Genomic DNA, 1153433 nt, shown 5'->3' on the forward strand with positions numbered 1-1153433 from the left:
TATAGTATAATATACTCCATTTAGTCCTTCATATAATAAAATACACTCCTCGGTCCTTCATATAGTATTATATACTACCCATAATCCTCCATATAGTATAATACACTCCTCATAGTCCTCCATATATTAAAATACACTCAGTCCTCCATATAGTGTAATACACTACTCAGTCCTCCATATAGTATAATACACTCCTCATTACCCCCATATATTAGAATACATTGCTCAGTTCTCCATAAAGTGTAATACAATCTTCAGTCATCCATATAGTATAATACACTCCTCATGGTCATCCATATATTAAAATTTACTCAGTCCTCCATATAGTATAATACACTACCCCGTCTCTATATAGTATAATACACTACTCATAGTCCTCCATATATTAGAATACATTGCTCAGTCCTCCATATAGTGCAATACACTCCTCAGTCCTCCATATAGCATAGTACACTCCTCATAGTCTTCCACATATTAAAATACACTGTTCAGTTCTTCATATAGTATAATACACTCCTCATTGTGCTCCATATAGTATAATGCACCTCCAAGGTCATCCACGTAGTACAATTCACTTCCCATAGTATAATGCACCCCATAGTTCTTCATATAGAATAATGTATTCCTAATAGTCCTCGATACAGTATAATGCAGCCCACATATAGTATAATGCTGCCACCCCACAGAGTATAATGCAGCCACCCCACAGATTATAATGTAGCCCCCTGAGTGTAATGCAGCTCCACCATACAATATAATGTAACCCCCTTAGAATATAATTCAACCCCCTCATATAGCATAATGCAGCCCCTCCACAGAATATATGGTAGCCCCATCATAGAGTATAATGCAGCCCCCCATAGAATATAATGCAGCCCCCATAGAATATAGTGTAGCCCCTCCATAGAATACAATGTAGCCCTCCTCATATAGTATAATGCAGCCCCCCATAGAATATAATGCAGCCCCCTCACAGAGTATGAAGCCCCCATACAATATAATCTAGACACCCATAGAATATAATGCAGCCCCAATAGAATAAAATGTATCCCCCTTATAGAGTATGATGCAATCACCCCTCATATAATATAATAAATTTAATGCATAGAATAAATTTAATACATAGAATATAATGTAGCCCCCCCTCCCCCCATAGAATATACACTATGATTCCAAAGTTTAGGGTCACCCAGATAATTTTGTGTTTTCCAAAACTCATACGTTTATTAATCAAATGAATAGCCAAATGAATTGAAAATCTAGTCCAGACATTGACAAGTTTTGAAGAAAAAAAAAGATTTTTATTTGAAATAATAATTTTCTCCTTCAAACTTCGCTTTAGTCAAACAATGCTCTCTTTGCAGCACTTACAGCATTGCAGACCTTTGGCATTCTAGCAGTTAATTTGCTGAGCTAATCTGGAGAAATTGCACCCCATGCTTCCAGAAGCCTCTCCCATATGTTGGTTTGGCTTTTCAACTTTTTCACACATATCATGCTTCAACCATAAAGATACCAAATGTAAATTTTGGTGAAGAATCAACAACAAGTGGAACACAATTGTGAAGTTGAACGAAATGTATTATTTATTTTACATTTTTGTGGAAACTTAAAAACTGAAAACTGGGGCGTGCAATATTATTGGGCCCCCTTACTTCCAGTGCAGCAAACTCATTCAAGAAGTTCATTGTGGATCTCTGAATGATCCAATGTTGTCCTAAATACCTAATGATGATAAATATAATCCACCTGTGCGTAATCAAGTCTCCGTATAAATGCACCTGCTCTCTCATAGTCTCAGGGTTCTGTTTGCAGCTCAGAGAGCATCATGAAGACCAAGGAACACAACAGGCAGGTCAGTGATACTGTTGTGGAGAAGTTTAAAGCCTGATTTGGATACAAAATGATCTGCAAAACTTTAAACATCCCAAGGGGCACTGTGCAAGCAATCACATTGAAATGGAAGGAGTATCATACCACTGCAAATCTACCAAGACCCTGCTGTCCCTCTAAACTTTCATCTCAAACAAGGAGAAGACTGATCAGAGATGCAGGCAAGAAGCCTATGATCACTCTGGATGAACTGCGGAGATCTACAGCTGAGGTGGGACAGTATGTCCATAGGAAAACAATCAGTCGTACACTGCACAAATCTGGCCTTTATTGAAGAGTGCAAGAAGAAATCCATTTCTCAAAGATATCCATAAAAAGTGTTGTTTAAAGTATGCAACAAGCCACCTGGGAGACACACCAAACATGTGGAAGAAGGTGCTCTGGTCAGATGAAACCAAAATTTAACTTTTTGGCAACAATGCCAAACGATATGTTTGGCATAAAGGCAACACAGCTCATCACCCTGAACACACCATCCCCACTGTCAAACATGGTAGTGGAAGAATCATGGTTTGGGCCTGCTTTTCTTCAGTAGGGACAGGGAAGATGGTTAAAATTGATAGGAAGATGGATGGCGCCAAATACAGGACCATTCTTGAAGAAAACCTGTTGGAGTCTGCAAAAGACCTGAGACTGGGACGGAGATGTATCCTCCAACAAGACAATGATCCCAAACATAAAGCAAAATCTACACTGGAATGGTTCACAAATAAACGTATCCAGGTGTTAAAATGGCCAAGTCAAAGTCCAGACATCAATCCAATCAAGAATCTGTGGAAAGAGCTGAAAACTGCTGTTCACAAACGATCTCCATCAAACATCACTGAGCTCGAGCTGTTTGTCAAGGAAGAATGGGCAAGAATTTCAGTCTCTCGATGTACAAAATTGATAGACATACCCCAAGCGACTTGCAGCTGTAGTCAGCTTCACAACTGTGTTCCAGTTGTTGTTTATTCTTCCCCAAAAATTTACATTTGGTATCGTTATGTTTGAAGCATGATATGTGGGAAAAGGTTGAAAAGTTCCATGGATCTGAATACTTTCGCAAGGCACTGTAGAATACCAGCTGCCTGCTTCTTCCCTTAATAGTTCTTGCATATTTTGGAGGTATGCTTTGGGTCATTGTCCTGTTGTAGGATGAAATTGGCTCCAATCAAGCGCTGTCCACAGGGTATGGCATGGAGGTGCAAAATGTAGTGATAGCCTTCCTTATTCAAAATCCCTTTTACCTTGTACAAATCTCCCACTTTACCAGCACCAAAGCAACCCCAGACCATCACATTACTTCCACTCCCACTTCCAAGATTATGATGCAATCCTCCCTCATAGAATATAATACAGCCCCTCATAGAATATAATGTAGCCCCCAGAGAATATAATATAGCCCATCTCCCCATAGAATATAATGTAGCCCCATGAAAGAGTATGATGCAATCACCCCCATAGACTATAATACAGCCCCGCCAAAAAGAATATAATGTAGGCCCCCATAGAATATAACACAGCCCACCTCCCCATAGAATATAATGTAGAACCATCAAAGAGCCCAAGCAATTTAAACAAAAATTAATAATCAGCAGAGGGAAAGCCGATGGCTGAGGGAAGATGTTAATATTCTGGGAAGGATGTGCCAATTCTGGAACTTAGCCTCTCTCTTCCCACTTGCCCTGTAGTGGTGGCAAGTGGGGTTCATATTTATGGGGTTGATCTCACCTTTGTATTGTCCGGTGACATCAAACCCACAGGTTAGTAATGGAGAGGCGTCTATAAGACACCTATCCATTACTACCCTATAGTAACATGGTAAATAATGACACGGCCAGAATAAAGTCCTTTATATGAAATAATCACACAGACTCCTTTATTGAATCTTAATTTACTATACTTACTGAATGCCTAGTCCTTGATGCCTTTGTCTCCTGCAACAAAAATAAAATATTAAATCCACATATAATACTCCCTGTCTGATGTAGTCCATTACTTAGTGACCCACGACGATCTCATGTGTAGAACAGTCACATCGGGAGATCTGAATGTGCTACCTGACCTCCGGCAACACATTGACAGGAGGTAATTGCTCCCGCAGTGTATCGCTGAGAGTTCACCGGAGTTCATCAGCTCCAGTGCTCTCACTTATGGCACCGGTTTGCGAGGATTTTCTCATGCCGCAGTGCCACAAGTGAGAGCACTGGAGATGATCAGCTGATGAAATCCGGTGAACACCGCAGGAGCAATTACCTACTGTCAGTATATCACCGGAGGCCGGGAAGGGCGATCACATCTCCTGATAAGACTGTTCTACATGTGAGATCATCGTGGCATAATCGGTATTAAAAGGACTATGGCAGACAGGGAGTATATGTTGATTTATTATTTTTGATTTCATGCAGGAGATGCGGGCATAAGGGATTAGGTGTTTGGTGAGTATGTATTGTGTATGTAAATATGTAAATGTTTTTTTTTTTTTTACAATTGAATACAGGTGCCAGATGATGGGACTACTGTCCCATCATTGGCTCATGCTGTCACTGTTATATGTGACAGCAGATATAGCCGGATGGGCGTAGTAGTCCCATCAGATGACGCCTGGGTGCACACACACACAGGCACCCACAGATAGATGCACAAACAGACACCCACAGACATGCACACACAAACATAACCGCAGATGCAGACACCCGTAGACAGATGCACACATAGACACCTGCAGACAGACACCAGACACACACACCCGCAGATGCACCCGCAGACAGACACACACACCCACAGACAGACGCAGACACCCACAGACACGCACATATTCTCCGCTCACACATATTCTCTGCCCACACACATATTCTCCGCCCACACAATCTTCCTCCTCCTGACATCCTTTCCTTTCTGCAGCGTTTTTGGCATGCAAATCTGCCGCAAATCCGCAAACCTTTTTTTTACACCTGCAGTTTGGCTGCAAATTTGACTGACTCAATGCAAGTCAAGGGGTGTAGAAACACTGCAGATCCACAAAAAGAATTGACAGAATTTTATGCAGCATGTGCACATCAATTCTGGTTTCCCATTGATTAACCTTGCTTGAGCAATCCTTTGCGGATTTGGTGCAATTCCGAGCTGAAAAAACACTGTGCATCTGCAACAATTCCGCAATGTGTGCCCATAGCCTTAGGAAGCTTAATTGCAGTTAAATGGGCCCCAGTGCAAAAGCTAAGTGCAGCCTCCACCATACCCTCCACCAGCATGTTGTTCAAATGCATGGATCCCTGTAGCATTCTATATTGTATACAGACATTGGGTTTTGCCTTCCCAAATTAAAAAAGAATGAAGATAAAATACATAATTTTCAAAGAAAACACAGCAATGAGATTATTTTGGTAAAACTTCTAAATAATAATCAAATAGCTACCACATAACAAATATTATACATAAAATTAATATTAAACCAAAAATAGCACATAAAAGCATGAATACCACTTTACAATAGCCATATATTATTACCACATAGTGTCTCAGTATAACTACCGTCGTGTTAATGAACGAAATTCAATACACTAAAACCAATATACCATATTTTTGGACTACTAGAAGCAACTTTTTACCTCCCAAATTTGGGAGGAAAATGGGGGGTGCTTCGATAACGCCATCCCTGCACGGGTGCTCCCCATACAGCCATACAGACCATTACCCTGCTTCTTTACTGAAACTACCTATCGTCTGCCCACACGGGCACATTTCTTCTAAAAACTCTGCATAAGCACGTGACTGATGAAGGTCCAGTTTTTGGGACCGAAACGTTTCGTTGCTGACAATAAAATATATCTCCAGACATAAAAGTTGAGTGCCAGGTTTTATTATATATGGTTATGGTGTTGGAACCTACCTGAGCACCACTAATTCACAGGCAGTGCACAAGTTTAAAAATCAACCAATTTTTACAATTCTGACCACTGTCAATTTATGAGGTTATAACTCTGGAACGCTTCAACGGATCCCGCTGATTCTGAGATTGTTTTTTCGTGACATATTGTACTTCATGATAGTGGTAATATTTCTTCGATATTGCAATTATTTATGAAAAAAACGGAAATATGGCGAAAATTTTTAAAATTTTGCAATTTTCAAACTTTGTATTTTTATGCCCTTAAATCAGAGAGATATGTCACGAAAAAAAGTTTTTCCCACATGTCTACTTTACATGAGCACAATTTTGGAAACAACATTTTTTTTTTGTTAGGGAGTTATAAGGGTTAAAAATTGACCAGCAATTTCTCATTTTTACAACACCATTTTTTTAGGGACCACATCACATTTGAAGTCATTTTGAGGGGTCTATATGATAGAAAATAACGAAGTGTGACACCATTCTAAAAACTACACCCCTCATGGTTCTCAAAACCACATTCAACAAGTTTATTAACCCTTTACGTGCTTCACAGGAACTGAAACAATGTGGAAGGAAAAAATGAACATTTAACTTTTTTTTGCAAACATCTTAATTCAGAACCATTTTTTTAATTTTCACATGTGTAAAAACAGAAATGTAACCATAAATTTTGTTATGCAATTTCTCCTGAATACGCCAATACCCCATATGTGGGGGTAAACCACTTTTTGGGCGCACCACAGAACTTGGAAGTGAAGGAGCGCTGTTTGACTTTTTCAATGCAGAATTGGCTGGAATTGAGATCGGACACCATGTCACGTTTAGAGAGCCCCTGATGTACCTAAACAGTGGAAACTCCCCACAAGTGACACCATTTTGGAAACTAGACCCCTTAGGGAACTTATCTAGATGTGTGGTGAGCACTTTGAACCCCCAAGTGCTTCACGGAAGTTTATAACGTAGAGCCGTGAAAATAAAAAATCGCTTTTGTTTACACAAAAATGATCTTTTCGCCCACAAATTCTTATTTTCGCAAGGGTAACAGGAGAAATTAGACCACAAAAGTTGTTGTGCGATTTCTCCTGAATACGTCGATACCCCATATGTGAGGGTAAACCACTGTTTGGGCACACCGCAGAGCTTGGAAGGGAAGGAGTGCCGTTTTACTTTTTCAATGTAGAATTGTCTGGAATTGAGATCGGACGCCATGTTGCGTTTCAAGAGCCCCTGGTGTGCCTAAACAGTGGAAACCCCCCACAAGTGACACTATTTTGGAAACTAGACCCCATAAGGAACTTATCTAGATGTGTAGTGAGCACTTTGAACCCCCATGTGCTTCACAGACATTTATAACAAAGAGCCGTGAAAAAAAAATCGCATTTTTTCTACAAAAATGATTTTTTGCCCCCAAATATTTATTTTCAGAAGGGTAACAGGAGAAATTAGACCACAAAAGTTGATGTGCGATTTCTCCTGTGTACGACGATACCCAATATGTGGGGGTAAACCACTGTTTGGGCGCACCGCAGAGCTTGGAAGAGAAGGAGTGCCGTTTTACTTTTTCAATGTAGAATCATCTAGAATTGAGATCGGACGCCATGTCGCGTTTGGAGAGCCCCTGATGTGCCTAAACAGTAGAAATCCCCCACAAGTGACCCCATTTTGGAAACTAGACCCCCCATGGAACTTATCTAGATGTGTGGTGAGAACTTTGAATGCCCAAGTGCTTCACAGAAGTTTAGAATGCAGAGTCGTGAAAATAAAAAATATTTTTTATTCCACAAAAAAGATATTGTAGCCCCCAAGTTTTTATTTTCACAAGGGTAACAGGAGAAATTGGACCCCTAACGTTGTTGTTCAATTTATCCTGAGTACGCTGATGCCCCATATGTGGGGGAAACCCACTGTTTGGGCGCACGGCAGAGCTCGGAAGGGAGGGAGCACCATTTGACTTTTTGAGCGCAAAATTGGCTGTCGTGTTTGGAGACCCCCTGATGTACCTAAACAGTGGAAACCCCCCAATTCTAGCTCCAACCCTAACCCTAACACACCCCTAACCCTAATCCCAACCTGATCCATAATCCTAATCACTAACCCTAACGATAATCACAACCCTTACCCCAAAACAACCCTAATGTCAACCCTAACCATAACCCTAATCAAAACCCTAAATCCAACACACCCCTAATCCTAATCTCAACCCTAACCTCAAACCTAACCCTAATCCCAATACACCCCTAATCACAACCCTAACCTTAACCCTAATCCCAAGCGTAACCCTAATGCCAACCCTAACCCTAATACCAACCCTAATCCAAACCCTAACCCTAATTTTAGCCCCAACCCTAGCCCTAACATTAGCCCCAACCCTAACCCTAGCCCTAAAGCTACTTTCACACTTGCGTCGTTTGGCATCCGTCGCAATCCGTCATTTTGGACAAGAAACGGATCCTGCACATGTGCCCGCAGGATGTGTTTTTTGCCCATAGACTTGTATTGCCGATGGATCGTGACGGATGGCTACACGTCGCGTCCGTCGTGCACTGGATCAGTGTTTTGGCGGACCGTCAGCACAAAAAAATGTTCAATGTAACGTTTTTTTTGTACGTCGCATCTGCCATTTCTGACCAAGCATGCGTGGCCGTAACTCCGCCCCCTCCTCCCCAGGACATAGATTGGGCATAGGATGCATTGAAAAACTACATCTGCTGCCCACGTTGTGCACAATTTTCACAACGTGCGTCGGTATGTCGGGCCGATGCATTGCGACGGCCCCGTACCGATGTAAGTGTGAAAGAAGCCTAACCCTAAATTTAGCGCCAACCCTAACCCTAAATTTAGCCCCAACCCTAACCCTAAATTTAGCCCCAACCCTAACCCTAAATTTAGCCTTAACCCTAACCCTAGCCCTAACCCTAGCCCTAACCCTAGCCCTAACCCTAACCCTAGCCCTAACCCTAACCCTAGCCCTAACCCTAACCCTAGCCCTAACCCTAGCCCTAACCCTAACCCTAGCCCTAACCCTAGGCCTAACCCTAGGCCTAACCCTAGGCCTAACCCTAGCCCTAACCCTAACCGTAGCCCTAACCCTAGCCCTAACCCTAACCCTAGCCCTAATCCTAGCCCTAACCCTAGCCCTAGCCCTAGCCCTAACCCTAGCCCTAACCCTAGCCCTAACCCTAACCCTAATTTTAGCCCCAACTGCTCTTCTCCTGCTGGCTGGCAGATGGAGACAGATGGCGGGCGCACTGCGCATGCACCCGCCATTTTCTTTTCCCCAGAAGACACCGGCGGCCAGGAGGAGCAGCAGGAGGACCCAGAGACACCGGTAAGTATAATAGGGTCCCCGAATCCCCCTATTTCTCTGTCCTCTGATGTGCGATCACATCAGAGGACAGAGAATTACACTTTGCTTTTTTTTTTTTTTGCGGTCGCCGGTAAACAGTTAATTACCGGTGATCGCAAAACCGGGGTCGGTAAAACCAACCCCGATCATGCTCTTTGGGGTCTCGGCTACCCCCGGTAGCCGAGACCCCAAAGATTCTCCCGGGGCCAGCCGGCGGGCGCACTGCGCATGCGCCCGCCATTTTGAAGATAGCGGCACCCATCGGGAGCCACGAGGAGCACCGGGGGAGACAGGTGAGTATCGGGGGGCGATCGGGGACCCCTTTTCTCTGTCCTCTGATGTGCAATCACATCGGAGGACAGAAAAATTAAAAAGAAATTGCGTTTTTTTTTTGCGATCGCCGGTAATTAACCGTTTACCGGCGATCGCAAAAAAAAAACGCGATCGCAAAAGCGGGTCGGTAAAAATACCCCCGAATCATGTTCTCTGGGTAGCCGAGACCCCGGAGAAAATCCGATTCTGGGGGGCGCTATTTACTTTTTCCACAGCGCCGTTAATTAACGGCGCTGTGGTTTAAGTACCCTTAGCGGCCACCGTTAAAAGGCGTATCGGCGGTCGCTAAGGGGTTAAAACATGAACAAGCTCTCAAGAGACATTAAAATCTGACACGTTTCTGGTGAAACCGCCCTGAGTTATAGAATGAGACTAAGGGCGGTTTATCCAGAAATGCAACAAATTTTGATTTTAATGTCTCTAAAAATATAGCTCAGTAGTGATGTCTCCCTTTGTAACCCCCTCACAATAGCAATGTCACAAGCTTTTACCCCCTCACAGTTTTAATGTATGTGTTCACTTTTGTGACCCCTGTTTAATTACATTTTTTACTGAGGAAAGAGCAACTTGAAAATGCTTTGCTATTTTTTATAGCCTTCTCCTGCTTTGTGGACTTCTATCATTTTTATTTTCAGAGTTCTAGGAAGTTGCTTAGAAGAACACATGGCGGCTATTTTTTAGCACAAGGTTAGAGGAGGCTGGGTTTTTAGAAATCTGGGAAATTTGCATCATCTAGCCTTTCCTAACAATGATAGTGAACAAGTCACATCCCTAAGGGCTAATTAAAGTCTGAAACTTTGGTCAAAGTTATCTGAGCACACAAATCTCTAAGGGTGCCCAAACTTTTGCATCAACCTATTTTCAGTTTTGTAATTTTTAAAATGTAAAAACTTACAATATTTTTTTTGCCTTAAATACTGAGGAAATGTGTCATCTTTAAATTCAGCCCATTTATAAATAATGTAATCATCAACATGCTTAACTGTTCACAATAAAAGTAATTTTGACTAGTGGTGCGCAAACTTTTAAATGCCACTGTACAAACTCCTTTCATAAATTGTCCTTGGTGGCATTGAAATCTAGGACCCCAAAATTTCAAAGCAAGAGTGCTAACCTCTAAGCCAATGTATTGCAATTCACTGTAAATCTAATTTTGGGGAAAATTTGGATGAAGCTGATGAATTTGAATTTCAAAAAATGTCCTCATCCTTCTTTATTTCACTTTAAAAAAAAAAAAAAGCAGCTAAATTGTGAGCCACTAAAGCATACAGTGCAGGAAACAAATATTTGATCCCTTTGCTGATTTTGGAAGTTTGCCCACTAACAAAGACATGAACAGTCTATAATTATAAGCATAGGTTAATTTTAACATTGAAAGATAGAATATCAAAAATAAAATCCAGAAAATCACATTGTATAAATTATATAAATTTATTTCCATTTTCCAGTGAGAAATAAGTCTTTGATCATTCTGGAAAACAAGACGTAATACTTGGTGGCAAAACCCTTGTTGGCAAGCACAGCAGTCAGATTTTTTTTGTAGTTGATGATGAGGTTTGTGCACATGTCAGGAGGAATTTTGGTCCACTCCTCTTTGCAAATCATCTCTAAATCACTAAGAATTTAAGGCTTGGCAACTCAGAGCTTCAACTCCCTCCATACGTTTTCTATAGTATTAGGCTGCGTGTCCACGTTCAGGATGGCTGGCGGTATCGTCAGAGCGGCAAACCCGCTCTGCGGTAAGCCCCGCCCCCTTTCTGGGACGCGATGATGCCTGTTGGGAATTCTGCTCTTGGGCTCCCTCCAGTGGTTGTAGGTGGGAATGCAGTTGTCTCTGAGTCGCAGTCCTGGCCAGGTGTATCTGCTGATTGCAATGCTGACTGGGATATTTAGGTGTGCAGGATTCATTAGCCCTGGCCAGTTGCCAATGTTCCTTGTGAAGTGTTGGATCACTTTCTGGCTTCTCCTGCTTAGCTGCCAAATTCAGCAAAGATAAGTGTTTGGTTTTTTGTGTCTGTGGCACACTGCTGTGTGCTTGTTTTTGTTTGTATTCCTGCTCTGATTGTAGGATTCGCTGGAGTTGCAGATATACGCTCCTACATCTTTAGTTAAATGTAGGAAGTTTTTGTATATTCTGCTGTGGATATTTTTGAAGGGTTTTAATACTGACCGCACAGAACTCTGTCCTTTCCTGTCCTATCTAGCTAGAGTGGCCTCCTGTGCTAAATCCTGTTTTTCTGCCTGTGTATGTTTTTTCCTCTCCGACTCACCGCCAATATTTGTGGGGGGCTGTCTATCCTTTGGGGATCTGCTCTGAGGCAAGATAGTATTCCTATTTCCATCTTTAGGGGTATTTAGTCCTCCAGCTGTGACGAGCCTGTCTAGGATTCAGCCGTTTAGCAGACTCGAGGTAAATCAAATTCTTATGATCGGTCAAGACCACAATACGGTGCTTAGCTCCCTCAAGCCAATGTCGCCACTACTCAAACGCCCACTTCATAGCCAACAACTCCCGATTGCCGACATCATAATTGCGTTCAGCAGGCAAAAACTTACGGGAAAAGAAGGCACACGGTTTCATTAAGGAACCAACAGGATCCCTCTGAGACAAAACGGCCCCTGCCCCAATCTCAGAAGCGTCAACCTCAACCTGAAACGGAAGAGAAACATCCAGTTGGTGCAACACCGGAGCAGAAGTAAATCGACGTTTAAGCTCCCGAAAGGCAGAGACAGCCACAGAGGACCAATTCGCCACATCAGTGCCTTTCTTCATCAAATCGGTTAAGGGTTTAACCACACTGGAAAAATTAGCAATGAAACGGCGATAAAAATTTGCAAAACCCCAAAATTTCTGAAGGCTCTTCACGGATGTGGGCTGAATCCAATCATGAATGGCCTGAACCTTAACCGGATCCATCTCTATAGACGAGAGAGAAAAAAAAAAAGCCCAAAAAAGAAACCTTCTGCACCCCAAAGAGACACTTAGACCCTTTCACAAACAAAGCATTGTCACGAAGGATCTGAAATAAAATCCTGACCTGTTGCACATGAGACTCCCAATCATCGGAAAAAATCAAAATATCGTCCAAATATACAATCAAGAATTTATCAAGATAAGTCCGGAAGATATCATGCATGAAGAACTGAAAAACAGATGGAGCATTAGAGAGTCCGAATGGCATCACAAGGTATTCAAAATGGCCTTCGGGCGTGTTAAACGCAGTTTTCCATTCATCACCCTGCTTAATACGAACAAGATTATATGCCCCTCGAAGGTCAATCTTAGTAAACCAACTAGTTCCCTTAATCCTAGCAAACAAATCGGAAAGCAAAGGTAAAGGGTATTGAAACTTGACCGTGATTTTATTCAAGAGGCGATAATCTATACAGGGTCTCAAGGAACCATCTTTTTTAGCAACAAAAAAGAACCCCGCTGCCAACGGTGAAGAAGATGGTTGAATATGCCCTTTCTCCAAAGACTCCTTAATATAGCTCCGCATGGCGGTATGTTCAGGCACAGACAGGTTGAAAAGTCGACCCTTAGGAAACTTACAGCCTGGAATCAAGTCAATAACACAATCGCAGTCCCTGTGCGGTGGAAGGAAACTGGACTTGGGCTCATCGAATACATCCTGAAAATCAGACAAAAACTCTGGAATTTCAGAAGAGGAAGAAAAGGAGATTGACATCAAATGAACATCATTATGAACCCCCTGACAACCCCAACTAGTCACAGACATGGACTTCCAATCCAACACAGGATTATGTACCTGCAACCACGGAAAACCCAGCATGATAGCATCATGCAAGTTATGCAACACCAGAAATCGACAATCTTCCTGATGGGCTGGCGCCATGCGCATGGTCACCTGTGTCCAAAACTGGGGCTTATTTTTAGCCAAGGGTGTAGCATCAATGCCCCTTAAAGGAATAAGGTTCTGCAAAGGCTGCAAGGGAAAACCACAACGCTTGGCAAACTCAAAGGCCATTAAATTCAAGGCGGCGCCTGAATCCACAAACGCCATGACAGAAAATGATGACAATGAGCAGATCAAGGACACAGATAACATAAATTTAGGTTGTACAGTACTGATGGTAAGTAATTGAACTGGCGATCCTCTTTGTCCTCTTCGGGCAGACAGAAATGACATGAGAAGCGTCGCCACAATAAAAACACAACCTATTTTGACATCTGAAACCGTGTCGTTCCATTCTAGACAGAATCCTATCACACTGCATAGGCTCAGGAATTTGCTCTGAGGACAGACAGTTCTGCGCTCCCGCAAGCGCCGGTCAATCTGAATGGCCAGAGACATAGAATCACTCAGACCGGAAGGCGTGGGAAACCCCACCATAACATCCTTAACGGATTCAGAAAGACCCTTTCTGAAAATTGCCGCCAAAGCATCATTATTCCATTTAGTCAACACAGACCATTTTCTGAATTTCTGACAATATAATTCTGCCGCCTCTTGACCCTGAGACAGGGCCAACAAGGTCTTCTCAGCTTGATCCACAGAATTAGGTTCATCATATAATAATCCCAAAGCCTGAAAAAAGGAGTCTACATTTAGCAAAGCCGGATTCCCAGATTCCAGGGAAAATGCCCAATCCTGCGGGTCGCCACGCAGCATGGAAATGATGATTTTAACCTGCTGAGTGAAATCACCGGAGAATTGAGGTCTCAAAGCAAAAAACAGTTTACAGTTGTTTTTTTTTGAAAACTCAAAAATTTGGACCTGTCACCAAAAAACAAATCAGGAGTAGGAATCTTCGGTTCTAAAACAGGAGTCTGAACAATATAATCAGAAATACCCTGTACCCTAGCAGCAAGCAGGTCTACACGAGAAGCTCATTCCTGAACATTCATGCTTGCACAATGCTTCTCAGCCACCCAGATATTAAGAGGGAAGAGAACACAAAACAGACTGGAGAAAAAAATGGCTCAAGACCTTTCTTCCCTTCTTCTGAGATGCATTTAACTCATTATTGGCCAGTTGCACTGTTATGATCCGGTGACCTTGGAGCAGCATGAGAACTTTCAGCGTCGCCGCAAGATATACGGACATGCTGCAATCTGAAAAGACGCGCAGCATGTCCGGAGTCGCAGGGCCGCCACGTGCGTGTTACCACGCATAGTGGAGACGGTATTTCATTAAATCCCCTCCATTGTGCTGTAACATCTAGACGCTGCGTGTTTGACGCTGCGTCCCTATGCAGCGTCAAACATGCAGCGTTTAATGCACGTGGACACATACCCTTAAGGTCTGGAGACTGGCTAGTCCACTCAATGACCTTAATGTGCTTCTTTTTGAGCAGCTCCTTTGTTGCCTTGGCTGTATGTTTTAGGTCATTGTCTTGCAGGAAGACCAAGCAACGACCCATTTTTAATGTCCTGGCAAAGGGAAGCAGGTTGTCACTCAGGATTTAACAGTATATCGCGCCACCCATTCTCCCATTGATGCGTTGAAGTAGTCCTGTTCCCTAAGCAGAGAAACATCCCCAAAACATGTTTCCACCTCCATGCTTGACAGTGGGGATAGTGTTCTTTGGGTCATAGGCAGGATTTCTTGTCCTCCAAACACGGCGAATTGAGAATACAAAAGAGCTCAATTTTTGTTTGTCTCTCTGACCACAGCACCTTCTCCCAATCACTCACAGAATCATCACTCACCAAATCATCCTGGTGTTCATTGGCAAACTTCAAACAGGCCTGAACATGTGCCTTCTTGAGCAGGGGGACTTTGCGGGCACTAAAAGATTTTAAATCTTTACGGCGTACTGTGTCACCAATGGTTTTCTGCCTTGAGATCATTAATAAGTTCCCCCTGTGCTGTTTTAGGCCAGTTTCACACATCTGTATATTTACGGTACCGGGGATGTCCGTGTGTGTACTACTTATGGCACACATATGGCATACATGTGGCAACCATGTGCTACCCATGTGCTGCATCAGTACCATATGGATACCTGCTGGGGAAGAAGCGCTACAGTAAGCGTTGTTCGCCTACGGCTGTTGCTGAAGCTGGCTGTCGTCATTCTCCCCTGCTCTGCTGGCGAGCAGAGGAGAATGATGAGCATTATCTTAAAGTCCAAATGACAGCAGGTGGTGGCTTTTGGAACTGTTACCCCCATCATCCGAGATCTGCTTTCATTAATAACAGTGATAGTAGGTGCAAAGGATGGGGGTATTCCACAGCCGCCAGCTGCGATTGTTCAGAAATAAAAGAATGAATAACCCGACGTTGGTTCCCCCCTATTTTATTGAACTAACAAGACAAAACTCACAGCTGGGGGCTGCAACACCCAGCTGTCAGCTTCTGCAACGTTGGTTATCAAGAATAGAGGGGTCCCCACACTATTTTTTTCAATTATTTAAATAAATAATTAAAAATTTTTGACAACCAGCCTGGCTAATGCTCACAGCTGGGGACTGGTATTCTCGGATTGGTAAGGGGCCATTGATATAGGCCCCCAAGCCTAAAAACAACAGCTCACAGCTACCCAGAAAAGGGACATCTATTAGATGAACCTTTTCTGGCACTTTGCCTGGCTCTTCTCATTTGCCCTGTAGCAGTGGCAAGTGGGGTAATATTTGTGGGGTTGATGTCACCTTTCAGATTATCTCCTTGCCTGTCACGAGATCCCGATCAAGCAGAGAGAGCACCAGTTGTTCCTGAAATGCTCTCCTCCATAGCTCTCGATTATGACAAGGAGGAATTCTCCGACATGTTACCCATCAAACCAGAGGAGGACCAGGAACTCGAAGCTCCCAAACTGGCTGCCCCATTGAACCTAGACGCATCCCCAACCTCGCCCGCTCAACCTGACTCGACTACTCAGCCTGACTCCACTACCTCACCTGTCCCCACTACTCAACCTGATTTACACAACACAGAACAGACAACAGCAGGAATACTACTCAACTGATATAAACAAGACCAATTTGTTTGGCATCGAATCATCCAGGAGATGGAAGAATGTCAACATTTGCAGCAGGAACTCTCGCCTGTGGAATGGCAAGCGAAAGGCGAGGGGGTGTAAGAAGAAGGACTGTGCCATGGATACCTGTTCTGTGTCACTTCCGGAACTGTCGGGGCTGTCTCCTCTGTAGTCCGGGGGAAAGCTTAAGGGACCAGACCAATCCTTGCAGCTGGAAGCAGGGGGTGTGTCTAAGGGTACACAGCCTCAATGCACACGGAAGTGGGCAAATTTGGCAGGAACAGGAAGCACGCAGCATGGAGAAGTGAGTGCTCCAGCCCATGAGTATTAGAGCAGTGCAGGCCCGAACAAGAGTATCGCCATCACCGCTGACAGAGACTGTGAGGAGGCATGCAGTATGCCCATTGGTCACAACGAAGCAAAGTGCCAAATGCTCCGGGCCCATGATTACTGTGCATGCGCTGACTAAGAGAGACCAGGTGCAGGACCGCCATCTGCACCCCGATTCCCAAGTGTATATCTGCCGGACCACAGTGAGCTCAGACAGTGCAGTGGCCCTCGCTCCCCTGGCTACATCAGTATATTAACTAGGGGCTCAGCGGAAGGTACCGGAGACGAACCGCTGCCGCCAGAAGATGGTTCATCATTGCCTTCAGGACCCCATCGGACAAGTGCCATTGCCGCTGTTGTGGGCGCCATCACATGCTCTGTGATCCACCACATCTTAAGAAACGACTGACAGGATAAGATAACCCAACAAAAACTGTTAATACCCTTTCTACTGTTCTTTAACATAATATTTACATTTTGAACTGTCTACCCCCCTGTTAACCATTTATCTCCCTGCGAGAAGTATTCCAGTGTTAACTAAAATTGCTAACCCTTGCTCTTCCTCCTGTCCGTCACTGCATCCCACAACCTGCTCACAAGTGTACCACTTTGTGATACAGCTATTACTTTTCATTCTATTTTTTGCAAGGTAAGATTTTAAAAATAGTAATTCTGGCATTGAGTTTTTAGCTTTTTATTATGGAGTGCACGGTGTGGAATATATACAGAATAAATACAGATGTGCTCACACTTATTGACTCCAATTTCTTACGCATCAAATTTATAACATTATTTCACCATGTAAAACTTTAAACAAAAATTTAATTAAATAAAGCTCCTCTAGCTGTAGTGATTGTGAGCAGTGTCATGTTTAGTAATAATTTCTACAGTTTTTTCAATTCCCTTCCAAAATGATAATGCCCTATGGACTAAAAAAATGACAAGTTCTACGGATGTCATTGTTTGCTGTCCATAGAGGTTGTGACTTCCCGTCTGTTACCAAGAATGAATGTGGAAGGAAGAGTTTTCTGAATTTGGCACAATAACAATTAAATTGCTGTTTTAGTCTAGTAGAATTAGTTTATTTGATGTGACTTTTCTAATTTCATACTTCCATTATTGAAATGTTTTTATTCTTTTCTATAACATTGAAGCCAAGATTAATAGTCAATCTCATTCTATCAATAAGAAATGCATATGCGTCTTATGATCTTTGATGCTATATGATTATTGCACGTTAAAAATAATAGTATAAGATATCATAAACACCATTCATGCGTCACATCTTTGGAGGAAAATTTTCACACATATATATTTACTTTATTTAGTTAACTGTAAGTACCTATTGCTCATTCGTATGTACCCTGCACCTGCTAAAATAGTAAATCAATTCAACATGCAATTATCAGTATAATAAGGTATTTTATTTTCTCTGCTTAGGTTTATGGTGCACATTAAAATCCAGCAGAATGCAGTTTAGTGTAGTATGAAGTAGTCCATTCCTTATAAATATAAACATACACAATGAGGCAAATACCACTGAGTGCTAAAACTCAATTTATGGACATACCTGATTTATATGGATATATACGGTGAAGGAAATAATTACGGTATTTGATCCCTTGCTGATTTTGTAAGTTTGCACACTGACAAATACATGAACAGTCTATAATTTTAAGGGCAAAAATCCCAAAAAATAAAATCCAGAAAATCACATTGTATAAATTATATAAATTTATTTGCATTTTGCATTGAGAAATAAGTATTTGATACCCTACCAACCATTAAGAATTCTGGCCCCTACAGACCAGTTAGATGCTCCCTAATCCAACTCTAACACAAATATATAAATGAAAAAGAAAATTAAGGCTTTGGGAATGCAAGGATGAATAACAATGTAAATGTATGTTGTCAGATTATTTGACAATAAATAGAAGGATCCTTAATAGGTTAATAAGATCTTATAGGGGGTCATTCCATGAGTGGCTGCTCTATGTGGTTGGTAATCATGCCCATCTCTGGTGATGAATGTGAACCGATGGCCGGGGGACCACCACGGTGCAGGAAGACTACTGTACACAAGATGAGGTGCAGACAACAAAGGGTAGATTTATTGGAGGGAAAGGAATGAAGGGAATGAGGAAGATGCAAACAGGGGTATACAATGGCAACAGACAATTTACAAGTGTTATGAATTTTAACTTTTCCGTAAAACAGCACAGTGCTACAACTGTTGCAGACTCAAAATATGTCTAACAAGCAAATGTAAACAATAAACAAGTGATGATGCTACTCTATGTATAACCTCCCTGGCCTTTACTAAGCAGGCCACACGGCTCCCGTGTACTGACTATTGAAGCGTACACTAGGCCCTAACAGGTGCAACAAACAGGAACAAACTCATGGTGATGTTGGAGAATCAGGTCCAGTCCCAGGGGGGCACCCAGCAGTCTAATACGGTGGTGCGCACGGCTTTCAGCTCTGTGAAACGTGGTCTTCTCCTTGCTTCTGGATCCTAGGGATGCTCCTGGAAACTGTAAATCCCTTTCTCTGTATCTTCGTGGCTCTCTTGCAGCTATATCAGGACACAGTTCTTCTCTCTTTCAGCTATCAGCACAAAAGTCCTCTCTGCAGCAGCCTCAGCTCACACACGCTGCTCAAGTTCCACACCTGCCCTCTGCACAGACTAGTTCATTATATCGATTATTGCAGGGGAGAAGCAAAACATTCCATCACGCCAGACAAGGGGGTGCAGCCTCTTAAAGTTACAGCATGTTCCTTACTGTCCATAACAGCACCACCCTCTTACAAATGAGTACATGAGGTTTTACCTTCAATCTTATGAGTTTATCAACCCTGTAGGTGGCCATGTCTTGCCGTCACAAGCAGTATCATAGTAGCCTTAGGACTCATTCAGATGCTAGTTTTTTTGACACATGAGAAAAGCACACCAAGTTTAATCACTGATTGTCATGAGATATTCATCACTTTAGTCTGAGTTTTACCATTTTTTTCACTGTTCTTCGTGTGTGATCATACCTTTGAACCTTGGGCAGCGCGGACTCTGAACCACCATGTTCCTCATTTATTAAATGACAGCAGCAGAGGTCAAGAACACAGTAAGAGATTTATACAGAAAAAACTTCTCATTATACAATGAATTTGCTTTATTAACGATGTTACACCTTTGGGTCCTGCTGAAATTCTCTCATAAGTAACTGATATCCCTTGTATCTCAGAGAAGAATTTGGGATCATAATGATTTGATCATCACACAGGAAAAGTCTAAATTAATAATAAGGAAAACTGCTGATCTTCAAAACAAATGACTCCTATAATTTGAGCTTTAACACAAACATTTACATTTTCTGTTAAACTGTTAAAATTAGCAGTAAATTTTTTTTGTAGCGCCATAGATAGCAAGTATCTATAAACATAATAGAATTTAGGCATTGAACTAATTTTTGGCTTGTTTTGTTAATTAGAAGATACTCATTAGGATTTTGGCAAAGCATGTGCACACGGCGACTTCTTCAGATGGATTTCTCTTAGAACTCACTTGAAAAAGTGCTAAAAACATGAAAAGCAAATAACATATGTACTGCAATGTCAAAAAGACTTCATGTGCATATATTCTGTCTTTTGTCATTTATTTTGACCACTTTAGGCATTGAACGCCTTGAAGAGGCTAAAAGAAGTGACCTGGGTGTACATACTATTAAACAGAAAATGTATCTCTCATACATCAGTAACTAGGGATACAGAACAGAGCTATCTAAAATAATTGCATTCCTACTAATTACAGGAATTAGTTATCTCAATATATTTAAATTAGTAATATCTGATCCAACGTGTTCTTCAAATAGAGAAAGCTGCATGTTAAATTTCTCAGTGAGAGATCATCTGACAGTAAAGTGTAGCCTGGGATTGCACTAATGAAATATGGTGGAGAAATAGTTGACTTTGTAGGTGGTATATGAAATTTGCCTGCAGCAAATTTAGACAAGCATTTCCCCATGGTATTAAATTCTTGACTAACTCATTAGAAATGTTTGCTATGTAACATGTAGTAACTTAACTTTACGTAGCCTGTGATTATGTTCCACCTCCTTAGACATATGTCCTTAAAAACTAGTCTTTAAATACAGAGGAGAAACTCTTACCTTCATTTCATTGTCTTGTATTCAGATGAAGATTTAATTATAACTTGTTTCTGTAATAGCAGGTAAACAACAGAAACCACTAGTATAAATACATTCATCTTGTTCAATGTTCATTTATATATCTCTTATGATACAGATATATAGTAAATAAATCTAAAAAAGGAGGCAGTTCATCCAAAATAGTGAAAAAGTGAGGATCTTTTACGCATTAACACTAGCTAATTTTCAGTTCTCTCTATGGAGCCTTTATCAAATAGTATTTCTGGATTTTCATGCAGCTATATATACAGCTATATATTTATACATCATTTTATATATATATATAATATATATATATATATATATATATATACTAGCTGAAGAGCCCGGCGTTCCTTGGGCATAGTAAATATCTGTGGTTAGTTATAGCACCTCACTTCTCTTATTTTCCCATCACACCATTCATTTTCCCCCTCACATCTCTCATTTTCTCCCTTACACCTCTCATTTTCCCCCTCACTCCTTTCATTCCCCCCTAACACTTGTCATTTCAACCTCACATCTGTCATTTTCCGATCACTCCACTATTTTCCCTCACTCTTCTCATTTTGCACTCACACCTTTTCATTTTCACCTCACACCCCTCATTTTCACCTCACACCTCTCATTTTCCCCTCAGTATATACATGTTTGTCATCTCCCTTATATATAGTATACACCTGTATGTCATCTCCTGTATATAGTATATACCTATATGTCATAACCCCTGTAAATAGTATGCACCTGCTGTATGTCATCTCCTCCTGTATATTGTATATATCTATGTGTCATCTCCTCCTGTATATAGTATATACAGTACCTGTATGTCATCTCTTCTGTATATACTATATACCTGTATGTCATCTCCTGTATATAGTATATACCTGTATGTCATCTCCCCTGTATATAGTATATACCTTCTGTATGTCATCTCCTCCTCTATATATCTATGTGTCACCTCTTCTTTTATATAGTATATACTTGTATGTCATCTTTTCCTGTATATAGTGTATACGTGTGTCATCTCCTCCTGTACATAGTATATACCTGTAAGTCATCTCCTCCTGTATATAGTATGTACCTGTGTGTCATCTGCTCCTGTATATAGTATATACCTGTGTGTCATCTCCTCCTGTATATAGTATGTATCTGTATGTCATCTCCTCCTGTATATAGTATATACCTGTGTGTCATCTCATCCTGTATATAGTATATACCTGTGTGTCATCTGCTCCTGTATATAGTATATATCTGTGTGCTATCTCCTTCTGTATATAGTATACAAGTGTGTCATCTCCCCTGTATATAGTATATACCTGTGTATCATCTCCTCCTGTATATAGTTTATACCTGTGTGTTATCTCCCCTGTATATAGTATGTGTTAGGGGTCATCTCCGCTGCGGTCTCCCATTCTTCTCCTGCTGCAGTGGAGCCTGCTCAGTGGAGACATCAGTCCCAGCATCTTGCTCAGTCTGACTCTGTACAAAGAGTTACTGCTGCTTTTCCTGCTTCTGCCATTGAAGCCAGTGTTGGGCAGCGGCGAGCAGATGCTTCTAGGACTAAGTCCTGCTTTTCTCGTTCTGAGCATGCCCAGAGTAAGATCTCTCAGTGGAGATCGAGGGTCACATGTTCAGATACTGCAGCTAAATCCATTAGTCCTTCAGGAAGGTCCTGTAGGTGCTCAGGCTCTATGGCAGCCTCTCATTGGTCCTTCTAGGAAGGTCTTGTACTTGCTGCCGCACGGCCATGCGCTAGTATCAATCCAAATATGTGCTTTGCACCAGTATGGTTATGCATGAATGTGTTCAGGGACCCGGCTCAAATAAGCTCCTAGAATACCGGCACCTCCGGTGAGGAGCTTACGAGTGTGCATAGCCACTGACTGCTATCAGTTCGGCAGTAAGCTTGTGCTCCTGTGAGGCTAACAGGGCGTAGTGCTTTCCTCTCACGGCTGCTCTGTGAGGTAACAGAGCTAGTCTATACCGCCAAACAGTGCCACCATTCACTAGCAGCAGGTTCCTCCTGCACGGTGGACCCCGGGCTGCGAACGCACCATTTATAATAAACATCTATTTTTCCTCGGTGCGTTCCGCTAGCCCTAACACCAAGAAAAGTGGTATTATCTTCCTTTATGCTCAAGGTGGAACAGGAAAATCATTTGTAATCAACTTGCTCCTGGAAAAATTTTGACAACAAAAAAAGATTGCACTTGGAGTTGCATCTTCTGGAATTGCAACTACGCTTTTAAAAGGTGGCAAGACAGCACATTCGACATTCAAACTACCACTTAACCTGTCTCAAAGTGACAGCCCCGTGTGTAATATTGCCAAGGGATCAGGACTGGACAAATTGCTTCAAAAATGCATTGCCATCATTTGGGATGAATGCACCATGTCACACAAAAGGGCTCTGGAAGCAGTGGACAGACTGCTGCAAGACCTGCGTAGCAACAAATATATCATGGGAGGAGTAGTTGTTGTTTTGGCAGGTGACTTCCGCCAAACACTACCTGTTATTCCAAGATCAACCCCTGCAGATGAGATTAATGCTTGTCTCAAAGCATCATACCTTTGGAGAAAAGTGAAGAAAATGTCACTGAACACAAACATGAGGGTCTACATGACAGGCGATTTTTCTTATGGACTGTGTTCGAGCCAGCTGTTGACTATTGGGGATGGCAAGGTACCAGTAAACTCAACCACTGGACAGATCTCCTTCCCAAGCAACTTTTGTTGCCTTGTGACTTCCATTGAGAAGTTGAAAGCAAAGGTTTTTCCAAACATTCAACTCCACTTCAAAAATTCTGTCTGGCTGTGTGAAAGGGCTATTCTAGCTCCCAAAAATGACAGCGTCAACAAGATCAATCTTCAAATTCTAAATCTCTTTCCAGGTGTGTGTACAACCTACAAGTCAGTGGATACAGTAATAGACCCTGCTCAAGCATTATTTTATCCAACTGAGTTCCTCAATTCCTTGGAGCCACAAGGACTGCCTCCTCACATTCTCTTTCTAAAACCTGGAGCACCTATTCTGCTATTGAGAAATTTGGATCCACCAAAGCTGTGTAATGGAACAAGACTCTTGATTAAGAACCTCTTTCCACATGTAATTGAGGCAACCATTTTGACAGGATGCGCCACAGGAGAAGATGTTTTCATTCCAGCAATTACTCTCATTCCATCTGATTTGCCTTTTGATTTTAAATGCCTACAGTTTCCTGTTCGACTGGCATTTGCTTGTTGTGAATTCTGTGGCTGAATTCACTCCTGTGGTCACAAGTGGTACTGCAGCTTCTGGGCTTCCTCCCTCAGGTGTTCTGGTGAGCTCGTTGGCTGCCTTGTTATTTAACTCCACCTGATTCTGTCTTCCTTGCTCCTTGTCAATGTTCCAGTGTTGGATCTGAGCTTCTGGATCTTTCCTGTGGCCTGCTGCTCTGCTTAGATAAGTGCTTCTTTGCTTTTGTTGCTGTTTTTTCTGTCCAGCTTATCTATTCGTTTTTGCTGGAAGCTCTGAGACGCAAAGGGTGTACCGCCGTGCCGTTAGTTCGGCACGGTGGGTCTTTTTGCCCCCTTTGCGTGGTTTTTTGTTTTAGGGTTTTTTGTAGACTGCAAAGTTCTCTTTGCTATCCTCGCTCTATCTAGAATATCGGGCCTCACTTTGCTGAATCTATTTCATCCCTACGTTTTGTCTTTTCATCTTGCTAACAGTCATTATATGTGGGGGGCTGCCTTTTCCTTTGGGGTATTTCTCTGAGGCAAGTCAGGCTTGTATTTCTATCTTCAGGCTAGTCAGTTCCTCAGGCTGTGCCGAGTTGCATAGGTAGTGTCAGGCGCAATCCACAGCTGCCTTTAGTTGTGTTTAGGATAGGTTCAGGTATTGCAGTCTACAGAGATTCCACGTCTCAGAGCTCGTTCTATTGTTTTTGGGTTATTGTCAGATCACTGTATGTGCTCTGATTACTGGCACACTGTGTTACTGGATTGCCTTCATAATAGTACAAGGAGCCCAAACTAATGATTCTCAATAGAGGGAAAAAAGAAGTTCTGACATCATTTTTTTTCCTCAGCTCTGTGTTCAGTCTTTTTTTTTCCCCTAGACATTAGGGTGCTTCAGGACACAGCTGTGGACATGGATATTCAGGCTCTGTGCTCTTCAATGGATAATCTCGTTATAAATGTACAAAAGATTCAAGATACTATTGATCAGAAATCTATGCTAGAACCAAGAATTCCTATTCCTGATTTGTTTTTTGGTGATAGAACTAAGTTTCTGAGCTTCAAAAATAATTGTAAGCTATTTCTGGCCTTGAAACCTTCTGGTAATTCAGTTCAACAGGTTTTGATTATTATTTCTTTTTTGCGCAGCGACCCTCAGGACTGGGCATTTTCTCTTGCGCCAGGAGACCCTGCATTGAGTGGTGTCGATGCGTTTTTCCTGGCGCTCGGATTGCTGTACGATGAGCCTAATTCAGTGGATCAGGCTGAGAAAAATTTGCTGGCTTTGTGCCAGGGTCAGGATGATATAGAAGTATATTGTCAGAAATTTAGGACGTGGTCAGTACTCACTCTGTGGAATGAATCTGCGCTGGCAGCTTTGTTCAGAAAGGGTCTCTCTGAGGCTCTTAAGGATGTCATGGTGGGTTTTCCTATGACTGCTGGTTTGAATGAGTCTATGTCTTTGGCCATTCAGATCGGTCGTCGCTTGCACGAGCGTAAATCTGTGCACCATCTGGCGGTATTGTCTGAGATTAAACCTGAGCCTATGCAGTGCGATAGGACTATGACCAGAGTTGAACGGCAAGAACACAGACGTCTGAATGGGCTGTGTTTCTACTGTGGTGATTCCACTCATGCTATTTCTGATTGTCCTAAGCGCACTAAGCGATTCGATAGGTCTGCCGTCATTGTACTGTACATTACCTTGATATGCTCTTTGTCATCGTATTCTGTCATGGCGTTTGTGGATTCAGGCGCTGCCCTGAATCTGATGGATTTGGATTATGCTAAACGTTGTGGGTTTTTCTTGGAGCCTTTGCGGTGTCCTATTCCGTTGAGAGGAATTGATGCTACACCTTTGGCCAAGAATAAACCTCAGTACTGGGCCCAGCTGACCATGTGCATGGCTCCTGCGCATCAGGAAGTTATTCGCTTTCTGGTGCTACATAATCTGCATGATGTGGTCGTGTTGGGGTTGCCATGGCTACAAACCCATAATCCAGTATTGGATTGGAACTCTATGTCGGTATCCAGCTGGGGTTGTCAGGGGGTACATGGTGATGTTCCATTTTTGTCTATTTCGTCATCCACTCCTTCTGAGGTCCCAGAGTTCTTGTCTGATTATCAGGATGTATTTGAAGAGCCCAAGTCCGATGCCCTACCTCCGCATAGGGATTGTGATTGTGCTATCAATTTGATTCCTGGTAGTAAATTCCCTAAAGGTTGTTTATTTAATTTATCCGTGCCTGAGCACACCGCTATGCGCAGTTATGTGAAGGAATCCCTGGAGAAGGGACATATTCGCCCATCGTCATCACCTCTGGGAGCAGGGTTCTTTTTTGTAGCCAAGAAGGATGGTTCGCTGAGACCGTGTATTGATTACCGCCTTCTTAATAAGATCACTGTTAAGTTTCAGTATCCCTTGCCATTGTTATCTGACTTGTTTGCTCGGATTAAGGGGGCTAGTTGGTTCACTAAGATAGATCTTCGTGGTGCGTATAATCTGGTGAGAATCAGGCAAGGAGATGAATGGAAAATGGCATTTAATACGCCCGAGGGTCATTTTGAGTATCTAGTGATGCCGTTCGGACTTGCCAATGCTCCATCTGTTTTTCAGTCTTTTATGCATGACATCTTCCGTGAGTATCTGGATAAATTCCTGATTGTTTACTTGGATGACATTTTGATCTTCTCAGATGATTGGGAGTCTCATGTGAAGCAGGTCAGAATGGTTTTCCAGGTCCTGCGTGCTAATTCTTTGTTTGTGAAGGGATCAAAGTGTCTCTTCGGTGTGCAGAAAGTTTAATTTTTGGGGTTCATCTTTTCCCCTTCTACTATCGAGATGGATCCGGTTAAGGTCCAAGCCATCCAGGATTGGACTCAGCCGACATCTCTGAAAAGTCTGCAAAAGTTCCTGGGCTTTGCTAATTTTTATCGTCGCTTCATCTGTAATTTTTCTAGCATTGCCAAACCATTGACCTATCTTTTTCCTCGGCTTTCCATCCTCAGACTAATGGCCAGACCGAACGAACCAATCAGACCTTGGAAACATATCTGAGATGTTTTGTTTCTGCAGACCAGGATGATTGGGTGTCCTTTTTGTCGTTGGCTGAGTTCGCCCTTAATAATCGGGCCAGCTCGGCTACCTTGGTCTCTCCATTTTTCTGCAATTCTGGGTTCCATCCTCGTTTCTCTTCAGGACAGGTTGAGTCTTCAGACTGTCCTGGTGTGGATTCTGTGGTGGACAGGTTGCAGCAGATCTGGACTCAGGTAGTGGACAATTTGACCTTGTCCCAGGAGAAGGCTCAACTTTTCGCTAATCGCAGACGCCGTGTGGGTCCCCGACTTCGTGTTGGGGATCTGGTTTGGTTATCTTCTCGTCATATTCCTATGAAGGTTTCCTCTCCTAAATTTAAACCTCGTTTTATTGATCCGTATAGGATTTTTGAGATTCTCAATCCTGTGTCCTTTCGTCTGACCCTCCCGGACTCCTTTTCCATACATAATGTATTCCATAGGTCGTTGTTGCGGAGATACGTGGCACCTATGGTTCCATCTGTTGAGCCTCCTGCCCCTGTTTTGGTGGAGGGGGAATTGGAGTATATTGTGGAAAAAATTTTGGATTCTCGTGTCTCTAGATGGAAACTCCAGTATCTGGTTAAATGGAAGGGTTATGCTCAGGAAGATAATTCCTGGGTTTTTGCCTCTGATGTCCATGCTCCAGATCTTGTTCGTGCCTTTCATGTGGCTCATCCTGGTCGGCCTGGGGGCTCTGGTGAGGGTTCGGTGACCCCTCCTCAAGGGGGGGGGGTACTGTTGTGAATTCTGTGGCTGAATTCACTCCTGTGGTCACAAGTGGTACTGCAGCTTCTGGGCTTCCTCCCTCAGGTGTTCTGGTGAGATCGTTGGCTGCCTTGTTATTTAACTCCACCTGATTCTGTCTTCCTTGCTCCTTGTCAATGTTCCAGTGTTGGATCTGAGCTTCTGGATCTTTCCTGTGGCCTGCTGCTCTGCTTAGATAAGTGCTTCTTTGCTTTTGTTGCTGTTTTTTCTGTCCAGCTTATCTATTCGTTTTTGCTGGAAGCTCTGAGACGCAAAGGGTGTACCGCCGTGCCGTTAGTTCGGCACGGTGGGTCTTTTTGCCCCCTTTGCATGGTTTTTTGTTTTAGGGTTTTTTGTAGACTGCAAAGTTCTCTTTGCTATCCTCGCTCTATCTAGAATATCGGGCCTCACTTTGCTGAATCTATTTCATCCCTACGTTTTGTCTTTTCATCTTGCTAACAGTCATTATATGTGGGGGGCTGCCTTTTCCTTTGGGGTATTTCTCTGAGGCAAGTCAGGCTTGTATTTCTATCTTCAGGCTAGTCAGTTCCTCAGGCTGTGCCGAGTTGCATAGGTAGTGTCAGGCGCAATCCACAGCTGCCTTTAGTTGTGTTTAGGATAGGTTCAGGTATTGCGGTCTACAGAGATTCCACGTCTCAGAGCTCGTTCTATTGTTTTTGGGTAATTGTCAGATCACTGTATGTGCTCTGATTACTGGCACACTGTGTTACTGGATTGCCTTCATAACATTTGCTATGTCCATCAACAAGGCTCAGGGACAGTCCATGAATGTAGGTGGAATCAATTTACAATCTCCATGCTTTTCTCATGGTCAACTTTATGTGGCCTGTTCAAGAGTTGGAACAGCCAAAAATCTGTTTGTCATTGCACCTGAAGGAAAAACTAAGAATGTTGTTTATCAAAAGGCTCTCGAATAAGTAGTAGACGATTACTTCACATTACTTGGCCAATTTAATAGTTAAATCTGTGTGGAATATCTCTGGTGTTGAAATATATGTTGTGAAATGCTTCTATTAGCTTAGTTTCTGCCTTTTAATAATTATATTTCTATCTATTTGTTTTGTGTTTTTGTGTGCAGAATAAATTTTTGTTAACACAAAATGGATAAATAGATAATAGATAGATATGGGATGGATAGATAGATACGGTAGATATATAGATATAGTAGATAGATAGATAGATAGATTGGTAGATAATAGATTAATAAATAATAGATAGATTGATCGATAGATAGATAGATAGATGATAGATAGATAATACAGATAGATATGGTAGATATGGGAAAGATAGACATATCTATATATTTGTGTGTGTACAGTATTTGTATATCTGGATGCTCACTGTCCACAATACATTTGGTAATATACACTGCTCAAAAAAATAAAGGGAACACTAAAATACCACATCCCAGACATCACTGAATGAAATATTTCTGTTGCAAATCTTTATTCATTGCATAGTGGAATGTGTTTTGAACAATACAACATTAAAATGATCAATGTAAATCAAAATGAGTATCACATGGAGGTCTGGATTTGGATTGATACTAAAAATCAAAGGGGAAAATCAAATTACAGGCTGATTCAACTTCAGTGGAAATGCCTCAAGACAAGGAAATGATGTTCAGTTCTGTGTGTGTTGCCTCACCGTGCCTGTATGATCTCCCTAAAATGCCTGGGCATGCTCCTGATGAGGCGGCAGAGGGTCTCCTGACGGATCTCCTTCCAGACCTGGACTAAAGCATCCGCCAACTCCTGGACAGTCAGTGATGCAACATGACGTTGGTGGATGGTATGAGACATAATATCCAAGATATGTTCCATCTGATTCAGGTCTTTGGAACGAGCGGGCCAGTCCATAGCTTCAATGCCTTCATCTTGCAGGAACTGCTGGCACACTCCAGCCACACGAGGTCTGGCATTCTCCTGCATTAGGAGGAACCCAGGGCCAACTGCACAGCATATGGTTTCACAAGGGGTCTGAGGATCTCATCTCTGTACCTAATGGCAGTCAGACTACCTCTGGTGACCACATGGAGGGCTGTGCGGCCCTCCAAAGAAATGCCACACCATTACAAACTGCCAAACTGGTCATGCTGAAAGATGTTACAGGCAGCGCATCACTCTCCACGGCATCTCTAGACTCTGTTACGTCTGTCACATGTGCTCAGTGTGAACCTGCTTTCATCTGTGAAAAGCACAGGGTGCCAGTGGCGAATTTGTTAATCCTTTTGTTCTGTGGCAAATGCCAATCGTCCTGCACAGTGTTGGGCTGTGAGCACAACCCCATCTGTGGACTTCGGACACTTAGACCATCCTCATGGAGTTGGTTTCTAACCTTTTGTGCAGACACATTGCACATTTGTGTCCTGCTGGAGGTCATTTTGCAGGGCTCTGGCAGTACTCCTCCTGTTCCTCCTTGCACAAAGACTGAGGTAGCAGTCCTGCTGCTGGGTTGTTGCCCTCCTACAACCCACTCCACATCTCCTGGTGTACTGGCCTGTCTCCTGGTAGCGCCTCCAGCCTCTTGACACTATGCTGACAGACACAGCTAACCTTCTTGCCACAGCTCGCATTGATGTGCCATCCTGGATGAGCTGCACTACATGAGCCACTTGCTTGGGTTGTAGAGTCCGTCTCATGCTACCATGAGTGTGAAAGCACAACCAACATTCAAAAGTGACCAAAACATCAGCCAGAAAGCATTGGTACTGAGATGTGGTCTGTGGTCCCCACCTGCAGAACCTCTCCTTTATTGAGTGTGTCTTGATAATTGCCAATAATTTCCATCTGTTGTCTATTCCATTTGCACAACAGCATGTGAAATTGATTGTCAAACAGTGTTACTTCCTAAGTGGACAGTTTGATTTCACTGAAGTTTGATTTACTTGGAGTTATATTCTGTTGTTTAAGTGTTCCCTTTATTTTTTGAGCAGTGTATATTGCTGACAGAGGAGAGCTTATATAGATATGGAATGAATAGAGATAGATAGATAGATAGATAATAGATAGAAATGGGATAGATAGATAATACATACATATGTAGTATATAGATAGATAGATAGATAGATAGATATGGGATAGATAGATATGGGATAGATAGATAGATAATAGATATGGGATAGATAGATAGATTGATAGACAGATAAATAAATATGGGATAGACATCTATTATATAATCATCTAAGGGTCACTTCCGTCTGTTTGTCTGTTTGTCTGTCATGGAAATCCCGCGTCGCTGATTGGTCGCACAGTCCGGCCGTGAATTCACCCTTCCCTACTCCCTACTCCCCTCCAGTCAGTGCCCACTCCCTACTCCCCTCCAGTCAGTGACACCATTGCGGTTTAGCGGCATAGCACGGTGTAATGCAGTCTGTTAATGCTGCTATTAACCCTGAGTGGCCAACTTTTTACTATTGATGCTGCCTATGCAGCTATGGGAGGCATGAGATCCAAGATAAAGCCTACAATGAATAGTCATTTAGCCACCACCAATTACCAGAATGTGTTTCATGAAGATTGGATAACAGATGCGCGTGTGAGACTCGGCCTAAAAAATGCCCGTCAAAAATATGGTGCAAAAGACACACGTGTGTGTCTAAAGGGCAAAGTGCAACATGTTCGTGAGATGCTGAATTAGAGAAAGCACATCAGTGTTGGAGGAAAACCTAACAAACTGATGGATGCTTGTGAAAAACTAAGTTTAACCCCTTAAGCCCCGAGGGTGGTTTGCACGTTAATGACCGGGCCAATTCTCACCACTGTCCCTTTATGAGGTTACAACTCTGGAATTCTTCAACGGATCCCGGTCATTCTGACATGGTTTTCTTGAGACATTTTGTACTTCATGATAGTGGTAAAATTTCTTTGATATTACCTGCGTTTATTTGTGAAAATGGAAATTTGGCGAACATTTTGAAAATTTTGCAATTTTCCAAATTTGAATTTTTATGCCCTTAAATCACAGAGATATGTCACACAAAATACTTAATAAGTAACATTTCCCACATGTCTACTTTACATCAGCACAATTTTGGAAACAAAATTTTTTTTTGTTTGGGAGTTATAAGGGTTAAAATTTGACCAGCAATTTCTCATTTTTACAACACCATTTTTTTGGGGACCACATCACATTTGAAGTCATTTTGCGGGGTTTATATGATAGAAAATAACCAAGTGTGACACCATTCTAAAAACTGCACCCCTCAAGGTGCTCAAAACCACATTCAAGAAGTTTATTAACCCTTCTGGTGCATCACAGGAATTTTTGGAATGTTTAAAAAAAAAATGAACATTTAATTTTTTTGACAAAAAATTTACTTCAGCTCCAATTTGTTTTATTTCCAAAGGGTAACAGGAGAAAATGGACCCCAAAAGTTGTACAATTTGTCCTGAGTACCCCGATACCCCATATGTGGGGGTAAACCACTGTTTGGATGCATGACATAGCTCGGAAGGGAAGGAGCACCGTTTGACTTTTCAATGCAAAATTGGCTGGAATTAAGATGGGATGCCATGTTGTGTTGGTGAGCCCCTGATGTGCCTAAACATTGAAACCCCCCACAAGTGACACCATTTTGGAAAGTAGACTGCCTAAGGAACTTATCTAGATGGTGGTGAGCACTTTGACCAACCAAGTGCTTCACAGAAGTTTATAATGTAAAGCCGTGAAAATAAAATATAATATTTTTTCACAAAAATGAACATTTCGCCCCCAATGTTTTATCTTTCCAAGGGTACCAGAAGAAATTGTACCCAAAAAGTTGTTGAGCAATTTGCCCTGAGTACGCTGATACCCCATATATGGGGGTAAACCACTGTTTGGGTAAATGGCAGAGCTCGGAAGGGAAGGAGCACCGTTTGACTTTTCAATGCAAAATTGGCTGGAATTAAGATGGGATGCCATGCTGCATTTGGAGGGCCCTTTATGCGCCTAAACATTGAAACCCACCACAAATGACACCATTTTGGAAAGTAGACCCCCTACGGATCTTATCTAGATGTGTTGTGAGAGCTTTGAACCCCCAAGTGTTTCACTAGAGTTTATGACGCAGAGCCGTGAAAATAAAAATTCTTTTTTTTTCCACAAAAATTCTTTTTTAGCCCCCAGTTTTGTATTTTCCCAAGGGTAACAGGAGAAATTAGACCCCAAACTTTGTTGTGCAATTTGTCTTGAGTACGCTGATACCCCATATGTGAGGGGGAACCACTGTTTGGGCGCATGGCAGAGCTCGGAATGGAAGGAGTGCCATTTGAAATGCAGACTTAGATGAATTGGTCTGCAGGCGTCACGCTGCATTTGCAGAGCCCCTGATGTACCTAAGCAGTAGAAACCCCCACAAGTGACCCCATATTGGAACCTAGACCCCCAAGGAACTTATCTAGATGTGTTGCGAGAACTTTGAACCCCCAAGTATTTCACTACAGTTTATAACACAGAGCCGTGAAAATAAAAAAATATTATTAATATTTTCCAGGGGTAACAAGAGAAATTGGACCCCAGAAGTTGTTGTCCTATTTGTCCTGAGTACGCTGATACCTCATATGTTGGGGTAAACCCCTGTGTGGGCACACGGGAAAGATCAGAAGGGAGGAGCACTGTTTTACTTTTTCAACGCAGAATTGACTGGAATTGAGATCCGACGCCATGTCGCATTTGGAGAGCCCCTGATGTGCCTAAACAATGGAAACCCCCAATTCTAACTGAAACCCTAACCCAAACACACCCCTAATCCCAACCACACCCCTAACCCCAACCCTAACCACACCCCTAACCCTGACACATCCCTAACCCTAATCTCAACCATAAATGTAATCCAAACCCTAACCCTAGCCCTAACCCTAACCTTAGCCCTAACCCTAGCCCTAAACCTAACCCTAGCCCTAACCCTAATGGGAAAATGGAAATAAATAAATTTTTTACATTTTTTTCATTTTTCCCTAATGGGGTGATGAAGGGGGGTTTGATTTACTTTTATAGCATTTTTTTAGCGGATTTTTATGATTGGCAGCTGTAACACACTAAAAGACGCTTTTTATTGCAAAAAATATTTTTTTGCATTACCACAATTTGAGAGCTATAATTTTTCCATATTTTGGTCCACAGAGTCTTGTGAGGTCTTGTTTTTTGTGGGACGAGTTGACATTTTTATTGGTAACATTTTCGGGCGCGTGACATTTTTTGATCGCTTTTTATTCCGATTTTTGTGAGGCAGTATGAATAAAAACCAGCTATTCATGAATTTCTTTTGGGGGGGGCGTTTATACTGTTCCGCGTTTGGTAAAATGGATAAAGCAGTTTTATTCTTCGGGTCAGTACGATTACAGCAATACCTCATTTAGATTTTCTTTATGTTTTAGCGCTTTTATACGATAAAAACTATTTTAGATAAAAAATAATTATTTTTGCATCGCTTTATTCTGAGAACTATAACTTTTTTATATTTTCACTGATGATGCTGTATGACAGCTCGGTTTTTGCGGGACAAGATGACATTTTCAGCAGTACCATGGTTATTTATATCTGTCTTTTTGATCACGTGCTATTCCACTTTTTGTTCGGCGGTATGATAAAAAAGGGTTGTTTTTTGCCTCTTTTTTAATTTTTTTTTACGGTGTTCATAGAAGGGGTTAACTAGTGGGACAGTTTTATAGGACGGGTTGTTACAGACGCGGCGATACTAAATATGTGCACTTTTATTGTTTTGTTTTTTTTATTTAGATAATGGAATGTATTTATTGGAACAATATTATTTTTATTTATTTAGGATTTTTTTTTCATTTTCTTTACACACGTATAAATTTTTTTTTTTACTGTGCCCCGGGGGGGGGGGGGGGGAGGGGGGGGTGGCTGGAAGGGGGGCATCATGTTATAGTGACAGATCACTGATCTGACACTTTGCTGTGCACTGTGTCAGATCAGCGATCACACAGGCACAGCAGGGAGGCTTGCCGGCGCCTGCTCTGAGCAGGTGCTGGTAAGCCACCTACCTGCAGGACCCGAATGCAGCTCCGTGGCCATTTTGGATCTGGGCCTGCAGGGAGGAGGAGGTAAGAGACCCTCAGAGCAACGCGATCACAACGCGTTGCTCCGAGGGTCTCAGGGAAGCACGCAGGGAGCCCCCTCCCTGCGCAATGCTTCCCTATACCGCCGGAACACTGCGATCTTGTTTGATCACAGTGTGGTGGGGGTTAATGTGTCCGTGACCACTCCTGGCACATAGTGCCAGATGTCAGCTGCGATAGTCAGCTGACACCCGACCGCGATCGGCCGCGCTCCCCCCGTGAGCGTGGCTGATCTCACTGGACGTACTATGCCGTCACTGGGAATTAAGTCCCAGGTCACCTTGACGGGATAGTACGTCTAATGGGATTAAGGGGTTAAAGAGGAGTACACTGTCATTTACTATAAACACACCTGTGGCACAAGCTTCTTCATCTTCGCTCATACATATTACCAGTAATATATCCAAATGTCATAGTCGAAAATTATTTGTTCTAGTGTAACAAAAACTGTTAAAGGAATGCCACTAAACATAGATAACCACGACCCTGGGAAACAACAGATTTACTCTTTACAAGATATGGATGATGATGGTATTAATGACGACTTTGAAATTTACCACATCCACACCGAGAAGATGAAGATCACAGCTGAAAAACATGTGCAAAACAGGCCGTGAATGTCTAGAAAATCATTTTCTCTTGGGCAAACATTCCTTCTTACTAAAGTGGTACTAAATGATGCATCCACAGCTCTCATGTCTATTTATCATGAGATGGTTGAAAGATGATGTATTCTGTTTTGTCCATGTCCACTTTTTGAAAGAGAGCAGAAAAAAAGTTTGAAATAGCAGGAAGATGTGTGATTATGGTCAGTAAGGAGGTGATGTCAGGTACAGATAGGTAGATCTGCGTGTTATCGGTGTACTGATGATATTGCAACTGTGCCATTACATCAGCTGTCCCAGGCCATAGGTATAGATGGAGAAGAGTAGGGGTCCTAGAACTGAGCCTTGCAGAACAACGAAAGACAGGGGTCGAGGTGAGGAGGTGGAGTGGGAGAGGGAGACACTGAATGTCCTCGCAACAGCCTGGTTGTTTTACAAAAAGACTCTGCCGATAAACCCAAAAAGGCCATTTGCACCACCAGCCATGCCCACATCAGCAGGGGTAGCAAAACTACCAGCCTAACCACCACCAGCATGATCAGGCACATGGCAGCAAAGCACCCGGCTTTCTTGGTTGAAAACAAGGCCCCATGAACAGTGTCAGCGGGTGTACCACTGCTTCTTCCGATGTTGTGCATGCAAGCCAATCCCCTGTTCATGGTGCATGCAAAGATGCCTCATGCCGTGCCTCTGTAGTTGCACACAAACTCATCTAGCACCATCAACAAGCACGCCCATGTCCTTGTCCCAGCACAGCGTTCAGTTGTCCATACCCCAGTCCTTGGTATGCAAGCGGAAATACACAGCCAGCGCCACAGTACTAAATTCATTCGTGAGAGACGGAAGCTTTCCCCAACCTGATGGTGGTGACCGTCACAGGGTACTCGTTCCCCAGCCACCAAAATTTCTCCCAGTCTGCCATCATGACCTTACACAAGCAAGCACTTGTCCCACAACATTACCAGGGCCCTCAGCAATGCTGTTACAGGGAAAGTGCACCTAAGCACGGACACGTGCTTGTGGGCATTGATGGTATATCTCGCTGACGGCATGCTGGGTTAGCGTATAGGAAGCCATGACCCAATCAGATATTGGGAGACCATGTCACAGATGTATGGAGACAGATTGTGGAAGGCTTTGAATGTCATAGATCGAGTTTCGAACTGTAGCCTCTGGGCAATTGGAAGGCAGTGAAGGGCCTGACCAAGAAGAGAGGCTGGGGAATAACAGAGGGACAGTTGGATTACTCGGGCAGCAGAGTTTAGGATAGATTGGAGTGGTGCAAGAGTGCTAGAGGTGAGGCCCGAGAGAAGAAGGTTGCAATTGTCGAGGCGGGAGATCATGAGGGCATGCACAAATATTTTGTCAGTTTCTTGGCATGTACCGATTCTGGAAATGTTTTTGAATTGTAGTGGGCAGGAGGCGGAAAGGGCTTGGATATGTAGCTTAAAAGAGAGGGCAGAATCGAGGATCACCCCGAGGCCCTGAACATGGACTATTTGTCCCGGTGTACCATCCCTGCATTACACAGGCACGTGTCCCACAACATTACCCGTGCCCTCCACAATGCTGTTACTGGGAAAGTCCACCTAACCACAGACACGTGGACAAGTGCTTGTGGTCAGGGACGGTACATCTCACTGACGGCACACTGGGTTAACATAGTGGAAGCCGGGACAGTTATGATCTGGTGACCTTGGAGCAACATGAAAACTTTCACTGGAGTAGGTGGTCACTATACTGACCGCAAATCCTGATCTTAACACCGCCACTAGAAGTAGCCGTGGAGTGTACCTAACCAATCCTAGACACCTCGTCACAGCCGGAGGACTAAATACCCCTAAAGATGGAAATAGGAATACTATCTTGCCTCAGAGCAGAACCCCAAAGGATAGACAGCCCCCCACAAATATTGGCGGTGAGTCGGAGAGGAAAAAACATACACAGGCAGAAAAACAGGATTCAGCAAAAGAGGCCACTCTAGCTAAATAGGACAGGATAGGACAGAGTTCTGTGTGGTCAGTATTAAAACCCTTCAAAAATATCCACAGCAGAATATACAAAAACTTCCTACATCTAACTAAAGTCGTAGGAGCGTAAATCTGCAACTCCAGCGAATCCTACATTCAGAGCAGGAATACAATCAAAAACAAGCACACAGCCTGTGTGCCACAGAAAAAGAAACAAACACTTATCTTTGCTGAAATGGCAACCAAGCAGGAGAAGCCAGAAAGAGATCCATCATATCCCAAAGAACATTGACAACTGGAAAGGACTAATGAGTCCTGCAAGCCTAAATACCCCAGTCAGAACTGCAATTAGCAGATACACCTGTCCAAGACTGCAGCCCAGGAACAACTGCATTACCATCTGCTACCACCAGAGGGAGCTCAAAAGCAGAATTCACAACCGTACCCCTTCCTTGAGGAGGAGTCACCGAACCCTCACCAGAGCCCCCAGGACGATCAGGATGAGCCAGATGAAAGGCACAAACCAAATCAACAGCATGGACATCAGAGGCAAAAACCCAAGAATTATCCTCCTGGCCATAACCCTTCCATTTGACCAGGTACTGAAGCTTCCGCCTCGAAAAATGGGAATCCAAAATCTTCTCAACAACATATTCCAACTCCCCATCAACCAACACAGGGGCCGGAGGATCAACAGAGGGAACAACGGGCTCCACATATTTCCGCAATAAAGATCTATGAAAGACATTATGGATAGCAAAAGAGGCCGGAAGCACCAGTCGAAAAGACACCGGATTAATAATCTCAGAAATCCTATAAGGACCAATAAACCGAGGCTTAAACTTAGGAGAAGAAACCTTCATAGGAACATGACGGGAAGACAACCAGACCAAATCCCCAACCCGAAGCCGGGAACCAACACACCGACGACGATTAGCAAAACGTTGAGCCTCCTCTTGAGACAACACCAAATTGTCCACCACATGAGCCCAAATCTGCTGCAACCTGTCCACCACAGAATCCACACCAGGACAGTCAGAAGGCTCAACCTGCCCAGAAGAAAAACGAGGATGAAAACCAAAACTACAAAAGAAAGGTGAAACCAAGGTAGCCGAACTAGCCCGATTATTAAGGGCAAACTCGGCCAATGGCAAGAAAGCCACCCAATCATCCTGATCAGCAGACACAAAGCATCTCAAATACGTCTCCAAAGTCTGATTAGTTCGCTTGGTCTGACCATTTGTCTGAGGATGGAACGCAGAAGAAAAAGACAAATCAATGCCCAGCCTAGCACAAAAGGCCCGCCAAAACCTAGAAACAAACTGGGAACCTCTGTCGGACACAATATTCTCCGGAATACCATGCAAACGGACCACATGCTGAAAAAACAGCGGAACCAAATCCGAAGAGGAAGGCAATTTAGGCAAAGGCACCAAATGAACCATCTTAGAGAACCGGTCACAAACAGCCCAGATAACCGACATCCTCTGGGAAAATGGAAGATCGGAAATAAAATCCATATTAATATGCGTCCAGGGCCTGTCAGGGACCGGCAATGGCAAAAGCAACCCACTAGCATGGGAACAACAAGGCTTAACCCGCGCACAAGTCCCACAGGACTGCAAAAAGAACGCACGTCACGTGACAAAGAAGGCCACCAAAAGGACCTGCCAACCAAGTCTCTGGTACCAAAAATGCCAGAATGACCAGCCAACACGGAACAGTGAACCTCAGAAATCACTCTACTAGTCCATCTGTCAGGAACAAACAATTTCCCCACAGGACAGCGATCAGGTTTATCAGCCTGAAATTCCTGAAGAACCCGTCGTAAATCAGGGGAAATGGCAGAAAGAACCACCCCTTCTTTGAAAATACCGACCGGTTCCAAGACCTCAGGAGAATCAGGCAAAAAACTCCTAGAGAGGGCATCAGCCTTAATGTTCTTAGAACCCGGAAGGTACGAGACCACAAAATCAAAACGGGAAAAAAACAAGAACCATCGAGCCTGTCTAGGATTCAGCCGTTTAGCAGACTCGAGGTAAATTAAATTCTTATGATCAGTCAAGACCACAATACGGTGCTTAGCTCCCTCAAGCCAATGTCGCCACTCCTAAAACACCCACTTCATAGCCACCAACTCCCGATTGCCGACATCATAATTGCGTTCAGCAGGCGAAAACTTACGGGAAAAGAAGGCACACGGTTTAATTAAGGAACCAACAGGATCCCTCTGAGACAAAACGGCCCCTCCCCAATCTCAGAAGCGTCAACCTCAACCTGAAACGGAAGAGAAACATCCGGTTGGCGCAACACTGGAGCAGAAGTAAATCGACGTTTAAGCTCCTGAAAGGCAGAGACAGCCGCAGAGGACCAATTCGCCACATCTGCGCCTTTCTTCATCAAATCGGTCAAGGGTTTAACCACGCTGGAAAAATTAGCAATGAAACGGCGATAAAAATTTGCAAAACCCCAAAATTTCTGAAGGCTCTTCACAGATGTGGGCTGAATCCAATCATGAATAGCCTGAACCTTAACCGGATCCATCTCTGTAGATGAGGGAGAAAAAATAAAGCCCAAAAAAGAGACCTTCTGCACCCCAAAGAGACACTTAGACCCTTTCACAAACAGGGCATTGTCACGAAGGATCTGAAATACCATCCTGACCTGCTCCACATGAGACTCCCAATCATCGGAAAAAATCAAAATATCGTCCAAATATACAATCAAGAACTTATCAATATAAGTCCGGAAGATATCATGCATGAAGGACTGAAAAACAGATGGAGCATTAGTGAGCCCGAATGGCATCATAAGGTATTCAAAATGGCCTTCGGGCGTATTAAACGCAGTTTTCCATTCATCACCCTGCTTAATACGAACAAGATTATGTGCCCCCCGAAGGTCAATCTTAGTAAACCAACTAGCTCCCTTAATCCTAGCAAACAAATCGGTAAGCAAAGGCAAAGGATATTGAAACTTGACCATGAGTTTATTCAAGAGGCGATAATCAATACAGGGTCTCAAGGAACCATCTTTTTTAGCAACAAAAAAGAACCCCGCTCCCAACGGTGAAGAAGATGGCTGAATATGCCCTTTCTCCAAAGACTCCTTAATATAGCTCCGCATGGCGGTATGTTCAGGCACAGACAGGTTGAAAAGTCGACCCTTAGGAAACTTACAGCCTGGAATCAAGTCAATAGCACAATCACAGTCCCTGTGCGTTGGAAGGAAACTGGACTTGGGCTCATCGAATACATCCTGAAAATCAGACAAAAACTCTGGAATTTCAGAAGAGGAAGAAGAGGAGATTGACATCAAAGGAACATCATTATGAACCCCCTGACAACCCCAACTAGTCACAGACATGGACTTCCAATCCAACACAGGATTATGTACCTGCAACCACGGAAAACCCAGCATGATAGCATCATGCAAATTATGCAACACCAGAAATCGACAATCTTCCTGATGAGCTGGCGCCATGCGCATGGTCACCTGTGTCCAAAACTGGGACTTATTTTTAGCCAAGGGTGTAGCATCAATGCCCCTTAAAGGAATAGGGTTCTGCAAAGGCTGCAAGGAAAAACCACAGCGCCTGGCAAACCCAAAGTCCATTAAGTTCAAGGCGGCGCCTGAATCCACAAACGCCATGACAGAAAATGATGACAATGAGCAGATCAAGGACACAGATAACAGAAGTTTAGGTTGTACAGTACTGATTGTAAATGAACTAGCGATCCTCTTTGTCCGCTTAGGACAGACTAAAATGACATGAGAAGCATCGCCACAATAATAACACAACCCGTTTTGACGTCTGAATCCTTGTCGTTCTGTTCTAGACAGAATCCTATCACACTGCATTGGCTCAGGAATCTGCTCTGAGGACAATGCCACAGCGCGCACAGTTCTGCGCTCTCGCAAGCGCCGGTCAATCTGAATGGCCAGAGACATAGAATCACTCAGACCAGAAGGCGTGGGAAACCCCACCATGACATCCTTAACGGATTCAGAAAGACCCCTTCTGAAAATTGCCGCCAAATCATCATCATTCCATTTAGTCAACACAGACCATTTTCTGAATTTCTGACAATACAATTCTGCCGCCTCTTGACCCTGAGACAGGGCCAACAAGGTCTTCTCAGCTTGATCCACAGAATTAGGTTCATCATATAATAATCCCAAAGCCTGAAAAAAGGAGTCTATAATAAGCAAAGCCGGATTCCCAGATTCCAGGGAAAACGCCCAATCCTGCGGGTCACCACGCAGCAGGGAGATTACAATTTTTACCTGCTGAATGGAATCACGGGAGGATCGAGGTCTCAGAGCAAAAAACAGTTTACAGTTGTTTTTAAAACTCAAAAATTTGGACCTGTCACCAGAAAACAAATCAGGAGTAGGAATCTTCGGTTCTAAAGCAGGAGTCTGAACAATATCATCTGAAATACCCTGTACCCTAGTAGCAAGCTGGTCTACACGAGAAGCTATTTCCTGAACATTCATGCTAGCACAAAGCTCCTCAGTCACCCAGAGATAAAGAGGGAAGAGAACAGAAAGCAGACTGAAAAAAATGGCTCAACACCTTTCTTCCCTTCTTCTGAGAGGCATTTAACTCATTATGGGCCAGTTGTACTGTTATGATCTGGTGACCTTGGAGCAACATGAAAACTTTCACTGGAGTAGGTGGTCATTATACTGACCGCAAATCCTGATCTTAACACCGCAACTAGAAGTAGCTGTGGAGTGTACCTAACCAATCCTAGACACCTCGTCACAGCCGGAGGACTAAATACCCCTAAAGATGGAAATAGGAATACTATCTTGCCTCAGAGCAGAACCCCAAAGGATAGACAGCCCCCACAAATATTGGCGGTGAGTCGGAGAGGAAAAAAAATACACAGGCAGAAAAACAGGATTTAGCACAAGAGGCCACTCTAGCTAAATAGGACAGGATAGGACAGAGTTCTGTGCGGTCAGTATCAAAAAACCCTTCAAAAATATCCACAGCAGAATATACAAAAACTTCCTACATCTAACTAAAGACGTAGGAGCGTAAATCTGCAACTCCAGCGAATCCTACATTCAGAGCAGGAATACAATCAAAAACAAGCACACAGCCTGTGTGCCACAGAAAAAGAAACAAACACTTATCTTTGCTGAAATGGCAACCAAGCAGGAGAAGCCAGAAAGAGATCCATCATATCCCAAAAAACATTGACAACTGGCAAGGACTAATGAGTCCTGCAAGCCTAAGTACCCCAGTTAGAAGGGCAATTAGCAGATACACCTGTCCAAGACTGCAGCCCAGGAACAACTGCATTACCATCTGCTACCACCAGAGGGAGCTCAAAAGCAGAATTCACAACACGGGACCCAGTCCGACCTTGGGATGCGCCCACAGTCTACAGCTCCTGCACCTCCTCTTCCATCAGGTCCTCTTCAGCCTCCATCTCCGAAAGTAGCACATGAGTCACAAGCTGGAAGCACTGCAGCACTGCCTCAGCCAAGCGTCAACAGGCTGTGCTGAAGCTAATATGCTTAGGTGATGAACCACACAATGATGAAGAGTTGTGGACAGCTCTGAAAGAGCAGGTAGATCTGTGGCTGACACCACTGAACCTACAGCCAGGCATGGTCGTGTGATACAGTGGCTGGAACCTGGTAGCTGCTCTGTGGCGAGGCAAGCTCACACATGTGGCCAAGCGGCCCATGTGCTTAACCTCATTGTTCAACATTTTCTGAAAAATGACATGGAGGTGCCATATCTGCTAGGAAAAGTACGAGGCTCTATGTACCCATTTTAAAATGTCAGCTAGAGCTTCATCCCCCTTGCTGTGCTTCAGCAGCGCTTGCAGCTTCTGGCTCACCGACTGGCGTGTGATGTCCCCAGGCATTGGTACTCTTCACTGCAGATGTTGGAAAGGATTTGTGAGCAGAAGAAGGCTTTTGGTGACTACCAGCATCAACAAGGTCGTCGGTATTCAGTTCTGACTTCCCACATAAGATCTCAGGAGTAGACATGGAAGTCAGACATATGTACATCCTCCAAAACTTTGAGGAATCCACCAAGATGGTGAGCGGCAATGACGCCATAATTAATGTCTCCATCCTGCTTCTCTGTGTTCTAATATTAATATTTATAGTTATTTATAGAGCGCCAACATATTTACAGTTTAACAGTTTAACAGTTTCATACACAACAGTCCTAAGTAACAATGATAACAATAATACAGAAATAAAACTACCCTGCTCATGACAGCTTAAAATCTACACTAAGTAACAATGATAACAATAATTAAACCCCAAAAATGATCCTGCTTCTGACAACTTACAATCTACAATGAGGTGGGGGAGATAAACACTACAGGGGTGTATTTACAATAATGTATTTACAATAATGTATTTACAATGATATTACTGAGGTTTGTCAAAAGCCGTGGAGGCATGAGGACAAGGAGGAGGAAGAGACCATCGTCAGTCATCCTATTGGTGAGGACAAGTAAGTATTAACTGTTAGCAGTCTTGCACACATGGCTGAGTGTATGTAAAGTTGCCTTTCCCATCACCTTCGCGTTCTAATAATTTCGGGTGACAGGCAATACTGATTAGTGACACTTCTAGACCCACGCTACAAGGAGAACTGTTATGATGAGGTAATTCAGTATCACAATGGACATAGAAGTCAGAGCACATACAGTGATCTGACAATAACCCAAAAACAAAGAGCGAGCTCTGAGACGTGGGAACTCTGCTGACCGCAATCCCTAATCCTCTCCAACCACACTAGAGGCAGCCGTGGATTGCGCCTAACGCTCCCTATGCAACTCGGCACAGCCTGAGAAACTAGCTAGCCTGAAGATAGAAAATAAGCCTACCTTGCCTCAGAGAAATACCCCAAAGGAAAAGGCAGCCCCCACATATAATGACTGTGAGTTAAGATGAAAAGACAAACGTAGAGATGAAATAGATTTAGCAAAGTGAGGCCCGACTTACTAAACAGAGCGAGGATAGGAAAGGTAACTTTGCGGTCAACACAAAACCCTACAAACAACCACGCAAAGGGGGCAAAAAGACCCTCCGTACCGAACTAACGGCACGGAGGTACACCCTCTGCGTCCCAGAGCTTCCAGCAAGCAAGAAAAAACAAATAGACAAGCTGGACAAAAAAAACAGCAAACAAAATAGCAAAGCGGAACTTAGCTATGCAGAGCAGCAGGCCAATACTAGAACATTGACTGGAGGCCTGGATCAAAGCACTAGGTGGAGTTAAATAGGGCAGCACCTAACGACTTCACCACATCACCTGAGGAAGGAAACTCAGAAGCCGCAGTACCACTCTCCTCCACTAACGGAAGCTCACAAAGAGAATCAGCCGAAGTACCACTTGTGAACACAGGAGGGAGCTCTGCCACAGAATTCACAACAGTACCCCCCCCTTGAGGAGGGGTCACCGAACCCTCACCAGAGCCCCCACGACGACCAGGATGAGCCATATGAAAGGCACGAACAAGATCGGGAGCATGGACATCAGAGGCAAAGACCCAGGAATTATCTTCCTGAGCATAACCCTTCCATTTAACCAGATACTGGAGTTTCCGTCTTGAAAGACGAGAATCCAAAATCTTCTCCACAATATACTCCAACTCCCCCTCCACCAAAACCGGGGCAGGAGGATCAACAGATGGAACCATAGGTGCCACGTATCTCCGCAACAATGACCTATGGAATACGTTATGTATGGAAAAAGAATCTGGAAGGGTCAGACGAAAAGACACAGGATTAAGAACCTCAGAAATATTATACGGACCAATGAAACGAGGTTTAAACTTAGGAGAGGAAACCTTCATAGGAATATGACGAGAAGATAACCAAACCAAATCCCCAACACGAAGTCGGGGACCCACACAGCGTCTGCGATTAGCGAAACGTTGAGCCTTCTCCTGGGACAAGGTCAAATTGTCCACTACATGAGTCCAAATCTGCTGCAACCTGTCCACCACAGTATCCACACCAGGACAGTCCGAAGACTCAACCTGCCCTGAAGAGAAACGAGGATGGAACCCAGAGTTGCAGAAAAACGGCGAAACCAAGGTAGCCGAGCTGGCCCGATTATTAAGGGCGAACTCAGCCAAAGGCAAAAAGGACACCCAGTCATCCTGATCAGCAGAAACAAAGCATCTCAGATATGTTTCCAAGGTCTGATTGGTTCGTTCGGTCTGGCCATTAGTCTGAGGATGGAAAGCCGAGGAAAAAGACAAGTCAATGCCCATGCTACCACAAAAGGCTCGCCAAAACCTCGAAACAAACTGGGAACCTCTGTCAGAAACGATATTCTCTGGAATGCCATGTAAATAAACCACATGCTGGAAGAACAATGGCACCAAATCAGAGGAGGAAGGTAATTTAGACAAGGGTACCAAATGGACCATCTTAGAGAAGCGATCACAGACCACCCAAATGACTGACATCTTTTGAGAGACGGGAAGATCTGAAATAAAATCCATAGAGATATGTGTCCAAGGCCTCTTCGGGACCGGCAAGGGCAAAAGCAACCCACTGGCACGAGAACAGCAGGGCTTAGCCCGAGCACAAATCCCACAGGACTGCACAAAAGAACGCACATCCCGCGACAGAGATGGCCACCAAAAGGATCTAGCCACCAACTCTCTGGTACCAAAGATTCCAGGATGACCAGCCAACACCGAACAATGAACCTCAGAGATAACTTTATTCGTCCACCTATCAGGGACAAACAGTTTCTCCGCTGGGCAACGATCAGGTTTATTAGCCTGAAATTTTTGCAGCACCCGCCGCAAATCAGGGGAGATGGCAGACACAATTACTTCCTCTTTGAGGATACCCGCCGGCTCAGATAAACCCGGAGAGTCGGGCACAAAACTCCTAGACAGAGCATCCGCCTTCACATTTTTAGAGCCCGGAAGGTACGAAATCACAAAGTCAAAACGGGCAAAAAACAGCGACCAACGAGCCTGTCTAGGATTCAACCGCTTGGCAGACTCGAGATAAGTCAAGTTCTTATGATCAGTCAAGACCACCACGCGATGCTTAGCTCCTTCAAGCCAATGACGCCACTCCTCGAATGCCCACTTCATGGCCAGCAACTCTCGATTGCCCACATCATAATTTCGCTCAGCAGGCGAAAACTTCCTGGAAAAGAAGGCGCATGGTTTCATCACCGAGCAATCAGAACTTCTCTGTGACAAAACAGCCCCTGCTCCAATCTCAGAAGCATCAACCTCGACCTGGAATGGAAGCGAAACATCTGGTTGACACAACACAGGGGCAGAAGAAAAACGACGCTTTAACTCTTGAAAAGCTTCCACAGCAGCAGAAGACCAATTGACCACATCAGCACCCTTCTTGGTCAAATCGGTCAATGGTTTAGCAATACTAGAAAAATTGCAGATGAAGCGACGATAAAAATTAGCAAAGCCCAGGAACTTTTCCAGACTTTTCAGAGATGTCGGCTGAGTCCAATCATGGATGGCTTGGACCTTAACAGGATCCATCTCAATAGTAGAAGGGGAAAAGATAAACCCCAAAAATGAAACCTTCTGAACACCAAAGAGACACTTTGATCCCTTCACAAACAAAGAATTAGCACGCAGGACCTGAAACACCGTTCTGACCTGCTTCACATGAGACTCCCAAAAGGAACTCAGAAGCCGCAGTACCACTCTCCTCCACTAACAGAAGCTCACAGAGAGAATCAGCCGAAGTACCACTTGTGACCACAGGAGGGAGCTCTGCCACAGAATTCACAACAGAGAACTTTATATCTCTTTTTCAAGAGGCATAAAGGTGTACTAAAATGTTGGCGGACCAGAGGGCCCTTCATGTGGAATTATTTAAAAAATTCCCATCTGAGAACGCTGACAGCAGAGGTCACAATTGGTTGGCCAACCAAGCAGTACAGGTGAGAGAAAGACACAACTCCAATCCAGCAGAGGCAGTGGAACACTGGCAAAGTTCAGTGAGAGTTTTCTCAGACTCTCCCATTGCCCTGGCCCTGAGGCGCAGGGGACTCTCACAAGGAGTGCAAAGTTTGAGCAAAAGGTTGAGGGAGTACCTTGCTGACCGTACCAATGTCCTCTGTCATTCCTCTGTGCTTTTTAAGTAATGGTTAGCAAAGCTGAACACATAGCATGAACTGGCCCTCTCTACTGCGCACATGCGCTGTACTCACGGTCATGGAGAGCACGACGCCTTGCTCTCTCATGGTCACTGGGCACACAGTGCTTCACTCTCTGGCAGTACCATTTTTAGTGTCGGGAGCCAATGGGAACAGTCCTTTGCGGCGCCATTGCTCTAAGGATGGAACACGTTGCTCAGCCTCCTATGCGCTGCTTGTCCACACCAAACTCTCTGCTGTCATGCCTGCTTTCTCTTAAGATGGCCCTCCTGCCTCTAGGTCACTGGGTCTGTCTGCTGCAGTTGGTCACAGTGCCGATGCATAGTGCACTGCCCCCCTTGCTGCTCACACGCTGACAGCTGAGGACGCACTCCTGCTTTGCGTTTTTTTCCATCAGCTTACGGCCAGGTTCCCTGTCTAAACACGCCCTGTTCCTTGGTAATGGGGCCTGTCCATTCCCCTATTCTTTCCCTCGGGAAACAGGGGAAACAGCCTTGACAGTTCTGGACCTGGCGTAGCACAGGTTCCTGCAGCCCGTTCATCCTGAGTCTGTACATATCTGGCCAATCAGTTCTTTAATGCAAGCATCTTAGAAGGCATGCTCTTCTAATTTTCAAGATAAAATTGTACATTACATCCAGAACAGTTTCACCTTGAAGGACTTTGTGGCTCATATCTATCCACAAGATGACACTATTCTCATACTTCAAAATTTCGGTGGTAAACAATTTCCCCACAGATAGGTTGTGTATGTTCTAACTTATGTTACATCATTTGGGTGATAATTATTCATACATATTTGCTTCACAATATATTCATCTTTTTCTTGAAGGCTTCAGAATATAATGTTGTAGAAGTGAAAGCAAGTTGGTGAAGTGTGTTTTAACTCAAATGTGAAAGTAATTGTCATCTTTACAAGTAGGTGATAGATTGTCAGAATCCGGCACAGAAACACCAGGCTTCAGTAGCTGCGAGGCCACATGCTGTTCCACGTGCTTTTGCTCTAGCTCTTCCAGTCATGATTTTATCTAGAAGATTTTGCCTTCGTAATCCAGAGACACAGCACAACACTGCCCTCTGCTCACCCACTGTTCCTCAGACTTTCTATGTGCACAGTGACTGCCTCTACGCAGAAGATGTTGATGGTGGTAGCAGTTGGAGGATTTAAGACAGTCATGAAGCAGCCATAAAAACTTGAAACGGAAGTATTTTTAGAGATACCACACTGTTCAATAATTGGCCTATGTTTTTAATTTTTTAAGCCAAAATAGTGGACCAAACTAAAGTAACAGACAGCAAATACAGTGAAATGTATGCCTGAAAAGCAAGTATGTGTACACCTCAGATAGACCAGGCATCAGATGGAGATAACAGACTGTTTAAATATGTGGTCTGGGTTTTTTTTTAATTTTAACCACAAAATACTGTATAATCTAAGGGTAGAAGACAGACAAAAAAGTGGAATGTATGCCTGAAAAGTAAGTATTTGGAGACCACAGATAGACTAGGCGTCGGACAGAGATAACAGACTGTTTCAATATGTGGCCCGGAGGTTTTTAAATTTTTTTAACCACAAAATACTGTATAGACCAAGGGTAGTAGACAGACAAAAAAGTGAAATGTATGTCTGAAAAGCAAGTATTTGCAGACCAAAGATAGACCGGGCGTCTAACTGAGATAACAGACTGTTTTAATATGTGGCCTGAAGCTTTTTAACCACAAAATATTGTATAGGCAAGGGTAGCAGACAGACAGAAAAGTGGAATGTATGCCTGCAAAGCAAGTATTTGTAGACCACAGATAGACCGGGCATTGGAATGAGAGAACAGACTGTTTCAATATGTGGCCTGGAGGTTTAAAAAATTTTTTATCCACAAAATACTGTGCAGACAGACAAAAAGTTGAATGTATGCCTGAAAAGCAAGTATTTGGAGATCACTGATAGACCAGGCATCTGACGGAGATAACAGACTAATCAAAATGTGGCCTTGATTTTTTTGGCCCACCAAAATTGTGTCAATAAGTAGGCTATGACACTAAAAAAAAATTGGAGTACTAAAATTGTTAAATATTTAGCGCAATTATATGCGATGCGTGTGGGGAACAAATCACAGTGATAAATATAAGAACTGTAGCTAAATATTTTTGGGCCAACTAAAGATTTTTTGGGTCAGAAAAATGGTGTCCAAAAATGTTGTAAACACTGGACTAGCTGTGGATACTGCGTCCGTCACCCACAAACTCCTATGATGTTGTGTCATACACGGAATATCTGGAGACCTTTTTCTCTTTTACTGTTGGGAATCTCAATCCTTATAATATGACCCTAATACTCATAAGTATCTAAGTGAGGCACATTCATGAAGGTCTAAACAGACCGAAACGTGTACTGAATGTACTTTACCTCATTAAATCTTTACTGCATTTACGTTATGTGTGTGCCAAGTTTATCGATAACCCTGTACGGCTTGGGCACCTACTTGAGCACCACATATTTAGTAGTGCCTACGATATTTGATTCCAAAAATGTTATAAGACACTCCAAAAAATACTATAGTACTAAAAAAGGCCAGAGTTTTCTGTGCACTCACATCTGATGCCTGGGACAAAAAAAAAAAAACGTTTTAAATTGTTAGATTTTTACTCTCTTGTATTGAAATGACCTGGCTGTAATCTGCAGTGTGGCCAAGCAATAAATGTAGATAAAAGGGGGATATGGATTGCTTTGCAATAAAATTAGCAGGTATAAGCTGCCCCCCAAAAAATTATAGCCACAAATACCTGCAGCTGCGTATACATAAAATATGCAGCAGCAGACAGTTATGGAGCCTTTTGATGTATGCAGTGAGATCTATATACTCACATACAGTGCCTGCATACCTTGCACTGTTATGGATATGCGCACATAGACTCCCCTGCCTACCTAGTACTGCAATCTATGTACCCCCGAATTAGCCTTAGTAGACCACTACTAGACCCACACTAACTAACAAAAGAACGAATCTGACCCTATCTCAGCAGCAGCTCTCCCGACACTAGCTGAGTCCGGAGCAAAATGCACCGAGCAGGGCGGTGCCAGGTCTCTTATAGACCTGATGATGCTGGGCGGCCAGCCAATCACTGTAATACCACAAAAAGATGACTGCGATTACAGTGCATGGCAGACAATCCCTGCATGTTCATTGGCACGCTAAAAAGCGCCAAAATTAAAAGGAGGAGACCCGAGCTCCCGCTGAATAATCCCGGGTATGCTCGGCGCTCTCCGAGTACACCGAGCACAGTGATACTTGGGCGAGTACCAAGTAGTGGCAAGCACGTTCGCTCATCACTAACACTCACAAATGATTTTTCCACTGAATTGGATCACAAATAGCTGACTAGGTATGGTAAATAACATACATATTACAAATTATGTTCTTGGACTTAGTTTTGGGATGTTTGTGCAAGAAATTCTGACTTATTGTAGTAATAAAAGAGCACTACCACTGTATAATGATTAACGTAATAGGAAATGTTGCTTGAAAAGTATAGTATGCAACGTGGAAGCAAAACAGACTCTCAAAGGTGACTGGCACTGCAATAATGACTCAAATTCCGCTGCTCTACCTGTGCTGTTATTACTATAACATTCTGTTCCGAATACTATCAGTCCACAAGTTACACACAGTACAAATGGGATTTGCCCCTTACTGAGATTAACTTATAACAAGACAAAATAATAATTGTATTAGATTTACTATCATAAAAATTATATGATAACAAACACACAGAGGTGAAACACTCACATGCAGAAAACAGTGGGCAGTGAGGTTGGATTGTATGGAACACAGAGCTTTCACCAACAAATATGAAATGCCAACCCAACAGGAACTCTGCACTTCTATGTATGTTTTACTTCTGTCTTTTTCAAGGGAATTGTCACTTGCACTTCAGCAGGTTCTCTGCATCCAGACAAACATTTCGCCTGTGCTTCTTCTAAAGGTACCTTCACACTGACCAGCTTCACAACGATATCGCTAGCGATCCGTGACGTTGCAGCGTCCTGGATAGCGATATCGTTGTGTTTGACACGCAGCAGCGATCTGGATCCTGCTGTGACATCGTTGGTCGGAGCAGAAAGTCCAGAACTTTATTTAGTCGCTGGACCTCCCGCAGACATCACTGAATCGGCGTGTGTGACGCCAATCCAGCGATGTCTTCACTGGTAACCAGGGTAAACATCGGGTTACTAAGCGCAGGGCCGCACTTAGTAACCCGATGTTTACCCTGGTTACCAGTGTAAATGTAAAAAAAAAAAAACACTACATACTTACATTCCGGTGTCTGTCGCGTCCCTCGGCGTTCTGCTTCCCTGCACTGTCAGTGCCGGCCAGCCGTAAAGCAGATTACAGCAGTTACGTCACCGCTGTGCTTTACGGCCAGCCGGCGCTCACAGTCAGTGCAGGAAAGCACAGCGCCGGGGGACAGACACCGGAATGTAAGTATGTAGTGTTTTTTTTTTTACATTAGCACTGGTAACCAGGGTAGACATCAGGTTACTAAGCGCGGCCCTGCGCTTAGTAACCCGATGTTTACCCTGGATACCAGGGGACTTCGCATAGTTGGTCGCTGGAGAGCTGTCTGTGTGACAGCTCTCCAGCGACCATACAGCGGCGCTGCAGCAATCGGCATCATTGTCTAGATCGCTGTAGCGTCGCTAAATGTGACGGTACCTTAAGGAGACTGACCCCTTGGAAAAAGCACAAGCGAAATGTATGTCGGGAGTCACAAAGTCTGTGTTGGAACTTCATATTTATTGGCATATTATGCGCTTGGAGGCTTGTTGTTTAGTACTTTGTTGGTTCTATACTTTACGCTTTATGAATTTAGCCAATGTGTAATTATAACCAATATACGAGGTAATAGGCTAACATTTCGTTGCATGTGTTTTCTGTCTGACTTGTTCCTTCTTTTTATTTGTTTTATACCATTGTTTATGATATGTTGTGCTATAGAAATAAAATTATTATTATTATGGTATGTCTGATAAACTACTTTTTTCCTGATGTATTGTACGGTACCGTTTTTTCGTGAATTAGTTTGGATTCCTTTAACCATTTACTGTGAGTGGCCCATTTTCTTCTTTGTAACTTATAAGTTACAATCAATGACATACCAATGATGATGTGACCATACAATATACAGTGTTAAATACTAACGTTACCGAAGCATAAATGACTTATACAATATAGCTCTGACAAGACAACCATGAATCATTCCAATGAGGAATCAGCTACTGTCTTCTTATATAACAAATCTCACTTTACGTGTAATGAATGTGAATGGCTGAATAAACTCATCTTTCTCTATGAGACATGCACAGCTACATGATGACTATTACACATTAACACTTTGGTTACGCAGAAAGATTAGGAAAGAATTTGTTGTTGGCCAAAACAAGTTAGTGTAGCTAATGGACGTCACAAGTTTATGATCTATTTGTGCCTATTCAAATACACCCTCTCTGGAAAAAAAATCTTTCTCTCGAAATCGGTGCCCTTTCTTATCTCAAGCAAATCTGCCTTTTCATTGCCTGAAAAAAGGTGACTTTGTCTATAAGGGGCTAAGGTTGATGGAATGTCATTTCCTTGTTATGCAGGAAGTTGTAAATCAAAGTTTGTTACATTTTTTCTCAGCCTTTGTTTTGACAACTAAACTTGCTGTGTGCAGATTTGGGCAGTTAGGCGTCACTGTTAGGCAATAGAATATAAAGAGAAGGTTACAGGGGGCGTTGTGACCACCCAACGCAAAGACATTGCAGTAACAATCACACTGTGTTTTCCAAATAATTCCTCAGGGCTAATGATTAATCTGAGGTAACACATTAATGCCCCCGCAATGCATCCTATATATGAAGAGGAGAGCTGACACGCAGCTATTTAAGCAGCCTTCTAGTCAGACAGAGACATAGTCTCCTAACCACTGAGTTGTCTCTCATCACACATAGACACAGCATATTACACACATTACTTCAGCAAACATCATTCATTATGGCTAAAGAAATCAGCTTTTACCCATGGCTGCTACCAGCCTGTCTCCTCCTTCTAGCAACAGTTACAGCAGCCACAGAACCACTGCACTGTGCCCAGTGCACTGAGGAGAAGCTAGCCCTCTGCCCACAGGTCCCTGCTGACTGCCCTGAGCTGGCCAGAGAGCCAGGCTGTGGGTGCTGCTTGACTTGTGCACTGAAGCGAGGAGAAGCCTGTGGGGTGTACACTGCCAGGTGTGGAAAAGCACTAACCTGTCATGTCAAACCAGGAGAGCCCAGACCCCTATTTGCATTAACAAGAGGGCAAGGAATCTGCATGGACGCAGACGACCTGGACAAGCTGAGGACAAGTGATACCACAGGTGAGTCTGCTCCTCCAGGTGCCTACATGGTATTATCTTTCAGCAGAATATTTGACACTGTTGAGTTTTGCTTTGGTGAGACATCTGCTTGTACTGAGATTGTTGTTAGTTGTAGATCACTGTGTCACATAGAAGCCCACACTGTGCAATGGAGAATCCACCGCATGGCTCTTAGAAAAATACTCAGTGCTCTACTTTTATCGTTTAATAATTGCCATATTATTCTTTTTGTAATCTCATCAGTCAGTTCAAGTTCGCAGTTACTGTATCTTTTAAGATAATTCACCTTTATTAAAATAACCTTATTAGAATTTCAGCCTCACCATAGAAATGTGTCTGTAGAATCAATTCTCCACAATGTGCTGTCAGCTTATATGATATGTGTCCATCAAAATAATTCTTCAGTTCCATGCAACATGTCCACATAGGTCTTACCTAGAAGCTGTACCCTATCGCTACCATCACCTGAGCACTGTGTACATACCTTTCTTGCATCAGTAAGGTGAAGGATCAAAGTGTCCTGGAAAGTCAGTTTTTAATATACATTAGGAAGAAATATATTGAATGAAACACAATCATTTGGTCTAGTTTCTGTCTAGTCTACTGCTGTGAGACAAGCTAAAACAGAACTGGAAACAGTCATAGCACATTCTCAGAACATTAGCAGTGGGAGGTTTATACATTTATACTATGTCCGCTTACTCTTCCAGAAATAAAGGACTACTCAGAACAGGAGAACACTGCCCCTGAAAACTTTGATGTTTCACAAGACCAGCTTCCACCATTCTTACGGTTATTTCCTGATGGCTTTGACAAGTTTGATGCCTGGAATGCAATCACTGTGTATGAGCGCATTAAGGCTAAAAAGCTGCTTGACAGAAAGAAACTGAAGGAACAATATCAGGTGAGTAATAATACACTAAAGGAAACTGCAAAATATTATGTAGGAAAAAAGTGATAAAACTATTAATGGTATACAGCAGGTACCTCTTCATCTGTGAAGGCACTACCAGTCCCAGTATGCATTGTCAGTCTGTGGATTTAGGGCATGTTGGGGCTTGTAGTTGCACTACTGGTATTTTGGAGACCTATGTTATATAGAATATTATATTATAAGAACACCTTATGACACTCTAAATTATAATCACATTTGTATCAATAAAATGCATATTATTATTATATCAATAGTATAAACAATCAAGAACATACTAAACATATGTATCAATAGTATGGACATTCAGTAATATATTACATATATGTATCGTAGTATGGACATTCAGTAATATATTACATATATGTATCATATCATGGACATTAAGTAATATATTACATATATGTATCAATAGTATGGACATTCAGTAATATATTACATATATGTATCGTAGTATGGACATTCAGTAATATATTACATATATGTATCAATAGTATGGACATTCAGTAATATATTACATATATGTATCAATAGTATGGACATTCAGTAATATATTACATATTTGTATCGTAGTATGGACATTCAGTAATATATTACATATATGCATCATAGTATGGACATTCAGTAATATATTACATATATGCATCATATCATGGACATTCAGTAATATATTACATATATGTATCATATCATGGACATTCAGTAATATATTACATATATGTATCATAGTATGGACATTCAGTAACATATTACATATATGTATCATAGTATGGACATTCAGTAATATATTACATATATGTATCATAGTATGGACATTCAGTAATACATTACATATATGTATCGTAGTATGGACATTCAGTAATATATTACATATATATATCGTAGTATGGACATTCAGTAATATATTACATATATGCATCATAGTATGGACATTCAGTAATATATTACATATATGTATCGTAGTATGGATATTCAGTAATATATTACATATATGCATCATATCATGGACATTCAGTAATATATTACATATATGTATCATATCATGGACATTCAGTAATATATTACATATCTGTATCATAGTATGGACATTCAGTAATATATTACATATATGTATCATAGTATGGACATTCAGTAATATATTACATATATGTATCATAGTATGGACATTCAGTAATATATTACATATATGTATCATAGTATGGACATTCAGTAATATATTACATATATGTATCATAGTATGGACATTCAGTAATACATTACATATATGTATCGTAGTATGGACATTCAGTAATATATTACATATATGCATCATATCATGGACATTCAGTAATATATTACATATATGCATCATATCATGGACATTCAGTAATATATTACATATATGCATCATATCATGGACATTCAGTAATATATTACATATATGTATCATAGTATGGACATTCAGTAATATATTACATATATGTATCGTAGTATGGACATTCAGTAATACATTACATATATGTATCGTAGTATGGACATTCAGTAATATATTACATATATGCATCATATCATGGACATTCAGTAATATATTACATATATGTATCAATAGTATGGACATTCAGTAATATATTACATATATGCATCATATCATGGACATTCAGTAATATATTACATATATGTATCATAGTATGGACATTCAGTAATATATTACATATATGTATCATAGTATGGACATTCAGTAATATATTACATATATGCATCATATCATGGACATTCAGTAATATATTACATATATGCATCATATCATGGACATTCAGTAATATATTACATATATGTATCATATCATGGACATTCAGTAATATATTACATATCTGTATCATAGTATGGACATTCAGTAATATATTACATATATGTATCATAGTATGGACATTCAGTAATATATTACATATATGTATCATAGTATGGACATTCAGTAATACATTACATATATGTATCGTAGTATGGACATTCAGTAATATATTACATATATGCATCATATCATGGACATTCAGTAATATATTACATATATGCATCATATCATGGACATTCAGTAATATATTACATATATGCATCATATCATGGACATTCAGTAATATATTACATATATGTATCATAGTATGGACATTCAGTAATATATTACATATATGTATCGTAGTATGGACATTCAGTAATACATTACATATATGTATCGTAGTATGGACATTCAGTAATATATTACATATATGTATCATATCATGGACATTCAGTAATATATTACATATCTGTATCATAGTATGGACATTCAGTAATATATTACATATATGTATCATAGTATGGACATTCAGTAATATATTACATATATGTATCATAGTATGGACATTCAGTAATATATTACATATATGTATCATAGTATGGACATTCAGTAATATATTACATATATGTATCATAGTATGGACATTCAGTAATACATTACATATATGTATCGTAGTATGGACATTCAGTAATATATTACATATATGCATCATATCATGGACATTCAGTAATATATTACATATATGCATCATATCATGGACATTCAGTAATATATTACATATATGCATCATATCATGGACATTCAGTAATATATTACATATATGTATCATAGTATGGACATTCAGTAATATATTACATATATGTATCGTAGTATGGACATTCAGTAATACATTACATATATGTATCGTAGTATGGACATTCAGTAATATATTACATATATGCATCATATCATGGACATTCAGTAATATATTACATATATGTATCATAGTATGGACATTCAGTAATATATTACATATATGTATCATAGTATGGACATTCAGTAATATATTACATATATGTATCATAGTATGGACATTCAGTAATATATTACATATATGTATCATAGTATGGACATTCAGTAATACATTACATATATGTATCGTAGTATGGACATTCAGTAATATATTACATATATGCATCATATCATGGACATTCAGTAATATATTACATATATGCATCATATCATGGACATTCAGTAATATATTACATATATGCATCATAGTATGGACATTCAGTAATATATTACATATATGCATCATATCATGGACATTCAGTAATATATTACATATATGTATCATATCATGGACATTCAGTAATATATTACATATATGTATCATAGTATGGACATTCAGTAACATATTACATATATGTATCATAGTATGGACATTCAGTAATATATTACATATATGTATCATAGTATGGACATTCAGTAATACATTACATATATGTATCGTAGTATGGACATTCAGTAATATATTACATATATATATCGTAGTATGGACATTCAGTAATATATTACATATATGCATCATAGTATGGACATTCAGTAATATATTACATATATGTATCGTAGTATGGATATTCAGTAATATATTACATATATGCATCATATCATGGACATTCAGTAATATATTACATATATGTATCATATCATGGACATTCAGTAATATATTACATATCTGTATCATAGTATGGACATTCAGTAATATATTACATATATGTATCATAGTATGGACATTCAGTAATATATTACATATATGTATCATAGTATGGACATTCAGTAATATATTACATATATGTATCATAGTATGGACATTCAGTAATATATTACATATATGTATCATAGTATGGACATTCAGTAATACATTACATATATGTATCGTAGTATGGACATTCAGTAATATATTACATATATGCATCATATCATGGACATTCAGTAATATATTACATATATGCATCATATCATGGACATTCAGTAATATATTACATATATGCATCATATCATGGACATTCAGTAATATATTACATATATGTATCATAGTATGGACATTCAGTAATATATTACATATATGTATCGTAGTATGGACATTCAGTAATACATTACATATATGTATCGTAGTATGGACATTCAGTAATATATTACATATATGCATCATATCATGGACATTCAGTAATATATTACATATATGTATCAATAGTATGGACATTCAGTAATATATTACATATATGCATCATATCATGGACATTCAGTAATATATTACATATATGTATCATAGTATGGACATTCAGTAATATATTACATATATGTATCATAGTATGGACATTCAGTAATATATTACATATATGCATCATATCATGGACATTCAGTAATATATTACATATATGCATCATATCATGGACATTCAGTAATATATTACATATATGTATCATATCATGGACATTCAGTAATATATTACATATCTGTATCATAGTATGGACATTCAGTAATATATTACATATATGTATCATAGTATGGACATTCAGTAATATATTACATATATGTATCATAGTATGGACATTCAGTAATATATTACATATATGTATCATAGTATGGACATTCAGTAATATATTACATATATGTATCATAGTATGGACATTCAGTAATACATTACATATATGTATCGTAGTATGGACATTCAGTAATATATTACATATATGCATCATATCATGGACATTCAGTAATATATTACATATATGCATCATATCATGGACATTCAGTAATATATTACATATATGCATCATATCATGGACATTCAGTAATATATTACATATATGTATCATAGTATGGACATTCAGTAATATTTTACATATATGTATCGTAGTATGGACATTCAGTAATACATTACATATATGTATCGTAGTATGGACATTCAGTAATATATTACATATATGCATCATATCATGGACATTCAGTAATATATTACATATATGTATCAATAGTATGGACATTCAGTAATATATTACATATATGCATCATATCATGGACATTCAGTAATATATTACATATATGTATCATAGTATGGACATTCAGTAATATATTACATATATGTATCATAGTATGGACATTCAGTAATATATTACATATATGCATCATATCATGGACCTTCAGTAATATATTACATATATGTATCATAGTATGGACATTCAGTAATACATTACATATATGTATCATATCATGGACATTCAGTAATATATTACATATATGTATCATATCATGGACCTTCAGTAATACATTACATATATGTATCATATCATGGACATTCAGTAATATATTACATATATGTATCATAGTATGGACATTCAGTAGTATATTACATATATGCATCATATCATGGACATTCAGTAATATATTACATATATGTATCAATAGTATGGACATTCAGTAATATATTACATATATGCATCATATCATGGACATTCAGTAATATATTACATATATGTATCATAGTATGGACATTCAGTAATATATTACATATATGTATCATATCATGGACATTCAGTAATATATTACATATATGTATCAATAGTATGGACATTCAGTAATATATTACATATATGTATCATAGTATGGACATTCAGTAATACATTACATATATGTATCGTAGTATGGACATTCAGTAATATATTACATATATGCATCATATCATGGACATTCAGTAAAATATTACATATATGCATCATATCATGGACATTCAGTAATATATTACATATATGCATCATATCATGGACATTCAGTAATATATTACATATATGCATCATATCATGAACATTCAGTAATATATTACATATATGTATCAATAGTATGGACATTCAGTAATATATTACATACAGTGGGGCAAAAAAGTATTTAGTCAGTCAGCAATAGTGCAAGATCCACCACTTAAAAAGATGAGAGGCGTCTGTAATTTACATCATAGGTAGACCTCAACTATGGGAGACAAACTGAGAAAAAAAAATCCAGAAAATCACATTGTCTGTTTTTTTAACATTTTATTTGCATATTATGGTGGAAAATAAGTATTTGGTCAGAAACAAAATTTCATCTCAATACTTTGTAATATATCCTTTGTTGGCAATGACAGAGGTCAAACGTTTTCTGTAAGTCTTCACAAGGTTGCCACACACTGTTGTTGGTATGTTGGCCCATTCCTCCATGCAGATCTCCTCTAGAGCAGTGATGTTTTTGGCTTTTCGCTTGGCAACACGGACTTTCAACTCCCTCCAAAGGTTTTCTATAGGGTTGAGATCTGGAGACTGGCTAGGCCACTCCAGGATCTTGAAATGCTTCTTACGAAGCCACTCCTTCATTGCCCTGGCGCTGTGCTTTGGATCATTGTCATGTTGAAAGACCCAGCCACGTTTCATCTTCAATGCCCTTGCTGATGGAAGGAAGTTTGCACTCAAAATCTCACGATACATGACCCCATTCATTCTTTAATGTACCCGGATCAGTCGTCCTGGCCCCTTTGCAGAGAAACAGCCCCAAAGCATGATGTTTCCACCACCATGCTTTATAATAGGTATGGTGTTTGATGGATGCAACTCAGTATTCTTTTTCCTCCAAACACGACAAGTTGTGTTTCTACCAAACAGTTCCAGTTTGGTTTCATCAGACCATAGGACATTCTCCCCAAACTCCTCTGGACCATCCAAATGCTCTCTAGCAAACCTCAGACGGGCCCGGACATGTACTGGCTTAAGCAGTGGGACACGTCTGGCACTGCAGGATCTGAGTCCATGGTGGCGTAGTGTGTTACTTATGGTAGGCCTTGTTACATTGGTCCCAGCTCTCTGCAGTTCATTCACTAGGTCCCCCCGCGTGGTTCTGGGATTTTTGCTCACCGTTCTTGTGATCATTCTGACCCCACGGGGTGGGATTTTGCATGGAGCCCCAGATCGAGGGAGATTATCAGTGGTCTTGTATGTCTTCCATTTTCTAATTATTGCTCCCACTGTTGATTTTTTCACTCCAAACTGGTTGGCTATTGCAGATTCAGTCTTCCCAGCCTGGTGCAGGGCTACAATTTTGTTTCTGGTGTCCTTTGACAGCTCTTTGGTCTTCACCATAGTGGAGTTTGGAGTCAGACTGTTTGAGGGTGTGCACAGGTCTCTTTTTATACTGATAACAAGTTTAAACAGGTGCCATTACTACAGGTAATGAGTGGAGGAAAGAGGAGACTCTTAAAGAAGAAGTTACAGGTCTGTGAGAGCCTGAAATCTTGACTGTTTGTTTCTGACCAAATACTTATTTTCCACCATAATATGCAAATAAAATGTTAAAAAAAACAGACAATGTGATTTTCTGGATTTTTTTTTCTCAGTTTGTCTCCCATAGTTGAGGTCTACCTATGATGTAAATTACAGACGCCTCTCATCTTTTTAAGTGGTGGAACTTGCACTATTGCTGACTGACTAAATACTTTTTTGCCCCACTGTATATGCATCATATCATGGACCTTCAGTAATATATTACATATATGTATCATAGTATGGACATTCAGTAATATATTACATATATGTATCATAGTATGGACATTCAGTAATATATTACATATATGCATCATAGTATGGACCTTCAGTAATATATTACATATATGTATCATAGTATGGACATTCAGTAATATATTACATATATGCATCATAGTATGGACATTCAGTAATACATTACATATATGCATCATATCATGGACATTCAGTAATATATTACATATATGTATCATATCATGGACCTTCAGTAATACATTACATATACCGCATGTACCAAAGTATGGACATTCAATAACATGTTAAACATACATAATAATAGTATTGATATTTTAATGACCTTTATCTTATTTTTAAGAAATGTTCATGTTTTATCTCTTTAGGGACCATGTCAGAAAGACCTTTACAGAGCAATGGACAGATTGACAAGGTTTCAGCAACGGACTGGAGAAGATCTATACAGATTTCACATTCCCAACTGTAACAGAAATGGCTTCTATCACAGCAAACAGGTACCGTCTACTTACATGTCAGTATAAGAAGTAAGAAAAATGTCATAACCAGAATGAAAGCTACTGGCTTGACTTTCTTTTACCTGGGCCGATATTTAGAATGCTACCATAGACGCCTACCTATATACCCAGGCTAATGCAGAGGGGCTTGTTGGCTCCCTACTATGCTAGTGGGGCCTCACCATTTCCCCATCCACTTATGCCCCTGATCACGTGAAAAAGTTGAGATTCTAACATAAGTGTTCTCAAAATATTCATGTGACACTTTCTTTTTTTCTTAGTGTGAAACTTCACTTGATGGAGAACGGGGAAAGTGCTGGTGCGTCTTTCCATTAACTGGCAAGAAAATCCCGGGTTCTCCTGAAAACAGAGGTGATCTCAACTGCCAAGAGTACTTGAATGCACAAGAGTAGATTCCAATATTCCATCCGGATAAATGTGTATTCTGTATTGTTTGTGTGCAGCTTCTCAACTATTTATTCAGAAAAATATTTTCATTTTTTTCTCACTTTTTATGTATTTTTCATGACTATTTATAAGTTCTTTATTTACTCTATTTTTAGAAGAAAATGTAAATCAAAACACTTATTTAACTCATAAATTATATTTTACTACTGTATATATTGTGGTTTTGCTATGAAATCAGTTTCATATTTGATGACTTAAATACAATATTAAGCATACATTGTTTTCTTTTATGCACACACACTTAATTTTGTATTTTTGTCACTACCCTCATGTGTAATATTGGAGGCAATTATATAATTGTTTTAATATTGTATTTATTTCATTGAATTAATATTTAAGCTCCACATAATATCCAAAGACTAAGTATGCTGTTTTCTTCAAAATCGTAAATTGCCTTCAAGTTATACCCTCAGGGTGAGTAGTGTTATTAACTTAACACGTTGCAAACGCTTTCACAATTGTGATGACATTTTTTTTTTCTTGTGCAATGGAGTCAACAATGGACAAAGGACATTTTTATTTTCTTAAAGGAAATATGTCAGCAAGTTTTTGCTATGTAATCTGAGGACTGCATGAGGTAGGGGTTAAAACACCGATTTCACTGATGTGTCACATGTCCAGCTGTGTGCTGTTGTTTACTTATTCTGAAAATCATGTGATTATCATTGTCTGGTCTACAGCAGCGCATGCATACTAGTCCAACTCCGCCCCCTTCTGTGATAAGTAGCTTACCGTCTATAGACTATGTGCATAGAGAGCCTTTTGTAAATGGAATAGGTTTGCCAGTTCTGCTGCATTGCTAAAACTAAGATCTCTGATTTTGTCAAAATGGCTGCACTTAGTAAATTAAGTGATACATCATTGGTTTGAGGGTCTCTTTGCCATGCTGCTCTCAGATGAGGTAGCAAAAACTTGCTGACCAATTCCCTTTAACACTATAACTACAGAATAGAAGAAACATAGTGATTTGAAATTTAGTTCATTCTATAGTCAGGTGTCAGTAACAGTTGAGCAAAGAAGATCCATAACGCTGCTGTTCAGCATCCAGTCCAATTCTCCATGCAGCTAAGCCAACATGTGTCTTCAGTTCTGAGCTTTACATCCTCGGCTCAGCATTCTGGGAGTGTTTTGCACTTTCCAGTCCCTGTGACATTATGACATGTGATTTCATGACATTGTGGAGCCTAGTAAGTGTGAAAGAACTCCAAGATGCTGGTCACAGATGTGAAGACCATGGTCATTGAATCCAGGACAAGGATCAGGCCATTCTTATCATTCTCCATCAGCTCAGAAGAACTGGTTAATGACAGCTGGCTATACATATTCAAATTTATAGGCTGAAAATGGGCACGTTTATTTCAATCAGAAAATATGACAAGTATTGACATAAGCAATGCTGAAATGAATATGGACGTAAGCTACTTTTACAGCTGATTCAATAATAACTAATGTAGCTGCACGATTCTATCAATGTATCTATTTTCTGTTAGATAACTACCGTACATATTATACTCTTTGAACTCCCTTAACTGAAGATATACACTCCCAGACACAAAGCATTCAAATCTATGTACATTCTATATTGTGTAATGGGCTAGGACATGGATTGTTCTTTCTTAGGCCGAGTGCCCACAATGTGGAAGTGCAATGGCTTTGGATGCAGAGCATGTTCGCTGTGTCCAATGCGCTGCCGTCTATTGAACGCAGGTGAATCCGCGTGTTTTCACTGAACTGTGCGTATTCATCGCATTCAATACATTGTACTGGTGACATTTATCTTGTGGACACTAGAGTCTCTGCAAGATAAACTGACATGCTGTGGTCTGGAGATAAACTGACATGCTGCGGTCTGGAGATAAACTGACATGCTGTGGTCTGGAGATAAACTGACATGCTGCGGTCTGGAGATAAACTGACATGCTGCTGTCTCATGTCGGTGAGCCGTGGGTGTCTGTGGACACATAGTGGACATGGGATTTCTTGAAAGCCCATCCACTATGCTGTAACATCTGGACGCTGTAGGTTGGACGCTGCACAGGTACACAGCATCCAACCCGCAGCGTTTACTGACTGTGCGCACCTACCCTTATAATCTCATACAATGACCTCACTGTGTGCATGAGTCCCTGCTGATCTCTAACATACCACCTCCAAGTTGTAAGGAGTCATAATACAGCATCTGCAAACTTATAGGAGACGCTACTTTATCTCCTAAGGTTTTTGTCTTCGTAGATCAGAAGCGCACAGAGGTGCACTCGATCTGCACGTACAGGTTGCATATGTCCCTGTGGGTACATGACGCCATATGATGACTGTGGCAATAATGAGCTTAAAATGCTCAAAAAGTTTCATTATCCTCTGACCTTTAATGCATCGGCAGGAAATTGTGTATATCATTCTTATTATCTGTGTTATTCTACAATACCTCTTCACCACACCATGTTTACAGAGCCGCAAATTGCGACAAAGGGCTGGCACAATTCTGCCATACATACTATCAGAAAAATACTGGGTCACACTAATAGGAGGACTTTCTTATTCTATGTACCTTGCACAGATATAAAAACTTTTGAAATCAATAAAATGTTTTCATTAATTCATTAACTTAAAGGTACTTCATGAAATGGGGGCAAGATGAAGGTTTATTTAGGATTTCTCAGTATAACATTATTAGCTTATACATTTTATCCTAGAACATTTCATTTAAAGAGAACCTGTCACTTCTCCTATGATGTCTGCTGCAGTCAATACTTCCCATGAATTATAAATTCTGCAGCACGTTCTGTGATATCTCTGCATTTTTCTATCCCTCTGTAATCACTCCTGAATGTTATGACTAAACTGATAACGTGGTGTTTCCAATTTGGATGTATTCCTGTCAGTCCTGTCGATCAGTACTGTTAATGCCAGCGCGGTCAATTGCATACTATGCAGAAAAAACACCTCTTGGACAAGAGGAATGGTCAAACTCAGTTGCCAACTTATATTGAAATATTCAGGAGGAATAACAGAGGAACAGCACAATGCCGAGTTATGAGAAGTGTTCCAATACTGTTATTTCATGGGGAACGCAATTATTTTCGGAAACAGACATGTCATGTTTGGTAACAAGCCCTATTTAAGAAATATTCTTCATTTTCTGGCTACACAGCACATTTTATGCTAAAAGACGTTTTCTATAGAGAAGTACTTTTAACCATAAACATTCAGGAGGACCAGGGCATATACATGATACCAACATTGTTGAAGTTCTCCATAATCTTTAAATAAAAAAATATTTTTCAAACAAATTAAAAAAACATGACCAAAGTTGTAAACTTATTAGTTATCTGGCTTTAAAGTCAGATTATAACGTTGCTGCTACTTTTACTACTTTTATATATTTATCCATTATTTTTATATATTATCTATTTGACATTTTGCTGCTAATAATCTATTTTTTTCTTCTTGTGATGAATTATTTTTACCTGTATTGATTATTGTGTATTATTTTGTTAAATGTTGAAAAATCAAATATTATTTGTTTTTTTTTTTTTAAAAATGTAAATTGCTAAAACTGAATAAATATAAATTTGTAAATAAATATTTTTTTCTTGTTTTGTTTAACCCCTTAAGCCCCAAGGGTGGTTTGCACGTTAATGACCGGGCCAATTTTTACAATTCTGACCACTGTCCATGTATGAGGTTAAAACTCTGGAACGCTTCAACGGATCTTGGCGATTCCAACACTGTTTTCTCATGACATATCGTACTTCATGACAGTGGTAAAATTTCTTTGATGCAACTTGTGTTTATATGTGAAAAAAACGGAAATTTGGCGAAAATTTTGAAAATTTCGCAATTTTCCAACTTTGAATTTTTATGCCCTTAAATCACAGAGATATGTCATGTAAAATAATTAATAAGTAACATTTCCCACATGTCTACTTTACATCAGCACAAATTTGGAACCAAAAATTTTTTGGGTTAGGGAGTTACAAGGGTTAAAAGTTGACCAGCAATTTCTAATTTTTACAACACCAATATTTTTTAGGGACCACATCACATTTGAAGTCATTTTGAGGGGTCTATATTATGGAAAATACCCAAGTCTGACACCATTCTAAAAACAGCTCTCCTCAAGGTGCTCAAAACCACATTCAAGAAGTTTGTTAACCCTTAAGGTGTTTCACAGGAATTTTTGGAATGTTTTTTAAAAAATTAACATTTAACTTTTTTTTCACAAAACATTTACTTCAGCTCCAATTTGTTTTATTTTCCCAAGGGTAAGAGAAGAAATTGGATGGCAAAAGTTCTTGTGCCATTTGTTCTGAGTACGCCGATACCCCACATGTGGGGGTAAACCACTGTTTGGGCGCATGGCAGAGCTCGGAAGGGAAGGAGCGCCGTTTGACTTTTCAATGCAAAATTGACAGGAATTGAAATGGGATGCCATGTTGCGTTTGGAGAGCCCCTGATGTGCCTAAACATTGAAACCCCCGACAAGTGACACCATTTTGGAAAGTAGACCCCCTAAGGAACTTATCTAGATGTGTGGTGATCACTTTAACCCACCAAGTGCTTCACAAAAGTTTATAATGCAGAGCCGTAAAAATAAAAAATCATATTTTTTCACAAATATTATCTTTTCACCCCCAATTTTTTATTTTCCCAAGGGTAAGAGAAGAAATTGGACGCCAAAAGTCGTTGAGCCATTTGTTCTGAGTACGCCAAAACCCCAAATGTGGGGGTAAACCACTGTTTGGGCCCATGGCAGAGCTCGGAAAGGAAGGAGCGCCATTTGACTTTTCAATGCAAAATTGACTGGAATTGAGATGGGACACCATGTCACGTTTGGAGAGCCCCTGATGGGCCTAAACATTGAAACCCCCCACAAGTGACACCATTTTGGAAAATAGACCACCTAAGGAACTTATCTAGCTGTGTTTTGACAGCTTTGAATCCCCAAGTGTTTCACTACAGTTTATAATGCAGAGCCGTGAAAAAAAAAATTATTTTTTTTTCACAAAAATTATTCTTTAGCCCCCAGTTTTGTATTTTTCCAAGGGTAACAGGAGAAATTTGACCCCAAAAGTTGTTATCTAATTTGTCCTGAGTATGATGATACCCCATATGTGGGGGGGGGGGAAACCACCGTTTGTGCACATGGCAGTTCTCGGAAGTGATAGAGCGCCATTTGGAATGCAGACTTAGATGGATTGGTCTGCAGGTGTCACGTTGCATTTGCAAAGCCCCTGAGGCACCTAAGCAGTAGATACCGCCAGAAGTGACACCATTTTGGAAAGTAGACCCCCTAAGGAACTTATCTAGCTGTGTTTTGACAGCTTTGAACCCCAAAGTGATTCTCTACAGTTTATAATGCAGAACCGTGAAAATAAAAATTATTTTTTTTCCCACAAAAATGTTTTTTTAGACCCCCAAATTTTTATTTTCCCAAGGGTAACAAGAGAAATTGGACCCCAATAGTTGTTGTCCAATTTGTCCTGAGTATGCTGATACCCCACATGTTGGGGTAAACCCCTGTTTGGGTGCACGGGAGAGCAAAGAAGGGAAGGACCACTGTTTTACTTTTTCAACGCAGAATTGGCTGGAATTGAGATCGGACACCAAGTCGCATTTGGAGAGCCCTGATGTGCCTAAACAGTAGAAACCCCCAATTCTAACTGAAACCCTAACCCCAACACACCCCCTAACCCTAATCTCAACCATAACCCTAACCCTAATCCAAACCGTAAATGTAGCCCCAACTCTAACTTTAGCCCCAACCCTAACCCTACCTTTAGCCCCAACTCTAACTCTAACTTTAGCCCCAAACCCTATCTTTAGCCCCAACCCTAACCCTAGCCCCAACCCTAGCCCTAACCCTAGCCCCAACCCTAACCCCAACCCTAGCCCCAACCCTAACCCCAACCCTAAACCTAGCCCTAACCCTAGCCCTAACCCTAACCCTAGCCCTAGCCCTAACCCTAGCCCTAACCCTAGCCCTAACCCTAATGGGAAAATGGAAATAAATACATTTTTTTATGTTTCTCTAACTAAGGGGGTGATGAAGGGGGGTTTGATTTACTTTTATAGTGGGTTTTTTAGATGATTTTTATGATTAGCAGCCATCACACACTAAAAGACGCTTTTTATTGCAAAAAATATTTTTTGCGTTACCACATTTTGAGACCTATAATTTTTCCATATTTTGGTCCACAGAGTCATGTGAGGTCTTGTATTTTGCGGGATGAGTTGACATTTTTATTGGTAACATTTTCAGGCATGTGACATTTTTTGATCGCTTTTTATTCCGATTTTTGTGAGGCAGAATGACCAAAAACCAGATATTCATGAAATTCTTTTGGGGGGGCGTTTATACCGTTCTGCATTTGGTAAAATGGATAAAGCAGTTTTATTCTTCGGGTCAGTACGTTTACAGCAATACCTCATTTATATCATTTTTTATGTTTTGGTGCTTTTTATACGATAAAAACTATTTTATAAAAAAAATAATTATTTTTGCATCACTTTATTCTGAGGACTGTAACTTTTTTATTTTTTCGCAAATGATGCTGTATGGCAGCTCGTTTTTTGCGGGACAAGATGACGTTTTCAGTGGTACCATGGTTATTTATATGTTTTTTTGATCGCGTATTATTCCACTTTTTGTTCGGCGGTATGATAATAAAGCGTTGTTTTTTGCCTCGATTTTTTTTACGGTGTTCACTGAAGGGGTTAACTAGTGGGAAAGTTTTATAGGTCGGGTCGTTACGGATGCGGCGATACTAAATATGTGTACTTTTATTGTTTTTTTTAAATTATTTAGATAAAGAAATGTATTTATGGGAACAACATATTTTTTTTTCCTTATTTAGGATTTTTTTTTTTTTACACATCTAAAAAAAATTTTTTTAAACTTTTTTACTTTGTCCCGGGGGGGACATCACTGTATAGTGACAGATTGCTGATCTGACACTTTGCAGAGCACTGTGTCAGATCAGCGATCTGGCGTGCCCTGCTCCAGGCTTACAGGCATATGCTCTGGACTCGGAAATACTCCCTGCAAGACCCGAAGTAGCCCCGCAGCCATTTTGGATCCAGAGCCTGCAGGGATGAGACGCTCGGTACAAGGTGAGCACATCGCCTTGTACCGATCGTCTCAGGGAAGCCTGCAGGGAGCTCCCTCCTTGCGCGATGCTTCCCTGTACCGCCGGTACACTGCGATCATGTTTGATCGCGGTGTGCCGGGGGTTAATGTGCCCGGGTGGTCCGTGACAGTTCCTGGCACATAGTGCCGGATGTCAGCTGCGATAGTCAGCTGACACCCAGCTCAATTAAGTCCCAAGTCACCTTGACGGGATAGTACGTCATATGGGATTAAGGGGTTAAAAGGAATTTGTCTATAGATTTTCACTACCTAATCAATGAGCAACATAGTGTAGGGGCAGAGACCCTGATTCCAGTGTTGTCACTTACTTTACTGCTTGCTGTAGTTTCAATAAAATCACTGCTTTATCCTCAGGAGATTATCTCTAGTGGACTAGTGAACATGCTGCTATGCAGTACTCCATATTCATGAGCTGTGTATAACCCCTCCCCTACCACTGATTGGCAGATTTCTGTGTACCCTTTGCAAAGGCAGAAAGCTGCTAATCAATGGTATGGTTGGGGTTATACCGAGCTCCACATTCAGAGAATTGGTAGATCTGCAGCAGATAAACAGTGATTTTATCAAAACTGCAGCAAACAGCCCACATAACTGGAATCAGGGTATTTGCCCCGATAGCATGCTGCTCTTAGATAGGGTAGAAAAAAACCTAGTGACAGACTATGTTTAAGGTCTAAGGGGTATCGTTTCCCCCTATGGAGAGTGACATACCATCTCTGGCTTGTCAAGGTAAGGAGGCTTATTCGCCGTGCAATGCTCCTCTGGGAAATATAATATGCAAATTGCCTCTTCTGAAAAAAAGAGGAATTAAACTCTATAGTGCCACCTGTTGGAAGTAGCGATCCTACAAGTCACAATAAACTCTTTAACGAGTCGTGCAATATGACTTAGGATAAAAACCAAATCAGTATCTCAATTGACGAGGGCCAACAGCCCAAAACACCGTGTCTGCAAATTGAGATACTCATGGTTAGTGGTTGGGTGAAGCCATTTATTGTCAATCTACTGTGTTTTCTCTTTTCAAATCAAAATGACAACCCAAAACATCCAAATGACCTTGATCAAAAGTTCACATACCCCATTTCTTAATATCGTGTATTGCCCCCTGTAACATCAATGACAGCTTGAAGTCTTTTGTGCTGGTTGTGGATGAGGTTCTTTATTTTCTCAGATGGTAAAGCTGCCCACTCTTCTTGGCAAAAAGCCTCCAGTTCCTGTAAATTCATGGGCTGTCTAGCATGAACTGTGCGCTTGAAATCTCCCCAGAGTGGCTCAATGATATTGAGATGAGGAGACTGAGATGGCCGTTACAGAACCATCACTTTTTTCTGCTGTATTTTTCTGTTGCTAAATGTTGTACAGTAGGGGACCTGACTTTGAATTAGTTTGTAGCATTTAGTGTGTTATAGAGATCTGATCCAGATGCCACAAAAAATTCTTCATTTCCTAATGTCATACAGTAGGGGACCTGACTTTAAAATACTTTGCAGCATCTAGTGTGTTACAGAGGCCTGATCCAGAGGCCACACAAAAATCTTAGTTGTTCCTAGTGCCATACAGTATGGGCCCTGAACTTTAAAATAGTTTGTAGAATCTAAAATGTTATAGAGGCCTGATCCAAAGGTCATAAAAAAATTATTGTGTTCCTAACGTCATACAGTAGGGGTGTAACAATTATAGTGGAACACTCAGGAACTTGTTGGCTTGAGACAAATGGGTAAATTGTAGAATGTAAGCCCTGTCATTGTTAGTTTTGTTTACTGTAAGTGATATTTGTATTTTGATGTAACCCCTTCTCATGTACAGCACCATGGAATTAATGGTGCTATATAAATAAATAATAATAATAATAATAATAAAAAATTGAAGAAGAGTACGATTCACAAGTCTGTATTACACAAATAAATGTAGGTGCAGCAAGTGAGCAACAGTTCAAGGAAACACTACAAACAGGGAGATACTAAGGATATGTGCACACATTGCGGATTCTCTGCGGAACTGCAGCGTTTTTTGTGTTGGCATATGCAACAGATTGGGACTTATTATAAGTGAAAGGAGGACTTTATACTAACCAGACAGCAGATGGCGATAGTGTGTAAAGTCATATACTTGCTGTAATGTGGGGAGGGAAGCTCTCAGTGGTTGGTTGTTTTCTTACTTTCGGTTTTGCTTTTCTTCATGAATGTGTTGTGTTCAGTGCACGGACTGTGTGACACTGAATTGTATCTCATGTTTATCCAGTATGAAGTAAATACTGTTTACTCAAGATATCTTGCTGATTGAAGCTTTCCTAAGTACAGCGGTGACTGCAAGAAGACGCACTCTGCAACAGGTTATGGGCCCAGATCAACCCAGATAACCCCAGATAACCCCAGGCACCCCAGATAACTCCAGCCAACCCAGGCACCCCAGACACTACAGGTCTGCACTACAAGCTCAGGCAGAAGGATCCTGGTTTATAGCCCAGATAACGGAGCACACAGATAAGCTCTGTAAACAGAAGGAACTAAAGGCCCCTTCACATTAAGCGACGCTGCAGTGATACCGACAACGATCCGGATCGCTGCAGCGTCGCTGTTTGGTCGCTGGAGAGCTGTCACACAGACCGCTCTCCAGCGACCAACGATGCCGGTAACCAGGGTAAACATCGGGTAACGAAGCGCAGGGCCGCGCTTAGTAACCCGATGTTTACCCTGGTTACCATCCTAAAAGTAAAAAAAACATACAGTACATACTTACCTAACGCTGTCTGTCCTCCAGCGCTGTGCTCTGCACTCCTCCTGTACTGGCTGTGAGCACAGCGGCCAGAAAGCAGAGCGGTGATGTCACCGCTCTGCTTTCCGGCTGACCGACGCTCACAGCCAGTACAGGAGGAGAGCAGAGCACAGCGCTGGAGGACAGACAGCGTTAGGTAAGTATGTAGTGTTTGTTTTTTTTACTTTTAGGATGGTAACCAGGGTAAACATCGGGTTACTAAGCGCGGCCCTGCGCTTAGTTACCCGATGTTTACCCTGGTTACCAGTGAAGACATCGCTGGATTGGTGTCACACACGCCGTTCCAGCGATGTCCACGGGAGATCCAGCGACGAAATAAAGTTCTGGACTTTCTTCAGCGACCAACGATCTCCCAGCAGGGGCCTGATCGTTGGTCGCTGTCACACATAACGAATTTATTAACGATATCGTTGCTACGTCACAAAAAGCAACGATATCGTTAACAATATCGTTATGTGTGAAGGTACCTTTAATCCAGATAAAGAGTGACAGAGGAATTCAGCATCCCAGGAGCTGGATATAATTGCAGAGAATTCACAGGACATACTGGAGAATATCTTCAGTACAACTCTCTAAACAAGTAAGACTATATAAAGATGATGAGTAACACAGAACTGAAATTTACAGTAGCTAAACTGAATAGTGAAAATTATCAGTTATGGAAATTCAAAGTAGAGATGTTGTTATCTAAGGATGATCTATGGGAAGTAATTGTTACAGCGAGACCAGATCAAGATAATCAGACATGGGATAAGAAGGATATAAAAGCTAGAGCCACCATTAGCTTATTAGTGGATGATGCTCAATTAATACATATAAGAAATGAAGAAACAGCTAAGGGAATGTGGGAAGCATTAAGAAAACTGTATGAAAGACCTAGCTTGAATCACAAGTTATTTTTATTAAGAAAGCTGTACAGTATGAGTTTGAGTGCAAATGACGATATGCAGAAGCACATATTCTCAATGATGAAAGTGATATCACAGCTAAGATCTATTGGTGAAGATATTAAAGAAAGTCATGTAGCAGCTATATTGTTGTGCAGTTTACCAGATTCATATACAGCCTTGATAAATGCCCTTGAGACGAGACCAGAAACTGACATTACATTAGATTTTGTGAAAACAAGACTAATAGATGAATATCAGAGAAGAAAAGAACAAAGAAATGATTCTTCTACTGAAAAGGACAGTGAAAACGCTCTTAAAGCTACAGAATTCAAAAAACCCTATAATAAAGAGACAAGAGAATGCTTCAGATGTAAGAAAAAAGGTCATTTAAAGAAAGACTGTACCATATGGAAAGCAGAACAACAAAAATTACAACATAAAAAGCATACAGAGAAAGTAAAAAACACAATTTCCGATTCATGTGAGAATAATTGGAATGGCACATTTAAAGTAACAGACAAGAAATCATCACTTGGTTGGTTTATTGATTCAGGAGCAACGAGTCATATGACAAGTGACAAGAATTTCTTTACTGATCTTGATTTAGATAAGAAAGAAGCCATTTATCTCGCAGATGGAAGCAAAATAACCGCAGAAGGTATCGGACAAGGTATGCTAAATTGTTCAAACAAGTTCGGACAAGATTCAAAGATACTTGTACAAGATGTGTTGTATGTTCCAAAATTGGAAGGCGGATTATTAGCTGTGAAACGTTTAACAGCAAAAGGACTTACAGTGAAATTCAAAGACAATGAGTGTGCAATTATTGCAGGAAACAAGGTGATAACCAAAGTCAAGGCAGATGAACAATTATATCATTTTGACACACCAAAGGAACAGATGAAGGTATGTACACATGATCACAAAAACTGTATTCACATGTGGCATAGACGTCTAGGACATAGACACCCTGACAGTATAAGGGAACTACAGAGAAAAGAATTGACAAAAGATTTAAAGATATCAGATTGCTCAATTACCATAAGATGTGATTGTTGTATAAAATCCAAAGCCACAAGGATATCTATTCCAAAAGAAAGTGAGATGAAAAGCGAAAGACCACTTGATTTGGTGCATACTGACGTATGTGGACCCATGAAAGTGACTACATCAGGAGGCAATAGATACATGTTGACTTTTATAGATGATTATTCAAGATACACAGTCACATACTTAATTAAAAACAAAAGTGAAGTTTTTGATAAACTTGTAGACTATGTAACATGATCAAGTAACAAATTTCAAAGGAAGCCAATTGTCATCAGAAGTGATAATGGAGGTGAATTTACAAGTCACAGAATAGAAGACTACTTAAGACAAAATGGAATAGAACACCAGAAAACTGTTCCATACACACCTGAACAAAATGGAGTAGCAGAAAGGAAAAACAGAACTCTAACAGAGATGATAAGATGTATGCTGACGGATTCCAAACTACCAGAGAAATATTGGGGTGAGGCAGCAATGACAGCCACTTATCTACAGAACCGACTTTTTTCCAGAAAACTGACGAAAACTCCATATGAACTGTGGCAAGGTATGAAACCAAGTGTCAATCATTTAAAAGTTTTTGGATGTAAAGTTTTTATATTCATTCCAACAGAAAAACATTCCAAACTTCAAAACAGATCCATGGAAGGAATATTTGTTGGATATAGTGAAAATTGCAAAGGATACAGAATTCTAGATCCCAAAACAGACAGAGTTGCGGTGAGTAACAGTGTGACATTCATTGAAGATTTAAATGAAGATATTATGATTTCAGTTGAAACAAAAAATGAGAAAAACAATAATGACACAACTGAAGAAATATCTGATGAGAAAGAAGCAGAAGTTAATGAAGAACAAAATACTGAAAGTGAAGAATCACAACTACAAACAGACACAGAACCAAGACGTTCAATGAGAGAGAACAAAGGAAAACCACCAAAACGTCTCTCATACAAGACAAGCACAAGAAAAATCTATGAGCCTACTTCTTGTGAAGAAATATCTAAACTGCCTGTAGAAGAAGCTAATAAATGGATAGAAGCAACAGAAACAGAAATTAAATCCATGCAAGATTCAAATACATGGACACTGACAGATTTACCAGAAGGAAGAAAAACCATAGGATGTAAATGGATTTTTAAAGTTAAATACCAAACAGATGGCACAGCTGAAAGATACCGAGCAAGACTCGTAGCTAAAGGGTATTCTCAAAAATATGGAGAAGACTATGATGAAACATTTGCTCCAGTTGTCAAACACACTACAATAAGAACTTTACTTACAGTTGCAGCAATGAAACAAATGCAACTGAGACATCTGGATGTAAAGACAGCTTTTCTGAATGGAGATTTAACAGAAGACATTTATATGGAACAACCTCCAGGATTCAAAGATGAAAGAAATCCAAACAAAGTTTGTAAACTACAGAAAAGCATATATGGTTTAAAGCAAGCAGCTAAAGCGTGGAATGACAAAATCACGGAAATACTTACAAATGAAAAATTTCAAAGAAGCAAAGCTGATCCATGCTTATACACAAAAAGGCTGATTGATAGATGGATTTACATACTCATATATGTAGACGACATTTTGATTTGTTTTGAACAAGAAAGGGATAACGAAAACATTCTAAAAATCCTGAAGCAACATTTCAAAATCAAAGACTTGGGAAACATAAAACAATACCTAGGAATACAAGTAGAAAGAGAAGAAGATGGAAGTTTCCTACTGAATCAAAATCATATGATTCAAGACATAACAAAAATTTGGATTAAAGGATGCAAAAACAGTAAAGTCTCCAATGGAAACTAATTATCTCAAAGAGATGAACAGTGAACAAAATATGCTACCAAATAATGAAGAATACAGAACAGCAATAGGAAAACTACTGTATCTAGCGACCGTTACAAGACCAGACATCGCAGCAGCAGTAGGAATCCTGAGTAGAAAGGTATCAAAACCAAATAAAGCTGATTGGAATGCCGTGAAGAGAGTAATACGTTATTTGAAAGGAACTAGCAATGTTAAGCTGAAATTACCCACAAGCGATGATTGCATTTTAACAGGATATGTTGATGCAGATTGGGCTGGAGATCCAACTGACAGAAGATCTACCAGTGGACATATTTTTTTCCTCTCAGGTGGACCAATAAGTTGGACAAGTAAGAAACAGTCAATTGTGACACTATCTTCAACAGAAGCAGAATATGTTGCCGCAGCACATGCGAGTCAAGAAGTACTGTGGTTAAGACAATTGTTGACAGAATTAGGACAACCACAGTTGGCACCAACAAAACTAAAAGAGGACAATCAAGGATGTCTTGTTCTTGCTCAGATGGAAAGAGTCAATCCAAGAACCAAGCATATTGATGTGAAATATCATTTCTTGAGAGATCATCAGGAACAAGGAGTCTTGAAGTTAGAGTACTGTCCTACTGAAGAAATGACAGCAGACATTTTCACAAAGGCGTTGAATGCTGATAAACATCAGAGACTAATAAAAAAGTTGGGTTTGATTGAATAAGTCCTTACTGTTGAGAAAGGGTGTTGGCATATGCAACAGATTGGGACTTATTATAAGTGAAAGGAGGACTTTATACTAACCAGACAGCAGATGGCGAAAGTGTGTAAAGTCATATACTTGCTGTAATGTGGGGAGGGAAGCTCTCAGTGGTTGGTTGTTTTCTTACTTTCGGTTTTGCTTTTCTTCATGAATGTGTTGTGTTCAGTGCACGGACTGTGTGACACTGAATTGTATCTCATGTTTATCCAGTATGAAGTAAATACTGTTTACTCAAGATATCTTGCTGATTGAAGCTTTCCTAAGTACAGCGGTGACTGCAAGAAGACGCACTCTGCAACATTTTGCAGTGCAGAAACGCTGCAGATCCGCAATTGATTTACAGTACAATGTAAATCAATGAGAAAAAAAAAAGGTGTGCACACTTTGCAGAAAATCCGCTGCGGAAATGCTGCGATTTAAAAGAAGTAGCATGTCACTTCTTTTTTGTGAATCTGCAGCATTTTTGTACCCATTCCATTATAGAAAACCGCAGGGGTAAAAAACGCAGCATATCCGCAAGAGAACCGCAGCAAAAACGCACAAAAAACACTGCGGATCCGTACAAAAAACGCGACATATCCGCAGGTGCGTTTTCTGCCAGGAGAGGCAGAATCCGCATCAAAAATTCCTAAGCCTAATCCGCAACGTGTGCACATAGCCTAAAAGTAGTTCATATGCAGTACTGCTGCAATCAGAGTCTCTTGGGAGAGGCACACGCTGGGGAATGCTGATCAGAAAACACAGTTCACAACAGGGCTGGCAGTCTCTGAATAAGGCTGGAGTCACACTAGCGTATTGCATCAGATGCGAGAGCATCGGATGCAATATGCTAATGACTCTCTGCTCCTGCTATACTGAGAGCAGGAGCCAAGTGTCATGCATCTGTGCCCGGAGCCTCTCGCACTGTGCGGATCGGAGCACAGCTGCGGAGGAGGTGGAGAAACTAATTTCTCCATCTCCTCCATTACTGGGGTCAGCGTATAATGGATGATATCCGAGTGATGAGCATTTTCTCACTCGAACCCATAGGATGATGGGAGCTGCCCCATAGAGGAATACTGGTCCAAGTGCTATGTGATTTTTTATCGCATAGCACTCATCCGTATTATACGGTAGTGTGACTCCGGCCTAAGAGTCCCAAAAGCAGTGCAGAGCTGTGAGTCTCTTAGGAATTCCAGAACAGTGAAATATACTGCCACTGCCCACAAAAAAGATTAGCTGAAGCAGGCCGAGCTTACGTGTCCTAAGCAGGCAGGCTGAGACAGATGCAGAGAAACACAGACACACAGCTTGTAGCACTAGCACCATTACGAGCTGGGAATGTTTGCTGGAAAAGCTGAACTAGATTCTCTGGAGAGGATCAGTCACTTGCAACACAGAGCCAGGAATTCAAGCAGAATACACAAGCATGGACTGGAAGGCAAACTAGGGTTATAAAGAGAGAGAAAGTGGATCACATGAGCAGAAGCGAGGCAGCAGACATCATCTTGAAAAGGGCTATAAAGCACAAAAGATGAACAGGGAATCCAGAGTACTGACATTGAGACATCAGACTTTCAAATTGTTTGTAGCATATCTTTTTTTCATACAGGCCTCATCCACATTCAATTCTTTCTTCTGTGACTGCCGCGATACAGCACGCCATATTTCACCTTGGAATTTACTGCCGCTGAAATTCAGCTGTTTGCAGAGGTGGTGCAGAGTTTAAAATCTATTTTTTGCTGCTAATACTGTGCTCATACGACACTATCTGAGCACCATACCTGGTAAAAAGCAAGGCCGTGGTGGAAGGGGAATTAAGCTTGGTGTTCAAGGTGATAAGGTTAGTGAAAGCACTACTAAACGAATAACGTCACATCCTGTGCAAAGACATCTGACAACTTGTGTTACTGGAAAGGGTACTCTGCTACCTTTCTTTGGAAGACTCACACCATTATGTCTTGTTGATGAGGCCCAGAAAGAGCATGTGCTTAAGTGGACGGCAAGTACAGATTCAAGTGGCCTCTCCTCATATTCCTCCACCTCAACATTACACCCAGTACAGTCTACAGAGGTAGCACTCAAATACCCTTTGTTTCCCCCCTTGTCCCAACTCTCCAACCATACAGTGGACTGCATGGAACCAAAAATGGGTGAGTCTGAAGAGTTGTTCAGATACCTGAGGCACACGCGGAATTACTGTACTGTCAGGACAGGAAGAGGAGGAGGGTGACTCCAAGAGCGAGGAATTTGATAACACAGAGGAAAATGGTTTGGAGAAAACTGAGGAGGTTATGTTGCCCCATTCGTCACAGACACGTAGTGATGCAGCCAAAATGAGGAATGCAAGGTGGCAAGTGTTGCCTAGCCTAGGCCTTTTTTGATGCTGCAAAGGATGAGCCATCTCACGCAATCTGACAACTTTGCAAAAAAAAAAACTGAGTAGACGTAAACAATGCAATAATTTGACTACTACATGTATGAACTTTTCCATGCACAATCAACATGCTTTACTGTGGGAATCCCACTGCACAAAAATGCAGACCAGCACCCCTTAACAACCATCAGCCACCACATCAATGGCATCTGCTGCATCTGCCTCCTCCTCTGTTAACATGCCAACTATTGAGATGCAGGTCTTTGACTGCAGAACCTTATGTTCTTTAAACATTCCAGTCACACTGACTGAGAGCCCCTGTCAGCTGTAATGGAAACGGACATTCCTGCTCTTTTTGACCGATCTCAGAGAACGAGCACACCACAACTTTCTCAATCCACTGTAACATCTCTGCCTGCACCTCTCTCACGGTCCAGCACTTTGTCCAGTTCACAATATTACACCCTCTCTCAGCACTGCAGCCAGCCCATGGTACTGCAATTGTGCTCACGTAAAAGATTATTATCTCCTATGCATGACAAAGATAAGAGGTTGAACTCCACCATCTCCAATCTGTTGGCATCGGAAATGCTGCCTTTCCACCTGGTACATAGATGGTTTCCAAAAGCCGATGGCAATCGGAGTCCCCCAGTACCAATTTGCCCAATCACAATTACTTTTCTAAGAAAGCTGTGCCTGCGCTGCACCAGCATATCGCAGACAACATCACCCGTTCATTAACTAAATTTATGTCTGCCAGGCTACAGTTTACCACAGACACACTTGGATGAGTGTTATGATCTGGTGGCCTAGGAGCAGCATGTGACGTACTCTGGAGAAGGTGGTACCTGTACTGACCGCAGACCCTGAACTTAGCACCGCAACTAGAAGTAGCCGTGGGATGTACCTAACACTCCCTAGACACCTCGACACAGCCTAAGGACTAACTTCCCCTAAAGATAGAAACGGGAAAACTATCTTGCCTCAGAGAAAATCCCCAAAGGATAGACAGCCCCCCACAAATATTGACTGTGAGAGGAGAGGGAAATGACATATGCAGACTGAATTCAGGATTTAGTAAAGGAGGCCTTGCTAGCTACAAAGAAAGAATAGGACAGAGAACTATGCGGTCAGTATTAAAACACTAGAAAATATCCACCACAGAAAATAGAAAACTCCACCTCTGACTAAAGACATGGAGGGTATATCTGCATCTCCAGAGATACAGCTTGGCTGCAAAAAATCCTAACACAGACAAAGCTGGACAAGACAAAACATGAAAATGCACAGAACTATAAGGCCCACAGCATGTGGACAGCAAAAACAAAGCCAGAACTTATCTTTGTTGAAAAGAACAGCAAACAGGAGAGACCAGTCTGGGATGAGAATCCTCCAAAAACAACGGACAACTGGCACTGACTAAAGGATCAAGCAAGACTAAATAGCCCAGTCCAAATTGCAATTTGTCCAAGTGGACACACCTGATAAATGCTGCGATCCAAAGACAGCAGCACTACCACTCATAACCACCGGAGGGAGCCCAAGAGCAGAATTCACAACAGTACCCCCCCTTGAGGAGGGGTCACCGAACCCTCACCAGAGCCCCCAGGCCGATCAGGACGAGCCAAATGAAAGGCACGAACCAAATCGTCAGCATGAACATCGGAGGCAACAACCCAAGAATTATCCTCCTGGCCATAACCCTTCCATTTGACAAGATACTGAAGCTTCCGCCTTGAAAAACGAGAATCCAAAATCTTCTCAACCACATACTCCAACTCCCCATCAATCAACACCGGAGCCGGAGGATCAACAGAGGGAACAACGGGCACCACATACTTCCGCAACAAAGATCTATGGAAAACATTATAGATGGAAAAAGAGGCTGGAAGGGCCAAACGAAAAGACACTGGATTGATAATCTCAGAAATACTATAAGGACCAATGAACCGAGGCTTGAACTTAGGGGAAGAAACCTTCATAGGAACATGACGGGAAGACAACCAGACCAAATCCCCAACCCTAAGCCGGGAACAAACACACCGACGACGGTTAGCAAAACGCTGAGCCTCCTCCTGAGACAACACCAAATTGTCCACCACATGAGCCCAAATTTGCTGCACCCTGTCAACCACAGAATCCACACCAGGACAATCAGAAGGCTCAACCTGCCCTGAAGAAAAACGAGGATGAAAACCAAAATTACAAAAAAAGGCGAAACCAAGGTAGCAGAACTAGCCCGATTAATAAGGGCAAACTCAGCCAATGGCAAGAAAGCCACCCAATCATCCTGATCAGCAGACACAAAGCATCTCAAATAAGTTTCCAAAGTCTGATTAGCTCGCTCGGTTTGGCCATTTGTCTGAGGATGAAATGCGGAAGAAAAAGACAAATCAATGCCCAGCCTAGCACAAAAGGTCCGCCAAAACCTAGAAACAAACTGGGAACCTCTATCAGACACAATATTCTCCGGAATGCCATGCAAATGAACCACATGCTGAAAAAACAACGGAACCAAATCAGAAGAGGAAGGCAATTTAGGCAAAGGTACCAAATGAACCATCTTAGAAAACCGATCACAAACCACCCAGATAACCGACATCCTCTGGGAAACCGGAAGATCTGAAATAAAATCCATAGAAATATGCGTCCAAGGCCTCTCAGTGACCGGCAAAGGCAGAAGCAACCCACTAGCACGGGAAAAACAAGGCTTGGCCCGCGCACAAGTCCCACAGGACTGCACAAAAGAACGCACATCCCGCGACAAAGAAGGCCACCAAAAGGACCTACCAACCAAATCTCTGGTACCAAAAATCCCAGGATGGCCAGCCAACACAGAACAATGAACCTCAGAAATCACTTTACTAGTCCATCTATCAGGAACAAACAGTTTCCCCACTGGACAGCGGTCAGGTTTATCAGACAGAAATTCCTGAAGAACCCGTCGTAAATCAGGGGAGATGGCAGAAAGAATCACCCCTTCCTTCAGAATGCCGACCGGCTCAAGGACCCCAGGAGAATCATGCAAAAAACTCCTAGAGAGGGCATCAGCCTTAACATTCTTAGAACCCGGAAGATACGAGACCACAAAATCAAAATGGGAGAAAAACAGGGACCATCGAGCCTGTCTAGGGTTCAGTCGTTTGGCAGACTCAAGGTAAATCAGATTTTTATGATCGGTCAGGACCACAATACGGTGCTTGGCCCCCTCAAGCCAATGTCACCACTCCTCAAATGCCCACTTTATAGCCAACAACTCCCGATTGCCGGCATCATAATTGTGTTCCGCAGGCGAAAACTTCCGAGAAAAGAAGGCGCACAGTTTCATCAAGGAACCATCAGAATTCCTCTGAGACAAAACGGCCCCTGCCCCAATCTCAGACGCGTCAACCTCAACCTGAAATGGAAGAGAAACATCTGGCTGACGCAACACTGGAGCAGAAGTAAATCAGCATTTAAGCTCCTGAAAGGCAGAAACAGCCGCGGAGGACCAATTAGTCACATCAGCGCCTTTCTTCGTTAAATCGGTCAGAGGTTTAACCACACTGGAGAAGTTGGCAATGAAACGACGATAAAAATTAGCAAAGCCCAAGAATTTCTGAAGGCTCTTCACAGATGTGGGCTGAATCCAATCATGAATGGCCTAAACCTTAACCGGATCCATTTCTATAGATGAGGGAGAAAATGAAGCCCAAAAAAGAAACCTTCTGCACTCCAAAGAGGCACTTAGACCCCTTCCCAAATAAAGCATTCTCACGGAGGATCTGAAATACCATCCTGACCTGTTTCACATGAGACTCCCAATCATCGGAAAAAATCAAAATATCATCCAAATATACAATCATGAATTTATCAAGATAACTCCGAAAGATGTCATGCATGAAGGACTGGAACACAGATGGGGCATTAGAGAGTCCGAATGGCATCACAAGGTATTCAAAATGGCCTTCAGGCGTATTAAATGCAGTTTTCCATTCGTCACCCTGCTTAATACGAACAAGATTATATGCCCCTCGAAGGTCAATCTTAGTAAACCAACTAGCCCCCTTAATCCTAGCAAACAAATCAGTAAGCAAAGGCAAAGGATATTGAAATTTGACCGTGATCTTATTCAAGAGGTGATAATCAATACAGGGTCTCAAGGAGCCATCCTTCTTGGCAACAAAAAAAAAACCTGCTCCCAGTGGTGAAGAAGATGGCCGAATATGCCCCTTCTCCAAAGACTCCTTAATATAGCTCCGCATGGCGGCATGTTCTGGCACCGACAGGTTGAAAAGTCGGCCCTTAGAGAACTTACAACCTGGAATCAAGTCAATAGCACAATCACAGTCCCTATGCGGTGGAAGGGAACTGGATTTGGGCTCATCGAATACATCCTGGAAATCTGACAAAAACTCAAAAATTTCAGAAGAGGGGGAAGAGGAAATTGACATCAAAGGAACGTGACCATGAACCCCCTGACAACCCCAACCCAATCTAACACCGGATTATGTACCTGTAACCATGGAAAACCTAGCACAATAGCATCATGCAAATTATGCAACACCAGAAAACGACAATCTTCCTGATGGGCTGGCGCCATGCACATGGTCAGCTGTGTCGAAAACTGAGGTTTATTTTTAGCCAACGGTGTAGCATCAATGGCCCTTAAAGGAATAGGGTTCTGCAAAGGCTGCAAGGGGAAACCACAATGTCTGGCAAATTCTAAGTCCATTAAGTTCAGAGCGGCGCCTGAATCCACAAATGCCATGACAGAAAATGACGATAATGAGCAGATCAAGGTCACAGATAACAGAAATTTAGGTTGTACGGTACCGATGGTAACAGAAGTAGCGATTCTCTTTGTACGCTTAGGGCAATCAGAAATAACATGAGCAGAATCGCCGCAGTAAAAACACAACCTATTCTGACTAGGGTTGAGCGAAACGGGTCGTTCATTTTCAAAAGTCGCCGACTTTTGGCAAAGTCGGGTTTCATGAAACCCGATCCGACCCCTGTGCGGGGTCGGCCATGCGGTACGCGACTTTCGCGCCAAAGTCGCGTTTCAATGACGCGAAAAGCGCCATTTCTCAGCCAATGAAGGTAAACGCAGAGTGTGGGCAGCGTGATGACATAGGTCCTGGTCCCCACCATCTTAGAGAAGGGCATTGCAGTGATTGGCTTGCTGTCTGCGGCGTCACAGGGGCTATAAAAGGGCGTTCCCGCCGACCGCCATGTTACTGCTGCTGATCTGAGCTTAGGGAGAGGTTGCTGCCGCTTCGTCAGAAGCAGGGATAGCGTTAGGCAGGGTCCATTAACCACCAAACCGCTTGTGCTGTAGCGATTTCCACTGCCCAACACCACCTTCGGTGTGCAGGGACAGTGGAAGCTACATTTTTTTTTTTCCCCTCAGCGCTGTAGCTCATTGGGCTGCCCTAGAAGGCTCCCTGATAGCTGCATTGCTGTGTGTACGCCGCTGTGCAAACCAACTGCTTTTTTCAAAGCACAAATCCTCTTGTTCCTTCCTTTCTGCACAGCTATCTTTTTTGTTTGTCCACACTTTTTATTTAATTTGTGCATCAGTCCACTCCTTAATGCTGCCTGCCATACCTGGCTGAGATTACTGCAGGGAGATAGTAATTGTTGGACACTCCCTGTTTTTTTTTTTTTTGTGGGAGATTAAGATTGACATTTCTGCTAGAGTGCCATCCCTGTGTGTGCCATCTCTCACTCAGTGGGCCATAGAAAGCCTATTTATTTTTTTGCTTGATTTGGGTTATAAAATCTACCTGAAAAAATCACTACATCAATCAGTGGGAGAAAAATATTGGCCTCAGGGCTTGTGTGCCACTCTTGACTCTTGTGTGTGCCATCTCTCAGTCAGTGGGCCATAGAAAGCCTATTTATTTTTTTGCTTGATTTGGGTTCTAAAATCTACCTGGAAAAAATCACTACATCAATCAGTGGGAGAAAAATATTGGCCTCAGGGCTTGTGTGCCACTCCTGACTCCTGTGTGCATCATCACTCACTCAGTGGGCCATAGAAAGCCCATTTTTTTTTTTTTTTTGCTTTATTTGGGTTCTAAATTCAACCTGAAAAAATGAATAAATCAATCAGTGGGAGATTAATATTGGCCTTTGGGCTTGTGTGCCAGTCCTAAGCGTGCCATCTCTCTCTCTCAGATAGTGGGCCATAGAAAGCCTATTTGTTATTTTTTTTATTGGGTTTATAAATTTTCCCTGGAACAAAAAAAAAAAAAGTGGGAGATTAATATTGGCCTCTGGGCTTGTGTGCCAGTCCTGAGCGTGCCATCTCTCTCACAAATAGTGGGCCATAGAAAGCCTATTTATTTTTTTGCTTGATTTGGGTTCTAAAATCTACCTGAAAAAATCACTACATCAATCAGTGGGAGAAAAATATTGGCCTCAGGGCTTGTGTGCCACTCCTGACTCCTGTGTGCATCATCACTCACTCAGTGGGCCATAGAAAGCCCATTTTTTTTTTTTTTTGCTTTATTTGGGTTCTAAATTCAACCTGAAAAAATCAATAAATCAATCAGTGGGAGATTAATATTGGCCTTTGGGCTTGTGTGCCAGTCCTAAGCGTGCCATCTCTCTCTCTCAGATAGTGGGCCATAGAAAGCCTATTGATTATTTTTTTTATTGGGTTTATAAATTTTCCCTGGAACAAAAAAAAAAAAGTGGGAGATTAATATTGGCCTCTGGGCTTGTGTGCCAGTCCTGAGCGTGCCATCTCTCTCACAAATAGTGGGCCATAGAAAGCCTATTTATTTTTTTGCTTGATTTGGGTTCTAAAATCTACCTGAAAAAATCACTACATCAATCAGTGGGAGAAAAATATTGGCCTCAGGGCTTGTGTGCCACTCCTGACTCCTGTGTGCATCATCACTCACTCAGTGGGCCATAGAAAGCCCATTTTTTTTTTTTTTTGCTTTATTTGGGTTCTAAATTCTACCTGAAAAAATCAATAAATCAATCAGTGGGAGATTAATATTGGCCTTTGGGCTTGTGTGCCAGTCCTAAGCGTGCCATCTCTCTCTCTCAGATAGTGGGCCATAGAAAGCCTATTTATTATTTTTTTTATTGGGTTTATAAATTTTCCCTGGAACAAAAAAAAAAAAAGTGGGAGATTAATATTGGCCTCTGGGCTTCTGTGCCAGTCCTGAGCGTGCCATCTCTCTCACAAATAGTGGGCCATAGAAAGCCTATTTTTTTTTTTTTTGGTTTTATAAATTCTCCCTGAAAAAAAAAAGGGAGATTAATATTGGCCTTTGGGCTTGTGTGCCAGTCCTAAGCGTGCCATCTCTCTCTCTCAGATAGTGGGCCATAGAAAGCCTATTTATTATTTTTTTATTGGGTTTATAAATTTTCCCTGAAAAAAAATAAAAAGTGGGAGATTAATATTGGCCTCTGGGCTTGTGTGCCAGTCCTGAGCGTGCCATCTCTCTCACAAATAGTGGGCCATAGAAAGCCTATTTATGTTTTTGGTTGATTTGGGTTCTAAATTCTACCTGAAAAAATCAATAAATCAATCAGTGGGAGATAAATATTGGCCTCTGGGCTTGTGTGCCACTCCTGACTCCTGTGTGCGTCATCTCTCACTCAGTAGGCCATAGAAAGCCTTTTTTTGTTTTATTTGTTTTCTAAATTCTCCCTGAAAAAATCATTTTATTTTATTTGGTTTCTAAATTCTTCCTGAAAAAATCATTTTATTCTATTATTTTTTTTCCCTAAAGTCTCCCTGAAAAAAAAAAACAACAAATCAGTGGGAGATTAATATTGCCCTTTCTGCTTGTGTGCCAGTCTTGACTCCTGGGTGTGCCATCTCTCTCTCTCTCTCCAATTGTGGGCCATAGAAAGCCTATTATTTTTTTAGCTTGATTTGGGTTCCAAAATCTACCTGAAAAAATCACTACATCAATCAGTGGGAGATAAATATTGGCCTCTGGGCTTGTGTGCCACTCCTGATTCCTGTGTGCGTCATCTCTCACTCAGTGGGCCATAGAAAGCCTTTTTTTGTTTTATTTGTTTTCTAAATTCTCCCTGAAAAAATCATTTTATTTTATTTGGTTTCTAAATTCTTCCTGAAAAAATCATTTTATTCTATTATTTTTTTTTCCTAAAGTCTCCCTGAAAAAAAAAAAAAAAACAAATCAGTGGGAGATTAATATATTGCCCTTTCTGCTTGTGTGCCAGTCTTGACTCCTGGGTGTGCCATCTCTCTCTCTCTCTCCAATTGTGGGCCATAGAAAGCCTATTATTTTTTTAGCTTGATTTGGGTTCCAAAATCTACCTGAAAAAATCACTACATCAATCAGTGGGAGATAAATATTGGCCTCTGGGCTTGTGTGCCACTCCTGACTCCTGTGTGCGTCATCTCTCACTCAGTGGGCCATAGAAAGCCTTATTTTGTTTTATTTGTTTTCTAAATTCTCCCTGAAAAAATCATTTTATTTTATTTGGTTTCTAAATTCTTCCTGAAAAAATCATTTTATTCTATTATTTTTTTTTCCTAAAGTCTCCCTGAAAAAAAAAAAATCAAATCAGTGGGAGATTAATATTTACATTTGTGCTTCAGTGACAGTCCTGCGTGTGTGGCATCTCTCTCATTTGTTGCCACCAACAACAGAGTGTGTAACATTGTGCCTGATTTTCGTTGTGGTCTCACTCACCTGTAAAGGGGTAGCTAAATCATACTGAAGTTATAGCTCACCGTGTAAGTTGTGTGACAGCAACAAATACCGTTAGTTTGTTTACGTTTTTAAAACAATGAGGAAGTCTGGTGGAAGAGGTCGTGGCAGGGGGCGTTCATTGTCAGCTGGTAATGAGGGTAGTGGTAGTGGTGGAGCATCAGCTGGTCGTGGGAAAAAAAATATTGCACCTAAGTCTGGAGCTGTGGAGCCAGGTTCGTCGTCTGGCTACACAAGGCCTCGAACGCTCCCTTTTCTGGTAGTAGGAAAACCGCTTTTAAAGCCGGAGCAGCAAGAGCAAGTTTTGGCTTATCTTGCTGACTCAGCCTCTAGCTCTTTTGCCTCCTCTCGTGAAACTGGTAAATGTCAAAGCAGCGCGTCGTTAGTGGATGTTCACGGTCAGGGACAAGTCGCTTCCTTGTCCTCTTCAGCAAAAACAACAACAGAGAAGAATGCAGCAGGCGACACAATGGGTTACTCCATGGAGCTCTTTACACATACCGTCCCTGGCTTAGAAAGTGAAGCAGTTAACAGTCCATGCCCATTACAAGTTGAATCTGACATGGAGTGCACTGATGCACAGCCACAGCCAGACTACTATGCTGGTCCTTTGACTCAGACCACAACATTGCCCTCGCAGGGTAATGATCAAGAATCTGACCCTGATGAGACTATGTTGCCCCATCACGAACGCTATACCACCGACCGACACGGTGACACAGACGAAGTTGCACACGAGCTACAAGAAGAGGTAATAGATGACCCAGTTCTTGACCCCGATTGGCAGCCATTGGGGGAACAGGGTGCAGGCGGCAGCAGTTCTGAAGCGGAGGAGGAGGGGCCGCAGCAGGCATCAACATCGCAACAGGTTCCATCTGCCGGGCCCGTATCTTGCCCAAAACGCGTGGCAAAGCCAAAACCTGTTGGAGGACAGCGTGGCCATCCGGTTAAAGCTCAGTCTGCAATGCCTGAAAAGGTATCCGATGCTAGAAAGTGTGCAGTATGGCATTTTTTTAAACAACATCCAATTGATCAGCGCAAAGTCATCTGTCAAAAATGTTCAACTACCTTAAGCAGAGGTCAGAATCTGAAAAGTCTCAATACAAGTTGCATGCATAGACATTTAACCACCATGCATTTGCAAGCCTGGACTAACTACCAAACGTCCCTTAAGGTTGTAGCACCCTCGGCCAATGAAGCTAGTCAGCAACGCAACATCCCTTCCGGCAGTGTAGGGCCACCATTTTCCGCACCACCTGCAGTATCTGTGCAGGTTTCTTTGCCAGGCCAAAGCAGTCAGGGTCAGGGAATCACTAGTTTCGTAGTAGGAAACACTGCATCTAGGGCACCGGCGGCAACAATACCATCTCCCACCGTCTCTCAGTCTGCCATGTCCACCGGCACCCCCGCTAGTTCCACGATCTCCAGCTCTCCAGTACAGCTCACCCTACATGAGACTATGGTTAGAAAAAGGAAGTACTTAGCCTCGCATCCGCGTACACAGGGTTTGAACGCCCACATAGCTAGACTAATCTCGTTAGAGATGATGCCCTACCGGTTAGTTGAAAGCGAAGCTTTCAAAGCCCTGATGGACTACGCTGTACCACGCTACGAGCTACCCAGTCGACACTTTTTTTCCAGAAAAGCCATCCCAGCCCTCCACCAGCATGTTAAAGAGCGCATCGTCCATGCACTCAGGCAATCTGTGAGCACAAAGGTGCACCTGACAACAGATGCATGGACCAGTAGGCATGGCCAGGGACGTTACGTGTCCATCACGGCACACTGGGTGAATGTTGTGGATGCAGGGTCCACAGGGGACAGCAAGTTTGGGACAGTTCTGCCTAGCCCACGGTCTAGGAAACAGTTGGCTGTAGCCGTTCGCACCCCCTCCTCCTCCTCTTCGTCCTCCTGCAGAAGCGAGAGCTCGTCCACAGACCGCAGTCGCACAACCACTCCATCCGCAGCTGCCACTGTTGCACACCAGGTCTCCCATTATGGGGCAGCTACTGGCAAACGTCAGCAGGCTGTATTGGCTATGAAGTGTTTGGGTGACAACAGACACACCGCGGAAGTTCTGTCCGAGTTCTTGCAGAAAGAAACGCAGTCGTGGCTGGGCACTGTAGATCTTGAGGCAGGCAAGGTAGTGAGTGATAACGGAAAGAATTTCATGGCTGCCATCTCCCTTTCCCAACTGAAACACATTCCTTGCCTGGCTCACACCTTAAACCTGGTGGTGCAGTGCTTCCTGAAAAGTTATCCGGGGTTATCCGACCTGCTCCTCAAAGTGCGTGGACTTTGCTCACATATCCGCCGTTCGCCCGTACACTCCAGCCATATGCAGACCTATCAGCGTTCTTTGAACCTTCCCCAGCATCGCCTAATCATAGACGTTGCAACAAGGTGGAACTCAACACTGCACATGCTTCAGAGACTGTGCGAACAGAGGCTGGCTGTTATGTTTTTGTGGGAGGATACACATACACGGGCAGGCAGTAGGATGGCAGACATGGAGTTGTCAGGTGTGCAGTGGTCGAAGATTCAAGACATGTGTCAAGTCCTTCAGTGTTTTGAGGAATGCACACGGCTGGTTAGTGCAGACAACGCCATAATAAGCATGAGCATCCCCCTAATGCGTCTGCTGATGCAAAGTTTGACGCACATAAAGGATCAGGCGTCTGCAGCTGAGGAAGAGGAAAGCCTTGATGACAGTCAGCCATTGTCTGGCCAGGGCAGTGTACAGGATGAGTTAGCGAGCGAAGAGGAGGAGGAGGACGAGGAGGATGATGGGGATGATTATATTTTTAATGAGGAAGCTTTTCCGGGGCCACTGGAAATTGGTGGCGCGGCAAGGCCGGGTTCTGGCTTTTGGAGGGACACAAGTGACGTGGATTTGCCTGAAACTGCCCCTCAACCAAGCACAACCGCAGATTTGAGAACTGGAACTTTGGCCCACATGGCGGATTATGCCTTACGTATCCTCAAAAGGGACACACGCATAACTAAAATGATGAACGATGACGATTACTGGTTGGCCTGCCTCCTTGATCCTCGCTATAAAGGCAAATTGCAAAATATTATGCCACATGAGAACTTGGAACTAATATTAGCAACCAAACAATCAACTCTTGTTGACCGTTTGCTTCTGGCATTCCCTGCACACAGCGCCCGTGATCGTTCTCACACGAGCTGCAGGGGCCAGCAGACCAGAGGAGTTAGAGAGGCAGAAATCAGATGTGGCGTTGGCCAGAGGGGTTTTCTGACCAGGTTGTGGAGTGATTTTGCTATGACCGCAGACAGGACAGGTACTGCAGCATCAATTCAAAGTGACAGGAGACAACATTTGTCCAGTATGGTTACAAACTATTTTTCATCCCTTATCGATGTTCTCCCTCAACCGTCATTCCCATTTGATTACTGGGCATCAAAATTAGACACCTGGCCAGAATTGGCAGAATATGCATTGCAGGAGCTTGCTTGCCCGGCAGCTAGTGTCCTATCAGAAAGAGTATTCAGTGCTTCAGGTTCAATACTAACAGAAAAAAGGACTCGTCTGGCTACCCAAAATGTAGATGATCTAACCTTCATTAAAATGAACCACAACTGGATTTCGAAATCTTTTGCCCCACCTTGCCCGGCTGACACCTAGCTTTCCTATGAAAAGGTCTTGCCTGTGGACTATTCTGAATGCCTTTTCCAATCTCGTAATTTTCTGCACCTGATTGTCCAGCATACGACATGTTTACACCTCACTAAATGGCCAAACTCCCCACACGGGGCCGTGGTATTGACACTTGGCGACAGCATCCGTGAGAGTGCTGTTTGTCTGAAGAGGTGGGTGTGCCCGCTTTTGGTTGACGGCACTGCCACTGGGTCCCTCCTAGTACAATAAAGTGTCTCTGGCGGTGGTGGTGCGCACCCAACGTCAGACACACCGTTGTAATATGAGGGGCCCTGGGCCTGTACCGCCGGCCACAAGACAGTCCCCCCCCCAGCTCAAACAGTGCTCTACCACTTGCAAAATTATCTCACAGCTCCACCAATGTTTAGTCTATGCGCTGACATCCTTCAATGCCTGCCACTGACAATACCATTGTATTGACATTTTTGTTATGTTAGGCCTTCGAAGCCTGTCTGCGGTCACTCCTTACAATATGCCTCCACTGACCACACCACTGCTGCCCGTGTACCCCTGGAACCAATTTAAAATTGCCTACAGCCAGCCCAATTTTTTTACTTTAGGCCTTCGATGCCTGTCTGCGGTCACTCCTTCCTCTAGGCCTCCACTGACCACACCACTGCTGCCCGTGTACCCCTGGAACCAATTTAAAATTGCCTACAGCCATGTGTTATTATTTTAGGCCTTCGATGCCTGTCTGCGGTCACTCCTTACAATATGCCTCCACTGACCACACCACTGCTGCCCGTGTACCCCTGGAACCAATTTAAAATTGCCTACAGCCAGCCCAATTTTTTTATTTTAGGCCTTCGATGCCTGTCTGCGGTCCGTTCTTTCTACTACTACTACACTGACCAGGCCACTGCTGCCCGTGTTCCCCTGGAACCAATTTAAAATTGCCAACAGCAATGTGTTATTATGTTAGGCCTTCGATGCCTGTTTGCGGTCACTCCTTCCAATAGTTCTCCACTGACCAGACCAATGCTGGCCGTGTACCCCTGGAACCCAGCTGAAAGTGCATGTAGCCTCCTTTTTTTCTTTGTTTTATATTTAGAAAGCCCAGATGAACTACGCTGTGCAACGGTTCAAGCTACCCAGTCGACATTTCTTTTGCGAGAAAAGCCATCCCAGCCCTCCACCGGCATGAAAAAGTCTGCATTGTCATAGCACTCAGGCAATCAAACAGTAGAAAGGTGCACCTGACAAGAGACGCATGGACCAGTAGGCATGTCCACAAAAGGTTACGTGTCCATTACGGCGCACTTGGTTAATGTGTTGGATGCATGGTCCACAGGGGACAGCCTACAAAGTCTGTCTGCAGTCCCTAATTCCAATTTTCCTCCGCTGACCACACCACTGCTGCCCGTGTACCCCTGGAACCAATTTTACAGTGTCTACAGCCTAATTTTGTTATGTTAGGCCTACTACGCCTGTCTGCGGTCCCTCCTTCCAATACTCGTCCACTGACCACACCACTGCTGCCCGTGGACCCATGGAACCTATTTTTAATTGCATAGAGCATCCTTTTTTTAATAGTAGGCGTACAAAGTCTGTCTGCGGTTCACTATTGAAATTGTCCTCCACTGCCCAGAGCACTGCTGCTTGTGTACCCCTGTAACTTTTTTAAGCTGCAGTGAGCCACATTTTTGGGTTAAGTCCTACTACCTGTGTCTGTCTGCGCCACTCAATTCAGCTGTGTTCCTCTGAAAAAAGCTGAGCGTCAATAGTCTTGTTTTCAGCCTCTAGGAATTTTAAAACTGCATTGGGGTACAACTTTGGTAGGGCCTACTAACGGTGTCTGCCTCCCCAAGGTGTGCCCCAGGTTTCCTCGCCATTGCTTCGATCTTAATGCTCTCGTTTAGTAGTTGTTGGAAACTACACTGCATTAGGCCTACAAATTGGGTATGGGGTGTAGAGAGATGGTGTGTTCCACTCCAATGTGTTCTCCAGGTTACCTTTCCTGAGCTCCGATCTTCCGGCTCTCGTTTAGTAGTTCTTGGAAACTACACTGCATTAGGCCTACAAATTGGGTATGGGGTGTAGAGAGATGGTGTGTTCCACTCCAAGGTGTTCTCCAGGTTGCCTTTCCTGAGCTTCGATCTTCCGGCTCTCGTTTAGTAGTTCTTGGAAACTACACTGCATTAGGCCTACAAATTGGGTATGGGGTGTAGAGAGATGGTGTGTTCCACTCCAAGGTGTTCTCCAGGTTGCCTTTCCTGAGCTTCGATCTTCCGGCTCTCGTTTAGTAGTTGTTGGAAACTACGCTGCATTAGGCCTACAAATTGGGTATGGGGTGTAGAGAGATGGTGTGTTCCACTCCAAGGTGTTCCCCAGGTTTCCTCTCCATTGCTTCAATCTTCATGCTCTCGTTTAGTAGTTGTTGGAAACTACGCTGCATTAGGCCTACAAATTGGGTATGGGGTGTAGAGAGATGGCGTGTTCCACTCCAAGGTGTTCTCCAGGTTGCCTTTCCTGAGCTTCAATCTTCATGCTCTCGTTTAGTAGTTGTTGGAAACTACGCTGCATTAGGCCTACAAATTGGGTATGGGGTGTAGAGAGATGGTGTGTTACACTCCAAGGTGTTCTCCAGGTTGCCTTTCCTGAACTTCTATCTTCAGGCTCTCATTAAATTGTGGTTAAACGGAACAACTGCATTTGGCGTACTAGTTGGTTTGGGGCCTACTATCGGTGTCTGCCACTCCTTGCTGTTCTCCTGGTTTTCTGTCCTGAAATTCCATTTTCAGGCTCTCGTTAAGTAGTTGTTAATGTTAGACTGCATTTGGCCTACTAGTTGGGTTGGGGCCTACTATCGGTGTCTGCCACTCCTTGCTGTTCTCCTCCACTGAACAAAGCTGTGCCGCCTGTTTACTACGGTTGCCAATTTTGAACTGCATTTCGACTACTTACTGATTTGGGCCTACTCTCTGTGTCAGCCTCTCATTCCAGTTGTCCTCCACTGCAATGCCCCCTGGTTAGTCCTGTGTTACCAATTTTGAACTGCATTTAGCCAACTTTATTCTTTGGGCCTATATCTGTGTTTCCTCCTCATCCTGCCCATTGCCCAGCCAGTGATAGATGAGTCTGCTGGTACATTGACCCATAACGCAAAATTCCCCGTGCACGCTACACAGCAAGATTGTGACCCTGCTGAAAGTCAGGTTCCTCTTCCCGCATACCATACCACCTTACACGGGGACAAAGAGGAAGGTGCAGATGAAAGTGCAGGTTCCTTCATCAGGTGGGGGGAGGAATACTAGTTGGCGACGTCACTGGCACAGGGCCTCTCATAGTACGCAAAAGTGTTGCTGCCGGTGGGAGGCGCCCCCACCATGCAAACACACCGCTGTACTTTGAGGGGCCCTGTGCCAGTGCCAATGCCAACGAGCGGGCCCCCCCTGCTTGCTCAGGATCACAGCACTTGCAAAGTTGAAATACTTACCTCTCCCTGCTCCACTGCCGTGACGTGGTCCAGATTTACTGGGCCCACTAATTACTTGAACCAGCCCTACCCCCCACAACTTTAGCCAAATGACCCCCAATTTCAAATGCCTTCCAATTATTATAAGGTAAATTACGATTGACAAGCTTCTTTAACAAGAATGGATGTTTTTGCCATTAAAATGGGCAGTGTAGGTGTTTTCCTGGCCTCCACTCACTGCCGACTATGCTCCCCCATTGACTTGCATTGGGTTTCGTGTTTCGGGCGATACCCGACTTTTCGCGATAATCGGCCGATTCCACTCGACTCGACTTCTAAGATAGTCGGGTTTCGCGAAACACGGCTCGACTCTAAAAAGGTCAAGGTCGCTCAACCCTAATTCTGACGCCTGAATCTTTGTCGTTCAGCTCTAGACAAAATCCTATCACACTGCATAGGCTCAGGGCTCCGCTCGGAGGACAATGCCACAGTGTGCACAACTCTGCGCTCGTGCAAGCGCAGATCAATCTGAATGGCCAGAGACATAGAATCACTCAGACCAGCAGGCGTGGGGAACCCCACCATAACATCTTTAACGGATTCAGAAAGACCCTTTCTGAAAATTGCCGCCAAGGCATCCTCATTCCATTTAGTCAATACAGACCATATTCTAAATTTCTGGCAATACGATTCTGCCACTTCTTGACCCTGACACAGGGTCAACAAGGTCTTCTCTGCATGATCCACTGAATTAGGTTCATCATACAATAACCCTAGTGCCTGAAAAAAGGTGTCTACATTAAGCAAAGCAGGATTCCCAGATTCCAGGGAAAATGCCCAATCCTGAGGATCACCATGCAGCAGGGAAATAACAATTTTAACCTGCTGAATGGGATCACCAGAAGAACGGGGTTTCAGAGCAAAAAACAGTTTACAGTTATTTTTAAAGCTCAAAAATTTGGACCTGTCCCCAAAAAACAAATCAGGAGTAGGAATTCTAGGCTCTAAAACCAGAGTCTGAACGATGTAATCGGAAATACGCTGTACTCTAGCAGCAAGTTGGTCCACACGAGAAACCAATTCCTGAACCTCCATGCTAGCGCCTAACTCCTGAGCCACCCAGAGGAAAAGAGGGAAGGAAAGACACAACAGACTACAGAAAAAAAAATGGCTCAGCACTTTCCTTCCCTTCTTCTGAGATGCGTTTAACTCATTGTTGGCCAGTTGTACTGTTATGATCTAGTGGCCTAGGAGCAGCATGTGACGTACTCTGGAGAAGGTGGTACCTGTACTGACCGCAGACCCTGAACTTAGCACTGCAACTAGAAGTAGCCGTGGGATGTATCTAACACTCCCTAGACACCTCGACACAGCCTAAGGACTAACTTCCCCTAAAGATAGAAATGGGAAAACTATCTTGCCTCAGAGAAAATCCCCAAAGGATAGACAGCCCCCAACAAATATTGACTGTGAGAGGAGAGGGAAATGACATATGCAGACTGAAATCAGGATTTAGTAAAGGAGGCCTTGCTAGCTAAAAAGAAAGAATAGGACAGAGAACTATGCGGTCAGTATTAAAACACTAGAAAATATCCACCACAGAAAATAGAAAACTCCACCTCTGACTAAAGACATGGAGGGTATATCTGCATCTCCAGAGATACAGCTTGGCTGCAAAAAATCCTAACACAGACAAAGCTGGACAAGACAAAACATGAAAATGCACAGAACTATAAGGCCCACAGCATGTGGACAGCAAAAACAAAGCCAGAACTTATCTTTGTTGAAAAGAACAGCAAACAGGAGAGACCAGTCTGGGATGAGAATCCTCCAAAAACAATGGACAACTGGCACTGACTAAAGGATCAAGCAAGACTAAATAGCCCAGTCCAAATTGCAATTTGTCCAAGTGGACACACCTGATAAATGCTGCGATCCAAAGACAGCAGCACTATGACTCATAACCACCGGAGGGAGCCCAAGAGCAGAATTCACAACAGACGAGTAAGCATGGCCGAGGGCATTACATCTCTCTGACTGGGCACTGGGTGACTCTGGTGGCTGCGGTGGCAGTCTTGCGAAAGAAACTCTGTATCTAACAGTTCCACCACTTCTTCAGGCTCCTCCACCTCCTCTAGGGCTTCCACCTGTGCCCTCAACATCTCCCTTAATTAGACATGCATTCCATCAGTGCAAATAGAATCCCTCTGTTATGGACTGACCTGGGTTAGAGTAGTGGTATTGCAAACACTATGGGCAGCATCGGCAGGTAGGGCAGTGAGGAATAGCCAGGGGACAGTACACAGGAGCAGCAATGTAGTTGACAGGATCAGCAGCTGAAAGGAAGCTTGACTAAAGGCTGGAAGCTTAATAATCTCGCAAGGAAAGAAGGAAGTACAATGCCAGGTTTAAATAGAGTGTTCAATCAGGGTGGAGACAATCAGGAACTCAGGTGGAGACAATCCGAAACTGCACAGGTACTTGTATCTGTGTTAGTAAGGAAATGTCCATCGAGCTGAATAGCTTAGAGGGAAGAGCTGCTCCCTGGTGCACAAGAGCCGCAGGTTTCAAATCCCCTCCAGTACAGTACTTCCCAGACAGTACTCCCCTCCTTCCCGGTAGCCTCTGGACATCTCAGGCGCTGGCTTCTCTGGATGTCTCTGATGAAGAGCTCTTTTAAGCCTTGGTGCATGAACATTGCCCGCCGGCTAGAGTTGATGTACCTGTTACATGACCGAAAGAATCTCTTGGACCGGAAAATAGTTTATCTTAAGAATTGCCGCTGTCTTGAGCATCCCTAAAAGGCATAGATGAACTAAGCAAGCTGCTGTTTTTGTCAATACCTCAGGTTTGTTCAAATCTAACCTTCTCTGCTTCCATGCAGTCAGATTTCTGCTCTTTTTTACAGTATTCATCAAACATACTCAGCTCTGGTTCCGAGGGATTTCTAAGAGAACCGACCATGCATTCTTCTTCAGTATCATATATGGAAGTCGGTGGAAAGCACAGAGACTCTGCTACCTTCTGCTTGTAAAGAACAGTATATTTTGAATTTTCTGGCTCAAGGCTAGAAATAGGGCTAAACTGGGTTAAAGTTGGCAAAAGTTCTGCATTGTGCAATTGTAATTTGTCTGCGTAGCTCCGCGAGTTGTCCCCTTTGATGATTCCTGGTTAAAATTTTCCATAGCCTGGTCCAACAGCATGGGGATCAGGGCCCACTTCAAGGCAACAAAAACCATTCAGCAGCACAATTGGATCATTGACAATTTCGTCCTTTTCAGATGCCTCAAATGACTCCTGTCGGATGGTGTTTTTCACAATAAAGCTAACTGCTGGAACATCAGGGACAGACACAGACTGGGCCAAAGACAGATTCTCATCCAAACACATTCCTGATGGTTTAAGATTGCTTTCTTATTCATCACTTGTTGTTTGGATAGCTTCCTTGTCATCCCATCTTGAAGCATCAGGGATATCAAAAGCAGCAAGAAGATTGTCAAAGTCTAGAGTCTTCAAGTCCTCCATGACTGGAAAGGTAATGGTATCTGGTAGCGCTAATGCCTGGCTCCACTTAATGTTGATGCCGCACTCAAAACCCCACCCTGTGTAGTCCGATCACAGCTACAGCCACCAGGGATCTAGCCAAGTCTGCAACCACACGATCATATCGGGAAGTGACCAGATCAATAGACTGGGACCTGGAGAAACTAACATGGTGGAGACTGACTGGACCTAGGAAAGAGAAGGGGACTAACTAGTGAAGGGAGGGGAGATGAGGCCTACTAATGGTGGAGGGAACTTCAGCTGTATCACAGCGGGAACCAGGAGCTACTGAACTCCCTCCTGTGGTCGTGAATGGTACTTCGGCGAGTTCTGTCCATGGACTCCCTCTGGTGGCTCTGAGTGGAGCTGCTGCTTCTGAGGTTCCTTACACAGGTGACGTGGTTTATCCTTTGGTTGGCTGCTCTATTTAACTCCACTCAGATCGTTACTCCATGCCAGCTGTCAATGTTCCTGCATTGGTTCAGTTTGCTCTTGGATCTTTCTGGTGACCTGTCTTCTCCAGCAGAAGCTAAGTTCCTGATAGTTATTATTTGTTCATTGTTTCCTTGTCCAGCTGGTTATCATGATTTTGTCTTGCTAGCTGGAAGCTCTGGGATGCAGAGTGGCATCTCCGCACCGTTAGTCGGTGCGGAGGTCTTTTTGCACACTCTGCGTGGTCTTTTGTAGTTTTTTGTGCTGACCGCAAAGATACCTTTCCTATCCTCTGTCTGTTTAGTAAGTCTGGCCTCCCTTTGCTGAAACCTGTTTCTTTTCTGCGTTTGTGACTTTCATCTTTACTCACAGTCAATATATGTGGGGGGCTGCCTTTTCCTTTGGGGAATTTCTCTGAGGCAAGGTAGGCTTTATTTTCTATCTCTAGGGCTAGCTAGCTCTTAGGCTGTGAAGAGGCGTCTAGGGAGAGTCAGGAACGCTCCACGGCTATTTCTAGCTGTTGTGATGGGATTTGGGCCTGCGGTCAGCAGAGCTCCCACATCCCAGAGCTTGTCCTGTGTGAGTTTAACTATCAGGTCGTGTCGGGTGCTCCTAACCACCAGGTCATAACAGTACAGCTGGCCCAAAGTATTAATGCATCTCAATAGAGGGATAAGAGATGTTCTGAGACCATTTTTTTTTCTTTGCACTGTGTTTTGTCTTTCTTTTCCCCTAAACCTTTGGGTGGTTCAGGACACAGGTGTAGAGATGGACATTCAAGGTCTGTCCTCTTGTGTGGATCATCTCACTGCAAGGGTACAAAACATTCAAGATTTTGTGGTTCAGAATCCTATGTTAGAGCCTATAATTCCTATTCCTGATTTATTTTCTGGGGATAGATCTAAGTTTCTGAATTTCAAGAATAATTGTAAACTGTTTCTAGCTTTGAAACCCCGCTCCTCTGGTGACCCCGTTCAAGTAAAAATCATTATTTCTTTGTTGCGTGGTGACCCTCAAAACTGGGCATTTTCCCTTGCGTCAGGAGATCCTGCATTGCGTGATGTTGATGCGTTTTTTCTGGCACTTGGATTACTTTATGATGAACCAAATTCAGTGGATCAGGCAGAGAAAATCTTGCTGGCTTTGTGTCAGGGTCAGGATGAAGCGGAGGTGTACTGTCAGAAGTTTAGAAAGTGGTCTGTGCTTACTCAGTGGAATGAGTGTGCCCTGGCGGCAATTTTCAGAAAGGGTCTTTCTGAAGCCCTTAAGGATGTCATGGTGGGATTTCCCACGCCTGCTGGTCTGAATGAGTCTATGTCCTTGGCCATTCAGATCGATCGGCGCTTGCGTGAGCGCAAAGCTGTGCACCATCTGGCGGTATTCTCTGAGCATAGGCCTGAGCCTATGCAGTGTGATAGGACTTTGACCAGAGCTGAACGGCAAGAACACAGACGTCGGAATGGGCTGTGTTTTTACTGTGGTTAATCCACTCATGCTATCTCCGATTGTCCTAAGCGCACTAAGCGGTTCGCTAGGTTTGCCACCATTGGTACGGTACAGTCTAAATTTCTTTTGTCCGTCACTCTGATTTGCTCTCTGTCGTCCTATTCTGTTATGGCATTTGTGGATTCAGGCGCTGCCCTGAATTTGATGGACTTGGAGTTTGCCAGGCGCTGTGGTTTTTTCTTGGAGCCCTTGCAGTATCCTATTCCATTGAGAGGAATTGATGCTACGCCTTTGGCCAAGAATAAGCCTCAGTACTGGACTCAATTGACCATGTGCATGGCTCCTGCACATCAGGAGGATATTCGCTTTTTGGTGTTGCATAATCTGCATGATGTGGTCGTTTTGGGGTTGCCATGGCTACAGGTCCATAATCCAGTGTTAGATTGGAAATCTATGTCTGTGTCCGGCTGGGGTTGTCAGGGGGTACATGGTGATGTTCCATTGTTGTCAATTTCGCCTTCCACTGCTTCTGAAGTCCCTGAGTTTTTATCAGATTACCGGGATGTATTTGAAGAGCCCAAATCCGGTGCCCTACCTCCTCATTGGGATTGCGATTGTGCTATTAATTTGATTCCTGGTAGTAAGTTTCCTAAGGGCCGTCTGTTTAATTTATCTGTGCCAGAGCACGCCGCTATGCGGAGTTATATAAAGGAATCTTTGGAGAAGGGTCATATTCGCCCGTCGCCGTCACCATTGGGAGCAGGGTTCTTTTTTGTGGCCAAGAAGGATGGCTCTTTGAGACCTTGTATTGATTACCGCCTTCTTAATAAGATCACAGTCAAATTTCAGTATCCTTTGCCGCTGCTGTCTGATTTGTTTGCTCGGATTAAGGGGGCTAGTTGGTTCACCAAGATAGATCTTCGAGGGGCGTACAATCTTGTGCGAGTTAAACAGGGCGATGAATGGAAAACAGCATTTAATACGCCCGAGGGCCATTTTGAGTACCTGGTTATGCCATTCGGGCTTTCTAATGCTCCATCTGTGTTTCAGTCCTTTATGCATGACATCTTTCGAGAGTACCTGGATAGATTCATGATTGTATATTTGGATGACATTTTGGTCTTTTCGGATGATTGGGAGTCTCATGTGAAGCAGGTCAGAATGGTGTTCCAGGTCCTGCGTGCTAATTCCTTGTTTGTGAAGGGGTCAAAGTGTCTCTTTGGAGTTCAGAAGGTTTCATTTTTGGGTTTCATTTTTTCCCCTTCTACTATCGAGATGGACCCTGTTAAAGTTCAGGCCATTTATGATTGGACTCAGCTGACATCTGTGAAGAGCCTGCAGAAGTTCCTGGGCTTTGCTAATTTTTACCGTCGCTTCATCGCTAATTTTTCTAGTATTGCTAAACCGTTGACTGATTTGACCAAGAAAGGTGCTGATGTGGTCAATTGGTCCTCTGCGGCTGTAGAGGCTTTTCAGGAGTTGAAGCGTCGTTTTTCTTCTGCCCCTGTGTTGTGCCAGCCAGATGTTTCGGTCCCGTTTCAGGTCGAGGTTGATGCTTCTGAGATTGGAGTAGGGGCTGTTTTGTCAAAAAGAAGTTCTGATGGTTCGGTGATGAAACCATGTGCCTTCTTTTCTAGAAAATTCTCGCCTGCTGAGCGCAATTATGATGTTGGCAATCGAGAGTTGTTGGCCATGAAGTTGGCATTCGAGGAGTGGCGACATTGGCTTGAAGGAGCTAAACATCGCGTGGTGGTCTTGACGGATCACAAGAATTTGACTTATCTCGAGTCTGCCAAATGGTTGAATCCTAGACAGGCTCGATGGTCGCTCTTTTTCTCCCGTTTTGATTTTGTGGTTTCATACCTCACGGGATCTAAGAATGTGAAGGCTGATGCCCTGTCAAGGAGTTTTGTGCCTGACTCTCCGGGTGTTCCGGAGCCGGCGGGTATTCTTAGAGAGGGGGTAATTTTGTCTGCCATCTCCCCTGATTTGCGGCGCGTGCTGCAGAAGTTTCAGGCTGATAGACCTGACCGTTGTCCTATGGAGAAACTGTTTGTCCCTGATAGATGGACTAGTAGAGTTATCTCTGAGGTTCATTGTTCGGTGTTGGCTGTTCATCCTGGAATCTTTGGTACCAGAGATTTGGTGGCTAGATCCTTTTGGTGGCCTTCTTTGTCACGGGATGTGCGTTCTTTTGTGCAGTCCTGTGGGACTTGTGCTCGGGCTAAGCCCTGCTGTTCTCGTGCCAGTGGGTTGCTTTTGCCCTTGCCGGTCCCGAAGAGGCCCTGGACGCATATTTCCATGGATTTTATTTCTGATCTCCCTGTTTCTCAAAGGATGTCGGTCATTTGGGTGGTTTGTGATCGCTTTTCTAAGATGGTCCATTTGTTACCCTTGTCTAAATTGCCTTCCTCCTCTGATTTGGTGCCATTGTTTTTCCAGCATGTGGTTCGTTTGCATGGCATTCCAGAGAACTTCGTCTCGGACAGAGGTTCCCAGTTTGTTTCGAGGTTTTGGCGGTCCTTTTGTGCTAAGATGGGCATTGATTTGTCTTTTTCTTCGGCTTTCCATCCTCAGACTAATGGCCAAACCGAACGAACTAATCAGACTTTGGAAACATATCTGAGATGCTTTGTTTCTGCTGATCAGGATGATTGGGTGTCCTTCTTGCCTTTGGCTGAGTTCGCCCTTAATAATCGGGCCAGCTTGGCTACTTTAGTTTCTTCTTTTTTCTGTAATTCTGGTTTCCATCCTCGTTTCTCTTCAGGGCAGGTTGAGCCTTCGGACTGTCCTGGTGTGGATACGGTGGTGGACAGGTTGCAGCAGATTTGGACTCGTGGTGGACAATTTGACATTGTCCCAGGAGAAGGCTCAACGTTTCGCTAACCGCCGGTGCTGTGTTGGTCCCCGACTTCGTGTTGGGGATTTGGTTTGGTTGTCATCTCGTCATGTTCCTATGAAGGTTTCCTCTCCTAAGTTTAAGCCTCGTTTCATTGGGCCATATAAGATTTCTGAAGTTCTTAATCCTGTGTCATTTTGTTTGGACCTTCCAGCTTCTTTTGCCATCCATAATGTGTTCCATTGGTCGTTGTTGTGGAGATACGTGGCGCCTATGGTTCCCTCCGTTGATCCTCCTGCCCCGGTATTGGTCGAGGGGGAGTTGGAGTATGTGGTGGAGAAGATTTTGGATTCTCGTGGTTCGAGACGGAAACTCCAGTACCTGGTCAAGTGGAAGGGTTATGGTCAGGAAGATAATTCCTGGGTTTTTGCCTCTGATGTTCATGCTGCCGATCTAGTTTGTGCCTTTCATTTGGCTCATCCTGATCGGCCTGGGGGCTCTGGTGAGGGTTCGGTGACCCCTCCTCAAGGGGGGGGTACTGTTGTGAATTCTGTTGTCGAACTCCCTCCTGTGGTCGTGAATGGTACTTCGGCGAGTTATGTCCATGGACTCCCTCTGGTGGCTGTGAGTGGAGCTGCTGCTTCTGAGGTTCCTTACACAGGTGACGTGGTTTATCCTTTGGTTGGCTGCTCTATTTAACTCCACTCAGATCGTTACTCCATGCCAGCTGTCAATGTTCCTGCATTGGTTCAGTTTGCTCTTGGATCTTTCTGGTGACCTGTCTTCTCCAGCAGAAGCTAAGTTCCTGATAGTTATTATTTGTTCATTGTTTCCTTGTCCAGCTGGTTATCATGATTTTGTCTTGCTAGCTGGAAGCTCTAGGATGCAGAGTGGCATCTCCGCACCGTTAGTCGGTGCGGAGGTCTTTTTGCACACTCTGCGTGGTCTTTTGTAGTTTTTTGTGCTGACCGCAAAGATACCTTTCCTATCCTCTGTCTGTTTAGTAAGTCTGGCCTCCCTTTGCTGAAACCTGTTTCTTTTCTGCGTTTGTGACTTTCATCTTTACTCACAGTCAATATATGTGGGGGGCTGCCTTTTCCTTTGGGGAATTTCTCTGAGGCAAGGTAGGCTTATTTTTCTATCTTCAGGGCTAGTTAGTTTCTCAGGCTGTGCCGAGTTGCATAGGGAGCGTTAGGCGCAATCCACGGCTACCTCTAGTGTGGTGTGATAGGATTAGGGATTGCGGTCAGCAGAGTTTCCACGTCTCAGAGCTCGTCATATGTTTTTGGTAAATGTCAGGTCACTTTGTATGCTCTGAACTTCAAGGTCCATTGTGGTTCTGAATTACCTGTTCATAACACCCAGGCCAGGATAGTGGCGAAGAAATTGCTGTACCACCAGGATGAGGATGTGAGCCATGCAAGGCACATGTGTGTGGTTTCCCCAGTATAGGGCCGACACCAGGTTTGCACCGTTATCACACACAGCCTTCCATTGCTCCATGTTCAGTGGAGAAAGCCACTGCTCTAACTCGACCTGGATAGTGTTCCACAACTCTTGAGCTGTGTGACTGCGATCTCCAAATCATATTAATTTGAACGCTGTTGATTATGTTCAGCCAAGGATGCGCAATACGGAGGTGGGGGGGTATCAGGATTCGAACCCAGCGGCTCTTGTGCACAAGGTGTCAGCTCTTCTCTCAGCGCTATTCAGCTTGCTGGACATTTCCTTCCTAACCCAGACACAAGTACAAGTGTTTCTAATTGTCTCCACCCTGAGTTATTGATTGGCTCCACTCCGATTGAACACTGAACTTAAACCTGGCATCGCACTTCCTTTATTGCGAAATTATTGAGCTACCAGCCTTTAGTCAAGCTTCCTTTCACCTGCTGATCCTGTAAACTACATTGCTGCTCCTGTGTACTGATTCCTGGCTATTCTTGACTACTCTCCCTGCCCCTGGGCTGCACACACGCATGTGTTATTACCTGGTGGTTAGGAGCACCCGACACAACCTGATAGTTAAACTCACACAGGACAAGCTCTGGGATGTGGGAGCTCTGCTGACCGCAGGCCCTAATCCTATCACAACAACTAGAAATAGCCGTGGAGCGTTCCTGACTCTCCCTAGACGCCTCTTCACAGCCTAAGAGCTAGCTAGCCCTAGAGATAGAAAATAAAGCCTACCTTGCCTCAGAGAAATTCCCCAAAGGAAAAGGCAGCCCCCCACATATATTGACTGTGAGTAAAGATGAAAGTCACAAACGCAGAAAAGAAACAGGTTTCAGCAAAGGGAGGCCAGACTTACTAAACAGACAGAGGATAGGAAAGGTATCTTTGCGGTCAGCACAAAAAACTACAAAAGACCACGCAGAGTGTGCAAAAAGACCTCCGCACCGACTAACGGTGCGGAGATGCCACTCTGCATCCCAGAGCTTCCAGCTAGCAAGACAAAATCATGATAACCAGCTGGACAAGGAAACAATGAACAAATAATAACTATCAGGAACTTAGCTTCTGCTGGAGAAGACAGGTCACCAGAAAGATCCAAGAGCAAACTGAACCAATGCAGGAACATTGACAGCTGGCATGGAGTAACGATCTGAGTGGAGTTAAATAGAGCAGCCAACCAAAGGATAAACCACGTCACCTGTGTAAGGAACCTCAGAAGGAAGCTTGTCTAAAGGCTGGTAGCTCAATAATTTCGCAATAAAGGAAGTGCGATGCCAGGTTTAAGTTCAGTGTTCAATCGGAGTGGAGCCAATCAATAACTCAGGGTGGAGACAATTAGAAACACTTGTACTTGTGTCTGGGTTAGGAAGGAAATGTCCAGCAAGCTGAATAGCGCTGAGAGAAGAGCTGACACCTTGTGCACAAGAGCCGCTGGGTTCGAATCCTGACACCCCCCCACCTCCGTATTGCGCATCCTTGGCTCAACATAATCAACAGCGTTCAAATTAATATGATTTGGAGATCGCAGTCACACAGCTCAAGAGTTGTGGAACACTATCCAGGTCGAGTTAGAGCAGTGGCTTTCTCCACTGAACATGGAGCAATGGAAGGCTGTGTGTGATAACGGTGCAAACCTGGTGTCGGCCCTATACTGGGGAAACCACACACATGTGCCTTGCATGGCTCACATCCTCATCCTGGTGGTACAGCAATTTCTTCGCCACTATCCTGGCCTGGGTGTTATGAACAGGTAATTCAGAACCACAATGGACCTTGAAGTTCAGAGCATACAAAGTGACCTGACATTTACCAAAAACATATGACGAGCTCTGAGACGTGGAAACTCTGCTGACCGCAATCCCTAATCCTATCACACCACACTAGAGGTAGCCGTGGATTGCGCCTAACGCTCCCTATGCAACTCGGCACAGCCTGAGAAACTAACTAGCCCTGAAGATAGAAAAATAAGCCTACCTTGCCTCAGAGAAATTCCCCAAAGGAAAAGGCAGCCCCCCACATATAATGACTGTGAGTAAAGATGAAATACAAACACAGAGATGAAATAGATTTAGCAAAGTGAGGCCTGACTTACTGAATAGACCGAGGATAGGAAAGATAGCTTTGCGGTCAACACAAAAACCTACAAACAACCACGCAGAGGGGCAAAAAGACCCTCCGCTCCGACTAACGGTACGGAGGGGCTCCCTCTGCATCTCAGAGCTTCCAGCAAGCAAGAAAAACCAATATAGCAAGCTGGACAGGAAATATAGCAAACAAAAATAACATAAGCAGAACTTAGCTTATGCAGGAAAGACAGGCCACAGGAACGATCCAGGAGGAAGCAAGACCAATACTAGAACATTGACTGGAGGCCAGGATCAAAGCACCAGGTGGAGTTAAATAGAGCAGCACCTAACGACTTAACCTCATCACCTGAGGAAGGAAACTCAGAAGCCGCAGTACCACTCTCATCCACCAAAGGAAGCTCATAGACAGAACCAGCTGAAGTACCACTCTCGACCACAGGAGGGAGCTTGGCCACAGAATTCACAACAGTACCCCCCCCTTGAGGAGGAGTCACCGAACCCTCACCAGAGCCCCCAGGCCGACCAGGATGAGCCTAATGAAAGGCACGAACCAGATCGGCAGCATGGACATCAGAGGCGAAGACCCAGGAATTATCTTCCTGACCATAACCTTTCCACTTAACCAGATACTGGAGTTTCCGTCTCGAAACACGAGAATCCAAAATCTTCTCCACTATATATTCCAATTCCCCTTCAACCAAAACCGGAGCAGGAGGATCAATAGATGGAACCACAGGTGCCACGTTTCTCCGCAACAATGACCTATGGAACACGTTATGGATGGAAAAAGAAGCTGGAAGAGTCAAACGAAAAGACACAGGATTAAGAACCTCAGAAATCCTATATGGACCAATGAAACGAGGCTTAAATTTAGGAGAGGAAACCTTCATAGGAATATAACGAGATGACAACCAAACCAAATCCCCAACACGAAGTCGGGGACCCACACAGCGCCTGCGGTTAGCGAAACGTTGAGCCTTCTCCTGGGACAAAGTCAGATTGTCCACTACTTGAGTCCAGATCTGCTGCAACCTATCCACCACAGTATCCACACCAGGACAGTCCGAAGACTCAACCTGCCCTGAAGAGAAACGAGGGTGGAACCCAGAATTGCAGAAAAACGGCGAAACCAAAGTAGCCGAGCTGGCCCGATTATTAAGGGCGAACTCAGCCAAAGGCAAAAAGGACACCCAATCATCCTGATCAGCAGAAACAAAACATCTCAGATATGTTTCCAAGGTCTGATTGGTTCGTTCAGTCTGGCCATTTGTCTGAGGATGGAAAGCCGAGGAAAAAGACAAATCAATGCCCATCCTAGCACAAAAGGCTCGCCAAAACCTCGAAACAAACTGGGAACCTCTGTCTGAAACGATGTTCTCCGGAATGCCATGTAAACGAACCACATGCTGGAAGAACAATGGCACCAAATCAGAGGAGGAAGGCAATTTAGACAAGGGCACCAAATGGACCATCTTAGAGAAGCGATCACAAACCACCCAAATGACCGACATTCTTTGAGAGACGGGGAGATCTGAAATAAAGTCCATAGAGATATGTGTCCAAGGCCTCTTCGGGACCGGCAAGGGCAAAAGCAACCCACTGGCACGAGAACAGCAGGGCTTAGCCCGAGCACAAATCCCACAGGACTGCACAAAAGAACGCACATCCCGCCACAGAGACGGCCACCAAAAGGATCTAGCCACCAAATCTCTGGTACCAAAGATTCCAGGATGACCAGCCAACACCGAACAATGAACCTCAGAGATAACTTTATTCGTCCACGTATCAGGGACAAACAGTTTCTCCGCTGGGCAACGGTCAGGTCTATTAGCCTGAAATTTTTGCAGCACCCGCCGCAAATCAGGGGAGATGGCAGACAAAATTACCCCCTCTTTGAGAATACCCGCCGGCTCAGACAAACCCGGAGAATCGGGCACAAAACTCCTAGACAGGGAATCCGCCTTCACATTTTTAGAGCCGGAAGGTACGAAACCACAAAGTCAAAACGGGAGAAAAACAGCGACCAACGAGCCTGTCTAGGATTCAACTGTTTGGCAGACTCGAGATAAGTCAAGTTTTTGTGATCAGTCAAGACCACCACGCAATGCTTAGCTCCTTCAAGCCAATGACGCCACTCCTCAAATGCACACTTCATGGCTAGCAACTCTCGATTGCCAACATCATAATTTCGCTCAGCAGGCGAAAATTTCCTGGAATAGAAGGCGCACGGTTTCATCACCGAGCAATCAGAACTTCTCTGCGACAAAACAGCCCCTGCTCCAATTTCGGAAGCATCAACCTCGACCTGGAACGGAAGCGAAACATCTGGTTGGCACAACACAGGGGCAGAAGAAAAACGACGCTTCAACTCCTGAAAAGCTTCCACAGCAGCAGAAGACCAATTGACCACATCAGCACCCTTCTTGGTTAAATCAGTCAATGGTTTAGCAATGGTAGAAAAATTAGCGATGAAGCGACGATAAAAATTAGCAAAGCCCAGGAACTTCTGCAGACTCTTCAGAGATGTTGGCTGAGTCCAATCATAAATGGCCTGAACTTTAACAGGGTCCATCTCGATAGTAGAAGGAGAAAAAATGAACCCCAAAAATGAAATCTTCTGAACACCAAAGAGACACTTTGACCCCTTCACAAACAAAGAATTAGCACGCAGGACCTGGAACACCATTCTGACCTGCTTCACATGAGACTCCCAATCATCCGAGAAGACCAAAATATCATCCAAGTATACAATCAGGAATTTATCCAGGTACTCTCGGAAGATGTCATGCATAAAGGACTGAAACACTGATGGAGCATTAGAAAGTCCGAATGGCATAACCAGGTACTCAAAATGGCCTTTGGGCGTATTAAATGCTATTTTCCATTCATCGCCCCGTTTAATACGCACAAGATTATATGCACCACGAAGATCTATCTTGGTGAACCAACTAGCCCCCTTAATCCGAGCAAACAAATCAGACAGCAGCGGCAAGGGGTACTGAAATTTGACCGTAATTTTATTTAGAAGGCGGTAATCAATACAAGGTCTCAGCGAACCATCCTTCTTGGCCACAAAAAAGAACCCTGCTCCCAATGGTGACGATGACGGACGAATATGACCCTTCTCCAAAGACTCCTTCACGTAACTCCACATAGCGGCGTGCTCAGGTACAGATAAATTAAACAGTTGACCCTTAGGAAACTTACTACCAGGAATCAAATCGATAGCACAATCACAATCCCTATGCGGAGGTAGGGCATTGGACTTGGGCTCATCGAATACATCCCGGTAATCAGACAAGAACTCTGGGACATCAGAAGGGGTGGATGATGAGATAGACAGAGATGGAACATCACCATGTACCCCCTGACAACCCCAGCTGGACACAGACATTGATTTCCAATCTAATACTGGGTTATGGACTTGTAGCCATGGCAACCCCAACACGACCACTTCATGCAGATTATGCAACACCAGAAAGCGAATATCCTCCTGGTGCGCAGGAGCCATGCACATGGTCAGCTGGGTCCAATACTGAGGCTTATTCTTGGCCAAAGGCGTAGCATCAATTCCTCTCAATGGAATAGGACACTACAAGGGCTCCAAGACAAACCCACAGCGCCTAGCAAACTCCAAGTCCATCAAATTCAGGGCAGCGCCTGAATCCACAAATGCCATGACAGAATAGGAAGACAAAGAGCAGATCAAAGTAACGGACAAAAGAAATTTTGACTGTACCGTACCAATGGTGGCAGACCTAGCGAACCGCTTAGTGCGCTTAGGACATTCGGAGATAGCATGAGTGGAATCACCACAGTAGAAACACAGCCCATTCTGACGTCTGTGTTCTTGCCTTTCAGCTCTGGTTAAAGTCCTATCGCACTGCATAGGCTCAGGTTTATGCTCAGATAATACCGCCAAATGGTGCACAGATTTACGCTCGCGCAAGCGTCGACCGATCTGAATGGCCAAAGACATAGACTCATTCAGACCAGCAGGCATAGGAAATCCCACCATGACATCCTTAAGGGCTTCAGAGAGACCCTTTCTGAAAATAGCTGCCAGCGCACATTCATTCCATTGAGTGAGCACGGACCACTTTCTAAACTTCTGACAATAAATTTCTATCTCATCCTGACCCTGACACAGAGCCAGCAAATTTTTCTCTACCTGATCCACTGAATTAGGTTCGTCGTACAGCAATCCGAGCACCAGAAAAAAACGCATCAATATTACATAATGCAGGATCTCCTGGCACAAGGGAAAATGCCCAGTCTTGAGGGTCGAAACGTAATAAAGAAATATTGATCTTAACTTGTTGTACTGGGTCACCAGAGGAGCGGGGTTTCAAAGCCAGAAATAGTTTACAATTATTTTTAAAATTCAAAAACTTAGCTCTATCTCCAAAAAATAACTCAGGAATAGGAATTTTAGGTTCTAACATAGGATTCTGAACCACTAAATCTTGAATGTTCTGTACTCTTATAGTGAGATTATCCATCAAAGAGGACAGACCCTGAATGTCCATGTCCACACCTGTGTTCTGAACCACCCTGATGTATAGGGGAAAAGAAAGACAGAACACAGTGCAAAGAAAAACAAATGGTCTCAGAACTTCTCTTTTCCCTCTATTGAGAAGCATTAGTACTTTGGGCCTCCAGTACTGTTATGAACAGGTAATTCAGAACCACAATGGACCTTGAAGTTCAGAGCATACAAAGTGACCTGACATTTACCAAAAACATATGACGAGCTCTTAGACGTGGAAACTCTGCTGACCGCAATCCCTAATCCTATCACACCACACTAGAGGTAGCCGTGGATTGCGCCTAACGCTCCCTATGCAACTCGGCACAGTCTGAGAAACTAACTAGCCCTGAAGATAGAAAAATAAGCCTACCTTGCCTCAGAGAAATTCCCCAAAGGAAAATGCAGCCCCCCACATATAATGACTGTGAGTAAAGATGAAATACAAACACAGAAATGAAATAGATTTAGCAAAGTGAGGCCCGACTTACTGAATAGACCAAGGATAGGAAAGATAGCTTTGCGGTCAACACAAAAACCTACAAACAACCACGCAGAGGGGCAAAAAGACCCTCCGCACCGACTAACGGTACGGAGGTACTCCCTCTGCGTCTCAGAGCTTCCAGCAAGCAAGAAAAACCAATATAGCAAGCTGGACAGAAAATATAGCAAACAAAAATAACATAAGCAGAACTTAGCTTATGCAGGAAAGACAGGCCACAGGAACGATCCAGGAGGAAGCAAGACCAATACTAGAACATTGACTGGAGGCCAGGATCAAAGCACCAGGTGGAGTTAAATAGAGCAGCACCTAACGACTTAACCTCATCACCTGAGGAAGGAAACTCAGAAGCCGCAGTACCACACTCATCCACCAAAGGAAGCTCATAGACAGAACCAGCCGAAGTACCACTCTCGACCACAGGAGGGAGCTTGGCCACAGAATTCACAACACCTGGGTGAGCTGCCCAGAAAGCACGGAAGCTGTGTGCTCATTTCCACAGTTCGCACCCCTCATCGACTTGCATTGATACAGAGGTCTTTGTCCATGCCAGTTAACAAGTTGATATGCAATGTGCCAACATGATGGAATTCCACTTTGCACATGTTGAAGTGACTGTGTCAGCAGCAACGAGACCTGATGCGGTATGTCATGCCGTATAGCCTGGCCCAATGTGTGTCACATTTACGGAGTAGGCACAGATTAAGGACCTCTTCTACACAGTTTTGAAATGGCTACTAAGATGGTTAGTGCTGACGAAGCCATTATCAGCATCACTATTCAGGTCATCTATGTGCTGGAGCAGACTTTGAATAGCCTGAGGGAGGAGATGGTGGTCCCAGAAAAAAAGGAGGAAACAGAGGTGGATGCAGAAGGGATAACATTGTCTCTGTGTTCTAGAGTGTCATCACACAGGCCATTGCCAAGGGAGGGTGGATTACTGTGATGCAGAGGGCTGGTGATAATAGATAAACTGTTATCGAAAGTGCAAGATCCGAGGGACAAATGGAGAAGGAAGAGGTGATGGGCAAGCACCTGTCAGGTGAAGAGGATAATCCTCCCCTCTTTGTTGTTCGTGGTTGGCAGGAGGGAACAGAGGAAATAAGCATCATTGTTACTCAACCACCAACAGCATGGGTTTGGACCTCATGGTAGAGCATGACATATGAGGGCCTTCTTGCTGCACTATCTGCAACATGATCCCCGTATAGTTATGATTATGAATACTGCTGACTACTGAGTTCCAAGCAATACATTTTGTATTTATTTTCTGAAAATGAGAAATGGTCAAAATAATAAAAAAAATGCATTGCTTGCAGACCTCAAATAATGCATAAAAAGCAAGTTCACAATCATTTAGAAACAACAATGCAATGTTTTAACTCAGGAAGCGTTCAGAAATCAATATTTTGCGTAATAACCATGAAAATGGGAAAAATTAGAAAAACACACTATATAATGTATATCTGAAATATTAATCTGCAAAAATTGCTATAAAAAAGGAAGGTACTTAGTGTATAGATTGGCCAATATATGTGAGCCCAATTGCCACATCAAAGCATCCAATTCTCCCCATTCTCTGTGGCAGCAATGCAGTTTCAATGTTGTAGAGTAGTCATTCTTGGCAAATTATGGTGTAACCTTTCTGTTTTTTACTGATATGCTTTCTTTGGTTGGCACCTATTCATACTAGCTTAGATGAGCTGGTCCTTTTTCTCTATTTGTATTAAAGCCTTTGGACATGTGCACTCCCACTCCCAATAGCTACAGGTAATTTTAAGCAGATTAGCTAGTCCATTCCTGCCCTATAAATTGTAGGCTTTTTTGCCCAGGAGAGGTGACACATAAGGACAGAGACCCAATTTCCAAAGGACGCCATGACTGGCAATTTGGCTCACTTACAGTAGGTACAGAAAGTATTCATACCCCTTTAAATTTTTCCCTCTTTGTTTCATAGCAGGCATTTGGTAAATTCATAAAAGAAAAATTGAAATATCACATGGTCATAAGAATTCAGACCCTTTGCTCAGTATTGAGTAGAAGCACCCTTTTGAGCTGGTACAGCCATGAGTCTTCTTGGGAATGATGCAACAAGTTTTTCACACCTGGATTTTGGGATACCTCTGCCATTCTTCCTTGCAGATCCTCTCCAGTTCCGTCAGGTTGGATGGTGAACATTGATGCAGAGCAGGCCTTGCATTCAATGCATAAGCTTGGATTGTCTGTCTAACCACTGTTCCTCCAGACTCTGGGACCTTGATTTCCAAGGTCTAGTGCAAAGTATCCACAATCAATTATGGTTTTGGGAGCCTTTTCATCTGCTGGTGTAGGTCCACTGTGTTTTTTCAAGATAAAAGTCAGCTCAGCCATCTACCAGGAAATTTTAGAGCACTTGATGCTTCCCTCTGCCGACAAGCTTTTTGGAGATGGAAATTTAATTCTCCAGCAGGACTTGGCACCTGTCCACATTACCCAAAGTACCAGTACCTGGTTTAAAAACAATAGTATCACTGGGCTTGATTGGCCAACAAACTCGTCTGACCTTAACCCCATAGAGAATCTATAGCTATTGTCAAGAGGAAAATGAGAGACACCAGACCCAAGAATGCAGATGAGCTGAAGGCCGCTATCAAAGCAACCTTGGCTTTCATAACACCTCAGCAGTGCCACAGGCTGATCGCCTCCATGCCACGCCGCGTTGATGCAGTAATTGATGCAAAAGGAGCCCTGAAAAGTATTAAGTGCATTTACTGAACATACATTTCAGTAGGTGAACATTTCGGATGTTGAAATCATTTTTTCAAGCTATTGTTATAACGTATTCTAATTTACTGAGATAATGACTTTTGGGTTTTCGTTGGCTGTAATCCATAAGCATCAACATTAACAGAAATGAACACTTGAATAATATCACTTTATTTGTAATGACTCTAATATATGAGTTTTACTTTTTGTATTGAACTGAAATAAATTAACTTTTTGATGATATTCTAGTTTTGTGAAGTGCATCAGTATATTGGCCAATCTATGCCTTCCTTTAACCATAGCAACTTTTGCAGATGAATATATCATATATACATTATATAGCATTTTTTCCAATATTTCCCATTTTATATGGCAGCAATGTCGTTCTTGGTAAATTATGGTGCAACCTTACTGTTTTTTTTACATATATGCTTTCTTTGGATGGCACTAGTGATAGGCGAGCACTAAAATGTTCGAGTGTTCGTTGCCCGGGTCGAGTAAATTGGAATACATGGGTACTCAACATTAGCAATGAACCCAATATAAGTCTATGGGAAACCCGAGCATTTTTGCCGTGAGCTCCCCGGGGGTCCTTTTAGGTTCTAAAAATGGCTGAAATTGATGGGAACAGTGCTTAACTGACACGGTAACATTATGGGGAAGACCCCGGAAGCATTTCTGACTCCTAGGTCACTGCTGGACTAAAACTGGATACAAAAACTAAACCAAAATGGATTTTTCATGGAAATATGTTAAGGAATATCCTTTCCAGGGTAATAATTTGTATGTAAGGCAAAATAAAGAACCCCCATTGGGAAATGTCATTTTAACATTTAAAGGGAACCTGTCACCCCCAAAATCAAAGGTGAGCTAAGCCCACCGGCATCAGGGGCTTATCTACAGCATTCTGTAGATAAGCCCCCGATGTATCCTAAAAGATGAGAAAAAGAGGTTAGATTATACTCACCCAGGGGCAGTCCCAGTACGATGGGCGTCACGGTCCGATCCGGGGCCTCCCATCTTCTTGCAATGACATCCTCTTCTTGTCTTCATGCTCCAGCGCAGGCGTACTTTGTCTGCCCTGTTGAGGGCAGAGCAAAGTACTGCAGTGCGCAGGCACCATAAAAGGTCACTGCAGTACTTTGCTCTGCCCTCAACAGGGCAGACAAAGTACTCCTGTGCCGGAGCTGGAGTGTGAAGACAAGAAGAGGACATCATCTGATGAAGATAGGAGGCGCCAGACCGGGACCGCCCCTGGGTGAGTATAATCTAACCTCTTTTTCTCATCTTTTAGGATACATTTGGGGCTTATCTACAGCATTCCAGAATGCTGTAGATAAGTCCTGATGCTGGTGGGCTTAGCTAACCTACGATTTTGGGGGTGACAGGTTCCCTTTAACAAACCAAGCTGGCCATGTGGTGTGTGACACATCATCAGACATATCTTATTTCATTTATGAAGGAGGAACTCTTAAAGTCACAAAGCCTAGTTTTATAGGGGCATCAGGCAGCATTAATATTCTTAAATGGTCCATTTTAAACAGCGGATCTCCTATACTGTTATTGCCCATGCAGTGAGTGGCTTTGCTGCCAAAAATTAGGACGCACCCCAATAGCCCTTTCACGAGATGTACAGGAGGATTGTTTCCTGAAAAAATGTTCCCATTATAAGAAAGTGGGTCTCCCATAGTGTTTGCCTATGAATTGAATGCAAGGCCTGCCCTGCCCCAAAATTACACGCACCCCAATGAGCCTTTAAACCCACATACTGGATGGCAACAGGAAAACCAAGTTTACATTATTCATTTGGTACTGCCATATTGTTTGCTTATTCATTGAATGCAAGGCCTTCCCTGCATCAAGTAATGCAAACCAATAACCCTGGGAACAGATGTCCTGGATGGCCACATGAAACCAAAGTTCCCATTATTTTTCATTTGGCACTGCCATACTGTTAGCCTATGTATTGAATGCAAGGCTTGCCCTGCCACAAAGTTACATGCACCCCAATAAGCCCTTGAGCCCACATACTGGATGGCCACAGGAAAACCAAGTTCACATTATTCATTTCGTACTGCCATACTGTTTGATTATGCATTGAATGCAAGGCCTGCCCTGCCCAAAGGCTACATGCACCCCAGTAAGCCTTTGAACCCATGTATTGGATGGCCACAGGAAAACCAAGTTTAAATTATTCATTTGGTACTGCCATACTGTTAGCCTATGCATTGAATGCAAGGCCTGCACTGTCGCAAAGTTACACGCACCCCAATAACTATTGGAAAAGATGTCCTGTATGGCCACATGAAACCTAAGCTCCCATTATTTTTCATTTGGTACTGCCATATTGTTAGCCTATACATTGAATGCAAGGCCTGCCTTGCCCCAAAGTTACACGCACCCCAATAAGCCTTTGAACCCATGTACTGGATGGCCACATGAAACTAAAGTTCCCAATATCACAATTTTTTTAAGTCACATAAAGTTTGCCCTTGAAGTAAAGACAAGGCCTGTCCCAAATTTGCATGCACTCCAATCACCCAAGGAAAAAATGTGGAGGATGGCCTCTGAAAAATGTTTTCCCAGTTTAAATGAGCGAGTCTCCTCTACTTGTAATGCCCATACATTAAATGTATGGGCTGACAAACATTTCCCCCTGAGGGTACGCATCAACCTACTGTGTAAACATTTTTTTATGGCATTATAAACATCCTTCCCAACTGTAACGTGGCTGTTTCATCACGGAATACATTCACCTTGGTGATCTAGTGGTGGTGTAGGAAGAGACGTGGAGGACAGCCTCCAAAAAATGTTTTCCCAGCTTAACCCCTTCCCGACATGCGCCATACTAGTACTACTCTGCGAGAACTGCATTCCCACAAACAGCAGTACTAGTAAAGCAGCACAATCGCGCGCTCACACATTAAGCGCTGCGGCGATCACGTGCAGGTGTCAGCTGTATGTGACAGCAGACACTCTGAAGTAATGCCCACGATTGGTCCTAGCACTGATAGAGGGCATTTAACCCCTCTGATTCCACTGTCAATAGTAACAGCGGCATAGAGAACAATCGCTCAGGGAGGGGGCTTCCTGCGCTCTCCCACCGGAACAACGCGATGGCCGCGGGGTCCTTCCGGGTCCTCCAGTGAGGTGGCAGGTGCCGGCCAGCCTCCTACACTGTCTGTCATATTGCTGATCTGATACTGTGCTATGCATGAATTTGTAAAAATATATTTTTTTTAAAAATCCCCAAATAAAGAAAAAAAATATTTTTCCAATAAATCCATTATTTATGTAAATAATGAAAAAAACAAAATAAAAGTACACATATTTGGTATCGCCGCATCCGTAACGAACTGCTCTATACAGCTTTCTCACTAGTTAACCCCTTCAGTGAAATAAATACATTAAAAACACGGCAAAAAACAATGCTTTATCATCATATCGCTGAACAAAAAGTGCAAAAAAAGACGGACTCGAATAAAGATGGTACTGCTGAAAACAATATCTTGTCATGCAAGAAACAAGCCACCATACAGCTCCATCAGCAGAAAAATAAAAAGTTATAGCTCTCAGAATAAAGTAATGCAAAAATAAATATTTTTTTCTATAAAATAGTTTTCATTGTGTAAAATCCTCAAAATATGAAAAAAAGAGTGAGGTATGTGCCGAAAATGGAACCAATAAAACGTCAACTCGTCCCACAAAAAATAAGACCTCACATGAATCAGTGGGCCAAAATATGGATAAATTATAGCTCTCAAAATGTGGTGATGCAAAAATAATTTTTTGCAATAAAAAGCGTCGTTTGGTGTGTGACAGCAGACAATTATATAAATAAAACCCGCTAGAAAAAACCATTAAAAATAGTAAATCAAACCCCCCCTTTATTACCCTCTTAGTTACGGAAAAATAATAAAATAAAAAAATGTATTTATTTCCATTTTCCCATTAGGGTTAGGGCTAAAGTTAGGGTTAGGGTTGAGGCTAAATTTAGGGTTAGGGTTGGGGCTAAACCTAGTGTTAGGGTTGGGGCTACAGTTGGTGATAGGATTTGGATTATGTTTACGGTTGGGATTAGGGTTGGGATTAGGGTTAGGGGTGTGTCAGGGTTAATGGTGTGGTTAGGGTTATGGTTAGGGTTGTGATTAGGGTTAGGGGTGTGTCGGGGTTAAGGGTGTGTTGGGATTAGGGGTGTGGTTAGGGTTGGGATTATGGTTAGGGGTGTGTTCAGGTTAAAGGTGTGGTTAGGGTTATGGTTAGGGTTGGGATTAGATTTAGGTACATCAGGGGCTCTCCCAATACAACATGGCTTCCAATCTCAATTCCAGCCAATTCTGCATTGAAAAAGAAAAATGGTGCTCCTTTCCTTCCGTGCTCTGCCTTGCGCCCAAAAAGTGGTTTACCCCCACATATGGGGTATCAGCATACTCAGGACAAATTGGACAACAACTTTTGCAGTCCAATTTCTCCTGTTACTCTTGAGAAAATAAAAATTGGGGGCTATAAACTTTAGTGAAACACTTTAGGGTTCAAAGTTTTCCCAACACATCTAGATAAGTTCCTTAGGAGTTCTATTTTCCAATATAGGCTCACTTGTGGGGAGTTTCTACTGTTTAGTTACATCAGGGGCTCTGCAAACACAACATGACACCTGCAGACCATTCCATCAAAGTCTGTATTCCAAAACGGTGCTCCTTCCCTTCCGAGCTCTGCCATGTGCCCAAACGGGAAAAATTGCACAACTTTTGGTGCCCAATTTCTCTGGATAACCCTTGGGAAAATAAAAAATTGTGGGCTAAAAGATCATTTCTGTGGAAGAAAAATGATTTTTTTAATTTTCATGGCTCTACATTATAATCTTTAGTGAAACAATTGCGGTTCAAAGTGCTCACCACACATCTAGATAGATTCCTTGGGTGGTCTAGTTTCCAAAATGTGGTCACTTGTGGGGGTTTACACTGTTTAGGCACATCAGGGGCTCTCTCTCCAAACGCGACATGGCGTCTGATATCAACTCCAGCCAATTCTGTGTTGAAAACGTCAAACGGTGCTCCTTCCCTTCCGGGCTCTGCCATGTGCCCAAACAGTGGTTTACCCCCACATATGGGGTATCAGCATACTCAAGACAAATTGGACAACAACTTTTGCAGTCTACTTTTGACTGTTACTCTTGTGAAAATAAATATTTGCGGGCTATAAGATCATTTTTGTGGAAAAAAAAGATTTTTTAATTTTCACGGCTCTACATTATAGAATTTAGTGAAACAATTGGGGGTTCAAAGTGCTCACCACACATCTAGATAAGTTCCTTGGGCGATCTACTTTCCAACATGGTTTCACTTTTGGGGGCTTACACTGTTTAGGCACATCAGGGGCTCTCCAAACGCGACATGGCGTCGTATCTCAATTCCAGCCAATTCTCCGTTGAAAAAGTCAAATGGTACTCCTTCCCTTCCGAGCTCTGCCATTCGCCCAAACAGTGATTTACCCCCACATATTGGGTATTAGCGTGCTCAGGACAAATTGCACAACAAGATTTGTGGCCCAATTTCTCCTGTTACCTTTGGGAAAATAGAAAATTGGGGGTAAAGTATAATTTTTGTGAAAAAAATATGATTTCTTATTTTTACGGCTCTACATTATAAACGTCTGTGAAGCACTTGGGGGTTTGAAGTGCTCACCACACCTCTAGATAAGTTCCTTAGGGAGTCTACTTTCCAAAATAGTGTCATTTATGGGGGGTTTCCACTGTTTAGGCACATCAGGGGCTCTCCAAATGCGACATGGTGTCTGATCTCAATTCCAGTCAATTTTGCATTGAAAAGTCAAACAGCGCTCCTTCCATTCTGAGCTCTGCCATGCGCCCAAACAGTGGTTTACCCCCACATATGGGGTATCAGCATACTCAGGACAAATTAAAAAAACAACTTTTGTAGGCAAATTTTTCCTGTTACCCTTGGTAAAATAAAACAAATTAGATCTGAATTAAATTTGTTGTGAAAAAAAGTTACATGTTCATTTTTTTAAACATTCCAAAATTCCTGTGAAACCCCTGAAAGGTTAATAAACTTCTTGAATGTGGTTTTGAGTACCTTGAGCGGTGAAGTTTTTAGAGTGGTGTCACTTTTGGGCATTTTCCATCATATAGGCTCCTCAACGTCACTTCAAGTGTGAGGTGGTCCCTAAAAAAATGGTTTTGCAAATTTTGTTGTGAAAATGAGAAATTGCTTGTCAATTTTAACAGTTATAACTTCCTAACCAAAAAATGTTTTTCCAAAATTGTGCTAATGTAAAGCAGACACATGGGAAACATTATTTTTTAACTATTTTGTGTGATATGGCTCTCTAATTTAAGGGCATAAAAACTAAATTTGAAAATTGCAAAACTTTCAAAATTTTTGCCAAATTTCTGTTTATTTCACAAATAAACGCAAGTCATATAGAAGAAATGTTACCACTATCATAAAGTACAATATGTCTCAAGTAAACAGTCTCAGAATCACCAGGATCCATTGAAGTGTTTCAGAGTTAGGACCATATAAAATGACAGTGATCAGAATTGAAAAAAATGACCTGTTCAGGAATTTGAAAGCAGGCTTCGGGGTGAATGGGTTAAAGGAGCGGGTCCCCTATACTTATAATGCCCAAACACTAAGTGTATGGGCTGACAAACATTTCAACCTGGGGGGGTATACATAAACCTACTATGTCAAACACCCTTGCCAACAATTACATGGCTGTTGCATCATGGAACACATTCACCCTGGTGATCTAGTGGTGGTGTTGGAAGAGACGTGGATGACAGCCTCTGAAAAATATTTTCCCTGTTTAAAGGAGTGGGTCTCCTATACTTGTAATGCCCATACACTAAGTGTATGTGCTGACAAACTTTTCACCCTGGGGGTACGCATCAACCAACTGTGTAAAAATTATTTGTAGTGGCATCATAAACACCCTTGCCAACAGTAATGTGGCTATTGCAGCATGGATTACGTTCACCATGGTGATCTAGTGGTGGTGTCTTAGCAGACATCGAGGAAGGCCTCCGAAAAATGTTTTCACAGTTTAAAGGAGTGGGTCTCTTATACTTGTAATGCCCACACACTTACAAACATTTCACCTAGGGGGGTACGCATCAATCAACTGGGTAAAAATTATTTATATTGGCATCATAAACACTCTTGTCAACATGTTCACCCTGGTGATCTAGTGGTGGTGGATGATGAGGATGAGGAGAAGGAGGAAAATAACAGCAAATAGCCAAAATAAGGGAGCATATACCCATGTGTGGGTGTGAAGAGGTGCATGGGAATATACCTCCCCCCAAAAAATCTGGATTTGAGGTTAGGTTTCACTGTTATCATGAGGTGGTGTAAAGAAGTCTGGCCCAATCCAGCCCTAGTTCATTTTTAGTAAAAAAGCCCAATCACCCTGATCATAGACACACCAGAGACTAGCACCAAACCAGGAATTATATTTTAAAATCTGCTTTTATTACATAATTATAGTAGCAACAATTAACTCATAAGAAATGTATCATATAAAATCAAATAATCTAGTACCCTGTGGTAACGACCCCCTGACGAAGGAAATTGTCTGAAACGCGCGTCGGGGTGCGTTACCACAGGACTAGGCTACTCAAAAGGTATTGTCCGACATTAATATTTCTTAGGTCCCTCCTTGCACTTTGTACACTTAGCACTTTTTCGGGCTCAGGACTGTTGGAGCATATAGCACTTTTTGGCGCATATAGCACTTTTTGGCGCATATGTAATTATTTATTTTAGCACATAGCACTTTTTTCAGCCGGGTTTATGAAAGCTGGCAGCATAGAGCACCTTTTGGAATATATGTAATCAATTTCTTCTAACACGTAGCACTTTATATTGAGTTAATTGTGAAATACATTTTGCATTTATATTGCACAATTGAAGGAATTGTTTTTAATTACATAGTTTTTTACTTAAGCTGGAATCTATAAATGCAATATTGGGTTTGCTGTAATTGTACCATTCTTATATGTCCTGTGGTGCATACTAGATTATTTGATTTTATATGATACATTTCTTATGAGTTAATTGTTGCTACTATAATTATGTAATAAAAGCAGATTTTAAAATATAATTCCTGGTTTGGTGCTAGTCTCTGGTGTGTCTATGATCAGGGTGATTGGGCTTTTTTACTCCACATGGTGGTGGTAATCACACAATTGCACAGAGTACCGGAATTGGTGTATATTCTAATTTTGGTCTATACAGGTGTATAACATGTCTCCTGATATTGTGTGGTACTTCTGTGTTTTAATATTATACACTAGTTCATTTTTAGAAGAGTCAGCCTGTCAGCATTTTCAGTTGACAGACAGATGCGCTTATCAGTTATAATTCCACCAGCAGCAATAAAAACGTGCTCTGACAAAACGCTAGCGGCAGGACAGGCCAGAACCTCCAAGGTACTCCCTCGGCATCTTCCAAAACTTTGCACTCTTTATGACAGTACCCCACTCCTCAGGGACACTGCGATGGAAGGGTGTGTGAAAACTCTCCCAGAACTTTGCTAGTGTTCCCCTGCCTCTGCTGGATTGGAGTTGTGTCTCTCTCGCCTGTACTCCTTGGTTGTCCAATGAACTGAGACCTCTGACGCCAGAGTTTACAGTTGAGAATTTTTGTAATAATTCCGCAACAAGGGCTTTCTGGTTCTGCACCATTTCAGCACACTTGTCTGCCTCTGGAAGAAGAGATAGAAAGTTCTCTTGCAGCGTGGGTCTAAAAGTGTCACTAACCAGTAATGACTGTCACCCAAAATTTTGAGAATACGAGGGCCATGGGAATGGCAACATAAAGTCAGCCATGCATGCCAGACTGCTAACAGACAAGACATCTTTATCCTCATCAAGAGGACGACTGACCATGCTATCCTCCTCCTACCTGTCCTGAGGCCATCCACGCTGAACAGATGGAATGACAGTAGTGCTTGTAGCACCATCTAAAGCGCATGAAAGTAGCTCCTGTTCTTCCTCCTCCTCATTGTCACCCAAACCACATTGGGATGAGATGAGGCTGGACTGTGCGTAACTACTCTGTATGGTTCCTTGCTCCATCTCATTGTGCTCCACCTGCAATGCATCCTCTTAGGTTGTGAGCAGAGAGCATTTCAGAACACAGAGAAATGGGATGGTGATGCTAATTATGGCGTCATCACCGCTCACTTGGTAGAGTCATCAAAGTTTTGGAGGATGGAACATATGTCTGACATCCATGTCCAATCTGAGGTCTTATGTGTGGAGTCTGAACTGAATACCGACGGCCTTGTTGATGCTGATAGTCAACAACTGCCCTCTTCTGCTCACAAATCCTTTCCAACATCTGCAGGGTAGAGTTCCAATGCATGGAGACATCACACAACAGTCGGTGAGCTGAAAGCTGCAAATGCTGCTGAAGCACGGCAAGGGCGGCTGAAGCTGTAGCTGACTTTCTAAAATGGGCACACAGGTGGCATATTTTAAACAAGCAGATCCGGCAGCACCGGGCAGCTTTTGAGAAACCGTTGAACAATGAGGTTAAGCACATGGGCCAGGCATGGTACGTGTTTCAGCTTGTCTCACCTCAGAGCTGCCACCCGGTTTTGGCCATTGAAACACATAACTATGCTGGGCTGTAGGTTCAGCAGTGTCATCCACAGATCTGCCTGCTCATTCAGAGCTGTTCACAACTCTTCAGCATTGTGCGGTTTGTCACCTAAGCATATTAGCTTTAGCACAGCCTGTTGCTGCTTGGCTGAGGCAGTGCTGCAGTGCTTCCAGCTCTTGACTGATGTGGTCATTTTGTAGATGCAGGGTGAGGAAGAGGCGGTGCAGGAGCTGTACACTGTGGGGGCCACCTTGATTGACATAGGGCCCACAATCCTCGGCGTCAGGAGAATATGTTCCATCCCAAGGTCAGAATGGGTCCCGGCTTCCACTAATTTAACCCAGTGTGCCATCAGCGAGATGTGCCATCCCTGCCCACATGAACTTGTCCACGTGTCCGTGGTTAGGTGGACTTTCCCAGTAACAGCATTGTTGAGGGCACGGGTAATGTTGTGGGACACGTGCTTTTGTAATGCCGGGACAGCACACCGGGAGAAATAGTGGCGGCTGGGGACTGAGTACCTTTGGATGGCCGCCGCTATCAGGATGCGGAAAGCTTCCACCTCCACCAGCCTAAAAGGCAACATTTCAAGCGTAAGCAGATGAGAAATGTGTGAAATTAGTACTGTGACCTGTGGGTGTTGGCTGCGTATTTGAACTTTCATTCCAATGACTGTGGTATGGACAACTGAAGGCTGTGCTGGGACAAGAGTCTTAAAAAAACAGACTCGGGAAGACCTAACAGTTAGGCTGGCAACTTCCGTCATGTTGGTGTTACAAGGAACGGTTGCCCGCCTTCTGTCTGCAGTCACCACGCTGCTTCTTCCTGCCTGTTGGGGTGCTATGACTCCCTTCCCCTGTGTGCGGCTGTCCTCGCTCTGCATGTCCTCCTGCCAGGTTGTGTCAGTTTCTATAGCATCCACCACCTCATCTTCCACCTCTGCACCCTGGTCCTCCTCCTGAGTTTCTAGCAATTGTGTCTCATCATCGTCCACCTCTTGTGACATGTTCCCACCATAGCCTTCGTGTGACCGTGGGTGCTCAAATATTTGGGCATCACTACATGCAATCTCATCTTGCCCCCGTTTCAAGTGGATCAGGCGAAAGGCCAGAATCTATAAATGGAAAAGTGAACAGCTCTTCAGAGTGTCCAAGTGTGGGATCAGTTGTCTCCGGGCACTCAGCATGGTGGGAGGAAGTAGGATCAGAGTGAGGAATATGCGGTCTAGACTCATGGTTTCTCAGACTTGACCGTGTGGAAGACAGGGTGCTGGTGGTTGTGGAAAAATGACTGGAAGTATTATCCACCATCCAACCAACAACCTTTTCACACTGCTGTGGCTTCAATACTACTTTCCTGCTGCAGTCCCTTACTAATTGGGACAGGAAGGTAGAGCCAGCAGATGTGGTGTTTGTTGTGGCCCACTTTCAGTTTGCCCATGGCCTTGACCTCTGCATGCACCATCACCATCATGTCCAGTTCCACACACCTTGCCCATTTTAAATGGACTACAATATTTTCCACGTTCCCTACAAATGGCTGAATTTGGAGAGAACTTATCTGTGATCCGTGTGTGGGAAATCAAAAGTTTAAAATATCTGCCCTGTAAGTAACAATCTTTTTTAGCAAAGTGGTGTCAATAACTAGGGTACCACACAAGAGAAGCAGTTTAATGGAGCCCTCCAATGCCACAATTTGTAGTCCACAGATAGATGAGGCGTGTCACGGAAATACCACACTGTAAAATATGTGGCCTGTGTTTTTATTTTTTTTACAGCAAAATAATGTATAGAACTAGGGAAACACAAAGCAAAAAAAAGGTGAATGAAAGCCTTAAATGCCACAATTTGTAGTCCACAGATAGATGAGGTGTGTCTCGGAAATACCACGCTGTAAAATATGTGGCCTGTATATTTTTTACAGCAAAATAGTGTATAGAATTAGGGAAACACACAGCAAAAAAAGATGAATGGAAGCTTCAAATGCCACAATTTGCAGCCTACAGATAGATGAGGTGTGTCACGGAAATACCACACTGCAAAATATGTGGCCTGTATTTTTTTTTACAGCAAAATAGTGTATAGAACTAGGGTAACACACAGCAAAAAAAGGTGAATGGAAGCCTCAAATGCCACAATTTGTTGTCTACAGATAGATGAGGCGTGTCACGGAAATACCACACTGCAAAATATGTGGCCTGTAATTTTATTTTTTACAGCAAAATAGTGTATAGAACTAGGGAAACACAAAGCAAAAAAATGTGAATGGAAGCCTCAAATGCCACAATTTGTATCCCACGGATAAATCAGGTCTGTCACGGAAATACCACACTGTAAAATATGTGGCCTGTATTTTTTTTTTTGCCCAGCAAAATTGTGTCAATAAGTAGGCAATGACACAACAAAAAAAATTCTATGGGGCCCTGAAATGGCACAATTTTGAGCACAATGATATGCGATCCGTGTGGCGTACAAAACCCAGTTTAAAATATCTGCCCTGTTGCTAAATATTTTTTTGGCAGCTAAATATTTTTTGGGCAGCAAAGTGGTGTCAAGAAATTGTATGAGACACTCCAAAAAAATTCTACGATAACAAAAAAAATGGCAGAATTTTCTGCTCAGTGAGATTTGATGGCTGGGAGGTGCAAACTCATTTAAAATAGTTGGATTTTCACGCTGTACTATGAAAAGGATCTGGCAGTAGTCTGCAGTGTCAACAAGCAAATGAAGAAAAAAAGGAGGCTCTGGATTGATTTGGAATAAATTAATCAGGATTAAGATGCAAAAAAATTCTTCCTAGCCACTAATACCTGGGGCTAGGTATATGTGTAATAGCCAGTACACAGTAATGCAATGGACCCTCTTGATGTATACAATGTTATCTATATACCCACATACAGTGCCTGGATACCTGGCTCTAACATGTATATAGCCACATATACTCCCCTGCCTACCTAGCACTGTAATCTTTATACTCCTTAATTAGTCCTTAGAAAGACTGTTAGGAAAATTCCAATGACCACCAATCCAAAAACAAATTATCAAAGCATGGTGTGATTATTACTTAAAAATTAACTTTTAATATCTAATTCTTGAAATAGTGTAAATATCCAAAACGAAAAAAAAAAACAAATACAATAGAGGACTCACAGAAATTCACATTCATAGGAATGTTACATAACCACAATATTCCCGAGACTTTAAAGGGACACTGTCACCTGAATTTGGAGGTAGCCGTGGATTGCGCCTAACGCTCCCTATGCAACTCGGCACAGCCTGAGAAACTAGCTAGCCCTGAAGATAGAAAAATAAGCCTACCTTGCCTCAGAGAAATTTCCCAAAGGAAAAGGCAGCCCCCCACATATAATGACTGTGAGTTAAGATGAAATACAAACACAGAGATGAAATAGATTTTAGCAAAGTGAGGCCCGACTTACTGAATAGACCGAGGATAGGAAAGATAGCTTTGCGGTCAGCACAAAAACCTACAAACAACCATGCAGAGGGGGCAAAAAGACCCTCCGCACCGACTAACGGTACGGAGGTACTCCCTCTGCGTCTCAGAGCTTCCAGCAAGCAAGAAAAACCAATATAGCAAGCTGGACAGAAAATATAGCAAGCAAAAGTAACACAAGCAAAACTTAGCTTTTGCAGGGCAGACAGGCCACAAGAACGATCCAGGAGAAAGCAAGACCAATACTGGAACATTGACTGGAGGCCAGGAACAAAGAACTAGGTGGAGTTAAATAGAGCAGCACCTAACGACTTAACCTCGTCACCTGAGGAAGGAAACTCAGAAGCCGCAGCCCCACTCATATCCACCAGAGGAAGCTCATAGACAGAACCAGCCGAAGTACCACTCATGACCACAGGAGGGAGCTTGACCACAGAATTCACAACAGTACCCCCCCTTGAGGAGGGGTCACCGAACCCTCACCAGAGCCCCCAGGCCGACCAGGATGAGCCTAATGAAAGGCACGAACCAGATCGGCAGCATGAACATCAGAGGCAAAGACCCAGGAATTATCTTCCTGACCATAACCCTTCCACTTAACCAGGTACTGGAGTTTCCGTCTCGAAATACGAGAATCCAAAATCTTCTCCACTATATACTCCAACTCCCCCTCAACCAAAACCGGGGCAGGAGGATCAACAGATGGAACCACAGGTGCCACGTATCTCCGCAACAATGACCTATGGATGGAAAAAGAAGCTGGAAGGGTCAAACGAAAAGACACAGGATTAAGAACCTCAGAAATCCTATACGGACCAATGAAACGAGGTTTAAACTTAGGAGAGGAAACTTTCATAGGAATATAACGAGATGACAACCAAACCAAATCCCCAACACGAAGTCGGGGACCCACACAGCGCCTGCGGTTAGCGAAACGTTGAGCCTTCTCCTGAGACAATGTCAAATTGTCCACCACATGAGTCCAAATCTGCTGCAACCTATCCACCATAGTATCCACACCAGGACGGTCAGAAGACTCAACCTGCCCTGAAGAGAAACGAGGATGGAAACCAGAATTGCAGAAAAACGGCGAAACCAAAGTAGCCGAGCTGGCCCGATTATTAAGGGCGAACTCAGCCAAAGGCAAAAAGGACACCCAATCATCCTGATCGGCAGAAACAAAACATCTCAGATATGTTTCCAAGGTCTGATTGGTTCGTTCAGTCTGGCCATTTGTCTGAGGATGGAAAGCCGAGGAAAAAGACAAATCAATGCCCATCCTAGCACAAAAGGCTCGCCAAAACCTCGAAACAAACTGGGAACCTCTGTCAGAAACGATGTTCTCCGGAATGCCATGTAAACGAACCACATGCTGGAAGAACAATGGCACCAAATCAGAGGAGGAAGGCAATTTAGACAAGGGTACCAAATGGACCATCTTAGAGAAGCGATCACAAACAACCCAAATGACCGACATTTTTTGAGAGACGGGGAGATCCGAAATAAAATCCATAGAGATATGTGTCCATGGCCTCTTCGGGACTGGCAAGGGCAAAACCAACCCACTGGCACGAGAACAGCAGGGCTTAGCCCGAGCACAAATCCCACAGGACTGCACAAACGAACGCGCATCCCGTGACAGAGACGGCCACCAAAAGGATCTAGCCACCAAATCTCTGGTACCAAAGATTCCAGGATGACCAGCCAACACCGAACAATGAACCTCAGAGACAACTCTACTCGTCCATTTATCAGGGACAAACAGTTTCTCCGCTGGGCAACGGTCAGGTCAATTAGCCTGAAATTTTTGCAGCACCCGCCGCAAATCAGGGGAGATGGCAGACAAAATTACCCCCTCTTTGAGAATACCCGCCGGCTCAGACAAACCCGGAGAGTCGGGCACAAAACTCCTAGACAGGGCATCCGCCTTCACATTTTTAGAGCCCGGAAGGTACGAAACCACAAAGTCAAAACGGGAGAAAAACAGCGACCAACGAGCCTGTCTAGGATTCAACCGTTTGGCAGACTCGAGATAAGTCAAGTTCTTGTGATTAGTCAAGACCACCATGCGATGCTTAGCTCCCTCAAGCAAATGACGCCACTCCTCGAATGCCCACTTCATGGCCAGCAACTCTCGGTTGCCAACTTCATAATTACGCTCAGCAGGCGAAAACTTCCTGGAAAAGAAAGCGCATGGTTTCATCACCGAGCCATCAGAATTTCTTTGCGACAAAACAGCCCCTGCTCCAATCTCAGAAGCATCAACCTCGACCTGGAACGGGAGCGAAACATCTGGTTGGCACAACACAGGGGTAGAAGAAAAACGACGCTTCAACTCTTGAAAAGCTTCCACAGCAGCAGAAGACCAACTGACCACATCAGCACCCCTCTTGGTTAAATCAGTCAACGGTTTAGCAATACCAGAAAAATTATTGATGAAGCGACGATAAAAATTAGCAAAGCCCAGGAACATTTGCAGACTCTTCAGAGATGTCGGCTGAGTCCAATCATAAATGGCCTGAACTTTAACAGGGTCCATCTCGATAGTAGAAGGGGAAAAAATGAAACCCAAAAATGAAACCTTCTGAACACCAAAGAGACACTTTGACCCCTTCACAAACAAAGAATTCGCACGCAGGACCTGGAACACCATTCTGACCTGCTTCACGTGAGACTCCCAATCATCCGAGAAGACCAAAATATTATCCAAGTATACAGTCAGGAATTTATCCAGGTACTCTCGAAAGATGTCATGCATAAAGGACTGAAACACTGATGGAGCATTAGAAAGCCCGAATGGCATAACCAGGTACTCAAAATCGCCCTCGGGCGTATTAAATGCTGTTTTCCATTCATCGCCCTGTTTAATACGCACAAGATTATACGCACCACGAAGATCTATCTTGGTGAACCAACTAGCCCCCTTAATCCGAGCAAACAAATCAGACAGCATCGGCAAGGGGTACTGAAATTTGACTGTGATTTTATTTAGAAGGTGGTAATCAATACAAGGTCTCAGCGAACCATCCTTCTTGGCCACAAAAAAGAACCCTGCTCCCAATGGCGACGACGACGGGCGAATATGACCCTTCTCCAAGGATTCCTTTACGTAACTCCGCATAGCGGCGTGCTCAGGCACAGACAAATTAAACAGTCGACCTTTAGGAAACTTACTACCAGGAATCAAATCGATAGCACAATCACAATCCCTATGCGGAGGTAGGGCACTGGACTTGGGCTCATCAAATACATCCCGGTAATCCGACAAGAACTCTGGGACCTCAGAAGGGGTGGATGATGAAATAGACAGAAATGGAACATCACCATGTACCCCCTGATAACCCCAGCTGGACACAGACATTGATTTCCAATCCAATACTGGGTTATGGACTTGTAGCCATGGCAACCCCAACACGACCACATCATGCAGATTATGCAACACCAAAAAGCGAATATCCTCCTGATGCGCAGGAGTTATGCACATGGTCAGCTGGGTCCAGTACTGAGGCTTATTCTTGGCCAAAGGCGTAGCATCAATTCCTCTCAATGGAATAGGATACTGCAAGGGCTCCAAGAAAAACCCTCAGCGCCTAGCACACTCCAAGTCCATCAAATTCAGGGCAGCGCCTGAATCCACAAATGCCATGACAGAATAGGATGACAAAGAGCAGATCAAAGTAATGGACAAAAAAAATTTCAACTGTACCGTACCAATGGTGGCAGACCTAGCGAACCGCTTAGTGCGCTTAGGACAATCGGAGATAGCATGAGTGGAATCACCACAGTAAAAACACAGCCCATTCTGACGTCTGTGTTCTTGCCGTTCAGCTCTGGTCAAAGTCCTATCGCACTGCATAGGTTCAGGTCCATGCTCAGATAATACCGCCAAATGGTGCACAGTTTTACGCTCACGCAAGCGTCGACCGATCTGAATGGCCAAAGACATAGACTCATTCAGACCAGCAGGCATAGGAAATCCCACCATGACATCCTTAAGGTCTTCAGAGAGACCTTTTCTGAAAATTGCTGCCAGCGCACATTCATTCCATTGAGTGAGCACAGACCACTTCCTAAACTTCTGACAATATATCTCTACCTCATCCTGACCCTGACACAGAGCCAGCAAATTTTTCTCTGCCTGATCCACTGAATTAGGTTCATCATACAGCAATCCGAGCGCCAGAAAAAACGCATCAATATTACATAATGCAGGATCTCCTGGCGCAAGGGAAAATGCCCAGTCTTGAGGGTCGCCACGTAATAAAGAAATAATGATCTTAACTTGTTGAACTGGGTCACCAGAGGAGCGGGGTTTCAACTTTTTTAATTTAAGGCCTAGTAAGTCTGTCTGCGGTCCCTCTTGACAATTGTCCTCCGCTGACCACACCAATGCTGCCCGTGTACCCCTGTAACCTTTTTTAAACCTGCATCCAGCCAACTTTGTGGTGTAAGGCCTACTACCAGTGTCTGTCTGCGCCACTCAATACAGCTGTCCTCCTCTTAAAAAAGCTGAGCTGCAATTGTCAGGTTTTCAGCCTATCGGAATTTGAAAACTGCATTGGGGCTACAAGTTTGGTTGGATTCTACAAACGGTGTCTGCCGCTCCAAGGTGTTCTCCAGGCTTACTTTCCCGAGCTTCAATCTTCAGGCTCTCATTAAGTATTTGTTAATATAACACTGCATTTGGCCTACTAGTTTGGTTGGGGCCTACTAACGGTGTCTGCCGCTCCAAGGTGTTCTCCAGGTTTACTTTCATGTGCTTCAATCTTCAGGCTCTCATTAACTAGTTGTTAATATAACACTGCATTTGGCCTACTAGTTTGGTTGGGGCCTACTAACGGTGTCTGCCGATCCAAGGTGTTCTCCAGGTTTACTTGCCTTAGCTTCAATCTTCAGGCTCTCATTAAGTAGTTGTTAATATAACACTGCATTTGGCCTACTAGTTTTGTTGGGCCTACTAACGGTGTCTGCCGCTCCAAGGTGTTCTCCAGGTTTACTTTCCCGAGCTTCAATCTTCAGGCTCTCATTAAGTAGTTGTTAATATAACACTGCATTTGGCCTACTAGTTTGGTTGGGGCCTACTAACGGTGTCTGCCGCTCCAAGGTGTTCTCCAGGTTTACTTTCCCGAGCTTCAATCTTCAGGCTCTCATTAAGTAGTTGTTAATATAACACTGCATTTGGCCTACTAGTGTGGTTGGGGCCTACTAACGGTGTCTGCCGCTCCAAGGTATTCTCCAGGTTTACTTGGCTTAGCTTCAATCTTCAGGCTCTCATTAAGTAGTTGTTAATATAACACTGCAGTTGGCCTACTAGTTTGGTTGGGGCCTACTAATGGTGTCTGCCGCTCCAAGGTGTTCTCCTGGTTTACTTTCCCGAGCTTCAATCTTCAGGCTCTCATTAAGTAGTTGTTAATATAACACTGCATTTGGCCTACTAGTTTGGTTGGGGCCTACTAACGGTGTCTGCCGCTCCAAGGTGTTCTCCAGGTTTACTTGCCTTAGCTTCAATCTTCAGGCTCTCATTAAGTAGTTGTTAATATAACACTGCAGTTGGCCTACTAGTTTGGTTGGGGCCTAATAACAGTGTCTGCCGCTCTAAGGTGTTCTCCTGGTTGCCTTTCCTGAGCTTCTATCTTCAGGCTGTTGCTAAATAGTTGTTAAATGGAACAACTGCAGTGGGGCTATTAGTTTGGTTGGGGCCTACTAACAGTGTCTGCCGCTCCAATGTGTTCTCCTGGTTACCTTTCCTGAGCTTCTATCTTCAGGCTCTTGTTAAATAGTTGTTAAATGGAACAACTGCGGTGGGGCTACTAGTTTGGTTGGGGCCTACTAACGGTGTCTACCGCTCCTTGCTGTTCTCCTGGTTTCCTGTCCTGAACTTCCATTTTCAGGCTCTCATTAAGTAGTTGTTAATATAACACTGCATTTGGCCTACTAGTGTGGTTGGGGCCTACTAACGGTGTCTGCCGCTCCAAGGTATTCTCCAGGTTTACTTGGCTTAGCTTCAATCTTCAGGCTCTCATTAAGTAGTTGTTAATATAACACTGCAGTTGGCCTACTAGTTTGGTTGGGGCCTACTAATGGTGTCTGCCGCTCCAAGGTGTTCTCCTGGTTTACTTTCCCGAGCTTCAATCTTCAGGCTCTCATTAAGTAGTTGTTAATATAACACTGCATTTGGCCTACTAGTTTGGTTGGGGCCTACTAACGGTGTCTGCCGCTCCAAGGTGTTCTCCAGGTTTACTTGCCTTAGCTTCAATCTTCAGGCTCTCATTAAGTAGTTGTTAATATAACACTGCAGTTGGCCTACTAGTTTGGTTGGGGCCTAATAACAGTGTCTGCCGCTCTAAGGTGTTCTCCTGGTTGCCTTTCCTGAGCTTCTATCTTCAGGCTGTTGCTAAATAGTTGTTAAATGGAACAACTGCAGTGGGGCTATTAGTTTGGTTGGGGCCTACTAACAGTGTCTGCCGCTCCAATGTGTTCTCCTGGTTACCTTTCCTGAGCTTCTATCTTCAGGCTCTTGTTAAATAGTTGTTAAATGGAACAACTGCGGTGGGGCTACTAGTTTGGTTGGGGCCTACTAACGGTGTCTACCGCTCCTTGCTGTTCTCCTGGTTTCCTGTCCTGAACTTCCATTTTCAGGCTCTCATTAAGTAGTTGTTAATATAACACTGCAGTTGGCCTACTAGTTTGGTTGGGGCCTACTAACGGTGTCTGCCGCTCCAAGGTATTCTCCAGGTTTACTTGGCTTAGCTTCAATCTTCAGGCTCTCATTAAGTAGTTGTTAATATAACACTGCATTTGGCCTACTAGTTTGGTTGGGGCCTATTAACAGTGTCTGCCGCTCCAAGGTGTTCTCCAGGTTTACTTTCCCGAGCTTCAATCTTCAGGCTCTCATTAAGTAGTTGTTAATATAACACTGCATTTGGCCTACTAGTTTGGTTGGGGCCTACTAACGGTGTCTGCCGCTCCAAGGTGTTCTCCAGGTTTACTTGCCTTAGCTTCAATCTTCAGGCTCTCATTAAGTAGTTGTTAATATAACACTGCATTTGGCCTACTAGTTTGGTTGGGGCCGACTAACGGTGTCTGCCACTCCAAGGTGTTCTCCAGGTTTACTTGCCTTAGCTTCTATCTTCAGGCTTGCATTCAGTAGTTTTTAAATTACACTGCATTTGGCCTACTAGTTTTGCTTGCCCTACTAACGGTGTCTGCCGCTCCTTGCTGTTCTCCTCCACTGAAGAAAGCAGTGCCACCTGTTTACTACTGTTACCAATTTTGAACTGCATTTAGCCTACTTACTGATTTGGGCCTACTCACTGTGTCAGCCTCTCATTACAGTTGTCCTCCACTGAACAAAGCAATGCTGCCTGGTTAGTCCTGTTACCAATTTTGAACTGCATTTAGCCCACTTTATTCTTTGGGCTTATATATGTGTTTCCACCTCATCCTGCCCATTGCACAGCCAGTGCTAGATGAGTCTGCTGGTACATTGACCCAGACCGCTACATTCCCCTTGCACGCTACACAGCCAGAACCTGACCCTGCTGAAAGTCAGGTTTCCCTTCCCGCATACTATACCACCTTACACGGGGACAAAGAGGAAGGTGTAGATGAAAGTGCAGGTTCCCTCATCAGGTGGGGGGGCATACTCGTTGGCGACATCACTGGCAAAGGGCCCCTCATAGTACGCAAAAGTGTCGCTGCCGGTGGGAGGAGCCCCCGCCGTGCAAACACACCGCCATACTTTGAGGGGCCCTGTGCCAGTGCCAATGCGAACGAGTGCCCCCCCCCCCCCCCGCTTGCTCAAGATCACAGCACTTGCAAAGTTGAAATACTTACCTCTCCCTGCTCCACTGCCGTGACGTGGTCCACGTTTCCTGGGCCCACTAAATACTTGAACCAGTCATTCCCCCCACAACTTTAGCCAAATGACCCCCAATTTCCAATGCCTTACTATTATTATAAGGTAAATTAAGATTGACAAGCTTCAGTAACAAGAATGGATGTTTTTGCCATTAAAATGGGCACTGTAGGTGTTTTCCTGGCCTCCACTCACTGCCGACTATGCTTCCCCATTGACTTGCATTGGGTTTCGTGTTTTGTTCGATCCCCGACTTTTCGCGATAATCAGCTGATTTCACTCGACTCGACCTTTTGAGATAGTCGGGTTTCGCAAAACCCGACTCGACCCTAAAAAAGTAAAAGTCGCTCAACTCTACTCGCAAGGAGTTCAACGTTTGGGAAGATGCTGAGGAAATACCTTGCTGACCGTACCAACATCCTCCGTGATTCTTCTGTGCCTTATAATTATTGAGTATCCAAGCTGGACACGTGCCATGAACTGGCTCTCTACGCTTTGGACGTACTGGCCTGCCTTACTGTTAGCATTTTGCCAGAGTGGGTTTTTAGTGTCACTGGTGGAATTATAACTGATAAGTGCATCCGCCTGACAACTGGAAATGCTGACAGGCTGATTCTTATGAAAATGAACAAGGGCTGGATGGGGCTAGACTTCTCTACACCACCGAATGATAGCAGCGTAACATAAACTGAAATCCAGTGTCTTTTCTTGGGAGTTCTATTCCCATGCACATCTTCACACCCACACATGGGTATACCCTTCCTGATTTTGGCTATTTGCTGTTAGCCTCCTCCTTCCCCTCATCCTCATCCTACACCACAAGATCATCAGGGTGACCGTGGTCCGTGATGCAACACCCAAATAATTTTTTTAAATGATGTTTATGATGACCGTTCCCCCCCAATAAATGGGTATAAACTGTGTGCAGAATTATTAAGAAAGTTGTATTTTGATCACATGATACTTTTTATACATGTTGTCCTACTCCAAGCTGTTCAGGCTTGAGAGCCAACTACCAATTAAGTAAATCAGGTGATGTGCATCTCTGTAATGAGGAGGGGTGTTGTCTAATGACATCAAAACCCTATATAAGCTGAGCTTAATTATTAGGCAACTTCCTTTTCTTTGGAAAAAATGGGTCAGAAGACAGATTTGATGGGCTCTGAAAAGTCCAAAATTGTGAGATGTATTGCAGAGGGATGCAGCAGTCTTGAAATTGCCAAACTTTTGAAGCATGATCACCGAACAATCAAGCGTTTTACGGCAAACAGCCAACAAGGTCGCAAGAAGCGTTTTTGCCAAAAAAGGCGCAAAATAACTACCCATGAATTGAGGAAAATCAAGCGTGAAGCTGACAAGCAGTTTTGCTATATTTCAGATCTGCAGCGTTACTGGAGTAACAAAAAGCACAAAGTGTGCGATACTCAGGGACATGGCCAAGGTGAGGAAGGCTGAAAAACGACCACTTTTGAACAAGAAACATAAGATAAAGCGTCAAGACTGGGCCAAGAAATATCTTAGACTGACTTTTCAAAGGTTTTATGGACTGATGAAATGAGAGTGACTCTTGATGGGCCAGATGGATGGGCCAGAGGCTGGATCAGTAAAGGGCAAGGTGGAGGTGGGGTACTGGTATGGGCTGGTATCATCAAAGATGAACTTGTCGGACCTTTCTGGGTTGAAGATGGAGTGAAGCTCAACTCCCAGACCTACTGCCAGTTTCTGGAAGAAAACTTCTAGCAGTGGAACAGGAAGAAGTCGGTATCATTCAAGAAAAACATGATCTTTATGCAGGATAATGCTCCATCACATGCCTCCAACTACTCTACAGCGTGGCTGGCCAGTATGGGTCTCAAAGAAGAAAAAATAATGACATGGCCCCCTTGTTCACCTGATCTGAACCCCATAGAGAACCTGTGGTCCCTCATAAAATGTGAGATCTACAGGGAGGGAAAACAGTCCACCTCACAGGACAGTGTCTGGGAGGCGGTGGTGGCTGCTGCACGCAATGGTGATCGTAAACAGATCAAGCAACTGACAGAATCTATGGATGGAAGGCTGGTGAGTGTCATCATAAAGAAAGGTGGCTATATTGGTCACTAATTTTTTGGGTTTTGTTTTTGCATGTCAGAAATGTTTATTTCTACATTTTGTGCAGTTATATTGGTTTACCTGGTGAAAATAAAAAAGTGAGATGGGAATATATTTGTTTTTTATTAAGTTGCCTAAAAATTCTGCACAGTAATAGTTACCTGCACAAACAGATCCTCCTAAAATAGCCTAATCTAAAAAAAAACCACTCCAACTTCCAAAAATATTAAGCTTTGATATTTATGAGTCTTTTGGGTTGATAGAGAACATAGTTATTAATCAATAATAAAAATAATCCACTAAAATACAACTTGCCAAAAGGTATGTTTTCATGGTCAGGATTGCATCAGGATTTGCTCAGGATTTGACGCAGGTAAAATCTGCACCAAATCTGCACCTGAGGTCACTGGCAGGTCACCTGCATTTTTGATGCGTTTTCACATGCGTTTTTGAAGTCTTTTTCATGCGTTTTTTAATGCGGATTTGTGTGTGTTTTTGTAAGCTCAATAAAGATATACAAAAAAAGAATGGCGATGTAATTTCTTGTCCAACCTTGTCATTTACATACTCCATTGAAGAATAATTTTTACACACACAGACAGATAGATGATAGATAACAGATAGATGATAGATAGATGATAGATAGATATGGGATAGATACTGTAGATAACAGATCTATCGTATCTATCGTATCTATCTATCGTATCTATCGTATCTATTATCTATCTATAAATATATCTATCGATAGATATATCTATTGTTAGCTAGATATATATATATATATCGATAGATAGATAATAGATATGATAGGTAGATGATAGATACTATAAATAGATACGATAGATAGATAGATAGATAGATAAATAGATAGATAGATAGATACGATAGGTAGATAACAGATAGAAGCCGGCCAAATCCTATGTATTCATTGCATTATTCTGAAATCTTCACCGTTCAATAAATTACCCTGCACTAAGACACTTGCCAGGGCATTTGTGAAAGAGATTGTCAGAGTCCATGGTGTTCCCACGGACATTGTCTACGATAGGGGACCACAGTTTGTGACTCACTTTTGGCATGCTTTTTGTGACAGACTTAAGGTTCATTTGTCATTTTCGTCGGGTTATCATCCAGAGTCCAATGGACAGACCGAGAGGAAGAACCAGGACATTGAGCTATTTTTGAGAAGTTTTGTAGCGGACAATCAGGAGATGCGGTCGGAATATCTACCATTTGCTGAGTTTGCTCTCAATAATCATACATCTTCTTCGGCTGGGTGTTCTCCTTTCTTTTGTTATACTAGGAGGCATCCATCTTTTGGTCCTTTTTCTAGGATTGGGGTGGCGATGCTTGAGGAGAGTTTTTCTGAAATTTGGAAAAGGTTTGGACCAGTGTGCGCCATAATCTGAAACAGGCTAATAAGAGGTCTAAGAAATATTTTGACAAGAGAAGAAGGGAGGTGAGGTTTGTTATTGGGGACATGGATTGGTGGTCTTCTAGGAATCTGCTTTTGAAGATTCCTTCTGAAAAGTTGGGACATAGGTTTGTAGGACCCTTCAAAGTGGTTCAGATTGTCAACTCGGCAATGGTGAGATTAGACATTCCTTCATCCTGGAAAATTAATTCAGTTTTTCATGTATCTTTGCTGAAGAAAGTTGACATGCCATATAAGGTGGCTATGCCATCTGCTTCTCCAATTGATGAGGATGCGAGTTTGAGATTTCATGCATTCTTGATTCTAGGTGGCACAAAGGAGGGTTACAGTATCTTGTGTCCTGGAAGGGTTTCGGTCCCTGGGTGAAAGCTGTAGACGTCTCAGCCTCAAAGTTAATTCTGGCTTTTCACAGGAGATTTCCGAATTAGACCCAGCCTAGAGGATCCAGGGGATCCTTGTTAAAGGGGAGGTACTGTTAGAATCTGTTTAGTTTGTGACTATCCGCCATTTTCTTGTGGTGTTCTGGTTGCTTGTCTTTTCCCTCTGGTGCTGGGTTTGTCTTAGGTCAGGTGATTGTATCACTCTTTATTAACCAGCAGCTGCCTCCCAGTTCTCGCTGGACAACAGGGTTAATCTGCTTTAGTTCTGGCTTGGTGCTTTGCTTTGTCATCTGTGTGTGTAATTTGCGCAGCACTGGGAGCTCTGGCTCTGCTAGTCTTAGTTACTGTTTTTTGTTTGTATCTGCAGCCTTCTATGTGTTTTCTATTAGGAGGCGACCTGTTTTTATATCCAGTCCTTAGATCTTTTAGGGAACCCCATCCCCGATCTGTAGGTCTTCGCTTGAGATTAACCTAGGATCGTCGGTGGGTCTATTTGCAAGGAATGGGTCACCCACTCCATCTTATGGTATCAGCCTAGTCATAGTGCAGGGTCAGTTTTCCCCTTCTACCCTAGTCCTTAGTTGCAGTTCCGTAACAGCTTTCAGGTGGCCATTCTGTACGTCTGTTCAAAGGGTTATTGGGGTGCGTCCACATTTGAGACAGGCCTTGCATTCACTTAATGGGCAAACAGTATGGGAGTACCAACTTTGTAATAATGGGAACATTACTTTCAGGTGACCATCCTCTACGTCTGTTCAAAGGGTTATTGGGGTACGTCCAAATTTTTGGCAGCCCTGCCAAACACTGCATAGACAATAACAGTATAGGAGACCCACAGTTTAATAATGAGAACAACAAAGCATAGCTGACTGATGGATGAATAGTAAAGGCCGCATGATGGCCCTATAAAAACAGGCTTTGTGACTTTCAGAGTCCCTCCTTCATAAATGAAACAGGATGTGTCAGATGATGTGTCACACACCACATAGCCAGATAAGGTTGAAAATATTAAAATTACATTTACCAGTGAATGCATTTATCTTGGTTGAAAGCAATGCTAAAGTTCAAAAACACATCAAAAACGCTACGTGTGAACATAGCCCAAGTGGTGGAGGAGCATTTTTGTTTTGGGCTATTTATTTTGCCTTATATACAAATCATTACTATGGAAAGGATGTTCCTTAACATAATTCCTAGGGAAATCCATTTTGGTTTAGGTTTTGTATGTTTTATTGTGAGTCGGTAAAAGTGGCGTAAGACTCTGACAACATTGTTCACAACAGTGACCTGGGAGTCAGAAATGCTTCCAAGGGTCTTTCCCATGATGTTCCCATGTCATTTGAACACTGTTCCCATGGATTTCTGCAGTATATAGGGCCAACAGCCTGAAACACCGTGTCTGCGAATTGAGATACTTTTATCCTAAGTCATATTGCATGACTCGTTAAAGAGTAGATTGTGACTTGTAGGATCGCTTCTTCCAACAGGTGGCGCTATAGCGTTTAAGTCCTCTTTTTCTCAGAAGAGGCAATTTGCAGTATATAGACCCTTTAAAGACCCCCCGGTTGGGCCATGGCAAGAATGCTCGAGTTTCCCATAGACTTACAGTATATTAATAAAAAACATAATTCTTATTAAGCTAGAATCTTTTTGTGTTTTTGTTAGGCAGCTATACAGGGTATACAGCTGTTTACAAAAAAAGATATTGGATTTTATCTGTGTAGGGAGACCAAATATGGCCATCGTATTTACTTCCTGGTTGGTGTGGGGGAATGCCAAAGGTGGGGGCTGAGTTTGGAGCAAGCATTCTTAGGTCAAACTGTATCTGATAGGAATTCCATCAGATATCAAAATGATATTAATTGCATATCATTTTACCATATCTCACAAAATGAATAACACTTTGAGGTCTCCTAGGAGTACCCCTTTCAAGCTCTTTACCACTAACGCTGATATACTAATGTCAAAGTGACCTACAAATATATAGCCATTGGTAATCGGATGGTAACCTCTCTTCACTGCTGTTGTGTCCCACCCATACTATCTGTACAGTGTATTCAGAGTTTTGGGGATTTTTCTTCCAGCGTTTATTAGTAAGTTGCGAATTGTGACATCTTCTCTCTAAAATGACTAACTTGAAAATGGTAGCTGCACTGCATTCCCTTTTTAGTTTTATACAGGCAATGACAGTCTGTGCTAAATTATGTTAAGTGCTTTACCACATAATGGTTGTTCTAGACTATGTTATGTGATAAAAAAGGCATTGTTGAGAAGCACACGCAGTCATGCCCAAGGTCATGTGAGCATTTATCTGTCTGATGAAATGTTCTTCATTTTCAAAGTTAGCAGCTGGATTTTTTAGAAATTAGTGCTAATAGAATTGCAATCTATTCAAGTACACCAGGATCAGCGAATTTCCGAAAATTCAATACAAACTTCATTTGCATCATTTCACTCATTTATACTTTCATCCATTCATAATGCTTTACAAGTCAGGGTGTGTCTCCTCATGGCTGCTCCAGCTTCTTCTCCACTTGTCTCCTCCCTGCATCTGACTCCACCTTAGTGGTGGATCCCAAGGTGTGTTGGGATTTGTCTACACTGTTTAAATTTGAATCTCAACAATTCTTGTCTGCTCTAAAGCCTTCTGTATTGAATGCCTCCTCTCTAAAGAAGCTGTATTTGGGCCTTTCTTTGTAAATTAAGGGAACCTATAATGCTAGACCTCTCAAACTTCTTGGAAGCCTACAGGAAAGCATTGACCAACCTAGACATGTACACGTACAGCCATTTCAAGAATCTACTACAGCAAGCGTGAATGACATGCTTCTGGATAATAGCATTAAAACTAGCTCTTGCTGATATTTTTTTTAAAGGGCTATCTAGAAAGAATAAGGATGAGATCGCTAGAAATATTTTGCCTAACTAATTAAATGCCCTATATATAAATATCAAAGACTAACCATTACTTCTGAACAGAAAAAAGGTTTAAAGAGGTGCAAGCTAAGAGTAGCCACTTTTATATATAACTAACAAATAAAGCTGCACTCTGTAATGCTATAACATGTTAGCATGAAATATATGAAATTGGAACCGCATTACTGCTCTAGAAAATAGATTAAAATTAAGATACTTTATGGATAAATTGGCCAATTTATGTCTGGCCAGCAGCCAACAACAAGGTGATCCTCTTTGCTGGGAACCTAAGCTACTGATAGCTCTCCTGGGCTGAGTAGCACATAATTATATGGATAGGTAACATCCTGCTGTGTTTAAAGCCACCAAATACAGTGACATGACTGCATAACTAATCATATGCAAAATAGTTGCAAGTTAAATTTATGTATGATATAGCCAATACAACGGTCTATAAAATGATGATAGTCTCACATTCGAAGCAGTACTGGATGGTGAGATATGGAGTCTGAAAATGAAAAGCTCAAAACATTGTTACCCTTTTACTTGTCAGTGTATTTCATGTTTGCATGTAATGGCATTACAGACTGCAGCTTTATTTGTTAACTGGATACCCTAGATGGCTTCAGGACTGTTCTTTGGGGTGTCCAACAGTACAACAGTACATTGAAAAATGCGATAATTAGAAGTATTTTGACAGAAAAGTGTATTTTCCCTTCAATTTCTGTTTAAAGAACCAATAAAAGGGCTAGGCTGGTGGTTCTGCTACATCAATTAGAGGGAGTTTAGAAATTGGGCTGTAATTGAGCCTCATTATGTGCCAGATGAGCGGGATTCTTTAGAAAAGAATAGTTGACCCACAGAGTACTCCCAGTCTGTGGAGGAGTAGATATGATATAGTCAACATATGATAACCATTATATTGACAATGTGTTTTGAGGTGCTGGACTAGTACCTGATAGCCTTGGAATGTTCAATTTATAGTTACTGGCCAGATGGCCTAGGATTTATTGATTTATACGCATGTGGTTACCTTTTTGGTATGGGAAGAATACAACTGCTTGTGGCCAGTTTGAAACAAAAATCCTTTGTGTTGAAGTTAAACTTCTAATGATGCCTACCTGTCTAACCTCAGACTAAACAACTCCATTGGTTAATTCCCCCTAAGTTGATATTTATGGTGGTAGTATGCTATGGCAAACAGTGGCAGAAGTAGGAAGTAGAATTTAATGGCCCAGAAGCTTGACTTGTCTCAGGCACACTGTATTAAGTAAAATTGTTTAAAAATTAGCTTAAAATTAGAGGAGATATGAAACCCCTGTCATAGCAGATCTGAACTGTCTAGTTAAACCCCTTCCTGACATTTTCCATGTTTGTGTTTTCATTTTTTATCTTCTTCCAAGAGCCATGACTTTTGATTTTTGTGTCAATATAGCCATGTTAGTGCTTGTTTTTTCCAGGACAAGTCGTACTCTGAATGACGCCATTCATTTTATCATTTGATGAACTTGAAAGCATGGAAAAAATTCTAAATGTGCCGAAATTCCACAAATGTTTTTTTTTCTAATGACCATGTTCAATATATGGTAAAAATAAACTAGCAATATGATTCTACAGGTTTGTACAATTATGTAGATACCAAACATGGGTGAAACCAAAAACATAAATAGGTTGGAACCCTAGAGCAATAGAAGACCAAACCAGAAAAAACAAGGATCCCTAAAAAATAACTTTTAATCACAACAATTAAAAAGACTCTATTTTTTCAAATACAATAAAAAAGTATATAATGTACCTAGAGAACCCTATAACGGACTACCATGAATCCTGCCTATCAGTGGACAAGGACACAATGGTCTTGACCATATAGACAATCAAAAAAATGCCACCGCTATACTCATCTATTTGCTGAGGTGACCACCCCTTCACCCCTACAGCTCCTGTATCTTTTGTGTGGCTGCCTAACTCCTGATGAACCCTTGTTATCCCCAATGAACCCCTGATGAACCCTTGTTATCCCCAATGGGGGGGAAACGCGTCGGGCATTACCTGGGGATTTACTGACAGGCTATGGTCAAGATGACATCCATTCTACTACATGGACTTCTGGGTTCACTTGGAAATGTCGTGAAACACCTCAGCAAATAGATGAGTATAGCGGTGGCATTTTTTTGATTGTCTATATGGTCAAGACCATTGTGTCCTTGTACCCTGGAAACTGCTAAAGAGGTGTATTCATGTTAAAATCATCTTTCTATCTTGGATAGTTCTGCATTACCTGGTAGATCCATGTTTTTACATCTTCAATTCTTTGTCTTGTAACTACGGGATGTTCGAGTGCCATGTTGCCGTTTGCTGGAGTATTAGTAATGCACATTGTTTGTCTTTCCAGTGACATTTGAGAGGCTATTTGTTGACATAGAGCACTCACATGCTATTAGATATTCTGCTATAAAACAAGACGGCACGTCTTTCTGGCAGAGGGAGGAGTGTGTTTAAAATACATTTGTCATCATACAATATCTGTTCATTATTACACTCTGGTGCTGTTCAGGAAAATCCGATTTGGACAAAACGTATCTTTCGCGAAAAAAGCAAATCTAAATAAATCTAATTGGAAAATATCCAACAAATCCCACCAATATTAGAAGAACATAGCTGTAGTAGGAATTAAAACATAACCTTTAATGTGTACAAGGTAAAAATATTAACAACGACAAAAAACAAATAATGTCACCCCAAAGAAATAAACTGGTACTAAATGGTGTAGCCTGTATGATAAAACACCATTTATGGGTGATACCAAAATAGAGTGTTCATGAGAACAGCCATAACACATACGATGTGCTGTCCCACGCTACCAAGATACCTCTAGTTATTAACATAAGCACACATGGGTGCAAAAAATGTTTAGGCAGGTAAACTTGTTTGTACAGGTATTGGCAGGTATCAAAAACAGATTATAAAACAGGCGGGAGGGGATAAGGCAACAAAAAGTGGACATCATGCAACAACAAAAGTATTTAAAACAGGAATGATCTCACCAATTGCCATAGATGAAGTAGGTGAAGCCCACAATTCACTGGAGTGGAAAAGTCCATGTATCAGCGATGTCGGGAGACAATGCCCTGTCAATCCCTGAGGGGCTATTCATAAACCTACAATCCTCAGGGATTGACAGGGCATTGTCTCCCGACATCGCTGATACATGGACTTTTCCACTCCAGTGAATTGTGGGCTTCACCTCCTTCATCTATGGCAATTGGTGAGATCATTCCTGTTTGAAATACTTTTGTTGTTGCATGATGTCCACTTTTTGTTGCCTTATCCCCTCCCGCCTGTTTTATAATCTGTTTTTGATACCTGCCAATACCTGTACAAACAAGTTTACCTGGCTAAAAAATTTTTGCACCCATGTGTGCTTATGTTAATAACTAGAGGTATCTTGGTAGCGTGGGACAGCACATCGTATGTGTTATGGCTGTTCTCATGAACACTTTATTTTGGTATCACCCATAAATGGTGTTTTATCACACAGGCTACACCATTTAGTACCAGTTTATTTCTTTGGGGTGACATTATTTGTTTTTTGTCGTAGTTAATATTTTTACCTTGTACACATTAAAGGTTATGTTTTAATTCCTTCCACAAAACGTATCTTTGCACTCTGTTTTACTCCGGTATTTTTTAGGGTATATCTATGGTATTATACATTATTACGCTGCACTCTACATTGCCATATAGAGCTGCACTCAGAATCAATTTCTTTTTTTCTTTTTACTAATTTTTTATATTTATTTTTTCATTTTTTTGTGTTTTTTTCACGGGTATCTGAGGTGTATTTGGGACATTATCTTCTGTCTATCCTTACTGTAGGGATTGTAAGGGACCCTAGGGTCAGCCGCCGAGGAGTGGGGGCGCCTACTGCAGTAAATTAGGGTGTCTACCTCCACTGTCAGGCAGTTATCAGTATAGGATTGAGCTTTAGGGCTCACCAGTTTTCCTGTATTGCAGGTTCAGCTAGGGATTGAATAGGGTGAGCCGTCGAGGAGTGGGGGCGCCTACCACGGTAAATTAGGGTGCCAACCTCCACTGATAGGCAGGATTCATGGTAGTCCGTTATAGGGTTCTCTAGGTACATTATATACTTTTTTATTGTATTTGAAAAAATAGAGTCTTTTTAATTGTTGTGATTAAAAGTTATTTTTTAGGGATCCTTGTTTTTTCTGGTTTGGTCTTCTAAATACCAAACATGCATAGTTTTCTGCTATTTAACCCCTTCCCGACCTTTGACGCATACGCTGCGTCATGAAAGTCGGTGCCAATCCGACCCATGACGCAGCATATGCATCATGGAAAGATCGCGTCCCTGCAGATCGGGTGAAAGGGTTAACTCCCATTTCACCCGATCTGCAGGGACAGGGGGAGTGGTAGTTTAGCCCAGGGGGGGTGGCTTCACCCCCCCCCCCCGTGGCTACGATCGCTCTGATTGGCTGTTGAAAGTGAAACTGCCAAACAGAGCGATTTGTAATATTTCACCTAAAAAACTGGTGAAATATTACAATCCAGCCATGTCCGATGCTGCAATATCATCGGCCATGGCTGGAAACACTAATGTGCCCCCACCCCACCGATCGCCCCCCCAGCCCCCCGGTCTGTGGTCTGCTCCCCTCCGTCCTGTGCTCCGCTCCCCCGTCCTCCTGTCCGCTCCCCCCGTGCTCCAATCACACCCCCCGTGCTCCAATCAAACCCCCCCGCACTCCGATCCCCCCCGCACAGCGATCCCCCCCATGCTCCGATCCACCCCCCCGCACAGCGATCCCCGACTCCGTGCTCCAATCCACCCCCCCGTGTTCCGATCCACCCCCCATGCTCCGATCCACCCCCCGTGCTCCGACGCCCCCCCCGTGCCCTGATCCCCCCCCTTATACTTACCTAGCCTTCCGGGGTCCGTCTGTCTTCTTTCCTGGGCGCCGCCATCTTCCAAAATGGCGGGCGCATGTGCAGTGCGCCCGCCGAATCTGCCTGCCGCAGATTTGTTCCAGAGTGCATTTTGATCACTGAGATATAACCTATCTCAGTGATCAAAATAAAAAAAATAGTAAATGACCCCCCCCCCTTTGTCACCCCCATAGGTAGGGACAATAAAAAAAATAAAGAATTTTTTTTTTCCACTAAGGTTGGGGTAAGAACTAGGGTTAGGGTTAGGGGTAAGGTTAGGGTTAGGGGTAGGGTTAGGGGTAGGGTTAGGGGTAGGGTTAGGGTTAGGGTTAGGGGTAGGGTTAGGGGTAGGGTTAGGGGTAGGGTTAGGGGTAGGGTTAGGGTTCGGGATGTGCACACGTATTCTGGTCCTCTGCGGATTTTTCCGCAGAGGATTTGATAAATCCGCAGTACTAAACCGCTGCGGATTTATCGCGGATTTACCGCGGTTTTTCTGTGCATTTCACTGCGGTTTTACAACTGCGATTTTCTATTGGAGCAGTTGTAAAACCGCTGCGGAATCCGCAGAAAGAAGTGACATGCTGCGGAATGTAAACCGCTGCGTTTCCGTGCAGTTTTTCCGCAGCATGTGTACAGCGATTTTTGTTTCCCATAGGTTTACATTGAACTGTAAACTCATGGGAAACTGCTGCGGATCCGCAGCGTTTTCCACAGCGTGTGCACATACCTTTACAATTAGGCTATGTGCACACGGTGCGGATTTGGCTGCGGATCCGCAGCAGTGTTCCATCAGGGTTACAGTACCATGTAAACATATGGAAAACCAAATCCGCTGTGCCCATGGTGCGGAAAATACCGCGCGGGAACGCTGCGTTGTATTTTCCGCAGCATGTCAATTCTTTGTGCGGATTCCGCAGCGTTTTACACCTGTTCCTCAATAGGAATCCGCAGGTGAAATCCGCACAAAAAACACTGGCAATCCGCGGTAAATCCGCAGGTAAAACGCAGTGCCTTTTACCCGCGATTTTTCAAAAATGGTGCTGAAAAATCTCATACGAATCCGCAACGTTGGCACATAGCCTTACGGTTAGGGTTGGGTTGGAATTGGGGTTGTGGTTAGGGTTAGGGGTGTGTTGGGGTTAGGGGTGTGGTTAGGGTTACGGCTACAGTTGGGATAAGGTTTAGGGGTGTGTTGGAGTTAGAATTGAGGGGTTTCCACTGTTTAGGCACATCAAGGGGTCTCCAAACGCAACATGGCGCCACCATTGATTCCAGCCAGTCTTGTATTCAAAAAGTCAAATGGTGCTCCCTCACTTCCGAGCCCCGACGTGTGCCCAAACAGTGGTTTACCCCCACATATGGGGTACCAGCATACTCAGGACAAACTGCGCAACAATTACTGTGGTCCAATTTCTCCTGTTACCCTTAAGAAAATAAAAAATTGCTTGCTAAAACATCATTTTTGAGGAAAGAAAAATGATTTTTTATTTTCACGGCTCTGCGTTGTAAACGTCTGTGAAGCACTTGGGGGTTCAAAGTGCTCACCACATATCTAGATAAGTTCCTTGGGGGGTCTAGTTTCCAAAATGGGGTCACTTGTGGGGGGTTTCTACTGTTTAGGCACACCAGGGGCTCTGCAAACGCAACGTGACGTCCGCAGACCATTCCATCAAAGTCTGCATTTCAAAAGTCACTACTTCCCTTCTGAGCCCCGACGTATGCCCAAACAGTGGTTTACCCCCACACATGGGGTATCAGCGTACTCAGGAGAAACTGGACAACAACTTTGGGGGTCCAATTTCTCCTGTAACCCTTGGGAAAATAAAAAATTCTGGGCTAAAAAATTATTTTTGAGGAAAGAAAACGTATTTATTATTTTCACCGCTCTGCGTTATAAACTTCTGTAAAGCACTTGGGGATTGAAAGTGCTCACCACATATCTAGATAAGTTCCTTTGGGGGTCTAGTTTCCAAAATCCAAAATGGGGTCACTTGTGGGGGGTTTCTACTGTTTAGGCACACCAGGGGCTCTGCAAACGCAACGTGACGCCCGCAGACCATTCCATCAAAGTCTGCATTTCAAAAGCAAATACTTCCCTTCTGAGCCCCCACGTGTGCCCAAACAGTGGTTTACCCCCACACATGGGGTATCAGCTTACTCAGGAGAAACTGGACAACAACTTTTGTGGTCTAATTTCTCCAGTAACCCTTGGGAAAATAAAAAATTCTGGGCTAAAAAATAATTTTTGAGGAAAGAAAACGTATTTATTATTTTCACGGCTCTGCGTTATAAACTTCTGTGAAGCACTTGGGGGTTGAAAGTGCTCACCACATATCTAGATAATTTCATGTCGGGGTCTAGTTTCCGAAATGGGGTCACTTGTGGGGGGTTTCTACTGTTTAGTCACATCAGGGGCTCTGCAAACGCAACGTGACGCCCGTAGAGCATTCCATCAAAGTCTGTATTTCAAAACGTCACTACTTCACTTCCGAGCCCCGGCAAGTGCCCAAATAATAGTTTACCCCCACATATGGGGTATCACCGTACTCAGGAGAAACTGGACAACAAATATTGGGGTCAAATTTCTCCTGTTACCCTTGGGAAAATTAAAAAATTCTGGGCTAAAAAATTATTTTTGAGGAAAGAAAACGTATTTATTATTTTCACTGCTCTGTGTTTATGGGGTCACTTGTGGGGGGTTTCTACTGTTTAGCCACATCAGGGGCTCTGCAAATGCAACGTGACGCCCGCAGAGCATTCCATCAAAGTCTGCATTTCAAAACGTCACTACTTCACTTCCGAGCCCCAGCATGTGCCTAAACAGTGGTTTACCCCCACATATGGGGTATCAGCGTACTCAGGAGAAACTGGACAACAACTTTTGGGGTCAAATTTCTCCAGTTACCCTTGGGAGAATAAAAAATTGCGAGCTAAAAAATCATTTTTGAGAAAATAATTTTTTTTTTTATTTTAATGGCTCTGCGTTATAAACTTCTGTGAAGCACTTGAGGGTTCAAAGTGCTCACCACACATCTAGATTAGTTCCTTTGGGGGTCTAGTTTCCAAAATGGGGTCATTTGTGGGGGATCTCCAATGTTTAGGCACACAGGGGCTCTCCAAACGCGACATGTTGTCCGCTAATGATTGGAGCTAATTTTCCATTTAAAAAGCCGAATGGCGTGCCTTCCCTTCTGAGCCCTGCCGTGCGCCCAAACAGTGGTTTACCCCCACATATGGGGTATCTGCGTACTCAGGACAAACTGGACAACAACAGTTGTGGTCCAATTTCTCCTATTACCATTGGCAAAATAGGAAATTCCAGGCTAAAAAATCATTTTTGAGAAAACAAAAATTATTTTTTATTTTCATGGCTCTGCATTATAAACTTCTGTGAAGCACCTGGGGGTTTAAAGTGCTCAGTATGCATCTAGATAAGTTCCTTGGGGGGTCTAGTTTCCAAAATGGGGTCACTTGTGGGGGAGCTCCATTGCATAGGCACACAGGGGCGCTCCAAATGCGACATGGTGTCCGCTAACAATTGGAGCTAATTTTCTATTCAAAAAGTCAAAAGGCGCGCCTTCCCTTCCGAGCCCTGCCGTGTGCCCAAACAGTGGTTTACCCCCACATATGAGGTATCAGCGTACTCAGGAGAAATTGCTCAACAAATTTTAGGATCCATTTTATCCTATTGCCCATGTGAAAATGAAAAAATTGAGGCGAAAAGAAGTTTTTTGTGAAAAAAAAGTACTTTTTCATTTTTACGGATCAATTTGTGAAGCACCTGAGGGTTTAAAGTGCTCACTAGGCATCTAGATAAGTTCCTTGGGGGGTCCAGTTTCCAAAATGGGGTCACTTGTGGGGGAGCTCCAATGTTTAGGCACACAGGGTCTCTCCAAATGCGACATGGTGTCCGCTAACGATGGAGATAATTTTTCATTCAAAAAGTCAAATGGCGCTCCTTCCCTTCCGAGCCTTACCATGTGCCCAAACAGTGGTTTACCCCCACATGTGAGGTATCGGTGTACTCAGGAGAAATTGCCAAACAAATTTTAGGATCCATTTTATCCTGTTGTCCATGTGAAAATGAAAAAATTGAGGCTAAAAGAATGTTTTTGTGAAAAAAAAGTACTTTTTCATTTTTACGGATCAATTTGTGAAGCACCTGGGGGTTTAAAGGGCTCACTATGCATCTAGATAAGTTCCTTGGGGCGTCTAGTTTCCAAAATGGGGTCACTTGTGGGGGAGCTCCAATTTTTAGGCACACGGGGGCTCTCCAAACGTGCCATGGTGTCCGCTAAAGAGTGGAGCCAATTTTTCATTCAAAAAGTCAAATGGCGCTCCTTCCCTTCCAAGCCCTGCCGTGCGCCCAAACAGTGGTTTACCCCCACATATGAGGTATCAGCGTACTCAGGACAAATTGGACAACAACTTTCGTGGTTCAGTTTCTCCTTTTACCATTGAGAAAATAAAAAAATTGTTGCTAAAAGATAATTTTTGTGACTAAAAAGTTAAATGTTCATTTTTTCCTTCCATGTTGCTTCTGCTGCTGTGAAGCACCTGAAGGGTTAATAAACTTCTGGAATGTGGTTTTGAGTACCTTGAGGGGTGCATTTTTTAGAATGGGGTCACTTTTGGGTATTTTCAGCCATATAGACCCCTCAAACTGACTTCAAATGTGAGGTGGTCCCTAAAAAAAATGGTTTTGTAAATTTCGTTGTAAAAATGAGAAATCGCTGGTCAAATTTTAACCCTTATAACTTCCTAGCAAAAAAAAATTTTGTTTCCAAAATTGTGCTGATGTAAAGTATACATGTGGGAAATGTTATTTATTAACTATTTTGTGTCACATTTCTCTCTGGTTTAACAGAATAAAAATTCAAAATGTGAAAATTGCGAAATTTTCAAAATTTTCGCCAAATTTCCGTTTTTATCACAAATAAACGCAGAATTTATTGACCTAAATTTACCACTAACATGAAGCCCAATATGTCACGAAAAAACAATCTCAGAACCGCTAGGATCCGTTGAAGCGTTCCTGAGTTATTACCTCATGAAGGGACACTGGTCAGAATTGCAAAAAACGGCAAGGTCTTTAAGGTCAAAATAGGCTGGGTCATGAAGGGGTTAAGTGGGGAAAAAATTGGAATTTTGTCATTTTTTTAATTTTGTAATTGATACCATTTTAGGGTAGGTATAATGTTTTGATCACCTCTTATTGCATATTTATGCAGTGTTGCGGCAGAGGAAAAAAAAAGTGATTCTGGGGTTCAGATTTTTTTCTCATTATGCCATTTAACGATGGGGTTAATTAATTTTATATTGTGATAGACTGAATTTATACAAACATATGTGCATATGTTTATGATTTTTTTTATTATTAATAGAACAAGAGTGGGTTGATTTGAACTTTAATTTTTTAATATTTATTTTTACATTTCACTGCAACTGTTAGTCCCCTTAGGGGACTTGAACCTGAGATAACCTGATTGCTTGTGCCATGTACAGCAATACTACAGCACTGCTGTATAAGTAGCACAAATCACATTATTCTATGAATACCAGCTAGAAGCTGGCATTTACAGGAGTCTCGTCATGACAGGTGAAGGGGTCCCGGGCCAGGGATCTGCAGAGCGTGTTATATGAGAGGTCACATAGACTGAATGCGGACTTGTACCTTTAGAACAAGCAACTCTGACTCTTCTCATAACATTGCCACCTCTGTATCCAATTTTCAGAGGGGGCTTGATAAAATCCCACTCATGCATGGATATCATTTTAAAATAAATGTAAAAGAAACATTTTAAACATTTAGTTTGATAGATTTAACATCATTTTATTTTTCACAAGGAAATCAAAACAGAACACCAGTTTATGTTACACCCAACTATTGCATCAGGCACCAAAACTGGATTTCAGAACCTTTTGCAGTAACAATGTGCATGAATTTAAAAATAGTTATCAATAGTTAATATGAAAACATTTTTTCTGTGCATTTTTAAATGACATAAATAACATGTTGAAATACATATAAAAAAAACAATTTATTTTACCTATGGGTGTCCTAAGAATAACAAAATTATCACAACTTTATATTTATACTAATTCCACTCATGCCTGTGTCACATATTATTGCTCTTGAGAAGAAATGACTGTCTTTAAGCAAAATGCACATGCTAGCAACACTGCGATGCAGAGGAGATGTTCCATAATTAATGTTCCTATGAATGATTTTGCTTAGTATACATGTAGTGCATAGGAATGCACAGTAAAAGTGTGTCTGCAAATAGAAGTGACACCAGATAAGACACCAGGCAGGAGTGGCATGCTGAATACCTACAAAAAGTATTGTAAAATACAAGGTTTTATATATGTCATATTCATGCACATGTAAAACTTTCATTACAAAAAGTATTTCATTCTATTAAAAGTGCTTGTTATCTGTACAAGTTTACATGCGGCAGCCTCTCAAAGCTAAACCAAAATATTACTTTTTTTTACAAAAATCTCCATTGCAAGAATTAACCATTTAAAGAGACATATGTCCAAGGCCAATACAATTAACAATTTACAAAATTGAAAATAAGGCAATTTAATGATTCATTACATTTTTTCATATTTCAAAATTGTGAGATAATTGAATTAGGAAAATGATATAAAATATTAATGGGATATGGCTAACGGGAGCTGTCTAATGATGGATATATGAACAATGTACTGAAAATGTACTTCATAGACCAACATATGAACTTTGTGTAGTGCTTTAAAGAGAATCAGTCAGTAGGATTTCCCATTCTAAACTATTCATATGTGCATGTAGCTCTTTAAAAGACAAGTCCAGCAATATCTTTACTTGGCCGATCATCTGTTACTGAGAAGTCAGTGTTCGAATTGAAATTCAGATGGATATGGTAGATCTGAAGCTTCCAAGTCTATTCCCCATCAAGCACCACCTCCTCCTGCTTGACTGACAGTTCATTTGACTGAATCACAGCAGAGAGGCCTTAAGTAAAAAAGGAGGAGGCGGCTCTGGTAGGGGAATCGACCTGGAGTGACAGAGGCTTCAGATCTACCATAACCATTGGAATACCAATTCAAATGGTGACTTCTCAGAAGGAGGAATAGACTGGCCTTGGAAAGGTATTGCTGGACTTGTCTGTGAAAGAGCTACATGCATACATAAGTAGTTTGGGGTGTAAACATATGCTGATGGATTCCTTTTAAGAATCACAATTTATTTAGACTGTAAAACATTGTGACATTTATTTATATTAAATATCTGCAGTCTATAATGAATCGTTTCTATGAACAATTGCTTGGACCATGCATCATGCAGGAATCCCAAGAAATTGCAGTGTATATAAGCAGTATATATATCCTTCATCAGTGTGTTCGCTAATAACTAAGATGTAACTGGACTAAATTTTAATGGAATATGCTAAAGATAAAATATATCTTCACAATTCTATTGCATTTCACAGCGAGTGTTTACATTTCATTTAAAAAAGGATTTATATTTGTAAATATATTTGTCCACACGTAACACTTTTATCATAAGTGAATGTGCAAATCTGTATCAAACATTGTGCTTTATAATAAAAGTCAATGACAATCGGTGCAACTCACACAGCAGTTCCGACAAATGTATAGATGACTGTATGTCACATCAATATGAACATAGTGAAACAATGAATATTAGAATATAGAAAACAAGTGATTTGGGAAAGTCTAAATAGAATTCTGGCAGCATTAATGTAGCTAGAAAATTAGATCATTTAGTGCAGCTCAAAGACATCAGAAGTAAATACATGAGAATGAGAAAATAAATAGATCCAGTCGTAGATTTCAGCAATCTAGGAGTTATGCTTCACATGGTTATAATAGAATTATATGATCATAGTATGATTGTCAAAGGAAGATCCATGTTCATTTCATAATGTATAATTCTAAGTCATATTCTGCATTTGTTTTTATTATGTAGACCCCTTTTCACAAGTAAAGCGCCATTGAATAAATTGTGCTATAATAATAAATAATAATAATAAGTTATCTGGCAAGACTTCTACTTCAAACCCATATTTATTCTATTGCATGGCATTTGCATGCATGTAAAAGGAGGAGGAAATCCTGCATATATGAGCAGAAATTCTGCTAGAGATTATTACAACTTAATTATTTAACAAGTAACTGCTGCCATGATTTGATTTCCTAAAGACTAAGGTTTTGACAGACATTATCTCGGCAGATGAGATTTCGATGCGGAGATTTCAATTTTGCACATGCGCCACCTCCGGTGCCATGTACGTAGAGTCCACCACACAGAAGAGTATGGAAAGCGCGGTACTGTGGGTTTTCATAAAATACTGGTGGAGCACCTGCATGACCAAATACCTCATTGTACCAGCCTGGGGCCCGAAGCCACCACCCAACTTCTGCCACTGCTGCCGCCAGAAACTTCCGGTAGCAGCGACCCCTAGAACCTCGCTCTACCGCAGCCGGTAAGATCCACCTGAGCTACAATTCGGATTATAAGATACATCCTCATTTTCCCCAAAAAATTTTGGGGAAAAAAGGGCATCTTATAATCTGAAAAGTATAGTAAATGGTAAAATTTCTAAAAAATAAAAAAAAGTACATTATTTGCGTCATCATTTTCTGAGGGCCATAAAGTTATCAATTTTTGAGACATGGAGCTGTGTGAGGGCTGTTTTTTGCACCCCAACTTGTTCTTTTTATATCATTTTGATGCTTTGATCGCCTGTTATTAAATGTTTCCTGTTATTGTAGAGGAAACACTGCAATTCTGGTGTTTTGATTTTTGTTCTCATTACACTGTTTACCGATCAGTTTAATTTATTTCATAATTTGACAGATTGAACTTTTACTAAAGCAGCAACACCAAATATTTCTTAACTTTTAATGAGGGAGTTGATTTTGAACTTTTATATTTTGCATAAGATATTTTTTACTAATCACTGTATTTGTTAGTCCCCTTAGGGGACTTGTACCTGTGATAATCTGATCACTTCTGCTATAACAATGCCACAACATTGCTGTATATAGCGGGGACCACAGTCATGCCAGCATGGACTTCACAAGGAGTATAGTAATGACAGACACAGGAGTATCCTAGCTGTCAGGGCAATACATCGCCGTCCAGCAATCACATTCCCTTGCCGATGATCATTAAATGCTGCTGTCACAGAGTGACTACACTGGCTGTTAGAGGCAGATCATGGCGGATTAACACAGATACAAGCCCACATCAAAGGCATGGAGCCGACTTCTGACGGACATAGTCCCTGATAATTTGTTTAGGCGTTAATCCATATTGCATCAGCATTTTATCAGCATTGCATCTGCTTTTCAAAGTGGCTGTCTCATAGACTTCAATTTTATCACTACAGCACAGCCCCTTCATAATAATGACAATGAACTAATCCAGTATGATTGGTAACTTCTGCATTGTGGATCCTTATTAGGTATGTTCACCAATACACTTATGGTATGTGAAAGAAGCTGGACACTGCCTTCATGTTAGTATTGCATTGATAAATGTAAGCATAAATTAGGAGCGAAAACTGAGCAGAGAAAAAATATCAGGCCACAATCACACTGCACTGTACTTGTCAGTATTTTTCTATTCATACTTTGAAAGCAAAAGTAGTTTTGGGTCTAAAGCCTAGAGAAGGTACAGATCTTCTCATTCTACTTTTTCTTGTGTTTTTGGCTTATGACAATAGCCTCTCCATGGCAGAAGAGACCGGGGTCTCTAGGGCCACAGATCCTCTAAGCCAACTTGGAGCCGCCCACAATGGTTTTGGCAAGATAAAACTGATATAAAATACTGACTACAATCCTGTCAATGACAATGGCCTTTCCCAGATTTGTAGTTATAAATAAAGGATCATTTCTTTAAATATATTTTACTACCGAACATAGATGGGAGCAGAAGAGTATTAATTCCAATTATCATTTACTCATGGACTGACTAAACACATTGATATTTTTTTATGGAAATAGTGCAAAGAAAGATTAACAGGTTATCATGCGAAGTTAACAATCTCACCCTTTATCTTACCATACAAGGTACTCAATATGGAAACAGACATCTAATTTTGGGGAAACTGAAAAAAATAGCAATTATGCCTTTGTTTTGGGGTTTTGTTTTTATATTATTCACTTGGTGCATTGTAATGTTGTTTGATGTCTCAGTATTGTTATGTTGATACCAAATATTTTTTTTTTTTTTTTTTATTTGTTTCAGTTGACAGAGGATTTGTTTTTATGTGGGACATGATTTTGGTTTATTAGTTTTCCTTTTGGTTCATTAGACTTTCCAATCTATTTAATGCATTTGTTTGGGAGGAGAAACTACTATCAAACACTGATTCTGCAATATTGAGCTTTTTGCAGTGAATTTATATTATTAGTTCCCACAATGCACAATACCAAATATGTTAATTGTTTAATTAATCACATTTTATTATTTACAAAAAAGTGAATTGAAAAAAAAGAGAAATTAAATCGATTCTACAGTATATAACCCCATTTTTATTAATTGCACTTAACATTGGCTTAAAAAACGACATCAAAGTTATAAACATGAAAGCCTAATAAGTGTCATTGGTTTTGATTTATTTAGACTAACTAAGCAAATTAACTCTCAGTAATTATCTAAAGGGGCTTCTATAAAAGAGGCAGATTAAAGATAAGTATCTATTTGCTAGGGGTCACACCATTCATGAGAACAGTGATCTTGCGTCCCCTGCTTTAATGGGGTGGTGCTCCACAATTCTATTCAAGTCTATAGGCCTGTTCTCACCCCTACAATTTATTAATTTTTAGGGATAAAACCGAATTTAATTTATACATTTCTTTTGACACAGGTTTTGGACTTGTAGGACAATATCCCCTACAAATGCAAAATTATTTTATTGTTAATGCAGAGGAGACACTCGACATAACACACTAAAATTTTTGTAAAGTTATATGCAACAGTAGCCTCCTTGAGACAAACCAAAAACCCATCTGTAGATTCAATAAGTCTCCGAACTTAGATCTCTTAAATGAGAGCCAGTATCTCTGATTTGTGTATGTGGCAATTCATTCAGCCAAACAGTAACCGTCTTTGCACTGATGAGGGGTAAGAACCCCAAAACAGTGCTGTCTACAGATGGGTGTCTGGTTTAGCCGGTATCAGCTACTTTGCATATATTTTCTCACAGACTCTAAAAAAAAGTCTCCATAATGAGATGAGTCTTTTTAATAAGAGTCAGTCTTCCCCTTAGTAAAATTGGAAACATTTTGTGAGAATTAAAATGATTTGTTTATGTGCATACTGTATATGTTCTGTTTATTTATATTACTATACCACGATGTTTATGACTTCCATTTAATTTATGTACTAACATGTGAGTATCTAAAGGTGCAATCTTCTAGTACATTTAGTACTCTACTGGCGCCTGCAGCATAGAGTTGGTGGACAACGCAAGATAGTACCAGCCATCCTGCCTTTGTGAGCAAAGATAAGTGTGAGTCATGTAGAAATGTATTTAGAATAGACTTTACCACATGTGAATAATAACTGTTTTGCTTGATGCAGAAAATTCTCATTCCAGAAACAAATCCCCAAATAAAACTTTCCTGCACCGCTTTTTTGCAATAATTATATTGGTGATCACATCAGTTTTTCAATTCTCAATATAGAGCAGTAGTCTAGTAATAACTGTTCATGCATATCTACTGCATATGAATGATCAAAACCACCACATTTATCTCCATCAATGATATTTTCATGACATGTTTCTTATTGCTACGTCAGCAAGTCTTATCTGGGACAACCCTTTAATATAAGCTGTGTGACAAAAGATGCAAATGTTTCAAAGATGTTTAAATACATGTAAAAACAGTAATAATTGCAAAATAAATATCATATTTAAAGAAGTTAGGATCAATACTTCCTTGGTAATACACATTTAAATGGATACAAATCGTATACAAGATTGTAAGAGAAAATCTGAAAAAAAAGTTTATTTGCCTTTTCTAACATGAGTTAAATTAAAAAAATATCTAAACTGCATATTTGTAGTAAAATTTGGTCACGTTTGTCTTATGGATTGCATGGACAAGAGGTTAAAAATCAGATCTCGCTTATAAGTGCCACTTCCTCTGTATACTTTTCTATACGGTACAATGGAAAGGTATGATTGTCAGACTATAAAGTGCTATCTTAGTACATAGCGCTGTACTGTACCCTAAAACATTTCCATGGTGCTATTCATAGAAGGCTGTAAGAGGTATTTTTTTTTCAACCTCTTTGGAAGCTCAATATTAAATGACAGGAAGATCTGAAAGGTTAAATATTAGTTACAAAAGATATATCACATTTATTTATTGCTGAGCATGGAAAGCTCCTTGCAGTGATATAAACATTTTCCTTTATCTGTGCTCTTCTATTCTAGATTATATTTTTCATTCTTTACAAATTTTTGTTAAAAAAACTAAAAATTTTACAATAAAGTGTTGTGAGCTCTAGTTACAAAATAGTGACAGAGGAATTACTTCTTCGCCTACTGCCCATACACAGTAAATATCACATGTAAGGCTGGTTTCACACTTGCGTTTCAAAACGCATGCATTTTAAAAAAAAAACGCATGGTGAAAAAACGCGTGCAAACGCTGCGTTTTTTTTTACGCATGCGTTTTTGCATGTGGTGAAAAAAGCGCAGCGTTTTGACGCGTTTACATGCATGTTTTCATGCGTTTGCGTTTTTTAAACGCACTATAAACAGAAATAGTTAGGGTTAGGGGTAGGGGTAGGGTTAGGGGTAGGGATCATAACCCTATCCCTACAGGGATCCTAACCCTAAGCCTAAAGGGATCCTAACCCTAACCCTAAGGGGATTAGGGTTAGGGTTAGGATCCCTTTAGGTTTAGGGTTGGGGTTAGGGGTAGGGTTAGGATCCCTTTAGGGTTAGGGTTAGGGGTAGGGTTAGGGTTAGGGATAGGGTTACGATCCCTTTAGGGTTAGGGTTAGGATCCCTTTATCACCTTTATGGTGGGGGGTGGCATATCAGTGTGTTTTCTGTTTTTTTTTATAAAAACGCATGCGTTTTTAACGCAAACAAACGCATGTGCTTAAAAACGCATGCGTTTACATAGACATCAATAGGTTTTTTTGCCGCAAAAAAAGCGGCGCAAAAATTACTACATGTTGCATTTCTGCAACACAACGCATGCAGAGAAAAAAAAGCATGCATTGCAAAAACGGGTCAAAACGCATGCAAAAAAACGCATGCGTTTTTAATGTTAAATATAGGGAAAAAACGCATTCTTTTTTTGCGTTTTTTACCGCAAAAACGCAAAAAAAAACTGCAAATGTGAAACCAGCCTAATCTGGTTTCATATACCGTTTTTAAATGACATGTTTTTAATGCCTTGTTATTCCATTTTTTTTGGGGGGGTCACAAATGTTACTTTCAGTCTACCTTGAAATATAAAATGCACTACATACAAAAAGCATCGTCTATCAAAACTGTCCAAAAGAAAAACGACTTTTATACCTATAGCTAAACAAAGAGAGCACAACTTTCATTTTTATATACAGCTCCGGCAAATTAAAAGCTGTGATTGGTTGCTAAAGTTTAATAAATCTGACCCATATGTGGTTTTTAGTGTTTGCACTAAAAAAACTCAAGTAAAAGCACTTGTCAAAAAAATTAACAAATTAAAAAAATGCTTCTAATAAAAAAACTATTAGTTTTTATAGCATCTCTAACAAGTGTGTTAAAATGCTAACAATAACTGTGTGTCAATCAGAGGCTTAAATGAATGCAATCTAAAACTGCAATTGCTGTATTTTTAAGGGTTAATATTTGCATTTTCAAATAACTACACAGGTTTCTGGTTATTAGTTAAAGGAAAACATCAGTTCCAGTCACAGAGATGTCAAGCAGAGACTGAAGTATCTGTCCATAAGACCATTAAAAACAGTATACTCCATAGAGATGGCCTTTATGGAAGAGTGGGTAGAAAAAAAGCCTTTACTTACACAAAATTGCAAGACTCATTTTGGGTTTGCCAAAAGACATGTGGGAGACTCCACAAATATATGGAGGAAGGTGCTGTGGGTCAGATGAGACCAAAATTTTTGGCCACCAAGGTAAACGCTATGTTAAGTGCCAAACTGACACAGCTCCTCACACCAAGAACACAATCCCCACAGTGAAGCATCATGCTGTGTGGATGTTTTTTTGGTAGCAAGGACGAGGAAAATGGTCTGAGTGGAGGGGAAGATGGATTATGCGAAATACAGGGATATCATTGAGCAATACCTGTGCCAATCTATCAGTGATTTGAGACTAGGATGGAGGTTCACCTTCGAACAAGACAATGGCCAAAGCATACTGCTAAAGCAACACTTGAGTGGTTTAAGCGGAAACGTGTAAATGTTTTGGAGTGACTTAATTAAAGCACAGGTCTTAATCCAATTGAGAATCTGTGGTCATTCTTGAAGATTGCTGTTCACAAGAGAAAACCATCTAACTTAAAGGGGCTGGAGCAGTTTTGTCCTGCTGAATGGACAACAAGTGGCAAGATGTGAAAATCTCAGAGATTTATTGAAAGTGACTTGCAGCTGTAATGTACTGACTTTAGGGTGGTGAATAGCTATGCATGCTGAAGTTTTCATTTGTTTTGTCCTATTTATTGTTTTCTTCACAATAAAAAGAAAATCAAATGTTCACAGTTGTAGGCATGTACTTCACATGAACTAATGCAAACCCTATAAAAAAGTGAAATTTCAGGTTGTGAGGTAGCAAAACACGAAAAATGAAGAGGGTGAATCATTCGCAAGCAACTCTACATCAGTCTTTTGAGCAAAAATCAGCAGATGTGAAGAGAAAAAGTAAAAATCTTTTCACTGTATTTGAAAAAAAAATTAAAATGTTACTGACCCCAAAAATTACACAATCCAAAATGGCTTGCATGAAGTGCATTTTATATTTTTAATATAGCCTAAAAACCTACAAGTAAAATCTTACCAAAAAGTGCCTTTTTTTTACTAAGATGCAGCCTAAAATGTGCATTTGAGGGCATCACTAACTATGTAAATATAAGAGATTAAAACAGATTCACTATAATAGGACATTGCGTGAATTTCAATGTGCCAAAATATTATTAGGGATTGGGTGGATATTATAATTTGCCGATTGCTTTTTGTTACACGTAATCTCTCCACTAGTTTACAGTAGAATTGTTACAATGCTGCATTCTTAAGACTAATCAATTTGTGAAGGCAAAAGGTCCTACTTTGGGTTAAGCAACTTAGAAAAGAAAGATGGATATGTATATTGTAAACATTTTTCTGTAAGATCTTATTACTGCAATACAACTAGGTTTCCAGTGATTAGCAAACATGTCAAGAATAAATGGAGGACTGTAACCCTCTTGCATAATCTGCATTTTTTATCACTAGTTTTTGTAGTGACACAAGTGCCACAGTTATCGTGGACATTTAAAAACACTCTCAACGTTGTCTTACACAGACCGTGTATCAGTATCTAAGTAATAGCATTCGCCTTTACGCATTTCTCAGTTCTGTCTAACCCTGAGTCCAAATCATTGTTTTCCTCATTTTGCTGCTGTGCATTTATCAAAGTATCATGCAAAGATGCGAACTACATGCAAAAGCATGGTAAGATGTGTTTTGTGTGATATCAATATTACAAGCGACTTATCTTTCAAATATTAGCACCTTCATAATGTCAACTCAAAGCGACTCAAAAGTGGAAGTCCTAGGGGAGTATCCTCAAAGAAACCCGCTGATTGCGTTGGTGCTTCAGCAAACACACTGGGACTACATTCAAATAAGAAAATTAGTTCTCTTTTGTAAAACAACATAACCATTAATGTTTGTTTTGCAATAATTTTCCATTACCTCTCTGCAATTAAAGAAGCAACTTTGATGAATGTATCCCGTGTATATGTTTTGAAAGTATACACATACACTTCTTCAATATCATTATGCAATGATTGCTTGAGTTTGGTTTTCTTAAATCCTGTTAAATCAGTCACCCGCTATTAGAAACCGAAGCATGACTCTTTTTCCCTGAAGACCTAACACAATTGTTAGCCCTTGATTTTTTCCATTCTTTCAGTCTCCATTATTCTCTTTGGTTGGATAATTTATCCTTGGTTTTGTGACATCTCTTGAACCCTAATTTATTACTAGAACAGGCAATTGCATTAAGCTCTTTGTAGATGGCGCAAACAAGTATTTGTTTTATGCCTCTTCAACTGCAGGCACCGAGGGAAGGTATTGTAGAGTCTGATTTGCATGAGATGTTGTAGCTTGAAGGGATCCCATTGTAGGACTCACTGCAAAACCTGCTGTAGATGATACTGTTGGACAACTAGTACCCAGCTTTGTTTGAATGTTTGTTCTACCGTAAGGATACATTTTCCTTTCCAAGTTTAAAGATCGAGTTTGTGCATTTGAGCCATCAACTTTTCCTTCAAGGAAATACGTTAACATTTCTCCTTTGCCTTTAACGCTGACTTTACCCCGGCAAACAAATTCATAACTGCATCTTTTTAAAAGACGATGAACATCTTCAGTTACCTAAGAAAAAAAATAATTTGGGTTGTAATTTAGAGTATAGATAATTATTATCACTTAATTTTCTATATTTCCTACAGTTAATACTTCTTTACTTGTGTCGCTGTAGCTATAGTTGCCATTTAAGGGAAAGTTACAGGCTATTTTATTTCTGTTATATTGCCAACAATTCTAATTAAAAAGCAACTATAAATAGACCCCGCATGGTGCAAATATAAAAAGTCAATACACACCTACTGGACTGACAATGAATCTTCATACTTCCCTGTTATGAGCTGGTGGTTTAGGAGCAACATGGGACGAGCTCTGAAGGAGGTGGTACCTGTACTGACCGCAGTCCCTAAGCTCAACACAACACTAGAAGTAGCCGTGGGATGCTCCTGTCACTCCCTAGGCACCTCGTCACAGCCTGAGAACTAACTACCCCTAAAGATTGAAACAGGAAAACTATCTTGCCTTAGAGAAAATCCCCAAAGGATAGATAGCCCCCCACAAGTAATGACTGTGAGTGGAGAGGGAAAAGACATACACAGAATGAAACCAAGATGTAGCACAGGAGGCCAGTCTAGCTAGATAGATCAGACAGGATAGAATACTGTGCGGTCAGTATAAAAACTACAAAAATCCACACAGAGTTTACAAAAATCTCCACACCTTACTAAAGGTGTGGAGGGTAAATCTGCTTCCCAGAGCTTCCACCTTAACTGAATTAATCCATACTAACAAGCTGGACAAAACATAGAATGCACAGAACGAATAAGTCCACAACATGTGGACAGAAAAGAGCAAAGCAAGGACTTAACTTTGCTGGACTGGTCAGGATATCAGGGAAATCCAAGAGAGATGTGAATCCAACCAGGAACCATAGACAAGTGGCACTGCTGAAGGGAAGAGCCAGGCATAAATAGCCGAGCAGAAAGACAATCAGTGGAAGCAGCTGCAGACTGCTAAATCCAAGGAGCAGCCATACCACTTAAAACCACCGGAGGGAGCCCAAGAGCAGAACTCACAAAAGTGCCACTTACAACCACCGGAGGGAGCCCAAGAGCGGAATTCACAACAGTACCCCCCCTTGAGGAGGGGTCACCGAACCCTCACCAGAGCCCCCAGGCCGATCAGGACGAACCAAGTGAAAAGCACGAACCAAATCGGCGGCATGGACATCGGAGGCAACAACCCAAGAATTATCCTCCTGGCCATAACCCTTCCACTTGACAAGATACTGAAGCCTCAGCCTCGAAAAACGAGAATCCAAAATTTTCTCAACCTCATATTCCAACTCTCCCTCAACCAACACCGGGGCAGGAGGATTAACCGAGGGAACAACAGGCACCACATATCTCCGCAACAAAGATCTATGGAAAACATTATGAATGGCAAAAGAGGCTGGAAGAGCCAAATGAAAAGACATCGGATTGATAATTTCAGAAATCTTATAAGGACCAATAAACCGAGGCTTAAACTTAGGGGAAGAAACCTTCATAGGAACATGATGAGAAGACAACCAAACCAAATCCCCCACACGAAGCCGGGGACCAACACACCAACGGCGGTAGGCAAAACTTTGAGCCTTTTCCTGAGACAACGTCAAATTGTCCACCACATGAGTCCAAACCTGCTGCAGCCTGTCCACCACAGAATCCACACCAGGACAATCAGAAGGCTCAACCTGCCCCGAAGAAAAACGAGGATGAAAACCAAAATTACAAAAGAAAGGTGAAACCAAAGTAGCCGAACTAGCCCTATTATTAAGGGCAAACTCGGCCAACGGCAAGAAAGCCACCCAATCATCCTGATCAGCAGACACAAAGCATCTCAAATAGGTTTCCAAGGTCTGATTAGTTCGCTCAGTTTGGCCATTAGTCTGAGGATGAAACGCCGAAGAAAAAGACAAATCAATGCCCATCCTAGCACAAAAGGCCCGCCAAAACCTAGAGACAAACTGAGAACCTCTGTCAGACACAATATTCTCCGGAATGCCATGCAAACGAACCACATGCTGAAAAAACAATGGAACCAAATCTGAGGAGAAAGGCAACTTAGGCAAAGGTACCAGATGGACCATTTTAGAGAACCAGTCACAAACAACCCAGATAACAGACATCTTCTGGGAAACAGGAAGATCCAAAATAAAATCCATGGAAATATGCGTCCAGGGCCTCTCAGGGACTGGCAAAGGCAAAAGCAACCCACTAGCGCGGGAACAGCAAGGCTTGGCCCGGGCGCAAATCCCACAGGACTGCACAAAAGCACGCACATCGCGCGACAAAGAAGGCCACCAAAAGGACCTAGCAACCAAATCTCTGGTACCAAAAATCCCAGGATGACCAGCCAACACCAAACAATGAACCTCAGAAATTACCTTACTTGTCCATCTATCAGGAACAAACAGCTTCCCCACTGGACAGCGGTCCGGCTTATCAGCCTGAAATTCCCGAAGCACCCGCCGCAAATCAGGGGAGAGGGCAGAAAGAATCACCCCTTCCTTAAGAATGCCAACCAGCTCAAGGACTCCAGGAGAATCAGGCAAAAAAACTCCTAGAGATGGCATCAGCCTTAACATTCTTAGATCCCGGAAGATACGAGACCACAAAATCAAAACGGGAGAAAAACAGGGACCATCGAGCCTGTCTAGGATTCAGCCGCTTGGCCGACTCGAGGTAAATCAGATTCTTATGATCAGTCAAGACCACAACACTAGAAGTAGCTGTAGGATGCTCCTGTCAATCCCTAGGCATCTCGTCACAGCCTGAGAACTAACTACCCCTAAAGATAGAAACAGGAAAACTATCTTGCCTCAGAGAAAATCCCCAAAGGATAGATAGCCCCCCACAAGTAATGACTGTGAGGGGAGAGGGAAAAGACATACACAGAATGAACCCAGGATGTAGCACAGGAGGCCAGTCTAGCTAGATAGATAAGACAGGATAGAATACTGTGCGGTCAGTATAAAAACTACAAAAATCCACACAGAGTTTGCAAAAATCTCCACACCTGACTATAGGTGTGGAGGGTAAATCTGCTTCCCAGAGCTTCCAGCTTAACTGAATTAATCCATACTAACAAGCTGGACAAAACATAGAATGCACAGAACGAATAAGTCCACAACATGTGGACAGAAAAGAGCAAAGCAAGGACTTAACTTTGCTGAACTGGTCAGGATATCAGGGAAATCCAAGAGAGATGTGAATCCAACCAGGAACCATAGACAAGTGGCACTGCTGAAGGGAAGAGCCAGGCATAAATAGCTGAGCAGAAAGACAATCAGTGGAAGCAGCTGCTGACTACTAAATCCAAGGAGCAGCCATACCACTTAAAACCACCGGAGGGAGCCCAAGAGCAGAACTCACAAAAGTGCCACTTACAACCACCGGAGGGAGCCCAAGAGCGGAATTCACAACACTTCCCCTTCTGGTACTAGGTATCAGGTGACTGCTGTAACCAACCAGGGCCTGTTGATCAGCTGTAGAGGTCACGCTTCACCCAAAGTAGAAGCATCAGTAACATCATAGCTTTTTTCAACTCCGATGAATCTTGACATCAGCAGCCAATCAGTGGGCATGGAAAACAGGAGATCGGCAGAGGACACAATGAAGGGTATGGAAGAACCGCTCAGTTCGAACAGTGAATATGATGTCTGTGTTTTTTTATGCATCGCACTTGTCCCAATGTGTTATAAAGTAGCAGGCAACCCTTTTAAAATGAATCTGTAACCAGGTAAATGCTGCTCTACCTAACAGTAGCAGTATGTAGAAAGACACGCTGATATCAGTTCAATGAACTTCTTCAATGTTCTCCAAAATGGTGAGCGGACTTCAAACTATGTCCTACGAGGAACAGTTAAAGGATCTGAGAATGTTTAGCTTGCAAAAAAGAAGGCTAAAAGGAGACTTAATAGCTGTCTACAAATATCTGAAGGGATGTCACAGTCAAATATAGATCTCAAGGCAGGGTATACATCACAACATAGATCAGAATAAATCAAAATATCCAACTGTATGCATTATCTACTTGTGCCTGATCTGTAACCCATATGGACAAGAATTGTGGACAATTCGGAGATATATAAGCAAGAAGAAAAAAAGAAAACAAACCGAACTCAAGCCCAAATCAAGTTAATAGATGTTTATTAAAGGGTAGAGTACACCATATAGTAGGGGGGGGGAAAGAGACCAAAAGAAAAGCACTAAAACCAGGAGACGAAAAAATGTATTCAAATGACAGCACAAAATGAGCATGGCCAAAAAATAAAGAAAAAATAAAGAAAAAAAAGAAAAAATAGTGGAATATTGCTACATGTGTGTAAAAATAAATAAATAACTATACATACAACGAATGTGTACACGCAGTATGAAAATTATATGTATATAAATCATATATGTACAAGTTGTCTCATAAATAAAAGTGCATGTGCATGAGTAATGTATACTATATTGAGAGATATTTAGGAGACCACTTTATACAATAAAGTGCATATAGTGCATGCGTGTTTTAAACATGTGCATATGCGTGGTACAAAAGAGAGATGGGCGGCCACTAGAGCAAAAAGTAACCAGATCCAGGTGAATGCGCTAAGGTATCGGTAAGTATAGGAAGAAAATACATTCAAAAATATTCCAGTAATATGGATATTAATACAATGACCAGAGCTGCAAATACCTGAATGAGTGAGAAATCGTCTCCTGGATGTGCCTATCCCCGACGCGCGTTTCGGCATCAGCCTTCGTCAGGGGGTCAGGGACAGGGACCCCCTGACGAAGGCTGACGCCGAAACGCGCATCGGGGATAGGCACATCCAGGAGACGATTTCTCACTCATTCAGGTATTTGCAGCTCTGGTCATTGTATTAATATCCATATTACTGGAATATTTTTGAATGTATTTTCTTCCTATACTTACCGATACCTTAGCGCATTCACCTGGATCTGGTTACTTTTTGCTCTAGTGGCCGCCCATCTCTCTTTTGTACCACGCATATGCACATGTTTAAAACACGCATGCACTATATGCACTTTATTGTATAAAGTGGTCTCCTAAATATCTCTCAATATAGTATACATTACTCATGCACATGCACTTTTATTTATGAGACAACTTGTACATATATGATTTATATACATATAATTTTCATACTGCGTGTACACATTCGTTGTATGTATAGTTATTTATTTATTTTTACACACATGTAGCAATATTCCACTATTTTTTCTTTTTTTTTTTTTTTTCTTTTTTTTTTCTTTATTTTTTGGCCATGCTCATTTTGTGCTGTCATTTGAATACATTTTTTCGTCTCCTGGTTTTAGTGCTTTTCTTTTGGTCTCTTTCCCCCCCCTACTATATGGTGTACTCTACCCTTTAATAAACATCTATTAACTTGATTAGGGATGTCACAGTGTAGAGGGATCATCCTTATTCTTATTTGTACATGGAAACATGAGAAGCAATGGAATGAAACTGAAAGGGAGAAGATACAGATTACACATGTGGCCAAAATTGTTGGTACCCCAGAAAAACCCACAATAGTCACAGAAATAACTTGAATCTGACAAAAGTACTAATAAATAAAAAATCTATGAAAATGAATAAATGAAAGTCAGACATTGCTTTTTAACCAAGCTTCCACAGAATTAAAAAAAACAAAAAAACTCATGAAATAGGCCTGGACAGAAATGATGGTACCCCTGAAAATAATGTGACAAAAGGGACATGTTAAATCAAGGTGTATCCACAACTAGCATCACAGGTGTCTACAATCTTGGAATCAGTGAGTAGGCCTGTATATAGGGCTACAGATACTCACTGTAGTGTAAATTTTATTTATTATTACTTTTGTCAGACCTAAATCCTATTGAGCATCTTTGGAAAGTGCTGAAACATGCCATCTGGAAAAGGCAACTTTCAAACAAGAGATAACTAGAGCAGTTTGCTCTTGGGAAGTAGGCCAAAATACCTGTCGAGAGGTGCAAAAGTCTATTTGACAGTTACAGGAATCGTTTGATTGCAGTGATTGCCTCAAAAGGTTGAGCAACAAAATATTAAGTTAAAGGGAACCTGTCACCCCGGTTTTTCAGTACCAGATAAAAATACTGTTAAATAGGGCCAGAGCTGTGCGTTACTACAGTGTATTTTGTGTACCCTGATTCCACCCCTAAGCTGCAGAAATAACTTACCAAAGTCGCCGTTTTTGCCTGTCAATCAGGCTGGTCAGGTCAGATGGGCATGGCGACATCGCTGTATCTTCCCCCAGATCTTGCATGTATTTCCATTGGTGGCGTAGTGGTTTGCGCATGTCCATCTTCTGAATCCACTGGGCAGGAGAAGAAAAAACGCGCGATCGGTGCTATTTCCCTGGTGATCTGTGGGGGCGGCCATCTTCCTGAGGCCGCGCATGCGCATATGGAGTCCGCTGCTGCCCGGGGCTTCAGGAAAATGGCCGCAGGATGCCGCGCGTGCGCAGATGGAGATCGCGGCGGCCATTTTCCTGAAGTTGAGATGCGAACTCGGCAGCTCAGGCCCTATTTAACAGTATTTTTATCTCGTACTGAAAAACCGGGGTGACAGGTTCCCTTTAAGGGTACCATCATTTCTGTCCAGGCCTATTTTCTGAGTTTTATTTTTTTTTACATTCCATGGAAGCATGGTTGAAAAGCAATGTCTGACTTTCATTTGTTCATTTTCATAGATCTTTTATTTATTATTACTGTATTTTTTAGACTATAAGATGCACCAGACCATAAGATGCACCCCAAATTTTCAGAAGGAAAATAGGGAAAAAAATATGTGTCAAATGGGGGTCCGTCTTACAGTCTGAATTCAGCTTTCCGAGGAGGGGTTTTGGCACAGGTGGAGAAGTGGTCACAGGGGTTGTTTGATGGTCCAGGCTGCCGAGATCTGAATCTGAGCATGCGCCGCCCCCCGGCAGCCATTTTCCCAGAGGCCAGCACATTGCAGGAATGGATATGCCCAGGCATTAATGAAATGCCGGCTGAGCCCCATCACCCCACAGACCACTGCCACCCCCGTCCCACAGAGCACCGCCACCACAGCCCAACAGGCCACCGCTGGTCCCATTCCACAGAGGATCACCACCGCCACCGCCGCAAAAGAGAGCCACACCAGCCTCGGAAGGGAGACTGCAGCGTCGGACCAGGACCAATGCCACGGTATTTGTAAGTTTATTCCGACTATAAGATGCACCTCCATTTCCCAAAAAAAATTTTGTGAAAAAAGTGCATCTTATAGTCTGAATAATATGGTACTTTTGTCAGATTCAAGTGACCATTGTGTTTTTTCTGTCATTAAATTAGGGGTACCAACAATTTTGTAGTAGATATTAGAAAAAACTTTTTGACAGCAAGGGTGATTAATGAGTTGAACAGCCTGCCAGGAGAGGTGGTGAGTGCTCCTTCAATGGAAGTCTTCTAATAGAGGCTGGACAAACATCTGTCTGAGATGGTTAAGGCTGGGTTCACACTGCATCTGTGGTGTCCGTTAGACAGACTACGTTACACCGCAGCATAACACGGTGTGACGCAGTCCGTTAACGCCGCCATTATGTCCTATGTCGGATGCATCGCTAGCACATGCCCACAATGGGCGTGCGCTAGCGATGTGCCATCATTGAGTGACGGACCCTAGGACGCGAGCTGCAGCATTTCCGGGTCCGTCACCGCTAGCGCAGATAGAGCATCTACTAGCTCTATCTGCGCTAGCGTGATGACACATCGGCACTTGCTTTAACAGCAGCCCATTAATGTAAGTATTGAACGGGCTGCTGTTAACGCAATGTGAACTCGGCCTTAGTGAATCATGCACAGAGCAGGGGGTTGGACACGATGACCCTGGAGGTCCCTTACAACTCTAACATTCTACGATTCTACTGGAATTAGGGTATCTGGCACTGCTTCATGCTGCCCACAGAGTCGCATGAACTTTGTGCCACATTTCTTTTACAAACAACAAATATTAAAAAGCAACAAAAATAAATACAAATAAAGTTTACCTGGATTTTCCCTTGAACACCTGTACTGTCCATTCTGCTAGCAACATTTACTGTATTACCCCAAATATCATATTGAGGTCGTCGGGCACCAATGACCCCTGCAACTACAGGGCCAACATTTATACCTGAAAAATAAGTTTTTTAACACAATGTTACATGGCATAAATGTAAAATATTTTATATGCATTGATAAAATGTGGGAAATTTAACTGTGATTGCTCAAGTTTAGCTTATAATTTTAACCCTTATTGCCTAACACAAAGCATAACAAATAACACATGTGCTATTTTCTTTACTGGTACTTGATCCACAGCAACAGTCACCACTCTGATCAGCAGCCTTACTCATAGGAATAAGGAGAGGTGGGAAAAAAAAACACTCATGTTTCTGGAATCAAACAGAATCTTTAGAACTGAATGGGTACAGCACTGACCACAAGGCATCGGACCTGTAGTGTAATGCAGATGAGAAATACATCATCTTTGCGCAGCAAGCCACAAGACATCACTGTCATTTATGTCACATTTATGTCAATCTTGGACTAAGAATTTAATGGGCATGTGAATGCACAGTTTCATAAGTCAAAAAAACACAGGACAACAAGTCCACCCTATAATCCTAAGAAGTTGATCTGGAGGAAAGCAAATACCCAAGGAGCAGATTATAATTGCACCACATTAAACAGCCCACTCACAACCCCAAATATAGTAGTCAGAATAAATATCTGCACCCGGTCTCTAGAAATTTTGCACCCATAACCTGTAAAATTATATTAAATTTCTTCTTGAACTTGTTCAATTTAGCAACCATCGCAACATCATGTGGTAGAGAGTTCAATTATCTCACTGCTCCTCCAGTAAATGTTTTCCATCTGTAATGAGTATTAACAGTTTTTCCTTTAGGTATAGCGTGTGCACATTTGTCATAGTTACAGGCCTAGGTGTAAAACATTATTACAAAATATCTAGAGATGGTCGACTACTAATAAACTTCAAGTAGAATTTTATTAAATTCACAGCTATTATATCACATGGGCTAGAACAGGCTATCGGGTTGGACTATCATAGCCCCTATAAAATATGAGGTATGCAAAGCAATGGCCATTCTACAGTTTTGCAGCCTAGTGAAAGGAGATCATAAAGCACAGGACATCAATAGGATAGGAATATAAAGGCCACAAAATCACAGTTCTTTTCCAACAGCTGAACCATACTAAACAGCAAGGCATCCATCACATCAGCCGCACAGTTCACACAGGGCAACGTATCCTGTAATTTCTCTTCCTCTGCCATCCAGGCAGACTCTAGTATCTCTGTCATTTCTCTCTCTTTACTCTCGGTGTTCACGGCCGTACCTCTAGCCAGACTCTGTCCTGTCTTTCCTTTCCTTTAACATCCGGGCAGCATCTTGGGACAGTTCGTGTCCCATCTGTACCTTCAGCATCACCAGCTCCCTGTCAGCCCCTCGTCCGGTTCCAATTGGGAAAGGTGCTGGGAACGCCATCTCAGCTGATCCCTCCCCTGTCGTAGACCCTGGATCCTCCTTGGGGATGGTCCTGTTGAGCTGGTGCCCGACTGCACTATTCTCCAGCCTGGAGTCCTTTACAGCTTTATCCCCACGACCAGTAACTGTCTTACTGTATGCATTCTGCACTTGGGCAGACTGCCCGGGTATCTGATTCTAAACAGGAAGTGCCTTTCCTATATCTCCCTGCTCTGTGCTGCTCAACTCTGTGCTCCTCCCATCTACTTAATTCCTTGCTGCCTGTGCCTAAGCTAACACAATTTTCTATCCCTAATCCTAAACATATGCACAGTACAAGGCGGATACAAGATATCACAGAACATAAACATCACACTACACATTAATAACAATGAGGTGCCACAGGTAATTGTGTGAACAGTGTCCAGGGGTGAGGGGGCACGTGAGGTTCTCTGCCACCTCCTTACACTACCACGCCACTACACTTTAAAAATTCCAATATTACACTCATACACACCATGCGATTACTAAGGCCTGCTGCAGGCGCTGTCTTTTATAGTGTGTGCATACTTAGCTTTTCTTGTCACATCCTTTTTTGGTATTTTTATTTTTTAATCATTAAACCTTTCTCCCCGAAGCCTGTTTTCACTTTTCTGAACAGGCCAATTTTTACAATTCTGACTACTGTCACTTTATGAGGTCATAACTCTAGAACACTTCATTGGATCACACTGATTCTGAGAATGTTTTCTTGAGACATATTGCACTTCATGACATTCATAACATTTATTTGATATGACTTGTGTTTATTGATAAAAATACAGAAATTTGGCTAAAATTTTGAAAATGTTGCAATTTTTAAGCCCTTAAATCAGAGAGTCACTTTGCACAAAATAATTAATAAATAACATTTCCCACATGTCTACTTTATATCAGCACAATTTTTGAAACATATACTTTTTTTTGTTAGGACGTTATAAGGGTTAAAAGTTGACCAGCAATTTCCATTTTCACAACAAAATTTGCAAAACTACATTTTTTAGGGACCACCTCACATTTGAAGTGATTTTGAGGGGCCTATATGACAGAAAATACCCAAAAAGTACACCATTCTAAAGACTGCACCACTCAAGGTACTCAAAACCACATTCAAGAAGTTTATTAACCCATCAGGTGCTTCACAGGAATTTTTAGAATTTGGAAGGAAAACATAAACATTTAGTTTTCTTTCACAAATATTTTCCTTTACACCTAATTTGTTTTACTTTCGCAAGGGTAACAGTAGAAAATGGACTATGCAATTTGCTGTGCAATTTCTCCTGAGCATGCCAATACCCCATATATGGGTGATATCTGCTGTTCTGGCACACGGCCGGGCTCGGAAGGGAAGGGGCGCCATGTGACTTTTTGAATGTAAAATTTGCTGGAATAATTAGAGGATGCCATGTCATGTTTGGAGAGCCCCTGATGTGCCTGAACAGTGGAATACCCAACAAGTTACAGCATTTTGGAAACTAGACCCCTTAGGAAACTTATCTAGATGTGTATTGAACACCTTGAATCCCCAGGTGATTCACAGAAGTTTATAAAGTTAACCCGTGAAGGTAAAAAAAATCACATTTTTCCCAGATAAATCTATTTTTAGGTCCAAATATTGCATTTTCAAAAAGGTAACAGGAGAAATTACTGCATATAATTTGTTGTGCAATTTCTACTGAGTGCGCAGATACCCAACAAGTGTAGGAAAACAACTGTTCGCGCACACGGCAGGGCTTGGAAGGGAAGGAATGCCATTGGACTTTTCGAATGTAAAATTTGCTGGAAAAATTAGCGGATGCCATGTTGCGGTTGGAGAGTCTCTGATGTGCCTAAACAATGGAAACTTCTCACAAGTGACACCACTTTGGAAACTAGACACCTTAGGGAACTTATCTGGATGTGTATTGAACACCTTGAATTCCCAGATGCTTCACAGAAGTTTATAATGTTAAGCCGTGATAATAAAAAAAAAAATCACATTTTTCCCAGATAAATCTTTTTTAGCTCCAAATTTTACATTTTCTTAAGGGTAACAGGATAAATTCCTACATAGAATTTGTTGTGCAATTTCTCCTGAGTGCACAGATACCCAATATGTGGAGGAAAACAATTGTTTAGGTACACGGCAGGGCTTGGAAGGGAAGGAGCGCCATTGGAGTTTTTGAATGCAAAATTTGATGGAATAATTAGCGGATGCCATGTCACGTTTAGAGAGCCCCTGATGTGCCTAAACAGTAGAAACCCCCCACAAGTGACAACATTTTGGAAACTAGACCCCTTAGGGCACTTAACTAGATCTGTATTGCGCATCTTGAACCCTAAGGTGATTCACAAAAGTTTATAACATCAAGCCGTGAAAATAAAAAAATTACAAATTTCCAGCAGAAATCTTTTTTAGCTCCAAATTTTTTATTGTCACAAAGGTAACAGGAAAAATGGACCCCAAAATTTGTGGTGTAATTTGTCCTCAGTTCACCGATAGCCCACATGTCATCAAAAATGACTTTTGAAGCACAGTGCAAAGCTCAGAAGGGAAGAAACTCCATATTACAGCTCAGATTTGGCTGCACTTGTTTGAGGGTGCCATGTTACATTGTCAGAGCCCATGACATGCTAACACAGCAGAAGCCCCCATATGTGACCCTATTTTACAAACTAAACCTCTTAATGAATTCATCTAGGGGTGCAGTGATTATAATGAAACTGCAGGTGTGTCACAGAATTTTATGCCATTGATCAGTGAAGATAAAATAATTAACATTTTTACCACCAAGATTGTGTGTTTGCCACAAGTTTTACATTTTCATACCAGGAAATGGGTAAAAATGGCACAAAAATTGGTCCCACAATTTCTACAGAACGTGGCAATATCCATACGTGGCTATGCAGTACTACTTAGCCACATGGAGAGACTATGGAGCTGCGGAACACTATTTACCTCTTGGAATATAGATTTTCCTAGAATAGTTTGCGGATTCCATATAAAGATCCTCTAAGTGCCAGAAAAGCAGAATCCCTCCTCAAGTGACCCCATTTTGAAAATTATAGCCCTTTAGGAATTTTTCTACAGATGTAGTGATGATTTTGACTCCTTGGGCGTTTTTCAGAAACAAGCTGCAGTGGATGTTGCTGAATTAAAATTACAAACTGCCGTTATAGTGACAAGTACATTATGCCCAGCTCATGCTTCTGGAGACACGCACTTTTAAATTAGGTGGGCTCTCATCACTACAGAAATTACAAACATGTGGGCGCTTAACTGGGGCTCAAAAAGGAGGGGGGCATTTGGATTTCAGAGCAGAGAATATTCTGAATTTCTTTTGTGGGTCGATGAGCCATTTAGCTTTTCCAGAACCTTTGTGCTAACAGTAATGTGGAAGCCCATATATATCCATTAAAGGGAACCTGTCACCCCCCAGGCATTTTTTACTAAAAGAGCCACCTTGTGCAGCACTAATGCTGCATTCTGTCAAGGTGGCTCTTTTAGTTGGGCTCCCTGTCAACTCTGAACTATTCGTTTTTAGAATTTGCCTTTCCTACCTGTAGTTTGTCAGGGGGGCATGTCTTTTTCCCCCTTACACAAACGCCTGCCAGCCATCACTCAGGGCCTCCATGCACCGGGTGCCGCCTCCACTTCCTTCATTAACGTCCCCGGCGCCTGCGCTGTAAGTTCCCATCATGTGATGGGAGTCGAAGGGCAGCACAAACTGCGCATGCCCGAAAAAAAAACTTACAGCGCAGGCGCCGGGGACGTTAATGAAGGAAGTGGAGGCATCACCCAGTGCACTGAGGCCCTGAGTGATGGCTGGGAGGCGTTTGTGTCAGGGGGTAAAAGACATGCCCTCTGACAAACTACAGGTATGAGGGGCAAATTATAAAAACAAATAGTTCAGGGTTGGCAGGGACCCCAACTAAAAGAGTCACCTTGACAGAATGCAGCATTAGTGCTGCACAAGGTGGCTCTTTTAGTTAAAACCGCCTGGGGGGGGGGTGACAGGTTCCCTTTAACAAATGACGGACCAGAGTAGGAACTTGCTTTTTTTGTGGACTGAGTTGAAGCTTTTATTGAGAACATTTTACATAGCATTTATGATCACATTTATCCGGCGCTCTATGCTGAGAACGTACATCGGGGTTTCCATCTAAATCTCCAAGTGATGTAACAGATGAAACCCAGATGGATTCATTCACTATAATGAGGCAGCAGCATTACTCTGGACTCCATTTGTCCTCCATCTGTTCAGAGGTGTCATTTTCAGAAGTGCAGAAAACTGTAGCCGACAGCACTTTTATGCAATCCTAAAAAGACTGACACCACCGGATCACAGGTCCCATGGAGCCCACAGTGTCTCCATCTGCCTCATTATAAGTAATCTTATGCCAGAGCTCCCATCTGAATCATGTATTTCAGAGATTTACACAGAAACCCTGGTGTGAGGGCTCAGCGCAGAGCGCAGGATAAATGTGTGCCAAGACTTACTGCGATCTTTGGGAGGCAGAATGAAAAAATCAACAGCATTTGAAGAATTGTTTTTATGGTTTTTTTTACGCCGTTACTCGTGTGGTATAAGTGATTAAGCGACTTTATTCTTCGGGTCAGTGCGATTACAGCTATACCAGCTTTATATTGGTTTTTGTGTTGGTTGCTGCTTTATGTTTTACACACTAAAAGATGCTTTTTATTGCAAAAATAGTTTTTGCATCATCATATTTTGAGAGCTATAATTTTTGCATATTTTGTCCGACTTATTCTTTGCGGGATGAGCTGATGTTTTTATTGGTACCATTTTCGGGCGCATGACATTTTTGGTCGCTTACTATTCCAATTTTTGGGAGATAGAAAAAATAAAAACTAGCAGTTCAGGAATTGCTTTTTGGGGTTTCTTTTTATACCGTTCTGCCTGTGGTAAAAATGATAAGTCAGCTTTATTCTTCGGGTCAGTACGATTACAGCGATTCCCAATTTATATAGTTTTTTATGTTTTGATGCTTTTACACAATAATAACTACTTTATAGAAAAATAATTATTTTTGCATCACTTTTTTCTGAGAACTATAACTCGATGTCACCCCCGGAAACACTAACATCCGCAAAGACCCATTCACTTGAATAGGCAAATAACTTTCCATTCCTCCCGAGTCTCTCCATATGGGTAAGTAGCACTAAACAGCGACGTATGGGGTATTGCCATGTTCAGTAGAAATTGTGGGACATATTTTGCTGTCATTTTTACCCACTTCTTGTGTGAAAATGTAAAATTTTTGGCTAAAACTAAATTTTGGTGGTAAAAATGTATTTTGTCTTCACTGCCCAATGGAATAAAATTCTGTGACACACCCATGGTGTCAATATGATCACTGCACCCCTAGATGAATTCATTGAGAAGTGTAGTTCATAAAATAGTGTCCCTTATGGGGGGTTCTGCTGTTCTGGCACTTCATGGGCTCTCCCAGTGGTTCATGGCACCTGCAAATCATAACAGTAAAATCTGGCGCTCCTTGCCTTTACACTGTGCCTGGAAAATATTTCCCGATTACATGTAGGGTATTGGCACATTCAGGAAAAAATGGACCTCAGTTTGTTGTAAAAAATATCCTATTAGAGCTTAGAAAACACATTTTAGTGGTAAAAATGTAATTTATTCTTCACCGCTCAGTGGTATAAAATTCTGTGAGACACATTTGGTGTTAATATGATCATTGCACCCCTAGATGAATTCATTGGGGAGTGTAGTTTGTAAAATGAGATCACATATAGGGGATTTGTGTTGTTCTGGCACCTCTGGGGCTCTGCCAATGTGGCATAGCACCCTCAAACTATTCAAGCAAATTCTGAACTCCAATATGGCGCCTCTGCCCATCTGAGCTTTCCACTGTGCCTCAAAAGTAGTATTCCCCTACATATGGGGTATTGGCGTACTCAACAAAAATTGCAAAAGATCTTTTGGGGTACAATTTTTCCTGTTACCCTTGGTAAAATAAAAAAATGGGGGCAAAAAGATTATTTTTGTGGAAAAAATATGATTCTTTATTTTCACGGCTCTATATTATAAACTTCTGTGAAACATTTGGGGGTTCAAAGAGCTCACCACACATCTAGATAAGTTCATTTGGGGTCTAGATTCCAAAATGGTGTCACTTGTGGGGGTTTCCACTGTTTAGGCACATCAGGGGCTCTCCAAACGCGACATGGCATCCGATCTCAATTCCAGCCAATTTTGCATTGAAAAAGTCAAATGGCGCTCCTTCTCTTCCAAGCTCCGCCATGCGCCCAAACAGTGGTTTAGCCCCACATATGGGGTATCAGCGTACTCAGGACAAACTGCACAACAACTTTTGAAGCCTAATTTCTTCTGTTACCCTTGGTAAAATAAATCTGAAGACATTTTTTTGTTAAAAAAAAGTTAAATGTTCATATTTTTTTAAAATATTTCAAAAATTCCTGTGAAGCACCTGAAGGGTTAATAAACTTCTTGAACTTGGTTTTGAGCACCTTGAGGGGTGCAGTTTTTAGGATGGTGTCACTTTGGGGTATTTTCTATCATATAGACCCCTCAAAGTGACTTCAAATGTGATGTGGTCCCTAATAAAAATGGTGTTGTAAAAGTGAGAAAACGCTGTTTGACTTTTAACCCTTTTAACAGGTCAATAATGTGAAAACCACCCTCGGTTTAAAGGGGTTAATGTACTAAAGCAATTACATCATAGACAAAACAAATATGATTTACAAAACACATATTCACTAAAATATATTTTCTACTTGAGTTATTAATAAAAAAATATATAGAAATGAATTAGATTTTATCTATGTTTCAATTAAGATCCCTTTAAGCCTCATTCAGATTCCTGTGATTTTTCATGTATGAAAAAACACAGAGACTGTTAATCCTTTTTTAATCAGTGTTTGGTTAGTGTAAGTTTTTACCATCAGAGATTCATCAGTGATTTTCATGTATGAAAAATTATATGAATTCATTAGAAAGCTTCTCCTATAGATTGCAATGGTAAGTGGCTGTAGCGGTAACACGTTGGCTGCATCATCTCCCTGCTGCAGCCAATCATTAGCTGCAGTTGTAATCATCATGTGTAGTGGCTGTAGCGGTAACACGTTGGCTGCATCATCTCCCTGCTGCAGCCAATCATTAGCTGCAGTGGTAATCATCATGCTACCACTACAGCCATTGATTGGTTGCAGCAGTGAGATGATGACTGAGCAGGAAGAGAAGGAGAAAAGACTATCGGGAAACCCAGCCTGCAGGACAGAAGAGTGGCGGGTGGGGGTCCATAGGTATGTGCCATTTTTTATTTTAATAACATTCTGGAGTCATATATAAATTAAATAAAGTTTCATAGCAACGGTATAGTAATCATAAATCATAAAATCATATATAAACATAATTTTGAAGTTTAATAAATTGTGTAGGAAAACACTCCCTTACATTTAGAAGTATATTTATATGCTTTTTGCTGTTTCCATACTAATCAGCAGAAGTGAAAATACAAGCTATAACTCAGTAATACTAGTACAATTTCAAAACAAAGGCCAGTATTTCTGAATAAACTACAAAATATGTTGTAAAGAAAAAAATACATGTTGGTGCAATATTTTAAGAATGAATTTAATGAACTATAGTCTTACCCACTCTCAGAACAAACTCATTGTAAGACTGATAGTTGATCTCATCAAGGACATCAAACATCTCAATAGAAAAATCTGCAAGTGTGCTTAGATGAGCATAAATCGATTTCTTTGCCTGTAAGGAGAAAAAACAAAATTTGGAGTACATAATACACCTAAAACTAAGCAGTTCCAAACATTTAAGTATGATTGTGAAGACGACATCTTTAACTGATTCCTGTGTTTCACAGGTGTGTCAGAGTCTGCAGACAGTCGCACTGCATCCAGCTGCAGAAGATCTCAGCAGTTGGCTATGCAGACTCCTTCCTAGTCTTTCTGACTTTAGGAACCAGTGGCAACCTACCCCGGCTTTAGTTGACACACCTGGAAAAGGGGTGTTTATAACTCCCAGTTTGCTGCTGGGAGTTTCCGGTGATTTTTCCATTTCCATTTCCCTGTCCCTGTTGAGGCTTTGAACTATAGCAGTCGGCTATCTCCTCTTTGGTGTATGGAGGACTTCTGTGTTTCTCTCTGAGTGTACTCAAGCTATGTGTTCCCCTTGTTTGTGTATCCCTTCTGTCTTTAGTGGTAGTGGGGATTGACTAGTGCACATCAGTCCTTCCCTATGCAAGGCTTATTGCCAGTGTCAGGCAGGGGTTAAGTATCCTGCTCGGTGATAGGTGCGGAACCTACAAGTGCTTCTTACAAAATTAGGATATCATCAAAAAGTGAATTCATTTCAGTTCTTCACTACAAAAAGTGAAACTCATCTATTATATAGAATTCATTACAAACAGAGTGATCTATTTCAGGTGTTTATCTATTTTTATGTTGATGATTATGGCTTAAAGCCAATGAAAACCCAAAAGTCATCTCAGTAAATTAGAATACTTTATAACACCAGCTTGAAAAATGATTTAAAAAAACAAAATGTTGGCCTACTGAAATGTATGTTCAGTAAATGCATTCAATACTTGGTCGGGACTCCTTTTGCATCAAATACTGCATCAATGCGGTGTGGCATGGAGGCAATCAGCATGCGGCACTGATGAGGTGCTATGGAAGCCCAGGTTGCTTCAGGTCGTCTGCATTGTTGGGTCTGGTGTCTCTCATCTTCCTCTTGAGAATACCCCATAGATTTTCTATGGGTTAATATGAGGCAAGTTTGCTGGCCAATCAAGCACAGTGATACTGCTGTTTTTAAACCAGGTATTGGTACTTTTGCCAGTGTGGGCAAATGCCAAGTCCTGCTGGAGAATTAAATTTCCATCTCCAAAATGCTTGGCGGCAGATGGAAGCATGAATAGCTCTAAAATCTCCTGGTTGACGGCTGCGCTGACTTTGGTCTTGACAAAACACAGTAGACCTACATCAGCAGATGACATGGCTCCCCAAACCATCACTGATTGTGGAAACTTCACACTAGACCTCAAGCAGCTTGGGTTGTGTGCCTCTCCACTCTTCCTCCAGATTCTGGGGCCTTGATTTCCAAATGAAAAGGAAAATTTTGTTTCATCTGAAAATAACACCTTGGCCCACTGTCCAGTTCTTCTTCTCCTTGGCCCAGGTAAGACTCTTCTGACATTGTCTATTGGTCATGAGTGGCTTGACACAAGGAATGCGACACTTGTAGCTGATGTCCTGGATACGTCTGTGTGTGGTGGCTCTTGAAGCAATGACTCCAGCAGCAGTCCACTTCTTGTGAATCTCCCTAAAATTTTTGAATGGACTTTTTTTAACAATCATTTCAAGGCTGAGGTTATCCAGATTGCTTGTGCACCTTTTTCTACCACACTTTTTCCTTCCACTCAACTTTCCATTAATATGCTTGGGTACAGCACTCTGTGACCAGCCAGCTTCTTTAGCAATGACTTTTGTGGCGTACCCTCCTTATGGAGTATGTCAATGACTGCCTTCTGGACATTTGTCAAGATACCAGTCTTCCAACAGATTGTGGAGCCTACTGAAACAGACAAAGGGACTAGTGTTCGGGTTCGGTTCGTCGAACAGGAAGGTGTTCGCCGAACTGTTCGTCGAACATTCGACAAACACCGTCGAACGCCATTGAAAACCAAAGGCAGGCAAACAAAACACATACAAACACATGGAAAACACATAGAAAACACCTTAAAAGGTGTCCAAAAGCTGACAAACAGCTCAGAAGACACAACAAACACATGGAAAAGTCACAACTACATATAGTCATGCTAAAAGAAAAGAGGTGGAGGAGTAAAAGGAGGAGGAGACACAGATATAGGCATGTCATGCCCTTCTAAAATCAAGAAAGGCTGGAGTAAAAATCTAAAATCACTCTACCAACACCCAGACGTATTGACAAAAAAAATAAGAAAATAAATATCTTTAGGTAGAATGGCGGCGGGTCCATTCAGAACACTTTCCTTAGAAGACGTAGTGGTACCCCCGTTGGGAGTTGTGCCAAAAAATGAACCCAATACATTCAGACTAATCCACCATTTGTCATATCCAAGGGGCAGGTCAGTAAACGACAACATTGACGCGGAACCAAGTACAGTACTATGTACTGTACCTCCTTTGACGAAGCAATCAGGCGGGTCAGGAAGTTGGTAAGGGGCACCCTAATGGCAAAAAAACAGACATTAAGGGGGTGTTCTGGTTACTACCTGTGCCTCCGGATAGTGTCCTCCCATTGGGCTGCTTCTGTGAAGGAGCATACTACATAGATCGCTGTTTGCCCATGGGGTGCTCCATATCCTGCTCACTATTTGAGGCGTTAAGTTGCTTCCTCGAATGTGTCGTCATGGACGTTTGTAAGGCGGCACATATTATCCATTACCTTGACAAATTCTTATGCCTGGGCCCAAAAGATTTGCCACAGTGTGAAAATACTCAGTAGTCGACCTGTGAGAAGGAGAGAGCTGGAGGGAGAGTGGACACCCCAGAGCCGAGGGGTTAGATTGAGAAAGGAAGAAGGTGGTGTAGCTTGCTTCATGGGTGGGGTACTCTGCTGAGTAGCACCAAATTCTACTAGGCCCAAAAGGATTTCCTGGGCTAGATGCCGTTAAAAAATAGTACTTAGGTAAATAGGCGGTGTAGCTTGCTTCATGGGTGGGGTACGCTGCTGAGTAGCACTAAATTCTACTAAGCCCAAAAGGATTTCCTGGGCCAGATGCTGTTAAAAATAGTACTTAGGTAAACAGGTGGTGGGTGGCTGGGCTACTCTGCTGACTAGCAGACACTGAAGCTTTGGAGCAGACCTCTGAATCCCAGGCCATAGTATGAGTAAAGAACTCTGCAGACGACCCCACCCTCCTGGAATTGACAATGGCAACATCATGTAAAACTTAGCAAGGGGACTAGATAAAGAGTCTCCATTTTTTCCAAAAAATCGGCCACAGACACCACTTAAGTGGCATCAATTTCGCCAGAGTTTTTTAAAACAGTTGGGAGGTGATTTTCAAAAATCATCAAGCTTCTAGTCTCCCAAAAAGATAACACAGGGGTAGAAAAATTCTTGCGGATCCAGGATTTGTTCATCTTATGAACGTTAGTCTGTCTACATTGTCACTGGACAGCCGCGTGCGCTTATCTGTCAGCACACCACCAGCAGCACTGAACACACGTTCAGAGAGAACGCTGGCTGCGGGGCACGACAAGATCTCCAAGGTGTGAGTGGCGAGCTCAGGCCATTTTTCAAGATTGGAAGCCCAAAATGAGCAAGGGTACAGTTCCGCAGTCATGGCATTGATGTTAATTTGGAAATACTCTTGTACCATCCTCTCTAGGCATTGGCTGTGCGTCAGACTTCTTGTCTCCTGTTGCCTTGCAAAGGATGGTCTAAAAAAATCTTGAAACGATTGGAAAAAATTGCTGTTACCATCACATACGATGTTACTGTTACGGTTTGAGTGATGACTCGATAGTCCCATGGTTGGCAAGTTAGAACTCAGAGATTCACTACGTGCACCACTGGTGTTTTGTGGAAAAGCAGATGTTAGATTCTGTAACAGTCTCTGCTGATACTCCTGCATGCGTGAATGTGTGAATCCCTTTCTATGGCAGGAATTATTTCACCAAATTTGCTTTTGTACCGGGGATCTAAGAGTGTGGCAACTCAGTAGTCGGCATTACTTCGGATTCTGACAATCCCAGGGTCATGTTGCAGGTAGTGCAGCAAGAAGGCATTCATGTGTCTTGCGCATCCAGGAGGACCAAGTCCTTGTTGTCTTGGTGGTGGGGAGGTGAGAATCATGCTTCCTTCGCCTGCCCTCTCCCCCCAACCTCGCACAACAGAAATTTGATCAAGATCTCGCTCATCTGATGAGTCTTCCATGCCCAGCGCCAGTTCATCCTCCACTTCTTCCTTGCCTCCTGCACCTTCCTCAACAGTTTGGCTGCTACCATGCACCCTCAGTAATCCCTCTCCCCCAGCCTCCAATGCCAGCCGCCTTGGTGCTGCCAACCTTCTTGACCTTGGAGATATGATCCCTTCCACATACGACTCCTCCTGTTCCTCCTCCTCCTCCTCTTGTTACACCTGACTCCGAACACTGTGTAAGGTGTGCTCCAGCATGTAAATCACCGGAATGGTCATGCTGATAATGGCATCGTCAGCACTAAACATCTTCGTCGCTATTTCAAAACTGTGCAGAAGGGTGCATAGGTCCCTGATCTGAGACCACTCCTGCAGCGTGATTTGCCCCACCTTTTGATCTCGTTGGCCCAGGTTATATGTCATAATGTATTGCACCAGGGCTCGTCGGTGCTGCTACAGTCGCTACAACATGTGCAGAGTTGAATTCCACCGTGTGGGCACATCGCATTTCAGCCGGTGAACTGGCAGGCCCAATGACTTCTGTAGAGATGCAAGTCGTCGAGCTGCAGGATGCGAATGGCGGAAGTGAGCTCACAGCGACCGTGCCCTCTGAAGAAGCCCATCTAGTTCGGGATAGTGGGATAAAAATTGCTGGACAACCAGGTTCAAAACGTGAGCCATACAAGGCACGTGTGTTGTTGTGAGTTCTGCTTTTGGGCTCCCTCTGGTGGTTACTGATGGTACTGGGTGACTTGTGTTCTCTGCGGTCTCTGGTGTCCACCTGTTCCATCAGGTTATGGGAGTTTCCTATTTAACCTGGCCTTTTTGTCATTTCCTCGCCGGCTATCAATGTAATCAGCGTGTCTTTTTACCTCTGCTCCCTGCATCTGTTATCTTCAGGACAAGCTAAGTTTTGATTTTCCTGTTCCACGTTTTGCTTTATTTTTGTCTTAGTCCAGCTTGCTGATATGTGATTCCTTGCGGCTGGTTGCTCTAGTGGGCTGAAATTACTCCTCATGTTCCATGAGTTGGCACATGAGTTCAAGTAATTTCAGGATGGTTTTTTGAAGGGTTTTTTGCTGACCGCGCAGTTCACTTTTGTATCCTCTGCTATCTAGCTTTAGCGGGCCTCATTTTTGCTGATTCTATTTTCATAACTACGTATGTGCTTTCCTCTCATTTCACCGTTATTACATGTGGGGGGCTGCTATTTCTGTGGGGTGTTTCTCTGGAGGCAAGTGAGGTCTGTGTTTCTTCTAATAGGGGAAGTTAATCCTTCGGCTGGCGCGAGACGTCTAGGAATCATCGTAGGCACGTTCCCCGGCTACTGCTAGTTGTGTGTTTAGGTTCAGGATCGCGGTCAGCTCAGGTTCCATCACCCTAGAGCTTGTTTTGTTTTTGTGCTTGTCCTTTTGTGATCCCCTGCCATTGGGATCATGACAGTATAGCCGGCCCGAAAAAATTGGTCATCGTTTTGGCTGAAGTAGGAGGAAAAGTAGTCTGAGGAAGTTTTTTTTTTTTTTTTTTTGTTTTCCCCTCCTCAGTGTTTGCTGCCTAGCCTTAATTGCAGCTTGGCTGTTTTTTTTTTCCTCCTCTTAATCCTTGAATGGCTCTGACCTCAGCTGTTTATCATGGACGTCCAGAGTTTGGCTTCCAGCCTGAATAATCTTGCTGCTAAGGTTCAAAATATACAAGATTTTGTTGTACATACGCCTATGTCTGAACCTAGAATTCCTATCCCAGAGTTTTTTTCTGGAGATAGATCTAGTTTTCTGAATTTTAGGAACAATTGCAAGTTGTTTCTTTCTTTGAAATCTCGCTCCTCTGGAGACCCTGCTCAGCAGGTCAAGATTGTTATATCTTTCCTGCGGGGTGACCCTCAGAATTGGGCATTTGCATTGGCACCAGGGGATCCTGCGTTGCTCAATGTGGATGCGTTTTTTCTGGCATTGGGTTTGCTCTATGAGGAACCTAACCTAGAGATTCAGGCTGAAAAAGCTTTATTGGCTCTCTCTCAGGGGCAAGATGAAGCAGAAATATATTGTCAGAAATTTCGGAAATGGTCGGTGCTTACTCAGTGGAATGAGTGCGCTCTGGCTGCAAAATTTAGAGATGGCCTTTCTGAGGCCATTAAAGATGTTATGGTGGGGTTCCCGGCGCCTACAGGTCTGAATGAGTCCATGACTATGGCTATTCAGATTGATCGGCGTTTACAGGAGCGCAAACCTGTGCACCATTTGGCGGTGTCTTCTGAACAGGCACCTGAGATAATGCAATGTGATAGAATTCAGTCCAGAAGTGAACGGCAAAATTATAGGCGGAAAAATGGATTGTGTTTTTATAGTGGTGATTCAGCTCATGTTATATCAGCATGCTCTAAACGAACAAAAAAGGTTGATAAGTCTGTTGCCATTGGTACTTTACAGTCTAAGTTCATTCTGTCTGTGACTCTGATTTGTTCATTATCATCCATTTCCGTCGATGCCTATGTGGATTCAGGCGCTGCACTGAGTCTTATGGATTGGTCATTTGCCAATCGCTGTGGGTTTAGTCTGGAACCTCTGGATGTTCCTATTCCTTTGAAAGGAATTGACTCTACACCTTTGGCTATGAATAAACCTCAGTACTGGACACAAGTGACCATGCGTATGACTCCCGTTCATCAGGAGGTGATTCGCTTCCTGGTACTGTATAATTTACATGATGTCTTAGTGCTTGGTCTGCCATGGTTACAAACTCATAACCCAGTCCTAGACTGGAAAACAATGTCTGTGTTAAGCTGGGGATGTCAGGGGGTTCATGATGATGCATCTCCGATTTCTATCGCTTCATCTACTCCTTCTGAGGTTCCGGTATTTTTGTCTGATTATCGGGAGGTTTTTGAGGAGCCTAAGCTCAGTTCGCTTCCTCCTCACAGGGATTGCGATTGTGCTATAGATTTGATTCCTGGCAGTAAATTCCCTAAAGGTCGTTTGTTCAATCTGTCAGTGCCAGAGCATACTGCTATGCGGAATTATGTTAAGGAGTCCTTGGAAAAGGGACATATCCGTCCATCTTCGTCCCCTTTGGGAGCAGGTTTTTTTTTCGTGGCCAAAAAAGATGGTTCCTTGAGGCCTTGCATAGATTATCGTCTTTTGAATAAGATTACAGTCAAATATCAGTATCCTTTGCCATTGTTGACTGATTTGTTCGCTCGCATTAAGGGGGCTAAATGGTTCACTAAGATTGATCTTCGGGGTGCGTATAATCTTGTGCGGATAAGGCAGGGTGATGAGTGGAAAACCGCATTTAATACGCCTGAGGGCCATTTCGAGTATTTGGTGATGCCTTTTGGACTTTCTAATGCTCCTTCTGTCTTCCAGTCTTTTATGCACGATATTTTCCGTGAATATCTGGATAAATTTATTATCGTGTATTTGGATGATGTTTTGGTTTTTTCTGATGACTGGGAGTCTCATGTTCAGCAGGTCAGGAAGGTGTTTCAGGTCCTGCGGGCCAATTCTTTGTTTGTAAAGGGTTCTAAATGTCTCTTTGGAGTCCAGAAGATTTCCTTTTTGGGGTATATTTTTTCCCCTTCTACTATTGAGATGGATCCCGTCAAGGTTCAGGCTATTTGTGACTGGACGCAGCCTACATCTCTTAAGAGTCTACAGAAGTTCTTGGGCTTTGCTAATTTTTATCGTCGCTTCATAACTAATTTTTCTAGTGTTGTTAAGCCTTTGACGGATTTGACTAAGAAGGGTGCTGATGTTACTGATTGGTCTCCTGCGGCTGTGGAGGCCTTTCAGGAACTTAAGCGCCGGTTTTCTTCTGCTCCTGTGTTGCGTCAGCCAGATACGTCGCTTCCTTTTCAGGTTGAGGTTGATGCTTCCGAGATCGGAGCGGGGGCGGTTTTGTCACAGAGTAGCTCCGATGGCTCAGTGATGAAGCCATGTGCGTTCTTTTCTAGAAAATTTTCGCCCGCTGAACGGAATTATGATGTTGGTAATTGGGAGCTTTTGGCCATGAAGTGGGCATTTGAGGAGTGGCGTCATTGGCTTGAGGGTGCTAGACATCGTGTGCTGGTCTTGACTGATCACAAAAATTTGATGTACCTTGAGTCTGCCAAGCGTCTGAATCCTAGACAGGCTCGTGGTCACTGTTTTTCTCCCGTTTCAATTTTGTGGTTTCATACCTGCCAGGTTCAAAGAATGTGAAGGCGGATGCTCTTTCTAGGAGTTTTGTGCCTGACTCCCCTGGAAATTCTGAGCCCACTGGTATCCTTAGGGATGGGGTGATTTTGTTGGCTGTCTCCCCAGACTTGCGACGTGCTTTGCAGGAGTTTCAGGCGGATAAACCTGATCGTTGTCCGCCGGAAAGACTGTTTGTTCCGGATAATTGGACCAGTAGAGTCATCTCCGAGGTCCATTCTTCTGTGTTGGCAGGTCATCCTGGAATATTTGGTACTAGAGACTTGGTGGCCAGGTCTTTTTGGTGGCCTTCCTTGTCGAGGGATGTGCGTTCTTTTGTGCAGTCTTGTGGAGTTTGCGCTCGGGCTAAGCCTTGCTGTTCTCGGGCCAGTGGATTGTTGTCACCTTTGCCTATCCCGAAGAGGCCTTGGACGCACATTTCCATGGACTTTATTTCGGATCTCCCTGTCTCTCAAAAAATGTCCGTCATATGGGTTGTGTGTGAACGCTTTTCTAAGATGGTTCATCTGGTACCCTTGCCTAAGTTACCTTCCTCCTCTGAGTTGGTCCCTCTGTTTTTTCAAAACGTGGTCCGTTTGCATGGCATTCCGGAGAACATCGTTTCTGACAGGGGATCCCAGTTTGTGTCTAGATTTTGGCGGACGTTCTGTGCTAAGATGGGCATTGATTTGTCCTTTTCGTCTGCATTTCATCCCCAGACGAATGGCCAGACGGAACGAACTAATCAGACTTTAGAAACTTATTTAAGGTGTTTTGTTTCTGCTGATCAAGATGACTGGGTTTCCTTTTTGCCGCTTGCCGAGTTTGCCCTTAATAATCGGGCTAGTTCTGCTACCTTGGTTTCTCCTTTCTTTTGTAATTCGGGGTTTCATCCTCGTTTTTCCTCTGGTCAGGTGGAGCCTTCTGATTGTCCTGGAGTGGACATGGTGGTGGACAGGTTGCATCGGATTTGGAGTCATGTGGTGGACAATTTGAAGTTGTCCCAGGAGAGGGCTCAGCAGTTTGCTAATCGCCGTCGCCGCGTGGGTCCTCGACTTCTTGTTGGGGACTTGGTGTGGTTGTCTTCTCGTTTTGTTCCTATGAAGGTCTCTTCTCCTAAGTTCAAGCCTCGGTTCATCGGTCCCTATAGGATCTTGGAAATTCTTAACCCTGTGTCGTTTCGTTTGGATCTCCCGGCATCGTTTGCTATTCATAATGTGTTCCATCGGTCGTTGTTGCGGAAGTATGAGGTACCTGTTGTTCCTTCGCTTGAGCCTCCTGCTCCGGTGCTGGTGGAGGGTGAATTGGAGTATGTTGTGGAGAAGATCTTGGATTCTCGTGTTTCCAGACGGAAACTCCAGTATTTGGTCAAGTGGAAGGGTTATGGTCAGGAGGATAATTCTTGGGTGATTGCCTCTGATGTTCATGCTGCCGATTTGGTCCGTGCTTTTCATAGGGCTCATCCTGGTCGCCCTGGTGGTTCTCGTGAGGGTTCGGTGACCCCTCCTCAAGGGGGGGGTACTGTTGTGAGTTCTGTTTTTGGGCTCCCTCTGGTGGTTACTGATGGTACTGGGTGACTTGTGTTCTCTGCGGTCTCTGGTGTCCACCTGTTCCATCAGTTTATGGGAGTTTCCTATTTAACCTGGCCTTTTTGTCATTTCCTCGCCGGCTATCAATGTAATCAGCGTGTCTTTTTACCTCTGCTCCCTGCGTCTGTTATCTTCAGGACAAGCTAAGTTTTGATTTTCCTGTTCCACGTTTTGCTTTATTTTTGTCTTAGTCCAGCTTGCTGATATGTGATTCCTTGCGGCTGGTTGCTCTAGTGGGCTGAAATTACTCCTCATGTTCCATGAGTTGGCACATGAGTTCAAGTAATTTCAGGATGGTTTTTTGAAGGGTTTTTCGCTGACCGCGCAGTTCACTTTTGTATCCTCTGCCATCTAGCTTTAGCGGGCCTCATTTTTGCTGATTCTATTTTCATAACTACGTATGTGCTTTCCTCTCATTTCACCGTTATTACATGTGGGGGGCTGCTATTTCTGTGGGGTGTTTCTCTGGAGGCAAGTGAGGTCTGTGTTTCTTCTAATAGGGGAAGTTAATCCTTCGGCTGGCGCGAGACGTCTAGGAATCAGCGTAGGCACGTTCCCCGGCTACTGCTAGTTGTGTGTTTAGGTTCAGGATCGCGGTCAGCTCAGGTTCCATCACCCTAGAGCTTGTTTTGTTTTTGTGCTTGTCCTTTTGTGATCCCCTGCCATTGGGATCATGACAGTGTGTGACATTGCCCCGGCAAAGGGCCGCACCCAGGTTTGCCGCATTGTCGCACACAGCCTTCCCTGGCTGCAGGTTGAGTGGAGACAACCATTGATGGAACTCGGTCTCCAGAGCTGACCACAACTCCTCAGCTGTGTGACTCACATTTCCCAGACATTTCAATGTAAACACTGTCTGATGCCGTTGAGCCCTGGTGACAGCACAGTGAGGTGTGCAGGATTCCTTCGGCCCAGTTACAACGCGGGTGGCATTATCAGACAGGCTTTGGGTGCAGGTGGAGGACCGAGAGGAGGTTGAGGAGGCAGAAGCAGTGGGGGAACTATTAGATACAGAGGATCGACAAGCAACTCGTGGGGACGGCAAGACTCGGACAGCAGCCCCTTCTCCTGATGTTGCCGTAGTTACCCAGTGCCCAGTCACCGACATGTAACACCCCTGTCCATGTCTACTCGTCCAAGTGTCTGTGCTGAAATGCACCCTGTTACACACAGAGTTTCTCAAGGAAGTGGTGATGTTGTGTGCGACATGCTGGTGTAGCACAAGCACAGCTTTTTTTAAGAAGTAGTGGCGACTGGGCATCTGGTACTGGGGCACTGCGATGGACATAAGGTCTCGAAAATCCTCTGTGTCCACCAGGCGGAAAGGCAGCATTTCGGTAGCCAACAGTTTGCAAATGGAGAAATTCAACCTCTTAGCTTTGTCATGGCTAGGAGGAAATGGTCTTATACTTGTCCACATCTGAGGGACTGAGGGCTGGCTGCAGTGCTTAGACGGAGTTGAGTAGGGTGTCCTCGGCAAACTGCTGGTCTGTGAGGAAGGCGCAGGCGGAGATGTTATGTTGCCTTGATCAAAATGTGGTGTCGATGTCGGAGAACCCTCAACACCAGCAGGTGTTTCCACGTGCAAATGTCCTGACGACCTGCCAATCACACTGGCTGTTGCGGGTAAAGAGGTGGAAGGTCTGCATCCAAAACCATGTGTGACTGCTGTCCCCACAGTCACAGAGGATGAAGAGGACACGGATGCACTTGATGGGGCAGACGGTTGTTGTCCCAGCCCACTAGGCCGCATTGTAGCACACTGAGCTTCCCACTGCAACTTATGCCTCATATCCATGTGACGGTTCATGCATGAAGTACTCAAGCTACTGATTTTTTGGCCTCTACTGAGATTTTGTTGACAAATCTTACATACAACATGAGTTGGGTCATCCTTTGCGATATCAAAAAATGCCCAGGCTATGCAAGGCTTAGAGCCCGTACGACCTGAAGAGCCCCCACGACTTCTTGTCTGAGGCACAGTTGGGGTTGAGGATGCAGTTGTTGACGTGCTTCCAGTACTCTGTCTCTGTCCAGGAAGGCGCACTGTTACCTCGTCGTCAGACTCGTCACTAGCATCCTCCTTCACCTCCTCTGCTGACCTCATGGACTGGCGGACTGGGGGTTGACAGTAAATGCGGTCTACAAACTCGTCATCATCATCCTGTGTGTTCTCACGCCCGTCATCCTCAGAGCCAACCTCTTCCTGCCCTGACCGAAAAGTCAAGTTTTAGTTCCAATCAGGTATCTCAGTCTCATCATCATCTTCCTCATTGTCTCCACCAACAGGAGTTACAGTTTGGGAACGAGGGTCTACATTATGCTCAGAACCTTTTTCATCTGGGCCTGGATCCGACTCACAAAGATTCTCGGCATCAGTGCAGATCATTTCCTCATCTGGATTCACAGAAGCTCTGGAGCAGACCTCTGATTCCCAGGCTATAGTATGCGTAAACAGCTCTAAAGACTCAACCATGTGTGTTACCCCATGCTCAGACGGGCAGCTGGAGACTTGGGAGCTGTGAGGAAGCAAGTGCGATTGGGGTGACAACTCTGAGGTCTGGAGTAGTTGTGAGGTTGAAGTTGACATGGAGTAGAGCCCACTTGAACGAGCACTTGATATCCGTTCAAGCACCTGCTGTTTTTGTGCCTCATCTGGAATTTTTGGCGATGCTTGTAGCAATGGTCGTAAGAAAGGTATCATATCAGATTGTCCACGAAAAGAAGTAGACATCTTACTTTGGCTGGAAGATGGTCTTTCTTCTGCAGATGTTACTGTTGCTTGACCACCTACCCCACGGACACAACCTTTTTTTCCCTTTCCAACACACCTATTCCCCTCTCCACCAGCAGCAGGCCTTTTGCCACTCATTTTAGTGCTTAACTAATTGGCAACTCTGTATCTGTAGTTGTTGGCACAACAACTGATGGATGAAAACCGAGCAGAACTGAGTGGCCAAACTGTGCTCCTAGGCCCTAAACTATCAACTGGATTAGATGCAGTGAAAATTGAGATATACAGCCGGTATAGTTTGTTTCACAGGCAAGCTACTCTGCTGACGTGCAGACACTGCTCCTAGGCCCTAAACTATCAACTGGATTAGATGCAGTGAAAATTGAGATACACAGCCGGTGTAATTTGTTTCACAGGCAGGCTACTCTGCAGACGTGCAGACACTGCTACTAGGCCCTTACTATCAACTGGATTAGATGCACTGAAAATTGAGATACACAGGCGGTATAGTTTGTTTCACAGGCAGGCTACTCTGCTGACGTGCAGACACTGCTCCTAGGCCCTTAACTATCAACTGGATTAGATGCAGTGAAAATTGAGATACACAGGCGGTATAGTTTGTTTCACAGGCAGGCTACTCTGCTGACGTGCAGACACTGCTCCTAGGCCCTAAACTATCAACTGGATTAGATGAAGTGAAAATTGAGATACACCGGCGGTATAGTTTGTTTCACAGGCAGGCTACTCTGCTGACGTGCAGACACTGCCCCTAGGCCCTAAACTATCAACTGGATTAGATGCAGTGAAAATTGAGATACACAGGCAGTGTAGCTAGCTTCACAGGCGGACTACTCAGATGACTTTCAGACAATGGTACTAGCCCAAAAGGATTGGCTGAGCTAGATTACACCAAATGTTGTGACAAACACTTGCACAGCACTGGCACAGACCTGCTTGGCAATCAGTGCTATGAACTGCTGTAACCTACCCTGAAAAGGGCTGATTTTACAACGAGTCCCGACTCTTCCCGACTCCCTAAACCTATCTCTCTGACAATTCGCTCCAAAAAAACACTATTAGTCTGTATAGCGCCCACAGCAGCAGCGGTGCCGTCTAACACTATTATTGCTATTGTAAGGTGACATTAAGCTTGGTTAATAATGGAGAGTGTCAAGAATACACCTATCCATTATTAATCCAATACTATGAAATGGTTAAAAATGCACACACACATTAATAATAAAGTCTGTAAATTTTAGTGTTCCCTTTATTTTAAGATACGCCTATTCCGGCGCTTAGCCTCTCTCTTCCCACTGCCCTGTAGCACTGGCATATGGGGTAATAAAGGGTTAATGTCACCTTGCTATTGTAAGGTGACATTAAGCCTGGTTAATAATGGAGAGTGTCAATAATACACCTATCCATTATTAATCCAATAGTATGAAATGGTTAAAAACACACAGTTTAGGAATAAAGTCTTTTAATGAAATAATGAAACACACAGGTTTAACATCTTTATTGCACTCTCAATCCAAGCAAAACCCTCATTCTCCTGTAAAAAATTCCAAAAGAAAAAAACAACAATAACCGTTACATGCAAAAACCAAAAGAAAAACAAATAGCAGCACCATCAGCTGGTTAAATCACCCACACCTGCTCACTTAATGTCCTCTTTAGTGCAGTACTGCCCTTTGTCGATGTCTGGTGCTCTAGCTTGGGAAAACTCCAATCATGCATGCAAAAAAGGTCATAAGAACAGCGAGCACTCACCATCCTCTAATGTCCAATCTTTATTATGGTATAATTTCAATAGCAGGCATGATCCAGGGAGAAATGTGATTGCAAGACGACGGCCGTTTCGCTCTCCTGCGCTTCCACAGGTCTTGATGTACACTGGAGGAAGGTGGAATCCTCATAGCGTATACCGCCAGAAGGTTACCTCCCCTCCAACGTCATCATCACACAGCCTACTTTCCATTTAAAACAATGTCAAATATATAAAAAATTAAAATCAGAAAGAAAATGGCAACGTCAAAATATGTACAACACACAATAAATAATGTGACACAAGAAATTACGTTACAAGAATATCGACATCTCTAGTGTCTCATTTAACCCTAGGGGTCCGATGGCATTTACTCGCATTATCCACTTTCCCTCCTTTCTCAACAGTATCTTATTATGGTCTCCTCCCTGCTCTGGCAGAGAGACCTTTTCCAAACCAATGAAACACAACAGAGTGGCATCACCTCCATGCTGTGTCTGCATGTGGGTTATTAACCGGGAAACACCCCGGGCTGATTGATCTAAAGTGCTCCCTGAATCTCACAAATAAGGGCCTAATCGTTTTCCCAACATAGTAAAATCTACAGGGACAAATCAATGCATAAACTGTGTCCATATTGGATAAGAAGGTAGACAACAGAATGATAGCACTCCAAGCAGAGATAAAACAACGCAAACGTGACAAGTTTATTCGAGATAAGACTGACTTTGATTCGGGCAATGTGTTTTCCTGGAATAAAAACAAAAATCTGCAGAGTTTTCGTAAATTTCCGAAAACTAAATTCAATAAGAACAGGAGCCCGAAAAGACATTATAAAAAAGATTACCTTACCACAGATTCAGATTGAAGTAACAATGATGAGCCAATAGGATTGACAAGTACGCCATCCCTAGAACTTCCAATGTCATCTGCGGCCCCTTTAAGCGTGGGACACGCCGAGGAGGCAGGAGGTTCAGATCCTGGCAATCCAAGGTCAGATCCTGGCAATCCAAGTCTCATGGAAACAGCATGTCCGGCATAAATCTGTCCTCTCATGAACTCAGCACAGCACATCTGTCATTGTTGTCAAAAGGTCTTAATTTCGGCCTTCCAGAAAACTTTGATATGGTTACGTTCAGAATTGATTTATTTAAAGCAGTCAGAAAAATACACTTATTCAAATTATTTTCTTCTCATCCAGGGGGAGATTCACCTAATTACCCAGGGGAAATGCCTTGTTCAGTGGGCTCGTTGGGGTTTATGGTAGATGGTGACACGGAGGATAGCACTAAAAAAGATGTGCAATTACTTTTAAGCCTCACTAATCTAGAGTCTTTAGAAGGTAAAACCATGCCCATTCACATAACTCCTTTTACTGGTGGTGTGCCATCGACTTATATGCCCCCTGTTAATCCTGGGAGTCTGATAGAGGTATTTGAGAGACAGGTCTTACAAGACGTAGAAGCTTTGATATATCAAAAAGCAACCCCTAATTTAACCCCAGCAGAACGTCATGCGCTTCATGAGATAAAAAGTTGGTCAGACGTAGTAATACGATCAGCAGATAAAGGGGGTCACACAGTCCTTTTATCTAAAGAGCTGTACCTGTTGGAAGCTAACAGACAATTATCTAAATCTGAAATTTATCTACAATTAAAATCTGACCCTACTACTAAGTATAAGAATGAGTTACGCACGCTATTAAGGACCGAAGTGGAACTTGGTGTTTTATCAAGGAAACAGGCAGAAAAAATACTTCCAGACTATCCCAAGAAACCATACTTGTATCATGTACCAAAGGTACATAAATCTCTAACAGATCCACCGGGCCCGCCCCATTGTGTCAGGGGTAGGGACATTATCAGAACCCCTGTCACGTTATCTGGATTGTCTGCTGCACCCACTCCTCCCTAATATTCCATCATATATCAGGGATACAAAACATTTCTTGGAAGTTTTGAGGGCTTTTGTATGGCAGTAAAGTTTTGTATTAACATCCATAGATGTGGAAAGTTTATATACTCGCATACCACAACAGCAGGCAGTGGAAGCGGTAAAAGAAATCCTGTCTTACACAGAAACAGATGGTAAAACTATTGGATTCATAAGTAGTGGGTTGCAGTTTGTTTTGACGCATAACGCTTTCCGTTTTGACTCCAAATGGTCCTTCCAAGTAGAAGGTACTGCAATGTGTATGCCCGTTGCATGTACATTAGCCAATTTATTTTTGGCGGTTTTTGAAACAAGGTACATTTATGCTGATGACAACCCTTACTTAAAGGAAACCTGTCAACCCGAAAATCGCGGGTGAGGTAAGCCCACCGGCATCAGGGGCTTATCTACAGCATTCTGTAATGCTGTAGATAAGCCCCCGATGTTACCTGAAAAAGGAGAAAAAGACGTTATATTATACTCACCCAGGGGCGGTCCCCCTGCTGGTCAGGTCGGATGGGCGTCTCCGGTCCGCTGCGGCGCCTCCTATCTTCTTTCCATGACGTCCTCTTCTGATCTTCAGCCACGGCTCCGGCGCAGGTGTACTTTGCTCTGCCCTCTTGAGGGCAGAGGATAGTACTGCAGTGCGCAGGCGCCGGAAAGGTCAGAGGCCCGGCGCCTGCGCACTGCAGTACTTTGTCTGCCCTCAACAGGGCAGAGCAAAGTACGCCTGCGCCGGAGCCGTGGCTGAAGATCAGAAGAGGACGTCATGGAAAGAAGATAGGAGGCGCCGCAGCGGACCGGAGACGCCCATCCGACCTGACCAGCAGCGGGACCGCCCCTGGGTGAGTATAATATAACGTCTTTTCCTCCTTTTTCAGGTAACATCGGGGGCTTATCTACAGCATTACAGAATGCTGCAGATAAGCCCCTGATGCCGGTGGGCTTACCTCACCCGCGATTTTCGGGGTGACAGGTTCCCTTTAAAACACATAAAGTTGTACCTCAGATTTGTGGACGATGTGTTCATAATCTGGGATGGGGATATAGTTACCTTCCTGCAGTTTGTCGAGTATTTAGACAGAATTAATGCAATGAACATGAAATTTACGTCAGCATATGGAGGGTTAACCTTGGAGTTTTTAGATGTCAAAATAAGTGTCAGCAATGGTTCTTTACATACAGAGATTTTTCGAAAAGCCTCAGCCACGAATTCCCTACTACATTATAGGAGTGCACACCCGCATTATACAAAAAATTCCTTGCCATTCAGCTAATTTCTCAGGGTTAAGCGAGTGAACAGCACAGCAGCCATGAAGGATTCCAAAGACAATCCCGTGATTTATACAATAGGTTTAGGGATAGGGGTAATCCTCGCTCTACATTAGATAAAGCTTTAGAGAGGGTGGAAGGCCCGAGGGAACAGGTGCAAAAGGTGATGAAGAATGACAGGGATAGAGCACAAAAGAGATTCACCTTTAGTTTCACTTTCAGTCCTATGGACTCTATAATAAGATCCGCTGTCAGGAAGAGCTGGCACATACTGGAAAAAGATCCTGATTTACTACAAATGGCCAGCAGGGGTCCTTTGTTTGTGTGTCGCCGAGGGAGAAACATAACCCCTTAGTGACAGAGCCAATTTGGTACTTAATGACCGAGCCAATTTTTACAATTCTGACCACTGTCACTTTATGAGATTGTAACTCTGGAACACTTCAACAGATCCCGCTGATTCTGAGATTGTTTTTTTCGTGACATATTGTACTTCATGATAGTGGTATCATTTCTTTGATATTACTTGCGATTATTTATGAAAAAAACGGAAATATGGCGAAAATTTTTTAAATTTTGCAATTTTCAAACTTTGTATTTTTATGCCCTTAAATCAGAGAGATATGTCACAAAAAAATAGTTAATAAATAACATTTCCCACATGTCTACTTTACATCAGCACAATTTTGGAAACAATTTTTTTTGTTTTGTTAGGGAGTTATAAGGGGTTAAAAATTGACCAGCAATTTCTCATTTTTACAACACCATTTTTTTTAGGGACCACATCACATTTGAAGTCATTTTGAGGGGTCTGTATGATAGAAAATAACGAAGTGTGACACCATTCTAAAAACTACACCCCTCAAGGTTCTCAAAACCACATTCAAGAAGTTTATTAACCCTTTACGTGCTTCACAGGAACTAAAACAATGTGGAAGGAAAAAATGAACATTTAACTTTTTTTTTGCAAACATTTTAATTTTATTTCCACATGTGTAAAAACAGAAATGTAACCATAAATTTTGTTATGCAATTTCTCCTGAATATGCCAATACCCCATATGTGGGGGTAAACCACTTTTTGGGCACACCACAGAACTTGGAAGTGAAGGAGCGCCGTTTTATTTTTTCAATGTAGAATTGGCTGGAATTGAGATCGGATGCCATGTCGCGTTTGGAGAGCCCCTGATGTGCCTAAACAGTGGAATCCCCCCACAAGTGACACCATTTTGGAAACTAGACCCCTTAAGGAACTTGTTTAGATTTGTGGTGAGCACTTTAAACCCCCAAGTGCTTCACAGAAGTTTATAACGTAGAGCCGTGAAAATAAAAAAAATCGCATTTTTTCTACAAAAAATTTTTTTTTTCACAAGGGTAACAGGAGAAATTAGACCACAAAATTTGTTGTGCAATTTCTCCTGAGTACGTCAATACCACTTATGTGGGGGTAAACCACTGTTTGGGCGCACCGCAGAGCTTGGAAGAGAAGGAGTGCCGTTTTACTTTTTCAATGTAGAATTGGCTGGAATTGAGATCGGACGCCATGTCACGTTTGGAGAGCCCCTGATGTGCCTAAACAGTAGAAACCCCCCACAAGTGACCCCATTTTGGAAACTAGACCCCCTATGGAACTTATCTAGATGTGTGGTGAGAACTTTGAATGCCCAAGTGCTTCACAGAAGTATATAATGCAGAGTCGTGAAAATAAAAAATATTTTTTTTTCCACAAAAAAGATTATTTAGCCCCCAAGTTTTTATTTTCACAAGGGTAGCAGGAGAAAATGGACCCCAAAAGTTGTTGTCCAATTTGTCCTGAGTATGTTGATACCCCATATGTGGGGGTAAACCACTGTTTGGGCGCACGGCAGAGCTCGGAAGGAAGGAGCGCCGTTTTGGAATGCAGACTTTGATAGAATGGTCTGCGGGCATTATGTTGCGTTTCCAGAGCCCCTGATGTACCTAAACAGTAGAAACCCTCCACAAGTGACCCCATTTTGGAAACTAGACCCCCCAAGGAACTTATCTAGATGTGTGGTGAGATTTTTGAATGCCCAAGTGCTTCACAGAAGTTTAGAATGCAGAGTCGTGAAAATAAAAAATATTTTTTTTCCACAAAAAAGATATTGTAGCCCCCAAGTTTTTATTTTCAGAAGGGTAACAGGAGAAATTGGACCCCAAAAGTTGTTGTCCAATTTATCCCAAGTACGATGATGCCCCATATGTGGGGGTAACCCACTGTTTGGGCGCACGGCAGAGCTCAGAAGGGAGGGAGCACAATTTGACTTTTTGAGCGCAAAATTGGCTGTCGTGTTTGGAGACCCCCTGATGTACCTAAACAGTGGAAACCCCCCAATTCTAGCTCCAACCCTAACCCCAACACACCCCTAACCCTAATCCCAACCCGATCCATAATCCTAATCACTAACCCTAATGATAATCACAACCCTTACCCCAAAACAACCCTAATGTCAACCCTAACCATAACCCTAATCAAAACCCTAAATCCAACACACCACTAATCCTAATCTCAACCCTAACCTCAAACCTAACCATAATCCCAATACACCCCTAATCACAACCCTAACCTTAACCCTAATCCCAAACCTAGCCCTAATCCCAAGCATAACCCTAATGCCAACCCTAACCCTAATACCAACCCTAATCCAAACCCTAACCCTAATCCCAACTCTAACCCTAACTTTAGCCGCAACCCTAGCCCTAACTTTAGCCCCAACCCTAACCCTAAGGCTACTTTCACACTTGCGTCGCTTGGCATCCGTCGCAATCCGTTGTTTTGGACAAAAAACGGATCCTGCAAATGTGCTCGCAGGATGCGTTTTTTGCCCATAGACTTGTATTGCTGACGGATCGCGACGGATAGCCACACGTTGCGTCCGTCGTGCAATGGATCAGTTGTGTTTTGGCGGACCGTCAGCACAAAAAAAGTTCACTGTAACGTTTTTTTGTACGTCGCGTCCGCCATTTCTGACCACGCATGCATGGCCGTAACTCCGCCCCCTCCTCCCCAGGACATAGATTGGGCAGTGGATGCATTGAAAAACTACATCCGCTGCCCACGTTGTGCACAATTTTCACAACGTGCGTCGGTATGTCGGGCCGATGCATTGCGATGGCCCCGTACCAACGTAAATGTGAAAGAAGCCTAAACCTAAATTTAGCCCCAACCCTAACCCTAAATTTAGCCCCAACCCTAACCCTAAATTTACCCCCGGCAGCCGAGACCCCAAAAATCCTCCCGGTGCCGGCCGGCGGGCGCACTGCGCATGCGCCTGCCATTTTTTTGCCGGAAAAAGATGGCGGCGCCCATCGGGAGCCACGAGGAGCACCGGGGGAGACAGGTGAGTATCGGGGGGCTATCTGGGACCCCTTTTCTCTATCGGTGGTCGTTAAGGGGTTAAAAGACGTGCTGGTTCGCAACCAAATAGATATGAAGCAGGGTCAGTGGTTACAAAAGGAGGCACCATATGGCAACTTTAAGTGTGGTCACTGCAAATATTGTAAGTACCACATAACGGACAAAGTAATTAAGATTGGCTCTTGGGTTCATAGAGTTCGGGATTTTATATCGTGTAGAACAACACACACAGTTTATGCATTGTTTTGTCCCTGTGGATTTTACTACATTGGGAAAATGATTAGGCCCTTATTTGTGAGATTGAGGGAGCACTTTAGATCAATCAGCATGGGAAAGGGTGTTCCCCGGTTAATAACCCACATGCAGACACAGCATGGAGGTGATGCCACTCTGTTGCGTTTCATTGGTTTGGAAAATGTCTCTCTGCCAGAGCAGGGAAGAGACCATAATAAGATACTGTTGAGAAAGGAGGGAAAGTGGATAATGCGAGTAAATGCCATCGGACCCCTAGGGTTAAATGAGAGACTAGAGATGTCGATATTCTTGTAACGTAATTTCTTGTGTCACGTTATTTATTGTGTATTGTACATATTTTGACGTTGCCAATTTCTTTCTGATTTAAATTTTTTATATATTTGACATTGTTTTAAGTGGAAAGTAGGTTGTATGATGATGACGTTGGAGGGGAGGTAACCTTGTGGCGGTATACGCTATAAGGATTCCACATTCCTTCAGTTTACATCAAGACTCATGGAAGTGCAGGAGCGCGAAACGGCTGTCGTCTTGAAATCACATTTCTCCCTGATCATACCTGCTATTGAAATTATGCCATAATAAAGACTGGACATTAGAGGATGGTGAGTGCTTGCTGTTCTTATGACCTGTTTTACAGTCAACAGGTGTGGGATTTTATTGGTTTCTCATTTTTTAATTTTTTTTTTTGAAATTTGTACAGGAAAATGAGGGCTTCACTTGGATTGAGAGTGCAATAAAGATGTTAAACATGTGTGTTTCATTATTTCATTTAAAGACTTTATTCTTAAAGTGTGTGTGTTTTTAACCATTTCATATTGGATTAATAATGGATAGGTGTATTATTGACACTTTCCATTATTAACCAGGCTTAATGTCACCTTACAATAGCAAGGTGGCATTAACCCCTTATTACCCCATATTCCAATGCTACAGGGCAGTGGGAAGTGGGAAGAGAGAGGCTAAGTGCTGGAATAGGCACATCTTAAAATAAAGGGAACACTAAAATCCCACATCCTAGATTTCACTGAATGAAATATTTCAGTTGTAAATCTTTATTCATTACATAGTGGAATGTGTTGTGAATAATAAAACCTAAAAATTATCAATGTAAATCACAACTAATATCCCATGGAGGTCTGGAGTTGGAATGATGCTCAAAATGAAGGTGGAAAATGAAGTTACAGGCTGATCCAACTTCAGTGGAAATGCCTCAAGACAAGGAAATGATGCTCAGTAGTGTGTGTGGCCTCCACATGCCTGTTTGACCTCCCTACAACACCTGGACATGTCCCTGATGAGGCAGCAGATGGTCTTCTGAGGGATATCTTCCCAGACCTGGACTAAAGCATCCCCCAGCTCCTGGACAGTCTGTGGTGCAATGTGACGTTGGTGGATGGTGCGAGACATGATGTCCCAGATGTGTTCAATCAGATTCAGGTCTGGGGAACAGGTGGGCCAGTCCATAGATTCAATGCCTTCATCTTGCAGGAACTGCTGACACACTCCAGCCACATGAGGTCATGAATTAGGTGGAACCCAGGGCCATCCGCACCAGCATATGGTCACACAAGGGGTCTGAGGATCTAATCTTGATACCTAATGGCAGTCAGGCTACCTCTGGCGAGCACATGGAGGGCTGTGCGGCCCTCCAAAGAAATACCACCCCACACCAATACTGACCCTCTGCCAAACAGGTTATGCTGAGGGATGTTGCAGGCAGCAGATCACTCTCCACGGCGTCTCCAGACTCTGTCACGTCTGTCACATGTGCTCTGTGTGAACCTACTTTCATCTGTGAAGAGCACAGGGTGCCAGTGACGAATTTTTCAAATTCTGTTGTTCTGTGGCAAATGCCAAGCATCCTGTGCTGTGAGCACAAACCCATTCTGTGGACGTTGGAGTCAGTTTCTAACTGTTTGTGCAGACACATGCACATTTGTGGCCCGCTGGAGGTCATTTTGCAGGGCTCTGGCAGTGCTCCTCCTGTTCCTCCTTGCACAAAAGCTGAGGTAGCAGTCCTGCTGCTGGGTTGTTGCCCTCCTACGCCCCCCCCACATCTCCTGGTTTACTGGCCTGTGTCCTGGTAGCGCCTCCAGCCTCTGGCCACAGCTCGTATTGATGTCCCATCCTGGATGAGCTGCACTACATGAGCAACCTGTGTGGGTTGCAGAGTCCATCTCATGCTACCACTAGGGTGAAAGTACAACCAACATTCAAAAGTGACCAAAACATCAGCCAGAAAACATTGGTACTGAGATGTGGTCTGTGGTCGCCACCTGCAGAACCACTCCTTTATTGAGTGTGTCTTGATAATTGCCAATAATTTCCATCTGTTGTCTATTCCATTTGCACAACAGCATGTGAAATTGATTGTCAAATAATGCTACTTCCTAAGTGGACAGTTTGATTTCACAGCTGTTTGATTTACTTGGAGATATATTCTGTTGTTTAAGTCTTCCCTTTATTTTTTTGAGCAGTGTGTATATGTATATGTATATATATATATATATATATATATATATATATATATATATATATATATGTCCCCCTGACACACACACACACACACACACACATATATATATATATATATATATAATATATAAAGCTGAATGTGTGTATGTGTGTATGTATGTATGTATGTATGTGTGTATGTCCGGGATTGGCATCTGCACCGTTGCAGCTACAGCCACAAAATTTTGCACAGTCACACGTCTGGACCCCGAGAGCGTCATAGGCTATGTTGTGAGGTCAAATTTTAACCCCGCGCGTTCCAATTCACCAAACAATTTTGCCCCTATCTACATATTGGGGAAAAAGTGAAAGGAAAAGTGTTGGAGGTGTCGCAGCTACAGCCACAAAATTTTGCACAGTCACACGTCTGGACCCCGAGAGCGTCATAGGCTATGTTGTGAGGCGAAATTTTAACCCCGTGCGTTCCAATTCACCAAACAATTTTTCCCCTATCTACATAATGGGGAAAAAGTGAAAGGAAAAGTGTTGGAGGTGTCGCAGCTACAGCCACAAAATTTTGCACAGTCACACGTCTGGACCCTGAGAGCGTCATAGGCTCTGTTGTGAGGTGAAATTTTAACCCTGCGCCTTCCAATTCACCAAACAATTTTGCCCCTATCTGCATAATGGGGAAAAAGTGAAAGGAAAAGTGTTGGAGGCAAATTGACAGCTGCCAGATGTGAACAAGGGGGACTTAAAGAGTGAGAGCGATGGCGCCAAAGAGTATATACCGTACAGTTGCTAAGGTGGGGCCCCGACATGGGATACTCACCACACACGGGGATATGAACACACACACAAAAGGCGCCACACACTACCACGTGCTTGAACACATATACCACCCTCAGCACACATTTCACCACACATACACCAACCTCGCCACATAAAAGTTGAAACACAAAAGTTGCCGCTCAAAACTTGTCACGCGCAAAACTCGCCACATGCAAAACTAGGCTCACACAAAACTCGCCACACATGCAAAACTCACCTCATGGAAAACTCGCCACATGCAAAAGTTGCACATGCGGAAAAATTGCCACATGCAAAAGTTGCCTCACACAAAACTTGCACATACTCAAAACGCACCACACATAAAACTCACCACGCGCAAAACTCGCCATGCGCAAAACTTGCGGCACACAACTTGCTACACTAACCTGTCACATGCAACTCGACACACAAAAAGTTGCTACACGCATGTCGCCACACAAAACTCATCTCACAAAAGTCGCTACATGCATGTCGCCACATGCAACTCAACACACACAACTTGACACATGAAACGCCCTAAAACACACACAAGTCTGGTATTATCCTTCAAAAATAAAAATCTGATTAATAAGCAGACAAACTACAAGAGCAACAAATGTACCATATAGGAAATATGGCAGCTGTCAGTCACATGACCTGTCTATTATGTGTATGCGTGAGCTAATATATACTGCCAGGGGGAGGGTTTCCTGTTGGCGGGGGATTTATCAGGCTGCCAATTTATCTTACAAATACTGAGGTAAAAATACTGACCAAATAACGTGTGAACGCGGTCTAATACAGGAGGAGATGACACACAGATATATACTACTAGATTGTGGCCCGATTCTAACGCATCGGGTATTCTAGAATATGCATGTCCCCGTAGTATATGGACAATGATGATTCCAGAAATCGCGGCAGACTGTGCCCGTCGCTGATTGGTTGAGGCAACCTTTATGACATCATCGTCGCCATGGCAACCATTATGACATCTACGCCGATACTGTGCCCGTAGCTGAATCAGAAACGCGGGATTTCTACGTCCTTTATGACATCATCGTTGCCATGGCAACCATTATGACATCTACGTCGGTACTGTGCCCGTCGCTGATTGGTCGAGGCCTGGCGGCCTCGACCAATCAGAGATGCGGGATTTCCAGGACAGACAGACAGACAGAAAAACCCTTAGACAATTATATATATAGATATACAGGAGGAGATGACACACAGGTATATACTATATACAGGAGAGATGACACACAGGTATATACTATATACAGGAGGAGATGACACACAGGTATATACTATATACAGGAGGAGATGACACACAGGTATATACTATATACAGTGGAGATGACACACAGGTATATAGTATATACAGGAGGAGATGACTTACAGGTATATACTATATACAGGAGGAGATGACACACGTATATACTATATACAGGAGGAGATGACATATGGGTATATACTATATACAGGAGGAGATGACACACAGGTATATACTATATACAGGAGGAGATGACACACAGGTATATACTATATACAGGGGAGATGACACACAGGTATATACTATATACAGGAGGAGATGACATACAGGTATATACTATATACAGGAGGACATGACACAGGTATATACTATATACAGGAGGAGATGACATACAGGTATATACTATATACAGGAGGAGATGACAACCTGGTATATACTATAAAAGGCAATCTTTATTAATAAACTATTAAAATTAGGACATCAGTACTAGTCACATAGTATACCACAGCATAGCATAGATAGGGGGAAAAAAGACAGTAAACACCCCACATCTCACCACCCCTACAAAATGTAAAGAGTGATTAAAACTGCAGCTATAAATGGAAAAACACCGTATAGCAGCAAGTAACTGCATGGGAAGGAGCAATCACAAATATGCCAGGACCTAGCAAAGGGTATAAGGCAAGTGCGCACTAACATCTAAAGTAACCTCTGTGCCAGCGGTGAAACCTGGGCTAAATGCTTACCCATGCAGAGCGGGGAGAGAGGTGAAGGGGTCCCGCCTGGTGGGTACGCCCCGACGCGCGTTTCGCAGCGTGAACATGCCGCTTCCTCAAAGGGGGGTGTTTTTCCCTTTATAGCTGCAGTTTTAATCACTCTTTACATTTTGTAGGGGTGGTGAGATGTGGGGTGTTTACTATCTTTTTTCCCCCTGTCTATGCTATGCTGTGGTATACTATGTGACTAGTACTGATGTCCTAATTTTAATAGTTTATTAATAAAGATTGCCTTTTATATCTTTACTATATGCTCCTGGTCCTCCTCTTTTTTGCATTTAGTGTTTTGAGCGATTATATATACTATCTGGGTCATTACTATATGCACTAGCATTTATTCCCAGACTTTGTTGATATGCATTCGGAATCCTGGTCTGTACTGGAATATACTATATACAGGAGAGATGACATACAAGTACATACTATATACAAGGGTGATGACACACAGGTATATACTATATACAGTGGAGATGACACACAGGTATATACTATATACAGGAGGAGATGACATAGTATACTATATACTGGAGGAGATGACACACAGGTATATACTATATACAGGAGCAGATGATACACAGGTATATACTATATACAGGAGGAGATGACTTACAGGTACATACTATATACAGGAGGAGATGACACACATATATACAGGAGGAGATGACATACAGGTATATACTATATAAAAGAGGAGATGACACATAGGTATATAGAGGAGGAGATGACATACAGCAGGTATATACTATATACAGGGGAGATGACATACATGTATATACTATATACAGGAGATGACATACAGGTATATACTATATATAGGAGGAGATGACATACAGGTATATAGTATATACAGAAGAGATGACACATTGGTATATACAATATACAGGAGGAGATGACATACAGCAGGTATATACTATTTACAGGGGAGGTGACATACAGGTATATACTATATACAAGAGAAGACATACAGGTGTATACTATATATAAGGGAGATGACAAACATGTATATACTGAGGTGAAAATGAGGGGTGTGAGGTGAAAATGAAAAGGTGGGAGTGAAAAATGAGAGGAGTGAGGGAAAATAGTGGAGTGATCGGAAAATGACAGATATGAGGTCGAAATGACAAGTGTTAGGGGGCAATGAGAGGAGTGAGGGGGAAAATAAGAGGAGTGAGGGGGAAAATGAGAGGTGTAAAGGAGAAAATGAGAGGTATAAGGGAGAAAATGAGAGGCATGATGGGAAAATAAGAGACGTGAGGTGCTATAACTAACCACAGATATTTACTATGCCCAGGCAATTCCGGGCTCTTCAGCTAGAATATCTATATATATAATTGCCTAAGGGTTTTTCCGTCTGTCTGTCTGTCTGTCTGTCTGTCTGTCCTGGAAATCCCGGCTCTCTGATTGGTCGAGGCCGCCAGGCCTCGACCAATCAGAGAGCGGCACAGCATCGACGTAGAAATCCAGCGTCTCTGATTGGTCGAGGCCGCCAGGCCTCGACCAATCAGCAACGGGCAAAGCGACGATGATGTCATAAAGGACGTAGACATCCTGCGTCTCCGATTGGTCGAGGCCGCCAGGCCTCGACCAATCAGCAACGGGCACAGCGACGATGATGTCATAATGGTTGCCATGGCGACGATAATGTCATAAAGGTTGCCTCGACCAATCAGCGACGGGCACAGTCTGCCGCGAATTCTGGAATCATCATTGTCCATATACTACGGGGACATGCATATTCTAGAATACCCGATGCGTTAGAATCGGGCCACAATCTAGTATATATATATATATATATATATATATAAAATTGTCTAAGGGTTTTTCCGTCTGTCTGTCTGTCTGTCCTGGAAATCCCGAGTCTCTGATTGGTTGAGGCCGCCAGGCCTCGACCAATCAGCGACGGGCACAGCGACGATGATGTCATAACGGACGTAGAAATCCCACATTTCTGATTCAGCGACGGGCACAGTATCGACGTAGATGTCATAATGGTTGCCATGGCGACGATGATGTCATAAAGGTTGCCTCGACCAATCAGCGACGGGCACAGTCTGCCGCGAATTCTGGAATCATCATTGTCCATATACTACGGGGACATGCATATTCTAGAATACCCGATGCGTTAGAATCGGGCCACAATGTGCCGAAAGGCACAGCATGGCGACGATGATGTCATAAAGGTTGCCTCGACCAATCAGCAACGGGCACAGTCTGCGGCGAATTCGCCTCGATCAATCAGCGACGATTGTCCATATACTACGGGGACATGCATATTCTAGAATACCCGATGCGTTAGAATCTAGTCTATATATATAATTGCCTAAGGGTTTTTCCGTCTGTCTGTCTGTCTGTCTGTCCTGGAAATCCCGTGTCTCTGATTGGTCGAGGCCGCGACCAATCAGCAACGGGCACAGCATGGCGACGATGATGTCATAAAGGTTGCCTCGACCAATCAGCGACGGGAACAGTCTGCCGCGAATTCGCCTCGACCAATCAGCGACGGGCACAGTATCGACGTAGATGTCATAATGGTTGCCATGGCAACGATGATGTCATAAAGGACGTAGAAATCCCACGTTTCTGATTCAGCGACGGGCACAGTATCGACGTAGATGTCATAATGGTTGCCATGGCGACGATGATGTCATAAAGGACGGGCACAGTATCGACGTAGATGCCATAATGGTTGCCATGGCGACGATGATTTCATAAAGGTTGCCTCGACCAATCAGCGACGGGCACAGTCTGCCGCGAATTCTGGAATCATCATTGTCCATATACTACGGGGACATGCATATTCTAGAATACCCGATGCGTTAGAATCGGGCCACAATCTAGTATATATATATATATATACATATATATATATATATATATATATATATGTTTTCATGATTATTTGAGCCAATGAATCCATTATATGTCCATTTTGACAGCACATTGCACACAGATGACATACGGATCACTGTTCGGGAACATTTCTGCCTATCTCGGCCGTAAAAAACAGACCGCATTTTTATACGTTAGGTGTGACGTCGGCCTAACTATAATTTCAGGAGAACATGCAGCAGACTATGCCTCTGCCTTTAGCATATCCCTCCTCTCCTCCCCATAAAATCTTATAAGCACCAACTGCAATCTCCTATCTCAGCAATGTAAATGCTGTCTTTGCTGAATACAGAAGTGATAGATTTTACTTCTAAATTGAGTTAAAGAAGAATCCTGGAGCAAAAATAAGCAGATTTCACTGATAAGATATATTATAAAGTTGCTTATTCTCATTTACTATTGATTTATGAGCTAAAAATTAAAATGACTGCAACTCTTTAAAGGACTAATTCCATTTTTCAAAAAAATATCCACAATTTCGATTATGGGGTTAAAATGATGAAATGATGCATATTCACTGACTCAAAGCTTTTGTATATATAGTACTGAACACTCCATTGGTCTTGGATGAGATAGGAAATGATGGCATCCTGTTCTTTGGTCGCCTAGTAGCAAAGGCCTATCGTAGACCATTGGAACTTCAAAAGCTAAATTCGTAGGGCTGATGAGCCAGTGAATACGTCTCATTTTATTGTTTAGAAATCATTTTTTGGAGAAGTCAGACAAACTCATTAAAGGGATTATCCAGGCTTGTGATACTGATGACCTATCCTCAAAATAGTTTACCTCACCGATCAGCTATATTCAGCTCAGGAGGCATCCAGATGTAAACAGTGAACAGAACCAGAATAGCACAGCTCTGATTCAGAACAATAAGGGCTGAGTTGCAGTTCTCAGCATCAATCATTACCCATTGAACAGATCTGTGCCATTTCAGCCCCATTCACTGTTTAAATATGGACTGTGCCAGAGCTGAAAACATCTGATCGGTGGGAGTAAAGAGCACTAGACAGAAACCAATGTGAATTTTGATATGATATACTGTATATCTTTCAGTGTCACTGACAGCCTTGACCTGACCACCCATTTGCCTCATCCACAGGTATGTTTCCTGCTTTCTACTGAATAAAATGTTCCTCACAATCCATTGATCTAAATTCACAATTGTTTATCTGTCTATCTTAGTATTTCTCCTGCTTCCATTCCCTACTGTGCAACTAGCACATTTTTCTTATCTCTGGTATCTTAATTTATCCTTTTCCTTTATTTGTCTGATCTGTCTTCCTCTGGTTCACCCTTCTGTTCTCACTTGGCGTCTTTCATGTGCAGTAAAAGGTATATAAATTTTGAGTATTAGGTCTTTGCTGATCCTTGTCTTTGCATACCTCTTCTCAGGTGCCTCTTTTAAATGCACATCCAAAATATACCAGAATTTTTTCCTGAAGAGAGCAGAAGGTAAGAGCTTCAACTGTTTACTAACTGTCCTCAACTTTTGATCTTCTCATACTTTTCATTCTTTCACCATGTTTACCCATGCCTTTACAGTTTTTTACCAACTAATTCTTATTCTGCTTCATTATCCCCAAACTCAGATGCTCTCCAAGCAATTAATTATCTCACTTTCCTCTTACCCTCTCACCTTACCTACTATGCAGGCCTGCTCTTCAACCTCATATCTCTCCTACTAAAACACAAAACAAGCCAGCACTGTCCATCTCTCAGCTCCTTTCTGTCTTCATGCTTCTCCTCACTGCTAGTGATATATTTCCCAGTTCTGGACCTTAACAGTTGATACCCCCACTAAACATTCCTCCTATCACTCATCACCTACTAAAAACACCACAATCCCTGCAACATAAAATCCATTCGTTTGACTCTCAATCCACCCAGCCTTTCTGTGGAGTGCTTTGGAATGCCTGTTCTGTCCACAATAAGCTCTATGTCATCCATGACATCTTTACCTCTCACAATTTACCCTTCCTGGGTCTCAAAGAAACATGCTTACATCCTCATACATGGCATCCCTTGCTCCACTGTGTTACGATGGCTTTCACTTCTCCCACACTCCTTGCATTGGCAACAGACAAGGTGGAGGAGTGGGTCTTCTTCTTTCTAACAAATGCATCGTCAACCCAATACCACCTCTACCCTCCCTCATCCTTCCTTATTTTTAAGTACATTCTGTCCATTTCTACGCTTCCTCCAACCTACAAGTGGCTTTCATATGCCAGCCACCACCTTAATTGATAATTTCTCCACCTGGCTTCTACACATAATCTGTATTGACATTCCCACCAACATCATGGGTAAATTCAACATTGCCATCTGTCAGTCTGCAGCCTCCAAACCCCTGTCGCTTGCTTCATGTTTTGATCTTACTCACTGGTCCTCCACAGTCAACCATACAGATAGACATACAATTAGACCTTATCATCATCATTCACCATCTCAAAACCTCACCTTCCCCCATCTGACCACCATCTCCTCACTTTTGCATCCCTGTCCTCCTCATCTGCCCCACATGTTCAGCAACTAATGCACCCTGATAAAAACCTCACACACCTAGACATCCAAATGCTCTCTGACTCTATTCTACCACTATCCTCCATATCTTTAATCTATGACATAGAAAGTACCACCATTTTCTACAATGCTACACTTGCAGCAGCTATTGACTTGGTCACCCCTCTCGTGCATAGCAGAGTGCAACAAATCAATAGACTATCCTAGCACAACAACCTCACAAAATAACTTTGGCAAGTGTCCAGGGTTATGAAGTGGTGCTGGAAAAATGCACTCACAGGAAGACTTCACCACATTTAAACAAGCAACTTTCAGATTCAAGTCAGCTCTCACCTCTACTAAACAAGATTACCTCACCACCCTTGTACCTTCTTTATCTCACAACCCCAAACAGCTATTCAACACCTTCAACTCCCTCGTCTGCCTTCCACTGCCCCCTTTGACTCCACTCATCTCTGCAAAACACTTTGCTGTACATTTCAAAATTAAGATCGACCAAACAAGGCAAATATTTTCTGCCCATCTACCACATCCTCTACGTATAACTGGCCACTGACCATGCCCCATAACCTTCCTCTCCATCATCACTGAAGGAGAGCTTACTCATCTCCTCTCAAAATCACACCTCACCACTTGTGCACTCAACCCCATCCTATCCTATCCCACCTCCTCACAAACCTGAGCACCATGCTTATCCTGGTCCTAACCAACCTCTGCAATCTATCATTAACTTCTGGAACCTTACCCTCTGCTTTCAAACATGCAACAATCACACTAATCCTGAAGAAACGATCCCTTGACTTGGCAAATGCATCCAGCCATCAGTCCATATCACTGCTCCTGTTCGCATCCAAAATATGCTGACTTACAATCGGGCTTCCATCCCCACCATTCCTGTTGTGAATTCCGCTCTTGGGCTCCCTCCGGTGGTTGTAAGTGGCACTTTTGTGAGTTCTGCTCTTGGGCTCCCTCCGGTAGTTTTAAGTGGAATGGCTGCTCCTTGGATTTAGCAGTCTGCAGCTGCTTCCACTGATTGTCTTTCTGCTCGGCTATTTATGCCTGGCTCTTCCCTTCAGCCAGTGCCACTTGTCAATGGTTCCTGGTTGGATTCACAACATTGACCAGTTCAGCAAAGATAAGTCCTTGCTTTGCTCTTTTCTGTCCACATGTTGTGGATTTATTCGTTCTGTGCATTCTATGTTTTGTCCAGCTTGTCAGTATGGATTAATTCAGTTAAGCTGGAAGCTCTGGGAAGCAGATTTACCCTCCACACCTTTAGTCAGGTGTGGAGATTTTTGTAAACTCTGTGTGGATTTTTGTAGTTTTTAATACTGACCGCACAGTATTCTATCCTGTCCTATCTATCTAGCTAGACTGGACTCCTGTGCTACATCCTGGTTTCATTCTGTGTATGTCTTTTCCCTCTCCACTCACAGTCATTACTTGTGGGGGGCTATCTATCCTTTGGGGATTTTCTCTGAGGCAAGATAGTTTTCCTGTTTCTATCTTTAGGGGTAGTTAATTCTCAGGCTGTGACGAGGTGCCTAGGGAGTGACAGGAGCATCCCACGGCTACTTCTAGTGTTGTGTTGAGCTTAGGGACTGCGGTCAGTACAGGTACCACCTCCTTCAGAGCTCGTCCCATGTTGCTCCTAAACCACCAGTTCATAACAGTACAAGTGGCCAAAAATGAATTAAGTGCATCTCAAAAGAAGGAAAAAAAAATTCTGAGCCATTTTTTTTTCTGTTTTGTCTTTTTTTTTCCTCTTGATCTCTGGGTGGTTCAGGATTTATGATCTGGCATGGATGTTCAGGGTTTGTTTTCTCGTGTGGATCAACTTGCTGCAAGAGTACAGAGTATCCAAGATTACGTTGTCCAGACTCCGGCTTTGGAGCCTAAACTTCCTACTCCTGATTTGTTTTTTGGGGACAGATCCAAGTTTTTGAACTTTAAAAATAATTGCAAATTGATTTTTGCTTTGAAACCCCTTCTTCTGGTGATCCCATTCAGCAAGTTAAAATCATGATATCCTTGCTGCGTGGTGACCCTCAGGACTGGGCATTCATCCTTGAATCAGGGGATCCGGCATTGCTGAATGTAGATGCATTTTTTCAAGCGCTCGGATTATTGTATGACGAACCTAATTCTGTGGATCATGCAGAAAAATGCCTGTTGGCCTTGTGTCAAGGTCAGGAAGCGGCAGAATTATACTGCCAGAAATTTAGGAAATGGTCTGTGCTCACTAAATGGAATGAGGATTCTCTGGCTGCAATTTTCAGAAAAGGTCTTTCTGAAGCCCTTAAAAATGTTATGGTGGGCTTCCCTACGCCTGCTGGTTTAAGCGAATCTATGTCTCTAGCCATTCAGATTGATCGGCGTCTGCGCGAGCGCAAAGCTGTGCACCATATGGCAGTGTCCTCTGAGCAGAGTCCTGAGCCTATGCAATGTGATAGGATTTTGACTAGAACAGAACGGCAGGAATTCAGACGTCAGAATAGGCTGTGTTTTTACTGTGGTGATTCTGCTCATGTTATTTCTGATTGCCCTAAGCTGTTGTGAATTCTGTTGTCGAACTCCCTGCTGTGGTCGTGAATGGTACTTCGGCGAGTTCTGTCTATGGGCTCCCTCTGGTGGCTATGAGTGAAGCTGCTGCTTCTGAGGTTCCTTACACAGGTGACGTGGTTTATCCTTTGGTTGGCTTCTCTATTTAACTCCACTCAGATCGTTACTCCATGCCAGCTGTCAATGTTTTAGCATTGGTTCAGTTCGCTCCTGGATCTGCCTGGTGACCTGTCTACTCCTGCAGAAGCTAAGTTCCTTATTGTTATTTTTGCTCATTGTTTCTTTGTCCAGCTGGTTATCCTGATTTTGTCTTGCTAGCTGGAAGCTCTGGGATGCAGAGTGGCACCCCGCACCGTGAGTCGGTGCGGAGGACCCTTTTGCATACTCTGCGTGGTCTTTTGAAGGTTTTTGTGCTGACCGCAAAGATTCCTTTCCTATCCTCTGTCTATTTAGTAAGTCTGGTCTCCCTTTGCTGAAACCTATTTCATTTCTGCGTTTGTGACTTTCATCTTTACTCACAGTCATTATATGTGGGGGGCTGCCTATTCCTTTGGGGAATTTCTCTGAGGCAAGGTAGGCTTTATTTTCTATCTCTAGGGCTAGCTAGCTCTGAGGCTGTGACGAGGCGCCTAGGGAGCGTCAGGAGCGCTCCACGGCTATTTTTAGTGTGTGCGATAGGATTAGGGCTTGCGGTCAGCAGAGCTCCCACATCCCAGAGCTCGTCCTGTATGAGTTTAACTATCAGGTCGGGTGCTCCTAACCACCAGGTCATAACAGTACAGCTGGCTAAAAGTATTAATGCATCTCAATAGAGGGATAATAGAACTTCTGAGACCATTTTTTTTTCTTTGCACTGTGTTTTGTCTTTCTTTTCCCCTAGACCTTTGGGTGGTTCAGGACACAGGTGTAGAGATGGACATTCAGGGTCTATCCTCTTGTGTGGATCATCTCACTGCAAGGGTACAAAACATTCAAGATTTTGTGGTTCAGAATCCTATGTTAGAGCCTAGAATTCCTTTTCCTGATTTATTTTCTGGGGATAGATCTAGATTCTTGAATTTCAAAAATAATTGTAAACTGTTTCTAGCTTTGAAACCCCGCTCCTCTGGTGACCCCATTCAACAAGTAAAAATCATAATTTCTTTGTTGCGTGGTGACCCTCAAGACTGGGCATTGTCCCTTGCGCCAGGAAATCCTGCATTGCGAGATGTAGATGTGTTTTTTCTGGTGCTTGGATTGCTTTATGATGAACCAAATTCAGTGGATCAGGCAGAGAAAATCTTGCTGGCTTTGTGTCAGGGTCAGGATGAAGCGGAGGTGTACTGTCAGAAGTTTAGAAAGTGGTCTGTGCTTACTCAGTGGAATGAATGTGCCCTGGCGGCAATTTTCAGAAAGGGTCTTTCTGAAGCCCTTAAGGATGTCATGGTGGGATTTCCCACGCCTGCTGGTCTGAATGAGTCTATGTCCTTGGCCATTCAGATCGATCGGCGCATGCGTGAGCGCAAAGCTGTGCACCAACTGGCGGTATTCTCTGAGCATAGGCCTGAGACTATGCAATGTGATAGGACTTTGACTAGAGCTGAACGGCAAGAACACAGACGTCGGAATGGGCTGTGTTTTTACTGTGGTGAATCCACTCATGCTATCTCCGATTGTCCTAAGCGCACTAAGCGGTTCGCTAGGTCTGCCACCATTGGTACGGTACAGTCTAAATTTCTTTTGTCCATTACTCTGATTTGCTCTCTGTCGTCCTATTCTGTAATGGCATTTGTGGATTCAGGCGCTGCCCTGAATTTGATGGACTTGGAGTTTGCCAGGCGCTATGGTTTTTTCTTGGAGCCCTTGCAGTATCCTATTCCATTGAGAGGAATTGATGCTACGCCTTTGGCCAAGAATAAGCCTCGGTACTGGACTCAATTGACCATGTGCATGGCTCCTGCACATCAGGAGGATGTTCGCTTTTTGGTGTTGCATAATCTGCATGATGTGGTCGTTTTGGGGTTGCCATGGCTACAGGTCCATAATCCAGTGTTGGATTGGAAATCTATGTCTGTGTCCAGCTGGGGTTGTCAGGGGGTACATGGTGATGTTCCATTGCTGTCAATTTCGCCTTCCACTCCTTCTGAAGTCCCTGAGTTTTTATCAGATTACCGGGATGTATTTGAAGAGCCCAAATCTGGTGCCCTACCTCCTCATAGGGATTGCGACTGTGCTATTAATTTGATTCCTGGTAGTAAGTTTCCTAAGGGCCGTCTGTTTAATTTATCTGTGCCAGAGCATGCCGCTATGCGGAGTTATATTAAGGAATCCTTGGAGAAGGGTCATATTCGTCCGTCGTCGTCACCATTGGGAGCAGGGTTCTTTTTTGTGGCCAAGAAGGATGGTTCTTTGAGACCTTGTATTGATTACCGCCTTCTTAATAAGATCACAGTCAAATTTCAGTATCCTTTGCCGCTGCTGTCTGATTTATTTGCTCGGATTAAGAGGGCTAGTTGGTTCACCAAGATAGATCTTTGAGGGGCGTATAATCTTGTGCGAATTAAACAGGGTGATGAATGGAAAACAGCATTTAATACGCCCGAGGGCCATTTTGAGTACCTGGTTATGCCATTCGGGCTATCTAATGCTCCATCTGTGTTTCAGTCCTTTATGCATGACATCTTCCGAGAGTACCTGGATAGATTTATGATTGTATATTTGGATGACATTTTGGTCTTTTCGGATGATTGGGAGTCTCATGTGAAGCAGGTCAGAATGGTGTTCCAGGTCCTTCGTGCGAATTCCTTGTTTGTGAAGGGGTCAAAGTGTCTCTTTGGAGTTCAGAAGGTTTCATTTTTGGGTTTCATTTTTTCCCCTTCTACTATCGAGATGGACCCTGTTAAAGTTCAGGCCATTTACGATTGGACTCAGCCGACATCTGTGAAGAGCTTGCAGAAGTTCCTGGGCATTGCTAATTTTTATCGTCGCTTCATCGCTAACTTTTCCAGTATTGCTAAACCGTTGACTGATTTGACCAAGAAAGGTGCTGATGTGGTCAATTGGTCCTCTGCGGCTGTAGCGGCTTTTCAGGAGTTGAAGCGTCGTTTTGCTTCTGCCCCTGTGTTGTGCCAGCCAGATGTTTCGCTCCCTTTTCAGGTTGAGGTTGATGCTTCTGAAATTGGAGCAGGGGCTGTGTTGTCGCAAAGAAGTTCTGATGGCTCGGTGATGAAACCCTGTGCCTTCTTTTCTAGAAAATTCTCGCCTGCTGAGCGCAATTATGATGTGGGCAATCGGGAGTTGTTGGCCATGAAGTGGGCATTCGAGGAGTGGCGACATTGGCTTGAAGGAGCTAAACATCGCGTGGTGGTCTTGACGGATCACAAGAATTTGACTTATCTCGAGTCTGCCAAACGGTTGAATCCTAGACAGGCTCGATGGTCGCTCTTTTTCTCCCGTTTTGATTTTGTGGTTTCATACCTTCCGGGATCTAAGAATGTGAAGGCTGATGCCCTGTCAAGGAGTTTTGTGCCTGACTCTCTGGGTGTTCCGGAGCCGGCGGGTATTCTTAAAGAAGGGGTAATTTTGTCTGCCATCTCCCCTGATTTGCGTCGTGTGCTGAAAAAGTTTCAGGCTGATAGACCTGACCGTTGTCCTACGGAGAAACTGTTTGTCCCTGATAGATGGACTGGTAGAGTTATCTCGGAGATTCATTGTTCAGTATTGGCTGGTCATCCTGGAATCTTTGGTACCAGAGATTTGGTGGCTAAATCTTTTTGGTGGCCTTCTTTGTCACGAGATGTGCGTTCTTTTGTGCAGTCCTGTGGGATTTGTGCTCGGGCTAAGCCCTGCTGTTCTCGTGCCAGTGGGTTGCTTTTGCCCTTGCCGATTCCGAAGAGGCCCTGGACGCATATTTCCATGGATTTTATTTCTGATCTCCCTGTTTCTCAAGATGTCGGTCATTTGGGTGGTTTGTGATCGCTTCTCTAAGATGGTCCATTTGGTACCCTTATCTAAACTGCCTTCCTCCTCTGATTTGGTGCCATTGTTTTTCCAGCATGTGGTTCGTTTGCATGGCATTCCGGAGAACATCGTCTCGGACAGAGGTTCCCAGTTTGTTTCGAGGTTTTGGTGGTCCTTTTGCGCTAAGATGGGCATTGATTTGTCTTTTTCTTCGGCTTTCCATCCACAGACTAATGGCCAAACCGAACGAACTAATCAGACTTTGGAGACATATCTGAGATGCTTTGTTTCTGCTGATCAGGATGATTGGGTGTCCTTCTTGCCTTTGGCTGAGTTCGCCCTTAATAATCGGGCCAGCTCGGCTACTTTAGTTTCTCCTTTTTTCTGCAATTCTGGTTTCCATCCTCGTTTCTCTTCAGGGCAGGTTGAGCCTTCGGACTGTCCTGGTGTGGATGCGGTGGTGGACAGGTTGCAGCAGATTTGGACTCATGTGGTGGACAATTTGACATTGTCCCAGGAGAAGGCTCAACGTTTCGCTAACCGCCGGTGTTGTGTTGGTCCCCGACTTCGTGTTGGGGATTTGGTTTGGTTGTCATCTCGTCACGTTCCTATGAAGGTTTCCTCTCCTAAGTTTAAGCCTCGTTTCATTGGACCATATAAGATTTCTGAGGTTCTTAATCCTGTGTCATTTCGTTTGGACCTTCCAGCTTCTTTTGCCATCCATAATGTGTTCCATAGGTCGTTGTTGCGGAGATACGTGGCGCCTATGGTTCCCTCTGTTGATCCTCCTGCCCCGGTGTTGGTCGAGGGGGAGTTGGAGTATGTGGTGGAAAAGATTTTGGATTCTCATGTTTCGAGACGGAAACTCCAGTACCTGGTCAAGTGGAAGGGTTATGGTCAAGAAGATAATTCCTGGGTTTCTGCCTCTGATGTTCATGCTGCCGATCTTGTTCGTGCCTTTCATTTGGCTCATCCTGATTGGCCTGGGGGCTCTGGTGAGGGTTCGGTGACCCCTCCTCAAGGGGGGGGTACTGTTGTGAATTCTGTTGTCAAACTCCCTCCTGTGGTCGTGAATGGTACTTCGGCTAGTTCTGTCTATGGGCTCCCTCTGGTGGCTATGAGTGAAGCTGCTGCTTCTGAGGTTCCTTACACAGGTGACGTGGTTTATCCTTTGGTTGGCTTCTCTATTTAACTCCACTCAGATCGTTACTCCATGCCAGCTGTCAATGTTTTAGCATTGGTTCAGTTCGCTCCTGGATCTGCCTGGTGACCTGTCTACTCCTGCAGAAGCTAAGTTCCTTATTGTTATTTTTGCTCATTGTTTCTTTGTCCAGCTGGTTATCCTGATTTTGTCTTGCTAGCTGGAAGCTCTGGGATGCAGAGTGGCACCCCGCACCGTGAGTCGGTGCGGAGGACCCTTTTGCACACTCTGCGTGGTCTTTTGTAGGTTTTTGTGCTGACCGCAAAGATTCCTTTCCTATCCTCTGTCTATTTAGTAAGTCTGGCCTCCCTTTGCTGAAACCTATTTCATTTCTGCGTTTGTGACTTTCATCTTTACTCACAGTCATTATATGTGGGGGGCTGCCTATTCCTTTGGGGAATTTCTCTGAGGCAAGGTAGGTTTTATTTTCTATCTCTAGGGCTAGCTAGCTCTGAGGCTGTGACGAGGCGGCTAGGGAGCGTCAGGAGCGCTCCACGGCTATTTTTAGTGTGTGCGATAGGATTAGGGCTTGCGGTCAGCAGAGCTCCCACATCCCAGAGCTCGTCCTGTATGAGTTTAACTATCAGGTCGGGTGCTCCTAACCACCAGGACATAACACTAAGCGTACTAGGAGGGTCGCTAGGTCTGTTACCATCAGTACTGTACAGCCTAAATTTCTTTTATCTGTGACCCTGATTTGCTCATTGTTGTCCTTTTCTGTCATGGCATTTGTGGATTCAGGCGCTGCCCTGAATTTAATGGACTTACAATTCGCCAGGTGCTGTGGTTTTTCCTTGCAGCCTTTGCAGAGCCCTGTTCCTTTGAGGGGCATTGATGCTACACCATTGGCGAAGGATAAACCTCTGTTCTGGACGCAGATGACCATGTACATGACTCCAGCACATCAGGAAGATTGCCGTTTTCTGGTGTTGCATAACCTGCATGATGTTGTTGTACTGGGTTTTCCATGGTTACAGGAACATAATCCGGTGCTGGATTGGAAAACTATGTCTGTGACTAGTTGGGGTTGTCAAGGGGTACATAGTGACGTTCCTTTGATGTCAATTTCCTCTTCCCCCTCTTCTGAGGTCCCTGAGTTTTTGTCGTATTTCCAGGATGTATTTGATGAGCCCAAGTCCAGTTCCCTTCCTCCACATAGGGACTGTGATTGTGCTATTAACTTGATTCCAGGTTGTAAGTTCCCTAAGGGCCGACTTTTCAATCTGTCTGTGCCAGAGCATGCCGCCATGCGGAGTTATGTTAAGGAATCTTTGGAGAAGGGGCATATTTGGCCGTCTTCATCACCATTGGGAGCGGGTTTCTTTTTTGTTGCTAAGAAGGATGGCTCCTTGAGACCCTGTATAGATTATCGTCTTCTTAATAAGATCACGGTCAAATTCCAATACCACTTGTCGTTGCTTTCTGATTTGTTTGCTCAGATTAAGGGGGCTAGTTGGTTTACTAAGATTGACCTTCGAGGGGCATATAATCTTGTTCGTATTAAACAGGGTGACGAATGGAAAACTGCATTTAATACGCCCGAAGGCCATTTTGAATACCTCGTGATGCCATTCGGGCTCTCTAATGCTCCATCTGTGTTCCAATCTTTCATGCATGATATTTTCCACAATTATCTTGATAAATTCATGGTTGTATATTTGGATGATATTTTGATTTTTTCCGATGCCTATTCGGAGTTCAGAAGGTCTCTTTTTGGGTTTTATTTTTTCTCCCTCGTCTATGGAAATAGATCCTGTTAAGGTCCAAGCTATTCATGACTGGATTCAACCCACATCTGTGAAGAGCCTTCAAAAATTTTTGGGCTTTGCTAATTTCTATCGCTGTTTCATTGCCAACTTTTCCAGTGTGGTTAAGCCCCTTACTGATTTGACGAAGAAAGGCGCTGATGTTACAAATTGGTCCTCTGCGGCTGTTGAGGCCTTTCGGGAGCTTAAACGCCGATTTACTTCTGCCCCTGTGTTGCGTCAGCCGGATGTTTCTCTTCCTTTTCAGGTTGAGGTTGAAGCTTCTGAGATTGGGGCAGGGGCCGTTTTGTCTGATGGATTCTGATGGTTCTTTGATGAAACCGTGTGCTTTTTTTTCCAGAAAGTTTTCGCCTGCGGAACGCAAGTATGATGTCGGCAATCGGGAGTTGTTGGCTATGAAGTGGGCGTTTGAGGAGTGGCGACATTGGCTTGAGGGAGCTAAGCACCGCGTTGTGGTCTTGACTGATCATAAGAATCTTATTTATCTCGAGTCGGCCAAGCGGCTGAATCCTAGACAGGCTCGATGGTCCCTGTTTTTCTCCCGTTTTGATTTTGTGGTCTCGTATCTTCCGGGATCTAAGAATGTTAAGGCTGATGCCCTCTCTAGGAGTTTTTTGCCTGATTCTCCTGGAGTCCTTGAGCCGGTTGGCATTCTTACGGAAGGGGTGATTCTTTCTGCCATCTCCCCTGATTTGCGGCGGGTGCTTCGGGAATTTCAGGCTGATAAGCCTGACCGCTGACCAGTGGGGAAGCTGTTTGTTCCTGATAGATGGACAAGTAAGGTAATTTCTGAGGTTCATTGTTCAGTGTTGGCTGGTCATCCTGGGATTTTTGGTACCAGAGATTTGGTTGCTAGGTCCTTTTGGTGGCCTTCCTTGTCTCGCGATGTGCGTGCTTTTGTGCAGTCCTGTGGGACTTGCGCCCAGGCCAAGCCTTGCTGTTCCCGCGCTAGTGGGTTACTTTTGCCTTTGCCGGTCCCTGAGATGCCCTGGACGCATATTTCCATGGATTTTATTTAGGACCTTCCTGTTTCCCAGAAGATGTCTGTTATCTGGGTTGTTTGTGACCGGTTCTCTAAAATGGTCCTTCTGGTACCTTTGCCTAAGTTGCTTTCCTCCTCAGATTTGGTTCCATTGTTTTTTCAGCATGTGCTTCGTTTGCATGGCATTCCAGAGAATATTGTGTCTGACAAAGATTCTCAGTTTGTCTCTAGGTTTTGGCGGGCCTTTTGTGCTAGGATGGGCATTTATTTGTCTTTTTCTTCGGCGTTTCATCATCAGACTAATGGCCAAACTGAGCGAACTAATCAGACCTTGGAAACCTATTTGAGATGCTTTGTGTCTGCTGATCAGGATAATTGGGTGGCTTTCTTGCCGTTGGCCGAGTTTGCCCTTAATAATAGGGCTAGTTCGGCTACTTTGGTTTCACCTTTCTTTTGTAATTTTGGTTTTCATCCTCGTTTTTCTTCGGGGCAGGTTGAGCCTTCTGATTGTCCTGGTGTGGATTCTGTGGTGGACAGGCTGCAGCAGATTTGGACTCATGTGGTGGACAATTTGACGTTGTCTCAGGAAAAGGCTCAATGTTTTGCTAACCACCGTCGGTGTGTTGGTCCCCGGCTTCGTGTGGGGGATTTGGTTTGGTTGTCTTCTCGTCATGTTCCTATGAAGGTTTCTTCCCCTAAGTTTAAGCCTCGGATTATTGGTCCTTATAAGATTTCTGAAATTATCAATCCGGTGTCTTTTCGTTTGGCTCTTCCAGCCTCTTTTGCCATTCATAATGTGTTCCATAGATCTTTGTTGCGGAGATATGTGGTGCCTGTTGTTCCCTCGGTTGATCCTCCTGCCCCAGTGTTGGTTGAGGGAGAGTTGGAATATGAGGTTGAGAACATTTTGGATTCTCGTTTTTCGAGGCGAGGCTTCAGTATCTTGTCAAGTGGAAGGGTTATGGCCAGGAGGATAATTCTTGGTTTGTTGCTTCCGATGTCCATGCCGCCGATTTGGTTCGTGCTTTTCACTTGGCTCGTCCTGATCGGCCTGGGGGCTCTGGTGAGGGTTCGGTGACCCCTCCTCAAGGGGGGGTACTGTTGTGAATTCCGCTCTTGGGCTCCCTCCGGTGGTTGTAAGTGGCACTTTTGTGAGTTCTGCTCTTGGGCTCCCTCCAGTGGTTTTAAGTGGAATGGCTGCTCCTTGGATTTAGCAGTCTGCAGCTGCTTCCACTGATTGTCTTTCTGCTCGGCTATTTATGCCTGGCTCTTCCATTCAGCCAGTGCCACTTGTCAATGGTTCCTGGTTGGATTCACATCTTTGCTTGGATTTCCCTGATATCCTGACCAGTTCAGCAAAGATAAGTCCTTGCTTTGCTCTTTTCTGCCCACATGTTGTGGACTTATTCGTTCTGTGCATTCTATGTTTTGTCCAGCTTGTCAGTATAGATTAATGCAGTTAAGCTGGAAGCTCTGGGAATCAGATTTACCCTCCACACCTTTAGTCAGGTGTGGAGATTTTTGTAAACTCTGTGTGGATTTTTGTAGTTTTTAATACTGACCGCACAGTATTCTATCCTGTCTTATCTATCTAGCTAGACTGGCCTCCTGTGCTACATCCTGGTTTCATTCTGTGTATGTCTTTTCCCTCTCCACTCACAGTCATTACTTGTGGGGGGGGCTATCTATCCTTTGGGGATTTTCTCTGAGGCAAGATAGTTTTCCTGTTTCTATCTTTAGGGGTAGTTAATTCTCAGGCTGTGACGAGGTGCCTAGGGAGTGACAGGAGCATCCCACGGCTACTTCTAGTGTTGTGTTGAGCTTAGGGACTGCGGTAAGTACAGGTACCACCTCCTTTACAGCTCGTACCATGTTGCTCCTAAACCACCAGTTCATAACACATTCCCCCAAAACTGCATTGGCCAAAATTACTAAAAACATATTAAAAAAGCTAACAGACAATTCTCTGTAATTCTCCTTCTACAAAGACCTTGCTCTCTTGGACCTCCTCAAACCTCTGCATCCGCACATTTAGCGTCCCCCACTCCCACACTACCTCCTCATCCTGCCCTCTCTTTGTCTGTGTCCATGAAGGCTCTGTCCTGGGACCCCTACACTTCTCAAACTATACCTTTGGACTGGAACAACTCAAAGCCCCATGGCTTTTATTACCACCTATACACTAATGATTAGGGTTGAGCGACTTTTCTTTTTATAGGATCGGGTCGGGTTTCACGAAACCCGACTTTTTCAAAAGTCGGGTCGAGTGAAATCGGCCGATCCTATAGAAAAGTCGGGGTCGGGGTCGGCTGAAATACGAAACCCAATGTAGTGCATTGGGTTTCTAATGGTTCCCAGGGTCTGAAGGAGAGGAAACTCTCCTTCAGGCCCTGGGATCCATATTTAAGTGTAAAATAAAGACTCAAAATAAAAAATATTGATATACTTACCCTTAGACGCGCCCTGGTTCTCACCGGCAGCCTTCAATGAGCGCCTGAAGGACCTTCGATGACGTCGCGGCTTGTGATTGGCCGCGTGAGCGGTCACATGGGCGTCACGCGACCAATCACAAGCCACGACGTCATCTAAGGTCCTTCAGGCGCTGATTCTTAGGAAGGAAGGCTGCGGGTTAGAACCAGGGCGCGTCCGAGGGTGAGTATATACCTATCAGGAATATACTCACCCTCGGACGCGCCCTTGGACGCTTCCTTCCTAAGAATTAGCGCCTGAAGGACCTTAGATGACGTCGCGGCTTGTGATTGGTCGCATGACCGCCCATGTGACCGCTCACACGACCAATCACAAGCCGCTACGTCATCGAAGACCCTTCAGGCGCTCATTCTTAGGAAGGAAGGATGCCGGTGAGAACCAGGGTGCGTCCGAGGGTGAGTATATCAATATTTTTTTTTTTTATTCTTTATTTTACACTTAAATATGAATTCCGATACCGATTCCCGATATCTTAAACATATCGGAACTCGGTATCGGTATTCTGATTCCAGATCAGAAGATCGCCGACCTCATAGCCGACCCCACACAGGGGTCGGGTCGGGTTTCATGAAACCCGACTTTGCCAAAAGTCGGCGATTTCTGAATCTGGCCGACCCGTTTCGCTCAACCCTACTAATGATACTTAGATTTACCTCTCCGGCACAAATGTCACCTCTGCTGTTCCAGAATCCCAGAGTGTCTACCAGCCATATCCCCTTCTTCTCATTACGCTTCCTAAAGCTCAATGAGTTCAGTTTTGCACTGAACTCATCATTTTTCTCCATCTCTCCTACCACCCCCCACCTGATCTATCATAATAAATGGAAATATGTACCTCAACACATCCGAATATTTGCCAAATTCAGAACTTTCAGATGGAACTTGAAAACCCATATCATCAAGACAGCTTACAACCTGCACTGACCCTGCTGCCACCTCATCACCACCAGAACTGCTGCAGAGATCCCCCAACCTATTTTCTCCTTCCCAATTATCCTGTAGACTGTAAGCCTGCAAGGGCAGGGCACCAGTCTGTCATTTTTAGTTTGTTCCCTGTAATTTAAATTTTAATTTTGTATCCAACACTTTCTCATGTTCAACACCATGGAATCAATGGTGCTCTAAAAAATAATAATATCCTAAGGAGGTATTCAATATCATAAGCATGTATAACCACTTTGTTAATTATTTCAATTAGCAATGGACACTTTTGGCAATTATGATTTTTCTTAAAATTTGTATAAGAGGACTACCTAAATGTAAAGCATTAATAAGGTATAAACTTTGACTACAGAAAAAATTTGATTGGATTGTTATATTTCAGTGATACATATACAGACAAGTATTAAAGGGGGTTACCAGCCATTTAAAATTGAATTTTTAAAAATTAAGTAAATTGGGTATTCAAACCAAAAATTGGCTTAGTCTCATACACTTTCACCATAGGTAGGGGAAGGATCTTTCCCCTGCAAATACTCTGAAAAAACAGTCAGAGGTACTTGAAAGCACAAGGGAGAGATTGTGGAGAGTGAAATACCTTAAAATATCCAATCCTGCTTTGCTGTGATCAGTCATACCTTAAAAAACATTCTGTATACTGCCTCTATGATGTCAAACTAATCTGACAATGTTGGCTCCTTCCACAGGTCCTCCTTCCATTTAGTCATATATAATAGCTTCTTGAATGGAGAAACCATATCATTTAGAGATGCTCCCAGTTCCTTCCAGGTATTTTGCACACATTTACTCAGCCACAGACATATTTATTAAGCACTAATGACTGCTAGTGATTGATAACCCACAGGGGGAGATTCATTAAATCTTTTCCAGGGAAGCTTGAGTAGAGCAAGTGTGGGAGAGGGGCGTGACCACATCTCTCCCTCCACATGAAATTCATAAAAAATGACAGCTTTTTGAATGCCAGTACAGCTCCACCAGTAACATTTGTGGTGTGATGCATGACCAGTACAGCTGCAGAATTCAGAAAGTGGCATGCACCTCATAATTAATTTGGCGCCTCCTGTACTCGTTCCACAACTGGCCTAGTGTGAGTGTGCGCTACGCCACTTTTGATGAATCGGCCCCACAATGTTTGAGCTGTTGAAAGTGAAATGCTGTTGAATCAAGGAGAGAGTGAACCACATTTTCAATTGATCTAAAATCCAATTAAACATTTAGAATGATTCTGTGGTTTAGACAACCTTCCCGGTTGAAGTTGTGACATCAGGTAGTGACCGCTACATTAAAAGTGGAAGAATGGTAGAAATTAAAATATCCATATGAATTGTAAATGATATTTTACCTTAGTTCCTGTTGTTGGAACCAGTCCCACAGCTCCCATATATGTACTTCCAATTGTCTTGATTTTTTCAATGTCTCTGTAGCATTCCTTTTCCATAAGCTGCAGAAAAACAAATATAGCAAAACATTACTAAATGGTTAACAGACATAATTCATTCTACATTATCCCTGTATCTATTTATCTCTATATCTATGGAGAAACCTTTCCAAAAGACAACCTTTTGATGAGACAACACGACACTCATTAAAGATCACATATCCCTTGACAAATTTAAAGTTTCATCATATTCTGTGTACAACTTCATCTTCTTTGTGAGACTCACTTCTCTAAAATACATTTTTAATGTTATTTTTGGGTCATCTCAAAAATGTTTCCATTTACAATGGATATAAAAGTCTACACACCACTGATACATTGCCAGGTTTTTGTCAAGTAAAAAAAATCATCCAAGATGAATCATTGCAGAACTTTTTTCACCTTTACTCTCATCCATAATCTGTTCAAGTTCATTGAGGAAAAACTGAAATTTTTTTTTTGCAGGGAAAAATAAAGAATTAAAAAAATGTGGTTGTATAAATATGCACACCATTAAACTAATAATTTGTTGAAGTCCCCTTTGAATTTATATCAGCAATCTTTTGGGTAGGAGTCTACCAGTATTGCAGATCTATAATTGGCACTCTTTGCCCACTTTTCCTTGGAGTAGCACTCCAAATCTGACAGATTGCGAGGCTATCTCCTGTGTACAGCCCTCTTCAGGAAGTTGATATCACCAACCATTCCCATTTTATTTAGGTGTATCCATATACACGACCCACCCTGTATATAATTCTCTTGTGGGACTATAGAAACCTATTTATTTATGTGATAACGGTCTGTGGGTCTATGGGTATTTAACTCTTGATTATGGATCTTCCTTCTTTGTGCAATACCCCTAGTGGAATTTTTTAAGTGTTTTTAAATTAAATATATCTTGTATCTCAATAAAATTTGTATTTTTTATGGTGATCCCTTGCTATCTGCATATACTTTATCTTTATTTATGGTTTACTTATAAATATATGCAGTAGGTGATCCCAGGATATTTATTTGATTGATGGTGCCCGCATTTAAATTTGGTAAAACTTTGATCTTTTTCTGTTTATTTGGAGTTATGCTTAGGTTTGTTGTCGCTATGAAAGTTGATATTCCTCTTCATCTTCAACTTTTTAGTAAAAGCCTAAAGGCTTGATGCAAAATTGACTGATATTTGTAACTGTTTATAGTTCCCACCACGTTCATTAAAACCCAAGTTCCAGCTGCCAAAAATCATCCCCAAAGCATAGAGCTGCCTCCTCCATGCTTTAATGTAGGTATCATATTTTTTGTGTTGACCTTGGGCCAAAAATAAATTTTGCAGTTATGGCTAAAAAGTTCAACCTTGGTCTCATCAGACCAAAACACATTTTCCCACATGGTTTTAGCAGACTTGCTGTAGGTTTGGTAAAACATTGCCAGGTTTGGATGGTTTTCTTTTAAAGAATTGGCTTTCGTTTTAACATCCTACTCTACAGACTCCATTTCCTTGTTCCATTTCTTGGCTGTCTTACTAGAAAAAGTTCTGAAATAATTATTTTGGTATATATTTTTTACAAGTCAAAACCTGACATTTTAACAGGGGTCTGTTGACTTTTTATATCCACTAACTATCTGCAGTCTTATATTTTCAGAGGAAATTCTTTGTTAAGAGCCACTTCCTAAGAAATCAATCAGATCAGCTTTTATGTAAGGTGAGTTCTAAAGTTGGTAAAGATAAATATGTGGATATTATACAGCAGGGACGGGCAAATCATTTTCCTGATGGACCACATGTGAGTTTATGACTAATGTGGCGGATCGAACCAAAAGACTGAAATTCTGCTCAATATTAATATTAACATATTAATTATAATTACTGTGTTATATTAATATTAATTGTGTAACTTAATATTAAGCAGAATTAAGTTTGCTAACATTCTACTATATACCGTGTGAGCCTGCACATAGCTCCCCTATATACTGTATGAGCCCACACATAGCTCCCCTATATACTGTATGTGCCTACAAATAGCCCCTCTAAGCACAATATGAGCCCCTGCATAGCACCCTATATGCAAGGTGAGCACCCATATAGCCTCTCTTTATATAGTATGATGCCCCACATACAACCCTATAAACAGCCTGAGCCCCTACATAGCCCCCTATATACAGTATGAGTTCCCACATATCCTCTCTAAATATAAAGCGTGAGCCCACACATAGCCACCAATATACAGTATGAGCCCCCAAATAGCCTTTTATATACAATATGAGCCCCCATATAGCCCCCTATGTACAGTAAAGTTCTCTTATAGCCCCTATACACAACATGATTCCCTACATAGCCTCCTATATATAATGAGCTCCCACACAGCCCCCTATATACAGTTTAAGCCACCACATACTCTCCTTATAACCAGTATGAGCCCCCAAATAGCCTTTTATATACAATATGAGCCCCCATATAGCCCCCTATGTACAGTAGAGTTCCCTTATAGCCCCTATATACAATACGATTCCCTATATAGCCTCCTATATATAGTGAGCTCCCACACAGCCCCCTATATACAGTTTAAGCCACCACATACTCTCCTTATACACAGTATGAGCCCCCACATAGCCTCTCTGTATACAATATGATCCCTTGCATAGAACATTGAACAGCTAGAGGACCAGATGGGGCCTATGAGCAGAACTTTGCCCAGCTCTGTTATACAGTATTTTACGAAAAGCATTATTTCTCCCCCTTAGCTTAAAACATAACTATTGTTTTAATTTTTATATTTTATAAATCAATAGTACTTGTCAAAATAAGCAACTTTGTAATATATGGTATCTTATAAGAGAAATCTGCTTGTTTCTCTGCCAAGACTGAACTTATATTTTCAAAATTCTCAATTGTCGGGTAAAATGTGAGATAGGAGATGGCAGTTGCTACTGATAAGACTGTAGATAGGAAGATGAGGAAGAGGAGCTCTGTCTCTAGCTGTTCTCCCCTTCTCCCACCTTCTCTCTCCATTAAATGTCATTAGTAGCACTGCCATCTCTTATCTCAGTAATGTAAAAACTGGTCTTCCTCAAATAAGGATATTATCTGTCAAATGAGACTTAAGAATGAATGATCAGTCTTGACAGAGAAAGAAGCAGTTTTCTCTGATAATATATATTATAAAGTTTGTTATTTCCATGTGTATAAAATGAAAATTATGAAATAAAAATTAAAATAACAATTACGCTTTAAAGGGTGTCTTTCACTCACAAATTGCATATTTAACTAGCAGCTCATTGATTTATGGCACTTACACCTATTAAAATCCTAAGAAAAATTACTGTTAATTAAAATGTGTTGGCCAATAGCTAAGTGCGCCGATATGCCCCCTCACTTAGCATTTTGGAATGTTACTGGACAAGCAATCAATGATGATACACCAAAAGTGAGAGGCTTCAGAGTGAAACTAGGGAGGAAAAAGTCACTGCCCACTCTGTCTGTGTGACTGTATCCAGCAACGAGGCTCAGGCAGTGTCAGTGTGCACATGTCAACATGCACACTAAGTTCAGGCAACGCTCGATCTGTCAATATGAAAAGGGGAAAGTTGTCCAAATTCTAAGTACCTGACCATATCTCATCTGCATTTGAATTAAAAGTATTTTTTTCATCTAATTAGTGCTCATAAAGGTCTATGGAGAACTGTAACTGTTGTTCCAGGAGAAATTTCACTAGAATGTCTGTGCCTGCCTCTAGCTTCCAATTCCCCCTCCATAGAATTTTAAAAGTACCAACAATCATCTCCTATCTCAGTAATGGAAAAATCTATCTTTACTGACTACAGACTTTACTCATAAATGGAAAGTGAAAGATCAAATTATGATGTGAAAGAAGCAGATTTCACTGAAAAAATATATTACACAGTTGCTTATTTTCATGTGTATTATTGATTTATGAACTAAAAAAAAAATAAAATTATGGTTGCTTGATAAATTAAAATTATTCGATATTTTATTTGAGGAGTTTAAATATACTACTTACCTCATCAAAATCAGCAATTATTTCATTTAAAAGTCGTAAACATTCCACTCCCATATTATTGCCATCAAGTTCAATGTAAAAATCATTAAAATTAGGAATGGAGGCAAACATAACACCAACTTGTGAGTAAGACTGGTAATACAAATCCTAGGGGGGAAAAGATGATTTAAGGCAGAACCAATAATTTTGACAATATAGGTAACATACTGTAAAACTATTAAAGATAAATTTGGGAAAAAAATGTTAACAAATCCTATGAAATTGCAAGAGATGCATGTTCACAAGGCTAGTAAGTACCAATAGTGCCAATGTTCAAAGTTAAGTACTCCTACTCATGAATATGTTATACTAATGATAGTTATACTAATTTATAGCCAAAGGTTATAGATGATGAGAGAGGAATTCTCTCAACAATCTGTCTGAACATTATGGTACAGTATTTTGAGTTATGCCATTGCATATCCTCAGATGGAGCCACAGCATAATATAAAAACATTTATTTGGATACTGACATTTATATTTTTAGCTGGTTAGGTCTCTTTCACAATTGTGTCGTTTGGCATCCGTCGCAATCCGTCCTTTTGGGAAAAAACAGATCCTGCAAATGTGCTTGCAACGGAAGGCCACACGTCGCGTCCGTCGTGCAATGGATCTGTCGTATTTTGCAGACCGTGGGCATGAAAAAAACGTTTCAAGTGAACGTTTTTTTGTCGGTCGTGTCTGCCATTTTCTACCGCACATGCGTGGCTGAAACTCCGCCCCCTCCTCCCCGGACCTCAGAATGGGCAGCGGATGCATTGAAAAACTGCATCCACTGCCCACGTCGTGCACAAACTTCACAACGTGCGTCGGTATGTCGGCCCGACGCATAGCGACGGACCCATACCGACGCAAGTGTGAAAGTAGCCTTAGACCTTGTAGTTTTTGTATAAACGTTTTTACTTTGAATTTGTGAGAATACCTTTTGAAGAATACAAATCCTTCAATAATTAATTTTTCACATTTATGAATTTGTTTTACACTAATATTCTCTTTTATCAAATTCATGTTTTTTTTTAAAGTATTAGTTTTTTTCTGCAGATTGTTTTCAGTTTCTTTCACATCATTCACATCCCATTTACTAATCACACACAAAGGAATTACAATGACACACATTTTCATTAGCATATTTTTTCCATATTGTTCGATTTTAACTTCATTGATTTGTTATTTATATCTTTCATGTATTTCTTATTCACAATCTTATTAGCACATCACACTTTCAATTCATTATTAATTTGTGTAATTTACATTGTCCTTCAACTCCTTTCCGACTTCAAGTGTATAAATAATTTTTTTTCACCACTTAAATAAAAAAGGACCTCGAGATGTTTGGTGTCTGTGAACTCGTAATGGCCTGGAAAATCATAATGGCAGGTCAGTTGCAGCATTTAGTGAACATGGCTTTTTCTGCAATTTCACCGCAATTGGAATTTTTTTCCCACTTTCCAGTACAGGATATGTTAAAACCAATGGTGTCCTCACATGGCCATTTTGACCGAAAAATAAAAAAGTTATGGCTCTGGGAAGAAGGGGAGCAAAAAATGAAAATGCAAAAAAGAAAATACCTCTAGTCATGAATGGGTTAAACTGTCATGGTTTTTAAACGTATTACTATCGGCGTTTTAGTGGAGTAGAGTACCATTGTGCACATTAGTACGTGTCCGAACATGCGGTAGTCCTCCGTCTGGTAAGATATGTAGTAAAAACTCCTGATTTATGCATAAAAGGATAACCTTCTCAGTATGAACAAATATATTGACAGCTTAGAAGATACTCTGAAAATTAACTTTTATTGTACCAATTTAAAACTACTGTATCCAGCAACATGGCAATGATCCAGAAAAAAAATCTTATAGTGTCAGGATATAACTAACCATATAACTTACTGCATTGATGGAGAGCATACTATCTATACGATACACATTACATTCATTGATACCTGACCATAAATGATAGGACTGATTAGCAAATAAAGTGCCCTAGTGCCATAACTGTAAAGCCGTAACTGTAAAAACAAAAGGAAGAAAGTGTGTAGATCTTACCCAATTCATATGCAGGCTGGCATCCAGGTCACATCCATATGTGTAGAAGAATGACTCAACCTACCCTGTCGTGCCCCCTGCATTAGCACTGGCCCTGATAAGGGCAATACCAAAGTACGGCTTTTCCCACTGAAAATATCCAACATGTTTCTTTCTCCGTTAGGAGAAATCATCAGGGGAATGTACATGCTATTGGGGAAGACACCAGCTAGGAAAGACCAGAATTGCTCCAAAATAGAATAGAGAAGAAAGTGTCTCTATGCGTATAAAGTGCCAATTTATCAAACATATCATAGGAATCTTACAATGGTGGGCAATACCTGAAGGGTACAGAGCGCTGTCACCCTTTTAGTCAAACGTTGAGGAAATAGCCCACACAAACCCCTTTCTTTGGTCTAAGAAGACTAAATTTCCTTCTCTCTGAGGGTATCCTACCTCACTTCTGGGGGGGGGCAGCATTGTCCGCAAAGAATATGATGTTATAATAGCCCCCAATTATATCTATTAACAATTCCCAGCATTTCCATTCATCCACAATGAAAATCATTAAGAAACCATGTTTTCTTTATTTTACAGCCCCATACTGCATCTCGCTCTGAAGAAGCAAATTGCAAAATGCTTGCTAGAGTGCAATGATGAGTAGCAGGAATTGTGTCACTGATCGGTCAGTTTTGTATTCAAAATGCTCCATTTGTATGCAATTATATTTATTATGGACATTTATACACCATGTATTGATGTACCTTTACTGTTATTATGCTCATATTGGAAACTATACATACAGTATACATGTACTCATGATTAGCGATTGGCGAACCCCTGGTTGTTCGGGTCCAGCCGAACATTTAAAAAAAGATCGGGTACCAAAACAATACCCTAATCCAAACCCTGACCCCATTTAAATGAATGGGATGCCCGAACATCCGTTGTTTGCCACTCTATCACCTGCAATAAGATTATTACTGCAGGTCAGAGAGCTGTGGTTTCCACGCTGTCAGATGACAGTGTGAGCCCGCAGCTGTAACCAGTGGTAAAAAAATGTTTACCACCTTCACAGAGGCGTTGGCTGATGTGAGCATTATTCCCATCAGCCTGCACCTGCTGTCGCTGATAACAGTGAGAGAAGGCGCCGCTAATTGGAGTAATCATCAGCCGGTGCCTGCACTATAAACACATTTAAAAAAAAATGATGTGGGGTCTGTTGTATTTTTGATAACCTCGGCAAGCAAAACTGACCGCTGTCAGCTTTATTATGGCTGGTTATCAAGACTAAAGGGGTCCCCACACCATTTAAAAAAATATAAAAAAAAAAAAAAGTAAAAAAACAGTGTGGGTTCCCCCCATTTTTGACAACCAACCAAGTTAAAGCAGACAGCAGGGGGCTGGTATTGGATCATGGATATTGGCCCCCCAACCTAAAAATAGCAGCCCACGGCCACCCCAGAAAGGCGCATCTATTCTGGCACTTTGCCCAGCTCTTCCGATTTGCCTTGTGGTGGTGGCAAGTGGGGTAATATTTGTGAGGTTGATGTAATCTTTGTATTGTCAGGTGAAATCAATCCCAAAGGTTAGTAATGGAGAGCTGTTGTCTATAGCCACATTGTAAATAAAAAACACCCACAATAAAGTATTTTATTTGAAATAAAAATCCACACTCACCTTACCCCCATTCCATTGAAATTCTTGTTCCCTGTAAAAAAATAAAAATAATAAACAACCATATCCCTCACCTCTCCGAAGTGAAGATGTCCCATGCCGTAACCCATGTCTGCGAAATGTGGCTAAGAATATGGATAGTGCCATGAAGTGAATGTCCAGGCTCAAAACTATGGGAGAATGAGGTGCTGCGAGTGCAGCCTCAGTCACTAGCGGTGACATAATCGAGATTACCGCAGGTCACCGAGGCTGTATTCCCATCGTCACTTCTCTGTGACGATGAACAGCAGTGACTTCAATGAGACTTACGGTGGTTGTGGGGAGTGTCGTAAAGATGGTAACCTTCAGAGGGAGTCCTGCTAATCTTGTACAGGCAAACAGGGGCTTGTTAGAAAATATAAAGATGCATCAGCATATTATTTATTAAAGACCATACGATGCAAATAGATCACATCTTGACAATCCTCTGCCAATAGGTTGAAGGTTAGATCTTTTCAACTTGCCTGGCAAAAGACATTAACCAAGCTTGGACAACAAAACATTAGAATAAAAAGTAGTAAACACCAGTGATGAGTGAACGTGCTCGCCACTACTCTTTACTTGCCCGAGTATCAGTATACTCGGTGTACTCGCCGAGCACCGAGCATTTCCGGGATTATTCGGCGGTAACTGGTGTCTCCACCCAGCATTTTTGGTGGACTTTAGAGACCCAATCACGCTGCAGGGATTGTCTGCCAGGCCATGAAACGCTGCAGCCATCTTTGTTGTGGTCGTGCAGTAATTGGCTTGGCAGCACAGCATCATCCCGAGTATAAGAGACCTGACGCCGCCTTGCTCGCCGCATTCAGCTCCGGATTCAGCGAGAGTAGGGAGAGCTGCTGCCGAGATAGGGTCAGAATCATGGTTTTTATAGTTAGTGTAGGTCTGCAACTGTTAAATCCACAACTCCTGAGAAACCAACAGTCCTTTCTAGGGCTAATTCGTTGGTCCTGATATTGCAGCACTAGGTAGGCAGGGCACAGCATATCCACATCAGTGCAAGACCTGCAGGCAGTGTATGTGTGTACATTGTTCCCACTTTATCCCTCCCAAAGCTCCATAACTGTCTGCTGCTGCTGCTGCAGCTTCTTTACTATATACCTAGTTGCATTTTTTTCCCATGATGTACAATAACAAATTGTATTGTGTTGTACAGTGTTAGCCAGAAAAATCGATGTGAATACTTTTCTGCCCAATGATGACAGAAGTATTCTAGGAGTGATACCTTTATTGGCTAACCAGAAAATAATATGTTTGCAAGCTTTCAGAGCACAGTGGCTTCTTCTTCAGGCAAGAGAGGATACTTCTGACAAGGAGATTCCTTAAGTTAGGGGGCTGTTTGTAGGAGAGAAGTGGTAGTTCTGGGAATATGTCTTTCAATTTGTGATCTCTATGGAATACGGGTTGGAGATCAGCACCAATTTTCCTTAGGATGCTCATGTGGGGGTTGTATGTGACCATAAGAGGTACCCCGTTGTTATCCTCTCTCAGTTTGTAATCCAGGAGGCTGTTTCTTGGGATCCTTGTAGCCCTGTGGATCTGTTCATCTATTACCAGTGGATGGTATCCTTGTTGTAGGAATGTATTCCTCAGTGATCCCAGCTGTAGTTCCCTGTCTTTGCTGTCTGAACAGATCCGAATATACCTCAGAGCTTGACTGTAGATGATGGATTTTTTTGTGTGTCTTGGATGAAAGCTGTTCCATCTAATATAAGCCGGACGTCCGGTGCGCTTATGGTAAATTGATATTTGTATGGCATTGTCCTTGATGTATATGGTCATGTCCCGAAAATGTATTTGGGTCTTTAAAAAGTTGAGGGTGAGCTTATGCAAACATATTATTTTCTGGTTACCCAATAAAGGTATCACTCCTAGAATACTTCTGTCATCATTGGGCAGAAAAGTATTCACATCGTTTTTTTTAACAAAAAATTCACCAGCCCCCCCCCAAAAAAAAATATATAGTGTGTTATGTCAGACTGAGGCCTGTTTAAAAATCATAGTCTGGCATATGTAGCATAGTTGTGAGTGCTAGCTTTGTGCCACTGTTTTTTTTTGTGTTTTAAATTCACCAAAACAGGCCTCATATATCTGCGTGCTCCAAGTTTGGGCATTTTAGGCCCATTGTTTTGCCAATGTTTTTGCTGTCTGTTACTCTACTTATATACAGCACTATTTTGCATTTTACAAAAAACCAGGCCACATATTTGGCAGTGTGGTATTTCCGTGACAGGCCTCATATATCTGCGTGCTACAAGTTTGGGCATTGTAGGCCGGGTTCCCACTTTTTTTCCTGTCTGTTCCTCTAATTATATACAGCACTATTTGGAATTCAGAAAATACAGGCCACATATTTGGCAGTGTGGTATTTCCGTGACAGGCCTCATATATCTGCGTGCTCCAAGTTTGGGCATTGTAGGCTGGTTTACCTCTTTTTTCCTGTTTGTTACTCTAATTATATACAGCACTATTTTGCATTTAAAAAAAACAGGCCACATATTTGGCAGTGTGGTATTTCCATGACAGGCCTCATATATCTGCGTGCTCCAAGTTTGGGCATTTTAGGCTGTTTTGCCACTGTTTTTGCTGTCTGTTACTCTAATTATATACAGCACTATTTTGCATTTGAAAAAAAAACAGGCCACATATTAGGAAGTGTGATATTTCCATGACAGGCCTCATATATCTGCGTGCTCCAAGTTTGACCATTGTAGGGCGGTTTCCCACTTTTTTTTCCTGTCTGTCACTCTAATTATATACAGCACTATTTTGCATTTTAAAAAATACAGGCCACATATTTGGCAGTGTGGTATTTCCGTGACAGGCATCATATATCTGCGTGCTCAAAGTTTGGGCATTGTAGGCCGTTTTGCCACTATTTTTGCTGTCTGTTACTTTACTTATATACAGCAATATTTTGCATAAATTCAATTTACAAAAAAGCCCAAAAAATAGAATACAGTCTGTTATTTCAGGCTGAGGCCTGCCTGGTGTCTGTGTTTAAAAAATCGCAGATTTGCAGACATACTGATCAGGTATTATTTCGCTCCTAATAAATACATTTGTGTTGAGCTTTTAAAATAGTGCAGTAGTCCATTTAAAATGGGCAGTGCAAGGGGCAAGTGATGGGGAAGTGGACATGATGGTGCAAGCAGAGGACGAGGCCATGGCCAAGGTGAAAGTGGGCCACAACAAAGACCCACATCTTCTCGCTTGACCTTCCTGTCCCAGTTTCTAGGAAACTGCAGCACACCACTATTGAAGCCAGAGCAGTGTGAAACAGTTGTTGGTTGTAATGCTTCCAGTCACTTAGCCACCACTACCACCATGTCTTCCATACAGTCAAATCTGAGTAGCCGTGAATGTGGCCTTCATATTACTCACCCTTCCTCCCACTTTGCCGAGTGCCCTGAGACAACTGACCCCACACTTGGACACTCTGAAGAGCTTTTCAGTTTTCCATTTCAATATTCTGGACTCTCGGCCGGTCAGCTTGAAGTGGTGACAGCTGAGATCGCATGTAGAGATGCCCACGGCTTCAACCAGCCCAGGTCACACGAAAGTGATGGTGGGAAAGTGTCAGAAGAGGTGGACTATGATGAGACACAATTGCCAGAAAGTCAGGAGGAGGAGCAGGGTGCGGATGTGGAAGATGTGGTGGATGACTATGTGACTGACCCAACTTGGAAGGATGACATGCAGAGCGAGGGCAGCAGCACACATGGGGAAAGAGGCATATCACCCCAACAGGCAGGAAGAAGCAGTGTGGTGGCCACAGACAGAAGGCGTGCATCCATTCCCCGTAACACCAACATGAGGGAAGTTGCCATTCCAACTGTTAGATCTTCTGGTTATTTTTTAAAGACACAGCCAATAACCCCAAACAGGCCATTTTCAGCACCTGCCATGCTTGCATGAGCAGGGGTAGCAAAACAACCAGCCTGAACAAAACCAGCATGATCTGGCACAAGGCAGCAAAGCATCCGACTTTGTGGGCTGAACCACAGACTCCAGGACCACTGTCTGCAGGTCACATCACTGCTTCTTCCACTGTTTTGCGTAGAAGCCAATCCCCAGTACACCGTGCATGTGAAGATGCCTCTATCCCTGCACCTGTTGTTGCCCACAGTCAAGCAGCACCATCATCAAGACCATCCACATCCTTGTCCCAGCACAGCCTTCAGTTGTCTATACCCCAATCTTTGGAACGCAAGCGGAAATACACAGCCGACACCCCACAGGCCACAGTACTAAATTCTAACATTTCTCTTCTGCTTGTGCTCGAAACGTTGCCTTTTAGGCTAGTTGAGACAAAAGCTTTAAGCAACCAGATGGCAGCAGCCATCCCAAGGTACTAGGTCCCCAGTTGCCACTATTTCTCCCAGTGTGCCGTACGGCATTATACCTGCATGTGTCCCACAACATTACCCGTGCCCTCAGCCATGCTGTTACAGGGAAAGTCCACCTAACCACAGACACATGGACAAGTGCTTGTGGGCAGGGACAGTACATCTCACTGACGGCACACTGGGTTAACATAGTGGAAGCCAGGACCCAGTCGGAGCTAGAGATGGAACACATCCTCCCCACGCTGAGGATTGCTGGCCATACGTCAATCAGGGCTGCCCCCACAGTCTACAGCTCCTGCACCTCCTCCTCCTCTTCATCCTCCATCTCTTAAATCAACACATCAGTCAGAGGCTGGAAGCACTGCAGCACTGACCCAGCCAAGCGGCAACAGTCTGTGCTGAAGCTAATCTGCATAGGTGACAAACCGCACAATGCAGAAGAGTTGTGGACAGTGCTGAAAGAGCAGTCAGATATTTGGATGACACCGCTGAACCTACAGCAAGGCATGGTCATGTGTGACAATGGCCGTAACCTGGTGGCGGCTCTGAGGCAAGGTGAGCTCACACACGTACCTTGCTTGGCCCATGTACTTAATCTCGTTGTTCAACATTTTCTCAAAAGCTACCCGGAGCTGCCGGATCTGCTAGTGAAAGTACGCCATCTGTCTGCCCATTTTGGAAAGTCAGCTACAGCTTCAGCCACCCTTGCCGTACTTCAGCAGCATTTGTAGCTTCCAGCTCAACAACTGGTGTGATGTCCCCATGCGCTGGAACTCTACACTGCACATGTTGGAAAGGATTTTTGAGCAGAAGAGGGCAGTTGTTGACCACCAACATCAACAAGGCCGTTGATATTCAGCTCAGACTCCACACATAAGAACTCAGGAGTGGAGATGGATGTCAGACACATGTACAATCCTCCAAAACTTTGAGGACTGTACCAAGATAGTGAGCGGCGATGACGCTATAATTAGAGTCACCATCCCGCTTCTCAGCATTCTGAAAACGTCTCTGCTCACAATTAAAGAGGATGCTTTGCAGGCAGAGCACGAGGACATGGAGCAAGGAACCATACAGGGGGGATTACACTCAGCCCAGCCTCATGTATTCTCAACATGGATTGGTAGGCAATGAGGAGGAGAAAGAACAGGAGCTACTTTCATGTGCTATAGACGATACTACATAGATAATAAGTGACTGGCACACTCCGGACGTGTTGTGATGCAAAATTGGGGTTTATTATACATACAGTAACACAAACGTTTCGGTCATAACTGGACCTTCATCAGTGTGCTAAAGAAAAATACATACAAAGGGAGTGATATCCAAAACATAAAGGATCAAAAATATACAAAATAAACATAAACAAAATGAACAAAAGTATATACAACACAAAAGGTCATGTTTCCAGAAAGAATTGATAATAACATCCTAGGAGGACCGTCAAAACAAAATTTGCCGAGAAAGAAGCGAACAATTGTGTGCAGGTCTGGTGACATGGAAGAGGGAGCAAGAGGAAGGAAGTATGGAAAGTAGGTGATGAAAGACACACTGTGCCGTGAGGTAAGGCTGAAAAGGTAAACCTACCTAGATAACTAGTATGTTGAAGGAGCCCCAATAATTGAAACTACATTGTATCTGAGGGGAAATAAAGTGCATATATACATGAACCTGTGCGTCCCTAAATGGGCCAAAGCGTAACACTATAAGGCTTTATGTGTCATATAAGATGGTTACATACCAGAAAAAAGCCTGGAGCTATATGAAATTCAGGTGATAGTATCTGTCCATGGACACAGGGGAATATGGCCCAGATGGTGCTATCTGCAGGGGAGATTGGTAAAATGTAGATTGTGCCTGTGAGCCACTGGGTCATGTAGGTATATGGTACCTACCAGAAAAGAAACCTGAAGGTATATAGATCCCAGCAGGTGAGAACAATCTGCAGATGCAGGGTGGTGTATCACAGGTAACGCTATCTGTAGGAAGGATAGGTAAGGTATATAATGGCACTAGTGAGCAATTAGATAATGAGCGTATGTAGTACACAGGACTTACCCCCCAGTAGATATGAAACCATGCGGAGTCACCGCTGCTGTGAGCTAAGAGGGAGGTATGCGCTGTCTGTACAGGGAGAGTATAAGCAGACATTGTATAAGGGGGATGTCGCTCTGTATTGCTAGGACAGAGAGCGTGCACTGTGTAGAACTTACCAGCCTGATGAGTGGAGGGAGCACGCGGTGTCCACCGCAAGTGCAGGCTGGGGAACGGAGCACCAGGGACCTCCTTATATAGTGGGGAGGTGAAATAGTGTGTGCATAGTAGTTGCCGGAGAAGAGAGGCCGGAGGGGGCGGGGCCGGGTGACGTGAGTGTCACATGACCGCTGGGGGCAGTGTTATTTGTGTTCCACTGTAAAGGAGAAGAGGTGGAAGTGCGTTCCAAGGTAGTGGATTGGCTGATATCGAGGTGTGCTACGGTGGCCCCAGAGTGTCACAGAAGGGGAAGTTTCAAAGTGGTCGATTCTGTAAAGGAGAGGCAGAGAATTAGCAAACAGAAAACCAACATTGTAAATCATGTATAGACAATGATCTTTATATATACACTATGCGCGCTGGTGCTGAAAAGGAGGTGAATATCAAAATGCATTAAATGTAATTTGAAGAGAAAGTAGCTTATCGGACATGATCGGCTACGGTCACAAAAAAGGTTGCTGTATAAGCAACTAAAGCAAATGGGCAGACGTGCCCGGTTGTGCACAAATGTAATACATAAAGAACACCTGGCTGTTAGGCATCACACAAGGGCAGCAATGATACATTAGATCAGGGAGGTTTCAAGCTGAAATGTGATAAACAGTCATGAAAATACTGTAACAATAACCGCAAACACATATAAAATTACATCATAAAAAGGCGGTGTGGCGAGGCTCAGCCCAAGGGTGTAAGGTAAATAACGTCTTTATGGCAGGGACTTAAATAAATGCTAATAGTTCGTAGTCCCTGTTGAGTCCCCTAGGGTGCAGTGTATTGAGCTCGTGTATCCAGTAAGCCTCTCTACGTTTGAGAATGGAGATGCGGTCTCCGCCGCGGCGAGGTGGTGTGATTTGCTCTATTATCTGAAATTTGAGCTGGGATACATTGTGGCCTTTTTCAATGAAATGGGATGGTATAGGAAGTAAGAGATTTTTGCACCTTATTGTCGATTTATGTTTGGATATCCTAGATTTGACTGATTGGGTGGTCTCACCGATATACAAAAGACCGCAGGGGCATTTGATGAGATATACCACGAAATTGGTGTTGCAGGTGAAAAAACCATCAATAGGGTATCTCTTGCCTGTGTGTGGGTGGTGAATGATATTACCCTTAAGGACGTTATTACATTGGTTGCAACTGAGACAGGGGAAGGTTCCTGTTTTGGGGTTACTTAAAAACCGTTGAGTAATCTGGGGTTGCGTAGGGCCTATATCCGCACGGACTAAGCAGTCTTTGATGTTACGGGGCCTTTTGAAACACGGTAAGAAAGGTTGTTGAAATTCCCTGACTGATGGATATGCTGTTCGGAGGATATGCCAATGTTGGCGGATAGACTTGTGTAGTCTGTAAGCAGCAGGGTGATATTGGTGGACAAAAGGGATACGTGATGTGGCAGGAATTTTATCCCTACGTGTGAGGTCTGTAGTGGAGGACTCTAGAATTCTCGGTGGCTAGCCCCTCTCACAAAATTTGGATTTCATCTCGGATAGACGATGGTCTTTCAGGTCAGGATCAGAGACTATTCTAGTTACCCTATTGAGTTGGGACTTAGGGATTGACTTTTTCATATTTAGCGGATGGAAGCTATCAAAATGCAACAAACTGTTGCGATCAGTGGGTTTTGAGTAGAGATCAGTGGTCAAATTACCATTGATGTCCTTCTTGACCAATGTGTCAAGGAAACTAATCTGGTAGAGATCGTGTGTGACAGTAAAATCAGGACCAGGCCAGGTAGTTTTTAAAAATTGAAAAAAGGTCTGTAGAGAAGCGACATGTCCTGCCACATCACGTATCCCTTTTGTCCACCAATATCACCCTGCTGCTTACAGACTACACAAGTCTATCCGCCAACATTGGCATATCCTCCGAACAGCATATCCATCAGTCAGGGAATTTCAACAACCTTTCTTACCGTGTTTCAAAAGGCCCCGTAACATCAAAGACTGCTTAGTCCGTGCGGATATAGGCCCTACGCAACCCCAGATTACTCAACGGTTTTTAAGTAACCCCAAAACAGGAACCTTCCCCTGTCTCAGTTGCAACCAATGTAATAACGTCCTTAAGGGTAATATCATTCACCACCCACACACAGGCAAGAGATACCCTATTGATGGTTTTTTCACCTGCAACACCAATTTCGTGGTATATCTCATCAAATGCCCCTGCGGTCTTTTGTATATCGGTGAGACCACCCAATCAGTCAAATCTAGGATATCCAAACATAAATCGACAATAAGGTGCAAAAATCTCTTACTTCCTATACCATCCCATTTCATTGAAAAAGGCCACAATGTATCCCAGCTCAAATTTCAGATAATAGAGCAAATCACACCACCTCGCCGCGGCGGAGACCGCATCTCCATTCTCAAACGTAGAGAGGCTTACTGGATACACGAGCTCAATACACTGCACCCTAGGGGACTCAACAGGGACTACGAACTATTAGCATTTATTTAAGTCCCTGCCATAAAGACGTTATTTACCTTACACCCTTGGGCTGAGCCTCGCCACACCGCCTTTTTATGATGTAATTTTATATGTGTTTGCGGTTATTGTTACAGTATTTTCATGACTGTTTATCACATTTCAGCTTGAAACCTCCCTGACCTAATGTATCATTGCTGCCCTTGTGTGATGCCTAACAGCCAGGTGTTCTTTATGTATTACGTTTGTGCACAACCGGGCACGTCTGCCCATTTGCTTTAGTTGCTTATACAGCAACCTTTTTTGTGACCGTAGCCGATCATGTCCGATAAGCTACTTTCTCTTCAAATTACATTTAATGCATTTTGATATTCACCTCCTTTTCAGCACCAGCGCGCATAGTGTATATATAAAGATCATTGTCTATACATGATTTACAATGTTGGTTTTCTGTTTGCTAATTCTCTGCCTCTCCTTTACAGAATCGACCACTTTGAAACTTCCCCTTCTGTGACACTCTGGGGCCACCGTAGCACACCTCGATATCAGCCAATCCACTACCTTGGAACGCACTTCCACCTCTTCTCCTTTACAGTGGAACACAAATAACACTGCCCCCAGCGGTCATGTGACACTCACGTCACCCGGCCCCGCCCCCTCCGGCCTCTCTTCTCCGGCAACTACTATGCACACACTATTTCACCTCCCCACTATATAAGGAGGTCCCTGGTGCTCCGTTCCCCAGCCTGCACTTGCGGTGGACACCGCGTGCTCCCTCCACTCATCAGGCTGGTAAGTTCTACACAGTGCACGCTCTCTGTCCTAGCAATACAGAGCGACATCCCCCTTATACAATGTCTGCTTATACTCTCCCTGTACAGACAGCGCATACCTCCCTCTTAGCTCACAGCAGCGGTGACTCCGCATGGTTTCATATCTACTGGGGGGTAAGTCCTGTGTACTACATACGCTCATTATCTAATTGCTCACTAGTGCCATTATATACCTTACCTATCCTTCCTACAGATAGCGTTACCTGTGATACACCACCCTGCATCTGCAGATTGTTCTCACCTGCTGGGATCTATATACCTTCAGGTTTCTTTTCTGGTAGGTACCATATACCTACATGACCCAGTGGCTCACAGGCACAATCTACATTTTACCAATCTCCCCTGCAGATAGCACCATCTGGGCCATATTCCCCTGTGTCCATGGACAGATACTATCACCTGAATTTCATATAGCTCCAGGCTTTTTTCTGGTATGTAACCATCTTATATGACACATAAAGCCTTATAGTGTTACGCTTTGGCCCATTTAGGGACGCACAGGTTCATGTATATATGCACTTTATTTCCCCTCAGATGCAATGTAGTTTCAATTATTGGGGCTCCTTCAACATACTAGTTATCTAGGTAGGTTTACCTTTTCAGCCTTACCTCACGGCACAGTGTGTCTTTCATCACCTACTTTCCATACTTCCTTCCTCTTGCTCCCTCTTCCATGTCACCAGACCTGCACACAATTGTTCGCTTCTTTCTCGGCAAATTTTGTTTTGACGGTCCTCCTAGGATGTTATTATCAATTCTTTCTGGAAACATGACCTTTTGTGTTGTATATACTTTTGTTCATTTTGTTTATGTTTATTTTGTATATTTTTGATCCTTTATGTTTTGGATATCACTCCCTTTGTATGTATTTTTCTTTAGCACACTGATGAAGGTCCAGTTATGACCGAAACGTTTGTGTTACTGTATGTATAAGAAACCCCAATTTTGCATCACAACACGTCCGGAGTGTGCCAGTCACTTATTATCTATGTAGTATCGTCTATAGCACATGAAAGTAGCTCCTGTTCTTTCTCCTCCTCATTGCCTACCAATCCATGTTGAGAATACATGAGGCTGGGCTGAGTGTAATCCCCCTGTATGGTTCCTTGCTCCATGTCCTCGTGCTCTGCCTGCAAAGCATCCTCTTTAATTGTGAGCAGAGACGTTTTCAGAATGCTGAGAAGCGGGATGGTGACTCTAATTATAGCGTCATCGCCGCTCACTATCTTGGTACAGTCCTCAAAGTTTTGGAGGATTGTACATGTGTCTGACATCCATCTCCACTCCTGAGTTCTTATGTGTGGAGTCTGAGCTGAATATCAACGGCCTTGTTGATGTTGGTGGTCAACAACTGCCCTCTTCTGCTCAAAAATCCTTTCCAACATGTGCAGTGTAGAGTTCCAGCGCATGGGGACATCACACCAGTTGTTGAGCTGGAAGCTACAAATGCTGCTGAGGGTACGGCAAGGGTGGCTGAAGCTGTAGCTGACTTTCCAAAATGGGCAGACAGATGGCGTACTTTCACTAGCAGATCCGGCAGCTCCGGGTAGCTTTTGAGAAAATGTTGAACAACGAGATTAAGTACATGGGCCAAGCAAGGTACGTGTGTGAGCTCACCTTGCCTCAGAGCCGCCACCAGGTTACGGCCATTGTCACACATGACCATGCCTGGCTGTAGGTTCAGCACTGATGAAGGTCCAGTTATGACCGAAACCTTTGTGTTACTGTATGTATAATAAACCCCAATTTTGCATCACAACACGTCCGGAGTGTGCCAGTCACTTATCTATATATTGAGGCTTGGGAACCTATGACCGTGCACCTCCTTCCTTCGGCTGTGCTGAACATTCTCTATATTACATAGACGATACTACAAGCACAGCTGTCCTACCGTATGTTCAGCGTGGATGGCCTGAGGATAGGGAGGAGGAGGATGTGGAGGACAGCATATTCAGCCATCCTGTTGGTAAGGACACGGAAGTCTTGCCTGTTAGCAGTCTGGCACGCATGGCTGACTTTATGTTGCGCTGTGTTCCATGTGACCCTCACATTATAAAAATTTGGGGTGACACTTATTACTGGTTGGTGACACTTCTACACTGACGCTACAAGGAGAATTTTCAATCTCTTCTGTCAGAGGCAGAGAGGTGTACTGAAATGTTGCAAGACCAGAGGGCCCTTGTAGCGGAATTACTTAGAAAATTTCCATGTGAGAATGCTGGCAGCAGATGTCAGAGTTTGTTGTACAACCAAGGAGTCCAAGCGAGAGAGACAGAAGTACAATCCAGCTCAGGCAGGGGAACAATGACAAAGTTCTAGGACAGTTTTCTCAGACTCTCCCATCGTGACGGCACAGAGGCAAGGGGCGCTGTCACAAGAAGTGCAATGTTTGGGAAGATGGTGAGGGAGTACCTTGCAGATCATACAAATGTCCTCCGTGATTCCTCTGTGCATATTAAATATTGGGTATCCAAGCTGGACACGTGGCATAAATTGGCTCTCTATGCCTTGGAGTTCCTGGCCTGCCCTGCTGATAGCGTTCTGTCAGAGCGGGTTTTTAGTGCCGCTGGTGGAATTATAACAGATAAGTGCATCTGCCTGTCAACTGAAAATGCTGACAGGATGACTCTTATAAAAATGAACAAGGGCTGGATTGGGAAAGACTTCTGTCCACCACCAAGTGAAAACAGCGAAACATAACCTCAAATACATTCTCTGTTTTGGGGAGGTGTATTCTCATGCACCTCTTCACAACCACACATGGGCATACGCTTCCAGATTTGGTCTGTTTGTTCTTATCCTCCTCCTTATCCTCATTCTCCAGTACCACTAGAACACCAGGGTGAACGTGCTCTGTACTGTTATAGGCCAGTGAATTTTGGGCAAGGGGACTGTGATGGCACTATTTTATTTATTAAAAAAGGACCCCACATCGGGGAATTGGGCATTACATTACATTGGGCCTTCTTCTTAACTCTGTCTCCTGCAATGTGTCATTTAACTGCCTCTAGATGACCAGGGTCAACGTGCTCTGCACAGTGAATTTTGGGCAAAGAGGCTGTGATGGCAGTATTTTATTTTTTAAAAAAAGGACCCCACATTGGGGAATTGGGCATTACATTACATTGGGCCTACTTCTTAACTCTGTCTCCTGCAATGTGTCCTTTAACTGCCTCTAGATGACCAGGGTGAACGTGCTCTATACAGTGAATTTTGGGCAAGGGGGCTGTGATGGCACTATTTTATTTAGTAAAAAAAGGACTCCACATTGGGGAATTGGGCATTATATTACATTGGGCCTACTTCTTGACTCTGTCTCCTGCAATGTGTTCTTTAACTGCCAAAAGATCACCAGGGTGAACGTGCTCTGTGCGGTGAATTTTGGGCAAGAGGGCTGTGATGGCATTATTTTGTTTAGTAAAAAAAGGACCCCACATTGGGGAATTCGGCATTATATTACAATGGGCTTACTTCTTAACTCTGTCTCCTGCAATGTGTCCTTTAACTGCCACTAGATCACCAGGGTGTACGTGCACTGTACAGTGAATTTTGGGCAAAGTGGCTGTGATGGCACTATTTTATTTAGTAAAAAAAGGACCCCACATCGGGAATTGGTTGTCAGCTCATGCCCTCCATTACAAGTCTCAGAGACCCACACCCCTACATTGGGCCTACTTCTTAACTCTGTTTTCTGCAATGTCTCTTCCTTATCTCTGACGATATAACCTGGGTGAACGTGTTCTGTACTTTTATAGGCCCCAGAATTTTGAGCAAGGGGGGCTGTGATGGCAATAGTATATTTTTAAAAAAGGTACACCCCATTGGTGAAACCACATTTTTGTTGGCAAAGATTTCATAACATTTGTGTACCTTAAAGAGCTCACTTGAAAAGCTCTTTTTTGTGTTGCCTCGTTGCACAAATAGGACACAATACACTTCATATAAATTTGATAAAGCAATGCTGTTAGTTTGGCTCAGTAGTTCATTAGAAATATTTCTTTGTTGACTATATTAGTTTCTGTCCTTGAGAGTCATAACTTTGGCTGCCTCAAATGTACAAATGGCGAATAGAATGCATTCAGACAATCACATAGCTGCATTTCTTGTAAAACATTTACAGATGTGACAGACAATGCTCATAGTGACACAATCTTGAGAAATGTTTGTTGATTCACTTCACAAACAGTTCTAAGCCTCTATATGTTTGCTGTTTGTCATTGTAAAACATTAAGGTTTACTGAAACTCTGCCTGTGGTGGTTTGATCTAAATCCTTGTGGCTTTTATTTTCTAGAGGTTTATGGCCCCTCGTCTGATGACTCCATGATTTCTCAGTTTCATACAACCTTGAAAAGCTGGCCACTTGAAGGTCTGGGTGAAACTAGAGTTACTACATAGTGTAAATCACTATATAAGACCAGATAAACATGACTAAGACAGATGCCAAAACTGGGGTACCTGTACATGTACAGTGTGCTGATACCTGCATAATTGGGGATGCCATGCAGTGTAGGTAATCTCCCAGGGATTCTCTGTCTTGGTGTTGCTTCTCTGATATTCCAGATGGATGATGTTTAAAAGCCTCTTGTGGATGATGTAAGTATACTGTATGTAGTTAATCTTTATATATACATAATCATTATATGTATTTAATCCTTATATGTACTTATTAACCTTTGTATGTTAACATATACAAAAGTGTACGCACTCACACTATTCAATCACACTATTCCTTGAATTTTGTAGTTTGCAACAAAATTGCATTGTACTGCAAGTATTAACCTTATTTAGAGCCGCATCTGAACCTTAGTGTTAAAAACATAGCAAAAAAAATTGCCAAATTCTCCTGTAAATAATTTTGCAAAGAGGGAAAAATCATACCATTAAAAAATACAAGTGGATTTTGATGGGCCCATCCAGTATGTGGGTTCCAAGGCATAATGGTGTGCATATGACTATGCAGCAGGGCTGGCCTTGCTACCAATGTGTAAAACAAAGGAGTACGGGAGTACAAAATGAATATTGTGAAGTGGATTTTCATGAGATCTTCCAGTATGTGGGTTCCAAGGCGTAATGGGTGCATATGACTATGCAGCAGGGCTGGACTTGCTGCCATTGTGTAAAACAAAGGAGTATGGGAGTACAAAATGCATATTGTGAAGTGGATTTGCATGGACCCATCCAGTATGTGAGTTCAAAGGCTTATTGGGGTGCATATGAACTGGTAGCAGGGCAGGTCATGCATTCAATGCAACATTTTTTCAGGAGGCCCTCCTGGACATGTTATGAAAGGGGTATTGTGGTGCGCCGTAATTCTTGGCAGCCAATCCACTCACAGCATAGGCTACAACAGTTTAGGAGACCCACTGTTTAATAATGGCCCTTTAAGAAGATTAATGCCGCCTGATGCACCAGTAAAAATAGGCTCTGTGACTTTAAGAGTCCCTCCTTCATAAATGAAACAAGATGGATCTGATTATGTGTCACACACCACATGGCCAGCTAGGGTTGGTAAATGTTACAATGACATTTCCCAGTGAATGCATTTGTAGTGGTTAAAAGCATTGTAAAAGTTGAAAAACGCTTCAGAAACGCGGCATCTGAACTAAGCCTAAGTGGGGGAGGAAATTTTTAGTCTGGGGTTAATTATTTAGCCTTACAGGCAAGTAATTAACCTGCAAAGGATGTACCTTAACATATTTCCCAGCAAAATCTGTTTTGGTTTCGTTTTAGTGTGTTTTTTGTTGCACCTGGAAAAATGGCATGAATCTCGGAAAAACATGTTTACAGCTGTGAGCAAGGAGTCTAGAATGCTTCCAGGGACGATCCCCATGATGTCCCTGTGTCATTTGAGCAGTGTTTCCATCATTTTCAGATGTTTTTAGACCTTAAAAGGACCCCCGGGGAGATCACGGTAAAAATACTTGGGTCTCCCATAGACTTACATTGGGCTCGTTGTTCTGGCCGAGTACCCAAGTATACCAATCTGCTTGACTTGAGCAACGAGCACCTGAGCATTTTAGTGCTTGCTCATCACTAGAAAACACCACTTTAGGTACCTGGCATCTAAGAATGCCAATAAGGAGGTAGGAGGAGATAAGGGTAGTAGGTGTAGTAAACTGTGCATTTAACACGTGTCTCAGCTTAGAGTACAAGTACGAGTAAGTGCTACGAAAGAGGAATACCAAAGGGTTCCTTAAGACAGGGGTCCCCAACTCCAGTCCTCAAGGCCCACCAACATGTCATGTTTTCAGGATTTTCTTAGTCTTGCCCAGGTAATAATTGCATCACCTGTGCAATGCAAAGGAAATCCTGAAAACATGACCTGTTGGTGGGCCTTGAGGACTGGAGTTGGGGACCCGTGCCTTAAGATATGTAAAGGAGAGAAGAACATTTTTATCAAATATATAGCTTAGACACTAGAGTTGGGCAGAAAATTTGAAATCTGAATTTGCCAGCTTTCGAATCTCAACACTGAAAAGTTTCTAACTGTCCAGAAAGTATGTGTGTAATTCTCTAAGTTTCTCTAGGAGTGTGGTGAACTCATATTAGACCTTTATTGCAAACACAGCCTTATTACTGCCCAAGTGACCTCAATTTATCTAGCTATGAAAATACAGATGGTAAGCTGTGGTTACCAACAATGGTATTTTGGGTGGGGTGTACGGGTCTAAAATTCAACTCATCCTTCGTCAGGATCCTTCGTCAATCCCCTGACGAAGGATTTCACATCCGAAACGCGCGTCGGGGTGCGCATTGTTGGGACCTGGTGACTCCATAAAGGTACAGGCACTCCTAGATATTCCCTTGTTATTGTACTTTCTCTTTCCTTAGCACATGGCACTTTATCTTGGCTTCATTTTTGCACTTTGCACATTGCACTGATTGCACAGGCATCCATCCTATGGCCTGCATTTTGGGTAATATTTGTTACACACTTCATATATTTTTATCACTTGTGATACACAGTAGTTTATACTTTATCTATAGGAGTCCTGAGATTAACCCTTCCCTAAATAGTACACCTTATGCCTATTTTGGCTTTTATATATTGGTAGTTTTTTTTTATATATATATACAGTATATATATATATATATATATATATATATATATATATATATATATATATATATGTCACCCACTATATTGTTTTTATGTTTTTCCAACTTGTGCACATAAATATAAAATATGTTGTTACCATTGCAAATAAAGTAATATTTTTTAAAACATATACCCTCTGCCACTAATTTCTTGGTAATTGGTCTATAACTCTGGTGATTGGTATCTGCTAATACAATTCCCTGTATAGAATATGGACTTTGGAGGCGAATTGCTAAATAGTAATTGCGAAAAGGAAAGGCTATTGAGTGCAGCACCCGTGGGTCTCCTTAAGCAGCGGGAAATTGGCAGATGGAATGCCATTAACACCATTGCCTCGTGAATTTTAAATTATGCCTTTGTGGTTGTATTTAATTATATCCCTCTAAGAAAATATAATTAGTTTTAATCACTGGTTTAGTAGATATAGTTCTAACTCTAAGGTATAAAATAAGGGACATGCCTTCATTGGGGGAAAATTAGTCAGAAACAGGAAAAAAAAATCACCTTTTTTTTTTTTACAGTTTTTTAAGTTTGTTCAAATAATTATATTTACCACAAAGATTATTATGATAATTCTCCCATTCACAGCAAAGCCAAATATATTTACATTGTGTAAAGTATGAAGTCACTATAATCACAAGAACAAAGGCCCCATGTTACTTTTTCATATTTCTTCCTCTCCAATTATCTAGGTATTTATCATTTTTAGCGATGGTGGTTTGTGACATGCATTCTGTCTGAAATAAACATATTGTATATCAAGTTTACCATATTTCTTGGATTAGACATGAGAAAATGCTGTGCAACATGCGCTGGCAGGAGATTGAAGAGAATTCTCTTGTTATCTAATTTGACTCTCTCCATGTCATCTCTCTCTTCTTCTGCCTGTAACAGAAATCAATGACACACTTTATTGCAGATCAGCTACAATGTTATTACACTGTTAAATATTTGTATTTAGACTGGAAATGTTTTGTTCAAGCAGGAGATCGCTCACCAGATTTCACAATACAAACTGCATACGGACTGCTGGTAGAGGAATGGAAGAAGAGGGCTAGCACTCAACTGAGGGGGTTGGACGGTGCTAGTAAGAAGGGACTGATAATCCCAATAGTCAGTAGTTCAAAGAGATACTGCACTCGTCAAAATGAAGTTTTATGCTCAGTAGTGTAATTTTATTTGCAACAAGTGATTTGTGGCGACAAGTAAAAACGTTTCCACTCATTTAGTGGCCTTGATCACAGTCGCACTGTGCAGGGAACCTGTGCTGGTATGTCCCCTAGTGATGCATAAGGAGTGTGGCCAGTCTGTAAGGCATAAGGCAACCGCCAATCAGTGATGGTGCAGCTGCCTGGTGCTGACACTGCCGTGTCTGAGCATTTCTTACAGACTGCCCACACTCCTTACGCATGACTAGGGGACATATTAGCACAGGTTCCCTTCACAGTGCGACTATGTGATCAAGGCCACTAAATGGGCCGAAATGTTTTTACTTGTCGCCACAAATCAATTGTTGCAAATAAAATTACACTATTGAGCATAAAACTTCATTTTGACGAGTGCAGTATCTCTTTGAACTACTGCTGGTAGAGGAAGTCCTCCCTGCCCTGGTCCGACTGCCACACAATACTCAATAAGAGGTCAGACCAAATCTTTTTTGCTCATCTCTATCCAGCAAAGTTAATGCAGTAAAAAAAGACCCAAAAAACAAAAACATGCCAGGTCTATATCATCTTCTCCTTTTTTATCAGTATATTACATGAATCCCACAACAGTACCATTAAACTGACAACTGACTCAGAAATACAAACACTCATATGGCTCTGTTGGAAGGCTATGGCTCTCAGATTGAAATGATGAATTGCAAAGAAAATCAGTGTGGCCTTAAGGGCCAAATTAGATAAATCCTCAAAGGGTGAAAGAAGCATACATGTGATATTAGATGTGTGCGGTATATGAGAAGATGACATACCTTAACCTCTTCAGGAAAAAAACTAGGAGTTTTTACAACATATCTCACCAAACGGAGGACTACAGCATCCTCGGAGCACAATGGTACTCTACTCCACTAAAAAGCCGATAGTAATATGTTTAAAAACCATGACAGTTCAACCCCTTCATGACAAGAAATATTTTTGCTTTTGTTTTTTGCTCCCCTTTTCCCAGAGCCATAACTTTTTTTATTTTTCGGTCAATATGGCCATGTGAGGGCTTGCATTTTGCGGGACAAGTTGTAATTTTGAACAACACTATTGGTTTTAATATATCGTGTACTGGAAATTAGGAAAAAAATTCCAAGCGCGGTGAAATTGCAAAAAAGTGCAATCCCACAGTTGTTTTATTTTATCATGTTCACTAAATGCTGCAACTGACCTGTCACTATGATTCTCCAGGTCATTACGAGATCACAGGTATGAAACATGTATAGGTTCTTTTTTATTTTAAGTGGCGAAAAAAAATCCAAAGTTTGGTTAAAAAAGGCACCATTTTCTGAGATCTATAGGGTCTCTATTTTTTGTAATCTGAGGCTGGATGAGAGCTTCTTTTTTTGTGCATTAAACTGACATTTTTATTGATACCATTTTGGTGCAGATACGATCTTTTGAGCGCCTGTTATAGTATTTTATTGCATGTAGCGGCGAGCAAAAAAACATAATTCTGCCATTTTTTACATTTTTTCTCGTTACCCCATTTATTTAGCGATCGGGTTAATTCTTTTTTTTATATTGATAGATTGGGTGATTCTGAACGCGACGGTACCAAATATTTGTACAGTGGGGAATAAAAGTATTTAGTCAGCCACCAATTGTGCAAGTTCTCCCACTTAAAAAGATGAGAGAGGCACGTAATTGACATCATAGGTAGACCACAACTATGAGAGTCAAAATGAGAAATCAAATCCTGAAAATCACCTTGTCTGATTTGGCAAGATTTATTTAGCAAATTATGGTGGAAAATAAGTATTTGGTCACCTAAAAACATGCAGGATTTCTGGCTTTCACAGACCTGTAAATTCTTCTTTAAGAGGCTCCTCTGTCCTCCACTCATTACCTGTAGTAATGGCACCTGTTTGAACTTGTTATCAGTGTAAAAGACACCTGTCCACAACCTTAAACAGTTACACTTCAAACTCCACTAAGGGAGAAGACCAAAGAGTTGTCAAAGGACAACAGAAACAAAATTACAGCCCTGCACCAGGCTGGGAAGACTAAATTTGAAATAGGTAAGCAGAGTGGTGTAATGAAATCAACTGTGGGAGCAATAATAAGAAAATGGAAGACATACAATACCCTCGATCTGGGGGTCCATGCAAGATATCACGCCGTGGGGTCAAAATGATCACAGGAACAGTGAGTAAAAATCCCAGAACCACACGGGGGGACCTAGTGAATGACCTGCATAGAGCTGGGACTACTGTAACAAAGGGTACCTTCAGTAACACACTACGACACCAGGGATTCCGATCATGCAGTGCCAGACGTGTCCCCTTGCTTAAGCCAGTACTTGTCCCGGCCGGTCTGAAGTTTGCAAGAGAGGATTTGGATTATCCAGAAGAGTATTGGGAGGATGTCATATGGTCTGATGAAACCAAAGTAGAACTGTTTGGTAGAAACAAAACTCGTAGTGTTTGGAGCAGACAGAATGCTGAGTTGCATCCAAAGAACACCATACCTACTGTGAAGCATGGGGGTGGCAATATAATGCATTGGGGTTGCTTATCTGCAAAGGGACCAGGACGACTGCTCCGTGTGCATTAAAGAATGAATGGGGCCATGTATCGTGAGATTTTGAGTGCAAACCTCCTTTCATCAACAAGGGCATTGAAGATGAAACATGGGTGGGTCTTTCAGCATGATAATAATCCCAAGCACACTGCCAGGGCAACGAAGGAGTGGCTTCGTAAGAAGCATATGAAGGTTTTGGAGTGTCCTAGCCAGTCTCCAGATCTCAACCCCATAGAAAACCTTTGTAGGGAGTTGAAAGTCTGTGTTGCCCAGCAACAGGCCCAAAACATTACTGCTCTAGAGGAGAGCTGCATGGGGAAATGAGCCAACATACCACCAACAGTGTGTGTCAACCTTGTGAAGACTTACAGAAAACGTTTGATCTCTGTCATTACCAACAAAGGATATATAACAAAATATTGAGATGAACTTTTGTTAATGGCCAAATACTTATTTTCCACCATAATTTGCAAAATAAATCTTGTCAAATCAGACAACGTAATTTTCAGGATTTGTTTTCTCATTGTGAATCTCATAGTTGTGGTCTACCTATGATGCAAATTACAGGCCTCTCTCATTTTTTCTAAGTGGGAGAACATGCACATTTGGTGGCTGACTAAATACTTTACCCCATTGTAATTGAGAAAAATGTAAATAACTGCATTGAGAGGTGTTCTAGTTTTTTGTTAAAAAAAATGTGGTGAGAAGTGGAAAGCCACCATCTTGGAGTGAAAAAGTGAAGAAAGATCTAGTGAATAAAAAGTTTTTCCCATAAAACAATATGAAATAGAAAGATGGAGAGGTCAGAAGTGGTGAGATGGAGCAAAAATGCTGAAAAACTGTGTTGAAGTGTAGTTTTGTGAGTCTTATACCTTTTGGAAAATTGATGAATAAGTATGATAGAATCCAAAAGAGAAGGGCAGAACGTTTTGAATTAATGTTTTTTACCTGGAAAAAATATATAAAGGAGATGATATGAGGCATATCTTCCCATATCTTCTGCTTTATATAAAAATTGTTCATTCATTACTCCATTTCATTTGACGCTTAGCAGTGGGTCAGTCAGAAACAGTTGGAAAATGGATGTCTTCTGTTTTTCATTCATTTTTGAGAGCTCTCTTACAGTTCAGTGGCTGAGTCTGATTTTCAAAATTAGGGCTCATATCCATATGTGAGAAAAAAAACGGTCCGATTTCCGGACCGAAAAAAGGACGAGTGCTATGCAAGTGCCATGCGAGTACAATGCGATTTTCACACCTAGCATCCGATTTACATCCGAGTGCATTGCGATTACTATCCGATTGCAATGCAATTTTAACATGAGCTTTTACATGCAGCAGTTCTCTGTATGTAAAAGCTCATGTTAAAATCGCATTGTAATACACAACTGTACAAATCCTATTAAAACCAAATATTCTTCAAAACGGAAAAAACAATGCAGTAGTCGACAGGATAGAAGAGATGGTTTACATACAGTAAATAGAAGCAGAATAGGGACAGATATATATGTCAGTGACAAATACAATTAGTATAGTGTGTGTGCAAATTAGGGGACATGTATGTAATTAATAAAATTTATAATTTATAGCCAGCAATAGCTATGCAGACAACTGAGAGCTGATATTTGTAGCCTAGGAAGGGGCCATGGATAGTGCCCACCCCCCAGCCATAAACAACAGCTCTCAGCAGCCCCAGAAAAGGCGCATCTGTAAGATGCACTTTCCCACTGCCCTGTAGCGGTGGCATATGGGGTAATAGTTGGGGTGTTGATGTCACCTTTGTGACATCAAGCCCCGAGGTTAGTAATGAAGATGTGTCAATTTGACACCCCCATTACTAACCCCATATAGTGAAATAGTAAAATAGTAAATAAAACACAGACACCCATTAAAAAATCCTTTAATTGAAATAAACACACAAACACATTTATTGTTCTTAATTAAACCATACTTACAACATCTGCTAATTCCAGGAAGCCCTCGTTCTCCTGTAATAAACATAAAATAATAAACCAACAATATACCCATACCTGTCCGTCGTTGTGTCCCATGCCATAATCCATATCTGGGGGATACACAGTTTGCAACCAGGACGAGCTAAGATGCGACCATCCCAGCTGTAAACTACTAGGGAATTAATAAGATGCTGCCGGCGCTTGCTTCAGAGACAGGTGCTGACGTGACTGAGTCTGCGCTTCCTCACAGCCTGAACTCAGATGAACTCTTGAGCATGGGAAAATGCCAGCTGATTTTCCCACGCTCAAGAGTTCAGTGTGGGTCAGGCTGTGAGGGAGAACAGCATCAGTGGCATCACCTCTATTCACTAAAGCTGTTCTCGCAGCCGGCATGGACTGCTGTGACCTCATCCCTGGCATTTTTCCACGGTCCTGAATTCACAGCAGTTTTGGCCGGATGTGAGAACAGCTTCAATGAATATAGGTGATGTCACTGATGCTGCGCTCCCTCTCAGCCTGACTTGACTGAACTCTTGAGCGTGGGAAAATCAGCTGGCATTTTCCCACGCCCAAGAGTTCATCTAAGTTCAGGCTGTTAGGGAGCGCAGACTCAGTGACATTAGCGCTTGTCTCTGAAGCAAGCGCCGGCAGTATCTCATTCATTCCTCAGTAGTTTACAGTCGGGGCGGTTGCATTAGCAACGCTCCTGGTATATCCCTTAGATATGGATTATGGCGTAGGACTGGTATGGTAAATTTTTGGTTTGATATTTTTTCATTTATTACAAGAGATCAAGGGTGTCGCATGGATTAACAGTAACCATGAAATGGTCAAACCGTGTTTAGTGTTTTATTTATTTAAAGTACTGTATTCTGGCTGTGTCTTTATTTAACCCTTTATCAACTATAGGATTGGTACTTTTTACGTCACGTTAGGTCCTGTCTGGCATCTGCAGCACCACAGGTTTTCAGCGTGCATCAGTCCTTGTTGCGCACCACTAGTGAGGACGCTTAGGGGGTGTATGTCACCGGCCAGGACTACACTCCTGAAGAGACACACATTTTTTCCTTCCTCTTTTCCTTACTTCGGACTCTGTCTGGATTTTCACCAGGAACGTAACCCTTGGAAGACTGTCATCATCGGGTAATAAGGCTTTTTGCCGACACTATACATTCTAATGACATTGAACTATTCATCTATTTGCGTACCTGAACTAATGCATTTTTATATATATCCTTTAATATGTGTGCAGCCATTGCACTGAAAGACTGATTGTATTCATTGTTGTGTGCTAATTTTATTATTAAATAGCTAGTATATCTTATGGGTTATAGGCAGCCTCTTTTCTACTAAGGATACAATATATGCACAGCGCGAAATATATGTAGGTTTTACAATTGTTATTTTCGTTGCCAATATTGGTGGTTTTTGTCCTATTTCGCAGCTGCATTTTTTTTTTCTTCCTTCCGTTAGGTACTGTTGCCTTTGCGCCAACCCCTCCATATAAGCAAGTGAGATCCGCCTCTTGATCCTGGATGGCGGGAAAAAGAAGAAGCTCTAACTACGAAGGAGCGAGCGGGAACCGGACCTGGGGACAGGAAAGAACCTGGACGACAAGATGGCGAGTGGCAAAGACTCAGATCATGGGGTGGAAGCTGAGGGCTCCCCCAGCCAACAGGATGGAAGCCACAGCAAGCCGTCAACAGAGGTCCCAGAGTTCCAGGGAGCTGAAGTGGAAGAGCTCAGCAACCAACTCCTGCGGATGCTGTTAACCACTGTGTCCAGATGGAAAACAGTCTTGAAGGTGAAGCTGGTGGAGCAGCATTCCATCCGGCGGCCCCTGATTCCAGCGGATGAGACGACCGACAGCGGGACACAGCCGCAAGCAGGTACTGTCACTGACCCTGCCCCGGTAGCCGAGGAATTCCTAGTGGGCCTGTTAGCTGCACCGCCAAGCTGCGAAACTGGCCGAGTCTGTACCCTTTGGGACTGGGACCAGTCATCGGGCATAGAGGGCCATCTGGGGGCTCCGCTTCAACCCACCTTTCCGCTGGGGGAAGTATACGCCGAGAGAATGGAATACAGCTGGGTAAACCCTGGAAAAGACTTACTTGGGTTCCCAGGGGCAGAACGAAAAGAAGGTGAGAAAATAGAAGTCCTTAGCTGGGGGGAATACCAGCATCAGATAGCCCTTAAATGGGAGGTGGAGGATAAAGAACGCCAAGCATAAGGCATTTGATGAAAGAGATCTGCAAGCCAAAGCTCAGACTCATAGAGACAGACAAACAAACTGGGGTCTGCTGAGGCAGGGCATTGTAGTTGCTCTCAGACTAAATGGAGGCTGGGGGTTCATAAAGGAGACCTGTTGTCAGAGGTGTTCGTCAATAGAAGGGATGTAGACTCTCACCCCCTGGAAGGAAACCCGGATAGGGACTTGTATCCAGGGGACAGTGTAACCTACACCTGGCATTTTGGCAACAAGGAATGGTACGCTTTGAATGTCAGGGAGTGCAAAGACCCTGCTCCAGATTCAAAAGTTACTAGGCCTAAGAAACCAGCAGCGCCAATTCCATCTAGTGCCAAAGTGGTTGCAGCTACCACTTCAACTGCAGCACCAACCCCTAAAGCCTACACCAAAATGACAGTCTGCACACTGACTACTACCAATGTTGACTTTGTTGCACTTTGCTAGAGAAAAGTTTACCCGTAAAGGGAATTGTATTTTCTATTGCAGACAGTTCAATATATGCTATTTTTCACAGTGTATCATAGTTATATGTAATGTTCAAGAAAGTAAGCTCCCATAAAGGGAAGAAAAGTTATTTTGTTGTAATGCATTTTAAAAATTTTGCATGTCTTAACCTATTTATTGTTTATGTTTTCCCAGTCCGGGAGTACTGGATTTAATGGGGGGAAATGTAACACCCCAGGAATTCGGTTGTTACATTGGTATTGCCTTCCTCACGGGGAAGGTGATGCCATGCCTGGAAGCTACAATGATCCCTTTAACAGGTAACATGTACACACAACACTGTTCTGACTCAAGACCAGAAGGGAGAGCTCTAGACCCGGTTTCAGGGTAGCTTCCCTATATATATTCTGGCTGGACGAGAAGTTAGGGAGTCTGAGTGCAGAATTTCACGGTAGCTTCCCTATATATATATATATTATGGGTGGAGGAAGAGTTAGGTAGTCTGAGTGAGGAGTGAAGAGTGGGAAGTCTGTGAGGAGAGCTGGAGCTGAGCAGACATGCAGTTCTGCAGCTCCTGAGAGGATAGCCAGACAGTCTGTAAAAGACAGTGAGGGGAGAAGGAGCAAAGGAGAAAAGAGAGAGAAACTATAGGGGAGCTGCAACTGGGCTCCCTCCAGGATCAAATGCAGGAAACAGGAGGCTGGAATTCCGAGGTTGTAGGGGTAACTGTATGCCCACAGCAGAAACCAGTGGGCAGGAGATTCCAAGACTCCGGGCCACCATTACACCCAAAGGCACAGCAGTAGATTAGAGCCCGGAGTCACCACGAGAAGGGACACCTGTAAAAAGGCTCGAGTTGCCTGCCATGCGAGTAATGTCCACCTAAAAGGACAGAGTGAGAGAGGACCTTAGTTACATAGTTGAAGGAAGACTATAAGTCCATCTAGTTCAACCCTTAGCCTAACCTAACATGCCCTAACACATTGATCCAGAGGAAGGCAAAAAAAACCCATGTGGCAAAGAGTAAGCTCCACCTTGGGGAAAAAAATTCATTCCCGACTCCACATACGGCAATCATACTAGTTCCCTGGATCAACGCCCTATCAAGGAATCTAGTGTATATACCCTGTAACATTATACTTTTCCAGAAATGTATCCAGTCCCCTCTTAAATTTAATATACAAAAAAACCCTGTTTGGGAGAGAAGAACAGACAAATCGCGGCGCCCTAAGTGCGTAAACACAATATTATAGTCTTTAAAGGGTGCACAATTTTATGCACTCACCTGATAAAAGACTAAAATGGCTTTAGATCGTGTATCCTCCAAATTCCCTCTGAGATACTTTTCAATATACAGGGCTTGCAGCTTGCCTCGGGTGGATCCAAGTGAGAGAGCCAGAGTAAGGCTCACACAGGATGAGTAGTTCAAGAAAAGCACATCCAGCCCATGAATGGCAGCGCTTCCCAGGACTCACATTCAAAGATGATATTTCATATTTTTTTATTTCATAACTTAAAATAGAAGAGATACCAGGTGTTATTATTGAGCTCCTTTATGAATTGTGCCGCTTCCTCCTCTGTCCCCTTCCATATGATAATCAGATCATCTATGAAGCGCTTATAAAGCCTTATTTTGTCATAGAAAACAGGCTTAGAAAGTGACGATGAGGACTCGAATCGCCCCATGAATAAGTTTGCGAAACTTGGCGCGACCCGAGTCCCCATCGCGGTGCCGAGCAACTGTAAGTACAGTACGCCTTCAAAAATGAACACATTGTGTTCAAGAATGAATTTCAGACCCTTTAACAGAAAATCTCTTTGTTCGGGGAGCATCTCTGTCTTTGCTAAATAAAAACCCACTGCATTTACCCCCATTTCGTGATCTATGTTGGAATATAATGAATTAACATCCAATGAGATAAAGGAATAATTATCTTCCCATTCAATATCCCTCAGCTCCTCGATTAATTGTGTGGAATCTCTCAAATATGAAGGAAGAGACTTTACTAGATCTTGTAGAAACAGGTCAATATAATGAGAAAGATGACAAGTTAAAGACCCTATTCCTGATATAATTGGTCTACCAGGTGGTTTTTCACAGTTCTTATGCACTTTTGGTAGATGATAAAATAACGCCATGGTTGGCGCAGGATTTGATAAAAACCTTTTTTCTGTTTTATTGAGAATGTTCCTCTCATAGGCTTCCTTAATCATATGGTGATAGTCCCGAACAAAGGATTGTGTAGGATCTTCTTTTAGAATTTTGTAATATCTCATATCAGACAATATGTTCAAAGCTTCCTCAATATAGTCAGATCTGTTTTGCACAACTACTCCCCCTCCTTTATCAGCTTGCCTTATTACTATATCTGTATTTTGTCTCAAATCCTCCAATGCCATTTTCTCTCTTTTAGAGATATTGTTCTCCTTTTTTATCTTGTTTTTTCCAGTTCCATGCTTTTGGATTTTATGTTTATTATTATTATTTTCCCATTTCCTAAATTCTTCAGATACTAATGAAAAAAAGGTATCTATATTTGGTCCTCGGTGTTGATGAGGATTAAATAGAGATTTTGGGTGTACCTCCTTATGGATATATTCCCTTTCTTTATTTGTCTCTATTGGGATCAGTATTTTTGGGGGATCCCCAATGTCCCCATTTTTTTCGTTCAACAAGAAATGCCTTTTAAGAGTGAGTTTACGAGTGTATGCATTTAAATCGAGAAAAAGATCGAATGCATTCATATCTTGAGCAGGGCAGAAATTTAGTCCCCTACTTAAAATTTCCATTTCTGAGGAGGATAAAATATGGGACGACAAATTAAATATTTTAACCAGAGGCGGATTTAGTTGTTTATAAGTTTCAGGGTTTCTTGTTTTTTTACATATTCTCAGATTTCTATTAGATCCCTTTCCTCTTTTTCCTCTTGCTCTACTTTTCTTTTTTTGGATCTTGATATTACAGTTGGTGCGAAGTAATTTGTAATATGATTCTTTTGTATTGGACTGAAAATTTGAGCTGTTTGTGAAGAACTGATTAGTGGTGGTAAAATTATTTCTGAAACACTTGGACGTGTGGGACCTATCTCTAAAAAAGAGATGTTGGATACTACTGAAGATGGTGATGGAGTGGGCGCTTGTAATACTGTGGTGAATTCTCAGATTTCTATTAGATCCCTTTCCTCTTTTTCCTCTTGCTCTACTTTTCTTTTTTTGGATCTTGATATTACAGTTGGTAAAGCCTTATTTTGTCATAGAAAACAGGCTTAGAAAGTGACGATGAGGACTCGAATCGCCCCATGAATAAGTTTGCGAAACTTGGCGCGACCCGAGTCCCCATCGCGGTGCCGAGCAACTGTAAGTACAGTACGCCTTCAAAAATGAACACATTGTGTTCAAGAATGAATTTCAGACCCTTTAACAGAAAATCTCTTTGTTCGGGGAGCATCTCTGTCTTTGCTAAATAAAAACCCACTGCATTTACCCCCATTTCGTGATCTATGTTGGAATATGATATTGAAACAACTATATCTCAAATTAAATTACCTCTAAATACATCTACCCCAGAGAACATTCACACCATATTGAATAAAAATGCAAAAAAGAAAAAACCTCCACCCATTGAAAAAAACATTCCATTAGAGCCCAGGATCATTATAATGAAAAATGCTCCAACATTACCTCTCCCTAATCCTGGACTTCCCCCATTGGAAATTCCTACTGCTTCCCACAGGTTGGAAATTTCCAATGTTGAATTTGATATAAATGAACTAACTATCCATGATCATACAGAATCCCCATCTACATTCACCACAGTATTACAAGCGCCCACTCCATCACCATCTTCAGTAGTATCCAACATCTCTTTTTTAGAGATAGGTCCCACACGTCCAAGTGTTTCAGAAATAATTTTACCACCACTAATCAGTTCTTCACAAACAGCTCAAATTTTCAGTCCAATACAAAAGAATCATATTACAAATTACTTCGCACCAACTGTAATATCAAGATCCAAAAAAAGAAAAGTAGAGCAAGAGGAAAAAGAGGAAAGGGATCTAATAGAAATCTGAGAATATGTAAAAAAACAAGAAACCCTGAAACTTATAAACAACTAAATCCGCCTCTGGTTAAAATATTTAATTTGTCGTCCCATATTTTATCCTCCTCAGAAATGGAAATTTTAAGTAGGGGACTAAATTTCTGCCCTGCTCAAGATATGAATGCATTCGATCTTTTTCTCGATTTAAATGCATACACTCGTAAACTCACTCTTAAAAGGCATTTCTTGTTGAACGAAAAAAATGGGGACATTGGGGATCCCCCAAAAATACTGATCCCAATAGAGACAAATAAAGAAAGGGAATATATCCATAAGGAGGTACACCCAAAATCTCTATTTAATCCTCATCAACACCGAGGACCAAATATAGATACCTTTTTTTCATTAGTATCTGAAGAATTTAGGAAATGGGAAAATAATAATAATAAACATAAAATCCAAAAGCATGGAACTGGAAAAAACAAGATAAAAAAGGAGAACAATATCTCTAAAAGAGAGAAAATGGCATTGGAGGATTTGAGACAAAATACAGATATAGTAATAAGGCAAGCTGATAAAGGAGGGGGAGTAGTTGTGCAAAACAGATCTGACTATATTGAGGAAGCTTTGAACATATTGTCTGATATGAGATATTACAAAATTCTAAAAGAAGATCCTACACAATCCTTTGTTCGGGACTATCACCATATGATTAAGGAAGCCTATGAGAGGAACATTCTCAATAAAACAGAAAAAAGGATTTTATCAAATCCTGCGCCAACCATGGCGTTATTTTATCATCTACCAAAAGTGCATAAGAACTGTGAAAAACCACCTGGTAGACCAATTATATCAGGAATAGGGTCTTTAACTTGTCATCTTTCTCATTATATTGACCTGTTTCTACAAGATCTAGTAAAGTCTCTTCCTTCATATTTGAGAGATTCCACACAATTAATCGAGGAGCTGAGGGATATTGAATGGGAAGATAATTATTCCTTTATCTCATTGGATGTTAATTCATTATATTCCAACATAGATCACGAAATGGGGGTAAATGCAGTGGGTTTTTATTTAGCAAAGACAGAGATGCTCCCCGAACAAAGAGATTTTCTGTTAAAGGGTCTGAAATTCATTCTTGAACACAATGTGTTCATTTTTGAAGGCGTACTGTACTTACAGTTGCTCGGCACCGCGATGGGGACTCGGGTCGCGCCAAGTTTCGCAAACTTATTCATGGGGCGATTCGAGTCCTCATCGTCACTTTCTAAGCCTGTTTTCTATGACAAAATAAGGCTTTATAAGCGCTTCATAGATGATCTGATTATCATATGGAAGGGGACAGAGGAGGAAGCGGCACAATTCATAAAGGAGCTCAATAATAACACCTGGTATCTCTTCTATTTTAAGTTATGAAATAAAAAAATATGAAATATCATCTTTGAATGTGAGTCCTGGGAAGCGCTGCCATTCATGGGCTGGATGTGCTTTTCTTGAACTACTCATCCTGTGTGAGCCTTACTCTGGCTCTCTCACTTGGATCCACCCGAGGCAAGCTGCAAGCCCTGTATATTGAAAAGTATCTCAGAGGGAATTTGGAGGATACACGATCTAAAGCCATTTTAGTCTTTTATCAGGTGAGTGCATAAAATTGTGCACCCTTTAAAGACTATAATATTGTGTTTACGCACTTAGGGCGCCGCGATTTGTCTGTTCTTCTCTCCCAAACAGGGTTTTTTTGTATATTGTTACCGAAAGGAGTTCTTCCTAATCGGTTGAAGATCGACACCCCAGACAGCAAAGGGGAGCGAGCAGCCTAGAGTGAAAATGGAGTATTATAACAACAGAATTGAGAGGAGAAAGGAGCTGTTATCATCCATTAAGAACATGACTAATACAAGGTTGGATAATTCTTGTACTGAACCTGTGATTGATATTGAGACAAAAAGGACCATCACTGGTCTTTTTTTGGACTTTGAAAAACATATGAAGATGGAAATAAGACATCAGATTGATGCAGAATTTCTAGGTATTTGTATTCATCAAAAAATTGTTCCAAATGGTTTGAAGATACATTTTAATAGTACTTTTTCAGATGACAGTAATTTTACCAATAATTGGAATAATATTTTAAATGATTGTTCTTATAGTCTTATGAGTTTGTTAGTGGAAAAGCGTTCTGAGCTAGCCAGTAAAGCCACAATGATTTGTGAAAAGAAATTACTTGAACTTGAAAAGTTTAAAAGTTTACATTTTTTTAATTTGGTGAATGATGACATTACCAGGAAACTCAAAGTATTTGAAAATGATCTAGTAGATGTAAAAATAAAAAAATTTCATAGGGATACTGTTAAAACTAAACCAATGTCAAAGGAACCAATCAGGAATAAAAACCTGATAGGTATCAATGGACCAACAAAGAAAAAACCTACTAATTTAAGAACAGAAGTCCTGGTCCCACAGGAATTAGGTTTAAAACAAACAAGGACTATAATCAATTCAAATATAAAAAATATACATGATATTGAAACAACTATATCTCAAATTAAATTACCTCTAAATACATCTACCCCAGAGAACATTCACACCATATTGAATAAAAATGCAAAAAAGAAAAAACCTCCACCCATTGAAAAAAACATTCCATTAGAGCCCAGGATCATTATAATGAAAAATGCTCCAACATTACCTCTCCCTAATCCTGGACTTCCCCCATTGGAAATTCCTACTGCTTCCCACAGGTTGGAAATTTCCAATGTTGAATTTGATATAAATGAACTAACTATCCATGATCATACAGAATCCCCATCTACATTCACCACAGTATTACAAGCGCCCACTCCATCACCATCTTCAGTAGTATCCAACATCTCTTTTTTAGAGATAGGTCCCACACGTCCAAGTGTTTCAGAAATAATTTTACCACCACTAATCAGTTCTTCACAAACAGCTCAAATTTTCAGTCCAATACAAAAGAATCATATTACAAATTACTTCGCACCAACTGTAATATCAAGATCCAAAAAAAGAAAAGTAGAGCAAGAGGAAAAAGAGGAAAGGGATCTAATAGAAATCTGAGAATATGTAAAAAAACAAGAAACCCTGAAACTTATAAACAACTAAATCCGCCTCTGGTTAAAATATTTAATTTGTCGTCCCATATTTTATCCTCCTCAGAAATGGAAATTTTAAGTAGGGGACTAAATTTCTGCCCTGCTCAAGATATGAATGCATTCGATCTTTTTCTCGATTTAAATGCATACACTCGTAAACTCACTCTTAAAAGGCATTTCTTGTTGAACGAAAAAAATGGGGACATTGGGGATCCCCCAAAAATACTGATCCCAATAGAGACAAATAAAGAAAGGGAATATATCCATAAGGAGGTACACCCAAAATCTCTATTTAATCCTCATCAACACCGAGGACCAAATATAGATACCTTTTTTTCATTAGTATCTGAAGAATTTAGGAAATGGGAAAATAATAATAATAAACATAAAATCCAAAAGCATGGAACTGGAAAAAACAAGATAAAAAAGGAGAACAATATCTCTAAAAGAGAGAAAATGGCATTGGAGGATTTGAGACAAAATACAGATATAGTAATAAGGCAAGCTGATAAAGGAGGGGGAGTAGTTGTGCAAAACAGATCTGACTATATTGAGGAAGCTTTGAACATATTGTCTGATATGAGATATTACAAAATTCTAAAAGAAGATCCTACACAATCCTTTGTTCGGGACTATCACCATATGATTAAGGAAGCCTATGAGAGGAACATTCTCAATAAAACAGAAAAAAGGTTTTTATCAAATCCTGCGCCAACCATGGCGTTATTTTATCATCTACCAAAAGTGCATAAGAACTGTGAAAAACCACCTGGTAGACCAATTATATCAGGAATAGGGTCTTTAACTTGTCATCTTTCTCATTATATTGACCTGTTTCTACAAGATCTAGTAAAGTCTCTTCCTTCATATTTGAGAGATTCCACACAATTAATCGAGGAGCTGAGGGATATTGAATGGGAAGATAATTATTCCTTTATCTCATTGGATGTTAATTCATTATATTCCAACATAGATCACGAAATGGGGGTAAATGCAGTGGGTTTTTATTTAGCAAAGACAGAGATGCTCCCCGAACAAAGAGATTTTCTGTTAAAGGGTCTGAAATTCATTCTTGAACACAATGTGTTCATTTTTGAAGGCGTACTGTACTTACAGTTGCTCGGCACCGCGATGGGGACTCTGGTCGCGCCAAGGGTCGCGCCAAGTTTCGCAAACTTATTCATGGGGCGATTCGAGTCCTCATCGTCACTTTCTAAGCCTGTTTTCTATGACAAAATAAGGCTTTATAAGCGCTTCATAGATGATCTGATTATCATATGGAAGGGGACAGAGGAGGAAGCGGCACAATTCATAAAGGAGCTCAATAATAACACCTGGTATCTCTTCTATTTTAAGTTATGAAATAAAAAAATATGAAATATCATCTTTGAATGTGAGTCCTGGGAAGCGCTGCCATTCATGGGCTGGATGTGCTTTTCTTGAACCTCTTAAATTTAAGTAATGAATCACTCATTACAACATCAAACGGCAGAGAGTTCCATAGTCTCACTGCTCTTACAGTAAAGAATCCGCGTCTGTTATTATGCTTAAACCTTTTTTCCTCCAAACGTAGAGGACATACCTTGTATGAAGCTTAGGGCAGCAAGGTACTTAGAACACAGCGCAGAAAGGAAGGCTTCCAACCCCACCTGGCTAGGGGGATTCCGAATCTTTTACAGGCTGCCCAGATTCCAAAAAACACCTGTAACCTGAGCTGCCACAGTAAAAAGTAAAGGTGCTGCAACCTTGTGTCCTCCAAGTCTTTCCTGCACTTCATCATTTATCATCATTTCTAATTACATCGGGTGCCCTGGGGACTAATCTCTATCTGTGGGGAGTTGTACCATCTAAGCTGCAATATCATCATCTCCAGTGGACCCCTTTAATCAGCATCAGCCTTCCCTGGCCGAGTACCACAGGTGGCATCACGAACATTCTTTAGACTTTATTCCCAATTCCAAAACTTTCCCTTTTATTGAACGCCCAGGGCCACGGATCGGATCACTGCCACATTACCACCCCTTTAACTACCACCGAGTACCCCACTGCCCTAGCTGGTGCTCCACATACATTGTTCCCTCATCCCTATCATGGTATGCATGGCTTCCCTGTCCCTGTCATTGTATGCATGGCTCCCCCATCCCTGTCATTGTATGCATGGCTCCACAGTCTGTTATGTTTGCTAATGACAGGTGTTATGAAGGCAATCCAGAGACACAGTGTGCTTAGCGATCAGAGCGCACACAGTGATCTGACAAATACCCAAAAATACAAGAACGAGCTCTGAGACGTGGAAACTCTGTAGACTGCACACCTGATCCTATCCTAAACACAACTAAAAGCGGCTGTGGATTGCGCCTAACAACTACCTAGGCAACTCGGCACAGCCTAAGAAACTAGCTAGCCTGAAGATAGAAAAATAGGCCTGACTTGCCCCAGAGAAATTCCCCAAAGGAAAAGGCAGCCCCCCACATATAATGACTGTGAGTAAGATGAAAAGACAAAACGTAGGGATGAAATAGATTCAGCAAAGTGGGGCCCGATATTCTAGGACAGAGCGAGGACAGTAAAGCGAACTTTGCAGTCTACAAAAAACCCTAAAGCAAAACCACGCAAAGGGGGCAAAAAAAACCCACCGTGCCGAACTAACGGCACGGCGGTACACCCTTTGCGTCTCAGAGCTTCCAGCAAAACAAAAGACAAGCTGGACAGAAAAAAAGCAACAAAAAAACAAAAAGCACTTAGCTATACAGAGCAGCAAGTCACAGGAACAATCAGGAGAAGCTCAGATCCAACACTGAAACATTGACAAGGAGCAAGGATAGCAGCATCAGGCGGAGTTAAGTAATGAAGCAGTTAACGAGCTCACCAGAACACCTGAGGGAGGAAGCTCAGAAGCTGCAGTACCACTTGTGACCACAGGAGTGAATTCAGCCACAGAATTCACAACAGTACCCCCCCCCTTGAGGAGGGGTCACCGAACCCTCACCAGAGCCCCCAGGCCGACCAGGATGAGCCGCATGAAAGGCACGAACAAGATCGGAAGCATGAACATCAGAGGCAAAAACCCAGGAATTATCTTCCTGAGCATAACCCTTCCATTTAACCAGATACTGGAGTTTCCGTCTAGAAACACGAGAATCCAAAATCTTCTCCACAATATACTCCAATTCCCCCTCCACCAAAACCGGGGCAGGAGGCTCAACAGATGGAACCATAGGTGCCACGTATCTCCGCAACAACGACCTATGGAATACATTATGTATGGAAAAGGAGTCTGGGAGGGTCAAACGAAAAGACACAGGATTGAGAACCTCAGAAATCCTATACGGACCAATAAAACGAGGTTTAAATTTAGGAGAAGAAACCTTCATAGGAATATGACGAGAAGATAACCAAACCAGATCCCCAACACGAAGTCGGGGACCCACACGGCGTCTGCGATTAGCGAAAAGTTGAGCTTTCTCCTGGGACAAGATCAAATTGTCCACTACCTGAGTCCAGATCTGCTGCAACCTATCCACCACAGAATCCACACCAGGACAGTCCGAAGACTCAACCTGTCCTGAAGAGAAACGAGGATGGAACCCAGAATTGCAAAAAAATGGAGAAACCAAGGTAGCCGAGCTGGCCCGATTATTAAGGGCGAACTCAGCCAGCGGCAAAAAGGACACCCAATCATCCTGGTCTGCAGAAACAAAACATCTCAGATATGTTTCCAAGGTCTGATTGGTTCGTTCGGTCTGGCCATTAGTCTGAGGATGGAAAGCCGAGGAAAAGGATAGGTCAATGCCCATCCTACCACAAAAGGCTCGCCAAAACCTTGAAACAAACTGGGAACCTCTGTCAGAAACAATATTCTCAGGAATGCCATGCAACCGAACCACATGCTGAAAGAACAAAGGTACCAAATCAGAGGAGGAAGGCAATTTAGCCAAGGGCACCAGATGGATCATTTTAGAAAAGCGATCACAGACCACCCAAATGACTGACATCTTTTGAGAAACGGGAAGGTCAGAAATGAAATCCATCGAAATATGTGTCCAAGGCCTCTTTGGGACCGGCAAGGGCAAAAGCAACCCACTGGCACGAGAACAGCAGGGCTTAGCCCTAGCACAAATCCCACAGGACTGCACAAAAGTACGTACATCCCGTGACAGAGATGGCCACCAGAAGGATCTAGCCACTAACTCTCTGGTACCAAAGATTCCAGGATGACCAGCCAACACCGAACAATGAAGTTCAGAGATAAGTTTATTACTCCACCTATCAGGGATGAACAGTTTCTCTGCTGGACAACGATCAGGTTTATTCGCCTGAAATTTTTGCAGCACCCGCCGCAAATCAGGGGAGATGGCAGACACAATGACTCCTTCCTTGAGGATACCCGCTGGCTCAGATAAACCCGGAGAGTCGGGCACAAAACTCCTAGACAGAGCATCCGCCTTCACATTTTTAGAGCCCGGAAGGTACGAAATCACAAAGTCGAAGCGGGCAAAAAATAACGACCAACGGGCCTGTCTAGGATTCAAGCGCTTGGCAGACTCGAGATAAGTCAAGTTCTTATGATCAGTCAATACCACCACGCGATGCTTAGCTCCTTCAAGCCAATGACGCCACTCCTCGAATGCCCACTTCATGGCCAGCAACTCTCGATTGCCCACATCATAATTACGCTCAACGGGCGAAAACTTCCTGGAAAAGAAAGCACATGGTTTCATCACTGAGCAATCAGAACCTCTCTGTGACAAAACCGCCCCTGCTCCAATCTAAGAAGCATCAACCTCGACCTGGAACGGAAGAGAAACATCTGGCTGACACAACACAGGGGCAGAACAAAAACGACGCTTCAACTCCTGAAAAGCTTCCACAGCAGCAGAAGACCAATTAACCAAATCAGCACCCTTCTTGGTCAAATCGGTCAATGGTTTGGCAATGCTAGAAAAATTACAGATGAAGCGACGATAAAAATTAGCAAAGCCCAGGAACTTTTGCAGACTTTTCAGAGATGTCGGCTGAATCCAATCCTGGATGGCTTGGACCTTAACTGGATCCATCTCGATAGTAGAAGGGGTAAAGATGAACCCCAAAAATGAAACTTTCTGCACACCGAAGAGACACTTTGATCCCTTCACAAACAAAGAGTTAGCACGCAGGACCTGAAAAACCATTCTGACCTGCTTCACATGAGACTCCCAATCATCTGAGAAGATCAAAATGTCATCCAAGTAAACAATCAGGAATTTATCCAGATACTCACGGAAGATGTCATGCATAAAAGACTGAAACACAGATGGAGCATTGGCAAGTCCGAACGGCATCACTAGATACTCAAAATGACCCTCGGGCGTATTGAATGCAGTTTTCCATTCATCTCCTTGCCTGATTCTCACCAGATTATACGCACCACGAAGATCTATCTTAGTGAACCAACTAGCCCCCTTAATCCGAGCAAACAAGTCAGATAACAATGGCAAGGGATACTGAAATATAACAGTGATCTTATTAAGAAGGCGGTAATCAATACACGGTCTCAGCGAACCATCCTTCTTGGCTACAAAGAAGAACCCTGCTCCCAGTGGTGATGACGATGGGCGAATATGTCCCTTCTCCAGGGATTCCTTCACATAACTGCGCATAGCGGCGTGTTCGGGCACGGATAAATTAAATAATCGACCTTTAGGGAATTTACTACCAGGAATCAAATTGATAGCACAATCACAATCCCTATGCGGAGGTAGAGCATCGGACTTGGGCTCTTCAAATACATCCTGATAATCAGACAAGAACTCTGGGACCTCAGAAGGGGTGGATGACGAAATCGACAAAAATGGAACATCACCATGTACCCCCTGACAACCCCAGCTGGATACCGACATGGAATTCCAATCCAATACTGGATTATGGGTTTGTAGCCATGGCAACCCCAACACGACCACATCATGCAGATTATGCAACACCAGAAAGCGAATAACTTCCTGATGTGCAGGAGCCATGCACATGGACAGCTGGGCCCAGTATTGAGGTTTATTCTTGGCCAAAGGTGTAGCATCAATTCCTCTCAATGGAATAGGACACCGCAAAGGCTCCAAGAAAAACCCACAACGTTTAGCATAATCCAAATCCATCAGATTCAGGGCAGCGCCCGAATCCACAAACGCCATGACAGAAAACGACGACAAAGAGCATATCAAGGTAATGGACAGAAGGAATTTGGACTGTACAGTACCAATGACGGCAGACCTAGCGGACCGCTTAGTGCGCTTAGGACAATCAGAAATAGCATGAGTGGAATCACCACAGTAGAAACACAGACCATTCAGACGTCTGTATTCCTGCCGTTCAACTCTAGTCATAGTCCTATCGCACTGCATAGGCTCAGGTTTAACCTCAGGCAGTACCGCCAAATGGTGCACAGATTTACGCCCGCGCAAGCGTCGACCGATCTGAATGGCCAAAGACAAAGACTCATTCAAACCAGCAGGCATAGGAAATCCCACCATGACATCCTTAAGAGCCTCAGAGAGACCCTTTCTGAACAAAGCTGCCAGCGCAGATTCATTCCACTGAGTGAGTACTGACCATTTCCTAAATTTCTGACAATATACTTCTATATCATCCTGACCCTGGCACAAAGCCAGCAAATTTTTCTCAGCCTGATCCACTGAATTAGGCTCATCGTACAGCAATCCGAGCGCCAGGAAAAACGCATCGACACTACTCAATGCAGGGTCTCCTGGCGCAAGAGAAAATGCCCAGTCTTGAGGGTCGCCGCGCAAAAAAGAAATAATAATCAAAACCTGTTGAATAGGATTACCAGAAGAATGAGGTTTCAAGGCCAGAAATAGCTTACAATTATTTTTGAAACTTAGAAACTTAGTTCTATCTCCAAAAAACAAATCAGGAATAGGAATTCTTGGTTCTAACATAGATTTCTGATCAATAGTATCTTGAATTTTTTGTACATTTATAACGAGATTATCCATTGAAGAGCACAGACCCTGAATATCCATGTCCACACCTGTGTCCAGAATCACCCAAATGTCTAGGGGAAAAAAAAAAGTGAACACAGAGCAGAAAAAAAAAAAAAAAAATGATGTCAGAACTTTTTCTTTCCCTCTATTGAGAATCATTAGTTGGCTCCTTGTACTGTTATGTTTGCTAATGACAGGTGTTATGAAGGCAATCCAGAGACACAGTGTGCTTAGCGATCAGAGCGCACACAGTGATCTGACAAATACCCAAAAATACAAGAACGAGCTCTGAGACGTGGAAACTCTGTAGACTGCACACCTGATCCTATCCTAAACACAACTAAAAGCGGCTGTGGATTGCGCCTAACAACTACCTAGGCAACTCGGCACAGCCTAAGAAACTAGCTAGCCTGAAGATAGAAAAATAGGCCTGACTTGCCCCAGAGAAATTCCCCAAAGGAAAAGGCAGCCCCCCACATATAATGACTGTGAGTAAGATGAAAAGACAAAACGTAGGGATGAAATAGATTCAGCAAAGTGGGGCCCGATATTCTAGGACAGAGCGAGGACAGTAAAGCGAACTTTGCAGTCTACAAAAAACCCTAAAGCAAAACCACGCAAAGGGGGCAAAAAAAACCCACCGTGCCGAACTAACGGCACGGCGGTACACCCTTTGCGTCTCAGAGCTTCCAGCAAAACAAAAGACAAGCTGAACAGAAAAAAAGCAACAAAAAAACAAAAAGCACTTAGCTATACAGAGCAGCAAGTCACAGGAACAATCAGGAGAAGCTCAGATCCAACACTGAAACATTGACAAGGAGCAAGGATAGCAGCATCAGGCGGAGTTAAGTAATGAAGCAGTTAACGAGCTCACCAGAACACCTGAGGGAGGAAGCTCAGAAGCTGCAGTACCACTTGTGACCACAGGAGTGAATTCAGCCACAGAATTCACAACAACAGTCCCTGTCATTGTATGCATGGCTCCACAGTCCCTGTCATTTTATGCATGGTTCCCTAGTCCCTGTCAGTGTATGCATGACTCTCTCATCCCTGTCCTGGTATGAATGGCTCCCCAGTCCCTGTCCTGGTGTACATGGCTCTCCAGTCCCTGTCTTGGTGTACATGGCTCTCCAGTTCCTGTCCTGGTGTGCATGGCTCCCCAGTCCCTGTCCTGGTGTGCATGGCTCCCCATTTCCTGTCCTGGTGTGCATGGCTCCCCAGTCCCTTTCCTGGTGTACATGGCTCTCCAGTACCTGTCCTGGTGTGCATTGCTCCCCAGTCCCTGTCCTGGTGTGCATGGCTCCCCAGTTCCTATCCTGGTGTGCATGGCTCCCCAGTCCCTGTCCTGATGTGCATGGCTCCCCAGTCCCTGTCCTGGTATGCATAGCTCCCCAGTCCCTGTCCTGGTGTGCATTGCTCCTTATCCCCTTATCCCTACGTATGAATCATGTTTAAAAAAAACATCTTATTTACCTGCCTGCGCTCCCTCAATGGCACTGCATCTTGTTGCGGCTTCTAGTAGCTCTTCCTGCTGAGCAATCACATGGCCCCGCTCATTAAGGTAACGAATATGCACGCCAAGCCTATTGGAGTGGAGAGGCACGCATATTCATTACCTTAATGAGCACTGTCACATGACCGCTCGGCTGGAAGATCTGCAGGCGCCGGTGGCCGGAACGAGGCACAGTGCCAGCACCGAGGGTACGTCGGTAGGTGAGTATAATAAGTGCTGGAAGCCATGGCTGCAGCTGGCACTGTGCGCTATTACAGCAGCAGCACAGGCTTTAGACACAGCCGCCGGCTCTGGCCTCTGTGACCAGCTGCTTCGCCACTCCCCCTTCCTGCTGGCTTTCTGGGACCGTGACTCGTGTATAAGCCAAGGGGGCGTTTTCAGCACAAAAAACATGCTAAAAAACTCATCTTATACACAAGTATATACGGTACCTATTCTACATGTATTTACTGTATGTAATCTATCTGTTCTATCCAGTCGGCTCCTGCAGTGATTTTACAGAAGCCGACAAATGAATTACCGGCTTTTCTTCTATCTATCTCTCTATCCATGTAATATATATATATATATATATATATATATATACAGGGAATGGACAAAATAATGGAAATACCTAACGTTTTGGCATCATAATCTTCGAACATGTTATAAACATGCAAACCGTGACATATGGTAATGTTTTGTAGTTGATTATTTGTGTTATGTAATATGTGTATGTAAATTAACTGTTTGTTTTGTAGAATTGTAAGAACATTGATGAGAACCTGATACCAATGGCAGACCTCTTGGATTTTCAAAGAGGCCAAATTGTTGGTGCTCGTATGGCAGGCGCTCGTGTAACAGAAAGTGCCCGAATGCTTGGCATGTCAAGAGGTACTGTCTCCAAAGTAATGACTGAGTTTGAAAGAGAATGAGAAACGTCTGCAGCAAAGCACAAGTCCGGCCGAAAGTCAAAGTCGACTGCTGATCTCAATGAACACCTACAGAACCCAGTTTCCATGAAAACTGTTAGTCGGGAGCAGCACAAATCTGGATTCCACGGAAGAGCTGCAATTAGAAAACCGCTGCTCTCCATGACAAATGTTGCCAAGGGTTTAGAGTGGTGTAGAAACCTCCAGAATTGGTCCCTCGAGCAGTGGAAACATGTGATGTTCTCAGACGAATCATCGTTTACCCTATTTCCTACCTCCGGCCGAGTGTACGTTTGGAGACAGCCGAAAGAAGCATTCCATCCAGACTGCCTTCTCCCAACCGTAAAACATGGCGGAGGGGAACGCCATCTTTCAGGATGACAATGCACCAATTCCTACAGCTAGAATCGTTAAAGCATGGCACGAGGAACATTCTAATGAAGTTGAGCATCTCATCTGGCCCACACAATCCCCAGACCTCAACATTATTTAGCATTTATGGTCGATTTTAGAGATTCAAGTTAGACTGGAGCGTGTTTTAACTGCAGAATTGGCTAAAATTACTTTGGAAACAATTTACACCTTGTATGAATCCATACCTTGGAGAATTGAGGCTGTAATCACCGCAAAAGGCGGACGTACACCATATTAAACTAACTTCTGTTGATGTTTCCAGGTGTTTCCATTATTTTGTCCAACCCCTGTATATATATGTGTGTTTGTCACTGACATGTATATAGACTGCTCAAAAAATAAAGGGAACACTTAAACAACAGAATATAACTCCAAGTAAATTAAACTTCTGTAAAATAAAACTGTCCACTTCGGAAGCAACACTATTTGACAATCAATTTCACATGTTGTTGTGCACATGGAATAGACAACAGATGAAAGTAATTGCAATCACAGGGGAACAATTTGAAAAAAAATTTCTGTTGAGTTAGGTTTTTGAGCTGATTTATACTAAAATTGGCATGCTGATTCCAAAAATGTAGTCAGTTTTTTTCTAGCACGTCAAGTTTTTCCTACACAACTTACCTGCCAGAGAAGCACAATTGCACTGATATCTGTAATAAGACTTGTTATCTAATTACAATTCGACTCATATAGAGCTACGTGGCAACTTGTAAGAGTAGTCACAACTTTGTAATGCCTATTTCTTATATATTTCATTTTTTGTTCATATTTGTACTATTTAAAAAAACAACACATTTTAGGTACAGTAGTTTACATAGTTTTGAGAAGACAAAAATCCTATAGTTCAAAAACTTGACGTGATAGAGAAAAACTGAGATCATTTCTGGATTCAGCATCCAAAAATTAATTAAGAACAGTTGTCTGACCTAACTCTTAAAAAATTGTGTTCAAGACGCACTCATTAAAAGAGTGGTTCTGCAGGTGGGACCACAGACGACATCTCAGTACCAATGCTTTCTGGCTGGTGTTTTGGTCACTTTTGAATGTTGGTTGTTCTTTCACACTCGTGGTAGCATGAGACGGACACTACAACCCGCACAAGTTGCTCAGGTAGTGCAGCTTATCTAGGATGGCACATCAATGCGAGCTGTAGCAAGAAGGTTTGCTGTGTCTGTCAGCGTAGTGTCCAGAGGCTGGAGGCGCTACCAGGAGACAGGCCAGTACGCCAGGAGACATGGAAGGGGCCATGGGAGGGCAACAACCCAGCAGCAGGACTGCTACCTCAGCCTTTGTGTAAGGAGGAACAGGAGGAACACTGCCAGAGCCCTGCAAAATGACCTCCAGCAGGCTACAAATGTGCATGTGCAGCGCCCCAGAGTCCTGGTCGTTGCAGTAATGTCGTTCTTCCACCAGGGGGAGCGATGTTACGTCTGATGGCACCAAAGGAGTTCACCCTGCCAGGTATCACAGCCACATACACACTTCACACGCCGGCCACCAGGGGAGCAAAAGGTTCTATCTATTAGGCCACTCCTCACACTTGGGTAAAACTGGGGGTTTGGTTAGGAAACAGAGAGAAGCTGACTGGAGGGAGAAGGAGATAGTCAGTAGGACAGGAGAGGAGCAGACTGGGCTCGTCCCAGGAAAAGAAAAGAAGGATACGGAGCTGCGCCTGCAACCCATGCGGCAGCCTCCTAAGAAAGGACAAGAAAGGAAGTGTGCCCTAGTGAGTGAGCACAGAAGTCGTAGCAACAGGAGTAAAACACCAGTGGGAGACCAGCTAGGAGCAGGCTGCCTCCCACTGAGCGCAGATCCGGTAGCCGGAACACCGAGGGAGTAATAGACTACGCTTTACTTCAGAGACCGGCAGGACAGTCGATTCCAAGTTGGCAGCCCAACCTAAGAACCTAAGCAGACAAGGTGGCAACGTGGAGGAGGGGCGACGCTAGGGTCCCTATAAAATAGGCTCAGGCCACCAGCGTCATACGGGTTTGTCCTATCCATCTGGGGGACAGAGAGAAGAGTAACAAGAGTGAGGACCCTATGGGAGCTAATGCATGTAGGGACTTACTACGTCACTGTGTGCAAGGGGAAGGCTACTGATTTCCACCTGGATAGGGGGACTCTGGAATTGCCATCAGACTGGCCAGACTCTGCCTACCCTGTCATCCGGCACTCTGGACTGTGGATGTTGAAGCCTTCAGTAAAAGTAAAGAGACTGCACCCATTGTGTCCTTGTTATTCACCGCACATTGCACCATCCACCATCACCATTTACACTTTTGGGAAGCCCTGGGGATATACTTCACCTGTGGGAAGGTATACCATCTAGCTGCCATTCCATCACCCCAGCGGACCCCAAAGCAGCGTCGGTCATCCTGACCGAATACCACAGGTGGCGTCACGAACACTACCGTTATCTACAAACTCTACCCCTTTTATTGGGTGCCCCTCATAGGGCCACCGTCTGGGTCGGGCCACCGTGACATCCCAGCTGAGGGAACTGAAGGACACGGTACCGAGTACTCCATTGCTCTTACGTGGGGGCGATCCACATGTGTCTGCACAAACTGTTACAAACCGACTCCATGAGGATGGCCTGAGTGCTCAATGTCCACAGATGGGGGCTGTGCTCACAGCCCAACACGTTGCAGGATGCTCGGCATTTGCCACAGAACACCAGGATTGGCAAATTCGCCACTGGAGCCCTGTGCTCTTCACAGATGAAAGCAGGTTAACACTGAGCACATGTGACAGACGTGACAGAGTCGGTTGGCCCTGGGTTCCACCTAAAGCAGGACAATGCTAGACCTCATGTGGCTGGGGTGTGTCAGCAGTTCCTGCAAGATGAACGCATTGAAGCTATGGACTGGCCCACCCATTCCCCAGACCTGAATCCGATTGAACACATCTGGGACATCATGTCTTGCACCATCCACCAACATCACGTTGCACCACAGAATGTCCAGGAGTTGGAGGATGCTATAGTCCACGTCTAGGAGGAGCGTCCTCAGGAGACCATCCACCGCCTCATTAGGAGCATGCACAGGCATTGTAGGGAGGTCATACAGGTATGTGGAGGCAACACACACTACTGAGCATCATTTCCTTGTCTTGAGGCATTTCCACTGAAGTTGGATCAGCCTGTACCTTTATTTTTCACTTTGACTTTGAGCATCATTCCAACTCCTAACCTCCGTGGGATATTAGTTGTGATTTACTCTAATAATTTTTTAGGTTTTATTGTTCTCAACATATTCCACTATATAATGAATAAAGATTTACAACTGGAATATTTCATTCAGTGATATCTAGGATGTGGGATTTTAGTGTTCCCTTTTTTTGAGCAGTGTATATATGTATTCTATGTGTATATATCTATTCTATCTTTTCTATTATAACCTGTCAGTGTGATTTTTACAGTAGCGGCATATGAATTACCGGCTTTTCAAAGGACAGCGGTACGTAAAAAACGGATAGCATGGTGCGAATGCTGTGCGTTTTTTTCTCGCATTTATTGACTTGCATCTCATCTGAGATATACAGCAAATCGCAGCATGATGCGATTTTTTTCTCAGTCCGATTTCAGCTGAGAAAAAAACTGTAGATGAGATGTCACACATTGAATAACATTGATCCGAGTTATCGGATTGCACTCATCCATTTTTCTCGCAAGTGAGTATGAGCCCTTAGACAGTATAGGACATACACTGAACTTGAAGAAAAGGAAGCAAGAAATCCACTGAAAAAGAGCACAGAGGTGAAAAGAACGGAAGTACAAATGTATCCAAAGAAGTAAAACATACATGGTGCATATGTTTTTACAGAAAATATGATTAAAATTACTGATCCGTTATGATTAATTTTGTAAATAATGGAGTTATAATAGATCTTGAACATATTCAGGAGAAGGCCTATTTTAGTCATCAGGATTAACACACTCGCTAAGCACAGTTTTGGGTTTTATTGTAAAAACACTTTTAATGGTTCTGAAAAAATGCTTGTTTCCATGTTAAAATAATGTTTCCTCTTTTTCACAGTAGGCAGGGATTTATTTTTATGTCAATTTTGAGGGTTTTTTGGCTGACATCAGGACAAAAAGTGAAGAAAAATAAGATATCCTTGTTAACTTTTCACATTTTTTAATATTACCACCACAAAGGGTCACTAAACACCCTTTTACACTTTGATCCCCATTCTGAAGAAATTATTTTTATATATTAGACATATATATTTTGATATGGTTGGGGGTAGAAACAGCAATTCGGACAGGCGGTGTTTTTTTCTATTTAATTATTTTTCTTTGTGTTTTTGTATTTCTGCATTTTTTCATTTATTTCACACACTTGCCCCTCATAAGGAAGTATATAACTTATTAAAGAGATTCAGTCACCAGGTTTTTGTTAACCCATAGAAGTAATGGGGCAAAAACTCTGATTCTAGTGATGTATCACTTTCTGGGCTGTTTGCTATAGTTTTCATAAATGCATTGTTTTATCTCCTGCCAATTTATCAGTTCTCTGGATGTTGAGCTCTGTATAACCACAAGCCCACACCACAGCTTTTTGTATACTTTGCATAGGCAGAAAACTGTCAATCAGTTTCTGGGGTGGGGTTATATAGAGCTAATAGATAGGTTTGGTAGTCCTCTAGTGATAATTTTCTGCTGATAAAAATGAGGTTCTGTATGACGCCTCTCAGTGTAACAGCTTGTAGGGCTACGATTGCTAACAAAAAAGAGAATTTTTAATGCTGTCAAAGAATTGTCAGTCTGCTTTACAGGAAATTTATCAGGAAGTGAACACCAAACATCTTTTATTTTAAATCATTTCAAGTAAAAGTGTAATAAAAAGTTACCTGCACAGCCCAGAGGTAGTCCAAGCGTAATTTTAAGTCCACTTGTCTAGAATGAAGTGCTAAAGCACAGGAAAACAGCAAAATGGCTAGAATCGGTTCATAACCACGCATATAAAATGATCCTCGCCTTTAAAACAAAAAGAAGACAGGATATTGTGAAGAATATAAAACATTTGATTCATTCATGTAAAATGCTAATTTTTCATAGGATTTGATATGTATTTCAATCTCTGCATTGATTTAAAAAAATACTGTAATCTCCTATAGATTCAGCAAAAATAACCTGGCAATATAAAAATTGACTTAATTAAATCAGATTTGATAATTCATAAAGCATAGACGTTCACATGTCTCATAGAAAGGATAAAAGAAGTTTCAGATTTCGCCTAAAATTATGCTGTGAACATCTGAAGAAACAGTTAACATAAAGCACATTAAAAATTTGTGCCAAATGTCGATTTTGATGGAGATTTTTTTTTCTACAGCTCCTGGTTAAGATTTGTTAAAATCTTACCTACTTTCTTGTACGGTAATTTACTGCTGATTTACGCCCATGAAGCCAGACAAAAAATCTGCAACATACCGTATCTGCTTTATGTGACCAAGACCAACTAGATGCAACTCTCCTTGTGACCTGACCCATTTGGGCCTTTGGATCAAGGTATTTTGCTTTATTTTTTTACCTTTTACATTCCAAAAGCCATAACAGTTATTTTTATATATACGGTAAATTGTAGCTGTATAAGGCTTAAATTCTTTTGCCACTGTTTTTGGTTTTTTTTTGTTTGTTTTTTTTCAGTTTATCAATAATAAAAAAGTTATATAAATTTTCTGGGTCAGCAGTAATGTGGTGGCACCAAATATGATTTTTTTTTAGCATTTTTGCACCTTAATCAATCATATAAAAATATAAATTCTATAGCCACAAGAGGGCTTGTTCCATTTTATACCATGCACTATGTGGTAGAAATAGGGCACAAGTTATTTTACAGATTGTTGTGAATGTAGGGCTATCAAATATGTACCGTATCTTTTTATGGTGAACAATTACAAAATTATGTGTTTTTAAAAAAAGGAATGTATCCATTTTTGGAGAGGCTTTTTTTTAGTAAAACTTTTGTTATACATTTGTGCAATTCCACTAAAATGCTGTGTACCACCTTGTAACACTATTGACCGGCAGCTTATTAGATCTGAAGCTGTGGTCATTTACCCATTTCCTCTTGCACAGATTTTATGAAGCTCTCTATTATGTTTTTGCATTATAGATGAGACTATATGCCAGTTTTGATGAACAGTGCGCTGCAGAAAGAAGCACTAAATTCATTAATTTTAAAGGAATTTGCAGCATCTTTCAGGTGCCACATGCCAGTGTGGGAAATGTCCAGAAGACAGAGAGAACACTTTTAGGTGTGAATTATAATGAACAAAATAATTACAGGAAGCAAAATCTAGAATTATTTACCTAATAAAAAGGCGATAAGCAAAACTGTTACTGATAAAAGACTTGAAGATATTGATGGATAATAAACTCACTTTTATACCACATTCACACATTCAGTATTTGGTCAGTATTTTACATCAGTATTTTTTAAGCCAAAACCAGGAGTGGAGCAATCAGAGGAAAAGTATAAGGGTATGTGCACACGTTGTGGATTTTGCTGCGGATCCGCTGCGGATTGGCCGCTGCGGATTCACAGCAGTTTTCCATGAGTTTACAGTACCATGTAAACCTATGAAAAACAAAATCTGCAGTGCACATGCTGCGGAAAAAACGCGCGGAAAAGTAGCATTGTTTTTTCCGCAGCATGTCAATTGTTTGTGCGGGTTCCGCAGCGGTTTACACCTGCTCCATAATAGGAATCCGCAGGTGTAAAACCGCAGGTGGAATCCGCACAAAATCCGCAAAAAATCATGGTAAATCCATGGGAAATCCGCAGTGCGGTTTACCTGCGGATTTACCAAAATCAGTCCACAAAAATCTGCAGAGTAATCTGCAGCGTGTGCACATAGCCTAATAGAAACCCGTCACCACTTCTGTATTATCACCCACTCCTGGTTTTGCCTTACAAATACTGAGATAAAATACTGACCAAATACCAAATGTGTTAACGTGGACTTAGAGTGACCAGTGCCAGGCAGCTGCTGCCAAGGCAAATACAATTACAGAATTCATTAACCCCGTCACATTGCAGTAATTTTCTTTTTTTTATTATTTTGCTTCTCCCTTTCTTCTAAGGCCGCCGTCACACATGCGAGTTTTACGGACGTAAGAGCGCAGAATCTACGTCCGTAAAACTCGCAAAAAATACGGCACAATTATTCTCTATGCCCCTGCTCCTATTTGCCGTATTTTACTGATCAGTATTATACGGCTTTCTACGGCCGTACAAAATCGCAGCATGCTGCGTTTGTCACCGTACTGCGCAAGAAATACGCCAATGAAAGTCTATGGAAGCGTGAAAAATACGGATTACACACGGACAAGCAGCGTGACTTGCGAGAAATACGCAGCGCTGTTAGAGATGAAAGCCGGTAATTCAGTGCGGTGTACAGTAAAATCACACTGACAGCTTACAGTAGAATAGGTAGAATAAATGTGTACACATAGAATAGGTATATATATATATATATGTCAGTGAGACACATATATGTATATATATTAATATTTATTCCAGCGCTAGACAGCTTGAAAGCCGGTAATTCAATTACCGGCTTTTTCCTTCTCCTTCCTAAAACCCGACATGATTTGAGACATGGTTTACATACAGTAAACCATGTCTTCTCTCCATTTTTTTTGCAGATTCCACACTACTAATGTCATTAGTAGTGTGGAATCTGCAAAAAAAATGGAGAGAAGACATGGTTTACTGTATGTAAACCATGTCTCAAATCATGTCGGGTTTTAGGAAGGAGAAGGAAAAAGCCGGTAATTGAATTACCGGCTTTCAAGCTGTCTAGCGCTGGAATAAATATTAATATATATACATATATGTGTCTCACTGACATATATATATATATATATATATATACCTATTCTATGTGTACACATCTATTCTACCTATTCTACTGTAAGCTGTCAGTGTGATTTTACTGTACACCGCACTGAATTACCGGCTTTTCTCTCTAATATATGTGTCTACTGACATATATATATATATATATATATATATATATATATATATATGTATATATATATATATAGACAGTATATATATATTTTCTTTTCTTTTTGGGACACATGGATCACTTCTATAGCGGTATGTTGGTTTTGCTAGCCTGCGAGAAAACCACGCAGTACGGATGCCATACGGATTACATACGGAGGATGCCATGCGCAAAAAACGCTGACACACCCTGCCTACGGAGGAGCTACGGACCACTTTTTTCGGGACTTTTCAGCGTATTACGGCCGTAATATACGGACCGTATTGTTTTACGCTGTGTGTGACGCCGGCCTAAGAGTCATACTGTAAGTTTTTTTTTATTTGTCCAGCTATATAACCGTATAAGCACTTGTTTTTTGAAGGATGAGTTGTACTTTTGAATGACCAATTTCATTTTATCAAGTGATGCACTGTGAAGCGGAAAAAAAAGTGCAATTTCACAATAGTTTTTTGGGTTTCTTATTTACCATGTTCACTATACAGTGAAAATGACTGGGAAATATCAATAATTATCCAGGTCAGTAGAATTACGCAGATACCAAATATGTATACATTTTTCAAATTTTAGTGGTGACTGGTGAATAAACATTCAGAAATTTGTAAAAAACAAAAAACAAACAACTTTGCTTAGGTCACCATTTTCAGAGACACGTAACACTTTCAATTTTCAGGATCTCGGGCTGTGTGACTTTTTGTGGGTAGATATGATGTTTTGATTTCCTTTGTTGCATTTTTTTGTAAATTTTGTAATGTTGCTGTAATGCTGTAGATAAGCCCCCGATGTATCCTGAAACATTGCAGTTCTGGTCCGATGGGCGTCGCGGTCCGGCGCCTCCCATCTTCTTACGATGACGTCCTCTTCTTGTCCTAACACTGCAGCTCCAGCGGAGGCGTACTTTGCCGGGAAAGGTCAGAGAGGCCCGGCGCCTGCGCCCAGAGCCACAGCATGAAGACAAGAAGAGGACGTCATCCTATGAAGATGTGAGCCCTGGACTGGACCGTGACGCCCATCGGACTGGACCGCCGGCCCAGGTGAGTATAATGTAACCTATTTTTCTCATCTTTCAGGATACATCGGGGGCTTATCTACAGCATTCCAGAATGCTGTACATAAGCCCCTGATGCCGGTGGGCTTAGCTCACCTTCGATTTTGAGGGTGACAGGTTCCCTTTAATGGAGCAAAAGGGGGGTAATTTGAACTTTTTTTTGTCCTCTTATTCTGTAAAACATTTTTTTTACTATCTACTGTATTTAATAGTCAGGAAACTTGAAGCTGAGATAATCGGTTTGCTTGCACTATACATAGTAGGGCTTCAGCACAGGAAAATCACAATCTCATATGAACAACAGCTACAGGCTGGCTTTCCTAAGAATATCATAATTACAGGCACAGGGGTCTTCAGCAGACCCCCGACTGTCATGGCAATCCATCGACATACCGCGATCACATCAAAAGCACACCGATGGGCATGTGCAATGATGCGCCCTCCTCCTGGCAAGCGTTAGGCTGGGTTCACATTTAGTTTTGGCAGTCCGTTAGATGGACTACATTACACTGCGGCATAACGCGGTGTAACGTAGTCCATTAAAGCCGCCATTAAGTTCTATGTCGGATGCATTGCTAGCGCACGCCCACAATGGGCGTGCGCTAGCCATGTGCCGTCATTGAGTGACGGACCCTGGAACGCGGGTTGCAGCGCTTCTGGGTCTGTCATTGCTAGTGCATGTAGAGCTAGCAGATGCTCTATCTGCGCTAGCGATGTGACAAGTTGGCACTTGCATTAAACAGCAGCCCGTTACATATGTGTTAAACGGGCTGCTGTTAACACAGTGTGAACCTAGCCTTAAATGCCGCTGTCAGAGATTGACAGCAAGATTTACCAGGTTAACAGCTGTATGAAGAACTCCGCTAAAGGCACATGATGGCTGATTAAGTCAGCTATCATCTGCTGGGAAAGGTGCGAGCTCGGCGTGCACGCCCACATCAAAGGCAGCAACATGACATATAACGTAGATGTATGTCATATGTCATGAAGGGGTTATTGCACGCATCGATGCTCATGACAAGAACACAGTTTTAGCCTCTATACAATTCACTGGTCAGGTCACAGTTAGAATACTGTTTAATTTTAAGCTTCAGTGTATAAGAAGGACATAGCTTAACTTGAGTGGGTGCAGAGAACTACGACAAAAGTTATTAAGGGAATGGGTAGACTGAAATATCAAGACAGGTTATAGGGGTGATCATATTCCAATGCTCAAACATATATATACATATAAACACTGCGTTCTACATTAAGTACTTGTCTTTTAGAACTATGTGGATTTACTGCATCTAAAGACAAGACAGCACTTTACATGATTAGTCTCGGAAATCCGCACCACAAGTCAGTTAACACCGGGTTAAAAAGAAGGACAGTGGGCATGGGATTTCTATAATGTATAACACAGTCATCAGATACAATCGTATATTTTCCAACCCCATGGATAGGGATAAACACCTTAGTGGCCTAAGAAAGACCTTTTTGAATCAGGGCTACCATCCAAGAACAATTCAAAACCAAATTACAAGAGCCACTAGAATATTAAGGAATCACCTGCTACATTACAAAGCTTAAGAAGAAAATAACCGGGTACCTCTAGTGGTCACCTACAATCCAAATCTCGAGGTGCTAAAGGGAGCTGCACGGAAATTACAACCTTTACTACAAAAAGATGCCCGACTACAATCCATATTTCCAAATCCCTCACTACTGTGTTTTAGGCACCACCCCAATTCTAAGAAGCATCATTGTTAGAACTCCCTGTTCATTCCAACAGCTGCAGGAACCTTTCCTTGCAACAAGAAAAAATGTAAAACCTGTCCATTTATAATGACTACAGACAAGATAAAGATCCACAAATCACATCAGGACTACAAGATCCCAGGTACTTTGGGCTGCATCACATCTAAATGTCCAGCGGGTGTTCTGTATGTAGGGAAGACAGGGCAAAAGCTTAGAACAAGGATGAATTCTTGCCGCCACACAATAAGAGAAAAAAGAATGGATCTACCTGTTGCAAAACATTTTTGTATCCCAGATCACAGCACCATGGACATGAGATTACTTGTATTAAAAGGTAACTTCAAATCTCAGAGAGACAGAAGAGACTGGGAGTATAAAATCATGACAACTTTGACACACAGTGCAGGAATAAATGTGTCGCATGGATTTATGTCTTTTTACATCAAATAAGGAAGTTGCTCCTCAGACCTTGTGGAGGCATCAGAACACAGAACCAGACCCCAATCAGAGGACAATAAAACATTCACACTCCTTATCTATGAACAGTTCCAATATTTATGGACACAACTGTTTATCACTCTCCCATAATGATATTTCTGCTTCATGTCACTTGTCTTATCTATGGAATTATTTCTTTCTGTACTGCAGTTGTGTATAAATATGTGATTCTTCAGTTTTTGCATTATTCTATGCCTGACGAAGAGACCTGAGTAGTCTCGAAAGCTTACACATTTGTTACTTGTGCCACCAATTGAAAGTAGCTATCCTAAAAGTCAATACTGACCCTGTAACGAGCCTTGAAACATGACTTAGGATAAAAGTCAAATGAGAATCTCAATTTGCACACACAAAGTTTTGGGGTGTTTACCCTCATCAGTGCAAAGTATGAGATTGGATTTAGCTGCAGGAGGGGCTTAAGACTGGAATCTAAGAAATAATTTTTCTCCTTGTGGACAGTGACATGCCTGGAAAGTTAGTGTAAGGAGACTTATACATCATTCAATGCTCCTCTGGGAAATTAAATATGCATGTTGCCTCTTCAGAGAGGAAGAGGACTTGAACTCTAGTGCCACCTATTGGAAGTAGAGGTCAATATCGATGCTCTAAAAAGCCTTGACATATGACTTAGGATAAAAACCAAACCAGAATATAGAGTTCAAGTCATTTTCCTGTCTAAAAATACAATTTGTACTGTACATATAATTTCCCAGAGGCACATTGCATGGCATATTAGTTTCTTTACTCTGACATGGCAAGAATGTCACTCTCCACAAGAAGAAACATTACCCCTTAGATCTCAGCAGGGATTTATGAAAGCCATTTCAAATCCTAAAGGCAGAACTGTAAGAAATTGTGATATAAAAGCCATGGGATTTAACATTTAAATGATTTCATATGAACTCAAATGAGAATATGGCACTTATTGTGTAATGTTTTTAATGAACAACCACACCTTGGAAAACAGGCCCACAAGTCATTTTTGCACCCACAGAGACCTAGTATCTATACTGAGTATGTTTCAGATTCTCTTTAACGTGGTTTGCACATTAATAAGCGGGCCAATTTTTACAATTCGGACCACTGTCCCTTTATAAGGTGATAACTCTGGAACGCTTGAACAGATCTCAGTGATTTTCACATTGTTTTCTCATGACAAACTGTACTTCATGATAATGGTAACATTTCTTTGATATGACTTGCGTTTACCTGTGAAAAATATGAAAATTTTGCCAACATTTTGAAAAGTTAGCCATTTTCCAAATTTGAATTTTCATGCCCTTAAATCAGAGATATGTTACACAACATACTTAATAAGTAACATTTCCCACATGTCTACTTTACATCACCACAATTTTGGAACCAAAATTTTTTTTTGTTAGGGAGTTATAAGGGTTAAAAGTTGACCAGCGATTTCTCATTTTTGCAACACCATTTTTTTTTTAGGGACCACATCACATTTGAAGTCAATTTGTGGGGTCTATATGATAGAAAATACCAAAAAGTGACACCATTCTAAAGAGAGACGCTGATGTGCCTAAACAGTGGAAATCCCCCACAAGTGTTAGGTGTCAAGTTCCCACCGCTGCACAGAGGGAATCTCAAACCATGTCTGCTGCAGTCTCCCATTATCCTTCCGCCGCAGTGGAGCCTGCTCAGCAGAGACATCGGTATCAGCGTCTGCCTCAAGCAGATACTGTGCGTTTGGTTACAGCTACCATTCCAGGCTCAGCCTTTGTAACCAGCATTGATCAGAGATGAGCAGACGTTCCAGGGACTAAGTCCTGCTTTTCTTCTACTGAGCATGCCCACAGGATGACCTCTCATTGGTGGTCGGGGGTCACAAGCTTAGGTCCTGTAGCGGCTCTGATTGAAGCACTGGGAAGGTCCTGAAAGGCTACAGATATAAAAGGTTTGCATGGCCGCTTGGCCATGCGATAGTATAAATCAGTTATTGTATGTGTGTGGATGTGTGCCTGTTCTGGTAAAAGCTCTGAATCATTTCCATCACTAGTGTTGATGAATGCTCACGAATGTTGTAGCTGTCTAGGGCCAGTTAGTGCCATCCAGCACCAGGCACAATCTATAGCGTCTAACGGCAGCGTTAGCAGTGCGGCACCTTGCACAACCAATGCGCTTATCTGTCTCTAGTTAGGGCGGTTAGTGGTGTTCGCCAGAGCGGCTCTGCACGCACTCAGTGCAGTAAATCATTATTTAGGTTTTTCCCTGGCATCACAGTTGCGGCGCTGAGGGCTAGTGGTCTAGAGGGACTCTAACCCCGTGTCCTTGGGGCAGAGTCCTGTGACCCAATACTAGCATTCACTCTAGGGTATTGCGGCCCTGTGATGAAACAGGGTTCGCTTCCTTACATACTGGGTGAAGCTAACCCATGTGTGTTCACATTATACCACCATATACTGTCCACCATTACTGAGCCGCAGGTCTCATCTCTGCACGGTGGACCCCAGGCTGCGAACGCACCTTATACCATTCATGTCAAAGACCGCATTGTCCATGCACTGAGGCAATCAGTCAGTAGAAAGGTGCACCTCACAACAGATGCATGGACCAGTAGGCATAGCCAGGGACGTTACGTGTCCATCACGGCACACTGGGTTAATGTGGTGGATGCAGGGTCCACAGGGGACAGCCATAGTGGGACAGTTCTGCCTAGCCCATGGTCTAGGAAACAGCTGTAGGCGTTCGCAACCCCTCCTCCAAAAGCGAAGGCTCGTCCACAGAGCGCAGTCACATGACCACTCCATCCGCAGCTGCCAGTGTTGCACACGAGGTGTCCCATTATCGAACAGCTAGTGGTAAGCGTCAGCAAGCTGTGTTAGAAATGAAGTGTTTGGGTGACAACAGACACACCGAGAAGTACTGACCGAGTACTTGCAGCAACAAACTCAGTCAAGGCTGGGCAGCGTACATCTTGAGGCAGGCAAGGTAGTCAGTGATAACGGAATTTTATGGCTGCCATAGCCCTTTCAGAACTTAAACACATACCTTGCCTGGCTCACACCTTGAACTTGGTGGTGCAGTGCTTCCTCAAAAATTATCCAGAGTTACCAGCCCTGCTCCTGAAGGTGCGAAGACTTTGCTCACACATCCGCCGGTCGCCCGTACACTCCAGCCGTATGCTGAACCATCAGCGATCACTGAATCTTCCCCAGCACCGCCTAATAATCGACGTTGCAACAAGGTGGAACTCCACCTTGGTTCAGAGGCTGTGCGAACAGAGGCATACTGTGATTAATTTGTGGGAGGATACACATACACGGGCAGGCAGTTGGATGGCAGACATGGAGTTGTCTGGTGTGCAGTGGTCGAAGCTCCAAGACCTCTGTCAAGTCCTTCAGTGTTTTGAGGAATGCACACGGCTGGTAAATGTAGACAACGCCATCATAAGCATGAGCATCCCGCTAATGCATCTGCTAATGCAAAGTTTGACGCACATTAAGGAGCTGGCGTTTGCAGCCGAGGAGGGAAGCCTTGATGACAGTCAGCCATTGTCTGCTCAGGGAACTCTCTTGGACGAGGTGGCGGATGAAGAGGAGGAGGAGGATGATGGGGATGAATATTTATGGGAGGAGGATGCTTCTCAGGGGGCAATAGAAACTGGTGGCGCTGCAAGGTCAGGTACAGGGTTTTTACGGGACACAAGTGATGTTGATTTGCAAAAAAGTGCTCCCCAACCCAGCACAAGCAGTGAATTGACAACTGGAACATTGGCCCACATTGCTGAGTATCCTAAAAAGGGACCCCCGCATTATCAAAATGATGAGCGATGACAATTACTGGTTGGCCTGCCTCCTGGATCCACGATATAAAGGAAAATTACAAAATATCATGCTACACGAGAACCTTGAGCAAATATCGGCTACCAAACAAGCAACTCTTGTAAAACGTTTGGTTCAGGCATTCCCAACACACAGCGGCGGTGATGGTTCTCACACGAGCTGTAGGGGGCAACATGGCAGAGGTGTTAGAGGTGCACAAATCCAAAGTGGCATTGGACAGAGGGGTTTTATGACCAGGTTGTGGAGTGATTTTGCAATGACCGCTGACACTACAGGTAGTGCTACATCGATTCAAAGTGACAGGAGACAGCATTTGTCCAGTATGGTTACAAACTACTTTTCCTCCCTTATCAATGTTCTCCCTCACAGGTCATTCCCCTTTGATTACTGGGCATCTAAAATAGACACCTGGCCTGAATTGACAGAATATGCATTGCAGGAGCTTGCTTGCCCAGCAGCTAGTGTGCTATCAGAAAGAGTATTCAGTGCTGCTGGTTCAATACTGACCGAAAAAAGGACACGTCTGGCTACCCAGAATGTTGATGATTGGTTCATTTTACGTTCATTAAAATGAACCAATCATGGATTTCAAATTATCTTGCCCCACCTTCTCCTGCTGACATGTAGCTTGCCTAAAAAATGTCTTGCTTTTGGCCTCCTCTTACTGACTTCTCCAATTCCTCCATTTGCGCTGCTGAATGTCCACCATAGGCCATATTTATACCTCCCTAAATGGGCTGACCCCCCCCACAGGGCCGTGGTCACCACGCAGCGCTTTACAGTTTTGCACACATTATCATCACTGTCCCCGATGGGGCTCACAATCTAGAATCCCTATCAGTATGTCTTTGGAATGTGGGAGGAAACCGGAGTGCCCGGAGAAAATCCACGCAAACACGGAGAGAACATACAAACTCCTTGCAGATGTTGTCCTGGGTGGGATTAGAACCCAGGACCCCAGCGCTGCAAGGCTGCAGTGCTAACCTCTGCGCCACCGTGCTTCCCTGAGCTTTGTCGTCTACTCAGTATCGAGCTGTATCTCTCTTCAGTATACCATCCCAAGACGAATGGGTTGGTAGAGAGGGCCAACCAGACTCTGGTCACATACCTGCAACATTTTGTTTCATCCAGGCAGGATGACTGGGCATCCTTGCTACCATGGGCAGAGTTTGCACTGAACAACGGCGTAGCCAACTCCACTGAGCAGATCCCTTTCCTCCTTAACTACTGCCAGCATCCGCGGGTTCCTTTGCCCATGTCTGTGTCTTCTGCTGACTACAGGGTGGCAGACTGGACTGTGGAGGCACGTGACATTTGGTACCACACACAGGATGCTATCCGGGCCTCCAAGGAGAGAATGAGGGTCTCCGCCAATGCACATCGGCGCCCCGCTCCGACCTTTGCTCCTGGTGACTTTGTGTGGCTCAGCCCATAATATCAGGCTGCGAGTTGAGTCCACTAAGTTTGTGCCTTACTACTTGGGTCCCTTCAAGGTCCAGGAACAGTTCTCCTCTCCTAGGTATCATTAACACTAGGGTTGAGCGAAACGGATCGGTCATTTTCATAAGTCGCCGACTTTTGGCAAAGTCGGGTTTCATGAAACCTGACCCGATCCCTGTGTGGGGTCGGCCACGCGGTTGGCGACCTTTGCACCAAAGTCGCGTTTCATATGACGTGGTCAGCGCCATTTCTCAGCCAATGAAGGTGGATGCAGAGTATGGGCAGCGTGATGACATAGTTCTCGGTCCCCACCATCTTAGAGAAGGGCATGGCAGTGATTGGATTGCTTTCTGCGGCGTGACAGGGGCTATAAAGGGGCGTGCACTGCTGCTGATCTGAGCATAGGGAGAGGTTGCTGCCGCTTCGTCAGAAGCAGGGATAGCGTTAGGCAGGGAATATTAACCCCCAAACCGCTTGTGCTGTAGCGATTTCCACTGTCCAACACCACCTTTTCTTTGCAGGGACAATGGAGTTTTTTTTTTTGGTGCATCAGCTCTGTACCTTAGGCTGCCCTATAAGGCTTCCTGATAGCTGCAAACCAACTGCTTTTTTCAAAGCACAAATCCTGTTGTTCCTTCCTCTCTGCACAGCTATCTTGTTTGTTTGTCCACCCTTTTGTGTGCAGCAGGCCTTTTTATTGCTGCCTGCCACACTTTTCTGAGATTACTGTAGGGAGATAGTAATTGTAGTGCAGTCCCTTTTTTTTTTTTTTTTTTTTATATATCTTCAAGCCACTTTCTGCCCCTGAAACTGTGTAGTGTGAAACAGTGGGCCTGTATTTTTTCTGCACTGTCCCACACCTAAAAGGGAGATTTACAGTTATATGAAAATGTTTGGGCACACCTATTAATCTTAAGCTTAATGTTTTATAAAAAAATGTTTTTTTTGCAACAGCTATTTCAGTTTCATATATCTAATAACTGTTGGACACAGTAATGTTTCTGCCTTGAAATGAGGTTTATTGCACTAACAGAAAATGTGCAATCTGCATTTAAACAAAATTTGACAGGTGCATAAGTATGGGCACCCCACCAGAAAAGTAACATTAATATTTAGCAGATCCTCCTTTTGCAAAAATATCAGCCTCTAGTCACTTCCTGTAGCTTTTAATGAGTTCCTGGATCCTGGATGAAGGTATTTTTGACCATTCCTCTTTACAAAACAATTCCAGTTCAGTTAAGTTTGATGGTCACCGAGCATGGACAGCCCTCTTCAAATGATCCCACAGATGTTCAATGATATTCAGGTCTGGGGACTGGGATGGCCATTCCAGAAAAGTGTAATTGTTCCTCTGCATGAATGCCTGAGTAGATTTGGAGCGGTGTTTTGGATCATTGACTTGCTGAAAGATCCATTCCCTGCATAACTTCAACTTTGTCACTAATTCATGAACATTATTGTCAAGAATCTGCTGATACTGAGAGGAATCCATGCGTCCCTCAACTTTAACAAGATTCCTGGTGCCGCCATTGGCCACACAGCCCCAAAGCATGATGGAACCTCCACCAAATTTTACTGTTGGTAGCAACTGTTTTTCTTGGAATGCTGTGTTTTTTGGCCGCCATGTATAACGCCTTTTTGTATGACCAAACAACTCAATCTTAGTTTCATCAGTCCACAGGACCTTCTTCCAAAAAGAAATTGGCTTCTCCAAATGTGCTTTTGCATACCTAAGCGGACTCTGTTTATGGCATGCTTGCAGAAACAGGCTTCTTTCGCATCACTCTCCCATAGAGCTTCTTCTTGTGCAAAGTGCATTGTATATTTGACCAATGCACAGTGACACCATCTGCAGCAAGTTAATGCTGCAGCTCTCTGGAGGTGGTCTGAGGATTGTCCTTGACTGATTGCACCATTCTTCTTCTCTGCCTTTCTGATGTTTTTCTTGGCCTGCCACTTCTGGCCTTAACAAGAACTGTACCTGTGTTCTTCCATTTCCTTACTATGTTCCTCACAGTGGAAATTGACAGGTTAAATCTCTGAGACAGCTTTTTGTATCCTTCCCCTGAACAACTATGTTGAATAATCTTTGTTTTCGGATCATTAGACAGTTGTTTTGAGGAGACCATGATGCCACTCTTCAGAGAAGATTCAAAAAGGAGAACAACTTGCAAGTGGCCACTTTAAGTAGCTTTTCTCATGATTGCATACACCTGGCTATGAAGTTCAAAGCTCAATGAGGTTAGAAAACAAAAAAAAGTGCTTTAGTAAGTCAGTAAAAAGTAGGTAGGAGTATTTAAAACAAGAAAATGATAAGGGTGCCCATACTTATGCACCTGTCAAATTTTGTTTGAATGCAGATTGCACATTTTCTGTTAGTACAATAAACCTCATTTCAAGGCAGAAACATTACTGTGTCCAACAGTTATTAGATATATGAAACTGACATAGCTGTTGAAAAAAAAACTATTTTTATAAAACATTAAGCTTAAGATTAGTAGGGTTGCCCAAACTTTTTCATATAACTGTATATTGCCAATCAGTGCATCAGTGCCAGTCCAGTCTGTGGTATCTGTCTGTCATTTTCTGCCACAGAAAATATACTGTAAAACAGTGGGCCCGATTTATTCACTAGTCTTCCATATAAAAAAAAAGAAGGGGAGATTTTTATTTCCAGTGTGTGCATCTGCGTCAGTCCTGTTAGTGGCATATCTGTCAGCCACTGTCTGCCACTGAAACTATGTACTGTAATACAGTGGGCCTGATTTTCCCTGCACTCTCACACACCTATAAAGGGAGATTTAAATTCACAACAATTTTGCGTCCACCTTGTAACTGGTTTTACAGTACCAAATACAGTTTGCTAGTTTGGTTACATATTTCCAAGAATGAGGAAGTCTGGTGGAAGAGATCGTGGCCGTGGGCGGTCATTGCCAGCTGGTAATGATGGTAGTGGTGGTGGAGCATCCGGTGGTCGTGGGAAAAGCAATATAGCACTTAAGTCTCGAGTTGTTCAGCCACCGTCATCTTCTGGCTACACAAAGCCTCGAACGCTCCCTTTTCTGGGAGTAGGAAAACCGCTTTTAAAGCCGTAGCAGCAGGAACAGTTTTGGCTTTCCTTGCTGACTCTGCCTTTAGCTCTTTTGCCTCCTCTTCGGAAAGTGCAAAATGTAAAAGCAGCGCGTCGTCAGTGGATGTTCCCGGTCAGGAACAAGACACTTCCTTGCGTTCTTCACCCAGAACAACAGAGAAGGATGCGTCAGGCGACACAACGGGTTACTCCATGGAGCTCTTTACACATACTGTTCCTGGGTTAGAAAGGGAAATTGTTAACAGGCCATGCCCATTACAAGATGAATCGGACATGGAGTGCACAGTTGCACAGCCACAGCCAGATTATTATGCTGTTCCTTTGACTCAGATCATAACATTGCCATCGCAGTGTACTGATCCAGAATCTGACCATGATGAGACTATGGAGCCCCGTCACGAATGCTATAGCACCGGCTTACACGGTGACACAGAGGAAGGTGCACAGGACATTGAAGAGGAAGTCATAGATGACCCAGTTGTTGACCCCGATTGGCAGCCATTGGGGAACAGGGTGCAGCCGGCAGTAGCTCTGAAGCGGGGGAGGAGAAGCCGCAGCAGGCATCAACATCACAACAGGTTCCGTCTGGCAGGCCCGCATCTGGCCAAAAACGTGTGGCAAAACCAAAAACAGTTGTAGGACAGCGTGGCCATCCGGTTAAAGTAGCTCAGTGTGCAATGCCTGAAAAGGTATCCAATAGTAGGAAGAGTGCAGTCTGGCATTTTTTTAACCAAGATCCAAATGATCAGTGCAAAGTCATCTGTAAGAAATGCTCAAGGACCTTCAGCAGAGGTCAGAATGTTAAAGTCTAAATACAAGTTGCATGCGTAGACATTTAACTACCATGCACTTGCAAGCCTGGACTAACTACCAAACGACCCTTAACGTTGTTGCACCCTCTCACAATGAAGGTAGTCAGCAATGCTACATCCCTTCCCTCACTGTAAGCCCACCGTTTACCACACCACCTGCAGCAAATGTGGAGGTTTCGTCGCAAGGCCAAAGCAGTCAGGGAATCACCAGGTTCTTGGTAGGAAACACTGTATGTAGGCCAGCAGCAAGAATACCATCACCAACCCTCTCTCAGTCTGCCATGTCCACCGGCACCCCCGCTAGTTCCACCATATGCAGCTCTCCAGTCCAGCTCACCCTACAAGAGACTCTCGTTAGGAAAAGGAAGTACTCATCCTCTCATCCGCGTACACAGGGTTTGAACGCCCACATTGCTAGACTAATCTCGTTAGAGATGATGCCCTACCGGTTAGTTGAAAGCGAAGCTTTCAAAGCCCAGATGGACTACGCTGTACCACGCTACAAGCTACCCAGTCGACACTTCTTTTCGAGAAAAGCCATCCCAGCCCTCCACCAGCATGTAAAAGACCGCATTCTCCATGCACTCAGGCAATCTGTGAGTAGAAAGGTGCACCTGACAACAGATGAATGGACCAGTAGGCATGGCCAGGGGCGTTACATGTCCATCACGGCACACTGGGTTAATGTGGTGGATGCAGGGTCCACAGGTGACAGCAATATTGGGACAGTTCTGCCTAGCCCACGGTCTAGGAAACAGTTGGCTGTAGGCATTCGCCCCCCTCCTCCTCCTCCTCGTCCTCCAGCAGAAGCGAGAGCTCGTCCACAGACCGCAGTCGCACGACCACTCCATCTGCAGCTGCCACTGTTGCACACGAGGTGTCCCATAATGGAACAGCTAGTGGCAAGTGTCAGCAGGCTGTATTGGCAATGAAGTGTTTGGGCGACAGCAAACACACTGCGGAAGTTCTGTCTGAGTTTTTCCATCAAGAAACTCAGTCATGGCTGGGCAGTGTACATCTTGAGGCAGGCAAGGTAGTGAGTGATAACGGAAGGAATTTTATGGCTGCCATAGCCCTTTCACAACTGAAACACATTCCTTGCCTAGCTCACACCTTAAACCTGGTGGTGCAGTGCTTCCTGAAAAGTTATCCGGGGTTACCCGACCTGCTCCTGAAGGTGCGCAGACTTTACTCGCACATCCGCTGTTCGCCCGTACACTCCAGCCGTATGCAGAAACATCAGCGATCTTTGAACCTTCCCCAGCATTGCCTAATCATCGACGTTGCAACAAGGTGGAACTCCACACTGCACATGCTTCAGAGACTGTGCGAACAGAGGCGTGCTCTTATGTATTTGTGGGAGGATACACATACATGGGCAGGCAGTTGGATGGCAGACATGGAGTTGTCAGGTGTGCAGTGGTCGAAGCTACAAGACCTCTACCAAGTCCTTCAGTATTTTGAGGAATGCACATGGCTGGTTAGTGCAGACAATGCCATAATAAGCATGAGCATCCCCCTAATGCGTCTACTGATGCAAATTTTGACGCACATAAAGGAGCAGGCGTCTTCAGCCGAGGACGAGGGAAGCCATGATGACAGTCAGCCATTGTCTGGTCAGGGAAGCCTACTGGACGAGGTGGCGGGCGAAGAGGAGGAGGATGAGGAGGGCGATGGGGATGAGTATTTTTTGGATGAGGAAGCTTCTCAGGGGCAATAGAAACTGGTGGCGTTGCAAGGCCAGGTTCAGGGTTTTTGAGGGAGGCAAGTGACGTTGATTTGCCTGAAAGTGCTCCTCAACCCAGCACAAGCAGTGGATTGACAACTGGAACATTGGCCCACATGGCGGATTATGCCTTGCGAATCCTAAAAAGGGACCCCCGCATTATAAAAATGATGACCGATGACAATTACTGGTTGGCCTGCCTCCTGGATCCACGCTATAAAGGGAAACTGCAAAACATCATGCCACATGACAACCTTGAACAAATATTGGCAACCAAACCAGCAACTCTTGTTGACCGTTTGATTCAGGCATTCCCAGCACACAGCGCTGGTGATGGTTCTCACATGAGCTGCAGGGGGCAACAGGGCAGAGGTGTTAGAGGTGCACAAATCAGAAGTGGTGTTGGACAGAGGGGTTTTCTGACCAGGTTGTGGAGTGATTTCGCAATGACCGCAGACAGGACAGGTACTGCAGCATCAATTCAAAGTCACAGGAGACAACATTTGTCCATTATGGTTACTAACTATTTTTCCTCCTTTATCGATGTTCTCCCTCACCTGTCATTCCCATTTGATTACTGGGCATCCAAAATAGACACCTGGCCTGAATTGTCCGAATATGCATTGCAAGAGCTTGCTTGCCCAGCAGCTAGTCTGCTGAAATCTATGGCCTAACCATTGTTTTCGATGGGATCCTCATCTTTGAGGATTCACATGGATTTCCATGACGTATCTAATATGCATTTGCATTCTTAGGGGTTTATCCTTTATTGTATCTACGTCTCACCGTATACTATCCGCTATTGCCGCAGTATGCTTATATATCCTCTCTAGGTGCCCTGAGCTTGTTGGTCCATTATGTATAACCTTTTATCTTGGAAAATAGACATTTTGGAATATGTATACCATGCCGGGTGCCCAATATATCTCTGAGTACGAGGCTCAGGATTGAATGGGTGGGCTCTCTGTGGCCTTTGACCTATTACATACTGTATTTCGGCCCTTTTTGAATACACCTGTAATTATGCTGTGCTCTGTTATCCATAAATCTTGAGAGATGATGACAGCCGATGTATCTATACAAACATGGTGTAAATCATACTATGTATGTCTAAATAGGGATGAGAGTAAGAGTGACAATTTTTGTGTAATCTCTCATCCTAAAAAATACATAACCCGCAAGATGTGTATTATGCCCTATGCCCAAGATGTACATCAGGATTAAGCTCTGCAATGGGCATCATGTGGTGGTGGCATAGTGCGGATGTTACACTTATTCTGTTATACATTTTGGGATGCTGTGCCCGGTGATGTTTTCTATTAATTTTGAAGTATAGCGGAGGTTATTATGCAATCAAGGTGGAATCTTTGACCGCGTACTTCTAATAGTGCAATTATATTTGCATAGGAGTAGAGGAGCATGCTCTTATTAAAAAAGATATGTCCCTGTGCGGTTTATGCTGCTTTATAAATTTGGGAGGCGGTGTGTCCGCTGTATTCATCCAGAGGGTCAGCGGTAATATGATTCTGACATGCGCAGTACTGTTTTTAAATCCTCTTGCTTCAGACACATACCGTTCTTAGTGCGGCTGATGCGGGCTGACGAATCTGAGAGGCGGGGCTTCCGCTATGTCTATGCAGTTGAGCAGCGGTACTACGCGACTTGGCATGGACATGCACAGTGGTAGGCCTCGTTCCCCCGCCTAAGATACATGCAGGGACACCTGCGCAGCAGGCGGCAGTTTGTGCCCTCTATCCGCAGATCGGTTCGGACATGCGCAGTCCAACGGGGGGCACACCACAGGAAGTGGTCAGATGGCACCGCGAGTGAGCATGGCTGGCGGCAGCTATATAAGTAGTTCAGGTGAGACTGGGCGCTTCAGCTATCCATCATCTTATGTGACACTACCTATCACTGTATCTGGCCTCCTGAAGAGCCGTGGCAGGCGAAACGCGTAGAGGCGTTCATTATAGATGGCGGTGGTGCGGATATGCCGACAGATGAGTACTGACAGCCTATATACATAGTAATGCTCTGAGTATGATATAGAAACTGGTGGCATATCAGGGGTGCTTAGTGAGGTTGCTCCAGTCGATGTGAATCAGATAGTTCGGCTTGGTAGTAATATATCCTATCTCCTTTAGCTACCCGCTTTGTCCACTCAGTACCGGAGTACTATCTGTTGTTCTGATATAGGCACTTTCACCTACCGCCATAGGTGTCTATTATTTTCCTTGTTCGTTTTGGGGGTATAGGCTTTCCCTAGCATAGTAGATCTCTGTATAGTACTAGAGGATCCTTTAGATGCTGGGTAGAGGTGGTCATTAGTCGATATAGGGTACACTAGGGCCCCCAGGGACAGTCATCGTGGAGCGGGGGCGCCAGTACGTTCCCCCTAGGGTGTCTACCTCCGCAGCCAGGTAGGAAAGCATCTAGCTTACCTGACTAGGGTTATATAGCCATCCCCATTAGTTCAATGGTGTTTTTATAGCACATGTTGTTTTTGGTTTGTTTTTGTTTATTGGTCACTATGGGTTGGGTTCGTCGCCTTGATTTTAATAATAAATAGTGGTTTTATAATGTTTCTGAGGTCTACTTTATGATTTAAACCGTATGTACCTCGTGTTTATATTATTTTTGAGAGTACCCAGCAGCTAGTCTGCTATCAGAAAGAGTATTCAGTGCTGCTGGTTCAATACTGACCGAAAAAAGGACTCGTCTGGCCACCCAAAATGTTGATGATCTAACCTTCCTTAAAATGAACCACTCATGGATTTCGAATTATTTTGCCCCACCTTTCCCGGCTGACACCTAGCTTTCCTTTAAAAAGGTCTTGCTTTTGGACTGCTCTTATTGAGTATTCCAATTTCTCCATTTGCAGCTGCTGTATGTCCAGCATACGACATGTTTACACTTTCCTAAATGGGCTGACTCCCCCCACGTGGCCGTGGTCTCGCCACTTGGCGAAAGCACCCGTGAGAGTGCCGTTTGTCTGAAGAGGTGGGTGTGCCCACTTTTGGTCGACGGCACTGGCACCGGGTCCCTCATAGTACAATGAAGTGTCTCTGGTGGTGGTGGCGCGCACCCAACATCAGACACACCATTGTAACATGAGGGGCCTTGGGCTAGTACCGCTGGGCACGAGAGAGTGGCCCCCACCCCCCAGCTCAAACTGTGCTCTACCACTTGCAAAATTATCTGTCACTGCTCCACCGCTGTTTAGTCTATGCAGTGAAATCCTTCAATGCCTGGCACTGACAATACCAATTTGTTGACATGTATGATGCTACTTAAAATATTCAGTGGCCCTGTCCTACATTTACACCAGTAAATACTTTGCGCCAAATAACAATGTCTGAAAGTCAGCAGAGGAGCCCACCCCTGTACCTAAGTATGCCACCCTTTTTTTTGTTTGTTTTGTTTTCTTGCGAGACATTAACATCTATGTATTATTTTGGAGTACTAACTGTGTCAGACACTCCTTCCAATTGTCCTCCGCTGACCACACCAACGCTGCCTGTGTACCCCTGCAAGATAATTGAAACTGCATTGAGCCTACTTTTTTTATGTTAGGCCTACTAAGTCTGTCTGCGATCCCTCCTTCCAATAGTCCTCCACTGACCACACCAATGCTGCCTATGTACCCCTGCAAGATAATTGAAACTGCATTGAGCCTCCTTTTTTTATGTTAGGCCTACTAAGTCTGTCTGCGGTCCCTCCTTCCAATAGTCCTCCACTGACCACACCAATGCTGCCTGTGTACCCCTGGAACCAATTTAAAAGTGCATAGAGCCTATTTTTTTTTATTTTAGGCCTACTAAGTCTGTCTGCAGTCCCTCCTTCCAATAGTCCTCCGCTGACCACACCAATGCTGCCTGTGTACCCCTGCAAGATAATTGAAACTGCATTGAGCCACCTTTTTTATGTTAGGCCTAGTAAGTCTGTCTGCGGTCCCTCCTTCCAATAGTCCTCCACTGACCACACCAATGCTGCCTGTGTACCCCTGGAACCTATTTAAAAGTGCATAGAGCCTACTTTTTTATTTTAGGTCTACTAAGTCTGTCTGCGGTCCCTCCTTCCAATAGTCCTCCACTGACCACACCACTGCTGCCTGTGTACCCCTGGAACCTATTTAAAAGTGCATAGAGCCACCTTTTTTATGTTAGGCCTACTAAGTCTGTCTGCGGTCCCTCCTTCCAATTGTCCTCCACTGACCACACCAATGCTGACCGTGTACCCATGTAACCTTTTTTAAACCTGCATCGAGCCAACTTTGTGGTGTAAGGCCTACTAGCAGTGTCTGGCTGCGCCACTCAATACAGCTGTCCTCTTAAAAAATGACCTGCAATTATCAGGTTTTCAGCCTATCAGAATTTTAAAACTGCAGTGGGGCTACTAGTTGGGTTGGGGCCTACTAACAGTGTCTGCCGCTCCAAGGTGTTCTCCTGGTTGCCTTTCCTGAGCTTCCATCTTCAGGCTCTTGTTAAATAGTTGTTAAATGGAACAACTATAGTGGGGCTACTAGTTTGATTGGGGCCTACTAACAGTGTCTGCCGCTCCAAGGTGTTCTCCTGGTTGCCTTTCCTGAGCTTTTATCCTCAGGCTCTTGTTAAATAGTTGTTAAATGGAACAACTGCAGTGGGGCTACTAGTTTGGTTGGGGCCTACTAACAGTGTCTGCCGCTCCAAGGTGTTCTCCTGGTTGCCTTTCCTGAGCTTCTATCTTCAGGCTCTTGTTAAATAGTTGTTAAATGGAACAAATGCAGGGGGGCTACTACTTTGTTTGGGGCCTACTAACAGTGTCTGCCGCTCCAAGGTGTTCTCCTGGTTGCCTTTCCTGAGCTTCTATCTTCAGGCTCTTGTTAAATAGTTGTTAAATGGAACAAATGCAGTGGGGCTACTAGTTTGGTTGGGGTCTACTAACGGTGTCTGCTGCTCCTTGCTGTTCTCCTGGTTTCCTGTCCTGAACTTCCATTTTCAGGCTCTCATTAAGTAGTTGTTAATAGGGTTGAGCGAAACGGATCGTTCATTTTCAAAAGTCGCCGACTTTTGGCAAAGTCGGGTTTCATAAAACCCGACCTGACCCCTGTGTGTGGTCGGCCATGCGGTACGCGACTTTCGCGCCAAAGTCGCGTTTCAATTACGCGAAAAGCGCCATTTCTCAGCCAATGAAGGTGGACGCAGAGTGTGGGCAGCGTGATGACATAGGTCCTGGTCCCCACCATCTTAGAGAAGGGCATTGCAGTGATTGGCTTGCTGTCTGTGGCGTCACAGGGGCTATAAAGAGGTGTTCCCGCCGACCGCCATCTTACCCCTGCTGATCTGAGCCTAGGGAGAGGTTGCTGCCGCTTCGTCAGAAGCAGGGATAGCGTTAGGCAGGGTCCATTAACCACCAAACCGCTTGTGCTGTAGCGATTTCCACTGTCCAACACCACCTTTTGTTTGCAGGGACAGTGGAAGCTACATTTTTTTTTCCTCAGCGCTGTAGCTCATTGGGCTGCCCTAGAAGGCTCCCTGATAGCTGCATTGCTGTGTGTACGCCGCTGTGCAAACCAACTGCATTTTTCAAAGCACAAATCCTGTTGTTCCTTCCTTTCTGCACAGCTATCTTTTTTGTTTGTCCACACTTTTTATTTAATTTGTGCATCAGTCCACTCCTTATTGCTGCCTGCCATACCTGGCTGAGATTACTGCAGGGAGATAAATATTTAGAATTGAGAGTCCTCAGTGGTTGATACCTTTTAATGGCTAACTGAAAATATGGTAACAAATTGCAAGCTTTCGAGACTACACAGGTCTCTTCATCAGGCAAAGACTAAAACAAATTCTGAAGAATCACATATTTATGCACAACATAGTAAAGGAAAAAAAAAAAAAGAGGGGAAAGAAAAACCACGGATAAGCCAGGTGACATGAAGCAGAATTACCAGGCCAAAGCAGTCAGGGTCAGGGAATCACCAGTTTCGTAGTAGGAAACACTGCATCTAGGGCATCTAGGGCACCGGCGGAAACAATACCGTCTCCAACCGTCTCTCAGTCTGCCATGTCCACCGGCACACACGCTAGTTCCACGATCTCCAGCTCTCCAGTCCAGCTCACCCTACATGAGACTCTGGTTAGAAAAAGGAAGTACTTATCCTCGCATCCGCATACACGGGCAGGCAGTAGGATGGCAGACATGGAGTTGTCAGGTGTGCAGTGGTCGAAGATACAAGACATGTGTCAAGTCCTTCAGTGTTTTGAGGAATGCACACGGCTGGTTAGTGCAGACAACGCCATAAGCAGCATGAGCATCCCCCTAATGCGTCTGCTGATGCAAAGTTTGACGCACATAAAGGATCAGGTGTCTGCAGCAGAGGAAGAGGAAAGCCTTGATGACAGTCAGCCATTGTCTGGTCAGGGCAGTGTACAGGACGAGGTAGCGGGCGAAGAGGAGGTGGAGGACGAAGAGGATGATGGGGATGAGTATATTTTTAATGAGGAAGCTTTCCCGGGGCCACTGGAAATTGGTGGCGTGGCAAGGCCGCGTTCTGGTTTTTTGAGGGACACAAGTGACGTAGATTTGCCTGAAACTGCCCCTCAACCAAGCACAACCGCAGATTTGACAACTGGAACTTTGGCTCACATGGCGGATTATGCCTTACGTATCCTCAAAAGGGACACACGCATTACTAAAATGATGAACGATGACGATTACTGGTTGGCCTGCCTCCTTGATCCTCGCTATAAAGGCAAATTGCAAAATATTATGCCACATGAGAACTTGGAACTAATATTAGCAACCAAACAATCAACTCTTGTTGACCGTTTGCTTCAGGCATTCCCAGCACACAGTGCCCGTGATCGTTCTCACACGAGCTGCAGGGGGCAGCAGACCAGAAGTGTTAGAGGTGCAGAAATCAGAAGTGGCGTTGGACAGAGGGGTTTTCTGACCAGGTTGTGGAGTGATTTTGCTATGACCGCAGACAGGACAGGTACTGCTGCATCAATTCAAAGTGACAGGAGACAACATTTGTCCAGTATGGTTACTAACTATTTTTCATCCCTTATCGATGTTCTCCCTCAACCGTCATTCCCATTTGATTACTGGGCATCCAAATTAGACACCTGGCCAGAATTGGCAGAATATGCATTGCAGGAGCTTGCTTGCCCGGCAGCTAGTGTCCTATCAGAAAGAGTATTCAGTGCTGCAGGTTCAATATTAACCGAACTCGTCTGGCTACCCAAAATGTTGATGATCTAACCTTCATTAAAATGAACCACAACTGGATTTCGAATTCTTTTGCCCCACCTTGTCCGGCCGACACCTAGCTTTCCTATGAAAAGGTCTTGCCTGTGGACTACTCTGAATGACTTTACCAATCTCGTAATTTGCAGCAGCTGATTGTCCATCATACGACATGTTTACACCTCCCTAAATGGCCAAACTCCCCACACGGGGCCGTGGTATCGCCACTTGGCGCAAGCACCCGTGAGAGTGCTGTTTGTCTGAAGAGGTGGGTGTGCCCGCTTTTGGTCGACGGCACTGCCACTGGGTCCCTCATAGTACAATAAAGTGTCTCTGGCGGTGGTGGTGCGCACCCAACGTCAGACACACTGTTGTAACATGAGGGGCCCTGGGCCTGTACCGCCGGCCACAAGAGAGTTCCCCCACCCCCAGCTCAAACATTGCTCTACCACTTGCACAATTATCTCTCACAGTTCCACCAATGTTTAGTCTATGCGCTGACATCCTTAAATTCCTGCCACTGACAATACCATTGTGTTGACATGTATGATGGTACTTAACATAGTCAGGGGCAGTGTCCTATATTTACCCAAGTAAATACTTTGCGCCAAATTACTAGGTCTGAAACTACGCAGAGGAGCCCACCCCTGTACCTAATGATTGCACCCTTTTGTGTTTTCGCTTTGTTGTAATGCGAGACATTAACATGTATTTATTTTTTGGGAGTACTAACTGTCAGACACTCATTACAATCGGCCTCCGCTGACAACACAAATAGTAACATAGTAACATAGTAACATAGTTAGTAAGGCCGAAAAAAGACATTTGTCCATCCAGTTCAGCCTATATTCCATCATAATAAATCCCCAGATCTACGTCCTTCTACAGAACCTAATTGTATTATACAATATTGTTCTGCTCCAGGAAGACATCCAGGCCTCTCTTGAACCCCTCGACTGAGTTCGCCATCACCACCTCCTCAGGCAAGCAATTCCAGATTCTCACTGCCCTAACAGTAAAGAATCCTCTTCTATGTTGGTGGAAAAACCTTCTCTCCTCCAGACGCAAAGAATGCCCCCTTGTGCCCGTCACCTTCCTTGGTATAAACAGATCCTCAGCGAGATATTTGTATTGTCCCCTTATATACTTATACATGGTTATTAGATCGCCCCTCAGTCGTCTTTTTTCTAGACTAAATAATCCTAATTTCGCTAATCTATCTGGGTATTGTAGTTCTCCCATCCCCTTTATTAATTTTGTTGCCCTCCTTTGTACTCTCTCTAGTTCCATTATATCCTTCCTGAGCACCGGTGCCCAAAACTGGACACAGTACTCCATGTGCGGTCTAACTAGGGATTTGTACAGAGGCAGTATAATGCTCTCATCATGTGTATCCAGACCTCTTTTAATGCACCCCATGATCCTGTTTGCCTTGGCAGCTGCTGCCTGGCACTGGCTGCTCCAGGTAAGTTTATCATTAACTAGGATCCCCAAGTCCTTCTCCCTGTCAGATTTACCCAGTGGTTTCCCATTCAGTGTGTAATGGTGACATTGATTCCTTCTTCCCATGTGTATAACCTTACATTTATCATTGTTAAACCTCATCTGCCACCTTTCAGCCCAAGTTTCCAACTTATCCAGATCCATCTGTAGCAGAATACTATCTTCTCTTGTATTAACTGCTTTACATAGTTTTGTATCATCTGCAAATATCGATATTTTACTGTGTAAACCTTCTACCAGATCATTAATGAATATGTTGAAGAGAACAGGTCCCAATACTGACCCCTGCGGTACCCCACTGGTCACAGCGACCCAGTTAGAGACTATACCATTTATAACCACCCTCTGCTTTCTATCACTAAGCCAGTTACTAACCCATTTACACACAATTTCCCCCAGACCAAGCATTCTCATTTTGTGTACCAACCTCTTGTGCGGCACGGTATCAAACGCTTTGGAAAAATCGAGATATACCACGTCCAATGACTCACCGTGGTCCAGCCTATAGCTTACCTCTTCATAAAAACTGATTAGATTGGTTTGACAGGAGCGATTTCTCATAAACCCATGCTGATATGGAGTTAAACAGTTATTCTCATTGAGATAATCCAGAATAACATCCCTCAGAAACCCTTCAAATATTTTACCAACAATAGAGGTTAGACTTACTGGCCTATAATTTCCAGGTTCACTTTTAGAGCCCTTTTTGAATATTGGCACCACATTTGCTATGCGCCAATCCTGTGGAACAGACCCTGTCGCTATAGAGTCCCTAAAAATAAGAAATAATGGTTTATCTATTACATTACTTAGTTCTCTTAGTACTCGTGGGTGTATGCCATCCGGACCCGGAGATTTATCTATTTTAATCTTATTTAGCCGGTTTCGCACCTCTTCTTGGGTTAGATTGGTGGCCCTTAATATAGGGTTTTCATTGTTTCTTGGGATTTCACCTAGCATTTCATTTTCCACCGTGAATACCGTGGAGAAGAAGGTGTTTAATATGTTAGCTTTTTCCTCGTCATCTACAACCATTCTTTCCTCACTATTTTTTAAGGGGCCTACATTTTCAGTTTTTATTCTTTTACTATTGATATAGTTGAAGAACAGTTTGGGATTAGTTTTACTCTCCTTAGCAATGTGCTTCTCTGTTTCCTTTTTGGCAGCTTTAATTAGTTTTTTAGATAAAGTATTTTTCTCCCTATAGTTTTTTAGAGCTTCAATGGTGCCATCCTGCTTTAGTAGTGCAAATGCTTTCTTTTTACTGTTAATTGCCTGTCTTACTTCTTTGTTTAGCCACATTGGGTTTTTCCTATTTCTAGTCTTTTTATTCCCACAAGGTATAAACCGCTTACACTGCCTATTTAGGATGTTCTTAAACATTTCCCATTTATTATCTGTATTCTTATTTCTGAGGATATTGTCCCAGTCTACCAGATTAAGGGCATCTCTAAGCTGGTCAAACTTTGCCTTCCTAAAGTTCAGTGTTTTTGTGACTCCCTGACAAGTCCCCCTAGTGAAAGACAGGTGAAACTGTACAATATTGTGGTCGCTATTTCCGAGATGCCCGACCACCTGCAGATTTGTTATTCTGTCAGGTCTATTAGATAGTATTAGGTCTAAAAGTGCTGCTCCTCTGGTTGGATTCTGCACCAATTGTGAAAGATAATTTTTCTTGGTTATTAGCAGAAACCTGTTGCCTTTATGGGTTTCACAGGTTTCTGTTTCCCAGTTAATATCCGGGTAGTTAAAGTCCCCCATAACCAGGACCTCATTATGGGTTGCAGCTTCATCTATCTGCTTTAGAAGTAGACTTTCCATGGTTTCTGTTATATTTGGGGGTTTGTAACAGACCCCAATGAGAATTTTGTTACCATTTTTCCCTCCATGAATTTCGACCCATATGGACTCGACATCCTCATTTCCTTCGCTAATATCCTCCCTTAAAGTGGACTTTAGACAAGACTTTACATAGAGACAAACCCCTCCTCCTCTCCGATTTTTACGATCCTTTCTAAACAGACTGTAACCCTGTAAGTTAACTGCCCAGTCATAGCTTTCATCTAACCATGTCTCGGTTATTCCCACTATGTCAAAGTTACCTGTCGATATTTCTGCTTCTAGTTCTTCCATCTTGTTTGTCATGCTTCTGGCGTTTGCGAGCATGCAGTTTAGAGGATTTTGTTTTGTTCCAATCTCCTCGCTGTGGATTGTTTTAGAAATGTTCTTACCTCCCTTCTGAGTATGTTTTCCTGGATCTTCTTTGTTCAAGTCTAATGTTTTTCTTCCCGTCCCCTCTTCTTCTAGTTTAACGCCCTCCTGATGAGTGTAGCGAGTCTTCTGGCGAATGTGTGTTTCCCAGGTTTGTTGAGGTGTAGTCCGTCTCTGGCGAGGAGTCCATCGTACAAGTAATTCACACCGTGGTCCAGGAATCCGAATCCTTGTTGTCTGCACCATCGTCTTAGCCAGTTGTTTGCATCAAGGATCCTGTTCCATCTCCTGGTGCCATGCCCGTCTACTGGAAGGATAGAAGAAAAAACTACCTGTGCATCTAGTTCCTTTACTTTCTTCCCCAACTCTTCAAAGTCTTTGCAGATTGTCGGTAGGTCCTTCCTTGCCGTGTCATTGGTGCCAACATGTATCAGAAGAAATGGGTGGACGTCCTTGGAGTTGAAGAGCTTTGGTATTCTATCGGTCACATCCTTGATCATCGCACCTGGAAGGCAGCATACTTCTCTTGCAGTTATGTCCGGTCTGCAGATGGCTGCTTCTGTGCCTCTCAGTAGTGAGTCTCCCACCACCACCACTCTTCGTTGCTTCTTGGCTGTACTTTTTGCTGTCACTTGTTGCTGTGTGCCCTTTTCTTTTTTGCTTGCTGGTATTGCTTCATCCTTAGGTGTGCCATCTTCATCCTCTACAAAGATTTGATATCGGTTCTTCAGTTGTGTGGTTGGCGATTTCTCCATGGTCTTCTTGCTTCTTTTGGTCACATGCTTCCACTCATCTGCTTTTGGAGGTTCTCTGACACTTTTTTCACCTTCTGTGACCAGTAGAGATGCTTCTGTTCTGTCTAGAAAGTCTTCATTCTCTTTGATGAGTTTCAAAGTTGCTATTCTTTCTTCCAGACCCCGCACCTTTTCTTCTAAAAGGGCCACTAGTCTACACTTCTGACAGGTGAAATTTAATTCTTCTTCTGGTCGATCTGTGAACATGTAGCACATGCTGCAGCTCACCATGTAGGTTGTCACATCTGCCATGTTGCTCCTAGATCCTGCTGACTTGCTGTGTGTTTTCCTTCTTGTGTAATCTACTCAGCGAAGCTCTCTTGCATTAATGTCCTACAGGCAAAAATTCGGTTTGGTGATTCTTTCCAAGCAGCTGGTCCCGGCTGTACCCAACGATCTTCTAGCTTAGGGAGACTCTTCGCTTTTCCCAGAAGGCACCTGGAATATGCAAATTAGCCTCCTCAAGCTTGAATCCCTGGTTTGGTGATTCTTTCCAAGCAGCTGGTCCCGGCTGTACCCAACGATCTTCTAGCTTAGGGAGACTCTTCGCTTTTCCCAGAAGGCACCTGGAATATGCAAATTAGCCTCCTCAAGCTTGAATCCCTGGTTTGGTGATTCTTTCCAAGCAGCTGGTCCCGGCTGTAACCAACGATCTTCTAGCTTAGGGAGACTCTGCGCTTTTCCCAGAAGGCACCTGGAATATGCAAATTAGCCTCCTCAAGCTTGAATCCCTGGTTTGGTGATTCTTTCCAAGCAGCTGGTCCCGGCTGTACCCAACGATCTTCTAGCTTAGGGAGACTCTTCGCCTTTCCCAGAAGGCAACTGGAATATGCAAATTAGCCTCCTCAAGCTTGAATCCCTGGTTTGGTGATTCTTTCCAAGCAGCTGGTCCCGGCTGTACCCAACGATCTTCTAGCTTAGGGAGACTCTGCGCTTTTCCCAGAAGGCACCTGGAATATGCAAATTAGCCTCCTCAAGCTTGAATCCCTGGTTTGGTGATTCTTTCCAAGCAGCTGGTCCCGGCTGTACCCAACGATCTTCTAGCTTAGGGACACTCTTCGCTTTTCCCAGAAGGCACCTGGAATATGCAAATAAACCTCCTCAAGCTTGAATCCCTGGTTTGGTGATTCTTTCCAAGCAGCTGGTCCCGGCTGTACCCAACGATCTTCTAGCTTAGGGACACTCTTCGCTTTTCCCAGAAGGCACCTGGAATATGCAAATTAGCCTCCTCAAGCTTGAATCCCTGGTTTGGTTATTCTTTCCAAGCAGCTGGTCCCGGCTGTACCCAACGATCTTCTAGCTTAGGGAGACTCTGCGCTTTTCCCAGAAGGCACCTGGAATATGCAAATTAGCCTCCTCAAGCTTGAATCCCTGGTTTGCTGCCTGTGTACCCCTGCAAGAGAATTCCAAGTGTCTACAGCCAAATTTTATTATGTTAGGCGTACTACGCCTGTCTGCGGTCCCTCCTTCCACTAGTCCTCCAGTGACCTGTCTACTGCTGCCCGTGTACCCCTGGAACCAATTTTAAAGTGCCTACAGCCATATTTTACTATGTTAGGCCTACTACGCCTGTCTGCGGTCCCTCCTTACACTTGTCCTCCACTGACCAGACCACTGCTGCCCGTGTACCCCTGGAACCAATTTTAAAGTGCCTACAGCCATATTTTATTATGTTAGGCCTACTACGCCTGTCTGCGGTCCCTCCTTCCACTAGGCCTCCACTGACCAGACCACTGCTGCCCGTGTACCCCTGGAACCAATTTTAAAGTGCCTACAGCCATATTTTATTATGTTAGGCCTACTACGCCTGTCTGCGGCCCCTCCTTCCACTAGTCCTCCAGTGACCTGTCTACTGCTGCCCGTGTACCCCTGGAACCAATTTTAAAGTGCCTACAGCCCAATTTTATTATGTTAGGCCTTCGAAGCCTGTCTGCGGTCCCTCCTTCCACTAGTCCTCCACTGACCAGACCACTGCTGCCCGTGTACCCCTGGAACCAATTTTAAAGTGCCTACAGCCATATTTTATTATGTTAGGCCTACTACGCCTGTCTGCGGTCCCTCCTTACACTTATCCTCCACTGACCAGACCACTGCTGCCCGTGTACCCCTGGAACCAATTTTAAAGTGCCTACAGCCATATTTTATTATGTTAGGCCTACTACGCCTGTCTGCGGTCCTCCTTACACTTGTCCTCCACTGACCAGACCACTGCTGCCCGTGTACCCCTGGAACCAATTTTAAAGTGCCTACAGCCATATTTTATTATGTTAGGCCTACTACGCCTGTCTGCAGTCCCTCCTTCCACTAGACCTCCACTGACCAGACCACTGCTGCCCGTGTACCCCTGGAACCAATTTTAAAGTGCCTACAGCCATATTTTATTATGCTAGGCCTACTACGCCTGTCTGCCGTCCCTCCTTACACTTGTCCCCCACTGACCAGACCACTGTTGCCCGTGTACCCCTGGAACTAATTTTAAAGTGCCTACAGCCATATTTTATTATGTTAGGCCTTCGAAGCCTGTCTGCGGACCCATCTTCCACTAGTCCTCCACTGACCAGACCACTGCTGCCCGTGTACCCCTGGATCCAATTTTAAAGTGCCTACAGCCATATTTTATTATGTTAGGCCTACTACGCCTGTCTGCGGTCCCTCCTTCCACTAGGCCTCCACTGACCAGACCACTGCTGCCCGTGTACTCCTGGAACCAATTTTAAAGTGCCTACAGCCATATTTTGTTATGTTAGGCCTACTACGCCTGTCTGCGGTCCCTCCTTACACTTGTCCTCCACTGACCAGACCACTGCTGCCCGTGTACCCCTGGAACCAATTTTAAAGTGCCTACAGCCAAATTTTATTATGTTAGGCCTTCGAAGCCTGTCTGCGGTCCCTCCTTCCACTAGTCCTCCACTGACCAGACCACTGCTGCCCGTGTACCCCTGGAACCAATTTTAAAGTGCCTACAGCCATATTTTATTATGTTAGGCCTACTACGCCTGTCTGCGGTCCCTCCTTACACTTGTCCTCCACTGACCAGACCACTGCTGCCCGTGTACCCCTGGAACCAATTTTAAAGTGCCTACAGCCATATTTTATTATGTTAGGCCTACTACGCCTGTCTGCAGTCCCTCCTTCCACTAGACCTCCACTGACCAGACCACTGCTGCCCGTGTACCCCTGGAACCAATTTTAAAGTGCCTACAGCCATATTTTATTATGCTAGGCCTACTACGCCTGTCTGCCGTCCCTCCTTACACTTGTCCCCCACTGACCAGACCACTGTTGCCCGTGTACCCCTGGAACCAATTTTAAAGTGCCTACAGCCATATTTTATTATGTTAGGCCTTCGAAGCCTGTCTGCGGACCCTTCTTCCACTAGTCCTCCACTGACCAGACCACTGCTGCCCGTGTACCCCTGGATCCAATTTTAAAGTGCCTACAGCCATATTTTATTATGTTAGGCCTACTACGCCTGTCTGCGGTCCCTCCTTCCACTAGGCCTCCACTGACCAGACCACTGCTGCCCGTGTACTCCTGGAACCAATTTTAAAGTGCCTACAGCCATATTTTGTTATGTTAGGCCTACTACGCCTGTCTGCGGTCCCTCCTTACACTTGTCCTCCACTGACCAGACCACTGCTGCCCGTGTACCCCTGGAACCAATTTTAAAGTGCCTACAGCCAAATTTTATTATGTTAGGCCTTCGAAGCCTGTCTGCGGTCCCTCCTTCCACTAGTCCTCCACTGACCAGACCACTGCTGCCCGTGTACCCCTGGAACCAATTTTAAAGTGCCTACAGCCATATTTTATTATGTTAGGCCTACTACGCCTGTCTGCGGTCCCTCCTTACACTTGTCCTCCACAGACCAGACCACTGCTGCCCGTGTACCCCTGGAACCAATTTTAAAGTGCCTACAGCCATATTTTATTATGTTAGGCCTACTACGCCTGTCTGCGGTCTCTCCTTCCACTAGTCCTCCAGTGACCTGTCTACTGCTGCCCGTGTACCCCTGGAACCAATTTTAAAGTGCCTACAGCCCAATTTTATTATGTTAGGCCTTCGAAGCCTGTCTGCGGTCCCTCCTTCCACTAGTCCTCAACTGACCAGACCACTGCTGCCCGTGTACCCCTGGAACCAGTTTTAAAGAGCCTACAGCCAAATTTTATTATGTTAGGCCTATTACGCCTATCTGCGGTCCCTCCTTCCACTAGGCCTCCACTGACCAGACCACTGCTGCCCGTGTACCCATGGAACCAATTATAAAGTGCCTACAGACCAATTTTATTATGTTAGGCCTTCTAAGCCTGTCTGCGGTTCCTCCTTCCAATAGTTCTCCACTGACCAGACCAATGCTGGCCGTGTACCCCTGGAACCCAGCTGAAAGTGCATGGAGCCTACTTTTTTTCTTTGTTTTTTATTTATAAAGCCCAGATGAACTACGCTGTACCACGGTTCAAGCTACCCAGTCGACACTTCTTTTGCGAGAAAAGCCATCCCAGCCCTCCACAAGCATGAAAAAGTATGCATTGTCATAGCACTCAGGCAATCAAACAGTAGAAAGGTGCACCTGACAAGAGACGCATGGACCAGTAGGCATGTCCACAAAAAGTTACGTGTCCATTACGGCGCACTGGGTTAATGTGTTGGATGCATGGTCCACAGGGGACAGCCTACAAAGTCTGTCTGCAGTCCCTAATTCAAATTGTCCTCCGCTGACCACACCACTGCTGCCCGTGTATCCCTGGAACCAATTTTAAAGTGCCTACAGCCTAATTTTGTTATGTTAGGCCTACTACGCCTGTCTGCGGTCCCTCCTTCCAATACTCCTCCACTGACCACACCACTGCTGCCCGTGGACCCCTGGAACCTATTTTTAATTGCATAGAGCATCCTTTTTTTAATAGTAGGCGTACAAAGTCTGTCTGCGGTCCATCATTGAAATTGTCCTCCACTGACGAGACCAATGCTGCCTGTGTAACCCTGTAACCTTTTTTAAACTGCATTGAGCCACATTTTTGGTTTAAGGCCTACTACCTGTGTCTGTCTGCGCCACTCAATACAGCTGTCCTCCTTTGAAAAAAGCTAAGCGTCAATAGTCTTGTTTTCAGCCTCTAGGAATTTGAAAACTGCATTGGGGCTACTACTTCGGTAGGGCCTACTAACGGTGTCTGCCGCTCCAAGGTGTTCCCCAGGTTTCCTCGCCATTGCTTTGATCTTCTGACTCTCGTTTAGTAGTTGTTGAAAACTACACTGCATTAGGCCTACAAATTGGGTATGGGGTGTAGAGACGGTGTGTTCCACTCCAAGGTGTTCCCCAGGTTTCGTCTACATTGCTTCGATCTTCTGACTCTCATTTAGTAGTTGTTGAAAAGCTACACTGCATTAGGCCTACAAATTGGGTATGGGGTGTAGAGACGGTGTGCTCCACTCCAAGGTGTTCCCCAGGTTTCCTCTCCATTGCTTCGGTCTTCCGACTCTCGTTTAGTAGTTGTTGAAAACTACACTGCATTAGGCCTACAAATTGGGTATGGGGTGTAGAGACGGTGTGTTCCACTCCAAGGTGTTCCCCAGGTTTCCTCTCCATTGCTTCGGTCTTCCGACTCTCGTTTAGTAGTTGTTGAAAACTACACTGCATTAGGCCTACAAATTGGGTATGGGGTGTAGAGACGGTGTGTTCCACTCCAAGGTGTTCCCCAGGTTTTCTCTCCATTGCTTCGATCTTCCGACTCTCGTTTAGTAGTTGTTGAAAACTACACTGCATTAGGCCTACAAAATGGGTATGGGGTGTAGAGACGGTGTGTTCCACTCCAAGGTGTTCCCCAGGTTTCGTCTACATTGCTTCGATCTTCTGACTCTCGTTTAGTAGTTGTTGAAAACTACACTGCATTAGGCCTACAAATTGGGTATGGGGTGTAGAGATGGTGTGTTCCACTCCAAGGTGTTCCCCAGGTTTCCTCTCCATTGCTTCGGTCTTCCGACTCTCGTTTAGTAGTTGTTGAAAACTACACTGCATTAGGCCTACAAATTGGGTATGGGGTGTAGAGAAGGTGTGTTACACTCCAAGGTGTTCCCCAGGTTTCCTCTCCATTGCTTCGATCTTCCGACTCTCGTTTAGTAGTTGTTGAAAACTACACTGCATTAGGCCTACAAATTGGGTATGGGGTGTAGAGACGGTGTGTTCCACTCCAAGGTGTTCCCCAGGTTTCGTCTACATTGCTTCGATCTTCTGACTCTCATTTAGTAGTTGTTGAAAACTACACTGCATTAGGCCTACAAATTGGGTATGGGGTGTAGAGACGGTGTGTTCCACTCCAAGGTGTTCCCCAGGTTTCCTCTCTATTGCTTCGGTCTTCCGACTCTCGTTTAGTAGTTGTTGAAAACTACACTGCATTAGGCCTACAAATTGGGTATGGGGTGTAGAGACGGTGTGTTCCACTCCAAGGTGTTCCCCAGGTTTCCTCTCCATTGCTTCGATCTTCCGACTCTCGTTTAGTAGTTGTTGAAAACTACACTGCATTAGGCCTACAAATTGGGTATGGGGTGTAGAGACGGTGTGTTCCACTCCAAGGTGTTCCCCGGGTTTCGTCTACATTGCTTCGATCTTCTGACTCTCATTTAGTAGTTGTTGAAAACTACACTGCATTAGGCCTACAAATTGGGTATGGGGTGTAGAGACGGTGTGTTCCACTCCAAGGTGTTCCCCAGGTTTCGTCTCCATTGCTTCGATCTTCTGGCTCTTCTTAAGTAGTTGTTGAAAACAACACTGCATTAGGCCTACTAGTTGGGTTGGGGCCTTCTATCTGTGTCTGCCGCTCCTTGCTGTTCTCCTACAGTGAACAAAGCTGTGCCGCCGGTTTACTACTGTTGCCAATTTTGAACTGCATTTAGAATACTTACTGATTTGGGCCTACTCTCTGTGTCAGCCTCTCATTCCAGTTGTCCTCCACGAAACAAAGCAATGCCCCCTGGTTAGTCCTGTTACCAATTTTGAACTGCATTTAGCCCACTTTATTCTTTGGGCCCATATCTGTTTCCCACTCATCCTGCCCATTGCCCAGTCAGTGATAGATGAGTCTGCTGGTACATTGACCCATAACGCAACATTCCCCATGCACGCTACACTGCAAGATTGTGACCCTGCTGAAAGACAGGTCCCCCTTCCCGCATACCATACCACATTACACGGGGACAAAGAGGAAGGTGCAGATGAAGGTGCAGGTTCCTTCATCAGGTGGGTGGAGGAATACTCGTTGGCGACGTCACTGGCACAGGGCCTCTCATAGTACGCAAAAGTGTTGCTGCCGGTGGGAGGCGCCCCCGCCGTGCAAACACACCGCTGTTCTTTGAGGGGCCCTGTGCCAGTGCCAATGCCAACGAGTGGGCCCCCCCTGCTTGCTCAGGATCACAGCACTTGCAAAGTTGAAATACTTACCTCTCCCTGCTCCACTGCCGTGACGTGGTCCAGATGTCCTTGGCCCACTAATTGCTTGAACCAGCCCTACCCCCCACAACTTTAGCCAAATGACCCCCAATTTCAAATGCCTTACAATTATTATAAGCTAAATTACGATTGACAAGCTTCAGTAGCAAGAAAAGATGTTTTTGCCAATACAATGGGCTCTGTACATGTTTTCCTGGCCTCTACTCACTGCCGACTATGCTCCCCCATTGACTTGCATTGGGTTTCGTGTTTCGGTCGATCCCTGACTTTTCGCGATAATCGGCCGATTCCACTCGACTCGACTTTTGAGATAGTCGGGTTTCGCGAAACCCGGCTCGACTCTAAAAAGGTCAAGGTCGCTCAACTCTAGTTGTTAATATTACACTGCATTTGGCCTGCTAGTTGGGTTGGGGCCTACTAACGGTGTCTGCCGCTCCTTGCTGTTCTCCTGGTTTCCTGTCCTGAACTTCCATTTTCAGGCTCTCGTTAAGTAGTTGTTAATATTACACTGCATTTTGCCTACTAGTTGGGTTGGGGCCTACTAACGGTGTCTGCCGCTCCTTGCTGTTCTCCTGGTTTCCTGTCCTGAACTTCCTTTTTCAGGCTCTCGTTAAGTAGTTGTTAATATTACCCTGCAATTGGCCTACTAGTTGGGTTGGGGCCTACTAACGGTGTCTGCCGCTCCTTGCTGTTCTCCTCCACTGAACAAAGCAGTGCCGCCTGTTTAATACTGTTACCAATTTTGAACTGCATTTAGACTACTTACTGATTTGGGCCTACTCACTGTGTCAGCCTCTCATTACAGTTGTCCTCCACTGAACAAAGCAATACCGCCTGTTTAGTCCTGTTACCAATTTTGAACTGCTTTTAACCTACTTTTGTATTTGGGCCTATATCTGTGTTTCCTCCTCATCCTGCCCATTGCCCAGCCAGTGCTAGATGACTCTGCTGGTACATTGACCCAGACCGCTACATTCCCCTTGCACACTACACAGCCAGATTCTGACCCTGCTGAAAGTGAGGTTCCCCTTCCCGCATACTATACCACCTTACACGGGGACAAAGAGGAAGGTGCAGATGAAAGTGCAGGTTCCTTCATCAGGTGGGGGGCATACTCGTTGGCGACGTCACTGGCACAGGGCCCCTCATAGTACGCAAAAGTGTTGCTGCCGGTGGGAGGCGCCCCCGCCATGCAAACACACCGCCGTACTTTGAGGGGCCCTGTGCCAGTGCCAATGCGAACGAGTGGGCCCCCCCCCCTGCTTGCTCAGGATCACAGCACTTGCAAAGTTGAAATACTTACCTCTCCCTGCTCCACTGCCGTGACGTGGTCCACGTTTCCAGGGCCCACTAAATACTTGACCCAGCCATACCCCCCACAACTTTAGCCAAATGACCCCCAATGTCCAATGCCTAACTATTATTATAAGGTAAATTAAGATTGACAAGCTTCAGTACCAAGAATGGATGTTTTTGCCATTAAAATAGGCACTGTAGGTGTTTTCCTGGCCTCCACTCACTGCCGACTGTGCTCCCCCATTGACTTGCATTGGGTTTCGTGTTTCGGTCGATCCCCGACATTCAGGCTCCACAGCTCATTGCTGCCTTCGAGCGTAGCAAGGCCAAAGGAAGGGGACCCTAGGAGGGGGGTAATGATAGGTGTCAAGTTCCCACCGCTGCACAGGGGGAATCTCAGCCGCAGTGGAGCCTGCTCAGCAGAGACATCGGTCTCAAGGTCTGGCGCAAGCAGATATTGTGCATTTGGTTACAGCTACAATTCCAGGCTCAGTCTTGGTAACCAGCATTGATCAGAGGCGAGCAGATATTCCAGGGACTAAGTCCTGCTTTTCTTCTACTGAGCATGCCCTCAGGACGACCTCTCATTGGTGGTCGGGGGTCACATGCTCAGGTCGTCCTTTAACGGCTCAGATTGGAGCACTAGGAAGGTCCTGGAAGGCTACAGATATAAAAGGCTTGAATGGCCGCTCGGCCATGCGATAGTATAAATCAGTTATTGTGTGTGTGTGTGGATGTATGCCTGTTGTGGTGAAAGCTTCGAATCATTCCCATCCCTAGTGTTGATGACTGCTCGTGAATGTTGTAGCTGTCTAGCGCCAGTTAGTGCCATCCAGCACCAGGCACAATCTATAGCATCTAACAGTAGCGTTAGCCAGTGCGGCACCGTGCACAACCAGTGCGCTTACCTGTCCCTAGTTAGGGCGGTTAGTGGTGTTCAACAGAGCGGCGCTGCATGCACACAGTGCGGTAAATCATTATTTAGGTCTTTCCCTGCCACTGCAGTTGCGTCACCGAGCGGTAGTGGTCTAGAGGGACTCTAATCCCGTATCCTTGGGGCAGAGTCCTGTGACCCAATACTCGTGTTCACTCTGCAGTATTGCAGCCCTGTGACCCAACAGGGTTCGGTTCCTTACATACCGGGTGAAGCTTACCCGTGTGTGTTCACATTATACCGCCATATACTGTCCGCCATTACTGAGAATCATGTCTCATCTCTGCACGGTGGACCCTGGGCTGTGAACGCACCTTATACCATCCTTAAAATTATTTGGTGTATTCTGCCAGCCCTAACAATAAGTGACACCATTTTAGATAGTACACCACCTAAGGAACTTATCTTGATGTGTGGTGTGCACTTTGAACCCCCAATTGTTTCACTAAAGTTTATAATGTAGAGCAGTGAAAATTAAAAAATCATTTTATTTTCCACAAAAATGATTTTTTAGCCCCAAATTTTGTATTTTCCCAAGGGTATCCAGAGAAATTGGACCCCAAAAGTTGTTGTGCAATTTGTCCCGAGTACGCGGATAGCCCATATGTGTAGGGGCACCACCGTTTGGGTGCATGGCAGAGCTCAGAAGGGAAGGAGTGCCTTTTTGGAATTCAGACTTTGATGGAATGGTCTGTGGGCGTCATGTTGTGTTTGCAGAGCCCCTGATATACCTAAACAGTAGAAACCCCCCACAAGTGTCCCCCAAAGGAACTTATCTAGATGTGTTGTGAGAACTTTGAACCCCAAAGTGTTTTACTAAAGTTTATAACGCAGAACCATGAAAATAAAAAATATTTTTTTTTTACACAAAAATGTTTTTTTAGCCCCCAGTTTTGTATTTTCTCAAGGGTAACAGGCGAAATTGGACCCTAAACATTGTTGTGCAGTTTGTCCTGAGTATCCTGATATCCCATATATGGGGTTAAACCACTGTTTGGATGCATGGCAGAGCTCGGAAGGGAAGGAGCACCGTTTTACATTTTCAATGCAGAATTGGATGGAATTGAGATCGGACGTCATGTTGCATTTACAGAGCCCCAATGTGCCTAAACAGTGGAAACCCCCCAATTCTAACTCCAATCCTAACCCCAACACACCCCTAACCCTAACTCCAACACAACCCTAACCCCAACACGCCCCTAACCCTAATCCCAACCCTAATCATAACCCTAATCCCAACACACCCCTAACCCTAATCACAACCCTAACCATAACTAACCAAACCCCTAACCCTGACACACCCGTAACCCAACCGTGAACATAATCCAAACGATAACCCCAACTTTAGCCCCAATCCTAACTTTAGCTCTACCCCTAACTTTAGCCCCAACCCTAACCCTATCTTTAGCCCCAACCCTAACCCTAACTTTTTCCCCAACCCTAATCCGATCTTTAGACCCAACCCTAATCCTAATGGGAAAATGGAAATAAATACATTTTTTTATTTTATTGTTTTTCCCTAACTAAGGCGGTGATAAAGGGGGGTTTGATTTATTATTTACAGTGGGTTTTTACAGCGGGTTTTTATGTACAGCTGTCACAGACTTTTTATTGCAAAAAATCATTTTTGCATCGCCGCATTTTGAGAGCTATAATTTTTCCATATTTTGGTCCACAGAGTCATGTGAGGTCTTGATTTTTGCCAAATGAGTTGACGTTTCTATTGGTACCATTTTCAGGCACATGACATTTTTGGTCGCTTTTCATTAAGATGTTTTGGGGGCAGAATGAACAAAAACCAGCAATTCATGAATTTCTTTTGGGGGACTTTTATACCGTTCCGCGTTTCTTAAAATTGATAAAGCAGTTTTATTCTTCGGGTCAGTACGATTACAGCGATACCTCATTTATATCATTTTTTCATGCTTTGGCGCTTTTATACAATAAAAACTATTTTATATAAAAATAACTATTTTTGCATCGCTTTATTCGGAGGGCTACAACTTTTTTATTTTTTTGCTGATGATGCTGTGTGGCAGCTCGTTTTTTGCGGGACAAGATAATGTTTTCAGCAGTGCCATGCTTATTTATATCCGTCTTTTTGATTGCGTGTTATTCCACTTTTTGTTCAGCGGTATGATGATCAAGCATTTTTTTTTGCGGTGTCCACTGAAGGCGTTATCTAGTGGAACAGTTTTATAAGTCGGGTCCTTACAGACTCAGCGATACTAACTATGTGTACTTTTATTGTTTTTTTATTTATATAAAGAAATGTATTTATTGGAACAATATTTATTATTATTATTTCTTTATTTAGGAATTTTTGTAAAGACATTTTTACACAAGTTAACTTTTTTTTTTTTTACTTTTTTATTTTGTCCCAGGGTGGGACATCACTATATAGTGTCAGATCGCTGATCTGACACTTTGCACAGCACTGTGTCAGATCAGCGATCTGACAAGCAGTGCAGAAGACTTGCCAGCGCCTGCTCTTAGCAGGCACTGACAAGCCACCTCCCTGCAGGACCCAGAAGGACCCCGCGGCCATCTTGGATCCGGGGGCCTGCAGGGAGGAGGCCCTCAGATTAATGCGATCACATCGCATTGTTCTGAGGGTCTCAAGGAATCATGTAGGGAGCCCCCTTCCTGTGTGATCCTTCCCTCTGCCACAGGAACAGTGCAATCTTGTTTGATTGCAGTGTTTCGGGTGTTAAAGTACCGGGAGCAGTCCATGACCATTCCTGGCACATAGTGCCAGATGTCAGCTGTGATAATCAGCTGACAACTGGCAGCGATCGGCCGCGCACCTCCCGGGAGCGCGGCTGGTCGCATGTGACATGCTATTCCATCCATGGGAATTAGGGCCAGGGCCACATGGATGGAATAGTACGTCCAATGGTAGAAAGGGATTAATAATGGTGCAAAAGGCTTTCCAAAATGTTGAAATAAGCTGATTAAAAGATTTCAATATAATATTTTCTGAAACACATTGCAAATGCAATCTTATAACATTTTCAATAAAAGCTTTAATAAAATCATGTGATTGTGTAGTTTTTAAAATAAAGTGAGACTGATGAACCTATCATATACATCCAGGTTCAGACTGGAGCAAAAGGACAGGTCCAAGGTGGGCCTGAGCAGGTCATAGAGGGGTCCCTCTGGTTTCAACTGAATGTGCATCCAAGGACGGACATTCAGTTGAAATGTGTTGTGGTGCAGAAAGTCTGCACTGCAATAGTTAACATGTCCACCTACCTATCAGGCGGTGGCCATTAGTGCACCCGTCGCAGGCAGCGCATGAAAGTGACCTCAATGGGTGCACTGACATTAACCATCAGCCTCTGATAGGTTGGCGGCCATTTTAACATGATCGCACCAGATTTGAAGGGAGAGGATTCCATGTGGTGCCAGGAACCCAGGCAGGTAAGAATAATCTTTTTCTTCTCTTCTTTTGCCGGTGCAGCATGATGTGGGGCCAGGACCAGGAACATGGGATCAGAGGCATGCAGCCAGTACATTGGGCCAGCACAAGGAAAGGGTCATGGGGCCAGGACAATAGACATGAAGCTATGGACATGGAGCCAGCACGAGGGACATGCTATTCAGTGCCAGGAGTGCAGGCAGGTAAGAAGAATGGGACATGGTACCAGGGACTTGGGACCAGGGGCATGGGGACAGGACATGGGGCCTGCACAAGGAAAGGGACATGGGACCAGCACAAGAGACATGGGGCCAGGAATATGGTGCCAGCACAAGGGACATGGGAAGAGCACCAGGGACACGGGGCCAGCAACAGGAACATGGGGCTAAGACCAGGGAAATGAGTCCAGGACTATGGAAATGGTGCGAGCACAAGATACATAGGGGCCAGCACAATGGATAAGTGGTCAGGACTAAAGATATAAGGGCCAGCCCAAGGGACATTGTGGCTACCACAAGGGACACTGGACCAGCACAAGAGACATGGGAACAGCACAAGGAACATAGGGGCCAGCCAAACGGACACAGGGACCCAAGATGGGGACATTATTAATTAAAGGGGTCAGGTTGAGGGACTTAATTACTGTATAGAGGACAAAATGATGAACCTACATTATTAGTTTATGGTGGCAAGTGGATGGAAATAATAACTTTAGGAGCCAATGAGAGAACATTACTGCTGTAATATAACTTTTTAGAATAATGTTTTCCATGGGGGTAACAAAAGCGGGGTCCTGTAACTGTGCGCGGCGGAACGATGTTTCCTTTTTTCTTCATTTGGCAAATTATATTGGTCGGGGAATAAGTGGGGAATGTGCTCTAGAAGCAATCAGCTGTTGATAACTGTGTGTTATTTTCTGCAGAGTTGAGTCCTGACTGGAAGAATATATGGCAGTCAGTGCCAGATGAAGAAGTAAAGCGAAGATGAAGGATTTCAAATAGCGATGTCACTGGTAAGTCAGTGTGTTATCTGTACGCTTACACTATATACTGTATACAGAGCTTCTGTGTATAATGTAATTGGTGATCCCTGTCTTACCTGTACAGAATATACAGGTACACACTTTGTCCCAGTGTATAATGTCACTGGCAGTCACTGTATTACCTCTACATTATAGGCTACATGCATTGCTCCTGCATAATGTCACTGGTGATCACTGTATTACTTGTACACTATACACCATGTAAAGAGCTCCTGTGTATAATGTCACTGATGATCACTGAATTACTTGTACACTGATACTATATACAGAGCCCATAGTTTGTAAGCTTGCGAGCAGGGCCCTCACTCCTCCTGGTATCTGTTTTGAACTGTATTTCTGTTATGCTGTAATGTTTATTGTCTGTACAAGTCCCCTCTATAATTTGTAAAGCGCTGCGGAATATGTTGGCGCTATATAAATAAAATTATTATTATTATTATTGTGTATAATGTCACTGGTGATCATTGTATTAACTGTACACTGTATACAGAGCTCCTGTGTATATTTTCATTGGTGACACACTGTATTACTTGTACACTTACACTATACATTGTATATTATATACAGAACTCCTCTGTATAATGTAACCAGTGGTAATAATAGTGATTTTTGTTAATGATCAGTTTTGAAATATTCAGTCACTTTGTTGTAATATGTGGTCCATTCATGGTACGGCGGTATTTATCACAGTATGTAGTATTATTCAGTCACTATGTGCCACCATTTGCTGCTATTACAGATGCAAGTCGCTTGTGGTATGTCTGTATCAGTTTTGTACATTGATAGACTGAAATTCTTGCCCATTCTTCCTTGTCAAACAGCTCGAGCTCAGTGAGGTTTGATGGAGATCATTTGTGAACAGCAGTTTTCAGCTCTTTCCACAGATTCTCAACTGGATTGAGGTCTGGACTTTGACTTGATCATTCTAACACCTGGATATGTTTATTTGTGAACCATTCAATTGTAGATTTTGCTTTATGTTTGGGATCATTGTCTTGTTGGAAGACAAATCTCCCCAGTCTCAGGTCTTTTGCGAAAACCAACAGGTTTTCTTCAAGAATGGTCCTGTATTTGGCTCCATCCATCTTCCCATCAATTTTATCCATCTTCCCTGTCCCTGCTGAAGAAAAGCAGGCCCAAACCATGATGCTGCCACCACCATGTTTGACAGTGGGGATGGTGTGTTCAGGATGATGAGCTGTGTTGCCTTTCCGCCAAACATATTGTTTGGTATTGTTGCCAAAAAGTTAGATTTTGGTTTCATCTAACCAGAGCACCTTCTTCCACATGCTTGGTGTGTCTCCCAGGTGATTGTTGTCCTATGGACAGACTGTCCCACCTCAGTTGTAGATCTCTGCAGTTCATCCAGAGTGATCATGGGCCTCTTGGCTGCATCTCTTATTAGTCTTCTCCTTGTTTGAGATGAAAGTTTAGAGGGACGGCCGGGTCTTGGTAGATTTGCAGCGGTATTATACTCCTTCCATTTCAATATGATAGCTTGCACAGTGTTCCTTGAGATGTTTAAAGTTTGGAAATCATTTTGTTTCCATATCCAGCTTTAAACTTCTTCACAACACTATGACGTACCTGCCTGTAGTGTTCCTTGGGATTCATGATTCTTTCTGTGCTTCAAACAGAACCCTGAGACTATCACAGAGCAGGTGTATTTATACGGAGACTTGATTACACACAGGTGGATTATATTTATCATCATTAGGCATTTAGGACAACATTGGATAATTCAGAGATCCACAATGAACTTCTGGAGTGAGTTTGCTGTACTGAAAGTAAAGGGGGTGAATAATATTGCACGCCCCACTTTTCAGTTTTTGAATTTCCAATTGTGTTGCACTTATTGATTCTTCACCAAAAATTTGAATTTGGTATCTTTATGTTTGAAGCATGATATGTGGGAAAAGGTTGAAAAGTTCCAGGGAGCCGAATACTTTCACAAGGCACTGTATCTATCTATCTATCTATCTATCTATCTATCTATCTATCTATATATATACAGTACACACCAAAAGTTTGGATACACTTTCTTATTTAAAGATTTTTCTGTATTTTCATGACTATGAAAATTGTACATTCCCACTGAACACATCGAAACTGGAGGTGTGTTTGGGGTCCTTGTCCTGTTGAAAAATAAATGATGGTCCAACTAAATGCAAACAGGATGGAATAGCATGCCGCTGCAAGATGCTGTGGTAGCCCTGCTGGTTCAGTATGCCTTCAATTTTGAATAAATAGGCAAAAATATATATAACTGACATGAAGTTCTTAGTTTAACATTCTGCTCAGACTGCATGAAGCCCACTGCCACGTCACGGCAAACCTAGTAGTGGGTCCCTACCGCCCTAACGGAATGGTGCACCGCCCACACCACAGTGACAATTCACAGGCAGGGCAGACGGCCTGGTATCTTCTGACCGAGACACCCCACCAGCACAAAACCACAGCAACAATGGCTGCCACACAGCACCAACCCCAAATGAAAGGAGTCCCCATCGCCCCCATGGAGCGGATCCAAGCGTTGACCACTGCCACAGCTGCAATGCAGTGGCAGGGCAGATGGCCTGGTTTCTCACAGCACCCATGCTGCAAGACAGAGTCCCCATGACTCCAGACTGAGCTGCCCCACCAGCACAAAGCCACAGCAAGAATGGCTGCCACACAGCACCAACACCAAATGTAAGGCACAATAAAACTCACCTCCATCAAGCTCTTCAGTGAGAGCAGAAACTAGAGCTAGACCCCTTACTTTGCAGTCTCCTACTAATTAAAAGCACCTGTGCCAAATGGGAGAGGTGCACATCCGAAGAAAAAAAAAAAGGACAGATCATGCAATTTTCTGAAAAAGAGAATGTGGACAGCACCTCCAAAACTTATACATTGATCTAACGCCGCTTGGCAGAAATATATATAACTGAACATGAGGTTCTTAGTTTAACATTCTGATCAGACTGTATGAAGCCCACTGCAACGTTATACCTCGTAGTGGGTCACTACCACCCTAACGGAGCGGAGCATCGTGCCGACCACCGTCACAACAGCAATACACAAGCAGGGCAGATGGCCCAGTGTCTTCAGACCACACCGACCCACAAGTACAAAATCACAGCAACAATGGCCGCCACACAGCACCAACAGGTGGGGTGGCGTGAGATGCTGCCCATTCTCTTTTTAGCATATCGCATGATCTGTCCTTTTTTCTTTGGAGGTGGATCGCTGATGTTTTGGGGATGTGTGAGCTACAAGGGCACAGGAAACTTGGTCAAGGTTGAAGGAAAGATGAATGCAGCATGTTATCAACAAATACTGAAGGCAAATTTGCACTCATCTGCCCGGAAGCTGCGCATGGGATGTACTTGGACATTCCTACATGACAAAGATCCAAAGCACAAGGCCAAGTCGACCTGTCATTGGCTACAGCAGAACAATGTGAAGGTTCTGGAATTGCCATCTCAGGCTCCTGACCTCAATATCATTGAGCCACTCACGCACGCAGTTCATGCTAGACAGCCCAAGAATTTACAGGAACTGGAGGCTTTTTGCCATGAAGAGTGGGCAGCTTTACTATCTGAGAAAATGAAGAACCTTATCCACAACTACCACAAAATACTTCTACCTGTCATTGATGTTAGAGGGGGAAATACACAGTAATAAGAAATGGGGTATGTGAACTTTTGATCAGGGTGATTTGGATGTTTTGGGTTGTCATTATGATTTAAAAAGAGAAAACACAGTAGTTTGACAATAAATGGCTTCACCCAACCATTAACCATGAGTGGAGAAAAAGTTTTTGGTGTTATCATTCATATTCTCTTAAAAAAGGCCAAGAAAGCAAAAAGTCTGCCGGGCTATGTAAACTTCTGAGCACAACTATATATGTACCATCCAGGAATGTATATTTCCAATAATCATATAGTATGATGGTAGCATCATATAATGCAACAGCTTTTTATTCTGACTTCCTAGCCACAAGAGAGATACCAAGTGTGTTCTGTTACGTAAAACTACAAATTAATCAGTGAAAAGGTGGAGGGTGTTTCCGGGTGATGTACCGGAGACGGCCCCCTCCTCGTGGTAGGTGGTTTAGGTTTTATTGTTCGGAGCCCCTTTTAGTTAGCGGGTGGATGGGCTCTTCATGGCGATACTTTGAGAACGGCCCCCCTGTATGGGAGTGGTGGAAAGATGAAGGCACCTCTGTGTGATGTGCCGGAGACCGCCCCTTACATTTAATTGGACAATGAGTGGTGTGTGTCCCGGGATGACGTGCTGGGGATATCCCCCTGCGAGCAATCTGATAGGTTGATTTCGATTTTAAATATCCCAAGTTGCCTGGCCTTAGACACGCCCCCCTGGAGGAAGCAGATGCGAAACGCGCGTTGGGGTAATCAAGGTGCAGCGTGCCACGAGGCAGGACTATAGCGATACAGGTAATATGTACCGGGCAGTGTGCCCATAAATTTTGGAGGGTATGTGTTCATTAGATATACTACTATTATGGCTTACATCATGAATAGCGGTTCCTGTCTAGATATTTTTTGTTGTTGGTAGGAGTTCCTTTTGCCTGGATCTTTTTAAGTATGATATAGAATCATGGGACACGGATCTTGTGCAATATATAATGGCTTCTACTGTGCTTGATTGCTTGTGCAGAGATACTGGTTCTGAGTCTCAGCTATACCCTGCTTGTGCAGATTAACCCACTGATGAAGGAGTGGATATTTTGTGCACTAAGTTATATATGGTCTCTGAACAGCTACCGTTGATAGATGTGGTAATAATTCTGTAAGGCCACAGCCTGACTGTGATATTGACTACAAGGAAATGTTCATCTGATGATTATTAAGAAATTATAAAACAAATTTAAAGCTACATACCTGTGATTTCCGCTGCTCACTTTGATATAGTATTTTATCTGATTTTGAGGCACTGTTTTAATATTTATATTCTGTCATGTGTATGTTAATAAAGGTTTTGGTTTTAAAATTATACACTTCGTGACTGAGGTTAATTAACCTTACGCTCAATATGTTTAAGTTAATCAGTGGTATATAAAGTATGAGGCAATAAACCTGGCTTCTGTGTGATGCCTGGAGTGGATCATGGGTCTCATATCACACGACTTTCAATCTCTGAATTAACGGGTAAGAATTACCTCAAGGTTTCCCTCCATCCTGAAAGTGTGAGTTAAAATCACTTGATAGGCCTTACATGTCATAAGCAGCTTTACTTTTATATAAGCCAGGGAGTGGAATCTAAGCGATTGCAAGTGCTGCAACTTAACCACAAAAGAGAATCAATAAGCTACTTCCTCCAACAAAAGAGTCTCCGTTAGCTGATGCATGGATAGGCTGAAAACATGTTTAACAAGGAAGAAAACAGAACATGGTTTGACAAATATGGGTCAGGGCTTCTCGTATTCATTTGAAGATGTCAAATAATCCAGCTGGGTTAATAACAATCAGAAACAAAACATCTTCACAGACTACAGTAACCAAATAAACCTATCGCTCAGGTACCGAGTGAGAAGCCTGAGGGGAATGGACATTGGTTGCATGTTAGCAGCTTACATTGGCACAACCAGTGCTTACACACAAACCACTGATCAGATAGTGGGATGTAAAAGGAGAGCAATTGTATTGGGGGGACCCATTACTTTGTTTACGGTATATTAAAAACAACCTGAAACATTTCATGAGCTCCCTTGCTGAGACTTTAAATCGGGCCAATCCGAGGGTCTTGAAAGCCCTAATTCTCCATCTGAAAGCCCCTTTCAACTATCTGGGACCACCGGAGTCACTTGCTGGCGATCTGGCCCGTCTAAATTCATTCCGGACCTCAGAAGAGGCTTGAGGCCTAAGACGGGCAGGCCTGAGGCCTAACAGCAGAGACCTAGACCCCGGCGGGTGGCTCACCCTCCCAATAGTGGGAGATAAAACATGCAGCGCTGAGGTGAAAACAACAACTCTGCCTAAAAAGCCCCAGTGAGCCCCGGAATCCCTGGCGCATACGGGAGGTGAAAGAGACATCGCCGACCGGCTGAAGATTTCCCGCCCTCCCTCCCCGCCGCCTCCATTGCGGCACCAAGCCCGAGCTCCCGGCTCATCTGCGGAGGAGACGGCGCGCCAACTTAACAGTGAGCACCTACCTACCTGCGGAGCGTCTAATAGAATCCTCCAACCGAGGCGAAGGAAAGTTCCCTTCCTGCTGCAGCTCCAGCCGGAGCAATCGAGGTGCGGCGCCGACCGACTGGCTCGTGTGGAGGAGCAGAGCCGCTTGCTGTGAGAGGTGAGGAGACTGACGTGATCGGGCGGGCCGAGCCGGTGCTGGCGGCGCTCCCCGCTCTCCTGGCCCTCCGTCCTCGTGGCGAAGCAGAGCTTAATTGGTGGTGGCAGCGCCTGAGGGGAGAGAGACTCGCGGCGCTTACCTGGCGCTGAATGCTCCGGAACTGCCTCTGGTGAAACGACTCCCTTCCGGCGGCACCTCATAGAATCGGATCCCCGCGGCGCTCACTGGGGGAGAGCGAGGTACGGGGGAACGACCGACTGTCGGGGGTGTGCAGTGACTGTAGTGTGCCGTCGGCTGGGGCTCTGAGCACAAGGACTGAGGAGATTGAGCCTGTGCTAGGTGGTGCTGGGGGCTTCAGGGCAGATCCCACACTATTGCCCATAAAACGCAATTAATCCCCCTAAGGAGGAGCACCCGAAACTGGGACTAAATACAACAGTCCCCCTAGCCCAAGAAGGGGCGCAAGCTGAACTATCAGAGGCTACCATCTTCCTTGGGGCACGGAAGGAAAGGTGAAGCTGGGGCATTAACAACACAAACTTTTATTGCCCTTCCCCGAGACCCTGTAGGGACATAGTGAAAACTACTATAAGAGACATTAGATTGCTTATCTGAGCTTAAGTAGACCTGTACTGACACCTACTGGTCACTTAGGGGAATTTCCAGCTGCAATATCCCCTCAGAACAGCAAACCTTCTATGTACTACCGCCTTGATTGTAGAGATAAAACTGACGAACTACAAGACTGTTGGGGTCCAAATAAGATGAAATAATAATAATAAACTCCACAGGCAGCTAAAGGAGGTATTAGAAGCACCCGTTTATAACCTAAAACAGTGCACAATGGTTAAATCCAGTACTAAAACACCGAAATCAACAAAAGCCAATACTCTTACTTCACAATCAGACATGGACAAATATCTAAAAAAACGCCTAACCGCCGCCAGTATTGCCAAAACAAACTACCCTTCTGACCCAGCTCCAGAGGGAGAGACAGATACAGATATGGAAAGTGACTCTGATATTGGCTCAGGAGGCAGTGAACAGCCGGTAACACGATCCTTTATAAAGCGAATCTTATCCAAAGTATTGGAACCCATTGGTAGAGAGCTGATTGACATTAAGCAAGAGATATCCCAACAAGGCCACAGACTGGAGTCTTTGGAGAATGCCCAAAGCAACTATGTGGAATACTCCAATGCCATCTTGACCTGTATTAAAGCACAAGAGGAGCAGATACAAATTGTACACACTACATTAGAGGATCACGAAAATAGGGAGCGCAGGAACAACATCAGGATCAAAGGCCTGCCGGAATCTGTGGCTGCTGAACCTCTAACCAAGGCTGCAACAGAGATATTCCGCTCCCTCCTAATGGACCAAGATCCACAAGATATGGAAATCGTAAGAATCCATAGAGCACTCCGTCCCAAGCCTAAGCAAGGGGAACCTCCTAGGGATGTTTTGTGTAGGTTTCTTGATTTCCGCACTAAAGACTTAATATTAAGACGCGCGAGAGAGGCACGAGAAGTCAAGTTTGAAGGCTCGCTGCTCAAATTATTCCAAGACCTATCAACAATAACACTACGGAAACGCTACTTACTTAAGCCATTTACAGAGGCTCTCATCCAGAAAAAATTGCAGTACCGCTGGCTCTACCCATTTGGGATACAAGTCATTACGGAGGACAAAAGACTCAAAGCCAGAACATCGGTAGACATCAAGAAAATTTGCAAAGAGCTGAACATCACCCTGGTCCAGTACCCGGACATTGAGTCCTTTCATGCAGCCTCCTCACTGCAACCCCTCCCTACTCCGGCACCATGGCAATCTGTTTCCACACCCAAATCTCAGAAGACGAGGCGCAAAGGACTCAAAACGACTCCCACTAAAGACCAGGACACTTGAGGAGAACTCCAAGTTACATGGATAACTTTAATAGTCCTGATTCCAAATGGTTTTCCTTGCCTGAGATTGGGTTCTTGCTTCCTTACCAATTGTGCACCTATTGCGCACTAGTTAAGGCACTGTTTTAAAACAATGTTTTAGTTATGGTTATTAAACATAGTTATGTTTTGTTAGCTTACCTCCAATCTAGCTGTCAGTATGTCGCTACTTTCAAACAAATACTCTAAAAGGTTGCACTCAAACGAGTGCGTGGTTGTCTTAAATTTCTATATGTTGTCTCAACCTTTCTTCTTTTCTGCACTTTTCCCCTCCCCCCCCCCCCCCCTGTCCCTCTCCCCTCTTCATTTCCCCAGGCACCTTGGGATGATCTCCTTCGATTAATGAAACAACCAGATGGCTGATAACCAGAAAATATTCAAACTGCTCACGTTCAACACCAAAGGGTTCAACTCTCCGGTACCAAGAGGTCAAACTCTCTCGCACTTCAAGAAGAAAGGTATCGATTTACTCCTTTTACAAGAAACTCACTTTACTGACAATAAAGTCCCTTCATTTAGTAAAGCACACTACGATAGATGGTACCATGCCACCTCGCCACAAAAAAAAGTCTGGAGGGGTATCAGTGGCCATAGCCAAGGATGTTCCTTTTCAACTCCACGATCAGATGATAGATACAAATGGCCGCTACTTATTCGTGAAGGGGATTCTGGCGGGAGTGGTTGTAACCATATGCAATGTTTATGCCCCATCAAGAAACAGCTGAAATGGCTGTTAGCCATATTCAAAAAAATAAGAGACTTTAGAGAAGGCATACTCATACTAGGAGGCGACTTTAATCTAGCTCTAGAACCAAGTATAGATACTACAAAAAAAAAAAGTGCGATCTCCCTAAGAGACCTAGCCAGATTGAAGCAGTCCTTGCACTCTTTGAATCTACTAGACATTTGGAGCTACATGCACCCATCAACACGAGACTATACCTTTTATTCACACCCGCACGGCTCATATCACCGTATTGATTATATATTCACACCAAGATCCCTAGTACCCAAAATTAAGCATGTGGAGATAGTCCCTTCCCTATTTTCTGACCACTCCTATGTAATGACTGAACTAGTGCTGTCCAAGCAATTTTCCCCCTGCAGAACTTGGCAACTAAATGATTCCTTACTTGAAAATGCTGCAAACAAAAAACGTATCCAAAAAGCCATAACAACATATTTTGAGATAAATAATAATGCGGAAACATCACCACTAATAATTTGGGAGGCACATAAGTCGGTGGTTAGAGGAGAATTTATATCAATAGCATCCTATTTGAATAAAATGAAAGGCAGGGAGATTGATTCTCTTTATGAAGAAATAAAACACTTAGAATCACAACATAAGAAAGCCTTACTGCCACAAACCCTAGCAGAACTCACAGCCAGGAGGCAAAGATTAAAAGACATTCTAAGGGAGCAATCAGCTAAGTTCTTTGCTTCTTGGAAAAACCGTATATTTGTACATGGTGATAAGGCCTCAAAACTAACCATGTCACTAATAAAAAAAAGACAGGCCCGTACATTCATCCATCTTATTAAAACAAAATCAGGTTTAAAGACCCAGAACTACTCCGAGATAGAGAAGGAATTCTTGTCCTACTATAAATCACTATACCAATTACGCCCGGAAGAAGGAGAAAAAGAAAAAACCCAAAAGAAACAACATATCCAATCCTTTTTAAAACGCTTAAAGCTCCCGACCCTATCTAAACCCCAACAAACACAATTAGTAAAACCATTCACACTTGCGGAACTCCGGTCGGCCCTGTCGAAGTGTCCTAAAGGGAAAGCACCATGTCCAGACGGCTTCTCGGCTTATTACTACAGCACCAACTCCGAGATCTTACTCCCCCATTTGCTCAACATGTGTAATGGTCTTCGGGAGGGGGGAGTAGCACCACGGCAGCTGCTTGAAGCCAGAATCTCACTGATCTATAAAGAAGGGAAAGATCCGGAACAATGTGGTAGTTATAGACCCAAATCATTGCTAAATACGGATCTGAAGATATATGCGAGAATGATGGCAGATAGGGTTGCGGCGGTGCTCCCTCAATTAATCTCCCTGAACCAATCTGGATTCGTCAAAGGAAGAGAGGGGAAAGACAATACTTACAAAATCTTACATCTGATACAATTTGCTAAACTAAAAAAGCTACCGATTGCACTGATGAGTATTGATGCCGAGAAGGCATTTGATAGGGTCGACTGGATTTTCCTGCAAGAAACATTATCACAATTTGGCTTTCCCTCATCAGCAATATCTGCCATCATGGGAATGTACTCTTGCCCCTCAGCTAGAATTAAACTTAATGGATCATTGACAGACTCATTTCAGATTCGCAACGGCACGAGACAGGGCTGCTCCCTATCCCCGTTATTATTTGTATTATCAATCGAACCACTCTTACAAGCCATCCAACAATGCACTTAAATAACAGGCCTGCAGGTTCAGGGAACCCACTACAAAACTGCGGCGTTTGCGGACGATCTTTTATTGGTAATCTCTAGACCACTGAGGAGTATCCCAGCCATACTAGCTATCCTGGAAAGGTTCAGTGAATTATCAAATTTCAAAATAAATGAAACAAAATCGGAATTTTTAAATTTAGGTCTGCCAACACACGTAGAAAATAAGCTTAAACTAACATATTCGTTCCCTTGGCAACCGAAAAGCCTTAAATACTTGGGTATACAGTTGTGCGCGTCAGACAAAGACTTATTCGAACTAAATCTTAAACAGCTATTGAGAAACACAACCGAAACCCTCCACTCTTGGAAGGACACACATTTGTCGTGGATAGGTAGAAAAAATATATTAAAAAGCATAATCCTACCAAAGTTTCTTTACGTATTTAACATGCTTCCAATCCAAATCCCTTCCTCCTACCTCTCTAAAGTGCATTCCCTTTCTTTTAGTTATATCTGGCGGAAAAGTAAACCGCGGATTAATTCAAAAACCCTAACATTACCAAAAGAGATGGGAGGAATGGGCGCTCCGGACATAATAAAATACTATCATGTAGCACACATTTCGAGAACAATTAACTGGATCAGAAAAACTGAAAGCAAACAATGGCTAAATATAGAAGAAGAAATGTCACCTCTCCCTCTGCGCTCTATACTACTCGGACAAAATGAAGACCTCGCCCCACCAAAAATAAAAAACATTCACACCTTAGCTACAATTAAAGTATGGGAAAAATACTGCCATAATTTGGCTCCACCTTTATTCCCCTTAACAAAAATCGCAGACTTGCTGGATTCCCTTCCAAAACAAGCCACACAAATTTCATTAGAGCACATACTGGAGGACGGTGCCCTTATATCAATAGAAAAATTACACAAAATCCCAGGTCTCTCAGGCCTGACATTCCTGCAGCACAGAAAACTCTCTCATATAACAAACCAATATAGCCGCCAGGCTGATCTTAACAGACCATTAACCGACTACGAAAGATTATGTGCCGGACTGAGACCTCCTACTAAGGTTCTGTCAATTATATATCAATCCTTAATCAAAATAGACACAACATTGAAGCGCGCCTACCTGGCTAGATGGGAAAAGGACTTGGGTTGTACCTTTACTGACACGCAAATTAAACAAATATACAGGAACTCACACGGTCACTCAAAATGTGTGAGAATCCAAGAAAATTCTTTTAAACTGGTCACTAGATGGTATATTACGCCCATGCAGATCAAGAGATGGCATCATGCTACATCTGTTGACTGCTGGAGATGCGGCATAGAAGAAGGTAGCTACTTACACATATGGTGGTCATGCCAGTCTATAACCCCCCTCTGGAAAGAAGTTAATTCAATAATATATAAACTACTAAATAAACACATTACATGTAGGCCCGAAAATATATTCCTGCACATTCCAGTTTGGACAAACGACAGAGCAGCTGACAAATTAGCTCAATTCATCATAGCAGCAGGGAAATCATTGATCCCACTACACTGGAACACCAAGACAATACCCACAGCCACCCAGCTACATCTTAAAATAGAACAACTATATCATATCGAAGAATTGGCTGCCAGAGTCAATCATAATTTAGAAAACTTTAATCATATCTGGAAACCTTGGACCCTCTATAGGACACAACCAGCTTTCCTTTCAAAGATAGCATAAACAACGTCTTAAGCCATTATACTAACATCCCAAGTGTCAACCCCCCCCCCACCCACCCCTACTCTTCCACCCTAACTTTCATTCCCTTTCCTCTTCTATCTTTTCTTCTTCTCCTCAAATGTACATGCTGATTTGTTTTCTTCTTACCAGATTTATCAATCAAACTTTGACTAAGAAGAGAGTTCACTCGATTTGGCAAAAAGATACTATGTATTTATGAATGTATATGTATTCCGGCCAAATGACACTTAAAGAATTAGTAACAAGAGACATTCTGGTATTATACTCTATATTCTAAAATTGATTTATGTTATCGTTAACTTACTGATAATGATTGTATGAACATGTTTTCAATAAAAAGAACATTGAAAGAAAAAAGAAAAGAAAAACAACCTGAAAATGTATTGTATCTAATTTTTATTCCATATACTATATATATCCCATATATCATATCGGAGATACAGATCCTATGGGGATTTTTGGCATGACAACCAAAACAGGACAGTCAGCTATAAAGGTGTGTTTTTAACACAATTCAATGTTATTGTGACATCAGCTCCCTTAGTTTTCCATAAATAATTGTTATAAGGTTCTCACATTGTAGGCCTCATTCAGATGTCCATTTTTCACATACATGGTTTTTACGGTTACATACCCATTATAATCTATGGAGCTGTTCACACGTCCATGTCTTTTTTGAAACATATCTATTTTGAGTGGAGTCATGGAACAAAAACTACTCGTATTACCTTACTAAACTGTGCAAATCATGGGCAGCGCAAAGATGCGTGTAATCCATGTGGTGTCTGTGATTGACACTGCAATCCATAGGAGAACCTTTGTAATTTAGTTATTTATTATGTCAAAAGTAAAAATCACTGCGAAAATCTCATGGTAAAAACTGAAACACTGACCATACACTTGAAACTCAGACGCCAAATACTGAAAAATCATGAGCATGTGATTGAGGCTTTGCACAGCATCACTTAGACTATTATCTTATATTTATTTTTAGGTTTTTCATATTTTTGTGTACTAGATAATAAAAGTTTAGTTAACAACGCTACAAAGTAACATAGTAACATAGTAACATAGTTAGTAAGGCCGAAAAAAGACATTTGTCCATCCAGTTCAGCCTATATTCCATTATAATAAATCCCCAGATCTACGTCCTTCTACAGAACCTAATAATTGTATGATACAATATTGTTCTGCTCCAGGAAGACATCCAGGCCTCTCTTGAACCCCTCGACTGAGTTCGCCATCACCATCTCCTCAGGCAAGCAATTCCAGATTCTCACTGCCCTAACAGTAAAGAATCCTCTTCTATGTTGGTGGAAAAACCTTCTCTCCTCCAGACGCAAAGAATGCCCCCTTGTGCCCGTCACCTTCCTTGGTATAAACAGATCCTCAGCGAGATATTTGTATTGTCCCCTTATATACTTATACATGGTTATTAGATCGCCCCTCAGTCGTCTTTTTTCTAGACTAAATAATCCTAATTTCGCTAATCTATCTGGGTATTGTAGTTCTCCCATCCCCTTTATTAATTTTGTTGCCCTCCTTTGTACTCTCTATAGTTCCATTATATCCTTCCTGAGCACCGGTGCCCAAAACTGGACACAGTACTCCATGTGCGGTCTAACTAGGGATTTGTACAGAGGCAGTATAATGCTCTCATCATGTGTATCCAGACCTCTTTTAATGCACCCCATGATCCTGTTTGCCTTGGCAGCTGCTGCCTGGCACTGGCTGCTCCAGGTAAGTTTATCATTAATTAATTATCAATAAGTACCTTAAATTGGTGTAATAAATCATATAAATCGTTTAACATTTAAAATAGAAAGGTTAAAATGGTGGTCCAAAACTAACATTGATTTTAATCCTAAATGTCTGTCTATTTAATTTTCTAACCCTGTAAATTGTTAAGTGGGTTCTAGGCTCAGATGGAAGGAAGAGCCATTTGGCTTTTTAACCCCTTCATGACCCAGCCTATTTTGACCTTAAAGACCTTGCCGTTTTTTGCAATTCTGACCAGTGTCCCTTTATGAGGTAATAACTCAGGAACGCTTCAACAGATCCTAGCGGTTCTGAGATTGTTTTTTCGTGACATATTGGGCTTCATGTTAGTGGTAAATTTAGGTCAATAAATTCTGCGTTTATTTGTGATAAAAACGGAAATTTGGCGAAAATTTTGAAAATTTCGCAATTTTCACATTTTGAATTTTTATTCTGTTAAACCAGAGAGATATCTGACACAAAATAGTTAATAAATAACATTTCCCACATGTTTACTTTACATCAGCACAATTTTGGAAACAAAATTTTTTTTTGTTAGGAAGTTATAAGGGTTAAAATTTGACCAGCGATTTGTCATTTTTACAACGAAATTTACAAAACCATTTTTTTTAGGGACCACCTCACATTTGAAGTCAGTTTGAGGGGTCTATATGGCTGAAAATACCCAAAAGTGACACCATTCTAAAAACTGCACCCCTCAAGGTACTCAAAACCACATTCAAGAAGTTTATTAACCCTTCAGGTGCTTCACAGCAGCAGAAGCAACATGGAAAGAAAAAATGAACATTTAACTTTTTAGTCACAAAAATTATCTTTTAGCAACAATTTTTTTATTTTCCCAATGGTAAAAGGAGAAACTGAACCACGAAAGTTGTTGTGCAATTTGTCCTGAGTACGCTGATACCTCATATGTGGGGGTAAACCACTGTTTGGGCGCACGGCAGGGCTTGGAAGGGAAGGAGCGCCATTTGACTTTTTGAATCAAAAATTGGCTCCACTCTTTAGCGGACACCATGTCACGTTTGGAGAGCCCCCGTGTGCCTAAAAATTGGAGCTCCCCCACAAGTGACCCCATTTTGGAAACTAGATGCCCCAAGGAACTTATCTAGATGCATAGTGAGCACTTTGAACCACCAGGTGCTTCACAAATTGATCCGTAAAAATGAAAAAGTACTTTTTTTTCACAAAAAAATTCTTTTAGCCTCAATTTTTTCATTTTCACATGGGCAACAGGATAAAATGGATCCTAAAATGTGTTGGGCAATTTCTCCTGAGTACACCAATACCTCACATGTGGGAGTAAACCACTGTTTGGGCACATGGTAAGGCTCGGAAGGGAAGGAGCGCCATTTGACTTTTTGAATGAAAAATTATTTCCATCGTTAGCGGACACCATGTCGCGTTTGGATAGCTCCTGTGTGCCTAAACATTGGCGCTCCCCCACAAGTGACCCCATTTTGGAAACTAGACCCCCGAAGGAACTTATTTAGATGCCTAGTGAGCACTTTAAACCCTCAGGTGCTTCACAAATTGATCTGTAAAAATGAAAAAGTACTTTTTTTTCACAAAAAAATTCTTTTCGCCTCAATTTTTTCATTTTCACATGGGCAGTAGGATAAAATGGATCATAAAATTTGTTGGGCAATTTCTCCCGAGTACGTCGATACCTCATATGTGGGGGTAAACCACTGTTTGGGCACTCGGCAGGGCTCGGAAGGGAAGGCGCGCCATTTGACTTTTTGAATGGAAAATTAGATCCAATTAATAGCGGACACCATGTCGTGTTTGGAGAGCCCCTGTGTGCCTAAACATTGGAGCTCCCCCACAAGTGACCCCATTTTGGAAACTAGACCCCCCAAGGAACTTATCTAGATGCATATTGAGCACTTTAAACCCCCAGGTGCTTCACAGAAGTTTATAACGCAGAGCCATGAAAATAAAAAATAATTTTTCAATAAGCCTGGAATTTCCTATTTTGCCAAGGATAATAGGAGAAATTGGACCCCAAATATTGTTGTCCAGTTTGTCCTGAGTACGCTGATACCCCATATGTGGGGGTAAACCACTGTTTGGGCGCACGGCAGGGCTCGGAAGGGATGGCACGCCATTTGGCTTTTTAAATGGAAAATTAGCTCCAATCATTAGCGGACACCATGTCACGTTTGGAGAGCCCCTGTGTGCCTAAACATTGGAGATCCCCCAGAAATGACACCATTTTGGAAACTAGACCCCCAAAGGAACTAATCTAGATGTGTGGTGAGGACTTTGAACCCCCAAGTGCTTCACAGAAGTTTATAACGCAGAGCCATGAAAATAAAAAAAAAAAAATTATTTTCTCAAAAATGATTTTTCAGCCTGCAATTTTTTATTTTCCCAAGGGTAACAGGAGAAATTTGACCCCAAAAGTTGTTGTCCAGTTTCTCCTGAGTACGCTGATACCCCATATGTGGGGGTAGATCACTGTTTGGGCACATGCCGGGGCTCGGAAGTGAAGTAGTGACGTTTTGAAATGCAGACTTTGATGGAATGCTCTGTGGGCGTCACGTTGCGTTTGCAGAGCCCCTGATGTGGCTTAACAGTAGAAACCCCCCACAAGTGACCCCATTTTGCAGAGCCGTGAAAATAATAAATACGTTTTCTTTCCTCAAAAATAATTATTTAGCCCAGAATTTTTTATTTTCCCAAGGGTTACAGAAGAAATTGGACCCCAAAAGTTGTTGTCCAGTTTCTCCTGAGTACGATGATACCCCATATGTGGGGGTAAACCACTGTTTGGGCTGATGCCGAGGCTCGGAAGTGAAGTAGTGACGTTTTGAAATGCAGACTTTGATGGAATGCTCTGTGGGCGTCACGTTGCGTTTGCAGAGCCCCTGATGTGGCTTAACAGTAGAAACCCCCCACAAGTGACCCCATTTTGGAAACTAGACCCCGAAAGGAACTTATCTAGATGTGTGGTGAGCACTTTGAACCCCCAAGCGCTTCATAGAAGTTTATAATGCAGAGCCGTGAAAATAATAAATACGTTTTCTTTCCTCAAAAATAATTATTTAGCCCAGAATTTTTTAATTTTCCCAAAAGTAACAGGAGAAATTTGACCCCAATATTTGTTGTCCAGTTTCTCCTGAGTACGGTGATACCCCATATGTGGGGGTAAACTACTGTTTGAGCACATGCCGGGGCTTGGAATTGAAGTAGTGACGTTTTGAAATGCAGACTTTGATGGAATGCTCTGCGGGCGTCACGTTGCGTTTGCAGAGCCCCTGATGTGCCTAAACAGTAGAAACCCCCCACAAGTGACCCCATTTTGGAAACTAGACCCCGAAAGGAACTTATCTAGATGTGTGGTGAGCACTTTGAACCCCCAAGTGCTTCATAGAAGTTTATAATGCAGAGCCGTGAAAATAATAAATACGTTTTCTTTCCTCAAAAATAATTATTTAGCCCAGAATTTTTTATTTTCCCAAGGGTTACAGGAGAAATTGGACCGCAAAAGTTGTTGTCCAGTTTCTCCTGAGTACGCTGATACCCCATGAGTGGGGGTAAACCACTGTTTGGGCACACGTCGGGGCTCAGAAGGGAAGTAGTGACTTTTGAAATGCAGACTTTGATGGAATGGTCTGCAGGTGTCACGTTGCGTTTGCAGAGCCCCTGGTGTGCCTAAACAGTAGAAACCCCCACAAGTGACCCCATTTTAGAAACTAGACCCCCCCAAGGAACTTATCTAGATATGTGGTGAACACTTTGAACCCCCAAGTGCTTCACAGACGTTTACAACGCAGAGCCGTGAAAATAAAAAAAACATTTTTCTTTCCTCAAAAATAATGTTTTAGCAAGCATTTTCTTAGATTCACAAGGGTAACAGGAGAAATTGGACCCCAGTAATTGTTGCGCAGTTTGTCCTGAGTATGCTGGTACCCCATATGTGGGGGTAAACCACTGTTTGGGCACACGTCAGGGCTCGGAAGTGAGGGAGCACCATTTGACTTTTTGAATACGAGATTGGCTGGAATCAATGGTGGCGCCATGTTGCGTTTGGAGACCCCTGATGTGCCTAAACAGTGGTAACCCCTCAATTCTAACTCCAACACTAACCCCCCCACACCCCTAACCCTAATCCCAACTGTAGCCATAACCCTAATCACAACCCTAACCACAACCCTAATTCCAACCCTAACCCTAAGGCTATGTGCCCACGTTGCGGATTCGTGTGAGATATTTCCGCACCATTTTTGAAAAATCCGCGGGTAAAAGGCACTGCGTTTTACCTGCGGATTTTCTGCGGATTTCCAGTGTTTTTTGTGCGGATTTCACCTGCGGATTCCTATTGAGGAACAGGTGTAAAACGCTGCGAAATCCGCACAGAGAATTGACATGCTGCGGAAAATACAACGCAGCGTTTGCGTGCGGTATTTTCCACACCATGGGCACAGCGGATTTGGTTTTTCATATGTTTACATGGTACTGTAAACCTGATGGAACACTGCTGCGAATCCGCAGCGGCCAATCCGCAGCCAAATCCGCACAGTGTGCACATAGCCTAATTCTAAAGGTATGTGCACACGCTGCGGAAAACGCTGCGGATCCGCAGCAGTTTCCCATGAGTTTACAGTTCAATGTAAACCTACGGGAAACAAAAATCGCTGTACACATGCTGCGGAAAAACTGCACGGAAACGCAGCGGTTTACATTCCGCAGCATGTCACTTCTTTGTGCGGATTCCGCAGCGGTTTTACAACTGCTCCAATAGAAAATCGCAGTTGTAAAACCGCAGTGAAATGCGCAGAAAAAAACGCGGTAAATCCGCCATAAATCCGCAGCGGTTTAGCACTGCGGATTTATTAAATCCGCAGCGGAAAAATCCGCAGAGGACCAGAATACGTGTGCACATACCGAAACCCTAACCCTAACCCTACCCCTAACCCTACCCCTAACCCTATCCCTAACCCTACCCCTAACCCTACCCCTAACCCTACCCCTAACCCTAACCCTACCCCTAACCCTAACCCTACTCTAACATTAGTGGAAAAAAAAAATTTCTTTATTTTTTTATTGTCCCTACCTATGGGGGTGACAAAGGGGGGGGGGGTCATTTATTATTTTTTTTATTTTGATCACTGAGATATAATCTATCTCAGTGATCAAAATGCACTTTGGAACGAATCTGCCAGCCGGCAGATTCGGCGGGCGCACTGCGCATGCGCCCGCCATTTTGGAAGATGGCGGCGCCCAGGGAGAAGACGGAAGGGAACCCGGCTGGATCGGTAAGTATGATGGGGTGGGGGGGACCACGGGGGGGATATCGGAGCACGGGGGGGGGGGGGAATCGGAGCGCGGGAGGGGTGGAACGGAGCACGGGGGGCGTGGAACGGAGCACGGGGGGCTGGAATGGAGCACGGGGGGGTGGAACGGAGCACCGGGGGGGTGGATCGGAGTGCAGGGGGGGTGATTGGAGCACGGGGGGGTGATTGGAGCACGGGGGGAGCGGACAAGAGCACGGGGGGGAGCGGAGCACTGGACGGAGGGGAGCCAGAGCAGTGTACCGGCCAGATCGGGGGGCTGGGGGGGCGATCGGTGGGGTGGGGTGGAGGCACATTAGTATTTCCAGCCATGGCCGATGATATTTCAGCATCGGCCATGGCCGGATTGTAATATTTCACCCGTTATAATAGGTGAAATATTACAAATCGCTCTGATTGGCAGTTTCACTTTCAACAGCCAATCAGAGCGATCGTAGCCACGAGGGGGTGAAGCCACCCCCCCTGGGCTAAACTACCACTCCCCCTGTCCCTGCAGATCGGGTGAAATGGGAGTTAACCCTTTCACCCGGCCTGCAGGGACGCGATCTTTCCATGACGCCACATAGGCGTCATGGGTCGGATTGGCACCGACTTTCATGACGCCTACGTGGCGTCATGGGTCGGGAATGGGTTAAGCGTGGATATTTTTAGATTATTTTTAGGGAGCCATGTAACTTTAAGGCTATGTGCACACGATGCAGATTATTTGCGGTTTTTAAGCGTTTTTGCGCTATAAAAACGCTATAAAACCGCAAATAATCTGCATATACATTAAGCATCCCATCATTTATAATGGAATCCGCAATTTCTGTGCACATGATGTGCATTTTTCCGCATGAAAAACGCATTACGGAAAAATAATGAACCTGCTCATTAATTTTGCGTTTTTTTCGCGGATTTCACACTGTCTAATGCATTGGGAAATGTCCGAGAAAAACGCACAAAAAACGCGCAAAAACCGCGTCAAAACCGCGCAAAAAAATGCGCAAAAAAACGCATGCGGATTTCATGCGGAAATCTGGCAGAAATGTCTGGATTTTCACAGGAATTTTCTGCATGAATTCCTGAACGTGTGCACATAGCCTTACAGAACTTCAAACCCAAAATTAACCCCTTCAAGTCGCGGCCCTTTTTCGTTTTTGCGTTTTCATTTTTCACTTCCCTCCTTCCCAGAGCCATAACTTTTTTATTTTTCCGTCAATATGGTCATGTGAGGGCTTATTTTTTGCGGGACGAGTTGTACTTTTGAACGACATCATTGGTTTTACCATGTCTTTTACTAGAAAACGGGAAAAAAATTCCAAGTGCGGTGAAATTGCAAAAAAAGTGCAATCCCACACTTGTTTTTTGTTTGGCTTTTTTGCTAGGTTCATTAAATGCTAAAACTAACCTGCCATTGTGATTCTCTAGGTCATTACGAGTTCACAGACATCTAACATGTCTAGGTTAATAGTTAGCCAGGTGGTGAAAAAAATTCAAAACTTTGCTTAAAAAAATTAAAAAAAGTGCCATTTTCCGATACCCGTAGCGTCTCCATTTTTCGTGATCTGGGGTCGGGTGAGGGCTTATTTTTTGCGTGCCAAGCTGACGTTTTGAATGATACCATTTCGGTGCAGATATGTTCTTTTGATCGCCCGTTATTGCATTTTAATGCAATGTCACGGCGACCAAAAAGACGTAATTCTGTCGTTTCGGATTTTTTTCTCGCTACGCTGTTTAGCGATCAGGTTAATGCTTTTTTTTATTGATAGATCGGGCGATTCTGAACGCGGCGATACCAAATACGTGTAGGTTTTTTTTTTAATTGTTTTATTTAGGATGGGGCGAAAGGGGGGTGATTTAAACTTTTATATTTTTTTATATTTTTTTCATATTTTTAAAAACATTTTTTTTACTTGTGCCATGCTTCAATAGCCTCCATGGGAGGCTAAAAGCTGGCACAACTCGATCGGCTCAGCTACATAGCAGCGATCAACAAATCATTGCTATGTAGCTGAAATGCAGGTGTGCTGTGAGCGCCTACCACAGGGGGGCGCTCACAGCAGGCCGTCATCAGTAACCATAGAGGTGGTATGTGGCAAAAATTTTATTTGGTGGATTGGAGGGGTTATGGTCCAGAGGACAGGTCCTGGGAGCCTGCTGAGCACATTCGAGCTCCGCAGCTCATTGCAGCCTTCGAGCGTAGCGGGGCCCTAGGAGGAGGGTAATGTTAGGTGTCGAGTTCCCACCGCTGCACAGGGGGACTCTCGAACGAAAGATGATTTATCAGCAAGGCGTCTGATATGAGGCATACAGGTATGACAGCTGTCTATAGCCTGCATGTCCATATTAATAGTTTAGATGCAAATGTGGTGACAGAGTCACATTAAACCTTTGTGCTTCATAGCTGCTGCAGGTCTTCACTACTCCTATATTATCACAAATTATTTCCTTCATGTAATTAATATTCATGTGCTTTACGCCTTTTCTATAGGCTGTTTTCTCTGCCTTGCGTGAATAACTTTGTCTCCAGTCCATGAAAATCTGCCAAAGAACCTATTTCCCTCTGTGCTGTTATCTGTAACCCAGAGAAGGGATGGATGGAGCAAAGAGTGTTGTAAGAACCAGGAGCAAGAGCACCGATGTTTCTGTGACACTTTTTGCAAAAGCTAGTAGCAAGATAAAGGATGTACAAACAATCTTCAGCTGGAAATTGCTAGAAATATTTGAATGAAGATAATGCAGTTGCATAACTTTGCTTTTACAGTTGGAAGCAAATGAACAATAACTAAAATGTGTGTGAAGGTGTGCATAGCCTTTTAAAGTAAATCAATTCTTACAATCTAAGACATTATGTTTAGACTAATGCAGACATACCTCCCAACTTCTGAAGAACAGAATGAGGGATAAGTATGTGTGACGCCCCAGGGTCCCGTTCGTCACAGTGGCATTGCTTTCTCCATGGGGAGAGTGATGTCACGCTTGGAAGCAATGAAGGATATCTTTCACCAGGTAATCATTTACATATAACACGTTCACACTCCAGGCCAGAAGGGGGAGCTCTGAACCCAGATTAAGGGGAACTCCCCTATAAATACATTCTGGTATGGAGGGAAAGGGTGATTTCAGGAGTCTGTCAGAGGACAGAGACAAAGGCAGAAGGTCTGAAGGGGCCTGTAGTCAGAGGCACTACAGCTCCAGTATTTTGTGAATGTTTTTCCCAGCAATATGCGCTCTTGAAGGATGATGATGGAACTCGATATTCTGATTCAAGGATGATTTTTATTTCAAACTAAAATACAACCAGTTTCGACTTCTCAGAGTCTTCTTCAGGTATAATGACATTATGCCTGAGGAAGACTCTAAGAAGTCGAAACCGGTTGTATTTTAGTTTGAAATAAAAATCATCCTTGAATCAGAATATCGAGTTCCATCATCATCCTTCAGGAGTGCATATTGCTGGGAAAAACATTCACAAAGTGTTATCGCCTATGAAAGCACTGTTCAGTGCGCTCATCAGTTCCCAGATCTTTTGCAGTAAACTGAGTGGAAAGAGGAATGGAGTGATCCGTGGATTGGATCTATATGCAGTATATCAAGACACCAAAAAGGTGAGTGGATTCGCACATTGGGAAACTAACTACTACACTCAGAAGTCTGCGCTTCCCATTTCTCTCCCTTTAATCCCCTTTTTTTTTTATACAGCTCTAGGATTGAGAGAACTAAGAACGAACAGCTTGTAGAAAGTGTGCAGGAGAAGAAGAGGCACAGGAGAGTGATACCAGTGGAGCAGAGCAGTGAATCGGCTACCTCCCTTGCTGGCGCAGATTCCGGTAGCCAGAAGACCGTGGCCGTGCTGAACTCTAAGTGGCATAGCCTAAACCGGCTGAACAGCTGAACTTCAAGTTACTTGTCCGCCTTTACACCAAGGAGACACAGTGATACTTATAGGGCCCAGGTCGTGATAGAGACCCTGTAAAAAGGCCTGCTTCATCTGTCATACGGGTTGTGTCCTAACCTATATGAGGGACAGAGATGAACTGTGAGGACCTTATTAGAAGCCATAGGCAGTAAGGGACTACACCACCGCACTTTGAGGAAGGCTTTTATCTCCATCTGGTGAAGGGGAATCTGGATTCGCTTCCAAGCCGGCCGGACCCTGCCTGTCCTGTGATCTGGTACCCTGGACTGCGGTTGCCTGAAGCCTTCGGTAAACAAGGTAAAGAGACTGCAAACCTGTGTCCTCATTCCTTACTGCACCATTCACCATCTTCTATCTACACACCGGGAGCTCTGGGGACCTACTTCACCTGTGGGAAGTTATACCATCTAGCTGCCATAACATCACCCCAGAGGACCCCTTTAAGCAGCGTCGGTCCCAACTGACCGAATATCACAGATGGTGTCACGAACATAAACTTTAATCAATATTCCTTTTACATGGGCGCCCAGGGCAATGGACCGGGTTGCCGCACTGCAACCAAATAGGTTGTTGTACTGTGAGGTTTTGGAGCTTTTTTCTTTGTAGGCTTCTATGTGAAGCCTGAAACAAAATGCAAGGAAAAAAATGTTGTGTTTTTAAGCTCACAATCTAAGCTTTTCTGTATTTTTAAAAAGTGTTAAAAATGCGGCTTCACATCTACACCAAAGTCACATCAAATAAGGAGGAAAATGATTAGAAAATGTAGCAATTATGCAATTTTCAGAGAAGATTGTTATTGTGTCATGTAGTGAAGACACTTGCAGAAAACGTGCAGAAAAAAGTAGTAGAAAAAATACAGCATTTACACTACATGTGAAGATGGCCTCAGCGGTACATTTTTATTACATTTCTATGGGTTTAATAGAGAAAAAAATTAATTTACTCCATTTTTTATGCCATTTACTGATCCCCATAAATAATCTGATTTCTGTTTTTTGTGCTGATTGTTACGATTACAGGGACACCATATATGTTTATTATTTTCCGATTTGTGATGTTTATTATTTAAAAAAAAAACACATTAAGATTGACATTATCGTAATTGTTTTTCATTATTTCTTAGTAATTTTATAGGAAGAAAAAAAAACTCTTATTCTTCCTCTAGAATCCAGACATAGAAATGCACTGCTATGTACAATGTATCAGTATAATCTGCATGTGGAGTTAGAGCCTGCAATACAGATCAAGTACACAAAATTCTCCCAATGGCATCACCAGAGCCTGTGGCTCAATTGCTTTAGCTCCTTCCTATAGTGTTGAATGTTGTGGGTTTGGGCACCATGTAGATTAAAAAAAAAATGAAATTTTTCAAATTGCTTTTTATACGTTTTTACAGTTCTAAAGGAACAACAAAAATATGACTTTTTCTTCACCTCTAGTATAGAGGGAACATAGAAATACACTGTTATATACAAAGTTAGAGTGTATCTCTATGTATCTCCATGCCTCGCGAAAGTATTTGGTCCCCTGGAACTTTTCAACCTTTTCCCACATATCATGCTTCAAACATAAAGATACCAAATGTAAATTTTTGGTGAAGAATCAACAACAAGTGGAACACAATTGTGAAGTTGAACAAAATTTATTGGTTATTTTAAATTTTTGTGGAAATGCAAAAAGTGGGACGTGCAATATTATTCTGCCCCTTTAACTTAATACTTTGTTGCACCATCTTTTTGCTGCCATTACAGCTGTAAGACGCTTGGGATGTGTCACTATCAGTTTTGTACATCGAGAGACTGAAATTCTTGCCCATTCTTCCTTGGCAAACAGCTCAAGCTCAGTGAGGTTTGATGGAGATCGTTTGTGAACAGCAGTTTTCAGCACTTTCCACAGATTCTCAATTGGATTGAGGTCTGGACTTTGACTTGGCAATTCTAACACCTGGACACATTTATTTGTGAACCATTCATTGTAGATTTTGCTTTATGTTTGGGATCATTGTCTTGTTGGAAGACAAATCTCCGTCCCAGTCTCAGGTCTCTTGCAGACTTCAACAGGTTTTCTTCAAGAATGATCCTGTATTTGGCTCCATCCATCTTCCCATCAATTTTAACCATCTTCCCTGTCCCTGCTGAAGAAAAGCAGGCCAAAACCATGATGCTGCCACCACCATGTTTGACAGTGGGGATGGTGTGTTCAGGGTGATAAGCTGTGTTGCCTTTACGCCAAGCATATCTTTTGGCATTGTTGCCAAAAATTCGATTTTGGTTTCATCTGACCAGAGCACCTTCTTCCACATGTTTGGTGTGTCTCCCAGGTGGGTTGCTGTAAACTTAAAATGACACTTTTTATGGATATCTTTGAGAAATTGCTTTCTTCTTGCCAGTCTTCCCTAAAGGCCAGATTTGTGCAGTGTACAAGTGATTGTTGTCCTATAGACAGACTGTCCCACCTCCGCTGTAGATCTCTTGCACATTGCTCCTTGGGATGTTTAAAGTTTTGGAAATCATTTTGTATCCAAATCCGGCTTTAAACTTCTCCACAACAGTATCACGGACCTGCCTGTTGTGTTCCTTGGTCTTCATGATGCTCTCTGTGCTTCAAACAGAACCCTGAGACTATCACAGAGCAGGTGCATTTATACGCAGACTTGATTACACACAAGTGGATTATATTTATCATCATTAGGCATTTAGGACAACAGTGGATCATTCAGAGATCCACAATGAACTTCTGGAGTGAGTTTGCTGCACTGAAAGTAAAGGGGCCAAATAATATTGCACGCCCCACTTTTCAGTTTTTGAATATTGTTCAACTTCACAACTGTATTCCACTTGTTTTTGATTTTTCACCAAAAAATTTTAATTTGGTATCTCTATGTTTGAAGCATGATATGTAGGAAAAGGTTGAAAAGTTCCAGGGGGCTGAACACTTTCGCAAGTCACTGTACATGTGTAATTTTCTTCTGGGTTCACTGCCTGCAATACAGCTAAAGATTAACAAATTCTCCTATCCACATCATTGTAGCTAGATATCTGACCTGAGAATGTTGTGTCGCGAATTTGAGACTCAGGAATGTCTGAGAAGAAGGGAATAGTTTAATTTAGCTAATATACAAGCAGAGATGCGGCCCTGTTCGCAAAAGAGAAGCTATGATGAAGACGTCAGAAAGAAAAGAGGTGGTGATCATTACAAGTTGGGACACAGCCCTCACGTGGTGGGACAGTCCTGTTGAATCTGGGAAGGTTGGGAGATTTGAAGAAGCATTGCCCTAAAAGTAGAGTTGATTGTATGCATTAACAGTTATGAGCTTGGTCACTAAAAAAAAAAATAGAACTTTCAGGTATATGATTAGCAAGTACATTTAATCTTTCTTACCCTGATGCTTTTCTGTATCCACTGAGTTCCAAAATTACTATGTATAAAACAGTAACAATAAGAAGTAAAATCATTTTTGGCAATGAAGAAATGCGTAAAAAAATTGCCAACGTTAACGTGCCCACCACACATGACAAAAAAGCATAGTGAGCTGTGTCACATGGGCGTTCCTCCATTGTTTTATTTTCTCCAGTTGGAGACATAATCATAATGGAGCTGCTGGAATTTGCACTCCACGACCAAGGCATGCAGCCAACCTGAAAAGAAAGGTATATAATTAATTAAGACATGTAAAAGCATATAGTACTAGCATGACGTGTACTTACAATTGGTTTATTTTATGCAAAATGGTGTCAGTCAGTTTATAGTATTGATCTATAGCACAAAATAGTAGTCATTCAGGAGAAAATTACATTACTTTTAGATGTAAAAGTCTTAGCAAGTGTCACGATAATATAAATATGCCATAATCTGAGTTTACTTCCAGAAGGTTCCATGGCTTTCCAGAGACATGCAGTGGGCTCTCTCACCCCCCTTTCCAGCTGCATAGGAAATTCTTCTCACTACACACTCTGTGCAACTTGATACCAGCAGTGCAGCAGCCCCACTGAGTAGTTTATGACTTTAATGGGAACCTGTCACCTGAATTTGGCGTGACTGGTTTTGGGTCATATGGGCGGAGTTTTCGGGTGTTTGATTCACCCTTTCCTTACCCGCTGGCTGCATGCTGGCTGCAATATTGGATTGAAGTTCATTCTCTGTCCTCCATAGTACACGCCTGCACAAGGCAAGATTGCTTTGCGCAGGCGTGTACTATGGAGGACAGAGAATGAACTTCAATCCAATATTGCAGACAGCATGCAGCCAACGGGTAAGGAAAGGGTGAATCAAACACCCTAAAACTCCGCCCATATGACCCAAAACCAGTCCCGCCAAATTCAGGTGACAGAGTCCCTTTAAGCTGGCTAAAGGCAGCTGTGGTAACATGAGCTCTTTTGTTCATGTACAAACTTAATAGTAGGGCATAACTTGATCCCAATGAGTGACAGAGATATGAAAGTTACATGTTTGGGATGTGCAACAATAGGGTTACACACAAGTGTGTTTTATTTAAGCGCAGCGCCTAGCAGAAATGGAGAAATGGATTACTACTTAACCGGGTCACATAGCTACCCCACGTTTAGACTTAAATGGAAGCTAACCTCGTGAGAAGACATGCAATATGTTTGTCGTCACTCTACGAGATTCCCAGTGCACACTAAGATGAATATGAGTTTTAATAAAGTTTTGAGTCTCTCTGGAAAGGGGAGTGGAATCCATAGCTCCGCCCACTCAGTATGTCACAACCAGGGGGTATAAGTAAGTGGGAGCTCATTTTTCTCTAGTCTTTGCCCAGGAAGCTAGCTGAGAGACACATCTGTGATGCACTGGGATATATGCTTCCCTCTCTCACCCAGCCACATGGTCAGCCATGATATGAAAGAACTGTAAGTTTATTTTCTTGCATTAATCCATTTTTATTTTGTAATTGTCTTTATATACATAATCGTCTCATTTTGTCATATCTTTTATACTTTTGTAAACACTGCCTACCTTTTGGAGTAAAATATATAAAATTACTAGCTTCGTTTCTCTTTGCTCTATAACGTACTTTTACGTCCTCTGAAGTAAATTATGCTAGTAATTGGGTTGGCTCCTTACCCGTTATTGATTAAGAAATAGGAGCTGGTGGCAGCAGACTGTATTGATCTTGTTGGGTAAAGCTGGCAGTGACGGAACTGGGTTTATAAGTGTATTGCTCGGCTGTGGCTTGGAATAATTATATCACCCCTGCTTCAGTGTGTGCCTCACAGCCAGTACGTAGCAGGCAGCCTTTCTGCCAACTAATTATTCTAGGTGCAGTTGCCTGCCTGACCTGAGAGTAAGGGGGGCGTCAGAGAGCTGCAAGTTCCAAATCGGAACTGGCAAGTGGGATATAAAAAAATCCCCTTGAGAAAAGAAACGGGGCCGGCCAAACAACCCCAGAAAGGCTTATTTTCTATCTATAGATACATTCAAATACTCACCACATATCCTTGTGCCACAGAGTAAATTAATACTACTATGAAAATACATAAAATGGTTCGTATTTGTATTGTTAGGCACCCTGGGAAGCACTGCAAGATAAAATGTGGTTAATTAGTCAATGCCATTTGCAAAAAAAAAAGAAAAAACACAAAAAGCAAAAGATAAAAATAAGCACTATATAGGTGTAATTATTTTATTATGTGCCATGTTTAGCTTCTACAGACTGTAATGCACATGGAAATAATGCAAGATTATTGTTTTTGCACTTCTACTTTTTCTTCCCTTCTTCCAAGAGCCATTATGTTTTTATTTTTCCGCCAGCATAGCTATAAGCTTGGATTCTGTGTAATGAGTTGTAGTTGAATGACTCCATTATTTTACCATAAAAGGCACTGGAAAATAGGGGAAAAATCTAAGTTTTTGGGTTCTGTTTTTTGAATGTTTATTATGCAGTAAATAAATAACATTGCTACACAATTTTCCATGTCAGTACGATTGCAGTGATACCAAACATGTTTTTCTTTTTTAATAAAGGGAACCTGTCACCAAGTTTGTCACATATGAGGTAGAGCCAGTACCTGTAAACCCTGATATACAGCATTCTAATATGCAATATACAGTATATGCCATCCACACAATGTATGTCCAGCACCGTGCTCCTGCACATACGTACCTCTCTCTGCTCTGTCGAGGGCAGAGCAAAGTACTGAAGTGTGCATGCAAAGGAAAATGCCAAAGAGCCCCGATGCATGCGCTCTAAAATACCAGTGACGCCCATCAGACCGGACCGCCTCGTAGGTTAATATAATAAAAAGTGTTTTTCTCTCATACAACTCGGATTGGGGGAAGATATACAGCATATTGGAATGCTGAATATCACACAGCAAGCAGAACGGACGGCACAGCTGCATTACTCCAGGATCAACAAACGGCATCGGCTCTGGGAAATTGGTTGCCATTCCATGTAAAGCATAAAAGCAAATGTCCAATCCCGAAATGAAGTAGCGGAAGGCACTCATCGTCCCAAACTTGTCCTTTTTTTTGGATATCACATTACATCACAGCAGGAAGACAAACAGTGGAAATCGTACTAGACCTGTTTGATTTAATGTGATATCCGAATAAAAGGACAAGTTAGGGATGGTGAGTGCCTTCCGCTACTTCATTTCGGGATTGGAATGCTGCATATGTCAACATGTTCTGTGACCAATATTTGATTTATTTTTCTGCTGAATTTGCTGTGTGAGGGCTTGTTATTTGCTTGGCAGGTCTGTGTTTGTATTACTATCTTTTTGGGGTAGATACAATGTTTTGATCTATTTTTATTGCAATTTTTTAGGGATGCACAGCAACCTAAAAATCGAGATTCTGGCATTTAATTTTTTTCTTCATTATGGTGTGTACTGTTGAGTTTAATTAATTTTATATTTTTAGGGTATGTGCAGACGTTCAGGAATTGGCAGCGCTTTGGACGCAGCACATGTCCACTGTGTCCAAAGCACTGCCAGCTATTGAACACAGGTGAATCCGCATGTGTTCACTGAACCGTGCGGAATCACTGCACGCAATACATTGTATGGGTTAAATTTATCTTGCGGAGGCTCACGTCTCCGCAAGAGAAATAGACATACTGACGTCTGGAGAGAGGCGCCGCATGTCTGTCTCTGCGGGCGTCTGTGCACTATGCTGTAAAATCTGGTCACTGCGGGTTGGGTACTTGAGCAGCGTCCAACCCGCAATGTTTACTGATCGTGTGCACATGCCCAAAAGATACAACTTTTACAGGTGTGGCAATATCAAATATGCTCATGCTTTCTTTTTCTTTATTATAATGGAGAAAAAATGGGAACTTTTGTATTTTTTTCAGATTGTTAACATTTTTTTATTTTTGACTCTTTACATGACTTGAGGCGCCTGGCTGCAATTACCACACAAGGGCCCCTCACAATTGAGCCTCAAGGGGACGACAGAAGCCAGTGCATGCACTGGCAATCGCGCTATTTAAATGTCGATGTCAGAGATTCACAGCGGCATTTAAGTAGTTAAAATTGCAGCAGTCAGAGACTGCTCTGAGATGCCGGCTTTGTATCATAGCCAGAATTTCCCTTGCATGTTGCGGGATGTTGAGGACCCAACATAAACGTCACATTTCAGGATGGAGTAAACAAAATAATATTTAATTTATTTGTAAGCATGTGAAATTTACAGAGCTGCTTAATTAGTTAATATACAAAATTGTCGATTATACTTGGTTATTGGCATTAGTAATTAGATGAAATCAAATAGTTATGCTATATAATATAAGTTCAGTTTAGTTTCTTCTCTATTGTAGATGTTTTTCTAGCCACTTACTTTTAGGGAGTACACAGATTATATTTCACCACTAAAAGGTCAAACATTAAAAGAGAATATTATTAATCTTTCGGGGACATTTACCAGCAACTTCCCAAACTGTAGAAAACACTTTAGATACTTATACCCTTTGTCATGGCCACATATCATAGCTTATACATGTCATAAATATCCACATTTTTCATGTAACATATGGCTACAGTAATGTTATGAATATGTGACTCACATCAATATAATTGCAACAAAGACTAAGTTATACCTACACAGTACCATGAGATAAACGGTTTTGGATGTGCAGCCCTTGTCTTTTTTCTACAGTTACCGGTATATAGCTATAGAAAAATCTTTTTGTGTGCCTAATGGCATGAAACCAGATGGGCCAGCCAGACACTATGCTGAATGGATCAGTAATGCATACTGTGTAATAAATGTGGCACACCCTGCTAGATATGTTAGATGTTCTTCTGTTATGTTAGATGTTCTTCTGTTATGTTAGATGTTCTCCTCTTCTCTTGTTGACTGGCTTACTTTACATCGAAGTTTTGTACTGAAATAACAGTGCACCATATTAATAAATCTTTAAAAGCTGTCCGAGATGCCATAACAAGAGTCTAAAACACATATATACATAAATAAATAAATATATATATATATATATATATATATATATGAATACGTGCTTTAGTTTTATCACTGACAATGTTAGCAGGTTATAGCAGACAGACTCAGAGGACAGCCAACAAGTATAGAATGTGCATCCGGTATGTGTTCATTATGCCTCCCTGTACATCAGATTAGCAACCCCTTCCCACTGTTGCATCCACTGCTGACACTCAGGAAGTGGAAGTCGCTCTAATACTTGTTTTTCTGCTATGTGAGTAAGCAACTTTTTGTTTAAATGTGAAAGCAGTCTTTTCTTCTGGGCCAGGTTTTGTTGGCAACCCTAACCAATATGCCCTCTATTACACACCTGAGGGAATAATAAGCATTGAAGTTGTCTGTCTGAGGCAGTGACCAGGGTCATATGCGAGGGTCGCTATGTGTCTCCCAGGAAGCATATTGAGGCCATGGGAGTACATTGCATTCACAGGCATAGATGTGGTTGCAATGAAGAATAAAAGTTAGTGTTGGCTTGGGCAAGCTATTTAGGAAAACCTGTCAAGGGCTTTTATTTTTTAAACGGATTACAGGAAAGTAGTGGGGAGGTCCGTTTCCTCCCTGGGCTGGGTTTTTCATGTGGCCTATGGCCAGAGGTTCCCTTGTAAGAACCCTTGCAGCAGAGGGTTGGGTGTGTCAGTGTGGGGCTTTTGCAGCGAGCTGAGCAGACGGCTCTGCAAACTCTCAGCCTGTGTGAGGGAACACAGAGCCAAGTAGAGCACACTCCTGGAACTCCACAGCATGATATGGTGGTGCAGATGCCCTTGATAACCAGACGCATTTATGGACTGTCTTGTTTCACGGCTGCGATCCAGAGGTTACTTTGTGCTGTACACTGTGTGAGTTTGGACATTAAACACGTTCTGTTTTGAACTTGGCTGGGTCACTGCCTCATCACTGCAGAGCGTGGACACCGCTGCACTACACTGGAAAGAAAATATTTCCTTAAGTGAAGTGGAAGCTTAAGCTTCTTATATCATGTGGATAAACCTTGAATAAATGAGAGCAAGTGAAGAATCTTTTTAAGGCTAACAATGCCATCCATAATATGCCTTCCTACCCCTCTCCCCCCAAAAAAACAAACAGTATGTTATCACTACAGAAAAATGAGTAAAGTAGAATTTTTAAGGAGTGCGATATGTTAAGGATAACTATATGTGGATTGCATTAGAGGAGACCATGATATCTAAGGTAAAGGGTTTGTAAACCAAAGTCTCCAGGGGAAAGCCAGAGAGTAAAGTATTACTGCTCGTTAACGAAGTTGTCCACTACTTGGACAACGTCTTCTCATACTCCACGTTTGGCCCCGATAAAATAAAAAAAGCTTGTACTTACCTCCCGTGCCAGTGCCATTCCTGCAGTGTTGGCACTTACTCTCCCCAGGGCTCCCTTTCGGTTGATGTGATACATGACCCCAGTGCCCAATCAGCACTGGCGTCACTGTCCCCACCTCCTGTTGAATTTCAACATGAAGAGGAAGTGAGAGAGCAGCTGCAGCCTGGATTTCCTCTTCATGTTTGATTTGTTCGAAGATGGGGTCAATAACGCCTGTGCTGACTGGGCGCTGGGGTCACATACAACAACAACTGAAAGGGAGCCCTGGGGAGAGTGAGTGCCATCACCGCTGGAACAAATGAGGCACATTCATCATGACTGTCTAACTGCTTCAGGCAGCATCAATCTCCTGTGAAGCTCCATTTAAGTGGCATATGTTCCATGGCAAAAAGACAAGCATTTTCCTGATGTCTAGGTATGTGAGGCGATATACGTTAAGTAGCATTCTGACTGTGGACATTTACAGTTCATCACCTGTATGCTTAGAAACAATACCACTCTAATGGATGACTCATTGACAGAAGAACTGTATTTAGGATATTTATTACTTTATTTATTTATATGGCAGCAACATATGCTGTAGCTCTGTTCACAGATAAGTCCCTTTCCCACTGGGGTTCACAATGTAAATTCAAAATGGATCTATTAGCGTGTTTGTTGGCATGTGAGAAGAAACTTAATGTAGACATTGGACTTGTTGGGATTTGTGTCCAGTACTCCAGCACTGAAAGGAAACTTTAACGATAATCCTATGGAGGGACTGTTTGTTTTCTAGAATCTCTAACACAAAAGTTCCGACAATATATTTACCTGCACTCGTGTGACATGTAGGTACATAATACAAGCCACCAGGAAGCATATGCAGAGCACCAGGAGGACAAGGACAATAGTGCTTCTAGTAAAAACAAAAGAAGAGCAGTTATCTGTAAGCATGATAATAATATAGCACATAAAGACCTTCATAGTATCATAGGTTAAGGTTGAAGATACACATAAGTCCATCAAGGTCAGCCTGTAAGCTCATATGTTGATTCAGAGGAAGGAAAAAAAACCCATGGGGCAGGCATTAATAGCTGCATGCATATTAGAGAAATAATTCCTTTTCAACTCCATAAGCAGCAATCAGACTAGTTACCTACATCAATGTCCCATCACAGAATCTAATATCCATAACCTGTAAAGTTATATTTTTTATCAAAGGGATCCAGGTCTTGCTTGTCCTTTTGTAGTGAATCAACCATTACAGCATCATGTGGCAGAGTGTTCCATAGTCTCACTACTCTTACAATAAAGAATTGCCAAATGTGAATATGATTCAATTTACTAATTTCTAGGGTACACCATGACGGTTTGTCATAAGGAACATAAAAATTTACATCTGCAGTGGTCGGACTGAAAAAAAAAAACTAATTTCAGCCGGAAAAACCACACGATTTTAGTAATGTTTGCCAGTGAGGTCAACTGAGATGAAATGTGGTGGACAGCACATCAATGCTGCAGAACTGGCTGTTAATCAGTGTGCCAGAGGGAATTAAAGCACTGTGACTGTAACTACTGCCTACATCGCCTCAATGGCTGGAAGCGGGCAGCTGCAGGGGTAATATACAGTGAGTGAAATACAGCACCTAAAGGACCCCAAAGAACGTATAGGATTTGAAAAGTGTTTGTGGGCAACAATGGGACAAAATCACACCTGAGCAATGTATGCAGTTAGCTTCTCCATATGGGAGGTGTCTTGAAGAGGTCATCACCAATAAAGGCTTAAGTATTAAATACATTTCAGCAAGTGTGTTATATACTTTTTCCCTGTGTCAGTTCTCATTATTACATAACCTAATGTGTGGGCACCTATGGTTTAATGTCTTTGCCTGTGTGGATTGGATGGGTTGTTACCGACATCTGGTGAGAATTTCATGTTAATAGCACCTTTAGAAAAATAATTACTCAGAAAATTGGTGACGTGTTCAATATTTATTTCACACGCTGTAGCTTTATTTTCTCTGAGGTTTTGGAGGAGACAGGTTCACTTTTAATAATGCCCCTTTCAAGTATTGAATTATACTATACAAAACATGCTAATTAGAAAGGATTGTCCTAAATTTTATGCAAGACCATGCGTTCTGTCTTATTTTGTGTTTGAATGAGTGAATCAGGAGAAACCTACTAAAAACTGACTTGGGATAACAATAATAGAGAAGAGCAGAGCAATAAGCTACAATGTATCTACATTAGTAGCAGTAGAAATTGCATGACAGCTCTTAACAAATCACAAAAATCCGTTTTTTGCCTCTTTAGCCAACTATGCTTCCAGAATATTGAGCTTATTCTGCCATTTATTTCAACTTGTAAATATCTGTTTTAAGGTGACAATATATCTTAGCTGTTGGCCAAATGTTAGTCTGGCTGACATTCTTCTCTCCTGACTCTCCAAAACACGTGAGCCCTCGGCTTGTCAATTGTGGGAAGGCAGAAAGCAGCAGCTGACAGACAGGTATCACCGCCGCTTATCTCCTGTGGAAAGAAAAGGATTGGGCATTCGAATTCAAATGGCCTGATACTTCTCTGGCATGTTAGCTGGTTGTCCAATCCTACTGAAATGACTGGTCTAACCATCTTAATGTGTGTGGGGGCTGCTTAGGCTTTTTAGCTCTTATTAACCCTGCTGTTCTGTTAGGTCAAAAATGACCGTTTTTGAAATTCTATAATGTTATAAAAACTCAGCGTGTGATTCTGAGACTTGAGGCTCCCTGACTTTTCGTCATTAGGGGGGTACTCTCTGTGGGAATTTTTTTTTTTTTTAATTTTTGTTTACTTTATTTGGTACAATTTTTTTTACACTTGTACTGTTCGGTCAAAAATGATCGATAGGCCTTTATTCAGCTCTCCAGACAATTTTTGACAAAAATAAAGGTGCTATCACCTCATTTTGAACTATATATTGCATCTACTACTATTTATCAATGTATCTGACTACTTTTGGTCAGAAAAGATTTACACATACCAACATTTTCAAGTTGCGATACAGCCGACGGATTCGCTTCCAGTATAGCTATGCGCAATTTATTTCACTGGTTTTTATTTACCCTGCTGTTCATATAGATCTAGTTCCATTCAGTTGTCAACATTTCATATTGTAAATCATGATTTTCTGATTTTCCATGTGTTTGCTGGTTGTACAGTATTACACTGTGCAATGCTGTCCTAAGCAGAATTCACCTAAAGTGTTGTACTGTGAGCTTTTTCCTGCTGCAGGGTGGTGTCTGCTCTGATCTTATCTGTAGACAGATAACATAGCAGTGTAGAGTTTCAGTTCAGCTGGAGACAACACAGAGTGAGCAGAGGTTCAGACGTCAGAGCTCTGAAGTCCCATTTTTACAGGTATGTTACAGATAAATTATTCTTTTATTCTAAAATTATTCAATATTCTCACTGCTGTGATAAAATGGATGATAGGGGGTTAGCATTAGGGTTGTGTAGACTCAATGTCTGCTTATGAGTACATATTCTCACTGCTGTGATAGAATGGATGATAGGGGGTTAGCATTAGGGTTGTGTAGACTCAATGTCTGCTTATGAGTACATATTCTCACTGCTGTGATAGAATGAGTGCATGCCTCATTTTTGTTTGCGACGCTCCAGCACCATAATCACAGGGCATATCGCAATGTGTGACGGGACGTTATTGTGTGTATTGTTGCGAAATTGTTTTGATTTTTTTTTTCATTCATTGTTTATGGATATATTTTATTTTTTCATTCAACAGTGATGCCTTACAGCATGAGAAGAAGACACTTCACCCAAGCTGAATTGGAGGAGTTTATAAACGACTCCGATACAGACGAGGATGTCCCACCTGAAAATGTCTCCGAAGAGGAGGACAACATTAGTGAGGATGAAGATATTGCCGAGAACTCGGATTCTGAGGGTGAATCTGATGTGGAAACCCCGACAACCGGTCTGACGCAAGAAATCAATTCAAAAAACAAAGATGTCGTTTGGAAATTGCAGCCTCCTGCTCCGACTGGTAGAAGGTCTTCATCAAATGTCATCACAGATACTCCAGGTCCCACTAGATATGCAATTGCTAGAATTGATGACATTCAATCGGCATTCCTATTATTCATAAATATAGCCATGCAAAATATACTTATCCAAATGACAAACATTGAGGGAAAAAAGGTTTATGGCGATAAATGGAAGAACTTCGATGTGACAGCTATGAATGCTTACATCGAGTTACTTCTATTAGCTGGAGTATACAAATCATATGGAGAGTCCACTAAAAGTTTGTGGAATTCGGAAACGGGGCGCCATATATTTAGGGCCACCATGTCTTTAGAAAGATTCCACGAAATTTCCAGAGTTCTACGGTTTGATGACAAAACGGATAGATCTGAAAGAAGAAGCACAGATAAACTTGCCCCAATTAGGGATTTGTGGAGTAAATGGGTCGAGATACTCCCAAAATGTTATAATACCGTAGAAAATGTCACTGTTGATGAGCAGCTGGTGTCATTTAGAGGCAGGTGCCCATTCAGGCAATACATTCCAAGTAAACCAGCAAAATACGGTATAAAAATCTGGACTCTGTGTGACAGTAAAACATCATATGCTGCAAATGTTCAAGTATATATTGGAAAAAACCCTCTAGAAAGACCTGAAAAAACCAAGGCATGAGGGTAGTTTTGGACTTGACCCATGGACTCAAAGGGAGAAACGTTACCTGTGACAATTTCTTCACATCTTACCAATTGGGGCAGATGTTACAAAAAAACAATATAACTATGCTGGGTACTGTACGAAAAAATAAACCTGAACTTCCACAGGGTATCCTCAATAAGAGAGACGTACACAGTTCAATGTTTTATTTTACAAAGGATACTATGGTAGTGTCGTACGTTCCCAAAAAAAATAAACAAGTTATCCTCATGAGCACCATGCACCATGATGCAAAAATAAGTGAGAGAGATGACAGAAAGCCAGACATGATTCTTCACTATAACGCCACTAAAGGTGCTGTTGACACATTAGACCAGCTTGTAGGCATGTATACATGTAAAAGAAAAACAAATAGGTGGCCTATGATTCTCTTTTACAACCTGATCGATGTATCTGCCTATAATGCCTTTGTATTGTGGCGGGAAATAAACCCCAAATGGCAAGAAAAAAAATTACACAAACGACGGCTTTTTATTGAGGAATTGGGGAAGTCTCTCACTAATCCATATGTAAAAATACGGCCACGAAATCCAAGAAATGAGAGTGCAGAAAAAGTGGCCCGACAAATTCGAGAGCATGGTGGAGACGGCGAGCCAACAGCTTCGACCACCACTGATACTGAAACGGCTTCCACCATCGCAACCAGCTGCAAGCGAAAAAGATGCTCATTCTGTCCAACGTCCAGTAACCATAAATCTAATATTATGTGTTGCAAATGTGCAAAATACTTGTGCAAGCGTCATGTAAATTATACATGTGATCAATGCAAGTAATACATTGATCGCATTTATCATTTGTTTTTGACAAAAAACCTTTTTTTTTTTTTAAAGTTTGTATATAGTTTAGAATAAAGAAAAGTTTTTATGTGCAATATGAAGCAAATATTGCAAAAAATGTTAATTTATTTGATTAAAAAAATAAAAGTTTTTGATTTAATTTTTCATCTGATTATTGAAAACCATGTTCACATACAGTAAAACAATGCAACAGGTAATCAAATAACACTTGAATTAGGTACAAATCACAACTTTGTTAGGTCCGGTCAAAAATGACCGGGAACAGTATAAGTGTATAAAAAACAACGTTTTTTGCCATTTTATAGAGAAAAAAGCTTTTTTTTTTTTTTTTGCCTTTGAAAAAAGTATATCTACATAATGTTTGATATTATTACTTATAGTTAACATTTAGATCAAGATTTTTTTTTTATCTGCAAAAATAATCAATTTTTACAAAAATTGAAAAAATACCATGTTCCCTTTTGGATATAAAAAAAATATAAAACAAGCTTTGTATTATTTTTTTTTCTGGTATTTGAACAACCATCTTCAAAAGCAGTATAATAGTGCAAAAACTGTTTAAAAAAACCACTTAGATTAGCTAAAAATGATTATTTTATAAGGACGGTCAAAAATGACCGGGAACAGTACAAGTGTATGTGAAATCTAAACAGAACAGCAGGGTTAATGCAAGCAAGGAAAATCTCACGACTTAGGTAAAAATCATATAGTAAGCCAAAAACATAACATACTTATTTATAATTTAATAAATCTAGTGCATTTATTTAAGTGTATAAGAATGTTTTCTTATTGTTTTTTTTTTCAGAATCTAAGTTAAATGGGAGTAAGACAATGACAAATTTTGGATAGTGCATGAAAATTTCAAATGGTAGATGATTTTTTAATATTATAGTGAAGTGTGGTACAAGGGAAAGTACTCACTGACATTGTATCCAGGTTTGGATGAGCAGGTGCTACATTGATATATTGTGTCTTTCCTAAAGCCATTTTTGGAACAGACACAATACCTCTTCTGGAGATGGCATTTCTTTCTTTGCAGCTGGCACTTGGAAAGTGCTGTCCTGGCACAATTCTGTGGACATGAGATGAGGAAGAACTCCCTTCACCTTTTGCCCCACTCCCAAAAAAAGATGGTTGTTAGAAGCAAGTCCTGGGTGTATCTGCCGGGTATGGAACTTGATCACCATGCGAGATCGCTCCAAACAACCACTACTGATTTGCGCATGTTCGGCATTCATGCACTGTGAGGTGAGCAAAATGACTGCCAATCTCGAGGAACATGTATGGCAAAGTGTGTGTAAAGATAAAGGAACCATTTCTTTTAGGTATTACATTAGAATACCTAAGTTCAAGTGGGTGAAATGAATGACAAATATACATAACAATGTGCAGCTACTTTTATGTTATACAACTTCCTTTCCTCAAGTAAAGACCATTATTACCCTTCCAAAAAGTGCTAGATTAACAAAGATCACTCCAAGAGCAAGGTGTTCCATAGACCCCAAGTTCACAATGGAACCTCTGAGCAACTAAAGGCCTCTCTCACAGTAGCTAATATTAATTTTCCTGGGTCCACCATCATGAGGGCACTGAACGACATTTGTGTACATAGAAATATTGTAAGGAGAAAATCACTGATTTCCAAAAAGAACATTGATACAAGTCTGCAGCATGCTATATACAGTGGGGCAAAAAAGTATTTAGTCAGTCAGCAATAGTGCAAGTTCCACCACTTAAAAAGATGAGAGGCGTCTGTAATTTACATCATAGGTAGACCTCAACTATGGGAGACAAACTGAGAAAAAAAAATCCAGAAAATCACATTGTCTGTTTTTTTAACAATTTATTTGCATATTATGGTGGAAAATAAGTATTTGGTCAGAAACAAACAATCAAGATTTCTGGCTCTCACAGACCTGTAACTTCTTCTTTAAGAGTCTCCTCTTTCCTCCACTCATTACCTGTAGTAATGGCACCTGTTTAAACTTGTTATCAGTATAAAAAGACACCTGTGCACACCCTCAAACAGTCTGACTCCAAACTCCACTATGGTGAAGACCAAAGAGCTGTCAAAGGACACCAGAAACAAAATTATAGCCCTGCACCAGGCTGGGAAGACTGAATCTGCAATAGCCAACCAGCTTGGAGTGAAGAAATCAACAGTGGGAGCAATAATTAGAAAATGGAAGACATACAAGACCACTGATAATCTCCCTCGATCTGGGGCTCCACGCAAAATCCCACCCTGTGGGGTCAGAATGATCACAAGAACGTTGAGCAAAAATCCCAGAACCACGCGGGGGGACCTAGTGAATGAACTGCAGAGAGCTGGGACCAATGTAACAAGGCCTACCATAAGTAACACACTACGCCACCATGGACTCAGATCCTGCAGTGCCAGACGTGTCGCACTGCTTAAGCCAGTACATGTCCGGGCCCGTCTGAAGTTTGCTAGAGAGCATTTGGATGATCCAGAGGAGTTTTGGGAGAATGTCCTATGGTCTGATGAAACCAAACTGGAACTGTTTGGTAGAAAAACAACTTGTCGTGTTTGGAGGAAAAAGAATACTGAGTTGCATCCATCAAACACCATACCTACTGTAAAGCATGGTGGTGGAAACATCATGCTTTGGGGCTGTTTCTCTGCAAAGGGGCCAGGACGACTGATCCGGGTACATGAAAGAATGAATGGGGCCATGTATCGTGAGATTTTGAGTGCAAACCTCCTTCCATCAGCAAGGGCATTGAAGATGAAACGTGGCTGGGTCTTTCAACATGACAATGATCCAAAGCACACCGCCAGGGCAACGAAGGAGTGGCTTCGTAAGAAGCATTTCAAGGTCCTGGAGTGGCCTAGCCAGTCTCCAGATCTCAACCCTATAGAAAACCTTTGGAGGGAGTTGAAAGTCCGTGTTGCCAAGCGAAAAGCCAAAAACATCACTGCTCTAGAGGAGATCTGCATGGAGGAATGGGCTAACATACCAACAACAGTGTGTGGCAACCTTGTGAAGACTTACAGAAAACGTTTGACCTCAGTCATTGCCAACAAAGGATATATTACAAAGTATTGAGATGAAATTTTGTTTCTGACCAAATACTTATTTTCCACCATAATATGCAAATAAATTGTTAAAAAAAACAGACAATGTGATTTTCTGGATTTTTTTTTCTCAGTTTGTCTCCCATAGTTGAGGTCTACCTATGATGTAAATTACAGACGCCTCTCATCTTTTTAAGTGGTGGAATTTGCACTATTGCTGACTGACTAAATACTTTTTTGCCCCACTGTATCACCCAGACAAGGTGAATGCTATTGGAACAATTTTTGTGGAGGGAAGAGACCAACATAGAGCTTTTCGATATAAATGAAAAGCGTTATGTTAAAAGGAAAACACTGCAATACAGCATAAAAGACTCACGTCATCTGTGAAACATGGTGTTATCGTCTAGGTCCGTTACGCATGCCATCATTGATAAAACAATGAATTCCAAATTAATAAAACAAATTCTAAAAAAAATTTCAGGGCATCTGTCCAGAAGCTGAATCTCAAAAGAATGTGGATAATAAAGCAAGGTAATGACACAAAGCACACAACGCGCCTATTAACTAGTCAAATGCCGCTATCAACTCTGACATAGGCATTTAAATCACGCAATACGCGCACTGTTGACCCCCCGTCACGTGATTGGGGGTTATCGGTTCATCGGCATGACAACCAGAGGTCTCCTTGAGACCTCTATGGTTGTCAGTGCCGGATTGCTGTGAGCAGTGGTCGACACTCATAGCAACTCAGCAATTCTATTACATAGAGGTGATCTGACCAACGCCTCTATGCAGCAGAGCCAATTACGTTGTGGCAGCTTCTAGACTCCTATGGAGACTATTGAAGAATGGCAAAAGTAAAAAAAAATGTTTAAAAATATAAAAAAAATAAAAAAAAATATAAAAGTTTAAATCATCCACCTTTTGCCCCATTCAAAATAAAACAATAACAAGAAAATCAAACATACACATATTTGGTATCGCCACATTCAGAATCGCATTAACTTGATCACTAAACGGCATAGTGAGAAAAAAGTCAAAACGCCAGAATTACTTTTTTTGGTCGCTGCGACATTGCCTTAAAATGCAATAACGGGTGATCAAAAGAACGCGTCTGCACAAAAATGGTATAATTAAAAACGGCGACGAGCAAAAAATAAGCCCCCACGCAACCCCAGGTCACGAAAAATGGAGACGCTATGGGTAATGGAAAATTGCACAATTTTTTTTTTTAGCAAAGTTTGGAATTTTTTTTCACCACCTAGATAAAAAAAAAGCACCTAGACATGTTTGGTGTCTATGAACTCGAAATGAACTGGAGAATCATAGTCCCAGGTCAGTTTTAGCATTTATTAAACCTAGCAAAAAAGCCAAACAAAAAACAAGTGCGGGATTGCACTTTTTTGCAATTTCACCGCACTTGGAATTTTTCCCCATTTTATAGTACATGACATGGTAAAACTAATGGTATTATTCAAAAGCACAACTCATCCCGCAAAAAACAAGCCCTCACATGACCATATTGATGGAAAAGTAAAAAAGGTATGGCTCTGGGAAGGAGGGGAGCGAAAAACGGAAATGTAAAACCGATAAAAGCTCTGGTGGTTAAGGGGTTAAAGGAGAAAAATGCCCCGACAGTGTATCAATCATCCGAACAGAATCTGCTATGTGTGTGGTTCTTTTACACCAAATGGCCAAGTACGTTCAATCACTCATGATATTAAAAAGATGTACCAGATGCACTTTAAGTGTCCACTTGGTGCTCAAGACAAAACCTGGGCCCCTCATGTGATATGCTCAAGTTGTTCAAATGGTCTTCGTGACTGGTTGAATATGAGGAAAGTGGCTATGCCATTTGCTGTTCTCATGACTTGGAAAAAAATAAAAAATCATAGTGATGACTGCTACTTTTGTTTTGTCAAACTACCCTCAACTTGAATCTGCGATTAAGCCAGTTCCACATGATGATACCAAGCCAGTTCCTGTAACACTTGTCAGGATTAGATGAAAATGAAGTAAAATATGAAGACTATGAAGCTGAAGCTACTGGTGAAGACATGGAGACCTCAAGTCAAGATGAGTATGTACCTGATGGAGCAACCGAGCAGCCAGAATGCTTTACTCAACATGAATTAAATGATCTCATCAGAGACGTTTCATTGTCAAAAGATAAAGCTGAACTTCCTGCATCTAGGCTGAAACAGAAGAATCTTCTTCATGATGATGTCAAAGTGTGCTATTGCCGAAACAAAAGTAACACTTTAACACCATTTTTCACAGTTGATGGACCAATGGTGTACTGTAACAATGTGAATGGCCTCTTTGAAGAACTGAATCAAGAGTATTTTGTTGCAGATTGGCGATTGTTTATTGACTCATCCCAGAGAAGTTTGAAAGCAGTGTTGCTTCACAATGGAAACATGAAACCATCAATCCCTATTGCTCCTTCATGTCATCTAAAGGAAAGATCTGAAAGTCTGTCAGTTGTTTTGGATGCTATACGATATAACCATCATCAATGGAATATCTATGGAGATTTGAAAGTGATTAGTCTGCTGATGGGGATGCAAGGAGGTTTCACAAAATATTGTTGCTTCTTGTGTTGATGGGACAGAAGAAATACAGTGCAGCATTATGTTCATCGTGATTAGGGACAGAGAAACACCTATGTTCCAGGTAGAGACAATGTTCAGCATAATCCTTTAGTTGCTCCATCAAAATTCTTTTTTCCTCCACTACATATAAAGTTGGGATTGATTAAAAACTTTGTGAAAGCCATGGCAAAGACAAATTCACAAGGAAGGGGTATTTGCTTCAAAGCTTCAAGTGGATCTGTGAAAAGTTCTTAGGAAAACAAAAATCTCCAGAATATGTTGAAGGTGCTGAGGAACTACTAAATGCATACCAGTGTCTTGGATGAGGCATGTCTCTGAAAATGCATGTTTTGCATTCACATTTAGATTTTTCTCTCAAAATCTTGGGGATGTAAGGCATGTGGTTTCACCAGGACATTAAAGCAATGGAACACCACTACGACGGTTTTTGGAATGACTCAATGATGGCAGATTACTGTTGGATGTTAAATAGGGACAACCCAGAAAAATCAGATCAACGACAGTCTAATGTCAAGCACTTAATTTCTACTCATATTTTGGTTTCTATTTAGCATGGTAAATTATTTTGGTTCAATAAAAACTGTTTTGTAAGGTGAAGCATTTTTTTCTGATATGCAGATTTCTGTTTTCTTAATGTCACCAGTATATTTCCTGTACCTTATAATAATGATGCTGCTCCATGGAAACTATAAGTGCTACAGAAAAACTATATACATTTTTGAATCGATGATTAAAAAAAGTACATGCTATGATTCCAAAAAAATATTTTTTTGTAGACCTGTGATTTCATTTTTTTAAGGTATGACGATCTGGATTAAAGGAATAATCATTCAAAGTTTAAAAATTGATAGTTTTTAAACATTTCTGATGTTTCATAAATAAATGCAAAATACATTAACCTATATTTACCAAGTAATAAACACTGGCGCTGTACACTACGGACGATGGAGGAAATAGGGGAATAGGCTAATAAAGGAAGATGGGGGGAAAAAAACGAGGGGGGGGGAAGAGAGAAGAGGACAGAGCTGCTGGTGGGGTGGCAGGGTCTGTGCTATACCCTGTCTGAAAGAAAAAACTATATACTAATGAACCACCTGCGCTCATGAACCAGGTGGAATGCTAGCAATGCAGAAGCTTAGACGGAACCCCTGGCGTACAGTTAAGTACAGTAAGTATAAGAGGCCAAAGAGTGAATAGTATACTGGAAGTCTCCTATTACGGTGGCATGAAGATATGTCCACTATGGACCGACAGCAATGGAGTGCCTGCAATGAGTGTAACATCCACTTACTGGTATAGAAGGTCCAAGTGGCTGTGGAGAGCAGTGGGGGTCCCAGACTAACGTCGGCTGATGTGCTGGGCTGCAATATGAGATGGCCGTAGAGTCCTGGGACCGGCTGTTTCCAGAACAGGAGCTGAACGCTGGGGCGTCTGGATAGGTAAGAACCGCCGACTCCTGGCGTGCCCCGGCGGGAAGCAACGCCGGAGCGATAGCGGTGTGTGGAGGGGGCGTGGCTAGGATCATGACGTCACGGATAGGGCGGGCTTGGCAACAGGGGGAACCAATCCAACGCGTTTCGAAGGAGGTACTCCTTCTTCGTCAGGGCTGGAGTTCCCTGAAAGATCCGTCCTAATATAGCCTCCGCCCCCCCCCCTTTTAGTTCAGACCTGCCCCTATGGATGCCGGATAGTACCATCTACATGCTGAGATAAGGCCTCATAATAATGGAACGTTCTAAAGTGAATGTGTGAATGGGGACATATGTAAATCTAAAATGCAGGAACACTAAAAGGTGATAAGTATCCTGGTTGTAATACCTAAGTGGTGTGTGTGTGTAACCATAAACGCACTAAAGGAAAAGAGGGGGGGGAGAGGGAGGGGATGCAAAAATATAAAATTAAAAAATATTTTTTTTTTAATAATAAATGAAAAATAATGAATAAAAATAAAAATAAATAAAAGACGAAAAAAAGGGGGGATTAGGGGAAGGGAGGAAAGGTTACAAATGTGCAAAAGTTAAAACCACTGTTTAATAGTCCTTTATTAAAATTACGCTATATGTTTAAAAGGCCAGATAGGTATATATTAATTCTAAACCAGGAAAAGACCTATAGTTAAATGGGTCTATATTAATGTATAAAATATAGGAACTAAAATAGGAATTAAAATAAACTCAATAAAGATGATCCATCAGGGTCACTAAGATATTAGCTAAAAGACGTGTACCTCAGTACCTATAAACAAAATAAAGCAAAATCCATAATGTAATATATAATACATAAGATAACGACTAGTACGCTAATGTAGTGCATAAAGGGTTAAAAGGATAATCATACTGTTAGAATACATATAGCTCAATCTCATGGTTGAGCCCTTTAGGGGCCAGACTGTCCAGGGTAAAAATCCACTTGGATTCCACCCTGGACATCAATTTTAGGAAATCACCTCCCCTGGGATTTTGTTGAACTACTTGTATGCCGCAAAACGAAACATTCGTGCAGGATCGGTTATGTTGTTCTAGAAAATGGCGCGATAGGGGGTGTCCTTTGAAGCCTTTCTGAATGTTGTCCAGATGTTCTTTAATCCTAACTTTCAAAGGCCTCTTAGTTCGTCCTACATATATTTTCTTGCAAGGGCAAATAAGAATGTAAATGACCCCAACTGTTGCACAGGAGATCGATTCTTTTATGGAAAAACTTTTGATGCCACTGGAATCTTTAAATGTTGTTTGGGTACATTTTTTACGGGATGTACGTATACAGCAAGAGCACTGTCCACATGATGTAAATCCCACAGGGCGGTGGTTTGCTACTGATGTGGATATACCCTTTCCTAAGATCGATTTTGTTGTGGGTGCTACAAGGAGGCCCAGATTTGGTGCCCTCGTATAAACAAGTTTGGGATTCTTAGATAGGAGATCCCCAATAATCTTGTCCCCTTGTAAAATGGGCCAATGTTTCCTCACTATATTCGTAAATTTCTTATATCCTGAATGAAACTGAGTTATTATCGATAATTTATTAATCTGTTGATGTATATCTTCGGGAGGGTTATTATTGCCCATTTTGTGGATCAAATTTTCCCTGGGTATTTGGCTCACTGCCCGTCTAGCTTCATTCAAGATTTGTGGGTCATATCCTTTGGCTTCGAAATATTTGGGGACGTGTGACGTTTCATCAATATAGTCCTTGAGATCAGTGCAATTCCTTCTAATACGGGTATATTGGCCCCTAGGAATGTTGGTGAGCCAGATTGGGAGGTGACAGCTTTGAATGTGTATGTAGCTGTTTGAACCTACCTCCTTGTGGAAACATTTAGTTTTTAATGTATTGTTTTCCACGTAGATTGTAAGATCTAGAAAATTGATTTGAGAATGGCTTACCGTAGGTGTAAACTCCAGACTAGAGTTGAGCGACCTTGACCTTTTTAGAGTCGAGCCGGGTTTCGCGAAACCCGACTATCTCAAAAGTCGGGTCGGGTGAAATCGGCCGATTATGACGTAAAGTCGGGATCGACCGAAACACGAAACCCAATGCAAGTCAATGGGGCAGCATAGTCGGCAGTGAGTGGGGGCCAGGAAAACACCTAGAGTGCCCATTTTAATGTCAAAACCATCCATTCTTCTTAATGAAGCTTGTCAAGCGTAATTTACCTTATAATAATTGGAAGGCATTTGAAATTGGGGGTCATTTGGCTAAAGTTGTGTGGGGTAGGGCTGGTTCAAGTAATTAGTGGGCCCAGGAAATCTGGACCACGTCACGGCAGTGGAGCAGGGAGAGGTAAGTATTTCAACTTTGCAAGTGCTGTGATCCTGAGCAAGCAGGGGGGGCCCACTTGTTGGCATTGGCACTGGCACAGGGCCCCTCAAAGTACAGCGGTGTGTTTGCACGGCGGGGGCGCCTCCCACCGGCAGCAACACTTTTGCGTACTATGAGAGGCCCTGTGCCAGTGACGTCGCCAACTAGTATTCCTCCCCCCACCTGATGAAGGAACCTGCACTTTCATCTGCACCTTCCTCTTTGTCCCCGTGTAAGGTGGTATGGTATGCGGGAAGAGCAACCTGACTTTCAGCAGGGTCACAATGTTGTTGTGTAGCATGCACGGGGAATGTTGCGTTATGGGTCAATGTACCAGCAGACTCATCTATCACTGGCTGGGCAATGGGCACGATGAAGTGGAAACACAGATATAGGCCCAAAGAATAAAGTGGGCTAAATGCAGTTCAAAATTGGTAACACAGGAATAACCAGGGGGCATTGCAGTGGAGGACAACTGGAATGAGAGGCTGACACAGAGAGTAGGGCCAAATCAGTAAGTAGTCGAAATGCAGTTCAAAATTGGCAACCGTAGTAAACAGGCGGCACAGCTTTGTTCAGTGGAGGAGAACAGCAAGGAGTGGCAGACACCGATAGTAGGCCCCAACCCAACTAGTAGGCCAAATGCAGTCTAACATTAACAACTACTTAACGAGAGCCTGAAAATGGAATTTCAGGACAGGAAACCAGGAGAACAGCAAGGAGTGGCAGACACCGATAGTAGGCCCCAAACCAACTAGTACGCCAAATGCAGTTGTTCCATTTAACCACAATTTAATGAGAGCCTGAAGATAGAAGCTCAGGAAAGGCAACCTGGGGAACACCTTGGAGTGTAACACACCATCTCTCTCCACCCCATACCCATTTTGTAGGCCTAATGCAGTGTACTTTTCTACAACTACTAAACGAGAGTCGGAAGACCGAAGCAATGGCAAGGAAACCTGGGGAACACCTTGGAGTGTAACACACCATCTCTCTCCACCCCATACCCAATTTGTAGGCCTAATGCAGTGTAGTTTCCAAGAACTACTAAACGAGAGCCGGAAGATCGAAGCTCAGGAAAGGCAACCTGGGGAACACCTTGGAGTGTAACACACCCTCTCTCTACACCCCATACCCAATTTGAAGGCCTAATGCAGTGTAGTTTCCAAGAACTACTAAACGAGAGCCGGAAGATTGAAGCTCAGGAAAGGCAACCTGGGGAACACCTTGGAGTGTAACACACCCTCTCGCTACACCCCATACCCAATTTGAAGGCCTAATGCAGCGTAGTTTCCAACAACTACTAAACGAGAGCCGGAAGATCGAAGCTCAGGAAAGGCAACCTGGGGAACACCTTGGAGTGTAACACACCCTCTCTCTACACCCCATACCCAATATGAAGGCCTAATGCAGTGTAGTTTCCAAGAACTACTAAACGAGAGCCGGAAGATCGAAGCTCAGGAAAGGCAACCTGGGGAACACCTTGGAGTGGAACACACCATCTCTCTACACCCCATACCCAATTTGAAGGCCTAATGCAGCGTAGTTTCCAACAACTACTAAACGAGAGCCGGAAGATCGAAGCTCAGGAAAGGCAACCTGGGGAACACCTTGGAGTGTAACACAACGTCTCTCTACACCACGGAAGGGCTGATTCTTAGGAAGGAAGGCTGTTGGAAATAAGCATTGCGCGTCCGAGGGTGATTATATTCTTAGGTATATACTCACCCTCGGACGCGCCCTGCTTCTTTATTTGGAATGAATGTTTATTTGCAATGTGGTGTTGACTTTCTCTATTATTTTAGTAATTAATGATTTTATTATTTTCATTGTTTTGCATCTTCTCGGCAATAATATAAAGAAGACGCGACAGGACAACACTCGGTGTATGCAATATCTGTGTTTTCAATTTAAAAAACCTTTCAGTTAACTACTCGCAGGAGAAAGTAATTGTAGCTGGTGGCCATTATTAGTACTGTACCAGATTTTAGTTGTGTGTTTGTTTTTAATGTTAAAATGTCTGCATTTGATATCTCTCCAGTATTTTCTTTTTTGTAAGCAAAATACTTATTTTTATATTTTCTGATGTTGGTTCCAGGGGTACACGGGCAGCAGTGCCCTGGTCAGTGTAGTAGTAGTTGAAAGAATGGACCGCAGACAGGCATCGAAGGCCTAAAATAAAAAAATTGGGCTGGCTGTAGGCAATTTTAAATTGGTTCCAGGGGTACACGGGCAGCAGTGGTGTGGTCAGTGGAGGCCTAGTGGAAGGAGTGACCGCAGACAGGCATCGAAGGCCTAAAATAATAACACATGGCTGTAGGCAATTTTAAATTGGTTCCAGGGGTACACGGGCAGCAGTGGTGTGGTCAGTGGAGGCCTAGTGGAAGGAGTGACCGCAGACAGGCATCGAAGGCCTAAAATAATAACACATGGCTGTAGGCAATTTTAAATTGGTTCCAGGGGTACACGGGCAGCAGTGACCTGGTCAGTGTAGTAGTAGTTGAAAGAATGGACCGCAGACAGGCATCGAAGGCCTAAAATAATAACACATGGCTGTAGGCAATTTTAAATTGGTTCCAGGGGTACACGGGCAGCAGTGACCTGGTCAGTGTAGTAGTAGTTGAAAGAATGGACCGCAGACAGGCATCGAAGGCCTAAAATAAAAAAATTGGGCTGGCTGTAGGCAATTTTAAATGGGTTCCAGGGGTACACGGGCAGCAGTGGTGTGGTCAGTGGAGGCCTAGTGGAAGGAGTGACCGCAGACAGGCATCGAAGGCCTAAAATAATAACACATGGCTGTAGGCAATTTTAAATTGGTTCCAGGGGTACACGGGCAGCAGTGGTGTGGTCAGTGGAGGCCTAGTGGAAGGAGTGACCGCAGACAGGCATCGAAGGCCTAAAATAATAACACATGGCTGTAGGCAATTTTAAATTGGTTCCAGGGGTACACGGGCAGCAGTGACCTGGTCAGTGTAGTAGAAGTTGAAAGAATGGACCGCAGACAGGCATCGAATGGCTAAAATAAAAAAATTGGGCTGGCTGTAGGCAATTTTAAATTGGTTCCAGGGGTACACGGGCAGCAGTGGTGTGGTCAGTGGAGGCCTAGTGGAAGGAGTGACCGCAGACAGGCATCGAAGGCCTAAAATAATAACACATGGCTGTAGGCAATTTTAAATTGGTTCCAGGGGTACACGGGCAGCAGTGGTGTGGTCAGTGGAGGCCTAGTGGAAGGAGTGACCGCAGACAGGCATCGAAGGCCTAAAATAATAACACATGGCTGTAGGCAATTTTAAATTGGTTCCAGGGGTACACGGGCAGCAGTGACCTGGTCAGTGTAGTAGTAGTTGAAAGAATGGACCGCAGACAGGCATCGAAGGCCTAAAATAAAAAAATTGGGCTGGCTGTAGGCAATTTTAAATTGGTTCCAGGGGTACACGGGCAGCAGTGGTGTGGTCAGTGGAGGTCTAGTGGAAGGAGTGACCGCAGACAGGCATCGAAGGCCTAAAATAATAACACATGGCTGTAGGCAATTTTAAATTGGTTCCAGGGGTACACGGGCAGCAGTGGTGTGGTCAGTGGAGGCCTAGTGGAAGGAGTGACCGCAGACAGGCATCGAAGGCCTAAAATAATAACACATGGCTGTAGGCAATTTTAAATTGGTTCCAGGGGTACACGGGCAGCAGTGACCTGGTCAGTGTAGTAGTAGTTGAAAGAATGGACCGCAGACAGGCATCGAAGGCCTAAAATAAAAAAATTGGGCTGGCTGTAGGCAATTTTAAATTGGTTCCAGGGGTACACGGGCAGCAGTGGTGTGGTCAGTGGAGGCCTAGTGGAAGGAGTAACCGCAGACAGGCATCGAAGGCCTAAAATAATAACACATGGCTGTAGGCAATTTTAAATTGGTTCCAGGGGTACACGGGCAGCAGTGGTGTGGTCAGTGGAGGCCTAGTGGATGGAGTGACCGCAGACAGGCATCGAAGGCCTAAAATAATAACACATGGCTGTAGGCAATTTTAAATTGGTTCCAGGGGTACACGGGCAGCAGTGACCTGGTCAGTGTAGTAGTAGTTGAAAGAATGGACCGCAGACAGGCATCGAAGGCCTAAAATAAAAAAATTGGGCTGGCTGTAGGCAATTTTAAATTGGTTCCAGGGGTACACGGGCAGCAGTGGTGTGGTCAGTGGAGGCCTAGTGGAAGGAGTGACCGCAGACAGGCATCGAAGGCCTAAAATAATAACACATGGCTGTAGGCAATTTTAAATTGGTTCCAGGGGTACACGGGCAGCAGTGGTGTGGTCAGTGGAGGCCTAGTGGAAGGAGTGACCGCAGACAGGCATCGAAGGCCTAAAATAATAACACATGGCTGTAGGCAATTTTAAATTGGTTCCAGGGGTACACGGGCAGCAGTGACCTGGTCAGTGTAGTAGTAGTTGAAAGAATGGACCGCAGACAGGCATCGAAGGCCTAAAATAAAAAAATTGGGCTGGCTGTAGGCAATTTTAAATTGGTTCCAGGGGTACACGGGCAGCAGTGGTGTGGTCAGTGGAGGCCTAGTGGAAGGAGTGACCGCAGACAGGCATCGAAGGCCTAAAATAATAACACATGGCTGTAGACAATTTTAAATTGGTTCCAGGGGTACACGGGCAGCAGTGCCCTGGTCAGTGTAGTAGTAGTTGAAAGAATGGACCGCAGACAGGCATCGAAGGCCTAAAATAATAACACATGGCTGTAGGCAATTTTAAATTGGTTCCAGGGGTACACGGACAGCAGTGGTATGGTCAGTGGAGGCCTAGTGGAAGGAGTGACCGCAGACAGGCATCGAAGGCCTAAAATAATAACACATGGCTGTAGGCAATTTTAAATTGGTTCCAGGGGTACACGGGCAGCAGTGGTGTGGTCAGTGGAGGCCTAGTGGAAGGAGTGACCGCAGACAGGCATCGAAGGCCTAAAATAATAACACATGGCTGTAGGCAATTTTAAATTGGTTCCAGGGGTACACGGGCAGCAGTGCCCTGGTCAGTGTAGTAGTAGTTGAAAGAATGGACCGCAGACAGGCATCGAAGGCCTAAAATAAAAAAATTGGGCTGGCTGTAGGCAATTTTAAATTGGTTCCAGGGGTACACGGGCAGCAGTGGTGTGGTCAGTGGAGGCCTAGTGGAAGGAGTGACCGCAGACAGGCATCGAAGGCCTAAAATAATAACACATGGCTGTAGGCAATTTTAAATTGGTTCCAGGGGTACACGGGCAGCAGTGCCCTGGTCAGTGTAGTAGTAGTTGAAAGAATGGACTGCAGACAGGCATCGAAGGCCTAAAATAATAACACATGGCTGTAGGCAATTTTAAATTGGTTCCAGGGGTACACGGACAGCAGTGGTGTGGTCAGTGGAGGCCTAGTGGAAGGAGTGACCGCAGACAGGCATCGAAGGCCTAAAATAATAACACATGGCTGTAGGCAATTTTAAATTGGTTCCAGGGGTACACGGGCAGCAGTGGTGTGGTCAGTGGAGGCCTAGTGGAAGGAGTGACCACAGACAGGCATCGAAGGCCTAACATAACAAAAATGTCAATACAATGGTATTGTCAGTGGCAGGCATTGAAGGATGTCAGCGCATAGACTAAACATTGGTGGAGCTGTGAGATAATTTTGCAAGTGGTAGAGCACTGTTTGAGCTGGGGTGGGGGAAACTGTCTTGTGGCCGGCGGTACAGGCCCAGGGCCCCTCATATTACAACGGTGTGTCTGACGTTGGGTGCGCACCACCACCCCCAGAGACACTATATTGTACTAGGAGGGACCCAGTGGCAGTGCCGTCGACCAAAAGCGGGCTCACCCACCTCTTCAGACAAACTGCACTCTCACGGGTGCTGTCGCCAAGTGTCGATACCACGGCCCCGTGTGGGGAGTTTGGCCTTTTAGTGAGGTGTAAACATGTCGTATGCTGGACAATCAGGTGCTGAAAATTACGAGATTGGAAAAGGCATTCAGAATAGTCCACAGGCAAGACCTTTTCATAGGAAAGCTAGGTGTCAGCCGGGCAAGGTGGGGCAAAAGATTTCGAAATCCAGTTGTGGTTCATTTTAATGAAGGTTAGATCATCTACATTTTGGGTAGCCAGACGAGTCCTTTTTTCTGTTAGTATTGAACCTGCAGCACTGAATACTCTTTCTGATAGGACACTAGCTGCCGGGCAAGCAAGCTCCTGCAATGCATATTCTGCCAATTCTGGCCAGGTGTCTAATTTTGATGCCCAGTAATCAAATGGGAATGACGGTTGAGGGAGAACATCGATAAGGGATGAAAAATAGTTTGTAACCATACTGGACAAATGTTGTCTCCTGTCACTTTGAATTGATGCTGCAGTACCTGTCCTGTCTGCGGTCATAGCAAAATCACTCCACAACCTGGTCAGAAAACCCCTCTGGCCAACGCCACTTCTGATTTCTGCCCCTCTAACTCCTCTGGTCTGCTGGCCCCTGCAGCTCGTGTGAGAACGATCACGGGCGCTGTGTGCAGGGAATGCCAGAAGCAAACGGTCAACAAGAGTTGATTGTTTGGTTGCTAATATTAGTTCCAAGTTCTCATGTGGCATTATATTTTGCAATTTGCCTTTATAGCGAGGATCAAGGAGGCAGGCCAACCAGTAATCGTCATCATTCATCATTTTAGTTATGCGTGTGTCCCTTTTGAGGATACGTAAGGCATAATCCGCCATGTGGGCCAAAGTTCCAGTTCTCAAATCTGCGGTTGTGCTTGGTTGAGGGGCAGTTTCAGGCAAATCCACGTCACTTGTGTCCCTCAAAAAACCAGAACCCGGCCTTGCCGCGCCACCAATTTCCAGTGGCCCCGGAAAAGCTTCCTCATTAAAAATATAATCATCCCCATCATCCTCCTCGTCCTCCTCCTCCTCTTCGCCCGCTACCTCGTCCCGTACACTGCCCTGGCCAGACAATGGCTGACTGTCATCAAGGCTTTCCTCTTCCTCAGCTGCAGACGCCTGATCCTTTATGTGCGTCAAACTTTGCATCAGCAGACGCATTAGGGGGATGCTCATGCTTATTATGGCGTTGTCTGCACTAACCAGCCGTGTGCATTCCTCAAAACACTGAAGGACTTGACACATGTCTTGAATCTTCGACCACTGCACACCTGACAACTCCATGTCTGCCATCCTACTGCCTGCCCGTGTATGTGTATCCTCCCACAAAAACATAACAGCCCGCCTCTGTTCACACAGTCTCTGAAGCATGTGCAGTGTTGAGTTCCACCTTGTTGCAACGTCTATGATTAGGCGATGCTGGGGAAGGTTCAAAGAACGCTGATAGGTCTGCATACGGCTGGAGTGTATGGGCGAACGGCGGATATGTGAGCAAAGTCCACGCACTTTGAGGAGCAGGTCGGATAACCCCGGATAACTTTTCAGGAAGCACTGCACCACCAGGTTTAAGGTGTGAGCCAGGCAAGGAATGTGTTTCAGTTGGGAAAGGGAGATGGCAGCCATGAAATTCCTTCCGTTATCACTCACTACCTTGCCTGCCTCAAGATCTACAGTGCCCAGCCACGACTGCGTTTCTTTCTGCAAGAACTCGGACAGAACTTCCGCGGTGTGTCTGTTGTCGCCCAAACACTTCATAGCCAATACAGCCTGCTGACGTTTGCCAGTAGCTGCCCCATAATGGGAGACCTGGTGTGCAACAGTAGCAGCTGCGGATGGAGTGGTTGTGCGACTGCGGTCTGTGGACGAGCTCTCGCTTCTGCAGGAGGACGAAGAGGAGGAGGAGGGGGTGCGAACGGCTACAGCCAATTGTTTCCTAGACCGTGGGCTAGGCAGAACTGTCCCAAACTTGCTGTCCCCTGTGGACCCTGCATCCACCACATTTAACCAGTGTGCCGTGATGGACACGTAACGTCCCTGGCCATGCCTACTGGTCCATGCATCTGTTGTCAGGTGCACCTTTGTGCTCACAGATTGCCTAAGTGCATGGACGATGCGCTCTTTAACCTGCTGGTGGAGGGTTGGGATGGCTTTTCTGGAAAAATAGTGTCGACTGGGTAGCTCGTAGCGTGGTACAGCGTAGTCCATCAGGGCTTTGAAAGCTTCGCTTTCAACTAACCGGTAGGGCATCATCTCTAACGAGATTAGTCTAGCTATGTGTGCGTTCAAACCCTGTGTACGCGGATGCGAGGCTAAGTACTTCCTTTTTCTAACCATAGTCTCATGTAGGGTGAGCTGGACTGGAGAGCTGGAGATCGTGGAACTAGCGGGGGTGCCGGTGGACATGGCAGACTGAGAGACGGTGGGAGATGGTATTGTTGCCACCGGTGCCCTAGATGCAGTGTTTCCTACTACGAAACTGGTGATTCCCTGACCCTGACGGCTTTGGCCTGGCAAAGAAACCTGCACAGATACTGCAGGTGGTGCGGAAAATGGTGGCCCTACACTGCCGGAAGGGATGTTGCGTTGCTGGCTAGCTTCATTGGCCGAGGGTGCTACAACCTTAAGGGACGTTTGGTAGTTAGTCCAGGCTTGCAAATGCATGGTGGTTAAATGTCTATGCATGCAACTTGTATTGAGACTTTTCAGATTCTGTCCTCTGCTTAAGGTAGTTGAACATTTTTGACAGATGACTTTGCGCTGATCAATTGGATGTTGTTTAAAAAAATGCCAGACTGCACTCTTTCTAGCATCGGATACCTTTTCAGGCATTGCAGACTGAGCTTTAACCGGATGGCCACGCTGTCCTCCAACAGGTTTTAGCTTTGCCACGCGTTTTGGGCAAGATACGGGCCCGGCAGATGGAACCTGTTGCGATGTTGATGCCTGCTGCGGCCCCTCCTCCTCCGCTTCAGAACTGCTGCCGCCTGCACCCTGTTCCCCCAATGGCTGCCAATCGGGGTCAAGAACTGGGTCATCTATTACCTCTTCTTGTAGCTCGTGTGAGGACAAGAGGTTGGTACACAAAATGAGAATGCTTGGTCTGGGGGAAAATGTGTGTAAATGGGTTAGTAACTGGCTTAGTGATAGAAAGCAGAGGGTGGTTATAAATGGTATAGTCTCTAACTGGGTCGCTGTGACCAGTGGGGTACCGCAGGGGTCAGTATTGGGACCTGTTCTCTTCAACATATTCATTAATGATCTGGTAGAAGGTTTACACAGTAAAATATCGATATTTGCAGATGATACAAAACTATGTAAAGCAGTTAATACAAGAGAAGATAGTATTCTGCTACAGATGGATCTGGATAAGTTGGAAACTTGGGCTGAAAGGTGGCAGATGAGGTTTAACAATGATAAATGTAAGGTTATACACATGGGAAGAGGGAATCAATATCACCATTACACACTGAACGGGAAACCACTGGGTAAATCTGACAGGGAGAAGGACTTGGGGATCCTAGTTAATGATAAACTTACCTGGAGCAGCCAGTGCCAGGCAGCAGCTGCCAAGGCAAACAGGATCATGGGGTGCATTAAAAGAGGTCTGGATACACATGATGAGAGCATTATACTGCCTCTGTACAAATCCCTAGTTAGACCGCACATGGAGTACTGTGTCCAGTTTTGGGCACCGGTGCTCAGGAAGGATATAATGGAACTAGAGAGAGTACAAAGGAGGGCAACAAAATTAATAAAGGGGATGGGAGAACTACAATACCCAGATAGATTAGCGAAATTAGGATTATTTAGTCTAGAAAAAAGACGACTGAGGGGCGATCTAATAACCATGTATAAGTATATAAGGGGACAATACAAATATCTCGCTGAGGATCTGTTTATACCAAGGAAGGTGACGGGCACAAGGGGGCATTCTTTGCGTCTGGAGGAGAGAAGGTTTTTCCACCAACATAGAAGAGGATTCTTTACTGTTAGGGCAGTGAGAATCTGGAATTGCTTGCCTGAGGAGGTGGTGATGGCGAACTCAGTCGAGGGGTTCAAGAGAGGCCTGGATGTCTTCCTGGAGCAGAACAATATTGTATCATACAATTATTAGGTTCTGTAGAAGGACGTAGATCTGGGTATTTATTATGATGGAATATAGGCTGAACTGGATGGACAAATGTCTTTTTTCGGCCTTACTAACTATGTTACTATGTTACTATGTTACTATGTGTGCAACTTCGTCTGTGTCACCGTGGCGGTCGGTGGTATAGCGTTCGTGATGGGGCAACATAGTCTCATCAGGGTCTGATTCTTGATCAGCACCCTGCGATGGCAATGTTGTGGTCTGAGTCAAAGGAACAGGATAGTAGTCTGGCTGTGGCTGTGCATCAGTGCACTCCATGTCAGATTCAACTTGTAATGGGCATGGACTGTTAACTGCTTCACTTTCTAAGCCAGGGACGGTATGTGTAAAGAGCTCCATGGAGTAACCCGTTGTGTCGCCTGCTGCATTCTTCTCTGTTGTTGTTTTTGCTGAAGAGGACAAGGAAGCGACTTGTCCCTGACCGTGAACATCCACTAACGACGCGCTGCTTTGACATTTACCAGTTTCACAAGAGGAGGCAAAAGAGCTAGAGGCTGAGTCAGCAAGATAAGCCAAAACTTGCTCTTGCTGCTCCGGCTTTAAAAGCGGTTTTCCTACTCCCAGAAAAGGGAGCGTTCGAGGCCTTGTGTAGCCAGACGACGAACCTGGCTCCACAGCTCCAGACTTAGGTGCAATATTTTTTTTCCCACGACCAGCTGATGCTCCACCACTACCACTACCCTCATTACCAGCTGACAATGAACGCCCCCGGCCACGACCTCTTCCACCAGACTTCCTCATTGTTTTAAAAACGTTAACAAACGAACGGTATTTGTTAATGTCACACAACTTACACGGTGAGCTATAACTTCAGTATGATTTAGCTACCCCTTTACAGGTGGGTGAGACCACAACGAAAATCAGCCACAATGTTACACACTCTGTTGTTGTTGGCAACAAATGAGATGGCACACACGCAGGACTGTCACTGAAGCGCAAATGTAAATATTTATCTCCCACTGATTTGTGTTTGTTTTTTTTAAAAGGGAGACTTCAGAAAAAAAAAAATTAAAAAAAAATTATTTTTTACAGAAGAATTTATAAAACAAATAAAATGAAATGATTGTTTCAGGGAGAATTTAGGAAAAAAAAAAAAAAAAGGCTTTGTAGGGCCCACTGAGTGAGAGAGGACGCACACAGGAGTCAGGAGTGGCACACAAGCCCAGAGGCCAATATTAATCTCCCACTGATTGATTTAGTGATTTTTTTTGGTAGATTTTGGAACCCAAATCAAGCAAAAAAATTAATAGGCTTTCTATGGCCCACAATTGGGGAGAGAGAGAGAGATGGCACACCCAGGAGTCAAGACTGGCACACAAGCAGAAGGGGCAATATGAATCTCCCACAGATTTTTTTTTTCCAGGGAGACTTGAGAGAAAAAAAAATACAAAAAAAATGATTTTTTTCAGGAATAATTTAGAAACCAAAGAAAATAAAATGATTGTTTCAGGGAGAATTTAGAAAACAAATAAAACAAAAAATAGGCTTTCTAGGGCCCACTGAGTGACAGATGACGCACACAGGAGTCAGGAGTGGCACACAAGCCCAGAGGCCAATATTAATCTCCCACTGATTGATTTAGTGATTTTTTTTGGTAGATTTTGGAACCCAAATCAAGCAAAAAAATTAATAGGCTTTCTATGGCCCACAATTGGGGAGAGAGAGAGAGATGGCACACCCAGGAGTCAAGACTGGCACACAAGCAGAAGGGGCAATATGAATCTCCCACAGATTTTTTTTTTCCAGGGAGACTTGAGAGAAAAAAAAATACAAAAAAAATGATTTTTTTCAGGAATAATTTTGAAACCAAAGAAAATAAAATGATTGTTTCAGGGAGAATTTAGAAAACAAATAAAACAAAAAATAGGCTTTCTAGGGCCCACTGAGTGACAGATGACGCACACAGGAGTCAGGAGTGGCACACAAGCCCAGAGGCCAATATTAATCTCCCACTGATTGATTTAGTGATTTTTTTCAGGTAGATTTTGGAACCCAAATCAAGCAAAAAAATTAATAGGCTTTCTATGGCCCACTATTTGTGAGAGAGATGGCACGCTCAGGACTGGCACACAAGCCCAGAGGCCAATATTAATCTCCCATTTTTTTTTTTCCAGGGAAAATTTATAAACCCAATAAAAAAAAATAATAATAAATAGGCTTTCTATGGCCCACTATCTGAGAGAGAGAGATGGCACACTTAGGACTGGCACATAAGCCCAAAGCCCAATATTAATCTCCCACTGATTGATTTAATGATTTTTTCAGGTAGAATTTAGAACCCAAATCAAGCAAAAAAATTAATAGGCTTTCTATGGCCCACTGAGTGAGAGATGGCACACACAGGAGTAAGGAGTGGCACACAAGCCCTGAGGCCAATATTTTTCTCCCACTGATTGATTGATTGATTTTTTCAGGTAGAATTAGGAACCCAAATCAACCCAAAAAATAAATAGGCTTTCTATGGCCCACTATTTGTGAGAGAGATGGCACGCTCAGGACTGGCACACAAGCCCAGAGGCCAATATTAATCTCCCACTTTTTTTTTTTTCCAGGGAAAATTTATAAACCCAATAAAAAAAATAATAATAAATAGGCTTTCTATGGCCCACTATCTGAGAGAGAGAGATGGCACGCTTAGGACTGGCACACAAGCCCAAAGGCCAATATTAATCTCCCACTGATTGATTGATTGATTTTTTCAGGTAGAATTATGAACCCAAATCAACCAAAAAAATAAATAGGCTTTCTATGGCCCACTATTTGTGAGAGAGATGGCATGCTCAGGACTGGCACACAAGCCTAGAGGCCAATATTAATCTCCCACTTTTTTTTTTTTTCCAGGGAAAATTTATAAACCCAATAAAATAATAAAAAAATAGGCTTTCTATGGCCCACTATCTGAGAGAGAGAGAGAGATGGCACGCTTAGGACTGGCACACAAGCCCAAAGGCCAATATTAATCTCCCACTGATTGATTTATTGATTTTTTCAGGTAGAATTTAGAACCCAAATCAAGCAAAAAAATTAATAGGCTTTCTATGGCCCACTGAGTGAGAGATGGCACACACAGGAGTAAGGAGTGGCACACAAGCCCTGAGGCCAATATTTTTCTCCCACTGATTGATGTTGTGATTTTTTCTGGTAGATTTTGGAACCCAAATCAAGCAAAAAAATAAATAGGCTTTCTATGGCCCACTGAGTGAGAGATGACACAGACAGAGATGGCACTCTAGCAGAAATGTCAATCTTAATCTCCCACAAAAAAAAAAAAAGGAACTGTCCTTCAATTACTATCTCCCTGCAGTAATCTCAGCCAGGTATGGCAGGCAGCAATAAGGAGTGGACTGATGCACAAATTAAATAAAAAGTGTGGACAAACAAACAAGATAGCTGTGCAGAAAGGAAGGAACAAGAGGATTTGTGCTTTGAAAAAAGCAGTTGGTTTGCACAGCGGCGTACACACAGCAATGCAGCTATCAGGGAGCCTTCTAGGGCAGCCCAATGAGCTACAGCGCTGAGTAAAAAAAAAAAAAGGAGCTTCCACTGTCCCTGCACACCGAAGGTGGTGTTGGGCAGTGGAAATCGCTACAGCACAAGCGGTTTTGTGGTTAATGGACCCTGCCTAACGCTATCCCTGCTTCTGACGAAGCGGCAGCAACCTCTCCCTAAGCTCAGATCAGCAGCAGTAACATGGCGGTCGGCGGGAACTCCCCTTTATAGCCCCTGTGACGCCGCAGACAGCAAGCCAATCACTGCAATGCCCTTCTCTAAGATGGTGGGGACCAGGACCTATGTCATCACGCTGCCCACACTCTGCGTTTACCTTCATTGGCTGAGAAATGGCGCTTTTCGCGTCATTGAAACGCGACTTTGGCGCGAAAGTCGCGTACCGCATGGCCGACCACGCACAGGGGTCGGATCGGGTTTCATGAAACTCGACTTCGCCAAAAGTCGGCGACTTTTGAAAATGTTCGACCCGTTTCGCTCAACCCTACTCCAGACCAAAGGAATTATTGTTTAGATTGGAAATGAACACATCTAGATCAGCAGTCGTACCCTCCCAGATAAACAAAATGTCGTCGATGAATCGACGCCACAGTATAAGACCCGTATGTAGTGAACCTTCTTTAAAGATGTATTGTTGCTCCCAGTTGCCTACATAGAGGTTTGCATAACTTGGCGCAAACCGCGTACCCATTGCGGTGCCCCACGTTTGCAAATAGTGTTGGTTTTCATACTGGAAGTGGTTATGTTTGAGTATGAACTCTATACTCTCCAAAATGAATTGGATTTGAGATTCTTTGTATGCGCCCAGGGCATGAAGGAATAGCTGTGCTGATTTACAACCCAGTTCATGATTAATGACGGTGTATAGTGACTTAATGTCGAGGGTACCTAAAATGAAGTGGTTTTGCCAAACGATAGATTCTAAAATTTGTATGGTATGGGTGGTGTCCTTAAGGTAGGCTGGAATCAATGGCATACATTTTTGAAGATGTAAATCCACATATTTCGAAAGGTTGGCCGTGAGGCAGTTTATGCCTGATATAATGGGGCGGCCTGGTGGATTTGCACTATCCTTGTGGATTTTGGGTATATGATAAAAAATGGCTAATGTGGGAGTTTTGTTATTAACAAAATAAAATTCCTTTTTATTAAGGATACCTAAAGATTTGCCTTTCAGGGCTAAACAATTAAGCTTGTGTGTGTATTTGATAGTCGGGTCAGACGACAATTTTTTATATGTTATGGTATCACTAAGAAGTCTAAGTGCTTCGTTGTGATATGCAGCACGATCTAGCACAACAATGCCTCAGTAAGGCACCACTACGGAATTTATCCAGACTGATTTGGCCCCTCAGTCTAGGTTTAACCCTATCAATGAATATTCAAACTCCTTCCGATCCTTTGAGACCTTGGTTACTGCAGATATTAAAAAACTCAACATAAATCATTCCAAATACACGCCACATAACCTTAGTACTAATGAAAAGAGAGCAATTGTGGATCTACAAGCCAATCACAACATTGTCATCCGCCCTGCGGATAAAGGGGGAGGCATTGTTGTGCTAGATCGTGCTGCATATCACAACGAAGCACTTAGACTTCTTAGTGATACCATAACATATAAAAAATTGTCGTCTGACCCGACTATCAAATACACACACAAGCTTAATTGTTTAGCCCTGAAAGGCAAATCTTTAGGTATCCTTAATAAAAAGGAATTTTATTTTGTTAATAACAAAACTCCCACATTAGCCATTTTTTATCATATACCCAAAATCCACAAGGATAGTGCAAATCCACCAGGCCGCCCCATTATATCAGGCATAAACTGCCTCACGGCCAACCTTTCGAAATATGTGGATTTACATCTTCAAAAATGTATGCCATTGATTCCAGCCTACCTTAAGGACACCACCCATACCATACAAATTTTAGAATCTATCGTTTGGCAAAACCACTTCATTTTAGGTACCCTCGACATTAAGTCACTATACACCGTCATTAATCATGAACTGGGTTGTAAATCAGCACAGCTATTCCTTCATGCCCTGGGCGCATACAAAGAATCTCAAATCCAATTCATTTTGGAGAGTATAGAGTTCATACTCAAACATAACCACTTCCAGTATGAGAACCAACACTATTTGCAAACGTGGGGCACCGCAATGGGTACGCGGTTTGCGCCAAGTTATGCAAACCTCTATGTAGGCAACTGGGAGCAACAATACATCTTTAAAGAAGGTTCACTACATACGGGTCTTATACTGTGGCGTCGATTCATCGACGACATTTTGTTTATCTGGGAGGGTACGACTGCTGATCTAGATGTGTTCATTTCCAATCTAAACAATAATTCCTTTGGTCTGGAATTTACACCTACGGTAAGCCATTCTCAAATCAATTTTCTAGATCTTACAATCTACGTGGAAAACAATACATTAAAAACTAAATGTTTCCACAAGGAGGTAGGTTCAAACAGCTACATACACATTCAAAGCTGTCACCTCCCAATCTGGCTCACCAACATTCCTAGGGGCCAATATACCCGTATTAGAAGGAATTGCACTGATCTCAAGGACTATATTGATGAAACGTCACACGTCACCAAATATTTCGAAGCCAAAGGATATGACCCACAAATCTTGAATGAAGCTAGACGGGCAGTGAGCCAAATACCCAGGGAAAATTTGATCCACAAAATGGGCAATAATAACCCTCCCGAAGATATACATCAACAGATTAATAAATTATCGATAATAACTCAGTTTCATTCAGGATATAAGAAATTTACGAATATAGTGAGGAAACATTGGCCCATTTTACAAGGGGACAAGATTATTGGGGATCTCCTATCTAAGAATCCCAGATTTGTTTATACGAGGGCACCAAATCTGGGCCTCCTTGTAGCACCCACAACAAAATCGATCTTAGGAAAGGGTATATCCACATCAGTAGCAAACCACCGCCCTGTGGGATTTACATCATGTGGACAGTGCTCTTGCTGTATACATACATCCCGTAAAAAATGTACCCAAACAACATTTAAAGATTCCAGTGGCATCAAAAGTTTTTCCATAAAAGAATCGATCTCCTGTGCAACAGTTGGGGTCATTTACATTCTTATTTGCCCTTGCAAGAAAATATATGTAGGCCGAACTAAGAGGCCTTTGAAAGTTAGGATTAAAGAACATCTGGACAACATTCAGAAAGGCTTCAAAGGACACCCCCTATCGCGCCATTTTCTAGAACAACATAACCGATCCTGCACGAATGTTTCGTTTTGCGGCATACAAGTAGTTCAACAAAATCCCAGGGGAGGTGATTTCCTAAAATTGATGTCCAGGGTGGAATCCAAGTGGATTTTTACCCTGGACAGTCTGGCCCCTAAAGGGCTCAACCATGAGATTGAGCTATATGCATTCTAACAGTATGATTATCCTTTTAACCCTTTATGCACTACATTAGCGTACTAGTCGTTATCTTATGTATTATATATTACATTATGGATTTTGCTTTATTTTTTTTATAGGTACTGAGGTACACGTCTTTTAGCTAATATCTTAGTGACCCTGATGGATCATCTTTATTGAGTTTATTTTAATTCCTATTTTAGTTCCTATATTTTATACATTAATATAGACCCATTTAACTATAGGTCTTTTCCTGGTTTAGAATTAATATATACCTACCTGGCCTTTTAAACATATAGCGTAATTTTAATAAAGGACTATTAAACAGTGGTTTTAACTTTTGCACATTTGTAACCTTTCCTCCCTTCCCCTAATCCCCCCCTTTTTTTCGTCTTTTATTTATTTTTATTTTTATTTTCATTCATTATTTTTCATTTATTATAAAAAAAAATTATTTTTTAATTTTATATTTTTGCATCCCCCCCTCTCTCCCCCCTCTTTTCCTTTAGTGCGTTTATGGTTACACACACACACACCACTTAGGTATTACAACCAGGATACTTATCACCTTTTAGTGTTCCTGCATTTTAGATTTACATATGTCCCCATTCACACATTCACTTTAGAACGTTCCATTATTATGAGGCCTTATCTCAGCATGTAGATGGTACTATCCGGCATCCATAGGGGCAGGTCTGAACTAAAAGGGGGGGCGGAGGCTATATTAGGACGGATCTTTCAGGGAACTCCAGCCCTGACGAAGAAGAAGTACCTCCTTCGAAACGCGTTGGATTGGTTCCCCCTGTTGCCAAGCCCGCCCTATCCGTGACGTCACGATCCTAGCCACGCCCCCTCCACATACCGCTATCGCTCCGGCGTTGCTTCCGGCCGGGGCACACCAGGAGTCGGCGGTTCTTACCTATCCAGATGCCCCAGCGTTCAGCGCCTGTTCTGGAAACAGCCGGTCCCAGGACTCTACGGCCATCTCATATTGCAGCCCAGCACATCAGCCGACGTTAGTCTGGGACCCCCACTGCTCTCCACAGCCACTTGGACCTTCTATACCAGTAAGTGGATGTTACACTCATTGCAGGCACTCCATTGCTGTCGGTCCATAGTGGACATATCTTCATGCCACCGTAATAGGAGACTTCCAGTATACTATTCACTCTTTGGCCTCTTATACTTACTGTACTTAACTGTACGCCAGGGGTTCCGTCTAAGCTTCTGCATTGCTAGCATTCCACCTGGTTCATGAGCGCAGGTGGTTCATTAGTATATAACCTATATTTACCATTACCACAAAGTACAATGTGTCACAAAATAATCTCAAAGTCAATAGGATACGTTGAAGCGTTCCAGAATTATTGCTACATAAAGCAACACAGGTCAGATATTAAAAATTTGGCTCGGTCACTAAGGAGTTAATTGTCAGAAATGTACTTTTGCATATTTTGAGTTCTGTGTTTATTATTCTCACTTTAACAGATGAAAATAAACAACTGAGATGGGAAAATTTACTTTTTTTTATTTAGTTGCATAATAATTCTGTACACTAATATCTGCCCAATAATTATACGCAGCAGAGTAGTTGTTAAATAATAAAAATAATCATCAAAAATACAAATTTTCTAATAATTGAGTATACAGTGTACTGGGCCTTCACAAAAAAAATTCTATACGAACTCGTGATAGCATATACAGTGGGGGAAATAAGTATTTCATCTCTTGTTGATTTTGTAAGTTTGCCCACTGACAAAGACACAAGCAGTCTATAATTTTAAGGGTAGGTTAATTTTAACATTGAGAGATAGAATATCAAAATCAAAATCCAGAAAATCATATTGTATAAATTATATAAATTTATTTGCATTTTGCAGTGAGAAATAAATATTTGATCCCCTACCAACCATTAAGAGTTCTGGCTCCTACAGATCAGTTAGACGCTCCTAATGAACTCATTACCTGCATTAACAAAAGCTGTCTTACAGTCACCTTTATAAAAGACTCCTGTCCACAGACTCAATTAATCAATCAGACTCTAACTTCTACAACATGGGCAAGACCAAAGAGCTATCTAAGGATGTCAGGGAAAAGATCATAGACCTGCACAAAACTGAAATGGGCTACAAAACCATAAGTAAGACGCTGGGTGACAAGGAGACAACAGTTGGTGCAATAGTAAGAAAATAGAAGAAATACAAAATGTCTGTCAATCGACATCGATCTGGGGCACCAAGCAAAATCTCACCTCGTGGGGTATCCTTGATCATGAGGAAGGTGTGAGATCAGCCTAAATCTATTTGGGAGAAACTTGTTAATGATACCATAAAGGTTTAAAATCCTACAGTGCTAACAAGGTCCCCCTGCTCAAGAAGGCACATGTGCAGGCCGGTCTGAAGATTGCCAAAGAACACCTGAATGATTCTGTGAGTGATTGGGAGAAGATGTTGTGGTCAGATGAGACAAAAATTGAGGTCTTTGGCATTAACTCAACTCGCCGTGTTTGGAGGAAGAGAAATGATGCCTATGACCCAAAGAACACCATCCCCATTATCAAGCATAGAGGTGGAAACATTATGCTTTTGGGTGTTTCTTTGCTAAGGGCACAGGACTACTTCACTGCATTAATGGGAGAATGGATGGAGCCATGTACCGTAAAATCCGGAGTGACAACCTCCTTCTCTCTGCAAGGACATTAATAATAATAATAATAATAATAATTATTATTATTATTATTATTATTATTATTATTCTCTCTGCAAGGACATTAAGGCCATGTTCACACGATCCTTTTTTTCATGCGGAATTGCCGCGATTTTCCCGCTGCGGGTCCGCAGCTGTTTTCCATGCAGGGTACATTACATTGTACCCTATGGAAAACAGGAACTGCTGTGCCCACAATGCGGAAAATAAAAAAAAAAAGCCGCGCTGAATAGCTGCGGGAAAAAAGAAGTACCATGTCACTTCTTTTTTCGGAGCCGCAGCGGTTCTGCACCCATTGACCTCCATTGTGAGGTCAAACCCGCAGTAAAACCCACAGATGAAAAAAATATCTGCGGGTTTTACTGCGGTTTGTGGTGCAGAACCGCTGCAGCAGGAAGTGCGGGGAAGCGGGCGGAAGTGCGTGGGCGGAGTGTGGCTGCCCCCCCCGTGCTCCGATCCCGCCCCCCCATGCTCCAATCCCACCGCCCCGTGCTCCGATGCCCCCCCAGTGCTCCGATGCCCCCCCGTGCCCTAATCTCCCCCCTTATACTTACCCGGCGTCCCGGTGTCCGTCCGGCCGTCTTCTCCCTGGGCGCCGCCATCTTGCAAAATGGCGGGCGCATGCGCAGTGCGCCCGCCGAATCTGCCGGCCGGCAGATTCGTTCCAAAGTGCATTTTGATCACTGAGATATAATCTATCTCAGTGATCAAAATAAAAAAAAATAGTAAATGACACACCCCCCCCTTTGTCACCCCCATAGGTAGGGACAATAAAAAAAAATTAAGAATTTTTTTTTCCACTAAGGTTAGAATAGGGTTAGGGGTAGGGTTAGGGGTAGGGTTACGGGTAGGGTTAGGGGTAGGGTTAGGGGTAGGGTTAGGGTTAGGGGTAGGGTTAGGGTATTTTCAGCCATTTTAACCCTAAAAAACTTCCTAGAAAACACACAGACTCTGCATAGAAAACTGCATAAAAAAAGGATCAAAAAAAGGATCAAAAAACTCATCAAAAAAAGCATCAAAAAAGGACAAAAAAAGGACCAAAAAAAGGACCTGCGTTTTCTGCCAAGAGCTGCAGTTTTTTAAAAAACAGTCCTGAAAAAAAAAGGATGGAAATCAGGAACGTGTGAACATACCCTAAGAATTGGTTGTGGCTGGGTCTTCCAACAAGACAATGACCCAAAACATACAGTCAAGGCAACAAAGGAGTGGCTCTAAAAGAAGCACATTAAGGTCATGGAGTGACATAGCCTGCTTCCAGACCATCATTCCACAGAAAACTTATGGATGGAGTTGAAGCTTCGAGTTGACCATCGACAGCCTCAAAATCTTAATGATTTAGAGATGATTTGCAGAGAAGGAGGAGTGGACCAAAATTCCTCCTGACATGTGCGCAAACCTCACCCTCAACTACAAAAAAGTCTGACTGCTGTGCTTGCCAACAACGGTTTTGCCACCAAGTATTAAGTCTTGTTTGCCAGAGGGATCCAATAGTAATTTCTCACTGCAAAATGCAAATAAATTTATAAAATTTATACAATGTAATTTTCTGTATTTTATTATAATTAATAAAATTAAAGACTGTTCATGTCTTTGTCAGTGGGCAAACTTACAAAATCAGCAAGGGATCAAATACTTATTTCCCCCACTGTATAGCCACATATCTGTACACAAGGTTAAAGTGGCCTTACATTTGGCCAATAGAAAACTAAATCCATTGGCAGCCATGAAAGTTTTTTAGAAGTAGAGTTTCATTGTACCACCCAGAAAAGTTGGGTGACCATTAAACTCTCAAGGCCTAATATCTATAACTGTATTTAACCTATGATTGCAAGCTATCAATTGATTCAACATTAATTTAATAAGAATACTTACTGTGGAATTATCAAAAGGTAGACAAGGCCAAATAAGGCAGCTAAAATCAATGAAAGAACAACTGCACTGGTGAAATATTCATCATGAAGCTGGTGATACTGTTAAAAGAAAAAGAGGACTATTATTTTCCAAAAGTAAGAAAAATGATGATGCAGAGCAATTTACACAACAATTAATAGTACTTTCAATTTCATGTATAAAATATGAAACAAAAACTTAATATATAGGAGGACCATTGACCTTTTTTGGATTCAGAAAAGGATACATTTTACCATATTTTCTACTATAAAATGCATATTTTTGAATAAAAAATTATTGTTAAAACGTATCTGCATCTTATGCTGCACTGTGATTGAGGATGGCAGTACTAGACACCCTTAAATGCTTCCTTAATGACCATCAGAGTTCTTTTGCACTCCGATTGATCATTAGAACTCTAGCATTGGGCAGTGGCATAGCAGAGAAGTTATGTGAGTGGGAAGGACAGATACCACTACTATATGCACTAGTGACGTCCAGCTACAGCAAGGAGCAAATGTCCATAATGGTCCATGCTCTTTTCTCCCAATTATCCTGAAATTTCATCCCTTGGCAACGTGTGTACTGTATACACAGTGCTTAGCATACAGTATATGAGTACACCTCTTTGAAAAGCAAGATTATATTTAATATCTCACTGAACACTGGAAAAATGTTTCAACATTTTGAGAAAAGACTTACTTTTTTTTAACAAATAACATGAAAGTAAGGGTAATAATATAACTTTCATTATAAAACCTCCGGCATTACTCAAATTAGGAAAAAGGAATACACCCAAGTCCCAACATCAAAAACGACTATATTTAATATTTTGTATGCTCTCCATGATTTTTAAGGAAACAACCAAGTCTTCTAGTGATGGAATGAACAAGTTTGTGACATTGCAACATCTATCTTTTTCCATACTTCAAGAACAACCTCTTTTAGAGCCTGGATGCTCGATGAAGAAATATGTTCAATCTGTCTCTTCAGAATTTCCCATAGGTGTTCGATTGGGTTCAGATCAGGAGACACACTAGGCCACTGAATCATTTTTACTCTGTTCTTTTTGAGAAATGCAACAATGACTTTAGATGTGATTTTTAGTTCATTTTCATGTTGGAAAATGAGATGGAGTGATGATAGCATCTTCTCTTTTAATATAGAGCAGTACATCTGTGAATTCATGATACCATCAATGAAATGTAGCTTTTCGACACTAGGAGCAGTCATGCAGCCGCCCATAAGGACACTGCCACCACTATATTTCATGGTAGGCACTTGTAATCTTCATATTTTTCAACATGGACCCTAGTAAATTGCAGGTGGGCTTTTTGGTGCATAAGCTTTAGGAGAGGTTTCCTGCAAGGATAAAAAAAACATGAATTCCATTCCTCTGCTGTTCTGCCGCATTATGTCATTGGAAACACTCACCCCCATTTTGCTTTCTACTTCTTTAGCTAACTGTAGTCAACTTGCATGTCAATTTTCTTCAAGCCCTATCATTAGAAGACGTTCCTGCTTAGATGTTAATTTCGTCCAGATGCCTCTGTGAGATGGTTACAGTTCCATCTTTGTTAATTTGCTGGATCACGTTTGCTAAAGTATTCTGAATAAGTAAACCTTTGCTTATCTTGTAGCCTTCACGTTACTCATGTAAAGAAATTACGGTATTTACTGTCTCAGGTCTTGTGACATTTTTCTTCTATGTGGTGCCATTGCTGACAGTATAAAATTCAAACGGGTTTTCTTTGGTAATGAAGCACTCCCATCCAAATTTTTATTCTCTTAATATATTCCAATCATCATATTATATAGCACTGTGTACTTAGAATTGGACATTTTGCCATTGTGCCTAGCTAATTATTCTGTTTTTCATTAGGTCTATGACGTCACGTGATGAAAAACTGACTAGCTGAATCCTTCTAAGCTCTATGTGCAAACAGGAAGTCTCTTTTTCTTGCATAAGTCATCATTAGAACTACAATCGTACATCATTGCAAAGTCCCTGGCAGCCCAGCTTCCCCCCTCCCATCAACTCATGACTTAGCTGCTTCGCTCATCCCCCCTGAAAAGGACTTTGTAGTGATGTAGTATTGTAGTTCTAATGCTTTAAGGGGAAATTAAGGAGAAAAGATACTCCCTGTTTCTACTAGAGCTAGTTTATTTTCAAACACGTGATGTTATCGACCTAATGAAAAAGAGAAGGGGTGAGGTGGAGCAGCTAGGTCAGAAATTGAATTGGATGATGATAATTGCAGGCAAAAGACACTCCCTATTTCTTCATAGAGCAAATAAAACAGAATAATAACCTGGTTAGAATGGCAAAATGAGCAATTGTAAGTACACAGTGTTATATAATACGATGATTACAACATATTAAGAGGATAAAAACTTTGATGGCGGAGTGCTTCTTTAAATAATCCTCTTGGTATAGTGATCTGCACCCTCAGTCCTGCACCCCATCGTCTACAATCCCTTACCATCTATACCGGTAGCCCTGGGGTCCCGCTCCACCTGCGGGGAGCAGAAGTATCCCAGCTGCGTCAACATTGGTCCCAGCGGTCCCCTTAAGCAGCGTCGGCCATCCATTGCCGAACACCACAAGTGGTGTCACAAATGAACTCCCTATAGACACTATTTCCCCTTCATTTCATTAATTTTATTGGACGCCCAGGGCCACGGACCGGGTCACTGCTGCTGTGACCATCCCCTTAAGAACCGTCTGACCCAGCCCGTGTACCACATGGCCCTAGCGGGCGCTCCACATGCCTTTCTGCCCTGTTCAGGGCAGAGTGAAGTACAGCAGCGCACAGGTGTCGGGAAAGGTCAGAGAGGCCCAGCGCCTGCACGCTGCAGGATTTTACTCTGCCTTCAACAAGGCAGATAAGTACGCCTGCGCAGAAGCGCGATGCCAAGCAGACTGTGGGGAGGATGCAGGGACACGACATCCACACGAACCAAGAAGGAGGGTAGCATCGCAAGACGATGGCAGGAGACTGACCAAGAAGAGTGACATCCAGTGGACTGGACTGCCCCACAGGTGAGTATAATAAAAGTTATTTTTCTTCTCTTCAGGGTCAGGTTGGGGGCTTATATACAGCAATAAAGAATGCTGTATATTAACCCCTTTCTGCCACTGGACATACTATTCCGTCCATGTGGGATGGGCCCTACTTCCCAATGACGGAATAGTACATCAAGCGCGATCGGCCGCGCTCACGGGGGGAGGGTGGCCGATCGCGGCCGTGTGTCAGCTGCCTATCGCAGCTGACATCCGGCGCCATGTACTAGGAACGGTCACAGACCGCGCCCGGCACATTAACCCCCGGCACACCGCGATCAAACATGCTGGCGGTGCAGGGAAGCATCGTGCAGGGAGGGGGCTCCCTGCGTGCTTCCCTGAGACCCCCGCAGCAACGCGATGCGATCGCGTTGCAGCGAGGGTCTCCCTATCTCCCTCCCTGCTCCAGGCTCGGATCCAAGATGGCCGCGGAATCCGGGTCCTGCGGGGAGGGAGGTGACTTACCAAGTGCCTGCTCAGGGCAGGCGCTTGGTAAGCCTGCAGTGCAGTAAGTCAGATCGGTGATCTGACAGAGTGCTGTGCAAACTGTCAGATCACCGATCTGTGATGTCCCCCCTGGGACAAAGTAAAAAAGTTAAAAAAAAAATTTCCACACGTAAAAAAAAAATAAGAAAAAAAATCCTAAATAATGAAACAAAAAAAAAAAATTATTCCCATAAATACATTTCTTTATCTAAATAAAAAAAAACAAACAATAAAAGTACACATATTTAGTATCGCCGCGTCCGTAACGACCCAACCTATAAAACTGTCCCACTAGTTAACCCCTTCAGTAAACACCGTAAGAAAAAAAAAAAAAAAACGAGGCAAAAAATAACGCTTTATTATCATACCGCCGAACAAAATGTGGAATAACACGCGATCAAAAAGACAGATATAAATAACCATGGTACCGCTGAAAGTGTCATCTTGTGCTGCAAAAAACGAGCCACCATCCAGCATCATCAGCAAAAAAATAAAAAAGTTATAGTCCTCAGAATAAAGCGATGCAAAAATAATTATTTTTTCTATAAAATAGTTTTTATCGTATAAAAGCGCCAAAACATAAAAAAATGATATAAATGAGGTATCGCTGTAATCGAACTGACCCGAAGAATAAAAATGCTTTATCAATTTTACCAAACGCGGAATGGTATAAACGCCTCCCCCAAAAGAATTTCATGAATAGCTGGTTTTTGGTCATTCAGACTCACAAAAATCGGAATAAAAAGCGATCAAAAAATGTCACATAGCCGAAAATGTTACCAATAAAAACGACAACTCGTCCCACAAAAAATAAGGCCTCAGATGACTCTGTGGACCAAAATATGGAAAAATTATAGCTCTCAAAATGTGGTAACGCAAAAAATATTTTTTGAAATAAAAAGTGTCTTTCAGTGTGTGACGGCTGCCAATCATAAAAATCTGCTAAAAAACCCACTATAAAATTAAATCAAACCCCCCTTCATCACCCCCTTAGTTGGGGAAAAATTAAAAAATTAAAAAAATGTATTTATTTCCATTTCCCATTAGGGTTAGGGCTAGGGTTAGGGCTAGGGTTAGGGCTAGGTTTAGGGCTAGGGTTTGGGCTAGGGTTAGGGTTAGGGCTAGGGTTAGGATTAGGGTTAGGGCTGGAATTAGGGTTAGGTTTGGGGCTAGGGTTAGGGTTGGGGCTAGGGTTAAGGCTACAGTTAGGGTTGGGGCTGAAGTTAGGGTTAGGTTGGGGCTAAAGTTAGGGTTAGGGTTTGGATTACATTTACGGTTGGGAATAGGGTTGGGATTAGGGTTAGGGGTGTGTCTGGGTTAGAGGTGTGATTAGGGTTACCGTTGGGATTAGGGTTTCAGTTATAATTGGGGGGTTTCCACTGTTTAGGCACATCAGGGGCTCTCCAAATGCGACATGGCGTCCGATCTCAATTCCAGCCAATTCAATTGAAAAAGTAAAACAGTGCTCCTTCCCTTCCGAGCTCTGCCGTGTGCCCAAAAAGGGGTTTACCCCAACATATGGGGTATCAGCGTACACAGGACAAATTGGACAACAACTTTTGAGGTCCAATTTTTCCTGCTACCCTTGGGAAAAATACAAAGCTGGAGGCTAAAAAATAATTTTTGTGGGAAAAAAAGGATTTTTTATTTTCACGGCTCTGCGTTATAAACTGTAGTGAAACACTAGGGGGTTCAAAGTTCTCACAACACATCTAGATAAGTTCCTTGGGTGGTCTAGTTTCCAATATGGGGTCACTTGTGGGGGGTTTCTACTGTTTAGGTACATATGGGGCTCTGCAAATGCAATGTGACGCCTGCAGACCAATCCATCTAAGTCTGCATTCCAAATGATGCTCCTTCCCTTCCGAGCTCTGCCATGCGGTCAAACAGTGGTTCCCCCCCACATATCGGGTATCAGCGTACTCAGGACAAATTGGACAACAATATTTAGGGTCCAATTTCTCCTGTTACCCTTGGAAAAATACAAAACTGGGGGCTAAAAAATAATTTTTGTGGAAAAAAAATATTTTTTATTTGCGTGGCTCTGCGTTATAACCTGTAGTGAAACACTTGGGGGATCAAAGCTCTCACATCACATCTAGATGAGTTCCATAGGGGGTCTACTTTCCAAAATGGTGTCACTTGTGGGGGGTTTCTACTGTTTAGGTACATTAGGGGCTCTGCAAACGCAATGTGACGCCTGCAGACCATTCCATCTAAGTCTGCATTCCAAATGGCGCTCCTTCCCTTCTGAGCCCTCCCATGCGCCCAAACGGTGGTTCCCCCCCACATATGGGGTATCAGCGCACTTAGGACAAATTGGACAACAACTTTTGGCGTCCAATTTCTCCTGTTACCCTCAGGAAAATACAAAATTGGGGGCTAAAAAATTATTTTTGTGGGAAAAAATTTTTGTTTTATTTTTACGGATCTGCATTATAAACTTCTGTGAAGCCCTTGGTGGTTCAAAGTGCTAACCACACATCTAGATAAGTTCCTTAGGGGGTCTACTTTCCAAAATGGTGTTACTTGTGGGGGTTTCAATGTTTAGGCACATCAGTGGCTCTCCAAACGCAACATGGCGTCCCATCTCAATTCCTGTCAATTTTGCGTTGAAAAGTCAAACGGCGCTCCTTCCCTTCCGAGCTCTCCCATGCGCCCAAACAGTGGTTTACCCCCACATATGGGGTATCAGCGTACTCAGAACAAATTGTGCAACAACGTTTGGGGTCCATTTTCTCCTGTTACCCTTGGTAAAATAAAACAAATTGGAGCTGAAGTAAATTTTTTGTGAAAAAAAGTTAATTGTAAATTTTTATTTAAACATTCCAAAAATTCCTTTGAAACACCTGAAGGGTTAATAAACTTCTTGAATGTGGTTTGAGCACCTTGAGGGGTGCAGTTTTTAGAATGGTGTCACACTTGGGTATTTTCTATCATATAGACCCTTCAAAATGACTTCAAATGAGATGTGGTCCCTAAAAAAAAATGGTGTAAAAATTAGAAATTGCTGGTCAACTTTTAACCCTTATAACTCCCTAACAAAAAAAAATTTGGGTTCCAAAATTGTGCTGATGTAAAGTAGACATGTGGGAAATGTTACTTATTAAGTATTTTGTGTGACATATCTCTGTGATTTAATTGCATAAAAATTCAAATTTGGAAAATTGCAAAATTTTCAAAATTTTTGCCAAATTTCCTTTTTTTTCCACAAACAAACGCAGGTAATATCAAAGAAATTTTACCAATATCATGAAGTACAATATGTCTTGAGAAAACAATGTCAGAATCACCGGGACCCGTTGAAGCTTTCCAGAGTTATAACCTCATAAAGGGACAGTGGTCAGAATTGTAAAAATTGGCCCGGTCCATAACGTGCAAACCACCTTTGGGGGTAAAAGGGTTAAGCCCTGAAAGGCGGTGGCCATAACTTGTATCAACCAAACCTGGTGAGAGGTTCCTTTTAAAGAAGCACTCCTGTCAAAGTTTTATCCTCGTCATGTACTGCAAAAATACATACAGTGTACAGGGTACAGTGAGTATGGAAAGTATTTATACCCGTTTAAATTTTTCACTCTTCGTTTCATTGCAGCCATTTGGTAAAAAAAAGTTCAATTGTTTTCACATTAATGTACACTCTGCACCCCATCTTGACTGAAAAAAACAGAAATGTAGAATTTTTTGCAAATTTAATAAAAAAGAAAGACTGAAATATCACATGTTCATAAGTATTCAGACCCTTTGCTCAGACACTCATATTTAATGCCCATTTCCTTGTGATCCTCCTTGAAACGGTTCGACTCCTTTATTGAAGTCCAACTGTGTTTAGTTAAACTGATAGGACTTGATTTGGAAAGGCACACCCCTGTCTATATAAGACCTCTCAGCTCACAGTGCAAGTCAACACATGAAGGACTTCTAGACTATGAGAAATAAGAGCTTCTGGTCTGATGAGACCTTTTTGGTGATAATTCTAAGTGGTATGTGTGGAGAAAACCAGGCACTGCTCATCACCTGCCCAATACAATCCCAACAGTGAAACATGGTCGTGGCAGCACCATGCTATGGGGGTGTTTTTCATCTGCAGAGACAGGACGACTGGTTATCATTGAAGGAAACATGAATGCAGCCAAGTACAGAGATATCATGGATGAAAACCTCTTCCAGAGTGCTCTGGACTTCAGACATGGCCGAAGGTTCACCTTCCAACAAGGCAATGACCCTAAGCACACAGCTAAAATAACAAAGGAGTGGCTTCAAAAGAACTCTGTGAACATTCTTGGTTAGTCCAGCCAGAGCTCTGACCTAAACCCAATTGGTCTCTGGAGAGACCTGAAAATGGCAGTCTACCAACGATCACCATCCAACCTGTCGGAACTGGAGAGGATCTACAAGGAAGAATGGCAGAGGATCCCCAAATACAGGTGTGAAAAACTTGTTGCATCATTCCCAAGAAGACTCATGGCTGTACTAGCTTAAAAGGGTGCTTCTACTCAATACTGAGCAAAGGGTCTGAATACTTATGACCATGTGATATTTCATTTTTTCTTTTTTAATACATTTGCAAAAATTGCTACATTTTTTATTTTTTTTCAGTCAAGATGGGGTGCAGAGTGTACATTAATGTGAAAACAATTGAACTTTTTTGAATTTACCAAATGGCTGCAATGCAACAAAGAGTGAAATTTTTTTAAGGGGTATGAATACTTTCCGCACCAACTGTATATAGCACTGTGTACTTGCAATTGCTAATTTTGCTTTTCTACCCAGCTAATTCTGCTGTTTTCTCTGCTCTGTAGAAACAGGAAGTCTCTTGTCTCTGCACCCATTTTTGATGCTTTTTTTCCATGCTGAAATGGGCAAAAAACGCTATGGAATCCTTATGCAAGCTACAGTGGGGAAAATAAGTATTTAGTCAGCCACCAGTTGTGCAAGTTCTCCCATTTAAAAGAGCATCAGAACTTTCTCAAGGCAGCTCAGTGCTATACACTGTGGGAGTGATTACCTCCTGTCAGTGTATCGCCGGCTGTCTTTGAGAGCAGTCACATTAGTGACTGCTCCCAAAGTCATCAGGATCATCATGGAACATTATGGATTATCTTCTCTGCGGACAGGTGAGGAATATTGTGGATTATTATTTTATTTTTGTTACTGGAGATGTTGGCGTCAGTGGATTTGGTGTTCTGTGAGAATGGTTTAATTAAGATTCAGTAAAGGAGTCTGTGTATTATTTCCAATAAAGGACTTTATTCAGGGTATGTGCTTTTTTTAAATAAAATATCACTATGGGGTTACTAATGAATAGGTGTCTTATAAACACCTCTCCAATACTAACCTGTGGGTTTGATGTCACCTGACAATATAAAGGTTACAGGAAAAAGAAGCACCATGCAGTCATGGAATCCAAAATTGAATAACACTTTATTTATATTAAACAAGATAAAAACTGGACAAACAGTGCAGAGCAGGGCTAAAAGATGACAAAGGATGTCACCAGCATCATGCTAAGCTCAAGGTAAGGTTATCCCTGAATACAAGTGGACTCATACAGGTGAACTATAAAGTGCAACATGCAGCATGTATTACCTGTCTCTGCATTATCTACCATCTTCATCAGGTGATGTGCACGCTTTAATATTTTAATACTTTTACAGCCATTGCATTTATAATTGGATTTCTGATGAGCTAGTGATACTGGTTGTATTGTTTGATTTTTGGTGGTTGCCACAGCTACTACATGCTGCATGCTGCACTTTATAGTTCACCTGTATGAGTCTACTTGTATTCAGGGATAACCTTACCTTGGGCTTAGCATGATGCTGGTGACATCCTTTGTCATCTTTTAGCCCTGCTGTGCACTGTTTGTCCGGTTTTTATCTTGTTTAATATAAATAAAGTGTTATTCAATTTTGGATTCCATGACTGCGTGGTGCTTTTTTTTCCTATTAAACTATGTTTTGCAGTTATCCATATATCCATGCATAGGTGGTGGTTTGGACATGTAGGTGTATTTGTACATGTAGCTATATATATATATATACACATATATGGTGTAATCATTGTGTGAATTACTGTCCACCACTGATAATGCACATTGGAATGTTGTTAAATATAAAGGTGACATCAACCCCACAAATATGAACCCCACTTGCCTCAACTACAGGGCAAGTGGGAAGAGTGTGGCTATGCGCCAGATTTGACATATCTTATACGTAGATGCGCCTTTTCTGGGATAGCTGAGAGCTGATGTTTTTAGTCTGGGAGGGGGTAATATCCAAGGCCTCTTTCTAGGCTATTAATATCAGATGTCTGTCTAACCTTTGCTGGTTAGTAGTGATGAGCGAATATACTCGGTACTCGACATTTCCCGAGCACGCTCGGGTGTCCTCAGAGTATTTGTAAGTGCTCGGAGATTTAGTTTTCAGCGCTGCAGCTGAATGATTTACATCTGTTAGCCAGCTTGATTACATGTGGGGATTCCCTAGCAACCAGGCAACCTCCACATGCGTGCTCGGTAAATCTCGAGTACCGAGTATGTTTGCTCACCACTACTGGTTAGATTTTATAGGGGGACCCTATGTCAATTTTTTTCTGTGGTCTCCCTGTAAACTAGCCTGTAAAGGCTAAGCAAACAGCTGTGAGTAGCTATTTATAGCCTTTATGACTATTGGCTCCTTCTCAGAGTATTAACATCAGCCCTCAGCTGTTAGCTTTCCCTCTGCTGGTTATTAAAATAATGCGGGGCCCGCAAAAAAATTTTTTCACCTTTTTTCTTTAAAATTAACAATTGTTGTTTGGTTACAGCCTAAGTAGGTTCATTCTGCTAACGCTCCTACATAGGCTGGTGACAATGTGTGCTTGTGGTTGTGTGTGTATTTATGTGTGTGTTTGTGTTTACTTATCAGCTTAGTAATGAGGGTGTCGAGCTGACACCTTTTCATTACTAAACCTAGGGCTGGGTGTCATTGACAGCTGTTGACATCAAGCCCTAATTTCATTACCCTAAGGCCGGCGTCACACACAGCGTAAAACAATACGGTCCGTATATTACGGCCGTAATACGCTGAAAAGTCCCGAAAAAAGTGGTCCGTAGCTCCTCCGTAGGCAGGGTGTGTCAGCGTTTTTTGCGCATGGCATCCTCCGTATGTAATCCGTATGGCATCCGTACTGCGTGGTTTTCTCGCAGGCTAGCAAAACCAACATACCGCTATAGAAGTGATCCATGTGTCCCAAAAAGAAAAGAAAATATATATATACTGTATATATATATATATATATATATATATATATATATATATATATATATATATGTCAGTAGACACATATATTAGAGAGAAAAGCCGGTAATTCAGTGCGGTGTACAGTAAAATCACACTGACAGCTTACAGTAGAATAGGTAGAATAAATGTGTACACATAGAATAGGTATATATATATATATATGTCAGTGAGACACATATATGTATATATATTAATATTTATTCCAGCGCTATACAGCTTGAAAGCCGGTAATTCAATTACCGGCTTTTTCTTTCTCCTTCCTAAAACCCGACATGATTTGAGACATGGTTTACATACAGTAAACCATGTCTTCTCTCCATTTTTTTTGCAGATTCCACACTACTAATGTCAGTAGTGTGTATCTGCAAAATTTGGCCATTCTAGCTCTTAAAATAAAGGGTTAAATGGCGGAAAAAATTGGCGTGGGCTCCCGCGCAATTTTCTCCGCCAGAGTAGTAAAGCCAGTGACTGAGGGCAGATATTAATAGCCTGGAGAGGGTCCACGGTTATTGGCCCCCCCCTGGCTAAAAATATCTGCCCCCAGCCACCCCAGAAAAGGCACATCTGGAAGATGCGCCTATTCTGGCACTTGGCCACTCTCTTCCCATTCCCGTGTAGCGGTGGGATATGGGGTAATGAAGGGTTAATGCCACCTTGCTATTGTAAGGTGACATTAAGCCTAATTAATAATGGAGAGGCGTCAATTATGACACCTATCCATTATTAATCCAATTGTAGTGAAGGGTTAAATAAAACACAAACACATTATTTAAAATTATTTTAATGAAATAAAAACAATGGGTGTTGCAGTATTTTATTCATCGCCCAATCCAGTCACTGAAGACCCTCGTTCTGTGAGTAAAAAAACATAATAAACCAACAATATACTTACCCTCCGCAGATCTGTAACGTCCAACGATGTAAATCCTTCTGAAGGGGTTAAAACATTTTGCAGCAAGGAGCTGTGCTAATGCAGGCTGCTCCTCGCTGCAAAACCCCAGGGAATGAGGCTAAAAATAGATCAATGATCTATATTTAGCTTCATTTGCGGTGAGGCGCCCTCTGCTGGCTGTTCATAGATCGTGGGAAATTACCTAGAAAGCCAGGGAGCCAGGGAGCTTTCTAGGTAATTTCCCACGATCTATGAACATCCAGCAGAGGGCGCCTCACCGCAAATGAAGCTAAATATAGATCATTGATCTATTTTTAGCCTCATTCCCTGGGGTTTTGCAGCGAGGAGCAGCCTGCATTAGCACAGCTCCTTGCTGCAAAATGTTTTAACCCCTTCAGAAGAATTTACATCGTTGGACGTTACAGATCTGCGGAGGGTAAGTATATTGTTGGTTTATTATGTTTTTTTACTCACAGAACGAGGGTGTTCAGTGACTGGATTGGGCGTTGAATAAAATACTGCAACACCCATTGTTTTTATTTCATTAAAATAATTTTAAATAATGTGTTTGTGTTTTATTTAACCCTTCACTACAATTGGATTAATAATGGATAGGTGTCATAATTGACGCCTCTCCATTATTAATTAGGCTTAATGTCACCTTACAATAGCAAGGTGGCATTAACCCTTCATTACCCCATATCCCACCGCTACACGGGAATGGGAAGAGAGTGGCCAAGTGCCAGAATAGGCGCATCTTCCAGATGTGCCTTTTCTGGGGTGGCTGGGGGCAGATATTTTTAGCCAGGGGGGGGGCAATAACCGTGGACCCTCTCCAGGCTATTAATATCTGCCCTCAGTCACTGGCTTTACTACTCTGGCGGAGAAAATTGCGCGGGAGCCCACGCCAATTTTTTCCGCCATTTAACCCTTTATTTTAAGAGCTAGAACGGCCAAATTTTGCAGATACACACTACTGACATTAGTAGTGTGGAATCTGCAAAAAAAATGGAGAGAAGACATGGTTTACTGTATGTAAACCATGTCTCAAATCATGTCGGGTTTTAGGAAGGAGAAAGAAAAAGCCGGTAATTGAATTACCGGCTTTCAAGCTGTATAGCGCTGGAATAAATATTAATATATATACATATATGTGTCTCACTGACATATATATATATATATATATACCTATTCTATGTGTACACATTTATTCTACCTATTGGACTGTAAGCTGTCAGTGTGATTTTACTGTACACCGCACTGAATTACCGGCTTTTCTCTCTAACACCGCTGCGTATTTCTCGCAAGTCACACTGCTTGTCCGTGTGTAATCCGTATTTTTCACGCTTCCATAGACTTTCATTGGCGTATTTCTTGCGCAGTACGGTGACAAACGCAGCATGCTGCGATTTTGTACGGCCGTAGAAAGCCGTATAATACTGATCAGTAAAATACGGCAAATAGGAGCAGGGGCATAGAGAATAATTGTGCCGTATTTTTTGCGAGTTTTACGGACGTAGATTCTGCGCTCTTACGTCCGTAAAACTCGCAAGTGTGACGCCGGCCTAATGCCACAGCATCAGCATAAAAATGGTAGTGTTGTACCAAGAATTTTTCTTATAATATTATTATTTATTTATTTACTGATGAATACTCCCTTGAGCCGCTCCTGCACCCACTGTTATCAGTGACCACAGGCACAGGGGTCCCATCAGCTGACACCAGTGACTGGAGGTGAACTTTATACCTCTGATTACAGCTGCACACTCATGCTGTCTTTTGATGGTGGTAGTAATCTTACGGCCAACCAGAAGCTGTGGTTGCCACGCTATTATGCACATAACAGCACAATAAACACTCTATGTTCTGGGGCTGAACCCGAACGGTAACATGGACTTCCTGGTGAAGTTCATGTTCAGAGTACGTGCCTGAAAAGTAGGTGTTCCGTATAATAATAATAATCTTTATTTTTATATAGCGCTAACATATTCCACAGCGCTTTACATTTTTAACATATTATCATCACTGTCCCCGATGGGGCTCACAATCTAAATTCCCTATCAGTATGTCTTTGGAATGTGGGAGGAAACTGGAGTGCCCGGAGGAAACCCACGCAAACACGGAGAGAACATACAAACTCTTTGCAGATGATGTTGTGGGGTTTGAACCCAGGACTCCAGCGCTGCAAGGCTGCAGTGCTAACCACTGCGCCACTGTGCTGCCCACGTATGGACGCAGAACCTTAGTGTTAAGGTTCGCCCATCTCTAATGTAGAGGCGTCTATAAGACACCCCTATTTCTAACCTCAATAATTAATGGGTTAATCGGCAGAAAGGTGAGTATAATGTTGCTTTTTTATTTTAATTTTTGTTGAATAAATGGGTAAAAGAGGGTTGAGGAGTTTTAATTTCAAATAAAGGAGTTTGTGTGTTAATTTCAATTAAATTAGTTTGCTCTGTCTTTATTACATTTGACTTTGGGGTTCAAAATGGGGGTGTCTCATAGACGCCTCTCCATTAGTAATCCATGGGCTTGATGTCAGCAGCCATAAAACAGCTGACATCGACCCCACAACTATTACCCCACTTTTCAAGCTCTTGTTTTAAATTTTTTTATTTAAATAAATAAAATAAATACGATGCGGGGACCACTCTATTTTTGATAACCAGACAGCTGAGCGGAGCAGCCTGCAGCTGTCAGCTTTAACTGCGCTGGTTAGCTAGAATAGGGAGGACCCCATGACATTTTTTTTTATTTATTCATTGCACATGCTAGCGAATACTCTCATCAATGTATGCCTGTTTTTGTTGCTATCAGAGAGACCAAGCTTACGATGATGAGAGCAGTACACTCATCAGTCAATGCCCATAAAGGGCAGTAGCCTTTTCACCGCCAGTCACAGCTGCTGGCTCACATGCTGTAATAGCGAGGGAAACGCAACACACTGACCGGCAGTAACAAGCTTACCACCGATGAGAGCCAGTGTTTCCCGAACTGTCACACAGATGACAATAAGGGAAAGGTTCGGGACCCCCATTCATTTGAATCATGTCAGGGTTTGGGTTTTAGGTACTGTTCTGATACCCGAACCAAACTTTTTGTTAATGTTCGGCCGAACTTGACGGACTTGAACATCCACGGTTCTGCACATCACTATATGGGAGACAACATAGCAACAAGTTTCCATCTATAGAAAACTGAAATTAACCCCTTCATGACCTTGGGATTTTTCATTTTTCCGTGTTCGTTTTTCGCTCCCCTCCTTCCCAGAGCCATAACTTTTTTATTTTTCCATCAATTTGGCCATGTGAGGGCTTATTTTTTGCGGGATGAGTTGTACTTTTGAACGACATCATTGGTTTTAGCATGTTGTGTACTAGAAAACGGGGAAAAATTCCAAGTGCGGTGAAATTGCAAAAAAAGTGCAATCCCACACTTGTTTTTTGTTTGGCTTTTTTGCTAGGTTCACTAAATGCTAAAACTGATTCTCCAGGTCAGTACAAGTTCATAGACACCTAACATGTTTAGGTTATTTTTTATCTAAGTGGTGAAAAAAAATTCCAAACTTTGCTAAAAAAAAAAAAAAAAAAAAATTGTGCCATTTTCCGATACCCGTAGCGTCTCCATTTTTCGTGATCTCGGGTCGGTTGAGGGCTTATTTTTTCCGTGCCGAGATGACGTTTTTAATGATAGCACTTTGGTGCAGATACGTTATTTTGATCGCCCGTTATTGCATTTTAATGCAATGTCGCGGCGACCATAAAAAACGTAATTCTGGCGTTTTGAATTTTTTTCCCGCTACGCTGTTTAGCGATCAGGTTAATGTTTTTTTTTATTTGATAGATCGGGCGATTCTGAGCGCGGCGATTCCAAATATGCGTAGATTTTATATTTTTTTTATTGATTTATTTTGATTGGGGCAAAAGGGGGGGTGATATAAACTTTTATATATTTTTTATTTTTTTAACATTTTTTTCAACTTTTTTTTTTTACTTTTGCCATGCTTCAATAGCCTCCATGGGAGGCTAGAAGTAGGCACAACTCGATCGCCTCTGCTACATAGCAGCGATCTGCTGATTGCTGCTATGTAGCAGAAATGGAGGTGTGCTGTGAGCGCCGACCACAGGGTGGCGCTCACAGCCACCGGCGATCAGTAACCATAGAGGTCTGAAGGACCTCTATGGTTACAATGGAGACGCATCGCCGACCCCCGATCATGTGACGGGGGTCGGCGATGACGTCATTTCCGGCCGACCGGCCGGAAGCGGTAGTTAAATGCCGCTGTCTGCGTTTGACAGCGGCATTTAACTAGTTAATAGGTGCGGGCAGATCACGATTCTGCCCGCGCCTATTACGGGCACATGTCAGCTGTTCAACACAGCTGACATGTCCCGGCTTTGATGCGGGCTCACCGCGGAGCCCTGCATCAAAGCAGGGGATCTGACCTCAGACGTACTATCCCGTCTGAGGTCAGATAGGGGTTAAAGATAACACCTTTGGAGGGTTAAACTGATAAAAAATTAAAGTATACAAGATGTACTGTGGGCTGAAATATTTTTATTTATAATGTGAATACATGGCAGCTTTTTCTGAAAAGGCAACTGAAATTATAGGTATGCTGTAGCTTAAAGCAATTGTGGCAGGTCTTTTATGGTAACCATGTGATATGCAGAATATCTTGGCACTATCAAAGCAATCTAAAGAAGTATTTCTATCCACTCTGTGTGGTGGGGAAAGGAAGCAGCTCAGTACCTCGCCCTTCTCATTGGAAGATGAACAGCACTGCTGGGGTCCAATCCATAGATACCTGAGTGCACCATCGGCAGGTATCGTGCACCTTTACTACTAAGTAGAAGGTCACATGCTCAACACCTACAGAGCTTTAAACAGGAGTTCTAAGCATAACATGAGGTTACTATTTAGAATTCCTTACCTTCTGTTCACGTTCAGCTTGTTTATATTTTAAACTTATAAAATTCAAATCTGACATCTCGGAATCAGTTTGTCGAGCCTCAATCAAACGACTAATATAACGATTCACGCGGGTTCCTGGAGTATTCTGAACGACATTTGTAGAAAATGAAGAACGGTTCCTGAGTTTTTCTGATGCTGTTCTTAAAGCTCTCCTCTAATTTAAGAAAATATGAGAAAAGCCAGTTATAAATAATGATTAGCAAAAGATACTTGTAGTTACAACTATCAATTTTACATGCAGTATAATGAATGTTTTAGCAGAGGCCACTCTCAATAACATTTTAATTATTGAACAACTTATTCTTATTTTGTATATATATCATGAAACTTTGAGTAAAGTATATCTAGTGATAATTGATATGTAAGGTAACTCCACCTGCGTTCTTATCAGGAGTAAGGAGGAAACCGTTTTGTGCCTCAATAACAATCTATTTACAATATATCTGTCTGTATTATCTAAAACTCATCTACATAATTTAACTAATATATGTGGCTCCTCATGAGAGACTTTGCAAATGTAAAACTTTTGCGAACCAGAACTTTACAGGCCTCTAATATTGCAGAAGTTTAATCTAGTACACAAATGAGCATGCGGTGAAACATCTAAAAGATTACTAAAGAGGAACACAAATAACTGTATTTTCTATTTCTCTACATGAATCACATTTACTGTATAATTTCGCATATACGGTAAATAGAGGAGTTGTTGCTAATTTTCTTACCTTATCATCATCCTCACAAGTCATTACATTGGAAAAAGGGATTTCCGCCTTAAACATCTTACGACAGTGCATGAGCTGAACTAGGAGATAGCAGACAGTCTTGAATTTCATCCTTTTGGCAGGCTTTATGTCAGACAGAATCAGTCCAGGAAATATCTGGCAATAGAAAATACATACATTAAAAACTCCTTAGATTAAAGACAATTTAAAAAAGTATAAGTCATGAAATACATTCACAGTTTATTTATTTTACTTGCTTAAATAGCGAGATTAAATTACATAGCACTCTCGAAACATCATCATCACTGTCCCCATAGGAACTTACAATATGTTTTCGGAGAATATTAGGAAATCGAGGTACCCGGAGAAAACCCATGCAAACACGGGGAAAACATGCAAACAACTTGCAGATTCTGTCCTTGATCCCAACAATCCAGCACTGCAAAACAACAGTGCTAACCACTAAGGCTTCTTTCACACTAGCGTCGGAATCTCCGACGCTAGCGTTTGCTGCATTGCACAATGGAGGCAGCGGATGCATTTTTCCGGCGCATCCGCTGCCCCATTGTAAGGTGCGGGGAGGTGGGGGCGGAGTTCCGGCCGCGCATGCGCGGTCGGACATAGCGGTCCGTCGGGAGAAAAAAACGTTACATGTAGGGTTTTTTTCTCCCGACGGTCCGCCAAAGCACGACGCATTCGTCGCAAGACGGATGCGAAGTGTGCAAATCCGTCGCAAATGCGTCGTCAATAGAAGTGTATGGGGAAAAAACGCATCCTGCAAGCACTTTTGCAGGATGCGTTTTTTCTGCAAAACGACGCATTGTGACGGATTTAAAAAAACGCTAGTGTGAAAGTAGCCTAAGCCACCGTGCTTTCACACTTTACAATTACTCTTTCCTTTAATTACCCACTTTGACAGTATTACAAATAAGTTGCTTTGCTTTCTTGGCAATCCCAGAATTTATAGTACCATTATTAGTAATCCTTTTTTCCAGATGTCACGATAGCTTACAGTTTATGTCTTATATAGTGCTAAAATTAAAGACATTGTCTTTTACCACATTACAAATGCAGTCCTTAAAGGGCCCTATTAACATGGGGGACCTGGATCTGCATTTTAAACACTATTATTCATATCTTCCCTGCAGCAAACGCTGCTGCAGGGAACATATGAATGGGGCTTCAGCACGATGCCGGGGACAGCGCTAAACTTTAGCACTGTCTCTGGCACGGTGCGTGTGGTACCCAGTGGGCACACGGGCGGCACACGTGTGCCGCACATGTGCCACACTGATGTGCCACGTGTGCACACGGACACACGGACACGGATAACTCCAGTACCATTTTTGTACGGTACTGGAATTATCTGGACATGTGAAACCGGCCTTAGGGCAAGCGGAACACACCAAATTATAAGAGATATGGTTTAAGGTGCGTTCACAGCCCGCTGGTCCACCATACAGAGATGGAACCTGCTGCTGGGTAATGACGGACTATATGGCGGTACAATGTGAATACACACACAGGTTAACTTCACCCTGTGTGAAGGAAGCAAACCCTGTTGTGTCACAGGTACTGCTCCGAGAGCACAAGCAAGGAGTCTCAGGACTCTATCCCAAGACACAGGATTAGAGTACGTTCAGACCACTTGCGCTCGACACCGCAACTGGGGTGTCAAAGTAACAGAAAATATCATTTAAAGCACAAGTGTGCATGCTGTGCCACTTTGGCGGACACCACTAACCACCCAGACTTGAGATAGGAAAGTGCTCTATAAGCGCACAGCGCCGCACTGGCGGGTACAGCAATAGATGCTGTATCGTGTGTCTTTATGTTGACAGCTTAGTCAGGCGCCAGACAGCAAGCATCCACCTTTTGCAAACAGTCAGGGAGGGGATTTTAAAGAACGACTTGCACTCATCAACATACACGATTCCAAATGTACACGTGCGGCCATGCAAACCTTTTATAGCTGCAGCAAGAACATGACCTTCCCAGAAGGACTAATGGGAGTCAGCCACAGAAGAAGAACACCTTCAGGACCTTCCTAAAGGACCAATGGGATTTGCTGCAGCATCTAAGCATGTGACCCTTGATCTCCAATGAGAGATCTTTCCCTGGGCATGCTCAGAAAGGGAAGAGCAGTCCCAAACACGTCTGCTCGCCGCTGCCCAGTACTGGCTACAATGGCAGAAGCTGGAAAGGCAGCAGTAACCAGTTGTCCAGTATCAGCCTGAGCTAGACGCAGGGACCGATGTCTCTGCTGAGCAGACTCCACTGCAGCTGTAGAAGTATGGGAGACCGCTGCAGAGATGGTTCGAGATTCCCCCTGTGCAGAGGAGGGATCTCAACACCTAACATGGCTCCCCCTTCTTCGACCTCGCTACGCTCGAAGGCAGCATTGAGCTGTGGAGCTCGAATGTGTTCAGCAGGCTCCCAGGACCTGTTCTCTGAGCCATAACCCTTCCAATCCACAAAATAGAATTTTTTGCCACGTACCACCTTGCACCCCAAAATAGCATTCACCTCCTAATCGTTCGTAGACAAACCCGATGTCCCGGCAGATGACTCAGAAAAAAACGGGACATGTATACGGGCTTCAAGAGGGACACATGAAAGGTGTCGGTGATACCAAGGCATGGAGGAAGGGCCAGACGGTAGACCACAGGGTTAACCTGTTCAAGGACCTTGAAGGGACCCAAGTAGCGAGGTGCAAACTTAGTGGACTCAACTCGCAGCCTGATGTTACGGGCGGAGAGCCACACCAAGTCGCCAGGAGCAAAGGTCGGAGCGGGGTGCCGATGAGCATCGGCGGAGGTCCTCATTCTCTCCTTGGAGGCTCGAATGGCATCCTGAGTGTGGTCCCAAATGTCCCATGCCTTCACATCCCAGTCTGCCACCCTGGAGTCAGCAGAAGACACGGGCATGGGCACAGGGACACGCGGATGCTGGCCGTAATTAAGGAGGAATGGAGTCTGACCGGTGGACTCGGCTACAGCATTGTTAAGCGCAAACTCTGCCCATAGGCACGAATGTTCTTCTCCCCGGAAAGAAAATGGAGGGTGAAATGGAACCAGGAGAAGAACAAGGACTATCTCGCCGGGCGAGAATTTAACCGATGGGCTGTCTGCAGGTACACCTTCTTGTGGTCTGTGAAAACTTGGAAGGGAAAACGAGCTCCCTCCAAGAGGGGGGGGGACCGTGTTCTTTTCTTTGAATGCCTCTTTTTTTCTCCTGTAAACTCTATGTTGATGCCTTTGCCCAAAAAGCTCTACTTTTGTCTCATCTGACCAGAGAACATTCTTCCAAAACGTTTTAGGCTTTTTCAGGTAAGTTTTAGCAAACTCCAGCCTGGCTTTTTTATGTCTCGGGGTAAGAAGTGGGGTCTTCCTGGGTCTCCTATCATACAGTCCCTTTTCATTCAGACGCCGACGGATAGTACGGGTTGACACTGTTGTACCCTCGGACTGCAGGGCAGCTTGAACTTGTTTGGATATTATTCGAGGTTTTTTATCCAACATCCGCACAATCTCGCGTTGAAATCTCATCAATTTTTCTTTTCCGTCCACATCTAGGGAGGTTAGCCACAGTGCCATGGGCTTTAAACTTCTTGACAACACTGCGCACGGTAGACACAGGAACATTCAGGTCTTTGGAGATTGACTTGCAGCCTTGTGATTGCTCATGCTTCCTCACAATTTGGTTTCTCAAGTCCTCAGACAGTTCTTTGGTCTTCTTTCTTTTCTCCATGCTCAATGTGGTACACACAAGGACACAGGACAGAGGTTGAGTCAACTTTAATCCATGTCAACTGGCTGCAAGTGTGATTTAGTTATTGCCAACACCTGTTAGGTGCCACAACCGGTGACAACCTCTTGAAGCTCATCAAGAGAATGCCAAGAGTGTGCAAAGCAGTCATCAAAGCAAAAGGTGGCTACTTTGAAGAACCTAGAATATAAGACATAATTTCATTTGTTTGACACTTTTTTGTTAAGTATATAATTCCACATGTGTTAATTCATAGTTTTGATGCCTTTAGTGTGAATTTACAATTTTCAGAGTCATGAAAATACAGAAAAATCTATAAATGAGAAGGTGTGTTCAAACTTTTGGTCTGTACTTTATATATATATTTGCACTCGTGTGTGTGTGTGTGTGTATATATATATATATATATATATATATATATATATAAATATATATATATATATACACATTTCGTAATGTTTGGAACCATTATTTTTCTATTTATATATGTCTTTGTATGGCCCATCATACAAGTACTTTACCCCTCCATACAGTTAGTATGACTCATCTTTTTTATTTTGGTCTCATATTCTCTTTGGTCCTAGATACCACACCAACCCTTGAATGTGCATATTGTCCAGGGGGAGGGCTAGGTATAATATATTTAGAGGGCCGGAACTGCACGTTCCAATCTGTGGAGAACAAATGGTTTCTGCCATTTGACCGCGAGGTCACTTCCTGGGCCACGTCACATCCTGTGACCGCTATACTCGAAAGCCCCTTTTGAGTGCTTTCTTAAAGAGCACACGCTGGCTGCACTTATCTCTCTATGCTTGAGGACACTGCGCTCCAGGATGGAATGCATGCGTCATGTCCTATGACACACTTTCGGGTCTCCTGTGGTGTTTATGAAAAGCGGTAAGGACAACACCTGGAAGTTATTTAGTGACATGAGGTACATATCAGCATCACTAAAGGTTAAAACCAGCACCATTTTTATGAAGTTGAGTATGACTATGAAATCCTAATAATGTCTCTCTAACGAGGGACGTGGTTGATTGTGCTATTTACATTGTTTACATTTTACTTTCTAACTGATGTATGCTAATGGGGGAGGAATCACAATGTTATATCATGTGTATATAAATGAAGGAGTATGTTCTGCACCATGCAGCATAAACTTATCTTACCTCTTAATGAACCGTGTGGTGAAAAGTGTAGAGGTCACATGACATCTGCTTGATGAGTATCCCTCTGACTATTTCTATGCTATCGTTTATATATATATGCCATGCCTATAATTTTTTTTTTAAGGACAGGGTTTGATCCACATTGCAACATTGTGGGGATTTATCTGTTGTTTCCATTTATCCATTTGCTGCTTCCATTCATTGTCATTGGCTGCTGGGATTAGTGTTTATCAGATCTTCCCAGTGAGAGACTTCGTTGAGCAGGGGGGCCATATCCACTGTGGGGTGTCAACCTCCACTGTCTAGGCAGGAGCTCAGTTCAGGAACAGCTCAGTGGGGTCACGTGTCACACTTTTTTACTACATACTATCATGACTATGCATGTTGAGTCACCTTCTCACCGACTTTTTAACACCTGCTTTCCCACTTATCTTCCTTTTTTTTTCGTTAGTCCTTGTACAGTATTGTCTGCCCAACGGATGGTATGAGTGCATGTCAGCCATCACTTATCAATAGGCTACTCTAGGGCAGGTAGAGCCAGATGCCAGCGAGTGGGGCGCCATTCTCGTACAGTTTCTAATAGGGTGCCCACCTCTGCAGGTAGACAGGAGTTCAGTTTAGGGATCACCTATAGGGTGAACACAGGGTACACTTTTTAGGGTGGTATCTGTAATTGTATTTGTTGTTTGTCCCATTTAACGGTATTTCATTAAAAGCTATATTTTAGTATCATTATTTTGGGGGTTCCTCCATGTTAGCCTTTGCCAAAGTGAACCTCCTCTATTTATTCAATTCCTGATTTTTATGTATTGTGAGTGCAGCATCGGTGTATGATCTTTTAGTTGCCTTTTTAACCTACTTCACAATGTTCACCTAAGGTAGGAGTTTGGTATTAACAATCTTTCTATACTCGGTCTTGACTTGTTTTAATTCTCTCCCTGCTATTTAGTAAAGTTGCTACAATGGATATTGATGATAAGTTTAACTAATACGTCATTTGTATGATTCTAATGGTTGCTGTTGTTAATTTTTTTTATTGAGTTAAAATAATGGAAAATAAAGGCTTCCAACGAAGAAAAAAGTTTAGCAGCAATTTTTCATTTTTTTTCAAGCCAGCTGTTTATAACCCGACAAACTCAAGTAAGGTGCATACATTGTTTATATGTGGAGAAAATAGCAAAATATCAAATTATGTATTTTTACATGTGTAAAATTTGCTTTGAAAAAAATGACAAATCTGACAAATGTTTTTCATATTTATATACTTTTCATTTTTTATCTCCTGTAAGAAAATGGTAGAAAGAAATTTGTAAGGATAAATGTCACAAAACTTCCCTAAATGAATGCAGTTCTGTGCACAGTGGTCTTGAAGAGCTTACAATGTTTTCCTCATGTTAGTCTTAATATTGTGCATTGATTCGGAGAAAGTACTGTGAGAATATTTTCATTAATAAAACATACCTTTCTTCGATGTGATGGCACAATGAAAAATGTTTCAATATTATGCTTTTTCAAAAAACTATTTCTTTCATGACCATAACCGGGCTCAACTTCATAATCCCCATTCAGGCACTCTAAGGTGGTCTTTGTTATATGAACTTTCCTAAAAGACAAACAAAAAAAAGAAATAATCAATTATGTCACTAAATATGCAATTCTCTGTGTTAATGAAATACATTCCTAGTAAACTGTGGGCTGCTTTATTACATTTAGTTCGCTTTTGTGACCGCAATGCACTTTTTAAAAGTGTTTTACAAGAGTTGTGCAAAATATATAAAAAAAGGTGCAGTTACACTGTTGATCAAGGTAAAAACCTTAGGGGTCGCATGTATGGTCAGTGTGCTGTCCTTGTGTGCTCAACAGACAGTACCCTGACCCAGCAACAGGGCCGGACTGGGACTAAAATTCAGCCCTGGCATTTGAAGTTACACAGGCCCACTTGTCACATGGTGACTGTATAATATCTTTGTACACTTGTAGGCAGGGCCGGTTTTAGGCAAAGTGGGGCCCTAGGCAAAGTTTAAAATGGGGCCCCAAATGCTATCACATTGCACATCACACAAAAGCATTTTGGTTGTATTTACATGCGCTGAGTTCAGGCCGCTAAATGAGTTTGATCAACAATACTTGTTGTTCAACGCTTGTTTCCTGGCCTCTTTCCACCAGCTGAGGAATAATGATGGGACAGAACGATCACTAATAGATCACTAACAGCTCACCATGCAGTATCATGTTATCAGCAGCACATCTACAGTTTACAACGGTGATGTGCTGCTGAGAACAATGATTTTTGTTCTGGCAAAAACAATCTGAATATGCAGTCCTCCATATATTATAATATGCACCACAGTTCTCCATATAGCATAATACACTCCTCATAGTGCTCCATATAGTATAATGCACTGCCATAGTCATCCATGTAGTACAATTCACTTCCCATAGTGTAATGCACCACATAGTTCTTCATATAGTATAATGTATTCTCCTTAGTCCTCGATACAGTATAATGCAGACCACATATAGTATAATGCAGCCACCACCCTACAGAGTATAATGCAGCCACCCCACAGAGCATAATGCAGCCACCCCAGAGTATAATGTAACCCCCATAGAATATAATGCAGCCCCCCTCATAGTTTAATGCAGCCCCCTCATAGAGTATGATGCAATTACCCCTCATAGAATATAAATATAATACAGACCCCCATAGAATATAATGTAGCCCCGAATAGAATATAATACAGCCCACCTCCCCATAGAATATAACGCAACCCCATCAAAGAGTATGATACAATCATCCCTCATAAAATCTAATACAGCCCCCAGAGAATATAATACAGCCCCCTCCCCATAATATATAATGTATCCCCCCATAGAATATAATATACCCCCCATAGTATATAACACAGCCTCCCCCATAGAATTTAATATACCCCCACAATAGTATATAACACAGCCACATAGTACATAACATGGCCTCCCCCATAGAAAATATTATACCCCTCATAGTATATAGCAAAGCCCACATAGTATATAGCACAACCCGCATAGTATATAGCACAGCCTGCATAATATAGCACAGCCCGAATAGTAGTAGTATACAGCACAGCCTGTGTAGTAGTATACAGCACAGCCCACACAGTAGTATACAGCACAGCCCGCGTAGTAGTATACAGCACAGCCCACATAGTATTATACACCACAGCGCACATAGTAGTATACAGCACAGCCCACACAGTAGTATACAGTACAGCCCACACAGTAGTATACAGCACAGCCCGCATAGTAGTATACAGCACAGCTCGTGTAATAGTATACAGCACAGCCCACACAGTAGTATACAGCACAGCCCACACAGTAGTACACAGCACAGCCCACACAGTAGTATACAGCACAGCCCACACAGTAGTATACAACACAGCTCACACAGTAGTATACAGCACAGCCCACACAGTAGTATTTAGTACAGCCCACACAGTAGTATACAGCACAGCCCACACAGTAGTATACATCACAGCCCACATAGTAGTATATAGCACAGCCCACACAGTAGTATACAGCACAGCCCACACAGTAGTATACAGCACAGCCCATGTAGTAGTATACAGCACAGCCCGCATCTCTCCCCCCCTCGAGAATGGCCACACAGTCCAGTATAAAAAACAAAACACACTCCTCACCTCTCTTCGGGCCCGCCCTGCTCCTGTCTCGGCGGCTGCCGCTGCACTGCCTGGTACCCAGAAAGTGTGCGTGCACCCACAGTGTCAGAAGCAGAGCAGGGAATGATGGGAGAGGGAGCATCAGCAGACGCTCTCTCCTCAATCATTGCATTGAACTGTACCAGCATCTGACGTATACCTGAATATCTACTGTATGATCCAGTGTCTTATTCCACAGAAATCCATGTTTTTCTTCTATGTAAATGAGCAGCTAAGGACTATGGGCCGGACTCTGATATGCATGAGAATCTGCCTTCAGAGATCACCTACTATATAATTGTCTAAGTCTCACTTCCGTCTTTCTGTCTGTCCTTCTGTCTGTCTGTCACGGATATTCATTGGTCGCGGCCTTGGTCTGTCATGGAAATCCAAGTCACTGATTGGTCGTGGCAAAACGCTCACAACAATTGCCACAACCAATCAGCGACGGGTATAGTCCGGCGGCAAAATGGCCGCTCCTTCCTCCCCGCAGTCAGTGCCCGCTCCATACTCCCACCAGTCAGCCCTCAGACAGGGTTAATGGCAACGTTAATGGACTGCGTTATGCCGCGGTGTAACACACTCCATTAATGCAGCTATTAACCCTGTGTGACCAACTTTTTACTATTAATGATGCATATGCAGCATCAATAGTAAAAAAGATCTAATGTTACAAATAATAACAATTAAAAAAAAGGTTATTCTCACCCTCTGACGTGGCGCGGTGTCCTCGGCAGTGCAAGCGGCAGGTTCCGGTGCCAAGGATGCTATGTGAGAAGGACCTTCCATGACGTCATCACAGGTCCTGGGCTCATACCAACCCTGGGACCAGAAGCTGCCGCGTGCACCGCACACAGGTGCCAGGACTTCATTTGGCCTTCGGAAGGTAAGTATATGCTTATTTTTTAAGTCTTTTTTAACCATGCATATAGTGCCAAAATTGCTACATACTGCGTGAACTGCGTTATATACTACATGGCTGCTATGTACTATGTGGGCAGTGTTATATACTATGTGGACAATGTTATATACTGCGTGGGCTGCCTTATATACTACATGGCCGCTGTATACTACGTGGGCAGTGTTATATACTGTGTGGGCTGCGTTATATACTACATGGCTGCTATATACTACATGGGCAGTGTTATATACTATGTGGGCAATGTTATATACTGCGTGGGCTGTGTTATATACTGTTTGGCCTGTGTTATATACTGCGTGGCCACTGTTATATACTGTGTGGCCACTGTTATATACTGCGTGGCTTGTAATAACGCATCGGGTATTCAAGAATATGTCGTGGCCTGTGCTACATACTATGTGGCTGCTATTTACATACATATTCTAGAATACCCGATGCGTTAAAATCGGGCCACCATCTAGTCTATTTATATAATTGTAATGTTTTCATTTCCTGTTCTGTCCAGATGTCGCCGTATCCCAGAATTCCAAGCGGAGGAAGTTCACCGACTGCCAAATTGGAACACCCAAGTGATGGGTGTCTCAATATGGAAACTGCTGCTGGTACCAACCTATTGTGCCGTACCACCTGCGGAACACCGTAGCACCACACACACACACACACACACACTCACTCACTCACTATATGCCGTACGCATCACACACTCACACACACACTCACGCAGCATCTTGTGCGTTACCACCAGCGGAACACCGTCGCGAACACGCCGCCGCCAAGATCAGCTGAATGATTCACTGACTGCCTCCATCTTTGTACAGGAGGAGTGCATGCGCAGTTTTAATGTGACCGCTGCTATCTGTCTGCACAAAGATGGCGGCGGTCTTATTTACTGCCCCTGCGCGAATAATGTGCAGGTGCAGTGAATCATTTGCCTGATCCCGGCTGCAGATGCGTGACGTGTCTACAGGCAGAGGAAGCCGGTCACATTAAAGGGGTTTACCTACGAATAAAAGTTTATTTTAAAAATTGACAATATTGACATTACAGCAGGGGATCACAGTGGATTCATTTTGTGAGGTGAAATATTTCACTAACTGTTTTTAAAAAATATTTTACCTCACCAAATGTATCCACTGCGATCTCCTGCTGTAATGTCAATATTGTCTTTTGCTTCCTCCCCTGCCCAGGAGCTGTGGTATGTTCTGTACACGGTCAGACAAAGACGATTTTTAAAATTAACTTTTGTTCGTGGGAAAACCCCTTTAACAAGCAAATATCAATGCCAACATGGCTCCTCATAAAAAGTATGCCAATGACAATGAAAGGAAAGCAGCAAAGGCACAACGTCGAAGACAACAAAGGGCAAATGAGACACTAGAAGAGCAACAGCATCGCTGGGACAAAAAAATGCATATAAGTGTAGGCGTCAAGCACATGAGTCCCCTCATGCAAAAGTCATTAGATTATCACAGGATGCCATTAAACAACAGCACCGCATGCCTGCCCCCATCGTGACATTACCGCCCTCCCGATGCGATAGCATCAGCCTCCATCTAGCTATAAATAAAAGGATACATTACTAGTGTGATGTGCAATGGCTGCTCTCCTGATGAGAGGTGTTAGTGATATATAACTGAGACATCTACAGATTCCTCTCAGCTTCCTTCTTGCAGAGAATGTTGCAATATTGTTTGCAATGCAGCAGTAATGTGAGAACTGCAGCTGCTATCATGTTTGTTACAACAAAACAACGCAAAGTTCAACAACGCAACAACAACAACGCAAGACAATGCAAAGTTCAGTCCTACAATCCTGTGTCAGGTAAATGTTTCACACTGGTAAAACATTTTTTATTTAAAACAAGCTTTGGAGGTAGATTCTCATGCAGATCTATGTCTGGCCAATAGTCCTGAACTGCTAAATTTCATGTAAGAAAAATGTGGATTTCTCTGAATTAAGACATTGGATCACAAATACTGTATGAAGGTCCCACTTAGTCAGCTTCCTATAACTTACAGGCCCATATAGATGGCTTAGGATGGTTGATCCTACTGACAGATTCCCTTTAAAGCACCACTCCAGTGGGTTTTTTTATTCAGTGCTGGTCCTGGAACGGTGCTACTAATGCAGCTTTGCTGCGTTATGATTCCACTGTTCAGTATGTCTTGTATGTGGTGACTGTCATTACCCAGCTACTTAATAGAGCTGTCGGTCCCAGATCTCTGCCACACGTAGCAGCTGTTCAGTTGTTTGCCTTGTATTTCTATGCTCTGTTTATTGAACTCTTGCTTCCTGACCTTGGATCTCATTCTGAACATCTGTTTGCCTAGCCCTGTTGCTCTGATCCACAATCTTTCTGGTATTCTGAGTGTGACCAGACTTCACCTTTATCTTTGCCCTGTAGCTTTTTACGTGCGTTCTTAGTATATGACCCCGGAAAGTTTGACTACCCTGCCTCACGGCTTGTCTGTGAATAGTGACTAGCGTCACATTATGACCCTAATATTATACTTACCAGTCACTGTCTGCAACTTTTGAAAGATTAAGAAAGAGGTTTGTCTGCGCAGCATTGAAGGAAATGTAGAGGGATATATTGCTTTCTATGCTAACCTAAGTAGATTTATACCCATTTTCTGGGGTGGTACTATTATATTACAGTTTTGTAGTCAACACTATTTAAACAAAGAATGCCAGCTCAACGACAACTGCAGGGTACATTTTGAAGCTCGGGACCATGCAAATGTCCTTATGAAACCTATTTTTCTTGGACATGTGTAATACCTATGTCACAAAGATGAAGTATTTCTTGGAGGAAGATGAGATGTATTTTTTATTACTATCTAAGAATGTTTTTCAAGAATGTTAAAGCACCTTACATCAAGGGTACAAAAGAAAAATTAGGCTATTGTTACATTCAATGAAAAGTTGAAAATGTAGGAGGGATGGAAGACGAGAGAAGAAAAATAAGGGAAAAAGAAAAGAAAGAAAAGATCTGAATAGGTCTCAATTCCGGCAATCAAATAAACTATAAAGGTGAAACATACTTAAATATTATGTTCTAAAGACACATTCTATGTAGTGGAGGACTGGAACAATAAAGGTTTTTTTTTACATCATTTAAACAATGAATGATGCAACTGGAACTGATGACTAGCAAACTAAAGCTTCTTTCACACTTGCGTCAGTACGGGTCCGTCGCTAAACGTTGGCGAGACGTACCGACGCACGTTGTGAAAATTTGGCACAACGTGGGCAGCGGATGCAGTTTTTCAATGCATCTGCTGCCCATTGTAAAGTCCCGGGGAGGAGGGGGCGGAGTTCTGGCCGCGCATGCGCGGTAGGAAATGGCGGACCCAACATATGAAAAAACGTTTCCTTGAACGTTTTTTCGTGCTGATGGTCCACGAAAACACGACGCATCCAGTGCACGATGGACGCGACAGATGGCCATCCGTCACAGTCTGTCGCTAATACAAATCTATGGGAAAATGCAGGATCCTGCAAATTTTTTTGCAGGATCCTGCAGTCTCAAAAAATGACGGATTGTGACGGAAGCTGAAAAACGCAAAGTGAGAAAGTAGCCTAAGTCAAACAATGAATGAAATGGTTAAATAGCAATTGTAATATCTAACATAGTGCACTGTTTTTGCATACAGATAACCTCATTTAGGACTGGACTTATCACTCCTTCATTTTATCATTCAAATTCTTGAAACAGGGAACAATCTATTTACATTACACTATTTTTGAAAGTTGAACTAGATTTGTTTCGCTTGCCTGTACAATTAAAATCAAGGTGAATGAGCATCTTCAACCTAGTAATGCACAAAGGACTAAGAACCGTATATACTCGAGTATAAGCTGACCCCCCCAATTTTGCCACAAAAAACTGGGAAAACTTAATGACTCGAGTATAAGCCTAGGGTGGGAAATGCAGCAGCTACCGGTAAATGTCAAAAGTAAAAATAGATACCAATAAAAGTAAAATTAATTGAGACATCAGTAGGTTAAGTGTTTTTGAATATCCATATTGAATCAGGCACCCCATATAATGCTCCATACAGTTTATGATGGCCCCATAAGATGCTCCATATTAAAATATGCCCCATATAATCCTGCATAAAGGTTAATAATGGCCCCATATATGCCCAATATAATGCTGCACAAATGTTGATTATGGCCCCATAAGATGCTCCATAAACATATTTTCCCCATATAGTGCTGCACAAACAATGATTATGGCCCCATAAGATGCTCCATACAGACACTTGCCCCATATAATGCTCCACAAACGTTAATTATGGCCGCATAAGATGCTCCATAAAAATATTTGCCCCATATAGTGCTGTACAAACGTTATGGCCCCATAAGATGTTGCAGAGTGCGTCTTCTTGCAGTCACCACTGTACTTAGGAGAGCTTCAATCAGCAAGATATCTTGAGTAAACAGTATTTACTTCATACTGGATAAACATGAGATACAATTCAGTGTCACACAGTCCGTGCACTGAAGACAACACATTCATGAAGAAAAGCAAAACCGAAAGTAAGAAAACAACCAACCAACCACTGAGAGCTTCCCTCCCCACATTACAGCAAGTATATGACTTTACACACTATCGCCATCTGCTGTCTGGTTAGTATAAAGACCTCCTTTCACTTATAATAAGTCCCAATCTGTTGCATATGCCAACACCCTTTCTCAACAGTAAGAACTTATTCAATCAAACCCAACTTTTTTATTAGTCTCTGATGTTTATCAGCATTCAACGCCTTCGTGAAAATGTCTGCTGTCATTTCTTCAGTAGGACAGTACTCTAACTTCAAGACTCCGTGTTCCTGATGATCTCTCAAGAAATGATATTTCACATCAATATGTTTGGTTCTTGGATTGACTCTTTCCATCTGAGCAAGAACAAGACATCCTTGATTGTCCTCTTTTAGTTTTGTTGGTGCCAACTGTGGTTGTCCTAATTCTGTCAACAATTGTCTTAACCACAGTACTTCTTGACTCGCGTGTGCTGCGGCAACATATTCTGCTTCTGTTGAAGATAGTGTCACAATTGACTGTTTCTTACTTGTCCAACTTATTGGTCCACCTGAGAGGAAAAAAATATGTCCACTGGTAGATCTTCTGTCAGTTGGATCTCCAGCCCAATCTGCATCAACATATCCTGTTAAAATGCAATCATCGCTTGTGGGTAATTTCAGCTTAACATTGCTAGTTCCTTTCAAATAACGTATTACTCTCTTCACGGCATTCCAATCAGCTTTATTTGGTTTTGATGCCTTTCTACTCAGGATTCCTACTGCTGCTGCGATGTCTGGTCTTGTAACGGTTGCTAGATACAGTAGTTTTCCTATTGCTGTTCTGTATTCTTCATTATTTGGTAGCATATTTTGTTCACTGTTCATTTTTCTGTTATGTCTTGAATCATATGATTTTGATTCAGTAGGAAACTTCCATCTTCTTCTCTTTCTACTTGTATTCCTAGATATTGTTTTACATTTCCCAAGTCTTTGATTTCGAAATGTTGCTTCAGGATTTTTAGAATGTTTTCGTTATCCCTTTCTTGTTCAAAACAAATCAAAATGTCGTCTACATATATGAGTATGTAAATCCATCTATCAATCAGCCTTTTTGTGTATAAGCATGGATCAGCTTTGCTTCTTTGAAATTTTTCATTTGTAAGTACTTCCGTGATTTTGTCATTCCACGCTTTAGCTGCTTGCTTTAAACCATATATGCTTTTCTGTAGTTTACAATCTTTGTTTGGATTTCTTTCATCTTTGAATCCTGGAGGTTGTTCCATATAAATGTCTTCTGTTAAATCTCCATTCAGAAAAGATGTCTTTACATCCAGATGTCTCAGTTGCATCTGTTTCATTGCTGCAACTGTAAGTAAAGTTCTTATTGTAGTGTGTTTGACAACTGGAGCAAATGTCTCATCATAGTCTTCTCCATATTTTTGAGAATACCCTTTAGCTACGAGTCTTGCTCGGTATCTTTCAGCTGTGCCATCTGGTATTTAACTTTAAAAATCCATTTACATCCTATGGTTTTTCTTCCTTCTGGTAAATCTGTCAGTGTCCATGTATTTGAATCTTGAATGGATTTAATTTCTGTTTCTGTTGCTTCTGTGGCACCCCTAGGGGTATTTGCCACAAAAATAGTTACTGACACTAAATACAAGTAATAAGATAGCAAAACTGCACTACCACCTCCGGCCAGAAGGGGGAGCTCCAGAGACTCCCCTTGATCCATTCTGGTCTGAGAGAAAAACTGGCAGTTGGGCTAAAGAGCTGAAAGTGAGAGGTCATACAGCTGAATTACTAACAGCCCTGTGACTGTTTCCAGGCCTAAATCACTGGCCTGAGGAGAAGAGGGACAGAGAAAAAGGACATTGTGAGAACCGGGTAGCATTAATCACTACCCAGAACAGGCGCAAAGACGGATACCAGATCCGTGGCTGTATTCATTATATATAATACAGCAACCGGAAAAACGTGGGGTGATATCAGCTTCACTAGGGCCGGACGCAGCAACAGACACAGAGTTCAGCGGTACTCCCGGAGGGGGTAAGCCGATAAAAGGACTCGGGTTGCCCGTCGAACCAGGACCCGGAGGGGACAGATTGGGCCGGCAGCCAGTTCACATACAGCAGCAGGGCCACACAGAAACTGCGTACAATAAGAGGCGAAGACCCCGGCAGGGTCAAAGTAACTCAGAGTTCCCATACAGACTCCGGTGACAGGACTGGTTGTAAATCCCTTTATGTTGAAGTAAACTGGTTAAACGTTTCAGTGCCTCAGACTTTCATTTGGACAATAGCTATCTATCCAGGATCAGGATCATCACCGCTGAGAGAACCTGCTGCTGATCAAGTAAGTGCCTGTTCCCTCATGATACCCCTTACACTGTGCATTGCCTGAGGCCACAGCACCGGGTCAAGCCACCCGTGACATCTCCCTCAAGAGACAGACCCCATTGGTCCGGTGCTGGGTACACCGGTCTCCTGGGCGTCACAATTGGCGTCACGAACAGGATTCAGCCAGCCCATATACCGGGTATTGTGTGCCGTGATTGGAGCCCAAAACTGTGAAAACTTGGATGAAAAATCTTGAAAATTGACTTTATTAAAGAAAATTCCATTTCCCATTAAAAACTATTGAAAGTGACTTTTCCCCATTGGTTATAATGGAATAAAGATGGCCGCCATCACCTCATAACCGTTAGGCACGAGACTGTTAATTGAGCTACGCCATTACCTGAGCCCCAGTCTGACTGAAAAACTTCAGAATCCGCCATTTCAGAGAGCGTGGCGGGCGGGAGCAGCAGGGGGCGTGTCATTGTGGGCGGTACCAAGCTGAGCGCTCTGACGTCAGAGCAAGGGGAAAACCAATCCTGCTGCACAGCGGAACGAATCTACACTATCCCGACGGAAGCGGAGGACCGGAAGGGTCCGGATTAACTAAGGGGGCACAGTATGTCGCAGCACGGAGACGCCGCAGCACCCGGCGACGCTAATGCAGCTGAAAGACAGAGTGTCGATAGAGAGTCCGGTAGCGCAGCGGTGCAAGGAGTGGCGCCCATCATGCCGGTGCTGATGCCATATACCCCGCGTGGCCCGTGGCTTCCAATGTATGAAGGTGAGCCTAATACCCTTGACGATTTCAGAGAAAAGATGCTGGCCCATTTTGACATGTTCCCCGTGGGTGAAGTTCAGCGTGTTAGTCTCCTGATGATGCAGTTAAGTGGCCATGCTAAGCGAGAAGTCACAGCATGGGCAGCTGATCTAAAAGGCACTGTTGAACACATATTTGCTGGATTAAAAGCTACATTTGAAACCACTGCTGGCAGCAAAGCTAAAGTACGATTCTTTAATTGCAAACAAAAAGCTAATGAGGGCGTGAGAGACTTTGCCTTAAACCTGCAGGAAGCCCTTAAATCACTTACACTGGCTGAACCCATTTTTAACACCGGAGCGGATAAACTGCTAAGAGATCAATTTATTGAGGGACTCTACACCCCTTCTCACCGGGGGCATGTGAGTATGCTTGTTTTTAAGAACCCTGAATTGACATTTGCCCAATTAAAGGAGAGCGCTATACGTCTCCAGCTGGCAGAGGCACCTCGGGATCAGGATCCTGTGCAACCCATGGCAGAGGCACCTCAACAACAGGGAGTGCAAGTGACATCAGCTATGTCCGGGGCCATTGCTAAGCCCCTGGGGCCCAGTACTAATGAGGCTCTTCAACAAAAGCTTGACTCTTTAACTGATGTTGTTGCTTCAATGGCTAAAACCATGCAGGAGATGAGAGGACCCAAGATGGAGTTGGCAAACCGTAGAGAGGATGTTCCATGGATGAGATCCCGGAAATACCCGACATGGAGAGGACGACCCCGCGACCGCTACCAACCGGATGGACAGCCCATTTGCCGCCGTTGCCAGCAGCCAGGCCATTTTGCACGAGATTGTGATTTAAACGGGAATCCCCTGGGAATGCGGGCCGCTTCACAGGAATGAACTTTCAAGGCCCAACACCCTGGCACGACAGGTACATCGGAGGACGACCCATTATCCCTATCGTGCTGGACGGAATTCCCCTCATCGCTTTGCTGGACACAGGTTCCCAGATTTCATCTATACCGTATATCCTTTATAAGAGGTACTGGGCTGATGCAGATATTGATAAAGGGCCCTCTGATGTTGAACTAGATATATGGGCCAGTAATGGTAAGTTGGTACCGAAACTAGGATTCAGGGAGATGACTATAAAGATTGGTAAAGTAGAATTGAAGAAACAGGGTATAATTGTTGTTGATGTTGACCGGCGGAACTGTGAACCAACTGTATTAATAGGAATGAATGTGTTAGAGAACTGCTTTGCCGAAGTTATTTCTGTCTTACAGCAAATTGCTGAAACTGCCCAATCCTACCAGCAGAGAGTTCTCCGGAGGGAAATAAAAGTATTGATGTTAAGGCAACAGGTAGAAGTTGCAGGTGGAGAAATCGGCAGTGTGAGGGTAAGTGATCCAACGTCTATTGTAATCCCACCAAAAACAGAAATGCTGGTATGGTGTAGAGCAGCCATTGGTACTAAGGGACGAGATTATCAAGCCTTAATAGAACCAGTGTACACCGACAGCAGGCCCACTATACTCACAGCACGAGGGGTAGTCGAGGTACACCGGGGACGAGTGCCGGTACGACGTTTGAACTGTGGAGAGGAAGAGGTCACTTTGCCAAGGTATGCTACAGTGGCAAAGCTATATACTGTTGACAACAATGCCATCACAACCATTGAGCCCTTAGAACCAACCTGTCAGGTGGAAGTCAACGGCTCAGATGGAGATTTGCAGGATTGGTGCCAACAGCTACACGTGGGCATAAATTCAACACCTCCCCATCAAAAACAAGGGGTGTATAGGCTAGTGACGGAATATGAACAAGTCTTCAGTAAACACCCATTGGACTTCGGACGGATAGAAGGGGTAGAACACACAATCCCCACCGGTGACCATCCCCCAATAAAAGAAAGATATAGACCCATACCGCCCGCTCACTATCAATGTGCAAAAGATATGCTGAGGGAGATGAAACAGGCCGGGGTAATAAGAGACAGCTGTAGCCCCTGGGCGGCCCCTCTAGTGATTGTCAAAAAAAAGGACGGAACCATGAGAATGTGCGTAGACTACCGGCGGATTAATAACATCACCCATAAAGACGCCTACCCCTTGCCTAGGATAGAAGAGTCCTTGACTGCTTTGAAATCTGCTAATTATTTTTCCACCTTAGACTTAACAAGCGGGTATTGGCAAGTCCCTGTGGCTGAGAGAGATAAGGAAAAGACGGCATTCACCACACCAATGGGTCTATGTGAATTTAATCGCATGCCATTCGGACTCTGCAACGCATCCGGTACCTTCCAGCGGCTGATGGAATGCTGCCTCGGACACAAGGACTTCGAGACCGTCCTCCTGTACCTAGATGATGTGATCGTCTACTCAAAGACTTACGAACAACACTTAATAGACCTGGCAGAAGTGTTCGAAGCCTTATCCAGGTATGGCATGAAAATCAAGCCATCCAAATGTCACCTTCTCAAGCCAAAGGTACAGTACCTGGGACACATCGTGAGTTCGGAGGGAGTAGCACCAGATCCCGAGAAAATAAGCGCCATAAGGTATTGGCCAAGACCTACCAAAGCAAAAGAAGTGAGGCAATTCCTGGGATTGGTGGGTTACTATCGCAGATTTATAAAAGGATTTACCAAGTTGGCAGCACCCTTGCAAGACGCCTTGGTAGGGCAGACGAAGAAACCTTCAAACCGAAACCCTCCTTTTCAGTGAAACGACGAAAGGGAAGACTCCTTTGAACAGCTAAAGAAGGCACTAACCGGAGAAGAGGTTCTGGCATACCCAGATTACCATCAACCTTTCATCCTCTACACCGATGCCAGTAATGTGGGACTAGGAACGGTGCTGTCACAATAGCAAGAAGGTCGGGAGAAAGTCATCGCCTTTGCAAGTAGAAAGCTCCGGCCAACTGAAAGAAATTCAGAAAATTACAGCTCCTTCAAATTGGAACTACTGGCAGTAGTTTGGGCTGTGACTGAACGTTTCAAACACTATCTGGCCGCTGCAGAATTTATTGTCTATACTGACAACAATCCGTTGACCCATCTGGACACAGCCAAATTAGGTGCGTTCGAACAGCGATGGATAGCCCGGTTATCTAATTACAACTTCATAATCAAGTATCGAGCAGGTCGCAAGAATGGAAATGCCGATGCCCTATCCCGGATGCCACACTTGAGAGATGTAGAAGAAGAAACGGGGGAGCTTGAAGAAATTGAACTACCAGCCTTCCATCATCCCAAGGCAAAACATCATCAGTCAAGTACCTATCAGAAACAACAAGAGGTGAATTTTAATCCGTTAGCACACCATAGATGGGCTGACACCCAAGACAGCAATCCGGCTGTGAAGTTGGTGAAGGAACTGCTGACTGAGCAAAGTGCATATCCCGATGAGGATGCCCCAGAAGAGACGCATCAACTCTGGAAATTGAGAGGCAAAATGTTCCTGTATCAAGGGAAGCTCTGTAGAAGGTACACCAATCCGAAAACACATAAATTGGTTTGGCAGATTATCGTGCCTAAACAAGATGTGAAGATGGTCCTCAAAGCTTACCATAATGGTGCTGGTCACGTCGGTTGGAAAAAGTTAGAAGTACTTCTAAGAGAAAGATTTTATTGGGTCGGGATGAGAAAATAAATCGAACAGTGGTGCAGAAACTGTGGCCCGTGCAACCTCAGAAGAAACGATCAAAAGAACCAAAGAGCACCACTGCAGCCCATTATCACCAAACAACCACTTGAACTTGTAGCCATAGACCACGTGAAGTTGACACCAAGCCGGTCCGGCTATGTCTATGCCTTGACCATCGTGGACCATTATTCACGCTTCTTGGTAGTAGTACCCGTAAAAGATCTGACAGCAAAAACAGCAGCCAAAGCGTTCCAAACGTACTTTTGTAGACCCCATGGATATCCGGAACAGGTTCTCACCGACCAAGGTACAGCCTTTGAATCAGAGATCTTCAGAGAATTCTGTAATATGTATGGTTGTAAAAAGATCCAGACGACGGCCTATCATCCACAAACAAATGGCTTATGCGAGAAGATGAACCGTATTGTAATAGACCTACTAAAGACTTTACCTGAGACAGAAAGGAATCAATGGCCAGAGAAATTGCCTGACTTGGTGGATCTGTATAATCATGTCCCGGTGAGCTCCACCAACTGCACCCCAGCTTACCTTATGCGTGCAAGACCCGGCCAATTACCAATCGATCTAGAAATGGGAATTCTGAAACCAGACGCAGAAGTTCAAGACTCCAATTGGGATATCACACGGCAAAAGCAGTATCGCCAAGTGCAAGAGAGTGTGGAAAGAAGCCTTCAGCAAACTAGAGAAAGACAAGAGCGAACTTTCAACCAGAATGCTCTAGCGACCCCATTAAGACCGGGTGACCAAGTGCTCAAGAGAAACCGTCGAACCAACAAACTAGACAATCAGTGGGAAGCCGTACCCTACACAGTTTTACCAACAAGAATGGATAATCCTAAAATGTGTCTCATTAGCAAAAACGGAGGCTTAACATCTGTACTAGTGTCAAGAGACAATCTTAAATTGTGTCCGGAAGCATTGAAAGAGCCAGAAGTTGTCCAGTCAGAACCAGAAGTTATTCAACCCATACAGGTTCAACCAGTAAAGGAAAAAGAAGAGGAAATGTATCACACTTGTATAGGAGACTTTCCCAAAACCCTACTAACATACCATGGTGCAGTAGTGGTTCCCATGGTGGCCTTTTACCCAAAACCGAACCCAATACCAGAAGTCCCAAGACAGGAAGAGGCTGACCCCGTACTACAGGAGGTTCCAGGCCAGGAAGAACAGATTCCTGATCAGAGTAATCCCATTCACGGTGGACTTGCCAACTCCATAGTCATGGAATTATCTTTAGCAGAGCGGGCAGATACTAGATCCGCAGTAGACAGTAGTACACCACATGGAGAGATACCGCTATTACGTAGATCACAGCGTAGTACCCAGGGTCAATTACCGGCCAGGTATGCAGATTACCAATTATAAAACTATAGTCATTGTTATCATTCTGCAACGTTTAAGCCCAGTAACTACAGAGACTTGTCTGTATGAACTTCTTGCATATTCTTGAACTTGTTATCAGCCCGGAGGCACTAAATCAAAGCTCCGGAAAGACTGCTTTTTGAACTTTGCTTTTTGCTCTTTTTGAACTTTCTTTAGACTTTATATTGACAACTTTGTTGGAAAAGTGGAACTAAATTCCTGGACACAAAGTGCAGTGCCTTTCCTAGTACCTTCAAGGATAGAACTGTATTAATGGACGCTATTTGAAGTGACTTTTTACAGAGCTCTATTTTTGTTTCCTTGAGTGGTTTTTGTAACTTTTCATTTTTAAGACTCTGTACATATTAATTGTTATTTCAAAATGTTATCGTCCCACAGTCCCGGAGTACTGTTCTTAACTAAGGGGGAATGTGGCACCCCTAGGGGTATTTGCCACAAAAATAGTTACTGACACTAAATACAAGTAATAAGATAGCAAAACTGCACTACCACCTCCGGCCAGAAGGGGGAGCTCCAGAGACTCCCCTTGATCCATTCTGGTCTGAGAGAAAAACTGGCAGTTGGGCTAAAGAGCTGAAAGTGAGAGGTCATACAGCTGAATTACTAACAGCCCTGTGACTGTTTCCAGGCCTAAATCACTGGCCTGAGGAGAAGAGAGACAGAGAAAAAGGACATTGTGAGAACCGGGTAGCATTAATCACTGCCCAGAACAGGCGCAAAGACGGATACCGGATCCGTGGCTGTATTCATTATATATAATACAGCAACCGGAAAAACGTGGGGTGATATCAGCTTCACTAGGGCCGGACGCAGCAACAGACACAGAGTTCAGCGGTACTCCCGGAGGGGGTAAGCCGATAAAAGGACTCGGATTGCCCGTCGAACCAGGACCCGGAGGGGACAGATTGGGCTGGCAGCCAGTTCACATACAGCAGCAGGGCCACACAGAAACTGCGTACAATAAGAGGCGAAGACCCCGGCAGGGTCAAAGTAACTCAGAGTTCCCATACAGACGCCAGTGACAGGACTGGTTGTAAATCCCTTTATGTTGAAGTAAACTGGTTAAACGTTTCAGTGCCTCAGACTTTCATTTGGACAATAGCTATCTATCCAGGATCAGGATCATCACCGCTGAGAGAACCTGCTGCTGATCAAGTAAGTGCCTGTTCCCTCATGATACCCCTTACACTGTGCATTGCCTGAGGCCACAGCACCGGGTCAAGCCACCTGTGACATCTCCCTCAAGAGACAGACCCCATTGGTCCGGTGCTGGGTACCCCGGTCTCCTGGGCGTCACACTTCTATCCATTTATTAGCTTCTTCCACTGGAAGTTTAGATATTTCCTCCCAAGAAGTAGGCTCATAGATTTTTCTTGTGCTTGTCTTGTATGAGAGACGTTTTGGTGGTTTTCCTTTGTTCTCTCATTGAACGTCTTGGTTCTGTGTCTGTTTGTAGTTGTGATTCTTCACTTTCAGTATTTTGTTCTTCATTAACTTCTGCTTCTTTCTCATCAGATATTTCTTCAGTTGTGTCATTATTGGTTTTCTCATTTTTTGTTTCAACTGAAATCATAATGTCTTCATTCAAATCTTCAATGAATGTCACACTGTTACTCACCGTAACTCTTGTCTGTTTTGGGATCTAGGATTCTGTATCCTTTGCAATTTTCACTATATCCAACAAATATTCCTTCCATGGATCTGTTTTGAAGTTTGGAACGTTTTTCTGTTGGAATGAATATGAAAACTTTACATCCAAAAACTTTTAAATGATTGACACTTGGTTTCATACCTTGCCACAGTTTTCTGGAAAAAAGTCGGTTCTGTAGATAAGTAGCTGTCATTGCTGCCTCACCCCAATATTTCTCTGGTAGTTTGGAATCTGTCAGCATACATCTTATCATCTCTGTTAGAGTTCTGTTTTTCCTTTCTGCTACTCAATTTTGTTCAGGTGTGTATGGAACCGTTTTTTGGTGTTCTATCCCATTTTGTCTTAAGTAGTCTTCTATTCTGTGACCTGTAAATTCACCTCCATTATCACTTCTGATGACAATTGGCTTCCTTTGAAATTTGTTACTTGATCTTGTTACATAGTCTACAAGTTTATCAAAAACTTCACTTTTGTTTTTAATTAAGTATGTGACTGTGTATCTTGAGTAATCGTCTATAAAAGTCAACATGTATCTATTGCCTCCTGATGTAGTCACTTTCATGGGTCCACATACGTCAGTATGCACTAAATCAAGTGGTCTTTCGCTTTTCATCTCACTTTCTCTTGGAATAGATATCCTTGTGGCTTTGGATTTTATACAACAATCACATCTTATGGTAATTGAGCAATCTGATATCTTTAAATCTTTTGTCAATTCTTTTCTCTGTAGTTCCCTTATACTGTCAGGGTGTCTATGTCCTAGACGTCTATGCCACATGTGAATACAGTTTTTGTGATCCTGTGTACATACCTTCATCTGTTCCTTTGGTGTGTCAAAATGATATAATTGTTCATCTGCCTTGACTTTGGTTATCACCTTGTTTCCTGCAATAATTGCACACTCATTGTCTTTGAATTTCACTGTAAGTCCTTTTGCTGTTAAACGTTTCACAGATAAAAATCCGCCTTCCAATTTTGGAACATACAACACATCTTGTACAAGTATCTTTGAATCTTGTCCGAACTTGTTTGAACAATTTAGCATACCTTGTCAGATACCTTCTGCGGTTATTTTGCTTCCATCTGCGAGATAAATGGCTTCTTTCTTATCTAAATCAAGATCAGTAAAGAAATTCTTGTCACTTGTCATATGACTCGTTGCTCCTGAATCCATAAACCAACCAAGTGATGATTTCTTGTCTGTTACTTTAAATGTGCCATTCCAATTATTCTCACATGAATCGGAAATTGTGTTTTTTACTTTCTCTGTATGCTTTTTATGTTGTAATTTTTGTTGTTCTGCTTTCCATATGGTACAGTCTTTCTTTAAATGACCTTTTTTCTTACATCTGAAGCATTCTCTTGTCTCTTTATTATAGGGTTTTTGGAATTCTGTAGCTTTAAGAGCGTTTTCACTGTCCTTTTCAGTAGAAGAATCATTTCTTTGTTCTTTTCTTCTCTGATATTCATCTATTAGTCTTGTTTTCACAAAATCTAATGTAATGTCAGTTTCTGGTCTCGTCTCAAGGGCATTTATCAAGGCTGTATACGAATCTGGTAAACTGCACAACAATATAGCTGCTACATGACTTTCTTTAACATCTTCACCAATAGATCTTAGCTGTGATATCACTTCCATCATTGAGAATATGTGCTTCTGCATATCGTCATTTGCACTCAATCTCATACTGTACAGCTTTCTTAATAAAAATAACTTGTGATTCAAGCTAGGTCTTTCATACAGTTTTCTTAATGCTTCCCACATTCCCTTAGCTGTTTCTTCATTTCTTATATGTATTAATTGAGCATCATCCACTAATAAGCTAATGGTGGCTCTAGCTTTTATATCCTTCTTATCCCATGTCTGATTATCTTGATCTGGTCTTGCTGTAACAATTACTTCCCATAGATCATCCTTAGATAACAACATCTCTACTTTGAATTTCCATAACTGATAATTTTCACTATTCAGTTTAGCTACTGTAAATTTCAGTTCTGTGTTACTCATCATCTTTATATAGTCTTACTTGTTTAGAGAGTTGTACTGAAGATATTCTCCTGTATGTCCTGTGAATTCTCTGCAATTATATCCAGCTCCTGGGATGCTGAATTCCTCTGTCACTCTGTATCTGGATTTAGTTCCTTCTGTTTACAGAGCTTATCTGTGTGCTCCGTTATCTGGGCTATAAACCAGGATCCTTCTGCCTGAGCTTGTAGTGCAGACCTGTAGTGTCTGGGGTGCCTGGGTTGTCTGGAGTTATCTGGGGTTATCTGGGGTGCCTGGGCTTATATGGGATGCCTGGGCCCATAACCTGTTGCAGAGTGCGTCTTCTTGCAGTCACCACTGTACTTAGGAGAGCAAGAAAACAACCAACCAACCACTAAGAGCTTCCCTCCCCACATTACAGCAAGTATATGACTTTACACACTATCGCCATCTGCTGTCTGGTTAGTATAAAGTCCTCCTTTCACTTATAATAAGTCCCAATCTGTTGCATATGCCAACATAAGATACTCCTTACAGACATTTGCCCCATATAATGCTGCACAAAAGTTAATTATGGCCCCATAAGATGCTCCATACAGACACTTGCCCCATATAGTACTGCACAAACGTTGATTATGGCCCCATAAGATGCTCCATATAGACATTTGCCCCATATAGTGCTGCACAAACGTTAATTATGGCCCCATAAGATGCTCCATCAAGATATTTGCCCCATATAGTGCTGCACAAACGTAGATTATGGCCCCATAAGATGCTCCATACAGACATTTGCCTCATATAGTGCTGCACAAAAGTTGATTATGGCCCCATGCAGACACTTGCCCCATATAGTGCTGCACAAACGTTATGGCCCCATAAGATGCTCCATACAGACACTTGCCCCATATAGTGCTGCACAAACGTTAATTATGGTCCCATAAGATGCTCCATACAGACACTTGCCCCATATAGTGCTGCACAAAAGTTGATTATGGCCCCATACAGACACTTGCCCCATAAAGTGCTGCACAAACATTATGGCCCCATAAGATGCTCTATACAGACACTTGCCCCATTTGCTGTTGCTGCGATAGGCCGTTACTGCTCATTACAGTAATGAATATGCGGCTCCACCCCTATGGGAGGTGGAGCCGCATATTCATTACTGTAATGAGCGGTACCATGTGACCGCTCAGTACAGGAAGAAGGTGCTGGCGCCGGGGAAAAGACGTGCAGGGACCGCACCAGGAGCGGGTGAGTATAATTAGACAGCCCTCGCTCCCCCTCCACTGCCGACCCCTGGTTATGACTCGAGTAGAATCCAAGAAGGGGACTTTCAGCCCAAACAAATGGGCTGAAAATCTTGGCTTTTACTAGAGTATATACGGTAGGTGAAGAGATATTGAGGTGATGTCAGTCACGTCCATTCACCCCAGCGACTACAAGAAGAGAAAGAGGAAAACCTGTAAGTTCTTAACAAGCAAGAATCCTCATGCAAGCTCTCTATGAGCTGTAGAAGACTAATTCCTGGTCTTAGCAGGAGGTGGGATTGGATCTAACATCGTGATACAGTTGGCAGAGTGTCAAATCACTCTCTTCTTTGATTAAGCCCTCTTGGTAGAAGTAGCAGAGATGGCCAGATAGCAATCTTGGTTGGAGATCTGGGGAAGCTACAAGGAAAAACAAGCTCAAGGAGATTGTCCAGAGCCTCTAAAAAAAAGGTTTGAAGTTGGAACACATATCCCGAATAGTGGAGGAGGTATTTTATTTTATTTTTATTTGCAGAGCATGTCTTGAAAGATTGGCAAGCATCTGTATCTCAGCATTGTCAAAATATACAGTATAATCAATAAAGCAGGTGCCACACCCTTAACAGACATCATTCATTTGTATAGGGTGCAGTTATAACACTGACGAGAAAAAGGGTGACAATATTTAAAATTTTTGACTTTGAGGCTCCATTTCTCACGATCCACTACTGCTTCGAAAGTGAGACTACCATCATTTTATAGATAATCATCATGGCTATATCATACATAAATTTGAATTCTTGTCATGTTACTGTTTTGCTTCTGGTGGTGGAAATATCCATTTCTTCCTGTATACTATAAATTACAACCTGTTCTCACATTCACTAATAGCTTAGTGTGTTATTAGCAAAACCGAGACCTGTTTTCAGAGTTGCTGAGATGTACTCAGACCATTGAGCATGAAATTCTGATGGAACCGAACGGGTGTAGGTCTCAAAATAAGGCAATGATACATTTCTTTTAGTGTGTGATAGTAGCCAAACATAAAAAAGATATAAATCTGGTATTGCTGTAATCGCACCCACCCTAAAAAAAATAAAGTTTAATCACTTATACTGCACGAGGAACGGCATAAAAAATAAATAAAACTAATTGTTCATCTGCTATTGATTTGTTCACTTTGCCTCCCAAACATCAAAGTTTATTGCTCAAATTTACCCTGTGCTCTACACTGAGCGCTTATGGGGTTTCCGTGTAAATTTCTGAAATCCTAAATTCAAACAGAAGCCCTGGCGAACATTCCCTATAATGAGGCAGATGGTGGCACTGTGGTTGCCGTCTGGCCTATGATCCAGTTATATTGTCTTTTTTATCTAAGATAAAAGTTTGGTCAGTCACAGTTGTGTGCACCTCTGAAAAGAAGGAGACCACTGAAGAGAGGCCAGACGGAATGTAGAGTAATTCTGCTGCCTCACTATAGTGAATGGATACCTTGATTGTATCATCTGAATCACGTCATTCAAAGATTTAGGTGTAAACCCTGATGTAAGGGCTCAGTGTAGAGCACAGGTTAAATGTGATCCACAATGTTATATAAAACGTTCCCAACAAGAGCTTCAAAAAAAGTCCCCCACTCTGGTCAGTAATCTGATAAAGGAAAATATAGGAGGCATCTACGTTACTGGTAGCAGAAAGGCTCTGGAAAAGCGCTATTACTCCTTGCCCACCAAAATAAATTCTGCAATCTCAAATCCAAATTCCCCTCTCCCTTTTGAGCCCCACAGTGAGCCTAAACCACATTTAGCATCCACATATGTTTGGCATTTCTATAGCAATGATAGACTGCTTAATTTACAGGGTCAATATCTCTAGAAGCACGAGCTGGGCACAATGTACAGGTACTAGAATGGCAGATATGCAAATTGCACTCAGCAACATCCACTGCTCCTTCCCTCCAGAGCATTTTCGCTTGGCTATGTAGTACTGTATAGCCACATATGGGATATTGCCATGTTCAGCAGAAATTGTGTGAACATTGTTGGTGCTATTTTTATCTGTTTTCCCTTGTGAAAATGTAAAATCTGAGGTTAAAACTAAATTTGTGTGGTACAAATGTAATTATTTTTTCTTAATTTCCCACTGGTATAAAACTCTGACACACCCATAGGGTCAATATAAACACGGCACACTTACAGTTACTTGCGAAAGTATTCGGCTCCCTGGAACTTTTCAACCTTTTCCCAAATATCATGCTTCAAACATAAAGATGCCAAATGTAAATTTTTGGTGAAGAATCAACAAGTGGAACACAATTGTGAAGTTGAACGAAATTTATTGGTTATTTAAAATTTTTGTGGAAATTCAAAAACTGAAAAGTGGAGCGTGCAATATCATTCGGCCCAGAGGTGTAGCTAGGGTTTTGGTTCAGGGGGGCGAAGCTTCTGATTGGGCCCCTAAACAGCTAACCTTCATTACAATTTGGTGACGTGCCCTAATGGTGGAGGAGATCCTCAGCATATGACCACACTATTACTGAAGATAATCTCTATATAACGATCAACATGGATATTACGCCACGTGGTCAGTGGTAGATACCAATCTTACAGAACATATAAGAGATCACAGCACAGTTGCAGATAATGTCTTACCGCTGATGTTCCCTGATGGAATCGTTCACTTTTCCTGTCTTTTCCATCTGGCCCAGACCGACATGACAAGTTCTTCCAGCCAGGACTCGTCTGCAGAGAATACAACAAAGACATATTTCACTTCTCATATTTCAGCCATCACCACCTATTCCCAACCAGCACAAACTCCTCATCCTGTTGATACCCCAATACTGAACCGCTGCTGCCGTATGCGTCCCTTTTACAGCCCCTGATACCCCAATACTGAGCCGCTGCTGCCATATGTGTCCCTATTACTGCCCCTGATACCCCAATACTGAGCCGCTGCTGCCGTATGTGACCCTATTACTGCACCTGATACCCCAATACTGAGCCACTTCTGCCATATGTGACCCTATTACTGCACCTGCTGTGTGGTTCTCTGTGCCTTCTAAATTCTAAAGCACCCCTCTATAATATAGTAATGCAAGGTGCAAGTGCCCTAGAAAACAGTGCCCAAATTTTGCTCCCTAGAAAGTAATATTGCCATGTGTGCCCCTTTGATAGTCACAGTAACCTCAGATCCCCATAACAAGAAGTGCCCACTTTACATTTAATAATGTCCCGAGTCTGCCCCCTGTGCAGCTCCCCTATACAGTATAATGTCCCCTCACTGTACAGTACCATCCACATAGTATACTGACCCCTTAATAGCCCCCAAACTGTTTGATGGCTCCAACCAGGGCCGGCGTCAGCACCCGGCGTACCCGGGCAAATGCCGGGGCCCTGGCGAGATGGGGGGCCCATTTACGGTAGTAACGATTGGTACACTCACACAGTCCACACAGACACACTTCCGTTATGCGCTCCTGGGGGGGCCCCACTGACGCTGTGCTGTTGTGTGACAGTCTCCCAGCCAGGACTCGGAGGCAGAGGCTGAGCACATCCATCATCACCGCTCCACTGCGCAGCTGCAGGAATACTCACCTCCGGGACCAGGACCGTCACCATGGATACACTCGCTTGCAGAGTCACTTCCGGGCCATCTGTCCTGTCACTTCCGGTGAGAGCTCGACGTCATCCTAAGAGCTCAGAGAAGAGATCTGTCATCCACGTCCTCCACTGTCCAGGTCCAGGCGTCCAGCGGCAGCACAGGCGCAGCGCCAAGCTTGCAGAAAGACGAGCAGGAGGCAGCAGGAGCAGCACTGCAGTCAGGTGCACGGACGGTGCCACCCGGTCCCTGTGTCCACAACAGAAGCAAGTAACGGCAAAGCGTGAGTCGCTCCAAGTTCCTTGTGGTCCCAACGCATTGCGGGGGCGGGGGGGATGCAGCCTGCTGTGAGCCTGGGAGTCACAGTGGATCATCATGCTTGGTCTCTTCTCTGTGCAACTTTTCTCTGTCTGGGACTTGTGCAGTGTGCAACAATATGGTATGTTAGCGATGTTGGGACTTGTAGTCCTAGACTGTCTGTATATACAAATGGCTGGCTGAGTTATGTACTATGTACGTGGGCTGTGTTATATACTATGTCACGGCCCGGGCCTGTGCTATATACTACGTGGACCGGGCTGTGTTATATACTACGTGGGTGGCTTTGTTATATACTGCGTGGGCTGTGCTATATACTGCGTGGGCTGTGTTATATTACTGCATGGGCTGTGTCATATGTTGTGAATTCTGTTGTCAAGCTCCCTCCTGTGGTCATGAATGGTACTTCGGCTGGTTCTGTCCATGGGCTTCCTCTGGTGGTTGTGAGTGGAGCTGTGGCTTCTGAGTTTCCTTCCACAGGTGACGAGGTTAATTCGTTAGCTGGTTGCTCTATTTAACTCCACTTAGATCATTGCTCCATGCCACCTGTCAATGTTCCAGTATTGGTCTAGTTCTCTCCTGGATCGTCCTTGTGACATGTCTTCCCAGCAGAAACTAAGTTCCTGCTTGTTTTTCTCTGGTTTGCTATTTTTCTGTCCAGCTTGCTATTTTGATTTTTGTCTTGCTTGCTGGAAGCTCTGGGACGCAGAGGGAGCGCCTCCGCACCGTGAGTCAGTGCGGAGGGTCTTTTTGCGCCCTCTGCGTGGTCTTTTTGTAGTTTTTTGTGCTGACCGCAAAGTTACCTTTCCTATCCTCTGTCTGTTCAGTAAGTCGGGCCTCACTTTGCTAAATCTATTTAATCTCTGTGTTTGTAATTTTCATCTTTACTCACAGTCATTATATGTGGGGGGGCTGCCTTTTCCTTTGGGGAATTTTTCTGAGGCAAGGTAGGCTTTATTTTTCTATCTCTAGGGCTAGCTAGTTTCTTAGGCTGTGTCGAGTTGCATAGGGAGCGTTAGGATAGGATTAGGGATTGCGGTCAGCAGAGTTCCCACGTCTCAGAGCTCATCCTATATTATTAGTAACTATTAGGTCATTCCGTGTGCTCTTAACCACCAGGTCCATTATTGTCCTTACCACCAGGTCATAACAGTCATATTACTGCGTGGGCTGTATTATATTACTGCGTGGGCTGTGCTATATTACTGCGCGGGCTGTGTTATATACTGCGTGCCGGGCTGTGCTATATACTGTGTGGGCTGTGTTATATACTGCGTGCCGGGCTGTGCTATATACAGCGTGAGATGTGTTATATACTGCGCGATCTGTGTTATATACTACGTGAGCTGTGCTACACACTACGTAGCTGTGTTATATACCGCGTGGGATGTGCTATATACTATGTGGCTGTGCTATATACTACGTGGCCTGTGCTATATACTACGTGGCCTGTGCTATATACTATGTGGCTGTGCTATATATTACGTGGCTGTGCTACATACTACGTGGCTGGGCAATATACTACTTGGCTGTGGTATATTTCTCTGCTGTATCTGTGCATCATGAATTGTGATGTGTGTTAAAGAGGGGGGCCCACTGAGACTATTTCGCCCGGGGCCGTCAAAAACCTGGAGCCGGCCCTGGCTCCAACACTGTATGATGGCCCCTTCACTGTAATCTCCACCCTGTATGATGGCCCACTAGATGGCCTCCATATAGTATAATGCATCAGATCATCCTAAATATAGTATAATGCACTCCCCATAGGTCTCCATATAGTATAATGCACTCCCCATAAGCCTCCATATAGTATAATGCACTCCCATAGAACTCCATATAGTAAAATGCACTCCCAATAGGACTCCATATAGTATAATGCACTCACCATAGGCCTACTCTATAGCACAAGGCAGCACCCATAGGCAGACCCTGTAGTATAAGACAGCACCTTAAAGGTAGACCCTGTAGTATAAGGCAGCACCCCATAGGCAGATCCTGTAGTATAAGGAAGCACCCCATAGGCAGATTCTGAAGTATAAGGCAGCATCCATGTAGGCAGACCCTGTAGTATAAGGCAGCCCCCCATAGGCAGACCCTGTAGTTAAAGGCAGCACCCCATAGGCAGGCCCTGTAGTAAAAGACAGCACCCCATAGTCAGACCCTGCAGTAAAAGGCAGTACCCCCATAGGCAGATTCTGAAGTATAAGGCAGCCCCCTATAGGCAGATCCTGAAGTATAAGTCAGCACCATATAGGCAGATCCTGAAGTATAAGCCAGCTCCCATATAGGCAGATCCTGAAGTATAAGGTAGCCCCCCTGTATGCAGATCCTGAAGTATAAAGCAGCACCCCTATAAACAAATCCAGAAGTATAAGGCAGCACCCCTATAGGCAGATCCTGAAGTGTAAGACAGCCCCCCTATAGACAGATCCTGAAGTATAAGGCAGCCCCCCTATAGACAGATCATGAAGTATAAGGCAGCCCCTCTATAGGCAGATCCCGAAGTATAAGGCAGCCCCACTACAGGCAGATCCTGAAGTATATGGCAGCCCCCCTATAGGCAGATCCTGAAGTATAAGGCAGCAACCCTATAGAAAGATCCAGAAGTATAAGGCAGCACCCCTATAGGCAGATCCTGAAGTGTAATACAGCCCCCCTATAGGCAGATCCTGAAGTATAAGGCAGCACCCCTATAGGCAGATCCTGAAGTATAAGGCAGCCCCTCTATAGGCAGATCCTGAAGTATAAGGCAGCTCCACTACTGGAAGATCCTGAAGAATATGGCAGCCCCCCTATAGGCAGATCCTGAAGTGTAAGGCAGCCCCCCTATAGGCAGATCCTAAAGATTAAGGCAGCACCCATAAAAAAAATAAATAAATAAATACTCGCCTCTCTTCCTTCTTGTTCCTGTGGTGCTCCGACCTCCCGCTCATCTTCTGACAGCGGACGCCGGGTGGTGACATCATCACGCCAACTATCAGCATCGGCGACACCAGACGCTGACGGGGATGATGCGAAAAGGAGGACAGCGCAGCGCTCCTTCCCTCATGAGTGCGGTGACGACCGGGGGTGCCCACTGCTGGCACCGGGCCCCAAGCCGGCCTGCTCTGGGGTCCCATAGCGGGCGGCAGAGCAGGGAGATAGATATATTCTCCCTGCTCTGCAGCAGAAAGTAACTATATCGGTAACTGTTGTGGAGAAGTTTAAAGCCGGATTTGGATATAAAATGATTTCCAAAACTTTAAACATCCCAGGGAGCACTGTGCAAGCGATCATATTGAAATGGAAGGAGTATCCTACCACTGCAAATTTCACAAGACCCGGCCGTCCCTCTAAACTTTCATCTCAAACAAGGGGAAGACTGATCAGAGATGGAGCCAAGAGGCACATAATCACTCTGGATGAACTGAAGGGATATACAGCTGAGGTGGGACAGTCTGTCCATAGGACAACAATCAGTCGTACACTGCGCAAATCTGACCTTTATGGAAAAGTAGCAAGAAGAAAGCCATTTCTCAAAGATATCCATAAAAAGTGTTGTTTAAAGTTTGCAACAAGCCATTTGGGTGACACACCAAACATGTGGAAGAAGGTGCTCTTGTCAGATGAAACCAAAATCAAACTTTTTTGCAACAATGCCAAACGATATGTTTGGCATTCAGGCAACACAGCTCATCAACCTGAACACACCATCCCCACGGTCAAACATGGTGGTGGCAGCATCATGGTTTGGGCCTGCTTTTCTTCAGCATGGACAGGGAAGATGGTTAAAATTGATGGGAAGATGGATGGAGCCAAATACAGGACCATTCTTGAAGAAACCCTGTTGGAGTCTGCAAAAGACCTTAAACTGGGATGGAGATTTGTCTTCCAACAAGACAATGATCCCAAACATAAAGAAAAATCTACAATGGAATGGTTCACAAATAAATGTATCCAGGTGTTAGCATGGCCAAGTCAATGTCCAGACCTCAATCCAATCGAGAATCTGTGGAAAGAGCTGAAAACTGCTGTTCACAAATGATCTCCATCAAACCTCACTGAGCTCGAGCTGTTTGCCAAGGAGGAATGGGCAAGAATTTCAGTCTCTCAATGTACAAAACTGATAGAGAAATACCCCAAGTGACTTGCAGCTGTAATCGCAGCAAAAGGTGGCGTATTAAGTATTAAGTTAAAGGAGCCGAATAATATTGCGTGCCCCACTTTTCAGTTTTTTAATTTCCACAAAAATTTTAAATAACCAATACATTTCGTTCAATTTCACAATTATGTTCCCCGTGTTGTTGATTCTTCATCAAAAATGTACATTTCGTATCTTTATGTTTGAAGCATGATATGTGGGAAAAGGTTGGAAAGTTCCAGGGAGCCGAATACTTTCGCAAGGCCCTGTAGATGTATTCATTGAGAGGTGTAGTTTGTCAAATGAGGTCATTAATCGGGGGGTCCTGCTGTTCTGGCACCTTAGGGGCTTTTCCATTCCATTGGGTCATGGCACACACAAATCATAACAGCAAAATCTGCACTACAATATGGCACTCTTTTCTTATTGAGCTTTTGTGGCATCCCAGGAGTCCAGTTGCCACAATGGCATTGCGTTCCTCACAGGGGGGGGGGGGGTGATGTCATGCCTGGCAGTAAGGAAGGCTCCCCTTAGCAGATAACACAAACATACAACATCTTCCTGACTCCAGGCCAGAGAGGGGAGCTTTAAACCCGGTTTCAGGGGAACTTCCCTGTAAGTTCTGGTCTGGAGGCGGGGTTAGGCTGAGTGTAGTGTGAGACAGTGAAGGGAGAGGAAGCTTGTGAGGAGAGAGACTGGGAGTGGAGCTGTGACTGAGCTCTTTCCAGGATTAAGTGCAAAAGGAACCGGACACCGGAGTTCGTGGTTGCACGAGGACTAAAGGCCCAGAAACTAGATCCGCCAGTGATAAGACTAGGTGGATCCCAAATTACTCCCAGGCTGCTTGGAGCTCATCCAAACCTGTAAACTGTGCCCCGGACTGCACCTGCAATTCACTAGTAAAAAGGTAAAGGGAACTGCAATCCCTGTGTCCTCCAATTATTTCCTGTACCCTCAGTCTTGCACCCCACAATCATCCTTTACCAAGTACACTGGTAGCCCTGGGGCTCCCGCTCTACCTGTGGCAAGCAGAACCATCCTCGCTGCGTTACCATCTGCCCCAGAGGTCCCTTTAACCCCTTTACACCCGAGGGTGGTTTGCACGTTAATGATCGGGCCAATTTTTACAATTCTGACCACTGTCCTTTTATGAGGTTAAAACTCTGAAATGCTTCAACAGAACCTGATGATTCTGACAAGGTTTTGTCGTGACATATTGTTCTTTATGACAGTGGTAAAATTTCTTTGATATGACTTGCATTTATTTGTGAAACAAATGGAAATTTGGAGAAAATGTTGAAAATTTCGCAATTTTCCAACTTTGAATTTTCATGCCCTTAAATCTCACAGATATGTCACACAAAATAGATAATAAGTAACATTTCCCACATGTCTAATTTACATCAGCACAATTTTGGAACCAAATTTATTTTTGTTAGGGAGTTATAAGGGTTAAAAGTTGACCAGCGACTTCTCATTTTTACATTTTTTACAACACGATTTTTTTTAGTGACCACATTACATTTGAAGTCACTTTGAGGGGTCTATATGACAGAAAATACCAAAAGTGATGCAATTCTAAAAACTGCACCCCTCAAGGTGCTCAAAACCACATTCAAGAAGTTTATTAACCCTCCAGATGCTTCACTGGAATTTTTTGAATGTTTAAAAAAAATGAACATTTAACTTTTTTTCACAAAAAATTTACTTCAGATCCAATTTGTTTTATTTTGCCAAGGGTAACAGGAGAAATTGAACCCCAAAAGTTGTTGTACAATTTGTCCTGAGTATGCCGATACCCCATATGTGAGGGTAAACTACAGTTTGGGTGCATGGCAGAGCTTGGAAGAGAAGGAGCACAGTTTGACTTTTCAATGCAAAATTGGTTGGAATTGAGATCGGACGCCATGTCACGTTTCGAGAGCCCCTGATGTGCCTAAACAGAGGAAAAAACCCAAATGTGACACCGTTTTGGAAAGTAGACCCCTTAAGAAACTATCTAGATGTGTGGTGAGCACTTTGAACTCCCAAGTGCTTCACAGAAGTTTATAATGTAGAGCCATAAAAAAAAAATCATATTTCTTTCACAAAAATGATTTTTGCCCCCAATTTTTTATTTTCCCAAGGGTAACACGAGAAATTGATGTACCTAAAAAGTAGAAACCCCACACAAGTGACACCATATTGGAAAATAGACCCCCAAGGAACATATCTAGATGTGTTGCGAGAACTTTGAACCCCCAAGTGTTTCACTAAAGTTTATAATGCAGAGCAGTGAAAAAAAAACAAACATTTTTTTCTCACAAAAATGATATTTTAGCCTCCAAATTTTTATTTTCCCTAGGATAACAAGGGAAATTGGACCACAAAAGTTGTTGTCCAATTTGTCCTAAGTACGCTGATACCCCATATGTGGGGGTAAACCACTGTTTGGGCACACAGCAAAGCTCAGAAGGGAAGGAGCACTATTTTACTTTTTCAACGCAGAATTGGCTGGAATTGAGATCGGACACGATGTCACATTTGGAGAACCCCTGATGTGCCCAAACAGTGGAAACCCTCCAATTCTAACTCCAATCCTGACCCCAACACACTCCTAACCCTAATCCCAACCCTAACCATAACCACACCCCTAACTCAAACACACTCACAGCCCTAATCCCAACCCTAACCATAACCACAACCCTAACCCCAACACGCCCCTAACTCTAATCCCAACCCTAACCACAACCCTAACCCCAACACACCCCTAACCCCAACACACCCCTTACCTTAATCCCAACCATAACCCTAACCACAACTCTAACCCTAATCCCAACCCTAAACCTAACACTAACCCTAATCCCAGCTGTAAACATAATCCAAACTTTAAGCCCAACTCTAGCCCCAACCCTAATTTTTGCCCCAACTCTAACCTTAACTTTAGCCCCAACACTAACCTTAACTTTTGCCCCAACCCTAACTTTAACCCTGATGGGAAAATGGAAATAAATACACTTTTTTACTTTATTTTTCCCTAACAAAGGGAGTGATAAAGGGGGGTTTAATTTTCCATTTATAGTGGGTTTTCATATTGGGTTTTTATGTTTGGCAGCTGTCACAAGCTAAAAGACGCTTTCTATTGCAAAAAATAGTTTTTTCATCACCACATTTTGAGAGCTATAATTTTTCCATATTTTGGCCCACAGGGTCATGTGCGGTCTTGTTTTTTACAGGATGAATTGACGCTTTTACTGGTACCATTTTTGGGTGCATAACATTTTTTTTATCCCTTTTTGTTACGATTTTTGGGAGACAGAATGAACAAAACCCAGCAATTCATGAATTTCTTTTGGGTGGGGCGTTTATACTGTTCTGCGTGTGATAAAATTGATAAGGCAGTTTTAGTCTTCGGGTCAGTATGACTACAACGATACCTCATTTATACCATTTTTTATGCTTTGGCACTTTTATACAATAAAAACTATTTTATATAAAAAATAATTGTTTTTGCATCGCTTTATTCTGAGAGCTATAACTTTTTATTTTATCGCTGAAAGCGCTGAATGACGGCTCGATTTTTGTGGGACAAGATTACATTTTCAGCCGTACCATGTTTATTTATATCAGTCTAAAATGGCGCTCCTTCCCTTCTGAGCTTTGCACTGTGGCTCAAAAAAGGTTTTTGACCACACATGGGGTATTGGTGTACTCAGGAGAAATTGCGTTACAAATTGTCTAGTCCATTTTCTCCTATTTTGCCTTTTGAAAATTGAAACTTGGGGACAAAGCAAGATTTTAGTGGAAAAATCATAATTTTCCATTCACTCAGCCCAATGTTGTACAATTTTGCAAATCATCTGAGGGTTACAAATGTTCGGGTCAAGCGGTTTGGGCGAACAGTTACAAAAATACAGATTCGGGTACCAGAACCGGACCCAATTCACTTGAATGTGGGGCCTGACCATCCAGTGTTTGCCGTGCTGTTATGTGCATGACACATTTTTTAAAAAGGAGGGCGCCACCACAATTTTAAAAGGATCACCTGTGTTATGCCCAATTTAGAATCCTGAAGCCCACAAAGAAGAGAGAGGCACAAAATATATAAAAATATTTACTGGTCCGCTGGGGGTGGTGCATGCTCAGATTCAGATCTCATCCCGAGATCTCAAGGAGACGAGATCTGAATCTGAGCATGCGCCGCCCCAGCGGCCATTTTCCCGGAGGCCACCATATCACAGCAATAGAGCTTCTGGGGCCTCAGGGCTTTGAGGAATTAGGACATGCCGGAGGAGCCCCAACGATGCATGAAGATACGCCACCCCACAGCACAGAGCCCCAACGCTGCACGAAGAGGAGCCGCCGCCCCACAGCACAGCACCCACGCGGCACAAAGAGGAGCAGCCACCGCCGCTCTCAGACCCCATGCTGCAGCTACAATGAGGTAGGAGGATACTCCACTCACTCTTTCCTGTGAGACGCCCCCTCTTCGTCATCGGGACCACTCCCCTCCAAAAGGCACATTAGTCACCGGCCCTATAAAACGACACATGGCATATAAGAAGACCCCCGACTTTTAAAAAGATTTTATATTTTAAATGGAAAAGTTGGGGGGTCGTCTTATACGCCCAGTCGTCTTATATGCCGGAAAATACGGTAATCAGTATTTTATTCCTTTCTGTTTTAGTGCTGCTTCCACAATTGTGATGTCTGGTTTTCTGCTTACTGCTTTGCTGCAGTAGTCTCTGTCCACATTCCCCACATAACCACTTCAACCAGCCACTGGCCTCAGTAATATACAAGTGGGATATATAGAGGGTACAGAAAGTATTCAGACCCCTTTACATTTTTTCATTCATTGTTTCATTGCAGCCATTTAGTAAATTCAAAAAAGTTAATTTTTTTCTCATTAATGTACGCTGTGCACTCCATTTTGACTGAAAAAAACAGAAATGTATTAATTTTTGGAAATTTATTAAAAAAGAAAAACTGAAATATCACATGGACATAAGTATTCAGACTCTTTGCTCAGTATTGAGTAGAAGCCTTATTTGCAGATCCTGTCCAGTTCCGTCAGGCTGGATGTGAATGCTTGTGGACAGCCATTTTCAGGTCTTTGCAGAGATGCTCAATTGGGTTTAGGTCTGGGCTGTGGCTGGGCCAGTCAAGAATGGTCACAGAGTTGTTCTGAAGCCATTCCTTTGTTACTTTAGCTGTGTGCTTAGGATCATTGTCTTGTTGGAAGGTGAACCTTCGGCCAAGTCTGAGGTCCAGAGCACTCTGAAGAGGTTTTCATCCAGGATATCTGTACCTGGCCGTATTCTTGTTTCCTCCAATGACAACCAGTAGTCCTGTCCCTGCAGCTGAAAAACACCCCCATAGCCTGATGCTGCCACCATCATGTTTCATTGTTCGGATTGTATTGGGCAGGTGATGAGCAGTGCCTGGTTTTCTCCACACATAGAATTATCACCACAAATTTAACTTCATCTTATCAGACCAGAGAATCTTATTTCTCATAGTCTGGGAGTCCTTCATGTGTTTTTTCGCAAACTCTATGCAGGCTTTCATATGTCTTGCAGTAAGGAGAGGCTTCCGTCAGGCCACTCTGCTATAAAAGCCCAACTGGTGGAGGGCTGCAGTGATAGTTCCACAAAGTTAACTTTCTCCCATTTCCCTACTGCATCTCTGGAGCTCAGCCACAGTGATCTTGGGGTTCTTCTTTACCTCTCTCACCATGGCTCTTCTCCCACAATTGCTCAGCTTGGCTGGACGGCCAGGTCTAGGAAGACTTCTGGTGGTCCCAAACGTCTTCCATTTAAGAATTATGGAGGCCACTGTGCTATTAGGAACCTTGAGTAATGCAGAAATTCTTTTGTAACCTTGGCCAGATATGTGCCTGACCAATATTCTGTCTCTGAGCTTCTTGGCCAGTTCCTTTGACCTCATGATTCTCATTTGGTCTGACATGCACTGTGAGCTGTGAGGTCTTATATAGACAGGTGTGTGCCTTTCCAAATCAAGTCCTATCAGTTTAGATAAGCACAGCTGGACTCAAATGAAGGATTAGAACCATCTCAAGGAAGATCACAAGGAAATGGACAGCAAGTGACTTAAATATGAGTGTCTGAGCAAAGGGTCCTGAATACTTATGACTATAAGATATTTCAGTTTTTCTTTTTTATTACATTTGCAAAAATGTCTACATTTCTGTTTTTTTCAGTCAAGATAGGGTGCAGAATGTACATTAATATGAAAAAAATGAGCTTTTTTGAATTTACCAAATGGCTGCATTGAAACAAAGAATGAAAAACTTTAAGGGGTCTGAATACTTTCTGTACCCACTGTATATGCTCTGATTGCTGCAGTTGTGGTGAAAGGACGATCAGAGGAAAGAATCAGGGATGCAGCACTGGAATGAAGGGAGCACATTTTTTTATTTGCTTTTTAATTAACTAGCATAAATCTTTAACTTCAAGAAATAATTTCAATTATGCAAAAGTAAAAACAAATATATAGATAGATATATATAAAAAATACCCAGGTAATCCACCCGCTTCCATTACATTGGCCAGTGTTACATCATTAGACCAGACGTCATATTGCCATTTACGAAGCCCCAGAACACCACATAGTACACGACCTGTATGCAGCCCTACTCTCATATTGAGATCCACTTCAGTCGCTTCTGCTACAGATCTGCAAGAAACAGAGAAATTTAAATTAAGTTACACTCCACATGGCAAACAATGAATTTGTTAGAGCAGATATTTGATGCATCATTTAGTTTTTTTATTTATTAATGCATACATATTTAAAGGGGTTTGTTCACGAATAAAGTTCATTTTAATCAATATATCTTGGAATAATAATACTTTCCACCACTGGATGTATTTAAATAAAACATTCCTGTGCTGAAATAATGAAATAATGTGTCTCTGCAGTGTACTGTGTAATGGCTGTGTCTTACGGTACAGGGACATGGTCTGATTATATCACAGCTCCTGGGCAGGAGAGGACACAAGGGAGAATACATACATTTGTGTACGGGATCGCAAATAATTCTTTCTTTGAGGTAAAACATTGTATAAAAACAGGCAGAAAAATGCTCTATCTGACAAAAAAATCAGATGTGATCCCATGCTGTAAAATCTACAGTCAGACACAGCCATTACACAGCACACTGCAGGGACACAATCATAAAATCTCAGCACAGGACCCCAGAATGGAAAACGCATGGTTAGTTTTAAAAAAATGGAATCCGTCGCTAGATTCTATCATTTGACAGATCCGGCGCCATAGGGATACATTCTAGCAAACGCCACAGGGTGCCGGATCTGACGCTGTCTGTTTTTTCGACGGACACAAAGAACGTTTATATGTCCGTTTTCTCCGGCTGCCGGAAAACCAATTTTATACTGATCTGGTGACAAACAAATGAAACGTGAGGCCATCCGTTGCTAATACAAGTCTATGATAACAAAACGGATCCGGTGGCAACTTTTGCCGGATCTGTTTTTTCCAAAATTTGTCGGATTGTGCCTGAAGGCAAAAAAAACTGATGTGTGAAAGCAGCCTAAGTATGTCTTAGCCATGGGGACTTTTAATTAATGTATTGTCGATGTGTAATATTGGGCAGTAATGTGAAACATATTTAATTATTTACCCCTTGAATCCTCCATATCACAAGTACAGCAAACCACAAACAATTACAGTTTCACTCTGTTCTGAGCAGCTGTCTCTGACATATGATTAATTTGGTAACAGTAAACCTTATTTTGCACAAAAATGTTCCAAAATTGTAGTGGTGATGGCACTTTGGATGTGGAATCATAAAATGCTTCTTTTTTAATAGATATACAGTTACATGAAAAAGTTTGGGCACCCCTATTAATCTTAAGCTTAATGTTTTATAAAAATTGTTTTTTTTGCAACAGCTATTTCAGTTTCATATCTAATAACTGTTGGACACAGTAATGTTTCTGCCTTGAAATGAGGTTTATTGTACTAACAGAAAATGTGCAATCTGCATTCAAACAAAATTTGACAGGTGCACAAGGGCACCCCACTAGAAGAGTGACATTAATATTTAGTAGATCCTCCTTTTGCAAAAACAGCCTCTAGTCGCTTCCCGTAGTTTTTAATGAGTTCCTGGATCCTGGATGAAGGTATTTTTGACCATTCCTCTTTACAAAACAATTCCAGTTCAGTTAAGTTTGATGGTCACCGAGCATGGATAGTCCTCTTCAAATGATCCCACAGATGTTCAATGAAATTCAGGCCTGGGGACTGGGATGGCCACTCCAGAACAGTGTAATTGTTCCTCTGCATGAATGCCTGAGTAGATTTGGAGCGGTGTTTTGGATCATTGTCTTGCTGAAAGATCCATCCCCTGCGTAACTTCAACTTTGTCACTGATTCATGAACATTATTGTCAAGAATCTGCTGATACTGAGAGGAATCCATGCGTCCCTCAAATTTAACAAGATTCCCGTTGCCAGCATTTGCCACACAGCTTCAAAGCATGATGGAACCTCCACCAAATTTTACTGTGGGTAGCAAGTGTTTTTCTTGGAATGCTGTGTTTTTTGGCCGCCATGCATAACGCCTTTTTGTATGACCAAACAACTCAATCTTGGTTTCAGCAGTCCACAGGACCTTCTTCCAAAAAGAAATTGGCTTTTCCAAATGTGGTTTTGCATACCTCAGCCGACTCTGTTTGTGGCATGCTTGCAGAAACGGCTTCTTTCGCATCACTTTCCCATACAGCTTCTCCTTGTGCAAAGTGCGTTGCATAGTTGACCGATGCACAGTGACACCATCGGCAGCAAGTTGATGCTGCAGCTCTCTGGAGGTGGTCTGAGGATTGTCCTTGACTGATCTCACCATTCTTCTTCTCTGCCTTTCTGATGTTTTTCTTGGCCTGCCACTTCTGGCCTTAACAAGAACTGTACCTGTGTTCTTCCATTTCCTTACTATGTTCCTCACAGTGGAAATTGAAAGGTTAAATCTATGAGACAGCTTTTTGTATCCTTCCCCTGAACAACTATGTTGAATAATCTTTGTTTTCAGATCATTAGACAATTGTTTTGAGGAGCCCATGATGCCACTCTTCAGAGGAGATTCAAACAGGAGAACAACTTGCAAGTGGCCACTTTAAGTAGCTTTTCTCATGATTGCATACACCTGGCTAAGTTCAAAGCTCAATGAGGATAGAAAACAAAAAAAAGTGCTTTAGTAAGTCAGTAAAAAGTAGGTAGGAGTATTTAAAACAAGAAAATGATAAGGGTGCCCATACTTATGCACCTGTCAAATTTTGTTTGAATTCAGATTCCACATTTTCTGTTAGTACAATAAACCTCATTTCAAGGCAGAAACATTACTGTGTCCAACAGTTATTAGATATATGAAACTGAAATAACTGTTGCAAAAAAAAAACAATTTTTATAAAACATTAAGCTTAAGCTTAATAGGGGTGCCCAAACTTTTTCATATAACTGTATACTTTATATACTATCCACATTCTCAGGCATCTGCAGATACAAGTAGTCTTTAATCCTTTCCCCGGCAGTTAGGGCAGTTTCACTGTATATGAAAATAAAGGGCACAGAACACACATATTTCATTTTCGTAGGTTACATCAAATTGGTTCAGTTAAACCCTTAAATGACATCCGCCGCACATGTATGGCACAAGTCACAAACAGGTGTATGGATACCCGACAGGTGATGGCTAAGTTTTACAGCCAAGATCTGCTGCTAACAATTGCTGTTAACCTGTTAAATATTGCACTCAATTTCTGACCGTGATGTGATTGCTGGTCGCCGATGGGTTCTTATGACAGCCACGGGTCAACATCTGTGGCTGTCATTATAGAGCTCCTTTGAAACCATGCCTGTGGCCGGACTGTGTGCTATGGCATTGCTGTATATAGCACAAGCAAACAGATCTTCAAGTCTCCTAAGGGGCCAACAATAACAGTGAAAAGTAAAAAATTATGTTGCAAAAAATATGAAAAAAAAAAGTTCAAACCACCCCTTTACCACCATTAAAAATAAAGATATTAAAAAATATATTTGCTATTGCCACATTCAGAAAAGTCTGATCTATCAAAATATAAAAATAACTAACCCATTTGTAAACTAAAAAAATATGAAAATGCCAAAATTAGGTTTTCTGGTTGTTACAATTCCACAAGAAAGGCTGTAACAAGAAATCAAAAAGTCATATGTATCCCAAAATGGCATTAATATTAATAATTGTCGACACAACCCAAAATAAGTTTTTTTTCCAAACTTCTGATTTTGTTCAACACTAAAATAATAAAAAAGGGATATGTTTGATAGCACTGTAATTGAATTAATGAAGTCATTTTTAGCATTAAAATGAACAGTGTAATAACAATTTCCAAAAAACAATGTCAGAATATTTTTTTTCACAATTTCACCGCATTTGGAATATTTTTTTCCGTGTTTTTTCCCCGATTTCCAGTACACTATGTGCAAAAATGAATGGTTTCTTTCAAAAGTACAACTTGTCCCTCAAAAAACAAGCCCTCATGTATCTATGCGGACCAAAAAGTAAAAGAGGTATGGCTCTGGTAAGAAGGGGAGGAAAAAACGGAAAAGTAAAAACAGATAAATCACAAGATTTCACAATATAAACTATATACACTATTAATGGATCTCTGATGAGGCTGGTGCACTTACTTTGGAATGGCTTTTCCTACCTGGCACTAAAATACGCATGTTATGAGTCTAGCTTCATTTGGATACATACAGTAATGCTCATCCTAATTTCTGGATTACAGAGCTATTCCATCATGAATTTTCAAAGTAAGTATACCTTCCTCATCAGGTTGAAGAGATCTATTTAAACATATATGCAGTTTGGAGCCACTTTGTATTACTTTGCTATTCAGGCTCCTACACTTTGTCTTCCCTTACTGAACATGTGACTGTCACTAACATATAAAACTGTTTTTGACAATATTCGGTAGCTCAGTCTGCCTGGCTTCCTGTCCTTTCACAATCACAATCCTGACAGAAAGAAATGTTGTTGAAACCGAAGTCAATGGCAGACGCACAGACAGACCCAAATGTATGGCTCTGTGTGTGAACCATATGTATTTAGATCTGTCAGAAAACTAAAAATTAGGATTAAAGAGACCTCCTCAACTTTCTACTTATAAAACTGTCTCCCATGTTCAAACAGTTACAGAAATGCATGTAAAAGGAGGCAACTGCAAACCAAATGTATACTTTTTTTACAAGGATATATTTCCACTAGCTATTGAACCCGTTCTACGCCCGGGTGGCGAGCATTTATATTGGTATATGGTCTCCATCCTGGTATGTGCTGCTCCATCCTGCGTCCCCATCCTGTCATGTGCTGCTCCATCCTGCGTCCCCATCCTGTCATGAGCTGCTCCATCCTGTGCCCCCATCTTGTCATGTGCTGCTCCATCCTGCACCCCCATCCTGTCATGTGCTGCACCCATCCTGCGCCCCCATTCTGTCATGTGCTGCTCCCATCCTGTGCCCCCATTCTGACATGTGCTGTTCCCATCCTGCGCCCCCATTTTCACATGTGCTGCACCCATCCTGCGCCTCCATTCTGACATGTGCTGCACCCATCCTGCGCCTCCATTCTCACATGTGCTGCACCCATCCTGCGCCTCCATTCTGACATGTGCTGCACCCATCCTGCGCCTCCATTCTGTAATTTGCTGCTCCCATCCTGCGTCCCCATCCTGTCATGTGCTGCTTCCATCCTGCACCCCCGTTCTGTCATGTGCTGCCCTATTCTGTCATGTGCTGCTCCCATCCTGCGCCCCCATTCTGTCATGTGCTGCTCCCATCCTGCGCCACCATTCTGTAATTTGCTGCTCCCATCCATATGCCCCATACGCTGCTCCATAAAGGTTGATGGCCCCATAAGATGCTCCATAGTATATGCCCTGTACACTGCTCCATAAAGGTTTATGGTCCCCATAAGATGCTCCATAGTATATACCTCATATGCTGCTCCATTATGGTTGATGGCCCCCATAAGATGCTGCATAGTATATGCCCCGTATGCTGCTGCATTATGGTTGATGGCCCCCATTAGATGCTCCATAGTATATGCCCCGTATGCTGCTCCATAAAGGTTTATGCCCCCCATAAGATGCTCCATAGTATATACAGCAGCCTGCACCCTGCATTATATCTATATACAGCAGCCTGCACTCTGCATTATATCTATATACAGCAGCCCGCACTGTGCATTATGTGTATATACAGCAGCCTGCACTCTGCATTATATCGGTATACAGCAGCCTGCACTGTGCATTATATGTATATACAGCAGCCTGCACTCTGCATTATACAGTACAGACCAAAAGTTTGGACACACCTTCTCATTTAAAGATTTTTCTGTATTTTCATAACTATGAAAATTGTAAATTCAGACTGAAGGCATCAAAACTATGAAGTAACACATGTGGAATTATCTACTTACCAAGAAAGTGTGAAACAACTGAAAATATGTCTTATATTTAGGTTCTTCAGAGTAGCCACCTTTTGCTTTGATGACTGCTTTGCACACTCTTGGCATTCTCTTGATGAGCTTCAAGAGGTCGTCACCGGAAATGGTTTTCAAACAATCTTGAAAGAGTTCCCAGAGATGCTTAGCACTTGTTGGTCCTTTTGCTTCCAGATCACCGCAAACCATCTCGATTGGGTTCAGGTCTGGTGACTGTGGAGGCCAGGCCATCTGGGGTAGCACTCCATCATTCTCCTTCTTGGTCAAATAGCCCTTACACAGCCTGGAGGTGTGTTTGGGGCACATTTTCCAGTTGAAAAATAAATGATGGTCCAACTAAACGCAAACCGGATGGAATAGCATGCCGCTGCAAGATGCTGTGGTAGCCATGCTGGTTCAGTATGCCTTCAATTTTGAATAAATCCCCAACAGTGTCACCAGCAAAGCACCCCCACACCATCACACCTCCTCCTCCATGCTTCACAGTGGGAACCAGGCATGTAGAGTCCATCCCTTCAGCTTTTCTGCATCGCACAAAGACACGGTGGTTGGAACCAAAAGTCTAAAATTTGGACGCATCAGACCAAAGCACAGATTTCCACTGGTCTAATGTCCATTCCTTGTGTTCTTTAGCCCAAACAAGTCTCTTCTGCTTGTTGCCTGTCCTTAGCAGTGGTTTCCTAGCAGCTATTTTACCATGAAGGCCTGCTGAACAAAGTCTCCTCTTAATAGTTGTTGTAGAGATGTGTCTGCTGCTAGAACTCTGTGTGGCATTTACCTGGTCTATAATCTGAGCTGCTGTTAACCTGCGATTTCTGTGGCTGGTGACTCGGATAAACTTATCCTCAGAAGCAGAGGTGACTCTTGGTCTTCCTTTCCTGGGGCGGTCCTCATGTGAGCCAGTTTCTTTGTAGCGCTTGATGGTTTTTGCAACTGCACTTGGGGACACTTTCAAAGTTTTCCCAATCTTTTGGACTGACCTTCATATCTTAAAGTAATGATGGCCACTCGCTTTTCTTTACTTAGAATTTGTATTATGGCAAGAAAAAGCAGCTAACAGTCTATTCAGTAGGACTATCAGCTGTGTATCCACCAGACTTCTGCTCAACACAACTGATGGTCCCAACCCCATTTATAAGGCAAGAAATTCCACTTATTAAACCTGACAAGGCACACCTGTGAAATGAAAACCATTTCCGGTGACTACCTCATGAAGCTCATCAAGAGAATGCCAAGAGTGTGCAAAACAGTCATCAAAGCAAAAGGTGGCTACTTTGAAGAACCTAGAATATAAGACATATTTTCAGTTGTTTCACACTTTTTTGCTAAGTATATGATTCCACATGTGTTAATTCATAGTTTTGATGCCTTCAGTGTGAATTTACAATTTTCATAGTTATGAAAATACAGAAAGATCTTTAAATGAGAAGGTGTGTCCAAAGTTTTGGTCTGTACTGTATCTATATACAGCAGCCTGCACTGTGCATTATGTCTATATACAGCAGCCTGCACTGTGCATTATATGTATATACAGCAGCCTGCACTCTGCATTATATGTATATACAGCAGCCTGCACTCTGCATTATATGTATATACAGCAGCCTGCACTGTGCATATATGCCCCGTATGCTGCTGCGATATATATATAAAAAAAAAATAACATACTCACCTATCGTCGCTGGGCGCCGAGTGCTGGGGGACCTGAGCAGGCGGGGACACCGGCGCGCTGTGGGGGTCAGGTGCCGGTATCGCCGCCAGCTCAGACCCCCGACACTTGCTATATTCAATTGTTTGTCCCGTTCCAGCGCTGCGTGTGGCTCTGTGTTCCGGGTCCTCTGGCTGTGACTGTTCAGTCAGAGGGCGGCGCGCATTAAGCGCGTCATCGCGCCCTCTGAACTGTGAACGTCACAGGCAGAGTACCCGGAAGATGGAGCAGCACGCAGCGCTGGAACGGGACAGACAGGTGAATATAGCTTTTACTCACCCTCCTGGCACGTCCCTGCTATCCGTTGGAGATCGCGGTGTGCATTCAGTGCTTACGCATACCGCGATCTCCTGGGAGCGTCACTCTGTGGGGTCCAGACTGCACCGGCGCTTGGGCTTGTGCAGTCTATAAAGGCTTCGGACAGAGTGACGCTCCCAGCATTATATTCTAGATATTATCGTCCAATATCCATTTCATTTTGTATTCAAACAATAAATGTAGAACGCAAATTTTGAAACTGTTTAAACAGGATAAACATCCCAAACCAATCACGTAAATGCATGACATGTCATTAACACATAAGAAGTGTTTGTGATATGTGCCAGCATATGCAATACCTTTAATATCAAAAAGTGAGAAAATGAGAGAAGCCAAGAACTCCAAGCATAGCAAATGTGTGTGAGGGGTCCCCTTTGTATCGCAAGTGTGTCCAAAGAGCGGCCAGAATACTGATCCTACACAGATGGACGGTTATATAAGGCTGATAACCAGGTCAGGAAATTGGCTAGAAAGCTTCTCTTGGCCAGGGCCATTTACATGCATTCCTAACCGGTTTAGAGAAAGCCTTCTTTATAGAACAGGGAGTCAGCCGTAACTTTTACATAGAGGAAGCACTGCACACCAGCAATACTTCACGAATAGGGCCACTTAGACAAAGTGGGGCCCTGGGTAAAAGTTTAAATTGGGGACCCAAATGCTCACATATTAAACCAGCACACAGAAACATATTGGTTGCATTTACATACACAGAGTTCAGGCCACTAAACAAGCATGATCAACAATATTTAAGTCGTCCAACATTTGTTTATAGGCCTCTGTACACCGCCTGAGGAAGAATGATGATGACAGCATACCACCATCAGTATCATGTTAACAGCAGCATATGTGTGGTTTTCACCGGCTATGTGCTGAGAACAATGATTTTTCTTCCTGTATAAACAATCCAATCACTCGATGAATAGGCAGCATTTTGTTTGTTTAGTATAATGCACCCCATAGTCCTCCATGTAGTACACTACATTCCCCATAGTCATCCATAAAGTAAAATACATTCCCTATAGTCCTTCATATAGTAAAATACACTCCCCAAAGTCCTCCATATAGTATAATACACTCCACATAGTCTTCCATATAGTATAATACACTCCCCATAATCCTCCCTATAGTATAATACACTCCCTATAGTCCTCCATGTAGTACACTACATTCCCCATAGTCATCCATAAAGTAAAATACACTCCCTATAGTCCTCCATGTAGTATAATACACTCCTCATAGTCCTCCATACAATATAATACACTCCACATAGTTCTCCATATAGCATAATACACTCCCTATAGTCCTCCATATAGTATAATGCACTCCCTATAGTCCTCCTTGTAGTATAATACACTCCATATAGTCATCCATATAGTATAATACACTACCTAGAGTCCTCCATATAGTATAATACTCTCCCCATAGTAATCCATATAGTATAATACACTCCCTATAGTCCTCCATATAGTATAATACTATATGGAATGTAATACTACATAGTCCTCCATGTAGTAAAATATACTCCTCATAGTCCTCCATGTAGTATAATACACTCCCCATAGTCATCCATATAGTTTAATACTCCCCATAGTCCTCCAAATAGTATAATGCACTCCCCATAGTCCTCTATATATATTATAATACACTCCCCATAGTCCTCCATATAGTATAATACACTCCACATAGTCCTCCATATTATAATATACACTCCTCATAGTCAACCATATTGTTTAATGCATACCCCATAATCTTCTATGTAGTACAATACACTCCCCATATTATAATGCACTCCATAGTTCTTCATATAATATAATGCATTCCCCATAGTCCTCAAGACAGTATAATACAGGTTCCATATAGTACATATAGAATAATGCACTACCCATAGTCCTTGATAGAGTATAATGCAGCCCCCATATAGTATAATGCACCCCATTGTGCTATAAAAGTATAATGCAGCCTCCTCAGAGTACAATGCAGCCCCCTCATAGAGTATAATGCAGCCTTCCTCTGCAGAGCTTCTCAGCAGCTCCACTGTCCTGCACGTTGCGCGCCGGCTGCGTCAGAGGCAAAGGGGAATGATGGGGAAGGTAGCATCATCTGACCCTCTCTCCTCCATCATTGCTTTAAACTGTATTGCCATCTATGATGCTGATACAGTTGAATGCGCTGTGCTGGCGCCGGGCCCCACTGACTCACAGGCCACATACCGCCCGCGTGGTGTTGACGATATTAGCAGCACAACACTGGAGGGAGCCCATTGGGGTCAGGTGCCCTAGCCAGATGCTTGGTCTGCCTGCCTCTAATGCCAGCCCTGTTCACAAGGCATGCCTGTTTTGGAGACCCAGTTGTCAACAGATCACCATTTTGACTCTTGCTGCTCAGATCATTAGGCTTGCTGATTTGTCCTGTTTCTAACACATCAAATTCAACAATCTAGTGTCATTTTGCTGTTAAAAGCAACTCTGGCACCTCATTTTCCAATACTATTAAAAAGATCTCTTAAACTTGATGAGTCTTTGAGAATCCATGTCTGAATGGAACAAAATACAGATTTTAAGTTGATAATTTCATGAGTCGAACTATTGAATAAAATAGCTCATGAGTCAAAGTGTATTCTGCCTTCGCCTGATTAGCCTGACAGGGCTGCAGCTTGTACTGAGCAGTGTGAGATCTGTACAAGCTGACAAGAGACACTGAAGAGCTGTAGGTCAGGATAGGTCCATGTAGATTGGGTTAAACCTTTATAATTGACTAGCTGAAGAGCCCGGCGTTGCCTGGGCATAGTAAATATCTGTGGTTAGTTATAGCACGTCACTTCTCTTATTTTCCCATCACCCCTCTCATTTTCCCAATCACATCTTTAATTTTCCCCCTCACATCTCTCATTTTCTCCCTCACACCTCTCATTTTCTCCCTCACTCCTCATTCCCGCCTAACACTTGTCATTTCGACCTCACATCTGTCATTTTCCGATCACTACACTATTTTCCCTCACTCCTCTCATTTTGCACTCACACCTTTTCATTTTCACCTCACACTTCTCATTTTCACCTCAGTATATACATGTTTGTCATCTCCCTTATATATAGTATACACCTGTATGTCATCTCCTGTATATAGTATATACCTGTATGTCATCTCCCCTGTATATAGTATATACCTGCTGTGTGTCATCTCCCCTGTATATAGTATATACCTGTATGTCATCTCCTCCTATATATAGTAAATACCTGTATGTCATCTCCTCCTATATATAGTATATACCTGCATGTCCTCTCCTCCTATATATAGTATATACCTGTATGTCATCTCCTTCTATATATAGTATATACCTATATGTCATCTCCTCCTGTATATAGTATATACCTGTGTGTCATCTCCCCTGTATATAGTATATATCTGTGTGTCATCTCCTCCTGTATATAGTATATACCTGTATGTCATCTTCTATATATAGCATATACCTGTATGTCATCTCCTCCTGTATATAGTATATACCTGTAGGTAATCTGCTCCTGTATATAGTATATACCTGTGTGTCATCTCCTCCTGTATATAGTATATACCTGTATGTCATCTCCTCCTGTATATAGTATGTACCTGTATGTTATCTCCTCCTCTATATAGTATATACCTGTGTGTCATCTCTCCTGTATATAGTATATATCTGTGTGTCATCTCCCCTGTATATAGTATATACCTGTGTGATCTCCTGTATTAGACCTCGTTAACACGTTATTTGCTCAGTATTTTTACCACAGTATTTGTAAGATAAATTGGCAGCCTGATAAATCCCCAGCTAACAGGAAGCCCTCCCCCTGGCAGTATATATTAGCTCACACATACACATAATAGACAGGTCATGTGACTGACAGCTGCTGTATTTCCTATATGGTACATTTGTTGCTCTTGTAGTTTGTCTGCTTATTAATCAGATTTTTATTTTTGAAGGCTAATACCAGACTTGTGTGTGTTTTAGGGCGAGTTTCGTTTGTCAAGTTGTGTGTGTTGAGTTGTGTGTGGCGACATGCATGTAGCGACTTTTGTGAGATGAGTTTTGTGTGGCAACATGCGTGTAGCAACTTTTTGTGTGTCGAGTTGCATGTGACAGGTTAGTGTAGTAAGTTGTGTGCAGCAAGTTTTGCGCATGGCGAGTTTTGCACGTGGTGAGTTTTATGTCTGGTGCCTTTTGAGTATGTGCAAGTTTTGTGTGAGGCAACTTTTGCATGTGTTGCAAATTTTGTGCATGTGGCAATTTTTCCGCGTGTGCAAGTTTTGCGTGTGGCGAGTTTTCCATGAGGTGAGTTTTGCACTTGTGGCGAGTTTTGCGTGAGCCTAGTTTTTGCATGTGGCGAGTTTTGCGCGTGGTGAGTTTTGAGCGGCGACTTTTGTGTTTCGACTTTTATGTGGCGAGGTTGGTGTATGTGTGGTGAAATGTGTGCTGAGGGTGGTATATGTGTTCAAGCACGTGGTAGTGTGTGGCGCATTTTGTGTGTGTGTTCATATCCCCATGTGTGGTGAGTATCTCATGTCGGGGCCCCACCTTAGCAACTGATCGGTATATACTCTTTGGCGCCATCGCTCTCATTCTTTAAGTCCCCCTTGTTCACATCTGGCAGCTGTCAATTTGCCTCCAACACTTTTCCTTTCACTTTTCCTCATTACGTAGATAGGGGAAAAATAGTTTGGTGAATTGGAAAGCGCAGGGTTAAAATTTCACCTCACAACGTAGCCTATGACGCTCTCGGGGTCCAGACGTGTGACTGTGCAAAATTTTGTGGCTGTAGCTGCGACGCCTCCAACACTTTTCCTTTCACTTTTTCCCCATTATGTAGATAGGGGCAAAATAGTTTGGTGAATTGGAAAGTGCAGGGTTAAAATTTCACCTCACAACATAGCCTATGACGCTCTCAGGGTCCAGACGTGTGACTGTGCAAAATTTTGTGGCTGTAGCTGCGACTCCTCCAACACTTTTCATTTCACTTTTTCCCCATTATGTAGATAGGGGCAAAATTGTTTGGTGAATTGGAAAGCGCGGGGTTAAAATTTCACCTCACAACGTAGCCTATGACGCTCTCAGGGTCCAGACGTGTGACTGTGCAAAATTTTGTTTCTGTAGCTGCGACGCCTCGAACACTTTTCCTTTCACTTTTTTCCCCATTATGTAGATAGGGGCAAAATTGTTTGGTGAATTGGAACGCGCGGGGTTAAAATTTTGCCTCACAACGTAGCCTATGACGCTCTTGGGGTCCAGACGTGTGACTGTGCAAAATTTTGTTTCTGTAGCTGCGACGCCTCCAACACTTTTCCTTTCACTTTTTTCCCCATTATGTAGATAGGGGCAAAATTGTTTGGTGAATTGGAACGCGCGGGGTTAAAATTTCGCCTCACAATATAGCCTATGACGCTCCCGGGGTCCAGACGTGTGACTGTGCAAAATTTTGTGGCTGTAGCTGCGACGGTGCAGATGCCAATCCCGGACATACACACACACACACATACACACACACATGCACACATTCAGCTTTATATAGTAGATTACACCGCCATTTTGAACACGGATTTTTAAAATAAATTCAGGTGCAAGTTTCTATTAACATATAATACTAAAAGTAGATTTCCGCTGTAAAAAAAACAGTGGATGGACAAAGGAAAAGACAAATGCAGAGAGAGGCTCTGATTAATCCTGCCCATGGTTTGGGCTGACAGGTTCCTTTTAATGGCACAGGGTTCTGTTATCCTTGAATTGTGCTATTTTACCCAAGGCTGCTATCTACATCACAAAAGTCCTTCCCCCATTTAGGGGCCCTTATCTTACCAACCTTGCACTTTATATTCATGTTGTAATTACTTTGCATTGTTAAAATAAGTCAAAGCAATATAACAAATAGTTATTACTATAACTTAATCTGGCCATAGTTACCTCTTCTTTGAAATCTTGTAAGAAATGCTTCCCACACAATTGGTATAAGAAGATTATCATGTAGCTGTCAAAAAGTACAATTACTAAATTTCCCCTTTTTCCTAGTCCTCTCCATGTCAAGTATTCTGCTTTATGTAACCAGATTGGAAGTATTTCTGCATTCTCTGGAGTTATGACACAAGTAGCAATAGATAAAATCACAGGTTTTTTGTCGACACTTTCAGAGTCCCCCGACTCCTACTTCAGGACACCCATACAAATTAGCCTTTCAGTATGGTAGTCCTGAGGAAGGAGTTGGTGGACCCGGAAACATGTCACCAATAACCCTACAATTTTATATATTACTACGTGTGTCATAACTCCAGAGAGCGCAGTAACACTTCCAATCTGGTTACCTTTATTTGATATTCTATGGAAGCTGTTGCATCTGGTCTTCAGGTTCTTTAAGTGTTGTGTGTCACCTTTATTCGTTGGTTTTACCTTTATTCGTTAACATTTTTAACCTGGATAAGACCCTATTGAGCTCATGCACTTCTTTAAAGTATTTTGCTTTAATATATAGTTATGCAATGTTGTAGAAAACTATCTTATGGTTTCAACAATTTAGGGGCTAATTATGTCTAGATATTGGTGCAAATATGATTTTTATGAAGCAAAAGTCTGTGGACACTGCAGTCTAATGGGCTACTAAAATGTCAATTACAGACAAAAGTCCAATAGTTATTACAGGAAGAGGATCATTCACGTCAGATTTTCTTGTATGAGCTAGTATTCATACCTATGATCACACTGATGAAAATCTGATCAAAAACACTGATGAAACGTAAACAGATTTTCTCATATAAGAAAAAAAACTGTTATTTGAATGAGCCATAAGTGGGAGTGAGGAATGTCTAACTTCTTGAACCACTACCACTATATGATCAAAAGGTAATCCAAGTCCATATTTTAGAGCAGTGGTGGCGAACCTATGGCACATGTCCCAGAAGGAGCACTTGAAGCTCACTCTGTGGGCATACATGCCAGGTCCAGGTATGCATGAATTGGCCAATTTATGCGGTCAGTCTTTTGATATTTGTATACATAGGCTCTCTGAGCACTCCACCCCTCAGCCTCAGGGGTTTTTAATTACAGAAGGATCCAAACTTCCCATACAAATGTAGGCTTTAGCCCAAAAGACCATTCAGGTTGCAGGTTCCCAGGAATGAGAATTGCCTTATCATGGCTGCTGGGTACACATGGATTGGCCAATTTATGCACTAAGGAGTCTCAAAACAAAAAGTATAAAAAAGTGAGAAATTAATATTGCAGTATATTATTAATCTAATATATAAAGCTGAATGTGTGTGTGTATGTATGTCCGGGATTGGCATCTGCACCGTCGCAGCTACAGTCACAAAATTTTGCACAGTCACACGTCTGGACCCCGAGAGCGTCATAGGCTATGTTGTGAGGTGAAATTTTAACCCCGCACATTCCAATTCACCAAACAATTTTGCCCCTATCTACATAATGGGGAAAAAGTGAAAGGAAAAGTGTTGGAGGCAAATTGACAGCCAGGAGGAGATGGCATACAGGTATATACTATATACAGGGGAGATGATATACAGCTATATATAATATACAGGAGGAGATGACATACAGGTATATACTTTATACAGGGGAGATGACATACAGGTATATACTATATACAGGGGAGATGACTTACAGGTATATCTAAGATATAAAGCTGAATGTGTGTGCGTATGTCCAGGATTGGCATCTGCACCGTCGCAGCTACAGCCACAAAATTTTGCATAGTCACACGTCTGGACCCCAAGAGTGTCATAGGCTATGTTGTGAGGCGAAATTTTAACCCCGTGCATTCCAATTCACCAAACAATTTTGCCCCTATCTACATAATGGAGAAAAAGAGAAAGGAAAAGTGGAGGCAAATTGACAGCTACCAGATGTGAACAAGGGGGACTTAAAGAGTGAGAGCGATGGCGCCAAAGAGTATATACCATACAGTTGGTAAGGTGGAGCCCCGACATGGGATACTCACCACACACGGGGATATGAACACACACACACACGAAATGCGCCACACACTACCACGTGCTTGAACACATATACCACCCTCAGCACACATTTCACCACACATACACCAACCTCGCCACATAAAAGTCGAAACACAAAAGTAGCCGCTCAAAACTCGCCACGCGCAAAACACGCCACGTGCAAAACTAGGCTCATGCAAAACTCACCACAGGTGCAAAACTCACCTCATGGAAAACTCGCCACACGCGGAAAAATTGCCACATGCACGAAAGTTGCAACACATGCAAAAGTTGCCTCACACAAAACTTGCACATACTCAAAATGCACCACACATAAAACTCGCCACGCGCAAAACTCGCCATGCGCAAAACTTGCTGCACACAACTTGCTACACTAACCTGTCACATGCAACTCGACACAAAAAGTTGCTGCACGCATGTCGCCACACAAAACTCATCTCACAAAAGTCGCTACATGCATGTCGCCACACGCAACTCAACACACACAACTTGACACATGAAACTCGCCCTAAAACACACACAAGTCTGGTATTATCCTTCAAAAATAAAAATCTGATTAATAAGCAGACAAACTACAAGAGCAACAACTGTACCATATAGAAAATACGGCAGCTGTCAGTTACATGACCTGTCTATTATGTGTATGTGTGGGCTAATATATTGCCAGGGGGGAGGCCTTCCTGTTGGCTGGGGATTTATCAGGCTGCCAATTTAGCTTACAAATACTGAGGTAAAAATACTGAGCAAATAATGTGTGAACGAGGTTTAATACAGGAGGAGATGACACACATATATATACTATATACAGGGGAGATGACACAGGTATATAAAATATACAGGAGGAGATGACATACAGGTATATACTATACACAGGAGGAGATGACACACACTTATATACTATATACAGGGGAGATGACACACAGGTATATACTATATACAGGAGGAGATGACACACTGGTATATACTATATACAGAGGAGATGACATACAGGTACATACTATATACAGGGGAGATGACACACAGGTATATACTATATACAGGGGAGATGACACACAGGTATATACTATATACAGGAGGAGATGACACACAGGTATATACTATATACAGGAGCAGATGACACACAGGTTTATAATATATGCAGGAGGAGATGATTTACAGCTATATACTATATACAGGAGGAGATGACACACGTATATACTATATACAGGAGGAGATGACATACAGGTATATACTATATAAAAGAGGAGATGACATATAGGTATATAGAGGAGGAGAAGACATACAGCAGGTATATACTATATTCTGGTATATACTATATACAGGAGATGACATACAGGTATATACTATATATAGGAGGACATGACATACAGGTATATAGTATATACAGAAGAGATGACATACAGGTATATACTATATACAGGAGGAGATGACACATAGGTATATACAATATACAGGAGTAGATGACATACAGCAGGTATATACTATTTACAGGGAGATGACATACAGGTATATACTATATACAGGAGATGACATACAGGTGTATACTATATACTGTATAAGGGAGATGACAAACATGTATATACTGAGGTGAAAATGAGGGGTGTGAGGTGAAAATGAAAAAGTGTGAGTGCAAAATGAGAGGAGTGAGGGAAAATAGTGGAGTGATCGGAAAATGACAGATGTGAGGTCGAAATGACAAGTGTTAGGGGAGAGGAGTGAGGGGAAAATGAGAGGAGTGAGGGGGAAAATGAGAGGTGTAAGGGAGAAAATGAGAGATGTGAGGGGGAAAATGAGAGGCGTGATGGGAAAATAAGATAAGTGAGGTGCTATAACTAACCACAGATATTTTCTCTGCCCAGGCAAAGCCGGGCTCTTCAGCTAGTTAGTAAAAAATAAGGTGATACATTGAGCTTTAACAATAACCAATACGGCAACTCTTAGTGATTGTCATTTTTGCAAATATAAACCCTTGCGGAGTACCACACAATAACTTAAGAAAAATAATAAAATATTACAACATAACATATTATGTTACTAAAATTTGCACCAGGACATTTCATGGAGAGTATTTTTCTGAGGAAATATTTCCACTGTTGATTAGTATCATACTATCCGAAAGGAAAAAGTAAGAAAAGCAACAGTCAAGCACTAGAGGACAAATAATTAGCATGAAGAACTTCATTTACAAATCTTAACAAGCATAATTAAATGAAATATGAATCACTGACTAAAAAGTAAAAGTCTGCTTCTAAAATTAAATCATGCACTCTGTCAATTCTAAACTGTTTAAAGCACTTCTACCAATGTGTGCTAACGAAGAAAAGAAGCAACTACAGTGATATACCACTTTCGAAAGGTCTGCACCATTTTCTTTCTTAAGAAAAGCCATACCCCCCTGTTTGGCCATTCTTGCATTTCAAATACTCAACATTTACAGATATAAGATGGCTGTCAGTCAAGATCAGGGTAAATTCTTGATAATCAAGTTATAAGGTGTTTCAGTGCACTAAGACCATGGAGATGTGAAGGGTGCACTGAAGAACCATCATTTGAATATGTGTTAATAATCATTTTTTCTGCTACTATGATGATATTTATAGGGGCTAATTCCTCTATATAAATATTTTAGTATCACGGTGTGACAGACTCCCTTTAATACATAATTGTGATATAGGCTACAAAGTGTCTGTCTAGCTATCTCATCAGGAGGGCGGTAATGTCACAATGGGGGCAGGCATAAGGCACTGTTGTTGCCTAATGGATTCCTGTGATAATCTAATTACTTTTGCATCAGGAGACTCATGTGCTTGACACCTATGCTTATATGCATTATTTTTGTCCCAGTGATACCGTTCTCTTCAAGAGTCTCATTTGCCCTTTGTTGTCTTTGACATTGTGCCTTTGCTGCAATCCTTTCATTGTCATTGGTGTACTTTTTATGAGTAGCCATGTTGGCATTGATATTTGCTTTTTAAAGGGTTTTTCCCATGAACAAAAGTTCATTTTAAAAATTGTCTGTGTCTGACCGTGTTCCGAACATACCACAGCTCCTTGGCAGGGGAGGAAGCAAAAGACAATACTGACATTACAGTAGGAGATCGCAGAGTATAAATTTTGTGAGGTAAAATATTTTTTAAAAACAGCCAGTGAAATATTTTATCTCATAAAATGAATCCACTGTGATCCCCTGCTGTAAAGTCAGAATTATCTTTGGTTTCCTCCCCTGCCCAGGAGATGTGGCATGCTACGTACACGGTCAGAGACAGTAAATTTTTAAAATGAACTTTCGTTCGTGGGAAAACTCCTTTCATCTGACCGGCTTCCTCTGCCTGTAGACACGTTGCGCATCTGCTGAACGATTCACTGCACCAGCACATAATTCGTGCAGGTGCAGTAAATGAGACTGCCGCCATCTTTGTGCAGACAGATAAGGGCAGTCACATTAACCCCTTCACGACATGCCCCGTACTAGTACGGCGCATGTCGTGTCTCCCCCTTTGATGTGGGCTCCGGCGCTGAGCCCACATCAAAGTCGCGACATGTCAGCTGTTTTGTACAGCTGACATGTGCGCGCAATAGCGGCAGGTGGAATCACGATCCACCTGCTGCTATTAACCAGTAAAATGCCGCTGTCAAGCGCTGACAGTGGCATTCAACTACCGTTTCTTTCCGCGCGTTCGGAAATGCGTGCATCGCCGACCCCTGTCACATGATCAGGGGTCAGTGATGTGTCGGCATAGTTACCAGAGGTCTGCTTGAGACCTCTATGGTTACTGATGCCGGCTTGCTGTGAGCGCCACCCTGTGGTCGGCGCTCATAGCAAGCCTGCAATTCAGCTACATAGCAGCGATCTGATGATTGCTGCTATGTAGCAGAGCCGATCAGGCTATGCCAGCTTCTAGCCTCCCATGGAGGCTATTGAAGCATGGCAAAAGTAAAAAAAAATGTTTTAAAAAATATGAAAAAAAAAAAATATAGAAGTTTAAATCACCCCCCCTTTCGCCCCATCCAAAATAAAACAATAAAAAAATACAAACATACACATATTTGGTATCGCCGCATTCAGAATCACCCGATCTATCAAATAAAAAAAGCATTATACTGATCGCTAAACAGCGTAGCGAGAAAAAAACTAGAAACGCCAGAATTACGTTTTTTTGGTCGCTGCGACATTGCATTAAAATACAATAATGGGCGATCAAAAGAACGTGCACAAAAGTGGTATCATTAAAAACATCAGCTCGGCACACAAAAAAGAAGCCCTTAACTGACCCGAGATCCTGAAAAATGGAGACACTACGGGTATTGGAAAATGGCGCATTTTTTTTTTTTTAGCAAAGTTTTGAATTTGTTTTCATCACTTAGATAAAAAATAATCTAGACATGTTTGGTGTCTATGAACTCCTAATGACCTGGAGAATCACAATGGCTGGTCAGTTTTGGCATTTAGTGAACCTAGCAAAAAGCCAAACAAAAAACAAGTGTGGGATTGCCCTTTTTTTGCAATTTCACCACTCTTGGAATTTTTTTCCCATTTTCTAGTACAAGACTTGGTAAAATCAATGATGTCGTTCAAAAGTACTACTTGTCCCGCAAAAAATAAGCCCTCAGATGGCCATATTGCCGGAAAAATAAAAAAGTTTTGGCTCTGGGAAGGAGGAGAGCGAAAAACGAAAACGCAAAAACGAAAAAGGGCTGCGTCTTGAAGGGGTTAAAACTGTGCATGTACTTCTCCTGTACAAAGATGGTGGCAGTCAGTGAATCATTCAGCTGATCCAAGCAGCAGCGTGTTCGCAATGGTGTTCCGCTGGCGGTACCGCGCAAGACGCTGCCTGAGTGCATGAGTGTATAAGTGTGTGAGTGTGTGATGCATACAGGGTATAGATTGTGTGTGTGTGTGTGGTGCGACGGTGTTCCACTGGTGGTACCATGCAATAGGTTGGTACAAGCAGCAGTTTCCATATTGAGACACCCATCACTTGGGTGTCCCAATATGGCAGTTGGTGAACTTCCTCAGCTTGGAATTCTGAGATACAGTGACATCTGGACAGAACAGGAAATGAAAACATTACAAGATAATTATATAAATAGATGGGGCCTATTTTAACCTTTAACCCATTCTCCCCACAGTCTGTTTTCGCCTTCATGACTGGGACAATTTTTACAATTCTGATCATTATCACTTTATGTGGTTACAACTCCGTAACACTTCAACGTATCTCACTGATTCTGAGACGTTTCTCGTGACATATTCTTCTTCATGATAGTGGTAAAATTTGTTCAATATGCCTTGCATTTATTTCTGAAAATATCGTAAATTTAGCGAAACTTTTGAAACTTTCCAATTGTTTATCTTTATGCCCTTAAGCTAGAGAGTTATGTCACACAAAATAATTCATAAATAACTTTTTCCACATGTCTACTTTACATCAGCACAATTTTTGAAACATCATTTTTTTGTTACGAAGTTAGAAGGGTTAAAATTTGATCATTCTTTCTAAAAACTGCACCCCTCAAGGAGCTCAAAACTGCATTCAAGAAGTTTATTAACCATTCAGGTACTTCACAAAAATTAATGGAATGTGGAAGGAAAAAACAAACATTTAACTTTTTCCTACAAAAATGTTACTTTAGCGCCAGATTTTTCATTTTCACAAGGGCAACAGAAGAAAATGCACCAAAAAATGTGTTGTGTGATTTCTCCTAAGTATGCCAATACCACATATGTGGAGGAAAACTACTCTTTGGGTGCATGGCAGGGATTGGAAGCGAAAGATCGCCATTTGTCTTTTGGAATACAAAATCGGCTTGAATTAATAGCTGACGACATGTCGTGTTTGGAGAGCCCCTGAGGTGCCTAAACAGTGGAAACCCCCACAAATGACCCTATTTTGGAAACTAGACCCCTCAAGGACTTTATCTAGATGTGTGGTGAGGACTTTGAACCCCCAGGAACTTCAAAGAATTTTATAATGTTGAGAGGTGAAAATAAAAAAAAACACATTTTCCCAACAAAAATGTTGTCAGCCCATTTTTTTAAAATTTTCACAATGCTAAGGGAGAAAAGGGATGCCAAAATTTGTTGTGCAATTTTTTCAAAGTACGCAGGTACCCCATATTTGTTGAAAAATGATTGCTTGGGCACATGGTAGGGCTAGAAATGGAATGAGAAATTGAATGAGTGCAATAGGCTATGGATACAATGTCACATTTGAAGAGCCCCCGATATTCCAAAACAGCAGAGACCCCCACAGGTGAACTCATTTTGTAAACTATACTTCTCAAGGAATTTATCTAAGGGGAGTATATTTAACCCTCAGGCGATTCACAAACTTGTAAAAAAATTGGGCTGAGGAAATTAAATATTACATTTATTTCCTCTAAAATGTTCCTTTTACCCCAAGTCTGCAATTTTCAGAAGGTGTAATAGGAGAAAATGAACAGTATAATTTGTTGTGCGATTTCTCCTGAGTACATCAATACCCCATAAGTGTTGAAAACTACTTTGATGCACAGTGCAAAGCCGTTTCTGCAAGCACGCCACAAACAGAGTTAGCTGAGGTATGCAAAAGCACATTTTTGCAAGAAGGTCCTGTGGACTGATGAAACCAAGATTGAGTTGTTTGGTCATACAAAAAGGCGTTATGCATGGCGGCCAAAAAACCACAGCATTCCAAGAAAAACACTTGCTACCCGCAGTAAAATTTGGTGGAGGTTCCATCATACTTTGGGGCTGTGTGGCCAATGTCGGCACCGAGAATCTTGTTAAAGTTGAGGGACGCATGGATTCTCTCAGTATCAGCAGATTCTTGACAATAATGTTCATGAATCAGTGACAAAGTTGACGTTACGCAGGAGATGGATCTTTCAGCAAGACAATGATCCAAAACACCACTCTAAATCTACTCAGGCATTCATGCAGAGGAACAATTACACTGTTCTGGAATGGCCATCCCAGTCCCCAGACCTGAATATCATTGAACATCTGTGGGATCATTTGAAGAGGGCTGTCCATGCTCAGCGACCATCAAACTTAACTGAACTGGAATTGTTTTGTAAAGAGGAATGGTCAAAAATACCTCCATCGAGGATCCAGGAACTCATTTAAAAGGTACATGAAGCGACTTTAGGCTGTTATATTTGAAAAAGGAGGATCTACTTAAATATTTGAAAAAGGAGGATCTACTTAATATTAATGTCACTTTTCTGGTGGGGTGCCCATACTTATGCACCTGTCAAATTTTGTTTGAATGCGTATTGCACATTTTCTGTTAGTACAATAAACCTAATTTCAAGGCAGAAACATTACTGTGTCCAACAGTTATTAGATATATGAAACTGAAATAGCTGTTGCAAAAAAACAATTTTTATAAAACATTAAGCTTAAGATTAATAGGGGTGCCCAAACTTTTTCATATAACTGTAATATGTGTCTGTGTTACATGCTACATGGCTGTGCTATATACTACATGGCTGTGCTATATACTACTTACTACTACTAAAAGTCAATGTCGACCCTTTAAGGAGCCTTGTCAGATGACTCAGGATAAAAGCCAAAACCAGAATCTCAATTTGCAGACACTGCTGCCCCTCGTCAGTGCAACGTGTGAGATCTCGTTTAGCTGTGTGAGAGGCGTCAGACCGGTTCCAATAGTTGACACTAGAGTTCTAGCCCTCTTCCTCTCTGAAGAGACAATTTGCATATTTCCCAGAGGAGCATTGCGGCTTTAAGTCTCCTCATCTCGGCATGCTTAACATGTCATTTTCCGCAAGAAGAAACGATACTTTTTAGATCTTCTTGGTATAAAATAGGTAAATGTTTATTAATAATTTTCTTAATTTGCTGGAATTGGGGACTCTATGTTGTACTAAAATTAATATTACATTGAATTGATTTATTGTCCTTATTCTTACTTCCACCTTTTTTATTTTTGTCTTTCAAAATGTCACATCTGGGATTATTTTCTACAATATTAGATGCCCGTGCGAGCATCCATTTAGGATATTGTCGGTCCTCCAATCTCTCCGTCATTTGCTTTAATTCTATGTTGCAATCCTGCTTCATAGATGTATTTCTCTTCATATATATCATTTCTCCTACAGGTATATTTTTGTTCACCTGTTTGTGGTGACAAGTAGTGTTGAGCGATACCGTCCGATATTTGAAAGTATCGGTATCGGATGGTATCGGCCGATATCCGAAAAATATCGGATATCGCCGATACCGATATCCGATACCAATACAAGTCAATGGGACACAAATATCGGAAGGTATCCTGTAATGGATCCCAGGGTCTGAAGGAGAGGAAACTCTCCTTCAGGCCCTGGGATCCATATTCATGTGTAAAATAAAGAATAAAAATAAAAAATATTGATATACTTACCCTCTGACGCGCCCTGGTCGTCACCGCTGCAACCACCTTGCTTTCGTTCCGAAGAATGAGCGCGTTAAGGGCCTTCGATGACGTCGCGGCTTGTGATTGGTCGCTGAGCGGTCATGTGACCGCTCACGCGACCAATCACAAGCCGCAACGTCATCGAAGGTCCTTAACGCGCTCATTCTTAGGAACGAAAGCAAGGCGGTTGCAGCGGTGATGACCAGGGCGCGTCAGAGGGTAAGTATATCAATATTTTTTATTTTTATTCTTTATTTTACACATTAATCTTAATCCCGATACCGATTCCCGATATCACAAAAATATCGGAACTCGGTATCGGAATTCCGATACCGCAAATATCGGCCGATACCCGATACTTGCGGTATCGGAATGCTCAACACTAGTGACAAGTTGTAGCTAATAATGCAGAATTTGTAGACATATTTTTTCTACAGTATAAGGAGAAAACGTAATTGTGTCTTGGTTATTATTTAAAGAACTGTCCAAAAAATGTACCACATTCAATTGTCCATCTGAAGTAAATCTTAAATTCATGTCATTAATGTTCAAATAACTGACAAATTCTGCTGCAAAGATGGAATCCCCCTCCCAATATCAGGAGGAGGTCATCAATGAAATGACCCACCCACCTGAAAACATATATAATTCTTCCCAGTATGAAAGATAGATATTAGCTAAAGAAGGTGAGAAGCCTGCTCCCAAGGGGCACCTTGTTTCTGAAGGAAAATATTCCACAGTCATCACTATGAAGTCTTGTGTGACGGCTGAATATTTGCTATACAACTTCAAATGTCTCTGTAGAACCATACATGCGGGATACTAGGATACAAACTAATGAAATCACAGCTAAGCCATATACAGCCTCTGTATATATCCAAAGAAGTAATGACATGAAAACGATGAACTATTATGCGAAAAGTAGGAAGATATATGGATCATCTAAATGTTATATAATTTTCAATGGGTAATGAATTTGTATGTACCATGTATTATACATATCTTCAAAATTTCACTTGTATAAGAACTTGATAACATGTGATTGGTGGTTCCATACCACATGACTGCACAGGATATGAATATAAAATATGAATATAAAAAGCTATTCAGTGTTAAAATAGTATACAATGAATAAGTCTTAAATTCTGAAACGCGTATGCTAGATTTGCACATTTTTTTCTGCCCACGCACACTGGTGCGGCTTTTTAATTCTTCAATAAAGACTTCTGAATTTTATTCAGCACACTGGATATTTTTCTATTTTGTACAAATGGTTTCCTATCTGTGGCACTGAAGGTTTCCTTGAGTGGTATCCACTGAGAAGGTGAGCTGATATTTTTCCTCTTTTTAGTATACATAACAATCACTTGTTACATATTGTGTCCCCCCTATTTCCTTATATATCGGGAGCAGAGCCCTCACTCCTACTGTAACTGTTGAACTATGTGTTACTTTGCATTGTCTTTATTGTATGCACAAGTCCCTGCTGTAAAGTGAGATGGTACTACATAAATAACATTATTATTACTATTATTATTTCATTATTATTACTATTAATGTAAAACACTATTGTGGAAATTGTTGTAATTCTTGTAACTCCCAGCAGATGGCAGTACAATAGCAGAAGATGTAGAATAAGTAAGACCATCTTGACTGAAAAAAACAGAAATGTAGAAATTTTTGCATATTTATTAAAAAATAAAAAACTTGTTGCAGTCCCGTGCGATCAGCGGACAAGTCAAAACGGCGCATCCGTATACATCCGCATGTCCTGCATACCCAATGATAAAGATAGGTATGCAGGATGCATGCAGAAGTAGGCAGACCTAAACGGAAGAAATGGGGAAATGGGCAGAGATCCGAGGAGGAAGTACACAGCTGTCCACAAGCCCCGGTACACAAGTGTGAACGTAGCCTTATACCCATTTCTTTGCTTGTCTTACTTGTGAATTTTCTTACAGGGACAACATCAGTAAAGGTTTTAGTGAGTTTTATGGGAAGGAGTATTGACAGTGCAGACAGCCAATGACTGCTTCTTGGAAAGTCACATGTTATAGGGAGGAGCTAACTGTTATGAGGCGGTAGGATTTGAGTCAGTCAGAAAAGGATGGTGATGGCAGCAAGGACCGGTATGTGAGACTCTGACAGGAGACGGGCCTCTACAGGGATCTGAGTCCTGCCACAGAGAGATAGGAGGGAAGGCAGCGGACAGCCGCCATTGTGAGAGGATTTTCACTGCATTTCTGGGAGGGCAAGTCGCCTCAGAGGGAAGAAAACAGCTCAGCCACTGAGGTATAACTGAGTGAAGGTCTCCACAGAGAAAGAACCTGAAAGCCAATATCACACTGAGAAACTGCCTGTCTGCAAATGTTCATCTGTAAGGAATAGGCTGACCGCTTACCTCATAACTAGTGTTGAGCATTCCGATCCCGCAAGTATCGAATATTGGCCGATATTCGCGGTATCAGAATTCCGATACCGAGTTCCGATACTTTCAGTATATCGGATACCGGAATCAGAAGTTCCCATAATTCAAAGAGCCAGAATTCAGCCAATGAGGAATGATTAGAAGTGTGGGCACATCCTGTTCTGCATGGTAGGCATGTAACTACTGGCATGGCTGTGATTGGCTGCTGAAATGATGTCATGATGCACTATAAAAGTCACCATAACTCTGGAACGCTTCAACAGATCTTGGCGATTCTGACACTGTTTTCTCATGACATATTGTACTTCATGACAGTCGTAAAATTTATTTGATATTACCTGCGTTTATTTGTGAAAAAAGGGAAATTTGGCGAAAATTAAGAAAATTTCGCAATTTTCCAACTTTAAATTTTTATGCAATTAAATCACAGAGATATGGCACACAAAATACTTAATAAGTAACATTTCCCACATGTCTACTTTACATCAGCTCATTTTTACAACACCATTTTTTTTTAGGGACCACATCTCATTTGAAGTCATTTTGAGGGGTCTATATGATAGAAAATAACCAAGTGTGACACCATTCTAAAAACTGCACCCCTCAATGTGCTCAAAACCACATTCAAGAAGTTTATTAACCTTTCAGGTGTTTCACAGAAATTTTTGGAATGTTTAACCCCTTAATCCCATATGACGTACTATCCCGTCCAAGTGACCTGGGACTTAATTCCCAGGGACGGGATAGTACGTCATATGCGATCGGCCGCGCTCACGGGGGGAGCGCGGCCGATCGCGGCCGGGTGTCAGCTGCCTATCGCAGCTGACATCCAGCACTATGTGCCAGGAGCGGTCACGGACCGCTCCCGGCACATTAACCCCCGGCACACCGCGATCAAAGATGATCGCGGTGTGCCGGCGGTGCAGGGAAGCATCGCGCAGGGAGGGGGCTCCCTGCGGGCTTCCCTGAGACGATCGGTACACGGTGATGTACTTACCGTGTACCGAGCGTGTTCTCCCTGCAGTCCCCGGCTCCAAAATGGCCGCCGGGCTGCATCCGGGTCCTGCAGGGAGCACTTCCGGGTCAGGATCAGGCTGCAGCTGCAGCTCTAATCCTGCCCGGCTGTATGTCAGATCACCGATCTAACAGAGTGCTGTGCACACTGTCAGATCGGTGATCTGTATTGTCCCCCCCTGGGACAAAGTGAAAAAGTAAAAGAAAAAATTTCCACACTTGTAAAAAAAAAAAAAAAAATTCCTAAATAAAGCAGAAAAAAAAAATATTATTCCCATAAATACATTTCTTTACATAAAAAAAACAAAAAAAAACAATAAAAGTACACATATTTAGTATCGCCGCATCCGTAACGACCCGACCTATAAAACTGGCCCACTAGTTAACCCCTTCAGTGAACACCGTAAGAAAAAAAAAAAAAACGAGCCAAAAAACAACGCTTTATTATCATAACGCTGAACAAAAAGTGGAATAACACGCGATCAAAAAGACGGATATAAATAACCATGGTACCTCTAAAAACGTCATCTTGTCCCGCAAAAAACGAGCTGCCATATAGCATCATAACCAAAAAAATAAAAAAGTTATAGTCCTCAGAATAAAGCGATGCCAAAATAATTATTTTTTCTATAAAATAGCTTTTATCGTATAAAAGCGCCAAAACATAAAAAAAATGATATAAATGAGGTATCGCTGTAATCGTACTGACCCGAAGAATAAAACTGCTTCATCAATTTTACCAAACGCGGAACGGTATAAACGCCTCCCCCAAAAGAAATTCATGAATAGCTGGTTTTTGGTCATTCTGCCTCACAAAAAATCGGAATAAAAAGCGATCAAAAACTGTCACATGTCCGAAAATGTAACCGATAAAAACGTCAACTCGTCCCGCAAAAAACAAGACCTCACATGACTCTGTGGACCAAAATATGGAAAAATTATAGGTCTCAAAATGTGGAGACGCAAAAACTTTTTTGCTATAAAAAGCGTCTTTTAGTGTGTGACGGCTGCCAATCATAAAAATCCGATATAAAAAACGCTATAAAAGTAAATCAAACCCCCCTTCATCACCCCCTTAGTTAGGCTAGGTTCACATTGTGTTAATGGGTTAACGCTAATGGACAGCGTTGCACGGCGAAAATGTCACAATTAACGCCGTGCAACTGGTCCGTTAGCACAACCATTGACAGCAATGTGATTTTCGGGTGTAGCGCATCGCTAGAGCGTGCCATTTTCGGCTCGCGCTAGCAAGGTGCCATTCTTTTGTGGCGCGCCTCAGACGCTGCTTGCAGCGTCCGCGGCGCGCCCGAGGTCCGATCCCCGATCTTCCAGACCGGGGACGTTAACGCGACCACTAAACACGACACCTAAAAAGACATTGCGTTAGCGCAATCCGCTAGTGCTAAACGGATTTCCCTAACGCAATGTGAACCTAGCCTTAGGGAAAAATAATAAAACTAAAAAAAATTTATTTATTTCCATTTTCCCATTAGGGTTAGGGTTAGGGCTAGGGTTAGGGCTAGGGTTAGGGCTAGGGTTAGGGTTTGGATTACATTTACGGTTGGGATTAGGGTTGGGATTAGAATTAGGGGTGTGTCAGGGTTAGGTGTGTGGTTAGGGTTACAGTTGGGATTAGGGTTAGGGGTGCGTTTGGATTAGGGTTTCAGTTATAATTGGGGGGTTTCCACTGTTTAGACACATCAGGGGCTCTCCAAACGCGACATGGCGTCCGATCTCAATTCCAGCCAATTCGGCATTGAAAAAGTAAAACAGTGCTCCTTCACTTCCGAGCTCTCCCGTGCGCCCAAACAGGGGTTTACCCCAACATATGGGGTATCATCGTACTCGAGACAAATTGGACAACAACTTTTTGGGTCCAAGTTCTCTTGTTATCCTTGGGAAAATAAAAATTTGGGGGGCTAAAAATCATTTTTGTGGGAAAAAAAAGGATTTTTTATTTTCACGGCTCTGCGTTGTAAACTGTAGTGAAACACTTGGGAGTTCAAAGTTTTCACAACACATCTAGATAAGTTCCGTGGGAGGTCTAGTTTCCAATATGAGGTCACTTGTGGGTGGTTTCTACTGTTTGGGTACATCAGGGGCTCTGCAAATGCAACGTGACGCCTGCAGACCAATCCATCTAAGTCTACATTCCAAATGGCGCTCCTTCCCTTCCGAGCTCTGCCATGCGCCCAAACAGTGGTTCCCCCCCACATATGGGGTATCAGCGTACTCAGGACAAATTGAACAACAACTTTTGGGGTCCAATTTATTCTGTTACCCTTGTAAAAATACAAAGCTGGGGGCTAAAAAATCATTTTTGTGAAAAAAAAAAGAATTTTTATTTTCACGGCTCTGCGTTATAAACTGTAGTGAAACACTTAGGGGTTCAAAGTTCTCACAACACATCTAGATAAGTTCCTTGGGAGGTCTAGTTTCTAATATGGGGTCACTTGTGGGGGGTTTGTACTGTTTGGGTACATCAGGGGCTCTGCAAATGCAACGTGACTCCTGCAGACCAATCCATCTAAGTCTGCATTCCAAATGGCGCTCCTTCCCTTCCGAGCTCTGCCATGCGCTCAAACAGTGGTTCCCCCCCACATATGGGGTATCAGCGTACTCAGGACAAATTGGACAACAACTTTTGGGGTCCAATTTATTATGTTACCCTTGTGAAAATACAAAACTGGGGGCTAAAAAATAATTTTTGCGAAAAAAAAAAAAAATATTTTAACGGCTCTGCGTTATAAACTGTAGTGAAACACTTGGGGGTTCAAAGCTCTCAAAACACATCTAGATAAGTTCCTTAGGGGGTCTAGTTTCCAAAATGGTGTCACTTGTGGGGGGTTTTAATGTTTAGGCACATCAGGGGCTCTCCAAACCAACATGGCTTCCCATCTTAATTCCAGTCAATTATGCATTGAAAAGTCAAATGGCGCTCCTTCCCTTCCGAGCTCTGCTATGCACCCAAAAAGTGGTTTACCCCCACATATGGGGTATCATCGCACTCAGGACAAATTGCACAACAACTTTTGTGGTCTAATTTCTTCTCTTACCCTTGGGAAAATAAAAAATTGGGGGCGAAAAGATCATTTTTGTGAAAAAATAAGATTTATTTTTACGGCTCTGCATTATAAACTTCTGTGAAGCACTTGTTGGGTCAAAGTGCTCACCACACATCTAGATAAGTTCCTTAAGGGGTCTACTTTTCAAAATGGTGTCACTTGTGAGGGGTTCCAATGTTTAGGCACATCAGGGGCTCTCCAAACGCAACATGGCGTCCCATCTCAATTCCAGTAAATTTTGCATTGAAAAGTCAAATGGCGCTCCTTTCCTTCCGAGCTCTGCCATGCGCCCAAACAGTGGTTTACCCCCACATATGGGGTATCGTCGCACTCAGGACAAATTGCACAACAACTTTTGTGGTCTAATTTCTTCTCTTACCCTTGGGAAAATAAAAAATTGGTAGCGAAAAGATTATTTTTGTGAAAAAATATGATTTTTTTTTTTTACGGCTCTGCATTATAAACTTCTGTGAAGCACTTGTTGGGTCAAAGTGCTCACCACACGTCTAGATAAGTTCCTTAAGGGGTCTACTTTCCAAAATGGTGTCACTTGTGGGGATTTCAATGTTTAGGCACATCAGGGGCTCTCCAAACGCAACATGGCATCCCATCTCAATTCCAGTCAATTTTGCATTGAAAAGTAAAATGGCGCTCCTTCCCTTCCGAGCTCTGCCATACGCCCAAACAATGGTTTACACCCATATATGGGGTATCAGCGTACTCAGGACAAATTGGCCAACAATTTTTGAGGTCCAAGTTCTTCTCTTACTCTTGGGAAAATAAAAAATTGGGGGCGAAAAGATCATTTTTGTGAAAAAATATGATTTTTTATTTTTACGGCTCTGCATTATAAACTTCTGTAAAGCAATTGGTGGGTCAAAGTGGTCACCACACATCTAGATAAGTTCCTTAGGGTGTCTACTTTCCAAAATGGTGTCACTTGTGGGGGGTTTCAATGTTTAGGCACATGAGGGGCTCTCCAAACGCAACATGGCGTCCCATCTCAATTCCTGTCAGTTTTGCATTTAAAAGTCAAATGGCGCTCCTTTCCTTCCGAGCTCTGCCATGCGCCCAAACAGTGGTTTACCCCCACATATGGGGTATCAGTGTACTCAGTACAGATTGTACAACAATGTTTGGCATCCATTTTATCCTGTTACCCTTGGTAAAATAAAACAAATTGGAGCTGAAATAAATTTTGTGTGAAAAAAAGTTAAATATTCATTTTTATTTAAACATTCCAAAAATTCTTGAATGTGGTTTTGAGCACCTTGAGGGGTGCAGTTTTTAGAATGGTGTCACACTTGGGTATTTTCTATCATATAGACCCCTCAAAATGACATCAAATGAGATGTGGTCCCTAAAAAAAAATGGTGTTGTAAAAATGAGAAATTGCTGGTCAACTTTTAACCCTTATAACTCCCTAACAAAAAAAAATTTTGGTTCCAAAATTGTGCTGATGTAAAGTAGACATGTGGGAAATGTTACTTATTAAGTATTTTGCGCGACATATCTCTGTGATTTATGGGCATATAAATTTAAAGTTGGAAAATTGCGAAATTTTCTAAATTTTCGCCAAATTTCCGTTTTTTTCACAAATAAACGCAAGTTATATCGAATAAATGTTACTACTAAAATGAAGTACAATATGTCACGAGAAAACATTGTCAGAATCGCCAAGATCCGTTGAAGCGTTCCAGAGTTATAACCTCATAAAGGGACAGTGGTCAGAATTGTAAAAATTGGCCCGGTCATTAACGTGCAAACCACCCTCGGGGCTTAAGGGGTTAAATAAAAATGAACATTTAACTTTTTTTCAAAAAAAATTTACTTCAGCTCCAATTTGTTTTATTTTACCAAGGGTAACAGGAGAAAATGTACCCCAAAAGTTGTTGTACAATTTGTCCTGAGTATGCCGATAGCCAGTATGTGGGGGTAAACCACTGTTTGGGCGCATGACAGAGCTCGGAAGCGAAGGAGCGCCATTTGACTTTTCAATGCAAAATTGACAGGAATTGAGATGGGACGCTATGTTGCGTTTGGAGAGCCAGTGATGTGCCTAAACATTGAAACCCCCCACAATTGACACCACTTTGGAAAGTAGACCCCCTAAGGAACTTATCTAGATGTGTGGTGAGCACTTTGACCCACCAAGGACTTCACAGAAGTTTATAATGCAGAGCCGTAAAAATAAAACAAAAATTTTTTCCCACAAAAATTATGTTTTAGCCCCCAGTTTTGTATTTTCCCGAGGGTAGCAGGAGAAATTTGACCCCAAAAGTTGTAGTTCAATTTGTCCTGAGTACGGTGATACCCCATATGTGGGGGGGACCACCGTTTGGGCGCATGGGAGGGCTCGGAAGGGAAGGAGCGCCATTTGGAATGCAGACTTAGATGGAATGGTCTACAGGCGTCACATTGCGTTTGCAGAGCCCCTAATGTACTTAAACAGTAGAAACCCCCCACAAGTGACACCATTTTGGAAAGTAGACCCCCTAAGGAACTCATCTAGATGTGTTTTGAGAGCTTTGAACCCCAATTGTTTCACTACAGTTTATAACGCAGAGCCAAGCAAATAAAAAATATTTTTTTTCCACAAAATTTTTTTTTTAGCCTCCAGTTTTGTATTTTTCCAAGGGTAACAGAAGAATTTGGACCCTAAATGTTGTTGTCCAGTTTGTCCTGAGTACGCTGATACCCGATATGTTGGGGGAACCACCGTTTGAGCGCATGGCAGAGCTCGGAAGGGAAGGAGCGCCATTTGGAATGCAGACTTAGATGGAATGCTCTGCAGGCGTCACATTGCGTTTGCAGAGCCCCTAATGTACCTAAACAGTAGAAACTCCCCACAAGTGACCCCATATTGGAGACTAGACCCCCCAACGAACTTATCTAAATGTGTTGTGAGAACTTGGAACCCCCAAGTGTTTCACTACAGTTTATAACGCAGAGCCATGAAAATTAAAAAAAAAATTTCATCCAAAAATTATTTTTTAGCCCGCAGTTTTGTATCTTCTCAATGGTAACAGGAGAAATTGGTCCCTAAATGTTGTTGTCCAATTTGTCCTGAGTACGCTGATAACCCATATGTCGGGGGAACCACCGTTTCGGCGAATGGGAGGGCTCGGAAGGGAAGGAGCGCCATTTGGAATGCAGACTTAGATGGAATGGTCTGCAGGTGTCACATTGCGTTTGCAGAGCCCCTAATGTACCTAAACAGTAGAAACTCCCACAAGTGACCCCATATTGGAAACTAGACCCCCCAACGAACTTATCTAGATGTGTTGTGAGAACTTTGAACCCCCAAGTGTTTCACTACAGTTTATAACGCAGAGCCGTGAAAATAAAAAAAAAAATATTTTTTAGCCCCCAGTTTTGTATTTTCCCAAGGGTAACAGGAGAAATTGGACCCCAAAAGTTGTTGTCCAATTTGTCCTGAATACGCTGATACACCATATGTTGGGGTAAACCCCTGTTTGGGCACACGGGAGAGCTCGGAAGGGAAGGAGCACTTTTTTACTTTTTCAATGCAGAATTGGCTGGAATTGAGATCGGACGCCATGTCGCGTTTGGAGAGCCCCTGATGTGCCTAAGCAGTGGAAACCCCCCAATTATAACTGAAACCCTAATCCAAACACACCCCTAAACCTAATCCCAACGGTAATCCTAACCACATCCCTAACCCTGACACACCCCTAACCCTAATCCCTACCCTATTCCCAACCGTAAATGTAATCCAAACCCTAACCCTAAATTTAGCCCCAACCCTAACTTTAGCCCTAACACTAACTGTAGCCTTAACCCTAACCCCAACCCTAACCCTAGCCCTAACCCTAGCTCTAGCCCTAGCCCTAACCCTAATGGGAAAAAATGGGAAAATGGAAATAAATACATTTTTTAAATGTTTTAATTTTTCCCTTACTAAGGGGGTGATGAAGGGGGGTTTGAGTCACTTTTATAGCGGGTTATTTAGCGGATTTTTATGATTGGCAGCCGTCACACACTGAAAGACGCTTTTTATTGCAAGAAATATTTTTTGCGTTACCACATTTTGAGAGCTATAATTTTTCCATATTTGAGTCCATAGAGTCATGTGAGATCTTTTTTTTTGTGGGACGAGTTGATGTTTTTATTGGTAATATTTTCGGGCACGTGACATTTTTTGATCGCTTTTTATTTCGATTTTTGTGAGGCAGAATGACCAAAAACCAGCTATTCATGAATTTCTTTTGGGGGAGGCGTTTATACCATTCCGCATTTGGTAAAATTGATAAAGCAGTTTTATTCTTCCAGTCAGTACGATTACAGCGATACCTCATTTATATCATTTTTTTATGTTTTGGCGCTTTTATACGATAAAAACTATTTTATAGAAAAAATAATTATTTTGGCATTGCTTTATTCTCAGGACTATAACTTTTTTATTTTTTTGCTGATGATGCTGTGTGGTGGCTCGTTTTTTGTGGAACAAGATGACGTTTTCAGCGGTACCATGGTTATTTATATCTGTCTTTTTGATCGCGTGTTATTCCACTTTTTGTTCGGGGTATGATAATAAAGTGTTGTTTTTTGCCTCGTTTTTATTTTTTTTTTCTTACGGTGTTTACTGAAGGGGTTAACTAGTGGGACAGCTTTATAGGTTGGTTCGTTACGGACGTGGCGATACTAAATATGTGTACTTTTATTGTTTGTTTCTTTTTATTTAGATAAAGAAATGTATTTATGGGAATAATATATTTTTTTTCTTTATTTAGGAATTTTTTTTTTTTTTTTACATATGTGGAAATTTTTTTTTTTTACTTTTTTACTTTGTACCAGGGGGGACATCACAGATTGCTGATCTGACAGTTTGCACAGCGCTCTGTCAGATCAGCGATCTGACTTACAGCAGTGGTAAGCCACCTCCCTCCCTGCAGGACTCGGATGCCGCGGCCATTTTGGATCCAGGCCTGCTGCAGGGAGGAGAGGTAAGAGACCCTCACAGCAACGCAATCACATCGCGTTGCTGCGGGGGTCTCAGGGAAGCCCGCAGGGAGCCCCCTCCCTGCACGATGCTTCCCTATACCGCCGGCACACTGCGATCATGTTTGATCGTGGTGTGCCGGGGGTTAATGTGCCGGGGGCAGTCCGTGACCGCTCCTGGCACATAGTGCCGGATGTCAGCTGCGATAGGCAGCTGACACCTGACCGCGATCGGCCGCTCTCCTCCCGTGAGCGCGGCCTGTCGCGTATGACATACTATCCCGTCGGTGGGCATACGGGCCCACCCCACCTCGACGGGATAGCATGTCATATTTCAGAAAGGGGTTAATGACCAAGCCAATTTTTACAATTCTGACCACTGTCACTATATATGGTTATAACTCTGAAACGCTTTAACGGATCCTGCTGATTCTGAGAATTTTTTTTACATACTGTACTTCATGTTAGAGGTAAAATTTCTGCTATATGACTTGCGTTTATTTATGAAAAAAATGGAAATATGGCGAAAATTTTGAAAATGTTGCAATCTTCAACTTTGAATTTTTATGCGCTTAAATCGGAGAGATATATCACACAAAACACTTAATAAATAACATTTCCCACATGTCTACTTTACATAAGCACAGTTTTGGAAACAACTTTCTTTTGTTAGGAAGTTATAAGGGTTGAAAGTTGACCAGCAATTTCTCAGTTTTACAACAAAATTTACAAAACCATTTTTTGGGGGACCACATCAAATTTGAAGTCACTTTGAGGGGTGTATATGACATAAAATACCCAAAAGTGACACCATTCTAAAAACTGCACCCCTCAATGTACGCAAAACCACATTCAAGAAGTTTATGAACTCTTTACATGCTTCACAGGAACTGAAGCAATGTGGAAGGAAAAAATTTACATTTTTCTTTTTTCACAAACATTTTAATTCAGAACCAATTTTTTTTAGTTTTACAAGTTTAAAAAGAACCAAGAAAGTTGTTGTGCAATTTCTCCTGAATATGACGATACCCAATATGTGGGGGTAAACTACTCTTTAGGTGCACGGCTGTTGTGAATTCCGCTTTTGGGCTTCCTCCGGTGGTTGTAAGTGGCACTTTTGTGAGTTCTGCTCTTGGGCTCCCTCTAATGGTTTCAAGTGGTATGGCTGCTCCTTGGAGTTAGCTGTCAGCAGATGCTTCTACTGATCGTCTTTTCTGCTTGGCTATTTATGCCTGGCTCTTTCTTCAGCCAGTGCCACTTGTAAATTGTTCCTGGTTGGATTCACATTTCTTTGGATTTCCCTGTTATCCTGACCAGTTCATCAAAGCTAATTTCTTGCTTGCTCTTTTCTGTTCACAGATTGTGGACTTTTCCGTTCTGTGCTTTCTATGTTTGTCCAGCGTTATCAGTATGAATTAATTCTGTCTTGCTGGAAGCTCTGGGAAGCAGATTTACCCTCCACACCTTTAGTCAGGTGTGGAGATTTTTTGTAAACTCTGCGTGGATTTTTGTAGTGTTTTATACTGACCGCACAGTATTCCATCCTGTCCTATCTATCAAGCTAGACTGGCCTCCTGTGCTCATCCTGGTTTCATTCTGTGTATGTCTTTTCCCTCTCCACTCACAGTCATTATTTGTGGGGGGCTAATCTATCCTTTGGGGATTTTCTCTGAGGCAAGATAGTTTTCCTGCTTCTATCTTTAGGGGTAGTTAGCTCTTAGGCTGTGAACGAGGTGCCTGGGGAGAGTTAGGAGCATCCCACGGCTACTTCTAGTGTTGTGTTGAGCTTAGGGACTGCGGTCAGTACAGTTACCACTTCCTTCAGAGCTCGTTCCATGTTGCTCCTAAACCACCGCATCATAACACACGGCAGAGCTCAGAAGGGAAGGAGAGCCCCTGATGTGCCTAAATATTGAAAACCCCCATAAGTGACACCATTTTGGAAACAAGACCCCCCAAGGAACTTATCTAGATGTGTGGTGAGCACTTTAACCCCTTCATGACCCAGCCTATTTTGACCTTAATGACCTGGCCGTTTTTTGCAATTCTGACCAGTGTCCCTTTATGATGTAATAACTCAGGAACGCTTCAACGGATCCTAGCGGTTCTGAGATTGTTTTTTGTGACATATTGGGCTTTATGTTAGTGGTAAATTTAGGTCAATAAATTCTGCGTTTATTTGTGATAAAAACGGAAATTTGGTGAAAAGTTTGAAAATTTCGCAATTTTCACATTTTGAATTTTTATTCTGTTAAACCAGAGACTTATGTGACACAATATAGTTAATAAATAACATTTCCCACATCAGCACAATTTTGGAAACAAAATTTTTTTTTGCTAGGAAGTTATAAGGGTTAAAATTTGACCAGCGATTTCTCATTTTTACAACAAAATTTACAAACCATTTTTTTTAGGGACCACCTCACATTTGAAATCAGTTTGAGGGGTCTATATGGCTGAAAATACCCCAAAGTGACAAAATTCTAAAAACTGCACCCCTCAAGGTGCACAAAACCACATTTAAGAAGTTTATTAACCCTTCAGGTGCTTCACAGCAACAGAAGCAACATGGAAGGAAAAAATGAACATTTAACTTTTTAGTCACAAAAATGATCTTTTAGCAACAATTTTTTTATTTTCCCAATGATAAAAGGAGAAACTGAATGACGAAAGTTGCTGTACAATTTTTCCTGAGTACGCTGATACCTCTAATGTGGGGGTAAACCACTGTTTGGGTGCACGGCAGGGCTTGGAAGGGAAGGAGCGCCATTTGACTTTTTGAATGGAAAATTAGCTCCAATTGTTAGCGGACACCATGTCGCGTTTGGAGAGCCCCTGTGTGCCTAAACATTGGAGCTCCCCCACAAGTGACCCCATTTTGGAAACTAGACCCACCAAGGAACTTATGTAGATGCATACTGAGCACTTTAAACCCCCAGGTGCTTCACAGAAGTTTATAACGCAGAGCCATGAAAACAAAAAATAATTTTTCTTTCCTCAAAAATGATTTTTTAGCCTGGAATTTCCTATTTTGCCAAGGGTAATAGGAGAAATTGGACCCCAAAGGTTGTTGTCCAGTTTGTCCGGAGTACGCTGATACCCCACATGTGGGGGTAAACCACTGTTTGGGAGCACGGCAGGGTTCGGAAGGGAAAGCATGCCATTTTGCTTTTTAAATGGAAAATTAGCTCCAATCATTAGTGGACACCATGTCACGTTTGGAGAGCCCCTGTGTGCCTAAACATTGGAGATCCCCCACAAATGACCCCATTTTGGAAACTAGACCCCCAATAGAACTAACCTAGATGTGTGGTGAGCACTTTGAACCCCCAAGTGCTTCACAGAAGTTTATAACGCAGAGCCATGAAAATAAAAAAATTTATTTTCTCAAAAATGATTTTTTTAGCCCGCAATTTTTTATTTTCCCAAGGGTAACAGGAAAAATTTGACCCCAAAAGTTGTTGTCCAGTTTCTCCTGAGTACGCTGATACCTCATATGTGGGGGTAAAAAACTGTTTGGGCACATGCCGGGGCTCGGAAGTGAAGTAGTGATGTTTTGAAATGCAGACTTTGATGGAATGCTCTGCGGGCGTCACGATGCGTTTGCAGAGCCCCTGCTGTGGCTAAACAGTAGAAACCCCCCACAAGTGACCCCATTTTGGAAACTAGACTCCATAAGGAACTTATCTAGATGTGTGGTGAGCACTTTAACCCCCAAGTGCTTCACAGAAGTTTATAACGCAGAGCCGTGAAAATAATAAATACGTTTTCTTTCCTCAAAAATAATTTTTTAGCCCAGAATTTTTTATTTTCCCAAGGGTTACAGGAGAAATTGGACCCCAAAAGTTGTTGTCCAGTTTCTCCTGAGTACGCTGATACCCCATGTGTGGGGGTAAACCACTGTTTGGGCACACGTCGGGGCTCAGAAGGGAAGTAGGGACTTTTGAAATGCAGACTTTGATGGAATGGTCTGCGGGCGTCACGTTGCGTTTGCAGAGCCCCTGGTGTGTCTAAACAGTAGAAACCCCCCACAAGTGACCCCATTTTGGAAACTAGACCCCCGAAGGAACTTATCTAGATATGTGGTGAGCATTTTGAGCCCCCAAGTGCTTCACAGACGTTTACAATGCAGAGCCGTGAAAATAAAAAATCATTTTTCTTTCCTCAAAAATATGTTTTAGCAAGCAATTTTTTATTTTCACAAGGGTAACAGGAGAAATTGGACCCCAGTAATTGTTGCGCAGTTTATCCTGAGTATGCTGGTACCCCATATGTGGGGGTAAACCACTGTTTGGGCACACGTCTGGGCTTGGAAGTGAGGTAGCACCATTTGACTTTTTGAATACAAGATTGGCTGGAATCAATGGTGGCGCCATGTTGCGTTTGGAGACCCCTGATGTGCCTAAACAGTGGAAACCCCTCAATTCTACCTCCAACACTAACCCCAACACACCCCTAACCCTAATCTCAACTTTAGCCATAACCCTTATCACAACCCTAATTCCAACCCGAACCCTAAGGCTATGTGCCCACGTTGCGGATTCGTGTGAGATTTTTCAGCACCATTTTTGAAAAATCCACTGGTAAAAGGCACTGCGTTTTACCTGCGGATTTCCAGTGTTTTTTGTGCGGATTTCACCTGCGGATTCCTGTTGAGGAACAGGTGTAAAATGCTGCGGAATCCTCACAAAGAATTGACATGCTGCTGAAAATACAACGCAGCTTTTCCGCGTGGTATTTTCCGCACCATGGGCACAGCGGATTTGGTTTTCCATAGGTTTACATGATACTGTAAACCTGATGGAACACTGCTGCGAATCCGTAGCAGCCAAATCCGCACCGTGTGCACATAGCCTAATTCTAAAGGTATGTGCACACGCTGCGGAAAACGCTGTGGATCCGCAGCAGTTTCCCATGAGTTTACAGTTCAATGTAAACCTATGGGAAACAAAAATAGCTGTAAACATGCTGCAGAAAAACTGCATTGAAATGCAGCAGTTTACATTCCGCAGCATGTCACTTCTTTCTGCGGATTCCGCAGCGGTTTTACAACTGCTCCAATAGAAAATCGCGGTTGTAACACCGCAGTGAAATGCGCAGAAAAACCGTGGTAAATCCGCGATAAATCCGCAGCGGTTTAGCACTGTGGATTTATCAAATCCGCTGCGGAAAAATCTGCAGAGGACCAGAATACGTGTGCACATACCGAAACCCTAACCCTAACCCTAGTTCTAACCCCAACCTTAGTGGAAAATTTTTTTTTTATTTATTTTATTATTGTCCCTACCTATGGGGGTGACAAAGGGGTGGGGGGGGTCATTTACTATTTTTTTTATTTTGATCACTGTGATAGGTTTTATCACAGTGATCAAAATGCACATTGGAACGAATCTGCCTGCCGGCAGATTTGGCGGGCGCACTGCGCATGAGCCCGCCATTTTGGAAGATGGCGGCACCAATGGAGAAGACGGACGGAACCCGGGAGGCTCGGTAAGTATGATGGGGTGGGGGGAGCACGTGGGGGTGGATCAGACCATGGGGGGTGGATAGGAGCGTCGGGGGGTGGATTGGAGCATGGGGGGGTGGATCGGAGCATGGGGGTGGATTGGAGCACGGGGGGTGGATTGGAGCACGGAGGGGTGGATCGGAGTGCAGGGGGGTTGGATTGGAGCACGGGGGTGGGATTGGAGCACAGGGGGAGCGGACAAGAGCACGGGGGGCCGGACAGGAGGACGGAGGAGAGCGAGCAGTGTACAGGACTGATCGGAGGACTGGGGGGGGAATCGGTGGCGGTGGGGGGGCAGACCAGTGTTTCCAGCCATGGCCGATGATATTGCAGCATCGGCCATGGCTGAATTGTAATATTTCACCAGTTTTAATAGGTGAAATATTACAAATCGCTCTGATTGGCAGTTTCACTTTCAACAGCCAATCAGAGTGATCGTAGCCACGAGGGGGTGAAGCCACCCCCCCTGGGCTAAAATACCACTCCCCCTGTCCCTGCAGATCGGGTGAAATTGGAGTTAACCCTTTCACCCGATCTGCAGGGACGCGATCATTCTGTGACACAGCATATGTGTCACAGGTCGGATTGGCACCGACTTTCATGACAAATACGCTGTATCACAGGTCGGGAAGGGGTTACTGTTGTGAATTCTGTGGTCAAGCTCCCTCTTGTGGTCATGAGTTGTACTTCGGCTGGTTCTGTCCATGAGCTTCCTCTGGTGGATGTGAGTGGGGCTGCGGCTTCTGAGTTTCCTTCCTCAGGTGACGAGGTTAAGTCGTTAGGTGCTGCTCTATTTAAATCCACCTAGTTCTTTGTTCCTGGCCTCCAGTCAATGTTCCAGTAGTGGTCTTGCTCTCTCCTGGATCGTTCTTGTGACCTGTCTTCCCTGCATAAGCTAAGTTCTGCTTGTGTTACTTTTGTTTGCTATTTTTTCTGTCCAGCTTGCTATATTGGTTTGTCTTGCTTGCTGGAAGCTCTGGGACGCAGAGGGAGCACCTCCGTACCGTTAGTCGGTGCGGAGGGTCTTTTTGCGCCCTCTGCGTGGTTGTTTGTAGGTTTTTGTGCTGACCGCAAAGCTATCTTTCCTATCCTCGGTCTATTCAGTAAGTCGGGCCTCACTTTGCTAAAATCTATTTAATCTCTGTGTTTGTATTTTCATCTTTACTCACAGTCATTATATGTGGGGGGCTGCCTTTTCCTTTGGGGAATTTCTCTGAGGCAAGGTAGGCTTATTTTTCTATCTTCAGGGCTAGCTAGTTTCTCAGGCTGTGCCGAGGCGCCTAGGTCTGGTCAGGAGCGCTCCACGGCTACCTCTAGTGTGGTGTGATAGGATTAGGGATTGCGGTCAGCAGAGTTCCCACGTCTCAGAGCTCGTCCTATGTTATTAGTAACTATCAGGTCATTTTCTGTGCTCTTAACCACCAGGTCCATTGTGGTTCTAAATCACCAGTTCATAACAGGTTACACCCCCCAATTGCTTCACAAAAGTTTATAATGTAGAACCGTGAATATAAAAAATCATATAATGCTAACGCTAAACCTAACGCTAACCCTAGCCCTAACCCTAACTTTATCCCAACTCACTATAGCACAACTCTAACTCTAATGGAAAAATTAAAATAAATATATATATTTATTTATTTTTCTCTACCTAAGGAGATGTTAAAGGGGGGTTTGATTTACTATGTTTTTTATTTTGATCACTGTAACAGGGTCTATCACAGTGATAAAAATGAACCAATAGGAAAAATGTCATATTGTTGCCAGGTGCCGCCCGGCAAATCTCGGCAGGAACACTATGCCTGCAATTTTCTCCTGGAAGAAGATGCTGGCAGCCCTGGGGACATCAAGGGGGGATGCCTGGACACCAGAGGTACAGGGGGGGCGATCGGGGGACCCTATTTCTCTCTCCTTTGATCACATCAGAGGAGAGTGAAATTGAATGGAAAATATGACTATTTTTTGCGGTCACAGTTATACCGTTAACAAAGGCAATCACCACACCGGGGTCGGTAAAAAATGACCTGAATCATGTTCTCTGGGGTCTCGGCTACCTCCAGTAGCTGAGACCCTGGAGAAATTCTGACTCTGGGGGGTCCGTTACAAAGCGGCGCTGTGGTTTAAGTACCCTTAACTGCCGCCGTTAAAAGGCGTATCGGCGGTCGTTAAGGGGTTAAACATTACTAGCAGATGGATCAATTGAAAATTTTAAAGGCAAAAAACTCTCAATTTAAAAGGTTCTTTATCAAATGGAAGTCCTTTATTTTCATTTCCTAGATAAATCGGAGCTCAAGGACATCGTTAAACCTTTTCAGAGTACAGAATGATATCTACAAGGGGAGCTGGCTATCTGGGAAAATTGGAAATTTGAATGGGTGTTTCCCATATTTTCTAGCTTAAAGGGACACTGTCACCTGAATTTGGAGGGAACAATCTTCAGCCATGGAGGCGGGGTTTTCGGGTGTTTGATTCACCCTTTCCTTACCTGCTGGCTGCATGCTGGCTGCAATATTGGATTGAAGCTCATTCTCTGTCCTCCATAGTACACGCCTGCGCAAGGCAAGATTGCTTTGTGCAGGCATGTACTACGGAGGACAGAGAATGAACTTCAATCCAATATTGCAGCCAGCATGCAGCCAGCGGGTAAGGAAAGGGTGAATCAAACAACCGAAAACCCCGCCTCCATGGCTGAAGATTGTTCCCTCCAAATTCAGGTGACAGTGTCCCTTTAACTTGGTCAGATTGGTGGAAGTTTTTCTGATAAGCCCTCCCTGTATAAATAAATGCTGCTTTATAGTTATAGGATCCCTGGAAGAAGCATTTCATTGTGAAGTGCTCATCGGTTGTGGTGGGTCCCCAGTCATTACTTCTGAGGTATAGTACCTTTCATTATGTACTCTTCCATTTTATGATACTTAATATGTATATGGCTTCTATGCATGTACCTTTTCTACTTGTGGCAACTTTGCCTATACAACTCTTTTCTAAAAAAAAAAAACCTGGATGTGCAGCTATTGGTTCTATATGAACATATGTTACTTTATTTTCATTACCTTATACTTCTCATAACAGGTGTCTTTTCCTCTTTTACATGTGCAATATAGTAGTGATTACAGTATGGACTACTTTTGGTCTTGTTTTGGAAGTAGAATACATGCACAATGGTCCATGTTAACAGAATATATATAGGACTTTTTTGAGTACTTGTTTACATTTACAGTACATGAACCCACCCCTTTCCTGTTACCTGTGGTGTCTCATTTATTTACATATAATGTTTATAATATATTCAATAAACTTTATACCTTTTTTAATTATTAATACTTTGGTCTGTTGTCTTTTTTTTTCTTTTGGTGTTCTTATGTATGTTTTTTGCTTTATGGCTACTTACATAGGATAATTAGTTGGTGCGTCTATAGGTATAGGATGCCATAATGCAAGAGAGCCAGCAGTTTATTGAAGATGGAATTGTTTCAATTAGTTTATGTCTTTTTATAGTTCTTTTTTATATGAAGAAGAATGTGAGATAGAAATATACAGATAGTCTACACCAGAACTGGGCAAAGTGCAGTTCGCAGGTGATCTCCGACCTTCTGGCTGTTCCTGTCTGGCCCGCTGATCAAAGTTTGAAGGGCTGAAAACCCTTGCCTACGGGCCACATTATGCAACCACCCTCCCTCACCCAGTCTTATGATATCACTGCTATCTGCATCCTCAGAATGCAAGTAGCGATTAATATCATGGTGAAGGAGCCTCTAAGTCCGTCTTCCAACATTCAACATGTACGACTGAGACAGGAAACGTAATGACGCCTCTGCATCACATCTACTGTGCGGGGGCTCATAATGTAAATATTACTATGTGGGGGCTCATACTGTAAACAAGGCACATATGTGGGCTTTATCCTGTATATTGGGGGCTCATACTGTATATTGGAGGGCTATGTGGGGTATCCAACTGTATATAGGGGGCAGCATGGTGGCTCAGTGGTTAGCACTGCAGGCATGCTTGCGTGGGTTTCCTCTGGGTACTCCGGTTTCCTCACACATTCCAAAGACATACTGATAGGAAATTTAGTTTGTGAGCCCCATCGGAGACACAATGATAATGTGTGCAAAACTGTAGAGCGCTGCTGAATATGTTAGCGCTATATAAAAATAAAGATTATTATTTATATAAGGAAAGAGGGTATATGAGGGCTCATAATGTATATAGGTAGACTATGTGATGCTCATACTGAAAATAGGGAGGTTTTGTGTGGGTTCATACTGTATATAGTGGGGCAGTGTTGAGGCTCATACTGTATACTGTATAAATTGTTAAATTTGCAAACATTTCTACTTTTCTGATTTTTTTCAGTCAAGATGAGGTGCAGAATGTACATTAATGTGAAAAAAGAACTTTTTTGAATTTATCAAATGGCTGCAATGAAACAAAGAGTGAAAAATGTAAAGGGGTCTGAATATTTTCCATTCCCACTGTATATGGAGTGTGTGTGATGGCCGATACCATATATAGGGGCTATGTGGGGGCTCATACTGCATATAAGGCGCAATTTAGGGGCTAATATCGTATATAGAGGCTATGTGAGGCCTCATATCGTATATAGTGGGCTATGTGGGGGCTCATTTGTATATAAGGACTGTGTATTGGCTCCTATTATATATAGGGCTATGTGGAGACTCAGATTATGTAAGGGCTATGTGGAGGCTCATACTGATAAATGATAATTTGATAAGTGATTTGATAAGTGGAAATGCTATACTATCCTTATGAAAGTGATGTATATTGTCAATTTTCCACTTTCTTCTTGAATTTTCTCTATTTTATTTTATTTGAAATGTCATATCAGTATGATAATTAAAACAACATGCCAAAAAGAATGCACCTATGCAGAGCAATGTAAAATTACTTGCTGCACTTACATTCAGTTTATTTGAGATTTCTTAACTGCTACAAGTTTCCAAATACGCCAAACAGGTATATTCTTCTGGGACTTCCAACCACTATTAATGCATACAGTAAAAATAAGTCGCTATCAGCAAGACAGCTGCAAACAGTGCCATTTTCCTGAGGTGTCTTTTGCAGCAAAAACTTGTGGTTTGTCAATGTCTGCTTACCCACTATGTGCACACACCCTAACTGGAGAAATCCTGCTTCCCTCTTTAGGGTGTGTGCACATGACGTCTTTCTCAAGTAGATTCCGCTTGAAATCCACCTGATGATATACTAGAAAATGCAAAAAAAAAAGAATTAATATATGCACTGCAGTTTTCAAAACGACTACATATGTGATAGGTCAATTCTTCTGGATACTTCAAATTGAAGTTGCCACTGTATTATATGTGAAATTTAAAAAAAGCCCATGGCAAGGTTGTCACAAATGAGGTCCAAAAGATATCAGAAAAGACTCTCAAGGGATAACACGACCAGAATTTTCCAGAAGTGTCTTCTGCTTCACATATGATGCAGGGAGGACAAAATTCCCCATGTGCACATACCCTAAGGGAATGTGCACGTGATGGAAAAAATTGTGGATCTTGTTGTAGAATTATCATGTAAGGCTACAGATTCAATGCAGCATTTTTGTATGTAGTAGGTTTCTTGTGTTTTTTATTGTATTTTTGAGTGCATTTTTTACTTGCGTTTTCATTGGTGTGATTTTGGTTTCTTTTTGGCATGTCATGTTTTCAATAAAGCTGCTTTGTTTTTGATTCTTCCTGGCATTTGGCTTTGACAAAACTTTATTGATAGTCATGTTGGTTATATTTGTTTTTTCTGCAGCGGAAATGTATTAAAAATGCATTTGCGATATTTACCTGCACATAACTCAGCGCACCCACTAGAGAAGTTGCTATTTACGGATTTGAAACACGCATCACAGGTCAGTTTATGCAATGTAAAAAAAAGCATCAATGGGTATGAGATTTCTAGAAATCCCATCCACTTTGTTTATTTCACGAAGATGTCAAAATATTCTGCAGATTGACAAACAGTTTGAGTAATTGTTTACCCCTATCATTCACTTCTAGGTTTATGGATCCTTTTTAGAGTACAGAAGCTCCAAACTTTAAGTATATCTAACGTAAAATACCTAAACAGTGATTGTTAATACAAATTTCATGTACATTTAAAAGCCTTATAGATATGTCACTGGCAGAACATTTCTATAAAAATAAACAAAAACAATCCGGAAAATAAAAAACACAAATGGCCTGAAGACAAACACAGTGACAAAGATGGAAATAGTTCAATGGGTATTCCTATCTCAGACATCGATAGCAATTGCATAGGATATGCCATATATGTAGATAGATACAGAATGCAATGCTAAGACATACATCTATTTCAAGAAATGAGCTCCATCTTCTTCCGCTGTGAATGTAGAGATGGCTGTGCATTAATGGCTCTCACCATTCAAATTGCACAAGATGAATCCTGTTTTTGTGATAAATGCAAATCTCAGGTGGACCCAAATCTATCAGACATATACTGCAAATCCTCTGAATATGCCAGAAATGTCTGCTACAGGAATGCATAACAAGTAATACAGTGCTTAGTCTAGTGCGGGGCCTAAGGGATGTATAAAACAAGTTTCAAAAGATTGTCTCCTCTTCTTCTGCTGGTACCCCATATGTGGGGGTAAACCACTGTTTGGGCACACGTCTGGGCTTGGAAGTGAGGTAGCACCATTTGACTTTTTGAATACAAGATTGGCTGGAATCATTGGTGGCGCCATGTTGCGTTTGGAGACCCCTGATGTGCCTAAACAGTGGAGACCCCTCAATTCTACCTCCAACACTAACCCCAACACACCCCTAACCCTAATCTCAACTTTAGCCATAACCCTTATCACAACCCTAATTCCAACCCGAACCCTAAGGCTATGTCCCCACGTTGCGGATTCGTGTGAGATTTTTCAGCACCATTTTTGAAAAATCCACTGGTAAAAGGCACTGCGTTTTACCTGCGGATTTCCAGTGTTTTTTGTGCGGATTTCACCTGCGGATTCCTGTTGAGGAACAGGTGTAAAATGCTGCGGAATCCTCACAAAGAATTGACATGCTGCTGAAAATACAACGCAGCTTTTCCGCGTGGTATTTTCCGCACCATGGGCACAGCGGATTTGGTTTTCCATAGGTTTACATGATACTGTAAACCTGATGGAACACTGCTGCGAATCCGTAGCAGCCAAATCCGCACCGTGTGCACATAGCCTAATTCTAAAGGTATGTGCACACGCTGCGGAAAACGCTGTGGATCCGCAGCAGTTTCCCATGAGTTTACAGTTCAATGTAAACCTATGGGAAACAAAAATAGCTGTAAACATGCTGCAGAAAAACTGCATTGAAATGCAGCAGTTTACATTCCGCAGCATGTCACTTCTTTCTGCGGATTCCGCAGCGGTTTTACAACTGCTCCAATAGAAAATCGCGGTTGTAACACCGCAGTGAAATGCGCAGAAAAACCGTGGTAAATCCGCGATAAATCCGCAGCGGTTTAGCACTGTGGATTTATCAAATCCGCTGCGGAAAAATCTGCAGAGGACCAGAATACGTGTGCACATACCGAAACCCTAACCCTAACCCTAGTTCTAACCCCAACCTTAGTGGAAAATTTTTTTTTTATTTATTTTATTATTGTCCCTACCTATGGGGGTGACAAAGGGGTGGGGGGGGTCATTTACTATTTTTTTTATTTTGATCACTGTGATAAGTTTTATCACAGTGATCAAAATGCACATTGGAACGAATCTGCCTGCCGGCAGATTTGGCGGGCGCACTGCGCATGAGCCCGCCATTTTGGAAGATGGCGGCACCAATGGAGAAGACGGACGGAACCCGGGAGGCTCGGTAAGTATGATGGGGTGGGGGGAGCACGTGGGGGTGGATCAGACCATGGGGGGTGGATAGGAGCGTCGGGGGGTGGATTGGAGCATGGGGGGGTGGATCGGAGCATGGGGGTGGATTGGAGCACGGGGGGTGGATTGGAGCACGGAGGGGTGGATCGGAGTGCAGGGGGGTTGGATTGGAGCACGGGGGTGGGATTGGAGCACAGGGGGAGCGGACAAGAGCACGGGGGGCCGGACAGGAGGACGGAGGAGAGCGAGCAGTGTACAGGACTGATCGGAGGACTGGGGGGGGAATCGGTGGCGGTGGGGGGGCAGACCAGTGTTTCCAGCCATGGCCGATGATATTGCAGCATCGGCCATGGCTGAATTGTAATATTTCACCAGTTTTAATAGGTGAAATATTACAAATCGCTCTGATTGGCAGTTTCACTTTCAACAGCCAATCAGAGTGATCGTAGCCACGAGGGGGTGAAGCCACCCCCCCTGGGCTAAAATACCACTCCCCCTGTCCCTGCAGATCGGGTGAAATTGGAGTTAACCCTTTCACCCGATCTGCAGGGACGCGATCATTCTGTGACACAGCATATGTGTCACAGGTCGGATTGGCACCGACTTTCATGACAAATACGCTGTATCACAGGTCGGGAAGGGGTTACTGTTGTGAATTCTGTGGTCAAGCTCCCTCTTGTGGTCATGAGTGGTACTTCGGCTGGTTCTGTCCATGAGCTTCCTCTGGTGGATGTGAGTGGGGCTGCGGCTTCTGAGTTTCCTTCCTCAGGTGACGAGGTTAAGTCGTTAGGTGCTGCTCTATTTAAATCCACCTAGTTCTTTGTTCCTGGCCTCCAGTCAATGTTGGGTTTAACAAGAACTGACATACTGGATACACATACAAGAATGTGTGGTCCTAAACATGCAGGACCGAACTATGAGAGCGCAACCGCAACTCCACAAGATATAAGAGAAACCTACAAGCGAACAGGAGTAAACTCTCATGTATAAATGTAGAAAAGTAAATAGAGCCCTGAGTCTCAGAATAATAATATCAAAAAGTGAAATTTTATTTAGACAAGGCTCATAATAAATACAAAACGTGGCTAAAAGCCTAAATACACAAAACAAGACACGAGAGCAAGGAGAAACCACATAAAAATAACTAACTGCCCAAAGAGGTATACCCCTAAATGTTGGTGTTTATGAGAGGAGGACGGATGGGTGAATTAGGCATCCCACCACAAAAGGGCCAATATATAGGGAGCCAGCGTATGCTAACATTCCAACCCGTACACTCAATATATAGCCACTCATACAACCAAACATAACAGTATCTTACCCATGTGGGAAAGGAGAACCTCGATAGGCAGCAGGAAGGGCCCCAAGTCAATGTTCCAGTAGTGGTCTTGCTCTCTCCTGGATCGTTCTTGTGACCTGTCTTCCCTGCATAAGCTAAGTTCTGCTTGTGTTACTTTTGTTTGCTATTTTTTCTGTCCAGCTTGCTATATTGGTTTGTCTTGCTTGCTGGAAGCTCTGGGACGCAGAGGGAGCACCTCCGTACCGTTAGTCGGTGCGGAGGGTCTTTTTGCGCCCTCTGCGTGGTTGTTTGTAGGTTTTTGTGCTGACCGCAAAGCTATCTTTCCTATCCTCGGTCTATTCAGTAAGTCGGGCCTCACTTTGCTAAAATCTATTTCATCTCTGTGTTTGTATTTTCATCTTTACTCACAGTCATTATATGTGGGGGGCTGCCTTTTCCTTTGGGGAATTTCTCTGAGGCAAGGTAGGCTTATTTTTCTATCTTCAGGGCTAGCTAGTTTCTCAGGCTGTGCCGAGGCGCCTAGGTCTGGTCAGGAGCGCTCCACGGCTACCTCTAGTGTGGTGTGATAGGATTAGGGATTGCGGTCAGCAGAGTTCCCACGTCTCAGAGCTCGTCCTATGTTATTAGTAACTATCAGGTCATTTTCTGTGCTCTTAACCACCAGGTCCATTGTGGTTCTAAATCACCAGTTCATAACAGGTTACACCCCCCAATTGCTTCACAAAAGTTTATAATGTAGAACCGTGAATATAAAAAATCATATAATGCTAACGCTAAACCTAACGCTAACCCTAGCCCTAACCCTAACTTTATCCCAACTCACTATAGCACAACTCTAACTCTAATGGAAAAATTAAAATAAATATATATATTTATTTATTTTTCTCTACCTAAGGAGATGTTAAAGGGGGGTTTGATTTACTATGTTTTTTATTTTGATCACTGTAACAGGGTCTATCACAGTGATAAAAATGAACCAATAGGAAAAATGTCATATTGTTGCCAGGTGCCGCCCGGCAAATCTCGGCAGGAACACTATGCCTGCAATTTTCTCCTGGAAGAAGATGCTGGCAGCCCTGGGGACATCAAGGGGGGATGCCTGGACACCAGAGGTACAGGGGGGGCGATCGGGGGACCCTATTTCTCTCTCCTTTGATCACATCAGAGGAGAGTGAAATTGAATGGAAAATATGACTATTTTTTGCGGTCACAGTTATACCGTTAACAAAGGCAATCACCACACCGGGGTCGGTAAAAAATGACCTGAATCATGTTCTCTGGGGTCTCGGCTACCTCCAGTAGCTGAGACCCTGGAGAAATTCTGACTCTGGGGGGTCCGTTACAAAGCGGCGCTGTGGTTTAAGTACCCTTAACTGCCGCCGTTAAAAGGCGTATCGGCGGTCGTTAAGGGGTTAAACATTACTAGCAGATGGATCAATTGAAAATTTTAAAGGCAAAAAACTCTCAATTTAAAAGGTTCTTTATCAAATGGAAGTCCTTTATTTTCGTTTCCTAGATAAATCGGAGCTCAAGGACATCGTTAAACCTTTTCAGAGTACAGAATGATATCTACAAGGGGAGCTGGCTATCTGGGAAAATTGGAAATTTGAATGGGTGTTTCCCATATTTTCTAGCTTAAAGGGACACTGTCACCTGAATTTGGAGGGAACAATCTTCAGCCATGGAGGCGGGGTTTTCGGGTGTTTGATTCACCCTTTCCTTACCTGCTGGCTGCATGCTGGCTGCAATATTGGATTGAAGCTCATTCTCTGTCCTCCATAGTACACGCCTGCGCAAGGCAAGATTGTTTTGTGCAGGCATGTACTACGGAGGACAGAGAATGAACTTCAATCCAATATTGCAGCCAGCATGCAGCCAGCGGGTAAGGAAAGGGTGAATCAAACAACCGAAAACCCCGCCTCCATGGCTGAAGATTGTTCCCTCCAAATTCAGGTGACAGTGTCCCTTTAACTTGGTCAGATTGGTGCAAGTTTTTCTGATAAGCCCTCCCTGTATAAATAAATGCTGCTTTATAGTTATAGGATCCCTGGAAGAAGCATTTCATTGTGAAGTGCTCATCGGTTGTGGTGGGTCCCCAGTCATTACTTCTGAGGTATAGTACCTTTCATTATGTACTCTTCCATTTTATGATACTTAATATGTATATGGCTTCTATGCATGTACCTTTTCTACTTGTGGCAACTTTGCCTATACAACTCTTTTCTAAAAAAAAAAAAAAACCTGGATGTGCAGCTATTGGTTCTATATGAACATATGTTACTTTATTTTCATTACCTTATACTTCTCATAACAGGTGTCTTTTCCTCTTTTACATGTGCAATATAGTAGTGATTACAGTATGGACTACTTTTGGTCTTGTTTTGGAAGTAGAATACATGCACAATGGTCCATGTTAACAGAATATATATAGGACTTTTTTGAGTACTTGTTTACATTTACAGTACATGAACCCACCCCTTTCCTGTTACCTGTGGTGTCTCATTTATTTACATATAATGTTTATAATATATTCAATAAACTTTATACCTTTTTTAATTATTAATACTTTGGTCTGTTGTCTTTTTTTTTCTTTTGGTGTTCTTATGTATGTTTTTTGCTTTATGGCTACTTACATAGGATAATTAGTTGGTGCGTCTATAGGTATAGGATGCCATAATGCAAGAGAGCCAGCAGTTTATTGAAGATGGAATTGTTTCAATTAGTTTATGTCTTTTTATAGTTCTTTTTTATATGAAGAAGAATGTGTGATAGAAATATACAGATAGTCTACACCAGAACTGGGCAAAGTGCAGTTCGCAGGTGATCTCCGACCTTCTGGCTGTTCCTGTCTGGCCCGCTGATCAAAGTTTGAAGGGCTGAAAACCCTTGCCTACGGGCCACATTATGCAACCACCCTCCCTCGCCCAGTCTTATGATATCACTGCTATCTGCATCCTCAGAATGCAAGTAGCGATTAATATCATGGTGAAGGAGCCTCTAAGTCCGTCTTCCAACATTCAACATGTACGACTGAGACAGGAAACGTAATGACGCCTCTGCATCACATCTACTGTGCGGGGGCTCATAATGTAAATATTACTATGTGGGGGCTCATACTGTAAACAAGGCACATATGTGGGCTTTATCCTGTATATTGGGGGCTCATACTGTATATTGGAGGGCTATGTGGGGTATCCAACTGTATATAGGGGGCAGCATGGTGGCTCAGTGGTTAGCACTGCAGGCATGCTTGCGTGGGTTTCCTCTGGGTACTCCGGTTTCCTCACACATTCCAAAGACATACTGATAGGAAATTTAGTTTGTGAGCCCCATCGGAGACACAATGATAATGTGTGCAAAACTGTAGAGCGCTGCTGAATATGTTAGCGCTATATAAAAATAAAGATTATTATTTATATAAGGAAAGAGGGTATATGAGGGCTCATAATGTATATAGGTAGACTATGTGATGCTCATACTGAAAATAGGGAGGTTTTGTGTGGGTTCATACTGTATATAGTGGGGCAGTGTTGAGGCTCATACTGTATACTGTATAAATTGTTAAATTTGCAAACATTTCTACTTTTCTGATTTTTTTCAGTCAAGATGAGGTGCAGAATGTACATTAATGTGAAAAAAGAACTTTTTTGAATTTATCAAATGGCTGCAATGAAACAAAGAGTGAAAAATGTAAAGGGGTCTGAATATTTTCCATACCCACTGTATATGGAGTGTGTGTGATGGCCGATACCATATATAGGGGCTATGTGGGGGCTCATACTGCATATAAGGCGCAATTTAGGGGCTAATATCGTATATAGAGGCTATGTGAGGCCTCATATCGTATATAGTGGGCTATGTGGGGGCTCATATTGTATATAAGGACTGTGTATTGGCTCCTATTATATATAGGGCTATGTGGAGACTCAGATTATGTAAGGGCTATGTGGAGGCTCATACTGATAAATGATAATTTGATAAGTGATTTGATAAGTGGAAATGCTATACTATCCTTATGAAAGTGATGTATATTGTCAATTTTCCACTTTCTTCTTGAATTTTCTCTATTTTATTTTATTTGAAATGTCATATCAGTATGATAATTAAAACAACATGCCAAAAAGAATGCACCTATGCAGAGCAATGTAAAAATAACTTGCTGCACTTACATTCAGTTTATTTGAGATTTCTTAACTGCTACAAGTTTCCAAATACGCCAAACAGGTATATTCTTCTGGGACTTCCAACCACTATTAATGCATACAGTAAAAATAAGTCGCTATCAGCAAGACAGCTGCAAACAGTGCCATTTTCCTGAGGTGTCTTTTGCAGCAAAAACTTGTGGTTTGTCAATGTCTGCTTACCCACTATGTGCACACACCCTAACTGGAGAAATCCTGCTTCCCTCTTTAGGGTGTGTGCACATGACGTCTTTCTCAAGTAGATTCCGCTTGAAATCCACCTGATGATATACTAGAAAATGCAAAAAAAAAAGAATTAATATATGCACTGCAGTTTTCAAAACGACTACATATGTGATAGGTCAATTCTTCTGGATACTTCAAATTGAAGTTGCCACTGTATTATATGTGAAATTTAAAAAAAGCCCATGGCAAGGTTGTCACAAATGAGGTCCAAAAGATATCAGAAAAGACTCTCAAGGGATAACACGACCAGAATTTTCCAGAAGTGTCTTCTGCTTCACATATGATGCAGGGAGGACAAAATTCCCCATGTGCACATACCCTAAGGGAATGTGCACGTGATGGAAAAAATTGTGGATCTTGTTGTAGAATTATCATGTAAGGCTACAGATTTAATGCAGCATTTTTGTATGTAGTAGGTTTCTTGTGTTTTTTATTGTATTTTTGAGTGCATTTTTTACTTGCGTTTTCATTGGTGTGATTTTGGTTTCTTTTTGGCATGTCATGTTTTCAATAAAGCTGCTTTGTTTTTGATTCTTCCTGGCATTTGGCTTTGACAAAACTTTATTGATAGTCATGTTGGTTATATTTGTTTTTTCTGCAGCGGAAATGTATTAAAAATGCATTTGCGATATTTACCTGCACATAACTCAGCGCACCCACTAGAGAAGTTGCTATTTACGGATTTGAAACACGCATCACAGGTCAGTTTATGCAATGTAAAAAAAAGCATCAATGGGTATGAGATTTCTAGAAATCCCATCCACTTTGTTTATTTCACGAAGATGTCAAAATATTCTGCAGATTGACAAACAGTTTGAGTAATTGTTTACCCCTATCATTCACTTCTAGGTTTATGGATCCTTTTTAGAGTACAGAAGCTCCAAACTTTAAGTATATCTAACGTAAAATACCTAAACAGTGATTGTTAATACAAATTTCATGTACATTTAAAAGCCTTATAGATATGTCACTGGCAGAACATTTCTATAAAAATAAACAAAAACAATCCGGAAAATAAAAAACACAAATGGCCTGAAGACAAACACAGTGACAAAGATGGAAATAGTTCAATGGGTATTCCTATCTCAGACATCGATAGCAATTGCATAGGATATGCCATATATGTAGATAGATACAGAATGCAATGCTAAGACATACATCTATTTCAAGAAATGAGCTCCATCTTCTTCCGCTGTGAATGTAGAGATGGCTGTGCATTAATGGCTCTCACCATTCAAATTGCACAAGATGAATCCTGTTTTTGTGATAAATGCAAATCTCAGGTGGACCCAAATCTATCAGACATATACTGCAAATCCTCTGAATATGCCAGAAATGTCTGCTACAGGAATGCATAACAAGTAATACAGTGCTTAGTCTAGTGCGGGGCCTAAGGGATGTATAAAACAAGTTTCAAAAGATTGTCTCCTCTTCTTCTGCTGGTACCCCATATGTGGGGGTAAACCACTGTTTGGGCACACGTCTGGGCTTGGAAGTGAGGTAGCACCATTTGACTTTTTGAATACAAGATTGGCTGGAATCAATGGTGGCGCCATGTTGCGTTTGGAGACCCCTGATGTGCCTAAACAGTGGAGACCCCTCAATTCTACCTCCAACACTAACCCCAACACACCCCTAACCCTAATCTCAACTTTAGCCATAACCCTTATCACAACCCTAATTCCAACCCGAACCCTAAGGCTATGTCCCCACGTTGCGGATTCGTGTGAGATTTTTCAGCACCATTTTTGAAAAATCCACTGGTAAAAGGCACTGCGTTTTACCTGCGGATTTCCAGTGTTTTTTGTGCGGATTTCACCTGCGGATTCCTGTTGAGGAACAGGTGTAAAATGCTGCGGAATCCTCACAAAGAATTGACATGCTGCTGAAAATACAACGCAGCTTTTCCGCGTGGTATTTTCCGCACCATGGGCACAGCGGATTTGGTTTTCCATAGGTTTACATGATACTGTAAACCTGATGGAACACTGCTGCGAATCCGTAGCAGCCAAATCCGCACCGTGTGCACATAGCCTAATTCTAAAGGTATGTGCACACGCTGCGGAAAACGCTGTGGATCCGCAGCAGTTTCCCATGAGTTTACAGTTCAATGTAAACCTATGGGAAACAAAAATAGCTGTAAACATGCTGCAGAAAAACTGCATTGAAATGCAGCAGTTTACATTCCGCAGCATGTCACTTCTTTCTGCGGATTCCGCAGCGGTTTTACAACTGCTCCAATAGAAAATCGCGGTTGTAACACCGCAGTGAAATGCGCAGAAAAACCGTGGTAAATCCGCGATAAATCCGCAGCGGTTTAGCACTGTGGATTTATCAAATCCGCTGCGGAAAAATCTGCAGAGGACCAGAATACGTGTGCACATACCGAAACCCTAACCCTAACCCTAGTTCTAACCCCAACCTTAGTGGAAAATTTTTTTTTATTTATTTTATTATTGTCCCTACCTATGGGGGTGACAAAGGGGTGGGGGGGGTCATTTACTATTTTTTTTATTTTGATCACTGTGATAAGTTTTATCACAGTGATCAAAATGCACATTGGAACGAATCTGCCTGCCGGCAGATTTGGCGGGCGCACTGCGCATGAGCCCGCCATTTTGGAAGATGGCGGCACCAATGGAGAAGACGGACGGAACCCGGGAGGCTCGGTAAGTATGATGGGGTGGGGGGAGCACGTGGGGGTGGATCAGACCATGGGGGGTGGATAGGAGCGTCGGGGGGTGGATTGGAGCATGGGGGGGTGGATCGGAGCACGGGGGGTGGATTGGAGCACGGAGGGGTGGATCGGAGTGCAGGGGGGTTGGATTGGAGCACGGGGGTGGGATTGGAGCACAGGGGGAGCGGACAAGAGCACGGGGGGCCGGACAGGAGGACGGAGGAGAGCGAGCAGTGTACAGGACTGATCGGAGGACTGGGGGGGGAATCGGTGGCGGTGGGGGGGCAGACCAGTGTTTCCAGCCATGGCCGATGATATTGCAGCATCGGCCATGGCTGAATTGTAATATTTCACCAGTTTTAATAGGTGAAATATTACAAATCGCTCTGATTGGCAGTTTCACTTTCAACAGCCAATCAGAGTGATCGTAGCCACGAGGGGGTGAAGCCACCCCCCCTGGGCTAAAATACCACTCCCCCTGTCCCTGCAGATCGGGTGAAATTGGAGTTAACCCTTTCACCCGATCTGCAGGGACGCGATCATTCTGTGACACAGCATATGTGTCACAGGTCGGATTGGCACCGACTTTCATGACAAATACGCTGTATCACAGGTCGGGAAGGGGTTACTGTTGTGAATTCTGTGGTCAAGCTCCCTCTTGTGGTCATGAGTGGTACTTCGGCTGGTTCTGTCCATGAGCTTCCTCTGGTGGATGTGAGTGGGGCTGCGGCTTCTGAGTTTCCTTCCTCAGGTGACGAGGTTAAGTCGTTAGGTGCTGCTCTATTTAAATCCACCTAGTTCTTTGTTCCTGGCCTCCAGTCAATGTTCCAGTAGTGGTCTTGCTCTCTCCTGGATCGTTCTTGTGACCTGTCTTCCCTGCATAAGCTAAGTTCTGCTTGTGTTACTTTTGTTTGCTATTTTTTCTGTCCAGCTTGCTATATTGGTTTGTCTTGCTTGCTGGAAGCTCTGGGACGCAGAGGGAGCACCTCCGTACCGTTAGTCGGTGCGGAGGGTCTTTTTGCGCCCTCTGCGTGGTTGTTTGTAGGTTTTTGTGCTGACCGCAAAGCTATCTTTCCTATCCTCGGTCTATTCAGTAAGTCGGGCCTCACTTTGCTAAAATCTATTTCATCTCTGTGTTTGTATTTTCATCTTTACTCACAGTCATTATATGTGGGGGGCTGCCTTTTCCTTTGGGGAATTTCTCTGAGGCAAGGTAGGCTTATTTTTCTATCTTCAGGGCTAGCTAGTTTCTCAGGCTGTGCCGAGGCGCCTAGGTCTGGTCAGGAGCGCTCCACGGCTACCTCTAGTGTGGTGTGATAGGATTAGGGATTGCGGTCAGCAGAGTTCCCACGTCTCAGAGCTCGTCCTATGTTATTAGTAACTATCAGGTCATTTTCTGTGCTCTTAACCACCAGGTCCATTGTGGTTCTAAATCACCAGTTCATAACAGGTTACACCCCCCAATTGCTTCACAAAAGTTTATAATGTAGAACCGTGAATATAAAAAATCATATAATGCTAACGCTAAACCTAACGCTAACCCTAGCCCTAACCCTAACTTTATCCCAACTCACTATAGCACAACTCTAACTCTAATGGAAAAATTAAAATAAATATATATATTTATTTATTTTTCTCTACCTAAGGAGATGTTAAAGGGGGGTTTGATTTACTATGTTTTTTATTTTGATCACTGTAACAGGGTCTATCACAGTGATAAAAATGAACCAATAGGAAAAATGTCATATTGTTGCCAGGTGCCGCCCGGCAAATCTCGGCAGGAACACTATGCCTGCAATTTTCTCCTGGAAGAAGATGCTGGCAGCCCTGGGGACATCAAGGGGGGATGCCTGGACACCAGAGGTACAGGGGGGGCGATCGGGGGACCCTATTTCTCTCTCCTTTGATCACATCAGAGGAGAGTGAAATTGAATGGAAAATATGACTATTTTTTGCGGTCACAGTTATACCGTTAACAAAGGCAATCACCACACCGGGGTCGGTAAAAAATGACCTGAATCATGTTCTCTGGGGTCTCGGCTACCTCCAGTAGCTGAGACCCTGGAGAAATTCTGACTCTGGGGGGTCCGTTACAAAGCGGCGCTGTGGTTTAAGTACCCTTAACTGCCGCCGTTAAAAGGCGTATCGGCGGTCGTTAAGGGGTTAAACATTACTAGCAGATGGATCAATTGAAAATTTTAAAGGCAAAAAACTCTCAATTTAAAAGGTTCTTTATCAAATGGAAGTCCTTTATTTTCGTTTCCTAGATAAATCGGAGCTCAAGGACATCGTTAAACCTTTTCAGAGTACAGAATGATATCTACAAGGGGAGCTGGCTATCTGGGAAAATTGGAAATTTGAATGGGTGTTTCCCATATTTTCTAGCTTAAAGGGACACTGTCACCTGAATTTGGAGGGAACAATCTTCAGCCATGGAGGCGGGGTTTTCGGGTGTTTGATTCACCCTTTCCTTACCTGCTGGCTGCATGCTGGCTGCAATATTGGATTGAAGCTCATTCTCTGTCCTCCATAGTACACGCCTGCGCAAGGCAAGATTGTTTTGTGCAGGCATGTACTACGGAGGACAGAGAATGAACTTCAATCCAATATTGCAGCCAGCATGCAGCCAGCGGGTAAGGAAAGGGTGAATCAAACAACCGAAAACCCCGCCTCCATGGCTGAAGATTGTTCCCTCCAAATTCAGGTGACAGTGTCCCTTTAACTTGGTCAGATTGGTGGAAGTTTTTCTGATAAGCCCTCCCTGTATAAATAAATGCTGCTTTATAGTTATAGGATCCCTGGAAGAAGCATTTCATTGTGAAGTGCTCATCGGTTGTGGTGGGTCCCCAGTCATTACTTCTGAGGTATAGTACCTTTCATTATGTACTCTTCCATTTTATGATACTTAATATGTATATGGCTTCTATGCATGTACCTTTTCTACTTGTGGCAACTTTGCCTATACAACTCTTTTCTAAAAAAAAAAAAAAACCTGGATGTGCAGCTATTGGTTCTATATGAACATATGTTACTTTATTTTCATTACCTTATACTTCTCATAACAGGTGTCTTTTCCTCTTTTACATGTGCAATATAGTAGTGATTACAGTATGGACTACTTTTGGTCTTGTTTTGGAAGTAGAATACATGCACAATGGTCCATGTTAACAGAATATATATAGGACTTTTTTGAGTACTTGTTTACATTTACAGTACATGAACCCACCCCTTTCCTGTTACCTGTGGTGTCTCATTTATTTACATATAATGTTTATAATATATTCAATAAACTTTATACCTTTTTTAATTATTAATACTTTGGTCTGTTGTCTTTTTTTTTCTTTTGGTGTTCTTATGTATGTTTTTTGCTTTATGGCTACTTACATAGGATAATTAGTTGGTGCGTCTATAGGTATAGGATGCCATAATGCAAGAGAGCCAGCAGTTTATTGAAGATGGAATTGTTTCAATTAGTTTATGTCTTTTTATAGTTCTTTTTTATATGAAGAAGAATGTGTGATAGAAATATACAGATAGTCTACACCAGAACTGGGCAAAGTGCAGTTCGCAGGTGATCTCCGACCTTCTGGCTGTTCCTGTCTGGCCCGCTGATCAAAGTTTGAAGGGCTGAAAACCCTTGCCTACGGGCCACATTATGCAACCACCCTCCCTCGCCCAGTCTTATGATATCACTGCTATCTGCATCCTCAGAATGCAAGTAGCGATTAATATCATGGTGAAGGAGCCTCTAAGTCCGTCTTCCAACATTCAACATGTACGACTGAGACAGGAAACGTAATGACGCCTCTGCATCACATCTACTGTGCGGGGGCTCATAATGTAAATATTACTATGTGGGGGCTCATACTGTAAACAAGGCACATATGTGGGCTTTATCCTGTATATTGGGGGCTCATACTGTATATTGGAGGGCTATGTGGGGTATCCAACTGTATATAGGGGGCAGCATGGTGGCTCAGTGGTTAGCACTGCAGGCATGCTTGCGTGGGTTTCCTCTGGGTACTCCGGTTTCCTCACACATTCCAAAGACATACTGATAGGAAATTTAGTTTGTGAGCCCCATCGGAGACACAATGATAATGTGTGCAAAACTGTAGAGCGCTGCTGAATATGTTAGCGCTATATAAAAATAAAGATTATTATTTATATAAGGAAAGAGGGTATATGAGGGCTCATAATGTATATAGGTAGACTATGTGATGCTCATACTGAAAATAGGGAGGTTTTGTGTGGGTTCATACTGTATATAGTGGGGCAGTGTTGAGGCTCATACTGTATACTGTATAAATTGTTAAATTTGCAAACATTTCTACTTTTCTGATTTTTTTCAGTCAAGATGAGGTGCAGAATGTACATTAATGTGAAAAAAGAACTTTTTTGAATTTATCAAATGGCTGCAATGAAACAAAGAGTGAAAAATGTAAAGGGGTCTGAATATTTTCCATACCCACTGTATATGGAGTGTGTGTGATGGCCGATACCATATATAGGGGCTATGTGGGGGCTCATACTGCATATAAGGCGCAATTTAGGGGCTAATATCGTATATAGAGGCTATGTGAGGCCTCATATCGTATATAGTGGGCTATGTGGGGGCTCATATTGTATATAAGGACTGTGTATTGGCTCCTATTATATATAGGGCTATGTGGAGACTCAGATTATGTAAGGGCTATGTGGAGGCTCATACTGATAAATGATAATTTGATAAGTGATTTGATAAGTGGAAATGCTATACTATCCTTATGAAAGTGATGTATATTGTCAATTTTCCACTTTCTTCTTGAATTTTCTCTATTTTATTTTATTTGAAATGTCATATCAGTATGATAATTAAAACAACATGCCAAAAAGAATGCACCTATGCAGAGCAATGTAAAAATAACTTGCTGCACTTACATTCAGTTTATTTGAGATTTCTTAACTGCTACAAGTTTCCAAATACGCCAAACAGGTATATTCTTCTGGGACTTCCAACCACTATTAATGCATACAGTAAAAATAAGTCGCTATCAGCAAGACAGCTGCAAACAGTGCCATTTTCCTGAGGTGTCTTTTGCAGCAAAAACTTGTGGTTTGTCAATGTCTGCTTACCCACTATGTGCACACACCCTAACTGGAGAAATCCTGCTTCCCTCTTTAGGGTGTGTGCACATGACGTCTTTCTCAAGTAGATTCCGCTTGAAATCCACCTGATGATATACTAGAAAATGCAAAAAAAAAAGAATTAATATATGCACTGCAGTTTTCAAAACGACTACATATGTGATAGGTCAATTCTTCTGGATACTTCAAATTGAAGTTGCCACTGTATTATATGTGAAATTTAAAAAAAGCCCATGGCAAGGTTGTCACAAATGAGGTCCAAAAGATATCAGAAAAGACTCTCAAGGGATAACACGACCAGAATTTTCCAGAAGTGTCTTCTGCTTCACATATGATGCAGGGAGGACAAAATTCCCCATGTGCACATACCCTAAGGGAATGTGCACGTGATGGAAAAAATTGTGGATCTTGTTGTAGAATTATCATGTAAGGCTACAGATTTAATGCAGCATTTTTGTATGTAGTAGGTTTCTTGTGTTTTTTATTGTATTTTTGAGTGCATTTTTTACTTGCGTTTTCATTGGTGTGATTTTGGTTTCTTTTTGGCATGTCATGTTTTCAATAAAGCTGCTTTGTTTTTGATTCTTCCTGGCATTTGGCTTTGACAAAACTTTATTGATAGTCATGTTGGTTATATTTGTTTTTTCTGCAGCGGAAATGTATTAAAAATGCATTTGCGATATTTACCTGCACATAACTCAGCGCACCCACTAGAGAAGTTGCTATTTACGGATTTGAAACACGCATCACAGGTCAGTTTATGCAATGTAAAAAAAAGCATCAATGGGTATGAGATTTCTAGAAATCCCATCCACTTTGTTTATTTCACGAAGATGTCAAAATATTCTGCAGATTGACAAACAGTTTGAGTAATTGTTTACCCCTATCATTCACTTCTAGGTTTATGGATCCTTTTTAGAGTACAGAAGCTCCAAACTTTAAGTATATCTAACGTAAAATACCTAAACAGTGATTGTTAATACAAATTTCATGTACATTTAAAAGCCTTATAGATATGTCACTGGCAGAACATTTCTATAAAAATAAACAAAAACAATCCGGAAAATAAAAAACACAAATGGCCTGAAGACAAACACAGTGACAAAGATGGAAATAGTTCAATGGGTATTCCTATCTCAGACATCGATAGCAATTGCATAGGATATGCCATATATGTAGATAGATACAGAATGCAATGCTAAGACATACATCTATTTCAAGAAATGAGCTCCATCTTCTTCCGCTGTGAATGTAGAGATGGCTGTGCATTAATGGCTCTCACCATTCAAATTGCACAAGATGAATCCTGTTTTTGTGATAAATGCAAATCTCAGGTGGACCCAAATCTATCAGACATATACTGCAAATCCTCTGAATATGCCAGAAATGTCTGCTACAGGAATGCATAACAAGTAATACAGTGCTTAGTCTAGTGCGGGGCCTAAGGGATGTATAAAACAAGTTTCAAAAGATTGTCTCCTCTTCTTCTGTAATCCGACCAGCTTCAGAGCAGCGCTAGCGAGCTCTAAAACAGAACCTACAAACAGTGGAAATCCTTTGCTTAAGAAATTGGCATCTGAGACTTCAGGGTGGCCGGCAATCTCGGCAATGAGCTGTACACAATAGAATTAAAGATCCTTCCATTATTGAGGACAGATAGCATTTTTAACAGGAGGTAAATTACCAATGTTCTTGTTTTTACAAGCACTTTGCAATTTAACCCAAAAATGAAGATGAGACAACCCCTTTAAAAAAGACCAAAGCTGAATCTTTTTGGCATCCAATGTTGCCTTTGGCATCTCATTAGACATAAACGGTGTATTCATTTATTAAAAGGTTCCTTTAAATCAAAATTAGTTAACTAATGATCAGCACAACTTAGCAAGGTTTATAATGTCCCATTTTTGCTGGATTTCACACCTCGGCACAAGATCACATTAGAGATTGCACAGCAAAGCTGTTTCTTGAACTAACAATATCTACTGACATTTTTCCATCCACTGCAATTATTGGTTCTGCTATAGAACAGGTCAACACTAGAAAATTCAACTCAATCCTGTCAGGCTTCATGTTTAGAAATATTTTACAATTGCTCAGTGTATGGAAATAATGTTGTTATCTTCCATGTATAAGCATGTATTATCTACAACTATAATGTCAGCATGACAATAAACAGCTACAAGGTTATACTACATGCCACACATGAATTCTAGCTGGGACTACCACACACTACTACAAAAATGGAACTAAGGAAACAATGGATTAAGGTACTGACACATTCAGGTCCAGAACGCGAGGCTTGAATCTGGATCAGGACACAAGTAGACATAAAAAAGAAAATTAGCATGTGTAACTATGATTTACAGTAAACGTAATGATATCACAGAAGACGGTCAGCTTCTATGTTACGAGACAGAAAAGAACAGTTGGTGGCAAACAATATTATAACAACATCTGAAAGGGAAACCTGCTAAATTTGGAAGGCAACCAAGAATTTCTACATAACCAGCAATTTTGTAAATAATGAAATGATAGTGTTACTCAGAAGGAAGTAATTTGTAAAGCTTGTTTGCCCCCTACTACTACCCATATAAGCAGACGGCATTTGTACAATGCAGATTTTTTAAGAAAAAAATGTATAAGACTGCTTCATTTTCTTAAACTGAACAAGAAAAGTGTGAGTTGCCGATAAAACAACCCTACTCAGATGAATGGCACTGCTTTCCAGTCGATGAAATTTCTGCAACTCCTTAGGTGAAACGTTTAGGAGCAATCACTTCTGCAGGACTTGGTCAAAGTAAGACGCTATCAGTAGAGCTAGGTCATTCGGCATAGTGTGATGTGATGGGCCTTGTAGGTCTGCTGTCTGTGCCTTGTACAACAACAGCCAAATGTTATTCCCCCCTTAATGTCAGCATTATATAGTACACACCTGCAGGTTGCAGGACAGAGATGGCAGCAAAAGGCAAGAGACTGGAGATGGTTTAGTAACAGGAACCCTGGGCACTGCACACGACTGGCCTTTCTGCTACGCTCATGCGATTGCCGCCATCTGCATGGCCATTACCATAGGTATGTCGCACCGCTCTTCCTCTCTACAGTACAGACTAAAAGTTTGGACACACCTTCTAATTTAAAGATTTTTCTGTATTTTCATGACTATGAAAATTGTAAATTCACACTGAAGGCATCAAAACTATGAATTAACACATGTGGAATTATATACTTAACAAAAAAGTGTGAAACAACTGAAATTATAAGAGAATGCCAAGAGTGTGCAAAGCAGTCATCAAAAAGCAAAAGGTGGCTACTTTGAAGAACCTAGAATATAAGACATAATTTCAGATGTTTCACACTTTTTTGTTAAGTATATAATTCCACATGTATTAATTAATAGTTTTGATGCCTTCAGTGTGAATGTGCAATTTTCATAGTCATGAAAATGCAGAAAAATCTTTAAATGAGAAGGTGTGTCCAAACTTTTGGTCTGTACTGTATATGGCGTTGTCAGCAGTTTTGAGGAATTTAAACTTCTTAAACACTCTCAACCACTTCTTGTCTTTCAAATGCCCTATCAGGACACCGAGGGTTAATAAAGTGAAGTGTCTTTCAATAGTGGCACACTTTTATGTCAAAGGAATGCTTAATTTATAGGAAGGCCAATCTGGCCGTCGCTGTAATTAGTCCCCAAATTAGTCCCTTTTTTTTAATCGTTCAGCTCCCCTTCAGCCATCTTTGAGGGCTGTTATTGTTTACTTACTGAATTCTAGACTACATTTTCAAGCAGTGTACTGTAGTTTCTCTGCCAGATTATTCTCTGGGCCAGGGCTCACACACTCCCACAATCTGTGCCCCCACCCCCCACCCCCCCTTCACCAATAAAGCACCATCTTGAAACTCATATACAAATGGATAACTCACTTTTCACATTTTCTCCCTCCTAACATCCCTCCCAATTCACCTAGTAAGCAGATTCACTGATAACGTGAAAAAAATGGATGCATAAAATCTTGAAAACAATTAACAATTTTTCTCACCACCGAGGACCAAAAAAACTCAGATTTTAAGGAGTTAATGACTTTTAATTCAATAGTAGTTAGAGATATTCACATCTCCAAGATCATATCTCAATATGTAATAGGTCTAATAATAATGATACTAGCAAATATCTCCTATTAGAAATGCAGTATAGTTTTTCTGATTCACTATGCCGCTATCCTCATGTGCAGGCATTGCAGGACCTTAGGTATCCATGGTTACGACTACTGATATAGTGACAGTTAGTTAGCTAGTTGTAGGGGTCATAACTCTAGATACCTTAGGTCCTGCAATGTCCAGAGAAATCAGAAAAATATATACTACATTTCTAATTAGAGGTATTTGCTAATATTATTGTTATTATTTTACCCACTACATATTGGGATAGGATCTTGGAGACGGGAATACCTCTTTAACTATTTGCTGCAATTAGGGGTGAAAAAAAATGTGTAAGCCTAAGTAAAAAAGAAGTTCAAGTAGTTATACAGTATTGATATGCTCTAAAGTACCAAACAAACGTTGATCACACCAATAAACAATTCTTTTTTCAACCTTTTCTATATTGCTTTGCACACTTATGGTAGTTTTTTTCAAGCAACTGCTGGTTTGCCTCTCCCACAGCTTGGAGGGATTTTCCTACGTAAGATAACTGTAATACAACTGTAGCACTCAGATAGTACATTTTCTGAATGTGGTTATGCCATTTACTGTATGTGATATAGGTTGAAGCATCATTTTTGCAAAGCACCAAGACAGCACAACCAGGGTTCGCTCACACGGCCATATTTTTTGTCCAAGTGCTGTCCAGTTTCCCTTTAAGTACTAAGGCACTGTTCAACACTTGTCCCATGTGCATGACTCTGGCAGCAGGAGTGCTCTTCACCTGCCTGAGCATGCACACAGAGTTGTGTACAGACTGATAGAGAACAGCCCTGACAATCTTCAGGATTTCATACAGTAAAAAGTTTAAAAAAAAGTGTACTCTATCTGCGCTAGCAGTGACGGACCCGGAAACGCTGCAGCCCGCATCTCAGGGTCCGTCACTCAATGACGGCACATCCCTAGCACACGCCCATTATGGGCATGCGCTAGCGATGCATCCGACATAAGAATTAATGGCGGCCTTAACAGACTACGTTACACCGCGTTTATGCCGTGGTGTAACGTAGTCCGTCTAACGGACGCCCATAACGAAGTGTGAACCCAGCCTTATGAGTATATTCGCTCATCACTAGTGCTTATCTGTGAAAAAAAATTGGTAAAAGTTTGGCAATTTTTCAAATTTTTAATTCTTATGCCCTTAAATCAGAGATTGTGTCACATAAAATAGTTAATAAATAACATTTCCCAAATTGAAACATAATTTTTTTGAGGTTTAGGAAGTTTTAAGGGTTAAAAGTTGACCAGCAATTTTCAATTTTTTCAACAAAATATACAAAACCTGTTTTTTAGGGACTACATCACAATTGAAGTGACTTTAAATGGGTTTATATGCCAGAAAGTACCCAAAAGTGACACCATTATAAAAACTGCACCCACCAAGGTACTCAAAACCGCATTAAAGAAGTCTATTAACCCTTTAGGTGCTTCACAAGAATTTATAGAATGTTGACGTTAAAAATTTACATTTTTTTCACAAACATTTCAAGACTTTTTTTTAACCCTTCACGTGCTTCACATTAACTTTTAGAATGTGGAATGAAAAAAATTAACATTCACATTTTTTTCAGAAAAAGTTTTATCATTTCATTTGTGTGCAATTTCTCCTGAGCATGCCTATACCCAATATGTGTGGGAAAACCACTATTTGATTGCATGGCAGGGCTTGGAAGTGAAGGAGTGTAATTTGACTTTTTGAAAGCAAAATTTCCTGGAATAATTATTGGGTGCCAAGTCGCATTTGCAGAGCCCCTGATGTGCCTAAACAGTGGAAACCCCTGCAAAAGTGACACCATTTTGGAAACTAGACCCCTCAGGGACCTTATCTAAATGTGTGCTGAGCACCTTAAACCTCCCAGGTGCTTCACGGGAGTTTATAATGTAGAGCGGTGAAAAAAAAAATCACATTTGTATCTACATAATACAGCAGCCATTTAAGGGTAACTTTAGGATAGTAAATTGAAAGTTCACAGCTCAGCCATAGAGATTGGAAGAAAAGCTCCAAAACATTGGACAAATACTCCAGAAAGTAATATTTGAATAACTCGATTGATAGCAGGTGACCGAGATTGGAGAGCTGCCAGAAGCAGTGCCAATGTGATTGATCAGAAATATAGTGGAACTGGCATCTATCCTGCTGCATGTGAATTACAATTACCTATTTGTTTTTTTCCTCTTCAATCTTAAAATAAGAGAATGCAGAAGCAACTCAGCAAAATAGTGTTTATGAAAATTAAAATCTGATATTAGCATCAGACGTTTTGCTTGGTGGTCAAAAGCAGCTATACTAAGTTTTTGCATTTCTTTTGCAATTATTTTTTTAAATGGGAAAAAAATTTTTTTTTACAAATACAAAATAAACTTCTCTTAAATCTAGACATAAAAGGGCTCATTCTGACATCAGTCATTTTTCATCTATGCAAAAAACAGATCGATTTTCATCAGTGTTTTTCATCAGCTTGGTCAGTGTGTGAGATTTTACAATTAGGCTGCCGTCACACTAGCAGTATTTGGTCAGTATTTTACATCAGTATTTGCAAGCCAAAACCAGGAGTGGAATAATTAGAGGAAAAGTATAATAGAAACATATGCACCACTTCTGCATTTATCACCCACTCCTGGTTTTGGCTGAGAAATACTGATGTAAAATACTGACCAAATACTGCTAGTGTGATGGCAGCCTTAGAATTTCATCAGTTTTTTCTTGGTTGAAATAAAGACTAATGAAGGTCTTTTAGGATATGTGCATAAGTTGCAGATTTGCCTTCGGATTTTTCTGCACTAAATCCTCAGCACTTGGCAGAAAACGCAGGTGCGTTTTTTATGCATTTTTTGTGCGGTTTTGATGCGTTTTTGCACGGTTTTGATGCAGTTTTTTTATGCGTTTTTGAAAGCGAAATGTCTTGTCCAACCTCCTCTTTTACATTTATCCAACCCACACTCCATTACACACATAGACAGATATAGATAGATCGATAGATAGATAGATAGATAGATAGATAGATAGATAGATAGATAGATAGATAGATAGATAGATAGATAGATAGAATGAAAGAGATAGATGTGGATATATATATGGCTACTTTCACACATCAGGTTTTTGCAGTCAGGCATAAAGTTCCAGCGAGTTTTGAAAAAAACGGATCTGTTTTTTTTTCATAGAGTTGTTTTAGCGCCAGATTGTGCCTGATGGCCACACGTTTCATCCGTTTTTTGCCGGATCCTTAAAAATAAAACCTGTTTCCGGCGGACGGAGAAAACATACAGAGGAAAGTTTTTTCTGTCCGGCATAAAAACACACAGCTATTGATCCGGCAAAAAATGTATGAATCTGAGATGTGAAATGATGAATTCAGCCTCCGAATTCGGTTTTTCATGCATTTTTTCCATTGAAATCATGCACATTTTCCGTTCTCTCTCTCTAAAAAAAACCCGGATCAGTTGCACAGATTTTTCACTATTTGCAACAGATCTGTTTTTTCAAAAATTCGCTGGATCCTGCCTGACGGAAACAAACTGATGTGTGAAAGTAGCCTAACTATCTATATATCTATCTACATCTATCCATCAGGCAGGATCCGGCGAATTTTTGAAAAAACTGATCCGTTGCAAATAGTGAAAAACTGATGCAACTGAACCATTTTTTTGAGAGAGAGAATGGAAAATGTGCATGATTTGAATGGAAACATGCATGAAAATTGGATTCTGAGGCCGGATTCATCATTTCATATCTCAGTTTCATACGTTTTTCGCCGGACAAAAAATACGTTCTTCTGTACGTTTTCTCTGCCCGCCAGAAACAGCTTTTCTGACGGACCCGGCAAAAAACGGATGAAATGTGAGGCCATCAGATACAATCGGGCGTATAACACAACTCTATGTGATAAAATGGATCCGACGGAAAAAAAACGGATCCGTTTTTTTCAAAACTCGCCGGATTGTGCCTGACGACAAAAACCTTATGTGTGAAACCTGCCAGATAGATATATCTATATATACAGTGGAGCAAAAAAGTATTTAGTCAGTCAGCAATAGTGCAAGTTCCACCACTTAAAAAGATGAGAGGCGTCTGTAATTTACATCATAGGTAGACCTCAACTATGAGAGACAAACTGAGAAAAAAAAATCCAGAAAATCACATTGTCTGTTTTTTTAACATTTTATTTGCATATTATGGTGGAAAATAAGTATTTGGTCAGAAACAAAATTTCATCTCAACACTTTGTAATATATCCTTTGTTGGCAATGACTGTTGTTGGTATGTTGGCCAATTCCTCCATGCAGATCTCCTCTAGAGCAGTGATGTTTTTGGCTTTTCGCTTGGCAACACGGACTTTCAACTCCCTCCAAAGGTTTTCTATAGGGTTGAGATCTGGAGACTGGCTAGGCCATTGCTGACTGACTAAATACTTTTTTGCCCCACTGTACATAGATGTTTCTATCCATATATCTATCTATAAATATATATATAGATAGATATAGCCATAGTTATATCCATAGATATATCCATAGATATATAATAGCAAGGCCTGTGTTTATTAATAAACATTTAATTAAAAAAACAAAAAACACGGAAAAGAATGGTGTGGGCTCCCGCGCAATTTTCTGCGCCAGAGGCGGAAAGCCGTGGCCGGGGGCCAATATTTGTAGCCTGGGAAGGGGTTAACACCCATGACCCCTCCCAGGCTATGAATATCACATCGGGTCCCCCTATATTTCTTAGCCAGAAAGGCTATGCAGACAGCTGCGGGCTGATATTCATAGCCTAGAGAGGGGCCATGGATATTGGCCCCCCTGGCTACAAATACCAGCCTGCAGCCGCCCCAGAAATGGCGCATCTGTAAGATGCACCAATTCCAGCACTTAGCACCTCTCTTCCCACTCCTGTGTAGTGGTGGGATATGGGGTAATAAGGGGTTAATGTCACCTTGCTAATGTAAGGTGACATTAAGCCCGGTTAATAATGGAGAGGCGTTAATAAGACACCTATCCACTAATAATCCAATAGTAGTGAAAAAGAGTTTAAAAAAAATAAAGACAGAGCCAGAAAAAGGTATTTTAATATTCTTAATTTAACCATACATACCATAGTCAATCGCCTGTAAAAAAATTAAAAATAATAAACTGTATACTCCCTGTCCGATGCAGTCCAATTAATAATTGAGTGTGCCACGACGATCTCCCCTATAGAACAGTCAAATAGTGTGTCACTGGAGGTCCTATAGAGCAGTGACATCACACAGACAGGAGACAATGGCTCCTACAGTGCATCACTAAAGAGGTTACTGTAGTTCACTCTCTCGCTTTATTGCTATGCTGCATGGAAAATTTCCAACACAGCAGTGCCACAAGTGAGACTAGTGACTATTTTTTACAGTGGAGGAGGAATACATTGTGGAAGGATACCTTCCGTTATTGTATTCCTGGAGCCCCTGGAGAGTGGTCGCATCAGCTGATGTGGCTGCTCTCCACGGGAGATCGTCGTGGGACACTTGTTTTAATTGGATATCTGTGGACACAGGGAGTATATTGTTTGTTTATTATTTTAATATTTTTTTACAGGTGACACTGGCTTCAGGGATCAAGGTGACCAGGTGATGGTGAGTATGTACTCTATGTTGTATGTACTGTATGTTGATATGTATGTATTGTATGTAATGTATGAATGTACTGTATGCATTGCATGTTATATGTTGTATGTTGTATGTACTGTTATATGTTGTATGTTCTGTTGTATGTTGTATATTCTGTTATATGCTGTATGTTCTGTTGTATGTTATTACTATTATTATTATTTATTGTTATAGCGCCATTTATTCCATGGCGCTTTACATGTAAGGAGGGGTATACATAATAAAAACAAGTACAATAATCTTAAACAATACAAGTCATAACTGGTACAGGAGGAGAGAGGACCCTGCCCGCGAAGGCTCACAATCTACAAGGGATGAGTGAGAATACAGTAGGCGAGGGTAGAGCTAGTCATGCAGCGGTTTGGTCGATCGGTGGTTACTGCAGGTTATAGGCTTGTCAGAAGAGGTGGGTCTTCAGGCTCTTTTTGAAGGTTTCGATGGTAGGCAAGAGTCTTATGTGTTGTGGTAAAGGGTTCCAGAGTAGGGGTGATACGCGAGAGAAATCTTGTATACAATTGTGGGAAGAGGAGATAAGAGGGGAGTAGAGAAGGAGGTCTTGTGAGGATCGGAGGTTGCGTGTAGGTAAGTACCGGGAGACGGGGTCACAGATGTATGGAGGAGACAGGTTGTGGATGGCTTTGAACGACATGGTTAGGGCTTTGTACTGGTGTCTCTGGGCAATGGGGAGCCAGTGAAGGGATTGACAGAGGGGAGAAGCTGGGGAATAGCGAGGGTACAGGTGGATTAGTCGGGCAGCAGAATTTAGAATAGATTGGAGGGGTGCGAGAGTGTTCGAGGGGAGGCCACAGAGCAGGAGGTTGCAGTAGTCAAGGCGAGAGATGATGAGGGCATGGACTAGGGTTTTGGCAGATTCTTGGTTGAGGAATGAACGGATTCATGAAATATTTTTGAGTTGAAGTCGGCAGGAAGTGGAAAGGGCTTGGATATGTGGTTTATTGGTGTATTTCTATGCAGCTGAATTCTCTGGTACCGAGTGCCAGTGGCAGTGCTGGGAGTTGATGGGAGGGACTCGCATGAGTTTCTCACATTGCACTCGCAAGTGTGACACAGGCCTTACTAAGAGTGAATGTAGCAAACAAACTGCACATGCCACATCTAAACTGAACCTGTTATCACATTTTGCTTTTTGTTTGTGTACCTATTTATCTAGCATGTATTTCTATGTTTTATTTCTTTTACAAGTGTTAGTTATTTGAAGTTAATGAGATTGATAAGAGTTGGGCTTCTTTGCCTTATGCGAGAGTATTAGTGAGGAGTAAGCAGAGGGTGTTGGGGAATATATAAATATATAGCACATCACTCATCTCAACACAGTCACAGCAGCATGTTATTTCTAAGGCTGGAGTCACACACAACATATAAAAATACAGTCTGTTTTTTACAGAACAAATACGCAGAAATGTTCCCAGAACAGTGATCCGTATGTCATCGTCATGTAAACCTCTGTGTGAAATCCGTACGGCAAGAATTTCTCGCCGGAATGGCAAAATGGACATAGAATGGATCCATGGGCTCAAATATTCGTGAAAACATATATACAGTCTATATACAGTATATATATACAGTATATACAGTACAGACCAAACATTTGGACACTTTCTCATTTAAAGATTTTTCTGTATTTTCATGACTATGAAAATTGTAAATTCACACTGAAGGCATCAAAACTATGAATTAACACATATGGAATTATATAGTTAACAAAAAAGTGTGAAACAACTGAAAATATGTCTTATGTTCTAGGTTCTTCAAAGTAGCCACCTTTTGCTTTGATGACTGCTTTGCACAGTCTTGGCATTCTCTTGATGAACTTCCAGAGGTAGTGACGGAAATGGTTTTCACTTCACAGGTGTGCCCTGTCAGGTTTAATAAGTGGAATTTCTTGCCTTACAAATGGGATTGGGACCATCTGTTGTGTTGAGCAGACGTCTGGTGGATATACAGCTGATAGTCCTACTGAATAGACTATTAGCATTTGTATTATGGCAAGAAAAAAGCAGCTAAGTAAAGAAAAACGAGAGGCCATCATTAAGAAATGAAGGTAAGTCAGTCCGAAAAATTTTGAAAACTTTGAAAGTGTCCCCAAGTGCAGTTGCAAAAACCATCAAGCGCTACAAAGAAACTGGCTCATATGAGGACCGCCCCAGGAAAGGAAGATCAAGAGTCATCTCTGCTTCTGAGGATAAGTTTATCTGAGTCACGGGCCTCAGAAATCGCAGGTTAAAAGCAGCTCAGATTAGAGAACAGGTCAATGCCACACAGAGTTCTAACAGCAGACACATCTCTACAACAACTGTTAAGAGGAGACTTTGTGCAGAAGGCCTTCATGGTAAAATAGCTGCTAGGAAACCACTGCTAAGGACAGGCAACAAGCAGAAGAGACTTGTTTGGGCTAAAGAACACAAGGAATTGACATTAAACCAGGGGAAATCTGTGCTTTGGTCTCATGAGTCCAAATTTGAGATCTTTGGTTTCAACCACCGTGTCTTTGTGCGACGCAGAAAAGGTGAATGGATGGACTCTACATGCCTGGTTCCCACCATGAAGCATGGAGGAGGAGGTGTGATGGTGTGGGGGTGCTTTGCTGGTGACACTGTTGGGGATTTATTCAAAATTGAAGGCATACTGAACCAGAATAGCTACCACAGCATCTTGCAGCAGCATGCTATTCCATCCAGTTTGCGTTTAGTTGGACCATCATTTATTTTTCAACAGGACAATGACCCCAAACACACCTCCAGGCTGTGTAAGGGCTATTTGACCAAGAAGGAGAGTGATGGGGTGCTACGCCAGATGACCTGGTCTCCACAGTCACCAGACCTGAACTCAATCGGGATGGTTTGGGGTGAGCTGGACCGCAGAGTGAAGGCAAAAGGGCCAACAAGTGCTAAGCATCTCTGGGAACTCCTTCAAGATTGTTGGAAGACCATTTCTGGTGACTACCTGTTGAAGCTCATCAAGAGAATGCCAAGCGGTCATCAAAGCAAATGATGGCTACTTTGAAGAACCTAGAATATAAGACATATTTTCAGTTGTTTCACACTTTTTTGTTAAGTATATAATTCCACATGTGTTAATTCATAGTTTTGATGTCTTCAGTGTGAGTTTACAATTTTCATAGTCATGAAAATACAGAAAAGTCTTTAAATGAGAAGGTGTGTCCAAAATTTTGGTCTGTGCTGTATGTATGTATGGGCTGTACTGTATGTATGTACGTATATATGTATATATGCGTGTATAAATATGTATGTATATATATTTAATACAGAGTAAGATAGCAGAAAATCCGGTATTTCAATGGCCGACTTTCGCTATCTTCTTATCAAACCCGACAGGATATGAGACATGGTTTACATACAGTAAACCATTTCATATCCCTTATTTTTTTACATATTCCTTACTACTAATGTTAGAAGTGTCTGTGTGCAAAAATTTGGGAGCTCTAGGTGTTAAAATAAAGGGTTAAATCACAGACAAAACTGGTGTGGGCTCCCGCGCAATTTTCTCTGCCAGAGTGGGAAAGCCAGTGACTGAGGGCAGATATTGATAGCCTAGAGAGGAACCATGGTTATTGCCCCACCCCTGGCTAAAACATCTGCCCCCAGCCACCCCAGAAAAGGCTCATCTGTAAGATGCGCCTATTCTGGCACTTAGCCACTCTCTTCCCACTCCTGAGTAGTGGTAGGATATGGGGAAATAAAGGGTTAATATCACCTTGCTAAAGTAAGGTGACATTAAGCCTGGTTAATCATGGTGAGATGTCAATAAGACACCTATCTATTATTAATCCAATAGTGATAAAGGGATAAAAACACACACATTATGAATAAAGTATTTTAATGAAATAAATGCACATGGGGTTTTAACATCTTTATTGTACTCTCAATCCAACTGACGACCCTCGATCTTCTGAAAAAAAAGGGAAAATAAAAAACCAATAATATCCCATACCTGTCCGCCGTACAGTCATGTCCCACGATGTAAATCCATCTGAAGGGGTTAAATAATTTTACAACTAGGAGCCTGCTAATGCAGCTGTCCCTGGCTGTAAAAACTGGGGAATGAATGGAATGCAGGGGAATGTAGCTTTGTAGACTTGCGTTGATGCGCCCCCTGGTGGCATAAACTCATATGAACTCTAGCGTGGTAAAATATCCAGAAAAATTCCCAATATGTATTAAATATGTATTATATGTGTATATATCTATTCTATTCTAACCTGTCAGTGTGATTTTACTGTACATCACACATGAATTGCCAGCTTTTCAAAGGAGACCGGTGCGTAAAAAACGGACAGCACTCGCATCATTCATTGACTTCCATTGGCGAGTCTCATCCGAGATACGCAGCAAATCGCAGCATGTTGCCATTTTTTGGTATGAGCCCTAAGTCAGATTTTTGCACAGATTGGTCTGTTTAATCACAAATGACTAAGAAAATTATGGGGCTGTTTTTTTATTTAAAAAAAAACATGAAAAGTCTGCCAGTGCGCTGTTTTATTAAATAGACCACTGGTTACTAGTGGGTAGCCATCATTTCTCTGCTGAGGTCACTTTCAAATTATTAAGGCTGAGTTTGAATTAAAAGGATTGAAAACGGATTGTATACAGTGCTCCGAGACCTCAGTATTACACACATCTTTTCAGGGAAAGTAGAGAACTGTCCTTCCTATAACACACTGCAGGTCCTGAATTAGGTGCACTTTGATGGCTATGACTATGACTAGGCCATGTGTTCACCTTTATCAGTTAGCTGGGGGTGGCTGAGCAGCTGGAATTGTGATGGAGCTGGAGAGAGACAAGTCTGAATCTTTCTGAGAGGAGACTGCAGAGGCCATGTGCACCAAGCTGAAACTATTACTGGTTACTATGGGCGACCGTTTTTTTGTTTGACTGGATAGCCAGGGCCTATACTATTTAGCTAGTGCATGGACAAGGCTAGGGATTTTATGTTCATAGCTTTGGTTTCGTTACTGTACAATCAGTGAAAAAAAAACCCACTATTCCTCTTGTCATATAAAAAACCCTGTGGCTTTGTGGCCAAGCGGCTACCCGGGTGAATGAATCCCTACTATATACATGTATATAGTGATAGATCCATATATATATTTTGTTTTAGGATTAACTGCTTTTGATCGCTTCCTCTCCATAAAATTCTACATAAAATGATATATTATATATTGCATGGTAAAATTGAGAGTCATTCAAAAGTACAAATTATCTTGCAAAAATGAAGCCACAAAAATATATTGCTATGTTGGCCCCAAAATTAAAAAAAATTAAGTGAAAAGGAACCTGTCACCAGCAAAAACGCTATTAACTTTCAGATTTGGGCAGGCCCCAATGTAGAGCGAGTGTCAGTCAGGGACAGTGGGCGCGGTTACAGCAGTCCAGACCAGTGACCGAACCTGCACTGACGCCACCCTTGGGACTGAAACCAGAACATTGTCGGTGAGAATAAGGTTCATTTTATCCCTGCAGCATTTGGCTAGGTGCACATGCGGGCAGATTGGTAACACTAATAACCTGCAGATTAAGCTCATATCTGCATGTTATTAGCATTTTTGGTGGTTCCCGGTTTCCCTTAAGGTTATTGGAAGAAAGGAAGGAAAAATTAAACTGCTGTTGTATATACTTCATATATTGTGTTCATATACTCCAGGGGACCCCAACTCCAGGCCTCGAGGGCCGCCAACAGTGCAGGTTTTCAGGATTTCTTTAGTATTGCATCGGTGGTAATGTGATCATCTGCACAGGTGACGATTCCAACCCCTGTGCAATACTAAGGAAATCCTGAAAACCTGCACTGTTGGCGGCCCTCGAGGCCTGGAGTTGGGGACCACTGATATACTCTATATACGCTGTACAAAGATGTTTAAAAGTTCATATAATGTTTTAAAATGAATATTTTATTGATGGTACTTACGTAATGGTGTCAATCATATCCAATCCCATTTCAACACAGCAATGTGCATGATCTGTTTTTGGCTGTGTTAGTCCAGAAACACAATAATAACAATCGCCAAGAATTTTTATTCTTCTGCAGTGGTTTTCCTGTTGCAAATTACAATAGATCATAATTGTAAACAGTTTGTTACCTAATGACCTTAATTTTATTACATACAAGTTATAATTCAGATTTAAAATAAGAACTTGAACTATAAAGTATATTGGTGGCTATAGTAAAAAATCACATTGGATGATGTAACATGCAGCGCATAGCAAAAAAAATCACTGCTGTAATAATAGTGGAACAGATGTAAACAACATGTAGCATCATATAACTATAGAGTATATTAGTGCCTATAACACGCCCTCTGATGAAGCAACGGTGAAACGCGCGTTGATGCGCTTAGGCCACACTACAAACCAGGTTCCAAGACCTATATAAGTGATTTTTATATATATACATATTAAATCATCCACTGGGATTTATATTACAGGCAATATTATACACTATAATTAAAGGATGCTACCTATTTGTATCTGTTTCACTATTGTTACAGCAGCGATGTTATGTGCTGCATGTTAGTGTCCACTGTGAATTTCTTTACTATGCTTTAGTATAAAAAACAAAGCACCTTTATTTAAAGCATGACATACCAAAAGAGACAAGAATTGCAGTGCCAAATACATGATAAATTTAAAGAAAAAGGGTAATAAAAACCCATACTAAAAACACAATGAAAAAAAATGCAAGCAACCCAATTTAGCCAATAGGTGAAAAGCTTCTGCAAGAATTCTGCAACATCAAAAACTCACCAAATACTCATTGTAAGAACTTTCCCTGTTCAGTTTTGAAGGCGCCATTACAAACACCATACTTGTCTGGAAAATTTAGCACTATTCCCCCACCTCAGTGCTGACTGTTCATTTGGCTTGCATACAGCAGTGGTTAGAGATGGGTGGACACCGGCATGTTCGGGTCCGGATGGGTTCGGCCGCACGGTTACAAAAACATTGGGTTCGGGTACCAGAACAGTACCTGGACCCGAACCAAGACCCCATTCACTTGAATGTGCATGACAGCGCAGCAAACACCACTACTGATCAGCGGTAAAGTCATCACTGCCGAACAGACAGCCGCGGTTCCAACGCTTGCAAAAGACAGCGTGAGTGAGCAGCTGTGATCGGAGGTATAAAGTTTACCTCAGGTCACTGGTGTCAGCTGATGGAACTCCCATTAGCTGACACCTGCTTCCGCTAATAACAGTGAAGGCTGGAGCAGCTGATGGAAGTATTCCTCAGCCGGAGCCTGCTCTGTAAATAATAATAAAAAAAAAGAAAACAAGGAGTGAGTTCCTCTGTATTTTTGATAACCAGCCAGGCAAAACTCACAGCTGGGTACTGTAACCCTCAGCTGTCAGCTTCAGCAAGGTTCGATATCAAGAATAGAGGGGTCCCAACTAGGGTTGAGCGAAACGGGTCGAACATTTTCAAAAGTCGCCGACTTTTGGCTAAGTCGGGGTTTCATGAAACCCGATCCGACCCCTGTGCGGGGTCGGCCATGCGGTACGCGACTTTCGCGCCAAAGTCGCGTTTCAATGACGCGAAAAGCGCCATTTCTCAGCCAATGAAGGTAAACGCAGAGTGTGGGCAGCGTGATGACATAGGTCCTGGTCCCCACCATCTTAGAGAAGGGCATTGCAGTGATTGGCTTGCTGTCTGCGACGTCACAGGGGCTATAAAGAGGCGTTCCCGCCGACCGCCATCTTACTGCTGCTGATCTGAGCTTAGGGAGAGGTTGCTGCCGCTTTGTCAGAAGCAGGGATAGCGTTAGGCAGGGTCCATTAACCACAAAACCGCTTGTGCTGCAGCGATTTGCACTGTCCAACACCACCCTCGGTGTGCAGGGACAGTGGAATTTTTTTTTTTTTTTTTTTTCCCCTCAGCGCTGTAGCTCATTGGGCTGCCCTAGAAGGCTCCCTGATAGCTGCATTGCTGTGTGTACGCCGCTGTGCAAACCAACTGCTTTTTTCAAAGCACAAATCCTCTTGTTCCTTCCTTTCTGCACAGCTATCTTTTTTGTTTGTCCACACTTTTTATTTCATTTGTGCATCAGTCCACTCCTTATTGCTGCCTGCCATACCTGGCTGAGATTACTGCAGGCAGGGAGATAGTAGCTGCCTGCCATACCTGGCTGAGATTACTGCAGGCAGGGAGATAGTAATTGTAGGACATTCCCTGTTTTTTTTTTTTTTTTTTTTTTGGTGGGAGATTAAGATTGGCAATTTGGCATTTCTGCTAGAGTGCCATCCCTGTGTGTGCCATCTCTCTCACATAGTGGGCCATAGAAAGCCTTTTCATTTTTCTGTATTTTTTTTTGTGGGGTGTATAAATTCTCCCTGATAAAAATACAGTGGGAGATTAATATTGGCCTTTGGGCTTGTGTGCCAGTCCTGAGTGTGCCATCTCTCTCACAAATAGTGGGCCATAGAAAGCCTATTTTATTTTTTTTTGGGTTTTATAAATTCTCCCTGAAAAAAAGGGAGATTAATATTGGCCTCTGGGCTTCTGTGCCAGTCCTGAGCGTGCCATCTGTGCCAGTCCTGAGCGTCCCATCTCTCTCACAAATAGTGGGCCATAGAAAGCCTATTTAATTTTTTTTTTGGTTTTATAAATTTTCCCTGAAAAAAGGGAGATTAATATTGGCCTCTGGGCTTGTGTGCCAGTTGTGAGCGTGCCATCTGTGCCAGTCCTGAGCGTGCCATCTCTCTCACAAATAGTGGGCCATAGAAAGCCTATTTAATTTTTTTTTTGGTTTTATAAATTTTCCCTGAAAAAAGGGAGATTAATATTGGCCTCTGGGCTTGTGTGCCAGTTGTGAGCGTGCCATCTGTGCCAGTCCTGAGCGTGCCATCTCTCTCACAAATAGTGGGCCATAGAAAGCCTATTTAAATATTTTTTTGGTTTTATAAATTCTCCCAGAAAAAAAGGGAGATTAATATTGGCCTCTGGGCTTCTGTGCCAGTTGTGAGCGTGCCATCTGTGCCAGTCCTGAGCGTGCCATCTCTCTCACAAATAGTGGGCCATAGAAAGCCTATTTAAATATTTTTTTGGTTTTATAAATTCTCCCAGAAAAAAAGGGAGATTAATATTGGCCTCTGGGCTTCTGTGCCAGTCCTGAGCGTGCCATCTGTGCCAGTCCTGAGCGTCCCATCTCTCTCACAAATAGTGGGCCATAGAAAGCCTATTTTATTTTTTTTTTGGGTTTCAGAAATTCTCCCTGGAAAAAAAAAGGGAGATTAATATTGCCCTTTGGGCTTGTGTGCCAGTACTAAGCGTTCCATCTCTCTCTCTCTCTCAGTCAGTGGGCCATAGAACGCATATTTTTGGTTTTATTTGTTTTCTAAATTCTCCCTGAAAAAATCATTTTATTTTATTTGGTTTCTAAATTCTTCCTGATAAAATCATATTTTTTTTATTATTTTTATTTCTAAAGTCTCCCTGAAAAAAAAAAAAAAAAAAAACAACCAAAAAAACAGTGGGAGATTAATATTGGCCTTTCTGCTTGTGTGCCAGTCTTGACTCCTGGGTGTGCCATCTCTCTCTCTCTCTCTCTCTCTCTCTCTCTCTCTCTCTCTCTCTCCAATTGTGGTCCATAGAAAGCCTATATTTTTTTTCCTTGATTTGGGTTCTAAAATCTACCAGAGAAAATAACTACATCAATCATTGGTAGAAAAATATTGGCCTCTGGGTTTGTGTGCCACTCCTGACTCCTGTGTGCGTCATCTCTCAGTCAGTGGGCCATAGAACGCCTATTTTTGGTTTTATTTGTTTTCTAAATTCTCCCTGAAAAAATTATTTTATTTTATTTGGTTTCTAAATTCTTCCTGATAAAATCATATTTTTTTTATTATTTTTTTTTCTAAAGTCTCCCTGAAAAAAAAAAAAAAAAACAGTGGGAGATTAATATTGGCCTTTCTGCTTGTGTGCCAGTCTTGACTCCTGGGTGCGTCATCTCTCAGTCAGTGGGCCATAGAACGCCTATTTTTGGTTTTATTTGTTTTATAAATTCTCCCTGAAAAAATCATTTTATTTTATTTGGTTTCTAAATTCTTCCTGATAAAATCATATTTTTTTTATTATTTTTTTTTCTAAAGTCTCCCTGAAAAAAAAAAAAAAAAAACAACCAAAAAAAACAGTGGGAGATTAATATTGGCCTTTCTGCTTGTGTGCCAGTCTTGACTCCTGGGTGCGTCATCTCTCAGTCAGTGGGCCATAGAACGCCTATTTTTGGTTTTATTTGTTTTCTAAATTCTCCCTGAAAAAATCATTTTATTTTATTTGGTTTCTAAATTCTTCCTGATAAAATCATATTTTTTTTATTATTTTTTTTTCTAAAGTCTCCCTGAAAAAAAAAAAAAAAAAAACAACCAAAAAAAACAGTGGGAGATTAATATTGGCCTTTCTGCTTGTGTGCCAGTCTTGACTCCTGGGTGCGTCATCTCTCAGTCAGTGGGCCATAGAACGCCTATTTTTGGTTTTATTTGTTTTCTAAATTCTCCCTGAAAAAATCATTTTATTTTATTTGGTTTCTAAATTCTTCCTGATAAAATCATATTTTTTTTATTATTTTTTTTTCTAAAGTCTCCCTGAAAAAAAAAAAAAAAAAAACAACCAAAAAAAACAGTGGGAGATTAATATTGGCCTTTCTGCTTGTGTGCCAGTCTTGACTCCTGGGTGTGCCATCTCTCTCTCTCTCTCTCTCCAATTGTGGTCCATAGAAAGCCTACATTTTTTTTCCTTGATTTGGGTTCCAAAATCTACCAGAGAAAATAACTCCATCAATCATTGGTAGAAAAATATTGGCCTCTGGGCTTGTGTGCCACTCCTGATTCCTGTGTGCGTCATCTCTCACTCAGTGGCCCATAGAAAGCATATAGTTTGTTACATTTGTTTTCTAAATTCTCCCTGCAAAAATCTATTTTTTTTTTTTTGGGGGGTTTCTAAAGTGTTCCTGAAAAAAATAAAAATAAAAAAAAAATAATAGTGTGACATTAATATTAACATTTGTGCTTCAGTGACAGTCCTGCGTGTGGGGCATCTCTCTAATTTGCAGCCACCAAAAAAAGAGTGTGTAACATTGGGCCTGATTTTCGCTGTGGTCTCACCAACCTGTAAAGGGGTAGCTAAATCATACAGAAGTTATAGCTCACCGTGTAAGTTGTGTGACTGCAACAAATAACGTTAGTTTGGTTACGTTTTTAAAACAATGAGGAAGTCTAGTGGAAGAGGTCGTGGCCGGGGGCGTTCATTGTCAGCTGGTAATGAGGGTAGTGGTAGTGGTGGAGCATCAGGTGGTCGTGGGGGAAAAAATATTGCACCTAAGTCTGGAGCTGTGGAGCCAGGTTCGTCGTCCGGCTACACAAGGCCTCGAACGCTCCCTTTTCTGGGATTAGGAAAACCGCTTTTAAAGCCGGAGCAGCAAGAGCAAGTTTTGGCTTATCTTGCTGACTCAGCCTCTAGCTCTTTTGCCTCATCTCGTGAAACTGGTAAAAGTAAAAGCAGCGCGTCGTTAGTGGATGTTCACGGTCAGGGACAAGTCACTTCCTTGTCCTCTTCAGCAAAAACAACAACAGAGAAGAATGCAGCAGGCGACACAACGGGTTACTCCATGGAGCTCTTTACACATACCGTCCCTGGCTTAGAAAGTGAAGCAGTTAACAGTCCATGCCCATTACAAATTGAATCTGACATGGAGTGCACTGACGCACAGCCACAGCCAGACTACTATGCTGGTCCTTTGACTCAGACCACAACATTGCCCTCGCAGGGTGCTGATCAAGAATCAGACCCTGATGAGACTATGTTGCCCCATCACGAACGCTATACCACCGAACGACACGGTGACACAGACGAAGTTGCGCAGGAGGTACAAGAAGAGTTATTAGATGACCCAGTTCTTGACCCCGATTGGCAGCCATTGGGGGAACAGGGTGCAGGCGGCAGCAGTTCTGAAGCAGAGGAGGAGGAGGGGCCGCAGCAGGCATCAACATCGCCACAGGTTCCATCTGCCGGGCCCGTATCTTGCCCAAAACGCGTGGCAAAGCCAAAACCTGGTGGAGGACAGCGTGGCCATCCGGTTAAAGCTCAGTCTGCAATGCCTGAAAAGGTATCCGATGCTAGAAAGAGTGCAGTCTGGCATTTTTTTAAACAACATCCAATTGATCAGCGCAAAGTCATCTGTCAAAAATGTTCTACTTCCTTAAGCAGAGGTCAGAATCTGAAAAGTCTCAATACTAGTTGCATGCATAGACATTTAACCACCATGCATTTGAAAGCTTGGACTAACTACCAAACGTCCCTTAAGGTTGTTGCACCCTCGGCCAATGAAGCTAGTCATCAACGCAACATCCCTTCCGGCAGTGTAGGACCACCATTTAGCGCACCACCTGCTGTATCTGTGCAGGTATCTTTGCCAGGCCAAAGCAGTCAGGGTCAGGGAATCACCAGTTTCGTAGTAGGAAACACTGCATCTAGGGCACCGGCGGCAACAATACCATCTCCCACCGTCTCTCAGTCTGCCATGTCCACCGGCACCCCCGCTAGTTCCACGATCTCCAGCTCTCCAGTCCAGCTCACCCTACATGAGACTATGGTTAGAAAAAGGAAATACTTAGCCTCGCATCCGCGTACACAGGGTTTGAACGCCCACATAGCTAGACTAATCTCGTTAGAGATGATGCCCTACCGGTTAGTTGAAAGCGAAGCTTTCAAAGACCTGATGGACTACGCTGTACCACGCTACGAGCTACCCAGTCGACACTTTTTTTCCAGAAAAGCCATCCCAGCCCTCCACCAGCATGTTAAAGAGCGCATCGTCCATGCACTCAGGCAATCTGTGAGCACAAAGGTGCACCTGACAACAGATGCATGGACCAGTAGGCATGGCCAGGGACGTTACGTGTCCATCACGGCACACTGGGTAAATGTGGTGGATTCAGGGTCCACAGGGGACAGCAAGTTTGGGACAGTTCTGCCTAGCCCACGGTCTAGTAAACAGTTGTCTGTAGCCGTTCGCACCCCCTCCTCCTCCTCCTCCTCGTCCTCCTGCAGAAGCAAGAGCTCGTCCACAGACCGCAGTCGCACAAACACTCCATCCGCACCTGCCACTGTTGCACACCAGGTCTCCCATTATGGGGCAGCTACTGGCATACGTCAGCAGGCTGTATTGGCTATGAAGTGTTTGGGCGACAATAGACACACCGCGGAAGTTCTGTCCGAGTTCTTGCAGCAAGAAACGCAGTCGTGGCTGGGCACTGTAGATCTTGAGGCAGGCAAGGTAGTGAGTGATAACGGAAGGAATTTCATGGCTGCCATCTCCCTTTCCCAACTGAAACACATTCCTTGCCTGGCTCACACCTTAAACCTGGTGGTGCAGTGCTTCCTGAAAAGTTATCCGGGGTTATCCGACCTGCTCCTCAAAGTGCGTGGACTTTGCGCACATATCCGCCGTTCGCCTGTACACTCCAGCCGTATGCAGACCTATCAGCGTTCTTTGAACCTTCCCCAGCATCGCCTAATCATAGACGTTGCAACAAGGTGGAACTCAACACTGCACATGCTTCAGAGACTGTGCGAACAGAGGCGGGCTGTTATGTTTTTGTGGGAGGATACACATACACGGGCAGGCAGTAGGATGGCAGACATGGAGTTGTCAGGTGTGCAGTGGTCGAAGATTCAAGACATGTGTCAAGTCCTTCAGTGTTTTGAGGAATGCACACGGCTGGTTAGTGCAGACAACGCCATAATAAGCATGAGCATCCCCCTAATGCGTCTGCTGATGCAAAGTTTGACGCACATAAAGGATCAGGCGTCTGCACCAGAGGAAGAGGAAAGCCTTGATGACAGTCAGCGATTGTCTGGTCAGGGCAGTGTACATGACGAGGTACCGGGCGAAGAGGAGGTGGAGGATGAGGAGGATGATGGGGATGAGTATATTTTTAATGAGGAAGCTTTCCCGGGGGCACGGGAAATTGGTGGCGTGGCAAGGCCGGGTTCTGGTTTTTTGAGGGACACAAGTGACGTAGATTTGCCTGCAACTGCCCCTCAACCAAGCACAACCGCAGATTTGACAACGGGAACTTTGGCCCACATGGCGGATTATGCCTTGCGTATCCTCAAAAGGGACACACGCATTACAAAAATGATGAACGATGACGATTACTGGTTGGCCTGCCTCCTTGATCCTCGCTATAAAGGCAAATTGCAAAATATTATGCCACATGAGAACTTGGAACTAATATTAGCAACAAAACAATCAACTCTTGTTGACCGTTTGCTTCTGGCATTCCCTGCACACAGCGCCCGTGATCGTTCTCACACGAGCTCCAGGGGCCAGCAGACCAGAGGTGTTAGAGGGGCAGAAATCAGAAGTGGCGTTGGACAGAGGGGTTTTCTGACCAGGTTGTGGAGTGATTTTTCTATGACCGCAGACAGGACAGGTACTGCAGCATCAATTCAAAGTGACAGGAGACAACATTTGTCCAGTATGGTTACAAACTATTTTTCATCCCTTATCGACGTTCTCCCTCAACCGTCATTCCCATTTGATTACTGGGCATCCAAATTAGACACCTGGCCAGAATTGGCAGAATATGCATTGCAGGAGCTTGCTTGCCCGGCAGCTAGTGTCCTATCAGAAAGAGTATTCAGTGCTGCAGGTTCAATACTAACAGAAAAAAGGACTCGTCTGGCTACCCAAAATGTAGATGATCTAACCTTCATTAAAATGAACCACAACTGGATTTCAAAATCTTTTGCCCCACCCTGCCCGGCTGACACCTAGCTTTCCTATGAAAAGGTCTTGCCTGTGGACTATTCTGAATGACTTTTCCAATCTCGTAATTTTCTTCACCTGATTGTCCAGCATACGACATGTTTCCACCTCACGAAATGGCCAAACTCCCCACACGGGGCCGTGCTATCGCCACTTTGCGCTTGGACCCTTGAGAGTGCTGTTTGTCTGAAGAGGTGGGTGTGGCCGCTTTTGGTCGACGGCACTGCCACTGGGTCCCTCATAGTACAATAAAGTGTCTCTGGCGGTGGTGGTGCGCACCCAACGTCAGACACACCGTTGTAATATGAGGGGCCCTGTGCCTGTACCGCCGGCCACAAGACAGTTCCCCCCCCCAGCTCAAACAGTGCTCTACCACTAGCAAAATTATCTCTCACAGCTTCACCAATGTGTAGTCTAGCCGCTGACATCCTTCAATGCCTGGCACTGACAATACCATTGTTTTGACATTTTTGTTATGTTAGGCCTTCGAAGCCTGTCTGCGGTCCCTTCTTTCTACAACTACTACACTGACCAGGCCACTGCTGGCCGTGTTACCCTGGAACCAATTTAAAAGTGCCTACAGTCAGCCCAATTTTGTTATGTTAGGCCTTCGAAGACTGTCTGCCGTCACTCCTTCCACTAGACTTCCACTGACCATACACTGCTGCCCATGTACCCCTGGAACCAATTTAAAGTGCCTACAGCCAGCCCAATTTTGTTATGTTAGGCCTTCGAAGCCTGTCTGCGGTCACTCCTTCCACTAGACTTCCACTGACCAGACCACTGCTGCCCGTGTACCCCTGGAACCAATTTAAAAGTGCCTACAGCCATGTGTTATTATTTTAGGCCTTCGATGCCTGTCTGCGGTCACTCCTTCCACTAGGCCTCCACTGACCACACCACTGCTGCCCGTGTACCCCTGGAACCAATTTAAAATTGCCTACAGCCAGCCCAATTTTTTTATTTTAGGCCTTCGATGCCTGTCTGCGGTCACTCCTTCCACTAGACTTCCACTGACCAGACCACTGCTGCCCGTGTACCCCTGGAACCAATTTAAAATTGCCTACAGCCATGTGTTATTATTTTAGGCCTTCGATGCCTGTCTGCGGTCACTCCTTCCACTAGGCCTCCACTGACCACACCACTGCTGTCCGTGTACCCCTGGAACCAATTTAAAATTGCCTACAGCCATGTGTTATTATTTTAGGCCTTCGATGCCTGTCTGCGGTCACTCCTTCCACTAGACTTCCACTGACCAGACCACTGCTGCCCGTGTACCCCTGGAACCAATTTAAAAGTGCCTACAGCCAGCCCAAGTTTGTTATGTTAGGCCTTCGATGCCTGTCTGCGGTCACTCCTTCCACTAGGCCTCCACTGACCACACCACTGCTGCCCGTGTACCCCTGGAACCAATTTAAAATTGCCTACAGCCAGCCCAATTTTTTTATTTTAGGCCTTCGATGCCTGTCTGCGGTCCATTCTTTCAACTACTACTACACTGACCAGGTCACTGCTGCCCGTGTACCCCTGGAACCAATTTAAAATTGCCTACAGCCAGCCCAATTTTTTTATTTTAGGCCTTCGATGCCTGTCTGCGGTCCATTCTTTCAACTACTACTACACTGACCAGGTCACTGCTGCCCGTGTACCCCTGGAACCAATTTAAAATTGCCTACAGCCATGTGTTATTATTTTAGGCCTTCGATGCCTGTCTGCGGTCACTCCTTCCACTAGGCCTCCACTGACCACACCACTGCTGTCCGTGTACCCCTGGAACCAATTTAAAATTGCCTACAGCCATGTGTTATTATTTTAGGCCTTCGATGCCTGTCTGCGGTCACTCCTTCCACTAGGCCTCCACTGACCACACCACTGCTGTCCGTGTACCCCTGGAACCAATTTAAAATTGCCTACAGCCATGTGTTATTATTTTAGGCCTTCGATGCCTGTCTGCGGTCCATTCTTTCAACTACTACTACACTGACCAGGGCACTGCTGGCCGTGTACCCCTGGAACCAATTTAAAATTGCCTACAGCCAGCCCAATTTTTTTATTTTAGGCCTTCGATGCCTGTCTGCGGTCCATTCTTTCAACTACTACTACACTGACCAGGTCACTGCTGCCCGTGTACCCCTGGAACCAATTTAAAATTGCCTACAGCCATGTGTTATTATTTTAGGCCTTCGATGCCTGTCTGCGGTCACTCCTTCCACTAGGCCTCCACTGACCACACCACTGCTGTCCGTGTACCCCTGGAACCAATTTAAAATTGCCTACAGCCATGTGTTATTATTTTAGGCCTTCGATGCCTGTCTGCGGTCACTCCTTCCACTAGGCCTCCACTGACCACACCACTGCTGTCCGTGTACCCCTGGAACCAATTTAAAATTGCCTACAGCCATGTGTTATTATTTTAGGCCTTCGATGCCTGTCTGCGGTCACTCCTTCCACTAGACTTCCACTGACCAGACCACTGCTGCCCGTGTACCCCTGGAACCAATTTAAAAGTGCCTACAGCCAGCCCAAGTTTGTTATGTTAGGCCTTCGATGCCTGTCTGCGGTCACTCCTTCCACTAGGCCTCCACTGACCACACCACTGCTGCCCGTGTACCCCTGGAACCAATTTAAAATTGCCTACAGCCAGCCCAATTTTTTTATTTTAGGCCTTCGATGCCTGTCTGCGGTCCATTCTTTCAACTACTACTACACTGACCAGGTCACTGCTGCCCGTGTACCCCTGGAACCAATTTAAAATTGCCTACAGCCAGCCCAATTTTTTTATTTTAGGCCTTCGATGCCTGTCTGCGGTCCATTCTTTCAACTACTACTACACTGACCAGGTCACTGCTGCCCGTGTACCCCTGGAACCAATTTAAAATTGCCTACAGCCATGTGTTATTATTTTAGGCCTTCGATGCCTGTCTGCGGTCACTCCTTCCACTAGGCCTCCACTGACCACACCACTGCTGTCCGTGTACCCCTGGAACCAATTTAAAATTGCCTACAGCCATGTGTTATTATTTTAGGCCTTCGATGCCTGTCTGCGGTCACTCCTTCCACTAGGCCTCCACTGACCACACCACTGCTGTCCGTGTACCCCTGGAACCAATTTAAAATTGCCTACAGCCATGTGTTATTATTTTAGGCCTTCGATGCCTGTCTGCGGTCACTCCTTCCACTAGACTTCCACTGACCAGACCACTGCTGCCCGTGTACCCCTGGAACCAATTTAAAAGTGCCTACAGCCAGCCCAAGTTTGTTATGTTAGGCCTTCGATGCCTGTCTGCGGTCACTCCTTCCACTAGGCCTCCACTGACCACACCACTGCTGCCCGTGTACCCCTGGAACCAATTTAAAATTGCCTACAGCCAGCCCAATTTTTTTATTTTAGGCCTTCGATGCCTGTCTGCGGTCCATTCTTTCAACTACTACTACACTGACCAGGTCACTGCTGCCCGTGTACCCCTGGAACCAATTTAAAATTGCCTACAGCCAGCCCAATTTTTTTATTTTAGGCCTTCGATGCCTGTCTGCGGTCCATTCTTTCAACTACTACTACACTGACCAGGTCACTGCTGCCCGTGTACCCCTGGAACCAATTTAAAATTGCCTACAGCCATGTGTTATTATTTTAGGCCTTCGATGCCTGTCTGCGGTCACTCCTTCCACTAGGCCTCCACTGACCACACCACTGCTGTCCGTGTACCCCTGGAACCAATTTAAAATTGCCTACAGCCATGTGTTATTATTTTAGGCCTTCGATGCCTGTCTGCGGTCACTCCTTCCACTAGGCCTCCACTGACCACACCACTGCTGTCCGTGTACCCCTGGAACCAATTTAAAATTGCCTACAGCCATGTGTTATTATTTTAGGCCTTCGATGCCTGTCTGCGGTCCATTCTTTCAACTACTACTACACTGACCAGGGCACTGCTGGCCGTGTACCCCTGGAACCAACATCAGAAAATATAAAAATAAGTATTTTGCTTATAAAAAAGAAAATACTGGTGAGATATCAAATGCAGACATTTTAACATTAAAAACAAACACACAACTCTAATCTGGTACAGTACTAAAAATGGCCACCAGCTACAATTACTTTCTCCTGCAAGTAGTTAACTGAAAGTTTTTTTAAATTGAAAACACACATATGGCATCCACCGAGTGTTGTCCTGTCGCGTCTTCTTTATATTATTGCCGAGAAGATGCAAAATAATGAAAATAATAAAATCATTAATTACCAAAATAATAGAGAAAGTCAACACCACATTGCAAATAAACATTCATTCCAAATAAAGAAGCAGGGCGCGTCCGAGGGTGAGTATATACCTAATAAGAATATAATCACCCTCGGACGCGCAATGCTTATTTCCAACAGCCTTCCTTCCTAAGAATCAGCCCTTCCGTCGTGTAGAGAGACGTTGTGTTACACTCCAAGGTGTTCCCCAGGTTGCCTTTCCTGAGCTTCGATCTTCCGGCTCTCGTTTAGTAGTTCTTGGAAACTACTCTGCATTAGGCCTTCAAATTGGGTATGGGGTGTAGAGAGATGGTGTGTTCCACTCCAAGGTGTTCCCCAGGTTGCCTTTCCTGAGCTTCGATCTTCCGGCTCTCGTTTAGTAGTTGTTGGAAACTACGCTGCATTAGGCCTTCAAATTGGGTATGGGGTGTAGCGAGAGGGTGTGTTACACTCCAAGGTGTTCCCCAGGTTGCCTTTCCTGAGCTTCGATCTTCCGGCTCTCGTTTAGTAGTTCTTGGAAACTACACTGCATTAGGCCTTCAAATTGGGTATGGGGTGTAGAGAGAGGGTGTGTTACACTCTAAGGTGTTCCCCAGGTTTCCTTGCCATTGCTTCGGTCTTCCGACTCTCGTTTAGTAGTTGTAGAAAAGTACACTGCATTAGGCCATACAAAATGGGTATGGGGTGGAGAGAGATGGTGTGTTACACTCCAAGGTGTTCCCCAGGTTGCCTTTCCTGAGCTTCTATCTTCAGGCTCTCATTAAATTGTGGTTAAATGGAACAACTGCATTTGGCGTACTAGTTGGTTTGGGGCCTACTATCGGTGTCTGCCACTCCTTGCTGTTCTCCTCCACTGAACAAAGCTGTGCCGCCTGTTTACTACGGTTGCCAATTTTGAACTGCATTTCGACTACTTACTGATTTGGCCCTACTCTCTGTGTCAGCCTCTCATTCCAGTTGTCCTCCACTGCAATGCCCCCTGGTTATTCCTGTGTTACCAATTTTGAACTGCATTTAGCCCACTTTCTTCTTTGGGCCTATATCTGTGTTTCCACTTCATCGTGCCCATTGCCCAGCCAGTGATAGATGAGTCTGCTGGTACATTGACCCATAACGCAACATTCCCCGTGCACGCTACACAACAACATTGTGACCCTGCTGAAAGTCAGGTTGCTCTTCCCGCATACCATACCACCTTACACGGGGACAAAGAGGAAGGTGCAGATGAAAGTGCAGGTTCCTTCATCAGGTGGGGGGAGGAATACTAGTTGGCGACGTCACTGGCACAGGGCCTCTCATAGTACGCAAAAGTGTTGCTGCCGGTGGGAGGCGCCCCCGCCGTGCAAACACACCGCTGTACTTTGAGGGGCCCTGTGCCAGTGCCAATGCCAACGAGTGGGCCCCCCCTGCTTGCTCAGGTTCACAGCACTTGCAAAGTTGAAATACTTACCTCTCCCTGCTCCACTGCCGTGACGTGGTCCAGATTTCCTGGGCCCACTAATTACTTGAACCAGCCCTACCCCCCACAACTTTAGCCAAATGACCCCCAATTTCAAATGCCTTCCAATTATTATAAGGTAAATTACGCTTGACAAGCTTCATTAAGAAGAATGGATGGTTTTGACATTAAAATGGCCACTCTAGGTGTTTTCCTGGCCCCCACTCACTGCCGACTATGCTGCCCCATTGACTTGCATTGGGTTTCGTGTTTCGGTCGATCCCGACTTTACGTCATAATCGGCCGATTTCACTCGACCCGACTTTGGACATAGTCGGGTTTCGCAAAACCCGGCTCGACTCTAAAAAGGTCAAGGTCGCTCAACTCTAGTCCCAACCTCATATGTTTTAATTATTTTTTTAAAATAATTTAAAAAAACAGCATGGTGTCCCTCCCCAGTTTTGACAACAAGACTGGGGGATGGTATTCTCAGGCTGGTAAGGGGCAATAGATATTGCCTCCCTTCAGCCTGAAAATAGCACTCTAGAGCAGCCCAGAAAAAGCGCATCTATTAGATGCACCAATTCTGGTGCTTTGCCGATCTCTGCCCACTTGGCTTGAACATGCGTTTATGTATTGCATGTATACCAACTCAAACCAAGCTCAATTTTTGTATTTTTTGCACTCTGTGCAAACCGTGGTGCGGCCACCCTTTTCTGAGCTGTATATTACACTTAAAGGCTTCCCCAGACTGGTGTCCACTGGTTGGGACCCAGTCCATTTGTCTGCCTTTATTCACAAACTGAGGTCAACTTTGATACATGGTAAGGTTTTCAAATATTAGACCGCGTAGGACCGACCCGACCACAGTTACTTTGTTGAGGTGGGATAGCTTTTATGCTATTTTTGATCAAAAACAGTATTACTAAGAACTCTGTGTTATTTAGATGCACTTTTGCTTTTTACTTATTTAGTTACAGCAGTGTTTTTGCTCATTTTGTTTCTTGTAGGTTTTCCACTTGCCTTGTAGTGGTGGCAAGTGGTGTTCATATTTGTGGGGTCGACTTTGTTTTGCCTGTTGACATCAAGCCCACCACTTAGTAATGGAGAGGCGTCTATAAAATACCAATCCATTACTAATCCTATAGTTATATGGTAAATAAAGACACAGCCAGAATAAAATCTGTTATTTGAAATAAAACAAATCACACTTTTTCTTAAAAAAATAAATAAATAATAAACAGCTATACTCACCTAACACCCATTCCACCAAAGCCCACATCTTCTGTAATAAAACAAAAATAAAAAACAACAATATCCCTCTGGAGCACCCCCAAGGGTTAGGGGCTATTCGGTACTGGGTCCTTCGGTTCTCAGGGGATGTCACGGTGGCTGACCTGGTCCGTGGCCCTTGGGACGTCCGTGTAAAAGGGAAAGGTCATTAAAGGGATATGTTCGTGATGCCACCTGTGGTATTCGGTCAGGGTGACCGACGCTGCTTTAAGGGGTCCGCTGGGGTGATGTTATAGCAGCTAGATGGTATACCTTCCTTCCCACAGGTGAAGTATGTCCCCAGGGCTTCCCAGTGTGTATATGGTGGATGGTGTGAGGCGCAGTGAAGAACGAGGACACAAGGTTGCAGTCTCTTTACCTTTTACTGAAGGCTTCAGCATCCACAGTCCAGAGCACCAGATCACAGGGCAGGCAGAGTCAACCTGGTTTGGAGACAAGTCCCCTTGTCCAGGTAGAAATCAGTAGCCTTCCTCTAGCACCATGGTGTTGTAGTACCTTACTGCTAAGCCTCTCATAAGGTACTCACAGATGTTGTAGATGTTATGTCTCTCTCTCTGTCCCCCAAATGGATAGGACAAACCTGTATGACCGGTGGCTTGAGGCGTTTTACAAAGACTCTATCATGTCCCAGCCTCTAAGCGGTGCCAACTTGCTTCCTGGGTGGAGGGGCAGATCAGTAACATGAAATTAGCTGTCCTGCCGGTCTCTGGAGCAAGGCATAAAGGACTGTTGCTCCCTCGGTGTTCCGCTACCGGGATCCTGCGCCTCAGATGGAGGCAGCCTGTGTCGGTCAGAACTCCTCATGGTATCCACTCCTTTGCTATGACTTCTTCACCCTCTCTACAATACAGTTCTCTTTTCGTATCTCTTTCTTAGAAGCTGCCGCACTTAGGGCAGGAACAGCCCCATGTCCTTCTGTCTCGGCCTCAGACAGGCTCCCACCCCTGTCAGGGACCAACTACCTGAGCCAAGCTCAGCCAGCAACTGCCTAACTTCCTCCCCAGGCAACCAGTTTTTCCTAAGTGTGAAGAGTGCCCTAATAAATAGGAGCATAGCTCCCCCTGGTGGCCTGGAGTGCGAAATGTGTTGCATGTCTATGATACCTAGATTCGGTTGTCCTTCTTTGCCTCCAAACGTAGCATCACTCCCCCTAGAGGGAAATGACATTACTGCAACGACCAGGACCCTGGGGCGCTGCACCTCACCTGTCCGACATTTTGTCCCACGCATTAATCCGTGTCTGGCAATTAATAGTTTTCAACCTGGATGGTGCCAAGATGCGACCATTCATGCTGAAAACAATTTATGAATGAGATGCAGCGTCAGTGACTAGCGGTGATGTCACCGAGGTAACTGCCAGTCAATGAGGCTGCATTCCCAGCCGGGCCAATGAACTGCGGTGACCTCAGTGAGATCCCTGCTAACACAGTGAGAAAAAGTGTCACGGTGCAGAGGGGAGCTCACCGCAGTTCACCAGTAGAATTTCACTGCCACAAATTTGATCTGCGGTGAACTCGCCTCTACACTGTGAGACTTTTTCTCACTGTGCAAAAGGGGATCTCTGTTGTGATAAGGTAATTCAGTACCACAATGGACATAGAGGTCAGAGCACATACAGTGACCTGACAATAACCCAAAAACATAGAATGAGCTCTGAGACGTGGAAACTCTGCTGACCGCAATCCCTAATCCTCTCCAACACACTAGAGGCAGCCGTGGATTGCGCCTAACGCTCCCTATGCAACTCGGCACAGCCTGAGAAACTAGCTAGCCTGAAGATAGAAAATAAGCCTACCTTGCCTCAGAGAAATACCCCAAAGGAAAAGGCAGCCCCCACATATAATGACTGTGAGTTAAGATGAAAAGACAAACGTAGAGATGAAATAGATTAAGCAAAGTGAGGCCCGACTTTCTGAACAGAGCGAGGATAGGAAAAGTAACTTTGCGGTCAACACAAAACCCTACAAAAACCACGCAAAGGGGGCAAAAAGACCCTCCATACCGAACTAACGGCACGGAGGTACACCCTCTGCGTCCCAGAGCTTCCAGCAAGCAGGAAAAAACAAATAGACAAGCTGGACAGAAAAAAACAACAAACAAAATAGCAAAGCGGAACTTAGCTATGCAGAGCAGCAGGCCACAGGAACGATCCAGGAGGAAACAGGTCCAATATTAGAACATTGACTGGAGGCCAGGATCAAAGCACAAGGTGGAGTTAAATAGAGCAGCACCTAACGACTTCACCACATCACCTGAGGAAGGAAACTCAGAAGCCGCAGTACCACTTTCCTCCACCAACGGAAGCTCACAGAGAGAATCAGCCGAAGTACCACTTGTGACCACAGGAGGGAGCTCTGCCACAGAATTCACAACAGATCTCACCGAGGTCACCGCAGTTCATTTGCCCAGCTGGGAATGCAGACTCAGTGATCGGCAGTAACCTCAATTACGTCACTGCTAGTCACTGATGCTTCCAGCTGCTCAATCCCCAGTGATTCTCAGCCTGGCCGGTTACATATTTCACTGTCCAGGGTGAAAACTGTTTACTTATCAGACATGGATTACAGCATGGGACAGAATGATAGACAGGTGAAGGATATTTTTTTTTAATTTTTGGTTAATTACAGGACACGAGTAATCCAATGGAAAGGGCATCAGGTGAGTATAACTGTTTGTTATAAAAAAAAAAAAGTATGTTTTTTGTTTTATTTCAAATAAAAGACTTTATTCTGACTGTGTCTTTATTTACCAAACTGTATCTCCATAAATATTGGAACAGTTCATAGATAAGAAGTGTGAATGTTTTATTGTCCTCTGATTGGGGTCTGGTTCTATGTTATAGTGACCCCATATGGTCTGAGGAGCAAATTCCTTAGTTGATGTAAAAAGACTAGTGTTGAGCGATACCTTCCGATATTTGCAAGTATCGGTATCGGATGGACGCTGCAGCGGTGACAGCCAAGGTCCTTCGGAGGGGTGAGTATAACCATATTTTTTATTTTCATTCTTTATTTTTTACATTAATATGGATCCCAGGGCCTGAAGGAGAGTTTCCTCTCCTCCAGACCCTTGGAACCATAAGCACCGCATACTCCGATACCGATTTCCGATATCACAAAAATATCGGAACTCAGTATCGGAATTCCGATACAGCAAATATCGGCCGATACCCGATACTTGCAGTATCGGAATGCTCAACACTAAAAAAGACATAAATCTATGCGACACATTCATTCCTGCACTGAGAGTGTCAAAGGTCATCATCAGCTTATATTGCCATACTCTTCTGTCTCTCTGAGATTTGAAATGACCTTTTAATACAAGTAATTTCAGGTCCATAATGCTGTGATCAGGGAGACAAAAATGTTTGGCCACAGGTAGACCAATCTTTTTTCTCTTATTGTATGGCGATGAGAGTTCATCCTTGTTCTCAGTTTCTGCCCTGTCTCCCCTACATACAGACCCCCAATTGGACATTTAGTACAAATAATTAGGTACACAACATTAGAAGTGACACAGCTGAAAGTTCCTGGTATCTTGTAGTCCTGATGTGAATTGGGGATCTTTATGTTGTCCATGGTCATTATAAATGGACATGTTTTCCATTTTTTCTGGTTGAAAGGAAAGGAAAGGTTCCTGCAGCTGTTGCAGAGGACAGGGAACTTCTGACAATGATGCTTATTAGATTTGGGGGCTGCCTAAGACACATTAGTGTAGGGTCTGCAAAAATGGATTGTAAGCGGGCATCTTTTTGTAATAAAGGTTGTAATTTCCGTGCAGCTCCTCTTAGCACCTCCAGATTTGGATTGTAGGTGACTACTAGAGGCACCCGATTATTTTCTTCTTTAGCTTTGTATTGTAGCAGGTGATTCCTTGATATTCTAGTTGCACTTGTAATTTGGTTTTGAATTGTTATTGGATGGTAGCCCTGATTCAAAAAGATCTTTCTGAGGTGACCAAGGTGTTCATCTCTATCCATGGGGTTGGAACATATACGATTGTATCTGATGGCTTGGCTGTAGACAATAGAATTTTTTATGTGTTTTGGATGAAAACTGTGCCATTTAAGGTATGTTGGACGGTCAATTGGTTAATGATAGTGTTCAAAAAGCTAATTTCAGTGCAGGAGCAGTTGAGTGTTAAGTTGATGGTAGGATGAAATTGATTGATTAAACTGTCACGGGAGGAGGTCCTTCTCCAGTACCACACAATCAACAGAGCCAGCAAAGAGTGAACAATCCCAAGACCTTTATATAGGCAAAAATACGAAAGGTCCATATACGATCCACCACACAAAGGATAAAATAGTACAGAACATGAATGCAGTTCAGTAACAGGAAAAAAGCCCAACAATCCAGCAGACAGAGAATAGTCCATATACTCTTCTTTCTCTCTGAGATGCTGTGAACACATCATCATTCCACACAGGACTGCTCTGTGTCTCACCTCCCTGATATTTTTAAAAGTCTCCCTCCTCATTCACAGGTCAGGAGGGGGAAGGTCTCATGGGCTCATTGTTTCCACAAGCTAGTTCAATATGTCTTTAGCATATTAGCAAACAATACAGTACTGTGGGGGCTGATATCAGATGGCAGCAACATCCATTCATCAATTAGCAATTAACTCGTCCTACAAGAGAACACCATGAAAAGAAGTAAAATAGAAATATACACAAAAATGATACCCACCTAGCATATCACACCATCACATAAACTGTTCATGATATTTTAATCATCTGGACGGAGTCTGAGCCACAGCTAAAGATGTTCTATGAACTGACACCAGTGACCGGAGGTAAACTTTATACCTCTGATCACAGCTGTGCGCTCATGCTATCTTTTGACAGCGTGGGAACCGCGGCTCTCTGAGCATTGGAAATGATTTCACCGCAGATCAGAAGTGGTGTTTGCCGTGCTGCCATGCACATGACAGCGTGACAAACATCTGGTGTTCGGGGAGCTGAACCCGAACAGTAACATGGACTTCCTGGTGAAGTCCATGTTCAGTGTCCGTGCCTGAATGGTATGTGTTCAGTATGGACGCCGAACTTTACTGTTCGGGTTCGCCCATCTCTACCCCTATGTATACAGTACAGGTTACTTGTCTACCATGAACAGCAGTATTTTTAGGTAGTTTTTCTATGATCTTCCTTTTATAAATCTCTAGTTTCTACTCTGTCAACATATTCATTATCTATTAATTTTCATACTGTGTTTTATATTTTGACTTTCTCTGGCACAATTTAATTAAAATGAATAAAACAAAAATGTGGACCTTACTGTTGCCAACTCATCAAACTTTCCAAACAGTTCATTTAACAGCTTGACCAGTTCTTGAGCTGTGCACTGGGATGCCAAGCTTGTGAAGCCAACAATATCTGCAAATAAAATGCTGAAGAAAGAAAAAAACAAATGTTATCAATTATTTCACTACAGCAATGCTCATACACTCTCAACACTTCAAAACTTCCATTTCAACCAAATTAGGAATGTGTTGAATTAATAACAGGCTAATGCAGTTATAATTTCATGAAGTTTTCTAGGATCAGGATCCAGTCCCACAGAACAAATGCTGGGTCACTTTGACACCGACTGAAAAACCGCATGGCAATTATTAAGAAACAACTAATTGGCAATATTTTGGAAGAGTCAATTTGAAAACCAGAGAGACGTGTCAAAACATGTGCCCGCCATTTCTTGCCAATAATATTGGGTATTACAGTGGCATGTAAAAGTTTGGCCAACTCACTTAACTGTTCACAGTAACAGTAATTTTGACTAGGGGAGCCCAAACTTTTACATGCCACTGTGTATATAATATCCTATCCCTTCCTAGTCATTTCCTATGTTAAGCTAGCAGATAAGCTGCATGAGGCCAAGGTGTTGGCGTTTCTTGACAGAAGTGGATTTTAGCGTAATGACTGTAAATTGATTTCATACTGTTAATGGCCGCTTTGGGATTTTTTGCACAACTTTTGAGCCATTAATAATCAGAAATACATTCACACTCAGTTCTCTTCTGATCGAATAATGCAATAACTCATACCGATTTTTGTGATATTAAGTGGTGACAGGTGCAAGAGAAAAGGGTGTGATCTCCAGGCGCCATCTGCCTCAGAGCCTGGAAGAGGTCACTTACAGTGGGTACAGAAAGTATGTAGACCTCTTTAAATGTTTCACTCTTTGTTTCATTGCAGCAATTTGGTAAATATAAAAAAGTTTTTTTTTCTCATTAATGTACACTCTGGAGGGTACATTAACGTACACTCCATCTTGACTGAAAAAAACAGAAATGCAGAAATGTTTGCATATTTATTAAAAAAGAAAAACTGAAATATCACATGGTCATAAGTATTCAGACCCTTTGCTCAGACACTAATATTTAAGTCACATGCTGTCCATCCTCCTTGTGATGGTTCTACTCCTTCATTGGAGTCTAGCTGTGTTTAATTACACTGATAGGACTTGATTTGGAAAGGCACACACCAGTCTATATAAGACCTCACAGCTCACAGTGCATGTCAGACCAAATGAGAATCATGAGGTCAAAGGAACTGGCCAAGGAGATCAGAGATAGAATTGTGGCAAGGCACAGATCTGGCCAAGGTTACAGAAGAATTTCTGCAGTACTCAAGGTTCCTAAGAGCACAGTGGCCTCCAAAATTCTTAAATGGAAGAAGGTTGGGACCACCAGAAGTCTTCCTAGACCTGGCCATCCAGCCAAGCTGAGCAATCGTGGATGAAGAGCTTTGGTGAGAGAAGTAAAGAATAGTGATGAGCGAATGTGCTCGCCACTATTCGTTATTCGCCCGAGTATCACTATGCTCGGTGTACTCGGCGAGCACCGAGTATTTCCTCGATTATTCGGTGGGACCTCGGGTCTCTGCCCTGCTATTCTGGTGCTCTTTAGAGCACCAATGACAGTGCAGGGATTGTCAGCCATGCACTTTAATGCCGCAGCCATCTTTGTTGTGGTATTACAGTGATTGCGTTGGCCGCACAGCGTCATCAGGTCTATAAGAGATCTGGCGCCACCCTGCTCGCTGCATTCTGATCCAGATTTAGCGAGTGTAGGGAGAGCTGCTGCTGAGATAGGGTTAGAATCATGCTTTTAAAAGTTAGGAGTTGTGGAATGAACAGTTGCAGACCTACCCTGAGAAACCAACAGTCCTTTTTAGGGCTAATTCGGGGGTCCTGAAATTGCAGCGCTAGGTAGGCAGGGGATTCTATGTTCACATAACCACAGCAGTGCAAGGCCTGCAGGCACTGTATGTGAGCACATAGCTCTCACTTCATACCTCTATAAGTTCTAACTGTCTGCTGCTTATTTAATATATATCTAGCTGCAGTTTTCTGTGGCTTTTTTGTTTTTTCTTCACGTGATACCTGTTCCTATTATTCTAAAGCAATCCATACCCCCTTATTTTAACATTTATTTGCTTGTTCACGCTGCCTACTACAGCCAGGTTATTGAAATCTAAGAACATGCAAATCTACCTTTTTTTTTTGCCCCAGACACCAGATGTGAGTGGGCCAAAAATCAAGGCCACATTTAGATCAGTCTGTTATCTGAGGCAGACAGCTGGTGTATCAGTGGAGGAAAAATCGTTGCTTTGCAGGCATACGTATCATAATTCTGTGTGCTAGGCTTGTTCAAATTTTGATTTTCTACAAGTCACCCAAATCCAGAAAATAATTTATACAGTCTATGTCAGGCTGGGGCCTGGTGTATCATTGTTTGAAAAATCGTATTTTCGCAGGCATACGTAACATAGTTCTGTGTGCTAGCCTTGTTCAATTTTTTTATTTTTTTCTAAAATTCACCAAAAACAAAAAAATAATTTATACAGTCTAGCAGGCTGAGTCCTGGTGTATCTGTGTTTGAAAAATCGTATTTTCGCAGGCATACGTAACATAGTTCTGTGTGCTAGCCTTGTTCAAATTTTTTATTTTTTTCTAAAATTCACCAAAAACAAAAAAATTATTTATACAGTCTAGCAGGCTGAGTCCTGGTGTATCTGTGTTTGAAAAATCGTATTTTCGCCGGCATGCATAGCATAATTCTGTGTGCTAGCCTTGTTCAACTCTTTTTTTTGTTTTTTTTAAATTCACCAAAGAGCAAAAAAAAATGTAATACAGTCTGTTATGTCAGGCTGAAGCCTGGTGTATCTGTGGTGGAAAAATTGTAGTTTCACAGGCATACGTGGCATAGTTCTGTGTGCTAGCCTTGTTCAGCTTTCTTTTTTTTTATTTGTTTTTTTTAAATTCACCGAAAACCAAAAACATATTTAATATAGTCTGTTATGTCAGGCCGAGGCCTGGTGTTTCTGCGTTTAAAAAAACATAGCTTTGCAGGCATACTGATCAGATATAATTTGGCTCCAAATAAATACATTTGTGATGAGCTTTTGAAATAGTGCAGTAGTCCATTTAAAATGGGCAAGGCAAGGGGAAAGGGACAGGGAAGTGGATGTGATGCTGATGGTGCATGCAGAGGACGAGGCCAAGCTGAATGTGGGCCACAACAAAAACCCACATCTTCTCACTCGATCTTCCTGTCCCAGTTTCTAGGTGACCGCAGCACACCACTATTGAAGCCAGAGTAGTGAGAAATGGTTGTTGGTTGGATAGCACACATGGGGAAGGAGGCATAACACCCCAACAGGCAGGAAGAAGCAGTGTGGTGGCAACAGACAGAAGTCGTGCATTCATTCCCCGTAACACCAACATGAGGGAAGTTGCCATTCCAACTGTTAGATCTTCCCGAGTCTAGTTATTTTTTAAAGACTCTGCCGATAACCCCAAACAGGCCATTTGCAGCAACTGCCATGCCCGCATCAGCAGGAATAGCAAAACTACGAGCCTGACTATAACCAGCATGATCAGGCACATGGCAACAAAGCACCTGACTTTGTTGTCCGAACCCCAGGCTCCAGGAACACTGTCTGCAGGTGGGACGACTGCTTCTTCCACTGTTTTGCATAGTAGCCAAGCCCCAGTCCACCGTGCATGTGAAGATGCCTCTAGCCCTGCACTTGTTGTTGACCACAGTCAAGCAGCACCATCCTCAAGCCCATCCACGTCCTTGTCCCAGAACAGCCTTCAGTTGCCTATACCCCAGTCATTGGAACGCAAGCGGAAATACCAAGCCAACACCCCACAAGCCACAGTCCTAAATTCTAACATTTCTCTTCTGCTTTTGCTCAAAATGTTGACTTTTAGGCTCGTTGAGATGGAAGTTTTCCGCAACCTGATGGTGGCGGCCATCCCAAGGTACTCAGTCCCCAGTCGCCACTATTTCTCCAGGTGTGCCGTACCGGCATTACACCAGCATGTGTCCCACAACATTACCTGTGCCCTCAACAATGCTGTTACTGGAAAAGTTCACCTAACCACGGACACGTGGAAAAGTGCTTGTGGCCAGGGATGGAACATCTCACTGACAGCACACTGGGTTAACATAGTAGAAGCTGGGACCCAGTCGGACCTTGAGATGGAACACATCCTCCCCATGCCAAGGATTGCGGGCAGTACATCTACAGCTCCTTCACCTAAGCCTCCTCTTCAGCCTCCATCTCTGAAATCAACACATCAGTCAGAAGCTGGAAGCACTGCAGCACTGCCTCAGCCAAGCGGCAACAGGCTGTGCTGAAGCTGATCTGCATAGGTGACAAACCGCACAATGCAGAAGAGTTGTGGACAGTGCTGAAAGAGCAGTCAGATGTTTGGATGACACCGCTGAACCTACAGCAAGGCATGGTTGTGTGTGACAATGGCCAGGACCTGGTGGCGGTACTGAGGCAAGGTGAGCTCACACACGTACCTTGCCTGGCTTATGTGCTTAACCTCGTGATTCAACGTTTTCTGAAAAGCTACCTGGAGCTGCCGGATCTGCTAGTGAAAGTACACCGTCTGTCTGCCCATTTTGGAAAGTCAGCTATAGCTTCAGCCGCCCTTGCCGTTCTTCAGCAACGTTTGCAGCTTCCTGCTTACTGACTGGTGTATGATGTCCCCACGCGTTGGAACTCTATGCTGCATATGTTGGAAAGGATTTGTGAGCAGAAGAGGGCAGTTGTTGACAACCAATATCAACAAGGCCATCGATATTAAGTTCAGACTCCACACATAAGACCTCAGGAGTGGATATGGATGTCAGATATATGTACCATCCTACAAAACTTTGAGGACTGCATCAAGATGGTGAGCGGCACTAACGCCATAATTAGCGTCACCATCCTGCTTGTAAGCATTCTGAAAACTTCTCTGTTCACAATTAAAGAGGATGCATTGCAGGCAGAGCACGAGGACATGGACCAAGGATCCATACATGGGGATTACACTCAGCCCAGCCTCATGTCTTCCCAATGTGGATTGGCAGGCAATGAGGAGGCGGAGGAGAAGGAAGAGCAGGAGCTACTTTCATGCGCTACAGATGGTACTACAAGAACAGCTGTCATACCGTCTATTCAGCAGGGACTGTCTGAGGACAGGGAGGAGGAGGATGAGGAGGAGGATGAGGAAGAGGAGGAAGAAAGCATGGTCAGTTGTCCTGTTGGTGAGGACACAGAAGTTTTCCTGTTGACACGCATGGCTGACTTTATGCGCTGCGTTTCACTTGACCCTCGCATTACTAAAATTTTTGGTGACACTCATTACTGGTTGGTGACACTTCTAGACCCACGTTACAAGAAGAACTTTCAATCTCTTCTGCCAGAGGCAGAGAGGTGTACTAAAATGTTGCAGTACCAGAGTGCTCTTGTAGCAGAATTACTTAGAAAATTCCCATGTGAGAACGCTGGCAGCAGATGTCAGAGTTTGCTGTACAACCAAGGAGTCCAAGCAAGAGAGACAGAAGTACAAACCAGCTCAGGCAGGGGAACAATGGCAAAGTTCTGGGACAGTTTTCACAGACCCTCCCATCGTCTGGCACAGAGGCAAGAGGTGCTGTCACAAGAAGTGTAATGTTTGTACGATCTGCAAGGTACTCCCTCAGTATCTTCCCAAATGTCCTCCATGATTCCTCTGTGACTTTTAATTATTGGGTATCCAAGCTGGACACGTGACATGAACTGGCTCTCTATGCCTTGGAGGTCCTGGCCTGCCCTGCTGCTAGCGTTCTGTCAGAGAAGGTTGAGAGAGTTTTTAGTGCCGCTCGTGGAATTATAACAGGTAATCGCATCCGCCTGTCAACTGAAAATGCTGACAGGCTGACTCTTATAAAAATGAACATGGGCTGGATTGTGCAAGATTTCTGTACACCACCTAGTGAAAACAGCTAAACATAACCTGTAATAAATTGTCTTTTTTTTGGAGGTGTATTGTCATGCACCTCTCCCAAACCACATATAGCAATCCGTTTCCTGATTTCGTATGTTTGGTGTTATCCTCTTCCTTAGCCTCATCCTCATCATCCACAACCAGTTCAACAACAGGATGAACGTATTCCGTGATGCAAAAGTCACTCAATTTTTGTGCAAGGGTGTATTTCAGATGCCCGTTACTAATTAGAAACCAAACAGACACACCTAAGTATATCCCATATATAGGGCCATGAAGCAATATACCAATAAATCACCGAAAAAGAATACCTTCACATACGGCCAATAAAATTAACAAAATCTTTATTAAATATTTTAAAAACATATATAGCGGTAAAACAAGTACATAACCACAGGCACAGGTACGTATATTTTTCCCATTTATTCTTATATATTCCAGTTTTAACCCCTTCGCGACATGCGCCGTACTAGTACTGCGCTGCCGCCACTGCATTTGTGCCACCAGCAGTACTAGTACGGCGCACCGATCACCGTGGTCTCACGCTGAGAACCGCGGTGTTCGGGTGCGGGTGTCAGCTGTATATGACACCCCGCAGCGATGCCCACGATCGGCGCTAGCACCGATCACGGGCATTTAACCCCTCTGATGCCGCTGTCAGTAGTGACAGCGGCATAGAGGGGGATCGCGCAGGGATGGGGGCTCCCTGCGCTCTCCCACCGGAGCAACGCGATGAGATCGCGTTGCTCCGGTGATCTGGAAGGAGTCCCCGGATCCAAGATGGCCGCGGGACTCCTTCCGGGTCATGAAATGACCTGGCTAGCCGGCGCCTGCTGAGAGTTGCTGAGAGCAGGCGCCGGAAAGCCACCTAAACTTGCCTGTCAGATCGTTGATCTGACAGTGTGCTATGCACACTGTCAGATCAACGATCTGATCTAATACAGTGATGTCCCACCCTGGGACAATGGTAGAAAGTAAAAAAAAAAAAAATAGAATGTATAAAAAAAATTAAAAAAATCCCCAAATAAAGAAAAAAAAAACATTTCCCAGTAAATCCATTTATTTATGTAAATTAAAAAAAACAATAAAAGTACACATATTAGGTATCTCTGCGTCCGTAACGACCCGCTCTATAAAACTATCCCACTAGTTAACCACTTCAGTGAACACCGCAAAAAATAAAAATAAAAAACAAGGCAAAAAAACATTGCTTTATTATCATACAGGCGAACAAAAAGTGGAATAACATGCGATCAAAACGACGGATATAAATAACCATGGTACCGCTGAAAACGCCATCTTGTCCCGCAAAAAAAAAGCCGCCATACAAAAAAAAAAGTTATAGCTCTCAGAATAAAGCGATGCAAAAACAATTATTTTTATATAAAATAGTTTTTATTGTGTAAAAGCGCCAAAACATAAAAAAATTACATAAATGAGGTATCGCTGTAATCGTACTGACCTGAAGAATAAAGCTGCTTTATCAATTTTTCCACACGTGGAACGGTATAAACGCCCCCACTAAAAGAATTTCAGGAATTGCTGGTTTTTGTTCATTCCGCCTCACAAAAATCGGAATAAAAAGCGATCAAAAATTGTCATCTGCCCGAATATTGTACCAATAAAAACGTCAACTCGTCCCGCAAAAAACAAGATCTCACATGACTCTGTGGGCCAAAATATGGATAAATTATAGCTCTCAAAATGTGGTGATGCAAAAACTATTTTTTGCAATAAAAAGCGTCTTTTAGTGTGTGACAGCTGCCAACCCTAAAAATCCGCCAAAAAAATGCTATAAAAGTAGATCAAACCCCCCTTCATCACCCCCTTAGTTAGGGAAAATAATAAAATGTAAAAAAATGTATTTATTTCCATTTTCCCATTAGGGTTAGGGTTAGGGCTAGGGTTAGGGCTAGGGTTAGGGTTGGGGTTGGGGTTGGGGCTAGGGTTAGGGTTTCAGTTAGAATTGGGGAGTTTCCACTGTTTAGGCACATCAGGGGCTCTCCAAACGCGACATGGCGTCCGATCTCAATTCCAGCCAATTCTGCGTTGAAAAACTAAAATAGTGCTTCTTCCCTTCCGAGCTCTCCCGTGTGCCCAAACAGTGGTTCCCCCCAACATATGGGGTATCAGCGTTCTCAGGACAAGTTGGACAACAACATTTGGGGTCCAATTTGTCCTGTTACCCTTGGGAAAATAAAAACGTGGGGGCTAAAATATCATTTTCGTGGAAAGAAAAATATTTTTTATTTTCACGGCTCTGCGTTATAAACTGTAGTGAAACACTTGTTGGTTCAAAGTTCTCACAACACATCTAGATAAGTTCCTTGGGGGGTCTAGTTTCCAATATGGGGTCACTTGTGGGGGGTTTCTACTGTTTAGGTACATCAGGGGCTCTGCAAATGCAACATGACGCCTGCAGACCAATCCATCTAAGTCTGCATTTCAAACGGCGCTCCTTCCCTTCAGAGCTCTGCCGTGCACCCAAACAGTGGTTCCCCCCAACATATGGGGTATCAACGTTCTCAGGACATGTTGGACAACAACTTTTGGGGTCCAATTTGTCCTGTTACCCTTGGGAAAATAAAAACGTGGGGGCTAAAATATCATTTTCGTGGAAAAAAAATTTTTTTTATATTTTCACGGCTCTGCGTTATAAACTGTAGTGAAACACTTGTTGATTTAAAGTTCTCACAACACATCTAGATAAGTTCCTTGGGGGGTCTAGTTTCCAATATGGGGTCACTTGTGGGGGGTTTCTACTGTTTAGGTACATCAGGGGCTCTGCAAATGCAACATGACACCTGCAGACCAATCCATCTAAGTCTGCATTTCAAACAGCGCTCCTTCCCTTCCGAGCTCTGCCATGCACTGAAACGGTGGTTCCCCCCCACATATGGGGTATCAGCATATTCAGGACAAATTGGACAATAACTTTTGTGGTCCAATTTCTCCTGTTACCCTTGGGGAAAAAAATTGCAGGCTAAAACATCATTTTGTGGAAAGAAAAAATGATTTTTTAATTTTCACACCGCAACATTCTAAACTTTAGTGAAACAATTGGGGGTTAAAAGTGCTCACCACACATCTAGATAAGTTCCTTAGGGGGTCTTCTTTCCAAAATGGGGTCACTTGTGGGGGGTTGCTACTGTTATGGCACGTCAGGGGCTCTCCAATCGTGACATGGGCTCCGATCTCAATTCCAGCAAATCTTGCATTGAAAAGTCAAATGGCGCTCCTTCCCTTCCGAGCTCTGCCATGTGCCCAAACAATGATTTACCCCCACATATGGGGTATCGGCGTACTCAGGACAAATTGTACAACGACTTTTGTGGTCCAATTTCTCCTGTTACCCTTGGTAAAATGAAACAAATTGGACCTGAAGTAAAAATTTTGTGAAAAAAAAGTTAAATGTTCAATTTTTTTTAAACATTCAAAAAATTCCTGTGAAGCACCTGAAGTGTTAATAAACTTTTTGAATGTGGTTTTGAGTATCTTGAGGGGTGCAGTTTTTAGAATGGTGTCACTTTTGGGCATTTTCTGTCATATAGACCCCTCAAAGTCACTTCAAGTGTGAGGTGGTCCGTAAAAAAATGGTTTTGCAAATTTTGTTGCAAAAATGAGAAATCGCTGGTCAACTTTTAACCCTTATAACTCCCTAACAAAAAAAAATTATGTTTCCAAAATTGTGCTGATGTAAAGCAGACATGTGGGAAATGTTGTTTATTAACTATATTATGTGATATACCTCTCTAATTTAAGGGCATAAAAACTAAAAGTTTGAAAATTGCAAAATTTTCATAATTTCCAACAAATTTTGTTTTTTTCACAAATAAATGCAAGTCATATCGAAGAAGTTTTACCACTATCATGAAGTACAATATGTCACGAGAAAATAATGTCAGAATCACCAGGATCCGTTGAAGCGTTTCAGAGTTATGACCTCATAAAGTGACAGTGGTCAGAATTGTAAAAATTGGCCCTGTCACGTAGGTGAAAACAGGCTTTGGGGTGAAGGGGTTAATATCTCTGCACCATCCTTTTATGCCACAGTGTATACCTCTACAATATGAAAATATTGAAATACTATTATATATATTTTTTTTTTATCCCTGTCTCTGAGCTGTTGCTAGGGACAAACTCGTTGGACACAATCTAGCATCGTATATATAAACCTGTGTTCGCCCCTCCATTTTGTTATTCACATCCTTTTTCTTTTATTTCAGTATGATTTATCTTTATGTATCGTCATTCTCCACCACTAGATCACCAGGCTTAACGTCCTCTGTGGTACCTTTAAAGCAATGTTACATCAAATTTTAAAAAAATGAATGAAAAAAATCTTTGCTCAGTGATGATAAAAGTAAGAATGGCATGTTACAGCTGATGGATAAGATTAACTACCTGCTCTGCACAGATCCGCTAAAGAGCGAGCTGTCAGTCAAATTGCGGTGACTTACCTACAGCTGTCATTTACAGTACGGTGAGCGGCGACTGTAGTTGCTCCTTGCCCATATCACTGAAAGCCGGTGGCTCCCAGGAGGAAATGAGTTCATTTTTTCCAGGTAGCTCTGCTTTCACTAAGGCAGCCAGGCAGGAATGTAAAATGTCTTACCCTACATCTACACGTACATAGCATTTCCTGAGGTTACAGATTCCCTTTAAATTAACTTTTATATAGAATATTTGATATCCTTGAAGAAACACACTATTTTGACCACTTGACTTAAATGGGGATCTGGATTTCTGTAAAAGTTTTCTCTTCAGTTATCTAGCAATGTTTTAATGTACAGTTAATATACTGCTGTTAATTGTGTAGGAAAAAACGATGAGCAGAATCAGGGCCGGCTCCAGGTTTTTGAGGGCCCCGGGCAAAGAGTCTCAGTGGGCCCCCCACTTTAACACACACCACAATTCATAATGCACAGATACAGCAGAGAAATATACCACAGCCAAGTAGTATATTGCCCAGCCACGTAGTATGTAGCACAGCCACGTAATATATAGCAGAGCCACATACTATATAGCACAGGCCACGTAGTATATAGCACAGCCACATAGTATATAGCACATCCCACGCGGTATATAACACAGCTACGTAGTATGTAGCACAGCTCACGTAGTATATAACACAGATCGCGCAGTATATACACATCTCACGCTGTATATAGCACAGCCCGGCACGCAGTATATAACACAGCCCACACAGTATATAGCACAGCCCGGCACGCACTATATAACACAGCCCGCACAGTAATATAACACAGCCCACGCAGTAATATAACACAGCCCACGCAGTAATATGATACAGCCCATGCAGTAATATAACACAGCCCACGCAGTATATAGCACAGCCCACGCAGTATATAACAAAGCCACCCACGTAGTATATAACACAGCCCGGTCCACGTAGTATATAGCACAGGCCCGGGCCGTGACATAGTATATAACACAGCCCACGTACATAGTACATAACTCAGCCAGCTATTTGTATATACAGACAGTCTAGGACTACAAGTCCCAACATCGCTAACATACCATATTGTTGCACACTGCACAAGTCCCAGACAGAGAAAAGTTGCACAGAGAAGAGACCAGGCATGATGATCCACTGTGACTCCCAGGCTCACAGCAGGCTGCATCCCCCCCGCCCCCGCAATGCGTTCGGACCACCAGGAACTTGGAACGACTCACGCTTTGCTGTTACTTGCTTCCGTTGTGGACACAGGGACCAGGTCGCACCGTCCGTGCACCTGACCGCAGTGCTGCTCCTGCTGCCTCCTGCTCATCTTTCCGCTAGCTTGGCGCTGCGCCTGCGCTGCCGCTGGACGCCTGGACCTGGACAGTGGAGGACGTGGATGACAGATCTCTTCTCTGAGCTCTTAGGATGACGTCGAGCTCTCACCGGAAGTGACAGGACAGATGGCCCGGAAGTGACTCTGCAAGCGAGTGTATCCATGGTGACGGTCCCGGTCCCGGAGGTGAGTATTCCTGCAGCTGCACAGTGGAGCGGTGATGATGGATGTGCTCAGCCTCTGCCTCCGAGTCCTGGCTGGGAGACTGTCACACAACAGCACAGCGTCAGTGGGCCCCCTCAGGAGCGCATAACGGAAGTGTGTCTGTGTGGACTGTGTGAGTGTACCAACCGTTACTACCGTAAATGGGCCCCCCCATCTCGCCAGGGCCCCGGCATTTGCCCGGGTACGCCGGGTGCTGACGCCAGCCCTGAGCAGAATAGTTGAGTCACAGGAAACCTCAATCTGAATGGTGACAAGAGAGTCAGACAAGAAAACATTTCCATCCACACGTTTAACATATGACAGATTTGCATTTTGAAACATCTAATGTATGTCCCAAAAGGAAAAACCTTATACCTAAACAGAACATCAAAACGAAAACATTACTGGCAATGAAAATTATCATTGCAATCATAATCTGTAACAAATTGTTCATGAGTCAAATAAGAAGGCTGGGGTTGTACAGCTCTCCATCTGTTCACCATCTGCTGCAATATAAGAGCTGATGTTAATTATTTAGTTATATTATAAAAGTAATTTAATAGTTACCCACAGCGGTTAAAAGCCAAGTAAACCAGATGCAGAGATACACACACACACACACACACACTGTTTTGCGGTTATTGGAACATAATGTCTCCATGTTTGATTTGCTAAAAAATATATGTGTTAGATTATTAACTAAAATCCAGGCTTCTGTATATGGCAGACCTATGTGATCACATAGCAGGAGAGCTGAGATACAGATGGAGCCTTCTCCTTCTGTCAAAAACTTAGGAAATGTGCACAAGGTGACTATTTCAGGCAAACTCCAGCTTGAACCCATCTAAAAAAAACTCTAAAAAGAATGAACATATGCACAACAATGTTAAATCGATTTGCCATGCATATGCTACATCTTTTCTCAATTGTATTTAACCGCTTTAAGCTTCAAAAGCCTCAAAGTGTACTACTAAGCAATATTCAGGTGGCGTATCTAGCAGTGGGCCGCTGTGGCATGTGCCCCAGGAGCATAATGCGGCGGTCTGAAGTGTCTACCCCGGTGGCTGCATTTTGCCGCCCCCTAGACTGGAAGTCAGCCTTTCTCTGTGCTCAGAACATGTAGTGCACCATCTCCCGTGAACAATTGTACTTGTATCATTTAGGCAGTATGGAAAGTGAGAAGGTAAATTTATTAGGAGAGAGGGGAATCATGTGAGGAGACTATTGAGAGGAATTGTGAAAGGAGACAGTATGGGGAGACAAGGGTGAGAATAAGTACTGACTAGTATGGGATGGATAGCACGGGGGAACAGTGTAAAGGCACAGCCAGGAAGGGATATTACGCCAAGGAGGGGGAGAGTATGGTGAGGGGGCATAGTATAGAGACTGCCCTATAGGGGGGACCCAGTATGGAAAGTAGAGGGCAGAGGCAGAGTATGTACCAAAAGAGGAATAGTGTATGTCATATTTTGTGCAGGGAATATAGTGAGGGGTAATTAATTTTTCAGGGGCTTAACGTAGGGCAGATATCTTAATTCAGGAGCATTATAATCACGCCGTTATCTTTAAGGGCATTGTGTGGGGATGTGCTACAGAAGACTGGAGAAGATAGAAGTGTGCAGAGATGGCTGTGGATGAGAAAACTCATGACATCTGGACAAGATGAAGAAGAAAAGAAACAGAACGACTCCAGAGACGTCATCATCTATCAGGTACCTGAATGTAAATGTTTTTTGTGATACTAATTCTCATATTTTTATTTATGTTCGGTGCATTAAAGGGGTTTTCCAAGTTTGTGATGACTCTGCAGTCATTCTATGTGACTGCAGACTTCTGAATTTTAACAGTGTGCAATGCACGCTGCCAGGATTCTCTTGTTCCGGTGATTTGCACACATGCAGTCACATTAACCCCTCACTACCCCACTTGCCACCGCTACTTTGCAAGTGGGAAGAAACGGGCAAAGCTCCAGAATTGGTGTATCTTATAGATGTGCCTTTTCTGGGCAGCTGCGGGCTGCTGTTTTTAGGCTGGGTGGTCCATCCCACACCTGTGAGTTTTGCTGGGTTGGTTTTAAAATATTTGGCGGGACTCCACGTTGTTTTTTTCTTTCATTCATTCTCCCCTGCTCACGCTGCTGCCGGCAGAGTAGGAGACAATGGATGAAAGCCACATTCAGCACCACACGCAGGGGAACAGCGGCTTACAGTAGCGCTGCTTCCCCAGGGGCTGTCTGTTCTCCGTGTGCACGTGTACGGGATGTTTGGCAGGCCGTGTTTCCGGGTAAAAACGAACATATCTGCGTGATTTGCACACGGACGCATGGTCTGTCAAAACATGCTGACATCTGTATAGACCCATTCATTTGAATGGGTCTACGTGTGTCAGTGTCTCCGGTACATGAGAAAAGTGTCACTACACGTACCGGAGGCACTGACGTGTGAAACCAGCCTAACATAGTGTAATATACTCGCTGTCAGGATTCACCACTGCATGTTGGTTCTAGCAGTCATCACATGGCCATTTCACTCATATGCGATTTTCATATTTACAGTCAAGGGACAACTAACTTCTCTTCCTGTTACTCTCAGTTTTTCACTGAACTGTTATGACCTGGTGGTTAAGAGGCCACACTGAAATGACCTGGTGGCTAAAACGCAACATGGAACGAGCTCTGAGAAGGTGGTATCTCTACTGACCGCAGTCCCTAATCCTAACAACACAACTAGAAATAGCCGTGGGATGTTCCTGACACTCCCTAGACACCTCGTCACAGCCTCAGATATAACTACCCCTAAAGAAGGAAATAGAAAGCTATCCTGCCTCAGAGAAACCCCCAAAAGGAAAGACAGCCCCCCACAAATATTGACTGTGAAAGGAGAGGGAAATGACGAACACAGAAATGAAATTAGATTTCAGCAAAGGGAGGCCAAAACTAAACTAGATAGACAGAGAGCAAAAGATACTGTGCGGTCAGTATTAAAAACTACAAAATCCACGCAGAGTTTACAAAAATGAACTCCACACCGACTCACGGTGTGGAGGGGCAAATCTGCTTTCCCAGAGCTTCCAGCTAGCCTGAATAAGACATAGTGACAAGCTGGACAAAAGAGACAAAATGCAAAGCAATAGAGTCCAAGCAAATGGACAAACAAAACTAGCAAAACTTATCTTTTGCAGACAAGGACTGGCCATATGAGAAATCCAAGGGAAGAATCAAATCCAACCAAGAACATTGACAGCAGGCATGGACTAAAGCCCAGAGCAGGTTTAAATAACAAACCCAGGCAAGGCGATCAGTGAAGGCAGCTGCCACAGCTACCTAATGGAGCAGCAGTTCCACTTGAAACCACCAAAGGGAGCCCAAGGGCAGAACTCGCAAAAATACCATTAGCAACCACAGGAGGGAGCTCCAGAACGGAACTCACAACACTGAACATTGGGAGAATTGGGAACAGAAGCCAAGCAGCATTATTGCTCCAATTGCTAGAAAACCTATATACACCACTGGCTTGGAACTTGGCACTATGTTATACAGCATATCAAATAAAAACGATGGAAAAAACATCAAAGATGTTGCTCCAGGAGTAACACTGCCAGTGCATATTCTTAGGGTTCACATAGACTACATGATTATCATTCATGATAAATGTGCAGTCTAATCATGCTAGCAATCACCAGACAAATGAGAAAAACTCTCATTTGGTAAAATGATCTTTTAGATTCCACAAGAAGTCATCCCTCCAAGCAGTGCATGCTCCTGTATAAACAGGTCTCGCTCTGCAGAGAACATTGGCAGCCAGTGGCCACAGGACAATTTATTAATGATTGTTTTGTCTGCCTTTGTAAAAAGGCAATTAAATGACCGCCAATTGGGAAACATACATTTAAGCATTCATTTAAAGGTGCAAAATCTTCTATTGTAAATAGATCTTTAGATTCTGTGACCTGCAGTCTGTCCCTGCTGTTGCTATAAATGGTATTTTGCAGGAAGTTCCTATGACGTCTATAACAAACACAGCATGAATGTAAATTGTCAGGAAGTGGTTAAACAATAAGTCATTTTCTGATTACACATTTCCTATAACAAACAGAGGATTTCCCATTGCATACTATGGACAGATTGGCCACTGCTAAAATAAACGTAAAACTAACTTTCAGGAGAATATGTTGCTGTGAACTTTAGTTGTGATGGAGGGATCATTTCTGCATCATCGATGAACCAGGTAGATGAAACGGTACTTCATTTAAGATGCATAAAAATCATGGTACCTGCACATGAAACAACTGTACAATAGATAAACAATAAGTCTGCTTGTAAAGGATTTGTTCAGACAAATGTATTTTTAATCTGTGTGCAAAAGCCAGCTAGCTCCATAACCAATGCATGAGAGCAATTTCCACATTGACCATTTGGTAATAAATTGAATAATGCTCCAGTCTCGTTCATTTTGCAGTAACCTAAATTGCAGAAATCTCCTGTATCTGTACACCATGCCAATGAGTGCAAGGAGCTGCCAACAAACCCCATCATGTCCGCAATTTACAGACATGACAGGCCCAAAGAAATCAGTCTTAGATATAAATAAGCATGGCTAGGTGGGATAACCCTTATATCCTCTTCTGGAATGGGTTTAAGTATCCCTGTATTTGGGTGTCCTTCTATATCTGTATGGTGTTTCTGGAGTTGTTGGCTGGGGAGATCACAGGAGGAGGAACTGGGTGACTGCACCAGCAGGGTAGCATTGGCTTCTGAGTAGTCAGAGAGGTTCAGGTGGTGGGTAGCAATGAGGAAATGTTAGATGCCGAGCAGTGTTAGCATTTCTGTTGCCAAAATGTTGGTGCTCAGCAGAGTCAAGCACTATGGCAGCAGTGCTGCTGTGCACCACCCTGACATAGCAGTCCTGCCCACAGAGAGGCAGTTGGCCTGAGAAATGCTGCTGTGCACCAGCCTGACAGAGCAGTCCTGCCTGCAGAAGGGCAGTTGGGCTAAGAAATGCTGCTGAGCACCAGCCTGACAGAGCAGTCCTGCCTGCAGAAGGGCAGTTGGGCTAAGAAATGCTGCTGAGCACCAGCCTGACAGAGCAGTCCTGCCTGCAGAAGGGCAGTTGGGCTAAGAAATGCTGCTGAGCACCAGCCTGACAGAGCAGTCCTGCCCTCAGAGAGGCAGTTGGCCTGAGAAATGCTGCTGTGCACCAGCCTGACAGAGCAGTCCTGCCTGCAGAAGGGCAGCTGGCCTGAGAAATGTTGCTGTGCACCAGCCTGACAGAGCAGTCCTGCCTGCAGAAGGGCAGTTGGCCTGAGAAATGCTGCTGTGCACCAGCCTGACAGAGCAGTCCTGCCTGGAGAAGGGCAGTTGGCCTGAGAAATGCTGCTGTGCACCAGCCTGACAGAGCAGTCCTGCCTGCAGAAGGGCAGTTGGGCTCAGAAATGCTGCTGTGCACCAGCCTGACAGAGCAGTCCTGCCTGCAGAAGGGCAGTTGGCCTGAGAAATGCTGCTGTGCACCAGCCTGACAGAGCAGTCCTGCCTGCAGAAGGGCAGTTGGCCTGAGAAATGCTGCTGTGCACCAGCCTGACAGAGCAGTCCTGCCTGCAGAAGGGCAGTTGGCCTGAGAAATTCTGCTGTGCACCAGCCTGACAGAGCAGTCCTGCCCACAGAGAGGCAGTTGGTCTGAGAAATGCTGCTGTGCACCAGCATGACAGAGCAGTACTGATCACAGAGAGGCAGTTGGCCTGACCAATGGGCTGAGCAATACTGTTTTGTTGGAGGGCCCAAGAGGTTAATAAAAGAGATTAGTAGAGTGGCCCTGTATAAGTGCCGCTTAGGCCACTTATATGTGTAGAAGGGCAAGATGCCAGGAACAGTTGCAGAAACCCCAATGTAGCTCTCATGCTGTTAGCAAAGGATGCAAAAAGAACTCTGCAGGGTGAAGAGTGGTAACAGAGGACTGAAACAAAAAAGAGAGGTTTCAGCTGTTTCTTTGATCGCATATTTAGTCCTGGCTTTAGCTTCAAATATGGCATAAAGAATTAAAAGTGACATTTTTCAAGTTACAGTTGCATTGCCAAGGCCAAGAGATGACCAATACAGTTTCAGAGAGAGGCCCTGAGGCCTGGTGTCACACTGGTACCACAACCTGTCAGCAGGTTTGTGCACAGTAACCTGCAGTGTCAGGTCGGCGCCGTTATACTGATTAAAATGATACCTGGGGTGATGAAATCTGTCTTTTGGTTGTTTTTTAATCTTTATTTTCAGTTTTGTGTTAATGATAAGCTCGTGCTCTGGGGCGGCCTATGGCAGGTCTTCATGTGGTGCTCTGATTAGGTATTCATAATGCAGACTGCTAACAGGTCACTGATCCCTCACTGACCTGCCCCCTAGTTTGCATAATGAATATTTTGACATACTGAAGAAAATACTGAAGAAAAAAATCCCTTCTGCAGGCACTAGGCTTCACAATCATGGGGAAGACTGCTGACTTGACAGATGTCCAGAAGGCAGTCATTAACACACTCCACAAGGAGGGTAAGCCACAAAAGCTCATTGCTAAAGAAGATGGCTGTTCACAGCATTCTGAATCCAAGCATATTAATGAAAAGTTGCATGGAAGGAAAAATTGTGGTAGAAAAAGGTGTACAAGCAACCTGGATAACCACAGTCTTGAAAGGATTGTTAAGAAAAAGCCATTCAAAAATTCACTGAATTTCACTGAATTCATCCCTCTGTCCCTAGGTTGGTGATCCCTATGGCAGATATCCCTGACTTGGGATCTTTGGGTTCTGTGCCCAGAACAACTTCCTCAGCCTCTCATGCCAATACCTCTATGGGGAACCTATCGGGGCTACACTTTGTCCCTAGGTTGGCGACCCCTATGGCAGGTATCCTTGACTTGGAATCTTTGGGTACTGTACGTGGAACAACATTAACCTTGTAGATTGTGAGCCTTCGCGGGCAGGGTCCTCCCTCCTCCTGTACCAGTTATGACAGTTATCACTTGTATTGTTTAAGATTATTGTACTTGTTTCTATTATGTACACCGCTCCTTACACGTAAAGCGCCATGGATTAAATGGCGAGATAACAATAAATAATAATAATAATAACCTTTCTCAGCCTCTGTCTGCGTTCAGGTTGGCTACTTATTGCCGCTGCTTCCTGCAGGCGATGTCAGTTATAGTTTTTGCCTAGTGCTGCTGTAGCTGACTCTGATTGCTCTGATTTGTCCTGCTGCGTTTGCTGTCTGAACCCATGTCTCTGTTTTCCCCTATTCCCATCTTGACTCTGTGTTTCCCTTTAGTGTGCTGACTCCCTGGTTTTGACTTGGCTTGTAGCCTCACCTGCTTCTGTCTCTTGTCTTTTGGATTATCCGCTCCTGACCTTTACTGACTCCCTAGCTTGTCTCAGACCATGAGTTTGCTTATTCCTTTGGTACAGTGCTACAGTCTAGGATTTGACCCTGCTTGTTTGACTATTCTGCTGCGACCTGTGGAAGCCTCACTGCTGCACTGCAGGCCAGCTCTGTTTAGGAGCAGTCCTCCTTCCAGTCTACTGCCATCTAGTGGAGCCTGCACATACCTGCATTGCAGCAGCATTGACAGTGGGTTTTTCTCTGGCTTCGGGGCTGGTGGGGCTTTACATGACAGCCAAAACAGAGCAATGTCCCGTATAAAGTCCTGAGTGGCTGTATACCGCTCTACCAGACTAACCACCTGGTCCAGAGTGCCCGAGTCCCCTTGTCCCACCCAACGCTGTATGGCTGCTGGCAGAGCTGTCACCCGCCGGTCGACCACCACCCTCTCTATCATCTGGAATTTTGGTTAACCCCTTTCTGACCTCGGACGGGATAGTACGTCCGAGGTCAGATCCCCTGCTTTGATGCGGGCTCCGGCGGTGAGCCCGCATCAAAGCCGGGACATCTCAGCTGTTTTGAACAGCTGACATGTGCCCGTAATAGGCGCTAGCAGAATCGCGATCTGCCCGCGCCTATTAACTAGTTAAATGCCGCTGTCAAACGCAGACAGCGGCATTTAACTACCGCATTCGGCTGGGCGGCCGGAAATGACGTCATCGCCGACCCCCGTCACATGATCGGAGGTCAGCAATGCTTCTCCATTGTAACCATAGAGGTCCTTGAGACCTCTATGGTTACTGATCGCCGGTAGCTGTGAGCGCCACCCTGTGGTCGGTGCTCACAGCACACCTGCAATTCTGCTACATAGCAGTGAACAGCAGATCGCTGCTATGTAGCATAAGCGATCGTGCTGTGCCTGCTTCTAGCCTCCCATGGAGGCTATTGAAGCATGGCAAAACTAAAAAAAAGTTTTAAAAAATGTGAAAAAAATAAAAAAAATATAAAAGTTTAAATCACCCCCCTTTCGCCCCAATCAAAATAAATCAATAAAAAAAAAATCAAATCTACACATATTTGGTATCGCCGCGCTCAGAATTGCCCGATCTGTCAATTACAAAAAGCATTAACCTGATCGCTTAACAGCGTAGCGAGAAAAAAAATTTGAAACACCAGAATTACGTTTTTTTGGTCGCCGCGACATTGCATTAAAATGCAATATTGGGCGATCAAAAGAACGTATCTGCACCAAAATGCTATCATTAAAAACGTCATCTCGGCATGCAAAAAATAAGCCCTCAACCGACCCCAGATCATGAAAAATGGAGACGCTACGAGTATCGGAAAATGGCGCAATTTTTTTTTTTTTTTTATTTAGCAAAGTTTGGAATTTTTTTTCACCATTTGGGTAAAAAATAACCTAGTCATGTTAGGTGTCTATGAACTCGTACTGACCTGGAGAATCATAATGTCAGGTCAGTTTTAGCATTTAGTGAACCTAACAAAAAATCCAAACAAAAAACAAGTGTGGGATTGCACTTTTTTTGCAATTTCACCGCACTTGGAGTTTTTTTCCCGTTTTCTAGTACAAGACATGCTAAAACCAATGATATCGTTCAAAAGTACAACTTGTCCCGCAAAAAATAAGCCCTCACATGGCCAAATTGACGGAAAAATAAAAAAGTTATGGCTCTGGGACGGAGGGGAGTGAAAAACGAACACGGAAAAACGAAAAATCCCATGGACATGAAGGGGTTAAGGTCTCAGGCTGGAGCAATTTTTTTTATCAGCTGCAGCAAGTCATATGCCTGAGACCTGGCAAGATGAGACTCCACAAAGGACCACTGGTACACCGGCTGAGCCTGCACATAGGTATTAACCCCCAGTCGGGCAAGGATCTCAGCTTCTCATAGCCCAGGGCATCATCCCGACAGAGATCCAGGTAAGCCTTCTGGGTATCTCCTGTCAGGAAGGGGGACACTAATTCAGCCCACTGTGATGTCAGTAAGCTCTCCCGCTCTGCCTTGTGTTTGAAGACGGTAGAAAGGCCACCTTGTCGTCCTCAGGACTCATCTTACTCAGTGCTGTTCGGACTTTGTACCGGGTCTCCGAACGGATCGGGGACACTGTGGAGGGTGCCTATCGTATAGCCGCAAACTGCTGCAGAATCAGGTCATTAGTCCTTGGCTGCTAATACAAAAATTGCAAATGTAGCTGCTCCTGCTGTCGATGCGTTACTTGCCGCTGTTGCAACTGCAGCTCCTCTTGCTGCTGCCATTGCTGATGTTCTTCTTGTTGCAACTGAAACTGCAGCACCTCTTGCTGCTGCCACTACTGACTGAGGGCCAACTGTTTCAACAGCTCCTCCATTTTGTCAGCCGGCTTGATCTGTTGCGTTGCAGGCTTAATCACTGACCTGCAGCTCGCTTTGGGGTATGCCTCAGTTCACAATGCTCCGCATTCTCCAGCCATATGTAGTGAAATGGTAGCACACGTCTGCAGTGAAGAGTCAGTATCTCAGCAAAGTTCCAACACAAAATTCTCTTTAATGCATTTTCTTCACAGCATTAAATGTCTAACTCATATAAACATAAGTGCATAGCATTAATATTCAGTTCACACCAGTGCATATCCTTAATGTCCAAATCATAACACTACAGAGTACCCAGTATCCTCCAGTAAATGGAGGGGACCATGCGCAGTGCACCCACCGAATCTGCTAGCTGGGGTCTCGGCTGCTTGGGGTAGCCTAGACCCCAAAGAACATTATTTGGGTCAGTTTTTGCCAACCCCTGTTCTGCGATCACCGTTACTAACCGTGTAACGGCAGCCGCAAAAAAAAAAATTCTGATGTGCCATTTAATTTATCTCTCCTCTGATGTGATCGTACATCAGAGGAGAGAGAAATGAGGTCCCCGATCCCCCCCCCCCGGTACCTCTCGGTGCTCTTAGGCCCTCCTGCTTCCACCCATGGGCGCCGCCATCTTTTTCCGGGAAGAAAATGCTGGATCCATGCTTAGTGTGCCAGCCGAGATCTGCCGGCCGGCACCAATAGGAAGATTTTTCCTATTGGTTCATTTTGGTCACCTTGATAGACCCTATCACATTGATCAAAATAAAAAAATTATAAACAACCCCCCCCCCTTTATCACCCCCTTAGTTAGGAAAAAATAACAAAATAAAGAAAATGTATTTATTTCCATTTTCCACAGGGGCTGGCTGGCAAATTTTAGCCTGGGGGGCAAGCACAATGCAGTGGCCCACTGTGACGCGGCCCACGGCCCATCTTAAAGGGACACTGTCACCTGAATTTGGAGGGAACAATCTTCAGCCATGGAGGCGGGATTTTCGGGTGTTTGATTCACCCTTTCCTTACCCGCTGGCTGCATGCTGGCTGCAATATTGGATTGAAGTTCATTCTATGTCCTCCATAGTACACGCCTGCGCAAGGCAAGATTGCATGCATGTACTACGGAGGACAGAGAATGAACTTCAATCCAATATTGCAGCCAGCATGCAGCCAGCGGGTAAGGAAAGGGTGAATCAAACACCCGAAAACCCCGCCCCTATGGCTGAAGATTGTTCCCTCCAAATTCAGGTGACAGTGTCCCTTTAAGGCTTGGGTCTCCTGTAGTAGCACTCGAGTATAGCACATGTGCGACAGAGGTACACATTCTAACTACCCATTTCATAAAAATGGTTGAGGAACAATAAATACTTGTCAATAGAAAAAATGCTATGTTAGTGTATCACCACCGATAACACAAGTAAGTGCTCAATTAAGAAATTTATTTCTCTCATTTGCTTCACATCAGCGTGTCAGCCAGGGGTCCACAGCATACCATAACATTGTTATCAGCACAAATCCTGCCTTGCTGCAGGTCCAGCTCTCTGAACCCTCGGCACGCTATACCACCACCGCCAGTTTATGCTAATACTAATTTTACTAAATTATCAGTAGTGGTTGTAGTAGTGCCTATACAACTAGCTGATATTTCAGCCTCATTTTTATTTTGTGGAAGAAAAAAATATATATATACAAAAAGACATGACAGGAGATATAACAGGTATCTCTTTAAAGCACCACTCCAGCATTTCTTTCAGCTATGGAGTAGCACTTTAAATGTAAGCCCCCTGTCTTATTCTCACCCTGTAGTGGCTCCATCCTTTTTCAGCAGTGTGCCAGTCCCGTGGCACAATCTTGCGCCCATGACTTCTGACTGGCCAGTTACATCACAAGCTCCCTATGTATCTCTGAGAGCCAGAATGGTGCCAGAGTGAGGCTCTCAGAAACGTATTGAGTTGTGATCTCCGATACACTCCATGAAACACTGGAGCTGCCGGAAGGTCACGAAGGAGCCCAATGGGAGCAACACTGGAAACAGATGATGGCGGAGGGTGAGTATAAAGCAGGGGGCAGATTTACATTTAAACACCACTCCAACACTGAAGAAAAACAAATCGCTAGAGTGGTGCTTTAAACACCGAGAATTCTCATACAGTTAGCAAAGATCTCATCAGAGGTGAACTTTCACGAATAATTTCCAGCACATCTTGAAATTGAACTAGTTCCAAGAGATCTCGCTCCACGGACATGATCATAAAGGCTTCAAGCAGGTCTTGTCCCATTGTGACACGCAGTCTTGTCTTTATGAGTTTCAGCTTGCTGAATGCTCTTTCACATGCAACTTGTGTGAATGATAGAGTCAATAAGTACTCATATGCCACAGACAGATTCTCATAGGCAGCGGAATAGAGATTGTACTTCATGAGTAATCGGTGACAGCAGAGGAAGCAATTTTTACATGACTTGCATTTAATTTTGACAAGGTCTGTATGTGCAGGTACACCCCATTCATCTCCATCTCCTCCATATTCTTCTGTAGCTGCAGTTGTTTTTTCTGGTTCATCCAATTGTACCATCAATTTAGGAAAGAGGTTTGCAAAACTTCTGAGCTCACTGATAAGAGCTTCTTCATTAACTTTTGATAATTCTGAGATTCTTGTTAGGGTGCCTTCCTTGAGTAGGTTCGGGTCATTTTGAATATTTTCAAAAAATTTTGGCTGCAAAAATTGGGTATCAATTATCAACTGTTTATTTTCTGAAAATCTTTCAGTGAGGCTTGCCAAAATTTGATCTAAAATTGGCCTGTATACTTCCACACGAAAACGTTGTGTTTGATCAGCTGGCCGTTCATCAACTGAGCTTTCACCTGCCATTCTTTTCTTTCTGCCAGTCCTCTTCACTTGGATCTCTGTTTCAATCTCCAAGAATGAAATAATATCACGACTTGATATTATATCATTCATTGTTAATGCAAACTGTGTAGCAGTTTCTTTAATATGTTCAAATGTTATCTTCTTAAGCTGGTCAATCGCATTTTCAATCATTGTCCAGGCTACCATAAAGTCAAGGCCACTTGTCTGCAAATATTTTGAAACAGGCCCGATAACATCAAAAATAGGAAGAAACATGTGTGCTGTTAAAATGGTCTTGAACTCGCACAGCTTTTCATACAGGGATGTAGCCTCAGATGCAGTTCTTGAATCACAGTTGTGCATTTGTGAGATTAAAAATAAAACCTCAATGGCATCCAGAAAAAGAGATTGCTTCTCCCCGAATAGCCAATTAAGAGCCTTCTCCTTTGCCCACCATCTTGTTTCTCCAATTTTCTGTAATCGTAAAAGTTTTTCATGACCATGGCGTTTTTTAAGTTGTTCTCCCCAAATGTTCATTCGCTTGTGTGAATCTCCAATAAAGGATGCCATGCGATTTAACAGCCCAAAAAATTTTTTTGCCTCAAGGACTTCACAACAATCGGAGATACAGAGATTGAGGATGTGACTGTAGCACCAGATGTAAATAGAGTCAGGCACTTCTTTAGCAATCTGTGCTCGTAAGCCTACATATGAACTTTGCATATTTGCTGCACCATCAAATGATTCTCCAGCGATTTTATGGTAGTCAAGTCCAAGTACTTTGAAGTTAGCCATTAACAGTTCATGAAATCCTCGACCAGATGCATCTTTAACTGGAAGAACAGAAATGAGTCGTTCCTGAATCTCTTCATTTTTCACATACCTTATGACAACTGTTGCTTGATCTACAATCCCTGCATCTTGAGTGGAATCATCTTGGATGCTAAATCTCTTTTCACCAATTCCAGAAATTATGGCTTGCTTTACACAATGAACCACTGCCATGAAAACTTTATTACAGGTCTTGTATGATAAAAATGTCACTTAATTTCCACGACCAGCTGCCATTTTCCCAGCTTTTCCTCATTTTTCTAAACGTGTTTTTCTTTTTTCACTCTCTTTAATACTTTTTTCAAGGTGATTTTTTAATGGTACATCATAATGGGATAACAGTAAGATAATTTCCAAAAAATTACCATGGTTAATTTCACTTTTGTTAAGGTTGTAGAGTGACTCGTTGGTTCCATGGGCACGAAATGGCAAGCCTTGTTTCCCTAATAGTTTTACAACATCAAAAATGCGTTTTATGACTTCAATGTTCTGAAGTACTTCCTTCTTTCGTTTTGAAGCTTGATCTGGGTTTATTAATATGTCGATAGTTTTGTTTTGCTTTGCAATGAGGTATGCATTAGCGGCATCATAATGACTGTTTGATAATTCATGTTTTGCAACAGCTTGGTAGCAGTGTCTAAAATTTGTAGACCCATCAATAAAAGGTGAAACAGCATTTGAAAAGGCAATGCATATGCTGCAGAAAAACGCTTCAATTTTTCGATTTATCACCTTCAATGTTAGCCAAGAGCGCATAACATGATCTCCATTTTGTTTCCTCCGATAATAGAAATCTGCCTCCTTAAATGGGATATGGTCGCAATCCAAGGTGGTAGGTTGATAAGGATGTTGTTCAACAAATGCAATTTTTTCAGCAATAGAACTTGATGAAGATAGCACAAATGAAAGGCTGGTAGATTTTACTACATTCATGTCATTGCTTTCTGATATCATGGTGACCTCTTGCTCTGGAAGGTTCATTTGTTCTTCTTGGGAAGCACTGTGTGATTGTGGTTGAAAGCTCTGCTGTGAGCTGACTTCAGGGAAAACCTCCATATCACTAGCATTAGCATCCAAATCTCCTTCCTTCGTATGTAACATTTTTGGAGAGCTTGAAAGTTCACTTGGATCTGCAAAAATCTCCTCAGTATTACTTTTCTGGGATTCATCGGTTCCCTAAGAAAAGATTTATGTCAGTAAAAACAAAGGTCTTTAGTTTATAGCGCTTTTATGCCGCACTACCACCTAAACCAATATAGGTCTGGCCCGTCAGTAGCCCTGGGATCTGACAAGTGCATTGTTTTTTTTCCATGAGCTTTACTATTAAACATTCGAAAAGTGTAAATGTTTAAAGCAATATGGACATGATGACATTTGATTGGTCTTCAAACTGCTAAAAGCTCAACCATTTTAGTGGATAATGAAAATGATCATACATTTTAGGTGTTACTGCGGCTTAAAGACATTCAATCAGAAACCAACTGAGCATAACATGCTCAAGAAAATCCATGAACTCAAAGTAAAACACCATGCAAACATCGGGTGCTGTATGTTCACTCTTACAATCACTACCATTATTGTAAGCCTAATATTTGTAATATCTTTCTTTAACATTGTAATTATGTTAAAGCATGCTATATCATATCCCTCTTAAGGCGCAGTTAGAGGGCCATATAAGTCAGACTGAAATGCAGGAGCTCGGCATTTCAGAGCATTCTTTTGACTAATCGGTGAATGCCTTAGCACCTGTACCCCAATGACAGGAAGCACAGAAGCCTTTATAATATTTAAAAAATGTTTGTATATGGTTGGTACCTTTTAAACATTTTCATCCATAATTTAAGAAATACATAAGGAAAGAGTAATTTATTTTATAAACAAGTAAGAGTGACTGCATACAGCCCTACGACCTACTGCCCTTTTTTAAAGCGAACCTGCCACCTCGTTTTGCCGCTATAAGATGTGGCCACCGCCTTTCAGGGCTTATCTATAGAATCCTGTAGATAAGCCCCCGATCTGACCTGAAAGATAAGAAAAATAAGTTTTATTATACTCACCTGCGGGGCTGTCCGGTTGATGGGTATCGCAGGTCCAAGGCCTCCTATCGTTTTATGATCGCTGCCCTCCTGCTTGCTTCATGGTTCTTGACATCATGCTCCTGCGCAGGTGTACTTATCTGCCCTGTTGAGGTCAGAGAGGCCCAGTGCCTGCTCATTGCAGTACTTTGCTTTGCCCTCAACAGAGCAGATGAATACACCTGGGCGGGAGCGCGATATCGGGAGCACCAAAGCAAGCAGGAGGGTGGTGATCCTAAGACAATGGGAGGCACCGGACCCGAACCTGCGACACCCATTGGACAGGACCGCCCCCGGGTGAGTATAATAAAACTTTTTTTCTTATCTCTCAGGTCGGATTGGGGGCTTATCTACAGCTTTCTAGAATGCTGTAGATAAGCCCTGAAAGGCGGTGGCTGCATCTTATAGCAGCCAAAACAGGTGACAGGTTCCCTGTAATAAAGATGATGTAACTTGGCATTTTTCACTTGCATTTTAAATGCCACACTTACAAAAGGACAGTAGATATAGGTCTTATAACCAGCTGAAACAAAATCAGGGTTGCCAATTTGATATTTTTAATTCTATCTGTATAACTTAATCAAAAGTCAGCGCCAGACATTTTTGTAGTGGACAAATTGAAAACCCTAATGAATAAAGAACATAAGTTATTTCTATCTACAGCTTTGATATTATTGAAGACATTAGCAACATTATCTGTAATTAGTAAAATCACAATAACCTATGAAACCTCATCAAGCGAAATAATGAAAGGACACACAAAAGGAATGGCGCTCTGTTTTTATGGACTGTCCAAGAATTTATGGAAGGCTGGCAACCCTGATCTGTATTCAGAACAATTAACTTTTTACATACCACTGTAAAAGACAGTCTCATTTGTTTTGGATCCTTTCCAGCTAAATCAAGCTCTTTCATCCTTTTCTCTCGAGCTTTCTGAGCACCCCCTTTACCTCTTTTTGATTTTCCACTCTCCATATTTATTTATGAGCTACAAACAACTAACACCATAAAAAAAAAAAAAAAAAAATTATAGAAGCAGAATGGCTAAACAAAAAGGCTCAATATGACATTTCAGCCATAAAGTTACACTCTATAACAATATGACTTTACGGTGTCAGAACACTATTAACCTGCAGACTAACCACATATCTGCAGCTTAATAGCTTTTGGGGACATGTCACATGCTAGGTTTCCTTTAAGGCTGGTTTCACACTAGCGTGTGTGATGCGAGAAGCTTGCACGAGTCTCTCACATGAACACTCGGCGCTGGCATAGAAAAACATGCAGCCTCACACTTCGGTCCAGAGTGCCAGTGCCGGGTGTTCATGTTAATGAATGCTGTTTTAATAACATAGAACATATAGCCGCTATCAGTATTTGGTGATGATTATTTTTGGACTTGATCCGAAGTAAAAAGGTACAAATTTCATTTGTGCATTAAATACAATCATAATATGAAGCACAGTAGTTGCTATTTCCACAATTAGTCATAAAAAATGGTGCTGTTATCCCATTCTAAAACATTCTCATAGCAAGTCAAGCCTTTATCATTAAATCAATAACTATCAGATGATTTTAAGTGTTCTACTGAGCAAATGCACTTATAAGACTGGCACAGCCGCACAAACACTATCATTGCATATATTCCTGTTAATACCATCTAATGCAGTTTGCTATTCAAAAAATGCATAATATAATCCAGAGGTATCTGTCTGCCTATATTACTACAGTCAACGTGAGACACAAATATCACCAGAATACAAAGAAGGATACACTCTGTGATGTCCGCATGTAGTGTAATGAAATATCTCCTGATCGGTGCAGACAACGGCAATATAAGGCTATGTGCACACGTTGCGGATTTGCCTGTGGAATTTTCTGCGCTGATTCTTCCTCCCTTGCCAGAAAACACAGGTAAAAATCCGCGTGGATTTGATTCATTTTTTATGCGGATTTTCATGCGGCTTTCTCTGCAGATTTGTATGCGTTTTTGTAAGCTAAATAAAGATATATTATTTAACAAAAAAAAATAATAATTGTGATGTCAGTTCCTTGTCCAACCTCTTCTTTTACATACTCCATTGAAGACTATAAGGGTATGTGTCCACGTACACGATTGCATCAGGATTTAGTCAGCATTTTATGCAGGTAAAATCCTGACCAAATCTGCACCTGAGGTCACTGGCAGGTCACCTGCGCTGTCCTTGCGTTTTTTTTCTGCAATGTAAGGACATGCTGCGTTCTTAAAAGACGCGCCACATGTGCGTTTTCACGGGTCTGTCGCATGCGTCTTTTAATGCATAGTGGAGACGGGATTTCATGAAATCCCCTCCACTATGCTGTAGCATCTGGACGCTGCGTTTTTGACGCTGCGGCTCAACGCAGCGTCAAAAACGCAGCGTTTCCTGAACGTGGAAACATACCCTCATATCACATACCATGCACACACAAAACAAATATAAGTGAACTAGATGGTGGCCCGATTCTAACGCATCGGGTAGTCTAGAATATGCATGTCTACGTAGTATATTGCTCAGCGATGTAGTATATTGCCCAGCCATGTAGTATATTGCCCAGTGACGTATTGCCCAGCCACATAGTATATAGCACAGCCCACGTAGTACGGTATATTGCCCAGTCACATAGTATATAGCAGAGCAACGTAGTATATTGCCCAGCCACGTAGTATATTGCCCAGCCACGTAGTTCACTTAGTATATTGCCCAGCTACGCACAGAGCCACGTAGTATACAGCACAGAGCCACGTAGTATACTGCCCAGTCACGTAGTTCACGTAGTATATTGCCCAGCTACGCACAGAGCCACGTAGTATACAGCACAGAGCCACGTAGTATACAGCACAGCCACGTAGTATATTGCCCAGCCACGTAGTATATTGCCCAGCCACGTAGTATACAGCACAGAGCCACGTAGTATACTGCCCAGTCACGTAGTATATTGCCCAGCCACGTAGTATATTGCCCAGCCACGTAGTATACAGCACAGAGCCACGTAGTATACTGCCCAGTCACGTAGTATATTGCCCAGCCACGTAGTATATTGCCCAGCCACGTAGTATATTGCCCAGCCACGTAGTATACAGCACAGAGCCACGTAGTATACTGCCCAGTCACGTAGTATACAGCACAATCACGTAGTATACAGCACAATCACGTAGTATATTGACCAGTCACGTAGTATGCACCATATCCCTGTTAAAAAAAAAAAAGAATTAAAATAAAAAATAGTTACATACTCACCTCCTGGAGCCTCCGGATCGAAGCGTCCGTTCCCCGATGCTTGGCGCGCGGTCCGGTCTGAAGATTGCATTGCGGTCTCGCGAGAACGTACGTCATCATCTCGCGAGACCGCAATGCATGCAGCGGTCACCGGGGCGTCGCGCGGAGCGGAAAAGGCCGGTTCCTGATCCGGGGGGGCCACCGGAGGGTGAGTATGTAACTATTTTTTATTTTTTTATTATTTTTAACATTAGATATTTTTACTATTCATGCTGCATAGGCAGCATGAATAGTTAAAAGGTGGTCACACAGGGTTAATAGCAGCGTTAACCGAGTGCGTTACACCGCGGTCAACGCTGCCATTAACCCTGTGTGAGCGCTGACCGGAGGGGAGTATGCGGACGCCGGGCACTGACTGCGGGGAGGAAGGAGCGGCCATTTTTTCCCGGACTGTGGCCGTCGCTGATTGGTCGCGGCAGCTATGACAGGCAGCTGGCGAGACCAATCAGCGAATGATTAACCGTGACAGAAAGAAAGAAGGACAGACGGAAGTGACCCTTAGACAATTATATAATATATATATATATTTATGACAGCATTATACTATATTATGATGCATACATCACATAAGAGACACCGCGACTGCTGAATATATATCAAATTGAAACTACTGTATATACAATATATAGTTGATACTGCGACTGATGTGTATAGTTGTAGTATCACCTATATATTGTATGTGATACTGTGACTGCTGTACATACATTATATAGGTGAAACTGATTATTTATATATATATATATATATATATATATGTTTCACCTATATAATGTATGTACAGCAGTCACAGTATCACATACAATATATAGGTGATACTACAACTATACACATCAGTAGCAGTATTGCCTATATATAGACTGCTGTATATACATTATATAGGTGATATTGTGATTATATACAGCAGTAGCAGCCAGTATCACCTATATAATGTATATATAGCAATCTGTATCTTATATATGTGGGCAATACTGCTACTGATGTGTATATACGTTATATAGGTGATACTGCTGTGTATACAGTGGTGTGATATATACACACACCCCACAGTGTCACCTATATAAGGTATATACGCATCAGTAGCAGTGTCACCTATATAACATATAGACTGCTATACGTTCATTACATAGGTGGTATAGCGATTATATACAGCAGTATCACCTATATAATGTATATATAGCAGTCTATACACATTATATAGGTGCAACTGCTGTATATAATCACTATACCACCTATATAATTTACGTATAGCAGTCTATATGTTATATAGGCAATACTGCTACTGATGTATATATGTTATATAGATGATACTGCTGTTGTGTATACATGTACATATATATATACATAAACACACCCCACAGTGTCACCTATATAAGGTATATATATGCATCAGTAGCTGTCACCTATATAAGATATAGATTGCTATACATAGATACATTATATAGGCAGTCTATATACATTACATAGGTGCAACTGCTGTATATACATAAAAAAAATTCATCTTGGGACTCACCCAGGTCCCTGGTGAGGTCGGGAGGATGAAGGGCTGTCGCTGAGGTGGGACGGGTCCTGGCCAGCGTCGGCGGTGAAGAGCATCCCAGGCATTGGTGAGCAGTTTTCTCTGACGCTGGTGCAGGCCGGCCAGCGTCAGACACACACACACAGTCAGGTGGAGGCGCCCTATGCGCGCGGGACATTTCAAATCTTTCAATGCGCGCGCGTGGTCTGATCTCCTGCGTGCCCGCGCTGGCACAGGCAGCAGACGAGCGCGCGCAGGACCTAGGAACGCGGCCGTGCTCGTGCACTAGCACGGCCGCCGCGGCGCTTCTCAGCCGCCGGCAATGCGCGCGCACACACAGGACCTGCCTTTACAAGATTTAAAGGGCCGGCTGGCGGAATTCGCTATGTATTGAAATCGCTGCCGGTCCTCCAGCGGCCCTGTCCAGCTGCTCAGGCACCGGCCCGGGGGGCATATGCATTCCTGCCACCCGGCCCAGTCCGCCCCTGATTTTCCAATTAGGGTTACAGTTTGGCTAAAGTGAGTTGGGCTAAAGTTAGGGTTAGAGTTGGGATTAGGGTTTGGATTAGGGTTAGGTTTGGGATTAGGGTTATGGGTGTATTGGGATTAGGGTTGGGATTAGGGTTAGGTTTGTGGTTAGGGTTATAGATAGGGTTGGGATTAGGGTTAGGGGTGTGTTGGGGTTGGGGTTGGGATTAGGGTTATGGTTAGAATTGGGATTAGGGTTAGGGGTGTGTTGGGGTTAGGGTTGCGATTAGGGTTAGGAGTGTGTTTTGGTTAGGCTTGTGATTATTATGGATAGGGTTGGGATTAGGGTTAGTGGTGTGTTGGGGTTAGGGTTGGAGTTAGAATTGGGGGGTTTCCACTGTTTGGAACATCAGGGGGGTCTCCAAACATGACATGGCTCCACCATTGATTCCAGCCAATTTTGGGTTCAAAAAGTCAAATGGTGTTCCCTCCTTTCAGAGCTCTGTCATATGCCCAAACAGTGGTTTATCCCACATATGGGGTATCTGCCTACTCAGGACAAATTGGACAACTTTTGGGGTCTAGTTTCTCCTGTTACCCTAGGGAAAATATAAAATTGGGGGCTAAAAAATAATTTTTTGTGGAAAAAAAATAATTTTTTATTTTCACGGCTCTACGTCATAAACGTCTGTGAAGCACTTGGGCGTTTAAAGTGCTCACCACACATCTAGATAAGCTCCCTGGGGGATCTAGTTTCCAAATTGGGGTCACTTGTGGGGAGTTTATACTGTTTAGGCACATCAGGGGCTCTGCAGATGCAACATGATGCCCGCAGACCATTCCATCAAAGTCTGCATTCCAAAACATCACTACTTCTATTCCGAGCCCAAACATGTGCCCAAACAGTAGTTTTGTGATGTATTGTACAGTCTATTTAGTCTTGTGCTTGGGTGCGAGGAAAACAGGAGATACAGGTTTGGTTATGACTTGCTTGTATTACTTCATACAACTATGCCACAGAGTAAAAGGTTTTACACAATAGGAGGTACAGAGGCAGAAGACACGGCAGGCGACACAGCAGGCCAGAGTAAAGTTCAGCAATAAGCACAAAACAAGTTCAGAGTATCTCTCTTTGTTACTTCCCATGCAAATGTTTATTAGCACGCAGCAGGGTTCCAGTGTTCACAAGTGTACCCGAGATCCACAGTAGGAGATGGATGGAATACTAAGTCCAAGACTTCCAAAAGCTAGGTCACAGAATAACTGCAGACATGATTCAGAAGCACTGAATGAACAGCTGAGGCTGCTTAAAAAGGCAAAAGGCAGAGAACAGGGTGGAAACATAGAAGCTAGAAACTCCATAGTGACTCAGGGCAGGGTAGCTGCAGCAAGACAAAGCAAAATTGCCGACGGAAAAAACTAGGTTTCAATAACAGAAAATAACAGGAGATATAGCAAAGAGACTGAGAACCTTACATTACTCCCCCCTTAGGGACAACTTCTGGATGACCTCAGACCAGGCTTGTCTTCGCACATCTGATGGAACTGGTGGAGTAAGCGAGGGGCATTGATGTTATTAACCGGTTCCCATGAGTTGTCTTCAACTAAGTAGCCCTGTCATAGATATTGTAGCTGATTCCTATATAACCTGGAATCCAGAATCTTTTCCACCACAAATTCCTCCTGACCATCAATCAGCACTGGATCAGGATGGGGAAAAGAACGTCCAGGAAACATATTGGTGCTGTTGCCTTTAACAGGGAAACGTGAAAGACATGGTGAATTCTCATAGTTCTGGGCAGTTGAAGACGACAAGCAGCGACACTTACAATCTTACTGATCTTATAGGGTCCATTGTACTTATGTCCAAATTTGGATGATGGGATTCTCAATTTAAGATTTCTAGTTGATAGCCAGACCAAGTCTCCTACCTTGAAAGGTGGTGCAGGTTTACGAAACTTATCTGCTGCTCTCTTATACCTTTCCTGAGCCAATTCCAGATTTTCCTTTAGAAGATCAATATTCCATTGTAAAGTAGTAATTCTTTCAGCCACAGCCGGCAAGGGCTTATCTATGGGAAATTGAGGAAGAATAACCTAGATTGTCATAAAAAGGAGACTGCTTAGTGGAAGCGCTCTGAGAGTTATTACAGGAAAACTTGGCCAGTGGAAGAAAATCTACCCAGTCATCCTGTAGGTCGCAGATAAAGCAGCAGATATACTGCTCCAGGGTCTGATTGGTCTGTTCTGTTTGTCCATTAGTCTGGGGATGAAAAGCAGAAGAAAGGTTCACTTTAATGTCCAATGTGGCACAGAAATTCTGCCAAAACCTTGAAGTAAATTGCACCCCTTGATCAGAAATGACTTCATCCAGTACTCCATCCAAAACAAATTTTGAATAGTTAAATCTGATGTCTGTTTTGCAGTGGGTAAGCAGACACAGGGACTAAAATGAGCTGCCTTTGTTCACCGATCCACCACCACTAGAATGGTGCTCTTCCTTTGAGAGGTTAGCAACTTCACAATGAAATCCATGGAAATGGATCCCCATGGACGGGATGTGGTGGGTAGGGGTTGCAATAGACCCGTTCGCGAGGAACGTGGCATCTTGCATCTCACACAAACTTCGCATGATATGACAGTTTTGAATGTCCTTTCTGCAAGTGGGTCACCAAAAGAAACGAAAAAGAAATTCTTGTGTCTTTAGAACTCCTCTATGCCCAGCTATCTTAGAATCGTGGATGAGTTGCAATCTAACCGTTTCAGGTATACACAGGCATTGCCCCTGAAACCACACACCCTTCTTATAAATAAGACTTACATCCCTAGGAGGTTGTGCCAGCAAAGAATCTGTATGGTATGCTTCCTTGATGTCCTTACGTAGGTCTTGATTATGAATCACTCCCAGGAATCTAGAATCAGGAAGAATAGTCTTAGGAGGAGCAGATAGACGGGTCTCCATTGAATGAATCCTAGAGAGTGCATCAGCCTTTCCATTGCGCGATCCTGGCCTATAAGATTACGAATAGGGTTGAGCGACTTTTACTTTTTTAGGGTCGAGTCGGGTTTTGCGAAACCCGACTATCTCAAAAGTCGAGTCGAGTGAAATCGGCCGATTATGGCGTAAAGTCGGGGTCAGGATCGACCGAAACACGAAACCCAATGCAAGTCAATGGGGGAGCATAGTCAGCAGTGAGTGGAGGCCAGGAAAACACCTACAGTGCCCATTTTAATGGCATAAACATCCATTATTGGTACTGAAGCTTGTCAATCTTAATTTACCTTATAATAATAGTTAGGCATTGGAAATTGGGGGTCATTTGGCTAAAGTTGTGGGGGGGGTATGGCTGGGTCAAGTATTTAGTGGGCCCAGGAAACGTGGACCACGTCACGGCAGTGGAGCAGGGAGAGGTAAGTATTTCAACTTTGCAAGTGCTGTGATCCTGAACAAGCAGGGGGGGCCCACTTGTTCGCATTGGCACTGGCACAGGGCCCCTCAAAGTACAGCGGTGTGTTTGCACGGCGGGGGCGCCTCCCACCGGCAGTGACACTTTTGCGTACTATGAGGGGCCCTGTGCCAGTGACGTCGCCAACAGGTATTCCCCCCCCCCCACCTGATGAAGGAACCTGCACTTTCATCTGCACCTTCCTCTTTGTCCCCGTGTAAGGTGGTATAGTATGCGGGAAGGGGAACCTCACTTTCAGCAGGGTCAGAATCTGGCTGTGTAGCGTGCAAGGGGAATGTAGCGGTCTGGGTCAATGTACCAGCAGAGTCATCTAGCACTGGCTGGGCAATGGGCAGGATGAGGAGGAAACACAGATATAGGCCCAAATAATAAAGTGGGCTAAATGCATTTCAAAATTGGTAACGGGACTAATCAGGCGGCATTGCTTTGTTCAGTGGAGGACAACTGTAATGAGAGGCTGACACAGTGAGTAGGCCCAAATCAGTAAGTAGTCTAAATGCAGTTCAAAATTGCTAACAGTAGTAAACAGGCGGCACTGCTTTGTTCAGTGGAGGAGAACAGCAAGGAGCGGCAGACACCGTTAGTAGGCCCCAACCAAACTAGTAGCCCCACTGCAGTTGTTCCATTTAACAACTATTTAACAAGAGCCTGAAGATAGAAGCTCAGGAAAGGCAACCAGGAGAACACCTTGGAGTGGCAGACACTGTTAGTAGGACCCAACCAAGCTAGTAGCCCCACTAGTTTTAAAATACCGATAGGCTGAAAACCTGATAATTGCAGGTCCTTTTTTTTAAGAGGACAGCTGTATTGAGTGGCGCAGCGAGACACTGCTAGTAGGCCTTACACCACAAAGTTGGCTCGATGCAGGTTTAAAAAAGGTTACATGGGTACACGGTCAGCATTGGTGTGGTGAGTGGAGGACAATTGGAAGGAGGGACCACAGACAAACTTAGTAGGCATAAAATAAAAAAAAGGTGGCTCTACGCACTTTTAAATAGGATCTAGGGGTACACAGGCAGCATTGGTGTGGTCAGTGGAGGACTATTGGAAGGAGGGACCGCAGACAGACTTAGTAGGCCTAAAATAAAAAAAAGGTGGCTCTATGCACTTTTAAATAGCATCCAGGGGTACACAGGCAGCATTGGTGTGGTCAGTGGAGGACTATTGGAAGGAGAGACAGCAGACAGACTTAGTAGGCCTAAAATAAAAAAGGTGGCTCAATGCAGTTTCAATTATCTTGCAGGGGTACACAGGCAGCATTGGTGTGGTCAGCGGAGGACTATTGGAAGGAGTGTCTGACACAGTTAGTACTCCAAAAGAATACATAGATGTTAATGTCTCGCAAAAAAACCAAACCCCCCAAAAAAGGGTGGCATACTTAGGGACAGGGGTGGGCTCCTCTGCTGACTTTCAGACATTGTTATTTGGCGCAAAGTATTTACTGGTGTAAATGTAGGACAGGGCCACTGAATATTTTAAGTAGCATCATACATGTCAACAAATTGGTATTGTCAGTGCCAGGCACTGAAGGATTTCACTGCGTAGACTAAACAGCGGTGGAGCAGTGACAGATAATTTTTCAAGTGGTAGAGCACAGTTTGAGCTTGGGGGTTGGGGGGCACTCTCTCATGCCCGGCGGTACTGGCCAAAGGCCCCTCATGTTACAACGGTGTGTCTAACGTTGGGTGCGCGCCATCACCGCCAGAGACACTTCATTGTACTATGAGGGACCCGGTGCCAGTGCCGTCGACCAAAAGTGGGCACACCCACCTCTTCAGAAAAGAAAGGCACTCTTACGGGTGCTTTCGCCAAGTGGCGAGACCAGGGCCCCGTGGGGGGAGTCAGCCCATTTAGGGAGGTGTAAACGGGTCGTATCCTGGACATACAGCAGCTGCAAATGGCGAAATTGGAACACTCAGTAAGACCAGTCCAAAAGCAAGACCTTTTTAAAGGAAAGCTAGGTGTAAGCCGGGAAAGGTGGGGCAAAATAATTAGAAATCCATGAGTGGTTCATTTTAATGAAGGTTAGATCATCAACATTTTGGGTAGCCAGACGAGTCCTTTTTTCGGTCAGTATTGAACCAGCAGCACTGAATACTCTTTCTGATAGCACACTAGCTGTTGGGCAAGCGAGCTCCTGCAATGCATATTCGGACAATTCAGGCCAGGTGTCTATTTTGGATGCCCAGTAATCAAATGGGAATGACGGGTGAGGGAGAACATCGATAGGAGAGGAAAAATAGTTAGTAACCATACTGGACAAATGTTGTCTCCTGTCACTTTGAATTGATGCTGCAGTACCTGTCCTGTCTGCGGTCATTGCAAAATCACTCCACAACCTGGTCAGAAAACCCCTCTGCCCAATGCCACTTCTGATTTGTGCACCTCTAACACCTCTGCCCTGTTGCCCCCTGCAGCTCGTGTGAGAACCATCACCGGCGCTGTGTGCTGGGAATGCCTGAATCAAACGGTCAACAAGAATTGCTTGTTTGGTTGCCAATATTTGTTCAAGGTTCTCATGTGGCATGATGTTTTGCAGTTTCCCCTTATAGCGTGGATCTAGGAGGCAGGCCAAACAGAAATCGGCATCGGTCATCATTTTTATAATGCGGGGGTCCCTTTTTAGGATACGCAAGGCATAATCCGCCATGTGGGCCAATGTTCCAGTTGTCAATTCACTGCTTGTGCTGGGTTGAGGAGCACTTTCGGGCAAATCAACGTCACTTGCCTCCCTCAAAAACCCTCAACCTGGCCTTGCAACGCCACCAGTTTCTATTGCCCCCTGAGAAGCTTCCTCATCCAAAAAAACTCATCCCCATCATCCTCCTCGTCCTCCTCCTCTTCGCCCGCCACCTCGTCCAGTAGACTTCCCTGACCAGACAATGGCTGACTGTCATCATGGCTTCCCTCGTCCTCAGCTGCAGACGCCTGCTCCTTTATGTGCAAATCCAGGAAAAAGATGTGCACACTGTCACTGGGTTGGTGCAGGCATGAACAAAATAGTGCAAGTATAGGAAAAATCAGCCGCACTCAAATGGTTGAAAGTTCAGCAAACTGTGTAGTTTCTTTATTAACATATACAATAAACATCACCAGGTGCTTTTTTAGGAGGTAAATTGGTGGCGGACTATTCAATTCGGGTAACGTTTCGACCCCAGCGGGTTTTTATCGAAACCTCACTTATGCCAAAGAGGTAGAGGAGAGGAGAAAGAGCCGAGTTCCCATAGGGCAGCTCTGGTGGAGTTGTTTGGAAGCGCGTCCGCCTGGTGGGTGATGTCCCTTTATGTGCGTCAAACTTTGCATCAGCAGACGCATTAGGGGGATGCTCATGCTTATTATGGTGTTGTCTGCACTAACCAGCCATGTGCATTCCTCAAAACACTGAAGGACTTTACAGAGGTCTTGTAGCTTCGACCAATGCACACCTGACAACTCCATGTCTGCCATCCAACTGCCTGCCCGTGTATGTGTATCCTCCCACAAATACATAACAGCACGCCTCTGTTCGCACAGTCTCTGAAGCATGTGCAGTGTGGAATTCCACCTTGTTGCAATCAATGATTAGGCGATGCTGGGGAAGGTTCAAAGATCGCTGATGGTTCTGCATACGGCTGGAGTGTACGGGCGAACGGCGGATGTGCGAGCAAAGTCTGCGCACCTTCAGGAGCCGGTCGGGTAACCCCGGATAACTTTTCAGGAAGCATTGCACCACTAGGTTTAAGGTGTGAACCAGGCAAGGAATGTGTTTCAGTTGTGAAAGGGCTATGGCAGCCATAAAATTCCTTCTGTTATCACTCACAACCTTGCCTGCCTCAAGATGTACACTGCCCAGCCATGACTGAGTTTCTTGCTGCAAGAACTCGGACAGAACTTCAGCGGTGTGTCTGTTGTCGCCCAAACACTTCATTGCCAATACAGCCTGCTGACGCTTGCCACTAGCTGTTCCATAATGGGACACCTCGTGTGCAACAGTGGCAGCTGCGGATGGAGTGGTCGTGCGACTGCGGTTTGTGGACGAGCTGTCACTTCTGCTGGAGGACGAGGAGGAGGGGGGCCAACGCCTACAGCCTACTGTTTCCTAGACTGTGGGCTAGGCAGAACTGTCCCAATATTGCTGTCCCCTGTGGACCCGGCATCCACCACATTAACCCAGTGTGCAGTGATGGACACGTAACGCCCCTGGCCATGCCTACTGGTCCATGCATCTGTTGTCAGGTGCACCTTTCTACTCACAGATTGCCTGAGTGCATGGACAATGCCATCTTTTACGTGCTGGTGGAGGGCTGGGATGGCTTTTCTTGAAAAGAAGTGTCGACTGGGTAGCTTGTAGTGTGGTACAGCATAGTCCATCAGGGCTTTGAAAGCTTTGCTTTCAACTAACCGGTAGGGCATCATCTCTAATGAGATTAGTCTAGCAATGTGGGCGTTCAAACCCTGAGTATGCGGATGAGAGGATGTGTACTTCCTTTTCCTAACAAGAGTCTCTTGTAGGGTGAGCTAGACTGGAGAGCTGCATATGGTGGTACTAGCGGGGGTGCCGGTGGACATGGCAGACTGAGAGAGGGTTGGTGATGGTATTCTTGCTGTTGGCCTACATACAGTGTTTTCTACCAAGAACCTGGTGATTCCCTGACTGCTTTGGCCTTGCGACAAAACCTTCACAATTGCTGCAGGTGGTGTGGTAAACGTTGGGCTTACAGTGAGGGAAGGGATGTAGCGTTGCTGACTAGCTTCATTGTGAGAGGGTGCAACAACGTTAAGGGACGTTTGGTAGTTGGTCCAGGCTTGCAAGTGCATGGTGGTTAAATGTCTACGCATGCAACTTGTATTTAGACTTTTAACATTCTGACCTCTGCTGAAGGTCCTTGAGCATTTCTTACAGATGACTTTGCACTGATCATTTGGATGTTGGTTAAAAAAAATGCCAGACTGCACTCTTCCTACTATTGGATACTTTTTCAGGCATTGCACACTGAGCTTCTTTAACCGGATGGCCACGCTGTCCTACAACTGGTTTTGGTTTAGCCACACGTTTTTGGCCAGATACGGCCCTGCCAGATGGAACCTGTTGCGATGTTGATGCCTGCTGCGGCTCCTCCTCCTCCGCTTCAGAGCTACTGCCGGCTGCACCCTGTTCCCCCAATGGCTGCCAATCGGGGTCAACAACTGGGTCATCTATGACCTCCTCTTCTATGTTCTGTGCACCTTCCTCTGTGTCACCGTGTAAGCCGGTGCTATAGCGTTCGTGACAGGGCTCCATAGTCTCATCTGGGTCAGATTCTGGATCAGTACACTGCGAGGGCAATGTTGTGATCTGAGTCAAAGGAACAGCATAAGAATCTGGCTGTGGCTGTGCATCTGTGCACTCCATGTCCGATTCATCTTGTAATGGGCATGACCTGTTAACAATTTCCCTTTCTAACCCAGGAACGGTATGTGTAAAGAGCTCCATGGAGTAACCCGTTGTGTCGCCTGACGCATCCTTCTCTGTTGTTGTTGACCGGGAACATCCACTGACGACACGCTGCTTTTACATTTTGCAGTTTCGAAGAGAAGGCAAAAGAGCTAGAGGCAGAGTCAGCAAGGAAAGCCAAAACTTGTTCCTGCTGCTCCGGCTTTAAAAGCGGTTTTCCTACTCCCAGAAAAGGGAGCGTTCGAGGCCTTGTGTAGCCAGACGATGACGGTGGCTGAACAACTCGAGACTTAGGTGCTATATTGCTTTTCCCATGACCACCTGATGCTCCACCACCACTACCATCATTAACAGCTGGCAATGACCGCCCACGGCCACGACCTCTTCCACCAGACTTCCTCATGCTTGGAAATATGTAACCAAACTTACAAACGGTATTTGGTGCTGTAAAACCTTAGGGTTGTTGTGAATTTAAATCTCCCTTTATAGGTGTGTGAGACTGCAGGGAAAATCAGGCCCACTGTATTACAGTACACAGTTTCAGTGGCAGACAGTGGCTGACAGATATGCCACTAACAGGACTGACGCAGATGCACAGATTTGCCAATATTAATCTCCCCTTCTTTTTTGGGGGGATGGGAGACTAGTCAATCAATCTGGCCCACAGTTTTACAGTAGTGTTTAAGTGGCAGACAGAATGACAGACCGATACCACAGACTGGACTGGCACAGATGCACAGATTTGTCAATATTAATCTCCCCTTTTTGTTTTTATATGGAAGACTAGTGAATAAATCTCGCCCACTGTTTTACAGTATTGTTTCTGTGGCAGAAAATGACTGACAGATACAACAGACTGGACTGGCACAGATGCACTGATTGGCAATATAAATCTCCCTTTAAGGTGTGGGACAGTGCAGAAAAATACAGGCCCACTGTTTCACACTACACAGTTTCAGGGGCAGAAAGTGGCTTGAAGATCTATATATATATATATATATATATATATATATATATATATATATATATATATGAAAGGGACTGTACTACAATTACTATCTCCCTACAGTAATCTCAGAAAAGTATGGCAGGCAGCAATAAAAAGGACTGCTGCACACAAAAGTGTGGACAAACAAACAAGATAGCTGTGCAGAAAGGAAGGAACAACAGGATTTGTGCTTTGAAAAAAGCAGTTAGTTTGCACAGCGGCGTACAAACAGCAATGCAGCTACCAGGGAGCCTTATAAGGCAGCCTAATACGCTACAGAGCTGATGAACTGAAATCTAGCCTCCACTGTCCCTGCAAGGAAAAGGTGGTGTTGGACAGTGGAAATCGCTACATCACAAACGGTTTGGGGGTTTATATTCCCTGCCTAACGCTATCCCTGCTTCTGACGAAGCGGCAGCAAGCTCTCCCTATGCTCAGATCAGCAGCAGTAAGATGGCGGTCGGCATGCACACCCCTTTATAGCCCCTGTGATGCCGCAGAAAGCAAGCCAATCACTGCCATGCCCTTCTCTAAGATGGTGGGGACTGAGACCTATGTCATCACGCTGCTCACACTCTGCGTCCTCCTTCATTGGCTGAGAAATGGCGCTGAACGCGTCATATGAAACGCGACTTTGGCGCGAAGGTCGCGTACCGCATGGCCGACCCCACACAGGGATCAGGTCGGGTTTCATGAAACCCGACTTTGCCAAAAGTTGGCGACTTATGAAAATGACCGATCCGCTTCGCTCAACCCTAATTACGAAATCAAATTGGTTTAAGAAAAGATTCCAACGGGCGTGGCAAGGAGTCAGGCACTTAGAAGACCTTACGAGGGGCGATCCAAAAGTAATGATAATCAATACTAAACACAATGAATATAGTCAAAAAATAAATTTATTTTTCTACATAGTCTCCTAACAAGTCTATACATTTAGTCCATCTCTTTTCTAAACTTAGAATTCCCTTCGAAAAAAATTCTTGATCTTAACCCTCAAAAAAATCCCCAACAGCGGTTATCACGTCGCTATTGTCGTCAAATTTCTTGCCCCGAAGGTGTTCCTTGAGCCGAGGAAAGAGAAAGAAGTCACTGGGGGCTGGATCTGGTGAGTAGGGGGGGTGTTCCACCAGTTCAAAGCCCGCTTCTTGAATGGTAGCCATGGCAACAGCAGCTTTGTGAGCCGGCGCGTTATCTTGGTGAAACAACACTTCAGCCCGCAGTTTGCCGCGCCTTTTCTCCTTGATAGCCTCCCGCAATCTTCTTATTTGTTCTGCGTAGTAGGAGCCCCTAATAGTGGCTCCCTTCTCCAAATAGTCCACCATAATAATTCCTTCAGCGTCCCAAAAAACGGACGCCATAACCTTCCCTGCTGAGCTTGACACTTTGAATTTCTTCGGCGTCGGTTCGTCGGCTCGTTTCCATGTCATCGATTGTTGTTTAGTTTCGGTATCAAAGTGATGGATCCAGGTCTCGTCCATGGTCAAAAAACGTGACAAAAAAATTTCCTTGTCTGCTTGGAACTTTTCGAGATTTGCTATTGAAATGTCAACTCGTTTCTTCTTTTGTTCGTCGGTTAACATTTTTGGCACCCAACGCGCGGAGACCTTTCTCGTATGCAATTCTTTTGCAAGGATTCTTTGAATACTGCCACATGAGATCCCTGTGACCTCAGCTACATGCCTGATAGTCACTCTTCGATCTGTCAATACAACTTCTTCAACTTTTTTCACGTTTTCTTCATTGAGGGACGTGGATGGGCGTCCTTCACGATGTTCATTTTCCGTCGATGTTCTTCCCAGCTTATATTCCTTGGCCCAGCGTGCAACTGTGGAATATGGAGGAGAAGAGTCCCCCAATGTTTCCACCAAGTCGCATTGTATGTCTTTGGTAGTCATTTTTTTCAAGCAGAGGTATTTGATGACAGCTCTGAGCTCGTTTTTTTCCATTTTGATGTTCACTCCTCGGCAGTTCATATTCAAATGAATGTAGCTCCCGGGAATCGTGGTCTATTTAAGTAATTTTTTTTCCTGGACTAGTGGGTACCTAAGAGAGAAGAAAACATTTTATTTTAATTTCTGAGTGCAATAGAAATAACCGATTATCATTACTTTTGGATCGCCCCTCGTATAAATTCAAGGTTGCGGTGGTCAGTTAGGATGACTATTTGCTGTGCAGCTCCCTGAAGAAGGTGTCTCCATTCCTTGAATGCGGCAATAATAGCTAGCAATTCTCTATTGCCTACATCATAGTTCCCCTCAGCTGCAGATAACCGCTGGGAAAAGAAAGCACAGGGATGCAAGACATTCGTCTCACCTGTTCTCTGGGAGAGTATAGCTCTAATGGCACAGTCTGAGGCATCCACCTCTATTATAAAGGCAAGTTCAGGGCTGGGATGCACTAGGATAGGCGCTGTGGTAAATTTATTAAAAGTAGATAAACACGGCACTCTGTGAGGATATGAGTTTTGGTGCTCGAGTAGGGTATCCAACCCTCAAGTATTCAAGAATAACTCACACTCAAAAATTGTAAAAAGTAACAATTACAGTTTATTATTATCCAGACATAGAACCAGTTTGTTTGTTGAACGTTTTCGGTCCCAGATGGACCTTCTTCAGAACAGTTCAATTTATCTGGAATGGAAGGATAATGCGTATGGCCAGTAGGGGGATCCCTCTGACAATTTAATGGCTATCACCACACTAAATGCAATGTGTACATCTGGGGTGTGTAGTGCACAGTGGCGCTTCCCCTCGGTGACCTAGCACGCCACCAGCGCTGCAGCTTCACCACGTGCTGACCTCCGGATCTCTGTAGCGCCGCTGTGCACTACACACCCCAGATGTACACATTACGTTTAGTGTGGTGATAGCCATTACATTGTCAGAGGGATCCCCCTACTGGCCTTACGCATTATCCTTCCATTCCAGATAAATTGAACAGTTCTGAAGAAGGTCCATCTGGGACCGAAAACGTTCAACAAACTGGTTCTATGTCTGGATAATAATAAACTGTAATTGTTACTTTTTACAATTTTTGAGTGCCGGGTAATTCTTGAATACTTGTGGTAAATTTATTCTTCAGACTGGAAAATGCTTCTTGGGCTTGAGATGTCCAAGTGAAGCTAGACTCTTTCTGGGTAAGTTGTGTGATAGGTGACACTATCTCAGAAAAATTCCTAATAAAGTGCCCGTAGAAATTGGCAAACCCAATGAAGCACTGCACTTCCTTCACATTCTTAGGAACTGGCCAATTCTTGATGGTTTGGGTCTTGCTTCCATCCATACTAATTCCTTGTGTAGACATTACATACCCCAGAAATTGAATTTTGGTCCGAAGGAATTCACACTTCTCAAGTTTAATGCAAAGATGGTTCTGTCTTATGCGTTCTAAGACCATTCTCACATGTCCATGATGTTCCTCTGTGGAGTTTAGAAAAAATTTAAATATCATCCAGATAAATCACCACAAATGTATCTAAGAGATCCCTGAAAATGTCATTTACTAAGTGTTGGAAAGTGGCTGGGGCATTACACAGACCAAATGTCATAACTAGATATTCAAAGTGTCTGTAGCGTGACCTGAACGCAGTCTTCCATTCATCCCCAGGTCTAATATGGACTAAATTATAGGCCCCACGGAGATCCAGTTTAGAATAAATCTTGGCATGTCGTACTCTCTCCAATAACTTAGGGATCAATGGCAATGGATAACGGTTTCTAATAGTCACCTTACTGAGTTCTCGATAATCTATGCAGGATCGAAGAGATCCATCTTCTTTCTTCTTCACAAAGAAGATGGGTGTGCCTGCAGGAGATGAAGAATGGCATATGAAGCCCTTGGCTAGATTTTCGTTAATATAGTCCTTCAAAGCCTTTAGTTTGGACCCTGCCAGAGGGTAGATCTTACCAAAGGGTATTCCTGCTCCGGGTAATAATTGCATTCAGACCATCCTATGGACGTTGAGGGGGAAGCTTGTCAGCATTCCTCTCTTGTCACATACATCCGCATACTCCTGGTATGATGTGGGTCTCTTAGGAACTGAACAAGCTGAAATTTCTGGGCCTATCTGTTTCTCTGGAAAGTGCAGCTTCTTGGTCTCCCAGTTAATTGTAGGGTTCTGAACCTGAAGAAATGGTAGCCCTAGAATATTTGGGAAGTTGGGAGAAGAGATAAGCATAAAAGACAGTCTCTCCTGATGATCTTTACCCATAAGGACCTTCAAAGGCTCTGTTTCCTGATCCACTGGTCCAGAGTTTAGTAGAGAACCATCCACAGTCTCCATCTGTACAGGAGTAGCTTTCTTCGCAGGATGTATCCCATGTTTCTGAGCAAAGGAGAAGTCCATAAAATTGCCACTTGCCCCGGAGTCAATCATAGCAGAGCTAGACAACCAGACCGAGTTAACCCAGAGCTTGATGGAAAGAAAGCAATAAGAATTGTTCTTTTTACAGCTCAGCTGGGACACTGCTGAGGAAACTTGAAAAACTGCCGCATTTACACAGTCATCGGCCTCTGAAATAATAGAGTTTAAGTCCGAGAAATCAACATCTATAGCTGCAGATCTTTCTGGAGTTCAGGTTCTGGTTCCTATTTGATCCTGCTCAAAGGTTTCTTAGCTGAGGAGGAAGGTAGGAAATGGTTAGTGCGATTACTTTGAGACCATCTCTCCTGTCTGCGTTCAGTAAGACAGGAATCAATACGGATGCAGTACTTAATGAAGTCACCTAACGCAGTGGGAGGGTCAGCACGAGCATGTTCATCCTTAATCATGGGAGACAACCCTTTCCGGAAAATAGATTTTTTGGCGGAAATGTCCCAAGTGGTATCGAGGGCCCATCTCCTGAAAACCAAGGCATAGTCTGCTACTGAGCTCTTACCTTAGCGCAAAGTCAACATGGCTGCTTCAGCTGTCGCACCTCAGTTAGGGTCATCAAACACCTGCCCCATGGCTGAAATGAAAGCATCAAGATTATTCAAACATTCATCCTCAGTCTCAATCAGAGGGTTTGCCCACATCAGAACTTTGTTGGAGAGCATTATGATTACAATAAGCACTTTGGATGGTTCAGAGGTAAATTGGGTAAGCATGTGCAGAGAAAAACAGTTTGCATTGGTTAATAAACCCCCTGAATTTTTCACGTTCACTGCCAAAACGAAAAGGGGGTAACTTGGGAAACCCAGAACCCGGGGTAGGGATGGTGCCTGGACTCGTTCCTCCAGAGCCTCAATCCTGGCTCATAAATCCTGAGTATTTTGTCCAAAAACTTGCAGATTGTGATTGTTAAGATCCTGCAGACTTGCAAAGTTGGTCTTTAAAGCCTGTATATCCTCAAGGATTGTATCGGTAACTCCACACAAGTCCTTTACGTAAGCCTCCATCTTCCTAGATCCTTCAAGGCAGGAGTGCTGGAAAAGAAAAAGGGCGCACAATAGTGTTTACCCGTGGTAACACACTTGACTGGAAAGAAAGGAAAGCGCTCACCTGAAATTGTGAGAAGTCACAACCACTGTCATCACGGAATGTATAAATGAGTATCTTCTCAGTTGCTCTAAGCCAGAAATGCTGAAATGGTTGTGAGAAGTCACAAGCACTGTCAACACAGAAGGTATAAACAGATACACGGTCCACAGCAGACTTGGCGTTCCCAGACTCAGCAGACACTAAAGTTGGCTTCTGAATCTTGTGCTGTATTGTACAGTCTACTTAGAGTCTTGTGCTTTGGTGCGAGGAAAACACAGGAGACACAGGTTTGGTTATGATTTGCTTGTATTACTTCATACAAGTATGCCACAGAGAAAAAGTTTTATACCATAGCAGGTACAGAGGCAGGAGACACAGCAGGTGACACAGAAGGCCAGAGTAACCTTAAGTTCAGCAAAAAGCACAAAACAGGTTCAGAGTCTCTCTCTCTGTTACTTCCCTTGCAAATGTTGATTAGCACGTAACAGGGTTCCAGTGTCCACAAGTGTCACAGAGATCCACAGTAGGAGATGGATAAAATACTAAGTCCAAGACTTCCAGAAGCCAGGTCACAGACTAACTGTGGACATGATTCAGAAGCACTGAATGAACAGCTGAGGCTGCTTATAAAAGCAAGAGGCAGAGAACAAGGTGGAAACTTAGAAGCTAGAAACTCCACACTGACTCAGGGCAAGGTAGCTGCAGCAAGACAGAAAGCAAAATGGCCGACGGAAAAAAAATAGGTTTCAATAACAGAAAATAACAGCAGATATAGCAAAGAGACTAAGAACCTTACAAGTTTTCTCCCACATATGGGGCATCAGCATACTCAGGACAAACTTGACAACTTTTGGGTCCAATTTCTCCTGTTACCCTTGTGAAAGTAAAAATATGGGGGGTGAAAAGATCATTTTGTGGAAAAATATGATTTTTTATTTTCACGGCCCTATGTTATAAACTTCAGTGAAGCACTTGGGGGTTCATAATGCTCACCACACATCTACATAAACTCCTTGGGGGGTCTAGTTTCCAAAATGGGGCCACTTGTGGTGGGTTTCTACTATTTACGTACATCAGGGGCTCTGCAAATGCAACAGCACACCCGCAGACTATTCCATCAAAGTCTGCATTTTAAAATGTCACTACTTCCCTTCCGAGCCCCGATGTGTGCCCAAACAGTGCCCCCCCCCCTCCACATATGGGGTATCAGCATACTCAGGACAAATTGCACAACAACTTTTGTGGTCAAATTTCTCCTGTTACTCATGTGAAAATAAGAATTTGGGGACAAAAACATATTTTTTTGTGGAAAAAATACGATTATTTTATTTTTACAGCTCTACGTTACAAACTTCTGTGAAGAACTTGGGGGTTCAAAGTGCTCACTACACATCTAGATAAGTTCCTTAAGGGGTCTAGTTTCCAAAATGTTGTAATTTGTGTGGGGGTTTCTACTGTTTAGGCACATCAGGGGCTTTCCAAACGCGACATGGTGTTCGATCTCATTTCAAGCAAATTCTGCATTGCAAAAGTCAAATGGCCCTCCTTCTCTTCCAAACTCTGCCGTGCGCCCAAACAATGGTTTACCCGCACATATGAGGTATCGACGTACTCAGGACAAATTGCACACCACATTTTGTGGTTAATTTTCTCTTTTTACTCTTAAAATTACTCTTGAAAATAAAAAAAAATTGGTTCTTAAGTAAAACGTATGTTAAGAAAAACTAAATGTTAATTTTTTCCTTCCACATTGCTTCAGTTCCTGTGAAGCAGGTAAAGGGTTAATAAACATGTTGAATGTGGTTTTGAGCACCTTGAGGGGTGTAATTTTTAGAATGGGCATTTTCTGTCACATACACCCCTCAACATGATTTAAAATGTGAGATGACCCCTAAAAAAATGGTTTTGTAAATTTTGTTGTAAAAATGAGAAATTGCAGGTCAACTTTTAATCCTTATTGCTTCCTAACAAAAAAATTGGTTTCCAAAATTGTGCTGATGTAAAGTAGACATGTGGGAAATGTTATTTATTAACTATTTTTGTGTAGAGGAGTCCCTGCTTCCATGCAAACTGTTCCCCTTCCAGTACCCCTCTCCCCTCCTGTGCCTTCCCACGATATCCCTCCAATGAAGGATCCTCAAGTAACTCCCTCTTAAATTCATCTGGGGTGGCCCAAGAAATGTGTCTGGCTATGGGAATACGTGTAGGGCTGGGATGTCTTACCTGGGCTTCTTCTGAGTGTGATTCCGCCTCCGTAGCTCAAGCTTGTCTCCGGGTGGTCACAGGATATGTCTCAGCCAGAGGGGCAACCGAGAATGCAGACAATATGTGCCCCAAGTAATTTCCCAGCAAGACGTCTGCAGGCAAATCCTCCATCTCTTCTACCCCTTGGTTAGTCGTAGCCCCCAATGCCGGGTCAGCTTCGCCTTGGTAGCAGTGTACAGCAGCCCGGCTTAAGGTAGCTGTTCCCGCCTTTGGCCACTGGGTATGCTGAGTCCGGTTGGGACATGGTCTGTGCAGATGGCCCAGCTGATGGCAGGTGTGGCATCACGCCCCAGGGGGACTGTGGTAGGCCGGGTTTCTAGCTGGTCCTCCTACAATCTTCGGTGGTTTGGGGCCCTCGAGGTCCATGGGCGGGCCCCTAGTGACCATCTTTGATCCGGACAACTGTGGCCTCCTGGCATCATGATGTTCATCGGCCAGAGGAGCGGCTTCCTCAAGAGTCGTTGGCCACCTGTCCCGAAGCCATTCTTGTGTCTCGGGGGTTAGTCCATTAATGAATCGTTCTAACAAGAAGAGCTGGAGGATGTCCTCCTTAGTGGTTGCTTGGCTCCCTTGTACCCACTGTAGCAGTGACTGCCGTAATTTACAGGCCCATTCAGCGTGGGTATCGATTACGCGTTTTATAAGTGTGCAGAACTTTTGGCGGCATGCCTCTGGTGTCAGCGCATACCGGGCCAAGATCACTTCTTTGATCCTCTCATAGTCCATACAGTCTTCATCAGGTACCGTGCGATAGGCGTCCGCTGCCCGGCCTGTCAGCTTGCTGGCCAGAATCTGAACCCGTTCCTCTGGCTTCACTTGATGAAGGGCACACTGCCGCTCAAAGTTCTGCAGAAAGCCATCAATGTCTTCCTCTGCCTCCCCCAACTGTCAGAAGGCATTATACTGGATCTTTTTGTGGCTTACTGTTGAAGGTACCTGGGTGGAGGCCAGAGCTCCCCCTGCTCACTGACTCTCCATCTTGGCCAGCTCCACTTTGGTCCGCTCTGAAAACTCCATCTTGGCTAGCTCTATCCTGGTCCGCTCGGCCATCTTTTCCTTCAGATCAGTATGCACATCAGCCATCACCTCTCGTATGATCTCTACTGCAGTGTTTGGGCCATAGAACGCCAGTCTGTTCTTTACCTCCCTCTGGAATTCAGTCTCCTCCATGTTCACATTGTGGGGTGCTGCATTGTCGTGTTCCATGATGGCTGCTATCAAATCCGCTTTTGTTTTGTTGCTGGCGATCAACCCTCGGGCTTCCACCAGATCTTTTAATGTAGTCCTCTTTAACTTCTGGTAGTTGTTTTCCATTCATTCCTTTCCTCCTGTAGGTGTATCATATCCCGCTGTCTGCCACCAGTGTAACGGGGTCTACCAATCTGGGGTACCTCCCCGTGTTTCAGGAGGTCCACTCTGCTTTGGCTGGAGTCTGAATGAAGGACGCTGGATGGAATTCCTTGATTACATGGGCGCATATAAAAGATCACTGCTTCTCCACGTATTTCCAGTCTGACAAAACTTTCCTCACAGGACACATACTATATAACGCAGACACAGAGGGCAGGCCAATAGAAAAGCGGCAGGCCAGACATACATTACAAAAGCCGCAGGTGGCCGGAGCCTGCCGATATTTACTGTGGGAATTACAAAGGTGGGGGTGGACAAAAGGGGAATATCGTGTCCCCTCTGCCCAGGGGCGCAGCCTGTTGGCTGATGCATTAGGGACATACGTCTCTCATGGAACCTATTATTCATACATATAACTGCACAACATATTCTGGGTGCTGAGTGGTTCCGTAACACGTAACAGGTGGTAATAAACATGAAGCATCCCAGGTTATTACTATCAACTCAAAGCTGTATACTTAGACTTTACTGGTTATTAAAATGGGGGAACCCCCCAAAAAATGACATAGTGTCTTCTCTATAATTATTAACCAGCAAAGGCTAGGCAGATAGCTTAGGGCTGATATTAATAGGCTAAGAAGGGGCCATAGATATAGGCCACCACCCAGACTACAAACATCACCTCTGAGCCACCCTCCAAACAGCGTATCCATAAAATGCACCAATTATGGTGCTTAGCCTCACTGTTCCCACTTGCTCTGGTGCATGGTCAACTGGAGTAATAGCATTGGGGTTGATATCAGCTTTGTATTGGTAGCTGACATCAAGCCAAGGGGTTAGTCATGGAGAGGGTTAGTCATGGAGAGTTGTCTAAAACACGCCCCATTACTAACCCAATAGTCATATTGTAAATAAAAAACACCAAGAATAATTTTGTTTATTTTGTTGTTTTTTCAGTCTTTTATAGGGGACATGGGCTTCAGTGGATTAGATGTCAAGGTAAATATAACTTTGGCTGATTATTTTTAATTAAAATAAACGTGTCAGTGTCTTTAGTTGAATTAAAGGACTTTATTCTGGGTGTTTTTTATTTACAAAATGACTATAGAGTTAGTAATGTGGAAGTCTTTTAGATGCCTCTGTGTCATAACAGGGCAGGGAGATGCCTTGTGTGCGACACAAAAGGAGAGGATGAGAGAGCTGGTTTAGGGGAGTCCAGATTGTAGGGAGAGGGAGAAGATGGTGAGCCCTCAACACTCACCTTATGCTGACACCTATGCTCCCTATCACCATAGATGGCCCTGGCTGACCCTGGGCTTTAGCCCTAGCTAGTGAAATGGGCAGCAAGCCTCTGGTCTTACTGCTAAAATAAGACAACACACGGAAAGAAAAGAGACAGATAGGGAAACTCATAAACAAATGGAAGTCCACAGGAATCAAAAGAAATACAAGCAACTTCTCCAAGAACTCTACAAGCTACTCCAGGTAAGCAATGCACAGGATAGATAAATCTATTGCTGGCATGGGAGGATACAAGAAGTGAGCTTAAATAGTCAAGAGGGAGTGCACCAATAAGTAGCAGCTGAGACCAAATACAATTGGAATTTCAGCAGACTAAAACCAAGAGCTCTTAACCCCTTCGGTACCAAAAGAAACAGTAAACCTGCAACACTTATGTGAATAGCATGTGAATAATTGTGTAGACTCCGAGAAGAACCTGTGATCAGCTGATCCCTGTGATCTTCTGATCCTAGGTGCACCACAGGTCCCAGCAAGTGTGGCACACTCATGTCACTCGTCATAACTAACTCTTGGGCTTGATGTCAGCTGCCAATGCAAAGCTGGCATCAATCCCGAAGCTATGATCCCACGAGTCATTTCTAGGGTAGCTGAAAGCTGATATTTTTAGTCTGAGAAGGGGCCAACATCTACAGTATGGATCCTTCCTAGCCTCCTAGCCTATTCATAAGTCAGCCCGCAGATGTCTGCCTAGTTTTTGCTTGTTATTGATTATAGGGGGCCCCAAGTGAATTTTTTTCGAGGTCCCCTTTTTAATAACCAGTAAAGGCTAAGTATAGAGCTGTGAACAGATATTTATAACCTAGGAAGCTCCATATTTATTACCCCCTTTCCAGGCTATAAACATCAGCCCCCAGCTTTCCGCTTTCCCTCTGCTAGTTATTAAAATTTCGGGGGACCCTAAGACATTTTTCCTTTCATTTATTGATTTATTAATTAAATACATGTACAGTAAGCTACATACGCAATGTACTAATTATATACAGTATGTCACTCATATACTTCTATCTATATATGTATTTAAGAATATTTACTTTGAAAACTATCTTTAAATGACAGAGAATTCCTCACTTTAAAAGCTAATATTAAAATCGCATTACATGGGAATTGCATGCACATGACATTCGGATGTCATACGGATGCTAGGTGACAAATTTCATTGTACTCTCATTACAATCTTGTCACTTGCATGACACTCATCCAACTTTTCAGGAACAACATCAGACCAATTTTATTCACACTGATGGGTATGAGCCCTTACATTGATAAATTGCTAGTTGGACCCTACTTATGGAAGGTCGCAACAGGCCAGCGAACTTGGAATCCCCGAGGTTTATTGTTTGACCTTGGGTTGCCACAACAACTCTCAGCACTCCACGATCACAGCACGGAAGTGCCAATAAAGGTATAGAAGGAGATCCCACCCTCTAAGAGCCATCTAGATCTAGTATTCTTTATTGAACAAATGCTATGGAATCAACAAGGTGAATCAACCAGTATCAGTGTTGGCAGAACCCCGGCTATTGCTGCCAGAGCTTGGCTATTAGTTAAGCCAAGTTTCTGTGCTAGCATAATCACTATGACATACTTGGACGTTCATTTGCAGGAACTCCTTCCTAAATAGGGTGTACCAACACATGCAATGTCAGGATGGGGTTAACAGGACCAGGTTAGAGTATACCGCTGAAGGAAGTGCTAAAGATGGCTTTGTTGCTGTGGACTCTGCAGAGCTGAAATAAGTGTTGAGAGTTGTTTCCAATGCCTTTAAGAGATAGCAGAACTGATATTCTCCTGTTCTAGACGGTCCACAGGAGCAGGAGTCAAGGCAATTGCTGCTTGTCTGAGCAAAGTCACAGAGGTGTGGCTGCCAATAGTTTCTAGGTACAAAGGAAGAGGCTGGATGCAGTGTTTTTAGCCTGATAAAAGGTCACACTGGGCATCTGCACCTTTTCCATTAGTGATTTGTTGAGTTATATCCCTGGTAGATGGTGAATTGGTGAATGGTAGTTTAGGACTATGTTGGCATTTCTGTAGTTATTTTTTCCTATTACCAGCACTAATGTTTCTAGTTATTTTTACAGAATGTATTAAGTTATTATTTTTTATCAATACTTTTTTTCTAACAAAAACAACATTTTTTATTTGTCACTTTTTGTATCTCTTCGGCTATGTGCACACGGTGCGTTTTTGGTGCTTTTTTCCATGTGGAAATGGGCCAAAAATGCTATGGAATCTTTATGCCAGATTATTCAATGAGACTCCTGAAGTGCTGTGCACATGATCAGTAATTTTCCTTGAGTATTTGCAGTGCATTTTTTTTCTACATCATGTCAATTCTTTGTGTGGATTTTTAGTGGTTTTCACCCAATGACTTCAATTGAGTCAGTCAAATGTGCAGCAAAAACGCAGGTGTCAAAAAAAAAAGTTTGCAGATTTGCTGAGTTTTTGCTTGCATTTTTACGTGCTTCCTATGGTGTTTCTCTTGCTGTTATCTGTGTGACAGCGTAGAAAACACTGATTCAGTGGTACTGATCAGCAGTAACATTACTGCCGGTCAGATCGTTACCACTGTCGGAGAGCTGCGGAGTCACGCCGTTAGATGTCAAAATGACCCCGCAGAGATACTGTGACCCACAGTAAAAAGCTTTCCGAAAGTCAGAAGGCATCGGCTGATGAGGCTACTTCACCCTCAGGCTACGTCTGCTGTCACTGATAACAGTGATAGCACGAACCGCTGATGGGAGAAGTAGTCTCTTGGCAGTTGGCACCTTGTGCTCTAACTTAAAAATGAAACAAACATGTAAGATAATTAAATACTTATTCAAATAAAAATAAAAAACACATTATATTCATCTAACTCCAAATCGCCGATATCCTTGTCTCCTATAAAAAATGTAAAATAAAAAAACAAAATATACTCACCTTAACGCCCAATCTTCAATGCCCTGTCTCCTACTTACCTGTGTGCCGTAGTACACGTAATCCCAAGTGTCCCACGACAATCTCATATATAGAACTGTTGCATCAGGAGATGTGACTGCTCTAATTGGCCACCGGCGATACACTGGCATCGCTCCTACAGTGTATGCACTGAATTGCTGTGAGAGAGTTCACCAGAGTTCATCAGCTGATCAGCTTCGGTGATCTCCCTTACGGCACCACCGCTGTGTGAGAACTTTCTCACGCAGTGTTGGTGCCATAAGGGAGATCAACGAAGCTGATCAGCTAACGAACTCCGGAGAAATCTCACCGCAGCTCAGTGCTACACACGGTGGGATGGATTACCTCCATGGTCAGTGTGTAGCTGGCTGTTCTTTAGAGCAGTCACATCAGTGACTACTCTCAGGCCGGCGTCACACTTGCGAGTTTTACGGACGTAAGAGCGCAGAAACTACGTCCGTAAAACTCGCAAAACATACGGCACAATTATTCTCTATGCCCCTGCTCCTATCTGCCGTATTTTACGGATCCGTATTATACGGCTTTCTACGGCCGTAGAAAATCGCAGCATGCTGCGTTTGTCACCGTACTACGCAAGAAATACGCCAATGAAAGTCTATGGAAGCCTGAAAAATACGGATCACACACGGACCAGCAGTGTGACTTGCGAGAAATACGCAGCGGTGTTAGCGAGAAAAGCCGGTAATTCATTGCGGTGTACAGTAAAATCACACTGACAGCTTCCAGTAGAATAGGTAGAATAAATGTGTACACATAGAATAGGTATATATATATATATGTCAGTGAGACACATATATATATATATATATATTCATATTTCTTCCAGCGCAAGACAGCTTTAACCCCTTTACCCCCAAGGGTGGTTTGCACGTTATGGACCGGGCCAATTTTTACAATTCTGACCACTGTCCCTTTATGAGGTTATAACTCTGGAACGCTTCAACGGATCCTGGTGATTCAGACATTGTTTTCTCGTGACATATTGTACTTCATGATAGTGGTAAAATTTCCTTGATATTACCTGCGTTTATTTGTGAAAAAAAATGGAAACATGGCGAAAATTATGAAAATTTCGCAATTTTCCAAATTTGAATTTTTATGCAATTAAATCACAGAGATATATCACACAAAATACTTAATAAGTAACATTTCCCACATGTCTACTTTACATCAGCACAATTTTGGAACCAAATTTTTTTTTGTTAGGGAGTTATAAGGGTTAAAAGTTGACCAGCAATTTCTCATTTTTACAACACCATGTTATTTTAGGGACCACATCTCATTTGAAGTCATTTTGAGGGGTCTATATGATAGAAAATACCCAAGTGTGACACCATTCTAAAAGCTGCACCCATCAAGGTTCTCAAAACCACATTCAAGAAGTTTATTAACCCTTCAGGTGTTTCACAGGAATTTTTGGAATGTTTAAATAAAAATTAACATTTAACTTTTTTTCACAAAAAATTTACTTCAGCTCCAATTTGTTTTATTTTGCCAAGAGTTACAGGAGAAAATGGACCCCAAACCTTGTTGTACAATTTGTCCTGAGTACGCCGAACCACTGTTTGGGCGCATGACAGAGCTTGGAAGCGAAGGAGCACCATTTGACTTTTTAATGCAAAATTGACTGGAATTGAGATGGGGCGCCATGTTGCGTTTGGAGAGCCACTGTTGTGCCTAAACATTGAAACCCCCCACAAGTGACACCATTTTGGAAAGTAGACCCCCTAAGGAACCTATGTAGAGGTGTGGTGAGCACTTTGACCCACCAAGTGCTTCACAGAAGTTTATAATGCAGAACCGTAAAAATAAAAAATATTTTTTTTTTCACAAAAATTATCTTTTCGCCCCCAATTTTTTATTTTCCCAATGGTAAGAGAAGAAATTGGAACCAAAAAGTTGTTGCACAATTTGTCCTGAGTACTCTGATACCCCATATGTGGGGGTAAACCACTGTTCGGGCGCATGGGAGACCACGGAAGGGAAGGAGCGCCGTTTGACCTTTCAATGCAAAATTGATAGGAATTGAGATGGGAAGCCATGTTGCGTTTGAAGAGCCACTGATGTGCCTAAACATTGAAACCCCCCACAAGTGACACCATTTTGGAAAGTAGACCCCCTAAGGAACTTATCTAGAGGTGTGGTGAGCACTTTGACCCACCAAGTGCTTCACAGAAGTTTATAATGCAGAACCGTAAAAATAAAACAAAAATTTTTTCCCACAAATATTATTTTTTAAGCCCCCAGTTTTGTATTTTCCCGAGGGTAACAGGAGAAATTGGACCCCAAAATTTGTTGTGCAATTTGTCCTGAGTGCGCTGATACCCCATATGTGGGGGGGAACCACCGTTTGGGCGCATGGGAAGGCTCGGAAGGGAAGGAGCGCCATTTGAAATACAGACTTAGATGGAATGGTCTGCAGGCGTCACATTGCGTTTGCAGAGCCCCTAATGTACCTAAACAGTAGAAACCCCCCACAAGTGACCCCATATTGGAAACTAGACCCCCCAAGGAACTTATCTAGATGTGTTGTGAGAATTTTGAGCCCCCAAGTGTTTCCCTACAGTTTCTAACGCAGAGCCGTGAAAATAAAAAAAAAAATTCCCCCAAAATTATTTTTTAGCCTCCAGTTTTGTATTTTCTCGAGGGTAACAGGAGAAATTGGACCCCAAAATTTGTTGTCCAATTTGTTCTGAGTGCGCTGATGCCCCATATGTGGGGGGGAACCACCGTTTGGGCGCATGGGAGGGCTCGGAAGGGAAGGAGCGCCATTTGGAATGCAGACTTAGATGGAATGGTCTGCAGGTGTCACATTGCATTTGCAGAGCCCCTAATGTACCTAAACAGTAGAAACCCCCCATAAGTGACCCCATATTGGAAACTAGACCGCCCCACGAACTTATCTAGATGTGTTGTGAGAACTTTGAGCCCCCAAGTGTTTCACTACAGTTTATAACGCAGAGCCGTGAAAATTAAAAAATCTTTTTTTTCCCACAAAACTTATTTTTTAGCCCCCAGTTTTGTATTTTCCCAAGGGTAACAGGAGAAATTGGACCCCAAAAGTTGTTGTCCAATTTTTCCTGAGTACGCTGATACCCCATATGTTGGGGTAAACTCCTGTTTGGGCACACGGGAGAGCTCGGAAGGGAAGGAGCACTGTTTTACTTTTTCAACGCAGAATTGGCTGGAATTGAGATCGGACGCCATGTCGCGTTTGGAGAGCCCCTGATGTGTCTAAACAGTGGAAACCCCCCAATTATAACTGAAACCCTAATCCAAACACACCCCTAACCCTAATTCCAATGGTAACCCTAACCACACCTCTAACCCAGACACACCCCCAACCCTAATCCCAACCCTATTCCCAACCGCAAATGTAATCCAAACCCTAACCCTAACTTTAGCCCCAACCCTAACTGTAGCCTTAACCCTAACTGTAGCCTTAACCCTAACTGTAGCCTTAACCCTAACTGTAGCCTTAACCCTAGCCCTAACCCTAGCCCTAACCATAACCCTAGCCCTAACCCTAACCCTAGCCCTAGTCCTAACCAACCCTAGCCCTAACCCTAACCCTAGCCCTAACCCTAGCCCTAACCCTAGCCCTAACCCTAACCGTAGCCCTAACCCTAGCCCTAACCCTAACCCTATCCCTAGCCCTAACCCTAACCCTAGCCCTAGCCCTAACCCTAATAAGAAAATGGAAATAAATACATTTTTTAATTTTTTTTTGTTTTTCCCTAACTAAGGGGGTAATGAAGGGGGGTTTGATTTACTTTTATAGCGGGTTTTTTAGCGGATTTTTATGATTGGCAGCCGTCACTCACTGAAAGACGCTTTTTATTGCAAAAATATTTTTTGCGTTACCACATTTTGAGAGCTATAATTTTTCCATATTTGAGTCCACAGAGTCATGTGAGGTCTTGTTTTTTGCGGGACGAGTTGACGTTTTTATTGGTAACATTTTCGGGCACGTGACATTTTTTGATCGCTTTTTATTCCGATTTTTGTGAGGCAGAATTAGCAAAAACCAGCTATTCATGAATTTCTTTTGGGGGCGGCGTTTATACCGTTCCGCCTTTGGTAAAATTGATAAAGCAGTTTTATTCTTCGGATCAGTACGATTACAGCGACACCTCATTTATATCATTTTTTTATGTTTTGGCGCTTTTATACGATAAAAACTATTTTATAGAAAAAATAATTATTTTTGCATCGCTTTATTCTGAGGACTATAACTTTTTTATTTTTTTGCTGATATTGCTGTATTGCATCTCGTTTTTTGCGGGACAAGATGACGCTTTCAGCGGTACCATGGTTATTTATATGTGTCTTTTTGATCGCGTGTTATTCCACTTTTTGTTCGGCGGTATGATAATAAAGCGTTGTTTTTTGCCTCGTTTTTTTTTTTTTTTCTTACGGTGTTTACTGAAGGGGTTAACTAGTGGGCCAGTTTTATAGGTCGGGTCGTTACGGACGCGGCGATACTAAATATGTGTACTTTTATTGTTTTGTTTTTTTTATTTAGATAAAGAAATGTATTTATGGGAATAATATTTTTTTTTTTTTTCATTATTTAGGATTTTTTTTTTTTTTTTTACACACTTGTAAAAAAATTTTTTAACTTTTTTTACTTTGTCCCAGGGGGGGACAATACAGATCGGTGATCTGCCAGTTTGCACAGCACTCTGACAGATCACCGATCTGTCAAACAGCGCTGCAGCGTTACCAAGTGCCTGCTCTTAGCAGGCACTTGCTAAGCCACCTCCCTCCCTGCAGGACCCGGATCCGCGGCCATCTTGGATCCGGGACTTGCTGCAGGGAGGAGGTAAGAGACCCCCGGAGCAACGCGATCACATCGCGTTGCTGCGGGGGTCTCAGGGAAGCACGCAGGGAGCCCCCTCCCTGCGCGATGCTTCCCTGCACCGCCGGCACATCGCGATCATGTTTGATCGCGGTGTGCCGGGGGTTAATGTGCCGGGGGCGGTCCGTGACCGCTCCTGGCACATAGTGCCGGATGTCAGCTGCGATAAGCAGCTGACACCCGGCCGCGATCGGCCGCGCTCCCCCCGTGAGCGCGGCCGATCGCCTATGACGTACTATTCCGTCCTTGGGAAGTAAAGCCCACCCCACATGGACGGAATAGTACGTCTAATGGCAGAAAGGGGTTAAAGCCGGTAATTCAATTACCGGCTTTTGCTCTCTCCTTCCTAAAACCCGACATGATTTGAGACATGGTTTACATACAGTAAACCATGTCTTCTCCCCCTTTTTTTTTGCATATTCCACACTACTAATGTTAGTAGTGTGTATATGCAAAATTTGGCCGTTCTATCTACAAAATTAAAGGGTTAAATGGTGGAAAAAATTGACGTTGGCTCCCGCGCAATTTTCTCCGCCAGAGTAGTAAAGCCAGTGACTGAGGGCAGATATTAATAGCCTGGAGAGGATCCACGGTTATTGCCCCCCCCCCTGGCTAAAAACACCTGCCCCCAGCCACCCCAGATGGATTTACATCGTTGGACTTTACAGATCTACGGAAGGTAAGGATATTGTTGGTTTATTATGTTTTTCTGGTTACAGAACGAGGGTCTTCAGTGATTGGATTGGGCGTTGAATAAAATATTACAACAACCTTTGTTTTTATTTCATTAAAATAATTTTTAATAATGTGTTTGTGTATTTTTTTTAACCCTTTCCTAGTATTGGATTAATAATGGATAGGTGTCATAATTGACGCCTCTCCATTATTAATTTGGCTTAATGTCACCTTACAATAGCAAGGTGGCATTAACCCTTCATTACCCCATATCCCACGGGAATGGGAAGAGAGTGGCCAAGTGCCAGAATAGGCGCATCTTCCAGATGTGCCTTTTCTGGGGTGGCTGGGGGCAGATGTTTTTAGCCAGGGGGGGCCAATAACCGTGGACCCTCTCCAGGCTATTAATATCTGCCCTCGGTCACTGGCTTTACTACTCTGGCGGAGAAAATTGCGTGGGAGCCCACGCCAATTTTTTCAGCCATTTAACCCTTTAATTTAGTGGATAGAACGGCCAAATGTTGCATATGCACACTACTAACATTAGTAGTGTGGAATATGCAAAAAAAATGGAGAGAAGACATGGTTTACTGTATGTAAACCATGTCTCATATGATGTCGGGTTTAGGAAGGAGAGAGCAAAAGCCGGTAATTGAATTACCGGCTTTAAACCTATCTAGCGCTGTTTGAAGTTAAAATATATATACATATATGTGTCTAATGACATATATATATATATATATATAGACAGTATATAGATATATATTTTTTTAAAACACATGGATCCCTTGTATTGCCGTATGTCGGATTTGCAAGCCTGCGAGAAAACCACGCAGTACGGATGCCATACGGATTACATACGGAGTATGCCATGCGCAAAATACGCTGACACACCTTGCCTACGGAGGAGCTACGGACCACTATTTTGGGGACTTTTCAGCGTATTACGGCCATAATATACGGACCGTATTGTTTTACGCTGTGTGTGACGCCGGCCTCAAAGTCATCAGGATCGTCGTTGGACATTATGAATTATCGTCTCGGCGGAAAGGTGAGGAATATTGTAGTTTATTATTATTTTATGTTTATTACAGGAGACAATGACTCCAGTGGATTAGGTGTTCGGTAAATATGGTTTAATTTAGATTCAATAAAGGACTGTCATCATTTCAAATAAAAGTCTTTATTCTGGGTGTTTTTCTTAAATAATATCACTATGGGGTTAGTAATGGGAGTGTATTATAGACCCCTCTCCATTATTAACCTGTGGGCTTGATGTCACCTTACAATATAAAGGTGACATCAACCCCCCAAAACCGTTACCCCACTTGCCAACGCACCAGGGTAAGCGGGAGAAGTGAAGCTTTTCTGGTGTGGCTGAGAGTTGATGTTTTTAGTCTGGGAGGGGGCCAATATCCATGACCCCTTCTTAGGCTATTAATATACACCCACAGATGTCTATCTAGCCTTTGTTGGTTAGAATTTGTAGGGGGAACCAATGTCAATTGTTTTCTGGCGTCCCCCTGTAAACTTGGCAGTAAAGGCTAAGCAAACAGCTGCGAGCTGATATTAGTAGCCTGGAAAACTTTATGGCTATAGGCTCCTTCCCACAATATTAACATAAACTCTCAGCCTTCAGGTTTCCCACGTAATTTTTTTTTCATTTTTTTTCTTTAAATTAACATTTGCTTTTGGTTATAGCCTGTGTAGGTTCACTCTGTTAATACTCATACATGGGCTGGTTACATAGTGTGTGTGTGTGTGTGTGTATGTGTGTGCAGGTGTCAGGGTATGTGCACATGTTCTGGATTTTTTGCGTTTTTTGCATGGTTTTTCGGCGGTTTTCCGCAGCAAAAACGCATAAAAAACGCATACATTCTGCAATTTTTGTGCACATGCTGCATTTTTTTCCACGATAAAAATGCATTGCGGAAAAATACGCAGCATGTTCATTAATTTTGCGGATTTATTGCGGATTTCCCGCTATTTAATGCATTGGGAAGCTCTGGAAAAAAAAGCCAAAAATCTGCACAAAAACCGCGCAAAAAAAGCGAGTAAAACGCGAGAAAAACGTGTGCAGATTTTATGCAGAAAATCTCCGGTGTTGTTCAGGAAATTTCTGCATAAAATCCTGACGTGTGCACGTACCCTCAGGCTGACACTTTTTCATTACTAAACCTGACCCGTAGCATCTCCATTTTTCGTGATCTCAGGCTGGGTGAGAGCTTATTTTTTGCGCACCGAGCTGTCGTTTCTAATTATGCCATTTTGTAGCAGAAACAATTATTTTGATCGCCTATTATTGCATTTTAATGCATTGTTGCGACAATCAAAAAACGTAATTCTGGCACTTTTACTTTTTTCTTGTTACACCGTTTAGCAATTGTGTTAATTCTTTTTTCATATTGATAGATCGCGCGATTCTGAATGTGGCGATACCATATATGTGTATGTTTGATTTTTTTTTAATTATTTTATTTTAAAAGGGGCAAAAGGGGGGTGATTTGAACTTTTTTAATTTTTTTAAATATTTTTAATAACATTTTTTTTAACTTTCAGCATGTTTCAATAGTCTCCATAGATAGATGAAATGGATAATGTGGATATGGTCCTCGCTGCCGGACCATATCTTTCAGACTTTGAAAGGTGTAGAATAAACCACCATTCAATTATTCGGCAGCGCAGACCATATCCACATTATCCCTTTCATCTATCTACAGTACGGTCACTTGCTGACCCATGGATCTGCTGCAGCGGATATTTTTTACATGCTATATCTATTGCTCCATCTGGTGAGTAGAATCTGACTATATTAATTCTATCTACACTGTATAAGACCCTATTTTGCGCTGATCTCTCCAGCAGTATTTCGTTGGTTAATAGTCTCCATGGGAGACTAGAAGCTGCCATAACCCGATAGGCTCTGCTACATACAGACGATGATCAGATCAAATGTATGTAGCAGAATTGCTGAGTTGCTATGAGTGCCGATCACTGGGTAGTGCTCATAGCAATCCGGCTGTTACAATCATAGAGGTCTACAGGAGACCTCTGGTTGTCATGCCAACCCATCGATGATCTGTGATCACGTGACGGGTGTCACCGATGGGCAGTTTTCCAGTGTGATTGCCAGAATCGTGTGTTAAATGCCACTGTGAGAGTTAGGCCGGGGTCACACTGGCGACTTAAACGGACGAGTGCAATGCGATAAAAAAATCGCATTGCACTCGGAGCAATGTTAAAGTATGGGGCAGCTTCCAGCAGCTGTTTTTTTGTCGGCCATTTTCCTCGGTCCGAGACAATGGCAGCATTCTGCGATTGTCATGGACACTCGGCCGACTGTTGGCTCACTCGCACCCATATAAGCCTATGGGTGTGAGTGAGACAGCGCACATCACTCCGATATCATCCAAGTGCTGTGTGATAACCGCTGACCCCGGCAATGGAGGAGATGGAGAAATTAGTTTCTCCGCCTCCTCCACAGCTGTGCTCCGATCCGCTCTCTGCGAGAGGCACAGAGGACAGACGCATGACACTCAGCTTTCGCTCGCAGGAGAGCAGGAGCCGAGGGTCATTAGCATATCGCATCCGATGCTCTCGCATCAGATGCAATACGCTAGTGTGACCCCGGCCTTAGACAGCTGACATGTGCTGGGAAAGATGTGGGCTCAGCACCGGAGCCCACATCAAAGGGGGAGACACAGAATGCGCAGTACATGTATGGCACATGCCGTGAAGGGGTTAATCATTTCTATCTGATCACATGATGCCTACATACATGAACAATACAGCCATTCTCTGCCCTAGCCCACAAATCTCTGCCCTAGCATGTTGTGACTATAGGCGTCATCTCTGAGATCAGCATATGACTGCAGTGGTTGTTTGGGTAGACAGAATGTGATTTTTGGATTAGCTGCAGGTAAGTAGACAGAATTGTCAGGGAGCACCAGAATCATGTCATATTGTTCACTGTTAAAAAAAAAAACAACTATGAAGGAGATGTGGAGAACATGGATATTTCTACACACAAATTGCACGTTTATATGGCGCAGTAACCGGATAATTTATATTGAAGCAAAAACATGAACAATCCAGCTCAACGAGATAGTGAAGAAACCTTTTCTTTATTCACTTGGAAAATGTTCTTGGTGGAGGATAAAAACATCAGCAATAACAGAAGGTATAATGCGATATCAACGCGTTTCTGGTAACCAAGTACCCTTAGTCATGATATCGTGAATAAAGAAAAGGTTTCTTCACTATCACGTTGAGCTGGATTCTTCATTTTTTTGATTCCAAACATTGTTCTATTGGCATAAACCTGCCCAGTAAGGCCATGTTCACACTATATGGTTTTTACTGCGGCGATTTTGCCGCTGCGGGTCCGCAGCTGTTTTCCATGCAGGGTACAGTACAATGTTACCCTATGGAAAACAGAAACCGCAGTGCACATGATGCGGAAAAACCCGTAAAAAACCGCGCTGAATTGCTGCGGGAAAAAAAGAAGGACCATGTCACTTCTTTGTGCAGAATCGCAGCGATTCTGCACCCATAGAAATGCATTGATCCGCTTACTTCCCGCATGGGGCTGTGCCCACCATGCGGGAAGTAATGCGGATAATGCGCGGGTTATACCCGGGGTGGAGGAGAGGAGACTCTCCTCCAGGCCTCGGGAACCATATTTGTATTAAAAAAAAAGAATTAAAATAAAAAATCATGATATACTCACCTCTGAAGTCTCAGCGCTGCACGCGGCCGTCCTGTCTCAGGTTTGCTATGCGACCAGGACCTTCGGTGACGTCGCGGTCACATGACCGTGATGTCACCGAAGGTCCTGGTCGCACAGCATCTTTGGAACCGGACCGCCGCCTGCAGCGCCGAGGAGATCGGGACGTCAGAGGGTGAGTATACCATGATTTTATTATTTTTAACATTACTTTTGATGCTGCATATTGCTGCATATGCAGCATCAATAGTAGGGGTAAAATCCCGCAGCGGAACCCGCAGCGGAACCCGCAGGACAAACCGCGTTAAATCTGCAGGGATAACCACAGCGGGTTTGCCCTGCAGATTTATCAAATCCGCTGCGGGAGAACCCGCAGGATAAAAAGGAACGTGTGAATGTGGCCTAAAGGCCATAGGCACTGTTCCTGGGTCCGTACACCTCATGCAGTACCAAAACATGGTGTAATCTAACCAAAGTCTATAGACTTTGTCTCCTCCATTATTACCTAGTTGTATATATATATATATATATATATATATATATATATATATATACGGTATATATATATATATATATATATATATATATATATATATATACGGTATATATATATATATATATATATATATATATATATATATATATACATATATATATATATATATATATATATATATATAGACTAGATTGTGGCCCGATTCTAACGCATCGGGTATTCTAGAATATGCATGTCCCCGTAGTATATGGACAATGATGATTCCAGAATTCGCGGCAGACTGTGCCCGTCGCTGATTGGTCGAGGCAAACTTTATGACATCATCGTCGCCATGGCAACCATTCTGACATCTACGTCGATACTGTGCCCGTCGCTGAATCAGAAACGTGGGATTTCTACGTCCTTTATGACATCATCGTCGCTCTGCCCGTTGCTGATTGGTCGAGGCCTGGCGGCCTCGACCAATCAGAGACGCGGGATTTCTACGTCGATACTGTGCCCGTCGCTGATTGGTCGAGGCCTGGCGGCATCGACCAATCAGGGACGTGGGATTTCCAGGACAGACAGACAGAAAGACAGACAGACGGAAAAACCCTTAGACAATTATATATATAGATATATATATCTATATATATATATATATACTCATGAGAATAGTATCCGTGTTATGGTGCTCATTTACATTGGAACACATATATGGCAATATACAAGATTAATGGCACCAAACCATCTGTAACATATGCCTTATTCAGACGTCCATGTTTTCCCAGACAGAACGAGTAGCTATTGTAGTTTATGGGACTGATACAGATCAAAATCACAGACAATGTGTAGCCGTGTGCTTGCCCATCATTAACAATGCAAGCTTTAGGATAAGATTTGTCAAAACTCGGAAAAAACTCAGATCCAGAACACTGATGGGCACGATAAATGTTTTCACGTACAAGAAAAATCCCAGGCGTGTGAATGAGGCTTACATTGACAAATCAGTATAGATATACAATGCTTGTAATTTGTAAGCATGATGTCATAAGAAGAAAAGCCTGACATTATCACATTTGTTAGTCATTTAGATCTAAGTGTCACTACATGTCACTATATTTGTATTCACAGTCTCCATTTAATAATATTTTATGCTTAAATGTCAATCTTACCTAACATTGTCATGTCTTTGAATATAAATCTTATGAAAAATTCTCTCCGGCGGCTTCAGAAAATCTTCCTTCATTTCCATAGCAACGTTTCTAGGTAAAAGACTCATTAAAAGACGCTCCTAAAGGAAACATATTAGAAACATGAAATTAATATTCTTATGGGGTTTCAGTGAAACACAACATCAAATCTGAGACCACAGTAGTTTAAACTAGTGTCCACCCATTACATGGAGCAGATATTTTCCCTAAAAAAGGGCAATGATTGAACCCGACTGAGGTGCAATATTAAACATATTCCGTGGGCAAAAGTGACAATGTTCATAAGCAACAGAAGAAAAAAACCCTGTAAACAATATTGCACTCAAATACATAAACATATTTCGGGGTTTTCTCACGAACAAAAGTTCATTTTAATCAATACATCCTGGACTAATAATAATTTTCACAATTGGATGTAAAAAAAAATGTTCCTGTGCTGAGACAATCAGGTCAGAAAAAACCATTACACAGTACACACAGGTACACATTTATAAGATTATCCCAGCACAGGAACATTTTATTTAAATTCATCCAATTGTGAAACATATTATTATTCCAAGATCTATTGACTTAAATGAACTTTTGTTTGTGGGAAAAACCCTTTAAGGAATTCACTTTTAAGGTTGAATCTTGGACCTATTTAAGCAAAAATAGATTAATAAGAGGTTTAGCCAGAATTAGCGTATCTAATGGATGCGCAATTTCTGGGGCGGCTGAGGGCTGATGTTCTCTGTCTGAGACAGAGAGGGGGCCAATATCCATGGCCCCTTCCTAGGCCATTAATATCAGCCTGCAGCTGTCTGCCTAGCCTTTTCTGGTTATTAAGTATCATTAACACATCATTTTTTTTGGGGGGGGGTTACCACTTGTGAATAACCAGTAAAGGCTAAGTATACAGATGTGAGCTGATATTAATAGCCTAGAAATCTCTTTGTTTATTATCCTTTTCCCAGACCATAAACATCAGCCCCCCGCTTTCCCTCAGGTGGTTAAGTTAAATGAGAGGGACCGCAAGCCATTTTTTTCTTCTGTTTATTTAATTATTAGCTAAATAAATGTACAGTAAGTTACCCATGCACTGCACTGACGATATATCTCACTGACATCTATCAATCTATATCTGTATCTAAGACTGTTTTTATAAACTTGACATGACAGAATTCCTGTATGTAAAAGCTGATGTTAAAACGCATGTCATGTGGATGTCATGTGTGATGCATTGTACTCACATAACACTCATCCTACTTTTCAGGAACAACATCAAACTGATTTTATTTACGCTGATGAGTGTGAGTCCTTATAACGACTATTTCTTTTAATCCGATTTCTAACCTGTGGAACAATGCTCTGCTAACTGAGCCGTTAGCCATCTTTAAGCCATTGCCTCCGCAGCCAATTTTAATTCTTGCATTTGCATCAATTCCTCTCTTTTATCAAGAGCCATAACTTTTCACATTTTCCAGTAGACAGCTGGGTGAGCGCTTGTTTTTCATGGGAAGTGTAGTCTTCATTTTACCATACAATGTACTTAAAAACAGGAAAAAAATTCCAAGTGGTATGAAATGGTGAAAAATTATGCAATCCACCATTATTTTTGGACTTTGACTTTACAGAGTTCATTGTATGGTAAAAATGACATGGAAATATGATTCTCCAGGTCAATACAGTTATGGAGACTCTAATTCTGCTCAGCTCCCGAGTCCCTTTCACACACGGCGAGTCCAATGCTGATGTACATATGTGTACAGGGTTAAAGGTACAAAGCAATGACACTCATCCTCCACTTATTATTTAATCTAGCTTTTTATCTATTGCTAAGAATCTTAGGGTACCGTCACACAGTGACATTTTGATCGCTACGACGGCACGATCCGTGACGCTCCAGCGTCGTAACAATATCGCTCCAGTGTCGTAGACTGCTGTCACACTTTGCAATGTACGACGCTGGAGCGATAATTTCATGACGTATGTGCGATGTAGAAGCCGTTGGTTACTATGCGCACATCGTATACAATATCGTGCACACCTTTGTTACACCATGCGATCATGCCGCCACAGCGGGACACTAGACGACGAAAGAAAGTTTCAAACGATCTGCTACGACGTACAATTCTCAGCGGGGTCCCTGATCGCAGGAGCGTGTCAGACACAGCGAGATCGCTGGAACGTCACGGATATATCGCTGGAACGTCACAAATCGTGCCGTCGTAGCGATCAAAATGCCACTGTGTGACGGTACCCTTAGGCTCAATCTTAGGAGAAAATTGGTGGCCTTCAAAGACCTTAGAATTTTCAGGCAATATCCTACTACCTATTACAAACCCTAATAAAGCAATACCTTGCATTATGTCTTTCTATTATAATAATAATAATCTTTATTTATATAGCACCAACATTCTGCAGCGCTTTACAGTTTAACAGTATCAGTCACAACAGACATAAGTAACAACGTTAACAATACAATAATTAAAGCGAGATAAAACGACCCTGCTCGTGAGAGCTTACAATCTACAATGAGGTGGGGGAGATACAAAGTACAGGTGTTTATTTACAATGATGTATTTACAATGATGGTCCAGCCATCTTCAGGGGGTGGGGGATAGATGGAGATAGTGAATGGGCTGCACACACACACAAACATAAAATGACTGATTAGGGAACGTGATAGACCGCTCTGAACAAATGTGTTTTGAGCGAGCGCCTAAAACTATGCAAATTATGGATGGTCCTAATATCTTGGGGTAGAGCATTCCAGAGAATTGGCGCAGCGCGGGAGAAGTCTTGGAGTCGGGAGTGGGAGGTACGGATTAGTGCAGAGGTTAGTCGAAAGTCATTTGCAGAGCACAGCGGTCGGTTAGGCCGACAGACATAAATGAGGGAGGAGATGTAAAGGGGTGCCGCACTGTGGAGAGCTTTGTGGGTGAGAACAAGTACTTTGAATTGTATCCTGTCATGAATGGGCAGCCAGTGTAATGGCTACAATTGGTGCTAGACTGTGGGCAAGGATCTAAGGAGCACATTTTGCAGCGCTGGTGGGTCTGAGCTAGAAGAGTGGGCGGTCTTGACAACCGTGATACCTTCGAGGAGAAGAGGGTTCCAGGAACCTGTGTGGCAGACACCAACAGGTAACAGACAGGAATCCGTGTGATACTGATCAGGGTCAGTGAGTAACTATGTTTGGGCTGTAAAGCCGGGTGTGTAACAGACAGGAGTATGTGCTGTGCTGACCGGGGTCAGTGAGAGACTGTTTTTCTTATAAAGCACGTGTGCAGGTGTTTGCTGTGGACTGGCGGGTCCATGTGTTTTTTTTCTTCTCTCATCAACTTGCTGTGGCTCGGCGGGGCCACGAAGACCGAAGGCGTCTGGCAGTAACTCGGCGAGGTTATGATGTTTGCTGTGGATCGGCGGGTCCACGAAGTCTGCGGTGGTTATGTGCAGTGCAGTTGCAGCAAGAGGTTCTGCAGCAGCCGGAGTTGCTGTGGCAGCAGCGGCTTGTGATCAGCACCCGGAGGTGCCGGTGGTTTGTGTCTGCAGTGGGAGCTGTGGTAGCACCAGTAGGAACTGGTGAGGTGTCGGAAAAGACATTGCTGGACCAGGTCGTGCAGACTCTTAAAGGGCCAGTGCTTTTAGTAAGGGAGCCCCACCACAACAGGCAGCTGTAGTGATTCCGGATCGTGTGATATGTGAAAAGGAGAGAGCGACACCTAAGGTCGATAGTCCAGAGTTCCAGGTGACTGGAAGAAAGTGTGGGTCTGACACTTGTTTAAGTGGGGAATTGCTGTTCCAGGATGACAGAGTGAAAGGGGGTGACTCCTATTCAGACTGTGACTCGAGCGCAAGGGAAAAAGAGTGCAGTAAGGAGGAGCCGAGAAAAAATCACAGATCTTCATCTCGTTGCGGGGGCCGCAGAAAGGCGGGACAGGTTACACCCTCTGAGAAGAGGGATGATGAGGAGGAGACATGGTCAGGTGCAGATCACGTTATTGTCCTTGATGAGGAGGTCACTTTATCTCTGACAAACCCTAGCACTGAGGGAGTTGGTGACAGGCTTGGGTTAGAACAGACCATTAGTAGACCCACATCTGCAATGCCCAGAAAGGGTGAAGTGGCTCAGTATGATGAAGGCTCCAGAGTACCTGATGCTGAAGAGATGGAGAACTCTGAAGTTACCAAGAGTCAAGAGGTGCCTAAGAGGAAACAGACAGAGAGCCCTGCAGAGACCATAGATGTGGGTGCAGAAACAGGTGGAACCCTGAAGAGGCAGAGTGTGGGTGAGCAAGAGACCCCATCTGAAAGTTTAATTAAAGAACTGGTGGTGTGACATGTGCTAGTCAAAAGAGAGCAGGACCATAACATAGAGCTGCTTAAAGAAACAGTCGAACGAGAAAGGGTCCTGAGGCAAGCAATTGAGCACAGAGTGGGTGACCTAGAGAAGGAGGTCTCTGAGCTCAGAGGTCACCTATAAGCGTGTCAAAACATGAACAAGGCCATGTTGAAAGATATGGAGGTGTTCAGAGAGGCCCAAGAGAAGAATCAGCAGGAGCTTCTCCAGAGAGAGGATGAGCGTCGCTGCTTGGTAGAGGAGCAAGATAAAGTTCTCCAAGAGCTCACGACAAAGGAGACTAATCAACAGCTCCAGAAATCCACAGATGACCGGGAAATCAAACTGTTGCGCTCTCCCGATCTGATCGCTATGAAAGAGCGTGAGCTGGAGAGGCTGACCAAAGAAGGGGCCTCCACGGAGGAAGAAATCCAGCAAGGGAAGTGCCACGCAGATGGCCGAACAAAGGACATCGAGGTCTTGGAAAACTGCGCTGATGCTAAGGATGAGGAGATCCAACGATATGACCAAGAAGGTGAGACTTCGATTTTCAAGTGCGTAATACACATACCCGAAGACATGCAAGAAGCATGTGCCAGTGAGGAGGTGCATGAAGCTTTTAAAAAGGCGGTCGAAGCGTGTAGGGTGCACTGGGCACCTGAGACTCATCCACTGGTCATACTGTCGACTAGGGAAGTCACAGTGAAGCGGGTGGCTGTCCTGAGAGAGATGCATCTACAATGCCTCCGCACAAAACAAATGATCACGTTGAAGAATGAGGAAGCCACTCGATGTCTGGAGCTAGCGAGAGAAGCTCAAAGTCGGATGGGTATTGTAGAAGACACCGTGCAAGTGCCCAGAGGTCTGGTGGGTAAAGTCATCGGAAGATTTTGGAAGGTGATGCAGGAGATGGTGAATAGGTCCGGTGTTATGAGAGTGAGCATTCCGGCTGATGACGAAGTCCAGGTCGTGGGTGAAGATGGGATGGTTCCATTGCTGGTCGTAGGATCCATGGAGAGCCTTGGGAATATCTGAATGCTCCTGGGGTATCACGTGGTACATCTGAAACAGATAGAGCAGCTAAGACGTGAGAGGGAGCAGATCAATATAGAGCTGCGGGAATTGGCAAACAGATTGCCACCACCTTCAACTTGCGGTATAGAGAGACGAAGAGGTTCTCTAAAGACTGGAAGTCCTCAAGCTAACAGAGGATATAGAGATAATGGGAAGAACTGCTCTCCGAAGAAAGACAATAGGGGAGATCACCAACAGAGGGAGAACCGAAGATGGCCAGATGGAAGAGCTAGAAATAGTGACTCCTCAGTTAGCTCAGGGCTCAGTGACCTAAGCGGGAGATCCTGTAGCAGACGAAATGACAAGGGGTCATCTTTATCAAAGGATGTCACGGAAATGGTTGACGAATGCCCATGAAAGGGTTCAGTAACAGGTCCTGACTTAGACAGACGGTTTGACTGTCAGGGAGGACTGAGAAGGGTCTCTGGTCGGTTTAGGACAAGTGTTCAACTCCACAGGTTTGAACAGAGGGGGGAATATGTGGTGTGACTGGTGGTCGCGTGGTTAATGGGAGGTATGTGTCACAGGGATGGATGCTCCCTGCGATGCAACCCGGAGTATTTTGTCTTTAGTGCATGTGAGCACTAAAGATGTCGTTTAGTGCACCTGGGTCCAGGTTGCGGGTAGCTATGAGAGATGGGAGAGTTTGGCTACCTACATGCCTCCCCTCTGGGTGAGGGTGCTTACTGTACTGCGGGAAGTGCTTGAGTTTGAGGACCTGCAGTGATGTCATGATCATGTGACCAGTGCATGTGATGTTACCTCACCTGTGGGTGTGGTTACAGGCTACCTAAAGGAGGTGTGTTTTGCACATGGTAGTGAGTGTTTGGGAGTCTGCCAGTGTGGACAGACTTCCATGTGTCCCAGCTGGACACTACAGAGAGACCGTGTTTAGGCTGTAGAGCCTGCGTGCTGGACATAGCACAGCCTGTGTGCCCACAGACCTGAGAGAGCGGAGCTCTACCATGGACATTGAGGAGTTATCTGTCTGATATAAGACTGTTTATCATGTGTTCATCTTTCTATGGTTTATGGAGAGAATAAACCAAACAGACAGCTTTAAGTGGAAAAACTGTGCCTGAGTGCTTGAATTCCATGCCAAGCGAGTGTCCCCAGGACACATAGTATGCAAAATGCTAATATATATATTATAGAAACAGGAACACATGGGCTACTTGCACAGTGAACAAGTCTGTAGGAACATGTTCACACACCACCAAGAAACTTGAAGACACAAAAGAGCAAAGTAGAACCAAAAACACTCAGTTTGAAAAAATCACAGTAATCCGCAAGTACTAATAGAAAGATCTAAAAAACAGTGTATTTGGTTGATACGTTTACATTTTTTGCAAAAAACGTATCAACCAAATACCCTGTTTTTTACATCTATACACAAATCCTTTTACAAAACCATCTGTGGATGGTACTTTACCCCTACTAACAAAAGCATTTCCAGATCGATCCCTACTCTGTTGGAAGCAGTGATGACCTAAAGGTGACTTACTGCATATACCATGGGATTGACCTAAACTGGAATTATCTTCTCTTATTAGCCAAATAACTCAGAAAACCATTGTAATACTCCCCCAACTGGTTCCACTATGAATTCTCAAACCAACGTTAATCCATATTTTCTTTTTAAGTTAAAAATGCCATTGAGACAAGCTGGAAGACATCCTCCATTCCCACTATTGTAGATATAATTTTAAAAAAAATCTCTTTACATACCATAAGTCATATGAAGTCACATTATCTCAAACACTTATTATAGTTCATATTACAAAAGGTGGAAACCCTTTACCAATACTTCTTTTCAGCCAAATGTCGTAAAAATCTCATCTCCTTACTAAGTTAAAGACTGTTGTTCCCATGATTCTACAGTATACTTATTCTTTGCCATTTGTTTATTCTGACTATGTATATTCATATAGCTCATTTTGTGAAGTATACGTGTGAATTATTATAATTACTATTTTACAGTTATTTCTCATTTATTTCCTTTCTTCCTCCTTCCCCTTTCCTATCCATATACTTCCCCCCTTCTTCACTTTCCAATAAAGATTAACACCATACCTTACTTTACTTCCCCTGCCCCTCCACCTTTTTATATTCACTATTTATTCACTGTTTGTAAAAATGTAATTCAACAATAAAAATTGGAAGTTTGGAAATAGAGAAAGGAGAGGAATCATGGGCACTACCTCTCTTTACCTTGGTAATCTCATCCACAATAAAGCTCTGAAAGCCTGAGAACAGCTATCCTGCACAGGGCAAGATAATGAAATTGAAAACTAATTTCTTCTAAGCCATCTGGTGACCATCCAAGCACATTTAGGCACTTTTCTCTAAATTCTTTAAAGCTCAGAAATCTCCTTAATCTTATTCATTGTGTAGCAATAATAAACAATGTCTAATCTACTTTCTGCTTCTACTCCCCATGGGTTTCCAATTAAATCTGCCCGGGTTGTGTTATGTGTTGGTAAAAAGTCTGCACTTTAAAGGGACTCTGTCACCTTGTGCAGGCATGTACTACAGAGGACAGAGAATGAACTTCAATCCAATATTGCAGTCAGCATGCAGCCGGCGAGTAAGGAAAGGGTGAATCAAACACCCGAAAACCCCGCCTCCATGGCTGAAGATTCTTCCCTCCAAATTCAGGTGACAGAGTCCCTTTAAAGGAACCTGTCATGTAATTTATCCTGTCAAATTCATTGTGCAGCATGAATCAGAGCCTCGCTGCACGACTGCAACCAGACCTATTCCTCCACAAAACACTCCAGTGTTTCAAAGACAAAATACTTTAAAGTTCCAGAGGAGGACCATAGCCAGGGACGAGACTAGTCCGGCTCTTTCCCACATCACTGCAGGTGATAGACAGATCTCTTGCTATTAGAGAGACCTGTCAATCACCTCTAGTGGCTCTGAGAAGAGCTAGATATTTAACCCCATCATACCTGGTCCAGTTTTCAGTTTTTTATTTACTATGTTCATTATATAGTAAAACTCCCCTGGCAATAGGATTCCCTAGGTCAGTACGAGTACGCAGATAGCAAACATGTCTAGTTTATTTCTTATTTAAGTAGTGAAAAAAAAAATCCAAAATTGATATGAAAAAAAAAGGTTTTGCTTTTATCCTCGTTTTCTGAGACCCGCAGTGTCTCCAGTTTTCAGGATCTGGGGCAGGGTGAGGGCTTATTTTTTGCAACCTGAGCTGATGTTCTCATTGATACTATTTTGGGGAAGAAACAATGTTTTGATTGGCGGTTATTACATTTTATTGCAATGCTGCGGCAGTCAAAAAAAACCCATTCTGGTGGTTTGATTTTTTTCAGTTTACACCGTTTAACGATCTGATTAATTTATTTTATATTTTGATAAATCGTATAGTTCTGAACACGGCAACACCAAATACATGCATTATTTTATTTTCAATGGGTCAAATGAGGATAATTTAAACTTTTGTGTATTTTTTATTTTTTTCATCGCTTTTAAAACTTTTTTTCACGTTTTACTTAGTTTAATTGTTCCGTTTAGGAGACCTGAAGGTGCGGTCATCCGACCACTCGTACTATACATATGTCTGTCATGACAACCCATTGCCATCTCTCAATCACGTGACGGGCACCGATGAGAGGGATTTATGACACAGTTCTGGCCAGCACGTGTTAAATCCCGCTGTGAGAGATTGACAGAGTGATTTAACTGGTTGACAGGTGCCGGTGGAGCAGCGCTGCACGAGAGGCTGTTAAAGACACAATATATAATATATAATCAGCTGTCACGGTGGGGAAAAATGCAGGTTGAGCATCAGAACCTGTATGAAAATCAGGGACACGCCATATGATGTATATATGCATATATATATATATTAATACGGTAGTGTATACAGTGTATATATATGTATATATATACACTGTATACACTACCGTTCAAATGATTAGGGTCACCCAGACAATTTTGTGTTTTCCATGAAAACTCATACTTTTATTGATCAAATGAGTTGCGGATTGAATTGAAAATCTAGTCCAGATATTGACAAGGTCTGAAAAAAATATTTTTATTTAAAATTATAATTTTCTCCCTCAAACTTTGCTTTCGTCAAAGAATGCTCCCTTTGCAACAATTACAGCATTGCAGACCTTTGGCATTCTAGCAGTTAATTTGTTGAGGTAATCTGGAGAAATTTCACCCCATGCTTCCAGAGGCCCCTCCCACAAATTGGTTTGGCTTGATGGGCACTTTTTGCGAACCATACGGTCAAGCTGCACCCACAACAGCTCAACGGTGTTGAGATCTGCTGACTGCGCTGGCCACTCCATTACAGATAGAATACCAGCTGCCTGCTTCTCTCCTAAATAGTTTTTGCATAATTTGGAGGTGTGCTTTGGATCATTGTCCTGTTGTAGGATGAAATTAGCTCCAAACAAGGCTGTCCACAGGGTATCGCATGGCATTGCAAAATGGAGTAATAGCCTTCCTTATTCAAAATCCCTTTTACCTTGTACAAATCTCCCACTTTACCAACACCAAAGCAACCCCAGACCATCACATTACCTCCACCATGCTTCACAGATGGCGTCAGGTACTCTTCCAGCATCTTTTCAGTTGATCTGCGTCTCACAAGAATTCTTCTGTGTGATCCAAACACCTAAAACTTGGATTCGTCTGTCCATAACACTTTTTTCCAATCTTCCTCTGTCCAAGGTTTGTGTTCTTTTGCCAAAATTAATCTTTTCCTTTTATTAGCCAGTCTCAGATATGGCTTTTTCTTTGCCACTCTGTCCTGAAGGCCAGCATTCCGGAGTCGCCTCTTCACTGTAGACGTTGACACTGGCGTTTTGCGTGTACTATTTAATGAAGCTGCCAGATGAGAACTTGTGAGGCGTCGATTTCTCAAACTACAGACTCTAATGTACTTGTCTTGTTGCTCAGTTGTGCAGCGCGGCCTCCCACTTCTCTTTCTACTCTGGTTAGAGCCTGTTTGTGCTCTCCTCTGAAGGGAGTAGTACACACCGTTGTAGGAAATGTTCAGTTTCTTGGCAATTTCTCACATGGAATAGCCTTAATTTCTAACAACAAGAAAAGACTGTCGCGTTTCACATGAAAGTTCTTTTTTTCTGGCCATATTGAGAGTTTAATGGAATTAACAAATGTAATGCTCCAGATTCTCAACTAGCTCAAAGGAAGGTCATGTTTATAGGCTCTCTAATCAGCCAAACTTTTTCATCTGTGCTAACATACTTGCACAATGGTGTTCAAGGGTATTCTAACCATCCATTAGCCTTCTTACTCAGTTAGCAAACACAAAGTACCATAAGAACACTGGAGTGATGGTTGTTGGAAATGGGCCTCTATACACCTATGAAGATATTGCATTACAAACCAGACATTTGCAGCTGAACTAGTTATTTACCACATGTATAGAGTGTATTTCTGAATTATTCAATGTTAGCTTCATTGTACAAAAAAACTGCTTTTCTTTAAAAAATAAGGACATTTCTAAGTGACCCTAAACTTTTGAATGGTAGTATATATATATATATATATATATATATATATATATATATATATATATATATATATATATATATATATATGTATATATATATATTGTGAGATAGCACTTATTACATGTGTTGGAGGACACTCACTTGGCAACGGGATAAACGTAGAAAGGCACTTTTTTCACAACAAAACAGTCTATTTGGTTTATTTACACATCATAAAAACCACTTGAGGCCATGTTATCTATCACAGGCTTATCACATACTCCACAATACTTCATAGTAACGGCTTTAATTCGCAGTCCTTAAACACGCCGGACCTCTTTGTCCATTTATTGTGGGCGACCACACGCCGTACAGTTCATTAATGTTCATGGAACACAACAATAATAATCTTTATTTATATAGTGCCAACATATTCCGCAGTGCTTTACAGTTTAACAGCTTCAAACACAACAGTCATAAGTAACAATGTTAACAATACAATAATGAAACCAACACAAGACGACCCTGCTCGTGAGAGCTTACAATCTACAGGCACTAACACACGACTTTAAATTTCAGTCTCTTAACATGCTGGACCTTACTCCATCCAGTTACAATGGGTGACTGCACAGTTCATTAACTGACCCCCGTCAGTGTACACAGTTCCCCATACTCTGGGTTACCTTCCAGGAGCTCCTGCTCCACACGCTGACTCCTGTCATTACTCTCCCAGGGAAGCTGCCAAACTGGGATCACCGTCCCGGACAAGACCTTGCTCACCAGGCCACCTGACAGTCCAGATCATCAGATGGACGGTGGCTCCCCCAATGCAGTGCCTTCAATGAGTTTGCATACATGCCTTTCCATGTGCTCATCAGGAAGTCCTACTCCCAGGATCTTCCAACACAGGTTGTGCTATTCAGGAAGTCCTACTCCCAGGATCTTCCAACACAGGCCTTCAGAACCATGACCTCACCTCATGCTCTTCAGGACTCCGGTTCTACTCCCAGGACAGTCCAACACAGAGGCCACCCAGGTCCACGGCCTCTCAGTGTGCTATTGAGGGACCCGGTCCACACACAGGACCTCCCAACACACAGGCTTTCATGTCCACGGCCTCTCAGTGTGCTATTCCGGGATCCGATCCTACTCCCAGGATCTCCCAACAAACAAGCTTTCCAGGACCTACACACTCTCAATCATGTGACCATCATGATCAGATTATATATCTGTAACCCCTCCCCTGGGTGAGAGGTGTGTGTGGTTAGTCAGACCTACCCAGTTCTCCAACTAACCCTGCAAGCTTCCCTTTACAAACTATACAAATACTTGTGGGACTACATGTCCCAGAACAACAACATTACTGGCTTACAGCGCAGACTCTCTCTGCGACACATACCGGACCTTAACAATCATACCGGACGCTTTCATTATCACCCAGTTATGCCTCCATGTGTATCCTGAGGTGCCCATGCAGCACCCTCTAGCTGCAGCATGGGTCACTGCATCACAATACATATATATATATATATATATATATATATATATATATCTACTATATAATTGTCTAAGGGTCACTTCTGTCTTTCTGTCTGTCTGTCACAGAAATCTCAATCAGCGATGGGCACAGTTCGGCCGCGAAATTGCCGCTCCCTACTCCCCTGCACTAAGTCCCCCTCCATACTACTCCCCAGTTAGCGCCCACCACCCACATAGCGTTGTAGCAGTCCATTAAACCGACTGCGTTACACCGTGGCATAACGCGGTTTAACGCAGTCTGTTAACGCTGCTATTAACCCTATGTAACAAACTTTTTACTATTGATGCAGCCTATGCCTATACTGCGTGGGCTGTGTTACATACTACGTGGGCAGTGTTATATGCTACGTGGGCTGGGTTATATACTGCGTGGGCAGTGTTATATACTGTGTGGGCTGTGTTATATACTACGTGAGCAGTGTTATATACTGCGTGGGCTGTGTTATATACTATGTGCCTGTGTTATATACTACGTGGGCTGTGTTATATACTACGTGGGCTGTGTTATATATTATGCGGCTCTGCTATATACTACATGGGCAGTGTTATATGCTAAGTGGCTGCTATATACTAAGTGGCTGCTATATACTACGTGGCTATGCTATATACTACATGGCTGTGCTATATACTACGTGGCTGTCTGTGTTACGTGGGCTGTGTTATATACTGCGTGGACTGTGCTATATACTGATTGGGCTGTGTTATACACTACGTGGCTGTGCTATATACTACATGGCTGTGTTATATACTACGTGGCTGCTATATACTACATGGCTGTGCTATATACTACGTGGCTGTGCTATATACTACGTGGGCTGTGCTATATACTACGTGGGCTGTGCTATATACTACGTGGCTGTGCTATATACTACATGGCTGTGTTATATACTACGTGGCTGCTATATACTACATGGCTGTGATATATACTACGCGACTGTGCTATATACTATGTGGGCTGTGCTATATACTACGTGGGCTGTGTTATACACTACGTGGCTGTGCTATATACTACATGTCTGTGTTATATACTACGTGGCTGCTATATACTACATGGCTGTGCTATATACTACGTGGCTGTGCTATATACTACATAGGCTGTGCTATATACTACGTGGGCTGTTACATACTATGTTGCTGTGCTATATACTTCGTGGCTGTGCTGTATACTACGTGGCTGTGCTATATACTACGTGGCTGCTAAGTACTATGTGGATGTGCTATATACTACATGGGCTGTGCTATATACTACCTGGGATGTGTTATAAGAAACCTCTATGTCTCGTTTCAATACAATTCTATGGCACTTCCAACCTTTAGTAACCAACAAAAAGCGGACTTATATCTCCTTAGCTGCAAGAAGAGAACCATATATAAAAACACATTCCTTTATTTCCAAAATTAAAATCCACAAGACAGAGAAAAATATCACAAAAACAGAGTGTGTAGAAGGACACGATACATAGTATTTTTTTGTACACATATAGCAGCAATCAGGAGTACATTTTCCCTCCAAGTGAAATCATACCTTATATTGCTTGAACATATTTAGAGGTTAACTAACTATATCAATACACCCGCACGATATAGCCAAAAATAAAGTATCCAATTGTATTTTAAGCCCATTAAAGAAAAACTATTTGTGCAATGTACATATTAATACGGGTAATCCCAATCTCAGATATCATATCCTCACATTTTCATATATTAGGTATATACCAAGCTTAAAAAATAACTCATAGTAACCAACTCCTGCATAATACAAGCTGTTGCGAGTTCAGTATAGAATATACTAATTACATGCAGAGCTGTAAATACCTGAAACAATTAGTAATCAACAAGGCCAAATAAAGTGCGAGGTGCCAGCTGTACGTGCCTTCTAAGTGCGCCCCGACGCGCGTTTCGCCCTAGCCCTAGCACGCCCCCGGAAGAAGCTAGGGCGAAACGCGCGTCGGGGCGCACTTAGAAGGCACGTACAGCTGGCACCTCGCACTTTATTTGGCCTTGTGGATTACTAATTGTTTCAGGTATTTACAGCTCTGCATGTGATTAGTATATTCTATACTGAACTCGCAACAGCTTGTATTATGCAGGAGTTGGTTACTATGAGTTATTTTTTAAGCTTGGTATATACCTAATATATGAAAATGTGAGGATATGATATCTGAGATTGGGATTACCCGTATTGATATGCACATTGCACAAATAGTTTTTCTTTAATGGGCTTAAAATACAATTGGATACTTTATTTTTGGCTATATCGTGCGGGTGTATTGATATAGTTAGTTAACCTCTAAATATGTTCAAGCAATATAAGGTATGATTTCACCTGGAGGGAAAATGTACTCCTGATTGCTGCTATATGTGTACAAAAAAATACTATGTATCGTGTCCTTCTACACACTCTGTTTTTGTGATATTTTTCTCTGTCTTGTGGATTTTAATTTTGGAAATAAAGGAATGTGTTTTTATATATGGTTCTCTTCTTGCGGCTAAGGAGATATAAGTCCGCTTTTTGTTGGTTACTGGGATGTGTTATATATTACGTGGCTGTGCTATATACTTCGTGGCTGTGCTATACACTACGTGGCTGTGCTATATACTACATGTGCTGTGTTATATACCACGTGGCTGCAATATACTACGTGGCTCCTATATACTACGTGGACTGTGCTATATATTATGTGGCTGCTATATATACATACATACATACACATTCTAGAATACCCGATGAGTTAGAATCGGGCCACCATCTAGTATATATATATATATATATATATATATATATATATATATATATATATATATATATATATATATGTCGTGAAGGAGTTAAAGTATAGTCTGTATAAAATGCAATGTGCACAGATTCATGCTGCCAGCGGATTGCGCAGCATGAATCAGATGACAGGTTCCCTTCAATCAGTAACTGTAGTCAGCACAATATCCGTGTGAACTGTATACCTATGAAGAGGACTTCATTTTACTCCTGAGAACTAAACAATGATGTTTCCTGTTCAATTATAACAAACTAGATGGCAGCCCGATTCTAAAGAATCGGGAGTCTAGAATCCATATATACTTTATTTATTCAAATGTAAGAATAATACAATTAATAAATAATAGTAAGAAAGAACAAAAATAATAGGCAGTATATGGAGAAAACATCAAACAAAAGTTCAAAATTGGTGTTAAAATGTCACTGAACCACTTCACAACTAAATATATATAGTTTTGGTAAATGGTATTATCATTTTTTTGACGAAATTCGGCAGGAGCTTGAAGAGCAACGTCACTGGGCCCGCCTCCACGCAGTAGAAACTTGCTGTGAGGTAAAAATTCAAAAATCACACCAAAATGGCGGGCGGAATGTGTCACAGTACGGCACGTTTCTGATTGGTCACTCGCAGCAGGCGGCAACCAATCAGACACTGGACACTGTTGACGTCACTTATCTCCGGACATTAGCTCCGGACATTAGCTCCGGACATTAGCTCCGGACATTATCTCCGCACATTAGCTCCGGACATTAGCTCCGGACATTAGCTCCGGACAAAGCCACGGAAGTTGGCACAAATTGCAGGAAGTAGTATTCTAGGCAATTAATCTCCGGACATTAGCTCCGGACATTAGCTCCGGACATTAGCTCCGGACATTAGCTCCGGACAAAGCCACGGAAGTTGGCACAAATTGCAGGAAGTAGTATTCTAGGCAATTATTATATTAGATATATAATAGATCTTGAAAACAGTGGGAACTGACATACAAAGGAAATTTTATATTTTATGGCGTAATAAAAATTATCTATTCCTCAGAAGGATAAATTACATAAATACAGCTTCACATGACAAAGTACATTGTGTCATTAGTCATTAAACCCCTTAGTGACCGATGATTTTTGATATCTGACCAGTGTCACTTTATGTGGTAATAACTCTGGAATGCTTCAATATATCCCACAGATTTTGAGAATGTTTTTTTGTGACACATTGTACTTTATGATAGTGGTAAATTTATGTCAATATTTTCTGCGTTTATTTATAAAAATATGAGAAATCTTACAAAAATTTTTAAAAATTTGCAATCTTCACACTTTCAATGATTATCCCTTTAATCCAGATAGTCACACCACGCAAAAACATTAATAAACAACATTTCCCTCATTGTCTGCTTTACATCAGTACCATTTGTAAAATGTTGTTTTATTTTGTTCACATTTTAAAAGGTTTAAAAATGTAGCAGTAATTTTTAATTTTTTCAAGGAAATTTACAAAACCTATTTTTTGGGACCTATTAAGTTTTGAAGTGACTTTGGAGGTCCTTTATATTGGAAACCCCCCAAAAGATATACCATTTTAAAAACAGCACCACTCATCATATTCAAAACTTCTTTCAGGTAGTTTCTTAACCTTTCAGATCCTTTTAGGAATTAATGCAAATTGGCATAACAGGATCGAAGAAGTATATTTTTACAATCACAATTTTGATAACTTCTGAACAGGCCTCTATAGATGGAAGACATTAAGGCCATTATTTGGCCATGAACTGCCATGGCAAACATCAGGACCACATGATCAAGATCGCAGGGTGCCGATGGGGTTAAAGAGGGAGCCCACACACTCTGTTAACCATCTAGATGCTGTAGTCATTATTGACAGCAGCACTTAAGGGGTTAAGCGACTATAGTCAGTACTAACATTAATCATGGCTGAGGCAGCAAGTTGTCAGCTATCTTGTACAGCTGTCAGCTACAGGATTGTGACTCATCAGGGATGCTAGTCTCTTATAATGGAGGTCAGTAAAAAGGCGTATTGGTGGTCACTAAGGGGTTAACAAAAACTAAGCAAAACACAGAAACAATGGGTGTGAAGAATTAAGTAGGGGTGTGGTCTGGGATTTAAATAGTTGACCTCCTGAGGTGTTCAGTGTGTCTGGAGAGGCTAGCTCCAAAGAAGTGTTCATGTTTGTGCTAACATGAACCGTTTGTTTTGCTAACCCTTAGCTGGCGGATTTGCAGTACCACAAGAACTGTGCTTTGTATTACTACTTTGTTTTGTTTTCCTGTTTTTGCGCAAAGGGCCATCTTTATTTTTACTTCACCATGGTTTATGCTGCATATATAATAAACGAATGAAGATCTTAAAGAGACAGTGTTTCCATGCCTACCTCCATGTACAGCTGAGTGAGGCGATCTACCACAACCCTTACTGTTTCCGTAGGAAGTTTGCTGATAATCAAATATACTTATTTACTCACAGAGGGTGTACTTGCTTTTTACTATAACTGTATTTGGCTATATTGAAGTTATACAAGGGATTCCAAGTTTGGGAAAAACACTCTGAAAGCCAGATAGTCGATGCATTACATGGACGGCCTTTCATTCGATATAATACCTGCTCACTAGAGGTCAATCACTTCCTGACATATGACATTCTGGTATGCTATAGGTCGGACCCACATGTATAAAGTCGACAGAGGAGCAGAGCTTGCCCCATACCTGGGAAATGGTGGCTGTGATTCACAGGAAACAAGCATTTTGCTTTACCTGCAGTTACCAGATGAAAGCCTGCTTCATTAACTTGTCTCTTTATGTGCATACATAGCAGCAAGTAGGCCAGAAGAGAGCTGTGTGGTTCTGCTCTCCATGCCAGGCTATTCACAACCCAGAGGTTCAGGACCAGACTTTTTCTAGAAGGCAGTGACTTTCATGGGACATTATGGACACTTGGAACCTCTTTTGTTAATAGGTGTTTTTTTTTAGAAAATTCATCAGTCTGAGGCAGGTCACACTTTGTTTTAAATAAAAAGTGCAGTCCCAAACTGGTGATAGGTACTCCTAAAACTGAAATATAATAGGTGAATTTGTTAAGCATCTTGAAACAGCAGCACTTCGACAGCAGACAAGTACCTTGCACCTTAAAACCTGCTCAGGCAGCTGCACGCAGCCTGAGTTTTTGGGTAGTGTACCCCTGCTGCAGCCAGTTGATAAATTCAGATCTGCTTTTGCTGGGCTCTGTTGCAGGCTTCATCCAGTGCACCCTCCAACAAACACTAAGCTCTGCTGTTTTAAAGTGTGTCCGTACGTATGGATTTGCCACATCAGTGTTGTTGTTCCCAGATAGTGCCCACACATTAGGGTCTACTACATCAAGGTGCCTGTCTGCCTTGACAGATCTGCTGCTCCAAGGTGCTATCTGTAATCCAATCAACAAAAACATGCTGCAGTTTTGGAGTTTGGAAATTCATTATTCTGCTAAGAGCTTTTCCAAAGCTTGTTACCGGGGCATACAATAATCCATTAATACCGGTATACATCAGTTTCGGATTATTAGAGGACTATATCAGCCCTTAAAGGAAATCTGCTACCAAGTTGTTGCTACTCTATCAGAGAGCTGCGTGTTATAGAGACAGAGACACTGTTTCCAGCAATGTGTCATTTACTGGTCTGTGTTTTGTATTTTTTTAATAAAATTCATGGTTTATCTGCAGTAGATCTGGCAGTTCACTAAATGGTAAGCTGTGTATAACTCCGCCCACACCACTGATTGCCAGCTGTCTGTGTACACTGTACGAATCAGTGGTGGGGGTGGGGTGATATAGTTATATAGAGTTCATGTCTATGGAGGACTACATGGTAGCAGGTTTACTAGTCTTCTACTGATACTCTCCTGCTGATAAAACTATTATTTTTTCAAAACTACAGCAAGCAGCCAAGTAAGTGACACATTGAAAATAATCAACATGTAAACAGCCATAAAGAGACAGACTGTTATTTACAACTACAAAGGCAAAAAATAATGAAAACATAGTATACAATCTCTTTGAAGATCAACACAACCAAATTAAACAAAAGACACCAAAATACCATGTTTTTCTCCGAAAACTTCCTAATACAGGTCCTTCTCAAAAAATTAGCATATAGTGTTAAATTTAATTATTTACCATAATGTAATGATTACAATTAAACTTTCATATATTATAGATTCATTATCCACCAACTGAAATTTGTCAGGTCTTTTATTGTTTTAATACTGATGATTTTGGCATACAACTCCTGATAACCCAAAAAACCTGTCTCAATAAATTAGCATATTTCACCCATCCAATCAAATAAAAGTGTTTTTTAATAACAAACAAAAAAAACAACAAATAATAATGTTCAGTTATGCACTCAATACTTGGTCGGGAATCCTTTGGCAGAAATGACTGCTTCAATGCGGCGTGGCATGGAGGCAATCAGCCTGTGACACTGCTGAGATGTTATGGAGGCCCAGGATGCTTCAATAGCGGCTTTAAGCTCATCCAGAGTGTTGGGTCTTGCGTCTCTCAACTTTCTCTTCACAATATCCCACAGATTCTCTATGGGGTTCAGGTCAGGAGAGTTGGCAGGCCAATTGAGCACAGTAATACCATGGTCAGTAAACCATTTACCAGTGGTTTTGGCACTGTGAGCAGGTGCCAGGTCGTGCTGAAAAATGAAATCTTCATCTCCATAAAGCATTTCAGCCGATGGAAGCATGAAGTGCTCCAAAATCTCCTGATAGCTAGCTGCATTGACCCTGCCCTTGATGAAACACAGTGGACCAACACCAGCAGCTGACATGGCACCCCACACCATCACTGACTGTGGGTACTTGACACTGGACTTCAGGCATTTTGGCATTTCCTTCTCCCCAGTCTTCCTCCAGACTCTGGCACCTTGATTTCCGAATGACATGCAAAATTTGCTTTCATCAGAAAAAAGTACTTGGGACCACTTAGCAACAGTCCAGTGCTGCTTCTCTGTAGCTCAAAAGTGGCTTTACCTGGGGAATGCGGCACCTGTAGCCCATTTCCTGCACACGCCTGTGCACGGTGGCTATGGATGTTTCCACACCAGACTCAGTCCACTGCTTCCTCAGGTTCCCCAAGGTCTGGAATCGGTCCTTCTCCACAATCTTCCTCAGGGTCCGGTCTCCTCTTCTCGTTGTACAGCGTTTTCTGCCACATTGTTTCCTTCCAACAGACTTACCATTGAGGTGCCTTGATACAGCACTCTGGGAACAGCCTATTTGTTGAGAAATTTCTTTCTGGGTCTTACCCTCTTGCTTGAGGGTGTCAATGATGGCCTTCTTGACATCTGTCAGGTCGCTAGTCTTACCCATGATGGGGGTTTTGAGTAATGAACCAGGCAGGGAGTTTATAAAAGCCTCAGGTATCTTTTGCATGTGTTTAGAGTTAATTAGTTGATTCAGAAGATTAGGGTAATAGGTCGTTTAGAGAACCTTTTCTTGATATGCTAATTTATTGAGACAGGTTTTTTGGGTTATCAGGAGTTGTATGCCAAAATCATCAGTATTAAAACAATAAAAGACCTGACAAATTTCAGTTGGTGGATAATGAATCTATAATATATGAAAGTTTAATTGTAATCATTACATTATGGTAAATAATGAAATTTAACACTATATGCTAATTTTTTGAGAAGGACCTGTACAACTTAATTTAATCCCAATTATTGGATCTATAGCCTCTATAAAATAATACCATTTTTCTGATAATATAGAGAGCGAGTAAAAATGATGAAAAAACAACAAAACAGATAGGCAAGTTTAATATTAGAGCACAACACAATAAACACTGACAGACAGTTTTAATTGACCTGTTTTTCATTTTCATCTTCCAGCCTGAGCCTGTCCTCTATGCAGTTTCTGGCCTGAAGGAACGCTTTTCTCTGGGCCCTTTCTGTCAAAATCCTCACGAAGACCCCAGACAAATTTACACTGACAAAAAGAATAGTATTGGCCACCAGCTGAAAACAAAACAAAACAGGGAGTTATTATTCGCCTTGTGAATTACACAATATACATTAATATTTTTTTGAAAATAATTAGATCTTAATTCTAGTTGTCAAGTAATACTAATATGTTTTTATTTTTAAATAACAACAGAATATCTACAATTATGAGACAGATTCTGAAAAGAAATGCCTGGATCACAAGGTAAAGATGCAATTTTTAGCCATGAAATGTGAAATGTGACAATTCACATCTGTTGCTCTATCAAAATCATGAACAATCTAGTGAGATTAATATTTACAACATTTTACAGATATCACTGAGCGTAAAATGAGAATGAAGTTGAAATAATGGCCAAATGACCGTTTCTTAGAAGCTGAGAATTTTCATTTTCATAATTATTGTGTGTGTTTAACCCCATCACCCTGAACCTGTTTTCACCTCGATGAGCATGCCACATTTTACAATACTGACCACTGTCACTTTATGAGGTAATAACTCTGGAAGGTTTCAATGGATCCCATTGATTTCAATAATGTTTTTCATGACATATCGTACTTCATGAAAGTGGCAAACAATTTTTGATATGACTTACCGTATATACTCGAGTATAAGCCGACCCGAGTATAAGGCTACTTTCACACTAGCGTCGGTACGGGCCCGTCGCAGTGCGTCGGGCCGACGTACCGACGCATACTGTGAAATAAAATCACAACAGGGGCAGCGGATGCAGTTTTTCAACGCATCCGCTGCCCCATGCATGCGCGGTCGGAAAAAGCGGAACCGACCGACAAAAAAACGTTGCATGCAACTTTTTTTGTCCCAAGGGACTGCAAAAACACGATGCGTCGCTAATGAAAGTCTATGGAGAAAAAACGCATCCTGTGGGCAACTTTCCAGGATGCGTTTTTTTCTCCAAAACGACGCATTGCGACGGAGGCCAAACGACGCTAGTGTGAAAGTAGCCTAAGCCGACCCCCCTAATTTTGCCACAATAAACTGGGAAAACTTAATGACTTGAGTATAAGCCTAGGGTGGAAAATGCAGCAGCTACTGGTAAATGTCAAAAATATAAATCGATACCAATAAAAGTAAAATTAATTGAGACATCAGTAGTTTAAGTATTTTTGAATATCCATAATGAATCAGGAGCCCCATATAATGCTTCATACAGTTTATGATGGGCTGCATAAGATGCTCCATATTAAAATATGCCCCATATAATGCTGCACAAATGTTGATTATGGCCCCCTAAGATGCTCCATACAGATATTTGCCCCATATAATGCTGCACATGGCCACATAAGATGCTCTATACAGATATTTGCCCCATATAATGCTGTACATGGCCACATAAGATGCTCCATACAGATATTTGCCCCATATAATGCTGCACATGGCCACATAAGATGCCCCATACAGATATTTGCCCCATATAATGCTGCACATGGCCACATAAGATGCCCCATACAGATATTTGCCCCCATATAATGCTGCACATGGCCACATAAGATGCTCCATACAGATATTTTGCCCCGTATAATGCTCCAGAAATGTGGATTATGGCCCCATAAGATGCTCCATACAGATATTTGCCCCCATATCATGCTGCACATGGCCCCATACAGATGCCCCATACAGATATTTGCCCCATATCATGCTGCACATAGCCACATAAGATGCTCCATACAGATATTTGCCCCATATAATGCTGCACATGGCAACATAAGATGCCCCATACGGATATTTTCCCCATATCATGCTGCACATGGCCACATAAGATGCCCCATACGGATATTTGCCCCCATATCATGCTGCACATGGCCACATAAGATGCTCCATACAGATATTTGCCCCATATGCTGTTGCTGCGATTAAAGAAATACAAAAATTACATACTCACCTCTGGCCCCCGGCACTTGCTATAGTCACCTGCTCCCTGTTCCACCGCTGACCGCCGCTGTGTCTTCCCATCATCTGCACCGACGTTCAGGAAGAGGGCGGCGTGCACTAAACGCGTCACTGCGCCCTCTGGCCTGAGCGTCACTGCGGAAGACACAGCGATGCTGATGGTGGAACGAGGAGCAGGTGAATATCGCGCACTGCCCCGGTCATACTCACCTGCTCCTGGCGCCGTCACTGCACGTCTGTTCCCCGGCGCCGCATTTTCTTCCTGTAGTGAGCGGTCACCGTTACCGCTCATTACAGTAATGAATATGCGGCTCCACCCCTATGGGAGGTGGAGCCGCATATTCATTACTGTAATGAGCGGTACCATGTGACCGCTCACTACAGGAAGAAGCTGCAGTGCCGGGGAAGCAGGGACCTGCAGGGACCGCACCAGGAGCAGGTGAGTATAATTAGACAGTCCCCGCTCCCCCTCCCCTGCCGACCCTTGGGTATGACTCGAGTATAAGCCGAGAGGGGGACTTTCAGCCCAAAAAAGCGGGCTGAAAATCTCGGCTTATACTTGAGTATATACGGTAAGTTCTATGAGTGGTCTAGTTTTCAAAATGGGGTCACTTCTGGGGGGAAGAGTGGGGGTTCCACTGTTTAGTCACATCAGAGGCTCTGCAAACATGACATGTTATCCACTATCTAATCCATCAATTTTTGAGCACCAAAAGCCAAATGGTTCTCCTTCCCTTGCGAGTCCTTCCATGCGCCCAAACAGTAGTTTTCACCACATATGGGGTAGCGGAGTAGTGAGGAGAAACTGCACAATAAATTGTATTGTCCATTTTCTCCTGTTACCCTTTTGAAAATGCTAAATTTGGGGCTAAATCAATCTTTTGGCAGGAAAAAGTAAAGTTTTCATTTTTTCCTTCTACATTGCTTTAGTTCTAGTGACGCCTCTAAAGGGTTAATAAAATTCTTGAATGTGATTTTGAGCACTTTGAGGCATGTAGTTTTTAACCCCTTTATGAACTTAGTAATACGGTATGTTTATTGGTAAAAATCTCAGAAATTTGGCCAAAATGTAGAAAATTTAGAAATTTTCAAACTTTTAATTTGCATCCCCCTAAATCAGAGAGCTATTTCACACAACATATGAAACAAATAACATTTCCCACATTATCCTCTTTACATACTGTAAGCAAACTTTTTGAAACATAATATTTAGTAGTTAGAAGGGTTAAAAGTTACCCAGCAATTTCTCATTTTTAAAACAAAATTTAAAAAACATTTTTTTAGGGACCACATCATATTTGAATTGACTTTGAGGGGTTTATATGACAGAAAATACCCCAAAGTGACACCATTCTAAAAACTGAACCCCTACAGGTGCTCAATATCACATTCAAGAAGTTTATTAACCCTTCAGGTACTGAAGCAATGTGGAAGGAAAAAAAATGAACCTTTAGCTTTTTTCACAAAATGTTTTACCTTGGACTCATTTTTTTATTTTTAAAAGGTTAACAGGAGAAAATGGACTCTAAAACTTGGTGTGCGATTTCTCCTGAGCACACCATATGTGTGGGAAAACTACTTTTTGGGTGCATGGTAGGGCTCAGAAGGGAAGGAGCATCATTTGACTTTTAGAATGCAAAATTTGCTGGAATCATTAGCAGACGCCATATTGCTTTTGGAGATCCTCTGATGTGCCTGAATAGTGGAAATAAGTGACACCATATTTTGTAAACTAAACCCCTCAAAGAACGAAACTAGTTATGTGGTGAGCACCTTGAACTTGCAGGTGCTTCACAAAGTTTATAACGTTGAGCCATGAAAATAAAAAAAATCTAATTTTTCCTACAAAAATTTTCTTTTTACCAATTTTTTTCAGAAAGATAAAAGGAGAAAAAGAACATTACAATTTGTTTAGTAATTTTTCCTAAGTACACCAATACCCAATATGTGGAGAAAAACTACTGCTTGGGCGCACAGCTGGATTGAAAACAACATTTGCTGGAATCATTAGTGGATGCCATGTCGCATTTGGAGAGCCTCTGATGTGCCCAAGCAGTGGAAATATCACACATTGAGCCTTGAAAAAAAAATACATTAATCCAAGAAAAATGTTCTTTTAGCTCCAATTTTTGTTATTGTCACAAGGGTAACAGGAGAAAATGGACCCCAAAATTGTTGTGCAATGTCTCCAATTTCAGTGTGGTAAAATTGATAAGGCAGCTTTATTCCTCTGGTCTGGTCAGTACAGCAATGCCACATTTATATAGTTTTCTTTATTTTGTGGTGCTTTTACACAATAAAACTATTTTATAGAAAATAGAATTATATTTGCATTGCTTTATTCTCAGAGTTGCAACTTTATTTTTCCGCTGATGAAGCTGTACGGTGGGGTTTTTTTTTAGCAAGAAAAGATAATGTTTTCAGAGATATCGTTTTTTGTTACATTCGTCTTTTTGATTGTGTTTTATTCCACTTTTTGTTCTGTAGTATGATAAAGCATTGTTTTTGCTTTATTTTAATTTTTTTTTTTTTTACGGTGTTCACTGAAGGGGTTTACTAATGGGACAGTTTTATAGGTCAAGTCGTTCCGAACATGGTGATAACCCATATCTGTACTTTTTTTTGGTTATTTTTGTTTTCACATAAATAATGTATTTATTGGATTGATATTTTTTCATTTCCTTTTGTTCTTTATTTTGTGATTTTTAAAATATTTTTAAAAATTTTAATAACTTTTTAAAGTTTTTTACATTGTTCCAGGATGGGACATCAACTTTCCCTGCCCTGTTTGCTGCACTGCATTGCAGGGAATTACATCTGTTTGTCGCATTCAGGGAGGAGGAGTGTCAGCTGCTGCTCGGAGCAGGAGCCAATAGGCTCCGCAGCTATTTTGTGGCCCAGTGTCACCCTGGTGACCGTTGACACAATGTAATCACAATTGCTTTGTGCCGATGAGAGCAGAGAGGGAGATACCTCCCTCTGCGATGCCCATCGTTGTCTCGGTCACTATTGACAGTGGCATCAGAAGGGTTAACCTCTCGCAATTGGTGCTAGTACCGATCATGGGCGTTGCTCCAGGGTGTCAGCTCTCATATAGAGCTCAGATCCACATTTAATCATGGTGGTGCGCAGCGTGAGCCCGCCCAATCGTGGAAAAGTATATGTACGGCGGTTGGAGGGAACTCCCACAGCACTGTTCATATACGTCACATGTCAGGAAGGGGTTAATCTAGTAAAAGTAAACAGCATCCACAAAACGTGAACCAAAAAAAATAAATAAAAACAAAGTAACTATTATTTTGTCTATAGCAAAGCACACATCTTACTGACATCGACAAAACAGCTTGTGTCAGCTTATGACTAGACAGGAAAGATATGCTTAAATGTATGTGCCAGTATTATATTGTCCCTGCAGGGTAAACGCAAGTGAGAACATGATAAAGATGACGTCTATCAATGATGTCTTCCTCTATGCCTGGGGTGTGATATAGAAACTTCTATTCTTTCTTTGAACCTTACCAATGAAATGCTTTCTGAAAGCTACAAATAGGGTTTCTGCTACTGCGTCTTATCCACTCAGCTGTGAATGTTTTCCAGCACTCACGCAATACACTTTTTACAATACCCATTATCTTATACTATCTTTTCTTGTTTGTTTTTCAGAAACATTTTACAATTACAAAAATAAAGAAAAAAACAGTCCCTGTAACAACCTCCGCCTACCATTTTTGTCTCTTTCTTCAGTATGTTAGGTATTCATTATGCAAACTAGGGGGCGTGTCAGTGAGGGATAAATGACCTGTCAGCAGTCTGCATTATGAATATCTAATTAGAGCCCCCCAACAGCCCCACCTTAGGGCATGAGAATCTCATAGACTACAAACTGAAAATAAAGATGGATTTCATCAACCAAGGTATCATTGTAATCAGTATAACAACGCCGACCTGACACTGTGTGTAGGTTACTGTGCAGTGCTAGCGTCACCGTCCCCGCCTTTGAATGTTTAAGTAATCAAGAGGAAGTGAGCGGCCAGCCGCAGCTATGTGACTTCATCTTGATTGCATACATTCACCTGAAGGTGGGGAAGGTGACGCCAGTGCCGATTGGGCTCAGAGCTCACGTGTCATAACAACCGCACATAAGCCCCAGGAATGCAAGTGCCAACAGCAAGTGTTTTAATTTTCATGGGGACAAACATTCAGATCAAGAAAAGGTTGTCCTAGTAGTGGACAGCCTCTTTAATAACTATATCTTGGAATTTTAACGAGTTTTACAAATTGGTTGTTTTTTTAAATAAATTATTATTGAGCAGAGAAAATCTTATTATGTGCCCCTGATATGTTGTGCCCCTATATAAATGTCAGTGACATACAAGCTCCAGCGGCTTATCATGACATTACAGGGCATATGACACTGCAGAAACAATGGCTCCTGTAATAAAACAAACAGGCAGGGAAATGTGTTCCCTCACAAACAGCTTAGTCCCTGTAGGGTCACTAGTATATTCTTGTATGTTTTCTCCCATGGTCAGGAGCTGTGTATGACCATGAAATTACCGATACCACAGTTTTGATTGGCCTAAAAACACATTTCTTTAGACTGGCCTATCACCTCACTTCACTTATCTAACCATCCCCATTTTGTCCTTACATTTTCTTCAAAATCTTGTCCCTTGTAGCATCTGTTGTCACCTGCTCCACATACTTCATAGCCCCTGTGTCTGTACTTGTACACATACTGGCTGGTGACCCATGCAGTGTTGTGTGAAGACCCTATTTATTATATTGATGGCTGGACCATACAATACAAGCAAGTCCACCATCCACCTCTCGTGTCTCCCCTTTTTCCTAAAAGATTGTAAGCTTGCGAGCAGGGCCCTCATTCCTCTTGGTATCTGTTAACCCCTTCAAGACCCAGCCTATTTTGACCTTAAAGACCTTGCCGTTTTTTGCAATTCTGACCAGTGTCCCTTTATGAGGTAATAACTCAGGAACGCTTCAACGGATCCTAGCGGTTCTGAGATTGTTTTTTCGTGACATATTGGGCTTCATGTTAGTGGTAAATTTAGGTCAATAAATTCTGCATTTATTTGTGATAAACACGGAAATTTAGCGAAAATTTTGAAAATTTCGCAATTTTCACATTTTGAATTTTTATTCTGTTAAACCAGAGAGATATGTGACACAAAATAGTTAATAAATAACATTTCCCACATGTTTACTTTACATCAGCACAATTTTGGAAACAAAATTTTTTTTTGTTAGGAAGTTATAAGGGTTAAAATTCGACCAGCGATTTGTCATTTTTACAACGAAATTTACAAAACCATTTTTTTTAGGGACCACCTCACATTTGAAGTCAGTTTGAGGGGTCTATATGGCTGAAAATACCCAAAAGTGACACCATTCTAAAAACTGCACCCCTCAAGGTACTCAAAACCACATTCAAGAAGTTTATTAACCCTTCAGGTGCTTCACAGCAGCAGAAGCAACATGGAAGGAAAAAATGAACATTTAACTTTTTAGTCACAAAAATTATCTTTTAGCAACAATTTTTTTATTTTCCCAATGGTAAAAGGAGAAACTGAACCACGAAAGTTGTTGTCCAATTTGTCCTGAGTACGCTGATACCTCATATGTGGGGGTAAACCACTGTTTTGGCGCACGGCAGGGCTTGGAAGGGAAGGAGCGCCATTTGACTTTTTGAATCAAAAATTGGCTCCACTCTTTAGCGGACACCATGTCACGTTTGGAGAGCCCCCGTGTGCCTAAAAATTGGAGCTCCCCCACAAGTGACCCCATTTTGGAAACTAGACGCCCCAAGGAACTTATCTAGATGCATAGTGAGCACTTTGAACCCCCAGGTGCTTCACAAATTGATCTGTAAAAATGAAAAAGTAATTTTTTTTCACAAAAAAATTCTTTTCGCCTCAATTTTTTCATTTTCACATGGGCAGTAGGATAAAATGGATCATAAAATTTGTTGGGCAATTTCTCCCGAGTACGCCGATACCTCATATGTGGGGGTAAACCACTGTTTGGGCACTCGGCAGGGCTCGGAAGAGAAGGCGCGCCATTTGACTTTTTGAATGGAAAATTAGCTCCAATTGTTAGCGGACACCATGTCGCGTTTGGAGAGCCCCTGTGTGCCTAAACATTGGAGCTCCCGCACAAGTGACCCCATTTTGGAAACTAGACCCCCCAAGGAACTTATCTAGATGCATATTGAGCACTTTAAACCCCCAGGTGCTTCACAGAAGTTTATAACGCAGAGCCATGAAAATAAAAAATAATTTTTCTTTCCTCAAAAATGATTTTTTAGCCTGGAATTTCCTATTTTGCCAAGGATAATAGGAGAAATTGGACCCCAAATATTGTTGTCCAGTTTGTCCTGAGTACGCTGATACCCCATATGTGGGGGTAAACCACTGTTTGGGCGCACGGCAGGGCTCGGAAGGGATGGCACGCCATTTGGCTTTTTAAATGGAAAATTAGCTCCAATCATTAGCGGACACCATGTCACGTTTGGAGAGCCCCTGTGTGCCTAAACATTGGAGATCCCCCAGAAATGACGCCATTTTAGAAACTAGACCCCCAAAGGAACTAATCTAGATGTGTGGTGAGGACTTTGAACCCCCAAGTGCTTCACAGAAGTTTATAACGCAGAGCCATGAAAATAAAAAAAAAAATTATTTTCTCAAAAATGATCTTTTAGCCTGCAATTTTTTATTTTCCCAAGGGTAACAGGAGAAATTTGACCCCAAAAGTTGTTGTCCAGTTTCTCCTGAGTACGCCGATACCCCATATGTGGGGGTAAACTACTGTTTGGGCACATGCCGGGGCTTGGAATTGAAGTAGTGACGTTTTGAAATGCAGACTTTGATGGAATGCTCTGCGGGCGTCACGTTGCGTTTGCAGAGCCCCTGATGTGCCTAAACAGTAGAAACCCCCCACAAGTGACCCCATTTTGGAAACTAGACCCTGAAAGGAACTTATCTAGATGTGTGGTGAGCACTTTGAACCCCCAAGTGCTTCATAGAAGTTTATAATGCAGAGCCGTGAAAATAATAAATACGTTTTCTTTCCTCAAAAATAATTATTTAGCCCAGAATTTTTTATTTTCCCAAGGGTTACAGGAGAAATTGGACCCCAAAAGTTGTTGTCCAGTTTCTCCTGAGTACGCTGATGCCCCATGTGTGGGGGTAAACCACTGTTTGGGCACACGTCGGGGCTCAGAAGGGAAGTAGTGACTTTTGAAATGCAGACTTTGATGGAATGGTCTGCGGGTGTCACGTTGCGTTTGCAGAGCCCCTGGTGTGCCTAAACAGTAGAAACCCCCCACAAGTGACCCCATTTTAGAAACTAGACCCCCCAAGGAACTTATCTAGATATGTGGTGAGCACTTTGAACCCCCAAGTGCTTCACAGACGTTTACAACGCAGAGCCGTGAAAATAAAAAATCATTTTTCTTTCCTCAAAAATTATGTTTTAGCAAGCATTTTTTTAGATTCACAAGGGTAACAGGAGAAATTGGACCCCAGTAATTGTTGCGCAGTTTGTCCTGAGTATGCTGGTACCCCATATGTGGGGGTAAACCACTGTTTGGGCACACGTCAGGGCTCGGAAGTGAGAGAGCACCATTTGACTTTTTGAATACGAGATTGGCTGGAATCAATGGTGGCGCCATGTTGCGTTTGGAGACCCCTGATGTGCCTAAACAGTGGTAACCCCTCAATTCTAACTCCAACACTAACCCCAACACACCCCTAACCCTAATCCCAACTGTAGCCATAATCCTAATCACAACCCTAACCCCAACACACCCCTAACCACAACACTAACCCCAACACACCCCTAACCCTAACCACAACCCTAATTCCAACCCTAACCCTAAGGCTATGTGCCCACGTTGCGGATTCGTGTGAGATATTTCCGCACCATTTTTGAAAAATCTGCGGGTAAAAGGCACTGTGTTTTACCTGCGGATTTTCCGCGGATTTCCAGTGTTTTTTGTGCGGATTTCACCTGCGGATTCCTATTGAGGAACAGGTGTAAAACGCTGCGGAATCCGCACAAAGAATTGACATGCTGCGGAAAATACAACGCAGCGTTTCCGCGCGGTATTTTCCGCACCATGGGCACAGCGGATTTGGTTTTTCATATGTTTACATGGTACTGTAAACCTGATTGAACACTGCTGCGAATCCGCAGCCAAATCCGCACCGTGTGCACATAGCCTAATTCTAAAGGTATGTGCACACGCTGCGGAAAACGCTGCGGATCCGCAGCAGTTTCCCATGAGTGTACAGTTCAATGTAAACCTACGGGAAACAAAAATCGCTGTACACATGCTGCAGAAAAACTGCACGGAAACGCAGCGGTTTACATTCCGCAGCATGTCACTTCTTTGTGCGGATTCCGCAGCGGTTTTACAACTGCTCCAATAGAAAATCGCAATTGTAAAACCGCAGTGAAATGCGCAGAAAAAAACGCGGTAAATCCGCCATAAATCCGCAGCGGTTTAGCACTGCGGATTTATCAAATCCGCAGCGGAAAAATCCGCAGAGGACCAGAATACGTGTGCACATACCGAAACCCTAACCCTACCCCTAACCCTAACCCTACCCCTAACCCTACCCCTAGCCCTACCCCTAGCCCTAACCCTACCCCTAACCCTACCCCTACCCCTAACCCTACCCCTAACCCTACCCCTAACCCTAACCCTACCCCTAGCCCTACCCCTACCCCTAACCCTAACCCTATTCTAACATTAGTGGAAAAAAAAAATTTTCTTTATTTTTTTATTGTCCCTACCTATGGGGGTGACAAAGGGGGGGGGGGGGGGTCATTTATTATTTTTTTTATTTTGATCACTGAGATAGATTATATCTCAGTGATCAAAATGCACTTTGGAACGAATCTGCCGGCCGGCAGATTCGGCGGGCGCACTGCGCATGCGCCCGCCATTTTGGAAGATGGCGGCGCCCAGGGAGAAGACGGACGGGACCCCGGCTGGATCGGTAAGTATGATAGGGTGGGGGGGGACCACGGGGGGGGGGGGGGATCGGAGCACGGGGGGGGGGGGGATCGGAGCACGGGGGGGGGAATCGGAGCGCGGGAGGGGTGGAACGGAGCGCGGGGGGCGTGGAACGGAGCACGGGGGGGCTGGAACGGAGCACGGGGGGGTGGATCGGAGTGCAGGGGGGGTGATTGGAGCACGGGGGGGTGATTGGAGCACGGGGGGAGCGGACACGAGCACGGGGGGGAGCGGAGCACTGGATGGAGGGGGAGCCGGAGCAGTGTACCGGCCAGATCGGGGGGGGTGGGGGGGCGATCGGAGGGGTGGGGTGGGGGCACACTAGTATTTCCAGCCATGGCCGATGATATTTCAGCATCGGCCATGGCTGGATTGTAATATTTCACCCGTTATAATGGGTGAAATATTACAAATCGCTCTGATTGGCAGTTTCACTTTCAACAGCCAATCAGAGCGATCGTAGCCACGAGGGGGTGAAGCCACCCCCCCTGGGCTAAACTACCACTCCCCCTGTCCCTGCAGATCGGGTGAAATGGGAGTTAACCCTTTCACCCGATCTGCAGGGACGCGATCTTTCCATGACGCCGCATAGGCGTCATGGGTCGGATTGGCACCGACTTTCATGACGCCTACGTGGCGTCAAAGGTCGGGAAGGGGTTAAGTTCTGTGTTATTCCCTAAAATGCAAAGTGCTGCTGAATATGTTGGCACTACGGAAATACGAAATTATTATTAATATTATGAAATGGAGTTGTTCTGCATGGTTAGACACTGAAAATATCACATTACATAGCAAGGGCTCATTTACAAGATTATCCCACCTCAAAAAAAAATGTTTTAAACACAACCTATTTGGGAATTTTTCAATATGGCAAAATATATTGAATAAAATGTACTTTGCTCGTGAGACAACCAATTTATCATGAAAAAGGTGACCATAAAACATCAAAGTTTCACAGTATTTTTGAATACACTTAGAAACGACATCCTGTATAGCAAGCTGGTACTGCCATACTCATCTGTAAGAGAACAGCGGCAGGTGAGAACAATGGAGCACTTATCTAGAGTGCGGTATTCCCCTCAGAATTTAGGAGAATAGCAGGGAAATAAAAGACTTACATTTACCTAAATCCTATTGTTGTGTTTTGCTAGGGTTTTACTTTTCCTATACATCCCTCGCTTATAACAGAATTCATTCTATCAAGGAATTCTCTCATATTATGGATGTTGTCACGACGCCATAGAAGCAATCGGCTTCTCAGGCTATTACAGAGCACACTCCAGAGCAATTTGTTCTTCATCTCCGTTAAGTCCTCTATATAGCGTATTACACACAGGGTTATCAGGCTGGCAAAAACAATGCAAGAAAAATGCCGTTGGATCTCTGTTTAAAACACACTGGTCCTGGCAGGTTTTAATGAACAGTTGAGCTTCACCTCCATTCTATAACTTCTTGTCCTGGGTTTAATTTTAACTTCTAATTTGTGTGTTGTGTTTTTCTTTCCTTTAGATTTCTATAGCGATTTACCTGTATGATGATCAGTATTAGTGAGTCTGACTGAAAGTGTCTACATGGGAAGTAATCATCAGGCATTGAAATGTCCTCCCTCTATACCATCTTCTCTGGCTCTCTCCTTAAACTGACTTGGCACTTTCTAAATTGAGACTACTTAACCTTTTAACAATCCTTTAGCGGCCTCTAATCCAACTAAATCAGTTCTCTTGCATTGCACTGATGAGGGGCACACACCCAGAAACATGTCTGCAACTTGTTTTTCTGGTTTGGCTTATGAATCCAAGTCATGTGGCAAAGCCATTTAAAGGGTCAGTATCAACTTTTAGAACTGCTACAATCAACAGGTCGCATTTGGGTTCTTGTCCTCTTCCTCTAAGATAAAGGCTATTTGAATATTTGACAAGTGTCACCTACCTTCAAACATTGTTTCTGACCATGTATGGCAACATTACTCCTTAATGCATGTGGACCTTTTTGCAGCATAGATAAGGATTGGTTTGAGGAACATGACATGTTGAGGAATTGAATTAGCCTCTAAATTCCCCAGATGTCAATCAAATTTAGAAATTGTGGGATGTGGAAAATAAATTAAATTTATGAATGCCCCACTTCACAATTTACAGGATTCCAAATATCTGCTGCTAGTCTGTTGGTGCTGGATGCCATAGGACGCCTTTGGAGTTCTATATAGATCCAAGCTGTTTTGGCTTAATATATTGCATACATACTATGGGGCTGATACATCATAGGATTTATGCCAGAAAACTGACAGAAAAATCTCTGTAATGTCTAAACATTTTTGCACGACTTTTGGCTTTTTTTACAGAAGTCCCAGGTTGCTCTGCCAACGTGGGCAGATCATGAGTGGTGCAGGTGTTCTGCTTTGTCCACTCATCAAATTCATGAGCAGATGTGGTATACCTTATGCCAGAAATCTTACTCCAGTTACTCACTGCAGAAATATTTCTGTCGAGGTGCAATCATTCAAATTGTCTCTTCAGAGAAGGTGAGGACTTAATGAATCAGGCACTTTTGCTCCACCACACCGCTACGTTAAGACTGGTGTGTACAACACCAGATATAATGAATCGAGGCCTATGTATTTATTTTAAAAATTGTAATAATACATTTCAAAGAGCAATATGATTGGTGCCAACATTTCCGAATGACTATTACACTTCTAATTAGAGTTAATTTTACATTTCATGCTGAGTAAGTTGTAGTATGAATTAGCAGACATCAAGCAATTCTTTAGTCTTTGCTTTAATAGATCTTATTCATGAGGTTCATTGTGGTTAACAATGAATAGTAACACAATGTCAGCCTGGTAATATAAATACCATGGAAACAGGCTTTCTACAGACACAAAATATGCACCCAAATCATGCAGAGAACCTAAATATAGATATTTTCTAAATACCCTTAGAGGAAATTCAGATATAGATTAATAGTTACAAATTTGGAATATTATTAGTATAGGTATGTGGAAATAGTGTTTGAAATTAGATTTTTATGTCACACAGCATTAGGTGTGATTATTCAGATTGAAAGCAGTACATTTCATCAATGCATACTACTCCCACGATAATCATAAAACAAAGAGGTATACAACTTATGTGCAGTATAGTTATGGCTGCAATAGGAAAAAATGAAAAACACTCCCCACAATAATTTATATATTACTAGATGGTGACAGCATCGGGTATTCTAGAATATGTATGTATGTATGTATGTACATCGCGCTTAGCACAGCCACATAGTATATAGCACAGTTATGTAGTATATAACACAGCCCACGTAATATATAGCACAGCCCACGTAATATATAGCACAGCCCCCGCAGTATATAACACAGCCCACGTAGAATACAACACAGCCCACACAGTATATAACACTGCCCACACAGTATATAACACTGCCCACGCAGTATATAACACTGCCCATGCAGTATATAACACAGGCCACGCAGGATATAACACAGCCCACGTAACACAGACAGCCACGTAGTATGTAGCACAGCCACGTAGTATATAGCAGCCATGTACTATAGAGCAGCCACGTAGTATATAACAGAGCCCGTGTAATATATAGCACAGCCCATGCAGTATATAACACAGCTCATGTAGTATATAGCAGCCACATACTGTAGAATATAACACAGCCCACATAATATATAGCACAACCCACGTAATATATAGCACAGCCCTTGCAGTATATAGCACAGGCCACGTAGTATACAGCACAGCCCACGTAGTATATAACACAGCCCTCGTAGTATATAACACAGCCCATGCAGTATATAACACAGCCCACGCAGTATATAACACAGCCCACGCAGTATACAACACAGCCCACACAGTATATTACACAGCCCACATAGTATATAGCAGTGTGGGCACCATATTCCTGTTACTGAAGCTGTGCCGATGCGCGCGATGCTGCCGCCAGCTTCTGTTCCCAGTGATGCATTGCAAAATTACCTAGATGACTTAGCAGTCTCACGAGACCGCTAAGTCACCTGGGTAATTTTGCAATGCATCTCTGGGAACGGAAGCTGGCGGCCGCATCGCAATGCGCGGGAAAGCTGCGGAGGCGACGGAAAGTGAAAATAGCATGATTTTTTATGTTTTTAGCATTTTTAACATTATATCTTTTTACTGTTGATGCTGCAAAGCCAACATCAACAGTAAAAAGTTGGTCCGGGATGGGGCGACACAATGGCACTGACTGGAGGAGAGTAGGGAGGGGCCAATTCATGGCTGGACTAAGCCTGTTGCTGATTGGTCGCGGCCGGCCGACCGCGACCAATCAGTGACGCGAGATTTCCGTTACGGAAGTTGCAGACAGACAAACAGACGGAAGTACTGCTAGACAGTGTTAGACCCTTAGACAATTATATATATAAGATATATCCCAAAATGGTACTATTGAAAACAAATAAAAATGTGATTTATCAAGTGCAGCAATAAAAAGTGTTATTTTTGTGCAAGAGAAGAAAAGCTACAAATATTGAATATCACAAATATTACACAAACATAAAATAGCGATATATTTCCGATACTATGCAAAATGTGTAAGGCAGATGTTTAAAAAATCCTGCAAAATAAGATTGTTATAAGTGTTTATTTGTATCAATTAACAATACGTAGCTGATTGAAGAAAAGAGAATTCTATATGAAATCGATAGTTGGTGTGACCACTCTTTGCCTTCAAAGCAGCATCAAAGCATTAACCCTTTAGAGACAGAGCCAATTTTTACAATTCTGACCACTGTCACTTTATGTGGTTATAACTCTGGAACGCTTCAACGGATCCCACTGATTCTGAGAATGTTTTTTGTGACATATTGCACTTCATGTTAGTGGTAACATTTCTTCCATATAAATTGCGTTTGTTTATGAAAAAATGGAAATATGGCGAAAATTTTGAAAATTTTGCAATTTCCAAACTTTGAATTTTTATGCCCTTAAATCAAAGAGATATGTCACACAAAATACTTAATAAATAACATTTCCTACATGTCTACTTTACATCAGAACAATTTTGGAAACAATTTTTTTTTTTTGTTAAGAAGTTATAAGAGTTAAATGTTGACCTGCAAGTTCTCATTTTTCCAACAAATTTTACAAAATCATTTTTTTTGGGACTACCCCATTTGAAGTAAATTTGGGGGTCTATATAACAGAAAATACTCAAAAGTGACACCATTCTAAAAACTGCACCCCTCAAGGTGCACATAACAAAATTCAAGAAGTTTATTAACCCTTCCGGTGCTTTATGAGAACTAAAGCAATGTGGAAGGAAAAAATGAACATTTTATTTTTTTCACAAAAAATTTAGATTAGAACCAATGTTTTTATTTTCACAAGGGTATCAGGAGAAAATGGACCAAAAAATTGGTTGTGAAATTTCTCCTGAGTATGCTGATACCACATATGTGGGGATAACCACTGTTTGTGCGCATGGCAGGGCACAGAAGGGAGGGAGCACCGTTTGACATTTTGAAAGTAAAATTGGCTGGAATCAATGGTGGCGCCATGTCGCGTTTGGAGACCCCCTGATGTACCTAAACAGTGGAAACCCCCCAATTCTAACTCCAACCCTAACCCCAACACACCCCTAGCCCTAATCCCAACCCTAACCATAACCCTAACCCCAACACACCCCTAACCCTAATCCCAACACTTACCATAATCCTGACCACAAACCTAACCCCAACACACCCTTAACCCTAATCCCAACCCTAACCCTAACCCTAACCACAAGCCTAACCCTAACACACCCCTAACCCTAATCCCAACCCTATCCATAACTCTAAACACAACAGTAACTCCAACACAGCCCTAACAGTAATCCCAACCATAACCACAAACCCAACCCCAACACACCCCTAACCCTAATGCCAACCCTAACCATAACCCTAGCCCTATCTTTAGCCCAACTCACTTTAGCCCGACTCTAACCCTAATGGAAAAATGGAAATAAATATATTTTTTATTTAATTGTTTTTCCCTAAGGGGGTGATACAAGGGGTTTTTGTTTACTATATTTTTATTTTGATCACTGTGATAGGGTATATCACAGTGATCAAAATTAACCAATAGGAGAAATCTATTGTTGCCGGGTGCCGGCCAACAGATCTTGGCAGGCACACTGCGCATGCGCCCACCATTTTCTTCCTGAAAGAAGATGCCAGTGGCCGTGGGGGGATGCAGGAAGGCCCAGGGACACCGGGAGGTACAAGGGAAGGATTGGGGGACCCTATATCCCCTCTAATGTGCGATCTCATCAGAGGAGAGAGAAATTAAATGGCAAATTGGCTCTTTTTTTTGCTGTCGCCGTTATACAGTTAATAACAGCGATCGCAACACTGGCGTCGGTAAAAACCAACCCAAATCATGTTCTCAGGGGTCTCAGCTACCCCCGGTAGCCGACACCCCAGATAAAATCAGATTCTAGTGAGCACTATACACTTTTTTTTCACAGCGCCGGTATGGTGCTGTGGTTTAAATGCCCCTAACTACCGCCATTAAAAGGCGTATCGGCGGCCATTAAGGGGTTAATTCTTCTAGGTACACTTGTAAGGATCTCGACAGGGAGGTTATTTCAAACATCTTTGAGAATTAACCCCAGATCTTCTGTGGATTTACGTAGGTTTGTGGAAATCCTTCAGTCACTTCATGTAATCCCTGCCTAACTCAATGATGTTAAGATCAGGGCTCTGTGGAAGCCATATCACTTCAAGGACTCCTTGATGTAACAACTCTGCTGACATCACGGCATGGCCTCTTATCTCTCACACTATCATACCCACTGCTCCAGGTCATGTTGCAGTTTCTGTTACTTGCCAGCTCTTTATTCTGTGCCTCTGCTCTCTGCATGCTTCCTGGCTGTGTGCATAGGGTGCGGCGCCTGAACTCTCTGATTCTTAAAGGAATCAGGTGCCCCTGTCTAATCTGCTCCTGACCAATTACCAAGAGGCCACCAGTATTTAGTGCAGCTCCACCCAGTGGACTGGGCATGTGCAATGTGTTAGCTCAGTTTGTATTTAGCTTCTGAGTTGCCAGGCCTTGCTCTGTGTTACTCCCTCTCTAGAGGCTTTTCTCCTTGCCTTGATCTTGTTTGTCTGCCCTCCAGGAGGCAGAATATCCTGGTCCCTGTGTCTTTGTTCTTGTACCTTGTCTTGTTCCATTACCTTGTATGAACTTTGTCCTACCTCTGTCTCCTTGCCTGTGGCTTCTCTCCCTGCTGTGTCTTTCCTTGTGTCCTCTCTGTTTGCTTATGCTCCGCTCTCTTGCAGCTTTACCTCTGCTCCGCACTTCTGCGGTTCTACTCTACTCTGCTAATGCTGCTGCAGATATCTCTTGCTGCAGCTCCTCTCTGCATTCCTTGCGGTTCTGCTCTGCTTAGCATCTGCTGCTGCAGAGATCTCTTGCTGCAGCTCCTCTCCGCATTCCTTGTGGTTCTGCTCTGCTTAGATTTTGCTGCTGCAGCTCCTCTCTGCATTCCTTGCGGTTCCGCTCTGCTTATCTTCTGTTGCTGCTCCATCTCCTGCTGCTCTACCATTCCTATCCACAGCCTTGTGGTTCTCTTCCTGTGTGAACAGGTCCCAACCTGTTCCTTCATACTTCATTCCTTCCTGCTTGTTTCCTTACCTTCATCTCCTGTGTGAACAGTTCTCAACCTGTTCCTTCACACTCCATTCCTTCCTGCTTGTTTCCGTACCTGCATCTCCTGTGTGAACAGGTTTCAACCTATTCCTTCATACTTCATTCCTTCCTACTTGTTTCCTTACCTGCATCTTCTGTGTGAACAGGTCCCTACCTGTTCCTTCATACACTACACTATCATACATCGTTCCTGCCAGCTCTGTGTCTCTGCCGTTCCTGCCAGCCCTGTGTTCTCTGCCGTTCCTGCCAGCCCTGTGTTCTCTGCCGTTCCTGCCAGCCCTGTGTTCTCTGCCGTTCCTGCCAGCCCTGTGTTCTCTGCAATTCCTGCCAGCTCTGTGTTCTCTGCCATGCCTGCCAGCCCTGTGTTCTCTGCTGTGCCTGCCAGCCCTGTGTTCTCTGCCATTCCTGCCAGCCCTGTGTTCTCTGCCATGCCTGCCAGCCCTGTGTTCTCTGCCGTGCCAGCCAGCCCTGTGTTCTCTGCCGTGCCTCCCAGCCCTGTGTTTTCTGTCGTGCCTGCCAGCCCTGTGTTCTCTGCCGTGCATGCCAGCCGTGTGTCTCTGCCGTACCTGCGAGCCCTGTGTCTTTGCCAGCTCTGTGTCTCATCCGTGCTCATCTGCTAGTCCTGCCTGATGCCCGCACCAATCCTAGTGTCCCTGTTTTCCAAGTGGGATCAGCAGCCACAGCCAGACACCACCCTGGAGTAGCACCTGGCAGCTGCCTGCCGCACAAGCCTGACCTCACCATAAGAGGCTCCAGTGAAGACCAAGGCAGCTGTCATAGTCACGCCCCTTCCAGGGTAGTCTGGTTTGTGGCACAGTGGGGCCACAAACCCTCCGAGCTCTCGCCCACCAGTCAGGGCGTAAGCGTGACACTTGTTCTTCTTTACACTGAGTCCTTAATTAAATTTGCTACATGTTTAGGGTTGTCGTCCTACTACAGAATAAATTTGGATGCATTCAGATGCCTTCCTAATGGTACTGGATCTGGGCGATGTGTCAGTGCATGCGCTGCTGATATATTCAGATGATATTGATGATATTTTCAAAAGCTTTATTGGACAGGTTTTAGGTCAACGCGTCCAATAAAGCTTTTGAATATATCATTGACTATCTGAATATATCTATCAGCAGCGCATCCACTGACACTTCACCGGGATCTTGTGCGACTCTTTCCTTATGGACCTGTGTCTTGCAGCTGCTGATATGTTCTAAACATGTTGCTTAGGTGCAACTTCATTAAGTGAGCAGATTCCTTTTTTCTCTGCACCTTATTGTATTATCAGTTAAGACCCTATTGTGCTCTGTTTTTTCCTAGCTTCTAATATCTACTTCCTAATGGTATTGTCTGATGGATAAGTATCTCCCTGATCTCAACATCATCGAGTCTGTCTGGGATTACATGAAGAGGCAGAAGGCTTTGTGCAAGCCTATATCCACAGCACATCTGTGGTTCATTTTTCAAGATGTTTATAACAACCTCACAGTTGAGTTACTCCTAATACTGTTTGCAAGTATTCCTAAAAGATGCTTTGAGGCTCTTTGAAGGCAAAGAAAGATCACATCAAATACTGATTTGATTTAGATTTGTCTTTTGTTTATTTGATTTATTTTTATCAAATAACAAAATACAAACCATTAACATTTCTATTTCTGGAATGAAACTTTTGCATAGCACTGTATGTCCAATGTTTAACTGATTAAATTTAAAACAATAAAATCAATGCCAGAATATCAGTAAGTTATACGTACACCAAAATACGGTTAGTGAAAAATGCAATTTAACAGTCAAAAATTAAATCCTAATCTGCCAATGTCAACAGGTTTAATAATGATGAGGGTTAAAGTCTCTGGGAATTACACTGCTTAAAATACATATATTCTGAAATACTGTATCATGCATCTGTGTGTCATAGTCCTTTAGGGGTCAAACCTCACAAACACAATTTCTACAAAGTCAATACTCAAAACCAATATCTGCTCTTAAAGTCAATCTTACCTATTTGTATCTTAACCTTGTGAATGTGAATAATCCTTAACCTTATCACGACCTTGGACATATAGGTACATTCAAGGTCGCCTCCCCCTGCTTGCTGCGGGCTCCAGTGATGAGCGATGAGCCCTCAACATTTCTAGCACGTCAGCTGATTTCATCGGCATTTAACATGATCGTGTCAGAAAAGCATCACAAACCCCACCCATCGGCTCCTCTTTCTCAGGACCGTGGGTCGCCGATGGGTTCGCATGACAACCTGGGATCTGCAGCCTGTGGTTGTCATTGTTGAATAGGTATGAATGAAGTCCAGTGGCCGGTGCTCATAGCAAGTGATCATTTTAGCTACACCCAGCAGGGCTGCAGCCCTGTTATGTGTAGCACAGGCTATCGGATGGTCAGAGCTTCTACTCTCCCATGGGGCCTATCGAAGCCAGTAAAAAGTTTTAAAAAAAGTAAAAAAAAGTTTTAAAAAATATTAAAAACATTAAAATATAAAAATATTTGGGAATTGCCCTTTTTGCAATTTTACCACACTTTGAATTTTTTCCAGTTTTTCAGTACAAAATATGGAAAAAACAATGGTGTTGTTCAAAAGTGCAACTTTTCCTGCAAAAAAACAAGCCCTCACATGGCCATATTGACAAAAACTAGAAAAAGTTATAAATCTGGGAAAAAGGGGAGCGAAAAACATAAACACAAAAACAGAAAAATCCAAGGTGGTGAAGGGGTTAAAGTGGGTTTCCTGCTAGAAAACTGTAGTTACATATGTAAAAGTGGGTTGGATGGGTAGGTTGTTTGTCAATTTAAATATAAAGTACTAGTCAAAAGTTTGGACAACCTGTTCATGCAATGGGTTTCCTTATGCCCTTCATAACCTTGGGATTTTCCATTTTTCCGTGTTCGTTTTTTGCTTCCCTTCTTCCCAGAGCCATAACTTTTTTATTTTTCTGTCAATATGGCCATGTGAGGGCTTATTTTTTCTGAAACAAGTTGTACTTTTGAACGACATCATTTTAGCATGTCGTGTACTAGAAAACAGGAAAAAAATTCCAAGTGCGGTTAAATTGCAAAAAAATTGCAATCCCGCACTTGATTTTTGATTGGCTTTTTTACTAGGTTCACTAAATGCTAAAACTGACCTGCCATTACGATTTTCCAGGTCATTACGAGTTCATAGACACCAAACATGTCTAGACTCTCTTTTATCTAAGTGTTAAAAAAAATTCCAAACTTTGCTTAAAAAAAACAAACAAAATTGCGCCATTTTCCGATACCCGTAGCGTCTCCATTTTTCATGATCTGAGGTCGGGTGAGGGCTTATTTTTTGTGTGCTGAGCGGGCATTTTTAATGATAGCATTTTGGTGCAGATACGCTCTTTTGATCACCCGTTATTGCATTGTAATGCAATGTCGTGGCAACCAAAAAAATGTAATTCTGGCGTTTCAAATTTTTTTCTCGCTACGCCGTTTAGCGATCCGGATAATCCTTTTTTTTATTGATAGATCAGGCAATTCTGAACATGGCGAGACCAAATATGTGTAGGTTTGATTTTTTTATTGATTTATTTTAAATGGGGCAAAAGGGGGTGATTTAAACTTTTTTATTTTCTTTATTTTGTCACACTTTTTTTAATTTATTTTTTACTTTTGCCATGCTTCAATAGCCTCAATGGGAGGCTAGAAGCTGGCACCACTCGATCAGCTCTGCTACATCATCATCAGATCGCTGCTATGCAGCAGAAATGCAGGTGTGCTATGAGCGCCGACCACAGGGGGGCGCTCACAGCAGGCCGGTATCAGTAACCATAGAGTTCTCAAGGACCTCTATGGTTACCATTCTGATGCATCGCTGACCCCCGATCATGTGACGGGGGTCGGCGATGTGCTCATATCCAGCCGCCCAGCCAGAAGCGCCGGTTAAATGCCGCTGTCAGCGTTTGACAGCGGCATTTAACTAGTTAAAAGCAGCGGGTGAATCACGATTTTCACCCGCTGCTATTGCGGGCACATGTCAGCTGTTCAAAACAGCTGACATGTCCCGGCTTTGATGCGGGCTCACTGCCGGAGCCCTGCATCAAAGCGCGGTATCTGACCTCGGACGTAGTATCCCATCCGAGGTCAGAAAGCGGTTATAAATAGAATTAAAAAAAAGAACAAAAAACACCAGCGCTTCCCCTACAAAAAAAATTATAATCGGTAATAAAAAGCCGCATCTGCTAAAGGCACAATCTGCTCCCTGTGTTTGTGATACTGTAATTATGCAAAAACTTGTATAGCCTTACACTATGGTACCGATGTAAATCTAGGTATCAAAATTACAAAACTGAGTTGGAGAGATGTGGCAAAAATGATCCTGCTCCTCTTTGAAGATGAGATATATTTCTAAGGCCGTTGTCACACTAGTATAGAATACGGACGAGTGTTAGGCGAGAAAACATCGCACAGCATTCAGACCAGTGTTAATCTATGGGGCAGCTCAAATCACCATATTTTTTCTCAGTGCTAAAGTTTACTTACCACGGCAGAATTTTGCTTTCTTGCCCTTTTTTTCAGAGAATATGTATGATAACACCCAAACTTTTTTCCAATCATGGTTAGTGGTTGGGTGAAGCCATTTATTGTCAAACTACTGTGTTTTTTCTTTTTTAATGATAATGACACCACAAAACATCCAAATGACCCTGATCAAAAGTTCACATACCCCACTTCTTAATACCTTGTATTACCCCTTTTAACATGAATGACAGCTTGAAGTCTTTTGTGCTGGTTGTGGATGAGGTTCGTTATTTTCTCAGATGGTAAAGCTGTCCACTCTTCTTGGCAAAAAGCCTCCATTCCTGTAAATTCCTGGGCTGTCTAGCATGAACTGCGCGCTTGAGATCTCCCCAGAGTGGCTCAATGATATTGAGGTCAGGGGACTTAGATGGCCACTCCAGAACCTTCACTTTGTTCTGCTGCAACCAATGACAGGTCGACTTGGCCTTGTGTTTTGGATCGTTGTCATGTTGGAATGTCCAAGTACATCCCATGCACAGCTTCTGAGCTGATGAGTACAAATTGGCCACCAGTATTTGCTGATATTGTGCTGCATTCATCTATCCTTCAACATTGACCAAGTTTCCTGTGCCTTTGCAGCTCACACATCCCCCAAAAATCAGCGATCCCCCTTCATGATTTACAGTAGTAAAGATGTTCCTTTCATGATAGGCCTTGTTGACCTCTCTTCAAATGTAACGTTCATGGCTGTGGCCAAAAAGTTCAATGTTGGCCTCATCACTCCAAATTGCCTTGTTCCAGAAATTTTGAGGCTTGTCTGTGTGCTGTTTTGCATGCTGTAGGCCAGATAATTTGTGGCATTTGGGCAGTAATGGCTTTTTTTCTGCCAACTTGACAATGCAGCCCATTTTTCTTCAAGAGCTTCCTTATTGTGCATCTTGAAAAAGCCACACCGCTAGTTTTCAGAGAGTCCAGTATTTCAGCTGATGTTATTTGTGGGTTTTTTTTTGCATCCCGAACAATTTTCCTGGCAGTTGTGGACAAAATTTTTGTTGGTCTACCTGAACGTTGTTTTGTTTTTACAGAGCCCCTGATTTTTTATTTGTGAATCACAGTTTGAATGCTACTGACTGGCATTATCAATTCCTTGGATACCTTTTTGTATCCATTCCTGTTTTATACAGTTCAACTACCTTTTCCCATAGATCCATTGAAAATTCTTTTGATTTACCCATGACTCACAATCCAGAAACATCAGTGGCTGTATAAAAGATGCAAAAGTCTGTCGGGATCCCAGAAACTCACTCACTTTTATGACCTCACACTGATTACAAGCAAACAGGTTACAGTTGAGGACGTTATCTTTAGTAGTCATTCAAACCCATTTGTGTCAATTTCTGTAAGTTATCAGGCCAAAATCAACAGGGTATGTAAACTTTTGATCGGGGTCATTTGGAGTTTTTGGGTTGTCATTATGATGTAAAAAGAGAAAACACAGTAGTTTGACAATAAATGGCTTCAACCAACTACTAACCATGAGTGGAGAAAAGGTTTTGGTGTTATCATTCATATTCTCAGAAAAAAGGCCAAGAAAGTAAAAATGCTGCTGGGGTATGTAAACTTTTGAGCACAACTGTAAAACCTGCAATACCAACTTTGTTGGTATTTCCCCTCTGTACACTATATTGCAGTATGCTGGTAGCACAACTACACTTGAGAGGCCATTTGTGTGATGTCTGCCACCTCAAAGGACATCTCCATAGATTCCAAACAATTTGCTACGATTTATGATGAGGATGTATCTTTATCAAGGTACATGATACTGTGAGGGTTAATTGATCAGTTTGTGGAGGGGATCAGGAAGCTTTGTAATTAGGAAGCTTACTGTTTATTGTATAAAACACACAGGTTTATAGAGATTTACTTATATATGTATGCCTAACATTAGTTTACTTGTATTAGGGATTGGATTTGCCCAACTTCTATTCGTTTCTTCACAATTCACAATTTGAGAGTAATTACTGACAGGGAACTGTCATTCAAAGAGTAAATATCAGTCATTAGTTAGGGCTCATTCATACATCTGTGCCAATCGGTAGGAGTATGGAAAGCTAATGCAGGAACTAGCTGCGGCTCTCCCTATCCGAGCATGAAAGCTTCATACAGTGGGTACAGAAAGTATTCATACCCCTTTAAATTTTTCACTCTTTCATTCATTGCAGCCATTTGGTAAATTCAAAAAAGTAATTTTTTTTTCTCATTAATGAACACTCTGCACCCCATCTTGACTGAAAAATAAAAGAAATGTAGTAATTTTTGCAAATTTATTAACCCATTCAATACCTTGCCCTTTTCCGTTTTTGCATTCTCGTTTTTCGCTCCCCTCCTTCCCAGAGCCATAACTTTTTATTTTTCTATCAATATGGCCATGTGAGGGTTTTTTTTTGCAGGACAAGTTGCACTTTTGAATGACATCATTGGTTTTAGCATGTCGTGTACTAGGAAACGGGAAAAAAATTCCAAGTGCGGTGAAATTGCAAAAAAAACACTTGTTTTTTATTTGGCTTTTTTGCTAGGTTCAATAAATGCTAAAACTGACCTGCCATTTTGATTCTCCAGGTCATTTCGAGTTCATAGACACCAAACATGTCTAGGTTACATTTTATCTAAGTGGTGAAAAAAAATTCCAAACTTTGCTAAAAAAAAAAAAATGGCGCAATTTTCCAATATCCGTAGCATCTCCATTTTTCAGGATCTGGGGTCAGTTGAGGGCTTATTTTTTGTGAGCCAAACTGACATTTTTAATGAAACAATTTTAGTGCAGATACGTTCTTTTGATTGCTCGTTATTGCATTTTAATGCAATGTCGCGGCGACCAAAAAAAGGTAATTCTGGCGTCTCAAATTTGTTTCTCGCTACGCTGTTTAGCGATCAGGTTAATGCTTTTTTTTTATTGATAGAGCGGCCGATTCTGAAAGAGGTGATACCAAATATGTTTAGGTTTGATTTTTTGTATTGTTTTATTTTGAATGGGGTGAAAAGGGGGTGATTTAAACGTTTATATTTTTTTTATTTTTTTCAAAAATTTTTAAACTTTTTTTTTCACTTTTGCCATACTTCAATAGCCTCCATGGGAGGCTAGAAGCTGGCATAGCCTGATCGGCTCTGATACATAGCAGCGATGATCAGATCGCTCCTATGTAGCTGAATTACAGGCTTGCTATGAGCGCAGACAACAAGGTGGCGCTCACAGCAAGCCGGCATCAGCAACCATAGAGGTCTCAAGTGACGGGGTCGGCGATGCGCTCATTTCTGGCCCAATGGCCGGAATCGCCAGTTAAATGCCGCTGTCAGCGTTTGACAGCGGCATTTAACTAGTTAATAGCAGCGGGTAAATCGCTAACCCGATTTCGGGTTCAAAACAGCTAACATGTCCCGGCTTTGATGCGGGCTCACCGCCGCAGACCACATCAAAGCGGGGGTACCGACCTCCGCAGTAATAGTACTGTGGAGGTCGGTAAGGGGTTTAAAAAGAACTGAAATATCACTTGGTCATAAGAATTCAGACCCTTTGCTCAGTATTGAGTAGAAGCACCCTTTTGATCTAGCACAGCCATGAGTCTTCTTGGGAATGATGCAACAAGTTTTTCACACCTGGATTTGGGGATCCTCTGCCATTCTTCCTTGCAGATCCTCTCCAGTTCTGTCAGGTTGCATGGTCAACGTTGGTAGACAGCCATTTTCAGGTCTTTCCAGAGATGTGCAATTGGGTTTAGGTCAGAGCTCTGGCTGGGCCAGTCAAGAGTGGTCACAGAGTTGTTCTGAAGCCATTCCATTGTTATTTTAGCGGTGTGCTTAGGGTGATTGTCTTATTGGAAGGTGAACCTTCGGTGAAGTCTGAGGTCCAGAGCACTGTGGAAGAGGTTTTTATCCAGGATATCTCTGTACTTGGCCGCATTCATGTTTCCTTCAATGACAACTAGTCATCCTGTCCCTGCAGCTGAAAAACACCCTCATAGAATGATGCTGCCACCACGTTTCACTGTTGGGATTGTATTGGGCACGTGATGAGCAGTGCCTGGCTTTCTCCACACATACTGTCTTAGAATTATCACCAAAAATTCTAAGTCTATCTTCATCTCATCAGACCAGAGAATCTTATTTCTCATAGTCTGGGAGTCCTTCATGTGTTTTTTAGCAAATTGCTCAGTTTGGCTGGATGGCCAGGTCTAGGAAGACTTCTGGTGGTCCCAAACTTCTTCCATTTAAGGATTATGGAGGTCAGTGTGCTCTTAGAAACCTTGAATACTGCAGAAATTCTGTTGTAGCCTTGGCCAGATCTGCATCTTGCCACAATTCTGTCTCTGAGCTCATTGGCCAGTTCCTTTGACCTCATGATTCTCATTTGGTCTGACATGCACTGTGAGCTGTGAGGTCTTATATAGACAGGTGTGCGCCTTTCCAAATTGAGTCCTATCAGTTTAATTAAACAGAGCTGGACTCCTATGAAGGAGTAGAACCATCTCAAGGAGGATCACAAAAGAATGCACAGCATGTGACTTAAATATGAGTGTCTGAGCAAAGGGTCTGAATACTTATGACCATGTGATATTTCAGTTTTTCTTTTGTAATAAATGTGAAAAAATTTCTACATTTCTGTTTTTTTTCAGTCAAGAAGGGGTGCAGAGTGTACATTAATGAGAAAAAATGATTTTTTTTGAATTTACCAGATGGCTGCAATGAAAAAAAGAGCAACAAATTTAAAGGGGTCTGAATACTTTCAGTCCCCACTGTATATTTCTATGAAGGTGTCACGTTCAGGTCAGGAGGAGACCTGCAGCCACTCCATGCACTGAGATTCAATCTTGGACCGGTTTGCATTGATTTCTGAATGATCCCCAAGTCTTAATTTTTTCACCAGGAATTTTGCCAAATTAAACATCTTATTCTACCAGAAAACCGTCATAGCCTCCCATCCGGACTACTGTAATACCTTATACGTAAGCCTCTCAGTCAAATAGGAACAACCTCTCAGTCATATGGGTCAGATAGGATCCGACAGCTATCCTTGATAGCAGACATACAGCGATCATGTGACCATGGAGTCATTGCTCCTGTACACTACATAGCACTTTATTGCCAGTGAAACAGAAAACCATTTCAGTCTGTTCCCCAAGGTTCCTGTCTGTCTCTGATAACTGGAGACCTGACCTGCTCCTGCTAGATTGTAGGAGCAAGAGCTATAACCCCACACTGTAAATTTACAATTGGGCTTGGTTGAAGCTGAGGGCTAAGTGCCGTTAATTTATGGCACTTGGTCCTTAAAAGGTTACGGGCCTTTAAAAGCCAGTAAAATGGAGAATATGTTTTAAAAATTGCAAGGGAGGAAGCAAAAGAAAGTATGCATATATTACAGCATGAGATTACAGCTGATTTTCTTTAACCCCTTTCTGACCTCGGACGGGATAGTATGTCCGAGGTCAGATCCCCTGCTTTGATGCGGGCTCCGGCGGTGAGCCAGCATCAAAGCCGGGACATGTCAGCTGTTTTGAACAGCTGACATGTGCCCGTAATATGCGCGGGCAGAATCGCGATCTGCCTGCACCTATTAACTAGTTAAATGCTGCTGTCAAACGCAGACAGCGGCATTTAACCTGCGCTTCCGGCCGGGCGGCCGGAAATGATCGCATCGCCGACCCCCGTCACATGAACAGAGGTCGGCGATGCTTGTACCTTGTAACCAAAGAAGTCCTTGAGACCTCTATGGTTACTGATCGCCGGTAACTGTGAGCGCCACCCTGTGGTCGGCGCTCACAGCATACCTGCAATTCTGATACATAGCACCATGGAGGCTATTGAAGCATGGCAAAAGTAAAAAAAAAAAAGTAAAAAAAATGTGAAAAAAAAAATATATAAAAGTTTAAATCACCCCCCTTTTTGCCCCATTCAAAATAAAACAATAAAAAAAAAAATCGAACCTACACATATTTGGTATCGCCGCGTTCAGAATCGCCTGATCTATCAATAAAAAAAAGCATTATCCTGATCGCTAAACGGCGTAGCGAGAAAAAATTTAAAACGCCAGAATTACGTTTTTTTGGTCACTGCGACATTGAATTCAAATGCAATAACGGGTGATCAAAAGAGCTTATCTGCATCAAAATGCTATCATTAAAAACACCAGCTCGGCACACAAAAATAAGTCCTCACCCGACCCCAGATCACGAAAAATGGAGACGCTACGAGTATCGGAAAATGGCACAATTTTTTTTATTTTATTTTTTTGCAAAGTTTGGAATTTTTTTTCACCACTTAGATAAAAAATAACCTAGTCATGTTAGGTGTCTATGAACTCGTAATGACCTGGAGAATCATAATGTCAGGTCAGTTTTAGCATTTAATGAACCGAGCAAAAAAGCCAAACAAAAAACAAGTGTGGGATTGCACTTTTTTTGCAATTTCACCGCACTTGGAATTTTTTTCCTGTTTTCTAGTACACAACATGGTAAAACAAATGATGTCGTTCAAAAGTTCAACTCGTCCCGCAAAAAATAAGCCCTCACATGGCCATATTGACTGAAAAATAAAAAAGTTATGGCTCTGGGAAAGATGGGAGCGAAAAACGAAGACGGAAAAACGGAAAATCCCAAGGTCATGAAGGGGTTAAAGTAAACATTACTTAAAAACAGGCAGGGAAATGTTTTGCCTCAGAGAAAGAATCATATGTGATCTTGTGCTGTTCTGTCTGTATTCCCCCTTGTGTCTTCCCCTGCCCAAGAGCTGTGGTATGATCAGACCATGTCCCTGTATGGTCAGACACAGCCATTACACAGCAGGGGCACATGTATAAGATTATCTTAGCACAGGAGCATTTTATTTAAACACATCCAAATGTGGAACTTATTATTATTACAAGATCTATTGATTAAAGTGAGCTTTCATTTGTGGGCAAACCCCATTAATAAGCTCATTTACTTGGACTTGTCTCACAATTGTAACTGTAATTGGAGTAAACTAAAGGGTTCCTACTAGTGATGGGCAAGCACAAAAATGCTCGGGTCGAGCAAATTGGAATACTCGGGTACTCGACCCAAGCAACGAGCCCAATGTAAGTCTATTGGAAACTCGAGCATTTTTATCATGATCCCCCTACTTTTAAGGTCTAAAAACGTTTGAAAATGATGGAAACACTGCTCAAATGACACAGGGACATCATGGGGATCGCACCTGGAAGCATTCCTGACTCCTAAGTCACAGCTGTAACAATGTTGTCAGAGTTTCATGCCATTTTTACAGGTGCACCAAAAAACATACAAAAACAAAACCAAAATGGATTTTGCTCGGAAATAGGTTAAGGTACATGCTTTCCAGGCTAATGACTTGTATATAAGGCAAAATAATTAACCCCAGACCAAAATGTTCCTCTACCACTTGGGCTATGTTAACAGACAGTGTTTTTGATATGTTTTTCAACTTTTACGTTGCTTTCAACCAATACAAATGCATTCACAGTGAAATGTCATTGTAACATTTAACAACCCAACTGGCCATGTGGTGTGTGACACATAAGAAGACACATCTTGTTTCATTTATGAAGGAGGGACTCTTAAAGTCTCAAAGCCTATTTTTAAAGCGGCATCAGGCGGCATTAATATTCTTAAAGGGCCATTATTAAAATGTGGGTCTCCTAAGCTGTTATTGCCTATGCAGTGAGTGGCTGGGCTGCCAAGAATTACGACACACCCCAATGCCCCTTTCATGAGAGGTACAGGAGGACTTCCTGAAAAAATGTTGCATTGAGTGCAAGGCCTGCCCTGCTAACAAGTCATATGCACCCCAAGAATCCTTTGAACTCAGGTTCCGGATGACTACAAAAAAATCCCACTTCACATTAGTCATTTTGTAATCCCATACTGTTTTCTTATGTATTGACTGCAAGGCCTGCCCTGCTACCAAGTCATATGCACCCCAATAAGCCTTTGAATCCAGGTACTGAATGGCCACAGGAAAACCCACTTCCCATTCTTCAGTTGGTCCTGCCATACTGTTTTTTTATGTATTAACAGCAAGGCATGCCCTGCTACCAAGTCATATGCACCCCAATAAGGCTTTGAACCCAGGTACTGGATGGCCACAGGAAAACCCACTTCACATTCTTCACTTACTCCTGCCACACTGTTTGCTTATGCATTGAATGCAAGGGCCACCTTGACCCAAATTTGCACACAACACAATCCCCCTTGGAAGAAACATGGAGGAGGGCCTCATAAAAAAATTGTCCCATTACAAAGGAGCTCGTCTCCTAGACTCGTAATGCCCATACACTAAATGCATGGTCTGAAAAACATTTCCCCATGGGGGGTACATTTTTTAAAAATATGTTATGGGGATCATAGACACCCTTGCCAAAAATTGGACTGGCTGTAGCAGCACGGAACACGTAAAGGTTGGTGAACTAGTGGAGGTGGATGATGACATGTTGAGGACTGCCTCATTAAAAACTAGAAGACACAAAAGAGCACAGTGGGGTCAAAAATACTCTGTTGTAAAAAAAAAATCACAGTAATAAGCAAGTGCAGTCAAAAGATGGAAAAAACAGGGTATTTAGGGAATTTTCATGTGGACATGCTGGATGGAACAGCTTTGATGCAAATGACCCATAAGGAGTGGTGGACTTCCTAGTCTCATAGAAACAAGAGAACAATTACAGAACCAGAAACACATGGGCTACTTGCACAATGAACAAGTCTGTAGGAACCTGTTCACACACCACCAAGAAACTTGAAGACACAAAAGAGCACAGTAAGGTCAAAAATACTCTGTTGTAAAAAAAATCACAGTAATAAGCAAGTGCTAGTCAAAAGATGGAAAAAACAGGGTATTTAGTAGATACTTTTTTTGAAAAATAAATGTATACTAAGCTGCTCCACCAATCGTCAAGATATACCCATATAGAGCAGTCCTACCTAATGTATATAATCCCTATCTGATGTATTTAAAAACCTGATCATCTGTATAGTACCTGTATAAGCAGGGTACAGAGAGGGAATTTTCATGTGGACATGCTGGATGGAACAGTTTTGATGCAAATGACCCATAAGGAGTGGTGGACTCCCTAGTCTTGTAGAAACAAGAAAACAATTACAGAACCAGAAACCAGAAACTTTTTTTGCAAAAATATGTATACTAAGCTGCTCCACCAATCGTCAAGGTATACCCATATAGAGCAGTCCTACCTAATGTATATAATCCCTATCTGATGTGTTTAAAAACCCAATTTAAAGGAGCGGGACTCCTAGACTCGTAATGCCCATACACTAAGTGCATGGGCTGACAAACATTTCCCTCTGGGGGAGTAAAATTGATAAAAATATTTTATGGGCATCATACCGACACACTTGCCAAAAATTGACTGGCTATAGCAGCACGGAACACGTTAACCCTGGTGATCTAGTGGCGGTGGATGATGAGACGTTGAGGAAGGCCTCATTAAAAAACTAGGCCCAATTTAAACGAGTGGGTTTCCTAGACTTGTAATGCCCATACACTAAGTGCATGGGCTGAAAAACATTTCCCCATGGGGAATACATTTTTAAAAAACATTTTATGGAGATCATAGACATCCTTGCCATAAATTGACTGGTTGTAGCATCACGGAACACATTAACTCTGATGATCTAGTGGCGGAGAATGATGAGACGTTGAGGAAGGCCTCATTAAAAACTAGGCCCAATTTAAAGGAATGGGTCTCCTAGACTCGAAATACCCTTACACTAAGTGCATGGGCTGACAAACATTTCCCCCTGGGGGGAGTAAAAGTGTTAAAAACATTTTATTGGGATCATAGACACCGTTGCCAAAAATTGGACTGGCTGAAGCAGCACGGAACACGTTAACCCTGGTGATCTAGTGGCGGTGGATGATGAGACGTTGAGGAAGGCCTCATTAAAAACAAGGCCCAATTTAAACGAGTGCGTCTTGTAGACTTGTAATGCCCATACACTAAGTGCATGGGCTGAAAAACATTTCCCCATGGGGGTACATTTTAAGAAAATATTTTATGGGGATCATAGACACCCTTGCCAAAAATTGACTGGCTGTAGCAGCACGGAACACATTAACCCTGGTGATCTAGTGGCAGAGAATGATGAGACGTTGACGAAGGCCTCATAAAAAACTTGGCCCAATTTAAAGGAGCGCGTCTCGTAGACTTGTAATGCCAATACACTAAGTGCATGGGCTGACAAACATTTCTCCATGGGGGTACATTTTTTAACAATATTTTATGGGCATCATAGACACTCTTGCCATAAATTGACTGGCTGTAGCAGCATAAAACACATTAACCCTGGTGATCTAGTGGCGGAGAATGATGGGACGTTGATGAAGGCCTCATAAAAAACTATGCCCAATATAAATGAGCGGGTCTCCTAGACTTGTAATGCCCATACACTAAGTACATGGGCTGACAAATATTTCCCCAGGGGGGTACATTTTTTAAAAATATTTTATGAGCATCATAGACAACCTTGCCCAAAAAATGACTGGCTGTAGCAGCACGGAACACGTTAACCCTGGTGATCTAGTGGCGGAGAATGATGAGACATTGATAAAGGCCTCATTAAAAACTAGGCCCATTTTAAAGGAGCGGGTCTCGTAGACTTGTAATGCCCATACAGTAAGTGCATGGGCTGACAAACATTTCCCCATGGGGGTATACATTTTTTAACATTATATTATGGGCATCATAAACACCATTGCCCAAAAGTTGACTGGCTGTAGCAGCACGGAAAACATTAACACTGGTGATCTAGTGGTGGAGAATGATGAGACGTTGATGAAGGCCTCATTAAAAACTAGGCCCAATTTAAAGGAGCGGGTCTTGTAGACTTGTAATGCCTATACACTTAGTGCATGGGCTGATAAACATTTCCCCCGGGGAGTAAAATTTTCTTTTCATTTAAAATTAGTAACGGGCATCATAAAAACACCCTTGCACGAAAATTGAGTGACTTTTGCATCACGGAATACGTTCACCTTGGTGTTCTAGTGTTTGTGGATGATGAGGATGAGGATAAGGAGGAGCATAACACCAAAGAGACCAAATCAGGAAGTGTATAGCCATGTGCGATTGTGAAGAGGTGCATGAGAATACATCTCCAAAAAAAAAGACAATGTATTTGAGGTTATGTTTCGCTGTTTTCATTTGGTGGTGTACAGAAGTCTTGCCCAATCCAGCCCTTGCTCATTTTTATAAGAGTCAGCCTGTCAGTATTTTCAGTTGACAGGTGGATGCGCTAATCTGTTATAATTCCACCAGCGACACTTGAAACCCACTCTGACAGAACGCTAGCAGCAGGGCCGGCCAGGACCTCCAAGGTGGAGAGAGCCAGTTCATGCCATGTGTCCAGCTTGGATACCCAATAAATAAAAGGCACAGAGGAATCACAGATGACGTTTGTATGATCAGCAAGGTACTTCCTCAGAATCTTCTCAAACATTGCACTTCTTGTGACAGCACCCCTTGCCTCTGTGCCAGCACAATGGGAGGGTCTGAGAAAACTGTCCCAGAACTTTGCCATTGTTCCCTTGCCTGTGCTGGATTGTACTTCTGTCTCTCTCACTTGGACTCCTTGGTTGTACACCAAACTCTGATGTCTGCTGCCAGCGTTCTCAGATGGGAATTTTTTTTATTCATTCTGCGACAAGGGCCCTCTGGTACCGCAACATTTTAGTACACATGTCTGCCTCTGGAAGAAGAGATTGAAAGTTCTTCTTGTAGCGTGGGTCTAGAAGTGTCACCAACCAGTAATGAGTGTCACCGAAAATTTAAATAATGTGAGGGTCATAGGAAACGTAGCACAACATGAAGTCAGCGATGTGTGCCAGACTGCTAACAGGCAAGACTTCCATGTCCTCACCAACAGGACGACTGACCATGCTGTCCTCCCCCTCCTCATCTTCCCTGTCCTCAGGGCATCCACGCTGAACAGACAGTATGACAGCTATGCTTGTAGAATCGTCTATAGCGCATGAAAAACGCTCCTGTTCTTCCTCCTCCTCCTCACTGTCTACTAATCCACATTGGGACGACATGAGGCTGGGCTGAGTGTAATCACCCTGTATGGTTCCTTGCTCCATGTCCTCGTGCTCTGCCTGCAATGCATCTTCTTTAAATGTGAGCAGAGTGGTTCAGAATGCAGAGAAGCGGGATGGTGACGCTAATTATGGCGTCTTCACCGCTCACCATCTTGGTGCAGTCCTCAAAGTTTTTGAAGATGGTACATGTGTCTGACATCCATGTCCACTGCAGAGGTCTTATGTGTGGAGTCTGAACTGAATAACAACAGCCCTGTTGATGCTGGTTGTCAACAACTGCCCTCTTCTGCTCTCAAATCCTTTCCAACATATGCAGTGTAGAGTTCCAATGCATGGCGACATCACACACCATTCAGGGAGCTGGAAGATGCAAACGCTGCTGGAGCACGGCAAGGACAGCTGAAGCTGTAGATGACTTTCTAAAATGGGCAGAGAGTCAGTGAACGTTCACTAGCAGATCCGGCAGCTCCGGGTAGCTTTTGAGAAAATATTAAACGATGAGGGTAAGTACATGGGCCAGGCTAGGTAAATGTGCGAGCTCACCTTGCCTCAGAGCCGCCACCAGGTTACAGCCATTGTCACACATAACCATGCCTGGCTGTAGGTTCAGCGGTGTCATCCAAAAATCTGACTGCTCTTTTAGCGCTGTCCACAACTCTTCCGCATTGTGCGGTTTGTCACCTAAGCAGATTAGCTTCAGCACAGCCTTTTGCCACTTGGCTGACGCAATGCAGCTGTGCATCCAGCTTCTGACTGTTGTGCACCTTTCAGAGATGGAGGCTGAAGAGGAGGAGGAAGTGATGCAGGAGCTGTAGACTGTGGGGGAAACCCTGATTGAGGTAGGGCCCGCAATCCTCGGCGTCAGGAGGATGTGTTCCATCCCAAGGTCCAACTGGGTCCTGGCTTCCACTATGTTAACTCAATGTGCCATCAGTGAGATGTACTGTCCCTGCCCACAAGCACTTGTCCACGTGTCCGTGGTTAGGTGGACTTTCCCAGTAACAGCATTGTTGAGGGCATGGGTAATGCTGTGGGACACGTGCTGGTGTAATGCCGGTATGGCACACTGGGAGAAATAGTGGCGACTGGGGCCCGAGTACCTTGGGATGGCAGCCGCCATCAGGTTGCTGAAAGTTTCTGTCTCAACGAGCCTAAAAGGCAACATTTTGAGTGCAAGCAGATGAGAAATGTTAGAATTTAGTAATGTGGCCTGGTGGCGTTGGATGGGCATTTCCGCTTGCGTTCCAATGACTGGGGTATAGACAACTGGAGGCTGCACCCAGGCAAGGATGTGGATGGGCTTGATGGTGGTGCTGGTTGACTGTGGGCAACAACAGGTGCAGGGCACAAGCAATCTTCACATGCACCGTGGACTGGGGATTGGCTTCTATGCAAAACAGTGGAAGAAGCAGTGGTGTCACCTGCAAACAGTGTTCCTGGAACCTGGGGTTCAGCCCACAAAGTTGGGTGCATTGCTGCCATGTGCTTGATCATGCTGCTGGTTGTCAGGCTGGTAGTTTTGCTTCTCTGCTGATGCGGGCATGGCAGGAGCTGCAAATGACCAGTTTGGGGTTATGTGCAGAATCTTTAAAAAATAACCAGACTCTGGAAGATCTAACAGAATGGCAACTTCCATCATGTTGGTGTTACGGGGTATGGATGCACACCTTCTGTCTGTGGCCACCATACAGCTTCTTCCTGCCCGTTGGGGTGCTATGTTTCCTTCCCCATGTGTGCTGCTGTCCTCACTCTGCATGTCCTCCTGCCAAGTTGGGTCAGTTACTGTCATCCACCACCTCGTCTTCCACATCTGCACCCTGCTCCTCCACATTACTTTCTGGTAATTGTGTCTCATCCTCGTCCACCTCTTGTGACACTTTCCCACCATCACCTTCATGTGACCATGGCTGCTCAAATCTTTGGACATCGCTAAATGCGATCTCATCTTGCCCCACTTCAAGTTGACCGGACCGAGTGTCCGGAGAATGTAAAGGGAAAACTGAACAGCTCTTCAGAGTGCCCAAGTGTGGGATCAGTTGTCTCAGGGCACACGGCATGGTGGGATGAAGCAGGATCAAGGTGAGTAATATGAGGTCCACTGTTGTGGATTCTGTTTTTGGGCTCCCTCTGGTGGTTACAGATGGTACTGGGTGACTTGTGTTTTCTGCGGTCTCTGGTGTCCACCTGTTCTATCAGGATATGGGAGTTTCCTATTTAACCTGGCTTTCTTGTCATTTCCTCGCCGGCTATCAATGTAATCAGTGTGTCTTGTTACCTCTGCTTCCCGCTTCTGTAATCTTCAGGACAAGCTAAGTTTTTGATTTTCCTGTTCCACGTTTTGCTTAATTTTTGTCTTAGTCCAGCTTGCAGATATGTGATTCCTTTTTGCTGGTTGCTCTAGTGGGCTGATATTACTCCTCATGTTCCATGAGTTGGCACATGAGTTCAAGTAATTTCAGGATGGTTTTTTGTAGGGTTTTTTGCTGACCGCGCAGTTCACTTTTGTATCCTCTGCTATCTAGCTTTAGCGGGCCTCATTTTGCTGAATCTGTTTTCATAACTACGTATGTGCTTTCCTCTCATTTCACCGTCATTACATGTGGGGGGCTGCTATTTCTGTGGGGTGTTTCTCTGGAGGCAAGAGAGGTCTGTGTTTCTTCTAATAGGGGAAGTTAGTCCTTCGGCTGGCGCGAGACGTCTAGGAATCATCGTAGGCACGTTCCCCGGCTACAGCTAGTTGTGTGTTTAGGTTCAGGATCGCGGTCAGCTCAGTTTCCATCACCCTAGAGCTTGTTTTGTTTTTTGTGCTTGTCCTTTTGTGATTCCCTGCCATTGGGATCATGACAGTATAGCCGGCCCAAAAGTGGTAATCGTATTGGCTGAAGTAGGAGGAAAAGTAGTCTGAAGAAGTTTTTTTTTTTTTTTTTTCTCCCCTCAGAGTTTGCTGCTTAGCCTTAATTGCAGCCTGGCTGCGTCTTACCTCCTCTTAATCCTTGAATGGCTCTGACCTCAGCTGTTTATCATGGACGTCCAGAGTTTGGCTTCCAGCCTGAATAATCTTGCTGCTAAGGTTCAAAATATACAAGATTTTGTTGTACATGCTCCTATGTCTGAACCTAGAATTCCTATCCCAGAGTTTTTTTCTGGAGATAGATCTAGTTTTCTGAATTTTAGGAACAATTGCAAGTTGTTTCTTTCTTTGAAATCTTGCTCCTCTGGAGACCCTGCTCAGCAAGTCAAAATTGTTATATCTTTCCTGCGGGGTGACCCTCAGAATTGGGCATTTGCATTGGCACCAGGGGATCCTGCGTTGCTCAATGTGGATGCGTTTTATCTGGCATTGGGTTTGCTCTATGAGGAACTTAACCTAGAGATTCAGGCTGAAAAAGCTTTATTGGCTCTCTCTCAGGGGCAAGATGAAGCAGAAATATATTGTCAGAAATTTCGGAAATGGTCGGTGCTTACTCAGTGGAATGAGTGCGCCCTGGCTGCAAAATTCAGAGATGGCCTTTCTGAGGCCATTAAAGATGTTATGGTGGGGTTCCGTGCGCCTACAGGTCTGAATGAGTCTATGACTATGGCTATTCAGATTGATCGGCGTTTACGGGAGCGCAAACCTGTGCACCATTTGGCGGTGTCTTCTGAACAGGCACCTGAGACAATGCAATGTGATAGAATTCAGTCCAGAAGTGAACGGCAAAACTATAGGCGGAAAAATGGGTTGTGTTTTTATTGTGGTGATTCAGCTCATGTTATATCAGCATGCTCTAAACGCACAAAAAAGGTTGATAAGTCTGTTGCCATTGGTACTTTACAGTCTAAGTTCATTCTGTCTGTGACTCTGATTTGTTCATTATCAGCCATTTCCGTCGATGCCTATGTGGATTCAGGCGCTGCCCTGAGTCTTATGGATTGGTCATTTGCCAACCGCTGTGGGTTTAGTCTGGAGCCTCTGGAAGTCCCTATTCCTTTGAAAGGAATTGACTCTACACCTTTGGCTATGAACAAACCTCAGTACTGGACACAAGTGACCATGCGTATGACTCCCATTCATCAGGAGGTGATTCGCTTCCTGGTACTGTATAATTTACATGATGTCTTAGTGCTTGGTCTGCCATGGTTACAAACTCATAACCCAGTCTTGGACTGGAAAACGATGTCTGTGTTAAGCTGGGGATGTCAGGGGGTTCATGATGATGCACCTCCGATTTCTATCGCTTCATCTACTCCTTCTGAGGTTCCTGTATTTTTGTCTGATTATCGGGATGTTTTTGAGGAGCCTAAGCTCAATTCGCTTCCTCCTCACAGGGATTGCGATTGTGCTATAGATTTGATTCCTGGCAGTAAATTTCCTAAAGGACGTTTGTTCAATCTGTCAGTGCCAGAGCATACTGCTATGCGGGATTATGTTAAAGAGTCCTTGGAAAAGGGACATATCCGTCCATCTTCGTCCCCTTTGGGAGCAGGTTTTTTTTTCGTGGCCAAAAAAGATGGTTCCTTGAGGCCTTGTATAGATTACCGTCTTTTGAATAAGATTACAGTCAAATATCAGTATCCTTTGCCATTGTTGACTGATTTGTTCGCTCGCATTAAGGGGGCTAAATGGTTCACTAAGATTGATCTTCGGGGTGCGTATAATCTTGTGCGGATAAAGCAGGGTGATGAGTGGAAAACCGCATTTAATACGCCTGAGGGCCATTTTGAGTATTTGGTGATGCCTTTTGGACTTTCTAATGCTCCTTCTGTCTTCCAGTCCTTTATGCACGATATTTTCCGTGAATATCTGGATAAATTTATGATTGTGTATTTGGATGATGTTTTGGTTTTTTCTGATGACTGGGAGTCACATTTTCAGCAGGTCAGGAAGGTGTTTCAGGTCCTGCGGGCCAATTCTTTGTTTGTAAAAGGTTCAAAGTGTCTCTTTGGAGTCCAGAAGATTTCTTTTTTGGGGTATATTTTTTCCCCTTCTACTATTGAGATGGATCCCGTCAAGGTTCAGGCTATTTGTGACTGGACGCAGCCTACATCTCTTAAAGGGACTCTGTCACCTGAATTTGGCGGGACTGGTTTTGGGTCATATGGGCGGAGTTTTCAGGTGTTTGATTCACCCTTTCCTTACCCGCTGGCTGCATGCTGGCTGCAATATTGGATTGAAGTTCATTCTCCGTCCTCCATCGTACACGCCTGCGAAAAGCAATCTTGCCTTGTGCAGGCGTGTACTATGGAGGACAGAGAATGAACTTCAATCCAATATTGCAGCCAGCATGCAGCCAGCTGGTAAGGAAAGGGTGAATCAAACACCCGAAAACTCCGCCCATATGACCCAAAACCAGTCCCGCCAAATTCAGGTGACAGGTTCCTTTTAAGAGTCTACAGAAGTTCTTGGGCTTTGCTAATTTTTATCGTCATTTCATAACTAATTTTTCTAGTGTTGTTAAGCCTTTGACGGATTTGACTAAGAAGGGTGCTGATGTTGCTGATTGGTCTCCTGCGGCTGTGGAGGCCTTTCAGGAACTTAAGCGCCGGTTTTCTTCTGCTCCTGTGTTGCGTCAGCCAGATGTTTCGCTTCCTTTTCAGGTTGAGGTTGATGCTTCCGAGATTGGAGCGGGGGCGGTTTTGTCGCAGAGAAGCTCCGATTGCTCAGTGATGAAGCCATGTGCGTTCTTTTCTAGAAAGTTTTCGCCCACTGAGCGGAATTATGATGTTGGTAATCGGGAGCTTTTGGCCATGAAGTGGGCATTTGAGGAGTGGCGTCATTGGCTTGAGGGTGCTAGACATCGTGTGGTGGTCTTGACTGATCACAAAAATCTGATTTACCTTGAGTCTGCCAAGCGTCTGAATCCTAGACAGGCTTGTTGGTCACTGTTTTTCTCCCGTTTCGATTTTGTGGTTTCATACCTGCCAGGTTCAAAGAATGTGAAGGCGGATGCTCTTTCTAGGAGTTTTGTGCCTGACTCCTATGGAAATTCTGAGCCCACTGGTATCCTTAGGGATGGGGTGATTTTGTCGGCTGTCTCCCCAGACTTGCGACGTGCTTTGCAGGAGTTTCAGGTGGATAAACCTGATCGTTGTCCACCTGAAAGACTGTTTTTTCCGGATAATTGGACCAGTAGAGTCATCTCCGAGGTCCATTCTTCTGCGTTGGCAGGTCATCCTGGAATATTTGGTAGTAGAGACTTGGTGGCCAGGTCTTTTTGGTGGCCTTCCTTGTCGAGGGATGTGCGTTCTTTTGTGCAGTCTTGTGAAGATTGCGCTCGGGCTAAGCCTTGCTGTTCTTGCGCCAGTGGATTGTTGTCACCTTTGCCTATCCCGAAGAGGCCTTGGACGCACATTTCCATGGACTTTATTTCGGATCTCCCTGTCTCTCAAAAAATGTCCGTCATCTGAGTTGTGTGTGACCGCTTTTCTAAGATGGTTCATCTGGTATCCTTGCCTAAGTTACCTTCCTCCTCTGAGTTGGTCCCTCTGTTTTTTCAGAACGTGGTTCGTTTGCATGGGATTCCGGAGAACATCGTTTCTGACAGGGGATCCCAGTTTGTGTCTAGATTTTGGCGGACGTTCTGTGCTAAGATGGGCATTGATTTGTCCTTTTCGTCTGCATTCCATCCTCAGACGAATGGCCAGACGGAACAAACTAATCAGACCTTGGAAACTTATTTAAGGTGTTTTGTTTCTGCTGATCAAGATGACTGGGTTACCTTTTTGCCGCTTGCCGAATTTGCCCTTAATAATCGGGCTAGTTCTGCTACCTTGGTTTCTCCTTTCTTTTGTAATTCGGGGTTTCATCCTCGTTTTTCCTCTGGTCAGGTGGAGCCTTCTGATTGTCCTGGAGTGGACATGGTGGTGGATAGGTTGCATCAGATTTGGAGTCATGTGGTGGACAATTTGAAGTTGTCCCAGGAGAGGGCTCAGCAGTTTGCTAATCGCCGTCGCCGCGTGGGTCCTTGACTTCGTGTTGGGGACTTAGTGTGGTTGTCTTCTCGTTTTGTTCCTATGAAGGTCTCTTCTCCTAAGTTCAAGCCTCGGTTCATCTGTCCCTATAGGATCTTGGAAATTCTTAACCCTGTGTCGTTTCGTTTGGATCTCCCGGCATCGTTTGCTATTCATAATGTGTTCCATCGGTCGTTGTTGTGGAAGTATGAGGTACCTGTTGTTCCTTCGCTTGAACCTCCTGCTCCGGTGCTGGTGGAGGGAGAATTGGAGTATGTTGTGGAGAAGATCTTGGATTCTCGTGTTTCCAGACCGAAACTCCAATATTTGGTCAAGTGGAAGGGTTATGGTCAGGAGGATAATTCTTGGGTGGTTGCCTCTAATGTTCATGCTGCTGATTTGGTCTGTGCATTTCATAGGGCTCATCCTGGTCGCCCTGGTGGTTCTCGTGAGGGTTCGGTGACCCCTCCTCAAGGGGGGGGTACTGTTGTGGATTCTGTTTTTGGGCTCCCTCTGGTGGTTACAGATAGTACTGGGTGACTTGTGTTTTCTGCGGTCTCTGGTGTCCACCTGTTCTATCAGGATATGGGAGTTTCCTATTTAACCTGGCTTTCTTGTCATTTCCTCGCCGGCTATCAATGTAATCAGTGTGTCTTGTTACCTCTGCTTCCCGCTTCTGTAATCTTCAGGACAAGCTAAGTTTTTGATTTTCCTGTTCCACGTTTTGCTTAATTTTTGTCTTAGTCCAGCTTGCAGATATGTGATTCCTTTTTGCTGGTTGCTCTAGTGGGCTGATATTACTCCTCATGTTCCATGAGTTGGCACATGAGTTCAAGTAATTTCAGGATGGTTTTTTGTAGGGTTTTTCGCTGACCACGCAGTTCACTTTTGTATCCTCTGCTATCTAGCTTTAGCGGGCCTCATTTTGCTGAATCTGTTTTCATAACTACGTATGTGCTTTCCTCTCATTTCACCGTCATTACATGTGGGGGGCTGCTATTTCTGTGGGGTGTTTCTCTGGAGGCAAGAGAGGTCTGTGTTTCTTCTAATAGGGGAAGTTAGTCCTTCGGCTGGCGCGAGACGTCTAGGAATCATCGTAGGCACGTTCCCCGGCTACAGCTAGTTGTGTGTTTAGGTTCAGGATCGCGGTCAGCTCAGTTTCCATCACCCTAGAGCTTGTTTTGTTTTTTGTGCTTGTCCTTTTGTGATTCCCTGCCATTGGGATCATGACAGTCCACACTCACGGCTACTCAGACTTGACCGTGTGGAAGATGTGGTGGTGGTGGCTAAGTGAATGGAAGCATTATCCTCTATCCACCCAACAACCGTTTCACACTGCTCTGGCTTCAATAGTAATGTGCTGCGGTGCACTAGAAACTGGGACAGTAAGGTCGAGCAAGAAGATGTGGGTCTTTGTTGTGGCCCACTTTCAGCTTGGCCACGGCCTCGACCTCTGCATGCATGATCAGCATGACATCCACTTCCCCATCCATTGCCCCTTGCCTTGCCCATTTTAAATGGACTACTGAAATATTTTAAAAGTTCAATACAAATGTATTAGTTATGAGAAAACTTATATGTGATCATTATGCCTGAAAAGCAAGTATTTGGAGACCACAGATATACCGGACGTCTCACGGAGATAATAGACTGTTTCAATACGTGGCCAGTTTTTTGGTTTCAATTTTTTTTTACCAAAAAATACTGTATAGACTAAGGCTAGCAGACAAAAAAGGTAATGTATGTCTGCAAAGTGAGAATTTTGACACCACAGATACACCAGGCGTCTGACGGAGATAACAGACTGTTTCAATATGTTCCCTGTTTTTTGGTTTTACTTTTTTTTACCTCAAAATACTGTACAGGCCAAGGCTAGCAGACAAAAAAATGCAGTCTATGCCTGCAAAGTGAGGATTTTGACACCACAGATACATCGGGCATCTGACGGAGCTAACAGACTGTTTCAATATGTTGCCTGTTTTTATGTTTTAAAATTTTTTTAACCACAAAATACTGTATAGACCAAGGCTGGCTGACAAAAAATGTAATGTATGCCTGAAAAGCAAGAATTTGGAGACCACAAATAGACCAGGCGTCAGACGGAGATAACAGACTGATCAAAATGTGGCCTTGATTTTTTTGGCCCACCAAAATTGTTTCAATATGTACGCTATGACACTAAAAAAAATTGGAGTACTAAAATTGTTAAATATTTAGCGCAATGATATGATACGCACGTGGCGTACAAATCACAGTGATAAATATAAGAACTGTAGCTAAATATTTTTGGGCCAGCTACAGATTTTTTGGGCAGCAAAATGGTGTCCAAAAATGTTGTAAGACACTCGAAAAAATAATGTAGTACCAATAAAAAAAAGGCCAGATTTTTCTGCGCACTTACATCTGATGCCTGGGACACATTATTTTTTTTAAAATTGTTAGATTTTCACGCTGTTGTATTGCAATAACCTGGCTGCAGTCTGCAGTGTGACCAAACAAATGAATGTAGAAAAAAGGGGGCTATGGATTGCTTTCTAATAAAATTAGCAGGTATAAGGTGCAAAAAATAAAAACAATTGCCACGGATACCTGCAGCTACGTATATATAAAATAAGAAGCAACAGACAGGAATGGAGCTTTTGGAGGTATGCAGTGAGATCTATATACTCACATACAGTGCCTTCATGCCTTGCACTGATGTGGATATGTGCACATAGACTCCCCTGCCTACCTATTGCTGCAATCTATGTACCCCAGAATTAGCCCTAAAAAGGACTTTTGATTTATCAGGATTTGTGGACAGAACACTAGCACACCCCCCACTAACAAATCTGTCCCCATCTCAGCAGCTGCTCTCCCTACACTAGCTGAGTCTGGAGCAGAATGTGGAGAGCAGGGCGGCGCCAGGTCTCTTATAGACCTGATGATGCTGTCAATCACTGTAATACGACAACAAAGATGGCTGCAGTATTACAGTGCATGGCAGACAAGAGTGCCAAAATTAAAAGGAGACCTGAGCTCCTGCTGAATAATCCTGGAAGTACAGTGATACTCGGGCAACTAACAAGTAATGGCGAGTACGTTCGCTCATCACTAGTTCCTACCATTATAAGTAACTAGCTATTGAACCCGTTCTACACCCGGGTGGCGAGCATTTATATTGGTATATGGTCTCCATCCTGTCATGTGCTGCTCCATCCTGCATCCCTATCCTGTCATGTGCTGCACCCATCCTGCGTCCCCATCCTGTCATGTGCTGCACCCATCCTGCGTCCCCATCCTGTCATGTGCTGCTCCATCCTGCATCCCCATCCTGTCATGTGCTGCACCCATCCTGCGTCCCCATCCTGTCATGTGCTGCACCCATCCTGCGTCCCCATCCTGTCGTGCTGCACCCATCCTGCGCCCCCATCCTGTCATGTGCTGCACCCATCCTGCGTCCCCATCCTGGTATGTGCTGCACCCATCCTGCGTCCCCATCCTGCGTCCCCATCCTGTCATGTGCTGCACTTATCCTGCGTCCCCATCCTGCGTCCCCATCCTGTCATGTGCTGCACCCATCCTGCGTCCCCATCCTGTCATGTGCTGCACCCATCCTGCGTCCCCATCCTGTCATGTGCTGCACCCATCCTGCGTCCCCATCCTGGTATGTGCTGCACCCATCCTGCGTCCCCATCCTGGTTCCTGGTATGTGCTGCACCCATCCTGCGTCCCCATCCTGTCATGTGCTGCACCCATCCTGCGTCCCCATCCTGGTATGTGCTGCACCCATCCTGCGTCCCCATCCTGCATCCCCATCCTGTCATGTGCTGCACTCATCCTGCGTCCCCATCCTGTCATGTGCTGCACCCATCCTGCGTCCCCATCCTGTCATGTGCTGCACCCATCCTGCGTCCCCATCCTGTCATGTGCTGCATCCATCCTGTCATGTGCTGCACCCATCCTGCGTCCCCATCCTGTCATGTGCTGCACCCTTCCTGCGTCCCCATCCTGTCATGTGCTGCACCCATCCTGCGTCCCCATCCTGTCATGTCCTGCACCCATCCTGCGTCCCCATCCTGGTATGTGCTGCACCCATCCTGCGTCCCCATCCTGTCATGTGCTGCACCCATCCTGCGTCCCCATCCTGTCATGTCCTGCACCCATCCTGCGTCCCCATCCTGGTATGTGCTGCACCCATCCTGCGTCCCCATCCTGTCATGTGCTGCACCCATGCTGCGTCCCCATCCTGGTATGTGCTGCACCCATCCTGCGTCCCCATCCTGTCATGTGCTGCTCCCATCCTGCATCCCCATCCTGCTTCCCCATCCTGTCATGTGCTGCACCCATCCTGCGTCCCCATCCTGCGTCCCCATCCTGTCATGTGCTGCACCCATCCTGCCCCCCATCCTGTCATGTGCTGCACCCATCCGGGGGCCTGAGCAGGCGGGGACACCGGCGCGCTGTGGGGGTCAGGTGCCGGTATCGCCGCCAGCTCAGGCCCCCCAGCACTTTCTATATTCACCTGTCCTGCGTTCCACCGCTGGGCGCTGCCATCTTCCCGGTCTCCTGGCTGTGACTGTTCAGTCAGAGGGCGGCGCCAGCGCGCATTAAGCGCGTCATCGCACCCTCTGAACTGAAGGTCACAGGCCGAAGACCGGGAAGATGGCTGCGCTCAGCGGTGGAACGCAGGACAGTTGAATATGGCCGATACTCACCCTCCTGGTGGTCCCTGCTTCTCTGTTGGAGATCGCGGTGTGCGTTCAGTGTGAACGCATACCGCGATCTCCCGGGAGCGTCACTCTGTGAGGCCCAGACTGCGCCGGCGCTTGCGCCTGCGCAGTCTATAAAGGCTTCGGACAGAGTGACGCTCCCAGCATTATATTATAGATCCTTTGGGGGAGGTGATTAGGTCCTGACCGCTGAGATTCTACCTTATTTGGAAAGGGTGGTAACTTTAATGATGGGAATACCCCTTTAAAGGGAACCTGTCACCTTAATTTGGCGGGACCGGTTTTCGGTCATATGGGCGGAGTTTTCGGGTGTTTGATTCACCCTTTCCTTACCCGCTGGCAGCAATCTTGCCTTGCGCAGGCGTGTACTACGGAGGACAGAGAATGAACTTCAATCCAATATTGCGGCCAGCATGCAGCCAGCGGGTAAGGAAAGGGTGAATCAAACACCCGAAAACTCCGCCCATATGACAAAAAAACGGGTCCCGCCAAATTCAGGTGGCAGGTTCCCTTTAACATTATTCTTTGGGACAATCCTCTTATGTAGAAACAGAAACAGAAAACATACACAGACTGTGGTAGATATTTCTAAGTTTCAAGCCGACTTGTAATTTGCCGAGCATCCACGTGGCAAATGAGAGTTCTCACATCATGGTACTAATCAATATGGACAACAATAACTTGTAGAAAAGCACTTGAGCATACACGCATAGATACAAGATTCCTAGACCCTTTTGGAAAACTATAAATGTCTAGACCCTTTTGGAAAACTATAAATGTCTAAAATATAGAGTCAATAGAAAAACAAAGCACACTCTTGGTTTTAGATATCAGGACATATTAAAAAACATCTGGTCTTTAAAGGGTCTTAACATTAGGTAAATACAACCTCAGATGAACTCGAACATATGACAAATTACACTGAAACATTATTTAACATAAACTAATGCAAAATGCAAAAGTGGGTGAAAAATGGAGTACACTCCACGGATCCACATTTAGCAGCATACATGGTCTATAGAGCTCTTCCTGTAGGAAAGTACTGATGTGATTTCCTATAAAGTCTTAGAAGGTCCAACGGAAACCAAAAGGGGCCTATGAATAAGTTTCATGTAAAAGCTAGAATCTTATTTCAGCACATAAATTATCACTTGATTCAAGCTGCCCAAACCACGGACAGCATGAATCAGATCGTAGCTGCCTTCCAGAGCCTGACGTGCCGGCTGGAGATTGTTGGGACAGAGAAAACTAGTCTGATACAGCCCGCAGCCAGCTTCTCCTCGCTCTTCTACAGGTGATTGACAGGTCTCTATATACAAACATGGGAGAGACCCATCAATCACCTGGAGCGTTGTGGTGTGAAGCCAGTCGGAGCCTCGGTGGTCCAGACTTATTTCTCCCTACAGTTCCTTGGCCATCTCTTCAAACTTTATTTTCTTTGAAAAGCCGGAGTGTTTAGAGAAAACGTCCCTGTCGTCAATCAAGCAGCCTGGCTCAGATTTATGCTGCCCGTGGTTTGAGAGTCAGGTTCCCTTTAGAGCTCAGATACAATGTGCACTGAGCCTCTTGGATCACACTAGGTCCAGCAGAATAGCACTGTATAGTGAGGCAGGGGCTGGAGGAATCACTGACAGCTGTTTCACAGCTCAGTGCTGCTTTGCAAAGATTAGGAGTAAGAACCCTGATAAGCTGACTTATTTAGGCTCGCACCTCTACATGCCATTTTTAGATGACAAGTACATTACCAACATCAGTAAAATGAAATAATCTAAACTCATAGCCGCAATAGGATCCAGAGTTTAGCCTTTTATTTGCTCAAGGTCTCATGCAAAACACAGACAATTGTATGAGGCATAGCTTTCTGGGACTTATTTAGGACACAGCCCTTTTACAAATCTGACAAATGTCACATTAGTCAGCAATAACTTTGAAATGCTTTGACTTATCCAAGTGATGCTGAAAATGTGTTTTTCTGGACACGTTGGCCCCGATTCATGATAGAGGTTTCACCAGGTATCTCATTTAGAACACTTTAAAGGGAACCCGTCACTCCCCCCCCTCAGGCGTTTGAAACTAAAAGAGCCACCTTGTGCAGCCGTAATGCTGCATTCTGACAAGGTGGCTCTTTTATTATTGGTGCTGTAATTGCAGAAATAATCCGTTTTGTAATTTGTCCTAAATACCTGTCTTCAGTCCTGGAGGCAGGTCTTTCCCCCCCTGCTGCAGCTGCCACACAGCCGTCACTCAAGACTTCTTGGCGACGGGCGCCGCCTCCTCAATGCTGTTTTGAAATCAGCCGGCGCCTGCGCTCTTTTGTCATGCCTGGGGCAGGCGCAGTGAGCGCTGCACGTCTGTCCTCATATGCAGTCCAGCTGACTGCGCCTGTGCGGCCGCCCTGCTTGTGAATCCCAGCCCCTCAGTGTCTTCTGATTTATTCACACTGCGGGGCTGGGATTCATAGGCAGGGCGGCCACACAGGCGCAGTCAGCTGGACTGCATATGAGGAGAGGATGGGCAGCGCTCACTGCGCCTGCCCAAGGCATGACAAAAGAGCGCAGGCGCCGGCTGATTTCAAAACAGCATTGAGGAGGCGGCACCCGGCGCCAACAAGACTTGAGTGACGGCTGTGTGGCGTCTGCAGCAGGGGGGGAAAGGCCTGCCTCCAGGACTGAAGAAAGGTATTTAGGACAAATTGCAAAACGGATTATTTCTGCAGTTACAGCACCAATAACTAAAAGAGCCACCTTGTCAGAATGCAGCATTACTGCTGCACAAGGTGGCTCTTTTAGTTTCAAACGCCTGGGGGGGTGACAGGTTCCCTTTAAGAAGCAGAGTTTTGAAACAACTCGAGGTTGCACAAAACGTTTGCGATTTTTTTTTTTTTAACAGCAGTTTTATATAGCTCTGACAAAATTGGTGGAGCTGGGGCAGGACAGGGGTGGAATGGGGGCTTGACAATACAGCTTGTCTACTGAATGATGAGCTGTGTCATATTTAATGCCAAAAAATGTAATCCTTTCAGTAATATTTATAGTGAGGCGCACAGGGGAACACATCACTTAATGAAACATGTTCATGGAACGCCCGCTCGCTCCACCCCATGCTCCGGTGCTCACTCACCTCCCTCCACCATGTTGCTTTCCGGTACTTCCTCCTTGGTCTGATTTCCTGCAGTTTCACTCCACCACGCCTATCTTCGTGGCCGTTCTTCCTCTTCTTCCTGCCATCCCAGACCAGGAGGCAGACTTCTCTAGTTGATGGACAGATTTCTCAGACATAGTAGTACTGATGAGGGGTGGCCATAGCTAGCTTGAACCTTTTTACAGGGTCTCTATCATGACCCGGGCTCTATGTGCTACTGTAAGGGCGGACAGGTGACATATAATCCAGCTGTCCTGCAGGTTTCTGCTGTGCCACTTGGACTATGACACATCCCCGGTCTTCTGGCTACCGGTATCTGCGCTCAGTAGTGTGGTAGCTCAGTCGCAGCTAATCCCCTAGTTCTTCACTCTCCTGCACTTCTCTTCCCCTCCACGCTCTCTATAGCTGTTCTATCGCTTTCTTTTCAGGAGCTACAGCACCATTGTGGCTGCAAGGCCCCTATCTCATACGTTCTGCCTCTGACTGCTCCAATCTGCTGTCTGGCACTCACTGACTGACTTCACTTTCCCTCCAGACCAGAATATATGTAGGGGAGCCACCCACAAACTGGATCAGAGCTCCCCCTTCTGGCCTCGAGTATGAACGTGTTGCATGCTTGTGATACCTAATAAAAGGAATCCTTCCTCACTTCCAAGCGTGATATCACTCTCCCCGTAAGGAAAGCAATGCCATTGTGTCAACCAGGAACCTGTGGTGTCACATTCACACTTGTCTTTATTAATCAGGATTACTGTACATTATGTTAGTAGTAAATTTAGGTCAATATGTTTTGCGTTAATCAGAAAAAAAAACTAAAATTCACAAAATATTTGGAAAAGTTTGCAGCTTTCATACTGATAAGGGCTCATTCAGATGAGTGCCAAAATTGGATACATGTAGAGCACACTGACCAATGTTATTATTTATTATTATAGCGCCATTTATTCCACGGCGCTTTACATGTGAGAATGGGTATACATAATAAAAACAAGTACCATTCTATAATCATAAACATTACAAGTCACTGACTGGTACAGGGGGAGAGAGGACCCTGCCCGCGAGAGCTCACAGTCTAGGGCTGTTCAGAAGACAGTTTTCTCACATGGACCAAGTGTCTGTATAAAAGAAATCACAACATGCACTAGTCTCCTTTGTAATACTAATAATTTTATTTATTATTATTCAGATGAGTCACCTATTCAAGTCAGTTAATGTATAAAAAAAATTAGATCCCAAAAGGATCATCCATATTGTATACTATATTTATGGATAAATTCTTAAAGGGAAGCTGTCATCAGTTTTTTCATGTCTGAACTAAGACTAGCACCTTAATCAGCGCCGATGCTGCATTCCTTAAAGGGGTATACACTGACAAGCAAAAGGGTAACAGTTTTGAACTTTTGACTTTCAGGCTCCATATCTCACCATCCACTACCACGTTGATCATATAACTCTCATCCTTTTGTAGACAATCATCTTGGATATCTCATACATAAATTTCACTTGAAACTATTTAGCATATAATTAATTAATCAGATTCTTTTCATGTCACTGAATTGTTACTATTTGGGTTCTTGTTGTGGAAAAAGCTTTTTAGACTGCACACCCGCACCCTGTAACTGCAGACTTACACACAGCCTCAGTATAAGGCCGGTTTCACACGTCAGTGGCTCCGGTACGTGAGGTGACAGTTTCCTCACGTACCGGAGCCACTGACACATGTAGACACATTGAAATCAATGCATCTGTGCAGATGTCATTGATTTTTTGCGGACCGTGTCTCCGTGTGCCAAACACGAAGACATGTCAGTGTTCGTTGGAGCGCACGGATTACATTAAAGTCAATAGGTCCATGTAAAACACGTACCGCACACGGACGTTGTCCGTGTGCAGTCCGTGTGCCGTGCAGGAGACAGCGCTACAGTAAGCGCTGTCCCCCCCACTGGTGCTGAAGCCGCCATTCATATCTTCTTTGCAGCAGCGTTTGCTGTAGAGAAGATATGAATGTTCCTTTTTTTTTTGTTTCTCGTGTTTATAATAAAGATCCATGTCCCCACCCCTTGTGCGCCCGCCCGCTTTTCTTCAAATACTCACCCGGCTCCCTTGCTGGCGCTGCTTCCTGTCCTGGCCGCACCTTCTACTGTATGAGCCTTTAACCTCTTACTGACTTATGATGTACTGAGCTACATATGCCGACTCCCTGATTTTGATGCGAGCTCGGACGCCAAGTCTTTCCCGGCACATAATGGCTGAATTAATTATGTGCCTCTAACAGCCGTGGGTGGAGTGGAGCTCTGCCAGTGGCTTTTAACCTGGTAAATCCCACTGTCTATCTTTGACAGCAGCACCCGCTGGCAAGGGAGAGCGTCATTCCATGCTCCTAGCAATGCACCAGTGACTTGATCACAGGATGCAGGTGGGTTGCCAATACACCTAGGGGTCTGCTGAAGACCCCCGTGCCTGTCATTTTATCCTCTGTGAAGGTCAACGTGGCCAGCATTCATAAGAGATCGCAGAGTCAAGTCTTCAAAGAGGACTATTGAGTACTGTAAAAAAATTGTTTTTATAAACCAAATAAATTAAAAAAATCAAAATACAAATGTTGAAATCACCCATTTTGGCCTCTTTAAAAATAAAACAATCTAAAAAATAATAAAAATTATACATATTCGGTATCGCTGTCTTCGGCAAAGCCTGATCTGTCAAAATATAAAATAACTTAATTTGATTACTAAACAGCGTAATGAGAAAAAAAAAATTGAAAAGCCATAATTACATTTCTTTGGCCACTGCAACATTGCAATAAGAGGCAAGCAAAATATTGTATTTACCTCAAAATAGTATCAGTAAAAATTTATTTTCAGGGCATAAAAAATAAGCCTTCACAGAGCCATATATCCCCAAACATGAAAATATTACTGTCTCGGAAAATGGAAAGATGAGAAAGTTTTTTTTTTAATGAATTTCTGATTTTTGTTCACCACTTCAATAAAAATCTACTATATAATTGTCTAAGGGTCACTTCCGTCTGTCTGTCCTTCTGTATGTCCTTCTTCCTGTCATGGATATTCATTGGTCAACGTGGGCTGCGCAATATACTACTTGGGCTGCGCAATATTCTACTTGGGCTGTGCAATATACTACGTGGGCTGCACAATATACAACGTGGGCTGCGCAATATACTACGTGGGCTGCGCAATATACTACGTGGGCTGCGCAATATACAACGTGGGCTGCGCAATGTACTATGTGGGCTGGGCAATATACAGTACTACATGTGCTGCGCAATATACTACTTGGGCTGCGCAATATTCTACTTGGGCTGCACAATATACAACGTGGGCTGCGCAATATACTACGTGGGCTGCGCAATATACTACGTGGGCTGCGCAATATACTACTTGGGCTGTGCAATATACAACATGGGCTGCGCAATATACTACGTGGGCTGCGCAATATACTACGTGGGCTGCGCAATATACAACGTGGGCTGCGCAATGTACTATGTGGGCTGGGCAATATACAGTACTACGTGTGCTGCGCAATATACAATGTGGGCTGCGCAATATACTACATGGGCTGCGCAATGTACACCGTGGGCTACGCAATATACAACTTGGGCTGCGCAATGTACTACGTGGGCTGGGCAATATACTACGTGGACTGCGCAATATACAACGTGGGCTACGCAATATACAACGTAGGCTGCGCAATATGCTACGTGGGCTGCGCAATGTACAATGTGGGCTGCGCAATATACTATGTGGGCCGCACAATATACAACGTGGGCTGCGCAATGTACTATGTAGGCTGGGCAATATACAACGTGGGCTGCGCAATATACAATGTGGGCTGCGCAATATACAATGTGGGCTGCGCAATATACTATGTGGGCTCGGCAATATAATACGTGGGCTGCGCAATATATAACGTGGGCTGCGCAATATACAACATGGGCTGCGCAATATACAACGTGGGCTGCGCAATATACTACGTGGGCTGCGCAATATACAATGTGGGCTGCGCAATATACTATGTGGGCCGCACAATATACAACGTGGGCTGCGCAATGTACTATGTAGGTTGGGCAATATACTACGTGGGCTGCGCAATATACTATGTGGGCTGCGCAATATACTATCTGGGCTGCGCAATATACAACGTGGGCTGGGCAATATACTACGTGGGCTGCGCAATATACAACGTGGGCTGCGCAATATACTATGTGGGCTGGGCAATATACTACGTGGGCTTGGCAATATACTACGTGTGCTGCACAATATACAACGTGGGCTGCACAATGTACTATGTGGGCTGCGCAATATACTACGTGGGCTGCGCAATATACTACCTGGGCTGTGCAATATACAATGTGGGCTGCGCAATATACTACATGGGCTGCACAATATACTACGTGGGCTGCGCAATATACAACGTGGGCTGCGCAATGTACTACGTGGGCTGGGCAATATACTACGTGGGCTGTGCAATATACAATGTGGGCTGCGCAATATACAACGTGGGCTGCGCAATATACTGCGTGGGCTGCGCAATATACACCGTGGGCTGCGCAATATACAACTTGGGCAGCGCAATGTACTACGTGGGCTGGGCAATATACTACGTGGACTGCGCAATATACAACGTGGGCTACGCAATATACAACGTGGGCTGCACAATATACTACGTGGGCTGCGCAATATACAATGTGGGCTGCACAATATATTATGTGGGCCGCACAATATACAACGTGGGCTGCGCAATGTACTATGTAGGCTGAGCAATATACTACGTGGGCTGCGCAATATGCTATGTGGGCTGCGCAATATACAACGTGGGCTGCGCAATGTACTATGTAGGCTGGGCAATATACAACGTGGGCTGCGCAATATACAATGTGGGCTGCGCAATATACAACGTGGGCTGCGCAATGTACTATGTGGGCTGGGCAATATAATACGTGGGCTGCGCAATATATAACGTGGGCTGCGCAATATACAACATGGGCTGCGCAATATACAACTTGGGCTGCGCAATATACTACGTGGGCTGCGCAATATACAATGTGGGCTGCGCAATATACTATGTGGGCCGCACAATATACTATCTGGGCTGCGCAATATACAACGTGGGTTGGGCAATATACTACGTGGGCTGCGCAATATACTATGTGGGCTGCGCAATATACTATCTGGGCTGCGCAATATACAACGTGGGCTGGGCAATATACTACGTGGGCTGCGCAATATACAACGTGGGCTGCGCAATATACTATGTGGGCTGGGCAATATACTACGTGGGCTTGGCAATATACTACGTGTGCTGCACAATATACAACGTGGGCTGCACAATGTACTATGTGGGCTGCGCAATATACTACGTGGGCTGCGCAATATACTACCTGGGCTGTGCAATATACAATGTGGGCTGCGCAATATACTACATGGGCTGCACAATATACTACGTGGGCTGCGCAATATACAAAGTGGGCTGCGCAATGTACTACGTGGGCTGGGCAATATACTACGTGGGCTGTGCAATATACAATGTGGGCTGCGCAATATACAACGTGGGCTGCGCAATATACTGCGTGGGCTGCGCAATATACACCGTGGGCTGTGCAATATACAACTTGGGCAGCGCAATGTACTACGTGGGCTGGGCAATATACTACGTGGACTGCGCAATATACAACGTGGGCTACGCAATATACAACGTGGGCTGCACAATATACTACGTGGGCTGCGCAATATACAATGTGGGCTGCACAATATATTATGTGGGCCGCACAATATACAACGTGGGCTGCGCAATGTACTATGTAGGCTGAGCAATATACTACGTGGGCTGCGCAATATGCTATGTGGGCTGCGCAATATACAACGTGGGCTGCGCAATGTACTATGTAGGCTGGGCAATATACAACGTGGGCTGCGCAATATACAATGTGGGCTGCGCAATATACAACGTGGGCTGCGCAATGTACTATGTGGGCTGGGCAATATAATACGTGGGCTGCGCAATATATAACGTGGGCTGCGCAATATACAACATGGGCTGCGCAATATACAACGTGGGCTGCGCAATATACTACGTGGGCTGCGCAATATACAATGTGGGCTGCGCAATATACTATGTGGGCCGCACAATATACAACGTGGGCTGCGCAATGTACTATGTAGGCTGAGCAATATACTACGTGGGCTGCGCAATATGCTATGTGGGCTGCGCAATATACAACGTGGGCTGCGCAATGTACTATGTAGGCTGGGCAATATACAACGTGGGCTGCGCAATATACAATGTGGGCTGCGCAATATACAACGTGGGCTGCGCAATGTACTATGTGGGCTGGGCAATATAATACGTGGGCTGCGCAATATATAACGTGGGCTGCGCAATATACAACATGGGCTGCGCAATATACAACGTGGGCTGCGCAATAGACTATGTGGGCTGCGCAATGTACACCGTGGGCTGCGCAATGTACACCGTGGGCTGGGCAATATACTACGTGGGCTGGGCAATATACTATGTGGGCTGCGCAATATACTACGTGGGCTGCGCAACATACAACGTGGGCTGCGCAATATACAACGTGGGCTGCGCAATATACAACATGGAATGCGCAATAGACTATGTGGGCTGTGCAATGTACACCGTGGGCTGCGCAATGTACACCGTGGGCTGGGCAATATACTACGTGGGCTGCGCAATATACTATGTGGGCTGCGCAATATACTACGTGGGCTGCGCAATATACAACGTGGGCTGCGCAATATACAACATGGAATGCGCAATATACTATGTGGGCTGGGCAATATACTACGTGGGCTGGGCAATATACAACGTGCGCTGCGCAATGTACTACATGGGCTGGGTAATATACTACGTGGGCTGTGCAATATACTACGTGGGCTCCGCAATATACGTGTACTTCGTGGGCTGCGCAATGTACTGCGTGGGCTGCACAATGTACTGCGTGAGCTGCGCAATGTACTGCATGGGCTGTGCTATACACTACGCATACATATTCTAGAATACCCGATGCGTTAGAATCGGGCCACCATCTAGTATATATATATATATATAATTCATGTTTAGTATCTGCATACTCATACTGATCTGGAAAAACATATTGCCAGGTCAGTTTTACCATCTAGTGACCATGGTAAATAAAAAGCCCACAAAATAATTATGGAATTGCACTTTTATTTGCAATTTCACCCGCACTTTGATTTTTTTTTCGTTCTCCAGTACATCACATGATAAAATGAATGATGTAATTCAAAATTACAACTTGTTTCACAAAAAACAAGCTTTCATATGGATATTTTGATGAGAAAATAATAAAGTTATGGTTCTTCGAAGAAGGGGAGGAAAAAACGAAAATGGAAAATGGCCATGAAGTGAAGGGGTTAACATAGGAAACTGCGTTCAGTCTTGGACATTTTTTTAAAGGTTGATGTATAAAAAAAAGTCATAGGAATGTAAAGAAAGGGCATATGGAAGACACATGGATACAATACATATGGAATACAGATGACAATGTTTTTTCTGGATGAACATCTGAAGATTTTTCAAATGATCGTCTAAATCCAGTCTAAGTGTATGTACCCACACTAAGTACTTGCAGCAGAATTTTCTGCACCATTTCTGCATTTATTAGCAGCACAAACAACCAAATAAACACCTAAAGACCTATAAACACCAAAGTATAGGTGAAATCTTAGTTTTCACATTTTCAGGAAACTTTCAGAAACGTATTCATTTTGGGGCTGATTGGTTCTAGAAAGTACCTTTCATAAATCACCCACTTGTAGAAAGGTCACTTCCTTAACCCCTTCATGACCCAGCCTATTTTGACCTTAAAGACCTTGCCGTTTTTTGCAATTCTGACCAGTGTCCCTTTATGAGGTAATAACTCAGGAACGCTTCAATGGATCCTAGCGGTTCTGAGATTGTTTTTTCGTGACATATTGGGCTTCGTGTTAGTGGTAAATTTAGGTCAATAAATTCTGTGTTTATTTGTGATAAAAACGGAAATTTGGCGAAAATTTTGAAAATTTCACAATTTTCACATTTTGAATTTTTATTCTGTTAAACCAGAGAGTTATGTGACACAAAATAGTTAATAAATAACATTTCCCACACGTCTACTTTACATCAGCACAATTTTGGAAACAAAATTTTTTTTGCTAGGAAGTTATAAGTGTTAAAATTTGACCAGCGATTTCTCATTTTTACAACGAAATTTACAAAACCATTTTTTTAGGGACCACCTCACATTTGAAGTCAGTTTGAGGGGTCTATATGGCTGAAAATACCCAAAAGTGACACTATTCTAAAAACTGCACCCCTCAAGGTGCACAAAACCACATTTAAGAAGTTTATTAACCCTTCAGGTGCTTCACAGCAGCAGAAGCAACATGGAAGGAAAAAATGAACATTTAACTTTTTAGTCACAAAAATGATTTTTCAGCAACAATTTTTTTATTTTCCCAATGGTAAAAGCAGAAACTGAACAACGAAAGTTGTTGTCCAATTTGTCCTGAGTACGCTGATACCTCCTATGTGGGTGTAAACCACTGTTTGGGCGCACGGCAGGGCTTGGAAGGGAAGGAGTGCCATTTGACTTTTTGAATGAAAAATTGGCTGCACTCTTTAGCGGGCACCATGTCACGTTTGGAGAGCACCCGTGTGCCTAAAAATTGGAGCTCCCCCACAAGTGACCCCATTTTGGAAACTAGACGCCCCAAGGAACTTATCTAGATGCATAGTGAGCCCTTTAAACCCCCAGGTGCTTCACAAATTGATCCGTAAAAATGAAAAAGTACTTTTTTTTCACAAAAAAATTCTTTTAGCCTCAATTTTTTCATTTTCACATTAACAACAGGATAAAATGGATCCTAAAATTTGTTGGGCAATTTCTCCTGAGTACACCGATACCTCACATGTGGGGGTAAACCACTGTTTGGGTGCACGGCAGGGCTCGGAAGGGAAGGAGCGCCATTTGACTTTTTGAATGAAAAATTATCTCCATCGTTAGCGGACACCATGTCGCGTTTGGAGAGACCCTGTGTGCCTAAACATTGGAGCTCCCCCACAAGTGACCCCATTTTGGAAACTGGACCCCCCAAGGAACTTATCTAGATGCCTAGTGAGCCCTTTAAACCCCCAGGTGCTTCACAGAAGTTTATAATGCAGAGCCATGAAAATAAAATATAATTTTTCTTTTCTCAAAAATGATTTTTTAGCCTGGAATTTCCTATTTTGCCAATGGTAATAGGAGAAATTGGACCACAAATGTTGTTGTCCAGTTTGTCCTGAGTACACAGATACCCCATATGTGGGGGTAAACCACTGTTTGGGCGCACGGCAGGGCTCAGAAGGGAAGGCATGCCATTTGGCTTTTTGCTGTGTGCCTAAACATTGGAGATCCCCCACAAATGACCCCATTTTGGAAACTATACCCCTAAAGGAACTAATCTAGATGTGTGGTGAGCACTTTGAACCCTCAAGTGCTTCACAGAAGTTTATAACGCAGAGCCATGAAAATAAAAAAAAAATTTATTTTCTCAAAAATGATTTTTTAGCCCGCAATTTTTTATTTTCCCAAGGGTAACAGGAGAAATTTGACCCCAAAAGTTGTTGTCCAGTTTCTCCTGAGTACGCTGATACCCCATATGTGGGGGTAAACCACTGTTTAGGCACATGCTGGGGCTCGGAAGTGAAGTAGTGACGTTTTGAAATGCAGACTTTGATGGAATGCTCTGCGGGCGTCACGTTGCGTTTGCAGAACCCCTAATGTGGCTAAACAGTAGAAACCCCCCACAAGTGACCCCATTTTGGAAACTAGACCCCGAAAAGAACTTATCTAGATGTGAGGTGAGCACTTTGAACTCCCAAGTGCTTCACAGAAGTTTATAACGCAGAGCCGTGAAAATAATAAATACGTTTTCTTTCCTCAAAAATAATTTTTTAGCCCAGAATTTATTTTCCCAAGGGTTACAGGAGAAATTGGACCCCAAAAGTTGTTGTCCAGTTTCTCCTGAGTATGCTGATACCCCATGTGTGGGGGTAAACCACTGTTTGGGCACACGTCGGGGCTCAGAAGGGAAGTAGTGACTTTTGAAATGCAGACTTTGATGGAATGGTCTGCGGACGTCACGTTGCGTATGCAGAGCCCCTGGTGCACCTAAACAGTAGAAACCCCCCACAAGTGACCCCATTTTGGAAACTAGACCCCCCAAGGAACTTATCTAGATATGTGGTGAGCACTTTGAACCCCCAAGTGCTTCACAGACGTTTACAACGCAGAGCCGTGAAAATAAAAAATCATTTTTCTTTCCTCAAAAATGATGTTTTAGCAAGCAATTTTTTATTTTCTCAAGGGTAACAGGAGAAATTGGACCCCAATAATTATTGCGCAGTTTGTCCTGAGTATGCTGGTACCCCATATGTGGGGGTAAACCACTTTTTGGACACACGTCGGGGCTCGGAAGTGAGGGAGCACCATTTGACTTTTTGAATACAAGATTGGCTGGAATCAATGGTGGCGCCATGTTGCGTTTGGAGACCCCCTGATGTGCCTAAACAGTGGAAACCCCTCAATTCTACCTCCAACACACCCCTAACCCTTATCCCAACTGTAGCCGTAACCCTAATCACAACCCTAACCCCAACACACCCCTAACCACAACCCTAACCCCAACACACCCCTAACCCTAACCACAACCCTAATTCCAACCCAACCCTAACCCTAAGGCTATGTGCCAACGTTACGGATTCGTATGAGATTTTTCAGCACCATTTTTGAAAAATCCGCGGGTAAAAGGCACTGCGTTTTACCTGCGGATTTACCGCGGATTGCCAGTGTTTTTTGTGCGGATTTCACCTGTGGATTCCTATTGAGGAACAGGTGTAAAATGCTGCGGAATCCGCACAAAGAATTGACATGCTGCTGAAAATACAACGCAGCGTTTCCGCGCGGTATTTTCCGCACCATGGGCACAGCGGATTTGGTTTTCCATATGTTTACATGATACTGTAAACCTGATGGAACACTGCTGTGGATCCGCAGCCAAATCCGCACCATGTGCACATGGCCTAATTTTAAAGGTATGTGCACACGCTGCGGAAAACGCTGCGGATCCGCAGCAGTTTCCCATGAGTTTACAGTTCAATGTAAACCTATGGGAAACAAAAATCGCTGTACACATGCTGCAGAAAAACTGCACGGAAACGCAGCGGTTTACATTCCGCAGCATGTCACTTCTTTCTGCGGATTCCGCAGCGGTTTTACAACTGCTCCAATAGAAAATCGCAGTTGTAAAACCGCAGTGAAATGCGCAGAAAAACCGCGGTAAATCCGTGATAAATCCACAGCGGTTTAGCGCTGCGGATTTATCAAATCCTCTGCGGAAAAATCCACAGAGGACCAGAATACGTGTGCACATCCCGAACCCTAACCCTACCCCTTGCCCTAACCCTACCCCTAACCCTACCCCTACCACTAACCCTACCTCTAACCCTAACCCTAGTTCTTACCCCATCATTAGTGGAACAAAAAAAAAAAATCTTTATTTTTTTTTATTGTCCCTACCTATGGGGGTGACAAAGAAGGGGGGGGGGCATTTACTATTTTTTTATTTTGATCACTGAGATAGGTTATATCTCAGTGATCAAAACTCACTTTGGAACGAATCTGCCGGTGGGCAGATTCGGCGGGGCGCACTGCACTTGCGCCCGCCATTTTGGAAGATGGCGGCGCCCAGGAAAGAAGACAGACGGACCCCGGGAGGCTAGGTAAGTATAAGGGGGGGGAGATCAGGGCACGGGGGGGGGGGCGTCGGAGCACGGGGGGGTGGATCGGAGCACAGGGGGTGGATCGGAACACGGGGGGGTGGATTGGAGCACGGGTGGGGGTTCGCTGTGCGGGGGGTGGATCGGAGCACGGGGGGGGATCGCAGTGCGGGGGGTGGGTCGGAGTGCGGGGGGTTTGATTGGAGCACAGGGGGTGTGATTGGAGCACGGGGGGAGCAGACAGGAGGACGGGGGAGCGGAGCACAGGACGGAGGGGAGCGGACCACAGATCGGGGGGCTGGGGGGGCGATCGGTGGGGTGGGGTGGGGGCACATAAGTGTTTCCAGCCATGGCCGATGATATTGCAGCATCGGCCATGGCTGGATTGTAATATTTCACCAGTTTTTTAGGTGAAATATTACAAATCGCTCTGATTGGCAGTTTCACTTTCAACAGCCAATCAGAGCGATCGTAGCCACGGGGGGGTGAAGCCACCCCCCCTGGGCTAAACTACCACTCCCCCTGTCCCTGCAGGCTGGGTGAAATGGGAGTTAACCCTTTCACCAGATCTGCAGGGACGCGATCTTTCTGTGACACAGCATATGCGTCACAGGTCGGATTGGCACCGACTTTCATGACGCATACGCTGTGTCACAGGTCGGGAAGGGGTTAAAGAACTTAAAGGGACTCTGTCACCTGAATTTGGAGGGAACAATCTTCAGCCATAGGGGCGGGGTTTTCGGGTGTTTGATTCACCCTTTCCTTACCCGCCGGCTGCATGCTGGCTGCAATATTGGATTGAAGTTCATTCTCTGTCCTCCGTAGTACATGCCTTGTGCACATTTTAAAAAAAGACATTGAAAAACTGGAGAAAATTCAGAGAAGAGCTTCCAGGATGGTGAGCATAGTGCAAAGTATGTCCTATAACGAATGTTTAAAGGATCTGGGAATGTTTAGCTTGCAAAAAAGAAGGCTAAGAGGAGACTTCATAGCTGTGTACAAATATCTGAAGGGATGTCACAGTGTGGAGGGATCATCATTATTCTCAATTGCACATGAAAACACGAGAAGTAATGGAATGAAACTGAAAGGGAGAAGATACAGATTAGATATTAGATAAAACTTTTTGACAGTGAGGGTGATCAATGAGTAGAACTGGCTGCCATGATAGGTGGTGAGTTATCCTTCAAAGGGAACTTGTCAGCACGATTATCCTGAGTAAACTACAGTGTCAGGTCGGCGCCGTTATACTGATTACAATGATACCTTGGTTGATGAAATCTGTCTTGTGGTTGTTGTTGAATCTATATTTTCAGTTAGGTGTTCATACTGATGGCTTATGACAGGTCTCTGATCCCTCAGTGAACTGCCCCCTATTTTACATACTGAATGTAACATGTAGTAGTATGATCGCATCTATAATGTACATTAAATTATTTTATTTAGGAATATACATTTTATTGTGAAAGAAAAATGCTGTCTCAAAATGGCGCCTGCCGTGCCTGCACAGTAACATCTATCAATGATCTGATATATGCTACTGCGCAGGCGCCGCTGGTGCCATGCTAGAGGAAATACAAAACTGTCTCTACCAAGATTGTCCCGCGGCGTCTGCTCTGTATAATCTATCGGCGATCCTTGGTAGAGACAATTATTTTTTCCTCTAGCAAAATGGCGATGGTGGCGACTGTGCAGTAGCATCAATGTGATGCCCAAAACTGGACACAGTATTCCAGATGAGGTAAAGTAAATGGTAAGCACAGCACGAGGGTGGAGGTGCCGAAGAAGTAGGTGCCCAGACCTTGAAATACGATATAAGATATACTTGGCACACTCTCGTGGGTCTGATGCAATAGAGTGCTTATTACAATACATACAGTATTCACAATGTTCACAAACGTTTCGGTCTGCAAAGGACCTTCATCAGTGTGCTCTAAAGATAAACAAATAAAGTGCATAGACATAATACAAAGAAAAAAAAACAAAAATAAATAAAAATAATGTATATACAGGTAAATACATATGGTCATACATTTTAAACCAATGGAGACCGAGAGTGACCTTCCAAACAATATAGCTAACATATGCCATATATAAGATACACAGATCCAATATAGGAGAAATCCGTGGGATGTTCATGAGTACATAGACTAGGTTCTAGAGAAGGACTAAGGTGTTGGTGAGTCCACAGACTAGATTTTAGAAAAGGACTGAGGTATATACAGGTCCTTCTCAAAAAATTAGCATATAGTGTTAAATTTCATTATTTACCATAATGTAATGATTACAATTAAACTTTCATATATTATAGATTCATTATCCACCAACTGAAATTTGTCAGGTCTTTTATTGTTTTAATACTGATGATTTTGGCATACAACTCCTGATAACCCAAAAAACCTGTCTCAATAAATTAGCATATCAAGAAAAGGTTCTCTAAACGACCTATTACCCTAATCTTCTGAATCAACTAATTAACTCTAAACACATGCAAAAGATACCTGAGGCTTTTATAAACTCCCTGCCTGGTTCATTACTCAAAACCCCCATCATGGGTAAGACTAGCGACCTGACAGATGTCAAGAAGGCCATCATTGACACCCTCAAGCAAGAGGGTAAGACCCAGAAAGAAATTTCTCAACAAATAGGCTGTTCCCAGAGTGCTGTATCAAGGCACCTCAATGGTAAGTCTGTTGGAAGGAAACAATGTGGCAGAAAATGCTGTACAACGAGAAGAGGAGACCGGACCCTGAGGAAGATTGTGGAGAAGGACTGATTCCAGACCTTGGGGAACCTGAGGAAGCAGTGGACTGAGTCTGGTGTGGAAACATCCAGAGCCACCGTGCACAGGCGTGTGCAGGAAATGGGCTACAGGTGCCGCATTCCCCAGGTAAAGCCACTTTTGAACCATAAACAGCGGCAGAGGCGCCTGACCTGGGCTACAGAGAAGCAGCACTGGACTGTTGCTAAGTGGTCCCAAGTACTTTTTTCTGATGAAAGCAAATTTTGCATGTCATTCGGAAATCAAGGTGCCAGAGTCTGGAGGAAAACTGGGGAGAAGGAAATGCCAAAATGCCTGAAGTCCAGTGTCAAGTACCCACAGTCAGTGATGGTGTGGGGTGCCATGTCAGCTGCTGGTGTTGGTCCACTGTGTTTCATCAAGGGCAGGGTCAATGCAGCTAGCTATCAGGAGATTTTGGAGCACTTCATGCTTCCATCGGCTGAAATGCTTTATGGAGATGAAGATTTCATTTTTCAGCACGACCTGGCACCTGCTCACAGTGCCAAAACCACTGGTAAATGGTTTACTGACCATGGTATTACTGTGCTCAATTGGCCTGCCAACTCTCCTGACCTGAACCCCATAGAGAATCTGTGGGATATTGTGAAGAGAAAGTTGAGAGACGCAAGACCCAACACTCTGGATGAGCTTAAGGCCGCTATTGAAGCATCCTGGGCCTCCATAACATCTCAGCAGTGTCACAGGCTGATTGCCTCCATGCCACGCCGCATTGAAGCAGTCATTTCTGCCAAAGGATTCCCGACCAAGTATTGAGTGCATAACTGAACATTATTATTTGTTGGTTTTTTTGTTTGTTATTAAAAAACACTTTTATTTGATTGGATGGGTGAAATATGCTAATTTATTGAGACAGGTTTTTTGGGTTATCAGGAGTTGTATGCCAAAATCATCAGTATTAAAACAATAAAAGACCTGACAAATTTCAGTTGGTGGATAATGAATCTATAATATATGAAAGTTTAATTGTAATCATTACATTATGGTAAATAATGAAATTTAACACTATATGCTAATTTTTTGAGAAGGACCTGTAGGGTGCTGGTGAATCACAGAATAAATAAGGGGTACATACCTATAACTAGGGTTGAGCGAAACGGATCAGACAAATTCAAACCCGACCCTAGTGTGGGATCGGCCATGAGGTCGGCGATCTGCGCGCAAAAGTCGCATTTTGTATGACGCTTTCAGTGCCATTTTTTAGCCAATGAAGGAGGACGCAGAATGTGGGCAGCGTGATGACATAGGTCTCAGTCTCCACCATCTTAGAGAAGGGCATGACAGTGATTGGCTTGCTTTCTGCGGCGTCACAGGGGCGTCACAGGGGCTATAAAGGGGCGTGCACGTCGGCCGCCATCTTACTTTTGCCGATCTTAGCATAGGGAGAGGCTGCTGCAGCTTCATCAGAAGAAGGGATATAGTTAGGGAGGGAAGATTAACCCCCAAACTGCTTGTGCTGTAGCGATTTCCACTGTCCAACACCACCATTTTTTGCAGGGACAGTGGAGGCTATATTTTTGTGCATCAGCTCTGTAGCTTATTAGGCTGCCTTATAAGGCTCCCTGATAGCTGTATTGCTGTTTGGACGCTGCTGTACAAACCAACTGCTTTTTTAAAAGCAAAAATCCTGTTGCTCCTTTCTGCAGTTATCTTGTTTATTTGTCCACACTTTTGTGTGCAGAAGTCCTTTTTATTGCTGCCATACTTTTCCTGAGATCATTGTAGGGAGATTGAAATTGTACTACAGTCCTTGTATTTTTTCATATATCTTTCAGCCACTTTATGCCACTTACATTGTGTTGTTCTATGCACAGGGCCTGAGTTTTGGTTCAGTCTCCCCCCCAAAAAAGTGAGATTCAAATTCTCACAAAGTGGATATACTTCAGTCCTGTTAGTTTGTTGTATATCAGCCAGCCACTTTCTGCCACTTAGATTGCGTTGTTATATACACTGGACCTGAGTTTTGGTTCAGTCTCCCCCCAAAAAAGTGAGATTCAAATTCTCACAAAGTGGATATACTTCAGTCCTGTTAGTTTGTAGTATATCAGCCAGCCACTTTCTACCACTTACATTGTGTTGTTTTATACACTGGGCCTGAGTTTTGGTTCAGTCTCCCCCCAAAAAAGGGAAATTTAAATTCTCAACAAGTTTATATACACCTTCTACCTTGTTTTACAGTACCATATAACGGTTGTTATTTTGGTTAGATTTTCCAAAAAATTAGGAAGCCTGGTGGAAGAGCCCATGGGCGGTGGTTGCCAGCTGGTATTGATGGTGGTGGTGCATCTGATGGTAGTGGCAAAAGCACAATAGCACCTAAGGCTGGAGGTGTTTAGCGTCATCGTCTGGCTACACAAGGCCTCGAAGGCTCCCTTATCTGGGAGTAGGAAAACAGCTTTTAAAGCCGGAGCAGCAGGAAAAAGTGTTGGCTTTCCTTGCAGACTCAGCCTCTACCTCTTTCGCCTCCTTTTCAGAATGTTGATGATCTAACCTTCATTAAAATGAACCAGTCATGGATTTCAAATTATTTTGCCCCACCTTCCCCTGCTGACACGTAGCTTGCCTGTAAAATGTCTTGCTTTTGCCTTCTCTTACTGACTTCTCCAATTCCTCCATTTGCAGCTGCTGAATGTCCACCATAGGCCATTTTCATACCTCCCTAAATGGGCTGACTCCCCCCACATGGCCATGGTCACCACCTGGCGCAAGCACCCACGCGAGTGTCATTTGCCTGGACAGGTGGGTGGGCCCACTCTTGGGCGACTGCACTGGCACAGGGTCCCTCATAGTACAATGAAGTGTCTCTGATGGTGGTGGTGCACAACCAACGTCAGACACACCGTTGTAATATGAGGGGCCCTGTGCCAGTACTGCCGCCCACGAGAGAGTGTTCCCCCCCAGCTCAAACAGTGCTCTACCACTTGCAATACTTACCTCTCCCTGCTCCACCACTGTGTAGTGTGTGCTTTTAAATCCTTCAATGGCACTGCCAATACAAATTTGTTGAAATCATAGATGATAGTTAAAATATACAGGGGCCCGGGCCTCCATATAGACCAGTTAATACTTTGCGCCTACTACCACTGTCTGCTACTCAGCAGAGGAGCCCACCCCTGTACCTAGCTATGCCACCTGTTTAGTCCTGTTACCAATTTTGAACTGCATTTAGCCTACTTTATTATTTGGGCCTACTAACTGCGTGTGACACTCATTACAGTTGTCCTCCACTGAACAAAGCAATGCCGCCTGTTTAGTCCTGTTACCAATTTTGAACTGCATTTAGCTTACTTTATTATTTGGGCCTACTGTGTCTGCCACTCATTACAGTTGTCTTCCACTGAACAAAGCAATGCCGCCTATTTAGTCCTGTTACCAATTTTGAACTGCATTTAGCCTACTTTATTATTTGGGCCTATAACTGTGTTTCCTCCTCATCCTGCCCATTGCCCAGCCACTGCTAGATGAGTCTGCTGGTACACTGACCCAGACCACTACATTCCCCTTGCACTCTACACAGCCAGAATCTGACCCTGCTGAAAGTCAGGTTCCCCTTCTCGCATACTATACCACCTTACACGGGGACAAAGAGGAAGGTGCAGATGAAAGTGCAGGTTCTTTCATCAGGTGGTGGGCATACTCATTGGCACTGGCACAGGGCCCTTCATAGTATGCAAAAGTGTCTCTGGGAGTGGGAGGCGCCACCCGCCGTCAAATGCACCGCCGTACTATGAGGGGCCCTGTGCCAGTGCCAACTAGTGGGCCCCCCTGCTTGCTCAGGATTACAGCACTTGCAAAGTTGAAATACTTACCTCTCCCTGCTCCACCGCCATGACGTATTCCGCGTTTCCTGGGCCCATGAAAATCTTGAGCCAGCCCTACACCCCCCCCCCCCCACAACTTTAGCCAAATGACCCCCAGTTTTCAATGCCTAACTATTGTTATAAAGTAAATTAAGATTGACAAGCTTAAGTAATAAGAATTGATGTTTTGGGCATTAAAATGGGCACTGTAGGTGTTTTCCTGTCCTCCACTGACTGCCGACTTTGATTCCCCATTGACTTGCATTGGGTTTTGTGTTTCAGTCGGCCCCCGACTTTTCGTAATAATCGGTCGATTTCACCCGACCCGACTTTTGACAAAGTCGGGTTTCGCGAAACCCGACTCGATCCGAAAAAAGTAAAAGTCGCTCAACTCTACCTATAACGAGCGAAAAAGGGTATATGGCATAGACCGTTAAGAGGAAATATTGTATCTGCAGTGAGACAAAGAGAATATATTTATATATATATATATATATATATATATATATGCATCTATGCGCGTGGATTAACATAGTGACTCGGGGGTGTTCAAATGGTCATACCAAAATTGTAGGATAAATCAGGAAATCCTGGAGATAGAGGGCTATAAACCAGCCGATCTATACATATTGTACGTATTCTGAATATTCTGAAAAGTTCCCAGGCTCGAGTTCATATGAGCTCATCAAGCAGAGGGCGCATCACCGTGACTCGAGGTAACTACAGTACATTCCGCTGCATTCCATTCATTCACCAAGTTTTACAGTCAGGAGCACAGCTGCATTAGCAGAGCTCCTGGGTGTAAAATGATTTAACCCCTTCAGATGGATTTACAGCGTGGGACAAGACTGTAATGACGGAAGGTATGGAATATTGTTGTTTTTTTTTTAACTTTGTTTCAGGTGACAAGGGTCTTCAGGTGGATTAAGAGTATAATAAAATATTAAAACACCACGTGTCTTTATTTCATTAAAATACTTTTTAATAATGTGTGTGTTTTATTAACCATTTTGAACTATTGGATTAATAATGGATAGGTGTCATAATTGACGCCTCTCCATTATTAACCTGGTTTAATGCAAGGTGACATTAACTCTTCATTACCACATATCCCATCGCTACAGGGGAGTGGGAACAGAGAGGCTAAGTGCCAGAATAGGCGCATCTTACAGATGTGCCTTTTCTGGGGTGGCTGGGGGCAGATGTTTTTAGCCAGTGGGGGGGGGGGGCAATTACCATGGTCCCTCTCTAGGCTATTAATATCTGCCCTCAGTCACTGGCTTTCCCACTCTGGCGGAAAAAATTGCGCGGGACCCCACACCATTTTTTTCCGGGATTTAACCCTTTAATTTAATAGCTAGAGACCCCAAATTTGACACAAAGACACTTCTTACATTACTAAAGAGGAATATGTAATAAAAGAAGGGATATGAGATGGTCTACTGTATGTAAACCATGTCTCATATCCTGTCGGGTTTGTGAAGGAGATAGGAAAAGCCGGCAATTGAATTACTGGCTTTTCTGCCATCTAGCGCTGAATTAAATATAAATATATACAGTATACAGTTAGGTCCATATATATTTGGACAGAGACAACATTTTTCTAATTTTGATTATAGACATTACCACAATGAATTTTAAACAAAACAATTCAGATGCAGTTGAAGTTCAGACTTTCAGCTTTCATTTGAGTGTATCCACATTAAAATTGGATGAAGTGTTTAGGAGTTTCAGCTCCTTAACATGTGCCATCCTGTTTCTAAAGGGACCAAAAGTAATTGGACAATTGACTCCAAGGCTATTTCATGGAGAGGTGTGGGCAATCCCTTCGTTATGTCATTCTCAATTAAGCAGATAAAAAGCCTGGAGTTGATTTGAGGTGTGGTGCTTGCATTTGGAAGGATTTGCTGTGAAGTAAACATGTGGTCAAAGGCGCTCTCCATGCAGGTGAAACAAGCCATCCTTAAGCTGCGGAAACAGAAAAAAAAACATCCGAGAAATTGCTACAATATTAGGAGTAGCAAAATCTACCATTTGGTACATCCTGAGAAAGAAAGCACTGGTGAACTCATCAATGCAAAAAGACCTGGGCGCCCACGGAAGACAACAGTGATGGATGATCGCAGAATAATCTCCAGGGTGAAGAGAAACCCCTTCACAACAGCCAACCAAGTGACCAACACTCTCCAGGAGGTCGGCGTATCAATATCCAAATCTACCGTAAAGAGAAGACTGCATGAAAGTAAATACAGAGGGTTCACTGCACAGTGCAGCCACTCATAAGCATCAAGAATAAAAAGGCTAGACTGGACTTTGCTAAAAAACATCTAAAAAAGCCAGCACAGTTCTGGAAGAACATTCTTTGGACAGATGAAACCATGATCAACCTCTGCCAGAATGATGGAAAGCGAAAAGTATGGCGAAGGCGTGGTACAGCTCATGATCCAAAGCATACCACATCATCTGTAAAACATGGCTGAGGCAGCGTGATGGCTTGGGCATGCATGGCTGCCAGTGGCACTGGGTCACTAGTGTTTATTGATGATGTGACGCAGGACAGAAGCAGCCAAATGAATTCTGAGGTATTCAGAGCCATACTCTGTGCTCAGATCCAGCCAAATGCAGCCAAACTGATTGGTCGTCATTTCATACTACAGATTGACAATGACCCAAAACATAAAGCCAATACAACCCAGGAGTTTATTGAAGCAAAGAAGTGGAATATTCTTGAATGGCCAAGTCAGTCACCTGATCTCAAGCCAATTGAGCAGCATTTCACTTGTTAAAGACTAAACTTCAGACAGAGAGGCCCACAAACAAACAGCAACTGAAAACCACCACAGTGAAGGCCTGGCAGAGCATAAAAAAAGAAGGAAACACAGCGTCTGGTGATGTCCAGGAGTTCAAGACTTTAGGCAGTCATTGCCAACAAAGGGTTTTCAACCAAGTACTAAAAATGAACATTTTATTTAAAATTATTTAATCTGTCCAATTACTTTTGGTCCCTTTAAAAACAGGGTGGCACATGTTAAGGAGCTGAAACTCCTAAACCCTTCATCCAATTTTAATGTGGATACCCTCAAATGAAAGCTGAAAGTCTGAACTTCAACTGCACCGGAATTGTTTTGTTTAAAATTCATTGTGGTAATGTCTATAACCAAAATTAGAAAAATGTTGTCTCTGTCCAAATATATATGGACCTAACTGTATATATATATATATATATATATATATATATTTGTGTCTCACTGACATATATATACAGTATATATATATATATATATATACGTATATACCTATACTATGTGTACACATTTATTCTACCTATTCTATTCTTTTCTATTCTTTCAGTGTGATTTTACTGTACACCGCGCTGAATTGCCAGCTTTTCTATAGAACACCGCTGCGTATTTCTGGCAAGTGACACGCATGGTCCATGTGTAATCCGTAACTTTCTCGCCCCCATAGACTTTCATTGGCATATTTTTTGCACAATACGCTGACAAACGCAGCATGCTGTAATTTTCTACGCCCGTAACATACCATATATTACGGATACGTAATATACGGCAGATAGGAGTTGCCCCATAGAGAATCATTGGGCCGTGTGCAATGCGTATTTTCAGGACGTATTTTGTGCACTCATACGTCCGTAAAACTCGCTAGTGTGATGCCGGCCTTATATTGTAGGTTCTTCAAAGTAGCCACCTTTTGCTTTGATGATTACTTTGCACACTCTTGGCGTTCTTTTGATGAGCTTTTTTGTTAAGTATATAATTCCACATGTGTTAGTTCATAGTTTTGATGCCTTCAGTGTGAATGTGCAATTTTCATAGTCATAAAAATACAGAAAAATCTTTAAATGAGAAGGTGTCCAAACTGTATGTATATATATATATATATATATATATATATATATATATATATATATATATATATATCAGAGGGGAGTGGCCAACCCTGAAAAGCTGAGACCATCAAAGCAGGAGAGCTCCAGGAACTCTCAATGGATCATATTAACCTCTGCACTGCTAGCAGAAACCTGCATTGTTTAATATGATGGTGAAGTGCTACTAATAAGTGCAGGAGTACGTGAAATCAGACACCGTAGTTATCTGGCCCTCTCTGAGGTATCTCTGTGACACTCACTTTGAGGTCGATATAATCGGATAATCTTGTTCATTTAGAGGCAATCTTTTAAGCAGCAATGTTCCTGCCTTAAAGCCCTTTTTATGCAAAAGCAATAATGACTGCACATGTTTCCTTGAAAGTGACCATGATTACTAGAAGACAATGTTTTCAAGCCCCAGTCATCTTGTAAAGCAACAAGTCTGTCTACTCTTATAATTCATTCAGCGCAACAGAGTGATATCAGCTGCCTTGTTCTCATTAATACTTTCTCCTGAGCTAACAATATCACCAAAATGATGCAAGCAGATCATTTTGAGGCATGGCTGAAAATCTGTGTAAATGAGGTTCTTGCGATTCATCTACTTTTTATGGGGAAATAACTTTACAATTGTATGCAATTCATCTGATCACTCTTCATAACAATTTAGAAAAACTGAAGCAGCATACTTTAAGAAAACAAACATTTATTCCAGTCTCAAAACTTTTGGCCACAAATGTAGACTCCATTGCAAGCACAGATACAGCGAGTTGAGCTGGCTACACAATCTGGCAAACACATCAAAAAGAAGTTTAGCGCAAAGTTTTTAAAATCCTCACTTATACTGCCACCTGATGGCATAAGTGAGAATTACGAGAAAACTTATACTTGCAAATTAATGTTACCGATGGCTTCATCTGTAGTCATTTTTAGTAAATTAAATGACCATTTAATGATACAAGATTAGGTTTAAAGTAACCTGTGATTCATCCTTAAAGATAATAAAAGCACAAGAAACTGAGAAAACAAGAGAAGAACTAGTTTTGAGAAGCATGCAGGGTGATAGAACTATTTTATTTATTTTATTCTATAATTGCAGCACTTTCTGCATCATATTGTGGTTCAGGTTTGTTAGCGGTAGTAAGTAGAGGATGTACAAATTAATGTTCCATTAGTGTGCAGAAATTTTCTGAGCCTCCCTTACATTGCTTTATTAAAGGGGTTGTCCGGGCGGAACCGGCAAGGGATGTGAGTGGATACACTTCACACAAGCTTTGTGAGGTGATCCTTGTAAAATCATCAAAAGCCCATTCATTGACTGAAGGAACAGACAAGAGAAGGGTATACTCACTTGAACACATCTGGCATGACTGGAGGGTTCTCCCATATACTGGCGAGAGGAAAAACACCCAAAGTGTTGGAGCAGGAGGCACAATATGGCGCCAACATGTGTGTGGCAGGAAGAACAAGCTGCGCCAGCAGAGAGAAGCTGCAGCCTGGCTCGAGAGGTCTGCAAGGGCGGAATGCGGGTAGAGAGGCAACTAGAGGGATATGTCCAGACCAGGGGTGGATTAAGGGTAGCCAGGGCCCCGGGCTGTTCAGACACTGTGGGCCCCCTGTTGTGACCTGGTGGTTAGGAGCACCCGGAATGACCTGATAGTTAAACCTCATACAGGACGAGCTCTGGGATGTGGGAGCTTTGCTGACCACAAGCCCTAATCCTATCACACACACTAGAAATAGCCATGGAGCGCTCCTGACCAGACCTATGCGCCTCTTCACAGCCTAAGAACTATCTAGCCCTAGAGATAGAAAATAAAGCCTACGTTGCCTCAGAGAAATTCCCCAAAGGTAAAGGAAGCCCCCCACATATATTGACTGTGAGTAAAGATGAAAGTCACAAACGCAGAAATGAAACAGGTTTCAGCAAAGGGAGGCCAGACTTACTAAATAGACAGAGGATAGGAAAGGTAACTTTGCGATCAGCACAAAAACCTACAAAAGACCACGCAGAGTGTGCAAAAAAGACCTCTGCACCGACTCACTAACCCTAACTGCAGTGAATGAAAAAAATTACAATACCCAAAAATGACACTACGCTAAAAACTGCACCCCTCAAGGTACTCAAAATCACATTCAAGAAGTTTATTATTAACCCTTCAGGTGCTTCACAGGAATTTTTGGAATGTGGAAGAAAAAAATAAACATTTACTTATCTTTCACTAAAATGTTCATTTAGACCTAATTGTTTTTACTTTCGCAAAGGTAACAGGAAAAAATGGACCATACATTGTGTTGTGCAATTTCTCCTAAGCATGCCGATACCCCACACACGGGGGGGAATCTACTGTCTGGGCGCACGGCAGGGCTCGGAAGTGAAGGAGTGCCATTTCACTTTTTGAATGTAAAATTTGCTGTCATAATTAGCGGACGCCATGTCATGTTTGGAGAGCCCCTGATGTGCCTAAGCAGTGGAAACACTCAAAAAGTTACATCATTTTGGAAACTAGACCCTTTAGGGAACTTATCTAGATGTGCATTGAGCACCTTGAACCTACAGGTGCTTCACAGAAGTTTATAACGTTAAGCCGTGAAAATAAAAAATCAAATTTTTCCCAGATAAATCTTTTTTAGCTCCAAATTTTACATTTTCATAAGGGTAACAAAAGAAAGTGCTCCATACAATTTGCTGTGCAATTTCTCCTGAGTACATCGAAACCTCAAATGTGGAGGAATACTACTGTTTGGGCGCACGGCAGGGCTTGGAAAGGAAGGAGCGCTATTTTACTTTCTGAATGCAAAGTTTGATGGAATAATTGGCAGGCGCCATGTCGCATTTGAAAAGCCCCTGATGAGCCTAAACAGTGGAAACCCCCCACAAATGACACCATTTTGGAAACTATACCCCTTTGGGACTTTATCTAGATGTGTGTTGAGCACCTTGAACCCCCAAGTGCTTCACATAAGTTTATAACGTTAAGCCGTGAAAATAAAAAAATTAATCATATTTTTCCCACAAAAATCTTTTTTTAGCTACAAATGTTGTATTTTCACAAAGGCAAAATAAGAACATTTCTCCTGAGTACACTGATACCCCATATGTGGTTGAAAACTACTTTTGAGGCACAGTGCAAAGCTCAAAAGGGAAGTGGCGCCATATTACAGTGCAGATTTTGCTGCACTTGTTTGGGGGTGTCATGTTTCAATGGCAGAGCCCCTGAGGTGCCAGAACAGCAGAACCCCCCATAATTGACCCCTTTTTACCAATTAAACCCCTCAATGAATTCATCTAGGGGTGCAGTGATAATATTGACCCCACAGGTGTGTCACAGACTTTACCATCGGGCAGTGAAGAAAAAATAATCTACATTTTAACCATTAAGATTGTGTGTTAGCCCTGAATTTTACATTTTCACACTGGGAAATGGGTAAAAATGGCACCAGAATTTGTACCACAATTTCTGCTGAATGTAGAAATACCACATATGTGGTTATATAGTACTACTTTGCCATAATGAGTGACTTGGGAGGGACAGAGTGCTATTTGCCTCCTGGAGCACAGATTTTCCTAGACTAGTTTGCGGATTCAATGTAAAGAGCCCCTAAGCACGAGAAAAGCAGAATCCCTCCTCAAATGACCGCATTTTGGAACTTATAACCCTTTGGGAATTCATCTACAGATTTAGTGATGATTTTAACTCCATGGGTGTTTTCCAGAAACAAGCAGCAATGGATGTTGCCGAGTGAAAATTGCAAACTGTCGTTGCAGTGACCAGTATGCTGTAGTGACCAGTACGTTGTAGTCACCAGGACATTATGCCCAGCTCATGCTTCTGAAGACACACACGTGCAAATTAGACCGACTCTCATCACTACAGAAATGCCAAACATGTGGGCACTAAATGTGGTTTAGGCACACTGGGGCTCAGAAAAAAGGGGGGGCATTTGGATTTGGGAGTGGATAATTTACTGAATTTTGTTTGGCTCGTGAGGAGCCATTTCGCTTTTCCAGAGCCTTTGTACTATCAGTAACGTGGAAGCACCTTATATTTCCATTAACAGATGACAGTTCTGAGTGAGGACTTGCTTTTTGTGTGGATTGAGTTGAAGCTTTTATTGGGAACATTTTACATAACGTATGGGATCACATTTATCCAGCACTCTATAATATGGCAGATTTACTCTGGACTCCGTCTGGCCTCTGTTTAGTGGTGTATTTTTCAAAAGTGCACAAAACTGTGGCTGACGGCACTTTTATGCAATCCTAAAAAGACGGACACCACCGGATCACAGGTCAGATGGCGCCCACAGTGCCTCCATCTGCCTCATTATAGGGAATCTTCTGCTGGGGGGTTCGGTCTGAATCATGTATTTCAGAGCTTTACACATATTTCAGAGATTTACATGGAACCCCAGGCGTAAGCACTCAACGCAGAGCACAGGATAAATGTGCGCCAAGCCTTACTGCAATCTTTGTTAGGCAGCATCAAAAAAATGAACAGTAAGTGAAGAATTGGTTTTATTTATTTTTTACGCCGATCCCCGTGCGGAATAAGTGATTAGCGACTTTATTCTTTGGGTTGGTGCAATTACAGCGATACCAGTTTTATATCGGGTTTTTATGACACTTAAAGACGCTTTTTATTGCGAAAACTAGTTTTTGCATCACCACATTTGGAGAGCTATAATTTTTCCATATTTTGTCCCACATGAGGGCTTGTTTTTTGCAGGACGAGCTGACGTTTTTATTGGTACTATTTTCGGGCACACAACATTTTTTTATCGCTTTCTATTCTGATTTTTGGGAGACAAAATGAACAAAAACCAGCAGTTTGGGAATTGCTTTTTGTTTTTTTAATTTAAAATTGGCAAGACCACTTTATTCTTCAGGTCACTATGATTACAGCGATACCTCATTTATATTTTTTTATGTTTTGGTGCTTTTACACAATAAAAACTATGTTATAGAAAAAATACTTATTTTTGCATCGCTTTGAGAGCTATAACTTTTTTATTTTTCTGCTGATGGAGCTGTATGTCTGCTTGTTTTTTTGTGGGACAAGATGAGGTTTTCTGCAATATCATTTTTATTTAAATTCTGTCTTTTTGATTGCATTTTATTGCACTGTTTGCTAGGCGGTGTGATGATAAAGCATTGTATTTTTGCCTCATTTTTTTTTTTTTTTTACGGTGCTCACTGTTGGGGTTAACTAGTGGGACAGTTTTATAGAGCAGGTATGTGTACTGTAAAGAAACCAGATCATATCTTAATTACCCAGACAACTATGTTTAGCAAACCAAGACTAATTGACTTTTGATCTGTATGTTGGATTGTGGATTTAAGTTTTGATTTCTGGTTGGTCAAGAAAACAGCCTGGAATATTGACTTGCAAGCTGATATTTGATACATAGTGTACTCTTATCCTTGATGAATAGTGAGGTCTACTGATATGCTAATTATACATTGTCTGGCCCAGATAGTTTGTTGATTTTTAAAACAGAGGAGGAAAATCTGTGCAAATAGATTACATAATAAAACAAGGCGACTTGGTTGTCACCAATCTTCCTCTTATCTGTGAGGGTGGACTGAAGGACACTGGGTAAATCTAACAATAGGTTACATGGCATGCCTCTGAATAAAAAGACTTAGAGAAAGAGAGACTAAAGGCCCCTTCACATTAAGCGATGCTACAGCGATACCGACAACGATCCGGATCGCTGCAGCGTCGCTGTTTGGTCGCTGGAGAGCTGTCACACAGACCGCTCTCCAGCGACCAACGATCCCGAAGTCCCCGGGTAACCAGGGTAAACATCGGGTTACTAACCGCAGGGCCGCGCTTAGTAACCCGATGTTTACCCTGGTTACCAGCGTAAAAGTAAAAAAAAAAAAACACTACATACTTACCTACCGCTGTCTGTCCCCGGCGCTCTGCTTCTCTGCACTCCTCCTGTACTGGCTGTGAGCACAGCGGCCGGAAAGCAGAGCGGTGATGTCACCGCTCTGCTTTCCGGCTGACCGACGCTCACAGCCAGTACAGGAGGAGTGCAGAGCACAGCGCCGGGGACAGACAGCGGTAGGTAAGTATGTAGTGTTTGTTTTTTTTTACTTTTACGCTGGTAACCAGGGTAAACATCGGGTTACTAAGCGCAGCCCTGCGCTTAGTTACCCGATGTTTACCCTGGTTACCAGTGAAGACATCGCTGGATCGGTGTCACACACGCCGATCCCGCAATGTCCACGGGAGATCCAGCGACGAAATAAAGTTCTGGACTTTGTTCAGCGACCAACGATCTCCCAGCAGGGGCCTGATCGTTGGTCGCTGTCACACATAACGATTTCCTTAACGATATCATTGCTACATCACAAATAGCAACGATATCGTTAACGATATCGTTATGTGTGAAGGTACCTTAAGAGAGACAGACAGCCAGAGATTCTGCCAAAAACACCCAAAGGACGAGAGACAGGACTACAGCCAATTCATCATGGCACATCACGAAGGACACGGATCTATCATTCTACAGGAAACAACCTAAGGGTTTTCGGCTCCGGTTGGAAGGACACAAATCTGGAAGGACACAGCCGCATACAATGCATGTCCCTGCGTACCCAATGTTAAAGATAGGTACACAGGGAAACGCAGGACGTAGCCAGCAGTAGGTGGAGCTTCATGGAGGAAGCAAGAAGGAATTATGCTGCCATCTGCAGCGCACAGGAAAGCAAGTCTGAAACCAGCCTTAGTGGGGTAAAAGTAGGGTACCACTTTGGTAAATTTACAATTTTAGTGCTTTTATTGCATTTGAGGGATCTGCAATGACTGAAAATGAACAATTTAGGTGTTTTAATTTTTCTCTTTATTCTGTTTGTCTTATGGGTTAATTTATTTTATATTTTGATAATTTTCACTTTTATGGATTCAGCAAAACTAAACATACATATCTTTTTATTTTCCATTTTTGTGCCCTTTTATTTTTATTTCCTTTTTTCCAACAGAGTTGTATTTTGAATGACACCATTCACTTAAAGTGAACCTGTCAGTAGTTTCAGCCAAAACTGCTGATAGGTTCCCTTTAATCAGAAATTGAACAGAAAAGTGTAAAAATAAATAGAAGTGAAGTGTTGAAACAAAAAATGCAATTCTGCCATTGCTTTTCTTTAGATTTCCTTTTGTGGAATATGTTGAGATTGGTGAAGAATGGACATCCATAATGTAACGGCCGTTCCTAGGTACAACAGTTAGGGTATGGTTCCACGGTCAGTAAACACTGCGGATTGGACGCTGCATACAGCTGCAGCGTCCAATCCGCAGTGGCCAGATGTTACAGCATAGTGGATGTGATGTTATGAAATTCCATATCCACTAAGACACAGGTGGCAGCATCTTTCTAGACCACAGCATGTCAATTTATCTTGCAGAGATGCGCTGTCTCCACAAGATAAATATCACAGTCTATGTATAGGATGTGGTGATTCTGTTTGGTTCAATTATCACATACGGAATCACCTGCGTTCAAAAGCTGGCATCCAAAGTGCTGCTTATACTGAACGTGGAAACATACCCTTAAGCTTCTATTCACTTCAGCAGGTGCTGGATAACAGCAGAGAATGGTCACAATCCAGTGGACGGAGCCATGCTGTTCCATCTCTGTATGCTGTTTACATCAGGAAGGTGTTGAGTATTGGACCCACGGATAGGTCATCATCACTATTTAAGTACATGACAACCCTTTTAATGTAATTTCTCTTCACATCAGAAACAGTACTTTGACAATAATGAATTTCTCTTTGTAGGTACCAATAATTCACTCCTCTTTTCCCGATATTTGATACTAATTTAGATAGTTAACAATTTTTCATGAAAGCAGTTTGAGATATCTCCAGAAAGTGTGCTTAATACAGGCACTGAAACCTGAACACCTTAGACATTTGTTCATTGGGGATTGGAAAGTATAATACAAAACAGGAGTGCACAAGGTTTTTGGTCTAAGGGCCACATTGTCATCTTTTGTAATTTAAAGGGCTGCAAAAATCTTAAGCTGTCTTGTGTTGTTCTAATATGGCATTGGATAAATAATGAGATTTCCATATATACTCACAATACTGCTCACATATCACACACATGGAGTACATACGCGACCACATATCACACAGATGCAGCACACATTGATCACATATTATTATTATTATTATACATTTTTATAGCGCCATTTATTCCATGGCGCTTTACATGTGAATATGGGGCAAATATAGACAAATACATTAAACATGAGCAGATAACAAGGCACACGAGTACATAAGGAGGGAGGACCCTGCCCGCGAGGGCTCACAGTCTGCAGGGGGTGGGTGAGGATACACTAGGAGAAGGAAGAGCTGGCTGTGCGGCTGTTCAGTAGGTTGAGGATCACTGCAGGCTGTAGGCTTGTCGGAAGAGATGAGTCTTCAGGTTCTTTTTGAAGGTTTCTATGGTAGGCGCAAGTCTGATGTGTTGGGGTAGAGAGTTCCAGAGTATGGGGGAAGCACGGGAGAAGTCTTGGATGCGGTTATGGGAAGAAGAGATGAGAGGGGAGTAGAGAAGGAGGTCTTGGGAGGATCGGAGGTCGCGTGTAGGTAGGTACCGGGAGACCATGTCACAGATGTATGGAGGAGACAGGTTGTGGATGGCTTTGTATGTCAGTGTGAGGGTTTTGAACTGGAGTCTCTGGGCGATAGGAAGCCAGTGAAGGGCTTGACACAGGGGAGAGGCTGGGGAATAGCGGGGGGACAGGTGGATTAGTCGGGCAGCAGAGTGTAGGATAGATTGGAGTGGTGCCAGAGTGCTAGAGGGGAGTCCAGAGAGTAGGAGGTTGCAGTAGTCGAGGCGGGAGATGATAAGGGCATGCACTAGCGTTTTTGCAGTGTTGCGGTCAAGGAAAGCACGGATCCGGGAAATATTTTTGAGTTTGAATAAGAATATCAGACACAATGTCACACACAGTGTAGGACAAACTAAGTGCAACTCAAAGAGATAAAGGGAAGGGGGCCCAAGACTAGGGAAGCAGGGAGTGGAGACCCCTAGGTAGATCTAACGTCACCCTGTCTGCCCTAAGAGACCCTAAATAGGTTCCGAACCACATATCAGACACATGCAGCACACAATACTGCTCACCTTTTACACACATGCAGCAAACAATACTGCTCAGGTTACAGGTTACCCTTAGACCTGTAAGTTGGCTAGTTAGCTCTATATTATTTTGGACAAATTGCCTATGACTTCTCTTTGCATATGGATGTTTTCTGTGTGCCTATATGGGCTATCCATGATATTGTCCAATTAGGGATATTGCACACTGCCTCATGAGCCACTAGGTTTAACTTGGGTTACAATACTATACTAACTATACTAAGTTATGGTCTCTACTACCTGAGTGTTTGATGGTGTTTGTAATTTAAATTATGGTTTAATTGTCTGTGGTGTTTTTGATGTGTTAATAAAATCAGCCTGTTATTTTTACATTTGTTTCCTATTATTGGATGGTGTGCAATTATCTTTGTAGTAATGCTTTTCTCTTTATCACTAAATTTGGTCTCTATTACTGACATTGCACCCCCGGTATACTCTTAATACGTATATGGCAGTGCACCTAATTATCTGTTTCTTGCATATCTGATACATGCAGCACACAATACTGCTCACATATCACACCCATGTAGCACACTCAATGCTCACATATTACACACACGCAGCACACAATACTGATCACATATCTGACACATGCAGCACACAATACTGCTCATATATCACACCCAAGCAGCACACACAATGCTCACATATTACACACATGCAGCACACAATACTGCTCACATTACACACATGCAGCACGCAATACTGATCATATATCCAACACATGCAGCACACAATACTGCTCACATATTACACATGTGCATCACATACAATGTTCACATATCCGACACATGCAGCACGCAATACTGATCACATATCCAACACAGGCAGCACACAATACTGCTCACATATCCGACACATGCAGCACACAGTACTGCTCACATATCACACACATGGAGTACATACACAAACACATATCAGATATAATGACACACCGATCATATATCAGACACAGGCAGCATACAAAACTGCTCATATATCTGACACATGCAGCAAATACATCGCTCACTGTAAGGAAAAAGACACACGAGAGGAGTCGGGGGATACGGATGTCCCCCCGCCATCACCAATCTGTGACGGAGCTTGCACAGTCACAGCTCTCTGGTGCCCCCCTTTCCCTCAGGTCAGTCAGGGAACTGCACCAAGGATAAGCAGTCGCTGGAGATGCAGCCCTGTCACATACTGGTTTTGGGGCACTCTGCAGGGAGGGCAGTATATATATCACCAGTCCCAGGCCAGGAATATATATGTAAACCTCCGACCTGTCACTGCCAGGATCCCCCAATAACACCAGAACGGTATGCTGCCACCAGTTCCTTGTTAGATATAACAAGCTTATATCGGGTCAGAAACCAACCCTGTTATGATACGGTGGTCTAGGAGCAACATGGAACGAGCTCTGTATGAGGTGGTAACTGTACTGACCGCAGTCCCTAAGCTCAACACAACACTAGAAGTAGCCGTGGAATGCTCCTAACTCTCCCTAGGCATCTCGTCACAGCCTAAGAGCTAACTACCCCTAAAGAAAGAAGCAGGAAAGCTATCTTGCCTCAGAGAAAATCCCCAAAGGATAGATTAGCCCCCACAAATAATGACTGTGAGTGGAGAGGGAAAAGACATACACAGAATGAAACCAGGATGAGCACAGGAGGCCAGTCTAGCTAAATAGATAGGACAGGATGGAATACTGTGTGGTCAGTATAAAACACTACAAAAATGCACGCAGAGTTTACAAAAAATCTCCACACCTGACTAAAGGTGTGGAGGGCAAATCTGCCTCCCAGAGCCTCCAGCAAGACAGAATTAATTCACACTGATAAGCTGGACAAACATAGAAAGCACAGAACGGATAAGTCCACAATCTATGGACAGAAAAGAGCAAGCAAAAACTTAGCTTTGCTGAACTGGTCAGGATAACAGGGAACTCAAAAGAGATGTGAATCCAATCAGGAACCATTTACAAGTGGCACTGGCTGAAGAAAGAGCCAGGCCTAAATAGCCGAGCAGAAGAGACGATAAGTGGAGGCAGCTGAAGACAGCTAACTCCAAGGAGCAGCCATACCACTAGAAACCACAAGAGGGAGCCCAAGAGCAGAACCTACAAAAGTGCCACTTACAACCACCGGAGGGAGCCCAAGAGCGGAATTCACAACACAAGTCCAGGTAGCATATAAGTACTAGCTGGACTCACGGACGTGGGAAATCGGGTTTTGAGATAAAACAGCAGCCCAAAATTAATTGATATTTTAATTGCCAAAAGGCACTGTAGATACTACAAATATATAGAGAGTAATATACAGAGATTACAGCCACAAGTACAGATAAAAGTAGGGTACAGGTTGAGGATAGCAGTTAGAGTATGTGTCACGTTACTGTTTCTTATCACCTGTGGATGGAAGGAAGCTCTCATCTCTACAGGCACCTTCTTAGTTTCTGGTCCGTCTCCATGCGTGACATGCTGCAGCTTCCATGGCAGAACAATGACAAAGGCTAAAGGTGGGTAGCTAGCTATTAACCCCTAGCTCGCACCCTCCCATATTTATCACGGCCCCTCTGGGTTGGACTGAATTCTCCTCCCTTGACCTCCTAGCTGAAATAATTCCAAATATATAGGATGGGTCATAACTTCCTAGAGGGGCAGGTTTGTTGGTGCTGGACCGAAACGGAGAGTCCAAACTTGGGTCTGCTAAGAGGTTCTGGAGAGCCAGCCTCAATAGCTTGGTATCCAGGACAGCTATAGAAATATGAGACAGAGGGGATTGTGCAGAGGGCTCCCAGGGTTCTGATGGTATATTCGACTTACCCCTGAGAAGCAAGATACTCTCATAATTCATCTCTAGATGTCGCTAACGCTCTGTTTCGAGCTTTCATTGATATCATTCGCCTTGCTCAAAAGACAGCAGGGGTCCCAGCTTTGCTCTTCCTTGCCTTCATTACCACGTGGCCTCTAAGGCTGCCGTCACACTAGCAGTATTTGGTCAGTATTTTACATCAGTATTTGTAAGCCAAAACCAGGAGTGGGTGATAAATACAGAAGTTGTGCATATGTTTCTATTATACTTTTCCACTATTTGTTCAACTCCTGGTTTTGGCTTACAAATACTGATGTAAAATACTGACCAAATACTGCTAGTGTGATGGCAGCCTTATTCTCTGGCTAAATTGGAAGTTCTGTTCTTTTGGGTATTTGTGTACTTCTCCCAAGGGTGGGGGCCACTTCAGGAGTGGAGGAAGATCTATGGGCAACATATTGGTCCTAAATTAACCCCTTTCTGACATCAGACGTACTATCCCGTCGAGGTGGGGTGGGCCCCTATGACCACCGACGGGATAGTACGTCATATGCGATCGACAGCGCTCACGGGGGGAGCGCCGCCGATCGCGGCCGGGTGTCAGCTGCTTATCGCAGCTGACATCAGGCACTATGTGCCAGGAGCGGTCACGGACCGCCCCCGGCACATTAACCCCCGGCACACCGCGATCAAAGATGATCGCGATGTGCCGGTGGTACAGGGAAGCTTCCCGCAGGGAGGGGGCTCCCTGCGGGCTCCCCTGAGCCCCCCGCAGCAACGCGATGTGATCGCGTTGCTGCGAGGGTCTTACCTCCCTCCCTGCCTGCTCCAGCCCCGGATCCAAGATGGCCGTGGATCCGGGTCCTGCAGGGAGGGAGGTGGCTTCACAGAGCCTGCTCAGAGCATGCACTGTGAAGCCTGCAGCGTTGCAAGTCAGATCAGTGATCTGACAGAGTGCTATGCAAACTGTCAGATCATTGATCTGTGATGTCCCCCCCTGGGACAAAATAAAAAAGTAAAAAAAAAAAATTTCCAAATGTGTAAAAAAAAATAAAAAAAAAATATTCCTAAATAATGAAAAAAAAAAAAATATTATTCCCATAAATACATTTCTTCATCTAAATAAAAAAAACAATAAAAGTACACATATTTAGTATCGCCGCGTCCGTAACGACCCGACCTATAATACTGGCCCACTAGTTAACCCCTTCAGTAAACACCGTAAGAAACAAAAAAAAAAACAGAGGCAAAAAACAACGCTTTATTATCATACCGCCGAACTAAAAGTGGAATAACACGCGATCAAAAAGACAGATATAAAAAACCATGGTACCGCTGAAAGCATCATCTTGTCCAGCAAAAAACAAGCTGCCATACAGCATCATCAGCAAAAAAATAAAAAAGTTATAGTCCTGAGAATAAAGCGATGCAAAAATAATTATTTTTTCTGTAAAATAGTTTTTATCGTATAAAAGCGCCAAAACATAAAAAAATTATATAAATGAGGTGTCGCTGTAATGGTACTGACCCGAAGAATAAAACTGCTTTATCAATTTTACCAAACGCGGAACAGTATAAACGCCTCCCCCAAAAGAAATTCATGAATAGCTGGTTTTTGGTCATTCTTCCTCACAAAAATCGGAATAAAAAGCGATCAAAAAATGTCACGTGCCCGAAAGTGTTACCAATAAAAACGTCAACTCGTCCCGCAAAAAACAAGACCTCACATGACTCTGTGGACCAAAATATGGAAAAATTATAGCTCTCAAAATGTGGTAACACAAAAAATATTTTTTGCAATAAAAAGCATCTTTCAGTGTGTGGCGGCTGCCAATCATAAAAATCCGCTAAAAAAACTCGCTATAAAAGTAAATCAAACCCCCCTTCATCACCCCCTTAGTTAGGGAAAAGTTAAAAAAATGTATTTATTTCCATTTTCCCATTAGGGCTAGGGTTAGGGCTAGGGTTAGGGCTAGGGTTAGGGTTAGGGCTAGGGTTAGGGCTAGGGTTAGGGTTAGGGCTAGGGTTAGGACTAGGGTTAGGACTAGCGTTAGGGCTAGGGTTAGGGCTAGGGTTAGGGTTGGGGCTACAGTTAGGGTTGGGGCTAAAGTTATGGTTAGGGTTTAGATTACATTTACAGTTGGGAATAGGGTTGGGATTAGGGTTAGGGGTGTGTCAGGGTTAGAGGTGTGGTTAGGGTTACCGTTGAAATTAGGGTTAGGGGTGTGTTTGGATTAGGGTTTCAGTTATAATTGAGGGGTTTCCACTGTTTAGGCACATCAGGGGCTCTCCAAACACGACATGGCGTCCGATCTCAATTCCAGCTAATTCTGCATTGAAAAAGTAAAACAGTGCTCCTTCCCTTCCGAGCTCTCCCATGTGCCCAAACAGGGGTTTACCCCAACAAATGGGGTATTATCGTACTCAGGACAAATAGGACAACTTTTGGGGTCCAATTTTTCCTGTTACCCTTGGGAAAATACAAAACTGGGGGCTAAAAAATAATTTTTGTGGGGAAAAAAAAAAGATTTTTTATTTTCATGGCTCTGCATTATGAACTGTAGTGAAACACTTGGGGGTTCAAAGTTCTCACAACACATCTAGATGAGTTCCCTGGGGGGTCTAGTTTCCAATATGGGGTCACTTGTGGGGGGTTTCTACTGTTTAGGTACATTAGGGGCTCTGCAAACGCAATGTGACGCCTGCAGACCATTCCATCTAAGTCTGCATTCCAAATGGCACTCCTTCCCTTCCGAGCCCTCCCATGCACCCAAACGGTGGTTCCCCCCACATATGGGGTATCATCGTACTCAGGACAAATTGGACAACAAATTTTGGGGTCCAATTTCTCCTGTTACCCTCGGGAAAATACAAAACTGGGGGCTAAAAAATAATTTTTGTGGGAAAAAATTTTTGTTTTATTTTTATGGCTCTGCATTATAAACTTCTGTGAAGCCGTTGGTGGGTCAAAGCGCTCACCACACATCTAGATAAGTTCCTTAGGGGGTCTACTTTCCAAAATGGTGTCACTTGTGGGGGGTTTCTACTGTTTAGGTACATTAGGGGCTCTGCAAATGCAATGTGACACCTGCAGACCATTCCATCTAAGTCTGCATTCCAAATGGCGCTCCTTCCCTTCCGAGCCCTCCCATGCGCCCAAACAGTGGTTCCCCCCCACTTATGGGGTATCAGCGCACTCAGGACAAATTGGGCAACAAATTTTGGGGTCCAATTTCTCCTGTTACCCTTGGGAAATTACAAAACTGGGGGCTAAAAAAATAATTTTTGTGGGAAAAAATTTTTGTTTTATTTTTACGGCTCTGCATTATAAACTTCTGTGAAGCCCTTGGTGGGTCAAAGCGCTCAAAACACATCTAGATAAGTTCCTTAGGGGGTCTACTTTCCAAAATGGTGTCACTTGTGGGGGGTTTCAATGTTTAGGCACATCAGTGGCTCTCTAAACGCAACATGGCGTCCCATCTCAATTCCTGTCAATTTTGCATTGAAAAGTCAAACGGCGCTCCTTCCCTTCCGAGCTCTCCTATGCGCCCAAACAGTGGTTTACCCCCACATATGGGGTATCTGCGTACTCAGGACAAATTGTACAACAACTTTTGGGGTCCAATTTCTTCTCTTACGCTTGGGAAAATAAAACATTGGGGGCGAAAAGATAATTTTTGTGAAAAAATATGATTTTTTATTTTTACGGTTCGGCATTATAAACTTCTGTGAAGCACTTGGTGGGTCAAAGTGCTCACCACACCTCTAGATAAGTTCCTTAGGGGGTCTACTTTCCAAAATGGTATCACTTGTGGGGGGTTTCTACTGTTTAGGTACATTAGGGGCTCTGCAAACGCAGTGTGACACCTGCAGACCATTCCATCTAAGTCTGCATTCCAAATGGCGCTCCTTCCCTTCCGAGCCCTCCCATGCGCCCAAACAGTGGTTCCCCCCCACTTATGGGGTATCAGCGCACTCAGGACAAATTGGGCAACAAATTTTGGGGTCCAATTTCTCCTGTTACCCTTGGGAAAATACAAAACTGGGGGCTAAAAAAATAATTTTTGTGGGAAAAAATTTTTGTTTTATTTTTACGGCTCTGCATTATAAACTTCTGTGAAGCCCTTGGTGGGTCAAAGCGCTCAAAACACATCTAGATAAGTTCCTTAGGGGGTCTACTTTCCAAAATGGTGTCACTTGTGGGGGGTTTCAATGTTTAGGCACATCAGTGGCTCTTCAAACGCAACATGGCGTCCCATCTCAATTCCTGTCAATTTTGCATTGAAAAGTCAAACGGCGCTCCTTCCCTTCCGAGCTCTCCCATGCGCCCAAACAGTGGTTTACCCCCACATATGGGGTATCTGCATACTCAGGACAAATTGTACAACAACTTTTGGGGTCCAATTTCTTCTCTTACCCTTGGGAAAATAAAACATTGGGGGCGAAAAGATAATTTTTGTCAAAAGATATGATTTTTTATTTTTACGGTTCTGCATTATAAACTTCTGTGAAGCACTTGGTGGGTCAAAGTGCCCACCACACCTCTAGATAAGTTCCTTAGGGGGTCTACTTTCCAAAATGGTGTCACTTGTGGGGGGTTTCAATGTTTAGGCACATCAGGGGCTCTCCAAACGCAACTTGGTGTCCCATCTCAATTTCAGTCAATTTTGCATTGAAAAGTCAAACGGCGCTCCTTCGCTTCCGAGCTCTGTCATGCGCCCAAACAGTGGTTTACCCCCACATATGGGGTATCGGTGTACTCAGGACAAATTGTACAACAACTTTTGGGGTCCATTTTCTCCTGTTACCATTGGTAAAATAAAACAAATTGGAGCTGAAGTAAATTTTTTGTGAAAAAAAGTTAAATGTTCATTTTTATTTAAACATTCCAAAAATTCCTGTGAAGCACCAGAAGGGTTAATAAACTTCTTGAATATGGTTTTGAGCACCTTGAGGGGTGCAGTTTTTAGAATGGTGTCACACTTGGGTATTTTCTGTCATATAGACCCCTCAAAATGACTTCAAATGAGATGTGGTCCCTAAAAAAAAAATGGTGTTGTAAAAATGAGAAATTGCTGGTCAACTTTTAACCCTTATAACTCCCTAACAAAAAAATTTTGGTTCCAAAATTGTGCTGATGTAAAGTAGACATGTGGGAAATGTTACTTACTAAGTATTTTGTGTGACATATCTCTGTGATTTAATTGCATAAAAATTCAAATTTGGAAAATTGCAAAATTTTCAAAATTTTTGCCAAATTTCCATTTTTTTCACAAATTAACGCAGGTAATATCAAAGAAATGTTACCACTATCATGAAGTACAATATGTCATGAGAAAAAAATGTCAGAATCACTGGGATCCGTTGAAGCGTTCCAGAGTTATAACCTCATAAAGGGACAGTGGTCAGAATTGTAAAAATTGGCCCGGTCATTAACGTGCAAACCACCCTTGGGGGTAAAGGGGTTAATAAATCCAAAACGGAGTCTCCCTCGTCCCTCACACTCCCGTATCATATGTATGCAGCACACATATATTTTAATCACCAGTATATTGGACAGATATCAGTAATATGATACACATCAAAAATTACAAACTTCCCTTAAAGGGAACCTGTCATCTGAATTTGGCGGGACTGGTTTTGGGTCATATGGGCGGAGTTTTCGGGTGTTTGATTCACCCTTTCCTTACCCGCCGGCTGCATGCTGGCTGCAATATTGGATTGAAGGACATTCTCTGTCCTCCATAGTACACGCCTGCACAAGGCAAGATTGCTTTGCGCAGGCGTGTACTATGGAGGACAGAGAATGAACTTCAATCCAATATTGCAGCCAGCATGCAGTCAGCGGGTAAGGAAAGGGTGAATCAAACACCCAAAAACTCCGCCCATATGACCCAAAACCAGTCCCGCCAGATTCAGATGACAGGTTCCCTTTAAGGTCCATTTACAGTAACCAATAATCATGAATGAATGTACAGAGGAACTCTTGCTTCCCATCGACAAGACTACACAAAATGCTTGCTTGTGAAGTAAAATTATTTTTAAAAGTGTCAGTAAAGTACTAAAGTAGAGTAGGTATTGGTGTGCACTCAAGGTCACTGTAGAAGCGAGGTGCTGCTAGAACGGACCATGGTGATCCCTGAAATAAATAGCAAAAATTCACTGCACACTCTAATGGAATGATTTGCAACATCTGTGGAATTTTATTTTAGACAAAGAAAAAAAAGTGCCAAGTTACAAAAATTGGTCCAAAACCCAGTAAAGTAGAGACACCCGACGTTTCGACCCTCCCGGGTCTTAATCATGGGGTTTACTATGTAGCAAGGGATGTACCGGATAGTGGTAGGCTGTAAATAATTGGTAACCTTTGGAGAATATGAAATGTACCAGGTAATGATAGTAAGTCAGAGGTAACCTTAGGAGTCTTTGAATGGAGGCCCGGTAGAGTCCTGTGCAGTAGAAAGTGTTGTTTTTTGTATGTGATATATTTTCCGTGTCTGATACTGCAGCAAATCCCATTGGTCCTTTAGGAAGGTCCTGATGGTGTTCTTCTTCTGTGGCTGACTCCCATTGGTCATTCAGGGAAGGTCCTGTTCTTGCTGCAACTATAAAAGGTTTGCATGGCCGCACGGCCATGCGCTAGTATACATTTGGTATCGTGTGTGTTGATGAGTGCAAGTCGTTCTTTAAAATCCCCTCCCTTGTGTATGACTGTCCGCAAAAGGTGGATGCTTGCTGTCTAGCACCCGACTAAGCTGTCGACATAAAGACACACGATACAGCGTCTATTGCTGTAACCGCCAGTGCGGCGCTGTGTGCTTATAGAGCGCTTTCCTATCCCAAGTCTGGGTGGCTAGTGGCGTCCGCCAAAGCGGCACAGTACGCGCTTTTGTGCTTTAAGTTATATTTTCTGTTATTTTGACACCCCAGTTGCGATGTCGAGCGCAAGTGGTCTGAACGTACTCTAATCCTGTGTCTTCGGATAGAGTCCTGAGACTCCTTGCTTGCGCTCTTGGTGTGGTACCACGGCACTGTGACGCAACAGGGTTTGCTTCCTTCACACAGGGTGAAGTTAACCCGTGTGTGTATCCACATTGTACTGCCATATAGTCCGTCATTACTCAGCAGCAGGTTCCATCTCTGCATGGTGGTCGCCGGGCTGTGAACGCACCTTATACCATCTCTCTTATAATTTGGTGCATTCCACTAGCCCTAACACATGGTTAATACTATGGGTTTTTTTTTATATCCACTCCCTATACGTTTCAATGTGATTTTTCTATGTAAATGATATACAGCTTCTAGCATCTTTTCTGTAAGCAGGTGATGAATCTATTTTTATTCAATTCAACACATTTTATTTATTTAGTATATACAGACTATATCACTACAAAACAAAAACAGGACTTATTGAGATAGAAAGATTACAGCCGACTGAATAATGCAAAGTGCGAAGTAAGTGCTGTCCAGGGTAACATTCATCATCTGGACAAATTGCACTGCTGTGCGTGTTTATATACTATGGCAAAGGTTGGTATACACTGATGCCTTGTAAAAAAAACAAAAAAAAAAAACAAATCTTGTGCTTCTAAAAAGAAACAATGGAAATGTCCAGGAATTGTATATTTACATCAGACTAAGGCTATATACACTCCTCAAAAAAATAAAGGGAACACTGAAACCACAAAATATAACTCCAAGCAAATCAAACGTCTGTGAAATCAAACTGTCCACTTAGGAAGCAACACTGTTTGACAATTAATTTCACATGCTGTTGTGCAAATGAAATAGACAACAGATAGAAATTATTGGCAATTATCAAGACACACTCAATAAAGGAGTGGCTCTGCAGGTGGGGACCAGAGACCACACCTCAGTATCAATGCTTTCTGGCTGATATTTTGGTCACTTTTGAATGTTGGTTGTGCTTTCACACTCGTGGTAGCATGAGACAGACTCTACAACCCAGACAAGTGGCTCAGGTTGTGCAGCTCATTCAGGATGGCACATGGATGCAAGCTGTGGCAAGAAGGTTTGCTGTGTCTGTCAGCGTAGTGTCCAGAGGCTGGGGGCACTACCAGGAGACAGGCCAGTACACCAGGAGACGTGGAGTGAGCAGTAGGAGAGCAACAATTCAGCAGCAGGATCTCTACCTCAGTCTTTGTGCAAGGAGGAACAGGAGGAGCACTGCCAGAGACCTGCAAAATGACTTCCAGCAGGCCACAAATGTGCATGTGTCTGCACAAATGGTTAGAAACCGACTCCATGAGGATGGTCTGAGTGCCCAACGTCCACAGATGGGGGTTGTGCTCACAGCCCAACACCTTACAGGATGCTTGGCATTTGCCACAGAACATAAGGATTGGCAAATTCACCACTGGCGCCCTGTGCTCTTCACAGATGAAAGCAGGTTCACACTGAGCACATGTGACAAACGTGAGTCTGGAGACGCCGTGGAGAGCGACCTGCTGCCTGCAACATCCTTCAGCATTACCACTTTAACAGTGGGTCAGTAATAGTGTGGGGTGGCATTTCTTTGGAGGGCCGCACAACCCTCCATGTGCTCGCCAGAAGTAGACTGACTGCCATTAGGTACAGAGATAAGATCCTTAGAACCCTTGTGAGACCATATGCTGGTGCGGTTGGCCCTGGGTTCCACCTAATGAACAGCAATGTCAGACGTCATGTGGCTGGAGTATGTCAGAAGTTCCTGCAAGATGAAGGCATTGAAGCTATGGACTGGGCCGCCTGTTCCCCAGACCTGAATCCAATTGAACACATCTGGGACATCATGTCTCACACCATCCACCAATGTCACGTTGCACCACAGACTGTCCAGGAGTTGGCGGATGCTTTAGTCCAGGTCTGGGAGATTTGGGTCATCGATGGGCAGGTTTAGTGACGTGTTTCTGGTAGGCGTGAGTTAAATGCCGCTGTCAGAGATTGACAGTGGCATTTTACTAGTTAACAGCCATGGGTGGATTGCCATTCCACCCACAGCTTTTGCGGGCATAAGTCAGCTGTACAGATCTGCTGTCATGTGCCTGGAAAGGTGCGGGCTCAGCACCGGAGCCCGCACTAAACAGGGGGATTCCAACATGTGCATACTATTACGGCACATGTCAGAAAGGGATTAAAGACGTGTAGGTAAACCTCGTGGGATGCGGTGGGAGGCAATGCAGCGCCCCAGAGACCTGCTCGTTGCAGTATGGCGCTCTGCCGCTAAGGGGAGCAGCGGTACGTCTGATGGCACTAAGGAGTTCTCCTGACCAGGTATCACCAGAACACATTACACTTCACACTCCGGCCACTAGGAGGAGAAAAAGGCTTTATTTATTGGGCCACTCCTCACACTGGTAAAACGAGGGGTTGGGGAGGAAGTTAGTTAGAAGCTGACTGGGTTGGAACCAGGCAACATCCCGTGGCAGGGGGTGTTGCAGGGAGAAGGCACAGGGGGGTCCCTGTCAGGCGTGGGAACCTGACAGGTGCCTAGCGAACAGAACAGAACGTAACGGAACCGCGCCTGCACACCCTGCGGCGGTATCCAGGAGAGAGACACGAAGGGAAGGATATTGTGGAACAGTGTAAATGAGATCAGCACAAAGGAGAGCCAGTAAGAGTCGTGCCGAGACAGAAAGGCAACATCTTACTGAGGCGCGTAGTCGGTGGCCGGATCACCGTAGGAGTAACTGACTTCAGGCCTTACTTCAAATTCCGCTGGACAGTTAATCATAGGTTGGCTGTCTAACTTCTACACCTACGAAGACATAGGGGGCAACATTGGGAGAGGGGCATCTCTAGGGTCCCGGAAGACCTCCAATCCTTCCCGTCAAACAGGTGGCGTCCTAGCCATAACATATCTGGGGGACGTTAGAAACTAGTAACATCTGGAACCAAAGAACGAGAGAGAGAAAGAAAGCTGTAGAGAACGAACGAACGAGAGCAGTAGTTGTGAGGACTATTCCGAATGCTCAGCAGGGTAGGACTACAACACACAGGCGCTATTGGTAGTCAACAATTTCCATCTGCGAAGGAAACTCTGGATGTGCCCATCGGACCGGCCGGTCTTTGATAGCCCGATTGAACGTGCTCTGGACTGAGGATATTGAAGCCTTCAGTAAAGAGGTAAAGAGACTGCAACCTTGTGTCCTCGTTATTGCCTGCACCTCACACCATCACCATCTACCTTACTGGGAAGCCCTGGGGACATACTTCACCTGTGGGAAGGTATACCATCCAGCTGCCATTCCATCACCCCAGCGGACCCCACAGCAGCGTCAGTCACCCTGACCGAACACCACAGGTGGCATCACGAACCCCTGACAGACTGTACCATCACCTTTATTGGACGTCCCTTAGCAGGGTCACGACCGGGTCCAGCCACCGTGACAACCGCATAACCAAGCAGAAAGGACCGGTACCGAGTGACCTGTGGCCCTGTGTCTGGGGGCGATCCAGTCAACATATAATTGTAGTGATTTAACTGTGCAAAATAAGCTGATTTATTTTTCTGAAAGTATGTGGATTTTATTTTTAAATGTTTTAGTGCCCGTAACTTGTAGTTCATCCTTGTGGTTATAGTCTGAAAAAAATTCCCTAGTTTTTTTCATGACCTGCTAGAAATTCGCCATTAGCCGCTGATGTTCCAGGGGGTATATCTTCAGGCTCATGATCGATGTTCTTTACGTGAGTAAAATTTTGGGGCGAGAAGAAGTTGAGAGGCACCAGACTATTATGTGCTTAGAATCTTATACAGTGGGGCAAAAAAGTATTTAGTCAGTCAGCAATAGTGCAAGTTCCACCACTTAAAAAGATGAGAGCGTCTGTAATTTACATCATAGGTAGACCTCAACTATGGGAGACAAACTGAGATAAAAAAAATCCAGAAAATCATATTGTCTGTTTTTTTAACATTTTATTTGCATATTATGGTGGAAAATAAGTATTTGGTCAGAAACAAAATTTCATCTCAATACTTTGTAATATATCCTTTGTTGGCAATGACAGAGGTCAAACGTTTTCTGTAAGTCTTCACAAGGTTGCCACACACTGTTGTTAATATGTTGGCCCATTCCTCCATGCAGATCTCCTCTAGAGCAGTGATGTTTTTGGCTTTTCGCTTGGCAACACGGACTTTCAACTCCCTCCAAAGGTTTTCTATAGGGTTGAGATCTGGAGACTGGCTAGGCCACTCCAGGACCTTGAAATGCTTCTTACGAAGCCACTCCTTCGTTGCCCTGGCGGTGTGCTTTGGATCATTGTCATGTTGAAAGACCCAGCCACGTTTCATCTTCAATGCCCTTGCTGATGGAAGGAGGTTTGCACTCAAAATCTCACGATACATGGCCCCATTCATTCTTTCATGTACCCGGATCAGTCGTCCTGGCCCCTTTGCAGAGAAACAGCCCCAAAGCATGATGTTTCCACCACCATGCTTTACAGTAGGTATGGTGTTTGATGGATGCAACTCAGTATTCTTTTTCCTCCAAACACGACAAGTTGTGTTTCTACCAAATAGTTCCAGTTTGGTTTCATCAGACCATAGGACATTCTCCCAAAACTCCTCTGGATCATCCAAATGCTCTCTAGCAAACTTCAGACGGGCCCGGACATGTACTGGCTTAAGCAGTGGGACACGTCTGGCACTGCAGGATCTGAGTCCATGGTGGCGTAGTGTGTTACTTATGGTAGGCCTTGTTACATTGGTCCCAGCTCTCTGCAGTTCATTCACTAGGTCCCCCCGCGTGGTTCTGGGATTTTTGCTCACCGTTCTTGTGATCATTCTGACCCCACGGGGTGGGATTTTGCGTGGAGCCCCAGAATGAGGGAGATGATCAGTGGTCTTGTATGTCTTCCATTTTCTAATTATTGCTCCCACTGTTGATTTCTTCACTCCAAGCTGGTTTGCTATTGCAGATTCAGTCTTCCCAGCCTGGTGCAGGGCTACAATTTTGTTTCTGGTGTCCTTTGACAGCTCTTTGGTCTTCACCATAGTGGAGTTTGGAGTCAGACTGTTTGAGGGTGTGCACAGGTGTCTTTTTATACTGATAACAAGTTTAAACAGGTGCCATTACTACAGGTAATGAGTGGAGGAAAGAGGAGACTCTTAAAGAAGAAGTTACAGGTCTGTGAGAGCCAGAAATCTTGATTGTTTGTTTCTGACCAAATACTTATTTTCCACCATAATATGCAAATAAAATGTTAAAAAAACAGACAATGTGATTTTCTGGATTTTTTTTTCTCAGTTTGTCTCCCATAGTTGAGGTCTACCTATGATGTAAATTACAGACACCTCTCATCTTTTTAAGTGGTGGAACTTGCACTATTGCTGACTGACTAAATACTTTTTTTCCCCACTGTATCTCCGTTAAGAATGAATCTGCATATAAAGCTTTATGGTGGTGCTCTGCTTAGATCCAGAAAGATTAGTATGCAGAAAAAAAAGAAAAGCGGCACTCACCAAATCATTTTCTTAAAAGTCCTTTATTCCTACAAAGCGGACATTCATGCTGTATGCAAAGGGTATATGAGGGAGAAGGAGAGGACGACGTCCAATTCGCATCTCCAAAATGCTTTTACAGGTCCATGATTAAGAGTCACATAAAACCACTTCCTTTTTAGGTCTCTTTGTACATGTACTGTGAGTACCGTATATACACATTTATAAAAATGTATAAAAACATACAAGACTATTATGATGACAGCTAGAATTTTTCTATATTTCTGCTGCCAGAGTCATGTGAGGGCTTGTTTTTGAGGGAAGAGTTGATGTTTTTTTTGGCACCATTTTCAGGCACATAACATTTTTTTTTATCATTTTCTATTCTGATTATTGGAAGGCAGAATGAACAAAAGCCAGTAATTCAGGAATTTGTTTTTTTTTTCTTTTTTTATGCCGTTAACTGTGTTCAGTAAAAGTAATAAGGCAGCTTTATTTTTCAGGTCAGTACAATTACAGCGATACCAAATTTATGTAATTTTTTTATGTTTTGCACCATACAAACTTTTACACCATCAAAACTATAGTGAAGAAAAAATAATTGTTTTTGCAACTCTCTATTTTGAGAGCTATAACTTTTTCATTTCTCTGTTGACGGAGCAATACCACTTCTTTTTTTTTTTACAGTCGACTTTTTGACATTTTATTCCACTTTTTGGAAGTATGATGAAAAAGTATAGTTTTTTGCACTTTTTTTTACAGTGTTCACTGAAGGGCTTAAATAGTGTAACAGTTTTATAGATCGGGTTGTTCCTAACGCGGCAAAACAAAATACGTGGACTTTTTTGTTTTGTTTATTTTTTAACTTTTACTCGTTCCTCTATCGGACTTTATTTACTAATTTGATCGCTGGTATAATGCATTGCAATGCACCAACATTGCAATGCATTATACCCGTCAGTGCTGCGCTAATTAAAGCCTCTTAGACAATGATACTAGCAAGGTCTAAATAGGATACCGTAGCTTTTAGACCTGGAAGTTGTCATGATGCCCTCGGATTGCCACAGCAACGATCGGGCCACCGCAATGATGTCGTGGGGAGGCCGAACTGAATTGAGTGGGAGCCTCCTCCCTCTCCCTGCCTTTTTTAAATGCTGCAATAGCTTTTGATTGCAGAATTTAGGAGGCTCGGCTATCACTTATAGCACCACTTCAGTGTTTTTGTTTTTTATTTTACCGCTGGATTTGTGCTTTAAATAATAATCTTTATTTTTATATAGCGCTAACATATTCCGCAGCGCTTTACAGGTTGCACACATTATCGTCGCTGTTCCCATTGGGGCTCACAATCTAAATTCCCTATCAGTATGTCTTTGGAATGTGGGAGGAAACCGGAGTACCCGGAAAAAATCCACGCAAACACGGGGAGAACATACAAACTCTTTGCAGATGTTGTCCTTAGCGGGGCTTGAACCCAGGACTCCAGCGCTGCAAGGCTGCTTTAAATGTAATTCCCCAGCCCCCTGTCTCATACTCACTTGCCACTGCCTTCATCCTTTTCCAGCATCACTCCCATCGGCCTCCCGCGAACAGTGACCTGCCAGCAGTTCCAGTGTTCCATGGAGGTCATTTTTTGATACATCTCTATGAGAGCCTCGTTCTGCCTCTCAGACTTGCACTGAGCTCTTGTGACATAACTTTTTACTTCTGTCCAGTCAGAAGTTACGGGCACAAAATGGAGATGTGAACCAAGCCTTAGCGAGGCTGAAAGTCAGCTGTGTGCAGAGTGAAAAAATCTCATTTTTTGTTGCCAATAGTGTGCTACTACCACACTTTAGTTTACATACCAAAATCTCGCTGACAGGTTCGCTTTAAAAGGAATTTGTCTCCAGGTTTTTACTACCCTATCTGAAAGCTGCATGATATAGTAGCAGGGACCCTGATTCCAATAATATGTCTCTTAATGGGTTATGTGCTAACATTTTGATAAAATCACTATTATCTAATAATAATAATAATAATAATAATAAAACTAATTATATACCTCTGTATAACCCTGTCTATATCACTGATGAGAAGATTTCTGTGAACAATGTATATTGGAAAAAGCTGCCAATCAGTGGTGGGGGCTAAATTATAAAGAGCTCAAGAATTTGGCCATAGATTTAGTAATCATCTAATTATAATCTCCTGCTGATCAAACAGGGATTTTATTTTTAAGATTTTGCATTTGTTTGGAATCAGGTACAATAACAGAGTGTAACTGCATATGTTAGAGATTAGGTTATTTTTTTTTTGTTTCATGCCAGATTTTAAGTGTTGTTTTAATAACCCCTGCTAGGTTTATTGTTTTTATGGTTGTTACTATTATCTGCCATGGGTTAATTAAAATGTTCCAGTACATTAAAAAATAAAGAATATACAATTTTTTTAATCAAAATCAAAATGAAGCAGACTAGTAAATGACGGAATTAGGGTCTCTACATTATGCTGATCTCAAATTAGGTAGGAAAAACCTGGTGACAGATTCCCTTTAAAAGCACATCTTGAAGACACCAGTATAAAATATACCGCTAAGACCTGTTTCACACATTCTGATATTTCCAGTACTGGAAAAACCAGTACCAGAGATATCAGTGTCCGTGTGCATAATGACATATGTGTGGCAGCCATGTTCCACATCAGTTCCACACGTACCGACACCAAGGAAGCAGTGGTACAGTAAGCTCTGTTCCCCGGCGCCGGGTGCTGAAGACCACTCATCATTCTCCCTTGGTCTGCTGATCAAAGAAAGCAGAGGAGAATGTTGAGACTTGCATTCAACTGATAACAGCGAGGAGAAGGCAGCTGATGGGACAACTACTCTCATCACCCTACACCTGCTGACACTAATAATAGTGAGAATGGTGATCTGCGGTGAACGGCAGTGACTTTTTCTCATGTTGCTGAGGTCACCGCATTTCAACACAGCTGGGAACGCAGCCTCAGTGACCTGCGGTAACCTTGATGGGGGTCACTGAAAGTCACTGACGCTGCGCTCACAGCAGCTCATTTATCAGTGGTTCTCAGCCTGGACGGCACTATGCAGGTTTAAAACTATTTATCCCCAGGTATGAATAACGGCGTGTGAAAGAATGACGGAGAGGTGAGGGATATTGTTTGTTTTTTATTTTTGTGTTATTACAGGAGATGAGGGCTCAATGGAATGGGTGTTAGGTGAGTATAACTGTTTGCTATTTTTAAACAAAAATGGAAAACTGTTTTGTTTTTATTTCAAACAAAATGTTTTATTCTGGCTGTCTTAGATACATGTCTTATAGACGTATTTCCATTACTAATCTGTGGGCTTGATGTCACCAAACAATACATAGGTGACAACAACCCCACAAGTATTTCCGCAATTGCCAATGCCACAGGGCAAGTGGGAAAAGCCAGGCAAGTGCCAGAATTGGCACATCTAATAGATGTGCCTTTTCTGGGCAGCTGCAGGCTGATATTTTAGACTGTGGGGCCAATATCCATGGTCCCTTAGCAGCCTGAGAATACCAGCCCCAGATGTGCTTTAGCAAAGCTGGTTGTCAAAAATGGGGGAGACACCGGGCAGTTTTTAAAATTATTTATTTCAATAATTTAAAAAAACTGCATCAGGACCCCTCTATTCTTGATAACCAGCCTTGCTGAAGCTGACTGCTGAGGGTTGCAACCCGCAACTGTCAGTTTTGCCTGGCTGGTTATAAAAAATACAGGGGAACCCATGCCGTTTTATTTATTTATGTATAGCACAGGTGGCGGCTGATAAATACTCCCATTAGCCGCCACCTGCTCTCACTGTTATTAGCGGCAGCAGGTGTAGGCTGATGGGAGTAGTAGTTCCATCAGCCGCCGCCTGCTCTCATTGTTATCAGTTGAATATAACTTTCAACATTCTGTCCTGTTCTACTGGCAATCAGCATGAGAATGATGCGAGATGTCTTCAGCACCCGGCACCAGTGCTAACAGTATCACCGTTGCATAGAAAAAGGGCTCAAATAGACACTTCATATTTGCAAAACAAAGTTTCCTGAAATGCTTTCAGTTTGAAAAGCTGATGTTTTCAGATGTCTAAAAATAAAAACATTAAAAGTACCCTAAAGTTTATCTTAACTGAAAATAAGTGTCATATGCCTACCCCTGAAAAACAAACCCATAGCACTAGACCTCCATCATCAAGCTTAAATTTGGCACAACACTGTCTTTCTTTCAATTTTCTTTTTATTGAAGAAGAAGGAATCACAATTGAACAGGAATTGAAAAATAGCCAGAGGAAGTTTCAAACAACATTAGGTATCCAATGGGACAATAACAAAAGTCCAACAAGATATAGGGATACGATAAATTTGAAGAACTGGAAAAGGGTTCTGGATCAAACTTTGACATAGATTCAGAAGAAAGGGAAACTAGCAAAGGTGATTAGAGAAACAGTGGAAACTTTAGAAACATGAGTAAAGTTTTAAGATAGTAATAGAAAGATTGAGAGGGTTATAGGAAAGAGGGGGGGGGTGAGGTAAGAAAGGGGAGGGAGAGGGAGCTGAAGGGGGGGGCTTGGAGGAGGGAGGGGGGAGGGGGAAAAAAGGACCGATGGTGGAGATGAAATTAAAAAATGAAGTCGAGAATGATAATGAGGGGGGGCTCGGCATATAGGATCTGATGGGTTGAGGTGGATTCAGGTATCCTCCGGTAATGTTGATAAGAAGTCAGGACTGGAGCGGAAGGTAATCCACGGTTTCCAGGTAAGTCTAAACGAGGTGAGGGATTCTTGTGTATTGGCAACTAACTCAGCAGTGTGGTATAGAAGGTCAATTTTATCTAGTACTTGTTTTTTGGTGGGTGTGAGAGTAGATTTCCAGAAAGTGGGGATTAGATATTTCCCGGCTGCTATTATGTTGCTTGCTAGTTTCGAGGCCGGGGAATTCTCGGGCCATAGGGGTTGGTTAAGGAGAGTAGATTGAGGAAGTAAGAGAGTGTTTTGATCTAGCACCTTAGAGATTATGTTCGAGACCATTTGCCAAAAGGGGACAATTTTTGGGCAAGACCACCAGATGTGCAGATAGGAGCCTGAGTCTGAACGGCATCTCCAGCACAGATCGGGAGTGGAGGGGTGCCAATGATGGAGTTGGGTTGGAGTGCGGTACCACCTAGATATTACCTTATATGAGTTTTCTTGTATTTTTACGCATTGTGAGGGTCCATGAGATTTGTTGTAGATAGAGGCAATCTGGTCGTCCGTGAAAGAGATGGTGAGATCTCTCTCCCAGAGACCTATGAAGGCTCTTTTGACATCGGCGCCATCCATCAACAGAAGGTTGTAAATTTTTGATAGGACTTTTTTGGGTGGGTTTTTGTGGGCGCACAATTGTTCGAAGGGAGTCAGAGGGCGGAGCAAATCTAACTGTCTTTTGTGCTTATGGCAGTAATCTTTTAATCTTTTGTAGTGAAGAAAAGAAATATTTAATTGTGGGTTCGAGGCCTGGAATTCAGCGAGGCTCATTAGGGAACCATTCGATAAAAAGAGTGTCAAGCGGTATAGGAGAGTTAAAGTCACTGGTGGAGCTGGGGGGATGTTTAGGTAATTTAAAGGGGATGGGACCCGCGATGTCTTGTATCGTCAGAATTGGGGAGGTAGGCGGGGTTAATTTGGGAAATTCTGTTCTCCAAATTTTGAGAATAGCGGTTGTAATTTCGTTGAGTAGCAGTTGGTCTAGGTTTGTGTGGTTATACAGAAGGGCTATGTCCTAAGGGGAATAGGGGCTAGATGTTCTTCAATTGGTATCCACACTTTTTCTGAAGGATTTCTAATCCAATCTATTACTCTAGTGAGCATCGCTGCTCGGTAGTATTTGAAGATATCCGGGGCCCCCATTCCTCCTTTTGACTTCGGCATGGCAAGAGAATTGGCATTGATTCGTGGGCGTTTGCCATTCCAGATGTAGTTAATGAAAAAAGAGTTTATCTTCGATAGACAGTGCTTTGGGATGTAGATGGGGAGCATCTGGAATAAATATAAGAATTTGGGTAAGATAATACTTTTCAAGAGGTTTTTTCTGCCCATCCAAGATAGGAAGGGGGCTCTCCAGGACTGTACCGTGGAGGTAGCTTGTTTCAACAGGGGGATGATATTAAGTTCCAGAAGCTCCCCCGTCGATCTCCCGATCTTAATCCCTAGGTTGGTGATGAAACTCGAGGGCCATTTGAAGGGGTATAGTTTTTTTAATTTGTCTATAGCGGGGTTGGGGATATTAATGCTGAGAGCTTCCGATTTAGTAATGTTGATTTTGTAGTTAGAAAGCTTCCCGTATAAGTCTAATATGCGGACGAAGGTAGGGATGCCCTCCTCGGGATCCGATAGGAATACCAAGAGATCATCAGCGAACGCTGCAGATTTATGGTGAAAACTACCTATCTGGATTCCCTTAATGCCTGGATCTTGTTGGATGCTCTGAATGAGAGGCTCCATGGCCAATACATATAGAATCGGAGAGAGAGGGCATCCCTGCCTCGTGCCATTTTGAATGGAGAAAGGGTCCGATAGTAGATTGTTTATTCTTAAACGGGCAGTGGGGGTAGTGTACATTTGGAAAATGGCATCTACAAGTTGAGGGGGGATGTGAAAAGCAAGAAGTGTTTCTCGAAGGAATATCCAGTCCACCCTGTCAAAGGCCTTTTCATCGTCTGTTCCCAGTAGGACGAGTGGGGTTTTCCGTATTTTTGGGTACTGAATAAGGTGAAGAATTCTAGCTGTATTGTCCCTTCCCTCACGTCCTATCACGAAGCCCGATTGATTGAGAGAAATGAGTTGTGGCATGAGCTCCGCCAATCTCCCCGCAATAAGACTGGCATAAATTTTTAGATCAACATTGAGTAGGGAGATAGGCCTATAGCTTCCACAGCATTCTGGGTCTTTACCTTCTTTATGAAGAGAAATGTGGGCTTCTAGTGACTGAGAAGGGAAAGGATTCCCACCCAGGACTGCGTTACAGACGTTCAGGAGGTACGGGCCTAAGATATCAGCAAAGGTTTTGTAATAGATTTTAGGGAGCCCATCTGGGCCAGGGGCCTTCCCCCTACCCCCCCCCAGACAGGGTGGACTGGAGGTCAGAGAGGTCGAAGGGTCTGAGTAGGCAATCTTTCTGGAGGTTGGTTAGTTTAGGGAGGTGTAAGGAGGATAAGAAAGCTTGGACATGGGATCTCCTCTGATTTTTATCTTCTGTTGTGTCATTATGTCGGAGTTGGTATAGATCTTTATAGAAGGACAGAAAGGAGTCGGTGATTTGATTATAATGCTGGAGGACTTTGCCATCTTTAGATTTGATTCTGTGGATAAATGTACGGGTTTGGCGTTTTTTGATCAGCGAGATCATGAGTTTAGAGGCTTTGTCTCCGTGAGCAAAGATTTTGTTTTTCCAGGATAGATAATGTTTGGAAGACTGTGTGTTGAGGAGGTCCCTGAGAGATTGGCGTTTCTCGGTGAGTTGGGTGAGTGTAGTTTGAGAGAGTTCCTTTTTGTGTTGGGTATCCAGAGCTACGATATCATTGTATAAGGCAAGGATTTTTGATTTCCTTTGTTTGTTTAGGAAAGAGGCAATTGAAATAAAAACCCCTCGGATTGTGGCCTTATGTGCTTCCCATAACACGGGAGGAGCTATGTCTGGAGAAGCGTTAATATTGAAAAACTCCTGAAGCGACTCACGGATACGGTTTTTGAATTCCTCGCTATGTAGTATAGACTCATTGAGCCTCCATGAGTTGAAACTAGAGTATGGTTTGTGAAATTCTAATTTAGTCAGTACCAAAGAGTGGTCCGAGTGTATGGCAGGGATTATTTCAGCTTTTAATGTGGAAGGTAGAATGGATCTGGATACCAGTATGTAGTCAAGGCGGTGATAGGAATTATGGGGATGCGAGTAATATGTGAAATCAATATCAGAAGGGTGCAGATATCTCCAGGCATCGATCAGCTCTAATGAATGAATGGTTGATTTAAGGCGCGCCAAATCTTTCAGAGAAATAGAGCTTTTTTTTGTAGATGTGTCCAGAGATGGATCTAGAGCGACATTCAGATCACCCCCTAGGATGACTACACCTTCCTGGAATGTACGTAGGAGGGATAAGGCTTTGCGAAGCCATTTCAGGTGGCGTTTGTTGGGGGCATATAGACTGCCTAGGGTCACCATGTTACCGGCTATAAGCCCCTTGATGAAAACGTAACGGCCTTCAGGATAAATCTTGCTGTCTAGGAGGAGGAAGGGGACATCCCTAGCAAGGGCTATTGAGACGCCTCTAGATCCTTTTTGGGGGGAGCTAGCGTGGAACCATCTGTCAAAGAAGCATTTCTCAAAGGAAGGGGTCTTGTCGGGGATGAAATGGGTCTCTTGCAAGAGTAGTATATCGTAGCCTGATTTTTTGAAGAAGGCAAGTGTTTGTGACCTTGGATTGGGGAGTTTAGACCGTGTGAGTTGTGTGAAATAATCTGAAAAGACTTACGGTTTACCGTCATGGTGGAAGTGATTGAAGGCAAGTTGGATGAGGATGAGACTCGACCATCGGATCCAAAGGAGGGAAAAGAAGGAGAGGGGTGGGAGAGATGGATGAGAAAGAGGGGGTTAGAATGGTGGATACACAGTAGTAAAAAAACCATTGACGTAGAGCATGAGGGTAGATAACCTTAAGTGAGGGGGAAAACATTGCAATTTTAACATCTAGGGAGGGAGAAAAAAGGGGATCAAGTAAAGGGAGTTATAATTAGCTTCATGGTATAGGAGGCTAATACTCCTAAATTGGCGGTGATAACGCTGCACAGGTATTTAACTTTATGGGCTAGTGATAAATGTCACAAAGCCCTTGAAACCATAAAGAACGTAGAGAAGTAGGTAAACAAAAAAGAAAAACGTTAGTGATTCTCCATTGTTCATCCGCCGGGATCATCTTCCTCGTCCCTAGGTGGCGTGCCTTTTGAAGAGCGACGTTTTGATCTTGAGGATTTCAGGGTAGATGCGTCTTGCCACGGAGGGGGAATGGGGAGAGGTTTCAGACGGTGGGCCTCACAAGTAGTTTCTAGGACAAGCGGTTGGTCGAGTTGAATCTCCAAGGCTTCGCAGACAGATTTAATATCGGCGGTAGATTTAATAAGAAATTTCCGATCTTTTGCGGATATTGAGATACCAAAGGGGAAGAGCCAGCGATATGGATAATGCCTTTGTTGAAGGATTGAGGTGAGAGGTCTTAAAAGGTGTCTTTTATAGAGCGTGGAGGCAGAGAGGTCTTGGAAAATTTGGATTGGGGTTCCTCCAAAAGTGATCGAGTCTGCTTCTCTGGCTCTTTTCAGAAGTAGGTCTTTTGTTCTGAAGTCGAGGAAACGACATAAGACATCTCGAGGAGCTTCGTCGGGCTTCGGTTTGGGCCTCAGTGCTCTGTGGACTCTCACCATATCAAGTTCTGATGAGTCTGAGGAAGTAAGGATTGAGTGAAAGATTTCAGTGACGGTGGGAATCAGGGCATCTGGAAGTATGGACTCGGGGACACCTTTGAGTCTCAGATTGTTCCTTCTTTCCCTATTTTCATGGTCTTCCAGTATGGTATATATCTTATTGATGTGGTCCTCATGCCGTTTATGGCAAGTTAGATTGGAGTTAGAGCTTTGGACTATTTCCGCATGGGAGGCCTCTATCGCTTCAATTCTGTGTCCCAGTTGGCTGAGGTCTTGCTTGATGGTAGAGAGATCTCTGCTTATGGGTTCTAATGTTTTGCCTAGAATCCTTTTAATAAATGATCTCGTTACCAGATCACCCTTGTCCTGGTCGTCATTGTCTCCGTCGCTCTCTCGTTCGGATTCTGAGTAAGTTTCTGGATCTTTCCCTATTGAGTGAGAGGATTTAGCAGAGTTGGATGTGTTGCCTTGCTTTTTCAGGAATTTATCCATGTCTGCAAGAGGTTTGGAGCTGGTGGACTTTAACCCCGATCTCGTCAGCTTTTGTGAGGGTTTCACCATCATGCTTGAGGTGTGCAGCAAATAATGAGAACTCCCAGATCACCCTCAGTTTCCCCCAGGTGTGGGTTTACATCTTATGGGGGTTGGTGAGGAACCAAGGAAGAGAGATTAGGTGAAGCTTAAAATTGGCTTTTATAGGGAGCTAGTAACACATCCACAGTTATCGTGCCAACCTAATGGATGTTAATCAGGTGGGTATGGGGCAGCAGGAGATAAGGTGTACTTGTGGTCTGTATATAAAGAGTTAACTCAGCACAAGAGGTAGCTTTCTGTTTATGTGTAATCAGGTACTGTTGCCCTCAGTATCCACATTAAACTGTTCCAGTCCAGCAAGAGTTAAACAATTGGGTATGTGGCAGCAGGAGATGAAGTGTGTTTATGGGTTGCAGACTTGAAGCGATCCCAACATGAGGTGCAGTCCCTGCACTGCACACACCCTCCACAGCCAGACAGAGCTTCTTATCTGTCACGGGGGTTGTTTTCACTCTGTGCGGCTAATTACTTTTCGTGGGAATCAGGAGCAGGGCAGCCTGTTGCTGCTTTTTTACTGGCACAACACTGTCAACCAGGTAAAGTTTTCCTGGCATTTGTCAAACCCAAACTTATCCATAGGACTGTCAGTCGACAGAGAGGAGATTCCACTGCTTCAGAGTCCAGTTTTGGCATGCTATACACGACATTATCTGAGGATTGGCATTGTGATTGCCAATGTAATGCTTGTGTGCTGTTGTCATCAAAATGATGGCGACTTTTATGTGCCACAGCACTCAGACTTTTCTCTGTAACTTTACAGGGTCTTCCACTTTATGTCTGAGTTGCAGTTGTTCCTAAAAGCTTCCATTTTTCAGTAATACCAATCACAGTTGATCGAACTAGAAATACATTGTAGCACAAACAAATTCAGTGAGCTCTTTAGGCTATGTTCACATGGAGTTTTTTGGAGAGGATCCTCTTCAAAAACTCCTTTAACCCCTTCAAGACCCAGCCTATTTTGACCTTAAAGACCTTGCCGTTTTTTGCAATTCTGACCAGTGTCCCTTTATGAGGTAATAACTCAGGAACGCTTCAACGGATCCTAGCGGTTCTGAGATTGTTTTTTCGTGACATATTGGGCTTCATGTTAGTGGTAAATTTAGGTCAATAAATTCTGCATTTATTTGTGATAAACACGGAAATTTGGCGAAAATTTTGAAAATTTCGCAATTTTCACATTTTGAATTTTTATTCTGTTAAACCAGAGAGATATGTGACACAAAATAGTTAATAAATAACATTTCCCACATGTTTACTTTACATCAGCACAATTTTGGAAACAAAATTTTTTTTTGTTAGGAAGTTATAAGGGTTAAAATTCGACCAGCGATTTGTCATTTTTACAACGAAATTTACAAAACCATTTTTTTTAGGGACCACCTCACATTTGAAGTCAGTTTGAGGGGTCTATATGGCTGAAAATACCCAAAAGTGACACCATTCTAAAAACTGCACCCCTCAAGGTACTCAAAACCACATTCAAGAAGTTTATTAACCCTTCAGGTGCTTCACAGCAGCAGAAGCAACATGGAAGGAAAAAATGAACATTTAACTTTTTAGTCACAAAAATTATCTTTTAGCAACAATTTTTTTATTTTCCCAATGGTAAAAGGAGAAACTGAACCACGAAAGTTGTTGTCCAATTTGTCCTGAGTACGCTGATACCTCATATGTGGGGGTAAACCACTGTTTTGGCGCACGGCAGGGCTTGGAAGGGAAGGAGCGCCATTTGACTTTTTGAATCAAAAATTGGCTCCACTCTTTAGCGGACACCATGTCACGTTTGGAGAGCCCCCGTGTGCCTAAAAATTGGAGCTCCCCCACAAGTGACCCCATTTTGGAAACTAGACGCCCCAAGGAACTTATCTAGATGCATAGTGAGCACTTTGAACCCCCAGGTGCTTCACAAATTGATCCGTAAAAATGAAAAAGTACTTTTTTTTCACAAAAAAATTCTTTTAGCCTCAATTTTTTCATTTTCACATGGGCAACAGGATAAAATGGATCCTAAAATGTGTTGGGCAATTTCTCCTGAGTACACCAATACCTCACATGTGGAGGTAAACCACTGTTTGGGCACATGGTAAGGCTCGGAAGGGAAGGAGCGCCATTTGACTTTTTGAATGAAAAATTATTTCCATCGTTAGCGGACACCATGTCGCGTTTGGATAGCTCCTGTGTGCCTAAACATTGGCGCTCCCCCACAAGTGACCCCATTTTGGAAACTAGACCCCCCAAGGAACTAATTTAGATGCCTAGTGAGCACTTTAAACCCTCAGGTGCTTCACAAATTGATCTGTAAAAATGAAAAAGTACTTTTTTTTCACAAAAAAATTCTTTTCGCCTCAATTTTTTCATTTTCACATGGGCAGTAGGATAAAATGGATCATAAAATTTGTTGGGCAATTTCTCCCGAGTACGCCGATACCTCATATGTGGGGGTAAACCACTGTTTGGGCACTCGGCAGGGCTCGGAAGAGAAGGCGCGCCATTTGACTTTTTGAATGGAAAATTAGCTCCAATTGTTAGCGGACACCATGTCGCGTTTGGAGAGCCCCTGTGTGCCTAAACATTGGAGCTCCCGCACAAGTGACCCCATTTTGGAAACTAGACCCCCCAAGGAACTTATCTAGATGCATATTGAGCACTTTAAACCCCCAGGTGCTTCACAGAAGTTTATAACGCAGAGCCATGAAAATAAAAAATAATTTTTCTTTCCTCAAAAATGATTTTTTAGCCTGGAATTTCCTATTTTGCCAAGGATAATAGGAGAAATTGGACCCCAAATATTGTTGTCCAGTTTGTCCTGAGTACGCTGATACCCCATATGTGGGGGTAAACCACTGTTTGGGCGCACGGCAGGGCTCGGAAGGGATGGCACGCCATTTGGCTTTTTAAATGGAAAATTAGCTCCAATCATTAGCGGACACCATGTCACGTTTGGAGAGCCCCTGTGTGCCTAAACATTGGAGATCCCCCAGAAATGACACCATTTTAGAAACTAGACCCCCAAAGGAACTAATCTAGATGTGTGGTGAGGACTTTGAACCCCCAAGTGCTTCACAGAAGTTTATAACGCAGAGCCATGAAAAAAAAAAAAAAAATTATTTTCTCAAAAATGATCTTTTAGCCTGCAATTTTTTATTTTCCCAAGGGTAACAGGAGAAATTTGACCCCAAAAGTTGTTGTCCAGTTTCTCCTGAGTACGCTGATACCCCATATGTGGGGGTAAATCACTGTTTGGGCACATGCCGGGGCTCGGAAGTGAAGTAGTGACGTTTTGAAATGCAGACTTTGATGGAATGCTCTGTGGGCGTCACGTTGCGTTTGCAGAGCCCCTGATGTGGCTTAACAGTAGAAACCCCCCACAAGTGACCCCATTTTGGAAACTAGACCCCCAAAGGAACTTATCTAGATGTGTGGTGAGCACTTTGAACCCCCAAGTGCTTCATAGAAGTTTATAATGCAGAGCCGTGAAAATAATAAATACGTTTTCTTTCCTCAAAAATAATTATTTAGCCCAGAGTTTTTTATTTTTCCCAAGGGTAACAGGAGAAATTTGACCCCAATATTTGTTGTCCAGTTTCTCCTGAGTACGGTGATACCCCATATGTGGGGGTAAACTACTGTTTGGGCACATGCCGGGGCTTGGAATTGAAGTAGTGACGTTTTGAAATGCAGACTTTGATGGAATGCTCTGCGGGCGTCACGTTGCGTTTGCAGAGCCCCTGATGTGCCTAAACAGTAGAAACCCCCCACAAGTGACCCCATTTTGGAAACTAGACCCTGAAAGGAACTTATCTAGATGTGTGGTGAGCACTTTGAACCCCCAAGTGCTTCATAGAAGTTTATAATGCAGAGCCGTGAAAATAATAAATACGTTTTCTTTCCTCAAAAATAATTATTTAGCCCAGAATTTTTTATTTTCCCAAGGGTTACAGGAGAAATTGGACCCCAAAAGTTGTTGTCCAGTTTCTCCTGAGTACGCTGATACCCCATATGTGGGGGTAAACCACTGTTTGGGCACACGTCGGGGCTCAGAAGGGAAGTAGTGACTTTTGAAATGCAGACTTTGATGGAATGGTCTGCGGGTGTCACGTTGCGTTTGCAGAGCCCCTGGTGTGCCTAAACAGTAGAAACCCCCCACAAGTGACCCCATTTTAGAAACTAGACCCCCCAAGGAACTTATCTAGATATGTGGTGAGCACTTTGAACCCCCAAGTGCTTCACAGACGTTTACAACACAGATCCGTGAAAATAAAAAATCATTTTTCTTTCCTCAAAAATTATGTTTTAGCAAGCATTTTTTTAGATTCACAAGGGTAACAGGAGAAATTGGACCCCAGTAATTGTTGCGCAGTTTGTCCTGAGTATGCTGGTACCCCATATGTGGGGGTAAACCACTGTTTGGGCACACGTCAGGGCTCGGAAGTGAGGGAGCACCATTTGACTTTTTGAATACGAGATTGGCTGGAATCAATGGTGGCGCCATGTTGCGTTTGGAGACCCCTGATGTGCCTAAACAGTGGTAACCCCTCAATTCTAACTCCAACACTAACCCCAACACACCCCTAACCCTAATCCCAACTGTAGCCATAATCCTAATCACAACCCTAACCCCAACACACCCCTAACCACAACACTAATTCCAACCCTAACCCTAAGGCTATGTGCCCACGTTGCGGATTCGTGTGAGATATTTCCGCACCATTTTTGAAAAATCTGCGGGTAAAAGGCACTGTGTTTTACCTGCGGATTTTCCGCGGATTTCCAGTGTTTTTTGTGCGGATTTCACCTGCGGATTCCTATTGAGGAACAGGTGTAAAACGCTGCGGAATCCGCACAAAGAATTCACATGCTGCGGAAAATACAACGCAGCGTTCCCGCGCGGTATTTTCCGCATCACGGGCACAGCGGATTTGGTTTTTCATATGTTTACATGGTACTGTAAACCTGATGGAACACTGCTGCGAATCCGCAGCCAAATCCGCACCGTGTGCACATAGCCTAATTCTAAAGGTATGTGCACACGCTGCGGAAAACGCTGCGGATCCGCAGCAGTTTCCCATGAGTGTACAGTTCAATGTAAACCTATGGGAAACAAAAATCGCTGTACACATGCTGCGGAAAAACTGCACGGAAACGCAGCGGTTTACATTCCGCAGCATGTCACTTCTTTGTGCGGATTCCGCAGCGGTTTTACAACTGCTCCAATAGAAAATCGCAATTGTAAAACCGCAGTGAAATGCGCAGAAAAAAACGCGGTAAATCCGCCATAAATCCGCAGCGGTTTAGCACTGCGGATTTATCAAATCCGCAGCGGAAAAATCCGCAGAGGACCAGAATACGTGTGCACATTCCTAACCCTAACCCTAGCCCTAACCCTAGCCCTAACCCTAACCCTACCCCTAACCCTACCCCTACCCCTAACCCTAACCCTACCCCTAACCCTACCCCTAACCCTAACCCTATTCTAACATTAGTGGAAAAAAAAAAATTTCTTTATTTTTTTATTGTCCCTACCTATGGGGGTGACAAAGGGGGGGGGTCATTTATTATTTTTTTTATTTTGATCACTGAGATAGATTATATCTCAGTGATCAAAATGCACTTTGGAACGAATCTGCCGGCCGGCAGATTCGGCGGGCGCACTGCACATGCGCCCGCCATTTTGGAAGATGGCGGCGCCCGGGAGAAGACGGACGGGACCACGGCTGGATCGGTAAGTATGATAGGGTGGGGGGGGACCACGGGGGGGGGGATCGGAGCACGGGGGGGGGGATCGGAGCACGGGGGGGGAATCGGAGCGCGGGAGGGGTGGAACGGAGCGCGGGGGGCGTGGAACGGAGCACGGGGGGGCTGGAATGGAGCACGGGGGGGTGGAACGGAGCACGGGGGGGGTGGATCGGAGTGCAGGGGGGGTGATTGGAGCACGGGGGGGTGATTGGAGCACGGGGGGAGCGGACACGAGCACGGGGGGAGCGGAGCACAGGGCGGAGGGGAGCCGGAGCAGTGTACCGGCCAGATCGGGGGGGTGGGGGGGCGATCGGAGGGGTGGGGTGGGGGCACACTAGTATTTCCAGCCATGGCCGATGATATTTCAGCATCGGCCATGGCTGGATTGTAATATTTCACCCGTTATAATGGGTGAAATATTACAAATCGCTCTGATTGGCAGTTTCACTTTCAACAGCCAATCAGAGCGATCGTAGCCACGAGGGGGTGAAGCCACCCCCCCTGGGCTAAACTACCACTCCCCCTGTCCCTGCAGATCGGGTGAAATGGGAGTTAACCCTTTCACCCGATCTGCAGGGACGCGATCTTTCCATGACGCCGCATAGGCATCATGGGTCGGATTGGCACCGACTTTCATGACGCCTACGTGGCGTCAAAGGTCGGGAAGGGGTTAAAAATGCTGAAAAACTTGGCATTATCTTCATATTTAGTTTTTGAGATTTTTCCTACCTCAAGAGGTTCTAAAAAACACTTGATGGAAATAAAAATGCAAATCACTTCTTTGAAGGAGAACCTGAAGGAATTCTCCAAAATCTAAGCACATTCAATCAAAAGGCTGAAAAAAGAAAAGCACATCAAGAAAAAACATCTTCTAAAGCTCTTCAAAACCACTTCAGGAAATGCATCAAGAAAAAAAACTGATCCAAAACAAATCATTTTCTGAAGAAGTCTCTGCTGTTTTTGAACACCTCAAAAACTCGGTTGCAAATAAAGCCTTAGGATGAGCCTTTTTTTAATACAGTATTTGTAAAGGTAGATTGCATGGCTAGGTGCTTGATTTTATACAGCTAATGTCACTGAGAGAAAAACATAACCTAACAGCCTTTTTAAGAACAGGAGGCTGTGCATTCAGTGAGAAAAACTGTATTAGCAAGCACAGGAGTACAACCTGTAATAATAATAATATGTCAGCATGTGGCACCACATCATGTCCCCAACGTGATTAAAGGGACACTGTCACCTGAATTTGGAGGGAACAATCTTCAGCCATGGAGGCGGGGTTTGGGGGTTTTTGATTCACCCTTTCCTTACCCGCCGGCTGCATGCTGGCTGCAATATTGGATTGAAGTTCATTCTCTGTCCTCCGTAGTACATGCCTGCACAAGGCAATCTTGCCTTGCGCAGGCGTGTACTACGGAGGACAGAGAATGAACTTCAATCCAATATTGCAGCCAGCATGCAGCCGGCGGGTAAGGAAAGGGTGAATCAAACACCCAAAAACCCCGCCTCCATGGCTGAAGATTGTTCCCTCCAAATTCAGGTGACAGTGTCCCTTTAAGTGAAGATCCTTTAACCTAATAATTTTATAATTAAATAATATTCATTTAATGTATAAATAATATACTCACGTATCCTCAGCAACTCTCACTCCCACTCCATCTCTACTCTCTGGTAATGTTTCAACACAACATAAATCACTGGACGCAGGGATGATGTGCCACAAATAAGAAAATATGGCAAGGCAAGTACAAAGCAGCATTCAAACTGCTGATCGCAGGGATGTTGATATTAAAGTCTGGATAATCCCTTTAAGTAAATAATATTTATTCTCTGTATATACCGGGATATACTTTGCGTTCAATCTATTTGCTACTTTAAAGATTTGTGCTTACACTCATGAATAGAAACAGAAAGTTTAAAACTCGGAATCCTAATTGTCATCAATGGGCACAGGAGTAATGCTTATTATTACTGCATCATGTCTATTGGCATTCTCTCTAAGGCTAGGGTCACATTGCGTTAGGGCAGTCCGTTTAGCGCATAGCACTACGGACTGCGCTAACGCAATGTCCCAAAAGGGATCGCGTTAGCCGCTCCCGCTAGCGCAGATCCCCGATCTGCGCTATCGAGGAACGGACCGCGAACGCTGCAAGCAGCGTTCGCGGTCCGTCACTCAAATGACGGCACATCGCTGGCACATCGCTAGCACACGCCCAATGTGGGCGTGCGCTAGCGATGCGTTCGCCATTGCAATCAATGGCGGCGTTAACGGACTACGTTACACCGCGGTATGCCGCGGTGTAAAGTAGTCCGTTAAACGTCCCGCCATAATGCAGTGTGACCCTAGCCTAACACCTATGTTGGTAAATATGATCAGGGAAGTCTCTCAGCCTCTGGAAGTAATGTGTGAATTTACTGGTAACAAGCAGCAAAGATTTTAAGGGTAAGTGCCCATGATCAGGAAGAGCAACGTTTTATCACAGCTCACCTGTGCTGAGTCCAAACTGCTGCGCTCTGCATTAGGCTGTGTGCACACGTTGTGGTTTTTTCGCAGTTTTTCCCGATAAAAACGCTATAAAACTGCAAAAAAATGCATACAATAAGCATCCCATCATTTAGAATGAATTCCGCATGTTTTGTGCACATGATGCGGTTTTTTCCATGAAAAAAACACATTGCGGTAAAAACCACAGCTTGTTCATTAATTTAGCTTTTTTTTCGGATTTCCCACTACAAAATACATTGGGAAGTGTCCGGAAAAAAACGCGGCAAAACCGCGGCAAAACCGCATGCAGATTTCTTGCGGATTTCTTGCAGAAAATATCCGGTTTTTCTCAGGAATTTTCTGCGAGAAATCCTGAACGTGTGCACATAGCCTTAGAAGCACAGTCGATGAGATTCATAGAAATCCCACGCCCACTGTGCTTCTATTAACCACTGCATAAACTCACCCGAGGTGGGGTTTACGAGCCGCAGCATGTTAATTATCTGCAGTGGAGACGCTACTCTCTGCTGTGTAGTTCCACCCATAGGCAGTCATAAGTTGCGTTCACCGAACACATGTGGGTTTAAGTGTGTGATTACAAGGCAGCGTTTTGGACACAGCAAAAATATGCCGAGTCCAAAATGCTGCTATTTCCTGATCACGAGGATATAGCCTAAAAGTATTAGGAAAGTGAAACAAAGTACACAGTATTATACATAAGCAGCGGACAGAAAGTTACGTTTATTGACATGAAGCTGCAAAGCTCTTACCAATTGCTCTACAAGAGTTCTTCACCTGTTTCATCTACTCTTTCATTTACAAATCATCAAAAGTCAATTACCATACAAAGTTATATGCACAGAACAGAAAAGATGAACACATAATATGAAAAGAGGTTCATATGCAATTAGTGAGGAGCGAGTATACGCCAAAATACTCAGAGACCACCCGAACGTGCTCGGGGAAACCTGAGTATCGAGTATACTTGCTCAGCAGCTGCCAAGGCAAACAGGATCATGGGGTGCATTAAAAGAGGTCTGGATACACATGATGAGAGCATTATACTGCCTCTGTACAAATCCCTAGTTAGACCGCACATGGAGTACTGTGTCCAGTTTTGGGCACCGGTGCTCAGGAAGGATTTAATGGAACTAGAGAGAGTACAAAGGAGGGCAACAAAATTAATAAAGGGGATGGGAGAACTACAATACCCAGATAGATTAGCGAAATTAGGATTATTTAGTCTAGAAAAAAGACGACTGAGGGGCGATCTAATAACCATGTATAAATATATAAGGGGACAATGCAAATATCTCGCTGAGGATCTGTTTATAACAAGGAAGGTGACGGGCACAAGGGGGCATTCTTTGCGTCTGGAGGAGAGAAGGTTTTTCCACCAACATAGAAGAGGATTCTTTACTGCTAGGGCAGTGAGAATCTGGAATTGCTTGCCTGAGGAGGTGGTGATGGCGAACTCAGTCGAGGGGTTCAAGAGAGGCCTGGATGTCTTCCTGGAGCAGAACAATATTGTATCATACAATTATTAGGTTCTGTAGAAGGACGTAGATCTGGGGATTTATTATGATGGAATATAGGCTGAACTGGATGGACAAATGTCTTTTTCGGCCTTACTAACTATGTTACTATGTTACTATGTTGCTCATCACTATATGCCACACCAAATTAGCGATACAGAAGCTTTATTCTCGCAGAAGTACTGATTAGATTAAATCTATAGATCTGGGGCTATAGGTCTATTTGTAAGGCTATGGAGTTATTATATGTGAGTGGCTAAAACGTAAAAACAAAATCAGTTATCTTAATATTTCTGCAGTCTGTCAGAATAATACACAGAGGCGTATGAGATGAATAACATTCATCCCCACACACAAAGATTAGTCACATAATTGGTATGTGTCTACTTATTGTATACAGTGTATAGTATTTGTTACATCTTCATCTTACAGAGCACCGCTACCATCTGACAGCGCCTGAAAACCCTGCTGTAACTAAATAAGTAAAAAAAACATGTATTTGGAAGTCGCCTTGCTACACTCATCAGGAGAGCTTTAAACTAGAACAATGTGGGAAGGAACGCAAAAGGCCAGAAAAAGCCATACACATGACAAATACTATTGAGAACTCTGCTATCAGAAGTGGAAGGGAGGAACATAGACAAAAAAATCTAAATAATAAAAATATTGGAGAAAGAGAGACCAATCACAAACTTAAATGTTTCTATACGAATGCACAAAGTATGGGCAACAAACAAGGAGAATTGGAACTAACTCAGGAAAAGAAATATGATGTCATTGGAATCACTGAAACTTGGTGGGACGAAACACGTGATTGCAATACAAGGATAAAAGGATACAACTTATTTGCAAAAACATACTTGATAAACAAGGATGAGGTATCTCATTGTACGTTAGAAGAGCATATATCTGCACAGAGATTGAAGCTTCAGAGACAGGGAGTTCTGTGGAAACTGTTTGGGTAAGAATACAAGGAGAGAACAATGAAAAGGACACCATTGTAGGCATCCTATGCAAGCTGAAGATATGGATGAACTCTTTATGCATCAAATGGCCAAGTTCTCCAAAAAATATAACATAGTGGTCATGGGAGATTTCAACTATCCAGACATTTGTTGGGAATCTCTCTCAGGCAAAACTAACAGGTTAAACAAATTCTTATCCTCTCTTGCTGACAATTTTATTTTCCAAAACGTAGGGCAGAAAACATGGGGATCTGCTACCTTGGATCTAATCCTCATAAACAGGGAGGAAATGGTTGAGGAGGTAAGAGTGGCTGGGACCTTAGGAGGTAGCGACCATGCTATTTTTGAATTTTGGATAACTAGAGGATGAAGACCTGTGAGGACTCAGACATCAAGGTTAGATTTCAGAAAGGCAGATTGTAAGGAACTCAGAAAGAGAATCAGAGAGATCCAATGGCTGGATATCCTTAAGGACAAAAATGTCCAGAAAGGATGGGAAATCTTGAAAAATGAGATTCTCAAAGCACAATCGTTAACAACTCCGAAAAGAGGGAAGAATGTAAAGCATTTAGGGAAACCAGGATGGATGAACTCAGAACTTAAACACCAAATTGAGATTCTGGTTTGGCTATTATCCTAAGTCATGTGACAAGGCTCGTTAAGGGGTCAACATTGACTTGTAGGATTGCTACCTTCCAATAGGTGGCACTAGAATTCTAGCTTTCTTCTCCTCTGAAGAGACAATTTGCATAATTAACATATTACCCAGAGGAGCATTGCGGCTTTAAATCTCCTCATCTCGGCATGCTTAGCATGTCAATCTCCACAAGGATAAACTAAACTTTTTGGATAACGGTCTGACGCCTCTCACACAGCCAAACCAGATCTCCGCTTGGCACTGACGAGGGGCAGTACCCAGAAACACAGTGTCTGCAAATTGAGATTCTGGTTTGGCTATTATCCTAAGTCATGTGACAAGGCTCGTTAAAGGGTCAACATTGACTTGTAGGATTGCTACCTTCCAATAGGTGGCAATAGAGTTCTAGCTCTCTTCCTCTCTGAAGAGACAATTTCCATAATCTTTCCATAATTCTTGGAGAACAGAAGTCGAAGAAGACTGGAGAAGTGCAAATGTTGTTTCTATCTTCAAAAAGGGGAAGAAGGTGGACCCAGGGAACTATAGGTCGGTGAGTCTGATGTCTATACCAGGAAAGATCTTTGAACAAATTATTAAACAACATGCATGTAAGCACCTGGATAAGAATGAAGTGATTAAACAGAGTGCGTGGATTTGTAACTAATAAGTCATGTCAGACCAACTTAATTTCCTTCTTTGACAGAATCACTGACTGTGTGGATCAGAGAAATTATGTAGATATAGTATATCTTGACTTCAGCAAAGCATTTGACAAAGTATCTCACACAATCCTTATTGAAAAAATAACTTAAGTTTGGAATGGACAAGGGAACTGTTAGGTGGATTCATAACTGGCTTAGTGATCGGACCCAAAGAGTGGTCGTAAATGGCTGCACATCCAGTTGGAAGAATGTCTCAAGTGGGGTACAACATGGCTCTATCCTTGGCCCTGTATTGTTCAACATCTTTATCAATGATTTAGATGAAGGAATTGAGGGTAAACTAATTAAATTTGCTGATGACACAAAGCAAGGAGGGATTGCTAATACTAGAGAAGAGAGAGAGGATTCAAAAAGATATAAATAAACTGGAGCAGTGGGCAGCAACTACCAGAATGATTTTTAACAGGGAAAAATGCAAAGTACTACACTTGGGCAATAAAAATGAAAAAAGCATATACAGAATGGGAGGAATAGATCTAAGCAACAGCATATGTGAAAAAGACTTGGGTATACTAATAGATTACAGATTGAACATGAGTCAACAATGTGATGCAGCAGCAAAAAGGGCAAATACAATTCTGGGATGTTTTAACAGAAGCATACAGTCAAGATCACGTGACGTCATTATTGCCCTCTACGCTTCTCTGGTCAGACCTCATCTGGAATACTGTGTCCAGTTTTGGGCACCACATTTTAAAAAAGACATCAACAAACTGGAGCAAGTTCAGAGAAGAGCGACCAGAATGGTGACTAGTCTGCAAACCATGTCCTATGAGGAACATTTACAGGATTTGGGAATGTTTAGCTTGCAAAAAGAAGACAGAGGAGATTTAATAGCTGTCTACAAATATCTCAAGGGCTGTCACATTGTATAAGGATCATCTTTATTCTCATTTGCACAAGGAAAGACTAGAAGCAATAGGATGAAACTGAATGGGAGGAGACACAGATTAGATATTAGAAAAAACTTTTTGACAGTTTTGGTGATCAATGAGTGGAACAGTCTGCCACGAGAGGTGGTGAGTAGTGATGAGCGAGTATACTCGTTGCTCGGGTTTTCCTAAGCACGCTCAGGTGGTCCCCGAGTATTTGTTGGCGCTCGGAGATTTAGTTTTCGTTGCCGGCAGATGCATGATGTACGGCTGCTAGTCAGGCTGAATACATGTGAGGAATGTCTGTTTGTTAGGGAATTCCCACGTGTGTTCAGGCTGTCCGGCAGCCGTACATCATGCAGCTGAGGCGACGAAAACTAAATCTCCAAGAACTAACAAATACTCGGAGATCACCCGAGCATGCTCGGGAAAACCCGAGCAATGAGTATACTCGCTCATCATGAGTGGTGAGTTCTCCTTCAATGGATGTCTTCAAACAGAGGCTAGACAGACATCTGTCTGGGATGATTTAGTGAATCCTGCTTTGAGCAAGGTGTTGGACCAGATGACCCAGGAGGTCCCTTCCAAATCTACCATTCTATGATTCTATGAAGTAAAAAACAAAAGTGCATTTAGATATGCAGGGTTTTTGCTCATTTTGTTTCTTGTAGGTTTTATGTGCTTTATGGTCAATGTGAACATGCGTTTATGTGCTGCATGTACAGTATACCAACTTAAACCAAGTTCAATTATTTCGTTTTTTTCTCTGTATTTTTGCATTCTGTGCAAGTTGGGGTGTGGCCATATGCGAGAAAAAAAGTTCCGATATCTTGACCGAAAAAAAGAAACAGTGCCATGCAAGTGTAATGCGAGTATAATGCGATTTTCACACCTAGCATCTGATTTACATCCGAGTGCATTGCGATAGCTATTCGATTGCAATGTGATTTTAACATGAGCTTTTATATACAGCACTTCTCTGTCATTTACACATCATTTTCAAAGGAAATATTCGTCAAAACACACACACACAAATACAGAATATATATACAGTACAGACCAAAAGTTTGGACACACCTTCTCATTTAAAGATTTTTCTGTATTTTCATGACTATGAAAATTGTACATTCACACTGAAGGCATCAAAACTATGAATTAACACATGTGGAATTATATAACGTATATACTCGAGTATAAGCTGATCCGAGTATAAGCCGACCCCCCCTACTTTTGCCACAAAAAACTGGGAAAACTTATTGACTCGAGTATAAGCCTAGGGTAGGAAATGCAGCAGCTACCGGTGAATTTCAAAAATAAAAATAGATGCTCCATGCCGTTCATTATTGCCCCATAAGATGCTCCATATAAAGCTGTGCCACATATATTGCTGCATACCGTTCATTATTGCCCCATAGATGCTCTGTATAAAGCTGTGCCACATATAATGCTCCATATTGTTCATTATTGCCCCATAGAAGCTCCATATAAAGCTGTGCCTCATATATGCTCTGCACCGTTCATTATTGCCCCATAGAAGCTCCATATAAAGCTGTGCCACATATATGCTCTGCACCGTTCATTACTGCCCCATAGATGTGCCATATAAAGCTGTGCCATATAGTGCTCTGCACCGTTCATTACTGCCCCATAGATGTGCCATATAAAGCTGTGCCATATAGTGCTCTGCACTGTTCATCATTGCCCCATAGATGTGCCATATAAAACTGTGCCATATAGTGCTCTGCACCGTTCATTATTGCCCCATAGATGCTCCTTATAAAGCTCTGCCATATAGTGCTCTGCACCGTTCATTTGTGCCCCATAGATGCTCCTTATAAAGCTCTGCCATATAGTGCTCTGCACCATTCATTTGTGCCCCTATATGCTCCTTATAAAGCTGTGCTACCGGTATATATAATGCTGCAATTAAAAAAAAATGCCCGGCGTCTCGTCCCGACGTCTCTCCGCTCTGACTGTTCAGGCAGAGGGCGGTGCGCACACTATATGCGTCATCGAGCCCTCTGACTTGCACAGTCAGAGCGGAGAAATGCCGGGAAGATGGAGCGGCGCCTGGCGTGTGGAACGGGGATAGGTGAATATGCGATACTTACCTGCTCCCGGCGTCCCGCTCCTTCTCCCGGACAGCTGGTCTCCGGTTGCCGCAGACTCTTCCTCTATCAGCGGTCACCGTTACCGCTGATTAGAGAAATGAATATGCGGCTCCACCCCTATGAGAGTGGAGTCCATATTCATTTCTCTAATGAGCGGTCCCACGTGACCGCTGAACAACGGAAGAGCTGCGGCACCCGAAAACCGTGGGACTGCATGGACAGCGCCAGGATCGCCGGGACTGGGTGAGTATGCCTTAGCCCTCTCCCCCTCACCCGCCGACCCCACTGCCGACCGTGACTCGAGTATAAGCCGAGAGGGACACTTTCAGCCCAAAAATTTGGGCTGAAAATCTCTGCTTATACTCGAGTATATACGGTACTTCACAAAAACTTAAATTGGATTGAAGTTCATTCTCTGTCCTCCGTAGTACATGCCTGCACAAGGCAATCTTGCCTTGCGTAGACATGTACTATGGAGGACAGAGAATGAACTTCAATCCAATATTGCAGCCAGCATGCAGCCGGCGGGTAAGGAAAGGGTGAATCAAACACCCGAAAACCCCGCCCCTATGGCTGAAGATTCTTCCCTCCAAATTCAGGTGACAGAGTCCCTTTAAAGGTAAAAGTTATAAAACCATCTCCAAGCAGCTTGATGTTCCTGTGACTACAGTTACACATATTATTCAGAAATGTAAGATCCATGGGACTGTAGCCAACCTCCCTGGACTTGGCTGCAGGAGGAAAATTGATGACAAACCAAAGAGATAGATAATACAAATGGTAACAAAAGAGCCCAGAAAAGCTTTTAAGCAGATTAAAGGTGAACTTCAAGCTCAAGGAACATCTGTGTCAGAACGCACCATCCATCGTATGAGCCAAAGTGGACTTCCACCTGATGAAGACGGTTTAACCGTTGAAACGCATTGTGGTTCAACACTTAAATCCTTGTTTTGGTCTCATTTCCAGTGCTCCTAGGACCGTTATTACTATTTACTGCAAAGTGGACTTCGTGGGAGATGACCAAGAAGGACACTATTGTTGAAAAAAAATCATAAAAAAGCCAGACTGGAATTTGCCAAACCACATGTTGACAAGCCACAAAGCTTCTGGGAGAATGTCCTACAGACAGATGAGACAAAAATTTAAAATTTTGGCAAGGCACATCAGCTCTATGTTCACAGACAGAAAAAATGAAGCATATCAAGAAAAGAACACTATCCCTACTGTGAAATACGGAGAAGGCTCTGTTATGTTCTGGGGCTGCTTTGCTGCACAGGGTGTCTAGAATCTGTGCAGGGTACAATCAAATCTCAAGACTACCAAGGGATTCTAGAGAGAAATGTGCTGCCCAGTGCTTGGTATCAGTCGCAGGTCATGGGTCTTGCAACAGGATAATGACCCAAAACACACAGCTAAAAAATGCGACAAATGGCTAAGAGGAAAACATTGGACTATTCTGAAGTGGCCTTCTATGAGCCCTCACCTAAAATCTATTGAGCACCTTTGGAAAGAGCTGAAACATGCCGTCTGGAAAAGGCAATCTTCAAACACGACACAACTGAAGCAGTTTACTCTTGAGGAGTGGGCCAAAATACCTGTCGAGAGGTGCAGAAGTCTCATTGACAGTTACAGGAATCGTTTGATTGCAGTGATTGCCCCAAAAGGCTGTGTAAAAAAATATTAAGTTAAGGGTACCATCATTTCTGTCCAGGCCTATTTCATGACTTTTATTTTTTTTTATTCTGTGGAAGCATGGTTGAAAAGCAATGTCTGACTGTCATTTGTTCATTTTCATAGATTTTTTTTTTTTTGGTTATTATTACTTTTGTCAGATTGAAGTTATTTCTGTGACCATTGTGGGCTTTACTGCCATTCAATGAGGGGTACCAACAATTTTGACTATATATACAGTATATATATATATATATATATATATATATATATATATATATATATATATATATATATATATGTATATACACACATACTGCTCAAAAAATGAAGTGAATACTAAAATCCCACATCCTAGATATCATTGAATGAAATATTCCAGTTGCAAATCTTTATTCATTGCATAGTGGAATGTGTTGAGAACAATAAAACGTAAAATGATGTTCAGTAGTGTGTGTGGCCTCCACGTGCCTGTATGACCTCCCTACAATGCCTGGGCATGCTCCTGGTGAGATGGCAGATGGTCTCCTGAGGGATCTCCTCCCAGACCTGAACTAAAGCATTAGCCAACTCCTGGACAGTCTGTGATGCAACATGACGTTGGTGGATGGTGCGAGACATGATGTCCCAGATGTGTTCAATCGGATTCAGGTCTGGGGAACGGTCGGCCCAGTCTATAGCTTCAATGCCTTGATCTTGCAGGAACTGCTGACCCACTCCAGCCACATGAGGTCTGATATTGTCCTGCATTAGGAGGAACCCATGGACAACAGCACCAGCATATGGTCTAACAAGGGGTCTGAGGATCTCATCTTGGAACATAATGGCAGTCAGGCTACCTCTGGTGAGCACATGGAGGGCTGTGCAGCCCTCCAAAGAAATGCCACGCCACACCATTACTGACCCATTGCCAAACTAGTCATGGTACGGTGGCTCAGTGGTTAGCACTGCAGCCTTGCAGCGCTGGAGTCCTGGGTTCAAACCCCACCAAGGACAACATCTGCAAAGAGTTTGTATGTTCTCTCCGTGTTTGCGTGGGTTTCCTCCGGGCACTCCAGTTTCCTCCCACATTCCAAAGACATACTGATAGGGAATTTAGATTGTGAACCCCATCGGGGACAGTGATGATAATGTGTGCAAAACTGTAAAGCGCTGCGGAATATGTTAGCGCTATATAAAAATAAAGATTATTATTATGTTGCAGGCAGCAGATCGCTCTCCACGGCGTCTCCAGACTCTGTCACGTCTGTCACATGTGCTCAGTGTGAACCTGCTTTCATCTGTGAAGAGCACAGGGCGCCATTGGCAAATTTGCCAATCCTGGTGTTTGGTCTGTGGCAAATGCCAAGCATCCTGCATGGTGTTGGGCTGTGAGCACAACCCCCATCTGGAAATGTCGGGCTCTCAGACCATCCTCATGGAGTCGGTTTCCAACCGTTTGTGCAGACACATGCACATTTGTGGCCTGCTGGAGGTCACTTTGCAGGGCTCTGGCAGTGCTCCTCCTGTTTCTCCTTGCACAAAGGCTGAGGTAGAGGTCCTGCTGCTAGGTTGTTGCCCTCCTACAGCCCCTCCACATCTCCTGGTGTACTGGCCTGTCTACGGGTAGCGCCTCCAGCCTCTGTACACTACTCTGACAGACACATGAACCCTTGCCACAGCTCACATTGATGCGCCATCCTGGATGAGCTGCACTACCTGAGCCAGTTGTGTGGGTTGTAGAGTCCGACTCATGCTACCACACATGTGAAAGCACAACCAACATTCAAAAGCGACCAAAACATCAGCCAGAAAGCATTGGTACCGAGATGCGGTCTGTGGTCCCCACCTGCAGAACCACTTCTTTATTGAGTGTGTCTTCATAATTGCCAATAATTTCCATCTGTTGTCTATTCCATTTGCACAACAGCATGTGAAATTGATTGTCAAACAGTGTTGCTTCCTAAGTGGACAGTTTGATTTCACAGAAGTGCGATTTACTTGGAGGTATATTGTGTTGTTTAAGTGTTCCCTGTCTTTTTTTGAGTAGTGTATATAAAATAGATAGATAGATAGATAGATATAGAAAGAAGAAAAGTTGGCAATTCCTTTGTGCGTACAGTAAAATCACACGCCAGAAAGGTCAGAGAAGCCCGACGCCTGTGCACTGCAGTACTTTGCTCTGCCCTCAACAGGGCAGACAAAGTATGCCTGCGCCAGAGCCGTGGCATGAAGACCAGAAGAGGACGTCATGGAATGAAGATGGGAGGTGCCGAAGCGGACCGGAGACACCCATTTGACCAGACTGCAGCAGGACCGCCGCTGGGTGAGTATAATCTAACGTCTCTTTCTCCTCTTTCAGGTAACATCGGCGGCTTATCTACAGCATTACAGAATGCTGTAGATAAGCCCCTGATGACAGTGAGCTTACCTCACCATCGATTTTGGGGGTGACAGGTTCCCTTTAAAAAGAAAACTATTTCATATAGCTAATTATTTAGCCATTTATTTTACTTATTTAATATACATTGGTTTTTAAAAAATATAGCTATTTGTAATAGTTTTAATAGGGAAAATAATCATTATTCATTTTTTCTCTTTTCATTTCATATTTTACATTTTTTTTTTTTGCTTTTTACTTTTTTGATCTGCTTATAGGACTGAAGCCTGCGATCCACTGATCACTTGTTATATGCACTGCAACACAGCTGTCCGATAAGCAGATTAAAAGAGTAAAAAGCAAAGTGAGGTTTTAAAAAATAAATAACTCAAAATATTTAAATCAGCCTTTTTTAACCAATTAAAAAGAGACATTAAAAAATAAAAATATAGTACATATTATTGCCGTGTCTGTAATCAGTCCAATCTATCAAAATATAAAACTAAAACGTAAAGTTGAGCTGAAAAGTAAATGCCAAAGAGCAAAATAATGTTAAAATGCCAGAATTGCTGTTTTTATTTTTCCACCTAAACAGAAAATGACAGCAATAAAATGTCATCAAAACACTGTATGTATTCCAAAATAGCATCAATAAAATTGTAAGCTTGCCACACAAAAAATAAAAATAAAATAAGGCACACACAGAGCTCAATCGATGAAAATAAAGTTACAGGTTTCAGAAAATGGCAACACAAACCAAATTATTATTATTTCTTACAAATTGCGCAATCTTTTTTCAATACTAAAATAAAAAGAAAAAAATTATAGAAGTATGGTATCACCATTATTGTGCTGCCAGGTTGTTTTTTTCCTGTTTCATTGTACTTGGATTTTTATCTAGTTCTCCGGTACACTGTATGTTAAAATAAATAGTGTCATCATTCAAAACTATAACTTGTCGTGCAAAAACAAACCTTTGTTTTTATGGATGTAAAAGTACCAGTATATGAATGTAAAAATCTAAAAATTATGTCTCTTAAAAGAAGTAAAAAGCAAAAGTGCAAAAACAACTGACATTGGTGTGAAGAGGTTAAGTAAATATTTATGATATTTTTAATATTTTTATGCAGAACAAACCTTAGGTTGTGTTTCCACGGTCAGGAAATGCTTAGAGCCGCTGCGTCAAACACGCAGCGTCCAGATGTTACAGCATAGTGGAGGGGATTTCATGAAATCCCGTCTCCACTATGTGTTAAAACACGCATGCGGCGGACCCGCGTAAACGGACATGCAGCTCCTCTTTTCAGTACGCATCATGTCCGTTCACAATGCAGCGACGCTCCGTCGCCGCACCGTAAATTTCCCATAATCATTAGATGCGGTAAATTCACATTAAATGATTAGTCACATGCGTAGTAACTGCGTAAATGCAGCTTACTATGCATGTCTCCTCATTTAAATAAGCTCTTACCTGTCCAGCCGCTGGAAGTCCCGCGTCCACTGCAGTTCTCGCGGTAAGCTAAGTTCTCGCAATAACTTGGCTTACCGCGAGAACTGCCGTGCACGTGACCGGGGGTTATCTCCGGTCACTAGTCTGGTTCTCACGGTCAGCTGATCAGCTGATTGTGAGAACGCTGCAGTGGAGGTGATCGCTGGAGAGTTATCTCCAGTGATCATCTACAGGCTCTGCTATGTCTGGATGTCAGGCATCCGGATATAGAAGAGCTGGACTTGTCATGGGACACTCGTTATTAAATGGACTGCGTCGGGCCAGGGAGTATACTGTTGGTTTATTATTTTTCTTTTTTTCCAGGAGACGAGGGCATCGCATGGCTTGAGTGTACAATAAAAATATGGTCAAAACTGTGTGGTGTTTTATTTCATTAAAATACTTTAGAGTGTGTGTGTGTGTGTGTGTGTGTGTGTGTGTGTGTGTGTGTGTGTGTGTGTGTGTGTGTGTGTGTGTGTGTGTGTTTTATTAACCCTTTCACAAGTATAGGATTAGTAATGATAGGTATCTTATTGATGCCTCTCCATTACTAAGCCGGCATAATGTCACCTTATAAAGGTGACATTAACCCCTTAGTACCCCATATCCCACCACTACAGGGAAGTGGGAAGAGAGAGGCTAAGCGACGAAATTGGTGCATCTTACAGATGCGCCATTTCTGGGGCGGCTGGGGGCTGGTACTTGTAGCCGGGGGGGCAATATTCATGGCCCCTCTCTAGGCTATGAATATCAGCCCTTTCTGGCTAGAAATTATTGGGGGACCCCACGTCATTTTTGTTGGCATATGCAACAGATTAGGACTTATTTTAAGTGAAAGGAGGACTTTATACTAACCAGACAGCAGATGGCGATAGTGTGTAAAGTTATATACTTGCTGTAATGTGGGGAGGGAAGCTCTCAGTTGTTGGTTGTTTTCTTACTTTCTGTTTTGCTTTTCTTCATGAATGTGTTGTGTTCAGTGCACGGACTGTGTGACACTGAATTGTATCTCATGTTTATCCAGTATGAAGTAAATACTGTTTACTCAAGATATCTTGCTGATTGAAGCTCTCCTAAGTACAGCGGTGACTGCAAAAAGAAGCACTCTGCAACAATTTTTTTGGGGGGTCCCCCAATTTTTATAGCCAGTAAAGGCTAAATACACAGCTGATATTCATAGTCTGGGAAGATCCATGGGTGTTAACCCCTTCCCAGGCTACAAACATCAGTCCCCCAGTCGTTGGATTTCCCTCTCTGGCGCAGAAAATTGCGCGGGAGCCCACGCCATTTTTTTTTCACATTTTTAAAAATTAAACAGATATTGCTTTTAAGGATGGGGTCATACTTGCGAGAAACTCACACGAGTCTCTCGCCTCAATGGCGTTGTACGCAGCGTTCAATCTGCAGCTAATCCGGATGTAATCCTGGACGTGGACACATACCCTAATAGTGTTTTTCTGTTGAAAGGTTCCCTTTATACCTGAATTATTGATACAACATCCATATCTTCCAAATGTTACCAGAGGCTGTTGAGCCTCTTCAGTGTAGACATGGGTAGGATCCCACAGTCCAGAATCCCCAGAGGTGAGTAGGTTCCCCATCACAGCCCTCAGACATCATGAGCCATCAATACAGTCTATATGTGCTAATAATAGAGGCCACACACTGCCGTCCCATACATAGGGAATGCAACATTAATACTCAGAGGTGTATATGGACTGATCAGCAATGGTAGGTTCCCCATCACAGCTCTGAGAGCATAAGCTATAAATACAGCCTGTATAATAGAGGACACACACTGCGCCCATGGCTTAGGGGGCACTGGGAGCCCACAGTCCAGCATTAATCACCAGAAGTGTATATGGACTGATCAGCAATGGTAGGTTCCCCATCACAGCTCTGAGAGCATAAGCTATAAAGACAGCCTGTATAATAGAGGACACACACTGCGCCCATGGCATAGGGAGCACTGGGAGCCCACAGTCCAGCATTAATCCCCAGAGGTGTATATGGACTATCAGTAATGGTAGGTTCCCCATCACAGCCCTGAGAGCATAAGCTCTAAATACAGCCTGTATAATAGAGGACACACACTGCGCCCATGGCATAGGGGGCACTGGGAGCCCACAGTCCAGCATTAATCTCCAGAAGTGTATATGGACTGATCAGCAATGGTAGGTTCCCCATCACAGCCCTGAGAGCATAAGCTCTAAATACAGCCTGTATAATAGAGGACACACACTGCGCCCATGGCATAGGGGGCACTGGGAGCCCACAGTCCAGCATTAATCACCAGAGGTGTATATGGACTGATCAGCAATGGTAGGTTCCCCATCACAGCTCTGAGAGCATAAGCTATAAATACAGCCTGTATAATAGAGGACACACACTGCGCCCATGGCATAGGGGGCACTGGGAGCCCACAGTCCAGCATTAATCCCCAGAGGTGTATATGGACTATCAGTAATGGTAGGTTCCCCATCACAGCCATGAGAGCATAAGCTCTAAATACAGCCTGTATAATAGAGGACACACACTGCGCCCATGGCATAGGGGGCACTGGGAGCCCACAGTCCAGCATTAATCACCAGAGGTGTATATGGACTGATCAGCAATGGTAGGTTCCCCATCACAGCCCTGAGAGCATAAGCTCTAAATACAGCCTGTATAATAGAGGACACACACTGCGCCCATGGCATAGGGGGCACTGGGAGCCCACAGTCCAGCATTAATCCCCAGAGGTGTATATGGACTGATCAGCAATGGTAGGTTCCCCATCACAGCCCTGAGAGCATAAGCTCTAAATACAGCCTGTATAATAGAGGACACACACTGCGCCCATGGCATAGGGGGCACTGGGAGCCCACAGTCCAGCATTAATCACCAGAAGTGTATATGGACTATCAGTAATGGTAGGTTCCCCATCACAGCCATGAGAGCATAAGCTCTAAATACAGCCTGTATAATAGAGGACACACACTGCGCCCATGGCATAGGGGGCACTGGGAGCCCAGCGCTGGTTTTGGGGGCAGCAGGCTGGAGACAGGCTTTCCACTGTCAGCACCACGGACAGCACACAGCCCACTCACCGTTCTCCACAGCTTGTGGCTCTTCACACTCACAGAGGTTGCTGTGACGATGATGTGAGACACAGACACCATGAACCCAAACACGATGGCCAGCAGGGTCCTCACTGGCAGCAGGGCATAGGACACAAACGTCACCAGCATCAGCTGCCACATTCCTTGATCTGACGATGTGGGGGGCTCCAAGCCATAAGCTCCCAGGGAGAAGGGGCAGCACAGGAAGGCGAAAGTGAAGCTGAAGAGCAAGGTGAGCTTGACGATCTGCTGCAGCTGCGTTACCTGCAGGTACTTCACGTTGGTGACGATGAACAGGGACACGAAGATGATGCAGTGCACGGGGTGCGAGCCCTTGGAGATGCTGAGGCTGGGGCCGGACAGCAGCTCCACCAGCGCCAGGGTGGCCGTCATGACGATCAGCACCGCCAGAGCCTTCAAGGTCGCGGTCTGCTCCAGCTTCAGGTTGTAATTCTGGAACAGGGACTCCAGCTCCTTGCAGTCAAACTCGTCCTCGCATGCGATGGCATCCAGCGGGGAGGCGGGGGAGCAGCGGCACTTCTTCCTTCGGGTTTTGACTTTCTGAAACGGTATTTCCTCCATAGCGGTGCCATTCATAAAGCCGACGAGACGACGAGTCCTGTCCTGCCGCTCATCCGAGCTGCCAAGCGATCAGCTGAGGAGGGCGCTCACATATGTGGCGGCTGCATGGAGCGCTCACCCCCGGGCACAGCAATGCCAGCAGGGAGAGCGGGCACACGAGCAACAGCTAGGTGAGAACGCAGGGCAAGAGAATGAGCGCTAATGCCAGGAGCATGGCACCCGGCGCTGGCGGCTGCGCACTGGGAGCCGGAGAACCAGACACGTCTCCCCAATCTCAGCAGATTGACAAGCACAACACGCAGATTTGACAACATGAGCACGTTTGAGTCCTCTCCTCCCCCTCCCCTGGCCCCACGAGGAGATGGGCAGGCGCTGCCATTAGTTAGGATTAGGCCGTTTCCTAAGCGTCATAATGAGGAGGCGGCACCATGGCACAAAGCCTATTACCGACAGGAGATGGTGCTGTGCCCGGGGCTCGGGAGGTAGCGGCGCCCTCAGCTGTCACCTCAGTTTAGAGTGCTGACGCGAGAGGGAATGGCGCGCTGATGTGCACCGGCGGTGACTGGAGCTCACCTGGATGGAAGGGTTAATAAGCCGTGAGAGGACGCGTGCCGTGTGCTGAGGAGGCGGCTAGTCACACTCCGCACACTGGCTGCACCGGCTGGCATGGAGGAGCAGCCGAGGTATCAGACACGTCCGTTGTAGTCCAAGCTGTAAGGGGTTGTAACCACAGAGAGCCCTTCACACTCTGAGGACAGGTGTAAACACACAGAGCCCCTCAAACACGAGGGACAGGTGTAAGCACACAGAGCCCCTCAAACACGAGGGACAGGTGTAAGCACACAGAGCCCCTCAAACACGAGGGACAGGTGTAAGCACACAGAGCCCCTCAAACACGAGGGACAGGTGTAACCACAGAGAGCCCCTCAAACACAAGGGACAGGTGTAAGCACACAGAGCCCCTCAAACACAAGGGACAGGTGTAACCACAGAGAGCCCCTCAAACAAGGGACAGGTGTAAGCACACAGAGCCCCTCAAACACGAGGGACAGGTGTAAGCACACAGAGCCCCTCAAACACGAGGGACAGATGTAACCACAGAGAGCCCCTCAAACACAAGGGACAGGTGTAACCACAGAGAGCCCCTCAAACACAAGGGACAGGTGTAAGCACACAGAGCCCCTCAAACACAAGGGACAGGTGTAACCACAGAGAGCCCCTCAAACACAAGGGACAGGTGTAACCACAGAGCCCCTCAAACACAAGGGACAGGTGTAACCACAGAGAGCCCCTCAAACACAAGGGACAGGTGTAAGCACACAGAGCCCCTCAAACACGAGGGACAGGTGTAACCACAGAGAGCCCCTCAAACACAAGGGACAGGTGTAACCACAGAGAGCCCCTCAAACACAAGGGACAGGTGTAAGCACACAGAGCCCCTCAAACACAAGGGACAGGTGTAACCACAGAGAGCCCCTCAAACACAAGGGACAGGTGTAACCACAGAGCCCCTCAAACACAAGGGACAGGTGTAACCACAGAGAGCCCCTCAAACACGAGGGACAGGTGTAAGCACACAGAGCCCCTCAAACACGAGGGACAGGTGTAACCACAGAGAGCCCCTCAAACACAAGGGACAGGTGTAAGCACACAGAGCCCCTCAAACACAAGGGACAGGTGTAAGCACACAGAGCCCCTCAAACACAAGGGACAGGTGTAACCACAGAGAGCCCCTCAAACACAAGGGACAGGTGTAACCACAGAGAGCCCCTCAAACACGAGGGACAGGTGTAAGCACACAGAGCCCCTCAAACACAAGGGACAGGTGTAACCACAGAGAGCCCCTCAAACACAAGGGACAGGTGTAACCACAGAGCCCCTCAAACACAAGGGACAGGTGTAACCACAGAGAGCCCCTCAAACACAAGGGACAGGTGTAAGCACACAGAGCCCCTCAAACACGAGGGACAGGTGTAACCACAGAGAGCCCCTCAAACACAAGGGACAGGTGTAAGCACACAGAGCCCCTCAAACACGAGGGACAGGTGTAACCACAGAGAGCCCCTCAAACACAAGGGACAGGTGTAAGCACACAGAGCCCCTCAAACACAAGGGACAGGTGTAAGCACACAGAGCCCCTCAAACACAAGGGACAGGTGTAACCACAGAGAGCCCCTCAAACACAAGGGACAGGTGTAACCACAGAGAGCCCCTCAAACAAGGGACAGGTGTAAGCACACAGAGCCCCTCAAACACAAGGGACAGGTGTAACCACAGAGAGCCCCTCAAACACAAGGGACAGGTGTAAGCACACAGAGCCCCTCAAACACGAGGGACAGGTGTAACCACAGAGAGCCCCTCAAACACAAGGGACAGGTGTAAGCACACAGAGCCCCTCAAACACAAGGGACAGGTGTAAGCACACAGAGCCCCTCAAACACAAGGGACAGGTGTAACCACAGAGAGCCCCTCAAACACAAGGGACAGGTGTAACCACAGAGAGCCCCTCAAACAAGGGACAGGTGTAAGCACACAGAGCCCCTCAAACACAAGGGACAGGTGTAACCACAGAGAGCCCCTCAAACACAAGGGACAGGTGTAAGCACACAGAGCCCCTCAAACACAAGGGACAGGTGTAAGCACACAGAGCCCCTCAAACACGAGGGACAGGTGTAAGCAGGGGCGTAGCTAGAGCTTTTGCCGCCCGGGGCTGCTCCCGAGTTTGGCGCCCCCCCCCCCCCCCTCGGCTCAATACACACAAAGGTTACCAAAAATAGGGCAACACACATGATAGGGTCTGCGAAAAAAAAAAACAAGTTCTGCTTACCTGACCGCGCTCCTGCTCTCTCCACGCAGCTGAAGCGTGCACTCGCCGGCGACTGACAATGACGTCAGAAGCCGTCGACGTGTGCGCTGCGGCCGACTTCAGCTGCCAGCCTCCAAATGGCTGGTGGCTGTTGTTAACTATTGACGTACGGGCGCAGGCCCGCACGTCAATAGCGTTAAACAGCTGCAGCGCCGGCCGCGGTTTTAGAGGGCCCCGGGCGAAAGAGTCTCAGTGGGCCCCCCCTTTAACACATAGCATGATTCATGATGCAGATACAGCAGAGAAATATAGCATAGCCACATAGCATATAACACAGCCCACGTAGCATATAGCACAGCCACGTAGTGTATAACACAGCCCACGCAGTATATAGCACAGCCCACATAGCGTATAGCACAGCCACGTAGTATATAACACAGCCACGTAGTATATAACACAGCCACGTAGTATATAACACAGCCACGTAGTATATAACACAGCCACGTAGTATATTGCACAGCCCACGTAGCATATTGCCCAGCCACGTAGTATATAACACAGCCATGTAGTATATTGCACAGCCCACGTAGCATATTGCCCAGCCACGTAGTATATTGCCCAGTGATGGAGTATACAGCACAGAGCCACGTAGTATACAGACTTAAAATAAAAAATAAACATATACTCACCCTCCGATGAATTCTGGCCCTGTATCGCATGAGGCAGCTTCCAGTCCCAGGGTTGGTATGAGCGCAGGACCTGTGATGACGTTGCGGTCACATGACCGTGATGTCATGGCAGGTCCTTCTCACATACCATCCTTGGCACCGGAAGCTGCCGCTTGCATGGAGCGGGCACTGGAGCGTTGCGAGGAGCGGGAAAGGCGATGGAGGGTGAGTATAGCAGGTTTTTTCATTTTTTTATTATTTTTAACATGACATATTTTTACTATTGATGCTGCATAGGCAGCATCAATAGTAAATAGTTGGGGACACACAGGGTTAATAGCAGCGGTAACGGAGTGCGTTACACCGCGGCCCGTTACCGCTGCTATTAACCCTGTGTGAGTGGTGACTGGAGGGGATTATGGAGCGGGCGCTGATTGTGGGGAGTATAGAGCAGGCGTCGGGCACTGACTGCAGCGGAGGGACTAATCGGACTGTGCCCATCGCTGATTGGTCGCGGCAGCCATGACAGGCAGCTGCCGAGACCAATCAGCGACGACAGACAGAGGCCGCGACCAATGAATATCCGTGAAAGAAAGAAAGACAGAAGGACAGACAGAAAGACGGAAGTGTGACCCTTAGACAATGATGTAATATATATATATATATATATATATATATATATATACATATATACTTCTCACCTGTGTCTTGCCTCTCTGTTGTTTTCTGTCTCTGTTCTCACATCTTTTCTGTCTCCCGCTCTGATTTTCATATTTCCTTCTGCCTCTTCTTCCTGCTTGTCCGTGGCTCCGCCCCCGACATTTAGCCCCGCCCCTCCATGGCTCTTCACATTGTGAGAGCTGTGACGCTGCTGGAGGGGCGGGATCGGAGCTTCTGCTGCTGACTGCAGGTGCGGGGGTGAGTCACAGCGTGTGTGACTGTGTGCCCCTGCTACACTGCAGCCAGCAACTCTGCACGGCCGCGCGCACTCCCAGCGCTCTGCTCCAGTCCTCATAATGCTGGGAGGAAGGAGCAGAGAATGAGTGCGCGCAGCCGCGCTGATAGCCGCCCCCACATTGTGCCACCCGGGGCGGCCCGCCCCCCCCGCACCCCCCTTCCTACGCCACTGGGTGTAAGTACACAGAGCCCCTCAAACACGAGGGACAGGTGTAAGCACACAGAGCCCCTCAAACACAAGGGACAGGTGTAAGCACACAGAGCCCCTCAAACAGAAGGGAGAGGTGTAAGTGGAGCACCCCCAGGGGCCGTGGGGTACTCGGTACCGGGTCCTTTGGTTCTCAGTGGGGATGTCACGGTGGCTGACCCGGTCCGTGGCCCTCGGGAGGTCCGTTGATGAAATGGGGAAAGGTCTTTAAAGGGATAATGTTCGTGACGCCACCTGTGGTATTCAGTCAGGGTGACCGACGTTGCTTAGGTGTCCGCTGGGGTGATGTTATGGCAGCTAGATGGTATACCTTCCCACAGGTGAAGTATGTCCCCAGGGCTTCCTAGAGTGTAGATGGTGGATGGTGGTTGATGTGAGGCGCAGTGAATAATGAGGACACAAGGTTGCAGTCTCTTTACCTTTATTGAAGGCTTCAGCGTCCACAGTCCAGGGTGGGCACCACAGGTAGGCAGAGTCTGGCCGGTCTGAAGGCAAATCCAGAGTCCCCTTAGCCAGGTGGAATTCAATAGCCTTCCTCTAGGGCCTGGGCGTTGTAGTACCTCCCTGCTGAGCAACTCGGTAAGGTCCTCACAACTATTATAGATGTTAAGTCTCTTCTCTCTGTCCCCCTGACAGCTAGGACAAACCCATATGACTGGTGGCCTGAGGCTTTTTACAAGGACCCTAGAGACGCCCCGGCCCCCACAAGTTGCCACCCTGCCACCTGGGTATATGGTCGGGCAGTCAACGTGGAATCAACTGTCCTGCCAGTCTCTGAAGTAACGGCATAGAGATCCTTACTCCCTCGGTGTTCTGGCTACCGGTAGTGCGCTTCAGAAAGAGGCAGCCTGCTTCTAGCTGGTCTCCCACTGATGTTCCTCTCCTTTTGCTATGACTTCGTTGCTCACTCACTGCAACACAATTCCTTTCGTGTCCTTTCTTAGGATGCTGCCGCATGGGATGCAGACGCAGCTCTGTGTACCCTCGTCTTCCACAGGCCACAGTCTGGAGCTGGCTGGAAACCACTCCAACCAGCCTCTGCCAAACTCGGTCGGGAGTCACTGACTATCTTATACTCCCTCCAGTCAGCTTCTGTCTCACTTCCTAACCAACCCACCAGTTTTACCTAAGTGTGAGGAGTGCCCTAATAGATAGAAGCATGGCTCCCCCTGACGGACTGGAGTGTGAAGTGTGTTTGTGGTTGTGATACCTGGACAGAAGGTCTCCTTCATTGCCCTCAGACATAGCATCACTCCCCCTGGTGGAAGAATAACATTACTGCAACGAACCAGGACTCTGGGGTGTTGCACAAGCACAGAGAGCCCCTCAAACACAGGGTTCAGGTGTAACCACTGAGAGCCCCTCACGGGTCAGGTGTAAGCACAGAGAACCCCGCACACACAAGCGTGAGGTGTAACCACAGAGAGCCCCTCACACACAAGGGTGAGGTGAAACCACAGAGAGCCCCTCACACACAAGGGACAGGTGTAAGCACAGAGAGTCCCTCACACACACAGGGATCAGGTGTCATCACAGAGAGCCCTTCCCAGGGGTCAGGTGTAAGCACAGAGAACCCCTCACACACAAGGGTGAGGTGTAACCACAGAGAGCCCCTCACACACAAGTGTCAGGTGTAACCACAGAGAGCCCCTCACACACAAGGGTCAGGTGTAATCACAGAGAGCCCCTCACACCCTGAGGTCAGGTGTAACCACAGAGAGCCCATCTGTTGTGAATTCTGTGGCCAAGCTCCCTCCTGTGGTCGTGAGTGGTACTGCGGCTGGTTCTGTCTATGAGCTTCCTTTGGTGGATGAGAGTGGTACTGCGGCTTCTGAGTTTCCTTCCTCAGGTGATGAGGTTAAGTCGTTAGGTGCTGCTCTATTTAACTCCACCTGGTGCTTTGATCCTGGCCTCCAGTCAATGTTCTAGTTTTGGTCTTGCTTCCTCCTGGATCGTTCCTGTGGCCTGTCTTCCTGTATAAGCTAAGTTCTGCTTATGTTATTTTTGTTTTCTATATTTTCTGTCCAGTTTGCTATATTGGTTTTTCTTGCTTGCTGGAAGCTCTGAGACGCAGAGGGAGCACCTCCGTACCGTTAGTCGGTGCGGAGGGTCTTTTTGCCCCTCTGCGTGGTTGTTTGTAGGTTTTTGTGTTGACCGCAAAGCTATCTTTCCTATCCTCGGTCTATTCAGTAAGTCGGGCCTCACTTTGCTAAATCTATTTCATCTCTGTGTTTGTATTTCATCTTTACTCACAGTCATTATATGTGGGGGGCTGCCTTTTCCTTTGGGGAATTTCTCTGAGGCAAGGTAGGCTTATTTTTCTATCTTCAGGGCTAGTTAGTTTCTCAGGCTGTGCCGAGTTGCATAGGGAGCGTTAGGCGCAATCCACGGCTACCTCTAGTGTGGTTTGATAGGATTAGGGATTGCGGTCAGCAGAGTTTCCACGTCTCAGAGCTCGTCATATGTTTTTGGTAAATGTCAGGTCACTTTGTATGCTCTGAACTTCAAGGTCCATTGTGGTTCTGAATTACCTGTTCATAACACCCATCACACACTGGGGTCAGTTGTAACCACAGAGAGCCCCTCACACTCTGGGGTCAAGTGTAACCACAGAGAGCCCCTCAAACACAAGGGTCAGGTGTAACCACAGAGAGCCCCCTCACACACAGGGGTCAGGTGTAACCACAGAGAGCCCCTCACATGGGTCAGGTGTAAGCACAGAGAGCCCCTCACACACAAGGGTCAGGTGTAACCACAGAGAGCCCCTCACACACAAGTGTCAGTTGTAACCACAGAGAGCCCTTCACACTCTGGGGTCAGGTGTAACCACAGAGAGCCCCTCACACACAGGGGTCAGGTGTAATCACATATCCCCTCACACTCAAAGGTCAGGTGTAACTGCAGAGAGTCCCTCACACTCTGGGGTCAGGTGCAACCACAGAGAGCCCCTCACACACAAAGGTCAGATGTAACCATGGAGAGCCCCTCACAGGGGTCCGGTGTAACCACAGAGAGCCACTCACACACAAGGGTCAGGTGTAATCACAGAGAGTCCCTCACGCTCTGGGGTCAGGTGTAACCACAGAGAGCCCCTCACACACAAGGATCAGGTGTAATCACAGAGAGTCCCTCACACTCTGGGGTCAGGTGTAACCACAGAGAGCCCCTCACACACAAGGATCAGGTGTAACCACAGAGAGCCCCTCACACTCTGGGGTCAGGACTTCTCCCTGCCGTTCATTCTCCACACCGATGGTAGCTTGCATGGATTGGGGTTGTGTTGTCGCAGATGCAGATCGGGAGAGAGAAGGTGATCGCTTATGCGAGTCGATCCCTTCATGATTCCGAACAAAATCCCGAAAACTACAATTCCTTCAAGCTAGAGTTACTGGGGTTGGTGTGGGCTATGAAAGAGAAGTTTGCGGAATACCTGTCCGGGTCTGAAGTACTGGTGCGGACAGATAACAACCCTTTCGCCCATTTGGAGAATGCGAAATTGGGAGCTGTGGAACAGCGGTGGGTGGCTAAGATGGCGAAGTTTCAGTATAAAATCGCTTGCAAGAGAGGAGCTGAGAACAGTCATGCTGATGCCTTTTCCAGGGCAAAACATGCACAGCCAGAGTGAAATAGAAATGAAGAATTGGAAGACGAGGAGAACCCCAGATTCCGAAATTCCGTCAGGATGGTGGTGGCTATGCAGGAACTGGTGCAAGTGTTGACCTATCAGGGAGTTGTGAGTCGAACTCGTGACGAATAGGTGCGGTTACAGCAAGAAGATGGGGAACTGGCCCAACTAAGACAGTGGGTGACATCCAAACAGCCTCACGGTCAAGAAGAAAGAAATGCCCTATGCCCAGGGACTTTGAAGATTCTTCGGCAATGGGAACGACTTCAGATGCGGATTGGGCTGCTGTATCAGAAGGTGCACCTACGGCAGGAGCTCGGCGCCACCTGGCAAGTGGTGATCCTGGAGTACCTATTATCTGAGGTGGCCACAGAAGCGCATGAACAGGGGGCACACTTCGGCCAGGAAAAGACCTTCCAGTGGTTACAACGACTTGTGTACCACCACCGATTAAGAGCAGTAGTGGAAGAGACCTGTAGATTGTGCAGAAGTTGTGAGCTAGCAAAACCACCTGAGGAGAAAGCCCCCACACAGACCATTGTGACCTCGGCCCCAGTGGATACCAGACTATCGGCTCAGCCCATCAAGGAAATGAACATTTAGTGATGGTGGACCACTTTTTTCAAAGTTTGCTGTTGTGACCCCAACACGAGATCAGACTGCTGAATCCGCCGCACATGCCATCTCTAAAAACTTTATTCAAATATGCGGCTGCCCAAGACAAATTCATTCTGTCCAGGGGGCCTGTTTTTTGAGAAAAGTAATGGAGGAATTACACCGGTTGTATCAGATCGAGAAGTCTCAAACCACACCCTAACATCCACAAGGAAATGAAGCCTGTGAGTGATTCAATCGCACTCTTATTCAGATGCTGAGAACACTGGAAGAAGATCGGAAGGCTCGATGGCCCAAGTACATAGCTGAATCAGTGTGGGTGTATAACAACCGTGTAAACCGAGTAACCGGCTATGCCCCCTTTTTCCCTGCTGTTTGGGCGTACAGGGAAAGACATCGCTGAGCTTTAGCTGGAGCCTGAGAAGGAGTATCCACAGACGGGGGTGTCCACCTGGGTTCAAGAGCATCGTCATCGGATGCTGACTTTGCATCGCCTGGTGCAGACCAACCTTCAAGAAGTAGAACACGCAGAGAGAATTCCACACCGAGGAACAGATCTTCAAGTTGGTGACCGTGTATAAGTACAGGAGAAACACCCTCGAAATAAACTAGAATACCTGTGGGAGAAACACCCGTATTGGGTGAAACGGCAGATTGACTCTGCAGGTCCTGGATACGAAATTCAAACTGAAAGGGGGGAGGACTCCGCCAGTCAGGTAGTTCACCGAATCATGCTGCTGCGCTGTATGTCAAAAGATCCAGATCAAATCAGAAGTGAACAAGATGTTACGGAGGAACCTGTAGCAGAGGTAATAAATTGCGAAGAAGCAGAGCGTGAAAGAGCATCCGAGGGTCCACCAGCAGAACAAGTTCCAGATGTTCCTGAAGGTGACTCCATTACTCCTTCTGACTTAAGGTGCTCCGAATGAACAACAGCTGGAATACCCACAATTGATACAATCAGGACCAATTTGTTTGGAAGTAAACTGCTCAAAAAGCCACAGAACACCAACATATTTTACAAAAAATCTCGCCCGTGTGAGCTTAAGGAGGGGAGGAGTGTAGGAAGATGGACTGGACCGGTGGTCCTTTTCTTGTGCCAGCCCCGGAACCATCGGGACTGTCACCGTTGTTGCAGAGGGAAAGCATTTAGACCTGGACAGACTTTTGCACTTGTCTGAAGGAGGCATTACAGAGATAAAAGGTGCTGCACGCGGGAAAAGGAGAGACTCAGCGGGAAGGCAGAGTACGCAACAGGAGACAGTTAATTTTCGCTCCATGAGACGACGTCACAGCACCGACCCTCACTGCTGTACGCTACCTCGCTCCCCTGCTGGCCGTGAGAGAATTTATTGTGTGCCTTCACCAAGCTGTAACACTAAACTGACCGCATCTGTTATCTGTATTTTATTAATACTTTGCATTTATTTATCTTTTCTGTCTGGTGTAACGCCATTAGGAAATGTGCTACACTATTGATACTGCCATCCGGTGTACATCTTGCCACATGTATGCAATCCTTGAACAGCCGGTTGAGGGTGCATACTGCCGTGCGAGATGTGAGCATTTTGTGCATTTGGAAGCCAAGATACTGGATCTAAATGTGCAGCTGGCAACACTGATATGTATTGACAATATGGAAAGGAGTCTTCTGCTCACTGAGCAGACGCTCAATGGGATAGATGAGGAGGGGGATGCTAGGATGGAGCTGCAGGACAGTGAAGCAGCAAGCTGGTGACAGAAAGCGGGGTAGAGGGAAGAGTGCCAGGGAGGCTAGTCCTGATCTGGCACACCCCAATACATTTGCTAAGTTGGCAGATGAGGGGAGTGCCAGTACAATGGTAGCACTGCTGCAGCAAGGCATGTCTTCTGAAAGCCGGAGGAGTGCCTGCTCCAGTAAGGGGGGAAATAGGAGAGCAGGGCAGGCCAGACAGGTGCTGGTAGTTGAGGACTCAATTATTAGGGGAACAGATAGGGCAATCTGTCTCAAAGACAGATCGGGTTGACAGATAACTGGGAGGGGCTGGCGAGGACCCAGCAGTCATCGTGCACATTGGCACAAATTACAAGGCTAGAGGTAGGTGGAAGGTCCTTAAAGATGATTTCAGGGAATTAGACTGCAAGTTTAAAGCAAGGACCTCCAAGGTGGTATTTTCTGAAACACTGCCTGTACCATGTGCCACGCCAGAGAGGCAACGGGAGATTAGGGAGGTTAATAAGGTGTTCAAGAATTGGTGTAGGAAGAAGGGGTTTGGGTTCCTGGGGAACTGGGCCAACTTCTCAGTTAGCTATAGGCTCTACGCTAGGGACGTGCTGCACCTCAATGGGGAAGGTGCAGCTGTGCTGGGGGACAAAATGGCTAGAAGGTTGGAGGAGTGTTTAAACTAGGGATTGGAGGGGTATTCATTTTATAGGAGGGGGAGATAGTGCAGATAGAGACCTGGGCACAAATAATGAAATTGGGCGTGGGGGTGGCATAGGGGGTGGAGATAAGGACAGCTAATAATTTAAGAAAGAAGAGAGGTACAGAGAGATACATAAAGTGTATGTAATTGATCATAGACCGACATTTTTGAAACACCCACTAATGCCCTGGCCAGGATACGGATGCCAAATTTGTTACTGGAAAACAGGACAACTCCCATACTAAATTAAACCTATAGAGAAACGGACTATGACGCCCCCAAATGATAACTAATCAAAATATCGCAACTAGTGAAAAGGTATAATACTGTGACAATACTGTGACCGTTGCTAATGGGGAATTATCTCTAGACAAGGGGGTCAACACCTGGTAGGGTGGGAACTTGTTGTTCCAAAGAACCAGGGTGAGCGACGATGACCCCAGTCTGGACTGTAACTCTGACAAAGCTGAAATAGGGTGCAGTGATGAAAAGCCAAGTAAAAAGGGAAAGTCCTCCTCCAGTCCCCGGAAACGCAATAGACGCAGAGAGACGGAACAGGCTGCATCCTCTGTAACTTTGAGTCAGGAAATTAGGTTGCCAGAGACAACCGTTGCTGCTAAAGAAAACAGTGGTATTCAAAAAAAATAATGAACTGAAACATTGTAACGACAGGAGTCTACAAGGTGAAGTTGCAGAGAAGGAGCTGACAAAGAATGTGATGATGGTGTCCTCAATGACTTCTGAACTAAAGGTGGATGATCTGTGTTGTGAATTCCGCTCTTGGGCTCCCTCCGGTGGTTGTAAGTGGCACTTTTATGAGTTCTGCTCTTGGGCTCCCTCTTGTGGTTTCTAGTGGTATGGCTGCTCCTTGGAGTTAGCTGTCATCAGCTGCCTCCACTTATTATCCTTTATTTAAGTCTGGCTCTTTCTTCAGCCTGTGCCACTTGTCAATGTTCCTGGCTGGATTCACATCTCTGCTTGGATTCTCCTGGTTTCCTGACCAGTTCTGCAAAGATAAGTTCTGGCTTTGCTCATTTCAGTCCACATGTTGTGGACTTATTGTTCTGTGCATTCTATATTTGTCCAGCTTGTCAGTATGGATTTTTTCTGTTAGCTGGAAGCTCTGGGAAGCAGATTTATCCTCCACACCTTTAGTCAGGTGTGGAGATTTTGTAAACTCTGTGTGGATTGTTTTGTAGTTTTTGTACTGACCGCACAGTATCCTTTCCTGTCCTATCTATCAAGCTAGACTGGCCTCCTATGCTAAAATCTGATTTCATTTCTGCGTATGTTATTTTCCCCTCCTCTCACCGTCAATATTTGTGGGGGGCTATCTTTCCTTTGGGGATTTTCTCTGAGGCAAGATAGGTTTCCTGTTTCCATCTTTAGGGGAAGTTAGATCTTAGGCTGTGCCGAGGGGTCTAGAGAGCGTCAGGTACCCCCCACGGCTATTTTTAGTTGCGCTGCTAGGTTCAGGGTTTGCGGTCAGTACAGATACCACCTCCTTCAGAGCTTGTCTCATGTTGTTCCTAAACCACCAGATAATAACAGTACAAGTGGCCAAAAATGAATTAAATGTATCTCAAAAGAAGGAAAAGAAAGTTCTGAACCATTTTTTTTTCTGTGCTTTGGTTTGTCTTTTTTTTCCTCTTGATATCTGGGTGGTTCAGGATATATGTTTTGGCATGGATGTTCAGGGTTTGTTTTCTCGTGTGGATCAACTTGCTGCAAGAGTACAGAATATCCAGGACTATGTTGTCCAGACTCCGGCTTTAGAGCCCAAAATTCCTACTCCTGATTTGTTTTTTGGGGACAGATCCAAGTTTTTGAACTTTAAAAATAACTGCAAATTGTTTTTTGCTCTGAAACCCCGTTCTTCTGGTGATCCCATTCAGCAGGTGAAAATCATCATATCCTTGCTGCGTGGTGATCCTCAAGACTGGGCTTTTTCTCTTGAAACAGGGGATCCGGCATTATTGAATGTAGATGCATTTTTTCAAGCGCTCGGATTATTGTATGATGAACCTAATTCTGTGGATCATGCAGAAAAGACCCTGTTGGCCTTGTGTCAAGGTCAGGAAGCGGCAGAGTTATACTGCCAGAAATTTAGAAAATGGTCTGTGCTCACTAAATGGAATGAAGAGGCTCTGGCTGCTATTTTCAGAAAAGGTCTTTCTGAAACCCTTAAAGATGTTATGGTGGGCTTTCCTACGCCTGCCGGTTTGAGCGAATCTATGTCTCTAGCCATTCAGATTGATCGGCGTCTGCGCGAGCGTAAAGCTGTGCACCATATGGCAGTATCCTCTGAGCATAGTCCTGAACCTATGCAATGTGATAGGATTTTGACTAGAATAGAACGGCAAGAATTCAGACGTCAGAATAGGCTGTTTTTACTGTGGTGATTCGGCTCATGTTATCTCTGATTGCCCTTAGCGTACTAAGAGAGTCGCTAGGTCTGTTACCATTAGTACTATACAGCCTAAATTTCTCTTATCTGTGACCCTGATTTGCTCATTGTCGTCCTTTTCTGTCATGGCATTTGTGGATTCAGGCACTGCCCTGAACTTAATGGACTTAGAATTCGCCAGGCGCTGTGGTTTTTCCTTGCAGCCTTTGCAGAGCCCTATTCCTTTGAGGGGCATTGATGTTACACCCTTGGCCAAGGATAAACCTCAGTACTGGACACAGATGACTATGTACATGGCTCCTGCACATCAGGAAGATTGCCGTTTTCTGGTGTTGCATAACCTGCACGATGTTGTTGTGCTAGGATTTCCATGGTTACAGGAACATAATCCGGTGCTGGATTGGAAAACTATGTCGGTGACTAGTTGGGGTTGTCGAGGAGTACATAGCGACGTACCTTTGATGTCAATTTCCTCTTCCCCCTCTTCTGAGGTCCCTGAGTTTTTGTCGGATTTCCAGGATATATTCGATGAGCCCAAGTCCAGTTCCCTTCCTCCACACAGGGACTGTGATTGTGTTATTAACTTGATTCCTGGTTGTAAGTTCCCTAAGGGCCGACTTTTCAATCTGTCTGTGCCAGAGCATGCCGCAATGCGGAGCTATGTTAAGGAATCTTTGGAGAAAGGGCACATTCGGCCCTCTTCGTCACCATTGGGAGCGGGTTTCTTTTTTGTTGCTAAGAAGGATGGCTCCTTGAGACCCTGTATTGATTATCGTCTTCTTAATAAGATCAGGGTTAAATTCCAATACCCCTTGCCTCTGCTTACTGATTTGTTTGCTCAGATTAAGGGGGCTAGTTGGTTTACTAAGATTGACCTCCGAGGGGCATATAATCTTGTTCGTGTAAAACAGGGTGACGAATGGAAAACTGCATTTAATGCGCCCGAAGGCCATTTTGAATACCTTGTGATGCCATTTGGGCTCTCTAATGCTCCATCTGTGTTCCAGTCTTTCATGCATGATATTTTCCGCAATTATCTTGATAAATTTATGGTCGTATATTTGGATGATATTTTGATTTTTTCCAATGATTGGGAGTCTCATGTGAAGCAGGTCAGGATGGTGTTCCAGATCCTTCGTGATAATGCTTTATTTGTGAAGGGGTCTAAGTGCCTATTCGGAGTTCAGAAGGTCTCTTTTTTGGGTTTTATTTTTTCTCCCTCGTCTATAGAAATGGATCCTGTTAAGGTCCAAGCTATTCATGACTGGATCCAACCCACATCTGTGAAGGGACTTCAAAAATTTTTGGGCTTTGCTAATTTCTATCGCCGTTTCATTGCCAACTTTTCCAGTGTGGTTAAGCCCCTTACTGATTTGACGAAGAAAGGCGCTGATGTGACGAATTGGTCCTCTGAGGCTGTTGAGGCCTTTCAGGAGCTTAAACGCCGATTTACTTCTGCCCCTGTATTGCGTCAACCGGATGTTTCTCTTCCTTTTCAGGTTGAGGTCGACCCTTCTGAGATTGGGGCAGGGGCCGTTTTGTCTCATAGGGAGTCTGATGGTTCTTTGATGAAACCGTGTGCTTTTTTTTCCAGAAAGTTTTCGCCTGCGGAATGCAATTATGATGTCGGCAATCGGGATTTGTTGGCTATGAAGTGGGCGTTTGAGGAGTGGCGACATTGGCTTGAGGGAGCTAAACACCGTGTTGTGGTCCTGACCGATCATAAGAATCTGATTTACCTCGAGTCGGCCAAGCGGCTGAATCCTAGACAGGCTCGATGGTCCCTGTTTTTCTCCCGTTTTGATATTGTGGTCTCGTATCTTCCGGGATCTAAGAATGTTAAGGCTGATGCCCTTTCTAGGAGTTTTTCTCCTGATTCTCCTGCAGTCATGGAGCCGGTTGGCATTCTTAAGGAGGGGGTGATTCTTTCTGCTATCTCCCCTGATTTGTGGCGGTTGCTTCAGGAATTTCAGGCTGATAGGCCTGACCGCTGTCCAGTGGGGAAGCTGTTTGTTCCTGAAAGATGGACAAGTAAGGTAATTTCTGAGGTTCATTGTTCAGTGTTGGCTGGTCATCCTGGGATTTTTGGTACCAGAGATTTGGTTGCTAGTCCTTCCTTGTCTCACGATGTGCGTGCTTTTGTGCAGTCCTGTGGGACTTGTGCCCGGGCCAAGCCTTGCTGTTCCCGTGCTAGTGGGTTGCTTTTGCCTTTGCCGGTCCCTGAGAGGCCCTGGACGCATATTTCCATGGATTTTATTTCGGATCTTCCTGTTTCCCAGAAGATGTCTGTTATCTTGGTTGTTTGTGACCGGTTCTCTAAAATGGTCCATCTGGTACCTTTGCCTAAGTTGCCTTCCTCCTCAGATCTGGTTTCATTGTTTTTTCAGCATGTGGTTCGTTTGCATGGCATTCCGGAGAATATTGTGTGTGACAGAGGTTCTCAGTTTGTCTCTAGATTTTGGCGGGCATTTTGTGCTAGGATGGGCATTGATTTGTCTTTTTCTTCGGCGTTTCATCCTCAGACTAATGGCCAAACTGAGCGAACTAATCAGACCTTGGAGACCTATTTGAGATGCTTTGTGTCTGCTGATCAGGATGATTGGGTGTCTTTCTTGCCGTTGGCCGAGTTTGCCCTTAATAATCGGGCTAGTTCGGCTACTTTGGTTTCACCTTTCTTTTGTAATTTTGGTTTTCATCCTCGTTTTTCTTCTGGGTAGGTTGAGCCTTCTGATTGTCCTGGTGTTAATTCTGTGGTGGACAGGCTGCAGCAGATTTGGACTCATGTGGTGGACAATTTGACGTTGTCTCAGGAAAGGGCTCAACGTTTTGCTAACTGCCGTCGGCGTGTTGGTCCCCGGCTTCGTGTGGGGGATTTGGTTTGGTTGTCTTCTCGTCATGTTCCTATGAAGGTTTCTTCTCCTAAGTTTAAGCCTCGGTTTATTGGTCCTTATAAAATTTCTGAAATTATTAATCCGGTGTCTTTTCGTTTGGCTCTTCCTGCCTCTTTTGCCATTCATGATGTTTTCCACAGATCTTTGTTGCGGAGATATGTGGTGCCCGTTGTTCCCTCGGTTGACCCTCCTGCCCCGATGTTGGTTGAGGGAGAGTTGGAATATGAGGTTGAGAAGATTTTGGATTCTCGTTTTTCGAGGCGGAGGCTTCAGTATCTTGTCAAGTGGAAGGGTTATGTCCAGGAGGATAATTCTTGGGTTGTTGCCTCCAATGTCCATGCTACCGATTTGGTTTGTGCTTTTCACTTGGCTCGTCCTGATCGGCCTGGGGGCTCTGGTGAGGGTTCGGTGACCCCTCCTCAAGGGGGGGTACTGTTGTGAATTCCGCTCTTGGGCTCCCTCCGGTGTGTTGTTAGTGGCACTTTTGTGAGTTCTGCTCTTGGGCTCCCTCTTGTGGTTTCTAGTGGTATGGCTGCTCCTTGGAGTTAGCTGTCATCAGCTGCCTCGACTTATTATCCGCTATTTAAGTCTGGCTCTTTCTTCAGCCTGTGCCACTTGTCAATGTTCCTGGCTGGATTCACATCTCTGCTTGGATTCTCCTGGTTTCCTGACCAGTTCTGCAAAGATAAGTTCTGGCTTTGCTCATTTCAGTCCACATGTTGTGGACTTATTGTTCTGTGCATTCTATATTTGTCCAGCTTGTCAGTATGGATTTTTTCTGTTAGCTGGAAGCTCTGGGAAGCAGATTTACCCTCCACACCTTTAGTCAGGTGTGGAGATTTTGTAAACTCTGTGTGGATTGTTTTGTAGTTTTTATACTGACCGCACAGTATCCTTTCCTGTCCTATCTATCAAGCTAGACTGGCCTCCTATGCTAAAATCTGATTTCATTTCTGCGTATGTTATTTTCCCCTCCTCTCACAGTCAATATTTGTGGGGGGCTATCTTTCCTTTGGGGATTTTCTCTGAGGCAAGATAGGTTTCCTGTTTCCATCTTTAGGGGAAGTTAGATCTTAGGCTGTGCCGAGGGGTCTAGGGAGCGTCAGGTACCCCCCACGGCTATTTTTAGTTGCGCTGCTAGGTTCAGGGTTTGCGGTCAGTACAGATACCACCTCCTTCAGAGCTTGTCTCATGTTGTTCCTAAACCACCAGATCATAACAGGTCTGTTGGTCAGGAGCACCATAGGACAAGAGTTCCTAGCAAGTGTGGGTGGAGGAGACATCCTAAAAAGATATGGAGAAAAGTCCCATGAGGCACCTGGCTCTGAGGAGTTGGTTGGCGACATCAGCGCCGAAGTTCCTGAAGGTAAAGAGGACCGTGGTGAGAGGTATGACACCGTAACTGGAAAATGTAAAATAACCGTAAATGAGAATGGTGAGGTTTCAGTGAACCCAGTAGGGGTTAAAGGTAACACTGCACAGGGTGATGGTGATGCTGCAGAGTTGCAAGAGAAAGCGGAAGCCCTAAAGGAAGTCTCACCAGAAGCTGAGAGCTTAACTGAACCTGCTGGTAAAGACAAGAAGGTGATGAATAACCCTGCCTTTAATTGCACAATAGAGGTGTCCAAAGACTTGAGAGAAGTCTGTGCCAAGGAGGCAGTGCATGAAGATTTTACGAAGGCCATAGGAGCCTGTCTAGTGTACTTGGCTAATCAGTTGATTGTCGTGTCTGCAAGTAAAGCCACTGTGAAGCAAGTTGTCATGCTGAGGGACTTACACTTGCGATGTGTTTGCATGAAGTGAAGAATCGGCTGAATGCAGCATATCACAAAGTGGTGGAAATTATGAAGGACTTGAGAGGATTGGCAGCATGCACCCTCAGAATTAACCTGCAGAAGTCCAGGAAAATTCCAGGTATTGTATCCATTAAGTTCAAAGAAGACAGGGGACTATTTCGAATTTATGGAGAGAGTGTGAAAGTCGTTAAGAGAGCTTAAAGTTTGCTGGAGTTCGTCAAGGATTTCATCCAGGTACCCCATGATCTTGTCCAAGTGATGGTTGGGAGATGTCGGAGGATGACTCAAGAGATTGTGAATAAATCCGGAGTCGCAAGGATGAGAATAACAGGGGAGGCAGTCAAGCTACCTTGTGAAGATGGTATGATTCCAGTTGTAACAGGAATGAAGGAGAGAATAGGAAATATACAAATGCTCATTCAATATTACATAGCATACTTGAGAGAAATTGAGCAGTTAAGGCTAGAAAAATGTACAATTGCCACACAGCTGCGATAAATGGGTGTGAGTCTCCGACTTTCAAACCAAACAGCAGTGGGGAGGAATGCCTCAACTGTTCATGGAAGTAGGTCCGGGAATGAAAGGGAAGAAAATATGTCTCATGTGACGAGTCTCCACTTGGTGAAGGAGTTAAAGAAAGTCGCCAACAGGGAGACAGCAAAAAGCGTTTTGATGTGAGAGGACGCAGTGGTTATAATTGTGTCAAAGACTGTCAGCAAAAGGCTGAAGCAGTCAGACAGTAAACCTAATAACGAATGTGACAATACAGTCAGATCAGACTGTAGTTGGTGAAGTGACGAGGTCGGGTGGTGCCTCAAGGGTTGAATTCTCCATGAACAGAGAGGAGTCTCTGGTTAGGTAATGATTGGTGAAAAACCCTTTGGCTTCTGTCAGGGAAGGGGGATATGTGTCAGGGTCCCTGATAATGTATCAGAGGAGATATGCATCACAGAGAGGTCTATTTTCTATGACATGGGCTTGGAAGTTTTCTTCCAGCATTTCATGTTCAGAGGGGTTAATCCTCCATTTTCTGGGCCAAGCTTTGTGGGCGGTGCAGTGCAGGAGGGAACCGCCCACCATGTCTCCTCCCTGGGTGTTGCCTGTATGTAGTCTGATTAGTGTTGAGCATTCCGATACCGCAAGTATCGGGTATCGGCCGATATTTGCGGTATCGGAATTCCGATACTGAATTCCGATACTTCCCGCGTATCGGATACCGGAATCGGAAGTTCCCAGAATTCAAATTGAACGCAGCAGCCAATGAGGAATGAATGAAAGTGTGGGCACATCCTGTTTAGCATGGTGGGCATGTAAGTACTGGCAAGGCTGGGATTGGCTGCTGAAATGATGTCACTCTGCACTATAAAAAAGCGCTGCCGCCATTTTGCGCTCACTCTGCTGTGATTTCAGTTAGGGACAGGACGCTGTGTTCTAACTGAGGGCCAGTCGAGCTAGCTAATTGCTTTATTTTCCTTTCCAAAGGCTAATTTAGCAAAACGCTGTGTGTTCTTCACTGTTCACCTTGCTCTTGCCTTGCAGCGCTGTTTTAACAGCGTTCTGCAAGGTCTCTGTGTGTGTGTGTGTGCAGCTCACTCTGTAGTCTGTGTGCAGCCATATACCCGGTTGTATTCAGCTCAGGGGGGGTTCACACTGCCTCACACAGTTGTTCTTTTTTGCTCTTAGTGCAGCCTGCTGCACATTTTTTCTCAAATTTCCTATTAGTGTTTTTCCACCAGTCTCCAGCTCTATTGTGGAAAAACACTACATAGGATAACCTAGAGGGGGGTTTTTGGGCCTTGCAGCGCCGTTTACGGCTGTCTGCACGGTCTCCGTGTGAGCCCAGCTCGCCCTGTAGTCTGTGTGCAGCCATAGCCGGTTGGATTCAGCTCAGGGTTCGTTACTGGCTCATACCTTGAGAAAAATTTTCCTTTTTTTCAAATAGTGCAGCCTGTTTAAAATTTGAAAAAAAAAATTCCTATTAGTGTCTTTCCACTCGTATCCAGCTAAATAGTGGAAAAACACTATATAGGATAACCTAGAGGAGGGTTTTTTGGCCTTGCAGCGCCGTTTACGGCTGTCTGCACGGTCTCCGTGTGAGCCCAGCTCGCCCTGTAGTCTGTGTGCAGCCATAGCCGGTTGGATTCAGCTCAGGGTTCGTTACTGGCTCATACCTTGAGAAAAATTTTCCTTTTTTTCAAATAGTGCAGCCTGTTTAAAATCTGAAAAAAAAAATTCCTATTAGTGTCTTTCCACTCGTATCCAGCTAAATAGTGGAAAAACACTATATAGGATAACCGAGAGGAGGGTTTTTTGGCCTTGCAGCGCCGTTTACGGCTGTCTGCACGGTCTCCGTGTGAGCCCAGCTCGCCCTGTAGTCTGTGTGCAGCCATAGCCGGTTGGATTCAGCTCAGGGTTCGTTACTGGCTCATACCTTGAGAAAAATTTTCCTTTTTTTCAAATAGTGCAGCCTGTTTAAAATTTGAAAAAAAAAATTCCTATTAGTGTCTTTCCACTCGTATCCAGCTAAATAGTGGAAAAACACTATATAGGATAACCTAGAGGAGGGTTTTTTGGCCTTGCAGCGCCGTTTACGGCTGTCTGCACGGTCTCTGTGTGAGCGCAGCTCGCCCTGTAGTCTGTGTGCAGCCATAGCCGGTTGGATTCAGCTCAGGGTGCGTTACTGCCTCATACCTTGAAAAACAATTTCCTTTTTTTCAAATAGTGCAGCCAGTTTAAAATTTGAAAAAAAAAATTCCTATTAGTGTCTTTCCACTCGTATCCAGCTAAATAGTGGAAAAACACTATATAGGATAACCGAGAGGAGGGTTTCTTGGCCTTGCAGCGCCGTTTACGGCTGTCTGCACGGTCTCCGTGTGATTTAAACTAGCTCTGTAGCCCGATCTGCACCAAAAAAAAGGTTAAGTTCACCAAACACAACTTACACTTGTGTAGGCCACATTTGCAAAATAATAAAGTTTAGTCCACAATTTACAACATTAGTGTTTCTTACACCTGTTAGGAGGAGCATTACAGGAATAAGCACACTAAGGCCTTAGTACTTTTCTGCTTATCTTTATCTGTCAACCAAGATGAAGAGGGCAGGGAGTAAGGCACGTGGGCGTGGGCGCGGAGCAGGGAGAGGAGCAGGGAGAGGACGTGGTGATTCTGTGCCTGCTGCGGGCGCCGGTGACTCGTCGTCACTCAGTTTCAGCAGGGAACAGTCCTTCATGCGCAGCTTTGTCGGAGAGCGCCGTGCACCGCTGCTGCGTGAAGACCAAATTGAAGCCGTTGTCGGGTGGATGGCAGCTAACGCCTCGGCATCGACTTCAGTTAGTGCCACATCCTCTCAGGCACAGAGCACTGGAGAGCAGCCATCTGTCTCTTCACCACCTGCCAAATTGGCCAGGCAGTCAGAGAGCCCAGGACAGGAGCCGTCTCTACTTCTGTTCTCTGAATCTCTTGGCTTGGAAACAGGGGGCCAGCCAAGCAGCATTGGAGAAATGGAAGAAGAGGCAGTGTGCAGTGATGCCCAACACCTTTTTCTCTCTGACTCTGAAGAGGCAGGTGGGCCAGTGCCTCCGGTGACCACAGCGCAGTACGCATCTGATGATGAAACTCAGGTGCCGCTTTCTCGTGCGTACTGTGCTGCTGAGACTACCCAGGAGGAGCAGTTGGTGGCAGAGGGTAGTGGAGATGATGAGGTCCTTGACCCATCGTGGCGTGAGGAACAGGAAGGTGGTGGGAGCAGCTCAGAGGAAGAGCTTCCTCTTACGGGCCAAAGAGGGAGAGGGAGGGGGAAGACTGCGGAGCCTGTAGCCTCCACTTTGGCACCCGTTAGGAGCCTGTCTCTTTCCAAAGCCAAAAAGGGCGCTCCCAAGACTTGCAGTGCCTGGTCCTTTTTTGACACAGTTGCAGATGACATTTGTTTTGTCAAATGCAAGCTGTGTCATCATAAAGTAAAAAGAGGGAAAAATGTCAGCAACCTCAATACCACAAATATGTGGAAACATGTGCGGACCAGGCACGCGGTGGAGTTACAGAAACACACTGAAGATGTAGGCCAACCAACAGCGGCAGCTACCACCTCTTCAGCTCGTGTTGCCTCTTCCTCCAGCTCACGCACAGCTGGTTTGGCTTCCTCCCAGAGACCTTGTGTAATTCCACCCACAGCACCACCTTCCCAGTCATCCTCACACTCCCAGTCTACTCTACAGCCATCGGTAGTACAGGCATGGGAGAAAAGGCGGGCATTCTCGGCCAACCACCCCCGAGCACAGGCTCTGAATGCAGGCATTGCCAAACTGTTGTCCCTGGAAATGCTCTCGTTCAGGCTGGTGGAGACTGACAGCTTCCGTGACTTGATGGCATTGGCAGTCCCACAGTACAAGGTGCCCAGCCGCTTTTACTTCAGCAGGCAGGCTGTCCCTGCCCTGCACAGGCATGTTGAGGCAAACATAAAACATGCGCTACTGAACGCCGTCAGTAGCAAGGTCCACCTCACCACCGATGCGTGGACCAGTCAGCATGGACAGGGGCGATATGTTTCCCTCACTGCCCATTGGGTTAATGTTGTTGAGCCAGGTACAGATCGTGCGAGTGGCGCAGGACGTGTCCTGCCCACTCCAAGGATTGCAGGAATCCAGTCTGTACGCATCGACTCCTCCTCTTACACCAGTTCCTCTGATTCCTCTCTGCAGGATCCGTCACAGTCCACCCCCACATGGACCCGTGAACGTTTACCTATGACCGACATGAGCACAGCCGTGGCCAAACGTCAGCAGGCCGTCTTGAAACTAGTTTCATTGGGGCATCGAAGCCACACAGCGCAGGAGCTCTGGAATGCTATAAAGCAGGAGAGCGATGTGTGGTTACTGCCAGCGAATCTCCAGCCAGGCATGGTAGTGTGTGACAATGGCCGAAATCTGGTGGCAGCTTTGGCCCTTGGCAACCTCACTCACATCCCATGTCTGGCACATGTGCTCAATTTGGTTGTGCAGAGTTTTCTGAGGGACTATCCGGATCTTGATGCCCTGCTGCACAAGGTCCGCCTAGAGTGTGCTCACTTGCGGCGTTCCAGCTTGGCCAGATCCCGCATTGCTGCTCTGCAGCGCCGATTCCGCCTTCCGGAACACCGCATCATATGTGACCTACCTACCCGGTGGAATTCCACGTTACATATGTTGGAGCGGTTGTGTGAGCAGCAGCAAGCAGTTATGGAGTACCAGCTGCATCAGGCGCAAAGAAGTCGCAGTCAGCGCCGATCAGACTTCACAACCACAGAGTGGGCCACTATGAAGGACGTCTGCCAGGTTTTGCGTCCTTTTGATTATTCCACGCGGATGGCAAGTGCAGATGATGCACTAGTCAGCATGACTGTCCCCCTTATCTGCCTGCTTCAGCAAACTTTGCAAGGGTTAAGGGATGATGTGGTGGAAGAGGTGGAGGATGAGGAGTCACCTTTTCCATCAGCTTCTGGAGAGTCAGCGCCACGTGGTTCCTCACAAAGGGGTACGCAGGGGCCAATTTGTGAGGAGGATGAGGAGGAGTCAATGGAGGAGGAAGAGCTCCGTCCAGAGGAGGGAGCGACACAATTGTCCAGTGGTCAGTGTGTACAGCGAGGGTGGGGTGATGACGAGCGGGCAGAGATCATGTCTCAAGCAGGGGACAGCGTTTCTGGGCCGGTTGGCACTCTGCAGCACATGGTGGATTTCATGCTGCAGTGCCTGAGAAACGACCGCCGCATCGACCACATTCTCAACATGCCTGATTATTGGGTGTTCACCCTCCTCGATCCTCGCTACCGGGACAACGTCCAAAACCTCATCCCTGCGTTGACCCGGGAGCGTAAATTGCGGGAGTACCACGACACACTGGTGAATTCCATCATCTTCTCCTGTCCAACTGAGAGGAGTGCTGCTAGTGCTTTACAAAGCAGCTCAGTGCGTCGAGGCAGTGGGGGAGGCTCTGCCCAAAGAGGGAGCAGAAGCAGTGCCTCTGCCCAAGGCAAGCCCAGTATGGCACAACTCTGGCACACTTTTGTGTGCCCGCCCCAAATGTCTACACCATCACCGGCGGCTCCAGTCAGCAGGAGGCAACGGTTCCGTCAGATGGTGACAGACTACATGGCTTGCCCTCTTACTGTACTCCCAGACGGCTCTTCCCCGTTCAAGTTTTGGGTCTCTAAGCTGGATACATGGCCAGAGCTAAGCCAGTATGCATTGGAGGTGCTGGCTTGCCCTGCGGCTAGTGTCTTATCGGAACGTGTCTTTAGTGCCGCAGGTGGTGTACTAACAGACCGTCGCATGCGACTATCCTCCGATAACGTTGACCGGCTTACTTTCCTGAAAATGAACCAGGCCTGGATCTCGCAGGAATTTGCCACTCCTCTGCCTGATTAAGTAATTGGGTGTCATCCAGGTCTCCTGCTGTGTTCATCTTTCTACCACCTGAACTGCTATTCCTGGGCTCCAACACCGCCAGTTGCGGCTCAGAAGTGCAGGCTGCACAGTAAAAACATACGACCCAGTGTTATTGGGTTTCAGTAACGTCAGCTGATCCCCAGCTGTGTAGCCGGCAATGTGTCCTGCGACCGCCACGCTGGCACAACAACCTAAATGTAAGGGAACCTGCCCCCCCCCCCCCCCCCCGTCGTTTGTTACTGAAAGAGCCATCTTGTGCAGCAGTAATGCTGCACAAGGAAAAGGTAGCTCTTTTTTTTTAGCTCTTTGCACACGCAGAACTTAACACTTATAAAATGTGTTCACTGATACCGTTATACCGTCCCGGAGCTGGGACTTTCCTTCGTAATGTGACGCAGCACAGCCGTCATTCCTACCCCCTTGGTGCCATGCGCTGCCTCCTCAGCGTTGTTTTAAGCTGTCACGGAGCCTGCGCTGTTCTGTTATCCCTTGGGCATGCCCTATTTGCGCTGCCTGTCTTCTGACATAATTTGGTGTCAGGCTGGCTGCGCCTGTGCGGCCGCGGTGCCCGAGATCCCGCCTCGCAGTGTCTTCTGATTGAGTCACACTGCGGGCCTGGGATCCATGGGCATGCGCAGTGCATATCTTCCCCTCGGGCTCTCGCTCATTTCCCTCCGCCTTCTTTAGACTGTGCGCCGTCAGCTGATCCCTAGCATGCCACGGCCGTGACACCGCACAGTCTGAAGAAGAGGGAAGGAGGGGAGTGAGAGTCGAGGTTATGCACTGTGCATGCCCATGGTTCCAAGGCCCGCAGTGGGATTACGTTAGATGAGACTGCGAGGTGGGATCTGGAGCAGCGTGGACGCACAGGCACTGACAGCCTGACACCAAATTATGTCAGAAGACAGGCAGCGCTAATTGGGCATGGCCAAGGGCTAACAGAACAGCGCAGGCTCCGTGGCAGCTTAAAACAACGCTGAGGAGGCAGCGCACGGCATCAAGGGGATAGGAATGACAGCTGTGCTGTGTCCCATTACGAAGGAAATTCGCACCTCCGGAACGGTTTAACGGTATAAAGGGACACATTTTTAGTGTTTACTTCGGTGTTTGCAAGGAGCATAATTAAAAGAGCAACCTTTTCCTTTTGCATCCTTAGTGCTGCACAACATGGCTCTTTCAGCTACAAACGTCTTGGGGGGGGGGGTTAAAGGTTTCCTTTCAACTTGCTCCAATCAGGCTTCGGCCTACACTCTGTTCCTCTGCTCCTCCTGCTGTCCCTGGGCTCTAACACCGCCAGTTGGTGCCTGGAAGTGCTGTGTGCACAGTCAACAGTCGCTCCTCTGTTATTGGGGTTCAGTAACGTCAGCTGATCCCCAGCTGTGTGTGCGGCAATACCTCCAATCTGCTCCTCCTGCTGTCCCTGGGCTCTAACACCGCCAGTTGGTGCCTGGAAGTGCTGTGTGCACAGTCAACAGTCGCTCCTCTGTTATTGGGGTTCAGTAACGTCAGCTGATCCCCAGCTGTGTGTGCGGCAATACCTCCAATCTGCTCCTCCTGCTGTCCCTGGGCTCTAACACCGCCAGTTGGTGCCTGGAAGTGCTGTGTGCACAGTCAACAGTCGCTCCTCTGTTATTGGGGTTCAGTAACGTCAGCTGATCCCCAGCTGTGTATCCGGCAACGTGTCATGCGACCGCCACGCTGGCACAACTAAAATGTAAGGGGACCTGTCCCCCCCCCCCCCCTAGGCGTTTGTTACTGAAAGAGCCACCATGTGCAGCACTAATACTGCACAAGGGAAAGGTCGCTCTTGAAATTATGCTCCTTGCAAACGCTGAACTACACACTCATGTAATGTGTCCCCTCACACCGTCCAACCGTCCTGGAGGTGGGACTTTCCTTTGTAATGTGACGCAGCACAGCCGTCATTGCTACCCCCTTGGCACCGTGCGCTGCCTCCTTAGCGTTGTTTGATTCCGTCATGGACCCTGCGCTGTTATGTTATCCCTTGGCCATGCACAGTTTGCGCTGCCCGTCCTCTGACATCATTTGTTGTCGTCCTGGCTGCGCCTGTGCGTCCACGCTGCCCGAAATCACACCTCGCAGTGTCGTCTAATGTGATCCCACAGTGGGCCTGGTATCCATGGCCATGCGCAGTGCATATACTAGCCTCTCACTCCCCTTCTTCACGCTTCTTCAGACTAGGCGGCGTCAGCTGATCCCTAATAGCATGCCACGGCCGTGACGCCGCACAGTCTGAAGAAGCAGGAAGGAGGTGAGTGAGAGGCGATGATATGCACTGCGCATGCCCATGGATCCCTGGCCCGCAGTGGGACTACATTAGATGACACTGCAAGGTTGGATCTCGGGCAGCTTGGACGCACAGGCACTGCCAGCCTGACACCTACATGATGTCAGAAGACGGGCACCGCTAACTGTGCATGGCCAAGGGATAACATTACAGTGCGGGCTCCGTGACAGAACCAAACAACGTTGAGGAGGTGGTGCCCGGCACCAAGGGGGTTGGAATGACGGCTGTGCTGTGTCACATTACAAAGGAAAGTCCCACTTCCGGGATGGTTTGACGGTGTGAGGGGACACATTATATGAGTGTGTACTTCAGCGTTTGCAAGGAGCATAATTTTCGGAGCCACCATTTTCCATGTGCAGTATTACTGCTGTACAAGATGGCTCTTTCAGCAACAAATGCCTGGGGGGGGGGGGTTAAAGGTTCCCTTTCAACTTGCTCCACTGCAGGCTTCGGCCTACACTCTGCTCCTCTTTGATTCCCTGGGTTTCAACACTGTCAGTTGCCACCTGGAAGTGTTGTCTACACAGAAAAAAACACTAGGTGATGTGTCAGTGGGGTTCAGCACCGCCAGCTGTTCCCCTGCTGTGTAGTCGGCAACGTGTCCAGCACAAGCCACGCTGGCACAACAGAACAAAAGCTGCCACCAGTGCAGGCTTCGGCCTACACTCTGCTCCTCTCCTCCTCCTGCTGACCCTGGGCTCAAACACCGCTAGTTTTTGCCCGGAAGTGCTAGCTGCACAGAGAAAAACACCAGCCAATGTGTTAGTGGGGTTCAGCAACGCCAGCTGTTCCCCTGCTGTGTAGCCGGCAACGTGACCTGCAAACGCCATGCAGGCACAGGAACTGAAATTAAAAGGGAACCTGGCCCCACCCCCCCAGGTGTTTCTATGTATAACAGCCACCTAGTACAGCAGTACTGCTGCATTTGTACAAGGTGGCTGACTTTTTCTCCTTGCCCACGTGGAACTCAACACGTACAAAATGTGTCTCATTGAGACCATTCCACTGTCCCTGAGGTGTGACTTTCCTTTGTAATGATACGCAGCACCCCCCTTGGTAGCGTTTCCCGTCTTTTGTCATCATGGTTAGCTGGCTGCGCCTGTGCATCCGCCCTGCTAGAAACAACGCCCCTCGTTGTCATATTTATTTTGTCAGCGAGGGTGTGGTTTATGGGCACGAGCAGTGCATATGTTCGCCTGTCTTAACTCATCTCCTTCCGCCTTCTTCAGACTGTGCGGCCTCCTGGCCGTGGTAGGCGATAAGGGATCAGCTGAGGCCGCCCAGTCTGGAGCAGGTGTAAGGACATGTGTAAGCGGCAAACCTATTTACTGCACAAGGCCACGAATCCCAGCCACGCAGTGTGATTTTTTGAAAACACACTGTGGGTCTGGGATTCATGTCCATCGCTAACCGCAACGGCCGACATGAAATGAGGTCAGAAGACAGGAAGCGCTCACAGCGCATGGCCAAGGGATCACAATAGCGCAGACTCCTGTACAGCAAATAACAACGCTCAGGAATCTGCGCCCAGTACCTAGGTGCAAATTTTGACACCTGTGCTGCGTCTCGTTAAAAAGACAAGTCACGCCTCCACAACTGTTTGACAGTATAATGGGCTAAATAGTGTACGTGTTTTAGTCAGCGTGTGCAAGGAGCAAAACAAATAGAGCAACCTTTTACTTGTGCAGCATTAATGCTGCACAAGGTGTGGCTCTTGTACCTTGCAACACCTGAGGGGGGGGTTAAAGGTAACCTTTGAAATTGGTTCAACTAGGCTTCGGCCTACACTCTGCTCCTCTCCTCCTCCTGCTGACCCTGGGCTCAAACACCGCTAGTTTTTGCCCGGAAATGCTAGCTGCACAGAGAAAAACACCAGCCAATGTGTTAGTGGGGTTCAGCACCGCCAGCTGTTCCCCTGCTGTGTAGTCGGCAACGTGTCCAGCACAAGCCACGCTGGCACAACCGACCAAAAGCTGCCACCAGTGCAGGCTTCGGCCTACACTTTGCTCCTCTCCTCCTCCTGCTGACCCTGGGCTCAAACAACGCCAGTTTCTGCCCGGACATGCTAGCTGCACAGAGAAAAACACCAGCCAATGTGTTAGTGGGGTTCAGCACCGCCTGCTGTTCCCCCGCTGTGTAGCCGGCATCGTGTCCAGCACAAGCCACGCTGGCACAACCGACCAAAAGCTGCCACCAGTGCAGGCTTCGGCCTACACTTTGCTCCTCTCCTCCTCCTCCTGCTGACCCTGGGCTCTAACACCGCTAGTTTTTGCCCGGACATGCAATCTGCACAGAGAAAAACACCAGTCAATGTGTCAGTGGGGTTCAGCAACGCCAGCTGTTCCCCTGCTGTGTAGCTTGCAACGTGACCTGCAAACGCCACGCAGGCACATGAACTGAAATTGAAGGGAGCCTGCCCCCCACCCACAGGTGTTTCTATGTATATCAGCCACCTTGTACAGCAGTACTGCTGCATTTGTACGAGGTGGCTGACTTTTTCTCCTTGCCCACGTGGAACTCAACACGTACAAAATGTGTCTCATTAGAGACCATTACAATGTCCCTGAGGTGTGACTTTCCTTTGTAATGACACGCAGCACCACCCTTGTTAGCGCTGCCCGTCTTTTGACATCATTGGTTAGCTGGCTGCGCCTGTGCATCTCCCCTGCTCGAAACAACGGCCCTCGGTGTCTTATTTTTTTGGACAGCGAGGGTGTGATTGATGGGCATGTGCAGTGCATATGTTTGCCTGTGTTCACTCATCTCCTTCCGCCTTCTTCAGACTGGGTGTCCTCATGGCCGCGGCAGGCGATAAGGGATCAGATGAGGCCGCCCAGTCTGAAGCAGGTGTAAGGACATGTGTGAGCGGCAAACATATTTAGTGCACCAGGGCACGAATCCCAGCACCGCAGTGTGATTTTTTAAAAACACACTGTGGGTCTGGGATTCATGTCCATCGCTAACCGCAACGGCCGACATGAAATGAGGTCAGAAGACAGGAAGCGCTCACAGCGCATGGCCAAGGGATCACAATAGCGCAGACTCCTGTACAGCAAATAACAACGCTCAGGAATCTGCGCCCAGTACCTAGGTGCAAATTTTGACACCTGTGCTGCGTCTCGTTAAAAAGACAAGTCACGCCTCCACAACTGTTTGACAGTATAATGGGCTAAATAGTGTACGTGTTTAATTCAGCGTGTGCAAGGAGCAAAATTAAATAGAGCAACCTTTGACTTGTGCATCATTAATGCTGTTCAAGGTGTGGCTCTTGTACCTTGCAACACCTGAGGGGGGGGTTAAAGGTAACCTTTGAAATTGGTTCAACTAGGCTTCGGCCTACACTCTGCTCCTCTACTCCTCCTGCTGACCCTGGGCTCAAACACCGCTAGTTTTTGCCCGGAAATGCTAGCTGCACAGAGAAAAACACCAGCCAATGTGTTAGTGGGGTTCAGCACCGCCAGCTGTTCCCCTGCTGTGTAGTCGGCAACGTGTCCAGCACAAGCCACGCTGGCACAACAGAACAAAAGCTGCCACCAGTGCAGGCTTCGGCCTACACTTTGCTCCTCTCCTCCTCCTGCTGACCCTGGGCTCAAACAACGCCAGTTTCTGCCCGGACATGCTAGCTGCACAGAGAAAAACACCAGCCAATGTGTTAGTGGGGTTCAGCACCGCCAGCTGTTCCCCCGCTGTGTAGCCGGCATCGTGTCCAGCACAAGCCACGCTGGCACAACCGACCAAAAGCTGCCACCAGTGCAGGCTTCGGCCTACACTTTGCTCCTCTCCTCCTCCTCCTGCTGACCCTGGGCTCTAACACCGCTAGTTTTTGCCCGGACATGCAATCTGCACAGAGAAAAACACCAGTCAATGTGTCAGTGGGGTTCAGCAACGCCAGCTGTTCCCCTGCTGTGTAGCTTGCAACGTGACCTGCAAACGCCACGCAGGCACATGAACTGAAATTGAAGGGAGCCTGCCCCCCACCCCCCCAGGTGTTTCTATGTATAACAGCCACCTTGTACAGCAGTACTGCTGCATTTGTACAAGGTGGCTGACTTTTTCTCCTTGCACACGTGGAACTCAACAAGTACAAAATGTGTCTCATTACAGACCATTACAATGTCCCTGAGGTGTGACTTTCCTTTTTAATGACACGCAGCACCCCCATTGTTAGCGCTGCCCGTCTCCTGACATCATTGGTTGGCTGGCTGTGCCTGTGCGTCCCCCCTGCCCGACACAACGCCCCCCGTTGTCTCATATATTTTGACTGCGAGGGTGTGATTGATGGGCACGAGCAGTGCATATGTTCCCCTGTTTTCACTCCCCTCCTTCCGCCTTCTTCTGACTGTGCGGCCTCATGGCCGCGGCATGCGATAAGGGATCAGCTGAGGCCGCCCAGTCTGAAGCAGGTGTAAGGACATGTGTGAGCGGCGAACATATTTACTGCACAAGGCCACGAATCCCAGCACCGCAGTGTGACTTTAGGAAAAGCCACTGTGGGTCTGGGATTTATGGCCATCGTTAACCGCACCGGCCAACATGAAATGAGGTCATGAGACGGCCTGCACTAACAGGGTATTGCCAAGGGATAACACAAGAGCGCAGTTTCCTGTACAGCAAATAACAACGGTAAGGAATCTGCGCACAGCACCTAGGTGTAAATTTGTACACCTGTGCTGCGTCTCCTTAAAAAGACTAGTAGTCACGCCTCCACTACTGTTTGACAGTATAATGGGCTAAATAGTGTACGTGTTTAATTCAGCGTGTGCAAGGAGCAAAATTAAATAGAGCAACCTTTGACTTGTGCATCAATAATGCTGTTCAAGGTGTGGCTCTTGTACCTTGCAACACCTGAGGGGGGGGTTAAAGGTAACCTTTGAAATTGGTTCAACTAGGCTTTGGCCAACACTCTGCTCCTCTACTCCTCCTGCTGACCCTGGGCTCAAACACCGCTAGTTTTTGCCCGGAAATGCTAGCTGCACAGAGAAAAACACCAGCCAATGTGTTAGTGGGGTTCAGCACCGCCAGCTGTTCCCCTGCTGTGTAGTCGGCAACGTGTCCAGCACAAGCCACGCTGGCACAACAGAACAAAAGCTGCCACCAGTGCAGGCTTCGGCCTACACTTTGCTCCTCTCCTCCTCCTGCTGACCCTGGGCTCAAACAACGCCAGTTTCTGCCCGGACATGCTAGCTGCACAGAGAAAAACACCAGCCAATGTGTTAGTGGGGTTCAGCACCGCCAGCTGTTCCCCTGCTGTGCAGCTTGCAACGTGACCTGCAAACGCCACGCAGGCACATGAACTGAAATTGAAGGGAGCCTGCCCCCCACCCACAGGTGTTTCTATGTATATCAGCCACCTTGTACAGCAGTACTGCTGCATTTGTACGAGGTGGCTGACTTTTTCTCCTTGCCCACGTGGAACTCAACACGTACAAAATGTGTCTCATTAGAGACCATTACAATGTCCCTGAGGTGTGACTTTCCTTTGTAATGACACGCAGCACCCCCATTGTTAGCGCTGCCCGTCTCCTGACATCATTGGTTGGCTGGCTGTGCCTGTGCGTCCCCCCTGCCCGACACAACGCCCCCCGTTGTCTCATATATTTTGACTGCGAGGGTGTGATTGATGGGCACGAGCAGTGCATATGTTCCCCTGTTTTCACTCCCCTCCTTCCGCCTTCTTCTGACTGTGCGGCCTCATGGCCGCGGCATGCGATAAGGGATCAGCTGAGGCCGCCCAGTCTGAAGCAGGTGTAAGGACATGTGTGAGCGGCGAACATATTTACTGCACAAGGCCACGAATCCCAGCACCGCAGTGTGACTTTAGGAAAAGCCACTGTGGGTCTGGGATTTATGGCCATCGTTAACCGCACCGGCCAACATGAAATGAGGTCATGAGACGGCCTGCACTAACAGGGTATTGCCAAGGGATAACACAAGAGCGCAGACTCCTGTACAGCAAATAACAACGCTCAGGAATCTGCGCCCAGTACCTAGGTGCAAATTTTGACACCTGTGCTGCGTCTCGTTAAAAAGACAAGTCACGCCTCCACAACTGTTTGACAGTATAATGGGCTAAATAGTGTACGTGTTTAATTCAGCGTGTGCAAGGAGCAAAATTAAATAGAGCAACCTTTGACTTGTGCATCATTAATGCTGTTCAAGGTGTGGCTCTTGTACCTTGCAACACCTGAGGGGGGGGTTAAAGGTAACCTTTGAAATTGGTTCAACTAGGCTTCGGCCTACACTCTGCTCCTCTACTCCTCCTGCTGACCCTGGGCTCAAACACCGCTAGTTTTTGCCCGGAAATGCTAGCTGCACAGAGAAAAACACCAGCCAATGTGTTAGTGGGGTTCAGCACCGCCAGCTGTTCCCCTGCTGTGTAGTCGGCAACGTGTCCAGCACAAGCCACGCTGGCACAACAGAACAAAAGCTGCCACCAGTGCAGGCTTCGGCCTACACTTTGCTCCTCTCCTCCTCCTGCTGACCCTGGGCTCAAACAACGCCAGTTTCTGCCCGGACATGCTAGCTGCACAGAGAAAAACACCAGCCAATGTGTTAGTGTGGTTCAGCACCGCCAGCTGTTCCCCCGCTGTGTAGCCGGCATCGTGTCCAGCACAAGCCACGCTGGCACAACCGACCAAAAGCTGCCACCAGTGCAGGCTTCGGCCTACACTTTGCTCCTCTCCTCCTCCTCCTGCTGACCCTGGGCTCTAACACCGCTAGTTTTTGCCCGGACATGCAATCTGCACAGAGAAAAACACCAGTCAATGTGTCAGTGGGGTTCAGCAACGCCAGCTGTTCCCCTGCTGTGTAGCTTGCAACGTGACCTGCAAACGCCACGCAGGCACATGAACTGAAATTGAAGGGAGCCTGGCCACCACCCCCAGGTGTTTCTATGTATAACAGCCACCTTGTACAGCAGTACTGCTGCATTTGTACAAGGTGGCTGACGTTTTCTCCTTGCCCACGTGGAACTCAACACGTACAAAATGTGTCTCATTAGAGACCATTACAATGTCCCTGAGGTGTGACTTTCCTTTCTAATGATACGCAGCACCCCCCTTGGTAGCGCTTCCCGTCTTCTGACATCATTGGTTGGCTACTTGCGCCTGTTCGTCCGCCCTGCCTGAATAAAATGCTCCTCGTTGTCTTAATTATTTTGACTGCGAGGGTGTGATTGATGGGCACGAGCAGTGCATATCTTCGCCTGTCTTAACTCATCTCCTTCCGCCTTCTTCAGACTGTGCAGCCTCATGGCCGCGGCATGCGAGAAGGGATCAGCAGAGGCCGCCCAGTCTGAAGCAGGTGTAAGGACGTGTGTGAGCGGCCAAAATATTTACTGCTCAAGGCCACGAATCCCAGCACCGCAGTGTGGCTTTATGAAAAGACACTGTGGGTCTGGGATTTATGGCCATCGTTAACCGCACCGGCCAACATGAAATGAGGTCATAAGATGGGCAGCGCTAACAGGGCATTGCCAAGGGATAACACAAGAGCGCAGACTCCTGTACAGCAAATAACAACGCTCAGGAAGCTGCGCCAAGCACCAAGGCGTTATTTTGGACACCTGTGCTGCGTCTCATCAAAAAACCAAGTCACGCATCCACTACAGTTTTACTGTAGAATGGGGTAAATTGTGTATGTCTTTCATTCAGCGTGTGCAAGTAGACAAATTAATAGAGCAACCTTTCACTTGTGCAGCATTAATACTGCACAAGGTGTGTCTCTTGTACTTTGTAACACCTGAGGGGGGGGGTTAAAGGTTTCCTTTGAAATTGGTTCAACTAGGCTTCGGCCTACACTCTGCTCCTCTCCTCCTCCTCCTGCTTCAACACGGGCTCTAACATCGCAAGTTTTTGCCCGCAAGTGCTAGCTGCACAGATAAAAACACACGCCATTGTGTTAGTGGGGTTCAGCAACGCCAGCTGTTCCCCCAGTGTGTAGCCGGCAAAGTGTCCTGCAAACGCAACGCAGACACAAAGCTGCCTCCAGTGCAGGCTTCGGCCTACACTCATCTCCCCCTGCTTACCCTTTGCTCCAACACCGCTAGTTGGGGCTCTAGGAAGACAATCTTTAATAGGCAAGGCAACGCATCCGGGTTCCAGCACCGCCAGCTGGTTCTCGGCAGTGTTCTTGTCACAGGTACTCCCTCGTGCCAAGCCTGGTTTCAGCACCGTCAGCTGTTTCCGGGTTGTGTCAACTTCACTGAGACGCCTATGCTTGCCCCGTCGTGGGGCGGTCGAGTTAGCCAACTCCAGGGTGCCTCCAGTTTAGGAGCTTCCTATGTGGGCTGCGTGAACTGGTAGTCAAGGCTGGTTCTGTAGTGCCAGTAGGCCCAGCTCCCCCTGTAGGACTGTTGGGGTTCGGTAACTGCGGCTGCCTCGCGGCCTAGCTGTTCTCTCCTCTCCTGTGGGCCTTGGGGTCCACCACCTGGTTCCAGCACCGTCAGCTGGTTCCGGGCCGAGACTTTGGCTAAGGTGCCTCCTCCTGGGTATCCGAGTTCCGCCAACGCCAGGCGGTCCTTGGTAGTGCTTTTAAGCGCGGGCACCTACAGCTTAGTAACCGGGTTCCAGCACCGTCAGCTGGTCCTCGGTCGTGCCATTGGCTCTTGCACACTGGGGCAACGCATCCGAGTTCCAGCACCGCCAGCTGGTTCTCGGCAGTGTTCTTGTCACAGGTACTCCCTCGTGCCAAGCCTGGTTTCAGCACCGTCAGCTGTTTCCGGGTTGTGTCAACTTCACTGAGACGCCTATGCTTGCCCCGTCGTGGGGCGGTCGAGTTAGCCAACTCCAGGGTGCCTCCAGTTTAGGAGCTTCCTATGTGGGCTGCGTGAACTGGTAGTCAAGGCTGGTTCTGTAGTGCCAGTAGGCCCAGCTCCCCCTGTAGGACTGTTGGGGTTCGGTAACTGCGGCTGCCTCGCGGCCTAGCTGTTCTCTCCTCTCCTGTGGGCCTTGGGGTCCACCACCTGGTTCCAGCACCGTCAGCTGGTTCCGGGCCGAGACTTTGGCTAAGGTGCCTCCTCCTGGGTATCCGAGTTCCGCCAACGCCAGGCGGTCCTTGGTAGTGCTTTTAAGCGCGGGCACCTACAGCTTAGTAACCGGGTTCCAGCACCGTCAGCTGGTCCTCGGTCGTGCCATTGGCTCTTGCACACTGGGGCAACGCATCCGGGTTCCAGCACCGCCAGCTGGTTCTCGGCAGTGTTCTTGTCACAGGTACTCCCTCGTGCCAAGCCTGGTTTCAGCACCGTCAGCTGTTTCCGGGTTGTGTCAACTTCACTGAGACGCCTATGCTTGCCCCGTCGTGGGGCGGTCGAGTTAGCCAACTCCAGGGTGCCTCCAGTTTAGGAGCTTCCTATGTGGGCTGCGTGAACTGGTAGTCAAGGCTGGTTCTGTAGTGCCAGTAGGCCCAGCTCCCCCTGTAGGACTGTTGGGGTTCGGTAACTGCGGCTGCCTCGCGGCCTAGCTGTTCTCTCCTCTCCTGTGGGCCTTGGGGTCCACCACCTGGTTCCAGCACCGTCAGCTGGTTCCGGGCCGAGACTTTGGCTAAGGTGCCTCCTCCTGGGTATCCGAGTTCCGCCAACGCCAGGCGGTCCTTGGTAGTGCTTTTAAGCGCGGGCACCTACAGCTTAGTAACCGGGTTCCAGCACCGTCAGCTGGTCCTCGGTCGTGCCATTGGCTCTTGCACACTGGGGCAACGCATCCGAGTTCCAGCACCGCCAGCTGGTTCTCGGCAGTGTTCTTGTCACAGGTACTCCCTCGTGCCAAGCCTGGTTTCAGCACCGTCAGCTGTTTCCGGGTTGTGTCAACTTCACTGAGACGCCTATGCTTGCCCCGTCGTGGGGCGGTCGAGTTAGCCAACTCCAGGGTGCCTCCAGTTTAGGAGCTTCCTATGTGGGCTGCGTGAACTGGTAGTCAAGGCTGGTTCTGTAGTGCCAGTAGGCCCAGCTCCCCCTGTAGGACTGTTGGGGTTCGGTAACTGCGGCTGCCTCGCGGCCTAGCTGTTCTCTCCTCTCCTGTGGGCCTTGGGGTCCACCACCTGGTTCCAGCACCGTCAGCTGGTTCCGGGCCGAGCCTTTGGCTAAGGTGCCTCCTCCTGGGTATCCGAGTTCCGCCAACGCCAGGCGGTCCTTGGTAGTGCTTTTAAGCGCGGGCACCTACAGCTTAGTAACCGGGTTCCAGCACCGTCAGCTGGTCCTCGGTCGTGCCATTGGCTCTTGCACACTGGGGCAACGCATCCGGGTTCCAGCACCGCCAGCTGGTTCTCGGCAGTGTTCTTGTCACAGGTACTCCCTCGTGCCAAGCCTGGTTTCAGCACCGTCAGCTGTTTCCGGGTTGTGTCAACTTCACTGAGACGCCTATGCTTGCCCCGTCGTGGGGCGGTCGAGTTAGCCAACTCCAGGGTGCCTCCAGTTTAGGAGCTTCCTATGTGGGCTGCGTGAACTGGTAGTCAAGGCTGGTTCTGTAGTGCCAGTAGGCCCAGCTCCCCCTGTAGGACTGTTGGGGTTCGGTAACTGCGGCTGCCTCGCGGCCTAGCTGTTCTCTCCTCTCCTGTGGGCCTTGGGGTCCACCACCTGGTTCCAGCACCGTCAGCTGGTTCCGGGCCGAGCCTTTGGCTAAGGTGCCTCCTCCTGGGTATCCGAGTTCCGCCAACGCCAGGCGGTCCTTGGTAGTGCTTTTAAGCGCGGGCACCTACAGCTTAGTAACCGGGTTCCAGCACCGTCAGCTGGTCCTCGGTCGTGCCATTGGCTCTTGCACACTGGGGCAACGCATCCGGGTTCCAGCACCGCCAGCTGGTTCTCGGCAGTGTTCTTGTCACAGGTACTCCCTCGTGCCAAGCCTGGTTTCAGCACCGTCAGCTGTTTCCGGGTTGTGTCAACTTCACTGAGACGCCTATGCTTGCCCCGTCGTGGGGCGGTCGAGTTAGCCAACTCCAGGGTGCCTCCAGTTTAGGAGCTTCCTATGTGGGCTGCGTGAACTGGTAGTCAAGGCTGGTTCTGTAGTGCCAGTAGGCCCAGCTCCCCCTGTAGGACTGTTGGGGTTCGGTAACTGCGGCTGCCTCGCGGCCTAGCTGTTCTCTCCTCTCCTGTGGGCCTTGGGGTCCACCACCTGGTTCCAGCACCGTCAGCTGGTTCCGGGCCGAGCCTTTGGCTAAGGTGCCTCCTCCTGGGTATCCGAGTTCCGCCAACGCCAGGCGGTCCTTGGTAGTGCTTTTAAGCGCGGGCACCTACAGCTTAGTAACCGGGTTCCAGCACCGTCAGCTGGTCCTCGGTCGTGCCATTGGCTCTTGCACACTGGGGCAACGCATCCGGGTTCCAGCACCGCCAGCTGGTTCTCGGCAGTGTTCTTGTCACAGGTACTCCCTCGTGCCAAGCCTGGTTTCAGCACCGTCAGCTGTTTCCGGGTTGTGTCAACTTCACTGAGACGCCTATGCTTGCCCCGTCGTGGGGCGGTCGAGTTAGCCAACTCCAGGGTGCCTCCAGTTTAGGAGCTTCCTATGTGGGCTGCGTGAACTGGTAGTCAAGGCTGGTTCTGTAGTGCCAGTAGGCCCAGCTCCCCCTGTAGGACTGTTGGGGTTCGGTAACTGCGGCTGCCTCGCGGCCTAGCTGTTCTCTCCTCTCCTGTGGGCCTTGGGGTCCACCACCTGGTTCCAGCACCGTCAGCTGGTTCCGGGCCGAGCCTTTGGCTAAGGTGCCTCCTCCTGGGTATCCGAGTTCCGCCAACGCCAGGCGGTCCTTGGTAGTGCGTTTAAGCGCGGGCACCTACAGCTTAGTAACCGGGTTCCAGCACCGTCAGCTGGTCCTCGGTCGTGCCATTGGCTCTTGCACACTGGGGCAACGCATCCGGGTTCCAGCACCGCCAGCTGGTTCTCGGCAGTGTTCTTGTCACAGGTACTCCCTCGTGCCAAGCCTGGTTTCAGCACCGTCAGCTGTTTCCGGGTTGTGTCAACTTCACTGAGACGCCTATGCTTGCCCCGTCGTGGGGCGGTCGAGTTAGCCAACTCCAGGGTGCCTCCAGTTTAGGAGCTTCCTATGTGGGCTGCGTGAACTGGTAGTCAAGGCTGGTTCTGTAGTGCCAGTAGGCCCAGCTCCCCCTGTAGGACTGTTGGGGTTCGGTAACTGCGGCTGCCTCGCGGCCTAGCTGTTCTCTCCTCTCCTGTGGGCCTTGGGGTCCACCACCTGGTTCCAGCACCGTCAGCTGGTTCCGGGCCGAGCCTTTGGCTAAGGTGCCTCCTCCTGGGCATCCGAGTTCCGCCAACGCCAGGCGGTCCTTGGTAGTGCTTTTAAGCGCGGGCACCTACAGCTTAGTAACCGGGTTCCAGCACCGTCAGCTGGTCCTCGGTCGTGCCATTGGCTCTTGCACACTGGGGCAACGCATCCGGGTTCCAGCACCGCCAGCTGGTTCTCGGCAGTGTTCTTGTCACAGGTACTCCCTCGTGCCAAGCCTGGTTTCAGCACCGTCAGCTGTTTCCGGGTTGTGTCAACTTCACTGAGACGCCTATGCTTGCCCCGTCGTGGGGCGGTCGAGTTAGCCAACTCCAGGGTGCCTCCAGTTTAGGAGCTTCCTATGTGGGCTGCGTGAACTGGTAGTCAAGGCTGGTTCTGTAGTGCCAGTAGGCCCAGCTCCCCCTGTAGGACTGTTGGGGTTCGGTAACTGCGGCTGCCTCGCGGCCTAGCTGTTCTCTCCTCTCCTGTGGGCCTTGGGGTCCACCACCTGGTTCCAGCACCGTCAGCTGGTTCCGGGCCGAGACTTTGGCTAAGGTGCCTCCTCCTGGGTATCCGAGTTCCGCCAACGCCAGGCGGTCCTTGGTAGTGCTTTTAAGCGCGGGCACCTACAGCTTAGTAACCGGGTTCCAGCACCGTCAGCTGGTCCTCGGTCGTGCCATTGGCTCTTGCACACTGGGGCAACGCATCCGGGTTCCAGCACCGCCAGCTGGTTCTCGGCAGTGTTCTTGTCACAGGTACTCCCTCGTGCCAAGCCTGGTTTCAGCACCGTCAGCTGTTTCCGGGTTGTGTCAACTTCACTGAGACGCCTATGCTTGCCCCGTCGTGGGGCGGTCGAGTTAGCCAACTCCAGGGTGCCTCCAGTTTAGGAGCTTCCTATGTGGGCTGCGTGAACTGGTAGTCAAGGCTGGTTCTGTAGTGCCAGTAGGCCCAGCTCCCCCTGTAGGACTGTTGGGGTTCGGTAACTGCGGCTGCCTCGCGGCCTAGCTGTTCTCTCCTCTCCTGTGGGCCTTGGGGTCCACCACCTGGTTCCAGCACCGTCAGCTGGTTCCGGGCCGAGCCTTTGGCTTAGGTGCCTCCTCCTGGGTATCCGAGTTCCGCCAACGCCAGGCGGTCCTTGGTAGTGCTTTTAAGCGCGGGCACCTACAGCTTAGTAACCGGGTTCCAGCACCGTCAGCTGGTCCTCGGTCGTGCCATTGGCTCTTGCACACTGGGGCAACGCATCCGGGTTCCAGCACCGCCAGCTGGTTCTCGGCAGTGTTCTTGTCACAGGTACTCCCTCGTGCCAAGCCTGGTTTCAGCACCGTCAGCTGTTTCCGGGTTGTGTCAACTTCACTGAGACGCCTATGCTTGCCCCGTCGTGGGGCGGTCGAGTTAGCCAACTCCAGGGTGCCTCCAGTTTAGGAGCTTCCTATGTGGGCTGCGTGAACTGGTAGTCAAGGCTGGTTCTGTAGTGCCAGTAGGCCCAGCTCCCCCTGTAGGACTGTTGGGGTTCGGTAACTGCGGCTGCCTCGCGGCCTAGCTGTTCTCTCCTCTCCTGTGGGCCTTCGGGTCCACCACCTGGTTCCAGCACCGTCAGCTGGTTCTCGGCAGTGTCTTTTGCTCTTGTACCTTCTGCTCCCCATCCTGGTTCCAGTACCGTCAGCTGGTTCCGGGCAGAGCCTTTGGCTTAGGTGCCTCCTTCTGGGTATCCAAGTTCCACCAATGTCAGGTGGTCCTTGGTAGTGCTTTCAGGCACGGGTACCTCCTGCTTAGTAACCGGGTTCCAGTAACGTCAGCTGGTCCTTGGTAGTTCCATTGGCTCTTGGACATTCGGCTACCCATCCGGGTTCCAGTACCGTCAGCTGGTTCTCGGCAGTGTCTTTTGCTCTTGTACCTTCTGCTCCCCATCCTGGTTCCAGTAACGTCATCTGGTTCCGGGCAGAGCCTTTGGCTTAGGTGCCTCCTTCTGGGTATCCGAGTTCCGCCAACGTCAGGCGGTCCTTGGTAGTGCTTTTTAGCACGGGTACCTCCTGCTTAGTAACCGGGTTCCAGTAACGTCAGCTGGTCCTCGGTAGTTCCATAGGCTCTTGAACCTTCGGGTAGCCATCCGAGTTCCAGTTCCATCAGCTGGTTCTTGGCATTTTCTCAGCCTTCTTGTACCTTCTGCTACATTTCCAAGTTGAAGACCCTAACGTCGACAACCCGGAAGACCACCCCGATGACGACGACCCGGAAGACCACCCCGATGACGACGACGACGACGACGGCGGAGACGACGACGGCTGAGACGACGACGGCGGAGATGACGACACTGGAGACGAAGACCCTGGAGACGACAACATGGAAGACCGAGAAGCAGAAGAACAAGAGGCTGCAGAACAAAGAGCAGAAGAACATTAAGCATAAGACTTAATATCAGAGCAAAAGATATTATCTAAATTATATGCAGAAGAAGACTAAGCAGTGTATGGGGGTGAGTCCGTTCCTCCTCGTGGTGCCCCTGGATAAAGCCTGATGCTGCAGGCCAAACTGAACGCGGACAAATGTAACTTTTGTGACTGGCAGAACGGAAGGTGTAATCTTCCAACTTTTATAGATAACAACTACGGGAATGCCTGTCACAAATGAGAATATGATGAAGAAGTAGAATAGGAAGAATAATAACAGTGGAATAAAAAGAATATGTAGAATAGGAAGAATAATAATAGTTGAAGAAAATGAATATGAAGAATGTAATAAAAAAAAAAATAGGTAGAAGATGAAGAAGAAGATGAATAAGGTGAAGAAGTTGATGTCAAGGATGCTGATGATGATGAAGATGAAAGTGTGGGAAAAGAAAAAAAAAAAAAAGAAAAAAAAGAAGGGGAAGGGCGTGGAATAGTGAAACATCAATATCTGACAAAATAAAAAAAATTTACATACTCAATATCTTTTTCAATCCGAACTTCTTTAAAAAAAAAAAAAAAACATGCTATTCTATTTGATTGGACTAATCCTCATTGCCTTTAATGTCTCCGCCACCTCCCCCATACATCCTACATTATTCTTAGTTGTTTTCCTTCAGGTAGAATGAACCTACAAGGAAAGAAAGGGTTTATTTTAATTCCGATATTTTGGTCCCATTGACTTGCATTGGGATCGGGTATCGGTATCGGCGATATCCGATATTTTTTGAATATCGGCCGATCCAAACCGATACCGATACTTTCCGATATCGGAAGGTATCGCTCAACACTAAGTCTGATGTGTTTGGCACATGGGTAGAGTGTTTTGGGAGGCTGTCAGGGTGGACAGATTTCCATGTGTCCAGGCCTGAGGGAGCAGAACCCAGCTAAGCACACGTTGGTATTGTTTTGCCTGCTCTGATGGACGTTTAACTTTTTGGTTTACTTATGGGGTTATGATAAAAAGACTTTGTCCAGGAACGCGCCTCCTGTTTTCATCCTGCCGCACCTGAGTGAGTACAGACCCCTTTCAGTACATATATTACGTAGATAGTAGATGAATTGCCGGATTTTCTTCTATCTATCTGTGTACTGTAAAACCACTGCAGGAGCCGACAGGATAGAAAGATTACATACAGTAAATACAATAGGTAGATATACAGATGTCAGTGACAAATACAATAAGTACAGTGTGCGTGCAGCTTACTGTACATGTATTTAATAAAAGATAATTTTTCTGAAAAAAATGGTATAGAAGACACCACGGTGGAGAAACAATGGACTAACAAAGAGTCAGGTAAGCAAATAGGTGAAATATTGCAAAATTTTATTAGTAAATTGTGGCAACAACATTCCACAATAAATAAGAAATAATAAAAATCAATACGCATGTATGCAGGATAAATACATGAAAGAAATCAATCAATATACATAACAATTTAAAATCCCTAAAAAGGATAATAACTATAGACCCATATGCTATTATAACCATGCAAAAATTGCAAAATATGTGCAAAAACTGCAAAATAAATAAATAAATATAATAACAAAATCACACGTAAGGACAGTATTTACTGTCACAACAAAGTGCCAAGCGATGTCAAAAAATAAAGTGGAAAGGGCATCAATTTCCTAAATGAAGACCAGCACTCTATAAAAGTGAACCAGTGCAATTAGAAAATCAGGTGAATTTGCAGAGCATATTGGGTTTTAAGTATATGATGGTATACCTTTAACCCCTTAATCCCATATGACTTACTATCACGTCGAGGTGGGGTGGGCCTTAATTCCCACCGACGGGATAGTACGTCATAGGCGATCGGCCGCTCTCACGGGGGGAGCGCGGCCGGGTGTCAGCTGACTATCGCAGCTGACATCCGGCACTATGTGCCAGGAGCGGTCACGGACCGCTCCCGACACATTAACCCCCGGCACACCGCGATCTAACATGATCGCGATGTGCCGGCGGTACAGGAAAGCATCGCGCAGGGAGGGGGCTCCCTGCGTGCTTCCCTGAGACAATCGGTACAAGGTGATGTGCTCACCTTGTAACGAGGTCTTCTGCCTGCAGTCCCCGGACCCAAAATGGCCGCAGGGCTGCATCCGGGTCTTGCAGGGAGTACTTCCGGGTCAGGAGCAGGCTGCAGCTGCAGCTCTGTAAGCCTGCAGCGATGAGTGAGATCGCCGATCTCACAGAGTACTATGCAAACTGTGAGATCGGCGATCTGTGATGTCCCCCCCCGGGACAAAGTAAAAAAGTTTAAAAAAAAATTTCCACATGTGTAAAAAAAAAAAAAAAATTACTAAATAAATAATAAAAAAAAAATATTATTCCCATAAATACATATTGTTACAAAAACAATAAAAATACACATATTTAGTATCGCCGCGTCCGTAACGACCCATCCTATAAAACTGTCCCACTAGTTAACCCCTTCAGTGAACACCGTAAGAAAAAAAAAACGAGCCAAAAAACAACGCTTTATTATCATACCACCGAACAAAAAGTGGAATAACACGCGATGAAAAAGATGGATGTAAATAAACATGGTATCGCTGAAAACGTCATCTTGTCCCGCAAAAAACGAGCCACCACAAAGCATAATAAGCAAAAAAATAAAAAAGTTATAGTCCTGAGAATAAAGCGATGCCAAAATAATTATTTTTTCCATAAAATAGCTTTTATCGTGTAAAAGCACCAAAACATAAAAAAAATGATATAAATGAGATATCGCTGTAATCCTACTGACCCGACGAATAAAACTGCTTTATCAATTTTACCAAACGCGGAACGGTATAAACGCCTCCCCCAAAAGAAATTCATGAATAGCTGGTTTTTGGTCATTCTGCCTCACAAAAATCACGTGTCCAAAAATGTTACCAATAAAAACGTCAACTCGTCCCGCAAAAAACAAGACCTCAGATGACTCTGTGGACTCAAATATGGAAAAATTATAGGTCTCAAAATGTGGAGACGCAAAAACTTTTTTGCTATATAAAAGCGTTTTTTAGTGTGTGACAGCTGCCAGTCATAAAAATCCGATATAAAAAACGCTATAAAAGTAAATCAAACCCCCGTTCATCACCCCCTTAGTTAGGGAAAAATAATAAAATTAAAAAAATGTATTTATTTCCATTTTCCCATCAGGGTTAGGGCTAGGGTTAGGGCTAGGGTTGGGGTTAGGGTTAGGGCTAAGGTTGGGGCTAGGGTTAGGGCTAGGGTTGGGGCTGGGGTTAGGGCTAGGTTTAGGGTTGGGGCTAGGGTTGGGGTTAGGGTTGGGGCTAGGGCTAGGGTTAGGGCTAGGGTTAGGGTTGGGGTTAGGGTTCGGAGCTAAAGTTAGGGTTAGGGTTGGGGCTAAAGTTAGGGTTGGGGCTAAAGTTAGGGTTAGGGTTGGGGCTAAAGTTAGGGTTAGGGTTTGGATTATATTTACGGTTGGGATTAGAGTTAGGGGTGTGTCAGGGTTAGGGGTGTGGTTATGGTTACCATTGGGATTATGGTTAGGGGTGTTGTTGGATTAGGGTTTCAGGTAGAATTGGGGAGTTTCCACTGTTCAGGCACATCAGGGGCTCTCCAAACGCGACATGGCGTCCGATCTCAATTCCAGCCTATTCTGCGTTGAAAAAGTAAAACAGTGCTCCTTCCCTTCCGAGCTCTCCGGTGCGCCCAAACAGGGGTTTACCCCAACATATGGGGTATGAGCGTACTCAGGACAAATTGGACAACAACTTTTTGGGTCCAAGTTCTCTTTTTATCCTTGGGAAAATAAAAATGTGGGGGGCTAAAAATCATTTTTGTGGGAAAAATAAGATTTTTTTATTTTCGCGGCTCTGCGTTGTAAACTGCAGTGAAACACTTGGGGGTTCAAAGTTCTCACAACACATCTAGATAAGTTCCTTGGGGGGTCTAGTTTCCAATATGGGGTCAATTGTGGGGGGTTTCTACTGTTTGGGTACATCAGGGGCCCTGCAAATGCAACGTGACGCCTGCAGACCAATCCATCTAAGTCTGTATTCCAAATGGCGCTCCTTCCCTTCCAAGCTCTGCCATGCGCCCAAGCAGTGCTTCCCCCCACATATGGGGTATCAGCATACTCAGGACAAATTGGACAACAACTTTTGGGGTCCAATTAATCCTGTTACCCTTGTGAAAATACAAAACTGGGGGCTAAAATATCATTTTTGTGAAAAAAAAAAAAAATTATTTTCACGGCTCTGCATTATAAACTGTAGTGAAACACTTGGGGGTTCAAAGTTCTCACAACACATCTAGGTAAGTTCCTTGGGGGGTCTAGTTTCCAATATAGGGTCACTTGTGGGGGGTTTCTACTGTTTGGGTACATCAGGGGCTCTGCAAATGTAACGTGATGCCTGCAGACCAATCCATCTAAGTCTGTATTCCAAATGGCGCTCCTTCCCTTCCGAGCTCTGCCATGCGCCCAAACAGTGCTTCCCCCCCACATATGGGTATCAGCGTACTCAGGACAAATTGGACAACAACTTTTGGGGTCCAATTTATCCTGTTACCCTTGTGAAAATACAAAACTGGGGACTAAAAAATCATTTTTGTGAAAAAAAAAGAATTTTTATTTTCACGGCTCTGCGTTATAAACTGTAGTGAAACACTTGGGGGCTGAAAGCTCTCAAAACACATCTAGATAAGTTCCTTAGGGGGTCTACTTTCCAAAATGGTGTCACTTGTTGGTGGTTTCAATGTTTAGGCACATCAGGGGCTCTCCAAACGCAACATGGCGTCCCATCTCAATTCCAGTCAATTTTGTATTGAAAAGTCAAATGGCGCTCCTTCCCTTCCGAGCTCTGCCATGCGCCCAAACAATGGTTTACACCCACATATGGGGTATCAGCGTACTCAGGACAAATTGCACAACAACTTTTGTGGTCTAATTTCTTCTCTTACCCTTGGGAAAATAAAAAATTGGGGGCAAAAAGATCATTTTTGTGAAAAAATATGATTTTTTTATTTTTACGGCTCTGCATTATAAACTTCTATGAAGCACTTGTTGGGTCAAAGTGCTCACCACACATCTAGTTAAGTTCCTCAAGGGGTCTACTTTCCAAAATGGTGTCACTTTTGGGGGGTTTCAATGTTTAGGCACATCAGGGGCTCTCTAAATGCAACATGGCGTCCCATCTCAATTCCAGTCAATTTTGCATTGAAAAGTCAAATGGCGCTCCTTCCCTTCCGAGCTCTCCCACGCACCCAAACAATGGTTTACACCCACATATCGGGTATCAGCGTACTCAGGACAAATTGCACAACAACTTTTGTGGTCTAATTTCTTCTCTTACCCTTGGGAAAATAAAAAATTGGGGGCAAAAAGATCATTTTTGTGAAAAAATATGATTTTTTATTTTTACGGCTCTGCATTATAAACTTCTATGAAGCACTTGGTGGGTCAAAGTGCTCACCACACATCTAGATAAGTTCCTTAGGGGTCTTCTTTCCAAAATGGTGTCACTTGTTGGGGGTTTCAATGTTTAGGCACATCAGGGGCTCTCCAAACGCAACATGGCGTCCCATCTCAATTCCAGTCAATTTTGCATTGAAAAGTCAAATGGCGCTCCTTTCCTTCCGAGCTCTGCCATGCGCCCAAACAGTGGTTTATCCCCACATATGGGGTATCAACGTACTCAGGACAAATTGTACAACAACTTTCGGGGTCCATTTTCTCCCGTTCCCCTCGGTAAAATAAAACAAATTGGAGCTGAAATAAATACATATACACACATACACATATACGTGTATATAGATCAATAATGGTGCCCAGGAGGAAAAAGAAAAAGTGGAGACCACTTGTACAACAACTTTTGGGGTCCATTTTCTCCTGTTACCCTTGGTAAAATAAAACAAATTGGATCTGAAATAAATTTTGTGTGAAAAAAAGTTAAATGTTCATTTTTATTTAAACATTCCAAAAATTCCTGTAAAAAAACCTGAAGGGTTAATAAACTTCTTGAATGTGGTTTTGAGCACCTTGAGGGGTGCAGTTTTTAGAATGGTGTCACACTTGGGTATTTTCTATCATATAGACCCCTCAAAATGACTTCAAATGAGATGTGGTCCCTAAAAAAAAATGGTGTTGTAAAAATGAGAAATTGCTGGTCAACTTTTAACCCTTATAATTCCCTAACAAAAAAAAACTTTGGTTCCAAAATTGTGCTGATGTAAAGTAGACATGTGGGAAATGTTACTATATATAACATCAATTAATCTAGAAAAATGTATATCTACAATCATAAACACATATATGCATATTAACCCCTTTACCCCCAAGGGTGGTTTGCACGTCAATGACCAGGCCAATTTTTACAATTCTGACCACAACTCTGGAACGCTTCAACGGATCCTGGTGATTCTGACATTGTTTTCTCGTGACATATTGTACTTCATGATAGTGGTAAAATTTCTTTGATATTACCTGCGTTTATTTGTGAAAAAAACGGAAATTTTGGCAAAAATTTTGAAAATTTCGCAATTTTCCAACTTTGAATTTTTATGCAATTAAATCACAGAGATATGTCACACAAAATACTTAATAAGTAACATTTCCCACATGTCTACTTTACATCAGCACAATTTTGGAACCAAAATTTTTTTTTGTTAGGGCGGCATTTTCGGCCGCCTGGCCGGATGCGGTAGTTAAATGCCGCTGTCTGCGTTTGACAGCGGCATTTAACTAGTTAATAGGCGCGGGCAGATCGCGATTCTGCCCGCGCCTATTACGGGCACATGTCAGCTGTTCAAAACACAGTCGGAGCCCGCATCAAAGCGGGGCTTCTGACCTCGGACGTACTATCCCATCCGAGGTCAGAAAGGGGTTAAACTTTTATATATTTTTTATTTTTTTCACTTTTTTTAACTTTTTTTTTACTTTTGCCATGCTTCAATAGCCTCTATAGGAAGCTAGAAGCTGGCACAACTCGATCGCCTCTGCTACATAGCAGCGATCATCAGATCGCTGCAATGCAGCTGAACTGCAGGTGTGCTATGAGCGCTGACCACAGGGTGGCGCTCACAGCTACCGGGGATCAGTAACCATAGAGGTCTCAAGGACCTCTGTGGTTACTATACAGAATCATCGCTGACCCCCGATCATGTGACGGGGGTCAGTGATGTGCTCATTTCCAGCCGGAAGCGCCGGCTAAATACCGCTGTCAGTGTTTGACAGCGGCATTTAACTAGTTAATAGTGGCGGGTGAATCACGATTTCACCCGCCGCTATTGCGGGCACATGTCAGCTGTTCAAAACAGCTGACATGTCCCGGCTTTGATGCGGGCTCACCGCCGGAGCCTGCATCAAAGTGGGGGTTCTGACCTCGGACGTACTATCCCGTCCGAGGTCAGAAAGGGGTTAACTCTTTTGCAGATGACAATGGCATCAGTGGAATGGGCAAGGTCATAAGTATGGTTTAATTAAGAGTTTGTGTCATTATTTCAATTAAAGGACATTACTCTGGGTGTCCGTGTTTTCATATATTGTGGCTATGGGGTCAGTAATGGGGGTGTCTTATTGACGCCTCTCCATTACTAACCCCTTGGCTTGATGTCACCTGACAATACAAAGGTGACATCAATCTCCCCCAGCTTTCACCCCACTTGCCGCCGCTACAGGGCAGGTGGGAAGAGCGAGGCCAAGTGCCAGAATTGGCGCATCTTAGAGAGGCGCCTTTTCTGGGGTGGTTGAGAGCTAATGTTTTTAACCTAGGGGGGGTGCAGTATCCATAGCCCCTTCGTAGGCTATTAATATCAGCTCAAGCTGTCTGCATAGCCTTTGCTAGTTATTAATTATAGGGGACCTTATGTCATTTTTTTAAGGTCCACCCTTTTACTAGCCAGTAAAGGCTAAGTATACAGCTGTGAGCTTTTTTCAGAAAAATGATCTTATATTAATTAAATACATGTGCAGTAAGCTGCACACACACTGCGCTAATTGTATTTGTCACAGACATCTGTTTATCTACCTATTGTGAGGCAGTGACCGTTGTCAAATGTAGGGGTCGCTGCCTGTTTCCCCCACGTTGCACATGGAGGCATATTGAGGCCATTGGAGTGCATTGCAGTCACAGGCGTAGCTGTGATTGCAATGTGGAATAAAAGTAAGTTTTAGCCTTGGGCAAACTATTTGTCCAAAACAGATTTAACCATGTCACTTAGAGTCATCTTGGGGTAAACATCAGGTGACATGTCCGTAATTTGGGCAGATGCACCTTCCCCACTGGTCAACCCGTCGTCTGACCCATCTACCTTGGGAGAAATAAATGCTTTAAGGTATGCAACCCCACCAGCTGAGAGCCCTCCATTCTCCTGTTGTAAAGAAGCTCCCTTCTCCCACAATTCTGTGAACAACCCAGAGTCCCGGCCAATTGTCACTGGGCAGGGTAAGGTTGAGACTATGACCACATCATGGATTGCACTGTCCTTGGCCGTCTCGAGAACCACCCTGGCTACTGGATAGCCCTTGGATGCAGGTTACACTGACTCTCCTATCAAGCATTTCAAAACCCTCACTAGAGTCACGGGGCTCCTAGAATCGACCAGTCCGCACATTTCCATCTCATGCATCCGCAGGGCACACCCCCATAAACTTTCACCAGGTGGATAGTTCACACAGCATACCGGACATATATAACTTACTCGCCCTGGGCACCAATTTGTCTGTGGTACCTCTTTGGGACGCTCCGCCCCCTTTTGCGAAACCACCATTTCCCGAGATTCCACCTCTTTTTGGGCTCCTACCCCTCTTCGGGTTACTGCCCCTTTTTGGGACTCCGCCCCCTTTTGGGCAACCATCCCTGTTTGGGTCCCCGCCCACTTTTAGGGACACCCCCTTCCCTGGGGTAGACCCCGTGGACTTGCCCACGGCACTTAGTCCCCAGTTCGCACAGTCCACCACTAAGTCTCTGGGCTTGTACTGGCCCTTTAATAGTCTGCACGACCTGAAGGGAATTTTTTTTTTTATATATATATATGTCACTTCACCAGCTCCTGCTGGTACTGCCACAGCTCCCGCTGCAGTCACATACAACCGGCACCTCCGGCAAGCCACTGCCAGTGCAGCTCCGCCTGCTGCGGAACTTCTTGCTGCAACTGCAGCTATGTTCCACAAGGCTCTGCACGGCTCTACCGCAAACTTTGTGGACCCGCCTATCCACAGCAAGCCGCTTGTCATCTTCGTGGACCTGCCGATCCACAGCAAGATGCTTGTCAGGTTCATAACTCCGCCGAGTTACAGAGGACGCAATCTATGTGGCCCCGCCGAGCCACAGCAATTAACTCTGAATGTGCCACCTGGAACGTTGCCCGCATTCTCTCCCATATGTAAGATTGTTCTCACAGAGTGTATTGGGGACACTCACTAGGCACGGGATTCAAGCACACGGTCACAGTTTTTCAAAACAAAACAGTCCATGTGGTTTATTATGGAGTCATAAGCCACAGAAATATGAACAATAAGCACACAGTCTTTACATCAGTCTTCAGATCATGGTCCACGGCAGTGGTCCCCAACTCCAGGCCTCGAGGGCCGCCAACAGTGCAGGTCTTCAGGATTTCCTTAGTATTTCACAGGGGTTGGAATCATCACCTGTGCAGATGATCACATTACCACCGATGCAATACTAAAGAGATCCTGAAAACCTGCACTGTTGGCGGCACTCGAGGCCTGGAGTTGGGGACCCCTGGTCTATGGCTTTGAAACGCGGTCACTAAACACGCCGAACCTCTGTGTCGTTATCGTCAGTGATCGCACGCCATACAGTTCAACAATGCCCATGGAGCACAACAGGCACCATCATACGACATTACAGTTGCAGCAACTAAACACGCTGATCCTCTCCTGACCAGATGCCATGGGTCACCACACAGTTCATAACACAAGCACCAGTAGTCCATATCGGTACCTGATGGGAGCTCCTGCTCCACCTGCTGACTCCTTGTCAGTCCTCTCTTCTGGGAAAGCTGCCTCACGGGGATCACCAACTTGCCTGGGCGACACACATTAGTTAGTCCAGATCCATCGAAGGTCGGTAGCTTCCCCAACACAGATTATCCAGGTCCACAGTTTCATTGAGTGCTGCTCAGGGATCCGGTCCTACTCCCAGGACCTCCCAACACCAGCATGTGCTTTTCAGGAAGCCTACTCCCAGGTCTTCCAACACAGGAACCACATAGAAACATACACAGGACATGTGACCCACACCCTGGTCACATTATATATCCTTAACCACTCTCCTGGGTGGGAGTGTGGGTGTGTGGCTAGTTTGTCCAGCCCATCTCACATAACTAGCCCTGCCAACCTCTCATTATAAACATACAGCATGAACTTGTGGGACCATAGGTCCAAGAACACCACATCGTTTCAGGCTGGCAGCGCAGAGTCCCCTCTGTTATGATCTGGTGGCCTAGGAGCAGCATGTGACGTACTCTGGAGAAGGTGGTACCTGTACTGACTGCAGACCCTCAACTTAGCACCGCAACTAGAAGTAGCCGTGGGATGTACCTAACACTCCCTAGACACCTCGACACAGCCTAATGAGTAACTTCCCCTAAAGATAGAAACGGGAAAACTATCTTGCCTCAGAGAAAATCCCCAAAGGATAGACAGCCCCCCACAAATATTGACTGTGAGAGGAGAGGGAAATGACATACGCAGACAGAAATCAGGATTTAGCAAAGGAGGCCTTTCTAGCTAAAAAGAAAGAATAGGACAAAGTACTATGGGGTCAGTATTAAAACACTAGAAAATATCCACCACAGAAAATACAAATCTCCACATCTGACTAAAGACATGGAGGGTATATCTGCATCTCCAGAGATACAGCTTGGCGGCAAAAAATCCTTACACAGACAAAGCTGGACAAGACAAAACATGAAAATGCACAGAACTATAAGGCCCACAGCATGTGGACAGCAAAAACAAAGCCAGAACTTATCTTGGTTGAAAAGAACAGCAAAACAGGAGTGACCAGTCAGGGATGTGAATCCTCCAAAAACAATGGACAACTGGCACTGACTAAAGGATCAAGCAAGACTTAAATAGCCCAGTCTAAATTGCAATAAGTGGACACACCTGATAAATGCTGCGATCCAAAGACAGCAGCACTACCACTCATAACCACCGGAGGGAGTCCAAGAGCAGAATTCACAACACCCCTCCACTGCGACACATATATCGGCCATTCAATACAATGATGCACTTTGTCACATAATCACATCCAATCATGCAATTGCCATGCATTCCTATGGCCTCAATTCGCCTCTGTGCATATACTGGGGAGACCATGCAGCGCCCCCTACCTGTTATAGGGGTCACTGCATCACACCAGCCACGTACTATATTGCCCAGCCATGTGCTATATTGCCCAGCCACGTACTATATTGCCCAGCCACGTACTATATTGTCCAGTCACGTAGTATATTGCCCAGCCACGTAGTATATTGACCAGCCACGGAGTATATTGCCCAGTCACGTAGAATATTGCCCAGTCCAAATTGCAATAAGTGGACACAACTGATAAATGCGATCCAAAGACAGCAGCACTACCACTCATAACCACCGGAGGGAGCCCAAGAGCAGAATTCACAACAGTACCCCCCCTTGAGGAGGGGTCACCAAACCCTCACCAGTGCCCCCAGGCCGATCAGGACAAGCCAAATGAAAGGCACGAACCAAATCGTCAGCATGAACATCGGAGGCAACAACCCAAGAATTATCCTCCTGGCCGTAACCCTTCCATTTGACAAGATACTGAAGCTTCCGCCTCGAAAAACGAGAATCCAAAATCTTCTCAACCACATACTCCAACTCCCCATCAATCAACACCGGAGCCGGAGGATCAACAGAGGGAACAATGGGCACCACATACTTCCGCAACAAAGATCTATGGAAAACACTATGGATGGAAAAAGAGGTTGGAAGGGCCAAACAAAAAGACACTGGATTGATAATCTCAGAAATCCTATAAGGACCAATAAACCGAGGCTTGAACTTAGGGGAAGAAACCTTCGTAGGAACATGACGGGAAGACAACCAGACCAAATCCCCAACCCGAAGCTGGGAACCAACACACTGACGACGGTTAGCAAAACGCTGAGCCTTCTCCTGAGACAACACCAAATTGTCCACCACATGAGCCCAAATTTGCTGCAGCCTGTCAACCACAGAATCCACACCAGGACAATCAGAAGGCTCAACCTGCCCTGAAGAAAAACGAGGATGAAAACCAAAATTACAAAAAAAAGGCGAAACCAAGGTAGCAGAACTAGCCCGATTATTAAGGGCAAACTCGGCCAATGGAAAGAAAGCCACCCAATCATCCTGATCAGCAGACACAAAGCATCTCAAATAAGTTTCCAAAGTCTGATTAGTTCGCTCGGTTTGGCCATTTGTCTGAGGATGAAATGCGGAAGAAAAAGACAAATCAATGCCCAGCCTAGCACAAAAGGCCCGCCAAAACCTAGAAACAAACTGGGAACCTCTATCGGACACAATATTCTCCGGAATGCCATGCAAACGAACCACATGCTGAAAAAACAACGGAACCAAATCAGAAGAGGAAAGCAATTTAGGCAAAGGTACCAAATGAACCATCTTAGAAAACCGATCACAAACCACCCAGATAACAGACATCCTCTGGGGAACCGGAAGATCTGAAATAAAATCCATAGAAATATGTGTCCAAGGCCTCTCAGGGATTGGCAAAGGCAGAAGCAACCCACTAGCACGGGAACAACAAGGCTTGGCCCGCGCACAAGTCCCACAGGACTGCACAAAAGAACGCACATCCCGGGACAAAGAAGGCCACCAAAAGGACCTACCAACCAAATCTCTGGTACCAAAAATCCCAGGATGGCCAGCCAACACAGAACAATGAACCTCAGAAATCACTTTACTAGTCCATCTATCAGGAACAAACAGTTTCCCCACTGGACAGCGGTCAGGTTTATCAGCCTGAAATTCCTGAAGAACCCATTGTAAATCAGGGGAGATGGCAGAAAGAATCACCCCTTCCTTCAGAATGCCGACCGGCTCATGGACCCCAGGAGAATCTGGCAAAAAACTCCTAGAGAGGGCATCAGCCTTACCATTCTTAGAACCCGGAAGATACGAGACCACAAAATCAAAACGGGAGAAAAACAGGGACCATCGAGCCTGTCTAGGGTTCAGTCGTTTGGCAGACTCGAGGTAAATCAGATTTTTATGATCGGTCAGGACCACAATACGGTGCTTGGCCCCCTCAAGCCAATGTTGCCACTCCTCAAATGCCCACTTCATAGCCAACAACTCCCGATTGCCAACATCATAATTGCGTTCCGCAGGCGAAAATGTCCGAGAAAAGAAGGCACACGGTTTCATCAAGGAACCATCAGAATTCCTCTGAGACAAAACGGCCCCTGCCCCAATCTCAGACGCGTCAACCTCAACCTGAAATGGAAGAGAAACATCTGGCTGACGCAACACAGGGGCAGAAGTAAATCGGCGTTTAAGCTCCTGAAAGGCAGAAACAGCCGTGGAGGACCAATTCGTCACATCAGCGCCTTTCTTCGTTAAATCGGTCAGAGGTTTAACCACACTGGAGAAGTTGGCAATGAAACAACGATAAAAATTAGCAAAGCCCCAGAATTTCTGAAGGCGCTTCACAGATGTGGGCTGAACCCAATCATGAATGGCCTGAACCTTAACCGGATCCATTTCTATAGATGAGGGAGAAAAAATGAAGCCCAATAAAGAAACCTTCTGCACTCCAAAGAGACACCTAGACCCCTTCACAAATAAAGCATTATCATGGAGGATCTGAAATACCATCCTGACCTGTTTCACATGAGACTCCCAATCATCGGAAAAAATCAAAATATCCAAATATACAATCATGAATTTATCAAGATAACTCCGAAAGATATCATGCATGAAGGACTGGAACACAGATGGGGCATTAGAGAGTCCGAATGGCATCACAAGGTATTCAAAATGGCCTTCGGGCGTATTAAATGCAGTTTTCCATTTGTCACCCTGCTTAATACGAACAAGATTATATGCCCCTCGGAGGTCAATCTTAGTAAACCAACTAGCCCCCTTAATCCTAGCAAACAAATCAGTAAGCAAAGGCAAAGGGTATTGAAATTTGACCGTGATCTTATTCAAGAGGCGATAATCAATACAGGGTCTCAAGGAGCCATCCTTCTTGGCAACAAAAAAAAAACCTGCTCCCAATGATGAAGATGGCCGAATATGCCCCTTCTCCAAAGACTCCTTAATATAGCTCCACATGGCGGCATGTTCCTGGCCCAGACAGGTTGAAAAGTCGGCCCTTAGGGAATTTACAACCTGGAATCAAGTCAATAGCACAATCACGGTCCCTATGCGGTGGAAGGAAACTGGATTTGGGCTCATCGAATACATCCTGGAAATCTGACAAAAACTCAGGAATTTCAGAAGAGGGGGAAGAGGAAATTGACATCAAAGGAACGTGACCATGAACCCCCTGACAACCCCAACCCAATCTAACACCGGATTATGTACCTGTAACCATGGAAAACCCAGCACAATAGCATCATGCAAATTATGCAACACCAGAAAACGACAATCTTCCTGATGTGCTGGCGCCATGCACATGGTCAGCTGTGTCCAAAACAGAGGTTTATTTTTAGCCAACGGTGTAGCATCAATGCCCCTTAACCCCTTAGCGACCGCCGATACGCCTTTTAACGGCGGCCGCTAAGGGTACTTAAACCACAGCGCCATTAATTAACGGCGCTGTGGAGAAAGTGAATAGCGCCCCCCAGAGTCGGATTTTCTCCGGGGTTTCGGCTGCCGGGGGTAGCCGAGACCCCAGAGAACATGATTCGGGGGGGGGTTTATCCTCCCCGCATTTGCGATCGCCGGTAATTAACCGTTTACCGGCGATCGCAAAAAAAACAAAACGCGATCTCTTTTTAATTTCTCTGTCCTCCGATGTGATCGCACATCGGAGGACAGAGAAAAGGGGTCCCAGGTGGCCCCCCAATACTTGCCTAGCTCCCCCGGTGCTCCTCGTGTCTCCCGGTGGGCGCCGCCATCTTCAAAATGGCGGGCGCATGCGCAGTGCGCCCGCTGGCCGGCCCCGCAAGAATCTTTGGGGTCTCGGCTGCCGGGGGTAGCCGAGACCTCAAAGAGCATGATCGGGGTCGGTTTTACCGACCCCTGTTTTGCGATCGCCGGTAATTAACTGTTTACCGGCGACCGCAAAAAAAAAAAAAAGTAAAGTGTAATTCTCTGTCCTCTGATGTGATCGCACATCAGAGGACAGAGAAATAGGGGGATTCGGGGACCCTACAATACTCACCTGTGTCCCTGGATCCTCTTGCTGCTCCTCCTGGCCGCCGGCAGAAGAAAATGGCGGGCGCATGCGCAGTGCGCCCGCCATCTGTCTCCATCTGCCGGCCGGCAGGAGAACAGCAGTTGGGGCTAAAAGTAGGGTTAGGGGTAGGGTTAGGGGTAGGGCTAGGGGTAGGGTTAGGGGTAGGGTTAGTGGTAGGGTTAGGGGTAGGGGTAGAGTTAGGGGTAGGGTTAGGGGTAGGGCTAGGGTTATGGGTAGGGTTAGGGGTAGGGTTAGGGGTAGGGTTAGGGCTAGGGTTAGGGGTAGGGTTAGGGGCAGGGTTAGGGTTAGGGCTAGGGTTGGGGCTAAATTTAGGGTTAGGGTTGGGGCTAAATTTAGGGTTAGGCTTCTTTCACACTTACGTCGGTACGGGGCCGTCGCAATGCGTCGGCCCGACATACCGACCCACGTTGTGAAAATTGTGCACAACGTGGGCAGCAGCTGTAGTTTTTCAATGCATCCGCTGCCCAATCTATGTCCTGGGGAGGAGGGGGCGGAGTTACGGCCACGCATGCGCGGTCAGAAATGGCGGATGCGATGTACAAAAAATCGTTTCATTGAACGTTTTTTTGTGCCGACGGTCCGCCAAAACACAACTGATCCAGTGCACGACGGACACGACGTGTGGCCATCCGTCACGATCCGTCGGCAATACAAGTCTATGGGCAAAAAATGCATCCTGCGGGCACATTTGCAGGATCCGTTTCTTGTCCAAAACGACGGATTGCGACGGAATGCCAAACGACGCAAGTGTGAAAGTAGCCTTAGGGTTAGAGTTTGGGCTAAAGTTAGGGCTAGGGTTGGGGCTAAAGTTAGGGTTAGGTTTGGGATTAGGGTTGAGATTAGGATTAGGGGTGTGTTGGATTTAGGGTTTTGATTAGGGTTATGGTTAGGGTTGACATTAGGGTTGTTTTGGGGTAAGGGTTGTGATTATGGTTAGGGTTAGTGATTAGGATTATGGATCAGGTTGGGATTAGGGTTAGGGGTGTGTTGGGGTTAGGGTTGGAGCTAGAATTGGGGGGTTTCCACTGTTTAGGTACATCAGGGGGTCTCCAAACACGACAGCCAATTTTGCGCTCAAAAAGTCAAATGGTGCTCCCTCCCTTCTGAGCTCTGCCGTGCGCCCAAACAGTGGGTTACCCCCACATATGGGGCATCAGCGTACTCGGGATAAATTGGACAACAACTTCTGGGGTCCAATTTCTCTTGTTACCCTTGTAAAAATAAAATCTTGGGGGCTACAAAATCTTTTTTGTGGAAAAATATATATATATATTTTTTTTTTATGACTGCATTATAAACTTCTGTGAAGCACTTGGGCATTCAAAGTTCTCACCACACATCTATATAAGTTCCTTGGGGGGTCTAGTTTCCAAAACGGGGTTACTTGTGGGGGGTTACTACTGTTTAGGTACATCAGGGGCTCTGCAAACGCAACATAACGCCCACAGACCATTCTATCTAAGTTTGCATTCCAAAATGGCGCTCCTTCCCTTCCGAGCTCTGCCGTGCGCCCAAACAGTGGTTTACCCCCACATATGGGGCATCAGCATACTCAGGATAAATTGGACAACTTTAGTGGTCCAATTTCTCCTGTTACCCTTGTGAAAATAAAAACTTGGGGGCTACAATATCTTTTTTGTGAAAAAAAAAATATTTTTTATTTTCACGACTCTGCATTCTAAACTTCTGTGAAGCACTTGGGCATTCAAAGTTCTCACCACACATCAAGATAAGTTCCTTGGGGGGTCTAGTTTCCAAAATGGGGTCACTTGTGGGGGGTTACTACAGTTTAGGTACATCAGGGGCTCTGCAATCGCAACATAATGACCACAGACCATTCTATCAAAGTCTGCATTCCAAAACGGCGTTCCTTCCTTCTGAGCTCTGCCGTGCGCCCAAACAGTGGTTTACCCCCACATATGGGGTACCAGCATACTCAGGACAAATTGGAAAACAACTTTTGGGGTCCAATTTCTCTTGTTACCCTTGTGAAAATAAAAACTTGGGGGCTAAAAAATCTTTTTTGTGGAAAAAAAATATTTTTTATTTTCACGACTCTGCATTATAAACTTCTGTGAAGCACTTGGGCATTCAAGGTTCTCACCACACATCTAGATAAGTTCCATGGGGGGTCTAGTTTCCAAAATGGGGTCACTTGTGGGGGATTTCTACTGTTTAGGCACATCAGGGGCTCACCAAACGCGACATGGCTTCCAATCTCAATTCCAGCCAATTCTACATTGAAAAAGTAAAACGGCACTCCTTCTCTACCAAGCTCTGCGGTGCGCCCTAACAGTGGTTTACCCCCATATATTGGGTATCAGCGTACTCAGGAGAAATTGCACAACAACTTTTGTGGTCTAATTTCTCCTGTTACCCTTGTGAAAATAAAAATTTGTGGGCAAAAAGATCATTTTTGTAGAAAAAATGCGATTTTTTTTTTCACGGCTCTACATTATAAACTTCTGTGAAACACATGGGGGTTCAAAGTGCTCACCACACATCTAGATATGTTCCTTAAGGGGTCTAGTTTCCAAAATGGGGTCACTTGTGGGGGGATTCCACTGTTTAGGCACATCAGAGGCTCTCCAAACGCGACATGGCGTCCAATCTCAATTCCAGCCAATTCTACATTGAAAAAGTAAAACGGCGCTCCTTCACTTCCAAGCTCTGCGGTGTGCCCAAACAGTAGTTTACCCTCACATATGGGGTATCGACGTATTCAGGAGAAATCGCACAACAACTTTTGTGGTCTAATTTCTGTTTTTACACTTGTGAAAATAAAAAAAATGGTTCTGAATTAAGATGTTTGCAAAAAAAAGTTAAATGTTCATTTTTTCCTTCCACATTGTTTCAGTTCCTGTGAAGCATGTAAAGGGTTAATAAACTTCTTGAATGTGGTTTTGAGAACCTTGAGGTGTGTAGTTTTTAGAATGGTGTCACACTTCATTATTTTCTATCATATAGACCCCTCAAAATGACTTCAAATGTGATGTGGTCCCTAAAAAAAAATGGTGTTGTAAAAATGAGAAATTGCTGGTCAACTTTTAACCCTTATAACTCCCTAACAAAAAAAAATTTTGTTTCCAAAATTGTGCTGATGTAAAGTAGACATGTGGGAAATGTTATTTATTAACTATTTTTTGTGACAGATCTTTCTGATTTAAGGGTATAAAAATACAAAGTTTGAAAATTGCAAAATTTTAAAAATTTTCGCCATATTTCCGTTTTTTAAAAAAATAATTGCAAGTAATATCGAAGAAATGTTACCACTATCATGAAGTACAATATGTCACGAAAAAACAATCTCAGAATCAGCGGGATCCGTTGAAGCGTTCCAGAGTTATAACCTCATAAAGTGACAGTGGTCAGAATTGCAAAAATTGGCCTGGTCATTAAAGGGAACCTGTCACCCCGTTTTTTCCTTCCCGAACTCGGCTTTGGGAAAATGGCCGCCGCGATCTCTAATGCGCACGCGCAGCATCCCGCGGCCATTTTCCTGAAGCCCCGTGCAGCAGAGCACTCCATCTGCGCACGCGCGGCCCCAGGAAGATGGCCGCCCCCACCACCGCAAGGGATTACAGCGCAGATCGCGCACTGTGTCTTCACGTGGGCGCAGGGAAGTCGGAACTCTGGACATGCGCACACCACTACGCCACCAACGGAAAGCTGGGGAAGAATAGAGCGTTGTGAACACGCCCACCTGACCAGACCAGCCTGATTGACAGGCGAAAACGGCGACTTTGGTAATGTATTTCTCAGCATACATGGGGAATCAGGGTACACTACATACACTATAGTAACGCACAGCGCAGGCCCTATTTAACAGTATTTATAGCTCAATCTGAAAAAGCGGGGTGACAGGTTCCCTTTAAGTACCAAATTGGCTCTGTCACTAAGGGGTTAAAGGAATAGGGTTCTGCAAAGGCTGCAAGGAGAAACCACAACGTCTGGCAAATTCTAAGTCCATTAAGTTCAGAGCGGCGCCTGAATCCACAAATGCCATGACAGAAAATGACGATAATGAGCAGATCAAGGTCACAGATAACAGAAATTTAGGTTGTACAGTACTGATGGTAACAGAACTAGCGATTCTCTTTGTACGCTTAGGGCAATCAGAAATAACATGAGCAGAATCGCCGCAGTAAAAACACAACCTATTCTGACGCCTGAATCTTTGTCGTTCAGCTCTAGACAAAATCCAAATCCTATCACAGCTCAGGGCTCCGCTCGGAGGATAACGCCACATTGTGCACAACTCTGCGCTCGCGCAAGCGCTGATCAATCTGAATGGCCAGAGACATAGAATCACTCAGACCAGCAGGCATGGGGAACCCCACCATAACATCTTTAACGGATTCAGAAAGACCCTTTCTGAAAATTGCCACCAAGGCATCCTCATTCCATTTAGTCAATACAGACCATTTTCTAAATTTCTGGCAATGCGATTCTGCCGCTTCTTGACCCTGACACAGGGCCAACAAGGTCTTCTCTGCATGATCCACTGAATTAGGTTCATCATACAATAAACCTAGTGCCTGAAAAAAGGTGTCTACATTAAGCAAAGCAGGATTCCCAGATTCCAGGGAAAATGCCCAATCCTGAGGATCACCACGCAGCAGGGAAATAACAATTTTAACCTGCTGAATGGGATCACCAGAAGAATGGGGTTTCAGAGCAATAAACAGTTTACAGTTATTTTTAAAGCTCAAAAATTTGGACCTGTCCCCAAAAAGCAAATCAGGAGTAGGAATTCTAGGCTCTAAAACCGGAGTCTGAACGATATAATCGGAAATACCCTGTACTCTATCAGCAAGTTGGTCCACACGAGAAACCAATTCCTGAACCTCCATGCCAGCGCCTAACTCCTGAGCCACCCAGAGGGAAGGAAAAACACAACAGACTACAGAAAAAAAATGGCTCAGCACTTTCCTTCCCTTCTTCTGAGATGCGTTTAACTCATTGTTGGCCAGTTGTACTGTAATGATCTGGTGGCCTAGGAGCAGCATGTGACGTACTCTGGAGAAGGTGGTACCTGTATTGACCGCAAACCCTGAACTTAGCACCGCAACTAGAAGTAGCTGTGGGATGTACCTAATACTCCCTAGACACCTCGACACAGCCTAAGGACTAACTTCTCCTAAAGATAGAAACGGGAAAACTATCTTGCCTCAGAGAAAATCCCCAAAGGATAGACAGCCCCCCACAAATATTGACTGTGAGAGGAGAGGGAAATGACATACGCAGACAGAAATAAGGATTTAGCAAAGGAGGCCTTTCTAGCTAAAAAGAAAGAATAGGACAGAGTACTATGCGGTCAGTATTAAAACACTAGAAAATATCCACCACAGAAAATACAAATCTCCACATCTGACTAAAGACATGGAGGGTATATCTGCATCTCCAGAGATACAGCTTGGCTGCAAAAAATCCTTACACAGACAAAGCTGGACAAGACAAAACATGAAAATGCACAGAACTTTAAGGCCCACAGCATGTGGACAGCAAAAACAGAGCCAGAACTTATCTTGGTTGAAAAGAACAGCAAAACAGGAGAGACCAGTCAGGGATGTGAATCCTCCAAAAACAATGGACAACTGGCACTGACTAAAGGATCAAGCAAGACTTAAATAGCCCAGTCTAAATTGCAATAAGTGGACACACCTGATAAATGCTGCGATCCAAAGACAGCAGCACTACCACTCATAACCACCGGAGGGAGTCCAAGAGCAGAATTCACAACACCCCTCCACTGCGACACATATATCGGCCATTCAATACAATGATGCACTTTGTCACATAATCACATCCATGCATGCAATTGCCATGCATTCCTATGGCCTCAATTCGCCTCTGTGCATATACTGGGGAGACCATGCAGTGCCCCCTACCTGTTATAAGGGTCACTGCATCACACCAGCCACGTACTATATTGCCCAGCCATGTGCTATATTGCCCAGCCACGTACTATATTGCCCAGCCACGTACTATATTGTCCAGTCACATAGTATATTGCCCAGCCACGTAGTATATTGACCAGCCACGGAGTATATTGCCCAGTCACGTAGAATATTGCCCAGCCACATACTATATTGCCCAGCCATGTACTATATTGCCCAGCCACGTAGTATATTGCCCAGCCATGTAGTATATTGCCCAGTCACGTAGTATATTGCCCAGCCACATAGAATATTGCTCATCCACTTAGAATATTGCCCAGCCACATACTATATTGCCCAGGAATGTACTATATTGCCCAGCCACGTACTATATTGCCCCATCACGTATTATATTGCCCAGCCATGTAGTATATTGCCCAGTCACGTAGTATATTGCCCAGTCATGTAGTATATTGCCCAGTCACGTAGTATGTTGCCCAGCGACGTATTATGTTGCCCAGCGACGTAGTATATTGCCCAGTCACGTAGTATATTGCCCAGCAACATAGTATATTGCCCAGCGACATAATATATTGCACAGAGACGTAGTATACAGCACAGAGCCGCGTAGTATATTGCCCAGTCATGTAGTATATTGCCCAGACACAAAGTATATTGCCCAGCCAGGTAGTATATTGCCCAGTCATGTAGTATATTGCCCAGCCACGTAGTATATTGCCCAGCCACGTAGTATATTGCCCAGCCACATATATTGCCCAGCCATGTAGTATATTGCCCCGTCACGTAGTATATTGGTCAGTCACGTAGTATATTGCCCAGCCACGTAGAATATTGCCCATCCACGTAGAATATTGCCCAGCCACGTAGTATATTGCCCAGCCACGTACTATATTGCCCAGCCACGTACTATATTGCCCCATCACGTAGTATATTGCCCAGCCATGTAGTATATTGCCCAGTCACGTAGTATATTGCCCAGTCACGTAGTATATTGCCCAGTCACGTAGTATATTGCCCAGTCATGCCCAGTCACGTAGTATATTGCCCAGTCACGTAGTATATTGCCCAGTCACGTAGTATATTGCCCAGTCACGTAGTATGTTGCCCAGCAACGTAGTATATTGCCCAGCGATGTAGTATATTGCACAGTCACGTAGTATATTGCCCAGCAACATAGTATATTGCCCAGCGACGTAATATATTGCACAGAGACGTAGTATACAGCACAGAGCCACGTAGTATATTGCCAAGCCACGTAGTATATTGCACAGCGACGTAGTATACAGCACAGAGCCACGTAGTATATTGCCCAGCCACGTATGTACAGTGGGGCAAAAAAGTATTTAGTCAGTCAGCAATAGTGCAAGTTCCACCACTTAAAAAGATGAGAGGCGTCTGTAATTTACATCATAGGTAGACCTCAACTATGGGAGACAAACTGAGAAAAAAAAATCCAGAAAATCACATTGTCTGTTTTTTAAACAATTTATTTGCATATTATGGTGGAAAATAAGTATTTGGTCAGAAACAAACAATCAAGATTTCTGTCTCTCACAGACCTGTAACTTCTTCTTTAAGAGTCTCCTCTTTCCTCCACTCATTACCTGTAGTAATGGCACCTGTTTAAACTTGTTATCAGTATAAAAAGACACCTGTGCACACCCTCAAACAGTCTGACTCCAAACTCCACTATGGTGAAGACCAAAGAGCTGTCAAAGGACACCAGAAACAAAATTGTAGCCCTGCACCAGGCTGGGAAGACTGAATCTGCAATAGCCAACCAGCTTGGAGTGAAGAAATCAACAGTGGGAGCAATAATTAGAAAATGGAAGACATACAAGACCACTGATAATCTCCCTCGATCTGGGGCTCCACGCAAAATCCCACCCCGTGGGGTCAGAATGATCACAAGAACGGTGAGCAAAAATCCCAGAACCACGCGGGGGGACCTAGTGAATGAACTGCAGAGAGCTGGGACCAATGTAACAAGGCCTACCATAAGTAACACACTACGCCACCATGGACTCAGATCCTGCAGTGCCAGACGTGTCCCACTGCTTAAGCCAGTACATGTCCGGGCCCGTCTGAAGTTTGCTAGAGAGCATTTGGATGATCCAGAGGAGTTTTGGGAGAATGTCCTATGGTCTGATGAATCCAAACTGGAACTGTTTGGTAGAAACACAACTTGTCGTGTTTGGAGGAAAAAGAATACTGAGTTGCATCCATCAAACACCATACCTACTGTAAAGCATGGTGGTGGAAACATCATGCTTTGGGGCTGTTTCTCTGCAAAGGGGCCAGGACGACTGATCCGGGTACATGAAAGAATGAATGGGGCCATGTATCGTGAGATTTTGAGTGCAAACCTCCTTCCATCAGCAAGGGCATTGAAGATGAAACGTGGCTGGGTCTTTCAACATGACAATGATCCAAAGCACACCGCCAGGGCAACGAAGGAGTGGCTTCGTAAGAAGCATTTCAAGGTCCTGGAGTGGCCTAGCCAGTCTCCAGATCTCAACCCTATAGAAAACCTTTGGAGGGAGTTGTAAGTCCGTGTTGCCAAGCGAAAAGCCAAAAACATCACTGCTCTAGAGGAGATCTGCATGGAGGAATGGGCCAACATACCAACAACAGTGTGTGGCAACCTTGTGAAGACTTACAGAAAATGTTTGACCTCTGTCATTGCCAACAAAGGATATATTACAAAGTATTAAGATGAAATTTTGTTTCTGACCAAATACTTATTTTCCACCATGATATGCAAATAAATTGTTAAAAAAACAGACAATGTGATTTTCTGGATTTTTTTTCTCAGTTTGTCTCCCATAGTTGAGGTCTACCTATGATGTAAATTACAGACGCCTCTCATCTTTTTAAGTGGTGGAACTTGCACTATTGCTGACTGACTAAATACTTTTTTGCCCCACTGTAACAGGTTAAAAATAAAAAAGAAACATATACTCACCATCCGAAGAGCCCGTTGTAGTTCTGACGCTTGTGTGCGGTGCACCCGGCAGCTTCCGGTGCCAGGATTGGTATGAGCGCAGGACCTGTGATGACATCGCGGTCACATGAGGAGAGGACGCAACGGTGGAGGGTGAGAATAAGGTTTTTTTTTATTATTATTATTTTTAACATTAGATCGTTTTACTATTGATGCTGCATAATAGCTGCATAACCGGAGTGCGTTACACCGTGGTCCGGTAACGCTGGCATTAACCCTGTGTGAGGGCTGACTGGAGGGGAGTATGAAGCGGGCACTGATTGACTTCGGGGAGGAAAGAGTGGCCATGTTGCCGCCAGACTGCAGCCGTCGCTGATTGGTCGTGGCAATTGACGTGGGCATTTTGCCACGACCAATCAACGACTTGGATTCCATGATAGACAGAGGCCGCGACCAATGAATATCTGTGACAGAGAGACAGACAGAAAGACGGAAGTGACCCTTAGACAATTATATAGTAGATATATATATATATATATATATATATATATATACAGTATATAGTAAGCATGGTGTAACAGCTTCCTAATCTGGTAGCCCGGATATCACCGTGACAACATTGGTTTTCCATAGCAACGATCGTCCCCTCGAAATGACATCGCGGGTGTGTTAACTTTTCGTCCACTGCAACTACCTCTAAACAATTAACTCCTCCCCATCCTGACTAGGCAAACAGCACACACAACTTCCAAGTGAAAAGGATTTGAAATTGTAAAAGTATACTTAATATATTTTACCTTCGCTATAGGATAAAATGCATTAGTCAAACATCCGCAGTGCGTATTTACCTGTTTTATGGGAAGAGTGCTCGAGTTCCTCTGTTGACATCTGTATCGGGTCAAAGAATAGATGGGGACAAGAACTATGGTGAGGAAAAGACAAAGAAATATATCTCAGTCACTACTAGTGTTGAGCGATACCGTCCGATACTTGAAAGTATCGGTATCGGATAGTATCGGCCGATACCCGAAAAATATCGGATATCGCCGATACCGATATCCGATACCAATACAAGTCAATGGGACATCAAGTATCGGAAGGTATTGTCATGGTTCCCAGGGTCTGAAGGAGAGGAAACTCTCCTTCAGACCCTGGGATCCATAGGGATGTGTAAAATAAAGAATTAAAATAAAAAATATTGATATATTTACCTTTCCGGCGGCCCCTGAACTCAGCGCGGGTAACCGGCAGGCTTCTTTGTTCAAAATCAGCGCTTTTAGCACCTGAGAATCACGTCCCGGCTTCTGATTGGTCGCGGGCCGCCCATGTGACCGCCACGCGACCAATCACAAGCCGCGACGTCACCGCAAGCTATTAGCGCGCTCATTTTTGAAAAATGAGCGCGTTAATGACTTTCAAAGACGTAGCGGCTTGTGATTGGTCGCGGCCGCGACCAATCACAAGCCGCTACGTCTTTGAAAGTCATTAACGCGCTCATTTTTAAAAATGAGCGCGTTAATAGCTTGCGGTGACGTCGCGGCTTGTGATTGGTCGCGGCCCCACGACCAATCACAAGCCGCTACGTCTTTGAAAGCCATTAACGCGCTCATTTTTAAAAATGAGCGCGTTAATAGCTTGCGGTGACGTCGCGGCTTGTGATTGGTCGCGGCCCCGCGACCAATCACAAGCCGCTACGTCTTTGAAAGTCATTAACGCGCTCATTTTTAAAAATGAGCGCGTTAATAGCTTGCGGTGACGTCGCGGCTTGTGATTGGTCGCGGCCCCGCGACCAATCACAAGCCGCTACGTCTTTGAAAGTCATTAACGCGCTCATTTTTAAAAATGAGCGCGTTAATAGCTTGCGGTGACATCGCGGCTTGTGATTGGTCGCGGCCCCCGCGACCAATCACAAGCCGCTACGTCTTTGAAAGCCATTAACGCGCTCATTTTTAAAAATGAGCACGTTAATAGCTTGCGGTGACGTCGCGGCTTGTGATTGGTCGCGGCCCCCGCGACCAATCACAAGCCGCTACGTCTTTGAAAGTCATTAACGCGCTCATTTTTAAAAATGAGCGCGTTAATAGCTTGTGGTGACGTCGCGGCTTGTAATTGGTCGCGGCCCCCGCGACCAATCACAAGCCGCTACGTCTTTGAAAGCCATTAACGCGCTCATTTTTAAAAATGAGCGCATTAATAGCTTGCGGTGACGTCGCGGCTTGTGATTGGTCGCGGCCCCCGCGACCAATCACAAGCCGCTACGTCTTTGAAAGCCATTAACGTGCTCATTTTTAAAAATGAGCGCGTTAATAGCATGTGGTGACGTCGCGGCTTGTGATTGGTCGCGGCCCCGCGACCAATCACAAGCCGCGACGTCTTTGAAAGCCATTAACGCGCTCATTTTTAAAAATGAGCGCGTTAATAGCTTGCGGTGACGTCGCGGCTTGTGATTGGTCGCGTGGCCGCGACCAATCACAAGCCGCTACGTCTTTGAAAGTCATTAACGCGCTCATTTTTCAAAAATGAGCGCGCTAATAGCTTGCGGTGACGTCGCGGCTTGTGATTGGTCGCGTGGTGGTCACATGGGCGGCCCGCGACCAATCAGAAGCCGGGACGTGATTCTCAGGTCCTAAATGCGCTGATTTTGAACAACGAAGCCTGCCGGTTACCCGCGCTGAGTCCAGGGGCCGCCGGAGAGGTAAATATATCAATATTTTTTATTTTAATTCTTTATTTTACACATCTCTATGTATCCGATACCGATACCCGATACCACAAAAGTATCGGATCTCGGTATCGGAATTCCGATACCGCAAGTATCGGCCGATACCCGATACTTGCGGTATCGGAATGCTCAACACTAGTCACTACTACTTCAAAGTGTAACCAGATCGCTAGTGTGCCCATTGTTTATTATACATAAAATATCAAAGCGCTAATTGGCAATAAAAACAATTAAAATATAAAATATAAATGTGATCCTATGATTAAGGAGTGCTTTAGCTAATACCCCGCAGGTGGACTGCCCGAAGAGAACCCCAGTGCTTTTTAAAGCAGGTGAGTATAATTATATAAGGGATTCAATGGAGGATATATTCTCAGTTCGGTACCTGTAATGCAGATACTTGCAAAAATTAAAAACTGTCCGTGGATCCCTGGCGGTAATAATGGAGCAGGTTACTTACGTTGATGGATGCTATCGTCGGCTTCCAGGCGGCTTGTGCGAGCGCTGTCCCGGCTGGTGACAGACGCTTGCATGGCCCGTGCTTGAGGATCCTTGGGCGATGCTTTGCAGGACCTTGGATGACATTCGGTTTACGTGATCGTCAGTCACGTGGTGCCCTTGAAGATACTATGGATCGCAGTTTTGGAATAGCTACGGATTCCTTAATCAGGGTTGGCTCCCCCTGCGCTGGATGGCTTAATATACCTGCGGTTCGTCCCCCATAGGCTCAATTGAATGCGAACAGTTCCACTTCATTGTTCAAGCCCCTGGGTTTCAATGTGTCCATCTCAAAGATATATTTAGTTTCTTCATGGGACATTTGTCTTATAAAGTCCCCATTTCACCAGTCACGTTGAACAACTTTGATGCCTGTTGCCTTAATTCGCTGTGTGGATCCTTCATGATGGGTTAAAAAATGTATAGATCACGGATGTTATCTATAATCTTCCATAAATGAGTATATTTATTCCGTATGTTCCTAAGGTGCTCATTAATTCTTTTACACAGGGTGCGATTGGTGCGTCCCACGTACTGTTTCCCACAAGGACAATCTATAACGTAAATCACCTCTTGCGTTGTGCATGTTATAAAATCTGTAATGGGGATTTTTTGGCGTTCTTTGATAACACATGCTTTTGTTTAGTTAATGTTAATGTTTTACACATTTTACATTTTTGACACGGAAATATACCTTGTATTGCTTGCTTAAAGGGGCCTTTGATGTTACTTGGGGGATTTAGGTTGTGTACCGTAGGGGCGATGATCAAACCCAAACAACGCGCCCTTTCTAAAAACAAAGTGTGGACATTCGGATAGTACATCGCCTATTGTTTTGTCTTCTTTTAACCCCTTAGTGACAGAGCCAATTTGGTACTTAATGACCAGGCCAATTTTTGCAATTCTGACCACTGTCACTTTATGAGGTTATAACTCTGGAACGCTTCAACGGATCCCGCTGATTCTGAGACTGTTTTTTCGTGACATATTGTACTTCATGTTAGTGGTAACATTTCTTCGATATTACTTGCGATTATTTATGAAAAAAACGGAAATATGGCGAAAATTTTTAAAATTTTGCAATTTTCAAACTTTGTATTTTTATGCCCTTAAATCAGAGAGATATGTCATGAAAAATAATTAATAAATAACATTTCCCACATGTCTACTTTACATCAGCACAATTTTGGAAACAAAATTTTTTTTTGTTAGGGAGTTATAAGGGTTAAAAGTTGACCAGCAATTTCTCATTTTTACAACACCATTTTTTTTTTAGGGACCACATCACATTTGAAGTCATTTTGAGGGGTCTATATGATAGAAAATAATGAAGTGTGACACCATTCTAAAAACTACACCCCTCAAGGTTCCAAAACCACATTCAAGAAGTTTATTAACCCTTTACGTGCTTCACAGGAACTGAAACAATGTGGAAGGAAAAAATGAACATTTAACTTTTTTTTGCAAACATCTTAATTCAGAACCATTTTTTTTATTTTCACAAGTGTAAAAACAGAAATGTAACCATAAATTTTGTTATGCAATTTCTCCTGAATACGCCAATACCCCATATGTGGGGGTAAACCACTGTTAGGGCGCACCGCAGAACTTAGAAGTGAAGGAGCGCCGTTTGACTTTTTCAATGCAGAATTGGCTGGAATTGAGATCGGACACCATGTCACATTTAGAGAGCCCCTGATGTACCTAAACAGTGGAAACTCCCCACAAGTGACACCATTTTGGAAACTAGACCCCTTAAGGAACTTATCTAGATGTGTGGTGAGCACTTTGAACCCCCACGTGCTTCACAGAAGTTTATAACGTAGAGCCGTGAAAATAAAAAATCGCTTTTGTTTACACAAAAATGATCTTTTCGCCCACAAATTCTTATTTTCACAAGGGTAACAGGAGAAATTAGACCACAAAAGTTGTTGAGCAATTTCTCCTGAGTACACTGATACCCAATATGTGGGGGTAAACAACTGTTAGGGCGCACCGCAGAGCTTGGAAGAGAAGGAGTGCCGTTTTACTTTTTCAATGTAGAATTGGCTGGAATTGAGATTGGACGCCATGTCGCGTTTGGAGAGCCCCTGATGTGCCTAAACAGTGGAAACCCCCCACAAGTGACACCATTTTGGAAACTAGACCCCTTAAGGAACTTATCTAGATGTGTGGCGAGCACTTTGAACCCCCATGTGCTTCACAGAAGTTTATAACGTAGAGCCGTGAAAAAAAAAAATTGCATTTTTTCTACAAAAATGATCTTTTTGCCCACAAATTTTTATTTTCACAAGGGTAACAGGAGAAATTAGACCACTAAAGTTGTTGTGCAATTTCTCCTGAGTACGTCGATACCCAATATGTGGGGGTAAACCACTGTTTGGGCGCACCGCAGAGCTTGGAAGAGAAAGAGTGCCGTTTTACTTTTTCAATGTAGAATTGGCTGGAAATGAGATCGGACGCCATGTCGCATTTGGAGAGCCCCTGATGTGCCTAAACAGTAGAAATCCCCCACAAGTGACCCCATTTTGGAAACTAGACCCCCCATGGAACTTATCTAGATGTGTGGTGAGAACCTTGAATGCCCAAGTGCTTCACAGAAGTTTATAATGCAGAGCCGTGAAAATAAAAAATATTTTTTTTTTTCCACAAAAAAGATTTTTTTGCCACCAAATTTTTATTTTCACAAGGGTAACAAGAGAAATTGGACCCCAAAAGTTGTTGTCCAATTTGTCCTGAGTATGCTGGTACCCCATATGTGGGGGTAAACCACTGTTTGGGCGCACGGCAGAGCTCGGAAGGAAGGAGCGCCGTTTTGGAATGCAGACTTTGATAGAATGGTCTGCGGGTATTATGTTGCGTTTGCAGAGCCCCTGATTTTCCTAACCAGTAGAAACCCTCCACAAGTGACCCCATTTTGGAAACTAGACCCCCCAAGGAACTTATCTAGATGTGTGGTGAGAACTTTGAATGCCCAAGTGCTTCACAGAAGTTTAGAATGCAGAGTCGTGAAAATAAAAAATATTATTTTTTTCCACAAAAAAGATATTGTAGCCCCCAAGTTTTTATTTTCTCAAGGGTAACAGGAGAAATTGGACTGCAATAGTTGTTGTCCAATTTATCCCGAGTACGCTGATGCGCCATATGTGGGGGTAAACCACTGTTTGGGCGCACGGCAGAGCTCGGAAGGGAAGGAGCGCCTTTTTGGAATGCAGACTTTGATAGAATGGTCTGTGGGCATTATGTTGCGATTGCAGAGCCCCTGATGTACCTAAACTGTAGTAACCCCCCACAAGTGACCCCATTTTGGAAACTAGACCCCCCAAGGAACTTATCTAGATGTGTGGTGAGAACTTTGAATGCCCAAGTGCTTCACAGAAGTTTAGAATGCAGAGTCGTGAAAATAAAAAATATTATTTTTTTCACAAAAAAGATTTTGTAGCCCCCAAGTTTTTATTTTCACAAGGGTAACAAGAGAAATTGGACCCCAGAAGTTGTCCAATTTATCCCGAGTACGCTGATGCCCCATATGTGGGGGTAACCCACTGTTTGGGCGCACGGCAGAGCTCAGAAGGGAGGGAGCACCATTTGACTTTTTGAGTGCAAAATTGGCTGTCGTATTTGGAGACCCCCTGATGTACCTAAACAGTGGAAACCCCCCAATTCTAGCTCCAACCCTAACCCCAACACACCCCTAACCCTAATCCCAACCTGATCCATAATCCTAATCACTAACCCTAACCATAATCACAACCCTTACCCCAAAACAACCCTAATGTCAACCCTAACCATAACCCTAATCAAAACCCTAAATCCAACACACCCCTAATCCTAATCTCAACCCTAACCTCAAACCTAACCCTAATCCCAATACACCCCTAATCACAACCCTAACCTTAACCCTAATCCCAAACCTAACCCTAATCCCAAGCGTAACCCTAATGCCAACCCTAACCCTAATACGAACCCTAATCCAAACCCTAACCCTAATCCCAGCTCTAACCCTAACTTTAGCCCCAACCCTAGCCCTAACTTTAGCCCCAACCCTAACCCTAGCCCTAGGGCTACTTTCACACTTGCGTCGTTTGGCATTCCATCGCAATCCGTCGTTTTGGACAAGAAACGGATCCTGCAAATGTGCCCGCAGGATGCGTTTTTTGCCCATAGACTTGTATTGCCGACGGATCGTGACGGATGGCCACACGTCGCGTCCGTCGTGCACTGGATCAGTTGTGTTTTGGCGGAGCGTCGGCACAAAAAAAGTTCAATGAAACGTTTTTTTGTACGTCGCATCCGCCATTTCTGACCGCGCATGCGTGGCCGTAACTCCGCCCCCTCCTCCCCAGGACATAGATTGGGCAGCGGATGTGTTGAAAAACTACAGCTGCTGCCCACGTTGTGCACAATTTTCACAACGTGCGTCGGTATGTCGGGCCGACGCATTGTGACGGCCCCGTACCGACGTAAGTGTGAAAGAAGCCTAACCCTAAGTTTAGCCCCAACCCTAACCCTAAATTTAGCCCCAACCCTAACCCTAAATTTAGCCCCAACCCTAGCCCTAACCCTAGCCCTACCCCTAACCTAACCCTACCCCTAACCCTACCCCTAACCCTAACCTAACCCTACCCCTAACCTAACCCTACCACTAACCCTACCCCTAACCTAACCCTACCCCTAACCCTAACCTAACTCTACCCCTAACCCTACCCCTAACCTAACCCTACCCCTAACCCTACCCCTACCCCTAACCCTAACCCTAACCCTACCCCTAACCCTAACCCTACCCCTAACCCTACCCCTAACCCTACCCCTAACCCTACCCCTAACCCTAACCCTAATTTTAGCCCCAACTGCTGTTCTCCTGCCGGCCGGCAGATGGAGACAGATGGCGGGCGCACTGGGCATGCGTCCGCCATGTTCTGCTGCCGGCGGCCAAGAGGAGCAGCAAGAGGATCCAGGGACCTAGGTGAGTATGCTAGGGTCCCCGAATCCCCCTATTTCTCTGTCCTCTGATGTGCGATCACACCAGAGGACAGAGAATTACACCTTACTTTTTTTTTTTTTTTTTTTGCGGTCGCCGGTAAACAGTTAATTACCGGCGATCGCAAAACAGGGGTCGGTAATATCGACCCCGATCGTGCTCTTTGGGGTCTCGGCTACCCCCGGCAGCCGAGACCCCAAAGATTCTCCCGGTGCCGGCCGGCGGGCGCACTGCGCATGCGCCCGCCATTTTGAAGATGGCGGCGCCCACCGGGAGACACGAGGAGCATCGGGGGAGCTAGGTGAGTATTGGGGGGCCACCTGGGACCCCTTTTCTCTGTCCTCCGATGTGCGATCACATCGGAGGACAGAGAAATTAAAAAGAGATCGCTTTTTTTTTTTTTTTTTTTTTGCGATCGCCGGTAAACGGTTAATTACCGGCGATCGCAAATGCGGGGTGGGTTAAAAACCCCCCGAATCATGTTCTCTGGGGTCTCGGCTACCCTCGGCAGCCGAGACCCCGGAGAAAATCGGCCTCTGGGGGGCGCTATGGACTTTTTCCACAGCGCCGTTAATTAACGGCGCTGTGGTTTAAGTACCCTTAGCGGCCGCCGTTAAAAGGCGTATCGGCGGTCGCTAAGGGGTTAAAAGGTCCCAGTGTTTATTCACAATTTTTGCCGGTGGGCTTAGCTCACCTTCGATTTTGTGGGTGACAGGTTCCCTTTAAGTCACATGCTGTCCATTTCCTTGTGATCCTCCTTGCGATGGTTCTATTCCTTCATTGGAGTCCAGTTTTATTTAATTAAACTGACAGGACTTGATTTGGTAAGGCACACACCTGTCTATTGTATATAAGACCTCACAGCTCACAGTGCATGTCAGACCAAATGAGAATCATGAGGTCAAAGAAACTGGCCAAGGAGCTTAGAGACAGCATTGTGGCAAAGCACAGATCTGGTCAAGGTTACAAAAGAATTTCTGCAGTACTCAAGGTTCCTACGAGCAAGTTTGGGACCACAAAAAGTCTTCTTAGACCTGGTCGTCCAGCCAAACTGAGCAATCGTGGGAGAAGAGCCTTGGTGAGAGAGGTGAAGAAGAATCCTAAGAGCACTGTGGCTGAGCTCTAGAGATGCAGTAGGGAGATGAGAGAAAGTTCCACAAAGTCAACCATCACTGCAGCCCGCCACTAGTCGGGCCTTTATGGCAAAGTGCCCCAACGGACGCACTATCCTCAGTGCAAGACATATGAAAGCCCGAATAGAGTTTGCTAAAAAAGCACATGAAGGACTCCCAGACTATGAGAAATAAAATTGTCTGATCTGATGAGACAAGATAGACCTTTTTATTGATAATTGTAAGAGGTACAGTATGTGTGGAGAAAAACAGGCACTGCTCATCAACTGCCCAATACAGTCCCAACAGTAAAACATGATGGGGGCAGCATCATGCTATGAGGGTGTTTTTCATCTGGAGGAGCAGACTAACTGGTTGTCATTGAAGGAAACATGAATGCGGCCAAGTACAGATATATCCTAGATGAAAACCTCTTCCAGAGTGCTCTGGACCTTAGATTTGGTTGACGGTTCACCTTCCAACAAGACAATGACCCTAAGCACACAGCTAAAATAACAAAGGAGTGGCTTCAGAACAACTCAGATCTCTGACCTAAACCCAATTGAGCATCTCTCTGGAGAGACCGGAAAATGGCTGTCTACCAACATTCACCATCCATTCTGACAAAACTGGAGATGATCTACAAGGAAGAATGGCAAAGGATCCCCAAATCCAGGTGTGACAAACTTGTTGCATCATTCCCAAGAAGACTCATGGCTGTACTAGCTCAAAAGTTTGCTTCTATTCAATACTGAGCAATGGGTCTGAATACTTATGACTGTGATATTTCATTTTTTCTTTCTTAATACATTTTCAAAAATTACATTTTTGTTTTTTTCAACCAAGATAGAGGGCAGAGTGTACATTAATGTGAAAAAAATTAACTTTTTTGAATTTACCAAATGGCCGCAGTGAAACAGAGTGAAAAATTTAAAGGGGTATGAATAGTTTCCGTACCCGCTTGTGTTTTTTTTTTATTTTATTTTGAATTGGGTGAATGGGAGGGGATTTTAAGTTTTATATTTTTTGTTTTTTGTTTAAATTTTTTTTTTATTTTTGTATACTTTAATAGTCTCCATGGAAGACTAGAAGCTGCAGTTATCCGATCGCCTCTGCAACACAGAGGCAATGATCAGATCACCTGTGTGTAGCAGCTATAAGCCAACCGCTGGGTGGTGCTTATAGCAATCCGGCACTGACAACTGCAGGGGTCTCCTGCAGACCCCGGGCTAGCATGCCAATCCATCGTCGATCTGCGGTCATGTGATACGGGCGCCGATGGACAGGATTAGTGATGCAGTTCTGGTGCAATCACATTAACTGCCACTGTCAGAGATTGACAGTGGCATTTACCAGGTTAACAACTGTGGGTGGATCACAATTCCACCCACGGCTGTTAGGGGCAAATGTCAGCTGTTCAAAATAGCTGATATTTGCTGGGAAAAATGTGAGCTCAACTCCGGAATCCACATCAAAAAGAGAGATGCTACATGCACTGTACATATACAGCGCATATTGTGAAGGGATTAAAATGGCACCCTCCGCTCCTGCACAGTAGCAGTTATTGGTGTATAAAGGTGATCCGATAGCTGCTACTGCACAAGCGCGAGCGGTGCCATCTTGCTGGAGAAGAAAAAAAAATTATCAGCCAAGATGGGGCCGCCAGCGCCTGCTCAGTAGCACCTCTCGGCTATCTTTGATATATGCTATTGGGCAGGTTTGGGCTGCGCCATCTTGTAGAATAAAAGTGCTTTCTCCTCCATCAAGATGGTGCTGCCAGCGCATGCACAGTAGCAGCTATCGGAGCTAGCCAAGAGGTGCTACTGCACAGGTACGGGGGCGTTAGCATCTTGAAGGAGGTTTTTTTTATCTTCTCCAGCAAGATGGCGCCGCCGGCACATGCGCAGTAGCAGCTATCGGATCACCAATATACACCAAGAGCTGCTACTGCTCAAGCGTGGCAGGAGTTATTGTAAAATTGATTTTTCTTTTGTTTTTTTCCTATCTGAATAACATCAACCACATTTATTACTGGGACATTAAACATGCGATAATGCTGCAGAGTAGGTGCCACGGCTAGCGACTGCCTGCAGAAGGTTTTTTTTTTCTTCAGCATGTACAAGATATTCATTATGCAAACTAGAGGGCAGGTCACTGAGGGATCAGTGACCTGTCAGCAGTATGCATTATGAATAGCTAATCATAGCACCACATAAAGCCCTCTCCCCCTCCAGGCCCACCCCACAGCACGGTCATATCATTAACTGAAAACTGAAAATAAGGATTAAGAAACAACCACAAGATGGATTTCATCAACCAAGGTACCATTTTAATCTGTTTAAACAGAGATCTGCCCTACTGTATTGCATTAGTAACCGAAGAAAGAATTGCTTGTGTGGTTGAGGTCTATATAACATAGAAGATATGCTCCACACACTTTCAACAAAATTATGGAATCCTATAAATGTCAGCCATGATCTGGCTTTTACAAACGTATCATCATGACAGGCACAGAGGCCTTCAGCACACCCTTTGGCTGTCACAGCAACCCATTTAGGTCCCGCAATCGCATTATGGAAGCGCCAACGGTTTGTATGGCATGCCCCCTGCTCTTGCACTATAAATGCTGAGATCACAAATTGACAGCAGCATTTAAACAGGCTGACAGGTGGAACTTGGGTCTATGTACTGTAGATTAAGAATAACTCAGCCATCATCTGTTGGCAAAGATGCAGACTCCACTTCTGACCCTGCATAAAAATCAGGGAGCCTGCATATGAGATAACTGTACTTCATATTTTGGTAAGGGGTTAACTATATTACTGGTGTGATTTTTATACAAACGAAGGCCCCTATATAGATGTTTAAGTACCTCAATTTGCATTTTGGAGGTAACAGACTTCTTTTAACTATACTATGGCTGTGAGCTAATGAGCAATGCTCAAGGAATAGCAATTATGTGAGTATATGAACACATGTATCAAAGTGCTAATACCATCTTAGGCATTTATGGCATATACACTGGATAAGACATAAATGTTTGTTTCAGTAGCTGTAGTGCGAGTCAAAATTCAATTGTTAAAATAATTTTTAACAAATGTCTGTAAAGAAACCTATGATAATGTATAGACAACCCCCAACCCACCCCCACTATGCCTAAAGAGGGCTTTTCAATTTTTTTCTGGTTAAGCTGGACTTGTGATATATAAGTGGCTGCATAACAAAATACCGTAACACTTTTTTGTTGTTTCTCCATTTCGCCTCTCCATTGCAGAGATATTAACAATCACAATATTTGCCCCCTGATAAGTTAATTTACATGAAGTCCAAGTGGTTATTATCAGATAGCGTTAACTGGGGGTGTGTACTTCTTCCCCCTATATGATGGTGACCAATCATAAGCAGTCAGCAATACTCAAAGGGAAGAACACACCCCGCAATATATTAAAGCAGGTTTCTCAGTGTGTGAGATATAATAATACAGCTCTGTTCTCTTGGTATAACCTTTTGCATGAGTTAGGCCGGCATCACACTCAGCGTATGAAAATACGGTCCGTTATTTATGACCGTAATACGCAGAAAAGTCCCCAAAATAGTGATCCGTATGTCATCTGTAGGCAGGGTGTGTCAGCGTATTTTGCGCATGGCATCCTCCGTATGTAATCCGTATGGCATCCGTACGGCGAGATTTTCTCGCAAGCTTGCAATACGGACATACAATGGATCCATGGGCTCAAATAATTGTAAAAACATATATACTGTCTATATATATATATATATATATATATATATATATATATATACACACATGTCAGTGAGACACACATATATATATATATATATATATTTATATATACAGTATATACTAATATATCATACAGCGCTAGATAGGAGAAAAGCCGGTAATTCAATTGCCGGCTTTTCCTATCTCCTTCACAAACCCGACATGATATGAGACATGAGACATACAGTAAACCATCTCATATCCCTTTTTTTTTTGCATATTCCACACTGCTAATATTAGTAGTGTGTATGTGCAAAATTTGGGCGCTCTAGCTATTAAATTAAAGGGTTAAATCGCAGAAAAAATTGGCGTGGGCTCCTGCGTAATTTTCTCCGCCAGAGTGGTAAAGCTAGTGACTCAGGGCAGATATTAATAGCCTGGAGAGGGTCCATGGTTATTGCCCCCCCCCCGCTAAAAACATCTGCCCCCAGCCACCCCAGAAAAGGCACATCTGGAAGATGTGCCTATTCTGGCACTCGGTCACTCTCTTCCCATTCCCGTGTAGCGGTGGGATATGGGGTAATAAAGGGTTAATGTCACCTTGCTATTGTAAGGTGACATTAAGCCAGATTAATAATGGAGAGGCGTCAATTATGACACCTATCCATTATTAATCCAATAGTATGAAATGGTTAAAAAACACACACATTATTACAAAATATTTTAATGAACTAAATGCACAGGTTGTTGTAATATTTTATTATACTGGTAATCCACCTGAAGACCCTTGTCACCTAAAACAAATGTAAACAAAACAAACAGCAATATTCCATACCTTCCGACGATCAGTCTCATCCCACACTGTAAATCCATCTGAAAGGGTTAACTAATTTTAGAAGCAGAAGCCTGCTAATGCAGCCGGCCCTGCCTGTAAAAACCCAGCGAATGAATGGAATGTAGGTGAATGACCTGTAGTTACCTCGAGTTGCGGTGATGCGCCCTCTGCTGGATGTCCTCATATGAACTCGAGCCTGGGAAAATATTGAGAAAAGTTCCCAGGCTCGAGTTTATATGAGGACATCCAGCAGAGCATCTTATGGGGCCATCAACCTTTATGGAGCAGCATATGGGGCATATTATTCTATGGAACATCTTATGGGGCCATCATTAACCTTTTATGTAGCATTATATGGGGCATATTTTAATATGGAGCATTTTATGGGGCCATTATTAACCTTCATGCAGCATTATATGTGGCATATTTTTTGTATGGAACATCTTATGGGGCCAATCATGAACTTTATGGAGCATTATATGGGGTGTATTTTGTATGGAGCATCTTATGGGGCCATCATTAACCTTTTATGCAGCCAAATAGGCCCAGGTTACATGGATGGATTATTATTAGGATGGACGAACCCAAACTGTAAAGTTCTGCACCTGTACCAAACACATGGAACCCGTGTTCCAGTTCGGCTCCAGGGCCTGTAAAAGAAAGCATAAAATTAATGATAAACATTATAATTATACTTACCTGTCCAGTGACGCATCCTCCTGCTGTGTTTTATCTTTTTTAAGGTCCATTTTTTACCAAATGATCAAAATTGGATGACAGATGATACATTTTGATTTCATATCAATAATAAGTCATTTCCTGACAGAGGTTTGTAAAATAAAGAAAAAAATAATCTGTTAACATGACATCTAATTATCTTTAATCCAGTCAAATAAAGATTATTTTCTGCAGTGTGATTTTTTAAGTTGAATTACTGTATCTGTCTACATTATTGTTTTAAAAGTACTGCATTTAAAAATGTAATTCAATCGTGATTTTCTCTTGAAAATATTTTGTTTTAAAATTTTGGTATAGAAATTTGGAGTTGGTAGAAATCTAATATCTGTTATTAATTTTTACATGCATATATAATCTTTATAAAATTATAATCTGAGTACTTCTGTCAATGTTGCTATTATTACTATTATTTGCTTTTAATCTGTGCTTGCTGTAAAATGTTGAAAATATGAAGCCATCAAGATAAATATATTACTAAGTCGTTTTTTTTGAAGAATTACTGATAAATATTTTTTAGTCACATTTATTTTCTTATAAGATTACACTTCAGTATTTTTCTCTGCCAAACAGCCTTCCTACATAAATGATTTGCATAAATCCGTTTAATGCTATTTAGCTTATGACCCTATTGTTACTATAAATACTTTGGATAGAGTTAAAGCTTAGTGAGGTAACCTAATTCTCTTCTTATATCCTCTATTTTGGTTCCTCTGTTTTCTTAAAAAGACATGCATGTTACATTGCATGTGAATGTATATATGATTTACTCTGATACCAAATATATTTGTAGAATTGCTATTAAATCTGTTGTATGTTAAACATTTTACAGCAACATATTTCCCAATGCTGCCGCACAGAAAATAAATTATGGAAATGCAGATTGTTTTTAATTCATGCTGTGTCACATTAGATATTCATATATGTTTAAACAGTATGGATAATAATGCAAATTGTAACAATCTGTTAGAATTTACTGAATTTTTAATTGAATGAATATACTTTTAAAATTTAACATGCTTGTATCCATTTGTATTTTAATTGCATTTTATTATAGAAATAATTTATCTAGTAAACAAGTTACCGTAATAGATAGAACACTTGCAATTGTATAAATGTACAGAAATGTTGTGCTGATATTTGCACAAATGTATTTGTACATATAGTGGCATGTAAAAGTTTGGGCACCCCTGGTCAAAATTACTGTTATGAACAATTAAGCAAGCTGAAGATGAATGATCTCTAGAAGGTCTAATGTTAAAGATTATACAGTGGGGGAAATACGTATTTGATCCCTTGCTGATTTTGTAAGTTTGCCCACTGACAAAAACATGAACAGTCTATAATTTTAAGGGTATGTTAATGTTATCATTGAGAGATAGAATATCAAAGATAAAATTCAGAAAATCACATTGTATAAATTATATACGGTAAATTTATTTGCATTTTGCAGTGAGAAACAAGTATTTGATCCCTCTGGCAAACAAGACTTAAAGGGCCTCTGTCACCCCCTCCAGCCATTATAAACTAAAAGAGCCACCTTGTGCAGCAGTAATGCTTCATTCTAACAAGGTGTCTCTTTTAGTTTTTGTTGCATTTATTCCCAAAATAAAGTGTTTTATAACATCTCCAAAATACCTGTCTTTAGACAGGGAGGCAGGTCTTAACCCCCCTGCTTGAAACGCCACACTGCCATCATTCAAATATTCAGGGGCGCTGGGCGCCGCCCCCTCCGCATTGTTTTCCCTTGAAATCTGGCGCCTGCGCTGTGTAGTACTGGCTGGTGCAGGCGCAGTCTGCGAGACTGGATGTGACGTCAGACTGCTAGAGCTCACTGCGCCTGCACGAGCCAGTACTAAACAGCGCAGGTGCCGGATTTCATGGGAAAACAGCGCGGAGGGGGCGGCTTAGAGGTTAGAGTCTGACTGATTAATTGAGTCTGGACAGGAGTTGTGACATCTGGGATGGACATGCAATGAGAGTGGACCCTCTTGATCGTGGTACTGATGCACCCACGAGCAAGCAGACCCGGGAGAACCGACCCTATACAGGGATCGTTAGGAGCAGGCCCGAGGGGGTCAAATACCGCAACAGCTGGCACCAAGAGGGACGGCTCAGGAGAAGACAGGAGACCCGCAGACTGGACTGAGGAGGGAAGACAACCTGGACTGGCTGGAGCTAGGCTCCAGACCTTAATACCATAGAAAACTTATGGAGGGAGTTGAAGCTCCGAGTTGCCAAGCCTCAAAATCTTAATGATTTAGAGATGATCTGCAAAGTGGAGTGGAACAAAATTCCTCCTGACATGTGCGCAAACTTCATCATCAACTACAAATAATGTCTGACTGATGTGCTTGCCAACAAAGGTTTTGCCACCATGTATTAAGTCTTGTTTGCCAGAGGTATCAAATACTTATTTCTCACTGCAAAATGCAAATAAATTTACTGTATATAATTTATACAATGTGATATCTTTGATATTCTATCTCTCAATGATAACATTAACCTACCCTTAAAATTATAGACTGTTCATGTTTTTGTCAGTGGGCAAACTTACAAAATCAGCAAGGGATCAAATATGTATTTCCCCCACTGTATAATCTTTAACATTAGACCTTCTAGAGATCATTCATCTTCAGCTTGCTTAATTGTTCATAACAGTAATTTTGGGTCCCCTCTCGTTGCATGTCCATACCAGACGTCACAGTGTAATCAGGCCATGGACCCCGCTGGTACCTCTGCAGCAACTCAAAAGAATTGCTCTTTTTACGTGAAAATCAGACCCGGATCATGTCCGTTATGAAGTCCATGGACACCCAGTTAACTGCCCTACAGACTTCCGATCCTGGGAATGCTCCTCTGCTGGCGGGACTCCAGCAGGAGCTTGTGCAGCAGCGTGATACTCAGTCCCATATTCTTACTTACATGGCATCCGTTGATGACCACTTACTCTTTTTTCAGTCTTCTGCCGCTGCTTCTGACTCTCACCGTGATCCTGCACCTCACCCGTCCCCTCATCTGGGAAAGCCCCCTAGATATAGCAAAGATCCCAAATTGTGTTGGGGTTTTTTGAACCAGTGCCATCTACATTTTGAGCTCCTGCCCCAGCAATACCCCTCTGATCGAGCCAAGGTGGTGTTTATCGTGTCCCATCTCGAGGGGGAGGATTTGACTTGGGTGAACCCCTTGTGGGAGTGGGATGACCCGGTTTTATCTAGTGAACAGAACTTTTTGGACACATTCCGTAAGGTCTGTGATGAGCCAGGACAGTTGGCTTCATCCACCGAGTCCCTTTTTAATATTCATCAGGGAAACCTTACTCTGGGGTAATACGCTATCCGCTTCCGAACTCTATCCTCTGAGCTGGGGTGGAATAATGAGGCATTGGTAGGGGCTTTTTGGAGGGGGCTTTCAGCTAAGATAAAGGATGAGCTCGCCAGTCGGAGCACCCCCACTACGTTAGAGGATCTTATATCCCTGGCCACACGTATTGATTTATGGAACGCTCTCCTGAGCTGGTCAGAGAAAGGAGATCCTTTAGGTTAAACTGGGTTCCTGGTCCTTGTCCTACCAGGCTTCTCACTACTTCTGTTCCAGAGCCCATGCAAGTGGATCGTGTTAAGTTGTCGGAGAAGCGGCGCAGGGAGAGGCTAGCGCAGGGTTTGTGTCACAATGTGACTGTCCTTGGTGTGACACAACCTGGCAGGTGGTCGGTCACAAAATGGCGAAACACACAAGGGTACACCGTGGACACTTTAACAATGGTGGGCCCTGTCACTAGGGAACGGGGAATGGGCACCTCCTGAACTCACCTGAGGCTGTGCCCTGATCATGCTACTGTCCCTATATGGGTTCTTTCAACCCGTCGCCGACCAGGATACATATTTCTATTGCGGGGGTTAATCATTTCCTGCGTTCCTGTCCAGAGAGGCCTGGAAACTCCTCCACCTAGGCCAGGTAAGAGAGGCCTTCCTAGGTGGCCTCAATTCCTCTCTACCCCTTACTATTTCAGAACTGATTTTCCTAGGTCAGGGGCGTAGGTCTGTGGAGGCGTATGTGGACTCGGGTGCTGCTGGTGATTTTCAGTCGACTGGAAGAGGTGGACAAGTTTCGGATACAAGTTGTGACTCTTGAGAGTCCACGTGTGATCACAGCTGTAGACGGCAAACCATTACCTGTTCCCATTACCATTGTTACTCTCGAGTTGGAGATGCAAATTGGAGCTCTGCACCGGGAGAAGATTGCATTTTATGTTTTGCCCAATTTGTCTCATGCTCTGCTCTTAGGTCTGCCCTGGCTCAGATCGCATGAGCCAGTCCTTGATTGGCGCTCTGGAGAAGTTCTTCGCTGGTGTCATAGTTGTCATGAACGTTATGTGCTGCCTGTTTCTCGTTCTGGTCTTCCTCAAGCACCCGTTGATCTTCCAGGTCTTCCATCGGCCTATCGCTCATTTGCTGATGTCTTTGATAAAAAGGAGGCGGAAACTCTTCCTCCACATTGAACCTACGATTGCCCTATCGAGCTAATTCCTGGAGCCACCCTTCCCAGAGGGAGAACCTATTTCTTATCCCCGAAAGAAACCTTAGCCAGGTCTGAGTACATCCGGGAGAATCTAGCCAAGGGCTTCATCTGAAAATTCTCTTCTCTGGCGGGGCTGTTTTTTTCTTTGCCCGGAAGAAGGATGGATCCTTTCGGCCTTGTATCGACTACCGAGGCCTGAACACCATCACGGTCAAAAATAGGTATACTCTTCCGCTGATCCCCGAGCTTTTCGACCGTCTGAGAGGAGCCCAAATCTTTTCCAAGCTGGATCTGCGAGGGGCCTATAATTTGTTTTGAATACACCCTGGAGACGAGTGGAATACTGCCTTTAACACACGGGATGGTCATTATGAATACTTGGTCATGCCCTTTGGTCTCTGTAACGCTCCAGCAGACTTCCAAGAGTTTGTTGATTAAGTATTTCGGGACCTACTGTGTTCTTGTGTGGTGGTATACCTGGATGACATCCTTATTTTTTCACCTAATCTATCCTCCCACAGGAAGAGTGTTCGACTGGTCCTGCAATGTCTTTGGAAGAATCGTCTCTATGCTAAAATAGAGGAGTGCCTGTTTGAACAGACCTCTTTGCCTTTCTTGGGATATATTATATTGGACTTGGGGTTGAAGATGGATCCAGAAAAATTGTCTGCCATGCTCAAATGGCCACGTACAGTTGGAGTTAAGGCCATCCAATGATTTTTGGGCTTTGCAAATTATTATAGACAATTCTTTCCTCATTTTTCTTCAGTGACCAAGCCTCTTGTCGCTCTTACCCAAAAAGGAGCGGGACCTAACATTTAGCCTCCGGAGGCTGAAGATGCCTTTCTTGCCCTGAAACGGGCCTTTGCTACTGCTCCTGTTCTACATCGGCCTGCGGCCAGCAGGCCTTTCGTCCTAGAGGTGGATTCCTCCTCCTCCTCGGGGGCCAGGGCGATTCTCTCCCAGAAGTCACTTTTGGGGCGCCTGGTTCCTTGCAGGTTCTTCTCAAAATCATTCTCTCCCACAGAATGTAATTACACAATTGGAGACCAAGAATTGCTGGCTATAAAGATGGCTCTAGAGGAGTGGCGTTATCTCTTGGAGGGGCCGTTCACCCCTTTATAATTTTTACAGACCACAAGAACCTAGCCTATATTCATTCAGCTCAAAGACTCAATTCTAGATAAGCCAGCTGGTCTTAGTTCTTCTCTCGTTTTGACTTCAAGCTGCATTTTTGACCTGGAGATGAAAATTCCAAAGCGGATGCACTTTCCCGGTCCGTGCAATCTCTAGAGGCGGAGGAGGCTCCTTTGCATATTATTGATCCTGTCAAATTCATCACAGTAGCTCCTTCGAATCTCCTTTCTGTCCCACCTGGCAGAACCTTCGTCCTGCAAGATAAAAGAATAGAGGTGTTACTCTGGGGACATACTTCCAAGATTGCTGGACATGTCGGTACCAAGAAGACTCTAGCTCTTCTCTCCCGTTATTACTGCTGGCCCTCTCTTCGGCAAGATGTTTCGGACTTCGTAGCCTCCTGCAAGACCTGCGCAAGGAATAAGGTACCAAGAGAGTTGCCCTCTGGTCTTTTGCACCCTTTACCTGTTCCTGAGGCCCCTTGGCAACATATCGCCATGGATTTTGTTACAGATTTGCCTCGCTCCTTTGGGTGCACAACTATCTTGGTGGTAGTAGATCGGTTTTCCAAGATGACCCATTTCATCCCGTTGCCTGGATTACCCTCGGCTCCTAAATTGGCCAAAGTCTTCATCCATCAGATCTTCAGATTACATGGGCTCCCCCAGCGAATCGTGTCTGATCGAGGGGTCCAGTTTACCTCCCTTTTCTGGAGAGCACTCTGTAAGCTCTTAGGCATATCTCTGGATTTTTCCTCCGTCTATCATCCGGAGACCAACGGGCAAGTAAAACAAATTAAGTTTTGACATCTTACCTACGTAACTTTTCTAACGCCCATCACGATGATTAGGTAGCTCTTCTTCCATGGACAGAGTTTGCTCATAACAATCATTCTAGTAAAGCTACTTCCAAATCTCTTTGTGGTCTCTTGTCAGAATCCGGGAGTACCTCTTCCTATATCTTCTCCTTCTGGTGTACCTGCAGCGGCTGCTCTCTCTCTGGAGTTTTCCCAGGTTTGGAGGGAGACCAAGGAGGCTCTCGTACGGGCCGCAGCCCGGATGAAAAAACATACAGACAAAAGGAGGAGGGATCTTCCACCATACCATCCTGGTGACAAAGTCTGGCTTTCGACAAAACATATCTGCTAGAAGATTACTTCATACAAGTTGGGTCCTCGGTACATCGGCCTCTTTGAGATTCTTGGACATATTAACAACATGGTTTATAAATTGAGGTTGCCTGCTTCGCTATGAGTATTGATGTATAGAGTACAGGAGTTTGACTACCTCAAAATGTGGAGGTTACACTGGAGGGGAATGACCCTGGATGGACATTCCCTTATTATTCTGTTCCATAAAATAATTTTTTATACCCCATACGAGTAAATCTCTGTGCAAACAGGCAAAATAGGGGTTGGAGATTTAAGGAACATATTATTGGGGATTAAACTACCCCGCATAGACTTTAAGTGTCCTCTGTCTTATCCACCTTGCCCTTTTTGTATTTTCGGATTTATCATTTTAAAAGGGTTTAAAGTAAAGGTTGGTTTTTAATCCAGAGCGATATATAATTTACTAGCATTTTTGGATTCCACTATTTGCTGAATTTGCTATTAACATTAGCTACCTGATGAAGACAGCAGAATGCCATTGAAACGCGTTGTGGACTTATTTTATGATTCAATAAAGGTTTGCACCTTTAATCCTTCCTGGCTCTTATCACCAGTCTAGTGCTCCTCACCAGACCTCATTCATTCTTTCATTATTGTCACTTCCCCTCTGTGAGGGCACGTAACAGAAGCTGCTCACACAGGCACCTCATTGTTGCCTGGTAACCACTAGGACCTGCAGTCACGTGACTCCCAGCGTGCACTGCAGTTGTCCTGAACAATACAAGGAGTTTTCATCCACCAGCAGGGAATCACCCAAGACCTGCCTTACTACAGTGGATCACCGAACCATCTTGAGCTGTCAGCCTCTTCCCTCCCCTGGTCACATCCATTTAAATCACGCGCACACAGAGGTTATGCAGGGGTGCATAACCTCTCAAGGTTAGTGGCTGTACAGCTTTGCTCATCCACCTTAACCCCACTGGTCCTGCTCATGCGCGCCCCTGTTCTCTCTTTTTATTGCATTAACATAACCCATGCTCACTCACTGGTAACAGAAAAAGGTGAGACCTATTATAGGGAGATGTCACACCCAACTGGTCCCTGTACAGATTAAAATGAGTCAAGCCGCACAGCTCAAAAACATCCTAAAAAGCCATCGAGAGGTTTCTCATACCTCCTGAGGAACCAGACGGGAGGCTTCAACACACTGCCACCAGGAGGAGACAAAAGTATGCAAGAAGATACAAAACCCAGGGTGAGAAGATTAAAACATGTTCATATAAGTTAGAGAACCAATCCAATGGAGAGCCAAAAGTAAGTAAAGCAAGTATAACCTCCCAGAAACCTTAAGAGCTGAAAGGAAGTGGAACTAAGAAGGAAAACAGACTCACTACAGGAATTCAACTGGTGTTTACCATGCAAGGTAAACCCCTTAACTGATGGGCTGGAACTGCTAAACCCAAGTCCACCTAGAGGTAAAGCCAGCAATAAAATACAGTGAAGGGTGAACATATAAAACCCAACCCAGAATCTGATAGGACAGATTCAAATGGGAAAATGTAATACACCTGGAGAGACGCAAACCAAGAAGAGGGAACAAAGACAATTGGAACCATCAGCAATTGTACTGGGAAGAAAATCAAATAGCTCAGCAGACAGAGGAACTGATCATGCAGAAACAGGTCAGGTGATTGAATCACCAAACTGAGCCATGACATTCTGCACATTCATTCCATCATGAAGTACAAAAGCAAATTTCCATTGCCCAGTCCTCAAGATGGAGGGACTGTGTCTCAAAATGTGGCTTTGGGATCTAATTTAGTGCCCTTTGTTATATGGCTCTTGAAGAAGAACAAAATGACATTTTGAATCTTTTTACTTTGACAATATTTTTTGTGGGTAGGATAGTCATTCAGAGCCTTTGGTTCTATGCATAGTTTCCCTATTAACTTACAGTTCACTGTCATGAGGGCACTGTTTGTGGTAACCTGGTAACTCTTAATAGGACTTCCATGAAAAAGCTATGCACTATCCACCCAATCTACCAGCTACAAGTGGTTTCCTTGCCTCCATCTATTTACCACTGTAGAGGGATGTGGACTTACACAGGGGCCCATGAGTTACTCACCATAGAGTAGGCTGCTGGCTGGTGGAGCATTATGGCAGAGAGTAGTCAGAATTCTGTGTTTAGACCTGGTAGTCACAAAACGCACAGAACTGTACAAAACTGAACTCATGCAAGATTAACTATAATTGGCAGTGGATACAGTACTTCAGGAGCATAAATAGCTTGCAACTTTGGCCAGGTTAAACAGCAGGGAGCACACACTAACAGATGTTAGCGCCCTACGGCATCCACACAGTGTTTCTCTTCACGCTTCTGCGCTGGTGCATTTCTCTCTGCCATGCAGAGCAAAATATTGCAGTGCTCAAAAGAGTGAGTTCAAGGCATTTTGGCTTGGTCATAAATTTCACAAGTGAGCACATACAGTATTTCCTAAAATCCATAGCTATGGTTGACCACTGAAAATACCAGTCTACAAGTTAAAAAGTATTATTAACCCAGAGTGTCCTGAACTGAATCAAGGGATTCATGTAGGAATTGTAGATGGAACAATGAATGAACAATGTTTTAGTGAGTATGTTGACTGGGTCTAAATCTTGAGAACTATAGATCTCTTCAGTCAGATTTAGGCCTGTTTCAAATATCCTGATATTTCCAGTACCGGAAAAAATGGTTCCAGAGATATCAGTGTCCGTGTGTAATACTTGCAGCTCCTGTGTGCTGCATCAGTACCACATGTACCGGCACCCAGGAAGCAGTGGTACAGTTAGCGCTGTTCCCATGCATAGGGTGCTGAAGTGCTGAAGACCACTCTCATCGTTCTCTCCTGCTCTGCCGGCAATCAGCGCAAGTAGGGGAGAATGATGAGGTTGTATTTAACTGATAACAGCGACAGCAGGCAGCAGCATATGGGACTATTACTCCCATGAGTGTACACCTGCTGCCGCTAATACCAGTGAGGTCAGGTGACGGCTGATGGGAGTACTCATCACCTGCCACCTGCACTACAAGTAAATAACTAAATAAATAAAAAATCCAGTATGGGTTTCCCTGTATTTTCTTTAACCAGCCAGGCAAAACTGACAGCTGTGTTATGACCTGGTGGTTAGGAGCACCCGACCTGATAGTTAAACTCATACAGGACGAGCTCTGGGATGTGGGAGCTCTGCTGACCGCAAGCCCTAATCCTATCGCACACACTAGAAATAGCCGTGGAGCGCTCCTGACGCTCCCTATGCGCCTCCTCACAGCCTAAGAGCTAGCTAGCCCTAGAGAAGAAAATAAAGCCTACCTTGCCTCAGAGAAATTCCCCAAAGGAATAGACAGCCCCCCACATGTAATGACTGTGAGTAAAGATGAAAGTCACAAACGCAGAAATGAGATAGGTTTCAGCAAAGGGAGGCACGACTTACTAAATAGACAGAGGATAGGAAAGGAATCATTGCGGTCAGCACAAAAACCTACAAAAGACCACGCAGAGTGTGCAAAAGGGTCCTCCGCTCCGACTCACGGTGCGGGGGTGCCACCCTGCATCCCAGAGCTTCCAGCTAGCAAGACAAAATCAAGATAACCAGCTGGACAAGAAACAAGAACAATAATAACAATCAAGAACTTAGCTTCTGCAGGAGAAGACAGGACACCAGACAGATCCAGGAGCGAACTGAACCAATGCTAAAACATTGACAGCTGGCATGGAGAAACGATCTGAGTGGAGTTAAATAGAGAAGCCAACCAAAGGATAAACCACGTCACCTGTGTAAGGAACCTCAGAAGCAGCAGCTCCACTCACAGCCACCAGAGGGAGCCTACGGACCGAACTCACCGAAGTACCATTCCTGACCACAGGGGGAGCTCGACAACAGAATTCACAACAATACCCCCCCTTGAGGAGGGGTCACCGAACCCTCACCAGAGCCCCCAGGCCGATCAGGATGAGCCAAATGAAAGGCACGAACTAGATCGGCAGCATGAACATCAGAGGCAAAAACCCAGGAATTATCCTCCTGACCATAACCCTTCCACTTGACCAGGTACTGGAGTTTCCGTCTCGAAACACGAGAATCCAAGATCTTTTCCACAACATACTCCAACTCCCCCTCGACCAACACCGGGGCAGGAGGATCAACGGAGGGAACCATAGGCGCCACGTATCTCCGCAACAACGACCTATGGAACACATTATGGATGGCAAAAGAAGCTGGAAGGTCCAAACGAAATGACACAGGATTAAGAATTTCAGAAATCTTATATGGCCCAATGAAACGAGGCTTAAACTTAGGAGAGGAAACCTTCATAGGAACATGACGAAATGACAACCAAACCAAATCCCCAACCCGAAGTCGGGGACCGACACAGCGCCGGCGGTTAGCGAAACGTTGAGCCTTCTCCTGGGACAATGTCAAATTGTCTACCACATGAGTCCAAATCTGCTGCAACCTGTCCACCACAGTATCCACACCAGGACAGTCCGAAGGCTCAACCTGCCCTGAAGAGAAACGAGGATGGAAACCAGAATTGCAGAAAAAAGGAGAAACCAAAGTAGCCGAGCTGGCCCGATTATTAAGGGCGAACTCAGCCAAAGGCAAAAAGGACACCCAATCATCCTGATCAGCAGAAACAAAGCATATCAGATATGTCTCCAAAGTCTGATTAGTTCGTTCGGTTTGGCCATTAGTCTGAGGATGGAAAGACGAAGAAAAAGACAAATCAATGCCCATCTTAGCACAAAAGGACCGCCAAAACCTTGAAAAAAATTGGGAACCCCTGTCCGAGACGATGTTCTCCGGAATACCATGCAAACGAACCACATGCTGGAAAAACAATGGCACCAAATCAGAGGAGGAAGGCAATTTAGACAAGGGTACCAAATGGACCATCTTAGAGAAGCGATCACAAACCACCCAAATGACCGACATCCTTTGAGAAACAGGGAGATCAGAAATAAAATCCATGGAAATATGCGTCCAGGGCCTCTTCGGGACCGGCAAGGGCAAAAGCAACCCACTGGTACGAGAACAGCAGGGCTTAGCCCGAGCACAAGTCCTGCAGGACTGCACAAAAGAACGCACATCCCGTGACAAAGAAGGCCACCAAAAGGATCTAGCCACCAAATCTCTGGTACCAAAGATTCCAGGATGACCAGCCAACACCGAACAATGAACCTCAGAGATAACTCTACTAGTCCATTTATCAGGCACAAACAGTTTCTCCGTAGGACAACGGTCAGGTCTATCAGCCTGAAACCTCTGCAGCACGCGCCGCAAATCAGGGGAGATGGCAGACAAAATTACCCCCTCCTTAAGAATACCCGCCGGCTCCGGAACACCCGGAGAGTCAGGCACAAAACTCCTTGACAGGGCATCAACCTTCACATTCTTAGATCCCGGAAGGTATGAAACCACAAAATCAAAACGGGAGAAAAAGAGCGACCATCGAGCCTGTCTAGGATTCAACCGTTTGGCAGACTCGAGATAAGTCAAATTCTTGTGATCCGTCAAGACCACCACGCAATATTTAGCTCCTTCAAGCCAATGTCGCCACTCCTCGAATGCCCATTTCATGGCCAACAACTCCCGATTGCCAACATCATAATTGCGCTCAGCAGGTGAGAATTTTCTAGAAAAGAAGGCACATGGTTTCATCACCGAGCCATCAGAACTTCTTTGCGACAAAACAGCCCCTGCTCCAATCTCAGAAGCACCAACCTCGACCTGAAACGGAAGCGAAACATCTGGCTGGCACAGCACAGGGGCAGAAGAAAAACGACGCTTCAACTCCTGAAAAGCCTCTACAGCCGCAGTGGACCAATTGACCACATCAGCACCTTTCTTGGTCAAATCAGTCAACGGTTTAGCAACACTAGAAAAATTATCGATGAAGCGACGGTAAAAATTAGCAAAGCCCAGGAACTTCTGTAGGCTCTTCACAGATGTCGGCTGAGTCCAATCATAAATGGCCTGGACCTTAACAGGGTCCATCTCGATAGTAGAAGGGGAAAAAATGAAACCCAAAAATGAAACCTTCTGAACTCCAAAGAGACACTTAGACCCCTTCACAAACAAGGAATTAGCACGAAGAACCTGGAACACCATTCTGACCTGCTTCACATGAGACTCCCAATCATCCGAAAAGACCAAAATGTCATCCAAATATACAATCATGAATCTATCCAGGTACTCTCGGAAGATGTCATGCATAAAGGACTGAAACACAGATGGAGCATTAGAAAGCCCGAATGGCATAACCAGGTACTCAAAATGGCCCTCGGGCGTATTAAATGCTGTTTTCCATTCATCGCCCTGTTTAATTCGCACCAAATTATACGCCCCTCGAAGATCTATCTTGGTGAACCAACTAGCCCCCTTAATTCGAGCAAACAGATCAGACATCAGCGGCAAAGGATACTGAAATTTGACTGTGATCTTATTAAGAAGGCGGTAATCTATACAAGGTCTTAAAGAGCCATCCTTCTTGGCCACAAAAAAGAACCCTGCTCCCAATGGTGACGACGAAGGGCGAATATGACCCTTCTCCAAGGATTCCTTTATATAACTCCGCATAGCAGCATGCTCTGGCACAGATAAATTAAACAGACGGCCCTTAGGAAACTTACTACCAGGAATCAAATTAATAGCACAATCGCAATCCCTATGAGGAGGTAGAGCACCGGATTTGGGCTCCTCAAATACATCCCGGTAATCTGTTAAAAAAAACTCAGGAACTTCAGAAGGAGTGGAAGGCGAAATTGACAACAATGGAACATCACCATGTACCCCTTGACAAACCCAGCTGGACACAGACATAGATTTCCAATCCAACACTGGATTATGGACCTGTAGCCATGGCAACCCCAAAACGACCAGATCATGCAGATTATATCAGAACAAAGAAAAGCAGCACATGCAAAAAAATGGTTGGAACACCACTGTTCAGTAGTTTCAAAATATATCAAATTTTATTAAACACACAAAACAGTACTACACACAGATAAAAACATCTAAAAGGCTACTCTAGCGAGTAGATGTAACCAAACTTCCATGTTCCAATACAGTATATCTGGCCATCAATATTACTTTGCACAACAATAATTATACACATAATCACAATGCTGCATATGTATAAGACAACACAGGGGGTACTGTTTACAGATCGACAATAAATGTGGATATAGGGCAAAGGAGACCACTCACTAAATGACCCAAATTAACCTGTGGTACAGCTGTTTTTATATAGATGCTAGCATATGTCCAAATAGATCTAGCTATAAGTACGCCCTAAGAGAGTGCTCACACATAAACCAACATGATAGATCAAGAGAGCCCCAAGAGGCATTCAAGTATAGAGGCAATAGGCACAGAGCTGTATACTTTACCCTAACCGGTCATAAAAGTCGCCCCCTGGTCCGCCCCTGGTCACCTTGAGGAAGACACACTGTATGTGTCGGAACGCGTGGGTCTCTTAATCTTCCATGTTCTGGCTGCACCGCTGCTGTGGGGACCAGGGGGCGACTTTTATGACCGGTTAGGGTAAAGTATACAGCTCTGTGTCTATTGCCTCTATACTTGAATGCCTCTTGGGGCTCTCTTGATCTATCATGTTGGTTTATGTGTGAGCACTCTCTTAGGGCGTACTTATAGCTAGATCTATTTGGACATATGCTAGCATCTATATAAACACAGCTGTACCACAGGTTAATTTGGGTCATTTAGTGAGTGGTCTCCTTTGCCCTATAGCCACATTTATTGTCGATCTGTAAACAGTACCCCCTGTGTTGTCTTATACATATGCAGCATTGTGATTATGTGTATAATTATTGTTGTGCAAAGTAATATTGATGGCCAGATATACTGTATTGGAACATGGAAGTTTGGTTACATCTACTCGCTAGAGTAGCCTTTTAGATGTTTTTATCTGTGTGTAGTACTGTTTTGTGTGTTTAATAAAATTTGACATATTTTGAAACTACTGAACAGTGGTGTTCCAACCATTTTTTTGCATGTGCTGCTTTTCTTTGTTCTGATATAGTCTATACATGCTTGGTAGTGAACCCACAATACCTATAGTTGAGATTTTTGGATGGTGCCCACTTTAAAATATATATTTGGCATCATGCAGATTATGCAACACCAAAAAGCGAATATCCTCCTGATGTGCAGGAGCCATGCACATGGTCAATTGCGTCCAGTATTGAGGTTTATTCTTGGCCAAAGGCGTAGCATCAATTCCTCTCAATGGAATAGGATGCTGCAAGGGCTCCAAGGAAAAACCACAGCGCCTGGCAAACTCCAAGTCCATCAAATTCAGGGCAGCGCCTGAATCCACAAATGCCATAACAGAATATGACGACAGAGAGCAAATCAGAGTAATGGACAAAAGAAATTTAGACTGTACCGTACCAATGGTGGAAGACCTAGCGAACCGCTTAGTGCGCTTAGGACAATCGGAGATAGCATGAGTGGAGTCACCACAGTAAAAACACAGTCCATTCCAACGTCTGTATTCTTGCCGTTCAGCTCTGGTCAAAGTTCTATCACACTGCATAAGCTCAGGCCTATTCTCAGAGAACACCGCCAAATGGTGCACAGCTTTGCGCTCACGCAAGCGCCGATCGATCTGAATGGCCAATGACAGACTCATTCAGACCAGCAGGCGTGGGAAATCCCACCATGACATCCTTAAGGGCTCCAGAAAGACCCTTTCTGAAAATTGCCACCAGGGCACATTCATTCCACTGAGTAAGCACAGACCACTTTCTAAACTTCTGACAGTACACCTCCGCCTCATCCTGACCCTGACAAAAAGCCAGCAAGATTTTCTCTGCCTGATCCACGGAATTTGGTTCATCATAAAGCAATCCTAGCGCCAGAAAAAACGCATCAACATCACGCAATGCAGGATCTCCTGGCGCAAGGGAAAATGCCCAGTCTTGAGGGTCACCACGTAATAAAGAAATAATGATTTTTACTTGTTGAGCGGGGTCACAGAGGAGCGTCGTTTCAAAGCTAGAAACAGTTTACAATTATTTTTGAAATTCAGAAACTTAGATCTATTTCCAGAAAATAAATCAGGAGTAGGAATTCTAGGCTCTAACATCGGATTCTGAACCACAAAATCTTGAATGTTTTGTACCCTTGCAGTGAGATGATCCACACAAGAGGACAGACCTTGAATGTCCATCTCTACACCTGTGTCCTGAACCACCCAAAGGTCTAGGGGAAAAGAAAGACAAAACACAGTGCAAAGAAAAAAAAATGGTCTCAGAACTTCTCTTATCCCTCTATTGAGATGCATTAATACTTTGGGCCAGCTGTACTGTTATGACCTGGTGGTTAGGAGCACCCGACCTGATAGTTAAACTCATACAGGACGAGCTCTGGGATGTGGGAGCTCTGCTGACCGCAAGCCCTAATCCTATCGCACACACTAGAAATAGCTGTGGAGCGCTCCTGACGCTCCCTATGCGCCTCGTCACAGCCTAAGAGCTAGCTAGCCCTAGAGAAGAAAATAAAGCCTACCTTGCCTCAGAGAAATTCCCCAAAGGAATAGACAGCCCCCCACATGTAATGACTGTGAGTAAAGATGAAAGTCACAAACGCAAAAATGAGATAGGTTTCAGCAAAGGGAGGCACGACTTACTAAATAGACAGAGGATAGGAAAGGAATCATTGCGGTCAGCACAAAAACCTAAAAAAGGGTCCTCCGCACCGACTCACGGGGCGGGGGTGCCACCCTGCATCCCAGAGCTTCCAGCTAGCAAGACAATATCAAGATAACCAGCTGGACAAGAAACAAGAACAATAATAACAATCAGGAACTTAGCTTCTGCAGGAGAAGACAGGACACCAGACAGATCCAGGAGCGAACTGAACCAATGCTAAAACATTGACAGCTGGCATGGAGAAGCGATCTGAGTGGAGTTAAATAGAGAAGCCAACCAAAGGATAAACCACGTGACCTGTGTAAGGAACCTCAGAAGCAGCAGCTCCACTCACAGCCACCAGAGGGAGCCCACGGACCGAACTCACCGAAGTACCATTCATGACCACAGGAGGGAGCTTGACAACAGAATTCACAACACAGCTGGGGACTGGACACTCAGCTGTCAGCTTCAGCAAGGCTGGCTATCATGACCGTGTATGGCCAATATGGCTACTTATTTCCCATAATATCCACAACCCACTAACCCGTGCACACAAAACATCAAACTTTACATAAAAAACGAGACACAATAATTATTTTTGGATAATTATGGCCACATCGGCCAGTTTATTAACAAACAGTAACAAACATTTACTTTAAGCATTAATATACATTTATGCAAAATTCGAGGGGAGGGTTCTTGGAGCCCACCGGGAAAAATTCTGGCTTAAAATATTTTGGCAAAACCAAAAAAAACTTAAATACCTCAATTTACCGTCAGCCGTACCACCAGCTCGAGGGCACCATAAATCTTGTTCCGGGAAAAATTAACCACCACCAGCTCCCAGGGTAAAAACCCTGTCCAGAGCTCGTAACCAAAATGCCAGATTAACAAACACCATTTTAACTGTCCGGAATTTTACTTAAAAATTCCTTCCCCACTGAATCAGCATCAACTCCAAGAACCCCACCCCCCGCCAAAACACCACTCTTACAAATTAATCACCAACCCTCACAAACCCGTCTGCCACCATCCATTCCTATGCCCCAACCTCCGGTTACACCCAGATAAAAAATATTACCGAATAAAGAAAAAAACAAAAGAAAAAAAAAATATATTACTCTTCACTCTGGCTTCCCGATAGCAAGTGACACCTTTTCCCGCACTTTTCCCCTTATACTCACGCCCCCCCACTAAAGTCCCTCCCTACGCTCCCCCTTCCACCCAATCATAATTCTCCTGGCCCAACTTTTAAAACATGCCTATGACCAAGTACAGTCATGGGGGGGCCTACATTGAGCTGTGCTTATTCCTGCCCCCTCCTTGACCGTGTATGGCCAATATGGCTACTTATTTCCCATAACATCCACAACCCACTAACCCGTGCACACAAAACATCAAACTTTACATAAAAAACGAGACACAATAATTATTTTTGGATAATTTTGGCCACAGCGGCCAATTTATTAACAAACAATAACAAACATTTACTTTCAGCATGAATATACATTTATGCAAAATTCGAGAGGAGGGTTCTTGGAGCCCAACGGGAAAAATTCTGGCTTAAAATTTCTTGGCAAAACCAAAAAGAACTTTACCCTCAGACGTACCACAAGCTCGAGGGCACCATAAATCCCATTACGGGAAAAATTAACCACCACCAGCTCCCAGTGTAAAAACCCATTCCAGAGCCCGTAACCAAAATGCAAGATCAACAAACACCATTTTAACTGTCCGGAATTTTACTTAAAAATTCCTTCCCCGCTGAATCAGCATCAACTCCAAGAACCCCACCCCCCGCCAAAACACTCCAATGTTCTGCCTAAACGTTCAGGCACACTGAATGATATAGGCTGGTGCCCGTCGACGCACCTATTACCTCTCCGATAACATTTTAACGCTTGCCTCACCAAAAAATTCTTGTTCACATCCACCGAGCCCTACAGCTTGAAACCAAAAGCTAGACCGGCCACAAATTTGTTCACCTTAGAAATATAAAAGAAACGAGGGAGATCCAGCTCCAGGAAAGAGAAATAGTCTCTGATAAAATCCAAAATAGCTTTATTGTCATGAAAAAATTTAAAATTTAAAATGTGGACTCCAATGACAAGTGGTATAACAAAGGAATCACATAGCAGCTTAAAGCTGACATGTGATTCCTTTGTTATACCACTTGTCATTGGAGTCTACATTTTAAATTTTTTTATGACAATAAAGCTATTTTGGATTTTATCAGAGACTATTTCTCTTTCCTGGAGCTGGATCTCCCTCGTTTCTTTTGTATCCATGATGTTGTTGGCTGCATGCTTGATCCTTGCTCGGATTTCTTCTTGGAATTTTGACTCCATTTGGGTGAGCTGAAGATTTTTTCCCTTTTTTACACCTTAGAAATATACCAGCCTAAATCTGCCGCCCTGCCAACCAAACACAAAACAGCTAACAACTTGTCGTCCTCCGACCCCAATGTACCCCACTGTAACACCGAACTCTGCCAAATATTCCATAATGCTTCATATGAAGCCCAAGTCTGACTCGTAACTGAGGCCCGAATCAACCATCCCGCTCCTCCGTAAGAATTAGCCACAAGTGCGAAGGGCATACCGCTCCTGATGCTTCCGCTTCTGGTGCCAGCTCCCGGAAACGCTCCCACTGTAAACGAGATAAGGCATCTGCTAACAAATTTTGCACGCCAGGTACATGCACCGCTGAAATCCATGCATTGATCTCCAGACATTGTAAAACAAGTTCTCTCACCAACTTTATAATGGGAGGAGAGGACGCTGACAGACTGTTGATCACCGACACCACACTCATATTGTTGCAATGAAACCTAGTTCTGCGATTTGCAAACACTTCACCCCAAATTAAAACTGCCACCACAATGGGAAACAATTCCAACAAAGCGAGATTTTTCATGAGACCCTTCTTATGCCACCAGTCTGGCCGACGCTCCACCGCCCTGCACAATAGGCCCTGTAACCAACACTGCCTGCTGCATCCGTGTAAATCTCGCAGTCAAAGTTATTCACCATCTGCTGTTGTATCAGAGAGCAACCATTGTACTGCACCAAAAAATGCTGCCACACCAACAAATCATCCTTATGTTATATAAACAGACAACACAAGAAATAGACCAAAAAAAGGGGATCACCCAAGGCAATGGATTACAAGTAAAAAATACAATTTTTTTTACATGTAATCCATTGCCTTGGGTGATCCCCTTTTTTTGGTCTATTTCTTGTGTTGTCTGTTTATGGTTCATTCTAATATAGACCAGGTTGGATCCCTGTTCCTTCTGTGGTGCCCCCGCTCTATTTACTAGATCATCCTTATGTTATTGTCACAATCGAATGAAATGGTAAGCAGCCTGCACCCCCGCCGTCGCACTGGACAACCTACGGCAAAAAATTCGGCCCATGGGCATGATCCTACATGCAAAATTCAAGCGGCCGAGCAAAGACTGCAACTCTTTCAAAGTCACCTTTTGAGCCTGACAATTCGATCAACCTCCTGTTTTAGGAACAACAGTTTATCCTCTGGCAACCGACATTCCATTTTGTCCGAGTCTATCAGTATACTCAAAAAACTTAAAACAGTGCAAGGGCCCTCCGTTTTTTCCTTAGCCAAGGGTACACCAAAAAGCTCTGCCACCCATTCCATGGTGGCCAAAGTATTTCTACACACACTAGAATCTGGAGGACCTATAAACAAAAAATCATCCAAGTAATGAATGACGGACGGGACACCAGCCACATCTCTGACCACCCATTCTAGAAAGGTACTAAACGTCTCGAACAAGGAACATGAAATGGCATAACCCATCGGCAAACATCTATCTAAATAATAACCACCATTCCAAAAACATCCCAACAACGGAATACTGTCCGGGTGAATCAGAAGTAATCTAAAGGCCGACTCAACATCCGTCTTTGCCAACAAAGCTCCCATTCCGTAACTGCGCACCCAGTGCACCGCCATATCAAATGACGTATAGACCACGAAACATAACTCTTGAGAAATGCCATCATTAACAGACAACCCCTTCGGGTACGACAAATGCTGAATTAAAATATATACGGTTCCTTTTTTGGGACCACCCCCAATGGGGAGACAATCATCCCATCAACAGGTTAACATGAAAACGGACCAGCCATTCTCCCTAATTCCACCTCCTTTTTCAACTTGTCACTGACCACTGCTGCAAGTAACGCAGCCGACCTCAAATTCTTAACCGAAAAAGGAACCACGTGGTTAGGGGGGAAAATGAAAACCTTCAGCAAAACCCCTACTAATGACTTCAGCCTTCTCCTGATCAGGGTACCTACATAGAAAGGGGGCCATCTTTTGAAGCCTCACCGGCGTCTCTGCCTTGACCGGCACCCACTGCCGGCTTCCCTCTTGCTTTCTTAAAGCATTTGGAGGCCCCATGGGAACTTCCATTGCAATGGGAGCACACATACTTAAACTTGCAGGTATTCCCATATTTGCACTGGCCCTCGTTGAATTGCCAGCACGTTCCTGATTTCTCCTTTGCTCCCTGTGACCCCTGACCACTACTCCCATGGCCTGCCTGCTGGGTGCCTGACTGGCTCCATCACTTTTAACCAAAGTCCAATGTCTTTTTGGTCCCACCGTATCTCAGGCCTGACCGCCTTCCTCTGCCTAAACTGTTCATCATAGCGCAACCAGGCCTGCCCTCCATAAGTACGGTGTGCTTCCCCAATCGCATCAAGATAACAAAATAAGCTGGAACAATTCTCAGGAGACTTCACACCTATTACACTCGCAGCATGTATTGGCTCATTTGTGCCAGGCTGCCTATAGGCAACAACAAGCTGTTCTTTGTGGGAGGTGTATCATCAGGGTCATCAGTATTCCCCGTAGCCAAGCTCCAGTGATGCTTGTGAGCTGCTCTGAGAGCCATCATGCTGTAAACACAGTTGTTCCTCCTCCTTCTCTTCATCCTCTAAACCTGTCCTCTGGCTTGACAATAATGTACCTGGCCGCTGTTGGTACAAAAACACACCCTCCGAGCCTGGACGAAAGGCCTGACAATAGTGAAAATGGTCACTGTTCCTTAACTCCTAACTTCCTAACTCATGCATCATTGCCTTAAGTGTTTTTTCCAGAAGGGATACAAGTGGTATAGTGATACTGATGATGGCGTCTTTAGTGCTGGCCATATTTCTGGAATAGTCAAAGCAGCGCAACATAAAACACATGTCCCGCATGGAGGCCTGCTCATTGGTGATGAATTGGGGTTGTTCTGCAGAGCTGTGCTGTACACCCGGCAGTACACATTAATTGGCCAATTTATGAGCTAAGTATTCTCAGTGTTTCATATTTTCTAGTGCAGTAATGCAATTCAAATGTCAAATATTTCATGTTTGCATGCAATAGTGCTACATAGTGCTACTTTATTTGTTGGTTATATATGGAGACAGCTACTTTTAGTAAGCACCTGTCCACACCTGATTTATGTTTGGAAGTGACAGTCAGTCTTTTGATATTTGTACACATAGGCTCATTGACTGAGCACTCCACCCCTCAGTCTCAGGCATTTTTAGCTACAGCAAGATCCCACCTTCCCATATAAATGTAGCATCTTGAAACAGCCACACCGCCACAACAGCACAGAGACAAGCCTCAAAACTTCTGGAACAAGGTAATTTGGAGTGATGAAACTAAAATTTAACTTTTTGGCCACAACCAAAAAGCACGGAGGTGGATCACTGATGTTTAAAGGATGTATGAGCTACAAAGGCACAGGAAACTAGGTCAAAGTTGAAGGAAAGATGAATGCAGCACGTTATCAGCAAATACTACAAATACTAGAGGCAAATTTGCACTCATCAGCCTGGAAGCTGCACAAGGGATGCACTTGGACGTTCCAACATGACAAAGATTCAAAACACAAGTCAAAGTCGACCTGTCATTGGCTAAACTTTTGAGCACAACTGTATACAAGCACTACATACACTCCGCTGGATAGCTTGAAATACCAATAAGATATCTATATGGGGTGTAGTCTCCAAACTAGGTTCACTTTTCATGGGTTTCCAAAAGTATGGAAGCTCAAGGGATCTGCAAAATTGACATGGCACCGAAAATCGCAATTAAGCAGTATTCCCAGAAAGCAGCTAATGTTTCCACTATTGCTAAAGCTTTTTTGTGCATATTAGATCAAATTAAGAGAGCACATCTGCCAAAAACAATTTGAGCTAATATCATGTGATAAAATGTGTAAGGAAGCTCACGTTTTTACAAGTATAGCAATAGTAGATATTAGGATTCAGGTATTACCCGAGAGTGGATCCTCTTTGGGTCATGGCTCTAGAGCCCCTGAGGGTGAGCGAACCAAATGGAACCACCCCCTATACAGGGAGCGTTAGGAGCAGGCCCAAAGGGGATGGAGACACAATTGCTAGAGCCAAAGGGGCGACTACAGAGGACCGGAGGTAAAGGGAACTAGCTGGGAGAACTGGGAGGCGAGGCCTGAAGCCTGACTGGTAGGGTGGAGGACAAATGAGGCACAGCGGAGACACAGGGGAGATAAGGCAGTGACGCAAGGCGAGTGTGGTAGTGGCACAAGGCTGGCACAATAGTGACACGAGGTAGGCACAGCAGAGACTCTGGGCAGGTATGGCTGAGACACAGGGCAGGAATGGCAAAGACACCAAGCAGGCACGGGAGAGGCACAGGACTGGAAACAGCAGGAACACCAGGCAGGCACAATAGGGACACAGGGCAGGCACGGGAAAGGCACAGGACTGAAACGGCAGGAACACCAGGCAGGCATGGGAGAGGCACAGGACTGGAACAGCAGGGACACCAGGCAGGCACAGCGGGGACAGGACTGGAATTTCAGAGACACCAGGCAAGCATGGCGGTGACAGGACTGGAACGGAAGAGGCAAAGAAAGACCTGGGAAAGAAGAGAACGCAGGCAAGATATGCTAAGCGAGCAGAGGAGATGCGACTGCACATGTGCGGGGATAGGATGCGCCGACACCCAGAGAAGACAGAAGAGGAGCTGCGAGGGACCATGTCTGGAGTGCGCCGAGGGATGGGAGAAGACAGGTAAGTATCCGAGGACGTGACAGTAGAATTCTTGTATATGATGCTTCCACAGTAGTGTTTTATATATTTACACATACTTTTGTATTGCAGCTGCAGCATATTTACACTTCCTAATACTCGCATGCTCGTTTCGAGTAATGAGTATAATGGGAGTCAATGGAAAATGTATGGGAAAAGTGCTGACTGGAAGGAGAACATCATGAGAAAGGCCCCTGGAAACATCTCTGACTCCAAGATCGCTGCTGAGAACAATAGTGTCTGACAATAAAACTTTCCAAACCCATGAGATATTGCATTTTACAGAGAAAAAACGTTAAGAAACATTTTTTTTCTGTATAATGACTTCTATACATTTAACAATGATGTAAAAAATAAATAACTTAAGTAAACGAAAATTATTTTTTCTATTAACAAATAGAAAATTTTTGTTTTGTTTGTGAAGGAAGCAAGAACTGCCAAAAATTAGGGACTCAGATACACCCTGTATTAGACATACTGTAAAGGATGGCCTCATACACAATCTGTTCAAATTGTCATGTATTGGTACTCCTAGACTCATAAAGGCTATGGACATTTGAGGGTTATATATCAAGGAGATATATTGCATACCACGGAATTTTCTATGCACCATTTCTGCATCTCTTGGCAGAAATAACGCAGCTGCAAAAATGCATGTTTTTGGTGCATTTTCACTGTGTTTTTGGTACGTTTTTGATGGATTTGAGTGAAGTGTATAGCGAAAAATGCAGGGCAAAAACGCACATACAATGGATCTGTTGCAGATTATTTTCTGCATCAAATTTGCAAGTCAATAATACTTGACGTGCGCATGATACTTCAGATTTCGCATTCGCTTTGCTGGCATCAGGTTTTGCTTCAGGTTTTGTCACAAATCCATGCATAAAAATTGAGACAAAAATGCACCAAATCTGCAATGTGTGCACACAGTATACATTTTTGAACAAGGTTTTTGAGGGTTATATATCAACGAAATATACCCAGGAGGGTGTAATACCCTATGGGTGAGCAACATAGTACCGATTCATTTTTAACAAGTTTTTTGAGGGTTATATACCAACAAACTGTACTACAGACCACCAAATAGTCTATAGGTGAGCATTATAATACCGATAAAATTTGAACAATTTGTTTGAGGCTTTTAATAGCAATGAAATGTACCCAGGAGAATATAATACCCTATGGGTGAGCGATATGATACCAATAAATTTGGAAAAGTTTTTGGAGGCTTATATAGCAACTAAATGTACGAAGAAGATGTAATACCCTATGGGTGAGCGATTTAATACTGAAAATTTTTGAACATGTTTTTTGAGTATTTTATACCAACAAAATGTACTCCAGACCATGGAATTGTCTGTAGATGAGCAATATAAGACCAATACAATTTTGAACAAGTGTTTTGAGTCTTTTATAACAACAAAATGTACCCAAAGAAGATGCAATACCCTATGGATTAGCAATATAATACTGATAAATTTTGAACAATTTTTTTAAGCTTTTATAGCACCAAAATGTACCAAGAAGATGTAATAATCTATGGGTGAGCAATTTGATACAGATAAATTTAAAACAAGTTTTTGGAGGCTGTTAATAGCAGTGAAATGTACCTAAAATGATGTAATACCCTAAGGATGAGCAATATGATGCTAATAACTTTGGAACAAGTTTTTAGATGTTTATAAAGCAACAAAATTTACCTAACAAGATGCAATACTGTTTGGATGATCAATATAATACCATTTTCTTTTGAATTACTTTTTTGAGGGTTATATACCATGAAAATGTACTCTAGCTTATGGAATAGTCTATGATTGATTAATATATTAACAATAAAGTTTGGAACACATAATACTGTATGGCTGAGAAATTTAACCCAACAATATTTTTAAACTTTTTTTAGTGTTATATGCCAAGAAAATGTACCCCAGAACACGGAAAAGTGTATGGGTAAGAAATGTGAAGAAGCAAGCAAAATTTTACAATGCTGTTTTCTACTCTTGTATACCACTTAAAATGTGACTAAAAGCATGTAATACTGTATGAATGAGCAATATAATCCTGAACTATTTTTCTATGCTTTTTATAAGTTTTACATATCACCACAATGCAACAAAATCCATGTTAAAATGTATGGATGAGTCATTGAATCCATAAAAGATTTTGGAACAAAAACATTTGAAAGAGTAGTTGATGTACTTATATAGTCATAAAGGCTTTTCAGAAAGTGCAAAGCCAGATATAAATTATAGGGAGGGTCATCCATAGACCCCAGAACAGGAACAACTGCTGGACATTATTAAAATTTGAATATTACAAACACTTTATGTGCTGCTATCATCTGGTGCTGTGAAAAATGGTGGGCTAATCCAGGCTTCGTTCATTTTTATTAAAATGAGCCTATCTGCATTCTCTGTAGGCAGGCAAAAGCGCCTGTCTGTTATGACTCCTCTAGCTGCAGAGCAGAACAACACCTCCAAGATATAGAGGGACAGTTCATGTCATGAGTCCAGCTTTGAGACTCAATAGTTGAAAGTTGCAGTGGAATTACGGAGTACGCTGGTTTGCTCAACCAGGTATTGCTTGACAATCTTTAAAAACTATTTCATCCTTGTCAAAAATACCAGGTCATCAGACCCTGGGTGTTGAGATGGTGTCCATGCCTTTGACAGTGTACCCTTGCCTCTGCTGTGTCTATGTCTGGTCTCTCCTTTTTGGTTGGGTAAGGAAGCTTTCCCCGTGTCACTAGCATTGTCTGATGATAATTTTTTAAACATATGTTCCACAATGGCCTTCTGGTGTAGCAAAGCTTCATACAGCGAACACTTCCCTGTCTCCACCATGATTATGCCTCTCCATCTCCTCCACCTTCTCTTCCCTTTTTTCCTTCTCATTCCCATCGTCAGTCCATCCACGTATGAAAAACTTGATTAAGATTGTGTGGCTACTAGCCTTTGTTGTGCTAGCCACTAGCTCCTCTTCCTCCTCTTTCTCCTCCTCAGTGACCAGCTCCTCATTGTTACCCAGTTTGCGCTGAGCAGATGAGATGAGGCTGGTTTAGCTATGATCTCTCTGTTTTATGTCTTCCTCCATCTTCACCTGGTCCGCATGCAAATTTTGTTGCTTAGTTGTGAGAAGCACCTGTTTAAGTAGGCACAGAAGCGGGATCGTTGTGATGACTATGGCATCATCGCCGCTAACCATATTTGTGGAGTCCTCAAAGTCTTGAAGAACCAAACAAATGTCAGACATCCATGCCCACTTTCAGTTGTTATGTGTGGAGGCTAACCAGAAATCCGAATGCCATGATGGAATTAATACTCCAACACTGGACTCTTCTGCTCACAAAGACTTGCCAGCATGTGCATTGTGGACTTCCAGCATGTGGTGACGTCGCACACCAGACTGTGAACTGGCAGTTGTATGTACTGCTGCAGTAGTGCCAGAGCGGCGGCAGCTGTAGCCGACTTGCAGAAATGGGCACTGTTGTGGTTTACCTTGACCTGAAGTTCTGTCAAATCTGGGTATGATTTCAGAAACCACTGAACTATCAAGTTGAGCACATGTGCCAAACATGGCGTGTGTGAGCTTGCCAAGTTTCTCAACCTCCACCAGGTTACTCACTTTCTTATACATGACCATGCCTGGTTGGAGATTAACCGCTTTACCCCCAAGGGTGATTTGCATGTTAATGGCCAGGCCAATTATTACAATTTTGACCACTCTCCCTTTTGAGGTTATAACTCTGGAGCGCTTTAACGGATCCCGATGATTCTGACATTGTTTTCTCGTGACATATTGTACATCATGATATTGGTAAAATTTATTTAATATATGACTTGCGATTATTTGTGACAAAAACTGAAATTTGGCAAAAATGTTGAAAATTTCGCAATTTTCCAACTGTGAATTTTCATGCCCTTAAATCACACAGATATGTCACACAAAATACTTAATAAGTAACATTTCCCACATGTCTACTTTACATCATCACAATTTTGGAACCACATTTTTTTGTTAAGGAGTTGTAAGGGTTAAAAGTTGACCAGCGATTTCTCATTTTTACAACACCTTTTTTTAGGGACCACTGTTGTGAATTCTGTTATCGAACTCCCTCCTGTGGTCATGAATGGTACTTCGACGAGTTCTGTCCATGGACTCCCTCTGGTGGCTGTGAGTGGAGCTGCTGGTTCTGAGGTTCCTTCCACAGGTGACCTAGTTTAGTCTTAGGCTGGCTGCTCTATTTAACTCCACTCTGATCGTTACTCCATGCCAGCTGTCAATGTTCTTGTACTGGTTCAGTTCGCTCTTGGATCTTTCTGGTGACCGGTCTACTCCAGCAGAAGCTAAGTCCCTGCTAGTTAATAATTTGTTCATTGTTTCCTTGTCCAGCTTGCTATCATGATTTTGCCTTGCTAGCTGGAAGCTCTGGGATGCAGAGTGGCACCTCCGCACCGTGAGTCGGTGCGGAGGTCTTTTTGCACACTCTGCGTGGTCTTTTTGCAGTTTTTTGTGCTGACCGCAAAGATACCTTTCCTATCCTCAGTCTGTTTAGTAAGTCTGGCTTCCCTTTGCTGAAACCTATTTCATTTCTGTGTTTGTGACTTTCATCTTTACTCACAGTCAATATATGTGGGGGGCTGCCTTTTCCTTTGGGGAATTTCTCTGAGGCAAGGTAGGCTTTATTTTCTATCTCTAGGGCTAGTTAGCTCTTAGGCTGCGAAGAGGCATCTAGGTAGAGTTAGGTACGCTCCACGGCTATTTCTAGTTGTGTGATAGGATTAGGGGTTGCGGTCAGCAGAGCTCCCACTTCCCAGAGCTTGTCTTGTGTGAGTTTAACCATCAGGTCGTTCCGGGTGCTCCTAACCACCAGGTCAATAACAGTACAGCTGGCCCAAAGTATTAATGCATCTCAATAGAGGGATAAGAGAAGTTCTGAGACCATTTTTTTTTTCTCTGCAGTGTGTTTTGTCTTTCTTTTCCCCTTAACCTCTGGGTGGTTCAGGACACAGGTGTAGATATGGACATTCAAGGTCTGTCCTCTTGTGTAGATCATCTCACTGCAAGGGTACAAAACATTCAAGATTTTGTGGTTCAGAATCCGATGTTAGAGCCTAGAATTCCTATTCCTGATTTGTTTTCTGGGGATAGATCTAAGTTCCTGAATTTCAAAAATAATTGTAAACTGTTTCTAGCTTTGAAACCCCGCTCCTCTGGTGACACCGTTCAACAAGTAAAAATCATTATTTCTTTGTTGCGTGGTGACCCCCAAGACTGGGCATTTTCCCTTGCGCCAGGAGATCCTGCATTGCGTGATGTAGATGCGTTTTTTCTGGCGCTTGGATTGCTTTATGATGAACCGAATTCTGTGGATCAGGCAGAGAAAATCTTGCTGGCTTTGTGTCAGGGTCAGGATGAAGCGGACGTGTATTGTCAGAAGTTTAGAAAGTGGTCTGTGCTTACTCAGTGGAATGAGTGTGCCCTGGCGGCAATTTTCAGAAAGGGTCTTTCTGAAGCCCTTAAGGATGTCATGGTGGGATTTCCCACGCCTGCTTGTCTGAATGAGTCTATGTCCTTGGCCATTCAGATCGATCGGCGCTTGCGTGAGCACAAAGCTGTGCACCATTTGGCGGTATTCTCTGAGCATAGGCCTGAGCCTATGCAATGTGATAAGACTTTGACCAGAGCTGAATGGCAAGAACACAGACGTCGGAATGGGCTGTGTTTTTACTGTGGTGATTCCACTCATGCTATCTCCAATTGTCCTAAGCGCACTAAGCGGTTCGCTAGGTCTGCCACCATTGGTACAGTACAGTCTAAATTTCTTTTGTCCGTTACTCTGATTTGCTCTTTGTCATCCTATTCTGTTATGGCATTTGTGTATTCAGGCGCTGCCCTGAATTTGATGGACTTGGAGTTTGCCAGGCGCTGTGGTTTTTTCTTGGAGCCCTTGCAGTATCCTATTCCATTGAGAGGAATTGATGCTACGCCTTTGGCCAAGAATAAGCCTCAGTACTGGACTCAATTGACCATGTGCATGGCTCCTGCACATCAGGAGGATATTCGCTTTTTTGTGTTGCATAATCTGCATGATGTGGTCGTTTTTGGGTTGCCATGGCTACAGGTCCATAATCCAGTATTGGATTGGAAATCTATGTCTGTGTCCGGCTGGGGTTGTCAGGGAATACATGGTGATGTTCCATTGCTGTCAATTTCGCCTTCCACTCCTTCTGAAGTCCCTGAGTTTTTGTCAGATTACCAGGATGTATTTAATGAGCCCAAATCCAGTGCCCTACCTCCTCATAGGGACTGCGATTGTGCTATTAATTTGATTCCTGGTAGTAAGTTTCCTAAGGGCCGACTGTTTAATTTATCTGTGCCAGAGCACGCCGCTATGCGTTGTTATATAAAGGAATCCTTGGAGAAAGGTCATATTCGCCCGTCGTCATCACCGTTCTGAGCAGGGTTCTTTTTTGTGGCCAAGAAGGATGGTTCTTTGAGACCTTGTATTGATTACCGCCTTCTTAATAAGATCACAGTCAAATTTCAGTACCCTTTGCCGCTGCTGTCTGATTTGTTTGCTCGGATTAAGGGGGCTAGTTGGTTCACCAAGATAGATCTTCGAGGGGCGTATAATCTTGTGCGAATTAAACAGGGCGATGAATGGAAAACAGCATTTAATACGCCCGAGGGCCATTTTGAGTACCTGGTTATGCCATTCGGGCTTTCTAATGCTCCATCTGTGTTTCAGTCCTTTATGCATGACATCTTCCGAAAGTACCTGGATAGATTCATGATTGTATATTTGGATGATATTTTGGTCTTTTCGGATGATTGGGAGTCTCATGTGAAGCAGGTCAGAATGGTGTTCCAGGTCCTTCGTGCGAATTCCTTGTTTGTGAAGGGGTCAAAATGTCTCTTTGGAGTTCAGAAGGTTTCATTTTTGGGTTTCATTTTTTCCCCTTCTACTATCAAGATGTACCCTGTTAAAGTTCAGGCCATTTATGATTGGACTCAGCCGACATCTGTGAAGAGCCTGCAGAAGTTCCTGGGCTTTGCTAATTTTTACCGTCGCTTCATCGCTAATTTTTCTAGTGTTGCTAAACCGTTGACTGATTTGACCAAGAAAGGTGCTGATGTGGTCAATTGGTCCTCTGTGGCTGTAGAGGCTTTTCAGGAGTTGAAGCGTCGTTTTTCTTCTGCCCCTGTGTTGTGCCAGCCAGATGTTTCGCTGCCGTTTCAGGTCGAGGTTAATGCTTCTGAGATTGGAGCAGGGGCTGTTTTGTCGCAAAGAAGTTCTGATGGCTCGGTGATGAAACCATGTGCCTTCTTTTCTAGAAAATTCTCGCCAGCTGAGCGCAATTATGATGCTGGCAATCGAGAGTTGTTGGCCATGAAGTGGGCATTCGAGGAGTGGCGACATTGGCTTGAAGGAGCCAAGCATCGCGTGGTGGTCTTGACGGATCACAAGAATCTGACTTATCTCGAGTCTGCCAAATGGTTGAATCCTAGACAGGCTCGATGGTCGCTGTTTTTCTCCCGTTTTGATTTTGTGGTTTCGTACCTTCCGGGCTCTAAGAATGTGAAGGCTGATGCCCTGTCAAGGAATTTTGTGCCTGACTCTCCGGGTGTTCCTGAGCCGGCGGGTATTCTCAAAGAGGGGGTAATTTTGTCTGCCATCTCCCCTGATTTGCGGTGGGTGCTGCAGAAGTTTCAGGCTGACAGACCTGACCGTTGTCCAGCGGAGAAACTGTTTGTCCCTGATAGATGGACTAGTAGAGTTATCTCTGAGGTTCATTGTTCGGTGTTGGCTGGTCATCCTGGAATCTTTGGTACCAGAGATTTGGTGGCTAGATCCTTTTGGTAGCCTTCTTTGTCACGGGATGTGCGTTCTTTTGTGCAGTCCTGTGGGACTTGTGCTCGGGCTAAGCCCTGCTGTTCTCGTGCCAGTGGGTTGCTTTTGCCCTTGCCGGCCCCGAAGAGGCCCTGGACGCATATTTCCATGGATTTTATTTCAGATCTCCCTGTCTCTCAAAGGATGTCGGTCATTTGGGTGGTTTGTGATCGCTTCTCTAAGATGGTCCATTTGGTACCCTTGTCTAAATTGCCTTCCTCCTCTGATTTGGTGCCATTGTTTTTCCAGCATGTGGTTCGTTTGCATGGCATTCCGGAGAACATCGTCTCGGACAGGGGTTCCCACTTTGTTTCAAGGTTTTGACGGTCCTTTTGTGCTAGGATTGGCATTGATATGTCTTTTTCCTCGGCCTTCCATCCTCAGACAAATGGCCAAACCGAACAAACTAATCAGACTTTGGAAACATATCTGAGATGCTTTGTTTCTGCTGATCAGGATGATTGGGTGTCCTTCTTGCCTTTGGCTGAGTTCGCCCTTAATAATCGGGCCAGCTCGGCTACTTTGGTTTCGCCTTTCTTCTGTAATTCTGGTTTCCATCCTCGTTTCTCTTCAGGGCAGGTTGAGCCTTCGGACTGTCCTGGTGTGGATACTGTGGTGGACAGGTTGCAGCAGATTTGGACTCATGTGGTGGACAATTTGACATTGTCCCAGGAGAAGGCTCAACGTTTCGCTAACCGCCGGCGCTGTGTGGGTCCCCGACTTCGTGTTGGGGATTTGGTTTGGTTGTCATCTCGTTATGTTCCTATGAAGGTTTCCTCTCCTAAGTTTAAGCCTCGTTTCATTGGTCCGTATAAGATTTCTGAAGTTCTCAATCCTTGCTAGCTGGAAGCTCTGGGATGCAGAGTGGCACCTCCGCACCGTGAGTCGGTGCAGAGGTCTTTTTGCACACTCTGCGTGGTCCTTTTGTAGTTTTTTGTGCTGACCGCAAAGATACCTTTCCTATCCTCAGTCTGTTTAGTAAGTCTGGCCTCCCTTTGCTGAAACCTGTTTCATTTCTGTGTTTGTGACTTTCATCTTTACTCACAGTCAATATATGTGGGGGGCTGCCTTTTCCTTTGGGGAATTTCTCTGAGGCAAGGTAGGCTTTATTTTCTATCTCTAGGGCTAGTTAGCTCTTAGGCTGTGAAGAGGCATCTAGGTAGAGTTAGGTATGCTCCACGGCTATTTCTAGTTGTGTGATAGGATTAGGGGTTGCGGTCAGCAGAGCTTCCACTTCCCAGAGCTTGTCCTGTGTGAGTTTAACCATCAGGTCGTTCCGGGTGCTCCTAACCACCAGGTCCATAACAGACCACATCACATTTGAAGTCACTTTGAGAGTTCTATATAATAGAAAATACCCAAAAGTGACACCATTCTAAAAACTGCACCCCTCAAGGTGCACACAATAACATTAAAGAAGTTTCTTAACCCTTCTGGTGCTTTATAGGAATTTCTTTAACGTTTAAAAAAAAATGAACATTTAACTTTTTTTATTTTCCCAAGGGAAACAGTAGAATTTGGACCCCAAAAGTTATTGTGCAATTTGTCCTGAATATGCTGATAACTGTATGTGGGGAAAGGGGGGGGAACACTGGGCGCATGACAGAGCTCGGAAGGGAAGGAGCGCCGTTTGAATTTTTCAATGCAAAATTGGTGGGAAATTTCAGTGGTACCATGTTTAATTATATCTGTCTTTTTGATTGCATGTTATTTCCACTTTTTGTTCTGCGGTATGATGATAAAGCATTGTTTTTTTTGCCTTGTTTTTTTTAATGGTGTTCACTTAAAGGGTTAACTACTGGGACAGTTTTATAGGTCGGGTCGTTACAGACTCGACAATACTAAATATGCGTACTTTTATTGTTTACATTTTTTTATTCAAATATTTAATTTATTGGTGGAATAAATATTTATTATTATTTTTTATTTTTTAAATATTTTTGCAATTATTATTTTTTAAATTCATTCTTACTTTTACACTGTATCCCACTATGGGACTCTCATTTTGTGCAGGCTGATCTCTTCTATAGCATGCAGATCTGCATGCTATAGGAGCTGTCAGCGCTGCAAATACTGCATACTGACCTGAGAGACTTCCTGATCATCACTGCGCATGACAGGAAGTCTCTCAGGTCTGGAGACCCAGATGTTCTCATGACGACATTGGGTCTCCATGGCAGCAATCAGGACCCTGTGTCATGTCGCGGGGTCTCCGATCCAAAGGCAGAGGGGCTGTCAGCCCCTCTGCTGGCTCTGGAACACTGTGATCATGTTTGATCGCAGTATTCTGGAGGTTAAAGTGCCAGGAGCGGTCTGTGACCACTCCTGGCATTAAGTGCCAGGTGTCAGCTGTGAGAATGAGCTGACACCTGGCCGCGATCAGGCACGCTACCCCTGTGAGCATAGCTGATCGCCTATGACATACTATTCCATCCATTGGAATTAAGTCCCTGGTCACATGGACGGAATAGAATGTTTATTGCCAGAAAGGGTTTAAGCAGCAAAAACCTTTGAGCTGTCTGGTCTGTTTTTCCTTTAAGTAACTCTGCCACAGTGAGCAGTTCAACCAGACAAATTAGCTTCAGCAGAGCCTATTGCCACATTGCTGAGGAAGAGCTACCAGTGGCCTGCTGATGTGGATGACATTTTCTGAGATATCAAATCAGAGACGGAGGATGAGGAGGAGAAGTAAAGGGTGTAAGAATTGCTGTAGAAGGTCAAAGAAACTCTGATCGAAGTAGGGCCAGCAATCCTCGGCGTTGGGAGAACATGCACTGTGCCAGGGTATGACTTGGCCACAACCTCCACAATATTCGCCCAGTGCACCGTCAGAGAAATGTAGCATCCTTGGCCAAAAGCGCTTGAACACATGTCAGTCATTAAGAGAACAATGCCAGTGAGTGTGTTTGTAAGGACACCGGTATTGTTCCTGGACATATTCTGGTCCTAGGTCACGTGGAACACTACACAGGTCGAAAAAATGGTGGCTGGGGACCAGGTAAGAAGAGACGGCTGCCACCATGAGTTTGTGTAGATCCTCCATGTCTACCAGCCTAAATAGCAACATTTCCATTTCCCCACTCATGGACCAGGCATTCAGCCCACTAAGTCAGGTGCTTAGATGACAGGTGCCTGATCATGCTGGTAGTATTTAGATTCTTCATGATCAGGCCCTTTCTGATCTTTACATGGCACAGGGAGCATTTTGTCTGATTCAGAAACTCTTTTTAAAAATGTCCCAGACTGAGGAATACCTAACACTTAACAGAGAATTTCAGGAGTGCTTGTGATCTACGGATCAGTTTCCCACCTTCTCCCTTTGGTCACCCGACTGGCTCTTCCTGTCTGTTTCAGTGCTGTTAATCTCTCCCACTCAGTGCTACTGGCCTTGCTCTCTATGCCAGCTTCCCAGGTTAGTTCGGTGACTTTGTCTTCCACCACATCGGTGTCCACCACCGCATTCTGGTCCTCCTTACTTCGTGACTTAACAACAAGACTTAGCGGCAACTGTGTCTCATCATCATCTTTCTCCTTATCCCAAATTTGCCATTCCTCACCATCATGCTCTGGTGGCCGTGGCTGCTCTAAGGTTTATGCGTCACTAATCAGCATGTCCTCTTTTCCCTCTTGGAGCATGTAGGCTGAGAGTCCACAATCAAGAAATTATGTTGTAAAGAGCTTCTCGGAGTGTCCTTGTGTGGGATCACAAGTCTTCTGAGACTCAACATGGTTGGAGTAGGATGATCAGGTTGAGGATTAAGTAATTCAGACTTTATGCTGGTGAGACTGGACGGTGTGGAAGACTGTGTGGTGCTGCCAAGCTTGCTGGAAGCATTATCTGCTATCCAACTGTACACCTGTTCACAGTGTTCTGACTTCAGAAGTGGTATATTGTGCCTCCCTCTAAGGTGCAACAGGAATCTATGGGTCATGGATAGGCGTGTTTCTTGTGCTCCAGCAACAGGCATATTTACACCTATCCCTTGGCATCGGCATGCACTATCATCAGCACTTCCACTTCCCCATCCACTAATGTACGCCTTAAGCATTTTGTAATTGCTGGGTCTCCTGAAACCAAGTGTATTTTTAATAAAAGACAAAAATTGGTCACCTACAGCAATCAAAGCGATTTTTGTGAGCTTACGCCACCATAATGTAATAGAAAGACTACAAAAGTGTATAGATGACAATCAAACTGTCACGTGGTTGCCAGAACAGTGTGGAGCCAGAATACCACAGCGTCTGATTGCTTCTACTCCGGCCCTGAGAAGAAGCACTTCTCCTTCATTTTAGTGGTGTTTATTCCTTTTGGCAGAACAGGGGTTAATTGTCAATATTGGAAAACTCTGAGCTTGCAGCTAAGCTCAGTTAGGCTACTTTCACACTGGCGTCGGTACGGGGCCGTCGCCATGCGTTGGCCGAATGTACCGACGGATGGTGTCTTAAATGTAGCACAACGTGGGCAGCGGATGCAGTTTTACAATGCATCCGCTGCCCATTGCAATGAGCGGGGAGGAGGGGGCGGAATTTCGGCCACGCATGCGCAGTCGAATATGGCAGTCACGATGCACAAAAAAAGTTACATTAAACGTTTTTTTGTGCGTCGCGTCCGCCAAAAACACGATGCATCTGTCGCACGACGGATGCGACGTGTGGCCATACGTTGCAATGCGTCGCTAATGCAAGTCAATGGAGAAAAAACGCATCCTGCGGGCAACTTTGCAGGATGCGTTTTTTCTCCAAAACGACGCATTGCGATGTACGCCAAATGACGCCAGTGTGAAAGTAGCCTTAGCCACTCCCTTCCCCTTTATAATCGGTGCTCTGATGCAAATCCATGTCAGAGCTAACATATGCTGCATGGCATCAGGAGGAAGAGATGTTCATGTGAGAAGGAGTGTTGGAGGAGTTATCTGTAACTATTGTGTGGTTTGTAAGTGTGGCAATTTACATCCCTACATTTGTTTATTCCCCTTCCACTACTCCTCGGTGCATTCCTCTGTTATACAGTGTCTTGCGAAAGTATTCGGCTCCCTGGAACTTTTCAACCTTTTCCCACATATGCTTCAAACATAAAGATACCAAATGTAAATTTTGGGTGAAGAATCAACAAGTGGAACACAATTGTGAAGTTGAACGAAAGTTATTGGTTATTTTAAATTTGCGTGGAAATTCAAAAACTGAAATGTGGGGCGTGCAATATTATTCGGCCCCTTTAACTTAATACTTTGTTGCGCTACCTTTTGTTGTGATTACAGCTGCAAGTCGCTTGGGGTATGTCTCTATCAGTTATGTACTTCGAGAGACTGAAATTCTTGCCCATTCTTCCTCGCCAAACAGCTCGAGCTCAGTGAGGTTTGATGGAAATCGTTTGTGAACATGAGTTTTCAGCTCTTTCCACAGATTCTTGATTGGATCGAGGTCTATACTTTGACTTGGGCATTCTAACACCTGGATACGTTTATTTGTGAACCATTCCATTGTAGATTTTGCTTTATGTTTGGGATCATTATCTTGTTGAAAGACAAATATCTGTCCCAGTCTCAGGTCTTTTGCAGATTCCAACAGGTTTTCAAGAATGGTCCTGTATTTGGCTCCATCCATCTTCCCATCAATTTTAACCATCTTCCCTTTCCCTGCTGAAGAAAAGTAGGCCCAAACCATGATGCTGCCACCACATTTGATAGTGGGGATGGTGTGTTCAGGGTGATGAGCTGTGTTGCCTTTACGCCAAACATATCGTTTGGCATTGTTGCCAAAAAGTTCAATTTTGGTTTCATCTAACCAGAGTACCTTCTTCCGCATGTTTGGTGTGTCTCCCAGGTGGCTTGTTGCAAACTTTAAATTACACTTTTTATGGATATCTTTGAGAAATGGCTTTCTTCTTGCCACTCTTCCATAAAGGCCAGATTTGTGCAGTGTACGACTGATTGTTGTATTATGGACAGACTGTCCCACCTCAGCTGTAGATCTCTGCAGTTCATACAGAGTGATCATGGGCCTCTTGGCTGCATCTCTGATCAGTCTTCTCCCTATTTGAGATGAAAGTTTAGAGGGACGGCCAGGCCTTGGTAGATTTGCAGTGGAATGATACTCCTTCCATTTCAATATGATCACTTGCACAGTGGTCCTTGGGATGTTTAAAGTTTTGGAAATCATTTTGTATCCAAATCCGGCTTTAAACTTCTCCAAAGCAGTATCACGGACCTGCCTGTTGTGTTGCTTGGTCTTCATGATGCTCTCTGTGCTTCAAACAGAACCCTGAGACTATCATAGAGCAGGTGCATTTATACAGAGACTTGATTACACACAGGTGGATTATATTTATCATCATTTGGCATTTAGGACAACATTGGATCATTCAGAGATCCACAATGAACTTCTGGAGTGAGTTTGCTGCACTGAAAGTAAAGGGGCTGAGTAATATTGCACGCCCCACTTTTCAGTTTTTGAATTCCCACAAAAATTTAAAATAACCAATAAATTTCGTTCAACTTCACAATTGTGTTCCAATTCTTCATCAAAACATTTGGTATCTTTATTTTTGAAGCATGATATGTGGGAAAAGGTTGAAAAGTTCCAGGGAGCCGAATACTTTTGCAAGGCACTGTACTGTATATGAGTGAATATTTTGTATGCCTAGAGTTTTCTGTTAACACTTGTTTGTGTAGCCTTGTTTGTTGGGTTGGTATACTGCAGTGCACAATAGCACCCCCTCTTCCTTTGGTGGGGAAGAGAACAGAAAGGGGGCTAACTCAGGAGATAAAGCAAGGGTGGCAGCCCCTGCATAGGGCGAGCTAGAGTGGCCCCTAGTGTTCGGGTCAGTGAAGGAGCCACTGGTCCCAGGTCACTTGACAGCTGTGTTGTGACACAAATTCAATAAAAAATGCTTTTTCTCAGTTTTACAGATCACAAAAATGTTCACAGACCACACTGTATGGTTAAGAAATGGAAGTTTACAAATTATTTAAAATCTTTTTAGCAGTTTTAGAGATCACAGAAATGTTTACAGACCACATAACACTGTATTCTGTATTACTGAGACATGGGAGCCTAACATTTTTTTAAAAGGTTTGGTTCACTTTCAGAGATCACAGAAATGTTCACATACCATGTAAAATATATGTCTGTGAATTGGAAGCCTATAAAATGTTTTAAAGCTTTTGTTCACTTTTAGATATCGCAGTAATGTTCAAAGAGCATGTGACACTTTATCTGAGAAATGGAAGAACACAATATTTTTAAAAGCTTTTTAGCATTTTTACACATCACAGAAATGTTCACAGAAAATGTAAAACAATGTTTGAGAAACTGAAGCCTACAAAAATTTTAGAAGCTTTTGTTCAATGTCAGAGATCACTGAAATGTTCACAGACCCCGTAACTGAGAAATGGAAGCCTACAAAATTTTTAAAAGCCTTTGTTCACTTTTAGAAACCACACAGATGTTCATAGACCTAATAACACTGTATGTCTGAGAAATGGAAGAATACAACATTTTTAAAAGCTTTTTCTGAGTTTTGGATATCACAGAAATTTACTTCACACTATGGAATAGTGTATGGCTGAGAATAGTAGCGCAGGTAAATGTTTCAATGATTTTTGGGTGTGTTATGTAACACAAAAAAGGACCTTAAAGCACGTGATACTGATACTTGATGGATCAAAATATATTCAATTTTTTTGATCCCCGCAAAAAGACCTGCATCTATATATTTGCCAATGAACTACACAGGCCTAATCTCTGTCTATAGGCTGGATTTTGTCACTCTCCCTGTTCCTGTGACTATCTCTCCCTCTCTAGGCTAAATGCAGATTGTATGTGATATAAACGATTATCCCTTAAAAGATCTATTACATAGTTACAGAGTTACATAGTTATTAAGGTTGAAGGAAGACTTTAAGTCCATCTAGTTCAGCCCATAGCCTAACCTAACATGCCCTAACATGCTGATTCAGAGGAAGGCAAAAAAACCCATGTGGCAAAAAGTAAGCTCCACATTGGGGAAAAAAAATCCTTCCCGACTCCACATACGGCAATCAGACTAGTTCCCTGGATCAACGCCCTATCAAGGAATCTAGTATATATAACCTGTAACATTATACTTTTCAAGAAAGGCATCCAGTCCCCTCTTAAATTTTAGTAATGAATCACTCATTACAACATCATACGGCAGAGAATTCCATAGTCTCGCTGCTCTTACAGTAAAGAATCCGCATCTGTGATTATGTTTAAACCTTCTTTCCTCCAGACGTAGAGGATGCACCATTGTCCCTGTCTCAGGTCTATGAGTAAAAAGATCATCAGAAAGGTCTCTGTACTGTCCCCTCATATATTTATACATTAAAATAAGATCACTCCTCCTTAGCCTTCATTTTTCCAAACTAAATAAACCCAAGTGTAATAACCTATCTTGGTATTGCAGACCCCCCAGTCCTCTAATAACCTTGGTCGCTCTTCTCTGCACCCGCTCCAGTTCATCTATGTCTGTCTTATACACCGGAGACCAGAACTGTACACAGAATTCTAAGTGTGGTCGAACTAGTGACTTGTATAGAGGTAAAATTATGTTCTCCTCATGAGCATCTATGCCTCTTTTAATGCATCCCATTATTTTATTTCCCTTTGTAGCAGCTGCCTGACACTGGCCACTAAATGTGAGTTTGTCGTCCACCCATACACCCAGGTCTTTTTCATTGACGGTTTTGCCCAGAGTTTTAGAATTAAGCGCATAGTTATACATCTTATTACTTCTACCCGAGTGCATGACCTTACATTTATCCCCATTAAAGTTCATTTGCCATTTATCAGCCCAAGCTTCTAGTTTACATAAATCATCCTGTAATATAAAATTGTCCTCCTCTGTATTGATTACCCTGCAGAGTTTAGTGTCATCTGAAAATATTGAAATTCTGCTCTGAATGCCCCCTACAATGTCAATAAATATGTTAAAAAGAAGCGGCCCTAATACTGACCCCTCTGGTACCCCACTGCTAACCGCGACCCAGTCCGAGTGTGCTCCATTAATAACCACCCTTTGTTTCCTATCCCTGAGCCAGCTCTCAACCCACTTACACATATTTTTCCCTGTCCCCATTGTTCTCATTTTATGTTTCAATCTTTTAGCATGATGGCTCAGTTTCAGCACCAGTATAAACAATACAGGCCACTGTTTCGTTATATAGTGCACACACAGGCCTGGACAGGTACTCTCTCCCTCCAATGCGAAGTCTCACAGAGCTGTGTAATGGCATCATTGTGGAGAGCTGGGCAGCACCTGTGTTTTTATAATCCCTGATGATGTCAGACGGCCAGTAAATCACAGTAATGCCACAACCAAAATGGCTACGGCATTACATTGACTCACAGGCAATCCCTGCATGCTTATTGTCTATGTAACAGGCACCAAAGATGTGGGCGGGGATTCCAGTTTTACATTAGGTGCTGCTCATTATTCGCCTAGTAACAAGCACATCTGAGCACCATGATACTCGATAAATGAATATCACCGCCACGTTCTCTCATCCCTATTGCATAGTCATTAAAAAATGGGGAAGAACTGGCTTTTTTGTATGCATGTATTCTGAGAACACAATACAACGGTAAACACACCAACATGCACATGAAATACATGAGGTTTTTACCATGTGTGTAATTAAGGCACCACTCCAGCATTTATTTTTTATTTCACTGCTGGAGAAGTGCTACTAATCCAAGATTCCCGCCCCTACTATTATACTCACTAGCCGCTGTCTTTTTTTATCGGCCCCGCTCAGTTCACCTTTTGCAAGTTGTGATCTTCTGGATCATTCCGGAATAACGCCAGGAATAGCTGAAGACCTCGGCTGGTGACTAGGATGCTAGGGACAGGAATCTTAGATTAGTGGTGCTTTAAGCCTTGTAGTTGTTGATCCTTTTTTGGCCAACACTGGATTCACTACACATCACACAGTTCTAACTGGAAATGCTCCTGACATAAGACTACAGTATGCCATTCAATTTCATATACCAAAACATGTGCATGGAAAACATACACACTAAATAAAACTAAAAACTAAATAAAAATAAAAACTACACAAAATTTTGCCAGGCAAATCTCGTCATAGATAATATGTACCACTTGTTCTGAAATACATTTTGAAATTAAATGAAACATCAAGATGAAATTAAGATATGTAATAAAGTTTTCACCTTTTTTTTATCATATATTATACTATTTATTATTGGAACTGGTATTTTTTATTATACATCACTATAGTTCTACACGCTCATTGAAATGCGAACTACATTCTTTTTCACTGGTTCTTGTCATTTTGAGCATTTATTTAAACTTGACAAACCGATTATAATGACATTGTATGTTGGATTGCTCCAGAAACCCATTCCCACATGACTAAGGTCAGTGGGAAATACTGCTATTTTGTTAAATTACTAATGTGAATTTTAAGTATGTAGCATTAAATATTTAGATAAAGCTTTCAAGAAAGTAAATATTTAAATTTTGCAGGAACCGATCAAGCAAAAACTTTTTGCACGCCACAATTCTTGCTAAGTTTTTTAGTACATCACCGAATCGCTCACATGAATGAGTGCACATGATTACTCATAACATAAAACCACAAATGCACAGCAGGCCATGCACGCAAAGGCATATATGAAAATCCAAGTTTTTGCACACACTTCTTACAACATGCACATTTTCTTAAAATCTAAAAACACAGTAATATGGTCTTATGAAATGCTAAAATCCAATATGAGAATCTTGGTAGAATATCTGACGGGCATACAGAAAAATTATATAGAAACTACTTGTGCATAAAAAATAAACAAATACACAGAAATAGGAAAGGTTACAGCTGTGGAAGCCATTCCCACTGCTCTGGGGGAAATTAGGTCTGAACTAACTCATTAAGGTAAAGAAATAATGATGTTCAAGAGCCAAAAAGCTTTAGAATTAAATTATAAACTAATTTCTGGCCACTTCTGCCCACCACTTAGGGGAGCACCTTAAATTATTGCACTCAGTGGAAGCTGTATGAATCTATATGAATTCTATGAAATGCAGCTTGTGCAAAATTTCATTCCCGTTTATGAAGAGAAAGAAGGCTGGGAATTTGGTCCTCCAAAACAGAAAAACAGATCCCTAACCATTATCAAGTTATATTATGAAATTATTCCTCATGTAATTTTGTACACATTTACATGAAATAAATTTGAATTGCATGTTCGCTTAAACCTTCCTGTTCCCTGGGGCACCACAGTTAATTACACCAATAGTCTCTTCACCATCCTAAACCACCAAGAATTAACCTCTAACACCCTAAACCCACTTTAGTCCTTCCATGACATCAAGTATTAAACCTTGAAACATTTGCCCTTTAGACTTTTCTCAAATTGCCGATGAAATATTTCTGGAGTGTAGCTCTCCTATACGCCATAGATCTAACATATAACTGTACTATTTATTCTTTTTCTAACTGCTCAAGTTAAAATCATTACATTGTGCTTTATGTCTTATAGTATGAATTACTGTTAAAAAAAAGTGTGAGTCTATTCATGACTTCTCAAACTATTCTTTCTGTACCCAACCAGATAACCTGTTTCTGAGCTAGAGATTATAAATAAGGCTTCCCCAGTCTGGTGTTTCACTGGTTGGGCCCAGTCCTTTTGTCTGCCCTTATTCACACTGAGGTCAACATTGACACATAGTAAGGTTTTAATATTAGACAGTATAGGACTGTCCCAATCAGAGTTACCTTGACGCGGTGGGATGGCATTTGTGCTATTTTTTTATCAAAAAACAGTATTACTAAAAACTCTGTTATTTAAATGCACTTTTGCTTTTTTACTTAGTTACATCTTTCTCTTGCAGCAGATAAATCAACCTGAAGTGTGAAAACATTTGATGTTAATGTTCGTTTCCGAATTTAAATGTGGTGTTCTTCAAAAGGAATCAATTACAAGGGTCAACCCTCCTAAGCAATCTATAGGGGCATGCAGGTCATAGAAAGTGTTGAATAAAAATGATACCTTGATGTCTGCGATCCAAGATCTTTTTCCATTTAAAGTCATGTTTTTCTGGAAATGTAAATGAGGTGTTAAAACATAAGGGTGGAGCATAGACCATCTCAAGAGTTTACCTCTGGGGCAAATACTTATATTCCCTGTAAGTTGTTGCCCAATCGTAAACAGGCAGCAATATGCAGTGGAAAGATGAATAAAAATCCACGATAGGTTAGCACGTAACGACAGATAATCTTATTGTCACCTACTTCACTGGGGCAGACCAGAAATGAATGTGTTGACTAACAATTCTTCAGCTTTCATCCGGTGTGTGGCAACAGTAGTATTCTTGTATATAATGCTTGCAACAGGAAGAGGAGAAGAAAACCGTCTGAGGACTTGAGAAGCAAAATTGTTGAAAATGATCAACAATTTCAAGGTTACAAGTTTATCTCCAGAGATCTTTATGTACCATTGTCCATGGTGCGCAACATAATCAAGAAGTTTACAACCCATGGCACGGTAGCTAATTTCTCTTAACATGGGTGTCAGAGAAAAATTGATGAAAGATTGCATCGCAGGATAGTCGGAATGCTGGATAAGCAGCTCCAATCAAGTTCCAAAAAAATTAAAGCTGTCCTGTATACAGATGAGCAGTTTTCGAGTCGAACTGTTCGCCAATTTCAAATTCGAGCTGTTTTGGGCGGTGTTCGAGTCGTTCGACGAACCCGAACAATTTGCTTAAAATTCGGCTGTTCGAGTTTCTGTTCGATAACTGTTCGATCAGCAAAAGCCTTGCTTGATTTGCACATTAAAACTGTTTATCATTGTTAATAGACTATTTCAGTGTATAGTGGGCGGGGGAGGAGCGGGGGATAGATCTGAGCTGAAATAACGCCGATCTCCATTTTTTTTTCTTTCACGCATTTACTGTGGGGCGGTGCAGTCTCTCAGCCTATCAGCAGTGCACACACACACAGCAATGTGCATGTGATTCACACAAGCAAGGGCATGTGTCATTGGCTGTGTATGTCACATGTCCTTGCCCTAAGAACCAGCCATTTGCCCCACTGCCACCATTTCCTCACTGCTGCAGCTTAGTGTTAGATGGCACCGCTGCTGCTGTGGGCGCTATACAGACTAATGGTGTTTTTTTGGAACAAATTGTCAGAGAGATAGGTTTAGGGAGTCGGGAGGAGTCGGGACTAGTTGTAATATCAGCCCTTTTCAGGGTAGGTTACAGCAGATCATAGCACTGATTGCCAGGCAGGTCTGTGCCAGTACTGTGCAAGTGTTTGTCACAGCATTTGGTGGAATCTAGCTCAGCCAATCCTTTTGGGCTAGTAGCATTGTCTGATAGTCATCTGTTGTGAATTCTGCTTTTGGGCTCCCTCCGTTGGTTGTAGGTGGTAATGCAGTTGTCCCTGGGCTGCAGTCCTGGACAGGTGTATCTGCTGATTGCAATTCTGACTGGGGTATTTAGGTTTGCAGGACTCATTAGTCCTTGCCAGTTGTCAATGTTTCTTGCGAGGTGTTGGACCTCTGTCTGGCTTCTCCTGCTTAGCTGCCAATTCAGCAAAGATAAGTGTCTGTTTCTTTATCTATGGCACACATGCTGTGTGCTTGTTTTTTTATTGTATCCCTGCTCTGAGTGTAGGATTCTCTGGAGTTGCAGATATACGTTCCACGTCTTTAGTTAGATGGAGGAATTTTTGTATAATCTGCTGTGGATATTTTTGGAAGGGTTTTAATGCTGACCGCAGAGTACTCTGTCCTATCCTTTCCTATTTTAGCTAGAGTGGCCTCTTGTGCTAAATCCTGTTTTCTGCCTGTGTGTGTCTTTCCTCTCCTACTCACAGCCAATATTTGTGGGGGCTGCCTATCCTTTGGGATTCTGCTCTGAGGCAAGGTAGAACTACTATTTCCATCTTTAGGGGTATTTAGTCCTCTGGCTGTGACGAGGTGTCTAGGGTTTGTTAGGTACACCCCACGGCTACTTCTAGTCGCGGTGTTAAGATCAGGATTTGCGGTCAGTACAGTTACCACCTACTCCAGTGAAAGTTTTCATGCTGCTCCAAGGCCACCGGATCATAACAGTACAACTGGCCCACAATGAGTTAAATGCATCTCAGAAGAAGGGAAGAAAGGTGTTGAGCCATTTTTTTTCTTCAGTCTGTTTTGTCTTCTCTTCCCTCTTTATCTCTGGGTGGCTGAGGAGTCTTGTGCTAGCATGGATGTTCAGGAATTAGCTTCTCGTGTAGACCAGCTTGCTGCTAGGGTACAGGGTATTTCTGATTATATTGTTCAGACTCCTGTTTTAGAACCGAAGATTCCTACTCCTGATTTGTTTTTTGGTGACAGGTCCAAATTTTTCAGTTTTAAAAACAACTGTAAACTGTTTTTTGCTTTGAGACCTCGATCCTCCGGTGATTCCATTCAGCAGGTTAAAATCGACATCTCCCTGCTGCGTGGCGATCTGCAGGATTGGGCATTTTCCCTGGAATCTGGGAATTCGGCTTTGCTTAATGTAGACTCCTTTTTTCAGGCTTTAGGATTATTATTTGATGAACCTAATTCTGTGGATCAAGCTGAGAAGACCTTGTTGGCCCTGTCTCAGGGTCAAGAGGCGGCAGAATTGAATTGTCAGAAATTCAGAAAATGGTCTGTGTTGACTAAATGGAATAATGATGCTTTGGCGGCAATTTTCAGAAAGGGTCTTTCTGAATCCATTAAAGATGTTATGGTGGGGTTTCCCACGCCTTCCGGTCTGAGTGATTCTATGCCTCTGGCTATTCAGATTGACCGGCGCTTGCGGGAGCGCAGAGCTGTGCACGCTGTGGCGTTGTCCTCAGAGCAGATTCCTGAGCTAATGCAGTGTGATAGGATTCTGTCTAGAACGGAACGACAAGGATTCAGACGTCAGAATAGGTTGTGTTACTATTGTGGCGATGCTTCTCAAGTCATTTCAGTCTGCCCTAACCGGACAAAGAGGATCGCTAGTTCATTTACCATCAGTACTGTACAACCTAAATTTCTGTTATCTGTGTCCTTGATCTGCTCATTGTCATCATTTTCTGTCATGGCGTTTGTAGATTCAGGCGCCGCCTTGAACTTAATGGACTTTGAGTTTGCCAGGCGTTGTGGTTTTTCCTTGCAGCCTTTGCAGAACCCAATTTCTTTAAGGGGCATTGATGCTACACCCTTGGCTAAAATCAAGCCCCAGTTTTGGACACAAGTGACCATGCGCATGGCGCCAGCCCATCAGGAAGATTGTCGATTTCTGGTGTTGCATAATTTGCATGATGCTATCGTGCTGGGTTTTCCGTGGTTGCAGGTACATAATCCTCTGTTGGATTGGAAGTCCATGTCTGTGACTAGTTGGGGTTGTCAGGGGGTTCATAATGATGTTCCTTTGATGTCAATCTCCTCTTCTTCCTCTTCTGAAATTCCAGAGTTTTTGTCTGATTTTCAGGATGTATTCGATGAGCCCAAGTCCAGTTTCCTTCCACCGCACAGGGACTGCGATTGTGCTATTGACTTGATTCCAGGCTGTAAGTTTCCTAAGGGTCGAATTTTCAACATGTTTGTGCCTGAACATACCGCCATGCGGAGCTATATTAAGGAGTCTTTGGAGAAAGGGCATATTCGGCCATCTTCTTCACCGTTGGGAGCGGGGTTCTTTTTTGTTGCTAAAAAAGATGGCTCCTTGAGACCCTGTATTGATTATCGCCTCTTGAATAAAATCACGGTCAAGTTTCAATACCCTTTACCTTTGCTTACCAATTTGTTTGCTAGGATTAAGGGAGCTAGTTGGTTAACGAAGATTGAACTTCGGGGGGCATATAATCTTGTTCGTATTAAGCAGGGTGATGAATGGAAAACTGCGTTTAACACGCCCGAAGGCCATTTTGAATACCTTGTGATGCCATTCGGGCTCACTAATGCTCCATCTGTTTTTCAGTCCTTCATGCATGATATCTTCCAGACTTATATTGATAAGTTCTTGATTGTATATTTGGACGATATTTTGATTTTTTCCGATGATTGGGAGTCTCATGTGGAACAGGTCAGGATGGTATTTCAGATCCTTCGTGACAATGCCCTGTTTGTGAAAGGGTCTAAGTGTCTCTTTGGGGTGCAGAAAATTTCTTTTTTGGGCTTCATCATTTTTTCTCCTTCGTCTATAGAGATGGATCCGGTTAAGGTTCAGGCCATTCATGATTGGATTCAGCCCACATCCGTGAAGAGCCTTCAGAAATTTTGGGGTTTTGCAAATTTTTATAGCCATTTCATTGCTAATTTTTCTAGCGTGGTTAAACTCTTGACCGATTTGACGAAGAAAGGCGCTGATGTGGCGAATTGGTCCTCTGCGGCGGTCTCTGCCTTTCAGGAGCTTAAACTTCGATTTACTTCTGCTCCGGTGTTGCGCCAACCGGATGTTTCTCTTCCGTTTCAGGTTGAGGTTGACGCTTCTGAGATTGGGGCAGGGGCCGTTTTGTCTCAGAGGGATCCTGTTGGTTCCTTAATGAAACCGTGTGCCTTCTTTTCCCGTAAATTTTCGCCTGCTGAACACAATTATGATGTCGGCAATCGGGAGTTGTTGGCTATGAAGTGGGCGTTTGAGGAATGGCGACAATGGCTTGAGGGAGCTAAGCACCGTGTTGTGGTCTTGACCGATCATAAGAATTTGATTTACCTCGAGTCTGCCAAACAGCTGAATCCTAGACAGGCTCGATGGTCCTTGTTTTTTTCCCGTTTTGATTTCGTGGTCTCGTACCTTCCCGGTTCTAAGAACATTAAGGCTGATGCCCTCTCTAGGAGTTTTTTGCCTGATTCTCCTGAGGTCTTAGAACCGGTCGGTATTCTGAAAGAAGGGGTGGTCCTTTCTGCCATTTCCCCTGATTTACGATGGGTTCTTGAGGAATTTCAGGCTGACAAACCTGACCGCTGTCCTGTGGGGAAACTGTTTGTTCCTGACAGATGGACTAGTAGAGTGATTTCTGAGGTTCACTGTTCTGTGTTGGCTGGTCATCCTGGCATTTTTGGTACCAGAGACTTGGTTGGTAGGTCCTTTTGGTGGCCTTCTTTTTCGCGTGATGTGCGTTGTTTTGTGCAGTCCTGTGGGACTTGTGTGCGGGCCAAGCCTTGTTGTTCCCGTGCTAGTGGGTTGCTTTTGCCATTGCCGGTCCCTGAGATGCCCTGGATGCATATTTCTATGGATTTTATTTCTGATCTTCCGGTTTCCCAGAGGATGTCGGTTATCTGGGTTGTTTGTGACCGGTTCTCTAAGATGGTTCATTTGGTGCCTTTGCCTAAATTGCCTTCCTCTTCGGATTTGGTTCCGTTGTTCTTTCAGCATGTGGTCCGTTTGCATGGGATTCCAGAGAATATTGTGTCCGACAGAGGTTCCCAGTTTGTTTCTAGGTTTTGGCGGGCCTTTTGTGCTAGGCTGGGCATTGATTTGTCTTTTTCTTCTGCGTTTCATCCTCAGACAAATGGTCAGACCGAGCGAACTAATCAGACTTTGGAGACTTATTTGAGATGCTTTATGTCTGCTGATCAGGATGATTGGGTGGCTTTCTTGCCATTGGCCGAGTTTGCCCATAATAATCGGGCTAGTTCGGCTACTTTGGTTTCGCCTTTCTTTTGTAATTTTAGTTTTCATCCTCGTTTTTCTTCTGGGCAAGTTGAGCCTTCTGACTGTCCTGTGTGGATTCTGTGGTTGACAGGTTGCAGCAGATTTGGGCTCATGTGGTGGACAATTTGGTGTTGTCTCAGGAGGAGGCTCAATGTTTTGCTAACCGTCGTCGGTGTGTTGGTTCCCGGCTTCGGGTTGGGGATCTGGTCTGGTTGTCTTCCCGTCATGTTCCTATGAAGGTTTCTTCTCCTAAGTTTAAGCCTCGGTTTATTGGTCCTTATAGGATTTCTGAGATTATTAATCCGGTGTCTTTTCGACTGGCACTTCCGGCCTCTTTTGCGATCCATGATGTCTTCCATAGATCTTTATTGCGGAAATATGTGGAGCCCGTTGTTCCCCCTTTTGATCCTCCGGCCCCTGTGTTGGTCAATGAGGAGTTGGAATATGTTGTTGAGAAGATTTTGGATTCCCGTTTTTCGAGGCGGAAGCTTCAGTACCTTGTCAAATAGAAGGGTTTTGGCCAGGAGGATAATTCTTGGGTTTTTGCCTCTGATGTCCATGCCGCTGATTTGGTTCGTGCCTTTCATCTGGCTCATCCTGATCGGCCTGGGGGCTCTGGTGAGGGTTCGGTGACCCCTTCTCAAGTGGGGTGGTACTGTTGTGAATTCTGCTTTTGGGCTCCCTCCGGTGGTTGTAGGTGGTAATGCAGTTGTCCCTGGGCTGCAGTCCTGGACAGGTGTATCTGCTGATTGCAATTCTGACTGGGGTATTTAGGTTTGCAGGACCCATTAGTCCTTGCCATTTGTCAATGTTTCCTGGCAGGTGTTGGACCTCTGTCTGGCTTCTCCTGCTTAGCTGCCAATTCAGCAAAGATAAGTGTATGTTTCTTTTTCTATGGCACACATGCTGTGTGCTTGTTTTTTGATTGTATTCCTGCTCTGAGTGTAGGATTCTCTGGAGTTGCAGATATACGTTCCACGTCTTTAGTTAGATGGAGGAATTTTTGTATAATCTGCTGTGGATATTTTTGGAAGGGTTTTAATGCTGACCGCACAGTACTCTGTCCTATCCTTTCCTATTTTAGCTAGAGTGGCCTCTTATGCTAAATCCTGTTTTCTGCCTGTGTGTGTCTTTCCTCTCCTACTCACAGCCAATATTTGTGGGGGGCTGCCTATCCTTTGGGGTTCTGCTCTGAGGCAAGGTAGAATTACTATTTCCATCTTTAGGGGTATTTAGTCCTCCGTCTGTGACGAGGTGTCTAGGTTTTGTTAGGTACCCCCACGGCTACTTCTAGTTGCGGTTTTAAGATCAGGATTTGCGGTCAGTACAGTTACCACCTACTCCAGTGAAAGTTTTCATGCTGCTCCAAGGTCACCGGATCATAACAGTCATCTGAGTAGCCCGCCTGTGAAGCTAGCTACACCGCCTGTGTATCTCAATTTTCACTGCATCTATTCCAGTTGATAGTTTAGGGCCTAGGAGCAGTGTCTGCACGTCAGCAGAGTAGCCCGCCTGTGAAACAAACTATACCGCCTGTGTTTCTCAATTTTCTCTGCATCTAATCCGGTTGATAGTTTAGGGCCTAGGAGCAGTGTCTGCACGTCAGCAGAGTAGCCTGCCTGTTAAATAAACTATACCGCCTTTGTATCTCAATTTTCACTGCATCTAATCCGGGTGATAGTTTAGGGCCTAGGAGCAGTGTCTGCACGTCAGCAGAGTAGCCTGCCTGTGAAACAAACTATACCGCCTGTGTTTCTCAATTTTCACTGCATCTAATCCAGTTGATAGTTTAGGGCCTAGGAGCAGTGTCTGCACGTCAGCAGAGTAGCCTGCCTGTGAAACAAACTATACTGCCTGTGTTTTTCAATTTTCACTGCATCTAATCCAGTTGATAGTTTAGGGCCTAGGAGCAGTGTCTGCACGTCAGCAGAGTAGCCTGCCTGTGAAACAAACTATACCGCCTGTGTTTCTCAATTTTCACTGCATCTAATCTAGTTGATAGTTTAGGGCCTTAGGAGCAGTGTCTGCACGTCAGCAGAATAGCCCGCCTGTGAAACTAACTACACCGCCTGTGTATCTCAATTTTCACTGCATTTAATCCAGTTATTAGTTTTGGGCCTAGTACCACAGTTTGGCCACTCAGTTCTGCTCGGTTTTCATCCATCGGTTGTTGTGCCAACAACTACAGATACAGAGTTGCCAATTAGTTAAGTTCTAAAATGAGTGGCAAAAGGTCTGCTGCTGGTGGAAAGGGGAATAGGCATGTTGGAAAGGGAAAAAAAGGTTGTGTCTGTGTTGTAGGTGGGAAAGCAACAGTACCATTTGCAGAAGAAAGACCATCTTCCAGCCAAAGTAAGAGGTCTACTTCATTTCGTGGACAATCTGATATGATCCCTTTCTTAAGACCATCGCTACAAGCATCGCCAAAAATTCCAGATGAGGCACAAAAACAGCAGGTGCTTGAATGGATATCAAGTGCTCATTCATGTCAACTTCAACATCACAACTACTCCAGTCCTCAGAGTTGTCAAAACAATTGCACTTGCTTCCTCACAGCTCCCAAGTCTCCAGCTGCCTGTCTGAGCATGGAGTAACACACATGGTTGAGTCTGTAGAGCTGTTTACGCATACTATAGCATGGGAATCAGAGGTCAGCTCCAGAGCTTCTGTGAATCCAGACGAGGAAATGATCTGCACTGATGCCCAGAATCTTTGTGAGTCGGATCCAGGCCCAGATGAAGAAGGTTCTGAGCATAATGTAGACCCTCATTCCCAAACTGTAACTCCTGTTTGTGGAGACAATGAGGAAGATGATGATGAGACTGAGATACCTGATTGGAACGAAAACTTGACTTTTCAGTCGGGGCAGGAAGAGGTTGGCTCTGAGGATGACGGGCGTGAGAACACAAAGAATGTTGATGATGATGAGTTTGTAGACCCCACTTACTGTCAACCCCTAGTCCGCCAGTCCATGAGGTCAGCAGAGGAGGTGGAGGAGGATGCTAGTGACGAGTCTGACGACGAGGTAACGGTGCGCCTTCCTGGACAGAGATGGAGTACTGGAAGCACGTCAACAACTGCATCCTCAACTGCAACTGTGCCTCAGACCAGAAGTCGTGGTGGCTCTTCAGGTCGTACGGGCTCTAGGCCTTGAAGACACAAAAGAGCATAGTAAAACCAAAAACACTTAGTTTCAAAAAAAATCACAGTAATCCGCAAGTGCCAGTAAAAAGATGTAAAAAAAACAGGGTATTTGGTTGATACGTTTTTTGCAAAAAATGTATACTAAGCTGCTCCACCAAACGTCAAGGTATACCCATATCAGAGCAGTCCTAACTGATGTATGCAATTCCTATCTGATGTATTTAAAAACCTGATCATTTGTATCTTGCCTGTGTGAACAGGGTTCAGAGAGGAAAAGTCCATGTGGACATGCTGAGTGGAACAGCTTTTGTGCAGATAACCCAAGAGGAGTGGTGGGTAACTCCCTAGTCTTGTAGACGCAAGAGAACAATTATCGAAACAGGAACACATGGGCTACTTGCACAGTGAACAAGTCTGTAGGAACATGCTCACACACCACCAAGAAGTTAGGACTGCTCTGATAAGGGTATATCTTGATGTTTGGTGAAGCAGCTTAGTATACATTTTTTGCAAAAAACGTATCAACCAAACACCATTTTTTACATCTTTTTACTAGCACTTGCGGATTACTGTGATTTTTTGAAACTGAGTGTTTTTGGTTTTACTATGCTCTTTTGTGTCTTCAAGTTTCTTGGTGGTGTGTGAGCATGTTCCTACAGACTTGTTCACTGTGCAAGTAGCCCATGTGTTCCTGTTTCAATATGTGGCCTGTATATTTTTGAATTTTTTGAACCATAAAATATTGTGTACACCAAGTGTAGCAGACAAAAAAATGGAATGTATGCCTGAAAAGCAAGGATTTCGAGACCACAGATAGACCAGGCGTCTGACTGAGAAAACAGACTGTATCAATATGTTGCCTTTATATTTAAAAAATTTTTGAACCACAAAATACTGTATACACCAAGGCTAGCAGACAAAAAATGCAATGTATGCCTGCAAAGAGATTTGGACACCACACATACACCGTGTGTTGTGAATTCTGTTGTCGAGCTCCCTCCTGTGGTCGTGAATGGAACTTCGGTGAGTTCTGTCCGTGGGCTCCCTCTGGTGGCTGTGACTGGAGCTGCTGCTTCTGAGGTTCCTTACACAGGTGACGGGGATTATCTTTTGGTTTGCTGCTCTATTTAACTCCACTTGGATCGTTACTCCATGCCAGCTGTCAATGTTTCTGCATTGGTTCCGTTCGCTCTTGGATCTTTCTGAGACCTGTCTCTTCCTGCAAGAAGCTAAGTCCCCGTTTGTTATTTTCTGTTCAGGGTTTTCTAGTCCAGCTTGCTTTCATTATTTTGTCTTGCTAGCTGGAAGCTCTGGGATGCAGGGTGGCGCCTCCGCACCGTGAGTCGGTGCGGGGGTCTTTTTGCACACTCTGCGTGGTCTTTTGTAGTTTTTGTGCTGACCGCAAAGATACCTTTCCTATCCTCTGTCTATTTAGTTAGTCTGGCCTCCCTGTGCTAAAACCTGTTTCATTTTTGTGTTTGTGACTTTCATCTTAACTCACAGTTAATATATGTGGGGTGCTGCCTTTTCCTTTGGGGAATTTCTCTGAGGCAAGGTAGGCTTTACTTTCTTTCTCTAGGGCTAGCTAGTTCTTAGGCTGTGACGAGGCGCCTAGGGAGCGTCAGGAGCGCTCCACGGCTATTTCTAGTGTGTGTGATAGGATTAGGGATTGCGGTCAGCAGAGTTCCCACATCCCAGAGCTTGTCCTGTTTGAAGTTTAACTATCAGGTCATTCCTGGTGCTCCTAACCACCAGGTCATAACAGTACAGCTGGCCCAAAGTATTAATGCATCTCAATAGAGGGATAAGAGAAGCTCTGAGACCATTTTTTTTTCTTTGCACTGTGTTTTGTCTTTCTTTTCCCCTAGACCTTTGGGTGGTTCAGGACACAGGTGTAGAGATGGACATTCAAGGTCTGTCCTCTTGTGTGGATCATCTCACTGCAAGGGTACAAAACATTCAAGATTTTGTGGTTCAGAATCCTATGTTACAGCCTAGAATTCCTATTCCTGATTTATTTTCTGGGAAAAGAGCTAAGTTTCTGAATTTCAAAAATAATTGTAAACTGTTTCTAGCTTTGAAACCCCGCTCCTCTGGTGACCCCGCTCAACAAGTAAAAATCATTATTTCTTTGTTGCGTGGTAACCCTCAAGACTGGGCATTTTTCCTTGCGCCAGGAGATCCTGCATTGCGTGATGTTGATGCGTTTTTTCTGGCGCTTGGATTGCTTTATGATGAACCAAATTCCGTGGATCAGGCAGAGAAAATCTTGCTGGCATTGTGTCAGGGTCAGGATGAAGCGGAGGTGTACTGTCAGAAGTTTAGAAAGTGGTCTGTGCTTACTCAGTGGAATGAATGTGCCCTGGCGGCAATTTTCAGAAAGGGTCTTTCTGAAGCCCTTAAGGATGTCATGGTGGGATTTCCCACGCCTGCTGGTCTGAATGAGTCTATGTCCTTGGCCATTCAGATCGATCGGCGCTTGCGTGAGCGCAAAGCTGTGCACCATTTGGCGGTGTTCTCTGAGAATAGGCCTGAGCCTATGCAGTGTGATAGGACTTTGACCAGAGCTGAACGGCAAGAACACAGACGTCGGAATAGACTGTTTTTACTGTGGTGAATCCACTCATGCTATCTCCGATTGTCCTAAGCGCACTAAGCGGTTCGCTAGGTCTGCCACCATTGGTACAGTACAGTCTAAATTTCTTTTGTCCGTTACTCTGATTTGCTCTCTGTCGTCCTATTCTGTTATGGCATTTGTGGATTCAGGCGCTGCCCTGAATTTGATGGACTTAGAGTTTGCCAGGCGCTGTGGTTTTCTCTTGGAGCCCTTGCAGTATCCTATTCCATTGAGAGGAATTGATGCTACGCCTTTGGCCAAGAATAAGCCTCAGTACTGGACCCAATTGACCATGTGCATGGCTCCTGCACATCAGGAGGATATTCGCTTTTTGGTGTTGTATAATCTGCATGATGTGGTCGTTTTGGGGTTGCCATGGCTACAGGTCCATAATCCAGTATTGGATTGGAAATCTATGTCTGTGTCCGGCTGGGGTTGTCAAGGGGTACATGGTGATGTTCCATTGTTGTCAATTTCGCCTTCCACTCCTTCTGAAGTCCCTGAGTTTTTATCAGATTACCGGGATGTATTTGAGGAGCCCAAATCCGGTGCCCTACCTCCTCATAGGGATTGCGATTGTGCTATTAATTTGATTCCCGGTAGTAAGTTTCCTAAGGGCCGACTGTTTAATTTATCTGTGCCAGAGCACGCTGCTATGCGGAGCTATATAAAGGAATCCTTGGAGAAGGGTCATATTCGCCCGTCGTCGTCACCATTGGGAGCAGGGTTCTTTTTTGTGGCCAAGAAGGATGGCTCTTTAAGACCTTGTATTGATTACCGCCTTCTTAATAAGATCACAGTCAAATTTCAGTATCCTTTGCCGCTGATGTCTGATCTGTTTGCTCGGAATAAGGGGGCTAGTTGGTTCACCAAGATAGATCTTCGAGGGGCGTATAATCTTGTGTGAATTAAACAGGGCGATGAATGGAAAACAGCATTTAATACGCCCGAGGGCCATTTTGAGTACCTGGTTATGCCATTCGGGCTTTCTAATGCTCCATCTGTGTTTCAGTCCTTTATGCATGACATCTTCCGAGAGTACCTGGATAGATTCATGACTGTATATTTAGATGACATTTTGGTCTTTTCGGATGATTGGGAGTCTCATGTGAAGCAGGTCAGAATGGTGTTCCAGGTCCTTCGTGCGAAATCCTTGTTTGTGAAGGGGTCTAAGTGTCTCTTTGGAGTTCAGAAGGTTTCGTTTTTGGGTTTCATTTTTCCCCCTTCTACTATCGAGATGGACCCTGTTAAGGTCCAGGCCATTTATGATTGGACTCAGCCGACATCGGTGAAGAGCCTACAGAAGTTCCTTGGCTTTGCTAATTTTTACCGTCGCTTCATCACTAATTTTTCTAGTGTTGCTAAACCGTTGACTGATTTGACCAAGAAAGGTGCTGATGTGGTCAATTGGTCCTCTGCGGCTGTAGAGGCTTTTCAGGAGTTGAAGCGTCGTTTTTCTTCTGCCCCTGTGCTGTGCCAGCCAGATGTTTCGCTCCCGTTTCAGGTCGAGGTTGATGCTTCTGAGATTGCAGTAGGGGCTGTTTTGTCGCAAAGAAGTTCTGATGGCTCGGTAATGAAACTTTGTGCCTTCTTTTCTAGAAAATTCTCACCTGCTGAGCGCAATTATGATGGTGGCAATCGAGAGTTGTTGGCCATGAAATGGGCATTCGAGGAGTGGCGACATTGGCTTGAAGGAGCTAAGCATCGCGTGGTGGTCTTGACGGATCACAAGAATTTGACTTATCTCGAGTCTGCCAAACGGTTGAATCCTAGGCAGGCTCGATGGTCGTTCTTTTTCTCCCGTTTTGATTTTGTGGTTTCATACCTTCCGGGATCTAAGAATGTGAAGGCTGATGCCCTGTCAAGGAGTTTTGTGCCTGACTCTCCAGGTGTTCCGGAGCCGGCGGGTATTCTTAAAGAGGGGGTAATTTTGTCTGCCATCTCCCCTGATTTGCGGCGCGTGCTGCAGAAGTTTCAGGCTGATAGACCTGACCGTTGTCCAACGGAGAAACTGTTTGTCCCTGATAGATGGACTAGTAGAGTTATCTCTGAGGTTCATGGTTCGGTGTTGGCTGGTCATCCTGGAATCTTTGGTACCAGAGATTTGGTGGCTAGATCCTTTTGGTGGCCTTTTTTGTCATGGGATGTGCGTTCTTTTGTGCAGTCCTGTGGGACTTGTGCTCGGGCTAAGCCCTGCTGTTCTCGTGCCAGTGGGTTGCTTTTGCCCTTGCCGGTCCCGAAGAGGCCCTGGACGCATATTTCCATGGATTTTATTTCTGATCTCCCTGTTTCTCAAAGGATGTCGGTCATTTGGGTGGTTTGTGATCGCTTCTCTAAGATGGTCCATTTGGTACCCTTGTCTAAATTACCTTCCTCCTCTGATTTGGTGCCATTGTTTTTCCAGCATGTGGTTCATTTGCATGGCATTCCGGAGAACATCGTCTCGGACAGAGGTTCCCAGTTTGTTTCGAGGTTTTGGCGGTCCTTTTGTGCTAAGATGGGCATTGATTTGTCTTTTTCTTCGGCTTTCCATCCTCAGACTAATGGCCAAACCGAACAAACTAATCAGACTTTGGAAACATATCTGAGATGCTTTGTTTCTGCTGATCAGGATGATTGGGTGTCCTTCTTGCCTTTGGCTGAGTTCGCCCTTAATAATCGGGCCAGCTCGGCTACTTTGGTTTCTCATTTTTTCTGCAATTCTGGTTTCCATCCTCGTTTCTCTTCAGGGCAAGTTGAGCCTTCGGACTGTCCTGGTGTGGATACTGTGGTGGTCAGGTTGCAGCAGATTTGGACTCATGTGGTGGACAATTTGACATTGTCCCAGGAGAAGGCTCAACGTTTCGCTAACCGCCGGCGCTGTGTTGGTCCCCGACTTCAGGTTGGGGATTTGGTTTGGTTGTCATCTCGTCATGTTCCTATGAAGGTTTCCTCTCCTAAGTTTAAGCCTCGTTTCATTGGGCCATAAAAGATTTCTGAAATTCTTAATCCTGTGTCATTTCGTTTGGACATTCCAGCTTCTTTTGCCATCCATGTGTTCCATAGGTCGTTGTTGCGGAGATACGTGGCGCCTATGGTTCCCTCCATTGATCCTCCTGCCCCGGTGTTGGTCGAGGGGGAGTTGGAGTATGTGGTGGAGAAGATTTTGGATTCTCGTGTTTCAAGACGGAAACTCCAGTACCTGGTTAAGTGGAAGGGTTATGGTCAGGAGGATAATTCCTGGGTTTTTGCCTCTGATGTTCATGCTGCCGATCTAGTTCGTGCCTTTCATTTGTCTCATCCTGATCGGCCTGGGGGCTCTAGTGAGGGTTCGGTGACCCCTCCTCAAGGGGGGGTACTGTTGTGAATTCTGTTGTCGAGCTCCCTCCTGTGGTCGTGAATGGTGCTTCGGTGAGTTCTGTCCGTGGGCTCCCTCTGGTGGCTGTGAGTGGAGCTGCTGCTTCTGAGGTTCCTTACACAGGTGACGGGGTTTATCCTTTGGTTTGTGTTAGGTGTCGAGTTCCCGCTTCTGCACAAGGGGAATCTCGAGCCATCTCCACTGCGGTCTCCCATTCTTCTCCAGCCGCAGTGGAGTCTGCTCAGCAGAGACGTCGGTCCCAGCGTCTTGCTCAGTCTCACTCTGTACAAAGAGTTACTGCTGCTTTTCCTGCTTCTGTCATTGAAGTCAGTGTTGGGCAGCGGAGAGCAGATGCTTTTGGGGCTAAGTCCTGCTTTTCTCTTTCTGAGCATGCCCACTGCAAGATCTCCCATTGGAGATCGAGGGTCACATGCTCAGGTACTGCAGCACATCCCATTGGTCCTCCAGGAAGGTCCTGAAAGGGCAAAACTTTGGTAGCAGCTTCCCATTGGTCCTTTATTGGAAGGTCCTGAACGTGCGGCAACTATATAAGCTGCGCATGACCGCACGGCCATGCGCTAGTATAGTCTTAATAATGTGTGTGTGTTGATGGATGTATGTCGATGGATGAAAGTCGCTCTTTAAAATCCCCTCCCTACTGTATGACTGCTCGCGGAAGGTGGATGATTGCTACCTAGCGCCCGGCTTAACCATCAGCACGTTACACACATTACAGCCTCTAATTGCTGTGACCGCCAGTGTGGCGCCATGCGCTTTCACAGCGCTTTCCTGACCCAAGCCTGGGTGGTTAGTGGCGTTCGCCAGTGCGGCACCGCATGCACTCTCGTGCTTCTTTATTATAATTATTTCAGTCACTTTGACACCACAGTTGCGGTGTCGACCGCATGAGGTCTCTATGCACTCAAATCCTGTGTCTTGGGATTGAGTTCTAAGACTCCTTGCTTGCGCTTTTGGTGCGGTACCGCGGTCCTGTGACGCAACAGGGTACGCTTCCTTCACACAGGGTGAGGTTAACCCGTGTGTGTATTCACTTTGTACCGCCATATAGTCCGTCATTACTTGGCAGCAGGTTCCATCTCTGCACGGTGGACCCCGGGCTGCGAACGCACCATACTCTATCTGTCTTATTATTTGGTGCGTTCCGCTAGCCCTAACATTATTCTAGCGCCAGGGTCTGGCTAGTAATGACGGACAAACAGCAATCCTTGCGGTATATCCAGCAGCTGGAGGGTAGGTTGGCGGCTCTCGAGAGCTCAACCTAAGCTGTGGATGTTACCGCAGTTGCTGTACAGGCTGCTAGCGTGGCTGCAGCAACCTTGTCCATTGCCACCCCTGTTCCGACATTATCTCGCTTCCCGCTGACAGAAAAATTTTCTGGTGATAGCAAATTTTGTAGGGGATTCGTGAGTCAGTGCTCTATTCACCTCGAGCTTCTGGCTGCACGTTTTCCCACAGAGCGGGCTAAGGTGGGATTTATAGTGTCTCTCTTGTCGGACAGGGCGTTGGAATGGGCTACGCAGCTGTGGGAGCGTGGCGATCATGTGGTGCAGAGTGCTCCGCTGTTCCTGAGCACTCTGAAACAGGTCTTTTTAGGACCTCAAGTCACCCATGATACTGCGCTCCAACTGCTGGCATTAACTCAGGGTGAGTCCTTGGTCAGTCATTTTGCCGTCCAATTCCACACTTTAGCTTCTGAGCTGGACTGGTCCGATAAAGCCCTTATCCCCATATATTGGAGGGGCCTGGCCGATCACGTTAAGGACGCTCTGGCCACTAGGGAGATTCCTGCCACACTGGAGGAGTTAATAACTGTCTCCACTCGAATTGACCTCCGTTTTAACGAGCGGAGGTTAGAGCGAGCCCAGTGTAGGCAGAGGTTTCGGCTGGCTCCTACCTTCGCCAAACCTCTGGAATCTCCGGTCCTGGTTCCTGAGTCACATGAGGCCATGGAAGTGTCACAAGCGGGATCTAAGTCCCGGACCGCTTGTGCACTCAAGGTCTGTCATGTTTGCCAGCAGTCAGGACATCTAGCCACCAGATGTCCTCAGCAGTCGAGGAAACGTCAGCGTCTAGTGGTAGTAGGTGGAGGTACACTAGACACGGTGACGTTTGCCTCTAAATTGTCCTTTAAGGGGACAATTATTATAGGCTCATTCTCCCACTCGGTAGAGCTCTGCGTGGATTCTGGTGCGGAGGGCAATTTTATGTCTTCTGCCTTCGCCCAACGTCACGCAATACCCCTGGTTATGCTAGCTCAACCAGTAACGGTACGAGTGGTGAATGGGTCGACACTGCCCTCACAGATAACACACCAGACCATCCCTTTTACTCTGTCCATGTTGCCATCTCATCAGGAGATTATATCTCTGCTCGTCATTCCTGAGGGAATTGATGAGGTCCTTTTGGGAATACCTTGGCTACGGTACCACTCTCCTCATATCGAGTGGTCCTCAGGCAGAATTCTGGGATGGGGCGAATCTTGTGGGGGTAGGTGTCAGAGGGAGTGCGTTCAGGTTGCTACTACAGAGGTACCCGCAGATCTATCCTCTCTCCCCAAGCAGTATTGGTCTTATGCAGACGTGTTCTCCAAAAAGGCGGTGGAGACCCTTCCGCCCCATCGCCCCTATGACTGTCCTATTGATCTCTTGCCTGGTGCTGAGCCTCCCCGGGGTCGAGTCTATCCGTTATCTCTCCCGGAGACGGAGGCAATGTCACAGTACATCCAGGAAAATCTGGCAAGAGGATTCATTAGGAAGTCAGTGTCACCTGCTGGGGCAGGGTTCTTCTTCGTGCAGAAGAATGGGGAATTGCGTCCATGCATAGACTACAGGGGTCTTAACGCCATCACCATTAAGAATAAGTATCCTTTGCCCTTGATATCTGAGCTCTTCGATAGGCTTCGGGGAGCAAGGGTATTTACTAAATTAGATCTGCGGGGTGCTTACAACCTGATTCGCATCCGTGAGGGGGACGAATGGAAGACGGCTTTTAACACCAGGGATGGGTACTATAAATATCTGGTGATGCCCTTCGGGCTCTGTAATGCCCCAGCCATTTTCCAAGACTTTGTGAACGACATCTTCCGGGATATGCTTTCCACCTCGGTCGTAGTCTATCTGGATGATATTCTCATCTACTCTCCTGATATTTTCTCCCACCGGAGAGATGTTTGCAAAGTCTTCGACCTCCTACGGGCAAACTCCCTCTATGCCAAGTTGGAGAAGTGTATGTTCGAGCAGGAGTCCTTACCTTTCCTAGGCTATATCATCTCTGCCCAGGGATTGGCTATGGATCCTGCCAAACTACAGGCCGTGATGGACTGGCAGGAACCCCATTCTCTTAAAGCGGTGCAGCGCTTTATGGGGTTCATTAATTATTATCGCCAGTTCATTCCGCACTTCTCAACTTTGGTAGCTCCCTTGGTTGCCCTCACCAAGAAGGGGGCAAATCCCAAATTGTGGTCTGAGGAGGTCTCCAAGGCCTTTAACTCCATAAAGTCACACTTCGCTAGCGCTCCCATCCTACATCGCCCCATTGTTGATAAGCCATTTATCATGGAGGTGGATGCCTCTTCTGTTGGTGCTGGAGCAGTCCTCTTCCAAAAGGATGCTCAAGGTCGGAAGCATCCTTGCTTCTTCTTTTCTAAGACCTTCGCACCAGCAGAGAGGAATTATTCCATCAGGGACAGGGAGTTGCTAGCCATGAAGTTGGCTTTCTCGGAGTGGAGACATCTCTTGGAGGGAGCTCGTTTTCCCTTCCAAGTCTTCACAGACCATAAAAATTTGGTGTACCTGCAGACAGCCCAGCGGTTGAATTCTCGCCAGGCCAGATGGTCCTTATTCTTCTCCCGGTTTCATTTCACTCTCCATTTTCTTTCTGGGGAGAAGAACATTCGGGCCGACGCTCTCTCTCGCTCCATTGTGTCATCTGCGGAGGAGGAAGAGGAGCCTCGGCTTATTGTCCCCACCGAGAGCTTGAGAACTGTGGCCCCGGTTTCGCTAGAGTCTGTGCCTCCGGGCAAGACTTTTGTACCATCCAGTTTGCGGCCGGAGGTTCTCTCTTGGGCACACTCGTCCAGGGTGGGTGGACATTTTGGTTCCAAAAGGACATCTGAGTTACTGGCGAGGACATACTGGTGGCCGCATATGGCTCGTGATGTCGCAGAATATGTTCGGGCGTGTGTCTCTTGCGCCAAGAACAAGTCCCCTCGGCAATGGCCAGCTGGTTTGCTTTACCCTCTGCCGGTGGCGGACAGGCCCTGGGAGATGGTCGGGATGGACTTTGTGGTGGACTTACCAAAGTCTCGTAACTGCACCATTATCTGGGAGATCACCGACCATTTTTCCAAAATGGTGCACTTGGTGCCTCTTCCACGGCTACCTTCTGCACGGGCGTTGGCTGTCTTGTTCATCAAACATATCTTTCGCCTACACGGTATGCCAGACAAAATTGCTAGTGACCGGGGTCCCCAGTTTGCGTCTCGATTCTGGAGAGAGCTTTGTCGTCTACTCAGTATTGAGTTGAATCTCTCTTCGGCATATCATCCCGAGACAAATGGGTTGGTAGAGAGGGCCAACCAGACCTTGGTCACATATTTACGACATTTTGTTTCTGCCAGGCAGGATGACTGGGCATCCTTGCTACCGTGGGCAGAGTTTGCGCTTAACAACACCGTAGCCGACTCCACCAGGCAGACTCCATTCCTCCTGAATTACGGCCAGCATCCGCGTGTTCCTGTGCCCATGCCTGTGTCTTCTGCTGACTCCAGGGTGGCAGACTGGGCTGTGGAGGCACAGGACATTTGGGACCGCTCTCAGGATGCCATTCGGGCCTCCAAGGAGAGAATGAGGTCGTCCGCCGATGCTCATCGGCGCCCCGCTCCGACCTTTGCTCCTGGCGACTTAGTGTGGCTCTCCGCCCGTAACATCAGGCTGCGTGTTGAGTCCACTAAGTTTGCACCTCGCTACTTGGGTCCCTTCAAGGTCCTTGAACAGGTTAACCCTGTGGTCTACCGTCTGGCCCTTCCTCCACGCTTGGGTATCACCGACACCTTTCATGTGTCCCTCTTGAAACCCGTATACATGTCCCGGTTTTCCGAGTCATCTGCCGGGACATCGGGTTCGTCTACGGACGATTACGAGGTGAATGCTATTTTGGGGTGCAAGGTGGTACGTGGCAAAAAGTTCTATCTGGTGGATTGGAAGGGTTATGGCCCAGAGGACAGGTCCTGGGAGCCTGCTGAAAACATTCGGGCCCCACAGCTCATTGCTGCCTTCGAGCGCAGCGAGGCCCAAGGAGGGGGGGGTCCTAGGAGGGGGGGTAATGTTAGGTGTCGAGTTCCCACTTCTGCACAAGGGGAATCTCGAGCCATCTCCGCTGCGGTCTCCCATTCTTCTCCAGCCGCAGTGGAGTCTGCTCAGCAGAGACGTCGGTCCCAGCGTCTTGCTCAGTCTCACTCTGTACAAAGAGTTACTGCTGCTTTTCCTGCTTCTGCCATTGAAGTCAGTGTTGGGCAGCGGAGAGCAGATGCTTTTGGGGCTAAGTCCTGCTTTTCTCTTTCTGAGCATGCCCACGGCAAGATCTCCCATTGGAGATCGAGGGTCACATGCTCAGGTACTGCAGCACATCCCATTGGTCCTCCAGGAAGGTCCTGAAAGGGCAAAACTTTGGTAGCAGCTTCCCATTGGTCCTTTATTGGAAGGTCCTGAACGTGCTGCAACTATATAAGCTGCGCATGACCGCACGGCAATGCGCTAGTATAGTCTTGATAATGTGTGTGTGTTGATGGATGTATGTCGATGGATGAAAGTCGCTCTTTAAAATCCCCTCCCTACTGTATGACTGCTCGCGGAAGGTGGATGATTGCTACCTAGCGCCCGGCTTAACCATCAGCATGTTACACACATTACAGCCTCTAATTGCTGTGACCGCCAGTGTGGCGCCATGCGCTTTCACAGCGCTTTCCTGACCCAAGCCTGGGTGGTTAGTGGCGTTCGCCAGTGCGGCACCGCATGCACTCTCGTGCTTCTTTGTTATAATTATTTCAGTCACTCTGACACCACAGTTGCGGTGTCGAGCGCATGAGGTCTCTATGCACTCAAATCCTGTGTCTTGGGATTGAGTTCTAAGACTCCTTGCTTGCGCTTTTGGTGCGGTACCGCGGTCCTGTGACGCAACAGGGTACGCTTCCTTCACACAGGGTGAGGTTAACCCGTGTGTGTATTCACTTTGTACCGCCATATAGTCCGTCATTACTTGGCAGCAGGTTCTATCTCTGCACGGTGGACCCCGGGCTGCGAACGCACCATACTCTATCTGTCTTATTATTTGGTGCGTTCCGCTAGCCCTAACAGTTTGCTGCTCTATTTAACTCCACTTAGATCGTTACTCCATACCAGCTGTCAATGTTTCTGCATTGCTTCAGTTCGCTCTTGGATCTTTCTGAGACCTGTCTCTTCCTGCAAGAAGCTAAGTCCCCGTTTGTTATTTTCTGTTCATGGTTTTCTAGTCCAGCTTGCTTTCATTATTTTGTCTTGCTAGCTGGAAGCTCTGGGATGCAGGGTGGCGCCTCCGCACCGTGAGTCAGTGCGGGGGTCTTTTTGCACACTCTGCGTGGTCTTTTGTAGTTTTTGTGCTGACCGCAAAGATACCTTTCCTATCCTCTGTCTATTTAATTAGTCTGGCCTCCCTGTGCTAAAACCTGTTTCATTTCTGTGTTTGTGACTTTCATCTTAACTCACAGTTAATATATGTGGGGGGCTGCCTTTTCCTTTGGGGAATTTCTCTGAGGCAAGGTAGGCTTTACTTTCTTTCTCTAGGGCTAGCTAGTTCTTAGGCTGTGACGAGGTGCCTAGGGAGCATCAGGAGCGCTCCACGGCTATTTCTAGTGTGTGTGATAGGATTAGGGATTGCGGTCAGCAGAGCTCCCACATCCCAGAGCTTGTCCTGTTTGAGGTTTAACTATCAGGTCATTCCTGGTGCTCCTAACTACCAGGTCATAACAACCGTGCGTATGACAGAGATAACAGGCTGCTTCAATATGTGGCCTTATTTAAAAAAATAATCCAAAAAATACTGTATAGACCAAGGCTAGCAGACAAAAAAATGCAATGTATGCCTGCAAAGTAAGGATTTGGACACCACAGATACACCGTGCGTCTGACGGAGATCACAGATTGTTTCAATATGTGGCCTGTACATTTTAAAAAATTTTGAACCACAAAATACTGTATGCACCAAGGGTAGCAGACAAAAAAATGGAATGCATGCAGGAAAAGCAAGGATTTGGAGACGACAGATACAACGGGCGTCTGATTGTTTTAATATATGGCCTGTTTTTTTTTTAATACAAAATACTGTATAGACCAAGGCTAGCAGGCTAAAAATGCAATGTATACCTGCAAAGCGAGGATTTGGACACCACAGATACACCGGGACACCGGGCGTCTGGCAGAAATAACAGACTGTTTCAATATGTGCTTCAAAGAAATAAATTCGCGCATGAGATAAAAAAAAGGGGGATGACCCTATGTTTAATAGAAACACTGATATAAAAAGACGCAAATATATGAATAAACCCTCTACAGACATATAATTGCACTTTTCCCACAACGAAGTCTGACTAGAAAGAAAAAGCCCCTAGGGATAATTATATACAGTAGGTCAAATTTTACACAAATGAATTAACAGCGTAATAAGTCACACCAGGCCGACGGTATATCACCAACAAAAAGCCAATTAATTTTGATTAAGCAGTCTATAAGGGTGATGTCTATAATAAACAGTAATACGTGCCACCTTCAAGAGGGACGGTGATGACGAGTCTCAAATGGTCACTCAAAAGTCATAATGGAGATGGAGTAATTAAATAGGTTCTGTTTTAGATATAATTATTCCCACCACATGGGAAAACTTAGTGGAGAAATTTTAATAATATCAGCTAAAAATAATTCACACCGTCGGTTTCTTGTGCGTGGACCTGGTCCTCTGGCGCCGCTATATTGATGATATTATATTCATTTGGTCAGGCGGCCCCCAATCTCTTGAATTATTTTTAGCTAATATTAATAAAAATGATTTTTATCTGAATTTTAATGCCACCGTTAGCACTCAGAGTATAAACTTTTTAGACTTAACTATTTTTATTGAAGACTCCTGCATACATACTTGCACTTATAATAAGCCCACCGATGTCAACAGTTTTATTCATACTAACAGTTGCCACCTACCCACATGGCTGACGAATGTACCTAAAAGCCAATTCATGAGGCTACATCAAAATTGCTCAAAACCCCAACAATATGAGAAAGAAGCAAATGAATTGACAGCTAAATTTTTAGAAAAAGGTTATGACCCAAAAACACTAGAAGCATCCAAAAATCAGCTTTCTACCTTATTCCGTATGGATTTATTAAAAGGAAAATCCCAGAAGGGCAATATTGATCAAATGGGGTTTGTCCCCATTATAACAAAATTCAATTCAAATTCCTTCCTTCTTAGAAAAATAGTGAGGAAACACTGGAGTATTTTGAAAGATGATAAAATTCTTGGGAACCATATCCCCACTCATCTGCATTTTATTTATAAGAAAGCCCATAATTTGGGAAATTTGATCGCACCAACAGTACAACATCATCATATTCCCAATACAAAAAATTCCTTGATAAAATCATTATGGGTTTTTTTCCATGTCGTAAGTGCGCAATGTGTAGAAACACACAAAGCAAAAAACAACGCACAATTGTCAGAAACGGAAAAAATTATGATATTAAACCATATATTACATGCACCACGGAAGGAGTTATATATGCCATTAAGTGCCCTTGTGACAAATTATATGTGGGCAGGACTAAGCGCCCACTTAAAATAAGGATCAGTGAGCACATGCGCAATATTAAACGTAAATTTCCAGGACATCCTTTGTCCAAACAATTTGTGGAAAAGCATAACAGTGATGTAAATTTAATAGAAATAATAGAATTGGATCAAATACAAATACCATGGAGAAAAGGAAATTACATTGCACTTATGTTTAGAGCAGAATGTAAATGGGTCTTTATATTGGATACTCTCATCCCAAAAGGACTGAACAGCGAGTTTGAACTTTTTGGCTTTATATAGGATCAGCAGATTGGACTCCCTCCCCTATATATGGGTTAATGCAGGCATTAAGGACCATCCCTTAAGAAAGAAAGCGCTTCTTTCTGAAATGCATTGGATTTTTTGTCCTTTCTGCTATCCGTACTCCTACGCTGTCAGAACTTTAAACTATCCCGCCGCCTCACGTGACCTGTGACGTCACGGCAGGTCCTGCTCCGGATCGCACACTGCGAGGGGACAGTGACTACAGCGGGCATCGGTGACTCTCCAAGCAACACAGGACTCCGGACACCTACACCAGCAGAAGTCACGAGAAAGGAGCATCTCTCTCTTACTCACAACCAGCGCTCTGCACAAGGTAACCAGCAGCTTACATGCATCAGATTTCCAACCCAATCTGATTGCAGCTCGCCGAACGACCTCCTTTTTAGTGAAGCTCTGCCACCGGCCGGGGCTGCTTCCTTTTTTATTAATATATTTTTTAACCATATTTCCTTTTTCTCCCTTTTTTTCCTGCATGCACATTTTTGCAAGGACACTGTTATTTCTCCACTAAGTTTTCCCATGTGGTGGGAATAATTATATCTAAAACAGAACCTATTTAATTACTCCATCTCCATTATGACTTTTAAGTGACCATATGAGACTCGTCATCACCGTCCCTCTTGAAGGTGGCACGTATTACTGTTTATTATAGACATCACCATTATAGACTGCTTAATCAAAATTAATTGGCTTTTTGTTGGTGATATACTGTCGGCCTGGTGTGACTTATTACGCTGTTAATTAATTTGTGTAAAATTTGACCTACTGTATATAATTATCCCTAGGGACTATTTCTTTCTAGTCAGACTTCGTTGTGGGAAAAGTGCAATTATTTGTCTGTAGAGGGTTTATTCATGTACAGTATGCGCGTCTTTTTACATCAGTTTTTCTATTAAACATAGGGTCATCCCCCTTTTTTTTATCTCGTTGTGCGCAAATTTATTTCCTTGGAGTATATCTTTTCTTTGACAAAAAAGTAGTTGTTGTCTAAATTCACAGCAATACGAGGTCTTTTATACTCAGCGCCGCTGTAAATTTCTATATTGTTTCAATATGTGGCCTGCTTTTTAAAAAAAAAATTTTTTACCACAAAATACTGTACAGAACAAGGGTAACAGACAAGCAAAAAAGTGGAATGTATGTCTGAAAAGCAAGAATTTGGAGACCTCAAATAGACCAGCCGTCAGGCGAAGATAACAGACTGATAAAAATGTGGCCTAAATTTTTTTGACCCACCAAAATGGTGTCAATAAGTAGGCTATAACACTAAAAAAAATTGGAGTACTAAAGTTGTAAAATTTTTAGCGCAATTATATGCGATGCGTGTGGCGTACAAATCACAGTGATAAATATAAGAACTGTAGCCAAATATTTTTGGGCCAGCTACAGATTCTTTGGGCAGCAAAATGTTGTGCAAAAATGTTGTAAGACACTCCAAAAAATAATATAGTACAGAAAAGGAGGCCAGATTTTTTCGCACACTCACATCTGATGCCTGGGACAAAACAAAAATGTTTAAATTGTTGGATTTACACGCTCTTGGATTGAAATGACCTGAATGTAGCCTGCAGTGTGAACAAGCAAATAAATGTAGAAAAAAGGGGGCTACGGATTGCTTTCTAATAAAATTAGCAGGCATACCTGCAGCTACATGTATATAAAATATGCAGCAGCAGACCGTAATGGAGCTTTTTGAGGTATGTAGTGAAATCTATATACTCACATACAGCGCCTGCAGGCCTTGCACTGATGTGGATATGTGCACATAGACTCCCCTGCCTACCTAGCGCTGTAATCTATGTACCCCAGAATTAGCCCTAAAAAAGACTTTTGGTTTATAAGGATCTGTGGACTGAACACTAGTACACCCACACTAACTAATACATTTAAGAATTTGACCATATCTCAGCAGGAGCTCTCCCTACACTAGCTGAGTCTGGAGCAGAATACGGAGAGCAGGGAGGTGCCAGGTCTCTTATAGACCAGATGACGCTGTGTGGCCATCCAATCACTGTAATACCACAACAAAGATGACTGCGGTATTACAGTGCATGGCAGACAATCTCTGCATGTTGATTAGTGCTCTAAAAAGCACCAAAATTAAAAGGAGGAGTCCCGAGCTCCCTCCAAATAATCCCGGAAATACTCGGTGCTCTCCGAGTACACCGAGCATAGTGATACTCAGGCGAGTACCGAGTAGTGGCGAGCACGTTCGCTCATCACTATATATAATATATGAGTTTCACTTTTTGTATTGAAGAACTGAAATAAATTAGCTTTTTGATGATATTCTAATTTAGTGAGAAGCATCTGTACTTCACAAGAGACATTCGGGCTGGTACAAGCACCAAAGAAGACAGTGGGGCTGGCACACGCATCAAAGATGGCATTGGGACTTGTGCATACATCAAAGAAGACAATGGAGCTGGCGAGCGCATCACAGAAAACATCTGGGGCTGGTGCACCCATCACAGGAGACACTTTGGGGCTTTTGCGTATATTACAGGACATATGGATTCTGCCGCTGTGGTCTTCATATGTGGGATGGGAGTGTATCGTGCACTATCTCCCCCAGGGAACCTTTAGATGCTGGCACTGACCAGAGTCAGGATGTAATCATTCATTCAATGCGGAGTTCAGTAGCAAAAATTGCATGCTCACAGTGCAAGAAGAAATTAAAGAAACGGCATACCAATAGTGCCATCAAGAGTACTGCAGCAGAGGCGGATCTTGGTTTTCTGGCTCCTGAGGCAAGAATGCAGTTTGGCGCCCCTCCTCACCATCATGCACTTTGAGTAGTCGCCATGTCTCCAATAATTCATATGCGATTTACACACTTAGGCCGGCGTCACATTAAACAAATGGAAAATCAGTCCAAGTCTCCCTACAGAGTGTGGCATGAGTATTCTCCATATGGTCATCCGTGTATAATGTGTTTGCAATGTGATGATGCAATTTTCTCCCACTCATGTATCTGTACCGCTTCCGTATGACATGCGTATGGCTTTACATTTCTCACTGACTTTCCTCATTAAATTAAATGGCTCAGTGGGCTGAAATTAGGAAAATGTGTGAGTATTTGTCTCAAGCTAGATGGATGGTCAATGTGGCGTCCGAGTTTTTCTCACAATAATAGGCTTACATTGGTGAGTCTCGGATGATATACATGTACAATCGCAGCCTGCACGTCGAATATGCCTGAGAAAAAATACTGTGATGTGAGCTTCCCCATAGATTAACACTGGTCCATGTGCTATGCAATGTTTTCTCGCTTAGCACTTGTCTGTATTGTATGGTAGTGTGGCGACGGGCTTAGTGTTACGGTCGTAGAATATGGGCGAGTTCTATGTGAGAACACAATAGCACTTAGACCAGTATTAATCTATGACTGTTCATTTTCTTGGGTGTATTCAGCGTGCGTGTAAAATCGCAGCTAGCTGCGATTGTCACCGAGACTCGGCCCAGACTCGCCAATGCAAGCCTATGGTTGTGTGAAAAAAAAAAAAAATCGCACAGCACTCGGATCATGCGAGTGCTGTCCGATTTGTACACACCGGTGTCCTTTGAAAAGCCGGCAATTCATGTGCTGCTCTCTAATAACGTCACTGGCTCTCTAAACACGAATTGACATCCGCTGTCGATTCCAGACGTTTATGCATTTAAAAAGTCACACGGTGCTCCTTCCCTTCCGAGTCCTGCCGTAAGCCCAAATTGTAGTTTTCCTCCTCAAATTGGGTATTGGCATACTCAGTAGAAAATGTACAACAACCTCTGTGGTCCATTTTCTCTTGTTACCCTTATGAAAATAATAAAATTGGGGCTAAAAGTATATCTTTGTGGGTAAAATATGATTTTTTATTTTCACAGCTCTACGTTATGAACTTCTGTGAAGTACGTGGGAGTTCAAGGTGCTCACCAGACATCTAGAGACATTCTTTAAAATGGTGTCACTTGTGGAGGTTGACTGTTTCGGTACATCTGGGGCTCTCCAAACGCGACATGAAGTCCGCTCTCAATTCCAGACATTTTTTGTTTCAAAAAGTCAAACATTGCTCTTTCCCTTCCGAGCCCTGCCGTGCTCTCAAACAGGAGAAATTGCATAACATATTTTAGGGTCCATTTTCTAGTGAAAATAAAAAATTTGGAGCTAAAGTAAAATTTTTGTGAAAAAAAAATAAATGTTCATTTTTTTCATTTCATATTGTTTCAGTTCCTGTGAAGCACCTGAAGGGTTAATAAACTTCTTGAATGTGGTTTTGAGCACCTTGAGGGGTTCATTATTTAGAATGGTGTCACTTTTGGGTATTTTCTGTCATATAGACCCCTCAAAGTCATTCCAAATGTTGTGTGGTCCCTAAAAAAAGGTTTTGGAAACTTTGTTGGAAAAATGAAAATTGCTTGTCAACTTTTAACCCTTATTACTTCCTAACAAAAAAAAATAATGTTTCGAAAATTGTGCTAATGCAAAGTAGACATATGGGAAATGTTATTTATTAAGCATTTTGAGTTATAACCTCATAAAGTTATAGTGTGAGAATTGTAAAATTTGGCTTGGTCATTAAGGTCAAAATTGACTCGGTCACTAAGGGCTTAAAGAGGTCTTGTCATCAACGCAAAAGTACTGTGGTATTTCTTACATGAGAAATCTTTGTCCAGCACCAAGATTTGTGGAAAGGTGCACAAAGGCTCTTAAAGAATCTGGAGCATTTGACTCCAAGACACCACCTCATTAAACCTGGAGAGGAAGTCATCAATATAGTTTGATGATGCCCAAATTGATGCATATAAAGCCATTGGTAGTCCCTTAATATTTTACATCTGATGCTATGATTCCCTGGATTCCCTCTGTGGCTACCTGTTTAATGTTACTGTTTCTGAAATGAAGGCTGTGTTTTACTGAATATAGTAAGAAAACTCTACATAAACATTTCAAAAGCTAAATGCCAAAAGTGTAGCAATAAAATATATTATTTTTTTTAAGATAGTGCATGCTTTACAGTCTCATCTTTTTCTTCTTCTGCTGGTTTTACATTTTTCTGGTAACTGAAATATCCTACAGTGGCGACTATGTTTTTACATAATCTGCTTTTATACAAAATGTATTTGAAGATGGTTGGCGAGTCTTCTTTTAAAGCCTTTTGTTCTGCCTCCTACATATAATCCATTACTTAAATGTACAAGCTTTACTTGTTCAACTGAATTTTATTTATATCCCCTGCTGAAAAGTCCCTTAGGGAATATTCCACAGACAAAATATATTAAATGTAGATACAAAAGAAAGATCTCTTTGAGATATTTGGCATTGAAAGGTCCTTTAAATCTAAACTTTACAACATGCTTTGCTTTTGTAATTGAACATTTAAATTGTTATCTAAAGAGAAGCTTGAAACCATCTGGCAAATGCAAAATTAATAATGATGCTATTTTTAAACCAGTGTTTCAAAATTATTTCCCAATTCCAGCCAATAATTATAGAAGGAGTTTTCCAACTACAGCAATTTATGGCATATTTCAATGGTATATTAATGCTATTATCGTTACTCTGTCCTATTGGATTGCCACTGATCACTAGAACAATTGATTAACTGCAAAACCTTGGAGAAGGAATAAATCAATAGTTCTAACACACAGAATTAAACTGCATTAGTATACACATTGTTAAGTGTCGAGTTCCTACCGCTGCACAGGAGGAATCTCAAACCATGTCCTCTGCAGTCTCCCATTTTCCCCAGCTACAAAGGAGCCTGCTCAGCAGAGATGTTGGTCCCAGCATCTTGCCCAGGCTGATGCTGTGCGTCTGGTAACCACTGTCATTCCTGGTTCTGCTAATATAACCAACAATGGTCAGCGGCTAGCAGACGTTTCTGGGACTAAGTCCTGCTGTTTCTCAACTGAGCATGCCCGTGGGAACATAGCCTGACAATATTTGTTGCACTAAAGCTTATCTTACATGCATTAGCAGTTGATCAAGCAATAAATAAATTGGGAACATTGGGGAAAAGGGTGCTTGACAACTGATGTTCCACATAGGCCAGGGTCGCACTATTGTAGAATACGGACGAGTGCTATGCGAGAAAACATCGCATAGCACTAGTACCAATGTTATTATATGGGGAAGCTCACATCACCGTTTTTTTTCTCGGATGTATTCTACGTACAAGTGAAATCACAGCATGCTGCGATTTTACTTGCACATAGGCCGAGTCTCGCCAATGCAAGTCTTTGGGTGCGAGAAAAAATGCGCAACACTCGCAGCATGCGAGTGCTGTCCATTTTTTTACCCACCGGTGTCCTTTGAAAAGCTGGTAATTCATGTGTACAGTAAAATCTCACTGACAGGTTAGAATAGAATAGATAGCATAGATATATACACATAGTATACATATCTATATATATACACATGTCAGTAACCCACTTATATATACAGTATATATATATATATATATATATATATATATATATATATATATATATATACACACACACACATATATATATATATATATATATATATATATATGTACTGTATTTATATTGCACAGAAAGATAGATGAAAGAAAAGCCAGTAATTCATCTGCTGGCTTCTGTAAAATCACTGCAGGTGCCGACAGGATAGGAGAGATGAATTACATACAGTAAATACATATAGAATAGGTAGATATATAGATGTCAGTGGCAAATATAATTAGTACAGTGTGTGTGCAAATTACTGGGCTGATATTAATAGCCTTGGAAGGGGCAATGGATATTGGCCCCCCCTTGGATAAAAACATCAGCTCTCAGCTGCCCCAGAAAAGGCCCATCTCTACGATGTGCTAATTCTGGCACTTAGCCTCACTCTTCCCACTTGCCCTGTAGCAGTGGCAAGTGGGGTAATGGTTGTGGGGGTTGATGTCCCCTTTGTATTGTAAGGTGACATCAAGCCCCGAGGTAAGTAATAGAGAGGCATCAATAAGAAGCCCCCATTACTAACCCCATAGTCAAATTGTTAAGAAAACACAAAAGATATATATCTTGGTACCGAGTTAGCCAGTAGATAGAAAAATATTTAGAATTGAGAGTCCTCAGTGGTTGATGCCTTTTAATGGCTAACTGAAAAGATTATGAGGGGTCATCACAACAGAGACCCTGATCAGAGGACAATAAAACAATCCTTATCTAAGAGCTGGCCCAATATTTATGGACATAAGTGTTTATCACTCATGGTAATTCTTCTTCATGTCACCTGTCTTATCCATGGTTTTCCCCCTTTTTTTCTCTGTGCTATGTTGTGCACAAATATGTGATTCTTCAGAATTTGTTTTAGTCTTTGCCTGATGAAGAGACCTGTGTAGTCTCGAAAGCTTGCAATTTGTTACCATCTTTTCAGTTAGCCATTAAAAGGTGTCAATCACTGAGGACTCAATTCTAAATATTTTTCTAAGAAAACACAGGCACCCAGTAAAAAATACTTTAATTGAAAGAAAGACTACTTTAATGTTCTAAATTAAACCATACTTACAGCCACACCTAATTCCCCGATGCCCTCGATCACCAGTAATAAAAGTAAAATAATAAACCAACAATATACTTATACATGTCCGTCATTGTGTCTGACGCAGTAATCCATATCTGGGGATATACAGTTTTCAACCTGAATGGTGCCAAGATGCGACCATCCCGGCTGAAAACCACTTGTGAATGAGATGCTGAGAGCAGAGCTTCAGTGACTAGTGGTGACATCACTGAACCTGCGCTCCCTCACAGCCTAAACTGCACTGAACTCTAAAGCGTGGGAAAATGAACTGGCATTTTCCCATGCTCCAGAGTTCAGTGCAGGTCAGGCTGTGAGGTAGCGCAGCATCAGTGACGTCACCGCTAGTCACTGAAGCTTCGCTCCCAGCATCTCCTCATTCACCAGTAATTTTCAGCCAGGGCAGTCACATCTTGGCACCATCCAGGTTGAAAGCTGTATATTCACAGGTATGGATTACTGCATGGGACACAACGATGAACATTTATGGGTATATTGATGGTTTGTTATTTTTATTTTTATTTTTATTACAGAAGATTGAGGGTGTCGCATGGATTAGGAGTAATAATAAAATGGGAAACCTGTGTTGAGTTTTATTTCATTAAAATATTTTATTCTGGCTGTGTCTTTAACATGTAACAACTATAAGATTAGTAATGGAGAGGTGTCTTATTGACACCTATTCATTACTAAGCTGTGGGCTTGATGTCACCTTACAATACAAAGGTGACATCAACCCCATAACTATTACCCCACTACAGGGCAAGTGGGATGAGCAAGGCTAAGTGCCAGAAATTCGGACATCTTAGAGATGTGCCTTTTCTGGGATGTCTGGGAGCTGATGTTTTTAGCCGGGGGGCAATAACCATGGTCCCTTCCTAGGCTATAAGCCCCTACTGACCGCTGACACAATAGTATGTCCAAGGTCAGATCCCCTGCGCTCACAGCAATCTGGCATCAACAACCATAAAGGTCTTCAACAGACCTCTGGTTGTCATGCCGACGCGTTGAGATCCACCCACTGATATTAACCCTCCGTCAGGAACAATATTCGCACTAACTCGTAATGGAACAATGTGCCTGTCAAGCGCAGGCTAGAAAAATGCCTAGAATATCTAATTTTCTCAATTTCAGTGATCTAAAAGTGATCATAGACCTTCATAGGGATGTAATAAAAGAGACTACACATTATCAGGTGCAAAACAAACCCATTTACTCAACATAAAAGTAATAACTTTGATATACACAAATTTCAAAACTCCCACCAACGTCTGAGAAGCACACTTTCATTTCTAAGAAAATCTGCCTTATTTATATGAAATATCCACAAACCTTTCTCTATCCATTCATAAAACAAGCTAAATAAACAATAGTAATGACTAAAAACATCACTGACCAACCTTATAAAGTGTGATGTGTTCGGGACCAATGAGCCCGAGAAGCCAGAACAGCTACAGGTCCTTCTCAAAAAATTAGCATATAGTGTTAAATTTCATTATTTACCATAATGTAATGATTACAATTAAACTTTCATATATTATAGATTCATTATCCACCAACTGAAATTTGTCAGGTCTTTTATTGTTTTAATACTGATGATTTTGGCATACAACTCCTGATAACCCAAAAAACCTGTCTCAATAAATTAGCATATCAAGAAAAGGTTCTCTAAACGACCTATTACCCTAATCTTCTGAATCAACTAATTAACTCTAAACACATGCAAAAGATACCTGAGGCTTTTATAAACTCCCTGCCTGGTTCATTACTCAAAACCAACATCATGGGTAAGACTAGCGACCTGACAGATGTCAAGAAGGCCATCATTGACACCCTCAAGCAAGAGGGTAAGACCCAGAAAGAAATTTCTCAACAAATAGGCTGTTCCCAGAGTGCTGTATCAAGGCACCTCAATGGTAAGTCTGTTGGAAGGAAACAATGTGGCAGAAAACGCTGTACAACGAGAAGAGGAGACCGGACCCTGAGGAAGATTGTGGAGAAGGACCGGTTCCAGACCTTGGGGAACCTGAGGAAGCAGTGGACTGAGTCTGGTGTGGAAACATCCAGAGCCACCGTGCACAGGCGTGTGCAGGAAATGGGCTACAGGTGCCGCATTCCCCAGGTAAAGTGTTGTGAGTTCTGTTTTTGGGCTCCCTCTGGTGGTTACTGATGGTACTGGGTGACTTGTGTTCTCTGCGGTCTCTGGTGTCCACCTGTTCCATCAGATTATGGGAGTTTCCTATTTAACCTGGCTTTTTTGTCATTTCCTCGCCGGCTATCAATGTAATCAGCATGTCTTTTTACCTCTGCTCCCTGCGTCTGTTATCTTCAGGACTAGCTAAGTTTTGATTTTCCTGTTCCACGTTTTGCTTAATTTTTGTTTTAGTCCAGCTTGCAGATATGTGATTCCTTGCTGCTGGTTGCTCTAGTGGGCTGAAATTACTCCTCATGTTCCATGAGTTGGCACATGAGTTCAAGTAATTTCAGGATGGTTTTTTGAAGGGTTTTTCGCTGACCGCGCAGTTCACTTTTGTATCCTCTGCTATCTAGCTTTAGCGGGCCTCATTTTTGCTGATTCTATTTTCATAACTACGTATGTGCTTTCCTCTCATTTCACCGTTATTACATGTGGGGGGCTGCTATTTCTGTGGGGTGTTTCTCTGGAGGCAAGTGAGGTCTGTGTTTCTTCTTATAGGGGAAGTTAATCCTTCGGCTGGCGCGAGACGTCTAGGAATCATCGTAGGCACGTTCCCCGGCTACTGCTAGTTGTGTGTTTAGGTTCAGGATCGCGGTCAGCTCAGGTTCCATCACCCTAGAGCTTGTTTTGTTTTTGTGCTTGTCCTTTTGTGATCCCCTGCCATTGGGATCATGACAGTATAGCCGGCCACAAAAAATTGGTCATCGTTTTGGCTGAAGTAGGAGGAAAAGTAGTCTGTGGAAGTTTTTTTTTTTTTTTGCTGCCTAGCCTTAATTGCAGCTTGACTGCTTCTTTCCTCCTCTTAATCCTTGAATGGCTCTGACCTCAGCTGTTTATCATGGACGTCCAGAGTTTGGCTTCCAGCCTGAATAATCTTGCTGCTAAGGTTCAAAATATACAAGATTTTGTTGTACATACGCCTATGTCTGAACCTAGAATTCCTGTCCCAGAGTTTTTTTCTGGAGATAGATCTAGTTTTCTGAATTTTAGGAACAATTGCAAGTTGTTTCTTTCCTTGAAATCTCGCTCCTCTGGAGACCCTGCTCAGCAGGTCAAGATTGTTATATCTTTCCTGCGGGGTGACCCTCAGAATTGGGCATTTGCATTGGCACCAGGGGATCCTGCGTTGCTCAATGTGGATGCGTTTTTTCTGGCATTGGGTTTGCTCTATGAGGAACCTAACCTAGAGATTCAGGCTGAAAAAGCTTTCTTGGCTCTCGCTCAGGGGCAAGATGAAGCAGAAATATATTGTCAGAAATTTCGGAAATGGTCGGTGCTTACTCAGTGGAATGAGTGCGCTCTGGCTGCAAAATTCAGAGATGGCCTTTCTGAGGCCATTAAAGATGTTATGGTGGGGTTCCCGGCGCCTACAGGTCTGAATGAGTCCATGACTATGGCTATTCAGATTGATCGGCGTTTACGGGAGCGCAAACCTGTGCACCATTTGGCGGTGTCTTCTGAACAGGCACCTGAGATAATGCAATGTGATAGAATTCAGTCCAGAAGTGAACGGCAAAATTATAGGCGGAAAAATGGATTGTGTTTTTATTGTGGTGATTCAGCTCATGTTATATCAGCATGCTCTAAACGCACAAAAAAGGTTGATAAGTCTGTTGCCATTGGTACTTTACAGTCTAAGTTCACTCTGTCTGTGACGCTGATTTGTTCATTATCATCCATTTCCGTCGATGCCTATGTGGATTCAGGCGCTGCCCTGAGTCTTATGGATTGGTCATTTGCCAATCGCTGTGGGTTTAGTCTGGAACCTCTGGATGTTCCTATTCCTTTGAAATTGACTCTACACCTTTGGCTATGAATAAACCTCAGTACTGGACACAAGTGACCATGCGTATAACTCCCGTTCATCAGGAGGTGATTCGCTTCCTGGTACTGTATAATTTACATGATGTCTTAGTGCTTGGTCTGCCATGGTTACAAACTCATAACCCAGTCCTGGACTGGAAAACAATGTCTGTGTTAAGCTGGGGATGTCAGGGGGTTCATGATGATGCATCTCCGATTTCTATCGCTTCATCTACTCCTTCTGAGGTTCCGGTATTTTTGTCTGATTATCGGGAGGTTTTTGAGGAGCCTAAGCTCAGTTCGCTTCCTCCTCACAGGGATTGCGATTGTGCTATAGATTTGATTCCTGGCAGTAAATTCCCTAAAGGTCGTTTGTTCAATCTGTCAGTGCCAGAGCATACTGCTATGCGGAATTATGTTAAGGAGTCCTTGGAAAAGGGACATATCCGTCCATCTTCGTCCCCTTTGGGAGCAGGTTTTATTTTTGTGGCCAAGAAAGATGGTTCCTTGAGCCTTGCATAGATTATCGTCTTTTGAATAAGATTACAGTCAAATATCAGTATCCTTTGCCATTGTTGACTGATTTGTTCGCTCGCATTAAGGGGGCTAAATGGTTCACTAAGATTGATCTTCGGGGTGCGTATAATCTTGTGCGGATAAGGCAGGGTGATGAGTGGAAAACCGCATTTAATACGCCTGAGGGCCATTTCGAGTATTTGGTGATGCCTTTTGGACTTTCTAATGCTCCTTCTGTCTTCCAGTCCTTTATGCACGATATTTTCCGTGAATATCTGGATAAATTTATTATCGTGTATTTGGATGATGTTTTGGTTTTTTCTGATGACTGGGAGTCTCATGTTCAGCAGGTCAGGAAGGTGTTTCAGGTCCTGCGGGCCAATTCTTTGTTTGTAAAGGGTTCTAAATGTCTCTTTGGAGTCCAGAAGATTTCTTTTTTGGGGTATATTTTTTCCCCTTCTACTATTGAGATGGATCCCGTCAAGGTTCAGGCTATTTGTGACTGGACGCAGCCTACATCTCTTAAGAGTCTACAGAAGTTCTTGGGCTTTGCTAATTTTTATCGTCGCTTCATAACTAATTTTTCTAGTGTTGTTAAGCCTTTGACGGATTTGACTAAAAAGGGTGCTGATGTTACTGATTGGTCTCCTGCGGCTGTGGAGGCCTTTCAGGAACTTAAGCGCCGGATTTCTTCTGCTCCTGTGTTGCGTCAGCCAGATACGTCGCTTCCTTTTCAGGTTGAGGTTGATGCTTCCGAGATCGGAGCGGGGGCGGTTTTGTCACAGAGAAGCTCCGATGGCTCAGTGATGAAGCCATGTGCGTTCTTTTCTAGAAAATTTTCGCCCGCTGAACGGAATTATGATGTTGGTAAGCGGGAGCTTTTGGCCATGAAGTGGGCATTTGAGGAGTGGCGTCATTGGCTTGAGGGTGCTAGACATCGTGTGGTGGTCTTGACTGATCACAAAAATCTGATGTACCTTGAGTCTGCCAAGCGTCTGAATCCTAGACAGGCTCGTTGGTCACTGTTTTTCTCCCGTTTCAATTTTGTGGTTTCATACCTGCCAGGTTCAAAGAATGTGAAGGCGGATGCTCTTTCTATGAGTTTTGTGCCTGACTCCCCTGGAAATTCTGAGCCCACTGGTATCCTTAGGGATGGGGTGATTTTGTCGGCTGTCTCCCCAGACTTGCGACGTGCTTTGCAGGAGTTTCAGGCGGATAAACCTGATCGTTGTCCGCCAGAAAGACTGTTTGTTCCGGATAATTGGACCAGTAGAGTCATCTCCGAGGTCCATTCTTCTGTGTTGGCAGGTCATCCTGGAATATTTGGTACTAGAGACTTGGTGGCCAGGTCTTTTTGGTGGCCTTCCTTGTCGAGGGATGTGCATTCTTTCATGCAGTCTTGTGGAGTTTGCGCTCGGGCTAAGCCTTGCTGTTCTCGGGCCAGTGGATTGTTGTTACCTTTGCCTATCCCGAAGAGTCCTTGGACGCACATTTCCATGGACTTTATTTCGGATCTCCCTGTCTCTCAAAAAATGTCCGTCATATGGGTTGTGTGTGACCGCTTTTCTAAGATGGTTCATCTGGTACCCTTGCCTAAGTTACCTTCCTCCTCTGAGTTGGTCCCTCTGTTTTTTCAAAACGTGGTCCGTTTGCATGGCATTCCGGAGAACATCGTTTCTGACAGGGGATCCCAGTTTGTGTCTAGATTTTGGCGGACGTTCTGTGCTAAGATGGGCATTGATTTGTCCTTTTCGTCTGCATTCCATCCCCAGACGAATGGCCAGACGGAACGAACTAATCAGACTTTAGAAACTTATTTAAGGTGTTTTGTTTCTGCTGATCAAGATGACTGGGTTTCCTTTTTGCCGCTTGCCGAGTTTGCCCTTAATAATCGGGCTAGTTCTGCTACCTTGGTTTCTCCTTTCTTTTGTAATTCGGGGTTTCATCCTCGTTTTTCCTCTGGTCAGGTGGAGCCTTCTGATTGTCCTGGAGTGGACATGGTGGTGGATAGGTTGCATCGGATTTGGAGTCATGTGGTGGACAATTTGAAGTTGTCCCAGGAGAGGGCTCAGCAGTTTGCTAATCGCCGTCGCCGCGTGGGTCCTCGACTTCTTGTTGGGGACTTGGTGTGGTTGTCTTCTCGTTTTGTTCCTATGAAGGTCTCTTCTCCTAAGTTCAAGCCTCGGTTCATCGGTACCTATAGGATCTTGGAAATTCTTAACCCTGTGTCGTTTCGTTTGGATCTCCCGGCATCGTTTGCTATTCATAATGTGTTCCATCAGTCGTTGTTGCGGAAGTATGAGGTACCTGTCGTTCCTTCGCTTGAGCCTCCTGCTCTGGTGCTGGTGGAGGGTGAATTGGAGTATGTTGTGGAGAAGATCTTGGATTCTCGTGTTTCCAGACGGAAACTCCAGTATTTGGTCAAGTGGAAGGGTTATGGTCAGGAGGATAATTCTTGGGTGATTGCCTCTCATGTTCATGCTGCCGATTTGGTCCGTGCTTTTCATAGGGCTCATCCTGGTCGCCCTGGTGGTTCTCGTTAGGGTTCGGTGACCCCTCCTCAAGGGGGGGTACTGTTGTGAGTTCTGTTTTTGGGCTCCCTCTGGTGGTTACTGATGGTACTGGGTGACTTGTGTTCTCTGCGGTCTCTGGTGTCCACCTGTTCCATCAGGTTATGGGAGTTTCCTATTTAACCTGGCTTTTTTGTCATTTCCTCGCCGGCTATCAATGTAATCAGCGTGTCTTTTTACCTCTGCTCCCTGCGTCTGTTATCTTCAGGACTAGCTAAGTTTTGATTTTCCTGTTCCACGTTTTGCTTAATTTTTGTTTTAGTCCAGCTTGCAGATATGTGATTCCTTGCTGCTGGTTGCTCTAGTGGGCTGAAATTACTCCTCATGTTCCATGAGTTGGCACATGAGTTCAAGTAATTTCAGGATGGTTTTTTGAAGGGTTTTTCGCTGACCGCGCAGTTCACTTTTGTATCCTCTGCTATCTAGCTTTAGCGGGCCTCATTTTTGCTGATTCTATTTTCATAACTACGTATGTGCTTTCCTCTCATTTCACCGTTATTACATGTGGGGGGCTGCTATTTCTGTGGGGTGTTTCTCTGGAGGCAAGTGAGGTCTGTGTTTCTTCTTATAGGGGAAGTTAATCCTTCGGCTGGCGCGAGACGTCTAGGAATCATCGTAGGCACGTTCCCCGGCTACTGCTAGTTGGGTGTTTAGGTTCAGGATCGCGGTCAGCTCAGGTTCCATCACCCTAGAGCTTGTTTTGTTTTTGTGCTTGTCCTTTTGTGATCCCCTGCCATTGGGATCATGACAGTAAAGCCACTTTTGAACCATAAACAGCGGCAGAGGCGCCTGACCTGGGCTACAGAGAAGCAGCACTGGACTGTTGCTAAGTGGTCCCAAGTACTTTTTTCTGATGAAAGCAAATTTTGCATGTCATTCGGAAATCAAGGTGCCAGAGTCTGGAGGAAGACTGGGGAGAAGGAAATGCCAAAATGCCTGAAGTCCAGTGTCAAGTACCCACAGTCAGTGATGGTGTGGGGTGCCATGTCAGCTGCTGGTGTTGGTCCACTGTGTTTCATCAAGGGCAGGGTCAATGCAGCTAGCTATCAGGAGATTTTGGAGCACTTCATGCTTCCATCGGCTGAAATGCTTTATGGAGATGAAGATTTCATTTTTCAGCACGACCTGGCACCTGCTCACAGTGCCAAAACCACTGGTAAATGGTTTACTGACCATGGTATTACTGTGCTCAATTGGCCTGCCAACTCTCCTGACCTGAACCCCATAGAGAATCTGTGGGATATTGTGAAGAGAAAGTTGAGAGACGCAAGACCCAACACTCTGGATGAGCTTAAGGCCGCTATTGAAGCATCCTGGGCCTCCATAACATCTCAGCAGTGTCACAGGCTGATTGCCTCCATGCCACGCCGCATTGAAGCAGTCATTTCTGCCAAAGGATTCCCGACCAAGTATTGAGTGCATAACTGAACATTATTATTTGATGGTTTTTTTGTTTGTTATTAAAAAACACTTTTATTTGATTGGATGGGTGAAATATGCTAATTTATGGAGACAGGTTTTTTGGGTTATCAGGAGTTGTATGCCAAAATCATCAGTATTAAAACAATAAAAGACCTGACAAATTTCAGTTGGTGGATAATGAATCTATAATATATGAAAGTTTAATTGTAATCATTACATTATGGTAAATAATGAAATTTAACACTATATGCTAATTTTTTGAGAAGGACCTGTATATCTTCCTTCCTGAAGCTCTGCAGATCAACTGTGGTATCAGGTTTCACACAGCAGCTAGAGTAGGGAGACTATCTAGAGGGAGGGGTTTCCTGAAAATCTGGTGAGAAGGGAGAAATGAAAGTAGAAGTGCTGCGTCTGTCAGATCCATTTTACTGACGGAGGGTTAATTAGTTAAATGCCGCTGTCAAACGCTGAGGGCAGCATTTATCTAGCGCTTCCGGCCATCGGGCCGGAAATGAGCGCATCGCTGACCCCCCGTCTCGTGATCGAGGTTCAGCGATGCGTTGGCATGACAACCAGAGGTCTATTGAAGACCTCTATGCTTGTTGATGCCGGATTGCTGTGAGCTCCACCCTGTGGACGGTGCTCATAGCAATGCAGAAATTCTACAACATAGGAGTGATCTGAGCATCGCTCCTATGTAGCGGAGCTGATCAGGCTATGCCAGCTTCTAGCCTACCATGGAGGCTATTGAAGCATGGCAAAAGTTAAAAAAAATGGTTTAAAAAATATGAAAAAAATAAAAAAAGGAAAAGTTTAAATCACCCCCCTTTCGCCCCATTCATATGATTAAAAAAAGTTAATAAGGTTGAAGGAAGACTTAAAGTCCATCTAGTTCAACCCATAGCCTAACCTAACATGCCCTAACATGTTGATTCAGAGGAAGGCAAAAAAAAAAACATGTGCTCCACATTGGGGAAAAAAATTCCTTCCTGACTCCACATACGGCAATCAGATTAGTTTTCTGGATCAACGCCCTATCAAAGAATCTAGTATATATAACCTGTAACATTATACTTTTCAAGAAAGGCATCCAGTCCCCTCTTAAATTTAAGTAATGAATCACTCATTACTAGAGTTGAGCGAAACGGATTGGACAAATTCAAAAATCGCCGATTTTCGTCAAAGTCGGGTTTCATGAAACCCGACGTGATCCTAGTGTGGGATCGGCCATGAGGTCGGCGATCTTCGCGCCAAAGTCGCGTTTTGTATGACGCTTTCAGCGCCATTTTTCAGCCAATTAAGGAGGACGCAGAGTGTGGGCAGGGTGATGACATAGGTCTCTGTCCCCACCATCTTAGAGAAGGGCATAACAGTGATTGGCTTGCTTTCTGTGGCATCACAGGGACTATAAAGGGGCGTCCACGCCGACCGCAATCTTACTTCTGTCGATTGTAGCATAGGGAGAGGTTGCCGCAGCTTCATCAGAAGAAGGGATATAGTTAGGGAGGGAAGATTAAGCCCCGAAACTGCTTGTTCTGTAGCGATTTCCACTGTCCAACACCACCATTTGTTTGCAGGCACAGTGGAGGCTATATTTTTGTGCATCAGCTCTGTAGCTTATTAGGCTGCCTTATAAGGCTCCCTGATCGCTGCATTGCTGTTTGCACGCTGCTGTGCAAACCAACTGCTTTTTTAAAAGCAAAAATCCTGTTGCTCCTTTCTGCACAGTTATCTTGTTTATTTGTCCACACTTTTGTATGCAGCAGTCCTTTTTATTGCTGCCATACTTGTCCTGAGATCATTGTAGGGAGATTGAAATTGTACTACAGTCCTTGTATTTTTTTTATATATCTTCCAGCCACTTTCTGCCACTTACATTGTGTTGCTTTATACACTGGGCCTGAGTTTTGGTTCAGTCTCCCCCCAAAAAAGGGGAGATTCAAATTCTCACAAAGTGGATATACTTCTGTCCTGTTAGTTTGTCGTATATCAGCCAGCCACTTTCTGCCACTTAGATAGCATTGTTCTATATAATGGGCCTAAGTTGTGGTTCAGTCTCCCTAAAAAAGGGAGATTTAAAATCTCAACACGTTTATATACACCTACCTTGCTTTACAGTACCATATAACGGTTGTGATATAGAAGGGTTAATAGTTTGCCTTTAAGTGCCTTTTGCCTTTAATTACTAGAATTACTAATATCTGTTGATGCAGTAGTCTTATGGTCTCCTCTCCAAGGAGACTACACTTCTTATCATGTATGTTCCCAATAGTCACAGCAGGTTATTGGTACGTGGTGAGGAATAAAGGTCAGTATGACCCTGGGTGATGGTGGGGGCTACATGAATTACATTGAGAGTTACATTTGTTGTAAATGGTATAAAATACTGCCTCTTGCTGCATTACATCAGATAAAAGTGACTTGCTCACAGAATATGTGTGAGGTGTCCTTTGTCTCCAAGCACGCTTGTAAAATGACGGGCGTAACCTCCTGATTTGGCCTCACTGGTGATCTGTCATGTCTGACATTGGGTCAGAACGAAAACAGCTACGACAGTTTTGGCGCCCGAACGGGGCCGTGTAACCAGCCTATTCGGAATCCGTATGTGGGAGCTTCCTGGGAGATTGGACATGCAAAATACCAGCTGCATCAAGGTGAGAAATTTTATTCTTACACTCTGTTTTGCACTTGCAATCTCTCTTCTGGATCTCTCCATAACTCTGCGTAAAAGGCTGCGAACATGGTTCAAAGAATCCACATCACCAGTGAGAAAGTGTGAAGTACAGAGCTGGGATAGACTCTGTGCAGTGTTGTTATTTTGGTCATTTTGGATTGGCAGTACATTATATGAAGCTGTATTTTGTATAGGGCTGTGGTTTTTGTTGTTTGGCCTTAAAGTGCTTTCAGAGTGTCAGTAGACACTGCTGCAGTTTTTTATAGAGAGTTGTGTTAATTCCAAAGTGCAAAATAGGCAGGCTGTGTGAACCTTGTATGTATGTCTATATGAACCTCTGAATGAGATGAGAGGTGAGTAAATGAGTATAAGGGATAAATAAATCCCTGATTGATGAGGGGTTCCGTTAGGTGTGGTCCTCTGTATGTGACAGAAGACATTATTCAACTTAATTTTAGCTGAATTAGGTGGAGTGATTGAGATAAGGGATTTTTCTTCTTGTAAAAATCAACTGAAAAGTGAAAGGAAAAAGAAGAAAAAATAATCCCTGAATGAGCACGTATGTATGAATGATCACATAAGTATCATTACTTATCTAACTGTTGTTGAGGGTCCAGGATGAATGAGTTGTGGATATTTTTAATGTACATTTAATTTATATCCGAGAATCAGTGAAACCCATGTTATATATGGTTTGACATTGGATAGGTTTCTATATGTGTTTTGGCCGGTCAGAATCAGCTTACTCAAGTTGTGCAGTGATCTGCCTATATATGGAGAAACTGTTTTTTTTAATTCCGAGAGGATGAATGTTTTGTAGAGATTAAGTCTGAAAACTGCTGCATTTTGTTTCTGTGTGTAAGACACTAAGCTCTTATCTGTGTTTAATACCTGATAAGAGGGGGGAAGCAAATCGCTGCTCGAATTGCTTGTGATTTCTCCTCTCTATCCTTATCTTCACTGAGTGCCAGAGGAAGGGGGGCATGGAGTTGTGCTCAAGACTCTCTCTATATTCTGTCCTTGGTGTAGTACGCGCCGGGAGATTTGTGTTTAAAGCAATAGTACTGTATGTATTGAAGTGGAAAGGAATATTGTAAGTTGAAGTTGGAAGTTGAAAGTAAAAGAACTGTGCCTATTTTAGAGGAAATTTGTGTGATTGAATGATTGGTAAAAAGATTCACCTGCTTCAAGTTGAGTGATTGATTTAGCAAATTGAGGATCAATAGAGACGAGGTAGCCAACTGCACGGCTGATGTAGTAGGTGAGAGGCCTAACTCATCTGGGCCTTCTTGCTACAGTCAGATTGTTACGGGTCAGAGGTGGTTTAGCCTTCCCATCCATGGAGCTGAGCTGGAGGGTTACATGCACGGCTCGTCCTCACATTGCTCGAATTCATCCTCAGGCGGAATTTTTTTCTGTTTGGGGATGAGTTTTTCTTGCAATTAAGGGGTACCTGTTATGATCTGGTAATTCAGTACCACAATGGACATAGAAGTCAGAGCACATACAGTGACCTGACAATAACCCAAAAACAGAACGAGCTCTGAGACGTGGGAACTCTGCTGACCGCAATCCCTAATCCTCTCTAACACACACTAGAGGCAGCCGTGGATTGCGCCTAACGCTCCCTCCTATGCAACTCAGCACAGCCTGAGAAACTAGCTAGCCTGAAGATAGAACATAAGCCTACCTTGCCTCAGAGAAATACCCCAAAGGAAAAGGCAGCCCCCACATATAATGACTGTGAGTTAAGATGAAAAGACAAACGTAGAGATGAAATAGATTTAGCAAAGTGAGGCCCGACTTTCTGAACAGAGCGAGGATAGGAAAGGTAACTTTGCGGTCAACACAAAACCCTACAAACAACCACGCAAAGGAGGCAAAAAGACCCTCCGTACCGAACTAACGGCACGGAGGTACACCCTCTGCGTCCCAGAGCTTCCAGCAAGCAAGAAAAAAACAAATAAGCAAGACAGAAAAATACAGCAAACAAATAGCAAAAGCGGAACTTATCTATGCAGAGCAGCAGGCAACAGGAACGATCCAGGAGGAAACAGGTCCAATACTAGAACATTGACTGGAGGCCAGGATCAAAGCACTAGGTGGAGTTAAATAGAGCAGCAGCTAACGACTTCACCACATCACCTGAGGAAGGAAACTCAGAAGCCGCAGTACCACTCTCCTCCACCAACGGAAGCTCACAGAGAATCAGCCGAAGTACCACTTGTGACCACAGGAGGAAGCTCTGCCACAGAATTCACAACAGTAGCCCCCCTTGAGGAGGGGTCACCGAACCCTCACCAGAGCCCCCAGGACTACCAGGATGAGCCATATGAAAGGCACGAACAAGATCGGGAGCATGGACATCAGAGGCAAAGACCCAGGAATTATCTTCCTGAGCATAACCCTTCCACTTAACCAGATACTGGAGTTTCCGTCTTGAAACACGAGAATCCAAAATCTTCTCCACAATATACTCCAACTCCCCCTCCACCAAAACCGGGGCAGGAGGATCAACAGATGGAACCATAGGTGCCACGTATCTCCGCAACAATGACCTATGGAATACGTTATGAATGGAAAAAGAATCTGGAAGGGTCAGACGAAAAGACACAGGATTAAGAACCTCAGAAATCCTATACGGACCAATGAAACGAGGTTTAAACTTAGGAGAGGAAACCTTCATAGGAATATGACGAGAAGATAACCAAACCAAATCCCCAACATGAAGTCGGGGACCCACACAGCGTCTGCGATTAGCGAAACGTTGAGCCTTCTCCTGGGACAAAGTCAAATTGTCCACTACATGAGTCCAAATCTGCTGCAACCTGTCCACCACAGTATCAACACCAGGACAGTCCGAAGACTCAACCTGCCCTGAAGAGAAACGAGGATGGAACCCAGAGTTGCAGAAAAATGGTGAAACCAAGGTAGCCGAGCTGGCCCGATTATTAAGGGCGAACTCAGCCAAAGGCAAAAAGGACACCCAGTCATCCTGATCAGCAGAAACAAAGCATCTCAGATATGTTTCCAAGGTCTGATTGGTTCGTTCGGTCTGGCCATTAGTCTGAGGATGGAAAGCCGAGGAAAAAGACAAGTCAATGCCCATCCTAGCACAAAAGGCTCGCCAAAACCTCGAAACAAACTGGGAACCTCTGTCAGAAACGATATTCTCTGGAATGCCATGTAAACGAACCACATGCTGGAAGAACAATGGCACCAAATCAGAGGAGGAAGGTAATTTAGACAAGGGTACCAAATGGACCATCTTAGAGAAGCGATCACAAACCACCCAAATGACTGACATTTTTTGAGAGACGGGAAGATCTGAAATAAAATCCATAGAGATATGTGTCCAAGGCCCCTTCGGGACCGGCAAGGACAAAAGCAACCCACTGGCACGAGAACAGCAGGGCTTAGCCCGAGCACAAATCCCACAGGACTGCACAAAAGAACGCACATCCCGCGACAGAGAAGGCCACCAAAAGGATCTAGCCACTAACTCTCTGGTACCAAAGATTCCAGGATGACCAGCCAACACCGAACAATGAAACTCAGAGATAACTTTATTCGTCCACCTATCAGGGACAAACAGTTTCTCCGCTGGGCAACGATCAGGTTTATTAGCCTGAAATTTTTGCAGCACCCGCCGCAAATCAGGGGAGATGGCAGACACAATTACTCCCTCTTTGAGAATACCCGCCGGCTCAGATAAACCCGGAGAGTCGGGCACAAAACTCCTAGACAGAGCATCCGCCTTCACATTTTTAGAGCCCGGAAGGTACGAAATCACAAAATCAAAACAGGCAAAAAACAGCGACCAACGAGCCTGTCTAGGATTCAACCGCTTGGCAGACTCGAGATAAGTCAAGTTCTTATGATCAGTCAATACCACCACGTGATGCTTAGCTCCTTCAAGCCAATGACGCCACTCCTCGAATGCCCACTTCATGGCCAGCAACTCTCGATTGCCAACATCATAATTTCGCTCAGAAGGCGAAAACTTCCTGGAAAAGAAGGCGCATGGTTTCATCACCGAGTAATCAGAACTTCTCTGCGACAAAACAGCCCCTGCTCCAATCTCAGAAGCATCAACCTCGACCTGGTATGGAAGCGAAACATCTGGTTGACACAACACAGGGGCAGAAGAAAAACGACGCTTCAACTCTTGAAAAGCTTCCACAGCAGCAGAAGACCAATTGACCACATCAGCACCCTTCTTGGTCAAATCAGTCAATGGTTTAGCAATACTAGAAAAATTGCAGATGAAGCGACGATAAAAATTAGCAAAGCCCAGGAACTTTTGCAGACTTTTCAGAGATGTCGGCTGAGTCCAATCATGGATGGCTTGGACCTTAACAGGGTCCATCTCGATGGTAGAAGGGGAAAAGATGAACCCCAAAAATGAAACCTTCTGAACACCAAAGAGACACTTTGATCCCTTCACAAACAAAGAATTAGCACGCAGGACCTGAAACACCGTTCTGACCTGCTTCACATGAGACTCCCAATCATCCGAGAAGATCAAAATGTCATCCAAGTACACAATCAGGAATTTATCCAGGTACTCTCGGAAGATGTCATGCATAAAGGACTGAAACACTGATGGAGCATTGGCAAGTCCGAATGGCATTACTAGATACTCAAAATGGCCCTCGGGCGTATTAACCCCTTCCCGACCCATGACGCCACGTAGGCGTCATGAAAGTCGGTGCCATTCCGACCCATGACGCCTATGTGGCGTCATGGAAAGATCGCGTCCCTGCAGGCCGGGTGAAAGGGTTAACTCCCATTTCACCCGATCTGCAGGGACAGGGGGAGTGGTAGTTTAGCCCAGGGGGGGTGGCTTCACCCCCTCGTGGCTACGATCGCTCTGATTGGCTGTTGAAAGTGAAACTGCCAATCAGAGCGATTTGTAATATTTCACCTATTATAACGGGTGAAATATTACAATCCAGCCATGGCCGATGCTGAAATATCATCGGCCATGGCTGGAAATACTAATGTGCCCCCACCCCACCCCACCGATCGCCCCTCCAGCCCCCCGATCTGGCCGGTACACTGCTCCGGCTCCCCTCCGTCCAGTGCTCCGCTCCCCCCCGTGCTCTTGTCCGCTCCCCCCGTGCTCCAATCACCCTCCCCGTGCTCCAATCACCCCCCCTGCACTCCGATCCACCCCCCCCCCGGTGCTCCGTTCCACCCCCCCCGTGCTCCATTCCAGCCCCCCCGTGCTCCGTTCCACGCCCCCCGTGCTCCGTTCCACCCCTCCCGCACTCCGATTCCCCCCCCCCCGTGCTCCGATCCCCCCCCGTGGTCCCCCCCACCCCATCATACTTACCGATCCAGCCGGGCTCCGTCCGTCTTCTCCCTGGGCGCCGCCATCTTCCAAAATGGCGGGCGCATGCGCAGTGCGCCCGCCGAATCTGCCGGCCGGCAGATTCGTTCCAAAGTGCATTTTGATCACTGAGATAGATTATATCTCAGTGATCAAAATAAAAAAAATAATAAATGACCCCCCCCTTTGTCACCCCCATAGGTAGGGACAATAAAAAAATAAAGAAATTTTTTTTTTTCCACTAATGTTAGAATAGGGTTAGGGTTAGGGTTAGGGGTAGGGTTAGGGTTAGGGCTAGGGGTAGGGGTAGGGGTAGGGTTTAGGGTTAGGGCTAGGGGTAGGGTTAGGGCTAGGGTTAGGGTTTCGGTATGTGCACACGTATTCTGGTCCTCTGCGGATTTTTCCGCTGCGGATTTGATAAATCCGCAGTGCTAAACCGCTGCGGATTTATGGTGGATTTACCGCGGTTTTTCTGCGCATTTCACTGCGGTTTTACAACTGCGATTTTCTATTTGAGCAGTTGTAAAACCGCTGCGGAATCCGCACAAAGAAGTGACATGCTGCGGAATGTAAACCGCTGCGTTTCCGTGCAGTTTTTCCGCAGCATGGGCACAGCGATTTTTGTTTCCCGTAGGTTTACATTGAACTGTAAACTCATGGGAAACTGCTGCGGATCCGCAGCGTTTTCCGCAGCGTGTGCACATACCTTTAGAATTAGGCTATGTGCACACGGTGCGGATTTGGCTGCGGATCCGCAGCAGTGTTCAATCAGGTTTACAGTACCATGTAAACATATGAAAAACCAAATCCGCTGTGCCCATGGTGTGGAAAATACCGCACGCAAACGCTGCGTTGTATTTTCCGCAGCATGTCAATTCTTTGTGCGGATTCCGCAGCGTTTTACACCTGTTCCTCAATAGGAATCCGCAGGTGAAATCCGCACAAAAAACACTGGAAATCCGCGGAAAATCCGCAGGTAAAACGCAGTGCCTTTTACCCGCGGATTTTTCAAAAATGGTGCGAAAATATCTCACACGAATCCGCAATGTGGGCACATAGCCTTAGGGTTAGGGTTGGAATTATGGTTGTGGTTAGGGTTAGGGGTGTGTTGGGGTTAGGGTTGTGGTTAGGGGTGTGTTGCGGTTAGGGTTGTGTTTAGGGTTATGGCTACAGTTGGGATTAGGGTTAGGGGTGTGTTGGGGTTAGGGTTGTGATTAGGGTTATGGCTACAGTTGGGATTAGGGTTAGGGGTGTGGGGGGGGTTAGTGTTGGAGTTAGAATTGAGGGGTTACCACTGTTTAGGCACATCAGGGGTCTCCAAACGCAACATGGCGCCACCACTGATTCCAGCCAATCTCGTATTCAAAAAGTCAAATGGTGCTCCCTCACTTCCGAGCCCTGACGTGTGCCCAAACAGTGGTTTACCCCCACATATGGGGTACCAGCATACTCAGGACAAACTGCGCAACAATTACTGGGGTCCAATTTCTCCTGTTACCCTTGTGAATCAAAAAAAATGCTTGCTAAAACATAATTTTTGAGGAAAGAAAAATGATTTTTTATTTTCACGGCTCTGCGTTGTAAACGTCTGTGAAGCACTTGGGGGTTCAAAGTGCTCACCACATATCTAGATAAGTTCCTTGGGGGGTCTAATTTCTAAAATGGGGTCACTTGTGGGGGTTTCTACTGTTTAGGCACACCAGGGGCTCTGCAAACGCAACGTGACACCCGCAGACCATTCCATCAAAGTCTGCATTTCAAAAGTCACTACTTCCCTTCTGAGCCCCGACGTGTGCCCAAACAGTGGTTTACCCCCACTCATGGGGTATCAGCGTACTCAGGAGAAACTGGACAACAACTTTTGGGGTCCAATTTCTCCTGTAACCCTTGGGAAAATAAAAAATTCTGGGCTAAATAATTATTTTTGAGGAAAGAAAACGTATTTATTATTTTCACGGCTCTGCATTAACTTCTATGAAGCACTTGGGGGTTCAAAGTGCTCACCACACATCTAGATAAGTTCCTTTCGGGGTCTAGTTTCCAAAATGGGGTCACTTGTGGGGGGTTTCTACTGTTTAGGCACACCAGGGGCTCTGCAAACGCAACGTGACACCCGCAGACCATTCCATCAAAGTCTGCATTTCAAAAGTCACTACTTCAATTCCAAGCCCCGGCATGTGCCCAAACAGTAGTTTACCCCCACATATGGGGTATCACCGTACTCAGGAGAAACTGGACAACAAATATTGGGGTCAAATTTCTCCTGTTACCCTTGGGAAAATTAAAAAATTCTGGGCTAAATAATTATTTTTGAGGAAAGAAAACGTATTTATTATTTTCACGGCTCTGCATTATAAACTTCTATGAAGCGCTTGGGGGTTCAAAGTGCTCACCACACATCTAGATAAGTTCCTTTCGGGGTCTAGTTTCCAAAATGCGGTCACTTGTGGGGGGTTTCTACTGTTAAGCCACATCAGGGGCTCTGCAAACGCAACGTGACGCCCACAGAGCATTCCATCAAAGTCTGCATTTCAAAACGTCACTACTTCACTTCCGAGCCTCGGCATGTGCCCAAACAGTGGTTTACCCCCACATATGGGGTATCAGCGTACTCAGGAGAAACTGGACAACAACTTTTGGGGTCCAGTTTCTTCTGTAACCCTTGGGAAAATAAAAAATTCTGGGCTAAATAATTATTTTTGAGGAAAGAAAACGTATTTATTATTTTCACGGCTCTGCATTATAAACTTCTATGAAGCACTTGGGGGTTCAAAGTGCTCACCACACATCTAGATAAGTTCCTTTGGGGGTCTAGTTTCCAAAATGGGGTCACTTGTTGGGGGTTTCTACTGTTAAGCCACATCAGGGGCTCTGCAAACGCAACGTGACGCCCACAGAGCATTCCATCAAAGTCTGCATTTCAAAACGTCACTACTTCACTTCCGAGCCCCGGCATGTGCCCAAACAGTGATTTACCCCCACATATGGGGTATCATCGTACTCAGGAGAAACTGGACAACAACTTTTGGGGTCAAATTTCTCCTGTTACCCTTGGGAAAATAAAAAATTGCAGGCTAAAATATCATTTTTGAGAAAATATTTTTTTTTTTTTTTCATGGCTCTGCGTTATAAACTTCTGTGAAGCACTTGGGGGTTCAAAGTCCTCACCACACATCTAGATTAGTTCCTTTGGGGGTCTAGTTTCCAAAATGGTGTCATTTCTGGGGGATCTCCAATGTTTAGGCACACAGGGGCTCTCCAAACGTGACATGGTGTCCGCTAATGATTGGAGCTAATTTTCCATTTAAAAAGCCAAATGGCGTGCCATCCCTTCCGAGCCCTGCCGTGCGCCCAAACAGTGGTTTACCCCCACATATTGGGTATCTGCGTGCTCAGGACAAACAGGACAACAATATTTGGGGTCCAATTTCTCCTATTATCCTTGGCAAAATAGGAAATTCCAGGCTAAAAAATCATTTTTGAGGAAAGAAAAATTATTTTTTATTTTCATGGCTCTGCGTTATAAACTTCTGTGAAGCACCTGGGGGTTTAAAGTGCTCAATATGCATCTAGATAAGTTCCTTGGGGGGTCTAGTTTCCAAAATGGGGTCACTTGTGGGGGAGCTTCAATGTTAAGGCACACAGGGGCTCTCCAAACGCGACATGGTGTCCACTAACAATTGGAGCTAATTTTCCATTCAAAAAGTCAAATGGCGCGCCTTCCCTTCCGAGCCCTGCCGAGTGCCCAAACAGTGGTTTACCCCCACATATGAGGTATCGACGTACTCGGGAGAAATTGCCCAACAAATTTTATGATCCATTTTACCCTACTGCCCATGTGAAAATGAAAAAATTGAGGCGAAAAGAATTTTTTTGTGAAAAAAAAGTACTTTTTCATTTTTACAGATCAATTTGTGAAGCACCTGAGGGTTTAAAGTGCTCACTAGGCATCTAAATAAGTTCCTTGGGGGGTCTAGTTTCCAAAATGGGGTCACTTGTGGGGGAGCGCCAATGTTTAGGCACACAGGAGCTCTCCAAACGCGACATGGTGTCCGCTAACGATGGAAATAATTTTTCATTCAAAAAGTCAAATGGCGCTCCTTCCCTTCCGAGCCTTACCATGTGCCCAAACAGTGGTTTACCCCCACATGTGAGGTATTGGTGTACTCAGGAGAAATTGCCCAACACATTTTAGGATCCATTTTATCCTGTTGCCCATGTGAAAATGAAAAAATTGAGGCTAAAATAATTTTTTTGTGAAAAAAAAGTACTTTTTCATTTTTACGGATTAATTTGTGAAGCACCTGGGGGTTCAAAGTGCTCACTATGCATCTAGATAAGTTCCTTGGGGCGTCTAGTTTCCAAAATGGGGTCACTTGTGGGGGAGCTCCAATTTTTAGGCACACGGGGGCTCTCCAAACGTGACATGGTGTCCGCTAAAGAGTGGAGCCAATTTTTGATTCAAAAAGTCAAATGGCGCTCCTTCCCTTCCAAGCCCTGCCGTGCGCCCAAACAGTGGTTTACCCCCACATATGAGGTATCAGCGTACTCAGTACAAATTGGACAACAACTTTCGTGGTTCAGTTTCTCCTTTTACCATTGGGAAAATAAAAAAAATTGTTGCTAAAAGATAATTTTTGTGACTAAAAAGTTAAATGTTCATTTTTTCCTTCCATGTTGCTTCTGCTGCTGTGAAGCACCTGAAGGGTTAATAAACTTCTTGAATGTGGTTTTGAGTACCTTGAGGGGTGCAGTTTTTAGAATGGTGTCACTTTTGGGTATTTTCAGCCATATAGACCCCTCAAACTGACTTCAAATGTGAGGTGGTCCCTAAAAAAAATGGTTTTGTAAATTTCGTTGTAAAAATGACAAATCGCTGGTCAAATTTTAACCCTTATAACTTCCTAACAAAAAAAAATTTTGTTTCCAAAATTGTGCTGATGTAAAGTAAACATGTGGGAAATGTTATTTATTAACTATTTTGTGTCACATATCTCTCTGGTTTAACAGAATAAAAATTCAAAATGTGAAAATTGCGAAATTTTCAAAATTTTCGCCAAATTTCCGTTTTTATCACAAATAAACGCAGAATTTATTGACCTAAATTTACCACTAACATGAAGCCCAATATGTCACGAAAAAACAATCTCAGAACCGCTAGGATCCGTTGAAGCGTTCCTGAGTTATTACCTCATAAAGGGACACTGGTCAGAATTGCAAAAAACGGCAAGGTCTTTAAGGTCAAAATAGGCTGGGTCATGAAGGGGTTAAATGCAGTTTTCCATTCATCGTCTCGCTTAATACGCACAAGATTATACGCACCACGAAGATCTATCTTGGTGAACCAACTAGCCCCCTTAATCCGAGCAAACAAATCAGATAACAACGGCAAGGGGTACTGAAATTTAACCGTGATCTTATTTAGAAGGCGGTAATCTATACAAGGTCTCAGCGAACCATCCTTCTTGGCCACAAAAAAGAACCCTGCTCCTAATGGCGACGATGACGGGCGAATATGCCCCTTCTTCAAGGACTCCTTCACGTAACTCCGCATAGCGGCGTGCTCAGGCACAGATAAATTAAACAGTCGACCTTTTGGGAATTTACTACCAGGAATCAAATCGATAGCACAATCACAATCCCTATGCGGACGTAGGGTATCGGACTTGGGCTCATCAAATACATCCCGGTAATCAGACAAGAACTCTGGAACCTCAGAAGGGGTGGATGACGAAATAGACAGAAATGGGACATCACCATGTACCCCCTGACAACCCCAGCTGGACACAGACATGGATTTCCAATCTAATACTGGATTATGGACTTGTAGCCATGGCAACCCCAACACGACCACATCATGCAGATTATGCAACACCAGAAAGCGAATAACCTCCTGATGTGCAGGAGCCATGCACATGGTCAGCTGGGTCCAGTACTGAGGCTTATTCTTGTCCAAAGGCCTTAGCATCAATTCCTCTCAATGGAATAGGACACTGCAAGGGCTCCAAGAAAAACCCACAGCGCCTAGCATACTCCAAGTCCATCAAATTCAGGGCAGCACCTGAATCCACAAATGCCATGACAGCAGATCAAGGTAACGGACAAAGAAATTTTGACTGTACCGTACCAATGGTGGCAGACCTAGCGAACCGCTTAGTGCACTTAGGACAATCAGAGATAGCATGAGTGGAATCACCACAGTAGAAACACAGCCCATTCAGACGTCTGTGTTCTTGCCGTTCAACTCTGGTCAAAGTCCTATCACACTGCATAGGCTCAGGTTTATGCTCAGATAATACCGCCAAACGGTGCACAAATTTACACTCACGCAAGCGTCGACCGATCTGAATGGCCAAAGACATAGACTCATTCAGACCAGCAGGCATAGGAAATCCCACCATGACATCTTTAAGGGCTTCAGAGAGACCCTTTCTGAAAATAGCTGCGAGCGCACCTTCATTCCATTGAGTGAGTACGGACCACTTTCTAAATTTCTGACAATATACCTCTATCTCATCCTGACCCTGACACAGAGCCAGCAAATTTTTCTCTGCCTGATCCACTGAATTAGGTTCATCGTACAGCAATCCGAGCGCCAGGAAAAACGCATCGATATTACTTAATGCAGGATCTCCTGACGCAAGAGAAAATGCCCAGTCCTGAGGGTCGCCACGTAAAAAAGAAATAATGATCCTAACTTGTTGAACTCGGTCACCAGAGGAGCGAGGTTTCAAAGCCAGAAATAGTTTACAATTATTTTTGAAACTCAGAAATTTAGTTCTATCTCCAAAAAACAAATCAGGAATAGGAATTCTTGGTTCTAACATAGAATTCTGAACCACAAAGTCTTGAATATTTTGTACTCTTGCCGTGAGCTGATCCACACATGAAGACAGACCTTTAATGTCCATCGCTACACCTGTGTCCTGAACCACCCAAATGTCTAGGGGAAAAAAAAGGCAAAACACAGTGCAGAGAAAAAAAAAATGGTCTCAGAACTTCTTTTTTCCCTCTATTGAGAATCATTAGTACTTGAGGCCTCCAGTACTGTTATGATCTGGTAATTCAGTACCACAATGGACATAGAAGTCAGAGCACATACAGTGACCTGACAATAACCCAAAAACATAGAACGAGCTCTGAGACGTGGGAACTCTGCTGACCGCAATCCCTAATCCTCTCCAACACACACTAGAGGCAGCCGTGGATAGCGCCTAACGCTCCCTATGCAACTCGGCACAGCCTGAGAAACTAGCTAGCCTGAAGTTAGAAAATAAGCCTACCTTGCCTCAGAGAAATACCCCAAAGGAAAAGGCAGCCCCCACATATAATGACTGTGAGTTAAGATGAAAAGACAAACGTAGAGATGAAATAGATTTAGCAAAGTGAGGCCTGACTTTCTGAACAGAGCGAGGATAGGAAAGGTAACTTTGCGGTCAACACAAAACCCTACAAACAACCACGTAAAGGGGGCAAAAAGACCCTCTGTACCGAACTAACGGCACGGAGGTACACCCTCTGCGTCCCAGAGCTTCCAGCAAGCAAGAAAGGAAAAAACATATAAGCAAGACAGAAAAAAACAGCAAACAAATAGCAAAAGCGGAACTTAGCTATGCAGAGCAGCAGGCCACAGGAACGATCCAGGAGGAAACAGGTCCAATACTAGAACATTGACTGGAGGCCAGGATCAAAGCACTAGGTGGAGTTAAATAGAGCAGCAGCTAACGACTTCACCACATCACCTGAGGAAGGAAACTCAGAAGCCACAGTACCACTCTCCTCCACCAACGGAAGCTCACAGAGATAATCAGCCGAAGTACCACTTGTGACCACAGGAGGGAGCTCTGCCACAGAATTCACAACAGGTACCGCCATGGGGTCCAATGTGGCCCCCACTTATGCCAACATCTATATGGCGGTACTCGAGGACAGGTTCGTGTACAAATCCATCCTCTGGCGCCACGTCAGAGCCTGGTGGCGATATATCGATGACATTTTTTTGGTATGGGAGGGGACCTCTGAGGAGTTAGAGGACTTCCACAGGGCCTTGAACCAGATATACCCAGAACTACAGTTCACTCTGACACACTCAACGACACAGATACAATTCCTCGACACTCTAGTTTATAAATGTGTTAACAAACTAGGGACTGACATTTTTGTCAAGGAGACAGATAGGAATGGGCTATTAGCCTTTGATAGCAATCATCCAAGGAGAATGGTTAGTTCCCTCCCTTGGAGTCAGTTACTGAGGGTGAGGAGGATTGTGTCAGATGAGGAGCGAGTGGACTTAAGACTTGATGAGATGTGTACAAAATTCATCTCAAGGGGATACCCTGCGAGGGAGGTGGCTAGATATAAAGATAAGGCTGCTAGCTGCTCCCGGGTGAGTATTCGTAATGAGACTCGTGTTAGATCAACATGTGATCAGATTCCTTTAGTTTCAACCTACAATGCAGCGAGTAACCGAATTGGTAACATACTCAGGAGACATTGGACGCTCAGGAGGCGTGGTCTACCGTCTGTTCATAGTTTTGAGATACACCCCATGATGTCATTCAGAAGGGGACGTAATTTCAGAGATAAACTTGTCAAATCTGATATTGGGACCTCTAAAAATTCGATTCAGAGTACCCCAAGCGCAGCTAAACATGGGAATTTTCCGTGTCTGGGCTGCTCTTGTTGCAACAACATGTTGAAAGGGGAGTTTTTTTTATCACCCTCACACTGGAAGGAAGATATTTCTTAAGGAAAGATACACCTGTGCCTCAAGCTATGTTGTGTATATGATTGTGTGCCCGTGTGGACTCACCTATGTTGGTGAAACAACCATGGAAGTGAGGGCACGCATTAGCAAACACAAGAGCACGGTGAGAACGGGGCTAACAGAATTACCAGTCCCCAAACATTTTTTGGAAAATAGACATTCAGTGAACCAACTTTAGGGTTTAGAGGTTTAGGGTGATTGATAGCGTCCCGGCACTGAGAAGAGGGGGGAATAGGCTACAAATTCTCAAAACAAAGGAGCTTCGGTGGATTTACACCTTGGGGTCTTTACAGCCGAAAGGTTTAAACATTGATTTTAATCTACATACTTGTGTTCGTTAGGACAGTGGGATATTGTCATGGGTATTTGTTTTTATTGTCTCCTCCGCTTGATAATGGGTTATGTTATATTTTGGTCGTTTATATTTCTGATTTTTCCCCTTTTTTTTGATTTTGTGTTTTAGGTGGTTTCTGCTACAGTCGGCTGTCAGAAGGATGGGACGTCTTTGAGCTATATATATATATATATATATATATATATATATAAATATGCGTATGATGTGGGATCACATCCGGCTCCCCTCCTTATGCCCCTCGACTGTTGCATGTTGATGATGCTATGCTACTTTCCTATATGTGTTTAGATGTATTTTTGCCCCCTTGTATAGTTTTCTTTTTTTTTACTGTAACATTTGCATATTATATTGGAGCATTTCTCATGATATAGGATTGCTGTGATAGCTGGCTCTGGTAGATATATAATGATGAGCTTGATGTATGTTTATGATCAGTGTGAGACTAATTTTTGTACCTCTCCTTTTCATAGTCTATGCACATTGTGTACAGTTTACAGAATTCTCTTATTTTATGTGGAGGTGCTGCTCGCAGTAATGAATTATCTAGTAGTAACTATCTAGTAGTAAGAATCCGCTGCAATAATTACATCCTGGGCTGTTCGGTTGTCTAGGCAACCACTTCTGGCTTGCTCCGTGCGCAGCGAGAGGTGGGCGTGAGGCGTGCTCTGTCACTGGTTGGCTCCCGACACGGTCACGTGAGGGGGGCTCTTCCGGTCAGTAGGGCGCATGCGCTCCCTGGATGCCTCGTCATGGAGCCCCAGATAGCGATAACGGACTCCCGGTAATGACGCAAGATACCTCTGGGCTTGGTATGAGTTCTCGGATTGGCTGGGAGGGGGTCTTTTGTTGGTTGGGGGCTAGTGAGTGGCGGTAGAAATATTGATGGCGCCAGTTGAAGCTTGGAGCTCATTGGCTCCGCCGTGTTTACAGAGAGCCACGTGGATCTATGGTGATTGGAGGATGCTGCCATGACGACCTTGATGCCGGAACTTGACTGCTGGAGATTCCACGATCATTCTATATTTACTTCTGTTAGAGGGGAATATTTATCTGATATGTATAATATTAACACTGGCGGTTGGGGACTTTTAATATGGATATGTCTGATGTCTGTTTTTATATTGTATTGTATTCATTATGTGGTGGTGGGCGGCTTGATGGTGATTGGTGCCCTGTGTGGCACACACACTATTTAAAGGCGGACCTGTGCACTGCACTGTATGCTTGACAAAGACCCACCGGGTCGAAACGTTGCTGCTTTATGGCTCAATAAATTTATTTGTTTGGATTATACACCTGGATGGAGCGCTGTCATTTCATTGCCTAAGATCACATGTAGTGACATAAGAAGCTGACACAGGATAGTGGTTAGTGGGTAGTGGGGACATTAACTTTTAGGAGTAAGCTGACAGTAATCCCTTTGGGAAGGAGCTGTAGACCAGCATGTCAAGTCACCCCCAACCAGTCATCTAGTCACCCTCACCACCAGAGAACCAACCACATCAGGTAGGGTAAGACAGATACAGGAGTATTATCCCTGGAGGCCCTCTGACTAGCCAGCTACGCTAAAATAATTGGCTGACCCTGAGAACCAACCTTTCCCATTTTACAGACAAAGAAAGACAATATGATGGACTTATAAGTGCACCTGAGCAGACCTAGAGAGTTGGTGAACACAAAAGCAGTTGACGTACTAGGACGCAAATTAAGACTTTTACAGATGTGACAAAAGGAGAGAGTGTAGAGATGTACTTTGGATGGTTACAGCTGAAATGGGCAGACATGGGGTACAGTCCTATAAATCCACTCGATGTTAAAATATTGGTAAATACATTCATTGTCGGTATGACCAAAGGCTTACGAGACGCAGTACAGACAGCCAGACCTGAATGGAGAAATGTAGATCCAAAGACCTCCTGAAGGTTGCTAAAGGAGTTGAACAAACTAGGACAATAAGACGACGTGTCTTGTATGCTGGAGTGCAAGGAAAACAGTAGAGACGTAGTAAGGGGCCCAAGGACTTAAGGTACCATCACACTCAGCGACGCTGCAGCAATATAGACAACGAGCCGATCGCTGCAGTGTCGCTGTTTAGGTAGCTGTAGAGACATCAAACACAGCAACACCAGAACGATGCAGGAGCGATCCAGTGACGTACTTATCGTTCTCGCTGGTTGTTAGCTCCATGTAAAAACATTGCTGGCATCATTGCTTTTGCTGTCAAACATGACGAATCACGCCGACCTGACGACCAAATAAAGTTCTGGACTTCTAGCTACGACCAGCGATGTCACAGCAGGATCCTGATCGCTGCTGCGTGTCAAACACAATGAGATCGCTATCCAGGACGCTGCAACGTCACGGATCGTTGTCGTTCTCGTTGTAAAGTTGCTCAGTGTGAAGGTACCTTTTGAAACAGTGAAGTGCTGGAATTGGGGAGAAAATGGACACTCAGACCAATCTTCCACCTCTTTCACCTTCAGACTAGGAAACTGACAACCCAGTGACAAATGTGTGCCCTGTTCTTGTCCCCTCCGGACCTGGTCCTGCCTTGATGACCACCATACCAATGCCGGAAGGGAAAGAGACAGAATTCTTGACTGACACTGGGGCAGCCAGGACTGTGGTACACAAAGACTTGATAATGCCAGACATGATTACTGACGAGACTGTGGAATGCGTGAGGGTAGAGGGACAAGCGACTGAAGCCCCTATGACTAAACAAATAAGACTAGAATCACGAGACAGCCAAGAGGTGCTTACAAACTTATTGTTAGTGACAATACCCCTTTGATTTTGCTGGGAGCAGAGTTGAGTGCTGCTTAGGCCATTATACAGTACTATCCTGAGGGTATTACAGTCACAAGTCCCCTTTCATTTAACCCCTTAGCGATCGCCGATACGCCTTTTAACGGCGGCCGCTAAGGGTACTTAAACCACAGCGCGTTAATTAACGGCGCTGTGGAAAAAGTCAATAGCGCCCCCCAGAGGCCGATTTTCTCCGGGATCTCGGCTGCCGGGGGTAGCCGAGACCCCAGAGAACATGATTTGGGGGGGTTTTAACCCACCCTGCATTTGCGATCGCCGGTAATTAACCGTTTACCGGCGATCACAAAAAAAAACCAAAAAACGCGATCTCTTTTTAATTTCTCTGTCCTCCGATGTGATCGCACATCGGAGGACAGAGAAAAGGGGTCCCAGGTGGCCCTCCAATACTCACCTAGCTCCCCCGATGCTCCTCATGTCTCCCGGTGGGCGCCGCCATCTTCAAAATGGCGGGCGCATGCGCAGTGCGCCCGACGGCCGGCACCGGGAGAATCTTTGGGGTCTCGGCTGCCGGGGGTAGCCGAGACCCCAAAGAGCATGATCGGGGTCGGTTTTACCGACCCCTGTTTTGCGATCGCCGGTAATTAACTGTTTACCGGCGACCGCAAAAGAAAAAAAAAAAAAAAAAGTAAAGTGTAATTCTCTGTCCTCTGATGTGATCGCACATCAGAGGACAGAGAAATAGGGGGATTCGGGGACCCTACAATACTCACCTGTGTCCCTGGATCCTCTTGCTGCTCCTCCTGGCCGCCGGCAGAAGAACATGGCGGACGCATGCCCAGTGCGCCCGCCATCTGTCTCCATCTGCCGGCCGGCAGGAGAACAGCAGTTGGGGCTAAAATTAGGGTTAGGGTTAGGGGTAGGGTTAGGGTTAGGGGTAGGGATAGGGGTAGGGGTAGGGTTAGGGGTAGGGGTAGGGTTAGAGGTAGGATTAGGGGTAGGGTTAGGGGTAGGGTTAGGGGTAGGGTTAGGGGTAGGGTTAGGGGTAGGGTTAGGTTAGGGTTAGGGGTAGGGTTAGGGTTAGGGGTAGGGTTAGGTTAGGGTTAGGGTTAGGGGTAGGGTTAGGGGTAGGGTTAGGGGTAGGGGTAGGGGGTAGGGTTAGGTTAGGGGTAGGGGTAGGGTTAGGGCTAGGGTTAGGGCTAGGGTTAGGGCTAGGGTTGGGGCTAAATTTAGGGTTAGGGTTGGGGCTAAATTTAGGGTTAGGCTTCCTTCACACTTACGTCGGTACGGGGCCGTCGCAATGCGTCGGCCCGACATACCGACGCACGTTGTGAAAATTGTGCACAACGTGGGCAGCAGCTGTAGTTTTTCAACGCATCCGCTGCCCAATCTGTGTCATGGGGAGGAGGGGGCGGAGTTACGGCCACGCATGCGCGGTCAGAAATGGCGGATGCGACGTACAAAAAAACGTTTCATTGAACGTTTTTTTGTGCCGACGGTCCGCCAAAACACAACTGATCCAGTGCACGACGGACTCGACGTGTGGCCATCCGTCACGATCCGTCGGCAATACAAGTCTATGGGCAAAAAACGCATCCTGCGGGCACATTTGCAGGATCCGTTTCTTGTCCAAAACGACGGATTGCGACGGAATGCCAAACGACGCAAGTGTGAAAGTAGCCTTAGGGCTAGGGTTAGGGTTGGGGCTAAAGTTAGGGCTAGGGTTGGGGCTAAAGTTAGGGTTAGAGCTGGGATTAGGGTTAGGGTTTGGATTAGGGTTCGTATTAGGGTTAGGGTTGGCATTAGGGTTACGCTTGGGATTAGGGTTAGGTTTGGGATTAGGGTTAAGGTTAGGGTTGTGATTAGGGGTGTATTGGGATTAGGGTTAGGTTTGAGGTTAGAGTTGAGATTAGGATTAGGGGTGTGTTGGATTTAGGGTTTTGATTAGGGTTATGGTTAGGGTTGACATTAGGGTTGTTTTGGGGTAAGGGTTGTGATTATGGTTAGGGTTAGTGATTAGGATTATGGATCAGGTTGGGATTAGGGTTAGGGGTGTGTTGGGGTTAGGGTTGGAGCTAGAATTGGGGGGGTTTCCACTGTTTAGGTACATTAGGGGGTCTCCAAACACGACAGCTAATTTTGCGCTCAAAAAGTCAAATGGTGCTCCCTCCCTTCTGAGCTCTGCCGTGCGCCCAAACATTGCGTTACCCCCACATATGGGGCATCAGCGTACTCAGGATAAATTGGACAACAACTTCTGGGGTCCAATTTCTCTTGTTACCCTTGTGAAAATAAAAACTTGGGGGCTACAATATCTTTTTTGTGGAAAAAAAAATATTTTTTATTTTCACGGCTCTGCATTATAAACTTCTGTGAAGCACTTGGGCATTCAAGGTTCTCACCACACATCTAGATAAGTTCCTTGGGGGGTCTAGTTTCCAAAATGGGGTCACTTGGGGGGGTTACTACAGTTTAGGTACATCAGGGGCTCTGCAATCGCAACATAATGCCCACAGACCATTCTATCAAAGTCTGCATTCCAAAAAGGCGCTCCTTCCCTTCCGAGCTCTGCCGTGCGCCCAAACAGTGGTTTACCCCCACATATGGTGCATCAGCGTACTCGGGATAGATTGGACAACAACTATTGCAGTCCAATTTCTCCTGTTACCCTTGTGAAAATAAAAACTTGGGGGCTAAAAAATCTTTTTTGTGGAAAAAAAATATATTTTTTATTTTCACGGCTCTGCATTATAAACTTCTGTGAAGCACTTGGGCATTCAAGGTTCTCACCACACATCTAGATAAGTTCCATGGGGGGTCTAGTTTCCAAAATGGGGTCACTTGTGGGGGATTTCTACTGTTTAGGCACATCAGGGGCTCTCCAAACGCGACATGGCGTCCGATCTCAATTCCAGCCAATTCTACATTGAAAAAGTAAAACGGCACTCTTTCTCTTCCAAGCTCTGCGGTGTGCCCAAACAGTGGTTTACCCCACATATTGGGTATTGACATACTCAGGAGAAATTGCACAACAACTTTAGTGGTCTAATTTCTCCTGTTACCCTTGTGAAAATAAAAATGTGTGGGCAAAAAGATCATTTTTGTAGAAGAAATGCAATTTGTTTTTTTCACGGCTCTACGTTATATACTTCTGTGAAGCACATGGGGGTTCAAAGTGCACGCCACACATCTAGATAAGTTCCTTAAGGGGTCTAGTTTCCAAAATAGTGTCACTTGTGGGGAGTTTCCACTGTTTAAGCACATCAGGGGCTCTCTAAACGTGACATGGCGTCCGATCTCAATTCCAGCCAATTCTGCATTGAAAAAGTCAAACGGCGCTCATTCACTTCTAAGTTCTGCGGTGCACCCAAAAAGTGGTTTACCCCCACATATGGGGTATTGACGTATTCAGGAGAAATTGCATAACAAAATTTATGGTTACATTTCTGTTTTTACACTTGTGAAAATATAAAAAATGGTTCTGAATTAAGATGTTTGCAAAAAAAAGTTAAATGTTCATTTTTTCCTTCCACATTGTTTCAGTTCCTGTGAAGCACGTAAAGGGTTAATAAACTTCTTGAATGTGGTTTTGAGAACCTTGAGGGGTGTAGTTTTTAGAATGGTGTCACACTTGGGTATTTTCTATCATATAGACCCCTCAAAATGACTTCAAATGTGATGTGGTCCATAAAAAAAATGGTGTTGTAAAAATGAGAAATTGCTGGTCAACTTTTAACCCTTATAACTCCCTAAGAAAAAAAAATTTTGTTTCCAAAATTGTGCTGATGTAAAGTAGACATGTGGGAAATGTTATTTATTAACTATTTTTCGTGACATATCTCTCTGATTTAAGGGCATAAAAATACAAAATTTGAAAATTGCAAAATTTTAAAAATTTTCGCCATATTTCCGTTTTTTTCATAAATAATCGCAAGTAATATCGAAGAAATGTTACCACTATCATGAAGTACAATATGTCACGAAAAAACAATCTCAGAATCAGCGGGATCCGTTGAAGCGTTCCAGAGTTAGGCCGCCGTCACACATGCGAGTTTTACGGACGTAAGAGCGCAGAATCTACGTCCGTAAAACTCGCAAAAAATACGGCACAATTATTCTCTATGCCCCTGCTCCTATTTGCCGTATTTTACTGATCAGTATTATACGGCTTTCTACGGCCGTACAAAATCGCAGCATGCTGCGTTTGTCACCGTACTGCGCAAGAAATACGCCAATGAAAGTCTATGGAAGCGTGAAAAATACGGATTACACACGGACAAGCAGTGTGACTTGCGAGAAATACGCAGCGCTGTTAGAGAGAAAAGCCGGCAATTCAGTGCGGTGTACAGTAAAATCACACTGACAGCTTACAGTCCAATAGGTAGAATAAATGTGTACACATAGAATAGGTATATATATATATATGTCAGTGAGACACATATATGTATATATATTAATATTTATTCCAGCGCTATACAGCTTGATAGCCGGTAATTCAATTACCGGCTTTTTCTTTCTCCTTCCTAAAACCCGACATGATTTGAGACATGGTTTACATACAGTAAACCATGTCTTCTCTCCATTTTTTTTGCAGATTCCACACTACTAATGTCAGTAGTGTGTATCTGCAAAATTTGGCCGTTCTAGCTCTTAAAATAAAGGGTTAAATGGCGGAAAAAATTGGCGTGGGCTCCCGCGCAATTTTCTCCGCCAGAGTAGTAAAGCCAGTGACTGAGGGCAGATATTAATAGCCTGGAGAGGGTCCATGGTTATTGGCCCCCCCCCTGGCTAAAAACACCTGCCCCCAGCCACCCCAGAAAAGGCACATCTGGAAGATGCGCCTATTCTGGCACTTGGCCACTCTCTTCCCATTCCCGTGTAGCGGTGGGATATGGGGTAATGAAGGGTTAATGCCACCTTGCTATTGTAAGGTGACATTAAGCCTAATTAATAATGGAGAGGCGTCAATTATGACACCTATCCATTATTAATCCAATTGTAGTGAAGGGTTAAATAAAACACAAACACATTATTTAAAATTATTTTAATGAAATAAAAACAATGGTTGTTGCAGTATTTTATTCAACGCCCAATCCAGTCACTGAAGACCCTCGTTCTGTGAGTAAAAAAACATAATAAACCAACAATATACTTACCCTCCGCAGATCTGTAACGTCCAACGATGTAAATCCTTCTGAAGGGGTTAAAACATTTTGCAGCAAGGAGCTGTGCTAATGCAGGCTGCTCCTCGCTGCAAAACCCCAGGGAATGAGGCTAAAAATAGATCAATGATCTAAATTTAGCTTCATTTGCGGTGAGGCGCCCTCTGCTGGCTGTTCATAGATCGTGGGAAATTACCTAGAAAGCCAGGGAGCTTTCTAGGTAATTTCCCACGATCTATGAACAGCCAGCAGAGGGCGCCTCACCGCAAATGAAGCTAAATATAGATCATTGATCTATTTTTAGCCTCATTCCCTGGGGTTTTGCAGCGAGGAGCAGCCTGCATTAGCACAGCTCCTTGCTGCAAAATGTTTTAACCCCTTCAGAAGGATTTACATCGTTGGACGTTACAGATCTGCGGAGGGTAAGTATATTGTTGGTTTATTATGTTTTTTTACTCACAGAACGAGGGTCTTCAGTGACTGGATTGGGCGTTGAATAAAATACTGCAACAACCATTGTTTTTATTTCATTAAAATAATTTTAAATAATGTGTTTGTATTTTATTTAACCCTTCACTACAATTGGATTAATAATGGATAGGTGTCATAATTGACGCCTCTCCATTATTAATTAGGCTTAATGTCACCTTACAATAGCAAGGTGGCATTAACCCTTCATTACCCCATATCCCACCGCTACACGGGAATGGGAAGAGAGTGGCCAAGTGCCAGAATAGGCGCATCTTCCAGATGTGCCTTTTCTGGGGTGGCTGGGGGCAGATATTTTTAGCCAGGGGGGGCCAATAACCGTGGACCCTCTCCAGGCTATTAATATCTGCCCTCAGTCACTGGCTTTACTACTCTGGCGGAGAAAATTGCGCGGGATCCCACGCCAATTTTTTCCGCCATTTAACCCTTTATTTTAAGAGCTAGAACGGCCAAATTTTGCAGATACACACTACTGACATTAGTAGTGTGGAATCTGCAAAAAAAATGGAGAGAAGACATGGTTTACTGTATGTAAACCATGTCTCAAATCATGTCGGGTTTTAGGAAGGAGAAAGAAAAAGCCGGTAATTGAATTACCGGCTTTCAAGCTGTATAGCGCTGGAATAAATATTAATATATATATATATACATATATGTGTCTCACTGACATATATATATATATATACCTATTCTATGTGTACACATTTATTCTACCTATTCTACTGTATGCTGTCAGTGTGATTTTACTGTACACCGCACTGAATTACCGGCTTTTCTCTCTAATATATGTGTCTACTGACTATATATATATATATATATATATATATATATATATATATATATATATATATATATATATATATATATATATATATAACAGTATATATATATTTTCTTTTCTTTTTGGGACACATGGATCACTTCTATAGCGGTATGTTGGTTTTGCTAGCCTGCGAGAAAACCACGCAGTACGGATGCCATACGGATTACATACGGAGGATGCCATGCGCAAAAAACGCTGACACACCCTGCCTACGGAGGAGCTACGGACCACTTTTTTCGGGACTTTTCAGCGTATTACGGCCGTAATATACGGACCGTATTGTTTTACGCTGTGTGTGACGCCGGCCTTATAACCTCATAAAGTGACAGTGGTCAGAATTGCAAAAATTGGCTCGGTCATTAAGTACCAAATTGGCTCTGTCACTAAGGGGTTAAACACTTGGGGCAGAGGGACGCCAGGGTCTTCCACGTGCACATTATACCACAGGTAAATCATGCCCTATTATAGTTACACTTAATTCCATTCATTTGCCAGTTTAGTAGTTTTCTTTACATAAGATGGTATAGTTACTGTGTATTTCTAGGTTTTCTTCATATGATATATAGTTTTTTTTGCCATTCATTATATTGGCTCAAACCATGGCCACTGTTTATTTGTCTTTTCCACTTCTTATACCTTATTGCAAGCAACTGGCATTGATATTTGGTATTTTTTAAATCCCTTCTTTTTGTATTTGGAACTGATGGTTATGGATTTATATAGGGCTGCTACATTCTTAAAATAAGCTTGTGCTTTGCTGTGGCCTATGGCATTGTGCTCCCCCATTTTATGACTCAGCATCTTTCGTAAATATATATATACTAGCAATTGAACCCGTTCTACGCCCGGGTGGCGAGCATTTATATTGGTATATGGTCTCCATCCTGGTATGTGCTGCTCCATCCTGTGTCCCCATCCTGTCATGTGCTGCACCCATCCTGCATCCCCATCCTGTCATGTGCTGCACCCATCCTGCGTCCCCATCCTGGTATGTGCTGCACCCATCCTGCGTCCCCATCCTGTCATGTGCTGCACCCATCCTGCGTCCCCATCCTGTCATGTGCTGCACCCATCCTGCGTCCCCATCCTGCGCCCCCATCCTGTCATGTGCTGCACCCATCCTGCGTCCCCATCCTGTCATGTGCTGCACCCATCCTGCGTCCCCATCCTGTCATGTGCTGCACCCATCCTGCGTCCCCATTCTGGTATGTGCTGCACCCATCCTGTGTCCCCATCCTGCGTCCCCATCCTGTCATGTGCTGCACCCATCCTGCGTCCCCATCCTGTCATGTGCTGCACCCATCCTGCGTCCCCATCCTGTCATGTGCTGCACCCATCCTGCGTCCCCATCCTGGTATGTGCTGCACCCATCCTGCGTCCCCATCCTGTCATGTGCTGCACCCATCCTGCGTCCCCATCCTATCATGTGCTGCACCCATCCTGCGTCCCCATCCTGTCATGTGCTGCACCCATCCTGCGTCTCCATCCTGGTATGTGCTGCACCCATCCTGCGTCCCCATCCTGTCATGTGCTGCACCCATCCTGCGTCCCCATCCTATCATGTGCTGCACCCATCCTGCGTCCCCATCCTGTCATGTGCTGCACCCATCCGGGGGCCTGAGCAGGCGGGGACACCGGCGCGCTGTGGGGGTCAGGTGCCCTTATCGCCGCCAGCTCAGGCCCCCCAGCACTTACTATATTCACCTGTCCTCCGTTCCACCGCTGGGCACCGCCATCTTCCCGGTCTCCTGGCTGTGACTGGTCAGTCAGAGGGCGGCGCCGGCGCGCATTAAGTGCGTCATCGCGCCCTCTGAACTGAAGGTCACAGGCCGAAGACCGGGAAGATGGCGGCGCTCAGCGGTGAAACAGGACAGGTGAATATGGCCGATACTCACCCTCCTGGCGCGTCCCTGGTTCTCTGTTGGAGATCGTGGTGTGCGTTCAGTGTGAACGCACACCGCGATCTCCCGGGAGCGTCACTCTGTGAGGCCCAGACTGCGCCGGCGCTTGCGCCTGCGCAGTCTATAAAGGCTTCGGACAGAGTGACGCTCCCAGCGTTATAGATATATTTTCATATATATATATAATTTTCTTTTGGTAACATACTTTGTGAATCAAATTTAGTTTTTAAGGGGTACTCTACTCAATCAAATACGGGTATAAATAATATTTGGACATTAACCCCTTAAGCCCCGAGGGTGGTGACCAGGCCAATTTTTACAATTCTGACCACTGTCCATTTATGAGGTTATAACTCTGGAACGCTTCAACGGATCTTGGCGATTCTGACATTGTTTTCTCGAGAGATATTGTACTTCATGTTAGTGGTAAAATTTATTGATATAACTTGCGTTTATTTGAGAAAGAAAACGAAAATTTGGCAAAAAGTTTGAAAATTTTGCAATTTTCCAACTTTGAATTTTTATGCTCTTAAGTCACAGAGATACAGTGGGGCAAAAAAGTATTTAGTCAGTCAGCAATAGTGCAAGTTCCACCACTTAAAAAGATGAGAGGCGTCTGTAATTTACATCATAGGTAGACCTCAACTATGGGAGACAAACTGAGAAAAAAAAATCCAGAAAATCACATTGTCTGTTTTTTTAACATTTTATTTGCATATTATGGTGGAAAATAAGTATTTGGTCAGAAACAAAATTTCATCTCAATACTTTGTAATATATCCTTTGTTGGCAATGACAGAGGTCAAACATTTTCTGTAAGTCTTCACAAGGTTGCCACACACTGTTGTTGGTATGTTGGCCCATTCCTCCATGCAGATCTCCTCTAGAGCAGTGATGTTTTTGGCTTTTCGCTTGGCAACACGGACTTTCAACTCCCTCCAAAGGTTTTCTATAGGGTTGAGATCTGGAGACTGGCTAGGCCACTCCAGGACCTTGAAATGCTTCTTACGAAGCCACTCCTTCGTTGCCCTGGCGGTGTGCTTTGGATCATTGTCATGTTGAAAGACCCAGCCACGTTTCATCTTCAATGCCCTTGCTGATGGAAGGAGGTTTGCACTCAAAATCTCACGATACATGGCCCCATTCATTCTTTCATGTACCCGGATCAGTCGTCCTGGCCCCTTTGCAGAGAAACAGCCCCAAAGCATGATGTTTCCACCACCATGCTTTTACAGTAGGTATGGTGTTTGATGGATGCAACTCAGTATTCTTTTTCCTCCAAACACGACAAGTTGTGTTTCTACCAAACAGTTCCAGTTTGGTTTCATCAGACCATAGGACATTCTCCCAAAACTCCTCTGGATCATCCAAATGCTCTCTAGCAAACTTCAGATGGGCCCGGACATGTACTGGCTTAAGCAGTGGGACACGTCTGGCACTGCAGGATCTGAGTCCATGGTGGCGTAGTGTGTTACTTATGGTAGACCTTGTTACATTGGTCCCAGCTCTCTGCAGTTCATTCACTAGGTCCCCCGAGTGGTTCTGGGATTTTTGCTCACCGTTCTTGTGATCATTCTGACCCCACGGGGTGGGATTTTGCGTGGAGCCCCAGATCGAGGGAGATTATCAGTGGTCTTGTATGTCTTCCATTTTCTAATTATTGCTCCCACTGTTGATTTCTTCACTCCAAGCTGGTTGGCTATTGCAGATTCAGTCTTCCCAGCCTGGTGCAGGGCTACAATTTTGTTTCTGGTGTCCTTTGACGGCTCTTTGGTCTTCACCATAGTGGAGTTTGGAGTCAGACTGTTTGAGGGTGTGCACAGGTGTCTTTTTATACTGATAACAAGTTTAAACAGGTGCCATTACTACAGGTAATGAGTGGGGGAAAGAGGAGACTCTTAAAGAAGAAGTTACAGGTCTGTGAGAGCCAGAAATCTTGATTGTTTGTTTCTGACCAAATACTTATTTTCCACCATAATATGCAAAAAAAATGATAAAAAAACAGACAATGTGATTTTCTGGATTTTTTTTTCTCAGTTTGTCTCCCATAGTTGAGGTCTACCTATGATGTAAATTACAGACGCCTCTCATCTTTTTAAGTGGTGGAACTTGCACTATTGCTGACTGACTAAATACTTTTTTGCCCCACTGTATGTCATGAAAAATACTTAATAAGTAACATTTCCCACATGTCTACTTTACATAAGCACAATTTTGTAACCAAAATTTTTTTTTGTTAGGGAGTTATAAGGGTTAAATGTTGACCAGCAATTTCTCATTTTTACAACACCATTTTTTTTTAGGACCACATCTCATTTGAAGTCATTTTGAGGGGTCTATATGATAGAAAATACCCAAGTGTGACACCATTCTAAAAACTGCACCCCTCAAGGTGCTCAAAACCACATGCAAGAAGTTTATTAACCCTTCAGGTGTTTTACAGGAATTTTTGGAATGTTTAAATAAAAATGAACATTTAACTTTTTTCACACAAAATTTATTTCAGCTCCAATTTGTTTTATTTTATCAAGGGTAACAGGAGAAAATGGACCCTAAAAGTTGTTGTACAATTTGTCCTGAGTACGTTGATACCCCACATGTGGGAGTAAACCACTGTTTTGACGCATGGCAGAGCTCGGAAGGGAAGGAGCGCCATTTGACTTTTCAATGCAAAATTGACTGGAATTGAGATGGGACGCCATGTTGTGTTTGGAGAGCCCCTGATGTGCGTAAACATTGAAACCACCCACAAGTGACAACATTTTGGAAAGTAGACCCCTTGAGGAACTTATCTAGATGTGTGGTGAGCACTTTGACCCAACAAGTGTTTCATAGAAGTTTATAATGCAGAGCCGTAAAAATAAAAAATCATATTTTTTCACAAAAATGATATTTTGCCCCCAATTTTTTATTTTCCCAATGGTAAGAGAAGAAATTAGACCACAAAAGTTGTTGTGCAATTTGTCCAGAGTACGCTGATACCCTATATGTGGGTGTAAACCATTGTTTGGGCGCATGGCAGAGCTTGGAAGGGAAGGAGCGCCATTTGGAATATAGACTTAAATGGATTTGTCTGCAGGCGTCACTTTGCATTTGCAGAGCCCCTGATGTACCCAAACAGTAGAAACCCCCCACAAGTGACCCCATATTGGAAACTAGACCTCCCAAGGAACTTATCTAGATGGGGTGTGGGAACTTTGAATCCCCAAGTGTTTCACTACAGTTTATAACGCAGACCTGTGAAAATAAAACTTTTTTTTTTTTTTCACAAAAATGATATTTTATCCCCCAGTTTTGTATTTTCACAAGGTTAACAGGATACATTGGACCCAAAAAGTTGTTGTCCAATTTTTCCCGAGTACGCTGACACCCCATATCTTGGGGTAAACCCCTGTTTGGGCGCACCGGAGAGCTCGGAAGGGAAGGAGCACTGTTTTACTTTTTCAATGCAGAATTGGCTGGAATTGAGATCGGACGCCATGTCGCGTTTGGAGAGCCCCTGATGTGCCTGAAAAGTGGAAACTCCCCAATTCTACCCGAAACCCTAATCCAACAACACCCCTAACCCTAATCCCAATGGTAACCCTAACCACACCCCTAACCCTGACACACCCCTAATTCTAATCCCAACCCTAATCCCAACCGTAAATGTAATCCAAACCCTAACCCTAACTTTAGCCCCAACCCTAACTTTAGCCCTAACCCTAACTTTAGCCCCAACCCTAACCCTAGCCCTAAACCTAGCCCCAACCCTAACCCTAGCCCAAACACTAGCCCCAACCCTAGCCCTAACCCTAACCCCAACCCTAGCCCCAACCCTAGCCCTAACCCTAGCCCTAACCCTAGCCCTAATGGGAAAATGGAAATAAATACATTTTTTTAATTTTATTATTTTTCCCTAACTAAGGGGGTGATGAAGGGGGGTTTGATTTACTTTTATAGCATTTTTTATATCGGATTTTTATGATTGGCAGCTGTCACACACTAAAAGACGCTTTTTATATAGCAAAAAGGTTTTTGCATCTCCACATTTTGAGACCTAAAATTTTTCCATATTTTGGTCCACAGAGTCATCTGAGGTCTTGTTTTTTGCGGGACGAGTTGACCTTTTTATTGGTAACATTTTTGGACACGTGACAGTTTTTGATCACTTTTTATTCCTATTTTTGTGAGGCAGAATGACCAAAATCCAGCTATTCATGAATTTCTTTTGGGGGAGGCGTTTATACCGTTCGGCGTTTGGTAAAATTGATAAAGAAGTTTTATTCTTCGGTTCAGTACGATTACAGCGATACCTGATTTATATAATTTTTTTATGTTTTGGCGCTTTTATACGATAAAAACTATTTTATAGAAAAAATAATTATTTTGGCATCGCTTTATTCTGAGGACTATAACTTTTTTATTTTTTTGCTTATGATGCTTTATGGCAGCTCGTTTTTGCGGGACAAGATGACGTTTTCAGCTGTGCCAAGGTTATTTATATCCGTCTTTTTGATCGTGTGCTATTCCACTTTTTGTTTGGCGGTATGATAGTAAAGCGTTGTTTTTTGGCTCGTTTTTTTTTCTTTTTTTCTTACGGTGTTCACTGAAGGGGTTAACTAGTGGGACAGTTTTATAGGTTGGGTCGTTACAGATGCGACAATACTAAATATGTGTACTTTTATTGTTTTGTTTTTTTTTTTAGATAAAGAAATGTATTTATGGGAATAATATTTTTTTTTCATTTATTTAGTAATTTTTTTTTTTTTTTTTTTACACATGTAGAATTTTTTTTTAAAAACTTTTTTACTTTGTCCCATGGTGGGACATCACAGATCGCCGATCTTACAGTTTGCATAGCACTCTAAGATCGGCGATCTCACTCACATCGCTGCAGGCTTACCAGCACCTGCAGTCGACCCGGAAGTACTCCCTGCAGGACCTGGATGCAGCCCCGCGGCCATTTTGGATCCGGGGACTGCAGGGAGAAGATGCTCGGTACAAGGTGAGCACATCACCTTGTACCGATCGTCTCAGGGAAGCACGCAGGGAGCTACCTCCCTGCGCGATGCTTCCCTGTACCGTCGGCACACCGCGATCATGTTTGATCGCGGAGTGCCGGGGGTTAATGTGCCGGGAGCGGTCCGTGACCGCTCCTGGCACATAGTGCCGGATGTCAGCTGCGATAGTCAGCTGACACCCGCCGCGATCGGCCACGCTCCCCCCGTGAGCGCGGCCGATCGCTATGACGTACTATCCCATCGGTGGGAATTAAGGCCCACCCCACCTCGACGGGATAGTACGTCATATGGGATTAAGGGGTTAATGTGTGGCTTATATAAACACTTGTGTAATATTGCAAAAATTGTGTATATGGCAAGAGTAGTGAACGTAAAACCTGACACAAGAATGTCTGAGGACAAGGAAAAGAGTCAGGTACCAGTCACCGTTTGTGCAAGGGGAAAATCTGATGTGGGTCGGCTGCCCATTCCCCCTGTTATGATAAATTAAGAGAAGGAACCACTCGTCCTTGGTTAAAGCAATACCCCTTTGAGCCTAGTCAAATCAATGGCCCTGAGCAGGGATATTAACCCCTTACTGACATCGGACGTACTATACCGCGGTGAGCCCACATCAAAGCCGGGACATGTCAGCTGTTTTGAACAGCTGACATGTGCCCGCAATAGCGAGGGTGAAATCGCGATTTACCCGCCGCTATTAACTAGTTAAATGCCGCTGTCAAACGCAGACAGTGGCATTTAACTACCGCATCCGGCCGGGCGGCCGGAAATGACATCATCGCCGACCCCCGTCACATGATCGGAGGTCGGCGATGCTTCTACATTGTAACCATAGAGGTCCTTGAGACCTCTATGGTTACTGATCACCGGTAGCTGTGAGCGCCACCCTGTGGTCGGCGCTCACAGCACACCTGCATTTCTACTACATAGCAGCGAACAGCAGATCGCTGCTATGTAGCAGAGGCGATCGTGCTGTGCCTGTTTCTAGCCTCCCATGGAGGCTATTGAAGCATGGCAAAAGTTAAAAAAAAAAAGTTAAAAAAAATATGAAAAAATAAAAAAAATATAAAAAGTTTAAATCACCCCCCTTTTGCCCCAATCAAAATAAATCAATTAAAAAAAAAATCAAATCTACACATATTTGTTATCGCCACGTTCAGAATCGCCCGATCTATCAATAAAAAAAAGCATTAACCTGATCGCTAAACGGCGTAATGAGAAAAAAAATTGAAATGCCAGAATTACGTTTTTTTGGTCACCGCGACATTGCATTAAAATGCAATAACGGGCAATCAAAGCACGTATCTGCACCGAATTGGAATCATTAAAAACGCCAGCTCGGCACGCAAAAAATAAGCCCTCAAACGACCCCAGATCATAAAAAATGGAGACGCTACGAGTATCGGAAAATGGCGCAATTTTTTTTTTTCTTTTAGGAAAGTTTGGAATTTTTATTTACCACTTAGGTAAAAAATAACCTAGTCAAGTTAGGTGTCTATGAACTCGTACTGACCTGGAGAATCATAATGGCAGGTCAGTTTTAGCATTTAGTGAACCTAGCAAAAAAGCCAAGCAAAAAACAAGTGTGGGATTGCATTTTTTTTGCCATTTCACCGCACTTGGAATTTTTTTCCCGTTTTCTAGTACAGTCATGGCCAGAAGTTTTGAGAATGACACCAAAATTATATTTTCACATGATCTGCTGCCCTCTGGTTTTTATTAGTGTTTGTCTGATGTTTATATCACATACAGAAATATAATTGCAATCATAACCAGGGATTCAAGCTTCAGGAGGCTAATTTGCATATTCCAGGTGCCTTCTGGGAGAAGCGAAGTCTCCCTAAGCTAGAAGATCGTTGGGTACAGCCGGGACCAGCTGCTTCGAAAGCATCACCAAACCAGGGATTCAAGCTTCAGGAGGCTAATTTGCATATTCCAGGTGCCTTCTGGGAGAAGCGAAGTCTCCCTAAGCTAGAAGATCGTTGGGTACAGCCGGGACCAGCTGCTTCGAAAGCATCACCAAACCAGGGATTCAAGCTTCAGGAGGCTAATTTGCATATTCCAGGTGCCTTCTGGGAGAAGCGAAGTCTCCCTAAGCTAGAAGATCGTTGGGTACAGCCGGGACCAGCTGCTTCGAAAGCATCACCAAACCAGGGATTCAAGCTTCAGGAGGCTAATTTGCATATTCCAGGTGCCTTCTGGGAATTTTTGCCTGTAGGACATTATTGCAAGAGAGCTTGGCTGAGTAGATTACACAAGAAGGAAAACACACAGCAAGTCAGCAGGATCTAGGAGCAACATGGCAGATGTGACAACCTACATGGTGAGCTGCAGCATGTGCTACATGTTCACAGATCGACCAGAAGAAGAATCCAATTTCACCTGTCAGAAGTGTAGACTAGTGGCCCTTTTAGAAGAAAAGGTGCGGGGTCTGGAAGAAAGAATAGCAACTTTGAAACTCATCAAAGAGAATGAAGACTTTCTAGACAGAACAGAAGCATGTCTACTGGTCACAGAAGGTGCAAAAAGTGTCAGAGAACCTCCAAAAGCAGATGAGTGGAAGCATGTGACCAAAAGAAGCAAGAAGACCATGGAGAAATCACCAACCACACAACTGAAGAACCGATATCAAATCTTTGTAGAGGATGAAGATGGCACACCTAAGAATGAAGCAATACCAGCAAGCAAAAAAGAAAAGGGCACACAGCAACAAGTGACAGCAAAAAGTACAGCCAAGATGCAACGAAGAGTGGTGGTGGTGGGAGACTCACTACTGAGAGGCACAGAAGCAGCCATCTGCAGACCGGACATAACTGCAAGAGAAGTATGCTGCCTTCCAGGTGCGATGATCAAGGATGTGACCGATAGGATACCAAAGCTCTTCAGCTCCAAGGACGTCCACCCATTTCTTCTGATACATGTTGGCACCAATGACACGGCAAGGAAGGACCTACCGACAATCTGCAAGGACTTTGAAGAGTTGGGGAAGAAAGTAAAGGAACTGGATGCACAGGTAGTTTTTTCTTCTATCCTTCCAGTAGATGGGCATGGCACCAGGAGATGGAACAGGATCCTTGATGCAAACAACTGGCTAAGACGATGGTGCAGACAACAAGGATTCGGATTCCTGGACCACGGTGTGAATTACTTGTACGATGGACTCCTCGCCAGAGACGGACTACACCTCAACAAACCTGGGAAACACACATTCGCCAGAAGACTCGCTACACTCATCAGGAGGGCGTTAAACTAGAAGAAGAGGGGACGGGAAGAAAAACATTAGACTCGAACAAAGACGACCCAGGAAAACATACTCAGAAGGGAGGTAAGAACATTTCTAAAACAATCCACAGTGAGGAGATTGGAACAAAACAAAATCCTCTAAACTGCATGCTCGCAAACGCCAGAAGCCTGACAAACAAGATGGAAGAACTAGAAGCAGAAATATCTACAGGTAACTTTGACATAGTGGGAATAACCGAGACATGGTTAGATGAAAGCTATGACTGGGCAGTTAACTTACAGGGTTACAGTCTGTTTAGAAAGGATCGTAAAAATCGGAGAGGAGGAGGGGTTTGTCTCTATGTAAAGTCTTGTCTAAAGTCCACTTTAAGGGAGGATATTAGCGAAGGGAATGAGGATGTCGAGTCCATATGGGTTGAAATTCATGGAAGGAAAAATGGTAACAAAATTCTCATTGGGGTCTGTTACAAACCCCCAAATATAACAGAAACCATGGAAAGTCTACTTCTAAAGCAGATAGATGAAGCTGCAACCCATAATGAGGTCCTGGTTATGGGGGACTTTAACTACCCGGATATTAACTGGGAAACAGAAACCTGTGAAACCCATAAAGGCAACAGGTTTCTGCTAATAACCAAGAAAAATTATCTTTCACAATTGGTGCAGAATCCAACCAGAGGAGCAGCACTTTTAGACCTAATACTATCTAATAGACCTGACAGAATAACAAATCTGCAGGTGGTTGGGCATTTAGGAAATAGCGACCACAATATTGTGCAGTTTCACCTGTCTTTCACTAGGGGGACTTGTCAGGGAGTCACAAAAACATTGAACTTTAGGAAGGCAAAGTTTGAACAGCTTAGAGATGCCCTTAATCTGGTAGACTGGGACAATATCCTCAGAAATGAGAATACAGATAATAAATGGGAAATGTTTAAGAACATCCTAAATAGGCAGTGTAAGCGGTTTATACCTTGTGGGAATAAAAGGACTAGAAATAGGAAAAACCCAATGTGGCTAAACAAAGAAGTAAGGCAGGCAATTAACAGTAAAAAGAAAGCATTTGCACTACTAAAGCAGGATGGCAACACTGAAGCTCTAAAAAACTATAGGGAGAAAAATACTTTATCTAAAAAACTAATTAAAGCTGCCAAAAAGGAAACAGAGAAGCACATTGCTAAGGAGAGTAAAACTAATCCCAAACTGTTCTTCAACTATATCAATAGTAAAAGAATAAAAACTGAAAATGTAGGCCCCTTAAAAAATAGTGAGGAAAGAATGGTTGTAGATGACGAGGAAAAAGCTAACATATTAAACACCTTCTTCTCCACGGTATTCACGGTGGAAAATGAAATGCTAGGTGAAATCCCAAGAAACAATGAAAACCCTATATTAAGAGTCACCAATATAACCCAAGAAGAGGTGCGAAACCGGCTAAATAAGATTAAAATAGATAAATCTCCAGGTCCGGATGGCATACACCCACGAGTACTAAGAGAACTAAGTAATGTAATAGATAAACCATTATTTCTTATTTTTAGTGACTCTATAGCGACAGGGTCTGTTCCGCAGGACTGGCGCATAGCAAATGTGGTGCCAATATTCAAAAAGGGCTCTAAAAGTGAACCTGGAAATTATAGGCCAGTAAGTCTAACCTCTATTGTTGGTAAAATATTTGAAGGGTTTCTGAGGGATGTTATTCTGGATTATCTCAATGAGAATAACTGTTTAACTCCATATCAGCATGGGTTTATGAGAAATCGCTCCTGTCAAACCAATCTAATCAGTTTTTATGAAGAGGTAAGCTATAGACTGGACCACGGTGAGTCATTGGACGTGGTATATCTCGATTTTTCCAAAGCGTTTGATACCGTGCCGCACAAGAGGTTGGTACACAAAATGAGAATGCTTGGTCTGGGGGAAAATGTGTGTAAATGGGTTAGTAACTGGCTTAGTGATAGAAAGCAGAGGGTGGTTATAAATGGTATAGTCTCTAACTGGGTCGCTGTGACCAGTGGGGTACCGCAGGGGTCAGTATTGGGACCTGTTCTCTTCAACATATTCATTAATGATCTGGTAGAAGGTTTACACAGTAAAATATCGATATTTGCAGATGATACAAAACTATGTAAAGCAGTTAATACAAGAGAAGATAGTATTCTGCTACAGATGGATCTGGATAAGTTGGAAACTTGGGCTGAAAGGTGGCAGATGAGGTTTAACAATGATAAATGTAAGGTTATACACATGGGAAGAGGGAATCAATATCACCATTACACACTGAACGGGAAACCACTGGGTAAATCTGACAGGGAGAAGGACTTGGGGATCCTAGTTAATGATAAACTTACCTGGAGCAGCCAGTGCCAGGCAGCAGCTGCCAAGGCAAACAGGATCATGGGGTGCATTAAAAGAGGTCTGGATACACATGATGAGAGCATTATACTGCCTCTGTACAAATCCCTAGTTAGACCGCACATGGAGTACTGTGTCCAGTTTTGGGCACCGGTGCTCAGGAAGGATATAATGGAACTAGAGAGAGTACAAAGGAGGGCAACAAAATTAATAAAGGGGATGGGAGAACTACAATACCCAGATAGATTAGCGAAATTAGGATTATTTAGTCTAGAAAAAAGACGACTGAGGGGCGATCTAATAACCATGTATAAGTATATAAGGGGACAATACAAATATCTCGCTGAGGATCTGTTTATACCAGAGAAGGTGACGGGCACAAGGGGGCATTCTTTGCGTCTGGAGGAGAGAAGGTTTTTCCACCAACATAGAAGAGGATTCTTTACTGTTAGGGCAGTGAGAATCTGGAATTGCTTGCCTGAGGAGGTGGTGATGGCGAACTCAGTCGAGGGGTTCAAGAGAGGCCTGGATGTCTTCCTGGAGCAGAACAATATTGTATCATACAATTATTAGGTTCTGTAGAAGGACGTAGATCTGGGGATTTATTATGATGGAATATAGGCTGAACTGGATGGACAAATGTCTTTTTTCGGCCTTACTAACTATGTTACTTACTAACTATGTTATATTATGAGTACCAATAGGTTATATTGACAGTTAGAATGAGTTAATGCAGCAAGTCAATATTTGCAGTGTTGACCCTTCTTCTTCAAGACCTCTGCAATTCTCCCTGGCATGCTCTCAATCAACATCTGGACCAAATCCTGACTGATAGCAGTCCATTCTTGCATAATCAATGCTTGCATTTTGCCAGAATTGTTGGTTTTTGTTTGTCCACCCGTCTCTTGATGATTGACCACAAATTCTCAATGGGATTAAGATCTGGGGAGTTTCCAGGCCATGGACCCAAAATCTCTATGTTTTGTTCCATGAGCCATTTAGTTATCACCTTTGCTTTATGGCAAGGTGCTCCATCATGCTGGAAAAAGCATTGTTGGGCGCCAAACTGCTCTTGGACGGTTGGGAGAAGTTGCTCTTGGAGGACATTCTGGTACCATTCTTTATTCATGGCTGTGTTTTTAGGCAAGACTGTGAGTGAGACAATTCCCTTGGCTGAGAAGCAACCCCACACATGAATGGTTTCAGGATGCTTTACAGTTGGCATGAGACAAGACTGGTGATATCGCTCACCTCTTCTCCTCCGAATAAGCTGTTTTCCAGATGTCCCAAACAATCGAAAAGGGGATTCATCAGAGAAAATGACTTTGCCCCAGTCCTCAGCAGTCCATTCCCTGTACCTTTTGCAGAATATCAGTCGGTCCCTGATGTTTTTTCTGGAGAGAAGTGGCTTCTTTGCTGCCCTCCTTGAAACCAGGCCTTGCTCAAAGACTCTCCACCTCACAGTGCGTGCAGAAGCACTCCCACCAGCCTGCGGCCATTCCTGAGCAAGCTCGGCACTGCTGGTAGTCCGATCCCGCAGCTGAAACAGTTTTAAGATACGGTCCTGGCGCTTGCTGGTCTTTCTTGGGTGCCCTGGAGCCTTTTTGACAACAATGGAAGCTCTCTCCTTGAAGTTCTTGATGATGCGATAGATTGTTGACTGAGGTGCAATCTTTGTAGCTGCGATACTCTTCCCTGTTAGGCCATTTTTGTGCAGTGCAATGATGGCTGCACGTGTTTCTTTAGAGATAACCATGGTTAACTGAAGAGAAACAATGATACCAAGCACCAGCCTCCTTTTAAAGTGTCCAGTGATGTCATTCTTACTTAATCATGACTGATTGATCGCCAGCCCTGTCCTCATCAACACCCACACCTGTGTTAATGGATCAATCACTAAAACGATGTTCGCTGCTCCTTTTAAGGCAGGACTGCAATGATGTTGAAATGTGTTTTGGGGGTTAAAGTTCATTTTCTGGGCAAATATTGACTTTGCAAGTACAGTAATTGCTGTTAAGTTTATCACTCTGACATTCAGGAGTATATGCAAATTGCCATTAGAAAAAATGAAACAGTAGACTTTGGAAAAATTAATATTTGTCTCATTCTCAAAACTTTTGGCCATGACTGTACACGACATGGTAAAACCAATGATGTCGTTCAAAAGTACAACTCGTGCCGCAAAAAATAAGCCCTCACATGGCCAAATTGACGGAAAAATAAAAAAGTTGTGGCTCTGGGAAAGAGGGGAGTGAAAAATGAACACGCAAAAACGAAAAATCCCACGGTCATGAAGGGGTTAAAGAGTATGTTAAGGCAGGGGTTCTAGTGCAGAGATCTTCCCCCTGCAACACCCCTTTGTATCTCATTAAGAAGAAAAAGGACCCAAGGGTTCCCCTGACACTTACAGAATAGTTCATGACTTACAGGCTATTAATGATGTTACAGTGAGTGTGACCTCAACTGTCCCTAATGCACACACCGTACAGTCACAAAATGTTTCACAATCACTAATTTGGCAAATGCATTCTTCACCTCATCCACAGATTTTACTATTACAGTACGTGGATGACCTCCTGCTCTGCTGCCCGGACCAGATGTCCTTGCTGTGGTTCTTGGCAGAAAAGGGTTGCAAAGTCTCACGTGACAAACTACAGTATTACAAACAAAAGGTGACATTTTTAGGCCACAATATTGCTAAAGGTACAAGACGCCTGATTAAAGAAGAAAACAGGCAGTGCTGACACAATAGCATAGAAGGAACAGAGACCGATAGCTTACTACTCAGCACATTTAGACCCAGTGATTAGAGGGTCTCTTACGTGTATCCGTGCTGTAAGAGATGCTGTATTACTGCTAGGCATGTGAGATCACACTGACTTTTTCTTTTTGACAATTTGTTCCCCACATGACATTAATGCCATACTCGTACAAGTTCAACCAAAACACCTGTCCATGGAAAGTCAGATCAACTTGAATGTGCTCGAATACTAATTCCTGAATATGTCACCCTCAAAAGACATAATGTTCTGAATCCAGCCACTCATCTGCCTGTGGATTCAGAAAAGGGGGAATTGGTGACAGCGTTGGCAGGTGGGAAAAAAAAAAAAGAGTACTCTGGTACGTTGATATGACGCACGAACATGACTGCATAGGAACTGATGGGTCAGGAGACAGTGGGTTTTACATATGTTCGTGGGAAAAAACCTGTTCCTAATGCATATTTTGAGGTTTTTTATTTTTGTAGATGACTCCAGATACCACCAGGATGGGCGATTCTACAGTGGATATGCAATAGTATCTTCACATGAGGTAATCCGAACTGAACCACTCCCTCTTCACATGTCGGTGCAGGAGGCAGAGTTGAAGGCACTCACTGAGGCGTGTAGAGCTGCTGCAGGTAAAGTCGCTAATATTTACACAGATTCGAATTGTGCATGGGGAATATCCCATGATTATTGCCCTATCTGGAGAAGCAGAACGTTTCTTACATCAGCCGGTAAGCCCATTAAAAATGCAGAGCTGGTGAAACAATTAGTGAAGGCATTGATGTTACCAGTCCAGGTTGGTATCGTCAAGGTAAAAGCACATACGAACAGTGACTCTGTGGAGCTAGAGGGCAACAGAAGGGCGGACGAGGCTGATAAAGTAGCAGCAAGGCAGCCTAGGAAGCAGTGGACGGTGGCGGGGAGTCAGCGTATTCCAGCCACACTGAATCCTAGATGTCCTGAAATCCCTCCAGCTGCCCAAACAGAGAAGGAATACTGTGGAAGAATGGGAGCTGAGCTGAACTCAGAAGGAGTATGGGAGAATAAGGATAAATTGTATATACCAAGGTCCCTGTTCATAATTATGGTGCAAGCAACACATGGCCCCTGTCACGGGGCTACCGCGACAGAGAGGTTCCAGAGAACCGCAGCACTCTGGACCTCGTTCACACACAGTGAACAGAAGCTCTTCTCCTGTATTCTGACCTGGCTGCTTTGTGCCAGAAGTGCAGGAGTTAACCTTGTTGCTGAGTTGCTGTGAGCTGGGTCTCTCAGCTGAAGTGGATTTTGTAGTCTCCTCCTCTATATAGACCCAGCCTTGACTACAGCTATTGTCAGTGATCAGTTCTACTGCCTGGCTTGGAGGTTGAAGGAGCGTGATATTAGGAGCTTGGAGGTTTATTTACAGAGATTGGTGTCTGCTGTTTTGGTTGCATGTTAAACCTGTTTTCCTTCCTAGTTTTTTTCCTTTTCTTCCCTTCTCTGTGATTCCTCTGTGGCTGTGTGAGCATTTGGTGAGCTTGAGACTTTTTGTTACCTTGTCTGTATACCCTGTTTATTGTTGTATTTAGCCACTGGTGCAGTCCTCCTACCTGGGGGGAGAACGGGCCACTGATAGGGCCTGCACAGGAGACAGGGATACGCTGGCGGCTCAGGCCTCCTAACCATCATAGGTACCCCTGAGATAAGGGAAAGCCAGGGCCCCTTATAGTGGCAGGGACAGGTGCGGGTCCCAGTACGCCGTCCTGCCCTTGTCGCCACAATCGGTGTGACAGCCCCACTCACACCTCAAAATGTCACATGTGTCCATGGTAGGTGCCTTCTGGATCGATTCTGGTTTCAGTTACGCAGCCGCAAAGCTCGTACAGTCATGCCTCATCTGTGCACAGCACAACCCAGGAAAAACTGTAAAAATCCCTAAGAAAGCGACACCCAGTCCTCTCTACCCGTTTCAGAGACTGCAGACTGGCTACATACAACTACCTAAGGTAGGAGTGTGTGAAAAATGTCCTAGTATGTGTAGATCTCTTCTCTGTTGGCTGGAAGCCTATCTGGTAAAATGTGCAAATGCTAAAGCGACTGCAGACAAACTGATGAAAGAACTGATCTGCAGGTATGGTGGTCCAGAAACCATAGAGAGCGATAGGGGTACACACTTCACGGGAGAAATAATAAGGAAAGGCATGCAGGCCCTGGGAGTACAGCAAGCATATTATGCACCATATAGACCACAAAGTAGTGGGAAAGTGGAGAGACTAAACGGGACACTTAAGCTGAAAAATCAAAGGTCACGGCAGACCCTTGAAAGAGCGGGGTAGAATGCTTGCCTCTTGCACTCTTTTCAGTCAGACAAACTCCAAATAGAAAGACAGGCTTGTCTCCATTTGAAGTCCTGTTTGGTAGTGTGCCAAAGGGTGGTCTGTACTTCCCACAGGTGCTACAAATGCAACACGGTGCTATGACAGCCCATGTCCAGGCCTTGCAGAAAAGACTTAATGTGGTGCATAAACATGTGTTCTCATCTATTCCAGGTCCTAATGCCAGAGAAGACGTACATCTGCTGAATGCAGGAGATTGGGTGGTCATACACAGACATAAGAGAAGGAGCCTAGACCCACAGTTTGATGGCCCGTTTTAAAGTCCAGCTAACCACATTCACCTCAGTGAAACTTGAGGGAAAGCCCACCTGGAGCCATGCCAGTCACTGCAAAAAGATCTTTTCACTAGCAGAATGACTGTTATCCTAATCACCTTGCTGGCAGTGGTAGGATTTTTGCACGTTACAGAGATACTGGATAAACTTTTAAATGTTGACAAGGACAACAACTTATTCAACATCTTGTTTTTTTGTAAAAGACGCGGAAGGACAAAAAGTGTCGGACTGTTGAATCTGTACCCACAGCCCAGTATCTGCAAGGACTATGCTGTACTTAGCCTTTACTCCTGGAGCCAACGAAGTTATTAACACCACACTGCACAGACAATGAGATTTGAACTCGGATTTTCTAGGTTCCTTAAGGCTCTTAATGATACTAAAGCAATATAGAGACTCATTTTTAAATCCAGCCAATTGGCTTAGCAGCCTAGCGGGATGGATTATTTTTGGTATTTTACAGACTTGTATGCAAATTTTGTTGCTTTGCTTATTGTTTTATGTAGCCATAAAAGCGCTAATATATGTATTACCTAAGCTATTGAAGAGTGTATGTTTAAGGAAGGAGTCTAAGGCTGTGCCATCCATAGTGTATCATAAACGCCAGATAACCACTGCTGACTGAGGAAGTGATTATCCACACTGAGGGTGGATGGGCGAAGCAGGTAGAAAGCCCCCTTGTGGGTACTAGACCCATGAGACAGTAGCTCCTTTGTGGACATCAGCTGACCCGGTGGCAGAGGTTATATCATTTACAAAAGGGGGAAATTGATATAGAAGGGATAATAGTTTGCCTTTAAGTGCCTTTTGCCTTTAATTACTAGAATTACTAGAATCTGTTGATGCAGTAGTCTGATGGTCTCCTCTCCAGGGAGACTACACTTCTTATCATGTATGTTCTCAATAGTCAGCCACAACATGTTCTTGGTACGTGGTGAGGAATAAAGGTCAGTATGACCCTGGGTGATGGTGGGGGCTACATGAATTACATTGAGAGTTACATTTGTTGTAAATGGTATAAAATACTGCCTCTTGCTGCATTATATCAGATAAAAGTGACTTGCTCACAGAATATGTGTGAGGTGTCCTTTGTCTCCAAGCACACTTGTAAAATGACGGGCGTAACCTCCTGATTTGGCCTCACTGGTGATCTGTCATGTCTGACATTGGGTCAGAACGAAAACAGCTACGACAGTTGTTATTTTAGTTAGATTTTCCAAAAAATGAGGAAGTCAGGTGGAAGAGGCCATGGGCGGTGGTTGTGAGCTGGTACTGATGATGGTGGTGGTGCATCTGGTGGTAGTGGCAAAAGCACAATAGCACCTAAGGCTGGAGGTGTTGAGCCAGCGTCAGCGTCTGGCTACACGAGGCCTCGAAGGCTCCCTTATCTGGGAGTAGGAAAACAGCTTTTAAAGCCAGAGCAGCAGGAAAAAGTTTTGGCTTTCCTTGCTGACTTAACCTATAGCTCTTTCGCCTCCTCTTCAGAAAGTTCCAAATATAAAAGCAGCGAGTCATCAGTGGATGCTCCCGGTTAGGAACAAGATGTTTCCTTGTGTCCTTCACCCAAACCAAAAGTGAAGGAGGCGTCAGGCGACACTACAGGTTACTCCATGGAGCTCTTTACACATACCGTGCCTGGGTTAGAACAGGAAATTGTTAACTGCCCATTACAAGATGAATCGGACATGTAGTGCACTGATGCACAGCCACAGCTAGATTATAATGCTGTTCCATTGACGCAGATCACTACATTGCCCTCGCAGTGTACTGAGCCAGAATCTGACCCTGATGAGACTATGGTGCCCTGTCCCGAACGCTATAGCACCTTACACGGTGACACAGAGGAGGTGATTGTTACGGGGTGTACGGCAGAGCAAGAAGGGACAACAGGCCAATGGATGATTCCACAGATTTATTATCAAGAACGCTGGAACAACACATGCAGGTAGATCTACAGAGTCCACAATTAGTCCAATGGAACAGGTTCGGGGGCACCTCCCGATAATCCTTGTGCCAGCTAACAAAGCAATAGTCCACACGAGTCCAAGGGATCCCAAAACAATCTCACGAACAACGAGATCTGTCCTCAGCTCTGGTCTCGCGACGTTCGCTTCCACAGTCCCAGATGGGCTTGGGGTCTTGCCTCAGCTAAGAATCCCCACTCCTTCTCCTTCAAAGATCAACTCACATCTGATCTCAAAATAAGAATGAATTGTCTGAGCTCCTGGGATCCGCCCATGAAGGGGGGTAGGGGTCACACCTTCTATTCAATGGTTGGGTCCACCAGAAGATTCTAGACTGGTGGGCTCCGCTTAATCTATGTAGTATGTACATTTGACTAGCCACCTGCTGTGAGGAAGAATGGCTATTCCTCCACTAGTGATGTTGACAAAGCTTAATTACATTAGAGCTGAGGGCTGCAAGTATTGGGGGAAGGAGACATATTGTTACAGGTGAACTCCCAGCACAAGAAAATACATAAATTACAGCTAATAGAAACCAGAGAACAGTTACATACATCAAATGGCATATTATTCAAATACAGGACAGGGCAAAAGTACAGATCATGACAATCCCTTCCCCTCCCAATTTGTGTACGTACTAGGGACCTCTACAGGTCGCTGGTTAAGTACACACAGGTATGGCTGACCGGACTCAGGGCTCCTCTTGCCTGGACAGTCCATCTGCATTTTGGTGTTGGCTGCCTCTTCTATACTGTATGGTAAAGTTATAGGGCTGCAGAGCCAGGCTCCATTGTAGTAAGCGTCAATTGTCCCCAGAGACTCTGTTCAGCCAGATGAGGGGATTGTGATCAGTAACCACAGTGAATTCTCGTCCATACAGATACGGTCTTAGTTTCCTGAGGGCCCACACTACAGCCAGACATTCTTTTTCAACAGTTGCATAGGCCACTTCTCGGTCCAGCAATTTCCGGCTAAGGTAGGCAATGGGGTGCTCGTCCCCAGCTGCATTCACCTGGCTGAGTACAGCTCCCAGTCCATAAGCAGAGGCGTCGGTCTGCACAATGAATCTCCACTTGTAGTCTGGAGCAGCCAGAACAGGGTCGCAGACCAGAGTGTCCTTCAGCTGGTTAAAAGTCTCATCACAGGCTGGAGTCCAGATCACCAGCCGGGGCATCATTTTCTTGGTCAGGTCGGTAAGAGGCTTGGCCACAGTGCTGAAATGAGAAACAAATTTTCGGTAATAACCGGCAGTGCCCAAAAAAGCCATAACTTCTTTCTTAGTTTGGGGTACAGGCCAGTCTCTAATAGCCTGGATTTTGACAGGCTCAGGACGGAGCTTCCCTCCTCCCACTCTTTGCCCTAGGTACTGGACTTCACCCATCCCCAATTGGCATTTATCTGGTCGAATGGTTAGGCCTGCTGCAAGAAGCAGGTCAAGAATAACGGCTACTTGTTTCAGATGTTCCTCCCACGTCTGGCTGAAGATGGCGATATCATCCAAGTAGGCACATGCAAAGTCACCACATCCCTGGAGGATCTGGTCCACCATTCTCTGGAAGGTTGCAGGGGCAGTCTTCATTCCAAAGGGCATGTCTAGAAATTCATACAGACCAAATGGGGTTATAAAAGCGGACCGTTCTCTCCCTTCCTCCGTCAGAGGGATTTGCCAGTATCCCTTACTGAGATCCAAGGTAGTCACATATCGGGACCCAGCCAGGCGGTCTAGAAGTTCGTCAATACGGGGCATTGGGTAAGGATCACTGACGGAATGGTCGTTTAGTCGTCGATAGTCCACACAAAACCGAGTACTCCCATCCTTCTTGGGTACTAACACCACAGGAGAGGCCCAAGGGTTATGGGAGGCCTGGATTACTCCAAGCTGTAACATCTCCTCCAGTTCGTGCTGCATGGTGTGTCGAACTGATTCAGGTACCCGGTAAGGAGCCTGTTGTATGGGACGGATACCCTGAGTGTCCACATGATGTTGGGTGACGGTGGTTCAACCTGGTTGGGATGAGAAAGCAGCCTGTCTCTGTTGAAGCACTCCCAGTATCTGTTTTTTCTGTAAGGAATCCAGGTGATCTCCCATGGATGGGGCTGTCGCTGCTTCCAAGAGATCAGGTAGTGAGTCCTCATCCTCTTGACCATCTTCTGAAGCCAGCCAACAGCTTGTTATCACTGGAATGTTCCGGTCATGGTACTCCTTAATCATATTCACATGGACAGTCTTTTGTCTTAGCCCCTGATCATCTAAAGCAAGAAGATAATTGGTGTCATTTAGTTTTCTGAGAACCCGGAAGGGACCCTCCCATGTGGTTTGCAGTTTATTCTGCCGATGGGGAACAATCATTAAGACCTGTTGTCCTTCTACAAACTCCCGATAGCGTGCTTTACGGTCATACCATGTCTTCTGTCTGGTTTGAGCCATCCGCACATTACTCTGGGCAAAACTAGCAAGTTGAGCCAGGGTTTCTCGCAGCTTTAGGACATAAGGGACAATAGGGGCTCCTGTATCCTCAACTTGCCCCTCCCAGTATTCCTTGAGCAGGGTTAAGGGCCCTCGGACCTTTCTTCCATAGAGTAATTCAAAGGGGGAAAACCCAGTGGACTCCTGGGGAACTTCCCGATAGGCAAACAAGAGATGGGGTAGGTACTTCTCCCAGTCTGAATCTCTGTCAGTGAAGGCCCTTAGCATATTCTTCAGAGTGCCATTGAATCGTTCACAAAGTCCATTTGTTTGGGGATGATACGGGGTCGTTCGAATTGCTCGTACTCCACAAGTGCGCCACATGCACTGGACCAGCTCTGACATGAACTGGGAGCCTTGGTCTGACAAGATCTCACTGGGGAATCCTACTCTGGTAAAAATGGTAACCAAGGCCTCGGCCACCTTGGCTGCGGAAATACTTGACAATGCCACAGCTTCTGGATATCGGGTGGCATAGTCCACAACAGTGAGAATGTACTGCTTTCCAGATTTACTTGGTTTAGCCAGAGGTCCAATGATATCGACAGCTACTCTTTGAAAGGGTTCTTCTATTATAGGCAGCGGTTGCAGGGGTGCCTTTGGGTGGTCTCCGGGTCACCCTCTACGCTGACATATGTCACAAGTTCGGCAGAAATGCGCTACAGCTTGGGAAATCCCCGGCCAATAGAAAGTTTGAGTCAATCGTCTCTCCGTGCGAGTTTTGCCTTGATGGCCGGCTGTAGGAATGTCATGAGCAAGGTGTAATAGGGGAATTCTGTACTTCTGAGGAACAATCAGCTGTTTGCTATAAGTCCAGGGCTTATCTAGGGAGTCGGCATTGGTAACCCGATATAGAAGTCCATTTTCTCTGATAATTCTTTCCCCGTTCTCCCCTAGCTGCCCTATCTCAGCCTGAGCTCTAAAACTAGCAAGGGTGGGGTCAGTCTCTACCTCTTGTCTAAACTGAACTTTATCCCAAGTAACATTCATATTATCCCCACAAGAAGAATCACTCACCGGCTGTGACGGCAGTTCTGGTGGCCTCATTTCCATGGATGGGTTGTACACGTCCACATCCGCTGCTCTCTTGGCTTGACTTCTGGTTACCGCACCGACAAAGTTGCAATGAAGATTTCCCACATCATTTCCTAGAAGAACATCTGCAGGGAGGCCGCTCATCACACCGACCATGCATTGTTTGACCCCAAAGCCATAATCCAGGGTCACACTCGCTCTTGGAATATATCTCTGGGTGCCTCCAGCCAATTCAATGGCAATTCCTGGTCCCTTTTGAATTGCTTCTGGTTGAATTACTCGGGGATCGGCTATGGTGAGGAAAGCCCCAGTGTCACGGAAGCCAACAACTTTTTGGCCATCCAGCACAACCTCCTGTAGATGTTTGTGATGAAGATCAGAAGAACAGGTGGCTGGGGCTCGCACCCCATAGACTCCTGGTAGGGGAGCCAGGATATCAGAGTCACTTGGCAAGTCATCAGGGACTGAATCCAGCTCTTCTCCTGGTGAGGGGGTCTGTAGATAATGAACAGGCAAAGGCGGTCTGTAGCTGTTCTGCCTCCGAACACCTGGACATTGGAATTGCAAGTGCCCAGGCTGCCCACATCCATAACATCTACGCTCTGGGATTCTTCCTCCATGTCGTATTTCCAAAGGTGGAGCAGGAGTAGTGCGGGGCACAGTCATGCGAAGGTCACCATGAGTTGATGGTCTAGTGGGATGGTAAATATTGGAGGCCGAAGGACCAGGGGCCGCCAGCGTTGGGGGGCTGGTAGTTTTTTTTCTCACTGAATAGTAGTTTTTTCCACTGAGGCTTGATGGTGAGAGCCTCATCAGCTAGAGCTGCAGCTTCCTCCACAGTGGCTGGTCTCCTCTCACGCACCCATTCCCGGATCTCAGCAGGGCACTTGAAGTAAAACTGCTCTTTTAGGATAACCTGTAGGAAGGTCTCCCAGGTTAAGGCCTCCTCTGCCTCCAGCCAGCGATGACATATTTGTTTGAGTCTGTGGGCATGCATTTTGAAAGACACTTCCTCATCGCAGGCTAAAGTACGGAACTGAGTCCTGTAAGTGTCTGGGGTAACAGCATAATGTTCTAGAATGGTCTGTATAATATCCGCATACTCACAGTTCCCCTGAGGGTCCATAGCTCTATAGGCTGCGGCAGCTCCACCCTCTAAGAGCCCCACCAGATGTCGGACTCGGTCCCTTTCTGGGACTTCCATTAATCAACACTGATGCTCAAAGTCCTGGAAGAAGCCCTCAATGTCGCCTGCAGCCTCATTAAAGGGCTTGAAGTCTTTGCGGGACACTCTGGGGAGTTCCCTCATGGTGGGTGCTGGGGTTAGAGTCTGTCTGGAGCTTCTAGCTGCTTCCAAAGCGATCTGCCTCTCCAGCAATGCCATCTCCTGAGCTCTGTCCTCGGCTCTGTGAATGGCCTCCCTCTCCCTCTCCTGAGCTCGGTGAATGGCCTCTTTCTTATAGTCTATGGTGGCCTCTTCTCCCAGCAATGCCAACTCCTCCTCGTACCACACAACCCACTGACTTTTTTGGGTATTTACCTCCGGCTGCAGTCTTTCCTCCATTTGCTGTGAGGATCCTTCCTCAGCGTCATCTTGCAGGTGAACTCCTTCCAAAGCCTCAATAAGCTGCTCCTTGGAGAGTCCCTTGTAGCTGACTCCCAGTTCACGGGCCTTTGCTTGTAGGTTCAACGCAGTCCAGTTCTTGTACTCTGCGGTGCTGGTTCCCGATGTTGATGGGCCTTTGTCCTCCATTCCTTCTGCTCTGAGCCCTCTGCTGCCAACCAGTTTGTGACGGGGTGTACGGCAGAGCAAGAAGGGACAACAGGCCAATGGATGATTCCACAGATTTATTATCAAGAACGCTGGAACAACACATGCAGGTAGATCTACAGAGTCCACAATTAATAGAAACAATATCTCAAATACAGATATCATATTATGATACCACACAGCAGGCCCAGAAAAAGTGCCCGGAACCAAGATGAATGGTATCGTATGGAGCTCCTAAGCTATCAAAACAACAAGGAAATTGGAGCAAACAACCAAAGTATATAAAAATATATTAAATTTTATTGAATTCCATCATTAAAAATTACATATTCAAACAATATAACACACAGAGCAAAAATAAAGGGTTAATGGCTAGCCACTGTGCTGTTTAATATGGAGGGATCTATGTACCCGTGACTTAGGAGATTGTATTAGCCAGCCTTTGTTACGGAATGCACTGGGCATTTTATGGCTTTTGTTTCAATGTGTTACTCATACATGGAATAGTGGCTTTGTGTTCCTATCCAGGGGGTGCCATCACTCAAGGTGCACCATTAACCCTTTATTTTTGCTCAGTGTGTTATATTGTTTGAATATGTAATTTTTAATGATGGAATTCAATAAAATTTAATATATTTTTATATACTTTGGTTGTTTGCTCCAATTTCCTTGTTGTTTTGAGAGTCCACAATTAGTCCAATGGAACAGGTTCGGGGGCACCTCCCGATAATCCTTGTGCCAGCTAACAAAGCAATAGTCCACACGAGTCCAAGGGATCCCAAAACAATCTCATGAACAACGAGATCTGTCCTCAGCTCTGGTCTCGCCCCGTTCGCTTCCGCAGTCCCAGAGGGGCTTGGGGTCTTGCCTCAGCTAAGAATCCCCACTCCTTCTCCTTCAAAGATCCACTCACATCTGATCTCAAAATAAGAATGGATTGTCTGAGCTCCTGGGATCCGCCCATGAAGGGAGGTAAGGGTCACACATTCTATTCAATGGTTGGGTCCACCAGAAGATGCTAGACTGGTGGGCTCCGCTTAATCTATGTAGTATGTACATTTGACTAGCCACCTGCTGTGAGGAAGAATGGCTATTCCTCCCTAGTGATGTTGACAAAGCTTAATTACATTAGAGCTGAGGGCTGCAAGTATTGGGGGAAGGAGACATATTGTTACAGGTGAACTCCCAGCACAAGAAAATACATAAATTACAGCTAATAGAAACCAGAGAACAGTTACATACATCAAATGGCATATTATTCAAATACAGGACAGGGCAAAAGTACAGATCATGACAGTGATAGATGACCCAGTTGTTGACCCACATTGGCAGCCATTGGGGGAAGAGGGTGCCAGTGCCAGTAGCTCAGAAGCAGAGGAGGATGATCCGCAACAGCCATATACATCGCAACAGCTGTCATCTGGCAGGCCCGTATCAAGCCAAAAACGTTTGTCAAAAACAAAAACAGTTTTAGGACAGCGTGGCCATCCGGTGAAAGTAGCACAGCGTGCAATGCCTGAAAAGGTATTCCATAGTAGGAAGAGTGAAGTCTGGCAATTTTTTAACCAAGATTCGAATGATCAGTCAAAAGTTATCTGTAAGAAATGCTCAAGGACCTTTAGCAGAGGGAAGAATCTTAAAAATTTAAATACAATGTGCATGCTTACACATTTAACCAGCATGCAGTTGCAAGCCTGGACTAACTACCCAACGTCCCATACCGTTGGTGCACCTGCTCAGAATGAAGGTAGTCAGCAATGCTACGTTGCTTCCCTCACTGTAAGTCAACCGGTTAGGACACCACCAGCAGCAAATGTGGAGGTATCGTCGCAAGGCCAAAGCAGTCAGGGAATCACAAGGTTCTTGGTAGCAAACACTGTATGTAGGCCAACATCAAGAATACCATCACCAACCCTCGCTCAATCTGCCATGTCCACCACCACCCTCGCTAGTTCCACCATATGCAGCTCTCCAGTCCAGCTCACCCTACAAGAGACTCTCGTTAGGAAAAGGAAGTGCTCATCCTCTCATCCGCGTGCACAGGGTTTGAACACCCACATTGCTAGACTAATCTCATTAGAGATGATGCCCTACCGGTTGGTTGAAAGCAAAGCTTCCAAAGACCTGATGGCCTACGCAGTACCACGGTATGACCTATGCAGTTGGCACTTCTTTGCGAGAAAAGCCATTCCAGCCCTCCACCAGCATGTCAAAGACCACATTGTCCATGAATTGAGGCAATCAGTCAGTGGAAAGGTGCACCTCACAACAGATGCATGGACCAGTAGGCATGGCCAGGGACGTTACGTGTCCATCACGGCGCACTGGGTTAATGTGGTGGATGCAGGGTCCACAGGGGACAGCCATAGTGGGACAGTTCTGCCTAGCACACGGTCTAGGAAACAGTTGGCTGTAGGCGTTTGCTCCTCCTCCTCCAGAAGCGAAAGCTCGTCCACAGAGTGCAATCGCATGACCACTCCATCCGCAGCTGCCAGTGTTGCACACGAGGTGTCCCATTATCGAACAGCTAGTGGTAAGCGTCAGCAGGCTGTGTTAGAAATGAAGTGTTTGGGCGACAACAGACACCGCGGAAATACTGGCCGAGTACTTGCAGCAACAAACTCAGTCATAGCTGGGCAGTGTACAGTCATGGCCAGAAGTTTTGAGAATGACACCAAAATTATATTTTCACATGATCTGCTGCCCTCTGGTTTTTATTAGTGTTTGTCTGATGTTTATATCACATACAGAAATATAATTGCAATCATATTATGAGTACCAATAGGTTATATTGACAGTTAGAATGAGTTAATGCAGCAAGTCAATATTTGCAGTGTTGACCCTTCTTCTTCAAGACCTCTGCAATTCTCCCTGGCATGCTCTCAATCAACATCTGGACCAAATCCTGACTGATAGCAGTCCATTCTTGCATAATCAATGCTTGCACAGGTAGTTTTTTCTTCTATCCTTCCAGTAGACGGGTATGGCACCAGGAGATGGAACAGGATCCTTGATGCAAACAACTGGCTAAGACGATGGTGCAGACAACAAGGATTCGGATTCCTGGACCACGGTGTGAATTACTTGTACGATGGACTCCTCGCCAGAGACGGACTACACCTCAACAAACCTGGGAAACACACATTCGCCAGAAGACTCGCTACACTCATCAGGAGGGCGTTAAACTAGAAGAAGAGGGGACGGGAAGAAAAACATTAGACTTGAACAAAGAAGATCCAGGAAAACATACTCAGAAGGGAGGTAAGAACATTTCTAAAACAATCCACAGCGAGGAGATTGGAACAAAACAAAATCCTCTAAACTGCATGCTTGCAAACGCCAGAAGCCTGACAAACAAGATGGAAGAACTAGAAGCAGAAATATCTACAGGTAACTTTGACATAGTGGGAATAACCGAGACATGGTTAGATGAAAGCTATGACTGGGCAGTTAACTTACAGGGTTACAGTCTGTTTAGAAAGGATCGTAAAAATCGGAGAGGAGGAGGGGTTTGTCTCTATGTAAAGTCTTGTCTAAAGTCCACTTTAAGGGAGGATATTAGCGAAGGAAATGAGGATGTCGAGTCCATATGGGTCGAAATTCATGGAGGGAAAAATGGTAACAAAATTCTCATTGGGGTCTGTTACAAACCCCCAAATATAACAAACCATGGAAAGTCTACTTCTAAAGCAGATAGATGAAGCTGCAACCCATAATGAGGTCCTGGTTATGGGGGACTTTAACATCCGGATATTAACTGGGAAACAGAAACCTGTGAAACCCATAAAGGCAACAGGTTTCTGCTAATAACCAAGAAAAATTATCTTTCACAATTGGTGCAGAATCCAACCAGAGGAGCAGCACTTTTAGACCTAATACTATCTAATAGACCTGACAGAATAACAAATCTGCAGGTGGTCGGGCATCTAGGAAATAGCGACCACAATATTGTACAGTTTCACCTGTCTTTCACTAGGGGGACTTGTCAGGGAGTCACAAAAACACTGAACTTTAGGAAGGCAAAGTTTGACCAGCTTAGAGATGCCCTTAATCTGGTAGACTGGGACAATATCCTCAGAACTAATAATACAGATAATAAATGGGAAATGTTTAAGAACATCCTAAATAGGCAGTGTAAGCGGTTTATACCTTGTGGGAATAAAAGGACTAGAAATAGGAAAAACCCAATGTGGCTAAACAAAGAAGTAAGACAGGCAATTAACAGTAAAAAGAAAGCATTTGCACTACTAAAGCAGGATGGCACCATTGAAGCTCTAAAAAACTATAGGGAGAAAAATACTTTATCTAAAAAACTAATTAAAGCTGCCAAAAAGGAAACAGAAGCACATTGCTAAGGAGAGTAAAACTAATCCCAAACTGTTCTTCAACTATATCAATAGTAAAAGAATAAAAACTGAAAATGTAGGCCCCTTAAAAAATAGTGAGGAAAGAATGGTTGTAGATGACGAGGAAAAAGCTAACATATTAAACACCTTCTTCTCCACGGTATTCACGGTGGAAAATGAAATGCTAGGTGAAATCCCAAGAAACAATGAAAACCCTATATTAAGGGTCACCAATCTAACCCAAGAAGAGGTGCGAAACCGGCTAAATAAGATTAAAATAGATAAATCTCCGGGTCCGGATGGCATACACCCACGAGTACTAAGAGAACTAAGTAATGTAATAGATAAACCATTATTTCTTATTTTTAGGGACTCTATAGCGACAGGGTCTGTTCCGCAGGATTGGCGCATAGCAAATGTGGTGCCAATATTCAAAAAGGGCTCTAAAAGTGAACCTGGAAATTATAGGCCAGTAAGTCTAACCTCTATTGTTGGTAAAATATTTGAAGGGTTTCTGAGGGATGTTATTCTGGATTATCTCAATGAGAATAACTGTTTAACTCCATATCAGCATGGGTTTATGAGAAATCGCTCCTGTCAAACCAATCTAATCAGTTTTTATGAAGAGGTAAGCTATAGGCTGGACCACGGTGAGTCATTGGACGTGGTATATCTCGATTTTTCCAAAGCGTTTGATACCGTGCCACACAAGAGGTTGGTACACAAAATGAGAATGCTTGGTCTGGGGGAAATTGTGTGTAAATGGGTTAGTAACTGGCTTAGTGATAGAAAGCAGAGGGTGGTTATAAATGGTATAGTCTCTAACTGGGTCGCTGTGACCAGTGGGGTACCGCAGGGGTCAGTATTGGGACCTGTTCTCTTCAACATATTCATTAATGATCTGGTAGAAGGTTTACACAGTAAAATATCGATATTTGCAGATGATACAAAACTATGTAAAGCAGTTAATACAAGAGAAGATAGTATTCTGCTACAGATGGATCTGGATAAGTTGGAAACTTGGGCTGAAAGGTGGCAGATGAGGTTTAACAATGATAAATGTAAGGTTATACACATGGGAAGAAGGAATCAATGTCACCATTACACACTGAACGGGAAACCACTGGGTAAATCTGACAGGGAGAAGGACTTGGGGATCCTAGTTAATGATAAACTTACCTGGAGCAGCCAGTGCCAGGCAGCAGCTGCCAAGGCAAACAGGATCTTGGGGTGCATTAAAAGAGGTCTGGATACACATGATGAGAGCATTATACTGCCTCTGTACAAATCCCTAGTTAGACCGCACATGGAGTACTGTGTCCAGTTTTGGGCACCAGTGCTCAGGAAGGATATAATGGAACTAGAGAGAGTACAAAGGAGGGCAACAAAATTAATAAAGGGGATGGGAGAACTACAATACCCAGATAGATTAGCGAAATTAGGATTATTTAGTCTAGAAAAAAGACGACTGAGGGGCGATCTAATAACCATGTATAAGTATATAAGGGGACAATACAAATATCTCGCTGAGGATCTGTTTATACCAAGGAAGGTGACGGGCACAAGGGGGCATTCTTTGCGTCTGGAGGAGAGAAGGTTTTTCCACCAACATAGAAGAGGATTCTTTACTGCTAGGGCAGTGAGAATCTGGAATTGCTTACCTGAGGAGGTGGTGATGGCGAACTCAGTCGAGGGGTTCAAGAGAGGCCTGGATGTCTTCCTGGAGCAGAACAATATTGTATCATACAATTAGGTTCTGTAGAAGGACGTAGATCTGGGGATTTATTATGATGGAATATAGGCTGAACTGGATGGACAAATGTCTTTTTTTCGGCCTTACTAACTATGTTACTATGTTATTTTGCCAGAATTGTTGGTTTTTGTTTGTCCACCCGTCTCTTGATGATTGACCACAAGTTCTCAATGGGATTAAGATCTGGGGAGTTTCCAGGCCATGGACCCAAAATCTCTATGTTTTGTTCCATGAGCCATTTAGTTATCACCTTTGCTTTATGGCAAGGTGCTCCATCATGCTGGAAAAAGCATTGTTGGGCGCCAAACTGCTCTTGGACGGTTGGGAGAAGTTGCTCTTGGAGGACATTCTGGTACCATTCTTTATTCATGGCTGTGTTTTTAGGCAAGACTGTGAGTGAGACAATTCCCTTGGCTGAGAAGCAACCCCACACATGAATGGTTTCAGGATGCTTTACAGTTGGCATGAGACAAGACTGGTGATATCGCTCACCTCTTCTCCTCCGAATAAGCTGTTTTCCAGATGTCCCAAACAATCGAAAAGGGGATTCATCAGAGAAAATGACTTTGCCCCAGTCCTCAGCAGTCCATTCCCTGTACCTTTTGCAGAATATCAGTCGGTCCCTGATGTTTTTTCTGGAGAGAAGTGGCTTCTTTGCTGCCCTCCTTGAAACCAGGCCTTGCTCAAAGACTCTCCACCTCACAGTGCGTGCAGAAGCACTCCCACCAGCCTGCGGCCATTCCTGAGCAAGCTCGGCACTGCTGGTAGTCCGATCCCGCAGCTGAAACAGTTTTAAGATACGGTCCTGGCGCTTGCTGGTCTTTCTTGGGTGCCCTGGAGCCTTTTTGACAACAATGGAAGCTCTCTCCTTGAAGTTCTTGATGATGCGATAGATTGTTGACTGAGGTGCAATCTTTGTAGCTGCGATACTCTTCCCTGTTAGGCCATTTTTGTGCAGTGCAATGATGGCTGCACGTGTTTCTTTAGAGATAACCATGGTTAACTGAAGAGAAACAATGATACCAAGCACCAGCCTCCTTTTAAAGTGTCCAGTGATGTCATTCTTACTTAATCATGACTGATTGATCGCCAGCCCTGTCCTCATCAACACCCACACCTGTGTTAATGGATCAATCACTAAAACGATGTTCGCTGCTCCTTTTAAGGCAGGACTGCAATGATGTTGAAATGTGTTTTGGGGGTTAAAGTTCATTTTCTGGGCAAATATTGACTTTGCAAGTACAGTAATTGCTGTTAAGTTTATCACTCTGACATTCAGGAGTATATGCAAATTGCCATTAGAAAAAATGAAACAGTAGACTTTGGAAAAATTAATATTTGTCTCATTCTCAAAACTTTTGGCCATGACTGTACATCTTGAGGCAGGCAAAGTAGTCAGTGATAACGGAAGGAATTTTATGGCTGCCAGAGCCCTTTCAAAACTGAAATACATACCTTGCCTGGCTCACACCTTGAACCTGGTGGTGCAGTGCTTCCTGAAAAATTATTCGGGGTTACCAGCCCTGCTCCTGAAGGTGCGAAGACTTTGCTCGCACATCCGCCAGTCGCCCGTACACTCCAGCCGTATGCTGAACCATCAGCGATCGCTGAATCTTCTCCAGCACTGCCTAATAATCGATGTTGCAACAAGGTGGAACTCCACACTGCACATGCTTTAGAGGCTGTGCGAACAGAGGCGTGCTGTAATTTATTTGTGGGAGGATACACATACACGGGCAGGCAGTTGGATGGCAGACATGGAGTTGTCTGGTGTGCAGTGGTCGAAGCTACAAGACCTCTGTCAAGACCTTCAGTGTTTTGAGGAATGCACACGGCTGGTAAGTGCAGACAACGCCATCATAAGCATGAGCATCCCACTAATGCGTCTGCTGATGCAAAGTTTGACGCACATTAAGGAGCAGGCGTCTGCAGCCGAGGAGGAGGGAAGCCTCGATGACAGTCAGCCATTGTCTGCTCAGGGAACTCTCCTGGACGAGGTGGCGGACAAAGAGGAGGAGGAGAAGGAGGATGGGGATGAATATTTATAGGAGGAGGATGCTTCTCAGGGGGCAATACAAACTGGTGGCGTTGCAAGGTCAGGTACAGGGTTTTTGCGGGACACAAGTGATGTTGATTTGCACGAAAGTGCTCCTCAACCCAGCACAAGCAGTGAATTGACACCTGGAACATTGGCCCACATGGCTGAGTATGCCTTGCGTATCCTAAAAAGGAACCCCCGCATTATCAAAATGATGACCAATGACGATTACTGGTTAGCCTGCCTTCTGGATCCATGATACAAAGGAAAATTACAAAATATCATGCCACATGAGAACCTTGAGCAAATATTGGCTACCAAACAAGCAACTCTTGTAGACCGTTTGGTCCAAGCATTCCCAGCACAGAGCGGCGGTGATGGTTCTCACACGAGCTGTAGGGGGCAACATGGCAGAGGTGTTAGAGGTGTACAAATCCAAAGTGGCGTTGGACAGAGGGGTATTATGACCAGGTTGTGGAGTGATTTTACGATGACCGCAGACACGACATGTACTGCTGCATCGATTCAAAGTGACAGGAGACAGCATTTGTCCAGTATGGTTACGAACTATTTTTCCTTCCTTATCGATGTTCTCCCTCACAGGTCATTCCCCTTTGATTACTGGGCATTAAAAATAGACATCTGGCCTGAATTGGCAGAATATGCATTACAGGAGCTTGCTTGCCCTGCTGCTAGTGTGCTATCAGAAAGAGTCTTTAGTTCTGCTGGTTCAATACAGACCGAAAAAAGGACACGTCTGGCTACCTGAAATGTTGATGATTTCACCTTCACTAAAATGAACCAATCATGGATTTCAAATTATTTTGCCCCACCTTCCCTTGCTGACATGTAGCTTGCCTGAAAAAGGTCTTGCTTTTGGCCTCCTCTTACTGACTGCTCCAATTCCTCCATTTGCAGCTGCTGAATGTCCACCATAGGCCATTTTTATACCTCCCTAAATGGGCTGACTCCCCCCCACAGGGCCCTGGTCACCACTTGGCGCAAGCACCCATGCGAGTGCCGTTTGCCTGGACAGGTGGGTGTGCCCACTCTTGGGCGACGGCACTGGCACAGGATCCCTCATAGTACAATGAAGTGTCTCTGACGGTGGTGGAACACAACCAACGTCAGACACACCGTCGTAATATGAGGGGCCCTGTGCCAGTACCGTTGCCCACAAGAGAGTGTTCCCCCCCAGCTCGAGCAGTGCTCTACCACTTGCAATACTTACCTCTCCCTGCTCCACCACTGTGCAGTCTGTGCTGTGATATCCTTCAATGGCACTGCCAATACAAATTTGTTGAAATGATAGATGATAATTAAAATATACAGGGGCCCTGGCCTCCATTTAGACTAGTTAATACTTTGCGCCAACTACCACTGTCTGCTACTCAGCAGAGGAGCCCACTCCTGTACCTAGCTATGCCACCTGTTTATTTATGAACAAATTTTTTGGCAGACATTTAGCCCACTTTATTATTCGGGCCTACTAACTGTCAGACACTCATTACAGTTGTCCTCCACTGAATAAAGCAATGCCGCCTTTTTAGTCCTGTTACCAATTTTGAACTGCATTTAGCCTACTTACTTATTTGGGCCTAGTAACTGTGTCAGCCACTCCTTACAGGTGTCCTCCACTGAACAAAGCTATGCTACCTGTGTACTCCTGTTACCAATTTTTAACTGCATTTAGCCTATTTAATCATTTGGGCCTACTACCTGTGTCTGGCTGTCAGCCACTCATTACAGTTGTCCTCCTCCACTGAACAAAGCAATTCCGCCTGTGTACTCCTGTTACCAATTTTGAACTGCATTTAGCCTACTTTTTTATTTTGGGCCTACTAAGTCTCTCTGCGCCACTCATTACAGTTGTCCTCCTCCACTGAACAAAACAATGCCGCCTGTGTACTCCTGTTACCAATTTTGAACTGCATTTAGCCTACTTTTTTATTTTGGGCCTACTAACTATGTCTGCGCCACTCATTACAATTGTCCTCCACAGAACAAAGCTATTCCACCTGTTTAGTCCTGTTACCAATTTTGAACTGCATTTAGCCTACTTTTTTTGGGCCTATATCTGTGTTTCCTCCTCATCCTGCCCATTGCCCAGCCACTGCTAGATGAGTCTGCTGGTACATTGACCCTGACCACTACATTCCCCTTGCACTCTACACAGCCAGAATCTGACCCTGCTGAAAGTCAGGTTCCCCTTCCCGCATACTATACCACCTTACACGGGGACAAAGAGGAAGGTGCAGATGAAAGTGCAGGTTCCTTCATCAGGTCGGGGGGTCATACTCGTTGGCACTAGCACAGGGCCCATCATAGTACACAAAAGTGTCTCTGGCAGTGGGAGGCGCCGCCCGCCGTCAAACACATCGTCGTACTAAGAGGGGCCCTGTGCTAGTGCCAACTAGTGGGCCCCCCCTGTTTGCTCAGGATCACAGCACTTGCAAAGTTGAAATACTTACCTCTCCCTGCTCCACCGCCGTGACGTATTCCGCGTTTCCTGAGCCCACGAAAATCTTGAGCCGGCCCTACCCACCCACAACTTTAGCCAAATGACCCCTAATTTTCAATGCCTAACTATTATTATAAAGTAAATTAAGATTGACAAGCTTCAGTAATACGAATTGATGTTTTTGGCATTAAAATGGGCACTGTAGGTGTTTTCCTGTCCTCCACTCACTGCTGACTTTGATTCCCTATTGACTTGCATTGGGTTTCGTGTTTCAGTAGGCCCCCGACTTTTCGCAATAATCGACCGATTTCACCCGACCCGACTTTTGAGAAAGTCGGGTTTCGCGAAACCCGACTCGATCCTAAAAAAGTAAAATTCGCTCAACTCTAGCACACACAACTATGCTACGTATGCCTGAAAAACTATAACTTTTCAACATTCCTTAGTCTGACAGAACAGACTGTATGTATTTTTTTTTGGTTGGGGAATTTTTGGAAAAAGCAGGAGCAGGCAGTTATGGAGCTTTGGGAGGGATGCAATGGGACCAATGGACGTACATACAGTGCCTGCAGGCCTTATACTGATGTGGATATGCTGTGCCCTGCTTACCTAGCGCTGCAATATCGGGACCCACAAATTAGTCCAAAAAAGGTCTTTTGGTTTCTGAGGAGTTGTGGATGTAAGAGTTGCAGACCTACACTAACTCTAAAACCACGATTCTGACCCTATCTCGGCAGTAGCTCTCCCTACTCTCGCTGAAACAGGAACAGAATGTGGTGAGCAGGGGGGCGCCAGGTTTCTTATAATTGGGATGATGCTGTACGGCTCAGCCAGTCACTGCACGACCACAATAAAGATGTCTGTGGCGTTTCATTGCCTGGCAGACAATCCCTGCACCGTAATTGGGTCTCTAAAGTCCACCAAAACTGCTGGGTGGAGACTGCAGTTACCGCCGAATAATACCGGAAATGCTCGCTGCTCGTCGAGCATAGCGATACTCAGGCGAATAACGAGTAGTGGCAAGCACGTTCGCTCATCACTAAAAGCCATTTCTCAAAGATATCCATAAAAAGTGTAATTTAAAGTTTGCAACAAGCTGCCTGGGAGACACACCAAACATGTGAAAGAAGGTGCTCTGGTCAGATGAAATCAAACTAGAACTTTTTGGCAACAATGCCAAAAGATATGTTTGCCGTAAAGGCAACACAGCTTATGACCCTGAACACACCATCCCCACTATCAAACATGGTGGTGGCAGCATCATGGTTTGGGCCTGCTTTTCTTCAGCAGGGACAGGGAAGACTTTTCAGTTTTTGTATTTCCACAAAAATTTAAAATAACCAATACATTTCGTGCAACTTCACAATTGTGTTCCACTTGTTGCTGATTTTTCACCAAACATTTACATTTGGAATCTTTATGTTTGAAGCATAATATGTGGGAAAAGGTTGAAAAGTACCAGGAGGCCGTATACTTTCGCAAGGCACTGTATATAGAATCATTGCAAAAAGAGTGATCTATTTCAAGTGTTAATTTCTGTTACTGATTATGGTTTACATCCAATGGAAAGCCAAATTCATTATTTCAGTAAATTAAAATACTTTAAAACACCAGCTTGAAAAATGATTTTAAAATCAGAAATGTTGGCCTACTGAAATGTATGTTCAGTAAATGCACTCAATACTTGGTCGGGGCTCCATTTGCGTCAATTGCTGCATCAATGCAGTATGTTATGAAGATGATCAGCCTGTGGCACTGCTGAGGTGTTACGGAAGCCCAGGTTGCTTTGATAGCAGCCTTCAGCTTGTCTGCATTGTTGGGTCTGGTGTCTTTCATCTTCCTCTTGACAATACCCCATAGATTCTCTATGGGGTTAAGGTCAGGCGAGTTTGCGGGCCAGTCAAGCACAATGATGCTGTTGTTTTTAAACCAGGTATTGGTACTTTTGACAGTGTAGACAGGTGCCAAGTCCTGCTAGTGAATGAAATTTCCATCTCCAAAAAGCTCATCGGCAAATGGGAGCATGAAGTGCTCTAAAATTTCATGGTTGATGACAGTGCTGACTTTGGTCTTGATAAAACACAGTGGACATACACCAGCAGATAACATGGATCCCCACACCATCCCTTATTGTGGAAACTTCACAATAAACCTCAAGCAACTTGGATTGTGTGCCTTTCCACTCTTTTTTTAGACTCTAGGACCTTTATTTCCAAATAATAGGCAAAATTTACTTTCATGGCAAGGCAGAAGGCCCCTATTAAATTCAATAATGCCACTATATCAATCTTCCCGGACTTCTCTATGGAACTTCAAAAGCAGCGAGTTCGATTTATGGAAGTCAAAAAGCAGCTCAGGGATAAAAACATCATTTACTCCATGCTTTATCCAGCTCGACTCCGTATTGTTCATGAAGGCTCCTCCCTGTTCTTCACTGACCCGGCGGAGGCGGTCGAATGGTTACGGTCATACAAAGGGCCTAGTACCCCGGACTCTTGAGTAGCTCTTTCTATCTGATGGCAACACAATCTAGAGCTCTCTATGTGGGTGCTGAGTTTGTCAACTATACCGGACGCTGATTCTAGTGAGGGTATCCCCTATTCTACTCAACTATAGGAGTGTAGGATTACACTCCTCCACTGTTCAAATGTTGTTTGGTTTGGTATTTTACACCAGTTTCAATTGTTTGTTATGTTTATTAGTCGCCAGTGATAACCTTATGCTCTGTATGATGTTCCTGATTCCCGCCCAGGCTGTGGTGTATATTATGCCTTTTCCCGAACGTAGATATGGGATCTGAGATTGTATGTATGACGTGGAACATACGGGGTATTAAGACTCCTCGAAAGAAAATTAAGGTATTTTCACAAATTAAAAGGTATCATCCACATATTGTAGCACTTGTGGAGACGCATTTGACCAGAGACACAGCTAAGTGTACTCAAAAGCCGTGGGTGCAATGGTCCCTTCACGCATTTCACACCAGTTACTCCAGAGGGGTCTCCCTGTTGGTACATAGGAATGTCAGGTGGGAGGCTAGAGAGTCACGACGCGATCCCGAAGGTCGCTTTGTTTTTGTTCATGCCTTTATTAATATGAAGGAATATGTGATATTATGTGTTTATAACCCACCCCCGGCCGGCATATCGGTTCTTCGCATGGCACTGGGTTTCTCCCTAAATTATCCTAATGCTAGTGTTATCTGTATGGGAGACTTTAATTTAGTCATGGATAATCTTAAAGACAGACTGAGACTAGACGGCGAGATGTCAAGGGGGCCCCTTTCTCAATCTCACTCTCAATTGGCATCATTTATGAACGGTAGCGGATGGTTAGACCTATGGAGAACACGTCACCCTGAGATAAAGGAATATACTTGTCATTCTTCAACTAGACAGTCTCTATCCCGTATAGATTACATATTTGGATCTAGCGACCTAGCGCTGTGGGTGAATAGTGTCGAACATGGTAACAGGGGGATATCAGATCACAGCCCAATTGTTCTCAAACTTAAATACGGTCAGTCAAATAATAATATACCTTGGAAATTGAATCCCTTCTGGCTGAAACTAATAGATGCTAGTGATAGAACGGTTGATCAGTTAAACTGCTTTGTCTCTACTCACCCAGACCCCTCGAATCTCAATCTGTTCTGGGACACTCTAAAGGCATACTTGAGGGGATGTCTGTCCTCTACAATCTCCTATATAAAGAGGGTGACGGCGGGGGAAGATGACGAGATTGAGCGACGGCTGAAGGACTCGGAAGCCGCCTATGTGGCCAATCAAACTAACGGCAACAGGGTGGAGTGGCTCACTTCCCAAAGATTATACACCCAAAATATAGACACTAAATCAAAACGTAAATTATTTTTTACCCGTCAGTCTTATTTTGAAATGGGGAATCAGGCCAGTAAACTCCTAGCTTTTTTGGTACGTCAGCATAACACCTCCAACACGGTACTACAGATTCGGACACTCGATGGTTCGTTGGTATCCTCCACCGAGGAAATTCTTCAAAGTTTTTGCAATTACTATAAGTCACTGTACAAATCGGGTAGCGGTCTTGGGGTCCCTGAATGTATAGACTATCTATCAGACATGACATTCCCCTTACTGAGCCCAACCCAGCAAGCTTTTATGGAAGCCGAGTTTACTCTGGAGGAGGTGGAACAGGCTATAATGGATATGGCCACCGGGAAGGCCCCTGGACCTGACGGGTTTCCCGTTGAGTTCTATAAAAAATATCGGGACCACCTGGCACCACTCTTATTGAAGGTGCTTCAGAATATATGGGAGGGAGAAATTATGCCTGAAACATTTTATGATGCAAATATCATTGTACTTAAGAAGGAGGGAAAGGACCCCTTGGAATGTGGATCATATCGCCCCATATCATTGGTGAACGTAGATTATAAAATCTTCACTAAAATATTGGCCACTAGACTAAATACAATCATATTAGATCTTATACACCCAGATCAAACAGGCTTTATGCCTGGGAAAAGTACCTCTATTAATATTCGGCGGGTCCAATCAGTGATTCAATATAGCTCCCTAGAATTGGATAATAACTGGGCTCTGGCATCCCTAGACACAGCTAAAGCGTTTGACTCCCTTGAATGGCCTTTTCTTTCTGCATGTCTGCAGAAATACGGTTTTGGAGATAAATTCATTAGAGGGATAGATACACTATATAGGAATCCTAGGGCACGGGTAATTGTGAATAATTCTATCTCTGATTCCTTTACTTTACATAGGGGAACCCGTCAGGGATGTCCTCTGTCCCCGGCCCTCTTTGCCCTCGCGATAGAAGCATTGGCAATACGCATAAGGTCTTCCACAGATATCAAGGGAATAAGTATTGCGGATCGTGTAGATACCATCGGTCTATATGCTGATGATATGATCATATTTATGGATAAAACAGAAGAAACACTACCGCGAGTAATAACGACTATAGATAATTTTAGCAAATTCTCTGGTCTCTATATCAATTGGGATAAGTCTGCTCTGATGCCTCTGTCTCATGCGCCGATGCCCCGTCTCGAAAATCTCTCGTCACTACCTGTAGTCTCCAATTTCAAATATCTAGGAATACATATGTCTCAATATAGTCAGCTGGACCTACGACTTAATATTTATCCACTATTGGACCTGGCCAAATCTAAATTCATAGCTTGGAGCAAACTCCCTCTCTCCGTTGCAGGTCGCATTAATTTAGTTAAGATGATATTGCTCCCCAAATTTAATTATTGTCTACAACATAGTGCTGTGCCAATACCCAAATCTTTCTTTGCAAACTTAAACTCCCTGACCACGTCCTTTATATGGGGGAAGACTAGACCCAAACTCAAGCTATCTACTCTACAGAGACCGGCAAGGGGGGGAGGGGCAGCCTTACCAGACTTTTATCTATATTATCTTGCTGGGCAGGCTAGGGCGATAAGCAAATGGATGCCTAGCAACTCCCTACCTAATTCAGAAAGCCATATAATCCATTCTGCCCGTATTGACTGTCCACTGGGTTTTTTGGAAATGGAGAAAGTCAGTGCTCCCCGTTTGCTGCCATTGCTTCGACAAGCGAGATTAATATGGAGACAAATTAAAAAAGTTATTAAATATACAGATATAATAGCCGAAATGCCACTGTGGTATAATAGTTATTTTCCAGAATTACTAAATCACCCGTCTACTGAGTTCTGGATCTCATGTGGTGTTCTCTCGGTAGGTAATTTGTATAACCAGGATGTTTTTGTGTCCTTTGAGCAATTGCGGGATACCTGCAATATCCCAAGATCTCAATTCTTCCGTTATTTACAGCTGAGGTCAGCTTTCCAGTCACATATGCGAAATGCAGGTGCAAGTCGAGCAATTTCATCTTTACCCCTTATAGGCATTCTCAAATCACAGGGTCCTCAGGGGCTCATTTCCTCTTTATACACATACCTATTATCCATGGGAGATGGGCTCACTATTAACACCTTAAAAAAGAAATGGGAGGGACTCCTTCCTGATACACTGGGAGAGGAGTGGGAAGATATTTTGGAATCTCCAACTAAAGTTTCTCCCTCAGTTAACAATAGGATGACCCAGCTATATATTACATATCAGACTTATCTGACTCCGACACGACTTTTTAAAATGGGCCGCCTTCAGACGTCAGACTGCTTACGGTGTCACGCACATGATGCGGATTTTACCCACATGATATGGCGGTGCCCGGTAATCCTTCATTATTGGAAAGAAGTCACGACATTGTTAACGTCTTTATTGTTAATCCCTGTCCCACTTGAACCATTGACTTGCCTATTTGGGGTGTGGGATACAGAGACCTGGGATCACCATACTGGGATTTTCCTTCGAGAAACGCTCTTCTTAGCACGAAAGGTACTGGCATTAAGGTGGATGGGTGGCTCCTCCCCGTCTCTCAGAGCTTGGATTGACCTGGTGAACTCGGTTATCCCATATGAAAGAACACTGTACCATAATAGAGGATGTCCAGGTAAATTCGAAAAAATTTGGGGTAGATGGAACTCATCTCATCATACTCTGTAGTCTGCGTGGATTAGATATATGCACGGGGAGGAGGGCATGGGGTTTGGGGACATCGTTGCAGAGCAAACTTGAATCTGTTTTCTTTTGGCGACTTATTACTAAAGGTTAAAGTTGTTTAAGTTGTATAGTAGGTATTTTGTAGGTATTAGTGATTCAACATGCACAGTCTATTGCCTCTGAACTTTGGATGCGATGATGTTTGTAATCATTTGTATCTGATGGTATGTTTAATAATGATAAATGTAATATGTGCAATGTTTGTCTATTCTGAAATTAATAAACGAATTTAAAAAAAAAAAAAATTTACTTTCATTTGAAAACAATACCTTGGACCACTGAGCAACAGTCCAGTTGTTTTTCTTCTTGGACCAGGTAAGATTCTTCTGGTGTTGTCTATTGGCCATAAGTAGCTTGACACAAGTGTAACACCTGCACTGGGAACTGTTAGGGCAGCTACTGGTATACTGGGATTTACAGACACTAAGAAGAGCTTTGCAGCTGCTGTTATACCAGGACCTACAGACATTAGCAGATTTTCCTCTGAGCTGCAGTGGACTACAATTCCCAAGGACCCCTGGACTACAATTCCCAGGGATCCTTGTTTGAGTGAGATGACACAGCTTGGATTGGAGGAGGAGGGACTTGGAGGCAGGAGCTGGGGAGAAACTGAAACTGAGAATACACAGGAAGAAAAGAGCGTGGTATCTTGTTGGGAGAGACGGAGCACGGGGGACTTGCCTGGCCCCATGCTGCAGGGTTGCTGTCCTCCCGGATATACTCGTGTTGCTGGAGAGAGTGCGACTTTGTGTTACCCTCTGGAGCAAGTTGCATCAAAAACTTGGAGATTTCTGCCTGCACTCCCACCGTATAAAGGACTGAATCCGGCCGCCCCCAGCTGGTGTCCAGAGAACCATCCGACCGTTAGAGACGTGCCGTGAGTGACTTTCTGAGACTTGTGGTCCTACCAGCGTTATTTACAGTGAGTACATTACAGCTCAGACTATTCGTCTAAGTGCACCAACTGTTTTAATTTGCGTGCCTGCATCCGCGGCATCTGGGCCCCAACGTTTGGACTGAGTTAAACTAGAAGAAACAAACAAAAAACCCTACTACGTTATACTTGCAGGGTTGAAGTAGAATTAGAGTGAGATGTGTATATGACCTTGACAGAGCACAGTTATTTGTATTTCATGTTATTCTTTTAAATCCATCTAATTTATGCTGCATAGCAATAAACCTGTTAAACTGTTTTACTCCTGATCCCTGTGAGTGTGTACTGAGAGTGGCAGGGGTTTCCCGAATCAGCCCCTGGCAGAAGATAATAGCCCTTCTGCAGTCCCAGAGAGAGAACTCCAATCAAGATTCGGGTGGAGGCACTGCGCCCTCGAGAGGTGAGACCCCCAATAACACCAAGTGTACAGTGGTAGCCCTAAAGGGGTGTTACAGTGGAGGCACTGCTGAGATCTAGAACTAACACAGGAGTATTTACTATGGAGACTTTAACAGAACAAGAAGTGTATTTATGGTGTGAAGAGATGGATGTTCCCGCCAAACAAAGCTTTGCAGTGAGTGGTGAGCTCTGTGATGCGTCTGATGAAGAGATACTGGAAATAGTTAACCGACTCACTGAACTTGCCCACCCTAAAGTGGTTGATCGCCGGAAGGAAAAGGGGGGACAGATACCCACAGCCCTGATTTCAACCGGGCAGATCTTGAGGAAAGAATACTTCCCCTCTATGGTAGTTGTGTCTTCAGAGTATGGTCGACAATGGCAGATCACTTGGCCTACTGAGTCCGAAGTTGAGACCCGGCAACAGGAATCAACCACTCAGCCTAGAAAGACTAGTATATCTCCACCTTCTACTCCACCTAGATTCCGTCCTGAAGAGACAGCGGGCCCTGCTGATGTGCTTATGACAGCTATGGAAAAGTTAGTCAGTCAGTTTGCCAAGATGCAGCCAGAAGGGAACTACCGTCGTCTAAGAATTTTCTCGGGTGCCCTCCCCACCCCTACTGGAGAAGAAGGATATGATACTTGGAGAGATGTCACTTTACAGTGCCTAGAAGAGTGGCAGTGCACTGATGCTGTAAAGAGGCAGAGAATAGTAGAGAGCTTGAAGGGTACTGCTATGGAGGTAGTGCAGGCTGCTTGGCGGAGCAAGCCTCTGGCAACTTATCAAGATTATATGAATGCTTTAGAAGATGCTTTTGGATCCCCTGAAGATGCTACTGATCTACTCTTTAAACTCCGTACCACCTACCAACAGCCAGATGAGAAGATGTCCGACTATTTATACCGACTAGATAAGCTGGTTCATAGAATAGTAGCTAAAGGTGGCATCAGCCCTCAAGAAGTTGATCAGTGTCGCCTGGAACAAGTACTCAGAGGAGCTCTCACTCATGATCCAATTGCCCAGCGGATGAGGTCTTGTGATAGAGAGAAGATTCCTGGATCTTTTCATGAGTTGCTTAAGGAAGTTCGGAAGGAGGAGGTTATTTTGGCCGCAAGAGAGAAGGCATCCCCTCGGGTGACTACTGTTGCCTTGAAGCCAGAAGCCGAATGCCGACACATAGAACTGTTGAAAGTCATCGAGAAACAGGGGGAGCAGATTACACAACTGTTAAGTGCTCAGGCCAAGACAATACAGTGACTTCAAAGTGTTGCGGAGGTAGCCGAGCAGAAAACACTGGTTTCAGGAAGAGAGAAAGAAGATCTCGGTAGAGTGGAGAGTAGGAAACCAGAAGGGTGCTTCGTCTGTGGGAGTCCAGGCCATATAGCTCGTCAGTGTCCAAAGAGGTGGAGCTCAAAGAACTCTTCACAGCTTCCCCATCACCCTCAGAGGCAGTCGGGAAACGGGGCCAGTAGAACCCCATACTGAGCCCCCATCAGCAACTAGGACCTACTCTACCGCCCCATCTAATAGTGCATCATCGAAAACCCTGCCTGAAGGTTTAGTGGGACCATCCCCACATGTCCCCGCATATATCAATGGTCAACCTTGCACAGTATTACTGGATAGCGGGTCTCAAGTATCTATCATCTTTGAAGGATGGTATAAGAGATATTTATCCAAAGTGCCTCTGAAACCGTTGTCTGGACTCGTGGTGTGGGGACTGAGTGAGCACAGCTACCCCTACAGAGGATACGTGTCCGTGACGCTACGATTCTCAGAGACTGTTGTTGGAGTGGATAAAGAGATACCCATCATAGCGTTAATCTGTCCAGAGGCCGAGGCAGATGAGAGACAAACACCTGTCATAGTGGGAACAAATGCCAACATCTTCCGTACGTTAGCTCAGTGGTGTCGGGAAGTTGGGGGAGAAAATTACTCGCAGACCCTATCCATCCACCCAGTCTGCCTGGAGGCCTATGTGAGAACGGAGGAGGAGAAGAGCGAACTACGGCCTGAAAGCTTTGACCCTTGTTTTGAAGGAAGCGAGCTAAAAGGAGAAGAGAGGGGGTTGGTCATTGATGGCCTGATGATGCGAGGTGCAGTTTTTTCTCTAGGTGAATGGGACATGGGCCTCGCTCATGGAGTGGAGCATCGCATTCGGTTGAAGGATCAAAAGCCTTTTCGAGAGAGGTCCCGAAGATTGGCTCCAGCAGATATCGAAGATGTCAGGCAGCATCTACGCGGTATGTTAGACACAGGAGTCATCATAGAATCTAGTAGCCCTTATGCTTCCCCCATTGTGATAGCTCGAAAGAAAAATGGAGCTATTCGGATGTGTGTGGATTATCGAACCTTGAATAAGCGTACGATCCCCGACCAGTACACTGTGCCTAGAATCGATGAAGCTTTGGATTGCTTCCAAGGGAGCCAATGGTTTTCTGTGTTAGATCTCCGGAGTGGCTACTATCAGATACCCATGTCAAAAGAAGATCAAGAGAAGACTGCTTTTATCTGCCCCATTGGGTTCTTCGAGTTTCAGAGACTGCCTCAAGGACTGACAGGTGCTCCGGCCACTTTTCAGAGATGTATGGACAAAGTAGTGGGGGACATGCACTTACATGAGGTCCTGGTTTATCTCGATGATCTAATTGTTTTTGGGAAGACTCTGGAAGAACACAACCAGCGGTTGTTCAAGGTGCTGGATCGGTTGAAGGAGGCTGGATTGAAGTTGTCCCTTGATAAGTGCCGGATTTGCCAGACGACTGTGAAATATGTGGGGCACATAGTCAGCAGAGAAGGAATTTCCACCGACCCCGCCAAAGTGGAGGCTGTTGTAAACTGGCCAAAACCCACCAAACTGAAGGAGCTTAGGTCCTTTTTAGGATTTTGCGGATACTACCGAAGATTTGTACCCCAGTACTCTCGGATTGCGAAGCCATTAACTGCCCTTACTCAGGGGTATCCCCCTTCCGGGAGGACAGCCCATTCCTCAAGGTCAGGAAAGAAGGTCTACTTCAAAGTTAACGAACTTTTTGGTGATAGATGGACACCGGCATGCGATGAGGCATTCGAGAAATTGAAGTCATGCTTGACCCAAACCCCAGTGTTGGCCTATGCAGACCCCAGCAAACCATATGTGTTACATGTAGATGCTTCTCTTGACGGGCTAGGAGGGATTCTTTATCAAGACCATGAAGGCTGTCTGCGTCCCGTCTACTACATTAGTCGAGGATTGACTCCCAGTGAACGCAACTACCCAGCCCACAAACTGGAGTTTCTGGCCTTGAAATGGGCTGTAGTGGACACGCTGCATGACTAACTCTATGGGGTACCCTTTGTGGTTCATACCGACAACAATCCATTAACCTACGTGAGAACCACGGCAAAACTGGATGCCACGGGGTACCGGTGGCTTGCCGCACTCTCTTTGTACGATTTCAGCTTAAAATATCGACCGGGGATCAGTAACATCGATGCAGACACACTCTCTCGCCTGCCTAGGGAACCCTTAAATGAAGAAGAAGGAGGATGGATAGAGGTCCCTGCCCCTGAGGTGAAGACTCTGTGCCATAGACATCAAACTAATGCTCTCCCTATGCAGGGTTGTGCTGAATTCCTAGGAGTATCCAGTGAAGCGCTCCCGTTGTTGTACTGCCAAGTGACAAATGTAACCCCAGACTTTCTCCCTCAACTGACTCGTAATCAAGTCCAAAAGGCGCAGCAGGAGGATCGATCAGTGGGGGTGGTCCGATGGTGGGTTAAGAGGGGCTGGAGGCCCGAAAAGAATGCATTACGAACAGAGGAATCTGTCCTGCTGACGCGGCAGCTAGAGTCTCTGGTAGTAAGAAATGGACTACTATACCGGGAGGCAAAGCGCCAGAAGGAAGGAGTCCACTGACAGCTGGTGTTACCCACCCGATTCCGGAGGATGGTCATGAAGTCCCTGCATGATGACTATGGACATCTTGGCATCGAAAAGACCACGAGTCTTGTGGCTGACCGATTTTACTGGCCTCGGATGGAAGCGGATATTGAAGACTACTGCAAATCATGCTCCCGATGTGTGTTGAGAAAAACCTTGCCTTTGAGAACAGCCCCCCTGGTGAACATTACCAGTGATGGCCCACTTGAGCTAGTGTGCATTGATTTCCTCTCCATCGAGCCTGATGAAAGCAATGTCAGTAATGTGTTAGTGGTCACTGACCATTTCACCCGATATGTCCAAGCCTACCCCACCAAAGATCAAAGGGCAACTACTGTAGCAAAAACACTATGGGAAAAGTTCTTCGTGCATTATGGGCTGCCTGCCCGCATCCATACCGATCAAGGAAGAGATTTCGAAAGTAGACTAATCAAGGAGCTATGCGCTATCTGTGGGATCAAGAAATCCAGAACCACCCGTATCACCCCCAAGGGGATCCTCAACCTGAGAGGTTCAACCGTACCCTTCTGAACAGGTTAGGCACTTTGGATCCCAGGAAGAAGGGACAATGGAGCAGGCATGTGAGTCAGTTGGTTCATGCCTACAATTGCACCACAAATGAGTCAACGGGATACTCGCCCTATTTTCTCATGTTTGGAAGAAAAGCTCGGCTACCAGTGGATATTAGTTTTGGGACATCCTTTGAAAATTCTAATGGGAAGACCTATTTAAAATATGTGTCCCAGCTAAAAGAAGATTTGGAAAAAGCGTACAGATTGGCAGAGCAGGCCTCTGGTCGGTCAGGGAAGCGCAATAAGACTCGCTACGACTGTAGAGTTCGGGAACAAGTTTTACTGCCTGGAGATAGAGTTCTTATCCAACTTCTAGGTCTTCCTGGGAAGCATAAGCTTGCTGATCTGTGGTGTACTGACCCTTATGTGGTGATGGAGAAGCTGCCTGGTGTCCCGGCCTACAGAGTGAAGCCCGAGAAAGGGAGTGGAGCTGTCAAAACCTATCATCGACACCATTTGTTGCCTGTGGGAAAAAACATCCTGTTACCGCCATTGCCAACCCAAGGAGGTCATACAAACCTTCCATGCAATAGGAGAAGTCGTAGGTGTCAACAACCACCCCAGCCTGGAGTTGCTTCAGGAGGAAGTGACAGCGAGTCTGGGGATGAATGGGGATCTGAAGGTCAATGGAGCTACAGGTAGACTGAGGACCCATGCCCCATAGGGGGGGGCCCTGAAAACCAGACTTCTGACGTGGAAGCACAAAAAAAGGACATTCGTCAGGAGGCGAGTGCGCTCTGCCCACCATTGGGGGAGAGTTCAGAAGAGGGACATTTATTAAATGAAGAGATCCACCTGGAGGAGCCCGTTCTTGACCGACAAGAGTCGGGAGCTGAGGAGGGGGCCCCCTCAGTACACACTCGTCCCAAACGGGACACTAGGCCACCCATGATGCTGACCTATGATAGAATGGGACATACCACTGAGGTCCCCCGGCTGATACACTTTAATTCAAAATCTGTTTGGCCTTATTTCCCAGTATCTCCTATGTGTCCAGGAGGTGGTTTGCGTGCATGTAAATTTGGTGTTAGTCAGGATGCTTTAACCCCCATTCATGTTTCAGGTGGTGAGTCCTCATGTCGTGATGGGACACTTTCAATGACTCACCAGGGGGAGAGTGTAACACCTGCACTGGGAACTTTTAGGGCAGCTACTGGTATACTGGGATTTACAGACACTAAGAAGAGCTTTGCAGCTGCTGTTATACCAAGACCTACAGACATTAGCAGATTTTCCTCTGAGCTGCAGTGGACTACAATTCCCAAGGACCCCTGGACTACAATTCCCAGGGATCCTTGTTTGAGTGAGATGACACAGCTTGGATTGGAGGAGGAGGGACTTGGAGGCAGGAGCTGGGGAGAAAGTGAAACTGAGAATACACAGGAAGAAAAGAGCGTGGTATCTTGTTGGGAGAGACGGAGCACGGGGGACTTGCCTGGCCCCATGCTGCAGGGTTGCTGTCCTCCCGGATATACTCGTGTTGCTGGAGAGAGTGCGACTTTGTGTTACCCTCTGGAGCAAGTTGCATCAAAAACTTGGAGATTTCTGCCTGCACTCCCACCGTATAAAGGACTGAATCCGGCCGCCCCCAGCTGGTGTCCAGAGAACCATCCGACCGTTAGAGACGTGCCGTGAGTGACTTTCTGAGACTTGTGGTCCTACCAGCGTTATTTACAGTGAGTACATTACAGCTCAGACTATTCGTCTAAGTGCACCAACTGTTTTAATTTGCGCGCCTGCATCCGCGGCAACTGGGCCCCAACGTTTGGACTGAGTTAAACTAGAAGAAACAAACAAAAAACCCTACTACGTTATACTTGCAGGGTTGAAGTAGAATTAGAGTGAGATGTGTATATGACCTTGACAGAGCACAGTTATTTGTATTTCATGTTATTCTTTTAAATCCATCTAATTTATGCTGCATAGCAATAAACCTGTTAAACTGTTTTACTCCTGATCCCTGTGAGTGTGTACTGAGAGTGGCAGGGGTTTCCCGAATCAGCCCCTGGCAGAAGATAATAGCCCTTCAGCAGTCCCAGAGAGAGAACTCCAATCAAGATTCGGGTGGAGGCACTGCACCCTGGAGAGGTGAGACCCCCCATAACACCCAGTGTACCGTGGTAGCCCTAAAGGGGTGTTACACAAGGAATATGACACTTGTATCCCATGTCCTGGATACGTCTGTGTGTGGAGGATCTTTAACCAATGACTCCAGCTGCAGTCCACTCCTTGTAAATCTCCCCCTAATTTTTGAATGGCCTTTTCTTAACAATCCTTTCAAGGCTGCGGTTATCCTGGTTTCTTGTGCATCTTTCTCTAAAACACTTTTTCCTTCCACTCCACTCTCCATTAATATGTTTGTATACAGCACTCTGAAGAGCCAGCTTCTTTAGCGATGACCTTTTGTGGCTTACCCTCCTTTTGGAATGTGTCAATGACTGCCTTGTGGACATCTGTCAAGTCAGCAGTCTTCCCCATGATTGTGGATCCTGCTGATGCATACTAAGGGACCTTCTTAAATGCTTAGGAAGCCTTTGCAGGTGTTTATGTTAAATATTCTAATTTATTGAGATAAAGGCTTTTGGGTTTTCATTGGCTGTAAGCCATAATCATCATTATTAACAGAAATAAACACTTGAAATAGATCACTCTGTTTGTAATGACTCTATATAATATATGGGTTTCACTTTTTGTATTGAAGAACTATCATGAAGTAACTTTTGATGATATTCTAATTTTGTGAGAAGCACCTGTAGTAAGCAGAGTGTACCAGAAAAGTAAAATGGAATTTCCCTCTTTTGGTATCCTGAAGAATGAGCAACAGACAACACCGAAGTGTCTTCTAGTTACCCAGTCAATGTTTTAATTTAAAAAATACACTTGTTTTACCAGTATTATTATGCTTTGCTTATATTGGACTATCTCATTCCACAGCGCTTTACATAGATTATCATTGCTGGCCCAAATCGGGCTCACAATTTAAATTCCCTATCAGTATGTCTTTGGAGTGTATCTCAATGGACGGCATTTTCGGCACTGTATATGGAAAATGGTCCCAAGTTACAAAGAATAAAGAAATATTATGGCATGTTACAAATATAGTACCGGTCACTGGACAAACTTAAATGTCCACTGTCATCGGAACAAGGTGTTTTGAAGTGGAAGAAATTAATTAGAAAGCTTCTATACCTAAATACTGTATATGACTCATTTGGAAAGTTGGCCAAGACCACGTTTAAGTTGTTCATCACAGCCTTTCAGCAATAATGTATATTAGTAATAAGGAAATATATTTGTACACATAAGACATGATAGATAAAGACGCAGAGTGATGACTGACCAAACACAATGCGCTTCTAATAACATTATTATTATTATTATTATTATTATTTATTATTATAGCGCCATTTATTCCATGGCGCTTTACATGTGAGGAGGGGTATACATAATAAAACAAGTACAATAATCTTGAAAAATACAAGTCACAACTGGTACAGGAGGAGAGAGGACCCTGCCCGCGAGGGCTCACAATCTACAAGGATATCTACAGAAAGAAATATTGCTTGTTATTTTCATACTGTAGTTTGTGCAGATTTAATTTTAACAATCTGATCCATGTAAACAAATGTAGGAGTATTGTGAACAGATTGCAGATGGTATTCAAATGCAGCTTAATATTAGTATAAAATGGAAAAGCACAGATGCTGATAACTGTTATGAAGATGGTATGCTTATATATGAGTTCTAAATATATATATATATCGCAGAGTGTTTTGCCATGAAAAAAAAAAGAAATGATGCATTTGGCACTCTACATTATAATTACAATTCTCTATACCACTTTCTGTTTAGGATAAAAGTGTCAAAGGGAACCACAAAATATTCTTAACTGAAAGGGAACCCGTCACCTACAGCAATACTATTTATTTGCTGATGTTGGGTAACCTGCATGTAAGTAAGCAATTAAATTATGTGTGGCAGTCTGATTAGTGCAGCGGCTATAGGGAGAAAATTAAGTTATATTCTCACTGCAGCCGCTCACTTTAAATCATCAATGCAGGGCGCTGTGACAACAACCGGATCACCACTCATTAAGACTGCTGTGATCCTCTGCTCAGCAATGCGTTTGTGGGCAGAGCTGGCTGCCAATTTATTGTACAGGGGAAGAATTATGGTGCTCTCACACTAAAGTGAGTGGTGACTGTTACAGATCCCTGCACTGCCTTTATGATTGGAAGTTACCAGCTGTAGGGAGAATTAAATGTCATTTTCTCCCTGTAGCCACTCTTTCAGTATACCAACCTGTTAGTATGATCAACCCTTCTAAGCCATCTATGTGCTCTTGTAGGTCTAAGAAAGCTGAATAAAATGATACCTTGATATCTGTGATTAAAGTCTTATTCCATAGAAATTTATGTTTTTTTGTAACATGTAAATGAGTTGATAAGATTATGAAGGGGAGGGGACATACTGTAGATCTTCCTGACAATCTTCCCCCGGAGTGTATTTTACATGAAAGGGGGCACTGCTTGTGTGGAGCCTGACAGTCTGTTCTTCTGATCTAAAAGGTCTCATACTGTGACTGGTTGCTTTGGTATACAATGCCAGTTTTGATAAATGAAACTTGTACATATTTCTTTGGTCTAAAGGGTGAATATCTAGGTTTTCCAGCACCGGTAACAATTTAGTACGGCGTCCGCCTCTTATACACTGCTTAAGTGGTTTGAGTAGTCATCACATGACCGCAAATATGCAATTTGCACACGTACAGTCATGAGCCTGTGAGCCCCATATACAGCTGTAGTTCATACACCTACCGTTCTCAGTAATATTAAAAATGGTAAGGAGATGCTGGGAGTTGTTGTTTTCAGTATCATCAGAGTGTGGACCCTACAGAAATCACAGTACTGATGAGACGCAGTCATTATCGCTAATACATATTTACATCCAGGTACCTTGTGGGTGTGGGTGTTCTCTTCTCTGATTAGCGTTGCTCTATTTCTTTTCTCCTCCACCTTGTCCAGATGTCATGAGGACTTCCCACAGCCACAGCTCACCTTTGCAGATGTCCATCTTCCCTGGTCTTCTGCAGCACATCCTGACATGGTGCCATAAAAATAACAGTGTAATTATAATTCTTATAAGAGTTAATAATTTAGGAATATTAATTATGTCACATGAATTTTAATAAAGTGATAATATGGTAAAATGATTAGGCACAGTAAAAGCTGTGGCTTATGATTATGACATGGATCAGTAATCTGGGGTACTTATCTTTAGTATGAATATTGTTTTGAGGGTTTATGGATGGTATATAAATTAATAAGATGTCAGGGACATATACAATGTAATTTAATGTGCACTCTTTTTGTATGTCTGATATCATGTGCATACGAGATATATTGATAAGTGATTGACTAAGGCCATTAACATGTGCAATCGGATTCTGAATTGACAGCTAAGCCGTTGTCATATGCATAAGTGATGGTAATCTTATGAAAACAAGTGACGACATGCGCAGTAAGATTATCACTTTCTTCTTTGCGTTTTTGTGCTCCTTATGCACAGATTCGCCCTGATTTTTCATACATGCGCATGTGCTTCTCTTCAGACTTGCAGTGATGCACAAGCGTGTGCGCGTCATCGTGGTGACCCTGTCAAAAATAGGAGAGAAATAGAGGACATACAACTAACCGGGGATCACCAAAAGAAAAACAATAATAATAATACTAAATAATTTTTATTAAGGTAAAAATAACAGGACATAGCACACAATAAAAACATTTAAAAACCAAACAGGTACATCCCTAGATAGGGAATACCCCCCAAGACCAGATCAAAGCTAATACTCTAATTATAATACAAACATATCACAACTGATACATGACATAGCAGATAGATGGTATATTAAAAAGCGCATGAAACATATACAAACAATTGTTGAGGAGCAGAAAAAAAACAGTCTGCCCTATAAACACAGAGTTGTTATGGCCATAACAAATACAAAAATATATAATACAATAGATGAACAATTGTACTATTGTGCGTATGCATGCAAACGCCCAACATACTAAACAGAGGCCCCGATTAAGAAGTATCATATGAAGGGTATATAACGTCAGAAATGTGAGATGAACCAGAAAATACTAGACCCTACAAAAACATGGGTGTACACCCCCAGTAAAAAGTATATAGGTGTAGCACCTGCCTATCAAGATAAGCTAGATGAAGCAAGGAGTTGTAAATACACACAATAAACGATAGCTGGTAGAGCAGGAGCTAATGCATACATTCATCTGAAATATATACCCCATAACGTGGTCTATAATATAAAATGAGGGAGATTGCATGAGCCCTATAGAATAGGTATGAGAGCCGTACAAATACCAAATAAAGAAAGCCCTATCACTATCCTAACTGCCAGCAGGCAGTGGTAAATGGAGAAAGATGCATACAGGTACGGATCATCGTGGTGACCCGGAAATGATCCGACAGTGCTGTGCATCTCAGATTTACAGTATGTGCCACAACATATTTTTGTATCTGATTGGCACAGTGCCTGTGAGAAACTGGTAAGTATGAACACCTATTTACCAATTAGGCTACTTTCACACTAGCGTTTTTCTCCGGGCGTCGAAAAGCGTCGTTTTGGTAAAAAAACACATCCTGCAAAATCTCCTGCAGGAGGCGTTTTTTTCCCATAGACTTGCATTACAGACGCATTGCGACGCATTGTCCTGCGTTGTGTACGTTTTTGTATGGATGCGTCGGAATGCCCCGACACGTCGTCTGGAAAAAACGTTGTGTAACGTTTTTTGTTTGCGCAGTAAAAACGTGTTGCGACGCTTCCTTATTAATGCGTCGTTGGCTACAATGGCGGTCTATGAGCGGCGGGTGCGTCGGGACACGTTTTTTGATGGAATGCAGCGCTGCAATCCGTTTTTTTACACTGAGCATGCTCAGAAGCTGGATTTTGTTGCCAATTTCACCAGACATCACCCAACCTATATGAACCAGGCCTGAGCCTTCAACCACAGATATGCCAAAGACTCAAGACACTTTCTAGGAGAAAGAAGCCAGAAGCCAGCCTGCCTGCCAGCATCTGCCCAGCCTGTGCCAAGCGTGCCAGAAGCCCAGCCTGCCTGCCAGCCAGCATCTGCCCAGCCTGCCAGCCTGTGCCAAGCCAAGCCTGCCAGAAGCCAGCCTGCCTGCCAACCAGCATCTGCCCAGCTTGCCATCCGGTGCCAAGCCTGCCAGAAGCCAGAGGCCTTAAAGCTGCATCATTCCAGCGTGAGTATACATACTGCCATTTTTTCGTGCGTCTGTGTGCATGTGTGCGTGTGCATGTGTTTGTGAGGTACTGAATACAGTCTGAGCTATACCAGAGCTAAACCTGAACCAGAGCTAAACCTGAACCAGAGCTAAAACCTGAATACAGCCAGAGGCCTGACATCGTAATGCACCAGCCAGCATCCTCCAAGAGTCCTGCTCCAGCCTGAGGCCTGCCCTTGTGAATCCAGTCAGCTGAGCTCCAGCCTGATTCCTGCCATTTTTGCATGACCCTGGTATTGTCAACGGTGTAGTCTTTAACGTTAACCCACCCCCAACCCTCTTTTTCCACCCGTGGCCCAATAGCTATCATTCCTATACCCAATAAAAACGCGAACACTGTAATTCTTTGGAATGATATATGCCACAGTAGCCTTTTTATTAAAACATATAACAATAAATACATTGATAACAAAGCAATAATAACATTTTAAAGGCTAGAAGGAGTCCTTGGAGCCCCAAGAATCTGGTGATTGACAACCCATACCGTGAACGTACATAACACCAACTTTACTCCCAGCCGTACAAAACCCTGGCTCGGGAGCACCAAAAACCCAAACGAGGGTTCACTGTAAAAAATCCCAGGAGATCCGGCCACCCCTGCCGGAACTCCCCAACCACCATTCACCAGATTCAAAAGATACCAACACCAAAACAGAGGAGCCATATGCCAAAATGGATCCCCAAAACCAATTTTTACCAACTCCCAGGACTCCCCCCAGCCGCCACAACGAGAGGCCATTTGAACCCCTCAAAGGCCCGAGACCCCACCACTCCGAAGAAATATGGCCCGTTCAATGCCCTCCTGAATAGTGAGGGCCCAAAAATCCATTCCTACCGCGTTCAAATGGATCCCATCAGCCAACCAAAAAGCCCCTTCGCCTTTTTCCAGCTCAAAATGCCGCACCGCCACGCCTCCATTCCTGGCCACAAAATCGGACACCACCCGATTCACCTTTATCCGGGCTTTGTTCAACTTGTCCAATGACCTCATGTTCCTCCATCGTTTTCGCGGCACGATTTCTCACCAAACAATGGTCAAACCGGGGAACAGGACACACAAACGCAAACAGTCCTGCTTAATGTCTTTTATCAAATCCCTAAAGGGTCGGGCACCCAAGTCATTACCCCCGACATGCAATGCTAAAATATCTGGAGCCCTGTCCAACCGGACACTGTCATTAATTTCTTTTAAAACTCTCTGCCACATCAACCCCCTAAAACCCAACCAACGAATTACCGCCACCTCGCGATCAAAACCCAATTGCCTCCCCTCGTTCCGCACGTCGGCACGCTGCGCTCCCCAATGGACGTACGAATGGTCGAAGATCCACACCAACAAAGGCGGGGAACCTGAAAAAACACAAAGCAGAAAACTCAAAATCAACACAACCGTACCAGCATCCATACCGCCCACACCTGCCAAACGCACCTAAATTTACAGGCGCATGTAGCTCCGATATCTATCAGAACGCCACCTACCAATGCGCTGAATTGCCGGAACCCCCAGTACCCCCAACGCTGCTTCCGTTGCTGCCCCAATTCTGAAAGAGTGAGGAGCGAAACCACCCTCATCCAGACCCAGCAACCCAATTGCTTTTCTAAAAATCACCGTAAATTGATACCGGGACAACAAGGAACCATCCCTATGGCATAATAACGACCGGTCACGACTAGGCCGCAATTCCCAAAAATTCGCTAAACAGGCAACCAGACACATAACCGACCCCGGCACCGGACCTAACACGATCCTGCTACCCCTACCTTTCTGATCAGACTTTGACCACCGCAGCCACAACTCGACGCTGCCTGCCGATAAAAACATGTCGCGAGCCAACAAACCTCCCATAACATTCTTACTAGGTGAAACCAACTCGCCAACCCGCAATGCCCCAAAAAAGGCTAAAGAAAAAGCTAACCGAAATAAACACAATTCAAAACCCGACACACAGACCAAAGGCAAAACCCCGCCCAATCCTTCCAACAAGCTAAAAGACACGGGACGTCTGGCATCCATGCGCCGCGGCCGCCACCGAAACCCCTTTATCGCTTGCTTCACCAGAAAGATCTTAGTTAAATCTGATTGACTATGTAATTTAAAACCGAATGCCAAAGCTGACATAATACGTGACACCTTCGCAGGAGACCAACCCGCTGCAGTTCCCCGACTCAACCAAGACAACAACACCCCAGCTTGCTCCTGCTCACTCGGCCCACACCCAGCAGCCCGCAACAACTCCACCCAATCCAGCCAAGTAGCCTGGTAAGCCTCCCACGTTCTGGGAGCCAACGACGACTTGATCAACGCCTCTGCATCTCGGACACCACAAGTCAAAGTTCTGCAGGGCATTCCAACCCAACGACCTCCGCATCCAGAGCCAGTGACCGAAAACGTTCGAACTGTGAACGAGAGAGAGAGCGTCAGCAATGGAATTATGAGCACCAGGAACATGCATCGCAGTTACATGCGCGTTCAAATTCAAACACGATAAGACCAGCTGTCTCAACACCCGCACAACCGGGTGCGACGAAGCCGACAGATTGTTTATCGCACAAACCACCCCCATGTTGTTGCAGTAAAAGCGAACACGCTTGTTCCGAAAAACCTGCTGCCACAAATGCACTGCCACCAAGATAGGAAAAATCTCCAAAAGTGCGATATTCCGAACTAAGCCAGAAGAAATCCACGATGGCGGCCACGTTGCTGCGCACCATTGCCCCTGAAAATACGCACCGAAGCCTGACCCCCGGCTGCCTCCATAAACAAATTCAACGACTCGTTATCAACTACTCGACCGGCCATTATAGTTCTGCAAAAAACTACTCCACACCGCCAAATCCTCTTTATGGTCGGCTGACAAACGCACAAAATGATGAGGAGCACGAACTCCTGCCGTAGCCATGGCCAATCGCCTAGAAAAATCCCTGCCCATTGGCATAACTCGACAAGCAAAATTTAGCTTTCCAAGGAGCGATTGCAACTCCTTTAATGCCAACTTCCGCAAACAACAAGCCCGCAGCACCTCCTCGCGCAAACTCACCACTTTGTCGATGGGCAACCTGAACTCCCACTGAATGGTGTCGATTACAATACCAAGGAAAGATAAACACGTGCTTGGGCCCTCCGTTTTACCCGGCGCCAGCGGAACTCCGAAGAGATGCGCCACCCATTCAATTGTTCTCAAAATCGTTTTACAACGGTCAGTCCCAGCCGGGCCGACACACAAAAAGTCATCCAGATAATGAATGACAGAATCACAACCCGAAACATCAAGAACCACCCACTCCAAAAAGGAACTAAACGCCTCAAACAACGCGCAAGATAGCGAACACCCCATGGGCAAACACCTATCAACAAAGAAGTGATCCTCCCAAAAACAACCCAGCAGCCGAACGCTATCTGGATGAACCGGTAACAAACGGAAGGCGGATTCTATATCTGTCTTAGCTAGCAGAGCCCCTTTTCCGGATTTTTTAACCCATTCTACCGCCATGTCAAACGACGCGTAAACCACCGAGCAAAGCCCAGGGTCAATCCCGTCATTAACCGACATACCTCTTGGATAAGACAGATGCTGAATCAAACGAAATTTCCCTTCCTCTTTCTTTGGCACGACCCCCAAACGGGAAACCACCAAATCCAAAAAAGGCAGTGCCTCAAACGGGCCCACCATCCGACCCAACGCAACCTCCTTCCGCAACTTTTCGGAAACCACATCGGCATGTAACAAAGTCGACCGCAAATTCTTCCTAACACAAGGAACATCAAACGGAGGGGCTGGGATTACAAAACCCTCTTGAAAACCTGACAACAATAACTCCGCTTTTTCCCTATCTGGATACCTACTTAGATAGGGGACCATCTTTTCCCAGCTCACCGGTGTCACCCCCATGGGTATTACCGATTCCTGTCTTTCCTCTACCCTTTTTAAAACATTTTGCCGCCCCATGTGTGGAGCTGCTGCAATGGGAACACAAGTGTTTAAACTTGCAGTTAACCCCGAATCTACACTGACCTTCGTTAAACTGCCAGCAGACCCCCAATTTTTGACCCCCTGCTTGACTAACGGAACTAGAGGACCCGGAGGCACCGGCCTGAAAACCCTGGCCGGAACCTCCGGCCCCTCCGTGAAAGGGATGGCCGAACTTGTACTGTGCCATCACCCGCAACCATAGCCCAATATCTTTCTGATCCCAGCGAATTGCCGGCCAAACCGCTTTCCTCTGCCTGAACTGCTCGTCATACCTGAGCCACCCCTGACCACCATAAACCCTATGAGCCTCACTAATAGAATCCAAGTGACAGAACAAACCCGAGCAATTCTCGGGCTCCTTTTCTCCAATCACACTAGCCAGAATGGCAAAGGTCTGCAGCCAGTTAGCAAACGTCTGAGGAATCAAGCGTCACCACTGCTTTTCCTCATCCTCCTTCTTACCCTCATCCTTCTTCTTCTTATCCAAATTAAATTTCTCTAACGGAAGTAACGAAAATATTTCAACATATTCATCCTTCGCAATCTTTTCCTTAACTTCCTTTTTAAGATGCGCCCCTAAAGGGCCCTCAAAACACACATAAACTTCGCCGTGAGCCCTATCATCTACACTCTTTCTCCTTCTCTGTCTGCACTGAGACCGATATCGGTGCAGGCACTGCTACTGGTGCCACCACTGCCCCAAAAGCCCCCCTTGCGGGCTCAACCAAGCCCCTAAATGTTTCTGAGCGGCCATACCCTGCTCCAACCTGGACAACAAACCCAAAAGCTCACGAACCCCCCCTGAACCCGAATCGCCCGCAACCCTTTCAACACTACCAACCCCCCGACTACCCATGAAAGCGGGCGATGCCAAATTAGGTGTACAAAGACCCGACATAAACAAATACTCACCGGGCTGCAAGGGATCTGTAGTCCCCCCAGCCGAAGTGCTGGCATCCAGATGTCCCCGGCTTGCCGCGTCCATGAAAGATCTGCCCGAATCCAGCCGATGGTGAACCCCCAGGAGGTCATCCTGCGTGCCCTGTCCAGGTACATGCATGGCAGGTAGGGGGCCCTGACTGTCTTCTCGATGGGAACGGTGCCTGCGTGGATGAGCTGGCAGCGCACCAGCTCGCGTCTGCTCCCGCCGTCGCCGCCATTACACTGTCCTGCCGACATGATGCAGGAGAGGTCCCCGCCGCTGAAGGTAGGGCCAGCCCGGATCCGTCCAGCCTCGGGCCGCCTGCCCCCACATCACTCGCCGTAACCGCCACGCTCCCAGATGTGGCAGAGGCAGTCCGCGCGGCAAGAGCCTCACCGCTGCGGCCTCCCGCTCGAACAGGCCCCAAGCACTGCCCGGCGCGCCGAAGCCCCACCCCCGCTGCACTACAAGGTGTAGGCCTTACCACCGCCGCTGAGCCCCGACCGGCAGATGGATTCCTCCCAGGCCGGGGCCGCACATCCGCTGATCTTACCGGCGCCTGGCCTGGAGGGTCCCGGGAGGGGCTCCTGCACCTTCGGGGGACTCGCGGACAGGAGTCAGGTGAAAGGTGCTCGGGGTGCCGCGTCCTCCGAGACCGCCCCTCCAGCGGCGCCGCAACGCCGGTCGGAACGGCAGCGCCGGACGGCCCTGCACCGTCCGACATGATGTGGGCCACCTGCGCATGCAGCCAACCAGGGGGATGTAACGATGCTGCCACCATGAGGCCTTCGAGGATTGCGTCAATGCCAGACATTTCAGGTATGTCTGCTCGCAATCCTCAAAGAGCGGGAAGGGACAGATCCCTCCCCTATCTTCCCATAAACCCCCTCAGGCCAGAACCTTCCCCCCACTCATTAGCATAATTCTTACCCCTCTCCCCCCCATTGTCATGCAGGCCTTCGCCTACGCCGTGGGGGTAGGGGTACGGCTTGCTCCGGCCTTTTCTTTTGTCTGTGGGTGTGTGTGTGTGTGTGTGCGCGTGTCTGTTTGTGCCTTGTGCTTTTGGCTGGCTGTGATATTTTGTGTGTGTGCATGTGTTTGTCTTTGCGTACGAACGTGTGCTTTTGGGTGTGTTTGTGCGTTTTATGCCTGCACATGTGAGCTTTCGTGCATGTGTGTTGTGAATTCCGCTCTTGGGCTCCCTCCGGTGGTTGTAAGTGGCACTTTTGTGAGTTCTGCTCTTGGGCTCCCTCCGGTGGTTTTAAGTGGAATGGCTGCTCCTTGGATTTAGCTGTCTGCAGCTGCTTCCACTGATTGTCTTTCTGCTCGGCTATTTATGCCTGGCTCTTCCCTTCAGCCAGTGCCACTTGTCTATGGTTCCTGGTTGGATTCACATCTCTGCTTGGATTTCCCTGATATCCTGACCAGTTCAGCAAAGATAAGTCCTTGCTTTGCTCTTTTCTGTCCACATGTTGTGGACTTATTCGTTCTGTGCATTCTATGTTTTGTCCAGCTTGTCAGTATGGATTAATTCAGTTAAGCTGGAAGCTCTGGGAAGCAGATTTACCCTCCACACCTTTAGTCAGGTGTGGAGATTTTTGTAAACTCTGTGTGGATTTTTGTAGTTTTTAATACTGACCGCACAGTATTCTATTCTGTCCTATCTATCTAGCTAGACGGGCCTCCTGTGCTACATCCTGGTTTCATTCTGTGTATGTCTTTTCCCTCTCCACTCACAGTCATTACTTGTGGGGGGCTATCCATTCTTTGGGGATTTTCTCTGAGGCAAGATAGAAACAGGAAAACTATCTTTAGGGGTAGTTAGTTCTCAGGCAGTGACGAGATGTCCAGGGAGTGACAGGAACATCCCACGGCTACTTCTAGTGTTGTGTTGAGCTTAGGGACTGCGGTTAGTACAGGTACCACCTCCTTCAGAGCTCGTCCCATGTTGCTCCTAAACCACCAGTTCATAACAGTACAAGTGGCCAAAAATTAATTAAATGCATCTCAAATGAAGGAAAAAAAATTCTGAGCTATTTTTTTTTCTGTGCTCTGTTTTGTCTTTTTTTCCTCTTGATCTCTGGGTGGTTCAGGATTTATGCTCTGGCATGGATGTTCAGGGTTTGCTTTCTCGTGTGGATCAACTTGCTGCAAGAGTTCAGAGTATCCAAGATTATGTTGTTCAGACTCCGGCTTTGGAGTCTAAAATTCCTACTCCTGATTTGTTTTTTGGGGATAGATCCAAGTTTTTGAACTTTAAAAATAACTGCAAATTGTTTTTTGCTTTGAAACCCCGTTCTTCTGGTGATCCCATTCAGCAAGTTAAAATCATCATATCCTTGCTGCGTGGTGACCCTCAGGACTGGGCATTCTCCCTTGAATCAGGGGATCCGGCATTGCTGAATGTAGACTCATTTTTTCAAGCGCTCGGATTATTGTATGACGAACCTAATTCTGTGGATCATGCAGAAAAAAACCCTGTTGGCCCTGTGTCAAGGTCAGGAAGCGGCAGAATTATACTGCCAGAAATTTAGGAAATGGTCTGTGCTCACTAAATGGAATGAGGATGCTCTGGCTGCTATTTTCAGAAAAGGTCTTTCTGAAGCCCTTAAAGATGTTATGGTGGGCTTCCCTACGCCTGCTGGTTTGAGCGAAACTATGTCTCTAGCCATTCAGATTGATCGGCGTCTGCGCTAGCGCAAAGCTGTGCACCATATGGCAGTGTCCTCTGAGCAGAGTCCGGAGCCTATGCAATGTGATATGATTTTGACTAGAACAGAACGGCAGGAATTCAGACGTCAGAATAGGCTGTGTTTTTACTGTGGTGATTCTGCTCATGTTATTTCTGATTGCCCTAAGCGTACTAAGAGGGTCGCTAGGTCCGTTACCATCAGTACTGTACAGCCTAAATTTCTCTTATCTGTGACCCTGATTTGCTCATTGTCGTCCTTTTCTGTCATGGCATTTGTGGATTCAGGCGCTGCCCTGAACTTAATGGACTTTGAATTCGCCAGGCGCTGTGGTTTTTCCTTGCAGCCTTTGCAGAGCCCTATTCCTTTGAAGGGCATTGATGCTACACCATTGGCCAAGGATAAACCCCAGTATTGGACGCAGATGACCATGTACATGGCTTCAGCACATCAGGAAGATTGCCGTTTTCTGGTGTTGCATAACCTGCATGATGTTGTACTGTGTTTTCCATGTTTACAGGAACATAAACCGGTGCTGGATTGGAAAACTATGTCTTTGACTAGTTGGGGTTGTCAAGGGGTACATAGTGACGTTCCTTTGATGTCAATTTCCTTTTCCCCCTCTTCTGAGGTCCCTGAGTTTTTGTCGGATTTCCAGGATGTATTTGATGAGCCCAAGTCCAGTTCCCTTCCTCCACATAGGGACTGTGATTGTGCTATTAACTAGATTCCAGGTTGTAAGTTCCCTAAGGGCCGACTTTTCAATCTGTCTGTGCCAGAGCATGCCGCCATGCGGAGTTATGTTAAGGAATCTTTGGAGAAGGGGCATATTCGGCCCTCTTCGTCACCATTGGGAGCAGGTTTCTTTTTTGTTGCTAAGAAGGATGGCTCCTTGAGACCCTGTATAGATTATCGTCTTCTTAATAAGATCACGGTCAAATTCCAATACCCCTTGCCTTTGCTTTCTGATTTGTTTGCTCAGATTAAGGGGGCTAGTTGGTTTACTAAGATTGACCTTCGAGGGGCATATAATCTTGTTCGTATTAAACAGGGTGACGAATGGAAAACTGCATTTAACACGCCCGAAGGCCATTTTGAATACCTCGTGATGCCATTCGGGCTCTCTAATGCTCCATCTGTGTTCCAATCTTTCATGCATGATATTTTCCGCAATTATCTTGATAAATTCATGGTTGTATATTTGGATGATATTTTGATTTTTTCCGATGATTGGGAGTCTCATGTGAAGCAGGTCAGGATGATATTCCAGATCCTTCGTGATAATGCTTTATTTGGGAAGGGGTCTAAGTGCCTATTCGGAGTTCAGAAGGTCTCTTTTTTGAGTTTTATTTTTTCTCCCTCGTCTATGGAAATGGATCCTGTTAAGGTCCAAGCTATTCATGACTGGATTCAACCCACATCTGTGAAGAGCCTTCAAAAATTTTTGGGCTTTGCTAATTTCTATCGCCGTTTCATTGCCAACTCTTCCAGTGTGGTTAAACCCCTTACTGATTTGACGAAGAAAGGCGCTGATGTGACGAATTGGTCCTCTGCGGCTGTTGAGGCCTTTTGGGAGCTTAAACGCCGATTTACTTCTGCCCCTGTGTTGCGTCAGCCAGATGTTTCTCTTCCTTTTCAGGTTGAGGTTGAGGCTTCTGAGATTGGGGCAGGGGCCGTTTTGTCTCAGAGGGATTCTGATGGTTCTTTGATGAAACCGTGTGCTTTTTTTCCAGAAAGTTTTCGCCTGCGGAGCGCAATTATGATGTCGGCAATCGTGAGTTGTTGGCTATGAAGTGGGCATTTGAGGAGTGGCGACATTGGCTTGAGGGAGCCAAGCACCGCGTTGTGGTCTTGACTGACCATAAGAATCTGATTTACCTCGAGTCGGCCAGGCGGCTGAATCCTAGACAGGCTCGATGGTCCCTGTTTTTCTCCCGTTTTGATTTTGTGGTCTCGTATCTTCCGAGATCTAAGAATGTTAAGGCTGATGCCCTCTCTAGGAGTTTTTTGCCTGATTCTCCTGGAGTCTTTGAGCCGGTTGGCATTCTTAAGGAAGGGGTGATTCTTTCTGCCATCTCCCCTGATTTGCGGCGGGTGCTTCAGGAATTTCAGGCTGATAAGCCTGACCGCTGTCCAGTGGGGAAGCTGTTTGTTCCTGATAGATGGACAAGTAAGGTAATTTCTGAGGTTCATTGTTCAGTGTTGGCTGGTCATCCTTGGATTTTTGGTACCAGAGATTTGGTTGCTAGGTCCTTTTAGTGGCCTTCCTTGTCGCGGGATGTGCGTGCTTTTGTGCAGTCCTGTGGGACTTGTGCCCGGGCCAAGCCTTGCTGTTCCCGCACTAGTGGGTTGCTTTTGCCTTTGCCGGTTCCTGAGAGGCCCTGGACACATATTTCCATGGATTTTATTTCGGATATTCCTGTTTCCCAGAAGATGTCTGTTATCTGGGTGGTTTGTGACCGGTTCTCTAAAATGGTCCATCTGGTACCTTTGCCTAAGTTGCCTTCATCCTCAGATTTGGTTCCATTGTTTTTTAAGCATGTGGTTCGTTTGCATGGCATTCTGGAGAATATTGTGTCTGACAGAGGTTCTCAGTTTGTCTCTAGGTTTTGGCGGGCCTTTTGTGCTAGGATGGGCATTAATTTGTCTTTTTCTTCGGCGTTTCATCCTCAGACTAATGGCCAAACTGAGCGAACTAATCAGACCTTGGAGACCTATTTGAGATGCTTTGTGTCTGCTGATCAGGATGATTGGGTGGCTTTCTTGCCGTTGGCCAAGTTTGCCCTTAATAATAGGGCTAGTTCGGCTACTTTGGTTTCACCTTTCTTTTGTAATTTTGGTTTTCATCCTCGTTTTTCTTCGGGGCAGGTTGAGCCTTCTGATTGTCCTGGTGTGGATTCTGTGGTTGACAGGCTGCAGCAGATTTGGACTCATGAGGGGGGTGACAATTTGACGTTGTCTCAGGAAAAGGCTCAACGTTTTGCTAACCGCCGTCGGTGTGTTGGTCCCCGGCTTCGTGTGGGGGATTTGGTTTGGTTGTCTTCTCGTCATGTTCCTATGAAGGTTTCTTCCCCTAAGTTTAAGCCTCGGTTTATTGGTCCTTATAAGATTTCTGAAATTATCAATCCGGTGTTTTTTCGTTTGGCTCTTCCAGCCTCTTTTGCCATTCATAATGTTTTCCATAGATCTGATCTGTGTTGCGGAGATATGTGGTGCCCGTTGTTCCCTCGGTTGATCCTCCTGCCCCGGTGTTGGTTGAGGGAGAGTTGGAATATGAGGTTGAGAAAATTTTGGATTCTCGTTTTTCGAGGCGGAGGCTTCAGTATCTTGTCAAGTGGAAGGGTTATGGCCAGGAGGATAATTCTTGGGTTGTTGCCTCCGATGTCCATGCCGCCGATTTGGTTCGTGTTTTTAACTTGGCTCGTCCTGATCGGCCTGGGGGCTCTGGTGAGGGTTCGGTGACCCCTCCTCAAGGGGGGGTACTGTTGTGAATTCCGCTCTTGGGCTCCCTCCGGTGGTTGTAAGTGGCACTTTTGTGAGTTTTGCTCTTGGGCTCCCTCCGGTGGTTTTAAGTGGAATGGCTGCTCCTTGGATTTAGCGGTCTGCAGCTGCTTCCACTGATTGTCTTTCTGCTCGGCTATTTATGCCTGGCTCTTCCCTTCAGCCAGTGTCATTTGTCTATGGTTCCTGGTTGGATTCACATCTCTGCTTGGATTTCCCTGATATCCTGACCAGTTCAGCAAAGATAAGTCCTTGCTTTGCTCTTTTCTGTCCACATGTTGTGGACTTATTCGTTCTGTGCATTCTATGTTTTGTCCAGCTTGTCAGTATGGATTAATTCAGTTAAGCTGGAAGCTCTGGGAAGCAGATTTACCCTCCACACCTTTAGTGAGGTGTGGAGATTTTTGTAAACTCTGTGTGGATTTTTGTAGTATTTAATACTGACCGCACAGTATTCTATCCTGTCCTATCTATCTAGCTAGACGGGCCTCCTGTGCTACATCCTGGTTTCATTCTGTGTATGTCTTTTCCCTCTCCACTCACAGTCATTACTTGTGGGGGGCTATCTATCCTTTGGGGATTGTCTCTGAGGCAAGATAGTTTTCCTGTTTCTATCTTTAGGGTTAGTTAGTTCTCAGGCTGTGACAAGATGTCTAGGGAGTGACAGGAACATCCCACGGCTACTTCTAGTGTTGTGTTGAGCTTAGGGACTGCGGTCAGTACAGGTACCACCTCCTTCAGAGCTCGTCCCATGTTGCTCCTAAACCACCAGTTCATAACACGTGTCTGTGTGCGGGTGCATGCGTCCATGCACGTGTTTTTTGGTTTTTTTTCACTGTGATGTATTTACCAAGTTGTGAGATTTGTGCAGCCTGTGGTTAGTTTGACAGCGTGTGTCAGCATGTGTCAAGCGTGTGTGATCTTTGTTTTACAACATATATTTTTTGAGTTTTATTGCTGAATTAATTTCCATGTGATGTACTTGTATTTAAAATAAAGAGCAGTATCACTCCTATTGTGATGATAAAACACTAAAAAAATGTAAAAACAAAAAAAAATGTATAAAATGTTTATGAAATATCTCCATTGTATCATTTCACAAAGGTAAATTGGTAAATGGTGTATATACAAATGTCCACACAGGCAAAACTGTGTTGGTTCTGGGTTACTAAGGTAATCTAATATTTTTTTAAGAAGGGAAATGAAATCTGGTTCAGTTGGATCTTTTAAAATCACATATATATTACATTTTGAACTGGGGTGTAGGCCCTTCAAGTTTACAAGATTTTTTTATTTATTTTTTTTTTGGGGGGGGGGGTTGGGGAGGTGAGGGGTAAATGGTTTTAAAGGTAGCACATACAATACCATTATGGAATTCAGCTCAGACTAGAGGGCCTTTTATTTTTTGGGGTGTTTTTTATCTCCAAACTTTCGCAGGTGGCCTGCATGAACATTGCTCTGATAATGTCAGCAGGGTGGTTATTACATCATTTACATTTTAGACTTTGGGGGTTTGTTTCTAACAATATAAACTTGTCATACTTGCAGAGCCAACTGGGACCAGTGCCGAGGCCCACCCACCTAGGATCACCGCCCACCAGGGACCACAGCCGCCTGGAAGGGACCCAGGGACTACAGCCCCTTTGACGATGTAAGTATAAAGTCCACACAACTACAGCTTCAATTTGAATGTGTATAGTAGATTACAAGGGTTTTTATACTTGCAGAGCCAACTGGGACAGAAATGCAGAGGTCCCGAACGATGTCTTTGTCTGAGAGCCCTTCTCCACAGCGGGAGTGTGTTGCGGTAATTATCGATGTTTACATATGATGTAGCTGCACGTAACATGTTTTCTTATCACTATATACCTTTATTCTTTATCACAGGAAGCTGAATCTGCTGAGGGACTCTCAGAAGAAGACGAGAGGGGTGCAGAAACACAAGGAGAGGGCGCACAGAGTGTAAGTTTTGTCGAAACAGCTTCACGCATCACTGAGCAACCAACACATAAAACCATGACATACATAACAGTACACATACAACATATGCATAACTTTAACGTAATTCTTTTTAATGTTTTCCAGTCTGCTGCACGGCAGATCCTCCCAGCTGCTCCCGGAGCCGACGTTCTCGTGGCCGCGGTCGCTGTCAGGTGTGTTTTTTTTTTGGGGGGGCGTCTATTACAATCTTTTTGGGATTCAGTGTAGTAATGTTCTTTTTTTTTAATAAATATCAACAGCGAGCTGCCGATTCAGACACAGAGGACACAATTGGCATCGATGTCGACCGTCAGATTGAGGAGGTCCGCGAACGGCAGCCGCTCTGGCATATGGGTGACCGCCGCCATGCAGACACATATGTGACCCGTCGGCTTTGGGAGGAAGTATGCCTTAATGTTTTGCCAAGGTGGGAGGACCTTGATCCAAGCCAGCAGAATCAAGAATGTAAGTATGAACTTTACAGTTATGTTTTGAACAGAATGAAATGCGTTATAACTTACTTGATTGCATTCTTGTCTTTACAGGTGAAAGGGTTAGGAAGTGGTGGCGGTCACTCAGAGATCACTACAAGAGGGATGTACAACAAGGAGATGCAGGCCCCGAGTGGCTCTGGACGCAGAAGAAGGACTACATACAAACATGGGCCAGCCCTGTCCTTCCTACGTGAGAGTATGCTGCAAAGAGTGTAAGTATTCAACAGGCCATCAAATGACCAATTGTACCTTCCTTGTTTGGTTTTAGTCAGGGCTTTGCCTCAAATCAATATTAACCCCTTCCCGACCCATGACGCCACGTAGGCGTCATGAAAGTCGGTGCCATTCCGACCCATGACGCCTATGCGGCGTCATGGAAAGATCGCGTCCCTGCAGATCGGGTGAAAGGGTTAACTCCCATTTCACCCGATCTGCAGGGACAGGGGGAGTGGTAGTTTAGCCCAGGGGGGGTGGCTTCACCCCCTCGTGGCTACGATCGCTCTGATTGGCTGTTGAAAGTGAAACTGCCAATCAGAGCGATTTGCAATATTTCACCCATTATAACGGGTGAAATATTACAATCCAGCCATGGCCGATGCTGAAATATCATCGGCCATGGCTGGAAATACTAGTGTGCCCCCACCCCACCCCTCCGATCGCCCCCCCACCCCCCCGATCTGGCCGGTACACTGCTCCGGCTCCCCTCCGTCCAGTGCTCCGCTCCCCCCCGTGCTCTTGTCCGCTCCCCCCGTGCTCCAATCACCCCCCCGTGCTCCAATCACCCCCCCTGCACTCCGATCCACCCCCCCCCGTGCTCCGTTCCACCCCCCCGTGCTCCATTCCAGCCCCCCCGTGCTCCGTTCCACGCCCCCCGCGCTCCGTTCCACCCCTCCCGCGCTCCGATTCCCCCCCCGTGCTCCGATCCCCCCCCCGTGGTCCCCCCCACCCTATCATACTTACCGATCCAGCCGTGGTCCCGTCCGTCTTCTCCCGGGCGCCGCCATCTTCCAAAATGGCGGGCGCATGCGCAGTGCGCCCGCCGAATCTGCCGGCCGGTAGATTCGTTCCAAAGTGCATTTTGATCACTGAGATATAATCTATCTCAGTGATCAAAATAAAAAAAATAATAAATGACCCCCCCCCCCCTTTGTCACCCCCATAGGTAGGGACAATAAAAAAATAAAGACATTTTTTTTTTCCACTAATGTTAGAATAGGGTTAGGGTTAGGGGTAGGGTTAGGGTTAGGGGTAGGGTTAGGGGTAGGGCTAGGGGTAGGGTTAGGGTTAGGGTTAGGGCTAGGGTTAGGGTTAGGAATGTGCACACGTATTCTGGTCCTCTGCGGATTTTTCCGCTGCGGATTTGATAAATCCGCAGTGCTAAACCGCTGCGGATTTATGGCGGATTTACCGCGTTTTTTTCTGCGCATTTCACTGCGGTTTTACAATTGCGATTTTCGATTGGAGCAGTTGTAAAACCGCTGCGGAATCCGCACAAAGAAGTGACATGCTGCGGAATGTAAACCGCTGCGTTTCCGTGCAGTTTTTCCGCAGCATGTGTACAGCGATTTTTGTTTCCCATAGGTTTACATTGAACTGTACACTCATGGGAAACTGCTGCGGATCCGCAGCGTTTTCCGCAGCGTGTGCACATACCTTTAGAATTAGGCTATGTGCACACGGTGCGGATTTGGCTGCGGATTCGCAGCAGTGTTCCATCAGGTTTACAGTACCATGTAAACATATGAAAAACCAAATCCGCTGTGCCCATGGTGCGGAAAATACCGCGCGGGAACGCTGCGTTGTATTTTCCGCAGCATGTCAATTCTTTGTGCGGATTCCGCAGCGTTTTACACCTGTTCCTCAATAGGAATCCGCAGGTGAAATCCGCACAAAAAACACTGGAAATCCGCGGAAAATCCGCAGGTAAAACACAGTGCCTTTTACCCGCAGATTTTTCAAAAATGGTGCGGAAATATCTCACACGAATCCGCAACGTGGGCACATAGCCTTAGGGTTAGGGTTGGAATTAGGGTTGTGGTTAGGGTTAGGGGTGTGTTGGGGTTAGTGTTGTGGTTAGGGGTGTGTTGGGGTTAGGGTTGTGATTAGGATTATGGCTACAGTTGGGATTAGGGTTAGGGGTGTGTTGGGGTTAGTGTTGGAGTTAGAATTGAGGGGTTACCACTGTTTAGGCACATCAGGGGTCTCCAAACGCAACATGGCGCCACCATTGATTCCAGCCAATCTCGTATTCAAAAAGTCAAATGGTGCTCCCTCACTTCCGAGCCCTGACGTGTGCCCAAACAGTGGTTTACCCCCACATATGGGGTACCAGCATACTCAGGACAAACTGCGCAACAATTACTGGGGTCCAATTTCTCCTGTTACCCTTGTGAATCTAAAAAAATGCTTGCTAAAACATAATTTTTGAGGAAAGAAAAATGATTTTTTATTTTCACGGCTCTGCGTTGTAAACGTCTGTGAAGCACTTGGGGGTTCAAAGTGCTCACCACATATCTAGATAAGTTCCTTGGGGGGTCTAGTTTCTAAAATGGGGTCACTTGTGGGGGTTTCTACTGTTTAGGCACACCAGGGGCTCTGCAAACGCAACGTGACACCCGCAGACCATTCCATCAAAGTCTGCATTTCAAAAGTCACTACTTCCCTTCTGAGCCCCGACGTGTGCCCAAACAGTGGTTTACCCCCACATATGGGGTATCAGCGTACTCAGGAGAAACTGGACAACAACTTTTGGGGTCCAATTTCTCCTGTAACCCTTGGGAAAATAAAAAATTCTGGGCTAAATAATTATTTTTGAGGAAAGAAAACGTATTTATTATTTTCACGGCTCTGCATTATAAACTTCTATGAAGCACTTGGGGGTTCAAAGTGCTCACCACACATCTAGATAAGTTCCTTTGGGGGTCTAGTTTCCAAAATGGGGTCACTTGTGGGGGGTTTCTACTGTTAAGCCACATCAGGGGCTCTGCAAACGCAACGTGACGCCCACAGAGCATTCCATCAAAGTCTGCATTTCAAAACGTCACTACTTCACTTCCGAGCCCCGGCATGTGCCCAAACAGTGATTTACCCCCACATATGGGGTATCAGCGTACTCAGGAGAAACTGGACAACAACTTTTGGGGTCAAATTTCTCCTGTTACCCTTGGGAAAATAAAAAATTGCAGGCTAAAAGATCATTTTTGAGAAAATAATTTTTTTTTTAATTTTCATGGCTCTGCGTTATAAACTTCTGTGAAGCACTTGGGGGTTCAAAGTCCTCACCACACATCTAGATTAGTTCCTTTGGGGGTCTAGTTTCTAAAATGGTGTCATTTCTGGGGGATCTCCAATGTTTAGGCACACAGGGGCTCTCCAAACGTGACATGGTGTCCGCTAATGATTGGAGCTAATTTTCCATTTAAAAAGCCAAATGGCGTGCCATCCCTTCCGAGCCCTGCCGTGCGCCCAAACAGTGGTTTACCCCCACATATGGGGTATCAGCGTACTCAGGACAAACTAGACAACAATATTTGGGGTCCAATTTCTCCTATTATCCTTGGCAAAATAGGAAATTCCAGGCTAAAAAATCATTTTTGAGGAAAGAAAAATTATTTTTTATTTTCATGGCTCTGCGTTATAAACTTCTGTGAAGCACCTGGGGGTTTAAAGTGCTCACTAGGCATCTAAATTAGTTCCTTGGGGGGTCTAGTTTCCAAAATGGGGTCACTTGTGGGGGAGCGCCAATGTTTAGGCACACAGGAGCTATCCAAACGCGACATGGTGTCCGCTAACGATGGAAATAATTTTTCATTCAAAAAGTCAAATGGCGCTCCTTCCCTTCCGAGCCTTACCATGTGCCCAAACAGTGGTTTACCTCCACATGTGAGGTATTGGTGTACTCAGGAGAAATTGCCCAACACATTTTAGGATCCATTTTATCCTGTTGCCCATGTGAAAATGAAAAAATTGAGGCTAAAAGAATTTTTTTGTGAAAAAAAAAGTACTTTTTCATTTTTACGGATCAATTTGTGAAGCACCTGGGGGTTCAAAGTGCTCACTATGCATCTAGATAAGTTCCTTGGGGCGTCTAGTTTCCAAAATGGGGTCACTTGTGGGGGAGCTCCAATTTTTAGGCACACGGGGGCTCTCCAAACGTGACATGGTGTCCGCTAAAGAGTGGAGCCAATTTTTGATTCAAAAAGTCAAATGGCGCTCCTTCCCTTCCAAGCCCTGCCGTGCGCCAAAACAGTGGTTTACCCCCACATATGAGGTATCAGCGTACTCAGGACAAATTGGACAACAACGTTCGTGGTTCAGTTTCTCCTTTTACCATTGGGAAAATAAAAAAATTGTTGCTAAAAGATAATTTTTGTGACTAAAAAGTTAAATGTTCATTTTTTCCTTCCATGTTGCTTCTGCTGCTGTGAAGCACCTGAAGGGTTAATAAACTTCTTGAATGTGGTTTTGAGTACCTTGAGGGGTGCAGTTTTTAGAATGGTGTCACTTTTGGGTATTTTCAGCCATATAGACCCCTCAAACTGACTTCAAATGTGAGGTGGTCCCTAAAAAAAATGGTTTTGTAAATTTCGTTGTAAAAATGACAAATCGCTGGTCGAATTTTAACCCTTATAACTTCCTAACAAAAAAAAATTTTGTTTCCAAAATTGTGCTGATGTAAAGTAAACATGTGGGAAATGTTATTTATTAACTATTTTGTGTCACATATCTCTCTGGTTTAACAGAATAAAAATTCAAAATGTGAAAATTGCGAAATTTTCTAAATTTTCGCCAAATTTCCGTGTTTATCACAAATAAATGCAGAATTTATTGACCTAAATTTACCACTAACATGAAGCCCAATATGTCACGAAAAAACAATCTCAGAACCGCTAGGATCCGTTGAAGCGTTCCTGAGTTATTACCTCATAAAGGGACACTGGTCAGAATTGCAAAAAACGGCAAGGTCTTTAAGGTCAAAATAGGCTGGGTCTTGAAGGGGTTAATTGTTATTTGTTGTCTATTTCACAGCACCTTCTCCAGCCACCGGGCGCCTGCAACAACCTCGGACCCCTCTGTAGCGATCTCTCAGCAGTCCGTCACCGAGGGCCACATCGGTAGGCCACATCCCTCTGACCCCTCATCTGCCCCTTACGGTCCCTCTGCCCCATCCACAGCCACCAGCGGTGGAGCAGCATCGCAGCCCTCGTTACTGGAATCTGCTGGTCCAGACGTAGCGTTCCCTTTACCACACCCCTCTGATCCTGCCACCTCTAGACCACCGTTAGGTTCGTGGCGGCAGGGACAGAGGCGTCCGGAAAGGAGATATGCTCCTGAGTTCTTGCATCTGAATGCATCCTTTCAAAACTCTTTCAAGATTTTGGGAGAGAAAGTGACTGCTGGTTTCAGGATGGTGCAAGCACGCATCAGTGAAACCTACACTGAAACCAGCAGTTGCTTGGATAGGCTGCATTCAGATGTAAGTCAATCACCGGCCAACCTTTTTTTCCAATCAATGCTCAGGAGCATGGAAAAGTTATCTCTTGACCAGCAGATGCAGGTAATTCACAACTGCCATGCTGCTCTACTGTGGGTCATGAGCCACACTCCCACAACAAATTTCCCACCCCAGTCCCAATACCAACCCCAGTCCCAATACCAACCCCAGTCCCAATACCAACCCTAGTCCCAAAACCAAACCCAGTCCCAATTCCCATCCCGGCCTCAAATAACAATGTCTTCCCCAATGTTTTCCTCGTCTAGCTTTCCTTCCCCATTTACTCTTCCTACCCCTAGCCCTACAACACCCTCCCCAGCTTGGGCTACTGCTTTTTCTCCCCATCACTCTGCCCCACAAACGCATTCCCCACCTATCGACGTGGTCCAACACTCCAGCCCCTCCACTACTATCTCCACCCCACATTTTACAGATTTGTAATTTTGTTTTATGTTGCTGTGTTGTTTAAAAAATTTTGTGTAAAAAAAAAAAAAAAAAAAAAATGTGTTAAATAAAAAAAAATTATGTTTTTGTTTGAAAAAATAATTGCTTATGGTTGATTCATTTGATATGTTAATAATTGTAAATAAAAACACACCACACGTTTGAACGTATAAACATTGGGTTTATTACACCACATGTACCAAAGTGTATTCTACTAATTATGAAGTTGATGGTAATAAAAAAACTTAATACACAAACATTTATCAACAAGAACTGAAATTAAAGTTCACACAATGTTATCTTACCAGGGCACCATACCCACAGGTGAAACAAAATACTCTGCAAAGTTGTCCCTCATTCTGGTAACAGAACCGGCAGAACATACAGAGCTGCTGTGGTAATCCCACAGGGTGGTCTTCAAATCCTCATCATCCACGGAAACGGGCTCCTTGGAAAGTACATAGTTATGGAGGACCACGCAGGCCTTCACAACCTCATCCACAGTTCGTATGTGCAGAGACATGGCGGTGAGCAGTACGTGCCACTTTGCAGTAAGAATGCCGAATGCACACTCCACCACTCTACGTGCTCTAGTTAAGCGATAATTGAACATTTTTTTGGTTCTGGTCAAGTTTCGACTTGAGTACGGTTTGAGGAGGTGTGGGGACAACTGAAAGGCCTCATCACCCACACGGACATACGGCATAGGTGGTCCTGTTGTTCCCGGGAGTGGTCTGGCTGGTGGAAAGTCATATATATCGCCATACAAACATCGGCCTATCGGTGACGTTTTGAACACTTGAGAGTCGTTGGACCATCCATAGGCTCCAATGTCCACAGCCAGAAATTTGCAGTGGGCATCCGCTATAGCCATGAGTACGATAGAAAAGTACTTCTTGTAGTTGTAGTACTCAGAGCCTGTTCCTGCCGGTTTTGCTATACGGATGCGTTTCCCATCGACTGCCCCCAAGCAATTAAGGAAATGGCACACTTTCTCAAACTGTTCTGCACTCTGCAGCCAGATGTCCCTTGTTGGTTCTGGAATGTACTCCGTGTGCAAGGTATCCCATATCGCCTGGCAGCTCACTTTCACAATTCCAGAAATGGTCGATATTCCAAGTCGAAACTGGTAGTGTAGTGACGTTAGGGATTCTCCTGTAGCCAAGAAGCTGTGAAAAAGCAAAAGAAAAGTTAGAAAAGATTGTAAAGACAGCTAATGACATTTGAAAGCAATTTAAAGAAATATATGTATTTTTTTTTAACCAATTTAAAAATGACACTTTTTGGGGGATGAGAATGCTTCAGTGCACAGTAAACATCAACATTTTTACATCTCTGCATACATGGGCCCATACATGGTAAATATTTACATGGTCCAGAAAATGCAACGCTGTGTACAGCGCTGTATTTTGGGGACCATGTTCACTGCTGATGTTGTTTTCTATTCGTTAAAATATGCTGGCATGGCATTACATATGAGCAATTTGATAAAAAAAAATTACTTACCGCAGGGTCACCATCAGCCGCTCCACCGGTGTAATGGCAGACCTCATGCGTGTGTCCTGCCTTTGGATGACATCCCCGACTTTTTCAAGCAACACATCAAAGTGGTCCTGCCTCATCCGAAGATAATTATAGAATTTCTCCGGGTTCTGCCATAACTCCATGTACAGGGTAGAATAGACGCCCCGAGTCATCCGCAGTGCGTTAATGGGATGAATCCAGAGTCTGCGAGCTCGACGGTGAACCATCCTCCAACTTTCTGCTGCTGCCTCCTGCTCCCGAACCATGATATCCAGGTGATTGGTCTCAAAAATCACATCGGTAACCACGTTCGCAATCCTCCCAAGCACTCCTTCCATCTCTGCCACTTTCTCTAAACCCTTTCAAAGATGGGCAGTAAAAACTGTCTGTATATACTTTCCCATATTTTCCAGTAGCCAATCACATACAAGGAGACTCCCACTTTTAGGCGTGGAAAACGCATCCGTCATAAAAACGGATGAAACGGATGAAAAAAAAACGGAAACAACGGATACAACGGATCCAGTTTTTCAACGGAACCGTCTATCAAATCGCCGACGCATCTGTCGAAATAATGGAAGCGTTGTATCCGTTTTCCTGTCTTTGCGACGCATCCGTCGATGCATCGCAACAACGCTTTTCGACGCCCGGAGAAAAACGCTAGTGTGAAAGTAGCCTAAAGGTTGCCCGATGGGGTGCAAATGCTCCTCTTCTGTGGCAAATATTTACATAATATGTAGGGAATATGATTATTTGTTTTCAAATCTAATCCATATTATGACAGGATTGTGTGGACAGGACGCTACATTGATGATTTAATTTTTATTATCATAAAAGAAATGGCAGGAGATCACCAAGTGTTTTTGAATTTTTGAATTGCAATGATTGGAATTTGCAGTTTGTTTCAGAATACAAGGATCAAAGTTCCCCTTTTCTAGATGAATTTTTTGAAGGACAAAGTTGTAGCAGATTATACCGTAAGCCAATTATGGGTAATGGAGTTTTGCATGCGTCCAGTATCTATTTTGAACTGTGATTTTTGTTATGCTGAAATGTCTATTGTCTGTACAAATCCCCTTTATAATTTGTAAAGCGCTGCGGAATATGTTGGCGCTATATAAATAAAATTATTATTATTTTTAGTGCACACCCTGTTCACACAATAAAGAATCTGCTCATAGGAGATTTTCTTAGGGCGCGGTGTGCTTGCTCTAATGATGTTGAATTCAATCAGGAGTGCAAAGTAATTGCAAGGAGATTCAAGAAGCAAGGTTACTCACAGACATGTGTGTACAGGGCCAGAAATATAGCAAGCAGTAAAAACAGAGAACAATGTTTAATGGATCGCAGTATAAATGATTCTCAATCACAAGTAGTTTTTTTCTACACCATTTTCTATTGAATATCCACAAATAGTCAATATAATAAAACGGCATCTTCCCGTTTTGAGGCAGGATAAAAAAAAATTAATACCATTTTAGATAATGGAGTGCGATTTGCAGCCAAAACATCCAAGACTTTGGCCAACATGTTGTGACCCAGTTTATATGTGGGATCAAATAATTCAGGAAAAAGAGCTTATTCTTGGCTAGAAAGCAGGGGTAACTACAAATGCGTTAGGTGTGGATTGTGTCAATATATGCAAAAAACACACCAAATTCAGAGCAAAGATGCACAGCATGATTATCAGGGCCGTATTTAGAATTTATGCCGCCCTAGGCACTTTTAGTGCTGCCTCCCCCATCGGTGAGTATGACTAATTCAGACACTATTGGCAGTGACTTAGGCTACTTTCACATCAGCGATTTTTGCCATTTGCAGCAGATCCGGCAGTTTTTCCACATCTGCCGCGTAACGGATCACTTACGGCAACACTGCGTTCAGCCTCATTCATTCCCTATGGGACTTGCGGACATGTGCGGCACTTGCGGTTTTGCCATGATCCAGCAAATGCGGTACTTGCAGCAACAGAGAAAAAACGCTAGCGCTGTTTTTTTGTCCCATAGGGAATGAATGAGGATGCCTCATTCATATGACCATGTAGCTCTTTCAAAGACTATTCCAGCAATATTTTTACATGTCCAGTCCATTCATCTGAAATTGGTTTGCATACATATGCAAATGAGGGAGTAGATTTGTTAGTCCAGCTATATACCCGCTCAGTGCCACCTCTTCCTGATCAACTTACAGCTCTTTTTCCAGAAGGAAACACAGCATAGAGGCCATCAGTGAAGCAAAAGGAGGTGGCATATATATATATATATAATCTCAAAATGGCGATCCAATAGATGCTACTGCGCCCGCCAGCACACCATTTTGCTACAGAGAAAAAAAAATCCTCCACCAAGATGGCGCCGCCTGCGTAGTAGCATCTATTGGATCGTCGATAGCTGCTACTGCGCAGGTGTCGCCATTTGTATACAGATTTTATACCAACAAATAAAAGAATTAAATTCACATTATACGCCTGCCTGCTGAAGGTGATTTATTTTAATCTTTCAATATATATAATTTCAGGATGTAAACTAGGGGGCAGGTCAGTGAGGGATCAGTGATCTGTCAGAAGCCATACTGATGAATACATAAGCAGAGCACCACATGAAGACACCCCACAGGCCGCCCCAGAGCACGAGAATCTCATTAACTGAAAATAAAGATTAAACAACAACCACAAGACGGATTTCATCAACCAAGCTGTCATTTTAAATCAGTATAACTGTGCAGACCAGACACTGTCTGTAGGTTACTGAGCACAATCCTGCTGACAGATTCCCTTTAACCCCTTACTGCCAGCTGATGGAATAGTACATCAGCTGGCAGTATCCCCCTTTTTGAGGTGGGCTCTGGCCAGGGGCGGGCTGGGCCAGGTGGCAAAGGGGCATGTGCCCCCCGGGCCGGTCACCCAGCAGCTGATTCGGGCTGCTGGTGGCCGGCGCTGTGTTCTCTATGTCCTGGAAGCTGCCTCACAGTGGAGCTGCAGACACGCCCCCAGCTCCCTGTGTGCGGCCGTCTGCAGAGGTAGAGGGAACATTACACTGCTGAATGTAACTGCTGGAGATCTGTATGTGGATGGCCCAGACATCAGTGAGTACCTTCAGCTCTGTGTGCGGTGAGGAGGTGAACGCTGCAGCTCACCTCCCGATTAGTCCAGGGCCGGTCCCTCTAGTATGCAGCCGCTCTGCTGATGCTCACAGATTTATTGCAGGAGTCTGAACTTTCACCCTGTCAGTGCCAGGTCATCGGCTCCAGGGTCACCAGACTGCAGGAAAGTTCAGCCTCCTGCAATAAATCTCCCTATACCGAGAGTGAGCAGAGACTGTCTACAGAATCCAGCACTGGAGTGATCAAGCCTGAACCTGGTGACCAGACATCACATGCTATGTATATGGCCCTGTATATATACAGTGCATGTATGTCCTGGGCCAGGTGCAGGATTGATCCATCCAGTGTATATAATATTGCATATCTGTGCCTATGGTATACCAGCCTCTGGCAGTGAGCCCATCTCAAAGCCGAGACATGTCAGCTGTTTAAACAGCTGACATGTGCCTACATTAGGTGTAAGCAGGACCACGATCCGCCCGTGCCTATTAACTAGTTAAATCCCGCTGTCAGACGCTGACATCAGGCATTTAACTAGAGCTTCCGTCGCATGGACAGACATATGCGCATCGCTGACCCCCGTCACATGAGTGGGGATCAATGCTCCGTTTCCATAACAACCTGAGGTCTCCTCGAGACCGCTATGGTTGTTGATGCTGGATTGCTATGAGCGCCTCCCTGTGGTTGGCGCTCATAGCAATGCTATAGTTCTACTACATAGGAGCGATCTATGCATCACCTCTATATAGCAGAGGTGATCACACTATGCCAGCTTCTAATCTCCTATGGAGGCTACTGAAGCATGCCAAAAAAAAAAAAAGGGTTTAAAAAAAAAATAAAGTTTAAATCACCCCCTTTTTGCTCAAATAAAAAAAAAAAATCAAACCTGCACATATTTGGTATCGCTGTGTTCAAAATCGCCCGATCTATCAATAAAACAAAAAAATGAATTAATCTGATCTCTAAACAGCGTAGCGGAAAAAAAAAAAAAACGCCAGAATTACTATTTTTGGTCGCCGCAACATTACATTGAAATGCAATAACAGGCGATCAAAAGAACATATCTGCACAAAAGTGGTATCATTAAAAAACGTGAGCTCGGCGCACAAAAAATAAGCTCTCACCCAACCCAAGATCATGAAAAATGGAGCCGCTATGGAAGGCGCCATTTTTTTTTTGTTTTAGCAAACTTTGGAATTTTTTTTTCACCAAGTAGATAAAAGAGAAGCAATACATGTTTGGTGTCTATGAACTCGTAATGACCTGGAGAATCATAATGGCAGCTCAGTTTTAGCATTTAGTGAACCTAGCAAAAAAGCCAAAAACAAGTGTGGGATTACACTTTTTTTTGAAATTTCACTGCTCTTGGAATTTTTTTCCTGTTTTCGAGTACACGACTTTGTAAAACCAATGATGTCGCTCAAATGTGCAACTTGTCTCGCAAAAAATAAGCCCTCACATGGCCAAATTGACGGAAAAATAAAAAAGTTATGGCTCTGGGAAGAAGAGGAGTGGAAAACTAAAACTAAAAAAAGCTCCTGTCATGAAGGGGTTAATATAATCAAACAAGTCCCATTTTATTGATAAAGGAGATTCTTAGACTTGTAGTTCCACTAACTGCTGAGCCCCGTCCACTTTTAGAGAGGGGAGATGAGGCACATCAGAGGTGGATAGCTGCACATAACTGTAAACCATCAGATGTAGCAGAGCTGAAGCGGTCATGCTGCCCTGTATGTGCTGTGTATTAGGCTAGGTTCTCATTGCATTAATGGGACCGCGCTAATGGACAGTGTTGCACGGCGAAATTAACGCCGTGCAATGCGTCCCTTAGCGCGCCCATTCACAGCAATGGGGACGCGCATCACTAGCGCGTGCCATTTTCGGCACGCGCTAGTGATGTGCCGGTGTTTTGTGGCACGCCGCGGACGCTGCTTGCAGTGTCCGAGGCGCGCCCGAGGTCCGCTCCCCGCTCTCGCAGATCAGAGATCTGCGAGAGCGGGGACGTTTAACGTGACCCCTTTAAAACACATTGCGTTAGCACAATCCGCTAGCGCTAGGCGCTAAACGGATTGCACTAACGCAATCTGAACCTAGCTTTAGACCAGCAGCCCCCGGGGTTATGCCAGAACATCACAGAGGAGCATGATGGCACATTAGTACAAGACATAATTTGAGCAAAGTCGCTTGATGCCCAATAAATGTGGTATAACCCCTTTTAAGAAATCACAATACGATTTCCCCAGATAACACACGACTCCTTCAGCACTGCTACATCCATATTCACGCGGCTGCTGTCCGGTCTCCTAGTAACAATTTTGCACAATTCTCGACACCTGGAGATCAGTCATATTGTGCACTAATTCTGTGTATTTAGTAAGAACATAGGCTTCTCACTACATTTCTAATGCACAAAGCAGATTTGCACCATCCACTAAGCTTCAGCTCTGCAGTGTGTGCTGGGACCTGAGTTCCACTCAAGCTGCACAGCTATAAGCTAGCAACCCCTGCCCCAGAGATTGGGGGCTGCATATCTCACCTGCAGCTTCTAATGCTCCAAGCACAAAGTCTGTGTCTGCAGTCCGCCCTCCTTCCCCCACACAGGCTGCAGCGGACTGAGGCGTCAGACCGGACACAGCACTGACCTGCTGGAGGACACTTGGCAGAGCAGGGAGCCTGGCCGCATCTGCACCGGAGCAGCTCCTGCTGGGTATTGACGAGAACTTAGGAACCACGTGACACAGGCAGGTCCCTGCAACATTGGGGTCTGCAGTGTATAGCACAACTAAGCAACATTGGTCCACGGGGACCAAGAACAAACGACCAAACAGTCAATATCTAAATATAAATGTAGAAAATCTTTATTCAATATTAAAACAAAGAACATAGAACAATAAAGAAACAAGTGGGAGGAAGTACCGCATGGTGTACACATCTGCCTCACCGATGCATAAAACACCACGGACGCACGGGACCAGGGAGGGAGGACATCCGCATAAATGGTAATAAGTTGTAACAAGGAAGCTAAAAATATCCGCAGCCACAGGGGCCCAACATAAATAACACTGCAGAGCAATGCTTAAAGGTAAACAGAGATAACCTATTCATACATAATTAAGCCCAAATTGGTGCATAAAGTGAAACTCCACTACAGAAAGCAGCACCACAGTACATGCAGCATATAAATAATGGCCATGGCGCGGCGCTTACCTCGGATATAGGAAGCAGAGCAATCCTCCCTGGGACCGTACGCCCTCCCCGACGCGCGTTTCGGCAACACACCTTCTTCAGGGGGCTTATAGTGTATAGCACAAGTATAGCACAAGTGTATAGCCGGCGCCCGAGACCCCCTCCCCCCGCAGCAGCCGGGACTGAGGTGGGTGGGCGGGGAGACCCTGAACTTTTAAAAAAATAAATAAATTTTTTTGTTTTTTAAACTTGCTCAGGTGCCGCCCCCTGCATTGTCCCCGCCCTAGGCACGTGCCCTCAAGTGCCTAGTGGCTAATACGGCCCTGATGATTATACTATAACATTTTTTGCTAATTGCAATTCCAGATCTGTAATAGGTTTGGTTTCTTGCCAGGCATGTAATGTGCAATATGTGGGATCAACCACACGTAAATTAAAGCAGAGAATTAAAGAACATGTATCAGGAGCTGCTACAGGCAATAGCAATGATAAACGCTCTTTGTCAGGAGTGTCCAGACACTTCAAGGACATTCATGCTGGCAACTTCCATGAGAGTAACTGCCATTGAACAAGTAAAGAGGGCGGTCAGAGGGAGGGATACAGTATCTACTCTGCGAGCCAGAGAGGCAGTTTGGATTTTAAAATTAGATACTTCTTTCCCCCAAAGGAACAAATTATACAAGAAATCTGATGTATTTGTATTAAGTGATGATTTCATGCATAAATGCAATAAAGATATGTGGTTTATATATATGTAGGGATATTTATATATATTTTATATGTATTTACATATATTTACATACATGGGTAACGATATTGTTATATTTTTACAAGTTGCATTTGCAATATTGTATATAGATTTAGTGGTTAAAATATTTGTATAAGGCCGGGATCACACATACGCGAGATAGGGTATTTTTGATAAGGAGGGAAAAGTTCACAAAGATGGTCAAGCATTACCTGGCCAACCAAACCAGAGTACTCCCTAATTCCTCTGTGACTTTCAGCTATTGAGTCTCAAAGCTGGACACCTGGCATGAGCTGTCACTCTACGCGTTGGAGGCATTGTGCTGCCCTGCGGCTAGCGTCTTGTCTGAGCAGGATTTTTTGCTGCTGGGGGGTCATTACAGACAGGTGCTTTCTCCTGTCAACAGAGAATGCAGACATGCTCACTCTCATAAAAATGAGCAAAGCCTGGATTACCCCACACTTTTCCACACCACCAGATGACAGCAGCAAATAAAGTGTAAAATTCAATTTTTAATGAGGCCCTTCAGTTGTTGTCTTTCAGGGGTCTATGGATGACCCTTCATAATTTCTGTCTGGCTTTTTTTCTGTAAAGTCTTTATGACTGTATAAATATGAACTACACTTTCAAAATATTTTGGATCAAATTTTTTTATAGGTTCAGTGACTTCTATACAGTTTAACATGGTTATTGTTGTACTCTGGTGGCATATAAAACTTACAAAAGAGTAGAAAGATATTTCAGGATTACAGTACTCATTCATAGAGTATCACGTGCTTTCTGTCACATTTTGGTGGTATATAACAGTACAAAAAAGTGTTTGAAAATGTGACTTATTGTTCACATTTCTTACCCATACACTCAAAAAAAAAAAGATTAACAATTTGCTGGGTTACATTTCTCAGCCATACAGTATTACGTGTTCTTGGGTACATTTTGCCTCTGTATAAGCCTTAAAAACTTGTTCAAATTTTATTGGTATTACATTGCTCACCTATAGACAATTCTGGGGTCTGGATTCCATTTGTTGGTATATAACCCTCAAATACCTTGTTCAAAATGTATTGGTATTATATCGCTCATCCATAGAGTACTACATCTTCTGTACATTTTGTTGATCTAAAACCTTCAAAAATATATAACCCTCAAAAAACTTGTTACAAATTTACGCTGTGTGCACACCTTGAAGTTTTGACGCATTTTTGTTGCGTTTTTTCTGCTCAGATTTGTGAGAAAACCTGAAGCAAAGCCTGATGGCAGCAAAGTAAATGAGAAAACTGATGTGTCATGCACACAAGTATTTTTGACCTGCAGATTTGGTGCAGAAAGTAATCTACTGCATGTCAATTCTCTGTGCGTTTTTGCTCTGTATTTTAACATTAACTTCAGTCAAAATCAATCAAAAACGCAGGCAAGTTTGTGATTTAGGTTTTCTTAAATTATATTTTTTTAAATCCTTTTTAAATTGTGCTTTATATACAAGTCCTTATACAGGAAAAAATGTTTTTTAACATTTTTTTCCTGTAAAATGCAATTTCTCATCAATTTTATTGTCACCCCTTAAAGTGAAGTAGTATTAAAGTGTGACACCATTGTTATCAGCAGTGATCTGGGAGTTAGAGATGCTTCCAGGGGTCTTCTCCATGTTGTCCTCCTTAAGTTCACTTATCCCATCCATTTGAACATTTTCAGTTCCTCCCAGACCTCTTTTGATGGTCTGCTGGAAGAAAAGCTCGACTTTCCCATTGACTCCCATTATACTTGTTAGGCCAGAGTCACACTACAGCGAGATGCGGTCGAGTCTCGCAGGTTAAAAACAAGCTCTGGCACCGGCACTCCAGAGCGGAGCGTGCGGCTCCATGTATTGCTATGTGGCCGCACGCCCCGCTCCGGAGTACTGCAGCCAGAGCTTGGTTTTAACCTGCGAGACTCAACCGTATCTCGCTGTGTGTGATCCCGACCTTACTCAAAACAAGCATGTGAGTATTCGGAATTGCTCGGTTAGAGCAACGAGCATCCAAGCATTTTTTTGCTCGCTCAGCTCTACTGAGGATCCTAGGAGGGAGACAATTTGTGATCATATTATGGTCGATTACCATGAAGGGATTGACTAAGGTAGAAAATGCCTTTAAGTTCAATTTTTGACACCCGAAAAAAATGGTACTTTTTCTGTGTACAATAAATACTGACCTTAATTCATGCTTTTCTTACTACTGTACTGTTTAATCTTTGAAACAAGACTAATTTGATAAAAAAGCCAAACAAGGTTAGAAGAACTTTGCTTTGATCTTACTTGATATTACTAAAATATGTAATTGAAAATGAATCACTGATGAGCCTTTTTCCTATCACTTTGAAGCATATAATACCCTGCTAAAATTTGCTAATATCTTTCTAAATTGTAGTCATATGCCACATGAGATATCATGCAGCATAAAGAATTTACATTTCACACACGATAGTTTCCACTTTCATGTAGCGATGGAGAGCCAGAATGAAACATGCAGATTAATTAATGTATTTTACTTTCAAACTGCATTAAATATCAGGATTTTAGAATGCAAATGTCATATTATTTTTCTTATTTTGTTTAGCAGTGATACCATATGCCCAATAAGAGTAGGTGGCTAAGATTCATTCTTAGTTATATAATGTGGAGCCCAGAAGGGATTGAGAATAACATTATAAATATTCAGCAATCTAAATCTGAAGCTGCCAGTTTGTTTCATTTCACTGTCATGCGTAATACAATTTAACTTAACTCTGTGAGCTCTGGGAAAAAATGATATGGTTGAAGCAAAGGATGTGGAAAGTGTGGCTGTCAAGAAAAGCAATGAAACTTAGTGGACAAAAAAGGGCTTAAAATGCTTATTGACCTTAAAATTAGTATAGTTATGATCCTTATGTATTATAGGTGTAATTAATAATAATAGAACTTGAAACAAAGTCTAACAGTATAACATCAATACATTTTGTTACTTTCTTTTAATAAACTATATCCCAAAAAATAAAATATACATATAGAAAAATTAAATAGATTAAAACAAATTGATCACTTTTTTCAAATCTAAATTCTGTTTATCTGTTCCTGTAACAGAAAAATGGAATTCCTCACACACATGTGATCTTAGCCTAACAAATCTTTCTTCTTATTGTCACTTAATATCATTTATACCGTATTTTCTGGCGTATAAGACGACTGGGCGTATAAGACGACCCCCAACTTTTCCATATAAAATATGGAATTTGGGATATGCCCGCCGTATAAGACGGGGGTCATCTTATATGCCCAGTCATCTTATACCGCGTGTGGTTCCCAGGGTCTGGAGGAGAGGAGACTCTCCTTCAGGCCCTGGGATCCATATTCATGTTAAAAATAAAGAATAAAAATAAAAAACATGGATATACTCACCCTCGGACGGGCCCTGGATCACAGTGCTGCTAGCGTCTGCCTCCGTTCCTGAGAATGCAGAGAGTGAAGGACCTTCGATGGCGTCGCGGTCACATGAGCGGTCAGGTTCCAGCTTTGTGCAGGTTTAAGAACTTGCCCCTGACATCCTTATAAAGCTCTTTGGTCTTCCCCATGTTGTAGAGATTAGAGTCTGACTGATTAATTGAGTCTGTGGACAAGAGTCTTTTATAAAGGTGACTATGTAAGACAACTGTCTTAAATGCAGGTAACAAGTTGATTAGGAGCGTCTATCTGTTCTGTAGGAGCTAGAAATCTTAAAGGTTGGTAGGGAATCAAATACTTATTTCTCACTGGAAATAAATTTACATAATTTATGCAATGTGATTTTCTAGATTTTAATTTTGATATTCTATCTCTCAATGTTAAAATTAACCTACCCTTAAAATTATAGACTGTTCATGTCTTTGTCAGTGGGCAAACTTACTGTCATGATCCAGACTGGGTTTTGTATTCTGTCTTTCTTTCCTGGTCTGATCATGTCAAGTTTAACTTTTCTCTGCCTCGTTTTGGCTTCATGCTGGCTAGTTCTCTTCACTGCATCCTGCAGGTGGTATGTGTTATTGTTCTGCCTATGGCATGAGTAGCTGACTCTGTTATATCCTGACTTGTTCTGCTGTTATTCCTGACTCGACCCGTGCAGTGTTATACCCTGATCCCTGTCCTATCTCTGTGTGTCCTCTTTGTGTCTGGACTTCTTGGTTATTGAACTTCGCTTGTACCCTGACCTGCTTTTGTCTCTTGCCTTTGGCATATCCACTTCTGACCATTACTGATCCCTTGGCTTGACTGTGACCCTGAGTTTGCTTATTCCTTTGGTACTGCACTACAGTCTTGAATTTGACCCTGCTTGTTTGACTTGTCTGCTGCCATCTGGTGGTAGGATTGCTACTGTACGACAGGTCTGCTTCATCTCTCCACTCTATCGCCACCTAGCGGATCTAGCTTCTACCTGCATTGCAGCAGTGTGATACTTACAAAATCAGCAAAGGATCAAATATTTATTTCCCATACTGCAAGTTCTCCCCCGGACCTCTCCTCTAACACTACGATCTTGTCCCGGAAAAAGAGCTCAGAAGCAGGTGGTCTTACCCATCTGTCCAGCAGGCATCTATCCACATGAATAGCCAAGGACATGGCAGCCTCCAGTGACACGGGAGTTTCATACACTGCTAATGCATCCTTTAACCTTTCAGTGAAGCCCTGAAGGAATTGGCTTCTGAGAGCCGGGTCATTCCATTTGGTATCAGTTGACCACCTGCGGAATTCAGAGCTATAAGTCTCCACTGAACACAGCTTGGATTCAGCCAAGTAAATATGGTCAGGATCATTATAGATAAGGTCGAGGGCCCTGAAAAACTCCTCCACAGAATGGAGACGCATAGAATCCTGTGGCAGAGAAAAAGCCAAAGGCTGAGGTTTCTCCTGCAACTGTGAAATAACAATTTCTTCTCTTTGCTCCTCATCTCCAGAGGAGCAAGGACGAAGCTTAAAGTGCAATTTGCTTGCCTCTTTAAACATAAAAAATCTGTCCCAACAGCGAGAAAACCTGTGTGGGAGGGAAGTTTTGGGTTCAAGTTTGACCGGTCTACCTGTAGAGTCTCCCACAATAAGAGCCTGCATTTGCTGCCGTTGCTGCTGAAACTCAAAATGAAGAGTAGTCACATCCTGTGCCAACCTCTGCAGCTGCTCTGCCAGCACAGAAACGGGATGCATGAACCCAGCAAAAAAAAAAACCCACACAGAAACCCCCCAAAAAAACAAGTGTCAGTTTTTTTTTCTTTGCAAATGTGAATGGTGGTTGTTAATGTCACACACAGTGTAGGAGAGGCTAAGTGCAACACGAATGGATAAGGGGAAAAAAATCAAACACTAGGGAAGGGGAGAGTGGAGACCCCTAGGCAGATCTAACATCACCCTGTCTTCCCTATCATCACTGTATAGGTTCTGCACCTATCACTGAGCAGGATATCTAATCCCCGCATGACCCTGGCGATAAGCCCTGTATCGGGAAGGACAGGAAAAACACATCTCAATCCCCTTTACCACTAAAGACAAATGGGATACACAAACAAAGGGGGGAACTTAAGGTACCTTCACACTGAGCAACTTTCCAACGAGAGCGGCAGCGATCCGTGACGTGGCAGCGTCCTGGATAGCGATCTCATTGTGTTTGACACGCAGCAGCGATCAGGATCCCACTGTGACATCGCCGGTCAGAGCTTGAAGTCCGGAACTTTATTTGGTCGTCAGGTCGGCATGATTCGTCACGTTTGACAGCAAAAGCAACGATGCCTGCAATGGTTTTTCATGGAGCTAACAACCAGCGAGAACGATAAGTACGTCACTGGATCGCTCCTGCATCGTTCAGCTGTTGCCGGTGTTTGACGTCTCCTAGCGACCTAAACAGCGACGCTGCAGTGATCGGCTCGTTGTCTATATCGCTGCAGCATCGCTTAATGTTACGGTACCTTTAGCTTGAGTAGACTCAAAGAGAAAAACAGACGCCCTCCATCAACAACAAGGAGGAAGATAGCTGACTGCAATAGTTCCAAGCAGCAACAGGGAACTGGAAATAGAAATAACAACTGCAACTTCCAGCAACAATGGAAATTATAAACATCCTAGTCCTGGTGTGTCAACTAGAGCTGGAAGAAGGTTACCACTGGGTCCTAGAGTCAGAGGGCCCAGAAAAAGGTCTGCAACCTCTGACACCCGTGACACCATGCCTGAACAGTAAGTGTTTTGTACAGATGTAAGGAGGAGACCCCGGCCATGGCTACCTGTCCTATGCCGGGTCCAGAACTGTCAGCGCTGTCTCTTCTGTTGTCCAGGGGAAGAAGACACCGGACAGAACTTTGCACTCAGAAACAAGGGGTTTGGCTAAGCGGCAACAGCCATAGTGCGTGCGGAAGCAGTCAGTCTTGGTGGGAACAGGCAGCGCAAAGCACAAAGAGAGAAGTGCTCCATCCCGTGAGCTCTGGGACTGTACCGGCTCACATCTGTGTACACCCGCCATGACCAGTGGGGATTGCAGAGAGAGAAGTTCAGTGCATTCGGTAACTGGCAGAGAGCGAGGTGCCATGCGCTTCATGAATGTGAGTGCATGCGCACGTGCCGCAAAGAGAGAACTGGCTACTGGACAGACGTTTACAGCCCCCTTACCAGCATATACCTTCCCACCTACGGGGGACCCTGATCGTGCTGTGGCCTTGTTTGCTCCGGCTGCATATGATCATGGACTAGGGGCTCAGCAGAAGGTGCCGGAGACTGACCGCTGCCACCAGAAGACAGACCACAGTTACCAACTGAATCTCCTTGGGCAAACACAGCAACAGCCTTTGCTGGCACTACCAACTCCCAAGTGGTATCTACATTCAGAAGAACTCCTGACACGATAAGTGCACAACTAATGTCACTTTGTTTATTAACCCTGTATAGCCTTCGCAATTGGACTGCTATTCCCCCATTTTAACCCTTCATCTCCCTGCAAGGAGTTAACTCCCTGTTAAATTCAACTCTTGAATTTGTTAACCCTTGCTCTGCCCTGTCTGTCACTGCATCCCACCACCTGCTTTCACTTGGTGTAGTCAGCAGGATGCAGTCCACAGGCTCAGAAGAGATAGACCAGGCTGCCATGGGTACCCCAAGGGCCAATATACTGCTGGGAGCCATGCTGAGCAAACTTCCAAAGTTCACAGTGAGCAATACTTTACTATGGGATTGAACTGAGTGAGTCAAGGGCATGTTGAGGATGCATCCTACGACCCCCCCCGCGATGCAGACGGAGATTGCCATGATGGCTCTGGATGGAGAAACAAGGTGCTCCATCATATTCTGGCCCCCATATGAGCAAAACATCTTTACCAAGATGTTACAATTCTAGAGGAAATGCATGGGGACCCTACGGATGTTGGGGAATTGTGCATGCGCTTGTTTAGTCGTGTCCAAAGGGAGGGGCAGTTGGTGACCCAATACATGAATGTGCTTCAGGAGATCCACTCTGCGATCACCAAGCGGGATGGCGTAGACATAAGGCCTTCTGACATAGTTCTGAGAGACCAACTAGTGACAGGTTTTAGAGATGCACTGCTTAAACAGGCATTGAGGGAGCGCTTGTGGGATAATCTGCATATGTCTTTTTTGGAAGTTGGGGTGGAGGCGCGCGCATGCAAGCAAGAGCAGCGGGTGACAGCCCCAGCAGGGAAGGTCTAGAGTAGGGAGATATCTCTCTGCTTGCAACTGAACCAAGTTGGGTGAGCAAAATCCGGAAGGAAATCCAAGGAATGCGACAAGGATAGTCCAATTTAAGGAAATATCCTCCCCTAACCCTGGATCCCTCCAGAGGTCAAACTAATCCCGAGCCTCACCAGGAAAAGAAACAACCTCGCACAGAAAGACCGCTGATATGTTTTGCATGTGGAGACATTCTACAATAAGCCCGTGGATGCATGCTCTGGGGGAGATCTTCCAACCCCCGTCCTTTAGGGTATGTGCACACGTTCAGGTTTTTTCATGGTTTTTTTTCCGTGTTTTTTCACGATAAAAACGCATTACAAACTGCAAACATATGCATCCTATCATTTAGAATGCATTCGGCAATTTTTGTGCACCTGATGCGTTTTTTTCAGCAAAAAAATGCATTGTGGTGAAAATAGCAGCATGTTCATTAATTTTCGGATTTTCTGCGTTTTTCCCGCTATTCTATGCATTTGGGAAAAAACGCACAAAAACGCGTCAAAAAACGCAAAAAAAACACATGCGGATTTCTGGCAGAAATGTCCGGTTTTGGTCAGGAAATTTCTGCTAGAAAATTCTGACGTGTGCACATACCCTTAAACAAGAGAGCTCTGTGGCTGGGGGACTCTGCCCAGATCCTGAGCAGTCAAGAAGGAGAAAAGGAAGTCCTACAAGTTTAGTGTCTTTGAGTCCTCTTGTATGGGCCGAAATGGATGGTCGGGGCATCCGCTGTTTAGGTGATACTGGCTCTCAAGTAACTACTATGCACGAGACTTATTTCAGATGTCATTTTCCCGAGTCGATGCAGCCTGAATGGGCCAAGTAAGTGAATCGATGGCGGTCAATCAGTTACCCATCCCAGTCGCAGGGGTGGTCTGGATGCAAATCACTGTGTGCAGCAAAAATGTGGGTCAGAAGGGAGTCATGTTAACCAACAAAGGCCCAGGCAATGGTCCCACTGTGACTATAGGAATGAATGTGTTGAAAAAACTCGGGAGCATCCTGGTCAATGGGTCGGCAGATGTGTTCCTGAATTGATGGACCCCTCACCCCCCCAGAGAAAGGCGTTTCAACAGTTGATATGGGTGGCCCAGGCCCAAGAGACATCGATTGAAAGGAGAACATTGGGGAAGGTGGTCGTTCCAGCCACTGTCAACCTCATTCTACCACCAGGTCAGACTGTGCTCACTCTGCCCATCCGAGCCTGTAGCCCTCTTGAAGGAATAGAAGTTCAGATAGAACCTGCTGTAATGGAACAACTACCTCCTGGGCTCCTCATTGCACGGACGTTAGCCAAAGTTCATGCAAGTAATGTGCCGGTGCAATGTGTCAACCTAAGAGAGGACAGTCTTATGCTACTGCCCTAAAGTGAAGTAGCACAGATAATGGGTATGCTGGAAGACTTGATACCACCAGAGGCTGTTCAATTGAAATAAAGGGATCTCTGGACAGTGGCCATGGCAGTGTCTTCTGAACTGCCACTAATCACCTTAAGGAAGGACACCAAATCCTGGAACAGACGCAGGCTGAACAAACAGAAACTCTATCCACGACAGGTACAACAAGTGGAAGCAGTGCTAGAGTGATACCGGGACGTTTTTGCCCATCATGACAATGATGTTGGCTGCACCACAGCCATCACCCATGAGATCACGTTATTCCAATGGGAAACACAGCACCCATTCGGGAACAATATCAACAAATTCCACCACAAATGTACCAGGAGGTGAAAGAGTTGTTGGCTCCTATGATACAGAGTGGGGTCATCCGAGTGAGTAAAAGCCCGTGGGCTGCCCCATTATTCTAGTACGAAAGAAGAATGAGACCCTGCACTTCTGTTTAGATTACCGGAAGCTGAATGCCTGCACTGTGCGAGACTCTACCCACTAACAAGAATTGAGGAGTCCTTGTCTGCTCTGTGAAAAGCGAAGTACTTCTCATTGCTGGATCTGGCCAGTGGATATTGGCAAGTGCCCATGTCCGAGCAAGACCGGGCAAAGACAGCATTCATACTGCCTTTGGGATTGTTTGAGTTCAATCGGATGCCTTTCGGCCTTACCAATGCACCCGGGACCTTTCATTGAATGATGGAGAGATGTTTAAGAGACATGAATTTTGAAGCTGCCCTCATCTATTTAGATGACATAATCGTTTATGCCGCCACCTTTGAAGAGCACCTGCAACGGCTGGAAAAGTTGTTGATTCGGCTGCAGAAGCAAGACCTGAAAGTGAAACCTTGGAAGTGTCATATCTAGTGTTGAGCGATACCTTCCGATATCAAAAAGTATCGGTATCAGATTGGATCGGCCGATATCCAAAAAATATCGGATATCGCCGATACTGATACCTGATACCAATGCAAGTCAATGGGACACAAATATTGGAATGTAAATAAGCCCTTTCTGTCCTTCTACATCCTGTTCCGGAGGGGGGAAGAGTGTGGGCGGACACTGTGCGTGTCTGTGTGTGTGGGCAGGGTCTGAGCGGGCCTGCCAGGGATCTCTATGGGCGTCTCAGGGCTGTGTGCTGCCTGCCTGGGCTCTGTGCGGGTTGGCCAGGGCTCTGTGCGGGCATGCCGGGGTTCTGTCGGGCTTGCCGGGGCTCTGTGTGGCTTGCGGGGGCTCTGTGCGGGCTTGCCAGGGCTCTGGGCGGCTTGCGGGGACACTGTGTGGGCTTGCCGGTGCTCTGTGCGGCTTGCGGGGGCTCTGCCGGCTTGCTGGAGCTCTGTGCAGGCTTGCCATGGCTCTGTGCGGCTTTCGGGGGCTCTGTGCGGGCTTGCTGGGGCTCTGTGCGGGCTTGCTGGGGCTCTGTGCGGCTTGTAGGGGCTCTGTGCGGGCTGCCGGGGGTCTGTGTGGCTTGTCGGGGCTCTGTGTGGGTTGCGGGGGCTCTGTGTGGGTTGCCCGGGCTCTGTGCGGCTTGCAGGGCTCTGTGCGGGCTTGCCGGGGCTCTGTGCGGCTTGCGGGGGCTCTGTGCGGGCTTGCCGGGGCTCTGTGCAGGCTTGTCGGGGCTCTGTGCGGCTTGAGGGGGCTCTGTGCGGGCTTGCTGGGGCTCTGTGCGGCTTGCGGGGGCTCTGTGCGGGCTTGCCGGTGCTCTCTGCGGGCTGCTGGTGGTCTGTGCAGGCATCTTCCGATGGGACTACAAGTCCCATCAGACGATGCCTGCAACAGTGACAGTGATTGACACATTAGCCAATGATGGGAGAGTAGTAGTCCCATCATCCGGCTATTGTGTTGAATGTAAAAAAAAAAAAACACTACATACATACTACATACAATACATTCATACATTACATACAATACATACAGACATACAGTAAATTAACCATAGAGTTCATACTCACCATTACTTGTCACTTTGATCCCCGAAGCCAGTGGCATCTGTAAAAAAGATTAAAATAGCAAACAACCAATATACTTCCGGTCCGCAGAAATCCACGAGTGTCCCACGACGATCTCTCGTAGAGAACGGCAGCATCAGCTGTTGCGACCGCTCTCTAGGGACTCCAGAAACACAATGACGGAAGGAAGGTATCCTTCCTCACTGTATTCCTCCACCGCTGTAAAAAAAAAAAAAAGAATAGTCCTTAGTCTCACTTTTGGCATTGCTTTATGTGAAATTTTCGCACGCAGCAATTGCCATAAAGTGAGATTTTGTCCTAAGGTAACCTCTCAGCCATTGTCTCCTGTCAGTGTGTCACTGAGGGTCCTATAGAGCAGTGACATCACCCGATGTCACTGTTCTATAGGGGAGATCGTCGTGGGACACTCGTTATTAATTGGACTACGGCGGACAGGTAGTATACGGTTTATTATTTTACGTTTTTTGCAGGCGCTGAAGTATGGTAAGTATGGTTAAATGAAGAATATATTTTATAGCATTTCTGGCTGTAAAATATAGGGGGACCCCCTATTTTAATAGCCAGTAAAGGCTACGCAGACAGCTGCGGGCTGATATTCATAGCAGGCTACAAATATTGGCCCCCGGCCGTTGGCTTTCCCCCTCTGGCGCAGAAAATTGCGTGGGAGCCCTTAATTTCAACGCTACTTTCACACTTGCATCGATATGTGTCCGTCGCAATGCGTCGGGCCAACATACCGATGCACGCTGTGAAATTTGTCAACGACGTGGGCAGCGGATGCAGTTTTTCAACGCATCCGCTGCCCATTCTGAAGTCTGGGGAGGAGGGGGCGGATTTTCAGCAGCGCATGCACGGTAGAAAATGACGGACGTGATGGACAAAAAAACGCCTACTTGAACGTTTTTTCGTGCCGACGGTCTGCCAAAACACGACGGATCTGTTGCATGATGGACGTGACGTGTGGCCATTCGTAGCGATCCGTCGCTAATACAAATCTATGGGTAAAAAACGCATCCTGCGAGCACATTTGCAGGATCAGTTTTTTTCCCAAAATGAAGGATTGCAACGGATTGCTAAAAATGCAAGTGTGAAAGTAGCCTTAGAAACATCGGCCATTCTATTATATATCTATGGATACATAGATGTACCTATCCATATATCTGGTTGCTTTCACACATCAGGTTTTTGCCATCAGGCACAATCCGGCGAGTTTTGAAAAAAACGGAATAGTTTTTTTCCGCCGGATCCGTTTTTTCCCACCGGATCTGCTTTTTTCCACAGGATCGGGTTTTTTTCCGCCGGATCTGTTTTTTACACCAGATCCTTTTTTTCTGTCAGATCCGTTTTTTCCACCGGATCCGTTTTGTTCCGCAGGATCCGTTTTTTCCCACTGGATCCATTTTTTTTCCACCGGATCCGTTTTTTTTTCCACCGGATCCATTTTTTTTTCCACCGTATCTGGTTTTTTCCACAGTTTTTTTCAAAAACAGCATAAAAAAAGCATCACAAACCACACCAAAAACCCTGCACTAAAACTGCCCCAAAAACTGCATCAAAAAAGCATCAAATCCACACCAAAAACCTGCATCAAAAACTGCACCAAAACAGCATCAAAAAGCCACATCAATAACTGCACCAAAAACTGCACCAAAAAAGCATCAAAAACCACACCAAAACCTGCATCAAAAACTGCACCAAAACAGCATAAAAAAACGCATCAAAAACCTCACCCAAAACTGCACCAAAAAAAGCGTCAAAAACCGCATCAAAAACCACACCAAAAACCTGCATCAAAAACTACACCAAAAGCATCAAAAAACGCATCAAAAACTGCACCAAAAACTGCACCAAAACCTGCATCAAAAACTGCACCAAAACTGCATCAAAAACCACACCAAGGCTATGTTCACGCGTTCCTAATTTCCCTGCTGTTTTTCTGCACTAAAAACCGCAGCTCTTGGCAGAAAACGCAGGTGCGTTTTTAGGTGCGTTTTTTGATGCATTTTTTGATGCAGTTTTTAGTGCGTTTTTTATGCAGTTTTCTCTGCAGAGTCTGTGTGTTTTCTAGGAAGTTTTTTAGGGTTAAAATGGCTGAAAATACCCTAACCCTACCCCTAACCCTACCCCTAACCCTAAACCTACCCCTAACCCTAGTTCTAACTGTAGTGGGGGGGGGGGAAATAAATACTTTATTTTATTATTGTTACTACCTTTGGGGGTGATAAAGGGGGGGGTCATTTACTTTTTTTTTTATTTTGATCACTGTGAGGTTATCACAGTGATCAAAATATGCCTGGAACGAATCTGCCGGCCGGCAGATTCGGCGGGCGCACTGCGCATGCGCCCGCCATTTTGGAAGATGGCGGCGCCCAGGGAGAAGACGGACACCGGGAGGCCCGGTAAGTATAAGGGGGGGAGATGAGGGCACGGGGGGGGGGGGCGTCGGAACACGGGGGGTGGCATCGGAGCATGGGGGGGTGGGATTGGGGCACGGGGGGACAGCCACACTCCGCCCACGCACTTCCTGCTGCAGCGGTTCTGCACCACAAACCGCAGAAAACCCGCAGATATTTTTTTCGTCTGCGGGTTTTACTGCGGGTTTGACCCTCACAATGGAGGTCAATGGGTGCAGAACCGCTGCAGTTCCGCACAAAGAAGTGACATGGTCCTTCTTTTTTACCGCAGCAATTCAGCGCGGCTTTTTTAGTGAATTTCCGCAATGTGGGCACAGCGGTTCCTGTTTTTCATAGGGTAACATTGTACTGTTCCCTGCATGGAAAACAGCTGGGACCCGCAGCGGCAAAATCGCGGCGGTTCCGCAGTTAAAAACGCATTGTGTGAACATGGCCTAAAACCCTGCATCAAAAACTGCATCAAAAACTGCATAAAAAAACGCACAAAAAACTGCATCAGAACTGCACCATTTTTTTGATGCAGGTTTTGATGCAGTTTTTGGTTCAGTTTTTTGGTGCGGTTTTTGATGCTGTTTTTGATGCAGTGTTTGGGTATGTGCACACATTGCGGATTCTCTGCGGACCCGCAGTGTTTTTTGAGGGGCAGAAACGCTGCAGATCCGCAATTGATTTACAGTACAATGTAAATCAATGAGAAAAAAAAATGCTGAGCACACTTTGTGGAAAATCCGCTGCGGAAACGCTGCGGTTTAAAAGAAGTAGCATGTCACTACTTTTTTGTGAATCTGCAGCAATTTTGTACCCATTCCATTACAGAAAACTGCAGGGGTAAAAAACGCAAGAAAAACGCACAAAAAACGCTGCAGAACCGCACAAAAAACGCAACAAATCCGCAGGTGCATTTTCTGCCAGGAGAGGCAGAATCTGCACCAGAAATTCCTAAGCCTAATCCGCAACGTGTGCACATAGCCTCAGGTTCAGTTTTGATGCAGTTTTTGGTGCAGTTTTTGATGCAGGTTTTGATGCAGTTTTTGGTGCGGTTTTTGATGCAGTTCTTGGAAATAAATAAATAATCGGAAAATGTGCATGATGGGAATGGAAACATGCATGAAAAAACGGATTTTGAGGCCGGATTCATCATTTCACATCTCAGTTTCAGACTATGTAAAATTCACAGCACTCTGTAGAGAGTGGATGCAGGTGCTCAAGTAGGGTCTCCAACCCGCATCAACAAATATATGAAACAAACTTGGCACAACTATATTCTGAAGAAGGGAAAGGTTGTTTATTTCACATCCTGACAAACAAATCACTTGCTGAACATGGACCTTCCTCAGAACAATTTTTGGTTTATCTAGTGTAAAAACATAATTAAATTACGAAAAAATAATGAGTGAATAAATGAAGATAATAAACATGTAAGATTTTGTCAGATTCTCGTAAGCACACGTTCTATGCGATACAATCAAAAAATCAAGAAAAGGGATGTGCATTAGTAGATTAACGCAGTGTGAAATCATATCCATGGGAGACAACAAAGTTACATGTGCGTTATTGTCAAAATTGAAAGTCATCACGAAGGAAACAAAAGGATATAGGTGCTCCTTAAAGTGGAAGGTGAGATATCCTCATGGGTCTACTGCAGTGATGCAGATGGTATCTCCTTATAATCCCTTGGTAAAGTGTGCCTATGGAGGTAAATGTAGTGATAGAATCACAGTGGTGATGAGCCAGTGACCTAAAAGGCAGGTGGTGGTGCAGAAAAGAACATGTGTTATGTTCAATAAGAGAATGCGTATAGTCATGTAGAAAACACAAAGTAGTCACCTTGAATGTATGCAATGAGCCAATATGCCCTTCAGAAAAACTAATGTGGTATCCAGTATTGTGCTACAATGTTAGAAAAAGGACGATGCTTTAGGGGGAAAAGAAAGATTGCAAGTCTATACAGGCAGTGCAGTATTATATGAGAGTCCGCTTACCAGCGAAATGGCTGTAATGGAGGTAGAGATGCGTGCCGCTACTGGATGCGGTCCGGTAATACCGTGCACTGTAATGGGGGAGAAAAGTGCATCAGTATAAACGTGACCCTAGTGTTGGAGGGCAGTTTGGGAAGGCTACCCTTGTGCTTACCGGTGCGTTACTGCAGCGCTGGTGGTGTCCTATGTCGCTGGGGAGAGCGCGCTGTGTGCACTTCCGGGTATAAGAGCCGGAGAGGCATGTCACGTGGTGCGCCGCTTCAGAGGTCACATGTGAGGAGGAGGGGAAATGGTCGCACAGGCTTTTTCACTTGCGAGTCTTCCCATGTGGTCTGTATGATCAAGTGCCCCTGCGGCTTGGCCTAAATCGGCAAGACAACTCAGTCAATACGCGACAGAATATCTCAGCACAAATCAAGCATAAGGTGCAACAGAGACCATCTCCCCATCCCCCATCATTTCCGACTCATGGGACATCGTGTGGCCCAATTAAGATTCCAAGTCTTGAAACAGATTGATAAGAACAGGAGGGGACAAAACAGGACGAGGATTCTGAAGAAACGTGAAGCGTATTGGAACTTCACGTTACAGACCCTGGAACCGATGGGCTTGAACCGGGACTTTGACACTTCAAGTTTTTCATAGAAACGAGTCTTTTTCCTTCATGTACCTGTATTGTTGTTCATCATTCGAGATTTTGTTCAGTTCCTTTTTAACTCCTATTTCTATCTCTTTCCACAGAACCGCTAATTCTCACTTTCGTCTCACTTCTGGGCACCCCGTGCTTTCCACGGTATAGTATATATATATGGATATGATTTCACACTGCGTTAATCTACTAATGTACATCCCTTTTCTTGATTTTTTGATTACATCTCAGTTTCTTCCATTTTTTGCCGGATCCGTCGCTGTGCTTTTTTTCGCTGGACAGAAAAAACGTTCTTCTGTATGTGTTTTCTGTCTGGCGGAAACAGCTTTTTTGACGGATCCGGCAAAAAACGGATGAAACGTGAGGCCATCAGGTGCAATCCGGCGCTAATACAACTCTATAAGAAAAAAACGGATCCGGCTGAAAAAAACGGATCCTGCAAATGTGCTCACAGGATGCATTTTTTACCCATAGACTTGTATTATCGTGCAATGGATCCATCGTGTTTTGGCGGACCGTCGGCACGAAGAAACGTTCAAGTGAGCGTTTTTTTTGTCCACTGCATCCGCCATTTTCTACAGCGCATGCGCCGCTGAAACTCCGCCCCCTCCTCCCTGGACTTCAGAATGGGCAGCAGATGTGTTGAAATACTACATCCGCTGCCCACGTCGTGCACAAATTTCACAACGTGCATCGGTACGTCGGCCCGACCCATAGCGACGGACCCGTACCGACGCAAGTGTGAAAAAGGTCTTAATGAGCATTGAATTTAAAAAACAAATAAAAAAAAAACTGAAAAAAATGGCGTGGGCTCCCGCACAATTTTCTGCACCAGAGGGGGAAAGCCGACGTCCGGGGGCCAATATTTGTAGCCTGCTATGAATATCAGCCCGCAGCTGTCGGCGTAGCCTTTACTGGCTATTAAAATAGGGGGACCCCCCAAAAAATGACGTGGGTCCCCCTATATTTTATAGCCAGAAAGGCCATGCAGACAGCTGTGGGCTGATATCCATAGCCTAGAGAGGGGCCATGGATATTGCCCCCCCCCCCCCCCGGCTACAAATACCAGTCCGCAGCTGCCCCAGAAATGGTGCATCTGTAAGATGCGCCAATTCCGGCACTTAGTCCCTCTCTTCCCAGTCCCGTGTAGCGGTGGGATATGGGGTAATAAGGGGTTATTGTCACCTTGCTATTGTGCTATTGTAGGGCGTCAATAAGACGCCTATCCATTATTAATCCAATAGTAATACAGGGTTAATAAAACACACACATTAGGAAAAAAGTATTTTAATATTCTTCATTTAACCATACTTACCATACTTCAGAGCCTGCAAAAAACGTAAAATAATAAACCGTATACTACCTGTCCGCCGTAGTCCAATTAGTAACGAGTGTCCCACGATGATCTCCCCTATAGAACAGTGACATCGGGTGATGTCACTGCTCTATAGGACCCTCAGTGACACACTGACAGAAGACAATGGTTCCTGCAGTGCATCACTGAGGTTACCTTAGGACAAAGTGTCACTTTATGGCAATTGCTGCGTGGGAAAATTTCTCATACAGCAATGCCAAAAGTGAGACTAGGGACAATTTTTTTTTCAGCGGCGGAGGAATACAGTGCGGAAGGATACCTTCCTCCCGTCATTGTGTTACTGGAGCCCCTAGAGAGTGGTCGCAACAGCTGATGCTGCCGTTCTCTATGGGAGATCGTCGTGGGACACTCGTGGATTTCTGCGGATAGGGAGTACATTGGTTGTTTGTTATTTTAATCTTTTTTACAGATGACACTGGCTTCGGGGATCAAAGTGACAAGTAATGGTGAGTATGAACTCTATGTTCAATGGACTGTTTGTCTATATGTATGTATTGTATGCAATGTATGAATGTACTGTATGTAGCATGTATGTAGTATGTATGTAGTATGTATGTAGCATGTATGTAGCATGTATGTAGTATGTATGTAGTATTTTTTTTTTTTACATTCAACACATTAGCCGGATGATTGGACTACTACTCTCCCATCATTGGCTAATGTATCAGTCACTGTTGCAGGCATCGTCCGATGGGACTTGTAGTCCCATCGGACGATGCCTGCACAGACCCCTGGCAAGCCCACGCAGAGCCCCGGCAAGCCCACACAGAGCCCCCGCAAGCCGCACAGAGCCCCGGCAAGCCCACACAGAGCCCCCGCAAGCTGCACAGAGCCCCGGCAAGCCCGCACAGAGCCCCCGCAAGACGCACAGAGCCCCTGCAAGCCCACACAGAGCCCCCACAAGCCACACAAATCCCCGGCAAGCCCGCACAGAGCCCCCGCAAGCCGCACAGTGCCCCGGCGAGCCCGCACAGAGCTCCCGCAAGCCGCACAGAGCCCCGGCAGGCACGCACAGACCCCCCACGGTCACGCACAGACCACGCCTGCACACACACGCATGTATGTAGCATGTATGTAGTATGTAGCATGTATGTAGTATGTATGTAGTATTTTTATTTTTTTTTACATTCAACACATTAGCCGGATGATGGGACTACTACTCTCTCATCATTGGCTGATGTATCAATCACTGTCACTGTTGCAGGCATCATCCGATGGGACTTGTAGTCCCATCGGACGATGCCTGCACAGACCCCCGGCAGCCCACACAGAGCCCCGGCAAGCCCACACAGAGCCTCCACAAGCCGCACAGAGCCCCGGCAAGCCCGCACAGAGCCCCGGCAAGCCCGCACAGAGCCCCCGCTGTTATGATCTGGTGGTTTAGGAACAACATGAGACAAGCTCTGAAGGAGGTGGTATCTGTACTGACCGCAAACCCTGAACCTAGCAGCGCAACTAAAAATAGCCGTGGGGGGTACCTGACGCTCCCTAGACCCCTCGGCACAGCCTAAGATCTAACTTCCCCTAAAGATGGAAACAGGAAACCTATCTTGCCTCAGAGAAAATCCCCAAAGGAAAGATAGCCCCCCACAAATATTGACAGTGAGAGGAGGGGAAAATAACATACGCAGAAATGAAATCAGATTTTAGCATAGGAGGCCAGTCTAGCTTGATAGATAGGACAGGAAAGGATACTGTGCGGTCAGTATAAAAACTACAAAACAATCCACACAGAGTTTACAAAATCTCCACACCTGACTAAAGGTGTGGAGGGTAAATCTGCTTCCCAGAGCTTCCAGCTAACAGAAAAAATCCATACTGACAAGCTGGACAAATATAGAATGCACAGAACAATAAGTCCACAACATGTGGACTGAAATGAGCAAAGCCAGAACTTATCTTTGCAGAACTGGTCAGGAAACCAGGAGAATCCAAGCAGAGATGTGAATCCAGCCAGGAAACATTGACAAGTGGCACAGGCTGAAGAAAGAGCCAGACTTAAATAGCGGACGATAAGTGGAGGCAGCTGATGACAGCTAACTCCAAGGAGCAGCCATATCACTAGAAACCACAAGAGGGAGCCCAAGAGCAGAACTCACAAAAGTGCCACTTACAACCACCGGAGCGAGCCCAAGAGCGTAATTCACAACACCCCGCAAGCCACAAAGAGCCCCGGCAAGCCCGCACAGAGCCCCCGCAAGCCGCACAGAGCCCCGGCAAGCCCACACAGAGCCCCGTCAAGCCACACAGGGCCCCGGCAAGCACGCACAGAGCTCCCGCAAGCCGCACAGAGCCCTGGCAGGCACGCACAGACCCCCCACGGTCACGCACAGACCTCGCCCGCACACACACGCATGTATGTAGTATGTATGTAGTATGTATGTAGTATGTAGCATGTATGTAGTATGTATGTAGTATATATATTTTTTTTTACATTCAACACATTAGCCGGATGATGGGACTACTACTCTCCCATCATTGGCTAATGTATCAATCACTGTCACTGTTAGTCCCATCGGACGATGCCTGCACAGACCCCCGGCAGCCCACACAGAGCCCCGGCAAGCCCCACAGAGCCCCGGTAAGTCCGCACAGAGCCCTGGTAAGCTCGCACAGAGCCCCGGTAAGCCCGCACAGAGCCCCGGCAAGCCCGCACAGAGCCCCGGCAAGCCCGCACAGAGCCCCCGCAAGCCGCACAGAGCCCCGGCAAGCCCACACAGAGCCCCGGCAAGCCCACACAGAGCCCCGGCGAGCCCACACAGAGCCCCCGCAAGCCGCACAGAGCCCCGGTAAGCCCGCACAGAGCCCTGGCGAGCCCGCACAGAGCTCCCGCAAGCCACACAGAGCCCCGGCAGGCACGCACAGACCCCCCACGGTCACGCACAGATCCCGCCTGCACACACATGCATGTATGTAGCATGTATGTAGTATGTAGCATGTATGTAGTATTTTTTTTTTTTTTACATTCAACACATTAGCCGGATGATGGGACTACTACTCTCTCATCATTGGCTGATGTATCAATCACTGTCACTGTTGCAGGCATCATCCGATGGGACTTGTAGTCTCATCGGACGATGCCTGCACAAACCCCCGGCAGCCCACACAGAGCCCCGGCAAGCCCACACAGAGCCTCCACAAGCCGCACAGAGCCCCGGCAAGCCCGCACAGAGCCCCGGCAAGCCCGCACAGAGCCCCCGCTGTTATGATCTGGTGGTTTAGGAACAACATGAGACAAGCTCTGAAGGAGGTGGTATCTGTACTGACCGCAAACCCTGAACCTAGCAGCGCAACTAAAAATAGCCGTGGGGGGTACCTGACGCTCCCTAGACCCCTCGGCACAGCCTAAGATCTAACTTCCCCTAAAGATGGAAACAGGAAACCTATCTTGCCTCAGAGAAAATCCCCAAAGGAAAGATAGCCCCCCACAAATATTGACAGTGAGAGGAGGGGAAAATAACATACGCAGAAATGAAATCAGATTTTAGCATAGGAGGCCAGTCTAGCTTGATAGATAGGACAGGAAAGGATACTGTGCGGTCAGTATAAAAACTACAAAACAATCCACACAGAGTTTACAAAATCTCCACACCTGACTAAAGGTGTGGAGGGTAAATCTGCTTCCCAGAGCTTCCAGCTAACAGAAAAAATCCATACTGACAAGCTGGACAAATATAGAATGCACAGAACAATAAGTCCACAACATGTGGACTGAAATGAGCAAAGCCAGAACTTATCTTTGCAGAACTGGTCAGCAAACCAGGAGAATCCAAGCAGAGATGTGAATCCAGCCAGGAAACATTGACAAGTGGCACAGGCTGAAGAAAGAGCCAGACTTAAATAGCGGATGATAAGTGGAGGCAGCTGATGACAGCTAACTCCAAGGAGCAGCCATATCACTAGAAACCACAAGAGGGAGCCCAAGAGCAGAACTCACAAAAGTGCCACTTACAACCACCGGAGCGAGCCCAAGAGCGTAATTCACAACACCCCGCAAGCCACAAAGAGCCCCGGCAAGCCCGCACAGAGCCCCCGCAAGCCGCACAGAGCCCCGGCAAGCCCACACACAGCCCCGTCAAGCCACACAGGGCCCCGGCAAGCACGCCCAGAGCTCCCGCAAGCCGCACAGAGCCCTGGCAGGCACGCACAGACCCCCCACGGTCACGCACAGACCTCGCCCGCACACACACGCATGTATGTAGTATGTATGTAGTATGTATGTAGTATGTAGCATGTATGTAGTATGTATGTAGTATTTTTTTTTTTTTACATTCAACACATTAGCCGGATGATGGGACTACTACTCTCCCATCATTGGCTAATGTATCAATCACTGTCACTGTTAGTCCCATCAGACGATGCCTGCACAGACCCCCGGCAGCCCACACAGAGCCCCGGCAAGCCCAACACAGAGCCCCGGCAAGCCCCACAGAGCCCCGGTAAGTCCACACAGAGCCCCGGTAAGCCCGCACAGAGCCCCGGTAAGACCGCACAGAGCCCCGGCAAGCCCGCACATAGCCCCGGCAAGCCCGCACAGAGCCCCGGCAAGCCCACACAGAGCCCCGGCAAGCCCACACAGAGCCCCGGCGAGCCCACACAGAGCCCCCGCAAGCCGCACAGAGCCCCGGTAAGCCCGCACAGAGCCCCGGTGAGCCCGCACAGAGCTCCCGCAAGCCGCACAGAGCCCCCACGGTCACGCACAGATCCCGCCTGCACACACATGCACGCAGTCTCCACCCAGGCACCACCCACACTCCATTATAGTGCATCATTGCACTATGGGAGCTTCCGATTCCGGTATCTGATATCGCAAAAATATCGGAAATCAGTATCGGAATTCTGATACAGCGAATATCGGCCGATACCCAATATTTGCAGTATCGGAATGCTCAACACTAGTCATCTTTCACATGCAGACTGAATATCTGGGACATGTCGTATCCACGGAAGGGGTGAGGCTGACATGTGAGAAAATAGCATCAGTGCAGGACTGGCCCACTCCAAAGACCGTGAAGAATGTCCGGGCCTTTCTGGGACTTACCGGATACTATCAACGGTTCATGAAAAACTTCACTTGAATTGTTAATACGCTGCTGGAATTGTTGAATGGAGTACAAGTCATCCCCAAGAAACGGACCATGCAGTGGGGAGATAGCCAGGAAGAAGCTTTCCAAGCCCTAAAAATTGCCATGACCGAAGCACCCATACTGACCTCTGCAGACTTCTCTTTCATCTTCCACACCAATGGGAGTCTATAGGGACTAGCAGTTCCCCCTCTCTCCAATTGTAGCGCAATTGACTTATTTGTGCAGGTGGTTATGAATAATTTTTTTGAAAATTCCACAGCACATTCAGGGGGACAATTTAACTAGGGAGGAACGGCAATGTCTCCACCATATACAGCGGCGTTCTGATGTGGTGCTTAAACCGGCGGACAAGGGGGGCAATGTTGTTATTTGGCCCATAGCAATGTATGAGCATGAGGCATTCCACCAGTTGAAGAACTCGGTGTGTTATAAGAAACTCATGTTTAACCCCTTGTCCGCCTATAGGACACATCTATCTACTATTCTATCTGCCGCTGTTGATGGTGGGGTCATTACGAAGGATCTGGCCGCCGCCTTGGTGGTCAATGAACGTACCATTCCGAAATTTTACCTCCTCCCTAAAATACACAAGAATATCAAGGTCCCCCCAGGACGCCCAATTGTGTTAGGTCGGGGAAACTTCCTGGAGAACATTAATAAATGGATTGATTCCATTTTACAACCGTTGGTGATGGGACTGCCTTCCTTTCTAAAGGACACGACTCAGCGGCTCCGGATGGTTGATGGGCTCTCATTAGACCCTGATACCCTCCTGGTTGCAGCTGATGTCGAGTCTTTATATACTAGTATCCGTCACTGTGACGGATTACGGGCTGTCAAATTCTTCTTGGATTCGTTTGACTGCTCCTCTGACTTCAGGCCTCTGGTGCTTGAGATGTTAGAGTTTACTCTGACTCATAACTTTTTCACGTTTAAGGGGTCCCGCTACCTGCAGCTCCAGGGCACCGCTATGGGGGCGGCCTTTGCCCCCTCCTATGCAAATTTGTTCCTGGGGCTGTGGGAGAGGGACCTCTTCTCCTGTCGGATGTGCGGCCGTTGTCGGTGGACCGCGTCCTCACTTGGACGCGGTGCATCGATGATGTCTTCCTTATCTGGCAGGGTACCTCTTTGGCTCTTGATCAATTTTTTGAGGTGGTTAACAGCAATGATTTGAACATACGGCTTACTGTTAATCCTTGGACGTTGTTCTTCGGAGAGATACGGGTGATAATATCTGTACCAATATCTACCGTAAACCTACATCCACCAATATGTTACTACATGCCTCCTCCTCACATCCGTCCCATATGATTCGGTCTGTGCCCGTGGGGCACTTCCTACGACTTCGGTGCATTTGTTCTACGCAAGCCTTGTTTGAGGTGCAAGCCGATAAACTCAAGCAAAGATTTATTGAGAGGGGCTATAGTCGCCGAGCCATAAAAAGGGCCTATCACAGAGCAAAATGGTCTGATAGGAATGCACTACTATACCAGAGCAAGACTGGAACTAAAGATTCTGGAGTGATGAGATTTATCACCAACTTCAACACATGCTCTGAATCAATACGGACTACACTTGAGAGGGCATGGCCAATCCTTATGACCGATTCAACTATTGCCAAAATCTTACCCTCAAGTCCCGCCATTACCTTTAGGCGATCTAAGAATCTACGTGATTGTTTGGTAAGCAGCCACTATAATGGGGGATCCAATAGGCCATTTCTTAGTGATATTCCTGTTAGGGGGGGCTATAGGCCCTGTGGTCGCTGTGTCGCCTGTGCTAATATCGACCGTTGTGACTCATTCTCAGATTCTTCTGGTCGTAAGAACTATAGGATTAAGAAGTCAATAACGTGTACTACCACGAGTGTGATTTATTATGCCACATGTCCGTGTTCCCTGATCTATGTCGGCTTAACTACACGCCAACTTAAGATTAGGGTCAGGGAGCACATACGGGGCATTCAGGCAGCCGGCGATCAGGGGGATACAGCCCTTCTAAAAACAATACCCAGACACTTTAAGCTCTACCATGAGTGTAACAGCAAATTATTGCGTGTTAGAGGTATTGATACCATTGATTTAGGTATACGTGGAGGGAATATCTCCCAACGTTTGGCTCAGTTAGAGTCTCGTTGGATCTGGACTTTGGGCACAGTTCATCCACATGGATTGAACGAGAATTTAAGCTTCTCACCCTTCTTGTGATCACCACCCGTTGCACATTCTGCACCTTATATTCTCACGCTTCACCGGGTGTGTAGTGTGTTTTTAATTTTTAATAATTTTTATTGCTTTTTTATTAATTATTTTTTTCTGTGTTTTAGGTTCTGATAAAGATGTCTTTGTTCTATATAGTTTTGTTTGATTTTTGTGGATATATGGAGGGAGCTGCCCTGTGAGTTCTGTCTGTACAACCAAGCTGGCTGGCAGATACGATATTGGACAGTGGCTGACGGAAGAAATATTGGATTGACACCAGATTGCCAACATTATCGAACTTTCCTCGTTGGGGAGGACGCCCTATTTGGAAGCACTTCATATCATTATACTATGGAGTGACACCTCTCTATATACTGACTTTTTTGTGGAAATATTGTCATTTACGGTTTCAATTTGTATGTGGAGATTTTTAAGCGACCAGTCTGATGCATTTATGTCAGCTTTACGATTTTGGTTTTGGCTCTCATATGGAATCAGAGTGGTGCCGTTCAATTATCCGTGCCAGTGCTACATCGACTTTGTTTACTTATTTATTCTTGATGTTCTATGCCAGCCATTCTCGATTTTTCTGGCTTTGGCTCTCATATGGAATCTGAGTGGGGCCACTCTAACATTTTGTACCAGCGCCGTATAGACTTTTGTCTATTTAAAAATGCTCAGTACCCATATATCTGTGAGTAATATTCTATTTTTGCTTGTGGTTAGTTGTTCTGTTGTCTTTTATACGTTTATTTATATATAAGTACCTCTCCTGGTTCCCCGCTGCACATTCCCAGCTTTAACATGGCGGGTCTGGTCTCAAATTTGGTCTGCGCATGCCCGCTCTTTTCTCCGCCCTGCTGGGTGCCTGTCCTGGCTGCGTGTCCACTGCCCGACTTCACAGGGCCCTGTGATTGTCTGGCAGATGGATGGATGGATGGATTATCTGACCGCTGCTTTATATTACCTGATGCGGCACGCTGTGATGTTGCGGTGGGGACCTTGCATATATGTTTCTATGGTTACAGTAATACACTTCCGGTTCACCTAATAGTACTTCCGGGACGGGACGGTATATAACCACATTTTTGGCATCTTCTTACCAAGCCCCCTGAAGAAGGTGTGCGACCGAAACGCGCTTTGGGGTGGGCTCATGGACCCGGGGGAAGTCAGCACACTGCTCTCTACTTAGAGGTAAGATCCATTCCAAATGTTCATCGGTGTACAAGTTATGTAGCTGGATTGCCATATCACATGCAGAGCTATGGTTAATTATATTTAGGCACTATGCATCCCTGCCTCTGTTAAAAACTGTCACCGCTACCTATACGGATTAAGATGCTATTTGATATTTGGCTGTGGTATGTTTCAGCTTTTTTAGTAAGCTGTTTGTATATATACAGTGGGGCAAAAAAGTATTTAGTCAGTCAGCAATAGTGCAAGTTCCACCACTTAAAAAGATGAGAGGCGTCTGTAATTTACATCAAAGGTAGACCTCAACTATGGGAGACAAACTGAGAAAAAAAAATCCAGAAAATCACATTGTCTGTTTTTTTAACATTTTATTTGCATATTATGGTGGAAAATAAGTATTTGGTCAGAAACAAACAATCAAGATTTCTGGCTCTCACGGACCTGTAACTTCTTCTTTAAGAGTCTCCTCTTTCCTCCACTCATTACCTGTAGTAATGGCACCTGTTTAAACTTGTTATCAGTATAAAAAGACACCTGCGCACACCCTCAAACAGTCTGACTCCAAACTCCACTATGGTGAAGACCAAAGAGCTGTCAAAGGACACCAGAAACAAAATTGTAGCCCTGCACCAGGCTGGGAAGACTGAATCTGCAATAGCCAACCAGCTTGGAGTGAAGAAATCAACAGTGGGAGCAATAATTAGAAAATGGAAGACATTCAAGACCACTGATAATCTCCCTCGATCTGGGGCTCCACGCAAAATCCCACCCCGTGGGGTCAGAATGATCACAAGAACGGTGAGCAAAAATCCCAGAACCACGCGGGGGGACCTAGTGAATGAACTGCAGAGAGCTGGGACCAATGTAACAAGGCCTACCATAAGTAACACACTACGCCACCATGGACTCAGATGCTGCAGTGCCAGACGTGTCCCACTGCTTAAGCCAGTACATGTCCGGGCCCATCTGAAGTTTGCTAGAGAGCATTTGGATGATCCAGAGGAGTTTTGGGAGAATGTCCTATGGTCTGATGAAACCAAACTGGAACTGTTTGGTAGAAACACAACTTGTTGTGTTTGGAGGAAAAAGAATACTGAGTTGCATCCATCAAACACCATACCTACTGTAAAGCATGGTGGTGGAAACATCATGCTTTGGGGCTGTTTCTCTGCAAAGGGGCCAGGACGACTGATCCGGGTACATGAAAGAATGAATGGGGCCATGTATCGTGAGATTTTGAGTGCAAACCTCCTTCCATCAGCAAGGGCATTGAAGATGAAACGTGGCTGGGTCTTTCAACATGACAATGATCCAAAGCACACCGCCAGGGCAACGAAGGAGTGGCATCGTAAGAAACATTTCAAGGTCCTGGAGTGGCCTAGCCAGTCTCCAGATCTCAACCCTATAGAAAACCTTTGGAGGGAGTTGAAAGTCCGTGTTGCCAAGCGAAAAGCCAAAAACATCACTGCTCTAGAGGAGATCTGCATGGAGGAATGGGCCAACATACCAACAACAGTGTGTGGCAACCTTGTGAAGACTTACAGAAAACGTTTGACCTCTGTCATTGCCAACAAAGGATATATTACAAAGTATTGAGATGAAATTTTGTTTCTGACCAAATACTTATTTTCCACCATAATATGCAAATAAAATGTTAAAAAAAACAGACAATGTGATTTTCTGGATTTTTTTTTCTCAGTTTGTCTCCCATAGTTGAGGTCTACCTGTGATGTAAATTACAGACGCCTCTCATCTTTTTAAGTGGTGGAACTTGCACTATTGCTGACTGACTAAATACTTTTTTGCCCCACTGTATATGCAGGTGCTTTCTTTCCCAGGCTCCGTGAGCCTGTGGTGGTTCATACGTCGGTGAGGCATTTGTGTACACCATGTGGTATTCCATCTTACCTGTTCTGTATTGTTTAAAAACAATGTTATAACGATTAATAAAGATTTTTTGATATGTACTTATTTATATGGGCTTTGAGGTCGTTTTTTTGGGTCCGTGTGGACTATGCTTCGTTTTGTGGTTATTAGCGACTAGTCCCTTTACAGCCCCCCCTTTTTGGGTTCAGCTTATGATTTACATATGTGGTTCTAATAACATCTGAATATACATTTGGTTGTATCATGCTGAGGTCTGTCGTGCTTTTAGTTAATTAGGGACTAGCACTGGTATCGTAACAGATGCAGGATGGGAAAGAGCGAGTGATTGCTTATGCAAGCCGGTCTCTTCATGACTCTGAACGAAATACAGATAATTACAGCTCTTCCAAGCTGGAACTGCTGGCTTTAGTGTGGGCAATGACCAAGAAATTTGCTGAGTACCTGTTCAAGTCTGAAGTCTTGGTACGCACCGATAACAATCCTCTGGCCCACCTGAAAAATGCAAAAATGCGGGCTCTGGAGCAGAGATGGGTGGCCCGTATGGCAAAGTATAGATACGAGATATCATATCCGATAGGATCTGAGAATACATATTCTGATGCCCTATCCAGAGTGATTCATGAGCGACGTGGGCGTCATTGGGAAGAATAGCTGGAGGCTAAAGTGATCCCTGGGTTTCAGAACCCCTCCAGGATGTTGGCAGTAACACAGGGACAGATCGGGGAGGCGTCCGGAGAACATACCCTGGGATGACCCCGTGATAACTGGGTTTGGCTTCAGCAAGAGGATGAGAAACTCGCTTGATTGAGGCAGTGGGTTGCCTTGAAGCATCTTCCCAGCCGAGAAGAGAGGGAGGCCCTGCAGATCTTCCGGCAATGGAAGAGGCTCTAAATGGAAGATGGCTTATAGTACTAGAAAGTGTAGCTAGCACGAGAGTTGGGAAATACCTAGCAACTGGTGCTTCCCAAAAAACTGATAAGTGAGGTGGCCACCGATGCTCATGAGAGAAAGACCCACTTTGGCCTGGAAGAGACATTCCAGTGGCTGCAGAAGTTGGTATACCATCCTTGGCTAAAGACTGCAATAAATGAAGCTTGTCACAGGTGCAGGAACTGCGAACTGGCCAAGCCTCCAGAACAGAGGGCCCCTACACAGACCATCGTGACTTCTGCTCTCCTAGAGGTATTGATGATCAATTACTTGACTGTGGGTTCAGCTCACCTAGAATATGAACACTGTCTGGTGATGACCAATCATTTTACCAAATTTGCTGTGGTAACTCCGACCCTGGATCAGACTGCTGAATCAGCGGCACAGGCCATTTGCAGAGACTTCATCCGAGTATACAGTTGTCCGAAGAGAATCCACTCTGACCAAGGTGCCTGTTTCCAAGGAAGAGTAATAGAAGAATTGCATCGCCTGTATCAGATTGAGAAATCCAGAACAACGCCCTATCATCCACAAGGAAATGGAGCCTGTGAACATTTCAATCGGATGCTGATTCAGATGCTGATGACACTAAAGAATGACCGGATAGTCCTTTGGCTTGAGTATGTGGCCGAATTAGTTTGGGTGTACAACAACCGGGTTCACTGCAAAGCTGGATACACACCATACACCCTGCTGTTCAGCCGAAAAAAGCGAGAGATCACTGAGTTGGAGTTGAACCCCGAGGAGGACTACCCATGGACAGGGGTGTCCAACTGGCTCTGTGAACATCGACAATGTCTACGGACTCTGCATCAATTGGTCCAGACCAAGTTTCACGAGGTTGAACATCATGAGATCATGCCCCTGCGAGGAACAGCTCTCAAGGCCGGAGACTGAGTACTGGTTCAAGACAAGCAGCCTCAGAGCAAGTTGGAGTATCGGTGGGAGAAACACGGGTATTACATACCTGGTAATGTTTTTTTTCATGAGACATGACGGCACCACGAGAGAGGGTTTCCGCCCATCAAGGACAGGAAACCTTCAAGATAAAAGGGGCGGCTCCTCTCTCCACATCAGTTGTTTTACAGAGTACGAGAGGAACTCCGCTGGTTAGTGTACACATAAATAATACATCCTATACGGTTCTATTCACCGATACCCCAGGGAGTGTATAATACAAATAATGCTAATAATGCACCCAACTAATGACATGATCAAAAGGGTGGGAATATAAGGGTGCCGTCATGTCTCATGAAAAAACACATTACCAGGTATGTAATACCCGTGTTTTTCCATCATACATGACGGCACCATGAGAGAGTTACAGAGATTTGTATTCTCTTTAGGGAGGGATCACTGCTTGTAACACTCTTCTCCCAAAAGTGAGATCAGAGGTAGCAGATAGGTCTAGTCTATAATGTTTAAAAAATGTAGACGGAGAGGACCAAGTGGCCGCCTTACAGATTTGGTCGATGGTAGCATCTGCTCTCTCTGCCCACGACGTCACCATGGCCCTCGTGGAGTGGACTTTCAGACCCTGTGGAACAACCCTGCCTGCACTACTATATGCTAGAATAATGGCCTCTCTCACCCATCTAGCTATAGTCTGTTTTGAGGCTTTAAGGCCCTTCCTTGACCCCTGGTACGAAACAAATAAAGCCCTCTGTTTCCTCCAGGATTTAGTCACCTCTAGATACTGTAGGATACATCTCCTAACGTCTAGGCAATGGAGTCTCTCCTCTTTTTTGTTACTGGGATTGGGACAGAAAGAGGGTAGGGTTATATCCTGAGCTCTATGGAATCTCGACACCACTTTGGGGAGATATGCTGGATCTAATTTTAATACAACCCTATCGTCCATGACTTGTGTGTAAGGGGGGTCAGCTGACAACGCGTGTAAATCCCCCACCCTACGGGCCGACGTAAGTGCCACTAACAAAGCTGTTTTTAATGTTAGTATTTTATCAGAAGTTGTATTTAACGGCTCAAAGGGGCTTTCTGTCAGGGCAGTTAACACTAGATTTAGATCCCATGGTGGAGGAGTAGGAGATGGGACAGAGTCAGCTCTATTACAGGCTCGGATAAACCTCACCACCCACCTATTACTTGCCAGGTCACAGTTGAATAGGGCTGCTAAAGCTGAAATGTGTACTTTGAGGGTACTAACAGCTAACGTGTGAATTCAGCAGGAAAAAAGAAAGAAACCAGAACGTATCGTTCCTAATCACGTCTGACCACTTTTAACTAACAACCCAGCATAGCCAGCCACTAGACTCTAAAACTTAACATTTAATATGTATACCTCTAAAATTATGTGTACTTTAAAAACAATTAGGTGCTCATGTTTAAACGTGCACTAGACAAGAAAAATGGCATGATCTCACCCAATTGCTGTCTCTCTTCTTGTTGTAGATTCTTGTGCTTATTGAGAGCACGGCATGGGATGGAGACCAATAAACCTTTTCCAATGGGGGGGAGAAGAAAAAAAAAAAAAAAAAATAGGTAGGTGGGGGGGAAGGGTTTAAAGCTATCTTCCCTGTCGTGCCCCGTGTATAAGACTCCCGCCCTAACAAGGGCAGTCCCCAAGTTTGAGCCTACTTAATGAAGCCCTTTGGTTAGTATAACCACCCTGGATGATATGTCCTCTTTCTCTTCCCAACGCGTTTCCCTCCCCGTTACGGGGGTTCATCAGGGGAATAAAATGTCCAGGTTAAATGTCCAGGTTAATGGAGGTATTCTGCAGTGGCAGACATAACCTCATTCAGCGGCGTCCTCCATGTGAGGATAAGGCAGTCCCTCTCTTGTCCAATCTGGTTATCATTAAATAAGGGAGGGGGAGGCACCTAGATTCCAATCTGTCATCACTTCCTTTCAACTTGTGTCAATCATACACTTAGTTCAAATGTTTCAAACCTATCAAAAAGATCTAATATTGCATTCAGAATAGTTTTTCAGTATTTTAAGCGATCTATAAATACTCTTTAATTGGTTTCAAGGCCCTTTTTACCATTGAGCGTCCCTCAATAACACCTCTGTGCAATGGTGCATTTGCGCTCATACACTTAGTTCAGATGTTTCAGCACCTATCAAAAAGATCTGATATTGTGTTCAGAATAGTGTTAGGAATACTCTTTAATTGGTTTCAAGGCCCTTTTTACCATTGAGCGTCCCTCAATAACACCTCTGTGCAATGGTGCATTTGCGCTAATATACTTAGTTCAAATGTTTCAACACCTATCAAAAAGATCAGAATAGTGTTAGGAATACTCTTAAATTGGTTTCAAGGCCCTTTTTACCACTGAGCGTCCCTCAATAACACCTCTGTGCAATGGTGCATTTGCGCTCATACACTTAGTTCAGATGTTTCAACACCTATCACAAAGATCTGATATTGTGTTCAGAATAGTTTATCCGGTATTTTAAATGGTTTCAAGGCCCTTTTTACCATTGAGCGTCCCTCAATAACAACTCTGTGCAATAGTGCATCTGCGCATGTTCCCTTAAGCTGGCGGCTCCTTAATCCTATCCTGGATATCCCAGGCTATTGCATTATCTTTGCGCTCTTAGGGCGACTTGGTACATGTTCCCATTGTACTTTGTCACCAATGTCCCCCATTCCTTTTTATGTGCCTAGATATACACATCCGTGTATTAGAGCCACCGCACATACATACTCTTAGCCTATTCGGCTCCTCTATCACCTGACCTCAGGTCCTGGTCGGTGTTATCTGAATGCGCTTACCGGCACATGCGTCCCTCAATTAATCAGCTAGTTTATGAGCGCAGTTCCTAGTTCGTCTTCTACGCCGGCCATCTCTTGCGCCTACGTTTTATCCTTTACCCTGTAACATTAAGACTCCTCAACAGGGAGAAAGGTACATAATTTGGGATCTATATGCGCTCTACATAGTACTTACTACGCTTTTAATTATTTAAGTAGACTGAGTCCCTACACTAGAGACACAGTAGAAGTCTCGGTATTCTGATTTCCCTACTCTGACATGCAATATCATTTTATAGTCATTTCTATATCATATTCTTGTACCTCCCTTATCCCAAGTATACATATATACATGATCCTTTCACCTTGTAGCGTGGCTGTTCACACATTATCTCTCAATGCCCCACATTAATGTACACTAGTGTCATGGTGAAAGATACCCTTATAAGCTGCCAAATTGCAGCCAGGGTTTTCTTTTAATGGTTAATCATTTAACCTCTTACAAAGGCCGTTTACCATGACTCAGTAAACACCCCCTCCCCCCACACACCAAGACACTTAATTTTATTTAGACGCTTATATGTTCACTGAGGATGGAGGAATTACAAAAAACAACTGAAATTCAGCTGTTCATTAAGCCCCGAGGGCCATTGGGTATCCAGTCAATAAATCCACCGACATTCTCTTTGCAAGATTATTTTGTCATAATTTCCACCTCTTATTGGCGGTTTCACTCGGTCTATACCCATAAAGTTAACCATTTTGCTGTCACCGTCATGACAGCTGTTCACATGTTTCGCTAATGGTGTATCCCTGTTATTCCTTATGTCTCCCAAATGTTCCCCCACCCTCCGTCTAAATTCTCTGATTGTTTTTCCCACATATGATTTACCACAATTGCATGAGGCCTTATAGAGGTTAGAGGTGAAGAGAACCAAAATATCATTCGCTTTATTACCACTTTCGATAATGGGGCATCAGCGGTACGAGAGGTCTTAACCCCTTAATCCCATATGACGTACTATCCCGTCCAGGTGACCTGGGACTTAATTCCCATGGACGGGATAGTACGTCATATGCGATCGGCCGCGCTCACGGGGGAGCGCGGCCGATCGCGGCCGGGTGTCAGCTGCCTATCGCAGCTGACATCCGGCACTATGTGCCAGGAGCGGTCACGGACCGCTCCCGGCACATTAACCCCCGGCACACCGCGATCAAAGATGATCGCGGTGTGCCGGCGGTGCAGGGAAGCATCGCGCAGGGAGGGGGCTCCCTGCGGGCTTCCCTGAGACGATCGGTACACGGTGATGTGCTCACCGTGTACCGAGCGTCTTCTCCCTGCAGTCCCCGGATCCAAAATGGCCGCCGGGCTGCATCCGGGTCCTGCAGGGAGCACTTCCGGGTCAGGATCAGGCTGCAGCTGCAGCTCTAATCCTGCCCGGCTGTATGTCAGATCACCGATCTAACAGAGTGCTGTGCACACTGTCAGATCGGTGATCTGTGATGTCCCCCCCTGGGACAAAGTGAAAAAGTAAAAAAAAAAATTTCCACACTTGTAAAAAAAAATAAAAAAAAAATTCCTAAATAAAGCAGAAAAAAAAAAATATTATTCCCATAAATACATTTCTTTACATAAAAAAAAACAAAAAAAACAATAAAAGTACACATATTTAGTATCGCCGCGTCCGTAACGACCCGACCTATAAAACTGGCCCACTAGTTAACCCCTTCAGTGAACACCGTAAGAAAAAAAAAAAAAAAACGAGCCAAAGAACAACGCTTTATTATCATAACACTGAACAAAAAGTGGAATAACACGCGATCAAAAAGACGGATATAAATATCCATGGTACCTCTGAAAACGTCATCTTGTCCCGCAAAAAACGAGCCGCCATATAGCATCATAACCAAAAAAATAAAAAAGTTATAGTCCTGAGAATAAAGCGATGCCAAAATAATTATTTTTTCTATAAAATAGCTTTTATCGTATAAAAGCGCCAAAACATAAAAAAAATGATATAAATGAGGTATCGCTGTAATCGTACTGACCCGAAGAATAAAACTGCTTCATCAATTTTACCAAACGCGGAACGGTATAAACGCCTCCCCCAAAAGAAATTCATGAATAGCTGGTTTTTGGTCATTCTGCCTCACAAAAAATCGGAATAAAAAGCGATCAAAAACTGTCACATGTCCGAAAATGTAACCGATAAAAACGTCAACTCGTCCCGCAAAAAACAAGACCTCACATGACTCTGTGGACCAAAATATGGAAAAATTATAGGTCTCAAAATGTGGAGACGCAAAAACTTTTTTGCTATAAAAAGCGTCTTTTAGTGTGTGACGGCTGCCAATCATAAAAATCCGATATAAAAAACTCGCTATAAAAGTAAATCAAACCCCCCTTCATCACCCCCTTAGTTAGGCTAGGTTCACATTGCGTTAATGGGTTAACGCTAACGGACAGCGTTGCACGGCGAAAATGTCACAATTAACGCCGTGCAACGGGTCCGTTAGCACAACCATTGACAGCAATGTGATTTTCGGGTGTAGCGCATCGCTAGAGCGTGCCATTTTCGGCTCGCGCTAGCAAGGTGCCGTTCCTTTGTGGCGCGCCTCAGACGCTGCTTGCAGCGTCCGCGGCGCGCCCGAGGTCCGATCCCCGATCTTCCAGAGCGGGGACGTTAACGCGACCACTAAACACGACACCTAAAAAGACATTGCGTTAGCGCAATCCGCTAGTGCTAAACGGATTTCCCTAATGCAATGTGAACCTAGCCTTAGGGAAAAATAATAAAATTAAAAAAAATGTATTTATTTCCATTTTCCCATTAGGGTTAGGGTTAGGGCTAGGGTTAGGGCTAGGGTTAGGGTTAGGGTTTGTATTACATTTACGGTTGGGATTAGGGTTGGGATTAGAATTAGGGGTGTGTCAGGGTTAGGTGTGTGGTTAGGGTTACAGTTGGGATTAGGGTTAGGGGTGCGTTTGGATTAGGGTTTCAGTTATAATTGGGGGTTTCCACTGTTTAGACACATCAGGGGCTCTCCAAACGCGACATGGCGTCCGATCTCAATTCCAGCCAATTCTGCATTGAAAAAGTAAAACAGTGCTCCTTCACTTCCGAGCTCTCCCGTGCGCCCAAACAGGGGTTTACCCCAACATATGGGGTATCATCGTACTCGAGACAAATTGGACAACAACTTTATGGGTCCAAGTTCTCTTGTTATCCTTGGGAAAATAAAAATTTGGGGGGCTAAAAATCATTTTTGTGGGAAAAAAAAGGATTTTTTATTTTCACGGCTCTGCGTTGTAAACTGTAGTGAAACACTTGGGGGTTCAAAGTTTTCACAACACATCTAGATAAGTTCCATGGGAGGTCTAGTTTCAATATGGGGTCACTTGTGGGTGGTTTCTACTGTTTGGGTACATCAGGGGCTCTGCAAATGCAACGTGACGCCTGCAGACCAATCCATCTAAGTCTGCATTCCAAATGGCGCTCCTTCCCTTCCGAGCTCTGCCATGCGCCCAAACAGTGGTTCCCCCCCACATACGGGGTATCAGCGTACTCAGGACAAATTGAACAACAACTTTTGGGGTCCAATTTATTCTGTTACCCTTGTAAAAATACAAAGCTGGGGGCTAAAAAATCATTTTTGTGAAAAAAAAAAAGAATTTTTATTTTCACGGCTCTGCGTTATAAACTGTAGTGAAACACTTAGGGGTTCAAAGTTCTCACAACACATCTAGATAAGTTCCTTGGGAGGTCTAGTTTCTAATATGGGGTCACTTGTGGGGGGTTTGTACTGTTTGGGTACATCAGGGGCTCTGCAAATGCAACGTGACTCCTGCAGACCAATCCATCTAAGTCTGCATTCCAAATGGCGCTCCTTCCCTTCCGAGCTCTGCCATGCGCCCAAACAGTGGTTCCCCCCCACATATGGGGTATCAGCGTACTCAGGACAAATTGGACAACAACTTTTGGGGTCCAATTTATTATGTTACCCTTGTGAAAATACAAAACTGGGGGCTAAAAAATAATTTTTGCGAAAAAAAAAAAAAAATTATTTTAACGGCTCTGCGTTATAAACTGTAGTGAAACATTTGGGGGTTCAAAGCTCTCAAAACACATCTAGATAAGTTCCTTATGGGGTCTAGTTTCCAAAATGGTGTCACTTGTGGGGGGTTTTAATGTTTAGGCACATCAGGGGCTCTCCAAACCAACATGGCGTCCCAACTTAATTCCAGTCAATTTTGCATTGAAAAGTCAAATGGCGCTCCTTCCCTTCCGAGCTCTGCTATGCACCCAAAAAGTGGTTTACCCCCACATATGGGGTATCGTCGCACTCAGGACAAATTGCACAACAACTTTTGTGGTCTCATTTCTTCTCTTACCCTTGGGAAAATAAAAAATTGGGGGCGAAAAATCATTTTTGTGAAAAAATAAGATTTTTTATTTTTACGGCTCTGCATTATAAACTTCTGTGAAGCAATTGGTGGGTCAAAGTGGTCACCACACATCTAGATAAGTTCCTTAGGGTGTCTACTTTCCAAAATGGTGTCACTTGTGGGGGGGTTTCAATGTTTAGGCACATCAGTGGCTCTCCAAACGCAACATGGTGTCCCATCTCAATTCCTGTCAATTTTGCATTTAAAAGTCAAATGGCGCTCCTTCCCTTCCGAGCTCTGCCATGCGCCCAAACAGTGGTTTACTCCCACATATGGGCTATCAGCGTACTCAGGACAAATTGGACAACAACTTTTGGGGTCCATTTTATCCTGTTACCCTTGGTAAAATAAAACAAATTGGAGCTGAAATAAATTTTGTGTGAAAAAAAGTTAAATATTCATTCTTATTTAAACATTCCAAAAATTCCTGTGAAACCCCTGAAGGGTTAATAAACTTCTTGAATGTGGTTTTGAGCACCTTGAGGGGTGCAGTTTTTAGAATGGTCTCACACTTGGGTATTTTCTATCATATAGACCCCTCAAAATGACATCAAATGAGATGTGGTCCCTAAAAAAAAATGGTGTTGTAAAAATGAGAAATTGCTGGTCAACTTTTAACCCTTATAACTCCCTAACAAAAAAAAATTTTGGTTCCAAAATTGTGCTGATGTAAAGTAGACATGTGGGAAATGTTACTTATTAAGTATTTTGCGTGAGATATCTCTGTGATTTAAGGGCATAAAAATTTAAAGTTGGAAAATTGCGAAACTTTCTAAATTTTCGCCAAATTTCCGTTTTTTTCACAAATAAACGCAAGTTATATCGAATAAATGTTACTACTAAAATGAAGTACAATATGTCACGAGAAAACAATGTCAGAATCGCCAAGATCCGTTGAAGCGTTCCAGAGTTATAACCTCATAAAGGGACAGTGGTCAGAATTGTAAAAATTGGCCCGGTCATTAACGTGCAAACCACCCTCGGGGCTTAAGGGGTTAAAAAGACACTGGAATGTTCTCTTAATGGATCAACAACTATCTAAGGTCATAGGAACGACACCCCAAATCACATATAAGAAGGGTCGTTCGCTTAAGGATAGACTGGTGCACAGTCATCTGAGTAAACCAAAAGGAGGGGCAACATGGCTGCCAGAAAAACCAAAGGGTTGCTACAAATGTGGACTATGTGTGGCTTGTAACCACATACGGCCAGGAAAGGACTTTGAGAATGACATCACAAAAGAGAAATTTACAATTGAACAATTTATCAACTGTAAAACAACAGGGGTAATCTATAAGGCCTCATGCAATTGTGGTAAATCATATGTGGGAAAAACAATCAGTTTACTGAGTCATGGTAAACGGCCTTTGTAAGAGGTTAAATGATTAACCATTAAAAGAAAACCCTGGCTGCAATTTGGCAGCTTATAAGGGTATCTTTCACCATGACACTAGTGTACATTAATGTGGGGCATTGAGAGATAATGTGTGAACAGCCACGCTACAAGGTGAAAGGATCATGTATATATGTATACTTGGGATAAGGGAGGTACAAGAATATGATATAGAAATGACTATAAAATTATATTGCATGTCAGAGTAGGGAAATCAGAATACCGAGACTTCTACTGTGTCTCTAGTGTAGGGACTCAGTCTACTTAAATAATTAAAAGCGTAGTAAGTACTATGTAGAGCGCATATAGATCCCAAATTATGTACCTTTCTCCCTGTTGAGGAGTCTTAATGTTACAGGGTAAAGGATAAAACGTAGGCGCAAGAGATGGCCGGCGTAGAAGACGAACTAGGAACTGCGCTCATAAACTAGCTGATTAATTGAGGGACGCATGTGCCGGTAAGCGCATTCAGATAACACCGACCAGGACCTGAGGTCAGGTGATAGAGGAGCCGAATAGGCTAAGAGTATGTATGTGCGGTGGCTCTAATACACGGATGTGTATATCTAGGCACATAAAAAGGAATGGGGGACATTGGTGACAAAGTACAATGGGAACATGTACCAAGTCGCCCTAAGAGCGCAAAGATAATGCAATAGCCTGGGATATCCAGGATAGGATTAAGGAGCCGCCAGCTTAAGGGAACATGCGCAGATGCACTATTGCACAGAGTTGTTATTGAGGGACGCTCAATGGTAAAAAGGGCCTTGAAACCATTTAAAATACCGGATAAACTATTCTGAACACAATATCAGATCTTTGTGATAGGTGTTGAAACATCTGAACGAAGTGTATGAGCGCAAATGCACCATTGCACAGAGGTGTTATTGAGGGACGCTCAGTGGTAAAAAGGGCCTTGAAACCAATTTAAGAGTATTCTTAACACTATTCTGATCTTTTTGATAGGTGTTGAAACATTTGAACTAAGTATATTAGCGCAAATGCACCATTGTACAGAGGTGTTATTGAGGGACGCTCAATGGTAAAAAGGGCCTTGAAACCAATTAAAGAGTATTCCTAACACTATTCTGAACACAATATCAGATCTTTTTGATAGGTGCTGAAACATCTGAACTAAGTGTATGAGCGCAAATGCACCATTGCACAGAGGTGTTATTGAGGGACGCTCAGTGGTAAAAAGGGCCTTGAAACCAATTTAAGAGTATTCCTAACACTATTCTGATCTTTTTGATAGGTGTTGAAACATCTGAACTAAGTGTATGAGCGCAAATGCACCATTGCACAGAGGTGTTATTGAGGGACGCTCAATGGTAAAAAGGGCCTTGAAACCAATTAAAGAGTATTCCTAACACTATTCTGAACACAATATCAGATCTTTTTGATAGGTGCTGAAACATCTGAACTAAGTGTATGAGCGCAAATGCACCATTGCACAGAGGTGTTATTGAGGGACGCTCAATGGTAAAAAGGGCCTTGAAACCAATTAAAGAGTATTTATAGATCGCTTAAAATACTGAAAAACTATTCTGAATGCAATATTAGATCTTTTTGATAGGTTTGAAACATTTGAACTAAGTGTATGATTGACACAAGTTGAAAGGAAGTGATGACAGATTGGAATCTAGGTGCCTCCCCCTCCCTTATTTAATGATAACCAGATTGGACAAGAGAGGGACTGCCTTATCCTCACATGGAGGACGCCGCTGAATGAGGTTATGTCTGCCACTGCAGAATACCTCCATTAACCTGGACATTTAACCTGGACATTTTATTCCCCTGATGAATCCCCGTAACGGGGAGGGAAACGCGTTGGGAAGAGAAAGAGGACATATCATCCAGGGTGGTTATACTAACCAAAGGGCTTCATTAAGTAGGCTCAAACTTGGGGACTGCCCTTGTTAGGGCGGGAGTCTTATACACGGGGCACGACAGGGAAGATAGCTTTAAACCCTTCCCCCCCACCTACCTATTTTTTTTTTTTTTTTTTTTCTTTTCTTCTCCCCCCCATTGGAAAAGGTTTATTGGTCTCCATCCCATGCCGTGCTCTCAATAAGCACAAGAATCTACAACAAGAAGAGAGACAGCAATTGGGTGAGATCATGCCATTTTTCTTGTCTAGTGCACGTTTAAACATGAGCACCTAATTGTTTTTAAAGTACACATAATTTTGGAGGTATACATATTAAATGTTAAGTTTTAGAGTCTAGTGGCTGGCTATGCTGGGTTGTTACTAACAGCTAACCCCAGATCTAAGCCCTTCTGCAGGAACTCCAGTATTGCCACTATCGGGACCTCACCTTCCCGTATTGGCCCTGAGCTGGACAGGAATTTCTTCCATATCCTCCCATAGATCTTGGTCGTTACTGGTTTTCTGCTGCTGAGCAAGGTGGATATTAACCCAGCTGAGAACCCTTCTTTCTCTAGTAACGACCGCTCAAATGCCAGGCTGTCAAATGAAGCCCGGAGTTCTGCGGGTGGTTGAAGGGACCCTGAGTTAGAAGGTCCTGGTCTTCCGGGAGAACCCACGGGTCCGTCACTGACATCACTCTCAGCCAGTAAAACCACGGTCTTTTCGGCCAGAAGGGCGCTATCACGATCACTCTGGCCTTGTCTTCCCTGATCTTCCTCAGAACCACTGGGATTAGACATATCGGTGGGAAGGCATACAGGAGTCCAGACGTCCATTCTATGCTGAAGGCGTCTACTGCCAACGGCCTGTCTGTAGGGTCCAGGGAGCAGAACTTTTGGACTTTCTTGTTGACTTTTGAGGCAAAGAGGTCCACCCTGGGTTTTCCCCACATGTGCACTATCCGTTGAAAAACGGACCTTTTTAAGGACCATTCCCCTTGCCTCAAGTGGTTCCTGCTTAGAAAGTCTGCCTTTATGTTGTCCACACCTCGGATATGCAGGGCCGATAATGACAGGAAGTGCCTTTCGGCTAGAGACATGAGTCTTGTGGTTATGTGCATCAGTGCCCGAGAGCGGGTGCCTCCCTGGTGGTTCACGTATGCGACCGCTGTTCGGTTGTCCGATAGGACTCTCACATGATGCCCTGCCAAGTGTGGAAGTAATCTCTCTAGCGCCCTTTCTATTGCTAGGAGCTCCCACTCCACTTTCTCCTCTTGAGCCCAGGGGTCTTGGACCCATAGTGTGTCTGAGTGAGCTCCCCATCCCCATGGACTGGCGTCCGTTGTGATTACCATGGAGGCTGTGAATGTCCAGGGAACTCCTCTGGGGGATGACTCTATCTGTAACCACCATCTGACAGATTGGAGCACAGAGAGTGGGAGAGTGAGCTTCTGCTCTAACTGTCCCTGAAGTTCTCGGTCGTTCTGCAGCACACACCATTGCATTTCTCTTGCATGGAACTGGGCCCATTTTACTGCCGGTATGCAGGAGGTTAGGGAGCCCAACACCGACATGGCCCTTCTTAAAGTCATTTCCGTTTTTTTTAATGTGGCCATAATCATCTGTTTGATTTTTTCTTCTTTTTCTACTGGGAGGCGACACCCCTGTGCCACGGAGTCTACCGTTATCCCCAGGAAATTCTGGATCATTGCCGGCTCTAGCTTGGACTTCTTGAGATTTAGTTGCCATCCCAGTGTCTGAAGAGTGTCCATCACTATCCTGACCTGCTCCTGACAGTGAGAAAAGTTTTTTCCCACTATCAGGAAGTCGTCCAAATAGGGAATTATTAGAGTGTCTTTTTCCCTGAGATGTGCTGTGACCTCTGCAATCAGCTTCGTAAATACGCGTGGGGCGGTTGCTATCCCAAAGGGCAGAGCCCTGTACTGGAAGTGACGCAGCTGGGACCCCATCTGAACTGCCACTCTGAGGAACTGACGATCTTGTTGTCTGATTGGGACGTGATAATAAGCGTCCTTGAGGTCGAGGACGGACATGTAGCATTGGGGATAGAGAAGTTTCACCGCCGATTTTATGGTTTCCATCTTGAATGATGGTACTACAAGAAATTTGTTGAGGCCTTTTAGATTTATAATTGTCCTCCAAGAGTTGTCCGGTTTTTTTATGAGAAAAAGAAGGGAATAAAATCCTTCCCTCCTTTCGTCTATAGGAACTTCTTCCAAGACGTGCTTGTCTAGGAGTGATGTTACTTCCCCCTCCAGACTGTCTTGCTTCTCTTGGGAGGACTGTACCGGGGTCTGCATATACCTTCTTGGAGGCCAGTGGTGAAACTTTAGTCTTAGGCCTGATCCTACGATCTGCCGGATCCATATGCTGGAGGAGATCCTCTCCCAGGCTGGAAGGAAGTGAGAGAGCCTCCCTCCCACCTGAGAAGGACCGTCACTGGGAGGGTTTTTTGGTGTCTCTGGGGGACTTGCCGAAATAGAAGCCCTTTCCTCCCCTGGCTCGCTTGTCCAGGTTGCTTCTGTCTCGGTCCCTGTACTGCTGTCTTCGGAATCTTTGGCCTCTCCGAAAGGAGCGACGAAAGGGCTGAAACGGCTGTCTTGGAAAGTTCTTCTTTTTATCACCGGCCTTCTCCAGTACCTCATCTAATGCCGGTCCGAACAGGAAGTTTCCCTCACAAGGCAAAGAACAAAGCTTCATTTTGGCCTGAGTGTCCCCTGGCCAGCATTTAAGCCATACGGCACGGCGTCCAGTGTTAGCTAACGCTGCTGATTTTGCTGCCAGCCTAGCAGAGTCTGCTGATGCTTCAGCCAGAAACATAGCTGCTGCCCTCATAGTTGGAAGTGACTCTAGAATAGCTTCCCTGGGAGCTTTTTGCTCCACCTGTTCCTCCAGGTTGTCTATCCAGATCTTAAGGGATCTGGCGACACAAGTGGCCACGATAGCTGGCCTTAGTGCTCCCGCTGAGGCTTCCCAAGCTGTCTTCAGGGAACTGTCCACCTTCCTGTCCAGAGGTTCTTTCAGAGAACCTAGGTCCTCGAACGGCAGGGAGGACTTCCTGGCCACTTTTGAGACCGCCACATCGATTTTTGGGGCTCTGTCCCAAGATGAGGATGCTTCCTCTTCAAAGGGATACCTTCTTTTTAGGGAGGTAGTTATTTGAGACCTCTTTTCCGGCCTTTGCCATTCCATTTTGATTAGTTCTTGAATTTGATCGTTAACAGGGAATGATCTCCGTTTCTTCTTTTGTAGGCCACTGAACATGAGTTCTTGGGCTGTCTTTTTGGCCTTCTCCTCTACCAGCCCCATGGTAGAGCGAACAGCTTTAATAAGTTTATCTGTAGCCTCTGCTGGAAAGGTGTCTTCCTCCTCAGAGCTACTATCAGAACAGCGGGCCGTATCAGAATCCTGCTCTGACCCCGAGGAATCCCTTTGGGATGCTATAGAGGGGCTGGATCTGTCCCTAGATCTGGCATCTGTGTCAGGTGTCTGTAATGCTCTTACGGACTTAGAGACTTCGGACTGGATCAGAGATCTTAGGCTGTCCGTAAAGAAGGGTGTTTCCTCCGCCACAGTCTGGTTAATACAGTCCTGACACAGTCTTTTACCCCAAGATGACATTAAAGGGCACCTGTCACCCCGAAAATCGCGGGTGAGGTAATCCCACCGGCATCAGGGGCTTATCTACAGCATTCTGTAATGCTGTAGATAAGCCCCCGATGTTACCTGAAAAAGGAGAAAAAGACGTTAGATTATACTCACCCAGGGGCGGTCCCGCTGCTGGTCAGGTCGGATGGGCGTCTCCGGTCCGCTCCGGCGCCTCCTATCTTCTTTCCAAGACGTCCTCTTCTGATCTTCAGCCACGGCTCCGGCGCAGGCGTACTTTGCTCTGCCCTGTTGAGGGCAGACAAAGTATTGCAGTGCGCAGGCGCCGGGCCTCTGACCTTTCCGGCGCCTGCGCACTGCAGTACTATCCTCTGCCCTCAAGAGGGCAGAGCAAAGTATGCCTGCGCCGGAGCCGTGGCTGAAGATCAGAAGAGGACGTCATGGAAAGAAGATAGGAGGCGCCGCAGCGGACCGGAGACGCCCATCCGACCTGACCAGCAGCGGGGACCGCCCCTGGGTGAGTATAATCTAACGTCTTTTTCTCCTTTTTCAGGTAACATCGGGGGCTTATCTACAGCATTGCAGAATGCTGTAGGTAAGCCCCTGATGCCGGTGGGATTACCTCACCCGTGATTTTCGGGGTGACAGGTTCCCTTTAAAGGCTTTTTACATAAGGGACATTCTCTATTTTTAGTCTTCGCCTTATACTTTTTGGGGACCTCCTATACTCCACCCCGCAATGTATGTAAGAAAAGAGGGGAGAGATGGAGATAAGAGAAGAGAAAAGAACAGACATTAGCGTACTGGACTTTCTCGTAGTTCACTCACCACTCGGACGTTTTCAAAGTCCGGGTACCGGATCCGGAGGTTGGCTGGTTTTCTCCGTGTCTCCCAATGAGACTAGGGACGCCTCCTTGTTTCGCCGATCCGTCCGTATACTGTCCGAGCGGGTTTTGCTGCTGACATGGCGGGTCTGGCTCTTTTCGCTTGAGCGAGACCGCCTCTCCTGCACCTCTTGCCGTGGTATCAAATGCTCTGGCGAGAAACTCTCCATTATACAGACCAGCACACAAGAGTAGTCACTTTCAACCTGCCTGGCTTTAGTGACACATGGCAGCACTTCTAGCTCGTTTAAATAGAGTCCCTTTTTTTTTTTTTTTTTTTTTAAAGGAACCACCTGGTTGATCCTGCCTTACTGGTCGCTTCAGTGATCAGGTGTACCATTGCACCTGTCATGAATGATTACCTGGCTGATCGTGCCTGCACCACTTCCGGTGCTCCTATATGCAATCAATCACCTGGTTGTTCCTGCCATCGCTAGCGCAATGCCTGCGCTGTAAAACCATGCCCAAGCGCACACCTGGCAACCACATCCAGTGCGCGCTTTAATATCCACGATTTACCTGGTTGATCCTGCCTCTGTCTGAGCAGTGCGCGCGCACCCGGACCTTACTTCCGGTGCGCTTTCATATCCCCCATTTACCTGGTTGATCCTGCCTCTATCAGAGCAGCGCGCGCGCACCCGGACCTCACTACCGGTGCGCGCCGCTGTATCGTGCTCCAGGCGCGCATCCGGTCACTTCTGGTGCGCGCCGCCTTTTTGGGTCCCCCCGGCGCCATGCTCCTGCACGAGGGTTCCCGCTGCCGCCGGCTTCAGCGCCTGTGCGCGCTTTACCTCCAGGCGCGCACCAGACTCTGCTTGCGGTGCGCGCCGAAGAATCTGTCCCCCCCTGCTGCGCACATACCTCCCCGGATACCTGGTGTCAGCTGGAGGGAGGCTTCCGGGAGTATCCACGCCACAACGTCAGGCAGCGCCTCTTCACTCACCAGACTCTACTTCAAACCTCTGCCTCAGGTACCGTCAAGGAGGAGGGGGAAGGGGGGAGACCTGCACTCGACAAGGAGGGCCACCAAACCTCCAAGGAGCTTACCTCGCCCGGGCACCGATGTGCCTCACGGGCTGCATGGCCACCTTTGGTCAACAGGGGGGCACCATAAAGTGACCCCCGTGGACAGGCAGGATTTCCGCTCGACAGGGGGGAACGCGCCTGCGGCCCCCGTGGAGTATCTTCACCCGGGCGTTCGCCTCGCGGGCTGTGGCCATGCTTCGCTCAGGGGGGGCATGATGTACATTGACCTCCGAGGCGACTACGGGTACCTGGTGACGGGTGCAGCAGACAGCGTCCGCCCAAATCCACCCGACCCAGGCCCCGGCATCCTCTTCTGTCTTCAGATGACTTCCATCTTGAGGGTTCCCCGTCAAGGACAGGAAACCAACTGATGTGGAGAGAGGAGCCGCCCCTTTTATCTTGAAGGTTTCCTGTCCTTGATGGGCGGATCCCCTCTCTCATGGTGCCGTCATGTATGATGGAAAAAACCCAGTACTGGGAGAAACGCCGGTTTGGATCTGAAGGTCCTGTCTAGGACATTCAACCCGAAGGGGAAGAAGACACCCCCACTCAAGTAGTCCATCGAAGCATGCTACGTCCTTCTTTGTCATGAGACCCAGATCACTTGGAGAGAACACGAAATGTTCCTGAAACACTCCCTTCTACAACTGTTGACTGTGAGGAAATTTTTTTTTCCAGGCAGTCACCTATTGACCCAGAAGAGGCTCAGGAGCCTGAAACTCCTGAGGTGGCTGCTCCACTGAATCTGGGCACATCCCCACCCTCACCGGTTCAACCTGACTCCACTACCCAACCTGACTCGTCTACTGAACCTGTTTTATGCCACACAGAACAAACAACAGCTGGAATACCATGCAGTCATTATAAACAAGACCAGTTTATTTGGCAGCGGATCATTCGAGAAATGGAGGAGTGTCAACTTTTATTGCAGGAACTCTCGCCCATGGAATGACGAGCTAAAGGAGGGGGGAGTGTAAGTAGGAGAATCGGGCAGTGGGTACCTGTGCCATGCCTGGTCTGGAACTGTCAGGGCTGTCTCCTCTGTTTTCCAGGGAAAGAACTTAGACTCCGGACAGACCTTTGCAATTTTGAAACAGGGGATGTGGCTAAGAGGCAACAGCCACAGCACGTGCGGAATCAGTCAGTCTTGGTGGGAACAGGCAGCGCGCAGCACTGAGAGAGATAGCTCCATCTCTTGAGCACCTGTACTGCGTCGGCCCACATCCGTGGACTCCCGCTATGACCAGCGGTAACTGGCAGAGAGCGGGGTGCCGTGCTCTTCGTGACCATGAGTACAGTGCACGTGCTACAAAGAGAGAACTGGGTACTGGACAGATAATGCAGCCCACCTTACCAGCATATACCTTCCGGACGCATATATTTATGGACTAGGGGCTCAGCGGAAGGTGCTGGAGACCGATCACTGCCACCAGAAGACAGACCACCGTTACCAACTAAATCTCCTTGGACAATCACCGCAACAGCCATTGCCGGCGCTACCAACCCCCTAGTGGTACCTACATTCTGAAGAACTCCTGACATAAGTGCACAATAGAACTACTGTCACTTTGTTTATTAACTCTGCATATCCTTCGCAATTGGACTGCTATTTCCTCGTTTAACCCTTCATCTCCCTGTAAGGAGTTAACCCTCTGTTAAATTAAAACTGTTAAATTTGTTAACCCTTGCTCTGTATTCTGTCTGTCACTGCATCCCGCAACCTGCTTTCACAGACCCCACATTTTACAGTTTGGGTTCACCCATCACTGTGAATATGATAAGATGGTTTGAAAACTTTATTTTATTTTTTTTCATCACTTGTATACAATTTACCTCTTCATGACGTATGACGTATACTTATGTCATATGTCATGTCCTTGACTTTGATGCTGGCTCTCAAGCCGACCCTGAAGAAGATGGCTAATCTTCCCGCATATGGACACATCATTACATCCAGAAGTGATTGATTCCATACTGCACATGTGCCAGTTCACATGTCACAAATGTTGTGAGAGAGGTCACTTGTCTGATTTTATGCCATCAATAAAAAAAATTGGTATTAAGTGATGTTATGATTTTAGATGACTAAAATAAACCCAAAGTAAATATTTTATACTTTTAAACAACTTATCAGAATAAGTAGTTATATTCACAGGGCATAAAATTATTTCTGCTTATATCATTTTATCTATTGATTCTGAGATTTTGGGTGAAGAATACTTTGTATGATATACACTGCACACACACAGAAGCAGTATGCAGGAAGCTACACAGCAATTCTAAGTGTAGATGGGAATCCAGTTCTGGGATAAGTTAAAGTTGTAAGAAAGCACAGTACAATCTTCTAATGTCATACACTACCTTTTTTTTTCCAAACTTTGCATCCCAATCCTACACTCTCCCCCCTCTCTAATGCGTTATATTATAGACATATATATATATATATATATATATATATATATATATATACACACACACACACACACACACACACATATATACTGTGTATATTTACCGTATATACTCGAATATAAGCCGACCCGAGTATAAGCCGAGACCCCTAAGTTTGGCACAAAAACTTAATGACTCGAGTATGAGCCTAGGGTGGAAAATGCAGCAGCTACCGGTAAATGTCAAAAATAAAAATAGATACCAATAAAAGTAAAATTAAATGAGACATCAGCAGGATAAGTGTTTTTGAATATCCATATTGAATCAGGAGCTCCATATAATGCTCTATACAGTTCATGATGGGCCCCATAAGATGCTCCAAACAAAATACGCCCCATATAATGCTCCATGCAGTTTATGATGGGCCCCATAAGATGCTCTATATTAAAATATGCCCCATATAATGCTGCACAAATGTTGATTATGGCCCCATAAGATGCTCCATACAGACATTTGGTCCATATACTGCTGCACAAATGCTATTTATGGCCCCATAAGATGCTCCATAGACACATTTGCCTCTTATAATGCTCCACAAATGCTGATTATGGCCCCATAAGATGCTCCATAGAGGTATTTGCCCCATATAATGCTGCATATGGCCCCATAAGATGCTCCATAGAAATATTTACCCTGTTTTAATTATTTCATTAAAAGCTTTATTCTATATGTGTGTGTATTTTCTATTCGCCACGACAGCACCCACTAGAGTTCTTCCCTAGGAACAGGAAACCTACAGAGAGATAAAAGGGGCGGCCCCCCCTCGCTCCTCAGTTGGTTTCCTGTTCCTAGAAGGGAACCCACAGAGAAAAACTCTATGGCTAAGAAGAGGAAGACCTGCCTGGGCTACCACCTGTATCGACTCTGCTGAGCGACAGGGGTCCCAGAGCAGGTAGACAGTGTCGGGGGAATGTTCCTGCGGGCTCCCCCCTCATCTGGTGCGGCTAACAGGGAAGCCTGAAGGTACCAACGGTCTCCCTGCTGGGACACCGTTGGGTAAGTGCTAATGAAAGGCACGGCGCAGTGTGGATACCTGTGGTAGTGCCCTCCTGAGTGGAGCTGAGCAGCGGTGTGGTGTCCTTGGGCGGAATCTTCCCTCCGTTCCCTCCAGAGGTAAGAGGCGACATGGTGGGAAGCAGCGCTGAGAGCGCTTCCGGTTTGCAGAGACGCGGGCGCATGCGCAGTAGCGTCGGCGTCCCATGGAAGGAAGCTTGAACTTCCGGGGTCGCGGTGTCAGAGTACCATTTCCGGGGGAACCGCCATATTGGATTCCCCCATGCGATCCCAGCGTCTGGATGCCGGACTTGTGAGTAAAAAAAAAAAAAAAAAAGAAAAAAAACAGGATGGGGATGTATGCAGGAGTGGCTACACTATAAAAGTCAGGATGAAAGTGCAGTCAGTGTGCATTATGTCATCCCAAGAGGAGGTCCGTGTGCACTCCATGGAAGAGCCACTAGTACCTAGTAGCGAAACCAGGAAAAACAGCAGTGGACACTTTAAGTTAAGTGACTCCACTGATAAATCGGGAAGAAAATCATCCCGTTCCACATCCCAAACTAAGACAACCCCGCAGCCGGTAAAATTAATACGCTGGGTGAGTGTAAGCATACTTCACTGAAGTATATATTGATTCCTTTGCTTGTATTATTTTAGGCAAAAAGGACGGGAAAGAGTAAGCACAAACAATGTGCTATATGTACCGAACCCCTGCCTGACTCCTATACTAAGAGTCTATGTCAGGCATGTATAGATAACACCTTACGGCAGGAGGAATCGGTGAAAATGAACGAGATACGGCTCATAATTAGGGAAGAACTTCAGTCGTTAGGAGGCGGTTCTTCCTCGATTAATACCGAGAAAAAGAAAAGAAAAGTATCCTCACCTAGAGCTGACACGGCAGCAGAGAGTGGGGAGGTCGACTCTGAGGTCTCTCAACTGTCTGATTCTTCAGGGGAAGAAGACTTTGTTTGCTTTCCAACTGAAGGCATAAACAACTTGGTTAAATCGGTGAGAAATACGATGGGGGTATCGGAGTCAAAAGAACCCCAAACACCACAGGAAATCATGTTTGCTGGTCTTTCCCAACGGAAAGGCCACGTGTTTCCAATAAACCAGGCCATAAAGGACCTCGTTAAGAAGGAATGGGGTAAAGGTCAAAAAGGTTTTGTACCAATACCCTGTAAGAGGCGCTACCCATTTGATGACGAAGATTTAAGTACATGGACCAAAATACCAAAGGTCGATGCTGCAGTTGCATCTACATCTCGCCGGTTCTCCTTGCCCGTGGAAGATGCAGGTTCCTTAACAGATCCCATGGACCGAAAATCAGATGCGCTCCTTAAAAAATCGTGGGAGGCCTGTGTCACGGCATTCAAACCGGCAATTGCAGCCACATGTACTGGCAGATCAATGTTAGTCTGGCTGGATCAGCTGGAGCAAAATATTAAAAATGGTGTATCCAGGGAGAAGTTACGAGCGTCTATCCCTTTGATCAAGGGTGCGGCTGCCTTTATATCAGATGCCTCTATTGACTCCCTACGACTGGCGGCCAGAACAGCTAATATCTCCAACACGGCTAGGCGGGCTTTATGGCTAAAAAACTGGAAAGGAGATGCCCAATCTAGATCCAAATTATGTGCCATACCCTGTCAGGGTGAGTACCTGTTTGGAACAGTCCTTGACGATATACTCAAGAAGGCAGGTGAAAGGAAAAAAGGATTCCCTAATCCCTTTGTTCCATCTTACAGAAGGGCCTTCAGGAAGCCACCATTCGGAAAGAAGGGAGGCTTCAGAGACAGATGGAACAATAAGGATTTTAAACAAAAAGGAAACCTGTTTAATAAACGTCCATTCAAGCCAGCCGACAAATTCCAGTAATTATATTCCTCCAGTGGGTGGAAGATTAAAACAGTTTAGGCAACAATGGGAAGAGATAACAATAAATACTTGGGCCATTAAATTAATATCTTCAGGCCTCACATTAGACTTTATTAGAACTCCACCGGACTCTTTCCTCCTTACCACCTTAAGATCCAGGCCTCAGCAAGAGGCACTTGAAACAGAGGTTAAAACCCTCCTACGCAAACAAGTCCTAGTGGAAGTCCCATCTTCCCAGAGGGGGAGGGGATTTTATTCTCCCTTGTTTCTGATTAATAAGCCGGATGGCTCTTTCAGAACCATAATTAATTTAAGAAAGCTGAACTCCTTTATAAGGCCTAAAACATTCAAAATGGAATCCATTCGTTCAGCCATAAAGAATTTATTTCCAAACTGTTACATGGTAGTATTGGATCTTAAGGATGCTTACTATCATATTCCTATACATCATTTATTCCAGCAGTTCCTTCGGGTAGCAGTCTGTATAGAGGGACAAATTCGTCATCTACAATATAAGGCGATGCCCTTCGGATTATCCATGGCCCCAAGGGTTTTCACAAAATTGCTATTGGAAGTTATGTCTTTCCTAAGAGTAAAAGATACTTTAGTCATTCCATATCTAGATGACCTATTGATTGTGGGTAAAGACCCCCTACAGTGTGAGCAGAGGTTACGGGAAGTAGTGGTTTCCTTACAATCCCTGGGGTGGCTGGTTAATTGGGAAAAATCTAGACTTCAGCCGGTTAAGTGTCAGAAATTCCTAGGGCTCCTTCTAGATTCAGCTGACCAGATTTGTAAGCTGCCTGAGGATAAGAAAATCTCAATAGTTGATGATAAGGTATCTTTAGCAATAGAAAATCGTAGTATGTCACTCAGACAGAGCATGTCATTACTAGGTTCTCTGACATCGTGTATCCCTGCGGTCCAGTGGGCACAGGCTCATACTAGGCCTCTACAAAAATTTATATTAGAGGAGGACATTAAGAATAGAGGCTGTCTGGATAGAACAGTTTATCTAACAACGGAAGTATTACACTCCCTTAGGTGGTGGTTAAATCAGAAAAACCTTTCAAAAGGGGTTCTCTGGATAATTTCCCCCTCTAGTATAGTGACCACAGATGCTGGTCCTAAAGGCTGGGGGGCACATTTTAAGGATCAGTGGGTTCAGGATCTTTGGTCTAGTTCGGAACTGGATAGTTCTTCAAATGTCAAAGAGTTGAGGGCGATATATTATTCCCTACTTCACTTTCTTCCTCAGCTCAGCGGCTCTCACACAAGAGTGTTCTCCGACAACACCACGGCAGTAGCTTACTTAAACCATCAAGGAGGTACGCGGTCGGACAGACTCAGGCAGCTGGCATCAGACATCATGGAATTAGCCGAAGGTCATCTGCTATCACTATCAGCAGTTCACATCAGGGGCACAGACAACTTTCATGCCGATTTTCTGAGCCGTCACACCCTTCATCAAGGGGAATGGATGCTAAACAGAAAAATTTTCAAAATGATAACAGCGCAATGGGGTATTCCTCAAATAGACTTGTTTGCCACAAGAGCCAACCGACAGGTCAGGATGTTTGCCTCTCTAAACAGAGAGGACAAGCCGGACATACTCGATGCCCTCCAAGTGCCCTGGACTTTCGACCTGGCATATGCTTTTCCTCCATGGAATCTACTACCTTTGGTAATAAGAAAAATAAGAGAAGAAGGAGCAAGAATTCTATTAATAGCCCCGTTCTGGCCCAAAAGGCCATGCTTCTCATGGCTGAGGGCGATGTCAGTGTCGGACCCGTGGATTCTGCCTCAATCCAAGGACCTGCTCTCTCAGGGTCCGTTCCTTCATCCTCAGGCAAAGGGCATGAATTTAACTGCATGGAGTTTGAAAGGCAGTTACTAAATCTCAGGGGGTTTTCTAGTGGGTTAATAGATACTCTGATGAAAAGTAGGAAACCCTCAACTACCAGGATTTATGTCAGAATTTGGAGGAAATTCCTTCAATTCCATACTACACAACTTTCCGCTGATATTCCTATATTTCCAATATTGGAATTTCTACAAAAAGGTCTGGAATTAGGACTCTCTGTAAGCACTCTGAAAGTGCAGGTGTCAGCCTTAGGAGCTCTTTTTAATTTTGATGTAGCAGGAAATAAATGGATATCCCGGTTTATATCAGCCTGTGAGAGATCGAGACCAATTAGCATACCTCGGGTTCCTCAGTGGGATCTATCAATAGTCCTAAATGCATTGACTCAATCACCTTTTGAGCCTCTCCATGCAGCTTCACTAAAAAATATTTCTTTAAAAACGGTATTATTAGTGGCATTAGTTTCTGCCAGAAGAGTAAGTGATCTTCATGCTTTATCTATAGATCCTCCCTTTTTTGTGGTAACATCAGATAGGATACTTTTAAAAACAGATCCTTGTTATCTCCCTAAGGTGGCTTCTACCTTTCATAGATCCCAGGAGATCCAGTTACCTACCTTTTATGAGAACCACTCAACTCCAGAAGAAGAAAGACTTCACACCCTAGACGTAAAAAGGACTGTCTTAGCCTATTTAGAGAGAACTAGGGACTGGAGGAAGAGTAGGGCTCTCTTTGTGTCCTTTCAGGGTAAAACCAAGGGTGCCGGAGTCACAAAGAACATATTATCTCGCTGGATCAGAGAGGCAATAATCTTGGCGTATAAGGCTGGAGGGAAAGATCCTCCAATCCATGTGGGAGCACACTCTACAAGAGCCTTGTCGACTTCCTGGGCAGAAAGGGCGAATGTGCCAATAGACCTTATATGTAAGGCTGCAACTTGGTCTTTTACAGAATACCTTCTATAAGCATTATAGATTAGATCTATCCTCTACTTCTGATCTCACCTTTGGTGTATCGGTCCTTGACTCAGTAAACCCACCCAGTCTATAGTCTCTGCAATTCTCTCTAGTGGGTGCTGTCGTGGCGAATAGAAAATACCGGATTACGTACCGGTAATGCTCTTTTATAGAGCCCACGACAGCACCCGTTCACATCCCTCCCTTTTCTGTATATAGTTGCACATGGTGCTTGTTTGGTGAGGTGTAAATATTAGAAAATATAGTATGAGGTTGTAAATATGTATATATATGGATATACCCGAACCTGTTAACTAAAACCTGGCGGCGGTTCCTCCTATTCTCTGTAAAACAACTGAGGAGCGAGGGGGGGCCGCCCCTTTTATCTCTCTGTAGGTTTCCTGTTCCTAGGGAAGAACTCTAGTGGGTGCTGTCGTGGGCTCTATAAAAGAGCATTACCGGTACGTAATCCGGTATTTTTAAACCCTTTCATACCAGTGGATTAATAATGGATAGGTGTCTTATTGACACCTCACCATTATTAACTGGGCTTAATGTCACCTTACAATAGCAAGATGACATTAACCCCTAGTTACCCTATATACCACAGCTACAGGGCAGTGGGAAGAGAGAGGCTAAGTGCGGAATAGGCGTATCTTACAGATGTGCCTTTTCTGGAGTGGCTAAGGGCAGATGTTTTTAGCCAGGGGGTGCAATAACCATGGTCCCTCTCTAGGCTATTAATATCTGCCCTCAGTCACTGGCTTTCCATCTCTGGCGGAGAAGATTGCGCGGGAGCCCACAAATTTTTTTTCTGTGATTTAATTCTTTAATTTAACACCTATAGCTCCAAAATTTGACACATACAGACTACTAACATTATTAGTGAGGGACATATATAAATCCAACGGATATGCAATGGTTTACTGTATGTAAACCATGTCTCATATCAGGTTGGGTTTTGTAATGATTTAACAAAAGCGGACAAATGAATTACAGGATATTCTGCTATCTAGCGCTGTATGAAATATATGTGTGTGTGTGTGTCTCACTGACATATACACTGCTCAAAAAAATAAAGGGAACACTAAAATCCTACATCCTAGATATCTCTAAATGAAATATTCCGGTTGCAAATCTTTATTCATTTCATAGTGTAATGCATTGAGAACAATAAAACCTAAAAATGATGATTGTAAATCACAAATAATATCCCATGGAGGTCTCGAGTTGGAATGATGCTCAAAATGAAAGTGGAAAATCAAATTGCAGGCTGATCCAACTTCAGTGGATATGCCTCAAGACAAGGAAATGATGCTCAACAGTGTGTGTGGCCTTCACAGGCCTGTATGTCCTCCCTACAATGCCTGGGCATTGTCCAGATGAGGCGGTGAATGTTATCCTGAGGGATCTCCTCCCAAGCCTGGATTAAGACATCAGTCTGGACAGTCTGTGGTGCAATGCGGCGTTGGTGGATAGAATGAGACATGATGTCTCAGATATGCTCGATTGGATTCGGTGCTGGGGAGCGGGCAGGCCAGTCCATAGCATCAATGCCTTCATCATGCAGGAACTGCTGACACACTTCAGCCACATGAAGCCTAGTACTGTCATGCATCAGAAGGAACCCAGGGCCCACTGCACCTGCATATGGTCTCACAATGGGTCTGAGGATCTCATTCTGGTATCTACTGGCAGTCAGGGTACCTCAGACTAGCACATGGAGGACTTGGCGGCTCTCCAAAGAAAGGTCTCCCAACACCATTCCTGACTCACTGCCAAAGCGGTCATGCTGGAGGATGTTGCAGGCAGCAGAACGCTCTCCTCGGCATCTCTAGACTCTGTCACGTCTGTCACATGTGCTCAGTGTGACCCTGCTCTCATCTGTGAAGACTACAGGGTGCCAGTCTAAAATCTGCCAATCTTGGTGTTCTCTGGCAAAAGGCAATTACCCTGCATGGTGTTGGGCAGTAAGATCAACACCCAGTTGTGGACATCAGGCCCTCATAACACCCTGATGGAGTCTGTTTTGACAGTTTGAGCAGACACCAGCAGTTCCAGCAAGGGTAATCGGTTTTTGACAACTATGAGAGACAATTACCTTTCACAACTGGTTCAGGACCCAACAAGAAGGGGGCACTGCTAGACCTAATATTAACCAACAGGCCAGACTGCATATCAAATATAAGGGTTGGGGGTCACTTGGGTAATAGCGATCACAAAATAATAAGTTTTCATGTATCCTTTAAAAAGATGTGTAATAGAGGGGTTACAAGGACACTAAACTTCAGGAGGGCAAATTTCCAACGGATGAGAGAGGATCTTGGTGCAATTAACTGGGACTATATCCTGAGACACAAAAATACACAAAGAAAATGGGAGACATTTATTAGCATCCTGGATAGGACCTGTGCACAGTATATACCGTATGGGAATAAACATACTAGAAATAGGAGGAAACCAATATGGCTAAATAGAGCTGTAAGGGGTGCAATAAGTGACAAAAAGAAAGCATTTAGAGAATTAAAGGAAGTAGGTAGTGATGAGGCATTAAATAAATACAGAAAATTAAATAAATTCTGTAAAAAGCAAATCAAGGCAGCAAAGATTGAGACAGAGAGACTCATTGCCAGAGAGAGTAAAAATAATCCTAAAATATTCTTTAACTACATAAATAGCAAGCAACTAAAAAATGATAGTGTTGGCCCCCTTAAAAATAGTCTGGGTGAAATGGTGGATGAGGAAAAAGCCAATATGCTAAATGACTTTTTTTCATCAGTATTTACACAAGAAAATCCCATGGCAGACAAAATGACTAGTGATAAATATTCCCCATTAAATGTCACCTGCTTAACCCAGCAGGAAGTGTGGCGGCGTCTAAAAATCACTAAAATTGACAAATCTCCGGGCCTGGATGGGATACACCCTCGTGTACTGCAGGAATTAAGTACAGTCATTGATAGACCATTATTTTTAATCTTTAAAGACTTCATAATAACAGGGTCTGTACCACAGGACTGGCGTATAGCAAATGTGGTGCCAATATTCAAAAAGGGGACAAAAACTGAACTCGGAAATTATAGGCCAGTAAGCTTAACCTCTACTGTGGGTAAAATCCTGGAGGGCATTCTAAGGGATGCTATACTGGAGTATCTGAAGAGGAATAACCTCATGACCCAGTATCAGCACGGGTTTACTAGGGACCGTTCATGTCAGACTAATTTGATCAGTTTCTATGAAGAGGTAAGTTCCGGATTGGACCAAGGGAACCCAGTGGATGTAGTGTATATGGGACTTTTCAAAAGCTTTTGATACGGTGCCACACAAAAGGTTGATACATAAAATGAGAATAATGGGGATAGGGGAAAATATGTGCAAGTGGGTTGAGAGCTGGCTCAGGGATAGGAAACAAAGGGTGGTTATTAATGGAGCACACTCGGACTGGGTAGCGGTTAGCAGTGGGGTACCACAGGGGTCAGTATTGGACCCTCTTTTTTTAACATTTATTAATGACCTTGTAGGGGGCATTCAGAGTAGAATTTCAATATTTGCAGATGACACTAAACTCTGCAGGGTAATCAATACAGAGGAGGACAATTTTATATTACAGGATGATTTATGTAAACTAGAAGCTTGGGCTGATAAATGGCAAATGAGCTTTAATGGAGATAAATATAAGGTCATGCACTTGGGTAGAAGAAATAAGATGTATAACTATGTGCTTAATTCTAAAACTCTTGCAAAACCGTCAATGAAAAAGACCTGGGTGTATGGGTGGATGACAAACTCATATTCAGTGGCCAGTGTCAGGCAGCTGCTACAAAGGCAAATAAAATAATGGGATGCATTAAAAGAGGCATAGATGCTCATGAGGAGAACATAATTTTACCTCTATACAAGTCACTAGTTCGACCACACTTAGAATACTGTGCACAGTTCTGGTCTCCGGTGTATAAGAAAGACATAGCTGAACTAGAGCGGGTGCAGAGAAGAGCGACCAAGGTTATTAGAGGACTGGGGGTCTGCAATAGCAAGATAGGTTATTACACTTGGGGCTATTTAGTTTGGAAAAACAAAGACTAAGGGGTGATCTTATACGATACGATACACTTTATTGATCCCGTGGGAAATTATGGTATCACAGCAGCACAACTTAAATCATAAAAATCATAAAGGAATTACATAGTTGACATGACAGTTTGTTGACAGAAGAACATTATACATTATACATTAGAATAGGACATACACAACGAGTAAACTGAAATGTAGAGAAATAAGTAGACTTTCACCTTGGTGGTTTAACCCTAATGTTATTATTGTACATTCCCATGGCAGTTGGCACAAACGATTTCCTATATTTTTCCTTCTTACACCTCAGAAGTATTAGCCGGTTACTGAAGGTGCTCTTCTGTCTCATGAATAGCTCATATAATGGATGTGCATTATTGTTCATAATTGCCATACACTTTTTCAGAGTTCTTCTCTCCACTACCTCCCCAAAAGAGTCCAGATTACAGCCCACAGCAGAACTTGCCTTCTTGATAATCTTATTCAGCTTATTAGCATCAGAGGCCCGCACACTACTACCCCAGCACGTGATTGCAAAAAAGATGGCACTTGCCACTACAGATTGGTAGAACATTTCTAACATTTTGCTGCACACATTAAAAGACCTCAGTTTCCTTAGGAAATACAATCTGCTCATCCTCTTCTTGTAGACAAACTCTGAGTGGCATCTCCAGTCCAGTTTGCTATCCAAATGGACCCCCAAATATTTGTAACTCTCCACCTGCTCGACCTCCTGACCAGCAATAGTGATCGGTAAGCATTCCAACTTAATCCTGCTATATTTGGCCACCAACTCCTTAGTTTTCTTAACATTTAGTTGTAGATAGTTACCATTGCACCAATCCACGAAATTCGACACCACATATGTTAATGTATAAATATATGAGGGGACAGTACAAAGACCTTTCTGATGATCTTTTTAATCATAGACCTGAAACCGGGACAATGGGGCATCCTCTGCGTTTGGAGGAAAAAAGGTTTAAGCATAATAACAGACGTGGATTCTTTACTGTAAGAGCAGTGAGACTATGGAACTCTCTGCCATATGATGTTGTAATGAGTGATTCATTACTTAAATTTAAGAGGGGACTGGATACCTTTCTGGAAAAGTATAATGTTACAGGGTATATACACTAGATTCCTTGATAGGGCGTTGATCCAGGGAACTAGTCTGATTGCCGTATGTGGAGTCGGGAAGGAATTTTTTTCCCCAATGTGGTGCTTACTCTTGCCACATGGGTTTTTTTTTGCCTTCCTCTGGATCAACATGTTACGGCATGTTAGGTTAGGCTATGGGTTGAACTAGATGGACTTATAGTCTTCCTTCAACCTTAATAACTATGTAACATGGGTATTAGTGGCCTGCTGGAGGTCTTTTTGCAGGGCTCTGACACTGCTCCTCCTGTTCCTCGCACAAAGGAGGAGGTAGCAGTCCTGCTGCTGGGTTGCTGCCCTTCAACCCCCCTCCTTGTCTCCTTGTGCACTGGCCTGTCTCCTGGTATCTTCTTCATGCTCTGGACACTGTGGTGACAGACACGACTACCCTTCTTGCCACAGCTTGCATTGATGTGCCATCCTGGATGAGCTGCATTACCTGAGCAACTTCTGTCAGTTGTAAACAATGCCTCATCTTACTGTACAGGACCTCTAGGTGTGAGAGTATTGACAAAATGCAAAAGTGACAAAAACAGCCAATAAAGGATGAGAACAGAGAAATGGTCTGTGGTCACCCCCTGTAAAATCACTCCTTTATAGGGGTTGTCTTGGTAATTGCCTATCCTTTTTAACTGTTGTCTGTTACACTTGCACAACAGCAGGGGAAATTGATTTACAATCAATGTTGCTTCGTAACTTGATGGGTTGATTTGACAGAAGTATGATTGTCTTGTAGTTACATTGTGATGTTTAAGTGTTCCCTCTCTTTTTGAGCAATATGTATATATACTAGATTGTGGCCCGATTCTAACGCATCGGGTATTCTAGAATATGCATGTCCCTGTAGTATATGGACAATGATGGCCTCGACCAATCAGAGATGCGGGATGTCTACGTCCTTTATGACATCATCGTCGCTGTGCCCGTCGCTGATTGGTCGAGGCCTGGTGGCCTCGGGTAAAGCATCGGGTATTCTAGAATATGCATGTCCCCGTAGTATATGGACAATGATGATTCCAGAATTCGCGGCAGACTGTGCCCGTCGCTGATTGGTCGAGGCAACCTTTATGACATCATCATCGCCATGGCAACCATTATGACATCTACGTCGATACTGTGCCCGTTGCTGATTGATTGGTTGAGGCCGCCAGGCCTCGACCAGACGCGGGTTTCTACGTCGATACTGTGCCCGTCGCTGATTGGTCGAGGCCTGGCGGCCTCGATCAATCAGAGATGCGGGATTTCCAGGGCAGACAGACAGACAGACGGAAAAACCCTTAGACAATTATATATATAGATACCTGTATGTCATCTCTCCTGTATATAGTATATACCTGCTGTATGTCATCTCCTTCTGTATATTGTATATACTTATATGTCATTGCCATGGCAACCATTATGACATCTACATCGATACTGTGCCCGTCGCTGAATCAGAAACGTGGGATTTCTATGTCCTTTATGACATCATCGTCGCTGTGCCCGTTGCTGATTGGTCGAGGCCTGGCGGCCTCGACCAATCAGAGACGCGGGATTTCCAGGACAGGCAGACAGACAGACGGAAAAACCCTTAGACAATTATATATATATAGATTGTGGCCCGATTCTAACGCATCGGGTATTCTAGAATATGCATGTCCCCGTAGTATATGGACAATGATGATTCCAGAATTCGCGGCAGACTGTGCCCGTCGCTGATTGGTCGAGGCAACCTTTATGACATCATCGTCGCCATGGCAACCATTATGACATCTACATCGATACTGTGCCCGTCGCTGAATCAGAAACGCGGGATGTCTACATCCTTTATGACATCATCGTCGCTGTGCCCGTCGACCAATCAGAGACGCGGGATTTCCAGGACAGACAGACAGAAAGACAGACGGAAAAACCCTTAGACAATTATATATATAGTACAGACCAAAAGTTTGGACACACCTTTTCATTTAAAGATTTTTCTGTATTTTCATGACTATGAAAATTGTACATTCACACTGAAGGCATCAAAACTATTAATTAACACATGTGGAGTTATACACTTAACAAAAAGGTGTGAAACAATTGAAAATATGTCTTATACTCTAGGTTCTTCAAAGTAGCCACCTTTTGCTTTGATGACTGCTTTGCAAACTCTTGGCATTCTCGTGATGAGCTTCAAGATGTCACCGGAAATGGTCTTCCAACAATCTTGAAGGCGTTCCCAGAGATGCTTAGCCCTTGTTTGACCTTTTGCCTTCATTCTGCGATTCAGCTCACTCCAAATCATCTCTATTGGGTTCAGGTCTGGTGACTATGGAGGCTAGGTCATCTGGCGTAGCACCCTACCACTCTCCTTCTTGGTTAAATAGCCCTTACACAGCCTGGAGGTGTGTTTTGGGTCATTGTCCTGTGATGGTCCAACTAAACGCAAACTGGATGGAATAGCATGCTGCTGCAAGATGCTGTGGTAGCCATGCTGGTTCAGTATGCTTTCAATTTTGAATAAATCCCCAACAGTGTCACCTGCAAAGCACCTCCACACCATCACACCTCCTCCTCCATGCTTCACGGTGGGAGCCAAGCATGTAGAGTCCATCTGTTCACCTTTTCTGCGTTGCACAAAGACATGGTGGTTGGAACCAAAGATCTCAATTTTGGACTCATCAGACCAAAGCACAGATTTCCACTGGTCTAATGTCCATTCCTTGTGTTCTTTAGCCAAACAAGTCTCTTCTGCTTGTTGCCTGTCCTTAGCAGTGGTTTCCTAGCAGCTATTTTACCATGAAGGCCTGCTGCACAAAGTCTCCTCTTAACAGTTGTTGTAGAGATGTGTCTGCTGCAAGAACTCTGTGTGGCATTGACCTGTTCTCTAATCTGAGCTGCTGTTAGCCTGCGATTTCTGAGGCTGGTGACTCGGATAAACTTATCCTCAGAAGCAGAGGTGACTCTTGGTCTTCCTTTCCTGGAGCGGTCCTCATGTGAGCCAGTTTCTTTGTAGCGCTTGATGGTTTTTGCCACTGCACTTGGGGACACTTTCAAATTTTTCCCAATTTTTTGGATTGACTGACCTTCATTTCTTAAAGTAATGATGGCCACTCATTTTTCTTTACTTAGCTGCTTTTTTCTTGCCATAATACAAATTCTAACAGTATATTCAGTAGGACTATCAGCTGTGTATCCACCAGACTTCTGCACAACACAACTGATGGTCCCAACCCCATTTATAAGGCAAGAAATCCCACTTATTAAACCTGACAGGGCACACCTGTGAAGTGAAAACCATTCCCGGTGACTACCTCTTGAAACTCATCAAGAGAATGCCAAGAGTGTGCAAAGCAGTCATCAAAGCAAAAGGTGGCTACTTTGAAGAACCTAGAATATAAGACATAATTTCAGTTGTTTCACACTTTATTGTTAAGTATATAACTACACATGTTAATTCATAGTTTTGATGCCTTCAGTGTGATGTACAATTTTCATAGTTATGAAAATACAGAAAAATCTTTAAATAAGAAGGCATGTCCAAACTTTTGATCTGTACTGTATATAGACTGTATATATGTTTTCATGAATATTTGAGCCCATGGATCCATTATTTGTCCATTTTGCAAGCCGGCGAGAAAATCTCGCCATGTGGTTGCCATACGGATGTCACACGGATGCTTGCATGCGAGAAAATCTCATCCTCGCACTGCACACGGATGACATATGGTTCAATGTTCAGAAAACATTTATGCGATTCTCCTCATTGTAAAGCAGACTGATTTTTTTATACGTTGTGTGACTCCAGCCTAATGGCTCATACTCGCATGCGAGAAAATCAAACGAGTCTCGCATGTCAATACCCGACACTGCCGCCGGCAGTTGGATCGAAGCATTCAGCTGCATAGAAATACATGCAGCTGAGCACTCCGATTCGAGTGCCAGCGGCAGTGCCGGGTATTGATGTGCGAGACTTGTAAAAGTTTCTTGCATGTGAGTATGAGCTCTAAAGAAGATAACAGGAATCATAACTTTATATCTGTGCTGTGATTATAATTAGAATTGTCTTGAGTAAGACAGATCTTAGCTGGTTTTTCTTTTCAGGATGATTGAGTTCAGGAGGCAGGGTTAGGGAAAGGAGTGGCTCAAATGTAGAAAAAAGAATATGTATTTGCATAAAACAAGAGTACAGGCGAAAATTGCACACTTTGCAATACATCTTATCGAAGTTTGATGATTGCACATTTCCCATTTAAACATTTTCCTAAAGATAATGAAAAAAAATAAAAAAAGAATGAACCCCCTTACTACTAATCAACCTTTTTTTATTATTTTATTATTATTATTACAGTGGTTTAAAATACATTTTATTTTATGAGTGGTTAGCCAGTTTAAATTACTATTTGAATAACCCCTTTACCCCCAAGGGTGGTTTGCACGTTAATGACCGGACCAATTTTTCCAATTCTGACCACTGTCCCTTTATGAGGTTATAACTCTGGAACGCTCCAACGGATACTGGTGATTCTGACATCATATTCTTGTGACATATTGTACTTCATGATAGTGGTAAAATTTCTTTGATATTACCTGTGTTTATTTGTGAAAAAAAAAACGGAAATTTGGTGAAAATTTTGAAAATTTTGCAATTTTCCAAATTTTCATTCTTATGCAATTAAATCACAGAGATATGTCACACAAAATACTTAATAGGTAACATTTCCCACATCTCTACTTTACATCAGCACAATTTTGGAAGCAAATGTTTTTTTTTGTTAGGGAGTTATAAGGGTTAAAATTTGACCAGCAATTTCTCATTTTTACAACACCATTTTTTTTAGGGACCACATCACATTTGAAGTCACTTTGAGGTGTCTATATGATAGAAAATATCCAAGTGTGATACCATTCTAAAAACTGCACCCCTCAAGGTGCTCAAAACCACATTCAAGAAGTTTATTAACCCTTCAAGTGCTTCACAGGAATTTTTGGAATGTTTAAATAAAAATGAACATTTAACTTTTTTTCACAAAAAATTTATTTCAGCTCCAATTTGTTTTATTTTACCAAGGGTAACAGGAGAAAATGAACCCCACAAGTTGTTGTACAATTTGTCCGGAGTACGCTGATATGTGGGAGTAAACCACTGTTTGGGCACATGGGAGAGCTCAGAAGGGAAGGAGCACCGTTTGACTTTTCAATGCAAAATTGACAGGAATTGAGATGGGACGCCATGTTGCGTTTGGAGATTCAATGATGTGCCTAAACATTAAAACCCCCCACAAGTGACACCATTTTGGAAAGTAGACCCCCTAAGGAACTTATCTAGATGTGTGGTAAGCACTTTGATCCATTAAGTGATTCACAAAAGTTTATAATGCAGAGCCGTAAAAATAAATAAATCATATTTTTTCACAAAAATGATTTTTTCGCCCCCAATTTTTTATTTTCCCAAGGGTGAGAGAAGAAATTGGATCACAAAAGTTGTACAATTTGTCCTGAGTATGCTGATACCCCATATGTGGGGGTAAACCACTGTTTGGGCGCATGGCAGAGCTCGAAAGGGAAGGAGCGCCATTTGACTTTTCAATGCAAAATTGACTGGAATTGAGATGGGACGCCATGTTGCGTTTGGAGAGCCACTGATGTGTCTAAACATTGAAACCACCCACATGTGAGTGACACTATTTTGGAAAGTAGACCCCTTAAGGAACTAATCTAGATGTGTTGTGAGAGCTTTGAACCCCCATGTGTTTCACTACAGTTTATAACGCAGAGCCGTGAAAATAAAAAAAATAAAAATTTCCCACAAAAAATATTTTTTAGCCCCCAATTTTGCATTTTCACAGGGGTAACAGGAGAAATTGGACCCCAAAAATTGTTGTCCAATTTGTCCTGAGTACGCCGATACCCCAAATGTGGGGGGAACCACCGTTTGGGCGCATGGGAGAGCTTGGAAGGGTAGGCGCGCCCTTTGGAATGCAGACTTAGATGGAATGGTCTCCAGGCATCACGTTGCATTTGCAGAGCCCCTCATGTAACTAAACAGTAGAAACCCCCCACAAATGACCCCATATTGTAATCTAGACCCCCAAGGAACTTATCTAGATGTGTTGTGAGAACTTTGAACCCCCAAGTGTTTCACTACAGTTTATAACGCAGAGCCGTGAAAATAAAAAATCTTTTTTTTCCACAAAAAATTATTTTTTAGCCCCCAGTTTTGTATTTTCCCAAAGGTAACAGGAGAAATTGGATGCCAAAAGTTGTTGATCAATGTGTCCTGAGTACGCTGATACCCCATATGTTGGGGTAAACCCCTGTTTGGGCGCATGGGAGAGCTCGGAAGGGAAGGAGCACTGTTTTTTTCTTTTTCAACGCAGATTTGGCTGGAATTGAGATCGGACACCATGTCGCGTTTGGAGACCCCCTGATGTGCCTGAACAGTGGAAACCCCCCCAATTATAACTGAAACCCTAATCCAAACACACCCCTAACCCTAATCTCAATGGTAACCCTAACCACACCCCTAACCCTGACACACCCCTAACCCTAATCCCAACCCTATTCCCAACCGTAAATGTAATCCAAGCCCTAAATTTAGCCCTAACCCTAACTTTAGCCCCAACCCTAACCCTAACTTTAGCCCCAACCCTAACTGTAGCCCTAACCCTAGCACTAACCCTAACCCTAACCCTAATGTTGAAATGGAAATAAATACATTTTTTTAATTTATTAATTTTTCCCTAACTAAGGGGGTGATGAAGGGGCGTTTGATTTACTATTTATAGCGAATTTTTATCGGATTTCTATGACTGGCAGCCGTCACACACTAAAAGACGCTTTTTATTGCAAAAACTATTTTTTGCATTACCACATTTTGAGAGCTATAATTTTTCCATATTTTGGTCCACAGAGTCACGTGAGGTCTTGTTTTTTTGTGGGACGAGTTGACATTTTTATTGGTTACATTTTCGGGCACGTGACATTTTTTGATCGCTTTTTATACTGATTTTTGTGAAGCACAATGACCAAAAACCAGCTATTCATGAATTTCTTTTTTTTGGGGGGGGCGTTTATACCGTTCTGTGTTTCGTAAAATGTATAATGCAGTTTTATTCTTCGGGTCAGTACAATTACAGCGATACCTCATTTATATCATTTTTTATGTTTTGGCGCTTTTGTACGATAAAAACGACTTTATAGAAAAAATAATTATTTTTGCATCGCTTTATTCTGAGGACTATAACTTTTTTATTTTTTTGCTGGTGATGCTGTGTGGCGGCTCATTTTTTGCAGGACAAGATGACATTTTCAGCGGTACCATGGTTATTTAACTCTGTCTTTTTGATCGTGTGTTATTCCACTTTTTGTTCGGTGGTGTGATAATAAAGAGTTGTTTTTTGCCTCGCTTTTTTTTTTACGGTGTTCACTGAAGGGGTTAACTAGTGGGACAGTTTTATGGGTCGGGTCGTTACGGATGCGGTGATACTAAATATGTCTACTTTTGTATTTATGGGAACAATATATATATTTTTTTCTTTATTTAGGAATTTTTTTTTTTTTTACACATTTAAAATATTTTTTTTTACTTTGTCCCAGGGGGGACATCTCTGTATAGGGACAGATCACTGATCTGACACTTTGCAGAGCACTGTGTCAGATCAGCGATCTGGCGTGCCCTGCTGCTTGGTTACCAGAGCCTTCTCTGGACCCGGAAGTACTCCCTGCAGGACCCAGAAGTAGCCCCGTGGTCATTTTGGATCCGGGGCCTGCAGGGAGGAGACACTCAGTACAAGGTGAGCACATCGTCTTGTACCGATCATCTCAGGGAAGCCCGAAGGGAGCTCCCTGTGCGATGCTTCCCTATGCCCCCGGATCACTGCGATCATGTTTGATTGCGGTGTGCCGGGGGTTAATGTGCCGGGAGCGGTCCATAACCGCTCCTGGCACATAGTGCCGGATGTCAGCTGCGATAGTCAGCTGACATTCGGCCGCGCTCCCCCCGTGAGTACGGTCGATCGCATATGACGTACTATCCCGTCACTGGGAATTCAGTCCCTGGTCACCTTGACGGGATAGTATGTCATATGGGATTAAGGGGTTAAAGGAGCTGGTCTCCTACACTTGTAATGCCCATACACTAAGTATATGGGCTGACAAACATTTCCCTATGGGGGTAAATTTTTAAAAAATATACTATGGGCATAATAGACACCCTTGCCCAAAAATTGGACTGCCTGTAGCAGCACAGAAAACGTTATGCCTGGTGATCTAGTGGTGGAGAATGAGGAGACATTGCTGAAGGCCTCATTACAAACTAGGCCCAATTTAAATGAGCGAGTCTCCTACACTAATGCCCATACGACAAACATTTTCCCATATGCGGTAAGTTTTTTTCATGTTTATTTATATCCGTCTTTTTGATCGCGTGTTATTCCACATTTTGTTTGGTGGTATGATAATAAACCGTTGTTTTTTGCCTTTTTTTTTTTACGGTGTTCACAGAAGGGGTTAACTAGTGGGACAGTTTTATAGGTTGGGTTGTTACGGACGCAGCGTTAGTAAATATGTGTACTTTTATTGTTTTTTTTTTATTCACATAAAGGAATGTATTTATTGGAACAATATTTTTTTTAGTATTATTTATTTAGATTTTTTTTTTTTCAGACATGTAAAAAAATTTTTACTTTGCCCCGGGGGGGCATCACATTTTATTGACAGATCGCTGATCTGGCACTTTGCTGTGCACTGTGTCAGATCAGCGATCACACAGGCACAGCAGGGACGCTTACCAGCGCTTGCTCTGAGCAGGCACTGGTAAGCCACCTCCCTGCAGGACCCGGATGCAGCTCTGTGGTCATTTTGGATCCGGGCCTGCAGGAAGGAGGAGGTAAGAGACCATCGCAGCAACACGATCACATCGCGTTGCTCCGAGGATCTCAGGGAAGCACGCAGAGAGCCCCCTCCCTGCGTGATGCTTCCCTATTCCGCCGTAACACTGTGATCATGTTTGATCGCAGTGTGGCGGGGGGGTTAATGTGCCGGGGGCGGTCCATGACCACTCCTAGCACATAATCCCGGATGTCAGCTGCGATAGTCAGCTGACACCCGGCCGTGATCAGCCGCGCTCCCCCCGTCAGCGCGGCTGATCGCTCTGGAATGTACTATTCCATCCTTGGGAAGTAGGGCCCACCCCACATGGATGGAATAGTACGTCCAATGGCAGAAAGGGGTTAATATTATATAAAAAGTCATCACAAATATGTTTTTCTCTTAATTTTTACATCTTCTATTTTTATTAATTGCCAGTCATAGGAATTTAGCTTTCCATTAAGCAATCTGATCCTGAGTTGGCCTAGATTTCTCTTAAAGAATAAAACTGGAAATATGCCTGTAGCATCACCTAAAGCGAACCTGTCAGCAGTTTTGGCCGATATAAGATAAGGCCACTCCCTTTCAGGGCTTATCCCTGCAGCACCCATTGGACCGGACCGCACTGGACAGCCCCCCAGTATAATAAAACTTATTTTTCTTATCTTTCAGGTCAACCGGGGGCTTATCTACAGCATTATAGAATGCTGTAGATAAGCCCTGAAAGTCAGTGGCCGTATGTTATATCTGCCAAAATTGCTGACAGGTTCCCTTTAAATATAACTAACTTTGTATAGTTTGAATGATCTGGTGTGGGTCAATTCAGTTTGTAACTTGCATTTGAATAAGCCTTACAAACTAATTTTCACCAAAGAACAGCAGATGTAGCCAAGCAATTTAAAATTCATCAGCATTCTTTTATTCCACTTTGGTTGTTTTGTAGGTCAGACTTACCCTAGAGACAATTTCACTGCACTAAGAGCAAGTTCCACCCCTTAACTAACATTTAAGCAATTATACTAAAGTGCTTCCCAGCAAGAGTAAAAATCCACAATGCTCTGCAGAAACAAAAAAATATGTAACACCACAAAGTCCAATGAAAATTCACATGCAATAGCTGGTAAGGAGGATACTCACCGAATATATTGTAATTGCCACCATATTTTTTAATTTTTAAATATAGCCATGGGTATTATAGTGATGCATATCATCTTAGCCTACCAGCTGATGTCTAGTGTGAGAAGTAGAATTTAAAGGATCAGTAAGCAAAAAAGCCAAAATCATTTCATATAAGAACTAATAACATTGGTTTACATTTTAATAATGTCACTATGCATTGGAGTGTAGAAATGATTGACAGGTTCTTCAATGTCTAAAAAATAAGCTAAAAAAATTATGGGATCCTGTATCTGTTACATTATGTTTTTTCATTGAACCAAAGCTTTTTGTCCAATACAAAAAAAGAAAAAATTGTATGTACCTTCATGTGATGCTTGTTTTATGGATATATTTTCCTCCAGAATAGATCTGATTGAATGTACCAACATTTGTTAGATTTGGACAGAATTTACCTCTGTATGCTGCTATATAAAAGTAAAGAGGCAATAAAGTTTAAATATGTAGGGAGTAGAGATGAGCGAATTTGTTCAGAAAATGATCGCCAAACCTAAATTCGGCAAAAATATGGCACATTCGGATTCATGATCGTTAATCCGAGCAAAATTTCATAAAATCGTTAAAGAATCTATAACATTCGGTAAAAGTGTGGGAAAATATTTACGTTGCCACCAAAATATTTTCCTCACTTTAGCAATGGTAATGGTTGTTTATCATGAGCATTTGGCATGTGTTTTATGAGGGGAGGGGGATTGAAGAGCTTAGAAACGCGGCGTTCTTGGAAGCACATCACAGCCGTATTTATTTTTTCCTAACTTTATGTGCACATTGCGGATAGCCAATGAGGGAGCAGGAAACACACACAATGTCCTGACACTACAGCTTGTGTCATTCGCTGCTGAACTCACATGTCCCGCTCCATATAAATAGGGGACATGTTGTTTAGGCGCCATTTTGACACTGATACAGCACAGAGAGGCTGCTCTTGACTCTGACACTGTTTGCATCAAGATTTCAGCTCTTTAGTTAGTCGGTTGTATATCAGTCAGATAGTGTAGCTAGATAGTGTCTAGTGTGGCTGTAAATTTACCTTTTGGATTTTTTTTGAGGGGGTCATTACTGAGGTTCTCAGACAAAGACACCAGGGCACATGTCCTACAAGTATGTTGTGCACAGTGTCACGATCCATTTTTGTATTTTAGGCAGCTATGGTTCCACTTTGTTTAAATGTAGCTTTTATCCTTTCAGTCCATCAGGGGTTAATGTCTGTTTTTCCCCCCAGCTGGCAATCTGGTGTAACTGCAGTGTTACTTGGTCAGCTGGTATGGTGGTGACCACTCCCACAATCCTTTAAATGGTCACCTGATGCATCAGCTGACTGTTGGTGATAGAGTTTATCTTTAGAGACCAGCCTAGCAGGGGCAGCTTTCTGGTGTCAGCCACTTCTGGTGTTTGGAGTCCTGTTGCTGTGCTACCTGCAGTGTGGAGCTTGGCAGCGGTGTCTGGAAGCTAAGTGCTGTATTTTCACCTTGTCTCTTTGGTGTTTGTCACTGTCCCCTGTGTTGTATTATCTGCAGTAGTGAGGCTAGTGCTCCTTGCTAGCCAGTGCACTAGCCAGGGCAGTATTAGGTGACAGTGAGGGACTTAGGTTTGTGATGGCGGCAGGGGGAATGACCCACTTAGGGCTTTAGGGAAGTGCAGGGACAATCTCAGGTTTGAGCTCAGGTGGTGACCATCCATTTCCCCATCTGTAGGTCCTTCCTCTCCCCAATACCATCCCATTGTGTGTGTGTGTGTTGCACCGTCTGCTGACCAACCACAATTTGGGTCGCAATACCCAAAGCATTCTAAATTATATCATTTCAGTAGCTAAATGTGAAAAATCCTGCTGTATCCCACATTTTGGCTAGTAAGATAAGTGGTTGCATATCAGTCAGATAGTGTAGCTAGATAGTGTCCAGTGTGGCTGTAAAATGTACCTTCAAGCACTTTATTTCCTTTTTTGGCCATACTGAGGTGCACAAACAAATCCAGCAGGGCAAGTGTTGTTCACTGCTTCTATTGTGATCCATGCATGAGTATAGCATTCTGATTCACATGTAGATAGTGAAAAAATATTAAATATTAAACAGCCTCCTGTCTCCCACCTTGTAATTTAGTGCCGTTTTGAAATTAAACTGTCAGAAGACCTAAGGCACATTTAAAAAAAGTTATCATTTTATTTGTTGCTAAGTGTGAAACAGCCTGCTGTATCCCATGTAGTCATTTTGTGGCGATGTAATGAACCAGTCTACAAATCTACAGCACATTAAAAAAAAATTATCATTTTTCAGTTGCAGAAAGTTAGACAACCGCTGTATCACACTTTGACATTTGTTTAGTTGAACTTAAGCTGTAGAGGCCTGATCCAAAGGCCACAAACAAAATTGTTCTGTTATTAACGTCATGCAGTAAGGGACCAAACTTGAAAAATAGTTTGTAGCATCTAGTGTGTTATAGAGGACTGATACATAGGCCCCTCCAAAAAAAATCTTCTGTTATTAATGTCATACAGTAAGGGACCAGAGTTTAAAAAGAGGTTGTAACATCTAATGTGTTATAGAGGCCTGATACATAGGCCACAAAAAATTATTCTGTTATTAACGTCATAAAGTAAAGGACCTACCTTTAAAAAAGTTTGTAGCATCTAGTCTGTTATAGAGGCCTGATACATAGGCCACAAAAAATCTTCTGTTATTAACATCATACAGTAAGGGACCAGAGTTTAAAAAAGAGTTTGTAGCATCTAGTTTAAAAAAGAGTTGTAGAGGCCTGATACATAGGCCACAGAACAATATTCTTCTGTTATTAGCGTCATACAGTAAGGGAACTGACTTGAAAAATAGTTTGTAGCATGTAGTGCATTATAGAGGCCTGATACATAGGTCCCCTAAAAAAAATCTTTATCTGTTAATGTCATACAGCAAGGGATCTAACTTGAAAAATAGATTGTAGAATCTAGTGCATTATAGAGGCCTGATACATAGGCCCCCCTAAAAAAAAATCATTCTGTTAATAATGTCATACAGTAAGGGACCGAACATTAAAAAGAGTTTGTAGCATCTAGTGTGTTATAGAGGCCTGATACGTAGGCCACAAAAAATTATTCTGTTATTACCGTCATACATTAAAGAATCTACCTTTAAAAAGAGTTTGTAGCATCTGACGTGTTATAGAGGCCTGATACATAGACTCCCCCAAAACATTCTTCTGCTATTAACGTCATAAAGTAAGGGACCTACCTTTAACCCCTTAACCCTCAAGGGTGGTTTACATGTTAATGACCGAGCCAATTTTTACAATTCTGACCACTGTCCCTTTATGAGGTTATAACTCTGTAATACTTTCATGGATCCTGGTGATTCTGACACTGTTTTCTCGACATAAATTGTACTTCATGTTAGTGGTAAAATTTCCTCAACATTACTTCCTTTATTTTGTGAAAAAAATGGAAATTTGGTGAAACTTTTGAAAATTTCGCAATTTTCCAACTTTTAATTTTCATGCCCTTAAAAAACAGAGATATGTTACATAAAAATTCTTAATAGGTAACATTTACCACATGTCTGCTTTACATCAACACAATTTTGGAACCAAGATTTTTTTTATTAGAGAGTTATAAGGGCTAAAACTTGACCAGCAATTTCTCATTTTTACTACACCATTTTTTTTTAGGGACCACATCATATTTGAAGTCACTCTGAGGGGTCTAGATGATAGAAAATACCCAAGAGTGATACCATTCTAAGAACTGCACCCCTCAAGGTGCTCAAAACCACATTCAAGAAGTTTATTAACCCTTCAGGTGTTTCACAGGAACATTTAAATTTTTTTCACAAAAAAATTATTTCAAATCCAATTTGTTTTATTTTACTAAGGGTAACAGGAGAAGTTGGACCCTGAAAGTTGTTGCACAATTTGTCCTGAGTGCACTTATACCCCACATGTGGGGGGAAACCACTATTTGGGCACATGGCAGAGATCGGAAGTGAAGGAGTGTCGTATGACTTTCCAATGCAAAATTGGCTGGAATTCAGATCGGACACCATGTAGCATTTGCAGAACCCCTAATGTGCCTAAACAGTGAAAAAACCCTACAAGTGACACCATTTTGGAAAGTAAACCCCCTAAGGAACTTATCTAGATTCGTGGCAAGCACTTTGACCCACCAAATGCTTCACAGAAATTTATAATGTAGAGCTGTAAAAATAAAAAATCATATTTTTTCACAAAAATTATCATTTCGTCCCCAATTTTTTATTTTCTCAAGGGTAACAGGAGAAATTGGTCCCCAAAATTTGTTGTCCAATTTGTCCTTAGTACTCTGATACCCCATATGTGGGGGGGAACCACCGTTTGGGCATATGGCAGAGCTCGGAAGGGAAGGAGCGCAGCTTGAAATGTAGACTTAGATGGAATGAATTCCGGCACCTAGTTATGTTTGCAGAGCGCCTGATGTACCTAAACAGTAGAAAAACAGTAGAAATATCCCACAAGTGACCCCATATTGGAATCTAGACCCCCCAAGGAGCTTATCTAGATGTGTCGTGAGAACCCCCAAGTGTTTCACTACAGTTTATAACGCAGAGCCGTGAAAATAAAAGATCTTTTATTTTCCACAAAAATAATTTTTTAGCCCCCAGTTTTGTATTTTCCCAAGGGTAACAGGAGAAATTGGACCCAAAAGTTGTTGTCCAATTTGTCTGGAGTACGCTGATACCCCATTTGTGGGGGGGGGGGTAACCACCATTTGAGCGCATGGCAGAGCTCGGAAGGGAAGCACTGTTTTACTTTTTCAATGCAGAATTGTCTGGAATTGAGATTGGATGCCATGTCGCGTTTAAAGAGCTTCTGATGTGCCTAAACAGTGGAAACCCCCCAATTCTAACTCCAACCCTAACCTGAACACACCACTAACCCTAATCCCAACCCTAATCCCAACCCTAACCACACCCCTAACCCCGACACACCCCTAACCATAATCCCAACTCAACCACACCTCTAACCCCAACACACCCCTAGCCCTAATCCCAACTATAACCCTAACCTCACCCCTAACCCTGACACACAACTAACCCTTATCCCAACCCTAACCCCAACCCTAAAATAGAAATAAATGCATTTTTTTTATTTTATTATTTTCCCTAACTAAGGGGGTGATGAAGGGGGGGTTTGATTTAATATTTATAGTGTGTTTTTATATCAGGTTTTTGTTTGGCAGCTGTCACACACTAAAAGACGCTTTTTACTGCAAAAAATAGTTTTTGCATCAACACATTTTGAGAGCTGTAATTTTTCCATATTTTGGCTTACAGAGACATGTACGGTCTTGTTTTTTGCAGGACAAATTGACGTTTTTATTGGTACCATTTTTGGGCACATGACATTTTTTCAGCACTTTTTATTACGATATTTGGGTGGCAGAATGAACAAAAAACAGCAATTCATGAATTTCTTTTGGGGGGTGTTTATGCCATTCCAAGTGTGGTAAAATTGATAAAACAGTTTTATTCATTGGGTTAACATGATTACAGCGATACCTCATTTATATAATTTTTTTAATGTTTTGGCGCTTTTATACAATAAAAACTATTTTATATAAAAAAATAATTGTTTTTGCATTGCTTTATTCTGAGGGCTATAACCTTTTTATTTTTTTGCTGATGACACTGTATGGTGGCTCGTTTCTTGCGAGACAAGATGAGGTGTCAGCGGTACCATGTTTATTTATATCCGTCTTTTTGATTGCATTTTATTCCACTTTTTGTTCGGCGGTATGATGATAAAGCATTGCTTTTTGCCTCGTTTTTTATTTATTCTTTTTATGGTGTTCACTGAAGGGGTTAACTAGTGGGACAGTTTTGTATGTCAGGTCGTTACGGACATGGCAATACTAAATATGTGTACTTTTATTGTTTTTTTATTTACATAAAGAAATGTATTTTTTGGGAAAAATATTTATTTATTTTTCTTTATTTAGTAATTAAAAAAAAAAATTCACATGTTAATTTTATTTTTTTTACTTTTTTACATTGTCCCAGGGTGAGAAATCACTATATAGTGTCAGATCGCTGATCTGACACTTTGCAGAGCACCATGTCAGATTAGCGATCTCACAGGCAGTGCAGGAGGCTTGCTGGCGCCTGCTCTCAGCAGGCACTGACAAGCCACCTCCCTGCAGGACCCGGAAGGAACCCGTGGCCATCTTGGATCTGGGGCCTGCAGGGAGGAGACAGGAGGAGACCCTCGGAACAACGCGATCACATCTGATCTGTCTGATCGCAGTGTTCTGGTGGTTAAAGCACTGGGAGCGGTCCGTGACTGCTTCTGGCACATAGTGCCGGATGTCAGCTGTGATAATCAGCTGACACACGGCCGCGCTACCCCGTGAACGTGGCTGATCGTGTATGAGGTACTATCCCGTGCATGGGAATTAAGTTCCAGGTCACATGGACAGGATAGTACATCCAATGGCAGAAAGGGGTTAAAATGAGTTTGCAGCATCTACTGTGTTATCGAGGCCTGATACATAGGCCACAAAAAAATTCTTCAGTTATTAACGTCATACAGTAAGGGAACTACCTTTAACCCCTTTACCCCCAAGGGTGGTTTGCACGTTAATGACCGGGCCAATTTTTACAATTCTGACCACTGTTCCTTTATGAGGTTATAACTCTGGAACGCTTCAATGGATCCTGGTGATTCTGACATTGTTTTCTCGTGACATATTGTACTTCATGACAATGGTAAAAATTATTTGATAGTACCTGCGTTTATTTGTGAAAAAAACGGAAATTTGGCGAAAATTATGAAAATTTCGCAATTTTCCAACTTTGAATTTTTATGCAATTAAATCACAGAGATATGTCACACAAAATACTTAATAAATAACATTTCCCACATGTCTACTTTACATCAGCACAATTTTGGAAACAAAATTTTTTTTTGTTAGGGAGTTATAAGGGTTAAAAGTTGACCAGCAATTTCTCATTTCTACAACACCATTTTATTTTAGGGACCACATCTCATTTGAAGTCATTTTGAGGGGTCTATATGATAGAAAATACCCAAGTGTGACACCATTCTAAAAACTACACCCCTCAAGGTGCTCAAAACCATATTCAAGAAGTTTATTAACCCTTCTGGTGCTTCACAGGAATTTTTTGAATGTTTAAATAAAAATGAACATTTAACTTTTTTTCACAAAAAATTTAATTCAGCTCCAATTTGTTTTATTTTACCAAGGGTAACAGGAGAAAATGGACCCCAAACATTGTTGTACAATTTGTCCTGAGTATGCCAATACCCCACATGTGGGGGTAAACCACTGTTTGGGCGCATGGCAGAGCTCGGAAGCGAAGGAGTGCCATTTGACTTTCAATGCAAAATTGACTGGAATTGAGATGGGACGCCATGTTTCGTTTGGAGAGCCACTGATGTGCCTAAACATTGAAACCCCCCCACAAGTGACACCATTTTGGAAAGTAGACCCCCTAAGGAACTTATCTAGAGGTGTGGTGAGCACTTTGACCCAACAAGTTCTTCACAGAAGTTTATAATGTAGAACCGTAAAAATAAAAAATCATATTTTTTCACAAAAATTATCTTTTCGCCCCCAATTTTTTATTTTCCCAAGGGTAAGAGAAGAAATTGGACCCCAAAAGTTGTTGTACAATTTGTCCTGAGTACGCTGATAGCCCATATGTGGGGGTAAACCACTGTTTGGGCGGATGGGAGAGCTCGGAAGGGAAGGAGCGCCGTTTGACTTTTCAATGCAAAATTGACAGGAATTGAGATGGGACCTCATGTTGCGTTTGAAGAGCCACTGATGTGCCTAAACATTGAAACCCCCCACAAGTGACACCATTTTGGAAAGTAGACCCCCTAAGGAACTTATCTAGAGGTGTGGTGAGCACTTTGACCCACCAAGTGCTTCACAGAAGTTTATAATGTAGAACCGTAAAAATAAAAAATCATATTTTTTCACAAAAATTATCTTTTTGCCCCCAATTTTTTATTTTCCCAAGGGTAAGAGAAGAAATTGGACCCCAAAAGTTGTTGTACAATTTGTCCTGAGTACGCTGATACCCCATATGTGGGGGTAAACCACTGTTTGGGTGGATGGGAGAGCTCGGAAGGGAAGGAGCGCCGTTTGACTTTTCAAAGCAAAATTGACAGGAATTGAGATGGGACGCCATGTTGCGTTTGAAGAGCCACTGATGTGCCTAAACATTGAAACCCCCCACAAATGACACCATTTTGGAAAGTAGACCCCCTAAGGAACTTATCTAGAGGTGTGGTGAGGACTTTGACCCACCAAGTGCTTCACAGAAGTTTATAATGCAGAGCCGTAAAAATAAAACAAAATTTTTTTCCCACAAAAATTATTTTTTTAGCCCCCAGTTTTGTATTTTCCTGAGGGTAACAGGAGAAATTGGACCCCAAAATTTGTTGCCCAATTTGTCCTGAGTGCGATGATACACCATATGTGGGGGGAACCACTGTTTGGGCACATGGGAGGGCTCAGAAGGGAAGGAGTGCCATTTGAATGCAGACTTAGATGGAATGGTCTGCAGGTGTCACATTGCGTTTGCAGAGCCCCTAATGTACCTAAACAGTAGAAACCCCCCACAAGTGACACCATTTTGGAAAGTAGACCCCCTTAGGAACTTATCTAGATGTGTGCTGAGTGCTTTGACCCACCAAGGGCTTCACAGAAGTTTATAATGGAGAGCTGTAAAAATAAAACAAAAATTTTTTCCCACAAAAATTATTTTTTAGCCCCCAGTTTTGTATTTTCCCGAGGGTAACAGGAGAAATTCGACCCCACAATTTGTTGTCCAATTTGTCCTGAGTGCGCTGATACCCCATATGTGGGGGGGAACCACTGTTTGGGCGCATGGGAGGGCTCGGAAGGGAAGGAGCTTCATTTGGAATGAGGACTTAGATGGAATGGTCTGCAGGTGTCACATTGCATTTGCAGAGCCCCTAATGTACCTAAACAGTAGAAACCTCCCACAAGTGACACCATTTTGGAAACTAGACCCCCTAAGGAACTCATCTAGATGTGTTGTGATAGCTTTGAACCCCCAAGTGTTTCACTACAGTTTGTAACGCAGAGCCGTGAAAATTAAAAAAAAAAATCTTTCCCCCCAAAATTATTTTTTAGCCCCCAGTTTTGTATTTTCCCGAGGGTAAGAGGAGAAATTCGACCCCAAAAGTTGTTGTCCAATTTGTCCTGAGTACGCTGATACCCCGTATGTTGGGGGAAACCACCGTTTGAGCGCATGGCAGAGCTCGGAAGGGAAGGAGCGCCATTTGGAATGCAGACTTAGATGGAATGGTCTGCAGACGTCACATTGCGTTTGCAGAACCCCTAATGTACCTAAACAGTAGAAACCCCCCACAAGTGACCCCATATTGGAAACTAGACCCCCCAGGGAACTAATCTAGATGTGTTGTGAGAACTTTGAACCCCCAAGTGTTTCACTACAGTTTATAACGCAGAGCCGTGAAAATAAAAAATCTTTTTTTTTCCCACAAAAAATATGTTTTAGCCCCGAGTTTTGTATTTTCCCAAGGGTAACAGGAGAAATTGGACCCCAAAAGTTGTTGTCCTATTTGTCCTGAGTACGCTGATACCCCATATGTTGGGGTAAACCCCTGTTTGGGCACACAGGAGAGCTCGGAAGGGAAGAAGCACTGTTTTACTTTTTCAACGCAGAATTGGCTGGAATTGAGATCGGACGCCATGTCGCGTTTGGAGAGCCCCTGATGTGCCTAAACAGTGGAAACCCCCCAATTATAACTGAAACCCTAATCCAAACACATCCCTAACCCTAATCCCAACAGTAACCCTAACCACACCTCTAACCCTGACACACCCCTAACCCTAATCCCAACCCTATTCCCAACCGTAAATGTAATCTAAACCCTAACTGTAACTTTAGCCCCAACCCAAACTGTAGCCCTAGCCCTAGCCCTAACCCTAGCCCTAACCCTAGCCCTAACCCTAGCCCTAACCCTAACCCTAGCCCTAACCCTAACCCTAGCCCTAACCCTAACCCTAGCCCTAACCCTAGCCCTAACCCTAGCCCTAACCCTAGCCCTAACCCTAGCCCTAGCCCTAACCCTAGCCCTAGCCCTAACCCTAGCCCTAACTCTAACCCTAGCCCTAATGGGAAAATGGAAATAAATACATTTTTTAAATTTTTCCCTAACTAAGGGGGTGATGAAGGGGGGTTTGATTTACTTTTATAGCGGGTTTTTTAGCGGATTTTTATGATTGGCAGCCGTCACACACTGAAAGACGCTTTTTATTGCAAAAAATATTTTTTGCGTTACCACATTTTGAGAGCTATAATTTTTCTATATTTTGGTCCACAGAGTCATGTGAGGTCTTGTTTTTTGCGGGACGAGTTGATGTTTTTATTGGTAACATTTTCGGGCACGTGACATTTTTTGATCGCTTTTTATTCCGATTTTTGTGAGGCAGAATGACCAAAAACCAGCTATTCATGAATTTCTTTTGGGGGAGGCGTTTATACCGTTCCGCGTTTGGTAAAATTGATGAAGCAGTTTTATTCTTCGGGTCAGTACGATTACAGCGATACCTCATTTATATCATTTTTTTATGATTTGGCGCTTTTATACGATAAAAACTATTTTATAGAAAAAATAATTATTTTTGCATCACTTTATTCTCAGGACTATAACTTTTTTATTTTTTTGCTGATGATGCTGTATGGCGGCTCGTTTTTTGCGGAACAAGATGACGCTTTCAGCGTTACCATGGTTAGTTATATCTGTCTTTTTGATCGCGTGTTATTCCACTTTTTGTTCGGCGGTATGATAATAAAGCGTTGTTTTTTGCCTCGTTTTTTTTTTTTTTTTCTTACGGTGTTTACTGAAGGGGTTAACTAGTGGGCCAGTTTTATAGGTCGGGTCGTTACGGACGCGGCGATACTAAATATGTGTACTTTTATTGTTTTTGTTTTTTTTATTTAGATAAAGAAATGTATTTATGGGAATAATATTTTTTTTTTTTTTTTTTCATTATTTTGGAATATTTTTTTTTATTTTTTTTACACATTTGAAATTTTTTTTTTTTACTTTTTTACTTTGTCCCAGGGGGGGACATCACAGATCAGTGATCTGACAGTTTGCACAGCACTCTGTCAGATCACTGATCTGATAGGAGTGCAGGCTGCTTCACAGTGCCTGCTCTGAGCAGGCTCTGTGAAGCCACCTCCCTCCCTGCAGGACCCGGATCCGCGGCCATCTTGGATCCGGGGCTGGAGGGAGCAGGGAGGGAGGTGAGACCCTCGCAGCAACGCGATCACATCGCGTTGCTGCGGGGGGCTCAGGGAAGCCCGCAGGGAGCCCCCTCCCTGCGCGGTGCTTCCCTGTACCGCCGGCACATCGCGATCATCTTTGATCGCGGTGTGCCGGGGGTTAATGTGCCGGGGGCGGTCCGTGACCGCTCCTGGCACATAGTGCCGGATGTCAGCTGCGATAAACAGCTGACACCCGGCCGCGATCGGCGGCGCTCCCCCCGTGAGCGCTGCCGATCGCATATGACGTACTATTGCGTCCTTGGGAAGTAAAGCCCACCCCACATGGACGCAATAGTACGTCTAATGGCAGAAAGGGGTTAAAAAGAGCACACAGTTCGCATCACAGCTATAGACTTCCAACCTCCAGCCTGTCAATTCGTCAACGCCAAAACATGAGCAGCAGCAGCGGTGGAAGAAGCAGTTTCTGTGAGTCCTTTGACACTTTTTAAGACCAACTCATGCACCAGCACAACAGAGTCCAAATCTTACACGTGGTGAACAGATGGAGAGAATGATGCAGGAGTATCTAGAACTAATTATCAATACCATCAGGAAGGGTTTGGACCCTTTCACATTTTGGTGTTCCAAAATGGAGGAGTTGCCTGAGCTTGCCTCACATGCCTTGGAGGTTTTATCATGCCCGGCAGCCAGCGTTCTTTCAGTACGTGTCTTCAGCGCTGCTGGTGGTGTCCTGATAGATAAGCGCATACAGTTGTCCCCTGAAAGTGTTGATCGCCTAACTTTCATTAAGATGAACAAGTCATCTATCTCCAAGTACTTTTTCACACTAATCGCAGACTGTACAGACTAGGTGATATTACATTATTTAGTGTGATGCATTAATATCACGTAACTGCACTCTGTGATATATTTAGTGTCGCTTTTGTGGCTGCTGCTGATGTTAAAACAAATTTGTGGAAATGTGAACAGTCATGATTGGTCTACATCTGCTGAGTTAGCTGTAGTGGAAGACGTGTTGTTTCCAATTATACCATTTCTATTCTCGTGATAGTTATTCCACTTCAGTGGTATCAGGCCATTTCTACTGTGGTGAAATTTATGCCATTTTGTTGGTGTCTGCCAATAATTTTTGGAAATGTAAAAACTCCTTGTTGAGAGTCCATCTACTGTATTGGGTGTAGTGAAAGACTTGTCAGTCCCTATTCTACTATTTCTACTGTGGTGAAATTGATGCCACTTCTGTGGTATAAGTCCCTCACTTCTTTAAATAAGAACACACCGTGTAGGGTGTTCATCAGCTGAACTGGATGCAGAGAAAGACCTGTTGGCCCCTATTATACTATTTCTACTGTGGTGAAATTGATACCTCTTTGGTGATGTCTGCCAATAATTTTTGGAAATATGAACACTCCTGGTTAGGTCTCCTTCATTTAGGTTGCCTGTAGAACTCCGAGACCGTCAGGCCTCCACTTCCTTGCTCTCAACTACCCGTGTTACTATCCTTAAATTCTTCTGACAATGATAGTCTAGAAAACAGATATTTGTGCCACCTGAGTGTGGCTCATCATGAAAGCAGGTAGAGGTGTTACATATGTTATCAGTAGAGTTGAGCGACCTTGACCTTTTTAGAGTCGAGCTGGGTTTCGCGAAACCCGACTATCTCAAAAGTCGAGTCGAGTGGAATCGGCCGATTATCGCGAAAAGTCGGGGATCGACTGAAACACGAAACCCAATGCAAGTCAATGGGAGAACATAGTCGGCAGTGAGTAGAGGCAAGGAAAACATGTACAGAGCCCATTGTATTGGCAAAAACATCCATTCTTGCTACTGAAGCTTGTCAATCGTAATTTAGCTTATAATAATTGTAAGGCATTTGAAATTGGGGGTCATTTGGCTAAAGTTGTGGGGGGTACGGCTGGTTCAAGCAATTAGTGGGCCAAAGACATCTGGACCACGTCACGGCAGTGGAGCAGGGAGAGGTAAGTATTTCAACTTTGCAAGTGCTGTGATCCTGAGCAAGCAGGGGGGGCCCACTCGTTGGCATTGGCACTGGCACAGGGCCCCTCAAAGTACAGCGGTGTGTTTGCACGGCAGGGGCGCATCCCACCGGCAGCAACACTTTTGCGTACTATGAGAGGCCCTGTGCCAGTGACGTCGCCAACGAGTATTCCTCCCCCCACCTGATGAAGGAACCTGCACCTTCATCTGCACCTTCCTCTTTGTCCCCGTGTAATGTGGTATGGTATGCGGGAAGGGGGACCTGACTTTCAGCAGGGTCACAATCTTGCAGTGTAGCGTGCACGGGGAATGTTGCGTTATGGGTCTATGTACCAGCAGACTCATCTATCACTGGCTGGGCAATGGGCAGGATGAGGGGGAAACAGAAATGGGCCCAAAGAATAAAGTGGGCTAAATGCAGTTCAAAATTGGTAACAAGACTAACCAGGGGGCATTGCTTTGTTCAGTGGAGGACAACTGGAATGAGAGGCTGACACAGAGAGTAGGCCCAAATCAGTAAGTATTCTAAATGCAGTTCAAAATTGGCAACAGTAGTAAAAAGGCGGCACAGCTTTGTTCACTGGAGGAGAACAGCAGAGAGCGGCAGACACAGATAGAAGGCCCCAACCCAACTAGTAGGCCTAATGCTGTGTTGTTTTCAACAACTACTAAACGAGAGTCGGAAGACCGAAGCAATGGAGAGGACACCTGGGGAACACCTTGGAGTGGAACACACCGTCTCTACACCCCATACCCAATTTGTAGGCCTAATGCAGTGTAGTTTTCAACAACTACTAAACGAGAGTCGGAAGACCGAAGCAATGGAGAGGAAACCTGGGGAACACCTTGGAGTGGAACACACCGTCTCTACACCCCATACCCAATTTGTAGGCCTAATGCAGTGTAGTTTTCAACAACTACTAAACGAGAGTCGGAAGACCGAAGCAATGGAGAGGAAACCTGGGGAACACCTTGGAGTGGAACACACCGTCTCTACACCCCATACCCAATTTGTAGGCCTAATGCAGTGTAGTTTTCAACAACTACTAAACGAGAGTCGGAAGACCGAAGCAATGTAGACGAAACCAGGGGAACACCTTGGAGTGGAACACACCGTCTCTACACCCCATACCCAATTTGTAGGCCTAATGCAGTGTAGTTTTCAACAACTACTAAACGAGAGTCGGAAGACCGAAGCAATGGAGAGGAAACCTGGGGAACACCTTGGAGTGGAACACACCGTCTCTACACCCCATACCCAATTTGTAGGCCTAATGCAGCGTAGTTTTCAACAACTACTAAACGAGAGTCGGAAGACCGAAGCAATGGAGAGGAAACCTGGGGAACACCTTGGAGTGGAACACACAGTCTCTACACCCCATACCCAATTTGTAGGCCTAATGCAGTGTAGTTTTCAACAACTACTAAACGAGAGTCGGAAGACCGAAGCAATGGAGAGGAAACCTGGGGAACACCTTGGAGTGGAACACACCGTCTCTACACCCCATACCCAATTTGTAGGCCTAATGCAGTGTAGTTTTCAACAACTACTAAACGAGAGTCGGAAGACCGAAGCAATGGAGAGGAAACCTGGGGAACACCTTGGAGTGGAACACACCGTCTCTACACCCCATACCCAATTTGTAGGCCTAATGCAGTGTAGTTTTCAACAACTACTAAACGAGAGTCGGAAGACCGAAGCAATGGAGAGGAAACCTGGGGAACACCTTGGAGTGGAACACACCGTCTCTACACCCCATACCCAATTTGTAGGCCTAATGCAGTGTAGTTTTCAACAACTACTAAACGAGAGTCGGAAGACCGAAGCAATGGAGAGGAAACCTGGGGAACACCTTGGAGTGGAACACACCGTCTCTACACCCCATACCCAATTTGTAGGCCTAATGCAGTGTAGTTTTCAACAACTACTAAACGAGAGTCAGAAGACCGAAGCAATGGAGAGGAAACCTGGGGAACACCTTGGAGTGGAACACACCGTCTCTACACCCCATACCCAATTTGTAGGCCTAATGAGTGGCACACAAGCAAAAAGGCCAATATTAATCTCCCACTGATTTTTTTTTAATTTTTTCAGGGAGACTTTAGAAACCAAATAAAAAAAAATGATTTTTTCAGGGAGAATTTAGAAACCAAATAAAAAAAAAAATAGGCTTTCTATGGCCCACTATTTGAGAGAGAGAGATGGCACACCCAGGAGTCAGGAGTGGCACACAAGCAGAAAGGCCAATATTAATCTCATACTGATTTTTTTTTATTTTTTCAGGGAGAATTTAGAAAACAAATAAAAAAAAAAATAGGCTTTCTATGGCCCACTATTTGAGAGAGAGATGGCACACTCAGGACTGGCACACAAGCCCAAAGGCCAATATTGATCTCCCACTGTTTTTTTTTTCAGGGAGAATTTATAAACCCCCCCAAAAACAACAGAAAAATAAAAAGGCTTTCTATGGCCCACTATGTGAGAGAGATGGCACACACAGGGATGGCACTCTAGCAGAAATGCCAATTTTAATCTCCCACAACTTATTTTTTTAGGGAGAATTAAAAAAAAAAAAAAAATTAACAGGGACTGTCCTACAATTACTATCTCCCTGCAGTAATCTCAGCAAGGTATGGCAGGCAGCAATAAGGAGTGGACTGATGCACAAATTAAATCAAAAGTGTGGACAAACAAACAAGATAGCTGTGCAGAAAGGAAGGAACAACAGGATTTGTGCTTTGAAAAAAGCAGTTGGTTTGCATAGCGGCGTACACACAGCAATGCAGCTATCAGGGAGCCTTCTAGGGCAGCCCAATGAGCTTCAGCGCTGAGGAAAAAAAAATGTAGCCTCCACTGTCCCTGCAAACAAAAGGTGGTGTTGGACAGTGGAAATCGCTACAGCACAAGCGGTTTGGTGGTTAATGGACCCTGCCTAATGCTATCCCTGCTTCTGATGAAGCGGCAGCAACCTCTCCCTAGGCTCAGATCAGCAGCAGTAAGATGGCGGTCGGCGGGAACGCCACTTTATAGCCCCTGTGACGCCGCAGACAGCAAGCCAATCACTGCAATGCCCTTCTCTAAGATGGTGGGGACCAGGACCTATGTCATCACACTGCCCACACTCTGCGTCCACCTTCATTGGCTGAGAAATGGCGCTTTTCGCGTCATTAAAACGAAACTTTGGCGCAAAAGTCGCGTACCGCATGGCCGACCCCACACAGGGGTCGGGTTGGGTTTCATGAATCCCGACTTTGCCAAAAGTCGGCGACTTTTGAAAATGAACGATCCGTTTCGCTCAACCCTAGTTATCAGGGCTCCCAGCAAAGGGGCCCTACACTGATCTCTCAGCCACCTCGTCTTACTGTAATGTTCATTGGAAAGCTGTAAATGCTGTCCCAGACCCCGATACTTCATGCCTGGCTGATTGCTGCAGTTCCATGCTGCAATTTGTACTGTGAGAATTGAGGCCACTTTCCTCTTGTCTGTCCTTCATTTGAAGTGTTTTGGCAGCATTTGGGGCTGTTCAAAGGTGTTGTGCATGCGTTTGTTTTTGCCTACCATTGACTATAATGGTGTTTGGTTATGTTCACCGAATATTCACCTAATTAATTGGCAAATATGTGCAGATTCGGCTAAAGTAACCCGAAACGAATATTGAAATATTCGTTCATCATTACACTGCGTGCAGAATTATTAGGCAAGTTGTATTTTAGAGGATTGTTTTTATTATTGATCAACAACTATGTTCTCAATTAATCCAAAAGACTCAAAAATATCAAAGCTTAATATGTTTGGAAGTTGGAGTGGGTTATTTTTAGATTTGGCTATCTTAGGAGGATATCTGTTTGTGCAGGTAACTATTACAGTGCATAATTATTAGGCAACTTAATAAAAACCAAATATATTCCCATCTCACTTGTTTATTTTCACCAGGTAAACCAATATAACTGCACAAAATTTAGAAATAAACATTTCTAACATGCATAAACAAAACCCCCAAAAATTAGTGACCAATATAGCCACTAGAGTTGAGCGACTTTTACTTTTTTCGGATCGAGTCGGATTTCGCAAAACCCGACTTTGTCAAAAGTCGGGTCGGGTGAAATCGGCCGATTATTGCGAAAAGTCGGGGGCCGACTGAAACACGAAACCCAATGCAAGTCAATGGGGAATCAAAGTCGGCAGTGAGTGGAGGACAGGAAAACACCTACAGTGCCCATTTTAATGCCAAAAACAAATTCTTATTACTTAAGCTTGTCAATCTTAATTTACTTTATAATAATAGTTGAGCATTGAAAACTTGGGGTCATTTGACTAAAGTTGTGGGGGGGTAGGGCTGGCTCAAGATTTTCGTGGGCCCAGGAAATGCGGAATACGTCACGGTGGTGGAGCAGGGAGAGGTAAGTATTTCAACTTTACAAGTGCTGTGATCCTAAGCAAGCAGGGGGGGCCCACTCGTTGGCACTGGCACAAGGCCCCTCATAGTACGGCAGTGTGTTTGACGGCAGGTGGCGCCTCCCACTGGCAGAGACACTTTTGCATACTATAAGGGGCCCTGTGCCAGTGACGTTGCCAACGAGTATGCCCCCCCACCTGATGAAGGAACCTGCACCTTCATCTGCACCTTCCTCTTTGTCCCCGTGTAAGGTGGTATAGTATGCGGGAAGGGAAACCTGACTTTCAGCAGAGTCAGATTCCGGCAAGTGTAGAGTGCAAGGGGAATGTAGTTGTCTGGGTCAATGTACCAGCAGACTCATCTAGCAGTGGCTGGGCAATGGACAGGATGAGGAGGAAACACAGATATAGGCCCAAATAATAAAGTAGGCTAAATGCAGTTCAAAATTGGTAACAGGACTAACCAGGGGGCATTGCTTTGTTCAGTGGAGGAAAACTGTAATGAGTGGCAGACACAGACACAAGGAGGGACTGCAGACAGACTTAGTAGGCCTAAAATAACAAAATAGGCTCTATGCAGCTTCGATTATGTGGTAGGGGTACACAGGCAGCCTTGGTGTGGTCAGCGTAGGACAATTTGAAAGAGGGACGGCAGACAGACTTAGTAGGCCTACAATAACAAAATAGGCTCAATGCAGCTAAGATTATGTGGCAGGGGTACCAAGGCAGCATTGGTGTGGTCAGCGGAGGACAATTGGAAGGAGTGTCTGACACAGTTAGTACTCCCAAAAACTAAATAGATGTTAATGTCTCGCAAAAAAACAAAACAAAAAAAAAAAAAAGGTGGCATACTTAGGTACAGGGGTGGGCTCCTATGCTGACTTTCAGACATAATAATTTGGCGCAAAGTATTTACCGGTGTAAATGTAGGACAGGGCCCCTGACTATTTTAACTAGCATCATGCATGTCAACAAATTGGTATTGTCAGTGCCAGGCATTGAAGGATTTCAGCGCATAGACTAAACAGTGGTGGAGAAGTGAGAGATAATTTTGCAAGTGGTAGAGCTGGGGGGACACTGTCGTGGCCGGCGGTACAGGCCCAGGGCCCCTCATGTTACAACGGTGTGGCTGACGTTGGGTGCGCGCCACCACCGCCAGAGACACTTTATTGTACTATGAGGGACCCAGTGGCAGTGCCGTCGACCAAAAGTGGGCACACCCACCTCTTCAGACAAACGGCACTCTCATGGGTGCTTGCGCCAAGTGGCGAGAGCACGGCCCCATGGGGGAAGTTAGCCCATTTAGGGAGGTGTAAACATGTCGTATGCTGGACAAACAGGAGCTGCAAATTAAGAGAATGGAACAGTCAATAAGACCAGTCCAATAGCAAGACCTTTTTATAGGAAAGCTAGGCGTCAGCCGGGAAAGGTGGGGCAAAATAATTAGAAATCCATGAGTGGTTCATTTTCATGAAGGTTACATCATCAACATTTTGGGTAGCCAGACGAGTCCTTTTTTCGGTCAGTATTGAACCAGCAGCACTGAATACTCTTTCTGATAGCACACTAGCTGCTGGGCAAGCAAGCTCCTGCAATGCATATTCTGCCAATTCAAGCCAGGTGTCTATTTTGGATGCCCAGTAATCAAATGGGAATGACAGTTGAGGGAGAACATCGATAAGGGAGGAAAAATAGTTAGTAACCATACTGGACAAATGTTGTCTCCTGTCACTTTGAATTGATGCTGCAGTACCTGTCCTGTCTGCGGTCATTGCGAAATCACTCCACAACCTGGTCAGAAAACCCCTCTGTCCAAAGCCACTTCTGATATGTGCACCTCTAACACCTCTGCCCTGTGTCCCCCTGCAGCTCGTGTGAGAACCATCACCGGCGCTGTGTGCTGGGAATGCCTGAATCAAACGATCAACAAAAGTTGCTGGTTTGGTTGCCAATATTTGTTCAAGATTCTCATATGGCATGATATTTTGCAATTTGCCTTTATAGCGAGGATCAAGGAGGCAGGCCAACCAGTAATCGTCATCGGTCATCATTTTTATAATGCGTGGGTCCCTTTTGAGGATACGCAAGGTATAATCCGCCATGTGGGCCAATGTTCCAGTTGTCAAATCAGTGCTTATGCTTGGTTGAGGAGCATTTTTGGGCAAATCAACGTCACTTGTCTCCCTCAAAAACCCTGAACCCGGCCTTGCAATGCCAGCAGTTGCTATTGCCCCCTGAGAAGCTTCCTCATCCAAAACATACTCATCCCCATCATCCTCCTCGTCGTCCTTCTCCTCTTCGCCCGCAACCTCATCCTGTAGACTTTACTGACCAGACAATGGCTGACTGTCATCAAGGCTTCCCTCGTCCTCGGCTGCAGACACCTGCTCCTTTATGTGCGTCAAACTTTGCATCAGCAGACGCATTAGGGGGATGCTCATGCTTATTATAGCGTTGTCTGCACTAACCCTAAACAGCAAAAGCACAAAAAGAGGATTCATAGATCCTCCAACAATTAGAAAAAACAGCAAAACACAGCAGAGGTTCTTACCTGCCTAGGCCTCCAAATAAATGCACTAACAGGATGCAGTGGACCCATGTGGTTAAAATAGAAACAACACAGGTGCAGCATAACCGATGAGGCAGCCAATCACCAGGTACCTTTGTCTGCACTAACCAGCCATGTGCATTCCTCAAAACACTGAAGGACTTGACACAGGTCTTGTAGCTTTGACCACTGCACACCTGACAACTCCATGTCTGCCATCCAACTGCCTACCCGTGTATGTGTATCCTCCCACAAATACATAACAGCACGCCTCTGTTCGCACAGTCTCTGAAGCATGTGCAGTGTTGAGTTCCACCTTGTTGCAACGTTGATGATTAGGCGATGCTGGGGAAGGTTCAAAGACCGCTGATGGTTCTGCATACGGCTGGAGTGTACGAGCGAACGGCGGATGTGCGAGCAAAGTCTGTGTACTTTGAACAGCAGGTCGGGTAACCCCGGATAACTTTTCAGGAAGCACTGCACCACCAGGTTTAAGGTGTGAGCAAGGCAAGGAATGTGTTTCAGTTGTGAAAGGGCTATGGCAGCCATAAAATTCCTTCCGTTATCACTCACTACCTTGCCTGCCTCAAGATGTACAGTGCCTAGCCATGACTGAGTTTCTTTCTGCAAGAACTCGGACAGAACTTCCACGGTGTGTCTGTTGTCGCCCAAACACTTCATTGCCAATACAGCCTGCTGACGCTTGCCACTAGCTGTTCCATAATGGGATACCTCGTGTGCAACAGTGGCAGCTGCGGATGGAGTGGTCGTGTGACTGCGGTCTGTGGACGAGCTCTCGCTTCTGCTGGAGAATGAGGAGGAGGAGGGGGGGCGAACGCCTACAGCCAACTGTTTCCTAGACCGTGGGCTAGGCAGAACTGTCCCAATATTGCTGTCCCCTGTGGACCCTGCATCCACCACATTAACCCAGTGTGCCGTGATGGAGACGTAATGCCCCTGGCCATGCCTACTGGTCCATGCATCTGTTATCAGGTCCACCTTTCTACTCACAGATTGCCTGAATGCATGGACAATGCAGTCTTTTACATGCTGATGGAGGGCTGGGATGGCTTTTCTCGAAAAGAAGTGTTGACTGGGTAGCTCGTAGCGTGGTACAGCATAGTCCATCAGGGCTTTGAAAGCTTTGCTTTCAACTAACCGGTAGGGCATTATCTCCAACAAGATTAGTCTAGCAATGTGGGCGTTCAAATCCTGTGTACGCGGATGCGAGGAGGAGTCCTTCCTTTTCCTAACGAGAGTCTCTTGAAGGGTGATCTGGACTGGAGAGCTGCATATGGTGGAAGTAGCGGGGGTGCCGGTGTACATGGCAGACAGAGAGGATTGGTGATGGTATTCTTGCTGTTGCCCTACATACAGTGTTTCCTACCACGAACCTGGCGATTACCTGACTGCTTTGGCCTTGCGACGAAACCTCCACATTTACTGCAGGTGGTGTGGTAAACGGTGGGCTTACAGTGAGGGAAGGGATGTAGCGTTGCTGACTAGCTTCAATGTGAGAGGGTGCTACAACGTTAAGGGATGTTTGGTACTTAGTCCAGGCTTGCAAGTGCATGGTGTTTAAATGTCTATGCATGCAACTTGTATTTAGATTTTTAACATTCTGACCTCTACTGAAGGTACTTGAGCATTTTTTACAGATGACTTTGCACTGATCATTTGGATCTTGGTTAAAAAAATGCCAGACTGCACTCTTTCTACTATCGGATACCTTTTCAGGCATTGCACACTGAGCTACTTTAACCGGATGGCCACGCTGTCCTACAACTGGTTTTGGTTTTGCCACATGTTTTTGGCCAGATACGAGCCTGCCAGATGGAACCTGTTGCGATGTTGATGCCTGCTGCGGCTCCTCCTCCTCCGCTTCAGAGCTACTGCCACCTGCACCCTGTTCCCCCAATGGCTGCCAATCGGGGTCAACAACTGGGTCATCTATGACCTCCTCTTCAATGTCCTGTGCACCTTCCTCTGTGTCACCGTGTAAGCCGGTGCTATAGCATTCGTGACGGGGCTCCATAATCTCATCAGGGTCAGATTCTGGATCAGTACACTGCGAGGGCAATGTTGTGATCTGAGTCAAAGGAACAGCATAAGAATCTGGCTGTGGCTGTGCATCTGTGCACTCCATGTCCGATTCATCTTGTAATGGGCATGGCCTGTTAACAATTTCCCTTTCTAACCCAGGAACGGTATGTGTAAAGAGCTCCATGGAGTAACCCGTTGTCGCCTGACGCATCCTTTTCTGTTGTTCTGGGTGAAGAGCACAAGGAAGCGACTTGTCCCTGACCGGGAACATCCAGTGACGACGCGCTGCTTTTACATTTTGCACTTTTCGAAGAGGAGGCGACAGAGCTAGAGGCAAAGTCAGCAAGGAAAGCCAAAACTTGCTCCTGCTGCTACGGCTTTAAAAGCGGTTTTCCTACTCCCAGAAAAGGGAGCGTTCGAGGCCTTGTGTAGCCAGACGATGACGCTGGCTCAACAATTCGAGACGTAGGTGCTATATTGCTTTTCCCACGACCACCTGATGCTCCACCACCACTACCATCATTACCAGCTGCCAATGACCGCCCACGGCCACGACCTCTTCCACCAGACTTCCTCATTCTTTGAAAAATGTAACCAAACAAACGGTATTTGGTACTGTAAAACCAGTTACAAGGTGTGCGCAAACTTGTGGTGAATTTAAATCTCCCTTTATAGGTGTGTGAGACTGCAGGGAAAATCAGGCCCACTGTATAACAGTACACAGCTTCAGTGGCTGACAGATGCCACAAACAGGACTAACGCAGATGCACACACTGGCAATAAAAATCTCCCCCTTTTTTATTTTTTCTGGGAGACTAGTGAATAAATCTGGCCCACTGAATTACAGTATATTTTCTGTGGCAGAAAATGAGTGACAGATACCACTGACAGGACTGGCACAGATGCAGATTTGCCAATATTAATCTCCCCTTTTTGTTTTTATATGGAAGACTAGTGAATAAATCTGGCCCACTGTTTTACAGTATAGTTTCTGTGGCAGAAAGTGGCTTTAAGATATATAACAAAAAAAGGGACTGTACTACAATTACTATCTCCCTACAGTAATCTCAGAAAAGTATGGCAGGCGCATTAAAAAGGACTGCTGCACACAAAAGTCAAAAGTGTGGACAAAAACAAGATAGCTGTGCAGAAAGGAAGGAGCAACAGGATTTGTGCTTTGAAAAAAGCAGTTGGTTTGCACAGCGGTGTACAAACAGCAATGCAGCTATCAGGGAGCCTTCTAGGGCAGCTATCTTGTTAGTTTGTCCACACTTTTTATTTCATTTGTGCATCAGTCCACTCCTTATTGCTGCCTGCCATACCTGGCTGAGATTACTGCAGGGAGATAGTAATTGTAGGACAGTCCCTGTTTTTTTTTTTTTTTGTGGGAGATTAAGATTGGCATTTCTGCTAGATTGCCATCCCTGTGTGTGCCATCTCTCTCACATAGTGGGCCATAGAAAGCCTTTTAATTTTTCTGTTTTTTTTTTTGTGGGGTTTATAAATTCTCCCTGATAAAAAAAAAAACAGTGGGAGATTAATATTGGCTTTTGGGCTTCTGTGCCAGTCCTGAGTGTGCCATCTCTCTCTCAATAGAAAGCCTATTAATTTTTTTTTTTCATTGGGTTTCTAAATACTCCCTGAAAAAATTTAAAAAAAATCAGTGGGAGATTAATATTGCCCTTTCTGCTTGTGTGCCACTCCTGACTCCTGGGTGTGCCATCTCTCTCTCTCAACTAGTGGGCCATAGAAAGCCTATTTTTTTTTATTGTGTTTCTAAATTCTCCCTGTAAAAATCAAAAAGAAATCAGTGGGAGATTAATATTGCCCTTTCTGCTTGTGTGCCACTCCTGACTCCTGGGTGTGTCATCTCTCTCTTTCAAATAGTGGGCACTGGGCCATAGAAAGCCTATTTTTTTTTTTATTGTGTTTCTAAATTCTCCCTGAAAAAATCAAAAAGAAATCAGTGGGAGATTAATATTGCCCTTTCTGCTTGTGTGCCACTCCTGACTCTTGAGTGTGCCATCTCTCTCTCTCAAATAGTGGGCACTGGGCCATAGAAAGGCTATTTTTTTTATTTGGTTTCTAAATTCTCCCTGAAAAAATCATTTTATTTTATTTGGTTTCTAAATTCTTCCTGAAAAAATCATTTTATTTTATTTTGTTTCTAAAGTCTCCATGAAAAAAAAAAAAATCAGTGGGAGATTAATATTGCCCTTTCTGCTTGTGTGCCAGTCTTGACTCCTGGGTGTGCCATCTCTCTCTCTCAAATAGTGGGCACTGGGCCATAGAAAGGCTATTTTTTTTTTCATTGGGTTTCTAAATACTCCCTGAAAAAATTAAAAAAAAATCAGTGGGAGATTAATATTGCCCTTTCTGCTTGTGTGCCACTCCTGACTCCTGGGTGTGCCATCTCTCTCTCTCAACTAGTGGGCCATAGAAAGCCTATTTTTTTTATTGTGTTTCTAAATTCTCCCTGTAAAAATCAAAAAGAAATCAGTGGGAGATTAATATTGCCCTTTCTGCTTGTGTGCCACTCCTGACTCCTGGGTGTGTCATCTCTCTCTTTCAAATAGTGGGCACTGGGCCATAGAAAGCCTATTTTTTTTTTATTGTGTTTCTAAATTCTCCCTGAAAAAAAAAAAATTCAGTGGGAGATTAATATTGCCCTTTCTGCTTGTGTGCCAGTCTTGACTCCTGGGTGTGCCATCTCTCTCTCTCAAATAGTGGGCACTGGGCCATAGAAAGGCTATTTTTTTAAATTTGGTTTCTAAATTCTCCCTGAAAAAATCATTTTATTTTATTTGGTTTCTAAATTCTTCCTGAAAAAATCATTTTATTTTATTTTGTTTCTAAAGTCTCCCTGAAAAAAAAAATTCAGTGGGAGATTAATATTGCCCTTTCTGCTTGTGTGACAGTCTTGACTCCTGGGTGTGCCATCTCTCTCTCTCAAATAGTGGGCCATAGAAAGCCTATTTTTTTTTTATTTGGTTTCTAAATTCTCCCTGAACAAATAAAAAAAAAAGTGGGAGATCAATATTGACATTTCTGCTTGAGTGACAGTCCTGCGTGTGTGGCATCTCTCTCATTTGGTGCCACCGAAAACAGAGTGTGTAACATTGTGCCTGATTTTCCTTGCGGTCTCACCCACCTGTAAAGGGATATCTAAATCATACTGAACTTATAGCTCACCGTGTAAATTGTTTGACAGCAACAAATACCGTTACTTTGGTTACGTTTTTAAAACAATGAGGAAGTCTGGTGGAAGAGGTCGTGGCCGTGGCCGTTCATTGTCAGCTGGTAATGATGGTAGTGGTAGTGGAGCACCAGGTGGTCGTGGGAAAAAAAATATTGCACCTAAGTCTGGAGCTGTGGAGCCAGGTTTGTCGTCTGGCTACAGAAGGCCTCGAACGCTCCCTTTTCTGGGAGTAGGAAAACCGCTTTTAAAGCCGGAGCAGCAAGAGCAAGTTTTGGCTTACCTTGCTGACTCAGCCTCTAGCTCTTTTGCCTTCTCTTTTGAAACTGGTAAATGTAAAAGCAGCGCGTCGTTAGTGGATGTTCACGGTCAGGGACAAGTCACTTCCTTGTCCTCTTCAGCAAAAACAACAACAGAGAAGGATGCAGCAGGCGACACAACGGGTTACTCCATAGAGCTCTTTACACATACCGTCCCTGGCTTAGAAAGTGAAGCAGTTAACAGGCCATGCCCATTACAAGTTGAATCTCACATGGAGTGCACTGATACACAGCCACAGCCAGACTACTATGCTGGTCCTTTGACTCAGACCACAACATTGCCCTCACAGGGTACTGATCCAGAATCAGACCCTGATGAGACTATGTTGCCCCGTCACGAACGCTCTACCACCGACTTACACGGTGACACAGACGAAGTTGCGCACGAGCTAGAAGAGGAGGTTATAGATGACCCAGTTGTTGACCCCGATTGGCAGCCATTGGGGGAACAGGGTGCAGGCGGCAGTAGTTCTGAAGCGGAGGAGGAGGGGCCGCAGCAGGCATCAACATCGCAACAGGTTCCATCTGCCGGGCCCGTAGATGGGACAAAACGCGTGGCAAAGCCAAAAACTGTTGGAGGACAGCGTGTCCATCCGGTTAAAGCTCAGTCTGCAATGCCTGAAAAGGGATCCGAGGCTCGAAAGAGTGCAGTCTGGCATTTTTTAAACAAAATCCAATTGATCCGCACAAAGTCATCTGTCAAAAATGTACAACTAGCTTAAGCAGAGGTCAGAATCTGAAAAGTCTCAATACAAGTTGCATGCATAGACATTTAACCACCATGCATTTGCAAGCCTGGACTAACTACCAAACGTCCCTTAAGGTTGTAGCACCCTCGGCCAATGAAGCTACTCACCAACGCTACATCACTGCCGTCACTGTAAGGCCACCATTTTCGGCACCACCTGCAGTAACTGTGCAGGTTTCTTTGCCAGGCCAAAGCAGTCAGGGTCAGGGAATCACCAGTTTCGTAGTAGGAAACACTGCATCTAGGGCACAGGCGGAAACAATACCGTCTCCAACCGTCTCTCAGTCTGCCATGTCCACCGGCACACCCGCTAGTTCCACGATCTTTAGCTCTCCAGTCCAGCTCACCCTACATGAGACTCTGGTTAGAAAAAGGAAGTACTTATCCTCGCATCCGCGTACATAGGGTTTGAACGCCCACATAGCTAGACTAATCTCGTTAGAGATGATGCCCTACCGGTTAGTTGAATGTGAAGCTTTCAAGGCCCTGATGGACTACGCTGTACCACGCTACGAGCTACCCAGTTGACACTTCTTTTCGAGAAAAGACATCCCAGCCCTCCACCAGCATGTTAAAGAGCGCATCGTCCATGCACTCAGGCAATCTGCGAGTACAAAGGTGCACCTGACAACAGATGCATGGACCAGTAGGCATGGCCAGGGACGTTACGTGTCCATAACGGCACACTGGGTGAATGTGGTGGATGCAAGGTCCACAGGGGACAGCAATTTCGGGACAGTTCTGCCTAGCCCACGGTCTAGGAAACAGTTGGCTGTAAGCGTTCGCACCCCCTCCTCCTCCTCCTCGTCCTCCTGCAGAAGCGAGAGCTCGTCCACAGATCGCAGTCGCCCAATCACTCCATCCGCAGCTGCCACTGTTGCACACCAGTTGTCCCATTATGGGGCAGCTACTGGCAAGCGTCAGCAGGCTGTATTGGCTATGAAGTGTTTGGGCGACAACAGACACACCGCGGAAGTTCTGTCCGAGTTCTTGCAGAAAGAAACGCAGTCGTGGCTGGGCACAGTAGATCTTGAGGCAGGCAAGGTAGTGAGTGATAACGGAAGGAATTTCATGGCTGCCATCTCCCTTTCCCAACTGAAACACATTTCTTGCCTGGCTCACACCTTAAACCTGGTGGTGCAGTGCTTCCTGAAAACTTATCCGGGGTTATCCGACCTGCTCCTCAAAGTGCGCGGACTTTGCTCACATATCCGCCATTCGCCTGTACACTCCAGCCGTATGCAGACCTATCAGCGGTCTTTGAACCTTCCCCAGCATCGCCTAATCATAGACGTTGCAACAAGGTGGAACTCAACACTGCACATGCTTCAGAGACTGTGCGAACAGAGGCGGGCTGTAATGTTTTTGTGGGAGGATACGCATACACGGGCAAGCAGTAGGATGGCAGACATGGAGTTGTCAGGTGTGCAGTGGTCGAAGATACAAGACATGTGTCAAGTCCTTCAGTGTTTTGAGGAATGCACACGGCTGGTTAGTGCAGACAACGCCATAATAAGCATGAGCATCCCCCTAATGCGTCTGCTGATGCAAAGTTTGACGCACATAAAAAAATCAGGCGTCTGCAGCAGAGGAAGAGGAAAGCCTTGATGACAGTCAGCCATTGTCTGGTCAGGGCAGTGTACAGGACGAGGTAGCGGGCGAAGAGGAGGAGGACGAGGAGGATGATGAGGATGAGTATATTTTTAATGAGGAAGCTTTTCCGGGGCCACTGGAAATTGGTGGCGTGGCAAGGCCGGGTTCTGGTTTTTTGAGGGACACAAGTGACGTAGATTTGCCTGAAACTGCCCCTCAACCAAGCACAACCGCTGATTTGACAACTGGAAGTTTGGCCCACATGGCGGATTATGCCTTACGTATCCTCAAAAGGGACACACGCATTACTAAAATGATGAACGATGACGATTACTGGTTGGCCTGCCTCCTTAATCCTTGCTATAAAGGCAAATTGCAAAATATTATGCCACATGAGAACTTGGAACTAATATTAGCAACCAAACAATCAACTCTTGTTGACCGTTTACTTCAGGCATTCCCAGCACACAGCGCCCGTGATCGTTCTCACACGAGCAGCAGGGGGCAGCAGAACAGAAGTGTTAGAGGTGCAGAAATCTGAAGTGGCGTTGGACAGAGTGGTTTTCTGACCAGGTTGTGGAGTGATTTTGCTATGACCGCAGACAGGACAGGTACTGCTGCATCAATTCAAAGTGACAGGAGACAACATTTGTCCAGTATGGTTACTAACTATTTTTCATCACTTATCGATGTTCTACCTCAACCGTCATTCCCATTTGATTACTGGGCATCCAAATTAGACACCTGGCCAGAATTGGCAGAATATGCATTGCAGGAGCTTGCTTGCCTGGCAGCTAGTGTCCTATCAGAAAGAGTATTCAGTGCTGCAGGTTCAATATTAACCGAAAAAAGGACTCGTCTGGCCACCCAAAATGTTGATGATCTAACCTTCATTAAAATGAACCACAACTGGATTTCGAATTCTTTTGCCCCACCTTGCCCCGCCGACACCTAGCTTTCCTATGAAAAGGTATTGCCTGTGCACTACTCTGAATGACTTTACCAATCTCGTAATTTGCAGCAGCTGATTGTCCAGCATACGACATGTTTACACCTCCCTAAATGGCCAAACTCCCCACACGGGGCCGTGGCATCGCCACTTGGCGCAAGCACCCGTGAGAGTGCTGTTTGTCTGAAGAGGTGGGTGTGCCCGCTTTTGGTCTATGGCACTGCCACTGGGTCCCTCATAGTAAAATAAAGTGTCTCTGGCGGTGGTGGTGCGCACCCAACGTCAGACACACTGTTGTAACATGAGGGGCCCTGGGCATGTACCGCCGGCCACAAGAGAGTTCACCCACCCCCAGCTCAAACATTGCTCTACCACTTGCACAATTATCTCTCACAGTTACACCTATGTTTAGTCTATGCGCTGACATCCGTAAATTACTGCCACTGACAATACCATTGTGTTGACATGTATGATGGTACTTAACATAGTCAGGGGCAGTGTCCTATATTTACCCAAGTAAATACTTTGTGCAAAATTACTAGGTCTGAAACTACGCAGAGGAGCCCAACCCTGTACCTAATGATTGCACCCTTTTGGTTTTTCTTTTTGTTGTAATGCGAGACATTAACATGTATTGATTTTTTGGGACTACTATCTGGCAGACACTCATTACAATCGGCCGCCGCTGACAACACCAAAGGTGCCCACTGCCTGTGTACCCCTGCAAGAGAATTCAAAGTGCCTACAGCCCTAATTTATTATGTTAGGCCTTCGAAGCCTGTCTGCGGCCCCTCCTTCCACTAGGCCTCCACTGACCTGTCTACTGCTGCCCGTGTACCCCTGGAACCAATTCTAAAGTGCCTACAGCCATATTTTATTATGTTAGGCCTTCGAAGCCTGTCTGCGGTCCTTCCTTCCAATAGTTCTCCACTGACCAGACCAATGCTGGCCGTGTACCCCTGGAACCCAGCTGAAAGTGCATGGAGCCTCCTTTTTTTCTTTGTTTTATATTTAGAAAGCCCAGATGAACTACGCTGTACCACGGTTCAAGCTACCCAGTCGACATTTCTTTTGCGAGAAAAGCCATCCCAGCCCTCCACCGGCATGAAAAAGTCTGCATTGTCATAGCACTCAGGCAATCAAACAGTAGAAAGGTGCACCTGACAAGAGACGCATGGACCAGTAGGCATGTCCACAAAAAGTTACGTGTCCATTACGGCACACTGGGTTAATGTGTTGGATGCATGGTCCACAGGGGACAGCCTACAAAGTCTCCAAAAGGATAACACGTCACTCCTATAATGGTAATGGTGCTCAGATGAGGGTTGCCAACCCCTAATACAAATAATCTTGAAAAAATCCGGCACTCAAAGAAAAAAATGTTGCCTTTTTTCACGAGCACCCTATTCTCTATCCGTGATCAAATCTACTATTGATATATAGAATTTTGTCTCAATTTTTGGATTTTTATTTATTTTTTATTTTTTAGTTTTCTTGAATTTTTGATATAAGTGAACTATGTCTACGATTGGCTTTTCGCTTAGTGAGACAGAAATAGCTAATATTGTCTCACAATTCACAGCATCTGGTGACTTTTTGCAAGTCTCTGGTTGTGAATTCAAGTCTCGAGATCTTGAGAGGGAATCCCGACATTTGGTCAGTCTAGAGTTACACAGCATTACGATTGCAGAATATATCAAGACCCAACGTATCCCAAGAGGCTTGCGTGTATCATTACGACCTACATTATTTCATGATAATTCTGAGTTTTATTCCAAATTTGAACAGATCTTAAATAAATGTTCAATGGACCTGATGGCTTTGACTCTCGATCACCTCAATAAGGAAATTAAAGTGAGTCAAGATAAGGTCTCTAATGTTGAGACACAACTGAAAGACTCTTTGTCCAAAGATGAATTTGACACAATAAAGAATCGTACAAAGGAAAATGTGGACAATTTCAAGAAAGAAACAGAAAAAAGGAAACGGCAAAAGTTTATACGGGACACTCAGGACTATTTGCAAAAGAGAGTCTATAAATGGCAATACTCCTCTTTTCGTCCGAACTATCGGAATTAGAGATCTACCGATGGATCATCGGTTTCAAGCTCGGATAATGAACGTGGAGAGTATAGTCGGTCTTTTTTAGGGGCCGGCCGGAAACTCCACTCAAAAAGAGGACGAGGAGGGGGGGCCAGTGTTTCAGACACAAATCGCCATGTGATGAATACCAGGTCACAGGTAATAAATCAAATTTAGTTGTTAATATATCGCAGAAATCACTTGGGGTATCACAATTACGTTTGTTACAAAAGGGCCTATCTTTTTGTCCTACTTATCGTTTTGATTCCTTTCAGTTTGATATCGATCTTCAAAGATTTTATAGGAATGTACGATTGAAGGCCCATTTTTCTGAATTAACATCGGTTGATATACACCCCCCGATTATACAGACAACACCCATCAATTTGAAGGATTTGGGTCTGAGGGTCCCTAGTAAATTTTCCCCTCCTAAGAATAGTCCACCGGTCGAAACTTTTATTGGGTTGATTGAGAGGGAAGCATCGGAATTTTATAAGCAGATTATAAGAGGCAATTTTATTTTTCAATCTAATCTAGAACCTGCTGAATTTACTGCTTTAAAGACCCTTATGGACGATAAAGACATAATTATCAAACCGGCGGATAAAGGGGGTGCTATAGTGATTATGGATTATTCCTTTAATCGTTCTGAAATACTATCTCAATTGTCTAATAGGGAGGTCTATTTACCGTTAGATAATAATCCTACATCAATAGTCAAAGAAAAAATAGCTTTTGTCTTAGAGAAAGCCTTGGCATCACACATTATTGATAGAAAGACTAAAGATTTTTTGACAAAGGAATACCCTATTATTCCTGTATTCTATGTATTGCCAAAAATACATAAAAATATGACTAAGCCCCCCGGTAGGCCGATAGTTGCATCGACGGACTCAATTTTGTCTCCATTATCGATCCTGTTAGAAAAAGCATTGACACCCCTAGTCAAGGACACACAGGCCTTTTTACTAGACACGGGGGCCTTTTTGAAAATTATAAAAGATACTGGTACACTCCCTGAGGGTACACTGTTGGTGACCCTGGATGTTAACAATTTATACACGTCCATTCAACATGTGAAGGGAATTAGGGCAACTGAACGCATACTTAAAGACTCCCATAAAGACCCGAATGTAATTTCTTTTTTACTCAGTTTATTAGAATTAGTTCTAACAGAGAATTTTTTCTTATTTGAAGACACTTTTTACGTTCAGGTACAGGGTTCGGCAATGGGGTCCAATGTGGCCCCACCTTATGCTAATTGTTTCATGTCTGTTTTTGAATCCGACCATATATACAATAATGAATTATTTCAAACACATTGTTTATTGTGGCGTCGTTATATAGATGACGTGTTCTGTTTGTGGAGGGGTTCACAAGACACATTGCTGGCATTCTTGGAACATATTAATTCAGTATGGCCCGAATTGTCCTTCACATTAAATTATAGTACCACACAAATTAACTTTTTGGACACAATGGTCATCCAACAGCCTGATGGGTCAATTATGGTTGATCTTTATGTAAAAGAGACTGACCGAAATAACCTCCTACTCTATCAGAGTTGCCATCCAACAGCAGTTAAAAAAATCCATTCCCTGCTCACAATTTGAAAGGGTACGTAGAATCGTTAGTGACCCTATAGTACGTTCCCAGTGTTTGAATGAAATGGAAGGAAAATTTTCATTAAGAGGTTATCCACCTCGTATGTTAAAACAATGTCAGAATACTATAAGTTCGAAAAAAGATTCTGGTTTTCCTCCACGTATTCCTCTGGTACACACTTTCCGTCCTTTTCTGTATAAGTTCCACAATAAGATACGTAAGCACTGGCATATCCTGCGGGATAGTTTTCCTGAAGTACCAGAGTTTCAAATACCATTTATGCCATGTTTTAGACGTCCAAATAATTTGAGGAATAAAGTAGTCAGAGCAGACATTGGCTCACGGTTGAGTATGCCCAAACAATTGTTTTTACGTACACAGAAGAAAGGTACTTTTCCCTGCTTACAATGCGCACAATGTGCGAACGTACTAAAGGGCCCCAAAATTTCACATCCACAGACAGGGGCTGATATTCCGATACGGGGTTTTTTTACATGTAATTCTAAACAAGTTATATATGCGATAAAATGCCCTTGTGGTAAAGTCTATGTTGGTGAAACTATGCAGACTATAAAAGAGTGCATTTCCCATCACAAATCGGATATACGTTGTGGAAAGAACCATTTACCGATTCCGTATCACTTTCAGGAAGCAGGACATTCGGTCACTCAATTGAGATTTTTGGTTCTGGAGCAGGTCAATCTGAATAGGAGGGGAGGCAATATTAATAAACAACTTTTACGTAGGGAGGCCTATTGGATCCATTTCCTACAGAGTTTGGAACCGAAAGGGTTAAATAGGGACTACAATCTCACAGGTCTCTTTTATTAGATATTCTGACAATATAAAGTGTGTAATTTAGATATTACTATAGTGATTAATGACCCCCTCTCTTTTGTGTGTATATTTTTTACTTTATTCTTTTCTTTTTATTCATTATTGTTTCTTCTTTCTTGTATTTCTAGGCAGCCAATTGATTATTCCATCTTGTATCCATGTTTGTTATACTTCACCCGATCCGCACGCTCCAGCGTTGAATATTTCTCACTGCATAGATTCGGACTGACATTGCACTTCCGCGTTCCACCACTGCGTTCCACCGAGATGTGATCTACCCGGGTGACTTATTTCTGGTTGCGCCGATTCTTTCTGCGGGTCACAGCGTTCCAGGCACTAAGTAGAGATGTCACTTCCGGGCGGGTTAGCTTATAATGGGAGCGCGGTCCTGCAATTAGTATGCAGGTGATCTCCCTGGACTCTGCATGCGGTCGGCTGTGTCACTTACCACAGGAGGTTCTAACGGTAAGCTCTTTTGCGATACACAGGGGTTTTCTTTTGTATCTGACAAGCGTCATACTTTTCATTTTGATTTTTGCCCTTGGTTCTTTATTACAGCGCTCCGATTTGGAGTTTAACAAACGTATATGTGGGTTTCCCTTGTCACAGCCTGGATATTTGTTAAACGGCACCTATAGTGGTAAGACATAGTGATACATATTAGGGAGCTTTTCGGTAGCTATTG

The 1153433-nt window shown here is 43.8% G+C and overlaps 2 protein-coding genes and 2 pseudogenes across 2 annotated transcripts; 2 read left to right on the top strand and 2 right to left on the bottom strand.

Moving 5' to 3' along the window:
• The first annotated feature begins 53667 nt into the window (after positions 1-53667).
• Positions 53668-66998, top strand: IGFBP1 (insulin like growth factor binding protein 1). Its single transcript, XM_069730374.1, has 4 exons — positions 53668-54140; positions 54851-55044; positions 62826-62954; positions 63236-66998. Exons 1-4 carry the CDS (start codon positions 53780-53782, stop codon positions 63365-63367), a joined length of 816 nt encoding a protein of 271 aa, XP_069586475.1. The 5' UTR covers positions 53668-53779; the 3' UTR covers positions 63368-66998.
• Positions 66999-98762: 31764 nt separating this feature from the next.
• Positions 98763-99518, bottom strand: LOC138643336 (zinc finger protein 592-like; annotated as a pseudogene).
• A 62211-nt stretch (positions 99519-161729) lies between these two features.
• ADCY1 (adenylate cyclase 1) lies at positions 161730-776388 on the bottom strand. The gene is made up of 20 exons (XM_069730375.1): positions 775511-776388; positions 644958-645107; positions 623858-623976; positions 556011-556122; positions 534908-535035; positions 456375-456533; positions 421096-421237; positions 414698-414853; positions 413935-414129; positions 397262-397359; positions 361583-361667; positions 356428-356517; positions 354362-354618; positions 284406-284532; positions 254979-255095; positions 233470-233616; positions 229385-229483; positions 182054-182168; positions 172894-173018; positions 161730-164894 (listed from the first exon to the last, which is right to left on the bottom strand). The coding sequence occupies exons 1-20, from the start codon at positions 776117-776119 to the stop codon at positions 164556-164558; spliced, it is 3369 nt and encodes a 1122-aa protein (XP_069586476.1). The 5' UTR covers positions 776120-776388; the 3' UTR covers positions 161730-164555.
• A 17489-nt stretch (positions 776389-793877) lies between these two features.
• On the top strand, positions 793878-794980 carry LOC138643337 (RNA-binding protein fxr1-B-like; annotated as a pseudogene).
• Positions 794981-1153433: the final 358453 nt, after the last annotated feature.

This window comes from Ranitomeya imitator, chromosome 6 (assembly GCF_032444005.1).
Source record: "Ranitomeya imitator isolate aRanImi1 chromosome 6, aRanImi1.pri, whole genome shotgun sequence".
In the NCBI taxonomy this organism is placed as follows: Eukaryota; Metazoa; Chordata; class Amphibia; order Anura; family Dendrobatidae; genus Ranitomeya; species Ranitomeya imitator.

Coding starts and splice junctions, on each gene's coding strand:
- IGFBP1 (XM_069730374.1), top strand. CDS start 53,780: ATGGCTAAAGAAATCAGCTTTTACCCATGGCTGCTACCAGCCTGTCTC. Junction 54,141..54,850: donor GAGGACAAGTGATACCACAG/GTGAGTCTGCTC, acceptor TTACTCTTCCAG/AAATAAAGGACTACTCAGAA. Junction 55,045..62,825: donor AACTGAAGGAACAATATCAG/GTGAGTAATAAT, acceptor TTATCTCTTTAG/GGACCATGTCAGAAAGACCT.
- ADCY1 (XM_069730375.1), bottom strand. CDS start 776,119: ATGAATGGCACCGCTATGGAGGAAATACCGTTTCAGAAAGTCAAAACC. Junction 414,854..421,095: donor TGCCATCACATCGAAGAAAG/GTATGTTTTATT, acceptor TTCTATTGCCAG/ATATTTCCTGGACTGATTCT. Junction 361,668..397,261: donor TACCTTTTGATAATTCCACA/GTAAGTATTCTT, acceptor TGTTTTTACTAG/AAGCACTATTGTCCTTGTCC.